Here is a 1,045,579-nt window from a genome sequence, read left to right as displayed (position 1 = left end):
TGATCAGGGAAGTAAAAGCCTACATACCACACAGTGTGACCAAAAAAATAAACTTTACCAAAATTAAGCCTTTCTCGTCAAGAAGATGCTATTAAAGTGAAAAGGCGAGCTATGGCCAAGGAGAAAATACTTGTAATACATACAAATGACAAGGGATTTGTACACAGGAAAACAAGTTTTAAGAGCCATTGCAAAAGCAACACAATATAAAAATTAGTGACTTGAATACACACTTCACAGAAGCTGTTCTGATGTACAATTAGCACAGGAAAAGAAGCCCAACATCAGAGAACAAAACGAAACCAGAAGGAAACAGCACTGCATACCTGCTGAATAGTGAGAATGTGGAGCAACTGTGCAAGCGTCTTGATATTGTCACCTTGGAATACAGCTTGCCAGCTCCTCATAAAGGTAAATATACGCTTACTCACTGACTCCACTTCCACAGATACAACCAAAAGAAACAAAGGCTTGTACCCACAGTACGATTTGTGCAAGAATATTCTCATAGTTCCAAACTGGGAACTACCCAAATACCCATCCACAGATTAGTGAATAATCAAAATAAAGGTATATTTAAGGGCTTCCTGGTGGCTCAGATAGTAAAGAAGCAGCAGCCTGCAATGCAGGAGACCCAGGTTTGATCCCTGGGTTGGGGAGATCCCCTGGAAAGGAAAATGGCAACCCACTCCAGTATTTTTGCCTGGAGAATTCCATGGACAGAGGAGCCTGGGGGCTGCAGTCCATGGGGTTGCAGAGTTGGACACAACAACTAACATACACTGAGATATCAGTCTGCAATTTTAGAAAGTGAATTTCTGGTAGAACAGGGATAAGTCTAAAAAGTGTTGAACAAAGAAAGCTTGATACATTATTTCAAGTTCAAGGACAGGCAAAACAAAACTAGGGTGGTAACCTCTGGATGACCATAGGGTGGAAATGAGCATGAGAGAACTTTCTGGAATGATGGAAGTATTCTATAAATTGGTTTACATAATGGTAATATGCATAAACATTCAAAATTTGTTGAGCTATATACGTACGTATATGCATTTATTACATGTAAATTAGAAAATATGGAAAATCCCTAAAGTCTGGGGGGGGGAAATGGGGAAAAAGGATACATAAACTTGAGCCACAAATATACTGCTGCATATGAAGGCCTTTCCTCTCCAAGGATGAACTGTATTAGGTTGGTGTAAAAGTAATTGCAGTTTTTGCATTGTTGAAATTTGTCCTTTGATATCAGAATACATTCTTAAATAAATGTGGTTGTTTATACTGAAACTCCAATACTTTGGCCACCTCATGCAAAGAGTTGACTCATTGGAAAAGACCCTGATGCTAGGAAGGATTGGGGGCAGGAGGAGAAGGGGACGGCAGAGGATGAGATGGCTGGATGGCATCACCGACTCAATGGAGATGAGTTTGAGTGAGCTGCAGGAGTTGGTGACCACACGTTACACAACTGAGGCCCCAAAAGCTGAATGAATCCGGCTACCAAGTTTTGCCTCATCCGCCATGTTCATCTGATCTCTCGCCAACCGACTACCACTTCTTCAAGCATCTTGACAACTTTTTGCAGGAAAAACGCTTCCACAACCAGCAGGATGCAGAAAATGGTTTCCAAGAGTGTGTTGAATCCCGAAGCACAGATTTTTATGCTACAAGAATAAACTTACTTCTCATTGGCAAAAATGTACTGACTGTAATGGTTCCTATTTTGATTAATAAAGGTATGTTTGAGCCTAGTTACAATGATTCAAAATTTACAGCCCGAAACTGCAATTTTGTTTGCACCAACCTAATAGTTACCAGAGTTTGGGGAGTAGGAGCTTAGGTCTTGTGCCTAAACAAAGTTGGAGAATTAAAGATCTGCATAAAGCTGGGACAGTCAGAGGAGTTACATCTACAAGCAAAAGGACGGGTCAGGAAGTCTGCCGCTTTGTGAAGGAAATCAAAGGGGAATTGACTAATTCTGTCCCTTCTTCAAGTGTAAATGGTGAGAGGACGATGCCACCTCTGTAATAAGGAGGCCTGCTTTTACATAGATCAGTAGTTTAATGACAATCATATATGAGGTAGATTTATGGCACTTGCTGGAAATCATTAGGATACAAGTCTTTTTGAAAAAATCCAATCCCCTACCCTCCTACAAATTATGAAATCATTATCAAAAAGAGGAAATAAGCCCCCAAAGTGAATGCTTAAACATTTTTTTTGCTGGACCTCCCGTCACAAACACATCAAAATTACAACTACATATAGAGCAACTCCCACTGAAATCAACCTGGGGACTAACAGAACAGCTCCTCTACAACCAAGGCTGTAAAGAGAGACCCCCACAGCCTGGTAAGAAGGGAAGAGAGGCAATCTGGTGGAGACCTGCACCCCTGGTGGGGGGCACAGAGGAGGAGGGGGGAAATCACAGGCTCAGGGATCCTCCCTGGGGAGTGAGGAGTTCCGGTCACATAATAGGCATCCCAGCCCTCAAGTCTGACACCAGGAAGATAAGCCCTCTGCATTGGTCTGAACACCAGTGGGAGTTAACTAAGGACTACAGGAAAGGGAGATTGCCATTCTTGAAAGAGCACACATGATCTTGCTTACTCCTGATCACAGTGTGAAGGCTGCAGGTGGAGAAGTTCTGGGGTTCTGGCCAGCTTGCGGGGACCATCCCAGCACACCGCTGAGCCCCCACTGGGCTCTTGCTCCAGCCCCTCTTCCTCTGGTGCAGCTCCCCACTAAGGCAGAAGCTGCCATTTGCAGTGAGTGTGTGCACACCTAGAGATAACGGGTCAGCTCAGACCCCAGCCTTACCTCTGACCAGAGTGGAGACAGCTATTGCCAGTGAGCCTTTGGCACATACACACAGGAGAGAGTGAAGTTAGCTCCAGGGCAGACAAGCATTGCTGGAGCACGTGTCTTCAGGCACACATGGAGGGAGCTGAGCCAGCTTAGTGGTGTGGCGTCAACCCCTCCTTCCTCTGCCCAGCCTCTCACCAAGGCATGCACACCAGGAGAAACGTGAAACAAGTACAGAAGTGTATCCTCAAGTTCTCAGGCACGTCCTAAACTGAGATGGAGATTGTCATCACACCTGGGAGAAACCCATCTCCCTTGGGGCTCCAGCTCCACCCCCGGAGGCCCCAGCCCTGGTCCCAAGAGGGCAGTGACGGCCACTGAGCATCGGAGAAGCCCCAGCTGGCACCTGGCTCTAAACCTTCCAAATCCAGTCTCAGCTCCCACCAAAGGGGTGGCTCCCAGCACACCCTGAGCAGAGAGGCAGCTCAGGCTCAACTGAGAACTGGCTCTCCCCCAAAACTACTGGGCACATGCAGACTGCATAGGATGTTCCCATATAAAGACACATCTTCAGAGGACTTCCCTGGTGGTCCAGTGGTTACAATCTGCACTCCCAATGCAGGGGGCTGAGGTTTGATCCTGGGTCAAGGAACTAGATCCCATGTGCCACAACTAAAAATCCTGCGTGCCACAACTAAAAATCCTGCACGCCACAACTAAGAGCTGGTGCAGCCAAATAAATACACACACACACACACACACACACATTTTTTAAAAAGGACACACCTTCAAGACCAGGATATGTAACTGCTTCACCTAATTTCATAAAGACATGGAAAGTTAAAATAATGATACAGGGGCGTGTGTCCAAAAGATGCATCCCAGTGTTCATGGCAGCATTATGCACAATAGCCAATTTATGGAAGCAATCTAAGTATCCATCAACAGATTAATGGATAAAGAAGCTGTGGTGTCTGTGCATGAACACACATACACACACACACCCTGGAATACAACTTAGCCATAAAAGGAATACAATTTTGCCTTTTGCAAAAACATGGATGGACATGGAGGGCATTATGCTTAATGAAAAAGTCAGACAAAAAATGACAAATACTGTATGTTATCACTTATAAATGGGCTTCCCAGGTGGCTCAGTGGGTAAAGAATCCACCTGCAATGCAAAAGATGCAGGTTCGATCTCTGAGTTGGGAAGATCCCCTAGAGGAGAACATGGCAACCCAATCCAGAAGTCTTGCCTAGAGTATCCCATGGACAGAGGAGCCTGGTGGGCTACAGTCCATAGGGTCGCAAAGAGTCAGACACAACTGAATCAAGTAAGCACGCACACACTTATAAACGGAATCTAAAAATAAACAAATGTAATAAAAACAGACTCACAGGGACAAACTAGGGGTTACTGGGGGGGTGGGTGGAGAGAAGAGGAGGTAAGGGCAAAAGGGATAGGGAATTAAGATGAACAAAGAACTATTTATAAAAGGAATAAGCTACAAAGATATATTGTACAGCTCAGGGAATACAGTAAAAATTCATAATAACTTGAAATGAAATAAAAGCTATAAAAATTCTGGGTCACTATGTTGTACACCCAAAACTAAAATAATATGGCAAAATCAACTACATAATTCCTTTAAAATGAAACATTAAATGTATCAAAGGACATTTTAAATATTTGAAGATGTTTAAGTTTGTAAATGAAACACTCATCATCCAAAAGCCCCTTTAAAAAGTTGCTAAAGTTTGATCAGTCAGTTCAGTCGCTCAGTCATGTTCGACTCTGCAACCCCATGGACTGCAGCATGCCAGGCTTCCCTGTCCATCACCAACTCCCAGAACTGATAGACTTTTGATGGACTTAGAAAAATTTAAAAAATTATAAGCTAAATCTTAAAACTTGAGGAAGAGCTAGATTTTTATAAAATTTATAACTTAAATAAAATATTCTTTTTTAAAAAATTAGTGGCTTCCAATTGTGTTAATAATAAACTGCATCATCTACAGAAAAGCCTATCACCCTCTTCAACATCATTTTCAGCTTCTTTCCTTTCTGATCACTATGATCCAACCACCCTGGCCTTTCAATTTGTCCAACAAACCAAGCTCTTTTTCACATAAAGGCTTTTACTTGTGCTGTGCCTTTATTATCCTAAAATATCCTGCATCTGCCAGCTATTTTCCATTTATTATTCATATCTTAAGTAAATGCCCCTTCCTTATCAAGCTTTCTGAAACTGACCATGCAGTTCCAAATAGGCACCCCTTTAGTTCACTTAGAATCTTTTCCTTTGTTGCTCTTAACAAAATGTTTGATCATTTAATTATCTGGGGATTTACCTTATCTTACCACTAAATGATAAGCTGTTTCAGTTCAGTTCAGTGGCTCAGTCGTGTCTGACTCGTTGCAACCCCATGGACTGCAGCACACCAGGCTTCCCTGTCCATCACCAACTCCTGGAGTTTGCTCACACTCATGTCCATCGAGTCGGTGATGCCATCAATCATCTCATCCTCTGTCGTCCCCTTCTCTTCCCACCTTCAATCTTTCCCAGCATCAGGGTCTTTTCCAATGAGTCAGTTCTTCACATCAGGTGTCCAAAGTATTGGAGTTTCAGCTTCAGCATCAGTCCTTCCAATGAATATTCAGGACTTATTTCCTTTAGGAGGGACTGGTTGGATCTCCCTGCAGTCCAAGGGACTCTCAGGAGTCTTCTCCAACATCACAGTTCAAAAGCATCAATTCTTTGGTGCTCAGCTTTCTTCACAGTCCAACTCTCACATCCATACATGACTACTAGAAAAACCATAGCTTTGACTAGATGGACCTTTGTTGGCAAAGTAATGTCTCTGCTTTTTAATATGCCATCTAGGTTGGTCATAGCTTTTCCTCTAAGGAGCAAGCAAGCATCTTTTAATTTCATGGTTGCAATCACCATCTGCAGTGATTTTGGAGCCCAGAAATGTAAAGTCCCTCACTGTTTCCATTGTTTCCCCATCTATTTGCCATGAAGTGATGGGACCAGATGCCATGCTCTTAGTTTTCTGAATGTTGAGTTTTAAGCCAACTTTTTCACTCTACTCTTTCACTTTCATCAAGAGGCTCTTTAGTTCCTCTTCACTTTCTGCCATAAGGGTGGTGTCATCTGCATATCTGAGGTTATTAATATTTCTCCTGGCAATCTTCATTCCAGCTTGTGCTTTATCCAGCCCAGCATTTCTCATTATGTACTATGCATAGAAGTTAAATAAGCAGGGTGACAATATACAGCCTTGACGTACTCCATTTCCAATTTGGAACCAATCTGTTGTCCCATGACCAGTTCTAACCGTCACTTCTTGACCTGCATACAGATTTCTCAGGAGGCAGGTCAGGTGGTCTGGTATTCCCATCTCTTGAAGAATTTTCCACAGTTTGTTGTGATCCACACAGTTAAAGGCTTTGGCATAGTCAATAAAGCAGAAGTAGATGTTTTTCTAGAACTCTCTTGCTTTTTCAATGATCCAGCAGATGTTGGCAATTTGATCTCTGGCTCCTCTGCTTTTTCTAAATCCAGCTTGAACATCTGCAAGTTCACAGTTCACATACTGTTGAAGCCTGGCTTGGAGAATTTTGAGCATTATTTTGCTAGCGTGTGAGATGAGTGCAATTGTGCAGTAGTTTGAACATTCTTTGGCATTGCCTTTCTTTGGGATTGGAATGAAAACTGGCCTTTTCCAGTCCTGTCCCCAAACATCATTGATAGCATTTACTGACAAATACAGTGCTTGGGACACAGAGAATAAATATATACTTATTGAAAGAGTAAACCAATAATTGCTATTTGTTTCTATTGTTCTGTAATAAATTTACAATGTGCAGAAAAAATTATTTCTTCTTAGTTCTTCATTATGTGGCACAGTTTAATAAAGAATCTGTTAATTATAAAAATTATATATGTCATTTAATAAAATGACATTTTTTTAAAAAAGAGGAAAGTCCTGCATAACCACATAGATGCATTTGATACTCAGAAGGAGGTAAGACAGAGAACTGAGGCTGAAGGAGAATTTGTTTCATGCCTTTCTCCTCACTTCCATTCTTGCTGGCAGTCCTTGGCTTATAGATGCATCACTCCAATTTCTACCTTCTTCTACACATAGCATCATACTCTGGGTCTCTCCTCTTATAAGGACACTATATATATGCTGAACTGATAAGATCAGATCAGATCAGTCGCGCAGTCATGTCCGACTCTTTGCAACCCCATGAACCGCAGCACGCCAGGCCTCCCTGTCCATCACCAACTCCCGGAGTTCACTGAGACTCACGTCCATCGAGTCAGTGATGCCATCCAGCCATCTCATCCTCTGTCGTCCCCTTCTCCTCCTGCCCCCAATCCCTCCCAGCATCAGAGTCTTTTCCAATGAGTCAACTCTTCGCATGAGGTGGCCAAAGTACTGGAGTTTCAGCTTTAGCATCATTCCTTCCAAAGAAATCCCAGGGCTGATCTCCTTGCAGTCCAAGGGACTCTCAAGAGTCTTCTCCAACACCACAGTTCAAAAGCATCAATTCTTCGGCACTCAGCCTTCTTCACAGTCCAACTCTCACATCCATACATGACCACAAGAAAAACCATAGCCTTAACTAGACGAACCTTTGTTGGCAAAGTAATGTCTCTGCTTTTGAATATGCTAACTATGCTGAACTCAGGGCCCACCCTAATCTAGTTTGACCTCTTAACTAACTACATCTGCAAAGATACTGTTATGGTTTGAATCATGTCCACCCAAGATATGTTAAACTCTAACCCTCAACACCTCAGAATACAACCTGATTTGGAAACAGTGTCTTTACCGAGGTGATCAAGTTACAATAAGGCTATTAGGGTGGATGTTCTTCTAAAAATGGGAAACCTGAACAGAGAGAGAGAGACACACAGAGAGGAAAGGATGAGAAGACACAGAACATCCTCTACAAGCCAAGGAGCGCCTCAGGGCAACAGAGCCCAGGAGAGCAGCAAGGAACAGACTACCTCTGAAAGAACCAACTCTGCCAACCTCCTGATTTGGGCTTTTTAGCCTCCAAACTCCAAAACAACAGATTTCTATCGTTTAAGCCACTCGGTGTGTGGTACATTAAGGGTTTTTATTTCTTTGTTTTTGGCTGCACCGTGAGGTTTGTGGGATCTTAGTTCCCCAACTAGGGATCAAACCAGGGCCCTCGGCAGTGACAGCACGGAGACATACCCACTGGACCACCAGGAATTCCACAGCATGTGGTACTTTGTTAAGGCCAGTCCAGGAAACTAACACAGATCTTATTTCAAAACTAGGTCCCATTCTGAAGTACTCAATAGACATGAATTTTGGGAAAACACTATTTAAAATAGTACATCCACTAAACATTTAAGGAAAGATTAACACCAATCCTTCACAAACTGTCCCATAAAAGGAGGAGGAGAAACAGCTCAATTCATTCCATGGGACTAACATTATCCTGATACCAAATCCAGACAAAGATATCACAAAAAAAGGAAAGTAAAAAAAACCAAAAGACCAATATCTATGATGACTATCAATGAAAATATCAACAAAATACTAGTAAACCAAATTCAGGAGCATATTGAAAGAATCACACACCATGATGAAGTGGGATTTACCCTAGGAACACAAGGTTGGTTCAACATATGAAATCCATATAATACACCCCATTAAAAGGAAAAAGGACAAAACCCACATGGTCATCTCAACAGATGCAGTAAAGGCATTGGATAAAATCGAACAACCTTTTATGATAAAAAACACTCAACAAGCTGGAACAGAAGGGAATGTCCTCAATATAACAAAGGGCCTCTATGAAAATCCACAGCTAACATGATATTTAACAGTGAAACGCTGGATGATTTCCCCCTAAGATCAGGAAAACAAACAAGGATGTTCAGTCTGGCCATGTCTATTCACCATTGTACTGGAGATTCCAGCCCAGGCATTTAAGCAAGAAAAAGCACCCAGATTAAAAAAGAAAAACTAAGACTATCTTTATTTGCAGATGACATGACGTTGTATACAGAAAACTCTAAGGCGTCCACCAAAAAATATTAGAAATAATGAGTTCAACAAGGTTTCAAGATAAAAGATCAATACTCAAAAATCAGTTGTATTCCTATATCCTAGCAATGAACTATTCAAAAAGAAAATTAAGAAAACAACTCATTTAAAATGGTATCAAAAAGAAATACTGAGGAATAGATTTAACAGAAAATTATAAGACTTACACATTGAAAACTTTTTAAAAGCAAAAACCTGAAAGATGACCTTAAGAAATCACATATTCATGAATCAAAAGACTTAAACTTGTTAAAACAGTGATATTTCCCAAAATGAGCTACAATTTCAGTAAGTTCCTATCAAAATTCCAGGTGCCTTTTTTTTTTTTTTTTTTTGCAGAATAAGACAAGCTTTTCTTAAAATTCATAAAGAAGCTCAAAAGGCCCAGAATAATCAAAGTAGTCCTGAAAAAAAGGACAAAAGTTGAAATATTAAGCTTCTTGATTTTTAGCCTTACTACAAAACTACAGTAATCAAAACAGTGTCAGACTAGGATATGGACAAATAGATCAATGAAATAGAATTGAGTCCATTCAAACGACTCTTACATTTATGGTCAATTGATTTTCCAACAAGAATGCCAGGAAAATTTAAAAGAAAAAGTAGTTTTTTAAACAAATGGTGGTGGGACAACTGGATATCCACATGCAAATGAAGGAAGTCTGACCAATATATTATACTGTATATAAAAGTTAACTCAGAATAGATACAAGACCCAAATGTAACAGCTAAAATTATAATACTCTTAAAAGAAAACATAAGCATAATTTTCACTAATTTGGATTAGGCAATGATCTATTAGGTATGAATTAAAAGCACTATTTCTATTAAAGCAGAAATATAGAAATTGAAATTCATCAAAATGAAAAGACTTTGTGTTCTCAGGGGCCCCTATCAAGAAAGGAAAAAGACAAACCAGAGAATGGGAAAAATACTGGTCAATCATATATTTAATAAGGGACTTCTATCCAGAATATATGAAAAGCTCTTACAACAATAAAAAGACAAATAATCAAATAATGGGCAAAGCATTTGGATAGACATTTCTCCAAAAAAAGATATAAAAATGGCCAATTAGAATATGAAAAGATGCTCAACATCATTAGCCATCAGGGAAATGCAAATCAAAACTACCACAAAATACCACTTCACACGCACTAGGAAGATCATTTTAAAAAGACGGTAAGTTCTGCTGAGGATATAGAGAAATCAGAATCTTCACATATTGCTGGCAGAAATGTAAAATGGTGCAGGTACCATGGGAAACATTTGGCAAGTTCCTTAAAAAGTTAAACATAGAATGATCATAAGATGCAGTAATTTTACTCCTAGGTTTATACCCAAGAGAACTGAAAACATATCTACACAAAAATTTGTTTATAACTGGTCATGAACAAATTATTCATTATCCATATCTTGGGATATCCATATCTTGGGCTACAGTCCAAGGGGTCATAAAGAGTCAGCATTATCCATAATAGCCAAAGAGTGGCAGCCACCCAATGTCCATCAACTGATAAATGGATGAATAAAATGTATCTCCATACAATGGAATATTATCCACAAAAAAGAATCAACTACTGGAGAGTGACATCAGCAAGACAATGGACTAGAATCCTACAGGCCCACCTCCCCCAACAAAGATATTGAGTTAACAACAGTATATGGACCAGACAACCTCTGTGAGAACTCTAGAGACCAACTGAGAAGCTACGGAACCCAGACTACTGTAAAATCAAGAAGGAACTCCAACAAAAGGGATAGGAAAATTCACATTTGATGCACCTATTCACGCCCCTTCCTTTATGCAGCATGGCGTAGAGGAAACTCTTCCTCCTGCTTCAGGATGGAAACAAGAGTGGACCATGTCACCACTAGGGCTTCCCTGGTGGCTCAGATGGTAAAGAATTTGCCTGCAGTGCAAGAGACTCGGGTTCGATTCCTGGATTGGGAAGATCCCCTGGAGAAGGGAATGGCTACCCACTCTAGTATTCTTGCCTGGAGAATCCTTTGGACAGAGGAACCTGGTGGGCTACAGTCCAAGGGGTCACAAAGAGTCAGACGTGAGTGAGCGACTAACACCACCACCACCACCACTACTACTACTACTACTACGTCGCCAATATTCCATCTTGCTTGGGGCATCTTGAAGGACTGGTTCCTCTTGTCTGACTCAGAGCATTAACAGGATCAGTACCAGAATTTGAAAGATGCTGAAACTGAAGGCAAGCAACCTATCGGAGCAGCAGTTTTGCAGGAAGACACCAAGGGGAGCAAGAGATAAAAACTGAGAGATCCTAGAAACTACAGCAAGGCTGACTGGTGATGACCTTACCTTGTGCAAAGCTTTTGTATACAAAGACTGGGAGAGGTGGTTTTTTCTTACAAATGCTCAAATCCCAGAAAAAAAAAAAATATAAGGTATACAAAGATATGTGAAAATGTGGGCCAGTCAAAGGAACAAAATAAAACTCTAGAAACCAACCCTAAAGAAATGCAGATCTACGAGTTCCCTGACCAAAAAAAAATTTAAATAACTGCTATAAAGATACTCTGTGAACTAACAGAAAACACAAACAACTAAATTAGGAAAATGATGAATGAACAAAATGAGAATATTAACAAAAAGATAGAAACCATTTTTTAAGCAAAAAATATTCTGGAACTGAAAAATACAATAACTGAACTAAAAAATTCAATAGAGGAGTTTGAGAGCTACCTTTACCAAGCAAGCAAGCGTGAAGGCAGTTTATTTGAAATTATTGAGTCGGAGGAGCAAATAAGAAAAGAAATGAAGAAAACCAAAGAGAGCCTAAGGGATTTATGGTACATTCTCAGGGGAACCAATATACACATCAAGGGATTCTCAGAAGGGTAAGAGAAAGACAGAAAGGGGCAGAATTTCTTTGAAGAAATAAGAGCCAAAAGTTTCCCAAATCTGAGAAGACAGATATTCAAGAAATTCAAAGAACTCCAACTAAAGTAAATCTAAAAAGGACATCAAGACACATTACAATCAAATTGTCTAACAACGAAGACAAAAGATCTTGAAAGCAGTTAGAGGAAAGCAATATATCACATACAAAAGGAGCTTCCATAGAATTACCAGATTTCTCGGCAGAACATTTGAAGGCCAGAAGGAAGTTGTATGCTATATTTTAAGTACCAAGAGAACTCAATCAAGAATACTGCATCTGACAAAACTGTCCTTCAAAATGAAGGAGAAATTAAGACCTTCCCAGATAAATAAAAGCTGAGGAGTTTCATTACCACTAAATCTGATCTATAAGGAATGCTAAGAGTCCTTCAAGTTGAAATGAAAAGACAGATAGCAACATGAAGCTGTATGAAATTATAAGGCTCTTCAATAAAGCTAAATGCATGAACAAAAACAGTAACTTCTAATATTGTAATTTGCATGCATAGAACTTAAATGAAAAAAAATTAAATAACCATAAATCTATATTACTAAGTACACAATATTTAAAGATGTAAATTGTGACATCAGTAATACAAAATATGTGAGGTAAAGCTATAAAGGAATAGAGGTGAAACTTAAGATGTTATCAGTTTAAAACAGAAAGTCATAGTTAGAACTGGACAGGGAAAAACAGGCTGGTTCCAAATAAGGAAAAGGAGTACGTCAAGGCTGTATATTGCCACCCTGCTTATTTAACTTATAGGCAGAGTACATCATGAGAAACGCTGGGCTGGAGGAAGCACAAGCTGGAATCAAGATTGCCAGGAGAAATATTAATAACCTCAGATATGCAGATGACATCACCCTTTTGGCAGAAAGTGAAGAACTAAAGAGCCTCTTGATGAGAGTGAAAAAGTTGGCTTAAAGCTCAACATTCAGAAAATGAAGATCATGGCATCTGGTCCCATCACTTCATGGGAAATAGATGAGGAAACAATGGAAACAGTGGCTGACTTTATTTTTTGGGGTTCCAAAATCACTGAAGATGGTGACTGCAGCCATGAAATTAAAAGACGCTTACTCCTTGGAAGGAAAGTTATGACCAACCTAGATAGCATATTGAAAAGCAGAGACATTACTTTGCCAACAAAGGTCCGTCTAGTCAAGGCTATGGATTTTCCAGTGGTCATGTATGGATGTGAGGGTTGGACTATAAAGAAAGCTGAATGCTGAAGAGTTGATGCTTTTGAACTGTGGTGTTGGAGAAGACTCTTGAGAGTACCCTTGGACTGCAAGGAGATCCAACTAGTCCATCCTAAAGGAGATCAGTCCTGGGTGTTCATTGGAAGGACTGATGTGGAAGCTGAAACTCCAATACTTTGGCCACCTGATGCAAAGAGCTGACTCATTTGAAAAGACCCTGATGCTGGGAAAGTTGAGGGCAGGAGGAGAAGGGGACGATAGAGGATTAGATGGTTGGATGGCATCACCGACTCAATGGACATGGGTTTGGGTGGACTCCAGGAGTTGATGACGGAGAGGGAGGCCTGGTGTGCTGCGGTTCATGGGGTTGCAAAGAGTCGGACACGACTGAGCATCTGAACTGAACTGAACTAATTCATGTCAATGCTTGGAAGAAACCAACACAATACTGTAACGCAATTATCCTTCAATTAAAAATAAATAAATTTTTAAAAACTTCTACAAAAGACAAAGAAGGATGTTGAACACTCGAAAAAGGGTGAGTTCACCAAGAAGATTTATCAGATATAAATATTTATGTACCAAACTTCGAAACTCCTAAACATATGAAGCAAACATTGATAGAATTGAAGGCAGAAACAGAGAGAAGCCTGCTGCAACTACAGAAAGCCCCTACATAGCAATGAACACCCAGTGCAACCAAAAATAAATACATACATAAAAGAAATGAAAAAGAGGGCATTACAATCACAGGGGGAAAGGATTATAAGAGAATACTATGAACAATTGTATGCCTAATTGGGTAACCTAGAAGAAAAAAATAAAATCCTAGAAACATGTAACCTGACAAGACTGAATCATGAAGAAACAGAAAATCTAAACAAACCAAAAGGACTAAAGAGGTAATCAAAAGCCTCCCCAAAAGAAAAGCCCAGGACCATCTAGATTCACTGGTGGCTTCTACCAAACATTTAAAGAAGTAATACCAATTCTCCTGAAACTTTTCCCAAAAACTTAGGAGGAACATACACTTCCAAGTTCATTCTATGAGGCTAACATTACTCTGATACCAAAGCCAGATAAAGACTACAAGAAAGTAAAACTATAGACCAATATCCTGGATGAATACTGATGCAAAAATTCTTAGCAAAATACTGCTGCTGCTGCTGCTGCTGCTGAGTCGCTTCAGTCGTGTCCGACTCTATGCGACCCCATAGACGGCAGCCCCCAGGCTCCCCCGTTCCTGGGATTCTCCAGGCAAGAACACTGGAGTGGGTTGCCATTTCCTTCTCCAATGCATACAAGTGAAAAGTGAAAGTGAAGTCGCTCAGTTGTGTCTGACTCTTCGTGACCCCATGGACTGCAGCCTACCAGGCTCCTCTGTCCATGGGATTTTCCAGGCAAGAGTACTGGACTAGCAAACGTAATTCAATTGAACTTTAAAAGGATTATACACCATGACTAAGTGGGATTTATTCCTGGAATCCTAAAATGACTCAACCTATAAAAATCCAAAGAGAGTAAAAGGAAGAAAATAATAACGATTAGAGCAGTAAACTAGAGAACAGAAAAATAGAAAACAATCAATGAAACAGAGCTGGAGTTTGTAAAGGGCAATGAAATGAACAAATCCTTAGTGAGATTAACTAAGAAAGAAGAGAAGACTCAAATAACTAATATTAGAAATGAAAGAGAGGGACTTCCCTGGTGATCTAGTGGTTAAGAATCCACCTGCCAATGCACAGGTTCGATCCCTTGTCCAAGAAGATTCTAGATTCCACATCCAGTGGAGCAGCTAAGCCCGTGCACCATAACTACCAAGCCTGCGTGCCACAACTACCGAAGCCCGCGTGCTCAGAGGCCACATCTGAAGCCTGCGTGCTCAGAGGCCACACTCTGCAACAAGAGAAGCTGCCACAATGAGAAGTTCGTGCACCACAACTAGAAATATTGCAACATAGGACCATATACGAAAAGCCCATAGTTATCATCACACTCAAGGCTGAAAGACTGAAAGTTTTTCCCGTGAGATCATGAACAGGGCAAGATATCTGCTCTTACCACTTTTTTTTTTTCCCCAACATAGTATTGGAAATCTTAGCTAGAACACTTAGACCTAAAACTCTTAGAAAAAAAAGAAACAGGAAAAACTGCATGACATTGGACATGGCTATGATTTCTCGGATATGGCGTCAAAAGAACAAACGACAACAACGAAGACATAGAGAAACAAGGCTACACCAAACTTTAAAACGTTTGTGTGACAAAGGACAAAATCAACAGAACAAAAGGCCAGCTACGGAATGGGAGAGAACGTCTGTAAAAAGCACAATATCTGAAAAAGGGGGGTTAATATCCAGAATATATAAAGAACTCCTCCAAATCAATCAAAAATAAAATAGCCTAACTAAAACATGGGCACAAATTTTAAGAGCTATTTCTCCCAAGAGGTTATACAAATGGCCAACAGGCATGTGAAAAGATGCTCAACATCACTAATCATCAGAAAATGCAAATTAAAACCACATTAGATATCACTTCACACCCATCACTATGGGTAATATGAACAAGACAGAAAATAACAAGTGTTGGCAGGGATGTGGAGAAGTTCAAACTTGTGCACTGTCGGTGGGATTGAAAAATTGTGTGACTGTTATGTAAAACAGTATGGAGGTTCCTCAAAAAAAAAAAAAAAAAAAGAACTATCGTGTGATACAGCTGTTTTATTTATGGATATATATCCAAAAGAAAGCAGAGTCTCAGGAAGATGTTTGCACACCCATGCATATATAAGCACTATTAGCAATAGCCAAGAGACAGAAAGAGCACAAATATGAATGGATGAATAAAATGTGAGATAGATAGAGATGTAGACATAATTACACAGTGGATTGTTACTCAGCCCCAAAACAGAAGGAAATCCTGACACCTGCTACAAGGATGAATCTTGAGGACATTATGCTAAGTGAAATATGCCAGTCACAAAAAGACAAATATTATGTGTTTCCACTTAGAGATATCTAAAGTAGTCAAATTCACTGAAATAGAAAGCAGAATTGTGGTTACCAGGGGTTGGAGGAGAGAGAAAAGGGAGGTGCTGTTTCATGGGGATTTTCACAACAACACGAGCATCAGCTCAGTTCAGTCTCTCAGTCGTGTCAGACTCTTTGCGACCCCATGAATCATAGCACGCCAGGCCTCTCTGTCCATCACCAACTCCCAGAGTTCACCCAGACTCACGTCCATTGAGTCAGTGATGCCATCCAGCCATCTCATCCTCTGTCATCCCCTTTTCCTCCTGCCCCCAATCCCTCCCAGCATCAGAGTCTTTTCCAATGAGTCAACTCTTTGCATGAGGTGGCCAAAGTACTGGAGTTTCAGCTTTAGCATCATTCCTTCCAAAGAAATCCCAGAGCTGATCTCCTTTAGAATGGACTGGTTGGCTCTCCTTGCAATCCAAGGGACTCTCAAGAGTCTTCTCCAACACCACAGTTCAAAAGCATCAATTCTTCGGCGCTCAGCCTTCTTCACAGTCCAACTCTCACATCCATACATGACCACAGGAAAAACCATAGCCTTGACTAGATTTGGACCTTTGTTGGCAAAGTAATGTCTCTGCTTTTTTATATGCTATCTAGGTTGGACATAACTTTCCTTCCAAGGAACAAGCATCTTTTAATTTCATGGTTGCAGTCATCATCTGCAGTGATTTTGGAGCCCCAAAATAAAGTCTGACGCTGTTTCCACTGTTTCCCCATCTATTTCCCATGAAGTGATGGGACCAGATGCCATGATCTTCATTTTCTGAATGTTGACCTTTAAGGCAACTTTTTCACTCTCCTCTTTCACTCTCATCAAGAGGCTTTTTAGTTCCTCTTCACTTTCTGCCTGAACATACGTAACACTAAAGTACAGTTAAAATGCTGAAAATGGTAAACTTCATGTGTTTTGTCCCACACATACACAAATGAATGCACCAAATGCTGGGAGCATGCAGAATGACAGAACTCTCATACACTGAGAGATGAAAATGGTAGAGCCACTTGGAAGACAGTCCGGCAGTTTCTTATAAAACTCAACATATTGTTAACACACCATCCAGCAAACATTCTCCTTGGTATTTACCCAAAGGATTTAAAAACTTTTGTCCACATAAAACCCCCCACAAGGATGTTTACAATAGCTCTATTCACCATTGTCAAAATTTGGAAGCAACCAAAGTGAATGAATAAACTCTGGTACATTCAAACAATGGGATATTGCTCAGCCCTTAAAAAAAAAATACATAGTGGAAACTTTAAATGCATATTACCAGGTGAAAAAAAGCCAGTCTGAAAAAGCTATTTAATGTAGGAGTCCAAATACAATGACATCCTAGAAAATCAGAACTATGAGGACGATAAAAATATTAACAGTTGACAGGGGAGAGGGCCCAGCAAAGCACAGAGTACTCTGAGGGCAGAGAAAATACTCTGATACTATAACGATGACTGAACGTCATCATGCATCTGTCCAAACGCACAGCATACACACCACTAAGAGTGAACCCTAAGGTAAACCATAGATTTTGAGAGATTGTGGTTTGTCAATGTAGGGTCACCCTTGGTAACAAGTGTATCACTCTGGTGAGAGATGTTGGAGGCTTTGCATGCATAGGGGAAGGCGGGTGTATGGGAAATATCTGTACCCCACCTCAATTTTGTTATGAACTTAAAATACTGCTCTTAAAAGATGTCTTTTTAAAAAAGGGATGAAATACTTCCTAAGGCATGCTACAGCATGGATGCACCTTGAAAATATGCAGCATGAAAGAAGCCAGACACAACAGAACATGTATTTTATGATCCCAAGTTCGTGACGTGTTCAGATTAGGAACCCATAGAGACAGAAAACAAGTTAGCGGTTGGCGGCACCTTGGGAAAGAGGAAATGAGGAACGACTACGGGCTTCTTTTTGAGATTATAAAAATATTCTGAAATTAGATGGTGGATATGGTATACAACTCTGTGAAGATACTAAAACCACTGAATTGTTTACTTTAAAAAGTAAATAAATAAGCAAAAAGTCGAAGGTGAAATAAAGACACTTTCATGTAAATGGAACCTGAGAGCCTCTGTGGCCAAGAGTCTTGTACTATAGGAAATGCTGAAAGAAGTTCTTCATACTGAAAAGGGACCAGCAGCAGGTGGACATTCAGACCTACACCAGTGAGCCAAGAGCAACAGTAATGATGACTGCACCCAAGAGCAGCAGGGTGGGCTGGGAACGGCCCTCCGAAGCCAACTCCTGGGTGGTGGGTTCCTTCCTTTGCCATCTTGCGTCTTCACTCTTAGGAACTAGGGACCCCCCAGGTGGCTCTCCCCAGGCAGCTCTCACCATACAGTCTCTCTGTTATTCAGGTGGTGGAGGGAACCCCAGCAAGGCCCCACCTAAGCAGATGAGCCCAGGGTGCTGGGCTACTGCCCTGCTCCCCTGCAGGCAAGCACCCCCACTCTACCCAAGAGGGACACACTCAGGAGAGGGAGAGACTGACATCCTTCAAAAGTCACCCCCTTCCTGCCCGCAGACACTGGAGGGCAGTTACTGGAGTTGAACTAGTGAAGGTCGCAAGGAAGAAGGCTGGGTCACACACAGAAACTTTCCTGCAAGCCTGATGGTCTCAGCTCCTGCCTCTTGGACCAGAAAGAAGCTTCCCTTTCTGTCCTCAGCTTTGGGCCTTTGCCAAATTTCAAGACAGCAGGCAATATTGTATTGCATATGCCATCGGAAGAGGGGAGAAGGCGAGGGACACGGTCTCCTCACAGCATCTGTATGGCCACAGCGAGAGGGTCAGTTGTGAAAGGAAACAGTGGCCTGTGGATAGAGTACAGGCTTTGAGGTCAGATAGCCATAGGTTCAGGCTTCCCTGGTAGCTCAGCTGGAATGTGCCTGCAATTCAGGAGACCCTGAGGAAGATCCCCTGGAGAAGGGATAGGCTACCCACTCCAGTATTCATGGGCTTCCCTGGTGGCTCAGATGGTAAAGAATCCGCCTGCAATGTGGGAGACCTGGGTTTGATCCCTGGGTTGGGAAGATGTCCTGCAGGAGGGAATAGCAACCCACTCCAGTATTCTTGCCTGGAGAATCCCCATGGACAGAGGAGCCTGGTGGGCTACAGTGCATGAGGTTGCAAAGAGTCGGACACAGCTGAGCAACTAAGCACAGCATAGCAATCATAGGTTCAAATTCAAAGTGGGCCACTACAATATTATAAAGTAATTAGGCCCCAATTAAAATTAATTAATAAATTTAAAAAATCCAAAGTGGGCCATTTATCAGCTGAGGGACCTTTAGCAAGGCCCTTCATCTCTGTGGGACTGCCTGTCTCACTGGAGAATTAAGACACCTTGACAGAGATGGCATTAGCAAATGATTCGTCCCTTCTGCTGTGCTCATTATTTGCTTCGGCTGGGACTGAAGCCTGTGGTGGGGGCAGCTGCACCCAGCTATGTGCCAGATCAGCCAAGGACCCAGTGTACAGGGCAGCTGGAAGAGGATCCAGTCCAGAAGAATGGAAATCTGGTCCTCCTTAAACAATGCCTGACTTGATTTGACTCTAGCAAAGAAACATTTAAAACTACAGAAAGTGGCTCATTCTTGGTGGTCCAGTGGCTAAGACTCTGAGCTCCCAATGCAGGGTCCCTGGGTTTGACCCCTGGCCAGGGAACTAGACCCCACATGCTCCAACTAAGAGTTCGCATGCTGCAACTATGACCCAGCGCAGCCAAGTCCATTAATTAATTAAACAAAAATAAAACTGCAAAAAGTGAGAAGAAACAAGTCAGTATTTACTCTTTAGCACTTCTACTCAGCCCAGCCCACCTGGCTCTGTCCTGCACCCTGAGTGTGCGGCTTCAAGAAGAGACTGATCTACAGGCCACAGGCAGCTTCAGGGACAAAGAGCTAGATTTGAAACAGGGAACCAAAAGAGAGAAAAGAAAATTCTCAGCCGATCTCCCCTATGATTGCAGATTCAAAACTCCCAAACAGAAGATAAACAGAAAGAATTCACCATTATATTAAAAGAAGCATTCATTTCAACTTAGTTGGGATTGTCTCAAAATTTAACTGAGGTTTGAGAGAAAAGCTATGAATGTATTGGACAGTAGATGGCTGATAAAACATTACTAGTAAGCCAATCAGCCCTGGGATTTCTTTGTAAGGAATGATGCTAAAGCTGACAACTCCAGTACTTTGGCCACCTCATGCGAATTGACTCATTGGAAAAGACTCTGATACTGGGAGGGATTGGGGGCAGGAGGAGAAGGGGACGACAGAGGATGAGATGGTTGGATGGCATCACTGACTCGATGGACAGGAGTCTGAGTGAACTCCGGGAGTTGGTGATGGACAGGGAGGCCTGGCGTGCTGCGATTCAGGGGGTCGCAAAGAGTCGGACACGACTGAGCGACTGAACTGAACTGAAACACTTGTTGCAAAACAAGTGTTTAACATGTTTGGTTTGAAGTACTCTTGTACTTTAACTTATATTTTTCCAAACCAAAAGCCAAATTTATATTTAACGATAAAACCCTAGAGACTTTGTTATTTAAATCAAACAAAAGAAGGATGCCTGCTATCACCATTACCACTTAACCGTGTTCCGGAAGTTTTGGCAATACATTAGGTCATGAAACAGAAAGGAGGCAAGAATGTCATCAAGAACAGCAATTTGTTCTCATGATTTGCAGATGACTGTCATTTGTTAATTCACCAAATATACACTGAGAGTTTCATCTACGTCCCACACCATTCAGGGACTCAATGCAAACTCCCCACCTTCACAGAATTCACAGGAGAAAGGAGGGTGGGAGACACATAAAAAATCAAGTGAAACAAAATACAGAATGTGCCTTGAAGAAAACTGAAAGAGCTGACAAAGTGACAAGGCAAAAGGAACCATCCAACAGCAGGTGGTCAGCTGACCTCAAAAAGGAGTATTTGACCAAAGCCTGAAAGATACTAAAGAGCAAGCTACGGGGCAAGCGGGCAGTGGGAGAGGCCCTGGGAAAGAAACAAGGTCAGCGAGCTGATTAGCAGGGCAGTGTGGACAGGGAATACTTAGGTGAAGGAAAAAAGCCCAAGACAGGCCCCAAAAGCAGGCAATGAGAGGGCTAATTACAGGCAGGCAAGAAGATGACTGCCAAAGAGGACCATGTCCTAATCCCTGGAACCCGTGGCTACATTCACTTACTTCAACAAGGAGAATTAAGTTTGCAGGTGGATTTAAGGGTGCTCATCAGCTCACCTTGAGATGGGGAAATAATCCTGGAATATCTGGGTGGTCCCAATGCAATCACAAGCCTCCTTCAGTGCAAAGCAGGGAGGCAGCAGTCTGTGTTAGAGCAATGTAAGAAAGTCTCAACTGGACATTGCTGGCTTTGAAGATGGAAGGGGGCCATGGGCCAAGAATGCCAGCAGCCCCTAGAAGCTAGGAGAGGTGAAAAAAAATTATTCCCGCAAATCTCCAGAAAGGAAAATAGCCCTACCAATATCTTGATTTTAAGCCAGTAAAACCCATGTTTGGACTTCTGGCCTCTAGGACTGTAAGACAACAAATCTGTGCTTTTAAGCCACTAGTTTGTGTTGTTATGACAGCAATAAGAAACAAACACAAGGGTGTATTACACTGTTTTCAAATATGTAATTAGCACTCCATCACTGGAATAAATCCCATTTAGTCACGGCGTAGAATTCTTTTACAGATTAGTGAATTCTGCTTGCTAATGTCTTGTTAAGTTTTTGGAATTTTTATCCATGACGGATATTGATCTACAGTTTTTCTTTTTTTGTGTGCTACCTGTATAGTTTAAGAGTTCTTTCTATGTTTTTAAGACATTTTTAAAGTCTTTATTGAATTTATTACAATATTGCCTATATTGTTTATGTTCTGGTTTTTTAGCCGTGAGGCATGTGGGATCCCAGCTCCCCAACCAGGGATTGAAACCACACCTCTTGCATTGTAAGGCAAAGTTTTAATCACGGGACCACCAGGGAAATCCTCTTTCTATATTTTGGATAATAGTCCTTTACTAGATGTGTCTTTTGCAAATATATTCTCCCAGTCTATGTCTTGTCTTCCCATTTTCTTGATACTATCTTTCACAGAGCAGAAGTTTCTAAACTTTAATGAAGTCCAACTTATCAATTATTTTTTTCATGGATCATGTATTTGTCGTTCTACCTAAAAAAGGCACCACAATATCCAAAGTCTATAAACCTATCCAAATAATATAGGTTTTTCTCTTATGCTATTTTCTAGAAGGTTTACAGTTTTGCATTTTACATTTAGAACTATGACCCAGGGTTTTTCTGGTGGCTCAGTGGTAAAGAACCTGCTTGTCAATGAAGGAGACACAGGTTCAATCCCTGACCAGGAAGATCCCACAGGCCACAGAGCAACTAAGCCCACGGGCCACAGCTACTGAGCCTGTGCTCTAGAATCCAAGAGCCACAACTGCTGAGCCCTATGTTCTAGAACCCAAGAGCTGCAACTACTGAGCCGATGTGCTGTAGTTACCAAAGACCACACGCCCTAGAGCTCAAGCTCCACAAGAGAAGAAGCCACCGCAATGAGAAGCTCGTGCACCGCAACTACAGAGCAACCCCACTCGCCGCAACTAGAGAAGAGCCCACGCAGCAATGAAGACTCAGCATGGCCAAAAATAAATAAGTAAAATTACAAAATAGAACAGATCCATGATCTACTTTAAGTTAACTTATGTGACGGGTGTAAGGTCTGGGTCCAGGTTCATTTTATTTTGTATGTAGATATCCAGTTGTTCTAGCATCAACCATCGAAGAGACTATCGTATTGCCTTTGCTTCTTTGTCAAGGATTAGTTGACCATACTTACGGATCTCTATTTCCGGGCTTTTGATCTGTCTATCTGTCACCAATATCCTGCTCTCTTAAGTATCGTAGCTATATAATAAGTCTTGGAGTCAGGTGGAATCAGTCCCCCAATACTGGTTTTCTCCTTCAATTTTGCGCTGGCTGTTTTAGTCTGTTGTCTCTCCATATGAACTTCAGAATCGGCTTGTTGATATTCTATAAAATAACTTGTTAGTTTCCCCTGAGGGTAGGTCTTCTTAAGAACAGATTTCTTGGCCTATTTCAAAATGGTTTCTTTTCCCCTTGTGCCAGATGCCCTGAGGTAATTTTTCTCTGATATTTACTGTGGGGATCTGATTGAGCTCCTGAGGGTGAATCTCACAGTATTGTGGTGGTCCCTCCGTGCCTGGGTGCCCTGGACTTTTTAACTCTCAGATTTGTCCACCCTGAGCCTCCAGCAATCACAGTTCAGATTTTCCTATCCTGTCACCGGTTCCTGCAGTGAATTTTGCTCATGAGTCTACTCCTCTGGTGAGCAGGGGTAAACTGCAACTTCCTGTATTCACCTGACTCTTCAATCTTGGGGCAGTGGTTTGCCCTGTTCTCCTCCTTCTATGGATCCAAGAAGAAGTGTTGACTTTCCAGCCCGTTTAGCTTTTTATACATTGTTAGAATGGATGGTGACTTTCAAGTTCCTTGCATGTGGAACTGGAAACCAGAATTCCATCCTGTAGGTCTTAGACTTCCACTGTTACTTCAGTTCAGTCACTCAGTAGTGTCCTCAGACTCTTTGTGACCCCATGGACTGAAGCACGCCAGGCTTTCCTGTTCTTCACTATCTCCTGGAGTTTGCTCAAACTCATGTCCATTGAGTTGATGATGCCATTCAACCATCTCATCCTCTGTTGCCCTCTTTTCCTCTTGCCCTAAATCTTTCCCAGCATCAGAATGTTTTCCAGTAAGACAGTTCTTTGCATCAGGTGGCTAAAGTACTGGAGCTTCAGCATCAGTCCTTCCGATGGATATTCAGGACTGATTTCCTTTAGGATGGACTGGTTGGATCTCCTTGCAATCCAAGGGATGCTCAAGAGTATTCTTCCAACACCACAGTTCGAAAGCCTCAATTCTTCGGTACTCAGCTTTATGGTCCAACTTTCACATCCATACATGACTACTGGAAAAATCATAGCTTTGACTAGATGGACTTTGCCAGCAAAATAATGTCTCTGCTTTTCTAGAGTTTTTAATTTCTTATAGTTTTTTAATGCACTTTTTTGTATAGTATTTTTTTAAACAGTTTGCTCAAGATACTATTTATATGAGGTTAACATTTTTCAGTTCAAGTGAAGCATTATGTTTTTAACACTCATTCTCTTTGTGTCCTGAATGTACACATGAGATTTTTAGATCAGGATTAGATTTCTTATTATTGACCAAAAATAACAAGCATGTGCTTCTCCTGTATCCGCAATGAAAGTCAGGTCAATATGATGAGAGCCAGCTCAAATACAAAGACACATGCAGGGTGGGGCGATCCTAAGATGGCAGAGGAATAGGAAGGGGAGACCATTTTCTCCCCCACAAATTTATCAAAAGAACATTTGAACGCTGAGTAAATTCCTCAAAACAACTTCTGAATGCTGGCAGAGGACATCAGGCACCCAGAAAAGCAGCCCATTGTCTTCTAAAGGAGGTAAGAAAAAACATAAAAGATAAAAAGAGACAAAAGAGGTAGGGATGGAGCTCCATCCTGGCAAGGGAGTCTTAAAAAAGAGAGAAAGTTTCCAAACACCAGGAAACACTCTCACTGCCGAGTCTGTGGCGAGCCTTGGAACCACAGAGAGCAACATAACCGGGAGGGAAAAAAAAAAATTAATTAATTAATTAAAACCCACAGATTACATGCCCAGCGGAGAAGCAGCACAGACACCTGCATCACCACTAGCAAGCGGGGGCTGGGCACGGAGGCACGGGCTGAATTGCTTAGAGTAAGGATCTGGCCTGAATGCCCCAAGCGCAATCTGAGCGAACTAACATGGGCTAGCAAACCAGACTGTGGGATAGCTACCACGCGAAAAGCCCTAACCTAAGACACCGCCAGGCCCACTCACAGAACAAAGGACTGAGAAGAGCTAGCCGGCTGCAGACCAGCCATTCCCCTCCGGTGACAGGCAGGCGAGGGCAGCCAGAGCCGGAAGGGGGCAATCGCAGCCCCAAAGAGGCATTATCTACCAAACTGCAAGCAGGCTTCGTTGCTAACCAAGACTTCTTGGGATTCTGGATGGTCAACATCTGCCTGAGAAGATGTGCCGGTTGTACACCCAGAAAACCAAGCGGCAGGGATGGGGTAGGCGATAAGTCACAGCGACTGCACTTGCCAAACACCTCGTCACCTGAGCTGCTTGGACCTGGGAAGGGCACAAAACGCAGGCCCAACCGAGTCTGTGTCTCTGAGGACTACCCAAGTGCCTGAACCTGAGCAGCTTAGACCTGGGAGGTGCATGCAGCCCAGGGCCAGCCTTGGATAGTTCCCGGCAGAGCAACCTAGAGCCTAAGCAGTGTAGACAGAGAAGGCACACACGCCGTGAGCGGGGGCAAACCCAGTGTGGCCGAGACACTGCAAGCACACGCCAGTGTTATTTGTCCCTCCCTTCCCACTGCACGACTGAACAAGTGAGCCTAAAAAAGTGTCCACCACCGCCCCCTTGTGTCAGGGCGGAAATCAGACACTGAAGAGACCAGCAAACAGAAGAAGCTAAAACAGAGGGAACCGCCTTGGAAGTGACAGGTGCAATAGATTAAAACCCTGTAGTTAGTACCAACTACATAGGAAAGGGCCTATAGATCTTGAGAAATATAAGCTGGATCAAGGAACTATCTGAAAATGGACTGACCCCACACTGCCCACAACACCACCAGAGAAAGTCCTAGATATATTTGTACTATTTTTACTATCATTCTTTAATTTTTTTTATTTTTAAGTCCTCTATTACTCCTTTTTCATTTTTATAACCTATTACTTTGCAAAAAAAAAAAAAAGAGAGACCCTGTTTTTTAAAGCAAACTTCATATATTTTATAATTTTTGTGACTTTTTTTTTCTTTAATATTGTATCTTTGAAAATCCAACCTCTACTCTAGATTTTTAATCTTTGCTTTTTGGTATTTGTTATCAATTGTTGTACCTTTAAGAACCCAGTCTTCAGTACTCATTGTTACTTGGGAGCGAGATTACTGGCTTGACTGCTCTCTCCCCCTTTGGACTCTCCTTTTTCTCCACCAGGTCGCCTCTATCTCCTCCCTCCTCCTTCTCTTCTCTACCCAACTCTGTGAATCTCTTTGTGAGTTCTGGGCTGTGGAGAACACTTAGGGAACTGATTACTGGCTGGATCTGTCTCGCTCCTTTTGATTCCCCTCCTTTATCCTCCTGGCCACCTCTGTCTCCTTCCTCCACCTTCTCTTCTCTGTGTAACTCCGTGAACATCTCTGAGTGGTCCAGACTGCAGCGCACATAAGGAAGTGATTATTGGCTAGCTTGCTCTCTCCTCTTTTGATTCCACCTCATCTCATCCTGGTCACCTCTATCTCCCTCCTCCCTCTTCTCTTCTCCATGTAACTCTGTGAACCTCTCTGGGTGTCCCTCACTGTGGAGAAACTTTTCATCTTTAACCTAGATGTTTTATCAATGATGATGTATAGATGGGGAAGTCTTGAGGCTACTGTAAAAATAAGACTGAAAACCAAAAGCAGGAGGCTTAAGTCCAAATCCTGAGAACTCCAGAGAACTCCTGACTCCAGGGAACATTAATCGACAGGAGCTCATCAAACACTTCCATACCTACACTGAAACCAAGCACCACCCAAGGGCCAACAAGTTCCAGAGCAAGATATACCATGCAAATTCTTCAGCAACACAGGAACATAGCCTTGAGCTTCAATATACAGGCTGCCCAAAGTCACTCCAAACCCACTGACATCTCATAACTCATTACTGGACACTTCATTGCACTCCACAGAGAAGAAATCCAGCTCCACCCACCAGAACACCGACACAAGCTTCCCTAACTAGGAAACCTTGACAAGCCACCCATACAATCCCACCCACAGTGAGGAAACTCTACAATAAAGAGAACTCCACAAACTGCCAGAATACAGAAAGGCCGCCCCAAACACAGCAATATAAACAAGATGAAGAGACAGAGGAATATCCAGCAGGTAAAGGAACAGGATAAATGCCCACCAAACCAAACCAAAGAGGAAGAGATAGGGAATCTACCTGATAAAGAATTCCAAATAATGATAGTGAAAATGATCCAAAATCTTGAAAACAAAATGGAATCACAGATAAATGGCCTGGAGACAAGGATTGAGAAGATGCAAGAAAGGTTTAACAAGGACCTAGAAGAAATAAAGAAGAGTCAATATATAATGAATAATGCAATAAGTGATATCAAAAACACTCTGGAGGGAACAAATAGAAGAATAATGGAGGCAGGATTAGTGAGGTAGAAGATAGAATGGTAGAAATAAATGAATCAGAGAAGAAAAAAGAAAAATGAATTAAAAGAAATGAGGACAATCTCAGAGATCTCTAGGACAATGTTAAATGCCCCAACATTCGAATCATAGGAGTCCCAGAAGAAGACAAAAAGAAAGACCATAAGAAAATACTTGAGGAAATAATAGTTGAAAACTTCCCTAAAATGGGGAAGGAAATAATCACCGAAGTCCAAGAAACCCAGAGAGTCTCAAACAGGATAAACCCAAGGTCAAACACCCCAAGACACATATTAATCAAATTAACAAAGATCAAACACAAAGAACAAATATTAAAAGCAGCAAGGGAAAAATAACAAATAACACACAAGGGGATTCCCATAAGGATCACAGCTGATCTTTCAATAGAAACTCTTCAGGCCAGGAGGGAATGGCAGGACATACTTCAAGTGATGAAAGAAAATAACCTACAGCCCAGATTACTGTACCCAGCAAGGATCTCATTCAAATATGAAGGAGAAATCAAAAGCTTTACAGACAAGCAAAAGCTGAGAGAATTCAGCACCACTAAACCAGCTCTCCAACAAATGCTAAAGAATCTTCTCTAGACAGGAAACACAAAAAGGGTATAAACTCGAACCCAAAACAATAAAGTAAATGGCAACGGGATCATACTTATCAATAATTACCTTAAATGTAAATGGGTTGAATGCCCCAACCAAAAGACAAAGACTGGCTGAATGGATACAAAAACAAGATCCCTATATATGTTGTCTACAAGAGACCCACCTCAAAACAAGGTACACATACAGACTGAAAGTGAAGGGGTGGAAAAAGATATTCCATGCAAATAGAGATCAAAAGAAAGCAGGAGTAGCAATATTCATATCAGATAAAATAGACTTTAAAACAAAGGCTGTGAAAAGAGACAAAGAAGGACACTACATAATGATCAAAGGATCAATCCAAGAAGAAGATATAACAATTATATATGCATCCAACACGGGAGCACCGCAATATGTAAGACAAATGCTAACAAGTATGAAAGGGGAAATTAACAATAACACAGTAATAGTGGGAGACTTTCATACCCCACTCACACCTATGGATAGATCAACTAAACAGAAAATTAATAAGGAAACACAAACTTTATATGATTCAATAGACCAGTTAGACCTAATTGATATCTATAGGACATTTCACCCCAAAACAATGAATTTCACCTTTTTCTCAAGTGCACACAGAACCTTCTCCAGGATAGATCACATCCTGGGCCATAAATCTAGCCTTAGTAAATTCAAAAAAATTGAAATCATTCCAAGCATCTTTTCTGACCAAAATGCAGTAAGATTAGATCTCAACTACAGGAGAAAAACTATTAAAAATTCCAACATATGGAGGCTGAACAACACACTGCTGAATAACCAACAAATCACAGAAGAAATCAAAATATGCATAGAAACGAATGAAAATGAAAACACAACAACCCAAAACTGTGGGACACTGTAAAAGTAGTGCTAAGGGGAAGGTTCATAGCAATACAGGCATACCTCAAGAAACAAGAAAAAAGTCAAATAAATAACCTAACTCTACACCTAAGCAACTAGAAAAGGAAGAAATGAAGAACCCCAGGGTTAGTAGAAGGAAAGAAATCTTAAAATTTTGGTCAGAAATAAATGCAAAAGAAACAAAAGAGACCATAGTAAAAATCAACAAAGCCAAAAGCTGGTTCTTTGAGAGGATAAATAAAATTGACAAACCATTAGCCAGACTCATCAAGAAACAAAGGGAGAAAAATCAAATCAATAAAATTAGAAATGAAAATGGAGAGATCACACAGGACAATGCAGAAATACAAAGGATCATAAGACACTGCTATCAGCAATTATATGCCAATAAAATGGACAACTTAGAAGAAATGGACAAATTCTTAGAAAAGTACAACTTTCCAAAACTGGACCAGGAAGAAATAGAAAATCTTAACAGACCCATCACAAGCACAGAAATTGAAACTGTAATCAGAAATCTTCCAGCAAACAAAAGCCCAGGTCCAGATGGCTTCACAGCTGAATTCTACCAAAAATTTAGAGAAGAGCTAACACCTATCCTACTCAAACTCTTCCAGAAAATTGCAGAGGAAGGTAAACTTCCAAACTCATTCTACCAAAATCTGACAAAGATGCCACAAAAAAAGAAAACTACAGGCCAATATCACTGATGAACATAGATGCAAAAATCCTTAACAAAATTCTAGCAATCAGAGTCCAACAACACATTAAAAAGATCATACATCATGGTCAAGTGGGCTTTATCCCAGGGATACAAGGATTCTTCAATATCCACAAATCAATCAATGTAATACACTACATTAACAAACTGAAAAATAAAAGCCATATGATTATCTCAATAGATGCAGAGAAAGCCTTTGACAAAATTTAACATCCATTTATGATAAAAACTCTCCAGAAAGCAGGAATAGAAGGAACATACCTCAACATAATAAAAGCTATATATGACAAACCCACAGCAAACATTATCCTCAATGGTGAAAAATTGAAAGCATTTCCCTTAAAGTCAGGAACAAGACAAAGGTGCCCACTTTCACCACTACTATTCAACATAGTTTTGGAAATTTTGGCCACAGCAATCAGAGCAGAAAAATAAATAAAAGACATCCAAATTGGAAAAGAAGAAGTAAGACTCTCACTGTTTGCAGATGCCATGATCCTCTACATAGAAAACCATAAAGACTCCACCATAAGATTACTAGAGCTAATCAATGAATATAGTAAAGTTGCAGGATATAAAATCAACACAGAGAAATCCCTTGCATTGCTATACACTAATAATGAGAAAACAGAAAGAGAAATTAAGGAAACAATTCCATTCACCATTGCAACGGAAAGAATAAAATACTTAGGACTATATCTACCTAAAGAAACAAAAGACCTATATATAGAAAACTATAAAACACTGGTGAAAGAAATCAAAGAGGACACTAATAGATGGAGAAATATACCATGTTCATGGATTGGAAGAATCAATATAGTGAAAATGAGTATACTACCCAAAGCAATCTACAGATTCAATGCAATCCCTATCAAGCTACCAACGGTATTCTTCACAGAGCTAGAACAAATAATTTCACAATTTGTATGGAAATACAAAAAACCTCAAATAGCCAAAGCAATCTTGAGAAAGAAGAATGGAACTGGAGGAATCAACCTGCCTGACTTCAGGCTCTACTACAAAGCCACAGTCATCAAGGCAGTATGGTACTGGCACAAAGACAGAAATATAGATCAACGGAACAAAATAGAAAGCCCAGAGATAAACCCTCGCACCTATGGACACCTTATCTTTGACAAAGGAGGCAAGAATATACAATGGAGAAAAGACAATCTCTTTAACAAGTGGTGCTGGGAAAACTGGTCAACCACTTGTAAAAGAATGAAACTAGAACACTTTCTAACACCATACACAAAAATAAACTCAAAATGGATTAAAGATCTAAACGTAAGACCAGAAACTATAAAACTCCTAGAGGAGAACATAGGCAAAACACTCTCCGACATAAATCACAGCAGGATCCTCTATGACCCACCTCCCAGAATATTGGAAATAAAAGCAAAAACAAATGAGACCTAATTAAAATTAAAAACTTCTGCACAACAAAGGAAACTATAAGCAAGGTGAAAAGACAATTCCAGAAAAATAAATGACCCAATCAAAAAATGGGCCAAAGAACTAAACAGACATTTCTCCAAAGAAGACATACAGATGGCTAACAAACACATGAAAAGATGCTCAATATCACTCATTATCAGAGAAATGCAAATCAAAACCACTATGAGGTACCATTTCATGCCAGTCAGAATGGCTACTATCCAAAAGTCAACAAGCAATAAATGCTGGAGAGGGTGTGGAGAAAAGGGAACCCTCTTACACTGTTGGTGGGAATGCAAACTAGTACAGTCACTATGGAGAACAGTGTGGAGATTCCTTAAAAAACTGGAAATAAAACTGCCATATGACCCAGCAATCTCACTGCTGGGCATACACACTGAGGAAACCAGAATTGAAAGAGAAACATGTACCCCAATATTCATCGCAGCACTGTTTATAATATCCAGGGCATGGAAGCAACCTAGATGTCCATCAGCAGACCAATGGATAAGAAAGCTGTAGTATACATACACAATGGAGTATTACTCAGCCATTAAAAAGAATGCATTTGAATGAGTTCAAATGAGGTGGGTGAAACTGGAGCCTATTATATATGAGTGAAGTAAGCCAGAAAGAAAAACACCAATACAGTATACTAACGCGCATATGTGTGTGTATGTATATATATATATATATATATATATATATATATATATATGGAATTTAGAAAGATGGTAATGATAACCCTGTATGTGAGACAGCAAAAGAGACACAGATGTATAGAACAGTCTTTTGGACTCTGTGGGAGAGGGTGAGGGTAGGATGATTGGGAGAATGGCATTGAAACATGTATAATATCATATGTGAAACGAATTGCCAGTCCAGGTTCGATGAATGATACAGGATGCTCGGGGCTGGTGCACTGGGATGACCCAGAGGGATGGTATGGGGAGGGAGGTCGGAGGGGGGTTTAGGATGGGGAACATGTGTACACCCGTGGCGGATTTGTGTTGATGTATGACAAAACCAATACAATATTGTAAAGTAATTAGCCTCCAATTAAAATAAATAAATTTATATTAAAAAAATAAAGACACATGCAAAGTCTACATTATAAGTGAGAAACACAGAGGAGTGAATTTTGGCCATTTAACATGCAGAAAGAGCAGCTACATCTCTCCCTTTCTGAGAGTCTCCTTGGAAATGTCTGAACTCCAACACTTTGAAGTAAATATCTCAAGGATCCAAATAAGCCCAATTCTCAACTTTTACAATACATAAATGTCTGTGTGTCCTGGGTTCATCCCTTTTGAAATTTCAAAAGCCATTACCTGAAAAAACAATGCTCAAACCTAGATATTTATCCTGAAATGTAACTTTTTTGTTCCTGGGGGGATAAAAGGAGGCTGTTGGATGGATGCAATTAGCTCTACTATTAAGGAAATAGTTGCCTGTAGAGCTGGTTTCTGAGGGAAGTGAAAACAAACATTCTCTATGTTTACTGAATATTAATTACTGAGTCTCTGCAGTCCAAGACTTTTATAGGAACATTGAGAAATTTATGTGATTTACTTACCAAAAAAAATGTTACCTCCCTTTGATCCCTTTTACTGTTCCCTGTTTACATTTGGATTGTCATAGCTATTTTCTCTACATATACTGAGAACCACATCAAAAAATGTAATAATTTTTGCTTTAACCACCAAACATAATTTAGAAAACTAAAGAGCTTTATTGAAATGGTAACAGCTTTATTGAAATGTAATTCACATAATACAATTTACTCATTGCAAGTATACAATTCACTAGTTTTTAATATATTAACAAAATTGTGCAACCGCCATCACAATTGTAGAATATTTTTATCACTTCAGAAAGAAATCCCAAGTTCTTTAGCCATCACTCCTCGAGTCCTAAGCAACCTCTACTTTTTCTCTCTACAGATTTGCCTACTCTGAAGATATTATATAAATGGAATCTTACAGTATACAGTGTTTTCTGATTGGCTTCTTTCATTTTGCTTACATTTTCAAGATTCATCCATGCTGTAATATATATCAGTACTTCATTCCTTTCTATTGCCAAATAATATTTCATTGTGTGGATATACTACATTTGATTTACCCATTCATGAGTTAACAGACATTTGAGTTGTTTCCGCTTTTGATTATGAATAATGCAGCTGTGAACATTTATGTACAAAATTTTGTGGGACATTTTTCTAGAAGTGAAATTGCTGGGTCATACAATAATTCTATGTTTATTTTTTTTGAGTACCTGCCAAACCATTTTTCAAAGCAGTTGCACAATTTTACATTGCTACCAGCAATGTAAGAGTTTTTCAGTTTCTTGACACCATTAACAATTGCTATTATCTGCCTTTTTTTAATAACAACCATCCTAGTGAGCGTGGAGTGCTATTTCATGGTGATTTTACTTTGCATTTCTCTGATGACTAATGATGTTGACACTCTTTATAGCGGATTCTTGGTCCATTGTATATCCTCTTCAGAGAAATGTTTATTCAGATTTTTTGTCCATTTTTAACAGTTTTTTTTTAATGACTAAATTGGAAGAGTTCTTTATATTATAAACACAAGTCCCTTATCAGCTGTATAATTTTAAAATCTTTTCCCATTATATGCGTTATTTTTTCACTTTCTTGATAGTACCTTTTGAAGTACAAATGTTTAAAGCTTTGATAAAATCTAATGTACCTATTTTTCTTTGGTCTTTACGCTTTTAGTGTCATGTTTAGGAAACCACTGCTGAGCGATGGGATCAAGATGGCAGAAGAGTAGAAGGTGGAGCTCACCTTCTCCCACAAAAACATTAAAAATACATCTACAAGTGGAACAATTCATACAGAACATTTACTGAACGCTGGCAGAAGACCTCAGACTTCCAAAAAGGTAAGAAAACCTCCACATAACTGGGTAGGACAAAAGGTAAAAGAAAAAGAAAGGAACCGAGACAGCCTGCAGCCCAGGGAGAGAGCTGTGAAGGAGGGAGGGTTCCCATACCCTGGGAAGTCCCCTCACCAGTGGGGAGATCAACCTGGATGGAAGGGAACGTCAGACCCTAGGAGGACAGCGTAGCAACTGGTTTATGGAGAGCAACCAGCACACAAGGTTGGCACTTGCCTGCTCAGTTGGCACTGCCCTGCACTCCCCAGACTGAGATGCTTGTCTGTTGGTGTGGATGGGAGCTCAGAACCAGGGAGAGAACCAGAAACAGCCTGAAGAAGCTGGATGGTCGCAACTGAGGGTGTATTCAGAAAGGTCTGGGCCTGCCAGAGAGGTCAGGTGCCATTTTGGGGGGTGGTGCATGAGCAGAAGGGTAGGACCATCATAAGAGCTTCTTTCCCCATGAGTGCTCTCAAGCAACAAGACACTGCCTACAGGAGCTCTGGGGACAGGCGCGAGTCGCCACCATCATTGCAGGATCCAGAGGCCAGCCCAGGCCTCCCACACTGCTGTGAGACCCACGAGCAGGCTCCAAGTGCTGCCTCCACTGTTCCAGGAGTGTGTGAGCCACAGCTGCCTATACGAGGCCCGCAAGGAGGTGCCAAGTGCTATGCCTGCTGTCTCGAGAGTGTGCAAGGGCCGCCACATCTGCACACCCCAGATGAAGGGAATAACAGCCAGCACACACCAAGGAAAGAGGCAGCAAGTATCCAAACTAAAAGCAGCCCCTTGATTCCCGACAAGATGGTGCAGTAAGAGGACTTGAGCTCACTTCCTCTCAGGAGAACACCAAAATCACAACTTACGACTGAACAAAGGCTGGAACCTACCAAAAAAGATTTTCAAAAGATAAAGAGGAAGCCACAATGAAATGGTAGGAGGGGCGCTTTTGTGACATAATCAAATCCCATACCCACTGTGTGGGTGACCCGCAAACTGGAAAATAATTATATCACAGAGGCTCGCCAAAAGAGTAAGAGTCCTGAGCCCCACACATCAGGCTCCACAGCCTGAGGGACTGGCATAGGGAGGGGGAATCTCTAGAATATTTGGCTTTGAAGGCCAGTGGGTTTTGACTGTGGGAGTTCCACAGGACTGGGGGAAATAGAAACATCACTCTTGCAGGCACCGAGGTTTCATGTATGCTGGGCCCCCACACAAATTAGTCATTCCATAGGATCCTGGGCTGTCCTACCTGTAAGTCTTGGAGGGTCTCCTGGGGAGGCAGGGGTCAGCTGTGGCTTACTGGTAGGGGACAACCAAGGACACTGGTGGCAGAGGCCCCAGAGAATATTGACTGGTGTGAGGTTGCCATTTCGGCATCAAAACCTGGCCCTAGTCAATAGCCTAGCAGCTCCAGTGCTAGAATGCTTCAGACCAAACAACAAGCAAGATAGGAAACACAGCCCCACCCATCACAAACAGGCTTCCTGAGCACCTAGCTACCTCTAAAGGCACCCCTTGACACGGCCCTGCCCACAGGAGGAACAAGACCCAGCTCCACCACCAGTGGGCAGGGACCAGTCCTGCCCACCAGAAACCTCACAAGCACCAGTACCTACCTCACCCACCAGGGGGCAGACACCAAAAGGAAGAGAAGCTATGATCCTGCAGCCTGTGAAAAGGAGACCACAGAGAAAGTCAGGGAAAATGAGATGGCAGAGAAATATGCTCCAGATGAAAGAACAAGATAAAAACCCACAAGAACAACCAAGTGAAATGGAGATAGGCAACTTACCTGAAAATGATTTAAAGTAGTAATGGTAAAGATGACCCAAGATCTCAGGAGAAGAATGGAGGCACAGATTGAGAAGAGACAAGAAATAATAAAGACCTAGAATAACCTTAATAAAGACCAAGAAGAACTAATGAACATACAGAAAAGAACAATAACTGAAATGAAAAATACACTAGAAAGAAAGAAATAACAGAATAAATGGGGCAGAAGAACCAATAAGTGAGCTGGAAGTCAGAGTAATGGAAATCTCTGCTGTGGAACAAAATAAAGAAAAAAGAATGAAAAGAAATGTCTCGGAGACCTCTGGGACAACATAGAACACATCAACATTCACATTAGAGAGGTTCCAGAAGGAGAAGAGAGGGAGAAACAGCCTGAGAAAATATTTGAAGAGATTATAGCTGGAAACTTCTCTAACATGATAAGGGAAACACTGACTCAAGTTCAAGAAGCACAGAGAGTCCCATACAAGATAAACCAAAGACGGAGTACAATGAGACCCATGTTAATCAAATAGACGAAAATTAAAGACAAAAAATATTAAAAGCAACAAATAACATACAAGGGACTCCCCATAAGGTTACCAGCTGACTTGTCCTGAGAAACTCTGTAGGGCAGAAAGGAGTGGCAAAACATATTTAAAAGTGATGAAAGGGAAAAACCTACAACCATGAATACTGTACCCAGCACAGCTCTCATTTAGATTTGACAGAGGAGTCAAAAGTGTTACAAACAAGCAAAAGCTAGGAGAATTCAGTACCATCAAACCAGCTTTACAAGAAATGCTAAAGAAACTTCTCTAGGTGGGAAAATAAGGCCACGACTAGAAATAGGAAACTGTGAATGGGAAAGATCACCAGTAAAGGCAAACGTAAAAGTGGTGGGAAAACATCCACACACAAATACAGTGTCAAAACAAGCGATCGTGAGAGGAGGAGTGTACAAATACAGATAACTACAAATGCATTTGAAATTCAAAGACTAGCTACTTAAAACAATCCTCTCTATGTATAAACTGCTATATTAAAACCTCATGGTAACTTCAAAAATCTACTGTAGAAAAACACACAAAAGAGAAAATGGAATCCAAACACAACACTAAAGACAGTCATCAAGTCACAAGAGAAGAGAATAAAACAGGAAGGGGGAAAAAAAAAGCCCCTAGAAAAATCAAATTCAAAATGGTTAACAAAATGGAAGTCAGAACATACATATCAAAAATTGCCTTAAATGTAATCAAACGCCCCCAAACAAAAGACATAGACTGGCCGAATGGATACGAAGAATCAAGACCCACATGTATCCTGTCTACAAGAGACTCTTACAGAGTGGAGCAGGAACACATACAGAGCAAAAGTGAGGGGATGGAAAACGGCATATCATGCAAACGGCAATCAAAAGAAACCTGGAGCAGCAACACTCATATTGGACAATACAGACTTTTATATAAAGACTGTTACAATATACAAAGAAGGACACTACATAACGATCAAGGGATCAATCCAAGAAGACATAACAACCATAAATAATTGTGCATCTGATATAGGAGCACCTCAATAGACCAATCACAAGTCCTGAAATTGAAACAGTGACTTAAAAATTTCCAACAAAGGTCCAGAATACACAAGTGAATTCTATCAAACTTTTAGAAGAGAGTAATACCTATCCTTTTGAAACTACTTCAAAAAAAAGTGCTGAGGAAGGAATACTTCCAAGCTCATTCTATGAGGCCACCATCACCCTGATACCATAAACAAAGAAAGCACAAGAAAATTACAAGCCAATATCACTGATGAATTTGGATTGTTGGTATTTTTGTATTTTTGCATCTCATCTGTGTTCAAGATGCAAAAATACTCAACAAAATACTGACAATCCAAATTCAGCAATACATTAAAAGGATCATACACCATGATCAAGTGTGATTTATCCCAGGGATGCAAGGATTTTTTTTTTTTCAATATCTGCAAATCTGTTCATGTGATATACTACATGAAAAACTGAAGAACGAGAGCCATATGATCATTTCATTGATGCAAAAAAAGCTTATGACCAAAATCAACACCCATTTATGACAAAAACTCTGCAGAAAGTGGGCATGGAGGGAACTTACCTCAACATAATAAAGGCCATCTATGACAAACCCACATCATTCCCAATGGTGCCAAGTGGAAAGTATTTCATCTAAGATCAGGAACAAGATGAGGATGTCCACTCTTGCCACTTTTATTCAACATAAGTTTTGGAATTCCTAGCTATGGCAATTAGAGAAGAAAAAGAAATAAAAAGAAATCCAAATTGGAAAAGAACAAGACTTATTATAGAAGAACAAACTAAAAATTGTCACCATTTGCTGGTGACATGATACTGTACACAGAAAATCCTGAAGATGTTACCAGCAAACTACTAGAACTCATTAATGAATTTGGTAAAGCTGCAGGATATAAAATTGATACACTGAAATCTCTTTAATGCCTATACATTAACAATGAAAGATCAGAAAGGGAAATTAAGGAAACAGTCTCATTTACCATCTCATCAAAAAGAATAAACTACCAAGGAATAAACCTACCTAAAGAGGCAAAAGACCTGCACTTTGAAAACAGTAAGATTCTAATGAAAGAGATAGGAGATGACACAGACAAATGAAAAGATATATCATGCTCTTGGACTGGAGGATTCAATATTGTCAAAATGACTATACTGTCCAAGGCAATCTACAGATTCAAGGCAATCCCTATAAAATTACCAATTGGAATTTTCCCCAGAACTTGAACAAAATTTTTAAAAATTTGTGTGGAAACACATAAGATCCCGAATAACAATCCTGAGAAAGAAAAATGGCACTGGAGGAATCAGTCTCCCTGACTTCAGACTACACTACAAAGCTACAGTCATCAAAACAATATGGTACTGGCCCTCAAACAGAAATATAGACCAATGAAACAGCATAGAAAGTCCAAAAATAAACCCACACACCTATGGGAAACTTATCTTTGACAAAGGAAGCAAGAATATACAATGAAGAAAAGACAGTCACTTCAAAAAATGGTGCTGGTAAAACTGGACAGCTACATGTAAAAAGTGAAATTAGAACATTCTCTAACATGATACACAGAAATAAACATACATTTAGTACACACCTAAATGTAAGGATGGACACTATAAAACTCCTAGAGGAAAACATAGGCAGAACACTGACATAAATCACAGAATACTTCCTAGAGTAATGAAAATAAAAACAAAACAAAACAATGAGACCTAATTAAACTTAAAAGCTTTTGCATAACAAAGGAAACCATAAACAAAAAGACAAACCATAGCATAGGAGAAAATATTTGCAAATGATGCAACTGACAAGGGAAAAAATCTCCAAAATTTACAAATATTTCATGCCAGTCTATGTCAAAAAACAATCTAGTCCAAAAAAATGGGCAGATCTAAATAAACAGTTCTCCAAAGAAGACATTCAGATGGCCAAAAGGATATGAAAAGATGCTCAACATCATTATCAGGGAAATGCAAATCAAAACTACAGTGAAGTATCACTTCAAATCAGTCAGAATGGCCATCATCAAAAAGTCTACAAACCATAAATGCTAGAGAGTATGTGGAGTAAAGGGGACCCTCCTACAGTGTTGGTGGGAAGGTAAATTGGTACAACCACTGATGTAGAACCACTGTGGAGAACAGTATGGAGCTTCCTTAAAAAACTGAAAAAATAGAACTGCCATGTGATCCAGTAGTCCCACGCCTGGGCATGTATTTGGAAAAAAAAACACAATTAAAAAAAATATGTGCACCCTTATGTTCACTTCAGCACTATTTACAATAGGAAGCAAACTAAATGTCCACTGAAGGAGGAACAGATAGAGAAAATGGGGTATACACACACAGTGGACTATTACGCAGCCATAGAAAAGAATGAAACAATGTCATTTGCAGCAACATGGATGCACCTAGCGATTATCACAGAGAAGGCAATGGCACCCCACTCCAGTACTCTTGCCTGGAAAATCCCATGGATGCAGGAGCCTGGTGGGCTGCAGTCCATGGGGTCGCTAAGAGTCGGACACGGCTGAGCGACTTCACTTTCACTTGTCACTTTCATGCACTGGAGAAGGAAATGGCAACCCACTCCAGTGTTCTTGCCTGGAGAATCCCAGGGACGGGGGAGCCTGGTGGGCTGCCGTCTATGGGGTTGCATAGAGTCGGACACGACTGAAGCTACTTAGCAGCAGCAGCAGCGATTATCATCCTAAGAGAAGCTAGAGAAAGATAAGTAACTGATACCACTCATATATGGAGTCTGATTTTTAAAAATTATACAAATGAACTTATTTACAAAACAGAAACAGATTCACAAATATCAAAAACAAACTTATGGTTACCAGAGGGGAAATGTGGAGGAGGGGGGATAAATCAGGCACTTGGGACTGACATACACACATTGCTATGTATAAAACAGATAATCAACAAGGACCTATTGTATAGCACATGGAACTCTATTCAATATACTATAATCACTTACATGGGAAAAAAAATCTGAAAAAGGATTAATATGTATGTGCATAACTGACTCCTTTTGCTGTACACCTGAAACTAACACAACACTACACTCCAATAAAATTTTTCAAAAAACTAAAAGAAACCATTGCCAAATTAAAGGTCACACAGATTTACTCCTAAGTTTTCTTCTAAGAGTCTCATAATTGTAGCTCCTTGATTTTTTTAAGTTAATTTTTGTGTAAGATATAAAGTAGGTATTAAGACTCCTCCTTTCATCATTTACTTTCTGTTTTAAGAACTTCCTTTAGCCAATCTTGTAGAGTAGTTCTCCTGGGAACAGATTCTCTCAGTTGTTTTTTCATCTGAGAATATCCTAATATACCTTTCATTCCTAGTGGATATTTTCAGTGGATATAGAACTTGGGGTTGACAATTCTAGCACTTGAAAAATGTTGTACCACTTCCTCTGGCCTCTTATTTCTAATGAGAAACCCATTGTCATTTGAATTATTTTTCCTCTATGGATATGGGGTCATTTTTCTGTAATTGATAAAGAATTCTTTGTTTTTAGCTTGAAGAATTTTTATTATGATATGTTTTGGTTTGTCTTTCTTTGGGCTTATCGTACTGGGGACTTGCTCAGTTTCTTGAATCTGTAGACTATCTTTTTTTCAAATTTGGAACATTTTCAGCTATATATTTTTTTAATACCTTTTCAATCCTGCACGCTTTCTCATCTTCTGAGGCTCCAGGTAAACAAGTGTTTGATCTATTTTTATTAATATAATACACAGGTCCACAGGGTTTTTTTAATTACTTTTTACTCCGTTTTTTCTCTATTGTTCGGGTTGTATAATTTTTCTATTGTTTTCTTTTTACTGCTTACATGTTTGTTTGGTTTTTAGACAGATGCATAATTTATGATACTGTTCATACTTTAAAATTATATAATTTATATGTATAATATTTATAATTATTATTGTAATTGTTATTTGCCTATAAACTTGATCCCACTTGAGTAATTAATCTCAGTGTTAGATGTGGGCTGCTGTGTCACATCAAGTCAGGATCCACCACCCTCTCACCCTCACATTGCCACTTTTTTCTGCTCAATCTTAGGATACCATGTCAAAGCAAGTTTGCCACAATCACGTTAACAAGATAACCTCTTGATCTGGTATCTCAAAGCAAGAAGCTAAGTAAAGCATAGTGCCAACAGACAACTAGTTGATAAGACATTTGGGTGCCTCTACCCAGACCCTTCAGAACAGACTCTAACTCATGGCACCTATCAGAGCCACACTGCGGTGGTGGTTCTTCCCAGGGTCCCAGAAAGGAGGAACCAGGCTTTGTCCCAAAGGAGGTGCAAGGGCAGAATCATGCGATGCTCGGTCAGGGGAAAGAACTTCACACACGAATACCAGGAGCCTATCACCTTCTAGGATGCCCAGAGACCCAGGGGCCAAAGCCTAGGATACCAGCACAGGTTACAGGGGCACAAAGCCTATATCTGGAAAGGTCAACTTCTGTAGCAACCCAAAATTCTCAAATCAAAAAATGAGGTATGTCAGGTTGGCAGAGGAATTCAGAAGAATGGAATGGGAGCCCACCTGATAAAAATAGCTGGTGTTATCAGCCTTGGCCATCTTCCCCCATCCAGTTGCAGCCAATCTCCTTCATCACAGCACAAGCCAGTCCCAAGGGGAAGACAGCCCTTAGTCTCAGAACCCAAGGCATACTAATGAGTACACAGGTTACAGCTGGCCCTAAGGCATGGTGGGCTACCCATACTGAGTGCTCTAATCCAGAAAAAGCTAGGGATTAGTCATTTTAACGCAGTTCTTGCAGTAGGTTTTAGGGGGGAAAAGAAACAAACACGTGCAAACAAACACATATAAGCGGGAAAAAAAAAGAATCGCAGGCACTCACCCACATTCTTGGGTCCAGTTGTTGCTACCAGCAGCTGTGAGGTGTCTCGAATTCGTCCCAGTTGATATCACTCCTACTCTTGGAGTCTTTCCTCTGAAGAATAGCGTCAACGTGTTGCTTTCTCGTTGAAAAAACAACCCAACAGCCAGCACCCTGCGAGGGGAGAGCGGGTCCCTTCACCCAAGCCCCTCCATCAGGGAATGTTCTCGCGTTTGAACACCACGAAGGTCACCTGAGGGCCAAGGGTGGGCTTGGTGAAGGAGGGCTGGCGGTTGTAAGTGGGGTCCTGATGGAGGAGCAGGCAGAGGCCAGGCTGGAATGCAGCAAGGTGGAGAGGAGGCTCAGAGACGGCTGAGTCCTACCCAAGGCACCGCTACCTTCGCCGGTCTTCCCAGAGGAAGCCAGATCCGGCAGAATCTCGAGAGAGCAAAGTGCCTGCGGGAGGTCCTGAAATGGAAACACCTGGGTGCCCAGCGTGCTGCAGGTCCCTCCTCCTGGACTCCTCCTCACGCCACCTAGCAACCAGACCCCAGTTTTCATCCGCACTTCCTCCCCCCAACTCAGACTCACCGGGCAGGGGTGCCTCGGCCCAGTGCCCTGCCTGGGCCCCTGCCGACAGCCCCTCTGACTCCAGGCCCACGGAGCTACCCACCCAGGGCGCACTAGGGACGGTCCTCGCCGCCCGCCGTCTAGGGCGCCAAGCCTGGCTCCCCAGAACATCCGCAAGCTCCGTCGGGGACCCCTTGCCAAGAGCTCTGCAGAGGAGGGTGCAGGAAACGGGAAGAACACCGTGTCTCCCACCCCTGCCCCCTCCTCCACCAGCCCAGGATTCTGCGAGCGCTACTGCTGGGGGTGTAATGGGGGGAGGGAGGTGGGGGCCCCCGAGGGATATTATAACATTGAAATTAACCTGCAAGTGGATCCAAAATTCTCCCGGGTTGAGGTGGGGGTGAGGGGCGGAGGGAGCTTCTCTCTCTAGCTCCCAAATAACATGAAAAGTTATTTGCATGTCTTTAGACAAAAATCATTTTGCATTATCAGTCATCTACAATTTACAGAGTTATAACACTTTGGCCTGGTGGGCTGCAGTCCATGGGGTCGCGAAGAGTCGGACACGACTGAGCGACTTCACTTTCACTTTTCACTTTCATGCATTGGAGAAGGAAATGGCAACCCACTCCAGTGTTCTTGCCTGGAGAATCCCAAGGACAGGGGAGCCTGGTGGGCTGCCTTCTATGGGGTTGCACAGAGTCAGACATGACTGAAGTGACTTAGCAGCAGCAACACTTTGGCAAAAAAAAAAAGAAAAAAGGCCAGAATCAGATAATCCCAAAGTGAAAAATACATTTCACCTACATCTGAGAACCCCAGCTGAAAGCCCCCAGCAGAATTCGGTTACTCCATAGCGAGGCCCAAGACCCTGAGTTAACCCTGGAAATCCCAGCCACATCACCCTTCCTGATGAGTGGGAGAGAATCTGGCAGCCCACCCCACCCCCAGTTGCATGCTGCTTGTCAGCCTAACAAGGAATTTGGATTCCAGTGGCAAGGATCCTCAAGACTTTGTAGTAACATCTCTGAATACCTCCAAACCCACTGGAAATAGCAACTTATTTTTTTGAAGTCCGTGAAATAATTTGCTTCTAACAGGAATGAATCTGCCAGGGAACACCTGACTTTAATTATGACAGACATTGCAGGTCTTTAGAGCAAATATCTATCCAAATGACTACTTATTCAGTTACTCAGTCGTGTCCGACTCTTTGCGACCACATGGACTGCAGTATGCCAGGCATCCCTGTCCTTCTCCATCTCCCAGAAGTTGCTCAAACTCCTGTCATTGAGTCACTGATGCCATCCAACCATCTTATCCTCTGTTATCCCCTTCTCCTCTTGCCTTCACTCTTTCCCATCATTCTAATGAGTCAGCTCTTCGCATCAGGTGGCCAAAGTATTGGAGCTTCAGCTTCAGCACCTGTCCTTCCAATGAATATTCAGGGCTGATTTCCTTTAGGATTGACTGGTTTGATCTCCTTGCTGTCCAAGGGACTCTCAAGAATCTTCTCCAACACCACAGTTCAGAAGCATCAATGGTATACATTAATTTTTAAAAAGTTTTTATTGGATTATAGCTGGTTTACAATGTTGAGTTGATTTCAGATGTACAGCAAATTGAATCAGTTATACATATACATATATCCATTCTTTTTAAGATTCTTTTCACATATAGGCCATCACAGAGTATTGAGTAGAGTTCCCTATGCTGTACAGTAGGTCATATTTTAGTTGTCTATTTTGTATATAGCAGCATGTATGTGCCAAATGACTAGAACTGTCTCTAAAATCTCAAGTTGTTGGGTTTCTGCAGCTCTCCACCTATTTTTAACAGTGAGAAGCTAGGAGACAACAGCTTCTGGAGAAATCAGCCTTTGTGATTTAGCAGCACCTCAGTGAGACAGATGGGGCTGGGGGCAGGCCCCAGGACAGCAGTGACCAGTCACCTCTCTTCCCAAGTTCCAACTCCACCCTCACCCCAGCTCCTGCATCACTGTGTTTGTCCTGACTCAGCCTGGCTCAGACCCTGTCCCGCACGACCTGAGGAGGGCGGAGCTGGAGACTGAGCACCCTGGTGTGGCTGATCCACAGAAACGATGAGCCAGACAGGGCACTGTCCTTCCTGGATCAATACTGCACCTTCCAAAGCAGTGAAAACTTCTTCGAGGAGAAAATGTGCCCTAAAGTGACCACTAGTCAGTGCCTGGCACACAGTAGGTCCTGGAGAAATGCATTTAACCAGACTGATGGCATTCCCTATACCCTGCTTTTATTGAAATCAGACTCCCCACACCCCTTTTGTCCTGGGGGAGGAGGTTTAGCCTTAGCTTAAAACTGAGCAGCTGATCTCGGCTCCTGGGGAGGCCATGGTGGTTCAGGCTCAGCCCAGCCCTTTTGCACACACCCGATGGGACCATGCACTTAGGGTCCCAGGGGTCAGAGCCTGACCAGGAGAAGGGTGGCAGGGAAGGACCCAACCCTAAAGGCTAAAATGGAAAAAAAGGCCATCAGGGGGTTTCCCAGCCTGGATATCATGGCATCTTAAAAGGTGTTCTGTGGGAAAGGACAGCCCTGTAGGTCTGGGCAACTACAGGTTACACAAACCTAGGTAGGTCTCTTGTGTTTCAGGAGTCTTTCTCACCAGAGGTGACTCCGCCAGAGATGCAAGATGAAGGTGCCGGATTCTGTGAGCAAAGTGCCCTCTGGGGGAAATGCCTATGGATGTAATAGGGTGGGCTTGTTTAGACCAAATCCCTCAACATTCAAAAAATGAAGATCATGGCATCTGGCCCCATCACTTCATGGCAAATCAATTCCATCAGTTCAGTCGCTCAGTTGTGTCTGACTCTGCAACCCCACAGACTGCAGCACGTCAGGCCTCCCTGTCCATCACCAACTCCCGGAGTTTATTCAAACTCATGTCCATTGAGTCAGTGATGCTATCCAACCATCTCATCCTCTATCGTCCCCTTCTCCTCCCGCCTTCAAACTTTCCCAGCATCAGGGTCTCTTCAAATGAGTCAGTTCTTCACATCAGATGGCCAAAGTATTAGAGTTTCCACTTCAGCATCAATCCTTCCAATGAATATTCAGGACTGATTTCCTTTAGGATGGACTGGTTGGATCTCCTTGCTGCCCAAAGGATTCTTAAGAGTATTCTCCAACGCCACAATTCAAAAGCATCAATTCTTCAGCACTCAGCTTTCTCTATAGTCCAACTCTCACATCCATACATGACTACTGGAAAAACCATAGCTTTGACTAGATAGACCTTTGTTGGCAAAGTAATGTCTGCTTTTTATGCTGTCTAGGTTGGTCATAACTTTTCTTCCAAGGAGTAGTGTCTTTTAATTTCATGGCTACAGTCACCACTTGCAGTGATTTTGGAGCCCCCAAAAATAAAGTCTGTCACTGTTTCCCCATCTATTTGCCATGAAGTGATGGGACCAGATGCCATGATCAGATAGACAGAGTGCCTGAAGAACTATGGACGGAGGTTCGTGACATTGTATAGGAGGCAGGGATCAAGACCATTAATCCCCAAGAAAAAGAAATGCAAAAAGGCAAAATCATTGTCTGAGGAGGCCTTACAAATAGCTGAGAAAAGAAGAGAAGCAAAAGGCAAAGGAGAAAAGGAAAGATATACTCATCTGAATGCAGAGTTCCAAAGAATAGCAAGGAGAGATAAGAAAGCCTTCCTCAGTGATCAATGCAAAGAAATAGAGGAAAACAATAGAATCAGAAAGACTAGAGATTTCTTCAAGAAAATTAGAGATACCAAGGGAACATTTCATGCAAAAATGGGCTCAATAAAGGACAGAAATGGTATCACATAACAGAAGCAGAAGATATTAAGAAGAGGTGGCAAGAATACACAGAAGAACTATACAAAAAAGATCTTCACGACCCAGATAATCACGATGGTGTGATCACTCACCTAGAGCCAGACATCCTGGAATGTGAAGTCAAGTAGGCCTTAGGAAGCAGCATTATGAACAAAGCTAGTGGAGGTGATGAAATTCCAGTTGAGCTATTTCAAATCCTCAAAGATGATGCTGTGAAAGTGCTGCACTCAATATGCCAGCAAATTTGGAAAACTCAGCAGTGGCTACAGGACTGGAAAAGGTGAGTTTTCCTTCCAATCCCAAAGAAAGGCAATGCCAAAGCATGCTCAAAAATACCACACAATTGCACTCATCTCACACGCTAGCAAAGTAATGTTCAAAATTCTCCAAGCCAGGCTTTAACAGTACATGAACCATGAACTTTCAAATGTTCTATCTGGATTTAGAAAAGGCAGAGGAACCAGAGATCAAATTGCCAACATCTGCTGGATCATCAAAAAAGCAAGAGAATTCCAGAAAAACATCTACTTCTGTTTTATTGACTATGCCAAAGGCTTTAACTGTGTGGATCACAACAAACTGTGGAAAATTCTTAAAGAGATGGAAATACCATAACACCTGACCTGCCTCTTGAGAAATCTGTATGCAGGTCAAGAAGCAACAGTTAGAACTGGACATGGAAGAACAGACTGGTTCCAAATTGGGAAAGGAGCACATCAAGGCTGTATATTGTCACCCTGCTTATTTAATTTATATGCAGAGTACATCTGGATGAAGCACATGCTGGAATCAAGATTGATGGGAGAAATATCAATAACCTCAGATATACAGATGACAGCACTCTTATGGCAGAAAGTGAAGAAGAACCAAAAAGCCTCTTGATGAAAGTGAAAGAGGAGAGTGAAAAAGTTGGCTTAAAACTCAATATTCAGAAAACTAAGACTGTGGCATCTGGTCCCATCACTTCATGGCAATAGATGGGGAAAAAGAGGAAACAGTGTCAGATTTCATTTTCTTGGGCTCCAAAATCACTGCAGATGGTGACTGCAGCCATGAAATTAAAAGATGCTTGCTCCTTAGAAGAAAAGCTATGACCAACCTAGACAGTGTACTAAAAAGCAGAGACATTACTTTGCCAACAAAGGTCTGTCTACTCAAGGCTATGGTTTTTCCAGTGGTCATGTATGGATGTGACAGTTGGACCATAAAGAAGGCTGAGTGCCGAAGAATTGATGCTTTTGAACTGTGGTGTTGGAGAAGACTCTTGAGGGTCCCTTGAACAGCAAGGAGATCAAACCAGTCAATCCTAAAGGATATCAGTTCTGAATATTCATTAGAAGGACAGGTGCTGAAGCTGAAACTCCAAACTTTGGCCACCTGATGCAAAAAAATGACTAACTGGAAAAGATCTTGATGCTGGGAGAGATTGAGGGCAAGAGAAGAAGTGGGCAACAGAGGATGAGATGGTTGTATGGCATCACTGACTCAAGGGACAAGGGTTTGAGCAAACTCAGTGAAGGATAGGGAAACCTGGCTTGCTGCAGTTCATGGGGTCACTGAGTCAGATACAACTTAACAACTGAACAACAATAAGGACCCTGAGGCTCCAGGGTGGTTGAGAGGCTCATTTAGGGCTCTGCTGAGATGTGAATAGGATTCCCAGGTAGCTCAGTGGTAAAGAATCTGCCTAACAATGCAGGAGAAGCAGGTTCAATCCCTGGGTTGGGAAGATCTCCTGGAGGAGGAAATGGCAACCTACTCCAGTATCCTCACCTGGAGAATTTCATGGGCAGAAGAGCCTGGCAGGTTACAGTCCTTTTTGTTCAGTCACTAAGTCATATCTGACTCTTTGTGACCCCATGGACTGCTGCACGCCAGGCTTCCCTGTCCTTCACCGTCTCCCAGAGTTTGCTCAAACTCATGTCCATTGAGTCAGTGATGCCATCCAACCATCTTATCCTCTGCTGCCCCCTTCTCCTCCTGCTGAAATCTTTCCCAGCATCAGGGTCTTTTCTAGTGAGTCAGCTCTTCCCATCAGGTGGCCAAAATACTGGAGTTTCAACGTCAGCATCAGTCCTTCCAATGAATATCCAGGGTTGATCTCCTTGCAGTCCAAGGGACTCTCAAGAGTCTTCTCCAATGCCACAGTTCAAAAGCATCAATTCTTCGGCACTCAGCCTTCTTTATTGTCCAACTCTCACATTCATACATGACTGCTGGAAAAACCATAGTTTTGACTACATGGACCTTTGTCGGCAAAGTAATGTCTGTGCTTTTTAATATGCCATTTAGGTTTGTCATAGTTTTTGTTCCAAGGAGCAAGCATCTTTCAATTTCATGGCTGCAGTCACCATCAGCAGTAATTGTGAATCCCAAGAAAATAAAATCTGCCATTGTTTCCACTGTTTCCCTGTCTATTTGCCATGAAGTGATGGGACCAGATGCCTTGATCTTAATTTTTTGAATGTTGAGTTTTAAGCCAGCTTTTTCATTCTCCTCTTTCACCCTCATCAGGAGGCTCTTTAGTTCCTCTTCACTTTCTGTTGTTAGGGTGGTATCATATGCATATCTGAGGTTGTTGACATTTCTCCAGCAATCATGATTCCAGCTTGTGTTTCATCCAGCCTGATATTTTGCATGATGTTCTCTGCATATAAGTTAAATAAGCAGGGTGACAATATACGGCCTTGATGTACTCCTTTCCCAATTTGGATCAGTCCCTTGTCCAATGTCCAGTTTTAATTGTTGCTTCTTGACTTACATACAGATTTCTCAGGAGGCAGGTAAGGTGGTCTGGTATCCGCATCTCTTTAAGAATTTTCCACGGTTTGTTGTGATCCACACAGTCAAAGGCTTTAGCATAGTCAATGAAGCAGAAGTAGATGCTCTTCTGGAACTCTCTTGCTTTTTCGATGATCCAGAGGATGTTGATAATTTAATCTCTGGTACCTTTCCCTTTTCTAAGTCCAGTTTGTACATCTGAAAGTTCTCGATTCACATACAGTTGAAGCCTAGCTTGTAGGGCTACAGTCCATGAGGTCACAAAGAGTCAGACACGAAGAGTCAGGCACAACTGAGCGCAGTTGTACACAATGCTGCTGCTGCTAAGTCGCTTCAGTCGTGTCCGACTCTGTGCGACCCCATAGATGGGAAGCCCACCAGGCTCCCCCGTCCCTGGGATTCTCCAGGCAAGAACACTGGAGTGGGTTGCCATTTCCTTCTCCAATGCATGAAAGTGAAAAGTGAAAGTGAAGTCGCTCAGTCGTGTCCGACTCTTCGCGACCCCATGGACTGCAGCCCACCAGGCTCCGCCGTCCATGGGGTTTTCCAGGCAAGAGTACTGGAGTGGGGTGCCATTGCCTTCTCCGGTTGTACACAGTAACGTCCCTCAAATCCAAAAACAAAAAGTGTAGTAGGCAGTTTTGCCAGCAGGTGGCACTGTTGTACTAGGCAATGCCTCTGTATAGTGTGGCAGCCATTAAACCTTTAAAACTGTTTTCTCCACCCGCTGGAACTCTGTATTGTTTCTGCTGGACCACCAGGGATGGTTTAGGGAGGGGAGGATGTAGCCCAGATGTACCTCTAGCACTTCTGTACACGTGGTGACCGCGGACAGGAGAATCCCCTCCGTCACTCACCCAATGGGAAGGCAGACAAGAACACCTCGGTTCTGCCCCTCCGTTCCGTAGTAGAAGTCACAACCACAGGACGGTGAACGACCCACAGGACCTCGCCCACGAGGCCACTGAGGATTTCAGGCCCCTCTGCAAACTTTGCCAGAACCTTGTCCTTTGAATTCCGGAGCCTCTTTACTCCAGGAGAACATGGACCTGGGAGTCTCACCTGCACAGGAGGCAGGGATTACAGTGATGAGAGTCCCTTACACCAGGACGCCACGTTTTCCCCTGGCTGGGTGCTCAGGGAACAAACGGGGCGGTGGAGCTAGCCCTTCCCACCTGCGGGCAGTGGGAGCAGCAGGAAAGAAAAGGGGCCAGTATCCTGTCTCCACTCCTGCAGGGTCTACACCTGAGTTGCCACTTCCTGCTCCCAGCGCCTGGTGCCTGGTGCGCGGGCCCAAGGGTTTCTTTCTCCCCCTGCGCAGGCCACCACCTTCCCACCAGCATTCTCTGTCCTTTGTGCCCAACCCAGTGACGAGAAATGACCCAGGCAAAACAGGGGCCAGGGCTTCACACTCTTTGCATGCACAGTAAAAGATGTAGGAGAGCAAGGAGCTCAAAGAAAATTGTCTTTCCCAACACTGAAGAAATTATGTGAAGAGATAATGTCAAAAATATATTGGATAACTTAAAATGGGATACTAAAAATATTTTAAGGGAATTCTCTAGTAGTTCAGTGGTTAAGACTCTGCTTCCATTGCAAGGGGCAGAGATTGGCTCCCTGGTTCAGGAACTAAGATCCTCCCACATGCCACCCACACAGCCAAAAAAATGTAAGTATCCTAAACAAAGGTAGGTAGGGGAAACAGAAGAATGAAAAACAGAGGGCACAAATGGAAAATGAAAAGGGGAGGTCGGGATCTATACATGTTAATAATTACGTTAAATGTAAATACAGTAAACACACCAATTCAAGAAACAGTTTGGCAGAATGGATTTTTTAAAAAATGACCCAAGTACCTGCTATCTGCAAGAAACTCTCTCACATGTGAGCTCAGTTGTGTCTGACTCTGTGGCCCCATGGACTGTAGTCTGCCAGGCTCCTCTGCCCATGGCATTTTCCAGATAAGAATACTGAAGTGGAGTGCCATTTCCCACTCCGGGGGGTCTTTCCGACCTAGGGATCAAACCCATGTCTCTTGCATCTCCTGCACTGGCAGGTGGATTCTTTACCTCCAGCGCCACCTGGGAAGCCCCTATTATAACATGCTGCTGCTGCTGCTAAGTCGCTTCAGTCGTGTCCAACTCTGTGCGACCCCATAGATGGCAGCCCATCAGGCTCCCCCGTCCCTGGGATTCTCCAGGCAAGAACACTGGAGTGGGTTGCCATTTCCTTCTCCAATGCATGAAAGTGAAAAGTGAAAGTCAAGTTGCTCAGTCGTGTCCAACTCTTCATGACCCCATGGACTGTAGCCTACCAGGCTCCTCCACCCATGGGATTTTCCAGGCAAGAGTACTGGAGTAGGGTGCCATTGCCTTCTCCATATTATAACATAGGTAGGTTAAAAAGAGAAAGTATGAAAACAAACAAACAAAAAAACCTTGGAAACCTCAATAAACCAAAGAAGGGTAACTATAGTAATATCAAAGTAAACTTCAGAGCAAAGAAATTAGCAGATTTAAAGAGAGACATTACACATTGTTAGAAGAATCAATCCACCAAGAAGGGAAAACACTTCTAACTCTATAACTCTAACACTATAGAGTTATATTGTTGGAAGAATCAATCCACCAAGAAGGGAAAACACTTCTAAATGTATAAACACCTGAGAGAAGAGCTTCAAAATATAAGAAGCAAAAACTGTCAGAGCAGAAAAGTGGTAGTTCAGTTCAGTCGCTCAGTCGTGTCTGACTCTTTGCGACCCCATGAATCACAGCACGCCAGGCCTCCCTGTCCATCACCAACTCCCAGAGTTCACTCAGACTCACGTCCATCAAGTCAGTGATGCCATCCAGCCATCTCATCCTCTGTCGTCCCCTTCTCCTTCTGCCCTCCATCTTTCCCAGCATCAGAGTGTTTTCAAGTGAGTGGTAGACGCATCCACAGTTAAACTTGGAAGCTGCAGCACTCTTCTCTGAAAAAAGTGAACGTGTTAGTCGCTCGGTCCTGTCTGGCTCTTTGCGACCCTGTGGACTGTAGCCCGTCAGGCTCCTCCGTCCACAGGATTCTCCAGGCAAGAATTCTCTGTCTACGTTTGTATGTGTTACACAGAGAAGCACTCTTCTGTATGTAATACGCTACATTAACAGAGAATTAGCAAGGATAGAACTGAACAAACCATCAACTAACTGGAGTTAATTGCTATCGATGGAACACTCCACAGTCTTTTCAAGCACACGTGGAGCATTTACCAAGACAGACTGTACGGTGAGTCACAAATCAAACCTTCACAAATTTAAAAGGATTGAAATCATACACACTATGCTTTCTGACTATAATGAAATTAAATTAGAAATCAGTAACAGAAAGATAACTAAAAATTTTCCAAACATTGCCAAAGAAACAACACACATAAGAAAGAAATCTCAAAGGAAATTAAATTGAAAATACTTTAATTGAAATTTAAATAAATTAAAATAGAAAACTAAATAATTGAAAATACATTAAAATGAAAGAAAATTTATATATATATATAACATATCATAATTTGTGGGATGTAGCTAAAGTGGGAGGGGGTTTTATTGCCTGAAATGCTTATATTACAAAATAAGAAATATCTTAAAGTAACCATCTAAGCTTCTCCTATAAAGAGAAAATGAGGGAGGGGGTGGGAAGGAGGGAGAGAAAAATAAACCCAAAGTAAGTTGGAGGTGGAAATAATAAGAATCAGTTATTAATGAAACTGAAAATAGACAAGCAGAGAAAAATCAGTGAAATCGAAAGGTGGTTCTTTGAAAGACTAATACAATTGATGTACCCCTAGTCCGACTGACAGAGAAGACAGAAATTACCGAATCGGGAATGAAAAAGCGACTATGACTCTAAACCTCATAGAATTTAAAACAATAACGTTTCTGTGCCGATGAATTAGACAGACTGCATGACACAGGTCAAATCTTGAAAAACCACAAGCTCTCCACCCACAACATGAAAGAGAGGCCAGTTCTACAACAATTCTAAGAACTGAATCTGTCGTTGAAAGCTGTACTTTAAAATCACCAAGCCCTGTTGCTTTCATTCTCAAATTATTTTTTTTTAATATAACAGATTTATTGGGGTATAATTCACATACCACACAGGTCACCCATTTGAAGTATACAGTTCAATAGTTTTGGGTATATTTAGTGTTGGGTAACCATCACCACAATCAATTTTAGAACGCATCAACAGGTCAAAAAGAAACCCTGAATCCATTAGCAATCACAGCAATCACTTTCTATTTCCTCCCAACTCTTCAGCCCTAGGCAACCACCAATGTAATTTCTGTCCTATGGCTCTGTCTACAGTGCACATTTCATATGAATGGAGTTACATAATACATGGTCTTTGTGACTGGTTTCTTTCTCTTATCATGTATTCAAGGTTTGTCCATGTTGAAGCATGTGCAAGTTCTTCATTTCTTTTTATGGTCAAATAATCTTTTATTATAAGGATACATCACATTTGATTGATTCATTCATTAGTTGATGGACATTTGGGTTTTTCCACTTTTTGGCTGTTGTGAATAACTATAAACACTTGTGCAAAGGTTTTTATGCAGACATATGTTTTCATTTCTCTTGTGTATACCCTTAGGAGTGGAATTGCTTTTTGAGAAACAGTCAGACTTTTCCAGAGCAGCCATAACATTTAAATTCTCACCAAGAGTGTATGAAAGTGAAAGTCGTTCAGTTGTATCTGACTCTTTGTGACCCCATGGACTATACAGTCCATGGAACTCTCCAGGCCAGAATACTGGAGTGGGTAGCCTTTCCCTTCTCCAGAGGATCTTCCCAACCCAGGGATTGAACCCAGGCCTCCTGCATTGCAGGCAGATTCTTTACCAGCTGAGCCACAAGGTAAGCCATAGAATACTGGAGTGGGTAGCCTATCCTTTCTCCAGTGGATCTTTCCGACCCAGGAATCGAACCAGAGTCTTCTGGATTGCAGATGGATTCTTAACCAACTGAGCTATCAGGGAAGCCCAAGGTTTGGAGCAAAAGAAAGGGTTATTGATCAAGACAGCACAAACACAGAAGATGGGAGACGTAGGTTTGCCTCAGATCCATCTTACTGACCGACTAGGGTGTTAGGTTTGTAAAGGCAACATTTGGGGTGAGGATTGCAAAGAGAATGACTTTATACTCACTAACTGGTGATGAGATAACAGGATGATGTTTCAGGAATCCTATCAATCGTCAACCTTTCAGGGACTGGTGTCTAGAGTGTTGTGCTCAGCATGTAGGCACCACTCTCTATCTTAATGCCTAAAGAATGACACAAAGATATGTGTCAGATTATGATATATGCCTTGAGAAGAACTAAAATTTTATCACTGAATTGTTGTTTCTTGGCCGCTTTTCCTTTGTTTCTGCATTTTTTACTTTCCTAACTAGTAACTGCCTGAGTCTGTCCTTTGGAATTCAGAGAAGGGCTAGGAGACTAAAGCTTTTTCTACGAACAAGAAACGGGGCACAGCGGGCCTTTGGTGTCCAAGAGGGCCCCGCAGGAGACACAGGTTTCAGGCACAGTGATGGTCGGTCACCTCCCGGCCTCCTTCCCGCACTGGGCCCGTGGGCCCATGGCCAGCATCTGCAGGTGGCTTCCTCTGAGTCAGATGCTGTGCCTGAGTTGCTTTGGGCAAAGTCTGATTCAGTTCTTGAGTCCAGGCACCACATCCTCCCACTTAATGGAACACAGAGGTAAGGGTTGGTTCCTTGCAGCAGTGTAATTAGGAAGGACGGGGAGAAGAACAGGCAGAAGAACCCCCAGAGTCCAGAGCCCTGCCAGCCCAGAAGACATAGAGGCACGTGAGCTGATACTGCTCCCGGAAGAAGCCCCAGATTCCCTGCCCCCCAGCCAGGGCCCCCCAAACCCCAGGTAATCACACCAGCTGCACTACCATGACACCCACCTTCTTGAGAGATATTATTTTCTACATTGAAAAAATAACAACACTATGACGAGCAGAGCCTGCTGAAAGAAAGGCTGAGAGTGTTTTGAAGATGCATTGCTGTTAGTTGGTTTTATGGCACATTTGCATTTAAATAGATTCTTTAACTCTTTTTCTGAACTTCACAATAAGATAGCCTTAAAAGTTGCTGACTAATAGGGAGGCGTGTGCTTAATTTCACTTTAATTTTAACACCAATACATTGTCTTATCGTAGCCATTCCAGCTCAAATGACACTGAAAAAATGCAAATTTTTAATGAGTTTTCCCATTCTCTTTGGTTAAAAATCCGACAATTCTTGGACTTGTATTACAGGAAAGATGCTCCTCTCACAGGCCAGTCTGGTTGGCCCTGCTCTGAGCTCTTCTTAGGAGCTGCCCAGTCATATCTCCTGCCCTCTGCAGCTTCCCTCCATGGAAACAAGGCCTCCCAATGGTAGAAAGTCATGTGTCTTGCAGGAGAGCTCCAGGGAAAAGGGCTCTTAGTGCCAAGAACTAGGAACCATCCTCAGCATCAGCAGTGGTGTATCAGAAATGGCATGTACCACCTCTCAAGGTCTGATTATTAAATTTTCTGGAAACTTGCAACCTAACCTGGGATTCCTGCAGACAGATTCTTCATTGTCTGAGCCACCAGGGAAGCCAGTTCTTCCACAGTTATTATTAAAACTTAAATTATGTAAACTTAAAAGTAAACACATTATCCTAAAAATGAAAGTGAAAAATCTCTAAAATTCATTACTGCGTTATTGCTGTATTACTATTGAAACAGAGGGTAGTCAGCAGTTAGATGCCTCACACCTGTAACCGCCTTCACTCATCAAGCTCTCTCTAGTTGATTTCACAAAACTTCGCACATCCTCCAAGCCTCATGTAGCCTCAACAATACGATGTTGGTCCAAGTTGTAATTGCAGAAACTTGGCCTCAGCTATGTCCAGTTTGAGCTTGAGCCTGTGAAGACTGGCTAAGACCACTGACCCTTCATCTGGACAGGAGCGAGTGTCAGCTCAGTGACCTCTTTTATATATTTGGCTGTGCTGGTGTTCATTGCTGCGCAGGCTTTTCTCTAGTGGAAGCAAGCAGGGGCTACTCTCCAGCTGTGCTGTGAGGGCTTCTCATCGCAGTGGTTTCTCCTGTCGTGGAACGCGGGCTCTAGGACACATGGCTTTCAGTAATTGTGGCCCCCAGGCCCTAGAGCACAGCCTCTATAGTTGTGACTCACGGGCTTAGTCACTCTGCAGCATGTGGGATCTTCCCGAGTCAGGAATAGAACCTGTGTCTCCTGCACTGGCAGGCAGATTCTCTACCACTGAGCCACCGGGGAAGCGCCTCAGTGACTTTCTGATGTCAGAGGCCCCAATTCCACCTCCAGAGTGTATGGACTGCACCGATTTCTGAACACGTCCCATGGAGAAGTCTGTAGCTTATTTCACCTGCACAAAATGACCATTACCTCACCTTTTTCTGGGCTTCCCTTGTGGCTCAGCTGGTAAAGAATCTGCCTGCAATGTGGGAGACCTGGGTTCGATCCCTGGGTTGGGAAGATCCCCTGAAGAAAGGAAAGGCCACACACTCCAGTATTCTCACCTGTAAAGTTCCAGGCAATATATAGTCCATGGGGTCACAAAGAGTTGGACACGACTGAGCGACTTTCACTTTCACTTCACCTTTTTCTTAGCTCCAATTAGCCTTCCCCTCACTCCTCACATTCAGCTTTATCTCATAAATATCCCAGGCCCCTTGCCTGTAGGGAGTCAGACTTGAGATTTGTTCTCCAGTCTCCTCACTCAGCTGCCTGGTGAATAAACCTTTTATCTGCTATGAACCTCGGTGTCTCAGCGTTTGACTTGCTGTGCATCCAACCAGACTTGGTCCAGGTAATACCAGCTATGTTCCTGTGGTCATTCATATTTATGATGTTGAGATAAAATATACGTTTTATGACAAGACAAGAAAAATGTAAACATAACCTTTTGCTCTGCGTTCAGGCCTCCTCTCTCCCCTCTAACTTGTGTTGTGTATCTGCATTAACCAGCCCTCCATGAAAAGAGGAGCCTGGCGGGCTTCAGTCTGTGGGGTCGAAAAGAGTTGGACCCAACTGAGCAACTAACACTTTCACTTTTCACTTTGCTTCTTGATCTTAAGATGTAGATGACCCACTAGTCACCTTGTACATGCAGCTCTCTGCAAACTGTCAATATACCACCTGACATATATCTTTTGTCTCAAAAACCTTAAATTCTGCTTTGACCTCTAATGGGTAGAACAGTCCTCAGAGCTTTTTGAAAGACTGTCTTCTGGGTTATAATGCTCAGGTTGGCTTGAATAAAATTTTCCATTTCTTTCTTAGATTGCCTACTGATTTTTTTTTTCCATGGACAGGTGAAAGGACCATAAAATGGTGTTTAGTAGGCAACCCACTCCAGTACTCTTGCCTGGAAAATCCCATGGACGGAGGAGTCTGGTAGGCTGCAGTCCATGCGGTCGCTAGGAGTCGGACACAACTGAGCGACTTCACTTTCACTTTTCACTTTTATGCATTGGAGAAGGAAATGGCAACCCACTCCAGTGTTCTTGCCTGGAGAATCCCAGGGACGGGGGAGCCTGGTGGGCTGCCATCTCTGGGGTCGCACAGAGTTGGACATGACTGAAGCGACTTGGCAGCAGCAGCAGCAGTAAGGTTATGCTGGTGGGAATTGCTGGTGGGAATATGCTGTTGAAATTGGTGGGAGCAAACCAGCAACCACCCACCCCCCACAACCTTTTTCTTCAAAGAGCTGGTTGCTGACCCACACCAGCACACCACGGACAACCACATGACCCAGAGTAACTACAGGCCTCCTTCCCGTCTTGTTTTTCGGCCTGGGCAGGATGGTGCTGGGAAGATTCCTAGAAGGGCGGCTCTCTGCCCTCCTGAGATGGTTGGGCCAGTGCCCACAGCCTACTCGATGTTTGCATTGATGAGCCCCAAGTAGCAAAGAAAGCAGTGAGCAAGACTGCTAAGAGGTCTTCTGGGCTGCCTGCACATGCCCTCCCTCTCTTGGCTCTAAGAAAACCCCCCAAACAGACTTCCCTGGGCCCTCAGGCCCAGCCCCTCCTCTGATCCTGAGGACACCCCGAGGTTCCCACCTCCCACCTGGAATGGCATCTCACTGGTTTCTCAGCCCTCAGCCCTGCCCCACCTGCCAGACGGTCCCATCATGGGACTCGTGATGCCCCTCCTCTTCTCTAGCACCTAGGCTGGCTCCCTTCTACCTGCCACAACCCTGGCCACTCCCCTCTCTGGCTCTCAGGGCTCCACACTACTCCCAAAGTCTACCCCCAAACTCATTCCTTAGAATGAAGCTCAGAGAGGGAGCAAGGAACTAACATCTTTGTGCGTGTAAGTTGGTTAAAAAAAAAAAAAGAATCTCTGCCCATTCCGACATCACCAAGGCAAAATATCCTTTTATGAAAATGAGAACCATTGAAATTGCTTGCATGCCAGTTCCCCGAGCTTTCTGCCCCATGGTATCCTGGGTTCAAATTTGCCCTCACCTCCTCCTATTCCCTTTCTAAATCCTACACCTGGGCAGGGCACATGAAAGCCACCACGGCTTCTCCTTTCTACTATTTCGCTCATGTTCAGTCACCAGATTGTGTCCAACTCTTTGTGACCCCATGGACTGCAGCCCATCAGGCTCCTCTGTCCATGGGATTTCCCAGGCAAGAATACCGGAGTGAATAGCTATTTCCTTCTCCAGGGGATCTTCTTGACCCAGGGATCAAATGTACTCTCCTGCACTGGATTCTGTACCACTGTGCCACCTGGGAAGCAACTCCTCTAGAACCCAGCTCTCCCACATTGCAGGCAGTTTCTTTGCCCTCTGAGCCATCAGGGAAGCCCCATTATATGCCTAGCAGTCCCACGCTTGGGCATATATCTAAAGAAAACCGTAATTCGAAAAGATAAATGCACCCCGATGTTCACTGCACTGATCACCGTAACCAAGACGTGGAAGCAACCTAAATGTCCATCAACAGAAAAATGGATAAAGAAGATGTGGTATATACATACAATGGAATATCACTCACTCAGAAAAAAGAAGGAAATACTGCCATTTGCAGCAACATGGATGGACGTAGAGATTATCATACTAAATGAAGTAAGTCAGAAAGAGATAAATACCATATGATATCACTTATATGTGGAGTCTAGTAAAAATATATATATATATATACAAAGGAACTTATTTACAAAACAGAAACAGTCTCACAAATCTTGAAATCAAACTTATAGTTACCAAAGGGGAAATGTGGGAGGAAGTGATAAATTAGGATACTGCAATTAACATATACACATTATTGTATATGGGCTATATTCTAATATATGTATATATTCTATCGACAATAGAATATGGGCTGGGAATAAGATGGCAGAGTAGAAGGATGTGTGCGCATCTTCTTTTGCTGGAATTCCAAAATTGCAACTCGCTGCTGAAGAATCACTGACAGAAGAATGGTGGATCCCACCAAAAGCGATACCCCACATCCAAGGGCAAAGGAGAATCTCCAGCAAGACGTAAGAAGGGGTAAAATAGCGTTTGGAATCAAACCCCACAGCAAAACAATGCCCAGTTGTGGGTGTGACTGGTGATGGAAGTAAAGTCCAATGCTGTAAAGAACAATATTGCATAGGAACCTGGAATGTTAGGTCCATGAAACAAGGTAAATTGGAAGTGGCCAAAGTGGAGATGACAAGAGTAAACATCAACATTTTAGGAATCAGTGAACTAAAATGAACTGGAGTGGGTGCATTTAACTCAGATGACCATTGTATCTACTACTGTGGGCAAGAATCCCTTAAGAAAAATGGAGTGGCCCTCATAGTCACAAAAGAGTTCAAAATGCAGTACTTGGATGCAATCTCAAAAATTACAGAATTATCTCTGTTTGTTTCCAAAGCAAACCATTCAATATCACAGTAATCCAAGTCTAAGCCCCAACAAGTAATGCTGAAGAAGCTGAAGTTGAATGGTTCTATGAGGACCTACAAGACCTTCTAGAACTAACACCCAAAAAAGATGTCTCTTTCATTATTGGGGACTAGAATGCAAAAGTAGGAAGTCAAGAGATACCTGGACTAACAGGCAAATTTGGCCTTGCTGTACAAAATGAAGCAGGACAAAGATTAACAGAGTTTTGCCAAGAGAATGCACTGGTCATAGAAAATACCCTCTTCCAACACAAAAGAAGACTCCATACATGAACATCATCAGATAGTCAATACCAAAATCAGATTAATTATATTCTTTGCAGCCAAAAATGGAGAAGCTCTATACAGTCAGCAAAAACAAGACTGGGAGCTGACTGTGGCTCAGATCATGAACTCCTTATTGCCAAGTTCAGACTTAAATGGAAGAAAGTAGGGAAAACCACTAGACCATTCAGGTATGACCTAAATCAAATCCCTTATGATTATACAGTGGAAGTGAGAACTAGATTCAAGGGCACATAGACAGCGTGCCTGAAGAACTATGGACAGAGGTTCATGACGTTGTACAGGAGGCAGTGATCAAGACCATCCCCAAGAAAAAGAAATACAAAAAGGCAAAATGGTTGTCTGAAGGTCTTACAAATAGCTGAGAAAAGAAGAGAAGCAAAAGGCAAAGGAGAAAAGGAAAGACATACTCATCTGAATGCAGAGTTCCAAAGAATAGCAAGGAGAGATAAAAAAGCCTTCCTCAGTGATCAATGCAAAGAAATAGAGGAAAACAATAGAGTGGGAAAGACTAGAGACCTCTTCAAGAAAATTAGAGATACCGAGGGAACATTTCATGCAAAGATGGGCATAATAAAGGACAGAAATGGTATCAATGTAACAGAAGCAGAAGATTAAGAAGAGATGGCAAGAATCCACAGAAGAACTATACAAAAAAGATCTTCATGACCCAGATAACCACGATGGTATTATCACTCATCTAGAGCCAGACATCCTGGAATGTGAAGTCAAGTGGGCTTTAGGAAGCATCACAGTGAACCAAGCTAGTGGAGGTGAAGGAATTCCAGTTGAGCTATTTCAAATCCTCAAAGACGATGCTGTGAAAGTGCTGCACTCAATATGCCTGCAAATTTGGAAAACTCAGCAATGGCCACAAGACTGGAAAAGGTCAGTTTTCATTCCAATCCCAAAGAGAAACAATGCCAAAGACTGTTCAAACTACTGCACAGTTGCATTCATCTGACATGCTAGCAAAGTAATGTTCAAAATTCTCCAAGCCAGTCTTCAACAGTACATGAACTGTGAACTTCCAGATGTTTAAGCTGGATTTAGAAAAGGCAGAGGAACCAAAGATCAAATTGCCAACATTCGTTGGATCATCGAAAAACCAAGAGAATTCCAGAAAAACATCTAAAGGAATGGGAATACCATCCTGAGGATGGGAATACCATTCCCAAGGAATACCTCAGGAAGCTTACCTGCCTCCCGAGAAATCTGTATGCAGGTCAAGAAGCAACAGTTAGAACTGGACATGGAACAACAAACTGGTTCCAAATCAGGAAAGGAGTACGTCAAAGCTGTATATTGTCACCCTGCTTATTTAACTTATATGCAGAGTACATCATGCAGAATGCCAGGCTGGATGAAACACAAGCTGGAACCAAGATTGTCAGGAAAATATCAATAACCTCAGATATGCAGATGATACCACCCTTATGGCAGAAAGCAAAGAACTAAAGACTCTCTTGATGAAAGTGAAAGAAGAGAGTGAAAATTTTGGCTTAAAGCTCAACATTCAGATAACAAAGATCATGGCATCTGGTTCCATCACTTCATGGCAAATAAATAGGGAAACAGTGGAAACAGTGACAGACTTTCCATTTTGGGGCTCCAAAATCACTATGAATGGTGACTGCAGCCGTGAAATTAAAAGATGCTTGCTCATTGGAAGAAAAGCTATGACCAACCTAAACAGCATATTAAAAAGCAGAGACATTATTTTGCCAATAAATGTCTATCTAGTTAAAGCTATGTTTTTTTCAGTAGTCACATATGGATGTGAGAGTTGGACTATGAAGAAGGCTGGGCACCAAAGAATTGATGCTTTTAAACTGTGGTATTGGAGAAGATTCTTGGGAGTCCCTTGGACTGCAAGGATATCCAACCAGTCCATCCTGAAGGAAATCAATCCTGGATATTCATTGGAAGGACTGATGCTGAGGCTGAAACTCCAACACTTTGGCCACCTGATGTGAAGAACTGACTCATTGGAAAAGACCCTGATGCTGGGAAAGATTGAAGGTGGGAAGAGAAGGGGACAACAGAGGATGAGATGGTTGGATGGTGTCACCGACTCAGTGGACATGAGTTTAAGTAAGCTCCAGGAGTTGGTGATGGACAGGGAGGCCTGGCATGCTGCAGTCCATGGGGTCACAGAGTCTGACATGACTGAGTGATGAACTGACTGAAAAAGCTACTATATAGCACAGGGAACTATACTCAGATTTCTGTAATAACCTATATGGGAAAAGAATATGAAAATGAAAAAGAAAGGCTATATATATATGTGTGTGTGTGTGTGTGTGTGTGTGTGTATGTTCATAACTGATTAACTTTGTTGTCCACCTAAAACTAACACATCATTTAAATCAACTATACTCCAATTTAGAAAACAACAACAAAGGGCTGTAAATACATGTGTAACACTATTGTCAAAGGTAGTGCAAAGGCAGCAGATTCATAGGCTGCCCCATGTTCCCTGGTGGGACACAAGCCCACGATGCAGGACAACTTCAGAAGCCCTGTGATTCTCCCACCCACACCTCATTCAGGGCATAAAAAGGCCCAAGATTTAGTATGAGGGGTCTCCTTCACCTCAAGTATAGAGAGGGGCTCCAGCAGGGCACCTAAAGGGCTCTATTCATGTTATCTGTGGTTTGGGGGGCACCATGGATGGATGTGGGGCTTCCCTGGTAGCTCAGCTGGTAAAGAATCTGCCTGCAATGCAGGGGACCCCGGTTCGAAGAGCCACTGGAGAAGGGATAGGCTACCCACTTCAGTATTCTTAGGTATCCCTGGTGGCTCAAATGGTAAAGAATCCACCTGCAGTGTGGGAGACCTGGGTTTGGTCCCTGGGTTGGAAAGCTTCCCTGAAAGAGGGAAAGGCTACCCACTCTAGTATGCTTGCCTGGAGAATCCCATGTACAGAGGAGCCTGGTGGGCTACAATTCATGGGGCCAAAAAGAGTCAGACGCGAATGAGCAACCGAGCATATATGTATTAATTGATTATTTTTGGCTGTGCTGGGTCTTTGCTGTGGGCAATTTTCTCTAGTCACAGTGAGCGAGAGCCACTCTCTAGCTGTGGTGGGTGTGTTTCTCGTTGTGGTGGCTTCTCTTGTTGCAGAGAGGGACTTTAGGGCACTTGGGTTTAGTTGCCTGCAGCTTGTGGAGTCTTCCCAGACTAGGGATCGAACCCGGGTCCCCTGCATTGGCAGGCAGATTCTTTACCACTGGACCACCAGGGAAGTCCTCTGGGTCCTTCTTACGGTCCAGGCCCATTACATGTCCTCACCAAGGTATACCTCACCTGACTGGAGATTTTGCACTCCCCAGTCTTCCCTTCTGAAATGCTGTGCCCCAGGTCTCAACCTTCAGGGCTCAGGTTAAATTCCTCCTTCTTGGGACCCCCTTCCCTGAGTCCTCCTGACCTCCTTCCACTGGGGTTTCTGCCTTCCACCCCCACCCTTTGACCACCACTCTAGCGCTCATTTTCTTCGTGGTATTTTTGTATTTAGCATTATATTCATTCCTGTGCTGCGCTGTGCTTAGTGGCTCAGTTACGTCCCACTGTTTGCAACCCCATGGACTGTAGCCCGCCAGGCTCCTCGATCCATGGGGATTCTCGAGGCAAGAAGACTGGAGTGAGTAGCCTACCCCTTCTCCAGGGGAACTCCTGATCCAGAAATCAAAGTGGGGTCTTCTGCATTGCAGGCAGATTCTTCACCAGCTGAGCCACCAGGGAAGCCTACATTGATCCAATCACTAGTACTGAGAGCTGTCCTAGGTGCTGGAGACACAGCCAGGAACAATCCAGACTCACTCTCTTGCTCAGCTGCTCTCCTACACTCCACAAGACAGAAGAAACTGCATCTATTCTGTGGCCCCCAGGCCAGGCACAGAAAAGGGACACGATAAGCACTTGTTAAAAGAATGTGTTGTTCCATTAATGGATCTGTGAAGAAAGTAGGCTTGAACTCATTAAATAGTGTCTTACCTGTAAAGTCTCATAGAAATGAAATATTTGCAAAGCAAATAAACCAACTGGAATACACCAGAAGGTATTTTGGAGCCCAGAGCAAATCTTTTTTTGGGAGCAGAGTTCTTTTGTGATGTAAATGATCCATCGCCTCCTCCCAGCTCTGTGTTGTTCTTGAGCTTTCCTCCAGCTTGTGAACCTTCTAAGATTTTAGGTAAAATATGTGTGAGCGAGCATTTTGTGCATTTTTCTGAGGCATTCACATCTTCCATTAGATTCTTGAAGGGTCCGTTACTCCAGAAGGCTCAGAAGATGTGACCCTGGCTTGTGCCTATTTTTCAGGACTGTCTTGATGTGCCCTTTCCTGGTGAATCAATTGCCTTGGTAATTGTCTGTTTTTAGAAAACAGATCTTTATTAGCCACAGTTTTCCATCCAGCCACCATTAAAAGAGTCTCCAGTTACATGCACTTGGTGAAGCCCATTATTTGTAAAGCATAAAGGTTCTACACTCTATTACTAAGATGGAATAATATTATACATCAAAGAGGCTGAAAGCAACAAGTCTCACAAAAATATGAAAAGCAAGATAAGTTGCTCAAAAGCAGGAGAGCCCTTGGAAATTTCCTGGTGAAGAAAAAAGAATGGTCTCTGTTTCAAGCTGCCTCTGGGTCTCAGAGTGAACTTTAAGATGAAAAATTTCTTCCCCCAAGAATCACATCAAGTTAATGCCACAGGGAGTTGTTTTAAGTCACAGCCCCTTAAGCAACAGCCCTTAGAGAAAACCCTGAGCTCCAGCTCTTTGCCTCCAGGAGTCAAATTCCACCTCCCGCCCTCCAGTCTGCCAGCAGCTCAGGTGCCCAAACGGAACTGCTCCTTCGTCCTGGGGCACACTTCCCACTTGTCACCTGGGTCATTGGGGGGCTCATTTGCATCAAAGGCAAGCCACCCCCTGCCCCCCAAGGCCAAATCTGACCCAGAGCGGCCACCTCCATTTCCTCCATAAAAGATTCCTTATCTTCCACAGATATATATGGGAATATTTATTGAATTCAAAACACTTTGAATTCTGGAATTTGCTTAAAAACAATCTGAGGATTGGGGTAAAGATGAACCAGGACTGGCAGATATGGAATTGCCGAAACTGTATGGGAGATGTACAGACGTGTATCATTCTATTAGTTTTCCATTCACATATGTTTGAAGATTTCCCCCTAAGCAAGACTCCCAGCAAGGTGATTCCTGGCTAGTGGAAAGGCCCTGTCCATGGATACCAATGGCCCCCTCAAGTAGGTGCAGAGGATTCAGGAGGAGAGACAGCCCGGTAACCCCACGCTCGGGCTGCCCTCTTACCTCCCTGCTTTACGACCCTTGTAAGGTTTATGACATTTCTAAAGCTTTCTTCCTGTGTCCATAGGCTTTGTGGAAACTGTTCTGACATCTTCTGGCTAGGGGCTTAAGGAGGGTCTGAATAAACAGGCATTTTTTTCAAGGTTCAAGAACGTTATATACTTTAGGAATTTTTATGTTTTCTTTTTTTGTTTGTTTCTTTCTTCTCGATTGTGGAAATCTTCAAACATATGCAAAAGGAGAACTAATAGAACTTTTGGTGATAATTCTCTCATAATATCAAATACACTGTCAATAGTCATCTTTCCTTGATTGTTTCTGTCAGGGAGGATGAAAACATTCCTCTACATGTCTAGATTCTTCTGGTTGGTCTAAGAACTAAATTGATGTGACACAGATTAACAGGAGAAAATAAAAAAATTTAATTTTGTACATTCAGGGACCCACATACACAAGAGGGTCAGAGATCCTGTTATCAAACCCAAATTCCTGTGTCCGATGCACAGTGAGGCCAAACAAACCAAAATGTTGGAGTCTGGAGCAGACAGAGGCTTACTGCAGGGTCAGGCAGGGAGAGCAGGCAGTTCATGCTGCAAAGACTCAAACTCTCACATGGCCTTGATGGAAGAGTTTTTATAGGCGAAATCTGGAGTGAAGGATGCAGGTGTGGGACTGTCTTCTGATTGGTTGGTGGTGAGGTATCAGGGCAGTGTTTCAGGAATCTCACTCATCAGCCTTTTGGTTCTGACCAATCTGGGATCCATGCACGTGCTTGAGCTCAGCCTGAAGTTACCATCCTTCCCCAGGGTGGGGACCTTCGTTCCTATAGAAGAACTCAGAGACGTGTATCAGATGGCTCTGTACATCCCTTGAGGAGGAGCTAGGGCCCTGCTGTATTGCCACACTAAAGTTTCTTGACTGTCTTCCCCTCGTTTCTGCATTCCCTCACTTCCCTATTGGTAACGGACTGAATCTGCCCTTTGGAATTCAGGGAAGGTCTAGGAGGCCAAAACCTTTTTCTGACAAACAAGAAACACAGGACACAGAAAGGCTTTGGTACCCAGGAGGGCCCCAGAGTGTCCTGCTTCACTTCAACCACACATACATGAGACGTTCAGTTCAGTTCAGTTCAGTCGCTCAGTCGTGTCCGACTCTTTGCGACCCCATGAATCGCAGCACGCCAGGCCTCCCTGTCCAACACTATCTCCTGGAGTTCACTCAGACTCACGTCCATCGAGTCAGTGATGCCATCCAGCCATCTCATCCTCTGTCGTCCCCTTCTCCTCCTGCCCCCAATCCCTCCCAGCATCAGTCTTTTCCAATGAGTCAACTCTTCACATGAGGTGGCCAAAGTACTGGAGTTTCAGCTTTAGCATCATTCCTTCCAAAGAACACCCAGGGCTGATCTCCTTTAGAATGGACTGGTTGGATCTCCTTGCAGTCCAAGGGACTCTCAAGAGTCTTCTCCAACACCACAGTTCAAAAGCATCAGTTCTTTGGCGCTCAGCCTTCTTCACAGTCCAACTCTTGCATCCATACATGACCACTGGAAAAACCATAGCCTTGACATGAGAGGTTCAGAGACAGGTAAAATGAGGGATGTGCATCCTGAGCTGAGGAATGGGGCTTCCGGAGACTGGAAGCTCACTCACAGAACAATAAGAGGAGCACGTGTTTGGTAATTAGATGTTTGCTCTATCACATAGATGGGAACCCTTAGATACAATGTCTTGCTGGTGATGACTCTTTCCTGGGAAAAATCTCCAATTTAAATTCTTCCAGGCACTGAAGGGAGGGGCAGTAGTTTCTTTTGAACCTGTAGGATCGCGACTGCCTTTAGCTCAAAGGAGTCCTCATGCAAAAATGGCGCATTTGGGACAGGTTTGTTTTGAACCCTACATTTCATCAATGACTTTATTTTTACAGTGTGTTTAAATCAGAATCCACGTAAGCACCACACTTCCTTGTTGGTTTATAAAACATTTAAGTCTCTTTTAATGTATAACTTCTCTTCCAAACTCTTTTTTCTATGTAATTTATTTGGTGAAGAATATGCTTCAGCTTTAGACATTCTATTTTTTGCTTTTTGTCTCTGTTTCCTGTGAGATTTCTGATTTTTTTTCTTTACTTTGTCTTTTCTGGGAAGCGGGTTGGGGGAGGGGCATGGTAGTTTTGCTATGATGTCATCAGTCATGTAAGGCCCATTTTAGAGAATCAGCCCTTTCTGAGGGTATGATGCTCCCCCAGGCTCAGTTCCCTGGGGCCCAGTCTCTCCAGGGCACCCAGCCACCCCGGCTGCCTGAAAGGGCACAGAGAGTTGGGTCTGGGCCTGTTGATGTTCATCAAAGACCACCAGGAGGACACTTATAAGTCAATCAGAGTTGAGTTTAGTGTCTTGTTGAAACAAGAGAGACTGACAGGTGGAAAACTGAGGGGGCTGTCTGGAAGAGTGTCAGGAAGAACTTAGAATCTGATTTGGACTTGAGCTGGGTAATTTGGAAGTGGGCTCAGGGAAGTGTGTTTTGCTCTGGATCATGGACAGGAGGGATAATCCTGTGATTGTTTAATGAGCCTTATGTGGGAGTCAGGAGGAGGGAAGTGGGGCTAACGCTGTAAACAGTAAAGAAGTTTCAATCACTCTCTGAGCCAGAAGACGTGTTTCTGGAACATTCTTCAGGTCCTGGCTGTTCCTGCTTTTGTTGATGCTCAGATGTGATTGTTAGATGACCTTGTTAGGCACTTTCTGAGCCACAAGAGGAGCCCTGGAACATTCTTCAGGTCCTGGCTGTTCCTGCTTTTGTTGATGCTCAGGTGTGATTGTTAGATGACCTTGTTAGGCACTTTCTGAGCCACAAGAGGAGCCCTGGAACATTCTTCAGGTCCTGGCTGTTCCTGTTTTTGTTGATGCTCAGGTGTGATTGTTAGATGACCTTGTTAGGCACTTTCTGAGCCACAAGAGGAGCCCTGGAACATTCTTCAGGTCCTGGCTGTTCCTGTTTTTGTTGATGCTCAGGTATGATTGTTAGATGACCTTGTTAGGCACTTTCTGAGCCACAAGAGGAGCCCTGGAACATTCTTCAGGTCCCGGCTGTTCCTGTTTTTGTTGATGCTCAGGTGTGATTGTTAGATGACCTTGTTAGGCACTTTCTGAGCCACAAGAGGAGCCCTGGAACATTCTTCAGGTCCTGGCTGTCCCTGTTTTTGCTGATGCTCAGGCTTGGCTGTCAGACGGCCTTGTTTTTATCTTCATCTGTCACACCACCCAGTGGCCTTGTCTGCTAGATGTGTCCTGGGAAACTGTCTTTGTTCAACAGGAGAATATCATGGCCTTGTTGTGAGGGCCAGGCCAGCTCCCGGCTGTCAGGGGCCTTTTTGTTCTTCTCTGATTCTAGCTCTATCTATGTTTTCAGCTTCCTGATGCCTCTGCTGTGAGTCTTGCAGGCGCCGGGCGGACGAGGCTGGCTTCTCAGCTTGCTCCCTGCCAGCTTTCAGCTTCCTGCATTTGCTGGGTCAGTGACCACTCAAGAGACTGGGTTCTACATTTCTGCTGCTGTGATCTCTTGGCCTAGTCTCTTTACCTTTTAGGGTTTACGCCTTTTTGTTGTCTCTTTACTGTCTTTAGAGGACTTTGGGGACAGAACAGCGGCATGTGACTGCACCCCCACAGCATCTGTAACCGGCAATAATGTCAGGATTTTGTTTGGGGCGGGCTTCTGTCTGAGAACTGCTTGGTGAAGTCTTTCTGCACTTAATGAGGGGATGCCTGGTATTTAAGTCCAAAAAATTCTCTCTTTGATAAACTGGGGGAAATGTGTGGACCACAGGTTGATACTGAGATCAAGAAGGTTCCAATTCCCTCATTTAATGAAAAACTGCATTTTTTCTGCAATCATCCTACTTTATCATCTGATTCTGTATCAAGGACTGTGGCATCATGGGGGAGACTCATGGATTCATTTGTTTCTAAAGTGTATTTCCCACAGCCAAGTAACTTTGTTTCTTTAGGTTTGCAGCAGTAGAAACCTTTGCTTCTTAGAAACTGTCAAAGTAGCAAATGTACACCTTAATAAGAACCTTACATCTCATCTGTGAGACCCGGTATTTTTAATTAGCTGGTAGGACAGCTACTTGTCTTCTTTAAGATATAAATTATGAAAGGCCAAGGGGGAAAACGTCTGTTTAATGCAATGACATGCTTATATCATGAAGCTCAGCAATTTGGCTTGGCTCTGTGGAGAAATAATGGCGATATTACAAAAGAATCATCGCTAGGATATGATCTCAGGGAACCAAGAATGTTCCACTGTGGTCATAATCACACATCCCTTTAATACATTAAAGGTAGAGGGAATACCTTTGTTTCTGCTGCTCAAGATGGAAGTCGGAACCGGGGATAAAAAGTCTGATTCCTGTTCTGCAAATCCTCAAACATTTAACGGGGCTCATGACAGACTTGTCAAGAGGTCAGTGAGGCAGGGACTGTGTGAAATGGTCTGTGGTGAAATCCGTTTACAACACTCTTTAAAACCTTGCTTTTCTGTCTATAATTGTATTTTTAAAGAGCTGTATTTGCATGTAGACTGGGATTTGGTATTGGAAGTGAACATAACCTCTGCATAGAATATGAGGTGCTCAGTCACTCAGTCGTGTCCGACTGTCTGCGGCCCCATGGACTATATAGCCTGCCAGGCTTCTCTATCCATGGGATTCTCCAGACAAGAATATGGAAGTGGTTGTCACTTCCTACTCCAGGGGATCTTCCCAACCCAGAGACTGAACTCACGTCTCTTGTGTCTCCTGCATTGACAGGCAGATTCTTTACCACTACTGCCACCTGGGAAGCCCCATAGAATATGAGGAGGGCATGTTATTAGAAAATGACCAGTGTCATTGATGGCAGGTATGTAAAGAAGGCAGAATGCCAAAGAATTGATACCTTTGAAATCTGGTGTTGGAAAAGACTTCTGAAAGTCTCCTGGTCAGCAAGGAGATCAAACCAGTCAATTCTAAGGGAGATCAACCCTGAACATACACTGTAAGGACTGATGCTGAAGCTCCAGTATTTTGGTCATCTGATGAGAACAAATGAGTCATTGGAAACATCCCTGATGCTGGGAAAGATTGAGGGCAGAAGGAGAAGAGGGCATCAGAGGATGAGATGGCTGGACAGTATCATCGATGCAATGGACATGAACTTGGGCAAACTCCGGAAGACGCTGAAGGACAGGGAAACCTGGAGTGCTGCAGTCATGCCATCGCAGAGTCGCACACGACTGAGCGACTGAACAACAGTTTTGACAACAGCACCACCCGCTGTGATTTTCAGGATGACCCTTGTGTGCCGCCTATTGAACACGTCTCATTTTTCACAACAGCCCCATCTAAGGGGTGAGGAAAGAAGGCTGGAGAGGCTGACAATGTTACACAGTCAGGGAACAATGAAGCCTCAGTTCAAACGTGCGTCTGACTCAGCTCAGGTCACCTCCTCCAGGAAGCCTTCCCTGACCTCCACACACCCTCCACTATGACACCTGCATTGTGCCCTGGATCCTGCTTGCACCTGCCACAAAAGCAGGCTGGAACTTCCTCATTTATTCCCAGTCCAAGCTCAAAGCAGCTTCTGGATAAGTTCATTCAAAATAAACCTGACGCCAAGCCAGGCATCTTTCCTCTGTGACCAGTCATTGCAGTCCTCTGGCTCAGGAGCCTGGGGACCTGGGATGAGAACTCTGTGAAAGGGGCCATGTCTTACAGATACAAATAAAGCATGATGTCGTTAGCACTGGGGCTGAGTTTTTTCCAAAAAAGGAACAAAGCAAAGAAGGGGCAAAGGTTGACAGATGGCAGGCAGACAGGGAGGACATTCTCTGTGTAGACACCCATTTCGTAACCTAACTCTTGCTGGCAGCTCCCTGCATGGAGGCAAAGGTAGGATGCATCCAGGGAGTCTGTCATGAAAGCCAGAGGTCTGGGGAGTTGGAGAAATGAAGGCAGCCCAGGACAGGGGGCTACAGCTCCAGAGGACTGAGGGGGCAGAGAAAGCCTCATTTTAAACTGAGAACCGTATCCATGTCTGAGTTTAAGACACAGGGAGAAAAAGTATTCAAAAGAAGCAGGCTCCTGTGTCTGGCAGGAGCACTAGGCAGATTAAGCAGTGGGTAGAGGAGGCTCTGAACTGGGGCCACCCAGGTTTGGATGCCAGCTGTGTCACACTCCAGTGTGACTTGCGCTAGTTATCTAGCTGCTCCTCAGTTAGAGCCTCTGTAAAATGGGGTGGTGATAGTGCGCATTTAACTGAGTTGTTCTGAAGATCAAGGCTAATACCCGTGACGATCTCAGATTTCTCAGCACAGCCACCGTGGGCTGAGCACCTGCTCTGTGCTAGCACTGTGCTAAGTCTGTCTCTGCTGAATCACAGGGTCCTCTTATTAGCATCACCCCCATTTCACAGATGCAGAAACCAAGGCACAGATCGCCTACTGCCTTCCACAAGCTCACACAGCTAACAAGCAGCAAAGCCAGAGGCTGAATCCAGACAAAGTGGTGCCAGAATCCCTCTCCCAACCACTTGCTGTGCTGTCTCGCAGAAGTACTCTTTTGTTAAAGCAATTATCCTTCAATTAAAATTAAAAAACCTCATTATTCTAAACCTTAAAGTCAATCTCATAAAAATCTAAGAAATAGGATGGTGTAAGTTTAAACAATAGTACATATTTATATTGGGGGTTCAGTGGTAAAGAATCTGCCGGCCAGGCAGGAGATGTGAGTTTGATCCTTGGGTTGGGAAGATCCCCTGGAGAAGAGAATGGCTACCCACTCCAGTGGGGGCTTCCCTGGTGGCTCAGCGGTAAAGAACCCACCTGCCAACGCAGGGGACATAAGAGACTTGGGTTGGATCCCTGGATCAGGAAGATCCCTTGGAGGAAGAAATGGCAACCCACTCCAATATTCAGGCCTGGAGAATCCCTTGGAAAGAGGAGCCTGGAGGGCTACAGTCCAACGGATCACAAAGAATCAGAAATGATTTAGTGATTAAAACAACAACATATTTATATATTATATCCAGCACAGTACCTAAGACAGAGAATGAAGTTTAAACATTTTTGGTATTAAAAAGGTACTCTTTTTTGTAGGATCAAGGTACCCATTGTGGGTTGAATTGCTTCCCCAAGAAGGATCTGCAGCAATCTTAACACCTGGGACCTGTTTGTGCTCATTTGGGTGCTCTTTGCTTTCTTCCACATGTGTCTAAATTTGTTAAGAATATTGCACACAGACCAGCATTCAGGTAACTGGGATGAGATGTAGCAAACAAGCAGGCCCTCTGTGATAATACCACATGCAGCCTCGGGTGATGAAAGCAAACCCAGTAAATGAAAATTCCACTTTACGCTGAAATGAACCCTTTTCTTTTAAGAAGAGTTGATTAAATTCTGGCTCCACTGTTACCTTTGAAATATTGCTTGCCTCCCCACCCCTCCCCCACGGCCTCTCTCTGCAGGAAAGAGAAATGACGGCGGTTAAGGACAGACCTTCCTTGTCACTCCTGTCTGACCAGGAAGCAAGAACCGGTTGGTGATGTGGAAACGGCAGGACCCAGTGGCATGGCCCCTAGAGACAGGGAAGGTTGGGGGTATGGGGCACATGAGGAGTGGCCCCTAGGCCTGAAGGGACAGTTTGAGTCAGCTGGTATAGGCTTAGTAAGAAACTTGTGCTCTGACAAAGAAGTATTGAGCAGTTAATAGGCAGAAATCTCTACAGCCTTGGAAGACCATGTCTGAATGTAGGAAGACAGGCTCTAGAACTTACCACTGGATGCGCTTCTGTTAAAGAATGGAAGGATGGCTACCTCTGCTGTATCACAGAGGTTAATTCTGAGCAGGAGTGGGAGGAGGGGAGGGTCACAGATGACTCCTGTTTTGTTTTAATTTTATTTTGTTCTATGTTCTCTTTGGGCTTTCTGTATGTTCTGCCACAAACACCTATGACTTCTAGAATTATAACAGTTATTTTTTAGAATATGAGTATTGAGGGAGGGACAGTGTATCTTACAAGACATCAAGATGTGATAGCAGAAAAGTTGCCATAAAAAAGATCACTATTGATGACTGATAAACACATGAAAAGATGTTCAATGTTGCTAATAATAGAGAAATGCAAACCTAAACTACAATGAGGTATCACCTCACATCAGCCAGAATGGTCATCATCAAAAATTCTACAAACAGTGAGTGCTGGAAAGGATGTGGAGAAAAGGAAACCCTCATACACTGTTGGTAGGAATGCGAACTGATATAGCCATTATGGAGAACAGTGTGGAGATTCCTTAAAAACTAGGAATAAATGTACCATATGGGCCAGTAATCCCACTACTGGGCATATACCCTGAGTAAGCCACAAATCTAAAAGACACATGTACTCCAGTGCTCATTGCAGCACTATTTACAATATCCAGAACATGGAAGCAACCTAGATGTACGTCTAGAGATGAATGGATAAAGAAGATGTGGTACATATACACAATGGAATATTAGTCATGAAAAAGAACGAATTTGAGTCAGTTCTAGTGAGGTGGATGAACCTAGAGCCTGTTATACAGAATGAAGTAAGTCAGAAAGGGAAAAACCAAATATCATATACTAACACATGTATTATATGTAATCTAGAAAAATGGTCCTGTTAAAGCTATTTTCAGGGAAGGAGTGGAGATGCAGATATAGAGAATGGACTTGTGCACACAGTGGGGGATGGAGAGAGTGGGACCAACAGAGAAAGTAGCATCAACATATACACCATCATGCGTAAAATAGCCAGCTGATGAGAAGTTGCTATATAACACAAGGAGCCCAGCCCTGTGCTCTGTGACGACATAGAGGTGGGGATGGGGAGAGGGGAGGGAGGCTCAAGAGGGAGGCATATGTGTATAATTATGGCTGATTCATGTTGTTGTATGCAGAAACAAACTAAACACTGTAAAGCAATTTTCCTCCAGTTAAAACATAAATTTAAAAAATATTTCAAATAAATAAAAAGATCACTATTGAAAGGAAAGATGCAAGCTGTAAGTTTCTACTGTGAGAAAGTATTTTGCAACTGATAAATCCTGAAACCTTGGAGAGTGAGGGATTTTTCAGTATCTCCACTGTTAGAAATCACAGACAGCACACACCTGGCTCAGAGCCTTGCATTGGCTGTTCCCTCTGTCCCAACACTTTTCCACCAGACTTGTGCCTGGCGTGCTTCCTGGGTTCTGGCATGACCCTGATGCAATGTTCCTCAGACCACCCTGTTCAGAAAAGCAGCCCCATACCCCAGCACATGAACATCGCTTCCCCAGAACATCATCCTCCATGACAGCAAGGATAAAGACCTCTCTGGCACCTGAAACAATAGCTATAATAGGCAATCATCATAGTACTCCTTGCATGAATAAAGGAGTCACTTAGATGCTTCAGGGGTGGTACAAATGGCCACACCAAAGCCTTTGACTCTGTGGATCACAACAAACTGTGGAAAATTCTTCAAGAGATGGGAATACCAGACCACCTTACCTGCATCCTGAGAAATCTATATGCAGGTCAAGAAGCAACAGTTAGAACTGGACATGGAACAACAAACTGGTTCCAAATCAGGAAAGGAGTATGTCAAGGCTGTATATTGTCACCCGGCTTATTTAACTTATATGCAGAGTGCATCTTGCAAAATTCCAGGCTGGATGAAGCACAAGCTGGAATCAAGATTGCTGGGAGAAATATCAATAACCTCAGATATGCAGATGACACCACCCTTACAGCAGAAAGTGAAGAGGAACTAAAAAGCCTCTTGATGAAAGTGAAACAGGAGAGTGAAAAAGTTGGCTTAAAACTCAACATTCAGATAACAAGGATCATGGCATCCGATCCCATCACTTCATGGCAAATAGATGGGGAAACAATGGAAACAGTGAGAGACTTATTATTTGGGCCTCCAAAATCACAGCAGATGGTTACTTCAGCCATGAAATTAAAAGACACTTGCTCATTGGAAGAAAAGCTATGACCAACCTAGACAGCATATTCAAAAGCAGAGACATTACTTTGCCAACAAAGGTCCATCTAGTCAAAGCTATGGTTTTTCCAGTGGTCATGTATGGATGTGAGAGTTGAACTGTGAAGAAAGCTGAGCGCTGAAGAATTGATGCTTTTGAACTGTGGTGTTGGAGAAGACTCTTGAGAGTCCCTTGGACAGCAAGGAGATCCAACCAGTCAATCCTAAAGGAAACCAGTCCTAAATATTCATTGGAAGGACTGATGCTGAAGCTAAAACTCCAATACTTTCGCCACCCGATGCAAAGAATTGATTCATTGGAAAAGACCCTGATGCTGGGAAAAATTGAAGGCAGGAGGAGGAGGGGACGACAGAGGATGAGATGGTTGGATGAGATCACCGACTCGATGGACATGAGTTTGAGCAAGCTCTGTGAGTTGGTGATGGACAGGGAAGCCTGGCGTGCTGCAGTCCACGGAGTCACAAAGAGTCGGACATGACTGAGTGACTGAACTGAACAGAACAAGTGTCATTTTCTGGCCTTAGGTCAGGAGACACAGGTTTCTCTCCTTGGGGGGCCCCCAAGGGTAACATATACATTGACTCACAAAGCAAAGCCACAGCCTTAGTCACAAACTTCAACATATTCAGTTCCTGGTGAGTTTTCCATGAGAAAAGCGTTTAAAGAAATTAGACATGTAAAACATAGACTTTGGCCCTAAAATGACAACTCCCACTAAAAGGAACCAGGATTATTTAGAGAAATGGCTGATTTTAGATCTGGGGCCAAAAGTGGATAAGATGAGCCTGGGCCATCTTGTCCTGCTTGAAAACAGATCTCAAAGCATCATGGCAAACAAAGACCCAAGGGCCAATTTGAAAAGGCTCCCATGGCCCAAATGTGACCATCTAAATAATGACAATGTTTTGAAAGACATGAAATATATTAAAATCTATGAGTTCATATTAATATTCCAGAAAAACCCCAAAACTAGTTGATCACCTTAGATAAGGCACAAACTTGTTATTCTGAAAACTGATAAAGCATGAGAAAGACTTGAGTTTTATCCTGCTTTTCTACTACAAGCTATATTTCAAGATAACCAAGTAAAGAAACAACATTTATTTCTACAGAAAGCCATTCAAGCTAATAAATGAAGAAGCAGTGAGATAAGTAGAAAATCACAATTTTGCAAATCCCCAGTGAAAAAATGGACTTAGGTAGCAATGATTAATGACTGCTAACTATTCAGTGAAAGTCAATGGAATGTATTTGAATGAATCAGGGTGAAAAACGAAACCTGCAGAGCAATGTGAGTTGATGTCACCAAAAGTGGAGAACCTTGTCTCTTGGGGTGATGCAATAGGAAGCACACAGCACCACCTAAGAAGTAATTTTGATGAAAAAAAAAAAATCCTGAATCTGATCAAGCCCTCAACTCTACTCCTAGGAAAGGAAACGATCAAGGACAGAGGAACGGGTTAACAGATAGTTCCAGAAATCAATAAACCAAATTCGGAAATGTAGAAAATTCTACAGGACAAATGACCCAGTTTCTTCAATAAGTACATGGTTTTAAAAAAGAGAAGGACAACTGTTAGATTAAAGGAGACTTGGGACAATGCAATCAAATGCGGTATATAGCTCTTAATTGCATTCTGATTTGAAAAAACCAACTACAAATGTATGTTTTCAAGACAATCAGGGAAAAGTGAATACAAGCCAGGTACTGGATACTATTAATAGTAGGAATTACTTGGGCTTTCCTGGTGGCTCAGACAGTAAAGAATCTGCCAGCGACGCAGGAGACCTGGGTTTAATCCCTGGGCAGGAAGACCTCCTCAAGAAGGAAATGGCAACCCACTCCAGTATTCTTGTCTGGACAATTCCATGGACAGAGGAGCCTTGTGGGCTATAGTCCACGAAGTCGCAAAGAGTCAGCTGAGCAAGTAACACACTTTTTTCAGGAATTACTTATTTTGTTGAATGTCACATTATGGTTAAAGTTTTTAAGTCATTATGGTTAGAGACATATATTGAAATATTTGCATATAACATTATAACCAGCCAAAAGATATAAATGGGAGAGCAATTGGGACAAGAATGCTGAAAAGTGGGTCTTTGTGGAAAAAGATATTGGCTCTTGAAGTTTTATACCTCTTTACTTCTCATCTATGTGGGAGAGAAGACTGGTTTGCTTCTGTTCAATTTCCAATATATTGTTGACCAATACTTTTGTAAAATACAACAAAAGTGAATTGCCAAAAAAGTTAACTGATACAAAACCAGACATAACAGCATATAAGTCTAAATTTTTCCTTGGATTCCACATATGTATAATTACATTGAAATAAATACAGTGGGAACAAATGCACTATATGGAACTTGAAAATAATTTTTTAAACTGTGGCTGTTTTTCACTGAATGTGTGTATATAAGTGACGAATGTGGAGAATTGCTATTACTTTAATAACTTTTTGTCATTCCCTAATCATAACTGATCAGAAAGTTATGAGTGAGATAGTGATTCCCCATATTAAATGCCTCAGCACACAGTTTGAACAAAAATCATGGACATCAGTATTTAAAGTTTTTAATGTGACAATTGAGCCTGCTTCTTGTTTGTTAATTTATCTAACCTCGTTTGGACTGATGGCAACACTACTCACAGATGATAATATGCCCTGAAAATTGTCTTTGCTTTGTTGCCATGACACTCCTCGTAGAGAAATCAGACTCACAGAGGTGTGAATGGCAGAAGAGTTTAAAGTAATTTCAGCAGACTCAAAATATTCATTTCTAACTTGTATCCAAAATGAAGCAAATAATGATGTATTTTCAAGATTCATCTTCAGTCCTCGATTTTAGCCAGTGCTATCAATTTATCCTATAAAGCTGTATTTCAATTTAAATTATCCACATCTTTTGATGAAAAAATATATATATATTCCAGAACCACAGATTCTTACATGTACATTATCTTTTGGTGGAAAATAAATTTCATAGGAGCATGAGTGTACAGTAACAGGCTACCACCTACATTCCTGATTGTTGTTGAAGCGGGTCATAAAAATTATAGAAATCTTAAATTTGTTTTTGCCTTTTGAGTCTTTGTTGCATTCCTTTTTGGGTAAAAGTTTTAAGATCATTGAAAACCTCTAAGAGATCAGATAAATCAGCAAGTCTGGAGTCTAGTTTACGTCGTTAAACACTGGCTCAAACTGACTCCTTATCTTACAGAAAAATGATGAATTTGTTCTGCATTATATTCCAAAAGAATTCTCCCCACAACAAACATTGTACCTCAGCATGCAGTAAAAGATTATGTTCCACACCCATACATCACATAAAAGTAGAATGACTTGGGTAGCTCAAATGATAAAGAATCTGCCTGCAATACAGGAGACCCTGGGTCAGGAAGATCCCCTGGAAAAGGGCATGGAAACCCACTCTACTATTCTTGCCTGGAGAATTCCATACACAGAGGAACCTGGTGGGCTAGAGTCCAAGGGGTCACAAAGAATCAGACACGACTGAGTGACTAACACTTTCACTTTCATTACAGTGTTGACTTTTTGTTCTTTTTTTGTTCTATTTTGTTCTTTTTTATGGCTGAGTAGAATTTCATTATATATATTTACCACATCTTTATCCATTCATCTGTTGATGGACCTTTAAGTTGTTTCCATGTTAATGCATCTTGAATTTATGTAATTTACAGATTCTTAATTAATCATTAAATACACTATTTAGTTCACCTGATTTTTTGTTTGATTTGGTAACAAGACTTTCTCAATAAAGGTAAAAGTGCATTAATTCACAAGCTCCTTAATCCAGGTGACTGCTCCAGAATATTCTTCCATCATTGCAACTGTGCTATTAGAACACACTCTCCTAGACAAAACAAACTCAAAATCACGTTTGTTGACAATATATTCTTTCATAATTTTATACAGTTCAGAGCTAGTTGTGTTTATTGGCAATGAAGTTAAAAAGAAGCCTTCATATCACCATCATGTTCAAATTGCACACATACTAGAATTACCACAATAACAAATCTCTGCATTATTTACACTACAATGAAAAATTCTTTACTGGCTTTTTGTGCTCTATGGGTTGGTTCTCTGTATACAAGGCAGATCCTCCCTGTATAAAGCTATGGTCATTGAAACTTGGGGTTAAGTAACATAGGGTTAATAAATCAATCGATTGCTAGCTTCCCAATTAAATAAATAATTTGCTAAATTAAAAATAGACAAGCTTGATTTAAAAAATTACAAGTCATAAAAATAAACAAATGATTAAACTTCTCATATTTTTACACTCTTTTAGATTTCAGTTGCCAAATTAAACTGAAAATTGTATATGTTGCAATGTGGTACATTGGTCACTTTGTACACAATTCACCATGTAAGTTTAACAAATCCAAACTGTCTATATCCTGCTACTTGAGATGAATTCAATGAGAGGCACTTGGAGGTTGTGGCAAAGTCAAACTGCTATGAAAGTTTCTCAGTGTTTACTCTCAATTTCTATACTTAATGCCTCATGGATCATCCTTTCGGCTGTAGGACTGAGGTTCATGCTCTGATTGGCTGTTGCTCCCCTTAGGCAGTTCACAGGGGGGCTGTTGGCTTCCGTCAGGGCCGGCAGGAGAGAGTCTCTGTTGCTTTGCATGTCTTTTAAGGAGCTCATCTGATTAGGTCATGCCCATTCAGGTAATTCTCCCTTTTCATTAACTAGAGGTTACTTGCTTAAGGACTTCAGCTACATTTGGAAAATGTCTTCATTTTTGCCATATATGAAACCCAATCATGGGCATAACATCTGGGGTGGAGATCATGAAACTTTCTTAGAATTCTGCCTACAAGGTATGTTTTAAATTTTCTTAATAATTAATAAAATTATATGTAATATAAAGAAAATATATAATGAATTATATACAGAAAACCCTAAAGAGTCCACCAAAAAACTGTTAAAATTAATAAACAAGCTCAGTAGAGTTGAAAGATACCAAGTCAATATACAAAAATCAGTTGTATTTCAATACAGTAATAATGAACTATCAGAAAAAGGCATTGAGAAAATAATACCATTTACCATTACATCAAAAAGAATTTTAAAAAGCAAGATTAAATTTAACCAAGGAGATGAAGAATCTGTACACTGAAAACTATCAGACACTGATGAAAGAAACTAAGACATAAATAAAATGGAAAAAATATTTTATGCCCTTAGTTTGGACAAATATTAGTTAAAATGTCCACACTACCCAAAGGGATCTACAGATTCAGTGCAATCCCCATCAAAATGCCAATGACATTTTTCACAGAAATAGAACAAACAATCCCTAAGTTTGTATAAAACCACAAAAGACCCCAAATAGCCAAGCATTCTTGAGAAAGAGCAAACAGAGGCACCATACTTCGTGATGTTAAAAAGAAATAAGACCCAAGCAGAGTTACTTGTGATAAGACCCTATAAAACCTATAAAAATCTTCCATTTTATACAACTCCTTGGAGCATCTTTCTATTTACTAGATAGGATGCTGCTCGATTCATGAATCTTTGAAAAAGTTCAATTAGATCTTCAAATTTGCCCAGTTGAGTTTTTTAAACATTGATTTCAGACTATATTACAGACTTATAGTAATGAAAACAGTATGGTATTGGCATAAAAACAGACAAATAGCTCAATGGAACAGAATAGAGAGCCAAGAAATAAACCCATGTGTGTATAGTCAATGAATTAGGAACTAAGACTATATACAGTGCAGAGAGGATAGTCTCTTTAATAAATGGTATTGAGAAAACCAAAAGACACATGCAGAAGAATGAAACTAGACCACTGTCTTATACCATCTGCAAATCTGAAGTTGTTTATATTTCTCCCCGCAATCTTGATTCCAGCTTGTGATTCATCCAGCTCAGCATTTCACATGATTGTACTCTTCATATAAGTAAAATAAGCAGGGTGACAATATACACCCTTGTCATACTCCCTTCCCAGTTTTGAACCAGTCTGCTGTTCCATGTCCAGTTCTAACTATTGCTTCTTGACCTGCATACAGGCTTCTCAGGAGACAGATAAGGTGGTCTGGTATTCCAATCTCTTTAAGAATTTTCCACAGTTTGTAAGTGATTCACACAGTCAAAGGCTTTTGACTGTAGTCAATGAAGCAGAATTACATGTTTTTTTTGGAATTCCCTTGCTTTTTCCATGATCTGATGAATGTTGGCAATTTAATCTCTGGTTTCTATGCTGTTTCTAAGCCCAGTACATCTGGAAGCTCTCGGTTCACATACTGCTGAAATCTAACTTGAAGGATTTTGAGCATAACCTTATTAGCATGTGAAATGAGTGCAACTGTATGGTAGTCTGGACATTCTTTGGCATTGCCCTTCTTTGGGATTGGAATGAACACTGTTTTTCCAGTCCTGTTGAGAGGGTAACAGGTAGGAAGGCAAGAGGAAATAAACTGCAAGTGGCAGATGTTTCTTTCCTTCTCCACATAAAATTAAAAGAAGCTTCTTTTAATTCTGTGTTGAGGACACCTGGTTCTGCCTTGAGCTAACCAATGCATTTTTCTTATGGAAACGTTTTTCTTAAGCTATGGTAATGAAACTATGTATTTACTTTGGAATCTGACTCTTCAAAATGGTTCCACCTAAAACTAACTTTTTTCCTTTTCTCAAACCTTGGGCTGATAATGGCCCAACAAACCAGTATTCATGTCAACTGCTTTACTGTAGGGGATGACACACCTCGTGCCATCCTATCTCAAAAATGCATACTGTGGGAGAGGTGCTTGGTGAAACTCCCTCAGCCTTGAGGTGTCTCTCTTATCTGATTAATAGCTTGCAAACAGACATAAAACACCTTGCGAAAAACTAGCAAGAGGGCATTCTTTCTGCTTCTTCTGATGTCTACATCAGAAGCTTTCTCTCTCTTATACTTAAATAAAATCCTGTTACACAAAAAGCTCCAGTGGTCAAGACTGGTCTCTGTCCCCAGATCGAAATCCTCTCCTCTGGAGGTCCTGAATCCTGGCATAGCACACAGCTTGTGGCAGCAACTTTTCACTGTGGCCAGTGCTGAGTTTTCCATATTTTCTGGCATATTGAGCGTAGCACTTTAACAGCATCATCTTTTAGGATCTGAAATAGCTCAGCTGGCATTCCATCAGCTCCACTAGCTTTCTTCAGTGCTTCCTAAGGCCCACTTGACTTCACACTCCAGGATGTCTGGCTCTAGGTGAGTGATCACACCATCATGGTTATCCCAGTCACTAAATCTTTTTTATATAGTTCTTCTATGTACTCTTGCCACTTCTTAATATTTTCTGCTTTTGTTAGGTCCATACCATTTCTGTCCTTTATCATGCCCATCCTTGAATGAAATGATCCCTTGATATCTCCAATTTTCTTAAAGAGATCTCTAGTCTTTCCCATTCTATTGTTTTCCTCTATTTCTTTGCATTGTTCATTGAAGAAGGCCTTATCTCTCCTTGCTATTCTTTAGAACTCTACACTCAGTTGGGTTTATCTTTCTTTTCTTCCTTGCCTTAAGATTTCTTTTCTTTCCTCAGCCATTTATAAAGCATCCTCAGACAACCACCATGCCTTCTTGCATCTCTTTTTCTTTGGGATAGTTTTGGTTACCACTTCCTATACAATGTTATGAACCTCTGTCCATAGTTCTTCAGGCATTCTGTCTATCAAATCTAACCCCTTGAATCTATTCATCACCTCTACTGTATAATCATAAGGATTTGACTTAGGTCCTATCTGAATCGGAGAAGGCAATGGCAACCCACTCCAGTACTCTTGCCTGGAAAATCCCATGGATGGAGGACCCTGGTGGGCTGCAGTCCTTGGGGTCACTAAGAGTCGGACACGACTGAGTGACTTCACTTTCACTTTTCACTTTCATGCATTGGAGAATGAAATGGCAACCCACTCCAATGTTCTTGCCTTGAGAATCCCAGGGATGGCGGAGCCTGGTGGGCTGCTGTCTATGGGGTCGCAGAGTTGGACACGACTGATGTGACTTAGCAGCAGCAGCACCAGCAGCAGCATATCTGAATGGCCTAGTGGTTTTCCCTACTTTCTTCAATTTGAGTCTGAATTTTGCAATAAGGAGCTCATGACCTGAGCTGCAGTCAGCTCCAGGTCAGATCTGCCAATGATACCACTCTAATGGCAGAAAGTAAAGAAGAACTAAAAAGCATCTTGATGTGGGTGAAAGAAGAGAGTGAAAAAGTTGGCTAGAAACTCAACATTCAAAAAACTAAGATCATGGCATCCAGTCCATCACTTCATGGCAAATAGATGGGGGAAAAGTAGAAACAGTGACAGATTTTATTTTCTTGGGCTCCAAAATCACTGCAGATGGTGACTGCAGCCATGAAATTAAAAGATGCTTGCTCCTTGGAAGAAGAGCTATGACAAACCTAGACAGCGTACACAAAAGCAGAGACATCACTTGGCTGACAAAAGTCCATATAGTCAAATCTATCATTTTCCCAGTAATCATGTATGAATGTGAGAGCTGGACCACTGAGAGCATCAAAGAATTGATGCTTTTGAATTGTGATGCTGGAGAAGACTCTTGAGAATCCTTTGGACTGTAAGAATATTACACCAGTCAATCCTAAAGGAAATAAACCCTGAATATTCACTGGAAGGACTGATGCTGTAGCTGCAGTTCCAATTCTCTGACCACCTGATGTGAAGCGCCAACTCATTGGAGAAGACCCTAATGCTGGGAAAGACTGAAGGCAAAAGGAGAAGGGGGCGGCAGAGGATGAGATGGTTAGATAGCATCACCTACTCAACAGACACGAATCTGAGCAAAGACCAGGAGAAAGTGGAGAATCGAGGAGCCTGGTGCACTGCAATCCACGGGATCACAAAGAGTCAGACACAACTTAGCAACTGAACAACGATAAATGTTATACCATACACAAAAGCAACTCAAAATTGAATAAGACTTGAACAAAAGACCTGAAACCATAAAACTCCTCTATTTCCTTCTAGGGGATAAGCTCTCTGACACTGGTCTTGGCAGTGATTTTTTGGATTTAACTCCAAAAACAAAGGCAACAAAAGCAAAAATGGGCAGATGGGACCACATCAAACTGAACAGCTTCCGCCCAGCAGAGGAAACCATCAGTAAAATGAAAAAGAGGCCTAGAGAGTGGGAGAAAGTGTTTATAAATCTAATGTATGATAAAAGTTAATATGCAACATGTAAAGAACTCACACAAACTCAACAGCAAAAAAATACCCAAACCAAACCATTCAATCAAAAATAGGCAGAGGACATGAATAGCCATTTTTTTCTGAAGACATACAAATGGCCAACAGGTACATGAAAAGGTGCTCAACATCATTAATCACCAGGGAAATGCAAATCAAAACCACAAAAAGATATTACCTCACTCCTATTCAAATGGCTATTATAAAAAAGACAAGAGATAACAAATTTTAGTGAGGATGTCGAGAAAAGAGAACACGAGTACTCTGTTGGTGGGAATGTAAATGGATACAGCCACTATGGAAAACTACCATATGATTTAGTAATCCCACTTGTGTGAAAAATGAAAATATCTTAAAAATAAGAAAGAGCAGCTTTGTAAAAGCAGTAGAACAATAGTGTCACATGACCCTTATTCTCACTCATCACTGTTGGTGTTAGCGAGCCCAGAAACCAGGAGAATGCACAGAGTCTTTGATGTCACTTCTAAGTCTTTTATGGAATGAAATGATTAACACCTGCGGCATGATGAAGCTGGTGGTGGGTTTGCTTCCAGGAAAGCAAGGCTCCCGCAGTCTGTTGGTCAATGGTTTTGATGCTATTAGTGTGTTAGTCACTCAGTTGTATCCAACTCTTTTCAAGCCCTTGAACTCTAGCCTGCCAGGCTCTTCTGTCCACTGGATTCTCCAGGCAAGAATACTGGAGTGGGTGGCCATTCCCTTCTCCAGGGGACCTTTCTGACACAGGGATCAAACCTGGGTCTCCAGCATTACAGGTGGATTCTTTACCATCTGAGCCACCATGAAAGCCCACGATGCTATTAGGGGGGCTTCCAATTAGAGCTCCAGGGGACTGTCTTTGTGCTTATCTTGTCAACATTTTAGCAATAACTTTGATGTTTATTCCATTTTCTGCCAAATAGAGCTGGGAAGAAGAGATAAAGTGATAGACAACAGAGTGAAGATTTACAGTTATCTTGGGAGTCAGGAATGTCAAGTTAACACTAAAAAAGATGAATCTGCACAACTCAGTGAAGGTCAGGCTTTACACAGACATCTTCCATGTCACTTCTAAATTATGAGAGTGGGAAGACTTGAAAGAAATCCTGTGATAAAAGAGGCCCAATGATCTCAGTCAGTGCCAGACCCAATGTCAACCAAGAGTCTGACATGGCAGCTAAACAGATGAGTCCAACCTGGGTTTGCAGCAACTCTTTCTGCATGGCCCTCTCCATGGACCACCACATCTGGGTGTTACACGTGAGAGCCTCTTCACTGGGCTCGCAGTTGCCCAGCCTCCCCTTCCCCTCCTTTCTGGCTGCACAGCCAGCTCTATTATCATATGTGAGGGGACCACTTCCACATCCCGACACCCTAGCCATCACCAACTCCTCATTGCCTACCAAGTCATGCAGAAAACTTTGGCCTGGAAGGCAAGTGCTCAGTGTTTTGGGCAACTCCTCTTTCCGGCCTCCTTCTCCCCACTCTCTCCTCCGTGTTTCAACCGAACTTGAGATCTTATCATTTTCTGAGGACATTCCAACTTCTCCCGCCCCCTCGCAGGCTGCCGTCTCCCTCCACAGTCTTCCAGCTGCACCTGTTGAAAGTCCCAGCCTTTCCTGCACCTCACCTTACTTCTTCTACTCAACCCTCAATCTCCCACTCGGAAAACTCCATGTTTTTGCTCTCCTTTTTAGGATATGTACTCCTATCATGCCTGATGTGTGAGTGTTGGGATTTCTGGGTGGGGCTCTCAAGTGCATCTGATGGAATGAGGCATGGCATCCCATGAAAGTCTGTATTAGGCTTCTCCTCCCTGCTCCTCCTCACCAGGTCTAGGCTGAGAAATCTCTGCATAAAGAATAATAGCAGAATGAGAATAAAGTGCCAGGATTAAATGTGAACCAATGCTTCTGTTCTACAAAGTAGAACCCACTAGGAAAATTCAGTAGTAGGCAGATTTGGTTCAAGGTCAAAGTGGGACACTTGCTCTTCCCATTTATACCTCAGTGCAGAGAGAAAGGCAGATGGACAGAGAGATGGAGTGGCTCAAAAGGGCAGAATCCACTTACCCGAGTGAACACAACATAGAAACGGTGGATGGCTGGCCTGTCACTTGCCGTGGGTAAGACAGACTGGGCACCATGAATGGGTGGTATCTTTTAAGTCTCAGCCACCTGGTTCTCTGGAAAAACAGGACCCAGTGACTAACCTGGGATCTACCCAACCATAGGCACAACTTTCCCCTTAGAGGGAGACAGGGATAGCACAGAAAAGAAGCTTGCAGAAAGGTGCAGAATCTTTCTATTCCCAACTGGAAACTACTGGAAGGCTGAGCTCTCGTCTTACACAATTATGAATGACCTCTTTATAATAAGCAAAAACCTGACACATGCTACTCAGTAATTTTGTAGAAATGAATTTGTGACTTACATTTTAAAACTGGCTTTGACAAGCTTGAGTCAGCCAAGGGTATGATATACAGAATGGGGAGAAGTAGTCCGAAAAACGTATAAGCAAGATTCAAATCATTTCTAGGGGTGAGAGGGTCTTTTTCTGAATTACAGAAATAAGACCAAACAAGGTCAAATGATTATGGGACTCTACAGGGACCCTACAGCTTAAAGGCTTTAACAACATGAAGAAGACGCTTCCAGCAATCAGACCTTCGAATAGAGGAAAGGCTGCCTTGAGAGGCTGCCTGCAATTAGAGCAATACAAAGAAGATTCTGGTTCTAAGTCGGGAATTACACTCAGCTTCCCAATCTGAGTCTAAGAAACTAACTTCATGTGGGATTTGAGAGGGAGATAAGAGAATGATTTGGCCAAATATTTGAAAAGCAGATTTATATTCTTAAAGTCTCATAAAAAAAAAATCCTATTTCTTTTCTCTTTATCCACCCTGCAGAAAATGTGTTTCAAAGACACTCACACCCCCATGTGTTTAATTATGCTGTATTGTCACTGGGTCTTTGGAGTCAAATATAATCAGTCTCTGGGAATATTGGGGTTTTGCATTATTATGTCATGAAGTCATTTATATCAAGGCTCAAATGAATTAAAATATACATACTTTTTCTCTAAAAGTTCAAGGTTACCTATGACTTGGAAATTGGTAATTAGCTTTATTTACAGGGACACAGCTGGCATTTGACTGAAAAAAAAATGCTGCAACAGGTTTGGCTGTGCACGTCAGTTAAAGAACAGACATTATTTCAATTTTACTTTTTTCCTAACAAAGGATTTGTTGCAAAATTAACAAATCTAAAGCAGTTCAGGGCACAAATGATAGCCTGTATACGTGTAAATATATGAACTAATAAAAGCTACCGTCTGAAGCTCAAGAGAAAGCCAGTATTTGTAATTTTACAATTGGGTGAGCGCTAGTTTAATTAGTGTGATGAACTTGTGAATTTAGTCAATTTAATTATAGAGGAAATAACTGCATTGTGTTTATTGCTTATTTGGTGTGATTAAAAATTTACTGGAGAAAAATCATCCATGAAAGGTATTTTAACATTTTTCTGAGTGCCTCAGTGACATTTGGTGCAAAACAAAAAACAATGAACCATTTCTTGTATGTAATATTGAGTTATGTTTCTTCATCACAAGCCGAGCTAGATTTGGTCAGAATCAGCCTGTTGTAAATCAGCAGCTGCTCTCATGATTCACCAGAACAAAACAAACTGTGCAAAGATTGTTTATTAAATTGAGTCCCTTCTTTATTAGGCATTTGCTGCAATTTTATTTTATAGTCTCATTTCATTCTAATGCTGTCTCTGTCATAAAATGTCAATGATTTCTCTTAGTATTTCATATTAATTTGTCAAACCAAGCTCACATAATGCCATAAACCTGTCCTGCCAAGATGTGGTGGGGGATGGGGAAGTCAACTCAACATACCAATACCTTGGGCCAAGGATCAAGTTCGATTCCTAAAAGAGTTTATTTGGTACCTTCTAGCACCTTCTATGTGACAGGCACCATACCAGGCTAGTGATTCTGAGTAAACAGCACAGACCAGGCTCCTGGCTTTGGGGACTCACAGTCTGATGGTGGAGACATTCACGTGAAGAAGCCATGGTGTTACGAAGCAGAGTAGCCATGGAGAGAAAGAGAAGGAACACCAGGATCACCAGCCTGCCCACCCGAGAAAAAGCACAGCACTGAGGTGTCTTTCCAGAGACTTCTAGACCTGAGGGTTCTTTACCAGATTTAACTAAATTAAGAGGAACACAATACATTTAGATCTGCTTTGTTTTGAAATGTGAAATAACATATGTGATGGTTAATTTTATGCATCAACTGAGCCATGGGATGACTAGATAATATTAAGTACTATTCTGAATGTGTCTGTGAGAGTGTTTCTGGGTGGGATTCCAATTTGAATGAGTAGAAGTAAAGCAGATTGCCCTCCCCAGTGTGGGTGGGTCTCATCCAATCAGATTAAGGCCTGGAAGAGAACATCTCCATCTCTCTCTGAGCTGACACTGGTCTTCTGTCTTTGGATTCAGATGTGGACTGAAAGTTACACCATCAGCTCTCCTCCTTCAGGCTTGGACTGGAACTACTTAGCTTCCATAATCATATAAGCCAATTCTTTATAATAAACCTCTTTACACATATATCCTGTTGGCTCTATTTCTCAGGGAAATCAATACACCATAACATAGTCAACCTATGACTATCCCTTAGTTTGCTGTAAAAATGGTGTAACTCTGCCTCCTTGGAGGGCTTTGCAACTCAAACAAGTTGAACTGATATCCTTTCTTTGACCTAATCTGGGCATATGTGTTAAGTGAAATGTGTCAAATTTTCCCGCTAAGTGAGGACTAATCCATTTCACTCCCAGAGACTCCAAAGCATTCTCCTGTGACTTCCAGCTTCAGAAATGAACAATGTCATCAGAAGAAGACAGAACTGAGGTGGCCTCTAGGACAATGATTCGGAAATGGGATGCTCAGACCACTCAGGGCCCTGTTAAGAGTGTGGATTCTGGGGACCCTTCTGATACCTTTGGGAAACCCTATAGGGGTGACTGAACTTAGGGATCTCCCTGTGGTTGGAGCACAGTTCAGCAAGAAGATTCCCGGACATGTCCTGACATCCATTTTCATCACTACCTTTTACAATTAATTCTAGAAACATATGTTTTCTAAATGCATCATTATTTCGTTTTGCATAATCTTTTTAAAAGAACTTTCTCTAGTTTCTGCCACTTCCAATCAATCTTAGCTTTTGCAGCCCTGTCAGTTCTCATGGACACCTAACACTTCCTGCTTTCTGCCATGGAATAGTTTTGGGATAGAGATTATTTCCTTTCTTCCTTCTCAGCCCCTACTCTAGGCCTTTTCTGTTTAACTTAAAAACAAAAAACAGAAACTGGTCAAATCTGTATTTTTAGAAAATCTTTTCCTAATTGTATTAGGGCCAGAGTTGTTAACCTGGTGACAGAAGAAATTCCTGATTGATTCAATGTGCTATGTCCAGATGTTCTGGCAATAAAATCGTGCCCTTGAAGTGAGAGCCTGGCCCCAGACGGGGTCCTGTGGGAAACCCCTCAATGTGGGAACAACACTGTTTCAGGCTTGGGGGAAGTCCCATGCAATAGAGTCTTTTATGACCCCCCCAACTCACTGTCCTTGCCTCCTGGGACAAGCATCCCCGCCTCAGACTGGAGGGGAGAAGGCAGTTTGCAGACTGAGATGTTTAAGCCTTACTATCCAAATGCCCCAATGAAATGCATGAATGGGTTGACATGACGTTATTGCATAAGGTTCACAGCTTAACTTGCTGAGTCTCCTCCTTTTGCTGCTGCTGCTGCTGTTGCTTCAGTCGTGTCCTCCTTTTGGCTTCAACCCAAATGCTCATCAGCTGCTGCTAAGTCACTTCAGTTGTGTCCAACTCTGTGTGACCCCATAGATGGCAGCCCACCAGGCTCCCCCATCCCTGGGATTCTCCAGGCAAGAACACTGGAGTGGGTTGCCATTTCATTCTCCAATGCATGAAAGTGAAAAGTGAAAGTGAAGTTGCTCAGTCGTGTCCGACTCTTCGCGACCTCATGGACTGCAGCCCACCAGGCTCCTCCATCCATGGGATTCTCAGCTAATGAATGGCTAAACAAAATATGATATATCCATACAATGAGATATATTTGGTCAGAAAAAGGAATTGATGCAGCTGAAAACATTACAATAAATGAAAAAAGCCAGTCACAAAATGTACTCAAAGGGCCCTGCAGAACAAAATCAACAGAGCAACTCTGCAGTGAGGAATCTGGGGAGAGAAACTCTGAAACACAACTCAGCAATCTGGTTCTGGGATTCAGTCTTGAAATTTACTAGCTTGATGGCCTTAGTCAATATTCAAATTTTTCTAAACTTGAATTTTTTCATCAGTAAAATTAGGATAATAGTGTCATCATTTGTGAGGACTAAATGAGACTGTGTTCAGGGCTATGGTAGTTTATTACAGAAATGGGCCCCCAGTTACGTCTTCCTGTTTCTCCACCCTTGGTGCTATCCTCCCACGTTGATTCTGGGATTAGCCATGTGACTTGCTTTGACTGATAGCACATTAGCAAAGATAATTTGAGCAGAGGGGCATATCATGCATTGGGACTTGCCTGTTATAACACACAAGCCTACCATGTGAAGACGCCTAAGCTAGCTTGCTGGAGACATGTGGTTCAGCTGTCAGCCAGCCCAACCACCAGCCATCCGAGTGAAGCCATCTCACACCACCCAGTTGACTGCCAGATGACCGCAGCCATACAAGAGATTTCAGATGCAGAACAATCAGCCAGCTGAACCCAACCCAAATTATTGACCTACATGTCAAAGACCACTAGAAACACACTTGTAGTTAGGCAAAGTTACCTTTATTTTGATCGCTATAGCAAGAGATAATGTATACCAGAGGAAATAGGAAGGGGAAGCAATAGGAGCTTATTATAGGATTTGGGTGTCTGCTTGGTGATTGGGTGTCTGCTGGGTGATTTCATAAAACATTTAGGGAAGTTGGAGCCAGTTTTTGATTGGGTGCTTTCAGAAAATAGGGCCAGCTTTGTGACTGGTTCTCTTGATAATTTTTATCTGAGGCAGGAGGATTAAAGTAGGACTACAGTTGTCAGTGGTAACTCATTATCTGTTAGAAGAAGGAGATATTTAATTACTTTTGAGTTGCAGAATGTCCTTGTCTCTGTATAGTTTCAGGCATGATCACAAAATAGTCTTGTTCTATATTATTGCATCATGGTCAAAGAATGGCCTTGTCTGAGTATTGTTTAAATGCTGTGAAAATTATTTATATACATTCAGGCACACCACAGCTTCCAGCTGCAAGCTGTTGGGGCCACTTTTTGCTTTTCTTATACAGAATCAGGGGCAAATAGTTGTGTTAAGCCTCTAAGTTGTGAGATGGTTTTAAACCCAGAGATATATAAGTAATAAGAATGCTTCGTAATGCATAAGGTGCATATAACCCCAGATTCCTTCTAGGGTAGAAGACTCTGACTTCATGGGATTCAAGTGGAGGAAGTAAGCAGAATGTGAGGGAGTTAACCAGGACGACCTGAGGACAAGGGACAGTGGAGACCTCAGAGACCCAAGGTGGCCATGTACACGTAGCAGACGGGGCTGGTTGAACCATCTCCTGCTGGCACTGCCTCTTTCATATGCTGCTCCCAGTTACCGACCATGATGTTCATCTTTCCCAGGGTCCACTCCTGGCTGGAGGGGCAGCAGGGCAAGGGCAGGTATCCCAGGACCCTTTCTCAGCTAACATCTCTCACAGGCAATGAAAGCTGCTGATGGTCTGTGCACGAACTATCTATTCTGTTCACTGACCTTTCTGTGGGTTCAGCCATCATAAACAATGTCGGAACCTGCTTTATTTTTGGTAGAAAGATATACCTGCCTTTGCTCTGAGTACAGAAGGTACTGACCCATTTCAGGGAGGTGTGACAGAGGAGCCATAATTCTCAGTTATTGTTTCACCTCTTGAATGACCAATAACCCAGGTGAACTCTTCTGCTTTTTGACCAGGTACTTTTAGCTTAATTTACTGCTGGTCAGGCTCTGGTTGTAAATCTCCTGAGGACAGGACATGCTTCTTGCAGTTACTTCTCTAGCCAAAACCTTCAGTGAAGTTCAAGGGAGAAAGGAGGACAGTAAATCTTATTTTTCCCTTACAAATTCTCTATAGGCTATTCCCTACTGACAGCTTAAAAATCAACTCAAACTTAACCATCTTCTGGGAAGTATTCTTTCACTCAGCTACAGGAATGTGTTTTTCCATTCACCCTCAAAGCCAGAGGCAGCCACTTTATCTATGAGAGTCTGTCACAGTTGGTACAGAGATATTCAGATGACTGAAAAGTAGCCATTCTTCCTGACTTCAAGAAAAAAGGAAAGTACCCAGGTGGTGTGAGTGGTAAAGAACCTGCTTGCCAACGCAGGAGACCTAAGAGTCATGGATTCAATCCCTGGGTCACGAAGACCCCCTGGAGAAGGAAATGGCAACCCACTCCAGTATTCTTGCCTGGGAAAGCCCATGGACAGAAGAGCCTGGTGGGCTGCAGTCCATGTGGTTACAAAGGGTCGGACACAACTGAAGAGACACAGCTCACACAAATCACCAGTGGGAACACTGGATGTCTATGTTGGTTCAGTAGGTTCTTGAAAGAACTTGAGGATCCCTTTCTTCATTTGAAGCTGTTGCATTGTATTTTATATGAAAATTTGTCATTCAAACCACAGGGAACTTTTGAATTTCAATGGATCCTCCTTTCCTTCCTTCTTACTGTATCAAACCAGTGACGAGCCAAACATTGGCTAATTGCAGAGCCGGAGTGTCAACTCAACCACAAAAACTGAGATCATCCACTCTTGGCTGTGCAGTTTGTCCAACAATGGCAAAATGTCAGTGGCAATGTTAAGACAGGAGAAGATCCCATATTTTGGAGCCACCGTCACTCAGCAATGATTCCACCCTCTTCCACCCATGATAAAAATCCACTGGCCAAATTCCTGACTCTGTACCCCTCTGGCCATCACTAATGGTTTTGTATCTGAGTGCCATGGTTTATAAAATGTGCTTCCACCCATCTCACAGGATTGCTAGGAATATAAAATGATAAGCACAGGCTCTGTGAAATGTTATAAATTTAATCTGTTATTCCATGAAATCTCACCATAATTCTATCACAGTAGGACTGATGGCAACAGCTAACACACATGCTTCCCACAAATAACAGGAATAGCTTGTGAGCGCCTCAAGGATAAGAATCATTCCACTCATCTGATTATCCACTGTGATCCACATCCCCTGAGGAAACATCTCTAGGATAGGCTTTGAATAGGCAGATGGAACACTGAATGAGTGGATGGATGGGTGGGTGGGTGGGTGGAAGATGAATAGATGTGATGGATTATTGAATAGATGCATGCAGGGCCAAGATGATACACAACAACATGGGCATTTGGGTTGTCAAAACATTAAAATCCTTCCACTTTGGCTGGTAAATATGTCTCCCTGAGCTCTTCAAGTGCTCCCTGTTGTCCTGATTGCCTTGATGCTGCTCCTCCCACAAAGGCCCCAGTCCTTTCCACAACAGCAATTGTAGGGTTATCATCTGGCACAGAATTTCATGCTGATAGGAAATCGAAGTGGTTGATGCCAGAGCCCTCAGTTAATTGTGAAACAGTTCGATCATCCCTCTTGCTTGGATGGATAATCATTTCATTACTGGGCTAGTTTTAAGCTCCAGGACAAGGTTCTTAATAAATCCCATGATTGAGATTTTAATTTGTTGTCAGTATTTCCTAGCTCATAGAATTAAAGTCCATCATAACCTGAGGTCCTTTAAGATTTGAAATTTTGTTGTTGAGTTCCTTTTCTTCACCACACTCCAAAATTTCCAAATAATGATTTGCTACATGTGGGGTGGGACTTTTCCTCAAGTAGTTATTTATTATATTAACTCACTTTCTTAATAGCATGGGTTTGGGGAATTCCTTAGTATTTTCTTTCCCCCCTAGCTTTGCTGCTGCTGCTGCTGCTAAGTCGCTTCAGTCGTGTCCGACTCTGTGCGACCCCATAGATGGCAGCCCACCGGGCTCCCCCATCCCTGGGATTCTCCAGGCAAGAACACTGGAGTGGGTTGCCATTTCCTTCTCCAATGCATGAAAGTGAAAAGTGAAAGTGAAGTCACTCAGTCACGTCCAACTCTTAGCGACCCCATGGACTGCAGGCTACCAGGCCCCTCCGTCCATGGGATATGCCAGGCAGGAGTACTTATGCTTAATAGTGCTTATATTGTACTGGAGTACTGGAGTGGGGTGCCATTGCCTTCTCCTCCCTGCTAGCTTTATTGAGATATAATTGACATATACCTTTGTACAAGTTTAAGGTATACAATGTGATGACTTGATACATGCATATATTGCAAATGATTGCCACAATAAGGTTAGTTAGCACCGCCACCATCTCACATGATTACCTTTTATGTGTGCTGTGAGAATATTTAAGATCTATCAGCAACTTTCAAGTATGTAACATAGCATTGTTACTATGGTTACCATGCTAGTACATGAGAGCCCCAAGACTTACTCATCTTCTAACTGGAAGCTTATATCTTTTGACCATCTCCCATTCTCTCCCACCCCACCTCTGGCAACCACCATTTTACTCTCTGTCCCCATGTAAATTACTTTCTTGATAGCATGGGTTTGGAGGATTTCTATTCCAGTAGTTACTTATTATATTAACTCACTTTCTTAATAGCATAGGTTTTGGGGGGAAATGCTTCCTAATTATCATGATCATTGGATCCCTCTAGAATAGTCCTTCATTAAATTCTAGAAGAACTTGTGGCAACTGTACACTGACCTCACCAGGCAGAGCTCACATCACATTTTGAAAGAAGAGATGGTCTCACGCAGGCCATGGTCCAGCCTCATGCTGGTGTCTTGTTATGTGGCTCTAAGTCCCCCGTGGCCTTCAGCTCCTCCACCGGGGACTGCCGCTTGGAATTCTGGGATGGCTGCCCTCCCCCTACACTATGTCTATCACACATGGCTTTGGTGGGGTGGAGCCCCCCGACCCCACTTCACTCAGTTCCCTGCAACAGTCTTTGGGCAGTAATACTCCACACCTCCCCCACCCCTGCCCCCCCCACACACATACACTTCCCAGTGATGAGTAATAATCTCCAGAAGCAAAACAGTATAGCAACAGACAGCGGAGATAGTGTTTCCCCTGGGTCTCTTCATCACTGTGCTGAGCACCAGCTGAGCCCTTTGGCCCACTCTTCTCTGTCCAGACCATGCCCAGGGCACAAAGGGGCTCCTTCTCATCCCTTTTCAAACAGCTAAGAGCCCTTATCAAATAACTAAGAGATTTAGTTTACAAGTCTGGGGCAGGGCCTTGAAAAATAGGTTCTTTCCCTTAGGCCAGAGTGCAGCTCTTAGGAAGGTGACCCCTCTCCCCCTCCCATCTTCCTCAAGAACTCAGAAGCAGAAGGCTCACCCTTAGAGTACTGGTCTCAAGGTTGCAGGGCAGAAAAAGAACTCTCTCAGCCCCAGTTTATCTTTGCCTGCTGCATGCCGCTTTCTTAAACGTGAAGGATGCATCAACCACTATTTGGAAAAGTTTGTCTCAAAGGGAAGTTGATCTCAGAAACATAACATTTAGCATCCAGAATGTGCACTTCACAGCTGGGCCAGGCAATGAAATGGATCAGCCGCGTCTGCATTTTGAGAAGAGAAAAACAGAGTGTCATCTTTCAACAGAGAGGATATGGAAGGATATTTTATAATTAGCTCCACTCCTCTGACACAAAGAATCAAAGAAGTGGAGCAGCCCAGTTCCCTCCATCCGAGCATCAGGAAAGCAGCCTTGTGCTAACATGGGGAGAGCCACCTTCAACAGTATCTGCCAGATTTTAAGAGGAGATTTTCTTCTTTCAACATCATTCTCCTCTCTCCTACTGCTAGAGAACTGGCTGACTTTCCCCTTCAAAGGTAGCATTTTTTTGACAAAGTATCACAACTATAGTAACACGTTAGAAGAAATAAATAACACAGACAGGAAAGGCTTCCCTGTTTGCTGAAAGCACCAACTGCACAGGTCTCCAGGGTTACAAGGCTGATTTGCATCACACTCCTGCTCTCCTCCATCACCCATCCCCTCCCTGCTTCCCAGAGACCCTGTGAGACAAAGTCTCCATCCTAGCAGATGGCATTTGCACATTTCCACCCAGGACTCTCCCCTCTGCCCCATCCCCCATCCAGCTCTCGCTGCCAGCGCCTGCTTTGATGCATTCATGTGTTTCCAGGCAGCTCATGCCCAGCGAACTGAAGCTTTGAGCCGTGACCTCATCAGGAAGGACTTGCAGCCTGTCTCCCAGCCAGGCTGCCGTCATCTGGGAATAGGAACTGTGTTGGCTGCAGATGTTCACCTGACCCTCCTGTGCAAAAGCTGAGGATCTGGGGGAAGGGAGATAGTCCTACGAGTCTGAGTAGAGGGTCTCATTACTGATGCTCAGAGCTTTTCTCATTAATAGATAGCTTCTATAATCATAACATGTATAGATTTCCAAAAGAAAGAAATGAGCCTCACTTCCTCCTCACTTACAAGCTGGGCAGAGAGGAACAGAGGAACAAGAGCCTCTTCCTTTGTCTAGGCACTGTGGTTCATCAAGCACTTGGTGAGAGTCAGGTCTGCTCACAAAAACAGAAATCCTTCTAGGTCTTTGAAAAGAAGAATTTAATACAGGGAATCAGTTGGTGAAGCTACAGGAGTACAGAGAAATTCAACAGAAAACAGGAGAAAAGCAGAGATTAGCCACAGCAGGAAGCCACAAACATGCCAAGGCCCGTGAGACAGTTGAGAGCAGAGGGTGTAAACAGGGGCTAAAAACCAGATCTCCTGCAGATGCTGAAACTGTGAGATGGCCTCGTGGGAGCTGGGACCAAAAGGGAGGGGCTGCCTAGCAGAAATTGGAGCCCCGAAGGGAACACAGCCACTGCTGAGATTCGAGAGCAGAGAGAGAGGGAGGAGGACAAAAGCAGTAGGGAATTTCCTCCCCTCCCTTCAGTTTGCTGCCAGGCCTCCCTCGGCAAGCCCACCAGCGGCCACTGGTAACGAAGCCCATGAAATGCAGTTCCCTATGATCAAAATAGGAGCAGAGGAAAAGCTGGCGTGGATTTGAGGCATATTTGGCGCCCAGTCTTTCCTTTTTCACAGACTGAAAGACTTGGAAGTTACAGTGTTGACAGTCTTTAGTTACAGACTTGGAAGACTAAGATGAAGACCAAGAGTTAGATGGTGATCCCATAGTAAACACCAGTGTAGCCCTTCTGACACCATCACACCCTTGGAAGAGAGACAGGAGACAGTGGGCCCCAGGCTGAGCTGCTGGAGCTTGTCTCCTGCAGACACCTCAAGGGAAAGATAAAGGCAGGAGCAAAGAGGAGCTGAGCTCTGCTTGAGTGAAGAGATAAGACGAGCACATTTTTCATTCTTGTGTTGAAGGACATCTCCCCAACTAAACATGAGCCAAAAAAAAAAAAGTTCCTCAAAGGTCAAAAAAGGGGGAGGGCATTAGCCCATAATATGTCCTGCCAACCTCCCAGACACTCTTGTGCTGGAATCCATCTTGGCTAAAAGATGTATGCCCACACTGGGAGGGCTCTGAGTCAGACCAAGTGTTAGTTGCTCAGCTGTGTCTGCCTCTCTGCAACCTCATGGCTTTCCCTCTGTCCATGGGATTCTCCAGGCAAGAAGATGGAGTGGGCAGCCATTCTCTTCTCCAGGGTATCTTCTCAACCCAGGGATCGAACCCAGGTGTCCTGCATTGCAGGCAGATACGGACACAAAGCAAGATGAAGCAAGATGATTGGCTAGAGGGAATCTGGAAAACGGTCCCCATATAAACAGTTTAAGCCACCCCCCAAAGCTCGTGACTGCTGTCTCTTTCCACACATACTTTTTTTTTTTTTTTTCAAATAAATGCTTTAGTTGTTTTGCTACCTTCTCTTTGCTGAATTCTTTCTTTAAAGAAGACAAGGACCAAGGTCCTGTTTCAAGACCACTGGCCCTTGTAGTCCAGGAGTTAAGATTCCTGGTTTTCACTAGGCAGCCTGGGTTTGATACCCAGTCAGGGAACTAAGATCCTGCTTCAAGCAGCCTTACCCAGTGGCACCCCCACCAAGATTAGAAGGAGGAACAAGAATACGCTCCAAGGTGGGGATGAAAGAAGATACTAAAACGACTCTGGCAGGCTGAAGGCTGAGAGGGTCATAAGTAGAGTTTGCTCAGGCTGGAATCCTAAGGATGGATGGGTTCTGGGGCCTATGAGACGGTGTCCTAGACAGCTGCAGAAATTTAAACTTTCAAATTCCATTAGAGGGTCTGGGCTAGAGGCAGTCCATGTTACAGCCAAGGGAGGAAAATTAGATGGGGGCCTCTAGCTGTGTGAAGGTGATTTTTTAACCATATCATGGGCTTGCATTCAACAATCTACTTGTTATCTGAGCCCCCTTTGCACTATAACGAAATTGTCTTCCCACTTTGTGAGGCTGGTGGTGGTTGTGCTGTTGTGAGCTGGGCTAACCTACTGGATATGAGTCCACCACAGCCTACAGTCCTGGCTGTGGACCTTATTTAAACGTTCAGGTCTCTCCTGGAAGATGGGGCTGCTGACGTTCGCCTCACAGAGCTGTTGTAAGGACTACGTGAGACGACAAACTTGGGAACGAAACACGCAGCACAGAGCCTGGCTCCTAGAGAGAGCTCCAACAATGGAGGCAATGGTCTGTGGGCAGGAGAACACTTACAGCCTTGCCAGGACGACCAGCCCACAGGCCCCTGGGGGGTCAATGAGGTCACAGCAAAGAACAGGCTCCTTGCATTACCCTTTCAGCTGGGTGCAGACGGCAAATTGCCTTCCCAGCCTGTGGCTCCTTAGTCACAAAAAAAACAAATCACAGCCTGTCAAGACAGTCCCAGAAGCAAATAAGATCAGAAGAATATATGTTTTCTGGCAAAATTTACTGCCTTCAGATGCCCTTGGAAATCCTGTTAAGTTGAAAAAAAGAAAGTGAAAGACCCTCATAGAGACAGGGGGGACCCAGAAGTACCTTCTCACTGTCCAGGAATCTAGGTTGGGTGCCCTGGGATTTGGGTGGGGTGAAGGAGCGGTCAGCATGCCTGTAGTAATGGACGGATCTCTCCAAACATCATGGGTGCCCATCTGTCCTCTGTGGGCAGCAGAGATGCTGGGAGGGCCTCGCTGGACTGGAACACAGGGAGGGCAGAGTTGGCTAAGGGAGCAGGTTTACTAGCGGCTACCATGGGGTTCAGATGGTAAAGGATCTGCCAGCAATGCAGGAGACCCCGGTTCCATCCCTGGGTCAGGAAGATCCCCTGGAGAAGGGCATGGCAAACCACTCCAGTATTCTTGCCTGGAGAATTCCATGGACAGAAGAGCCTGGCAGGCTACAGTCCATGGAGTCAGAGACAGTTGGACACGACTGAGTGACTAACACTCACACACACACCCCACAAGGCCTGGGGAACCAGCACAGGGGGATGGAGGAGACAGGCCAGAGGAGAAATGGGACAAGAGAGGCCTGAGCTCCATGGCAAAAGCCAGGGGATGAGTCAGACAAATAACAATAAAAGTAACAGGTATGGGTCAGCCCCTAACTCACCCAAGTGGGTAGCCAAGGCAGCCAATAAAATACACAATTTCCTCTAAGCCTCCTCTCAACATGAATGGCTCCTTGAGGAACACTACTCAGCTTCCAGTAGACTTCTCAGGCATAACTTTAGGACAGGCTTTTATTTCCTTAGGACCGCACCTCTTCGGTCCTCCCCGCTGTCAAGGGGCAGTCACAGTAGCTCTGCGATTCTGTCTATTGTTAAGACAATGGCTGCTCAGAAAAAGAAACTACAGTTCTTGAAGGAAGGAGAAAGAGAGGACAGAGGAAAGAAGGTTCCAGAAACTCCGCAGAGCTCTGGCCTGGGGGAGCCAGAGCTTCAGCTAATGGGCAGAGGTGGGGCCACAGAGTGTTCTGGAGACATTAGGTGTGTGTGTCTGTGGCGCTGCACTGGGAGGTATCTCTGTCAGTGAACCAGCTAATTCATGATTTATCAGTATTCGTTTTGCTGAATTTGGGGGGAAGAATCAGAGCTTCATCTGACTGAATCAACAATCAAATGGTGACCCCCGGGTGTTCTTGGTGAGGTGGGAGCATGGTGGCTCAGCGGCAGGAGTGGGGGCAGGCAGGAATCTGGGGAACAATCCCTTATGACAGGCCTAATGGGCCAGACTGATTCAGTGAGTGCTGACAAAACTTCTTTGCTTGAGCAAACTTTATTCAGGCTCCATGAACTTTCTCCAAGCCCATTTCTGCACTTCCTTCTAAAATGCAGCTTTAGCAAGAGACACCCCCAACCTCGATATCTGATCAGGCTCCTCATCCCCCTCATTTCCCAGGTGCCATCTGATCACCCTGACCTGCCTTCAGCAAGAATCCTGTTAGGCTGGTTTAGTCTGAGTCCCCTCTTACCCCTGATATTTCCTCTTAATTTTCCAGGCACTGCCTCCCACTCTGCTCTTTGGCTGTAAGTTCCCACTTCTGAGTCAAAGTGTTAGTCACTCAGTCATATCTGACCTTTTGCAATCCCATGGACTGTAGCCCACCAGCCTCCTCTATCCATGGGATTTCCCAGGCAAGAATACCGAGTGGGTTGCCTGGAGAAGGGGTCTTCCTGACCCAGGGACCGAAACTGGGTCTCCTGCATTGGAGGCAGATTCTTTACTGCCTGAGCCACTGGGGAAGCCCTGTATTCCCACTTGCCTGAGCTGTATTCAGAGTTAAGTCCAATCTCTTTTCCACTTCAGAATCCCATTCCGGTGGTCCCTATACCTATCGTCATGCGTGTGTGTATCTGCTCAGTCGCTAAGTCATGTCCAGCTCTTTGCAACCTCATGAAAAGTGGACTGCAGCCCACTGGGCTTCTCTGTGCATGGGATTTCCCAGGCAAGAATACTGGAGGAGGTTGCCATTTCCTTCTCCAAGGGATCTTCCCAGTTCAGGGATCAAAACCATGTGTCCTGCCCTGGTAGGCAGATTCTTTACCGCTGAGCCACCAGGGAAGCCATCTATCATCATGGTCCCAAATAACAGTTGCTTTACCATCTGTAACAAATACCATGAAGAATTTTTTCTTTATCAGGACCACCAGTCTCCCCACTCCTACCCCAGCTATAATCATCACCACCCAAACATAAGCATTTCCCTCCCCTCTGGCCACACCTGGGGGTTTGACAGGAGGGCCCCAAGTTGATGCTGCTCTCTCCTCTGAACTCATTTTGTCATATATATATGTGTATACAGGAATAAAGAGAGAAAGATGCAAATGTTTGTATATGCGTACATAAAGGTAGATACACATATTCCCTAACTCTGACCACACCTGGAAGCAGTGGCACCCCAAAAGCAATGAGCACACTTAGCTCCCAGATCTCGGCTTTTAAATACCACTCCCAACTGAAAGAAACCAGGGCTCCTTAGAGTAACGGCTGATTCCAGAGCTGGGACACGGAACCTACAAGATGAGTCTGGGATATCTGATTGTGCCAGATAGTAGGAAAGTGCTCAAAGAACAACACAGTTGTTGTTTAGTTGTGTCCAACTCTCTGCAACCCCATGGACTGTAGCCCACCAGGCTCCTCTGTCCATTGAATTCTCCAGGTAAGAACACTGGAGTGGCTTGCCATTTCCTTCTCCAGGGGATCTTCCCAATGCAGGGACAGAACCCAGGTCTCCTACATTGCAGGCAGATTCTTTACCTCTGAGATACCAGGGCTTCCCTTCAAAGAACAATAAGGATATGTCAAAAGGACTTTGGCCTATAGGCCAAATCTGAGACAATTAAAGCATTAAAATAGATAATAGTTGCTACCAATGCCTAGAGTCGAACCAGTTGGTTTTATTACTCATTACAGTGAGGGTCCATACCATTTCTGTCCTTTATCAAGCCCATCTTTGCATGAAATGTTCCCTTGGTATTTCTAATTTTCTTGAAGAGATCTCTGGTCTTTCCCATTCTGTTGTTTTCCTCTATTTCTTTGCACTGATCTCTGAGGAAGGCTTTCTTATCTCTTCTTGCTATTCTTTGGAACTCTGCTATGGTTTTTCCTGTGGTCATGTATGGATGTGAGAGTTGGACTGTGAAGAAGACTGAGCGCCAAAGAATTGATGCTTTTGAACTGTGGTGTTGGAGAAGACTCTTGAGAGTCCCTTGGATTGCAAGGAGATCCAACCAGTCCATTCTGAAGGAGATTAGCCCTGGGATTTCTTTGGAGGGAATGATGTTGAAGCTGAAACTCCAGTACTTTGGCCACCTCATGTGAAGAGTTGACTCATTGGAAAAGACTCTGATGCTGGGAGGGATTGGGGGCAGGAGGAGAAGGGGACGACAGAGGATGAGATGGCTGGATGGCATCACTGACTTGATGGATGTGAGTCTGAGTGAACTCCGGGAGTTGGTGATGGACAGGGAGGCCTGGTGTGCTGCGATTCATGGGGTCGCAAAGAGTTGGACACGACTGAACGACTGAACTGAACTGAACTGAACAGTGAGGGTGAATACACACCATAAATAACCATGTGTGTGTGCTAAGTCACTTCAATCGTGTCCGACTGTGTGACCATATGCGCTGTAGCCTGCCAGGTTCCTCTGTCCACAGGATTCTCCAGGAAAGAATACTGGAGTGGGTTGCCATTTCCTTCTCCAGGGGATCTTCCCAACCCAGGGATCAAACCCATGTCTCTTATGTCTCCTGCATTGGCAGGCAGGTTCTTTACCAATAGTGCCACCCAGGAAGCCTATAAGTAACCATGGGGTATCTCAATAAGAGGATGTCAGAAGAAACTACTACAGGATCTAGCTTTTGTTTTGGAGGGCTTGGGAAGTGTCCAAGAACATGGGATTCACTCTGGATCGCACACTGGCAGGAAGTGGAGACGTTTCTATGATTGGTACCTCAACAAATGTTTCCATAGGAGGGCAGACTAGTGAGGATAAGGCTGTAATGGTCAAAAAGCAGCAGTCACCTATATTAGCTGGGAGAGAGGGATATTTGGTATTATCATGGGTTGCATTTTGTTCTTGTCTGTGCCTAGATAAAATTATGAAGTGGCCTTGTTTTGTCCCAATGTGCTATGGTCTCAAAGTGGCCTTGTTTGATGTTAGTGCTCTGAGATGATTAGTGTCCGACAGAAGAGGATACACAGCCTAGTTGTGAGCACCAGGCCAGCTTCACAGTGACACCCAGCTGTAACCATCAGACCAGTTCTCAGCACTCAGGAATGTCATTTTCATTCTCAAAAATAATGACATAACTTATAGGACAAAATAGGACTCTATGAATCCATACAGATATAAAGTAACTGATTAATTAACTAAGTTAGGATAAAGATGAAAAATTTTTAAATAATAGACTCTGTTTTAGAGCAGCTTGATGTTTATAGGGAAATGGAACAGAAAGTTAGAGTTCCCATATATTTCACACACATACACAGAACTTTCCCTATTCTGAACATCTTGTAATGGTGTGGTACATTTATAAGGCAATCTGACTCTTAAACCAGAGTCTATAGCTTATGTTAGAGTCCACTCTACATGTTGTACATTCTATGGGCTTTGACAAATATGCAATGAACATATCCACCCTTACAATATCAAACAGAATAGCCTTACTGCCCTAAAAATCCTGTGTTCCTTCTATTCTTCCCTCTTTTCTTCACTCTGAACCTTGGCAACCACTGGTCTTTTCACTGTCTCCCTAGTTTTGCCTTTTCCAGAATGTCATATAGTTAGAATCATATAACATATATTCTTCTCAGATTGGTTTCTTTTACTGCGTGATATGCATTTAAGGGGGCTTCCCTGGGTTGGGAAGATTGGCTGGAGAAGGAAGAGGCAACCCACCCCAGTCAAAGTGAAAGTCGCTCAGTCGTGTTTGACTCTTTGTGACCCTATGGACTATATAGTCCATGGAATTCTCCAGGCCAGAATACTGGAGTGAGTAGCCATTCCCTTCTTCATGGGATCTTCCAAATCCAGGGGTCGAACCCAGGTATCCCGTGTTGCAGGTAGATTCCTTACCAGCTGAGCTACAAGGGAAGCCCAAGAATAGTGGAGTAGGTAGCCTATCCCTTTTCCAACAGGTCTTTCAAACCCAGGAATCAAACCAGGGTCTCCTGCATTGCAGGTGGATTCTTTACCAACTGAGTTATCAGGGAAGCCCACCCACTCCAGTATTCTTGCCTAAAAAATCCCAGGGGCAAAGGAACCAGGTGGGCTATAGTCCACAGGGTTGCAAAGAGTTGGACACAACTGAGTAGAGTCAGACATGCATTTAAGTTTCCTCCGTGCCTTTTTATGAATTGGTAGCTAATTCATTTCTATTGCTGAATAATACCCCATTGTAAGGATATATCATTTATTTATACTTCACTTCTTAAAGGATATCTTGGTTGCTTCCAATTTTGGGCAATTGTGACTAAAGCTGTTGTAAGTACGTGCAGATTTCTATATGGATATGTTTTCAGCTCATTTGGGTAAATACCAAGGAGTGCAATCAATTACTGGATCATATGGTAAGCCTATGTTCAGTTTCATAAGAAACTGCCAGACTGTCTTCTAAAGTGGTTGTACCATTTTGCATTCCCACTAACAAAGAATAAGACATGATAATTGCATGTATTGTGATATTCTGGAAGGGATCTTGGAACAGGAAAAGAACATTAGGAAGAAACCCAGGGAATGTGACTAAAGTATGGATGCTAATAATGCATCAGTACTGATGCATTGGTTGTGACAAATATATCAGAGTGGTGTAAGATGTTAAAATAGGGAAAACTCAGTATACTGAATTCTTCTACTATTTTTGAAAAAATTTTTTTTGTAAATCTAAAACAATTCTAAAGTAAAAAGTCTATTTAAATATTTAAAAAGAAATGTGAGAATCATCACCACTTTGCAATACCCCAAAGAATGAATACAGGCATTGAGCACCAGTGACTGCTGTGATTACAAAAAGAAAGACAACCAGACCTTATGTGATTTTTGCTGTCGTGCTGAAAGAATTAAACTTGAATCTAGTCCAATTTCTACCTCTGGCTGTCAGTTTGTAAGAAATGCAGAAGACAAAGGAACATGTTGCTTTGTACCATAACCAACAGAATTCATTATCACCTATCAACAGTGAAAGAAAACTCCAAAATGAAAAACTAGAAAAGGGACTGTAGCAACACACCAAAAAGAATAATGATAATAATAATACCCCACTGTCACCAGCTATTTTTAAAGACTAAAAAGAAAGAAGAGGTTAAAAAAAAAAAAAAAGCAGAGCTGAAATTAATTTCATTTGGAGAACATACAGATGTATCCCTGAAAAAACCAATATAATCAACTAAAACTATTAGAAATAAGAGAATTTACCAAACTGATTAAAAAACTTAAACAAAATGATTGCTTTCCTACATGCAACAACAACTAGCTAGAAAACAGAACAAAAGATTCTATTTCAAAATGACATGAAACAACAGAAAAGTTGCTAAGAATAAGATTATTAAAAATGTGCAGTATGTAGAAGAATTTTAAACTCTATTGACAAAACTGAAAGGACAATTTAATAAATGGAAAGACACATTTTTTACAAGATGAGAAAATCTACCATATAAAAGTATCAATTCCTCCTAATTTTGTCTATAAGTTTAATGTGACCCCAATAAACATAGCATCAGATCAATATCTAAATAATAGAAATTTCAGAAAGAGCAAAGAAAATGGTAGGGGAAAAATTATCAAAGAAAAATACAATTTCTTGAGCAAAACATTCTAGATTGAAAGGTCCTTTGGAATTCTTAGTACAATAAATAGAGAGAAACAAGACCTATACTAAGTCATATGATTAAGACATTACAGAACAAAAGTATATAATAAAAAGGAAACTCAAAAAAAAAAAGGCAGCTCTTAAAAACTAACAGAAAGGGAGAAAAATAGACTTTAAACAACCCAGGACTCGCAGAAACATCAGACCTCTCAGAAACCAACCTTACTGTGCTTTAGAAAACTCACAGTGGAAAATACATTCCCAGTTCTGAGGAAGAAGAATTTCTATCTTATAATTCATATCCAACTGAGGTATCACTTAAGTCTGGGGGAAAAAACAGTGACTCTTTGTTATTGCTTTCCTCATTAAAAAGAAAAAGAAAACCTATTTATTGTGTAAAAGTTTAAACATATTTATAAGTAGAGATGACAACAATATAATAAATTCCCATCTACCTAACAACCAGATTCAATAATGATCAGATAATGGTCAATCTTGCTTCATCGATACCCTAACCACATTTCTCCCCCCATCAGTTAGTCACCAGTCGTGTCTGACTTTTTGCAACCCCATCAACTGCAGCCTGCCAGGCTCCTCTGTCCATGAAATTCTCCAAGCAAGAATACTGGAGTGGGTTGCCATTCCCTTCTCCAGGGGATCTTCCTGACTCAGGATTGAACCCAGGTCTCCTGCAATGCAGCAGATTCTTTATTATCTGAGCCACCAGGGAAGCTTATCAGTGGGCCTCTCTAAAAGATAGTTCAGGACTTCAAAATATAAGAATAACTTCCATCTAAAATAAAATTGAACAATATCATCAGAATCCGATGTTCAAATTTCCAATTGCTTCATAGATATCACAGACTTTTTAGAAATATAGTTGGTTTGAATCAGGATCCATGTAAGATCCACATATTGTAAACTTTCTTTTAAATATTTTAATCTATTGTTTTCTCCTCTACTTTCTGTACAAATTATTTTCTTGCAAATGCTTTTTCCCTCTTGAAATTTATTTCTTGAAAAAACTGGTTGTATGACCTGTTTTATGACCTGTGTTTTTATGTGGCCGATGTTCTAGATTCATTTTGCTGACTGCATTTCTATGATGTCAATAATCTCTCCATCCTCTTGATTTCCTGAATATTGGTGTTGGTAGAGGGTGTAAGTTCCTCGGTTCTGTCTTGCCACAGCAAAGATTTGAAATGGCAGACCAGTGTTACAGCTCAGTTACAGCTCAGTTTTATTTGACAAGCAAAGGATAGTAACCCTTGAGGCATGAGCTGCTGCTGCTGTTGCTAAGTCGCTTCAGTCGTGTCCGACTCTGTGCAACCCCAGACATGGCAGCCCACCAGGCTCCCCCGTCCCTAGGATTCTCCAGGCAAGAACACTGGAGTGGGTTGCCATTTCCTTCTCCAATGCATGAAAGTGAAAAGTGAAAGTGAAGATGCTCAGTCGTGTCTGACTCTTAGCGACCCCATGGACTGCAGCCTACCAGGCCCCTCCGTCCATGGGATTTTTCCAGGCAAGAGTACTGGGGTGGGTTGCCATTGCCTTCTCCACGCGTGCGGGCAGGCTTCAATCCCTCTTGGCTCCTCTTTTTAAATGTTTTGTCTCCTCCCCCTGAGCTTGCCCCATGTAAATTGGACTAGCCAGGAGGGCTGTTTGTTTCACCTGAGGTTCTCACTCCGGTCCTCGGATTTCCTTTTGTTCCATTTTCACAGGTTTCTTCCTTTCTTTGTCTTTTTGCCATTGCCATTTTGGACTCCTTTTTCCTATTCTAACTACTCAGCATTGGTATTTGGACCTAGAGAAGAACAAGGACTTTATTTGACATGCTTTCCCAAGAAGCCAGTGAAGATGGGTTCCACTGAATATAAAGGTAGACCAAAGACCTGGGATCCAGCTCAGGAGAGAGACAAGAAAACTCTTCCAGATGACACAGAGGTGAGTCCTACTAAGGCTCCAGTGACTGCTGAGCAACAGATACAAGGCGCCAAGTCCATATTAGAGCAGGGAAGAACTCGGAGAATATGTCCAAGAAAAAAGGGAAACTATAGTTACATGTGATGTGTTTAATCATGCTGAAAGCAGACTTTTCATTCCATAGCAGAGTTTAGGACTGGCCATGTAGAAGACTAAGGAATAGGGAAAAAAAAGTCAAATATCATTGTACAATAAAAGAAATATAACCACAGACCACTGCTGATTCAGCCATGAATAATATTTTAGAGTAGGAAATGGCAACCCACTTCAATATTCTGGCATGGAAAATCCCATGGACAGAGGAGCCTGGAGGGCTACAGACCATGGGGTTGCAAGAGTCAGACATGACTGAGCACACACGCAATAATGCAAACAATGAATACTGATTTAATTTAAAAGAGCAATAAAACTCTACTGAGAGGAAGAGGGAAGGAAAGAGGCTTCAAGGAGAGTCTGATCTAACATTTGCCAAAAGTGGTCCCTCACAGTACTTATGACTAGAATGAGATAGAATTCAGCAAAGATTTTACTCCTGTTTTTCATTTTCATCGATGCAAGTACTCTTATTCATATCAATAAGTAAATAAGAATGGGAGGAGATTGGTTACAACAATTCACTCAATGCGCTGAACTCCTTCCGACTTTATGCCAAAACTCACAAAGGAATATATTACAAAATAACTGAAATTAAAAAATTTTTTTTAATTTCCTGTGACAGTAATACTCAAGTATTTAAATATTTCTTAAATTTGAACATTTCTGAATTGGATTACGATTACAATGATGAATAGTATGTATTTTATCCAAATGATACATCATACTATGCATTATAAATTTTCATCAGCAATTATTAAACATAGAATAATTAAGATATGCACTTCCAAAATGTTATTTTTCATTATTTTATTTCAGAAAAATTGAAGAATGCATTATGGTCACAGGAAAATTTTTCAAGTTTTTAATTGCAGTTATTATACATATCCTTTCTTAAAAAAAAGGATTTAAAAAAAAGAAGTGTGTTTGGTGATGAATGAAGCTTAAGTCCTTTATAATAGGATAAAGTTTTTGAGAAAACAGAAAGGAATGGGGATGCTGACTGCTGGGGGCTATGGGCTGGAGTTTAAATCTGGAGACCAAGGATCTAGGAACTGGGGGTTCTGGGGGCTGAAGGTAGAGGATTCAAGGCTGGGGACAGGGCTGCTGGAATAACCCCTCTCTGCACCTGCCTTTCCTACCCAGGACCTCAGGCCTATTTCTTCTCAGTAGTTCTTGTTTTTTTGTTTTTTTTTTTTTAACAGTTCTGGAAAAAAGATGGAGAAGGCAATGGCACCCCACTCCAGTACTCTTGCCTGGAAAATCCCATGGACGGAGAAGCCTGGTAGGCTGCAGTCCATGGGGTTGCTAGAGTTGGACATGACTAAGCGACTTCACTTTCACTTTTCACTTTCATGCATTGGAGAGGGAAATGGCAACCCACTCCAGTGTTCTTGCCTGGAGAATCCCAGGGACGGGGGAGCCTGGTGGGCTGCCGTCTATGGGGTCACACAGAGTCGGACACGACTAAAGCGACGTAGCAGCAGTAGCAGTAGCAGCAGGAAAAAAGATATTGTTCTGTTTTTCCACTATTTAACATCATTTGTTAAATATGTTCCTATTCTTCCATTATCCCCTCAAAATGCTGAGAGCACTTTCATCATCATCAGAACCCTCTTGCTCTCCCAATGGGACATGGGTCAGCCATGCTCTCTCTGTGAGGGGGCATTTACACCTGTCTGCCTAGGTGGCTCAGACAGTAAAGAATCCGCCTGCAATGTGGGAGACCTGGGATTGATCCCAGGGTTGGGAAGATCTCCTGGAGGAGGGCATGGCAACCCACTTCAGTATTCCTGCCTGGAAAATCTCCATGGACAGAGGATCCTGGTAGGCTATGGTCCATGGGGTTGCAAAGTGTCAGACACAACTGAGCAACTAACCACAGCACAGCCTAAGACCAAAATGTAAAGAAGCAAGTGTTTTAGGAGCCCAGGGCCATGTGCCTCCTGGCAGGCTTCCTCCATCATCCCCGAGGGGCCTCATCAGGGACCCCAAGGCCACTAGAGTACCTCACAATCTAGGGTTTCCAAACGGGGTCCTCAGAACCTCAAGGGGAACGTGGAGTCAGCTCCTGTCTCAGATCCAGACGTGCCTGCCTCCTTCCAGAAGATCACAATGAAATGGAAATGTTACAATGCTAGGAAACAGAAATTGGCCCAAGGGTTTCTCCCACCATTTATTTCCTATATAAACTCAGGACTAACTAAATATAGTGCATTTTCTAATAATAACTCAATATTAGCAATGTGGCTTTAGCAAAGTATAATCTGTCATTAAATTATTGTTTTTGAGTTTTGTTGGTTTTATAGTTGAAATTTTATTTTGGTTTTATATAGCCATGAGGATATGTTACATGTTTGCACTTAGTATAAAAATAATTTAAATTCATACAGGGGGTCTGTTACCTTTCTTTTTTTTTTCTTTGAATGGGGACTGTTCTTTCCTCAAATTTGAAAAACACTGCCTTAGTGTATTATCGTGAGAGATTGCAGAGCAGCTGTAAAGAGAAAAGTAAAGCCAGGCCCTGTTCAGACTTGCTCAGTGTCAAGTCTGTCTCAGAGAGTATAAGCATGTTTGCACGATCACTAAGTCATGTCTGACTTGTTGTGACCGCATGAACTATAGCCCATAGGCTCCTCTGTCCATGGGATTTCCCAGGCAAAAATACTGGAGTGGGTTGCCACTTCTCTGGGGGATCTTCCCGACCCAGGGATCAAACCTGCATTTCCTGCATTGGCAGGCATATTCTTCATCCCTGTGCCCCCTGGGAGGGGCCAGGAAATAGCATAGGAAGTGCTCCTGGGGCCCCATGAGTAAGGTACAGGAGGGTAGTTTGGGGATTGTACAAGGGGTAACTGAACCATTGCCCTGCCGTTCTCAGGGCTTTCAGCTACTATTGACAAAAATCCCAAGTCAGACCCAAAGGGAATGTCCTGGCCTCAGAAATGTCCAGGGCCAGCTGGACACCCTCAGGACCCTTCCCTCTGGTACCCTCCTGCCCTCTGCATCTCAGCTTCATTCTGGTCAACTGCAGGAGGGATACCCCTATTGAGAGGATGGAGGCAAAGTATCTTCCCTGCTTGGTAACCTCAACAGAAGAGACTTCTTCCTGCTACTGTTGGTATATCAGGACCAGCACACATGGACAAGCTTGTGTCCAAGGAATGGCCCATGCCCGAATCCTGTGCCAAGGAGAGGGGCTGGCACTATCAAGAGGGGATGAAGGGGAGACTGATGATCAAAGGCAATAGCTCCATTCTCCTCCATCCCAGGGCGCCAGCTGGGGAGTACTGCTATAAGCCTAAAAGCCAGCTATACCAAGTCCTGGCAGAAGAAGTGGTGCCCTGTAGAAGAGATAAAGGACAATCTATTCTGATACTTGTTAAAGCAGTGAGGAAGACTTTGTTCAAGACTACTGCAATAAGAGAGAGAAGGGGAGGGAGGGAGATGGGGCTCCACCCCATAGCCAGCAAATACAGTGGGGATTTCTAGCCAAGAAGCAGGGGAAGGGGCCAGTGGACAGAGACTTGCTAAGAGGAGACGTCAAGGGTGGGGGATTCTTGCTAAACATGAGGCAGGAAGTAGATGGGCCCACTCCAGGGTAAAGTGAGTGAAGATTCGTTCCCTAGGGACCAAAACTCCAAGATGAGCATAGCAGGACGATTAGGGAGGGGCTGGGCCCTGCCAGGCCACAACTTCTCCTTCTGGAAGTCAGGAGATCTTCTCAACCCACACATGTGTAGAAAAGCTCCTTGGAGGTCAAAGGGGAGTGATGCTAACTAATGCCAGGCTACCCACAGGCCTCTTCAGTAGAATCCATCCTGCCTAAGAGGTGCGTGTACACACACGGGAGGATCCCGAGATATACCAGATTGTGAACCAGGCAAGTCAAAAATGATTGGCCAAAGGAAACCCAGAAGAAATGCCCTATAAAAGTAATTCAAACTGCCACGAGGTGACTAAGAGACTCTCTCTGAGTCTACATATATGTCTATCCACACGTACTGCACTCTTTTTTCCTCTTAATAAACTTTACTTGTTTCACTATTTTCTGTCTCTGTGGGAATTCTTTTCTGCAAAGTTGAAGGGCCAGGGCCCTTGTCACTGACTCCTGGTTGAGTGGCTAGGATCCGGTTCTTTCACCGCTGTGACCTGGCACCAGTCTCTGGCTGGGAACCGAAGCCCTGCTCCAAGCCACTGCAGGCCAAGGCCACCGGAAATCAAACTGAGCTAACAGGATCCTTGCTAAAGGCAGCCCAAGGATTTGGAACATCAAAGGTTGAGGATGGAGAACTTGATCGAATATCAGATGTAGGGTATTCTCTTTAAACTGACTTAGTGGTGACTCCTAAGGAAGGACTCAGAAGGCCAGGGGTCGAGGCCTAGTTGAGAAGAGGGCTTACAGGAACCTTAGTAACATTTGATAAAGGGGACCATCATTGTCAGAAGGACTGCTTTACTAGGGCTTGGGAACAGGAAGGCCCAGGAGGAGGAGCGTGTGGCCTGCAGGGCTGGAGGCAACACCAGTTGCAAGGATGGGTTATGAAGACAGCTTCACGCAGGTCCTGGGGCTGCCCTGGGGGTGGGGATGTAGGGGAGAAAAGCAATTTTTCGTCTTCCTTTCTAGGTTCTGAGACATCCCTCCCTGTAATGAAGGACAGAGTAACAAGAGAAAAACAAACTGAAGTTTAATAACATGGATATTGACTGTATAATGGGTATACCCAAGAAAACTGGGAAAACTCCCTGAAATGGCCCAAACCACCACCTTAATACCATCTTCAGCTACCGACAAAATAAAGATGTTGGTGGGTAGAAGACCAGTTATGGGAGGTTCCCAGGAAAAACACAGCAAACATGGGTAAGGTTGTTTGCAGATTTAAGTCACACTGGTGAGAGCTTCTTGTGATTTAGTCTTTCTCTTCCTGATACAGAGAGGGGGACATTCTCACAAATGGAGATTTCCCCCATCAATGGACAAAACAGTACAAACAGCACATTCTACTCTGATTTTCATTAAAAAAAATTTTTTTAAAACACTTCTGGGTGTGCAGGGCTCATGTGGGATCTTAGTGCCCTGACCAGGGATGGAACACAGGTCCCCTGCACTGGAAGTGCAGAGTCTCAACCTCTGGGCCACCAGGGAAGTCCTCTACTCTGCTTTTAGAGCTGCTTCTGTATCTGCCTTTTCTCCAAAATAATCAGCTCCCAATAATCCTTATGCCAAAGGAGCCTATTTGGGAATAGCGTATTCTGCTACCCTTCAGGGACCATCTCTAAAAGCATGAACTATTTTAAAATATGGGCAAAAGATGACTGCATGCCCCTTCAAACTCCTATGGGATTGTTGCAGGAAGAGGGACCCCTTCCAGGGCCCAAAAGTGGACTCTTGTCTAACCCTTGGAAATGAATTTTCCGAGCAGACACACGTGTTGACAAAGCAAGAGACTTTCTTGGGCAGGGGCGCCCGGAGAACAGTAGGGTAAGGGAACCCAGGAGAACTGCTCTGCCATGTGGCATGCAGCCTCAGGTTTTATGGCAGTTGGAGTCAGTTTCGGGTTGTCTTTAGCCAATCATTCTGACTCTAGAGTCCTTCCTGGTGGCACATACATCACTCAGCCAAGATGGATGCCTACAAGAAGGATTCTGGGAGGTGGCCAGACACGTGGTATCTCCTTTTGACCTTTTCCAAACTCTTCTGGTTGGTGGTGGCTTATTAGTTCTGTGTTCCTTACCAGGACCTCCTGTTGTAAAATAACTCAGGCAAATAGTTACTATGGTGCTTGGCTGGGTGGGGCGGGGGTTGATTTCAGTCAGTGTGTTTCCCCTAACAGGATCATTGTCTGACAGGCCTAAGGGTCACCTGCGGCTGTAAGAAATGTAACCCGGTTTGGTATACTTCTGGCATTCTGTCATCACACTGGGACATTATATACCCACTGACAGACAACTAATAGATGGTTTCTGCCCTTTTTTCTTGCTCTGGGGACATCAACTAGTTCTGTACCTAATTCAGCAGTCTCATCTCTGCGTCCTTTCTTTCACACGTCGTGTACACTGGTGTCATTTTAAACCATTTCAATGCTCAGGCAATGGACTGGACCACGTGTTTGTCAACCAGTTTATGCAAATGCTGAAACAAAGCTCTAACCAAGGACAGAGGTCAGGTCCAGGAAGCTCTGTGCATTCCACTCGAAGACGTTAAAGCACTGCAGGGGGAGAGGGGTGGGCTGCGGGGATTTTCTAGGTCTCCACGGGTCCCAGTCTCAGCAAGGGTGGTTGGGAGCACTCTATTTGCATATCTCACACTTCCTTGGTTGAGAAACTTATTGATTCAAATATGCAAAAAAGCCTGGGGGCAGGGACTGAGTAGGTGTGAACGACAGCCTGATGGCTCTGCTTAGCATCAATTAGCATTTCAAAAAGTGTCAAGTTGCTGGAAGACCTTTTTTTAATTGCTGCTAATCGGAGGTTCTAGAGGGACCAAGGAGCTCTCCATAGGCGTGAATCCCTCGCTAGAAGAAAGGTATCCGAAAGGAAAATGAGGGGGTGGGTGACATGGGGGATGGGGTGGGGCTGCAGCTCTAAGTACAAAAGGGCACTTCTTTCAGGGGATTTCAAATCCTTCAAACTCAATCCTTGAGTTTCCCATTCAGTGGCGCCTCAGCCCCAGGGTGGCCACTTTCCTTTACCATCTGCGTGGGTAATGCAGAGACAAAGCCAAACACTAAGGGGAAAAAAAGATGCATTTCTGTTCCTCGGCTGTCATTTTACTGTGTTCTTTTAAGGGAAGTGGAGCCCGTCACCATAACATCACTCCCTTTCCATTACGGAGGATATCTTCCCTTTGAGCAGTCAAGGGTAGGAGGGGGCAGAAGCTGAAGGGCTGCATGACTTACCCAGAGTGGAAATAAACAAAGGCTTCCCGAAAGAGAACAGGCAGAGGCTATTTATTCAGAGCTTGCTGTGGCAAGGGAGTCAGCCAGCCACCATCTCTTGGGTTTGGCAGAGACTCAAAGGCAGGCAGGGGAGTGGGAAAGCTTTACAGTGGGAAAACTGGAAGGCTTCAGGTACACTCTAATTGGAGTTTGCTGGTATGGGGAAGCTGGAGGCAGCTAACTAGAAGTGGGGCGTCCTGTGGGATTTCTTGGGGGAGCTTATTTGGCTTTTTTGAGTTGGTCCCGTGTAGGAGGGTGGGGGTAGGGTGAGGAGGAGTGGTGATTTCAACAACAACCACAACAGAAAAGGAAGCTGCCGTCACTGTCCAAGGGCTGGCCTCGCTGCTGCAGGGGTTGTGGGTCAGAGTTCCATTGCTGCGTTTGGTCTGGCCATTGTTTATATGTATGTTCAGTCTCTCACCAGGGTTGTATTTACCATAAAAAGTAAGATCAAGCAGAGGAAATGACTTATTTTTGGATCAAGGTAAAAATGCCTGCAAATATGGAGCACAGATGGCAACCAGTTCAGGAACACCTATTATTACACCTGAGACAGTGTTCAGGGAACACTGGTCTCCAAGTCCCGCTGTCACCAGGAAAATGGGCTCCCTAGGTTTCCCGCCAGCAGCAGTTAGACAGGCTGGACTGCGGTTGGTCCAAAGTGTGAGGAAGTATGACTGCCCCATGCCTCGCCAGGGATTCTAGCTCAAAAGGTTTCCAAATGCTTCATTTTCAGGGCCTCTTGATCAACAGCACATCTGGTGAGAATGCCCTGCTGTGGTCAGAGCCAGGCATGGGCAAGACATCTGTGTGGTGAGTCAGGGACAAAGGGTCGGCAACCACGGGGGCATGAAAACTGATCCGCTCCGGAAGGTGTCCTGACCGGGCCAAGAGGGAGGCAGAGCTAGAGAAAGGTCCAGTGATGAAAGACAGATCAATCAACAGAAGAAATGAACCAAGGAGAGCTCGAAAATCAGAATAACTGCTGTCACCACAGTTCACTAAGTTGGAACAGAATCTGTTTTGTACTGAGAGCAACATGATGGCAAATGGAAGATGTGCTCTCAGCAGTGGCTGGTCACAGATGTCCAAAGAGACAGGCTGCCCAAAACGAACCTCGGGCCCTTTATTATCCTCGCTCCAAGCGGAAAAACAGTATTGCTTACACTGAGCTCAAAGCTGGCGTGTTCGGCACAAGTGTCTTTTTTCACTCACCTTCTTCTCCAGAGCCCTTGAGGCTGCGTGCCCAGGCTAGAGAGGAAACACTGACCTGGGTGGCTTCTATCTGCTCTTCACCTGAAGGAGACCTGGTCATTGAGACTACGTGGAAAGAATTGGATTTAGAGTCAGGAGTTGACCTCAGTATTGCATGACCCTCATTAAGGCACATAAACTCTTCATGCTTATTTTGGGACTTGTCAAAATTAAGGATGTCATCCATGTCTGAGCCAGGTCACACACTCATTCTTTTTATCACAAGGGGATAGAAAGTCAGGCTTCTGGGAGACAGAAGGCAGACCAAGGGTATCTAGCTCTGACTTTCTGTGGAAGGCAAGTCCTATAAAATTCACACATTATCTAGTTACAGCTTCCTCTGTCTGAATGTAAGACTGTGCAAATGTCTTAACTTACTTGTCTTTGAGAACAAAACAAATACTTCTCCGTCCCAAAGGGCTTCCCTGGTGGCTCAGATGGTAAAGAATCTGTCTGTAATGTGGGAGACCTGGGTTCAATCACTGGGTTGGGGAGATCCCCTGGAGGAGGGCATGGCAACCCCCTCCAGTATTCTTGCCTGGAGAATCCCCATGGACAGAGGAGCCTGGCAGGCTACAGTCCATGGGGTCATAGAGTCGGACACAACTGAGCAACTAAGCACACCCTACCCCCCCAAAGGAAACAGAGAGGGCTATACAGAGGCTGTGTCTCCACCACCTTTCCTCGGAGCAAAGTATCCCATCTTATTTCTGTCTCTGTCTTCGGGGCAGAAATTCTAGGGTAAAGGTGATATCTAATCCCAATGTTCTTCCCTCAAGTGGGACGCAGTGAGACAAGCTTCTCCCCAGTCTTGACTACAAGCGTTTTTCAACAAGCAAGCATCATTTCAAAACAAAGAGGGGAAATTAACAGGAAATTTGAACAATTGCATGTACTTTTCCTTGCTGCAGATTCATAGCACATGTCCTAGAAATGAACGTATCCTCCACTGCATAATCACTTAAGAAAAAGACAATTGTTCTATTCATCCTATCTGCTGCCAATGAGAAAGAAACATCTCCAGAACCAAAGAAGAGATTTTCTCCAAGCTTTCCCAAAATAGTGCCAGAGTTTCTCTATCAGTCAAACGCTGCACCAGCTTGGTCTGCGTTTGTATTCCAGAAACAGGGCATGACCGAAAAAACAGATCTGATGATGAAAACAATTCTTTTCCTTGCAGACAAGGGATGTGTATTGACAGAGAAAAGACAAGGTTCTTGCTTAGGTTTGAAAAGACAAGGTTCTTGCTTAGGAAAGAAGGCCAGGAATAAAAGACCCAACATATTCTTCTTACCAGAAGTGAAGCTTTTGATCTTATGGCACAAGGAGCTTGCTGAGGAAGGGAAAGTGTCCCACACAGTCATCATGGGGTTGAACTTGCAGAGGAGGGGGGGCGGGGTGGGGTGTGATCTAGCTTCTCATGTCCCCTCAACATCACCCCACCTCTGCCCTGGAGCACACACAGCCTCCTCAAAGCTGATCCCACTGGCCACAGTCAGAGTGAAGGGACTTGCTCAGGGTCACTCTGACCCAGAGACTGTGCTCCTGGTTCCTCTGGGTTTGCATCTTAGATGGTTATTCCAGGAAAGAACATTTGGGGACCTATCATTAAAACAGTTCTGGAGACCTCAGAATGCAGAGTTGTCCCCATGTCTCAGAAGTATTTCTAGTGGCTGAGCAAGGCCCTGGCAGGGCAGTGTGGGCGGCTGTGTGACCAGTGATTTGGAAGAAGGCCAACAGGATCTGAGCATCAGCCCAGAGATGCTGCTGTCAAGTCGGAGGGCCAGCAATGTGGCTGCTAGGGAAACACTGATTTCAGAAGCTCTTATCACCCCCAACAAATCTGATAAGAAAAAATTTAATAGGGGCAAATGTGAGGTTCTGTGTGTGAGCTCAACGCAATTTTCTGGGAAAGAAAATTTAAAAATTAACTTCTCTTCCACACTGTGATTAGAGTCTTGGTGGATTTATGCAGAATATTGGGGCTGAGAGGAACATAAGAAATCCTCTAGCCCAACCAGACACAGTACAGATAAGGACCCGGAAAGACTGTGACCTAAAGAAGACTTGCATTTCAGTGGCGTCCTCAACTCTGATGGAAGTGGTACCACTGTGTGCGCATGAGCTTGGTGCCACGTCAGGGGTCAGTATAGAGCAGTGGTCAAGAGTCCCACCTTGGGCTCCGGTTCCAACACACACATGCTGTGAAAATTTGCACAAGCTTTTTAACTTCTCTGTTTCCTCCTCTGAAAATGGGATAAAAAGTCAGTGATGAGTCATAGCAAACATTCAATGTTAAATATTAAATTTAACATTAAAAAATTAAAATTTAAATATTAAACTTACATTATTATAAACTCATTAAACTTATTATAAATATTGGATTTAATATTAAAATAAATATTAAATTTTAAATATTAAATATTCAATGTTATTTTAATGCTGTGTTTAGTACTTTTTGGAACTCTTCATGTAAACGAATATAATGGATATACACATACATTTAGAAATATAGATGTTTACACAAACTAACCTCTCTGTTTTCTCATCTGAAAATGCAGGAAAAACTCAGTGTAAATATGGACATATGTATGCACATGCATGTGCATGTGTGTGTGTACAACTGTAGGTTAAAAAAGGACCAAGCACCTGACTCTGAAAAAAGTCCATCTGAAAAATTTAACAGGTTTCAAATAAAAGCAAATTCAACAAGAACAAAGGATGTGACTAGGCTGCTAAACAAGCTAATGACACTCAAGGCTCCATGAGAATTACCAAGAAAGGAAACAGTCTTAATTACGGGTTAATCAGACCACAGTGGTCTCAGCTGGAAATCACGGTGGCTGTCAACCAAGCTGACATCCTGGATGGTGCGGATTCTAGAAACCTTGTCCTACGAGGAAAAATGGAGACCGTGGGAGGTACTTAGCCAAGAGGACACCTGGTACCAGGGGTGGGAGCACTTAGCCAATGGAACACTTGGTGCCAGGGATGGGATGTGTTTTAGTATCTAAAGTCTATCACGAGGATGACAATGATTCAAACAATAAAACCAGGACAACAGATGAAGGTTGAAGGACTGAATATTTCATCTAGACATAAGGAAGGAATTTTTAGCAATCAGAGGCATTCACAAATTCATGGTTTTTCATGCTGCAGAGAGTGTGCCTCAGCACCGTGCATTTGAGCAGTAAGTAGCTGTTGTAAGTGGCTCCTGCATTTAGTCCTTGGAAATGGTAACAGGTACCATTATTATCTCTAATTCTTACAATTCTACAAGGTAAAGAACATTGTCTCCATTTTACAGTTGAGAAAACTGAGGCTCAAAGAGATTGTTGAACAGGTCCAAAGTCATACATCTAATAAGAATGAACCAATTGGACCAAGATTCAAATCCAAATCTGATTCTGAATAACACTTTCATTGCATTATGCCACAACACTGACCTTTCAGTTCATTTTTTCCCGTTACCTGTCCACTCTATTTCCAACTGACTGGTCAGAGTCAAAGGCAGAGTAATAAATTCCCTCCTGGCTTTATCTACTTGATCAAAGTGGCTTACAATTTTTTGAAAGAACTCCTAGGATCCTTAGAAAGGAAAATGCAAATAAGGAAATAGTGGTAAGAGTCAAATTTCTTGAATGTAACCACAAAGACAACGCCTTAATTAGAAGACAAAATATATCCCTTAAAAATGGAAATGAACATATTATAGGTCCAGATTGGCAATGACCTCTACCAAGTGAAATGAACATACTGTCTCGTCTTTTCTCTTTGCACAGTACAGATGTTTGCTGCTGGCTGCATGGGGCTCTAACTTCTGACTGGGAGGAGAAGTCAGGACTTGTGCCAATGTCACAGAGTTGATCAGGAACAGCACATCAAGGGAAACTCGCAGGTCTTCATGGGATATGAGAACAGAAGCTTCTAAATGATCAATAAGAAAGTTGCTTCCACTAAGATCATTATAGAAGGTCTCTTTCCTTCTCATTTTACAAGTGAAAAAATAAGGTCCAGAGGGGAAGAGTGATTCTCCCTAGGGCCCAGAGTAAACTGATATCAGAATTTGGGAGTTGAACCATGGCCTTGAATTTCCCTGGTGGTCCAGTGGTTGAGAATTCCATCTTCCAATGCAGGAGACACCGGCTTAATCCCTGGTCCAGGGAGATTCCACATGCCATAGGGCAATTAAGCCTGCATGCCACAACCACTGAGCCCACATGCTGCAACTACTGAAGTCCACACATCCTAGAGACCAAGATCCACAAAAAGAGAAGCCGCCGCAAGGAGAAGCCCACGTACCGCAACTAGAGAGCAGCTCCTGCTCACCACAGCTAGAGAAAGCCCACCGGCTGCGACAAAGACCCAGCGCAGCCCCCCAAATTATTTACTAAAAAAAAAAGGAAGAAGAACCATGGCCTCTGAGCTTTATCAGTGGGAATGATATTAAAGCTGCTGAGGTCAGGTCCCACTTCAGCATTAGTGGACATATATGGACATATTAAATGCTCTACCGAATAATTTACTGTGCATACATGATTAAACATTTGCAATACAACTGCTTTTTAAATCTGTACTTGTGCCAATATTTCTTTGATTTGCTTTTATAAGAGGTTTGTTAAGCTACAAATCACATACCATATAATTCTGTCATTTAAAGCATATATTTCAATGGTTTTTAGTATAATTCAGAGATGTGCAAACCATGACCACATTGAATTTTGAATATTTCCATTGTCCATATTCTGTGCTTCCCTTCAACCTCTCTAGTTCTAAGCAACTACTAATCTACTTTTTCTGTCTTTACAGACGTTCCTGTTCTAGATATTTTGTATAAATGGAATCACACAGCACGTGGTCTTTTGTGGCACTGGCTTCTTTCACTTAGTATAATGTTTTCAAGTTTCATCTGTATTGTAGCATGGATCAGTATTCCATGCTTCTTTGTTGCCAAATGATATTGGATTATATGGACTCACTACCTCCTACTTATCTTTCATTAGCTAATGGACATTTGGGTTGTTTCCACTGTTTGGCTATTATGAATAATGCTACTATGAATGTTCACGCACACATTTTTCTGTAGATATACATTTTCATTTCTCTTGGATATATGCCCAGGAGTAAAAGTGCTAGGTCATATTGTAACCCTATATTTAACTTTTTCAGTAACTGCCAGACTGTTTTTCAAAGCAGCTGTACCATTTTACATTCCCACCAAAGAATGTAAGAGGGTTCTAATTTCTGTACATTCTCACCAACACTTGTAATTGTCTTTTTGATTATAGCTATCCTGTTGTGTATGAAATGGCATTTGGTTATGGTTTTGATTTGCATTTTCCAAATCTATCAGGTTTTTATTTTTATGTTTTAAAACTGTATCTTTAGCCTTGTGATTATTGAATTTTTTATTGAAATGTAACATATCAATATGAAAAAACTTTATCCGAGACAATGCTTCTTGCCTTATATTCTATTTTGTCTGATGTTTCTATTGCTAAGTATAATTTTTTGTTAACATTTTCTTGGCATGTATTTTTCTATGTCATTTTGTTTCAAAGAGCCTCATATACAGCACAAGCTGATTTATTTATTTATTGAAACCACTCCGAACTTTAATAGAATGTAGTCCATTCATACTTACTATGATTACTTAAAAGTTCTGCTTTATTCTTTCAAATTTACTATCATTTTTAAACATTTTTTAAAATGTATTTATTTGGCTGCACCGGGTCTTTGCTGTTGTGTGGGGGTTTTCTGTAGCTGCAGTGAGCAGGACTACTCTTGGCTGCCGCACATGGGCTTCTCATTGCAGCGGCTTCTCCTGTTGTGGAGCACAGGTCCAGGCACACAGGCTTCAGTAGTTGCGGCTCACGGGCTCCAGAGTTCAGGCTCAGTAGTTGTGACGCACTCACTGAGTTGCTCCATGGCACATGGAATCTTCCCAGACCAAGGATTGAACCCATGTCCCCTGCACTGGCAGGTGGCTTCTTATCCACCATACCACCAGGGAAGCCCCAGTTTTTTAGTATGTTTTCCTTTCCTGCCTTTTATAAGAGTGATTGAATTTTGCCTATTCCATTTTGTTCTTTTAGCAGTTTTTCTTTAAAATTTAAAGCACGTATTTATACATATATTTCTGCTCATTAGTATCTTTAACTTTATCCCCTGAAAGGGAGAAGAAATTTAACAAGCTTCTGTTTTCCTCTTATTCATCCCTGCTGCCACTCATGTTCCAATTATCTGGAATTGTCGGTTTCATTAGTATGAATACTGTTGGTGGTAGTGGTTTAGTCACTAAGTTGTGTCTGATTCTTGCGATTCCGTGGACCGTAGCCTGCCAGGCTCCTCTGTCCATGGGATTCTCCAGGTGAGAACACTGGAGTGGGTAGCCTTTCCCTTCTCCAGAGGATCTTCCCAACCCAGGAATCAAACCTGGGTCTCCTACATTGCAGGCAGATTCTTTACCGACTGAGCAGTGAGGGAAGCCCATGAATACTGTTAGTAATAACAAATGAAACTAATACTTATGGAATAACTTACTCTATTCCACAATGTATAAGCATAAATTCTTCCAATCTTACCAACATGTTTATGAGATATACACAAGGTTATGTTACTTTCTAAAGGTAATACAAATAATAATAGAGGTTATATTATATTAATGTTATTCCTCAACACTTATTTAAATTTAACAAGTCTCATTGGTTGTTAAAATGGCCATACTACCCAAAGCAATCTACAGATTTAATGCAATCCTTATCAAATTACCCATGACATTTGTCACAGAATAATATTTCACAAATAATCCTAAAATTTATATGGAACCATAAAAGACCCAGAATTGCCAAAGAAATACTGAGGAAAAAGAACAAAGCAGGAAGCATAACCCTCCCAGACTTCAGACAATACTACATAGCTACAGTAATCAAAATAGCATGGTATGGCACAAAAACAGACTTTGGATCAAAGGAACATGACAGACTAGAAATAAAACACACTTATGGACAATTAATCTTCAACAAAGGAAACAAAAGTATAAAATAGGGGAAGGCAGTCTCTTTAGCAAGTGGTGTTGAAAAAGCTGGACAACCACATGTAAATCAGTGAAGTTAAAATATACCTCCAAACAATACACAAAAATAAACTCAAAATGGCTTCAGTTCAGTTCAGTCTCTCAGTCGTGTCCGACTCTTTGCAACCCCATGAATCGCAGCACTCCAGGCCTCCCTGTCCATCATCAACTCCCGGAGTTCACTCAAACTCATGTCCATTGAGTTAGTGATCCCATCCAGTCATCTCATCCTCTGTCCCCTTCTCCTCCTGCCCCCAATCCCTCCCAGCATCAGGGTCTTTTCCAGTGAGTCAACTCTTCGCATCAGGTGGCCAAAGTATTGGAGTTTCAGTGTTAGCATAAGTCCTTCCAATGAACACCCAGGACTGATCTCCTTTAGGATGGACTGGTTGGATCTCCTTGCAGTCCAAGGGACCCTCAGGAGTCTTCTCCAACACCACAGTTCAAAAGCATCAATTCTTCTGCGCTCAGCTTTCTTCACAGTCCAACTCTCACATCCATACATGACCACTGGAAAAACCATAGCCTTGACTAGATGAACCTTTGTTGGCAAAGTAATATCTCTGCTTTTGAATATGCTATCTAGGTTGGTCATAACTTTCCTTCCAAGGAGTAAGCGTCTTTTAATTTCATGGCTGCAATCACCATCTGCAGTGATTTTGGAGCCCAAAAAGATAAAGTCTGACACTGTTTCCACTGTTTCCCCATCTATTTCCCACGAAGTGATGGGACCAGATGCCATGATCTTAGTTTTCTGAATGGCTTAAAGACTTACAAATAAGACATGCCACATATAGAACTCCTAGAAGAGAACATAGGCAAAACATTCTCTGACATAAATCGTACCAATGTTTACTTAGATCAGTCCTCCAAGGCAATAGAAATAAAAGTAAAAACAAACAAATGGGACCTAATCAAACTTACAAGCTTCTGTACAACAAAAGAAACCATAACAAAATGAAAAGACAAACTATGGACTAGGAGAAAATATCTGCAGATGATACGACCAACAAGAGCTTAATTTCCAAAATATACAAACAGACCATATAATTCCAATAATAAAAAAGCAAACAACACAACCAAAACCTGGGCAGAAGACCTAGATAGACATTTCTTCAAAGAAGACATACAGATGACCAATAGGCACCTGAAAAAATGCTCATCGGCACTAATTATTAGAGAACTGCAAATCAAAACTATGATGAAGTACCACCTCAGACCAGTAAGAATGACCATCATTAAAAAAACTACATATGAAAACATGACAACTCAAAACCCATGGGATGCAGCAAAAGCAGTTCTAAGACGGAAGTTTACAGCAATAAAATCCTACCTCAAGAAACAAGAAAAACATCAAATAGACAACCTAACTTTATACCTAAAACAACTGGAAAAAGAAGAACTAAAAAAAAAAAACAAAACCCAAAATTAGTAGAAGGAAAGAAATCATAAAGATCAGAGTAGAAATAAATGAAAAAGAAATGAAAGAAACAATAGTTAAGATTAATAAAACTAAAAGCTGGTTCTTTAAGAGGATAAAGAAAAGTGACAAACCTTTAGCCAGACTCATCAAGAAACAAAGAGAGAAGAATCAAAATCAGCAAAAATAGAAATGAAAAAGAGAGGTTACAACAGACAGTGCAGAAATACAGAGGATTCTAAGAGAATGAACAACTATATGGCAATAAAATGGATAATCTGGAAGAAATGGAGAGATTCTTAGCAAAGTTCAACCTTCCAATCTTCCTAGACTGAACCAGGAAGAAATAGAAATTATGAACAACCCAATTATAAGCACTGAAATTGAAGCTGTGATCAAAAATCTCCCAGAAAACAAAAGCCTAGGGTCAGATGGCTTCCCAGGAGAATTCTATCAAACATTTAGAGAAGAGCTAATGCCTATCCTTCTAAAATGCTCTCAAAAAAACTGCCAAGGAAGGAACACTTCCAAACTGATTCTACAACGCCACCATCACCCTGATACCAAAACCAGACAAAGATAAGACAGAAAAGAAAACTACAGGCCAATATCACTGATGAACATAGATGCAAAATTCCTCAACAAAATTTTAGCAAACAGAATTCAGCAACACATCAAAAAGCTCATACACCATGATCAAGTTGGGTTTATTCCAGGGATGCAAGGATTCTTCAATATGTGGAAGTCAATCAATGTGATACACCATATTAACACATTGAAAGATAAAAACCATATGATAATCTCAATAGATGCAGAAAAAGCCTTTGACAAAATTCAGCACCCATTTATGATTAAAACTATTCAAAAAATGGGGATAGAAGGAACCTACCTCAACATAGTAAAGGCCATATATGATAAACCTACAGCAAACACTATTTTCAATGATGAAAAACTGAAAGCAGTTCCCCTAAGATCAGGAACAAGACAAGGGTGTCCACTTTCACCACTATTTTTCAACATAGTTCTGGAAGTCCTAGCTACAGCAATCAGAGAAGAAAAAGAAATAAAAGGAATCCAGATCAGAAAAGAAGAGTAAAGCTCTCACTGTTTGCAGATGACATGGTACTGTACATAGAAAACCCTAAAGATAATATCAGAAAATTACTAGAGCTAATCAGTGAATTTAGCAAAGTTGCAGGATACAAAATCAATACATAGAAATCACTTGCACTTTTATATACTAACAATGAAAAATCAGAAAGAGAAATTAAGGAATCAATCCCATCCACCATTGCAACAAAAAGAATTAAATATCCAGGAACAAACTTACCCAAGGAGACAAAAGAACAGTACACAGAAAATTATAAGACACTAATGAAAGAAATAAAAGATGACATAAACATATGGGGAGATATTCCATGTCCCTGGGTAGGAAGAATCAATATTGTGAAAATGACTATACTACTGTGAAAATGACTATACTACCAAATGCAATCTACAGATTCAATGCACTCCCTATAAAATTACCAATGGCATCTAGTTTTCACAGAACTAGAACAAAAACTTTCACAATTCATATGGAAATAGAAAAGACCCAAAATAGCCAGAGCAGTCTTGAGAAAGAAGAATGGAGCTGGAGGAATCAACCTGCCTGACTTCAGATTATACTACAAAGCTACAGTCATAAAGACAGTATGGTACTGACACAAAAACAGAAATATAGACAAATGGAACAAGACAGAAAGCCCAGAAATAAACCCATTCACCTATGGGTACCTTATTTTTGACAAAGGAGGCAAAAATACACAATGGGGCAAAGACAACCTTTTCAATAAATGGTGCTGGGAAAACTGGAAAGCTCCATGTAAAAGGATGAAATTAGAACACTTCCTAACACCATACACAAAGATAAACCCAAAGTGGATTAAAGACCTAAATGTAAGACCAGAAACTATAAAACTCTTAGAGGAAAACATAGCAGAACACTCGAAGACATAAACCAAAGCAAGATCCTCTATGACCCACCTCCTAGAGTAATGGAAATAAAAACAAAAGTAAACAAGTGGGACCTGATTAAACTTAAAAGCTTTTGCACAGCAAAGGAAACTATAAGCAAGGTGAAAACCTTCAGAATGGGAGAAAATAATAGCAAATGAAACAACTGTTAACGGATTAATTTCCTAAATATATAAGCAGCTCATATAACTCAATACTGGAAAAACAAACAACCCAATCAAAAAGTGGGAAAAAAACTTAACAGAAATTTCTCTAAAGACATACAGATGCTAACAAACACATGAAAAGATGCTCAACATCACTCATTATTGCTGCTAACTCGCTTCAGTCGTGTCTGACTCTGTGCGACTCCATAGACGGCAGCCCACCAGGCTCCCCCGTCCCTGGGATTCTCCAGGCAAGAACACTGGAGTGGGTTGCCATTTCCTTCTCCAATGTGTGAAAGTAAGTGAAAGTGAAGTCACTCAGTCGTGTCCGACTCTTAGCGACCCCATGGACTGTAGCCCACCAGGCTCCTCTGTCCGTGGGATTTTCCAGGCAAGACTACTGGAGTGGGGTGCCATTGCCTTCTCCATCACTCATTATTAGAGAAATGCAAATCAAAACTACAATGAGATATCACGTCACACCAGTCAGAATGGCCATCGTCAAAGTGTCTATAAACAATAAATGCTGGAGAGGGTGTGAAGAAAAGTGAACGCTCTTGCACTGTTGGTGGGAATGTAAATTGATACAGCCACCATGGAATATGGTATGGAGATTCCTTAAAAAACTAGGAATAAAACCACCATATGACCCAGCAATCCCAATCCTAGGCGTATACCCTAAGGAAATCAAAATTGAAGAAGACACATGTATCCTGTTGTTCATTGCACCACTATTTACAATAGCTAGAACATGGAACCAACCTAGATGTCCATTGACAGATGAATGGATAAAGAAGTTGTGGTACATATACACAATGGAATATTACTCAACCATAAAAAGGAATGCATTTAAGTCAGTTCTAATGAGGTGGATGAACCTGGAGCCTATTACACAGAGTGAAGTAAATCAGAAAGAGAAAGATAAATATTGTATTCTAATGCATATATATGGAATCTAGAAAAATGGTACTGAAGAATTTATTTACAGGGCAGCAATGGAGAAACAGACATAGAGAATAGATTTATGGACATGGGGAGAGGGGAGGAGAGGGTGAGATGTATGGAAAGAGTAACATGGAAATTTATATTACCGTATGTAAAATAGATAGCCAATGGGAATTTGCTGTCTGGCTAAGGAAACTCAAACAGGGTCTCTGTATCAACCTAGAGGGGTGGGATGGGGAGTAGGGTGGGAAGGAGGTTCAAAAGGGAGGGGATATATGTATGCCTATGGCTGATTCATGTTGAGGTTTGACAGAAAACAATAAAATTTGGTAAAGCAATTATCCTTCAATTAAAAAATAATAAAAAAAAAACTCTATAGAAACCAAAAAAAAAAAAAAATACTACACAAAATGGCAAAAAAAAAAGTTCCCAAAATAAAACTCTTTCCTAATTCTAATAAAGTATAAGTGATCTCAAAAAAAAAAAAAAAAAACCTACAAATAACAAATACTGGAGAGGGTGTGGAGGAAAGGGAACCCTCCTACACTGTGGGTTTCGATGTAAATTGATGCAGTCACCGTGGAAAACAGTATGGAAGTTCTTCAAAAACTAAAAATAGAGTTGCCATATGATCCAGCAATCCCACTCTTGGGCATATACTTAGACAAAACTATAATTTAAAAAGATACATGCAGCCCCCTATTTTCACAGCAGCACTACTTATGACAGCCAAGTGTGGAAGCAACCGAAATGTCTATCAACAGTTAAATGGACAAAGAAGATGTAGTGTCTGTGTGTATATATATATATACATACACACAATGCAATATTAGTCATAAAAAAGAATGAAATAATGCTATCTGCAACATGGATGTAACTCAACTAGAGATTATCATACTAAAGTGAAGTTAGACAGAGAAATAAAAATAACATATGATACCACTTACATGTAGAATCTAAAATACAAGCAAATATCTGCAAAAGAGAAACAGACTCACAGACATACAGAACAAAATTGTGGTTGCCAAGAGGGAGAGGAGTAGGGGAGGGAAGGATTGAGAGCTTGAAATTAGCAGATGCAAACTAGTATATATAGGATAAATAAACAGCAAGGTCCTACCGCATAGGACATTCAATATCCTGTGATAAACCAGAATAGAAAAGAATGCATGTGCATATATATATATATATATATATATATATATATATATATATATATATTTACATATAGTTGAATCACTTTGCTGTATAGTAATGGCACCCCACTCCAGTACTCTTGCCTGGAAAATCCCATGGACGGAGGAGCCTGGTGGGCTGCAGTCCATGGGGTCGCTAGGAGTCAGACACGACCAAGCGACTTCACTTTCACTTTTCTCTTTCATGCATTGGAGAAGGAAATGGCAACCCACTCCAGTGTTCTTGCCTGGAGAATCCCAGGGACGGGGTGGGGAGCCTAGTGGGCTGGCATCTATGGGGTCGCACAGGGTCCGACACGACTGAAGCGACTTAGTAGCAGCAGCAGCCGCTGTATAGTAAAAATTAACACAACATTGCAGGTCAACTATGCATCATTAACTTTTTTTTTTAATGAAAAAAAAAAGTTTCATTGGCTCCTTTGCTTCTATTTCCTGGCTCTTTTGGATTTTTTTAAACTTCTTTATTTTGCTGAAAAAATAACTTGAGTATTTCTTTCTGAGATAGTTTTAGGGTATTTCTTTTCAAATTTTATTTACATATGGCTGTTCTGAGTCTTGGTTACTGTGTGTGGGCTTTCTCTAGTTGCGGAGAGTGGGGGCTACTCTACATTATGGTGCTTGGGCTTCTCACTGTGGTGGCTTCTCTTGTTTCACAAGATCTAGGTGCATGGACTCAGTAGTTGGGGTGCATGGGCTAGGTGCTCCATGGCATGTAGAATCTTCCCAGACCAGGGATCAAGCGCATGTCCCCTGCATTGGCAAGCAGATTCTTATCTACCGTACCACCAAGGAAGTGCCTAAGGGTATTTCTTATATGTTAAACTATGTCTCTATTTTTGTTCTCAAAACTTAAAATATTAGCTTGGCTAGAGATAAAATTAGATCTAGTATTATTTTCTTTCAGAATTTGGTTTTACTGAGTTAAGCATCCAAGTTGTCTTTGGAAATCCTGAGGCAATTCAGACTCCCATTTCTTTGAAGATATTCTGTTTCTCTCCCTCTTTCTCTCAGCTGTACTTTATTCCATTGTGTGGATGTCCTATATTTATGCAACCAATCTTCTCTACATGGATATACAAGTTATTTCCAACATTTATAATCACAAACAATGCTAAAATATATAGTATTTTACATACACATTTTCAAATTATTGAATGTGTATATTTAGGGTAAATTTACAGAGTGAGACTGCTGGATACAAAGCAAACTCATGTGTAGTTTTGTAAGATATGCAAAATTCCCCTTCATAAAGGTGCATGCTTTTGCACTCACACTAGTAATGTATAAGAGTTCCTCTTTGTCCACATCATTACAAGCAGTATGTTTTTATATTTTTTAATTTTTGCCAATCTGATAGTATTTGCCAATAAAATAGTAACTCATAGTAGTTTTGCATTCCTCTAATTATGAGTGATTTTGAATATGTTTTTTGTGTGTGAATTGTCTGTTTATACGTTTAGTCTATTTTTCTATTGACTTCTTTGACTAACTCTTTATCTGTAATAAATGTTGCAAATATTTTCTCCCACTTTGTAACTCATTGTTTACTTATAGGTTTTTTTGTGTTTATACCATGCAAAGCTTGTTTTTTCTTTTTCAGTTCAGTTCAGTTCAGTCACTCAGTCGTGTCAGACTCTTTGCGACCCCATGAATCGCAGCACACCAGGCCTCCCTGTCCATCACCAACTCCCGGAGTTCACCCCGACTCACGTTCATCGAGTCAGTGATGCCATCCAGCCATCTCATCCTCTGTCGTCTCCTTCTCCTCCTGTCCCGTATCCCTCCCAGCATCAGAGTCTTTTCCAATGAGTCAACTCTTCACATGAGGTGGCCAAAGTACTGGAGTTTCAGCTTTAGCATCATTCCTTCCAAAGAACACGCAGGGCTGATCTCCTTCAGAATGGACTGGTTGGACTTCCTTACAGTCCAAGGGACTCTCAAGAGTCTTCTCCAACACCACAGTTCAAAAGCATCAATTCTTTGGCGCTCAGCTTTCTTCACAGTCCAACTCTCCACATCCATAAATGTAGTTAAATGAATCAATCATTTCTTTTATTATACTATATTTTAAGTGATAGTTAGAAAGTCTTTCCCTATATCCAGGTTATAAATACCTGTACTTTCTTCTAATAAGTGCATGGTTTTGTTTTCATCTTTATATACTCGATCCCTTTACGTGCTCCGTCACTCAGTTGTGTCCGACTCTTTGTAACCCCATGGACTGTAGCCTGCCAAACTTCTCCATCCATGGGATTTTCCAGGCAAGAATAGTAGAGTGAGTTGCCACTGATCCCTTTATAGCTCATTCTTATTCAGCAAGGGTTCGTTGAACATAGAATTCTCTGAGTTCTTGAACATTTTAAACTCTTCTTCTATAACCTTGATACTTAAAAGAAAGCTTGGCAAGATACAAAATTTTTGGTTAACATTTTTCTTTCCTTGAATTTCTTATAAGTGCCTTCCTTTTTTTGCTTTGCTTTGTATGTTGCTCTTGAGAAGTCTGATGCTAGTCTAACTCTCTTGCCCTTGAAATTCTTTTTGCTTCGAGACACTGAGGATTTATTTTTTTTATCTTTGAAGTCTGATAGTTCACTGTTATTTCTTGGAATCTACCATTCTGGGTGAATTTTCCAAGTCCCCAGTGGGATTTATCAACATGTAGATTCAGGCCTTTTTTCCCCTAAAATATTATCTTGGATTACAGTTTGAACATTAGATTTGCTTTGCCTGTCTTCTATTTCAACCACTTTCTCCATGATCCCCTTTACATCTTTGGTATCTTATTTTCATTTTCTTGATCGTTTTTCTGCCTGTCTTCAATGACCCATTATTAAATATTCTCCCAAACCACTTCCCACAGAGGATTGTGGTACAACCTAGGGAGATGGCTCTGGCAGAATTTAGGGTTGATTTTTATACTGACAGATTATTTGAAGTTTGTTGTTTTTCTGTCCACTGCTTACTTCCTAAAAGTATCTGTTACATGCGGTTTTACTTGTTCTTCTTATTGATCTGCATACTTTTTTGGAGGATATATGCAGTGATTTGGACTTATGCACCTGCCATTTTTCTTGGGTTACCTAGAATTCTCAATATCATCTTGTAACTCCTTGAAGAGTTATTTTAAACCCCAGATCTGATCTATTAACTATCTGAATCTCCTGTGGGCCTGTTTCTACTGTCCATTGCTTCTTTTATTTTTGGTCATATCGTCTTATTTCTTGTATCCTAGTAATTATTTTTAAGCACTAGACATGTGCTTAAAGAGGATTTACTTTTGCTCCTGGTAGGGAGTTAAGAGGCGCTCTCAATTCCAGATCATCTTAATCCAAAAAGAGATTAAGAGAACTTGACATGGTTTCAGCTGATGTGCTGACTGATCTATTTCTTTTTTATTCTTACTCCCAGGATGTAGTTAATGCCAAAGTCTTGGAGTTTAGCAGAATCTTTTTTCTGACAGAATCTGAATTCCCTTTTTATTCCTTCTGGTTAGTTAGTCTACTGAGCTCCAGGTTCTACCTTCAAATAAATGTCTCTGCTATTCTGCCCAGTCTTCTAGTTTGGCCTCAGAGGAAGTGCTGGGTGCATCAACCTACTCTGTGCATGCTCAGTCGCTCAGTCCTGTCTGACTCTGCGACCCCAGGGACTGTAGCCCACCAGGCTCCTCTGTCCATGGGATTCTCCAGGCAAGAATACTAGAGTGGGTTGCCATTTCCTCCTCCACAACCTACTCTACCATTGTCAAAATACTTTCTATGGTATTTTCCTTCTTCAAGGAATCAAATTAAGACAAGAATCAAAGTAAGATAAACCTCCAATTACTAGATAAATAAATACAGACAAATAATGTATAGCATGATGACACAGTTAACACTGCTGTGATATATACAAAAGTTAAGAAAATAAATCCCTGGAGATTTCAACACAAGGAAAAAAATTTTATGTGCTTTCTCTTTTTATTGTATCTTTATGAGATGACGGATGCTAACTAAATTTATTTAGGTCATCATTTCACAATACATGTAAGTCAAACCATTATTCTGTATACCTTAAACTTCTGCAAGTGATGTGTCAATTATATCTCAATAAAGCTAGAAAAAATATATATATTAACAATAAAAAAGAAGGAAGACCAACTCTGTGAATTTGTCCATCCTGCCTGTCATCCTTCTCTTGTAAATGAACACAGGGCATCAGGAAATCAAGACACTGCTACCAACTGCAAGTGAACACCACTATCCTTCATCCACTGTGCGGACACAGCTGCCCTTTAAAACAGCAAAAGAAAACACACTGATTGCATTACTTTCCTAGGGTTGCTGTAACAAATTACCGCAAACCAGGTAGCTCAAAACAACAGAAATTCATTCCCTTAGTTACGGACATAAGAAGTCCAAAGTCAAGGTAAATAACAGCAGGGTCACGGGGTCGCAAAGGCTCTCGAGGAAAATCCGTCCTTGTCTCTTCCAGCTTCTGACGGCCTCTGGCAGACTCCAGCTGAGGCCACATCAGTTCAATCTCTGCCTTCTTCATGTGACCTTCTTCCCCGTATCTCTAAAGTCTTATGTTTTTGTCCCTCATCTCCTTTTCCTTTCTCTTCTGAGGACACTGGTCATTGGACATTGAGTCCACTCTAAATTCAGGACGGTCTTCCCTTAAGATTCTGAACATTTGCAAAGACCCTATTTCCCCATAAGGTCACCCTCACAGGTACCGGGGGTTAGGACTTACATATATCTTTGGGGGACACAAATCAACCTATGACACTGATCACATCCTATATAGCAACTGCTGTGACCAATCATTTATATGGATTAATCCATTTTTCATTCACAGCAACACTATGGATAGATGCTATTCTTTTGCCCGTTTACAAATGAAGAAATTAAAATTATGCTAGAAGCTAAGTAGCTTGGCTCAAGATTCCACATCTCATGGTTTAAAGATTTGGAATTCAGACCCAGGCAGGCATAACCCCATGATATTATACCATGTCCTTCAGACATCAGACTTTGTGGAACTACTAAATCCAAGGGGTAAGGACAGCGGACACCCAGTTCTCATTCTGGAAACTGTGGACAAAAGGTTGTAAAAGGGATCAGAGTAGGGGAACTTCTTCCCCATTCCTCCTCCACTTCCTCTATTCTGTCTCCAAACATCTTATGGCTGCTATTGGTCTCTAGGTCCCAAATACGGTATGCTGTCAACTTTAGGGGCCCACACATACTTTAGTGGTTGTTGCTTAGACACTCAGTCATGTCCAACTCTTTGTGACCCCATGGACTGCAGCATGCCAGGCTCCTCTGTCCTTCACCATCTGCAGGAGTTTGCTCAAACTCATGTTCATTGAATTGGTGATGCCATCCAACCATCTCAGACTTGCTTTTATTGTAAAGCTCCAACAGCTACACAATACTGGTCTGTTAAAGCACAGGCTATTTAGAGTATAGCTGGCATATAGTTTTCCTACAGGAACTTTAGAGCAAACACTGAGGCACATCTGGGCATCGCAGGCAATAGAGGTGGGAGCCGTCAGGTCCTGAGGAAGCAGAGGAGCTGTGTTCTCTGCTACTCCCCTGTGGGCCTCAGTCTCTCCTCTTCCCTCCGTCCATTATCGACCATCCCCACCCGCAACTCCCTCCTGATGCTAGCTCCCTCTTTGGCTTACACGGTGAAGCCTGCCATGGCCTCACCTCCTCCATGGCCCCCTACCCAAACCCTGGTTTTTTTTTTAGCTTAGGTTATTGGGAAAGAGAGTTTGTGGCCCAGTTCCTTTCCCTACATCATAATGAGAGGGTAACAGGCAGGAAGGCCAGGGGTCTCCAAACAGAGAAAATAGGCTGCAAGTGACAGACATTTTTTTATCTCTCCCTTAAACAGGCAGGAGGGAACAAACTCTCTATTGAAATATTTTTTTCTTAAACTATGTTAATAAAACTATGCATTTGCTTTGGAATTTGCCTTTCTTCAAAATGGTTCCATCTAAGACTAACTTTTTTTCTTTTCTCAAACCTTGGGGTTATAATAGCTCAACAAACCAGTATTCATATCAATTATTTTATGATTGTTTATGACACACCTCATGCCATCCTATCTCAAAAATGCATATTGTGGGAGAGGGGCCTGGTGAAACCTCGCAGCCTCGCGGTGTCTCTCTTATCTGATTAATAGCTTTCTGACAGACATAAAGCAGCTTGCTAAAACTAGCAAGGGGGGCACTCTCTGTCCCCCTTCTGATGTCTGTGTCAGAAGATTTCTCTGTCTCTTTTCACACTTTAATAAAACTGCTACACAAAAGCTCTTCAGTAGTGATCAAGCCTGATCCCTGGCCCCGAAGCTAAATCTTCTTTGGAGATCACAAGTCCAGCATCATTCACTGAAGCTATCAATATCACACCAGAGTCATGGAGAGTATGTAAACTGGTGGCTTTAAGCTATACACCCATTGTGCCTTAGCAGAGGAGAGGCCTGTGACGAGGGGTGACATGTCCCATGAGGCTAGCGAGGCAGGTGTCCTTACAGGTACGATGGGTGTGGGAGTCTTTCCAAGTAAGAGCCCTCTCAGCATATCCACCCCATACACTCACCCAGGCCCCACGCATGGACATACAACCACATTTCACCCACCATGACGCTCCCTTCAGGCTGACGAAAGTTTGGGTGAGGGACTTAAACTCCTGCCCTGTGAGTGTCTAAGGACCCCCAACCCATTGCATTTCTGGCCAAAACCCCAGGCTGAGCTGAGTCCCGCCGCTGCACACGTGACAGCCCACCCTGACTCAAGCCCATGATTGGTTCATTCTGGTCCTTGTTGCCAGTTCCTGTCCTGTGCATAGTTCTGCATGGAGCTTGTATTATTTTCTGTTTTTGCTGTAACAAATTATCACAGTTTTAGTGGCTTAAAACAATACAAATGTATTATCTTCTTTTTAAAAATAAAATTTTTATTTATTTATTTAGCTGCTCCAGGTTTTAGTTGAGGCCTGCAGGGTCTTTAGTTGTGGCCTGTGGGATCTAGATCCCTGACCAGGGATTGGATCCAGGCTCCCTGTATGGGAAGCTCAGACTTTTAGCCACTGGACCACCAAGGAGGTCCCCAAATGTATTATTTTACAATTATGAGAATTTGAAGTCTAACACAGCTCTCAGTGGGTCAAAATCAAGGTGTCAGCAGGACTATATTCCTTTCTGAAGACTCTAGAGGGGAATCCATTTCCTTGTTCTTTCCAGCTTCTGGAAGTTACCCTCACTCACTGGCTTGTGCCCCCTTCCTTCACCTTCAAAGTCAGTAAAGAAGGTTGAATCCTTCTTACATCACATCACTCTCACCTTCTGCCACTCTCTCCCACTTTTAAGCACGTTTGTGATTATATTAGGCCCACTAGGATAATTCATAATACTCTCGCAATTTTAAGGTCAGTAAATTAGCAGCCTTAATTCCATCAACCTTATTATCCTTGCCATATAACAGAGCATAGTCACAGCTTCCTGGGGTGAGAAAGTGCACATCTTTGGGGGGGCATTATTCTGCCTGACACAGAGGTCAACTAACATTTCATTGTGTGCATGCATATGTAGTCGCTCAGTCATGTCTGACTCTTCAGGACCCTATGGACCATAGCCCCCCAGGATCCAACGTTTCATAAGGTCCTATTATATATAAGGAACAGTATTGGGGCCTCATTGTGCCCCCAAAGTCAGTCAAAATTGAGCAGAGAGGCCATGGACCACTAGATGATATAGAACAATACAGAAATACACACACCTTTACTTCCACAACACATATGCACATCCTCACGCGCGCACACACACACAAAGCCAGGGATCAGGAATTCAGTACACAATGTATCCAGAGTTTAGGGAGGGAGAGTAAAGACAAGCCTTAAGGAGACTGTGTTACCTGGACTTTGTGACCTGGAACTTGGTGACTTTAAAAAAAATGAGTTTCGGTAGAGCAATTCTGAAGGTAATAAATGGAACAGAGACAGGGATTGAAAAGGAGGCAAGAAAACCAAGGTCTGGTGGGTAACACAGTCCAGAAGTTTAGCAGACTAAGAAAGAAACAGGGCTGTAGCAAGATTCTCTTTATCCCCATTGTTTGTTCCTTTCGACCTTTCCAAGATCATGGCCCCACGACATATGTAAGCTGGAACCTGGGAAGGCTACAGGACGAAAGGCTCGCTGGAACCTAAGCATGGCAGCGGGAGGCAGCACCTGGCTGTGGGAGGGTCAGGCAACCACTGAGCCTCCCACTAGGTAAGGTACCTGATGCTTGCCTTAATCATGTCTGCGGCAAGGCCCTAAGTTGTGCAGGCATGAGTCAGGGTCCTGTCAGCTGATGGCTGCTCCAAATGAAGAGAATTTAAAGAAGGGACTATTTACAGTCAGGAGAGTTAAGGGAACTGAGACGCACAGAGAAGAACCAAGGGACATAGAGGAGACGCATTAAATCCTCAAGCCTCAAAGGGCAAGGGGCGGGGGCTGTTAACAGAACCCAGTGAGAGCTGCAGCCATGGCAGAGGGTCTGCTTGATGGGAGCCGAGCTGCTGGGCTGTGGCAGGGACAGAGAGTAAATATCTCCACCACATTCCCTTCTCATCCTCTAATCTGCTGCTGGTGCCACCCACTAACCAATATCATCAGAAGCCAAGCAATAAGATAACACCCAGCAGACACAGCCTATAGAAGTCATCGGAAGTCAGACTTTGAGGGCACAGAATGGGAGGGAAGGATGGAGCCAAAAAAATGGAAACAGTGGCAGATTTTATTTTCTTGGGATCCAAAATCACTGCAGATGGTGACTGTTCAGTTCAGTCACTCAGTCATGTCCGACTCTTTGCAACCCCAAGAACTGCAGCATGCCAGGCCTCCCTGTCCATCACCAACTCCTGGAATTTATTCAAACTCATGCCCATTGAGACGGTGATGCCATCCAACCATCTCATCCTCTGTCATCCCCTTCTCCTACCGCCTTCAATCTTTCCCAGCATTAGGGTTTTTTCCAATGAGTCAACTCTTCCCATCAGGCGGCCAAAGTATTGGAGATTTAGCTTCAGCATCAGTCCTTCCAATGAATATTCTAGACTGATTTCCTTCAGGATTGACTGGTTGATCTTTTTGCTGTCCAAGGGACTCTCAAGAGTCTTTTCCAACACCACAGTTCAAAAGCATCAATTCTTTGGTGCTCAGCTTTCTTTATAGTCCAACTCTCACATCCATACATGACTACTGGAAAAACCACAGTTTTGACTAGACAGACCTTTATTGGCAAAGTAATGTCTCTGCTTTTTAATATGCTATCTAGGTTGGCCATAACTTTTCTTCCAAGGGGCAAGCATCTTTTAATTTCATGGCTGTAATCACCATTTGCAGTGATTTTAGAGCCCCCCAAAATAAAGTCTGCCACTGTTTCCACTGTCTCTCCATCTATATGCCATGAAGTGATGGGACCAGATGCCATGATCTTAGCTTTCTGAATGTTGAGCTTTAAGCCAACTTTTTCACTCTCCTTTCACTTTCATCAAGAGGCTCTTTAGTTCTTCAATTTCTGCCATAAGAGTGCTGTCATCTGCATATCTGAAGTTATTGATATTTCTCCCCGCAATCCTGATTCCAGCTTATGCTTCTTCCAGCCCAGCGTTTCTCATGATGTACTCTGCATATAAGTTAAATAAGCAGGGTGACAATATACAGCCTGACATACTCCTTTCCCTATTTGGAACCAGCCGGTTATTCCATGTTTGGTTGTAACTGTTGCTTCTTGACCTCTATACTGGTTTCTTAGGAGACAGGAAAGGTTATCTGGTATTCCAATTTCTTTAAGAATTTTCCAGTTTGTTGTGATCCACACAATCAAAGGCTTTAGCATAGTCAATGAAGCAGAAATAGATGTTTTTCTGGAATTCTCTTCACAGTTCACGCACTGTTGAAATGGCGACTGTAGCCACAAAATTAAAAGATGCTTGTTCCTTGGAGGAAAAGATATGACAAACTTAGACAGTGCATTAAAAACCAGAAACATCACTTTGCTGACAAGGTCAAAGCTACGATTTTTCCAGTAGTCATGTATGGATGTAAGAGTTGGACCATAAAGAAGGCTGAGTGTCAAAGAATTGATATTTTGAAACTACGGAGCTGGAGAAGACTCTTGAGAGTCCCTTGAACAGCAAGGAGATCACATCAGTCAATCCTAAAGGAAATCAACACTGAATATTCATTGGAAAGACTGACGCTGAAGCTCCAATACTTTGGCCACCTGGTGGAAAGAGCAAACTCACAGGAAAGGACTCTGATGCTGGGAAAGATTGAAGGCAGGAGGAGAAGGAAGAGACAGAGAATGAATGAGATGGTTGGATGGCATCATCAACTCAATGGACATGAACTTGGGCAAACTCCAGGAGATCGTGAGCGACCAAGAGGCCTGACGCACGTGCTGCAGTCCAAGGGGCTGCAAAGAGTTGGACACAACTTAGTGACTGCTAAGTCGCTGTAACAACAACAGCTGATACACCCTATAGAAGTGGTCAGAAGCCGTGCTTTGAGGGCGCAGAATGGGAGAGAAGGGGGGAGCCAACAAAATACCCAGCCCCTACCCACCCTTGGGTTACTCCTATTTCCCATCACTCTAGAAATAAACGGATTTGGCCAAGCTCTTTGCGGGGATGGCATTGCAGAAAGTTTCCATCAGTGACAGTAGAACCCAGGGCTCCCGGAGAGCAGTGGAAGGAAGTTCCAAGAGCAAAGGGAAAGAAAGGCAAGAGGAAGGGAGAAAAGGTGGCCTGCATGGAGGTAAGAGAGGAGCCTCGTGGAGGAAGCTCTTGGCTGTCAAATTATCCTCTGCTGAGCTCTGAGCCTTTGTTTAAAACTTGGTGTGCGGAGCCATTTACCCACCTTGAGCTCTTTCCACGGCCCCGTATCTGTCATTATTTTGGAGCTCACGGAGCCATCTATGGTGCTCCTGGGCCCATTCTCGGTGATATTAAAGCACTTTTTAACTGCCACATTTTCTGCAGCAGAGAAAGCCTAATCTGAAGGCAGCTTTAAAACCAACAGCAATCAGCAGAGATCATCAATTAGCGTTCGGTATTAAGCAAGGCAGAACATTTGCCAAGGCACCCAGGGCCTTTCCACACCTGAACATTCTACCAGGTTCATTCTCTCCTTTTTGAATATTTGGAGCTCTTGACTCAGAGTCTTGACTGACAGGTTTTCTTGGCTGCCAAAAGAATAACCAATTTTCTCCCATAACTCTTTTCTAACTCAAAAGGTACGGTGCCAACAAAGTTCTTAACTCTGGTACATACATTTTTTTTTTAAGGGAAAAGTATCTGCTTCAAACCACTAATTATAATTTATTATAACAACACTTCCCTGGAAGCAGGGTTCTTGCTATAATTAACTGCTGAGGAGTAGGATGGAGCAACTGTTTACTGAGTTTCAATCGACTTGTTCAGAATTTGTCACCCCCTTGAAACTTAGCTCACAATCAGATTTAAATTCAAAATGTTAAGGAAGCACTGGCAACTTCACACTTTGTCAAGCACTAAGAGAATATTTCTTAGTACTATTCTCTCTTTTTTAAGACTTTTCTTTAGATTATGCCATTTTTCTCTATTTGAGATAGAAAAAATTTTATCCTAAAATATTGATATACTTCTGTCCTTTCCGTGATGGTGAAACATGACAGTTGGATATAAGAGGTAGTTTCCAAATGCTGTGGCCACTCCTGCTGGGTTGTGAGAATTTTGAAATGTGTGACTTTACTGGTATTTCTTCAACGAATATCATAACAAAAAGAACTCTCTTTCATTTTTGTCCCATTGTCCTTGTCCTGAGACTTGTACAGATTCTCAGTTTCCTTCTCTATAAAGTGGGGATGATTAACATATAGTCTACAAAGTTGTTGTGAAGGCTGAATGTAAGCTAAGTGCTTGGCACAGAATTTTGCCTCCAGTAAGCATCTATTCTATTCTTTGCTAGCCAGGAAAACATGGCAATGACTGAAAAGGATGAGAGAGTATTTTTGCTCATGACCAATCTGAGTCCATGATCAAAATGGTCTGCAAATGAAGTCTCAGTGAGCCAGGCTTCTGAAATCCTTGATCCCTAAATTCACAACACAGTCACCAAAACTAAATGGTTATAAATTATGAGTTTCCAGTAGCTAGGGAGACAAATACTTCTTTCAATCACCTTCCTATGTAGCTGTTTGTGATTTCCCAAGCATTTGGTGCCGTGGAATAAGGTTTTCTTCTAAATGAAGTAAGAGAGTTGGCTCCTAGTCTTCTCTGGCATAAATTCATGAGACTATTTGTAAAGTTCGGATCATTCTTGGCAAGGAAAGTTATTTATAATGATATGTTTCATCTATAGTTATTGAGATGCCTCTTTGGGCAGCTGAAAAGGTTGTTACAGATGAGTTTGAATTTGGTGACATCAAACAATATTAGAAGGCCAGGAGCAAACATTTCTGATGCATTTCCTTTTCTGCAGAATGGAATTAATTACTTTGTGAAGATAAAAGCAATGTGTGGTTATTGCAAAACACTGAAAACGAGATAAGTATCATGCAATAATGAGTTAACTCAGCAGGGGACTTTTCTGGTGATCCAACTGCTAAGACTCTGAGATCCCAATGCAGAGGGCCCAAGTTCAATCCCTGGGCAAAGAACTAGATTCCACATGCCACAGCTGAGTCCACATGCTGCAACTAAAGATCCCAGCACAGCCAAAGTAATTAATTAATTATCTTTTAAAAGGAGTCAGCAGACTTGGGCTGCTCAAATCCACATATTCTCAAGCTCTTCAGGACTTGCCTTTGGCCCAGTTCTTAGAGTTTGTTTGTTGAGCCTCTGGAGTAGCCTGCCTGATATGAGTGTCTTTATATGGCTAAAGCCTTGGGCCATACCAGATCATTTATGCTAACAGTGTGATTATGGGATGTGGGGTCTGCATACCTATGTGTCCCAGGGCCTTGGTGTCCCACGACACCAAGACTCAGTGATCTTACCCAGTTCTGAGCTTCCCTGGTTGGTAACACTGCACATGCATTGTCACGTCTTGTTTCTGGCAGAATTAAGCACTTTCTTTGTGACTTCACTGGGTGACAATTGGAAGCTTGTCCTGGTTTTTCCTGGACTCCATCCTGTGCACTTTTTTGCTTGGCTGACTTTAATATGTATCCTTTTGCTGTAATAAACTGTAACCATGAATATAACTGCTTTTCTGAGCTCTGTGAATCCTATTAATGAATCATTAAACAATGTATGGTCTTGGGGATCCTCAATGAAAATATTAACAATTTAAAGTTAAAAATTTTAAATAGAGCCAGACATCCTGGAGTGTGAAGTCAAGTGGACCTTAGGAAGCATTACTACAACAAAGCTAGTGGAGGTCACGGAATTCTGGCTGAGCTATTTCAAATCCTAAAAGATGATGCTGTAAACGTGCTGCACTCAATATGCCAGAAAATTTGGAAAACTCAGCAATGGCCACAGGACTGGAAAAGGTCAGTTTTCTTTCCTGCTGCTGCTGCTGCTGCTAAGTCGCTTCAGTCGTGTCCGACTCTGTGCGACCCCATAGACGGCAGTCCACCAGGCTCCTCCGTCCCTGGGATTCTCCAGGCAAGAACACTGGAGTGGGTTGCCATTTCCTTCTCCAATGCAGGAAAATGAAAAGTGAAAGTGAAGTCGATCAGTCGTGTCTGACTCTTCGAGACCCCATGGACTGCAGCCTACCAGGCTCCTCCGTCCATGGGGTTTTCCAGGCAAGAGTACTGGAGTGGGGTGCCATTGCCTCTCCGAGTTTTCATTCCAATCCCCCAAAAAGGCAATGCCAAAGAATGTTCAAACTATTGTACAATTGCACTCATCTCACATGCTAGCAAAGTAATGCTCAAAATCCTTCAAGCTAAGCTTCAGCAGTACATGAACTGAGAACTTACATACGTACAAGCTGGATTTAGAAAAGGCAGAGGAATCAGAGACCAAATTGCCCACATCCATTGGATCATCGAAAAGGCAAGAGAGTTCCAGAAAAACATGTACTTCTGCTTCATTGACTACACTAAAGCCTTTGGTCATGTGGAAAATTCTTAAAGAAACTGGAATACCAGATCACCTTTCCTGTCTCCTGAGAAACCTGTATACAGGTCAAGAAGCAACAGTTAGAACCAGACATGGAATAACTGGCTGGTTCAAAATTGGGAAAGGAGTACGTCAAGGCTGTATATTGTCACTCTGTTTATTTAATTTCTACGCAGACTATATCATGTGAAATGCTGGGCTGGATGAAGCACAAGATGGAATCAAGATTGCCGGAAGAAATATCAATAACCTCAGATATACAGATGATACCATTCTAATGGCAGAAAGCAAAGAGGAATTAAGAGACTCTTGATGATGGTGAAAGAGGAGTGTGAAAAAGCTGGCTTAAAACTTAACATTCAAAAACTAAGATCATGGCATCTGATCACATCACTTCATGGCAAATAGATGGGGAAACAATGGAAACAGTGACAGTCTTTATTTTCTTCAGCTCTAAAATCACTGCAGATGGTGACTGCAGCCACGAAATTAAACGATGCTTGCTCCTTGGAAGGAAAGCCATGACGAACCTAAACAGCATATTAAAAAGCAGAAACATCATTTTGCCAACAAAGCTCCATATAGTTAAAGCTATAGTTTTTCCAGGAGTCATGTACAGATGTGAGACTTGGACCATAAAGAGGGCTGAGTGACAAAGAATTGATGCTTTCGAGTTGTGGTGCAGGAGAAGACTCCTGAGAGTTCCTCGGACAGAAAGGAAATCAAACCAGTTGATCCTAAAGGAAATCAGTCCTGAATATTCATTGGAAAGACCGATGCTGAAGTTGAAGCTCCAATACTTTGACCACCTGTTACAAAGAGTTGACTCATTTGAAAAGACCCTAATGCTGTGAAAGATTGAGGGCAGGAGAAGGGGGAAACAGAGGATGAGATGGCTGGATGGCATCATCAACTCAACGGACCTGAATTTGAGCAAACTCTGGGAGATAATGAAGGACAGGAAAGCCTTGCATGCTGCAGACCACGGGGTCACAAACGTCAGACACAACTTAGCGACTGAATGACAACAACATAAGACAATAAGATGTTTTCTTAAAAATATGTGTATATACTGTTAGTGGGAATGCAAATTGGTACAGCCACTATGGAGAACAGCATGGAGATTCCTTAAAAAACTGGAAATAGAACTGTCATACGACCCAGCAATCCCACTGCTGGGCATACACACTGAGGAAACCAGAACTGAAAGAGACACACGTACCCCAATGTTCATTGCAGCACTGTTTACAATAGCCAGGACATGGAAGCAACCTAGACGTCCATCGGTAGACGAATGGATAAGGAAGTAGTGCTACATATACACAATGGAATATTACTCAACTATAAAAGAGAACACATTTGAGTCAGTTCCAATGAGGTGGATGAAATACAGAGTGAAGTAAGTCAGAAAGAGAAAGACCAATAGTGTATTAATGCATATGTGTGTAATTTAGAAAAATGGTAATGACAATCCTATATGTAAGGCAGCAAAAAAGACACAGATGTAAAGAACAGACTTTTGGACTTTGTGGGAGAAGGCAAGGGTGGGATGATTTGAGAGAACAGCATTGAAACATGTATATTGCTGCTGCTAAGTCACTTCAGTCGTGTGGCAGCCCACCAGGCTCCCCCGTCCCTGGGATTCTCCAGGCAAGAACACTGGAGTGGGTTGCCATTTCCTTCTCCAATGCATGAAAGTGAAAAGTGAAAGTCAAGTTGCTCAGGTGTGTCCGACTCTTCTCGACCCCATGGTTGCAGCCTACCAGGCTTCTCCATCCATGGGATTTTCCAGGCAAGAGTACTGGAGTGGGGTGCCATTGCCTTCTCCAACATGTATATTACCATATGTAAAATAGATGATCAGTGCAAGTTTGATGCATGAAGCAGGGCACTCAAAGCTGGTGCTATGGGATAACCCAGAGGGATGGGGTGGGGAGGGAGGTGGGAAGGGTGTTCAGGATGGGGGGACACATGTGCACCCATGGCTGATTCATGTCGATATATGACAAAACATCACAATATTGTAATTATCCTCCAATTAAAATAAATTAACTTAAACAATAAAATTAAAAATTAAAAACTATGTGTATATATGCATACTTTTTTCTATACATTCCAATATTTTGTTAATGGGCAATGGATCATATTACATACTCTGTTTAGTAAACTTTTCTCATGTAATATAGAATGGACACATTTCCTTTGCCCTTAAATCTAGATATATTATTTGTACAGCATTCTGTGGTATAGAATTTATGGTTAAATCATTTAATTGATCATGTCTGACAGTCATTTGGGTTATTTTCCCTTTTATTGGTATTATAAATAATGGTGCAACAAACATCTTTGTGGATAACTTATTTGCAAGCTTTTCTCATTTGTTATATGAGATAGCTTGTAATACAAGCTTTTCTTATGTGTAATAAGGACCTGTGATACAAAGATTTAAGAATTATGTTGAGAATCCCTTGAAGTGACTAATGAGATGTGTTTCAGAACAGGTCAAGATTTCAGACCTCTAACCAGAATATTGATACCTAAAATGACTGGAATTAGACTAGAATCTTAAGAGATTCTCTTTCAATAAATTCACGGAAACCTGTGTCTACATCATTTTTCAACTACATCCATATGAGCTCTTAGACCCTAAAACAGGCATTCTTTCTTGGTCCTGAGGAATTACTCTACTCTTTCCCAAAATAAGAATAGATATATATTTTTCTAACACCAAGCAGCTATAAGATCAAGAATATCTGACTCTGCAAGTAATTTAACTGCTTGACAGAATAAAACTTAACAATCTTCAGGTAAAGACAATACAGCCCAGAGTCTTTACAATGGCTCATTTACAACGTTCAGCATTCAGAAAAAATTACTAGAAAATGTGATCCATAATCAAGAGGGAAAACAGTAAGCAGACAAATGAATGACTCAGATACTCATATTACCAAATAGTGATCTTAAAAATAACTACTATAAAATGTTAACAAATTAAGAGAAAAATATATAAGATAGGTGAACAGATGGCAAATTCCAAAAGAGAAAGAGAAACTCTTAACAAGAACCAAATAATTCTTTATAGAATTTGAAAATCCAATATCTTGATAAAGAATTCATTGGAGAGTTTAGCTGAAGACTGGACACAGAAGAAGAACTGACCAGTGAAACCAAAGATAGGTCAATACAAAGGATCCAAAATGAACTACATAGAGACAATAATAATTATAAGAAGCAAGAACATCTGGGGACACTATCAGTCCAATATATATGTATGGAGGCCCAGAAAAAGAATGGGGAGGAAATACATTTAGAGATAGTAAATGAAATTTTTCAAAAATGAATGAAATATGACAATCTACGTATGAGAATCTAAATGAATCCCAAACAGGATGAGGCACATTACAGTCAAACTTCAGAAAACCAAAGAGAAAGAGAAACGTCTTAAAACAGTCAGTGTGGGGAGGGGGGCGTATTACATTCAGGGGAACAATATCAATAACGACTAACTTCTCATCAGAAGCTATGAAACCACCAGGCAGTAGAACATCGTCAAAGTGCTAAGAGAAAATATTAGTTGATTTAGAACACTATACCCAGTTCAAATATCCTTCAAAAATGAAAAGAAATCAGAGACATTTGTGTGTCTGCGTGTGCTCAGTCACTAAGTCATGTCCAGCTCTTTGTAAGTCCATGAACTGTATCCCATCAGGCTCCTCTGTCCATGGGATTTTCCAGGCAAGAATTCTGGAGTGGGTTGGCACTTCCTCCTCCAGAGGATCTACCCAACTCAGGGACTGAACTTGCATCTCCTGCATTAGCAGCCAGATTCTTTACCACTGAGCCACCTGGGAAACCCACAGAGATTTTCAGACAAAACTAAAATTTATCCCAACAGAACTACACTGTAAAAAAAAAAAAATGCTAAAAGCAAATGATCCTATAAAGACCTAGACCTGTAAGAAGTAGTCCTGGAAATGGTAAAGATATGGTAAACATAAAAGACTATTTTAAGTGTTTCTCTTTTAAAAACAAAGGAAGACAATCTTATTCTAAAATGTATATGGACAAGGAAAGGACCTAGAAAAACCAGAACAGTTTTGACAAGAAGAATACACTGGGAGGAATTTTTAAACTTACTATATGGCTACAGTAACGAAGACAGTGTGGTACTGCTGGAGGAATGAACACAAAGATTGATGACACAGAAGAAAGAACCCAGAAATAGACTTGTACAAACATGCCCATCATTTTCTGACCCAAGTCGAAATGCAATTCAATGGAGAAAGGATAGTCTAGACAGCAAATGGTGCTGGAGCAAATGGCAAAACAAAACAAAAAACCTTGATCAAAACCTCACACCTAATTATTGATAATGAGCCATAGGTTTAAAGGTAAAACTGTAAGATTTTTGGAAGAAAACATAGGAGAAACTCTTTGGAATCTAGTGCTAAATTCAGCATCACTAGTGATTAGTCATGACATCAAAAGTATAATTCCTAAAAGAACAAATTAATAAATTAAACTTCATCAAAATTAAAAACTTTTTTGCTCTATAAAAGACCATGAAAAGTGAAAGTTGCTCAGTCGTTTCTGACTCTTTGCGACCCCGTGAACCATACAGTCCATGGAATTCTCTAGGTCGGTATACTGGAGTGGGTAGTCTTCCCTTCTCCAGAGGATCTTCCCAACCCAGGGATCAAACCCAGGTCTCCCACATTGCAGGTGGATTCTTTACAAGCTGAGCCACAAGGGAAACCCAAGAATACTAGAGTGAATAGCCTATCCCCCTACTCCAGGAGATCTTCCCGAGCCAGGAATTGAACCAGGGTCTCCTGCATTGCAGATGGATTCTCTACCAACTGAGCTGCAAGAGGATGACAAGGCAAGACCCAGACTGGAAGGAAATATTTGCAAACTATGTAAGGACTTGTATCTAGAACATACAAAAAATTCACAAACCCAACAGTAGTAAAGTAAACAATCCAATGAGAAAAATGAGCAAGAGACATTAACAAAAATTTCACTGAAAAGATTTATGGATGGAAAACAAACATTAAAACGTTGTTTAACATCATTAGCCATTAGAGCAATGCAAATTAAAACCACAATGAAACATCATGACAAATCTATTAGGATGACTAAAATAAAAATAATAAGTGCTGTGAGGTTGTGAAGAAACTGAATCTCTCATACAAGGCTAGTGGGAATGTGAAATGGGACAACCAATCTGGAAAACAGTTTGGCAATTTCTTATAAAACTGAATATATTCTTATTATTTGACCCAGTACTCACACACTTGGACATTTACTCCAGAGAAATGAAAATTTATGCCCACACAAAAACCTGTATACGAATGTTCATAACAGTTTTATTCAAAATAGCCAAAATATGGAAACAGCCCAAAAGTCCTTCAGTGTGTACATAGAGAAACAAACTATGGTGAAATGAAATACTACTCAGCAATAAAAAGGAGTAGACTACTGATATATGATGCATATTGTATGGCTCTCAGAGGCATTCTTCTGAGTGGAAAAAGCCAAACGAAAAAGATTACATACTGTATGACCCCATTTATACAACATTCTTAAAATGTCAATACTACAGAAATGGAGAACAAATTACTGGTTGCCAGACAACAGAGAATGGAGAGGGGGAGCATGACTACGAAAGGGGTAGCAGAAGGGAATTCCTCGGTATTGATGGAGCAGCTTTATACCTTGATTATATAGTAACACAAATCTATATGTATGGTAAAACGGCATAGAAACATACATACACATACATACAAACTCATTATTGAAAACTGGTAAAATCTGAACTAGGCAAAGTTAACAGTACGGTACCAGTATCAATTTCCTGGTGTCTATATCACATATAGGTAATGTGTCACCGCTGAAGGAATATGGGTCAAGGATACACAGGATTCTACTACTTCTGCAACTTCCTGTGAGTCTGTAACTATTTCAAAAGTGAAAGATTTTGGAAAACTAACGACTATTTAAAGTAAAAGCAGTAACAATGTATGGAGGGGTTTATAACAAATATATAAGTAAAATATACAACCAAAATAGCACTAAATAAGAAACAAAGTTAAATACAATTGTAAGATTCTTATATTGTTTGTATAGTGGTATGACTGAATTCAAGATCAATTGTCATAACTTAAGGCTTCATACTCGGAGAAGGCAATGGCACCCCACTCCAGTACTCTTGCCTGGAAAATCCCATGGATTGGGGAGCCTGGTAGGCTGCAGTCCATGGGGTCTCGAAGAGTCAGACACGACTGAGCAACTTCATTTGCACTTTTCACTTTCATGCATTGGAGAATGGCAACCCACTCCAGTGTTCTTGCCTGGAGAATCCCAGGGACAGGGGAGCCTGGTGGGCTGCCGTCTATGGGGTTGCACAGAGTCGGACACGACTGAAGCGACTTAGCAGCAGCAGCAGCAGCAAGGCTTCATACTATAACCCCTTGAACAGGCACTAAATTAACTATCTGCCAAGAAGTATAGCTAAAAAGCAAATAAAAGAGACAAAATGGAACACCAGAATGAGCTTGATTAATTCAAGAGAAAGCATGAAACAAGAAACAAAGAACAGATGGGACAAATAGAAAATAGGAACAAAATGGTTAAACCAACCATATGAGTAATTAGAGTAACTGTAAATGAACTAGACACTCCAATAGAAGATCATTTGTATTTTTTAATAAAAGAGTCAAATACATTTTATAAGAGTTACACATTAAATATAAGTAGACACAGGTTGAAAGATACATGCTACACAAATGCTAATCAGAATAAAGTAGGTGCAGCTATGTTAATAACAAAGTAGACTTCAAGACAAGGATAATCACCAGTGAAAGAGGAATACTTCATAATGATAAAAGGATCCGTTTTACAGGACATGACAAGCCTAAATATATGCACCCAACAACAAGTTTTCACATACAAATAGCTAAAACAGAAAATGACAGAACCAAACAAATCTTTCATCTTACTTGGGTATTCAACACATCTCTCAGTAATCTTTAGGAGAAGCAGACAGAAATATTAATAAGCATAAAAAATATGAAAAAACACCATCCACAAAGATTTCTTAATTGACACTTATAGAACACCCCACCTAACCACAGCAGAAAACATTTTTTTTCAAGTGCACATGGAATATTCACCAATACAGACTATTTATCGGGCCATTAAACAAGTCAATAAATTTCAAGCATTGCAATCATACCAAATATGTTCTCTGACCACAATGGAATTAAACTGGAAATCAATTTAAGAAAAAAAATAAGTCTTCACCTCTACATCAGCAGAGTCTTCCTGTCTCAAATAATCTAGATAAGATTGTCTCAGACCCTCATCCGCTATCTATGGAAATCTGATATCCTCTCCTGTGTTAGGGTCTCCAGAGAAAGAAAACCAATAGGATGTGTATACATACATATATATAGACAGAGAGATTTCTTTTTTAATTGGCACATGTGATTGTACAGGCATAACAAATTTCAAATCTGCAGGGTAGGCTAGCAAACTGAAGACTAGGGGAAGAGCTGTCATTCAACTCCAAACGCAGTCTGCTGGGAGAATTTCTTCTAGCTCAAAGGAAGTCAGTCTTTGTTCCAGTAAGGCTTCAAGGAATGGATGAGGCTGACTCACCCTGGAAGGTTTACTGGTTTGAAGTCCAAGCATTTAAATGTTAATCTCATCCAACAAAGACTCTTTCACAGAAACATATAGAATTTGACCAAATACCTGGTCACTGCTGCTCAGCCAAGTTAACACATAAAGCTAACCACCATTCCTCCCCACCAAGACTTCTTAAATTTCTTGAATCATGAGCATGCCTCTCCAAATTAACATCTGTCCTAAATTAGCTCAGTTTACAAATCATCAGTCCACCTCACATGTGCCATGAATATGAAACCCGGCCCCTTCCGCCAAGTTCCAACAAAACCAAGAAACTAACAGAACCCCATTCAGATGAGGCCTTTGTGGGTGTAACAGACATTAGTGAACACCAGGGGATACAGGCTGAGGTTCTTCTTCAGCCACGCAAACTGCTTCAGATTGCACAATAAACCCTCCACCATGTGACCTATTCTCTTTGCTTCTCCTTCCTTTCCTGTTCTTCCCACCTCCAAAGAATTGTTCATTTCTAATACAAGGCAATCTAAGTGTTTCTACTGATTCCTTGATGTCTGGCCAAACCACTTTCCATCCCAAGGTATTTTCCTAAATAAACGCATTGCCTGGGAAGAATTCCAGGACCAGCTGAAAACCACCATTTCATCTCAACCTTCTCAGCCACCTGGTTTCCCCTTCAGTTCATTTAAATAGAGTCTCTCACTTTATTCCACTGCCCTCCAAATCAGTCAAGAGAAGGAAAAATGCTGAACCGATTACATTTAAAACCTAGTAAGTTCCTTCTAAAATAGGTGGCTTTATGAGCACCATGAGGCCAGCAAAAAAGTGAAGGAATGAACAGATGATTTGTACTGAGGACTGGGTGGCTGTGGAAGAAACACACCCAGTTGTGGGGGGGGGCGGGGGGGGTTGATCAGATCTGGCTGAAAGCCACTACTTGGGGGGTGGGGGCAGTGCACTGCAGAAATGTGACCCACAGACCCCAGCTTACAGCTCTCTGGACCCGTGTCCACAGCTCCAGCCTGTGCTGAGATGGTGAAGGCGCTTGCCTTTGATGCCTCCCACCTCCAGTTGGAGGGTCCTCTGTTGGAGCTTTTTCCCTATGGAAATTCACCATCAGATTCCATTCCCTGCCATGTTGGAGAAGAATGTAGCCAATGAAACCCAGCTGATGCCTGCAATGGTTTAATCTACCACCTTGCAGGAAAATACATTTAAGAAACAACTAAAAAAGCAATGTCTGTTTCCACCAGCAGGAACGCGGGTTTAACGGTGGGTTTTCCCACCAATGCGAGAGACGTTGGGGGAGAAACTTTCTTGAGGCCCTTCAAGCCTCACTGTGGTCACCTGAGCTGGGTTGGGGGCACTGCGTGTGAGGAACAGAGAGCGGCCTCAAAGCCCAGCTCAAAGCAGGCTGCGCGCCCCAGGCAACCGGTACGAGGGACCCAACGCGGACTGGAGGTGAACGAAGCCCTGCACCGAGACTGATCGCGGACCGAGAAGGGGTCGGAGCAGGGGCTGCCCCCAGGCCACCCTATAGAGCTCACACCCACCTTCCTTCCCGCTGCCGAGTCCCGCGCAGGCGGGGAGCAGGCTCTGCTGCGGACTTGCGTCCCTCCGGCTGCAACACAAGACACGAGGGGTCGGAGCAGCGCCCGGGTCCCGTGTTGTAGCCCGAGGTCTCACACCGTGTCGTGGGGAGCCCGGCCGGCGGGCACCTGCCCCGCTTCCTCTTCCAGGTGGGCCGCCAAGAGTGCCTCTCGCTGGCTATCCGGACGAGCACGCTGTATAACAACAGAGGCTGCATCGAGATGGAGCGCTGGGACTGTCCTCTGTGGAAGTAGAAAACGAGTGGAAAAACCAGTGGTCTCCGTGAAAGGCAGCCTGGAGCTGAGGAGTCCGGCTGCGGCCTACAGGAGCCCCGCGCTCCAGGTGCGCGTCCAGCTGATGGAAATGCTCCAGCGAGCAGACCGGCTCACAAATATTTAGCTGTCCACATGCCTTTTCCTTCCAAAAATGAATTACGGCTGTTTACAACCCACTAATTACAGTTTATTACAACAATACTTCCTAGGAAATGGGTTCTTACTCTAATACTATGATGAGAATTTTATAAATGCCAGACAAGTACAATGAATTGCCCTGAATTATAATAAATATCTGTGCTTTGGGAGTGAGGCAGTAAACACAACATTATTGCTATCCATTTTCAATGGGCCTATCAAGGATTTATTACTTATTTATGGCTTATTTTTATTCAAAAACTCCTACATATCATTTTTATGTGGATTCTTTTTGGTGAGTCATTTCTAGGTTTTCTTACAAAATAAAATGAGGTCTGTCCAGAATTTTTTTAAAAGGGCCCAAGTTCAATTTCTCCAAAGGTGACCTATTGAAATTTCTCCTCCAGAGCCCCTGTCGGCTAAACTCTTCGCGGAAATCGTGGATTGACATGAGAATAAACTGAGGCTTTGCTCATTCTACTTCTGCTCCAATAATGCAGACCATCAGCCTTGTTCAAGAAGGCAACAGGCTTTAACACAGTTTAGATGTTAAGTAAAACTGCAGAAATTCGATAAGACATGGTTTTCTCTCAGTGAAAGACAAGAATCCCACAGATTCACCAATTAGGAGGAAGAGAAATAACAATATTATGTCCACATTTTACACAGAAACTTAAAACTGAATTGTTGTTGTTTAGTCACTAAGTCATGTCCGACTCTGCAACCCCATGGACTGTAGCCTGCCAGGCTCCTCTGTCTATGGGATTTCCCAAACAAGAATATTGGAGTAGATTGCCATTTCCTCCCCCTGGGGATCTTCCTGACCCAAGGATCGAACTTGGGTCTCCCACATTGGCAAGCGGATTCTTGACCACTGAGCTACCTTGGAAGCCCTAAAACTGAATATTTTGAATGAAAAAAAAAAAAAAATCCCTTTTCCTGCCTAAAGGACCTAAAAAATTCACAAGGGCTCTTTCCAGTGACCTGAATTCTCACCATTGTCTTTAAGTGTGTGTGCACGCAGAGCACACATTCCCCAAATAAGATTTTCCCCAGACTCCTTTCACTTTTCTGTCCTGTATCTCCTGGAATCATTCACCTTTTAAGACTTTGCTATGTTCTCGGGGCCCAGGACAGGACCTCTGAGAAAAGAGACCTGTCAGGGGGCCCAGGCCTTGCCTGATGCCCGCTATTGGGAGAAGCTCCCCCACCCCAGAGAGTCCAGACACCCCATGTCAGCCGTGTCCCCCAGCAGCCAGGCTCGAACTGAACTCAGAAGAAATGGAAATTCTGTACGCGATGATCCGGCTTTTGAAAAACAGCAGAAGTGTGTTTGCGTTGAGTTCTGTTTTAAGAAAGTGAAGGTTTCCCAGTGCTTGTCAGCACGTCTGACTGTGCGCATGTGTGGCACCCTACGGTATATTTTGAGAAACCAAGGGACATGGAGGCAGGCCGAGCCCTGAAGCGAAAGCCCCGTGATGAGGCAATGGCGTGGGGAGGTCAAGCCCCAGCCCTGCCAGACAGTGGCTGGGGGTGAGGCCACTCTGTGTGACCCTGCGAAACAGACCTGGAGGCTGCAGCCACACCCTGCCTGTTTGCAGGATGCTAGGAGAGCTGGTCCCCACGAACCAGCCAGTAAAAGTGTGGGCCAAGCAGAGGCAGAGCCTCAGTCCACAGGAGCCCCTGCACCTGCCCCCTGGCACATCCTCCAGGTGCCCTGAGCCAGGCCTTCCACCCCCATCTGTCTCACGTGGGGGCTCAGCTGGAACAACAGAGGGACAGGGGCCCCACCCTGGTCAGGGGAGAATGGGGACCACCACAGGAGACGGGCCTGTGGGAACCTCCAGGCACTGCCAGGCTGGAAGGCGAGTCCAGGCAGAGGGAGAAGGGAGGCCTGAATAGTGGAGACGGGCGATGTTGCAGGAAGATGAAGACAAGACCAGCCTCCTGTCTCCTCACTGCCTGGGCCCTTCCATCCCCACCCAACCCCTCACAGCCCTGGAGGGAACCATCGTCTCCTCCAAGCCCATGCTGAGATGGGGCTACCTGGCTTGTCTGCGTCAATGAGAGGTCAGAGTGAAGACAGAACGGGAGTCAAAAAAGCTGAGAGCAAAACTCAAAACCCCCAGAGCCCACCTGCAGGACGGGAGACCCTGAAACCAGCAGGCTGGGAGGGCAGCAGACAGAGAATAAAGGAGAAAAGATGCTTTAGTTTGATCAAAGAGCGGCTGTAGCAGGTGGACACTGTTGTGAAAGAGTTAGTTGCTCAGTCATGTCTGACTCTTTGTGACCTCATGGACTGTAGCCCACCAGACTCTTCTGTCCATGGAATTTTCCAAGCAAGAACACTGGAGTGGGTCGCCATTCCCTTCTCCAGGGGATCTTCCCAACCCAGGGATCGAACCTGGGTCTCCCACTTTTGCAGGTGGGTTCTTTACCATCTGAGCCAGGGACAGGGAGACCGTTGTAGGTGGAAGGTTAGTGGCCTCCTGAGGACAGTGAAGTCTGGAGTGAAGCAGGACTCGGGGAAACCTGAGCAGAGTTTACATCCTGCGAGGTGTTGGTGAAGTGCAGCTGGAGTTCAGGGCTGACATGCCTGTTCAGAGCGTCCTGGCAGCTTCCCTCCAGGGCAGGGCTTGGATGGGTCAAGCAGGGCAGACTAAGGCCTGCAACAAGAGGGTGGTGGGCAGAACCCCACCCTGGCTTTGCCTCTGGGGTGCAGGTCCCTGTGTATCCCCCGGCAGAGTTCAGAACAACCTGCCCGGAGGTGAGGGAGGGGAAACAGAAGGGGATAGGGTGGCAACCAGAGACCTGGGTGTGTGAAGTGAGGATCTGCAACCTCCTGGCTTCCTGGGACATGGCTCCTGCCCACAGAGCGCCCCCAGCTGGTCACGCAGATGTCATGGCATCATGGACTCAGAGGTGCACAAGTTCCCATCCCCAAGCCCGGCCCAGGGTCTGACTTCAGGAAGAACCTTAAAGGAGGTGGTGAAGTGAGGGAAGGAAAGACAGGCCAAACACACTACTGGAGTCCTAGAAATCGCTTGAGGACTGGCAAATATGCAAGAGACGGTGGAGCTACTTGAAAAATGATGAAGTCGGAAATGTTAAAAATGGCCATCATTACGCAGGGAGGTGGGCTGCGGCAGGAGTGCCGTGAAACAAGGCCAATCCGCTTTCCATTTTCTGCAGGTTCTACTTGCGCTCTATTTTCTTCTATTTATTTTCATACCCCTTTAAAATAAAGCCTCTACATTAAATAGTCACCTTTCATCCATTTGTAATTCTCTCCCTCTGGGGCACCATAAATTTCTTTTATATTATTATCATATTAGAGAACCTAATACATTTTCTCCCCTTGCCTCCAGAGCACAACTCACAGATGCTTCCAGAGCAGCACGAAGACCACACGAGTCTGCTTTATGGCATTTTATAGGATGGGCCCACTGGCGCCTGTTTTGGAAAGAATGTTAATGAGGAAAGAAAGACCGCACTTTGGCTTCTACCTCATTACTAGAGGAAGAAGCACAGCCGTGGAGAAGGGGTATTGAGCTAAAGTAAAAAAAGAAAGGAAAAAAAAAGGCTTTTGAATTCTACATCGTGATGCCCTTACTCTGGGACTTCAGGCAACTCACTTAAACTTCCTAAGCCTCAGTTTCCTTCTCTGCAAAATGGGGCTATAAACCTGTCCTGGCCTTTGCACAGGGTCATTTTTACAGCAATGCAGGATAGGATCATGTTTGTTACCCCTGAAATCTGAGCACTAACAATAAAACATGACATTGATGCAAAGAAATTATGCATTCTTACATATTCATTTTACAAACACTTTATGAGCTTTTAAGGAAATGGCTACCTACTCCAGTATTCTTGCCTGGAGAGCTCCATGGACAGAGAAGCCTGGTGGGCTGCAGTCAATGGGGTCACAGAGATCCAGACATGACTGAGGGACTAACACCCTCACTAGTGTGTGCCTGACCCTGTGCTAAGCACCTGAAGTGAGGCGGTGAACCGCGCACCCGTTCAGGCCATGGTGGTCAGGTTGTTATCTGTCTTTAGGGGACAGTAAAGAGGTTAAGAGTGTGGGCTGGGCCAGGGCCTGAGCTTTGGAGCCAGGATGTTCTGGGTTCAAATCCAGCTTACAACCTGTGTAACCTGGGCAACATTACACAGTCCTTGTAAAAACAAGTTTCTCCATCTTTAAAGTCAGGATGATAGGGCCGCATTCACTGGAAGGTCACGACAGGCATGAGGTGCGATGGTAAAGAACTTGTGCCTGGCACAGACCGAGACCAGGCTTCCCCAGGCCTCCCCCCACCCCCCTCCCCTTTTCCCGATGCAGTACCTGCTGTTGCTGCCATATGCACCAGCGATGCTGCTCCATGCCTGGTGATACGTTTAGACTTCATGGCTTACTCCCCACAAAGGCAGCCCTCAACCCTCTCCTTGCTGGTGGTCAGTCCAGACCCCACCCAGCAGGGGAACCTCTACTCCCTCCCACCTCTGGAGGGAAGAACTTGCTGGTGAGGAAAACAGAGGAGAGCAAGAGAAGTTCGGAGAAGGGGAAGAGCACGGAGGCGGACAGCCACAGACGTGCCTGGCTCCTGCACATAGTAGGGCTCGGCATACTCGGCCAAGTGAATGACCCAATAAAGGAAGGTCTGATTTGAGCTTGGTCTTTCATAGGAACCACGGTTATAAACATCTTGCATTTGCTGTGCTCCTACTGGGTGCTAGGCACAATCTTAGGGTCCTGACCAACTCTAGCAATAGGTTTGAGACTCACCGACAGGTGTGGGTTACCTTCTGGGGAGATTCAAGGCACATCTCATGAAACTACATAGGGTCAGTTCAAAATTGCGAAATGTCAACCTGCAGATAAGATAAATTTAGTACATTAGTTCCAAAAGGTAATAGGGAAGAAACTTTTTATTCTGTTATAAATTAATTACTAAAGGGATGTTACCTATAAGCTTAAATTATACAAAAGAGCCCATCTCTGGGAAACCTGCCTCCCCAGGTAATAAGCATTAAGCTAAAATACCTTTGCTTAGCTCACAGTAAACAACCTGACCAGACGCACCTGTGAATGACTGCAAGGAGGAGGAAATTAACACATCTCTGATGGCTGATGGGAGCCAGGAAATATTTGACTTTCCTCCCTCCCCTTTTAGTATAAACGAATCCTGAATTCTAACTCAGGCAAGACGGTTTCCTGGGGACACAAGTCTATCATCTTCTTGGTTTGCTGGCTTTTCAAATAAAGTCTCTAAGGCAATGGCACCCCACTCCAGTACTCTTGCCTGGAAAATCCCATGGACGGAGGAGCCTGGTGGGCTGCAGTCCATGGGGTCACTAAGAGTCGGACACGACTGAAGCGACTTAGCAGCAGTAGCAGCAGCATTCCTTGCCCCAGCAACTTGTCTTTCCCTTTAGTGGCCTGTCATGAGGGCAAGCAGTGCAAGGTTGGACTCAGTAACAAAAACACTGAAGTTGGGCAAGCCCTTTGGGGCAGGAATGCCTTGGAAGCTGGGTTCCCTCCGGATGAAACCTGTACAGTCTTATCAAACATCTGCTTTCCCTATCTGCTATGACCTATGACCTATTTCCCTATGACCAAAAATGAGGCTCACCTCCCTCCAGACTGACCTGACACGGTCGTGCCAGACTCCCTGAAACTAAAGTTTCACTTCCCCCCTTCGAGCCTTCGACCTGGGCTCCTGCGGCGGCCTCCTAGTGGGGTGGAGATTGCTCTCATCCATTCTAATTGTCCCCGCTAATACTACTGCTACTGGTCACTCTACTTCCCAAAGAATAAAGCTTAACTGCTTAGCCCAGCATTTTAAAAGTGCTTTACAATCTGGTCTCTGCCCATCTCCAGCTACTTCCCCATCAGGATTTCATTGTCCAGAGAAACTCACTGCTTCCTTACCGCCAACCCCCACAACTTTGCCCACACCATGCCCTCCATGGAGCATGCCCTTGCCCATTCCTGCCCTACTGCACTGCTCGTCCTTCTGGGGCAGCTTGGGGGCGCCTTGTCATTACACATCCCCACTTCTTGCTTCCTCACTAAGATTGAACTCCATTTTTGCATAGCTAATTCTTTTTTTAATAGTTAATTCTTTTTTATCTTATTTATGTGTTTATTTGAGATCTTCATTGCTGCCCATGGACTTTTCTCTAGTTGCAGCAAGCAGTGGGTATTCTCTGTCGGGCTGTGCAGGTTTCTCATAGTGGTGGCTTATCTCGTTGCAGAGCATGGGCTGCAGAGCATGGGCTCAGTAGTTGTGGCACACAGGCCAGCTCAGTTGCCCCTCGGCATGTGGGATCTTCCAAGACCAGGGATCGAACCTGTGTCCCCTGCATTAGCAGGCAGAGTTTGACCACTGGACCACCAGGGAAGTCACCGAACTAGATTTTTGACACTTATTTATATGGTAGGACTTTGGAACAATAAATCTTATTTTAAATTCCCAGGTTATAAACTCCATTAGATCAGGAACTGCATCATGTATGGCTTTGTGTATGCTGTGGTCCCTAATAAGGCATCTTGAACACTGAAGGCATGTAATAAATATTTGTTGGATAAATTAATATTTAATCACTTCATAAAAATTCCCCCGTTTGTCATGGAAATGGCCTTCTTTCTTCCATAGTCACAAAACAATTCAGTATCTCAGAAGCTTCTGCTGGTACCGTTTTCTCGAGCACAGTTATTAATAATTTGTCTTAAAATGTTGGTGGAAGTGCATAACGTGAAGATAAGAGGTCTGCTTTCCTGTTGGTGTTCATCCTCAGCTGTAATTATCTGTCATAAGAGGCATGAAGAGGTGTGAAGATGAAAGCTTGAAAGGTCGGATGTGCCACCTTGAAATCCTGAAAAGGGGAGCAATTATCAGCAGCCCTGAGAGCCCAGGAAGTGGGGGGCACAATTAACCGCGTGTGAGGCCATTTGTTCTGCATGTCATAGGATTCCATCTCCCTCCCCCGTCCCATCCCAACACACAAGCTCAAGCACAGGTGCCCACAGCATCTGCCTTCTTCCTGCTGAGAAAGAGTCACCCATGGATGCTCAGGACTGCGGAAGACAGAAGTGTGCTTGTTCAAGGACCAGAACTCCAAAACACACGAGGGTCCAGGTGGGACCACCCAGTCTTCCCAAGCATGAGCCTCTCAACTTAACTTGACCTTCCATTCATCACTTATAAGCATCATTATCATGAACATTATTTGGTGTGCTGGGGAGTCGGACTGTGATTTTCTCAGAAGTTCTGTGCCTTTTCCTCACAATCACTAAAATAAGTTGTTTCTGTATCTGCTTTTTGTAATTTTCCAATCTCCCCATGATTGTCACATTCTCTGTGGTCATTTCACGAGGGGATGCTGCTAAGTCACTTCAGTCGTGTCCGACTCTGTGTGACCCCATAGACAGCAGACCACCAGGCTCCCCCGTCCCTGGGATTCTCCAGGCAAGAACACTGGAGTGGGTTGCCATTTCCTTCTCCAATGCATGAAAGGGAAAAGTGAAAGTGAAGTCGCTCAGTCGTGTCCGACCCTCAGCGACCCCATGGACTGCAGCCCACCAGGCTCCTCCGTCCATGGGATTTTCCAGGCAAGAGTACTGGAGTGGGGTGCCATTGCCTTCTCCATCACGAGGGGATAGCCTGCAGAAATAATCCTCGTATTTGCTAAGGCCAGGAAACAAGCTAACCAAGCTGGTCAAGGATATGTCTGAGCACGAAAGTATGCTGTTAAGAAGATTTAAGAAGTAATGGTCCTTGTTAAATTTATCCCAGAGGATCTGAGGCCTTTTCCAACGTGCGCCCTGCCTCCCTAGGAAGTTCAAGTTGTAAGCAAAGTAGCCCCAGTTCTGAAAAAAAAAAATGGTAGGCAAGCCCTGTAGCAGTGTGTGTATAATCGCCACTTTGTAATGAACCAGTTAGTTTCAACACAGCAGCATCATTCATTGCAGTAAATTAATGGCACTAATTTGAATTTTATTGGTTTTGTAGTTTTTATTATATTCAGTTAGAAATCTGTATATGAGCTTGCATGTTTAACTGGCATTACAATAATACAGTCAACCCTCGGGAGCCAATAAGAATGTTTTTCAGTTCTGCCTTGCAGAATCTTTCTCTGACACTTGGCCTGCTCACCGGGGAGGCTTGTCATTGATTCTGTTCTTGCCAAGATGTTGTTACTTGTGCAAAGTGACTGGCAATAAACATTCATTCCAAACAAAGCACTGATGATCCACTGGGGAACTGGCTTATAAGGCTATAAAGGGGTCACTCGGATCATCCAGAACGTACAGATACTTGTCTTTTTATTACTATTGAAATATTCACATAATTTTTAATTAAACTTGTTTTGAGATAATTGCAGAGTCACATGAAGTTATCAGACATAATACCAAGGGCTTCCCGGGTGACTCTGTGGGAAAGAATCCACCGGCCGATGCAGGAGACATGCGTTCAATCCGTGGTCCAGGAAGATTCCACGAAACAACTAAGCCTGTGCACGATAACAACTGAGCCTGTGCTGCAGAGCCTGGGAGCCACAACAACCGAGCTGCAATTATTAAAGCCCGAGTGCCCTAGAGTCCACGTTCCACAACAAGAGAAGCCATGATGATGAGAAGCCCTCAGGGCAATGAAGACCCAGCACAGCCAAAGACAAATAAATACAATTATTTTAAAAAAAAAAAAGAAAAGAAATAATGCCTAGACATCTTACACATCCCTCAACCAGTTTCCCCAATGGTAACAACATCTCACAAAACTATAATAAGATTACAACCAGGACATTGACATTAATGATGACTACGGCAAAGTACCAATCTGAACCAGATTTCCCCAGTTTAACATGCACTTACTTATTTGCACTTACTTTTGCATATGTTTAGTTCCCTGCAAGTTTATCCCATGAGCAACTTCCACCACCACAGTCAAGACAAGGACCAGTCCCATCACCACAAGGATCCCTGGAGCTACCCTTTTATAACCACACACATCTCCCCTCTATGCTCTACCCACGCCACCCCAAAGCCCCTGGCAACCACGGATCTCTTCTCCATCTCTGTAGTTTGGTCATTTTGAGAGTCTTATGTAAATGGAACCATACAGTATGCAGCCTTTGAGGACTGGCTTTTGTACTCAGTATAATTCCCTTAAGCTTCATCCAAAGCATAGTGTGTATCAAGAGTTTGTTCCTTTCTTTGTTGCTGGCTAGGATTCCATGGTATGGACGCAACACAGTTTGTTTAACCATTCACCTGCTGAAGGACATCTGGTTTGTTTCAAGTTTGGGGGATATTGTAAATAAAACTGCCATGAGCATTCATGTACAAGTTTTTGTGTGAACATAAAATTTCATTTCTTGGGGATGAAAGAAGTGTGGGTGAGAGTGTCTACAGGTCAGAGTGCCGGACTGTATGGTAATGGCGTGTTTAGTTTGATAAGAAACCACCAAACTTCCCCAGAATTTTTTACCATTTCACCCAACAAAGCATTTTAAAATTCTCAAGGGCCTATAGATTTCAGTTGGCAAAACACTCATTTAGTGACTGACATCAGATAACTAAAATATCAGCAAGGTGTCCTTAAGGATATAAAAAGGGAAATGGCTAGTTCTGGATGAAAAAAAACTAACTTTTAATGAATTGCTGCTGTTCAGTCACTAACTCATGTCTGACTCTTTGCAACCCCATGGACTACAGCACACTAGGCTTCTCTCTCCACTATCTCTTGGAGTTTGCTCAAACTCACGTTCTCTGTCACCCTCTTCTCCTCCTGCCCTCAATCTTCCCCAGCATCAGGGTCTTTTCCAATGAGTCGACTTTTTGCATCAGGTGGCCAAAGTATTGGAGCTTCAGCTTTAGCATCGGTCCTTCAGTGAATAGTTAGGGTTGATTTCCTTTAGGGTTGACTGGTTTGATCTCCTTGCTGTCCAAGGGACTCTAGATACTGGAAAAAACTTTAAACTTTCAAGTATAATAGTTTTCTGGCTACCAAACAGTAGAGGCTTAAGTTTTGAGGCAGTGTCCCTTGTTATAGGAAAAACATTCTAAATAGCCTATTGGCTATTCAAATGTAAAACAAGTCCCCCTTGCTCGGGTCTGGAGGACTATGTGCACAGCACAGGGGCAGTGCCTTCAGCCAATGACACCTCTGAAGCTCCAGCTTCAGGGCCGTTCTCTTGCCAGGTTGCTTCACAGACCCTGGAAACACAGTCATATGTTTCTGTAAATATTTTAAACTAAGATAGTCTACCATCATTGCATAAGACCACTGCCTACATCCACTCCAAAGTCCCCTGTGTCATACTGTCCTAGAGGCCAGGTGACAGGGGAACGGCCATGGCCTTTGGGGGATCCAGCATGGGAAATGAGGTTGGGGGGCATTTAGTTTAGGTGGTGGTCTTCAGTCACTTCCATGCGTAGCTAAGTTTCTGCCCTGGCACAAGAATGTTCCCCAGGAAGGGTCCTGCCACCCTCTGGGCGGGCTCCTCGGGCCTAGCCATGAAGGTTGAGGACCCAGGGCCATATTATAACAAGAATATGTCTTTGGCACCCAGCAACAGAGCACTGTGAGGAGAAGGATAAACAAGGTTTAAAATGTACCCAGCCAGGAGCCAGTCTCTGGAAAATTTCTTGCCTCACCAGATGTGTAGAATTGCAAGCAGAAGATTCAGCTCTCATCAACGGCAATCAGAAGGGCCATTCTCTCCTGTCACAGTCTCCAGACTGAAGTGTAGACAATTATAAATACACCGTGTTCTTTTCTCTCTTTTCTGATAAACTTTTATCAGAAGCTCTGTGTTTATAGGACACAAACCTATAAATACTCCCAACACTGAGCATGTACATCTCCGTGGAAGTCGCACGTTTTCTATATCCCAACATATCAGATCCCATTGGAAGTATCAGATACATCTTGCCCTGCTCAAGTCTGTCATTCCAGATGCAGTGAATTTTGATCAATCAGGCTCAAGGAAACTATGCTAATGTGAAATTATGCCAAGCAGAACGTGTTTATCTTTTGATTCTCTCCAGAGAATATGACGGGTGATCAAAGAGCATGAAGCCAAATAATAATAATAATAATAATAATAGGGAAAAGCATAGAGATATGTCAGGCTGTCAATGAAAATATTAGGTCATTATCCTGGATTTGGTGCTCTTGAAGGCATTTTTTGGCATTTTAAAATTAGAAGTTTGCTGTCCTTTTTTTCTCATCCTCTATAAATATTCATTTTTTGTGACTAATTTGTAACCACAAGAAAGAGCTCCTCCCTGAAGCCTTTCTCTGGGAGACGCACGGCCATTGTCTAGATGGACTCAAGCTGTGAATTGTTGCCTGTTATCATCTGAGCTATTGGGGTGTTGTTTCCTGGCTTCCCTGCATTCTAGGTCGCTTCAGTCGTGTCCAATTCTTTGTGACCCCATGGACTGTAGCCCACCAGACTTCTCTGTCCATGGGATTCTCCAGGCAAGAATACTGGAGTGGGTTGCCAATTCCTTCTCCAGGGGATCTTTCCGACCCCGGGACTGAATCCGCGTCTCATTATGTTTCCTGTACTGATAGGCGGGTTCTTTACCTCTGGGCCACCTGGACGCCCAAACAAGCAGTCATATGGTGAAGAAAACAGTCCTGCATCCTGCCCTCTGCTCACCGCTGGAGGAGACTGTCCTACAGGCTGCTCAGACTCCTGAGGCCCACCTACCTGGAAGGGCGGACGTTGTACATTTGTTGGATGTCTCTAGAGGCCACCAGGGGACTGTGGATGACGGGCTTCCCTCCAGATAATGTACCTTCCTTCCCGCTGTCCTGGGGCTGAAGGTAGGGCTCGGGTCAGACCTTAGAGCTGGCTGACAGATCTGGGGTCTGCTCTGTGAGTGCTCGTGATATCCAGAGCATGGCTGGGCAGGGGACAAGCTGGTCCCTCTGGCAGGGGAGTGAGTCACCCTGGGAGAGTCCCCAAGGACAGGCCTGGCCCCGTGGGCCCTGCGAGCCACCTCATCCTGGTTGCTTCTCATCCACTGTCCTGGGGCCTTGGGAAGGCCTGGGTGCCCTGCCCCACTTCACAAGAGGGCCAGTCTTACACTTGGAGCCATAGCTTTAGGGAGAGCACCATTTCCTGAGGCCAAGGTTCCAGAGCAGGAGGCAGGGGCCCAGCGGCATGGTCAGGAGGCTGTGCTGGAAACTGTGGGGGCCCTGCCCCAAGCTCTGGAAGAAGCTGGGACACAGCTGGGGGATCCTTAGAGAGGTCAGCTTACAGGTGATAAGCTCGTGGGGCTACCCTAGCAGGGCCCTCAAGTGCTTCTCCAAATCCCAGTGCCCAGGCTGCCTCTGGACAAGTCAAGTCAGGGGTAGGACCCCTGTGGGGTGGCCCACAGGCCCTTGCCCAAAGCTCCCCAGGTTATTCCGGTATCTAGGCAAGACTGGGGCCACTGAGCTATTGGAATTTGGGCATTTAAAAGGAAATGTGATCTTATTTTACAGCCATAGCAGGACTTTGCATTAGCTGTATATTGCTGTGACTATTAAATTTGTCTATGAGGGTGGCGGGAAAGGTCAGCCTCAAGCCATTCTTCATGAAACACAAGGCGACGCAGGCTCAGAGCTGGACGCTTTGGTCAGGGTCATGCTGCACGATGGGGGTTGTGGGAGGCAGAATAATGGCTCTGCCTCATTCCACTGCCGCTGTCTTGCTCAACTTCCAGAAGCTGCCTTCACTGACATCCCTTCCCTCCATCCCTACCAGCCCTAGCTCAGTTCTTAAAGCAGTCCCAGCTGGAAAGGGAAGTGATCAGTCATCCAGCCTCCCTACCTAGCCCTAGGCTGAGTGGCCCGCACTGACCACTTCATCCCCAAGTCTCATTCACTGCCTTTAACACCAGTGACCTTCATGGGCACTTACGCATCCTTGCAGATCTGGCCCTCCCACCAGACACCCCATTCGTTCCTGCCCTGGCTCCAACCCAGGAGCCTTGTCCAGTGCTGAAGTCCCGCTCCCCCACTCCAGGGGGCCTCTGGACACCAAGTCCACATAGGCACAGAACCCTCAGTGGCCTCCGCAACTCTCAACCATTGACCACCCTGGACTCTAGGTCTCAAAACTCTGGTAGCTGTCCTTGTCTGAACCACACCTGAACTGGCCACACCCTTTGGAAAGAGGCTTCCCCACCCAGTAGACCCTGTCACCTGCTAGGCCTCTGTCACAGCACAGGACTCAAGCCAGGGCCCTATGGGGCTTTCCACCTGCTCAAGGAATCACCCTGCTTCATCACCAGCTCAGAACTGTGGCAGGAAGGTCAGGGGAACAGGGCTTAGAAGGTGGGTGCTTTAATGGGGCTTTACTACTGGATTCATTTCCTGCATTGCTTTAACAAAAGACTGCCCAACTGAATGACTTAAAACAGTACAGATATACTACCTTTCAGTTCTGGAAGTCAGAAGTTTGATATGAGTCTTGTGGGGCTAAAATCATGGTATTGGCAGAGATGCAATTCCTCAGGTGATGGGGAGAATTTGTTTCCTTGCTTTTTTCAGTTTCTAGAAGTTACCTGCATTCCTTGGCTCATGGGCACGTCACTCTGACCTCTGCTTGCATGATCACATCTCTCTCTTTGACTCTGGCCCCCTTGCCTCCTGCTTACAAGGACCCCTGTGATGATACCTGGATACTCCAGGATTCTCTCTGCATCTCAACATCCTTAACTTAATCACATCTGAAAAGTCCTGCTTGCCCTGAAAGGGAGCATCATCTCAGGTTCTGGGGATGATGATGTGGACATCCTCAGAGCCATTTTTCTGCTTACCACAATCCCCAACCTGCTGTGTGATCCTAACTAAACCATCCACCTCTCTGAGCATGCCACATCTTGGGCATCATAAACCAATTCATGCCTTTTAGCTCTAAAACTATGATTCTATGATCTGGGACTGAGCAGCTTCCTTTAATGAGATGGGAGCTCAGGTCAGGAGCAGGGTCTCTGCTTAATGGGCAGAATAGGCCCACGGAAACCAAAGAGCATGGTGACGAGACCAAGGTCTACATCTTCTCAAGTTTCTGAGCACAAATTCACCTGTGTGTGTGCTGAGTCACTCAGTCGTGTCCGACTCTTTGCGACCCCATGGACTGCGGCCTGCCAGGCTCCTCTGTCTATGGGGATCTCCAGGCAAGAATACTGAAGTGGGTTGCCCTGCCTTTCTCCAGGGGATCTTCCAAACCCAGGGATCAAACCCGGGTCTCCTGCATTGCAGGATGATTCTCTACATCTGAGCCACCAAATTCGCCTAGTGATTTAAATTTTGTCCTGAAGAAAGCTGGAACAACATCTGAAATATTTTTAGGAAATTAAGTTTTCTGCTTTTTTATCTCCCTTTATCTTAAGTAAAGCTATCTCATGAAGCAAAGGTGATTCTCTGCTGTTGTACATGGATTTAGATCTGCAAACTCAGTCCTCAAACATGGTTTCTTTTCCCTTTGGTGCTTTACTGAGCTCACATAACACGCTGTTATCTCCTGTAGCCACTGCTGTCAGCCACGTTCAGTGGAATGGCTCTTTTCCCTCCCTCAGTGATATTCTGGTAGGTCTCAGGCCTTGCCCTTAGCTTAGTCCACTTGACAGCTTCCAGCATGGCCCCCTCCTCCCCTGTCTGGCCAGGCTCGCTCGAGACTCCAGGGATGGGGAAACATCTGCTTGGAGCACCTGTTCCCCTCACTCCATGTACTGGGTCTCCACTGCACAGGCAGGGTATAGAAGAGTGGGCTGGACAGAGCTGGACAAGTGGCCTCCCATGTCCGAGGGCTCAAGGTCAACCCTGCTAGCTGCTGATGCCCTCTGAGGGGTCATCCAAGCCTGGGTGTCTTGAGGGCTGAGAGAGGCCTCAGGGCACCCTCAGCATTCCTTCACCTGAGCCCTTAGCAGACTCTTCCAATCCCACCCCAGCTCTGGCCTCCAGGAGATCCCTCACCCCACATGCCCATTTACATACATTTTATATATATATATATATATATATATATATATATATATATATATATATGGATCACTTTGCTATACACCAGAAACTAACTCAACATTGTAAATCAATCATACTTCAGTCAATAAATTTTTTTAAAAGGAAGGTGACATCTGAGCAAAGTCTTGAACGAGGTGAGGAAGTAGGCCCTGTGAATCTCTTGGGAAAGAATGTGCCCAGTAGGGGGACTGATGCCAAGACCCTGAGACAGGGGCCTCTGTAGGATGTTAGAAGAAGAGGGAGGAGGCCAGGATGGCAGGAGCAGAATGAACAAGGGAGAGCAGTGGGAGGTGAGGTGGGAGATGTGAGTGGGTAGTACTAGTGATAAAGGATCATAGGAGCTACCATGAGGTCTTTAGAATTTACTCTGAATTCAAACGAAAGACACTGGAGGGGCCTGGGGAAAAGAGTGACATGATCTGACTTTACCAGGATCCCTGCAGCTGCTCTGCGGATAATAGACTACTGGGAAGCAAGGTGAGAAGTGGGGAGACCAGTCAGGAGGCTGCTGTAGTGACCCAGGCAAGGGATGATGGTGGCTTGCACCAGCATGGCAGTAGTGCAGATGATGAGAAATGGTTGGATTCATGATGCATTTTGAAGTAGAAACAATAGAATTTCTTGACCCATTTGATGAGAGAAGTCCATATTTTTGATGGAAGCAACAGGAAAGATGGAGCTGCCATGGAGATGGGAGGAGGAACAGACTGGACGGTGGGGAAGGAGATCATATTCCATGTGGACGTGGCCAGTCTGAGATGCCTGTTAGGCATTCAAGTGGACGCACAGGAAGGCAGTAAATATATACGTCTGGACTCCAGGGGAGCAGTCCAGGTTAGACATATACATTGAAGAGCCTCAGCAGTGATATTTCAAGTTATAAAACATGGAAGAGAATAGAGAGTTCAGAAGCAGGCCCACACAAGGATAGTCAACTGATCTTTGACAAAGTAGCAAAGTCAATTAAGTGGAGAAAGGATAGTCTCTTCAATAAAAACAATTGTTGGAACAACTGAATGTCAAAATATAAAAAATAAACTTAGATACAGACTTCCTTACACTTTTCCCAAAAATTAACTCAAAATGGAGTACAGACCAAAATGTAAACTACAAAACCACAAAACTTCTAGAAGAAAACATAGGAGAAAATCTACAGTGACTTTGGGTTTAGTGATGAGTTTTTACATGCAACTGTAAATGCATGATCCATGACAGAAAAACCCAGCTGGACTTCATTAAAATAAATCTATAAGACTGGATGTGAGGAAGTGAGGGAGTACTAAGAAGAAGAGAAGAGCTCCAAGAACATGGTCCACTAGCCCTCCCACATTTCTAGCATCTCCATGTACAATTCTCTTGAACTCCCATAGTGTTAGGATGGGAGGGTTAGAGATACAAGTCTGGAAGTCAAGAGGTCCAAGAACATGGTCCACTGAGCCCTCCCACATTTCTAGCATCTCCATGTACAATTCTCTTGAACTCCCATAGTGTTAGGATGGGAGGGTTAGAGATACAAGTCTGGAAGTCAAGAGGTCCAAGAACATGGTCCACTGAGCCCTCCCACATTTCTAGCATCTCCATGTACAATTCTCTTGAACTCCCATAGTGTTAGGGTGGGAGGGTTAAAGATACAAGTCTGGAAGTCAAGAGGTCCAAGAACATGGTCCACTGAGCCCTCCCACATTTCTAGCATCTCCATGTACAATTCTCTTGAACTCCCATAGTGTTAGGATGGGAGGATTAGAGATACAAGTCTGGAAGTCAAGAGGTCCAAGAACATGGTCCACTGAGCCCTCCCACATTTCTAGCATCTCCATGTACAATTCTCTTGAACTCCCATAGTTTTAGGATGGGAGGGTTAGAGATACAAGTCTGGAAGTCAAGAGGTCCAAGAACATGGTCCACTGAGCCCTCCCACATTTCTAGCATCTCCATGTACAATTCTCTTGAACTCCCATAGTTTTAGGATGGGAGGGTTAGAGATACAAGTTTGGAAGTCAAGAGGGTTAGAGATACAAGTTTGGAAGTCAAGATAGTATATAAAGTACCCACCATCCTGCATGAGATCACCTCAAGAGGGTTCCAGGCTAAGGAGAGAAAAGAAGAAGCAAGCCGTGGGACTCTCCAACACAGATATGCTGGAGATGTGAGGAGCAGCGGCCAACACAGCAGACTGAATAGGAAGGACCAGTGAGGCACAAGAAAAGCCAAGTGATGGAGATGTTCCAGGGTCTAGAAGAAAGGAATACTTCAGGAAGGTGGGGATCCAGGTGTCAATGCAATTGATAAGCTGCACTGAGAGGCTGAGGGTCAATTATGGGATTAGCCACATCGGGTCACTGGCAACAACCCCACAGGCCAGTTTGGTGGAGTGTCACCTGCAAAGAAGGATCACTCAGTCGTGTCCGACACTTTGTGACCCCGTGTGCTGCACTCAATATGCCAGCAAATTTGGAAAATTCAGCAGTGGCCACAGGACTGGAAAAGGTCAGTTTTCATTCCAATTCCAAAGAAAGGCAATGCCAAAGAATGCTCAAACTACCGCACAATTGCACTCATCTCACACGCTAGTAAAGTAATGCTCAAAATTCTCCAAGCCAGGCTTCAGTAATACGTGAACCGTGAACTTCCTGATGTTCAAGCTGGTTTTAGAAAAGGCAGAGGAGCCAGAGATCAAATTGCCAGCATCTGCTGGATCATTGAAAAAGCAAGAGAGTTCCAGAAAAACAACTATTTCTGCTTTATTGACTATGCCAAAGCCTTTGACTGTGTGGATCACTATCAACTGTGGAAAATTCTTCAAGAGATGGGAATACCACACCACCTGACCTGCCTCTTGAGAAATTTGTATGCAGGTCAGGAAGCAACAGTTAGAACTGGACATGGAACAACAGACTGGTTCCAAATAGGAAAAGGAGTACGTCAAGGCTGTATATTGTCACCCTGCTTATTTAACTTATATGCAGAGTACATCATGAGAAATGCTGGGCTGGAAGAAGCACAAGCTGGAATCAAGATTGCCAGGAGAAATATCAATAACCTCGGATATGCAGATGACACCACCCTTATGGCAGAAAGTGAAGAGGAACTAAAAAGCCTCTTGATGAAGGTGAAAGAGGAGAGTGAAAAAGTTGGCTTAAACCTCAACATTCAGAAAACGAAGATCATGGCATCTGGTCCCATCACTTCATGGGAAATAGATGGGGAAACAGTGGAAACAGTTTCAGACTTTATTTTTCTGGACTCCAAAATCACTGCAGATGGTGACTGCAGCCATGACATTAAAAGACGCTTACTCCTTGGAAGGAAAGTTATGACCAACCTAGATAGCATATTCAAAAGCAGAGACATTACTTTGCCAACAAAGGTCCGTCTAGTCAAGGCTATGGTTTTTCCAGTGGTCATGTATGGATGTGAGAGTTGGACTGTGAAGAAAGCTGAGTGCCGAAGATGGATGCTTTTGAACTGTGGTGTTGGAGAAGACTCTTGAGAGTCCCTTAGACTGCAAGGAGATCCAACCAGTGCATTCTGAAGGAGATCAGCCCTGGGATTTCTTTGGAAGGAATGATGCTAAAGCTGAAACTCCAGTACTTTGGCCACCTCATGTGAAGAGTTGGCTCATTGGAAAAGACTCTGATGCTGGGAGGGATTGGGGGCAGGAGGAGAAGGGGACAACAGAGGATGAGATGGCTGGATGGCATCACTGACTCGGTGGACGTGAGTCTGAGTGAACTCTGGGAGTTGGTGATGGACAGGGAGGCCTGGCATGCTGCAATTCATGGGGTTGCAAAGAGTCGGACACAACTGAACGACTGAACTGAACTGAACTGAACTATATGATCCACAGAATTCTCCAGGCCAGAATACTGGAGTGGGTAGCCTTTCCCTTCTCCAGGGGATCTTCCTAACCCAAGGATCAAAGCCAGGTCTTGCGCATTGCAGGTGGATTCTTTACCAGCTGAGCCACAAGGGAAACCCAAGAACACTGGAGTGGGCAGCCTATCTCTCTCCAGCAGATCTTCCCGACCCAGGAATTGAACTGGAGTCTCCTGCACTGCAGGTGGATTCTTTACCAACTGAGCTATCAGAGAAGCTCAAAGTCAGATGCAAAGCCCTGCCCCAATGAGTTTAAGAGGGAATGAAGAAGAGGCAGGGATAGCTATCTTAGAGAATTCCATTCAATGATTCTCTGAAAAGGAAATCAGAGATGATGGGCAGTACCTGAAGAGGAAGCCAGGTCAACGGTAGGGGTTTTGTAAATGAAAAGAATTGTGGCAGGTGTGCATCCTGATACCAGTGGTGAGGGAAAACTCGACAGCACAGGAGAGAGAGGAGAAAGCTGCAGGAGGAAAGAAAGGGTCTATCAGAGAAGGAGAGGGAGGGCCCACACATAGACACCCTATCCTACCGGACACGTGGCAGGATTCGAATGGGGTTGTGATGTTCTAGCTTCCCGATTCTGAGGGGTTCAAACGCTGGGCCAGCTTCCTCATGAAATCTGCCTTGTAATAGCAGTTCATACTCTGAGAAGCCCCCCAGAATACAAGTTAAATGAATGATATGAATTTCAGAGGGAAAAATGGTAACAAACAAATCTAGGCACGCACCCTACAGTCTCCAGGGCAGCTCTATGATCATCCAGCAACATGAAAGTTTGAATCTTCAAGTCAGCCAGCAATTCAAGGCTGATCTTTCACAGAATATCTTCAAAGACAAAAAGCAGTAGGTTATTGCATCTTTTAACACATTAAATTATTATACCTTAAAGTTACTGAATTTTTTTATTTTTCTGAGACTATGAAAAATAGTCAACTGGTCTGTGTTTTGCTTCATCCCAAGTGCCCAGCAGATACTGTTTGCAAGACATCCCCTGTTTCATCCGCATATAAAACTGTTCAGACAGAAAGCAGATCAGTGGTTGCCTGGGCCTGGGGGTAAGAATTGGGTCTGAACACAAATGCACAGGAGGCTTCTTTCTGGGGGGGATGATGGATATATTCTAAAATTAGATTACAGGATATGTACAACTCTTTAAATGTACTAAATACCATTGAATTGTACACTTAAAACAGATATTTTTGTGGCATATAAATGATACCTTGTTAGATTTCTAATTAAAAAAAAAAGATATGCAACAAGCAACAAAAGTTTACTGTATATTACAGGGAACTGCAGTCAATATCATATAATAACCTATTATGGAAAATAATCTGAAAAATAATATATGTGTATGCTGCTGCTGCTTCTAAGTCACTTTAGTCGTGTCCGACTCTGTGCAACCCCACAGACGGCAGCCCACCAGGCTCCCCCGTCCCTGGGATTCTCCAGGTAAGAACACTGGACTGGGTTGCCATTTCCTTCTCCAATGCATGAAAGTGAAAAGTGAAAGTGAAGTCACTCAGTTGTATCCAACTCTTAGCGACCCCATGGACTGCAGCCCACCAGGCTCCATCCATGGGATATTCCAGGCAAAAGTACTGGAGTGGGGTGCCATTGCCTTCTCTGATATGTATATATTTATATGTGTATATTTATATGTATATTTATATTGTGTGTATATTTATAACTGAATCACCTTGCTGTGCACTTGAAACATTGTAAGTCAATTATACTTCAATGAAATATATATATATATAAAGAAAAAAGTTGTTTTTTAAAGACAGAGAAAACTGATGGTGAGGACTTGGTCCTGTGGGAGGAGGCTGGGAGAGGATGCTTCAACCCTGCAGCTCCCTTCTTGGCAGCCAGAACTTGCCTTCGGTGCTGTTGGATCTGGAAACAACAAAGACATCGAGCAAAAGTCAGGGTTCTGTCCAATGTGCAGCCAAGAGCTCCTCAACCAAAGTCTAGCCCCAGTGCGTTTGTGTGGTGGTTTAATCTATAACTACTTGATCAGCAAGCCACAAAGATTCCTATCAGCTGGTAAAGAGTACAGTGTCTACTGGCGTTTGGTAAGAAATAATGGTCCTCAAGACCAAAAGAAAGAGTTCATGTAAACCAATTTTTGGCAGTCACTCTGTTCCAATGACATAAAGGTTCCCATTTGCTCCCTTAAGGGTAAGATCAGTGTTTCTATAAGTTTGCTCCTATCTTAGGATCTTTGAATCCTTGTCCCAATCCCCTGCTCAAGAAAGTCCTCTATGTGATGAGAATCCACCTCTTGGATTACAGGTCATTACTCCAGACGTGCAGCTCAGCATGCATGCTCCCCTCTACAAAGTGCTCTAAACCAAAGTAACCCCTCAGTTCCTACATTCATGGCTGCCTTTAACAGTATATAGACTCAGCAACTGTCTGATAAATGGTGCTATTTGGCCAGTAGAGAGCAGATCTGTCTATGTTTTCTATGTGGGTTCCATCTCCTTCTGATTCAAGGCTCTAGGTCTCCAGAGCTGGGAACTGGGCCCAGTCCTGTCTCCATCCTTCAGTCTGCCACTGGTCTCTCTTACCTTACTTACACCCTCCCGCTTCACTAACCTGCTCCCTGTGCCCTGATCACCACATTTCAGACCATCACTATTCATGCAAATCTTTCTTTCTGTTTGATCTGAGCAGTTGAAAGCAGACACTCAAATCCTGGCTCCTTCTCTTGGTCACCAAGCATCTTGGGCAAGTGACTTCAGCCACCTATGCACCAGTTTTTTTGTCTGTTGTGAGAATGGGCTATACAAGAAAGTGTTTACCAGCAAGGTCCTGTACCTGGCAGTCAGCGCGCAGACATCATTAACTCTACCGTGGTCAATGAATGGTCCTGCTGCAATGCTTTTGGGAGAGCTTCAGTTTTGGGGGTGTTCTCCAGTGGTATCGTTTGTGGCCCAGGAATTGCCATCTTACTGTCAGAGAACTTATCTTTCATGCTGTCGCTGAGGTTTGCAATCGCTGGGCTGTCAACTCTGCATAACAAACATGTTTTCTGCAGCTATTTGCACTGACTCCGAGGCAAGCTGAGACCAGAGGAGCCTGGGACCTGCCAGGAGTGATGCAGCTGTCCCCATCCCTGCTCTGTCCCCACTCCTTGGCTTTCTGTTCCTGGACTGATCAAGCGGCCAACATTTGTCACCGCAAAACCCTTGTCCTCTGTAGGGAGTCATTTTCCCTTCCCAGCCCTAATTCTTTGCCCTTTTAAACCAGAGCTATTATTACTTCTAATTTGCATTGAATGGTCCCTTAGCAACCATTGCACACTGAATGGGATATCAACTTGCTTTTAATGCTGCTAGATTTACCAAAACCTTGGCTCTACCAGAGTACAACTCAAAATGTGACAAACAGAAATGTAAACAGCTGTCACCACATCCACATACATAAATATCCTCCTTTATAGAACAGCTGCACCACAGGCAAGTTGACTAGAAGGCACGTTCTGGATGAATCCCATTTTTCCCTCACCATCAATAAAAAACAACCTCATAAATTTATTTACCCTAGAAACATTTTTGGACCCAAAACACTGGCACTGTTCTTAAGATTTAAAATTATAAGCAATATTTTAAAAAAATTTATTTCGTTTTTGGCTGTGCTGTGTAGCAGGAGGAATCTTAGTTCCACCACCAGGGATCAAACCCATGCCCCCACTTGTGGATGCACAGATAAAGCCTTAACCACTGGACCACCAGGGAAGTCCCAACATACGCAATATTTAAATGTGATAGATAATTTCATAGTACTTTTAAAAAACACATTAAATGTTTTAATTGAAATATAGTTGATTACAAGGTTGTATTAGTTTCTGGTACATGGCAAAGTGATTCAGTTATACATACATATTCTTTTTCAGATTCTTTTCCATTATAGTTTATTCCAAGATATTGAATTTAGTTCCCAGTGCTATACAGTAGATCCCTGTTGTTTATCTTTTTTATTTACAGTAGTATGTAAAATATACTTGCTAATCCCCAACCCCTAATTTATCCCTCCCCTCCTTTCCCCTTTGGTAACCATAAGTTTGTTTTCTGCATCTGTGAATCTGTTTCTGTTCTGTAAATAAGTTCATTTGTTACATTTTTTTAGATGCCACACATAAGCAATATCACACAATATTTGTCTTCGTCTGACACTCCACTTAGTATGACCATCTCTAGGTCCTGAAACACACATTTATTAAGATTCCACCATTTCTAGATGAGATATAAACAGTAGTATGCTGGTAAACTAGTTCCCTGGAGGCAAAGAAAGGCCTATTTGTAGTGTCTGCCTATATCTATGGTGTAAATATTCCCACTATGGCTAATTTCAAGCTATCAGCTGTGGCTCATAAAATGCCCAAATATTTAACAACCACAAAGGTTCTGGCACATCACTGGAAGGCAATGTTAAAGTGTACATAAAATGCATCAAGGAAACATAGGCAAAAGTAGGTGAAAAAGAAGTAATGAAACAAGGATAAAGGAGTACAACGGAGCCAGGAATTAGTAAACATGAAAATGTATACTACAGAGCCCTAGGCACAGGTTGAATACTCACATTTAGCTTTAAGAAACTTCCCACACTGCAAGAAGCTTACCTGACTCACAGTGTCCTTAAGACAAAAATAAGTCTCATGCTGAGAAGTGCCAGTTTCCTGTTCTTCAAGTAGGTCACATTTCTCCTGAGGGTGCCTGTCAAGCAAGGGCTGTGAACGCCCTCATCAACATCAGGGTGATAGCCTGACCTTGAGACTACAGTCAAGAGAAAGCAACGCTGCAGGATGCTGGGCCCAGTCTGGGTCTGAGGACCAGCATTCCCAGTTTAATCCCTGGCAGGTGGAGCTGTGGGTGTACTCCACAGCCTTTGAGTAATCTTCCAGGCTTTTGCTAAAGACCAGACTGTGCTAAGTTTAAAACTCCTCTCCCAGGCAGCTCTCCCTACCCGAAGGTCTTTCTAGAAATTCTAGTAGTCACAATATTCTAATGATGAAGCTTCTGCCTCAGGGCCCTGATCAACAAGGCCCTGGGGACTTCCCTGGTGGTCCAGCGGCTAAGACTCTGCGCTCCCAATACAGGGGGCCTGGGGTTCAATCCCTGGTCAGGGAAGTTGATCCCATATGCCACAATGAAAGATTCTGCATGCTGCAACTACAGACCCCACATGCTGCAATGAAGACCAAAGATTCTGCGTGCCATAAGGAAGACCCAGTGCAGCCGAATAAATAAATAATAAATAAAATAAATATTAAGGAAACCAAACAAACAAGGCCCTGATTTGGGGCTGGGTTCCAAGAACCGGAGCTTCAGCCAAGATTCAGGTCATGTTCCAGCCCAGTCAATCCAGAGCTACCCACAATGTTTGGCACCTTATCATATGAATGTTTGACCACTCCCTTTGAGAGTGAGGCCTCTATGTGTCTGGCCCCCCAGCCCCAGCCTGCCCTTCCTAGTCCTCCCCTTGTCTTCCTTGGCACCAGCCTTGGTAAACTCACATAATTGCCTGCACACAGCTCCACCAACTGGCTCCATTTGAATGGAGATTTGCCTTTATCGTTGACACGGGCCTGCACCAGTGTTTGTCAAGGCAAGAAACAGTCCTGTTCACTCGTGTCATGACCCAAAACACACTGGATTCAACAAACGGCCTTTTCAAGTTTCTCATTTCTGCTTTTTGAGGTAGAAGCGAAGACAGGTGGGAAGAGGTGTTAAGCAGCTGACAGCAATTACTGAAGGGATGACAGCAACACCTAGAACACACACACCGATCCTGAGAGAACCTCGGGCCACCTTGGCCTGGTTTTCCTTGCTGAGGACAAAGCCACCAAGATTTGTACTTCCCTCCAAGCCCCTGGCCTCCCCTAGCAGTGAACAGGTTCTCAGGGCATCTGGGTAAAGAAATGACACAGCTTGTTCCATCCTCCCCCAGCCAATATGCCCATCGCTCTACCCTCAAGTCACTGTACTCTCAAACCCAAAAGCACACGCGTATGCCGCAGCATATGGCCAAGGGAACCCGAGAGTCACAGTGCTTCTCCAGGAAAAGGCCTTTCACAGAGGCCATTGTCTTACCCATAGTCCAGCAATGGAAAAGATGCTTAATGTAAAGGAAAGTCGCCTGTGGGTCAGGGTGTGTGTGTACTTGTGTGTGCACTCACAGCCTTTCTTCTTTTCATAAATTCTGATGGTCCTCTATGAATCGCTGACTTCAGACATAAATTATAACAGATACAAGAAAATATAGGAACTGGGAGAGAAAATGGTTATTTCTAAAAAGAAGTGGAATATTCCTTGATTAATTAAAAGGAAAAGTATCCAGAACCCTTTTGAGCCCTCTTTGCAGAAATATATTAATTCCTCTAAGAAGCTTTGTCCTGTAAAGCAATTGGTGGACACATTGAGCCACGCACCAGTCAGTTCCCAGGGCACATGGAACCCACCTCTCTTTCTCTGATGCAGTAAACTTACATCTCAAACCCACTATCAATTGGTTGATGGATCCTACAAAACTGCAAATGTCTGGTAGAGAAATAAGATATGTAAGAAATATACTTTCAGGAAGTTTTCCACATGCCCCATTCTAAAGGCATCTCAAGACAAATTTTTTTCTGGAGGCCAACAAGCGTGAGAGAGTTTTGATAGAACTTACAAGATCTGTCAAGGTACAATCTGGCATTGCTCATCCCAAATAAATACATGTGCGCACAGTTTTATTGTAGCTCTCCTCACAGTAGGTAAATGTCCTTCCCCTGTTCTCTCTTCATTGGCCCTGTCAGATGGAATAAGCAATAAAGCTCTCTCTCTGTCTTCCATTCCACCTCCACCCTACCGTGCAGCTCCTGGGGACTTTGTAGGGGGGTCACAGCTACAGGCAGGGTCTGACTAGTCCAGCCCACTTAGAATATCCTTGTTCTCTGGTTTAGGAACAGGCTCCCTCAGGGTGTGGCCCAGGCAGAGTAAAGCACAGGACCCGATCAGAGGCAACCGGCAGCCCCTACCCCTGCTGAAGGAAGCCAGCCTTGAGAAAAAGCCAACACAGAGGCGCACAAGCTAGCAGAAATAGAGCCATCAGCAGAATGCCGATCAAGTCACACCAGAAATTCAGCAAGCACCTGAGTCACAAGACTCAGTGAATCTCCTCTTAACGCTTGAGCCTGTGCAGTAGACGCGGAGAAGGCAGTGGCATCCCACTCCAGTACTCTTGCCTGGAAAATCCCATGGACAGAGGAGCCTGGTAGGCTGCAGTCCATGGGGTCGCTAAGAGTCGGACACGACTGAGCGACTTCACTTTCACTTTTCCCTTTCATGCATTGGAGAAGGAAATGGCAACCCACTCCAGTGTTCTTGCCTGGAAAATCCCATGGACAGAGGAGCCTGGTAGGCTGCAGTCCATGGGGTCGCTAAGAGTCGGACACGACTGAAGTGACTTAGCAGCAGTGCATTAGATGGGATAACCTGCAAAAAATGTCAGGTGTCTTCTGAATTGTTAAACAATTGATAGAATGGAAACTACCACATCTTGTGTAACAGACTTTAGAAATCCTGGTTTTGAAAGTCTATATGCAGGAAGACCAAACAACCCATAGTGACTGTATATTTTAATGGGGACAATTCTAACAATTCATGCATCACTTTCTACTCACACACTGCTTCTAACAGGATTTGAGTCAGCTTACAATACAAAGACCTATAAGAACAATTAAAACAAGAATTAAATATCCAGGGGAAAATACGGATGTATCAGAAAACAGCAATGAAGTATAATTGTTATACTGGAACAAACAATTAAACTCAGAGCATCCTGGCAAACAAAGTAAAAATAAAATAGTAGCTTAATTTTACATAACTCTTACCATCTGAAAAAACTTCACTGTTTGCCAGAAGATATGACATTTTTTTCCTAGCAGTAAGTAAACTCTAGAGTGGTGGAGTCAATCTGGAAAGTTGAGGCCCCTGAAAGCTGACATTAGCTGAATCACTTCAGCTTATCTGTCTTTAGAAGGTCAACAAAAGTGTCCACACTCATCTAAGTTCTGGCAGTAATAGAATGTTACCAGATTCTGGCAGAGAAAGGTTTATATCAGCACTTGCAAGAAAGTACAGGGAGTTGCAGGGAATTTTTGAAGAAATTACAGTGTGACACCAGCCCCACAGGGGTGCAGCCAGCAGCAGCAGGAGGGCACATGGAGGGCTTGAGCTCAGAGGCCCGTCTGTATCTAGACAAAGGAACATGGCAGTAAGGTGGAGAAGCAGAGGGATGGGAAAGCAGAAGGGAGGCCACGTGGGAGTCTTTGGAGACGCAGTTAAGCTGCAAGACCCTGAGGTATGCGGCATGAGACAGAAGGTGTGCTTCGTCAGTTTGTGCTGACACAGGGCTCCACAGTTCCCAAGAAAAATACGGAAGCACAGAGAGGCTGTGCTCACCTTGAAAGAGAAAAGGGAACTCTGGACACGATTTAGACTACAAGACTGTGGTTGGGTAACTATAGCTAATCTTTATTGAGCACAACATTCCATGAGGTAAAGCACTGTAACAGGGAAGAACAAATCTCACTCCATATTAGATCAGTTTCTTCTACTTTAACTTTATATTCTTATTGCCTTTGCTTGGAGTTAAGAATAGTGTCTATAACCTGTAATATACACGCGAGCCCATTCTCAAGGCTCTGACCTTTAAGGTCATAAAGGTCATTCAGAGACCTTTCCCATTCATATAGATAAAAAGTTCCAAAACAGTTGCAAAATATTTATCTTGTTTGAAGTTTACAGGAACATCTGGACCTGAGCTATGAGGACAGCTGCAAGAACCAAGGATTCCAACACCAAGAAAGTTGCAATCACCAACCACGACCCTCTCTCATTTTGCCATTAAAATGCTTTGCTGAAACCCTTCTAGGAGATTGGGGTTTTCTGGGGGCACGAGTCACTCATTCTCCTTGCATGGCCTTATATTGAACCTTTCTCTGCTCCAAACTCATATGTTTCAGTTTTGTTGGCCTCACTGTGTGTTGGGCATACGAACTTGCATTCAGTAACAATACTATTATTATCTCCAAGGGGACAAAAACATCTGATGATGAAAGTGATGTTCGGCTTTTTGACCAAAATCCCACAGCTAATACGTGATGGAGTTGGGAATCTGATCTGAGGTGTTCTGGCTGCAAAGACAGCTGCTCACCTCTGGTGAGCATGTCCATTGCATCCATCCCCTCTAACTGGAGCTGCAGCTGCAGGGGACAGCTTCAAGTAAGCTGTGACAAGCCCTCTGGCTTATGCCACACCTTTCCACTTCCCCACACCATCCCACTCTACCTGCAACCCAGAGATGCAAGACAGGGAAGAGACCAGGGAGCCTTCAACCACTGGGCAACAGGAGCTAGTGGAGAAATGTTCTGGGATCTGGCCCTCACAGACAGCTCTGAAGGGCACTGAGACAGAACTGAGCCCTCTACACAGAGGGAGAACCCCTACTCTTCTCTGACTCACTCTCTCCTCTCCCAGAATGACCTCCCAAATCGACTGTCTGCAGCAAAGTCTTTGTCTCAGACTCTGCTAAACAGCAAACTTAAGCAAGAGAAGAAGGCATCAAAGATTGGAAAGGACAGTGCATCTGATTCTTCACAGGCCCAGCCTCTCATGGTGAGAGCCATTGACCGCTGCCCTGCTCGGGAGAGAGAGGTTTTCAGGGATGGATTGGCTCAGTGCACAGCCAAAGGCAAAGATTTCAGTGGACAAGTATGTCTGACTACACTATATATTTTCTGAAGATGGACTTGTCCATTTCAAAGTGAGTCGTGACAGGAATCATCAGACCATGGAGTCAGTGGACAACGTGAGGTGTTCTCAGATAAATGCATTTCAAAGTACTCTTTCTTGTGGGCAGTTGTACAAGGATGATAAAATGGATCTTTGTAGTGTCACTTGCCAGTTTCCTCATAAGTGGAGTGTGTGACCCTGATCTGAAGCAGAAAAAAATGGACAGATAGACTCTTTTTGCATATTCTAATGCTACGGGCATTCATTTTAAAAAAAGAAGAAGAAAGAAAGAAAAATGTTGGTGCTTGGAAAGAAATCTAACCTTCTCCAGGTTCTCAAGAGTGTCACATTTTGCAAAGCCTGACCCAATGCACTGAGAAAGAGACTTTTCATGACTGCATTCAATTTATGCCACTGTATCCAATGGTCACTGCAGAACCAGGAGTCTGTCTGAAGACAGCAAAGGAGTCTACTGCTAGAAGAAACATGGGTCTCCCCCTGAGCAAGAAAAGGGTCTAAGCTTTTATTCCCCCTATCCATTACTCTTTCTTGCAGCTCAGCTGGTAAAGAATCCATCTGCAATGTGGGAGACCTGGGTTCGATCCTTGGGTTGGGAAGATCCCTTGGAGAAGGGAAAGACTCCCCGCTCCAGTATTCTGGCCTGGAGAATTCCATGGACTGTATAGTTGATGGGGTTGCAAAGAGTCAGACACAACTGACCAACTTTCACTAATCCATCACTCTGACCTCAGTGAAAATCATAGTCCAAACCATTATTCAGAAAATAAAGTGCTATTAAAGAATAAGTTTTCCAGAAAGGGAAGACTAGTTTCCTCAGACACAAGAGGGCAAGTTGCTTCCATTGATCCTTGTGTTTCTGAGCTGCTCAGAGAAGGATATGATCCAAAGCTGGGACCCAAAACTCTGAAAAGGGGGCTCTGATCCATTGGTGCTGGAGGCTCTGTGCTTGGATGGAGGCCCAGTGTCCCTGGAACTCAGATTTCTGGAGGAGACACTGGTGCTGGAATCTTGCCAAGGGGAATGATGAGTCTGTCTTTGCAAGTGCTGGAAAAACTACAAACAGGATCAAACAGGATCCTCATTGGAAGGAACTGTAACGGCCAGGGTGACCAACCATTGTTGGAGTGAGGTTCACAGGAACCACAAACAGAGAGAAAGGGGCTGGAGCAAGCCCCTTCCTCCTGCAGCCTTCCCTTTTCCATCTAGCGCCCCCTATTGGCAGAGCCTAACTCCAAGCCAGGCTTCAACAGTACCTGAACTCTGAACTTCCAGATGTTCAAGCTGGGTTTAGAAAAGGCAGAGGAACCAGAGATCAAATTGTCAACATCCACTGGATCATTGAAAAAGCAAGACAGTTCAAGAAAAACATCTACTTCTGACTTATTGACTGTGCCAAAGCCTATGACTGTGTGGATCACAACAAAATGTGGAAAATTCTTAAAGAGGTTGGAATACCAGACCACCTTACCTGCCTCCTGAGAAATCCATATGCAGGGCAAGAAGCAACAGTTAGAACTGGACATGGAACAACAGACTGGTTCCAAATTGGGAAAGGACTATGTCAAGGCTGTCTATTGTCACCCTGCTTATTTAACTTCTACGCAGAGTACATCATGAGAAACACTGGGCTGGAAGAAGCACAAGCTGGAATCAAGATTGCCAGGAAAAATATCAATAACCTCAGATATGCAGGTGACACCACCCTTTATAGCAGAAAGTGAAGAAGAACTAAAGAGCCTCTTGGTGAAAGTTTAAGAGGAGAATGAAAAACCTGGCTTAAAACGCAACATTCAAAAAACTAAGATCATGGCATCCGGTCCCATCACTTCATGGCAAATAGATGGGAAAACAATGGAAATAGTGACAGACTTTATTTGGAGGGGGCTCCAAAATTACTTCAGATGGTGACTGCAGTCATGAAATTAAAAGATGCTTGCTCCTTGGAAGAAAAGCTATGACCAATCCAGACAGCATATTAAAAAGCAGAGACACTACTTTGTGGACAAAGGTCCATCTAGTCCAAACTATGGTTTTTCCAGTAGTCATGTATGGATGTGAGAGTTGGAGCATAAAGAAAGTGGAGCGCCAAAGAATTGATGCTTTTGAACTGTGGTGTTGGAGAAGACTCTTGAGTCTTTTGGACTTCAAGGAGATCCAGCCAGTCCATCCTAAAGGAAATCAATCCTGAATATTCATTGGAGGGACTGATGCTAAGCTGAAACTAAATACTTTGGCCACCTGATGTGAAGAACTGACTCATTGGAAAAGACCCTGATGCTGGGAAAGATTGAAGGCAGGAGGAGAAGGGGACAACAGAGGATAAGATGGTTGGATGGCATCACCGACTCAATGGACAGGAGTTTGAGCAAGCTCCAGGAGTTGGTGATGGACAGGGAAGCCTGGTGTGTTGCAGTCCATGGGGTCGCAAAGAGTCGGACACGACTGAGCAACTGAACTGAACTAAGCTAAACTGGGTGTCTGCAGGAAAAGCTAGAATGCAGTTTGCAGGGTCCCTGCTGTCTGGGGAGGCCTTACAAATAGCTGTGAAAAGAAGAGAAGTGAAAAAAAGAGGAGAAAAGGAAAGATATAAGCATCTGAATGCAGAGTTCCAAAGAATAGCAAGGAGAGATAAGAAAGCCTTCCTCAGCAATCAATGCAAAGAAATAGAGGAAAACAACAGAATGGGAAAGACTAGAGATCTCTTCAAGAAAATTAGAGATACCAAGGGCATATTTCATGCAAAGATGGGCTCAATAAAGGACAGAAATGGTATGGACCTAACAGAAGCAGAAGATATTAAGAAGAGGTGGCAAGAATACACAGAAGAACTATACAAAAAAGATCTTAATGACCACGATAATCACGATGGTGTGATCACTCATCTAGAGCCAGACATCCTGAAATGTGAAGTCAAGTGGGCCTTAGAAAGCATCACTATGAACAAAGCTAGTGGAGGTGATGGAATTCCAGTTGAGCTATTCCAAATCCTGAAAGATGATGCTGTGAAAGTGCTGCACTCAATATGCCAGCAAATTTGGAAAACTCAGCAGTGACCACAGGACTGGAAAAGGTCAGCTTTCATTCCAATCCCAAAGAAAGACAATGCCAAAGAATGCTCAAACTACTGCCCAATTGCACTCATCTCACATGCTAGTAAAGTAATGCTCAAAATTCTCCAAGCCAGGCTTCAGCAATATGTGAACCATGAACTTCCTGATGTTCAAGCTGGTTTTAGAAAAGGCAGAGGAGCCAGAGATCAAATTGCCAACATCTGCTGGATCATTGAAAAAGCAAGAGAGTTCCAGAAAAACAACTATTTCTGCTTTATTGACTATGCCAGAGCCTTTGACTATGTGGATCACAATAAACTGGAAAATTCTTCAAGAGATGGGAATACCAGACCACCTGACCTGCCTCTTGAGAAATCTGTATGCAGGTCAGGAAGCAACAGTTAGAACTGGACATGGAACAACAGACTGGTTCCAAATAGGAAAAGGAGTACGTCAAGGCTGTATATTGTCACCCTGCTTATTTAACTTATATGCAGAGAACGTCATGAGAAACGCTGGGCTGGAAGAAGCACAAGCTGGAATCAAGATTGCCAGGAGAAATATCAATAACCTCAGATATGCAGATGACATCACCCTTATGGCAGAAAGTGAAGAGGAACTAAAAAGCCTCTTGATGAAAGTGAAAGAGGAGAGTGAAAAGGCTGGCTTAAGATCATGGTATCTGGTCCCATTACTTCATGGGAAATAGATGGGGAAACAGTGGAAACAGTGTCAGACTTTATTTTTGGGGGCTCCAAAATCACTGCAGATGGTGATTGCAGCCATGAAATTAAAAGACACTTAACTCCTTGGAAGGAATGTTATGACCAACCTAGATAGCATATTCAAAAGCAGAGACGTTACTTTGCCAACAAAGGTCCGTCTAGTCAAGGCTATAGTTTTTCCAGTGGTCATGTATGGATGTGAGAGTTGAACTGTGAAGAAAGCTGAGCGCCAAAGAATTGATGCTTTTGAACTGTGGTGTTGGAGAAGACTCTTGAGAGTCCCTTGGACTGCAAGGAGATCCAACCAGTCCATTCTGAAGGAGATCAGCCCTGGGATTTCTTTGGGAGGAATGATGCTGAGGCTGAAACTCCAGTACTTTGGCCATCTCATGTGAAGAGTTGACTCATTGGAAAAGACTCTGATGCTGGGAGGGATTGGGGGCAGGAGGAGAAGGGGACGGTAGAGGATGAGATGGCTGGATGGCATCACCGACTCGATGGACATGATTTTGAGTGAACTCCGGGAGTTGGTGATGGACAGGGAGGCCTGGCGTGCTGCGATTCATGGGGTCGCAAAGAGTCGGACACGACTGAGCGACTGAACTGAACTGAACTGCCCCAGCATCCAGCACAGCATGGATTTGCAGCAGAGAGACCACAACTTAATGACTGACACAGCACTCCATGAGACTTTCATCCTCAGAATGCTAAAGCCCCAATTTCTAATATTTCCTGTGCTTGGAATTCAGTGAAAAAAAAGAAAATATGGAGGAAGCTGTGGAAGACCTGTAGTCTTGTGTATGTTGGCAAAAGTGTGCTCAGCTCAGAAGGTGAGCTTTGGATAAAACCTGAAGACTGTGAGGGGTGCCTATCCTGCACATTTTAGCCACTTCAATAGGAATGAGGTGGGCTGAAGAGCTGCGCTGTGGTAGAGGCATAAACAAGAGACAGGGATACCAGCGGAAATCTAAGGTCGTGGATAATGCCAGAGAAAAAGGAAAAGGTGGGGTTTTCTGGTACTGAAGAAAGTGCTCTTGGGAATTCCCTGGTGGTTCAGAGGTTAGGACTCTGTGCTCTCACTGCCAGGGTCTGGGGTTCAATCCCTGGTCAGGGAACTAAAAAAAAAAGGGTTGTTCATTGCAGGGAAAGACTGCTTTTGCCTTTTTGAAGAGAACAGGCACATCACTTTTTGAAGAGAGCAGGCACATTAAATTGCCTCCAGGTCTGCAGCCCCACACCTGCATTTGCTCTTCGGTGAGGAGGCAACATGGCAAGGAGGCCACTTCTCGGAACTCTTCTAAGCCCACCTGAGCTCCTTCCCAGTGAATTAACAGACAGCAGTTGCCGGGGTCACTCTCCATCCCCTTGAAACAAGACAGTCCATTCAGTTGAGTAAGGAGAGAATATGTGTTACGTTTCTGGAATGATTTCTGTTCAAAGGCACAGAATCCATGGATGTAAAGGATTGACTTTGTTAATCTAGGAAACTCATGTTTGGAGACCCTGGATATCCAAGGTGTTACTGACACCTGAGAAAAGAAAATCAAATCCTTGGGAAATGACCTCTGTGAGAAGAGTCGCATTCACGGTCAAGGCCTGCGAGTGGGAGGACTTTTTGAAAACCTCAGGATGGAAACTAAGGCCCCTCCATGGTGAGGAAGACCCTACCCCAACCTCCCAGCCTCCTTTTCTGGCCTCGTGGTTGTACCAGCCTCAGGCTCATTGCCTTCACAAGAGGGGTTCCTGGCCTCTGGGGACAGGTGCCCTGCAAAGTCTTCTCCTATCAAATGACGATAAACAGGATGTTGAGGCTCAGGATAGGAAAACATGACAAAGCATGGAAAAGATGTACAAGAATGCCCTGAGGGTAAATGGATCATTCACCTCATGAGAAGCCCCCACAGCTCGAAATGCCTACGATTATAGTTCTGAATTCTGTTTGTTTTCATCAGGTTTGACTCTGGCCACTTACTTCTGTGCAGGGTGGATGTTTTTCAAGTTCAAAGTGAGAACTCTGACTTTTATCTTTCTTATAAGGTTTTTCTAATCTTCACCTGGCATTCATATGCTTCTGGCAAGAGACACTTCTATCCCCTGCCTCCTTACGGTTCCATCGTGACTCAACTCAATAAATTTCAATGCTTTGTGGGAGCTTTAATTAGCTTTGGGGGAAGAAAAGTAATTATAATCTGGTAATAGTCCTTTAAGAAGTCAGATACCTCTAGGATAACTTTCCTCCTTTGAGACCAGAGGCAAAGAACCAAAGAACTTAGAGGTCTCTGGCAATTGATGAAGCGCCCCCCACCAATCCCCAGAAAATTGTATATAAGCCTTTTGTGTATATAGGGGATGCTTTCAAGAGAAAAGTCAATAGCATTCACCCAATTCCGAGAGAATTTCCTGACCTCCAAAATATTGAGAATCCTGAATGTGTCTAAAATCTGTTGTGTGAATTAATGGGAGAAAATTAACAAATGAATTAAATGGCTTTTGTTGTCCATTCAGCTTCTAATCCCCACCCCCACCCACTCACCTTGCACTTCTCCCACCCACCTATACACACTTAGCTCCTTTTCCCATAATAGCTTATCATGATTGTTCTGAACTCAGTCTTTGGGGTTCAGCCAGTTCCCTTCAAACCACACATAAGTCAGTGGCTGGTCTGCACACCCACAGTCCCTGGGAGAAATACTCTGGAGAATAATTGGCTTCCTGTAATGCAATCCTTGACCTTGTGTACAAAAAGCCCTCGAGCTTTGGGTGGGAAGGTATGCTCAGGAAAGGAGAGTGACTCCTACAGAAAGTCAGAAAGAGAGAGAACAACAGAGAGGGGTCTTAGGGGCCACTATCTTAGATGGGGGCTTCCCTGGTAGCTCAGATGGTAAAGAATCTGTCTACAATGCGGGAGACCAGATTCGATCCCTGAATCGGGAAGATCCCCTGGAGAAAGGACTGGCAACCCACTCCAGTATTCTTGCCTGGAGAATTCCATGGACAGAGGGGCCTGGCAGGCTACAGTCATCCATGGGGTCACAAAGAATCGGACACAACTGAGCAACTAACCACATACACATCTTGGATAGAAGTGAGTAAAACAGCAGTGGGGTGGGGGGCAGGGAGTCCTCTGGCCTGTGGAGCACCTCTCCTCCGTGCCCAGACTGAGCTTCTGAGCAGCAATCCCTACCTGAAGGCCAGCCCTCGTGCCTGATGTTCATGTACAGATGCACACTCACAAGCCATCACCTTCACCTAGCACTTTCTGTGGCCTGTCAGCTCTTGCAGACACTTTTATTCACTCCATCAGCTGGCACTTTCAGTTAGGCCCCATTATGTACCAGGCACTATACTAGGCTTTGAGGATCAAAGTTTTGTAAGCATGGAGTCTGAAAAGATGGCCAACCAACCATCACACGGAGGTCATGGTGCAGCTGAGTGCTGGCAATGCGCAGCTCAGGGGCACAATCCTGGGAGCCTGGGGGCTCTTACTCCCCCCCGTACTCCATTCACCGGGTGAACATGGGCCCTGGAGCTGTGCACCCAGAAGCCCTAGCGGTGACCCAGGACACACAGGTAGGTGGCGGTTGTTGCTGTTATTGTTGTTCAGTCACTCCGTTGTGTCCGACTCTTTGCAACCCTGTGGACTGCAGCACGCCAGGCTTCCCTGTCCTTCACTATCTCCCAGAGTGTGCTCAAATTCATGTCCATTGAATTAGTGATGCTATCTAACCATCCCATCTTCTGTCGCCCCCTTCTCCTCTGGTCCTCAATCTTTTCCAGAATCAGGGCCTTTTACAGTGAGTCAGCTCTTCGCATCAGGTGGCCAAAGTATTGGAGCTTCAGCTTGAGCATCAGTCCTTCCAATGAATATTCAGGGTTGATTTCCTTTAGGATTGATTGGTTTAATCTGCCTGTAAACCAAGGAACTCTCAAGAGTCTTCTCCAGCACCAAAATTCAAAGGCATCAATTCTTCAGGGCTCAGGCTTCTTTATGATCAAACTCTCACATCCATACATGACTATTGGAAAAACCACAGCTTTGACTAGACGGACCTTTTGGAGGAGGTGCTAACGGTGGGTATCACCATCCTACTGTGATAATGGCAGCTGCCCAGAGGATGTGATTCTACCCTGTGACACCACAGATTTGGTGCCTGTGCTGCCTGTTCTGTTCTATTCTGTCCTACTCCAGCCTTTTAAGGGCCACTTTTCTTGGGCTCCAAAATCACTATGGACAGTGACTGCAGCCATGAAATTAAAATACGCTTGCTCCTTAGAAGAAAAGCTATTTCAAACCTAGACAGCATATTAAAAAGCAGAGATTACTTTGCCAACAAAGATCCATATAGTCAAAGCTATGGTTTTTTTCAGTAGTCATGTATGGATGTGAAAGTTGGACCATAAAGAAGGCTGAGCGCAGAAGTATTGATGCTTTTGAACTATGGTGTTGGAGAAGACTGTTGAGAGTCCCTTGGACTGCAAGGAGATCAAACCAGTCAATCCTAAAGGAAATCAATCTTGAATATTCATTGGAAGGACTGATGCTGAAGCTACAATCCTTTGCCTACCTGATGCAAAGAGCTGACTCTTTAGAAAAGACTTTGATGCTGGGAAAGATTGAAGGCAGGAGGAGAAGGGGATGACAGAGGATGAGATGGTTGGATGGCATCACTGACTCAGTGGACCTCAGTTTGAGAGAGTTCCAGGAGATGGTGAAGGACAGAGAAGCCTGACATGCTGCAATCCATGGGGTCACAAAGTCGAACACGACAGAGCGGCTAAACAACAACAACATTAAAGCCTATTAACCACATGTGTGTCAAGGCTGTATATTGTCACCCTGCTTATTTAACTTATATGTATCATGAGAAACACTGGACTGGAAGAAACACAAGCTGGAATCAAGATTGCTGGGAGAAATATCAATAACCTCAGATATGCAGATGACATCACCCTTATGGCAGAAAGTGAAGAGGAACTAAAAAGCCTCTTGATGAAAGTGAAAGAGGAGAGTGAAAAAGTTGGCTTAAAGCTCAACACTCAGAAAACTAAGATCATGGCATCTGGTCCCATCACTTCATGGGAAATAGATGGGGAAACAGTAGAAACAGTGTCAGACTTTATCTTTTTGGGCTCCAAAATCACTGCAGATGGTGACTGCAGCCATGACATTAAAAGACGCTTACTCCTTGGAAGGAAAGTTATGACCAATCTAGATAGTACATTCAAAAGCAGAGACATTACTTTGCCAACAAAGGTCCGTCTAGTCAAGGCTATGGTTTTTCTAGTGGTCATGTATGGATGTGAGAGTTGGACTGTGAAGAAGGCTGAGCGCTGAGGAATTGATGCCTTTGAACTGTGGTGTTGGAGAAGACTCTTGAGAGTCCCTTGGACTGTAAGGAGATCCAACCAGTCCATTCGGAAGGAGATCAGTCCTGGGATTTCTTTGGAAGAAATGATGCTAAAGCTGAAACTCCAGTACTTTGAGCACCTCATGCAAAGAGTTGACTCATTGGAAAAGACTCTGATGCTGGGAGGGATTGGGGGCAGGAGGAGAAGGGGACGACAGAGGGTGAGATGGCTGGATGGCATCACTGACTCGATGGACGTGAGTCTGAGTGAACTCCGGGAGTTGGTGATGGACAGGGAGGCCTGGCGTGCTGCGATTCATGGGGTCGCAAAGAGTCAGACATGACGGAGCAACTGAACTGAACTGAATTGAACTGAACCACATGTGCAAAGGATATGAACAACCAACCGACACACCTGTCCTGAGCTACCCAGGGCCACTAATTATAAAAATAATGTAAATTAAAGCAATATCAACAAATGGGTAAATTTTTAAAAGACTGCTAACATGCAGCACCGAGGATGCGGGGAATGCACTTCTTACACGTTGTTGGTGAGGGTATAGATCCTTACAATCATTTGGAAAGTTCTCTGGCAATATCCAATAAAATTAGAAATACAAATCACCTTTGACCCAGGAGACCCACTTTGGGGAATTTATCCTACAAGAATAAAAGTGCCAACATTGTTTATAATGGAAAAAAAATAAAACTGGAAACATCCTCAGTATCTACACTAGAGGAATGGCTGACTACATTATTATATCTGCACCAATGAATATTGCACAGTCATGAAAAAGAATGTTAAAATTATACATATTTGCCAAGAAATATACCAGTGGTAAATTGTTTAGCAGGAAGGGATAAAAGAAAATTATGGAGAAATGTATAGAGAAGAGGCTTACTCTTGAACAAAAATACAGGGGAAACCCAGATACATTTTCATAAACACACACACACGAACACATTTGAGCCAAGAGAAAGGTGCAGAAGGTTACAAACCAAACTGTTCAGATTAGTCACTGCCAATGGTACAATTAGAGACAGGGATGATTATTGAGTTTTTCTGAATATATCTCTGCTTTGTAACACTTGGTACAATGGACATGATTTTTTCAGTAGTTAAAAAAATTCTAGTCAAGAAAATGAGAAGACAAGTCACAGACAGGGAGAAAATATTTGCCAAAGACATTATCTGGTATAGAACTGCTAAAGAGAACACTCAACAATAAAAGAATAAACGACCCGATTGAAAAATAAGTGAAAGATATGGTCAGATAATTCACCAAGGAAGTTATTGAGATGGAAATTAAGCATATGAAATGATGCTGAATGTCATATGTTGTTCAGTCGCTCAGTCATGTCCAACTCTTTGCGACCCCATGAATCACAGCACACCAGGCCTCCCTGTCTAACACCATCTCCCAGAGTTCACTCAGACTCAGGTCCATCGAGTCAGTGATGCCATCCAGCCATCTCACCCTCTGTCGTCCCCTTCTCCTCCTGCCCCCAATCCCTCCCAGCATCAGAGTCTTTTCCAATGAGTCAACTCTTCACATGAGGTGGCCAAAGTACTGGAGTTTCAGCTTTAGCATCACTCCTTCCAAAGAAATCCCAGGGCTGATCTCCTTTAGAATGGACTGGTTGGATCTCCTTGCAGTCCAAGGGACTCTCAAGAGTCTTCTCCAACACCACAGTTATTAGGGAATTGCAAATGGAAACAACGAGATACCAGGACATATTCATGTTGGTGGCGGTATTGTTTAGTCGCTAAGTTGTGTCTAACTCCTTTGTGATCCCATGGACTGTAGCCCACTAGGCTCCTCCGTCTATGGAATTTCCCAGGCAAGAATATTGGAGTGGGTTTCCATGCCCTTCTCTGGGGGATCTTCATGACCCAGGGATCAAACTCGAGTTTCCTACTTTGGCAGGCAGATTCTTTACCACTGAGCCGCCAGGGAAGCCCACATGCTCATTAGAAGGCCAAAATCCAAAACACTGACAATAAGAAATTTTATCAAGGGTGTGGAGCAATAGGAACTTTCATTCATTGCTGTGGGGATGCAGAGTGGTAGAGACACTTTGGAAGATAGTTTGGCAGTTCTTTTACAAAACCAAAGATACCCTTACCAAATGACCTAGCACTCTTTGTTATTTTACCCAAATGAGGTGAAGTTTTAAACTGTGTGCCGTTTTGGGTAGTGTGATGAAACCTTATGTCTTCCTGCTCTGTCCTCCTAGGACGGGAATCACCCTTGGACTAGTGTACCCACACTGCACTTGGGAGCAGCCCATCAGCACAGGAGGAAACTTTTAGTATAGGCTTGATACTATTTGAGGAAACTTCGTATAGGCTTGATACTATTTGAGGAAACTTTTAGTATAGGCTTGATACTATTTGAGGAAACTTCGTATAGGCTTGATACTATTTGAGGAAACTCCGTATAGGCTTGTTACTATTTGAGGAAACTTTTAGTATAGGCTTGATACTATTTGAGGTTTCAGGTATGCACTGGGGGTCTTGGAATGTATCTCCCTCTGATAAGGAAGACTGTTGTATATGACATTGTGGAAAAGGAAAAACTATAAAGACAGTAAAAAGATCAGTAGTGGTCAGGAACTGAAGGGTAAGGGAAATGCCTAGGCAGAGGACAGGATTCTGGGGGCAGGGAAACTCTTCTGTATGACACTATAGTGACAGATGCATATCATTATATATTTGTAAAAACCCACATCACGTACAAAACCCAAAATGAACCTTAATGTAAACTACAAACTTAGGGTGATACAGATGTGTCAATGCAGGTTCATCAACTGTAATAAACGTGCCACTCTGGTGAGGGCTGTTGATAACGGGGGCATCAGTGGGAGGAGGGAAGGACAGAGTTATAAGGGAAATTTTTGCACTTTCTGCTCAATTTTGGTGTGACTCTAAGACTGCTGTAAAAAATAAAGTCTAGTAAAAATTGTTTTAACAACACTCTAAAAAGTCTAGTTTAGTATTTAGTTTTAGATACAGCCTATTTGGAAATGCCTATCATATAGGATTGATCAGTCGTGGTCCTGACTTTCAAGGGGATGCTAGGGAGCAGTTACAAAGAATGAAATGAAGCTGGGTATGCTGCAGTAGAAACACATCCCAGGCCTAGAAATAAGAAAAAGATGACAAAACAATACATACAGCATGACACCATTTGTGTTAAAATAGAAATAAATCACGTGTGTGTATGTTTGTTAATACACAGCAAATTGCTAATTGGAGAATGAGACTCTTAGCAGATGCCTATGTCTGATGGACGGTGGGGGGCGGTATTAGGAAGGAGGTCTTATACCCGCCTGAGCTGTCTGAACCTTATAAGAGTAGATTAGCTTATAAATAAGTTAAAAACTGTTTTAGGAAAAACAGCTGCTTTCCTTGCCTCATACCAATATACTGCACTAAGGTGTGAATGGATACCCTGCCTAGCGGTTATAGAGCCCACATTAGCCTCAAGCTCACAAAATTACTTATTAGTTTCTACGTGTGGTACCACCTGACCCTCAGGTGTTATAAAAAGAAATGTCATAACCAAGAAAAGGTGTGTCTAACTTAAAGAATTATAGTTATACTTACATTTATATAGTGTTTTACAATCTAGGAAGGGCAAAAAGTCCTCTGTGAGGAATTTGTCTTTATGGAAGTAATATACAATGCAAGCAGTAATTTTAAAGGTCCATCAGAAGCAGAATGGCAAGGCTGTTCTCACTATAAACGGCTACAAAAAAATACCAAAACATGCATCAACAACCTGCAACACCCCTGCCCATAGCTACTACATAAGCAGTTACGAGAAAATCCACTCGACCGTATTTTTAAGACCCTCCCCACATGGAAGATCACAAGTTACCTTTGGTTAAGGCCCAGCTGAAAACAAACTCAAAGTGTGTTTTCAAGAGCACCCAGATGTCACTGCTTTTTCTCTCAAGCTGCCTTTGTCCCGGGGGCAGTCCAAGCCCCACCTGAAAGCTGCACGGGGGGATTACGTGTCACAGAACACGGAGGAACAAACCCCACACTTCCAACCTCTCCACTTACCCCCAACAGAGCAAAACCAGGCACATACAACACATTACGGGGAGACTAGTTACTATACTAACTTTGGTATATAATTAGATAATGTTCCTTTCAATCCAGGATTTTGAAAAAAGTTTTGAAAAGAAGTTTTTTAATGTAGTAACAGCACTAAAAATAAACTTTTCAGTGGAAAATGATTCTCATTTTATGACAGACGTCTATGGGATGGTATCGTTTGATCAATAGCTAACTTTTCAAGATCATCGATTCCACACAGGGAGCACACAGTAGCTCATGTAAGTTAAGACAACAGTAATGGCTGCCATTTACTGAGCACACATTAGTATTCACATGCACTCTCTTTAATTTTCACAATAACCCTATAAAGCAGGGTTTTCACAGTTTTCACAGATGAGAAAACTGAGGGAGAGCAATAAAGCCTGCTCAGGATCACACAGCCAGAAAAGGGTGTAGCCAGGACTTGACCCAGTTCTTCCAGAACTCAAGGGCCATGGCCCTCTCCTGACAAGGCTGACTGGGTAAGGGAGAGAGGCATTGGGGCAAGGGATGGGCAGCCGACTCAGAGCACGGCAGGGACTGTGCAGTGGCCTCGTTGGACAGAGATCTGGTTCAGTCAGACCTCCTCTCTGAGAATAGGAGCCAGGCAGTCTGCCAGCTGAGGGGAGCTGCCAGTTCACAATGTGCACAGAGCGGGGGCTGGGGCAGCCTGACACCATTCAGGACAGAAGCTTTGGAGCAGAGAAAGAGGGTCGAGGCCAAACCCAGGGGCAGAGCCCACCTGGGTGGTTCAATCCCATTTATGCCAAAGTCTCCGAGTAACGATCCCATAGGACCTTGCTCTTGAGATCCTATCGGTGGCTTTTCTGTCCCAAGCTGCCACCAGGCAACTGGTGACTGTGGACAACTATTCCCTCCCCTCCCCAACTGGGCTAGCCATCCCCTTCCTCTATGATAATAGACTTCTAATAGATAATAGACTATAATAGATAATAGACTTCTACCATGTTCAGTGCAGCCAAGGACCCAACTAATGAACCTCACTTCTTGGCCATCCTGGCATTTGCAGATAGGAGGCCAGCCAATTGTGTTTCCGCACAATTCAGCAGTGATTATTATTTCTCACAATTCTGTGGGTTGGCAGGGCTTAGCTGGGTGGTTCTTGTGTTCCACATGATATCTGCTAGAGCTAAGCTGGTGCTGGTACAACTAAGATGGCTTAATGCACATGACTGATACCTCAGCTGGGGTAGATAGAATAACTGGGGCCTGGCTGGGCCTCCTTTCAAGTGATTGCTCATCATTTAGTTGTGTAATCCAAGTCTCTCTACACAGCAGCTGGATCCCAAGAAACAGCAAGGCCTAGTAAGGCCTTTCAATGCATTCTATTGGTCAAAGCAAGTCACAGGGCCAACCCTCACACAAGGAGAAAAGAAATAGACTCCTCTCCTTGATGGGCAAAGTGATATGAAACTGAAACTGTTAGTCACTCACTTGCGTCCGACTCTTTGGGACCCCATGTACTGTATGTAGCCTGCCAGGCTCCTCAGTACATGGAATTTCTCAGTCAAGAATACTGGAGTGGGTTGCCCATTTCCTTCTCCAGGGGATCTTCCTGACCCTGGGATCAGATCTGGGTCTCCTGCATTGCAGGCAGATTCTTTGCCGTCTGGACCACCAGGGAAGCCTGGTGACATGAGCATACAAGAATTATTGGCAGCCATCTTTGTGGACAATATACCACAAAATATAGACAGGCAAGATACTTGTCACTAAATAGTGGAAGTTGTTGAATCTTAGCTACCAAGTGCTGTCTGCTCTTCTCTCTTTGCTCCTTCCTAGAAGATGGATGTGATAACGGGAACTTTAGCAGTCATCTTGCAACCATGAGGCAACCTGGCAAATGCAAGCTACACGCTGAGGATAACAGAAAGAAAGAAGGACATTAAGTCCCTGGTGAGACAGCAGAGCTGCTACAACAACCAAAGACTGCCGACTTCCAGAATATTTACACATTAAAAAATACATAGACCTCTATCTTACCTAAGCAATGATTATTTGCTTTTCCAGTGACACAGGCTCAGTGGGAACAACCAACAGAAGAAATCACATAGTCCACAACACAATATTTCTTATTTTTTTAAATATAACCAATAGCACATAATCTAATTAATCACAAATTCCATTATGGTGGTTTAGTCGCTAAGTCGTGTCCGACTCTGGCAACCCCATGGGCTTTAGCCCACCAGGCTCCTCTGTCCATGTGACTCTCCAGGTGAGAATATTGGAGTGGGTTGCCATTTCCTTCTCCAGGGGATCTTCCTGACCCAGAGATCGAACCCAGATCTCTTATGCTGCAGGCAGATTCTTTACCGACTGAGCTACTAGGGAAGCCCAAATTCCATTATAGCCATATAAAATATACTCAGGCAAGATTCAAGGTAAAGGTTTGGTGACAAACACTTTGTGCTTCAAAGGTACTAGACATCACTCACTGGGGCTTATGAGAAAGTGCTAAGAGATTCTTTGATATCAATACTTCCATGTAAACCATTCCTGAGGAAAAGACTTTAATGCTTTTCAGCCAAAACGATGCTTGAGTGCCTATCCTGAATTCCTCAGCATTTAGGAAGAAATAGTATGTAAAGTTCGAACAGGGTCACCACATCCTCCTCCAAGCCCACAATTTCAGTGAAACAATCCCTTCGCCAATAATTGAGGTTGATTCATGAGCCTTTCCTCCCCGTTCCAAATTTTCTTAAATGCCAAGCAAACAGGCAAATTTTAAAACACAGGATTGGTTTTGTTTTGTTTTAACAGCTGTGCATAGGAGGACCCTAGGACTAGTAAATTGAGAAGTGGGAAGGACAGACAAGTATCTCAGGCCTGACTGGGGCACACTGATCAAATCTGCAGTAACAAATACAACCCTCAACCCTCAAATACAAGGACAGGGGAAATGGCTGCATTGTAGCATAATACATCTCTTCTGAAAAGTAGCTGAACTTGGCTATGTTATGATTTCACTCATTTTCATGTAGAGCTTGGCAAATGTTTTGTTTGACTTTTTGCATATATTAAGGATTGGAATATTTTAGAATCCTGTCTATTTTAAACTTGTAATTAGCTATCTTAAAAAGAACACATTCTTGAAATATTTTAAAATATAATTAGAGTACTGTTGCTGCTACATGCAATATTATTAAGACAGCAATAAAAATTTTTTTATGTTGTTCTGCAACACTTTAATCTTGAATTCTAATTATTATTTACATGAAAGGCATTTCCAGAGAGTCCTCTGTGAATGTTCATCCGGGTGTAGAAACACACAGCACCTGGCAGTTTATCTCCTAATCCAATTAAATCTGTACATTTGATTATCTGTCAGAAGAAAACTTGCTGCTGACAAGGTGCATAACCAGCGATAACCAGCGAGTTCTTAACCAAAGACCTCCTTCCTCTGACTCCAATCATCTGTCCAGAGTCAGGCTCTTGACAGACACATGTCAGTCCTGAGACACTGCTGAGGCTAACCCGCACGCCTCACCGAGCTGGGGGGTCCACCCGGCTGTTTCCACGCGGTTCCTTTTCTTGCCTGCCCACATCTTTGCTCATCTTTCTGTTTGCTCATCTTTGCTTTCCGTCTCCAATCTCTCTCGCTGCTTCAGCACCTTCTGACTTTCAATCTTAAAGACCCCTAAAGTAAGGCTGTTTCCTTTCGGCCGCAGCTCATCACCTGCCCACGCGGTTATTGTGGAGCACAGACCCAAGCTCTACAACTGGTCACCAAACACACACTTTAGCCAAGGTCCTGGAGGGCAGGACATGCTTATCCTGCAGCGCTAATAAAATGACCGCTCTCAGGTCCCTTTCACACACATCCTCTCAGATGCAGAGTTTATTTTTAAGGCTGATACTGTGAACCCACTTGGCAGAAGACTGTCCTTTCCGACCCCCCGACCCCCGCCCTGCAAGATACAACTGTGCCCAGGCAGGTATGCCTAACAACTGGCAGGCTTCGCTCTCCGTTTCAACCCATCTTGCCTACTGGCTGCTTGAGTCCTACGACCCGACTCTGACCGAGACCCCAGAGTCCCTGGACGTGGGCTCACCTGGTCACCGGCGGACCCGGGCGGACGCTCACCTGGCTCCCTCTCGGACTCGGGAGCGGGATCACCTATCCCCCGCGGAGGGCGCGCGGCCCCACCTGGGTACCCCTCCTGCCCGCGCCGCTGCGGCCGCTCTGGAACAGGCTTTGCGCCGCTGCAGCCCTGCACGCCCGGCTGAGCGGTCACGGGGAGTTCCAGCCAACTTACTCCGCGTGCCTGGAAAGACAGAGCTGCTGGGAATGTGTATATTCGGTTTCGCGGGTCCTCGCCTTTCTAGTGACCGCTCTAGGCCAGTCCCCCTCCGAGCACTGACCGAGCTCTACCCGGCGCTCTTCCCTTCTTTCCCTTCGGTTAAGGAATTAGCCTCGAGGAGCCCGGATCCATCGGAAAAAATGAAACTACTTTTTTTTCCCCCTGCTGGTGATTGTGGGGAACTGCATGTGGTAGATTAAACCCATAAACAAGGTTTTCTTCCCTCCTTGTTCAGTCCCTCAGTGGTCTTCGACTCTGCGACTCCATGGACTGCTGCACTCCAGGCTCCCCTGTCCTTCACTATCTCCCAGAGCTTGCTCAAACTCATCCCCATGAAGTCGGTGATGTCGTCCAACCATCACATCCTCTGTCATCCTCCTCCTGCCCTCAATCTTTCCCAGCATCAGGGTCTTTTCCAGTGAGCTGGCTCTTCGCATCAGGTGGCCAAAGTATTGAAGCTTCAGCTTCAGTCCTTCCAGTGAATATTCAGGATTGATTTCTTTTAGGATTTACTGGTTTGATCTCCTTGCTGTCCAAAGGACTCTCAAGAGTCTTCTCCAACATCACAGTTCAAAAGCATCAATTCTTACACGCTTCTGTGATTAGTCATCTGCTTTATGGTCCAACTTTCACATCCATACATGACTACATGGCTTTGACTATATGGACCTTTATCAACAAAGTAATGTCTCTGCTTTTTAATATGATGTCTAGGTTGTCATAACTTTTCTTCCAAGGAGCAAGCATTTTTTAATTTCATGGCTGCAGTCACCGTCCTTAGTGATTTTGGAGCTCAAGAAAATCTGTCAGTGTTTCCACTTTTCCCCCGTCTATTTGCCAATGAAGTGATGGGACCAGATGCTATCATCTTAGTTTTTTGAATGCTGAATTTTAAGCCAGCTTTTTCACTCTCCTTCTTCACCCTCATCAAGAGGCTCTTTAGTTCCTCTTTGTTTTCTGCCATTAGAGTGGTATCATCTGCATATCTGTGGTTGTTGATATTTCTCCTGGCAATCATGATTCCAGCTTGTGATTCATCCAGCCCAACATTTTGCATGATGTACTCTGCATAGAAGTTAAATAAACAGGGTAACAATATACAGCCTTGTCGTATTCCTTTCCCAATTTGGAACCAGTTCATTGTTCTGTGTCTGGTTCTGCTACTTCTTGACCTGCATACAGGTTTCTCAGAGGCAGGTAAGGTGCTCTGGTATTTCCATCTCTTTAAGAATTTTCCACAGCTTGTTGTGATCCACACAGTCAAAGGCTTTATTGAAGGAGATCAGCCCTGGGATTTCTTTGGAAGGAATGATGTTAAAGCTGAAACTCCAGTACTTTGGCCACCTCATGCGAAGAGTTGACTCATTGGAAAAGACTCTGATGCTGGGAGGGATTGGGGGCAGGAGGAGAAGGGGACAACAGAGGATGAGATGGCTGGATGGCATCACTGACTCGATGGACGTGAGTCTGGGTAAACTCCGGGAGTTGGTAATGGACAGGGAGGCCTGGCATGCTGCGATTCATGGGGTCGCAAAGAGTCGGACACGACTGAGCGACTGATCTGATCTGATCCGAACTGATGAAACAGAAGTAGATATTTTACTGGAATTCTCTTGCTTTTTCTATGATCCAAAGGACGTTGGCAATTTGATCTCTGGTTCCTCTGCCTTTTGTGAATCCAGCTTGTGCATCTGAAAGTTCTAGGTTCATGTACTGTGTAAGCCTTGCTTGGAGAATTTTGAGCATTACTTTGCTAGTATGTGAAACGAGGGCAGTTGTGCAGTAGTTTTGCATTTCCTTCTATGAGATAGGATGAAGATCATTGTTCTTCCCCAACTCCCACCCCGCCATATAAAAACTTTTGAAAACTTTCCTTTTTATTAATTTTATTGTATTTTAAGTGCCATATTAAGGGGAGGCAAATAAGTTTTGGCCTTAGAATTAATGCAAAAAAGAAAAATTAAGATATTCCATGCAGTCCTTTTGTGTCCTTTTTCCCTAATAATAGAAAATTACAAACTTAAAAGGATGCAGAAGAGCACAGTGAGGCTCTAGCTTTTGGTAATGGTGGGCTAATCTTCCTGAAGATAAAATTTCTAAAATCTGAGCGAAAGATTTAAAAAATTATTTGAAGGCCTTAGGGAGTGACCAAAAGAAAGCCGAAGCTGGAGAGGAGAGTACATTTGCAAGATGAATGGAAGTTGTTGAGATTTGTGAGGATGTGAATTTTTAACCTGAGAGCAAAACCCGCAATCCATGAGCAACTGCAGCTAAAGAGTGCTGCAGCCTGACTGGCTTGAAGGAGACACAAAACAGAGTTTGAGGCCAGTAGAAGAACTGGAAGGTTATGGGGGAAATGCAGAAAGGAATCTTGGAGAGGATGGACTCCAAAATATGTGTTGTATTCGTTTTCTATCGCTGCCACAACAAACTACCACAAGCTTGGTGACTTAAAAACAACACAGATTTCTTATCTTCCAGTTCTGGAGGTCAGATGTCCTGTGCAGGTCTCACTGGACCAAAATCGATGTACTGACAGGCTGCATTCCTTCCTAGAGGATGTGGGGGAGTATCTACTTCCACATCATTCAGGTTTTTGACAGAATTAAGTTCCTTGCAGTTGTAGGACTGAGGTTTCTGCCTTGCCGCTGGCTATAAGCTAAGAGTCATTCCCAGTTCCACTGCCACATTCATTGACCTGAGGCTTCCTTCTTCCATCTTCAAAGCCTGTGGCTCCAAGTTCAATCCCCTTCACACTCTTCACAGTGTAGCTGGATTGGTCACACCCAGATTATCCAGGATAATTTTCCCATTGTAAGCTTAATCCCATCAGTGAAATCCCTCTTGCCATAAGTAACATATGGACATGTTCTGGAGATCGGAGCATGGACATCTTCAAGGGGCCATTATGCTGCCTAGGACAGTCTGCCCTCTAATCCTTCAAAGATGGCTCTCCTTAATATCAATAATCACATTAATATAAATACACTAGGCATGCCAATTAAATGACAGAGATTGTCAGATTGGATTAAAAACTAAAGAAAACAAGACCAAATTGTGTACTCAGATGGTAAAGAGTCTGCCTGCAATTCAAGAGACCCAGGTTTGATCCCTGGGTCAAGAAGATTCCTTGGAGAAGGAAATGGTTACCCACTTCAGTGTGCTTGCCTGAGAAATCCCATGGACAGAGGAACCTGGCAGGCTACAGTCCGTGGAGTTGCAAAGAGTTGGACATGACTGAGTGATTATCACTTTCACTAGCAAATAAAAAAGGACTTTACAAAGGAATAGATTCAAAGTAAAAGGGTGGGGCTTCCCCGGTGGCTCAGTGGTCAAGAATTCGCCTACCAATGCAGGAAGCATGTGTTAATCCCTGGTCCAGGAGGATCCCATATGCCTCGGAGCAACAAAGCTCATGCACCACAACTACTAAGCCCGTGCTCTAGACCCCAGGAGCCACATGGCTGAGCCCTGGTGCTGCAATTATTGAAGGCCAAGCACTCTAGACCCCATGCTCCACAACAAGAGAAACCATTGCAATGAGAAGCCTGCACACCGTAACGAAGAGTAGCCCTTGCTTGCCGCAACTAGAGAAAGCCCTTCAGGGAAAAAAAAAGACCCAATACAGCCAAAAATAAATACATAAATGTATATAAAAAAGTAAAAGGATGGAAAGATACACTATGCAAACAGAAAGAATAAGAAATCTGAAGTGGCCAACAAGCATGTGAAAAGATGCTCAATAGCCCTAATCATAAGACATATGAAAGTCAAAATCACAATGAGGTATCATCTCACATCCAGTAGGATGGTCACTATTAAAAAGCAAACAAACACACAAAAAACAGTGTTAGTGAACATGTGGAGAAATTTGAACCTTTGTGCACTGTTGTTGGAACTACAAAATGGTGCAGTTATATTGGAAAACAGTATGGAGGTACCTCAAAACACTAAAACTAGAATTATTATATGATTCAGCAATCCCACTTCTCAGTGTATGTCCAGAAGATTTCAGAGCAAGATCTCAGAGAGATTTGCATACCCATGTCCAATGCAGGATTATTTAAAATAGTCAAGAGGTGAAAGCAACCCAAGTGTCCATCAACAGACAAATAGATAAAGAAAACCTGGTGTGGTTTACATGGTGGAATATTATGCAGCATTTGAATCAGTTATAATGAAGTGGATGGAACTGGAGCCCATTATACACAGTGAAGTAAGTCAGAAAGAAAAACACCAACACAGTATATTAACACATGTATATGGAATTTAGAAAGATGGTAACGATGACCCTATATGTGAGACAGCAAAAGAGATACAGATGTCAAGAGCAGACTTTTGGACTCTGTAGGAGAAGGCAAGGGTGGGATGATTTGAGAGAATAGCATTGAAACATGTATATTATCATATGTGAAACAGATCGCCAGTCCTGGTTCAATGCATGAGACAGGGTGCTCAGGGCTGGTGCACTGGGATGACCCTGAGGGATGGGATGGGGAGTGAGGTGGGAGGAGGGTTCAGGATGGAGAACACATGTACACCCATGGCTGCTGATTCATGTCAATGTATGGCAAAAAACCACCACAATATTATAAAGTAATTAGTGTCCAATTAAAATGATTAAGTTAATAATAATAAAAAAAAGAAAACCTAGTGTGGTTTACATAGTGGAATGTTATGAAGCCTTAAAAAAGGAAATCCTGTAACATACCATCACATGGATGAACCCTAAGGACATTAGGCTAACTGAAATAAGCCAGTCACAAGAGGGCAAATACTGTATACTTGCAATCATTAAAATATCTAAAGTAGTCAAAGATCATAGAAACAAAGAGTAGAAAGTTAGTTTCCAACAGCAAAGGAGAATGGGAGGGGAAATTAGTGTTTAATGTGTGTAGAGTTTCAATTTTGCAAGATGAAACAGTTCTAGAGCTTCGTAGCACAATGTGAATATACTTAACACTATTGAATGTAAAAGCTGTTAAGATGATAAATTTAATCTTATGGGTTTTTTAACCCACCCTTCCAAAAAAAAATCAGAAGTATCTATATCAATATTTGACAAAATAGACTTTAAGACAGAATATTATTAGAGATAAAGAGGGAAATTTCATAATAATAGAAAGGTCAAAACAAATACTGTCTGATATCACTTAAATGTGGAACCTAAAAAATATAGCAAACTTGTGAATGTAACGAAAAAGAAAACAGACTAACAGATATGGGGAACTAGTGGTAATAATCAAGGAGAGGGAAAGGGAGGGTAATACAGGGGAATTAAGGGGTACAAGGGGCTTCCCTGATAGCTCAGTTGGTAAAGAATCCGCCTGCAATGCAGGAGACCCCGGTTTGATTCCTGGGTCAGGAAGATCCCCTGGAGAAGGGAAAGGCTACCCACTCCAGTATTCTTGGGCTTCCCTTGTGGCTCAGCTGTTAAAGAACCCGCCAGCAATGCAGGAGACCTGGGTTCAATCCCTGGGTTGGGAAGATCCCCTGGAGAAGGGAAAGGCTACCCACTCCAGTATTCTGGTCTGGAGAATTCCATCGACTGTATAGTCCATGATGTTGCAAAGAGTCGGACACGACTGAGCGACATTCACTTTCACTTTTCACTTTCACTTTCAAGGGGTACAAACTATTATGTATAAAATAAGCAAAAAAGAGATATTGTACAACACAGGGAATATAGCCAATATAACTATAAATGGAGTGTAACCTTTAAAAATTGTGAATCACTATATTGTATCCCTGTAATTTATATAATGTTGTACCTCAACTATATTTCCACTTTAAAAAGTGGTCAATCCATCAAAACAATATAACAACTATAAGTTTATTTTCCCAAGCCAAACTGTATCCAGCTTAAAGATACTTTTCATTAACAGTCACAGTATTTCAAAAAGGACGTAGGCAGACAATTGCTAACAGTTTACAACAACTTTCAAACTCCCTTTTGCGGTGGACTACCAAAATCAGAAAGCCACTATAAAACCCAATGAAGTCTTCATCTGATGCTCTGAACAGGAAGAGTTTAGAGTGAGGGCTGACATTTTACATTTAGCATGTTGTTTCACAACTTTTCACAAGCCGACTCTGACTTTCAGGAAATGGGAATGAAAATGGCTAACGTATCAATCTGAGGATCCATAATCTAAAAAAGGAACCACTGCTCTTTTGAGTGATGCTATCTCAGTGGTGCCACTGGAAAGTCCAGACTGCCTGGGATACTGTTAACTAATTTGGGGAGGGGTTGGGTTCCAATAGGTCTCTGGGTTTAGGGGAGTAAAGTCTATGCTATAGGTGGAGAGGGAGAAGAGGACATAAAAACTAATTTAAATTTTCCACACCACAAAGCCTTTGTACCACGGTGGCGAATGTGTGTCAACATCAAGGAATCGTTCCTTCCTGAGAAGTAATTCCTGAGACGGAATCGCTCCTTCCAAGAGGAAGTATCCCAAAACTAGATGGGAAAGGTCTCTTTTTTCCCCATGTCAATCCAGCTTCTGTTAGTGACATGTGCCCTTCCCCAAAAAAACTAATGGAGTTTCCTGTGTGCTAACAACCTAGTTTAAAAAAAAGTAAAATAAAATTCTGCATTTTTATAAAACTTGATTTAAAAAATAGTATTTCAAGCTGTACAATCAGCAGAAGTACACAGTTATCAGAAATGCACACACTTCCCCTGGCATCTCCAGCACCATCAGCTTTCCATGCCTGATCTATTTGGGCATCTCCATTGTCTGCAGGCTTATTCCCATCCTAGAATACGGGCAGGATGGCAGAGCAGAAGGATGTGTGCTCATCTTCTCCTGTGAGAACTCCAAAATTACAACTCACTGCTGAACAACCATTGACAAGAAAATGTTGGATCCCACCAAAAAAAGATGCCCCACATCCAAGGGCAAAGGAGAAGCCCCAGAGAGATGGTTCAGTTCAGTTCAGTTCAGTTGCTCAGTCGTGTCCGACTCTTTGCAACCCCATGAATCGCAGCACGCCAGGCCTCCCTGTCCATCACCAACTCCCAGAGTTCACTCAAACTCACATCCATCAAGTCAGTAATGCCATCCAGCCATCTCATTCTCTGTTGTCCCCTTCTCCTCCTGCCCCCAATTCCTCCCAGCATCAGAGTCTTTTCCAATGAGTCAACTCTTCGCATGAGGTGGCTAAAGTACTGGAGTTTCAGCTTTAGCATCATTCCTTCCAAAGAAATCCCAGGGCTGATCTTCTTTAGAATGGACTGGTTGGATCTCCTTGCAGTCCAAGGGACTCTCAAGAGTCTTCTCCAACACCACAGTTCAAAAGCATCAATTCTTTGGCAAGATGGTAGGAGGGGAGAAATCATATTTAGAATCAAACCCCATACCCGCTAGAGACACTCAGAGGACTCAAACAAAACCTTGTGCACACCAGGACCCAGAGACCCCACAGAGACTGAACCAGAACTCTGTTTGAGTCTCCTGCGGAGGTGCAGGACTGCAGTGTCCTGCCACAGGGGCAGGGGATCTCGGGGCAGAGCTCTGGGTCACACAGCCTGTGGCATAAGCCCGCTTGGAGGAGGTCACCATTAACCCCACCAGAGAGTCGCGGAGCAAACAACCCACAAACTTCAGAACAATCATACCAAAGAAATTATCACACTGTTAAAAAAGTTCTAGGATCCACAACAGATTTCCCAACCTGGGGATCTGGCAGAGGGACTAAGAACCCCCAGGGAATTTGACTTTGGAGGCCAGTGGGATTTGATTACAGAACTTACACAGGACTGGGGAAACAGACTCTTGGAGGGCACAAACAAAACCTTGTGTGCACCGGGACCCAGGAGAAAGGAGCAATGACCCCACAGAGGCTGACCCAGACTTGCCTGTGAGTGTCCAGGCGTCTCCGGTGGAGGCGTGGGTCGGCGGTGGCCTGCTGCAGGGTCGGTGACACTGAATGAGACAGTGCAGCCACAGGAGCTTTTGAAAGAGGTTGTCATTTTCTTCACTACCTCCACCATAATTTGGTCTCAGGCCAAACAAGGGAACAGAGCCCTGCCCATCAACAGAAAATTGGATTAAAGATTTATTGAGCATGGCCCCACCCACCAGAACAAAACCCAGTTTCCCCACAGTCAGTCTCTTCCATCAGGAAGCGTCCATAAGCCTCTTATCCTTATCCTTCAGAGGGCAGACAGAATGAAAACCACAGTCACAGAAAACTAATCAAACTGATCACATGGACCACAGCCTTGTCTAACTCAATGAAACTATGAGCCATGCCATGTAGGGCCACTCAAGAGGGATGGGTCATGGTGAGGAGTTCTGACAAAATATGGCCCACTGGAGAAGGGAATGGCAAACCACTTCAGTATTCTTGCCTTGAGAACCCCATGAACAGTACAAAAAGGCAAAAAGATATGACACTGCAGCTGGCGTGCTGCAGTCCATGGTGTCACAAAGAGTCAGACACAGCTGAGTGACTGAACTGAACTGATTCCCATCCTTGTCAGCTTTCCGCTTTTTCAATTTGGGTCCCTTCCTTGCAGGGTCCTTTTTAGGCTTGGACTCTGGCATTGGAGGGGCAGGTTTAGTAGATAACCTTGCAGACCTTCTCTGTGGGTCATCCTTCACCTTGGCTTTATCTTCTTTAGCATCCCCTTCAGCCTTTTTCCTGGGCATAGTGGCGACGGCGGCGAGATGTAGGTATTGGACATCAGGATGCAGTGGTGCAGAGGTTCTGGTTGGCCCAAGGGTTGCTCTTGCCTGTTCTTCTAATTATAAGTTTTTATGCACCTAATATCAGAGCTTCAAAATAACCTTAAGCAAAACTAACAGAACTGAAGGGAGAAATTAGCAAACCCACAATCACAGTGAAAGATTTTAAGACTCTGCTCTTGATAACTGATTGAACTAGACACAAAAACTCAGTAAATATATAGAATATCTTTAAAATTCTATAGTCCAGGGATTGGTGAATTATGGTCTATGACCAAATCCCATGAATAAATTTTTATTGGAAAATATCTACATCCATTTGTTTATGTAATGTTTATGGCTTTCTATGGCTGTTTTCCTAGAACTGAGTAGATGGAACAGATCCAAATGGCTTGAAAAACCTAAAAATATTTACTACCTAGCCCTTCACAGGAAATTTTGTTAACTTCTTACTTTTCTAGAGTGTTCATGATTGCTTCTTGGAACATTTGTACGATAGGTGCTTTAAAATTGTTTTCAGATCATTCCAACATCTATGTCAATCTCAGTTTTGAAGTCTGTTGATCTTTTTTGCCTTGTGAGTTGAGATTTTCCTGATTTTTTAATATATCAAGTAATTTGTTATTGTCTCCTGGAATATTTTAACATTATGTAATGAGACTCTAGATCTTCTGTAAATTCTATGGAGAATACACACATATTTGTCTTAGGCAAAAGACTTGCTTAGGTTTGGGCTTCAAGTTTACTCTGCCTTCCACGGGTTGTCGTTCAAATGTAAATTCAGTTTTCAAAGCCCTTGCAGTCCCATCTGGATAGATCCTGATTATGTACCATTCAGAGGTCACCTGGACCCTGGCTGATTGTATATTAGTTCAGTTCTCAAAGCCGCAGATATACTGAACAGACCCAGGAACACACACCCCACTGGTGAACCCAGAATTTCATACATAACTTTATGGGATTTTCCTGTAAAATTAAGAAAGAGTGCCTCCTCTCTCCACAATCTCCTCAGTATTTTCCAGTTCCCTATGGTTTCCCCTTTTATTTTATGGCCAGAAACTGACCTCACTCTGTGTACTTCTGTGCCTGCTCCAATCTTTGGTCTACTGGCAGAAGACAGAAGCAATAGGGATTGGTCAAACTGGGGAGGAATGTTCCCCTTCCTCAGAGTTTTAGCTCCTGCTGGCTCTTGCCATGGCCTTTGCTGTTGTTGCCATGGCCAGGCTTCTGGGCTGGGGCTCAAGGAAATGGGGGGAAGAAATAAAACATAGAGAATCCACATTCTGTCTCTCTCTGGGTGTTGGGGGTTTCCTGATAATCAGACAGTACTAAAGTGCTTCCCTGGAGCTCTGTCTACATGCATCCCAGACTACATCCCAGGCGTACATGCAGGCTAATAATTAACAAAGGAACACAAACAGTAAACTCACATCTAGTGCACTGGCGCTTCAAGTCGTCTTCTCCATTTAGCTGCTACTAGTCTGTGGGGTATGGCAACCCACTCCAGTATTCTTGCCTGGAAAATCCCATGGATGGAAGAGCATGGTAGGCTACAGTCAATGGGGTCGCAAAGAGTCAGACACGACTGAGCGACTTTCTTTCTTTCACTTTTCAGTCTATGGGGTTGCCAAGAGTTGGACATGACTTAGTGACTGAGCACACACGCACATTCTCTTTCAGTCTTCCTATAGATGCTCTATGCATTCTGTCTAGGTTTATACTAACATTCAGTGCAGGGACAGAATGGAGTGTGCTTGCTCGATCCTTACCCAAAACAAGAGCTACAATAGCAAAGATTAAAGAGAGGATATCACCACAGATTTTATAGATGTGAAATTAGACATACTACTTTAAATAATTTATGCAAATAAATTTGACAATTTAGATGAAATAGACAAACTGCTTAAGAGAAAACTTACCAAAAGTAACACAAAAGGAAATGGAATCTCTGAATAGCTTTATATATATTTTACCTGAAGTATAATTTACTTTCAACATTATATTAGTTTCAAGTGTACAATATAGTGATTCCATATTTTCATTCATTACAAAATGATTACCACTATAAGTCTAATTACCATCTGTCACCAAAGTAGTCCAATATTATCAGCTGTGTTCCTTACGCTGTACATCACATGCCCATGATTTATTTATTTTATAACTGGAAGTCTGTATCTCTCTTAGAACCCTTGCCCTATTTTGCCCATCTCCCCACTCCTTCCCTCTGGCAACTACTAGTTTGTTCTCTGTAGCTTATGAGTCTGTTCTGTTTTATATTTGTTCAATTGTCTTGCTTTATAGAGTCCACATAAGTGAAATCATACAGTATTGGCCTTTCGCTGTCTGACATTTCATTTACATAATACCTTCTAGGTCCTTCCATGTTGTCACAAATGGCAAAATTTCATTCTTTTTATGGCTGAGTAATCTACAGTCCATGGGGCCGCAAAGAGTTGGACATGACTAGTGCTCTTGCCTGGAGAATCCCATGGATGGAGGAGCCTGGTGGGCTGTAGTCCATGGGGTCACAGGGTCGGACACGACTGAGCGACTTCACTTTCTTTTTTTTTTTTAATTTAATTTTATTTTTAAACTTTACAATATTGTATTAGTTTTGCCAAATATCGAAATGAATCCGCCCCAGGTATACCTGTGTTCCCCATCCTGAACCCTCCTCCCTCGCCAACCCTCCCTCTGGGTCGTCCCAGTGCATCAGCCCCAAGCATCCAGTATCGTGCATCGAACCTGGACTGGCGACTCGTTTCATAGATGATATTATATATGTTTCAATGCCATTCTCCCAAATCTCCCCACCCTCTCCCTCTCCCACAGAGTCCATAAGACTGATCTATACATCAGTGTCTCTTTTGCTGTCTTGTACACAGGGTTATTGTTACCATCTTTCTAAATTCCATATATATGTGTTAGTATACTGTATTGGTGTTTTTCTTTCTGGCTTACTTCACTCTGTATAATAGGCTCCAGTTTCATCCATCTCATTAGAACTGATTCAAATGTATTCTTTTTAATGGCTGAGTAATACTCCATTGTGTATATGTACCACAGCTTTCTTATCCGTTCATCTGCTGATGGGCATCTAGGTTGCTTCCATGTCCTGGCTATTATAAACAGTGCTGCGATGAACATTGGGGTACACGTGTCTCTTTCTCTTCTGGTTTCCTCAGTGTATGCCCAGCAGTGGGATTGCTGGATCATAAGGCAGTTCTATTTCCAGTTTTTTAAGGAATCTCCACACTGTTCTCCATAGTGGCTGTACTAGTTTGCATTCCCACCAACAGTGTAAGAGGGTTCCCTTTTCTCCACACCCTCTCCAGCATTTATTGCTTGTAGACTTTTGGATCGCAGCCATTCTGACTGGCGTGAAATGGTACCTCATAGTGGTTTTGATTTGCATTTCTCTGATAATGAGTGATGTTGAGCATCTTTTCATGTGTTTGTTAGCCGTTTGTATGTCTTCTTTGGAGAAATGTCTTTCGCTTTTCACTTTCATGCATTGGAGAAGGAAATGGCAACCCACTCCAGTGTTCTTGCCTGGAGAATCCCAGGGATGGGGGAGCCCAGTGGGCTGCTGTCTAAGGGGTTGCACAGAGTCGAACACAACTGAAGCGACTTAGCAGCAGCAGCAGCAGCCCAGTGATTATTGATTAGTCATCTTTTGAAGATCTTTTCATATGCTGTTAGCTATCTGTATGTCTCCTTTGGAAATATGTCTGTTCAGAGCCTCTGCCCACTTTTAAATTAGGTTTTTATTGTTGTTGAGTTGTGTGAGGTTATTTTCTTAATATATTTTGGGTATTAACCCCTTATCAGACATATCATTTGGAAATATTTTTTCCCATTCAGTAGGTTGCCATTTTGTTTTGTTGACAGTTTCCTTCATATACAAAAGCTTTTTGGTTTGATGTAATCCTATTTGTTTAATTTTGCTTTTGTTGCCATTGCCTGAGGAGACATATCAAAAAATATTGCTAAGACTGATTTCAAAGAGCATACTACCTATATAATCTTCCAGAAATTTTATGGTTTCAGGTCTTATATTTAAGTCTTTAATCTATTTTGATTTTTTTTTTTTCAGAAGAAGAACCAGTCATTCTGTTAGCACTTGGCTCTCAAATACATTAAATTCAAAATTGCTTCTATGTAAAATGAAGCTCTCTGTCTCACTTTGTTTTGCTTTGTTGGGATATAGTTGCCTTACAGTGTTGTATTAGTTTCTGCTGTACAATGAAGCAAATCAGCCAAATGTACACGTATATCCCCTCCGACTTGGACCTCCCTCCCAACCCCACATCTCACCCATCTATCTGTAATCTAGAAAAATGGTACAGATGCACCTATTTGCAGGGCAGGAATAGAGAGGCAGGTGTAGAATTAATAGAGAAGCAGAATTAATTTTTTATATATGATGAAAGTGGTCTAGTTCCATTCTCCAACATGAAGTTGTCCAGTTTTCCCACCATTTATTGAAGAGACTGTATTTTCTCCATTTTACATTCTTGCTCCCTGTGTTGTAGCTTGTGTGCCTGCCTGCTAAGTCACTTCAGTCGTGTCCAACTCTTGCATTGGCCATATAAGCGCAGGTTCATTTCTGGACTCTATTCTGTTTCACTGATCTGTGTGTCTGTTTTTGTGCCATCCCATATTTTTTGATAACTATAGCTTGGTTGTATAGTTTGAAATCAGGAAGTGTGATACTTGCAGCTTTATTCTTCTTTCTCAAGATTGCTTTGGCTATTTAGGGTCTGTTTGAGTTATATACAAATTTTAGGATTATTTCATCTAGATCTGTTGAAATACGCTTTTGGTATCTGGATAGGAATTGCATTGCATCTATTGATGTGTTGGGTAGTATGATCATTTTAATAATATAGTGCTTCCAATGCATGAATCTCATATCTTTCCATCTGTTTGTGTCATCTTCAATTTCTTTCATCAATGTCTTATAGCTTTCTGAGTACATGTGTTTACCACTCTGGGTAGGTATCTTGTTCTTTTTAATACAATTGTAAATGGAATTATTTTTTTTACTTTCTCCTTCTGATAGTTCATTATTAGTATAGAAATGTGACAGATTTCTGTATGTTAATTTTGTATGCTGCAACTTCACTGAAGTAATGTATTATTTCTAATTGCTTTGGTGGAGTCTTCAGGGTTTTCTACATATCTTCATCTGCAAACAGTGATAATTTTATTTCTTTTTTCGAATTTGGATGCCTTTTATGTCTTTTTCTTCTATGATTGCTGTGGCTAGCATTTATTAGTTAAATAAAAGTGGCAAGAGTGGGCTTCCTTGCCTTGATCCTGACCTTAGAGGAAATGCTTTCAGTTTTTTACAATTAAGTATGGTTGTTCTTGGAGAAGGCAGTGGCCACCCCACTCCAGTACTCTTGCCTGGAAAATCCCATGGATGGAGGAGCCTGGTAGGCTGCCGTCCATGGGGTCGCTAAGAGTTGGACACAACTGAGCGACTTCTTTCACTTTCCTGCACTGGAGAAGGAAATGGCAACCCACTCCAGTGTTCTTGCCTAGAGAATCCCAGGGACGGGGGAGCCTGGTGGGCTGCCATCTCTGGGGTCGCACAGAGTCAGACACGACTGAAGCGACTTAGCAGCAGCAGCAGCATGATTGTTCTATGGGTTTGTCATAAATGGCATCTATTGTGTTGAGATATGTTTCCTCTATACCACTGGATTGAGAGTTTATCATAAGTGGGTATTGAATTTTGTCAAAAGACTTTTCTGCATCTATTGAAATAATCATATACTTTTATCATTTTGTTAATTGGTGTATCATGTTGAGTGATTTGTGGGTATTGAGTCATCCTTGCATCATTGGACTAAATCCCACTTGATCATGGTGTATTATTTTAATGTAGTATTGAATTCAGCTTCCTAATCTTTTGTTAAAGATTTTTGCATCTATGTTTATTAGGAATGTTTCCCTGTAATTTTCTTTTCTTTCTTTCTTTTTTTAAGTGTCTTTGTCAGATTTTAGTATTTTATGAATACTATATCCCCTTATATTTATCCCTTTATTATTATATAATGTCCTTCTTTGTCTTTTATTATAGGCTTTATATTAAAGTCTACTTTGTCTGAAATGAATATTGCTATTCCAACCTTCCATTCATTTCTAATTGCATGGAATATCTTTTTCCAAGTCCTCACTTTCAGTCTCTGTGTGTCTTTAGATGTGAAGACAGCCTCTTGCAGGCAGCATATAGGCGGGTCTTGTCTTTTTTATACATTCAGCCATCCTTGTCTTTCGATTGGAGCATTCAGTCCATTTACATTCACAGTGATTATTGTTAGCCATGTACTTATTGCCATCTTGCTAATTATTTTCTGGTAGTTTTGTAGCTCTTTTCTGTACTTTTCTTCTCTTGATCTCTTCCTTGGTGATTTGATGATTGTCTTTAGTGTTAGTTTTGGGTTCCTTTCTCTTTACTTTTGTGTATCTGTTAAAGGTTTTTGACTTGTGGTTACCATAAAGTTCCTAAATATTGACATATATATAAGCTGATAGTCCTTAACTTTGAGTGCATTCTAAAAGCACCATAAATCTTTACTCTACCACCACATCTTACGTTTTTGATGTCTTATTTTACATCTTTAGCTTTGAGTACCCCTTAACTACTTATTGTAGTTATAGCTGACTTTACTGCTTTTGTCATCTAACCTTCATACTGGCTTTTTGAGTGGCTAGTCCACTCCCTTTCCTATTTTTTTACCTTTACCAGGAGTTCTTTTTTTCATATATATATATATTTTTCTTTTTTCTATTATGGCATTTTCTTTTTTACTTAAAAAAGGCCCTTTAACAAATTATAGTTTAAAATACAATTTACCAAAATTAATACCAACTTACAAAAAGAAGTAGAGTATTGGAGTAGTTTTATATTTATTAATTAATTGAATTTATTATAAAAAACTCCCAGAGAAAACCTCAGCATAAGATGATTTCATTAGTAAATTCTATTAAACATTTAAGAAAGAAATAATATCAATCTTACACAAACTTTTTCAGAACACAAAGGCTAAAGGCACAGTTCCAACTTGTTTTATGAAACCAGCATAACCCTAATGCCAAAGACCTTATATGAATATAAATCAAATTAAACTATACATAAATAAATCATGAAAAACTATGGTTTAATCCCAGGAATACAAAGTTTGTTAACAATTCAAAGACCAATCAGTATAATCCACCATATCCAGGTAGTAAAGAAAAAAAAAAGACTGTCTCAATTGATGCAAAGAAAGCATCTGACAACATTCAATACCCATTCATTATGAAAAAAAAAATGTTTGTAACCCTCAGCATATGAGGAGGAACAAAGGAGAATTTGCTTAATTTTATTGTATGTATCTGTAAAAAATTTACAACTACTTAATTCTTAATAGTAAAACACTATACATATTTTCCCTAATATTGGAAAGAAAGTACGTTTCTCTGCTCTTGCCACTTCTATTGTATTGGAGGTCTTTGTCAGTTCAATAAGGGAAGAAAAATAAACACAAGGCACATAAGCTGAAAAGGAAGAACGTATATATACCCTTATTCTTGGATGGCATGATCATTTGTACAGAAAAAACTAGGAATCAACTACAAAAAACAACCCAGATCTAATTTATGAGTTTAACTCTGATTCTCAAAAACTAATGTGTGAGTTTAACTAAGTCATACTAACATACTAACAGCAAATACTGAGAAAGTGAATTTAAAAATAGTCTAATTTACAATACCATCAAAAGCATAAAATTTTGGAATAAATTTCATAAAAGACATGTAAGCCCTCTACAGTGAAAACAACTAAACATTGCAAAAATAATTTAAAGACCTAAATAAATGGAGATATAGACTACATTTATGGATTTAAATTCAATATTGCTAAGATATTAATTCTCCCCACAATGATCTTCCTACAACTCAATGTAAATAGGCTTCTTATAGAAATTGGCTGCTGCTGCTGCTAAGTCGCTTCAATTGTGTCCAACTCTGTGCGACCCCATAGATGGCAGCCCACCAGGCTCCCCCGTCCCTGGGATTCTCCAGGCAAGAACACTGGAGTGGGTTGCCATTTCCTTCTCCAATGCATGAAAGTGAAAAGTGAAAGTGAAGTCGCTCAGTCGTGTCCGACTCTTAGCGACCCCATGGACTGCAGCCCACCAGGCTCCTCCATCCATGGGATTTTCCAGGCAAGAGTACTGGGGTGGGCTGCCATTGCCTTCTCCAATAGAAATTGGCAGGACAATTCTAAAATGTATATGGAAAATACAAGGATTTGCAATAGACAAAGCTGGAGCACTTACACTAACTTCAGTTTATTACAAAATTATAGGAATTATGACAGTATGGTGGACTTCTCTGGTGGTACAGTGGATAAGAATCCGTCTGCCAATGCAGGGGACATGGGTTCAATCCCTGGTCCAAGAAGATCCCACATGTTGCTGAGCAACTAAGCCTGTGTGCCACAACTACTGAGCCTGCCAGCTGCAGCTACTGAAGTGTGTGCACTTAGAGCCTTTACTCTGCAACAGGAGAAGCCACTGCAGTGAGAAGCCCGTGAACCACAACGAAAAGTAGCCCCTGCTCATGGCAATGAGAGAAAGCCCAGGCACAGTGACAAAGATCCAGCACAGCCAAAAATTATTAAATAAATACATACATAAATAAAGATAAATAAATAAGCTATGTGTTCCATTAAATAAAAAGACAGTATGGTATCTCCATAAGAGTAGACAAATAGATCCATACAATAGACTAGAAAGTCTAGAAATATACCAACAGCTAATGATCAACTGGTTTTGACAAAGGGATTAGATAAAGTCAATGCAGGAAGGCAAGTCTTTACAACAAATATTACTGAAACTACTCACACCCCTCCCTCATACTACACAAAAATTAATCTGAGATGGCTCATTGACCTAAACATCAAAATGAAATTACCAACTGTTTAGAAGAAAATACAGAATATCTTATGATTTAGGGCTAGATGAGCAATAACCATGCAAAAAAACCACACAAAAATTAACAAATTAGGTTTCATCCAAATTAAAACTTCTGTTCATTAAAAGACACCATTAAGAAAACACATAGTTAAGACTTTTATTAAGAATATATAATAAACTCATACAATTTGATAACAAAAATGAAGACAATTTTTCTAGTGGACAAGATGTGAAAAGACACTTCACAATGGTAGTCATACCTATGGCCAGTAAACCCATGAAAAGTACTCAATATCATTATTCACCAGTCAAGTGAATACTGAAGCCACAAAGAGATACTACTCTACGTCCATTACAATGGTTCAAAAGTTAAAAGACTGACAGTACCAAATATTAGCAAAACTGTATAGAACTCTCATACACTCTTGATGAGAATTCAAAATGATGCAAATATCTTGGAAAAACATTTGGGCCATTCTTATAAAGTTAAACAGGCTGTTTGAATTTCTACTCTTATTTATTGCAAGAAAAGTGAAAACACTGGCTACAAAAAGACTTGTATAAGAATGTTAATCACAGCTCTATTTTTGATAGACAAAAACTGGAAACAGTCCAATGTCCATCAACAGGTGAATGAATAAACAAAGTGCAGTATAACTATAAAATGGAATAAAACCCAGCAAAAAAAGCAATAAAAGAAGTACATACTATTTCTTTCCATTAATGTGAAGTTTTAGAAAGTCATAACTAATCTATGTGAAAAGTGTTTATTATATAATTTGTATGAAATTCTGGAAAGGTAAAATTAAAATATGGTAAGAAGAAGAAGGAGAGGGAGGGGAAGGGAAAAGGGAGGGAGAGGAAGGAAGGGCTTCCCTCATAGCTCAGTTGGTAAAGAATCTGCCTGCAGTGCAGGAGATCCTGGTTCAATTCCTGGGTTGGGAAGATCCCCTGGAAAAGGGAAGGGCTACTCACTCCAGTTTTCTGGCCTGGAGAATTCCATGGACTATAGTCCATGGAGTCATAAAGAGTTGGACACGGCTGAGTGACTTTAACTTCACTTCAAGGAGAAGGAAAGCGGTGGCCTCTTTGAGGGGCAACTGACACGGAAAGATTACTTGGGGTCTAAGGGGACTCCTGGGATGCTGGAAATCTTGATAGTCTGTGGTTCATCTTCCAGGGGGCTGGAAACATTCTATATCTTAATAGGAGAATATTCATTTTAAGTTGTACATTTAAGATTTATACATTTCAACATGCCTTTAAGAATGTTTAAAATTACTATAATTGAAGGGGGTAGAGAGAGGCAGAGATGGCACAAGAATGCTGAGAGTTGCTGTGTGATGGAAGTATGAAGGTTCATTATATTATGGTGATTATTTTGTATATGTTTGAGATTTTTCATGATAAAAAATTTAAATCAATAAATAAACATAAGAAACTCACTGGCAACAGTTGTCAACTCATGGCCAATCTATTTTATTTTCAACCCCCTTCAACTTCCTTTCCTTCCAGTATGATTCTGCGGCAAATCCATACTGAACCCCTGCTCTGTTGCCAGTGTCTACACTGGGGTCCGCATAAACAGCAACAGAAAGGGCAGACCAAGTCCTGCTGTCAAGGTATTCAGAAAGAGGCCAGGTAACCCATGAATGAATAAAGCAATTTCAGATAGTGAGGTTACTGTGACAATAGAAACCAGTAATGGCAGAGAGTGACTTGGTGGGTGGTCCAGAAGCAGCTCTTTATTGGGGTGGTCAAAGAATGCCTTTCTGAGAGAGTGATGTCTGAGACAAGATTGAATGAGGAGGAAAAGTAGCTGTGGGAAGGATCCTCATTCAAAGCCAAGGGCCTGAGTGGATCTGAGCAGCCCATGTTAAGTGATAGAGAGAAGGCTGGCATGGCAGGAGCAGTAGTGAGTCCCTGGTAGCTCAGCTGGTAAAGAATCCACCAGAAATGCAGGAGACTGGTTTGATTCCTGGGTCAGGAAGATACACTGGAGAAGGCATAGGCTACCCACTCCAGTATTCAAGGGCTTCCCTGATGGCTCAGATGGTAAAGAATCCGCCTGCAGTGTAGGAGACCTGGGTTTGATCCCTGGGTTGGGAAGATCCCCTGGAGGAGGGCATGGGAACCCACTCCAGTATTCTGGCCTGGAGAATCCCATGGTCAGAGGAACCTGGTGGGTAGGTGGGCTACAGTCCATGGAGTCGCAGAGTCAGACACGACTGAGCACCTAAGCACAGCACAGGTGAGACAAGGTGAGGTCTGAGGTGGGACACTGATCAGCCACGTGGGCCCTGGAGAGGATGCCAGGAGCTTGTGTTCCAAGTGCAATGAGGAGCTTGCAGAGGACGCTCCAGGTCCCCCCAAATGATTTACAGTTTAAGAAGGTCACTTTGCCCAGTGAAGAATGGACTGGGAGAAAGGAAGCAGGAAAAGAATGTTGGGGGCCAAGGTAGGGGTGCAAGCAAAAGAAGGGAGGGTGGCCAAGGTGTGGGGAGAAGTGTGTAGTATTGGGATTTGTGAAGCGTGGGGAGCCCTATAGGGGGTGGGAAGAGGAAGCAGGTTCTTGGTGGGGCTGAGAAGGAAGGAGACTGGGCGGGAGGGCCGGTTGTGGGGGGAAGGCAAGGGTGCCTTCTGGGCCCCATGACACCTGAGAAGACAAGTTGTGATGCAAGTAAAGGTCCTGCCTGAAGGATTGGGATACAGGAGTGCAGTGCTCAGAGCAGACAGAAGAGGGACAGCTGAAAGAAAGTGCAATGGGGGCCAGAAGAATGTGCGCACGTGCACATATGGCACAGTTCTCTTCTTCTGCTTTACTGGCTGGTGAAAGAGACGAAGGGACACTGACCCAGGGGGAGGGGTTGGATCACTGGGTCAGGAAGATCCCCTAGAGAAGGGAATGGCAACCGACTCCAGTACTCTTACCTGGAGAACCCTACAGACAGAGGGGCCTGAAGGGCTATAGTCCCTGGAGTCGCAGAGTCGGATACCACTGAGCGACCAAGCACGGAGCATTAAACAGATAAGAGAATCTAGAAGTAGCTGCAACTTTATTTTTAAAAACTCATACAGAGAAACTGTCATTTCACCTATGCCATGGGGTTGTGAAGATTACATGAGTTGACATAAATAAGATGCTTTAAAAAGTGCCTGGCACATATTCAGTGTTCACTGCATATTTTTTTAAGCTTCAATTCCAGAAGAAAAAGACTAGTGAGGAATCTTTGCATATCTGGGATCTTTGTCCATCTGGAAAAAAATTCAGTTACATGCTCTACCTCATACTTAAGTGAAAATATATCTCATATGGATTAAAGATGTACATGGAAGAAATCAATCTAGACAAGTATGAGAAAAACATTTGGATGAATAGTCAGTTGTCTAGCTTCAGCATAATAAGGTAACCAAAACAAGACCAGGAGCTGAATGTGGCTCAGATCATGAACTCCTTATTGCCAAATTCAGACTGAAATTGAAGAAAGTAGGGAAAACCACTAGACCATTCAGGTATGACCTAAATCAAATCCCTTATAATTATACAGTGGAAGTGAGAAATAGATTTAAGGGCCTAGATCTGATAGATAGAGTGCCTGATGAACTATGGAATGAGGTTCATGACATTGTACAGGAGACAGGGATCAAGACCATCCCCATGGAAAAGAAATGCAAAAAAGCAAAATGGCTGTCTGAGGAGGCCTTAGAAATAGCTGTGAAAAGAAGAGAAGTGAAAAGCAAAGGAGAAAAGGAAAGATATAAACATCTGAATGCAGAGTTCCAAAGAAAAGCAAGAAGAGATAAGAAAGCCTTCCTCAGCGATCAATGCAAAGAAATAGAGGAAAACAACAGAATGGGAAGGACTAGAGATCTCTTCAAGAAAATTAGAGATACCAAGGGGACATTTCATGCAAAGATGAGCTCGATAAAGGACAGAAAGAGTATGAACCTAACAGAAGCAGGAGATATTAAGAAGAGGTGGCAAGAATACACAGAATAACTGTACAAAAAACATCTTCACAACCCAGATAATCACGATGGTGTGATCACTCACCTAGAGCCAGACATTCTGGAATGTGAAGTCAAGTGGGCCTTAGAAAGCATCATTATGGAGGTGATGGAATTCCAGTTGAGCTATTTCAAATCCTGAAAGATGATGCTGTGAAAGTGCTGCACTCAAATGCCAGCAAATTTGGAAAACTCAGCAGTGGCCACAGGACTGGAAAAGGTCAGTTTTCATTCCAATCTCAAAGAAAGGCAATGCCAAAGAATGCTCAAACTACTGCACAATTGCACTCATCTCACATACTAGTAAAGTAATGCTCAAAAATCTCCAAGCCAGGCTTCAGCAATACGTGAACCGTGAACTTCCTGATGTTCAAGCTGGTTTTAAAAAAGGCAGAGGAACCAGAGATCAAATTGCCAACATCTGCTGGATCACGGAAAAAGCAAGAGAGTTCCAGAAAAACATCTATTTCTGCTTTATTGACTATGTCAGAGCCTTTGACTGTGTGGATCACAATAAACTGGAAAATTCTTCAAGAGATGGGAATACCAGACCACCTGACCTGCCTCTTGAGAAATCTGTATGCAGGTCAGGAAGCAACAGTTAGAACTGGACATGGAACAACAGACTGGTTCCAAATAGGAAAAGGAGTACGTCAAGGCTGTATATTGTCACCCTGCTTATTTAACTTATATGCAGAGTACATCATGAGAAACGCTGGACTGGAAGAAACACAAACTGGAATCAAGATTTCCGGGAGAAATATCAGTAACCTCAGATATGCAGATGACACCACCCTTATGGCAGAAAGTGAAGAGGAACTCAAAAGCCTCTTGATGAAAGTAAAAGTGAAAAAGTTGGCTTAAAGCTCAACATTCAGAAAACGAAGATCATGGCATCTGGTCCCATCACTTCATGGGAAATAGATGGGGAAACAGTGGAAACAGTGTCAGACTTTATCTTTTTGGGCTCCAAAGTCACTGCAGATAGTGACTGCAGCCATGACATTAAAAGACGCTTACTCCTTGGAAGGAAAGTTATGACCAACCTAGATAGCATATTCAAAAGCAGAGACATTACTTTGCCAACAAAGGTTCATCTAGTCAAGGCTATGGTTTTTCCTGTGGTCATGTATGGATGTGAGAGTTGGACTGTGAAGAAGGCTGAGCGCCGAAGAATTGATGCCTTTGAACTGTGGTGTTGGAGAAGACTCTTGAGAGTCCCTTGGACTGCAAGGAGATCCAACCAGTCCATTTTGAAGGAGATCAGCCCTGGGATTTCTTTGGAAGGAATGATGCTGAAGCTGAAACTCCAGTACTTTGGCCACCTCATGCGAAGAGTTGACTCATTGGAAAAGACTCTGATGCTGGGAGGGATTGGGGGCAGGAGGAGAAGGGGATGACAGAAGATGAGATGGCTGGATGGCATCAGTGACTCGATGGACGTGGTCTGAGTGAACTCCGGGAGTTGGTGATGGACAGGGAGGCCTGGCGTGCTGTGATTCGTGGATTCGCAAAGAGTCGAACACAACTGAGTGACTAAACTGAACTGAACTGAATACATACTGTTGGAGAAGGAAATGGCAACTCACTCCAGTATTCTTGCCTGGAGAATCCCATGGACAGAGGAACCTATCAAGCTACAGTCCATGGGGTCGTAGAGAGTCGGACACGACTGAGCGACTTCACTTTCACTTTAAAGCTATATAGAAAACCCAGACTGACTCATGAAGAGTCTAACCACATATAAAATCTTGGGGGGCAAAATGCTATAAACATTTCAAGGATAAAAGTTAAGTAAGGAGCTGGATATTGCACGTGCAGATGGCATCACCTGGAATTTGAGAAGCTGCATGAGGGTATTGGAGCCCTGACAATAGGCAAGAACAAACTAAGAGGGGAGAATTCCAGGAATGTATTCCACATAGCCAGCCAAAAAAAGCTTTAAGGTTAAAAATAAAGCAAAACCTGTTACCACTAACCTTAAGAAGATAAACATTGTGAATGATGAAAAAGTTAACAGAGTGAATAAAGCTTTTATAGATATACAAAAGGAACTGGCAAACTTCTCAAAAGGCCTTTCCCTTGAACCCCTACAGAAACAACTGATATCTCAACAGTGTCATGAAAACGTACCAGTTAATGTTGATAAAGCTACAAGATTAATGGCTCACTTGTAATACACTGATGATGCATCAAATTCCCCAAAAAGACCAATAAATTTAATCTTTTATACAAGAAAAAAAAAGTTAAGTAAGGAAACATTGCATCATAAATGACAAGCAGAGGCTGAATTTCACCAAAATACAAAGATTCCCAGAAATTGATAAACAACTCAATGAAGATTACTTTTCACAAAAGAAAATGCAAACCATCAAGAAATAAATGAAAAGAGGTTTTATCTCAGTGGTATTTAAGTAAGCTAATGACCTTCACCTTTTCACCTATCCAATTTGACCCAGCTTTCTCAGATATTGATGCTGGGAGTGTGAATTGCTACAACCTCTCTTGGATGATCTGCTGCTGCTGCTGCTAAGTCGCTTCAGTCATGTCCGACTCTGTGCGACCCCACAGACGGCAGCCCATGAGGCTCCCCTGTCCCTGAGATTCTCCAGGCAAGAACACTGGAGTGGGTTGCCATTGCCTTCTCCAGTGCAGGAAAGTAAAAAGTGAAATCGAAGTCACTGAGTCTTGTCCGACTCTTAGGGACCCCATGGACTGCGGCCCACCAGGCTCCTCCATCCATGGGATTTTCCAGGCAAGAGTACTGGAGTGGGGTACCATTGCTAGGGAATTAAAATATGGATATCATTCCACTCAGTAATTTCTCTTTTAGGAATTCAGACAAAGGAAATAAAAAGCATTAGCATATACAAAATGGCAACCCACTGAATGTTCATTGGAAGGACTGATGCTGAAGTTGCAATATTGTGGCCATCTAATATGAACAGCCAACTCATTGGAAAAGACCTTGATGTTGGGAAAGACTGAAGGCAGGAGGAGAAGGGGATGCAAGAGGATGAGATGGTTGGATGGTATCAACGACTCAATGGACATGAACTTGGGCAAACTCTGGGAGATGGTGAAGGACAGGGAGCCCTGGTGTGCTGCAGTCCATGCGGTTGCAAAGAGTCGGACACAACTTGGTGACAACATTTATAAACTTCAGTTCAGTTCAGTTCAGTTCAGTCGCTCAGTCGTGTCCAACTCTCTGCAACCCCATGAATCGCAGCACGCCAGGCCTCCCTGTCTATCACCATCTCCTGGAGTTCACTCAAACTCACATTTATCACTCATCAGCCATGCATCCTCAGGCAAACAACTTACCCTTTCACTGCCTCAGTTTCTTTATTCACTGAATGGTATGGTATGGCATGGCATGCTCAGTCGTGTCTGACTCTTTTCGATCCCATGGACTGTAGCCCTCCAGGCTCCTCTGAGTCGGTGATGCCATCCAGCCATCTCATCCTCTGTCATCCCCTTTTCTTCCTGACCCGAATCCCTCCCAGCATCAGAGTCTTTTCCAATGAGTCAACTCTTCGCATGAGGTGGCCAAAGTACTGGAGTTTCAGCTTTAGCACCATTCCTTCCAAAGAACACCCAGGGCTGATCTCCTTTAGAATGGACTGGTTGGATCTCCTTGCAGTCCAAGGGACTCTCACTACTCAGCTATAAAAAGGAATGAAGTTCTGATATATAATACAAAGTGTATGAACCTCAAAAACACTATATTAAATGGAAGAAGCCTCACCTGAAAGACCCCATGTATGATTCCATTTACTTGAGGTTGGTGGCTCAGTGGTAAAGAATCTGCCTGCTAATGTAGGGGACATGAGTTCCATCCCTGGAGTGGAAAGATCCTACATGCTGTGGAACAACCAAGCTCCAGCACCACAATTACTGAGCTCACCTGCCTCACCTACTGAAGCGGGCAGAACCTAGAGCCCAAACTTGGCAACAAGAGAAGTCACCGCAACGAGAAGCAAACGCATGGGAACTACAGAGTAGCACCCTCCACTTCCCCACTCCCTGCAACTAGAGAAAAGCGTATGCAGCAATGAGGACCCAGCACAGCGAAAATAAAAACAAATTTTAAAAAGCGTTATCAGCGGTTGCCAGGGGCCGGGAGGGAGGGGACAATGCGGAGTAACTCCTAGTGGCGTATGAGGTTTCCCCTACGCTGATACAACTGTTTCCAAACTAGTAACAGTGCAACATTGCAATTGTACTACACATCACTTAGCTGTGTAGTTAGCCTTAAAATGGCTAACGAGTTAGGTGAATTTCACTTCAATTAAAAACAGAAAAAATAAAAATAAAGATAAGCTCGTTAGCGCCCCTGCCAAGAGCAGACTGAACTGGAGACCCCAGCGTTCCCCTTGTTGGCCCCGCGTCCGCCCGCCGCGGCCCAGGTCAGGATCCGGGTTCCCAAGTCTAGAGGCGACGGTGCTGGAGGCGGGCGCATCCTCAGCTCCCGACACTGCCAACCCAGCCCAGTCAAGCTACTCCGCTCAGGCTCCCCTGTGATGTGATCCTCAGACTGAAAAATCTGCCTGCAATTCAGGAGACTCAGGTTCGATCCCTGTGTCGGGAAGATCCCCTGAAGGGAATGGCAACCCATTGCACGGACAGAGGAGCCTGGTGGGCTACTGTCCATAGTCTCTCAAAGAGTGGGACGCGACTGAGCGATTAACATTTTCACTTGACTCCCAGCCCGCGGGGACCAGGCGGAACCCAGGGGCGGGGCCAACGGCGGCGGAAGGGTCGGCCCCTGGAACCCCGCCCGGACGCGGAGGGCCCGGAACCCTTCAGCCGAGGGTGCCTGGCTCCGGAGGACGGTAGGAACCGGACGTCAAAGTACGCCGCTTTAGGAAACCGGCTTCCGGAGTCTCCTTTTTGCAACCGGGTCTCTGCGGCGTGGGGTATCGGCCGGGATGAGGCAGAAGCACTATCTTGAGGCCGCGGCTTGGAAACTACAAGATAGCTGCCCGGGCCAGGCCCGCTACCTTCTGTAAGAGAGGAGGGAGGGGAAGCGGGAGGCGAGCGGCAGGCGGGTGTGTCCCGTCCCTTACGAGTGTCTCTCTCTTTTGCAGCTGGGCCTACAGTTCGTCACACGGTAAGGAGGACGCCCGTTGGTTGTGGGTCGGGCTCTAGTGGCTCCGCTCCCTCCCTTCCGCACAAGGAACCAGATGATCCAGAGAAATCTGATAGACCCACAGCCATTATAAACCCCCCTCCAGAGGCTTCTCAGTTCCGTAAAAAAAAAAAAAAAAGCCTTAACCTGCCTTACCTTGCCTGACCTTTTATTGGCATTTGACACAATTGATCAATCTACTCGAAATAGTTTCTTCACTTGGCTTTCAGATCATCACCGAGTTCAACTCCTGCCTCTTTAGCCAGTACTTCTTGATCTGCTTTATTGGCGCCTCCTTCCCCACCCTCCAAATGATGGAGTGTCCCAGGACTCAGCCTTTGGACGTCTTTTCTATCTACGCCCAATTCCTTTATGACAGTTTTTCATGCAGTCTTACGGGTTTTAAATTCTTCATACTGAGGACTTCCAAACTTATATCCCAGTTCAGACTACTCCTCTGAATCCTAGACTCATCCAGATGCCTTGACAACTTTTTTTGAATGTCACATTAGGCGAAAACTCGAACTTTATCCCCCAACACGACAACCCCCCTTCCCCAGTTCTTCCCATTTTAGTAACCAGTAACCCCATCCTTAAGATTCATTCAGCCCAAAAACCTAGGAGTCACTCTTGTCTCACTAACAGCCTTCCTCCCCAGGACAATATGCCAGCAAATCCTGTTGGCTTTAAAATGTATCCAACATCTAGCCACCTCTTTCCACATCCCTCTTACCACCCTGTCCAAGCCATCAGTTTCTCTCCTGGATTATTGCCAACAGCTCCCATGCATCTCTACAGTCCAGGCTCAATCCAGCAGTCAGTGTGAGTCTAACAGAAACCTAAGCTAGATTCATGTCACTTCTCTGCTACAAACTCTGAAATGACTGTCCACTCAGTAAAAGTGAAGATTTTTATGAGCCCACAGGTGTACCAATGTCATAGGTCTGCATTACCTCTTTGAGCTGCTCTCCCTTTTTTTCACTAAACTTCAACCACTGCCAGGCCCCCATGTTGTGTCATGGCCTTTGCAGCTGCCCTTCCAGTACCTGGAAGTCTTAACTCACCTAAGTCTTACCTTACCTACTTGGATTCCTTCCTCATTTCCTTCTGGTCTCTTGAAAATGTCATCCCACGAAGCCTTCCCTGGCTTCCCTATTTAAGAAAATAGCAGCTATATCAGCAATCCACATTCTCCTTTCCAGTCTTTCTTTTTTCTCCCCAGCACTTAACATTTGGCATTGTGTACACTGTTTCTCTCCATGAATTGTGCTCTGTTCAACGTGGTATCTCCCACAACCAGTGCTTGGCACGTAACAGTCTCTCAGTGTGAATGAATTTTACACTTTTCAGAGCTAAGTTACAAGCATGGTTCTTAGCTTTTCAATAGTGCTATTCCTAGCACTTAACACAGGACTTACCCTTAAATATTTATACAGATGGTGTGCCCACCTTCCTTTTCAGCAACATCACCTTCACACTTCATCTTTCCCTAAATAACCATGCTTGCTTTTTCACTGTACTTGTACCCAAAAGCCCTTTACCAATAATAGATGCCTTTTCCAAATACAGTTAAGAGTTTATAGTCATCTACAATGACCTTTGTCAAGCCTCTTTGAAATGTTTCTAGCTAGTCTATATAGAGTTTAATAATTTTCAGGGCATTTTAATCATACTCTGTTACAGTTCTTACCAGTCTTACCTTCATTTCCCTAGGGCTCCCCAAGAACATGAATTCTATAAAGATAGCAACTCCTTTACTTCCATATTTATGTCTCTAGCCTAGCATGGTAGATGGTCAGTGAATGCTTTCTTGATTGCATAAAGGGCCTGGGGCAAGTCTGTTGTCCCGTTACCTTGTGCTGCAGACAACGCCCAGCTCACAAAACTGTGCTGATTGTTTAAAAAAGAAAAGTCCCAATATTGTTATTTCATGATAAATGTGTTTGTAAAATTTGTGAGACTTACAGCCTTTTTTTACTTGGTAGCAATAATGAACAAAGAGTAAAGCGTGGCTCAGTTCAGCCGCTCAGTTGTGTCTGACTCTGCAACCCCATGGACTGCAGCACGCCAGGCTTCCCTGTCCATCACCAGCTCCCGGAGCTTGCTCAAACTCATGTCCATTGAGTCAGTGATGCCATCCAATCATCTCATTCTTTGTTGTCCCCTTCTTTCCTCTTCACATCTTACTGCTGAGTACAATTATTTTCACATCAGCATCAGGGTCTTTTCAAATGAGTCAGTTCTTTGCATCAGGTGGCCAAAGTTTTGGAGTTTCATTTCAGCATCAGTCTTTCCAGTGAATATTCATGATTGATTTCCTTTACGATTGACTGGTTTAATCTCCTTGCAGTCCAAGGGACTCTCAGGAGTCTTCTCCAATACCACAGTTCAAAAGTATCAATTCTTCAACACTCATCTTTCTTTATAGTCCAACTCTCATATCCATACATGACTACTGGAAATACCAGACAGACCTCTGTTGGCAAAGTAACGTCTGCTTTTTAATATGCTGTCTAGGTTGGTCAGATTTTCTTCCAAGGAGCAAGTATCTTTTAATTTCATGGCTGCAGTCACCATTTGCAGTGATTTTGGAGCCTCAAAAAATAAAGTCTGTCACTGTTTCCCCATCTATTTACCATGAAGTGATGGGACTGGATGCTATAATCGTAGTTTTCTGAATGTTGAGTTTTAAGCCACCTTTCTCACTCTCTTCTTTCATCAAGAGACTCTTTAGTTCTTGTTTGCTTTTTGCCATAAAGGTGGTATCATCTGCATAACTGAGGTTATTGATATTTCTCCTGGCAACCTTGACTCCAGCTTGTGCTTTATCCAGCCTGGCATTTCGCATGATGTGAAAAAGGGTGGGGACTTAACCTATCTGTTGCTAAAAAGAGTGACTCGATAAGAACTATAGTGTTTTGTAAAATAAATTATTGCCAATTTATCTTTGTAGATTCTTATATTTTGAGTTTTGCTTAAGGAAAATTTGTATTTGCTCATATTAAATAATATACTCTTTGCATCTATAATATTGATAGTTTGTGGTAACAGAATACTCTGATTTGCTGACTTTTGGGTTTTACTTGTATAATTTTAGATGATAAAAGCACTTTTGAAGGAACATGTCCATACTGTTTCCAGTTGCTTGTTCAGGATAAATCTCGAGTGCGCCTCAAACCCAAGCCCAAACTGACACCCAAAATACAGAAACTTCTGAATCGAGAAGCAAGAAATTATACACTCAGTTTTAAAGAAGCAAAAATTCTGAAAAAGTACAAAGACTCCAAAAGTGTGCTGGTAAGATTTCAATTCCATTCTGTATAAGTAAACTAGAGTTTTCTTTCACTTACGATAAGGTTAAGAATTAGCCTGAATATAACTCAGAGGTTTGTAGTAGTATATTTAGATTGTCAAAATATATACATAAGATTTTTTTTCTAGTTATTACTGTTTCATCAAGAGTGCAGCTTAGTTTTGTTTTTCAGTGTTACCTAAAACCAGACATCATGAACTCTCAATGCCCAGATCTTACACAATTATTTTCACAAATTTGAGGATTTCTTGAGCTCACCAGTGTGAAGTCATCCGAACAGCATTTATCACTAAATATTTTCAGCTAATGGTCCTTTTCTTCAGACACAGTAAACTGTATTAGGCATACATAAGGAAAGAGCGTAAAGTATTAGGTACCAGTGTCATTTCTTCAGTCACCCCCTCCATGTCACAGTATGTATTTATATCCAACAAAGATAAGTGTGTCTTACGTTCATTCATCAAACATTTATTGAGAATCTTACATTAGGCCAAACAGTGTTATATATTGGAGATGTAAAGTGGAATAAAACAACCAAATTAAATTACTTATGGTTTACCATGTAGCGACCAGTATTAGATACACTTTATGTGCATGTTCTGTGTTAAACATTTACCAACTATTCCAGTTTACCAACTATTCCAGTGCCTGGTTACTACTAGGCACTGTGCTGGGCACGGTGGACACTATGACAGATTAGGTCTGGCCTCAGACTACAGTCAGTAACAACTTGGATTGGAACTGCCATATTTAGGAGTTTACCATTGTTGGACAGGTAAGTGCATTTTCATAAAGCAACTTAAACCTCTGTGAAAGCATTTTTACCTGCTCATGAACATCAGAGTACTTCTCGTAAACTAGTTTGTTAATTTTGTTGAGGCCTGGGCCGAATCTGGTGCCTTGTGAGTCAGATGGGTAGAAGAAGAGCATTTAGCTGTAAAATGGACCATGTCTTGAACAATGAATCCTGAAAAGAAAGTCAACCTCTATTCCTAATGAAGTGAAGAAGGATGAGAATGTGAGAATTCATATGCCTGGTTTTATAAATTACTTTAGACTTGTATTTATATATAGATTCATTAAGGGTCTGAAGGAGTCAATTATTTTCAGTGATATTTTGCCATATTTTATTGGGAAAAGGCTTGGAATTTTTCTGGAAAAAAAAAATGTTATAAAATGTTGTAAAGGTATAAATGCCCAGATATTAAAAGGTGTCTTACATGTAGGAATTTAATGAATATACAGTTTATTGGATTAAATTACAAGGAGAAATAAGACTCACTGTTTCTTCTTTTTGTGGCAGTTGATTACTTGTAAAACGTGCAACAGAACAGTTAAACATCATGGAAAAAGCAGAAGCTTTCTGTCAGCACTGAAGAGCAATCCTACCACTCCTACGAGTAAACTCAGCCTGAAGACACCAGAGAGAAAGACTCCAAGTTCTGCAAACCTAAATCACACGTCTGGTTCCAAAGGCAAGAGCCCAGCATTGATTTCCAGGTATGCTAATCCATTAAGCGATATAAATGCCATTGCTAACCCCTGAGTTCTAACTCCTCTGTTTAACAAACACTCCCTGAAATTGCCATGCAGTTGAGGAAGTCATCACTGCACTGACTTCAGGTGTGTTCCTCTACATCCAACCTCTCCCTGGGCCCGTTCCCAACTGCCTTTAAATATATCCACTTCCCACTCCTGCATGTCCCAGAGGTAACCACTCAAACCTGCCCATCCTCCTAAGCTTCCTTAATCTATAAATGAACATGCCCTTCTAGACAGTCTGACATGACATGGTCGGTGTAGTTGACAGTCCTGCTCCCTCTGTCCTGGCCCAGTTAGTCACCAGTTTCTATCCATCCTGCCTCCAAGGTGTTTGCAACTGTCCTCTCCTTTTTCTCCACGCTGCTGCTGTCCGTTCAGGTCATTATTCATCCTTTGCCAGGATTACTACAATAATTCCCTGAGTCTTCCTGCTTCTAGTTTCAAACCCTTCTAGTCCAATATTTATTAAAAAACACAGTTCTGATTAGAAGCCTGGGGTACCTCACTCTGTACATAGGAAAGACACTGGCATGGGTTTCCAGCCCCCACTAGCTGGCACCAATCTGTCTGCCTATCACTTGCCTTAATTCATCCTTTGTGTCACCAAGACAACCAGTCAGGGTTGACTTTCCTGCTCTAAACCTTTATTTTTTGCGGTTTCCCCTGTCAGAAACTCAACAGAATAGGGATTTGTGAAATGATGTGAAGTTAACTATGTGACTGGGTACATATTTTATTTTCAGTAATCCTCAATACTCTATTTATTATGCTCATTAACAAATTTAACTCTGTAGTAACTGTGAAAGGAATTTTTAAACATTTTTGTTACAAAAGAGTCTGGTAGCTTCTTGAAATTAAATAACAAAATTCAGCAAAGACTAGATTATTTCTGCTTATTGAGGTTTTTATATGAGGATTGACATTTAAAATTTCAAGTTAGTTTTCTCTGTATTCCTGATTATTTGGGTGTTTGATATGATAGGAATTCATCGTGAAAGTTTCTACTTACAGGATATATGCAGATAAAAGAAAATTTGGAATATTTAAAATAATTCACTTGCATTTAGACCAGACTGCTTGTTAGGTATATGCAGGAAAGAGAAAGTTGTATCATGTTTATCATGGTTGGGGAGTCAGAAAAGGGATGAGATTGACAAACCCCAAATATTGTTTGGGGGTTGAACACAGTTGGCGAGAATGAAGTGGAAGGAGGCATAAATACACACATACCAGATGGGGAATCGTTTATTCAGTGGATATTTATAGAGAGCACCCTCTGTGCTTGGTTCTGTTAAAAAGCACTGGAATATACAGTTCAGTTCAGTTCAGTTCAGTTGCTCAGTCATGTCCGACTCTTTGCGACCCCATGAATCGAAGCACGCCAGGCCTCCCTGTCCATCACCAACTCCCGGAGTTCACGCAAACTCAACGTCCATCAAGTCGGTGATGCCATCTAGCCATCTCATCCTCTGTCGTCCCCTTCTCCTCCTGCCCCCAATCCCTCCCAGCATCAGAGTCTTTTCCAATGAGTCAACTCTTTGCATGAGGTGGCCAAAGTACTGGAGTTTCAGCTTTAGCATCGTTCCTTCCAAAGAACACCCAGGACTGATCTCCTTTAGAATGGACTGGTTGGATCTCCTTGTAGTCCACGGAACTCTCAAGAGTCTTCTCCAACACCACAGTTCAAAAGCATCAGTTCTTCAGCGCTCAGCTTTCTTCACAGTCCACCTCTCACATCCATACATGCTGCTGCTGCTATTGCTGCTAAGTCGCTTCAGTCGTGTCCGACTCTGTGCGACCCCATAGACAGCGGCCCACCAGGCTCCTCCGTCCATGGGATTTTCCAGGCAAGAGTACTGGAGTGGGGTGCCATTGCCTTCTCCGCATCCATACATGACCACTGGAAAAACCATAGCCTTGACTAGATGGACCTTTGTTGGCAAAGTAATGACTCTGCTTTTGAATATGCTATCTAGGTTGGTCATAACTTTCCTCCCAAGGAGTAAGCGTCTTTTAATTTCATGGCTGCAATCGCCATCTGCAGTGATTTTGGAGCCCCCAAAAATAAAGTCTGACACTGTTTCCACTGTTTCCCCATCTATTTCCCATGAAGAGATGGGACCAGACGCCATGATCTTCATTTTGCCCTCTAGAGCTCACCTTGTGTAAGGGTGAAAATACAACAGAATGGTACCTGTATGCATAGGTTGAGATTCTTCACTTTTGAGAAAGGAAGTGGTCTTGAGCTGTGAACTAAAAAATGTTTTTGCAGTCCTTGCTTAGAATTATCATGAATTTTGATGTCAGTCTTACAAGGAACTCAGTCCTAATGAGACTCTGCCTTTAGCTTTCTCTTTCAGGTATGAAAGAAGCTTCTAGACGTACCCCTTATACCTCCTAAATGTTGCCATTAGCTTGTTTAGTGAGGAGATTTTTTTTTTTTTTTAACAAACTGCGAATGACTTTGCTGGGTACAGCTACTGCTCATGTATGGCCATAATTATTACAGAAGAGCAGAAAATGATTATAGTAGTAGGTATCTAGGCTTGGTAGGAGGAACTGTTGCCTGTCTCTATATCTAAGTGTGGCTTTATGTTTCTTTTCAGAACGCCTACATCTGGACAGTCAACATCCATTTGTTCCTCAAAGAATGCGAGCAAAACAAAGAAACACTTCTCTCAACTGAAAATGTTGCTTAGTCAGAGTGAATCCAAAAAGAATCCAAAGATGGACTTTAGAAATTTCTTATCTTCTTTGTAAAAGATGGACTATGAAAATAAATGTTTAATGCAATTTCTGAATCTAAAGTTAGAAAAACTGCTTTTTAAAAAAGTTACTTATTCTTAAAATAAATGGAAACTCAGGTCCAAGAGCAAACTTTTTTTGGCATTCTTCAGTGTTTATGGAGAAAATACCTCCTTGGAATGAAAAACTGAACCCTGCCTGCCTCACAGGGTGATTGCGAGGATCAGAAATATATGAAAGGTAAGTAGTAAAGATAAATATGGACAGTGAGTGGTTATATTATGATTTTCTCCTCCCTTAAGTTTTCATTATTAATGTCCTTTTTTTTCATAAGGAAATTGAGGCCTTTATAAGAGGTCTACTTACTCCTTTCTAGCTGTCTGTGGCTTTACTGTTAATTCAGAAAAAGTGTACACTATAATGTTTCACTGTAAGTGGCATTTCATTTGCTCTGGTGAATACCTACTTTTAGGTCTAAAATTTACATTGGAACATAACACAGTAACCATCTTAGCTTAGCTAAGATAGCTGTCTTAGTTTAGCTATCTTAAGTATTTCCTGGAACATAGATATGCTTTTTTTAAATGATAGGCTAGGATTATATTCAACCTGTGTTTTAAAAGCTCTTTAAGTCATTTACTTTATAATCTGTTTCCAAGCCTCTTTGCTACTTAAAAGTTTAAAACTTAAATTTCTTAAGAACATACAGTGAAGAAAGGACAGTGTCTTCAGTAAATCATACTAGGAAAACTGAACAGCCACATGGAAAGAAATGAAACTACCACTATCTCACACCATACATAAAAATTAAAATTAACTCATAGTGAATTAAAGACTTGAATGTTAAGACCTGAAACTATAAAACTCCCAGAAGAAATCATAGGCAATATGCTCTTTAACATCATCATTGCGTTATCTTTCTAGGTATGTCTCTTCAGGCAAGGGAAACAAAACCAAAAATAAATGGGATTACATCAAATTAAAAAGCTTCCATACAGCAAAGGACACCAATAAAATGAAAACCTACTGAATGGGAGAAGATAGATGCAAATAATATTGCTGATAAGGGGTTGATAAACTCATATAACTCAACAATAAAAATAACCTGTTAAAAAGTGGGCAGAGAAGCTGATGGACATGTTTCCAAAGAAGATATACAGATAGCCAACAGACACATGAAAAGATGTTCAACTTCACTAATTAGGGAAATGTAAATCAAAATCACAATGAAATATCACTTCACACCTATCAGAACAGGCAGGATCAAAAAAGCCAACAAAGTGTTGCCAAGGATGTGGAGAAAAGGAAGCACTTGTACACTGTTAGTAGAAATATTAATTGGTGTAGACACTGGAAGACGGAGATTTCTCCAAAAATTAAGGATAGAGCTATCATAAGATCCAGTTATCCCACTCTTTGCTATTTATCCAGAGAATACAAAGACACAAATCTGAGAAGTTATCTGTACCCCAATGTTCATCACAGCATTATTTATAATAGCCAAGATATGGAAACAACCTAAGTGCTCATCGACAGGTGAAGAGTCAAAAAGGTGTTACATATATACAGTGACTACTACTACACATGATTCACATGGAATGCTCAGAATAGGAAAATACCTAGGAATAGATTAATGGTTGGCTGAGGGGGAGGGCGGGGGAATGGGGAGTGGACTGATAAATGAGATTAGGATTATTTTTCACAGTGATGCAAATATTCTGGAAAGAAAGTGAAAGTTGCACATGGGGAGAGAGGAGAGGGTGAGATGTATGGAAAGAGTAACATGGAAATTTACATTACCATATCTAAAATAGTCAACAGGAATTTTCTGTATAGCTCAGGAAACTCAAAACAGGGGCTCTGTATCAATCTAGACGGGTGGGATGGGGAGGGAGATGGGGGAGAGGTTCAAAAGGGAGGGGATATATGTATACCTGTGGCTGATTCATGTTGAGGTTTGACAGAAAACAATTCTGTAAAGCAATTATCCTTCAATAAAAAAATTAAAGTTTTTTAAAAAGAAAATGAAAGTCAGTCATGTCCGACTCTCTGTGACCCCATGGACTATACAGTCCATGGAATTCTTCAGGCCAGAATACTGGACTGGGTATTCCCTTCTCCAGGGGATCTATCCAACCCAGGGATCAAACCCAGGTCTCCCACACTGCAGAAAGATTCTTTACCAGCTGAGCCACCAGGGAAGCCCAAGAATGGATGGAGTAGGTAGCATATCCCTTCTCCAGCAGATCTTCCCGACCTGGGAATTGAATCGGGGTCTCCTGCATTGCAGGCAGATTCTTTACCAATGGAGCTATCAGGGAATCTCCCTAAATATTCTGGAATTAGTAGTAATTATTGGGTAACTTTAAAAACTACCGAATATACTAAAAACCACTGAATTCTACACTTTAAAAGGGTGATTATGATGTGTAATTATCTCATTAAAGCTGTTATTTAAAAAATGAAAATAAACATTACCTAAAAATATTACAGTGTATGTTGGCAGCAATGTAAATTGGTGCAGCTAGTACAGAAAAGGATATGTAGGTTCCTAAAAAAACTAGAAACAGAACTACCATATAGAATCCCACTCCTGGGTATCTATCTGGAAAAACTGAAAACACTAACTCAAAAAGATACATGCTCCCCAGTGTTCACTACAACACTATTTACAATAGCCAAGACATGCTGCTGCTGCTGCTGCTGCCAAGTCGCTTCAGTCGTGTCCGACTCTGTGCGACCCCATCGATGGCAGCCTACAAGGCTCCCCCATCCCTGGGATTCTGGCAAGAACAGTGGAGTGGGTTGCCATTTCCTTCTCCAATGCATGACAGTGCAAAGTCAAAGTGAAGTCGCTCAGTCATGTCTGACCCTCAGCGACCGCATGGACTGCAGCCTTCCAGGCTCCTCTGTCCATGGGATACTGGAGTGGGGTGTCATTGCCTTCTCCGAGCCAAGACATGAAAGCAACCCAAATGCCCATTAAGAGATGACTGGATTAATAAGATATACATACATATACAGATACATATGATGGAATATTAGTCCTAAAAAAGAACAAAAAGATTGCTTGGACGAGGGCATGGCAACCCACTCCAATATTCTTGCCTGGAGAATCCCATGGACAAAGGAGCCTGCCAGGCTGTACTCCATAGGGTCACACAGAGTCAGACACGACTGAAACAACTTAGCACGTATACATGCACTGTGATTTGCAGCGATGTGTATGGACCTAGAGAATATTATGCTTCATGAAATGTCAGAGACAAATAATGTATGATATCACATGTGCAAAATCTAAAAAATAATATAAATGAATGTAAAACACACTTAGAGAAAATAAACTTGTGGTTACCAAACTTGCACATGATATCACATGTGCAAAATCTAAAAAATAATATAAATGAATGTAAAACACACTTAGAGAAAATAAACTTGTGGTTACCAAAGGGGAGAGGAAAGGGGAAAAGGACAAATAAGGGGTATGGGATTAAGACACCAATTACTATATATAAAATAGATAAGCAATAAGCTATCACAGGGAATTACACCCATGAATCTTGTAATAACCTGTAATGGAGTGTATCTGCAAAAATACTGAATAACTATGTTTAACATCTGAAACTAACACAATATTGTATATAAGTATATTTCAATAAAAATTTTTTAAATATTAGGGTGTAGATTGTTGTTATTTAGTTGCTAAGTCATGTCCAACTCTTTTGCAACCCCATGGACTGTAGCCCGCCAGGCTCCTCTATCCATGGGGTCTCCCAGGCAAGAATACTGGAGTAAGTTGCCATTTCCTTCTCCAGGGGATCCCCTGACCTAGGGATCAAACCTGCATCTCCTGCTCAGCAGGCCAGATTCTTTACTGCTGACAAGCCACCTGGGAGGCCAGTGTAGATACTCTGCACTGGCAGGCAGATGCACCACCACTGAGCCACCCGGGAAGCCCCCACTTGTGTGCTCTTAAAAACAAGTACAGTCTTCTGGTTAAGACTGTCGTCTTTGTGGTCTTGCCCTACAGAACCAGCCTGTGTCATTTACTGACTGTGATCTTTGGCAAATGCTTGATTTCTCTGAGTCTGTTTCATTATTTCTAAAAGGATAATAATAATACTTACCTCATAAAGGTGCCGTGAGGACTCCATGAGATGGTACCTAGAAGAGTGGATGGAATATTAAAAGTGCTCAATTTGTGCTATTATCATAGTTGATCAAAAAAATCTTAATATGACCACCAACAATAAAATGGCTAGATGAATAACAAGATCAAACATTACACTATGGTGGTTGCCCTTTGAACGTGTCCCACTAATGATGGATGTAGGCAAATTGTTTTTAATTATATGGACAAAGACACACTTCTTGTCTAAACTTCTTCTCTGAGCCCTTTTTTGACTAGGCCTCACCCTTGGGCTTTGTATTTGGCCTGCCTAGCCCAGTTTTAGTGAAAATCCTGCTAAGTTAGTTTAGCAAGAATTCCCCCACCCTCAACATCTGATTTTAGTAATTTTCTGTCCACTGACCCTCTCATTTTCTGCTCCATGGCCATAAATTCCAGCTGCCTTTGGCATAGAGTTGAGCCCCAACTTTCTCCCCTATTGCAATACTCTCGATACCTGCAACAAATGTCCTGAATAAAGTCTTCCCTTCCCTTTAAACAAGTGTTAAATAATTATTTTTTCTTTAACAGTATTATCACTTGTCTAATATATCTTCATTCTAAGTTTAGCAAGGCAATGTGGTTTTCTAACAAGTGACAGACTGACTTTGGTGACTGCTGTCTTGAGGCGGCATGTAGGTAATGGAGGTTAAGCGAAGTCTGATCTATGCATTCATTTCATGAAGTGCAGAAAATCCAAGTGGTTCAGTCTCCAAAGTTATGTCCAAGAGGTCCTTCTGGCCTCAGTTGGGTCTTCCTGTAATGGCTCTATCCACAGTTGCAAATACAAGATTTATACACACAAGCCTGTCTGGAATAATTCCAAAACATCTTTTACTTTTTTCAAGGACAGAAATTGTAGCAACATGTGTGGAAGCAACATATTCTTTCATCAACTGGGCATCCCAAAATATTAGTTATAAATCTTGGGTACAACTAGCAATTGTCATTAAAGTTAACAGACAAAAGAGTGGTACAGGTGTTCATATAGCTTTTGATATATTCAATTCAACCTGTCTTTTCAACCTTGTTTTGATATCAAATACTTAAAATTTATCTTCTCAGACCTATTAGCATTTTAGAGAACATTTTCTTACTAATTTTAATATGCAACTATACACACACAGCAAATATATATAATTTATACTATTTAAACTATGTCTTTGCATCCTTTCTTAACTTTTAAGAATGTAAAATCACCAGTTGTAGCTTAAAGTGAAAGTGTTAGTCACTTAGTCATGTCCTACTCTTTGTGACCCCATAGACTGCAGCCAGCCAGGCTCCTCTGTCCACGGGATTCTCCAGGCAAGAATACTGTAGTAGGTTGCCATTGCCTTCTCCAGGGGATCTTCCGCACCCAGGGATCAAACCTGGGTCTCATGCATTGCCGGAAGATTCTTTACTATCTGAGCCACCAGGGAAACCCTTATTCATTTCAGGTTAGTTATCCCAAAATTTCAGTCTGAACTTGGGTATTAAATATTTGTATTTGGGGTTTTGGGCTTCAATATCTTGGAATTAGAGTGTGTGGATCTAAATAATTCTCCCTGCAATTACTAGCTAGCTGTAGTACCTGCTGCTTTTTCTCATATACCCTCAGGGAAACACTGGGCTTCCCAGGTGGTGCTAAAGGTAAAAAACCCACCTGCCAATCAAGGAGACCTAGGAGACGGGGTTTGATCCCTGGTTCAGGAAGATCCCCTGAGTAGGGCACGGCAACTCACTCCAGTATTCTTGCCTGGAAAACTGCATGGACAGAGGAGCCTAGAGGGCTACAGTCCACAGGGTCACAAAGAGTTGGACACAACTGAAGTGACTTAGCATGCATGCAAACACTAGGCAGGATTCCTGGTATTTAAATATAACTGTATATAATTAATAAAAAGAGACAAAAGTTGTCTAGGTAGGTCTAAAATTTAGCTTTTTAATTTTGTGGTCAAAAGCAGGACTATTTAAACATCTAACTTAGAGAAAGAAGTTCCCTTGTGGCCTAGTGCTGCCATGACCCAAATTTAATCCCTGGTCAAGGAACTGAGATCCTGCAAGTCATGTGGCATGGCCAAAAAATAAAATCTAATTTGGACTTCTGAGTTTTGGGGAGTTCACACTCCTCCACTAAGATTCCAGTAAGTGTTGTGTTATTTCCTCATATCAATTACGTATGAATTACATTTCCCTGAGCTTCAAGTATCTCTAAGGTGCAGTATCTTATCTAGGATTAGTCCTCATTAGAGATTATGGTCTATCTAAAATATTGCTGGCATACCAATTCTATTCTAAAGAATTAATCAAGTTTCTAACCATAGTCTCATACATGCACATCAATATGCTAATACTGTCTTTAGGCACTTCCTGGAAAACTACAGTACCTAAATTCTGACAAGAGAAAAACAGACCAGTAAGCCTTTGAAACCTGAGGTTATCAAACCTGGGGAAGTTTCATCATCTTGATAGTATTATTTATTTGGCTTTGCTGGGTCTTCGTTGCTGCTTGGGCTTTTCTCTAGTTGCAAAGAGGGGCTGCTCTCTAGTTGCGGTGCTTCTCTTGCTATGGAGCATGGGCTCTCGGGCGTACGGGCTTCAGCAGCTGCAGCACACAGGCTCAGTAGTTGCGGCTCCCAGGCTCTAGAGCACAGGCTCAACAGCTGTGGTGTATGGGGTTAGCTGCTCCATGGCATGTGGGATCTTTCCAGATCAGGGACTGAACTCGCGTCTCCTGCACTGGCAGGCGGGACCTTAACCACTGAACCCCCAGGTGTGTGTGTCTATGTGTGTTAGCCGCCCAGTCATGTCAGATTCTGTAAGACCCCATAGACTGTAGCCCACCAGGTTCCTCTGTCCATGGGATCCTCCAGGCCAGAGTGCTGGAGTGGGTTGCCAGTTCCTTCTCCAGGGGATTTTCCTGCACCCAGGGATTGAACCTGAGACTTCCACATTGCATCACCAGGGAAGCCCCATAACCTCAGTTATATATGTAAGCCATTAAGCTCTTGTAGGGGAATCATTAAACTTCAATAAAAGCAGGAAAATATAGTACAGTCCCACAAATTAGTGCTTAGGTTAAGCTAGGAACAGAACCCTCACTTGAGTGTGTATCTTACAGGTCCCGGTCTGAGAGACACAGCCAAAGCTGGGTGATGGATGCTCTTCCAAGGAGGATTCATATATTTCACCTTAGTCAGTACACAGTTCTCGCTGTTGCCTCAAATCTTTACAGTCAGAAATGGCATTCCTCAAATTATGTGGTTAAACAAACTAGCTGCTGCATTTACCAAAAACTAAATCTAGCTAGTTAGCAGCAAGAATGAGTAGCACAGTCCTTGGTCTGCAGTCTGACCATCTCTCCCCATCAGACAGTCAATATCAGTCATGATGACGACAGAGTGAAAGAAATCAGACTGCACACCATGTTTCATTTTTATCTGCTAGCATCTTTATTTTACCGGTCCATAGTCTGACAATTGTTGCAAGTGAGTTCAGATACAGTCAGGTTTTATGAAACTAAACATCATGTTCTAACCATTGCATTTCCAACAACATAAGTAGAATAAAAAACTGCATCACTTTTTTGCCACAGAGAAGAGAAACGTGTGTACACACACATACATGCACACATACATACATACATACATACAGCTGTGGCATGGGGTAGTGGTGAAGGGCAAGGAACAATTCTCAAGACAGCTTGTGTTGTCTAGCCCATGCAGCAGGTAGCACATGCCTGAAATCAGGTTTTTCCTTAAAACCTTACCCTTCTTTCCAAAAGACCTACTCTAAAGTTAGTCATATTATTCAATATGAGTAACATTTAATGCCTTCAGATTTCCATTGAGCAAAATGTTTATATACAGTATTTCATTTAATTTTCATTTAATCCATCAGTGTTGTTGACATACAGGTAAAAAACACATTAAAAAAATCTTTTTCATTGTTTGATGCATGGTGAGCTGACAGAGATAAAGTCAAATGTCATTCCTCTTTTCTATAATGCTCTTTCCAAGGACTTCCCTGGTGGTCCAGTGGTGCAGAATCTGCCTGCCAGTGCAGGATGCTGCTGCTGCTGCTAAGTCACCTCAGTCGCGTCCGACTCTGTGCGACCCCATAGACGGCAGCCCACCAGGCTCCCCCGTCCCTGGGATTCTCCAGGCAAGAACAATGGAGTGGGTTGCCATTTCCTTCTCCAATGCATAAAAGTGAAAAGTGAAAGTGAAGTCTCCCAGTCGTGTCTGACTCTTCAAGACCCCATAGACGGCAGCCCACCAGGCTCCCCCATCCCTGGGATTCTCCAGGCAAGAACACTGGAGTGGGTTGCCATTTCCTTCTCCAATGCATAAAAGTGAAAAGTGAAAGTGAAGTCTCCCAGTCGTGTCTGACTCTTCGAGACCCCATAGACGGCAGCCCACCAGGCTCCCCCATCCCTGGGATTCTCCAGGCAAGAACACTGGAGTGGGTTGCCAATTTCCTTATCCAATGCATGAAAGTGAAACAGAAGTCACTCAGTCATATCCGACTGTTCGCGACCCCATGGACTGCAACCCACCAGGCTCCCCCGTCCATGGGGTTTTCCAGGCAAGAGTACTGGAGTGGGGTGCCATTGCCTTCTCTGCAGGTGCAGGATACACGGGTTTAACCCCTGGTCCAGGATCTAAGACCCCACATGCTGTGGGGCAACTAAGGCCACGCACCACAACTACTGAGCCTGCACACTCTAGAGCCCGTGCTCTGCAACAGGAGAAGCCACCACCACGAGGAGCCTGCACAGCACAACTGAACGGTGGTCCCCACTTGCAGCAGCTAGAGAAAAGCCCACGGGCAGCAACCAAGACCCAGCACAGCCAAAAATAAAATTTAAAAAAAAAAAAAATTTTTTTTTAAAGCTCTAGCCTAGACCAATGGATAAAGAAGCTGTGGTACATATATACAATGGAATATTATTCAGCCATAAAAAGGAATGCACTTGAGTCAGTTCTAATGAGGTGGATAAGTGAAATAAGGCAGAAAGAGAAATATAAACATCATATACTGATGCATATACATGAAATCCAGGAAAGATGACACTGATGAGTTTATTTTCAGGGCAGCAGTGGAGAAACAGACATAATAACAGACCTAAGGACATGGGGGGAGAGGTGGAGGGAGAGGGTGAGATGTATGGGGAGAGTAACATGTAAGTTTACGGTACCATATGTAAAATAGATAGCCAGTGGGAATTTGCTGTGTGACTCAGGAAACTCAAACAGGGGCTCTGTGACAAGAAGGGTGAGATGGGGAGGGAAATGGCAGGGAGGTTTGGGAGGGCGGGGACATGGGTGCACCTATGGCTGATTCTTGTTGACATCTGACAGAAGACAACAAAATTCTGTAAAGCAATTATCCTTCAATTAAAAAATTAAGTGGCCAAAAAGAAAACAAAGCTCTATCCAACTGTTCCCCACAGACATCGAAACCGTTCTTTTCTCAGTGTTGCACATTTTTTCATACCACTTGCATAGAATTGATGACGTTGTAATATAGTCAGTATCTGCTTCCCACATTAGAACTGAGTTCTGTAAGGGCAGAGGTGCAGCTCACTCACGCTTGAATTCTCTCAGCTTCCGGTATGGTAACTACCACATATTAAAGGCTCAACATATTCATTCAAAACCAACAGAAACTACATTTACTATATGAAATGGAAAGGAGGCATTTACTTAGACACCATGTGTGCCTGTACTTAGTCACTCAGTCATGTCTGACTCTTTGCGACCACCAGACTCCCCTGTCCATGGGATTTCTCGGACAAGAATACTGGAGTGGGTTGCCATGCCCTTCTCCACGGGATCTTCCCAACACCATGCACCACTATTAACTGGGCTTCTGACAGCTTAGGTCAATACAATCTTGAAAAGCTGAAATGGGAATTCTGGATTGGGAAGCTATGGTTTTCTTGGGAAACTATAAACTCTGAGACTATCTTCCTTTTTCTGGTCACTACAGTTCAGTTGGCACCATTTTTGAAACTGTAAAGAGCTCATTAGACTTTTCACCTAAATAGCAAAGAAATGTATTTCAATTCCTGTTCCAACTCCAGTCAACTGGTGATGGCTGCCTGGAGCTCTGATTTTTGAGGACACATTCAGGCTTCATAGAATTAAAGATATTTGCCATAAAAAAGAGACAGCAACCCATGGGCAGAAGGGCATGTATGACATACATGTGTCGTCCCTGCTCTAAAGGAAACACGGCATGGATTCAGACAAACGGCATACTTGCAGAGTTCCGGGATAAAACTACTCTCCAGCCTGAGAAGAACTGAAGATGATACAATTTTGACTTCACGGCTGAATTTTGTTGGCTCTTGATGCTATGTCTTTCTAGAAAGTAAGTGCTTAGTCTTTTTTATCTGAAGACCTCTGCAAATAACTACTGACAGTTTCATCCTTTAGAAAAGTACAATGTGCAGAAGCATTCTGCTGCTAAGTCGCTTCAGTCGTGTCCGACTCTGTGTGACCCCATAGACGGCAGCCCACCAGGCTCCGCCGTCCCTGGGATTCTCCAGGCAAGAACAGTGGAGTGGGTTGCCACTGCCTTCTCCAATGCATGAAAGTAAAACAGAAGTCGCTCAGTCATATCCGACTCTTCGAGACCCCATGGACTGCAGCCCACCAGGCTCCTCCGTCCATGGGATTTTCCAGGCAAGAGTACTGGAGTGGGTTGCCGTGGCCTTCTCCTAGAAGCATTCTAGGACAACATAAAATACAAATCACAATTTCATTAAGTAGCATACAATGAAAGAAGTCTATATATCCTTAACATTGTATCAATAAATAAGATTTCTAGTACAGTACCCAAAAAACTCTACACACTGCTATCATATCCATGTAATGCACTGAGTAATGTAACAAAAACGGAAACCAATGTTCATAAACAAAAATGAAGGGCTTCCCTATCAGTCCAGTGGTTAAGACTCTGTGCTTCCACTGAGTGGGGCATGAGTTCTATCCCTGGTTGGGGAACTATTATAATGAAATCCCACAAGCTGTGCAGCATGGTCAAAAATAAACGCAAATATGGAAGAGTAATAAATTGCCAACATCTGCTCGATCATCAAAAAAGCAAGAGAGTTCCAGAAAAACATCTATTTCTACTTTATTGACTATGCCAAAGCCTTTGACTGTGTGGATCACAATAAACTGTGGAAAATTCTGAAAGAGAAGGGAATACCAGACTACCTGACCTGCCTCTTGAGAAACCTGTATGCAGATCAGGAAGCAACAGTTAGAACTGGACATGGAACAACAGACTAGTTCCAGATAGGAAAAGGAGTACATCAAGGCTGTACATTGTCACCCTGCTTATTTACCTGATATGCAGAGTACATCATGAGAAACACTGGGCTGGAGGAAGCACAAGCTGGAATCAAGATTGCTGGGAGAAATATCAATAATCTCAGATATGCAGATGATGCCACTCTTATGGCAGAAGTGAAGAGCTAAAGAGCCTCTTAATGAAAGTGAAAGAGGAGAGTGAAAAAGTTGGCTTAAAGCTCAACATTCAGAAAACGAAGATCATGGCATCTGGTCCCATCGCTTCATGGGAAATAGATGGGGATACAGTGGAAACAGTGGCTGACTCTATTTTTCTGGGCTCCAAAATCACTGCATATGGTGACCGCAGCCATGAAATTAAAAGACGCTTACTCCTTGGAAGGAAAGTTATGACCAACCTTTTCAATAGCATATTAAAAAGCAGAGACATTACTTTGTCAACAAAGGTCCATTTAGTCAAGGCTATGGTTTTTCCAGTGGTCATGTATGGATGTGAGAGTTGGACTATAAAGAAAGCTGAGCACCGAAAAATTGATGCTTTTGAACTGTGGTGTTGGAGAAGACTCTTGAGAGTCCCTTGGACTCCAAGGAGATCCAACCAGTCCATCCTAATGGAAATCAGTTCTGAATATTCACTGGAAGGACTGATGTTGAAGCTGAAACTCCAATACTTTGGCCACCTGATGTGAAGAACTGACTCATTTGAAAAGACCCTGATTCTGGGAAAGATTGAGGGCAGGAGGAGAAGGGGACGATAGAGGACGAGATGGTTGGATAGCATCACCTACTCAATGGACATGGATTTGGGTGGACTCTGGGAGCTGGTGATGGACAGGGAGGCCTGGCGTGCTGGGGTTCATGGGGTCGCAAAGAGTTGGACACAACTGCGTGACTGAACTGAACTGAATGTTTGTTTTTTTTTTTGGTTTTGTGTGCAGCTGTTTTATTCACATCTATATCCCCAAGCCTAGAAATAACACAGAGTATTATGTTTAATGCATATTTGTTAAATGAATAAATTAACTATTAGATTTTTCTCATTTCCAAATTTTCTCATATTCTCCAATCTTACTCTTTTCCAACACAGCTATCTGGCTTATGTCCTTTTTTTTTTTTTTTTTTTAATTTTATTTTACAATATTGTAAAGTTTAAAAATAAAATAAAATTTGAACTGAATGTTTTAACCAAATGATGCTCAACACTGACTCTAAACTTTTTATAGTGAAAGCAACTATTTAAAATTTCTAAAATGACAGGAAATAAGCACTTGGGGAATCTCTTCATTGTATCTAACCTAATTAAAGTATTCAAAAGTAATTATTAATCTGCAAAATATATATCTAGTGAATATTTAAATTCATATATGACTATGCTTATGTAACATCTGAAAATAAAATTGCTTACCTATTGCCCTGGGTTATTTGAATTACCAACTGTTACATTATATAACTACAAGGATTTTTAAATTAATAATATGGAGCTTTTTAAAAAACACTTAGAAAACACTTCTATATTAAAATAATTAAATTTTCTGTATATTATTTCTAAGTCATTTGTTTCAAAAAACACACTAGCCTTAAAAAAAAGATCTAAGCCATGTTATAAAACCTGGGTAAGAAAAAATTCTATTTGAACCAATCAGTTGGCTCCATCATTAGCAGTTCAATTTTTATTGGTTCCTGGTGGGAAAATTACACCCAACTAGAAAAAGAGCTTTATGCCACTTATATAGAACTTTATCATAATTGTAACTGCTGGGCTCAACAGTGGACATAAAAGCAAGACTAGAAAGAAGTTAGTCTTTCTTCCTCATGCTTTCTAAGACAGGGAAAGACTAGCAATTCTAACAGGGAGACTGCTGAGCACTAATGACTAGGCTAGGGTGTCACGCGCTATCAACTAGATAAAGGTACAAAGGACTGGACATGAAGCATGCCTGAAGTGCTGCAGAGCTTAAAAGTGGAAGTGTTACTTGCTCAGTCATGTCCGACTCTTTGCAGCCCCCATGGATCACAGCCTGCCAGGCTTTTCTGTCCATAGAATGCTCCAGGCAAGAATACTGGAGTAGGTCGCCATGCTCTCCTCCAGGGGATCTTCCTGACCCAGGGATCAAACCCTCGTCTCTTACATGTCCTGCACTGCCAGGCGGGTTCTTTACCACTAGCGCCACCTGGGAAGCTCAAACACCAACTCAAAAGAACAATGAAAACTAAATTTCCCTCACTTAAGCACACTCCAGCTGCAGTCTAACAGCTCAAATCACAAAACCACAACCAAAACCACAACCACCTTATAGCAGTTTATCACCGAATTATACAAATACCTTAACAATCAAACAGCATTGTGAGCTCTCTGCTAGTAACCTGACCCCATAAAAGTACTATAAGATTTTACAACATAAATATCAAGAGCTGGAAAAAAGAGACACTAAATACTAATGTGATATTTCGAAAAAGCCTTGTATTAATATATGATTTAAACTTCTTAAAATTTCTTAACTTGTATTTCCATAAGTAAACACAAGTTTTATTTAAAACAAATATTTCTTTGTATATTTGAATATGACTTTAAGATGATAAATCTAACTAAACAATGCAACTGAATTTTTCTAAATATATCTGAATAATAAGCCAATGGCTCTGCATAACAATTACCCTCAAATCAAAATTTCAATTTTGTACCTTTTCCATGATGCAGAGAATTCAAATGTGAAATACACTACTTCTGAAATTCACTTCAGTCATTCCATTTTAATCAGTGATCCATTTATAAAAAGGGCAATAAAAGGACTTCCCTGGTGATCCAGTGGTTCAGAATCTGCATTGCAATGAGGGAGAAGTGGGTTGGATCCCGGGTTGGGAAGCTAAGATCCCACATGCCACGGGGCAGCTAAGCCCATGAGCCACAGGTTCTGAGTCAGCGTGCCTGTGTGCTGCAACAGAAAGACCCCGTGCAGCCAAGAAAAAGGGGCACGGGGAGGAAAATATAGTTTTTCATCTTTGATGGTATCCAGCAAGTTGAAAATAAAATCACAGGGATTTCAGTAATTCAAACGGCTAAACCTGTGGTAGTATAAACATACAAAGGGCTAGTCAGCCTTTTCGATAAGGCAGATGATGGTCAGACTCCGGACTGCATCACTGTTTCTCCTTCACTCTACCATCCTCAGAAGCAAAGGACAAGAGATACCCTGGACAGAGAAATGAAATAAGAAAATATGGAGAAATTTGCCAGCGTGGAGACAGGCGGTTTCCAAAATGTAGAAATAATGCAGATGAAAAGCATTTCTTGGCTTGCCAGAAAAGTGTACTATTTTACAATTGCTTTTGTTGCACCAAGTCCTTTTATTCCCTCTAAGGCTTTTCCATACTTGACAATAAAGTGCTGAGGTAAGCTGTTGACTGCCTGCAACAGTGGTACACAAAACAAGCCTGGAACTTTCGTGTGCATCAGGACTACCTAGAGGGCTTGTGTAAAGGATACACTGCTGGTCTGCAACCTCAGATTTTCCAATTCAGTAGGTCTGGAGACTGAGACTTCAGCATTGTAAAGAAGTTCCCAGCTGAGGCTAATACTGCTGGCCTATGGAACTACTGGCTTGGAAGAAATATGGTAGTTTAAAAATAAAAGCACACTTCGGTCAATTCTAAAGTTTTATCATATTCTATTCCCACTAGACTGTAAACCTTTTGAGAACAGCCATGCAGTTGAATAAACTGTATATCTCAAAAGATTTAATGCCTTAAACACAGTAGGTATTCACTGAAATGTTGTCTAAGATAACTATCCCTACAACAGCTCATTCTAACTCTACTTTGTTGATATGAATACAAATAACGGCTTTGAAAAAAAGCAATTGGAAATCAAAGTAGGGACTTGCACAGATATTTGCACACCCATGCTTATAGATGTATTATTCACAATAGTCAAAAGACAGAAGCAATCTTACATGCTATGCAGCACAGCCAAGAGATAAAAAATAAATAATAAGTACATAAGGTGGAATTCAGGGTCCACTGACAGATGAATGAATAAACAAAATTTGGTGTATCCATACAATGCAGTATTACTGAGCCTTAAGAAAGGAAATTCTGACACATGATACAACATGAATGAACCTAGAGTGAATTGTGCTAATGAGGTAGGCACAAAAGAACGAATATTTTATAATTCCACTTATATACCTGGGGAAGTCAGATTCATAGAGACAGTGAAATGGCTGCAAGGACTAAGGCGTTCTGTTTAACGGGTAGAGTTTTATATGCGGAAGACTTTGGAGATGTTTTAAAGGTGGGTGGTGCTGATGGCTGCACAATAATGTTACTCATCAATGTATTTCCTGCCAGAGCACACTTTAAAATGGTGAATTTTATGTTACGTTTGACCTCAGTGAAAACAACACAAGACAACTGGGTGTCATAGCTTTTCGTAAGCACCCCTTCTTCAGCAGTGCTTCCAGTTAGGATGTTTCTTTTTAATTTGAATGTTTGCATCATAACTTCACTTTATGCAAAATGTGATATGTGATGGTGGAGCTGCTACACAATGTATCAACTTAACAGGCAGCATCGTGTGGTAGTTCAGAAGCATAGGCTCAGAGTCAAACTTGGAGCTGGGTCTGAATCCCAGCTTCACCATTTGACTTGTTCGGGGTCTGCATCTTAGGCTTCTCCATGGGCTTCCCTGGTAGCTCAGCTGGTAAAGAATCTGCCTGCAATGCAGGAGACCTGGGTTCAATTCCTGGGTTGGGAAGATCCACTGGAGAAGGGATAGGCGACACACTCCAGTATTCTTGGCTTTCTCTTGTGACTCAACTGGTAAAGAAGCCACCTGCAATGCAGGAGACCTGGGTTCGATCCCTGGGTTAGGAAGATCTCCTGGAGAAGGGAACAGCTACCCACTCCAGTATTCTGGCCTGGAGAGAAATTCCATGGACTCTATAGTCCATGGGGTTGTAAAGAGTCAGACACGACTGAGCAACTTGCACTCACTTTAGCTTCTCCATAGGTAAAACTGGAGTAATCAGAGCCATCTATCACAAAACTTATGTGAAGTGCTTACAGCAGTCCTGGTGTATAGTAAGTAACATATATGTGAGACCTACCATCAGTGTGTTATAGACCATAATTTGCTCAGTAGGGCACTGTTTCCCAAAGCGCAGTCAAGAATTACCTGCATCAGAATCATCACGTAGCTCATTTAAAATGCTGATTTCCAGGTCTATCCCAAATCTTCCAAACAGAATCTCTGGATAGAAGTTCCCCTATATAAAACCTACTGCCACAGGGGGAAATAGTGGAATGGCAACGGGAAGCCCCCGAATTCAGATAAAGTGACCAGAGGCCATCTAGGGGTGGGGAGCCAGGGGCACTGGCCTAAGAACTAGCTCTCTCAAACTTCTAGATGGTAAAATCACAGAGAATTCTGATCCAGGAGGTATGTGCCCTTCCTGCAAATGTCCCAAGAGAGACTTATGAAAGTTTAGCAAACAGTGCCCTAGAGATTCCTTAAGATTTCTAGTATTTTCCAGTTCTGCTTTAAATGTGGCAAGAGGACCTGTACTCCAGAGAGTTCAAGGTACTGTAAGTGAATCTGCTGATTCAAAGGCACTTAAGACTGTGCAGCAGGTCATAAAAGAAGATGCAGTTTCATTCTCTGCCCAAAGAACTTGTTACATAATGAACTGTAAAACCCATACTCTTATTATTACTTGGAATTGCATGGAATTACCTGGAATTTTAAGTCACCACGCAAGTCACAAACTTTAAAGCTGGTTTAGAGCAATGGTTGTCAAACTCAGTGGCATCAGCATCAAATTGTTAGGAATGTAATCCTAACCTTACCCCAGTACCTCTGAGGGTGGAGCCCCGCAATCTGTAGTTTAATAAGCCCTCCAGGTGCTACTGATGTTCGCTCAAGTTTGGTTCTCACTGACCAAGCAACTGGAATTTCCTTTGGCAGTTTCTCCACCATCAGATCACATCAGATCAGATCAGTCGCTCAGTTGTGTCCGACTCTTTGTGACCCCATGAATCGCAGCATGCCAGGCCTCCCTGTCCATCACCAACTCCCAGAGTTCACTCAGACTCACGTCCATCGAGTCAGTGATGCCATCCAGCCATCTCATTCTCTGTCATCTCCTTCTCCTCCTGCCCCCAATCCCTCCCAGCATCAGAGTCTTTTCCAATGAGTCAACTCTTCGCATGAGGTGGCCAAAGTACTGGAGTTTCAGCTTTAGCATCATTCCTTCCAAAGAAATCCCAGGGCTGATCTCCTTCAGAATGGACTGGTTGGATCTCCGTGCAGTCCAAGGGACTCTTAAGAGTCTTCTCCACCATACCACTGCTGAATACTTCCAGCACTTTCCTTCCCTCCCGGTCCATCCTCATCTCCCCTCCTCACCCCATATCCACCTGAGCAAATACACAAAAATGATCTGCACATCTCAAAAAGAACGTAAAACTTTATTAAGAACATCTTATATTGTCATCAGATACAAGCAAAGAAAAGGGGGTAAAGAAACAGGGAGACTTCATCTTCCCATGTGCTACTGCCACCTCAGAACAGACTCGTGTGGATGGCTGGAATTACAGATAGCAACAAACGCTCTGTATAAATAAATTCAGTAAGTAACACAATGCTCCCTTTCTATACAGAGAAGAACTGAGTTTACACTTTAAAAAGCTGTGATACAGTGTAACAACTATTAAGACTGCCACTTAGAAGCTACTTCTTAATAGAATACAAAGCAGTTTAGTAGCTTTATTTCATATAAATTTTTTGAATGGAAAATTCAGAAAGGACAGTCTAACTTTCCTAATTAATTTGTACTTTTGAGAGCTTTCTTTCTGAAGATTTCTCAGAACAGTTCAATAATAATAGATGAGTTGCTCATCTACAATGACAACCAACAACCTGGTTTTAATTTTGCAAATCAAGATGACCAGGTCATCTCAGCTTTTGCTGATCCTGAAAGAGTTCTTATAGAAAAACCCTGATTCAGAGTGCATGTGAGATGAGGTACCAAAATAGCTGCACCTGGACTGGTTTTCCTAGAAGGGGAGGTTGGCTATTGAGCACAGCTGATTTTCCCAGACTCCCAGGCTCCCCCATGTGGTTCTTTTACTTACTGTATTGATAGAAGGAGCAGAGGGAACACCAGGGAATCTGTTCAAATTGCCACTCCAGACAGCTCTCTGCACTGTTTGTGGAGAAAAGAGTGATGGTATCCATTCAAACCAAATATGCCTACTGCAAGTATGGTGACATGCTTTTCTCTTGAGGGGCCAGGCCAAGCTGCACTCAAAATGCATGATTTGCCTCACGTACACAGTGAAGAAAATGTTCATGATTTAGAATTTGGTATTAGAGTACCCCCAGCTAACCCAGCTAAAGTTTCTTGAGAAATTTTAGTCCCCCTTTTAAAAAGGAAGGCTATTTACTGCTAAGGCTTACCACATTAACTATCAAGACTTCTAAAGCAGACCATATCATTTGTGTTCATGGTCAGTGAATTAACCAACAACTGAAAGCTTGTGAAGACTTGGTCAAAGGGGAAAACCGGGGGTAGGATTCAGGTTGAGTACAATCACTTACCACAAATTGCATCAAGCTCTTTAAAAAAAATAATGCATTTTTATAATAAATATTTAGAGCAGATACTGGCATTAAAATCAGTATCTAAACCAGAAGTCTTTCTTAAATGGTGAAAATATTTCAACAAACTTCTAGTAGGTTTCAAATCTTCCCAGGAGTACATAGTTTATAAATTAGTATTAAATGGAAAACAAAAATGTATTTTGAATAAGTCACCACTTTAGTAGCTCATAAATAAGGTCAAGATGCTAAAAAATAAGTCAATATACAAGTTTTGTTTTCACTTTAACAAAGTGGCATGCTTCTGTAACAGGTATAACCAGGTTTCGATAATCGTGCATTTGCCACACCCTCCACCCCACGCTGAGTCTTCTCCTTACGCAGCCTACACCTAGGGACAGAGGCACACAAGACAGAGAGGCACCCCAATGTCTAAGTCTGGCTGCTACACACCATTTCCTTAGTGCAGAGTGATGTTACAAATGCTGGTCAGGGTCTACTACTCGTAATTTGTCAACCACATTACAAGTTCAGTACATTCATGGTTAAGTGGATTAGGTTCCTGGGTGAGCTCTCTATGGGAGTGTTCACAGGGAACCTAATTACTACTGTTCCTGTGGAAAAATGTGCCCCGAGTCCCAAAAGTTGACTAAAAACCTTTGGAATATAAGCCATGTATGGGTGGGAACTACGTGTGTCTGTTTTGGAGAGGCCAAACCGTTCAAAGCACCGTTCTGAAAACTACTGGCTGCTAAAATGAAATACTGGCTTTCTCCTTCACATATAGTAAATTCACTTTGACTATAATTTCTAATACTGAGAAAGAGTGAAGCCATTCAGACTAGTGAGACATAACTGACCTGTGGGATTTAAAAAGCTGTTTTATTGACTAAGATGAATCTTCTTACAACAAAAAGAAAAATGTCTAATATGTAATGAATGAAAAAAAATGTTTATCCTAAGTAATCACTGAGTACAAAATCCACAGCTTAACAGTGTGATTTAAAGAGAAAGCAGGAGAGCATGCAATTGCTCTAACACAGGGTTAGAAATAAAAGGTAAAAGTACATTTGTTTTGGTAATTCTAAATATACAAATATAATATTTACCATATCTACCCTGTAGTGTAGGACTGCTTAATTCCCATTTATACGTAATTCAAAAACCTTAAGGAAACATTAAAAATGTTCCAGGCAACTTTACTGAACATTAATGAATATTGAGTTCATGAGATATTAGAGCTAAAAATACTACTGTTTTTAAAAGTTAAATGGCTAAGAGAATATTAAGGTACCATTATTTTACTCTTCTTTTAATCCCACAGATGGCTTTTTATGTTAAAGGGATCAACTATGTTAAAAGGAGCTTGATTTGACAAACAGAGATTCCAGAATCAGAGTTGTTCTCTTGGTACAATGTCAATTTTTTTTTAAACATTTCCAAAAGCATTTTCATAGCTATCTACCTAAATAACTCTAAACAGCTTTTAATCAAGGGGTCCCTATATAACACTCCTTTTATCCTACACTGTGGCTGTTGGGATGAAACACCTGTTGTGGAAAAGTTCTCTAGGTTCTGATCTGACCCTCAAAACAACATCCATTTTTAGTATTAAATGACCGACCTCTGGGGAATAAGGAATCTAAAGTGTTGAGAGGCACAGAACTGATGTTTTGGTTGAGGAGAAGGGTGAAAATCAAGTTGAAACACCTAGTCCCTTCTACAATCAAGTCCTAACTATACCATAATAAAGTCTCAACCAACCTGATTAGTTCTTACCCTTTAGGAATCACATACTATACACTGATTAGATACTGAAGAAAATAAAGAAAAACATTTGAAAATACATGAAGAAATAGAAACATGGAAATTTCTCACAAGGCCCTGGATCAAAAAAATTTACAAAAAGATCTTTTGAAAATAATCACTACTTGTGAGCTTAATACACATAGATTCACTTTGTTTAAACTAAGTCATGTTAACTTACCAATAAAATAGTAAACAAACCAACATTTTAAACAATTTTATAAATTACCTGTCATTTCTTTTTGTTAATGTCACTCTCTCAACAATATACAAAAATAACACTACAGCACTATCCACCTAACCTGTCTCCATCTCTTGCAAAGTCCTGGGCCCTGGAAAGAGACTGGTCATCAATCTTCACTGTAGATGTCCCCCGCAAAGGGCAGGTGCATGTGGCTGCCAGTGACATTGGGCAATCGAGATAAGTCCGGCAGGCTCTGGATCCGGGACCTGAGTTCTTTGCGTACCAGGGAAACTCTGGCTAACTTGCGCTTGTATTCCTGTAACATCAAACCACTCTCATTAGCACTGTGGGAGTTCAGAAAGGAGCTATCTAGCTTATCCAGCTAATGCTCTGCAGAAAATCTGATAAAGCACTCAGTTTATGCTGAAAAACAAGATTATGTAAGCCTTAGGACCAAAAGAGGGATTTGGGAAATACTCAAGTAGGGAAACTCATTCTTAGGAAAAACTACAGTCTTAAGTTGCTGCTTCACACCTGTAAAAAGAAGACTAACATATTAATGTATCAATATTTAACTGAAGCATATAGAATTCTCAGGTATACCGGGGCAAGGATAAGAAAAAGTATATATTTATTTCCACAAGCTTAAAATAAAATTTAGCAGTGTTTTTGACTATAAATGTTGGCAAAAAACCACAGGAGTATTATCAGTATCTTTGAGTTTATCTCGAATAGAAACCAGATGCTTCATTATTACATCATAGTTTTTCACATTTATCACTACTTTGAAATAATTAGACCGACTGCTAGTGTTACTTAATTTATCAGTAAAGAAGCATGTATTACTGTTCAAGTTTTATTACTTCAATAACTATTTCAATATAACTTTTTTCTATTGTAATGTTATGCATTTTATTTTCTACATTTAAAGTATTTAACTTGAGAAGGGGTCCAAGGCTTCATAGGCTCACCAAAGGATCTCAATGGCACAAAAGGAAAAAAACTTAGGAAACCCTGCAAACAGCAGCCTAAGGTGTCAGACTAGAAACCAATAAAGATCATGTTTGGCTTAGGGGGAACAGGCCATTCTCTGTAGTGGAAATATCTTTTATTAATAACTGAAGCTTTCAGACTTCAACCAGGACAGAGGAACCTTCTTTTTCCATCACCTAGTACAGGCAGAGTGTGAAGAGGGGAAATCAAAAAGTTGACTATTATTTCCTCTATAAAGACTAGAAACTTTTCCTCCCTCTGACCAAGGGTTAGCTCACCAAGACAGAGCAGGTGAGTGAGCTTTCATCTGGGGTAGAAGGCCTATCCACAAGGAGCCCCTTTTTATTTCTCAATTCTGACTAAATCTCCTAGGAAATTTTTGGAGAAACAGAATTCTCAAAAGAACACCAGCCTCATCAACCATCTATTAAATGAGAACCTCTGGAAGCAGGTCCAGAGCTCTTTTATTTTGTAAAAGCTCCCCCAAAGGATGCTAATACACGAGCCACTTCTCTACAGATTTTGTCTAAAAATGAAATCAGGGAAGCTTCTCTGAATTACTAAGTCCCCTCTTTTAAAGAACCACCATTAATATGCCTGGGGAAAGGAATCTGTCAGAATTACTATATCCCAACCACTCTAAGGCAATGGGGGAAACAGGGTTTCTGAAGTACACTGGGGAAGTGAGCACCCTGGCAGACAAAGCCAACGAGGTTGAAAGCTGGGCATGTTGTAGGACAGCTTTGGACACAAAAGAGAGGTGTCGATTCTTGCCGTGTCTGCCTGTCCTTGCACTTTTAATCCATCATGAAGGTCAAGGTTGAGTAAGGGAATTTAATATCTAAAACCTCAAGGTTAAGACTTTCCTGTTCCCTTTTCCCCTTTGCCAGTGACACTGGCACAGCAGGTAGGTTTCAGTACAGCAGCTCTGAATGGCACACAGAAAAGCAGCAAGGTGCTCATTCTAGATACACACTTTTCAGTCCATACACATCTCCGCACTTCGCACACGTCCTCAGAATACTCTGGTGGGGGCAGGGGCAAACACATACCTCCATCTGTCCCATCTGTGTGCATGCTCAGTGGCCTCAGTTGTCTCTGACTCTTTGCGACCCCATGGCAGGCTTCTGTCCATGGGATTTCCCAGCAAGAATACTGGACTGGGTTGCCATGCCCTCCTCCAGATCTTCCTCACCCAGGGATAGAACCCACGGCTCCTACGTCTCCTGCATAGCAGGAAGATTCTTTACCACTGAGCTACTGGGGAAGCCCCCATCTGTCCGTTTGTACTAAATCATTCTTTAATAAATAACACCTAAAGTACTCCAAGGCTAGCACGATAGATTCAGATGCTGTTTAAACATGCACAGAAGTAATTACTCTGCTCCTCTTGAGGCTAGATGTCCTGAGAAGTCTCATGTGCCTTTAGTGATCATTACTGCCCATCCTAATTTCAAGTTTCTAGCAACCACACAGGCTGTTCTTCAGTTATTAAGATTTATCTTAATCCTTTGATTCAGGCAACCCACTCCAGTACTCTTGCCTGGAAAATCCCATGGATGGAGGAGCCTGGTAGGCTACCGTCTATGGGGTCGTAAAGAGTCAGACACGACTGGGCGACTTCACTTTTACTTTCATGGCAATTAAAAGCCCTCTACCAACTGGTGACACTGCATACAAAAAACTGGTAAACATAAACAAAAGCTGCCCTTTATTGGATGTCCACTGATACACCAGGCATTAAAAAAAGAACTCATTTCATCCTCTCAGTAATCCTGTGAGAAGACTGATTATCCTTCACAAACAGTAAAAATCAGGCTTTCCTCAATTAGGAACAAAAGTAGTAACCAAAAATTTTCTTCTACTGTCAGAATCAGACTTTCATCTGAAAGACAAAAGATTTAAGAAGTTGTGGTTAACCATCTGATGTTAGCTTGAAGAAAAAACCGACGAAATCTGATTAACTACCCAACTCTATGATCCAGGGCACAGTTCTAAAGGTCTTAAATTGCCTCACTGGATTCCACAGGCTGGTTTCCTATGTCAACGATGCTTATAGTAAGAGGTGTGTGTTGTTCTGAAACTGAGGCTCTACCTCAGACATGGAGGCTGAGAATACTGGGGCACCAATAACCCCTGCCCACCGCCCCTACCCACCCCAACCTCCCATCCCCGCGCCGTTCAGGAGGTGGTAGTCCTCACAAGCAGCTGAGAGCACCCTTCCCCTTCACCTAGAGCTCAGGTCCTATAGCAGGGGTAGCATTTAGAGAAAAGACTGCCATTGTCTCCACCCACAGTTCCACAGTCCCGACTCAAAGACTTTACAGGAGGAAAGAAACAGGCAATAAAACAGCGCCCTCCTGGATCAGAATAAATATCTAACTGACCTCAAAACAAAATCAATATCTGGAAGAGATTCGTGCACTCCCATCTTCATCGCAGCACTGTTCACAATAGCCAAGACATGGAAACAACCTAAGTCTCTGCCAACAGATGAATGGATAAAGATGTGGTGCATATGTACAATGGAGCACTCAGCCACAAGAATGAAGGAAATTGTCATTTGCAACAACCTGAACAAACCTAGAGGACACTGCTGTTGTTTATGGTCATTAAGTTGTGTTCGACACTTGTGACCCCATGAACTGTAGTCTGCCAGACTCCTCGGTCCATGGGATTCTCCAGGCAAGAATACTGGAGTGGGTTGTCGTTTCCTTCTCCAGGGGATCTTCCCAATGCAGGGATTGAACCCAAGTCTTCGGCATTGCAGGTGGATTCTTTACCATTGAGTAAAACAATTAGCCAGACAAATACTATATAATCTCACTTACATGGGGACCCTTAAGAAAAAAAAAAAAATGAACTCACAGAAACAGAGTGATGCTGACCAGGGGCTGGGGTGCTAGGCACGGGGAGATGGGAAGATGCTGGTCAATGGGTAGAAGCCTTCAGTTATAAAATGAATATGCTCTGGAGATCTAATGTAGAGATGCTGATTATAGTCAATAATACTGAGTACACCTGATATCTGCCGAGAGCAGACCTATGTTCTCATCACCAAAAAGGAGAGAAAAAGTAATGATGTGTAGTGAGGAATATATTAACCTGATTGTTAGTAATCATTTCAGAAAGAATACTTACGTCAAATCATCCCACCATACTCTGTAAATATACACAGTTTTATGTGACAGTTTCACCTCAATGAAGCTGAAGTTGGGGGCAAAGAAACATCTTTTTATTCTTAGTATATAAAAAAGGCCACTACAGGTAAGTCCCTTTTAGTTTTCTCATTATTTTCTAACTAAACCTGCATTTTGCAAAAATGGCTTTCAAAATATTTTGTATTTTAACCTAAAGAACTTCTTTTTCCTAAAAGAATTTAGCTCTGTTCCAGCAACAAAGAGGATCTGAATTCTAAAGTTAAAAAAAAAAAAGAAAAAAATGCTGAAAAGCCAAAGCATTAAAAAATCAGGCCCTTTCCCTTAGTAATAAATACTGAACTGATATATACTCCCTTCACTGCAAAAGTACAGTGTTGTATTTTATGTTGTCTTTTTAAAATTTTTATTTTTTAATTGAAGTATAGTTGATTTATAGCTGTTGTAAACCCTCTGGTGTACAACAAAAATGATTACGTTATATAGAACATACATAAAAGAATATTTATATTATGTTCTTTTTCAGATCCCTTCCCATTACAGGTTAAGATACTGAATATAGTTCCCTCTGCTATCCAGTGCGTCCTTGTCGTCTACTTTAGATACAGGAGTCTTTCTCTGTTCATCTCAAATTCCAGTCTGTCCCTTCCAGCCTTTCCCCCTTCGGTCTCTTTTTCCTTTTGTTCTCTTCTGTGATTTGTTGACTATCTTCAGTACTTTTTTGGATTACTTCTTGTTTATATCTATTATACATTTTGGGGTTTGCGATTACCTGGAGGTTTTGGTATAGTAGTCTATATAAACACACGTGTTGTAAGTCACTCATCTTTCAATTTCAAACACATTTTAAATACCCTGCCATTTATACTCTCCTTCTCTCTCGGTTACATTTTGATAACATGTTTTACATCTAACTGCTCTGTGTATCCTTTAACTGCTTACTGTGGACACAGGTGTGATTTTACTACTTTTGTCTTTTAATCTTACTAGCTTTGTGTGTGGGTGATTTCCTTAATGTTTTCTTTTACCTGTGAGCTTTTTCATCTCTTAGCTTGTTTCTAGTTGTGGCCTTTTCTTTTTCAGCTAGAGAAGTTCCTTATACGTTTTTTGTAAAGCTGGTTTGGTGGTGCTGAATTCTTCTGTTACTTCTCTATAAAAGCTTTTGATTATCCATCAAATCTGAAGGAGAGTCTTGTGGGTAAAGTATTCTTGGTTGTAGGCTTTTCCATTTCACTCCCTTCTGGCCTGCAGTTTCTGCTAAAAAATCAGCTGCCATTTCGTGAACCAATGTTTTACCTCATTTCTTGCCAACTGTTTACATGAGTTATTTTACTTCTCCCTTGTTATTCCCCACTCATTCAACAAGGCCTATATTTTTATTCTTAATTTACTTGCCAGATCTCCACCAACACCACACTCAAACAGCAACACTCATGTATATTTCAGTATCAATCAGGAGGTGCAATCTATCTTGTGTGCAGTGAAAGTGGGGTAGAGCTAGGCTGAAATCTGAACCACTAGAAATGCTTTTCTTTACAGCTAATATTGAGTATCTTACATTGTGTTCAAATTTTCTCATTTCACACGACCTATTTTAAGATAAATCTTTGCCACAGAAGCTTTTCCTATTGTGGTTTCACACCTGCTACCATTCAAGTTAGTTCTGAACTTAAATACTACTATTCTGTTCTCCGGTTTTTATATCCATAACTGGGGAACACACACTTTGTGTCTATCTGTATTCCTTATAGTGTCCAGCAGAGCACAGGGTATGAACAGGTAGGTCCCCAGTGGATTCTCCTGGAAATTAAGTCAAAAGATCTGGATACAAGTACTGCTGTGAAAATGCTGCACTCAATATGCCAGTAAATTTGGAAAACTCAGCAGTGGCCACAGGACTGGGAAAGGTCAGTTTTCATTCCAATCCCAAAGAAAGGCAATGCCAAAGAAGGTTCAAACTACTGCACAACTGCACTCATCTCACACGCTAGCAAAGTAATGCTCAAAATTCTCCAAGCCAGGCGTCAACAGTACATGAGCCAAGAACTTCTAGATGTTCACGCTGGATATAGAAAAGGCAGAGGAACCAGAGATCGAATTGCCAACATCCATTGGATCATAGAAAAAGCAAGAGAATTCCAGAAAAACATCTACTTCTGTTTTACTGACCATGCTTAAGCCTTTGTGTGGATCACAACAAACTGTGGAAAATTCTTAGACATGGGAATACCTGACCACCTCACCTGCCTCCTGAGAAACCAGTTTGCAGGTCAAGAAGCAACAGTTAGAATCGGACATGGAACGATGCACTGGTTCCAAACTGGGAAAGGAGTACATCAAGGCTGTATATTGTCACCTTGCTTATTTAACTTATATGCAGAGTACAACATGCGAAATGCCACAGTGGATGAAGCACAAGCTGGAATCACAACTGCTGGGGAAAATATCAATAACCTCAGAAATGCAGATGATACCAGCCTTATTGCAGAAAGCAAAGAGGCACTGAAGAGCCTCTTGATGAAGTGAAAGAGGAGAGTGAAAAAGCTGGCTTAAAACTCAACATTCAAAAAACTAAGATCACGGCATCTGGTCCCATCACTTCATGGCAAAAAAATGGGGAAACAATGGAAATAGTTTATTTTCTTGGGCTCCAAAATCACTGAGGATGGTGACTGCAGCCATGAAATTAAAAGACGCTTGCTCCTTGAAAGAAAAGCTATGACCAACCTACACAGCAGAGACGTTACAAAGCAGAGACGTTACTTTGCCGACAAAGGTCTGTTTGGTCAAAGATATGGTCTTTCCAGCAGTCATGTATGAATGAGAGTTGGACCATAAAAAAGTTGAGTGCCAAAGAATTTATGCTTTTGAACTGTGATGTTGGAGAAGACACTTGAGAGTCCCTTGGACCACAAGGAAATCCAACCAGCCGATCGTAAAGGAAATTAGTTCTGAATACTCATTGAAAAGACTGATGCTGAATCTCCAATACTCTGGCCACCTGATGTAAAAAACGACTCAGTGGAAAAGACCCTGATGCTGGGAAAATCTGAAGGCAGGAGAATGGGACGACAGAGGACAAGATGATTGGATGGCATCACCGATTCGGTGGACGTGAATTTGAGCAAGCTCCGGGAGCTGGTGATGGACAGGGAAGCCTGGCATGCTGCAGTCCAGGGGGTTGCTGGGTCAGACACAACTGAGTGACTGAACTGCTCCCTCCATTTATTACCTATAATCTTAGGCAACATGCCCTAAGATTATCTAAGCCTCACTTGCTTCCTTTATACAATATGGGTATCTCTTTTATCGGGCTGTGAGGCCTGCTGCTACTGCTAAGTCGCCTCAGTCGTGTCCGACTCTGTGCGACCCCATAGACGGCAGCCCACCAGGCTCCCTCGTCCCTGGGATTCTCCAGGCAAGAACACTGGAGTGGCTTGCCATTTCCTTCTCCAGCGCATGAAGGTGAAAAGTGAAAGTGAAGTCGTGAGTGAAGTGAAGTGAAGTGAAAGCTGTGAGGCCTAAATAAGTTAATTTTGGAAGTTTTCAAACTATGAAGTGCCATATGACTGTGGTTATCATTCTGAGATGGCATCAGAACTATCGTGCACCAAAAACAGCCAAGAGAATAAATGTCCTGAAATGTGGAGTTCTTAGTCACTTTAGGGCTGACAGTTGTTCTAACATTCCAGTTCTTAAAATAAATGTCTTCACTATTTCTGAATTTAAATGTATATATAAGGGCTAACTTTTTCTTGCAGATGCCACTAAGAAGTCTGCTCTCTTCTTTCATACATGACTATGACTTAAAAAAAAAACAGAGAGAATTTCAATTGTATGCAGGTGAGGATTGTTAGTGGCCAGTAAAGGCTGTGGTCAACAATTTCAAGCATCATGCCTACCATGCTCCAGGCCTTCCTTCCTACCTACTTCCTGAGGGACAATTGCTGAAGCAGAAAAGGAAAACATCAAGTTAGGAAGCCCAGTCCTGATTCTAGTGAGCAAGCTGTGTAGCTTCTCTAGGAATCGAGTCTGAGTGTAATCCAGGTTCCAGAATACTCTGAACACAAGGTTTTGACAAATCATTCTTTCATCTGTGGAATCAATCTTCAGCATCCCCTTCAAGTATAAAATACGACTGGGCCAGATAACAACCAGTTTTAAAAGACATACATACTAGGATATTATTTTAGTCAAGAAAACATGGACATCCTAGCATGCTGGGGTTATTAAAGACTTTCCCCACACAGTTACTTCTTAAGGATGGAGTCAGTAATATTTCCACACGACATCTTATTTCTATAGTATTCTTAGGGGTACCTATGCAAACACCTAAGCAATTTAATTTCTCCCTTTATGACTGTATGTATCCTTAGTCAAAATTTGATAGTAACATACTTGAGAATCTTGGGTTACAACGAATTAATGTTAAAGGTAGAGCTAGTTATCTTCATTCCAAACAGTATCAAGACATAATCTTCAGAACATATTACAAGAACCCCTTAGGTTGATGATAATGCTCACAATCCTGGGTCCTTTTATTGTTCTTCTGTAGAACTCTAAATGGCTTTGTTCTTTGATATGTATTTTATTATGTCTTTTGCCTCTCTCTAGATGTTATCAAGTCTTTCTTATATGACTTTCTTCAAATAACTATTTATTAATAGAAGCTCCAACTCTCACTTTTGAGAATCCACCATAATTTACTTCATTTTGCTTTCCCTGGTGTTGGGACTCTTTGCTAGGTTAGACAGGAAAAGTTAACCAAAGTATTTAATATCAATCAAGATTTTTTTAATACCATTTTTTTTTTTTTTCAAAACAAGGCCAAGAAATTTCATGGTGTCAGGAAAATTAGTCAAGTCTGTGTCGTCTCCAGGGAACAGAGTATAAAGCAGGTAAAGATCTCAGTAGTTTGCTCTAACCTGTCATCTAGAAAACAAATACCCAAATTTAGTTTGGTATACAGTCCTGAAATTTTTCAAAATTATAATAATTTAAATATTTTAAAAATACCAAATCCTTTCTATTTTCTTTTCACAGTATCCTATTTGTCTCTGATGGGCCCATTTTTCCTTGACCATCTGCAGAAAAGTTCTACCTTTTAGTGGGAAATACTTTAGCATAAATGAATGTTATCTAACACTGTCTTACATCATTCAGCTCCTTTGAGGGCTCACTATCATTTTCTTAAGTATTCTAAAAGCAGATTTTACCTTAAAATATCCTTGAAAAAGGTAATTCCCACCTGTTAATAAGTTATGATTCTACTAGCACAAAGGCTCATTAGCCTTCTGGATTAACAAGTAGAAAAAAGATTCAATATTTACTCAGGGACTAAGATTTCTGCAGGGAACCCAATGCCTACCTGGCTATCAGCTGGGTTTTTAAAAAGTCAGTAATGCTAAATTATAATGAGGGTAGATACTGTTACAAATAAGCTTTATACATTTCTAGATTCATCAACTATGATGCTAATTAAAATTTTGATGTGCTTACTAAATGTCAAACACTGTTCTAAGTGGCCCATTTAATCTTCATAGGAAGAGACTATTATTATCCATGCATTACAGTGCTTCCCTGGTGGTTCACCTGGTAAGGAATCTGCCTGCAATGCCGGAGACCTGGGTTCAATCTCTGGGTTGGGAAGATCCCCTGGAAACGGGAATGGCTACCCACTCCAGTATTTTGGCCTGGAGAATTCCATGGACAGTATAGTCCATGGGGTCGCAAAGAATTAGACAGGACTGAATGACTCTCAGTTTCACAGATAATAAAACTAAAGCACAACTGCTGCTGCTGCTGTTTAGCCGCTCAGTCATGTCCAATTCTTTATGACCTCATGGACTGTAGCCCGCTAGGCTCCTCTGTCCATGGGATTTCCCAGGCAAGAATACTGGAGTGTATCTCCTTCTCCAGGGGAATCTTCCTGACCCAAGGATCAAACCTGCATCTCCTGCTTGGCAGGCAGATTCTCTACCACTGAGCCACCAGGGAAGTCCAAAGCACAATTAACTTCTTGTTAAGAAACTTCCTCTGAAGTCAACAAAGGCTGCAAACTGACAATCTGGCTTCAGAGTCTTCATACTTAACCATTATTCTATCTTACCTCTCATATCTAGAATTGTTACTGGGATGGGTATTCTGAAGAAGTGTTATCCAACTGAAATCTACCTTACATCGAATATAGGACCACCACAATCACAGGACTAACAGGTCCCTAAAACTCAAAACCCAACACATTAAGGAAACAAATTGTGACTTATAGTAGGTAGTCTATCCTTTCATTAAAACATCTCTGGAATTTCCAGTAGTGGAGAGATGTCATTTTCTCATGAGTAACAGCATATGGGCTTAAAGATTAAAAAAGGGGGGGAGGGAGGGGAAGGGGGCCAATGATAGTAATAGCAGCAACACACAAGAGAAGAGAAACAAGAAAAGGTAAAGGGCCAGTCCAGTCAGCAATGATGACCAGCATTTCAGAGAAGTTGAACCTATTGCCAATTATCACTTTTGACATTGGAAGGGGAGCATAAGCCAGGAGTCTACAGGCCACTTCTCTGTAACTTCAAAATCAAATGGAAAGAAGGAATTTAAGGAAGTGAGATGTAACACATTTTCTACTCATCTTATATTTACCCTAAGAAGTAAGACTTAATCACGTTTTCTTGAAATTTTCATTTACCTTTTGGCCTATTTTCATCTCCTGTGTGCCTTTTAGACTTAATCCCTAAGAAAATGTTATCCAGTTACTAAAGAATCACACTATCTCAGGGTCATGGAGGTCAGCTAATTTGGTATTTCCCAAATTGGGTGTCCAGCAGGTTTTCCAGTATGTCACGTATGGATGTGAGAATTGAATTACAAAGAAAGCTGAGCGCCGAAGAATTGATGCTTTTGAACTGTGGTGTTGGAGAAGACTCTTGAGAGTCCCTTGGACTGCAAGGAGATCCAACCAGTCCATCTTAAAGGAGATCAGTCCTGGGTGTTCATTGGAAGGACTGATGTTGAAGCTGAAACTCCAGTACTTTGGCCACCTGATGTGAAGAACTGATTCCTTAGAAAAGACCCTGATCCTGGGAAAGATTAAAGGTGGGAGGAGAAGGGGATGACAGAGGATGAGATGGTTGGATGGCAGCACCAATTCGATGGACCTGAGTTTGAGTAAGGTCTGGGAGTCGGTGATGGACAGGGAAGCCTGGCATGCTGTAGTCCATGGGGTCACAAAGAGTCAGATACAACTGAGTGACTGAACTTAACTGAAATTGGGTGTCGTGCAGATTATTGCTACACAAGGCTTTTAACAGGCAGGCCATAAACCAGGGATTCTGGGCTGTTCAAGAGCACATATAGCTTCTTTGTGACATCCCTGCTCCCATCTCCAGCGTGCTCATGTCCAGAATGAAGCTTCAGAAGAGATTCCGGTTTGTAACACTCCTCAAAAACACTAACATACATAACACAGGCAAACATTAGAGCCAACATCTCTCTTGTTCTTGTCATTCAATCTCTTCTTGACCACCTTCAGCAACAGCAAACATTGCATTCTCTTTTACTTTTAAAGAACAGTTTCACAGGATACAGAATTTTAGGATGGAATTTCTCCCAACACTTTTCATTCCACTCTTCTTGGCGTGGTTCTGCTGTAATTCTTTTCCGACAGGTAAGAATTTTTCTTTTTCAACTCTTCCCAAGGTTTTCTCTTTGCATTTCATTTTCTGCAATTTGAATATGACATGAAAACTGAAAGTGTTAGTTGCTCAGTCATGTCCAACTCTTTGCAACCCCATGGACTATATACAGTGCATGAAATTTTCCAGGTCAGAACACTGGAGTGGGTAGCCATTTCCTTTTCCAGGGGATCTTCCTGACCCAGGCATCAAACTGGGGTCTCTCAAATTACAGGTAGATTCTTTAATGTCTGAACCACCTGGGAAGCCCAACATGCCTAAGCGCAAACCACATTTTTATATCCTGTCAAGTATTTGTCCTCTCCATTTCCTGGATCAGTCAGTTTGATGTCCTGTCATTAATTTTGGAATTTCTTCTGCTTCATTTGTTCTCCTGATATCCCAAGCAAATGTTATGTTACACTTTTCCAAACTGCCCACAATTCTTGAATGTTCTAGGTTTGGTTTTTGGAGAAAAGGTTGTTGCTGTTGTTCTATTTTCTCTTTGCATCTAAGTTGGGAAAATCTCTATGATGGATTATCAGGCCCATATATATTTTTCCCTCAGCAGTGTCCAGTCTACTGAGGTGATCATCAGAAGCACTCATGTCAGTGTTTATTCCTAGCATTTAAAATTTGTTTTTGATTCTTTAAGCATTTTCACCTCTACTTACATCTGTTCTTGCATGGTGTCTACTCTTCATTAGAGTTGTTAACATATTAATCAATTACATTCCTGAGCTGGTGATTCTAGAATTTGTGTCATACAAGAATCTACTTCTGACTTCTTGTTTTGTCTCTTCAGGCTGTTCCTTGCCTGTTGGCATGTTTCGTAATTTTTCAAAAGCTGAACATGATTACCAGACAATAAAAGACTAAGGTAAACAGATCTTTATCTTGAGGTTTTACACTGGTCTGGCCAGGATTGGGGCTATAGTTAAGGTCTGCTGTAGATGTAGATAGCTGAGGCTTTTTGAAACACATTACTTTCATAGTCCTTTCACATTAGGCCAGGTCTAACTGGAAGAATGGTTTTGTCATTTGGAAGATATCCACTGGTCCTAATTCAGCCTTCTTACATAAAACAAATTCTTTTCTCCCAATAGCTTTCAAAGCATCTAAAGACAAGTAGCACATAAATTATGCCTGTCCTTAAGTCTGATCTCTGATATCCCCATTTGTTCAACTGTCCAATGTACTTTATTTCCTTTGTCATCCTGACCCCTGCCTCTGAATACACTGTGGTAATTCCCTTTGCTAATGCAGAATCCAGCTGCATTAACAAGCATGGTTTAACAAGCATGCATTAACAAACATGCTTTAACAAGCACGCAATGAAATAGAACTTATTTTTCATATTCTGAACACTTAGTGTAGCTTAACACTGTTTATGTTACTACAGCTTTATCACCACACTAACAGCTACATGACCCCTGTTTTCTCAAGAAATGATGCCAAGCCATACTGATGCCAAGTCCTACTGATGCCAAGTCCTACTGATGCAGTTAGCTTAGAGAAATCTAAATGCAGGAACTGACAGTGGAAATTTTTAAGTGATAATGAAAGCAATGCAAGATTCATAGATTCCCCATTCAATTTGCACTGGTTATGGACCAATGGTTATTAAACTGTGAGCCACAGATGCGTGTTAGAGGCAGCTTTAATTCAACTAAAGTTGTAAGCAAATCTGGGCAATGTGCATTTTTCAAAACTTCTGGCCACTCAGAAAATTTAAAAATGACAATGCTCTCATATTCTATAATCTGATGTTTCATGAACTTTTTTTTTTGGCTCTGACACACAGCATGAGGTCTTAGTTCCCAGAACAGAGCCCCCTGCAGTGAAAGCAGTTTTAACCCCAGATGGGAACCAGGGATGTCCCAAACACTTTTTCTTTAATCAAAGAAAACTGAACACATTTATCTATGGTCCCAAAAGTTAAAAAGTAACTAAAATCTCATTAGGATTTACAATACAGAACACATTACTGTAGCATAATGTATTCAGCATCTAATAAGTTATCAAAATTTATCAAATTTACTGATAATGATCTGCCTAGTTAATAGGCGTATTTCATTGTATGTAAAATTATCTCAATTTTAAAATGCACTAAGTATTAATCCTAAAAAAATCCAAGAATACTACTTTATGATGGAATAATATCACTGGTATTAGAAAGCTTCCAAGGATGAAATTGGCTTTGCTTTGAAGTAGTGCCTTTCTTCATAACCTGATCTAAGCATGACCAAATTTGACACGTTTTACAAAGAAATTTTGCTTTAGGAAGCTATGCCAGACAGAATTCTTTCTGTGAGATGTTAGTATCAATGACATAAGACTCTCTTTAAAATTTTGATTTAACTACCCAAGAAGTTCATATTTTACTTCAACAGTATGTGCAATGCTATCAAAATTACCAAGACAAATTCTAACATGAATCTTACTTCAAAAAGGAGTGGACAATTAGAAGGTATAGTTACCAAAAATACCACTCCCCCAATAAATTACAATGGTGCATTGAAGGACTGAGCTTAGAGAGGCAGTAAGGACTTGCAGATTAACTTCTAGTATTTTTGATAGTAAATATCTCCCCCAACCAGGATGTCACACAGACCTAGGTCTTCCAGTAGATCCACAACTTATATATCCTACATGGATAAATGGACCTCTTTCCTAAGGCTTCAGCTGTCTTTTAAATAAAGGAAACAAAAGATACAATAAATGCTAGCCACCTATAATGTTGTTTAAAAAAGTCACTATCACCAATACTTTTTAGAAGATGAGACTGAATATATGCAACTATTTAAAACAAAACAGTAGAGTGAAATATTAAAAATCATTGTTTTCAGAGAGGTCGATATAAACTCTTGAGCTGGAATTTTTTCAGTACTTTCCAAATTTTCTATAATAAACATTTATTGTTTTTATGATGGGAAAGCATTTTAGGAATAAAAGGCAAGGAAAAATTTTAAACTCTGCATACAAACTTACTCAGAAGTTTCCAACTATAAGACGAAGAATGGGCGGAAAGTCAAAAGCACTGAATTTTAGAGTTTAAACAGATCTCATAAATCATTAGGTTTGATATCTGCATTTTGAAAATGAGGGGAAAAAGAGGTTTATATTACACAACTTCAAGTTCACACCAAAGTTCTAAAACCCATAACTCTCTGGTTCATTATTCTAATCCAAACTTCATACTCACTGAAGGCTAATCAAGATAAATATCCAAGTTGGATGTAAATCTGTACATTGAGTATGGCTGTAACTCTTTTAACATTTTTTTAATGAGGCTTACAACGGTATTTTTAATCTGTGATTTTTATAAGATTAAGAAAGTACACTGAAATGTTATCAGGAACTAAGTAGTTTTAATATATTCGTTTTAATGTAATTATTTTAATATTTTCAAATTTCCTTTGAAGATCATATTAACTAATACTTCAGTGCTTCAGTGTTCTCATTCATAAAACAGTATCCACCTCATATAGTCACAAATAAAGATAGGATCAGTACCTAGAACTGCACCCTCACAAAGAGTAAATGCTAAGTATTTGTTATTATTTTATAATAAAATTATAAATTGTCTCCTTACAATGTCATTTAACTGCAGTATCAGGTTTCAGGTTAGACACTGATCATTTTTCACCCATATAATGTATGGAAAATGTTTCCTTTATTCAGGATTGGGATATTTCATGCAAGAGGCCAAAGATTTTTGGGAATCTAAATAAAAACGAATAAGCTCTTAGAGGCTGTGAAGACAACCTATTTTCTGATGAATACTAATTAGGGATGGGGCAGGATCTCCACGTGTGTAGGCATTTTCAGTAGTTTACATCTACTGAATGTTGCAATTTTCTGTTAACTATTTCCTAGGAGAAAATTCTTCCCTCTGAATCTGCTGTCTTATGTATTGCCCTTCAAGGAATGGATGGTAGTTCCAGTGATGTTACTGTCTTTGTGACTAGACTGTTATGTACAACTTACTTGGGTTGTCATTAAAGTGGACAAGATCCAACATCAATTATCCCAGTGAATGATTTTCCAGAAACAGGTGATTCCCATTACTCCTGGGCCTCACCAGCTTGGAGGAAACACTGCCCTTTTCCTCTGCTCCAAGCTCGGATACAGACACAAATGCCTCACCGCTGCTCCCCGGCCCAGGAAGTTTGGGAAGTGACCTTCCTGTTTCCACTGCAGCACCCTTAGTCCCTGTGCGTTGTTCCAACCTCCTGCTTCCACTTCGGAGCTTAGATTATTTAAGCAAATGCTCCCATCTTGAGGAGGGCACATGCCAAGATGTGGTTTATTTCTTCAATTCCTATCAGTGATCCACCTTCTGAGTAGACTGCCATCTGAGGGAGGAGGGCACCCATAGCATTTCTCTTATATTAGAGTGGAGCTATTATATACATCATATTTAATAAATATAACTTATCCATTTTATCTCTGTATCTTTTAAGCAATCTTTGTCAGTCATTATAAACAGGATTTTCTGTGGCAACAGAAATGTTCTGTATCTGCACTATCCAAGAGTACCAAAGAGCCACACATGGCTACTAAGCATCTGAAATATGGCTAATGCTGATAACTTAAATTTTATTCAATTGTAATTAAATATCACTGTGGCTAGTGGCTACTGGGTAGTGCAGCTCCTTATCTCTTTACATTGACCTCAACTCCATGTGTGCCTTCAATTCATTCTTCCTCAAATTTCATTTCATCCCCCCCTCTTCATTGTATCTACCTTTATATTTGTGTAATATATATACATATTCATCTTTATTATATGATATCATAAAAATAGACTATGCTAGGTTTTATAATTCCTTTATTAAATTTAATATATATTAATATATATTAACTTTTCTATAAGTTCTAGGAGGTGGGAAAAGCTGCCATTCAGTCTAACATCTTAAAAAAAAGGAATCTACTCTGCTTTCATTTTCTCTACAGAAGAGTGAAAATCTAAATCAGGCAAGGAAATAATGTGAATATCACACTTTAATTATGCCCAAGTGTCCTAACAGAATCAATTACATTCCAGACCAACTTCATTTACAACAGAGAAATAAGTATGGGGCAGGTAAGTCCAAATCTCAAAAAAAGATGGAATATATTATTTAAAAGATCTTAGGAATCCAGTTGCAATCACTTAGATGCTAAGACTATAACTAGGAATATAAACACTTGCTTTTTGAGAGCTCACATTACAGATATAAAAACACTGCAGACATCTTATACTCTTCTTACAGTATCCCAATAAATAAAACACAAATTCACTGGTTAAATGATAAAACAGATATAAACTAGCTAGAAAACCTCCAAGTCTCTTTGTTTTGGGGCTGAAACTTCTGGGGCACTTACTATATGCTGAGCAGTTTAAGCATCCCAACTTGTTTAAATCCCATAATAATCATATAAAGCAGGTATAATTATTATCTCTATTTTATAGACAAGGAAACTGAGGTAGAGAAAGATCAAATGATTTGCCGTATGCCACTCAGCTAGTGAGTGGTAAAGCCAGATTCTTAACTCAGGTAATTCGGTTCCAGAGTCCCTACTCTTCTGCACAGGGCTAAAGCGCCTGGCTATGTGTTCACTGATCCAAGACCAAGCTGATTAACTGGGGAAAATGTCTAATCACAGGCATATGTTTCTAGCCTAGCCTTATCTCTCAAACACACAAATATACTTTTATTTGTAATTTAGAATATATCAAGAAATTTGCATAAGAAACAAAAGCCAAAACAAGAAGCAACAAAAGTAAAGTGTTTTTAAGAAAAACTCTTACAGACTGAAACACTGATTCAGTAAGATAATACAGACACATGTATTTTAAAAACTAATTACATAAGAATCTGACAAACAACTCCAAGATTAAGAATGGCTGATGTTGAATAAAAAAAAGTTTGAAATAGTCCCAAAATTAGCATGAGCAAAAAAATGCCAGAGCTACACTGTCAAAAATATACACCACCAAAAGAAAGGAAAAAACCCCTCAGGGCTAGAAGAAAGTTTATATGCAGCCAAAAAAGCTCCAAAGTGAAGGGAATGGTCTTTCTCAAAGGAAAGCAGGGTGTTTGCTTTGATATCCCTACTGCATCAGTAACAGAAGTACAGGAAAAGTGGCATGATTCACAGCTAGCAGCTTTCTGTGGCCACGGAGCAACCAGAGCTAGAAAGTCCATGGGAAGGATATTGCAACTTTCGAGGACAGTGGGAAGGCAATTGAGGCTTCAGGGGACAGCGTGAGGGCAACCGAGGTGTCAGGGGACAGTGGGAAAGTAGTAGAAGCTTCAGAGGACAGAGATCAGGAGACGGCAACAAAAAGTAACAGATTTCAAAACAAAGGCCAGAAGCGGAGTTTTAATAATGCATTTGGACAGTAGCTTGAAGTAGAGGATTTATTTGGCCAAAACAGAACTATGTTCAGCAATGTGGAACTGAACATTATTTTTCATACAAAGTTAAAAGCACATTGTATCTCCTTCCTGACCACTTGCCCAGTCCCCATCTCTTCGAGAGAGAAAAGCTTCATCTAAATTATTTCATCTGACTGATGACTGTCTTATAACTTTATTGTTACTTCCATCTTGGGTATTCCTTTGGAAAAGGTGCATGGATTCATTACATAATCTAATGTATCATTTATAGATTATAAGATAAAGTCAAGCATGTATCTGCTGATACTTTTTAAGTTGACCTGTCATTATACTTAGAAATGTCTCTTAATAGTAGGCTTCCCTGGTGGCTCAGATGGTAAAGACTCTCCTGCAATGCAGGACCCCTGGGTCGGGAAGATCCCCTGGAGAAGGAAATGGCACCCCACTCCAGTAATCTTGCCTGGAGAATTCCATGAACAGAGGATCCTGGCAGGCTACAGTCTATGGGGTTGCAAAGAGTCAGGCATGACTGAGCAACTATCATTCACTATCACTCAAAAAAGCTCTAAATTATTTATGCTAAAATCATATTTTATTTATGAGAATTAACTTCAACATACTTTAAAGAATAAAAAAAAAGACATATAATTATTGACTTTGCTTACTGAAGTGATCTTTTCTCAGAGCTCATTACTTTCATCAAACATGTACTTTCAAATATCTATTTATTTGTACAATTCCTAAACCCACAGATTAGGGAAAATAATCTAAAAGTAGAGAGAGAAAATGCTTTAAGCACTAACTGCAAGCAATAAAACATATAAGTTAACCTACAAAGAACACATATGAAAGTTTCTTAAAAAAGCAGACAGTAGCAGATTAAGCAGTATGTAACATTTACATTAAATAAGTCCAAATTCCTATAAATTTTACCAAGCTCTATGGGCAGGACTATTTTCCAGTTGTTAGACATTTATAATGTAGATTCTCCTATGTGTCACTTTAACAAGCAACCTGTGCCTGTGGGGACTCCCAGCAGCACGGGGAGGGTCCAAGGACCACCGTGACTAAAGGGGTACTGGGTGGCATGGCTCCTGTGCTGGGAAAAGAGAGGCAACGCTCCAGTCAGGTCTGGGCTGACTGGGCAAACTCGCAGAACTCTTGGTGCTAACATCTCCTCGGATGCCGATTCCCTATCCACCTGCTCCAGAGTTGTAGCATCTGTGAACTGGCCAACTAAAAGCCAGTATTAAATCTCTTTTTTCAACAGAGATCAATAAAACACTGACAAAACTCTCCACTCCCCCCATTAGAGAACCATGCTGTGAGCAAGAACAAGTACAACAGAAACAGCAACAGCAACAAAAACCCACGGGACTATTAAAGGAAAACAACAGAAATGAGGAAAAACAATGAGAAAAGATAAACAATGTGGCATAAAGATTCAAGAGAGTCAATATATGTAACAGGGAATTTAAGGAGCAACTATGGTAGCTCCGATGGTAAAGAATCCACCTGCGATGCAGGAGATGCAGGTTCAATCCCCAGGTTGGGAAGAGCCCCTGGAGGGGGGCAAGGCAACCCACTCCAGTATTCTTGCCTGGAGAATCCCAGGACAGAGGAGCCTGGCAGGGTCCATGGGGTCACAAAGAGTTGGACACGACTAAACACCTAACACTGTAATAAGAAACTAACAGAAATAAATGGCAACATACATTTTTCTGATAAAAGTGAACAGCAATGTCAAGCCAAATTAATTAAAGGCCAATATCCTAGATATGTGATAGTCAAAGTGTTAAATGTGTAAGAGAAAAGAAAAAAAAACCACGGTAACTAGACCAAATGAAAAAAGAAAGTGACCCAAGAATTCTACATTCAGCCAAGTACTCATATGTGAGCAGAAAGGAAAGCCACTCACAGACATGCCAAGACTTGCACTAATTTTGCTATTCATTGACTTCCACAACTCTGCCCTTTTTTTTGACATAGTTGACTGGAATAGCTTTTCAAGTAAATTTTTAAATGACAAATAATATACAAATAATGTAGTAAAATTAAAAAATAAGAAAAACACGATTTTCTACAGACCACTGAAAGGATCTAGGATTCTATAAATGAAACTGGTTGGTAAAGAGCAAAGAGAAAAGAGGGAGAAAACTAGAGAGCTATTATTTCAGAGTATATAATTTCAATATCAATAGTAGGTTGTGGTTTTTACTTATAATTCTGGATTTTTGGTATAATCTACATTTTCCCCAGGAATGCATGTGAATGTATACACACACACACATACACACACAAATATATAAAACACATAAATGAAAAAAAAAACTTTTGTGAAATTTCCTAAACAAAAGTATATAATAAATTTCTAGCTACTGATCAGAAAATGGAGATTACTAGTCTCAAAACCATGTGCTCCCTTCACATCAGAAACATTATTCAAGCAGAGGCTAGTTAACCTATCTTTTGAGAAGTGTGCTAAATTAATTTCCAGCACTGGGTAAATTAGATGATCTCCAAACCAAGCTCTGTGCATTGTTGGTAGGAATGCAAAATAGTTGTGGCCATTATAGATGGTATAGTATGGTAATTTCTCAGAAAAATGGAAAACAGAATTACCACATATTTCAGCAATCCCACTCCTGGGTATATACCCAGAAGATGTGAAATCAGGGACTCAAAAAGATATTTGCTATGAACCCATGTACACAGCAGCATTATTCACATTAGCCAAAAGGCGGAAGCTATTACAGTGTTCACTGATGGACAACTGGGGAAAAACAGAAAAGTTTATACATGTTATAAAGTATTATTGAGCCTTAAAAAAGAAAATTCTTGGACTTCCCTAGTGGTCCAGTGGTTAAGAGACCACCTGCCAATGCAGGGGACATAGGTTCAATCCCTGGTCTGGGAAGACCCCACATGCTGCGAGAGAACTAATTCTGTGCGCCACAACCACTGAAGTTCATGTGCCCTAGAGCCTGTGCTCTGCAACAAGAGAAGCCACTGCAAACACAAGCCCCACTCACTGCATCTAGAGAAAGCCCTCAAGCAGCAATGAACACCCAGCACAGCCAAAAATAAATTAAAAAAAAAAAAATTCTGGCATGTTATAACATGGATGAACCTAGAGAATATAATGCTAAGTGATATGAAAGTGAAAGTGGTTAACTGTTCAGTCATGTCCAACTCTGTGCGACCCCATGAACTGAAGCCTGGCAGCCTCTCTGTCCACGGGATCCTCCAGGCAAGAATACTGGAGTGGGTTGCCATGCCCTCTCCAGGGGATCTTCCCACCCCAGGGATTAAACCTGGGTCTCCTGCACTGCAGGCAAATTCTTTTATCATCTGAGGCACCTGCGAAGCCCCTCCCATCAAAAAGACAAATACTGCACGATTACACTTATATTATATATCCAGCATAGACTTATTCACAGAGACAGTTTGTCAGGGGTGGTAGGGAGTGGGGAGTTGATTCATGGGTATAGTTTCAGTTCTGCTACATGAAAACAGTTCTGCAGGCTGGCTACAAAAGAACATGAATATACCTAACAGTATTGAACCACATACTTTTAAAAATGGTTAAGATGGTCAACTGTATATTTATCTTACAATTTTTTTAAGTGTAAAAGAAAAAAACTATACCATTACTTTAACTGCTCCCAGAATTTATCCCAGTAAAGATTTTTCTGGGTATTATGCAATTTAAAGGATCTGGTAGTAGGGCAAAAGCAAAAAACAAAAAACCATTATGTAAAATAATGGCTTTTGGTATTTATTGCCAACTGTCTTTCACAAAGAATGAATGATACATGAATTTACATCAACAGTGTAAGAGACCCACTCCCATCTCCTCTTGCCATTGCACAGGATGCCATATCCTTTTCTTAAACTTGTAGCTAACATGAGCATGAAAATCATATCATGTATTACTTTTTCCATTTTTCCCCTACTTCTAAGAATTTATGAAACTATGATCACAGATAAGCATATTCTTAAACTGGAAAAAATAAATGCTAAGCAGCAGTCAGCTGGCTAAAGAAATACTTCTTTAAAACAGAATATGACCTAGATATTAAAATGAGAATTTCTGTAATCACAGGAAAATGTTTACAGTACATGTGTAAAAATGGCAATGTATAAAAATGTCATACATGCTAATGCAATGACTGACCCCATCTTCCAAATCTTGTCAAGGGTTATTTCAGGAGGAACGAGACTTTAGGTGATATCTGTGCTTACCAATAGTTTCTAAACTATGAGGAGCATGTACTACTCATACAATCTTTTTTTAAAGAACTAATATTTACTGACCACTCAAGCTAGTTCTCTAGTTTAATATCCTTTTAGTCAATGCCAGAATCATTCACACCATAGTTTTCAATCTCATTTATCACTGATTCCTCTTACTCCTCTGATCCAATTAACAAATTATGGTGATTCAATTGTTCCCCTCACCTTTCCATTCATTTTCTCATTGCTATCATCAATTATGGTTTAGCCCTTCATTACCCATAATATAAAATTTCCAGTAAAGTCCTATCTGGTCTCCCAATCGCAAATCTCTTGCCATTCTAATCCACTTGGCAAATGCAACCGGGTTTCCAAACACTGCTAATGTTACAAGTCCGCTCTGGCCTCTGGGCTGTTATAAACCAACCATCTGCTCAGCCAGCCATTCAGTGCCCGTCACAATTTGATTCCAACCTACTTTTCAATTTCACCTCACTCCTAATAATTCTCAGCTGCTACAGTAACAACAAGTAATTGTAGCAGCTGTCAGTTATTGAGCACTTTACTACACCCAGGGTGCTAATTGCTTTATACGCATAAATTCCGTAATCACAATGCTTCTCTTGAAGGGTATGAGTAACTCATACTTACGAGTATGAGTTCTATTCCACAAAGGAGTTAACAAGCAGAGAGCAATTAGAGTTTAATTCCTCTTTTTAGGTAAGTGAACAAACATAGACAAGGACTGATTTAATTTGTAGCTATGGTTCTTCCACCAGGTAGCACTGTGATGCTTATAAATTCAGCACTTATGGATTGCTGAGTATTACTGTTCGTCATTCATGTTTTCTAATATATCGTTAAAGTGTTATTCTACTGAAGACAAAAAGTAAACTGGTAAAATAATTTTAAAATTCCAAAATGGTCTTTCATTTTTTGTCAAAAATTCCCAGCTGCAGTTCTAGAATCCATAGTCCTTTAACACAAAACCCCTTTTTAAAAAGTACTGGGCTTATACTAATATGACTTAAAAATTAACTTATTTTCTGCTGAATATAATTTTTTTTCAAAAACCTCAAATATCTTTAATCATTTTATCAAAGCATCATTCTAATTACGAGAGAAATCACAAATTTAAAATACAAAGAGTACATACTCCTTGCAAACTACATTTGTACTAGCATTCATTCATTCATTCATCATTTGATGGCCAACTATCATTTTACTCACTCACCTAAAATAGTTTTTAGGAGAAAAACTATTGCTCCAAACCCTTAAGATACAGCAATAAACATGAAAAATAAAGTTCTTCCTTTCATGGTACTCACATTCCAGTCAGGTACAGATATAAGTATATAATAAGGTTTTAAATTTCAAACAGTGGTTTAAGTTCCATGAAGAAAAAACAATATATCAGCAATGTAATCAGGAGAAGGGTAGGTGGAATTTAATGAGACAAGGGTTCTAAGGAGGTGATATAGGAATGAAAAAAAAGGAACCAAGTTCCCAGGTGGTGCTAGTGGTAAAGAATCCACCTGCCAATGCAGGTTAGACATGAGATGCGGGTTTGATCCCTGGGCTGGGAAGATCCCCTGGAGGAGGGTATGGTAAGCCACTCCAGTATTCTTGCCTGGAGAATCCCATGGACAGAGGAGCCTAGCAGGCTGCAGTCCACAGTGTTGCACAGGAGTCTTACACAACTGAAGCAACTTAGCACGTAACTAAAGATGGTGACTGCAGCCATGAAATTAAAAGACGCTTACTCCTTGGAAGGAAAATTATGACCAACCTAGATAGCATATTCAAAAGCAGAGACATTACTTTGCCAACAAAGGTCTGTCTAGTCAAGGCTAAGGTTTTTCCAGTGGTCATGTATGGATGTGAGAGTTGGACTGTGAAGAAAGCTGAGCGCCGAAGAATTGATGCTTTTGAACTGTGGTGTTGGAGAAGACTCTTGAGAGTCCCTTGGACTGCACGGAGATCCAACCAGTCCATTCTGAAAGAGATCAGCCCTGGGACTTCTTTGGAAGGAATGATGCTGAAGCTGAAACTCCAGTACTTTGGCCACCTCATGCGAAGAGTTGACTCATTGGAAAAGACTCTGATGCTGGGAGGGATAGGGGGCAGGAGGAGAAGGGGACGACAGAGGATGAGATGGCTGGATGGCATCACTGACTCGATGGACATGAGTCTGAGTGAACTCCGGGAGTTGGTGATGGACAGGGAGGCCTGGTGTGCTTCAATTCATGAGGTAGAGAAGAGTCGGACATGACTGAGCGACCGAACTGAACTGAACTGAAAGATCAGGAGACAGCACTACAGCCACTTTGTTAGCAACTGGCAAAGCAAAAGCCTTGCTGTGAAAACTTGCTTCATCTGCTTAAACTGATGCCTCTGAGATGGTTACAAGATGAGGTTAACAGAGACTCGAGACCAGTCATCTCACAGGCCATGTATGGAATCTAAGATCCAGAAGTGAAATAGGAAGCATTAGAGAGTTTTACAGGGGGGTCTGATGAGACCTGTTTTCCTCTTAAAAGTCCAATCTAGCTCTTGTGATGTAGAGTTAAGAGAGGGTGCAGGAACCTCAGCTGTTAAAACAACAGAGGCAACAGACAACAGTGTGGTCTGGTATGAGTTATGAAACATATATTACTTCTATTTAATTAGACACAAAGGTCTTCCATTTACATAACAAACTGAACTCCACTCCCTCCCCAAAAATCACTAAAATAATAAAATAAGCTATCAAGGCAGAAACCCACCAGGAAAAAGAAAGAACCACAGTATACAGATGTCCTGGAAGTTTTAGAAGAGAAAAAAATGAAACAAGGGATAATGACCAAGGGTAATATAATTCATCCTGAGCAATTTTGGATGTTCTGAGGACTCTGAGGCACCAAGCTCCTTGAAATGTAATGATGGGCCTTGTTTTGACAATGAAGACCAAATAGATATATCTTTCCATCAATCTGTTAAAACGCATCCCATAGAGCCGACAGATGAGGGATACGAAACAAAGCCAAAGACCTGCTTCTGAAGATCCGAGTCACACAGATAAGAGGTGAGGCACTGCTCTGAACACAGATGTCCTATGTGAGCTACTGAGCAAATCTGAACCATTTTGTCTAGAGAAAAGCCATGGCCCAGAAGAGAAGACCTATACAGATTAACGATTATCTGAGAATCATCAAAGACAATGACCTAATATAATCTTACTGAAAGTCTTTAACATGAATGAGCAACTTCATCTTTAGGAATTTATCACAAGAGGTAAGTGAGTAGCGAGTTAATAAAAGAGATGTTCACTGGGAATTCCCTGGAAGTCCAGTGGCTAGGACTCAGTGCTTTCATTGCTGAGGGCTTGGGTTCAATCCCTGGTCAGGGAACTAAGATTCCACAAGCCTTGCAGTATGGCCAGAAAAAAAAATGTCCACTGCAATACTGTTTATAGTATCAGACAAATGTAAACAATTAGTCATAAAGAACATATAGTTATGATATATCCATATGTTAAAAAAGAAAATAGTCACATGATAAGATGCATATATCACATGAAAAGGATAACACACAAAATATATGGACCCAATACATAAGGCTAATAAGCCTTTGCTTATGTAGCTTTTTTTCCCATGATGAAAACAGCTTACTGGAATAGTTATTAAAAATAATTAAAAGATTCCATAATCTTTGAAAAATGGATATATTAACCATAGCAAAGTTTTAAACTTGATATTTCAGTCTCAAAAAAAATCTAATTAAGACACTAGTAACATTTGCTTCTTTAAAAAAAATTCATATAGCTCCATCTTATTAAGTTAATTTTAAATTTAAGTGAAATCAGTATGATTTCAATGGAAAGATAAAGTATAAAGAAATAACTAAAGATTCCATAAACAGTTCTCCATATTCTACTACTATGCCCTTGAATGATACTTGTAATTTGATAAATCAATAAAAAAACAATCAAAAAGCTACATGCAAATACTTTTTAGCATTTTAAAATGTTTAATCCTGCATCTTCAGTGCTGTACATTTAAAATATTCTTATTTCCTATATTGAGAGATGTAAGTGTTTCTAATCACTAAATGTTGTAGGCAAAACAAAATTTACCTTTATGCATTTCTAAAAACTGGAAATTAAACTTTTTGGAAAGCAAAAAAGTTTATAAAAGCAAGCACTCTTGAAAACGCCAAGTAAATTAAGAAATGTCTACTTAGGAAGATATCATTTAAAATATTAGTCATAAATAAAGGCAAATACAAATAAGATAGTAAGAGGGAAGAAGAATTCATAAGCACAATAATCATTAGAAAAAAATTAGATAAGAAAAATAACAAAAATAAAAACAAAAATCTACCAAGTAATTAAACGTGTGTAAAATAGGCCAGTAGAATAGAAAAATGACTACATTCACAAATATACATGTATATACAGAAATATGATTGAAATTATATTTTACAATATAGCAAAACAGACTATCACTAAATGACTAATCATTAATCAGTGACAAGGGGACATTTACTATCACTTTCAGTTAGTTATATCCCTATATCATATATATCATGAACAAAAAGTCCTAATGGATAACATTATTAGGGGAAAAAACTACAGAAAACTTGTATAGTATTTTTATAATTATGAAAATTGAGAAGGCAATCCTAACTATATCCAAAAAACCTAGAATTTATAAAGGCAAAGACAAATATTAATCTATCATGGAACCATAAACCCAGAACCAAAGTTAAAGAGATACAGGAAATTTGCAGCAGAAATGAAGTGGCTAACAAATATTTTAAAATGACCAGGAGGCATGTGAGATCCTAAGTTTCCCCGACTGGGGAGTGAACACACACCCTCTGCATGAAAGGCTAAGTCTTAACCACTGGACCATCTGATTTTGCACCAGATATGCAAAAATTTTAAAGATCACTGACCAGTATTGGGTGAGGTTGTGCAGGAAAAGATGCACTCACACTTCAAGGAGTTGAAAAAAATCAAAATCAACATTTAACCAGTCATTCTTCTTGACCCAGCTATTCTATTCTACTTCTGAGACTCAATCCTACAGATACATACTAGCGCAACTAAACAAACCTGCATCAACAGGATGTCCTCTGTAATACTGGCTGTAATGCACAGAACTAATAAAAGCGCCTCAATGGGTACAATCTGACACCATGAGGGACAGACTTAAACAATATTCATACCATGAATGTTATTCCCTCATTTTAAAAAATTAGGTAAATCTGAATACACTGATAAAAGACTGCAAAGGATAAACACTATCCTCTCTGACAGCTTTCATACCCTGACTTCTAAAACCTGGAACTATGATTTGATTCTCCTTTTAAGAGCCATCAAACCATGATTTCCAATTTTCTATGGAAGTCTACCAATTTAAAACTGATCAATGTATCACGAGATAAATAGGTTTTATAAAAGCCTGTTTTTTTAATACCATCTGTATCATGAAAAGAAAAGTTACCTGCTTTAATAACCAGCTATAGTTACAAGTTAAAAAAATGACTCATAATTTCCAAAAATTTTTTAAACACTTCATGTTTTCACTCATTACAAATGTTTTCATACTGGCTTCCTTAAGAAATATGCAATAGCCAATTCCTGAACCCATACTTTAAATTTATATCCCCTCTTCTTTTGAAGAGCAATTACGGACATGTTAATACCTGGTCAATCACACTTAATGTTCAAGGATGCCTGACAAGTGAAAACTCTGTGATGCTGATATGGTCTAAATCCTGACCTCTCAGTCTCAACTTCAAAGGGATGCCACCTATTTGGCACAAAACATGTCTAAAAAACTCAAATCATTTTCACATCTTCTGACGAAAAAATCACCTAGCTATAAATGCTAATTTACAAAGAGTGCTATGGAACAACTTCCTAGTTTATTAGAAATCTAAATATTTTTTACTTGTAAGAAACATCTGACATAATTTAGGTGGTTTATGATAACAAAAATCTAGTCATTCTAAAACACAACAAAAAAGTTCCTAGAACACCTTATTTTGAGAAAAGTGACTACCTCTGAGGGGGGAGGAAACAGAGATAGGGCTTTAGCTGCTCCTATAATCTTACATTGACACAAAAACTGGAAGCAAAATTTTTATTTTGGAGGCAGATTGCCTGGATTCTAAACAATTCACTACCTCTTACAACCTTAAACAAATTATTTAATCTCCTTCCATTTCCTTTATTTATAAAATTCGTATAATAACGTTTCCTGCTACACAGGATTAAATCAGTTGATATACGTGAAGTGCTTAGAATAGCACCTGACATATGGTAAATTTCACTGCCATTATTATCATCAGCCTCACTACCTGTAATTGTCAGTCATGAAATCTGGCTTCCTGGAAGGCACTGGGATAAGAGGGGGTTAGGTCGGATGGGATCTTATCATTTTTCTAGACATTTCAAACATAAATGCTACTTTTGTAACCAGTGATATATAACCAGTTTAAGTGGGAAAGCAGTATGAAGTGGAATAATGAAGTTTCAGTCTTCAATTTTCAAAAACATGAGACAATTCAGGCTTTGGAGTTTGATATTTATTTTTAGCAGGAAGAAAATGCTAAGGTTGATGACATCATTAGAAGATACGCCCATGTCCAATACCTGCAACAGAAGCTCAATAGAAGTTAAAAACACCATACCAAAGACTAAAGACAAAAATTACATGTCATTACTTACCCTTAATTCTGCTAACAGTAAAACAAGTAACAGTGTGTTTAAGGCTGAAGTTCCATCACAAGATCAAAAATCAGTAAGTTAATTATCAAACTTATTTTTTGGAAAATTCTATCTGTTCTATGTAAAACTGGGCAACCTCTCTAAAGGTGAGCAAAATGCCAACAACTATGTTTTGAGTGTGTAAGTGTGAGCAGAGGAGGGGCAGACTGAAAAGGGGTAATGCTACACAGTGCTGACAATACAGGGTGGGAGAGTTCTGATGCTGGTACTTAGTCAACTGCAATCACAGGTAGAAATGGTAATCATCTTTGGCACAATTAGAGACTGCTGAAACAAGAACTAAACTCTAATAAATAAAAGCAACTTAACAGATGCAGCATCATAACATACCTAGAAATTTAAAGAGGACCGTCTTAAAAAAGGGATCCAGACATTAGAAATTCTATGTATTAGAAAAAGAAATTATTATAGCAGCAAACAATTTTAACAAGAACTAATCAAATTAAAGATTCTGTTAAATAAAATCAAATCTGGTTCATTCCCTAGCCCTGGCAATGGTTACTCTGCTCAAAGGAAATTTGAGTTTCTTCTTTTAATCCCTGCACCTCCAGACTTTTTGTCAACAGTATCAATTATCATTCAATTTAAAGAAGCAATAACCTTCTACTTAAGGGGGGGGTGTCCAACCCGAGAGTGGAGTAGAAATATGTTAAGATTCAAGAATGGAATAATGAGGTAACCTGAAGACTACCTTCCTAAGCAAAAATAATAAACTGCTCAGGAATAGGGAAACTGGGGACCGGCATAACCATAACAAAAAGTCTTTATTTCTTAATCATATACCCAAAAGACTGCATGTACTCAGAACAGGAATTAAGTCCAACCATAATTTACTGTAGCTAAGACCAGACTTTATGCTAACTGCTTATTTTCCCATTATTTTTGTTATTAAGCATAAGATGAACTACTACTACTGGAATTTCACATGAGTAATTTAAAAACACAACCAGTTTTTGATCATTCCAAATCTCTAAATTTTCTTAGGCAGACTGATTTGGTTCAAGTAAAAAACCAATTAATGTAGCTTAATTGGAATAGCTTACCTGGGCCATTGTCTAAAGGGGTCTATGTTCTAAAAGTGCAAAACGTGCAGGGATATTAAGCTATTTTAAAGCTCCTTCCAAAAATAAATTTAACAAATAAGCACTAAATAAGGAAAAGGTTACGCACTTCCAATTTATGCTCTTTCTCTGCAAGGGCTTCCTTTTGACAACGAAGAAAATCTGCTAACATTCGAGTGAGCTGCTTCCTATCATCTATTTCAGCCGCCAACCTGCCGTTGTAGTCTGCCAGCAACATACAAGCATCCTCTACCATTTTAGAAAGTCTTTCTCCAGACTCTTTATCTAAGAAAAGCACAGGATAACAAAAGTATTACACAACAAAAACAATGCCATATGCTGTTTCTTTACCCTACCCCCCTGAAAAGTTCAGATCTGACTTGCTCTTCTTACCTGTTATTTTATCTAGAAGGGATACTTCTTGAACTTCAACAGGCAAAGAAGCTATCCTTTGATGAACTGCTGCATCACCAGAAGCTGCATTTTCTAGATCTTGCAATGCTCTAACGAGATCTAGAGTCTAAAAAGTTATACAACTTTAGAACCAAAATTAGCAAAGCTTAAACAAATATAAAAGACTTAAAATTCATTCATATTCCTTAATCTGACTATTTGACTATTAAAATGATGTGATTCATTTGTAAGCCAAATATATACAGTGGTAAGACGGAAGGCAGGCTATAACTTCAACCTGGAGAATACAAGTTTTATGAATGACATATTCATTGTATTATCATTATACTAATACATAGATTAATTAATTAATACATTAATACATAAGAATTTCTAGTATTAAATTAGATATAGGGGGGTGGAAAATACAAATCATCATCTATCATAACACAGAAGAGCCCCCCAAATTCCATCTCCCAATGAAGTAATTAAAGCATAAGAGAAATGCACTTTTGGAATATATATGTTCACATATGATATCTTCAATTATTCTATGGTTTGTTACTAAGATCATTAAAATATTACAAAGTTCCATATGTCTGGTGACTTATATTTATATAATGCTTAATCAGCATTTAACATCAATATTTTCGTTGCACTGTTTTCATACCAGCTATAATTAGGAGGGATGGGCAAGTCTTTGCTGATATTTCATAATTCATAACATCCCTAAAATTATTCCAAAGAAAATTGAGTAAATTTTCTTTTTCCTAGTCTCCATTCCCATCTACATCCTTTTACGTTTTTTCTTTTTTTCATCTCTAAGCCTAGATTCTGGAACACTAAGAAATTATACACATATATGAAAAGTGTAGGATATTATCAACTCTGTATATATTTAGATGACACTGACAGCCAGTTTCGAATTTTTCTTTAAGCTATCCCCTTACAAAAAGTTATTACTGGGGTCTAGCATACAGCAAATAATCAAACATGATTAGAATTAATGGAACCTAGTAAGAAATATACCATCCCCAGTGTGCTTTTAACTCACTACTGTTTTTAAAATCCAAATATTAAAAAAAAAAGTATTCTGTTATATTTCCCCACTACAATGAAAGTGAGCTTAAGAGCAATGACATGACAAGGAAGCTTGTTTCTCATGATGCCCCAAATAACTTACATCATTATTATTTTTTAATCAGATTTAGCAAGTTCTAAAATTTTCTGGATTTCTAAGAAGAAACCTGGCTTTATGGTTTTGACAATGTATGCGTGCTTTAATTACAAACTACTCTCATTACACCTTCACACTCCTACATGAAGAAAGCAAACGGAAACAACATTAGCCTAGGACTTCCTGACAGAGGAGAAGGAAATGATTAGATCCTATAAAGAGAAATCTTTGCCATTCTGAACCATTGAGAATTAAGCAATACAACTAACCAGAAAATGGTCATTATAAAGCCAAAAGCAATTGCACTGTATACAACAAGCACTAGGGAAGAGTCACGTCAGAAACTCCTAGAAGTACAACTTAGGTTACTCTTTCATCAGGGAGAACCGGAAAGGGTCAGACCCTTTAATTAAAACTGGAATAAAATACTGTTCTTGGAGTGAGTTTCAGTCCAGGTCTCCAAGTCCATGGAGCACTCAAGTTTTTATTACTCTGCTGCTGCTACTGCCAAGTCACTTCAGTCGTGTCGGACTCTGTGCAACCCCATAGATGGCAGCCCACCAGGCTCCTCTGTCCCTGGGATTCTCCAGGCAAGAATATTGGAGTGGGTTGCCATTTCCTCCTCCAATGCATGAAAGTGAAAAGTGCAAGTGAAGTCGCTCAGTCGTGTCCGACTCTTAGCGATCCCATGGACTGCAGCCCACCAGGCTCCTCCGTCCATGGGATTTTCCAGGCAAGAGTACTGGAGTGGGTTGCCATTGCCTTCTCCTCTTATTACTCTACAGGGTACTAATTCCTGCAAACCACATCTGCTTCAAAAGCTCAGCAGGAACCACATTCTGGCTCACATACTGAGTTACGTTTCTGTACCATTTGTAGCCCATGAAGATATTTACCTTGTTTTAAGAGTATGGCTATGTCTTCATTTTCTCCTTTAAAATTCTATCTGTCCCTCCTATATGTTTGAAACATAGAAGGAGGAAGCTTTAAGACTCAATGCCCACATAATTAAGGTAAAAATGTCTTTTTGGAATCATCTGATGGTTAGAAAATGCTATACTGTACCAATCTGGGAGGACATGGAGTATTAAGATAATGATTCTAATTCATCTGATTTTACCACGGAACTACATGGTTCCATATGGTTACACAAAACTATATGAATACATACTTGTTAACTCTAACATGCATTTTTACACATTTAAAAGCAATAATACTTAAAAAGATTGTTTATCTCTATGCATGGAATTTTTAGCATACTTAACATTAAAATAGTCTTACATTTTATTAAAAAAAAAAAAAAAACTGTTGAAATGGTGGATATCTCACCAGATCTAATTATACCTAGCAATCAAATACTTTTTATGTGAAATATAATTGCCTAATATACAACACACATTAAACATAAGTGGTTAATCAGAAAATAAGACTTATTCACATAGCTTGTTTCCTGTACCCAGAATTATAAGTCAATTTACAGAAATAAAATAGCAAAATTAGTAAAGCTTGATGGCTACATGAAATACTAGAAATATAACTCCCTCAACAGAGAAAAACTGCTACCTGTGGTGGTTCACTTGGAGATCCTAGAGAGGAACAGTTTTCATTCTCATCCACCTTTATCTGCTCATATGTTCGCTTCCTAGGCTTCTTGTCACCATCTGAGATGAAAGAACATTTAACTTTTAATGAGAGAACACATTTCAATGAAGAGAGAATGATAAAAGATTATATACTTACAAAGAGCTTGCTTAAGTTGTTCTAATACATCATTTTCATAAACAGACCTTTCTTCCCAAATAGATAGCACTCTTCCAAGGTGCTTCTTACAACTTTCATCAGTTTCACTAAGGAGAAGATAAAAACATTAACAGTAAAATGCACAGTTGCCATTGCAAAGATAATGGTGATTTTAAATACAATGGTCACCCATTCCCTGAAAAAAGCTGCCCAAATGTTTACTAAGTTTCACTATGTGACCAGCAGTTCAAGGGTGAAGTGACCAAGACAGACATACTCTCTGCTTCCCTTAAAGAACTCAGAGACATACTACTGAGCAAAAAATTAAAAAAGAATGACGAAAGTGCTAGTACTGGTGACAAGGGGTTATCAAGAAAGTATCTCTAACTTAACGGGGGCTGAACATAAAGCTAAGAAGACTGCCAATAGGTGATTTTGAGGCTTATTTAATAAATATTTACTGATCAATGTATGATCTCTGACAATGGAGATACAAATGGAGCTTTACGGCAGCTGTTATTTGTAAGAGCCACAAAAGAGAACAGAGCGTTAAAGATGGGTTTAACAGAGACATGGCCCAATTCAAGAGAGATAAGGAAAGGCATGGGAGGAAGAGTATTTGAAAAAATGATATATTTATTCTGAATTCTGAAGACTGGACACACAGAAGTGGGAAACAGCGTACTCCCAACCACTTCCCAGCACCTTCACCACTCCCACTGGAGACTGAACCACTATGATCTCTTGACTGGATTTTTGTAACAGCCTTTTCATTGGTTTCCCAGGCTCTACTCCTTCATCCTATTCTCTACTAAGGTAAATCATTTCATACTGCTCTCAGTCCTCTAAGAACCACTAATTATACCAAGGAAAAAAGCAAAGACTTTGTTTACCCTGGGCCACAAACTGGGCATGTTCTATTTCCTGGCTACCTCTTAGACCACATTTCCTAAATACAAATCTTGCTGATCCTCAAATATGCCCAGCACATGGCTGTCTCACTGTGTCTGCCTCGAGTTTTCTCTACCCAGGATCCTTTCCTGCTAGTCAAATGGCCCCTTTCATCCCTCCCTTCAGTCTCTGTTCCCCCAAACTGTCAATCCTTACCTCATGAAATAAGTGTCATCACACTCTCGAGCTTCTTCCCTGCTTTATGTTTCTTCGTAGTACTTATCTCTCTTTTTTTTGACATTGTTAGATATATTCAGTTGTATTATTCTGTTATCCACTGAAATTTAAGCTCCAATAGAACAGAACTTTATAGTTCCTTCACTATTGTATCCTCACTGACCAGCACAAAGTAGATGGTCAATAAATATTTTATGGAATATTAGGAAAAGGCAATAAATAAAAAAAGCCCAAGCCAGAGATAACTAAAAGTTTAGTTAACTTAAACTACATAAACTACAGTGTGTGGGGAGGCGGCAGGGAGGAAGAGGAGAAATGTGAGCAAGTCTGAAGAAGTAGACTGGGCCAGGGAAGGAACACCTGAAGGCTTACTCAGGACTTCAGACCTGACCTCTAGAGAAACGAGAACCACTCAAAGACAAAAGACTGTTATAGTCCATTCTACAACTATGGCTACAGTTTCCTAGATGGATTAAACAACACTGGAGGCTACTGCAATTATACAGAAATGACATTATGGTAACTGGAATGACAGGAAGCCTAAGAACCAAGAGAACTATATGTACTATATGGGATAAAGCGAGTGAAGGAGAAAGGACAGTGTGATACATTATAAATCACGGTATCACAGAGAGTTCCCAATAAACCTAATTTTTCACAGGGGCATCAGGATAGATGAAGTTGCCATTCATCAAGAAAGTGAACGTAGAGAAGGATCAAGTTTGACAGGGAGGAAGGATATTGTGAATTCACTAAGAGACACAGTTAAGTCTCAGATGTGTGGAAGCATACAACTAGAAATCAACAGGCAACTGGATATACCTACAAGAATAAAAGGAAAAACACTGGACTGGAACAAAGATTATTAGCTATTAGGGTGTGGATAATAACTAAATATATGAAATGTACGAAATCACCCAGAGGGCTAGTAAAGAATATGACACCAGGAGGCCTTGGACTAAATTCTAAGAAACACCAGCACCTGAAAAGATGGTAATAGACAGTATCTAAATTGAAGGATAAATAATATTAATTTAAGAAAGCAACATACAGCAGTGTTTCACACTCTGTAATTCTTAAAAAAAAAAAAAAAATCTACTGTGACTAAACTTTAGGGCATGTGGTGAGTATATTTTCATTCTTAAATCATTCATTCAACACAGATCATCATTCACCACTGAATTCTACAAATTAGACTGATGTAATTGCCTACCCCAATGTTTACCCAGTAATCTACCAAATATCTACATATAATATTTGGAAATAAGCATTTTAAATGCACAGACTTCTACCTTCAGAATTTTTCTATAGCAAAATTTTCAACAGGCTTGTGATTATTTTAAATATTCTGTATTAACAAAGCATTTAAAAATGTTGTGACATATACCCACACACCAGAAAACATTAAAATCATTATATGCAATACGACAGAAAGGGGTAAGTTTTTCCAGAAATACTAGTTGGAAGATTGATCATTATAAGCACACAAATTTTCAATTCAACACACTTACTCACTCTTAATAAACTTCATTTCAATATGGCAGTTGCTTTTGGTCACTAAAGAAACAGGTGAACTCCAAATGCCCACCTAAGCAAAACCTTTTCCTTCACACAGGTATTTAACACATTTATAAATGCCATCACTGGTAAGTCTTCTCAAATGAAAACTTCAAAGAAATACAACTTATTTTTTTATTTTAATGTCTTAAGATAAGTTTTAGCAAAAGGACATATTAGACATTTACAACAGATTACCTAGTACCCAAAACAATTATCATACCTTGAAACATGCTTAAAAGCCTCCACTATAACTGGTGCAAAATCTTTTGTAAACTCTGGCCCCTTCCTTTTGCTGTTCTGAATGACATCATTAGCTAGGTAGAGAAAAGTAAGCTTCCTGTTCGGTTTGGCTGGAAAAAAAAAAAAACAAACAAACTAATTAAAATACCCTCAACTTAACTGAGACAAATTTTCTCAATAACTGAAATTAAGCAGTTTGAGAACTACAACAAACTTACTAGCCTTTGTATATTAGGTTCAACCCTAGCTTCTCATTGCTAAATTCAGCAAGTCAATATTCTTTAAGGGATAACTACTCTATTGTTTCTGAAGATCACTCACATAAGAGAAAAAAGAGAACTCATGAGGCAGAGGTAGCCAATATTTCCTTACAGTTTTACTAAGTCATCTAAACCATTTATCTTTGATTGGTTATCTTATCATTAGTTACAAATTAAGTTTTATACATGGAAATCATCACATCTGTGTAAAAATGTATTTCTGTGACTATTCTGTACCAAATTTTATTAAAGCTATTAAACACTACATGAAATACAGCCACTTAAAATAAGATGGTGATTGGTCATGTTATTAAAATGGTACCTTAAATCTTAACTGAACTTATGACTATTTTATTGACAATACATATACTGATTTAAAAATCAATCATTAAGTTACCATGAAACAAAAGAGAACAAAATGTAAGCCAGGTTGAAAGAGGCATTACTTCGATCAATTACAGATTTTTTCACTTACGAAATAAATATTTGTCAAGCTAACAGAGTAAATGTTAGAGAAACCAAGTAGACAAAGTTTAGATGTCCTCCCATTTTGGATTACATGGCCTTAAATAACTGATTTATCTTGACAAAAATACGCCCCTACTCACAATATTCTGTGGGTACGATAACCAGAATACATTTTTACTGATTAAATGTTAAGTGGCATAAAAGTACTGAATATGACTTAAAATTCATATATATATATATGTGGAAAAACTAATTGAACACAACCTCTTATACTATTTTCACAGTAGTATTTTACTAGAATTAGAATCATTCAAAGTTGTACAATTATATTCACGAACAGCATACTTTGTGACATCCACATTACGCTGGTGTAGGGGACTTACTCTAAGGACTGATAATCCAGTGTACTATTCATGTGGGCCAGTTTATTGGATTTAAGGCAAATATTTGGCCAGATAGCATTTAGTCCTCAAGATATGAGTATTTAATATAAAATTTAAGCCACTTTTGAGTTCACATTTTTCTTTTAGAGACTGTAAAATATTGAGTCACCACTGATCAGACCTTACAAACCTGTAGTGCCCATTGACTGCAGTCTACCAATTACTGGGCTTTTGAAAGTTGCTGGCACAGAATAAAGATAAAGGGAGACATGGTAATAACAGAGACCAACTTCTAATACTTCTGGCTCTTGTCTGGTCAGCTAAACCATAGAGGACAACTGATTAGATACCAAGACCCTTTCCTATGAAGATTATAATAGTAAATTTCCAGTATTCAACCTTATCGTTAAAAAAAAAACAAAAAAAATCCTAACCTTTGCCCACAGAAAACCTCACACAAACAAAAGGCCTTATTTAATCTAAATATTAAAAGTATTAATCCAAGTATTTGCAATCTTGACATCAAAAAGAATTTAAATACTCAAATTTGTTTTTAGCACCTTAATATATATATAAAACCTAATTTAACCCAAATAATGTAAAGTATCATTATTATTTGCATTTGGCAGTTGAACAAAAATAGACATCAAAAAGGTTATCTGCCCGCAGTAAAACAGCCAGGAAGAGATCAGTCATGATTTGAATTCTAAAAGTCCAACTCCAAAGCATTTCCTCTTAACATTAACAACTGGACTATGCCTCCTGTCATAAATGAAAGTGGGTATGACTTTTTGAGAAGATTTAACAGCAACTCAACCAAAATGTTTCAGAATGTTAACAGTATTATTCACAACAGCTAAAAGGTGAAATAATCCAAGTGTCTGTCAAGAGAGGAATGGGTAAGCAAAATGTGGTATATAAATACGAATAGACTACTACTCGGTCTGAAAAAGAAAGAACATTCTGACACGAGCTACAATGCTCAGACAGTAAAGAATACACCTGCAGTGAGTGAGACCTGGGTTCCATCCCTGAGATGGGACAATCCCCTGGAGGAGGGCATGGCAACCCACTCCAGTATTCTTGCCTGGAGAATCCCCATGGACAGTGGAGCCTGGCGGGCTACAGTCCATGGGGTCACAAAGAGTCAGACGTGACTGAGCGACTAAGCACACACAGAGCACGTTATGTTAAGTAAACAAGCCTGCCACAAAAAGACATACACTGTATGACTGCATTTATATCAGGTACTTATATATCAGGTACTTAGAATAATCAAATTCATAGACAAAGTAGAACGGGGGCTGTCAGGGGCTAAGAAGAGGAAGATACAGAGAATTACTGTTTAATGGGGATAGAGTTCCAGTTTTATAAGACGAAAAGAGTTCTAGAGATGTATGTTAATGACAGTTGCACAACAGTATAAATATACTTAATACCACTAAAACTTCACACTTAAAAATGATTAAAGTGTTCAATCTTATGTTTATTTTACCACAAAAATTTTCAAGTATATATTTTATAATTTTTAAAATTTGTGAGTGATTAATCTCTTGAAAATAATTCAGAATCATTTTCTGCAGTGTACACTAAAGAAAAAATTTACAAGATTTCAACATACATTTTCCAGTATATTCCAAAGGATGAACTCTGTACCAGGAGCACAACTTTATAGTATGGGGTCCAAATACCAAGACATTATTTTCATTTTTTCCCTGGTGGAAACCACACCAAAATATGAGAACTACCTAGAAACTGCCATAAATTATACCCTTCTCCAAATTTTCAGGGGGAAAAAATGTACTGCCATTTAAAACTTCATGTAGAACAAATAATAAACTAATGGAACAAATTACATGCTTACAATAAGCAATTCCAGAAGAAATCACACTATTTCCAAATGAATTTTTTTATAAATTGTAAATAACAGATCCATAAATTGTTTCTAAAACACACAAAGCTAACAACAGGGCAAACAAGCCATTTCATAATTTCTTAAAGAAACAACTCTATTGGCAACAGAATATAAGGCTAAATAATGGGTCTGACCTAATCAATTCCTATGTTTTTACTGTTCATAGGGCTCCCTGTAAAGACACCAATTTTCCCAATCTTCCATTCAGTTTAACTCATGTTTATTTAATATTTGCTGTGTGCCATGCTGAGTTTAGACCAAAAATAATCTTTCGTGTTCAATCAGGACTTTGCAACATAAAAACTGGCACAAGATAGGTCATGTGACTACGTGAGTTCTTTTTTTTAAATTCTCTCTCCACTGATACATGATACCAACACTGACAGCAACCATAAACTCAGTATTATATCGCAGTTAGTCTACCCACTCCAGTATTCCGGCCTGGAGAAATCCAGGGACTGTATAGTCCATGGGGTGGCAAAGAGTTGGATCTGACTGAGTGACTTTCACCTCACTTCACTTAGTCTGTGTGTGCCCTACTATGTTTGTACCAGTGAAGCATAAGCCAAATAAGGACCAGTCAACATATTGTGAGAAATCATTTTCTTATATCTCACCTCACCAAACAAAATTTTAAGCTCCTGTAGGTACTAAGCATAAAGCTTCCTAGGTGGCACAGTTCAGTTCAGTTGCTCTGTCGGGTCTGACTCTTTGCAATCCCATGGACTGTAGCATGCCAGGTTGCCCTGTCCATCACCAACTCCCGCAGTTTGCCCAAACTCATGTCCATCGAGTCAGTGATGCCATCCAACCATCTCATCCTCTATCGTCCCCTTCTCCTCCTGCCTTCAATCTTTCCTAGCATCAGGGTCTTTTCAAATAAGTCAGTTCTTTGCATCAGGTGGCCAAAGTATTGGAGTTTCAGCTTCAGCATTAGTCCTTCCAATGAATATTCAGGACTGATTTCCTCTAGGATGGCCTGGTTGGATCTCCTTGCAGTCCAAGGGACTCTCAAGAGTCTTCTCCAACACCACAGTTCAAAAGCATCAATTCTTTGGTGCTCAGCTTTCTTTATAGTCCAACTCTCACATCCATACATGACTACTGGAAAAACTGTAGCTTTGACTAGATGGACCTTTGTTGGCAAAGTAACGTCTCTGCTTTTTAATATGCTGTCTAGGTTGGTCATAGCCTTTCTTCCAAGGAGCAAGAGTCTTTTAATTTCATGGCTGCAGTCACTTCTGCAGTGATTTTTGGAGCCCAAAAAAAATCTCTCACTGTTTCCATTGTTTCCACATCTATTTGCCATAAAGTGATGGGACCGGATGTCATGATGTTAAGTTTTTTGAATGTTGAGTTTTAAGTCAACTTTTTGACTCTCCTCTTTCACTTTTATCAAGACTCTTTAGTTCTTCTTTGCTTTCTGCTATAAGGGTGGTATTATCTGCATATCTGAGGTTATTGATATTTATCCCGGCAATCTTGATTCCAGCTTGTGCTTCATCCAGCCTGGCATTCGCCATGATGCAGGTGGCACAGTGGAAAAGAATTCATGGAGATGCAGGAGACATGTGTTTGATCACTAGGTCAGAAAGATCCCTTGGAGAAGGAAATGGCAACCCAGTCCAGTATTCCTACTTGTAAAATCCCAAGGAGAGAGGAGCCTGGTGGGCTACAGTCTATGGGGTGCAGAGAGTTGGATGTGACTGAGCATGTGTGCGCACATACACAGGTACTAAGCACAGCCCTTTGTCCAGGGCCCTTGTATATGAACAGGTACATCAAAACAAATAATAATTAAATTCTGAGAGCTAATCTGTGAAAACATAGTATTACCTAAAAAGTTGAGCTGCTGCTGCTAAGTCACTTCAGTCGTGTCCGACTCTGTGCGACCCCATAGACGGCAGCCCACCAGGCTCCCCCGTCCCTGGGATTCTTCAGGCAAGAACACTGGAGTGGGTTGCCATTTCCTTCTCCAATGCATGAAAGTGAAAAGTGAAAGTGAAGTCACTCAGTCGTATCCGACCCTCAGCGACCCCATGGACTGCAGCCTTCCAGGCTCCTCCATCCATGGGATTTTCCAGGCCAGAGTACTGGAGTGGGGTGCCATACACCTCAAAAAAGGGCAAAGCAAGTTCAGTTCATCACACAAGTAAGAAATAGTTACAGAGTAATTCACAAAGAGGGCTTTCCTGGTGGCTCAGTGGTAAAGAATGTGCCTGTCAAAGCAGGAGACACAGATTTGATCCCTGATCCAGGAAGACCCCACAAGCCTCAAAGCAACTAAGCCCAAGCACCACAGCTACGAGCCTGGGAGCCACAACTACTCCTGGACCCAAGTGCTGCAACCACTGAAGCACTTACCGGGGAACCCATGCTCTGCAACAAGAGAAGCCACCACAATGAGAAGTCCAAGCACAGCAACTACAGAGTAGCCCCTGCTTTCTGCAACTAGAGAAAAGCCTGCATGGCAATGAAGACCCAGCACAGCTGACAAAAATAAATTTTAAAAATCATAAAAAAAAAACCCCACAAACAATTCAAAAAAAAGATCAGTTACAAAGCTTCAAAAAGATGAGACCAGGCTATTAAATTAAGAAAAAGAAACAAACCTATTCAAAGGATTACAGAAATGACATCTAGTCTAATTCATAATGAATTCAAAATCTAGTTTTACTTCTTCATAATCAGCAAGGTAATGGTAAGATCATTACTTATTTTCTTACACTGTTCAGACCACATGCCTACTTGCTTTGATATCATACAGAATATTATAATCTAATTTAATCACTGTTTTATGGAGACTGAAATTTACAACCACAGTAGATGATAATGCTGATAAATACAATAATTAGCTAAAAACATTTTTTTATCTATAAACGTTAAGAATTTTCTTTCTAAGAGACGTCTTCTATATAGAGAAGCAGCAAAAAAAAATAATAAAAAAATATTACATACACATGCATGTATACATATACACACAAAATAATGAGTATCAGTGCAATTCTTACAGAAGGAAATGAGAAAACCCATTATCTTGAAACAAAAATCTACTAAAGATGTACTAATTGTTGGACAGCCTCACTTATTTACGAGATAAACTGATTCACAGACCAGAAAACATGTTCATATGGATGGCTAGGTGGTTATAAGGCAGAAGCTACTTAGTAATATTCTTTGCCACAGAAAATGCAAAACCAGTAGGTGATTCTTGAATGGATTCTATCTATCCCAGATGGGACAAAGAGTTCAGTCAGACACAGACAGCTGCTTCTTAACAGGTGACGTGGGTGAAAAATGGATAGCGCCGGCGTATTCCTGTATCACTGTCAGGATGCTTCAGACTTTTGATAGCCCATCCCTTGCTTAAAATCCTTCCCAAGATTTTCTATTGTTCTCCACATACATTTTAAATCCTTAACACAACCAAAGGCCCAGAAAGATCTAACTCCACCTCAACACTATTCCTTCTTCAAGCCCGAACTTCCTGGACTCCTACTCCTGCTTTAGACCTCAGTGAAACGGGTTCCTCTGGTTTTTCTCTGACCACCCACCACACACTGGTGAGGCAGTCCTGATATGCTCTCATGCCACCTCATACTTTTCCTATGGAGCATTTATTCCAACCATTTAACTGTTTTTATTTAATCTTGTGCTTCCCAACTAATTCCATCAAAAGTAACAATTGTCAGGCTCATCCACCAATCTATGGAATCAAGTCCAGCAGCTAAGTCATAATTTACTCAACATTCACTAAATCAATAAATTTTAGGCTAAACCTTTATGTCTGTAATTATTTGTTCTACTAACTTAGCTTCTGGTCTTAACCTCACCCAGCTGAAAGGGGAATGCAATTACACTATTCTCAGAAACCTCAACTTCAAATTCACATTATGAAAAGAAGAACTTTCTTACAGATACAGCTACTCTTTATTTTCAATGTATTCACTTCAAATATTTTCCTTTCCCCCTTCCTCCATTCTAGAGTTCCTGCAAATCATAACCCCACAGAAAAATAAGCACAGTGTGAATGGGAAGGTCAAAGAACTATAAATGTTAATCAATTAAAGCCATCAAGACAAAAGTCTGACACTAAAGTTGGCAAGATTATGAGTTAAGATTATCCTCTTTAAATACCTTCAAACATGATTAAAATTTAAATTAGTGTGAATTTTTACAAAAATAATTTGGCAATACCTATGAAAAATGTAAATGCATAAATCCCTTCACCCTGCAAATTTCCCTTTTAGGACTTTATCTTGTGGTATCTTCTCATAAATGCACAAAAAACCATGAAGGATATTCACGAAACAACACAAAAGACAGAATTAGATAAATCATGATATATTCATATAATCCATAGTCTATAGCTATTAAAAACTGAAATAGATTTATATACAAATATAGAAAGAGATCTAAGACATATTATTGAATTAAACATATCCACACACACAGTAGATAGCTTTACTTTGGGGGAAGATCAAGAATCTAAAGGGGATTCAGAATTACCAAAATAGAATTGTCATAACAGGGAAACACTTGAGCTATATATTAAGTGATGCACGTGAGCCACATACTGAAAAGGGCTCCTGAGCAGTGTGGACTTGCTGCTCTTCCAAAGCACAAACTTCACCCAAGACCACTGTACCACTACAAAAGACAATGCAAAATGGAAAAGATCTAAAGAATACATGTCACACTGTTCACATTATGCATATAGAGTGGAACTGAAACTACAACTTTTTTGGTCTACTAAAAATAATATCTTTAAAATAATACTAAGTTTCTTAAGACCTAGGCACTATTCTAAAAGTTAATTACATATCTCTCTTAATCTTCAAAACAACCCTACAGAGTAATTATCCCCATTTACCAATGAAATAAGTGTTGAAGTAATTAAATGCACTCAGAAAAATGCACTAAAATCAATCAACACCTACTACAATCCCTAAATAGTGTTTTATTAACCAAAGCAGGAACTACATAAGATGAGCCTGTAACATCTTGTCATGATAAAAGTAAGAAACTGCAGCAAGCCAGGCGGGCGCCACCTGCCGGAGTCCAGCCCTGGCTGATCCAGGCTATTCGAAGGAGAGACGGCATAGGTGACCTATTTATTTAAATATTTATCAAAGATATAAAGAGTAATAGAATGAGGATAGCTCAGTGAGGAAATTCAGTGGAGAAAAGAGGCTGAAATAAGGATAGCTCAGTGAGGAAATTCAGTGGAGAAAAGAGGCTGAATAATTCAGCCAGAAGGTAAGAGAAAGAACGACATGGTGAGACCAAGTTTCGGTGAACAAGGCCCGCACTTTATTTTCCAAAGTAGTTTTTATACCTTAAGTTATGCACAGAGGATAATGGGGGAAGGGGTAGAGTCATGCAGCAAGCCAGGCTTTCTTCCTGCAAACTTATCATATGCAAAAGCTTAGGTGATTTGCATCATCTTCTGGCCCGGAGGCCTGTTAACATTTTAAGACGCTTTCTTCAGAAAACTTATTTTTCTCTAAAGGTGATTGGTCAGGAGCCACCCTCCAAAAGCATTAGATAAAGCTGCATTCCTATAGAGCAAAGGTGTGGTGGGCTATAACAAGAAAAAGAATTAACTCAAGGGTCCCAGGTTACAAACATTAAAGCTACTACTTACACCAATTATATTAATCAATACACTGCCAGGGACACAGCAGGTAAGGGATATGGAAACTTAGCAGCAAACATTGGCCCAACAAGTGAAAAACCCTTCACCAATACAATTTCTAATCAATCTTTTAACTGCTCAAAAGAATCTGTGTTTAGACAGTTTAGAACATCTCCTGCCTCTCACAGTTGGGAGGCTCTGAGCAATCACATGTGGCCGGAAAAACCTATTCAGGCAGGCCAGAGGATTTCCAAAGGAGTTTGTAGGTTAAACACTGTCACACCCAGGAAGTATTAACTGGAACTGTAAGCTAACTCTTTTTTCAGAGAAAGGTAGTGGGGGATAGCCCCCCGTAAAGTCAGAGGTGTAGGTGAAAGCACAAAGCAGAAAGTAGGCAGACTCTGGTTTTGGGGGTAGATGCTCGAGAATTTCCAGGGGGACTCCTGAAGCTCGAACCTGCCTTTGCGTATGACCTTTGTCATGGGCGGAGTTCCTCACGCTGGCTCCTGGCAGAGATAGAATTCCAATTGAGCTATTCCAGATCCTGAAAGATGATGCTGTGGAAAGTGCTGCACTCAATATGCAATATGCACTCAATATGCAATATGCACTCAATATGCAATATGCCGGCTCCTGGCAAGAAACCTATTTTAAAACCTACCAGAGTTGTATCCAAAGGACATAGGCAACACTCCAGGATACGGCCATTGACCGAAGAATATCAAAAAGATGACTCAATGGTCTGAAACATAATCATCTAAAAATCTGTAAGTTCATAAAAAATACTTAAAAAAGTGGTTGCTATTCAGTTGACAAAGGGGGGGAAATGAGCCATTTAGCCTCTTCTTCCTGTGTGAACTGTATTCCAGAGTCAATGGTTGATGAAGGGAAGTTCTTATACACAAATGCTCAAATTTCAGCATGCTCAGAATCACTTAGAGGGCCTGTTAATACGCAGATAACTGGGTTCCTACTGACACAGTTTCTGAGATAGATCTGGGACAGGACCCAAGAATTTGCATTTTCAACAAATACTCAGGTGATACTGATTCTGCAGAGGCCCATGTTTTTGAGAACCACTGTTAGAAAAGAACTCTGGATAATAAACACAGAAAGAATGAAATAATTAAAAATCCATAATTTTGCAACTCCTGATAGAAAGTCTAACCAACTACCATCACAAGCTGCTCAAAGCACTTGGTGAAAGGTGATGGTGCATGTGTGCGTGCGCCCAGTCACGTTTGAGCTTTGCGGTCCCAAGGACTATAGCCCGCCAGGCTCCTCTGTCCATGGGATGAATACTGGAGTGGGTTGCCATTTCTTCCTCCAGGGGATCTTTCCGACCCAGAGATCGAATCCACATCTCCTGAGTCTCCTGCACTGGCAGGTGGATTCTTTACCACTGCCCCATCTGGGAAGCCTGTGAAAGGTGATAGGGAACTTTTTAACAGATCCACAATGATAACAACTAAATCTACTGATCAATCTCACTTTTAAACAGAAAACAAACTTGACATTAGATATCTCTTAATGTGGTGCAGCAAGAAGTGCATAAAACAGGCAATAAAGTATTCTTTGAGAATGACACCATAAGGATGGAATCAGTCAAATGCCTAAGGAGGGAAATTATACAGTCCAACTGATAATCTCAACAAATAAACTGCATGAAAAAATGTGTGTGGGGGAGGAGACACAAATTTAAGAGACCTATTAACCAAATATGATAAATGGACCTTGTTGGATTCTGTTCTGAACATTAACTACAAAAAGACATTTTTCAGGGAATCTAGGATACTGAACATGAACTAGGTTCAAAAAAATTTTTTTTATTTTTTTAAGTCAACAAAGTTAACTTTGTTAGGTGTGACAGAGCTCTTACAATTATACTAAAATTTTAACATAAAGCTTACTTTATCAACTATAAATATATGTAAATGGTCTGAAGTCTAGGTTTTGCTTTAAAAAAAAATACGGGAAAAAAGTATCAGGGTAGGGAAGATTTAAGGAGATGAAATTAGAAAGATATAACATTAATAATGCTGAAGCTGGGTGATGGGTTCACTGAAGTTCAAAATCTTATTGTCTCCTACTTCTGTATATAATTTTGTCTATCATAAACAGTTAAAAATCTAAGTAAAGTTGGAGTGTAAAAAATGAAATCTCCTTTCATCTCCACCCCCTTATCATGAATGAGCTCATTATTATAGTGTATCCTTTCCACACCATTAACTGTGCCTTTGCAAATACCATATACTCATTCACATGTCCACAGATACCCACAGAGGATTTTTTTCTTCAATAAGATCACACTATACATAATGTTTTGCAGTTTTTTCACACTTTAATATCCAAAGAATTTTTGTATTCATAAACAGATCTGTCACCAAACTCTTTAGGAGCCTCATTCCTTTTAATAACTACTTAGTTGATGCTTTTGAACTGTGGTGTTGGAGAAGACTCTTGAGAGTCCCTTGGACTGCAAAGAGATCCAACCAGTCCATCCTGAAGGAGACCAGTCCTGGGTATTCATTGAAAGGACTGATGCTGAGGCTGAAACTCCAATACTTTAGCCAACTGATGCGAAGAACTGACTCATTTAAAAAGACCCTGATGCTGGGAAAGATTGAAGGCAGGAGGAGAAGGGGACAACAGAGGTTAAGATGGTTGGATGGCATCACTGACACGATGAACATAAGTTTGAGTAGACTCCGGGAGTTGGTGATGGACAGGAAGCGTGGCGTGCTGCAGTCCATGGGGTCGCAAAGAGTTGGACACAACTGAATGACTCAACTGTGGTCACATGAGACATATATATGTTGTTTCAAATCTTTAATATCTTTTAGCTTTGTAAACCTGAGCAAGTATGTCTACAGCATAGATTCTAACAGGCAGAGGTAATAGGTTAAAAGGCATGTTGTTTAAATTTTGACAGACATTGTCAGGCTGCCCACCAAGGAGGGCAATTGCTTGAACTCCTACCACATAAAAATGTTCATTTCTCTACATCATCAACATACTACTATTAATATTTAAGATCTCTGCCAATCTCCCCAGAGTAAAATGATTGTGTTTTTATTTGTAATTCCCTATATACTACTAAAACTTATTTATTTTCCTTCTTTTGTAAATTGCCTATTCAGATCATATTCCCCATTTTTCTACTGAGCTTTTTATGATCAAAACTCCCAAGAGCATTTTATATGTTATAAATATTAGCTTTTTCCTATTTTAGGTAATGCAAATATTTTCTCTGAACCTGTTGCTTAAAACTGAAACTTGGTATTTTCTGCATTCAGGGATTTTTACTTTTATGTGTTCAAATCTATTTCCTATATGACTCATGGCCTATACTTTATTCATGATCCAAAACTAGAAATTATAAATATGTATTTTTTCTTAGATGACTCTATAGTTGAATCTATTCAGTGCTGTATCTGTAATTCAACTGAATTAATTTCATATATGATATAAGTTAGGAATAAGTTAAGAATTACTTGTTAATATCCTCTTTGGCCTTCCCAGGTGACGTTAGTGGTAAAGAACCTGCCTGCCAATGCAGGAGACTTAAGACATGCAGGTTCAATCCCTGGGTCAGGAAGATCCTCTGGAGGAGGGCATGGCAACCTACTCCAATATTCTTGCCCCGAGAATCCCCATGAACAGATGGCAGGCTATAGTCATAGGGTCGTAAAGAGCTGGATACAAATGAAGCAACTCAGCACATAGCACATCCTATCTCTTATCCCATGAATTTCAGGCGTCTAATTCGCCAAATGCCCACATAAAATAGGCCTCACTAATCTCTACTCTGTGTCTTCCATATATATTATTCCTGTACCAATAACATACTCGGCTCATTTCATGTCTTTACAGTCTCCATGGATACTGAGAAGGGCATACTATTTCTATTACTGTTTTCCGGTCAAAACTGTCAAAATTCTCAAGACAAAAACTGCCATGGCTCTTCCTGCACATTCATGTTTTCCAAAGGTTTACAGAATTCTGTATTTCTCACAGACTGCTCTGAACTTACAGATTAATGTGAGGGTAACTGACCTCTTTGCAAGCAAGTTTACTTAGCAGTTTTACCTACTATTGTATTTTAAAACACATACAATAAAGGCATGCTTTAAAACAATAAAAAGCAAAAGTGCCTGGCATACAGCTACATTAAAATAAACTTATTAAAATACTTAACACAACACATAAACCTGAAAATACCCTATAATACCAAAGACAAGAAAACATTGGTAGAAAACACTAGTCTCAGAGTAACAAATGACGTGTCCTAATTCCAATATAAAGACCAATTTGTAGGAGACTTCGGCTTCTGAGAAAATAGAGCAGACATACGTTCTTCTGCTGCTGCTAAGTCGCTTCAGTCGTGTCCGACTCTGTGCGACCCTAGAGACGGCAGCCCACCAGGCTTCCCCATCCCTGGGATTCTCCAGGCAAGAACACTGGAGTGGGTTGCCATTTCCTTCTCCAATGCATGAAAGTGAAAAGTGAAAGTGAAGTCGCTCAGTCGTGTCCGACTCTGTGCGACCCCATGGACTGCAGCCCACCAGGCTCCTCCGTCCATGGGCTTTTCCAGGCAAAAGTACTGGAGTGGGGTGCCATTGCCTTCTCCTACGTTCTTCTAGTCCTCCTCAAAGTAAAACTACAAATCCTGGACATCATAAATAAACCAAACACAGGAGAAAAAAAAGAAGGCAGACTGGCTAGACACCTTGGGAGTTCAACACAAGGTAGGTTCCCAGAGTTTTCATTTTTGCCTCAGATATCTCAGATTCAAAGTTGACAAGGCCAGCAACCCAGAAGTCCTAACAGGTGCAGATATAAAAACCCCCAACAAAAGCTTTCTTGCTCTAGTCAAAGGAGTAGGAAAAGGGCAGCCTAAAAAGACAAAACTTCTAGAAAATAACCTACCTACTCCAACCAAACACACTACAGAAAGGAAAAGAAAACAGAATCAGTGGCCCCACTCACATCCACGCCAGTAAAAGCCTGTAATGTGGAGCATAACACCTCTCCAGAGTGGTGTCAGAGACAGCAGAGTAGAGAGCCTGGGCTTCACCCCCACCCAGCAGGAGGGAGGCAGTCCTCACTGGGGTGGTGTCACAGAAGGACTAGTGCAAAGTCAGGACCTCCACCATGGCCCAGCACTACTGGGCCCACACATTCACCCCTAAATGTCTGTGGTAGCAGGGTAAGTCTCACGGGAAGCTAAAACCCCCACTCACACCCAACAGTGATGAAAAAGACCTCCCACCCCTGATGGGGTAGTGTCAGAGACACCCCGCTAAAATAGAATTAGATAAGGTCCAAAGTCTCGTAACATAATACAAAAAAAAATCTATGGATCAAGCACAAAACCCACCATACCAAGCATCAAGATCTCAAACTGAACGAAAAAAAAAGACAATCAATAGATGTCAATACAAAGATGACAGACTTGAGAATTGATAAAAAATTTTAAGACAGCCATCATATAAATGCTTCAACTAGCATATGCAAATATGCTGAAAATTCAGAATTTCCGGAATAAAGCTGAAGCAGTATTGAGAGAAACTTGCAACACTAAATGCAAGTTTAGTGCTTGCATTAAAAGATGAACAAGTCTAAAGCCAATAATCTAAGCTCTCACCTCTAAAACCTACAATAAGAACAAAATAAAAATAAATTCCTAAAACAAGGAAATAGGGAGAAATAAAATAAAGTAGAAGTAGAAATAAATGAAAGTGACACAAAAAAATAAAGCTGCTTCCCCCACCCTGGTTTTCTGAGATACAACTGACACAAAGCACTGTATCATTTAAGGAGTACAGCACAATGGCTTACATATACCGTGAACTGACTACCACAGTTAAGTTAAAATCTGTCATCTCATATAAATGCAAAAAGAGAAAAAAAAAAAAAACTAAAACAAACTTTTTTTCTCCTTCTGATGAGACCTCTTGGGCTTTACTTTCTTAACACTGTCATATATACCATACTAAACTGTTAGTCACTCAGTCGTGTCCGACTCTTTGCCACCCCATGGACTGTAGATTGCCAGCTCCTCTGTCCGTGGAATTCTCCAGGCCAGAATACTGGAGTGGGTAGCCATTCCCTTCTCCAGGAAATCTTCCAACCCAGGGATCAAACCTGGGTCTCCCACATTGCAGGCGGATGCTTTACCACCTGAGTCACCATCAGTCAGTTCAGTTCAGTCGCTCAGTCGTGTCCGACTCTTTGCGATCCCATCAATCGCAGCACACCAGGCCTCCCTGTCCATCACCAACTCCCGGAGTTCACCCAAACCCATGTCCATAGAGTCGGTGATGCCATCCAGCCATCTCATCCTCTGTCGTCCTCTTCTCCTCCTGCCCCCAATCCCTCCCAGCATCAGAGTCTTTCCCAATGAGTCAACTCTTCGCATGAGGTGGCCCAAGTATTGGAGTTTCAGCTTTAGCATCAGTCCTTCCAATGAACACAGGACTGATCTCCTTTAGAATGGACTGGTTGGATCTCCTTGCAGTCGAAGGAACTCTCAAGAGTCTTCTCCAACACCACAGTTCAAAAGCATCAATTCTTCGGCGCTCAGCTTTCTTCACAGTCCAACTCTCACATCCATACATGACCACTGGAAAAACCATAGCCTTGACTAGACGGACCTTTGTTGGCAAAGTATTGCCTCTGCTTTTCAAAATGCTATCTAAAAAAAAAAAAACAAAAAACCAAAATGCTATCTAGTCATAACTAGATACATGCTATCTGGTCATAACTTTCCTTCCAAGGAGTAAGCATCTTTTAATTTCATGGCTGCAGTCACCATCTGCAGTGATTTTGGAGCCCAGAAAAATAAACTCTGATACTGTTTCCACTGCTTCCCCATCTATTTCCCATGAAGTGATGGAACCAGATGCCATGATCTTACTTTTCTGAATGTTCAACTTTAAACCAACTTTTTCCCTCTCCTCTTTCACTTTCATCAAGAGGCTTTTTAGTTCCTCTTCACTTTCTGCCATAAGGGTGGTGTCATCCACATATCTGAGGTTATTGATGTTTCTCCCAGCAATCTTGATTCCAGCTTGTGCTTCTTCCAGCACAGCGTTTCTCATGATGTACTCTGCATATAAGTTAAATAAGCAGGGTGACAATATACAGCCTTGACGTACTCCTTTTCCTATTTGGAACCAGTCTGTTGTTCCATGTCCAGTTCTAACTGTTGCTTCCTGACCTGCACACAGGTTTCTCAAGAGGCAGGTCAGGTGGTCTGGTATTCCCATCTCTTGAAGAATTTTCCACAGTTTATTGTGATCCACACAGTCAAAGGCTTTGGCATAGTCAAGAAAGCAGAAATAGATGTTTTTCTGGAACTCTCTTGCTTTGTCCATGATCCAGCGGATGTTGGCAATTTGGTCTCTGGTTCCTCTGCCTTTTCTAAAACCAGCTTGAACATCTGGAAGTTCACGGTTCACACATTGCTGAAGCCTGGCTTGGAGAATTTTGAGCATTACTTTACTAGCGTGTGAGATGAGTGCAATTGTGCGGTAGTTTGAGCATTCTTTGGCATTGTCTTTCTTTGGGATTGGAATGAAAACTGACCTTTTCCAGTCCTGTGGCCACTGCTGAGTTTTCCAAATTTGCTGGCATATTGAGTGCAGCACTTTCACAGCATCATCTTTCAGGATTTGGCATACCTCAACTGGAATTCCATCACCTCCACTAGCTTTGTTCGTAGTGATGTTTCCTAAGGCCCACTTGACTTCACATTCCAGGATGTCTGGCTCTAGATGAGTGATCACACCATCGTGATTATCTTGGTTGCGAAGATCTTTTTTGTACAGTTCTTCTGTGTATTCTTGCCACCTCTTCTTAATATCCTCTGCTTCTGTTAGGTCCATACCATTTCTGTCCTTTACCAAGCCCATCTTTGCATGTCCCTTGGTATCTCTAATGTCTTGAAGAGATCTTTAGTCTTTACCATTCTGTTGTTTTCCTCTATTTATTTTGCACTGATCACCAAGCAGGGCTTTCTTATCTCTCCTTGCTATTCTCTGGAACTCTGCATTGAGATGCTTCTATCTTTCCTTTTCTCCTTTGCTTTTCTCTTCTCTTCTTTTCACAGCTATTTGTAAGACTTCCCCAGACAACCATTTTGCATACAGCAATGTTAATTACAGTCATCATTTTATACATTACATCCCTACTATTTATCTTAAAACTTAGTTTGTACCTTTTGACCATCTTCTACCTTTAGCAACTACAAATCTGATTTCTTTTTCTATGAGTTTGGGTATATGGCCTTTTTTTAAAAAAAAAAGAAAGAAAGATTCAACATATGAGATCATATAGTCTTTCCCTGATTTATTTCATGTAGCATTATGTCCTCAAGGTCCATCCACATCGACCCCATGAACTGCAGCACACCAGGCTTCCTTGTCCATCACCAACTCCCAGAGTTTACTCAAACTCATGTCCATTGAGTCAGTGATGCTATCCAACCATCTCATCCTCTGTTGTCCTCTTCTCCTCCCACCTTCAATCTTTCCCAGCACCAGGGTTTTTTCCAATGAGACAGTTCTTCACATCAGGTGGCCAAAGTATTGGAGTTTCAGCTTCAGCATTAGTCCTTCCAATGAATATTCAGGACTGATTTCCTGTAGGATTTGACTGGTTGGCTCTCCTTTCAGTCCAAGGGACTCTCAATAGTCTTCTCCAACACCACAGTTCAAAAGCATCAATTCTTTGGCGCTCAGCTTTCTTTATAGTCCAACTCTCACATCCATACATGACTACTGGAAAAACCGTAGCCTTGACAAGATGGACCTTTGTTGGCAAAGAAATGTCTCTACTTTTTAATATGCTGTCTAGGATGGTTGTAGCTTTTCTTCCAAGGAGCAAGCGTCTTTTAATTTCATGGTTGCAGTCACCATCTGCAGTGATTTTGGAGCCCCAAAAAAGAAAGTCTCTCACTGTTTCCACTGTTTTCCCATCTATTTGCCACGAAGTGATGGGACTGGATGCCATGATGATTGTTTTTTGAAAGTTGAGTTTTAAATCAACTTTTTTGCTCTCCACTTTCACTTTCACCAAGAGGCTGTTTAGTTCTTCTTCGCTTTCTGCCATAAGGGTGGTGTCATCTGCATATCTGAAGTTGTTGATATTTCTCCCGGGAATCTTGATTCCAGCTTGAGCTTCATTCAGCCCGGCATTTTGCATGATGTACTCTGCATATAAGTTAAATGAGCAGGGTGACAATATACAGCCTTTCATAGTGAAATATGTATTTCAATATATTAGCAATAAATACGTAAAATTAAAAATACAATATCCTTTTAAATTGCTCCAAATAATCAATATATTTAAATGTAAATATAACAAAACACAGGACTTGTGTACTGAAAGCTATTTGACAGTTATAGAAAACATCAAAAATTATAAATAAATGGAGAAATATACTATATTCCTGGATTAGAAGTGACATAATTAAGGTGTCAATTCTCCCTAAACTGGATTAATGCAACCCTTATCAAAAACTTTAAGCAACATAATCTTTATTGATACAGACCAGATTATTCTGAAATCCATTGAGAAAGGCAAAAGAACCAGAAGAGCTAAAACAACTCTGCAAGGAATCAATCTACCCGATTTCAAGACTTGTCATATAGCTAACAGAGTAATAAAGATTACCTGTGGCACTGGTGAAAGGAGACACATGTGGATCAATGGACTAGGCCAGAAAACCCAGAAAGAGAACCACACAAATACGCTCAAGTCAATTTTGACAAAGGAGCAAAGCAATTCAATAAAGGAACGATAGTCTGCTTTTTCAACAAATGATACTAGATCATTTAAACCTTGATCTAAATTTTACACCTTATAAAAAATTAACTCAAAATGGATTATGGACTTAAATGCAAAAGTATAAATATTTTTCAACAAAACACTGGGGAAAAAGCTCTTTGGAAAAACAGGTCTAATCAGAGTTCTTAAACCTGACACTAAAAACATAATTTATAAAGAAAAATTTGATCAACTAGGATTAAACAAGGGTGTGTTGGGATTGAGGTGGATGTAGCTAAAAGGCAACACGAGGGGTTGCTCGTGGTGATGAGTATGTTCCATATTTTGACTGTATCAATGTCAATACCACAGCTGTGATGTTTTGCAGGATCTATAATATCAGAGTTTTTTTTTTAAAAACTAGTTGTCCGTGATATTACCATTGGTGAAAGCTGGCAGTAGCTAAGCAGGATCTCTCTGTATTGTTTCTTAAAACTGACTATGAATCTATAATTATAGAAAAATAAACACTATTTTTAAAAATGTCATGTTTGGGGGCTAAAAAATTACTACACCAGCACTTCCAGAAGTGGGTGGTTAGAAGAAAATCCAGTGTTCACTCTACATATTTATTTATAGACATTAATATCAATTTCAGTTACTTCAAAAGAATCTGAAAGCTACAGTTTTAAAAATGAAAACAATTACTACACTGAATTAGGCAAGATGAGCTAAAATAAAATTAATATGAAGAACTCATGGTCTCTGTTAATCTGAAAACAGCTCTCAAACTTTCTGGTCTCAGAATCCCATTATGCTCTTCTACCCATCAATATGTACCTTATTAAAAATTAAAACAGAGGAATTCTTAACATAATCTTTAAAATTACATGTTAACACAAATAGCATTTGTTTAAAAAATACATTTCTCCCCCAAAATCTTAGGTGAGTCATACTGTTTTACATTTTTGCAAATCTCCACCTCAACAGAATACAGATGGATTCTCATGTCTCCCTATAGAATACACTACAATACATTGTTTTACTGAAAGCAATGAAAAAAAGCAGACCACACCCAGATAAACTTGGTAAGAGCAAACTGTCTCAACAGTTACAGATAGTTTCGGATATTCTTTGAAACTACACCGAAATCCAAAAAGCTATAGTTTTCAGAAAGATTCTAAATTGCAACATGGAATCTAAAAACATATTAGCGAACTTCTAAAACTCTCTTACATTAAAATACTTTAAGCTACCATGCTCTTTGAATGGATCTTTGACTTACATTATCATTTTGTAAATCACAAATTAGTTTCTTGATAAACACTGGTTTGCTGAGTTATAAAAGCATTCCAAAAGCTCAACATTTTATTAGGTAATTATTTTTAAAAATTACATTTTCAAAAGTATCACTACTGATTTCATTGGAAAAGTGTTTAAAAGCACTGAGAAGGTGTCAGGCTCAAGACGGCACATTAAGTTTTCCAAAATTCTAATTTCTGCTTGAAAATTGTATAATGGGCAACAAATACTGTCAGTTGTCTTTCTTGAGTAAACAGATTCATTACAGTCATTTTGAGAAAACATGTGGCAAATATCCATGTCTCAATAATCACAGTTTCTCTCGTCAGTCAGTTTTTTCAAATAAAATGGTATTCCATGAAAAAAGCAGCTGGTTTAGCTCAGAACGCAATCACACAGGTGTATTTCCTCCAGAATGTGCAGTATACAGAACTTCATGTATACTTCTCATTTTGTTATACAGATTATTTAAAAGACATGTAATCACATCTAATGCGATTCTCTAGTCAAACACTGAGAGCTTTCCCCCTACAATCTGGAAAAAGAGAAGAATGCTCACTTTCACCACTTTTATTCAACATACTACTGGAACTTCTAGTGAGAGCAATCAGGCAAGAAAAAGAAATAAGATCTAAATTAGAAGCAAAGAAGTCAAATTATCTCTGTTCATCGATGTTACTTGTTGTAAAGCCCTAATGAGTCCACAAAAAACTGTTACAGCTAATAAATGAATTCAGCAAACTTGCAGAATATAAAACATTCAAAAATGAATTGCATTTCTATAAACTAACGATGAACAATAGAAAAAATAAACTAAGAATTCTATTTATAATTTTATCAAAAAGAATAAAATATTTAGGAGTAAATTTAACCAAACAGGTATAAGACTTGTATACTGAAAACCATAACAAGAAATAAAAGATACAAATAAATTGAAATATATCTCATTTTCATGGATTGAAAGATTTAATACTACTAAGATAACCATATTCAAAGCAACCTACAAATTGAATGGAATCAAAAAACCCATCCTAAAATTCATATAGATTTCCAACTGATCCTAAATAGCCAAAACAATCTTTAAAAAGAAAATTAAAGTTAAAAGACTATTTCCTGATTTCAGTACTTAAGAGAAAACAATAGTAATCAGAAATAGTATAGTATAGGCATAAGGACAGACGTATAGACCAACAAAATAGAATCAAGAGCCCAGAAACAAACACCTGTATATATAGTCTTCACTAGTCATTATGGAAGTGAAAATTAAACCACAGATACTACTCTATAATCATTAGAATGTCTTTTTTCAAAACAAGCAAACAAACAGAAAATAATGTGTACTGATGAAGATGTGCAGAAACTGGAATCCTGGCGCACTGCAAGTGGCAACATCACATGGCACAGTCAGTGTGGAAAACAGTACAGTTGTTCCTCAAAAACTAAACACAGAATTACACGATTTACCAACTTCACTTCTAGGCACATACTCAAAAGAACTGAAGAAGGGACTCAAACACGGATATTCGTACAATCATGTTCATACCAGTGTTGCTCACAATAGCCAAAAACTGGAAGCAACTCTACTGTCATCAACAGATGCTTAACTAAAATCTGGTATATAGATACAAGACTATTATTTAGCTCTTAAAAAGGGAAAAACGTCTGACACATGCTACAGCCTGGATGAACCTTGAAAATTATGTTAAGTTAAAAAAAGCACTCTCAAAAGAATAAGTTCCATGATTTCACTTAAATGAGCCAACCCAGAGTGGCCAAATTCATACTCACAGAAGTATGGGTGGTTGCCAGGGATGGGAGAGAATAGGGAATTACTGTTTAATGAGAATGGAGTTTCAGTTTGGGAAAATGAAAAAAGTTCTGGAGGAGGATGGTGATGACAGTTGCAAAACAGTGTGAATGGACTTAACTGTACACTTAAAAAATGGTTAAAACGGTAAATTAACATTATGTATATTTTACTAAAATAAAGAGGGGAAAAAAAGATTAAAGTGTTAAGTTGTATGTTTCATATATTTTACCATAATGAAAAAAGCCCAAGCACACACACAGACACACTCACACACAAGGGTCAAGATTTAACAAAATCAGTAAGCTGAGCTACTGTGATGAGCATAGTCAGGAAAGTGACATTTTTAACTGTGAACATGCAGTTTGAAAAATACAATGATTACTGGTACAGTCTGGTGCCTCTGCCTTGATTAATGATTAGGCACTACCAGTTTTCACTCACCTTTCCTTTTACACCATCAAAGAACATACTAACACAGCGAAAAGAACTGTGAAAGAGAGAATATCTTAGTAGCATTTGAAAATAATTTTTACCTTGTCTCTCATGCTTCCTAAAAGGGTCTTGGTGATCCACCAAAGGGAATCTAGTGACCACACTTTCAGAACCACTTCTCTAAGAATGGATACATATGGGAAGAGCAGAATAATATGACAGACTGAAAAAGCTGGAAATTTTTCCAAGTCTTCCTCAAACAGGTCAATGTTTGTAACTGGAGTTCATTATTGGCCTTAACACGTCAGAAGTTCCTAAAAATCTTACGATGCGCACACAACATATACAAAATGTAGTTCGTGAAGACAACATAAAGACATACAAAAAAGTGTTAAATTATCTTTCTTAATCTTTTTTATTAATTTTTATTTTATTTATTTTGGCCACACTGTGCAGTTTGTGGGATCTTAGTTCCCCATCAGGAATCAAACCTGGACCTTCAACAATGTAAGTGCAGAACTGTGCAGAAATACTGGTTTTTACACCATCCTAAAAGAAAACTTAGGGCTTTTTTGATGTAGAAAAGTTATTAAAGTTGGGATCTTAAATTGTGCGGGGAGGGAAAAAAACACCATTGAGTGTCAAAGTTCTAAAAGCAGAACTCATTTTGTGCAATGAACATAAGGAAAGACTACTGTATAGTTTTTTTGTTTGTTTTATTTTTCTTTAAATGAAGAAAAGCTTTGCTTAAGGGTTGCATACTTTTATTGGAGTAAATCTGAATGATCCTACTCTTTTGGAGTAAAACTTAGTGCTTCCAATTGTATTTAACTTCTGGTTGGAATTTGAATAAATGAAAACCTAAATAAAATAGGTGAAAGTTCCCTGACTATTCAGGTGAATACACACACACAGACACACACACACACACACACAAAACAATGAAAGTGCAGTCTTAACCACTAGACTGCTGGGGAATTCCCTTTATCTTTTCTGAGTTGAGAGGAAATTCATGTAAGTTTAAATTAACAACGTTAAAGTATATAACCCAGGGACATTTATCATACAGTTGTGCAACCATCACCTATATCTAATTCCAAAACACTTTTGTCACCCTCAAAGACAACCTCATACCCATTCAAGTCATTCATTTCCCATTCCTTTCTCCCCGAGTCTCTGGCAATGACTTTCTCTCTTTGTGGATTCATCTGGATATTTCATATAAATTTCACTTCACATGTTTTTGAGGTTCACCCACATTGTACATGAATCAGCATTTCATTCCTTTTTATGGCAGAATAATATTTCTTTGCATGGATATACCACATAAATCTATTCATGCAATAATGGACAGTCAGGCCGTTTTTACCTTTTGGGTATTGTGAATTGTACTGCTATGAGTATTCTTGTAAAGTATTCGTCTGAAAACCTGCTTTCAATTCTTGTGAATACATACCTAGAAGTAAAATTACTGCAAGAGTGCTAGTAAAAGAGGTGGACGGGACTTCCCTGGTGGTCCACTGGTTAAGAATTCACCTTCCAATGCAGGGGCACGGGTTTGATTCCTGGTGGGGGACCTACCACATGGTGTGAGGCAACTAAGCCCACGTACGGTAACAACCAAGCCTGTGTGCTCTAGAGTCCTTCCATCGTAACGAGAGAAGCCCAGCCCTGCAACAAAAGATTCTGTATGCCACAACTAAGACTTAATGAAGACAAATAAATAAATATTAACAACAACAACAAAAAAGATGAGGAGTTAGGCAGTAGGGTGGGATAGGACACACACAAAAATACTGCTAAAACAGTAATTTAAAAAGTTGCAGGTGGGGCATGTATGAAGAAAGGTATCAAGACAACCTTTAAGTTCTGAGTTTAGGCAACTAGCAGACAGTAATTCCTTTCACTGAAACAGGAAATATAGGAAGAGTAACAGGGAAGTGGGACAAGAGTGGGGAAAGATGATAAACTTGTTTTGTACATGTTTGATGTGCTCAAGAAATACCATTCAGTGACATTTAGACTGCTAAAAAAGAAAAAAAAATTACTGAATCATCAGCATAGTGATGGCAGAAAACATATTTTAAGGCATCAATTATAAATATATAAAGTGAAATTATTCTTAATCATTAAAAGCTTTCTACATGCTATAGCATATTAACTGTATTTTTAAAAATTCTAAAACAATTGCTGCTGTTGTTCAGTTACCAAGTTAAGTCCGATTCTTTGTGATCCCATGGACTGCAGCACGCCAGACTCCTTTGTCCTCCACCACGTCCCGAAGTTTGCTCAGATTCATATCCATTAAGACAGTGATGCTATCTAACCATCTCATCCTCTGCTCCCTGCTTCTCCTTCTGCCTTCAACCTTTCCCAGCATCAGGCTCTTTTTCAATGAGTCGGGTCTTCAAAACAGGTGGCCAAAGTATGGGAGCTTCAGTTTCAGTCCTTTCAATGAATATTCAGTGTTGATTTCCTTTAAGATTGACTGGTTTGATCTCCTTGATGTCCATGGACTTCTCAAGAATTTTCTCCAGCACCACAATTTGAAAGCATCAATTTTTTGGCATTCAGCCTTCTTTATGGTCCAACTCTTACATGTGTACATAGACTAAGGGGAAAAACCATAGCTTTGACTATACTAACCTTTATCAGCAAAGTATTATCTCTGCTTTTTAATACACTGGCTAGGTTTCTTATAGCCATGATCTTTGTTTTTTGTATGTTGAGTTTTAAGCCAGCCTTTTCACTCTCACTTTCACCAAGAAGCTCTTTAGTTTCCCTTCACTTCTGCCATAAGGGTGGTGGTATGTACATATCTGAGGTTACTGATATTTCTCCCCACAATCCTGATGCCAGCTTGTGCTTCATTCACCCTGGCATTTCACATGATGTACTCTGCATATAAATTAAATGAGCAGGGTGACAATAAACAGCCTAGATGTACTCCTTTCTCAATTTTGAACCAGTCCCTTGTTTCATGTCTGGTTCTAATTGTTGCCTCTTGACCTGCATATGGGTTTCTCTGGAGGCAAGTAAGGTGGTCTGGCATTTCCATCTCTTTAGGAATTTTCCACAGTTTGTTGTGATCCACACAGTCAAAGGCTTTAGTGTAGTCAATGAAGCAAAAATAGATGTTTTTCTGGAATTCTCTTGCTTTTTCTATGATCCAGCGGATGTTGGCAATTTAATCTCTGGTTCCTCTGCCTTTTCTAAATTCAGCTTGTACATCTGAAGTTCTTAGTTTACACTGCTGAAGCCTAGCTGGAAGGACTTTGAGCTTTACCTTGCCAGCATGTGAAATGAGCGCAATTCTATGGTAGCTTGAACATTCTTCTATATTGCCCTTCTTTGGAATTAGAATGAAAACCTGACACTTTCTAGTCCTGTGACCATGGCTGGGCTTTCCAAATTTGTTGGCACACTGAGTGCAGCACTTTCACAGCATTATTTTTTAGGATTTGAAATAGCTCAGCTGCAATTCCAACACCTCCACTGGCTCTGTTCTTAGTAATGCTTGTAGGGTAGGTTAATTGTATCTCAATAGAGCTCTAATTATTTTGGTAATTATATCTCAACAGACCTGTTACAAAACAACAAAATGCTCACTTCTGTTTTTGGTTACATTGTGTTGTATGTATCAAGGATATAGCTACTTTTTTCTTCTTAAGGGCCCTGGGGTACATCTCTTCAAAAAGAAATTATCTTTCTTTCAGGGAGACAAAGATAAGCAGACAGGCAGGGGAAATTGTCATAACTGCATTTGACATAGCATTTCACCTACTTGTTCTTACATTTTGATCAGTACTTTTCTCTACCAATGTCATTTAACCACTTCAAGAAACTAAAAAATGCCAAGCTTAATACAAAATGTTCAACTAATTTTCCTTAGTTTATTTCTTGACATTCCAAATTTGATCAATCCTTTCAAAAATACTTATTCTGCAGAGATAATGTGATTCAAGGTATCACAGTAAGATGTCTAAAACAATGCCTGATACTCAGTAAATTACCGTCATCATCATTATACTAAAGGAAACAAAGGATCCTAAAGTTGATAAACAAAACTGCAGAGAACAGGGAGGAGATAAAGGTTATGTGTGACCTACAAAGGCACGATCATGTCACAGAAAGGAAACACTTGGCAGAAAATCCCACATCAGACTGAAAAATGCAGCAGCGTCATCACCTCCACAATTATCATCATTTCTATGTTCACCATCAACACCCAACACTTCTCTCCCCTAAAGCATCTATTTATATGCCTTTAATTTATTCTATTTATGGAATATTTAAACCTATGAAAACATTCCCAAACTCAGCTAACAGGGTATCTTATCATTTCCCCCCGTGTTTCAAAAACTGTTTCAAATATACGTACCATTAGCTACACAGATCTGTTTTCATTTCCTCTTTCCCACTATCTTGGCCTATGGGGGTCAAGCATGTTTTCAAACTTTCACTATATGGCATAATGGTCTGCACCTTGCTTTCTTAGCTCAACATTTTGCTTGTTTGTTGTTTTATAATTCAATCATATTGTTTCATGTAGATCTAGTTAATTCATGAAAACTGTATTATATTAATATTGTATGAATGTAAAAATACATTTGTCCATACTCTAATGAGATGTCTATACTGTTTACCTATTTTTATTAACAGGCTACAATAATTTATTGAGTCTCCAGGATATATTCATAGAACTAGTAGGTCAAAGGACATATACCTTCAACTTCATTAGAGATTACTAAGTTCATCTCCTTTTTCACAGCTAGGATCAGCAGTGTAAGAGAGTTCTTGTCTCCTGTCCTCCTCCCCAATCCTTGGCATTGTCATACATTTTGCGGGGCCATGCTCTCTCAGTTTGCAGGATCTTAAGTTCCCTGCTGCTGCTGCTAAGTCACTTCAGTCGTGTCCGACTCTGTGTGACCCCATAGACGGCAGCCCACCAGGCTCCCCCGTCTCTGGGATTCTCCAGGCAAGAACACTGGAGTGGGTTGCCATTTCCTTCTCCAATACATGAAAGTGAAAAGTGAAGAGTGAAAGGGAAGTCGCTCAGTTGCTTCCGACTCTTCGCAACCCCATGGACTGCAGCACACCAGGCTCCTCCATCCATGGGATTTTCCAGGCAAGAGTACTGGAGTGGGGTGCCATCGCCTTCTCCTTAAGTACCCTGACTAGGGATCAAACTCAATACTCTCCCCGATTCCCACAGTGAAAGCTTTGGGGCCTAACCACTGGATCATCAGGGAATTCTCTGTTATATTTTAAACTCTGCAAACCAAACGGTCTAATGTAGTACTTCATTGATTTATGTCTTCTTGATTAGTAAGATGAGTATCATTTACTGGTCTTTCAGGTTTCTGCTCATGTGAAATGCCTTTAACAGTATGGCCACTTTTCTACTGATCTGTGGTAGTTCTTAAGAATAGTCTGGGTAACAATCCTTTTGCTCTTTCTCCCTCCCCTCCCACATAAACAATATAAAACTGTTGCTGATTTTCATATCTAGTAAGGTTGATAAGCAAAGATAATTCCTGCCTTCTCAAAGTTCAGAGCTATTTTCCAGACATTCATATCTGTTTCTCAAACCCTTTTGGCCACTCACAACTGAACTTCTCCATGAGGGCCAATACACACACATTCAACATATGAAGTGAAAAACAGGACTCTACATCAGTTTTTTCTAAGTAATTAACAACAAGCAAATACACAAGAAAATCACAGCTTGTCTCCATTCTATATAAACAATTTGGATATGGTATTAATACAACATATGGCTTTCATATGGATCAGTACACAAGCATCTATTTGATTAATAACTGTTTGCTAAATGCTTAAAAAATAATATCAGGTACATCAGGATGCCTGAAACAACAATGAAGAGTCTACTCTCTTTATCCAATGAATTAAGAATTAAGGTATAAATCCAGATTAAGCAGATCAAATATTTTAATTTTCAGTCGCACCATCATACAATCAGTTCTCCTGGATAAATTTGCTCTGCAGTAATGAAATGATTCTTCTAGATATTTTAGTGACAGCAGACTTCAGCTGGAAAAAAGTTAACTTCACTTACAGAAGCACTATCCAATGCTTTGTAAAATAAAGTCACTACCCTAAAGACGTATAATAATATAGCAAGAAAGTACCTTAGATCACTTAACTAATACATTTTCAGGTAAGGCACTTGCAATCCAGAAATTAAGAAATCTCCCTAATCCAGGTCCTCCTAAAATCTACAATCCTCTAAAATCCACAAATTCAGGATTCTTTCCATTACATCATGCATCTTATTTTAGACTCCCCCAGTCTAGAAACTGATTCCTCTCTTGATTTTACAAGATTGAGTTTTGTGTTATAGAAATAAAATTATTTCCCAACCCCATAACAATCTTTTAATTTCCATACTTCCCAATTTTGCCCTTCCCCCTATCCTCCATTAGACTGTACACAATGAAAGAAAAAACCTCACTGCTAAATTTGAGTGTAATTAGTAGCGGAGTCCTGAGCCCCTGGCTACTGTTTCCACGTTAAACAGTAGCACTAATCCTTTATATCTTATCCAACAACACCTACTAAACATCGCTTCGCAGGAAGCGCGGTGCACGCCGCTCCTCCTCGCCGGCAGCCCACCGACGCCAGGGAGCCCGGGGCGCCGGGTTAGGGGCGGTGCGGGGCACCCGGGGGCTGGGGTCGCTGGGGGAGTGGGGATCGCAAGGAGCGCGAGGAGGGGGGTCCCGGAGGCTCCAGGGAACAGGCCGGGGGGCGAAGAGCGGCCGACTCACCTTTCCGCAGCTCCCGCTCCCACACGGTGACGATGGGTCGCGAGTGCTTGCGATGGTGGATGAGCCACAGGGACAAGGTCTGCACGCTCTGCTGCGAGTTGCTCAACTCCGACAGCTTCTTCTCCAGCGCCGCCTCGGAGAAAGCGGACATCCCTCCGGCACCGCGTTTGCGCCGTCCCACGCGGTGAGGCTGAGCGGAGGAGACTTTCGCCGCCCCCGCCGCGGCCTCGCCTCCTCACCCCACCCTTCCCCACGCCCTCACCACCACTGCCGCCACATCCAACACCGGCCGCAAACCAGCAAGATGGCGTCCAGCCGGCAGTGACGTCACGGCTGACCGATGCCCCGCCCCTCAACCAGGCGCGGCCGAGAGGCGGGAACTCCTAGCGGAAGGGGCGGGACTGAGGATAGTGCTGAAGAGGCGGGGCGGGTCTGGGCGGGAGGCGGGGCGGGTCTGGGCGGGAGGCGGGGCGGGTCTGGGCGGGAGGCGGGGCGGGTCTGGGCGGGAGGCGGGGCGGGTCTGGGCGGGAGGCGGGGCGGGTCTGGGCGGGAGGCGGGGCGGGTCTGGGCGGGAGGCGGGGCGGGTCTGGGCGGGAGGCGGGGCGGGTCTGGGCGGGAGGCGGGGCGGGTCTGGGCGGGAGGCGGGGCGGGTCTGGGCGGGAGGCGGGGCGGGTCTGGGCGGGAGGCGGGGCGGGGTTGGCCAACCTCCTCCTAGGAGAAGCTCTCTTTTCCAAGGGATATTTAAAATCGCCTCATAGGTGTTTAAATTTAGTACAGCCACTTTGGAAGATAATATGGCGTGATATAATCCATTTTATTATACACCTTTCTTGTGACCCTGCGATTTCCCTAACTGCTATCAATGCTAGGAAAACACCAGCATGTTTGCCAGGCCTAGAACCTTTCTTCTGGGAGAAACTATGTCTCCAAAGGGGTAATTAAAAATCCCTTGAACACCAGGCGTTGTGTGGTCCAGCTCCGTAACAGAGAGGGGTTGGGACTTTAAATAAATGGCTAAATTATTTGTGATAGTTCATATTACAGAATACATGCAGTAGTTTAAAAGATTTATAAATCCAGTGGTGGATTGGGTTTTTTTAAGTTGCAAAAGAAAAGATACAGAATACTGTTTCTTTTATAAAAATGTATATTTTATAAGAATTCATAAGTATGTAAAGGCATGGCAAGAAGGTCTAGAAAAATACACATTGCAGTAATAGTGTTGTAAAGACAGGATAAGAATTGGCACCCTTAAGCTCTGTCTGAATTGTTTTCATCTTTTACAAGAACATATTCATGTATTACTTACAGAATTAAAAACTAATTTCAGAATTCTCATAATTAATTTAGCACATTTTGACATAGCATTTGTCTGAATTATGATACATCACAAAAGAGAAGAGGAGATACTGTCATATTCTAAATATGAATGCAAAAAAAGAAGGTACATAAGAAACCACAGGAATGCCTAAGCCATGTTTTGAGAAGCACTGCTTAAGAACTTTCCACCAAGTAGGCATCAAATAGACCTATTTATTTGAAGCAGGGGCTGCAAAACATTGTAGATGTATGTTAGTGTTAGTCACTCAGTCGTGTCCAATTCTTTGCCACCTCATGGACTTAGCCTGCCAGGCTCCCCTGTCCATGGAATTCTGCAGGCAAGAATACTGGAGTTGATAGCCATTCCCCTCCAAGGGATCTTCCCAACCTAGGGTCAAACCCAGGTCTCCTGCATTGCAGGCTGATTCTTTACTGTCTGAGCCACCATGGAAGCCCAAAGATGTACTACATGCAATTAATGTATGTTTTCAAATGGTTAATTTTGTTATGTGCATTTTATTTCAGTAAAAAAAAAAAAAAGAAACCTAATAGCAATGACTACATTTATTTCACATTCTCCACATTGTAATGGATCCAAACAGTTATGAGGGCTCTTATGTTTACCAAACTTAGGATAAAAGAAAACTTACAAGCTAAAAAAGTTGTCTTAAGTTAAATTTTGTGTTTTTTTTTTACTTAAAAATTTTTTATTTTTAATTGAAGTGTAGTTGATTTACTATATTAGTTTCAGACGTACAAATAGTGACTCAGCATTTTTGTAGATTATACTCTATTTTAAGTTATTAGAACATGATAGCTATAATTCCTTATGCTCTGTATATGTAAATCATTAATAAACTTATGTTCAATGGTGTATTTCTCCAGTTAAAAGAAGCATACTGATGTTCGTATACAAAGACATACAGTAACAGGGTACAAAAGATTTCACTTACAAGTTTCCAGATTTGAATGTTCTTGTCAAATGATAACATGTAATACATTTTATGAACTGAAAGAGTAGAGAGATTTTTTCAATGCTCTCAGGTTATTACAAATTAATCCTTTATACAATATATTACTCTCCTCTATTCTGATAATAGTACTAAATATAATAAATGAGGGAAAGCTGTTCAATCTTATCACCAAAAGGTTTGCATGGCTACTGTCTTCACCAGTCACCTAGCCAGCTTCTATATAATTTTAGACCAGGAGCTTTTAGGTTATGAAGACGATCAGAGAAAAATTCAATAAAAAGGACCTAAGCAAGTGCTGGTATCAAGTTACACGATATCAATTCATTGTTCCAGTTGTCTCGTGAAGCATAGTAAACCATCCCAAAAGAGTGACTTTTCAAACAATAACAATCATTTTATTTTAGCTCAAAAACCTGAGGAATGACCAAGGTCAGTTAGCATTTATGAGGTCACAGTCAGATTGTGGCTAGAGTCACCTCAAAGGATTCTTTGCTCATGTTTGATGCCTGGACTCAAACCACTGGGAAATGAAAGAGCTAGGGCCTTCAGATCCATCTCTTCTCCCTTCTCTCTCTTTTCTTATCTTCTCATCTCCTCCTCTTCTCCTTCTTCCTCTTCTTCACCTCTCTCTCTTTCCCCACTTTCCTCCCTCCCTCCCTCCCTCCCTCCTTCATCTTCACATGATCTCTCCACATGGCAACCCCAGGATATGCAGATCTCTTAGAGGACTGCAGAAGTCTCCTAGAGTGAGTGTCCCAGGGGCAACTGGAGGTCACACAAAGTTGCTTCTATCTTTTCTATTAGACAACACAGTCAAAGCCCACTCCCATTCATGGGAGTAGGACATAGACTCTACTTTTTTTTTTTTTTTTTTTTAATTTTTGACTGCATCACATGGCATGTGAGATCTTAGTTCCCTGACCAAGGATCAAACCTGTACCCTCTATGTTGGAAGCACAATAGAACCTCCTCTTGATGGAGGGAGCACCAGCAACCCACAGACATGTTTCCAAGCATCCTACTGGATGTTTCCCACTTTTTATCTTCAGTTAGTCCTTGGTATAATACCTAACGCCTAATGTGATTTTCTTGTCTTTTAGCTAAAACACGTAATAAAACTAACTGTTGGGTTTGCATCCACTTTCCTTTGAGTGCCACCCAGTATCCCCTCTAGTATCTTTGCCTTGTGAATCAACCATCAGTTGATTTCTGGTTAACTAAATTCAATGTGTTGTTATTTAGTCGCTAATTTGTGTCCAATTCTTTGTGACCCCATGGATTGTAACCGGCCAGGCTCTCTGTCCATGGGATTTCCCAAGCAAGAATACTGGAGTGGGTTGCCATTTCCTTCTTCAGGGAATCATCCCGACCCAGGGATAGAACCCATGTCTCCTGCATTGGTAGGCAGATTCTTTACCACTAAGCCACCAGGGAAGCCTAAATTCAATTAATAACAATTTTTTTTTTTTGGCCTTACCATGTGGCCCCACCAGGGATTGAACCTGTGCTCCCAGCAGTGAAAGCACAGAGTTCCCACCACTGGACCATTAGGGGATTCCCTACTAACAACTTTTTTATATGGCTTACACCACAATAGACAAGACATTCACAAGTCTAACATCCCTGTCATTTCACACCCGGGAAGGGATGTTTCTGTCTCCATCAAAGTGGAGGAAGGGGGATGCTATAAGTTGCCATAGAGAAGTAATGGGAAAGGTAAGTGAATGCCACCCAAGTCTTCGAAACTTTTTCAAAATTTCATAAACATGAGCAGGCAATGATCAAAATAGAGTTGTTCTGGATATAATATTGACCTCTCAATGTAGAATATATATTATCGTAAAAGAAAAATGTACTTACATTTCTATAGGCTTCTCCGGAATCTTTAATAATACCAAAATGTTTCAGAAAACAAGAAATGAGGAAGTCAGGTACTTTGGCCTGCACATATTTTCCCCATACACATAAATACTGCCATAAAGCCATTGTCACATCTGATCCAACAGCTCATCTGCTAAAAAAGGAATATGAAGCTCTGACTTCAGTTCAACAGCAGATAATGTTCTCTAAACAACCTTCTGATGAATGGAATCTTGACAGTAGATCTGAATTTCAGAGTGAAATATCCTGCAGGCTGACTTCATCTGCCCTGGGTTAAAATAGGGAACTGAGAAAGTAAAAGGTAATCTGAAAGCTGATAGCTAGTGCTACCCTAAAACAATAAAAACCACCAGTTATTTTTACCAGCACAATGAGTGTATTTGGGAACAGCTTGCATGTGTTAAATAGTTTCAGTCATGTCTGACTCCTTGTGACCCTGTGGGGGATCTTCAGGGCATACAACTGTGGTATGCCACAAGGAAGCCCAGTAAAACAAGAGTGAAAACTCTTACAGAGAAGGGAAAGTTGGGAGGAGCTGTTAGAACCAGAAGGTCCATTGAAGGAAACTGGAGTTTGAAATATAGTGGCTTTATCATTGGCTGGGCTGTTGCCAGGCAAGGACAAAAAATTTCCCCTCCTTCTGGTGGTAGCAGTGTGGCTTCTGCTGGAGAGACAGGGTTTCTCTCTTCCTTTGGGGATCCAGTGATAGGTGTGTGAGAGCTCCCCCTTCTGGCCTTCCAACTCCATTTTAGGGCTGTTCAGTCGCTCCGTCGTGTCCGACTCTGGGACCCCACGGAATGCAGCACGCCAGGCTTCCCTACCCTTCACCATCTCCCGGAGCTGGCTCAAACTCATGTCCATTGAGTCGGTGATGCCATCCAACCATCGTCCTCTGTCATCCCCTTCTCCTCCTGCCCTCAATCTTTCCACTTTAGTGAGGTTTACCTTTATTAATTTTCACTCTAGGCTGTAATGTTCTAGAGTAGGAAATGGCAACCCACTCTAGCATTCTTGCCTGGAAAATTCCATGGACAGAGGACCCTGGCAGCTGCAGTCCACAGGGTCACAAAGAGTCGGACACAACTGAGTGACTGAGCACACAGGCTGTAACGTTCCTAACAAAACATCAATTTAGGCCTTACAGGATATAAACAATAACCAGACAAGGCCATTCTGAGACTGTAGTGAAACAAGTCCCCACTGAAGCCATGAAAATGGCTAAAATCTTCCTCTTACACCTACAAGGATGATTACAGCTTCTTTACCAATGATAGCTCCTGCCCAATCTTAATCCTTTGGCAGTCCAGATAAAAATTACCAAAGATCTACCAAATTGTCCCTGTGTCCTGACAGCACCCAATCCAAGACAGTTTCCTACCTTCCCTAAAGACTCCTTAGAATCTGCCAGCATAAGCTCAGACCTTGTAATAAACTCTTCCCAATACCTTCTTAATGATACATCCCCACACATCACTATACATTCCCTGGGGTGGGCTCTTCCTTGCTGCAGCAAGCTAAATGAACCTAATTTTAACTTTAAATGGTTCTTGTGGTCTTCAGCTAGTGAGTTTTAATATGGGATATACATCAAAATTTTAATAGGGGTTAGCTATATGGGTAAGAAAATGGTAATCTCTTCTTTCCAATGTTTATATTTCAGTATGGTTGACTTTTTGAACACAAGCATGTAATATTTGTATAATGAGAAAAAATAATAAATAGAATAAACAGACTTTGATTGGAGTTAGGGGACGGACCTCCAATGTGTCTCTCTTGTCTATAAGAAAAAGGTCATAGTCTAAGCATGGCATGCAAGGCTCTTATTAACTCAGTTCTGCCATTCCCAGCAGCCCCATCAGCCACAGCTCCCCTCTCTGTGTTCTTGAGCCCTCAAGCAGTGATAAAACTTTGCTAATTATTTCCCAAATCCTGTACAATTCCATTTTCCACTGCTCTATTCATCTATCATGCAAACAATATCCTTCCTGCAAAACCTGGCCTTTCCTTCCCCAAATAAAGAAGCTCCTTTCAAAACTGGTTTGAATTGGGACTTCCCTGGTAGTCCAGTGGCTAAGACTCTGTGCTCCCAGTGCAGGGGACCTGAGATTGATCCCTGTTCAGGGAACTAGATCCCACATACCTCAACTAAGAGTGCACAGGCTGCAACTAAAAAAAAAAACCTCCCACATGCCACAACTAAAGATGCATGAAGGAAGATGCTACGTGCTGTAACTAAGACCTTTGCAGCCAAATAACAAATATAAAAAAATAATAAAATAAAATTGGCTTGACTCAACAGACCAATGGACAAACAAAATGTAGTATATACATACAATGTGATAATATTCAACCATAAAAAGGAGTGAAATTCTGATACATGTTACAACACAGGTGAACTTTGAAAATGTGCTGAATGAAATAAGTCCAACCCAAAGGACAAATATTTCATGATTCCAATTATATGAAGTACCTGTACATGCATGCTAAGTTGCTTTAGTCTGACTCTTTGCAACCCTATGGACTGTAGCCTGCCAGGCTCCTCTGTTGATGGAATTCGCCAGGGAAGAATACTGGAGTGGGTTGCAATGTCCTCCTCCAGGGGATCTTCCCAACCAAGGGATCAAACCATCATCTCCTGCAGGTCCTGCATGAAAGTGAACACACTCAGTCGTGTCTGACTCTTTGCAACCCTATGGACTGTAGCCCAGGGGATCTTCCCAACCAAAGGATCAAACCAGCATCTCCTGCAGGTCCTGCATGAAATTGAAGATGCTCAGTCGTGTCCGACTCTTTGCAACCCTATGGACTGTAGCCCAGGGGATCTTCCCAACCAAGGGATCAAACCAGCATCTCCTGCAGGTCCTGCATGAAAGTGAAGACACTCAGTCATGTTCGACTCTTTGTAATCCTATGGACTGTAGCCCGGTAGTCTCCCCTGTCCATGGGATTTTCCAGGCAAAAATACTGGTATGGGTTGCCATTTTCTCCTCCAGGGGATCTTCCTGACCCAGGGATCAAACTCAGGTCTCCCGCATTGCAGGCAGACTCTTTATCATCTGAGCCACCAGGGAATCCCATAGTTCCTGCATAGCAGGCAGATTCTTTACCCCTGAGCCACAGGGGAAGTCCCATAAGTAACTAGAACAGGCAAATCCATAGAGACATAAAATAGCAAAGAGGTTACTGCAGCTGGGGGGAGGAGGGAATGCAATGCACTGCAGATGTTTGCTTCCTTGTCTGTCTCCACTTCCAGACTCTGAATCCTCAAAGGACCTAGAACAGCTTGGAGCCACTGTCTGATTCTTCTTGGGAACTCCATAGGAAGAATATTGGAAGGCCAAGCAAGCTTTGGGAGATCTTAACAGAGCTTCATACAAATTAAAGGCAATTAGTCCAGGCTTCTAATCAGTGCCTTAGTCACGTCTATAACATCCTAACCCATTATATCTCCAGCCTCCGTTCAGAAGTCAAGTCACTGGAATTCTTTCTACTGAGGGCCTCAATTTTTTTAAAGCTTTTATGGTGAGTGGAAACTTGCTCACTCTGTGACTTACCCATTGTCCCAACTTCACCCTCTGAATTCTTATTAAATGAGCCTATTTCACTTTCATGTGACAGCCCTTCAGGTATATGAAGACCATCATTGTATTCACTCATTAAATCATTTTTAAAAATGTATGCTTGAATAAGAAAAAAGCAACCACTGACCTTTGGAACAAGTCTGGTCCTCTCAGCTATGTCTAGGTGGCATCAGTTATTGGCCTGGCACTCACTGATAGACAAGGTATTTTCCTTGATGGACATAAACAATTTCACAGAACACCTACATCAATCTAGACCACTCTGTGACCTTGACAGCATGAGGTAAAACAAAACAAAAACCAGATCACTTCATTAATCTTATCTAAGCAGTTATAAAAAATAGGGTTACTGTGTAAACCACAAAAAAAACTGAACATCCCCCCTCTCGTTGTTAATATAACTGCTGCTGCTATTTTACCAATTACAGTGTTAGGTTTGCACTCTTCCCTCTATCCTGAAAAAACTCATTAAGATACCCAACCAGGGAGTTATTACAGCTTCTGGGCAGCGTCCAATCCAGAGCAATGCCCCATTTCCTTCTCTCCCAAATCCCTAATATACTTACTGCTCTTTAAGTCCTTGCTAACAACTGGAGTCACTCCACAGTTTCTCCTGGTGCCCTTTCTCCCACTTTGCAACAGGCTGGCAAACCACCTCGTTTAACTGCGGGTGTGTAACTATGGCCCACCTGGAGGACACTGACATACTGAACAGCTGATAGGAGCCGGGTCCGAGGGGAGGAGCAATGAATAAAATGGACAGAAATCACTGCCCCTCATAGAAGTTATATGGAGGTGAAGAGTGAACCATGTATGTAAGTGTTATTTGGTGTGTAGGGTTGAGTGCCATGGGGAAAAGTAAACGGGGTTGGTGGGGCCGCGGTGGAGTGTTGATGTGAGTTAGAAGTTTTTAAACAGCCAGGGAAAGCCTCATTGAGATGACACTCGAAAATCTGAAGGTGGGAAAACAGGAGCCAAGCAGTTATTTCATGGTGTGTCAAGCTGACGGAAGAACAAATGAAATGATGCTAACACAGGAGCGTGCCTGGTGTGGCTCAAGAAACAGCAAGGAGGGCTCATATGGCTGGAGTGGGGTGATCAGAGAGGACAGCCATAGGAGAGGGGCAGAGAGAAAACCAGGGCGGGGTGATCAGAGAGGAGAGCCATAGGAGAGGGGCAGAGAGAAAACCAGGGCGGGGTGATCAGACAGGAGAGCCATAGGAGAGGGCCAGAGAGTAAACCAGGGCGGGGTGATCAGAGAGGAGAGCCATAGGAGAGGGGCAGAGAGAAAACCAGGGCGAGGTGATCAGAGAGGAGAGCCATAGGAGAGGGGCAGAGAGAAAACCAGGGCGGGGTGATCAGAGAGGAGAGCCATAGGAGAGGGGCAGAGAGAAACCAGGGTGGGGTGATCAGAGAGGAGAGCCATAGGAGAGGGGCAGAGAGAAAACCAGGGCGGGGTGATCAGAGAGGAGAGCCATAGGAGAGGGCCAGAGAGTAAACCAGGGCGGGGGAGGGAAGAGCAGTCACATAGCCCTGGACCTGGGCTTTTACTCTGCGAAACGAAATTGTTGGAAAGTGTTGAACAGGAAAAGGACATGGTCTTATTACATTTCAGTTTTAAAAAGCCAACATTCTAGCTTCCATGTCAAGAAGAGATTGAGGGGGCTGGACCAAGGGGTTAGGAGAGAGATCGGACATAGGTTTCCCTGGCTATCCGTAAGCAAAAGTGATCTTATAAAATTTTTTCTAAGCTGAAATGATGGAAGGAGAAAAAGCAATTATCTTAGGACACATCTTGCTAATGATGGAAAAAATAAATCGCGATAAAGCACAGATGCTTACGCCAACAGTGAAAAGCTCAGGTGCCTTGATGCTGAGATGCTGAGTGTAGCTCAGTTCCCAGGGAAGGAGTTTGGCAGTGCCATTCTCCAGCTTTGGGTGCAGCCTCCATAACCCACTAGCTGCTAAACACTATTTTCGCCTTTCTCTTTTTCTCCATAAAAGCGAAAAATCCTCTTGAGATTTCTTTCAGTGAGTAGATATTTTCCCAAAAGCAAAGTGGCGAAACTCAAACTTTCCGAAAAGCAGGAGAAACCTGTACTTGTGATAATCCTGTGAAGGATGATGGTGAGTGAGACCAGGCTAGAAACACTGAGGATGAGAAGCTGGCAGATTCTGGATATATTTGGCAAATAGAACAGGCCAAATTTACTAAGAAGGCAAGGTTTGAAAGAGAAAAGTCAAGGAAGACATTAGGGTTCGCAGCCTGAGCTGAAAGTGGAAGGCTGACCATTGTCATTAACTGTGGGAAGACACTGGGAAGGCAGGTTCCTTAAGGAGGAAGAAACAGAAATTCATATTAAATTTGCAGTTATAAGTGAAGATGTTGGGTAAGCAACTGAATAGCCTGCACTTCAGAGGAGAGGTCTGGGCTGGAGTTTCCATTTTGGAGTTTGGTGATATGAAAGAAAGACAGTGAAAGTCGCTCAGCTGTGTCTGACTCTTTGCCACCCTATGGACTATGCAGTCCATGGAATTCTCCAGGCCAGAACACTGGAGTGGGTAGCCTTTCCCTTCTCCAGGGGATCTTCTCAACCCAGGGATCGAACCTAGGTCTCCCCCATTGCAGGCAGATTCTTTACCAGGTAAGCCACAAGAGAAGCCCAAGAACACTGGAGTGGGTAGCCTATCCCTTCTCCAGGGGATCTTCCTGACCCAGGAATCGAACCGGGGTCTCCTGCACTACAGGTGGATTCCTTACTAACTGAGCTATCAGGGAAGCCCTAGTTCAGAGGAGAGGTCTGGGCTGGAGTTACAATTTTGGAGTTTGGTGATATACAGTATTTAAAATCATGAGCCTGCATGAACTCACTAATGAGTGCAGACTGACAGAGAAGGTCTCAGGGCACTCCTGTGTTTAGAGGTTGGGAAAATGAGAAGAAATAACCTAAAAATAGCCAAAGGATATTAGGCATTGGGATAGGAGGAAAGCAGTAGTGTGGAATCCTGAAATCCAAAGAATGCATTAGAAGGGAATGGTCAATTATGTCAAATGCTGCTACTTAGCCAAGATGAGGATGAGAATTGACTGGCAATTTTATGTTTTGTTGACTAGAAAGATTTAGCAATATTTTCCTTTGGTCTTTTCTTTTCAGGAGAAATATCTGATGCTATAATCCCTTTTTAAAAAAAAAATCACCTTCTACTGCACGCCTTAATTTACCTATGTATCTTATTGTCTGCCTATTCTTCTAGAATGAAAGCTCTATTAGGGGAGGGTTTTTTTTGTCTGTTTCAATACTTAATAAAATATTACATAGACTAGCATCTGATCATAGTCAAAGCTCAGTAAGTATTTGCTGAAAGAATGGCTTTCAGATCCATCACTATGTTGGCCTGACATCTATGAACATGCCTGCTTGGCAATGTTTCTCTTGAACCATTAGAGTATGTTCTGGCCAAGTCCTGGAATACTAGAATGGTTCCTCTTTGTTCAAAGCCTGGTGTTTTATGGTGCAGCCTAGCAAGCCCAGTCTGTCTGGCAGGCAATCACCCCGCTCTGTCATGCCTCCCTATTCAGCACCGCGTACTTTCCTGTGAATTGGAGAAAAAATCCGAGGCCAGCCAGCCCTGCAGAGTTCAGGACACAAGACACATCTCTAATGTGGAATCAGGTAATTCAAAGGAAATGGCAAAAAAGGACACCAGACAACAGATCAGGAAATCCTTTTTAAGATGGTGTGCCCAGTGAGAACTCCCCCAATGTTTCAGCTTTGGAAACTGACAGGACCTGAAGCCTTTTCTGTGGCATCAAATGGTGCTGAGACTTTTGTCACACCAATGAATTTAACTGAGCTTCATTTTCCTTATCTGCAGTATGAAATTAATCAGGTCTATACTGCAGAGTTGTTATATGAACTGAGAGAATTATGTTCAGAACTACAACAGACCTTAATAAATGCTATTATTCTTTTTTTTTTTCTTTTCGGCTGAGCCGTGCAACATATGAGATCTTATTTTCCAGACTGGGGATTGAACCCTTGCCCCCTGCATTGGGAGCTCAGAGTCTTAACCACCAGACTGCCAGAGAAGTCTCAATGCTATTATTACTTCATAATTACTTTCCCTTTGCTAAATGTTTACAACTAACTGCAAATGGTGACTGCAGCCATGAAATTAAAAGACGCTTACTCCTTGGAAGGAAAGTTATGACCAGCCTAGATAGCATATTCAAAAGCAGAGACATTACTTTGCCAACAAAGGTCTGTCTAGTCAAGGCTATGGTTTTTCCAGTGGTCATGTATGGATGTGAGAATTGGACTGTGAAGAAGGCTGAGCACCGAAGAATTAATGCTTTTGAACGGTGGTGTTGGAGAAGACTCTTGAGAGTCCCTTGGACTACAAGGAGATCCAACCAGTCCATTCTGAAGGAGATCAGCCCTGGAATTTCTTTGGAAGGAATGATGCTGAAGCTGAAACTCCAGTACTTTGGCCACCTCATGCGAAGAGTTGACTCATTGGAAAAGACTCTGATGCTGGGAGGGATTGGAGGCAGGAGGAGAAGGGGACGACAGAGTCTGAGATGGCTGGATGGCATCACTGACTCGATGGACGTGAGTCTGAGTGAACTCCGGGAGTTGGTGATGGACAGGGAGGCCTGGCATGCTGCAATTCATGGGGTCGCAAAGAGTCGGACACGACTGAGCAACTGAACTGAACTGAACTGAAGATAAAGTGGAAGAGATTTTTAAAAAATTTTTAATTCCATACAATAAAAAAGGAGAAAATTGTCCTTTTGTTTCTGGCTTATTTCACTCAGCATAATGTTTTCAAAGTTCATATAAATTGTAGACAATTTTATTTTTAAATTGCATTTTTTTCTTAAGAATGAGAAGTTCTGCAATATGCAATCTCTTATGTGGTAAAAGAGTGATTTGAATCTTTTTCCATGACCACTCAATTTCCATGTTTTATGTATTCCTCCTAAACAAGAACAGAAAATACCTTTATATTAATTCAAATACTTCTGCCCATTAGCAAAACTTATTAGCAAAGTTATCCTCATATATATCTTATATAGATATGTTAAATGAAACTGGATCTTTTTATTTGCAGGGCGGGAATAGAGACACAGACATAGAGAACAGACTTGTAGACACAGCGGGAGAAGGAAAGGGTGGGACGAATTGAGAGAGTAGCATTGAAATATATTCATTACCATGTGTAAAACAGATAGCTAGTAGGAAGTTGCTGTATATATAACACAGGGAGCTCAGCCTGGTGCTCTGTGACAACCTAGAGAGGTGGGCTGGTTTGGGGGGTGGGAGGGAGGTTCAGGATGGAGGGGACATATGTGTATTTAGGGTTGATTCACATTGTTATCAGAGAAGGCAATGGCACCCCACTCCAGTACTCTTGCCTGGAAAATCCCATGGACAGAGGAGCCTGGAAGGCTGCAGTCCATGGGGTCGCTAAGAGTTGGACACAACTGAGCGACTTCACTTTCACTTTTCACTTTCATGCACTGGAGAAGGAAATGGCAACCCACTCCAGTGTTCTTGCCTGGAGAATCCCAGGGACGGGGGAGCCTGTTGGGCTGCCGTCTATGGGGTCGCACAGAGTCGGACACGACTGAAGTGACTTAGCAGCAGCAGCAGCACATTATTATGTGGAAGAAACCAATACAATATTGTAAAGCAATTATGCTCCAATTAAAAATAAATCTTAAAAACTGGTTCTTTAAATTGACACTAAGAAAAACAAAACAATTATTGAACGCAAGTGGCATCATCTCTAAATTATGGCCATCCTGTTTAGGCAATGGCAACCCACTCCAGTACTCTTGCCTGGGAAAATCCCATGTACCATGGACGGAGGAGCCTGGTCGTGTTGGACTCGACTGAGCAACTTCACTTTCACTTCTGTTTATAAAACTGGAAATTGCATTAAAATTCCACAAGGCGGCAGACTGGTTCTATTAAATCAGGTTACTGCACTGATTTAAATACAGTCTAGATATCCTGTGTATTGGCATTTCCAAGTTAAAAAAAACTTTCTAAGACAACACAAGGAATCTATGAAGGCATTTTCTCCCAGAAACAACTTTGCAAATGATGATTAATTTTGTAAATCAGTTCATAAGAATTCTTTACCATTAGATTAGTTGTAATAGAATCATAGAATTTTACACATAAACTTAAAAATGATTTAACTATATAATTCTTGCCCCAATGCAAATATATTTATTCTTGGCTTAAAAAAACATGGCAGTTCTATTGTCCAGCACAGGGAACTCTACTCAATATTATGTAATAACCTAAGTAGGAAAACAGTCTGAAAAAGAATAGATATATGTATAACAGCATCGCTTTGTGTACATCTGAAATTAACACATTGTAAATCAACTATACCCCAATATAAAATAAAATTGTTTTTAAAGAACCCTTATATATACCTTTCCTCTTAACAAAATGTCAGTGGGGAAAATTGCTAGCGGAAATTTTAAATGCTGTGGAAAATGGTATGGTGGTTCCTTAAAATATTAAACATATGATTCAGCAATTCCATTTCTGTGTATATACTCAAAAGAACAGAAGCAGATACTCAAATAGATATTTGTTCATAGCAGCATTATTTACAAAAGACAAAATATGGAACCAATACTACATCATTGGACAAATGGTTAAATGCAATGTGGTATATACATACAGTGGATACTATTCACCTTTCAAGAAGAAAGAGTCTCTGACACATGCTTCAACATGGACAAACATTAAAAACATTATACTAGGTGAAATAAGCCAGACTCAGAAGACCAGATACCACATGATTCCATTTATATGGTGTACTTAGAATAGTCAAATACATGGAAACAGAAAGTAGGACCATGGTTTCCAAGGGCTGGGGGTAGGGAAGATAGGGAATTATTCTTCAATGGATACAGTGTTTCAGTATAGGGTGGTGAAAACGCTCTGAAGATGGGTGGTGGTGATATTTTCACAAGAGTAAAAATGTACTTAATGCCAGTGAACTGTCCACTTAAAAATAGTTGAAGCAGTACCATTTATGTGTTTGTTTTACCACACACAAAAAAGGCATCATAAAGTAAAATTCAAGTACAGAAAATTTATCGTGTGTGCTCGTCTTCAGTCACTCAGTCGTGTCCAACTCTTTGTGACTCTATAGACTGTAGCCCACCAGGCTCCTCTGTCTATGGGATTTTCCAGGCAAGAATACTGGAGTGGGTTGCCATTTCCTTCTCCAAGGGATCTTCCCAACTCAGGGACTGAACTCCTATCTCCTGCATCTCCTGCATCGGCAGGTGGATTCTTTACCACTGAGCCACCTGAGAAGCCCCACAGAAAATTAATAAAGAATACTAAATGGGACAGGACTTCCCTGGCGGTCTAGTGGTTAAGAATCCACACTTCCACTGCAGAGGGGCGCGGGTCCCATTCTCGGTCAGGGGACTAAGATCCCGCATGCTTCACAGTGCAGTCAAAAAAATAAAACTCCCCCACCTCACTGTATATACTTAAAATTTATAATTGTACATCCACACCCTTGTATAAATAAATAATTTGTACATTGTACAACTAAATTACCAAAAGTTTTACAGGAAAATTTGCTTTTTAAGTTTTCATTGGACTTCTGTAAGCTTTAATACATATGTAGATTTGTGCAATCATTGTTAGAATCAGGATACAGACTGGTTCCATCACCTCAAAAAATCTTGCATTACCATTTTATAGTGACACCCTCACCACAACACCAACCCTGGGAAACTGCTGGCCTGTTCTCCCTCTCCTATTATCTCCTCCAGAACGTCACAGAAATGGGAATATCCAATATATAACCTCTCGTTATCTCTCTTCCATGTAGCACAATGCCTTTGATATTCATGGAAGTTGTATACATCAACTGCCCAGTGTTTTTATTGGAAAAGTACACGTGGGAAGATGCCGGGGTGAACTCAGAGAGGGAACAGGGGCAGTCTTCTGGGTCTTTGTGTTCTTTTTGGCCAATTGTATTGGTTTTTTCATTTTTTCTCCCATTCCTGAGCATTGCTATTTTGTTTCTTACTGAATAATACTGCATGGAGCAAACACCAGAGTATTATGTATCCATTCAACTGTATAAAGATATTTGGGTGGTTTCCAGTTTCTGGCAATCCTGTATAGAACTGTTATACAAGTTTTCAGGTAAACATAAGTTAATTACTCTAGGGTAAACACTCAGAGAGGGATTGCTGGGTCATAATGTAGGTTTACTTTTATAAGAAATTGCCAAATAGCTTTTCACAGTGGGTGTACCTCTTTGTACACCTGCCAGCAGTGTATGCAAGTCCCAGATGTTCTACATCCTTGCTGGCAATTGGTATTGTGTTTTTTATTTTAGCCATTCTAATAGGTGAGTATCTTATCTAGTAGCTGAGTATCTTATCATGGTTTGAATTTTCCTAATGGTTAATGATGCTGAACACCTTTCATGTGCTTCACATGTCCTTTTTGGTGATATGTCTGTTCAAGTATTTTGCATATTTAAAAAAAGTAGGTTGTTTTATTAAAGTCTGAGTTTTTTATATGTTCTAGATAAAAGTCCTTCATTGAATGTTATTTGCAAATATTTTTCTTTCAGTCTGTTGAGACTCTTACATTTTCAAAAAACCAAAATTTTTCATTTGATGAAGTTCAAGTTATCAATTTATTCTTTTGTAGACTAAGAGCTCTTTGCTTAACCCCAGGTCCTGAGGATTATCTCATGTTTTTTTCTAAGAGTTTTATGGTCTTGTACTTATGATCTATTTTGGGTAAAATTTTGTTTGGGTAAAAAGTTGTTAGGTTTAGGTAGATGTTCTTTTTTTCCCTGTAATGTTCAATTATCCCTATTCCATTTGTTGGAAACTTCTGAGTTCTCCATCGTGAACAGATAAGTTGGTTGTATTTGTGTAGGTCTATTTCTAGACTCTGTTCTACTCCATTCATTTATATATTTAATCTCTTAACCAACACCAGAGTCTTGATTATAGTAGGTTTATAGTTAGCTTTATTTTTTGAGAAGATGACTGTGATTGACAAACTGTAGTCAGACTGATCAAGAAAGAAAAAAGATGCACTTTACCAATAGTAGGAATGATATCACTCTAGAACTTAAGTGGATAAATGATACACAGCTTTATTTCTATAAATGTGGCAACTGACATAAAATGAACCAATTTTTTGAAATACATGAATTACCCAAACTCATTAAACATGAAATAGATGGCTTGAATATTCCTTTATCTATTAAAGGAATAGAATAAATAGATTAAAAACCTTCAAAGAAAACTCTAGGCCCCAGATTGTTTCAATGGTGAGTTCTAACAAAAATTTAAAGAAGAAATAATACCAACTCTGTAAATTAACTATTTCTAAAAAATAAAAAAGGAGGAAAGACTCCCCTCCTCATTTTATGTAGCCAGCATTCTTCGGACACCAGCATCAGACAAGAACAGTACAAGAAAGCTGCAGACCAATATCTGCCATGAGCTTAACAGAAACAAAAATCTTCAACAAAATATTTGCATATTGAATCCAGCAATATACACAAAGGATAACACACTGGGCTTCCCTCACGTGCTGGTGGCAAAGAATCAGCCTGCCAAAGTAACGAGACACTGGTTTGATCCCTGGGTCGGGGAGATCCCACATGCTGTGGAGCATCTAAGCCCATGCACCGCAACTATTGGGCCTGTGCTCTAGAGCCCAGGAGCCACAACTACTGAAACCCCAACCTCCTTAGAGTCTGTGCTCCGCAACAAGAGAAGCCATGAAATGAGAAGCTTGTGCATGGCAACTGGAGAGTAGTCCCTGCTCTCTGTAACTACAGAAAAGTCTGCACAGCAACAAAGACCCAGCACAGCCAAAAATAAACAAAGTTATATCTAAAAAAAGGATAACATATCATATACCATAAGATTTACCCTAGGAATGCAAGGTTAGTTCATTAATTAAAAATTAATTAATCTACCATACTAAATGTATCAATTGATACCAAAAAAGCATTTGACAAAATTCAACATTCATTCATGATAAAAATTCTCAGCAAACTGAATAGAAGAGAACTTCGTTAAGATGATAAAAAGGCATCTCCAAAAAACTTAAGCTAACACTACACCTAATGGTGAAAAACTGACTGCCTCTCCTGCTAAGATAAGAACTAAGCAAAGATGTCTACTGTCACTATTCCTATTCAACATCATACAGAAAGTCTTAGCCAGGGACTTCCCTTCTGGTCCAGTGGTTAAGACTCTGCTTCCACCCCAGTACGCACAGGTTCCATCTCTGTTTGGGGAACTAAGATCCTGTATGTTGCACAGCACGGGTGGAAAATAGGGGAGAGTCTTAGCTAGTGTGATAGTCATAATTTAAAAAAAAAGAAACAAAAGCCATACTACATAGAAAATCTCAAGCTATCTACAAAAATCTCCTAGAATAAATGAGTTTAGCAAGGTTGTAGGATATACAGTTAACACAGAGAAGTCAATTGTATTTCTACATATTAAAAAATAAATTAATAATAGAAATTTAAAAAAGAATGATTAATAATGTCAACCCAAGTGGCACTAGAGGTAAAGAACCCACGCAGGAGACATAAGAGATGTGGATTCAATCCCTGGGTCGGGAAGATCCCCTGGAGGAGGAAATGGCAATCCCCTCCAGTATTCTTGCCTGGAGAATCCCTGGACAGGGAAGCCTGGTGGGCTACAGTCCATAGAGTCACAAAGAGTTGGACACAACTGAAGCAACTTAGCATACAAAACCACAAAAGATTCAATTTCAATAAAATGTTTGCAGAATTTGCACGCTGAACACTATACACTGAGAAAGAAAACTTCAAAGACTAAATAAATGGAGAGATATACTGTTGCTCACTGATCAAAGACTAAATATGGTTGTCAATTCTTCCCAAATCCATCTATAGTTTTAACCTAATTCTAATAAAAATACAAGCACAATACTTAAAAAGTTTTACGTTGTTTGTTTCTGCCATACAATAACAAGGATCAGTCATAATTATACATATATCTCCTCCCTCTTGAGTCAACCTCCCTTTCCCTCATCTCATCCCTCTAGGCCATCACAGAGTGCCAGACTGGGCTCCCTGTGTTATATAGCAACTTCTTACCGACTGTACATATGGTAGTGTGTGTATATCAATGTTACTTTCTCCATTCGTCTCACTCACTCCCTCCCTCCCTGTGTCCACAAGCCCATCCTCTCCATCTGTGTCTCCATTTCTTCCCTGCAAATAGGCTCATCAATACCATTTTTCTAGATTCCATATGTTTGTGTTAATATATTTATTTTTCACTTTCTGACTTGCTTCATTCTGTATAACAGGCTATAGCTTCATCCACATCACTAGAACTGACTCAAACTCATTCTTTTTATGGCTGAGTAATATTCCATTGTATATATGTACCATATCTTCTTTATTCATCTGTTGAAGGACACCTAGGTTGTTTCCACATCCCGGCCATCGTAAATAGTGCTACAATGAGCACTGGGGTACATACCAAGCATAACAGTTTTGGAGACTGAAAAATTGATTCCAAAATTTACATAGGAAATCAAGGAAATAGAATAGCCTAAACATTTTGGGGAAAAAAAAGGTATGCAAACTTGGAAAATCCATGATTTCAAGACTTAACTGATTTCAAGAATTATTATAAGGCTACAGTAATAAAGATAGAATAAAAACTTCAGTAATAGACTCAAACAAATATGGTCCAAAAGCTGTAGTAATTAAAAAGTGTGATGCTGGCTTCAGGATAGATATATAGACCAATGGAATAGAAGAGAGCCCAGAAATAAACTTTTATATGGTTTTCAACAAGGGTGTCAAGACTATTCAGTGGAGGAAAGGACAGCAATAAATGGTGCTGGGAAAATTGGATATCCACATTCAAAAGAGTGAAGTTGGACCTTTATGTAATACGATTCAGAAAAATTAACTCAAAGTGGATCAAAAGCTAAAACCATAAAACTCTTAGAAGAAAACATAGGGGAAAACCTTCATAATATTGGACGTGACGATGATTTAGACATGACACTAAAGGTACAGGCAACTAAAGAAAAAATAGATAAATTGGACTTCATCAAAATAATTTTTTGTGTGCGCTGAATGACAGCATGAACAGAGTAAAAAAGTAACTCAGAGTGAGAGACTATGTTTGCAAATTGCATATCTCATAAAGGATTAATATTCTGAATACGTAAAGAATTCCTACAACTCAACAACAAAAACCAAACAACTCAATTTAAAAATGGGCAAAGAAATCTGAACAGACAATTCTCTAAATAACATACACAAATGTCCAATAAGCACATAAAAAGATGCTCAACACCATTAGACATTAGGGAAATGAAGTCAAAACCACAATGAGACGTGACTACCAAAAAGCAACAAACAGAAAACAAATATTGGTGAGGTTCCAAAAATTGGAACCCTTGTACTAGTGGGAATGTGACATCGTGCAGTCACTGTGGAAAACCATATGGTAACTCTTAAAAAAACAGACATAGAATTACAATATGATTTAGCAATTTCACTTTTGGGTATATTATATACCCCTCAAAGAACTGAAAGCAGGCAAACTGCTATTTGCACTTATGTTCATACTAACAGTAGGGTACCTGAAATAGCCAAAAGTTGGAAACAACTCAAATGTTTTCACTGAGTGAATTGATCAACAAGATGTGTTATATACATATAATGAAATATTATTGAGCCTTAAAAAGGAGAGAATTTTTGACATATGCTTCAACATGGATGAACCTTGAAGACATTATACTGAGCAAAATAAGCCAGACTCACGTGGGCAAATATTGTATTGTATGATTCCATCTATATGATGTACCTAGAATAGTCAAGCAGTAAGTAGAGTCAGAAAGTAGGCCAGGAGCTGAAGGAGGGAAGAAAGGGGAATTATTGTTTAAAGGGTTGGGCTTTCCAGATGGCACTGCTAAGTCACTTCAGTCGTGTCCGACTCTGTGCGACCCCATAGATGGCAGCCCAACAGGCTCCCCCGTCCCTGGGATTCTCCAGGCAAGAACATGGAATGGGTTGCCATTTCCTTCTCCAACGCATGAAAGTGAAAAGTGAAAGTGAAGTCGCTCAGTCGTGTCTGACTCTTAGTGACCCCATGGACTGCAGCCCACCAGGCTCCTCCATCCATGGGATTTTCCAGGCAAGAGTACTGGAGTGGGGTGCCATTGCCTTCTCTGATAGAATTATGGCAGCTTGCTACTTCCTTATTCATTATACTTTGTATGTAAACATATAAGTTGGGAGTTTCAAGTTCCACTCCATCTTTGGAATAGGAGTTTCTTTTTGGTCTTTATCATTTCCTCCCTCTCTGCACATCTCCCTTCCCCTCCACTGCTACTCTTTCTTAAACCCTTGACTTCATACGATGGGGATATTCAAGGAGACAAGTTTCTAGACTTCTCAAATTCTAGTAATTTTGTTTCTAATATGCTGAAATGCTTTTCTTTAATCCTGAATGAGAATTATATTAATTAAATTTGTATCTTTCCACTTCACTCTGTTAACATGGTTTATGACGGTAATGGGTATTCTGATTAGGCATCTTTGTATTCCCAGGGCCACCTTACTTGATCGAAACATACACTTCTGAGTTTGATTTGCTGTTTCATCTAGGATTCTTACAGGAGACGTAAGAGACGTGGGTTCGATTTCTGGGTTGAGATCCCCTGAAGGAAGGCATGGCAACCCACTCCAGTATTCTTGCCTGAAGAAATTCTTCCTATGAACAGAGAAGCCTGGTGGGCTATGGTCCATAATGTTGCAAAGAGTCAGACACGACTGAAGTGACCATGCATTCGCTTTTGCTTTCCCTTTTTGTACTATACTATGAGGTTTTGTAAAGGTCTGGAATTTTATCCAATTTAGAAGCTATAAGTTAGCCTGTTTGTCTTGTAGATTGGGGCGTAAGACATGAACTTCTGGGACACAATGGACTTTACTGTTCACAGCATAGCAAGCAGCATGAGCAGCATTTAAGACCCTCTTGGGCTTCAGGTCTCATAGAAGCAAAGGGAAAGGTTGCAGGTGGATGGTGCACATACTGAGTGTGTGTGGCACTGAAGAACGCCGAGCTTGGGGAAACCATCTCTCCTGTACAAGATCTGCTCTTTGTCTTACGCCTCATCTTTCAAGGCTGTTCACTGATAATTGGCCCAGGCAGAGTTTTCAGGGCCTTTTATTCTTGACTTAGCTGCAAGAACATATAGGGAGTATTAAGGTACCAGGCAGATTGCTTTTCCCAGAATGGTTTTGTATCAGGTTACACTAATCTCAATTAACATGATGAATATTTTTTTTTCTAATCCCATAATCTACTTGGATAATATGTGTTGCTTGAAGTTTTGGTAAATATACAGCAAAAGGGTGTTATTTTGAGGGAGGCCTGGAACAACTGTGATGTGGTGGTCATTTTAAGTTACTGATTTTCAATTTTTTCCATAAATATTCATAATTAACGATTGTTAATTATCCAAACAATTAATGATTGTTTGGATCTACTACATCTCTATTTATGTCTCCTTCTTTATTCAAGATATTATTTGTTTGTACCTTTTAATTTTCTATCAGTCTGTTATGTGTTTTCCCCCAAACAAACAGCCTTTGGTTCATATTCTATAGTTTCTGCATTGTCCTCTGATCTTCAATCTCTCCCACACAGAGCCGTGGGAACCAACTCCTTAAATCTTCTATATACTCACTATTGAGTTCAAATTGGAGTGCAAACTATGGTTGCTATCTTCCTGTTTTGTGAACTGGTCCAGCACACCTTCCATCTTCAAAATCTCTATGAAAGAAGTAGGTACAAGCCATCTCCCAAACTCCTGGAGGAACAGTTTCCAATGTCCAGAATTTCATCTTGCACTGACCCAGCAGTGGCATCAGGGTGGATCTGTGGATTTCTGGAGCACAGCAATCATTTAGCCTGAGAAGGAGACGTCCCATCTCATCCTTTCAAGCACTCCTGCTGCCCACCCCAATCCAAGTAATTCTCGTTAGTCAGACCCCTCTCGCTTGGTCTGGGGAACAGAAATGCTGGTCCAAAATTGTCTTTCAGTACACAGGCTGTAGAGTCTTGCCCAGTTGTTCTTGATTCTCCTTAGAATCTAGGGTATCATTGCTTCTTCTCAAGCTTAGGTTCTGGGGTTTGTTTTTTGTTTGGGGGGGATTTTCTAAGTTAGGGACAGCTTTGAACAAACTGTGGACCAGTATTTTCTGAAGTGCCCTTTGTGATAAAAATGTAAAAAATTGAATTAAGCCACCTAATACAATAATATAAATGAATTGACAAGTATATATAGTCTGGGTTATATTTAAGAAAATCAAACATCTCAAATTCATAGAAAGTACAATGGTGGTTACTATGGGAAGGAAACGAAGAGTTTCAGTTTTGCAAGATGAAAAAGTTTTGGAGACAAATTGCATAACATTGTGAATATATGCAAAATTATCAAGCTATATGCTTAAAAATGGCTAAGATGGTAAAAAAAAAAAAAAAAAAGCAAAGAAAATCAGAATATATGATATGAAGCTGACATGGGAATTTATTTTGTAGAAAATCAACAACTAGAGAACGCCATACAACCCTAGTACATCTAAAGTACTATCTATAAAAATGACAACTGCTCACAACGACAACACTGAAGCACTGAAAGATACCAAACTACCTTCTGAATCCAAGAAGTCAAAGTATAATCAGTACTGTTTTAATGTTCTTACATATATTGAAATTCTAATACTCTGACAAGTGGTAAACCAGATAACCAGAACATCCAATAATGTAACTTTGGGTGATACATAACATGACTTGGTGATATCCAAGTCTTTTGACAATACATAAACTTACTCATACTCATCTGGCATATCTCCATACATATTTTAAAATTCGAATTTCTTGGTCAAATGATGTATTTTTCAAATTATTAAATATATTTAGATGTCTTTACTATACAAAGTTAAATGTACAACTAAATTAGTAAAAAGTGCTGAGGTTTTATTGGAACAATTAACATTCTGACAAAAATGTTTATGAATGTACTCTGTACTTTACTAATACTGTCTTTTTTCATTTATATCTAAATTTCCCCTTCTATTTAATAACCAGTTTTGATTTTTTATATGAAATCTATAACTTCTTAATTCATACAGATTCTTCTCTTTTTCTCCTTATTTCTTAGCTTAAATTCAGTTTAAGTTTTATTGGTATCTTAAGCTTCATGTGTATTCTTACTCCTAAACACCAGCAGTTCTTCAGAAGCCTAAAATCCAGCATGGGAATCACTATATTAAATTAGTTCTAGAAAAAAAAAAATTAAGATTTTTTTTCTGAAATATACAGAACATGTCATGCCAAATCTCTTGTTTATACAATAAACTGGTAATATTGGTAAATTGCACATATAGCTTATATTCCCAAAACAGAATAACTTAAATATTAAAACGTACCTTTATGTTACCACCATAACTGACCTTATAGGCATAACAAATGACAATATTCAATACAAAAAAATCACAAAATCCACTAACCTTAAGTGCTATGGATCACATCATACGAACTCATCTCCCTATGACCTAGTCAAACTACAGACAGCAAACTATAGCTTTAAGTTTAAATTCTAGCATTTAAACCCTAATTAGAAATTTATACGAAACACAATTTTATGTTCAAATATGGAAATAAGCAACATAATTCCAAAACCCAAAAGTATCCCAGCATTCTGTAAAAAGAAATATCCCCAGCGGCTACATCCATGGTCACTAGCATCATTGTGCAACATCTCAGGTACCTTTAAAACAAACAAAAAAAGAGCAACCTTTAAGTTTCCAGAACCACAGATTTTAGAAGAACTTCCAGGACACTGTACTAGCTTTCTATGTAGCTGGATATACCATGAGTCAAATTTCTAAAACATGAATCTAGCTAATAAGGTCACACAGCATTTCCTAACAGTTAATTAACAATGACTACTCATGGTCTGCTCAGCAAATCAAAATTATATTGATTCAGTTTACTCCACTGTAAAATGGAGAGCTACACTGATTACCCTGCTTACTGTCTGTATCTGTACATAACATGTGGTTCACTTGAAGTTCAGAGATATGGAAATCTTTTATAAAATATAATCTTAGCAGTAAGACTGGCTGAGACTGTTAAGTGGACTTTGGTGACAAAAAGATACGACTCCTTTATCCGTTACTAAGGATCCTTTAAGTGTTCTGATGCATACACAGTTTGCCAACAGTATGTGGCTTGTACTAGGTTTCTCACAAGTCTATGTACAATTCAATGCCTGATTACTGAAACTCTCCTCTCAGAAAGACACATCAGAAGCAGGTAGATACTTCTGTGTATCCTGAAGTATACTTTGTATACTTTGTTGAGCACAGAATCTCACTGCTACTACATTTACCCTACACTCTTTTAAAAAATGCTGTTTCATTGAACATTTTTATTTCATTGTTAGTCAATTCTGTAATTTGACTTCTTAAAAACTTACCATATCAACCAGAGCAACATACATGAACAAGCCTGCAGTAAGTGCAAATATCCACATAGAAACATTCTCAGCATAATGACCAATGAAAATTCCTGTGGCCATTCCAAGATACGCCAGCATGGCTGACAGGGCATTATAAAGAACAGCCTGCTTAACAGTCATGCCAGCCTTCAGTAAGACAGCAAAGTCACCTTTAACAGAAAACACAAAAAGGCAATTAAAGTCATTAAAAAAATCATTTTTAAGACATATACCCAAAAGACTTTCCAGATTTAAAAAATCCTCCAATTTTTTTGAGGAGTGGGAAAAAAAAAGACAAAATTAAGAATCACCCAGGGCTAACAGTTAATCAGTTTTATAAACTAAGATATCTTTTATCCAAAGTTTTTCTTAAGGTTTCTTGTTTGTCAAAGAATGTCAATACCAAGAATCTACCACTGAGCTCCTGCACTGTCTTCAAGGGGCTTTCAAATGACCACAAGCAGGAAGAGGGAGTACAGAACACACAGGAAATGATCAGCAAATGATTAAGGCAATATGCATCATAATTAAGAGCTGAAGAGTCTAATGTTCTGGTTATAAAAGAAAAGAAATTAAGATCAAAGTACTTCAGAGAGGCTTCGTGGAGCCTGAAGGATCTAGAATGTGGAACACAAATCAGATGTTGAGGCTTACAAGCATCGAACAGGAAGATGGGAGGCCTTCGAAATGGCAGAACACACGCCAAGGGACAAAGGTGAGAACGGTGCGACAGGCGTGTGGCCACCGGTAAGAAGAAAAACAGAGACACACACAGAACCAGGGCAACTCTGGGAAGGTTTTAAGTCCTGCTGCTGCTGCTAAGTCGCTTCAGTCGTGTCCGACTCTGCGCGACCCCATAGATGGCAGCCCAACAGGCTCCCCCGTCCCTGGGATTCTCCAGGCAAGAACACTGGAGTGGGTTGCCATTTCCTTCTCCAATGCATGAAAGTGAAAAGTGAAAGGGAAGTCGTTCAGTCGTGTCCAACTCTTAGTGACCCCATGGACTGCAGCCTACCAGGCTCCTCCGTCCATGGGACTTTCCAGGCAAGAGTACTGGAGTGGGTTGCCATTGCCTTCTGGTGACAGAGAAAAAGAATATTCAAAACACAATTCGTCAACTTCTCTTTCTTTTTAGTTCCAATGACATTCTCTTTGTCAAGTTCTCTCTGTTAATGGAAGATGACTCTTTATTTGCCTATGGTCTTATTCCTATTCTGTGTACAATGAAAACAGGGACTGACGTCACCATACGCTGATACAGGAAAGTATCTGGCAGGGGAAGAGGACCAGGGATGGGGCTCAGGGATCTGTTTGGCAACCCCACACAGGCAATTTTGTAATCAGAGTTGCAGGGTTAGAATTCTGGCTGGAAACAGACTTGTCCTTACTAAGAAACAAAGCTAGCTAGGATAGTAGACTTATGAGAAGCCATAAATGAGAAAGCCTGCTGGAAACTATTGTTAGCAAAAGCCAGTGACACTAAGATATGCTACCCACCTGGAAAATACCATTTGAAGGGTTCTCTTACCTAGTTCATGAGGCAACTCATGACAAAACACGGCAACAGAAGTACTTAAACCACTTGATAAACCTTCAGTAAAAGCAGCACCTGTGTAAAAAAAATCACTGCAGTTATTTTGTGGGTGTGTATTTTTAAAATTTGTATAGCACATACAATGAGGTGAAAGAAACTATATTCTGGTTGTGAATAAACAGAACTTTCTCAACGGCACTCTGTAACTTCTTCATTACTAATCTTAGATTACATTCAATTAGGCTTAAATTTCCCAAAGGAGAACAAGGAGATATGATTGAAGGGAAGGTTGGGCTGTGCCTTAAAGCGATTAAATGATCTTACACAAACCTGAGAAGTAACTGCTACCACATAAAGCACTTATGGAGAAATATAAAACAAACTGATTTAAAAGGTTTAGGGGAAAAAATCTCAGGAATCAAGAGTACAAATATGTTTCCATGCCTCAGAGGAATCCACTGTGTAACTAGACTTTTTTACTTTTATTCTTTCAATGTCTTGATAAGGGAGGTTTAAGACAAATAGCTCCCTGCTTTTAAAAGTTAACACGTTATACAACTGATTACTTACAACCATGACTGAGCATTTGCACATCCTTCTGTGTCGCTTAAGTTGTGCATGGTGCAGAGGAGGAAGTGCATGGTGCAGAGGAGGAAGAGTGCAGTGCGGGGAGCAGGGCCTGGGCTCATCTCAGCTGGGCAACAAAACAACACTGCCTCGTCGGACCTCGCCTACCTGCTCCGTAATTATTTCCATGGCTCCTTCTAGAACTCTGTGGGTCTGTGTATGTGCACAAGTGCTCATTCATGTTCAACTCTTTGCAACCCTATGGACTATAGTTCACCAGGCTCCTCTGTCCATGGGATTTCCCAGGCAAAATACTGGAGTGGGTTGCCATTCCCTTCTCCAGGGGATCTTCCTGACCCAGGAACTGTCTCTTGAATCTCCTGCTTTGCAGGCTGATTCTTTACTACTGTGCCACCTGGCAAGCTCCTCCCTTCCTGCACTAAATTACTACAATTCATAAATATTCTATTATCTCTCAATGGTAGCACAACTTACAAAAAGTCTGTAATTCTTCTTTGGGTACGGATTAGTAATTTAAACTTATTAGGTAGATGAAGATTCCTTTAGTATAATTGAAAAGATGGTGGAAAAGATACTTTCACTTTAATAATACATACTATTTATATTGCAGATAAGAGAAAGTAATTTTTGAGAAAGTAACTTCAGTTTAGTTAAGGGGCCAAGCAGTTTCCAGTACTTTTTCATCTTATCCCACATTTATCAAGTACATCACTGTCAAAGCAGTCAAAGAAGAGATAACATTTTGATAACCTTGGATGTTAACAGCCTTATCAAACCAACCTACTCTTTGCTAAAATCAGCAGCTTAAAGTGGCATTTTCAGAGATCAACAAACAAGGGCTGAAACACAGAGACATACCAATTGCGAGGCCATCGCTGAAATTGTGCAGGCCGTCCCCCATGATCACCATCCAGGCCAATGTGGCGATGCCAGCGTCTTTCAGCTCCTCCCGAGAGTAGCGCTGGCTGTGGCTGTGGGGGTGGTGGTTCTGGTGGTGGTGGTGATGGAGAATATGATGGTAGTCATGATGGTGGTGGATGAGATCATCGGACTGGCCGAGTGTATCATGGAAATGCGAATGGCATTTATTCTTGCACCCTCTGGGTACATATTCATTGTAAACTTCCTGCGGATGGGCATGAGCTATCATGACCTCCTCTTCTTCCAAGATTGCTGGCTGCTGAGAATCAAAGTGGGAGGGCTCTTGTGAGTCAGCTCGTAAATAGCCTTCAGGTCCTAGATGTAAACATAAAGGACATTGGGACAAAGTCAAATGGCTCTGTTAATGCGCACATTTCAAAATCTCCACTGACAGAGTCAACAAGACTTCAAAGCATGGCAACTCTCTCACATACACCTGCCGGGCAGACTAGACTTTAGAGTACTGTTGACGAAAAACATCAGTATGTTTTAGTAAATTTTAGAAGTTAAATGATTTCACTAAGAATGGATTTTAAATGATAGCCTTCAGTAACTGCCCCAGATCCTCCCTTAAATTCTTTTGCCTCCCTATGTTTTTCAAGATATTTTTTTTCTGATTATAAAAGCAGCACACACATTTTAAAAAAATATTTCACTGTTGACATTTAAAATATTTTAGAAAAATATTCCAGAAAAATTGGAAATAAAAAACATGCACAATTCTGTCATCTGAGTTCCTCTCTTTCAAAATTCAAGGGAAAGCAAAAGAGGGGAATTCCTTGGTGGTCCAGTGGTTAGGACTCTGCACTTTCACTGTCAAGGGTCTGGGTTCAATCCCCAGTCAGGTAACTAGGATCCTGCAAACCATGTATTGTGGCCAAACTAAAATTAAAAAGGAAAAGCAGAAGAATGTGGAATACCATCATCACCAGGAAACATTTATCTGTGTAAACTGCAACAATAGGTTTTGCTTTTTCTTTTTTTTACACTGGCATCAACTTTTCTGGGAGCATTCCTGACACTATGGTCCAATTTTAAAAGTTATTTCCTCTCATCATTATAAATTTCACTGGAAATTCTAAAGACGGAATAGATGCAGGAAGACAAGTCAAAGTATTTCACTCACTCTTTAGAGAGGAGCAGAATGCTGGAGACAAAGGGTGGACAGAAAGTCTTAGGACTGCCCAGTAGCAACAATAAAGCTGCTCTTCCTCCTCTGTCAGCAACTGAGTGTCTACTCTGGGCCAGGCACCAGGACAAAGTGGAGCAGAACAAAGTCTCTGCCTTCAGGAAGCTCATGTTCTTGGGGGAGATAGCCACTTAACAAGGAAATACAGGTATAAATAAGGTACGGCACTGGACAGCATGGGAAGAAAATAGAAAAGGCGAATATGAGGAGAGTGAGTGGGAGACCTCTGTATTGGGATGAGCCAGGAAGGCCTCTAAGAAGGAGATGTCTGAGTTTGAGATTGAAACAATAGGAAGAGTTTATATGAAGACCTGGGAGAAAAGTGCTCCAAGCAGGAGAAACTGAGTATCAGCCTCTGAGACAGATCTGGTATACTCACAGGATGAAAAGGAGGCTGTGAGGCTGGACAGAGTGAACCATCCGGGGAAGTGGAAGGCAGGGCAGGACCTCAAAGGTCATCATGAGGCATTTGGTTTAAAATTTTAATTTTAACTGAGCCTGTCCAACAAGAAATGCCAGGCTAACAAGCTCTAGGAAACATAGTAACACAGTAACTTTACAGTGAAGAAACACAGGAGACACAGCCTTAGCCAAGTGATCAAAATTACCACCACCGCTACGTGACCCAGCATCATGGTGGCAGGCAGGTCACGTCACTGAAAAGGATGTAACACACTTTGTGCTATTCCTGCCCCGAGTGATCAACCTGATGCAAAAACAACAAACTCAAAATGAGGGACAATAAGAGGCAACATCTGACCCTGAATTGTACTCTGGATCATTTTTTTTTTCCTTTTGGGGGTTAGGGGAGTATAAAGAAATTATTAAGACAATTGGAAAAACATGAAAATGGTCTGTCTATAGACTAGAAAATGGCATTGTATCAGCTTTAATTTCCTGGTGTTGATCACTGACCTGTAATTACATAAGAGAATGTCCTTTCTCTTAGGAAATATAACAAGTATTTAGAGGTAAAGAAGCATCACTTTTGTAACTTACTCTCAAACGGTTTAGAAAAAAAATGAGTAGTATGTATATACAGAGACAGAGAGAAAGAATGATAAATGTACACAAAATAACTGGGGAATACAGGAAGAGGCAGAGGAATTCTTCATACTATTCTTGGAACTTTTCTCTAAGTTTGAATTTACCTCAAAATAAAAAAATTATAGAAAGAAGACATATAAATATACATAGAAATAACCAACTTACTGGCAATTAAAAGAAAGTATAAGTTTAAAAAGAGGGGAGGGATTCCCTGGTGGCCCAGTGCTTAGGACTTGGCATTGTCACTGCTGGGGCCCAGGTTCGATTCCTGGTTGGAGAACTAAGATCCCAGAAGCCTCGTGGCACAGTCCAAAAAAATAAAAAAAAGAGGGAGGGGAAGGTTAATGGGGTTGGAATATGGTCCCATCTCTTGCAGATAGTCCGAGTTGCCTGCAAATCACAGAGCAATGGACTCCCCTCCAGCTCTCAGATTTATAAGGACTTACGATCATCTGCATCTACTTTCTCCTCATTTGTTGAAAGTTGAGATTCATACTTGGACAGCTGCTTTTTAATCTCCACATCATCATCATTTTCAGGTTTTTTCTGATTCTGTAACAGCAAGGAAAAGCAATACTTGAAATAAGTGGTTTACTTATGCATACACCTTCAGATAAACAGTTAAGCAAAAGATTTCATAGAACAAGACAACAGTAACAGACTTCTAAAGGAACAAACCCCATCTAAGGGCAAGGCCTGCACTTAACTTCATAGCACCTAGTAGTTTGTTTTAGGCAGAAACTGTTCAGAAAGGTAAAGGATGATGCATCAGTAATATGAAAGAAAAACCACACACTCATCTTTCTGCTGGTCCCTCAGGTCACACAGTATAATCTGTTCTCATGAAAACAGCACTGCATCCCCTGGGAGCTATTTAGAAATGCATGATCTCAGGCCACACCCCAGAGTGCATGGATTAGAACCTGGATTTTAACTAGATCTCCAGGTGACTCACACACACATTAAAGTTGAGCTCTGCCTCAGGCCATCAATTCAGAACAGGCACGTCCTCCTGGCAAGTACTGATCTGCTAACCACCTGCCTGGTTTCCTCCAATGCCTCTTTTGGGCAATGAAAGCCCATACTTGCCACACTTTTTATAACTTAAAATTATACTGTGATACTGATACGTACTTGTTACTAAAACTAAAATACTTTTGCTGTCATAAAACGCCATTACCAAGTTTTCTCTTTTGAAACAAACCCTAGTAGTCAGTCTTGAATTTATCACTAGATTTTTAAACCAGCTGAATACCATACTTGAGATACTGTCCATATCTCAGAACCCAAGAATGAAGGTCACTGTTAGAACAATGGTGCCTGTGTATTACCGACTTATGGAGAATATTTAAGATAAGGAAAACAGTCACAAAAACAATCACCTTCTTATTTGCAGTATCTTTTGAATATGACTCAATCCCCACCATAACTGAGATTTCATTTTTAGCTCTAACAGTATATAAAATATCTGCACATTTTTAGGTTATAAGAGTTTTTAAAAGGAAGCACAAACCAATCTTTATACCTACCCCTGGCATGATGCCTCAAACACAGGAAGTACTTAAATATTTGTGAAAATGAGTGAATTCAGGATACTGTAAGTCACTTAATTGATGTTTTATTTCTTGTTGAGCAATGACTATCTCTAGTTTTTAACCAATTCCTTCATTCCACAAGTATTAAGGGGCTCTAACGTTTCCTGTGCTGAATCCTGGCAATACATTAATGCACCATAAACCAAGATACACACAGTCCTTGTTCCCATGGAGCTTATCACCCACAGGGAGGGAAGTTTTATACAGGTAATGATTACACAATTCTTTGATTGCAATTTTTGATACACTTTCAGTTCAGTTCAGTTGCTCAATTCTTCGGCACTCAGCCTTCTTCACAGTCCAACTCTCACATCCATACATGACCACAAGAAAAACCATAGCCTTGACTAGACGGACCTTTGCTGGCAAAGTAATGTCTCTGCTTTTCAATATGCTATCTAGGTTGGTCATAACTTTCCTTCCAAGGAGTAAGCGTCTTTTAATTTCATGGCTGCAGTCACCATCTGCAGTGATTTTGGTGCCCCCCAAAATTAAGTCTGACACTGTTTCCACCGTTTCCCCATCTATTCCCAAGAAGTGATGGGACCGGATGCCATGATCTTTGTTTTCTGAATGTTGAGCTTTAAGCCAACTTTATACATTTTACAAAGGACAAATACACAGTACTACAAGAGTGTATAACAAGACCTAACTAACTCCCACGACAGGATTCGTCCAGGAAGTGATGTTTATGCCAAGACCTAAAGATGAGCAGGGGTTTGCTGGAGAAGGGTGGGGAGGAGTAATCCAGGCAGGGAGATGGCATGTGGGAGGACCCTAAAGCAGAAAGGGAGCAGCCCCTTCTTTAACTGAAAGAAGTGCAAGGGGTTGGGGTCTGGTAGGTCAGAGACTGGGCGGCCAGTAATGAGGCTGGGTAGTGGGGAGTCCAGACAGTGCAAACCATGGACTATGGACTTCATCCTGTAGTGGACTTCATCCATCATGAAGCTATGGACTTCATCCTATAAGCAATGAGACTGAGAGAGACAGAGGATTTTCAGCAGTGGTGTCCAACCTCATCAGACTCATTTAAAATCACTCTGCCCTCTCCACTCTGGATTAGAAGAGGGTAACAAAATAATGTAGACAGTCTAGTCAGGAGGCAGCTGCTGTCAGTCAGGTAAGCCGAGCTTAGACCAGAACAACAGCAAGGAAGATGGAGAGAAACAAATAATTTCACTTCTGGATACACTTAATAAAACTAGGTTGGATATGAGGATGAGGGGGATTCATAGATGATTTTCAGCCTAAGGTTTCCAGCCTAAGCAAGAAACCTGAGAATCTGGTAGAAAGAAAGTCTGAGGTAGAAATATCGTTAAGAGCCTACTGCTACTGCTAAGACACTTCAGTTGTGTCCAACTCTGTGCGACCCCATAGACAGCAGCCCACCAGGACTGCCCCGTCCCTGGGATTCTCCAGGCAAGAACACTGGAGTGGGTTGCCATTTCCTTCTCCAATGCATCAAAGTGAAAAGTGCAAGTGAAGTCGCTCAGTCGTGTCCGACTCTGTGCGACCCCATGGACTGCAGCCTACCAGGCTCCTCCATTCATGGGATTTTCCAGGCAAGAGTACTGGAGTGGGGTGCCCCACACCAAGTATGTGATTCAACCCTAATTTGAATAAAGAGATTGACATATATGGATGTCTTAAGGGAAATCCTAGGTAAAATGTTCCATTATAAGACTCTGATGCTGGGAAAGACTGAAGGTGGGATGAGAAGGGGACAACAGAGAAGGAGATGGTTGGATGGCATCACTGACTCGATGGATATGAGTTTGAGTAAACTCTGGGAGTTGGTGATGGACAGAGAAGCCTGGCGTGCCACAGTCCATGGGGTTGCAAAGAGTCAGACATGACTGAGTGACTGAACTGAACTGAACTAAACTGATGGGTCTGAAGAGCTACCAATGCTTACCATGTAAGGAGTAGTTTTTTCTTTTTGACAGAACTAAATGAGATTTAAAACTGTTATATAAGTAACACTAAGATCTGGATGCCCTTGAAAAAAGATAAATGCAATAGTTTCTAAAAAGGAAGAGAACATGAAATGTTTGTGAAACATCTGTGGAAAGTCTTTGCTTAGAAATCATGCTTATTTACTATTTAATGCTTCTTATGCGTGTGTGCAAAGTTGCTTCAGTTGTGTCTAACTCTACATCCCCATGGACTGTACTTAGCCCGCCAGGCTCCTCTGTCCATGGGATTCTCTAGGCAAGAATACTGAAGTGAGTTGCCATGCCCTCCTCCGGGAGATCTTCCCAACTCAGGCATCGAATCTGCGTCTCTTACATCTTACTTGCACTGGCAGGCAGGTTCTTTACCACTACTGTCACCCGGGAAGCCCTTAATGCTTCTTAAACATTCAACAAGTATTTATCAATCCTCTACTATGTGCCAGACACTATTCGAGGCAATGGAGATATAGCAGTAAAGAAGATGGAGCGGTCCTGGCCCTTGAAAGCTCACATGCTAGCAGAAATTATCTGAGAACAGAAATTCCAAACTTCGTTAACTACAATGCATAATAATATATATGTAACAGAGTAATATATAGAATGCACTGTAATATCACTGTTACATTTAAAAACATGGGTCAAGACACAAGATTGATTTCACAACTCACAAATAGTTATAACTTAAAGAGTCTGAAAAACACTGATCTGTATTGCTACAGACAGCCTACCTCTTAAGAGTCCTATGTTAGAGCACCAGGGTAATAAACAGCACTTTTTAGGTAAAACTAGAAAATTACACTGAAATTAGAATGGCATCTGAAATAGAAATGCAGTAAAACAAACAAACACAAACAAACCCCTCCCCTGCAAAAAAAATCCTTGAGAATGCAGAGGAGGAGGATATATCCTCAAAGCCACCCAAGTGAAGCAGCAGGGACAATGGGGACATGGAAGACTTCCTGTATTAAGGAGTCAGCTCTTGTTGCTTCACTTATTCCCTGTAAACTGACATTCAGTAAGGGTTCAAAATCTTCAGTTTGAGATTTAAGTGACTGTAAAATCCATAAGGGAAAATATTCACAGGATGGAGGAGGCTACTTTGCTCACATGCACTGGGTTCCCAACCTGAGCTCTAAGCTCAGCAAGAATCAACTATGTTAGTTTTCAAGTCTCTTCATGCCAGCAATACCTGCTATTCCAAGTGCATGATTTAATTACATATTATTCAGACTATGAAATGCCAGTGAAAAGAGTTACTGCCATGAAAATTTAAGTTGAATGCTTCTGAAAGATTCAAAGGCAAGTTGCCAATTACATAAGGCAATCACTGTATAAATCTTTTTCTACATTAAAATAGCTTTACAAGTATGTAACCTCTTGCTCAATTTAAGAGAAACCAAAACTGGAAATTTAGAAGAAGTAGCAGGGATGCAGAGAAAAAAATGATCATACAGAACTCTGACTCCAAGAAGATCTTCAGTTCAGTTCAGTTCAGTTGCTCAGTCGTGTCCGACTCTTTGCGACCCTGTGAATCGAAGCACGCCAGGCCTCCCTGTCCATCACCAACTCCCGGAGTTCACTCAAACTCATGTCCATCGAGTCGGTGATGCCATCCAGCCATCTCATCCTCTGTCGTCCCCTTCTCCTCTTGCCCCCAATCCCTCCCAGCATCAGAGTCTTTTCCAATGAGTCAACTCTTTGCATGAGGTGGCCAAAGTACAGCTTCATCATCAGTCCTTCCAATGAACACCCAGGACTGATCTTTAGAATGGACTGGTTGGATCTCCTTGAAGTCCAAGGGACTCTCAAGAGTCTTCTCCAACACCACAGTTCAAAAGCATCAATTCTTCGGCGCTCAGCTTTCTTCACAGTCCAACTCTCACATCCATACATGACTACTGGAAAAACCATAGCCTTGACTAGACGGACCTTTGCTGACAAAGTAATGTCTCTGCTTTTGAATATGCTATCTAGGTTGGTCATAACTTTCCTTCCATGGAGTAAGCGTCTTTTAATTTCAAGGCTTCAGCCACCATCTGCAGTGATTTTGGAGCCCCCAAAAATAAAGTCTGACACTGTTTCCACTGTTTCCCCATCTATTTCCCATGAAGTTATGGGACCAGATGCCATGATCTCAGTTTTCAAATGTTGAGTTTTAAGCCAACTTTTTCACTCTCCACTTTCACTTTCAAGAGGCTTTTTAGTTCCTCTTCACTTTCTGCCATAAGGGTCGTGTCATCTGCATATCTGAGGTTATTGATATTTCTTCCGGCAATCTTGATTCCAGCTTGTGCTTCTTCCAGCCTAGCGTTTCTTATGATGTACTCTGCATATAAATTAAATAAGCAGGGTGACAATATACAGCCTTGACGTACTCCTTTCCCTATTTAGAACCAGTCTGTTGTTTCATGTCCAGTTCTAACTGTTGCTTCCTGACCTGTATACAGGTTTCTCAAGAGGCAGGTCAGGTGGTCTGGTATTCCCATCTCTTTCAGAATTTTCCACAGTTTATTGTGATCCACACAGTCAAAGGCTTTGGCGTACTCAATAAAGCAGAAATAGATGGTTTTCTGGAACTCTCTTGGTCAACATCAAATGACCATAATATGAGCACACAAATGGCCAAAATGTGTACATGTCATTATTAAGCGTCCCCATGGGGACAATCTTTTGACTGATTTACCCGGTCACATCAGAGAGGAAGAGGAAGATAACCATAGGCAACTCCAAAGATATTTTCACCAGATATAGAGTCTACTGTTGAGCTTCATATTATTTCTGTGGGCACTTTGCAAACGGCAAGTCTGAGTGAGTCAGATAGTCTTTCAAACAAAACATAATATTTAGATACTGAGTAATTTTAAAGCTGCACATACTTACTGTACATAACTCAAAGAGTTTGGGGTAAGTACACATCCGTGAAACCACCGCCACCATCGATGCCTTGTTTGGTCATTTATATAGATGTTTACCCTTTCCAGTGACTCTGAAGGGAATACTGAAGACAGAGAAGTCCAGGGTTACTGACTTCCATGAATGCTACTGAGAGCAAAAAGGTACTGAACCTCCTCACAAATGAAGATCATATACCTTGGAAACACTCTGCTAACAGTTCAGTTCAAGTGCTGCTCTAAATAAATGTCCAATGCATAGTAAGTACTCAGTACAGTTTTTCTTACCTTTTTCTTCTTATCTTTAAATTGCTTGATCAACGTGAGGACATGTTCAACAAGAAACATGAAATACAAGCCTCCCAGAGCTGTCAGCCCTTTCCATGTAGAATCAAAATAAGTATTTTCTTGAATGTTTTGAGAAGACAGGTGGCTGAAAAGTGGTCCCTTCTTCATTTCCATTGCTGGTTCTTCATGGCTGTGACTATGGTGATGACTTGCATGAGACTAAAGGCAAAATAATACGGATTTTATAAATTCATTTGCTTCACATGTCAGAAAAATTGGCTAAGATAATTAACGTCAAATATGAAACCATTCAGAATTAGGCAATTAACGTTCTACTTCAGAATGAGGGGAAGTTTAGGATATTAAAAGTAAAACTACCAATAAGCAGCAGTGACCCAGAGCTTAACATATATAATGCACGATGGCACTTCAGTGGAGTGGATCTATTCAGTGTAAAGACAGACACATTCTCCATCGATTCTCATAATGTACGGGTAGAGGGTATTTCCAATGTTTCTCCATGGCCACAAATAAGTCTTAACAGGCATATAGTGTCTACTGTTCATACATCCAGTGGAAAAGCCCCTACCACTGTTCTCAGTGTGCTTCCAAGAAGCCCAGGCTGGGTGATGGGCCCTGGCCAGCACCTGAGATCCAGGCACCCTGCCCCCGTGGCCCGCAGCTGGGTGCAGCAGGAGCTTCTGTCACTGCGTGTTAGGGAACCAGGTGTGGTGCACACCAAGGTGAGACTGGGGGTCATGGCTACAACCCATGCAAACGCTCCTAGAAACTAAATTTCCAGCCTTTTATACCTATCAATACAGAGCACAAACTGAAAACACATATATTCAATATATGTATTTATAGATGCATGCATTATGTATTAGTATTTAATGTTGAATAATAAAACACACTGAAAGTCTCTCAGTCCTGTCTGACTCTTTGTGACCCCATGCACTGTACAGTCCATGGGATTCTCCAGGCCAGAATACCGGAGTGGGTAGCCATTCCCATCTCCAGGGGATCTTCCCAACCCAGGGATCGAACCCAGGTCTCCCACTTTGCAGGCGGATTCTTTACCAGCTGAGCCACGAGGGAAGCCCAAGAACACTGGAGTGGGTAGCGTATCCCTTCTCCAGTGGATCTTCCCTACCCAGGAATCGAACCAGGGTCTCCTGCATTGCAGGTGGATTCTTTAGCAACTGAGCTACCAGGGAAGCCCTATAAAACACACTAATGGGATAAATTATTTACTTACATGTGGAAGAAGGTGTAAGAAAGCATCACCACTCAGTGTCCCGACAGCCAATGCCACAAGGAAACTCAGAAGAAACTTGAAAAACACTCGATTCATGAGAGGCACTAAGATCACACCCAGCAAAGACAGGAAACTGATGACGGAAATGGCTATAAAGCCACCAACCCAGGCTGTCAAAGAGAACAAGACAGAGCAAAGGACAAAGCAAACAACTGACACACTTTCAAAGAGAGACTGTGGAGTGGCATAAAGTCATCTGTAAAAGCAGGGAAGTTTACACCTATGGCAGATTCGTGTTCATGTTTGGCAGAAACCAACACAATACCGTAAAGCAATTATCCTTCGATTAAAAACAAATAAATTAAAAAAAAAAGTGGAGCTAAAGAAATACAAATGCAGTGGAACAGAACTGTGGTAACAGAGCAATAACCAAGAAGCTGGATCAAACGTGACTGAACCCTCTGGGCAAAAGGCATAACCTAGGAGAACATTCTTCAGCGAGAGTCCATCTAGTCAAAGCTATGGTTTTTCCAGTAGTCATGTATGGATGTGAGAGTTGGACTGTGAAGATGGCCGAAGGCTGAAGAATTGATGCTTTTGAACTGTGGTGTTGGAGAAGACTCTTGCAAGTCCCTTGGACTGCAAGGAGATCAAACTAGTCAATCCTAAAGGAAATCAACCTTGAATATTCACTGGAAGGACTGATGCTGAAGCTCTGATACTTTGGCCACCTGATATGAGGAACTGACTCATTGGAAAAGACCTTGATGCTGGGAAAGATTGAAGGCAGGAGGAGAACGGGGACAATAGAGGATGAGATGGTTGGATGGCATCACCAACTCGATGGACATGAGTTTGAGCAAGCTCCAGGAGTTGGTGATAGACAGAGAGGCCTGGCATGCTGCAGTCCATGGGGTCGCAAAGAGTCGGATATGACTGAGCAACTGAACTGAACTGAGGGTGAAGGAGGGGGAAGGTATGGTTACCAAGGATGAACTCTCAACCACTTGGGAACTGTGCTTACAGACTCCCTTAACAGTTAAATTATGAGAAAGAAGAGGAAAACGTTAGGAAAGGAGGGAAGAAAGGAGAAAAGGAAAGGAAGCTGGGAATCAGTAATATCCTCAGTGAACAAAGCAATCAATTTTTCATTATAGGTTCTGAGCAACACAACTTACACTACAGCAGACTGTATCCTGGTTTCATGTATTAATAAGAGCACACTAGGATTAGGCTCCTAAACAACTCTGACCTTTCTCTAAACAATGTGACAACATACAAAGCAATCCCAACTTTTTAATAGGAGGATAACTGCTTTACAATGTTGTGTTGGTTTCTGCTATACAACAATGTGAATCAGTCATAAACATGCACACATCCTCTCCCTCTTGAACCTCTCTCCCGCCCCACCCTCACCCCACCCCTCTGGGTCCTCAGAGAATGCTGGGTTGAGCTCCCTGTGCTGTACAGCAGCTTCCTGTGTGTACGTGCTCAGTCACGTCTAACTCTCTGACCCCCTGGACTGTAGCCCTCCAGGCTCCTCTGTCCATAGGATTTTCCTGGCAAGAATACTAGAGTGGGTTGCCATCCTCTTCTCCAGGGGCTCTTACTGAACCAGGGATCAAACCCGAGTCTCCTGCATTGGCAGGTGGATTCTTTACCACTGAGCCACCAAGAAAGCCCCCAGCAACTTCCCACTAGCTATCTATCTTACACATGGTAATGTATATGTTTCAACAGAACCCAAAATTTTTGAATGACCTTGACATATCCTGTGGGAGGACCTCAGACAAGTTACTATATAATGTATTTTCTAGTTTTTGTTTATTTTTTTAGGGTAAAGCTAACACATTTGCTTTCTTCACATCCCAGGCAGAGAACAATTAAGATGATATATTTGGAATTATGCTGAAAAATGAGTAGGCTGATGTAAATAGAAGGAAAAAACACAACATAAATATATCTACTGGAAATTATTTTTACATAAAAAAGGCAATTTTACCTATTTGTAAAGAATAGGTCTTTGGAGGGATTTCAGCTTTCTTTTCACTTGTTGTATGAATCAGACATGATCTAGTATCAATCTGATTGATGATGGCTGGGCAGAGATAGTTGAACTCGGTGGCATTCAATGGAACCTGGATGCCCATGCCATGAGATGTAAGCAGCTTTGACGCATTGAAACACTGAAGAAAAAAGAAATAAACAGTGAAATCACCGAAAGGCATTCCCATTAGAGAATCTAAAAAAGCTGTTGATGATAAAACTCCCTTTCCTTACTGAAGCTACTTCTTTACTTAAGGTAAATCAAGACCAACTTTTGTTTTAAGTACTTTGGAATTTGCCTCAAGCTACCTGGAGATACTTTGTCACAGGGCTGATTTCCCATCTCTTCTGCTTATTTCTTCCTGGGAGAAGCACATCACTAGTCACCTCTGGAGAAAGTCTCAAGACGAAAAAGTTTGAGGATAAATAGACATTCACAAGCCTGTTAACTCACTGTATAAACCTATTAAGGAAATGAGCTTTAATTTCAAGATGGGTTCATTAAAGATTGAGAAATATGTTGTTTCTGTACTAACGCTATCATACCTGGTCTAAACAAGCCCAAGGCATGTCACTCTTCCAGCAGTGACTGTACTTGCAAAACTTAGCTCAGTGCTGTGTACATACTTGGCAAAATAACACTTCACAACGAGAGAATATTAAATCTGTAGATTACTCACTCTGGCAGAGGACAACACTGGTTAATGAGACAAACCTGCACCGGCAGGCAGTTGTTTCAAAAATTTAATTAGATGACAAGCTTAGTTTGAAGAGAATCTCTGCTGGAGAACGTAAGCTCCCTCTTCTCACCGAACAAAAAAACCCACAAAAAACCACTGGCACTAGCACCTGTTTCTCATCTTCTAAAAGCTATTTTAAACTCCCACAATTCTTGGCCAATACTACTCTAAACAAACTTTATTACTCGTGTTGCTATGGGAATGACCATTAGTAGGATTATCCCAGAATTAGTAGTCATGTGATGGTTTGAATGAAATACTTAAGTTCTGCCTATTAATGTATACCAACTAATGCCTTGTTGTTGATATCTCTTAGCCAAGGCAAACTGTGTACAGCCTGGAAGTCTAGCTTCAGAGAAGCAAAACACATGAACTCAGGACTCACTGCCCAGACTTTTCACTTGTCCAGCACATCACTCTAGGTAGCATCTCCAATTTCACCCACCTTACAAGTCACTGTGATCCCTTTGTCAAGGAGGCAAAGCTGCTCTTGCATTCTCTGGCCCTTTAAACCACACCTTTCCCTAAAACATGAATTCTAACTCCTGCTCTTTCGATCTTCCATTTTACGTATTTTTTTTTAATTAATAGTATTCACCTTTAAAGATTTTCTCCCCCAAAATAATTTCATATGTTTTAAATTCTATATTAGAAAATAGCTTCACCAGGCAGCATTATTCTTACCGAAGAACTTACCCCACAAGTTTTTTATCAGGAATGTTTTCAACATAGTGGAGACACTTTGAGCTAAGTGCCTTGCTCAGAAAGGAGAAATTCCCCGTTCAATGAACTCAACATTTTATTTTTAGTTTAGAGAGAATAGCAATGACAGGATAGACAGCAGGCATACTGATTAAAATAACGAGAAACATCTTACCTCCTGAGTATTTTCGCTTGGGCTTCTGGAATACATAAAGTCTTTTCTGGGCTCACTCATTGATTCATTGGTTCTCCTACTAGCCAGTCTGCTCGCCTGGCTCTTTCCTGTGACACTGGGTGGAGTGGAACTGTTCACATCTTTCGGGAGAAGTTTCCCATGTTTTGGAGTTTCTATGGTCTCGAGAAAGTGAGTTCCCTCAGAGACAGCATTATACACAGTTGAGGTCACTTCACTAGCACCGACACCCTCCTTGATTAAAACATTCCTTCTGCCACTGGCATGTTCTGATCGATGAGACCCCTTCCCGTGGCTGTTTCTCGGCTCTTTGCTTGAACCATCAGAGTCATGGTCTGGGCAGAGAGCTTTCCGACTATTTTTACTGGAAGCAGCATGATTATGGTGAGAGTGATGCTCATGGTCAGAGTGATGCTCATGGTCAGAGCGATGCTCATGGTCAGAGTGATGCTCATGGTCATGGTGTATATGAACTCTCTTAATCTTATCTATGCCTATATTCTGAAGCAACTTTTTGAACCCTTCAATTGACAGGGAATTATTTTCTCCATAGCGGTGGAAAAGCTGTTGTAGATGATGCTGCCGTGTGGTAACTGCCAAGTTAACATTAATGCCAGATTCCCAACTTGGAATAATTTTTTCAGTGGTCTGAGGGAAAGCAGTGGCTGGTCCTACTTCATGAAGGGGATTTGTGACTGACAGAGTGAAGGTCAGGATCAAGATCACTGATAAATTCCTCGCCATCGCACCTTCCTAAAGAAGACAGAAAACGAAAGGAAAGAAACAACCTTGTCTTCACTTCCAAAACAATTTGAATTAAGAAATCTCATGCTGAAAACTGATGTCTAATCAAATAACCAAGTTTAACAAAGCACCATCTAGAGTGATCAGTGTAGTCCTAGATACTGCAAAAAACAAACAAAAAACCAAACTGGAGTCCTAGGCTCTACCTCTGCATTGCTGAAACATGGGAAACAACTGGAGAGCAGTTGAGTGCTAAGACTCTGTAATTAACACTATAAAAGCAATAGTAATTCAGAGACTGGAGGGACCCATGTGGTCACAGCCATATTGGCATTATATCATGTTTCAAACAAGAATTCAAAACAAGAGAACACAAAACCCAAACTAGCTACCTCAACCACGACCACCACCATTTCATAGAACAATCTTTTAACAGCAAAAAAGGTAAATATGGCAATCAGAATAAGTCACATTTAACATTTTTTTCTTAAACCATATATAAATCTATTTGAGGCCTTTCTCCCCCAATCCCATTCTTCAGAGGCAACTAATTTGGCCAGTTTCTTGAGAATTCCTCATGCATACTCAGGTACATGTGCGCCTTAATCATACTAATGGGATCTTTTGTTTTTCCACTCAACAAATGACATCTTTCCATGTGAGTATATACAAAGTGATCACATATTTTTGAATGACTGCACAGTAATAGTTCTTTAAGGAAATTAAAACTTTATTAAAAAACTGTGTTGCTCTTATTTTGCTATCACTCATCTGCACAATACTGCTGGGAACCAAAGAACTATGCTCCAAAGAGGAGTTAGGGATCCAGCTGAGCATTGAAAAGCAGAATTCAGTTAAGCAGACCCAAGTATAGGCCAAAAGAAGCAGCGAGACTAATATCTCAGGACCCAGTCAGCAGATGCCCAGTACCAATGATGGGTGGTGATCGTGACCAAATTGGTCTGCCTCCAGTGAAAATAAGGGGAGTGAGATGTCAAGGGAGAGGAGCAACTGAGCTCTACCACCTTCAGCGCTTCTTCCTTGGACCAGCGGGTAACACCTATTTCGTACGGAGACAGAGGAAACCACTAGCATGGATGTATGTGGAAGTGCTCCAAACGCTGTCAGCAGTATTGCACAGCGGCTGCTTATCGTTCTGTGAAAAGAGGACGTGCGCACTATCACCGGGCTAGACTCCTAAAAGAACAATCCTTGGGGCCCGAAGTTTTAAGGGGCAGAAGAAAACCTTTAAGAAATACACGAGGAGCGAGATGGGTGGGGACAGCACGGACGAATGGCTCAGGAGCAGCTCCGTGCCTTTCCCAAGGGAGGGAAGGATGCTTAGGGCGGTCCCAGACCCGCCAGCGGATCTCCATCCCCGCAAGTCCGCGTGTGCTGGAGAAAAAAGCAGAAGGAAAGGGCCTGGAGAAACGGGTGAGCGGAGAAAACGGGAAAGAGCTCGCAAAACTGCCTAGAAGGGCTTTTTATTTTTAAACACCATAGTACTCTCTCGGAAAATCAGATGAACAGGACAAAGCATTTCCTTTCCCCGTTGGACCCCGAAGCCCGCTGTGCACCCCAAACTGGGACGTCCGGCCTCGCCGGCCCCGCGGGGTTCCCCTCTCCGCCCACCCTTCCTAGACCAGCGGGACTCACCTCTCCGCGGCCTCGCCGACCCCCGGCCCGCTCCCGCGCGCCGGTTCAAGTTCCCGCCGGCGGTGCGGAGCCGACCCTTACTTGTCTCCCTAGAGATCTCTACACGGCACGGAGAGGCGGCGGTCTCATCGGCCCGGCTGCCCCTCGGTCGGGGAAGCGCCGCGTAGACCCCGGCTAGCCGCGCCCCACGCGGCACCGCCGCCGCCTCCCGGGAGCAGGAGGACAATCACTAATTAGCGCCGCGCGCAGCGCGCTGCCAGGAGCCACCGCCTCCGCCGGCCTCGGCTGCGGGGCATGCGCAGTGCGGCTCCACCCCGTCCCCGGCGGGCGGGTCCGCGGGTCCGCCTGTTCGCTGGCGCCGCGGGGCTCGCAGGGGCGGGAGTGGGGCGGAGACGCGGTCCTGGTGCGCGCCGGGCGCCGAGATCTGCCGGGGGAGCTTTCCTCCAGCTCCTCCGCGCCCCCCGCCTCTCTGAGAAACTCGTTCGCCAACCCCCCACCACAACACCGAGCCAGCCCCGTCTGCCGCTGGGATCCCGGCAGTGAGGGCAGCGGGACGTTCTCTGCGCACACGAGTCCTGGGTCTTTCTGGAGGGTTCTGAGCGCTTCCGGTCGCGTCTGTGTTCCTGGGACGCAGGCCGTGCTTGGGCCACGGTCCTCGACTCGAGGGTCAAGGTTACCACAGACAGAGGGCCGCTTGGGCTGGGGTGGGGGTGGGGTGGGGGTGGGGCGGGCCCGGCGGAGGCGGGGTCGCCCCCGCCCCGCCCCCGGCCGCCTCGGAAACGCGGCCCGGATAACGCCCGCGGGAAGACCGGCGGGCAGGCAGTTCCGCTCCGAGGGCGGAAGTGCGTGCCCAGGTTTCGGCCGCTGACCAGACAGCAACATGGTGGCACCCATGCTGGAGACGTCTCATGTGTTTTGCTGCCCGAACCGTGTGCGGGGTGCCCTGAGCTGGAGCCCCGGGCCCGGAGGGCTCCTGGCCTTCGGCACGTCCTGTTCCGTGGTGCTCTATGACCCTCAGGTGAGAGAAGTGGCTGGACCCCGTCTGCTTCTGGCGCCACATCTGCTGCTTATGCTCTGGGACGGACTCTGTAGAGGCTGCTCCAGAGCCTGGAGATCCGGTGTGCGGCCCGATCCGCTTAGGGGAGGGTGTCTGGGCGGTGGGTCTGGCTCTGGCGTGCGACACTCGCCTCTCGCCAGTCTCCTGCGTTGCGTCAGCCTGGGGTCACCCTGTCCTACAGGTGGCCTGTTAGCTGCAAATAGAAATTCAAACGATGATAACCTTTCTGAAGCCTTCTGTGGAAACTGTTACACTGTTAAGGAATCAATTTGGGTTTGAAAAGATTTGCATTTAAATGTGGGTTAAAGCCATCTCACAGGTGCCATCTCATTCTTTTAAAATTTAAAGTTTTTGTTTTCTGTTTGCCTTTAGCCGATGAACAATATTGTGATAGTCTAAGGTAACCAACCAGTGAAGGGACTCGGCCGTGCATATACATGTATCCGGGGCTATCTCATTTTTGTATTTCCCTAAGTGTTACTTAATAAACTTTTGCTGTTTTCAGTTTCAAAGAAATATCGCTTGCAGTTTAGCTTCGGGAGTGGACATTTTAAACAATGTGCCGTTAGGGCAAAGGTCCTAGGAAGTGCAGATCTTAAGCACTTATCCATTCCCAGAACTGCACCCAAATGATTGTTTTCTTGGCCTTTTCGCTACCGAACTTCTGAAGTGACTAGTTTCTGTATTCTTCCCTGAGTTAATTGTGATCCCATTCCCACTGGCTGATTTTGGACAATACAGTTAGTGTTGCTTCTCAAAAGATGCCTCAGTATAAAAAGTAAAATACTGGGAATTCAGATGCAGTGCAGGAGATAGCATTTTTTTTTAATTTTACTAGTTTATTGCCAAATTCTGACTTAAGGGATTAGATCTCATAGACAGAGTGCCTGAAGAACTTTGGCTGAAGGTTCGTGGCATTGTACAGGAGACAGGGATCAAGACCATCCCCAAGAAAAATAAATGCAAAAAAGCAAAATGGCTGTCTGAGGAGGCCTTAGAAATAGCTGTGAAAAGCAGAGAAGCAAAAAGCAAAGGAGGAAAGATATACTCATTTGAATGCAGAGTTCCAAAGAATACCAAGGAGAGATAAGAAAGCCTTCCTCAGTGATCAATGCAAAGAAATAGAGGAAAACAATAGAAGGGGAAAGATAGAAATCTCTTCAAGAAGATAAGAGATACCAAGGGAACATTTCATGCAAAGATGGACACAATAAAGGATAGAAACGGTGTGGACCTAATTGAAGCAGAAGATATTAAGAAGAGGTGGCAAGAATACATAGAAGAACTATACAAAAATCTTCATGACCCAGATAATCACGATGGTGTGATCACTCACCTAGAGCCAGACATCCTGGAATGCCAAGTCAAGTGGGCTTTAGGAAGCATCACTATGAACAAAGCTAGTGGAGGTGATGGAATTACAGTTGAGCTATTTCAAATCCTAAAAGATGATGCTGTGAAAGTGCTGCACTCAATATGCCAGCAAATTTGGGAAACTCAGCAGTGGCTCCAGGACTGGGAAAGGTCAGTTTTCATTCCAATCCCAAAGAAAGGCAATGCCAAAGAATGCTCAAACTACCGCACAATTGCACTCATCTCACATAATAGCAAAGTAATGCTCAAAATTCTCCAAGCCAGGCTTCAACAGTACATAAACTGTGAACTTCCAGATGTTCAAGCTGGATTTAGAAAAGGCAAAGGAACCAGAGATCAAATTGCCAACATCCACTGGATCATCAAAAAAGCAAGAGAGTTCCAGAAACACATCTATTTCTGCTTTGTTGACTATGCCAAAGCCTTTGACTGTGTGGATCACAACAAATGTGGAAAATTCTTCAAGAGATGAGAATACCAGACCACCTGACCTGTCTCTTGAAAAATCTGTATGCATGTCAGGAAGCAACAGTTAGAACTGGACATGGAACAACAGACTGATTCCAAATTGGGAAAGGAGTACATCAAGGCTGTATATTGTCACCCTGCTTATTTAACTTATATGCAGAGTACATCATGAGAAATGCTGGGCTGGAAAAAGCACAAGCTCGAATCAAGATTGCCAGGAGAAATATCAATTATCTCAGATATGCAGATGACACCACCCTTATGGCAGAAAGTGAAGAAGATCTAAAGAGCCTCTTGATGAAAGTGAAAGAGGAGAGTGAAAAAGTTGACTTAAAACTCAACATTCAGAAAACGAAGATCATGGCATCTGGTCCCATCACATCATGGCAAACAGATGGGGAAACAGTGACGGACTTTATTTTTTGGGGCTCCAAAATCACTGTAGATGGTGACTGCAGCCATGAAATTAAAAGATGCTTACTCCTTGGAAGAAAAGTTATGACCAACCTAGACAGCATATTAAAAAGCAGAGATATTACTTTGCCCACAAAGGTCCATTTAGTCAAAGCTATGGTGTTTCCAGTATTCATGTATGGATGTGCGAGTTGGACTATAAAGAAAGCTGAGGGCTGAAGAATTGATGCTTTTGATCTGTGGTGTTGGAGAAGACTCTTGAGAGTCCCTTGGATTGCAAGGAGGTCCAACCAGTTCATCCTAAAGGAAATCAGTGCTGGATATTCACTGGAAGGACTGATGCTGAAACTGAAACTCCAATACTTTGGCCGCCTGATGCGAAGAACTGACTGATTGGAAAAGACCCTTATGCTGGGAAAGATTGAAGGCAGGAGGAGAAGGGGACGACAGAGGATGAGATGGTTGGATGGCATCACTGACTCAATGGACATGAGTTTGAGTAAACTGCTGGAGTTGGTGATGGACCGGGAGGCCTGGCGTGTTGCAGTCCATGGGGTTGCAAAGAGGTGGGACAGGACTGAGTGACTGAACTGAACTGAGTTTATTAATTTTATTAAAAAGTCCATCATCTTAGACATACAGACAAAGGATGAGATGGTTAGATAGCATCACTGACTCAATGAACATGAATCTGAGCAAACTCCGGGTTATGGTGGAGGACAGAGGAGCCTGGCGGGCTGCACTCCATGGGGTTGCAAAGAGTCAGACAGAACTTTGTGACTGAAGAACCGCGGACACATGACACACAGTCGACCAGCTGGCAACTGAAAAGATGCTCAACATCACTAATTAGAGAAATGCAAATCAAAACCTCAATGAGGTATCACCTCAGACTGGTCAAAATGGCTCTCATCAGAAAAATCTACAAATAATAAATATGGAGAGGGTCTGGAGAAAAGGGAACCTTCCTAGGATATTGGTGGGAATGTAAACTAGTGCAGCCACTATGGAAAACAGTTCAGTGTTCCTTAAAAAACTAAGATTAGAGATACCATATGAGCCAGCAATCCCACTCCTGGAGATATATCTGGAAAGCACAAAAAATGTAATTCAAAAAGTTGCATATACCACAGTGTTCATAGCAACACTATTTACAACCGTCAAGACATGGGGGAGCCTTGTGGGCTGCCGTCTGTGGGGTTGCACAGAGTCGGCCACGACTGAAGTGATTTAGCAGCAGCAGCAAGACATGGAAGCAATTTATATGTCCATTGACAGATGAACGGATAAAGAGGATGTGGTGAGAGAGATATATATGTATACACACACACACACACACACACACACACACACACACACGCGGGAATACAATTTAGCCATGGAAAGAATGAAGTAATACCATTTGCAGCAACGTGGATGGACCTACAGATAATCATACTGAGACAGAGAAAGATAAATGCCATATGGTATCACTTACATGTGGAATCTAAAAAATGTTACAAAGGAACTTATTTACAAAACAAATATTCTCACAAACTTACGGTTGCCTAACGGGAATGGGGCAGGGAGGGATAAATTAGGGCTTTGAGATGAACAGATACGTACTACAATATATCTTAGATAAACAATGAGGACCTATAGTATAGCACAGGGAACTATGTTCAGTATCTTGGAATAGCCTATAATGGAAAAGAATCTGAAAAAGAATACCTGAATCACTTTGCTTTACACCTGAATCATTATAAATCAGCCATACCTAAATTAAAAAGTTCCATCATCCTCCTATCCAATGCAGAGTCAAACTTATAAATGAAATAGTTGTACTCATTTTTCTTGAGCTTGCTTGCCTCCTTCCAGTTTTTGTTTTGTTATTACCGGGCACTCTTCAAGAGCTTTTTTAATTTTATTGAAGTATAGTTGATTTATAGTGCTGTGTTAGTTTCTGTGTCCAGCAGAGTGATTCAGGTATACACATATATAGTAGCTTGCTTTTGCAGATTCCAGACTTTGAATCCGTCCATCCTTCACCCTCCACCCCCTGACAATGACAAGTCTGTGTCTGTGGGTCTGTTTCTGTTTTGAAGATACGTTCATTTGTGTCATATGTTAGATTCCACATAATGATATTTGTCTTTCTTTTTCTGACTTTCCTAGTATGATAATCTCCACGTTCATCCATGTTGCTTCAAATGGCCTTATTTTTTTTTTTTTTATGGCTGAGTAATATTACCTTGTATGTGTCTGTGTGTATATGTTTATCATGTTTTCTTTATCCCTTCATCTGTCGATAGATATTTAGGTTGCTTCCATTTCTTGACTATTGTAAAAATAGTGCTGCTTTGAACATCGGGGTGCATGCATCTTTTGAATTAGAGTTTTCACCTTTTCCAGATATATTCCTGGTAGTGGGATAGCTGGATCATTTGGTAGTTCTGTGTTTAGTTTTTTAAGGTACTGTTTTCCATTGTGGTTGGATCCATTTACATTCCTACCAACAATGTAGCAGGGTAGATCACTGCTACAACCACTCCCTCTTCAGCATTTGTTACTTCTGGACTTTTTAATGATGGCCTTTCTGACTGGTGTGAAGTGATATCTCATTGCAGTTTTGCTTTCCATTTCTCTAAAAGTTAGCGATGTTGAGCATCTTTTCACATACCTCTTGGCCATCTGTGTGTCTTCTTTCTAGAAGTGTCTAGATCTTCTGCTCATTTTTTGAAAATTTTTGTTGTTGTTATTGAACTGTGTGAGCTGTTTGTATATTTTGGAAATTAAGCCCAGGTTGGTCACATCATTTACAGATGTTTTCTCCTAGTCTGTAGGTTGTCTTTTTGTTTTGTTTATGGTTTCCTTTGCTATGGTGTAAAAGCTTATAAGTTTGATTAGATCCCATTTGTTAATTTTGCTTCTATTTCTGTTGCTTTGGGAGACTGGTCTAAGAAAACATTGATACAATTTTTGTTAGAGACTTTTGCCTATTTTCTAGGAGTTTAACAATGTCATGTCTTATATTTAAGTCTTTAAGCCATTTTATTTTGGGGTTTGATGTGAGGGTGTGTTCTGACTTTATTGATTTACATACAGCTGTCCAGATTTCCTGACACTTCTTGCTGGAGAGACTGTCTTTTCTTCATTGTATATTCTTGCCTCCTTTGTCAAAAATTAATTGACCCTAGGTGTGTGGGTTTATTTCTAGGCTCTCTGTTTTGTTCCGTTGATCCGTATGCCTATTTTTTTTTTGCCAGTGCCATGTTGTTTTGATTACTGTAGCTTTGTAGCATTGTCCGATGTCTGGGAGGGTTATGCTTCATGCTTTGTTCTTTTCCATGCACTCCATAAATCACATAAAGCCAAAGGTAAACTTTACATTGGCCATCAACCAAGACTGTAGAAGCCTATCTTTCTGCAGCTGTCTAATGGATTTGTACCCATGCCTTCCACCACATTTTTATTTTTAATGATAAATTGGTGGCTATCTTAGGGGATTTTAACATCAAGAAAAAAGCTGTATGGATCCTAGACAGTTTTGTTTTGTTAAGTATTGTTGGCTGGGTATTTAATTAAATACAGGATTAAATGTGTCAGATGCTAAAGTGAAACTTAGGAGATGATGTTTGTTCAGCAAACTTTTGACGCTAGTCTTGAACTGAGTGATAATGACACAAAAATAATGGGTTATGACCCTTGCCCATCAAGGAATTCTCATTCTGGTGAGAAAGACAATGAAATACTTTAAATCAGCAGGCTCCAGTGTTTTTGGCACCAGGGACTGGTTTCATGGAAGACAGTTTTTCTACAGACCAGGGGTGCGAGGGTACGTTTTGGAATGATTCAAGCTCGTTACATTTATTGTGCAGTTTATTATTATTACATCAGGTCCATCTCAGATCATCAGGCATTAGATCCTGGAAGCTGGGGGCCCTGCTTTAGATTGTTTCCCAAACTCATATAACCCATGTGTGAACTATATTAGCTTATGCACATTTCCCTTTGTGTACCTTTTTCTCAGCTGTGAGAATTCCAGTTGATGTGTAAGCAGGTGTGAAGACAGTGCTCTAGGCAACCGGTAGAGAAAGGGCTGTAAGAGCTGGGCCCAGTAGGCATAGTCTCCAGCAGTGGGGGATGTAGAGAAAACCCAGGTGTGGAGTGATCTGGTGAAAGCAGCAGTCTGAGGATCTGCAGGGAACCTGGCCGTAGGCCCTGAAGGGATCTGATGTCTGAGGACCTTCGTAGTTGTGGCCTAGTGACCTTGTGTCCTTAAGGCTGAAGAATCCAACACCAGATCAGCCATGGCATGCTAAGTAAGCTATGATTTTGCGTCCGTCAATCATGCATTCCCTGAATGAAGGGATTTTTCTTTTGGTCAACCCAATTCTTGAATTTGTACAAGCATGGTAAAAGTAGGCCCTGAGACCAGTGAGAACATAGGCCCTTGTCTAATCTGGTTTGGAGACAGGCTCCCTAAATAAGAAGAGGGTAGGGCTGAGTGAATGTGGAGTGGGGAAAAAGGCAGGAATGAATTTTAAAAAGTGAATGGATGACTTAAGCCATGGTAAAGTTTATGAGTTAAGGAAGGTGATTCTGTTTGAAGTAATCCTGAACGTTTTCTGACATCTGATATTTATTAATTTATCAGCTCCTCTGTGGGACACATTCCAACATACTAACTGGTATTTTCCCCTCTACAGAAAAGGGTTGTTATCACCAACCTGAATGGTCATACTGCTCGAGTCAATTGCCTACAGTGGATTTGTAAACAGGATGGTTGTAAGTATTAATCTAACTTCTCTTAATTTAACATTACTGTATCTGATATTGTGTATTTAGAAAAATAGAAGAAAAATGACATGCCCAATGAAATATCTGACTTATACTACTTCTGCTTTGTAGCAATTGAAGCATGGATAACACAGCAGTACTTAGGATGAGGGTAGAGGCAGCCCCTACTGAGGCGAGAGCCCCGCCATTGCCCACAGTTTTTGATCCAAAGCCTGTATGCAGGGCTTGTATTGGAGCCCAGACTGGGATTCAGAAAATTCAGCCTGTAGGTGGTCTATTTCTGCCACAGACAAACAGTTGTTTTTTTAGGCAAGGCATTGCATTTTTGTTGACCCTAGTTTGCATCTTAGTAATATACAAAAAGTAAAACTTTGAACTAAATCAGTGAGTGATTCATGAAAGCTGTGAGGTCAAAATTATTTTCTGAATAATACTAAGAAGTTATTCCTAGTCTTCATTCTGCCCCAAGTATGCAGCGCCATTTTCCAGTGGCTACATAATATGCGATGTTGCCACAGTTTAAACACAGGAGCAGATATGAAAATCCAGGTGTATTCTAATAAAGTCAGACTTTAAAGAGGTTTGCTGAAATATTAAACAGTACCTTTCTCCTTATTAAATTTTTTGTTTTGGGAAATACAGGGTTTCCCCCTATTAAAAAATGTTATGTTCTTGTTATTCGTAAGTGAACTAATAGACAAGTATTTTTCAAATTTCCCAGTTTTAATTTCTGTTGTGATTAATATTGACACATATAGCCTATATAAACAAAAGGTCTTTGGGGTCCTTAAAAACTTTTATGAGTGTCGATGAGTTCTGATATCAAAACATTTGGGAATTGCTGGACTAGATTATCTCCAGGTCTCTTTCATCTCTGAGATTCCACGGCTCCAGAATTTTATTTAACATTGCTTTTAGATGGGCTTCTAAAATCCTGTGGAAATTCCTCATATGTTTTAACTATACCTACTATAGTGTTCTTATGGACTCTGAATTAATTTTATTTTTTGATTTTGCAACTATCTATTGAGAGCATTCTGAGCCAGGCCCAAAGGCAAAATTTCCTGAATTAGTGAGCTGTGGTTTTATCTATGACATTAAAAAAACATTTAATAAGCTACTTATTACAGTTGGTAATGCAGAGTTAGTCACATTAGGTCAGTAAAAACCATTAAATATTAGAAAGAGTGGCTATTAGTACATATATTAAAATACAATTGTAATTATATTAATTGCCACCAAATGACATCAAAGCCTACTTGAATCTCAGTATAGGGATTCCTTTTAAAGTATTAATTTGGGCTTGTATGTTTTATCTTCCTTTTAAAAGTGAGGTTACATAAAATGAATTGTGTATCACTTGTGTATCACTGAAATCTATTATAGTTATGATTGATTTTCTCAGAATTGGATTCTGTTGCCAGATAATTCAGGTACTCTTTCTAACCCATATATCAGTGACATGAAATTCTAATGATATTATTTTATATTTCTAAAACATCTGATTCTTATCACATTACTTTCAGGTACCTTAGAACAATTATCAGAATCTCATAGTTAGGTCAGTGGCTTAATTGTCATGACACAGGAAGAAATTAAAGCCCAAGATTGCACCTGGCTGGCAGCAGGGTTAGGATATGAGCCTGGGACTTTTGAGTACAAATCTAATGTGTTTAGATAGTCTGCCAGCTGTTTCATCTAACTATCTAGACATCAGTCAGTTCAGTTCAGTCGCTCAGTCGTGTCCGACTCTTTGCGACCCCATGAATCGCAGCATGCCAGGCCTCCCTGTCCATCACCAACTCCCGGAGTTCACTCAGACTCACGTCCATCAAGTCAGTGATGCCATCCAGCCATCTCATCCTCTATCATCCCCCTTCTCCTCCTGCCCCCAATCCCTCCCAGCATCAGAGTCTTTTCCAATGAGTCAACTCTTTGCATGAGGTGGCCAAAGTACTGGAGTTTCAGCTTTAGCATCATTTTTTCCAAAGAAATCCCAGGACTGATCTGCTTCAGAATGGACTGGTTGGATCTCCTTGCAGTCCAAGGAACTCTCAAGAGTCTTCTCCAACACCACAGTTCAAAAGCATCAATTCTTCGGCGCTTAGCCTTCTTCACAGTCCAACTCTCACATCCATACATGACCACAGGAAAAACCATAGCCTTGACTAGATGGACCTTTGTTGGCAAAGTAATATCTCTGCTTTTGAATATGCTATCTAGGTTGGTCATAACTTTCCTTCCAAGGAGTAAGCGTCTTTTAATTTCATGGCTGCATTCACCATCTGCAGTGATTTTGGAACCCAAAAAAATAAAAGTCTGACACTGTTTCCACTGTTTCCCCATCTATTTCCCATGAACCAGCAGAAATAAATAAACGGAAAATCCAAACCAAAATTATATTAGGTTATTTCCCCCTTTTTGATTCTTATTCATTTTCTTCTATCAATAAATGTTTGAAGGAGCTAATTTGAAATATGTGTTTGATTTCAAAAATATTTCATGTGCTGGATAGCACCAGCTAACTGTAGTGGCTGGTATATGTTATTTCTACCCAAAGTGTTTAGCCTGAGTCTCATAAGGAAACAACCAGGCAAGTTCACATTGAGGGACATTCAGCAAAACAACTGGCCTGGACTCGCATTGTGACAAAATGAGAAACTGGAAAGTTATTCAGGATTAAAGGAGACTTAAAAGATGTGTCAATCAAATGCATAATGTATGGTCCTTAGATTTTTGACTAAAAAAGAAGTTACAGAAGACATTACTGGGACAATCTTAGGGAATTTTAATATGTATTATTACGTAGCATTACTGTGTCAGTGTTAACATTCTTGAACGCGATAATTATATGTGGTGGCTCAGTGGGTAAAGGATCCACCTGTCAATGCAGGAAATGTGGGTTCGATCCCTGCGTTGGCGAGATAGATCCCCTATTGAAGGAAATGGCAGAGCACCCCAGTATTTATGCCTGGGAAATTCCATGGATAGAGAAGCCTGGTAGGCTACAGTCCATGGGGTCGCAGACAGTCGGACACGACTGAGCGACTAATCAGCAACAATGTAGGAGAGTGTTCCAGTTTTTGAGAAGAATAGGGTAAAATATCTTCAGGAGCAAAGGTCATCATGCCTCCAACTTATTTTGGAATGGTTTATCAAAAGCAAAAATGGAGGTGTGTGTAAATGTACATACAGGGAGCAAGATATTAAGCAAATATGGGAAAATCTTAACAGTTGGTGAATACAGGTAAAAGTATGTGAGTTTTGTTTTTTCCATAGCTTTGAAGTTTTTCAAAATAGCTGGGAAAAAATGTTCACTGAGATACGATTTTTTTCAGCTCCTTCAACTGAATTAGTTTCTGGAGGATCTGATAATCAAGTGATTCACTGGGAAATAGAGAATAATCAGGTGAGTAGACATGTTTATGGTTATAAGAAATGACTGTTATATCTACATTTATTTTCAATTTTTCCTGTCATTTTTCTTGTGTTCCTCCTTGATGAAGTTCCTCATTCTTGCTTATCAGTAATCCAGATCCTGTATCTTCCATATGTCATAGGTCCTGTCCCCTTCCTTCTAATACCTGCTTTCATATTCATAGGCTTTCAGTCATTTCTTTGAATGTCTTTTATCATTTGAAATAATTTACAAAGTGCTCTTACATGGGCTATTTTGTTTTCGGTTATCGCAAAAATTCATACTGCTGTGTGGATAGGACAATGGTTGCCTTGTGGATAGAGATTTATATAATTCTGCGTGATGTTATAATATGCAGTACTGGGTGTGCATGGATCTCTACGGATGGACGTTTAGGTTGGTTCTAGTTGGAAGCAGAGATTAAAAATGTGAAGTTGGTGCATCAGATATTTGAACATCTGCCATGCAGAAGATACAAATGAGGCAAAATCCTATTCATGAATTGTGCATATATATCAAAGGCAAGATGTGCTTAAATAACTACAGATTTGTTTAATAAGTACAAAGGTGGCTCTGTAGGTGAGTGCTTGCACTTGCTATACCACAGTCATACCGCTGTGAAAGTTCAATAGGGATTTAAGAGGTGGCCCTTGAGTTGAGTCTAATAGTATGAGATGATTTTCTTAGGAAGAATTAAAGGGTTGAGGATTCCAAGTAGGAAAAATGCATGAATCAAAGTTCAGGTAAGAAAGGAGACCATTTGCTCAGAAGTATTCAGTTTTTACCATAGCCTAAGATGTCTTAAGGGCAGGGCTTTTCGAGCTCGTTCAGAGAATTATTCATCTGTAAGCTCTGTAAAAAGGAATCTGTGGCCACTGGGAAAACAGTGCATCCACTGTTCTTAGAGAATCACTAAGCGTGCATGAGCGTAGTGAAGGCTCTGAAAAGCTCTGACATGGGCAGACCTGCTCATCTTTTTTCAGCCAGTGTTTCCTTCAAGTCTGATTCCCCGCCCCCCCTTTAAATCCCTTAGCATCCATTGTAACTTTGAGGAACACAGATTTGGAAATATTTCTGGATACCACATGACAGGCAGTGGAAGCGTTACTTTTCTAGTAAGAAGAGGAGGAGACGATTTCGTGAGACTGAGTTCACGAGTTTGTTCTTTATGAACAGGCATTTGGAAGTCATTCAGGATTTCTTGCCTGGAAAATCCTATGGACAGAGGAGCCTGATGGGCTTCTGTCCACAGGGTCATGGGAATCGAACATGACTTAGCAGCTAAACCCACCACCAGCAGCAGGATTTCTAGGTAGTGGAGTATGTATGTCAAAGGCAAATGAGTCTGACAGGAGTGTGCCAAATTGGAATGGGAAGAAATATGAAGGAAGAGATATGAAATGTATTTGTGAAGGCAAAATTATTTTGGCATTGACTAGATAGTTGTCAAAGGAGTGGGAATCTCGTGGGTAGAGAAGTGAGAAATCAAAAACAGTGGGATTCTGTCTCCAGGCCCTGGAAGAAAGATGCTTCTACAAAGCAAAATAGGCAAGTGGGAGGGAAGATGTTGTAAACATTTTACTTGTATTGCTGGCCAGACACCCAGACTTGTCTCCAGAGAAAGGGGCCAGATGTGGAGGTGGGGATTGTGGAGTCACTTAGACTTGAATGAGAACTGCAAAGGCTTATGTAGCAAAGCAGCTCCTATTTGGACTTATCTTGGCAGAGGAATTCAGAGAGAACCACTTTAGTACTCATTTTTTGAGACCTTGAGTTAAGACTTGCAAGACTCTTTTGTCAGTGCTGCCCTAAGCTTCTGTCGGTAGAGAGACTTGCAGGATAAGCATCTGATGGCAGACGGCGAACTTAGACATGGACCAGAAAGGAGGCTGAGGCTAAACAGGAAGAGCAGGAAGATGAAAGGCCTCAAAGAGGGATGAAGGGAATAAGAGGATTTGAGGGAAGCAGTCACACATTGTAGCTTGAGAGGCTTAAAGGTTCCATCTGGTATGCATTTTCACGCACACAGGTGCTCACTGCATCTTGACTTCTGATAAAAGGAGATAGTTCTAAGCTGGCATAATGAGAGATTTGAGTCTTTGACTAGTGGGCGTTGTTTTTTAACAAGCCAGTGAACTTGAGAGATTTGTTTTGTTTGAGCTTTTAAGATTCTCTGATGGTTGACATAAAATTCTGCTTAAAGATGTGAAGTGACATAGAAAAGAAATTTATGATTGCCATAGGGGAAAGGGGATGGGGATGGGGTAAAATTAGGAGCCTGGGATTAGCAGATACAAACTATATAAAATGAACAACACAACAAGGCCCTACTGTATAGTACAGGGAACTTTATTCAAAACCATAATAGGAAAGGATATGAAAAAGAATATGTATAATACAACGTAACACTGTAAATCAGTGATACTTCAGTATAAAATAAAACAGAAAAAAACAGGTGTGAAATGAGTTTTTCTATAGATTTAACATTTAGGAGGTAATTATACAGACTCAGATAGCATTACCTACTGAGTGGACATGAATTTGAGCCATCTCCGAGAGACAGTGAAGGATGGGGAAGCCTGGCATACTGCAGTCCCTGGGGTTGCAAAGAGTTATACACGACTTAGTGACTGAGCAACAACAATAACAGTAAATTTTAAATACCGGAAAGTATAAAGAAGAAAAAAGACACAAAATTTCCGTGGCTAACATTCTAATGAAGATTGTTCCATATCTCTAGTGTTTAATTATGTATTGAAGTGATTTTGTTTACTTGAGTTTTAAAAAGTGTTTTTTTTTTTTTTTCAGAGAAGTCAAAGGTTAATGACTATAGGAAGTTAGTATACAAAACCTTACACGTAACTATTAATTACCTTTTCGAGTGGCAGAGTTCTACTTAAGTAATTGGAAAACAATTGAGATATTTAAGGCACCTCTATTTGAGCAGACAACAATTTACAAAACATACCTCTCAAGGAAAGTGGTAAATCTTACATATTTGGAACTCTAAAAATACAAACCCACAAAAACAGAAATGATACTACAGGGCATAATCTTGCATAGCAAGCAGGAAGACTGATAACCAGGTGGCATTTCCCAGTTTTTGCTAGTTCTTCATTTTGTAGCTCTGCTTGATACATGCAAGTATTATGAGTGGATGCTGAAAAAACTTGGTAAAAGTTTGATAGAAAACAGAACATTTACTCATTCCCAAAACATAATCTCACATGTTGCTGCTAAGTCACTTCAGTCGTGTCCGACTCTGTGTGACCCCATAGATGGCAGCCCACCAGGCTCCCCTGTCCCTGGGATCCTCTAGGCAAGAACATTGGAGTGGGTTGCCAATTCCTTCTCCAATGCATGAAATCGAAAAATGAAAGTGAAGTCGCTCAGTCGTGTCTGACTTAGTGACCCCATGGACTGCAGCCTACCAGGCTCCTCTGTCCATGGGATTCTCCAGGCAAGAGTACTGGAGTGGGGTGCCATTGCCTTCTCACATATTACCACCAAAAAATTTTTCATAGTGAAGAAACATGGTTGACACTACCTTTGCTAAAACATCAAAGGTAATTTCACTGATAGTGGAACAGGCTGACATTGCATGTCTCCTGGTGTGTTACACTGATGTTGTGACAACGTCACAATGTCAGTCCTGAATCTTTTCATGGGGAGACGTCAGACCAATCCTAGAGGAGGAGCAGTCCACAAATCTGGCCTGTAGTCTTCAAAGGTATCAGTGTCATAGATGTCTTTCCATGGTGATAAGTGAGCATTATCCTTTTTGTTGGCTTAGAATATAAGTCTAAAATTATTTAATCAGTTTCCTATTAACACTTTTTTTTCCTATTAGTACTTTTAAGTTGATTGCAGTTTTCATGAAGAGTATGATAAGTATCCTTTTGCATTTGTCTTTTATTTCAGTTAAATTAGTGCTGTTCTCTCAGAGTAGGTTCTTAGATGTGAGATTGCTATGTCAAGGGATGTGCATATTTTGTGTGTTGTTAATATAATCAGACAGACTTCTCACAAGTTTATGTTCTTCTCAGCTTGTTCTTGTTCAGTCACTAAGTTGTGTCTGACTCTTCGCAGCACGCCAGGCTTCCCTGTCCTTCACTGTCTCAGCTTGAAAGGACTTATTTCTGGGTCAGGCATTTTAACAGTGCCTTTAATCCTCTGATTCTAGTTAAGTGCAGGTGAAACTGATAGTTCTTTTGTTTCACATAGCGTTTTTGTTATTCTTTGTGATTCAGCTTTTACAAGCAGTCCACGTCTCTGGCCATGAAGGACCTGTTTATGCAGTGCATGCTGTTTACCAGAGGATGGCACCAGGCATTGCATTGCATACACTGATTGTGTCCGCAGCTTCCGATTCTACTGTTCGAGTCTGGTCTAAACAGGGTTCTGAAGGTAGGTTTAGAGACATTGTTCCAAACAGATGAAATAATAATGATCAAATGAACAGCATCGTAGAAGAGCATCCTCATAATTTTTTCAGTCTTTCGAGCAGTTTTTGAAATGTTAGAATTCTAATCTACGTGTTTTTTTTTACACTTTTCTAGAATTCCTGTTTACCAAACTGTTGATAATGTAAATTCCTTCAAAGCCTTTTCATTTAAGTCTTTTTGTTCTCTGTAACCTTGTTCTCTTGTAACCTTAAAGCTGACCATTTAAAGTCCCATTGTCACTGGGGGCTCAGAACTGACTTTTCTCGTCTCCTTGGTGATGTCCCGGGTTCTGATGATGCCACTGGACCTCTCCAGGTGGATAAGCTGAGTTGTTCATGGTGTGTTTTATTTCTTAGTGACATGCCTTCAGACCTTGAACTTTGGAAATGGATTCGCTCTGGCTCTCTGCTTGTCTTTTTTGCCTAATATTGATGGTGAGTTTCCTGCTAAGTGTATATTAAAAGAGCAGCATATTTTTATATCTCCTTACAACCAGGACCTCAGAGAAACATATTGGATCTTAATTTTGTGTCTGAATATTTTCAGAAGACAAGTTGAGAGACATGGATAACATACTTTTGTTCTCAGTAGTCAAATGATCTATCTGTGTATAAAACATAAGGTTAAGGGGGTGGCTGTTAGAAACTTCAGTAGCTGTTAAAAATTTAAGTGATTTAATATGAACTCGAGATTGATACTCCAATTTATCAGATATATGTTCAATATAGATGAAATTTTGGGAAATTGCCTAGCTCTGTAGAAGGTGGAGGTCTGGGATAAGTTGAGAAAGTACTAAGGATGGGCCCTGTGAGCATTTCTCTCGAGGTGACAGCCCCTGCCCATCGTGCGCAGTGGCAGAGTGCCTCAGGCCACTTAAAATCTCTAAACGAAAAATGTCCTTTTGCTGGGAAGCCTGTCTGTACCTGTCTTTGATTATTCTCTACCCGGATGGTGGCCAGCGCACGTCAGACAGTCTTGTAGCTCCTCAGGTGCCTGGAGGACAGAGCTGGTGGGCAGAGACTGGGCCTGGAAACCTCCAGGCTGTTTTGCCCTCTGCAGCGGGAGCAGCAGCTCCGTGGTCTCACGTGATGTTCCACTTTCTGCCAGGGCTTCCTGGGAGGAGGAACTGCACACGTTCTGTTCTGGTTTTTATTACATAGAATTTCATTTCTTCGCATCTGCACTAAGGCTGAGTGACTGGCGTTTTATGGCTTTTTTAAAAAATTGATTTAAAGAAAACTAATTTTACAGTCACACCTTTCATAGCTTTTTAACCACATAGTTATATATGTGCTTTCATTTTGTTCTTTAATTACTCTGTGAATTTTGTTTTATTATCAAATTCTCGCAATGTAAGGTCCTCAAAGTAACAAACATACCCTTAAATCTTTGTGCAATAACCAGGATGCTGGGCTCTTAGTCGCTCTCCCTGATTTTTTATTATTCACTTGGGCTAATGATTCCTGTTAAGTGTTCTGGCTGACATGGTTAAGTGCTCCCAGCTTGTTTTTACTGCTGAGCTCTTTTTACTGCTCCTTCTATAGTAAATGACATAGAACAGAGCAGAGGATTCTGTTAATAATCATTCTTTGCCAAGTATCCATTTAATGGAACATTCTAGAATGTTCATTTTATTCCTAAAGATGTTATTGAGTGCTTTCCATTTATTTGTTCAGTGATGTGGGAAATAGAAGTCAAGGCTCTACCTAGAACTTAGGACACGGCATAGGTGATTGTCATAACTTAGGATGGATGTTACGATGTTGCATGATATTTTATATATATATATATATATATATATATATATGTTATATGATGCTTATAGTAATGCCTCTTTTTCCTCCCAGTGCCAGTATTAGCATGTGGTGATGATGACTGCAAAATTCACTTATTTGTTCAACAAAACAATCAGGTAATTGTTCATGTTTCTTTAAGAGGCTAGAATTATGTTCTGCTTAATTCCATATCTTAAGACAGACTTTCTAGATTATAGAATTTGGGGGATGTTCTGATCTAAGTTGACCAATCCAATAGGAAAATCTTTTCGACAGTCCTCTGTTAAACCGCTTGTCGCTCTTTGATCGCCAGGTATTCTGCTGCTGCTTTGGCCTCCCAAGTCCAGAGTTGTTGCGGAATACAGGTCGTTAGGTGGGGAAGAAGAGAGGGAAATGTAGTAGTAGTAGTTTTTCTTAAGAAATTTAAATGAAGTATAATATACCTACCGTGACATACACACCAGCAGTGATTATTTGTCCTTGTAATATTTTCCTGTTCTTTGAGTGGTTAAACCAGAGGGAAGTTTCAGAAAGAGGGTTGGTTAACCCTATGTTCATTTAGTTAATAGAGCCTGAGTGAAAGTTGCTCAGCCGTGCCCGCTCTTTGTGACCCCGTGGACTATACAGTCCATGGAAGTCTCCAGATCAGAATACTGGAGTGTGTAGCTGTTGCCTTCTCCAGGGGATCTTCCCAACCCAGGGATTGAACCCAGGTCTCCCGCATTGCAGGTGGATTATTTACAAGCTGAGCCACCAGGAAAGCCCGAGAATACTGGAGTGCGTAGCCTATCTCTTCTCCAGTGGATCTTCCCGACCCAGGAATCAAACTGGGGTCTCCTGCATTGCAGGTGGATTCTTTACCAGCTGAGCTACTAGGAAATCCCTAGTTAATAACAGAGATACTTATTTCTTTGCATTTTATAAGAAAGTTAAAAATCATTGTGTTCAGCTGCCCAGCTTTTTTCTATATTGTATCTACAGCATATGTCATTTTACCTTGTGAACAGTTGGTGTATTTGGGGACTACAGATACTATCTACTCATGACTGCTCAGTTCAATGATATAGATGATGAGTTTTTTTCATTCCCAAGTGAGAACTCTATCTTATGACTGATCAGATAGTGTTCCCAGTTTTTTTAAAAAATGCAGGAGGAATGGTTGAGATCAAATGAGGTTACTGATATACATTAAAATATTAAATTCTTACATTAAGTCCTGTGATTTTTGTTATCTTACTAGTTTCAGAAAATGCTTTTTCTCTCTGGACATGAGGATTGGATAAGAGGCGTGGAATGGGCAGCCTTTGGTCAGTATGAAATATTGCTAAAGTACATATAGTGCAGACAAGTATGTGTAACTTTCAAAAAAGCAGCCTTTTATGTTTTAATCTAACATTTTCTTTGTATGTAACATTTTTCTGTTGGCCCAGTTAGAAAAGAGGATACTTATCCTTTGTATTAAGTATTAGTTGGGATGGTAGAGGATGACATAAGTTGATCTTTACAAGAGGACACTAGCTATTACATGTGCAGACATTCTTGAGAAGTTCTTCGTAGAAATTAGTAGATTGTATAGTAATACCAAATATTGTAACTGTTTATTAGCATTTTATGTGTATTTGTCAATGTCACTGAAAATGAATACAGGTCAAATGAATGAAAAATAGGGAAGCAAAGTCTAATTTTTTCATGAAATCTAGAAATTTATATATTGTAGAAGAAAAACTCTTATACTTAAATTTAAGAATAGAATATTCTAAAAATAATAGTATCTGTTTTTTTAACTAGGAAGAGATCTTTTCCTAGCAAGCTGTTCACAAGATTGCCTGATACGGATATGGAGACTGTATGTAAAATCAACATCTTTAGAGACTCAGGAAGATGATGATAACATAAAACTGAAAGAAAATACTTTTAATGTAGAAAATGAAAGTGAGTAATAATGAAAATATTTGATGCAGTAGTTCTTAGATTTCCTAGCTGATTTATTTATCTGTATCACTACACACATATGTGAAGGTTAGGTTTTCAGAAATATCAGATCCCTAGCTGAAACTTACACTATGCGTTTTTCCTTTTTTATTTTTATGTGAGAGTAAGTCATTTTTAATATATGAAACTTACTTTTCTAAACCATATTAGGTTTTTTTAGTTGCTGAAAATGTTTAGTATTTTCTCAATAAATTAGTTTGTAAAATTTAAATTTCAGTTTTAGCATAGGAAGATGTAAAGAAATAATGTGAATTATTTGTACATTTGTTAGAGGATATTCATAAGACACAACTAAATTCCTATATTTGAATGGCATATGTAGTTCTGATTTTCTTACTGTCTGGCATCAGAACAGTACCCCTCCATGGTAGGTTCTGTTGGAATGTTGTATTTAAAGGGGATAATTTTCTATGGGTATGAAAATCATGTTAATCCTTATTTAACATTGTTCATCCAGAAATACACTTCTTTGTTATTACTATTCTTGGTTATAACGCCATTAGAGTTGAGATTTGGTGACAGATTTTTGGAGAGAACCAAGAAATACTATAAGCAGCATATTGTTTCCAAATATGAAAACTTTTGTGTTATTTTCATTAATTATTTTGTTTGGAAGTTCACAGTACTGATTTGACTTCCTTTATTTTTACATTTATCTTAGGGGTGTTGTCTCTTTTTAATGGTAGTTTAGACTATTTCACATAATGAGTGAGGATAGCAAAGAAGGCTGGCATGTCTTTTTTGTTTTTTAATTATAGCATAAGAGTCACTGTCCCTGAAAATTTAAAATAGAACATATTCCTTAATTTTTATTTATAGCTAAGTAGGCAAAACATAAAGAAAAATCTGTACATCTTTAGAATTTATGTATCTTTTTTCTCCTGTGAACAAGGGGTAAAGTTGATGAAATTTAGAATTAATGCTTTTTGTTGAATCTAAATCATGTTCTGTTCTGATTTTTTTTTAATGTAATTGTACAACTGAGTTGGTTATGAAAATGTTCCTTTTACAAAGAACTTTGTGGGAAGAATCTTTTTTTGTTGTTGTTGTAGGTATTAAAATAACATTTGCGGTTACTCTGGAGACTGTCCTGGCTGGTCATGAAAACTGGGTAAACGCAGTTCATTGGCAGCCTTCATTTTACAAAGGTAGGAAGAAAAGCAAACACAAAGCCCTCATTTCAATTACGTCTGACTGGTAGAATTTTAAGCCGACCAAATGAAGTAGAGGATATTTTTGAGTGTAATTAGAAATCTCAGGGACTTCTCTTGTGGTCCCGTGGTTAAGAATCTGCCTGCCAGTGCAGGGGACACAGGTTGGATCCCTGGTCTGGAACTAAGTTCCCACATGTCACAGGGCAGCTAAGCCTGTGAACCACAACTGCTGAGCACACGTACCCTAGAGCCCGTGCTCCGCAGCAAGAGAAGCCACTGCAATGAGGAGCCTGTCCACTACAACCCAAGAGAAGCCCTGCTTGCTGCAACTCAAGAAAGCCCTAGCACAGCAGCGAAGAGCCAGTGCGCCACAATGAAGACCCAACCCAGCCAAAACAAACAAAAAATTAAAAAAAAAGAAATCTCAAGTATAAGACATTTTCATGTTGGCAAAGTATAATACTGTAATCCGTTCAGCTAGCTCTTCAATTCCATTGAAAGTTGTATTTCTAAGAGGGAAAAAAGTATGATTCCTGCTTTGATGCCAAAACTGCCATATGGCTTTTAACTTTTTATCTTTAAAGATTTTACCTGGTCCTTATGGGATTTAAGAGAAATTGACTTTCAAGCCAACTTCACTTGATCCTTTACCCTTGGAAATACAAAGTTGGTAATACCAAGCTACATCATTTATGACTAAGTAAAGATTTTCCTTCTTTCTTTTACCCTTAACCTCTGTTTATGGAGTGATGATTGTGTGCACGTTCGAGTTGGCACTGAGGTGTAGAGCTGAGCGTGGCAGCAGCCCTGTTTTCTCTTCCCAGCCCCTTCCCCAAGACAAGAATAGAGAGCAGCAGTAATTAATGCTCAGGTAACACCATCCAGCTTTTATTATGATGTCATATTTGCTGCAGTTTTAAAAAAGTTAAATTAGATATTATAGGACTTCCCTGGTGGTTTAGTGGATCAGAATCTCCTGCTACTGCAGGGGCCCTGGGTTCGATCTCTGGCCTGGAAGGTTCCACATGCTGCAGAGCAACTGAATCCGTGTGCCCAACTACTGAGCCCGCGAGCCACAAGTGAGCCCACACACTGCAGCTACCAAAGACCGTGTGCCTGGAGCCTGTGCTCCACAGCAAGAGAAGCCACCGCCGTGAGAAGCCCTCGCTCCCCTACTCGCCACAACTAGAGAGAACCCGTGCAGCAACGGAGACCCAGCATGACCAAAAATAAATCAATAAATTAAAATAAGAGATAAATTAGATATAGAGATGGGGATTCCTGTGTAGTTTTTCCTGAACCCTCCCCCCTCCATCCTTCCCTTAAGGCTGAATTCAGTTATTCCCATGCAGTTTTTATCCTTTTATACCACACATTTATGTAATCATAAACAAAAGTGTTTTGTAGCTGTTAAAACTATATCAATATGCATTTGCGCTTGTACAACCTGCCTTTTCAGCTTAATACAGTCAGCTATATAGTACAGTACTATAATAAATGTATAATACTTTCAAACAAATAATAAAACATCTTAGTGCATTGTACCTTGAAAAGTGCCGTAGTGCAGTACAACAGCTGGCATACAGGGCTAGCATTGAGTGAACAGGCAAGAAGAGTTACTGACGGGAGGAGGGCGGGGAGGTGGGAGATGGTAGAGCTGAAGGGCTGTCGAAAGATGAAGGCCAGGCTGCAGTTTCACTCAACACCTGATGTTGATGGCAAAGGATTGGTTCTTTACTGGATTCAGTTCTATCTAAGCCTCTTGAAAAAATGATCCAGTGATGTCTGGGTAGCAGCTCTTTTTTTCTTGTCATAGATGACAAGGTAGCACTGGATTGCATTCTGAATGGCTGCTGCAGCCTTCGTGTACTGGTCTACATTCAGTCCTGTGCCTGAAAAACCAACAGTCCCTCCTCAAATAAAATCCTCTTGCCGTTTCCTGTGTCATGAATCTCTTCATTCTTCGGTTTCTTTTTCCTCTCTTCTCTCTTCGTCCTCCCAATTCTTCATTGGAGGTCTTCATTAGAAAGTGCCTTGTATCGCACAGCAAGGAGTTCAGTGAAGTCGCCCTCTTGCAGATCTGGCTTAAAAATACTGTGCCACTGGACTCTATACGGTGCCGTAAAGCACACAAAAGCATGGCCACTTGTAGAGGATGCATACAGCTGACAAATGTATGCTAGACACGTGAACTAACTTATGTGACTGGACATGGCGAATGCACTTTGCCTCTATGAAAGTGTGCAATTTGAATTTTTTATTTAGAGGACTTACTGTAGTTTGGTTTTTTTCTTTAGATGGTATCCTACAACAGCCAATGAGATTGTTGTCTGCCTCAATGGATAAAACCATGATTCTTTGGGCTCCAGATGAAGAGTCAGGAGTTTGGCTAGAACAGGTAAAATGTGAATATTTAAGGACAAGAAAAATGAGTTTATTAAGCAGTAAATCCCAAGTCTGTGTTCCTAGAGCTACAGATGTTCACTCTTTGTGTATGTTAAGTGAGAACATAATCTCTGGAATCATTGTTTTCTGTTGTGAGAAATTGGTGATGAATTGTTTTCTGTGTATTGTTGAGTAGGTTCGAGTAGGAGAAGTAGGTGGCAATACCCTGGGATTTTATGATTGCCAGTTCAATGAAGATGGCTCCATGATCATCGCTCATGCTTTCCACGGAGCATTGCACCTTTGGAAACAGAATGCTACCAACCCAGTAAGGAAAATATTTTTAAATCATTTCCGATCAAATAGAGTAAATCGTAAGTGAAGCCTAGGGAAACAGTGTTGTTTTACCTCTAACACTCTTCAGAAACTTAGTAGAGGCATTTAAGTTCAGATGATGTCACTTTTTCTGTAGATGTTATTCTGTTGTTATACTAAGAAAGAAACTTATGGTTTCCTAAGAATAAAATTCAATTGTCTAGCATTGTTGCAATATTAAAATTTGCATGTAGTTAAAATTTTTACTTAAGTGAAGTTTAAACTGCATAAAATTTAAGCTCTCCCTTAAGCTATATACATTTTGTGCTGAGAGTTTTTCCTAAAATGTTTAATTTCTTTGTCTTATGCAAGATAAAATAATTTGGTGTTTTCCTGTTGGATAGCTAGGTGCTCCACTGATAATTTGTTGAGTTGTTGAATGACTGGCTGACATAAGGGCATTTAGAAGGACCTGTTATTTTATGATGGAATATATTAATGCTCTCAGGGGCTCTTGATATGTGTAATTCTAAATGATCCTGCAAATATTGGGCTTTTCTAGATCTTTCTTGCACTTTTTACTCTCTTGGAGAGGGATAATCTTCCTCTAGGTAAGTATGATAGCGGCTTTACAGTATTATTCCAATCTCTTGCTTCCTAATTTGCTTGCGACCTGCTTCTCTGGGTTTAGGGAAATGGGATGACAGAAACAGTGTTAGGAGCATGTGAATCTTGGCCCCAGAACTTATTAGCTATGTTTTTGAGGACATTACCGAACCTTTGTCTCAGATTCCTCATCTGTAAAATATGGACAGTAATAACACCTACTGAGAGGGATATGGCATCGTCCCATCACTTCATGGGAAATAGATGGGGAAACGGTGGAAATGGTGTCAGACTTTATTTTTTTGGGCTCCAAAATCACTGCAAATGGTGACTGCAGCCATGAAATTAAAAGATGCTTACTCCGTGGAAGGAAAGTTATGACCAACCTAGACAGCGTATTAAAAAGCAGAGACATTACTTTGACAACAAAGGTCCGTCTAGTTAAGGCTATGGTTTTTCCAGTGGTCATGTATGGATGTGAGAGTTGGACTGTGAAGAAAGCTGAGCACTGAAGAATTGATGCTTTTGAACTGTGGTGTTGGAGAAGACTCTTGAGAGTCCCTTGGACTGCAAGGAGATCCAACCAGTCCATTCTAAAGGAGATCAGTCCTGGGTGTTCATTGGAAGGACTGATGCTGAGGCTGAAATTCCAATACTTTGGCCACCTCATGTGAAGAGTTGACTCATTGGAAAAGACTCTGATGCTGGGAGAGATTGGGGGCAGGAGGAGAAGGGGGATGACAGAGGATGAAATGGCTGGATGGCATCACTGACTTGATGGACATGGGTTTGGGTGAACTCGCGGAGTTGGTGATGGACAGGGAGGCCTACTACTACTACTACTAAGTCGCTTCAGTCATGTCTGACTCTGTGCGACCCCATAGACGGCAGCCCACCAGGCTCCCCCATCCCTGGGATTCTCCAGGCAAGAACACTGGAGTGGGTTGCCATTTCCTTCTCCAGTGCATGAAAGTAAAAAGTGAAAGTGAAGTCGCTCAGTTGTATCCGACTCTTAGTGACCCCATGGACTGCAGCCTACCGGGCTCCTCCATCCATGGGATTTTCCAGGCAAGAGTACTGGAGTGGGGTGCCATTGCCTTCTCCGACAGGGAGGCCTGGCGTGCTGCATTTCATGGGGTCGCAAAGAGTCAGACACGACTGAGTGACTGAACTGAACTGAGAGGGATTTTGGAGTTTTGCCAAGAGAACACATTGCTCATAACAAACACCCTCTTCCAACAACACAAGAGAAGACTCTACACATGGACATCACCAGATGGTCAATACCGAAATCAGATTTATTATATTCTTTGCAGCCAAAGATGGAGAAGCTGTATACAGTCAGCAGAAACAAGACTGGGAGCTGACTGTGGCTCAGATCATGAACTCCTTATTGCCAAATTCAGACTTATATTGAAGAAAATAGGGAAAACCACTAGACCATTCAGGTATGACCTAAATCAACCCCTTATGATTATACAGTGGAAGTGACAAACAGATTCAAGGGATTAGATCTGATAGAGTGCCTGAAGAACTATGGATGGAGGTTCGTGACATTTTACAGAAGGCAGTGATCAAGACCATCCCCAAGAAAAAGAAATGCAAAAATGTAGAATGGTTGTCTGAGGAGGCCTTACAAATAGCTGTGAAAAGAAGAGAAGCGAAAGGTAAAGGAGAAAAGGAAAGATATACCCATTTGAATCAGAGTCCCAAAGAATAGCAAAAAGATAAGAAAGCCTTCCTCAGTGATCAGTGCAAAGAAATAGAGGAAAACAATAGAATGGGAAAGACTAGAGATCTCTTCAAGAAAATGAGATACCAAGGGAACATTTCATGCAAAGATAGGCACAATAAAGGACAGAAATGGTATGGACCTAACAGAAGCTGAAGATATTAAGAAGAGCTGGCAAGAATACACAGAAAAACTATACAAAAAAGATCTTCAAGACCCAGATAATCAGGATGGTGTGATCAGTCACCTAGATCCAGACATCCTGGAATGTGAAGTCAAGTAGGCCTTAGGAAACATCAATACGAACTAAGCTAGTGGAGGTGATGGAATTCCAGTTGAGCTATTCCAAATCCTGAAAGATGATGCTGTGAAAGTGCTGTACTCATTATGCCAGCAAATTTGGAAAACTCAGCAGTGGCCACAGGACTGGAAAAGGTCAGTTTTCATTCCAAACCCAAAAAAGGGAATGCCAAAGAATGCTCAAACTACCACATAATTGCACTCATCTCACACGCTAGTAAAGTAATGCTCAAAATTCTCCAAGCCAGGCTTCAGCAATATGTGAACCGTGAACTTCCTGATGTTCAAGCTGGTTTTAGAAAAGGCAGGGGAACCAGAGATCAAATTGCCAACATCCGCTGGATCATGGAAAAAGCAAGAGAGTTCCAGAAAAACATCTATTTCTGCTTTATTGACTGTGCCAAAGCATTTGATTGTGTGGACCACAACAAACTGGAAAATTCTGAAAGAGATGGGAATACCAGACCGCCTGACCTGCCTCTTGAGAAATCTGTATACAGGTATTACTGGACATGGAACATTGGTTCCAAATCGGGAAAGGAGTACATCAAGGCTGTATATTGTCACCCTGCTTATTTAACTTCTATGCAGAGTATATCATGAGAAAATCCGTAATTACTGGGAGAAATATCAATAATTCTCAGATATGCAGATGATACTACCCTTATGGCAGAAAGTGAAGAAGAACTAAAGAGCCTCTTGATGAAAGTGAAAGAGAAGAGTGAAAAAGTTGGCTTGAAACTCAACACTCAGAAAACTAAGATCATGGCATCAGGTCCCATCTCTTCATGGCAAATAGATGGGGAAACAGTGTAAACAGTGAGAGACTTTAATTTTGGGGGCTCCAAAATCACTGCAGATGGTGACTGCAGCCATGAAATTAAAAGACGCTTGCTCCTTGGAAAAAGTTATGACCAACCTAGACAGCTTATTAAAAAGCAGAGACATTACTTTGCCAAAAAACGTCCCGTCTAGTCAAAGCTGTGGTTTTTCCAGTAGTCATGTATGGATGTGACAGTTGGACTATAAAGAAAGCTGAGTGTGGAAGAATTGATGCTTTTGAACTGTGGTGTTGGGGAAGACTCTTGAGAACCCTTTGGACTCCAAGGAGATCCAACCAGTCCATCTTAAAGGAAATCAGTCCTGCATATTCATTGGAAAAACTGATGCTGAAGCTGAAACTCTAGTACTTTGGCCGTACTGATGCGAAGAACATTTGAAAAGACCCTGATGCTGGGAAAGATTGAGGGCAGGAGGAGAAGGGGACGACAGAGGATGAAATGGTTGGATGGCATCATCGACTCAATGAACATGAGTTTGAGTAAGCTTCGGGAGTTATGATGAACAGGGAGGCCTGGTGTGCTGCAGTCCATGGGGTCGCAGAGTCAGACACAACTGAGCAACTAACTGAACTTTACTGAGAAGGATTTTATGATGCTAAAATGAGTTAATACTTGTACAGTGTGAAAAGCAGGGCCTGACACATACTTGATACTATATATTTTAAATAAATTGATGAAAGAAGTCAGAACATAGAGCAGAATTGAGTCATCAGAGTTTGAACGTGCATCTAATGGCTTCCCTTACAAAGGAAAAATTCATGTATCCCGAGTGGTGCAATTGGTTAGTGCATGGTACTTATTTAGGTACAGATTCATGAATTTGCTTGACCTTTAGTTTGAGAGCTTTGTAATAGTTGTGTCATATAGAAGGATTTGAATTCTCAGTACATGCAGTGATTCACTTTTCCCCTTTGTATCTGCCATTTGGAGTTGACCTTTAAGATTGTTTTTACTATTATATGAACTAGGGAATCATTATCTATGACACTTCCAGATTTTTTTAGGATAAATTTAATTTTGTTCTTAAGAGCTCCTTTGAGCCATATTTTATCTGGTCTTTGAGGGCCTTCATGAGAAAAAGCATTAGATGAGAAGGAGGACAAACCTACTACTCAAACCAGAGGACAGAATTTCACTGTACTTTTGCTTATAACTTGATTTCAAATTTATAATAGCAGTTTACCAAATATTTAGAGTAATTTTTTAATAGACTTTATTTATTGGAAAAATTTTAGATTTACAGAAAAATTGAGCAGAAAATAGAGTTCCCATTTACCCCTGCCACTCAAGCATGCATAGCTGCTTCCACTCTCCACATCCCACACACATTTGTTATAGTCAAGGGCAATTTCTAAAAACAAACGCTGAGCTTCAGAGCTGTGTTGATAGTCAACAGTGCTGTACTTTTTTCTAAATCTTTTGGGAATTCCCATTAGTGCTAACTTTAGAGTCAATTCTTATATTACAGAAGAAATTAACAGGATTTCTTTGTTCCAGCCTGTTTATGTTTTTGGCCGGAAAATAATATGGCTTAACCACATTCATCAGCGTTGGCTTTGAATGACCTTTTAGCTATTTACATAAATTTAATTTTTCTCTAAAGTTCAAGTTTTACACCACTTGAGTTGTTCCAAAAGATGCTTTGTGGACATTTTCTATATTTCATTTCATTATTGGAGAAGGCAATGGCAACCCACTCCAGTACTCTTGCCTGGAAAATCCCATGGATGGAGGAGCCTGGTAGGCTGCAGTCATGGGGTCGCAAAGAGTTGGACACGACTGAGCGTCTTCAGTTTCACTTTTCACTTTGATGCCTTGGAGAAGGAAATGGCAACCCACTCCAGTGTTCTTGCCTGGAGAATCTCAGGGATGGCGGAGCCTGGTGGGCTGCCATCTATGGGGTCGCACAGAGTTGGACATGACTGAAGCCACTTAGCAGCAGCAGCATTTCATTATTTGTTTACTGGTTACTGGTGCCGGCTCCCTCAGGAGGTAGACTAACTAGGTTTGATTTAACCTCTGTCCTCTACACGTGCAGCTTTCTACTTAACAAAGAGTTGGGCAGGCATACGCTCAGAATCTACAGACTCGTGTTACCCAGTACTCCTTATTATTTAGTTTGACAATTAAATACTTGTGTATTACTGATACCTAGTATGTGCCAGTGTTGTATAAATATAAATTCATCTGACTATCATAATGATTGTAGGAGCTAGGTAGCTCTTTTAGAGTAGAGTTAATTGAGGCACAGAAAGATTGGGTAATGTCTGGGTTCCAGGAGGCATTCACAAATGACAAATGGAGGGGACTTCCCCAAGGAAACTGCTTTGAAGGACACAGCACGTATTTGAATGTTTAAGTTCTATTCTACTTGACTGAAAAACAGAGCCTGTTACTGTGAATTTCCATCTTTTTTACTTAACTTTTCACCTTGTTTGGGAGCCATGGTCTTTCCCATATCAGACCTGAGGGCTGAAGGCATTATCGGACTTAATTTTGAATGAAAATACATTGATTATTTTGATGTATCATGAGCACTTTCATTGCAGAAAGAATGGACTCCAGAGATTGTTATTTCAGGACACTTTGATGGTGTCCAAGACCTAACGTGGGATCCAGAAGGAGAATTTATCATCACTGTTGGTACTGACCAGACAACTCGACTTTTTGCTCCTTGGAAGAGAAAAGACCAGTCACAGGTAAAACATCTTCCTTCTTGATTGATCCACTTGAAAAGAACATCCCTGAGTTCATGAAGAGAGGGGCAGCAACATAAGTCATTAGGGAAATGCAAATTAAAATGATGAGATGCCACTGCACACCCTCGGGATATCTGAGGTATAAAATACAGACAGTGGCAAGTGGTGGTAGGTTGCAGAGAGACCGGAACTTTCATACATTGCCAGTGGGAATGCAAAATGTTACAGCTGCCCTGGAAAATAGGTTTCTTGAAAACTGAAGCATTCCAAAGAAGACATAAGATGGCCAGGAGATGCGTGAACAGATGCTCAACACTAACCATCAGGGAACTGCAAATCAGAACCACAATGAGATACTCCCTTTCATCTCTCAGAGTGGCTGTGATCAAATAGGTAACAAACAGCGAATGGTGGCAAGGATGTGGAGAAAAGGAGCCCTCCTGCCCTGTTGGTAGGATCGTAAATTATAGCAGTGCTATGGAAAATGGAGTGGGTGCTCCTCAAAAAATTAAAAATAGAACTACCCCATGATCTAGGAATTTCATTTCTGGGTATTTATTTAAAGAAAACAAAACACTAATTTGAAAAGACACATCCACCCCCATGTTTATTGAAGCATTATTTACAATATTTACATGTATTTATTTAATGTAATTATTGTAAATAATTACATTATTAACAATAGCCAAGATATGAAAGCAGCTAAGTATCTAGTGAGTGAGTGAGTGAAGTCGCTTAATCATGTCCGACTCTTTGCGACCCCATGGACTGTGGCCTACCGGGCTCCTTCCTCCATGGGATTCTCCAGGCAAGAGTAATGGAGTGGGTTGCCATTTCCTTCTCCAAGCTAAGTATCTGCTGATAGATAAATAAAGAAGACATGGTATATATACAGTGGAATATTAGCCATTAAAAAATGAGCCATTATAACTGAGTCAACTGTGCTGTACAGCAGAAATTAATACAGCCTTTTAAATCAACTATACTTCAGTGAAATTAAAAATTAAGAAAAAATTTAAAAGAGGAAAATAAAGTCTTGCCATTTATAATAAAATAGATGAATCTAGAGGATACTGTGCTAAGTGATACAAGTTAGATGGAGAAAGACAATGTGATATATATGTATAATCTAAAAACAAACGAACAGACAAAGTGAAAACAAACTTACACAAAGAACAAATGGGTGTTTTCCAGAGGTGTGGAGCTGCGCGAAGTAGGTGAAGGGATGAAAAGGCACAAACTTTCAGTTGTAAATAAGTCACGGGGGTATGGTATAGAGCATAAGGAATGTGGTCAGTAATGTTTTAATAACTTCACATGAGGATAGGTGGGTGGTTACTAGGTTTATTATGGTGACCGTTTTGTAATGTATTTAAATGTCAAGTCACTATGTTGTACACTGTGTTGAAACTAACATAATATTACATATTTCAACTGTATTTCAGTAAAAAAACAAATTTAAGCATGCATGTATTCTTTATAATTCAAACAATTCAAATGTTAGTTGCCAAATTGTGTTTACTTTAGTTCCACAAAAAAGTTCTCTTATACCTTGTAATTTCAGTTTTAATTCATTAGGAAACACTGTCAGATGTGCAGTAAAAGCTAATTTCTAATATCATATAGTGTCACTTAATAGTGGTTGAGCCCAGTGTTTGTTGAAGAAACCTTTCAGTCTTGGCCCTAAGCTTTCAAAAACCACAATAAAACTTTACCACTGATAAATCATTGAACTGAGCTATACTACAAAGTATACTCAGTTTCTGATAAAAATTCATGAAACTGACTATGCTAATGAAATTGGCCATTGGCATTTCTGCTTTAGCAGCATTTTGGTAGATTAAAATTAAGAGAGAACATTGGGAGCACACTATAGTCAAGCAAAAAAGGCAAATGATTTTGGAGTGGTTTTCAGTGACTCTTGGTAATTTGCTACCAGTATGACTCAGTTGTTGTTTACTCATGATCCTTTAAAAAAAAAAATTTCGGTAAATCAGACTTTATCCAAAGTGTGAAATTCTGCCCTTTGAAAGTCGCTATCAGGAAAATGAAAAGATGAGTCACAGGCTGGGAGAAAATATTTACAAAACACATATCTGATAAAGGATTTTTATCTAGAGTCTACAAAGAATTTTTTAGAACTCAGTAAAAAAAACAGACAATCCAGTAAAAAAGAGGAGCGGGGGGAATGGGGCAAAAGATATTTCTCTGAAGATGATGTATTAATGGAAAGTAAGAACAGGAAAAGATTTCAGTACCATTAGTCATTAGGGAATGCACGTTAAAGCTATAATGAGATACCATTACATCGCTGTTAGAATGATTAATGTTGAAAGGCTGACTTGCACAAGTGCTGATGAGGGTGTGGGCAGCTGGATCTTTCTTACACTGCTGGTGGGATTGTAAAATGTATAGGCACTTTGGGAAATAATTTGACAGTTTATTAAAAATTATACAATCATCATTCAATTATCATACCCATAGGAAGTGTTTACTCAAGAGAAATGGGAGCATATATTCATACAGAGACTTGTAATGAAAGTTCATGACTGTTTTCTCAGTAAGACAGCTGGAAACAACCCAGATATCTGAGTAGGTGAGTGGATCAGTAATTTGTGGTATAGCCATACAAAAGGAATACTACTTTTGTATGGCTACACCAAGAAAAAAGTATTGAACTGTACATAACAACATGGATGAATCTGCCCCATGGTCATATTTCCGTGGCATAATGAATGATTTTATGTCTGATACTTTGCTTGTTGAAAAGAATTCAGTTTTTGAAATGTGCGATCATTTTTTTTTTATCTTTTTTGGCACCCAGGTGACTTGGCATGAAATTGCAAGGCCTCAGATACATGGATATGATCTTAAATGTTTGGCAATGATCAGTAGGTTTCAGTTTGTGTCTGGAGCAGATGAAAAAGTTCTTCGAGTATTTTCTGCACCTCGGAATTTTGTGGAAAATTTTTGTGCCATTACGGGTCAGTCAATGAATCACGTGCTTTGTGATGTGAGTATTCCCCTAAATGTTTTAACTAGATCTTGCCACTTCATATAACATTTTAAAGAAGTTTTACTTAAGACTGTAAATGGAGAGTATGGGTAGAAAGGAAGTCAAATCATTTTATCATTGGCTTGATAAATTTTTGTGTATACTGTACAGGCAGTAATTTAAATATTAGTATAATAAATTTTATAACAGGTAAGCCCAAGACACTGTTAAAGAATTAAAATATTAAATTAAGATACAAATACTATGTATATTCACTGTGTTTGGTAACTGTGATAAAACACAATAGGTTATATTTTCAAGGAGATTATCATCTCGATGTAGATTAGGGGTAGGGGGCAGTGGAGCTCATGTACTTAAAATTGTTAGATAAAACCAGTTAATTGCTGAATCTTGTGTTGGCTAAAGTAATAGTCATAGGAAGAAGTGTCACTGCAGTAATGAGAAAATGGGGCTTCATTTGAATTTTGAAAGGGGTGAGTTTTTATTAATGTTCATTTTTACCCTCTTTCTACAAAAGATTTGAGCACTTATAAAAATACATAGGTTAGAAAAATTAGCAAGTAACCAGTTTTGAAGGAAGGGAAAGCAAGTAGCCAGGTAGTTGCAGTACACAGAAATGCATGTCATACAGTCCTTTGCAGTCCTTAGAATTGGGTCACAAATGTGCTTCTGAGCTTGAGAAGGGTAAGTACACTTTTAATAGGCAGAAGGAAGGCGAGAAAGAGAGCAGAGAAGTGGTCAGAGCTGCTTGAATGAAAAGTGTTACCAAGGGAAATGGAGAACTGGGGCAAGGTCTAATGGTAGAGGACCTGGGAGGCAGACACAGTTGAGACTCTGGCACTGACGACGGGTCCTGAACAAAGGAAGTGATGAAATGCGCTTTGTGGGGAAGAGTGATGTGGGAGCAGGATACCTTTGAGCTCAGAGACTTTGAAGGCAGGGACATTAGCACCAGTCTGGGAGAAAAACAGAATCGTTTTAAAAGAAATGTCCAGCTGCACTTCCTAGAGTGTCCCATGGACACCTCTGGCCACAGGCTGTCTTAGTTAGGCAAAGAGGAAAGATCCTGTTACATAGTTCTAATGCTAATGGACAGAACAGGATCGAAAGAGGGGCCTGGATTGTGGTCATTAGACGGAGCATCATGTGGAGGGCTGGCTGGTTTGAGGATCAAACAATTCTAGGGATTGAAATGTGGCAGTGGGATTTCATGAGAGGTTAGTCCCTGGTATATATTCAGTTCTATGTCCCAAGATACAGGGATGCTGTAGACTGGAAAGCCGCTTGCTGCTTTTTAGATGTTTTTTCCCCCATGTTAAATATTGGGATATGTAGGAACGCCTCTTTTTTGCTGTTTTCCATGGTGTTTCATTTTCTTGGTTTCTAAAATGAAGCATCCTGTGTCTCCGGTAACCAATGTTGGTGAGTTTAAATTCCCATTGCTCATGTTTGTGTTCAGTTCCATCAATACAAAGTTTAGATTTTAAGAGATGCTGTTAGCTTATGGACATGTGCCAATTTTGATGGTTAGTATTTGTTTCACTTGTAGTAACTTAATTGATATGCAGCATATAAACAGATTATTGCCACTTTAAAGAGTACTCTGTTGAAAAGTTTTAAAATACTCAAAATTTTAAGTATGTTTAATGAAAATACTATGACTGTGGCTTCCTGGGAAACATGTTTGCATGAGCATCACTAGGGATGTACCCATGAGACTCTCTTGTAAATAAAGGTTCAGGCCTTCCATTTTCAGCCCACTCTTCGCTAGAAGCCATCACAGCGCTTTCCTTGTCAAACCCTGAAACTCACTGAACTGTGAGGGTTCAGTGATCTTGTGGATGAGAGATACCCAACTTTATGGATTGGGTGGGGGCTGGGGCTGGGGTTAGCTGGAGCCTGTCTGCTGGAGAATGAATGCTTAGCATTTCATCTCTTGGTTCAGAAAATGGAAGTCTGGGTAGATAACCTTCAATGTAAGTGGTCTTTACACTGCTTCTCAGCATTAATGAGCATAGCATTTTTTTTTTCCCCCTGCAGTGCCTGAGGTAACAGTATCTTTTAGCATTTAAGACATGTCTCACACTTTTTATTCCAGCAAGACGGTGATCTTCCAGAAGGAGCTACTGTCCCTGCTTTGGGATTATCCAATAAAGCTGTCTTTCAGGGTAAGACTGAGTTCATCTGAATTCGTCTCCAGAATTACTGAACCTGTGGTACTTACCACCTATTCACACGCTTGTATAACATGTACTAGTGTTCATTACAGGTGATTTCTCTTTTTATAAATCACAGTCCAGGCATCTCTGCTCTCTGTCAGATATTTCATGGTAACTGCTCTGTGTGCCCGTGCACACCCTGAAATAGGTGCTGCTTTTCAAAGTGTATTTCATGGAGCACTTACAACCACAGATACTAATGTGGGTTGCCTGAAAAATGCGTTCCATAGTTTATAAAAAGTTTGGGAGATATTCGGTCAAAGGAAAAGGAAGGAATTGTTATGAAATTGACCACAGTGCATATGGAAAATACCAGAGCAGTGGAAATACCCTTGGCTTTGCAATCACGTGAACACAGCGTTCCTTCCCTTGAAGTGCCACCACTTTCTCACTGGTGGCCTTAACATTGGGATGTGTGTAGGAGACATGGGACCACGTTCATGATGTTGATGCTTCTTTTAAACTAGGAGATATGGCTTCTCAGCATTCTGATGAAGAGGAGCTGTTCAGTAGTGCTGGTTTCGAGTATCACCAGGTGGCCTTCCAACCCTCCTTACTTACTGGTAAGAAAAGGCAAAAGTATGGTTTACTAGAAACACTAGTACACATAGTGTGGCATGTGTCACTGCTGACCTGAATATGTGCTTCAGAATTCACTTGCGTGAAAATAGAAAAATTAACTGCAACACTGTAAATTTATTATAGAACCTCCCACTGAGGACCATCTGCTGCAAAACACTTTGTGGCCTGAAGTTCAAAAACTGTAAGTTAAACTATACTTAGCTGTTTGGTCTGATTCTGTCCTAACTTGTGATATTTTTCCCCCCACAATTTGATTTTCTCCTTTGCTTTCCTCTTAGCCACATTCCCCCACCCCCAGATCTAAAGATCTCTTGGTAGCCTTCATAAGGGGTGAGAATCAAACTTTACTTAGATTTTTATAATGCTGTGTATTATAGTTCCTAGATTTGTTGGTTTTGATTTTTTAAAGTAGAGAGGCATAGCACCATTTTTTTTTTAAACTATTACTCTTTTTTTTTCCTACAGTGGTTCCCTATCCGAACCTTTCTGTGATTTGTTATTAATATTTATTATACTGACTGGCTAGGGGTGAAAACTTGTATTTAATTTAGTAGTTTGAATAAGTTATATTATTGCTAGAAAGCTGTATTTTTCTCCACTCTCTGCTTTTACCCCAGATACTTCCCTTGACAGAAATGTTTCTTAAAAGAACTGTGTGTTAGCTAGAGAGATTAATGTTTTCACATTAAAAAATTTTGCAGCATGAGATATATAGATACATTTCCTAAAACAGAGGTCATCCATTTTTTCTTTTTGAATTTTAGATACGGACATGGCTATGAAATATTTTGTGTTGCTTGTAGCAATTCAAAGACTCTGCTTGCCTCAGCTTGTAAGGTAGGGCATGTTACTTTTCTGTTCTGCTTGGTCACAGGTTATTTCAATCAGGCTCCTGCAAGCTTAGTGATACAGGCAGAATTCGACATGAAAGGCCACAGGTGCCTGATTTTTCTGAATCTTGCTTTCTCTGCCTCTTTTGCATCTGTCTCTTCAAAAGCTTGCAGTTGCCTTTTAAATCTATCTCAGCTGCACATTTTTGTTTTTCAGTACTTGGCTTGAGCCGATTTATGCCCCTACTCAAAAACTATTTAATCAGATATCTGAAAATTAGACCTAAAAACGTGATAAAAATTTTTAGTAATGGGAGTCCTGGAGACACAGGGGAAGGCAAAACCCCGTGTGCATTCCATCTGACCATTTCTCGAGGCCACTACGGGTGCTGACCTAAAGGAGTCGAGTCCCTTGGCCCATGCCATGGTGAGGCAGGGGGGCGGTCCGGGCAGCGAGTCACCAGTAGGTGGCGCTGCAGAATTGTGCACTTGAGACAGTGGCCTGGGGGAATGGCCTTGAACTTGCTCTTCAGTGTTTATATCCTGTGGAGGATTATGTGAAGGATCTGAGACCCACACATTCCTCTGAATTTCCGCAAATTATCTACTTGTTTTAAACAAGAAGATACATTTATTTACTTGTTTTAAGCATGATGGTAAGAACTGCCCATCTGGATGGCCACCTTTGGGTTTCTTTGTTTTTGGTTTTTTTTCTGTATGTTTGTTTTTTGTCTGTGCTCTTGCTGTGGCTTCTTGCTGTTTGCCTGTGTTGAGCTGAGGGTCATCCTAAGAAATAGTGTCATGCTCCTTTTCCCCCACCCTTCTTTGTTTATTGTCCTCTTTGTGAGGGTGGTCCTGAGAGTTCTCTTTCTGTTAATACAGGGGCCTTTGGGTAGAATAGGGCATAATAGCAATAACAACTGTGCTTCTATTGAGCAAACTTTTTTGTGTCTTAGAGCACTGTTATTCATATAATTATTTTCTCCTTTTCAAGTTGGCTCACTTCTAACTATTCAAATCTTATGCCCAGTTCTTTATTGTATTGTTTTCTTATTACTGAATTTTGAAAAGTTCTGTATACACACTGGATACTCCTTTATCAGATATTTGCTATGTAGATAATTTTCCACAGTGGCTTGTCTTTTCCTTTTCTTAGTGTTTTTTCAGAGGGCAGAAGTTTATGTTTTGGTGAAGTCTAATTTATCACTTTTGTTCTGTGTTGAGTTTGTGCTTCTTGTGTAGAATCTTAAGTAATCTTCGCCTGACTCAAAAATCTTCTGCGTTATTAAGCATGTTTGCTGTGCATTATGACTCTAATTCTTTATCAGGTTGCAAAATCTCCCTACAGTTTCTAGTTTGCAGAGAGTTTTTTTATCAAGAATGGATGTTAGATTTTGTCAAATTTTTTTCTTTGTTGGCATATCATATGTTTTTCCCTTTTAATTTATTAATATGATGAATTACATTGAATGATTTTTCAAATGATGAACCAGCTTTGCATTCCTGCTCATGATATATATGTATATACGTTTTAAAAAATTACTTTTTTTATTGAGGTGTAACTGACATATATAACATTGTGTTAGTTTCAGGTATACAGCATAATGATTCGATGTTTGTTTACATTGGGAAGTGATCCCCACAGTAAGTCTAGCTAACATCCATCATCATACATAGTTAGAAGAAAAAGTTTTTTCTTGTGCTGAGGACTTTTAAGATCTCAGCAACTTTCACACATGCAGTGCAGTATTGATGATAATTGCTGTGCTGCACTGTGTCCCCCTAACTTAGTTATCTGTAGCTGGTCGTTGGTATCTTTTGACTCTTCACCCATTTCACCCAGCCCTCAATCCTGGCTTCTGGATAGGTGTTAGTGCTGTTAAGTTTTCCTCTAAGTATTGCTTTTGATGCATTCTGCAAATTTTGGTATGTTGTGTTTTCATTTTCATTCAGTTAAAAATACTTTTTAATTTCCTTCATCTTTTATTTTTTAACTATAGGTTATTTTGAAATATATTAGCTTCCATATACTGAGTATTTTTAAGGTATCTTTCTGTTATTGATTTCTAATTTAATTTCATTTTGTTTGAAAAGTGTAGTATAGCTTCAATCATTTGAAATTTAATCTTGGTAAATTTCCATGTTGTCTTGGAGAAGGTAGATTCTGTTTCTGTTGGGTGGAGTGTTCTGAAAAATACGACTTACATTGGTTGACAGCATTACCATCTTTGCTCTTTCAGTTCTGTTGTGTGTGGCATTTTAAAATTCTGACGACAACTGTAAACTTGTCTTTTAATCTTTGTAGTGCGTTCAGTTTGTACTCTGTGTTTTGAAGCTCTGTTGTTAGATCCTAAGCATTTATGATCGTTATGTTCTCTTGATTAACTGATTAGTTTATTATTATGAAATGAAACTCTTGATTTCTGATAATAGTTTGTGCTCTGAAATCCACTCTGATGTTAATATAGCCACTCCAGCTTTCTTTCTTTTTTTTTGGCCACACTGTGAGGCTTGCACCGTCTTAGTTCCCTGACCAGGGATTGAACCCATGCCCCCTGTAGTGAAAGCATGGAGTCCTTACCACTAGACGCCAGGAATTCCCCAGCTTTCTTTTGAGTAGTGCTTGAATTATGTGTCTTTTTTCATCATTTTACTTATAAGTTATTTGTTAACTTTTATCTCAAGTGGATTTCTTGGAGGCAGCATAGAGTTGGATCTTTTTCTTGTCCTGATAATCTTTCATTTTAATAGGGGTGTTTATTAGACTATTTGAATTTAATGTAATAATTGATATGGTAGATTTACTTTATTATCTTGCCATTTGTTTTCTGTTTAATCCATGATTTTTGACCCATTTTACTTATTTTTGGTGAAGTAATTACTTTTTATAATTCCATTTCTTTTGTTTAGCAGATATAACTCTGTTGTGTTATTTTATTGGTTGTTTCACATTTTATAGTATGTGTCTTTAATTTACCACAGTTTAGCATCAAGTAATAGTGCACTGTTCATGAGAAAATAAGTATATTTTCATTTCCTCTATTTTGTGGTATTGTTTTTGTACATTTTGCTTCTTTACAGAAATCCCGTGATACTATTATTTTTGCTTTAATAATCAATTATCCCTAAAGAGATTTAAATAATAAAAAATTTTTTCCATCAGATACAATTTTCCTTCTGCCTGCAGGATATTCCCCAGCATTTTTTGTAATGTAGTTCTGCTGGTTAGGAATTTTTTGAGTTTTTGCTTGTCTGGAAAATACATATGTCTCCTTCATTTTTAAAGTGTACTTCTGGTAGGTAAAGAATTGTTTGTTTTCCTTTCTGTACTTTAAAAATGTTGCTTTATTTTCTTCTGACTTGTGTTGCTTTGGATGAGAAGTCCAGTGTAATTTTTCTTTGTTACTCAATAATGGGATTTTTCCCCTCCATGTACAATTTTTTGTTTATCACTGGTTTTAAACAATTTGATTGTTTTTGGTATAATTTTTTCTTATTTCTTGTGCTTGAGTTTTATTGAACTTCTTGGATCTTTCGGTTTATTGTTTTCATCAAATTTGAGGGCCATTAGCTTTTTAAGTGGAGAAGGCAATGGCACCCGTCCAGTAGTCTTGCCTGGAAAATCCCATGGATGGAGGAGCCTGGTAGGCTGCAGTCCATGGGGTTGCGAAGAGTCGGACATGACTGAGCGATTTCATTTTCACTTTGCACTTTCACGCATTGGAGAAGGAAATGGCAACCCACTCCAGTGTTCTTGCCTGGAGAATCCCAGGGATGGGGGAGCCTGATGGGCTGCTGTCTATGGGATCACAGAGTCGAACACGACTGAAGCGACTTAGCAGCAGCTCTTTAAGTATTTTTTCTTTTCATCCTTTTGCAGACCGTAGTTACACCTATATTTGGGTGGTTTATGTTGTTATAGGGTTCAGTGATGTTCTTTTGTTTTTTTATTTTTTTCTACTCTATGATTCTTTTTGTTCCTTGGGGTAACTGTTCTTTGTTGCCAGACATCAAGTATTTTGAAGTGGCATTGTTTGATGCATTTTGTTTGATCTTTTAGTTTTTTTCATACAAGATAGTAAATCTGGTCCCTGTTACTTTGTATGGACCAGGAGTGAAAGTCTCTTAACTACTAATTACACAGTTAATGCAGAAATGTATTTTGTAAAAATACAATACATACTTGTAAAATTATATAAAATACATACTTGAAAAAATAGTATGGCACTTCCTCAAAAAATTAAAATAGAACTATATACCATATGATCCAGCAATTCTGCTTTTGGGTATTTATCCAAAGAGAACGAAAACATTAATTTATAAAGATAAATGTACCCTTGTGTTCATTGTAGCTTTATTTGCAATAGACAAGATATGGAAGCAGCCAAAGCGTCCACTGATAAAGGAATGACTAGGAAGGGGTGGTGTGTGTGCACACATGAATGTGCAGTATAACACAGCCATTAACAAAGAGTGAAGTCTTTCCATCTGTGGCACCATGGATAGACCTGGAGGGTGTTATGCTAAGTGAAATCAGTCAGTCAGCAGACAGAGAAAGACAGATACTAAATGATTTCATTTATATGGAATCCAAAAAAACAAAACAAATGGACAAACAAAACAGAAGCAGATTCGTTGATACAGGGAACAGACAGGGTGTTTTCAGGGTGCAGGTGGAGGGATGATGGAAATAGGGGTATAAGAGGTATAAACTTGGAGTTACAAAATAATTGACAGTTTCAAAATAAGTCACAGGGATGTAAGGTGCAGATAGGGAACACAGTCAATAACAAGGTAGAATATTGTATGTTAATTATAATTTTAAAAATTCTGATTCCACTGCCAGTGTCTAGTCATCATTTCTAATCCCGGTCTGTCTCTTCTCAGGGGTTACACCTGGTTATAGAATTTATAGTATCTTCTGAGAATTTGTGGTTTTTATTTATGCAGATACATGAAGAATACTGTAGAAGCAGTGTGTTACTTTAAAAAGTGGTTTTGTTTTCTTTTTTCCAGTTTATTTCACTCACATTGCTTTATTGTTTCATCTCTGTCCTACAGGCAGCCAAGAAAGAACATGCTGCTATCATTCTCTGGAACACTGCATCTTGGAAGCAGGTGCAGAATTTAATCTTCCATAGTTTGACTGTCACACAGATGGCCTTCTCTCCTGACGACAAGTTCTTACTAGCTGTTTCCAGAGATCGGACCTGGTCACTGTGGAAGAGGCAGGACACGATCCCGCCTGAGTTAGGTAAATGGCTCCTGGCTGGGAAGGGTACTAGTGAGACAGTTATGTCCATTTACTCACTTTGAGCAGCTGTTGGGTAAAGTGAAATGATAACAGAGTGAAGGCCAGAGTCTGGTTACTGGGAGTCTTTGAAAGTTTTTGAAATTTGAGGAAGACTTGACCTTCCTTGTAAGGATGATAATGTTTTCAGATATCTTGGTTAAAGAACCATAAAAATCTGTATGTACAAAATTTAGACTTTGCAGGTGGTTACAGAATGCCACCATAAAACCAAATAGATGATATATACCGAGGATTTTACGGGACAGGAATAATAATATACAGTTAAATTACCCACCTGTTTCACACTGATAATTTAGACATCCACTTGGCTTCCCTGGTGGTTCAGATGGTAAAGAATCCACCTGCTATGTAGGAGACCCGGATTTGATCCCTGGGACCGGATGCCATGATCTTAGTTTTCTGAATGTTGAGTTGTAAGCCAACTTTTTCACTCTCCTCTTTCACTTTCATCAAGAAGCTCTTTAGTTCTTCTTCACTTTCTGCCATAAGGGTGGTGTCATCTGCATATCTGAGGTTATTGATATTTCTCCTGGCAATCTTGATTCCAGCTTGTGCTTCATCCAGTCCAGCATTTCTCATGATGTACTCTGCATATAAGTTAAATAAGCAGGGTGACAATATACAGCCTTGATGTGCTCCTTTAGTGGTTTGGAACCAGTCTGTTTTTCCATGTCCAGTTCTAACTGTTGCTTCTTGACCTGCATACAGATTTCTCAGGAGGCAGGTCAGGTGGTCTGGTATTCCCATCTCTTTCAGAATTTTCCATAGTTTGTTGTGGTCCACACAGTCAGAGGCTTTGGAATAGTCAATAAAGCAGAAGTAGATGTTTTTCTGGAACTCTCTTGCTTTTTCCATGATCCAGCAGATGTTGGCAATTTGATTTCTGATTCTTTGATCTCTGCCTTTTCTAAATCCAGCTTGAACATCTGGAAGTTCACAGTTCACGTACAATTGAAGCCTGGCTAGGAGAATTTTGAGCATTACTTTCCTAGTCTGTGAGATGAGTGCAATTGTGCAGTAGTTTGAGCATTCTTTGGCATTGCTTTTCTTTGGGATTGGAATGAAAACCAACCTTTTCCAGTCCTGTGGCCACTGCTGAGTTTTCCAAATTTGCTGGCATATTAAGTATAGCACTTTCACAGCATCATCTTTTAGGATTTGAAATAGCTCAACTGGGATTCCATCATCTCCACTAGTTTTGTTTGTAGTGATGCTTCCTAAGGCCCACTTGACTTCACATTCCAGGATGTCTGGCTCTAGGTGATCACACCACTGTGATTATCTGGGTCATGGAGATCTTTTTTGTACAGTTCTTCTGTGTATTCTTGCCACCTCTTAATATCTTCTGCTTCTGTTAGGTCCATACCATTTCTGTCCTTTGTTGTGCCCATCTTTGCATGAAAAGGGGTAGCTCTAATTTTCTTAAAGAGATCTCTAGTCTTTCCCATTCTATTGTTTTCCTCTATTTCTTTGCATGGATCACTGAGGAAGGCCTTCTTATCTCTCCTTGCTATTCTTTGGAACTCTGCATTCAAATGGGTATATCTTTCCTTTTCTCCTTTGCCTTTAGCTTCGCTTCTTTTCACAGCTATTTGTAAGGCCTCCTCAGACAGCCATTTTGCCTTTTTGCATTTCTTTTTCTTGGGGATAGTCTTGATCACATAGCCTTCTGTACAATGTCACGAACCTCCATCCATAGTTCTTCAGGCAGTTTATCAGATCTAATCCCTTGAATCTGTTTGTTTAGATCATACCTGAATAGTCAAGTGGTTTTCCCTACTTTCTTCAGTTTAACTCTGAATTTGGCAATAAGGAGTTCACATCAGTCACTCGAGAGTGACTAATCAGTATAATATCATTTCCTACTAGAAAAATAATTGTATGCTCATAGTCTTCTGGTGAGGGGTCTGCTCCCTGGCCTTGATCTGTTGTAAAAGACATCCATTTATGTGTATAAATTGATGACTAAATCACATGATTTATATGGCACTTAAACATAACTTTCTAATAAGGAAAAACCAGGTTTCTCCACTTTGAGAATAGTGCATAAATGTGTTTCTTTCAGATCCCGTCTTCAGCCTGTTTGCCTTCACTAACAAAGTCACTGCTGTGCACAGCAGGATTATTTGGTCTTGCGATTGGAGTCCTGATGGCAAGTATTTCTTCACTGGAAGTCGGGACAGAAAGGTAATTTTTTTTTTAACTTTGTATTTTTTCAAATGTAATATAATAATATTACAGGTATCTTTGGATTTAAAAAACACACATAATCCTAATTTTCTAATATGGTTTTTAAAAATCAGTTTATGTATTCCCTCCTGTGTTTTTTATATGCATACATAAAAAGACTTTTCTTACTTGTTAAATTCTATAAATATATGTCTCTGAAATATCAACTACAGAGGAGACTCTTCAGACTCATTACCAATATCAGATGGCCCCAGTGGGAGAAAAGTAGTAAATGAAAAGTGTTAAGACTATCCATACTTTTCTTTTTCATACTTGTATGAATTTAAAATTCTGTGAATAACTGTTACCTTTTCATTCATTGGAGGAGGTGGGGTATGTGAGTGTGTGTGTCCCAAGTTTGAAAAAAGTCAGGTTAAGTGAGCTAGCAGTAGGTTCTTGGCCTTGCCCCTTGCCCTTGTTCCCTGGGAAATGTTTGCCTGGCCCAGTCTTGGCTCTGGTGTTCATGCTCTTTAAAACATCCACGGGATTGCAAAGAGTTGGACACGACTGAGCGACTAAACAACAACGTGGCAATAAAGAGAAGGTGGTTCGGTGGGTGAGGATGTTGATGGGGTGGGCTGGGGGGTTTGAATGGAAATTTTCATTCCCAATATATCTTTTGTTTTTTCTTACTATTAAAAATTCTATGTGTAACTGTGGTTAGAAATAAAAGTTATTTTAAAATGTTAAAAAAAAAATATCCTTTCCTTCTCTGCAGTTCCTGCAGACTAGAGGTCTGAGGCGCCCGAGTGCCTCCTTTCTGCTCCCTCCCTCTCAGTCCTAGCTGTGGTGTTCCTGAGCAGGGGACTGACACGGCATGTGCTCAGTGACACACACGTGTCGGCCTCTGACACGCCCTCTGTCAGCCCTTCGCTCCTCTCACTGGCCTACTCATGTCTTCCTGGGCGTTTATCTTCCTACTGTCTGCAAGCTGCTCAGGCAGCAGGTCTGCTTCCGTCCTCCACAGTCAGGCCCGGCAGCAGACGGTCCAGCTGTGACTCTCAGAGACAGGTCAAGACTGAAACGGACGAAGCATCATCCATCAGGCGGTCTCGGGAATGCCCTTCTGGTTGCCTGGGCAGAGCCTTCTGCTCAGAGTCTCTCTTTGGTCCTGAAGTTGCAGCTCTTGTCTGTTTCATGGCCCTCTCCATTTCTTTGTGACTGTTCACACCCCTTCGAGGCCTGAGCTTCCAGAAAAGCCTCATTTCTTAGATTAGTATCATCAAGGTTGGGGCCTCCAACCTTGATGAGAGAGCTGAGCTGATTCTCTGAGCTGGGCTGGGGTGTAGAGGAAGAGCCAAGGACTTGATTGGTTCCATACATTTTGAGGTAATTTCTTGGGGGAATGTGCAGGCACCTTGGTGGACCAAATCTCACTGGATCCAAACTGGTTTCCTGAGTATAAAGAGCAGGCCCCTAGGCAGGGACAGTCGACTTTGGCCCAGCACACTTGGGTAGTTGAGATCTCAGACTTGTATCTGCTACATGGTGGCTTCTCTGTGATGCTTGTAGTGCTCAAAAGTCCTGGATCACAAATGAAAATGACGAATTAAAAAATTTCAGAGTGTCACTTATGCCATCAAAACTCTCTAATGCATTGCCATTAACAGAAACCTTGCAGAGAGAAAGCGTTACAGAGTGTGATCTGTCTGTGCTAGGTGGTTGTCTGGGGTGAGTGTGACTCCAGCGATGACGCCGTCGAGCACAGCATCGGGCCCTGCTCCTCCGTCCTGGACGTGGGTGGAGCTGTGACTGCCGTCAGCGTCTGCCCGGTGCTTAACCTTTCCCAACGGTCAGTCTCTATGTGGGGGCTTCATCTCATGTTTCTTTAAGAGGACCACTTAGTTTCTCAATGTGTAGCCCTCTTATGCTTTTATCTGTGTGTTCTTTCAGCTTCCAAGTTAAATATTTTTTAAAATAATGCTTATGTTTCTCATAAGAATTTCTAAATTGATAGAACTTGATGGTATTTAGAGTGGTGAAATAGAGATGGGGAGTGTGGCTCAGAGGTTCTTATTTCACCAAATGGAAGACGGTGCTACTTTCTCTATAACGAGTATCTTTAGTATACTGAGGGCCCCACAGCCAGCCAGGGAAGCGCTGGCTCACGGGCCTTGCCCACCAGGGACAGAGGTAGAACTGTGCTCCCTCGATGGAGAGGCGGCTTCTCGAGTGCACAGCAGAGCAGCACACTGGATCCTGGGTCCAAACAGAGTCCTTCATCAGCCAGAGGTAGTCGGGAACCCTGAAGAAATTCATGCTAAATTAATCAGCCTTCACCTTTCTCTTAAAAACAGATATGTGGTTGCAGTAGGACTGGAGTGTGGAAAGATTTGCTTATACTCCTGGGAAAAGACCGATCAAGTTCCAGAAATAAACGACTGGATCCGCTGTGTAGAAACAAGTCAAAGGTATTTCTTTCCTGTTTTTGCTTCCACCAGATCAGATAGACATCGTTGAAGTCTTTCGCAATCTCATGCCTCATTTTCATGGAGAAGAACACAAACCCATTCCTGGTGCTTAACTCCGATTGGTACCTCTGTATTTTGTGGCACTCTCTTGAAATTGACATTTGTTACTATACTGCACTTATTTTTAAAAAGTTTATTTGACCACATGGCTTGTTTGCCTGATATTATCTTTAGAGATAACACATTGGAGATGAAAATGAATTTCAAAATGATGGGTTTCAGAATGTGACCACAGTAGAATTTTAAGAAAGTTTGATTCAGAATGATGGTGATTTTTTTGGAAATATTATAGACTGTGTTTGGTAGCCAGATCTCGTGTTTGAACACTTCAGCTCAGCTCCCGAAACGGAGCAAACCTCCAGGTGCCGCTCCCAGCCCTGTGAGGGCTTCAGGCAGAGCGAGGGCTCCGAGCCTTGGGCCTGGGTGTCACCTCTGCCGGCTCAGAGCGCTGCTGATCGCCTCCTCCTCACCTGCCTGCCTGGACAGCAGGGATCACTTGTCAATCAGCTTCACCCATTTTATGCATTAGAAATGACGAGACTTGCAAAGAAGTCACACATCATTCTGTGTTAGATTTTTTTTTTTTTAGGATTCTTCAACATTTGTATGTTTAAACTATCCAAAATATAACTTCAAATACAGTTCCAAACAACAGCACCATGAGGAAGGTCATTGGCTTGATGACAAGAGACATGTATTGTACAAGCTATTTCTTCCAGAGGAGTTTGTCTTCTTATCAGCAAAGCATGTTAATGCTTATGATAATTGTATTTATTTAAGTATATTAAAATGAGGTCTGATTTGTCACTGCTTCTTTCATGGCTTCGCTCCTACCTCTCTGAGGCTGGATTTGGCTGTTGAAATAGTTCATGCTGCTGGCTTACCTAAGAGGAAGCCAATGAAATTTCGTATTTCAGGCATTTGAAATTTTCTCTCTTCCCGGCCTCCCCTCCCTTCTTTTCCTTCCTTTCAGTTTGCCCTGCCCACGATGCTCGCTCTGCCTCTGCCTGGTACCCAGACCACATCCATGGCCTGAAAGTCAACACTGGCAGGAAGCCCCTTAGAAAGCATGGGCAGGGGACATGTGCAGAATTTGAGTTTTTCATTAAAAGATTTTTTTTGTTATTATGATGACTTTGGATTTGCAAGAACTGATTCCTGACTTTATATTATTTGGATTGCTAACATTACCGTTACCAAATTAGTAGTAATGTTACCTGAAAGACTTAATTTCAATAGACATTTCTTGAATTCCACTGATCATTAAAGCAAAATTTGACAGAAATACATTGTCTGTTTCTTGCTGTTTTTGGTGGTGTCCTTGGTTGGTAAGTAAGATGTTTTCAAGGTTAAAATAAAATTGCTAAACTGTTAGTGATAGCACATCTTGATGTTCAGGTTTTGACTTTCATTTATGTTAACAACACTAATAGGAAGCGCATACTAATTTAATTAATATGAATTGAGCAGCCAGTAAAATGTTTCATAGTCGTAGCATATGTTCATCTCATGATTTCTCTTTGTTTTAGCCAAAGTCATACGCTTGCTATCAAAAAATTATGCTGGAAGAATTGTAATGGAAAGACTGAACAGAATGAAGGAGAAGGTGCTGAATGGTTACAGTTTGCAAGCTGTGGTGAAGATCACACTGTGAAGATACACAGAGTCAACAGATGTGCGCTGTAGTGGACCTAGTGACCACAAGCATACACCCATCAGTGTCTGCAAAGTATTTATCATGTAAATGGATAACCTTTCTTTACCTCGTACTTGCATCGAGTTTCGTTTTTAAGCCTTACGGCAGTAGTCCTTATATGAGTCTCAGATCCTCTGAAATATGATGGAAGCTACAGACTCTTTTCTCAAAATGTTTATATATGCACATACTCTCAGAACCTCGCCCATGCTTTCAGGGATTCAGACCTGCATCTGTGTGTTTCTGATTGAGAGCCTCTGCCCCTCCTTTCTTCATGACCAAATTTGCCTAATTTTGTGTCATTTTCATCTTCTGTTTTCATACGCTGCTGTTTGGGACATTTTATTATTTACTGCCCTCTTCCGAAGGAGGACCTAAAAAATAAAGAGATAAAACCCAGATTACTCAATTTTTATTTTAACAGTTTTTGTAAATAAACGGACCACACAAAGTGTGGTCTTGACCCCTTCCTCCCAGTACATACCAGCCGTTCTAGGAATTTGGCAGGTGGTTGTGAGTTTGAACTGCAGTCCCTCCCTTCTATTCCTTCAGGGTTTGACTTAAAGTAGAACATAGCCCCATTTAAAATGACAGATGAAGGGGCTTGGAAAGTAGTATTCCGAATCATCTGAACCTCTGTGAGGTCACGTGGATGAGTCACGAGAGGAAGGCTGAAGTCATGAGAGTGAAGGATGTCCCCAGGGGGAGTGAGCGGTAGGAACAGACGAACATGCCAGAAAGACAGTATTGGGTGTGCCCACAGAGGTTTGGGAAGTGGGCCACCAGAGCTGAACACTCGCTCGGGAGCTGGATGGGGAGAGCTTCAGAGAGGGTGTGGGAGAGCCTGCGAAGCTGGAGGCATCTGACTGTGGAAACGAGCCACCTGGCAGACTGCCCCTTAAACGCACACCGTACGTAATAAATGTGCTGGAAGAGGGAGGGGTGGGAGTTTATGCTGTTACCTCACAGGACATTTTGCTTCCAGAGGAGTTCAGTGATACTTAGTCTAAATGAAAGTTTTTAGAGCAGAACTATCTGCTATTTTTAGTCCAACAGAAATTCAGCGTAAGCCACCTATGTACTTTAAATTCTGCTGCTGCTGCTAAGTCGCTTTAGTCTTGTCTGACTCTGTGCGACCCCAGAGATGGCAGCCCACCAGGCTCCCCCGTCCCTGGGATTCTCCAGGCAAGAACAGTGGAGTGGGTTGCCATTTCCTTCTCCAATGCATGAAAATTGGAGAAGTGAAAAGTGAAAGTGAAGTCGCTCAGTTGTGTCTGACCCTCAGCGACCCCATGGACTGCAGCCTTCCAAGCTCCTCCGTCCATGGGATTTTCTAGGCAAGAGTACTGGAGTGGGGTGCCATTGCCTTCTCCATAATAGTTTATAGTACCCACATAAAGTAAGAAGAGGTGTAATTTATTTTGGTGACCCATTTGTTTTAACCCAGTATATCCCAAATAGGATCATTTTAACAGACAATATAAAAAGTTATGGAGATATTTTACCCTTGTATATAAATCGTTGTATTCTACAAAGTGCAGTTTACATTTAGAACCCATCTCAGTGTGGACTGACCACATTTCAAGTGTCTGCTAGCCACCTGTGGCTACTGGCTCTACCCATATTTGGACAGTGCAGTTCTGAACTACAGAATCTCTATAAACTTGTCTTAGACCTTTAGTGGTGTATGTGTGTAAGCACACGTGTATGAGCGTGTATGCACCAAGGCAGTGAGCACCTCAGCGTCTTAACCGCAAACCAGGATGCCCTAAAGTGTGATTTCTCTGCTAATCCGGGGAAGGATCTGGATCTCCCCATTGGCACACAGTAGTTTGTTCAGATGCCTCACGCGTGGGACTTCAGAGCAGACTCAGTGGACTTAACAGTCCTCTGGAACGTTCTCCAGCACACCCTAAGTTCTGAAAGCAGTCCTGCCCTTGGGGAAGTCAAGTTCATGGTTACTGTTTGACCAGTTGTACATAGTTTTCCCAAGTTGTCCTGAAGCATCTGTGTCATTCAGTAAGTGTTCCCAGGAGCTTCATATACACACATTGTAATTTTACCATGATGGTCTAGTCTTTTTAAAAATTTGGCTGCGCTGGGTCTTTGCTAGTCTTTCTCTAGTTGTGTGCACGCTTCTCGTGGTGGTGGCTTCTACTGGTGTGGAGCACGGACTCTAGAGCACTGGCTCAGTAGCTGCGACCTACCGGCTTAGTTGCTCTGTGGCTTGTGGGATCTTCCCGGACCAGAGATTGAACCTGTGTCCCATCCATTGGCAGGCAGATTCTTAACTACCGGACCACCTAGGAAGTCCACAATGGTCTTAATCTGTTCTTCCCGGAGAACACTTTGTACCATACTCTGGTAGTTCATAGCATCTAAAGCAAAGGGACAGTCTTGCAGCTTTGCTGAGGAGTATTTCAGGATTACAGACCTACCCTTGCCGGTTTGCCCTGATCATTTCATTTCTCTGCCTGATTTACAGCATCAAAGTTCAGATTGATGCCAAGTGTCAGTCTAAGCAGTCTCTTCTGACCTACAGGACTTTCCTGGAAGGAGGCGAGGTGGTTGGGTTGTGTTCCCGGCAGTGTTTATCTTGGACAACTAAGAGTCAAATCCCTGCCTTCCCAGCAGCCTCGGGGGAAGCAGCTGTGGTTAGTGATTCCAAAGACAGATGGGGATTGGAGGGAGACTGTGCCAATTCAGGGATAAAACAAAAGGACAGAGTCATCTCCTAAGTGAGAGATCCTCGCCACTCCAGAAAATCCTGTAAGGATTCTGTGGTCTGTAAGGAAAATGCAAGGTCTTCTTACCCACTCTGTACAAATCCTGTGTACTTCTCAAGGGAGTCTGGGTGAGGGTTGGAACCCAGAGGTAAGGAATCAGAGTTGTGTTTGAACCCTGGCTCACACTGGCTGTGTCTGGGTAAGCTTTTCCCATCTCTGTAAGTAGAGATAATATTAATAGGTCAGTCTGACCTTGATTCAATTCTGTGAAAGAAAACACAAAATGTTCTTTTTGGCTTATTGCAAGAATGAAGTTTTCTCTCTAAAAAGGAATCTAGGTAGGCAGGGCAGGTTGGGGAGGGAGACTTCTCAACATGATCAGGGCACCCAGGCTCTTTGCCCTCATCCTCAGTGTGTGGCTTCCTCACTCTCCAGGATGGCTGTTTGGCCTCCTGCCATGATCTTTGCATCCCAGCCAGCAGAAAGGAGGAAGGCATAAGAGGTTTGCCCCTAACTTTAAGAAAACTTGGAAGTCCACACAAGTTCTGCTTAATCTCTGTGACCTGACTTTTATCTTGTAGCTGTACCTCAAGACAGGCTGGGAAATGAAATCTTGATTGCAGGTGGTTCTTAGCTGAGAATTGAATTGCTTTATTTTGGAAGAGAGGACAAATATTAGTCTCATTTCATAAAAAGTAACCACCTTGTAGGGTTGTTTTGAGGATTAAATGAGCCAATGCATTAAAATGCTAGCCCAAGGTCTGGATTTAGTAAGACACCAATAATTGGTAACTGTTACAATTAAATAAAGTTCAGTTTGTGTCACCTCCGTAGAGCCTTTCAGTTCAGTTCACTCGCTCAGTCGTGTCCGACTCTGTGCAACCCCATGAACCGCAGCACAGCAGGCCTCCCTGTCCATCACCAACTCCCGGAGTTCACCCTAACCCATGTCCATTGAGTTGATGCCATCCAACCATCTCATCCTCTGTTATCCCCTTCTCCTCCCACCTTCTATCTTTCCCAGCATCAGGGTCTTTTCAAATGAGTCAGCTCTTCACATCAAGTGCCCAGAGTACTGGAGTTTCAGCTTCAACATCAGTCCTTCCAATGAATATTCAGGACTGATCTCCTTTAGGATGGACTGGTTGGATCTCCTTGCAGTCCGAGGGACTCTCAAGAGTCTTCTCCAACACCACAGTTCAAAAGCATCAATTCTTCGGCGCTCAGCTTTCTTTACAGTTCAGCTCTCACATCCATACATGACCACTGGAAAGAGCCTTTCCATAGAGCCTTTATTTCCCCTCATTTCAAGGATTCTTTCTCTGAATTCATAGTATTTTATTCTCATTTTCTTTTATGGCCTTTGTTGCTTCCTATCTTTATTAGTGTGTATCTTAGTCTGTCAGTTGTGCCCAACTCTTTGCAACCCCATGGACCGTACCCACCTGGCTTTTCTCTGCATGGGATTTCCCAGGCACGAATACTGGAGTGGGTTGCCATTCCCTTCTCCAGGGGATCTTCCTGACCCAGGGATCAAACCTGGGGCTCCTGCATTGCAGCTGGATTCTTTACTGTCTGAACCACAAGGGAAGCCCATAAATCCTAAGAAGTATCAATTAGATACTTTCTGTGGTAAGAAAAGTTTGTCTCAAAAAAGACACAGGGAATTATTAGCTCATGTAACTGAAAAAAGTCCAGTGGTAGGACAAAGCACAGGGGTAGTTTGACCAGGACCCTGTTTCCCTGTCTCTGATTCTCAGCTCTGCCCTCTCCATGTGTCAGTCTTCTAGGGCTGCCCTTCCTCATGGCTGTAAGAGGGATGAGAGCAGCCCCTGAGGTGACAGATTGCCTTGCTCATGCATATCAAAAAGAATAAACCCTTCAGAGTTCTCTGGTGGTCCAGTGGTTAGGATTCACTGCCAAGGGTCTGGATTCAGTCCCTGGTCGGGGAACTAAAATCCTGCAAGATCTGACAAGGCCCAAAAAAGGAATAAACCCTTAAAGGTGAAGTCCCTAACTTTACTCTGAGTGACCCTCTGAACGAACCACAGTGGACAGAGGAAAGCACACGGAGTGGCTGGAGCCTGCCCACCTGCTGTAGCAAGAGCGTGAGATCACCTGTTCTGGGGCTGGAGGCAGAGTCAGCCCCATTAGGCCCACATGCGGCTATTTGCCAAAGCAGAGTCGGAGGGCAGTGGGTGCTGGCTAGGTAGTGAGAGCCAAGTGTACAAGCCTATGAAAGCCTAAACATCAGGGCATCTGATTTGTTTTCCGTAGCATCTAGCACAGTTTAATCTATCTAGCACCATGTACTGTCAAATAGTTGCTGAATCTGAGAATAAGTTTGATAACACGGCTGACTGGTGGGGGAGCATTCTCCAGTGTAAGCCACCAGTCAGTAAAGGGAGTAATTGGCATCAAACCCTTTCCCTGCCTTGGTGGCATAAAGAGGGGACAAAGAGCAGGAAGAAGATGACAGCGTAGAGGGGAACAAGAAGGGAGTGGTCTGGCCTCGTTCATTCACTCCTTGAATGAACAGGGAGAAGCTAGGACCCCAGGGAAAGGGCCTCAGGAAGATGCCTGCTGTGGGTCCACCCACCCTTTTGCTCCTGTGGTCTGCCTAGTACTGGGTGGGGTCGAGGGGGTTGTTTTGAACATGAGTTTGGATATAATAGAGCCTTGTTCCCAAACATGGTGATTTTGAGCTGCCCTTTCAGCTTCTATTCACAGAGAAGGTCTCCTGTCACTCCAGGGGAGGGAGCTTCCTGGGGTTTTCAGATCTTTCTTTCCACTGCTCTCAAGTTATTTCTACCAGAGCTTCCACCCTACCAGGCTCTGCTGAGAAACCAGCTCCACTGCGGTCTCTCTTACTTTCTGCTGTGCAATAGTGTGCATACATATATATATATATAGTATACTTACTATATATATATAAAATTAATTTATATATAAATAAAAATTATATATATTTATTTATTTATTTATTTATTTGGCTGTATCAGGTCTTAGTTATGGTCTGAGGGCTGAAGAGTACATGGGCTCAGTAGTCGCAGAGCTGGGGATTAGCTGCCCCATGGCATGTGAGATCTTAGTTCCCTGAACAGAATTTGAACCTGGCTCCCCTGCATTGGAAGGCAGATTCTTAACCACTGGATCACCAGACCCTCTTCTGATTTCTCTGGTACCAGGATATCTAGATCAATGTTCTCATTGTTGGGGAGGCATGCATTTCCCTTCTAGCAGGAAACACTAATTTCATCATCCAAACCAAATTCAGCCTCCTCTGAAACATCCACCCTCATTTTACCTGGCAGGAAATATGATTCATTGTAATTGGCAGCCTCCAACTATCTCTACGATCAAGAGGCCTGGGGGGTTTTAGCCAAAAGAAAAACCTCTACCCTTCCTCACCATTTAAGACCAGGCCATTATAATGGAGTTTCCATCCCCACCCAGACAACGGACATGATCACTTAGGTCACTGCATAAACAATCTCACCAAGCAAGTTCAATAGTCTGATTAGTCCTCGTCCTAACTGGCTTTTCAGGCTTAGTTACCACCAAGGTGCTCTGCTCTGGCTCTCCTCCCATCTCTGACTGTACCTTCTCACTCGTCAGTGGCACGGAGGCAGATGACTCCTAAATGTCACTGTCCCTGGAGTTTGACTCTTCCTTTGAACACTTCAGAGCTCCTGGGATGACCTGTCCACAGGCCTCCCATGAGTTGTGTCTCCAACTGACACTGTCTTTCCTGAGGCTGGGGCCCAAACTTCACTTAGACATCCTGAACTGAGCCCCATCTTGGTTCCAATATACCTGGGCTACCAGGGGTCTCAGACACACCTCTTCCCGTCCTTCCTGTACCCCAGACAGGCTCCTTGGCACTGGAGGGTCTGACAGCCCTCTCGCCTTCCTCTCCATCCCCTCCCCTCCTCTCCACCTGGAGCCTGTGCTCCAGGTTCAACCAAGGTCCTGCTTTGGGAATATTCTGAGCCTTCTGTGCCTCTAGGCCACCGAACATGGAACGCTCCCCGCCTCCCCCTTCTCTGGACCCTCTGGAGTCCCAGGTGAGGGAGGCTCAACCTTCTGAAGGCAGGCCCCTTCTCCAGCACTCTGCAGCATGGAGCGGTGATCTGGTTGCAAACCCATCTTCTTCACTGTCCTGGGGGCCTCTCAGCCCAGAGGCCGCCTTGTGGACTGTTTTCTTCCCAGTGCCCACCAGGTTCCCAGCAGGGAGCAGCTCCCCAGTGGACACTAAATGACCGTCCCTGCCAGAGCCCGTTTTCATCTGCAGTAATTCAGCCTTGGACAGTTGCAAGAAGACCACCCCACCATCTGGCCTGGTCACAGTCATTAGTTTGGCTGAAACCACCTCTTTGGGGCACTTTCTTGCTCAAAAATCTTCAGAATGATATTCCAGTCCCTTGGCCTGACTTACAGCCTTTCAAAACCCACCCCCAAACCTGCCCTACCTCCTTCCTTGACCTCCACAGGCTCTAACTCTGAAAGGCACTCATGGAACTGTTTCCAAGCGAGCACATGAATGAATAGTACACGAATCAAAGTCTTCTGTAGAGTGGGGATCCTCAAGAGTGGAGCCCATTGCCAGGGACCGTAGCCTGAGTACAGAGCCAGGCTCAGTAGGCTGGATCAGGGACAAAACCCCACCAAGGTTGGGGGACAGGGCTCCCTCACCTGTCTACCCAATCTGGCTATGAAAGGGAAAGTGTTAGTCGCTCAGTTGTGTCCGACTCTTTGCGACCGCGTGGATGGTAGCCCACCAGACTCCTCCGTCCATGGGATTCTCCAGGCAAGAATATTGGAGTGGGTTGCCATGCCCTCCTCCAAGGGATTTTTCCACCCAGGGATTGAATCCAGATCTCCTGCCTTGCAGGCAGATTCTTTACTGTCTGAACCACCACACATTTTTCATGGTTCTTGGTGAGAGAGGGTCATCCAAAGGATCTGAAGAGTTGTTTCACTACCAAGTTCTAAACTTTGGGTCCTGAGGCTGGTTGCCAGGACCTCAGAATGGACCAGACCAGGCTCTTGCAAGGTCCCAGGGCCAGCAGCTAGACCAGGGAGGATGAAGCAGTGGCAGGCCTGTAGCACAGGAGTTTATTGAATGATGCATATGTGTAAGACATTCTCTGGTGGGGACTGGAGGTTCTACTTCAGGCGGGGTAGGAGTGAGCAATCTAATTTCTGACAGTCTCATTCTGGCAGGAGAGGCCCAGGGAATCTTGGAGACTGAGGCTCCTGACGTCCCCCTCCACCCCGCCCTCCCTTCTTCACTGTGGCCCAGGTCTCAGGCTTTTTCCTTTGGGGTGCCTTCCCTGGACTCCTGGTTGGAAGTAGCTCCTTTCTCTCCTCCCTCCTGCCATTCTAACCTGCATTCTGAAGCCAAGCAACAGGGCACTCAGCCCCCGCTGTCTGAGTCATGTCCCTACGTGGCTGTAGGCACAATATCTTCACATCCTCTGGAGCACGCAGGGCCCTGGGCAGAACCAGGAGCTTAAAGATACTTCTTGACTAAAGGGTAGTTCAGTGGTTTTTAATGACCTTAAGCGTTCTACACTGTACATCGGAGGACACAGTTGACAGAGTGAAAAGGCAACCTACGGAACAGGAGATAATATCACAAATGATGTATCTGATGAAGGGTTAATATCCACACTATATAAAGAACTCCTACGACTCAATTAAAAAAAAAAAAAAAACAACCAATTCAAAAAAGAAGGGGGGCAAAGGGTTTGAACAGACAATTCTCCAAAGATGATACATGAATGGCCAATAGGCACCTGAAAAGATACTCAACGCCAGCAATCAGTAGGGAAATGCAAATCAACCCCATAGTGAGAAGCCACCTCACACCCAGTAGGATGGCTTTACTATAACAACAAAAATCTAACCAAACCAAATAGAACCAGAAAGTAAGGACTGGTGAGAATGTGGAGAAATTGGAACCCTTGTGCACTACTGGTCAGAACGTAAAATGCTGCAGCTGCTATGGAAAACAGTGTGGTAATTCCTTAAAAATTAAAAATAGCACTACCATATAATCCAGCAATCCCACTTCCAGTTATATGTTTGAAAGAACCGGAAGTAGGATCTCAAAGAGATACTCACACACCCATTTTATAGTATTGTTTATAATAGTCAAGTAGTGGAAGTATTCCAGTTGTCCATCACTTTGGATGGGTCAAAAAATATGTTATATACCTATGTGTGTGTTAGTTGCTCAGTCGTGTCTAACTCTCTGTGATCCCACGGTCTGTAGCCCACCAGGCTCCCCTGTCCATGGGATTCTCCAGGAAAGAATACTGGAGTGCGTTGGCATGTCCTCCTCCAGGGGGTCTTCCTGACTGAAGGATCAAACCTGGGTCTCCCACATTGCAGGTATATACGTATAGTGGAACCTAAACATACATATACACACACACACACACACACACACACACACACACACACACATATATACACACACACATATATATAGCAGGTATATACCTACAATGGAACCTAAACCTATATATATATATAGATGTATATATATACACACACATATATATACATATATACCTATATACACATATATATACACACATACACACACACACACACACACACATATATATATAGGAAGTAAAGTAAGTAAGTGAAGTCGCTCAGTCGTGTCCGACTCTTTGCAACCCCATGGACTGTAGCCTACCAGGCTCCTCTGTTCATGGGACTGGAGTGGGTTGCCATTTCCTTCTCAAGGGGATCTTCCCAACTCAGGGACTGAACCTGGGTCTCCTGCACTGCAGGCAGATGCTTTACTCTCCGAGCCACCAGGGAAGCCTATATATTATTCAGCCTTAAAAAAGGTGAAGTCACTCAGTCGTGTCCGACTCTTTCCAACCCCATGGACTGTAGCCTGCCAGGCTCCTCTGTCCATGGGATTTTCCAGGCAAGAGTCCTGGAGTGGGTTGCTATATCCTTCTCCAGGGGACCTTCCTGACCCAGGGATTGAACCAGGTTCTACCTGCATTATAGGCAGACACTTTACCGTCTGAGCCACCAGGGAAGATTCTTAAAAAAAGGAAATTCTAAACATATACTACTACATGGACATCATGCTAAGTGAAATAAGCTAGTCACAAAAAGACAAATACTGTTTGACTCCACCCATAGGAGGTACTTAGAGTAGCCCAATTTTTGTGTACAGAAAGTAGAATGGTGGTTGCCAGAGGCTGGGGGAGGGGGACGTGGAGTTCTTATTTAACGGGCACAGAACTTGTTTTGCAAGATGAAAGGAACTCTGGAGATTGTTTGCACAGCAGGTGGATGAACTTGATACTACTGAACTGGGCACTTAAAAATGGCTAAGGGACTTCCAAGGCAGTCCAGTGGTTAAGACCCCAAGCTTCCAATGCGGGAGTCATGGGTTAGATCCCTGGTCAGGGAACTAAGATCCCATATGCCTTGTGACCAAAAATAAAGAAAAAAAGAGCTCTGGCTTCTGAAGAAAAAAAAAATTCCTAAGAGGGTAAATTTCTTGTTATGTATATTTAACACAATTAAAAAAATTTTTTTTAAAGGAGTTCTGACTTGGCCCAGATTGTTTCCTAGCAAGTTTGTCCTAAGCACCCTTGTGGATTTCTGACCTGTTACGCAGCCACATAACACCTTGAGGAGAAGCACTCCGTCCATTCCCTGGGAAATGACCGAGGCTGTCACTCCTCAGGGTGCAGTTCAAGGACGCTAACGTCAGTATCACCCAGGCTGGTTAGAAACCTAGAACCTGTCCCACTCCTGCCAAACTTAATTAGAATCTGCGTTTTAACAGATTTCCAGATAATTCTTGCAGGTTAATTCCTGAAAAACTTGTCCTCAAGGAGAAGAAGGGCATTAAAGAGAGGGGTGAGGGGAGCACCACCCCCCACCATTCCCCCAACTTACAGGTAGGGAAACGGAGGCCGAGATGCCCAAGGTTCCTGCTCCAAGCGTGGCTAGAAGGTGTGGCACAGGCAGGTGGGTTGGGTGATGATGCTAAGGAGCAAACGGGGGCACCCATCCATCGATGCATTCCTTCCTTCCAGAGTAAAATCCTAGGGATTCTGCTGTGAGTGAGATGAGCCAGAGCGGTCTTCAGGCAGAGCCCACCCCAGGTGCTACAGCCTCTGTACCCAATGCCTCCAGACTGGGCCACAACAACCACCACTTCCATGCCCCTCCCCGCCAGGGTCTTTCCCAGATCCGGTGCTGGGGGCACGGTCAGGAGGGCTGGCTCTCACAGTGGGCCACTGGGTCCTCGGGGGCGCTTTTTATACGAGCAGAGGCTGGTCCAGGGAGTCTGCTCCGCTCCCTGTCATGCATCCCAAGGCGACTGCAGGCCTGGCGGTAGCACAGGCAATGAACTTGTCTCCTGGGCTCCCTTCCCACCGCAGCTTGCTTGAGGGCTGGGACAGGAAGGAAGGGGGCAGAGCACAACTATTAAAAGAATGATGAAACTATTGACGGGAACAGGATGTAACAAAAACTGGTTAGAGCCTCCTAGGCACAAGATGGCGGACAACTTGACCTCCAGTAGACCTTGACCCTCATACACTCACTCTAATACATTAGCCTCTGCTAAAGGGCACACCCACCAGAGCAGCGGCAGTTCCATAAAAGGCAAAAAGTGGCTGCTACCCTAGTTCCCGAAAATCCCTGCCCCTTCTCCAAGACAGAATATTCCTCCCACTCATTAGCCTATGAAATGACCCAGCCCATAAAAACTAAGCACCCCACACTTCCAGGCACCTCTCCCACCTTCTGAGACAGCCCACACTGTGTCTATGGATTGTGCCTCTAACTAAACCTTTCATTTTCCTGTGGCTTGCTCTTGAATTCTTATCTGCATAACCTGCCCCGAGGACAGATATGAGCTTGACCATCCTCTTATGCCCCATTTTTCCTACGACAGAGCCAGCAGTCCATTCTTGGGGCCCCACCGTGGGTCTCCAAGGACCGGAATCTGAGTCCTCACCTTAGCTCCCTCCAGACTTTCAGGCTTCCCACAGTGGGTTCAGCACAGCCCCAGCTTGGGCACCTGCGGTGCCTTCCCTTCCCTGGGCCTCCAGTACTTTTCACTCCATCCTGGGAAGCGGCCCGCACCTGCCCACCCTCTTCCTCATTCACTTCCGGCCACGCGATTCGCGCACGTGGGTGTGACCCGGCCCTCCGCACTCGAGGCAGTGATCCCCTCGGATACAGGGTCCGGGATGGAGCGGAGGCGGAGCTTTTGCTTGGGTCGCACTCGAACTACCCGGTTCCGAAGGTACGCACCTGCCTGCTGCTGGTGCTGCTAAGTCACTTCAGTCGTGTCCGACTCTGTGCGACCCCATAGACGGCAGCCCACCAGGCTCCCCCGTCCCTGGGATTCTCCAGGCAAGAACACTGGAGTGGGTTGCCATTTCCTTCTCCAGTGCATGAAAGTGAAAACTGAAAGTGAAGTCGCTCAGTAGTGTCCGACCTTCAGCGCTCCTCCGCCCATGGGATTTTCCAGGCAGGAGTACTGGAGTGGGGTGCCATCGCATCTGCCTAGACTTGATTAACCAAACTCTTGGATCCTCGGTCTTTTTCCTCTTTCACCTTTTGCTCAGCCGCATTTTCAGAGACACCGAGCGCACGCCCCACTGGGGAGCCGCAACTCCGGACAACGCCCTGGCAAAAGCCCCGCCCCGAACCCTGGAGTTCCTCCGGGGAGAGTGAGGGTCCCGGGCGCTGCGCTGGGCTCGGGCCAGGGAGAGTCGGGCCGGGAGGATCTCCAGGTTCCAGGATTCCCAGCAGCAAAAGCAGTTCATTGCATCTTCCATCCGCCTGTCCGTGGGACCGCGGATACACTTGAACTTTGCGTTCCCAGGGTCTGGGGGGCATCTCCATGGACTGCGATGCAAAGCAGACAACCACGGGCACTGCTTCCCCGGTCCCCAGGTGGGAAAAGGGCAGAAATGGGTGAAACTCCGTGAGTCAGCGTACCCGGGGCCTGCCTGGCCGGCCCAGAGAGGCGCCGCCCCTCGGCGGGGACGCGGTGCCACTGGAGGGCCAGGAGGCGAGGCCGGGGCGCGGCGGGGCGGAGTCCGCGCGGGCTGGCCCAGGCGCTTCCCGGCCGCTGCCGGCCTGGACGGCGCGACGGGCAGGCCTGGGTCATGGCCGGCGGGGCCGCGCACCCGGGAGCCGAGCTGCTGCCCTTTGCGCGGTTCCTGGACTCGAGCCTGCAGCCTCTCGTCTACGGGTACGGCAGGGGCACCCTGCACGAGCTCCGGGCGCGCGAGTTCGGCCGCCTGGCAGGTGAGACCGGCGAGGGGAACCTGTGCGGGGCTGGTGAGGGATACGCGGTTTCTAGAACCAACGTGGGGGAGGGTGAACTTTTTGCTCCCGGTGGGAGCGGCGTTACCTCACTGGCGTCGCATCTTGAATCGAAAGACCTGGAGGGATGTGTCCACGCGCCCTCTTCATGGACGCGGCTCGCTGGGGTCCTACCTGCAACCCCAAGGCTTGCTGCTCCTTAGACTTCCAGTCCTGTGGGACCGACATGGTCCTCTGCCACCTGTCTCTGCCCTCCGGGAACAAGACTGAGGATTCTTTTGCCTTTGCTTGCCCGAGAGACTCCTGGCTCTAAAAGTCCAAATGGAGCCAGGGTTGCAAAATGCAGGAATGTCCGGCAGCTCTGACTGTTCGTCTGCTCGCCCGGGGGCGGGAGCGGTGCTCGCGAGGCCAGCGCGCCGGGTGGGGACCGCGACTCTGCGGGCACGCAGGATGGGGACCGATGGGCTGCGCTCCAGACTCTGGGTTGCCTCGCAGCAACTTTTCTTTTCGAAGTTTCATTTTTTTTTTTTCTCACTCGTGTAGGTAAAACAATGCCTTGGAAGTGCAGCTCGGTGGGGGACCTGAAGAATTAGCAAACCGTGCAATTTGAACTTTTTAAGTACAGGACGAGCTTGTATATTGGACGTGAGGACCGGGATCACATCGTGCCTGAGAGTTCCGCAAAGCGGAACAGGCAGTTTAAATTGGAAGTCAAGCTCCATGTGGCCCGCGGTCCTCCCAGCCCATTGCTGCAGGGCGGGAGGGGACCACTCGCACTGGGTCGGGACTCATCCTTTTGCCGGGGATCTGGTATGAGGGGCTTCGTCAAGCGTAGACCGGCGTGCTGGTTGAACTGGGAGAGATGAGGGGTAAGGGGCAGGACGTGGCGCCGGGCACCGGGATTTGAGGTGCACTTATTCTGGGCTTCCCTGGTGGCTCAGACGGTAAAGAACCTGCGTGCGAGGCAGGAGACGGGAGTTTGATCCCTGGGTCGGGAAGATTCCCTGGAGAAGGGAATGGCTACCCGCTCTAATATTCTTACTTGGAGAATTCCATGGACAGAGGAGCCCGGTGGGCTACAGTCCATGGGATCGCAAAGAGCAGGACACGACTGAGCGTCTACGACTTTGACGTTCTTTACTTTATTCTGTCTTGGTGAACAGTGTCACTTTCCAGCTTGTGACAGAACAGCAGCCAGGATGTATGTTTCATTAATCAGCTTTTTGCCTCATTTTCTCATGTTTCGGAAAGTGATTCTTTTTTTCTTTTTCCTCCTTTGGGAGCTTTAAGGGCTGTGGTCTGGTCTGTACTTACCTGGAGAGGCTCAAGGAGGAGACAGGGGCCCTCTGGCCGTCTCTCTTCTCTCCCTGATCTTCCCAGTCCCGCATTGACCTGCTGGAGACAGTTCCCCTTTTCCCTCCCCATCTCCCTCTCCTTCTCTGAATTTTTTTGGTTATGGAAACTTCCCACCCACAGAAATAGAGACAGCTATAGAATAAACACCCGACAGGTGCAGAGGAAGTGAGAAAGGTGTCCCATTCTTTTGAAGCAAATCCCAGAGGCTGTTATTGTTCAGTCCCTAATTATTTTAGCATCCCTCCTCCTTAATCCCCTGATCCCCTCCAGATGTGATCTCTTACACCCATCATTAGCTGACCCCTCCTCTCAACATCACCTGGGAAAGTAGGAAGTAGATGTCTCTTTGTTTCATTCTTGTGTCTCAGTGAACAGCACGCTTTTCCTCAGGGTAAAATTTAGGATCCCAGGCTGGCCTTAAGTGCCCCTTTAACATCTACTCTATTTGTGGTAGTGTTTTGTGATTATCTGTCTATCTGTCATCTATCTATTTGGTACAATTTCCCAACATTTCCTCTGCATTACGATTGTGGTAGACATTTGTGGACTAAACTCACCCTTCCCATCACTGAGAGTCTTGGAAAATATCCCACCTTTTTTCACATGGAAACAAATGAACCAGCAAGAGGGCAGGGAAAAATAAGCAAACCAAAATAACTCAAGATTCCCCCTCTTCTTCCTTACCCTGACCCCTATCCACATCCCCTCAAAGTTTTCCTGCAGGTTTGAGAATTTGTCTGGTTAAGTGGTTTGCTCTGGATAATTAAATGCTTAACCTTTAAGTGCTGAAATATTTCCCAACCCATTGGATGGGAACATCCTTGTTTTCGTGAAGGGAGCTTGTTGATTCCACAGATGTGGTTCAAAATGGTTCTTAAAGCCTCTGGGTGCTGACTGATGGTCACTCACCTTATGTGGAACGGAGAACTGAAGTTACACGAGCCAGAGCAGATCCTGGGATTTCCTTTCTTGAAGACCTAATGCCAACTAGTTTAGGGGTCTTTTGCCTGTTTCTTCTAATAATAATGGCAGTTCACTGTAGCTCTCCCTAATGATGGGTGGACAACAGCCTTTCTTTTGGTATGGTGTCTTTCTGAATCTTCAGTAAATGAGAAGATTATTTGAAAACTAATGTTTTGGATTAGGCAATACATTTAACATGGTACCAAATCCAAAAGGTGCCAAAAGAGGTTGAAGAGTGGCCAGGGCGCCCCCACTCTCGCTCCAGCTGCAGCCACCGTGGCCACCCCACAGTCAACTGCTGCCATTTATGTTTTGTATGCCTTTCCAGTGCTTGGCTATGTTTATATGTATGTGTACATGTTTGTTTGTTTGTTTGTTTTCACATGGTTCAGCCATAACATTTCTTACCACCTGACATAATTTACGTTTATTTATAGTCTTTCTCTGTTACTAGCATACGGCTTCTATTTTGTCTTGTTATGTTCCCAGCACTTAGAACAGTGCCTGAAACAGTAAGTGCCCCAAAATATTTCTTGAATATGAAAACACTCAATAAACTAGGAATAAAAGGAAGTTTAATCAACCAGATAAAGACCATCTACAAAAAAACCCCACGGCTAACCTCATACTTAAAGGTGAAAGAATGAAAATTTTACCCTTGAGATTAGGAACAAGGCAAGGAAATCTGTTCTTAGAACTTCTATTCAGTATAGTCCTAGAAGTTCTAGCCAGGAAAATTAGGCAAGAAAATGAAATAAAAGTCATCCAGATTGAAAAGGGAAAAGTAAAATGTCTCTACTTGATGAGAGTGTAATCTTGTATACAGAAAATCCTAAAAAAAAAATCCACACGCAAAACAGAACTAAAAAACAAATTCAGCAAAGTTGTAGTATAGATCAGTATACAAACATCAATTCAATTTCTATATAGTATCAATGAACACTATGCTAGTGAAATGAAGAAAACAATTCCCAAAGCCTCAAAAAGAATAAAATACTCAGGAATAAATTTATCAAAAGAAATATAAGACTTATCAAAAGAAATACAAAACTACAAAACATTGAAACAAAAGAAGACCTAAATAAATGGAAAGACATTTTACATTCATGGATTGAAGGACTTAATGTTGTTAAGATGTCACTACTCCTCAAACTGACCTAAGACTCAATGCAATTTCTATCAAAATCCCAGGTATTTTTTTTTTGACAAGTTGATCCTAAAATTCATGTAGAAATGCAAATGATCCAGAATACCCAAGGCAATCTTGAAAAAGAACAAAGTTGAAGGGTTTACACTTCCATAAAAGGAAAGGTAAGTAAGATTTATATAAAGTTACAATAATCGAGACAGTGTGGTATTGGCAGAAAGATAGACACACAGACCAATGAAGTAGAATTGTGAGTTGAGAAATAAGCCTGTACATTTATGGTCGATTTATTTTCATCAGGATGCCAAGACTATCCATCCAGTAGGAGAAAAAAGAATATCTTAAATGGTGTATCTACACACCAAAGACTGAAGTTGGACCCCTCTTCAACACTGTATTTAAAAATTAACTCAAAATGGATCAAAGACCTAAATATAAGAGCTAAAAGTATAAAACTCTTAGAAGAAAGCATAAATATAAATCATTAGGATTAGGCAATGGTTTCTTATGACACCAAAATTACAAATAATAAAAATAGACAAATTGTACTTCATCAAAATTAAAAACATTTTTTTTCCAATGAATACCATCAAGAAAGTGAAAGAACAACTAACCAGGGAGAAAACATATGTCCACACAAAAGTTTGTACACACATATTTACATCAGCATTATTTATAATAGGCAAAAATAAAACCAAATATTTATTAGTAGATGAGTAGTTAAAATATGTGGCATTCCATAAAATGGAATACTCTTCAGTCATAAAAAAGGAAGTTCTGATACATGCTACAATATGGATGCCCCTTGAAATTGTTATGCTAAATGAAAGAAGCCAGACACAAAAGCCCACGTGTTGTATGATTCCATTTATATGGAAAGTCCAGAATAGGTAAATATATGCTGTGCTGTGCTTAGTCATTCAGTCATGTCTGACTCTTTGTGACCCCATGACTATAGCCCACCAGGGGATTACAGTCTAAGGGGCTTCTCTAGGCAAGAATACTAGAGTGGGTTGCCCTGCCCTCCTCCAGGGGATTTTCCCAGCCCAGGGATTTAACCCAGGTCTCCTACATTGCAGGAGGATTCTTTACCCTTTGAACTTATAGAGGTAGAAAATAGATTGGTGATTGCCAGGGCTAGGGCTGGGTGGATTTGGGGAGTGAGTAGTAATGGCTGTGGGCTCTCTTTTTGGGATGAATGAAATGTTCTAAAATTAGATAGTGGCCATGGTTGCACAACTATATGAATATACTCAGGACTTCCCTGGTGGCTCAGATGGTAAAGCATCTGTCTAAAATGCGGGAGACCTGGGTTTGATCCCTGGGTCGGGAAGATTCCCTGGAGAAGGAAATGGCAACCCACTCCAGTACTCTTGCCTAGGAAATCCCATGGATGGAGGAGCCTGGTGTAGGCTACTGCCCATGGGATCGCAAAGAGTCGGACACGACTGAGTGACATCACGTTGAATATGAATATACTAAATGAATATACTAAATTGTGAACTTTAAAAGGACAAATTTTATGGTACGTGAATTAATCTCAATAAAGCCATTATAAAATAAATGAAAATTTTATTCTGCACAAAGCAAAAATATTTGTTAAGTACATGAAAGAATGAATGAATCTATTCACATGTATGTTCTTGAAAACATGTCTTGGAGTTTGTTCCGTGGCAGTACTTACAAATTACCAGATGGAGGTATTCAAATTCTTTATTTTAAATACATAGACAGTGCTGCACTGAATGTCCTCATTGACAGGCCATTTCACAATTTATAAGGTAGATTTCAGGAGGATGATTATTAGGTCAAGGAGAGTTTGCATTTTGAAAGCATAAGTGACATTGCTAAGTTGCTGTTCATAAAGAAGTGGTACCAGTTTTCCCTCCTACAGCCATGTCCCAACAGGCCTGTTTGCCCACACCTCGCCCACACAGTGAGTTATCCAGCCTTTTGATCTGGGGCAGTCTGATTGGTAAGGCTTGATATCTTGCTGTCATCTCAATTTGCCTGTCTCTATTTGGGGGAGAGAGTGGAAAGGTTGCCTCCATTCCCAGGCATCTCTGAAGCCTTCAGAGCTGTTAAAAGGTTGAAGACTGTGGAAGTCACTGTGGGGAAGCAGAATCAGGGCTGGACAGCCACAGAGGCTGCATGGAAACTCCAGAATAGGGTGTGAATCATAGTGTGAAATAGCTTTGCCATCCTGAATCAGGGACATCTGCTAGGCTCCTCCTCCTTCCCTATGGCTGCTCCTCCAGGTTCAGAAGAGACCTGGTTCATTAGGAAGGCTCTCAGGGCCCTAAGTGTCGATAAGTGCTGAAGTGCAGTTCCTCCACTGCTCATGACTGCTTGGATTAAGAATCACGCATCAACAAGGGAGGGTTGGGGAGTGGAAAAGGACTGGCAGTTTGAGATTAGCAGTTGTAAACTGGCTTCCCAGGTGGTGCTAGTGGTAAAGAACCTGCCTGCTAATGCAGGAGACATAAGAGACTCGGGTTTGATCCCTGGGTCAGGAAGATCCCCTGGAGGAGGGCATGGCAACCCACTCCAGTATTCTTGTCTGGAGACTCCCGTGGACAGAAGAGCCTGGTGGGCTACAGTCTATAGGGTTGCACAGAGTTGGACAAGACTGAAGCAACTTAGAACTCATGCACAAACTATTATATATAGGATGTATAACAGCAAGAGATCAAACCAGTCCATCCTAAAGGAAATCAGTCCTGAATATTCATTGGAAGGACTGATGCTGAAGCTGAAACTCTAATACTCTGGCCACCTGATATGCAGACCTGACTCATTGGAAAAGACCCTGATGCTGGGAAAGATTGAGGGCAGGAGGAGAAGGGGACGACAGAGGATGAGATTGGTTGAATGGCATCACTGACTAGACAGACATGAGTTTGAGCAAGCTCTGGGAGTTGGTGATGGACAAGGAAACTTGGTGTACTGCAGCCCATGGGGTCACAAACAGTTGGACACAACCGAGTGACTGAACTGAACTGAAATAGCACGATCCCACTGTATAACACAGGGAACTGTATTCAGTATCCTGTGATAAACCCTAATGGAAAAGAATATGAAAAGAATATTAAAAAAAGAAGAAGCACATGTCAAGATGCTGGGCGAATCAGTGTCCTGTTATGTCTAAACACATCAAATGGGCACTGGCCAGGTTCACACAAAGCAGATCTAGATAAAGTGAGTGAAATACCTCTGAAAATAATCGCAGCTTTATTTTGTATTTTCTTTCAGGAACTGTCTATCTTGACCATGCAGGAACCACATTGTTCCCCCAGAGCCAGATTACAAGCTTCATGAAAGATCTCATGGAAAACGTTTATGGTAAAGAAAAACACAGCGTAACTGATTTTTTGCATTGAGCTTCAGCCAACTATCGGGTTGGCCAAAAAGTTCATTCGGGTTTTTCTGTCCCACCCTGAACGAACTTTCAGGCCAACCCGATGCATTCAGTTGATATATCTATTGCCTAATAAAATGTCAGATGGACGAGGGAGAAAGTGCTGAATACACAGTGCTGGGCAAGCCCCTCATGAGAGGGGGTCAGGCAAGCACCTAGGGTCAGTCCCATAGCACCTGTGCTGCTAGGTAGGAGAGGCTGGTTCAGGGATATGCAGGTAACCTCCAGAAGAAGGGGTTGGTGTCAGGGAGGAGGCCTGGGGTACGAAGGTGCTGCATTTGGTGATGGGGTGGCCCTGTGGGGCCAGCGCAGTGCAGAGGATGGGACAGTGGGGAACATGCACTCATTCACTCCATCAGTGTTTATCAAACCGCCCTGGTGTTGGGAGCATCATGTTGTAATGGGAACAAAGTAAATACGTTCCCTGCCTTCGTGGACTGCGGTCTAGGAGAGACAAGACCTCAATCAAGTGATTCCAAATAAATGTAAAAAAAAGAAAAAGTAAAGTAGTGTAACACAGAAATAAAGTAAATTATTAACGGCGTGACGGGCTGTGACCCAAAGACCCCAGTTCCCCGGGGGGCTTTGTATGTGCAGAGTGACGGTGAATCGGCAGTGTAGCTATCAGGGACAGCTTCTGCAGGAGGGGGCAGATGCTGGAGGAGGAGCAGGAATTCACTCGGAAAAGAGGAGGAGAGGGCATTTCAGGCAGAAGCAGCAGCATGTGCCAGGACCCTGCAGTGGTTTTAGGAACCAGCCCCCAAACAGGGAGGGGAGGAGAGCGGTGGAGATGTGAACAGAGCTGGATAGGTGCGGTATTCAGTTCACTTCTTCCACCTGGTGGGGGTGTGGAACTACAAAACAGCCCAAAGGACATGGCCCAGAATCTATCCTTATAGCCCGTGAGGAGGAACTTAGTTTAATGGCTCAACTATTATTATTTTGTCTTGCTTGACTGTTTTCCTATCTTTCTGCGCTTTTTCACTTCTCTGATTAAATTTACTCTTTGGAACTCAGGGGAGGCTGGATCATACATTATTATTATTATTATTATTATTATTATTATTATTCTGCTTAACTTTTTGAGAAACTGAAGGAGAGGGTATTGGAGGAACACACCAGGAGAGACCATGAGTAGTGACCCTGCGGCTTTGTCTTTGTAACCTTCCAGGTAACCCTCACAGCCAGAACATCAGCAGCAAGCTCACCCATGACACGGTGGAACAGGTGCGCTTCAGGTGAGCAAATCGGGGCGCCCACCTGCATGGGTGCCTGTGGGTGGATGGACTTCCTACCAGCTGCCCACATCCCACAAAGGTGCTGAGTTGGTTTTGGGAAGACCATGTTCAGCTAAATGGCCACACGTGCACGCTGCTAACCACCGGGTCAGAGGTCAGGAAGGTGAGCGTGAGCAGGTGCAGAGCGAGAGCAGATGCCATCACGAGTACAGGCAGGTGCCTCTGAGGTATCCAAGCTGTTGTGTGTGGCTCTGGGCTGGTGCCACCATTCCTGGAGGTCAGAGTGACAAGGAGTGACCCTAGTTCCTAAGTCTTGTTTTCGGGGATAAGAAAGTGCTTTCTCTGGCTTTTTCCTTTACGTATTTCAGATTTAGACATCTTGGTTTTTTCCGTTTCTCCCCTCCCTTTTACTAATATTTGCACATAACAAATTTTGCACATAATTTAGGTGGTACCTAAAGATACTTGACTCAACACAATTTCAAATTATTTCCTACTTGAAAGTGACACCTTTTGCTATAGGATTGCCTGTGTTAAAAGCAACTTGAAACAAGTTGATGGCTTAGAACTTATGACAGAGCCAGACACTAAACCAAGAAGTGGTGTTTTCAGTTGAGTTTAAGGTAGTTGTGGATTTTGTCTTATCCACTTGGGGGTGGGGATTTGGGCGGCTGGGTAATTTTGCCAGTTTGCACCTCTTTGCATCTCTTCCCACAGCTTCCTCTGCCCCTGATCTCACTTCACCATTGTGGCCAAGCCTATCTGGTTTTTTTTTTTTTTTTTTTCCCTAGCTATTAAGATAGAGAGGGGGCTTCCCTGGTGGCCCAGTGGTAAAGAATCTGCCTACAGTGCAGGAGACGCAGAAGATGTGGGTTTGATCCCTGGGTTGGGAAGATTCTCCTGCGGGAGGAAATGGCAACTCATTCCAGTATTCTTGCCTGGAAGCTTCCATAGACAGAGGAGTCTGGTGGGCTACAGTCCATGGGAGTCTCAAAGAGTCAGGCACGACTGAGTGATTGAGCACTCACACATACACACACATGGTGGAGAGACGTCTTATTAAGTAGAAATACAGCTGCCTCTGAGAGTTTAATGCACACGGAGACCGTGGAGTGGCCTGATGCTGTGCTTCTTCCAGGATCCTGGCGCACTTCCACACCTCCCCGGAGGACTATACGGTGATTTTCACCTCCGGGAGCACGGCTGCTCTTAAGCTGGTGGCAGAGGCTTTCCCGTGGGTGTCCCCAGGCCCGGAGGGCAGCGGCAGCTGCTTCTGTTACCTCACCGACAGCCACACGTCCGTGGTGGGCATGAGGAAGATCACCGCGGCCATGAACGTCTCTTCCATCCCCGTCAGGCCAGAGGACATGTGGTCGGCCGAGAGACAGGACGCGGCTGCGGCCGGGGACCCCGCCGGCCAGCCTCCGCATCTCTTCTGCTACCCGGCCCAGAGTAACTTTTCCGGAACCAGATACCCGCTGTCCTGGATAGGCGAGGTCAAGTCCGGGCGGAGGCGCCCTGCGAGCCGGCCTGGGAAGTGGTTCGTGCTGCTGGACGCGGCCGCCTTCGTGGGCACCTCGCCTCTGGACCTGTCGGTTCACCAGGCCGACTTTGTCCCCATCTCCTTCTATAAGATCTTTGGCTTCCCCACTGGCCTGGGCGCTCTGCTGGTGAATAACCGTTTGGCTGCTCTGCTGAGGAAAACCTACTTCGGAGGAGGCACGGCCGCTGCGTACCTCGCGGGAGACGACTTCTACGTCCCGAGAGAGTCGGTGGCTGAGAGGTAACCTGGTGATGGGAGCGGATGCTGAGCGTCAGCATGGCAGGGGCCTGGCGCGTTCCACCTGTAGGACTGTGCAAAGGAGGCGGGGGTGGGCTGGAGCTTCCACAGCAGGCCTGTGAAGACCATGTGTGGGCCTCTCCACAGCTGTGGGGGAGCAAGGGCTTGCTGGTAAGGGCTGTAAGCAGAAGACATAAAGGTCTTCCAGGGGTAAGGAGAGTCAGCACCAGGCCTTTGCCCACAGCACTGACATGAGGCGAAGCTACTGAAGCAGTGACTTTTTTTTATTATAATTTTTATTTTTTTTCAATTATGGAAGTATGATAACTCAGGCTTCCCTGGTGGTTCAGTGGCAAAGAAGCTGCCTGCAATACAGGAGATGGGTTCAATCCCTGGGTCAGGAAGATTCCCTGGAGAAGGAAATAGCAACCCCACTCCAGCATGCTTACCTGTGAAATGCCATGGACAGATGTGATAACACAGTAATAGACTTGGAAAATACAGAACAATGTTACATGTAGTTCCACTGTATATTGCAATTATTTTTTTAGGTAGATAAATTAAGATTTTTTTTAGTTGGAGTTTCAATATCAAACTCTCAAAAATTAACAGAATGAATATACAGAGAAGTAGAAGGATATAGAAGACCTAAAAAGCACTATGAACGGATTCAAGAAGCACAGCATCCCACTCCAGTATTCTCACCTGGAGAATCCCTTGGACAGAGGTGCCTGGCGGGCTATAGTCCATAGGGTTGCAAAGAGTTGGGCACAACTGAAATGACTTAGCACAGAGGCATACAATTTTTGCACAACAGTAGGATACAGATTCTATTCAGTTCCCATAGACTGTAAACTTGGAGATACTGGAACATATCCAGGGACATAAAACAAAGTGCTGAAGCAGCGATTTAAGAATTTGGTACCATTTGGCACAAGTGTGCACACGTGTTGACAGCATGGCTGTATTTCAGCAGCTAGAATCAGCTCAGCTTGGTATCTGGTCAGCAGGAGGAGTCCATCAAATGAGAGACTACCAGATTCAGGAGCGCTGCTAACAGCAGTCTCTATGAGCACCCCCACCATGGGGGGCAGTTACCAGGGAAGTTTGAGGGCTTGCAGCTCCTTGCCTGGGTTTGGTGGTCTGTGTGTCTTTCTCAGGGTGCAGGGGAAGGTGGAGTGGGTGGTGTCCAGGAATCTCCCAGATGGCAATGGCTGGGGCATGAAGATTGAACGTATAAGCGGGTGGAAATGGCAGCCGATCCAGGCTTCTGTGGGGGCCAACAGCGGGTGGTGGCCAGGTACCATGAGGTGGGGCCAGGACCTGGTCACTGTTCTGGGGCCTGAGGAGGCCACAGGGCCTGAATGGGAAGGGGGTTCAGATCCCCTACAGACCCAGGTCAGACTGGAGGGTCCTGCAGGAAGGGGCGTGGCCTCGGCAGTAGGGTCAGAGCCCAGAGTGTAGGTCTCGGAGCTGGACTGCTGGGAGGTGGCTCCCCTGCTACCCGCCGTGGGAACTGGGGCCTGTGATTTGACCTCTGCACCTCATGTTTGTCCTGTAAAGTGCATCTCTTAGAGGGTACAGTTCTTTAACATATAGGTGAAGCATCAAGACTGAGTTGGCATCAATACGTTATGAAGCTATCTGATGTCTCTTTTATTTAGAATTTCTCCATAGACAGGCAGTTCTAAAAACAGGAATGCTAATGTAAAACCTCTTGAATCCAAGTGTGATAGTGTAGCATGTAATGTAACCAAGTGAAAAGAATGACAGGCACACCATGTAAATTAAAGGCAGAACGAAATAACAACCAAAATTTTATTAAGCCAATAGGGGCACCTGAAGGTGAGGAGGAACAGGGCTGCTCGTTACAAGCGGGGCGTGGGTGTGGGTGCGCTGCCTCTTACAGTCTGGGTGAATTGCCTTCTAGCAGGTGCTGCACCAAGATTCCCAGATAGCTGAATGTATTTCTTTACCATTAGAAGTCTCATTTTGGGAGGTTCCCTGGTGGTCCTCTGGTTAGGACTTGCTACTTTTACTTTGGTGGCCTAGGTTCAATCCCTGGTCAAGGGACTAAGATCCCGCAAGTGGGATCTTAGTGGCAAAAAAAAAAAAAGTCTCATTTTTTTCCTTCTAAGCCTAGATTAGCACGCACGAGATTTAATACCCAATCCAAATGTTTCTTGAGCATGTACCTAGACCATGCTCTTTTAACAGAATATTTGTGTATTTATTTGTTTGCTTGGCTGCACCGGGTCTAAGTTGTGGTATGTGAACTCTTAGTTGAGGCATGTGGGATTTTAGCTCCCCGATCAGGGATAGAACCTGGATTTCCTGCATTGGGAGTGTGGAGTCTTAGCCCCTGGACCGCCAGGGAAGTGCCATGTTCTTAATCTTTTTCTATTTCATAACCCAATGAAAACAACTTTTGATGGAAACATAAAACCTCCCTTTTCTCCTGAGTCTATTAAATTTTGATCAATAAATATTTATTATTGATCAATTAATAGCTGAAGTTATTATTGCCTAATCATGTTTAATTTATTAAAGACTTTATTTATTATATGGTCAATTAAATATCAATTGATTCACTGTTAATTTGGTATGTTTATTAATTACCATTTGTTTTATAAGAAAATTCGCATTGTGGTAATGATATTTTGAGCAACTCTTATCCCTGGAGTATTAAAACACAAAGCATGATATTTCCATTGAAAGCTTCAACTTGCATAAGGCTGCTATTTGTCACCACTTCCCTGGTAGCTCAGCTGGTAAAGAATCTGCCTGCAGTGCAGGAGACCTTGGTTCAATCCCTGGGTTGGGAAGATCTCCTGGAGAAGGGAATGGCAACCCACTCCAGTATTCTTGCCTGGGGAATTCCATGAACAGAGGAGCCTGGCAGGCCCCAGTCCATGGGATGCTTGCTGGAAACTCCTTGCTGTCCCCAGCCTTTCCCTCGCTAATGCAGCAGCCAGTGGCATCTTATCAAAACCCAGGCCCCATCCACACAGTCACTGTCTCTGCTCAGAGCCCTCCAGCCACTCGTCTGACCCAGGGTGAAGTTCTCTGACTTGCCCTCCGAGCGCTGCCAGGCCCACTGATCTTCTTCCTGTTCCAGATCTACCTGCTCAGGGCTTTCTGCTGCATCCCTCCTTGGAATGCTGTTTCCCTTTGAAACTGTGAACTTAGCTGTTTCAAAAATGAGCAGTTTCCCTTGCTCCCTTACTTTCACTCTGCCTCTGCTTGAGTGATCTTCCTCGGAGAGGACCTGCCCTGACCGTCTCATCTAAAGCAGCCGCCAGCCCTTCAGTGCACTTGTCACCCCTGGCTTGTGCTTATTTGGCTTCCCTGTGTGCTTGCTGTTTGTCGTTCCTTATTTCAGTGCCCTTAGAAGGATGGAAGCCCTGTGAAGGCAGGAATCCTACTTGTTATGTTCACCGCTGTATCCTTAGCAACCAGAACAGTGCCTGGCATGCAGTCCATGGACAATAAAGATTTGATGAGGATTTTGTCTAAATGAGCCATTAAAAAAATGTAAATATAATGAACAGCTTGGTAACAGGAAGTTTACTGAGAGCCTTCTAATAACTGTAGTCCTGTAGACTTTGGAGCGATAGACTCTTGTTAAGAACCTCGTGGCTACACAATGGATCTTACTGAATCAACACCCTGTCAAGGGGTGCTGTCTTGGGGGTCAAGGGCAGCATGGTAGGAGCCACAGCACTTGAGGTTTTGTCAAGTCTGAAGTCTTCCGAGGTCCTGACTATCTTTCAGGGCCCCTCGTCATCACTGTCAGATGTAAGCTGCAGAACAGGTCAGGGACAGAGGTAGCCTGCGTGTCTTGGTGTGACAGCCGTCTGTCTCAAGGCGGGAGGGGAGACAGCGTATAAGGCAGCAGAGGCAAAGTCTCCGTAGACTGGAGGCACAAAGCCCTGGTGTCACATACATGAAATGCACACGGAGGCTTTGGTCACAGCTTGACCTTGTCCCTCTCCCCACTGTTGCAGGTTTGAAGATGGCACCATCTCCTTTCTTGACGTGATAGCACTAAAACATGGATTTGATGCCCTAGAGCGCCTCACAGGTCAGTGGACATCTTTTTTTTTTTTGGTTCTACCAGATCTTAGTTGCAGGACGTGGGATCTTTAGCATGTTAGCACCTAGTTGCGACATGCAGGATCTAGTTCCCAGACCAGGGATTGAACCCGGGCCCCCTGCACTGGGAATGTGAAGTCTTAGCCACTGTCCCCTCAATGGACATCTCTATCCATGTGGCGTTTGCTCCTGTTGCCAGTGTTCTTGAAGGGAGCCCTGGCACAGATGGGATCCAGATAAGGAGAGAGTCTGTGCGAGAGATGAGCAACCGGCAGCTCTGCACTGACGCGGGTGGAGCCGATTCTGAACAACTTCCAGAAATGATTTTGCAGCAAGAGCGAGAGACTGGACCTTTCTCTCTCTCTCTCTCTCTCTCTCTCTCTTTTTGGTGGGTTAAAAATATTTTAAGAATAGAGACTTTCCAAATCCTGAGATTAGTAACCTCATAGAAGCAGAGGAGCCATCCTTGGTCCCTGCACTGGGAATGCTTACAGATCCTGAGAACTTATAAAGCTCTTAGTTCGCTGGGTCTTCCCACAGGGGAGCCTTGTGATGAGCCCACTTTGCCCACAAAGGAGCTTATACTCAGAGAGATTAGATGTCTTCCCCAGGGCCAGGGAACCTGGGAGGGCTAGGGTTTAAACCCACGCAATCCTAATGCCTTACCCGAGTCCCCAGATGTGGTCTCTACTGCTGGCCTTTGCAGCGACACGTGCTTTCTTTCCTGACAAGAGCTTGGGGTGCATGAGCAGGTGGGGGCATTCCCCATAGTCTGACACACACACGGGTGCACATCCAGTCTTGTGGGGTTGACACGGGGTATAGGCTGGAAGAAGCTCTGGTGAGCCGGGCCTCCACCCCCTGCTATGCTGCTGTCGCTCCTTTCAGAGGCTGAGCTTCCAGGTCGGGGCAGCATTGCTTGTCCTGTCCAGAAGGGGATGGAGTTGTGGTGAGCCAGGGGCTTGGCATGGTAGTTAGGCAGCCCTTTCTCTCTCTGTCTCTCTCTTGTCAAAATAACGTAACCCTTAGGTCCTCAGCCTAATCCCAGCACTGCAAACACACAGAACTTGTGGAAGGGTCGTCCTGACAGTAATGCAGGCTGGTGAGCAGGCATCACCCTGACAAAGCGGAGACCGTGAAAACAGACATTGAGAAACAGGCACTTTTTCAAGGAAAGATGCTAACGAGGTGTCCGAGCCACAGGTGACAGAGTCTGACAGGTCTGGGGTACCTCTGAAAGCAGATTGACAGTGTCAACTCCGCAATAAGGCAGACCCTGAGTTTTCCTCACTTAATTGCTCTTTTTTAGAAAAAATTGTGGTGAAATCTATGTAATGTAAGTGGCGTCAGTTTAGCCATTTTAAAGTATATATGGTTCAGTGGCATTAAGTGTATTCACACTGTAGAGCAATCATTACCACTATCCATGTCCAGGACTTTTTAATCATCCCAAACTTAAAAAACAGTATCTCCCCTATTTCCCCTCCCCAACCCATAGTACCTCTGTTCTTTCTGTTTCTATGAATTTGCCTATTTTAGGCACCAGACATAAAAGGGATAATATGATATTTGTCCTTTTGTGCCTGACTTATTTTACTTAGCATAATATTTTCAGAGTTCATCCATGGAATAGCAAGTATCCTTAGCTGCTTTGCATAGTATTAAAATGATTTAAACACTCACCAAAAAACAGCAAAAAAGAAATATGTTTAAAGACAAAATTATACATTTTTGCAGTCTGTTACAAAAGAGTCTAAATTAGCTGAATGCTTAAGTAACATTTGTTTTTTTTTTAATTTTGAAAAGGAAGATGATAGCACTTTCTATGGAAAAATTCCACAGAAGCAGTAGTGGTAAACTGTCATTCGGTACCGATGACCTAAACATTTATTGTGTGGGCAGTACCATACTCTGTTTACAAGTAGAGTAAGTTCTCTACATACGAACCTTCACATTGCGAACTTTCAAAGATTCGAACATGCATTCTCGTGTCTAGTCACCTACGTTAGTTCACATGTCTGGCGTATATTTTCATGTGCGTGCACCCTCTACGAGTGGTTGTACTTTTGTGTACTCTGCTGTATAATAAGGTATAGAGTGTGATTGTACAGTGTCTTTATTTCAAGACCAGGATGTCTGGAAACAGACATAAAAACAGCAGTGATGTAGCTGGCACTACTGTACTTTTCAAGGTGCTGTACTGTAAGATTAAAAATGTTTTCTTTTTGTGTCTGTTTCTTACGTATTACTTGTGTGAAAAGTATTAAAAACCTATGTAGGTACAGTTCTATATAGCCGATCACAGGCTACCTTTGTTGGACTTACGAACAAGTTGGACTTAAAAACGCACTTCCGGGATGGAACTCAATTGTGTGTAGAGGATTTACTGTGTTTAAAATCATTAATATGAGGTCCAAGTTTGCCAGTTATAATGATCTCATGTTCTTAAAACTGAGACTGAATTTTCCATCACGTTCATGCTTCCCTTTCACCCCCGTTCGCTGCTCTGAGGTGGGATGGAGAGCATCCGGCAGCACACGTTTACCCTGGCTCAGTACACCTACACTGCCTTGTCTTCCCTGCGGTACCCCAACGGAGCCCCTGTGGTGCAGATTTATAGTGACTCTGACTTCAGCAGCCCAGAGGTGCAGGGTCCGGTCATCAGCTTCAACGTGCTCGATGACCATGGGAACGTCGTTGGTTACTCCCAGGTGGGTTTTCTTTTCATCCTGCTAACCTGTTCATTTCAGCATCTACAATCATTAGTTGTCTCTTGGGTGAGTTGATTGTGAAGATATTGGCCCTCCCCACCCCTCACCCATCACTTACACAGCAGCAGAAGCAGCCCAGTGTCATTCAGAAACAGGCAATTTTAAATGTTTTTGAGGGGTGGTGTAAAACACACTGGGGCCAAAGGTTTGCCTTCTCAAATACGTTATTCTGGGTAGTTGGTACAATAAGTTTCCTTCTTTTTTTTTAATATATTTTATTTTTTAACTTTACAATATTGTATTGGTTTTGCCATATATCAAAATGAACCCGCCACAGGTGTACATGTGTTCCCCATCCTGAACCCTCCTCCCTCCCCATACCATCCCTCTGGGTCGTCCCAGTGCACCAGCCCCAAGCATCCAGTATTGTGCATCGAACCTGGACTGGCGACTCGTTTCATATATGATATTATACATGTTTCAATGCCATTCTCCCAAATCGTCCCACCCTCTCCCTCTCCCACAGAGTCCAAAAGACTGTTCTACACATCAGTGTCTCTTCTTGAATCTAAAATAAGTGTATTTTTGAGGGTGTGGAGGAGGGCAGGCTGAGGACTCTGAAATGTGCTGTGGCAAGCATGATGCTGAGCTCAGGTTGGGCTGCTCCTCACTGAAAAGTCAATGAAGCGGGGGCAAGTGTCAGTAGAAAGGAAAGCTATTGAGTCAGAAAAGCTGGAGTCTAGGGAGATAGTGGACTCATGTCTGGAGACTAACTCCAAAGATTCTGCTCAGTCATGACTATTTTTAACAGGAAAATGGGGAAAAAAAACAAGTTAATCATTAAGGTAAGAGGTCAGGTTCTTTGTCATGTCTCACCGTGTGTAGACCTGCTGATGTCTCCTGATCTTCTTTTGGATACTGTCTGGCCTGCATGGTCCTCTTGCAGATTGCCAAGGGGAGCTGGGGGTATAGAGTCAATCATTCTTTAACTATGTAATTCTTCCTTCTTACTCCTTTTAATCCTGAAAAGGGATCAACTGGTTAGGCCAGGCATTGTGTACATTCAGTAGAGCGTAAGTCAGGAATTAAGTTAAATGTTACCTCGTGATCTCATTTTTATAATTAAGGTCTGAGGAAAACAGAGATGAACAAATTGAAGAGGGGCAAAAGAACTGCTTACAAATTCCCACTCTCAGGGATCATTCCCTATCTATGGGAATAGGGACAAAAGTCTGTCTTCTGTAATTGCTTCACACTGAGAAAGGGTGTCTCAGTCTTAGGGTGAAAGATGTCCACGTGGGTCTGAGGCATCTCTTTGCTGACCATTTTAGTTGCCAGCTTACCTATGTGGGCAGAGCAAGCTACAGTTATTCTAATGCCCACAAAGACATAGATTATTATGAGCAATAATGTTAATTCCATTCTTTCATCAAACACTGAGTCTGTGACTCTGTTGTCCTACTCATTGACTGACTGAGCCTGCTCTTTTGTGACTCTTGGAGGCCTGGGAGATTTCAGTTTTTCTGCAAACAAGAGGCAGGGGATATACAGGAGCCTTTGTACTTGGGTTGGGGCAGGGAATCGGTTCCAGGCAGAATGGTGAAAGAATCACCCATTTGCCCAGAGAAGCAAAGAGTAAGATTTCCCCAAGAAGAGGGAGCTGCCCATCTTGGTGTCTACCTGACTTCACTGGGACCCTCATTCCCTGAGGTCTCACACAGGGGTTTCTCCCTTGTGCGTCTATAGAGGAAGCTCATCCCATGAGTGGGGGTCATAGCTGGGGCATGGCCAGCTGTGTCAGCTCAGGAGAATCCTGGGTTTGCCTGGTCTTTGTCACATGTGGGAATTCCACAGAGATTCAGAGGGTCTTTGGAAACATTATACAGCATCATGGCTGGGTCTGGCTGTCTCTTTTTCAGGGGATTTGTGAAGGAATTGCACCTCCTGTGAAAAGCTTTTGGGTACCTGTTTTTGATATCCAGGCCTCCTCATTTCAGTGGTGCCTCATTGGGTGACATCAGTGACTCATGGACATGAGTTTGGGCAAGCTCTGGGAGTTGGTAATGGACAGGGAAGCCTGGTGTGCTGCAGTTCATAGGGTCGCAGAGACTCAGACGTGACTGAGCAACTGAACAAACACAAGCACCTCCTCATTTCATTTTCCCCTCTGGTGGAAGTCAGTCTACCCAGTTTTTAAGTGGGTGGGTTCAGATTCAGGCTGCCTTGTACTGGCTCTCTGAGCTTGGGTGAGGTAATGTAAGCTCCCCAAGTCTCTGTGAAATGAGGTAAGAATGTACCCTGATGACAGTTTGTCATGAGGGTTGAATGAGATACAATATATAGCTCCTTAGTGTCGGGCTGGCATGAAGCAAGTGCCCCATTGTACTGGGAATATAGCTCTCATCCTGTTCCAGCAGCCAGCTCCTTCACCCGGCTGGGCACTGGCCAAGCCTCTGTGGGATTCCAAAGGTCTCAGGGTGAGAAAAGATGAAGTTGTGATGAGAAAGTAGAATGGAGGGCAACTGTGGCCAAAACAGCCTCTTCCACCCACTTGCTTTTCTGGGTGGGGTCCCTGTCTTTTCCCCTTGAGCCTTGGCGGGTCTGTGACTCACTCACATTCAACAGCATGCCCCCAAAGGTGACACCGCTTGGCTTTGGAGGCTACAGAAAAGCCCATGCAGCGTCAGCATTGCTTCCTGGGGCATCCGCTTTCGGAGCCTCAGGTTACTGTGGAAGGAGGTATACCCTGAGCAGCCATGCTGTGAGGAAGCCAGAAGCAAGCATGTTGGTGACTGTCCTGGTTTGAGCGAGGCCAGACCTGTCTTTGAGAAACTGAACCTCAAGGGAATTCTAACCCCAGGCATGTCACTCCCAGCCTTCTAGTCTTGCCAAATGAGATCAGCCATCTCTGGGCCCTTCTGAATATCTGAGGCCCTGTAGCCATGAGCACAATACAATGGTTGTTGTTTTATGCCATGGTGTCTGGGTGGCTCATTTTGTGGCTGTGGCAGCTGGAATAGTGCATACGCACTGTGTCTGGGAGAGGGGTGAGCGTAGGGGACTTATAATTCAGCTTGGTGGGAGCTGGGGTCGGGGAGGGAGGAGCTTTCCTAGGGGCTTTCCCTTGAGTGGAGGTCACCTGACCCTGGAGGTGGAGTTGGCCAGACCCAGTGGGGTCGCCAGGCCTCACCACAGAGAGCAGGGAATCGCTGGGTTTCATCAGCAGAAATGGCTTCTTCACACTCTGACAGTCCCGGAGCGATGGCTAAAGTGCCGACAGTGTGGTCTCTGCAAAGGCATGTGGGAGGCACTGCTGTTGTGACCGCCCCGCAGGGCGGCCAGGCGGACCTGTGCGTGGTGACCTGTGTCTGCAGACGCAGGTCTCTGGCCACCCTGCATGTTCTTCCCAGGAAGAAAAGTCTCCAAGCCTTGCCCAGCCGGGCAGTCGTGTTTGTTTCCTCAAATGCAATTAGAGGACTTCCCTGAGTTTAGCCTGAGTCACCAGGGCTAAGGACCCTCACTGGGCCCCCAGGCCTTTGGGGGCATGGAACCCTGGACCCACAAACAGAGGAACTGGCACAAACATCCCTCATGCCAGCTCACCTTTGAGCCTTGTGAGCAAGAATCACCTGTCCAGCTTCCAGAGGAGAGGAAAAAGACTTGGAACTTCTGGATTGAATTGCAGTTCTGTGATTGAACCCAAAGTCTAGGATATTATGAAAAGCAAACCGGTAGCATGCGGTGTCAACATAGTAATGTTTGTAGTCTGGGCTGGGAGCCGAGGCAGGGCTCCTATGAGTGGTAGCTCTGCTAAGGCCTGCTCTGGGATCGGGGCACATGGTCCTGGTCTGTCTTGCCTAAGGACACTGAGGAGCTGCCCCACATCCCAGCCACACTCAGATTTTATTCTTGTGAATTTCACTTGAAACCTGTGGGGTCTTCTTTTTCAAAAATTAATTCCTTAAAATTCTTTTTTTAACACGTGAGATCAAATTGATGTATAACATTGTATTAGTTTTAGGTGTACAACACGGTAATTCTATATATGTATACGTTGGGAAATGATTTCTACAAGTTTAGTTAACATCTGTCACCACACATGGTTATAAAAATTTTTTTCTTGTGATGACAACTTTTAAGATTTACTCTCTTAGCAACTTTCAAGTATATAATACGCTATTGTTAACTATAGTCACCATGCTGTATGTTATAACCCCAGGACTTATTTATCTGTACAAGTTTGTATCTTTTGATCACCTTCACCACACCCTACCCTCCCTTGCCCCTGGCAACCACCGATCTGTTCTCAGAATTTTTATTTGATTCCATGTGTGTGAGCACACAGTATTTGTCTTTGTCTGACTTACGTCTTAGCGTATTTCATTATGACTGAGCAAAAGCCCTCAAGATCCATCCTTGTCACAAACGGCAGGATTCCCTTTTTTTATAGCTGAACAATATTTCACTGTTTTGTTTATATACATCACATTTTCTTTATCCATTAATCCTTTGATGGATGCTTAAATTGTTTTCATGTCAGCAGTAAACGTGGGAGTATAGATCTCTTTTCAAGAGAATGATTTCATTTCCTTCAGGTAAATGCAGCAATTCGTTCTTTTCCGTAGTTGCTGTGCGCATTCCCACCAACAGTGAACCAGCGTTCCCTTTTCTCCATGTTCTCCCCAACTCTTATTATTTGTTGTCTTTCTGATGATAGCCTTTCTAACAGGTGTGACATTACATGCTACATACTAGATATTTGAGAGGTGGTATCTTATTTTAGTTTTAACTTACATTTGCCTAATGACTAGTGATGTTGAGCATGTGTTCATGCACCTGTTGGCATTTGTATGTCTTCTTTGGAAAAATGTCTATACAGATTTTCAGCTCATTTAAGAAACCAGATGATTTTAAATGTGAGCTCTCAACTTGGAATTTGGTGTAATATTTTTCACTTTTCGCAGGCATATATCTATTACCCAACTCAATTCAGTTCAGTCACTCAGTCGTGTCCAACTCTTTGCGACCCCATGAATCGCAGCACGCCAGGCCTCCTTGTCCATCACCAACTCCCGGAGTTCACCCAAACTCATGTGCATCAAGGGTGATGTCATCCAGCCATCTCATCCTCTGTCTTCCCCTTCTCCTCCTGCCCCCAATCCCTCCCAGCATCAGAGTCTTTTCCAATGAGTTAACTCTTCGCATGAGGTGGCCAAAGTGTTGGAGTTTCAGCCTCAGCATCAGTCCTTCCAATGAACATCCAGGATTGGTCTCCTTTAGGATGGACTGGTTGGATCTCCTTGCAGTCCAAGGGACTCTCACGAGTCTTTTTCAACACCACGGTTCAAAAACATCAATTCTTCGGTGCTCAGCTTTCTTCACAGTCCAACTCTCACATCCATACATGACCACTGGAACAACTATAGCCTTGACTAGATGGACCTTTGTTGGTAAAGTAATATCTCTGCTTTTCAATATGCTATCTAGGTTGGTCATAACTTTCCTTCCAAGGAGTAAGCGTCTTTTAATTTCATGGCTGCAGTCACCATCTGCAGTGATTTTGGAGCCCAGAAAAATAAAGTCTGACACTGTTTCCAGTTTCCCCATCTATTTGCCATAAAGTGATGGGACCAGATGCCATGATCTTCGTTTTCTGAATGTTGAGCTTTAAGCCAACTTTTTCACTCTCCACTTTCACTTTCATCAAGAGGCTTTTTAGTTCCTTTTTACTTTCTGCCATAAGGGTGGTGTCATCTGCATATCTGAAATTATTGATATTTCTCCCGGCAATCTTAATTCCAGCTTGTGCTGCTTCTAGCCCAGCGTTTCTCATGATGTACTCTGCATATAAGTTAAATAAGCAGGGTGACAATATACAGCCTTGACATACTCCTTTTCCTATTTGGAACCAGTCTGTTGTTCCATGTCCAGTTCTAACTGTTGCTTCCTGATCTGCATATAGGTTTCTCAAGAGGCAGGTCAGGTGGTCTAGTATTCCCATCTCTTTCAGAATTTTCCACAGTTTATTGTGATCCACACAGTCAAAGGCTTTGGCATAGTCAAGAAAGCAGAAGTAGATGTTTTTCTGGAACTCTCTTGCTTTTTCCATGATCCAGTGGATGTTGGCAATTTGATCTCTGGTTCCTCTGCCTTTTCTAAAACCATCTTGAACATCAGGAAGTTCACGGTTCACATATTGCTGAAGCCTGGCTTGGAGAATGTTAAGCATTACTTTACTAGTGTGTGAGATGAGTGCAATTGTGCAGTAGTTTGAGCATTCTTTGGCATTGCCTTTCTTTGGGATTGGAATGAAAACTGACCTTTTCCAGTCCTGTGGCCACTGCTGAGTTTTCCAAATTTGCTGGCATAATGAGTACAGCACTTTCACAGCATCATCTTTCAGGATTTGAAATAGCTCAACTGGAATTACCCAACTGGATAAGCTTTAATTATCAGTAATATTTTATAAAATGTATTTAGTAAACCCATGATGGATCATAGCACTTTAGAGAAAAATTCCAAGCTCATATTTTAATTTTACTGTTAGGAAAGAGAGACCCAAATATGGAACCTGAAACTCTTTTCAGTCCAGGCAGTCAGAGGAAAACTGGACACTCCTAACCCTAGTTCTGTGTCATATTAAACCCATAGGTGGATAAAATGGCCAGCCTTCACAACATCCATGTGCGAACCGGCTGCTTCTGTAACACTGGGGCCTGCCAGAGGCACCTGGGGATAAGTGATGAGATGGTGAAGAAGCATCTTCAGGTTGGTACTGGACCCTCTGGCCCGAACGCTGGCCAGCAAGACCCAATGCTAATGCCTCATCTTGACCAGAGGCTGGATCCGTGTCTGGAGTGGGGGCTGGTCTTCGGGTTCATTTCTCTGAGCCCACCCTGTGAACGTGCAAAGAAAAAAGGGTCAACAAAATTAGCAAATGCTTCAAGATAGTGACTCTATGCCAGGCGTTTTTTAGTTTGAGGGCAAAAATTTAAAGGCAGTAGAGGACTTTTTTTTTTTTTTAATTCAGAAGATGACTTTTAACAGAGGACAAGCCAATGTGAAAATGTGCTCATACATGCAGAGGGTCCTTAACTCGTTTAGTCCTTCCAGAGTGAAATCTGCAAGCTAAGAAGTCGCTCATCCTTTGGCAGAGTGAGGAGAGGAACTTTTCCAGCGGGCTTCTGCATTTCTCAGGTCCCCACCCTTCCTGCCATGGCTTCCCTGGTGGCTCAGAGGTTAAAGTGTCTACCTCCAATGTGGGAGACCCCGGTTCAATCCCTGGTTCAGGAAGACCCCCTGGAGAAGGAATTGGCAACCCACTCCAGTGTTCTTGCCTGGAGAATCCCATGGACGGAGGAGCCTGGTAGGCTACAGTCCACAGGGTTGCAAAGAGTCGGACAAGACTGAGTGACTTGACTTTCTTTCACCCTTCCTGCCACTTCCCTGAGGTGTGGTTTGTCACTTCAAGGTACGTTTTATTTTGAACCATTTCATAAGACTAGTTTGAGTGGCAAAAAGCCTTATTTATATCAGAATAGTTTATAAATTGTTTCTTTTGGCTGCCACTAAATAATGAATATATTAGATCCCAACCAACAATGAACTGTGTTCTGCTTAAAAAGTGAGAGGGAGTCTTAGAACACAAATGAATGGAATTCCAGATATAATATTGAACCCGAGGAATGCCATGGATCCATCTCTTTGGATATCTGACTTGGGTTCAGCTCTGGGGAGGTAGGCCGCTGGAGCAGTGATCAATACCAGGCAGCGGGGCTTGGAGAGGCTTGGGGACTTCTTGCTTTTCTTTCCCCACTTCCCGGCCAGGCACTTAGTACTGCCTTTGGCTTTCATTATGGGCTTGGGCCAGTCGTTCCTTGGGGCAGCATCTCTGTTTTGCCCTTTTGTCAAAAGGCAGCTGCAAAGGATACAGGCCTCCCTTCGATCCTGAGAGAGTCTAAAAGGCATGGCCAGTAAGCTTTCCTCCCCCTTCAGCCCTGGGTAGGCCAAGGAGCTGACCCATCTGTGCTTCTGAAACTCCGGTCTGTATTGATGCCCCTGTGGGTCAGCATTGTGTATATGGCTCTGGTTAATGCTTTATGTGAACAATTGCTTTTAAACTTAAAAAAAAAAAATTTATTTATTTATATTGAACTATAGTTGATTTACAGTGTTGTGTCTTTTAAACGTTTTAATGGCCCCTTGGGATTGGTATAGGTCCCCATCCACAGTGAGCCACGTGGTGGCCGGAGAGGGAGTCAGGGCCCTGGGTTTGCGGAACTATGCCTGAGGCACGCAGCTCTTCTTAGTGTTGCAGTTCTGTTTTCCTGGGTGCATTTTATCTTCTATTATCAATAAACGTTGTTTTACAGAATGGTTTCTGGTCCATCCGTGAGGCATATTCTCTCTGGCTGACTTGTTTCTTTCTCCTAGGCTGGTCATGTCTGCGGAGACGATGTGGACCTCATAGACGGGCAGCCGACGGGCTCTGTGAGGATTTCTTTTGGATACATGTCTACGCTTGAGGATGCCCAGGCCTTCCTCAGGTTCATCATAGCAACCCGACTGCACTCGTCTCATGGCCAGCCTCTCCCTCTGGCCACCCCGGGGGAGGCTGGAGCCCCACCAGAAGACAGCGAGGCTCAGAACGCCGTGCCTGCCGCCCGCGCCAGAGGTAGCTCCTCACCTCAGGAAGACACTTCCCCACACTCCGGGGTTTGGAACAACTCACCCACCGCTGTGGACGCAGAGGGTCTGTGTCCGCCCCTGCTGGAGGCCACTGGAACCCAGCAGACCACTTCAGAGAAAGCTGCTGATGTCCCAGATGGGGACCTCAGGTCACACGTCATCACCAACCTTTTCCTCTACCCAATCAAGTCCTGTGCAGCATTTGAGGTAAGGGTTTCAGTGGCAGCTAAAGAGATTGCTTCTTTTGTCTTTATTTTTTAATATTTTTTGATAAAGCAAAGAAAAAAAGTTCAGGAAGTGAAGGGAAGCATGCAGAAAATCAAACCTTCAGTACCTGCAGCACCCAAGCTCAGTGGTTACAGTTCCCAGGCTCTGGAGCACAGACTGAGTAGTTGTGACCCATGGGTTCAGTGGCTTTGCAGCATGTGGGATTTTCTCGGACCCGTGTCCCCCGGGTTGGTAGCAGGTTCTTTTTTTTTTTTTTTTTGGATCTTGAATATATTTTTTTAAATTTTATTTTTAAACTTTACAGTATTGTATTGGTTTTGCCAAACATCGAAATGAATCTGCCACAGGTATACATGTGTTCCCCATCCTGAACCCTCCTCCCTCCTCCCTCCCCATACCATCCCTCTGGGTCGTCCCAGTGCACCAGCCCCAAGCATCCAGTATCGTGCATCGAACCTGGACTGGCGACTCGTTCTATATATGATATTATACGTATTTCAATGCCATTCTCCCAAATCATCCCACCCTCTCCCTCTCCCACAGAGTCCAAAAGACTGTTCTATACATCAGTGTCTCTTTTGCTGTCTCGTATACAGGGTTATTGTTATCATCTTTCTAAATTCCATATATATGTATTAGTATACTGCATTGGTGTTTTTCTTTCTGGCTTACTTCACTCTGTATAATAGGCTCCAGTTTCATCCATCTCATTAGGACTGATTCAAATGTATTCTTTTTAATGGCTGAGTAATACTCCATTGTGTATATGTACCACAGCTTTCTTATCCATTCATCTGCTGATGGGCATCTAGGTTGCTTCCATGTCCTGGCTATTATAAACAGTGCTGCGATGAACATTGGGGTACACGTGTCTCTTTCAATTCTGGTTTCCTCAGTGTGTATGCCCAGCAGTGGGATTGCTGGATCATAAGGCAGTTCTATTTCCAGCTTTTTAAGGAATCTCCACACTGTTCTCCATAGTGGCCGTACTAGTCTGCATTCCCACCAACAGTGTAAGAGGGTTACCTTTTCTCCACACCCTCTCCAGCATTTATTGCTTGTAGACTTTTGGATCGCAGCCATTCTGACTGGCATGAAATGGTACCCCATAGTGGTTTTGATTTGCATTTCTCTGATAATGAGTGATGTTGAGCATCTTTTCATGTGTTTGTTAGCCATCTGTATGTCTTCTTTGGAGAAATGTCTATTTAGTTATTTGGCTCATTTTTTGATTGGGTCATTTTATTTTTCTGGAATTGAGCTGTAGGAGTTGCTTGTATATTTTTGAGATTAGTTGTTTGTCAGTAGCTTCATTTACCATTATTTTCTCCCATTCTGAAGGCTGTCTTTTCACCTTGCTAATAGTTTCCTTTGTTGTGCAGAAGCTTTTAAGTTTAATTAGGTCCCATTTGTTTATTTTTGCTTTTATTTCCAATATTCTGGGACGTGGGTCATAGAGATCCTGCTGTGATGTATGTCAGAGAGTGTTTTGCCTATGTTCTCCTCTAGGAGTTTTATAGTTTCTGGTCTTATGTTTAGATCTTTAATCCATTTTGAGTTTATTTTTGTGTATGGTGTTAGAAAGTGTTCTAGTTTCATTCTTTTACAAGTGGTTGACCAGTTTTCCCAGCACCACTTGTTAAAGAGATTGTCTTTAATCCATTGTATATTCTTGCCTCCTTTGTCAAAGATAAGGTGTCCATATGTGCGTGGATTTATCTCTGGGCTTTCTATTTTGTTCCATTGATCAATATTTCTGTCTTGGTGCCAATACCATACTGTCTTGATGACTGTGGCTTTGTAGTAGAGCCTGAGGTCAGGTAGGTTGATTCCTCCAGTTCCATTCTTCTTTCTCAAGATAGCTTTGGTTATTCGAGGTTTTTGTATTTCCATACAAATTGTGAAATTATTTGTTCTAGCTCTGTGAAGAATACCGTTGGTAGCTTGATAGGGATTGCATTGAATCTATAAATTGCTTTGGGTAGTATACTCATTTTCACTATATTGATTCTTCCAATCCATGAACATGGTATATTTCTCCATCTATTAGTGTCCTCTTTGATTTCTTTCACCAGTGTTTTATAGTTTTCTATATATAGGTCTTTAGTTTCTTTAGGTAGATATATTCCTAAGTATTTTATACTTTCCGTTGCAATGGTGAATGGAATTGTTTCCTTAATTTCTCTTTCTGTTTTCTCATTATTAGTGTATAGGAATGCAAGGGATTTCTGTGTGTTGATTTTATATCCTGCAACTTTACTGTAGTCATTGATTAGTTCTGGTAATTTTCTGGTGGAGTCTTTAGAGTTTTCTATGAAAAGGATCATGTCATCTGCAAACAGTGAGAGTTTTACTTCTTCTTTTCCAATTTGGATTCCTTTTATTTCTTTTTCTGCTCTGATTGCTGTGGCCAAAACTTCCAAAACTATGTTGAATAGTAATGGTGAAAGTGGGCACCCTTGTCTTGTTCCTGACTTTAGAGGAAATGCTTTCAATTTTTCACCATTGAGGATAATGTTTGCTGTGGGTTTGTAATATATAGCTTTTATTATGTTGAGGTATGCTCCTTCTATTCCTGCTTTCTGGAGAGTTTTTATCATAAATAGATGTTGAATTTTGTCAAAGGCTTTCTCTGAATCTATTGAGATAATCATATTGTTTTTATTTTTCAATTTGTTAATGTGGTGTATTACATTGATTGATTTGCGGATATTGAAGAATCCTTGCATCCCTGGGATAAAGCCCACTTGGTCATGGTGTATGATCTTTTTAATGTGTTCTTGGATTCTGATTGCTAAAATTTTGTTAAGGATTTTTGCATCTATGTTCATCAGTGATATTGGCCTGTAGTTTTCTTTTTTTGTGGGATCTTTGTCAGGTTTTGGTATTAGGGTGATGGTGGCCTCATAGAATGAGTTTGAAAGTTTATCTTCCTCTGGTAGCAGGTTCTTATCCACTGCTCCACCAGAGAAGTCCTCATTCTGCCTTTCTTGGTTTGAGCTAACTTTTGACCATGATTCTGCTTACGGGAATCCCTGAGGGGACCCTGTTTCTGGTTGTGACTGCCTAGTTACTGTTGATAGTTATGAATGTAACTTTTATGCAGAAGCGTTTTACATACTTTGGTTCATTTGATCATCAAAACGATAATATGAGGTGCTAGATAATATCATCTCTATTGTATAGATATGGAGCCTTGGGGTTATTGAGGTTAAGCACTCTGCCTAGGTTATGACCTCCTAATAAATGATAGGGAAAGGATTTGAACCCAGGTCTACTGACTCCTTGGGTCCACACTGTCCTGAGCCTGTCTTCTTAGCTCTCCCTGTGTAGGTGAACTACATAATGTCTGCAAACAAGCTGGCCTGGCAGTCACCCTACCTGGGAGATGGGAGTGCTTGCCTTGGTTGGCCAACTGGTCCTGACCCCTCCTGCAGTGGCCGAACTTCCTATGAGACTGTCTTTCTATGATATGTGTGTGTCCCAAGTCCCAGGTGAAGTCCCAACCTCCTTAGCCTCTGGGATCACAGGCTCCCTAGCTCCTCATTGGATATTCCATGCTGAAGGAGACTGTCCTCCAGTCTGAGACCACGAACAAGCAAGTTCTTTTCCACTCTTGAATGCAGGCAGGTGAGGAGTGTCAGGACGCTGTTTTCTCAGATGAGTCATGTCCTGTAGAATAGCCGTGCTGCAGAAACACAGCAGGAATCAGTGACCCATTTTACAGATGAAGACACTGAGATTCAGTAAGGTTTCATATTTTGCTAAAAGTCTTCCGTCTGTCTGCTCATTCAGAAACTATACACTGAGTACTTGCCACCTGCTGGGCCTGTACCTGTGTGCAGTGATGAACAAAATGGAAATGCTTCCTTTCCTCATGGAGGGCAGTGTCTCAGGAGGGAAACAGATAACTTTACAACACACACACACACACACACACACACATCTATCTCTCTCTCTGTCTGTCTACCTATCATTTATCTGTCTATCCATTCATAGCCATGATTTCACACTGATATCTCCAATTCCAATCCAACACTACAGGGTTTATTTAGCCTTCCCCTGCACTTGTAAATCCTGTGAGAAACCTAGCTCCCCTTGCCCTCTGCTGCTGCTGCTGCTGCTGCTAAGTCGCTTCAGTTGTGTCCGACTCTGTGCGACCCCATAGACAGCAGCCCACCAGGCTCCCCCGTCTCTGGGATTCTCCAGGCAAGAACACTGGAGTGGGTTGCCATTTCCTTCTCCAATGTATGAAAGTGAAAAGTGAAAGTGAAGTCGTTCAGTCGTGTCTGACTTGCGGCAACCCCATGGACTGCAGCCTACCAGGCTCCTCCGTCCATGGGATTTTCCAGGCAAGAGTACTGGAGTGGGGTGCCATTGCCTTCTGCCCCCATTGCCCTCAGTGAATACTTATTTGCTCAAATCCTTCCGTAACCCAGCCCCCAGCTGCAACAGCTGAAAAGCTTACCCTTCGCATGCCAACACAGACATGGTGGCTGAAAGCTTGCCCTAGACAAAGAGGAAGAAGGAAGGCAGAAGCCAGTAAACTCAATGTTTAGGTGGGAAATCAAAGGATAGAAAATGATAGACATGTTCCAACAAGTGGGTGTAAGGAACAGCAATGGGCCTGAGACTTTGGCCTCCTAGCAAGCTCACAACCCAGCCTGCCTCAGTGTCTTGGATGCTGACAAGAGACATGAGATTCCATGGGGCTTCCCTGGTGGTCCAGAGGTGAAGACTCTGCATTTCCAAAGCGGGGGATTCAGCTTTAGGATCTCGCATGCTGGGGGACAGGGGAAGATGAGATTCCTGAGTCAGAGAGAAAAGGCTGTTACTAACAGCCTTCAGGTAGCAAGAGCTTCATGTTTGTATTGCTTTTCTTTCCCCCCAAGTCCAAAGAAAGGGTCCAGAGGGGTCCAGGTGGATGCTCTGTTCATATTTGGAAGCCCCCTAACTCAGGAAACCTCTTTCATAATAGGATGCCAGTCAAGCTGTGTAGTCCTCAATCAGGGAGGAGCTGATACGTTTGTGATACTGGGCTGTGAGCAAACTTGCCCTCTACTCCAGAGGGTTGTAGAGCTGTTCACTATACAGACATCCTTGACAGGAGAGTCTGGAACAGAGGACAGTTGGTGCTTCTGCTTGTTAAAGCTGCTGCTGCTGCTGCTAAGTCACTTCAGTCGTGTCCGACTCTGTGTGACTCCATAGACGGCAGCCCACCAGGCTCCCCCGTCCCTGGGATTCTCCAGGCAAGAACACTGGAGTGGGTTGCCATTTCCTTCTCCAGTGCATGAAAGTGAAAAGTGAAAGTGAAGTCACTCAGTCGTGCCCGACTCTTAGCAACCCCATGGACTGCAGCCCACCAGGCTCCTCCACCCATGGGATTTTCCAGGCAAGAGGACTGGAGTGGGGTGCCACTGCCAGACATGCAGAAATGAGAGATCCATGGAGAAATGCCACCCAATAATAGATTGTCTTCTAAAAAGTTATTTGTAATTCAAAACACATTTTCCGAAAGAAAGAGTGACTTAGTGTTGGATTCTGGGCTTGGCCCCTAATATTGCTGAACTTGATGGCTCTGCCAGCAGGAGCAGCCATGGTCTGTGGGAGAGGATGTCTGATACACAAGGCAAGTGAAGGGCAGAGTAAAGGGGTTGACATCTGTGGGTCACCTGTTATATTCAGTTGCTTTACATTTTATGCACTGTTTTGGTTTTCACCTAATCCAACCACAATAATGTTCATTTTATATAATACATGACAGGGCCAAGGCTCAGGAAGGTGGTAAGTTGTCCAAAGCCGATAACTGTCAGAGGTGAGATGTAAGCGTCAGGCTTGTCAGTCCTCCGAGTGCCTATCCCCCACCCACCGCTGCACCGCGTTTCTGCTTCCTGGGTACAGGGCTCCCCGGGCTGCAGGAGCAGTTTCCCTTCACATTGTTCCTCCTTGAGATCTGCGCCGCACTCACCCCAGGCCGGAAGTTCCTCTCCTTCACTTCCTCCCCTTGAAGCCTCCATCTTTACCCAGGTCCCTCCCTCGAGGACTCACCCCAAAGTGCCCCCGATTAAATATTCTTCCCTTTCATCATTACCCCGGATTGGAAGTTTTCAGACTCCTTTGGGTGGTTGACTTGGGTGCTCAGAGGAAAACAGAAGGGTGGAATTGATTCTTGCTCAGTTGTGCAAGAATGTTGGTCTCTTAATCATAATACCATTTCGAAAGCAGTGGGTGGTGTACACCCTTCTTTAACAGCAGGCAGTGCTGAAAACAGTGGGTGTAACCTGTGGACAAAACTGCAAAGACCTAGTCTCACACTATTGATATTTCATTATTTTCCCCCTAATGTGCTTTTTGTGTTCTGGATCCCATCTAGAACACCACGTTACATTTAGCTCTCGTGTCTCCTTAGGCTCCTCTGGGGCTGTACCAGTTTCTTAGACTTTCCCTATTTTCAGAACCTTGATTGTGTTAAGGAATACTGGTCAGGTATTTATTAGAATATCCATCAGTTTGTTTTTGCCTGATGTCTTTCTGGGGATTAGACTGGGGTTTGGGGTTTTATGGCAGGAGGACCCCAGAGATAAAGTTCTCATCATATCATGTCAGGATACATAGTATCATTGTGGCTTATCACTACTGATGTTAACCTGGGTCTCATAGTGTTTGCCAGCGTTCTTCACTGTTCGGTTCCCCTCCACCCATTCCCATACTGTGCCCTTTAGAGGGAAGTGACTAAGCATAGCCCATATTTAATGGGTAAGGAGTTATGTTCTACCTTCTTGAGAGGGGACCATCTACATTAATAATTTGGAATTCTTCTATATGAGAGAGTTGACCTTTCTATTTAATCATTTATTTATATCAGTATGGACTCATGGGTATTTAGTTTATATTTTAGGTTATAATCCAATACTCTATATATATATGTTAGTCACTGTCGTATCTGAGGCTTTGCGACCCCATGGACTGTAGCCCATCATTCTCCAAGGGAGAATACTGGAGTGGGTTGCCATTCCCTTCTCCAGGGGATCTTCCCGACCCAGGGATTGAACCCTGGTCTCCTGCACTGCTGGCAGATTCTTTACCATCTGAGTCACCAGGGAAGCCCAATCCAATATTATGTTATTATTATTGTTGTTGTCATTCAAATGTTTGGGTTTTTTGTTTTTTTTTTTTTTGCCACTGGACATGCTTTCAGTTAACTCCTGCACCCCTTTCATGTACCTCCCTTATTTTGTTTTCTGAGCACTTCCTTACTTTTCCAGTACTACAAGGTACTCCTGGCTCATCTTGTATATTTCCTGACCCAGCGCTAGAATAAACCGTTTCTCCAAGAAGTCCTGGTTGTTTTTGTTGGAGAATGGTATTAAGTGCAAGATCTGGGCACTGGGCATAATTTGTATTTTAATTTTGTATAAATATGAAGCATTGAGGAATATACATATTTTATACACTTAAAATGGGTCAGCTCAGTGACCATTTCAGTGGAGCCACCATTTGTGCAAGAAACAAGTTTGTATTATGGGGATATACCTGTTCAGGCACCCACCGCTATGGAAGGACACACAGACAGTGGGAGCAGCAGAGACCTGTGGGGAGGGAAGTGGAACACAGGGTGGGCAGAGACCTGCTCTCCGCGTCCCTGCTAGGCACACGTATTACCCACGCAAAAAGCACACTGAAGTGGACAAGGATGGAAACTGGATCTGGAGGGTAAATGGAAGGTCCCTTGATCCCGTAGTCTCCTTTGCATTGGCTTCTTCTTTTTTAAATGTTTGTTTATTTGGCTGTGTCAGGTTTTAGTTGAGGCACACGAGTTCTCTGCTGGGTGATGTGGCATCTTTGGTTGCAGCACATGAGCTTCCCAGGTGGCACTAGTGGTAAAGAATCTGCCTGCCAATGCAGGAGACACCAGAGACGTGGATTTGATTCCTGGGTCGGGAAGATCCCCCAGAGAAGGAAATGTCAAGCCACTCCAGTATTCTTGCCTGGAGAATTCTATGGATAGAGGAGCCTGGCAGGTTACAGTCTGTGAGGTCTTAAAGAGTTGGACATGACTGAGCATACAGACACATGGACTCTGTACTCCTGGCAGGTGCTCAGGCTCAGTAATTGTGGTTTGCAGGCATTCGAGTTGTGGCATGATGGCTCCAGAGTGAGGGTTCAGTAGTTGAGGTGCAAGGGCTTAGCTGTTTGGAGGCACATGGGATCTTAGTTCCTTCACGAGGGATCGTACCTGCATCTCTTGCATTTCAAGGTGGATTCTTAATCCACCAGGGCCACCAGGAAAGTCCCTGTCTTCTTTGTTTCCTTCTCCTCCACCCTTTCGTCCTTTAAAAGTCTGTGCTGAATTCCTGAAGCCCATCTGCATCTGTGCAGCCCCTGTGCAATAAATGAGAAGATCATTTTTGAGGAATGCTGGCTTAAAATACACTGACTTTTTTTTTTAGGTGATCAGGTGGCCTCTAGGAAGTCAAGGGCTGCTGTATGACCGAAGCTGGATGGTTGTGAATCACAACGGCATTTGCCTGAGTCAGAAACAGGAGCCCCGGCTCTGCCTGATCCAGCCCTTCATTGACCTGCAGCGGAGGATCATGGTCATCAAAGCCCAAGGTCTGAAAACAGGGTTCACTTTTACAGAGTAGTTGTCAAGAGTAGCTTTATTCTCATAAAATAAAATCATGGCTTTTCCTATACTACACATTAAAATATTCCAAAAGGAAGTGAAATGATGTATAGAAAAGACAGTAGGAAGTTTGTTCCTCTTGTGTTTTTTTTTTTTTGTTTTGTGTGTGTATGGAGGATATTTCTGGGAAAAGGTAAAGATCTGACCATCCAATCAGAAAGTAAAGAGGTGTCGATTTTGAAACTGTATGTTGTCCTTCACTCACATTAGTTTTATTTCCTTCACTCTTCATAGGTTCTGCAAGCTTTAATTCTTCTTTGTGGATTTTTATTATGAACTGTCTAACATGTATGAATGTAGACCAGCTCTGTCCAGTGGACCCTTATATGATGATGGAAATGTTCAGCATCTACATTGTGCTGTTTGGTAGCTATCAATCTGATGTGGCTACTGAGTATGTGTAATGTGCAGGATGCTGGAGCTAAATTTTAAATTTTATTTAATTTAAATTAATACATGTAGTGGCTACAGTGTTGGACAGCACAAATCTGAATAAGATGCAGTCTCAAAAATGACAGAATGATCTGTGTTCGTTTCCAAGGCAAACCATTCAATATCACAGTAATCCAAGTTTATGCCCCGACCAGTAATGCTGAAGTTGAACAGTTCCATGAAGACCTACAAGACCTTCTAGAACTAACACCCAAAAAAGATTTCATTATAGGGGACTGGAATGCAAAAGTAAGAAGTCAAACACCTGGAGTAACAGGTAAATTTGGCCTTGGAGTACAGAATGAAGCAGGGCAAAGGCTAATAGAGTTCTGCCAAGAGAATACACTGGTCATAGCACCCTCTTCCAACAGCATAAGAGAAGACTCTACACATGGACATCACCAGATGGTCAACACTGAAATCAGATTGATTATATTCTTAGCAGCCAAAGATGGAGAAGCTTTATACAGTCAGCAAAAACAAGACCAGGAGCTGACTGTGGCTCAGATCGTGAACTCCTTATTGCCAAATTCAGACTGAAATTGAAGAAAGTGGAGAAAACCACTAGACCATTCAGGTATGACCTAAATCAAATCCCTTATGACTATACAGTGGAAGTGAGAAATAGATTTAAGGGACTAGATCTGATAGATGGGCTTCCCTGGTGGCTCAGAGGTTAAAGCATCTGATAGATAGAGTGCCTGATGAACTATGGATGGAGGTTTGTGACATCGCACAGGAGAAAGGAATCAAGACCATCCCCGAGAAAAATAAATACAAAAAAGCAAAATGGCTGTCTGAGAAGGCCTTATAAATAGCTGTGAAAAGAAGGGAAGTGAAAAGCAAAGGAGAAAAGGAAAGATATACCCATTTGAATTCAGAGTTCCAAAGAACAGCAAGGAGATAAGAAAGCCTTCCTCAGTGATCCATGTAAAGAAATAGAGGAAAACAATAGAATGGGAAAGACTAGAGATCTCTTCCAGAAAATCAGAGATACCAAGGAAACATTTCATGCAAAGATGGGCTCAATAAAGGACAGAAATGGTATGGAGCTAACAGAAGCAGAAAATATTAAGAAGAGGTGGCAAGAATACACAGATGAACTATACAAAGAAGATCTCCATGACCCGGATAATCACGAAGGTGTGATCACTCACCTAGAGCCAGACATCCTGGAATGTGAAGTCAAGTGGGCCTTAGGGAGCATCACTATGAACAAAGCTAGTGGAGATGATGGAATTCCAGTTGAGCTATTTCAAATCCTGAAAGATGATGCTGTGAAAGTGCTGCACTCAATATGCCAGCAAATTTGGAAAACTCAGCAGTGGCCACAGGACTAGAAAAGGTCAGTTTTCATTCCAATCCCAAAGAAAGGCAGTGCCAAAGAATGCTCAAACTACTGCACAACTGCACTCATCTCACATGCTAGCAAAGTAATGCTCAAAATTTTCTAAGCCAGGCTTCAGCAGTACATGAACCATGAACTTCCAGATGTTCAAGCTGGTTTTAGAAAAGGCAGAGGAACCAGAGGTCAAATTGCCAACATCCGCTGGATCATGGAAAAAGCAAGAGAGTTCCAGAAAAACATCTACTTCTGCTTTATTGACTATGCCAAAGCCTTTGACTGTGTGAATCACAATAAACTGTGGAAAATTCTGAAAGAGATGGGAATACCAGACTACCTGACCTGCCTCTTGAGAAACGTGTATGCAGATCAGGAAGCAATAGTTAGAACTGGACATGGAACAACAGACTGGTTCCAAATAGGAAAAGGAATATGTCAAGGCTGTATATTGTCACCCTGCTTTATTTAACTTATATGCAGAGTACATCATGAGAAATACTGGGCTGGATGAAGCACAAGCTGGAATCAAGAATGCTGGGAGAAATATCAATAATCTCAGATATGCAGATGACACCACCCTTATGGCAGAAAGTAAAAAGGAACTAAAAAGCCTCTTGATGAAAGTGAAAGAGGAGAGTGAAAAAGTTGGCTTAAAGCTCAACATTCAGAAAACTAAGATCATGGCATCTGGGCCCATTACTTCATGGCAAATAGATGGGGAAACAGTGGAAACAGTGGCTAACTTTATTTTTCTGGGCTCCAAAATCAGTGCAGATGGTGATTGCAGCCATGAAATTAAAAGATGCTTACTCCTTGGAAGGAAAGTTATGACCAACCTATATAGCATATTAAAAAGCAGACTTTGCCAACAAAGGTCTGTCTAGTCAAAGCTATGGTTTTTCAAGTAGTTATGTATGGATGTGAGAGTTGGACTATAAAGAAAGCTGAGCGCTGAAGAACTGATGCTTTTGAACTGTTGTTGGAGAAGACTCTTGAGAGTCCCTTGGACTGCAGGGAGATCCAACCAGTCCATCCTAAAGGAAGTCAGTCCTGAATATTCATTGGAAGGACTGATGCTGAAGCTGAAACTCCAATACTTTGGCCACCTGATGTGAAGAGTTGATTCATTTGAAAAGACCCTGATGCTGGGCAAGATTGAGGGCAGGCGGAGAAGGGGACGACAGAGGATGAGATGGTTGGATGGCATCACCGACTCAATGGACATGGGTTTGGGTGAACTCCGGGAGTTATTGATGGACAGGGAGGCCTGGCGTGCTGTGGTTCATGGGGTCACAAAGAGTTGGACACGACTGAGTGACTGAACTGAACTGAACATACTTACATCATCGAAGTTTAAGAAGCTTAGCATTTGGCCACATTTGCTTCAATTTCTCCTCCTTGCCTATCTCTCCCCTCTTGTTACCTACCTTCTTTGTCCCTTCTGCACATCCTCTTTCTCCTCCTCCTCCTTTTAAGAAATAGAAACATTTCAGATATAGATGAAATTCCCTGTGTTCTCCTCTGTGCTCTCACTTCTTCTGCACTCCACCTACCATTTACAGAATATTCCAGTTTCCCTCCTAACTTACAGCTATACTTTTGTGATATATACCATTTCCATATATTCATTGATCATGCTTCTTGGCTGTAGGGGTTCCATTCTGCTCCAGTGGTTTATTTTTTCTTGAACCAATGACCCAGTGTCACTACTAGAAGTATATACTGAATCTCAATAACTGATAATCTACTTCTGCTTCATTGACTATGCTAAAGCCTTTGATTGTGTGAATCACAACAAACTTTGGAAAATTTTTCAAGAGATGGGAATACCAGACCACCTTACCTGCCTCCTGAGAAACCTGTATGCAGGTCAAGAAGCAACAGTTAGAACCAGACATGGAACAATAGACAGGTTCAAAACTGGGAAAGGAGTATGTCAAGGCTGTATTTTGTCACTTTGCTTATTTAATGTACATGCACAGTATATCATGTGAAATGCCAGACTGGATGAAGCTCAAGCTGGAATCAAGATTGCCAGGAGAAATATCAATAACCTCGAATATGCAGATGATACTACCCTAATGTCAGAAAGCAAAGAGGATCTAAAGAGCCTCTTGATGAAAGTGAAAGAAGAGAGTGAAAAAAACTGGCTTAAAACTCAACATTCAAAAAACTAAGATCATGGCATCTGGTCCCATAACTTCATGGCAAATCGATGAGAAAAAATGGAAACAATGACAAATTTTATTTTCTTGGGCTCCAAAATCACTGCAGATGGTGACTGCAGCCATGAAATTGAAAGATGCTTGCTCCTTGGAGGAAAAGCTATGACAAACCTAGATAGCATATTAAAAAACAGAAACATTACTTTGCTGACAAAGGTCCATATAGTCACAGCTATGGTTTTTCTAGTAGTCATGTACAGATGTGAGAGTTGGACTGGAAAGAAGGCTGAGTGCCCAAGAATTGATGCATTTGAACTGTGGTTTTGGAGAAGACTCGAGAGTCCCTTGGACAGCAAGGAGATCCAACCAGTCAATCCTAAAGGAAATCAGCTCTGAATATTCATTGGAAGGGCTGATGCTGAAGCTCCAATACTTTGGTGACCTGATGGGAAAAGCCGAATCATTGGAAAAGACCCTGATGTTGGAAAAGATTGAAGGCAGGAGGAGAAGGGGATGACAGAGGATGAGATGGTTGGATGGCATCACCGACTTGATGGACGCAAGTTTGAGCAAGCTCCAGGAGATGGTAAAGGACAGGGAAGCCTGGCGTGCTGCAGTCCATGGGGTCACAAAGAGTCGGACACAACTGAGTGACCGAAGAACAACAATAACTGATAGGGCTGGTCCTTCCACCCCATGCTTCCAAATGGTCCTGGCTGTTCTTGGCCTTTTGTTCTCTGTATGAATTTTAACCCACGCACACAATTGAATAGTCACTCCCATAATCGAGATACAAAACAAGAAACGAAACCCCAGGAAACTCCTTCATGCCATCCCTTTTTAGTCTCTCTTTTCCCCATCCTTAACACCTGGCAGTCAAAGCTCTATCACTATGGCTTTTTTTTTTTTTTTTTACCCTTTAAAAATTATCACTGTTAGTTTTTTTTGAGGATGTTCTATAAATGTAAACACACAATCTGTAACCTTTTGATGTTGGTTTCTTTCACTCAGCATGAGGCCTTTAAGTCCCATCTAAGTTATTGCATGAATCAGTAGTTTATTCTTTTTTTATTGTTGAGTAGTATTCCGTTGTATGGACATACTTGAGTGTGGTATGTCCTCTTTTTATCTACTGAAGGGCATCTGAGTCATTTCTAGTTTTGAGAAATTATGAATAGAGCTGCTTTTAACATTCATGTACAGGTTTTTGGGTGCTAAGAAGTTTTCATTTCTTTAGAATAAATACTAAGAGTTGATTGCAGGGTCATATATTAAGGGTAATTTACTTTTAAAAGAAACTTCCAGACCATTTTCTGGAATTAATTGTTTTCATTTCCACCAGTAGTGTATGAGAGTTCTAGTTGCTCCACATCCAGTCAGTTTTTGTCAGTGTTCTGTATTATTTATTTTAATAGGTGTGTAATGGCATCCCATCATGATTTTAATTTGGTTTCCCTACTGGCTAATGATGTTAAGCATCTTTTGATGTACTTACTTGCTCTCTGTATGTTCATTTTGACCCATCGATTACAGAAGTGTGTTAATTTCTATATATTTGGAGATGTTCTTATTTTCATTCTGTTACTGATTTTAGTTTAATTCCATAAACTCTCCAAAAGAGAGTACTTACTTTGTAGATTTTAAATTCATTAATATTTGTTAAGTTTTGGGTTATAACCAAGGATGTGATTTATTGCCATGAGTGTTCCATATACACTTGAGAGGAATGTGTATTCTGTTGTTGGGTGGAGTGTTCTGTAGATGTCAGTTATATCCACTTTGTTGATCAGTATTGCTGTTTTTCTATATACCTGCTGGCTTTTTATGCACTTGCTACTAGTTCTGTTAATGACTGAAGAAAGAGGGTTGAAGTCCTCAACTGTAATTGTCGATTTGTCTGCTTTCTCCTTAATTCTGTTGGTTTTTGCTTCACATAGTATACTTGACTTCGTGGTGAATTGGTCCCTCTTTAAACAATGTTCCTCTTTATATATCATAATTTTCTTTGTTCCAAAGTTTGAAGTGTGAAATTCTTTGTTACAAATCCTACCATTCAGCTCTGTTTTGGTTAGTGTTTGCATAGTATATCATTTTCCACCTTTTTATTTATTTCTTCTAGCCTGATCAATATTTATAGAACATTCCACAAAATGTATTCATTTGAACTGTACCATTCAATTATTATTATTCTTGTATATTTACAGTCATCACCACAATAAACTTTAGAACACTTTGTCCTCATCCTAAATGAAAAAGCCCGTACCCACCAGCAGTCACTTCCTATTCCCAACCTCATCCCCAGTCCCCGGCCACTACTAATCTACTTTCTGTCTCTATGGGTTTGCCTGTTCTGGATGTTTCATGTAATTGGGATCATACAGTATATGACTGTATTCACTTAGCATAATGTTTCTAAGGATCATCATACTGTTGAACAATTAGACATACTTATTTTTTTATCCATTTATCAGTTGAGGGATATTTAGATTGTTTCCACTTGTGGTTATTATGAATAATGCTGCTATGAACATTTGTGTGTAAATTTTTCAAAATTTACTTATTTTTAATTGAAGGATAATTGCTTTACAGTATTGTGTTAGTTTCTACCAAATATCACATGAATCTGTATGGCTGGAGAGCACAGGTGGGCCACAGAGGAGGTATCCACAGAGAAGGGCCACCACGGGTTCTACTCAGGCATCTTGGCTTCATGCCTGTCCCTGTATTTTTAATGACTCATGAAGGATGAGAAGGCATGCAGAGTGGCAGCATGCCTCAGCTGTTCCAGCCTTTATCAACAATCTTACACTCTTCAGGGGCCCTGGATCAATTTCCTCTAGTTTCTTCCGCATATTTTATTCTAAGTTTATGTACATATGTTGTATGCTCCTTTGTATGTATAATGTGTATAAAAACTTTTTAGAGAAGAATCACTTCCCAACTCCACTGACATGGTAACAGTTTTTTTTTTTTTTTTTAGCACTAATGATGTTTGATTCAGGAATCCAATTTGATGTTGACTCCTAGGAGCTAGGAGAATTGACACTCTATGCTGACCTCCTTCCAGACCGAGCCTTCATGCCAGCCTGTCTATTTCTAGAGGATCTAGGTAGCTTAGAGAGCAATGACATCAGGATGTGGAGTCCTCCAGAGGGAGAGACATCTTTCAGAGGAATTTACAGCATCGCAGCGACTATGGTTGTGACTGCCCCAGTGCAGGGTCTCCCGCGAGAAAGCTGCTCGGTACACCTGCTGCTGGTGGTGCTAACAATGAGGAAGAGAATCTCTGTGTTATAAAGAGATTTCTAAGACCCAGCCACTTATTTGGCTCAACCAATTGCCCAGCTCATTAATTCTTGTATATTTCAGAATAATGGACTTTAAAAACATATACTTGCTCTTTTTTGCATGATGATAAATTTGTCTCTAACCTTTGTTCATTAGGGATGGAGCCTATAGAGGTGCCTCTTGAGGAGAACAGTGAGCAGGTTCAGATTTGCCAAAGCAAAGTCTGTGCGGACAGGTGAGACTGTGGCAGGTGAAACTCTCAGGGAAGGGAAGAATGAAATGTCACTTTGCAGACATTCTCTCTGGTGCTTTGAAAGATGCACCTAAGTCCATTTTCATTATATCCAGCACTCATGGTTCCCAGTATAAGAAGCCTGAGTTCACGCTATCCAAAAGGCATTATTAACCAGAAAATGCCAGTCCTCTCAGATGCAGCTACATGAAACCAGGGATAAATAATTGCAGACTCAGACAGGAAAGAATCTGATCTGTAGTATAAGAGTTGTGAGCTCAATCCCTGGGTCAGGAAGATCCCTTGGAGAAGGGAATGGCAACCCCCTCCAGTATTCTTCCCTGGAGAATTCCATAGTCAGAGGAGCCCAGTGGGCTACAGTCCACTGGGTGTCAAAGAGTCGGACATGACAGAGTGACTAACGCTTTTACTTTCACCCTGAAATGGCTGTATTTCTCTCCATGGGAAGATTTGCTATAGTAACTTTCCAAAATATTCACCCAAAATTCATTACTCTGATTGAAAATGTGCTTTGATGAGTGTTTAAATCTGCACAAGAACTGGCAAGAGGGTGCAGAGTGTGCTCACCCCATGGGCCTCCAGCATGGCCAGGGCCCACGATGCTCAACTGGGTAGAGGACCATCCTCACACTATCACCTTCCCGCCTTTCCTGAGCGTGTCCATAGCCCTCCGTCCTCCCAGTGTGACCCAGAGGTGCTAACAGCTTGAATCCAGTTTGGATGTGTGTAGCTTAAGTGTTTGACATATCCCTTCATGACTTACTTGTTTGCAGGGCAGAAGGAAATGCAGTCTGATCAGCACTATGCATATACCATGATTTCCTGAACACAAATGTACCCACTGACTGCTTTATTGTGTTCACTAAAAGCCAGTGGCATTTTAAAAGCCTTCTACTAGTATATAAATCACTAGTGAACTGTGACGTTAATAATTTTTGTGTTTGGGGGGTTTAATTGGTTGGGGTATTAGATGGGCTAGGAACCATAAGATTGGGACCCACAATCAGAAAATTTGTATTCCACATGTTTTCTGGTTGAGATTAGATTTAGGTAAAAGGAGAGGTAGAAAGAGAAATTTCTAAAGCTTTTCATTTGATCTTAAAACTGTGTAAAAGGCACAAATCTCAGGCCTCCCCTGGCCTTGGAAATCTCTCTGCAGCTTCCTAAGCACACCTGTCACTTTAGGTTTCTATATTGCTGGGGACTTCATTATATTCTATATTCTGTTATATTATACTATATAACATTTTGCTATTTCAATTACTTAAAGGAATACTACATAATGTTCACCATCTTTCCTTTTTCTTTTTTGTCAGGGTAAACACATATGATTGTGGAGAAAAAATTTCCAACTGGCTGTCAAAGTTTTTTGGCCGTCCCTATCATTTGATCAAACAAAGTTCAGACTTTCAAAGAAATGCAAAGAAGAAACATGGCAAAGGTATTACATTTGGATTGCTTCTTAGGGGACAGGAACTTGGACTCAGCAGACATGAACATCAGTCCACAAGATGGGTCGACAGGGTAATCTGCTCGTGAAGTGGGGGTGGTAGGCCTTGGGCAGACAGGTGCCGAGCTGACCCCGCAGGTCAGCAGGGCCCACGCGTGGCCTTCAGACTGACCCTGAGGGGACAGGCGGGCTTGCAGGCTCCGCTCAAGCTCTCTGCCTCAGTTCTGCATGTTTAGAAAAATCGGTTAGTTTTTTTTTTTTTTTAATAAAAACATTGGTAGCTTGCTATATCCTAAGAAAATCTGGATTTCTGTCCTGACACCAAGTGATTGTGACACCTTGGCAAATCCTTGAACCTCATGGTGTTGGAATTCTGCAGACCTCAATTACTTAGGTTTAAGGGTTTTGACAGTTTTTCCTGCCGTAAGCTGTTGTGAGCATGAAATGAGACTTTAGAGAAGAAAGTACTTTGAGGTCACAGAAAGTACTTAGAGGTCAAAGAAAGTACTTTGAGGTATGCGAAGAGTGAGCTTTCACGTGTCTGTTCCAATATCGCCTTCTCAGGGGACCCTTGCCTGACTGCCCTCCTATGAACTAGAGCCCCCTCTTGAACCTCCCAGCTCATTCCCTGTTTTATTTTTCCCTGTGGTTCTTCTTCTTTTTTTCAATCTGTTGGTCATGCCACAGACCATGTGGGATCTTAGTTCCCTCACCAGAGAGTGAGCCTTCACCCCTTGCACTGGCAGCGTGAAGTCTGAATCACTGGATCACCAGGGAGGTCCCTCTGTGGCACATTTCACGTCCTAGAAGGCAAATATTTTACTCAGTTATCCTGTTTATTTTCTGCCTTCTCTCTGCTAGATCATAAACTTGGTGAGGGAAGGATTTTTCTCTGCTTTGTCCAGTGCTTTGTGCTCAGTGTTTAGAACAGACCTGATACATAGTGGTTGCTCAGTAAATACTAGATGACTAAATCAGTGGACTGGATAGTTGCTACATTCCTGATTTGGGCACGAACGACCTGGCTTAGTCACTAGCTCTCAGGAAGACTGGCTTGTAAGTCTACACCTGGAATGAGTCTTGGGCTTCAGGGAAGAGGTGAGTTTGGAGTTACATTTTAACAGGAGAGTAGGACTATTCTAGGCAGAAAGAGGCAAGAAGATTGCTGAAGATTACTGGCAGGGCTTGGCATTTCATGGGCTCAGGGAAGGGTTTAGGAGGGTGGGATGTGGATAGGCAGGTGATGGGGTAAGAGATGGGGAGATGAGATGACCATGCTGCTAAGTCAGAAGCACTATCTTGTGGGTGGGAGACTCATTGAAGAATTCTATGCTGGGGAGTTTCATGATGCTGCTTGTATCAGAAAGACATCCCTGGTGAGGTGTAGAGGCTGCAATGGAGAGAGAGAAGAAGGAAGCAAAGAGGTCAGGCAGGCTCTGACTGTCCTGATAGGAGATGGAACCTGGGCAGGTGAAGTGGGCAGCAGAGTGAATCTGTTGCCTGCTCGATGCAAGATCAGGGAGTGTCAGCTTGTGAACATTATATTTCAAAGATGCCATTTATGGTGGTGTGGTCTCTGATGGTCTGGGTCTAGGTATTTAAACACTTAAAATTTTTAAACTACACTACCTCTTTACACTGTCACCTAAATTTTTTAAAAGTAGTTTAAGCAGTTGCAAAGGATGTGATTTCCAGCATATTGCATATATACAGGCTTACCTTGGAAATATTGTGGGTTCAATTTCCGACCACCACAAAAGTAAGTCACACATTTTTTTGGTTTTCTAGTGCATATAAAAGTTATATTTATACTCTGCTGCTGCTGCTGCTAAGTCGCTTTAGTCGTGTCTGACTCTGTGCGACCCCATGGACAGCAGCCCACCAGGCTCCCCCATCCCTGGGATTCTCCAGGCAAGAACACTGGAGTGGGTTGCCATTTCCTTCTCCAATGCATGAAAGTGAAAAGTGAAAGTGAAGTCACTCAGTCGTGTCCGACTCCCAGCGACCCCATGGACTGCAGCCCACCAGGCTCCTCCACCCATGGGATTTTCCAGGCAAGAGTACTGGAGTGGGGTGCCATTGGCCTTCTCGTTTATACTCTACCATTATCTATTAAGTATGTAATAGGATTAAGTCTAAAAATCAGTGTGCATACCTTAATTAAAAATACTTCAGCCTTCAGCAAGTCATAGTAATATCAAAGATCACATAACCTAGGAACATAGATCATATAACATAGTAACATCACAGATCACCATAACTAATATAATAATGAAAAAAATTGAAACATTGCAAGAACTACCAAAATGCAACACAGAAACGTGAAGTGAGCACATGCTGTTGGTGCTGTTGGGAAAATGGCGCAGTAGACTTGCTTGATGCAGAGTTGCACAAACCTTCAATTTATAAAAAGTACAATACCTGCGAGGTACCTGTGAGGTTCGATTAAGGTGGAATTCAATAAAATGAAGTTTGTGTGTGCTGTGAACTAAGTTGCTTCAGTCGTGTCCGACTCTTTGCAATTCCATAGACTGTAGGCTGCCAGGCTCCTCTGTCCGTGGGATTCTTCAGGCGAGAATATTGGAGTGGGTTGCCACGTCCTCCTCCAGAGGATCTTCCAGACCCAGGAATAGAACCTATGTCTCTTAAGTCTGCTGCATTGGCAGGCAGGTTCTTTACCGGGAAGCGCAAAATAAAGTATACTTGTAGTCACTAACATGAAAACTCATATTTTGCCCTTTTAAATATAAGCCAGTGGAATCTCATTATCATAATAATTTGATTCTTATGAGTATTCATTTAAAAATATGTATATGAAAAAAATGTTTTCTTTTTTTTTTTTTGCCCCACCTCAAGGCATGCAGAATCTTAGTTCCACAACTTAGTTCCACAACTTAGGGAGCTAACCCATACCCCCAGAAATGGAAGTGTGGATTCTTAACCACTGGATCAGCAGGGAAATCCTGAAAAAATATTTTTAATGTATAGAAATTGTCTTTCTTTCCTTTTCCTTCTTCAACTTGGATTGCCATTGCACTTCCTTGATGGAATTTTATCTTAGTGTTGTATATTTTATGTTTGAAAAATCTTTCCGTGATCACCCTATCATATTTACCTTAAACTAAAATTATATATGAATTGAAATGCATAAAATTTTTAAAAGTTTTCTGTGATCGTAGTGTCTCAGTGTTAGGACATTTTTATCCGGGTTGAGTTCTTATCATGATTTTTAATAATTTTTTAAAAATCAACACAGTTGATCAAAGCAATAAAAACTATATTATAAAATTTGAAAAATAGCTATTAAACATAAAGAGAAAAAATAGTGGAAAATGAATCTCTTAATGAGATGACTGGCTGCCTGTGATTAATTCCCGTGTCCATGAACAGCTATCGTCTATGATCAGAATAGCTGGTGCTGGGCATTGGTTCTCTTCTGAAGAATCTTATTTAAGTCAATAGTTGGGGATGACGGAGTTTGGTTAGCAGGCTGTCACTCAAACCTTTCTTCTGAGGCACAGGGATCTAACATCAGGATGACTTTAATCATCTGTCATTTGACAGCTTAATTAGTTCCAGCAGTTTTGTGGTTAGCAAAGAATTGGAAGTCATCTGACCTACAGGAGAATCATTCTCCCATACTTGAGGGACTTTTATTTTCTTAGCACAGACTCCAGGGCTGTGAATGGGGCTTTTGTTTTCCACCCAGATTTTTAGCCCCAGGGCCAAAATGCCATAGGAAAGGTGCGGTCTTTCCCAGTGAAGGGTGAGAAGGGCCTTTTGTGGGCACCTTGCTGCTCTGATGAGCTGTTCTTGCAAAGAAGCCATGGAGGCAGAGAACCTGTAAGCGATTCTCTTGGCACTGTCCATTCTTAGGGACCCTGGCGTCCACAGACCTGAATCTGCAACAGCTCTCTAGGTTTTGGTCTGGCAACCCTTTCATGTCAGCATCTATAATGACAGCTCTGGCACACCCAACAAGTGGCTGATCAAAGCTGGGTGACAGGTTGAGGCAGTTCTGCATGACTTTGATATTTTTTTCCACTCCTTTTTTTAAAAAAAACTTTTCTATAGTTTTAAAACTTGTCTTATTTATATATATCTAAGGTCAATATTGGGCTCCCCTAGTGGCTCAGTGGTAAAGAATCCACCTGCCAAGGCAGTGGACGTGGGTTTGATCTCTGGTCCAGGAAGGTCCCCTGGAGAATGAGATGGCAACCCACTCCAGTATTCTTTCCTGGAAAATCCCAGGGACAGAGGAGCCTGTCAGGCTATAGTCCTTGGGGACACAAAGAGTTGGATGCAACTTAGTGACTGAACAACAACAAAGTCAGTATTACAAACTTGGCCAAGGGCAAACCCCACCTTTCCTTGACCAGATTCCCTGACTAGACACAGATCTTCCTGGCCCAGGACCCTCATCAAGGTCCTTCTTTCTTGGGGAAGAGCCCCCCTACTTCCCCACAGCTCCATCTCTTCTCAGAATGTTACCTTCAAGTCTCTTTTGCTGGAACAATTTAACATCAGCATTTTATTATTTTTTCTAGATTAGTAACAATCTTCTAGGAGCTAATTTTCTTCCTGTTTGAATTATGCTTAGAACATTTTTGTTATTCCCACAGGCACCAATTTTTCCCTTGTAGAAATAATCTGTATTATTTAAAAATGCAAGCCAATAGAAGCACAATTCATTTGCATTCCAAGAAAGCAACTCTTCTTTTTAAATTTAGTTTAAATTTTTGAATTTAGTATTATTGACATACAACATTATATTAGTTGCAGGTGTATGCCATAATAATTTGATATTTGTATGTATTGCAAAGTGATCATCACAAGTCTAGGTAACATCAGTCACCATACATAGTTACATTTTTTTTTTCTTTTGATGACAACTGTTAAGATTTACTCTCCTAGCGGCTTTCAAATAGACAATACAGTTTTATTAACTATAGTTGCCACAGTATACATTGCCCTCCCCAAGACATATATTTTGTGCTTGGATGTTTGCACATTTTGATCCCCTTCACCCATATTGCCCATCCGCCCCCCTGCCTTTGGCAGCCACCAGCCTGCTCTATGAGTTTGTTTTGTTGTGTTTTGTTTGCTTGTTTTTTGGTGGGTTTTTTTGTTTGTTTGTTTTAGATTCCACCTGTAAGTGAGATCATACAGAACTTATCTTTCTCTGACTTATTTCATTTAGCATAATGCCCTCAAGCTCTTTCCATGTTATTGCAAATGGCAAGATTTCATTTTTAATGGCTGAATAATACCCCATTGTGCATGTATGCCACAGTTTGCTCATCTGTTTACCCATCCGTGGACACTTAGCTTGTTTCTCTGTCCAGCAGCCCTTCTTTTAAATACTCCATCCTTTTTTAGATCAGTCTGCTCACACGACAGCCACCCTTTCTCTGGTGAATGAGGCACAGTATCTGCTGATAAACAGATCCAGTATTTTGGAACTTCAGCAGCAATTAAGCACAAGGTAAGATTCCTTTACTGTTTGCTATTTACCTTGGGAAAAAATGCCTGCAATGCAGGAGACCCAGATTCGATCCCTGGGTTGGGAAGATCCCCTGGAGAAGGGAATGGCTCTACCCACTCCAGTATTCTTGCCTGGAGAATTCCATGTACAGAGAAGCCTGGCAGGCTACAGTCTGTAAGGTCACAAAGAGTTGGACATGACTGAGTGACTAACACTTTGGGAATAGCAAACAGGTGTAACCACTTGCCCCTGGGAGTGAGCCAGTCACCTGCCTGGGGAGAAAAATTCTGAGAATCTTGAGTCCAGACCCTTCACTGAGAAACCAAGGTCCAGAGAAGTCACAAAACAGTTTACCTCAATCTTTTGGAGGGTTCTGCTTTATCTTCCAGTGTCCTTCTTGATGCCCTCAAGATGCTTAGTGGAGAATGCCAACTCTCATTGTCTAATCATTTCAGTTCTTAACATTTGCTTTAATGGAATTGTCAGCAATTGGACACAGTTGTTTTGCCCACCCTCCCACTGTTCCCTGGCCCCTAGGAGCCTTGCCCTCCTTCCACAGTTATTTTGAGTGAAAATAGCAGTCATGCTTTTCAAGTTATAACTGCAGATGTCATCTGTATCATCAGACAGAACCAGTGCCCTTGCCTGCTCACTCCCACCCAGAGACCTCCCAAGGACTCTGGAAAGGTCAGCTCCAGAAAGGGGCTTGGGGGCTTCAAGCCCCCTCATTGGTTTTTAGAGGAAATTGAAATCCAGAGGTAATCAGACCATTGGGACAAAAAAAGCTATTATGTAAGAGACAGGTGGCTCATTCGTCCACACCTGTCTGTGTCCTGAGCCACGCTCCTGTGACTATCACGTGCCGTGTGGTCCCCGGCACCTGTGTGCACACACGCAGACATGTACACATGTAGCTTAATAAGAACAACAAAGATGGTAGTTTTGTAGTAATTCCTGTTTATGTGTGTGCTCAGTCACTCAGTCGTGTCTGACTCTTTGCAACCCCTATGGACAGTAGCCCACCAGGCTCCTACGTCTGTGGAATTTTTCAGGCAAGAATACTGGAGTGGGTTGCTATTTCCTACTCCAGGGGATCTTCCTGACCCAGGGATCAAACCTGCGTCTCTTGTGTCTCCTGCATTGGTAGGTGGATTCTTTACCACTGCGTCACGTGGGCTTCCCAATTCCTATTTATCGTCATCGGCAAAGACACATAATGGTTTTCTTTTGCTGTGGTCCATCCTGCCCTGTTTGGGGGCAGAAACGTGATGCCTGGTCCTTGGGTGTTCACTGAGTTTTCCCAGCACTGAGTGACCCTCTTTCTTAGGTGCCCGGAGCCCTGGAGAGATCAGGTTTGTGGTTTTTTGGAATTCTTGGTGTGGAAGAAGAGGTGGCTTGATGCACCTCTGGTTCCTATCAGCTGGTTTAGTGAAAAGCTGACAAGTGGTGGGGGTAGGAAGGACAGGTGATCAAAGATAAGAGAAACAGCCTGTGGTTAGTACGTGGTGAGCATCCCTGGTTCTGTTTTTTAATTTGATGGATGCTCTTATATACATACTGATGCTGATAGCTTTTAGACGCAAAACTTTCCCTTTCATAAAGCACAGGGGAGGGCTTATCACCTGGAGGGTAAATCCAGAATCAAAGGATATCAGGATTGGGACTTGCTAACCCGCTCCTTTCTCACAGGGACCTGCGGTTGTCACTGGCCCTGGGAATTGCACATAATGCAAAGCTGGACTTGGTTATTCTGGTCCCTGGCTGCTTCTGGCTGCCCACTGTTTGGAGGGGATTGGGATACAGACATGGACCCCTTTCTCTCCCCCAGAGCCTTTCAGTTCTATCTCCAGGGCAGGCTCCAGTGTGCTCAAAGATTCCCCCCGAAACTTAAAAGTTTTTTTATTAATGTGCAATGAAGGGCAAAAATCATAAGTACATAGTTCAGTGAATGTTTACAGATGTCTATATACCCATGGAGCCGCCGCCTCGATCAAGCCATGAACATTTCTAGTGCCCCAGACCCCTTCCTCATGCCCCCTCTCAGTCAACCCCATGGAACATCACTAGTATGGCTTTTTTCATTCTAGAACGGGTCCCCAACCTCCAGGGTCTAATGCCTGATGATCTGAGGTGGAGCTGATTTAATAATAATAGAAATAAAGCGCACATTAAATGTAATGCTCTTGAATCATCCCGAACCCCCACCACCAACCCTCATCCAGGAAAAAATTGTCTTCCATGCAGCCAGTCCCTGGTGCCAAAAAGGTTGAATTCAACTTAATGGGGTTATACTGTGTGCTTGTCTGCTGAAGTTTTCAGATACTTTTTCAGTGCTTTTTTACCTTAGGGAATGGGATGCATGGAGGTACAGGGAGCCTTATCATGGTACCTCTGGAGAAGGGAAAGGCTACCCACTCAAGTATTCTTGCCTGGAGAATTCCATGGACTGTATAGTCCATGGGGTCAAAAGAGTCAGACACAACTGAATGACCTTCATTCATTCATTCGTGGTAGTAAACAAAAATTTTAAACAGGAAAATTACATAAATAACATACACCTAGTTAAAACTGCAAACAGGATGGAAGTTAGGAAATAAAGTTTTTTAATTGAGGTGCAGTTGACAGGCAACATTATATTGGTTTCAGGTGTACCACACGATCCCATATTTGTATATACTGAGAAATGGTCACAATAATTCTAGTTAACATCTGTCACCACACATAGCTACAAAAAATGTTTCTTGTGATGAGTACTTTTAAATTTTATTCTCTTAGCACCTTTTAAATATGCAATACAGTATTTTTTTAGACAATGCACTATTATTAACTATAGCTGCCATGCTGTACATTACACCCCCATGACTTGTTTATAACTGGAAGTTTGTACCTTTCGACCCCCTTCACTCATTCTGCCCACCTCTCACCTCTGGTAACCTGCAACCGGTTCTCTGTAGAAAATACATGTTCAAACCTCCCTTGTATATACCCTATACAGCTTTATGATGGTCTAATATCCAAAAATATCCAAAAAGAGTGTGAGCTCTTGGTACTTTTTAGGTCCTTGGTAATTAAGCCTGTTGACATTCTTTAAATGCCCTGTCCTTACTCACTAGTATTTTCTTACAAGTGTATCCACTTGACCCCTCCCTGTTCACTGGGTTTACCAAAGTTCTTCATCGCGTCAGCAAGGACCGACTCACTCATTGCACTGCTTCTTGTGAGCTTCTTCTCTGCAGGTGGGACCATATTCTAGGGGAGATCCTGGAGGTCTGACAACAGCAGTGTGTCTTTTAGCCTTCCACTCATGATAAAAGCTTCTGATCATCTAAACCTCAGGCCACAGTATAGCTGCTGAACTCAGGCATTGAATGGCAGGAATGTTGACTTACTACAATAGTGCAGTTATCCATGCCTCCACACCTTTTCTCTTTCTGGTGTGTCTTAAAAAGCTGTGAGAATGGCAAAGAAGAATTATTCCCAATGAACAATCTCATCTCACGGTTCCGTGCCAATATTATTACCAATGGAACAAGGGCTTTTGAAGAAGAGAAATGGGATGAAATTTCAATTGGTTCCTTGCGTTTCCAGGTAAGTTCCCAGAAGTCCTATTATCTTTCCTTAAGGGTTGTCAGTGGGGATTGACCTCAACCCTTGGCTGGGATAGTAGCTGATAGAAGGGAATCCCACCCTTGGGGTTGACTCTTACCCACAAAACCTCAGCAGGAGGGTATGTGACATCTGCATTCTGGGTCGCCGTTTGGAATGATCCATCCATCCTTCCTTCAAGGAGGGTGGCCGTTTCACATGAAGAAGAGAGAATGTACAGGTGATGGAGGTACAGACCTCGTCGCTATATCTAGACTAGCTATTTCTTGGAATGCTTGTGTCTGTGAGAACTTCCTCCTCTTGAAACTTGCTGTCTGGAGCTCCCGGAGGACGTCCAGGTGCTTCATGGTCCTTCGGCATCTGGGGCGGCTGTACTTCTCCTCGCGTTCTTCCTTCTGGCCTCACTGGAAGCTGGGGAGGAGCTTGCAGTCAAAGGATTAGGCACCAAATTGTTCTGCCTCCTCAGGCTTTGGGGTCCCCAAATCTCAAGTCTTCAGCTGACATCTACATTCCTCATGAGAGTGGATAAGGCCCCCAAGCCCCGAGCCCCGTGGCCGCTCCCATCTCCCTGAGGTCGGCACCCCCTCCTCCTCTGCCTGTCCTGCGGACCTTCTCTCCATCCCCTCAACAAGCCAAGATTCCTGCCTCAGCACCTTTGCCCTTGCTGTCCCCTCTGCCTGGTGCACTCCTGCAGCTCCTTCAGGTCTAGCTCAGACGTTACCTCCTTGGGAAGGCTGTTCCTGACCCACCACGGGGTTACGCTCCGCACAGTGTCTGCTTATTTCCTCAGAGTGTAAGAGAGTGGGACCAAGTCTATTTATTCCCCACCGTTCACCTAGGGCCTAGAACAGTCCTGACCCAGAGTCAGTGTGCCGTGGTTTCTGACAAAACGAATGGCTGGGACAGCTAAGGAAGAGCTGGGGACAGAAGGATGGGTCCTCTGCACAGAGCAGCTTTAACTTCCAGGAAAGCAGCAAGCAGTAATTTAATCTCTAATGGCAGGTTTCAGAGCTCTGCAGATGGTGTGTGTGCTGTGCGTGCTCAGTTGCTCAGTCGTGTCTGACTCTTTGCAACCCTGTGGACTCTAGCCCGCCAGGCTCCTCTGTCCATGGGATTCTCCAGGCAAGAATACTGGGGTGGGTTGCCACGCCCTCCTCTAAGGGATCTTCCCAACCCAGGGATGGAACCCACATCTCTTATGTCTCCCACACTGGCAGGTGGGCGCTTTGCCACTAGTGCCACCTGGGAAGCCCTGCAGGTGAGGGTAGCGATAAACTGCGTGGCACACACACACACACAGACACATGCACACGATGCCCCACGGAGCTTTGCTATCCATTCACCTCTCCAAACTTCCTCTTATGCTGGAAGCTGCTCCCCCTTGAAAAAGCCATCTCTTTTCTCTCCCGCAGACCTATCTCTGCACCAGCCTTCCTGCCGTTCCCCTCATCTCTCCATCCTGCCTTCCTCTTCTTCATTTTCTATTGCTGTGCCCTTGCCATGCTGTAAAAGGACCTGCTCTGACATATCCTACCTTGGCCAAAGTAAACACTCAATATATGATAGATGGAGAGAGAGGGAGAAAGAAAGGAAGAAAAGAAGGAAAAGGAAAGAGAAAGAACTACAACTAGACCAGGATCACTGTCAGAAACTTACTTTGTAACAGGCAAGTTGTAAGATTCGTGGGGACATGAGTATAAGAAAGACTTTAAAAAGCCTCTCTCAGATGCTTTGCTTTCTTTAGGTCATGATACTTAATAAACATCCATTAGTGAAAGTCAAAATATACATGCCCTTTGACCCAATAAGTTTACTTGTAGAAGTATATCCCACAATAAATACTCTTACAAATAGGTGAAGATACACCACAAAATTACTTATTGCAATACATTATAAATATACAAATTGGAGAATATCCTAAATACCCATAAGAGGGAGGTTGAATAAATTAGGTTACATCCATACAATGTTGTCCTATGCAGATGTTAAAAAATATAAGCTGTAGTTAATACTGTGTCTTTCAAAAAGTAAGTGCTAAATGAGGAGCCTGGGATTAATGGATACACACTGACATATATAAAATAGATAACCAACCAGGACCTACTGGGTAGCACAGGGAACTATACTCAGAATCTTATAAACTGTAATGGGTTATTTTTTTTTCAGATGACTTCGCTGTATACCCGAAACATCATTAATCAGCTATACTTCAATTATAGCAAATTTTTAAAGTAAATGCTTAAGAGATGTTTGTTGGTGGTAATACTCAGTGCTGAAGCAGTTACAATGCAAAAAGATCCAACACATCTCTTTTGGAAAGCAGTTTCTCACTGGGTATCATCAAGTCATAAGAGCTTTATATGTATTGACTTTATAACCTCATTTTGAGAGATTTAGCCTAAAAGATTCAAACATGAGAGAGTTATGTGAATTAAGACCTTTATGGCAATATTATTGATCAAGCAAAGCATGAAAAACCATGCACTTGGCTTCAAAGGAGAAGAGCTGAGTGCATCCACCCACAGGAATGCCAGGCCTTGGTGCAAACTGCAGTGTGTTTCACAGGGGCACCTGCGGTTGCGTGAGCTACTTTCCCAAGTCTCAAGTGATCTGTGGCCATCACAGCAGCACAGGGTGTGTGGCTGGCCATCTCCTCCCAGTATGTCCTGCAATCAGTGCTTTGTTCCCTGGAGGAAGCCCCACACCCCCTGATAACCAGCTGCGAGTCACAACCACGCTTTTCTTTTTCTACAAAACCCTGCTGCAGGGGTCTGTCAGCTGGCAAACACATGTGGGTGATTCCCTAGCAGGCATTGGGAAGAGGCGGCACTCTAGGCTCCTTGCAGCTGGAGCGTTTCTCTCTGAGTCTGAAATTGGCTGTTTATAACCATTCCTCTTGGACCCAGATTCCTCCCTGCAGAGTGGGACAGTTGGGTCAGTTTCACGACAACGCTGTCTTTTCACTTCTCACCGCCCAGGTTTTGGGACCTTGTCACAGATGTCAGATGATTTGCATCGATCAGCAAACTGGACAACGAAACCAAGATGTTTTCCAAAAGCTTTCTGAGAGGCGAGAGAGAAAGGTAAGCATGATTGCTAAATACGACACCCCATCTTAAGATCCTGATGCGTTGTCTACACTGGAACTAATCCTTAATAATGCTGAGTAATTTCTAGAAGTGGGAGAACATTCTAAGGCTGATGGACTACCATCAAGGTTCAGACTTTGTCTGTGACATGATCTTATTTTTCTTTTCCATTCATTTCCTCACTTTTTAAAAACATTGTTTTTTATTTTTATTTTTAAAAAAAACATTGTTTTTTTAATTGGAGGATAATTGGTTTATAATGTTGTAATAATGTCGCTTTATAATGTTGGTCTCTGCCATACAACAGCATGAATCAGTCGTAAGTATACATGTGTTCCCTCCCTCAGGAATCTCCCTCCCACCCTCCACCCCTCCCACCCCTCTGGGTCTCACTTTTCTTAAATTACATATATTTTTGATGCTTTCAAATCTTAGTTGAAGAGATAAGGAGTATAGATAAGAAATACTTTAAAAAAAAAAGAAAAGAAAAGAAAGGGACTTCCCTGGTGGTCCTGGTTAAGACTCTGCACTTCCATTGCAGAGGGCACTGGTTCAATTCCTGGTCATGGTATTAAGATCCTGCATGTCATGTGGTGTGGCCAAGGTGGTGGGGGCGGGGGGGAAGAAATAGTAAGTAAAGTAATTCTGTCATCTTATTTTCTTTGCCACAGAAATCTCATGAAGGAAAAAAATGCCTTAGAGTGAACAGGATAGCTGCACAGAAAGATTCAATAAATTTCACTATAATAAGTTTGTAAGTCATATTCTTAAAGCTAAAATGACTAAGTGTTATTGTTATGGAATTCAGATGATAAAAGCTGACTTTATAGCAGATTATTCATTAGGAAGACTCATTTAGTTCCGGGCTCGCACTTTCTGTCAGGACTTTCTGTTTGCAAAGTATTCCAGGAAGCCAAGTAAGCAGTCAGGCTGCGTGGAATAATTCCTGAAAATTAACAGAAATAAGGCAAGTGTTTCATCTCTTTCCAGTAACAGCCTGGCAAGTTAAGTGATGGTAAAATGTCTGCATTGTGTCTTGTGTTTCTCCAAAGCCAGAGTTTTTGTTTCGCAGTCATTGATCGACAAAACTTTCCTTTCAGATGTGGACAGGTGTGGTCTGCAGAGCTGTTGCACTTGAGTGTTATACTGGTGTGTCTCTCTGCACAGGTGCAGCTGGCCATGTCAACGGGGGGCATGGGGACCTTGAGTCTGCCCCACACAGGTTGTCAGGAGAGGGGATGGGTGGGCACGAATGCTATTAGACATGGAAATGGTATTTTTCAGCATCACAATAATTCTTGTGCACAAGTCTTTTATTCTCTCAAATTTTGGAATGAATTTAGATTTATAGAAAAATTGCAAAGAAAGTACAGAGAACTCCCATGTACTCCTCACCTGCTGCTGCTGCTGCTAAGTCACTTCAGTCGTGCCCGACTCTGTGCGACCCCATAGACGGCAGCCCACCAGGCTCCCCCGTCCCTGGGATTCTCCTCACCTACATGTACACAAATACTAAGGAATTGATTTGGTCCCAGTCCCTAGCCTGGGGCCTGGACCACAGTGGTGGCCAACTGCTGTGATCCCAGGAATGAACATGTCTGGGAGCACATCTCATATTCCAAAGGGCTGCTCACTCTTTGGAGCAACTCTACTGGCTCACTCGCACTGATGGCAAACCTTGAGTAAATTCACATGACTCTTCATTTTGGACCTTCCATCTTTATTCCAGAGAATTTGGATAACTTAGTGCATATCACATGTTCTTATAGAAAATGCAGAGTTTTGCCCATATTTTCACAGAATGGCTTTTGCATCAGGGAACAGAGCAGAAATCAGCCTGACAGTGGGTCCGAAGCCCAGAGCAGGACAAAGCCCTCCTGTGGGAAACTCAGGGGATACAGGAAGGAAGAAAGAATAAAAGGTCCAGCAATTAAAAGGTGTGGAAGACTATCAGGAAAAAACTCTTCGGAATGAGGATCTGTGGTGTCATGCATGGGCTATTAGGATTCTCCCTATTTTGTATTTGTGGCTGTGCTGGGTCTTTGTTGCTGCACATGGGGGCTGCCCCCTAGTGTGGCACACAGGCTTCTCCTTGCAGTGCGTCCCTTGTTGCAGAGTGTGGGCTCAGTAGTTGTGGCGCATGGGCTTGGTTGCCCGGCAGTACCTGGAAGCCTCCTGGACCGGGGATGGAACCTGTGTCCCCTGCGTTGGCGGGTGGATTCTTTACCACTGGACCACCAGGGAAGTCCAGGATTCTCCCTGTTTCTCACTATTCCTACTACATGACGGACAGGACACATCAAGTCTCAGGACCTGTCTTTAAAGACCCAACTTAATTTTAGTGGAATGTTATCATTTGCAAAATTATTTTAACTGCTGAAATAACCTGTCTTGTTGTTGTTGCTGTTTTGTTCACAGGTGAAGTTTGGAGTGTACCTGATGCATACGTCTTTGGATTTATCTTCTCCATGTTACCTCTCCGTAGGATCTCAGGTGCTCCCTCTGCTGAAAGAAAACATGGAACACCACGATATACCGGCTACCGAGTAATGTCAGGATGCTAGCTCCTGAATTTTTTTCAGTATCTATTAAAATTTCTGTTTTACCCTCTTCATTCTTTTTTTTCCTTCCAGTTTTATGGAGATATTATTGACATGCAGCCCTATGTAAGTTTAAGATGTACAGCACAATGATTTGACTTACATACATCATGAAATGATTACCACGTAAGTTCAACATGTGTGTGTTTAGTCACTCAGTCATATCCGATGCTTTGCGACCCCAGGGACCATAGCCTGCCAGGCTCCTCCGTCCATGGATTCTCCAGGCAAGAATACTGGAGTGGGTTGCCATTTCCTTCTCCAGGGGATCTTCCCAACCTAGGGATTCGAACCTGGGTCTCTTGCACATTGGCAGGCCGATTCTTTACCACTGCGCCAGCTAGGAAGCCCCAAGTTCAGTGAACCATCTTATATAGACATACTGGGCTGGCCAAAAGTTTTGTTCATTTTCTCCATAAGATGGCGCTAGTAGAGCTTAGTTGTCTAGCTTCATTTGAAACAATTTTATTAGATTAAAATATTGTGACTGCTGTCATATCAGCATGCATTTAAAAAAACATCAAAATTAATGAATTTTTGTATTGCTATTTTGATATTGAAGAAGAAAAGCAACATTCTTGGCATAATATGCTGTATTATTTCAAGAAAGGTAAAAACCACAACTGAAATGCAGAAAAAGATGTGTGCAGTGTCTGGGGAAGGTGCTGTGACTGATGGAATGTGTGAAAAGCAGTTTGCAAAGTTTCGTGCTGGAGACTTCTCACTGGACAATATGCCACAGTCAGGTAGACCAGTTGACGTTGATGGTGATCAAACTGAGACATTAACTGAGAACAAGCACCGTTATACCACACGGTAGATAGCTGACAAACTCAAAATACCCAAACCAAGTGTTTAAAATCATTTGCACCACTTGTTACATTAATTGCTTTGATGTTTCAATTCTACATAAGTTAGGTGAAACAAACCTTCCTGACGATAGGATTCTCTACTGAAATGTAAAGAAAAATGTACTGTTTCGAAAACAAATTGTGACAGGCCATGAAAAGTAGATGCTATACCATAATGTGGACCAGAAGAGATCATGGGACAAGTGAAATGAACCACCACCAACCACACCAAAGTCCGGTCTTCTTCCAAAGAAGGTGATGCTGTGTATGTGGTGGGGTTGGGAGTTTTCTGTCGTGAGCTCCTTCTGGAAACCCAAACAGTTGATTCCAACAAGGACTGCTCCTAATTAGACCAACTGAAAGCAGCACTCAACGAATAGCATCTGGAATTAGTCAACAGAAAATGCGTAATCTTCCATCAGGATAATGCAAGACCTCAGGCTTCTTTGATGACCAGGCAAAAGCTGTTACAGCTTGGCTGGGAAGTTCTGATTCATATGCTGTGTTCACCAGACATTGCCCCTTTGGATTTCCATTTAGTCTCTTAATGGAAAAAGTTTCCATTCCCTGGAAGACTGTAAAAGGCACCTGGAACAGTTCTTTGCTCAAAAAGATAGAAAGTTTTGGGAAGATGGAATTATGAAGTTGCCTGAAAAATGACGCAAGGTAGTGGAACAAAACGGTGAATGCGTTGTTCAATAAAGTTAGTGGTAAAAATGAAAACGTGTCTTTTATTTTTACGTAAAACACCGAAGGAAGTTTTCAGCTAACCCAATAAAGTTAAAGAAATGGAAACCAATACAATTTTTCCTTGTCATGAGCACTCTTAGGATTTGCTCTTTTAACAAATTTCCTATGTAATATAAAACTGTTAATTATATTAATCATGTTGTACCTTACATCCCTGGGACTTACTTATCTTATAACTGGAAATTTGTATCTTTTGACTGCTTTTATCCAATTTTCCCACCCACGTCCCACCTCTGGTAACCACAAATTTGATCTCTTTTTCTATGAGTTTATTTTGAAGTATAATTGACCTGCAACATTATGTTAGTCCCTGGTACACAGCATCAGTTCAGTCACTCAGTCATGTCTGACTCTTTTCGACCCCATGAATCACAGCACGCCAGGCCTCCCTGTCCATCACCAACTCCCGGAGTTCACTCAGACTCACGTCCATCGAGTCAGTGATGCCATCTCATCCTCTGTCGTCCCCTTCTCCTCCTGCCCCCAATCCTTCCCAGCATCAGAGTCTTTTCCAATGAGTCAACTCTTCGCATGAGGTGGCCAAAGTACTGGAGTTTCAGCTTCAGTATCATTCCCTCCAAAGAAATCCCAGGGCTGATCCCCTTCAGAATGGACTGGTTGGATCTCCGTGCAGTCCAAGGGACTCTCAAGAGCCTTCTCCAACACCACAGTTCAAAAGCATCAATTCTTCGGTGCTCAGCCTTCTTCACGTCCAACTCTCACATCCATACATGACCACTGGAAAAACCATAGCCTTGACTAGACGGACCTTTGTTGGAAAAGTAATGCCTCTGCTTTTGAATATGCTGTCTAGGTTGGTCATAACTTTCCTTCCAAGGAGTAAGCGTCTTTTAATTTCATGGCTGCAATCACCATCTGCAGTGATTTTGGAGCCCAGAAAATAAAGTCAGCCACTGTTTCCACTGTTTCCCCATGTATTTCCCATGAAGTGATGGGACCAGATGCCATGATCTTCGTTTTCTGAATGTTGAGCTTTAAGCCAACTTTTTCACTCTCCTCTTTCACTTTCATCAAGAGGCTTTTTAGTTCCTCTTCACTTTCTGCCATAAGGGTAGTGATTCAATATTTCTATTCTTTTCAAAATGATCATCAGGATAAGTCTAGTTATGATATGTCACCGTAGAACGGTATTACATAACTGACTATATTTCCCACATTGCTTCATACCCCTGACATTTATTTTGCAACTGAAAATTTGTGCTTCTTAATTTCCTTCACCAGATTTCTCTTTCTCTTGCCCCCCTCCCCTCTGGCAACTACCTGGTTTTTCTTTGTATCCATGACTTTAGTTATGTGTGCTTACTTGTTTTGTGTTTCGGATTCCACATATAAGTGAATCCATACAGTATTTGTGTATCTCTGTCCATTTACTTCACAATTTGCATATTCTAGGTGCACCCATGTTGTCACAAATGGCAAGATTTCATTCTTTTTTTAAAAAAAAATCTGAATTACAATGTTGTGTTAGTTTCAGGGGTACAGCAGAGTGACTCAGTTGTACATACATGTATATCTGCTTTTTTAAGATTCTTTTCCCGTGTAGGCCTTTACAGAGCTTTGAGTAGAGTTCCCTGTGCTTTATACAATAGGTTTTTATTAGTGACTCCACTTTCACTTTTCACTTTCATGCATTGGAGAAGGAAATGGCAACCCACTCCGGTGTTCTTGCCTGGAGAATCCCAAGGACGGGGGAGCCTGGTGGGCTGCCGCCTATGGGGTCGCACAGAGTCGGACACGACTGAAGCGACTTAGCAGCAGCAGCAGCAGTTACCTATTTTACATATAACAGTGTGTATGTGTCAGTTCCAATCTTCCAATTTATCCTCCCTGCCTTATCCCCTGGAAACCATGAGTTTGTTTTCTATGTCCATGACTCTACTTCTGTTTTGTAAATAAATTTATCTGTATTCATTTTTTAGATTCCATATGTAAGCAATACTCTATGATACTTGTCTTTCTGTGTCTGACTTTACTTCACTCAGTGTGACAATCTCTAGGTCCATCCACGTTGCTGTAAATGGCATTATTTTGTTCTTTTTTAAGTCCGAATAATATTCTAAAGCATATATGCACCTCTTCTTTTTCTGTTTGTTTATTGATGGGCACTTAGGTTACTTCCATATCTTGGCTGTTGTAAATAATGCTACAATGAACCCAGCGATGGGTATATCTTTTTGAATTAGTGATTTAATTTTCTGTGGATATAAACTCAAGATTAGAATTGCTGGGTCATCTATTTTTAATTTTTTGAGGAATGTCTGTATTGTTTTTCATAGTGGTTGCAGCGGTTTACCTTCCCACCGTTAAGTGAAGTGAAAGCTGCTCACTTGTGTCTGACTCTTTGTGACCCCATGGACTATACAGTCCATGGAATTCTCCAGGCCAGAATACTGGAGTGGGTAGCTGTTCCCTCTCCAGGGGATCTTCCCAACCCAGGGATTGAACCTAGGTCTCCCACATTGCAGGTGGATTCTTTACCATTTGAGCCACAATACCTTCCCACTAGTAGTACACAAACGTTGCCTTTTCTCTGTACGCCCATCAGCACTTGTAATGTGTCACCTTTTTGATACTAGTTATTCTGACAGATGATGCTGACATCTCATTGCAGTTCTGATTTTCATTTCCCTGATGATTAATGATGTCGAAAATCTTTTCTTTCTTTTTCTCTTTTTTTTGGTGTGGCAGACATTTATTTCTCAGTTCTGGAAGTTGGGAGCCCAAGATCAAGGTGTCGGCAGATTCAGTGTCTGGTCGGGCCCCTCGTCCTTGTTCACAGCCAGCCCTTCTTCCTATGTCCTCACTTAGTAGAAGGGGTGAGGGAGCTCTCTGAGATCTCCTTTGTAAGGGCACTAATCCCAGTAAGGGGGACTGAGCATCTTCTCATGTGCCTATTGGCCATCTATGTCTTCTTTGGAAAAATGTCGATTCAGGTCCTCTGCGCATTTTAAAATCAAGATTTCTTGTTTGTTTGTTATTTGTGTGGAGTTGTATGATTCTCTGCATACTTCGGATAGTACCCCCTTATTGGACATACCGTTTGCAGATGTCTTCTACCATTCAGTGGATGGCTTTTTCTTTGTTGATAGTTTCCTTCACTGTGCGAAAGGTTTTCCGTTGGATGTAGTCCCGTTGTTTCTCTTTGCTTGTGCTTCCCTTGCCCTGAGGAGACATATCCAAGAATGTTGCTAAGAGTGGTGTCCAGCTGAGTGTGCCACCTCGTTTCTCTTCTAGAAGTTTTATGGTTTCCATCGTACGTTTAAGTCTTTCACCCGTTTTAAATCTCTTTGTGCGTGGTGTGAAAGAATAGCCTATTTTGATCCTTCGGCATGTAGCTGTCCAGTTTTTCCCAACACTGCTTATCGAAGAGGTTGTCCTCTCCTCTTTGTGTATCTAGCCTCCTCTGTCATAGATTGAAAGTGTGCTCAGTCGTGTCCGACTCTTTGCGACCCCATGGACTGTAGCCTGCCAGGCTCCTCTGTCCATGGGATTTCCCAGGCAAGAACACTGGTGTGGTTGGCCATGCCCTCCTCCAGGGCATCTTCTTGACCCAGGGATTGAACCTGCGTCTCTTAAGTCTCCTGCATTGGCAGGCAGGTTCTTTACCATCAGCGCCACCTGGGAAGCCTATGTTAGACATATAATCATTCTTAATTAGTTGGCATTTTTAGTGAATCTCACTGGGAATATTTAACCTCCTCAAATTGGAGGAGGTTACCGTGCTCTTTGGAGAAGGCAATGGCACCCCACTCCAGTACTCTTGCCTGGAAAATCCTATGGACAGAGGAGCCTGGAAGGCTGCAGTCCATGGGGTTGCAAAGAGTAGGACACAACGGAGCGACTTCACTTTCATTTTTCACTTTCATGCATTGAAGAAGGAAATGGCAACCCACTCCAGTGTTCTTGCCTGGAGAATCCCAGGGACGGGGGAGCTTGGTGGGCTGCTATCTATGGGGTTAGTTGGACATGAAGTAACTTAGCAGCAGCAACCGTGCTCTTACTTGGCCTTTAGAAAGACACTTTAGGCCCTCTTCTTGTACTGGGGAAGATAGTCTGTGCCCAGTGATCTAGAGGAAATGAGAATGGGGCTCCCTGCTGCGTGTACAGAGGAGGCAGGCTTTTCCTCAAGGCTGAGTGTGACTTGGGTCCACCCTCCTTAGGAGAGGTTTGACCAGATTGTGTTGCTCAAAGTCACGGGCCAGCAACCCCCTTCCCCCTGCTTCCTGCCCCTGCCCACTGTCCCCCTTCCCCCTGCTTCCTGCCCCTGCCCACTGTCCCCCATCCCCTTGCTTCCTGCCCCTGCCCACTGTCCCCTCCCTGCCACTTCCTGCCCCTGCCCACTGTCTCCCTTCCCCTGCTTCCTACCCCTGCCCACTGTCCCCCCTTCCCCCTGCTTCCTGCCCCTGCCCATTGTCCCCCTCCCTGCCACTTCCTGCCCCTGCCCACTGTCCCGCTCCCTGCCGCTTCCTGCCCCTGCCCACTGTCCCCCTCCCTGCCACTTCCTGCCCCTGCCCACTGTCCCCCTCCCTGCCGCTTCCTGCCCCCGCCCACTGTCCCCCTTCCCCCTGCTTCCTGCCCTGCCCACTGTCCCCCTTCCCCCTGCTTCCTGCCCCTGCCCACTGTCCCCCCTCCCTGCCTCTTCCTGCCCCTGCCCACTGTCCCCCTCCCTGCCTCTTCCTGCCCCTGCCCACTGTCCCCCTCCCTGCCGCTTCCTGCCCCTGCCCACTGTCCCCCTCCCTGCCGCTTCCTGCCCCTGCCCACTGTCCCCCTCCCTGCCACTTCCTGCCCCTGCCCACTGTCCCCCTTCCCCCTGCTTCCTGCCCCTGCCCACTGTCCCCCTTCCCCCTGCTTCCTGCCCCTGCCCACTGTCCCCTTTCCCCTGCTTCCTGCCCCTGCCCACTGTCCCTCTCCCTGCCACTTCCTGCCCCTGCCCACTGTCCCTCTCCCTGCCGCTTTCTGCCCCTGCCCACTGTCCCCCTCCCTGCCACTTCCTGCCCCTGCCCACTGTCCCCCTCCCTGCCGCTTCCTGCCCCTGCCCACTGTCCCCCTCCCTGCCGCTTCCTGCCCCTGCCCACTGTCCCCCTCCCTGCTGCTTCCTGCCCCCGCCCACTGTCCCCCTTCCCCCTGCTTCCTGCCCTGCCCACTGTCCCCCTTCCCCCTGCTTCCTGCCCCTGCCCACTGTCCCCCTCCCTGCCTCTTCCTGCCCCTGCCCACTGTCCCCCTCCCTGCCTCTTCCTGCCCCTGCCCACTGTCCCCCTCCCTGCCGCTTCCTGCCCCTGCCCACTGTCCCCCTCCCTGCCGCTTCCTGCCCCTGCCCACTGTCCCCCTCCCTGCCACTTCCTGCCCCTGCCCACTGTCCCCCTTCCCCCTGCTTCCTGCCCCTGCCCACTGTCCCCCTTCCCCCTGCTTCCTGCCCCTGCCCACTGTCCCCTTTCCCCTGCTTCCTGCCCCTGCCCACTGTCCCTCTCCCTGCCACTTCCTGCCCCTGCCCACTGTCCCTCTCCCTGCCGCTTTCTGCCCCTGCCCACTGTCCCCCTCCCTGCCACTTCCTGCCCCTGCCCACTGTCCCCCTCCCTGCCGCTTCCTGCCCCTGCCCACTGTCCCCCTCCCTGCCGCTTCCTGCCCCTGCCCACTGTCCCCCTCCCTGCTGCTTCCTGCCCCCGCCCACTGTCCCCCTTCCCCCTGCTTCCTGCCCCTGCCCACTGTCCCCCTTCCCCCTGCTTCCTGCCCTGCCCACTGTCCCCCTTCCCCCTGCTTCCTGCCCCTGCCCACTGTCCCCCTTCCCCCTGCTTCCTGCCCCTGCCCACTGACCCCTTTCCCCTGCTTCCTGCCCCTGCCCACTGTCCCTCTCCCTGCCGCTTCCTGCCCCTGCCCACTGTCCCTCTCCCTGCCGCTTTCTGCCCCTGCCCACTGTCCCCCTCCCTGCCGCTTCCTGCCCCTGCCCACTGTCCCCCTCCCTGCCGCTTCCTGCCCCTGCCCACTGTCCCCCTCCCTGCCGCTTCCTGCCCCTGCCCACTGTCCCCCTCCCTGCCGCTTCCTGCCCTGCCCACTGTCCCCCTTCCCCCTGCTTCCTGCCCCTGCCCACTGTCCCCCTTCCCCCTGCTTCCTGCCCTGCCCACTGTCCCCCTTCCCCCTGCTTCCTGACCTGCCCACTGTCCCCCTTCCCCCTGCTTCCTGCCCCTGCCCACTGTCCCCCTTCCCCCTGCTTCCTGCCCCTGCCCACTGTCCCCCTTCCCCCTGCTTCCTGCCCCTGCCCACTGTCCCCTTTCCCCTGCTTCCTGCCCCTGCCCACTGTCCCTCTCCCTGCCACTTCCTGCCCCTGCCCACTGTCCCTCTCCCTGCCGCTTTCTGCCCCTGCCCACTGTCCCCCTCCCTGCCGCTTCCTGCCCCCGCCCACTGTCCCCCTTCCCCCTGCTTCCTGCCCCTGCCCACTGTCCCCCTTCCCCCTGCTTCCTGCCCTGCCCACTGTCCCCCTTCCCCCTGCTTCCTGCCCCTGCCCACTGTCCCCCTTCCCCCTGCTTCCTGCCCCTGCCCACTGTCCCCTTTCCCCTGCTTCCTGCCCCTGCCCACTGTCCCTCTCCCTGCCGCTTCCTGCCCCTGCCCACTGTCCCACTTCCCCCTGCTTCCTGCCCCTGCCCACTGTCCCCTTTCCCCTGCTTCCTGCCCCTGCCCACTGTCCCTCTCCCTGCCACTTCCTGCCCCTGCCCACTGTCCCCCTCCCTTCCGCTTCCTGCCCCTGCCCACTGTCCCCCTTCCCCCTGCTTCCTGACCTGCCCACTGTCCCCCTTCCCCCTGCTTCCTGCCCCTGCCCACTGTCCCCCTTCCCCCTGCTTCCTGCCCCTGCCCACTGACCCCTTTCCCCTGCTTCCTGCCCCTGCCCACTGTCCCTCTCCCTGCCGCTTCCTGCCCCTGCCCACTGTCCCTCTCCCTGCCGCTTTCTGCCCCTGCCCACTGTCCCCCTCCCTGCCGCTTCCTGCCCCTGCCCACTGTCCCCCTCCCTGCCGCTTCCTGCCCTGCCCACTGTCCCCCTTCCCCCTGCTTCCTGCCCCTGCCCACTGTCCCCCTTCCCCCTGCTTCCTGCCCTGCCCACTGTCCCCCTTCCCCCTGCTTCCTGACCTGCCCACTGTCCCCCTTCCCCCTGCTTCCTGCCCCTGCCCACTGTCCCCCTTCCCCCTGCTTCCTGCCCCTGCCCACTGTCCCCCTTCCCCCTGCTTCCTGCCCCTGCCCACTGTCCCCTTTCCCCTGCTTCCTGCCCCTGCCCACTGTCCCTCTCCCTGCCACTTCCTGCCCCTGCCCACTGTCCCTCTCCCTGCCGCTTTCTGCCCCTGCCCACTGTCCCCCTCCCTGCCGCTTCCTGCCCCCGCCCACTGTCCCCCTTCCCCCTGCTTCCTGCCCCTGCCCACTGTCCCCCTTCCCCTGCTTCCTGCCCTGCCCACTGTCCCCCTTCCCCCTGCTTCCTGCCCCTGCCCACTGTCCCCCTTCCCCCTGCTTCCTGCCCCTGCCCACTGTCCCCTTTCCCCTGCTTCCTGCCCCTGCCCACTGTCCCTCTCCCTGCCGCTTCCTGCCCCTGCCCACTGTCCCACTTCCCCCTGCTTCCTGCCCCTGCCCACTGTCCCTTTCCCCTGCTTCCTGCCCCTGCCCACTGTCCCTCTCCCTGCCACTTCCTGCCCCTGCCCACTGTCCCCCTCCCTTCCGCTTCCTGCCCCTGCCCACTGTCCCCCTTCCCCCTGCTTCCTGACCTGCCCACTGTCCCCCTTCCCCCTGCTTCCTGCCCCTGCCCACTGTCCCCCTTCCCCCTGCTTCCTGCCCCTGCCCACTGACCCCTTTCCCCTGCTTCCTGCCCCTGCCCACTGTCCCTCTCCCTGCCGCTTCCTGCCCCTGCCCACTGTCCCTCTCCCTGCCGCTTTCTGCCCCTGCCCACTGTCCCCCTCCCTGCCGCTTTCTGCCCCTGCCCACTGTCCCCCTCCCTGCCGCTTCCTGCCCCTGCCCACTGTCCCCCTCCCTGCCGCTTCCTGCCCTGCCCACTGTCCCCCTTCCCCCTGCTTCCTGCCCCTGCCCACTGTCCCCCTTCCCCCTGCTTCCTGCCCTGCCCACTGTCCCCCTTCCCCCTGCTTCCTGACCTGCCCACTGTCCCCCTTCCCCCTGCTTCCTGCCCCTGCCCACTGTCCCCCTTCCCCCTGCTTCCTGCCCCTGCCCACTGTCCCCCTTCCCCCTGCTTCCTGCCCCTGCCCACTGTCCCCTTTCCCCTGCTTCCTGCCCCTGCCCACTGTCCCTCTCCCTGCCACTTCCTGCCCCTGCCCACTGTCCCTCTCCCTGCCGCTTTCTGCCCCTGCCCACTGTCCCCCTCCCTGCCGCTTCCTGCCCCCGCCCACTGTCCCCCTTCCCCCTGCTTCCTGCCCCTGCCCACTGTCCCCCTTCCCCCTGCTTCCTGCCCTGCCCACTGTCCCCTTCCCCCTGCTTCCTGCCCCTGCCCACTGTCCCCCTTCCCCCTGCTTCCTGCCCCTGCCCACTGTCCCCTTTCCCCTGCTTCCTGCCCCTGCCCACTGTCCCTCTCCCTGCCGCTTCCTGCCCCTGCCCACTGTCCCACTTCCCCCTGCTTCCTGCCCCTGCCCACTGTCCCCTTTCCCCTGCTTCCTGCCCCTGCCCACTGTCCCTCTCCCTGCCACTTCCTGCCCCTGCCCACTGTCCCCCTCCCTTCCGCTTCCTGCCCCTGCCCACTGTCCCCCTTCCCCCTGCTTCCTGACCTGCCCACTGTCCCCCTTCCCCCTGCTTCCTGCCCCTGCCCACTGTCCCCCTTCCCCCTGCTTCCTGCCCTGCCCACTGTCCCCCTTCCCCCTGCTTCCTGACCTGCCCACTGTCCCCCTTCCCCCTGCTTCCTGCCCCTGCCCACTGTCCCCCTTCCCCCTGCTTCCTGCCCCTGCCCACTGTTCCCCTTCCCCCTGCTTCCTGCCCACTGTCCCTCTCCCTGCTGCTTCCTGCCCCTGCTCACTGTCCCCTTCCCCCTGCTTCCTGCCCCTGCCCACTGTCCCTCTCCCTGCCACTTCCTGCCCCTGCCCACTGTCCCCCTTCCCCCTGCTTCCTGCCCCTGCCCACTGTCCCCCTCCCTGCCGCTTCCTGCCCCTGCCCACTGTCCCCTTCCCCCTGCTTCCTGCCCCTGCCCACTGTCCCCCTTCCCCCTGCTCCTGCTCCTGCCCACTGTCCCCCTTCCCCCTGCTTCCTGCCCCTGCACACTGTTCCTCTCCCACTTTGAGTCACTGCACTGAGAATCGCTCGCGTGCCTGAAGACATACTCAGTGACTCGGTTGTATTATGTGAACAACTGTGCTCCTGACCACAAACCCATCAGACAGGGTTGGTTCATCTACCCAGAGCCTCCAAATGCTAGTGAAAAGAGGAACTTTGGAGGCTGAAGGATCTCATCTTTGCCACGTCTAATGAGCACTCCTGTTGCCTCCACTTGAATATGTCCAGTGATGGGAAGCTCACTCCCTAAAGAAGTTACCCAAAGCACTGAGTTGCTCAAAAGTTCTTTGCCATATTGAGCTTGTTTCTGCCTCCTGCGATTTCCAGCCATGGGTCTTGGCCTGTCATCAGGAGCTACCCAGAGTGAGTACGTGCCCTCCCTGCCCACCCTGCCAAGTCCTTCTGAAGCATGGAGTCCACGTGTGAGCCCCAGGTCGCTGGCCAGACCTTTGGTACCTTCCACCCGTGTTGTTCATTTGTCCCGTCTCTTCTTTTCCTTAAACCCTTGCCCAGCCCTGCCCACAGCATATACCTAAAGTTGGTCTTACCTACCGCTCAATTATTTAACCTGTCAGTCTCAGGCTTCCTGCCGGGTCTATTCAGAGCTCTTGAGAACAGGAGTCAATTGTGTCCTTACCTGATTTGTGGGGTTTTGTGTTGCTCCCAGCGTAACGTGGGCTTTGAAAGATGAGGAATGGCTCTGGTGAGGCTGTCGAGAGGCAGTCTTGTGCTCACCCTCTCATTTGGTGGCAGGATTAATGATAAGACATGGTCTCTGACTCAGTAATTTCTGAAGCTAGTGAACAAAAAGGCAGATGAGGTTAGAAGGTTTTATTATTTTAAAGAATCTGTGAAAAATTCAGCCTCTTTGAAGACCCAGTGACGCCGCACCATGTATGTGGCCCTGTCCTCATCCCCTAACCAATGGGAGAACAGTGAACTGGCATGATGGCCTCAATCAGGCCAGTTTCACGCACGAGGAGACTCCTCCCAGACAGCAGGCCAGCCATGCTTGCATCCATTAAATATGAGTGGAGCCCAGTAAGAAAGCACGTCTTACAAGAATTTGGTCACGTGTCATCGACATCTTCTCAGGACCAAAGGACAATTTATTTTGTTCTTGTCTACACCCATGTCACTTTTTGTAGTCAATAATCTTGGGAATGATTTCAGATGTTTTAATGCACGATTGTTTTATAATTACTTATATTACTGACTGCACATCTGTCCATCTCCACCGGACTGTGAGCTCCACATGGATAGAGCCTGTGTCTGTCTGGCTCACCAGTGCATTTCCAGGGTTGGCAGGTAAGAGATGCTCAATAGAATCTGTTAACTGAATTTATTAAAGCTGGTCCTGTTTTTTATAATTAATCAGTTGATTTTTAAGTGTAAATTGTCTTTTGGATCTAATTTCAATATTTCTCATATGTGGTTTTAGCTAGAAGTGTATTTTGTAGCTTCTGTGGCAATGGTTTCCTATTCAGACTTCTTGGGTATTTATGATTCTGGGTCCTTTCTTTAATTCCCACCTCCTGAACTTCAGCCCTATGTGCTTCTAAAAGAATGTGAAAGTCAAAGGCAATGGCACATTCCTTGTATTTAATTCTAACACCACATCTCAGAAAGTCAAATTGTGTTTTTCATATGTCCTCAGTATAGGCAACATCAATGTCTTTCTGGGTGTTCCCTTCATGGTTCTTACAGCTGGGAGAGAGGTTCTCTTCTACATGCTTTAGACTGATTCTTTGAAGAGGGGTGGTGGTTTAGTCACTGAGTCATGTCTGACTCTTTGTGACCCCAAGGATTGTAGCCTGTCAGGCTCCTCTGTCCATGGGATTCTCCAGGCAAGAATACTGGAGTGGGTTACCATTTCCTTCTCCAGGGGGTCTTTCTCACCCAGGGATTGAACCTGTGTCTCCCACATTGCAAGTGGTCTCTTTACCGACTGAGCCACCAGGGAAGCTCTTAAAGAGGGAGGTGGTACTGAATTCTTCCCACTGAAATGCAACCTCTTCCCCTCCTCCACCTTATGGGATGGGGAAGGGCAACCAGTGAGGCTTTCCTCTTATTGGAAGATGTCTATTTATTTACTTTTCATTCAAAATGCGCTGAAAAGGTTCCATGGCTACAGAAATGAAAGAAACAAAATGTACATTCAAAGGTCTCACCACGGAGACAACCCCAAGAAGGGAAAGACAGACCAATACATCATCCAGTGTGATATGAAATGTTTCAAAAATATACTATACTCCGAAGCATGCATTTGTTGTTTGGGATTTACTTAAAGTGTCCAGGAGATGTTCTTTGGTGAGAAAATTCCAGAGGGGTCAAAGGTGCAGTTGAATATTGCTGAATATTCATCTCTGATGTTATAGGTTGACTTCTAGGCCAAGATGGTTAAGTCTGCATTCCAGGACACACAGGCAAAGAACTCATTTAGAACTTGGCCCTCCATACACATTCCATAGTCGACTCTATGTGAAAACAGAGTAGAGTCTTTATAACAGTATTAGAAAGTGAAAGTGAAGTCAATCAGTCGTGTCCAACTCTTTGCGACCCCATAGACTGTAGCCTACCAGGCTCCTCTGTCCATGGGATTTTCCAGGCAATATACTGGAGTGGGTTGCCATGCCCTTCTTCAGGGGATCTTCCTGACCTGGGGATTGAAACCAGGTCTCCTCTGGCTCCTGCATTGCGGCAGATTTTTTACCGCTGAGCCACCTGGGAAGCCCTTTAGGGTACATACATCCATAGAAAAAGAATAGAGAAACGGATAGGATGATAAGTTACACATTTTAGGGGTGGAGAACTAGAACCAGGGAGGGCACTTGGGGCTTTGGCTCTACTGGGAATGTTTTATTCCTTTGAAGTTCTCTTTCTCTTGCTCAAAAAGCATGACATTGATCAAGGGAAGGTGCCCTGCCTGTTGAGGTACCATCTGTGTCTCTGAAACTAAGCCAAAGGCAGGCTCATGAAAGCAGGGGCTTGCATGTAGGCTAATAGACTTGCCATGTTGGTAGCAGGTGGTATTATCTGAAACTTATGAATAGAATTTTTAAGAAAGATTTTGATTGTGGTAGGAACACTTGACATGGGATCTATCCTCTTAAAACTCTAAGCGAACATATATCATTGACTATTGGTACAATGTTGTACAGCAGGTTTTTATTCTTCCTGTTTAACTGTAAGTCCCATTTCCTTCTTTTCCTGCTGCTGCTGCTAAGCTGCTTCAGTTGTGGCCAACTCTGTGCGACCCCTTAGACGGCAGCCCACCAGGCTCCCCCGTCCCTGGGATTCTCCAGGCAAGAACACTGGAGTGGGTTGCCATTTCCTTCTCCAATGCATGAAAGTGCAAAGTGAAAGTGAAGTCACTCAGTCGTGTCTGACTCTTAGGGACCCCATGGACTGCAGCCCACCAGGCCCCTCCATCCATGGGATTTTCCAGGCAAGAGTACTGGAGTGGGTTGCCATTGCCTTCTCCATCTCCTCCTCCAGCCCCTGGCAATCACCATTCTATTCTTTGATTCTTTGAATTTGACTATTTTAGATACCTCATATTATTGCTGTTGTTCAGTTGCTAAGTCATGTTGGACTCTTTGCGACCCCGTGGACTGCAGCACGCCAGGCTTCCCTGTCCTTCACCATCTCCCAGAGTTTGCTCAGATCCATGTCCATTGAGCTGGTGATGCTATCCAGCCATCTTGTCCTCTGTCGCCCCCTTCTCCTTTTGCCTTCAATCTTTCCCAGCATCAGGGTCTTTTCCAATGAGTCAGACATCTCGTATAAGTAGAATCATACCTGTGACTGCATATTTCATTTAGCATAAATGTCCTCATCCATGTTATCACTTGTTGCTGAAGCTCCTTTTTTAAAATTAAGGGTGGATAGTGTTTCGTTGACCCACTCCAGTGTTCTTGCCTGGAGAATCCCAGGGACAGGGGAGCCTGTTGAGCTGCTGTCTATGGGGTTGCGCAGAGTCGGACACGACTGAAGCGACTTAGCGGCAGCAGCAGCAGCAGTGTTTCATTGCATGTATGTATCTCATTTTCTTCATTCACTCATCTGTCTGTGGACATTTAGGTTGCTTCCACACTTTGACTACTGCACGTGGGGCTGCACGTGGGAGAGCTACTATCTCTTTGAGGTACTGATTTCAGTTCTTTTGGGTAAATACCTAGACGTAGGATTGCTGGATCATATGGTAGTTCTAGTCTTACGTTTTTGAGGAATCTCCATGCTGTTTTCCATGGCAGCTACACCATTTTGCATTCCTACCAGCAAGTGTGCAGGGGTTCACAGAACTTCCCTGGTGGCCCAAGGGCTAAAACTCCCAATGCGAGGGCCCCAGGGTTGATTCCTTGGTTAGGGAACTAGATCCCACGTGTTGCAACTAAGAGTTCCCATGCCACAGCTAAAGATCCACATGTCAAAGGGAGAGGGAAGATCCTGCAAGCCTCAACTAAGCCCTGGAGCAGCCAAATAAATAAATAATAATTTTTTATAAAGTGTGCAAGGGTTCAAGTTTTCCCACATTCTCACCAACACTTGTGGTCTTTTGTCTTTTTTCATGATAGTGGGTGTGAGATATCTCATAGTGATTTTAATTCACACTTTCCTGATGTTAGTGACATCGAGCATTTCTTCATACACCTGCTGGCCATTTGCATGTCTTCTTTGGAGAAGTGTTTATTCAATCACTAAGCCAATTTTTAAAAAAATGGATTATTAGTTTGTATGTATGTGTATAGATACTAAGTTGTGGGAGCGCTTTATGTACTTTGGAGATTAATCCATTATTAAATATATGGTTTGCAAATGTTTTCTCCTGTTTGGTAGATTGCCTTTCACTCTGTTGGTTGATTGCTTCCTTTGCTGTTTAGAAGTTTTTTAGTTCAATGTAGTTCCACTCATTTCCTTTTTTGATGTTTTTGCCTGTGGCTTTCATTTCATAACCATAAAGTCATTGCTGAGACCAATGTCATGAGGGTTTTCACTTACGCTTCCTTCTAGGAGTTTTATAGTTTCAGGTCTTATGTTTAAGTCCTTAATTCATTTTTGGTTGACCTTTGTGTATGGTGTAAAATCAGGGTCCAGTTTTATTCTTTTGCATTGGATATCCAATTTTCCCAGCGTCATTTGTTGAAGAGACTCTCTTTCCCCACTGTGTATTATTGGCAGTCTTTCTAAAGAGCAGTTGAGCATATGTGTGGGTGTATTTCTGTGGTCTCTATTCCATTCCATCAGTCCATGCATCTGTCTTTATGCTAATACCATATTGTTCTGATTACTGTAGCTTTAAAATATATTTTGAAACAGAAAGTGTGATGCCTCTAGATTTGTTCTTCTTTCTCAGTGTTGATTGGCTCTTTGCAGTCTTTCATGATTCCATATGAATCATACAATTGTTTTTTTCTATTTTTATAAAAAATGCTGTTGAAATTTGATAGGGTTTGCATTGACTCTGTAGATTGCTTTGGGTAGTTGGACATCTTAACAACATTAAGTCATCCAATCCACAAACATGGGATGTCTTTCCATTTTTGATATTTTCTTTAATTTCTTTCATCACATCGTACTTCCAGTACTATCTTGAATAGAAGTGGCAAAAATAGGCATCCTTGCCTATTCTTCAACTTAGAGGAAAAGCATCTAGTTTTCACCTTTGAGCATGATTTTATGTGGGCTTTTCATGTGTTTACTGTGTTGAGTTACTGTCCATCTGTTCCTAGTTTGTTGAGAGTTTTTACCATGAAAGAGTGTTGAGTCTTGTCAATCACTTTTCTGCATCTATATATGATTATGTGATTTTTATCCTTTATTCTATTAAACATATCACATTAATTGATTTTCATATGTCAAAGCATGCTTGCATCCAAGGGATAAATCCCACTTGGTCATGGTATATGATCCTTTTAATGTGCTTTTGGATGTTTTTTGGCTAGTATTTTGTTGAGGATTTTTGCACCTTTATTCATCAGGGATATTGGCCTGTAGTTTTCTTGTGGTGTCTCTGTTTAGTTTAGTAAGAGTAATACAGGCATAAAATGAGTTTGGAAGCATTCTTTCCTCTTCATTTTTAGAGCATAGCTTGAGAAGAATGGGCTTTAATTCTTCTTTAAAATGTTAGAATTCACCAGTGAAGCCATCTGATCCTGGGCTTTTCTTTGCTGGAAGATTTTTGATTATTGATTTAATCTTCATACCTGTTGTAGGTCTGTTCAGACTTTCTCTTCATGATTTAGTCCTGGTAGTTTGTGTGTTCGGAGAAGGCACTGGCACCCCACTCCAGTACTCTTGCCTGGAAAATCCCATGGACGGAGGAGCCTGGTGGGCTGCAGTCCATGGGGTCACGAAGAGTCGGACACAACTAAGTGACTTCACTTTCACTTTTCCCTTTCATGCATTGGAGAAGGAAATGGCAACCCACTCCAGTGTTCTTGCCTGGAGAATCCCAGGGACGGGGGAGCCTGGTGGGCTGCCGTCTCTGGGGTTGCACAGAGTGGAACACGACTGAAGCGACTTAGCAGCAGCAGCAGCAGGTTGTATGTTACTAAGAACTTCTCTTTTTTAAAAATATTATTCAGTTTGTTGGAGTATCATTTTTTTGTTGCTTGTTTTTCTGGCTGTGCCATGCAGCATGCAGGATCTTAGTTCCCCAGCCAGGGACTGAACCTGTGGCCCTTACGGTGGAAGGCCAGAGTCTTAAGCACTGGACTGCCGGGGAAATCCTATAATTATTCATAGCAATCTCTTATGTTCCTTCTTACTTCTGTGTCATCAGTTGTAAAGTCTCTTCTTTCATTTCTGATTTTATGAGCTCTCTCTTTTCTTAATCTAGCTAAAGGTTTGTAAATTTTGTTTATCTTTTCAAAAAACCCAACATTTAGTTTTTGTTGATTTCACCTATTGTTTTTATCTTTTCTAATTCTTACTTCTGTTCTTATGTTATTTCCTTCCTTCTACTAACTTTGGGTTTAGTTTGTTCCTAGTTCCCTGGGATGTAAAGTTAGGAGTCATATTGTTCATTAAAAAACGGCTTTGCTTTCAATACAAGTGAAAACGTTATGAAAATAAGCCTTGTTTGTGGTCTGTGGCGGGTCCTCTGTGCCTTCCATGCTACTGGATGGTAGTCTCGAGAAAGGGAAAAGCCACAGTTCCTGTACTCAGTGAGCTCGACGGTTCCTACCAGGCAATCACCAGACTGTGGTGTTTCGAAGGAGGTCCTAGGACAGGGGAACATCTGGGAGTGAGGAGGCTGGCCCGGGGCGGGGGAGAAGGGAAAGCCCTGCAGTGATGGCCAGGGCAGCGCCATCTCTTTGGGTGGCAGAAACCTGTCCAAGCTGATGCTCTGCCTGGTTGACTTCCACCCACAAAAATCTCGGACCTCCAGCGTCTTCCACAAGGGAGGAGATGAAAATACCATTTAGGACCATGCCCCAAACTTCAGGTTGTGGTAAGAGAAGTTAAGCCCTGCAAGGCCAGCTGCAGTGGGTGGCATTTGCTCTAATCAGAGTGACCCCCCCCCCCCCCCCGATTAGAAGACGCCATTGGGACCAGCTGAGTGCAATCTTTCTCAGGTTCTCTTATCTAGCCAGTGAGCAGCCGAGGAGAGCACAGGCTGCAGGGATCCAGGGGATCTGAGATCCACCGCCAGAACTGAAAGTCTGTGGGGACTTGAGTAGTGTTTTGACTGATGCAAATGGCCCGCCTGAGACCCTGGCAGTGGATGAGGCTTCACTGGGTGGGCAGTGTTCGGAGCACCTGATCTCCAAGCAAGGCTGAGGCTCTTCTCACTGCCAGGGAAGTTCAGAGAGTAAATGGAAGCAGAAGGAAACCTAGGCTCCAGCTGACAGATAATTTCAGCCTGTCTTTTTCTAAATCTTTTTTTTTTTTTTTTTGGAGTGGGGATACTGATAGAAATAACTTCTATCTATCTCACTTTGCAAATCCCCAAATTAAAATCATGGCAAACATCATCCCATATTACCAAGTCACTGAACATTTCTAAACCTCATCTGAAAAGAAAACCCACAATACTTTCCTCATAAAATTGCTTGACAACTAAATGGGACAGTTTTGTTTAGCACCGGGCCTGAATAAGCCACGTCTGCCACCTAGTGGCGACATTAGGGAAGTGCAGATTTTATTTTTCAAGAAGATGAAAAATAGCTCAGATTGGGTGCTGCTGCTTAGTCGCTCTGTCGTGTCCGGCTCTTTGGGACCCCATGGACTGCAGCTTGCCACGCTTCTCTGTCCATGCGGATTCTCCAGGCAACAATACTGGAGGGGGTTGCCATGCCCTCCTCCAGGGGATCTTCCCAACAGGGATAGAACCCAGATCTCCCACATTGCAGGTGAGTTCTTTACCGTCTGAGCCACCAGCCCCAGATTAGGTGAACAGCTCCTAAATAGAAGGAAGGCAAACATCAGGACACTTCTGACTCCCTGCCTGCCTTCCTTAATGCACCAACTTTGAGAAATTTTTCTATGTTGATATTGGAGTCCTTTAAAAAGGTGGTTCTTAAAGTCGGTTCTTGAACTATTTCTTGGTCAGATGGAAGGTGAACCTACATTGCATCAACCATTTTTTTTGAGGTTCCCTGTTTTTCTTAGGATTTTAAAGGATGCTACTTTGAATTGGTAGTTCTCTTCCTGTCTCTCCCTCCCACCCCACTCCCATTTAATATATAATACCTTCTGTCGACTACAGATTCAGGTTTTGTGGTCCCAAAGACTGTACAATCTTAAAGTCATCTTGAAGGAAAGGGATACAAAATAAAAATTTGGCACAAAAGCTAATCTTTACTTGCATAGAAATGTCGGGGCTTAGAAAGAGGTCTGTGCAAGTGAGGGGCCCTGAGCTTGAGCTTTGCTACGTTTGCAGTGGCTCCAGCTTTGCATGGTTTTCTGGCTGCTCTGTCTTCCTGGTGCAACTAAGTGCTTCTCAAAGATTGCTTTGCTCTTCTGCGGTTTATAGAATATACCAGGGTTTATTCACTTTCTAAGATAGACAGCCACTTGCAGAACTTTCTTGATCTTTTCTCTTCTACCCGTGGATGAAAAGTGATTTTCTGTCATCACTCTGAGATTGTGACTCACTCTGGACTCATTCTTGCTCCAGCTGGGACCAAGACCTGAGAGGTTGATGAGTATGTGAAATGATACATGGCTGCATTGTATTGTAAGTAATTAAAACGTACTCCTATACTCCTGTAACAGACATACAAGTTTCTAGTTTTAAATTTTATGAGACCGTAGTAAATTTTGCTTTTGAACATGGCTATTCATTTATTTTTGCATTTATTTTTCCTTCTTCTAAATGATTTCCTAGAAACAAGAGTGGGATTCCATGATAATTGCTAGGTATCATTAAAATGTTTTTCCAGTAGAAATTTACTGACTTATAACCGTGGTGTTTCAATATTGTGCTGGCCCAGCCACTTCAGGTTCCCTGGGCTTGGGCTCCTGGATGTAAGAAAAATATGCTCCATTTCTTCCTTGGTGTAGTCCTTTTTGTTCATGGCATCAGGTATAGTCTGAAGAAATGAGCCAGAGGGGCTCCAGGCTCTGGAGAAGGTAGGAGTGTGCCTGGCAATGAGAGGTGGGGGAGGGTAAGTGGAACTGTGGAGTGTTCTCAGCCTTCCTCCACCCAGTTCCGGTGAGGCAAATGAGGTCCCCTGCAAATATGTGGGGTGTGTATGTGTGTGTATGAGTATGTGTGTTTGTGTGTGCGTGAGTTCAGTCATGTCTGACTCTTTGAGACCCCATGGACTGTAGCTTGCCAGGCTTCTCTGTCCATGGCTTCTCTAGGCAAGTATACTGGAGTGGGTTGCCATTTCTTCCTCCAGGAATTTTCCTGACCCAGGGATTGAACTCGTGTCTCTCGCGTCTCCTTCATTGGCAGACAGGTTCTTTACTACTGCACCAACCTATGCAGGGCCCAAGGCAAAAGTTCAAATGGAGGCCCATAAGCATGCATTTAAATATATTTTAAAAAATGAAAGTCACTCAGTCACGTCCAACTCTTTGCGACCCCATGGACTATACAATCCATGAATTCTCCAAGCCAGAATACTGGAGAAGGTAGCTGTTCCCTTCTCCAGGGGATCTTCCCCACCCAGGGATCAAACTGGGGTCTCGTGCACTGACTGCAGGAGATTCTTTACCAACTGAGCCATCAGGGAAGGCCACAGATATATTTAAAATTCATAAATCAAACAAAATGTTAAGTAAAATATGCTCTTCCTACTTTGACAAATACATCTTCATAATGACTTGGAAGGACAGATCTGAGTTTAGGATTCTGACTCCGTGGCACTCCACACAGGAAAAGGGCAGCGAGAAGAAAGCTGGCCCAGCCTGCTTGCTGCCATGGCGTCCTCCCACCCCTGAGACACGAACTCCAGAAGTGTGGCCCCTGGATCCTGCACGTCCAAACGCCACCCATACCCTCTGTAAACAGCCCCCTATAGTCTCTTCTTAGGCCTAGGGGGCAGCAGGGACCACCCTTAGGGGGATCACCCAGGGAAGAGACACATGTGGGCACTGGGTATGTGTTCAGGGCCATCTGGGCAGGGGATTCTGTGGTTCCTGGTACCTGGAGACCAGTCTCAAGAGAGAGCAGCTTGAGTCCCAGCTACATTTAACACTTGGTACAATGGACTCCTTGCCCTTCAGGGATGGGTGGGCAGACTGAGGCCCTCTGATGCATGGAGCCTAAGGCTGGGCCCCCCTTGCTCTGGGCTAAGAGATGTACTGGTAAGAACGTCCCTGGATAAAGTAAACTACCCCAGAAAGAGGACCTAAAGATACTCAAGGAAAAAGCCATCTGTCCACAGCTTGTCTGCAGTGAAGCCCACCAGGCAAAGTGCCTCAGTTATAGCTCAGAGCTTCCAGGCAGTTTTTAACATGAGTGAACAGCCAAGGATCACAAGTGTTTAAGGATAAATTCGACTGTAAAAGAGAATGACAGAGAAAGAGAAAGGGGGGAAAAAACTATCGAACGCAGACATAGTACAATGAAATGAAAACTTTAAAAAAAAAATGGAATCAATGATATAAGGGAAATCCAGAAAACAAGAATAACGTGGAAAATCAGAAAACAAGAATGTGAAACGAATCGCCAGTCCAATTTCGATGCATGATACAGGATGCTCAGGGCTGGTGCACTGGGATGACCCAGAGGGATGGTATGGGGAGGGAGGTGGGAGGGGGGTTCAGGATGGGGAACACGTGTATACCCGTGGCGGATTCATGTCGATGTATGGCCAAACCAATACAATATTGTAAAGTAATTAGCCTCCAATTAAAATAAATAAATTTATATTAAAAAAAAGAGTTCTTGAAAATTAAAAATGGGAATGCTGAAATTAAAATTTAGGTGAGGGACTTCCTTGGTGGTCCAGCGATGAGGACTCCACGCTTCCACTGCATGGAGGTGAGTTCAATCCCTAGTCGGGGAACTAAGATCCCACATGCTGTGCAGCACAGCCAAAATTTAAGAAAAAAAAAAAAATTCAGTCAAGGAGAAGGAACATATAGTTGAGAAAAATCTCAAAAAATGTACAACAAAATAATCAAAGAGATGAAGAGGGTGGAAAAGTTAAGAAAATTACAGGGACTGGTTAGTGTCCAATACCCAATTAAGAGGAGTTTCAGGAAGAGCAAGCAGAGCAAACTGTGCAGAGGAAATTATCAAAGACATGATATAAGAACATTTCCACAAATCAAATAACTGGATCCCTAGGCTAGAAATAGCAATGGAGTCTCAATATGATGAATGAAAATGAACTCACACCAGGGTAATTTATCATGCAATTTCAATATACTGGGAGTAATGAGAAGGTTCAAAATCCTCCAGAGAGAGGGAAAATAAAAAGTTACATATATTATACAAAGTAAGTAATCGCCAGACCACACATCTTCTCAATGGCAATAATGAAGCAATGCCACAAACTGAGTGGAAATCATTTTCAACCTAGAATTGTATATCATGTGTGTTGCTGCTGCTGCTGCTAAGTCGCTTCAGTCCTGTCCGACTCTGTGCGACTCCATGGACTGCAGCCCACCAGGCTCCCCCATCCCTGGGATTTTCCAGGCAAGAGTACTGGAGTGGGGTGTCATTGCCTTCTCTGATCATGTGTGTTAGACTGTTGCAAAGATGACTGCAAGAGTCCCTCAGGCCTCTTTGCAATGTGACTTTGCTTCTCCCATCAGGGTGTGCTCAGCCGCTCAGCCTTGTCCGACTCTTTGCCACCTCATGGACTGTAGCCTGCCAGGCTCCTCTGTTCATGGGATTTTCCGGGCAAGAATACTGGAGAGGGGTGTCAATTCCTACTCCACGGGATCTTCCTGACCCAGGGATCAAATTCATGTCTCTTGCATCTCCTGCATTGGCAGGCAGATTCTTTACCACTAGCGCCACCTGGAGTGCAATCTTTTTCTCTGCTCCTTGAATCTAGGCTGGCCTTGACTTGCTTTGATAAAAAAATAGTGGTGAAAGTGACACAGCATAAGCTCTGAGCTCAAGGATCAAGAAACTCTTATGGTTTTGCCCTTGAACTCTTAGTATGCTACCCTAGGACTGCCAGTGGGAAAAAGCCAGGTCTAACTTACCAGATGGAGAAGGCGATGGCACCTCACTCCAACACTCTTGCCTGGAAAATCCCATGGACGGAGGAGCCTGGTAGGCTGCAGTCCATGGGGTGGCAAAGAGTCGGACACGACTGAAGTGACTTAGCAGTAGCAGCAGCAGCAACTTACCAGATGGAGGAGGAGAGACTCCTTAGCCAAGTCTACAAGTTCATAGATACATTTTCTATCTTCCAAATTATTGTGGGCAATTGTTTTCTCAATTGTTTTATTGTTACATAAAGTTATGACCAACCTAGATAGCATATTCAAAAGCAGAGACATTACTTTGCCAACAAAGGTTCGTCTAGTCAAGGCTATGGTTTTTCCTGTGGTCATGTATGGATGTGAGAGTTGGACTGTGAAGAAGGCTGAGCGCCGAAGAATTGATGCTTTTGAACTGTGGTGTTGGAGAAGACTCTTGAGAGTGCCTTGGACTGCAAGGAGATCCAACCAGTCCATTCTGAAGGAGATCAGCCCTGGGATTTCTTTGGAAGGAATGATGCTAAAGCTGAAACTGTAGTACTTTGGCCACCTCATTTGAAGAGTTGACTCATTGGAAAAGACTCTGATGCTGGGAGGGATTAGGGGCAGGAGGAGAAGGGGACGACAGAGGATGAGATGGCTGGATGGCATCACTGACTCGATGGACGTGAGTCTGAGTGAACTCCGGGAGTTGGTGATGGACAGGGAGGCCTGGCGTGCTGCGATTTATGGGGTCGCAAAGAGTCGGACACGACTGAGCAACTGATCTGATCTGATCTGAACACACGTAACCATATTCCCGGTTTTCAGTAGTAATTTTTTTTTACCACTATTTCTAGGACCTGGCTTCTTCACATGATAGTTTCAATTCCATATGCTCAGAGGGTGAGAACAGATCAGCAGCTGTAAGGATTCTTGAAGCCTTAGTTTCAGAAGTCACACAGTGCCACATCCAACATAGGCTGTCACAGTAAGTTACACAGTGATCCCCATTCAAGGAGAGGGGAAATAGACCCCATATTTTGATGGGGCAATTGGCAAAGTCACATGGCAAAATGTTGGGAGAAAAAAGGGTGGGAAGGGATGTGGCCAACCTTGCCAACAGAAGTACCACACCAAGGCAAGTGTGAGGCTGTCTGTGTGCTAGTCACTCAGTCATGTCCAACTCTTTGTGACCCCATGGACTGTAGCCTGCCAGGCTCCTCTGTCCATAGGATTTTCCAGGCAAGACTACTGGAGTGGGTTGCCATTTCCTCCTCCAGGGGAATCTTCCTGACCCAGGGGTCAAACCCAGATCTCCAGCATTACAGGCAGATACTTTACCATTTGAGCTACCAGAGAATAAAAATTACTTTTAGACATGAAAGTTTCAAAAATTTACATTTTCTCAGAAAGCTACTGGGCCCTGTATTTTTTTTTAAAAAATTGCAAGTGTAAACCAAGAAAGAATATGACATGTGATCTGAGAACCAGGGGTTCCCACACAAGAGGGATGCCAAGGAAATCCTGGGTAGGAAAGGGCTGAGAGGAGCAGGAGGGTGGAGGACGGCCAGAGGGGTGTTTCTGAGAGGAGTGTCCTAGGGCTAAAATATAGCATCGAGAAATTATTTGATATTATCGAAAGAGGCATTTTCAGAGCTGTTGCAGGATATGAGATCTAACTGGCTGCCCAAGAAAAAAATAAACAACTGAAAAAAATTGAGGCAAATATTAACTTCAGAAAAAAAACCAAAAAGGTGTTCAAGAAAGGCCATGTAATCATGTGAACTACTTGGCATAAAAGTGAACAATAATAACACAACCATTACTTAAAAAATCGTGAGGATTCCCCTGGTGGTGGAATGGATAAGTATCCCCTGGCCAATGCAGGGGACACGGGTTTGATCCCTGGTCTGGGAAGATTCCACGTGCTGTGGAGCAACTAAGCCCTCCCGCCACAATTACTGAGCCTGTGTGCTGCAACGACTGAAGCGGTGGGCCGAGAGCCTGTGCTCCAAAGGAGAGAAGCCACTGCAGTAAGAAGCCTGCTCACTGCAGCAAAGAGCAGCGCCTGCTCGCTGCAACTAGAGAAAGCCCACACAAACAACAAAGAGCCAGTGCAGCCAAAAACAAATAAATAAAACTTGTTATTGCTGTTTACTCACTAAGTCACGTTTGACTCTTTTGTGACCACATGGACTGTAGCCTGTCAGACTCCTCTGTCCAGGGGATTTTCCTGGCAAGAATACTGGAGTGGGTTGCCATTTCCTTCTCCAGGGGATCTTCCTGACCCGGGGAACCCGCATTGCAGGCCGATTCTTTACCAATGAGCTACCAGGGAAGCCCAAAATAGAAATCAGTAATAAATAAAAAGACTAAAAAAATAAGAATTTGACTAAAATCGTGATAAAACTATATTGGGATGATGGAGGAAGGAAGTCTGTAATGTAGCATGGTATAAAGTCAGTATATTCTCTAAAATTAGTTGATCAAAATAGAGCAGTGTCCTTATTATTTAAAAGTGAGTGCTTCTGGGAAGTGAGAAGGGAGGTAAGCGGTGATCATGAAACAGGGAACTGGTATTTTTTGTTATAACTCTTGACCTTTTAAACTACAAAAAGTTAAAACAGAATGATTTCAAAAAATACGTTGAGAAAAAAAGTTGGCTGTTAATCAGAGGAATATATTATTGCTAAGAGCAGTTTCAAGTGAGTTGTCAGGGCAGAAATCCTCAAAAGAATTGAGGATGGCCTCTATGATTAAATTTTTTGAAGGTTTCATTTTAGGTGCCAGTCCCTATTTAAAGTTTTAAAACTAAAATTGAGTAAGACAAATTCCAATCCTTTAAAGTCTTGTGGTTTAGAAGAGCAGGCATACCAGTAAGCAAGTATTTTCAATGCAACATGAAAAGAGCTACCATAGCCACAGTAGAAAGTAATCTGAGACCACAAAGGAAAGAGATACCATCCTTGTTTGGGGGTGAAGTTGGAGATGTCTCTCTAGAAGAGCTGATCTTAGAAATGTGTGTTGGAGGATAAGTGGGTTCAGCTGGCTAACTAGATAGGTAAGAGCATTCCAGGTTGAGAAGCTCACATGAAAAATCTCAGCATGTTTCAGTCAGTTCAGTCACTCAGTTGTGTTTGACTCTGCAACTCCATGGACTGCAGCAAGCCAGGCTTTCCTGTCCATCACCAACTCCCAGAGCTTATTCAAACTCATGTCCATCAAATTGGTGATGTCATCCAACCATCTCATCCTCTGCCATCCCATTCTCCTGCCTTCAATCTTTCCAGCATCAGGGTCATTTCAAATGAGTCAGTTCTTCCCATCAGGTGGCTAAAGTATTGGAGTTTCAGCTTCAGCATTAGCCCTTCCAATGAATATTCAGGACTGATCTCCTTTAGGATGACTGACTGGATATCTTTGCAGTCCAAGGGACTCTCAAGAATCTTCTTCAACACCACAGTTCAAAAGCATCAACTCTTCGGCACTCAGCTTTCTTTATATGCTCAGCTTTCAGCATGTTTGGGAAAGGGTAATAATTCAACATTGCCAGGATGTGAAGGAGTAAGTCTGGAGTGGTAAATTGGAGCAGATCTTAGACAGTCTTGTGGGTTTTGCATGTAAGGATTTTCCCCTGAGATATGACACATCTAATGTACATCTTTGAAAGATCACTGGCTCTGAGACACCCGTGGAAGCTCCAATGTAGGATGCAGGACTGGGGGTGGGAGACACATTGGAAGACTAGCATAGGAAGTGAGGGCCAGACAGAGGGAGAGTTGAGAAAGAGTTCAAAGGCTGATTCAGTGACAGGTCATAGTGACCAATAGGAGGATACAGGACCCAAAGATGTCTCTGATGTTTCACTCACGCACCAGAATCTATGGTGTGCCTTTTCTGTGCTAGGCACTCTGCCAGGCACTGGGGGCGGGGGGTGTATAGGGTTGAATATCACATGCTCCCTGCCCTACGCTGGTTTTCAGTTTAGTGGGAACACAGATATATATTAACAGAAACTGTAGTTGTGATGCTCTATTTTTACGAGGCGAACAGAGCCCAGAGGAAATGAGAAGAGCTGATGAAGAGGGAGAAGGTGAACTTAGAATGGGTAGAACTAATGAAGCTGAGAGAAAAGAGTTTGAAAAAAGTGTGGTCCATGGTGACAGATGCTGCTGAGAAAGTGGATGGCAAGGCTGAGGTGTCCCCCTAACGAGGCAACAAGGATGGCACTAATGGTCTCAGAATAGCAGGGAGGGCTGTCCATCAGATGTTTTGGGGTGTGGAGCAAAGAGGTGGTGACGATGCTGAGAAATGAATGTAGCTCTTGCTTTCAGAAGCTGATCAGGAAGTGAAGAAGAGATAAGCCACGGAGAGGCAGCCTTCATAAAGATGTAGTTTTTAAGAGAAAACACTTGAGTATTTACGCTCATCAGGACCAGCTGTATAACCTGTGGATCCCAATGCAGAATGAAACTTCCAGTCCTCTTGTTACATTGTTATGAATTTAAGGACCACAATAGCAGAGTGTGAAACCAGCGCGGGGCTCTTCTAAGAGCTGGGATCTGTAGGATTAGCCCAGGCTGTGTGCCAGGAGGCTGGTCCTGATTCTCAAGGGGAAGGAGCCCAGGAAGGAAGGAAGAAGAAGGCCAGATCAGTGACACAGGCTGATCCCAGAGGAGCCAGGAAGGGACTCAGGATCCAGATGAAGTAGAGCCTTGAGCAAGAAGAAAACCAGGGCTTTGGTCATCTCTTGAGATGGAGGAGACGGAAGATGGACATTCCAATGGAGAGGAGGGGAGTGGGAAGGGGAGGACTTCACCCTGGAGCCATGACCTTCTTTATTGAATAATCTGTAGGTGAAGGGGCAGAAGCTTGTGGCAGCCTGAGATGAATGGAGGGCCACCGTGAGCAGTGCTGAGAAACCTGGGAGGAGCGGGGTGGGTCATTAGAGTGGCTGCTGCCAGCAGTGGATGGGGTGGGAACATTCTTGGGACCTGCTAGCTGAGGCCAAGAAAGTGATACAGCATGGAGGTCACTGATGGGCTGGGATTCATGTAGGGACAGAGGTGAGAAATGGGGCGGCTAGAAAGAATGGAGGCCTCCCTCACTGAGGAGAAATGAAAATGGTGATGAAAATGGGAGGGTAGGAGGCAGGGGTTCAGAGCGGATGGGATTTTAGCCTCTGCCCAAGAGCTGATGGTGAGGTTGATGTACTGGCCTGTCTAAAGGACTCGTGCAGAGAGAACTAGCTCTGCAGGAACGAGCAGGTGTCACGGATCATGGTTATTTTAAGAACAGGCGTTAAGCCTGGACGTGCGTCGGGGAGGGTCCACGGAAACGGAAGGTCACAGGTGCGCGTGAAGAGGCTAAGCGTGGGACGCGGGGTTACTTCCCCTTGAAGCCAGAAGGGGAGCCACATGTCACAAAGTCGGCTTGTTTAGACGCGGATGTTGAGAGCCACTGAGTTTATTCCACGAGACCTGCATGAGGCACGAGGGTACCCGCGACCTTGGCCATAGCCTGGGAATGGAGAGAACCGGGAGTTCTTATTGGAAACGAAGGGGGTCACCCTCGAGCAGCGAGAAGCCTCGAGGCGCCGGGCAGGCCGAGGCGGGCAGCCTGCAAACCTTCCCTCCAAGTCCCTCCGTGCCCGGTGGGCCCCTCGCTCGCCGCGGCCTCCCTGCAATTCGGTGACCCCCCGGAAGCGCCCCTGTTGCCCCACTAGATCCATTTAGGGCTTTAGGAGACCTCACTGGCCAAAAGGCCGTGGGGATGCGGAGGATCAACCAGCACACGCAGCCCCCGAAGCCTCCCGCCTGGCGCCCTCCTGGGCTTGTTTCTTAAGAACCGCTGCCAGCGATCCCCGGTTCACCCTCCTCCTTCTTAGCTTCCTTCTCTCCGAGGGAAACCTCCCCGGAACCCTGCCCAGGGCTCCAGGTGGCTGCCACTACCCTGCTTACTTTCTTGCTTGTCGGGGTGGGGTGGGGTGGGGTGGGGCGGGGGGCTTCCTCGCCTCCTGGTGCCCAGCTGGGGCTTTCCGAATCCAGGCAGCAGGAGTCCGGCCGCCGCCGCCTTCATCTGGAAAGAGTTAAGCCTGCTTTCAGATGGATAAGATGCCCGAGGACGGCTCTGCCCCCACCCGCCCTACACCTCGGTTCCCCTAGCTCCGAGGGGTGCAGCTCGGCCGGGGCGCACGTGCTGCGGGGTCTGCCCGCGGAGCTTTGTGTGTGGGGAGGGTTCGGGGGTCTTTCCGCCAGCGCACTCGGCCCAGGGCTGCGGATACTGCGCGAGCCGCTCTCCCTTTCGCGTTCCTAGCGGCGAGTCGCGTGGGTCCCTGCTGGCGCGCGGGGGACGCAGAAGGGGAGGAGCCGGCGAGCCCCGGGAGGAGGGGGCCCGCCGGCCCCGCCCCCGTCCCGCCCCCCGCGGCCGGAGCCCGGGCTGCAGCCAGGCGCGCCGGAGCCTGCGAGCCCGCGAGCCAGCGAGCGGCGGCCGCGGCCTCCCCTGCTTGCGGTGACCCCCGTCGATCCCGGGGCCCGCGCCCCCCTGGGGCAGGGATGCATCATGGCCACTCTGGCCTGCCGGGTGCAGTTCTTGGACGATACGGACCCTTTCAACAGCACCAACTTCCCCGAGCCCAGCCGGCCGCCGCTGTTCACGTTCCGCGAGGACCTCGCGCTCGGCACCCAGCTGGCCGGGGTCCACCGACTGCTGCGGGCGCCGCACAAGGTACGGCCGGGCGGGAGGCGGGGTGGGGGGGCGGGCTGGGCCCCTTGGGCGCAGTCCCTGCTGCGGGACGCGCCGGGGTAGGGGCGCCGCGGGCGAGCTGAGCTGGGTGCGGCCGGGGGACCAGCGCCCAAGGGCAGACCTCCCCTCTCCCCGTTAGGCAGAGGGGTCCGGGCACGCGCCGGCTGGCTCGGGATCGCCCGGGCCGGCGAGGAGGACCGCCCCGCGTTCCGGCCCAGAGCGGGGGCGGGCAAGGCCGAACAGGTGCGGCGCCGACCGGAGGCGGGATGCAGAGGGTTCCCCGCGCCTCGCCGTTAGCTCGGCCGGGTGGGCGGGGTGGGTTCGGACGCCGGCGGTCGGTCCCCGCACCCTGGCGGGCGGGCGCCGAGCTGCGCGCGGAAAGAACCCGGGCCCCGGGGACTCTGGTCCTTTCGAGGAGGGCCCCGAGCGACGCCCGGGACAAAACCTCTTCGACCTTTGGGGCCGCTGCAGGCGGCAGCGCGACCCTCGAGATAAAGCACGCTTCCCGGGGACGCCTCTCCTTCCACCCCTGGGGGCGCCGCGGAGGACGCCGCCAGCGCTCAGCAATCGTGCTCAGAGCAGCCCCTTTTTTCTTAGAAGCAGGTGGTCTTTGGGGAGCAGTGGCCGTGGGAGGAGGGGCGGGGGCGCCGAGGGGCGGCCCTCGTGCACAAAGCCCGAAGTGAGTGACCCCTGGGAAGAATGGCTTGATTTTTTTTTTTTTTCTTTTTCTTTTTTAACCCTTTGCGGGACAGGCATCTTGCAAAGTGTGTGTATTGCAAAGAGAGCTGGGCACTGAAAGCCAACCATTTAGTTTACCCAGGAGAACCCTTCCTCCCACTTCATAGAGTGACTGCATCTTGAATAACTTTCCTGGTACTTCACCCCCCCCCCACACACCCCCCACCTCCCCGGCTTAGGGTTCATATCAAAGCTTGTAGATGATTTATTCTTTGAGGATCAACAACTGATAAATATTTGGAAGCGTTAACACTTGATGACAAGAAGAACAAAATTAAGTTTTAAAAATTCCTTAGGTTTCTGTATGTTGTTCACCTGCCTTGGAAGAAGGGAGGGAGGTTGATGTGGAAACCAGTGAACTTTGGCAGTGGTGTCCGTTGGTAGTATATCACGGCTCCCCCCTCCCCTCCCCAGCCCCCATTACTTAATGAGTAACCCATCTTCAGGAATGAGGAGTAGGGCAGTTCTATCTCCTTTTCTCTGTGTTGGTGCAGGATGGATAGTCCCGGGAATCCCTGTGGTCATGAAAGGTTGGGTTGGGAGATGGGGAGACAGAAAGATGTCTTGTGGATTCAGCTTATCAGGATCACTTTGTCAGTTACTTGGTTCCTTGATCAGTGAATTCAGTTAAAAATCTTTGTAGGGCTTCTTCAGCATGGTTGTTTCATTCATTATGGTCTCTGATTATAGTGATCCTTTGTTGAAACCGCAGAAGACTCATAATTGTGGCCCTGTGACCTTGAAGTGGTTTCCTTGGATTTCAAACCCAGGGTTGACCTTTCAAGCTGGAAACTGACATACATTTTTATGTTTCCATGGATGAGCCCTGTAGCCTGATCCAGCGTTCCTGGTCTGGTAGGAGATCCCAATGCCCCAGCGTTACGCTGTCCCCCGCCCCCATGCCCCCAGGAAGCCACAGCACAGCAGATGCACTGGCTCACAGGACTTTCAGCGATGACCCTTGTGGAATAAACAGAACCTGAAGACGTCCCACAGACACCCTTGATCCCTTGTCTTGGGGGGCCCGGCCAGCCTCAGTCTCAGAGTCTGTTGCCTGAAGACCCCTGTCGTACCATCAGATGTGTGGCATGGTTGTTCACATCTAGAGCCAACTCAGTGGCTGGTTGTATTAGCCAGGGTTCTACAAAGCAGAATTCAGGGCATTTCTGTGCCCAGGTGTGCATTACTATTGTAAAATGCTGGTTAATTTCCAGCAGGAGATCTCCCAGATTGAATGATCCATCTGTGATAGACAGAGCTAATGAGTTTTGAGTGCTTGGTATGTAGGTGTGTGCTCTACTAGGGATGTCAGTGTGGCATCTCATTTCATGTTACACATATCTGTCAAGTGCTGACTTTTACTGGACCTGTTTGATGGATGAGGAAACTGAGGCCAAGAACAGTTGAGTAACCTAGTTTCTCTAAGAGTGGGAGCTGATATTGAAACGTGGTCTGTGTGACTTGAGACCCCACTGCTGTTCTGCTCCCTGGACCAGTCGTTTGGCCAACTCCGCATCTACTCTGGCTTCTGTTCCATTAACTCGGGGAGTTCCCGACTCAGTTTTCTAGGCCAGGTACTTTTTGGCCTGGGGCAAGTGAATGTTACTAGCATGAGTAAGAGCACTGAGACAGAATTGCTGACCTGATAGAGTTCACAGCCAGAGGGGGAAACAAATTGTTACCAACCTGGCTATGAATTAGCTAACGGTGAGGGAGTGGGCATGCCCCTGCCATGGGTCTCCTTGAGCCCGGCCTGGCAGGAAGATGAGTTTCTGGAGCAGGGGATATTCTGGGTGGTGAAGGGGGAGAAGCGTGACTGTGAACTTCAGAAACTCTTAGCATCCTCAGCCATCTTACCTGGGAGTGCAGACTTTTGCTCGAAGTAGATGGCATACACAGAAAAGTGTGTAGGCCCCACGTGAGCAGCTGGATGAATTTTCACTAAGTGGACACACCTGTGTAACACACCCCTCAAAGACCCTGCAGAGGGTCTTAATTTGTAAAGTTCCCCTAAGGAACCTCTGGGAACCTCTGAATTGGTTTACCCCTCATGTCCTTCTCAGCCCAAGCTTGAGCCTATGTATCTTTTCCTAACCTTGGGAAGTATGTATAAATTTATCTTTTGTTTGCTGACTCCATTCGAAATTAGTTGTTCATTTAAACCATTGACTTGGACAGAAACAACACATTGTTCTTATAATGTTTTCTTTTTTTTCCCTAAGCTGGTAGACTGAAGCCTCCCCTCCCCCCAGATTTTTATAGTAGTTCCTTGAGGATGATTAAATAAATGATTGGTCTGATAATAAAAAGGTCAGTACAGAGAATAGGTACCGTATTCTCACTGGGGAGATGTTTATTCTGGTGGTTATATGTTTTATCTGGACTATGTGAGGCCTTTTGTTTTCAAATGCTGCATGAACAGGTGTTTATTTCTGGTTTAGTGCCTTAAAAAGAATTATAATTATAGGACTTCTAATTTACAAAAAACTGTGCAGTAGAATTAACAGAATCATGGACCTTTCAAAGCATGAATGTATTTGGATTAATTGGTGCTAAAGGCAAAGACTCTAAGGATTCTTATTTCTTTTTGAGAGGCAAACTGAAATTGTAGAATATTACAAAAAAGTGCTAACTAGCATGTGTGTCAAAATGGCAATTATGACCTAATAATTTAATTCAGGAAATGTTTCCCTGGCTGCTGTGGACTAGAGAGTAGAGAATAATAGCTCTCAGGTTCTGGCCACTTGCCTGCGCCAAGCACTGTCCCAGACATGCATTCTTCTGCCAAGCCCGAGACCACCCCATGGGTCAGGCACTGGGACAGTTGCATCTTAAAGCCGAAGAGCCCGAAGCAAAAAAAAAAAGTCAGCGGGCCATGTGAGTGGGAAGTTCCAGGACTGGCATTTGGCACCAGGTCCGAGCCCTTAATGACTCTACTTCTGTGTCTTGAGTTTCCTCCTTCCAGGCAGCCTGCCCACGTTTCAGAGTTCCATCCTCTCATTGGATTAGCCTGGACAGTGCCCTGTTCATTCCTTTCTCACTGCCTTTCTCTTTGTGGTTCCCTTGCTGCCTCGGCTACACCACCTGCAAGACAGCTGATTGCTGTGAGGATTGGAACCTTGGTCCTCCGCGTGTGGGCTGGGTGTCACCTGGGCTCTTAGAAATGCACTCTCAGGCCTCCCCAGGCCTGCGGAGTCAGAATGTGTGTTTTCCCAAGATGCATTGAAGATTCCTGTGCACACTGCAGTCTGGGCAGAGGGGACTAGAGGTCATTTAAGTTAGACTCAGTGCAGGGCTAAGAGGGTTTTCCATGCGCCCCCTGTTCACACATACCTGCCTTGAAGGTAAAGACCTGGCTGCCCAGTTCTCCAGGGTTCTCCCTGAGGCTGAGCAGCACTAAGACGAAGCGTGCACTGAGATGATTGATGGGCGTCAGTTTTAGAACACAAATCCACTGGTATTACTGCTCTAATGAATTTCCACCTTAATCCTCTTAAGGGACACATCTGTTTGTTACATTACATTAAGATTTTTTAAAGATGAGGTCATTAGTAAAGTTGGCCAGTGTGTTGTGTCACACAGCATCTTAGGACAAAACTGTTTGAGAATGTTGTATGAACAGCTATGGGCGTCTCCAACCCGAGTTGACTCCCAGTCTACCGTAATTAGCTCAGTTGGTTGGAGCTGGGCTATTGGGATCAGGCTCGTGGGATTGAACCCTTTATGGGTCAGTTGACTTTGTGCCATGCGTGGCCACAGACTGCATCAGGAACCCAGTTGGATGTCCAGCGGGCGCAGGTATGGCTCCCTGCCAGGGTCTGGGTGGGGGTGGTCTGGCAGAAACCTTTGGGGGTGAAGGGCTACTGTATAATGCGCTTGTTCTAGGCACTGTTCAGTGAGCCTTGGCGTTACAACCCCATTAACCTCACAAGAGTTAGTGCAGACCGACAGTGGTGTCTGCAGTTAACAGATGAGGAAACTGAGGCACAGGGAGCTTAGGCAGGTTGTCTAAGGTCACACTACCTTTAAGTGGAGGAGCTGGGATTTAAGGTCAAGTCTTTTTTTACTCCAGAGCCTGTAGCCAACTGTGTCCCATTATTAGAAAACTGGCAGAGCACATGCGCTCTGTGCTGGGCGAGGGGAGGGCGGAGGGGGCTGCCTGTCACAGGCTGTGAGTTAAGTCGTGAGCTCTGCTAAGTCCTTCCAGTGCAGAAGCTCTTGGGAGTCTGTGCCTCTTGCCCTCGGAGTCCAACCTGCTTCCCTCTGGAAAACACAGTACTGCCTTTGCCCTCCTCCTCTGGACTCTGAAATGTTCGTCTTTAACGGTGGCAGATTTAAAACTGATTAACGTGCTGAAACCAACTCAGGAGCAACCCCCCCCCCCCCACCCCCCAACTCCAGCCTGCGTCCCCCTCCATGGTTTATTTTTCTCTGAAGTGTCCCTGGAACCTTCCTGTCCTCAGACGGAGGACAGTCACCTCTCCTGCAACCTCCGTACTGTACCTCTGGCCAGCTCAGGAGTGTCCCGGCTTTAAACCCGGTTTTCTAATCTGAGTAGCTGGTTCCACGTCTGTGGGGCATTTCCAGTCTTGAGTTTGTCAGCATCTGGTCCTTTACGGAGGCAATCAGACTGCTTTTTGTTTGTTTTTGTTTTAGCTATTTTATTGGGTTATGTTACTGTGCCTTGTTCTGAACTAAGTAAGAAAGAATGGGGAAATTGTTACAATGAATGTTAAACCTCACCACAGGGATGTAATCAACAAAATCCAGATTGGGGGAAATTATAGTTTCTCTAACAAATAAATGGTAAAGGAGAAGTTGGAGATGGAAGGAAACCTTAGATTAAAAGAGATTTAAGAGATATATCCACCGGTTGCAACGTGTGGCTCTAACTGGATGCTGATTCAAACAAACACATTACAAACAAATATTTGAGACCATTGGGGAAACCTGAACAGTGACTTCTGGATATTAAAAATTAGTAAAGTTAAGTTAATAAAAATAAAATGAATAACAGTATTTAACATTAAAATTATTAAAGTGGATAATAATATTGTGCTGTTTAAAAGTTTGTGTGTTTCAGAGATACATACTGAAATATTTATAGATGAAATCATATAATTTGCTCCAAAATAATCTTGGTTGAGGGGCAAGAAGTAGGTGGGTGAATATATAGAGGAAACAAGATAGACTATGAGTTAGAGCTGGTTGATAGATATATGGGTGAGTCATTAGACTATTTTCTGTACTTTTTCATACATTTAACTTTGTTTTTAATAAAAGAGATAAAAAGCTAGGTTATGGGTTCTAAGGTTCCCTTTGGGTTCACAGTCCTTTCATTAAGTGTCAATGTGTGTCCTAAGTGTGTTTGCTATGACTGAGGTGGTTGATCAGCAAATTTTTTTGTAGTGCCTCTACTGATATTTAAGTCCAGTGCTCCCATCCTTGATCCCCTACTGCTCTATCTGTAGTTTAATTAAATGAAAGAGAAAGGAAAGGAAAGTGAAGTTGCTCATAATTACTATTAAGTGTGCCACACCCTGGATACCTGGCTTTCAACCCTCCTGACCACCGTGAGGGGACTTCCGCCCTCTGACGTCATCACGTAGGCTGCAGGCGCTGGAGGGGTGTGAGTGCCCGACCCGCGGGGAAGCAGCTGGCTGACCGCCGCCTGAGGGGTACAGTCTCCACTGCCTCCCTGACTTCCATCTTATCCACAGCTTCAACGGATGTTTCTGGGCTCCCCGATCCCCTAAGTAGTGTATTCTTGGGCTAACACCCCCCCACCCCCACTGTCTTACTCACAAGTTTATAGCAAATCTTAATGGAATGAGGTGGAGGTTCCCTCCTTGCCTGGGAACCTGGCCATTAATAGGAAAAAATGAAAACTTAGAGATGGGGTCCATTCATTGGGTTTTAATGGAGGGAACAGTGTAGGAATCAGGCCTGTGTGACCAGCTAAGGAGGAAACAGGGTCAGAGTACGGCCCTTCTCTGCTCCAAACCTCCCTCAGCGCCCCCTGCCATTCAGGGTCACCCAGGCCCTTGAGGGGCTGGCCTGCTGCTCCCTGAGGTTTGGTTGCTTGGTTTGTTTCATGGTCTGCTTGGTTTACTGGTCTAGCCCTAGAACTCGGAACAGTGCCTAGAACATTGTTCGTGTAAATAGCTGTTGAATGATAGAGTCAAAGGGAAAAAAGAGGGGTCTTCTCACCCCAGCCATGTCCATGCAGAAGTCCCTTCTGTGAAGCCCCTGGTCAGACGTGTTCTAGCTGCTTCTCCTTGGATGACAGAGAGCAGTTGGCACCCTCCCTTTAAGGGTGGCCTTTCTCCATTTTTAAAAAATTTATTTAGTTTTTAATTGAAGGATAATTGCTTTACAGAATTGTGTTGTTTTCTGTCAAACCTCAACATGAATCAGCCATAGGTATACATATGTCCTCTCCCTCTTGAACCTCCCTCCCACCTCCCTCCCCATCCCACTCCTCTGGTGGTGGTTTAATCACTAAATCGTGTCCTACTCTTGTGACCCCATGGACCAGGCTCTTCTGTCCATGGAATTTCCCAGGCAAGAGTATTGGAATGGATTGCCATTTCCTTCTCTCCTGGATCTTCCTGACCCAGGGATCGAACCAGAATCTCCTGCATTGCAGGCAGATTATTTACCCTGAGCTACCTGGGAAGCCCCTAGGTTGATACAGAGTCCCTGTTTGAGTTCCCTGAGACACAGCAAATTCCCATTGCTTATCTATTTTACATATGGTAATGTAAGTTTCTCCATTTTTGACCTTTATTTGTTAGAATTTATTCTTTATTTGTCCCTGATTTTCACCGGGAAAGGTGGATCCTCATATCCCCACAGATGGGGATGAAAGTGGATCTGGACCATTAATTGCCTGAGTGAGTCCAAGAGGATGGAAATAGGATGGATAAGGCAGAAGAACCATGACCTCAGGGTTTGGTAAGTAGAGTGACCTGTGACCTACAGAGAGTGCTGGAAGGAGTTATGGAAAGTGTGGATACTTTTCCCAGTGATGACAGAAGTAAAAAGCTGCTTTCTTTTTGTGTTGAAGCTGAGTCGTCTGGATTGTTTTTATTACTCAAATCAATATGTGTATCTTGATATGTGTATGTCCGGTACCCTAAGGCATTTTCACACTTGCAATTCCATTTTGCTGTTTGTGTGGAATCAGGGAGACATCGCTGGGGAGAGGTTACAGCTAACAAAGCTAGATTCAAGGAGGGGAAGGCCAGGGAGCAAAGAGTCTGTCCTTATGAAACAAACAAAGCGTCTGTTCCCATCACAGAATGAGCATGTGTATGTATTTTGAGACTACAGAAAAGCACACTGAAGAAATAGAAATCACTTTTCTTACCACCCAAAGGGAACTATTCTTAACATGTTCTACCAGAATTAAAATATACCACTGTATTTGTGTAGTGTGTCATAATGCATGTACCATGGCCCATGTCAGCATTGCTCTGTGAGGGAAAAGTCTCTGTTTTCTTCAATGTTTATTTGTCCTGTGTGTGTGTGTTAAGTCGCTTTAGTTGCGTCTGACTCTTTGAGACCCTATGGACTGTAGCCTGCCAGGCTCCTTTGTCTATGGGATTCCTCAGGCAAGAATACTGGAGTGGGTTGTCATGCCCCCTTCCAGGGGATCTTCCTCACCCAGGGATTGAACCTGTGTCTCTTATGTCTCCTACACTGGCAGGTGGGTTCTTTACTACTAGTGCCACCAGGAAGCCTTGCTTTTCTGGTAAGGGCACTAATCCCATCAGGGGGTCCTACCCTCATGACCTTATTTAAACCTAATTACTGCCCAAAGGCCATGATAGCATCGCATTGAGGAGTAGGGCCTCAACATATTGCGGAGACACATTCACTTCCTGACAGCCAACACGCATTATAAAATTGTACATATGGAAATGTAGGTAAGAAATGTTTAAGATGGAACGAGTAGCTTCCTTCTCCCAGACCTGCTCGCTACACCCCTTCTGCATCTCCCTGTTTGGAAACATCATGAGAACTGCTCATCAGCCTCAGCTCCTCTGCACCTATCCCGTCCCTTGCTTTCCATTCCCAAGTCATCCGGGCTCCCATCTGGACTCTGTATGTAAGTGCTCTGATCTACCCCCAACCTGCTTTCTCTGCCGCCGCCGCCTTCTTGCTGGTGGTTTCCCATTATTATCAGGGTAAAGTCATAGCTTGTCATAGGACACCCAGGCCTCTCTGGGACCTGGCCTCCTGTCTGCCACTCCCAGTCGGTCCTGACCGTCCTTCCCTCCCCATCACTCCCCATCCCTCGCTGTGCTGAAATGCTTGCAGTTTCACAGAGAGGCTGCCCTGGTGGTTCAAGCCCATGGCTCTCCCCAGTCTGCCCCTCCACCCTCCAGCTTGGAGGGAGACCGTGCCTGTGGGTCATCTCCACTGCCTTTCATGGCCCCCTCCCCGTCCCGTGCAGGCCCCTCGCCTCCTCCCACCTGTGACGCTCTGGTTCTTCATCCCTTCTTACCATCTCCCCACCAGCTATAAACCTTTAGTAGCAGAAAGTGCATTTCAACTCCCCACTCAGCTCAGAGTTCCTCGAAGAGTGCCTGATACACAATAAGCCCCAATAAAAGAACCAAAGAAAGTTAAGTGAAAAAGTGCAGCTGTATTTATATACATGATGACTCTGCAACAGGAGGGCCTTCAAGAGCCAATATCCTCACATCTTTTTCAGGTTCCTAACCTCCAAACGTGATTTGCATGTCACAATTTCCCTCACAAACTGTGGCTGAGTGAGGTATAACCAGCTCTTCAGAGCCTCAAAACCTTATTTTCTGGCCTCTTCCACACCAAGCCCAGGCCATCCCCTGAGGCAGGAAGCCTGGGGTTGGCCAGAGAAGGCCCACCGTCGGTCAGCATCGTTTCTTGTTGCATTGGCAGGGGTGGGTGCGTGCTCCGGGGCCCTCCTGGGTGGGGGTCCCGAGGTCTGCTCCGTGGGGCCAGGCTTGAGGCCTGTAGGGCCAGGCGGGGGAGCACTGACTCATGCCCATTTTCCCATTTGTTCCCGAGCCTTCCTGGTTGACTGCTGCTGCCCAGGCTGGGCGCGGGGAGGGCGAGGAGAGTTGTGAGCTGGTGTGTGTGTCTGGGGCGGGGGGTGGGGGACAGAGGTGGCCGCAGTGAGTGGTGGGGATTCTGAGCAGAGGATGGATCTGGGAGACTGGAGGGGTGCCTGCAGAGTCCAGCCACCCTTCTTGCCCCCAGGGGAGATTCAGGTCTTTGCCAACTGCGGTGGCTATGGGGAGATTTTATTTCAGGCGATGGCACTCACCTAAGAGGGATCTATTACCCCTTTTCAGGATCAGATGGTAGCTGCAGCCACAGGAGAGCCTGTCTGGCTTCAGATCGCAGCTTCCATAAATCACCAGCCCCTCTGGCTTCTGCACGACCAGGGAGTTTCTCAGTGGCTGGTGTCTGAGTGCCCTGTGCCTGGGGGTGAGGAGGCCCGTCTAGTCCTCTTGGGGTCTCCCATTCAGATTTAGCAGGGCCGGGTGTCTGGGGGCAGGGAAAAGAGAGCAGCTGGGCACCCTGTCCAGAACAATAGTCATGGATATGAGTGGTTTTTTGTTCCCAGAATTGGGTGCATTTTTGTGGACGGTGATTCATCCCTGAATATGCCAGGAGCAGAACCACGGCGTGTCTGTGCAGTTCACAAGGCGCTGGGACACAGGCTCGCCTGGCTGGTCCTCACACAGCCCTGCAGGAGGGGGCGATGGGCTATGTAGGCCCCGTCTCCAAGTTGAGAAAACTAAATTCACATTGCTTTCAGGACTGAAACATAAAGATGGCTAGAGCTCACATACATGTCTTCTGACTTCAGGCTCACTACGGAGTGAACACAACTGGGGGGATATTTCTGCTGAGTTCATAGACCTCACAGGTAACGACTTGGTGATTATTATAATTTTATTTTTTTTTGAGAGCTGGGGAGCAGGCGGGGCTGAGTGGGAAGCTTTATTTCTATCGATGCCACTGATCCCAGCACATGATAATCATCTCCTTTATTGTGGTGCTTGGTTGGAGAAATAAGTCAGAAAAGTGAAACGGCCTCTGAAGGCAGCACGTGACTCACGTCTAAGTGGGATGTAGGCAGCCTGGCCTGTAGCAACGTCAGAAGTGGGAAAACTCCATGTGGACTGCGCAGTCCAGAAAGCCTCCTGGAGAGAGCAGTGGGGTGTGAGTAGGTGAAAGGAAACGGGAAGGCCGTCCATGCGGGTGAGAAGCAGATGGGAGGCGTGTGGGGATCAGGTGCGGATGGCTCTGGGTGAGTGAGAAGGGCCTGCTAGCTGTGGGCCACAGGCTGGGATGCTACCAGCTGTGAGCACAAGACTGAGAAGTTACTTCCATTCCATGTAGGGAAACATGAAGAGAAAGAAAGGGAACAGGAGAAAAAGCCAGAAATTTGGGAAGGAAATGATTATAGAGAAAAATCTAGGGAAGGGGGAAACAGGGAAAGGAAGACAGAGTAGGATGGTCAGGCAGTGACTGCAAAGCCACCTTGTGAGGAATGCCTGGGAGGATGAGGAGCTCGGGACCTGCCACGAGGGGCACATGGCCTGGGCCTGGGGCAGGGTCTCTCAAAGCCCACGGCCGCGTCGCCGCCGATTCCTGGTGGGCTGAGGGGCTCGCCAGCGAGGCTTCAGGTATGACCCTTTCTCCCACCTTCCTCGCTTTTGTGGGTGTCTGCTCAGTGTCAGGCTCTGTTGGAGCCAGCGCAGGCACTAGAGTGAGTGAAACAAGAGTCGGTGAAGTGGCTGGGCCCCAGTTCCAGCCTGCTCCCTCTCCTCATGCTTTGGAACGTAGCATCTCCCTTGTGGGGCTGTTGTGAACAAAACCAAAAATGGATCCTGCTATTGCGTGTCCCTGGGGACTGCCACTTGGCTTTCGTGGTCTCCAGCCCTACTGCTCCATGGGCCTGGGCAGGCTGTGCTTCTCTTTTCGTGGACACCCCCACCCTGTCCCCCCTCCGTCATCTCCCCCACCTCCCCTGCCGCTGCAGAGACAAAGCAGAACCTTCATCTGCAGCTCCTGCCCCCACTAGCCTGTCTGCCCCTCTCCATGTGCCCCCTCCTTCCCGACAGGGCAGCTGTGTCCCCTCTCCTGGCCGGGCCAGGCCCCTTTCTGCTGGATCTTCAACCCCTGCTTCGCTCTGGGATCCCTTCTTAAGCCTTGCGAGGGACTAACACCTCCTTCATCCAGCATTCCACCCCCCTTCCTGTCTTCTGCCTTCACCTCTCCTCCAGCCCAAGTGTCTTTTGAGCTTGTCTGAGCCCCTCTGTCTGGCTCCCTCCCCACCAGCCCAATCATGGTGCCCTTGCCATGGCGTGTGTGTGCTCAGTCGTGTCTGACTCTCTGCGACCCCAAGGACTGTAGCCTGCCTGGCTCTTCTGTCCGTGGAATTCTCCTGGCCTGGGTTGTCATTTCCTTCTCCAGAGTATCTTCCCAACCCAGAGATTGAACCCAGGTCGCTTGCAGCTCCTACGCTGGCAGGTGATTCTTTTACCACTTGTGCCACCTTGTCACTCATGCCCAGACACCTTCCAGCCTTTATCTCACTTAATCTCTAAGCGGCACTTGCCATTCCTGAGCATCTCCTCTGAGGAACGCTCGCTGTCCCAAGTGTGATGGTGAGTGATCCACCTTGCACATGTTTGTCAAGCTTTCTGCTCCCTCCTGCCCTCAGCTCTGTCCCAGGACCAGGCCTTCTTGCAGCTTACCTCCTTTCCTGGGTAGCTTCCGAGGGCTTTCTGACAGCCCCCTCGTTGGCATGTGGGGCCCCGCGCTATCTCTCTGGTCTTGAGTCCAGCTCCCCAGCTGCCCTGGACAGCTCCTCTTGGGTGTCCTGGAGATGTTGAATGCACCCTGTGTCCATGCAGGATCGTGATATCTTCCCCCAGACCCATCCTGCCTCAGTGAGGAACATGACTGTCTGACCAGCTGCCCAAACCCAGAACTGCCCCCCAACCCTGACTCTCATCTCTTAGCCGTCACAGTCTGGTGATTCTGGCACTTCTCTCCATTCCATGGATAGTTCATGGCTATAGAAAGTGCTCAGTAGAGGATGAAATGGATGAAGACTAGACTTGATGGTATATGAGGAAATATCTGTCATGTGGCAGTTGTCCTTGGCTGTGAACACATCACTCCGAAGCACAGAAGCACTCTTAAGTTACTTACAACATTTTTATTATTGCTCATGATTTCCTTGGACCAGGAATTTTGGGACAACTCTGAGCACTTTTGGCTCAGAGTCTCTCATGAGGCTGCAGCGAGGTGATGGTGGGGCCCAGGACCATTCAGAGGCTCTTCAGTTGAAAGTTTGGTGTCCGGACCAGGAAGATGCAAATAACTGGGAGTTCCTTGAGCATCTCTCTATGTCTCTTTGGTCTCTCTACCAGATACCTTTAGCATGGCGGCTTCCAGATAGCTAGACTTCTTATGTGGCCATTCAGGCCTCTAAAGAGCGAGGCCCAGGATCAGGTGGTGATGTATCACTTTTCCTAACCATCACTGTCCTTGCACTGTACTCCTTAGAGTCAAGTTGCCGAGCCTGGCCCACATTCAAGGGCCGGGGAACTAGATACCATTGTTTTCTGGGAGAAGTGTCCAAGAATTTGTGAACTTTTGAAAAATAAATCTATACACAGTGAAATTCATTTTTATTTTTGATGTTCAATCCTGTGAATTTTAATATACCTATTGGCTTTTTAATTGAAGTATAATTGACTTACAGTATTTCACATTTCAAGTGTACAGTATTGTGATTCAGTACGTTTTTGGAGGTTATGCACCAGAACAAGTGTAGATTCTGTAACTACCACAGGATACAGAGCAATTCCAGCAACGTGGAGGATTTCCTAGGCCTTCCCCGTTGTAGTCAGACACCCCCTTACCCCCATTCCTGGTAGACAGGGATCCGTTCTCTCCTTATAGCTTTGCTCTTTCCTAGAAAGCCATCCATAGAAATAAAATTGTTTGTTTGTAACCTTTAGAGACTGGCTTATCTCACTCTGCACAGTACCCCTGTGATCCATTTAAGGTGCATTGGTGGCTCACTCCTTTTTCATGACGAGTGAGATTCCATTGTATGGATGAACCAGTTTTGGCTCAGTGATAAAGAATCCGCCTGCAGTGCAGGAGACGCAGGAGATGCAGGTTCCGTCCCTGGGTTGGGAAGATCCCTTGGTGGAGGGCGTGGCAATCCACTCCAGTATTCTTGCCTGGAGAATCCCACGGACAGAGGAGCCTGGTGGGCTACAGTCCATGGGGTTGCAGAGAGTTGGACACGATTGGAGCGACTGAGCACGCATGCACCGGTTTGTTTATCCTTTCACTTGTTCAAGGGTGTCTGTGTTGTTTCCAGTTTTTGGTGGTTACGAATAAAGCTGCTCTACGCATTTGATCTGGAGGCTGATCTCTTTGCTTCTTTGTGTCATACCACCTTTTCTACTCTACTGATTTGGGTAGAGATTTTATGGGAACATAAATTTTCATTTTGCTAGGATAAATCCCTAGAATTGGGATGACTTTTTGGCAGAGGTTTACCTGGCTCTTTCCTTAGCAGGACTGTCAGGAGGTTTTTACTTCTTGGGCAAATTACCCTTGGTCAGAAGAATTTGTTATTCGAGTCTTTGGACTTCAGAGTATAATTACTTTTGAAAACACTGCCCACAGAAAGGACCATTCATTTAAAAGTCACTTACAGTTATTCTTTATTTTTAAGGCTTCAAGGCCCTGCCGTGGCTGCATCGGGGTGTCCCCCTCCTCAGCCTGGTCCCCCTGAGGGCTGACGTCACCCTGCACTCACGCCATACTCTCATCCTGTAACTCTACAAAGGGGCGATGACCCCATGGAGCACAAATCACCCGAAATTCCGCAGTTGGCAAAATACCATAAATAAATGAAGAGCAGCCTTGGAGAATGCTAGCATATGAAAACTGCACTTTGATCACGGAGTGTAGAGATGAAGCAAGCAGAAGTGGGGGCGGGGTAGGCAACTGAGGGTGTGCTTCTCTTCCCCTGAAAGTCAGAGACCAGGCCTGAAGTGAGGGAGGTGGCCGGGAACCATGGGAGAGGTGGCATATTTAAGTTCAGAGGCAATAATATGAAAGATCCAATTTTTGAATGACTTTGACCTTTTTACCAAGGGAAAGCTCCATGTCCAGAAGGTTGCTAAGATCTCAAGATGTCCTTCATCTGAGCTTTCTGCTCACCCCATTTGTTCTTGGCTGGATGAGCCTGGGAGCCTGCCTGAAATACACAGAGCCCCCCTTTCAGCTCCCTTTCCATTCTGTGGCATTGCCTGGGAATACCTACCTTCCCGAGGGCACTAGAGTACGTAAATTAGGTCAAGGACCTAAAGGGAAGAGTTCTATGCAGCTCTTCAGGTACCTTTAGGAACCGAAGTTGTCGCCACGTGCATCCTTTAGGAAAAGGAAGTTCAGTGTGAAATCTGACCTGTGCAGCAGTCTTTTACTCACCTCACACAGATGTGAGTTCTTGCTCTTTGTCAGGTTCTCTGCAGTGTATTTGGGAGTCGAAGAATAAAGCATGGGCCATGCTGTCAAGAACACGAAGGCCATGATGGCAACAGGCTGGCCTCATGTCCTAACCGTAAGTACCACTTTACTGCTATGAAAAGTGCATTCAGAGCTCCAGACAGCCAAGTCATGGTGAACTTATACCCATTGCCTCCCGGGTATAAGTTGGGGACTTTGCTTATGCAAGAAGTTGTGATTTGGCCTTGATTTAGGCGAGTTTCATTAGACCCCTTTGGTTGTGCCGAGACGTTGAGGACATCATCAGCATCATAGCTGCCCCCCTGAGAAATCAGCTCCCCTCTTTCTTCTCCAGCCTTGGGACTTTTCCTGGTTTCTGTCCATTTCCTTGGTCACTTAAGAGCTCTGTATTCCAGATTCGGCCTCTGGTGACCCAAGTCTTTCTGCTCTAATGCATCTTCCTAATTCCGAGCCTCTTTGTTCCCTTGTTCACTCTCTGTGTAGAAACTTTCACCAGGTTCCCTTACGGATGAAAGTGGGGGGCTTCTGCAGAGGGGATGTGGGAGTTAAGGTGGATCTGGGGGCCTTGGGCACATCCCAAGATTCTGAACTTTGCTTGTAGCATTAGAATTCACGCACAGTCTTTGGGTTGGAGGGCCCAGAGATAAAAGCCCAGTGTTTTTGGGGCCCCAGTGCTTTGTGGGTGCTCACACGTGCACCCCATGAGTTCCTGCTCCATGCCTACCTGCAGAGAGACACCCCTCCCACCCTCCTGCACTGTCCCAGGGAACTGGATTGGTGCTCAGCCAGGCAAAGCCTCCATCTCATCTGTCATCAGCCTGACTTTGGGAAGCAGGATCTTGGTGTCCTGGTTGGGTGTGTGTCCCTGTCCCCTCCCTGGTGAGCTGCCTCCGAGGCTGTGACCTGCCAGGCCAGCCAATGGTGGCTGTTGAGACAAGGAGTAAGAGCTAATCCCAGGCTGAGGAGCGGGAAGGGAGGGAGGTTCTTTGTGTCTGGGGCTCTGGGGTCTATGAGCCTCTCTTCTCCCCCTACCCTTCCTTGGATAGCCGTTGGTTTCATTTCACCAGAGTTCCTGCCCGGTGCTTGAAGCAGAACAGGCCATTAAGTCAATGCATGCCACTCTGCAAAGTCTAAACAGTTTAAATTCATCATTCTGGGCAGTGTTTGGTGATTGGAGTTTGCCAAAGCAGGGGGATCGGTGCGGGGCGAGGAGAGGTTTTGCCCCCCTTCACACCCAGGACCCTGCTCTCTTCTGCCTTCTCGAGCGGGGAGGGGATTGGGCTTCACCACGTTGAAGTTGTGGGTAGCAGTGAAGTTCCGGGCTGCAATGGGATTGCTCTCATTCTACTGCCTGGGTCATGGGGGCTAAAGATCCATCTGACGGGGAGAGGCTCTGCTCTGAGGCCTTGCGGAGCTGTCTGTGCACATTCCACAGAGTATTTTGGTCATAATGATCCATCATTGTCGAAGGACCTTAGGTGTCATTAGCATTTTAATAGTTTCTGATCAGTTTCCACTTCTGAGGTGGCGCTGGTGAGAAAGAACATACCTTCCAATGAGGGAGACATAAGAGACCCAGGTTCAATCTCTGGGTCGGGAAGATCCCCTGGAGAAGGAAATGGCAACCCACTCCAGTATTCTTGCCTGGAGAATGCCATGGACAGGGGAGCCTGGCGGGCTACTGTCCTTTGGTCGCAGAGTTGGACAGGACTGAACGACGAAGTGCAGCACGTAGTTGATTAGCAGTGTTGTGATGCTGATTTCGGCAGCATGTATACTAAAATTGGAACGATACAGAGAAGATTAGCCTGGCCCCTGTGCAAAGATAACTCACGAATTCGTGAAGCGTTCCATATTTTTAATATTATCCCCAATACCTGCCACCCCAGTCTTAGTTGGTGGTGGAAGAATGGTCTCAGAACTCTCTGACTCAATTGGCCATTTAAGTTTAAGAGTAAAAGCCTGGTTAATGACAACTGCATCGTAAAGCCTTCAGAAGGAAAGGAGTATGTTTTGTGGAACATTTGTTTTGTGTGTGGCAGTTTTAAGTCACTTGTTTTTAAAATCAGTACTTTTAAATGGAAACAACTTGACCGAAGTTCTGTCACAGAATTTGAGATCCATTTTAAAAAGCTTAGTGAGAAAACAAAATATTGTGTTAGTTTCAGGAGTACTACAACATGGTTCAGTTATGCATATACAAGTATCTATTCTTTTTCAAATTCTTCCCTCTTTTACTGTGTTTCGTAATACTGAGCAGAGTTCCCTGTGCTGCACAGTGGTCCTCAATGGTTATTAATTTTAAATATTGCTGATCCTCTTGCTGTGCATTGTATTTCCAGAATGTATAAAATTATTGTCTTCCCCTCACTTTAAATCACCTTGGAGAAGGAAATGACAACCTGCTCCAGTATTCTTGCCTGGGAAATTCCATGGACAGAAGAGCCTAGCGGGCTGCATACAGTCCATGAAGTCGCAAAGAATTGGACACGACTAGTTATGCGCACCGGAGAAGGCAATGGCACCCCACTCCAGTACTCTTGCCTGGAAAATCCCATGGATGGAGGAGCCTGGTGGGTTGCAGTCCATGGGGTCGCTAAGAGTCTGACACGACTGAGCAACTTCACTTTCACTTTTCACTTTCATGCATTGGAGAAGGAAGTGGCAACCCACTCCAGTGTTCTTGCCTGGAGAATCCCAGGGACGGTGGAGTCTGGTGGGCTGCCGTCTATGGGGTCGCACAGAGTCGGACACGACTGAAGTGACTTAGCAGCAGCAGCAGCAGTTATGCGCGCACACACACACTTTAACTCAGAGAGCTATGGCCAGTCCCTGGGTCAGGCGCAGGGGTTCATGAGAAGGTGAGGAGAAGCCAGCACCCTTTGGGGGACTGCCTGGTGCCCAGGAACTGAGTGAGTGTGTGTGGTTGGTAACACACCCAGTGTGCACGTGACTCCTCCTCTTTCTTGCTGTGAGGCTGGATCACTGAGGTGGCGGGGAGGGGCAGAGCCTTCCAAGAGGGTGGCAGCAATTGGGGTAGAAGGCAGACAGCAGGTGTTGGGGCCCAAGGTCAGGTAAGAGGAGGGATGGATGGTGAAAATGGAAGAGCATTGGGTGGCCTGAAACTGCCCACCTTCCAGTCCTGCCAGGAGAATGGTCAAAGGAACCCCCTGCTTCCTCTTGGGAGGATGACACGGGGAGGGACATACTTAGGGAATCTCCAGGAGGGCGGTGTATCGTGTCTGTTTTCTTCACTGCTAAATCCCAGGTTGGCCCTGCTTTAATGAGGTCGGGGATGGACACAGGGAGCGAGACTGGAGCGGAGACACCGGAGGAGCAGGGTGGCCCTGGAGCCTGCAGAGATGAAAGGACGGGCAGGTTAACCGGGGGCTGGAAGGTTTGGTGTTGGGCACGTAAAGTTGAGACTGCAGGGTCCAGCCGGCCAGCCCCTTCTGCTCATCACCAACCCGTCTCCTGGAGGCCAGGGTGCCTTCAGGAGGCTGTCTCCATTTCCAGTGGCCTGCAGGGCCCCCTCCTCTGTCGAGTCTGTCCCTTTGCATTTTCCATCTCATGCTTTATGCTTCAGCAGACTGGCCGCCTTAGTCTCTCACATTCCTCGATGTTTCACGCTGGCCTGCCCTTGCTTTGCCTTCACCCCACCCTCTATCCCAGCCCCCTCCTCCTGGTTAGGTCATCCCCTTCTCTTTACACCGATGGCTCTGGTACAAACTCATTCATTCATTCCACGGACACTTATTGCTGCCTGTAAAGTGTCAGATGTGACTTCTGGGTGCTGCCACCTGCCCCCACCCCCTCAACCCTCCAGGCCACATAAGTGCTCCTTCTGAGCACACCTTTGGATCTCTGTTCAGTCCAGCGTAATGATTTAAAGCACAGGCCTTGTATCCCACAGATATACAATTTGTATATCTGCACTTCAATTTGTATATCTATGAAATGGGAATATACAACACCTTCCTTGGGGGAGTGGGCTTCAAGCCTAAAATGAAATTGCCCCTGGAATGCATTTAGCACAGCGCTTGGCCCACTCAGAGACAGGGAGGTGTCCTGAGGCTGCTTGTCTGTCTTGTAGCATCACAGGGTTGGGATTCCCTGACTGAGTCCCTTTCCTATGGGACCCAGGGGCTGGCTTCAAGAAGGAAATAGTATTTAGCCAAGTCTGGAGCACAGAGGTGGTGTTAGGTGCGTGGGAAAGGGGAGAGTAGATTAGAGGCATGGAGAGTGAGGAGTATGAGATGAGTAGAAGCCAGCCAATGAAGGGTGTGGGACGCCAGGCCCCAGTTCTGGCCTTAATAACCAGGATTTGGTCCATCCATAGTGGGTCCTCATGATCAGCCGATTTGGGCTTAAGATCCGAGGCCTTCAGGCAAACTGAGAAAGGCGACCAATGTATTTGAGTGTCTAGAAAAGCATTTAGGATCTTGTGTGACATATGTGATCACTGAGGGGTGAAAGCGTTTGGGGAGTAGTAGTTTCAGCACTTCCAGAATACTCTGCCAAGAGGACCCGGGGCCAGGGGTGGGCAGGAGGGATTGGAGCTGCTTAAGTGGTGGAACCAGGAGGCAGGTTCGCTGTTTGTGGGATCAAGAGCTTCACTGTGCCTGAAACTCTGGGAGGACTTCCTAGGGCTTCCCAGGTGGCACCATGGTAAAGAATCCACCTGCCAATGCAGGAGACATAAGAGATGTGGGTTTGATCCTTAAGTCGGGAAGATCCCCTGGAGGAGGGCATGGCAACCCACTCCAGTATTCTTGCCTGGAGAATCCCATGGACAGAGGAGCCTGGTGGCCTACGGTCCACAGGGTCGTAAAGAGTTGGCCACGACCGAAGCAATTTAGAACGCAGGCACTGGGGGTGCTAGAATGGGTGGGTAGAGGCATTTTGATATGCCTGGGCTGTGACCTCCCCCCAAGCCAGCAAGGGCTACATTCTATGAGTAATAAAACATGCTAGCTGAAGTCTCCCATTATCTGCAATCTGTCCTCGCAGAAGATCCCATCCACTGCAGTCTTTTAAAGTGTCTTCTTTGCTCATGTTAAGTGGAAGAATTTGCTGGTGCACCCCACAGCAGGGCTCTGTGTTCTAAATTTTCCTTACCGTCTGCTTCGCTTGCTGCTGCCAACTCCCCGTCTTTTGTGGCCTGGGTGACTGGTGCCCAGAGAAGAGTGTGTTGAGCTGAGTTGAGAGAAAAAAGCTGGTTTGGTTAGAAGAGTCTTATTTTGGATCCTGTGGCCAACGGCCAAAGTAATTTGACGTGCTTAATTTGATATTCCTGGCTGTCCACAACCTGAATTCAGCCCGTCTTTGTCCTGCTCTGCTGTTCCCTGACACATTGATCTACCAGCTGTTTCTTGCCTTTTCAGGCTCCCTCTTTAAATATCCAGAGAAGGAAATGCCAACCCACTCCAGTATTCTCGCCTGGAGATTTCTATGGACAAAGGAGCCTGGCAGGCTGCAGTCCATGGGGTCGCAAAGAGTCGGATACAACTGAGTGACTGTCACTCACTTACTCACTCTCTGAATATCCATAAGGGGAGGCCCCTGGCAGTAAAGAGATAAGTTGATTCTGGGCCTTTGTGTCCTAGTGTGTTTTCCAGACTGTATACATTTGGGAAGGTAGGTTTGGGGAGGCAAGAAAAATTTGCCTTTAGGCAGCTGTACCTGCCTCCTGAGCTATTCTGAGTGAGCCACACTCTGTACCAGTGACTAGCTACTCCCTTTCCTCCAAACCTTCCTAGATTGCAGGGGCTGCTCTGACAGTTGCTGTGCCCTCCATGAAGCCTGCTCTGCTGGGCCTGGCCAGAAGTAATCATCCTGCTGCTCGCCCTCCCAGTGATGGGTCTCTACCTTTCCCCAATTTTCTTTCTCTTTAGATTATGATTTGTTGTTGTTCAGTCGCTAAGTCATATCCAGCTCTTTGCAACCCTGTGGATTGCAGCATGACAGGCTTTCCTGTCCTTCACCATCTTCCAGAGTTTGCTCAAGCTCATGTTCGTTGAGTCAGTGATGCCATCCAACCATCTCATGCTCTGGCACCCCCTTCTCCTCCTGTCTCAATAATTTTGAATTCCTTTTCCATTGGGAGAGGAAGGATACTCACTGGCTAGGATCCTGCTTTCATGGATCGTTATATCCCCTGAAGTGATTGCCACTGCTTCCTCTAACTCTTTTTCAGTCACTTATTTTCTTTTTACTTTTCTTTTCTTCAAATTTATAGAATTAATTTTTTTTAAATGAGTTTTCCATCCTAGTTCTAGGTTTCTGGTGTGTATTTTAGGAAGTGACTGAAGATGAAATCTGTAAAGATCATTTGCATTTCAAGTTTAATTCCTCATGTTACCGTCTAGTCTCTGAGGTCCCCTAGCCAAAAAACAAACAAAAAAACCGATTCTTAACCAGCACTGGCTGAGAAGCTGAAAGGCTGAGTAGAACTACAGATAGTCTCATGATGCTGAGGAGATAAAAATGACAAGTTAAGGGCTTATTACAAAGGTGGAGAGATCCTGGAAATACCTCATGGTTATAAATACCCTGTTGCTTCACTCAGGAACCCTGAAGGACTGTATCCTAGGAGAAATGGCTTGCTAAAAATAGGCCAACAGTTATAAAGACTGAAACCCAACCTCAAATTAGCTGACCAGAATAGACCAAGTTTACAAAGATTGAAACCAAGCCTTGAATCAGCTCAGCCGCTGATTGGATTAAGATAATCTGTTCCTGATCTAGTTGCCTGCCACAAACTGAAGAAAATCATGTAACAACATCTAGCTCCTTTGCAGTTTTAAATATATTTATATAAAACATTCATCATTTAGCTAAAGAAATACCAGGCATATAAACAGGCAGGATCAAGAGAAGAAAAAGACACTCAAAACAGACCCACAGGTGATACATATACTCTAATTATCTGATAGACATTAATGTCAGTGATTAATAGATTCAAGAAAGAAAATGACAAGATGGAGAGTTTCATCAGAGAACTGGAATCTACTTATATATAAAAATCAGATAGAAATCCCAGAACTGAAATAGTTAGTGATATTAAGCATGCCTGTGTACTAGGTTGCTTCAGTCATGCCTGACTCTGTGACCCGTGCACTGTAGCCCACCAGGCTCTACTGTCCACGGGGCTCTCCACTGGTGGGTTTAAACAGTGGCATAGATGCAGGTGTACGGAGATTTAGTGATCTACAAGAGCAGATAAGTGAATAGAAATATCCTGCCTAAAACAGGGAGAGAAAAAAAAGATGAAAAATAAAGGACATATCCACCAAAGCTAAATGATACATAATGAAAAGGCCTAACACACATGTAATTGAAATCCCAGAAAAATAATGGAAGAAGCAAAATTCCAGGAGATACTAACAGAATTTTCTGAAAACAATGAAATATACCAAGCCACAAACTAAAGTAGCACTGTAAACCCCAAGCAAGAGAATATAAAGAAAAAAGAAATTTGTCGGTAATATTTCTGAAAACCAAAGACAGAAATGAAATCTGAAAGCAGTCCAAGCAAAAAGACATAATTACCTTCAAAGAAAGAACAGGAAGACTGACAACTGAGTCCTTAACTGTAATGATGGACTCCAGAAAGCAAATATGTCTTGAAACTGTTGAAATGTTTCTATCTAGATTTCCCTCACAGATTTCACAAAGATTTCCCTCTAGATTTCAGAAAGGTGAAGTAAAATCATTTCTAGACAAGTAGAGACTGAATTTATTGCCAGCAGATGCACTCTAAAAATAGTAAAAGGAGTTCTTCAGAAAGAGGCATATGACCCCAGATAGAGGCATGGATATGTAGAAGGGAATGGAAATCAGTGGATAAGGTAAATACATGAGTAAATCTAAATGAACTGCTGACTGTACAGATGTCTCATGGGATTAAAGTACATGTAAAAACAAAATATACAACAAGGAACAGTAGAAAAGATTGAGGGAGATAAATGGAATTAAAGTGTTTTAAAACTCTTATCTTCTGGAAAATGGGAAAGTGTTAGTCAATTATAAGTCAATGATGTTGTTTACATGATACCCTTAAAATAACAGTAAAAGAATATAAAGTTAACCTAGTAAGTAGAGAAGGAAATATTTAAAAATACAAGATTAACCTAGAAGAAGTTGAAAATTGAAATAATTGAGAGAAGAAGGGACATTAAACATAAAGGACAAATAGAAAGCAAACAGAACATAGATTTAAATCCAGATCTATCAGTAATTATAGTAAATGAAAATGGACTAAATATTCCAATTAAAACTCTTTAGTTGTGAAACTTATTTTTAAAAAATGCAGCAAAATCCAATTAGATGCTACTTGCAAAAAGATGTTAAATATAGAAATACAGGAAAACTGGTAGTAACTGAATGTAAGAAAGATATACCAAGCAAAAAAGGTGATATTGGAAATGACACAACATATGCCGTAAGATAGACTTCCCAGGTGGCTCAGTGGTAAAGAATCCACCTGCCAGTGCAGGAGATGCAAGTTTGATCCCTGGGTCAGGAAAATCCCCAGAGGAGGAAGTGGCAATCCACTCCAGTATTCTTGCCTGGAGAATTCCATGGACAGAGGAACCTGTTGGGCAACAGTCCATGGGATTGCAAGGAGTTGAACACAACTTAGTGAGCGTGGACTTCCCTGGTGGCTCAGATGGTAAAGCGTCTGCCTATAATGCGGGAGACCTGGGTTCAATCCCTGGATCAGGAAGATCTCCTGGAGAAGCGAATGGCAACCCACTCCAGTATTCTTGGACTTCTGGTGGCTCAGACGGTAAATCGTCTGTCTACAATGCAGGAGACCTGGGTTCAATCCCTGGGTTGGGAATCCCCTGGAGAAGGAAATGCAATCCACTCCAGGACTATTGCCTAGAAAATCCCATGGACAGAGGAGCCTGGTAGGCTACAGTCCATGGGGTCGCAGAGTTGGACACGACTGAGCAACTTCACTTTAGTGAGTATGAGACTAAGTCAGAAAACATTTCTAGTTAAAAAGAGGGCAATTCATCAGGGAGATACCAGAAAACCTATTTGTTTGCATCTAGTTATAGAATGTATAAAATTGCAAGAAAAAATAGACAAATTTATAATTAGAGTGGGTTTTAGCATACTGTTAGTAACCGATTGCAGAAGCTGACAAAAAAATCTGTACAGCTATAGAAGATTGGAATCAGTTCAGCTGCTTGGTCATGTCTGACTCTTTGCGACCCCATAGATTGCAGCAAGCCAGGCTTCTCTGTCCATCACCAAATCCCGGAGCTTACTCAGACTCATGTCCATCGAGTCAGTGATGACATCCAACCATCTCATCCTTTGTCATCCCCTTCTCCTCCTGCCTTCAATCTTTCCCAGCGTCAGGGTCTTTTCCAATGAGTCAGTTCTTCACATCAGGTGGCCAAAGTATTGGAGTTTAAGCTTCAACATCTAGTCCTTCCAGTGAATATTCAGGATGGATTTCCTTTAGGATTGACTGGTTGGGTCTCCTTGCAGTCCAAGGGACTGTGAACAGTCTTTTCCAACACTACAGTTCAAAAGCGTCAATTCTTTGGCACTTAGCTTTCTTTATAGTCCAACTCTCTCATCCATACATGTCTACTGGAAAACCATAGCTTTGACTATGTTGGCAAAGTAATGTCTCTGCTTTTCAGTATGCTGTCTAGGTTGGTCATAGCTTTTCTTCCAAGGAGCAAGCATCTTTTAATTTCATGGCTGCAGTCACCCTCTGCAGTGATTTTGGAGCCCCCCAAAATAAAGTCTCTCACTGTTTCCATTGTTTACCCATCTATTTGCCATGAAGTGATGGGGCTGGATGTCATGATCTTAGTTTTCTGAATGTTGAGTTTTAAGCCAGCTTTTTCACTCTCCTCTTCCACTTTAATCAAGAGGCTTTTTAGTTATTCTTCACTTTCTGCCGTAAGTGTGGTGTCATCTGCATATCTGAGGTTATTGATATTTCTCCTGGCAATCTTGATTCCAGCTTGGGCTTCATCCAGCCTGGCATTTTTCATGATGTACTCTGCATAGAAGTTAAATAAGCAGGGTGACAATATACAGCCCTGACGTACTCCTTTCCTGATTTGGAACCAGCCTGTTGTTCCATGTCCAGTTCTAACTGTTGCTTCTTGACCTGCATACAGATTTCTCAGGAGGCAGGTCAGGTGGTCTGGTATTATCATCTCTTTCAGAATTTTCCAGAGTTTATTGTGATGCACACAGTCAAAGGCTTTGGCATAGTCAGTAAAGCAGAAGTAGCTGTTTTTTCTGGAACTCTTGCTTTTCCGATGATCCAACAGATGTTGGCAGTTTAATCTCTGGTTCCTCTGCTTTTTCTAAATCCAACTTGAATATCTGGAAGTTCACGGTTCACGTACTGTTGAAGCCTGGCTTGGAGAATGTTGAGCATTACATTGCTAGCGTGTGAGATGAGTGCAATTGTGTGGCAGTTTGAACATTCTTCGGCATTACCTTTCTTTGGGATTGGAATAAAAACTGACCTTTTTCAGTCCTGTGGCCACTGCTGAATTTTCCAAAATTGGGATACTAATAACCAAAATATCCTAACTGATTATATAGACCATTACACCCAAGGATTGTGGAATACACATTGTTTACAAATGCACATGGCACATAATTTAGCATATTTGGGTCTTAAAGAAATTTATTCTGTAAATAAAACCCTTCCTATAAAGAAATCTCAGTCTCACATGTCTTTGATAGTGAATTTGCCAAATATTTAGAGAAGTAGGACCAATCTTATACTGAGTCCTCTGGAGAATGGAAAAAGAGTTGCACATTTCCCTGTTCATTTTATGAGACTAGCATAACCCTGAACCCCAGACTTGACAAGGGCATTACAAGAAAGGAAAACTGTCTAGGTCAATCTCTTTCATGAGTGAAGATATAAATCTGAACAAAATATTGGCAAAATAATTTCAACAGTATATTCAAATGATGGGCTTCCCTATTGGCTCAGTCAGTAAAGAATCCATCTGCAATGTGGCACACCTGGGTTGGATCCCTGGGTTGAGAAGATCCCTTGGAGGAGGGCATGGCAACCCACTCCAGTATTCTTGCCTGGAGAATCCCCAAGGACAGAGGAGCCTGGTGGACTACAGCCCATGCAGTCGCAAAGAGTTGGATACAACTAATCGACTAAACACACATATTCAAATGATGGGACAGAGCACCAAAATTCAGTCTAGAAATGAAATATTAGGTTTAATATTAAAGTGCATTGTTATTCAATATGCTAACAGTCTGAAAGATAAAAATAATTTGCTCACAATACAGAAAAAGCATTTGATAAGGTTTGTACCCATTTATGATAAAAAACAACCTTAGCAAACTTGGATCTCAGTGAACTGCCGATATTGATAAAAGATATCTTTTAAGAAATAGAGCAAACATTATATTTAATGGTAAAATTTTGAAAGCCCTGAAATTGAGACTGAGATAGGGAAGTTAGCTGTAATCACTTCTTTTCAGCAAAAATTAGAAAATAAAAATGACAGGAGTCAAATCATCACATATCTAGGGATACATTTGACCAAAGATATTTAAGACCTCTACTTAGATATGGGAGATATTTAAAAACGCTAAATTAAATAGATATAAAATGTTCATAAGTTGGAACCTTCAGTATTATGAAAATGTAATTCCAGTTAAAATCCCAGGAGAGTTTTTGGTAGAATTGCCAAATGGATTCTAAAATTTGTGTGGAAATGCGTAAGGCCAAACATGTTCAAGATAGTCATGAAAAGAGCAAAGTTGAAGCACTTGCACTACCAGAAATCAAGAATTCTTTTAAAGTTATAGTGAGCAAAACATCGTGGTGTTGGTGCAAGGTTTGATCATTAGACCACTGAGACAGCGCAGAGTCCAGGAACATAGCCACACACGTTGGTGATGACAGCGGTTATGACGCAGGGTAGGGGGGAGAGTTTGTTCTCTGAGTACAGTGCTGGTCTGTGCGCTCAGTTGTGTCCAACTCTTTTGAGACCCCATGAACTGTAGCCCGCCAGGCTCCTCTGTCCATGGGATTCTCCAGGTAAGAAAGCTGGAGTGGGTTGCCATTTCCTCCTCCAGGGGGTCTTCCCGACCCAGGGATTGAGTCTCCTGTATTGTAGGTGGGTTCTTTACCGCTGAGCCACCTAGAAAGCCTAAACAGTGCTGGGTCAATTAGATACTCACATGGGAACAAATGAATCTTGACCCTTATCTTGCACTGCATTCAAAATTCAATTCCAGATGCATCACAGATCTAATGGTGACGGGTAAAACAGTACAGCCTTAGACGATAACAGAAAAATACAGTCACAGCTTTGGGTGAGCAAAGATTTTAGACAAGGTGTAAAACATACTAGCCATAATGGGATCAGTTAATGGAGTACATTAATGTTAAGACCTTAGTCATCAAAAGACATCAATACAAGTGAAAGGGCAAGTTACGAAGTGGGAGAAGATAATTATGCATTCTGTGTGTGAACTGAAGTGAAAGTCACTCAGTCGTGTTCGACTCTTTGTGACCCCGTGGACTATACAGCCCATGGAATTCTCCAGGCCAGGATACTGGAGTGGGTAGCCCTTCCCTTCTTCAGGGGATCTTCCCAACCCAGGGATTGAAGCCGGGTCTCCCGTATTCCAGGTGGATTCTTTTCTAGGTGAGCCACCAGGGGAGCCCACTCTTTGTGTATATGTATGTATTTAACAAAGGACTTTATTCAAAATGTATAAAGAGCCTCTACTTTTACTAAATAAGAAAAGACACAATTGAATAGAACAATAGGCAGAAATCTTAAACAGGCACTTTAAGATGATATGCGAATGGCCAATAGACTTTATTGATCAGGGAAATGTAAGTTAAAACTGCATACCCACTAGAAGGGTTGAAATGTAAAAGCACAATAATACTAGCAGCTGATAAAGATGTGGAATCAAAGGAATGCTTGCATACTCACTTTTCAGTGCTCTTTTGTAGCTGCAAAGCTGAGTATCTGCATGCTCTATGATCCAGCAATTCCACTCCTAAACAGAGACCCAAAAGATATGTATACATACATGCCCCCAAAGACATACAGACATATACACACAATACATACATATACACACACATATACACACGTGCATAACAAATGATGCGCATCTATTAATGAATGTCTACAGTAGTAATTTGTGTGATAGCAAAACAAAGCTGAAATAATGTAAAGTTTATCAATGTGGAATGGATAATTATATTTATACAATAGAATACTAAACAGCACTGAAAATGTATGGTTATATGTAGTAACATGGATATATAGCAGAGTGAGAGAAGTAAAAGAAGACATAGGAGATTATTTACTGTAATTTATATCAAGTTCAATACAGGGAAACTAGTTGATGATTTTATAAATTAAGATAGCTGTTACCTTTGGTGATAAGGAGGTTTTAGTGGCTGACTGGGGCCCCTGGGGGTACTGGTAATGTTCTACTTTTTTGAAATCTGAGTGGTGGTTACATGGGTGTGATCCCTGTGAAAATCCATAGATTTGTATACTTTTCTAAATGTGATACTTAAATAATAATGTTAAAAAACTTGCTGAGGAAAGCGCAGAGGATAGAAGCAGTTGGCTTTTGCCATTTGAGGATTGGCTGTCTGGAAAGAGGGAGGTGACGATAAACTTCCTGACTTAGGCCGATCCCTGAGCACCATGAGTCTCTGAAGAGCCTGAGGGCCAGGAAGCAGTGACGTGTCTATCGCTGTGGCCCTCTGTCTCCCTTGGAGACACTGGAGCTCCATGGTCTCGGCTGTATTCATAATAGATGATGCTGGCAGGGTCGAGTGCAGTGGGCAGGAGGCAGGAAACCAGAGACCCCTGTTCCCCTCCCCTCCCCTCCCCGCTCCCCACTCCCACCCTCTCCTCTTTTCTTACTCTGCCGCAGAGAGCCGGGATTCTTGCTCGGGAGTCCACACCCACAGATGAAAAAGACAGAAGGATATTTATTTAGAAAAAGGACAGATGTAAATTCGTATTTTGTAGACGAGACACAAATGCTTAGACTTCAGAATGTTGGTTGAACATCAACCCTGTGGGCAGTAGAGAGGACTGCTTTGAGAAGGCAAGAATTGCATTTTCAGAAGCTGAATGAAAAGATGTGAAAAATTTTATTCAGGGAATGTTATGAACTGAATGCTTTTTGTCCCCCTTGCCAATTCCTGTATTGAAGCCCCCAACCTCGAATGTAATGGTACTTGGAGCGGGGACTTCTGCAAAGTAATAGGCTTAGATGAGGACACGGTGGGGTGTGCTCTTGATGGCGGTATATATATTCAAGTGCCCTTTTATTTCCCTAAAATATAAGTGCCCTTATATTTACCTAAAAAGCCCTTAGAAGAAGAAGAGGGGCCAAGGGAACTGGTTCTCTCCATACTACGCTCCAAGGGAAGTCCATGGAGCTCACAAGGTGGCTATTTACAAGTCAGGACAAGGGCCCTCACTAAGAACTGAATCTGTGGGCTCATTAATTGTGGACTTCCCAGCCTCTGTGAGAAATACATTTCTGGTGTTTAAGTCACCAAGTCTACAGTGTTTTGTTATAGCAGCTGGAGCTGACTAAGACAGGGAAGTAAAACTTGACTTGGTTTAACATCTCTGATTTCTGCAAGCTGGGGTTGTTGCCCTTTCCCTGTGGATTTTATCTACAGAATGGGACCTCTGGGACCCACTTTATCTGGGACCACTGAGAAGCCCAGCCCATCCATCTGTTGTGAGCATGGCAGTCAAGTTGAAATAAAAAATGCCCTTTGTAAGAACTAAAGTTTTCAGCCTGGTCCCATCATGGTATTGAGAAAAGTCAAGGAAAGAAACCAGAAACACTTGAGTTTCTGGTAACAGAAAGTTTCAAATATGCATGCCGGTACCATAGTTAGGTTGATCTCCAAATCAGGGTTTCCCTTTAAATTTTGCTTGTTTTCAGTATAACCAAATAGGTCATAATGCCTTATTTACTCCTGAAAAAGTGATCATAAAGGTATTTGCTTTTGGGTCTTAATTAGTGCCTCTTCTCCTACATCAAGTGGGAAATGAAACTTCTTTTCTCCAGTTTAACAGACAGTATGTTTCAGTGGTGTAGAATTTTCTCCACAGATTTCACACTAATAAGATAGTTTAAACTGCTCTACTTCTTGAGAAAATAATACTGGCTTGTTTGGTTTGTGCAAAAGTCAAAAGAATGTCAGTGGTTTAGGAAATAGACTTAGCGGGAGCAGGTGGCCAGCTGAGTTGTCTTCACCACACCCACCATTTCTGTGCGCTGAGTCTGGCATTTTAATCCACTGATTCAAGAGTCTGCAACGACCAGTTATCTGCACCAGCCAAAAATAGGCACAGAATCTGTTGCTTTGCATGGTATCTCTGCAAAGCGTGTCACGAGGTTTCTTTGAATTGGGAGATTTTCCTGCTAATTTGGGAAGCAGCCGAGGAGACCGACAGAGGTCTCAAGTGTCCCTGGGATCTACACTGTCCTCGCCAAGGAGGCTCAGGTCTTTCCCCGGTTCCCCAGAGCCTGACTTTTCCCACAGCAGTGCTGAAACCACAGACTGCATCAGCTTTATTTCCAAAAAAAAAAAAATTTAATTGTGTTTATCAAAGGTAAGTAAAATCCACTGGCACAGCGCAGTTCAAGTTTTGTGAGGATTAGACATTGCTACATATGTAGCATCTAGATTGTGCTTGGAATAGGGTGAATTCTAAAAAGATGGTTAGTCGTGTAGGTGTGTTGTGTGCTAGCCATGGCTAGATGCTTTACCTACAGAATGTTGACTCCTCACAACAGTTCTGCAAGATACTTACCTACTTCTGCAAGATAAGTAGCTCTTATTTTGGGCTTCCTAGATGGCGCTAGTAGTAAAGAACCTGCCTGCGATGCAGGAGACATAAGAGATGTAGGTTTGATCCCTGGGTCAGGAAGATCCCCTGGAGGAGGGTGTGGCAACGCACTCCAGTATTCTTGCCTAGAGAATCCCATGGACAGAGGAGCCTGGTGGGCTACAGTCCATGGAGTCACAGAGAGTCGGACACAACTGAAGCGACTTAGCAGCAGTTCTTATTTTATTAATAAGGAAGAAGAGCTTCAGAGAAGTTAAGTAATTTATGTAAGGTCACACAGCTACTGGATGGTGGGGCTGGGGACTGAATCCGAGTCCATCTTCCTCTCCTGCTTCTCCACCACCACTGCCGTATTCTCTCTAAATGTGTTTCTCAAGTTGGGATCTGGGCTGCCTGGAAAGTTTGTGGAAGTCTTCTTAGGGAGGTTGTCAATGAGTTTATAGTTTGAAAGATATTGCTTTGTGCAAGAGGTCAGCAAGTGTTTTCTTTAACGAACCAGATAGTAGTTTATGCTTTAGGGGCTGTACTCTCTATGTTGCAGCTACTTAATTCTTCTGCTGCTGCTCACAGCATGGGCAGTATTTAACCAAATAGGTATGTCTATGTTTGAATAAAACTTTATTTATGGGGAACTTCCTGATGGTCCAGTGGTTAAGACTCTTCTTCCAATGCAGGGGGTGTGGTTTTGATCCCTGGTTGAGAAACTAAGATCCCATATGCTGCATGGGATGGTGAAAAAAAAAAATTAAAAAATAAAATAACATCTGCAGAGACTTAAAAAATCCAAACCTTTGTTTATGGACATGGGTGACTGGCTGGATTGGGTCTGCAGGCTGTTGTTTGCTGACCCGTTTTATTCCATGATACCTTCTGTTCTCTTCAAACCCCTGCAGCCTTGGGTGCTCCAGCTTCTCTGTCTGTCATCTTAGCAGCTTCTACTCTATCTGCTCAGTTGTCAAAATCCCACATTCTACAAAGTTCCTGACCTTATGGAACCAACAGCCTGGTGGGGAGACAAATGTATGCCACATGGTGAAGGGTAAGGAGAAGAAGGCAAGGGATTGGAGAGTGACAGTGGCAGTGAAGGAGGGACTCTGAAAAGATGATGCTGGAGCAGAGCCCTACCAGAAGGGAGGCATAAACTACGTGGCTGTCTCAGGTGATGTGTTCCAGAGAGAACAGCAAGTGCAAAGGCCCTGAGGCAGCGGTGTGCTTGGCCTGTCTTAGAAACAACCAGGACTCCAGAGGGGCCGGGGTGCAGTGGGTGAGGGCAAGAGTGGTGGGAGAGGGGCAGGCAGGCAGGTGAGAGGCAGTTCATGGAGGGCCTTGGAGGTCATTGCAGGGCTTTATAATGAGTGGCCACTGCAGGGGGTGTTGGTTTGAGCAGCTGAGTGTCATAATCTGACATGGAACAAAGGATTCCTTTGAGCTGCTGAGTGGAGCGAGTGTATAGGGTGAGAGGAGGGGGAGGCTGGGAGCCATTTAGAGAAGGATGGTGGGAGAAGCCTATAGATTCAAAATATGGCACCAGAGCCAATGCTTTCCCGACAGATTGAGTAGGATGTGGGAGGAACAGAGGGGTCAAAGTTGACTTGAGGTCTTGGCCAGAGCGGGTGGAAAGTCAGAAAGTGAAAGTCGCTCAGTCATGTCTGACTGTTTGCAACCGTGGACTATACAGTCCATGGGATTCTCCAGGCCAGAATACTGGAGTGGGTAGCCTTTCCCTTCTCCAGGGGATCTTCCCAACCCAGCAATCGAACCCAGGTCTCCCGCATTGCAGGCGGATTCTTTACCAGCTGAGCCACAAGGGAAACCCAAGAATACTGGAGTGGGTAGCCTATCTCTCCTCCAGCAGATCTTCCCGACCCAGAAATCACACTGGTGTCTCCTGCATTGCAGGCGGATTCTTTACCAACTGAGCTATGAGGGATACCTATGGAACGTCAGAGTTGCCCTTTGCTGAGAGGGGAGGACTGTGGGAGCAGATTTGCCAGGAAGATGAGATCGGGTGCTGCTGCTGCTTCTAAGTTGCTTCAGTCGTGTCCGACTCTGTGTGACCTCATAGACGGCAGTCCACCAGGCTCCCCATCTCTGGGATTCTCCAGGCAATAACACTGGAGTGGGTTGCCATTTCCTTCTTCAATACATGAAAGTGAAAAATGAAAGTGAAGTCACTCAGTCGTGTCTGAACCCCATGGATTGTAGCCTACCAGGCTCCTCCGTCCATGGGATTTTCCAGGCAAGAGTACTGGAGTGGGTTGCCATTGCCTTCTCCAGAGATCGGGTGGGATGTGTTGAGTTGGGACTGCCAGTTGATAACCAGGAGCAGAAATCAAGTAGGCAATGAATTTGCAAGTTAGGAGTTTAAACTGGGACTCTACAGAAGAGAATCAGCAGGGGATGGTGGGCTTCAAAGCCAGGGGTGGGCCGGGATTACCTAGGGAATAGGTCAGAGAAAGAGTGGCCTGACCTGGAGGCCATGGCCCCCTCTTGTCCCCGCTCCCTGCCCCTGCCAATTTCAGGCCTCAAGACTCTTACGTAAAAGCATTTTGAAGACTTTCTTGTCAGTCCAGGGGTTAAGACTCTGTGCTCCCGGCAGGAGCACAGGTTCAATCCCTGGTTGGGAAAGTAAGATCTTGTTACCACACAGCACTGCCTAAAAATAAATGAGTAAATAAAATTAATAAATAAAAGCATTTTGATAGCTTCCTTCCTAGTCTGTTATCTGTGGAACTACCAGGGATTCCTGGAGCCCATCACCCGCCATGTCCCTCCCCTCTGAAACCTTTGGGGTGTCTGTGCAGCCTGCAGGAGAATGTGGGGGTACAGTCTCTCTCCTGTCCTCCCCACACTGCTGATCTGCAGTCTGCCTGTGGGCAAAGCCAGTGATGTCTGCTGCTGTCCCCGCTTGTCCTCAGCCTGCATGGTTCTTCCCACCTACAAGCACCACCCCATCCCCCAACATCATGTCATAAATATGTGTAGCCATTGTGCTGAAGACATGAAAGGGTTCTAGAGAGATGTCAATCATTGTGTGTGAAGACCGACATCTTTAAAAAGTATTCCCTTGCGATGATGAAGAAGGTATTGGAGATGTGGTCATGTTTGGGAGACAGAGAGAGAGTGGATAAGTTGAGTTTTAGCCATAAAGGGATGAAGAAGGGATGAGGCCAGCTGGCATTATGCTCTTGTCTAAGGGTGAGCAGTTTCCCAGCAAAGTTACGAACCCAGGAGCCACATCCCAACAGGAGAGAGCATCCCAGGGAATAACTTAAGCAGGGTTAACAGACACTTAACTGGGGCACTACTGGCCTGCCTCGAGCAGCCTGGGGCTGAGGAAGAGCAAATAGCTGTCTGTTGTTTCTATCAAGTGACATCAATTGATAATGCCTGCCTGGGGGTGCAGTCAAGGTTAGGTCTCAGAAGAATGAAGACGGTCATTGATTAGTCATGTCTACCAGGAGTCTGTGGGGCTGGGTTTGCTTCAGGACCACCCTGGGTGTTTCTGAACTGACATAGCTGTCCTGGGCACAAGAGCACTGGTTCTCTCCATCCACCCGTGGGGAATCCTGCAGTGTGATCTGGCCACCCATCGAGTTAGATCTGATGGGAAACTAACCAGCGGAAGTGCAAAGTAACCAAATGCATTCGCTTTTAAAAAGTCACAGGTTTTCTCCTTGTGCGTTGGAGGTGACCCTTCACATTGTGGTCTGTGTTTTACATCATGGAGCGAATTACACAGAAGCTTCTAAAGAAGTGAAAACAAAGCATCTGGGAGAAAAGTAGATCCCCAGTAGCAGGAGATTTCTTTCACCAAAAGGAAATGATGTTTGTGAAAGTATTTCAAGTGCTATAAAGTGCTCTATAAATGTAACAATTTATTATTATGCGCTGCTGGAGGGAAACCAGCTAAGCCATAACACTAGCAATTACAGAACAGACTCCCTACAATTAAGTTGGAACTTGCAGAGAACCTCCGAGGAAGGGCTTTTCCTGAACGCATGAGGCCCTTGATGGTGAGCCCAGGCTGATGGCAGGGACCTGTGTCCCGTCGGGGCTTGTGGTCCACCGTGGAGGGGGGCAGTTTATCCAGTAGGGATCCAGCCCAGGCAAGGGTGGCTGCTGCCTCTAGTGCTCTGTGCGTTGGCTTCAGATGGGGAGGCAGGCTAGTCACTGAAAATGACTGTCTGCTGGGCAGGCAGACGCCAGAGCTGGCCTGAGCCAACCCTTACCCTCGAGAGGAGACATTCTCTGCTCCCTCCCAGCCCCTTCCAAGCCCTTCCCGTGCCTTTTCAGTACCGATAACATCAGATCACAAATATTTTTGAATACTAATTTCTTTATAAGATTCTGCTTCTTCTGATTTCCTCCAAAGAGGTGTATATCCAATTTTTTTCCTATTTTCTTTCATAAAAGGGTGAAAAATTATAAACAATAAGGTACAAATAATTGTCTTTTCTGGTATGAGATAGAGGCTATGAAATGCTCCCTGTCAGTAAGCATCCAAAAACGTTGAATTGGCGGGTAATTTTTTTTTAAAATGGTACTTATTTTTTTAGTCTTGGCTGTGCTGAGTCTTTGTTGCTGTGAGGGCTCTTCTGTAGTTGCAGTTCAAGGGCTTCTCATTGTGGTGGCTTCTGTTGTTGAGGAGCACAGACTTTAGGGCATGCAGGATCAGCAGTTGCGGCTCCTGGGCACAGGCTCAATCATTGGTCGAGCACGGACTTGGTTACTGTGTGACATGTGGGATCTTCTTGGATCAGGGATCGAACCCATGTCTCCTGCGTTGGCAGGGAGATTCTTTACCACTGAGCCACCAGGGAAGCCTTGAACTGGCAGACAATTTAAGAATCTTCAAGAGGAGGGTTTGAGCTACTCTTCTTGGTTTCTAGACGTACTCAACTGACAAACAGGACTGATTGTCACAAACTGCATTAGGAGTTAGTCTCTCTATAGGTACTGCTTGTCCCTCTGAGCACATCGATGTCAGCAGATGACAGATGTGGCATTTGCTGGCCTGGGTGCTTCCCTCTATCACCGTATGGCTTCTGGGGGGTGCATATCGGGGCAGTTTCTCCTGTTGTAGTGGTCTGCATCCAGGTAGGAGGGAGAAAACACACAGTGATTTAAACAGGGGAAGTTTAATACCAGAAATTAGTAAACTCTGATGAAAGAGTAGCCGTAGGATAAACGAAAACTCCTCGTGGTACATACCCCAGGGCTGAGGGAGAGCAATCAAGGAAGGACAGACTTGGAAGGGGTTCAGACCTTGTTGGAGAGGGTATAGTTGACCACATTGAATGGCAGAGAAATTTGTTGGTTTCACTGGTCCTCAGTCCCCAGGCAAACGGGAAGCAGGCCTCCAGGGTTCGGGCAGGGTAGGCGAGCTGCTGTTGTGGGTGTGCCATGGGTGGGGGATACTCAGTGTGAGAGGCTGGAGCACAGGAGTCTGCCTGGAAGGCCACACTGTCAGGAGGACCACAGGGGATGAGGCTGGGGGAGATAACGAGGGAACAGAGGGAAAGAGGATGCCAGCATGCCCAGGAGGCCGGGAAGGCCCAATGTCTGTCCTGGGAGGGCTCTGCACGGTCTGTGAGGTTGCAGGAGACAGCACCTGCTGGGTGGGTGTGGCTGAGCCCCCGCTGGATATCCTCACCCCATACCATCAACTCTGTCCCCCTGCAGCCCCTTCCTCCTGCATCGTCCCTCCAGCACCTTCTGTTGACAAAGCTTAACACTGTGCTGCTGTAAAGGAGAAGTGCTTGAAGGAATTGCTTTCATTATTGCAGAACATGTATTGAGGGTGAATCTGGAGTTGAGAGGGAAACTCCTGGATAACTGGCTTCCTTGGCCCCCTTCCCTGTAGCACCTGTTGTCCCAGGACCTCTGTGAGGAGGGAGGGCACCCCATTCCTGTGAACGGCCCTGTTTGCTCCTGAAGATTGGCTCACACGGGCTGGCTCTCTGTTGTTCAGTCGCTAAGTCGTGTCTGACTCTTTGTGACCCCGTGGACTGCAGCATTCCAGGCTTCCCCGTCCTTCACCATCTCCCGGAGCTTGCTCAAACTCATGTGCATTGAGTTGGTGATGCCATCCAGCCATCTCATCCTCTGTCGTCTCCTTCTCCTCGTGCCTTCAATCTTTTTCAGCATCACGGTCTTTTCTAATGAGTCAGCTCTTCACATCACATGGCCATAGTATTGGAACTTCAACTTCAGCATCAGCCCTTCTCATGAATATTCAGGATTGATTTCCTTTAAGACTGACTGGTGTTCCACAGTTGATTGGAAGATTGAGTCTTCCCCAACACCACAGTTCAAAAGCATTAATTCTTCGGCATTCAGCCTTCTTTATGGCCCAACTCTCACATCCATACTCGACTACTGGAAAAACCATGGCTTGACCTTTGTTGGCAAAGTAATGTCTCTTCTTTTTAACACATGTCTAGGTTGGTCACAGCTTTTCTTCCAAGGAGCAAGCGTCTTTTTAAATTTTGTGGCTGTGGTTACCATCCACAGTGATTATATAGACTGCAGTCTCTCTGCTGGCAGCTGGGGGAGTGAGGACAGTGGTGGGGAAGGATCATGACCCTCATAGGCTGCTGCACAGCTTGGGGCGAAAGGATGTGTGTGTGTCAGGGACTGAGCTGCCACAGGCCAGCACCCCTGCCTGCCAAAGGGTTTAAGACTTTAACTTGACCTTGTGGTTGGGGCAGTGGCATCTCTGACGGCTCACAGAGGGTACCTCCCTCCCTCTCTTTCTCTATTTAAGCTAACTGAAGGGGCAGAACACTTGAAAAATGTGTGTTTCTGCAGCCCTGGACCACTGCTCCCATCATAGCTTGAGCAGTTCCTAGTTCCTGGTTTCTTTGTTGCTGCAGGTCAGGCAAGAGGGCAAGTTCCCTGCCTGTCGCAGCAAGGGCTGGATCTAGCTCTCAGCCCATGGAGTAAGGGGTCAGGTTTAAGTCTGGAAGGGCTTAGGCCTCCAGTGTCCCTCTGCCTGGGCCCCAGCTCCTAGAGATCTGAATTCATTGATCTGAGCTGGACCTTGACATCATGATGCTTTCACAGCACTGCCAGCTCTGTGCTGTGGTTTGGAAGCCCAGCCAAGGGGAAGACCCCTGGTTTGAGTCAGTCTCCACTCCCTGGGCTCATGCTCTGCTCCTTTTACTTGTTTGTGCATCACTCAGCTGTCGCCTGGGAGCATCTTGAAGGCAGAGGTTTGTCATCCTCTTGGTGTATATGTCCCACACTCCATCCCTGGCCGGTGGCAGCCTCTGCCTGACCCAGTCTGCACTGACCAGCCTTTGGTTCCCTGACATCGGTGGAGTTGCCAGTGCCCCCAGGTTTATCTCAGACTCAGCCCCAGAAGCCCACTGTCTCCCCTGTGAGATCTGACTTTTCTAGACTTTCTCAGGGTCCAAAGGAGGAACTGAGGACAATCAGTCTTGGAGGAGATGTCCGTGAGGCCCATCACAGCCACTGGCTGACTTGGCCTTGGAACACTTGAGCTGCTGCCTGTAGGTATGGGTGTCTGTCAACTCAAATCCTTCTCCACGTTGTTGACAGACTGAAAGGATTCCATGTAGCTCTCACTTAATTGAAGGGGATGGATTCAAACCATAGTAGAGCCACCCAGAAGAATGTACGATACTGCCCTTTTGGGTTTATAACCATTCCTGCATTGGCACCTTCTACTATGAGCTGTCCTGGCCATTTCCAGATGTGAACACTCCACTTCTTTTGGACAATCCAGTTGTCCCTCCTGGAATATAGTGGGGATGGGGGTGGGACATCCTTTGTCTGATAAACCCCACTGGAGCAGTTCTCAAAGTGTGGTCCCTGGGCAGCAGCTTCAGTATCACCTGGGTATTTGTTAGAAGCGCAAATCCCATCCCCTTGCTGATCCTGGAACTTTGGGGGTGCAGCCCATATTCTGTGTTTTAAGAAGCCCCCAGATGATTGATACATGCTCATGTCTAGGAACTGCTGCCTTACCTAGTAGACTGGATGCCTTAGCACACTGCAAGTGCGGCATGTACTTTTCTCCTCTTTCTTTTTGACTTCTGAGACTTTGTCCCTACACATCCCTCCATTCTTCACGCGTGCCTTTTGAAATCACATCCATATTCCTGGCCAGAGTCAGGAGTCACTTCATTCGTGAAGCCTTACCTGATTCCCCCTCTCCAACAGGTGTGTGCTCACTGCCCTGGTCACCCCACCCCCATTGCCATGGTCCCCTCCTGGCAACACTAGCACCACTGGGCCCTCCTTGTATTGTTGTTCTTCAGTTGCTACGTTGTGTCCAACTCTTTGTGACCCTGTGCACTAGAGCATGCCAGGCTTCCCTGCTCTCTACTATCCCCTGTAGTTTGCTCAGGTTCATGTCCATTGACTTGGTGATCCTATCGAACCATCTCATCCCCTGCCACCCTCTTCTCCTTTTGCCTTCTGTCTTTCCCAGCATCAGAGTCTTTTCTATTGAGTCTGCTCTTTGCATCAGGTGGCCGAAGTACTGGAGCTTCAGTATCAGTCCTTCCACTGAATATTCAGGGTTGATTTTGGATTGACTGGTTTGATTTGCTTGCTGTCCAGTGGCCTCTCAAGAGTCTTCTCCATCACCACAGTTCAAAAGCATAAATTCTTCGGCACTTAGACTTCTTTATGTTTCAACTCTCACATCTGTATATGCTGCTGCTGCTGCTAAGTCGCTTCAGTCGTGTCCGACTCTGTGCGGCCTCATAGACGGCAGCCCACCAGGCTCCCCCGTCCCTGGGATTCTCCAGGCAAGAACACTGGAGCTGGTTGCCATTTCCTTCTCCAATGCATTAAAGTGAAAAGTGAAAGTGAAGTTGCTCAGTCGTGTCCGACTCCTAGCAACCCCATGGACCACAGCCCACCAGGCTCCTCCGTCCATGGGATTTTCCAGGCAAGAGTGCTGGAGTGGGTGCCATTGCCTTCTCCCATCTGTATATGACTACTGGGAAAATCATAGCTTTGACTATACTCACGATAAAGAACCCTCCTCAGAAATGCAGAATCCCCGCCTGCCCCACTGACTGAGTCAGAATCTGCATTTCATAAGATCTGCAGGTGATTCCCATCTACTTTAAAGGCTAGGAAGCACCTTTTAGACCACCCTGAGTGTACTAAAAGAAATATTTTTTTTTTACTGATTACATTTTAATGATACTTATTCACTAGGAAAATAAATGGGAAAAAGAAAAGCCCAGAAATTGACACTGCCATGAGCAGACTTTCAGGGGTCAGTGTTAACAGCCCACCTTTGTTCTAGGAGGGACTGTATTCAGATAGATGACCTTTAGAGACAGGAGGCATGTTTTAAACAACAGCTAACACGATGTCTCGCATAAACCAGCTGTTCAGGAATTTAAAAAAGAGGGAATTCAAGAATTCTATATTAGTATAAATGGCTTCCCAGGTGGTAAAGAATCCACCTGCCAATGAAGGAGATACAAGAGAAACGTGGGTTCTATCCCTGGGTCTGAAAGATCCCTTGGAGAAGGAAATGACAACCGACTCCAGTATTCTTGCCTGGAGAATCCAATGGACAGAGGAGCCTGGCGGGCTACGGTCCATGGGGTCACAAGAGTCAGGCACGACTCAGAGACTGAGCATGCACACATGTAAAGGTATTGTCTCCTTTCCAGAAGTTGGAGTCCTCAGCCTATTAAAGAGGTAGATGAAGGCTGTTTCTGGCCGAGGATTTCATGGCTGTTAAATCCTGGTGTAGTGACCAGAATATCTCAGTCTGAACCCTGAGGATGTGAAGCTTGGTGAAAGCGCTGTAGGCTGCTCTCAGGCATGGTCAGGATCTCAGTTCCAGGAACCCACTTTCTGACCTACCCTGAGGACTGAAACTGATAAGGTGGGTTGTAGGTTTTACTAGAATTCTCCAGTGAATGTGGTGGGGTTTGGGGAGAGGGGGCCTGCCTGCCACTCTGGCTCAGAGCCTCAGGGCTAATTTAATCAATCCCGTAAGGGGCCGGGCAGCTGGGGAGAGGCTTTCTGAAGCACTCCAGGGCCACCCTCAGCCCGTTCAGCACGCCTAGCTGCCTGCCTTGTCCTTCGGTAACTGTGGCCTGTCCCTACTCCCACTGGCCTTGGGAGCAGCTGTGAGCTGTGGGACCCGATCTGGGCTGTGGGTACCCATGGGAGTCACCCAGCAGATAAAGCTCTGACCTTGGAGTCCTCATGCCCAGACTCTAGACCTGTGCAGCATTTCTCAGCTCTGAGCTCTTTGTCACCTTTGCTTGAGCCGCTTCTTCCTCAAGAAGAGTCAGAGATGGCTGCCTCGGAGTTGGGGGTAGGGTGGGGGTGGGAGTGCCCCATGTGCTCCACGGGAAAGTCGCTGCCCGCATCACTGTTCCCAGCTGCCAGGTGGGCAGAAACGTGGGTGCTCCTTGCCCACCTCCATTGCTGCTGCTGCTGCTAAGTCGCTTCAGTCGTGTCCGACTCTGTGCGACCCCATAGATGGCAGCCCACCAGGCTCCTCCGTCCCTGGGATTCTCCAGGCAAGAACACTGGAGTGGGTTGCCATTTCCTTCTCCAATGCATGAAAGGGCAAAGTGAAAGTGAAGTCGCTCAGTCGTGTCTGACTCTTGGTGACCCCATGGACTAGCTGGCTCTAAAGGGTCAGTGCAGGGAGAGTGTGAATGGTTCCTGCCCATGTGGTCATTCCCCTTCATGAGGGCGCATGAGGGTATGTGAGAAGCAGGTATGTCTCTGCACGTGATGATGGTCTGGGCCTCTCGCTGCAAGAACAGCACCTGGGTTGGTGGCAGCCTTATTACAGTACACAGGGTGTGTTCAGACACATTGGGGCTGCTGTGTCAGCCCGGCCAGGGCGTTTCTCTCGAACATCTGGGAGCAATCACTTTCTGCCTGACCCAACCGTGTGGTGGCCCCGAGCAACTCCACATCTAGGTGAATTGCAAAAACAAGCAGGCAGTCATACTCATGAGTGCACCTCCGTGCAAATGGCAGATGCCAATGGCTTTCCAGAAACACCTGCGTCCTTTTACCTGGAGTGCCCAAGCGGAAAGGGACCCCAGCCAAGTCCTGTCACAGACATGCCACTGCTTGCGGTGGAAGCTGCTGCAACCGCCTCGGGGACCTGAAAATTGTTTTGACTTTTTAAAAAAGCCAACATTGGAGTGTGCTTTTTAGCTGTGAAATATCTCTAGACTCCTGAAAATGACTGAAGATTGATCCGAACCTTACTGGCAGTAGTCTCTAAATTCACAATCTCACAGTGGATTTTCACTCAGCAGATCATATGCTATGTTTAAAATTTTCATTGATTCCCAAACTTGATCATCAACCATCTTAGACTGAAACATTTCTATATTGAAGGTCTGATTCTCCGGGCTTTCAAATGAGCTCAGAATATACCTAGGGTCAGTCATCTGCTGCTAAATTCTGTTTTTGGTTCCAGAAATGCATTTCCTGCCTGATTAGTGGGGTCTCCGAAGACTCTAGACCTGGTTTCTGTGATAGCCCTGCCCCTACCTGCAGGGTATAATGGGAATAATTTCAGAACAGCTGACAACTTTCTCTCTTCAAACATTATTCGAACATCTATTAAAGATGACAATCTAGGGGGTTTTTCAGGAAATACTTATTTGGAGCATGTGGCATCACAAATGGAAGTTTCCTGGCTTTGCTGTCCCTGGCATGTGGCTCTTTGGAAGGTCATCCTTCAATGCCTGGGAGCCCCAGGAGAGATCTGTCTGATACACGTGTGGTCTTCTGCTTAGGAGCAAGGGCAGTGGTTTTATTTTTTTTCCAATTAAAAATGGACAAGTTGTAATTTAGAAAAACATGGATGCCTGTGGATTTTTAAATTGGATTTAGAAAGTTGTGGCGAAGAGTACAGGGGCCAGTATTTAATTACCCCTCTCACCAGCCCTGTGCTTTGTCATGCTAGGTGTGGAGAGGCATCGCTGCTGAGCAGGGCTCTCCTAACCAGGGAATCAGGCATCTTGATGGGGTCTTCTATTTGCTATGGCAACAGGCAGTGGGGCAGTGGATGTTGACTTGGGTACCTGGGTTGCTGAGGATCTTACATGCTTAGTTGTTCAGTCGTGTCCGAGTCTTTGCAACCCCAGGGACTGTAGCCTGCCAGGCTCCTCTGTCCATGTGGATTCTCCAGGCAAGAATACTGGAGTGAGTTGCCATGCCCTCCTCCAGGGGATCTTCCCAACCCAGGGATTGAACCTGGGTCTCCTGCATGCAAACAGATTCTTTACCATCTGAACCACCAGGGAAGCCCACTAAGGATCTTAAAGATGGCACAAACATCAGTAAGCTCCTAAAGCAGAGGGTTTGGTTGAGGGGTTTCAGCTGACCACTAAACTAGGGCTGTCTGGTTACCTTGTTAATGAGTTACTAAGGGAATGGAGCAAAATACCCTGCTGATTTCACGCTGCTGATTTTTAAATCCTCTGGTTATTGAGAAGAACGATGGTGCTATATGTGGTTGAAAGTAAATGAAGAAATTGGACATTAAATCCTAGAGTGTTTTGAGGACAAAGGACCTTTGAGTCACCTGAGCCTGGGTCCAGATGAGTAATGGAAACGAGCCAGGTGGGCAGGTGGTGTCGTGTCCGACTCTTTGTGACCCCATGTACTCCCTGACCTTCACTGTCTCCTGGAGTTTGCTCAAACTCATGTCCATTGAGTCGATGATGCCACCCAGCCATCTCATCCTCTGTTGCCCCCTTCTCCTCCTGCCCTCAATTGCACTGCCCAAATAAAGGGTGGGCACTGCTTCAGCTTGGCCTCTTTGGGCCTGGAAGGGATGGCCCTGGGTTTCCAGATCCTCTCATTTTTAAAGAGATGCTGGAAATATGAATTTTATGCAAATTTCTTTTAACTATTGGCAACTAAACATATATACCTTAAAATGCCATGTGGGCAAAATGAGCACAGCAGGAGCTGCAGTTTGCTCTCTGATGTCCTGTCTCCCTTCTCAGATGCTGTTACTATAACCTGCCTGCTGCATGTTCCACCGCTGGTTTGGTGGCAGCCTGTGGCATGGAAGCCCAGCCTCTTGCATCTGAGGCTTATATTCTGGTCTCCCCAAGGCCGATTTCTGGGGACGCTCCGGAGTGACTAGGGCGTTCTGGCTTTCCTGGCTAGCGGGCAGCTCACCCTCTAGTGTTCTTGGAAGCTCTTCCTAGAAGTCCACAGTCATGGCCAGCTGGACTTCCTGAGGCGTGGCTTATGCTCCTGGGTGTTCATATCACACATGCCAGGGGGAGCTGGGTTCTTGGCCTGTTTGTGTGTTTTCCTAGGATACCAGTCAGTAGACCTTCCCTGGGGCGTCGGCTTAATCCCCACACACTTGGGCCCCAAGACATACTTTGCCAGCATGAGAAACAGTTCATACAAATACGGCAGAGTGCGAGGGAGGCGCTGGAGACTGGATGAAGAGGGAAAAGTTCCAAAGAGATTGGGACTGCTACCCCTCCTCCAGCCCCCTTGCAATTTCTACTCTTGGTCCCCAGCCTAATCTGAGCCGTGTGTTCTCCCCCAGGGGAGCTGAAGTTAGGTATTGTTGGCACCTGTATTTACAATGGAGCCCCAGGCCCCTGTATCAGATCGCCTGCAGATGGTAGAAATAAGTGTCCTGAGCTGTGCTCACCCAGACCCTCAGAATTAGAATATAGGGGTATCACCTGGGAAGCTCCTTACAGACAGCTCCCCGGAAGGTTAGTGTGTACACAGCAGTGTAAGAACCACTGTTCTAGGGATGGCGAAGTCACTGGGCAGTAGGGCCCTGTGATTCCAAGTCATGTTCTGTAGGCCCTACCAGGCAGGGACGTGAGCAGACCAGAGGAGCTGGTGGTCAACTAGCCGGTTCTGGCTCACAACCTAGAACCCAGGAGGCAGCGCTGAGTGGTGGCCCCAGGACTGGTCTCATGGGTGGGTGACAATGTTCTCACGCAGAGCTCTGCAGTTGGGATTTAATGCTCTGTAGCCACAGCTTTGAAATTCTTACCTTTACTATTGATTTTGTGTCTTTTTAAAAATTTAATGGAATCAATACTTATTAATACTTCAGTAAGGGCATTCTTTGTGTAACTGACACTTTTATTACTGTGAGTGCACAAGAGTGAAGAATACAATGACTAGTACACTGAAGCGTCTCTGTCCTGATTCTTGCTAAAGTTCCAGTGGTTTTTCCCACTACCAGTGCAAAAGTCAGGTCAGTAAGAGGCAATAATATGATGGTGGTTTTGACTTGGTGGATTCCTGAAATAGTCTGAGTCCTCCCGGGAGTCTTCAGGCCATGTGATGGGAACCACACTGGTCAGTCTTGAACATACTTTGTTTTTTAGTTCCTTCACATGTAATAAATCTAGGTGGGACAACGGAGCATGCGCTGGGGATTCGGCGCTTCTGCGCACGTGCGTTTTTGCTGGCCTGGGCCTCCGTTTCTCAGGACCTGGTCTCTGATTCAGGCTGTTTTGTCTGCTCACCCCACCCGGTGACTTCCTCTGTCCTGTGCACCAGTAGGCATGTGGGTACAGGTGAGCATGTGCCCACGTGCTGAGTTGTGCCAGTGGGCTGTGGGCGTAGCTGAGGGTCTATACAGGCCCTGTGAGTATCCCTGAGCTCGAGGCAGCGCAGTAGTAAAGTGCAGATTTAAATGCCTCCTTGGGCTTAGAGGCCAGCCTTCCCCTGGCTTTGCTCTGGTCCATCTGGCTGATCCTCTTCAGTCCTCTCTTCTTTGATGCAGTCATAGAATGTTGGAATTGCAGAGGGCTTCTGTGTGTATCTTTCCTCAGAATTGGATATTCTGTTGTAGGTTAAGGACACAGTCTCAGGAGCCAAGCGGTCTGAGTTGAGTTGCTACTAACTGTCATGATCATGGCAAGTTGTTTGGTCAATTACAGTTTTTTGGTGAGTTTTACATTAATTATAAGATGAAAATAATAATAGTACCTTCCTCATAACTTGTGTGAGGATTAAATAATTAATGTTAATTCGTTAATTCATGTCAAGTGAATAGTAAATGTTTTTAGCTGTTAAATGGATGTTTGGGCTTATGTTACCCAAAACAAGTTTGTATGCTCAACATACAGTGGTGGTGTAGTCACTAAGTCATGTCTGACTCTTGTGACTCCATGAACTGTAGCTCGCCAGGTTTTTCTGGCCATGGGATTTCCCAGTCAAGAATGCTGGAGTGGGTTTCCAGTTTCCTTCTCCAGGGGATCTTCCGAACCCAGGGATCGAACCCAGGTCTCCTGCCACCAGGGAAGCTCCTCAACACACAGTGAGGCCCAACAAATCAAAACATTGGAGTTTGTCCAGAGAAACATTTATTTCAGGGCTGAGCAAGAAGGGATGGCTCATGTTCAAAAGACCCTGAACTTCCTGAAAAATTTTGGCAAAGCATTTTTAAAGGCCAGGTGAAGGAGAGACATCCCAGAATATGTGATCAGCTGGTGCACAGTTCTCTGGTTGAAGTTGAGATAGCAGGGTGGTTAACATCAATCCTTAGGTGCCAGAAGGTCTGGGGGCTGTGTGCTCATGATCATCAGGTAGTTAATTTCTTTCATTTGGTGGTGGTTTTTAACATCTGAAAAAGTCATGAAATATGCATGAGATACTATTTTCTGGGGACTTCAGGGAAGAGCTACAGCAGAGGATATGGGGCAGGAGTCTGTCCAGGGGAGGCCCCATAGGGTCTTGCTCAGTTATACATCTGGCTATAAGGAACCAGCTTGTAGCAGACCAGTACTCCTACCAAGAACAACAGAGGACCAAAACCCGTCTATTTGAAGGCGCTGCTGCTGCTGCTGCTAAGTCACTTTAGTCATGTCCGACTCTGTGTGATCCCAAAGACGGAAGCCCACCAGGCTCCCCTGTCCCTGGTACTAGAGAGCTCCAAAGGCAGCCAGGACTTGGGAGGCCAAGACTCGAGAGAGAAGGGAAACTTAATGAGGTCATACTCACTAAGTCTGATATTCCTAGTTCTTTTTACTGTAATGCATGTCCCGGTTCATCAGCGGTAGGTGCAGAGATGCCGAAGGTAAGCAGAGAGTGACTGTGAGGAGGCTGAGAAATTAAGTGAAGCTACTATTCATAATGCTGGGGAGAGAAAAACAGAGTAGAAGAAGTGTTAACTGAAATCAGGCAAGCATACCAAGACTGAAATCCAATTTTGAGTGAGCTCAGTCCTTAATTGGATTATTATGATCTACTCCTACAGCTACCAGAAGCTAAGGAAGATCTCTCTGGAGGAAGCTATCACTCAGAACCTTGAGTTTTTGTTTTTTTTTTTAATAAACAATGATTGTATTCAATAAAATGTACCTGGTATATCCAGAGACATGATCAAGGGGAAGGGGGAACCATAGAAATGTCTATAAGTGTTCTAGATACTAGAGTTACTAGATATGATCTCTAAAACAGGAGAAATACATTCAAGAAATGAGGCAAGATGGAGAATTTAAACAAAGCAAAACAAGAATGGGGTGTGTGTGTGTGTGTGTGTGTGTGTGTGTGAGTGTGTATATATATATATATATATATATATATATATATATATATATGGAAGCAAATGGAAGTTGTAGAATGAAAAATACAGAAGTTAAAAATAGGGACTTCCCTGGTGATCCAGTGGTTGGGAATCTGCCTGCCATTGCAGGGTATGCAGGTTCGATTCCTGGTCTGGGAGGATTCTGAATCCCTCAGAGCAACTGGGCCCATGTACCCCAACTACTGAAGCCTGCATGCCTAGAGTCTGTGCTCTGCAGCAAGAGAAGCGACTGCAGTGAGAAGCCTGTGAACCACAAGTAGAGAAAGCAACAGAGACCCAGTACAGCCAAATAAATCAGTAATAAATAAATAACGCCCCCAAATTAATAGAGTGGGTGGTTCAACTAAAGATTAGACACAGATGAAGAGAATATTAATGATGTGAAATATAGATCAGTAGAAGATACTAAGATATGTGGAGTGCAAAAACCAGAAAATGCAGAAAAGAACATGATAGGCATGTGGATCACGGTCTAAAATATGTGTTGGAGTCCTCAAATGGGTGAAAAAGGAGCATGGGGCAGAAGGAATATTTGAAGAGATAATGGCCAGTATTTTTCTCAAATTAACAAATGACGTCAGCCACAACTTCAAGAAGTGCTATAGATTCCAGACAGGATAAATACAAGGCAAACTACACATAAGCACTTCACAGTAAAACTGTTGTAAATTAAAGACAAAGAAAATATTAAATGAAGCCTGAGAAAAAGAGATTATCTTCAAAAGAAAAACAGTGAAACCGGCATCTGATGTTTCATCTGAAATGATGTATGCCAGAAGACAGTGAAGTTAATCGTTTGTGAGTGCAGGTATACTTAGTTTTACTGTGCTTTGCAGATACTGTGGTTTTTTTTTTTTTTTTAATTGAAGTTTTATGGCAACCTGGCATTGTCACATGGTGGTTAATGTTTTTTATTAATAGCAATAAAATATTTTTTAAATGTGCATTTTTTCAGATAAATGCTTTTGCATACTTAATAGACTGCAATATAGTATAACTTTTTAAAATTTTTATTTATTTTTAATTAGAGGATAATTGCTTTACAATATTATGTTGGTTTCTGCCACACATCAACATGAATCGGCCATAAGTATACATATGTCCCCTGCCTCTTGAACCTCCCTTCCACAAGAAACCAAAAAATTCACGTGACTCACTTTATTGCAGTACTCTGGAACATAGCCTGCAATATCTCCAAGGTAACCTGTACTTCAAGCAAATAGCTGCTAATTTAGAATTCTGTTTCCTCCAAAGATATCCTTTAAAGTAAAGGTGGTATGATACCAAAAGCACAAACAACAAAAGAAAAAAATAGGTAAATTGTACTTGATCAAAATTGAAAGCTTTTGAAAGGACACCACTGAGAAAGTGAAAAGGCAACTCATAAATTGGGAGAATATTTTGCGAACCATGTAGCCGATAAAGGACTTGTATGTATAATATATAAGGGCTACTTACAACCTGATAACAAAAAAGACAACCCAAATTAAAAATGGGCCATGAATTTATATAGGCATTTCTCAGTAGAAGATGTACAAATGACCCATAAACGTATAAAAAGATGCTCACAATCATTCGCCATCAGGGGAATGCAAACAGAAACCATGAAATACCATCTCGCGTCTATTAAGATGGCCATCGTCAAAAAGAAAACAAGTGCTGGTAAAGTCTGGAGAAATCGGAGCCTCATGCATTGCTGGTGGGAACGGAAAATGCTGTCGCTGCTTTGGAACACAGTCTGCCAGTTTCCTAAAATACTACACATAAAGGACTCCGCAGTTCTACTCCTAGATACACACCCAAGAGAAACGAAAGTATATGTCTATATAAAAACTTGTGCACAAATATTCATAGTAGTAGTATTCATAATAGTCCCAAAGTGGAAACAACCCAGTGTCCATCAACTGATAAATGGATAAATCAAATGTGGTGTATCTGTGTAATATAATATTCTTTGGCAATGAAGGGAGGGAGGTGCTGATAAATGCTGTAGTAAGGAAGAAATTTGACACCTTTGTACTAAGTAGTGGAAGCAGCTAGTCACAAAAGACTATTGTGTGATTCTGTTTATATGAAATGTCTAGACTAGGTAAATCTGTAGAGACAGGAAGTAGATTCATAGTTTCTGGGTAGAGAGCGGGTGTGTTTGCGGGAATGAGAAGTTACTATCGATGGATAATGTGGTTTCTTTTTGGGATGATGGAAATGTTCTAAAGTTGATTGTAGTAATGGATGGCCAAGTCTGTGAATATACAAGCCAAGGAATTGTATACTCTAAATAGGTGAATTATAGGGTATGTGAATTATATCTCAGTACAGCTATTACCAAAAAAAAAAATTGAAATAGAGGTGTTTCTAGAAAATAGGAACTGTGGAAATTTGTTGCCAGTAGACTCTCACTTAAAAACTGCTAACTAGACTTCTTCAGGCAGAAGGCAATGATCACAGATAGAAGCACAGAAACCCAGGAAGGAATGAAGGGCAAGAGACCAGAGTGAAAATGTGATTGAATTTAAATGAACATTGACTGCCAGACAATACTATGTCATGGGGTCCAAAGTACATCTCTCACTATGTTGAAAGGTATAGACCATGTTAAAATGGTCTAGGGCCCTAACATTTTCCGGTAAGTGGTAACTCATTCATAGTAGGTTCTGCTGAGTTAGGAAGCCAGATTATTTAGAGGATAAATTACTGAAAGAATTAATAAAAGAATATATAGCTAGGAATGAGAAGAATAAGAAGAAGGAAATACGAAATAGTAGAGAATAGTGCTTTAAACTAATAGATGCCAAGAAAGGCGGAAAAAGTAAACTAGACCATGTAGGTCAAATACTAAATATGTAGATTTGAACCTAGACAGTAGCAGTCACTTTAGGTTAACAGACTTCGTTAAATGCTTTTATTAAAAAACTAAGATGGTCAGATTGGATAAAAGCTGTTATCTACTTACAGGAGGTACATATCGAATATATGAGCACCAAATGTTGTAAGTAAAAGACTGGAAGAAGATAAACCGTGCAGCTCTAACCCAAAGCAACTGGTATGGCCATCCTAGTAACAGACGCCAGAATCTGTAAGGCAAGAAGCATTACTAGAGATAAGGGGGAATCTCATGGTGCTAAAAGACTAGGAAATAATATTTTCACTAGTAAGTCTAAATCAACTAATCAAATATTGACAGAAAAGAAAAAAAGAAAAATTTGCCATTGTAGTGGGAAATTAATATATGTCTCTATATTATAAGCATATGAAGGACAATAAAGATAGAGGAGATTTGAGAAGCTCAGTTAACAAACACTGCAGTTGTTGAGTACACATCCTTTGTGCTTACTGGGCCATAAAATAAGTTTCAAGAAATTTCAAGGTTCTAGTGTATAGAACTGGGAACTTATTCAATATCCTGTGATAAACCATAATGGGAAAGAAAAGAATGTATATATGTATAACTGAGTCACTTTACAGGAGAAATTAAACACAACATTGTAAATCAACTGTATTCTGATGAAATTTTAAAAAATTTCAAAGACTGGAAATCATACAGAATATATTTCTGGTCATAGTGAAATTAAGCTAGAAATAAACAGTAAAAAAAAGATGCTAGAAAACTCCTAAATATTTGGGAATTATGTAATACACACTCCTAAATAGCCCGTGGGTCAAAGAAGAAATCCCAGTGGAATTGAGAAAATATTTTGGATTTAAGATAATGAAAATACAGCATATTGGATCTTGTGGTCTGTAGTTAAACCTTACTTAGAGGAAAATTATTGTCTCAAATGCACCTGATTGAGAGAAAGAAAGACTGAAAATCTTCACGTTTTATACATTAGAAAAAACCCAGCTTACTAAACACAAAAATATTGAAGGAAGGAAATAGCAGAGACAACAGAAGTTAATGAGATAGAAAACAGACTTAAAATAATGGAAAAGCAATGCAATCAAACGTTGGTTCCTTGAAAAGACTATTAAGTGAATAAAAGACCTCTATTAGAGGAAAAATGGGAAAACACAAATTGCCACTATTAGGAACAAAAAGGGGGACACCATTAGAGAACCTCCAGCCACAAAGAGCTAGCTGTTACCTTAGGTTCACTGGTGTACTGTGAGCTTTCAACCGCCGTGTTTTTTTTTCATGCCCAAATCCATTTCTCTACTCAACTCCTCCACTTGTTTTGGGCATAACATCTTAGAAACACCAATTTAATCCTATCCCCCCGCCCCCAGCAGTTTTTTGTATAATGTTCCCCACGTTGGTAAATGGTAGCAGCGTTTATTAATTTGCTCAAGCAAGACACCCTGTGGGATCCTCCACGTCTGACCAGTCACTGAGTCGTTCTCACTTTTCCTTCTTCCCTTCCCCTCTTTTTCTGCTGTATCACCCTCTCCCCTCTTTTCTCTCTGTTGCTACTGCTTCCACTGTTGTCCCAGCCACCTTCAAATTGCCCGCCATTCTTTCAGTGGCCTCTTGTTTATCTTCCCCCTTCTGTCCTCCTATTGCAAAAGTGATCCTGCGTGCATCTGTTTTCAACCAATTTCACAGCTTTTTGTTGCCTTAGAATCAAGTCTAAAATCTGCTATGGCCACTGAGTCTTCCTCTCCGGAGCCCTTGGCCTGCTTTCTTTTAGTATCTCTACTACTCAACCTCCTCTGTGTCAGGGCTTTTATATCCATCGTACTTCAGCTCCCTCATCCCTCCAGCGAAAGTAAGAGCAGAAACAGCAAAGCTACTAACTCCTTGTTCTCCTCTTTTCCTTGTTTGGGGCTTGGGCCCATCCACAGCCATGAATGCCCCCTGGAACCTGGCCTGTAATATAAGGACATACCGCAGTGCCAGGCCAGAGAAGGAGCACAGGAAAGGATTATTCATCTGAATGAGTGAATGATAATAGATCAATAACAACACTGAAACTTGGTGCTGATAACTAGTTTTCAGCTTGACTGAATGGGAGGCACATGTACACCCATGGCTGATTCATGTCAATGCATGGCAAAACCCACTACAATATTGTAAAGTAATTAGCCTCCAATTAAAATTTAAAAAAAAAATGAAAAAACACAAGTGAATATAGTCTGGCCTTTTTAAGAGAGAAGTTTAATGGATTTTGATTATTTATTTAATGATAGAAAGGTCCTGTAATATAATACAAATATTTACCATATTATCATGTCGCTCAGTTTAAGCTCTTAATGGGAGAAACCTTGCCTTTGTCTTTCTTCTAGAATTTGGCAGAAGCCGTTCCTTTGGTTGGTGAGCTGTGCAATTTTGTTGACTTAAGTAGAAGTCTGGGGCTTGATTTGGAAGCTGCCTAAATCAATATCAGGACATTGCTTCTCTCACTGAGGTTGCTGGCCACAAATAGCATAACTTACTAAAGGTTTCCGAGGAAGTAAAATCCAACCGCTTTCAAAGTAAATACATTCATATTATTTCATAACCCATATAGGCTCGATCTTCAAAAATATCCTCGTATGTAACCCTAAAACATTTACGAAGTACCCACAATATATTTGTTGTTCTAAAGTGGCTAAATGGGCCCCTAGAGATTTAGAAGTTTAAATATGATTTGTTGGGGTTAACCAACAGGCCTGATTTCTTCTGATATCACGTGAGTCAGTTTCCTTTGGTCTTTCTCTTAAAGAAAACTGACCCAGCATTCCTTTTATTTTTAAATTATGTCCAAATCACAGCTTTATGTGAAACTATGCATTTTTGTTGTTGTGAGATGTGTTATGCATTTGAAGGGGATGAACGTGGAAGGTGCGTGTAGTTTGAAGGATGCTGAAATGAATGCCATGTCTTCACTGCCCATCTTAGGAGATGGCAGGGGGTGGCCCCGCGGCATGTGCCCTCGTCCCTCGGCCTTGGCCCTCACGGGATGGGGGCAACCAAAGCCCACAAAAGCTTGACCGGCCGAGCCAGGACTCTGTGAAGGTTTATGAAGAATTGTGAAAGGGACATGCGGCCTTGCTTGTTGGAAAGCTGTCCTTCCTGATGGTTTTGCTTGTCATCTGAGTTTCTAGTCTCTGCTGCCTTTAGAAGGAACCACAAACTTGAGGGAAGCCAGAAGCTTCATGACTGCCCTGCAACTGGAGCCCCAGTGGAGGGGGAAACCGTAGCTGTCTCAGAGCTGACCTGATGCAAGGTTTGCCTGCCTGCTGCTCTGAGGGAGGGGTGAGCCTGGAGTGGGGGGCACAGGGCACCCACCGTGGACCTGGCCCTGGAGCGACGCGGGTGCACAGCAGGGCTTCACTTCTGAGCCAGGAGCGGGTCCAGCGCCGTCAGAAGGGCCCTGGGCTGGAAGCTGCCATTTTGAAAGTCTTCATCGTTTTTACCCTTCGAATGTGCATTTTGTACGACAAGATGGGGGCACAGGCTCAGAGGGCCTGGGATTGCAGCTCCTGCAGGGTTTCACCTTCAGCCACCTCCTCGCCTTCCTGGGGGGACAGTGCAGCTGGCTGTGCCCCCACTCGCTGGCACGTTCCCCCCAGCAGCTGCTGCTGTCTCCTGTCCTCTGTCCTTGGTCCCTGGTAGGGGCTCAGCCTCCAGGAGGGGCAGGGCCAGGCATGTACGCACCGTGGTGGCTGAGGACCGGGCCTGGGGCTGGCGCTCCTGCCTCGAGCCAGTGGTGTCATGATGTGTTCAGTGGGCACCTTGGTGGGGTGAGCTCTCACCCACCTCAGAGCCCGGCACCAACCACTCTCGAGTATGAGGCCGCAATCCCTGGGGGCCCACATGCTGTGGATGGAGGTGACAGGCTCAGAAGAGATTGGTTGAAAGCAACAAGCATGGCCCCATCCCAGTGGGTCTGCTGGGCAGTTCTGCTTTGGGCCAGTCTGGTCATCATGGCTGGCCCTCATCCTGGGTCTGTCATTAGCTGGCAGCTCACTTGGAGCCTTGGGGATCCAGGTCGGCCCTGCTCGGTGTGTGGCAGTTGGCAGGCTGTCGGCAGGGGCAGTGGGAGCAACCAGGTACCCTGGAGATGGGGAACCCGGGCTGCTTCGGTGGTGGCCGCATTCCAAGGGCAACAGGAGAGGCCAGCCCTAGTGAGCAGGTGTCTCTCAAGTCTCTGCCATGTCACATTCGCTACCTCGTTGGCCAAAGCAAGACACAGCCCAGCCCAGAGTCCAGGAACCAAGAAGGAATCCACCTCTTGATGAAAGGAGCTGCAAAAATGATGCAGGGACAGGAGGAACCCCTGAAATGACATCAGCAAATGACATTTGTTTTAATTTTTTCTTTAAAAAATCAGCACGTATTTTCCCACTTCTGAACTCTTACCAAAATTAGCTTAAGATTAGACCTCGTGTATATTTATAGAACAGTTCTGTGCAAATCTATTTCAGAGTTCCCCAGAACTTTATTGCCTAGACTAAGGATTCCTTTAGACCTGCTGCCCAACCCAGATAATCATTAACCACCCCAGTAACATGCCACTTCACCGGATTAAGGAAAGAAAAGAAGGTATGAGCTGAGAAGTGACGTCAGCCTTGTTTTAGGTATTTTTCCTCCCCAGGATGGCGAGCCTGCCTTTTCCATCTTTGAATGCACTGTCTTTGTAGGAGCGGTCAGGGGAAGGTGAGTGACCTCATGCAGGTGGTCTACAAAGATGGGAGGGCTTGTCCCGTGTCTCTGGGGCTCCAGGCCCCATTTTAATGGTTTGTTTTGACCCGGAGGAGTGGCACAGAGTTCCAGAGTACTTGGAAGGGTCCCTCGTGTGGCTCTGTGACTGGCCCCTTCCCAAGCACCCCAGCCCCACCAGATTCCTGGTCCCCCCGCCACTCACTGTCACTACCTGCTCACCTTCCCTAGCCACTGTCCTGAGATCGCCCTGCACTGCTGTCTTCCCACCGGGCTTCCGGCTCTGCCTTGTGTCCTGAAGTGCCCGGCAGTGTCCTGGCCGCCAAACCCAGAGCCAGGAAAGGAGTGCGGGGGCCACGCTGCCAGGGGATCAGGGTTGACATGAAAATCGCTGGAGTCAGGAAATTCCAGGGCCCTTCAGTCATTTGGGAAGACATTTGACCTGAGAGGCCTGGGGTGGGGGGATCAGGTTCCCTTCATGTCAGGAGGAATTGAGGTTCCTGTCAGGAACTGGCCTGGCAGGGAGGCGTCCGGGTCCTCCACTCTGTGGGCAGAGCCTGAATGGTTCTGTCTAACCCTTTCTAATAACTAGATTGGAATTAAGCGCCACTCGCCGCCTATTTGCCTTGTACTTTCTGTCGTGACTGTTAACTTAGTTATCCCTGACAAGACTGAAGCCTGCGTTTGGTATACCCATCAATTTGTTTGTAATTGAAGCTGAACTCCAAAGTACCAAGGGGTTTTTACTGTTCATGCATCAGTCCAGCCCAGTAGCTTTTCCTGCTCCTTGGCTCACGTGATGGTTTACAAGTTAATTGTGCATCTGGGGTGTGGTGATGGCGGGGCTCATGTCGTGGAATGCAGCGGCCAGCGTGTGCAGATTTGTTTGGCATCTTCACAGGCTGCCTGAGTTGCGGGGACCCCTTTGTGCACATGTGCCCCAGCTTGCTAAGGGGAGCAAGCTGACCTTGACCCCTTCCTATAGCCCTGCTGTAAGCCCCACTTTCAAGGGACTAAAGGGCACAGAGTCATTGTTTCTGTTTAGTTGAAGGACTTGCACAAATCGCCCAGCTGTTAATTACGGAGGCAGGGTCGTGACACCTGGCTTAGGAAGTCAGGTAGCCTTTCTGCTGGAAGGGGAATGTCCTGTCTGATAGAGGATGCTGGGTCTCGGGGGCTGTGGATGCTAATTACAGCTGAAGGAATGCAACTGAAGGTGAACTTCCACACATTTTGACGGTTGGTTTATGTGGCTTTTCATTCTCTTCTGTGTTCTATTAATGTGTCGTACTTGCTTGACAAAATGATCTTTGAAGAAAGGAAGCCAGTATGTGTTCCTTGGTGCCCAGCCCATGCCTAACATATAATTTTATTAAAATTGAACCATGGAAATGGCAGTAGCTACTGATGCCCTGAATGTGAGGAGAGGAATCATGAGAACAGGCAGTTCTGCTAAGGTTTTGGGATTCTGTGGTTTTGGAGGCTGGGGAGGTGGTGGTGGGGGGGGTCCTGCTGTGATTTGGGGCTGCTGGGAGCATGAGGAGGCAGGTACCTGGTGGGTCAGGGTGAGCAGTGGGGCCAACCAGGTATTCACCCCAGCTGCTGGGAATAAAATCAGGAGTATGGAGTGAAGACGATGTGGAAAATAACCATGGTTGCTGGTAAGAATGGTGGCTCAGATGGTAAAGAATCTGCCCACATGCAGGAGACCTGGGTTCGATCCCTGGGTTGGGAAGATCCCTTGGAGAGGAAAATGGTAACCCTCTCCAGTAATCCCATGGACAGAGGAAGCTGGTTGGGGGTGGGGCACTATAGTCCATGGTATCGCAAAGAGTTGGACACGACTGAGCGACTAACATTTATTCATGTCTGCTGGCCCCTAGTGATCCGCATCTGCTCCAGCTAAGGAGAAGAGCACAGGACTGGGGGAAGGGTGAGGGCTGAACGTCCAGGAGGGGGACTCAGCCTTTCGTCCACTCCCTGCTGGTGTCCACTTGAGGTGCCTCAAGTTGATGACCTGGGAGGGCCAGAAGCAGCATGTGCTGAACCTGGTCTGGGTGGTTTGAGAGGGAATTTTGTTCAATGCAGTCATTATGCAAAATTAAATTATCCTGTATATATATATATATATTCAATGAACAAAAGTTATTAGTATATTAGAAACAAAGGTAAAAATATTCAAATATGTACACCTAAGTATATACTATGCTGCTGCTGCTGCTAAGTCGCTTCAGTCGTGTCCAACTCTGTGCGACCCCATAAACAGTGGCCCACCAGGCTTCCCCGTCCCTGGGATTCTCCAGGCAAGAACACTGGAGTGGGTTGCCATTTCCTTCTCCAATGCATGAAAGGGAAAAGTGAAAGTGAAGTCACTCAGTCCTGTCCGACTCTTCACGACCCCATGGTCTGCAGCCTACCAGGCTCCTCTGTCCATGGGATTTTCCAGGCAAGAGTACTGGAGTGGGGTGCCATTGCCTTCTCCAAGTATATACTATATATATATATATATATATATAACTGACTCACTTTGCATTACACCTGGAACTGATAATATTGTGAGCCAACTCTACCTCAAAAAAGTACTCAAAACATGTTACTTTCTAATTTGTTTCATTGCATTGGGAGTTACTTTCATCTCCTGATCTGTATGATAAAAATACTATATGCTGGTGAGCTTCTGTGTTTCTCTTTTTAGCTCCACACTCAGTGACTTCACACTGGTAGCTTGAAACCGGCCATGGTGGGAATATTTGTACCACATAAGAGTGCACATCTCTCCTCCCTGTGCAACAGAGCAATAATTCCTCTCCAACTCAGTTCTCTCTGTCTGGCTTGAGTGTGGACCACAGCCTCTAAATGGCTTCAACCCCCTCGAGGGGAACCAGAAACTCTATCCAAAAGCTTCCTTCTTTGGACTCGCACAGTTCACATTTCCAAGGATGGAGGCAAAAGAAATGATCATAGCTTAAAAGTGCTTTCGGTCTTCCCAGGTGGCTCAGTGGTAAAGAATCCCGTCAATGCAGGAGATGCAGTTTTGATCCCTGAGTCGGGAAGATCCTCTGGAGGAGGAAACGGCAACCCACTCCAGTATTCTTGCTTGGTAAATCCCATGGACAGAGGAGCCTGGCGGGCTACAGTCCACAGGGTCTCAAAGAGTCAGACATTCCTTAGCGACTGAGCATGCAAAGGGCTTTCAGTTTCCTTGTCTGCTAGTCTGTTGATGATATGTGGGATTAAAAATGAGCAGAAGTGTTGATACTGTCAACAGAATGGACCACAAAAGCTTTATTAGTTGAACATGCCAGTAGGAGTTGAAAGAATGAGCTGCAGTGATTACAGCTCTACGTACACAAGGACCAGTGGACATGGTAACATTTCCTTGTCTAATTAGAATTTCCACCTAAGAATGATAAAGGCTGATTTTAGTCCGCAGGAGACCCAAGCCCAGGAGATGCCTTCTGCAGGAAATCCTCTGCTTCTGTAAGCAGGGAAGCCAGCTCCCTGGGTGTCCCCCCAAAGCTTAGGCACACCTCCCCTGAGTGTTCCCCCCAAACCCTGGGGGCACCACCCCTGAGTCTTCTCCCCTCCTGCCCCCGCACCCTGGGCGCACCTCCCCTGAGTGTTCCCCCCAAACCCTGGAGGCACCTCTGGCATCAGAGTACAGTGAGTTTGGCCCATTGGGCCCCAGCTTTCTCAGATCAGATTGCCCATCTGTAAAGTGCCAGTCAAGAATGTTGACCCTCACCAGCATGCCTTTAATAGTTTGTTATTAGGGAAATAAAACAAGTGAATCAAATAGGATTAACCCCTTCAAATGATTTAACTATTTCTTACAAATAACAAAGAACAAATTCCTTTCATTCTGTTGAGGATAACCAGAAACGTGGAGCTGTGGGGGTCTCTGCAAGAATTAGCAGCTTGTTATAGATGCTGATTCTGGACAAGTTGACAGTCTTTGTTTCTCCTGTTCAGGATAATAAGCAAAGCTTTTCCATCAAAGGAGACTAATTCCTTGTTTGAAATCTCCCTTATGGCAGGAAGATTAGCAGGCCTTTACCTAGATGTTTTGAAGTAGCCACGTATTTGCCTCCACTTCTCTCTAGTCTCCTGGCATTTTGGAATAAGAGCTTTAACTCATCAAGTGGATGAATAATAAGAGCCACCCTTACTGAGAAATGAAGCATGAAGTTATATACTTGGATTTTCTCATAATGTTCATCTTTGGTTAAAATTGCTTTCCTGTATTTTTAAGTGTATGGATTATTCTAAATGTCATGTCATGCTGGCTAATTGAAACAGCCTCAAAGTCTTAATGACTTACTAGAGCAAAGGCTCATGTCTTGCTCTTGTCACTGTCCAGGATGGGTGAGTGGGAGCTGGGCAGCACAATGCTGTCTTCCATGCAGTGATGTGGGGACCTGAGCTGCTTCTATCTGGGGTCTGCTGGTTTCCAGACTTGAGAGTCCTTTCTGGCTCCTCTATATTTGGCCACAGGCATGAGAAGAAAGGTGTGCGGTTGGGTAGGAGTGTTTTGGCCAGGCCTGTTGGGATTCTTCCCTTTCACCTATATTCCAGTGGTCAGTACTCAGTTACCCAGCAATAGCCCAACTATAAACCTGCAATACATGGTCTCTGTCCCCAGGAGGAAAGGGAATGGTGTTGGCAAGCTTGCAGCATTACCTTGGCCAGACCAGAGCACTCCAATCACCAAAGTTGCATTTTGTGAGCGTATTTTCAAGTCCTCAGAAGGTCTCTGGCCATAGAGCAGATGCAGAGCATAGTGGTCAAGAGCATGACCTCAATTCAGATTCCCTGAATTCAAATCCCTCCTCCATCACTTATCAGATATGACAAGTGTCTTAATCTGTCTCTGTGACTCAGCTTTCTCATTGTGAAATGGGGATAACAAAGGAAATCACTAGAGTTTGTGTGAGAATGAGATGATGTAACATGTAAAATGCTTAGAATTACAAATGGATGTAATTAACAACATATAAGTATTTGTTAATGGGCTTCCCAGGTGGCTCAGTAGTAAAGAATCTGCTTGCTAATGCAGGAGATGCAGGTTTGATTCTTGGGTCAGGAAGATCCCCTGGAGAAGGAAATGGCAACCCATTCCAGTATTCTTGCCTACGAAATTCTGTAGACAGAAGGAGCCTGGTGGACTACAGTCCATGGGGTTGCAGAGAGGTGGACACAACTTACCGACTGAACAATGACAACAACAAATATTTATTAAATAAATTTTCTAAAAATGAGACTAGTAATAAAGAGATCTAGTGTCCTTTTTGGTGAGTTGTAGTTTGAATATATTGCCATTCAGATAAGGCAATGGCACCCAACTCCAGTACTCTTGCCTGGAAAATCCCATGGGTGGAGGAGCCTGGTAGGCTGCAGTCCATGGGGTCGCTAAGAGTCGGACACGGCTGAGCAACTTCACTTTCATTTTTCCCTTTCATGCATTGAAGAAGGAAATGGCAACCCACTCCAGTGTTCTTGCCTGGAGAATCCCAGGGACGGGGGAGCCTGGTGGGCTGCCGTCTATGAGGCCGCACAGAGTCGGACACGACTGAAGCGACTTAGCAGCAGCATTAATTATAATGGAACGAACCTGACCATAGAATCTGAGTGAGTAGGCTGCTCACTGGGTCAAAGGAAACAGCATGTTTTCTCCACCAAATTTGCCTTTTAAACTCTGTGTCTCTCAATCCATGGTCCCATTGGCATCTTAGTTTCCACTCTCCAAATCCATGGCTTCTTCTGGGCCCCTGAGAGTGAAAGGTGACATTGGCCCAGTGCCTCTCCTCCCCTGGCCACGTCTTATAGGTCCTGTCTATGTCATTCACGTAGTGGGTATAATTTCTGTCTACCTGTTATGCAGTTTGCTTCCAATCTGTTTATATGAACATCCTACCTCTTCCATTAGGATCCAGATTTGGGGATAATGCATGGTTTTATTGATTTATTTTAAAATACTGATTGATCAATTAGGCTGTGCTGGGTCTTAGTTACGACATGTGGGATCTTTAGTTGTGGCATATGGGATCTGGTTCCCTAACCAGGGATCGAACCTCGGCCTGATGCACTGGGAGCGTGGAGTCTTAGCCTCTGGACCACCAGGGAAGTTCCAGATAATGGTTGATTTCAGAAAACACACGAGGGCAACAGGAAGTGATTTCTGGGTTCCAGCCCCCACCTCAGCAGCAGGCTGGGCTTAACAAGCTCTTTCTCTTGCAGCTGGACGACTGCACCCTGCAGCTCTCCCACAATGGTACTTACCTGGACTTGGAGGCCACCCTGGCCGAGCAACGGGACGAGTTAGAAGGCTTCCAGGATGACGCTGGGTAAGAGTGACTGCTGTCCCTGCCAGCTGGTCCCGACCCTCCACGAAATGGGGCTTCATTGAGGCCTTCAAATATTTTGGAGAAATCACCATAGCTTTCACCTTGTCTCACTCATAGTCACACAAAAGGACTCACCAGTAGTAACTGCAGACTCTTTGAATTTGAGTAGCTCTTCTTGGTAAGGTTATTCAGGGGTTGAGAATTTCTGGTGTAGTTTAATTAAGCATGTGATATTTACATTCAAAGTTTCTTTTTAACCCAAACGTAGTTAAATTAATATTTTCCAGATTTTAGTGGATTGACAACTATTTTATACATTGTTTTTGTTGATAACTCCTGGATATTTAGTTTTTTGGCAGATGCCCCTTTAGATCATTTTATACTGTATCATCTTTTGAACTCATTAGTGGAAAAAATAATTATTAATTATGTTAGTTAATATCAAGTTACTTTTAGCCTATACCTAGAATTGCTTAGTATTTCTGATTGCTGTGAGTCTGAATAAAGCAATTCATATAAAAAACCAGAAATATATACAGAAAGCGAAGCCACTGTAGGAATATACCCATACAATTAGCCATTCCTATGTTTATTAGATTATTTTTTTCAAGTGATTGTTTTATTCTCTTCCAGATTTTTTTAACTTTTCGTGTCAAAATGATTTTTAACTCCCAGAAGAGTTGAAAGTAAAGCACTGACTTTTCCAAATAACACTTTACGCAGCTTCCCATGATGTTAACATATTACATAACCAATGCAAATTTGCCCAAACCAAGACATTAATATTTGTAAAATACTATTATGTATTTATTAGATTATCAAAATACACTTTGGATGGGCCCCCGCACCTCCCTTTCTACTCCTCATTCATCCAGAACCAAATCTCTCTCTGATTTTATCACCTTCCTCCTTAGAAACCTTCAAAGGCTCCCTCTTCCTTTCCAAATAATGCCCAGCCATCTATGCCTGCTACTCAGGGATTTCTTCAAAAAATTTTTTGAGGCAAACTTTCCTGAGTTAAAAATGTACTGCAGTCAAATGAATATTATCTGAGAGTGCTGATTTTCATGAGTGGCTCAAAAAATGAGGAAAAGTGGGAGGCTTCTTGGTGCTGCTTTCCTGACACCAGAATATATTGATGACTTCCCGAGTTTTCTCTGCTCTAATACCTATCACAAGTTATGGTCCTCTCCCCATTAATGGTCCCCTTAATTATTTCTCTTCTCTGCTGCTAAAATTCTCCTAGATAAGAACTGGGCCTGCCTGAATACCCAGCCTAGCCTTTTCTCAACACATTAGAGGCACTTAATGTGCACTAGGAGCCAGGTGAACAGAGGAGCCCAGAATGGATTCCTGAGTGCCGTGCGCTTGAGCACCGAGACCAGGGTCCTTGGTTGGAACCCAGTCAAGTTCTCTCAGGATGCGCTTCCTGTCTCCTGAGTGGATTCAGAAGCCATGAAAAGACTTGGGAAATGCCATAGGCTGTACACACATGAGGGGTATCTCTATTAAGTCACATCAAATTCTGCTCACCATCATTTTAAAAAATTACATTGTTAAGACTGAAAGATTTGGGGAAATTCCTTTGCTATAGTTTTTACCAAGTATTTGACAATGACATTCTTTATCTAAGATGTCAGCATTAGGTGCATGACAGTCTAATGGGATGACTTGATGTTTCATTGATCAAATAGATCTCAGGAGTGTTACGAGTAGATCATTGCCAATTTGAAACATGTCCGTACTGCTGTTGTGCTTGAAAACCATGACCTGATATTTTTCTTTCTTATCAGAACACGACTAGTTTGGAAATGACAGCTTGGAAAAAAATGTTAATAGCTAAGAGTCTCAAGAGTTAAGAGTGGGGAAGAGAGTAACCTTATGAAGCACCTGATATGCCAACCACACGCCATTATTCATGGCATGTCTGTTTACTGGTTCATTTCCTTAATAGGCACAAACCTGGGATTGGATTTTCTCATCTCCATGTTTCATTTGAAACAACTGAGGGCCAGGAGTTCAATCACATGTCCAGGGAGGCAGAGCTGGTAGAAGGTGGAGCAACGTTTGACCGTAGGTGTGACTGGTTCCCAATTCCGTGCTCCTCTGCCATCCCAGGAGCTTCTGGAATATACATTTCAGGTTCTCCTGAGGATGTACATTGGCACCCGAGGGGACATACGGTTGGTTCATGCAAGGACTTCCTCAGTTCCAGGCTAATAACTATCTGTAGCTGGACAGCACCCACTGCAGGGTGGCTCCATCCCCTGGCCCTGAGGCTACAGCTCATATTATAAACATGGTGTCCAGATGCCAGCTTCTTTGCAGCCATGCCTAGAGAGCCAGGGAGCCTGCTGCAAGCCCCCCAGAGCAGATCCTGGGGCTAACCTTCTCACTTTGTTCCCTTCTGAGCCATCACCTGACCATGGGTCTGTCTGACAGGGGCAGCCTTGACCACATTTCTCCACCCTCATGGCATGGGGTGCTGGGGAAACAAGTTATGGCAAGATGAGAAGGCGGGACTTACGACGTGGGAAACCGCAAACACTGGGGAGGGAGGGGGTGGCCCAGAGGAGGTCGGGTAGCTGCATATTTGACTGCTGGGTCCCAAACCCACCCCAGAATGGGGCTTCTATCTGAAATAGTCTTCATTTGTGGGATTCAGCCTTTGTCCTCTGGAACATATCCAGGATGACTTTCCTGTTTATCTGGAAGAGTGTCAAGAAGCCACCTCTCCTGATCTCTGGTTGGGAGAGCCCCTGGGCCTGGCCTGGGCTGCAGAAGACAGGCCAGGATGGTGCTGTCCTGGCATTGCCAGGTCACTGTGGTGATCCCTGGGTCCTGAGCACGTCCGTGAACACTGGTGGCGTGTGGTGAGTTACTGGGCGCTGGCTGGAAGCAGTGTGATGGTGGAGGCTCCCTGCACAGGAGGGAGGTGTCTGGGTGCATCTGCAGGGCACACTTGCACTGAGAGGCCCTCCTGGGTCTTTTCTCAGAAGCTTGGCATTTGGCAGAGTCTGTGTGCCTGAGAGCTCACGCCTCCCTCAAACGGGAGTTAAAATATAATTTACTCCTGGTTAAGAATTGCCCTTGTGAAGCGTGAAAAGGGCAAATGAAATCATTATGTTTCTTGATTTTGTTGTTGTTGTTAAATTATAGGAAGATACCTGCTCACGCTGTGGCCACTCAATGAAGATGGGTGGCAGGCTGTGTGGAGACGGTGGTGGTGTCGGTTCTGTGTGTTCAGAGTCAGTTTTTCTTGCTGGAGGAGCTGGTTGCTTTGTTCTTGTCCATTACCCTGCTCTTTTCTGCCAGGACTAAAATTTAACTTACCCCTTGTTTATAATGATCACTTAGACTATATAGCTAGTTGGAGAAGAGGAGAAAGACCTTCAAAAGTACAAGGACAAAGCAATTATCATGCTAGCAGAGTAAAGCCAGGTCTTTTTATTGCCTTCCAAAGCCAGCGAAGTGAGTAGGCACAGCAGGGGGCAGTGGAAACTGAAGCCCCTGGGTTATTATTCCCGACCCTGCCATTGTGTGACATGGGGCAAGTCACTCTACCTCTGATGAGAGTTTATAAAATTTATTTATAAAATGAAGACAATGCTACCCACTCCCATTTCCCTCCTTGTATCAGCAGCGACCCCAACAGAGTCTCAGGGCCTGAGGAGAGTGTAAAGAGCAGCTGTGCACAGTATTTGGGGGCGTGAGCTTTGCAGTTAACCTCAGGGCTGTGTGACTATGGGAAGGTTACTTTACCTCTCTGAGCCTTGGCTTCCTTGTAAGTGGGGATAATATATGCGATAATCATATATTATGATTATAATATAACCATCATACTGCCTCCTTGGGTTGTTGTGAAGTAAAATATGATGATGTGTCTAAAACATTAAGCTGGTTCCCAGCATGTAAGACAGACCCAAAGCGAGTAGCTTTAGCTATAGTTACAGTTGTAATTTGAGATCATGCACTGATATGGGAGTCACTGGGTTTTAGGGCAGGATGGGGTCTATTCCAAGCTCTCGTGGGGAGAGCTCATTGTTAGGAAAACCAAGGCTGGAGCCTTGCCCGTGGGGCAGAGGTGGCCCAGATTCTGCCTCCCCCAGCCCCCCAGCCCTGGACCTTGTTGCTTAGTCCCCCTCCCTGCCTCTGAAAGGAAAGGCACGCAGGGGGCTGTCCCAGAGAAGCGGGTTGGAGGTTAGTCCTGAAGGTGAGAGGGTGGGGTTTTGCCAAGGTAGCGAGGGCCGCAGGTTGGGGTGCAGTAGACCTGTGAGTGGGCCTGAGAAGCCCCGGGCTTCAGGGATGCTGGTGGTTGTTGGGCACGTCCCCAGGTGCTCCTGACCTGGAGGAACCCTGGACACTCACCTGTGCTTCTCTGGACTCCCCTCAGGCCTTTGCTAGAGGGTCAGCGCTGAGACAGCGCTTCTTGCTCGGTTTTCTCATCCTGTGTCCACAGCACTGTGGAGTGGGAAGGTCAGATGAGATGAGACCCTGTGGAGTGGGGGTGGGGAGAGTGCAGTGTGAGCCTCAGAGATGAAGGATGTGAGGCCTGGGGGTGAGAAGGGCTGTGAGGAAGCCCATTCACAGGGGCAGGTGGGCCCCCACCCCACCCTGCCAGCCCCCATGCTTAGGGGGTGCGGAGGAGTTTGGAGAGAGCTCTTGTTTGACTCTTAGACACCCAGCTTCTCAGCCTGTAGCACGTGAGCCCCGAGGATCCGTGTGTGTAGCAGGGGTCCAGGAACCCCTGAGATGTCTGCAGTTTGTTGGGAATGCAGGATTTTGGGGTGGAGAAGGGTTTCATGGCCTTTCATCGGATACTCAAAGAGTTCTTTACTTTTCAAAATGTCAAGCTGGAAGGAATAAGAAGCCATTTTCCCTCCTTACTGTCCGATACAAAAGTTAACCTATGACATCTCTGTTGAAGTTTCCTTGGCATCTGGACCTGGTAGAAAGGGAAATCACTAAAATATATTTTAAACCTAAATCTAAAAACCTGCAGAACTCATCAAACCAAACCAAACCACAAACAAAAACTTTAACAAAAGAGAGATTCTAGTTAAAGGTGTGGGTGGGATGCAGTAAAGGGTTTTCCCCCACTTTTCCTCTTAAGCCAGAAGAGGTTGTTGTCTGAGGTTCTCTTGGCAAATCACCAAAGAGTTAAGGGTCTCCCGTCTTCTCAGTGCAAGACTTGGACTGCAGACCATCAGCCCTGCTTTGGTTACGGTGGAGGAATTGGGAGGGTGGTTTCAGTGCTGAGCTGAGCAGCGCAGCCCAGAGGCCCCTGCACACCTGCTCTGGATCAGTGCTAGACCAGAGCCTCCAATTACCCTGGGAGAAAGCCACTTAGAGGTTCTCGGACAAGACAAATGAGCTTCCATGCCGATTGGACAGTGGAACTGGCATGGCTCCAAGTTCCCTCGAGTGCCAAATTGTGCAATAGGACAAACATGGTGACAGGTAAGAGTCAGGGCGCCCAGGTGGGTTCTGGGCTTTCTGGTGTGGGTTGGACTCAGAAGAAAACTGACCTGCAAAGAGGGAGCCCTCCCAGAACCCCTCCAATGACAGAGCAGGGAGGCTGCAGTCAGTGTGGCCCGCTGTGAGCGGGGAAGGGAGTGATCTAATGGGTCTGAACCTGGTGGTCAAGGAAGGCAGGTGGACTGGGGCCTGGGCCAGTGAAGGAATCTGTAGATATGATGCTCATAGAGGGAGGGAAACAGGAGAAGAAAATGGACATATGCCATTAGGTGGATGGTATACAGATGGTGGACTACTTAGAGAATTAGGGAGGTTATGGGGGGCAATTTGGGGAGGGGGAGAAGAGGTTTATACATGTTAATCTGGGATTATGTCAACCTCAAGTTGCAAGGTGGCCAGGTGAGAAATATTGGCCTGGAACTCAGGTGAGAAACATCAAGGCCCAGAGAGATTGGGGGTGATCTCTTGGAGGGAGTTAAAAGCCAAAAACTTCTCTAAAATTTGAAGTCTATTTAAAATAATTAACATTTAATTATTTTTATTTTGGGGGGAGCAGCACCATGTGGCATGTGGAATCTTAGTTCCCCAGCCAGAGATTAAACCCGTGCCCCGTACGGTGGAAGCACAGAGTCTTAACCACTGGACCACTGGGAAGTCCCAAGTCTGTTTTTTAAAAAGTTTGGATAATTAAGCCATTTCAAGGGTAATAAATTGATTACAAGATGCTCTTAGGAACCCAGGCTTCTTTTATCTTTCTGCTGTGTCATCCTGATGATATAGCTTTCATCTTTCATGCTTCATCATAGTTACAATATGGCTCTCCCACCAGCATCACATCAAGCCAGGAAGTCGTATGTTGAATACGGTACAGTTTTCCGTGATGTAAACAAGAGATTCCAAATTATGGCAGTTTATGTATAAAGATAAAAATTTCTTTCCTGTGTAAGAGTCCAACTATACATAGTCTTTCTTGGGACTGGTAGAGCAGCCATTCATCCTCAAAATGAGAATTCCACCTCTGTGTCTAAAGTTGTTGCTTCAGCTTTTCCCTTTTCATCCGTATCCTAGCTTCCAGAAAGATAGAAATGGACAGAGAGAGTGCATGTCCATTCCTTGGGCACAGAGCTTTCCCTTGCATGGCACTGGCCAAAGCTTAGGTTCATGATCTTGAATTGTGGGCTTCAGTCAGTTCAGTTCGGTTCAGTCACTTAGTCATGTCCGACTCTTTGTGACCCCATGGACTGCAAGCCAAGCTTCCCTGTCCATCACCAACTCCCGGAGCTTGTTCAAACTCATGTCCATAGAGTTGGTGATGCCATCAACCATCTCATCCTTTGTCGTCCCCTTTTCCTCCTGCCTTCAGTCTTTTCCAGCATCAGAGTCTTTTCCAGTGAGTCAGTTCTTCACATTAGGTGACCAAAGTATTAGAGCTTGAGCTTGAGCTTCAGCATCAGTCCTTCCAATGAATATTCAGGACTGATTTCCTTTAGGATTGACTGGTTGGATCTCCTTGCTGTCCAAGGGACTCAACAGTCTTCTCCAACACCACAGTTCAAAAGCATCTTTGGCGCTCAGCTTTATTTATGGTCCAACTCTCACATCCACACATGACCACTGGAAAAACCATAGCTTTGACTAGACAGACCTTTGTTGGCAAAGTAATGTCTGTGGTTTTTAATATGCTGTCTAGGTTGGTCATAGCTTTTCTTCCAAGGAGCAAGCATCTTTTAATTTCATGGCTGCAGTCACCCTCTGCAGTGATTTTGGAGCCCAATAAAATAATCTCTCTTACTGTTTCCATTATTTTCCCATCTTTTTGCCATGAAGTGATGGGACCAGATGCCATGATCTTCTTTTTTTGAATGTTGAGTTTTTTAAGCCAGCTTTTTCACTCTTCTCTTTCACTTTCATCAAGAGGCTCTTTAGTTCCTCTTCACTTTCTGCCATAAGGGTGGTATCATCTACATACCTGAGGTTATTGATATTTCTCCGGGCAATCTTGATTCCAGCTTGTGCTTCATCCAGCCCAGTATTTCACATGATGTACTCTGCACATAAGTTAAATAAGCAGGGTGATGGTATACAGCCTTGATGTACTCCTGTCTGTTGTTCCATGTCCAGTTCTAACTGTTCCTTCTTGACCTGCATACAGATTTCTCAGGAGGCAGGTCAGGTGGTCTGATATTCCCATCTCTTGAAGAATTTTCCACAGTTTGTTGTGATCCACACAGTCAAAGGCTTTGGCATAGTCAATAAAGCAGAAGTAGATGTTTTTCTGGAATTCTGTCACTTTTTCAGTGAGCCAACGGATGTTGGCAATTTGATCTCTGGTTCCTCTACCTTTTCTAAATCCAGCTTGATCATCTGGAAGTACGTGAGTACTGTTGAAGCCTGGCTTGGAGAATTTTGAGCATTACTTTGCTAGGGTGTGAGATGAGTACAATTGTGCGGTAGTTTGAGCATTCTTTGGCATTGCCTTTCTTTGGGATTGGAATGAAAACTGGCCTTTTCCAGTCTTGTGGCCAGTGCTGAGTTTTCCAAATTTTCTGGCAAATTAGATATGTTACCAAAGCATACTATTACCCTATATTGCAGACAAGGAAGCTGAGCCTCATAGAGGCTAAGTAGCTTGTCTAGGATCACACAGCTGGCTTCAGAGTTTATTCTTCTCACCTATACTGTCTCCTAGGGGAGACCAGAATGTATCCGGAGATGAATGCAGTGACTACCAGCTCTCTTGGACTTTGAGCTTCTGAGCAAATTAATCTTCCCTAGTACTACTCTTTAACTCACTGATGACTGCATTAAATCCTTCTTCATCCCCCAGACTGAGCACTGGCTGAGTCTCAGAGGTTCAGAAGCTTACTAAGAGGAAGCTTATCCTGGGGCAACTGCTGGGGGGCCCCTGTCTCTGCTTCTGCTGCATTGTCCAATGTGTGTTTTCTACTCTTGACTGAAACCATAGCTTAGTTCAGTGGAGAAATAGCTGGCAGCATTGATTCTGCTGTTGACTTCAAGAAGAAGTCTTCAAGCCTTTGGCTCCATGCAACTCCATTCTCTTGAGCGCAAGAGAATAACGTAAGCACTTGTTCTTACATTGCAAAGACTTTATACGTTTTCTTACAAAAATATTTTCTTGAGAGACAGGGATAGGACTGAAACACACGGGTTTCTGCGAGACTTATTTGGTTAAACCAGATCTTCTTCCCGAGGCCATAGACATTATTGCAGAAGTTCATGTATTCTGAGAAAGCAGGAAGTTTGGGGGAAGTTCCTTCAGCGATAGTGCCGTCACGACCCTGGCACCTTGGCTAAAGTCTCCTCTGATTGAATGTCTGTTTTAGTTCTCTCATCACTTGGGTGGCATTGGCCTTGGGTGTGGGCAGCTGATTGGCGTGGCTGCTCCCTTAGGCCTGTGATGTTTCTCTGGCAGTGGCTGTGCTGATAGGAATGGAATCTGAATCTCCCTGGGGAGCTTTAGGTCAAGTTAAACTGCCTTTGCCTCTTGGTCACCAGATTCTGATAACTGATGCACTCCCATTTCACTCTGCTGCAAACAGGCAAACTTGGAAGGAGAGGCAGCTATGATACTGATCCAATAAGCCTGTATCAGGGAGAAAAAGACCATTAAAGTGCTTATGATGAACAGGCATTGACAGACTCTCACTGAGTTTAAGTTTTGGAACATGGAAGTTCCATGAAGGCAGATACCAGAGTTTGTATTAATTAGGGTTTTCCAGAGAAATAGAACGAGTAAGATATGCCTGTCCATCTAGTCTAATATAGCTAGTCTGTCGGGAGAGATTTATTTCAAGTAATTGGCTCACACCATTTTGGAGACCAGCAAGTTGAAATTTGTAGAGTGGGCCAGCAGGCTGGAAATTCAGGTAAGAATTGAGGTTGCAGTCTTGAGTCCAGAATATGCATGGCAGGCTCATGGGCAGGATTTATATGTTGCTGTCTTGAGACAGATGGTCCTTTGTGGATCTGACAGAGAGTCCACCACACACTAGTCACCAGTGAACATGTGTGGAGTGAGGGAATGCATGAGGGCACGCCCAGCTGGGAGGCAGCCTCAGGGAGGTGGTAGGCGTACAGACTCTGGGGTCAGGCTGCCTGGGTTGGGTTCGAGCTCTGTCACTTTTTAATGTGACTTCAGCTATGTTGCATAACTCTTCTGGGCCACAATTTCCTGACTTTCAAAATGGCAATCATATTACCTACTTCATAGGAGTTTTCTGAAGACTAAATCTGTATAAATTAGTTGGAACCTCATCTGGCACATGATAAGCATTCCATAAATGTTAACAACTATTATGATTATTATTTGCTGAACCCAGACTGACATAGTATCCCACTGGGGAGAGGGGAAAGCATACCCATGATTATTTAATTTTCCTCTGAAAATTTCAGCTGTGAAATAGAAGACAAGGGCATATTTACTAGAACAATGGGGATAAACTGATTATTTTTAAATGGATGAAATGATTATTTCTCTAAAAGAAGCTAAATGAATCAGCCAAAAGATTTTTAGGGTCAATAATAGCAGCAAGATGGCATATGTAAAAGAAATGCATAACAATCAGCATTACCCAATTATAAAATACAGTGGTGGGAGGAGGGAAGCTACCAAATTAAAGAGACCTTTTGATGGATGTTGTCTATACATTGATATTTGATGTAGATAAATAAAACATGGACATCATGTAATTCTTGAATTCTTAGGATTAAACCTTATTTGGTCCTGTTTTATTATATTCATGTATTTTAAGTTTTGGTTTGTCAATTTTTTTAAGATATTTCCATCTTAATTTTTTGTGTCCTTTTCTGTTAGATTTCAGTACTGAGGTTAAACCAGTTCCTTAAAACACCTGGGACACTTTTTATCCTTAGTAAACGCTGGAGAAGGTTATTGAGTGGGGCACTTGTGCAGCAAACGGCAGGATGATGCGAATGATGGAGAAGTCAGGGACTCTGCTGTCAGCCCAGGTCTGTTTCCATCAGTCACGTGACTTTATGCAGGTTCCGTTATTACTACAAGCTTTGCTTCTCTGTCTGCACAATGGGCACAGCAGTGGTACCCGCTCCAAAGGTAGGAGAAAGTCGGGGTTGGGGGAGATGAAGGACAACGTCTGTGGACCTGGGTGCACTCACCACCCCACGGCCTCTGCCTTGGCAGCCCCTCTCCTTTGCCATGGACTCCTGGGATCTGGCCCCGCATCCCCCGTCGAGGGGCTTCCACAGCCTTTAGTCTCAAATTCCACTCAGATTTCTTCCATCATTGGATTCTGTGCAAAGGGGCAGACAGGGAAGGAGGTGGCAATATCGAGACAGAGGATTTATAAGTGATAAAGACAACTTAAAAATATATAGGCCTTTTTTGTTTTATGCTCTCTTAAATTCCCTTCGAGTTTAACTTTACCAATCTAATTGCCTGTTTTCTCAATGTACGAGCACAGAAAAGATGGCACCTCTAGAATGGTGGGCTAGCGGCTTCCTCAGAAGGACTGTGCTAGTTCTCATACAGGTGCCCGGATCCTTTGTGACCACAGGACTGGAGAATTCTGTGGGAAAACTGAAACACCTCCTCCAAATGAAGCTCCGCAGTTGTCTGAAGATAAAAGTAGGGGCTCTCAATGGGCCCTTCTGAACTTCTCCAGAACTCCTGAGGAATTCTGAACTATTTTCTCCTGCCATCCTGTGTTTCCTCCTCTATGGGCATCTCAAGCATGTATTTTGTCTATCGCTCATTTATTTTTGACTTATAACTGCTGGTAACATGAGTTACAAAAAATCTTCCAGGTAAGAGAACTTTGGGTTTGCTGTTTCCGGTAGTTAGGGTCTGGCCTCTTTTGGGGGTTCACTAGTTGCTGCTCCCAGCTCTGCCCCATCTCAGCCCTAGGGAGACTGCATGCCTGGTGACTGCTGTTCCCACCCCACCTTTCCTGGTAGTTCGCTCAAGAGGCTGTTCAGCAACTCAATTCAACGCACTTAATGGGATCTTTCTTCCTAGTATGACCATAGGAATGGAAGGAGTGTTGTCACTAGAAATGTCTAGATAAATTTAAATAAAGTGAGATGGGAAAGGAATATGTTCCAGATGAAGGGTCAGGATAACCCCCCAGAAGAACAATTAAATGAAATGGAAATAGGCAGTGTGCAAGAGAAGAGAGTTCAGCATAATGGTTGTAAAGGTGATCCAAGAACTCAGGGAACCAATGGACGCACAGAGCGAGACATTACAAGAAGTTTTTAACAAAGAGTAAGAAAATATAAAGAACAACCAAGTAGAGTTGAAGAATACAATAATTTTAGTAAAAAAATACACTAGAAGGAATAAATAGCAGAATAAGTGAAGCAGAAGAATGAATCGGTGAGCTGGAAGATAGAATGGTGGAAATCACTGCCCGAGAACAGAATAATGAATAAAAAGAAATGAGGACAGTCTCAGAGATCTCTGGGACAATATCAGATGTACCAACATTTGCATTATAGGGGTCTCATAAGGAGAAGAGAAAGGACCTGAGAAAACAGTTGAAGAGATAATAGCTGAAAACTTCCCTGACATCAGAAGGGAAACAGTCACCCAAGTCCAGAAAGCACAGAGAGTCCCAGGCAGGATAAACCCAAGGAGGAAGATGCTGAAAGACAGAGTAATCAAATGGACAAACATTAAAGACAAGGAAAAATATTAAAAGCAACAAGTAATATCCATGGCAATCCCCATAAGGTTATCAGCTGACTTTTCAGCAGAAACTCTGCAAGCAAGAAGGGAGTGGCATAATGAAAGGGAAAAACCTACAAATAAGAATACTCTACCTAGCAAGGCTCTCTTCAGATTTGATGGAGAAGCCAAAGCTTTACTGACAAGCAAAAGCTCAAAGAACTCAACACCACCAAACCATCTTTAAAACAAATGCAAATTGAGATAGTACCATTGAAACATATACATTATCATATATAAAATAGATAGCCAATGGGAATTTGGTGTATGAGGCATGAAGCTCAAATCTGATGCTTTGTGATAACCTGGAGCAATGGAATGGGGTAGGAGGTGGGAGGAGGTTCAAGAGGGTGGGGGCATAAGTATGCATCTGTGCGTGCTAAGTCGCTTCAGTTGTGTCTGACTCTTCGTTACCCTATGGACTATAGCCTGCCAGCTTCTTCTGTCCTCTTCCTGACCCAGGGATCGAACCTACATCTCCTGTGGCTCCTGCTTTGCAGGCAGGTTCTTTACCACTGAGCCACCTGGGAAGCCTGGACATATGTATGCTTATGGCTGATTCATGTTGATGTATGGCAGAAACCAACACAATATTGTGAAATAATTTTCCTCCAATTAAAAATAAATCATAAAAAGAAATGCTAAAGGAAGTTCTCTTGGTGGAAAAAAGGCTATAACTAGAAACAAAAATTACAAAATGGGAAAGCTCACCTGTAAAGGACTGTCAAGAGAGAAGAAGGTTTTTTGTACATGAAGAAGATAGTTTCGAAGAAGTCTGTGTTTATAGGAATCTCAAACTTGTCTTTGAAGATGGGTTGAGTGTTGTGTATGTGCAAACTCAAGGCTGGTAACTTGCACATAGTAAAAGCTAAAAGGAGGGACTTGTGGGCATTTGAAGGGACTGTGAGTGCAGACTCTGCCTACAAGGAGATGCTGGATAGAGGCTGCTCCATGTTTTTGTAGGACCATATGAGTGTATGAGTGATTTTCTTTTCCCCTTTAAAAGAATTGAAAAAAGTTTTTTTTTTTTTGAAACCATGCTTTCCCCTCGTATCTGGTCTCAAGAATAAAACATATGATCTGGTACTGTAATTCCTGTGACTTCATATTTATAATATCATGTGCCCTGGTGAGATTTATGTGCCCTTGTCTTCCAGCACAACCACAAAACCAGGAAGCGGGAAAGCACTGTGAGACACTGTTATACACGGAGCCCTGAGGGGGAGGGCTGAACGTGGCCTGCAGAGTGATGGGGAGGGAACTCAGCTACTGAGACACCGAGCTGATTACCCGCTCCTGGGATGGTTCCTGGCTCTGTTTAACCTGGCTTCCCTCTTTTTTCCCAAAGCTCAAAGCCTTTTCTACACCAGGAAGACAGAACTCATATGCTCCCCATATATCTTCTCTTATGTGCTCTGGGCTTTGGTTTTCCTCTGTAAGAGTGGGCTGAGCCTTTGTGGAAGGAGAACAGGGGGTGGGGGCATCCTGTATCTTCCTCTATAAGAAATGAAGTGAAAAGGAAGCAAAGGTGAGACAAGGTGCGGTGTAAATTGACATCCTAATGACAAATAGCCTACACGCTGTCTTTACTGGACCCCGTCTTCCTGTTGGAGCAATAGAGAAAAAATGTGTCTTGAATTGTCACACAGAAAAACAGTTTTTTCTGATTGCTCCACTAAGTGTGTCCTTTCTCTATATCCGAAAACATGTAAAAGTAGCCATGGGAATGATCAAGCAGATTTGTGCTGTTACATTCCAGGGATTTCACTTGATGGGCACAGATTTTAAAAACTTCCCAACATGGTCAGGCGTGAGTACATGTGACTCTGTGGAGCAGACCAGGTTTGGCCATGAAATGCCTGTGCCAGTCTAACAGAGTCAAACTTCATTGTTTTATTTTCTGTAAAGTCCTGTGACATCACAGTATTTCAGGATAGATAGTTAATCAGTGTGGGTTTCTGCTTATCTGGGGCCTCCCCAGGTGGGCGTGTCCAAACCATCAGGTTGATTGATAGCAGGTAGGGTTACCTTGCCAACCCCTCTGACGCCAATGAATGTTTTGTCTCCTGTCTCCATTAGGCGGGGCAAGAAGCACAGCATCATCCTAAGGACACAGCTGTCTGTGAGGGTCCATGCCTGCATCGGTGAGTGACATCTGCAGAAGGGGGTGCTTGCCATCTGCCCTCGGTGATTACACTTGTGAGAATTGATGCCACTTCTGGGAATAAAATGCAGTATTCACTCTTATGCTCTCTATGCTTGGGTTAGCCCCTAGCACAGATGGTTAGAGTTTTTAGGGAAGCAGTTTCTGGCAGTTGTTTTTGAAAGTTACCTCTTTCATTCTGGCTTTCTTTGCTGTTTGGCTGGTGAGTAGAGCTGGAGGTAAGATGGATTGTTGATGAGGTTCTTTTTGTCAGTGTGGGGAGAGATGAGGTTCTTCGTGGGGCTGTGCCAGGGTGAACCTCCAGCCAGCTGAAGTGACTTTCATGTGCCTCTTGGTGACTCCCTACAGCCCCCTGGCCTGTGGTCTCAGGCGATTGAAAGGGAAATCTCAAATCAGTATAGGACGGGCCACACGTGGATGCACAGCAGTTGATGTTGTGCAGATTATTTGTGGTTCAGATGGCCTGCCTGTGGTCACATAAGAAACCTCACTGGCGCCCATTCCTGCAGCCATTGATTTTCCCGGACCCACTGGTTTCTCCACTGTACACGTGGGCTGAATGGCAATGAGAGCAGTAATTTATGTTAAGCAGACAGACTCCATGGGAAGGTTTCCTCCTGGCACTGGTCCAAGTTGAGGCAAGTACGTAACATAAAAAGAGAGGACCTAAATTTCGCCTTATGCATAGAAGTTTCCACATCTGAGTCAGTTTGCATTTATTTAATACGTGTCATGGTCTTAAGTCAGGCCTCTAATTAGGAGAGCACCGGTCATCCTGCCAAGACCCAGTCTACACCTGGAGAGTGGCGTGCATGGGGGCAGTGGAAAGAACCATTTCCAGTCCCTCCTCCTCCTCCCTGCTTTCTTGTTGGAGACCCAGGGATGGGGTGAGGGAGCAGCTGATGTGGAGGGGAATCTGGGTAATTCTGTTTCATTTGCGGTTAAGTGGGTGAGGCTGTGAGTGTCTTGAGGAACAACCTTTGTCTGACCCTGTGGTTGATGAGTAATTGTGCAGCTGACACAAAAACCTAAGGAGCTGGAGGGTCAGTGTGTCGGGAGGGTTCGTGATCTTGTTGGAAATGAAGTGAGAGAAATCTGTGGGATCTTCAGCACTGACCCTGCTTTTCAACTGCCTGTAGCACTGAGTGACCTTAAAATATGCACAGGCACTTGATTGTATTTAATCATTTACTTCCTTGATTACCTGCTTTATAGTTTCTCCAATTATTTTATGTGTGTAAATCATGTCTACCTGTAGAAAAGTCTTGTGATCTATGACTTTGGATAAACTCCCTTCTGATCCTTGTCCTGAATCTAGAACAAAGCCAGGTGCATACAGTGTGCTGAATGCAACAAATACTGAATGCTGGGTGAAATATAGCAGATATCCAGTCAAATTTGGGACATGAGTATGAATTGGTATTTCCCAGGAAGAGAAAGCACCGGAAAGCAGATTTACATTACAACAGGCTAGATCAAAGTCCTAATGGGCTAACTTGTCTTAAGAAAATTCACTTATTTGCAGTATACCCTTAAAATATTTCAAATACAGGATTTTTCTAGCTAGCTGACTTCCATATTACTGACTCACTGCATTAACTGATGTATTGTTCCATAGTCCCGGGTGATACATGTAATCATACGTCTCATCCCCATGGCAACTGAACCCCAGCAGCCAGGCCAGCCCAGCCTGCTGTCTTCCCAGACAGCCAGGTCTTCCTGCTCAGAGGGTAGAACTGGGTGCTGACAGGGTCATTGTGTTTGTTCCCAAACCTGCTGATGCCAGTTGTACTTGCTATTAGAATTAGGTAATTAAATGGGACGTGAACACTTTATAAACTGGTTAAGTATGAGTATACAAAGTCACTGCTTTGAGTATGTTGAAAATGATTCAAAATTCCTTACTATAAAAGCATTTCTTGTCAATGTGAGTGGGTTGTGATAAGCATAAAAGGTGTAATGTTATAAAAATCCAGAAGGATTTTGGTCTTTGTAAGCATCTTCAGTACTTGCTTCACTTCAAAGACACCGAGATTGGGCATCAGAGACTGTATTATGTGAGTGGCTCATGAAAGAAAGTCCATGGGGAGTCCCACTGGACTTTTATTCAAAGAAAGGTCATGGCCCTAAATGATGGGCAGGTGCATCTCCTGAGCAGTGTGCCTGGCAACCAACTGTGTCTCATCCCAGAGAAACTGACAGTCAGTCACCATGGCTGCAAGTTAAGAGTCTTAAGGTGCATATGTGTCATTTTTAAAAGACTTTATGCTTTAATCGCTTTTCACCATTATATTACTTCAGGCCTGAGTATATTAAATGAGAAGATTTGACGGTGTGAATTACCATCAATACCCAAGAAGGCAAAGTTTCTTCTTTGTATTAAAAAACGCTCTTTGTCCTTCTGTGTCCTATTATTGACAAGATATGAAATAGATTTAATAGCGCAATACTAAGTATTACCCTTTGGTTTATGTCTATACAAAGGAATGAACGCATCCTGTGTGTGGTGTACCAGCTGCCATTGTGACACAATTTTTCCCCTTCCAAATGGAAATATTAGGTGAGATTTCTTTGGGATTAAAAAAAGACAACCAAACCTGAAACAATCTTAAGTTGAAATGGCAAAGGGAAACATGACAGAGGGAAAAAAGCCTTTTTCACATCAGTTAGTTGAATCCCTGTTCTTTTTCAAGATCACTTCTTCTCTTCCCCATCTAAAAAATGGTTGAATGATTACAGGCATGGGACACTGGCTGCTGTCAGTCTAGCACCATATGCAGCTCCCCCAAAAACTTCCCTTCCCACCGCACGATTGGACTGGAAGGATCCAGGATCCCTGTAGGCTGCTGCTGCTGCTACTGCTAAGTCGCTTCAGTCGTGTCTGACTCTGTGCGACCCCATAGACGGCAGCCCATGAGGCTCCCCCGTCCCTGGGATTCTCCAGGCAAGAACACTGGAGTGGGTTGCCATTTCCTTCCCCTGTAGGCTAGTGGGCTTAAAATGCTGTCAAGTGAATTTCTCCAAAGTCGTGTTTTCTTCACCCCAATTCTCTTCTCCTTCACCTCTGTTTTCACTAAGTGTAGGTATGTTTAGAATCCAGGACTGCTTGTTGGTGAATTGGAGGTAACATGCCTTTGGAACTCTCCAGTGTTAACGTTGGAACTCTGTACCCGTTGGGATGAGAGTGGATTGGAGCCTTCACGATTAGCAACCGAGCAAACCTCGTGAGAAATGAAAGCCACGGGGCACTGCTGTGATGGTCCCAGCTAGCAGCTGAGACAGGGGTCTTTGCTGATAGCACGGCAGGAAGCTGGAATGAGTTTTTGGTACATAGAGAGGCCCCATGCTCTTTGTACCTCTGGACTCCTCTCCGCTGTATGACTTTGCACATTTTTAGTATGACCGCTTGATGTAACATAAAGTAGCAAACACCATATGCCTTTGCCTTCTTCTAGTTTCAGTCTCTCAAAAAGATAGTGGTCAAATTATGGAGATGAACTTAACAGATACAGAGTTAAAAAAAATATATATATATATGACAGGCATGTGAAGTCTGCATTTAATGAGGTTAGTTAGAGAAAAAAACTTTTCTGGTCCCAGCAAGTGATCCTATTGCCAGAAGCCAGAAAAATGTTCAGAGGGCCAACTGGCCCTGATGACTAAATCTCATCATGAAGAGAAAAGGAGTGGAAGAATTGTGGGGGAAGGAATGGAATTGAGAGTTAAAAAAAAGTAAGGTTTGAAGTCATTAGGATCCTAAAGTTAATATCTGCAAGTCTTCTATGGGCTGTCTTTGGAGGCATTGTGTTTGACTTCAAACCTCTGTGCTTCAGTTTTGTGAAGCAAACCCTGTCTTCTCATCAAGCAAGTAAAGCCTGTTGACTGATTCTCTGGGACCCATTAGGCTGACACTTTCAAGTATCCAGCTAGAGTTAAAAGGATGAACAATTGGCTGAAGATTTCAAAGTGCCATTTATGCTTGCAGTCGGGAGGAACAACCCATGTGAAGGGTCTTTAGACCTTTTAGAGCATGTTTCCCCAAACCTCTGAGATGACAAAGGCTGCCCATAAGAGAGAGGTGAGGTCGGCAGAAGCTGGCAAGGTGGCAGAAGTGATTAAGCTCTCCATGAGCTTAGTTTCATCTCTCACTAAAGGTCAAATCACAAGGATAAAGCCAATTTACTTATTTGTTTATTTTGGCTGTACTGGGTATTCATTGTTGCATGGGCTTTTTCTCTAGTTGTGGTGATTGGTCGCTTCTCGTTGCAGAGCATGGGCTCTGCAGCACAGGCTCATTTGTTGTGGAGCACAGGCTTAGTTGCTCCCTGGATCTTCCCAGACCAGGGATCAAACCTGTGTCTCCTGCATTGGCAGGTGAATTCTTTACCACTGAGCCACCAGGGAAGCCCACAAGGACACAAAAACAATGTAAGGAAAGGCTGTTCCATCAGCTGATGCAGAAGAGTAATTTTTCAGCAACTGAAACATCAGTTTCAAAATGTTTTTCAAAATGTTTGTAGAGTGTTTTCCTCTCAGGAGCTGTACTGTGCAGCTGTGTGCTTTGTGTTACTCTGTTACAGCAGAGAGCTAAATGAGAGTGGAGCGTTTCTTCAAGAAGAACCTTCTAGAGCAAAAGAGGCTGCAGCAATTCAGCTCATGTGCCAATAGATGGAGAGGTGGTGGTTCCCTGGGGCACGGTATTGAGAAGGATCCTGAGGCTGAGTGCAGTCTTTTGGGAGGGATCCTCTCAATGCCGGCTTTCACTGGTGGTGATGGAGGTGGTGTGTGAGTGTGTGATGTGGGGCTCTTGGTGAGGTGTAGACTTGGTCCAGTGTCTGAACCCCCTCTGGCTACAGTGTAGAGGGCCCATGGCTTCCTGTGCAGAGAGTGGGGATGGAGCTGTGACCCATGAGCGCGGCCACCACCAACTCCTCCCTTTCTCAGGTTCTTTTTTCTCATGCCTGTTAGTGTGAGCATGGCTCCTCCTTCCTTTCCCGCCTTGCTGGGTGTTCTGACTGAGTGTCTTTTCCTCGTTTGCTCAGTGTGAGCTGGTTTTGTGTGGCTGAGCCCAGCTGGCCCAGCAGGGGGCTCCGTCCCCTCCAGCCACTGAATAGCACCCATGTGGTGCTTCTATATTTGCTAATAAAGATGAGGAGCTGCTGGCACCATGGACGGTGAGACCCTCGGCCTGTGCAGTGATGCACCTTAGCTTGGAGGACCAGTCTGTCTAGGTGCCGGGGTGGGGAACCACATGGGTGCTTCCAGTTCTCTGTTGTCTGCGGTGGCAGGCCTCCCACTGTCTCCTGTCTATCTGTAGAAACAGAGTAAAAATGACTGTTTTCTGACCAGGAGACAGCCCCAGAGTCATTCTTTCTCCCCTTGGACCCCTTGCCCTTCTTTCTCGGACTTCAGCCCTTGGACTCGGGTTTCTTACTGACTCTGTCCTGCATCCCATAGGAGGCAAGTTCTATCCTTGTGCTGCCTCTGCAGAGTTAGGTCCCAGGTGGGGTTCCCTCTTGCTCTGTCTGTGAAAGGCACAAGGGTCGAGCTCACAGTGTCTTGAACACACTCTTCCCTAGTGGGTTTAGGTACAGTGGGTCACGTTTCCTGTTTTCTGTTCTTTGATGGCGGGACCTGGTGATTCTCCACGAACCCCGGAGCCCATTCCTATTCCTGTTATCTTTCTGTGGAGCCCGAGTGGCTGGCTGCGGCCTCGGCACAAGAGGGCTTGACTTTGAAATCCTGACTCTTTCTTTGCAGAAGGAGACGTCCAGTGACTGTTCTGTGTTTTTTGTTTTAGACTTCCTCCCTTTTACAATAAGTCTGTGACCCATTTTCGCCCAGAGTTCTGCTCTCTAGGTAAAGACAAGCTCTTTGGGTTAATCAGATTAAACACTTCTTATCATCTGTTTCCTATTAATCTGTCTCAGCTCCCAGATGACAGACCTCACGAAATGTCCATGTGTCTAGAAGGCCATTGGGTCTGGGCTGGGGAAGATAGACCTATTGACTCTCTTCACTCTCTCTGGGGGCTGCCTGCCTCTAAGATGCCTTATGGTCAAACAGTGATCAACAGATATGCGCTCCCCCCCACCCAAAAATAAAAAAGGAAGAAGGGATATGAGAAGGAGGTGAAATATACCACCAGGTTATCAAACAACATATCTGTCATAAATACTATAGACTTAGAGGAGCTAGGTCAGCAAGGATTTGTTGCCCAAAATTAAAATAACAACAAGAGATTAAAGAATTGCTTTACTATCTTCAGACACATAAGTAAACATAATGTGGGGGCAAATAAAGAAAAGGAGACACAAACCTATGAGAGAACGCAAGAACCTTCCAGATGCAGCTGGAAACTCAGGTCAGCTACGGAAATTAAGAGGCATCCAGAGAGGAAGTATGGTTGTGGGCAAATGTGAATTGAAGCCCAGGCAAGAAAAGCAATGTATCAGGGTCTCTTATGGCAGCTGTTTCATCTTTGTGCTCTCTACTGCCCTCCCAAGACTTTTCCTTTTTTAAATGATTAATTCATTGTCTCTGTAGAACTGTGTTGCCTTTCCTCTCTAAGGATCTCTGGATGTTGGATGATGGAGTTTGAATATTGCCTTGGAACTGTTACCTTGAGTTTGTTTGTCTTGTCCCAGTGACATTCTTCCCTGGTGGTGCAGAGGAAAGAATCTGCCTGCAAGACCGGAGTCCTGGGTTCAGTCCCTGGGTCGGGAAGATCCCCTGGAGGAGGACATGGCAACCCACTCCAGTATTCTTGCCTAGAGAATCCCCATGGACAGAGGAGCCTGGCAGGCTGCAGTCCATGGGGTCGCAAAAGAGTCGGACACGACTGAGTGACTAAGCACAGTACAGTGGAATTCTAGCCAGTGGCAATAAAAAATTGACACTGAAGAATGTAGTCGTATTGGTGGAGACACCTGTAGCAGATGTTACAAGACAAGTTCAAACCACATGCTGGCAGTTAGACTCCAAAGTTGCTGTCTAGTAGAACCTTTCTTCTATCTGGAAAACAACTCCTGGTAAGGAAATCGCTGTGCTTTTGATTTCTTCAAGACTGGTCTTTCTATAACTGCTTTCCACTCCCAGGTCTGACCTGATGGTGGAGTGTAATGCAAGTTCTAGTTCCTGGTTCTCTGCACCAGTGTCTGTCCCCACGAAGAGACAACCTCATTTTTATCATGGATCAATAAGACTGTATGTCAGAAAACAAACGCTTTGTCTCCAATTTCTAGAGACATTGATATCCAGAGGACTTAGGAGCTGAAAAGGATGGATGGCTTGCAAAGGTCCTGCTGCGTGGGGATTCTCCAAGGATTGGGTGAACACTTGTGTTCTTTTCAGGTCTTGCTGAGAGACTTGAAGACAACAGATTTCTAGGGAAGGGGATTCTTTGGGCATTTTACTGATTTCTGTTGTGTTAGAAATACAAAATGGGAGGTATTTTAACTTGTAAAGAAAGCACTTGCAAAACATTAGTAGTTCGGCAAAATATGTAGCCAGTTTAAGCTTTAATTTGAAGGAAAAAAAAGAGGTTGGAGGAAATGTTATAAGTGCTGTTGGTCTCAAATTCACATAATAAGAGTAGTAGTGACGGAATAGCTTGCTCCTTGGGAAAAAAAAAAAAAAGCTGTGACAAACCTAGACAGCATATTAAGAAGCAAAGATGTTACTTTGCTGACAAAGGTCTGTCTAGTACAAGGTATGGTTTTTTCCAGTAGTCATGTATGGATGTAAGAGTTGGCTCATAAAGAAAGCTGAGTGCCAAAGAACTGATGCTTTTGAACTGTGGTGTTGGAGAAGACTCTTTGAGAGTCCCTTGGACTGCAAGGAGATCCAACCAGTCAATCCTAAAAGGAATCAGTCCTGAATATTCATTGGAAGGACTGATGCTGAAGCTGAAACTTCAATACTTTGGCCACCTGAGGCAAAGAACTAACTCACTGGAAAAGACCCTGGTGCTGGGAAAGATTAAAGGCAGGAGGAGAAGGGGATAACAGAGGATGAGCTGGTTGGACAACATCACCGATTCGATGGACATGAGTTTGAGCAAGCTCCAGGAGTTGATGATGGACAGGGAATCCTGGCATGCTGCAGTCCATGGAGTTGCAAAGTCAGACATGACTGAGCGACTGAATTGAACTGAGCAGAGGAGAAAATGGAAAAAGCTCATATAATTAAAATCTTGTTATCATCACTGAAAAGAACAGCTTCTGTTGTTAATTATACCCAGAGGTGACATGCTTTATCTGTATCCTAGTAACTGGACTGTGATGGTGTGGGCAGGAAGGAGTCCACTTTATAAGAATGTGGGCAGTCTTTGTGGGAGGAGGTGTGATGTTAGGTGTGCATTCAACACTTCAGTCACTTCCTAGTCTTTAAAAAAGGCTCCACTTTGGATTCAGTGGTGAACTTAGTAACAATTTTAAAATTAGATAATGTAGCTACAAGTATTTCAAAAGTTGTGAAATATTACAAAGAAGATTAGTTTGAGAAGAACTCTAATACACTGGAGCTTGTTTGTTGTTCAGTCGCCCAGTCATGTCCGACTCTTTGTGACTCCATGGACTGCAGCATGCCAGGCCTTTTCCTATCACCATCTCCTGAAGTTTGCCCAAGTTCATGTCCATTGCTTTGGTGATGCCATCCAGCCATCTCATCCTCTGATGCCCTCTTCTCCTTCTGCCCTCAGTCTTTCCCAGCATCAGGGACTTTTCCAGTGAGTTGGCTGTTTGGATCAGATGACCAAAATACTGGAGCTTCAGCTTTAGCATCATTCCTTCCAATGAGTATTCACGGCTGGATTTCTCTCAAGATTGACTGGTTTGATCTTGCGGTCCAGGGATTCTCAGGAGTCTTCTCCAGCACCATAGTTTTCATCAGTTCTTTGGAACTTATTGACCTCGGCCATTTAAAAAAGGCCATTTGAACCATGTTCACTGAATGACACTTTTGCAATATTTCTCTTCTCACTCACGTTTCATGGACCCTCTCTACCCTTCCTGAGCCTTGGGAGGGGCTGAGAAAAGTGGACATTTTCTCAAGACCACATGCCTGGGATGGGGAGGGAATAAGTCTTGACGCTCTCCATTCCCTGACTGGGGGTCTTTGCCCTGGCCTGATACTTCTCTTTTTAGGCTATTTTATGTAACCTCCAGGCTTCCCTGGTGGCTCAGTGGTAAAGAATCAGTGGTAAAGGAGACCCAGGTTCTATCCCCTGGGTCGGGAAGATCCCCTGGAGAAGGAAATGGCAACCCACTCCAGTATTCTTGTCTGGAGAATCCCAGGGCCAGAGGAACCTGGCAGGCTGCAGTCCATGGGGTCACAAAGAGTCAGACATGACTGAGCAACTAAATAACGACAACAGTACAGTCTAGCTCATCTTACATGTGACTGCAGACTGATGCAAGCCTTCTGGTTTAAAAAGTCTGAGAAGTGCTGCTGAAATATCTAATATAACACTTTTCCCAAATGAAATTTTGCCAGATTTCAGAAGATGGTCTTCCAGCTGAGTTCCCCCAAGTGTGGTTCACAGATTGCCTTAGGGGAAAGCAAACAGCCGAGATAAATGGATTTCACCCTTCAAGAGCTGACCATGTTTAGTAATGCAGTTACGATCCTTTCTTCTGGGTTGAGCTGCCAACTCCTTTAGATGGAACTGGAGCTTCTGGGTCCCTTCCTGGCTCCATCCTGACCACTGGACATGTGGCCCCTCATTTTGGGCTTCGAGTTAGGAAGTACCTGGGAATGATTGCCTCTGGCTTTAGGAGCTATCCAGAAGGAACAGCAGGGTTCTAGGCAGGAAGCTGTTGAGTCCTCCTGCTCCTGGCTTGGAGATTTGGTTCATATCTGAGGAGATCTATGATGTAGGGGCTCCGTGCCAGGTAGCCACTAGCTGTTGAAGCTAGCTCCTTGAAGGTGGACTGTTTTGTATCCAGCCTATAAAACAAAGCAGACCTAACCTTATTTGTTGAGTAAATAAAGCCTCTTGTGATATTGTGGTTTCTATTAAGAATGTGTATTTGGTCTTCATCCTCTTTCTGGCACAGAACTCCTAAAACCCTTGGGATTTCCTAAGCGGTAAGAGCAACAGAGATATTTTTTGTTATATTAACATGGTGACTTTTGTACCCCACCTAGGGATGGTTGGCTCACAGGAGCCAACCATGTGATTGTGTGTATGTTAGCTGCTTAGTCGTGTCCAACTCTTTGCAACCCCATAGACTATAACCTGCCAGGCGCCTCTGTCCGTGGAGTTCTCCAGGCAAGAATACTGGAGTGGATAGCTATTCCCTTCTCCAGGGGATCTTCCCAACCCGGGAGATCAGGGTTCCAAGCTGATTGAACCCAGGTCTCCTGCATTGCAGGGAGATTCTTTACTGTCTAAGCCACCAGGGAATCCCCACCATGTGATTAGAGGTTTGGAACTTTCCAATTTATCCCCTGACCTTCAGGGAGATGAGAAGGGCTAGATAGAGGTTGGATGAATCACCAATGGGCAATGATTTAATCAGTTATGACCCTGTAATGAAGCCTCTATTAAAAACCCCTAAAGTATAGGTTTCAGAGAACCTCTGGGTTGGTGAACACACAGGGATTCATGGAGAGTGGCATCTGGAGAGGGCATGGAAGATCCTCGCTCTTGCCCTTGACTTTGCCTGCTGCATTTCTTCCACGTGGCTGTTCCTGATGTACAGCCTTCTATAATGAACTGGTGACCTAGTCAGTAAAATGTTTCTCTCAAGTTCTGTGAGCTGCTCTAACAAATTAATCAAGCCCAAGGAGGGGTTCATTGGAACCTCTGATCTGTTGCTGGTTGATCAGAAGCATGGGCAACAACTTGGGATTGGCTTCTGAAGTGCAGTGGGGGCCTTCTTATGGGATGACTTATGGAACAACTACTGCACCATCTAGATAGTTTCAGCATCGAGGTGAATGGTAGAACACCCAGCTGGTGGGCTGAGGATGGCTTGTTGGTGTGGGGAAGCCTAGACAGACACACAGACACACATGCACACACACACACACACAAAGACACACAGACAGACACAGACACACACACTGGAATTGGGTCGAGGAACTCAAAAGAACCACTGAAAAGGTTGTAGAACTGACATGTATTTAAGTTTAATTCACTTACTTTCAGAATTGAATTTCTTAGGTATTTTCTCAGAAAGAAGAATAAAAGGCAGTAAACAGAATGTGGAAGGAAGTAGAAAGTAACAAAGCTGTGCAAGTGGGTAGAGTATCCTTTAAAGAGTGTTTCCAGGAGGACACTCAGTTCTGGAGGTCTCGTGTAAAGCTGGAAGTGCATAGCCTCTGGTTTCTTGTGGCCTGGTTGCCAGGCAGAGCAATGTGAGTGGGGTCTGGGGGCCACTGTCTGCCCCCACCCTGGGTGGTTCTGGGTCCCCCATGGAGCTGTGACCTTTAAATCTGCATCCTGAGGTTGGAGGTAAGATGGTGGTGATTTGTGCTAACACCCTGACAGAAGACTGCTCTTTGGAACAGAGCCTGGGTCACTTCTTTTGGGGAAGAGGGTGAGATGCTCTTTGCCCCAATGTAACAAATTGATGACAGACCACTGAAAAACTCACGAGAAGATGGTGAAGCATCATGAAGGGTGGTCGTGGATCTTCCTGGGGCTGGTGATGGAATGTGCCCCGGTGGAGATGCTGATTCTGATTGTTCTGAGCGGGGATGGCCAAGGCCTGGTGGTTGACCTGTGCAGGCAACATACGATGACTTGAGAGCCTTCTAGCCCCACTGTTGCCTCTTCTTTGGAAGAATCCTTATGGGTGGGCACAATGTGTGCTCTGGATGTCACCTAGGGATGGATGGATGGATGGATGGATGGATGGAAGGGGCACAGGGATTTAGGTCTGAAGATTTTTTCTGAAAGCAGAGTCAGAGTCATTATGAATCACACTGCTCTCCCTGCCACACACCTTAGTCCAGGGGAGGAGGACCAACACTGGCTTCGCCTGGGGCGTTTTGGGGGTGGATGCTGCATGTGAGTCATCCCCAGGCCCCATCAGCCACTGAATTGAGCACCTGCTCCGTGCAGGGTGCTTAACACAGGTTATTCCATTTATCCTCCTGACACATTCATTATCTTTACAGAAGAAGAAAGCGAGATTCAGAGAGGTTTGCTCGCTCACCCAGGGACAGAGAGCTGAATCGCAGAGCTGATTCACATCCGTATCTGTCAAGTGTTAACTGGAAAAGTCCTGTTGTGTTACTTTTTACAAAGCTTTCCTTTTATACAAGCAGAAAGGGAAATTTCCACTGCATTTCCTTCCCACCAGACACTGGGCAAAGTACTATGTACTTTAGTCCTCACAACAGCCTCTGAGGGGAGGGGATTACTATTCCCATTTAACAGAGGAGAAGCCTGAGGCACTTGTGATCTGCTTGCTTGGCTGAGGTCTCGAGGGGAGTATGTGACAGAGCTGAGATACTCATGTGGGTCTTCCTGACTCCAGGGCCTGTACTTGCACTGGCTGGCCTTTATCAGTGATTACCATGCTCCAGGCATCTGCTGGGAGAAGGCAATGGCACCCCACTCCAGTACTCTTGCCTGGAAAATCCCATGGATGGAGGAGCCTGGTAGGCTGCAGTCCATGGGGTCGCAAAGAGTTGGACACGACTGAGCGACTTCACTTTCACTTTTCACTTTCATGCATTGGAGAAGGAAATGGCAACCCACTCCAGTGTTCTTGTCTGGAGAATCCCAGGGACGAGGGAGCCTGGTGGGCTGTGGTCTATGGGGTCGCACAGTTTATATTGGGTATTGATTTATGGGCTCAAAGAACAGGTGTGTGCTTTAGAATCAGGCAAATTGGGGTTTAAATGCAGCCCTGAATCTTTGTGTCCATGAGCAAGTTACTCAACCCTTTTAGGTCTGTCTGCTTATATATGACAGTGAGGACAAGGGGGTCCTGATGCCTCGCTGCTGGTACTAATGTAGATACTCGTGGAGATGGTGTCTGTACAGATCCAAGCGCGGTTCCTGGCATGTGTTACTTGGGGCAAATGGTGAATATCATTGTTGTTGTGATAAAGTTGGTATTTTGTTGCTTTACAGCTTGTTAGAGCACAATTGAAATGTGATTATCCAGTAGTTCTTAAAGGAAATTACCTGTAAAGTGTCTGATTTATTCATAGGTAGAAGTGACTTGTATGAAATCCATGTCCTCTCTCCAATTCTTGAAGGACCTTATCCAGAACTGAATCTCAGGATTGTATGAGATGATTAACTGCAACAATAAACTGTAGAACTCTTATTTAAATATGAATGCAGCTAATACCCAACTAATCTGGTCAGGAAGCAATAGTTAGAACTGGACATGGAACAACAAACTGGTTCAAAATTAGCAAAGGAGAACGTCAAGGATGAATATTGTCACTTTGCTTATTTAACTTCTATGCAGAGTGCATCATGCAAAATGCCAGGCTGGATGAAGCACAAGCTGGAATCAAGATTGCCGGGAGAAATATCAATAACCTCAGATATGCAGATGACACCACTGGTATGGCAGAAAGCAAAGAGGAACTAAAGAGCCTCTTGATGAAAGTAAAAGGGGAGAGTGAAAACATTGGCTTAAAACTCAACATTCAAAAAACGAAGATCATGGCTTCCAGTCCCATCACTTCATGGCAAATAGATGGGGAAACAATGGAAACGGAGACTTTCTTTTTTTGGGCTCCAAAATCACTGCAGATCGTGACTGTAGCCATGAAATTAAAAGACACTTGCTCCTTAGAAGAAAAGCTCTGACCAACCTAGACAGCATAATAAAAAGCAGACACATCACTTTGATGACAAAAGTCTGTCTAGTCGAAAGCTATGGTTTTTCTGGTAGTCATGTATGGGTGTGAGAGTTCGACCATAAAGAAAGCTGAGTGCTGAAAAATTGGTGCTTATGAACTGTGGTGTTGGAGAAGACTCTTGAGAGTTCCTTGGACTGTAAGGAGATCCATCCAGTCCATCCTAAAGGAAATTCGTCTTGAATGTTTATTGGAAGGACTGATGCTGAAGCTGAAACTCCCAATACTTTGGCCACTTGATGCGAAGAACTGATTTATTGGAAAAGACCCTGATGCTGGGAAAGATTGAAGGCGGGAGGAGAAGGGGTCGACAGAGGATGAGATGGTTGGATGGCATTGCCAACTCAATGGACATGAGTTTGAGCAAACTCCGGGAGTCGGTGATGGACACGGGGAGTTGGCGTGCTGCAGTCCGTGGGGTCTCTAAGAGTTGAACACAACTGAGTGACTGAACTGGACTGAATGTATTTACAGTATGTTTTACATGCTGCCCTTTGCTGATTGGTAGACAGATTTGAAACTATCCGTCAGTAAATTTCTGTTAACATTCTCTTTGGTATTACACAGCAGATCTGGTCACCCCAAGACCAGAAGGGCCATTCTGAGTCCCTGGTTTCTGTTTAGCTAGTGACATTTGGGTCATTTTTGTGGTTCTCTTCTTTTCAGTTATCCTGCTTTTGATACATTTTGGAATGTTCCAGTTTTGGAAAGCGTTGAACAACATGTTTACTGAACAACTCTCATCTTCACTAAAATGAAGTGGGTTTTCTGTTAGTGAAGGCAGCCTCTCTCCCTGATCCTTTGTGTTCCAAGATTGTGTTCTCCAGAAAGGACTGCTGAAATGGAGGATAATGCTTCTCAGAAATCAGATAAGACAAGTGTATGAAAAGAAATAAAAACACCGAGTGCTAGTTACTTTGTATCATAATTTTAGGGTTGAAAAATTATACTCTGAGCTCTGTAAAAGTAGTAAAAAAAATTCCAAGTTGATATTTACAAAATGCTCAAATAGAAGAGCTGTTCCAGTGGTACCTAAAAGTACAATCAATATGTTTATTTACAACAGCTATGCTACTGTTGTTCAGTTGCTCGGTCGTGTCCAAATCTGTGATCCCATGGACTGCAGCATGCCAGGCTTCCCTCTCCTTTACTGTCTCCTGGAGTTTGCTGCCCTCTTCTCCTTTTGCCTTCAATCTTTCCCAGCATCAGGGTCTTTTCCAATGAGCTGGCTCTTTGCATCAGGTGGCCAAAGTATTGGAGCTTCAGCATCAGTCCTTCCAATGAATATTCAGGACTGATTTCAGCAACTATACTAATGATGGTAAACTCCCCACACATACAACAGTAACATTGTCAGTTGACTTAGTATCCTAGAGATTTTAAAAAATGACTTGTTTGGCTCAGGGTACCTTAGAAAGCTGCCCCATGATGTCATGCTCTGGCCCTCTGGCCCCTCATCAGATTGCCTGGATATGGGGCTTGGGTGCTGGAATTGGTGAGAGTGAGGTGGGTGGCTAAGGATGGGTGGACCAGGTCCTATCCCCTTCACCCGGCACTGACTCCGAGGACTCCAAGGCCACCAGGAGGAAGCAGAGCAGAGTGCCACGCAGTGCTTTGCACTTCATCAGAAAGCCATAAAAACAATTACCAGCCCATTATGGACTCTGAAAAGGAGCTCGCAAAGCTGCCTGGCTAGCAACTGCCAAGGCGTGTGAGTCACTGATGTAATTTGCTGTAGATCTTTTTTTTCTTTCATGGAAGGTAGTGAAATCTTGAAGAGGAGTGTGTCCATTGAGATGGCCTCCCAGAATGCCTGGAACAGCTCAGGCCAGGCAATTTGAGGTCAGCATGCTGGTTTGTACCCACTGCAGATATCCAATGGTGGGACCCAAGTGCAGCTTAGCCTTGGGGTCCTACTGGCAGCCCTGCCTTTCTTTGGCTCTCCTCCAGGGTTTGGGATTCAGTCCTTTCCACGGTCTGACTTGAGGCCCTGTCTTTGTCAGGATTCTCTGGCGGCTCCACGGTGTGGCTTCTGGCTTGGGGGACTTGCGGAATTTGGGGTTCTCACTTATGGGCTGACCTGGGCCTTGTGAGGAGGACTTGTGTTGTCACCTTCAAAGGAGGTTGTGTCTAGAATCCAAGATTATATATTTAAAACATGCCAGTTTTTATTTCATAGAATCCTCCTCTGGCATCTCTTAATTTTCCTTAAACAAATGGCTTAGAAGACAAAATAAGAAAAAAAAAAATCAGAGGTCATGGAGAGGGCCTGCTCAGGTCTGGGGACCCAGACTGTAGTTGAGGGTATTGGTCCCTCTTTAGGGGTGTCCTAATTGAGGAGAACTGGTGGACCAGGGTGGAGCTATGGGAGGCAGGATTCTGATTCTGGTACCAGCATCGTCAGGCAGCCAGACCCAGGACATGGCACCGACTTCTCAAAAAATGGAGACCCTTGTGTTTCCCTTCAGAGCTGCTGAAAGGACGGGTGAGCCAGGAGTCTGTCTTCGGTCAAAAACCTGACATCTGGCAGCCCTGTGGGATTTCCATGAGCAGGAGCTTTGTTGCTGCTACCGTTAAGATTCAGCTGTAACTTACGAGTAGGCGTGAAAATATACTATCATTTATATTCCTGCAATGTGAGAGATATCCAGCTTTCCGCCTGACTTAGAAAATAACTCATCAACGTGTATGGAATGCCTCCTGGGTGTCACCACCATATCAAGTACTGTAAAGGAAATGAATAGGCACAGAGTAAATGTAGTACAAATATGAAGCAATTTTTATCAAAGTATAGTTGATTTACAACTTTATGTTAGTTTCTGGTGTATAGCAAAGTGATTTATGTATATATGTGTATGTATGTGTATATATGTATACATATATAAACTGTTTCAGTTTCTTTTCCATTATAGTTTGTTATAAGATATTGAATATAATTCCCTGTTCTATACAGTAGGATCTTGTTGTTTATCTGTTTTGTATATAATAGTTTATATCTGCTAATCAAAAACTTCCAATGTATCCCTCACCCTCTTCCCCTTTGGTAACCGTAAATTTGTTTTCTAAGTCTGTGAGTGTTTTTGTTTTGAAAATAAGTTCATTTATATCATTTTTGGATTCCACAACATAAGTGATATCATACGGTGTTTGTCTTTCTCTGTCTGACTTTGCTTAGTATGATAATCTCTGCTGCTGCTGCTGCTAAGTCGCTTCAGTCGTGTCCGACTCCGTGCAACCCCATAGACGTCAGCCCACCAGGCTGCCCCGTCCCTGGGATTCTCCAGGCAAGAACACTGGAGTGGGTTGCCATTTCCTTCTCCAATGCATGAAAGTGAAAAAATAAAGTGAAATTGCTCAGTTGTGTCTGACTCCTAGCGACCCCATGGACTGCAGCCCACCAGGCCCCTCCGTCCATTGGATTTTCCAGGCAAGAGTACTGGAGTGGGGTGCCATTGCCTTCTCCAATGATAATCTCTAGGCTCATCCATATTGCTACAAAGGGCATTATTTTATTCTTTTTTACGGCTGAGGGATGTTCATATATATATATTTATACCACATCTTCTTTATTCATCTGTTGATGGACATTTAGGTTGCTTCCATGTCTTGGCTGTTGTAAATAGTGCTCCTATGAACATTGAGGTGCATGTATCATTTTGAATTAGTTTTCATCTTTTCCAGATATATGCCCAGTAGTGGGATTGCTGGGTCATATGGTAGCTCAGTTTTTAGTTTTTTAAGGAATCTCCATACTGTTCTCCATTATGGCTGGATCAATTTATGTTCCCACTAACAATGTTAGGAGGGTTCCCTTTTCTCCATACCCTCTCCGGCATTTGTTATTTGAAGACTTTTTGTGACGACCGTTCTGACTGGCATATGGTCATACCTCATGGTAGTTTTGATTTGTACTTCTCTAGTGCTTAGCAGTGTTAAGCATCTTTTCATGTCCCTGCTGGCCATCTCTATGTCTTGAAGATTTGTCCGTTTAGGTCTTCTGCCCATTTTTTTTTTTTTTTTCTGTCTATATTTTGATTGGGTTTTGTTGTTGTTGTTTGAGTTGAATGAGCTGTTTGTATATTTTGGAAATAAAGCCCTTGGTCACCTCATTTGCAAATATTTTCTCCCAGTCTGTATGTTATCTTTTCCTTTTCTTTATGGTTTCCTTTGCTGTGCAAAATCTTATAAGTTTAGTTAGGTCCCATTTGTTTATTTTTGTTTTTATTTCTGTTGTCTTAGAAGACTGACGTAAGGAAACATTGGTAGTACTTAGAGAATGTTTTGCCTGTGCTCTCTTTTAGGAGCTTTATGGTATCATGTCTTGTATTTAAGTCTGAAAGCCATTTTGAGCTTATTTTTGTGTATGGTGTGAGGGTGTGTTCTAACTTCACTGATTTACATGCAGCTGTCCAGCTTTCCCAACACGGCTTGCTGAAGAGACCGTCTTCTCCATTGTATATTCTTGCCTCCTTTGTCATAGATCGATTGACCGTGGGTATGTGGGTTTATTTCTGGGCTCTCCATTCAGTTCTGTTGATCTGTGTGTCTGTTTTGTGCCAATACCACACTGTTTTGATCACTGTGCCTTGGTAGTATTGTCTGCAGTCAGGGAGCAGTTCCCTCTACTCGTGTATCTAACTGGCAGCTATGTGTTTGAAGTTTCCAACTCTGCCCTAAGCTCTGGATCTGTTGTTGAAATGTGTGCTGTGTCCATTGGAGACCTGAACTTCATCCACGCCAGTTTCCCACCCCCCACTGGAAGGGCTCCAGCCTGCCCACCACATGTCCCTGGTGCTTTTAGCGTGGGAGTTTCACCATTCACTCTCGATTCTCCATGTGTGTGATCTGTTCATGTCCTGTTCTCAGGGCAGGGATGGAGGACCTTCCTCTCCCTGAGGGCAGAGGGGTAAAGGGGCCTTACAGGAGGAAGGAGTTTGGGGTTTCTGGAAGCCAATCATAGAACTGCCCTGAGCCTCAGTTTTCCCACCTGAACTTGGGACATAGTTCATATAAATAGTGGAAAATTCTCTGTATACATTTAAGAAGTGTTCTGAGGGAGTCTTTTTAATAGTTTGGTTACATTGGTGTCTCTCTTAAATCTTTTGTCTTTTTGTTGTGTTTTTCTCTAAGAACATTTGTTCATAAAATTTTAACTATACTCTCCATTTCTCTCCTCTTGATTTCTGTAGCATACCATATCTTTCTGACTTTTCCTTGATTCTTAAACTAGACACAAGGCCCAAGCTAAGCAGAGAAAACCAAACAAAACTTCTGGAGCCCTTGCATGCCTCCCTAGGTCAGCTGTCTCTTAGAGAGAATCAGAAAATGGACACAGTGTGTTCTTGAGTCTGTCGCTCAGCTCCATGAAAGGCCCAGGAGGTCAGAGTTGGGCAGGCAGCCCTCTGTTTCTGCATTTTTCCTAATGTGCCCGATCTCATCTGATCTCAGAAGCTAAGCAGCATGGGGCCTGGTTAGTACTTGGATGGGAGACTGCCTGGGAATACCAGGTGCTGTAGGCTTTTTGCCTCCCCTCTCTCTTGGGATTCCCTGGTGGCTCAGACAGTGAAGAGTCCGCCTGCAATGAGGGAGATCTGGCTTCGATCCGCGGGTCAGGAAGATCCCCTGGAGAAGGAAATAGCAACCCACTCCAGTATCCTTGACTGGAAAATCCCATGGATAGAGGAATCTGGCGGGCTACAGTCCATGGAGTCACCAACAGTTGGACACGACTGGAGACTTCACTGTCATTCCTTAGGAGGGCAGCACTCCTAGACCCATGGATGGAAGGAATCACCTCCTTGTTCCAGGTAACTTACCTAGTTAGTTCCAGGTAACTTTCCCAGAGGACTGCGTGTTAACAGCGTGCTGCCTGTACAGGTCATGGCATCCGGTCCCATCACTTCAAGGGAAATAGATGGGGAAACAGTGGAAACAGTGTCAGACTTTATTTTTTTGGGCTCCATAATCACTGCAGGTGGTGACTGCAGCTGTGAAATTAAAAGATGCTTACTCCTTGGAAGGAAAGTTATGACCAACCTAGATAGCATATTCAAAAGCAGAGACGTTACTTTGCCAACAAAAGTCCGTCTAGTCAAGGCTATGGTTTGTCCAGTGGTCATGTATGGATGTGAGAGTTGGACTGTGAAGAAGGCTGAGTGCTGAAGAATTGATGCTTTTGAACTGTGGTGTTGGAAAAGACTCTTGAGAGTCCCTTGGACAGCAAGGAGGTCCAATCAGTCCATCCTAAAGGAGATCAGTCCTGGGTGTTCATTGGAAGGACTGATGCTGAAGCTGAAACTCCAATACTTTGGCCACCTCATGCAAAGAGTTGACTCATTGGAAAAGACCCTGACGCTGGGAGGGATTGGGGGCAAGGGAGGAGAAAGGGACGACAGAGGATGAGATGGCTGGATGGCATCACCGACTTGATGGACATGAGTTTGGGTAAACTCCGGGAGTTGGTGATGGACAGGGAGGCCTAGCGTGCTGCGATTCATGGGGTCACAAAGAGTCGGACATGACCGAGCTACTGAACTGAACTGAACTGTACAGATAGTCCTTAGGATGATGTGACATGGATTTTCAGTCTCCTCGGATGTGACTACATCACAGGGAGCCCCATGTCCCACTCTTCCTACTTGCAGAGATCAGGGACTTCTACTCAGATCCCAGGAGAACACCATGGCTGCCCCTCCTGCTTCACTCCTGCCCAAGGAGAGATGGTGGGTCTGGGAGAAGGCAGTGAGCAGGTGAGGCTCAGCTCTCCTTTTCATGTGTCCTGTTTTGAGGACCCTCCAGGCCTTGGCTTTGACGTGAGCAAGCAGCCTGTCCCTCTGGTGCGCCGGGGGTCATCCCATCGCTGCTCAGGATGCCCTCTGGTCCCAGGGGTGAGGCCAGCTCTCTCCCGAGCTGCATAAGTGGTCCACCTCTGTTGGTCTGCCTGGCGTGCCTCATTTCCCATGTGCTTCTGAATGTAGGAGGGCGAGACCCCGAGCCCACAGAGAAGATTTCTGCAGACTGGGCTCTGGAGTTGGGGATGTGGATCCTCTTAGCTCTAGCCCTTCTCCTGAAGGCAGGCAGGGCGCTGCCTCATCAGGCAACTTAGATGCGCCATGTACTCGGAAGACGGGGGTGGCGTGTCCAGAGTAGAGATGACAGGCAGCTGCTCCTGCCCGTCTTCCCTCAGCCGGGATGGCGGCTCAGGGCAGGCTGGCTGTGCCAGGCTAAATTAAAACTGGAGGTGCCCTGAGCTTTGTTCTTTTTAAGGCTGCAGTATTTGAGGTGAAAGAGAGGGAGTGAGTCTAAAATAAAGTGTGACTCTGTCGGGGCCATGTGCTCACTGTTGTTGATGGAGGAGGTGAAACCTGTTCCGGGGCTGGGGTCCTGCTCCGTGGCACTGTGGCTGCTGTGCCCAGGACTGCCTGTTTTGATTTTGGGGGAGCACATTCTAGACCTTTGATATTTTCCATTAACACTTGTCCGAATACTGTAACAAAAGCAATATAGCACATCGCACTCTGGCCTCTGCAGCCTGGTATACCAAGGTGTGAACAAGACGTGGTTTTGAGATGCGTGCACTCGCGGCAAACTTGCTTGAAAGAGTGACTACGTTGTGAGTGTAGCAGGGCACACATGTTCGCCATGAGAGTGGTTCTGTCACCCCTCACATGAACATTTGGATGGGGAAGAAGGAATTATTAAACTAGCAAACCCTGGTATCTAGAGTAATCATGTAATAGAATTTATGGAGAGATTGCAGGATTTGGGGGGAAATAACAACTGGAAAACATAGACTAGTCATGAGTCATTTATGGATGAAACCAACTTGGAAAGATCAAGAGTCCACGTGTATGGACAGCGAATGGCCCTGCCTTAGCTTTTTTGCTTCTTGCCCGTGAAGTGAAGTGAGTGTTAGTCGCTCAGTCCTGTCTGACTCTTTGCGACCCGTGGACTGTAGCCCGCCAGGCTCCTTTGTCCACGGGCTTTCCCAGGTGTGAATACTGGAGTGAGCTGCCATTTCCTTCTCTCCACACCTCGACTCCACCACTAAAAAGCTGTGTGACTTCTCTCTGCCCCTTTTCTCTCCTGTTGAGCGGGACAGTCATAGGGGTGTTGGGGGTTGAGTTGATCCACATCGTGTTCAGAACCCCACCAACCCCACACGGCTGGTGCTTTGCACAGCGAGCAGCTGTGAGCAGTCTCCCAGCACAATGCACGGCCACAGCACACACTGTGCTCTTCATCCAGCCCAGGGAATAATAAGGGAGGGGCGTTTGGGATCCCAGTGAGAGTCCAGCTGAAGTATCAGACCATGGAGCTATCAGACCATGGAGCCACCTGCCTTTTCTTCCCCAGTCCCTCTGGAGTTTCCCTGAAGTGCTGATGAGAGGTGGTGGCCACAGCTGAGGTGTCTGCTCAAAATGCTTGCCCTAAGCAGGGGACGGAGGAAGGGGGCTCCCTGCCTTCCCAGACCCTGAGCCCCGGCTGCTGCCTCCCCGTCCCTCCCCTCTGGATCCAGCCATGCTGTGCAGCCAGGGCGAAACTTTTCCTGGAACCAGGCGGGTTGCATCTCTCCCTCCTTTGTCTGGCTTTGTCCGCGTTTCATGCTCTGGCAGCTCATTTGTACCTCACCGTGAAGCCCATTCTTTCTCTTTCAGCTACTGTAATGGCAGACGGGCAGGGCGGTTTTAATGAATTACTGTTTTCTTTTGGAGACGATGCTTTCATTATAAATATAATCACGGACTCATAGCCTTCTGGTCCTTACATATCATTTGCCAGTTAGGATAATGGACTAAAAAAGTCCCTGGGAGAGTGACGGGGACAAAGGTCAGCCTGTAACTCAGCCCTGGGTGCTGGCAAATGAAGTGCCTCGCCAACTGGAAGCAGCATAGATCCAGTCTGCCCACCACATGCATGTGCTGAGAGGTCCGAAAATATTCCTGACCTTTGAGAAAGAGAGATTAAAATTAGTAGGCAGCAATGTGGTGGCCGGCTCCTAGACTTTGCGATGTGGTCATGCCGGAGTGTCTGCCATGCCCACCACATGCTTCTGGAACGGCTGGAGGGCAGAAGGCCGTGCTGCTCGATGTTAGAGTTAATGCAGCGTAATGTCGAAAGCATTTAGGATGGATCTGGCGGCTAATGGGATGTTTCCATCCATTCCTCTAGAGGCCTCGGTCTTGCAGGCACTTCCTCTCTCATTGTTTTTTTCCCTCTCCTCCTCGGTAGTGCTGACATTTGGAACCAGAGACTCATTTATCATGGGTTCTCCTGTGCATTTTACGATGTTTACTGGTACCCCTTACCACTACGTGGCTTCCCAGGTGGCTCGACTGGTAAAGAACCTGCCTGCCAATGCAGGAGCCACAAGAGACATGGGTTGGATCTCTGGTTCAGGAAGATCCGCTAAGGAAGGAAATGGCAACCCAATCCAGTATTCTTGCCTGGAAAATTCCATGGACAGAGGAGCTTGGTGGCTATAGTCCATGGTGTCACAGAGTCAGACACGATCAGCGCATACACTTGCATACACGTGCACACACACACACACTGACTTCTACACACTAGATTCCAGTAGCAACTGCCCTAGTTGTAACAGCAAAAAATTCTGGCAGACGTTGCCAGATGGGGGCAGAATTGGCCCCAGTTGAGAACCACTGCTCAGGAGCTGCCCCCAGGAAGGCCACCGAGGGACTCATGAGCTGCAGTCATGCTCATGTTGAGAGGAGTCTGATTAGACTGATCCTCACCAGGACAGTTGGTGATGGGTTCCCTCGGGAAGCCAGTAATCAGGAGCCCCAGCTGTGTACCTAGTACTGTGTTAGACCCAGAGGATGCAAAGTTGAGTGAAGTTGTTGTCTAAGAAGCTTAAGAAAATGGGTCTTTTGATGGGGCCAGGAGTCTTCCCCTTAAATTGTACTAAATGGGCTTGTTCCTCACTCCTAACTGAGTTGATGTGATTTCCCCCCCACCCCCAACATTGGGAAAATCTGGTTCTGATGGTATCCCATCGGAGGGCCACAGGCCTGGGGTCTACAGACAGACTGGTCATAGGAAAGGCCTTGGGAGGTGACTGGTTGATCAACACCTGGAAGCGTTTAAGTAGGTGACATGGAAGGGTTGAAGGAGCCCCTGGAGAAAAGACACACAGTTGGGCATGAGGAGGAGCAGAGTGAATCTGGGAGCAGAGAGAATCCTACCTACCTGGACTGAAGACCAAGGCATTAAATGATGTGGGTGTGTGTGATGGGTACAAAATACCAAGGCTTTCTGAGCTGTTGATTGGGGAGGATGCTACCTGCTTCATGGGTTCATTGTTTCAAACATGATGATAACAGTTTAAACATTGTGCTGCCCAAATAAAGAGTATTAATAAAATCTTTGGGTACATAGTCTTACAAAGAGACAATGTGATTTTTTACTAAGAAGAATGTAAGGGAATTACTGAAATCAGATTTTGAGCTGGGGAGTAATATGATGGGAATGGGATTTGAGGAAGAAAATTCTGGAAATCACTTTGCTGACAAAGGTCCATATAGTCAAAGCTATGGTTTTTCCAGTAGTCATGTATGAATGTGAGAGTTGGACCATAAGGAAGGCTGAGTGCCGAAGAATTGATGCTGTGGTGCTGGAGAAGAACTGTGGTGCTGGAGAAGACTCTTCAGAGTTCCTTGGTCAGCAAGGAGATCAAACCAGTCAATCCTAAAGGAAATCAACCCTGAATATTCACTGGAAGGACTGATGCTGAAGCTGAAGCTCCAATACTTCAGCCACCTGGTGCGAAAAGTCCTAGATGCTGGGAAAGATTGAGAGCAGGAGGAGAAGAGGATGATAGACAATGAGATGGTTGGATGGCATCACTGACTCAATGGACATGAGTTTGAGCAAACTCTGGGAGATAGTGAAGGACAGGGAAGGCTGGTGTGCTGCAGTTCATGGGGTCACAAAGAGTCAGACACAACTTGTGACTGAACAACAATAGTAATTCTGGAAATGGTACACAGGATGAATTGGACGGGGAGGAGCCAAGAGGTCAGGGTGGAGGTGAGGAGGCTGGTATTGCTGACCAGGTTCCCCCACTACCAGGTCACTGGAGAGGGGCTTTATGGTGGAGGGAAGCTCCAGGGTTATACTTGTGTGTGAAGGGTGATTGGAGGAAGCAGTGGTTGGCCTTGATTCCATAATTTACTGGTTATAGTTAGACTTTATCCTGTTTCCCAAAATGATTGGAAGTGGTGTGGAGTGTTAAAATGACAGAAAACAGTATATCAAACGAATATGGATCATGACAGATTATAAGCAACCAATAGATAGATGATGCCAGGCATCTGGGTTAGGTTAGTTACTGCAGCTGGTTATAAAACCTCCTGGTGGTTTAGTTGTGAAGGGAGACCGTTGCCATTGAACCTTGATGTTTCTCTTTGTTTGGGGTATCCCTTTGAGACAGTCTGGAGGAAGAAACCAGTATTTTGGCTCTAATTTATTTAGATACTCATATTGATACAAAGGCACAGAATATATTTTAAAACAGGTTTACAGTTTTTATTGTGCCCAAATCTTATTAAAGATTTATAAATGCCCAAATCTTATTAAAATGGGCATTTCTTATATTGAGCCTCCTTGAAAAAATGGAGGCCTCTTTAAAAATCCTTCCTCGTTGATGTCTGAGTGATGTCATTTCTGTTTTTAACCAAACCCTTTCTGAGGCTCAGCTGGTGCCCATGGAGCATGGCAGATCTTGGTTCTGGTTTCTTCCAGGACCCCTCAGGGTTATGGGGCTTATTATACATAGTGTGGATGTGTTTCAGTGACATATGTGTGGGCTGAATTCTGCAGAGACAAGGCTTACATTTTGGTTTGAAGAGACTGGAGCAGGACTCAGAAAAGCCAAGAAAAAAAGTGACCACATGTGACCAGTTGTCCATCCGTCTCCAGAACGGGCTGTGGCAGGGGACTTCTATCAGGCGAGAGTTACTGCCTCTCTGGGCAGAGACAGAGCCCTGATGCCTGGCTTGGGGTTTTGATGAAGAGGACCCTTTGTTTTTTCCCAGCTGTTAAAACCTGGTTCTGTCTTTTAATTGGTTTGTATTTATAAATTATGTTTTCCTAGAATTGTTACCTGTTCTTCATCTGTACAGGGTCTTTTGCATTTAATGCAGCTGACTTGATTTAGCAATCGAACTGTTTATTCTTTTGAATACAGCAGTTTGGAAATTAGAAGGCATAAAGGACAAAGAGTGAACGATCCCCTCCCATCCCTGCTGGTCACCCTGGTGTGGCCTGTCAGTGTCATCAGCTTCTTAATGCATCTTTCCAGGGATGGTCTCAGTGTGAATGAGCAAGTGTGAGCACACCTACACATGCACATGTAGTGCTCAACAGTGTAGTGACACAGCCATTCATTTAACTGGCCCTTCCCAAACCCATGCACTGATAGTGAACTGTTGAATGAGAGAACCCATAGACTTTGAATGGCTGTCTGAAGGCAGTTCATACAGTGTTCTTCAAGAGTATTTTTGAAGACCTTTATGAGTATTTTGCAGAGAGAAAGCCAATCAGGGGATCCCCAGCAATTTCCAACCCTGCACAGTGGGAGGACAACTAAGCCTAAAAGAAACACAGGACCTGGGAGGAGCGACTGATCTGTGGAGACAGTCTGTGCGTTCAGTTTTGGGCATGTTGAGACTAGAGTAAGGACCAGATCTCTTACTTAGAAAGAAAGGTACTAGAGGCATGTGAGAGAGGAGAACTGGCTTATGGGTTTAGGGTTGCTTCTGAGGCTGAACTCAGACACAGGAGTGCATAGAATAGCCCATGTTTACCCATTTACTTTAAGTCACATTCCCGGAAGGGTCAGATAACAATACTTAGGGAGAGAGAATTAAGGTTGTCTTTTTGCATTTGCTCTCTTTATTTTTTCTTTAGTTCCCTATCTACACTGTCAGAGTGTTCAGCTCCTCTCTTCATTTCAGCCCTCATTTCCTCTTAGTTCTACAAGTACCTTCATGTTTGGAGGTTACTATCAATCCTTATGAGCCTGGTGGGCTACAGTTCAGGGGTCGAAAAGAGTCAGACACAACTAAACTCGGCACACACAGAAAGAGAGAGAGATCCTTACATTCATACCTTTCTAGTCATCTTCTGTGTCTGCAGCTCATTCTCCAATTAGGAAGTCTTTGAGGTCACAACTGTTTTCATGATAATTCTAAGACATTATTTCCCCTGTTTTCAGCCACTCTCTTTCTCTCCCAAGTGCACAGTGGAATTATCTAGAAGTTATGTGACTTGTGATATCATAGCAGTTTAAATGCATTAGCAGGCAGGTGAGTCTGGCTGTTTGGTATTTGGAGAGACCATAAAGAGATTTACAAAGATGAAAACAAGGCTACTCTTCTCTAAACTATTTTGACTTACGAAGACAGTTATTTTTCTTAAAATATGTTGTTTATGTTAGCATATAGTGGGTTTGTTATTTGACTACATAAAACATTAAAAATTTTCTGTTTTAATTTATAAAAGGTAAATTATGTGGCTATCACCCATGCGTAAACAAAGCTCCTTGGTCCCTTTTGAAAAGTGTCAGGAGTTTGAGATAAAAAACTTGAGGACCCTCATTCTAGCAGGTTTTTTTAGGAGAAGCTTCAGGATTTTGCACATAGTTAAGTTTATTGGTGTATTTATACTTAAATGGTTTGCTCTGAATGATGTTGTCGGCTCATATTTTCTTTCCTTGTTACTCTATCCTGCAAAAGAGTTGCTTTTGAAAACTGAAGATGATGCACTTTTCTTTCCCTTACATGTCACTTTTAAAAAAAATTTTATTTTATTTTTTAACTTTACAATTTTGTATTGGTTTTGCTATATATCAAAATGAACCTGCCACCGGTATACATGTGTTCCCCATCCTGAGTCCTCCTCCCTCCTCCCTCCCCATACCATCCCTCTGGGTTGTTTATGCTAAGACTCCCAGAGGATTGTTTTTCCTTCTGTGAAGTTCAGTAATTAGACTGTGTCTTGGAGTAGGTCATTCTGGGCTTATGTTCTCAGGTACATAGTGTGCTGTTCCAGTGTGTATTTTCCAGTATATATACTTTTTAATTTGAGGAAAGTTTTCTTGTATGTTAGCTTTGATATTGGTTCCGTTCCCTTGTTTTGCTTGTCATCTTCAGGGACTCTTGTTCTCTGTGTGTTAGAGCTTCTTTGTCTACCTGTCATCATTTACTTTCTTTTGAATAATTTTCTTCTTCTAGAATTAAAAGAAAATCCTCAGTTTGGACTTCCCTCATGGTCCAGTTGCTGATCCTCTGTGCTCCCAATTCAGGGGGCCCAGGTTCAATCCCTGGTCTGGGAACTAGATCCCACATGCCAAAACTAAGAGTTCGTATGCATACCAAAGATTATCTGTTGTATTTTTTTACTTTTGTGTTTTTTCCAGTTTAATAGTCATTTCTGAGTATTAGTGATTTTCTTTGCTTTAATGTACCTGAATTCTGTAATTTTATTTCTGTGTTCCCAATTCTGATTTATATTGTTCTTTCTTGTCTTATGTCATTTCTCTACACTTTTTATCCCATTTTTAAAAAGAAGTAGGTTACAAATTTGGTTTGTTCTTTAGCTGTGTCTTTCTGGCATGCTTTCCTTGTCTATAAAAGTGTTATTCAGCTCCTTATTCACTTTCCCCTGTAATGACTCTGTGTGCAATTTGGCCTTTATACTTCTTTGTTGTTCGTGTGAAATTAGTTTTCCTGAACTTTTAGAAGGAGCCTTGGTTCAGAGTTATTTTTCTGACTTCACAGAAAAGCCTGTTTTAGTATAGTGTTCAGAAACATGACTGGTTGCATTCTGAGATTTCTGGGCTCTGTCTCTGTCTCTCATTTTTAATTGAATCATCACTTTCCTTTGTATTGTTGCCTTTATCTTGCTCAATTTTGACTCCACTCCCAGCAGTTACTCTATCCTGGAAGGATGTCCTGGGGACCAGTTTTAAGAGTTCACAGGGACTAGACTGCTCCAGTCTCAGAGTCCAGCAGCGGGCTCATGACTTGCCTTGGGCTGGATTGGTCAGGACCGTGCTCAGTTTCAGCTGCTGTTCTCATATCAGCCTGCTGGATTTTCCAGTGAATACCTGTTAGCTATTCTGGGTTCTTCTGACCTCACGACTGTCAGGTGCCTCATCACTCTCCTCTATTTTCTGCCGAACAGATGACAGCACCCCAGGACCACGCAGCTGGTGCTTTGTCCTCATCCACCTGTGTTTTAGTGTTTGTGGAATTTTTTCTCACCTACTTGTACTTGACATTTGTCATTTGATTGTAAAGGCTGTTTATGAGGTTTTTGTTTTGTTATCTGGTTGATTTTTTTTTAAAGATAGTATTTAGAAAATTAAAAATATTTTGAGGTAATTATAGATTTACATGCTGTTATAAGCATGTAATGGTTACATTCTGTTATAGCATACAGAGGGAACTCATTTCTCTATTTTTATGTGTGGTTTTGGAAGAGTTAAAAACCATGCCTCTGTCACTGCCTCCATCTTCATGGAATCCTCTCTTCATTGGTAACTTTTTAAAAAATTCCTTAAAATTGTTATTTAAAATTCATTTTACCATTGTATAACTAACTCCTCAAAACAATAGTGAATGATTTAAAGACAGTAGATTCCTTTCCTATTGTATAAAAGAAGTCTGAGCGTTGCATTCCAGAGCTAGCTAGTATCACAGGTCCAAAGTCATCAGGGACATGGTTCTCTCTCTCTTGATGTTCAGTCGCTCTTGGCACATCCCTTCCTGTACAAGATAACTGCCTGAGCTCTAGTCATCACTTCTATATTCCAGGCAGCAGGGAGGAGGGAGTGTAAAGAGACTTTCTAGAAGTTTCTACCTACTTTAGATTGGCCTGAATTTAGTTCTGTGGCTACAGATAGCTGCTAAGGGTCATGGAAATGAATTCTTCTAGCTGATTGCAGGGCCACCCTAAGTAAAATGGGGGTTCTTTTCCTAAGAAAGAATGGGAGAGTGAATATTGAGGTAGGCAACTCAGAAACAAATGGAGTTTTCCTTCAATGAGCTTGAGCACAAGCTTACAGAGAGTGAATAAATATGTTAGAAGTAAAAAGGACATTTTGAGTGCAATTTTAATCTTAACATCTTTTTCTTATTAAATTTATGCTGTTTTGCAAATTAAAACAATTCAGTGCTATGAATTGAACTTTCTGCACAAATCTCAGGATGCTGATGGAATCACAGTCAGCACAGATATTTCATCTCTTGGGAGCAGTGGTGGGAGAGGGGAGACGGCTCCCCTGTCTGTCTTTCTGGCAGTACTTCCTAAGTCACTGTCTCTTAAGTGTAGTAACAAGCCGACTCCCTAGAACATCCAAGCTGTGATGACTGTGGATTTAAAGGGTTCCTTGGCTTCCTAACTTTGCTGATTTAGATTGGTAAGCATCCATATCGGGGAAGGCAATGGCACCCCACTCCAGTACTCTTGCCTGGAGAATCCCATGGACAGAGGAGCCTGGTAGGCTGCAGTCCATGGGGTTGCTAGGAGTCGGACACAACTGAGTGACTTCACTTTCACTTTTCACTTTCATGCATTGGAGAAGGAAATGGCAACCCACTCCAGTGTTCTTGCCTGGAGAATCCCAGGGACGGGGGAGCCTGGTGGGCTGCCGTCTATGGGGTCGCACAGAGTCGGACACAACTGAAGCGACTTAGCAGCAGCAAGCATCCATATAGCCTCTAAAACATAAGTACCATGGGGAGAAGTGTAGGGTGAATTTTCCATTTTCATACTGAAGCTGGAATGTCCTCACGGGATTTTTTGCAGTTCCCTGATAAACTGGAGTCAAAGAATTTGACAGAATCCAAGTCTGATGTTGGGTTGGGGGAAGTTGTGTTGGGCTCACTCTTGTATGAAGTGTGACAAGCCACACATGGTCTCTGGTGACAGTGAAGAGGCTCACCTTCTTATTGCCATCATGTGTGTGTTGGCTGTTGTGGATAATGCTGCTGTGAACACTGGTGTACCTATATCACTTTAGGATCCTGCTTTCTATTGTTTTGGTTATATATTCAGAAGTGTTGTTACTGGATCTTGCATGTGTGCATGCTCGGTCATGTCCGACTCTTTGTGACCCCATGGACTGCAGCTTGCTGGGCTTCTCTGTCCATGGAATTTTCCAGGCAAGAATACTGGAATGGGTTGCCATTTCCTCCTCCATGGGATCTTGCCAACCCAGGGACCGAACCCGTGTCTCTTGCATCTCCTGCACTGGCAGGTGGATTCTTTACCACTGCGCTACGTGGGAAACCCCTGCTGGATCATATGGTACTTTTACTTTTAATTTCTTGAGGAAACACCATATTGTTTTCCATTGTGGCTGCACCATTTTACATTCTCACCAACAATGCATGAAGTTTTGATTTCTCTATACTCTTGCCAACAATTGTTATTTTTGATTTTGGTTTGACAGCAGCAGCTCTAAGGGGTGTGAGGTGATATCTCATGGTGGTTTTGATTTGAATTTTTACCATTAAATTTTTGAATCCTTACTTTCCTTATCTTCAAATGGAGAAATCCTGGGCTATTCTTTATATGTTGAATGCGCATTTGCTTTGGAGTCAGATTTCCACATGGTCCATGTGCTGCCACATGGGCTGAAAGAAGCTTCCTCTGCGCTTCATGGCATTGTATGTTCAACTCTTGTAGTAAAACTGTTACCTCATTATAGTTGTGCTCCAGAGCCATATGAGTTTTACAAAAAGAAAGTAAAATGGAATCACAGAGGCTAAGTTAATTGCCTTTTAGTAAAATCTCTGGATCCATAAGAGACATTTTTTTGTTTCTTATTTTACATTTGAAGAAGATCTTGTCATTGCTTTTTCAAAATTACTTGCTGTTTTCCAAAAGGTTGAAAATTAAAATTCTGCTTAATTGGGAGAGGTGCTAAGCTTTGAATACTGTAATTACTCAAATTAGAGCTGCATTGTAATAACTAAGGTTCTGCTAGCATTTTAGCTGATGTTGGGGGTGGGGAGGTTGTTCAGGCTCTTCACCAGCAAGACTTTGGTCAGAAACACCCAGAATCTTCAAGAAAAAAATTGGCATTGTTTTTCCTTAAGTAGACCACTTACCTTTAATAAAATAATATATCTTGGCTCTCAGTTTCTCCGTTATTTCAGCTGTTTGTCATTTTCCCCTGTGCCTCGTCTTTCTTGCTCTTTGCCTTCCCTTATTCAGAACCTCAGGATTTTGAAATACCACCCTCCACTTCAGGTCATGCTTGTCTGCAAGCTGGTTTCAAGTCACACATGTTTGCAAGCAAGTTATTGACTGTTTCTCCCTTTAATCACTGCTTTTTAAAAAGATCTGTGGTAAAATATATCCCCATCAAATTAACCATCTTGGCCATTTGGTAAGAGTACAGTTCAGTGGTATTAAATTATTCACATTGTTGTGCAACCTTACCACCATCCGTCCTCAGAATGAATCTCATCTTGCAAATCTGAAACCCCAGACACATGAAACAGCAACTCTCCATTTCTTCCTCCCCCAAGTCCCTGGCAACCACCCTTATACTTTCTGTCTCTATGAATTTGATGACTCTTAGGTTCCTCATAAAAGTAGAATCATACGAAGAAGAGATAGAGATACTGTTCGTGCCCACTTCCCTTCTAAATGGGAGGGAGAATTTTCTTTTTTTTCAATGTGGTTGGTTGCTCTCTGTCTCCCCCAACCCCTGTTCCTTAGTGGAGACCCCTGAACCTTGCTATACGAAGTGTCGTCTCTAGACCGGCAGCATTGGTGCCATGTGGTTAGGAGGCACCATCTCAGGCCCCACGCAGATCGCTGGGTGAATGGTGAACCTTTCAAGTGGAGACGTGCCTCTCTGGTTGATTTGAAGGGAGGCGTCTGTGAGACCCTGGCCTGCAGGCTGGGGAAGCGACAGGCATGGGGGGTAGTCTTCTCACCCAGCCTGTCCCCAGCCCTGGGACAGTGGGGATGACTGGGGGCGGGGGGCAGTGGAGGGCTCACCCACATGACCGGGAAGTGGGTGCCTACAGCCATCTCCGTTGAGATGGAAGCCTTTTTTCTCCTTGGACAGTGGAGGAGAGGACCTGGCCTAGAAGCAGATGGTCAGAGAAGAAAAGGGGATGTGCAGACATTTTAGGGAGGAAAGCCCGGGAGGTGGTGGGGGCCACAAGCTTCTGTCTGTGTTTCAGTTGTGAAGGTCGCAGTTTGGCTGGCCTCTTGTTCCAGTGGGACCCCTGGGTGACTTGGATAACGTGATGCATGGTCTTTCTCACCCGTCAGGAACATCTGAAGGAGGAGCAGGCAGGTGACTTCAAGAGAGTGGGGGCCCAGGAGCTGGATGCCAGGTTCCTGCCCATTGCCTACTGCTGTGTGGCTTTGGCTGGGTCCCCGCCTCTCTCTGATCCCCAGTTTCCTAGTCTGTAAAATGAGCACAGCTGCATCCCATGCTCTCTGGAGGAAAGCTTTCTCCCAGGCTTTTGTGAGGATCACATGTGGCCAGGGAAATGAAAGGGCTGGAAGCCTGTGAGCTCTTTGTTCCCTTGGCCTCAAGTTTCACGGATGAGGCCTCTGTGTAGGAAACCTCACCTGGGGTGCGCCACCGGTCAGCGACAGTTGGCTCAACCAACCTGAATGCCCGTTGTGCCAGTTTATTGATTTAGAAATATGTTAGCCACCCAGGAGACAATGCCAGCAGGGATGTGGCCGGCTCCTCTCTCTCCTCACAGGACTGTGGGCTGGGGGCTGGGGTGCAGACGGGTGTGAGTGGGGAGGTTCGTTCGCTGTGTGACTCACGTATTTGATGGCGTCAGGTGGGGGAGCCCAGTGTGACCCGCCTGTCTCACAGGGACTGGAACCTGTGGGTCAGGACAGGTTTCCCTTAGCGCTGCCACCAGCAGGATTGTGAAGATTTTTACACTACCATCTCACATATTTAGGTACATGTGTGCAACTTTTTATGAGTTTATTGAGATGTAAATCAAACATACCATAAAACTCCCCTTCCTTTAGAAAGCATTCAGAATTCTCCCTGGCTTTATTGTGTGTTCATAGATTTGTACAACCATCACCACTACCTAATTCCAGAACTTTTTCATTAATCCTCTAGAGACACATTGAACCCAACAGCAGTTACCCTCCAAGAAGCTCCATGACTCTCCATTCCCCTCTCCATGTCCTTGGCAACCAGTAGTCTTCTTGTCTCTAAGATTTGTCTTTTCTGGAAATTTCATATGTGTGTGTGCTCAGTCATGTCCGACTCTTTGTGACCCTATAGACTGTAGCCCGCCAGGCTCCTCTGTCCATGGGATTCTCCAGGCAGGTAAGAATACTGGAGTGGGTTGCTGTTTCCTTCTCCAGGAGATCTTCCTGACCCAGGGATCAAACCCCCGTCTCCTACATCTCTTACATTGCTGGCAGATCCTTATTACTGGGCCACCTGGGAAGTTTGGAAATTTCGTATAAATGGAGTCATATGATAAGTGGCCTTTGTGTCTGGTTTCTTCCATTTAGCATAGTGTTTTCAAGCTTCATGGCTTCTCTTGTGGCTCAGATGGTAAAGAGTCTGCCTGCAATGCAGGAGACCTGGGTTCGATCCCTGGGTAGGGAAGATCCCCTGGAGAAGGAAATGGCAACCCACTCCAGTACTCTTGCCTGGAAAATCCCATGGATGGAGGAGCCTGGCAGGCTACAGGGGTTGCAAAGAGTCAGACATGACCAAGCAACTTCACTTTCACTTTTCAAGCTTCAGCTTTGCTGTAGCATGGGTCAGTACTTAATTCCTTTGTGTGGATGAACACTGTTGCGTTGTACGGACTTAGCACGTTTTGCTTGTCTATTTCTCAGTTTATGGACATCTGAGTTGTTTCCACCTTTTTGGCTATTAGGACTAATGCTATTGTGAATATTCATGGACACTCTTTAGGTGAACATATATAAGTTTTTCAGTTCTCCTGCATATCTACATTCTTTTAATGTTCATTAAAAAATCTGTTGGTTTCTTTATGTGGGACTGTTTTACACACAGTGCTTTTGAGGTTGTGATTGATCATTTTAGCCCTAAGAAGAGGAGAAGATGACATGGAGCGGGGGCCTCTGGGGCAGGCACAGGGTAGGAGAAAAGAACCGAGTTGGCAGGCTTGGCCTTTTTAATTTTTCAAAGCAGAAAACCTGTCTGAGCTCCAGACGGCTGGCGAGAAAGCCAGCCGTCTCTTACTCTTCCTTTCATCATGGCAGCCAGGAGGCCTTCCTGAGTAAAGATCCATAAACTGTGATGACTGCAGAGGACCTGAGTGCTCCTCTTGATCAATATCCAGGTATCCTGGTCAGTATCTTGATGTGTATGTGAAAGTGCCCCAGGGAGGAAGGCTGACATGTCCATGGTCTCATAGTTGGCAACCAGCAGGGCCTGGACTAGAGTCCACTCTTCCGTGACTTTGATCCGTCATCTTTCCCTGACATTCACAGTCTCTCCTTTGAGGTGACACTATGGGAGCCCTTTGAAGCTCGGTCCTTTATGTCTGAAAGGGAAATGGCTTTGTGCAGGGTGGAATTTCATCTCTCTCTGAATTTTAAGACCTTAGCAAATATGTTCCAGTTTTCAGAGTATCTAAACTAGAACCACAATGAGTTTTCATCAGCTGGAGAAAACCCACCGTTTACACACGGCAGCCTCTTTTGTTTCACATCTGCCAAGAGGCGCGTTGGCCAGGCTTGAAGCTGTGGCCAACAGTGACGCAAGTCAGAAACTCCAGCTGGCCAGGGGGTAGGAAAGTTCTCCTTGGTTAGACTTTGCTAAGTCATGACAATGAAGTGAAAAATCTGTGAGCAGAGTTTTGTGTGGAAGGGGCTGTGGTGGTGCGGGGTGCAGGTTCCTGGGCTCCTCAGGAACTGCTGGGTGATACCCTCCAAGGCCAGAGCTGGAGTGGGCCCCGGGGCCCCTGGAAAGCTCTGGGCAGGTGGAGGGGGCCAGGAGCTGTCTCTGGGGCTTCTGTCTTCCTATCTCCTTTGGAGACAGGGCTGTGTTCTGTCCTCCACAGCCTTCCTGCAGCCCTCCCTTTGGAAGGAGACTGGCTGAATAGGTCGGACATTGCTGAAGGTGACAGGTACCCCAAGGCATACCTGTGTAGAAAGGATTGTGATTCATTGACACCCTCCCCCCTCCCCGCCCCGGATTCTCTTCCTGCCTTAGAAAAAGATGTCTCAGGGGACTTCCCAGGAGGTCCATCTTCCCACACAGGGGCTGCAGGTTCCATCATGGAGGTGAGATCCCATATGTCTCGGGCCAAAACCCAGAATGTAAAAAACAGAAGGAAGAGCATCACAAATTCAATAAAGACTTTAAAAATGGCCCACATCAAAAAAAAAAAAAAAAAAAGGATGTCTCAGATCATCTCCAAGGTGAGTGCGACGTCCTCCTTTGGTGCTGCCTACTGAGTTTGGAACATTAGAAACCCACATGTGTGCCGGGGCATTTTTACAGATTCATGCTCTCACAGTGGAATTTATCATTCAGGGGTCTTCCCATTCATCTTTATAATAAAAGTTATGCTCCAGAGTTTTCACACTTAGTTATTACAAAAAACACTGGGGAGTTTAGTGAAAAACACACACTAAAATGTCATAAGAAGATATTAGCAAAATACAAATTTCTTTTTTTTAATTCAACAAAAGAATTTTTTCCTTATTCTTAATTTTTGTTATTTTTTTAACACCTAAACATTTTGTATTGGGGTATAACCAATAAACAATGTTGTGGTAGTTTTAGGTGAACAGCAAAGGGACTCAGCAATACATATACATGTATCCATTCTCCCCCAAACCCCCTCCTATCCAGGTTGGTACATAACATTGAACAGAGTTCCCTGTGCTGGACAGTAGGTCCTTGTTGGTTATCCATTTTAAATATAGCAGTGTCTACATGTCCACTCCAAAATCCCTAACTGTCCCTTCCCCCGGCAACCATGAGTTCATTCTCTAAGTCTGTGAGTCTCTTTCTGTAACAAGCCACAGATTTCATTAGAGTAATTTACTCTGTGAATTGTTCCAGAGTTTTCCCAGCACCTGTCAGTCAAAGACACTTTAATTTCCCATAGGAATAGTGGTCACTGGATTGGGATGCCAGAGCAATTTCTAAACAGAAATAGTGTCTGGACCGCTCTGCAGCCCAGTGGGGTTTGACTTCCTGGGGGTGAGGTCTGGGCAGTTTGTCCTTTAAAAGTTTCCCCACGTGATTCTCAAGGGTGCTTACTCACACCCCAGAACCCTCGGGGTTACTGTAGCTGAACCCTTGCTCTGCGTTCCGCCTGCACTAAGTGCTCGGCTTGTGGATCACATTTCTGCCTCATTAGGAGGTGGTTTCATTATCCCCTCCATGCAGAGGCAGCTTCCCAGGTAAGTAGCTTCCGGGCCCCCACCTCCAGGCTGTCCCTGGGAAGTCTGGGCAGCGCCGGCCCCCATCCTGGGCCTCCCCCACCTCCTGAGCTGTCCTGCCTCCTACTGAGCCCTCTGGAGAGCAGCCTGCACTCAGGCAGGTGCTAAGGGTCGTCTGCCGAGGGGGTTGGTGACACACCTCCTGGAACACAGGCGGAAGCTCCGGGCCTGGCTTTGGTCCGTGGCCTTGGCCTCTTACTGCTCTGTGACCTCACTTAACCTCCCCAGGTCTCCACTTCCTCGTCTGTAAGTGAGGGATCGTAGTGCTTGCCTTATAGGGTGGCTGGGAGAATTAAATGAGACAGATGCATGAAGACTTGGCAAGGCAGCTGATGCAGCAAAAGGTCGAGGGTTGTGTATCATGTGGCCCTCCCCGACCTGGCCCCAGATGCCTGCAGGGCAGTTTCTCAGCCTTCAGTGTGCTTTTGCAGCACCTGGGCACGTGGATTTGGTAGGTCTGGGCAGGGCCTGAGATCCTACTTCTCTGCCAGGTTTCTAGGTGAGGCCAAGACCTGAGTCGTCAGCTCCTGGGATTCTCATGCACCCATCGCGGTGGCTAGGAGGGTGCCGATGGTGTGACCCCAGGGCAAGCTGAGTCCTTACACGTTCACAGTGCTGTCCCGCCCACTCTCAGAGCTGAGGGCACCATCCTTGCTATTCTAATCGTGTAGCTTTTGTGTAGAATTTTTTCAGTCCTTCCAGTTACTAATCATTCAGTTCATTTCAGTTGCTCAGTGGCGTCCAACTCTTTGCGACCCCATGACTGCAGCACACCAGGCTTCCCTGTCCATCACCAACTCCTGGAGCTTACTCAGACTCATATCCATTAGTCGTGATGCCATCCAACCATCTCATCCTCTGTCATCCCCTTCTCCTCCTGCCTTCAATCTTTCCCAGCATCATGGTCTTTTCCAGTGAGTCAGTTCTTTGCATCAGGTGGTCAAAGTATTGGAGCTTCAGCTTCAGCATCAGTATTTCCAATGAATATTCAGGACTGATTTCCTTTAGGATGGACTGGTTGGATCTCCTTGCAGTCCAAGGGACTCCCAAGAGTCTTCTCCAACACCACAGTTCGAAAGTGTCAATTCTTCAGTGCTCAGCTTTCTTTATGGTCCAACTCTCACATCCATACATGACTACTGGAAAAACCATAGCTTTGACTAGATGGACCGTTGTTGGCAAAATAATGTCTCTGCTTTTTAATATACTGTCTAGGTTGGTCATAACTTTTCTTCCAAGGAGCAAGTGTCTTTTAATTTCATGGCTACAGTCACCATCTGCAGTGATTTTGGAGCCCAAGAAAATAAAATCTCTCACTGTTTCCACTGTTTCCCCATCTATTTGCCATGAAGTGATGGGACTGGATGGAGAAGGCAATGGCAACCCACTACAGTACTCTTGCCTGGAAAATCCCATGGACGGAGGGGCCTGGTGGGCTGCGGTCCATGGGGTCACTAGGAGTCTGACACGACTAAGCGACTTCACTTTCACTTTTCACTTTCATGCATTGGAGAAGGAAATGGCAACCCACTCCAATGTTCTTGACTGGAGAATCCCAGGGAGGGGGGAGCCTGGTGGGCTGCCGTCTATGGGGTCGCACAGAGTCAGACATGACTGAAGCAACTTAGCAGCAGCAGCAGCAGATGGGACTGGATGCCATGATCTTAGTCTTCTGAATGTTTAAGAAAACTAATCATTACATATAAGGAATTATATGTTAATACTGTGATGTCAAATTAATGCATTATTGAATGATGATGCATTGATGTGCTGTTTAATTTTCCTGCTTTTATGAAGTCTTTACTGTTTTATTTCCCTTCTCCAGGGAATCTTTCCGACCCAGGGATAGAACCTAGGTCTCCTGCAATGCAGGTGGATTCTTTACCATCTGAGCCACCAGAGAAGCCCTGTTTTATTATTATTTTTTAACATATTAGATTCCAGCAAGTAGATCAGGAAATGAACATGGTGTTGGAAGTTTAGGGTTTAATTCCTGGCACTGCCATTTAGTAGCTCTTACCCCAGCCCTTTATGTGTGCATCTGTGAAATGGGTCAAATAGAACCCACAGAACCGGGTTGTTAAAGGGCAATGATCTGGAGGCTCAGATACCACCATTTTGTCTCGTTATATTTTAAGGCAAAAACTCTTAATTTGCAGAAGAATTTAGTTCAAAAATCAAAACATGTTTTTAAAGCTCTGGAGATGTTCCTCTCTCTTGTCCTCTCTGCTTTGGTGGTGGTGGTTGGAGGGGGTTGTTATGCTAGGAGCCAAATTGATAGCATGAAATGCAGTGACTGCAGGATACAATTTAAATTGTAAAGTTTTATGTGTTTTGCCTACATTATTTGAATGTGTGACATCTTTTGAATAAATAAAATGCAGGTAAAAATAAGATAATCAAAACTCCAAGAGGAATAAAGCTCAGGACCAGTATTCTAGAACTCGGGAGGAGCAAAGAATCCGTCTGCATAAGGTTCCCAAGGAGCCAGCTGTGAGGACATTTTTAGATGACTGTGAATGTGTCAAAATATGGAACAGATGTGCTTCCTGTCTGTATGGAAGAATAACTCCTGCTTGTGGCTGTAAGGTTCATGATGCTGGGAATTGCATAATAATTATTTTCCCTCTTCTCCCTCTTTGTTGGTTAAATGAAGCGAGGCAGTTTCTATTTAAAACACGGTGCTGTATGTCTTATTTGCCTGTGGGCTCCAGAAGTTGAAGCAGCTGTGCAGGGGTCTGTGCACAGCATTGCTAACTAAGCGCATAGTAGGTTCTTGATAATGGTCGCATTGCAGATTTCAGGAGTGGGGACTTTGATCAGCACTGAGTTATATTGTGAGCTTCCCTGGTGGTTCAGTGGTAAAGAATCTGCCTGCCAATGTAGGAGACGTGGACTTGACCCCTGAATCAGAAAGATTCCCTGGAGAAGGAAATGGCAACCCACTCCAGTATTTGTGTCTGGAGAATTCCATGGACAGAGAAGCCTGGCAGGCTACAGTCCACGGGGTCACAAAGAGTTGGACATGACTTAGGGACTAAACAAGTTCATATTGTGGCTCTTGTCTGGTTTTTAAAGCAAGATGGCACCTGCATTTAGAGGCAATGGGAGATGAGTGCTGGCTTCTGTGAAGTGTTCATGGGCTGGCCCTGGGTCCCATGTCTGCTGTACATGATAGGTAGCAGCATCCCCACTGTTCGTGGACTTACTGACTTACGTACTGGGTACATGGCGTGCCCCAGAAATGTGGATTTATGCTCTCAGAAGGACAGCTCACAAGCTCAGCAGTCCCCCTGCCTTGCTTATTATTTTCATGTTTGTGAGAGCTAAATATTACACCTTTGCAAGAGTTTCCTTTCCGAGAGTCTCTCTGTGTGCTTGAAAACACAGGTTTGGACACGTGTGGGGGTGAGAATGGTGGGACCCTCCGACATAGCATTAGAGGTGGTGGTGGTAAGAGAAGGATTCGGATTCCTCTTACACCTGACACTGAGAGGAGGGATGGTCTGATTAGCAAATTCTGTTTTTGAAAGTTGTCTCCCATCTAGTCTGCCAGTCCATCTCATTGTGGAATGAATGAGTTTGATCTGATTGCCTTTTACCTGAAATCAGCTGCCCACTGGGACTGAGTGCTCTTATTTTTGGAGTATTATTAGGGACTTTTGGAGTTCATTATGTATATTCTGGCTGGTAGCTCAAGAGTCAGAATAGCCTATAAATCACTTCCCTGAGTTCATAAAGAGGAAGGGCTGTCGGAGGAGGTTGTATGTTAATGGTGGTCCCTAATGGTCCCTCAGGGGATGTGATCTGACCACCCTTGGGTTCTCAAGCTGCTCTGTCACATCACCCACACACCCACACACCCCATCCACCTGTAAACATGTAAACATCCCTGCTGAGGGATGAGGTCATGTATGAGTCCAGGGCTTTGCACATAGAGGCCCTCAGGGGCAGTGATCTGAGTGAAATGTGTGATCTGACTGCATCACATATAAGGATGCTCTGCCGTCCTCTGCTTTCCCTGCCCCTCTCTATCTACCCTTTGTCTTCCTTTTCCCAGGAATGTCCTTGTTCCTCTTCCCTGATTGTGCAGGAGCATGGTCCAGAGTCACCTGTGGAGGTTTTTAAAAATTTATTTATTTTTGGCTGAGTCTTCATTGCTGCGTGGGCTTTTCTCTAATTGCAGCAAGCGGGAGCTGCTCTCTAGCTGTTGTGTGCACAGGTTTCTCACTGCGGTGACTTCTCCTGTTGAGGAGCTTGGGCTCTAGGGCCATGGGCTTCAGTAGTCGAGGTGCATGGGCTTAGTTGCTCCTTGGCATGTGGGATCTTCCCAGATCAGGGATGGATCCTGTGTCTCCTGCATTGGCAGGTGGATTGTTTACCACTGAGCCACCAGGAAGGCCCTATGGAGGTTTTTGAAAAAGCAGATGGAGGCAGACCCAAGCTGCTTTTGTAAGGCTTTCTGGGTGATTCCTGTGTTCAGCCGGATTAAGAATTACTACTTTACAGATTCTCCTTTTGCTCCAAGTCTCCACTAGTTCATTGATCCTCCCTAAGTTGCATTCCCTCACGAGTGTTCTCCCTGTTGTCTGAGCTCATGAGCAATAATGATGTGTTAATAGTAACAGCCCTGATGCTCTAGTCACACATCGGGACTGTGTTAGGAGCCTCACGCTCATTATTTCAGTCTAATTCAAGTCTAACAGGCTTGCAAAAAAGGTGTTGTCATCTCCATCTTACAGATAAGAAAACTGAGGCTTAAAAAGATTCATGGACTGCTAAAGTCAGACACAGGTTTTAAGTGGGAGAGCAAGAATTTGAATTGAGGTCTACCGGAATCCAAAGCCACGTCCTCTCCATAAGTTACATCACGAGACTCTGCTTTGAGCTTTGCAGACACCCAATACTAAGTCATATCCAATGAAGAGTAGGAGTCAGTGTCGACTCTGCAGGCAGATGGCCTGGACTTGAATCCTGGCTCTGCTGCTTGTCGGCTGGGAGCTTGAACATCCTACTTACCTTCTGTCCCTCAGCGTCCTCATCTGTGAAATGGTGAGAATAATGGTACTTTCCCTGTCGGGTTGCTGTGTGCTGAATGGAGGCTGGTATGTGATCTGTGATGTCAAATGTGTTTTCAAAATTGAAGTGGAGTTGGTCTACAGTGTTGTGTCTGTACAGGTGTACAGCAGCGTCCAGCAAAGCGAATGTTATGCATACATATATATCCACCCTTTTTGAAGATTCTTTTCATTATAGATTATCACAAGGTAATTGAGTATAGCTCCCGGTGCTATACAGTTGGTCCTTGCTGTTTACCTATTTTATATATAGTAGTGTGTATCTGTTAATCCCAAACTCCTAATTTACTCCTTTGGTATAAATTTAGTCCCTTCCCTTGTGGTAACCTGAGTCTATGAGTCTATTTCTGTTTTGTAAATACTTCATTTGTGTCATTTTTTTTAGATTCCAGATTTAAGTGATATGTGATATTTGTCTCTGTCTAACTTCACTTAGGTCAAATATATATATTTTTAAGCAGCACAGTCCTTTCTTTATATATCTTATGAGGGAAGCAGATGTCAGGTGGGTGAGGATGAGGCCTGGGCTGCTCACATTCCTGTGGAGAGGGGCCCCTGCAACCCCGAGGACCGCCTTTTGTAGAGCCTGTGAGGGTTACCCTTCTCCAGGGTAATTCTCTGTCCTGTCCATTTACTAACCTTTAAAATCAATGACAGCAAATTTACTTGCTTATTATTATGGTCAACTGCGGTGGTTCTGTCACTCAGTTGTGTCTGACCCTCTGTGACCTCATGGACTGTAGCCCGCCAGGCTCCTCTGTCCGTGGGATTTCCTAGGCAAGAATCCTGGAGTGGGTTGCCATTTCCTTCTCTAATGGTCAATGGCAGAGGAAAAGCAAAAGCTGAATGGTGTGCAGAAATTGGGCCATATACATGCGGAATCTTAAAGATGGTCCTGGTCACTAAGGAGAACGTCCGCCTTGGCCTGGTGATACTCTGTCTCTGTTGGCAGGATGTGCAGGGCAGGGCCTGCTCTGTGGGTGGTCATGTCTGCCCAAAGAAGGGTGTCTGAGAAAGAGCAAGCCTCTTGCTTCTAGGTGGGAGTGGTGTGGGCAGGGCTCACAGGTGTTACAGGGCAGCTGAGAGTTGCTGAAAACGAGGAGTGAAGGGCATGGAGGACACTGGGGAAGGGAACTCTGTTGGCACCGAGTGGGAAGATGCTTTCCAGAGACTTCTTGGCAGACAGGGGCCTCATCAGGGAATGATCGGAGCTCAAGAACAGCACACACTGGCTCATACCCGGGACATCGTGCCAGTAGTTACCTGGAGCTAGGGTTGGATTGCCAGGGATGAGCACCAACACGGCCAAGGAGTTGTCAGGAAGGCGCCAAGGGTAGAGATATAGGGATCTGGCCAGGGCTGGGGGCTGTCCTTCATGAGGAAGACGGAAGCCGTCTAGAGCCCAGGAGCCAAGCCCACAGTGTGTAGTGGATTGTGTCTTTGGGAAAGGCAGGCCTCATGACCCTGCTGTTAAAGGGACTCACTAATGGGCTGTCTAAGTAAAGAGACTCAGGCAAGCGGTCACAAGGCAGATAAGTTGACCTGGTCATTGTTACTGCTGGGAGGGGCTCCTGGGACTCTGCTCATTGTGCCTGCTGGGGAGCCAGGCCAGAGATGCAGTGACTGAGTCCAGGGACACAGCCAGTTAAAAGCAGGGCCTTGGTCCAGTGCTTCTTACAGAGCTGAGCCTTGCTGCCTAGAGAATTCCTTCCTTTCCTGGGAGAAGATACCAGGACTGGCATCCTCCAGCGACCATGGGGAACCTTGAGAGGAGCTCTTCCTCGAGTGTGGCTGAGGGGTCAGCTCACCACCTTTAGCCCCTGCTTTCCAGGGTGCAGACGAATGAAGTCTGAAGCATGCAGGCTTGACATCCTAGACAGGAGAACTGATGACAACACAAGAGACTACAAAACTCTGCATCCGCCTCACTGGCATCACGCCTGCTCCCCTCCTTCCACACTGGTTAGCCCCAGTTGTCTTTCCCTGTTCAAAGCAGAGCTTGCTCATCCAGCAGACCTTCTTATTTCATCTGTCTTTCTGGGTGCCCACACATGTGTGTTCCCAGGGACCCCTGTGAGTTATCCTGGACTTGCCTTCTCTTCTCCTGGGCTCAGTGCTCCTTGACCTTGTGTCTCATCTTTGTGCTCTTGGTGCCAAGCAGTGCGTCCATTTCAGGGCCCAGGATGCAGTAGGTGCTCAGTAAGTTGTTGAGTGAGTGAGTGATTAAAGACGTGGTAGTTTGTAGTCAGTCTCCAGCAAGTTCCTGGCTGCTAGGAAAAAACCCAAAGCTTGGGTGTTTGTCCCGGAGCTCTGCTGGTGCGGTGAGCTGGGTCTGCTCCAACAGCTGTGGAGGCGGCCTGAGAAAGAGGCATTGCTCTTCCACTCTGAGTGGAAGTGACTTGGTGGTGGATTGTCCTACTCGCACTCAAACTTCAAAGCGAAATGTCCTCTCTGCCCAGAAGGCTTCTGTCAGTTCCACTCATTGCTGATGGAGAAAGCAGTCAGAGCAGCAGTGCTCGTGAGAAAGGGCTTGATCAGAGGGAAGGGAAGGGACGTTACCCAGGAGCCCCACCCTCACCCCAGCCACAGAGCTGTGAGCCTACCCAAAGTATAGCCTCTTACATCTTTTTTTTTTTTTTTTTTTAAAGAGAGGCTTAATGAACAGTAACCCACATACTACACAATTCACTCAGAGTATGCAATTCAGTAATCATTAGTATGACAGATTGTGTAACCACAATTTTAGGACATTTCATCACCCTAAAAAGAAACTTCATATCCATTAGCAGTCCCCCTTCATGCCCCACTCACTTCCCCAGTCCTGGCAACCTCTCACCTCCTTTCTGTCTCAATTGATTTGCCTGTTCTAGTGACTTCATTATAAATAGAGGCATACATACATAGAGTTTGTGGTCTTTTGTATTTGGCTTCTCTCACTTAGCATAATGCTTTCAAAATTTACTCAGCACTTCATTCCTTGCTGTGGTTGAGTAATTTTCCATTGTATAGACATACTATTAATACATCTTGTTTGTTCATCAGCTGATGGACATTTGAGCTGTTTTGACTTTTTGGCTCTTACAAATAATGCTGCTGTGAACATTCGTGTGCAGGTTTTTGTGTGGTCATGTGTTTTCATTTCTCTTGGGTATATATATCTAGACAGGAATTATTAGATCATGTGATAAGTCCATGTTTAACATTTTAAGAAACTGTGAAACTGTTTTCTGAAGCAGCTGTATCGTTTTACATTCCCACCAGGAATGTATGAGGGTTTCAGTTTTTCCACATTCTTGGTAACATTTGTTATTGTCTGTCTCTGATTATTGTCATTTTAGTGGGTGATTTTGATTAGTATTTCCCTTATGGTTAATCATGTTGGCATCTCTTTAACTGCTTATTGGACATTATTGTTTTTGAAGAAAAGTTTTTCAAATCCTTGGCCATTAAAGAATTGGTTATTTGGCTTTTTAATTCTTACGTTGTAAGAATTCTTTGTATATCCTGGATATAAGTCCTTTATCAGATATGATTTACGAGTATTTTCTCCCTCTCTGTGGATTACCTTTTCAGTTTCTCGATATTGTGCATTTAAGTACAACTTTTCGTATTTTGATGACATCTAATTTACTTTGTTTTTCAACCCCAGTGATTTTGGTATCGTGTGTAAGATTTCATTGCCTAACTCAAACTCATAAAGGTTCATGTCTAGGTTTTCCTCTTAGAAGAAAACGTACCTCTACCTCTGATATCTAGGTCTTTGATCCATTTTTGAGTTAGTTTTTGTACAATATATGGTGTGAGGCAGGGGTTCAGCTTAACTTATCGATATCCAGTTATAGCACCGTTTGTTGAAAAGGTTTATTTATTTTTGATCGGAGGATAATTGCTGTATAATACTGTATTAGTTTCTGCTCTACAACAATATGAGTCAGTCACATGTATACATATATCCATCCCTGTTGACCCTCCCTCCTGCTGTCCCCCCACTAGCCCACCCCTGTAGGACATTACAGAACACCAAGCCGAGCTCCCTGTTACAGCAGCTTCCCACTAGTTACCGGTTTTACACATGGTAGTGTGTATATATATGTATATATGTCAATGCTACTGTCTCACACATTTTTAATGAATTAATAAATATGTTTTAAATTTCACTTCTCAAGTGCTTTTGATAGCATGGGATCTGTTATAAAGGAAGTTATTAAAATCATTAAACGTGTATGCAGGTCAGGAAGCAGCAGTTAGAACTGGACATGGAACAACTGACTGGTTCAAAATTGGGAAAGGAGTATGACAAGGCTATATTTTGTCACCCTGCTTATTTAACTTACATGTGGAGTACATCATGTGAAATGCCAGGCTGGATGAATCACAAGCTGGAATCATAATTACTGCGAGAAATATCAGCAACCTCAGATATACAGGTGATCTTACTCTAAGGGCAGAAAGTGAAGAGGAACAAAAGAGCTTCTTGATGAGGGTGAAAGAAGAGAATGAAAAAGTTGGCTTAAAACTCAACATTCAAAAAATTAAGATCATGGCATCCAGTCCCATCACCTCATGGGAAATAGGTGGAGAAAAAGTGAAAACAGCGACAGAGTTTATTTTCTTGGGCTCCAAAATCACTGCAGATGGTGACTGCCTAGCCATAAAATTAAAAGATGCTCATTTCTTGGAAGGAAAGCTATGGAAAAACTAGACAGCATATTAAAAAGCAGAGACATCACTTTGCCAACAAAGGTCTGTTTAGTCAAAGCTATGGTTTTTCCAGTAGTCATGTATGGATATGAGAGTTGGACCATAAAGAAGGCTGAGCACTGATGAATTGATACTTTTGAACTGTGGTGTTGGAGAAGACTCTTGAGAGTCTCTTGGACTGCAAGGAGATCAAACCAGTCAATCCTAAAGGAAATCAACCCTGAATATTCATCGGAATGACTGATGCTGAATTTTTGATACTTTGGCCACCTGATGCAAAGAGTCTACTCATTGGAAAATACCTAGATGCTGGGAAGAATTGAAGGCAAAAGATAAAGGAGATTGCAGAGGATGAGATGGTTAGATAGAATAACTGATTCAATGGCCATGAATTTGAGCAAACTCTGGGAGATAGTGGAAGACAGAGGAACCTGGCATGCTGCTCTCTATGGGGTCACAAGAGTCAGACATGACTTAGCAACTGAACAACAGCAACAACTCATCAAAGGGTAACATTTACTTGATATTATGTGATTCTGAGTGAGGGAATCAATTGATTTCATATTTCTCTATATTTGAAACTAAGCTGAAGGATATGTAGTCATAGAACTCTAGTTCTTAAAGCACACCAGGGTCTTGCCTCCTTGTTCTTATCTTTCAGAGTTTTTTCATTTTATTTACTATTTTTTTCCTGTATTTACTTTTTTTGTTTTTATTTTTTTATGGTATGATATAGAGTGCCTACAATTAAAATGTTTGGAGCATAAAATAGAGCAGTTACCCCTGTAGATTTATCTTTATAATGTGGGCTGAGTGGCCCTATAGAATGCTGCAGGTGTTAATTTTTAGAAGGAGAAATGAACCAAGATTTTGATTCCTCTTCTCAAAATGAGAGCACTCTTGTTTCAGTGCTATTTGGCACTCTCGTGCCTCTGATTCTAAAACACAACCCCCATATTGGGCCTGGGAGGTTGGCCTGCTTGCTGACTCTTTCCCTTTGAGTAGCCCCTGCTCCATTGGCCTCTCTTCTTCACCCCCATCCACACACTCTTAAAACAGAGTCGGCCCTGATGGTCCATCTGCAGGGTGACAAATGGATCATTGGAGCTGTGGAGGATTCGAGCCCTTTGTATAAAGCGTGCTCTGGGCTTGCCTAATTATAACCAGGACAGTGCTGCCACCCCCACCCTGCGACTTCATGTGGGCGGCAAGGGGGTATTGTTAATAGTGCTCAGAGCCACTGCCTTAGGGGGGATGGTTGGAGAGGGGACAGAAAAGCTGTTCAAACCCAGCGCCCTTTCTTTAGCACTTTCAGAACAGCTGTGATGAGGAACTCTGTACAAGGGCTTTTGTGTGTGTGTGTTTACACACTCATTTGAAGAGCAATGCAAGATGAAGCTACTTACCAAGAAAAGAAAAACTAGTTCTAGTATTTAAAATTAAACTCAAATTTGTGGAAATATGGATCAATCTAAGGGGAAAGGGTGATACCATTCTTAAAGAAACAGAAATGTTGCTTAAGGGCACATAATTTCAACTCAGGATGATTGATGGATGATAAAGACTAAAACCAGACATATTCTTAAACAGCTGGGAAATGTATTGATATGTCTTAGAAGACTATCTTGACATTTGCTCCATGTGAAAGTCAGTGTAATTCTGGAGAGGTGTTGTCCAGGTGAATTTATTCCCGCTAAAGCAAAACTTAAGATAGAAGAATTTTCTTCTAAAATATTTTTTTGAAAGTCGGAATACCTTTTGCTGCAGTCATTTCAGACTTTCTGTTTTGATTAGGAAAAAAAAATCACTATTGTATAACATTAAGATAAACTGATAAATTTATGTGATTATGTAACTCTTCCTCACTTTATATCAAGACTGGTCAACAGAAAAATAGAACTCTTTATCACCAAAACTGTGATTTATTAGAAAAATCTGTAATCACTTTTTAAAATCCAGATGCATTCAGAAGTGTCTTGAAATTTTTTGAAAAATACAAATGCCCAGGTATTGCTTTTTTTTCCTCCAGAGCTCCAGATATGTTTCTAATGAGCAGTCATGTTTAAAAACATCTGGACTATATGATGATCTTTTACTTTTATCTAGTTTGTTTCACTTTTTATGTTTCATATTTAATGCTCCCATTTCATTTAGTTTATATTTTCCAGTTTCTCCATCTCTTTTTTTTCTGATGTGCTTTCTCAAGCCTTTATCAAGCATAGTAGAAAAGCTTTTGGGTTTTTATATAAATATATATGTAAATTATAAATAATACGTATAATGTATATAATTTAAAAAACTGAATTTTTGCCTAACTAAAAAATTTATGACATTTTGATTCCACTGGTTTCACTTAGTAGGAACTAAGTATGCATTCAGTTCAGTTCAGTTCAGTTCAGTCGCTCAGTCGTGTCCCACTCTTTGCGACCCCATGAATCACAGCACGCCAGGCCTCCCTGTCCATCACCAACTCCCGGAGTTCACTCAGACTCATGTCCATCAAGTCAGTGATGCCATCCAGCCATCTCATCCTCTGTCGTCCCCTTCTCCTCCTGCCCCCAATCCCTCCCAGCATCAGGGTCTTTTCCAGTGAGTCAACTCTTCACATGAGGTGGCCAAAGTACTGCATTAGTAGCATTCTAACTAAGAATGCTAGACTTCTAATTAAAAAATAGATATACAATAAGCAACAGAAGTTTACTGTATAGCACAGGGAACTATAGTCAATATCTTGTAATGACCTATAATGGAAAATAATTTCAAAAATGATATATATTTATATGTATAACTGAATCACCTTGTTGTACCTGAAACATTGTAAGTCATCTATATTTCAATAAACTATATATATTAGGGAAAAAAGTATTGATGAGGTTCAAAAGTTTGTGAAAAGAGTATAAAGAGTGAGTATGTAAAAAAGAAAGAATGATACAAACATTTTCTCATCGATTGGTGGCACATCTCCATGGAATATGTGTCCCAGACACGTCACTGGTGAGGGGTCCCTGGAGCCTGACTTGTCCACTGTGTTCCGTGGGCGCAGGAGAACCTTGTTCAGTGAGGGACACGATGGATGAGCCCACGACGGGCAGGGCCAGAGCCAGAGGCCTGCACCTCTCCGGGAAACACAGTCACAGAACTCAGACACTCTAGTTTTCAGCAGTCTTCGTCAGAAACTTCTCAAAAAGGTCGACTCTTTAATTATTTTCTAATGTAAGTGAAAAGTTGTTGCCAGGTTGTGTTTGAAGACCACCTTAGGATAAGGTGTCTTGGGAACGAGAGTCCCTGGCGACGTTCTTCCTGCCCAGAGGCAGCGTGCTGACGTCCCAGGGACGCACACGTTCGGCTCCACCCCCAGAGCGTGTGCTCAGAGCCTTGTGAGACGGGGGCCTCTCCAGAAGCTTCCTTTACGTCTCCGGTAATGAAACCAGTAGGAAGCGTGGCACGGTCTGCCTGGAACCCTCGGACCATGGTTCCAGGTGTTCTGTGGACTGTGCTCTGAGGCCAGGCCTGCTGACCAGAGCCTCGAACCTTGCGTGGCAGGCCTGAGATGACCAGGGCTGCTTTCCTTGTGGATGGCGAGTTGCTTGTGGACTCAAGACTGATGGTCCCACACCAGCCCTTCTTTTGTCAGGCGTCACCACACCCGTAACGTTGGGTGGCTACATTTATATATTTTATCCATGGCCAAAATATATGCTTCCTTCTCCAGAACTCACCACATCCTACATATAATTAAATTTTTTTGCTGTGGTAAAATACATAGAACATAAAATTTACCATTTTCACCATCTGAAGTGTACAATTCAGAAGCGTTAGTTGCGTTCAAATTTTTGGACCACCACCATTGCTATTTCCAAGGCTTTTTCATCTTTCCAAATAGAAACTCTGTTAACCATTAAGCAGTACCTTCCCATTCCCCCCTCTCTCCAACCCCTGGAGCCTCTGATCTTCTTTTTTGTCTCTATGAACTTATCTGTATCATTTTAAGATTTAAATTTTTAAAAAGATTTATTTACTTTACTTTAGGCTGTGCTGGGTTTTCATTGCCGTGTGCGGGCTTTCTCTGGTTGCGGCGAGTGGGGTCTACTCTTGTTGCGCTACGCAGGCTTCTCACTGTGGAGTCTTCTTATGTTGCAGAGCCCAGTTCTAGGCACATGGGCTTCAACAGTTGCAGCGTGTGAGCTCAGTAGTTGTAGCTTGTGGGCTGTAGAGCCACGGACTCAATATTTGTGGTGCACAGGCTTAGTTGCTCTGTGGCATGTGGGATCCTCCGGACTAGGAATCGAACCAGCATCCCTTGCAGTGCAAGGGAGATTCTTAACAACTGGACCACCAGGGAAGCCCAAGATTTACTTTTAAAACAATGTTTAAAACTGTTTCAGAAGCAAAGTTTACAGAAGAGTTCAAAGTTTCGATAGAGTACTTCTGGTTTTACAATTTTCAGCAGAGCATATTGAAACCAACAGGTCTGCCTCCCCTTGCACATAGTTTCTGGAGAGACGAACAGGACATGGCAGGAGGGTGACCAAGTCCTTGAGGTGCCTTTGTAGATCACACACGGGAGTAGCTGCCTGGAGGTCCATGGTCACAGCAGCTGCACGTGGCGGCCTTCATGAATGAGTCATTCCTGTTTGAAGACCAAGAAGTTACTTTTCATTGAGAATTGGCATCAAAATTTTGTTACTAGTGGAGATTGTAAACTGCATCCTTTTGACCTCAAAATGTCCATCTCTTTCTGTTACTCTCTTCTATCTTCTGGAGAGTGCAAAGGACTCTTAGTAAGGGAAGATCATGCATGACTAACATCATTATATGTAGCAGAGTGAGTTTCAGAGCCGTAGGTAGCAACAGTTACTAAGGAGGGCTAAGGACACCGTGGGACAGTGTGAGGGGAGCCCGTCCTTACCTGAAGCCACCAACCACTCATCTACCTGTGTCATCTCCTCCCCAGCCAGTCCCTGGTGCCAGCCGTGTGCTGGACTAGGGGGAGGAGCCAGGGGCCCCAGCTGGCAGCCTGTCATGATAACAATGAAGGTCACAGTGCAGCCCCTTCCACACCCCCATTCCTTGGGCACATGCTATGGGATGGGCCTGGGTGGGGGTTCTCAAGCATTCTCTTGAACTTCTGCAGCTCCCCAGAGAGGTGGGTTTAGCATGGGAAGAGGGAAGCTCCCAGAGGTCAAGTTGCAGCTTTCAGGCCAGCACTTGACTAGTGGTCATAGCACGGCTCCCAGGGCCATGTCAGGGGACTGCCTGATCCCTGGCCAGTGCAGTCCCACCCTGAGCTGTGGAGCGGGTGGGGCAGGGTGCCCACTCCCAGACCTCTCCTCTGGGCAAAACACAGACATCTGAGTAGCCAAGGGACCTGGCCATCCGGAGAGAGGGTGCGGGCCCAGGGAGCAGGGACTGCAGGGGAGGGGTGTTGGGGGGATCTCCATCTCTGGGCCTCCTGGCTGGGAGACTGTCACAGGGTTTCAGGGAGATACAGGGCCTCTGCTGAGTGCACCTTGGTCATTTGAACAGCCAAGGTCGGGGTGGGGACAGGTCCCGATGGCCAGAGCAATCAGAGAAAAGAGTCGGCTCTTGAAATTGTGTGTTAGTACTGATTCACTTTGCACAGAGGAAAGGCCCCCACGTGGCACTTGCTCATGCTTATTTTGCAGTTGACCCTTGAACAACTCAGGAGTTAGGGGTGGCAGTCCTTTGCTTAGTCAGAAGCCTGAGTATGACTTACAGTCAGTCCTCTGTATCCTTGGTTCCTTTGTTTCCAAGACGGTCCTGCCTCAGCGGATTCAACCCACTGTGGCTCGTGTTCTGCTGTAGGATTTACTTTTGGCAAAAGTTTACATATAAGTGGACCTTCACAGTTCAAACTTGTGAAGTTCAAGGGGCAGTTGTATTTCTATCAGCTTTATGACCTTATTTTCTAGTTCACAGCATGTCAGCAAAATCAAGTCAGGAGGGGAAAGTGAGGCTCCTTTTGATACACATGCTTAACAGCTAACATGGAGGGTAGGATGAGAATCAGTTTCAGCGAGTGAAAGGGGAAGAAAAGATTAAGATGAAGAAAGTTGAGCTTTACACATTTTCTTGGTGTGCAAGGATTTATTCAAACATTGTTAAAATGTAAACCATTCAGTCTGTTACTAAGGACAAACGGTTCCTTTTAGGCTTCATTTGCACTGTTTTATCCAGGCAATAAATATTTAATTGGTTGATGTTTTAAAAGTTTACCAGGCTGCGGTGAATCTATATTTAGCATAAGCCCGAGTAACCTTGTAAGTCATTTCCAATAGGATTAAAATGATCAGCATGCTTCCTAAGTCCTAAAAGAAATGTGAAGCTCGGGGGCACATTCAGTTGTATGTTCTTAGTTTCAGATGGGTGCTCATGTTCCACCAGCAAGTTTTTCTAAGACTGCCTATAAGGCTGGTCTCTTTGTTTCCCTGGGGATGCATCCCCACAGGAGAAGGAGAGAAGGATCTGGTCTCTTTGAAGTTTGATCCAACCAGATGATCACCAGGGAATCTCTTTGCCTTCTATGTTGTTTTACTTGTGAATCAGCTGGAAATAAATTTGCTTTTCAAACAGATCTCAAACACATAAATATCCGAGTGTCATAGATATAGGTGTCATTTCATAGTAAAGTAAAGTAAAAGTAAAGTCGCTCAGTTGTGTCCAACTCTTTGCGACCGCTTGGACTATAGCCCACCAGGCTCCTCCGTCCATGGGATTTTCCAGGCAAGAATACTGGAGTGGGTTGCCATTCCCTTCTCCAGGAGATCTTCCTGACTCAGGGATTGAACCCGGGTCTCACCAGGGAAGTGATATAACCTCTGTCATTCCTCTGAAATATGAAAAGATGGGTTGGACGTCACTTAGGAAGTGTGACAAGTCCTTGGCTTCTGTCCTGAGCATCCTTGTCTACATCGCTGTTCGCCCGACACAGGTGACCGAGTGAGCCATAATCTGCTCATTACTACAGCCTCCTTCCAAAACTGTTTGGTTAATAACACTTGTTTTGTTTGATCACTAATTTCTACATGTTAAGAACATATATTTTTTATTTGTCAAGTTGTTCCCATGAGCCCTATCTCTCCATTCTGGTTGCTACTGCCATGATTTGGGGTTCTTGACATCTTTCTTTTTGGAGACTGTGGCCCTCTCCCTGGGATCCCTCTCCTCCACTGGGATTCTCTGCCAGCCCTTCATGCATTCTGCAGGGTGATGTCCCCAAAATGCAGACCTGACCAGGACATTCTGCTGCTTAAAGTCTTTTACTGCTGTTGTGTATATTTCTGAGCCAGCAAGGGATTGTCAAGAGAGGAAGAAGGCAAATATGAAATGTGCAGTGATGTTTCCTCCCCAGAAAATTGGAAAAATATAAAGTCACTCAGCAAATGAGCTGCCCTAGGGAAGATTATAATGTTGGCCTTATCTTCTTTTACCAACTTTCCACTTCCCTGACATTCATCTAATCAACTACTATTAACTGTCTTGGAAAATTTTTTTTGTTTACACAGATTTTTAAGAAAATGAACAATTGCCACCAAATTGAAGAAAGTTAGGCCAAAAAATGTTACACCTAACCAAAAGAGATGAGCATTGGGCATATTAACACATGTAATTCTATGTATTATAAGATGCAATCATATTCTTTGGTTTTTCTGCAAAAAACAAGACTTGTTGGTTTGCACCTCAGCAATTCACTGACACTTTGGAGGTGGGTTGCCATTTAGAATTTGGAAATGCTACATCTTCAATCCATTTGGACAAATGTCCCCGTTTCTGATTAGGCTCAGAGTGGTGGGGGCTCGCCCAGAATTGAGATGTTCACAGCAGCTCCACATTTTCATGGACTCTGAAAAGGGATTTCACAGAGATTAGCATTCAGAATGTTTGTCTAAGTCCAAGTAAAAGACTTTTGGGGTAGAAAGATTGAATAAAGTGCTTTATCCTCTGTTGCAGTTTTTTTTTTTTCTTTTCTTTTCTTTAGAAAGCAGCCCCGTTGCTTTTGTAACAACAATTTGAAAATATTCCACCTGAGTTTGGATGCTTTGTACTCGAGAACTAGATGGCTTGGGGTTTGGGAGTATCACCATGGACCCGAGTTGACAGAGAGTTTAAGGTTTATGATGAAAAAAGCGTTCAGGGAAGGCGTGTGACATGTTTACTTCCGCTGCCTGGCTCTTAAGGGGTGACACGAGTCAGACCCCTTGTCAGAACCCACATGCTCTTCCTCAGTGGGAATTTGACTGTGATAAAGAGGCCTGAAACAGTGAAGGGAATTCTCAGCCTCAGAGGGAGAAGAAGGGTAGGAAAGTGTGGGCCTGGAAGAAGAACTTATAATGTCAAAATTACAGTTTCTTCATTATAAAATAGGTCTGGCCATAAACATATTAAATTATTGCCAGTATCTAGTTCAAGGAAAATGTTGTGAAATAGCCCTGCATGCAGTAAAGGGAATTTTAAAACAATTATCATCTGTCTTCTCTGTAGTCAACCGGACTTTGGAACCTGGCTCTCGGGCTGTGCAGTCGACAGGAGCTCATACTTTTCCCTCTGTGATTCTGGCTGTGCTCTATTGTTGACTGACTCCCCTTTGGTTCAAGTGGAGGCCTCCTGGGCAGCTGGTGGCCAGGGCAGCTGTGGTGGCCCGAGTCAAGTGCGCCCCTCCCATGGATGCGGCTCCCAATTTAGCTGTGGGGTTTGCGCATAGCATGCCACAGCCTAGCAATCTGAGCTCTTGCTTTCTGTTTAAAAAGGCAGATGCTTCACACATGTTTGCCCGAATTGACATAAACCATGGAAGGAAAGAATGCTGATGCTCCTTCGTTACCCCATAGCAGCTCACTACTTTTAATTTTGTAGGTTTCCTATAAGAGCACACGCTGAAGGCAAAGCAGCCTTGTGCTCCTGCTGGGTTGGGAGTCTCGCTGTTTTAAGCGCCTGAGTACTGGGTGGACAGGGCATCTGTAAACAGCCGGGCGGTGAGTCTGATGGACCTCAGGGATGGGAGGACTTCCTTGGGCCTGCGTTGTCGCAGGTGGCCAGGGAGGAACACAGCTGAAAGGAGGAGAGTCCCTTCTGTCTGATCTTTCTTTCCATACCAAGAAGAGCAGACGCTCGAATCACGGAATTAGCCTGCTTGGGGAGCGTTTGCTCTGGAGCACAGACTCCTGGGAAGGCCTAAAAATAAGACCGAGAAAGTGTTTGCCCCTTTTCTTGAAGACGACGTTGGCCTACATGACTTGGGAGGTGTCAGACAGCTCCCGACTGACTCTTGTGTCCAGTTACACCCAGTTCTCTCTTCGTCTCTTCTGGGCTCAGCTCGGCCCGAGGCTGATCCCTAGAGGCTGGGAAGGGAGGATGGGGCCCTGGACTTTTCTCACAGTGGTCCTGGGTTTATTCTGATGTGACCGCACCCCCTCGGTCCTCTACGGCAGTACCAGGCCCACGTCAGCCCCGAATTAACTGATGGTGGGTACTTGAAAGCCGACAGGCCACATTTTGGGGGTGTCTCTGGCCATCAAGTACAATCAGGGGTCATGCAGACTGAACCTTACCTCGAATTGCTTCTCCTGCTTACCACCTGGAAAGGCTGTCCCCCTCTCCCACAGTGTGATTGCACAGTGTCAGTGCCCCTCTGCCTGCCCCAGGTGGAGACCGGTACCTGTCTGCACCCCTCACCGCCCCACCAGAAGGGCATCCCGGAGGGATCCAGAGTGAGCTTGGGAGCGGATCCATTAAATAAACAAGCTGTTTATTTAAGTGAGTCTGTTAAATAATGCAAGTTTTACCTGTGGCTGGCCCTCATGAATGCAGGACAGCTGGTTTTATAATAAGACTTTAGCTCACCACAGTTAGAATTTGGTGTTAAATATTCTCACCCCCACACTTAAGGTTTTTTAAACACAGTGTTGGCCTAAAAGTAAGAACCAGGTTCTGGAAACGGGTCAGGCAGGAGCCCTAGAATTTGGCTAGTGTCCTTTAGCTTATCTGTGATTAGCTGAGATGCTTGATAAATTCTTTTCCCGTTCCAGCAGCTTTATGACCGTCGGGTCTGGCTGTCTGGTGTGGCAGTTCAGGACAGTACGTAGTTGGCGTGGTGTAAATAGTAAGTGGGGACATGTCTTACCAGCCTGTCGTTTCAGCTAATGACTTCAGTGGTGCTGGAGTTTTGATGTTTATCACTGTCTCTTTCACCCCCACCCTTTTCTTACCCAAAAGACAAATGGTGAGGTTAAATATGGCCATGACTCAGCCACGGCTCAGCCCAAGCCCAGTAGTGGCCATGAGGAGAGACAGAGTCACTGTCACAGGTTCTTTTGGAACTAGCATGCAGGCCTTTCAGCGGTCTCAGTTTTCACTAAAGTTTAATAGCTTATTATCAGAACTTATTCTGGTAAAGTATTCCTTAGCATGTTTCAAAAACTAAGATAATTTTTTAAAATGAAAGTACAGATTATTTGATTTGCCAAGTGACATTCACGTGTGAGGAAGTACACGTAATTGAACTAAATCTAAGTTTTTTTGCTTAGGTAACAAAAGTGAGATGCTTTTGAATTTTCAAATACTTATGCAACAGTACATAATGAGGAAGTTGGGTCGCTTCTTTTGTGAGACTTTTCTCATTTTTATAAAGTTACTTGGCCCTGAAAGCTTAAGTTCAGCTGAACAAAGAGTTTGTGGCATGCATACTGCAAGGATCTTAAAGTTTGCAACCTAAAGGCAAATTGTGCAATTGTGCATAATTAATTTGTTGTGTGGGTTAAATTTTAGAATGGAGAACGGAAGTAGAGTGGTGACTGGCTTAAATGTCTTCTCCCTTGAAAAAGTGTTTCAGAGCAGTAGAGGTGATAGGTATGGCTGAACGGGTGAATGCGGTCTGAGTCCAGTGGGGTTGCTGGCAGATTGTCTGGAATATTCCAGAATCAGTAGTCAACAAAAGGACAGTGGTAATGTGCAACCTCGATATCCAGCCAGAGCTGCCATGAAATTTGGTGGTTGTTTGGGGTCACATGACAGTTCCAGGGGTCAGCAGGGCCATGCTAGTTTCTGAGGGGGATGGGCAGCACCTGTGTGCATGAGCAGTCTATAATGGGGGGGAGGGAAGGAGCATGCTATCTGAAGAAGGCGAACTCTGAGGGGTCAGCATAAGAATCAGTAGAGAGACTGTGGCCAGGATGGAGACAGGACGAGAAGAGCAGGGTTCTCACAGATCCCAGCTGTAGGGTTATAGAGCAGGGGTGGCGTTTCAACAAGGTAAAAGAAAGTGAGTGTTAGTTGCTCAGTCATGTCCGACTCTTTGCAGCCCACGTGGACTATAGCCCTCCAGGCTCCTCTGTCCATGGAATTCTCCAGACAAGAGTACTGGAGTGGGTAGTTATTCCCTTCTTCAGGGGATCTTCCTGACCCAGGGATCTAACCTGAGTCTCCTGAGTTGCAGTCAGATTCTTTACCGTCTGAGCCACCAGGGGAAGCTTTTTAACAAGGTGTATCATTTTTATTTTAATTTTTAAAAGTTCTTTAATTAAACTCTAAATTTAACTTTTTGGGAAAAAGTGGCACATCCACATAACTACACCTTTGAAAGGTATTGAATGATATATAGTAAAATATCCTTCCTTTTTACCCTAGCCATGTTCCCTGTTCCCACTCCCAAAGCTCATGTAATCACTTTGGGATTCACCATGACATGTAATAGTGTTATTAATTCCTTGTGTTTTTATGTGTGAATAAAAATATATAATTTATCCCCCCCTTTTAAAATAAAAAGGTACTATATTATGTGCACTTTTTATTCACTTAGTATTTCTTGAGGGTCTTACCATTTAGTAAATAAAGAGCTTCCTATTTCTTTTTTGACAGTTGTGTAATATTCCAATATGTGTCTGTAGGAACCTTTTTGAATCCATTTCCTATTAATGAATAGTTGGTTTGTTGCCTATTCTTGGCCATTAGAAACAACGCTGCAGTCAATAACTGTATATATGCCATTTTGAACATATGCAGGTTTATCTGTGGGATAAATTCCAGAAGATGGGGATCTGTGGGTTAAATGACAGATGCACTTATAATTTGATAGCTTTTGCTCAGCTGTTTTCCACAGGACTTGTTCTGATTTTCCACCAGCAATTTGAGGTTGGTCAATTCAAATGTGTCGGAATACCTCTTCAGGCCTCAAATAGTGATGCAGAAAGCATATTGTATGTGCGGGTCTGAAAGCACCCTCAGGAATGTGACAGCAGTGCTCCCCAACAGTGCAGGGGACCTGCTGTCCTGGTTTCGTGCAAGACAGCCGCCCTGGACAGCAGTGCTTGTAATTCCTGCCCACTGGTGCACTGGTGTGTGACTGGCCTGGGTTGCAGTTCACCCTCCAGGCTGCCCAGGGCGGGTGTCTTGGTTTAATCCCCCAGCAGCAGCTCTGGCTGAAAAAGCCTTCTGAGAAAGAGAATCCAATTCATATTAGAAAATCTAGTGTCCCTGAGTAAGCCCTTGGTGAATTAGATCTGGTTAAATTAAACACTGATGGAAGCTTTTATCAGACACGTAGGAAGGATGCATCAGGAAGATGAGCAATCAGCTTATATTTTTTAGTATTTTTAACACTGAGCTGAGAAGAATAAACACTGCCACCATTTTAACACGAGGCATGAAACTGCCAGGCTGGGGTTGGGATGTTAGGAAGTACAGTCCAGGGAGCCTTCCTGGGTCTCCCACTGCCCTAGCTTCTCTGCTGTTCCCAGCCCCATGGGGGTTTATAGATACATTGGTCCCCACCCCCAGGCCTCTGCCCACTTCTTCACCTCCTGAAACTTTGTCTCCAAATCCCCGTTCTGCTATGAATTTTAAAATTTAATGAACTTTTTTCCAGTAATAAGAGCAGTTCACATTGATGGTAGAAAATTTGCAATATTTATGGTTCAAAGCCATGATTACAGTTTTGGAATTTGATAGAGATTAGATTGGGTTAGAAAGAAGGACTAAGCAGGCATGAGAAAGGAGGTTGGAAATGGGGGTAGGTTCAATTTGGGTGAAGTTCTCAAAGTATGTGGAACAGCTGTAACCATCCCACCACATTTTGACCAATGGGAAAGTGTAAAGAAAAGGCAACCTAAATAGCATTTTTGCCGGGGTGAATCGTGATGAGCATCCCTGAACACACAATGAGTATTAGAAAGATGGTGGATGCTAAGAATATGTTCTGGGTCACTGATCACGCAGAGGGGCAGTTTTGGAAACACTCTGCTCTCTTTTCAATGGAATCATATTGCTTTGTAATAGTAACAGCAGACACTCCTTGGAGACAGTACTAACAGTGAGGTTGGTATCTAAGTGAGGAGAGCATGAGGAATCGTGGAGGATCAGTTGCTAGACTTCTTTAGATGGTGGGCTCCCCATCCATTGACTTGGTGTTTTGGAAATGCCTTCTACATCAAAAGCAGCCCACACACCTGAAGAGACAGAAAGTACAGATACTGGCATGAAAGAAGGAACTAGCATATATTCACTGCTTACTTCATTCTAAGCATCGGCCCAAATGCTTTTTATACACTGTAATAGTAACTAATGATTTTGGATCTGGACTTTGTGGTAAGTGCTTTTACTTGTTCTGTCTCATTTTGGTCTTTATAATACTCCCAAGAATTGTTCTCTTATTGTCTTCATTTTCCATAAAACTCAAAGAATGTGCACAAAGACACCCAGTTAGTAAATGGCTTTGTTTATTCCTCACGCACCAAGCAGTGTGGTGGGAATTATGTTTAAGGATGAGGACACACAGTGAGAAAGTAGCTCAGTTAGGATTTGAACTTGAATCTGTCTTCACAGGCTTTGCTTTTTCCCGTTATAAATAAGGCATAAGTTGAGGTCTGTTTCTAGAAAAAATATGGGAGGAGATTTGAGACTGAAATGCTGAGGTTCCTGCAGAACTTAATATAAATACACGTGTTCTTTGAATCATGGAGCTCTTAGAAGAAAAACAATTATCAAGTTGCCAGAATTTACAGAGACATTTAAAATATGAGACAAGGAAGATCACGTTGCCAGCAGAGGGATTCTTTGCAAAACCATATCTGATCCTGTCTCTCTTCACCAAAAAATAATCCTTCCTGGTTCCCATTGTCTGCAGAGTGTAATTCTTGGCACATCTGTTGCTGTGGTCAGTCTCCTGCCACCTCCCTGGGCAATTCACACAAGCACTGCTATCTCCAGGACTGAATACTCTGTTTTCATATAATAATGCAGTTAATGCTCTCCTCTCTTCCCAAAGCTACCTCTCCTGTCTTTCTTGCAAAACAAGTTCAAGTTCAGTCTTAATACTTTGGGGGAAGGCTTCTTTAAATCCCTCAGGCGAAATATAGTTGTTTCATTTTGTTACCCAGATGTTTGCTGATCTTACTCTCATGAATTCAGTACACTGATTTGCTACCATTTGCGGAGTCTCCAAGTGGTTCAAAGATTGTCATGGTTTGAGGCTCTTTTTCCCACCAGGAGCATGATGCTCCTGGTGCCTGACTCAGAGTCTGGGACACTCAGTCAATGTTTCTGCAATGAGTAGGCAGATGGATGGATGAATGAATGGATGAAATGTTTGAATTATCCCATAAAAAATATGATACATGGTTAATACCTTATTCTAAATTATAAAGTATCGCAGCCACAGTTGCTGCACAATGAATGTAATTACTGATGTTTTCATTGTTTCTGAAAAGTAATCATTCTCAGATATTAGGATGCGAAATAGACTTTGAACGAAAGATGTTATAGCTATGTATCTCCCAGTGGGTCACAGTCAGGAAGCGTTAAACCTTTGCATGTTTGCTTTCCTGCCTCTCCAAAACCTACTCATCCTTCTTGGTCTGAGATGAGCTCTCGGTGAAGATTTCTGTGCTCACCTGCCCTGGACCCTCTTGACCAACCTCTTCAGGGAGCGTCCATAGCTGTGGTTGTCAGTTATTCTGAAGTCCATTTCTAAGGTGTATATCCTGACTTTATTTTTCATGAATTCTGCCTTGGGTTACTGTTGATTCCCCAACCAGATGATGTTATTTAGGGAGTAGGAATCACATTTGTCCTTTCCCCCCCTCCCCTCAGTGTGTCTAAGGCAGTAAGCATGTTTGTGTAGTAAGCATGAAGGAAATTTTGGTTGACTCTGTTACTCTCTTACTTTGTCTTGGCAAGTCGAAAAATGCCCATTCATACTTGTGAGGAACAGAGCCCCGCTCAGGTCTGCTTCAGTAGCCAGGGTTTACTATGAAGATGTAGGGGTGTCTCATGGGACGGAAGAGCAGGGAGCTTATGGAAGAGGGTGTGGAAATGGGGTGTCCTTGGCTACCAGGTCTGTCTGCCTGTCTTGTTGGATGGCCTCTTGTCCCTCCTCCTCCTGGGGCCAGTGACCCACTCTAGTTTTCTCTGTTGACTGGACCTGTTTGCTCTTTGACGTGGCAACAGAATGCATGAGCACTCAAGGGACCATACTACACTTTCTGACATTTAATAAAAATTTTTCACACTTTCTGACTTTTTTTAGGAGAAGGAACATGACTGGTTCCTTTAGGTCAAATGGTCTTCCCTGCTTCTGTCAGCTGTGGTCAGATAGAGGGGGTCACTGGGTGTCAACATTTTTCATGCAAGGTAGTGAGAATACATCATCCAAAGACGGTATGTGGGCTGACTGGGCATGCCCAGCTTTTCTAGTGAAATTTAAAATATGTTCCAGCAGGAGTCAGTTGAAATGAGAATGTTAAATTAATTAAGGGACCATGTGCTAACATTGGGCTTGCCCAGTGGCTCAGTGATAAAGAATCTGCCAGCAGCGCCAGAGACTCAGGAGATGTGGTTTCGATCCCTGGTCGGGAAGATTCCCTGGAGGAGGGCATGGCAAACTACTCTAGTATTCTTGCCTGGAGAACCCATGGACAGAGGAACCTCACAGGCTACAGTGCATGGGGCTGCAAAGAGTCAGACACGACTGCAGTGACTGAGCACACATGCATATGCCAACACTGCTTAGAATAAAGAGAGAGACATACCGTGCAGGTATATGAAGCTTTATCCCAGGAAGTGGCACCTCGTGAAGGGTTTTGAGGTCCAATTAGAAATTGGAGATTGTTTTTCCCAGAAGTCCTTGCCACCAGGAACTCTGAGGAAGTCGCATGGCAGGCTGTGGCTGGGGTGTCACGGAGGTGGCTTCCTCTGCTGTGAGAAGCAGTGCTGTGAGGCACAGGCTTCTTAGGGTGTTGTGTGCATCTGTAGTTTCTGTTTAGAGGAGGAGGATGGGAGTGACACCTTGCATAGTATTAATTGCTATCAGTCTGAAAAGATTAGCAAACTTCAGTGGGAGATAAAAGCTGAAAAACTAGACAGACTTATACCTAATGAGATTCAGAGTCCCAGCCAAAGCAGGTGAGGAAAATACCCAGTTTTGTATGGCAGGCCCAAGCAGGAACCCCACAGGAGGCACTTCTTACAAGCCACTCAAATACTGCAGAGCCACCTCCATATTTATTGCCTTTGTGCCTTGAAGCCAGCCTCCAGTACATCTGTTACAGATGCAGCTCATTCCTTTGCTATGGGGAAGGAAAATGGCTTTAAAGAATGTCTTTCTGCTTTTTGCCTGTTAACACGGATCAAGGAGTTCTTAGGGCTGGAGATCACTTTCACTTTTCACTTTCATGCATTGGAGAAGGAAATGGCAACCCACTCCAGTGTTCTTGCCTGGAGAATCCCAGGGACGGGGGTGTCTGGTGGGCTGCCATCTCTGGGGTCGCACAGAGTCGGACACGACTGAAGTGACTTAGCAGCAGCAGCAGCAGCAGCAGCAGCAGCAGCAGCAGCAACAGCAGCAGGGCTGGAGAAATAATTCGGAGTCAACTCTGAAAAGATGTCAGAGGCTTTGACTGGAGCCTCTCCCTTCCCTGGAGCATCCTGAAGATAGCTTGTCATCACCAGCACTGAGGGGAGGGTGGGTAGGGGGGGATACCTTGTTGCTTAGCAACACCAAATGTAGAGGAGCAGCCATCTGAAGAGCTGACCTGCTGGCACACCTGGGTGTCTTCCTCTGGGGCTTGTTCGAATGACAGAGCAGAGCCTGACCAGACCTCGAAGCCCCCAAAGAGCTCACTGTGGCAAGTGGGTGCTGTTGCCTCGTGCAGGCCTAAACCTCAGGCTTGTCTCCAGAGACCTTGAGATTCTGGATATGAAGCTGAAAGGCTTCAGGACACAGGAGAAACTTTTATCTCTTTTTACTGTTGAAGAATCTTGGCTTGAAAGAGAACAAAGATATGGGACTTGGACAGCTCCTTGGTGTTGCTCTAAATTATAGGTTATTTCATTCTACTTGATTTCCATTTGCCAGAAGACTAGGGTTGGGCAAATCAGCCAGTTTTTAAAAATGGAAAATAAGCAAGGTTAAAATGGTTATTTTAATCATAGAAGCTTGACAGTAATCTCTAGTGAAGTCTGTTCTACCCAGTACATGGTTGATAATCAGTAGTTCTTTTTTTTATTAAATCAAAAAAAGTGAAAACTTGGGGCAAGGTGATAAACATATTGTTAGAATTTCTAAACGACTATAGAATTACTAGGAACCAATGTCATAGGTTAGCTAAGAGTGAATGGAAGTGACTTTGGGCTGTTTGATCTTATTTTAGGAATACACTTGATAGGGCTTCTTATAATATCCTTGTGGGCTAGATGTTAGATGAACTCATCATTTATTTAAAAACAACCTGGATGGTGTTTTTTGTTTTTGTTTTGAGCCATCAGAAAAGGACAGGCAGATTCACTGGATTTCATAAGGCTGTCATATCTTCACCTAAAAAAAATTAGTGTTCTATATCTAGAGGGCTTACTCAAAATGGTTGAAAGTGACGGAAAGCTGATAGGAGCACCTAATGTTTTATGACAAAGTTGAGATGTTGAAAGGTTGGAATCGACAAAAAAAGTGGAACATAATTGAAATAAATGTCCTGCCTCTTGGGTAAAATGTTATTATACGAGTATAGAAAGATACTGAGAAAATAGCATTTTTATAAAAGATGACCAGTGTGCTTTGCTGCTGTTGTTCAGTCACTAAGTCATGTCCGACCCATTGAGACCCCGTGGACTGCAGCAGGCCAGGCTTCCCTGTCCTTCACTATCTCCTGGAGTTTGCTCAGATTCATGTCCTTTGAGTCAGTGATGCTATCTAGCCGTTTGATCTGTATGCTTTAGTTGACTACATTTTACAAAAAATAAAGCTATATAGGATGAGATGGTCAGTAAAGCTTTATATTCTTTCAAAGGGGTATATGGACTCTGGCTGCAGTGGTCTGTAAGCCACCTCTTAGGGGGGCCTCTGACCGTTTGAAGGGTGTCCTGAACAGCATGCAGGAGAATTTGGGGGCAGCCAGAGGGCTTAGGGAGGCCTGGCCTTGAAACCTGGCAGGGTTGTGAAGAGCATCTTCCTGATTTTCATGACTGTCCTGAGGAAGGAGCAGGCCTGTTTTGGGCGGTTCCCTTGGGCAGCACTACTTCTGTGGGGAGAGGTTACTGGTGGATGTATTGGGCTCAGGTTTGAGCAAGCCTATTGGCTGGGTGAGGATGCATTTTAAGTGTGTGGAAAGTAGAATTTCGTGCCCCCTGAGGTCCCTTCCAAATCTTAAATTCTGCAGTCCTGGGCACTCTGCATTTTGTTTTAATTTCAGAGTTAATAGCATATGGTTTAGAGATGAGTTTATGATTATAATTTGGGTTGTATAATACTATAGAAGGAAACTGTGATCGTCGTGCATACTCAGTTGTGTCCGACTTTTCTGTCCCCATGGACTATATATAGCCTGCCAGGCTCCTTTGTCCCTGGGATTTTCCAGGCAAGAATACTGGCGTGGGTTGCCATTCCCTCCTCCAGGGGATCTTCCCGACCCAGGGATTGAACTCATGTCTCCTGCATTGGCAGGCTGATTCTTTTAGCCCTATATAGGATTGTCCTTTAAGTGGGAACTTTGCAGAGAAGCAAGAGAAACTGGGACTGTTTTGCAGAGTGCAAATTTTGTTGAATGTAACTGTAATGAGAAAACAAACTTGTTACCTGAACAATGTGCAGTCCCTGGAGGGAGTATATGGGGGAACATGTCACCAGAATTCGTTTTGCATTTAGTCACTGAAGGTTGACTCCATTTGAGGAAATCTGAAGATTAAAAAAAAAAATCCTGTTTTCCGCTGGTGATTCTTTTTGAGCATTTCCGCCTTCCAGTAATCATAGCTTTGTTTTACCAAGAAAGCTCTGCCTCGAGGGGAGCTGTGATTTTCAGAGCAGTTATTACAGCTGGCACGAGCGGCCAGGCCCATCAGGACCATGGTCGCCCTGGAGATTTTCTTCAGAAACAGACTCTGATTGCTCTTTATTTTTGCTCCTGTTGTTTTACTCTAATTTGTAATTTAAAGTCCACTTTACAAAGAGTCCACAGAGCGCCAGCTGGATACTAGTTTAAAGACTTTCTTTCTCTAGTTTTTAAATTTTAAAGAGGACTGTAGATTTTGGTGGTTGCTGTTTCGAAATTGGTGAGATGTATCTTTCTGTTTCTTTAACTTCGGTGGATGGGAAGGTTGAAAACAAAATCACCAGCTTCAGATTTATGTTAAAGGTCTTTTCCTAGCAAAGGGGGTAGGTCTGCCCCGGCCAACTTCATCTTCCATCGATGGGGGAAGGAACCGTGGGGTCTCTGAAGTTAGTCCCCTGCTTGCAAGTTGTCATCTCAGGAGACCTGGGAGTGTGTGCCGTGTGCCCTGCCGTTCGGTCCTTCTCTGGGCGTGTCAGGGTCACACGTGGAAGGGAGGAAGGCTCCAGTGGGACTGACCAAGACAGTACTGGGACCCATGGGTTGTGGTCAACCGCAGAGGGCAGTAAATGGCACCTTCTTGCTGCTTTTGAAAAGCAGATGCTTAACCTCCTATATAATAACGCTGTGCCTTGACTTTTGCTCAGAGTTCTTTACCATATGTTTGGACTGTATTGTTTGGAGGGCATGGATTTTCTTTTTGGTGCTATGATTCTCTGCCTTTGCAGTTTAGGTTAAAGCCTTGTTTTTCTACTTTCCCTTCCTGTTAATTGTGCAAATGTCTTAGGCTCATTGACTCTTGAATAAAATCACTCATATAACCCAGACTTAATAGGACACCATAAAGTGTTCTTAAACTGCTTTTGCTTTGGGTGTGTAGTCCTTTAGGAAGGCAGTTAGGCAACATGTACTTACGTATTACTTTTATTATTATTAGGAAAGATCTTTACACATTTATTCTGTTTGTTCCAGTAATTTCTGGGAATCAATCGTAAGGAAATCTTATGAAATACAAAACATAAAGAGTTGTTTATAAGAATGAATTCTAATAAGTATTGTACTGCTGCTGCTGCTGCTAAGTCGCTTCAGTCGTGTCCGATTCTGTGCGACCCCATAGACGGCAGCCCACCAGGTTCCCCCGTCCCTGGGATTCTCCAGGCAAGAACACTGGAGTGGGTTGCCATTTCCTTCTTCAATGCATGAAAGGGAAAAGTGAAAGTGAAGTTGCTCAGTCGTGTCTGACTATTTGCAACCCCATGGACTGCAGCCTACCAGGCTCCTCCGTCCATGGGAATTTCCAGGCAAGAGTACTGGAGTGGGTGGCCATTGCCTTCTCCAAGTATTGTACATTGTTACCTAAATTTTTTTGCTTATGATTTTTTTGGTATAATTTTTCACTTATTCCATCACTAGATATGGTTTGTACAGTGTACATTGGTTTTATTTCAGAAAATAAAAAAATCAAATTATGAAAAAAATAAGTAAACAAACTGTATGTCTAATAGTTGCAAGATGGGTATTGTTTCTTCTTTCTAATTATCTGCATTTTTCAGCATCTTTTAAAAATGTGTTCATTTGATTTGTTCCAGCAGCTAGTGGGTCACGTCTTCTATGGGTGAGAGGCTAGACCAAATGAGATTTAAATTATTTTGCTTGTATAACTAGTGTAAAGGAAAAAATACTCGGCTTAGGCTATTTCATAGTTGTTGATTGTGTACCCTGGGCTTCTGTTCTTGGAAGATAGTAGCTGAGCTATCTTGAAAACCCTGCTGTCACAGACCACTTAGTCCTGCTGGCTGTAAAACATTGAGTATCCTTTTAAGTGTATGTCAGAGATGACAAGAAATCACAGGAAATCACCAGTGTTCAAAAGTTTTTTCATCAGTGAGGACAATGTGAGCTGATACCAGAGCAGCCTCGCAAAAACGGGCCAATTTTGGTGACTGCAGAGCACCTAGGAGGCTGTGGAGATAGGAGAAGAGACCTTAGGTTTTTGGAGTGTGAGGATTCCTGTTTAAAGTCAGACTCCTCAGGACCACATGCTCGGTGAAAGAATGGCCAGGGAAAATGTGCCCCCCAGACTAGGGAGATTAGTAGGAAGTTTATCCCCTCTAGCTTGAGACAGGTGTGGTAGGATTTGTAATCTCAGGTGTACCGTCACTTGGGTTTGGGGTTTAAATGATATTACTTATGTAAGAATCCTTAATCTGATCAATTAGGTCAATTAGATCAATTAGGGGTCCCAAAGTGGGGATGCTTTTCTTGAGGGACACTCTGTACCCAGGCTGCATGGGATTCCCACGGATCAAGTATTTCTGAAGATGGACTCACAATCCAAAATTAAAGGCCCCCAGGTGAACCATCTAGCACAGTGGGAGCTTAGTACACATGGCCTGAAGCTTAGTACACGTGAGTCTTTCATTTAAATCCTCAGTGGACAAGTTAAGCATTGGATTAATAAAATTGAAGAAGAACTTGTGTAGTGGAAGATGGATGAGAAAAATTTACTGAAATTGTACAGAGCTGCGTACTTCTTTTAGGAGACATATTGAGAGTTTTGGAAGAACAGCGAAACCAGGGCCAAAAAGATAATGTGTGAATTTTATTAATAAAAGCTAACAACTAATGTCTAACAGCATATAACTTTAATATGTAGTTGAATGTTTCTGACCATATTTTATGAGACTGACAAATTAGGTGAGACTAGTAATTGCTGCTATTTTGAGCACTTGCTGTGTGTAAAGCCTTTTTTTCATGCTTTCCATTCCATGAGGAGGTATGGGGGCTCTCTGCTGTTTCTACCTGTCTCTTTCCCCACTTTCCCTGGTAGCGGCACTTGCTTCCCCTTTGTGGGGGGGGCATCCTTCTCTAAGGATGTGGGGGAGGTCCTGGTGGAGGCTTGCCTGTGAATCGAGTTACATCAGATCTCCCTGGTGCTGGGTCCCCAGTGGGCATCTGTCTTCTTGGAATCCTGATCATGAGGTAAGTGCCACAGGATGAAGCTGATTCAACAGCAGGGTCCTCTGAAAAGACTCCTTATAATTTGTTGCCCACACCCCCAGGGATACTCTACTCCTGGCCCTTCCCAAGGCCCAGCCATTAGCTTTTCTTTGGATTCTGAGAGCTACTCTTATACTGTTAATGCATTTTTCTTTTTCTTTTTAAAAGCCAGTTACTCTTTTGCTTCAGTTCAGTTCAGTTCAGTTGCTCAGTTGTGTCTGACTCTTTGCGACCCCATGGACTACGGCAAGCCAGGCTTCCCTGTCCATCACCAACTCCTGGTGCTTGCTCAAACTCATGTCCATCGAGTTGGTGATGCCATCCAACCATCTCATCCTCTGTCATCCCTTTTTCCTCCAGCCTTCAGTCTTTGCCAGCATGAGGGTCTTTTCAAATGAGTCAGTTCTTTGCATCAGGTGGCCAAAGTGTTGAAGTTTCAGCTTCAGTATCAGTCCTTCCAATGAATATTCAGGATTGATTTCCTTTAGGATGTACTGGTTGGATCTCCTTGCAATCCAAGGGTCTCTCAAGAGTCTTCTCCAACACCACAGTTCAAAAGCATCAATTCTTTGGTGCTCAGCTTTCTTTATAGTCCAACTCTCACATCCATACATGACTACTGGAAAAACCATAGCTTTGACTAGATGGACCTTTGTTGGCAAAGTAATGTTTTGGCTTTATAATATGCTGTCTAGGTTGGTCATAGCTTTTCTTTCAAGGAGCAAGCAAGAAGCAAGAGACTCTCTTGCTTACAGTCATAGAAACTTAACCGATTTAGTAGGTATTTAACTTCTCTGTCTTTTAGATACTAAAAATGGGATGTAGAAAAATCACATGATTTCCCACAGCCCATAGGATCAGTCAAGGCTAGAGGCTGAATCTGAAGCAAGATCTGGTCTGTTCCAGATGCTCCTGTTGCCTCATTTCCTTGTAGCCTCCCTCCCAAGGAGCTTTTCTGTCCATTGAGACAAATCGTTTCCAGGTCACACATGCTTTCCTTCCATGACAATATCTCCATATACTTGAATGTTTTTGGGATGGAAACTTGTCAAAAGTTAGCAGTATGTACAAAGAAGTTTTACTTTTGGATTCCCCCTTTATTAGTCTTCTTTCATTGCATAGTAAATTACCACAGACTTAGGCCTCAAAGCAACACTTTCTGTTAACAACTTATTTCTGACACTTAAATCAGCAACTTAGCCCAGCTTTGCTTGCCTGGGGGGCTCAGGGTCTCACTAGGCTGAAATAAAAGTGTCAGCCAGGGCGTGTTCTCATCTGAGGCTCAGATTCTTCTCCCAAGCTCACTGGTTGTTGGTGGGATTCAAGTCCTTGAGGTTGGAAGACTGAGGTCCTCAGCTTCTACAGGCTGTCTGCCCTTCCCTGTTATGTGGTTCCCTCTTCAGCCCATTACTGGCAGCTGCCAACTGAAGATCAACAGCAAAGCTCCTTTGCTGATTCTTACCTCTTAGCTCCATACCCTTTATGAAAGGGCTCACTTGATTAGGTCCCCACCCCTCGCCCCCTCCAGGAAATCTCCCCTTTGATGAACTCAAACTGATACGGGACTAATAACATCTACAAAATTCTGCCATCTTTGGTATACAGTGTGTCTAACCATGGGAGTGATAGCCTGTCACATTCTCTGGCCTCACCCACATTCATGGGAAGAGGATTTTACAGAGTTTGTGTACCACGGAAGGGAATCTTGGGGCCATCTCAGAATTCTGTCCGCTACACTCCTCTGAACACTTGTTCACTTAAGCCTCAAAGAACTGCACAGGATTAGCAACAATTTTTTCTTATGTTCCTCTCCTCCTCAGGGCTTCCCTTGTGGTTCAGCTGGTGAAGAATCCACCTGCAATGTGGGAGACCTGGGTTCAATCCCTGGGTTGGGAAGATCCCCTGGAGAAGGGAAGGGCTACCCACTCCAGTATTCTGGCCTGGAGCATTCCATGGACTGTATAGTCTATGGCGTCGCAAAGAGTCAGACACAACTGAGTGACTTTCACTTCACTTCACTTTCCTCCTCAAGTTTACTCATTTGTACTTTATTATTAATTTCACCAAGCTCTCTGTGGGAATGTGCTCTAGTACTACTTTTACCATAAGTGAAGAGGTTAGAAAATTTGCTCAATCTTAAAGTAGGTTGTAATTTTACTGAATCTAGACTATTCCGAGCATGGGATTTAGACAGGTGGATAAAGTGTTGTCCATAGATTACTGCTAGTTTGTGAACTGTTATCAGTTCACAGTGAGTTAAGTTTAGGACCTAAGAGCAAGCATTTAGAAACATTTATAAAAATTCAACATTGTTAGAGTATCCAAGAAAGGGATCAATAGCCAAATCGTGTTGGCCAGAGTATAGCAGAGGTGGGATGTTGTTGGCCTCATGTGGCATATGAGGCAAGCATCAGTCATGTGTAATATCAGAACTAATGCTACAAGGAGTGATTTTATTTTTAATCAACTGTATTGAGTTATACCTTTCATTTCAGAAAAACGCACCTATATAAGTGACAATTTGATACGTTTTGACAAGAGTACCACATCCATATAATGACCAGTAGCACAATCAAGGTATAGAACATGGCTATGTTCCTAGAAGGGCTGCCTTGGTGGCTCAGTGGCCAAGAATCTGTCTTCAATGCAGGAGACGCAAGTTCAGTCCCTGGGCTGGGAAGATCTGCTTGTGGAGGAAATGGCAACTCACTCCAGTATTCATCCTTGGGAGAATCCCTTGGACAGAGGAGCCTGGCAGGCTACAGTCTATGGGATCTCAAAGAGTCAGACACAACTGAGTGACTGAGCATGTGCTTCTAAGAAGCTCTCTCTTGCCCCTTCTCAGTCATTCTAGACTGTGTCCCCGTTCTCACTCCTTGCCTTCAAGCCACTGGTAATCGCTGCTGCACCTTTTGTCACTATGGATTGAATCTGTCTTTTCTGGAGCTTCACAAAAATGGAATTACTTATTCACTATGTGCTGTGTTTTTGCTCTGGCTTCTTTTATTCACCACAATGATTTTAAGATCCATTTATGTTGTTGTTGTGTTATTGATAGTATATTATATTTTATTGCTGATGACTAAGCCATTGTGTGGACATACCACAGTTTGTTTAACTATTTATCAAATGTCAAGTATTTATTGACACTTGCCTTTCTAATTTTGGCCATTATGAGTAAAATGGCCAAAATTTTAAACACATATGTACAAGGTTTATATATTTTTCATTTTTATTGTATAAATACCTAGAAATGGAATTGATGAGTAATATGAAAGTGTATGTTTAATAGGAAACTTACCAAATTTTTTCCCAAAATGATTATGCCATTTTACATTAATACTACGAGATACCAAAGGAACATTTCATGCAAAGATGGGCACAATAAAGGACAGAAATGGTATGGACCTAACAGAAGCAGAAGATATTAAGAAGAAATGGCAAGAATATACAGAAGAACTGTACAAAAAAGATCTTCATGACCCAGATAATCACAATGGTGTGATCACTTACCTAGAGCCAGACATCCTGGAATGTGAAGTCAAGTGGGCCTTAGAAAGCATCACTACGAACAAAGCTAGTGGAGGTGATAGAATTCCAGTTGAGCTATTCCAAATCCTGAAAGATGATGCTGTGAAACTGCTGCACTCAATATGCCAGCAAATTGGGAAAACTCAGCAGTGGCTACAGGGATGGAAAAGGTCCGTTTTCATTCCAATCTCAAAGAAAGGCAATGCTAAAGAATGCTCAAACTACTGCACAATTGCACTCATCTCACATGCTAGTAAAGTAATGCTCAAAATTCTCCAAGCCAGGCTTCAGCAATACATGAACCGTGAACTTCCAGATGTTCAAGCTGGTTTTAGAAAAGGCAGAGGAACCAGAGATCAAATTGCCAACATCTGCTGGATCATGGAAAAAGCAAGAGAATTCCAGAAAAGCATCTATTTCTGCTTTATTAACTATGCCAAAGCCTTTGACTGTGTGGATCACAATAAACTGTGGAAAATTCTGAAAGAGATGGGAATACCAGACCACCTGATTTACCTCTTGAGAAATTTGTATGCAGGTCAGGAAGCAACAGTTAGAACTGGACATGGAACAACAGACTGGTTCCAAATAGGAAAAGGAGTACGTCAAGACTGTATATTGTCACCCTGTTTATTTAACTTATATGCAGAGTACATCATGAGAAATGCTGGACTGGAAGAAGCACAAGCTGGAATCAAGATTGCCAGGAGAAATATCAATAACCTCAGATATGCAGATGACACCACCCTTATGGCAGAAAGTGAAGAGGAACTAAAAAGCTTCTTGGTGAAGGTGAAAGTGGAGAGTGAAAAAGTTGGCTTAAAACTCAACATTCAGAAAATGAAGATCATGGCATCCGGTCCCATCACTTCATGGGAAATAGATGGGGAAACAGTGGAAACAGTGTCAGACTTTGTTTTTCTGGGCTCCTAAATCACTGCAGATGGTGACTGCAGCCATGAAATTAAAAGACGCTTACTCCTTGGAAGGAAAGTTATGACCAACCTAGATAGCATATTCAAAAGCAGAGACATTACTTTGCCAACAAAGGTCCTTCTAGTCAAGGCTATGGTTTTTCCTGTGGTCATGTATGGATGTGAGAGTTGGACTGTGAAGAAGGCTGAGCGCCGAAGAATTGATGCTTTTGAACTGTGGTGTTGGAGAAGACTCTTGAGAGTCCCTTGGACTGCAAGGAGATCCAACTAGTCCATTCTGAAGGAGATCAGCCCTGGGATTTCTTTGGAAGGAATGATGCTAAAGCTGAAACTCCAGTCGTTTGGCCACCTCATGCGAAGAGTTGACTCATTGGAAAAGACTCTGATGCTGGGAAGGATTGGGGGCAGAAGGAGAAGGGGACAACAGAGGATGAGATGGCTGGATGGCATCACTGACTCGATGGACATGAGTCTGAGTGAACTCTGGGAGTTTATGATGGACAGGGAGGCCTGGCGTGCTGCGATTCATGGGGTCGCAAAGAGTCGGACATGACTGAGCCACTGATATGATCTGATCTGATCTGACATTAATACCAGCAGTGCATGAGAATTCCAGTTGCTCCATAACCATGCCAACACTGGGTATTCCAGTTTTTTAAGTGTTAGTCATTGTAATAGGCTTGTCATTGTAATTCATCTGGGATCTGGTTTGTTTTTCTCTGATGACAAATAGTAATGAACTTCATTTCACATGCTTATTGGCCATCCAAATATCTTCTTTGTGAAGTATCTGCCCAAAACCTTTGCCCATTCTTTTTTATTGGCTTGTTTGTCTTCTTTGAGTTATGAGTTCTTCATGTGTTCAGTTTTTTATAGCTTAATATTGTTTGCTGAATGTTATTTGTCAGTAAAAATATATTAATTATTCTTGACCTTAATTTAATACTGGCAAAACAAATGTCACTGGACTTTTTTTTTGTCGAGAAAAGTCTCCTTTTCTGTGTGAACAGTAGTAGTAAACTAAAAGGTGACAATGAAAGTCGTTTGAAAGCAAAAGATTTGATATTAGTTTTAGTTGACAGTATTAACCTTCACACATTCAGTTCAGTTTTGTAGCCATAATTAGCCAAATAAGCTACTAAACACAATATGTTATTTTCTGAGAAAGTACTGGCGGATGAAGAGATCAGACCATTAATTCTTAAAAAGCATTTTCAGATAAACCAAAGAAATGTAGTGAAAGCAAAACGAATTCTTTGAAAGAAAGTGTTCAGTTGAAAAAGCTGACAGATGCAAGTGTTCACTATTTCGTATGTCAGCATGAGTGTTCTGTAGTCTTATTATTAAAGAACAGTTTGATTTGCTAGGAATAAAAAGACAGTATATCTTTGTCCACACAGTGATGAAGGATTGCGTCAAGGATGCTGATGTGAGAATGTTCAGTGACTCTGTGGCCAAGAAAATCGCTCAGTACCACTTTCTAATGATGTATTCAGAAACTGGCTAATGATACAGAAAGCCAATGCACAGAACAAATAGTAGAGAATTTTTCACTACAGTTTACTAATTGGCAATTCTAGTAAATGTGTAATTTGAACATGATGTTGATATAGGAAGAATTCTTTTTAATTTCATTGCTGATAAACACAACTAATTCTGAACTACTATATAAAACCATGAAAAATTACACTGTCAGCAAGTTTAGTTTGAAATTTGAGTTTTGCATAAGGGAATGTGTACTGACAGCATAGAAGAACAGTCTAGAGCAGCCACATGGATTACAAGCTTGCTTCCAGTGTAAATCACTCTACTCCCCCCTCCACTGAGAAAGCTGTGGTTCAGAAGAATGCCATCTGAACAGTGTGCTTACTGATGATGTAAAAATTGTAAATATGCAAAGGCCTTAAAGATTATCCTCCTTTATGTGACACTAATTATCCTCCCATAATATGGATGCTAATTATTTCAAACTGTTACTGCATCCTGAGGTATCATGGTTGTCTATGGAAAAAATATCTCTGGAAAATGAACTGTAAAATAAGCTGTAGTATTTTTTGAAGACAGGAAACCAGTTTGTTCTCAATTTTTTAAGAATAGGGGTTAGCCAGACTTGCTTAGTTGTTTGATATCTTAGGCATTGAAACTTCCATGCAACAAAGGAATGCAACATATTTTTATAAATAAATGGCAGACAAGATTAAAAGACAGAAACAAAAGCTATATGTTTAGAAGAACAGAGTTTGCAGATAGCTGGTTTATGTTCCATGATCACGCCTGGTGTCCACTGCCTGAAACCTCCCAGCCACTTGTAGCTATAGCTATTACTGAAGCAGGTAATGATCTTGACGTTGCATCTCTAGGAAACAGTATCACTGAATACTAAATGATTTTATCAAGCATTTTGAATTTTATTTTCTATCCAAAAAGCCAGGCTTGTGAAATTTATGGATTTCATTTCTTCTTACTTCATCAAAAGATAATTTTTAACAGTAACTACCCAGGATAGATTGGGAAATTGGCAACTACCAAAGGATTGAAGATGCATTTGAAAACATGGCATCATCTGCTTTCATTTTGGATAAAAGTTAGAAATTAATGTTCTGAGCTTGTCAAAGTTGTGCTAAAATCTTTTCACTCATTTCCATCAACGTACCTCTGCAAGATTGGTTTTTTACAATGTGATGGGTGTTACTAAAACAAAATAGGAAACAACACCTATACATTGTCCCCTGAGAGTAGCTTTGTAGATCCACCCTAGAATAGGTAAGTTAACAAGCAAAAACTAGAGTAGTTTTTCCCATCTAAAGACTTTAAATACTGATAATACATAGCCTTTATTCATTGTATGTGTATTAGGTTTTAATGTGGTAAATCAATTTCACTTGCAACTTTTTGTGCTACAACAAAGTTGTGAGACTAATTGTGACTTAATGTCTGTATGCTTTCTTTTGTATGCTATTTCGTGTAATTCTTTTATTTTTTTCTGAATTATGTTTGTTCAGATTATATTAAGACAGGATCTTGTTAGTATTAAGTCTAATGATAATGGTATGCATTCGTGGGTCCTGTTGTATGTCCTTTACTGGTCATTCATTTTTGTTGTAAATAGTTTACCAAGGCATTGGTCAACAGTGGATTGGAAATTACAACCTGACAAATGAATCCTTCAACTTGGGTAGTTTGAGACACACAGAAATGAATGTTTGGTTTCTCCTTGGGAGCATTTACTTTTGGTGGCATCTCCCCTGGCCTGCTCTCTGCCTCGCATCTCTGCAGAGGTAGCTTGTAGGGTCCCTGGACCAGTTTAGGAGCATTTTCCACCACAGGGCTAGAGGGAGCCTTGGTGAATACCTTAAGTAGCTCCACAAAGAACATTTGACCATAGAAGGCGTTATCCAGAAATAACTTAGGTTTATCTGCTTAGGTTTGCCAAGCAGACCAGCATAGTGGGTGTTGTCAGCATCCGCTGCTGCTTCGGCTCTGAGGACACGCCGGCACCCCAGCCCTCTGTCTGCACTTCCTCACTGATGCCATCGGACAGGAAATGTGCTTTCAGGTTCAGCAGCTTGGTCCTTGCAAATGCAGAGACCTTTTTTCATGTGTTCTTGCTCTCTCCCAAGTCCTGGAGGCTGTTTGCCATCTGTGATTTTTAAATCATCCTCTCCCACTGGCTCCGCTGGCAACAGGCTGCCCTGCTTTCTCCCTTTTTCTTTTTTTCTCCTCTTTCTTTCTGGCAGCTTCTCCGAGTCCTTTTCCAGCTCCTGGTGTGACACCCCGCTTTGACCCTTTCCTCTGGTCTCTGTCTGTCTGCTCTCCTCCCGCTCTGACTTCAGAAGCATTTCTCCCTAGCTCCTCTCCTCTGACCTGGATCTCTGTCAGTTCCCAGGATGTCATGTCTCGTAGCCCCTCAGCGTATTGACCAATCAGTAGATCTCTTCTGATGTGGATGATTTGAAGGTGTTTATTGAATTTGTTATAGTATTGCTTCTGGAGGAGGAAATGGCAACCTACTCTGGAATTCTTGCCTGAAAAATCCCATAGGCAGAGGAGCCTGTCCTTGGGGTCTCAAAGAGTCAACATGATTGAGTGACTGAGCATGCACAATATTGCTTCTGTGTTATGCTTTGGCTTTTTTAGCTGTGGGGCATGGGGGATCTTAGCTCCCAACCAGGGATCAAACCCACAGCTCCTGCATTGGAAGGCAAACTGAACCTTCCAAATCTTAACCAAAATCTTAACCACTAAATCACCAGGGAAGTCCCTTCAACAGATCTCTTATCTGATGATGGTCCCCAAACCTGAGGCCCGGCCAGCTCCCTTATCCTGCCCACTCACCTGGGCGTGGAGACTGTGCCTGGTGTCCACTGTCTGAAACCTCCCAGCCTCGCTCTCTCCACTCCATCCTCGCCCTGTCTTGGCTCAGGCCCTCACTCTCATCTGCTCCCCATTCCTGCCTCCTGGCTCTTTCCTCCAGCTTCTTCTCCACTCAGGGATCCAAGTTTTCTCTTTGAAAAACAGTTCTGATTCTGTTCTGACCTCTCTGTGGGTGCAGGGTGAGGTCCAGACCCTTTGCAGCCTGGCCCAAACATGTCTGGGTTCACCTTGGATGACTCTGTTTACCTTGAACACCAAGTCATGCTGAACATAGTCAGATGCTGATGCAGGCCATTTGGGATCTGTGTTATCTGCAACACAACAAAGTTAATCTATTAGCATCTCACAGAAACTGTGGGCAAGAGAGAATGTGAAAGTGTCAGCCAGGAGAGGATGCCAAATGGAAAACAATAGTGTAGCACCTTACTCATTAAAGTGTAAAAGGCCCTTGAGGGTTTGTTTTTTAACCAAGGGGGCTCTTTCATTGTATTGTTGTTCAGTCACTCAATCGTGTCCGAATCTTTGTGACCCCATGGACTGCAGCAGTCCAGGCTTCCCTGCCCTTCACCATCTCCCAAAGTTTGCTTAAACTCATTCCCATTGAGTCAGTGATGCTATCTAACTACCTCATCCTCTGTTGTCCCCTTTTCCTCCTACCCGCAGTCTTTCCCAGCATCAGGAGTTTTTTCCAATGAGTTGGTTCTTCCCGTCAGGTGGCCAAAATATTGGAGCTTTAGCATCAGTCTTTTCAATGCATATTCAGGATTGATTTCCTTTAGGATTGACTGGTTTGATCTCCTTGCTGTCCAAGGGACTCTCAAGAGTCTTCTCCAGCACCACAGTTTGAAAGCATCAGTTATTCAGTGCTCAGCTTTCTTTATGGTCCAACTCTTGCATCCATACTTGACTACTGGAAAAACCATAGCTTTGACTATATGGACCTTTATTGGCAAAGTAATGTCATTGTATTTAGAGTATACTTTTTCTAAAGATTTTCATTGATATATCCACAACCCCGGACTCTATGGCTTCCTTCTGAAAGGATCTCCAGTTTCTCAACCATGGACTTCCTCTCTCCAGGCTGCAGAAGGGTAGCGACATCACCATCTCACCTGGCTGTCTCTCCTCCTGGCCCTCGTAGGTGCCTTGTCACATCTTTGGATCTGCCCCGGATACAGCAGAGAAGTCAGTGAATGTCTGAGAAATGAGGAAATGAATCCTCCTGTGTCCTAGGGCTGAATCAGTGCTTCTCACACCTTAATGTGCATGTGACTCTACTGGGGATCTTGTTAAAATGCAGATGATGTTTCAGGAGGTGATGTGTGGGGAGACCAAGGTTCTGGGTCTCTCGCCATCTCCCGGGTGAGGCTGATGTTGCTGGTCCAGACTCCATGCTTTGAAGAGCTAAGGATTGAACCCCTCACCTTAGATAAATGTACGGGCCATTCACCAGCCACCTGACATGAGGACGGGCAGCTGTCATCGTCTATAGTAGGAGCAGGCTCCAGGGTATTTCTAGAAGCCTTTCTGCATCCGCCTAGGGGAAAGCCTTTTCTTCCTGATGGAGGATGTGGTTACTCGTCTGCTTCCTTATTTGAGGAGCCCTGTGGAAGGGTTGCACACTTGTGATGGAAGTGATGTGAAGCATTGTTCCAGGTGGGCGCTCTGACCAGCCGACTCTGAGTCTCCATCTGGAAAATGACAGCTCCAGTGGAGGATGTCCTCAGCCCTCCTGGTGCTCCTATTCTGCCCCGAGACCCCGAGGACCACCAGTGCTGTCCCCCCGCCCCCCACCAGGAATACAGAGATTATCTTGACAGGATTGGCTGAGGCTGAGTTCCAAAATTTTTGTTAATGAACCTAAGCACCTTTATGGTTGAAAAAAATCCAATCCATAATAAAGTCTATTAATATCTCCCCACATATCCACATAGTTCACATACTTGTCATTTTTAAATGGCTCAGTAGTTACATTCCCTCAGGTTGTCTGGCTAAGGCCATGTGTAGCCATTCCCTTGAGACTGGCTGTTGGCTCTTCTCCAGGGTTTTTTTTTTCCCTTGAATTTAAGCAGAGGGGTTATGACTGTCTGCTGAATTTATCCCCTCCTCCCCAACCTCCATTATTGCCTTGGGTAAGCTTTTACAATTTATAGCTCACATGGTCAGGTCGTCTAGTTACATGATCTTATGGCCCTGCTATACTTTTGCTTTTTTGAGGATGTTTTCCCCAATTGTAACTACATAGTTATTTGCATGGTGGTGTGTTTCAAGTCAGTCTACCAAGGGATTCTCAGTTCCAGAGGCCAGCCCTCCTGCACCTCCATCATCGCAGTGTTCTGACCACCTGGAACATGGCTGGGGGGCACGTAAGTTACATTAAGAAGCACATGCTTTGTGGCTGGACTGCGTGCCTCACACAGGTGCCCCAGCCTGCTGGCATGTGTCAGGTGGCCTCTATGTACCGAGCATCCTTCCAGATGCTGTGTGCTTAGTTGCTCTGACTCTTTGCGACCCCATGAGCTGTAGCCCACCAGGCTCTGTCAGATGCTGGGGATATACCAAAGGATGTGCGTGGACCCTGCCTTCAGGTAGCTCACATCCAGCTGGGAGAGAGGGAAGGAAAATGGGAAATTGCACTTCATTGTTTGAAGTGCCAGCAAGCGTGGAAGCACAGGGTTCTTTGGAGACACAGAGAAGGAGGACCAGACTGAAGCTGAGGTCTAAAGGAAGTTGACCTGGAGACAGGGAGGTCTGAATTGGGGTCTAGAAGGCTGCAGCACATGTCTGACAGCCTTGTTTCGGGCTGATAGCTGCTGTAGTGGGCAGAGCCCTGGCTGGCAAGATCCTTCAAGGCATTGTGTTTCCTGGTGCGTCTTTAATTTGATTTTTAAGGTCATTAAAAAAAATCACATTTTACATTGGGAAACCACACATTATAGGGGCAGCCTCGTTGATACAGCTGGGCTATGCAGTTGCCTTTATGTGCCTTAGTTATGGACAGCACGGTTATGTGCTCTCTCTCCATCACATTTGAGATGAGGTTCCTGCCTGTGGAAAACAATGCACCTACTCATTGAGTTGTGGGGCTTCCTGGGCAGCCAAATGGTAAAAAAATCTGTCCACTAAGCAGAAGACACAGGTTTGATCCCTGGGTTGGGAATATCCCCTAGAGAAGGAAATGGCAATCCACTCCAGTGTTCTTGCCTGGAAAATCCCATGGACAGAGGAGCCTGGCAGGCTATATAGTCCTTGGGGTTGCAAGAGTTGGACACGACTTAGCAAATAAACAATGACATAGAGTTGTGGACTCACTGAGTTTGTGTGGTCACAGTAGAAGGGAGCTTGGTCAACTAGCAGGGACACGTTGTATCATGGGAGGCAAAGTGTTTCCCACCCAACCCCCACTCCCATGCCTCCCTTCCCCCGTCAGAAAGGCCAAGTCAAATTCCGCTAAGTGAGGATTTTTCACTTCAGTTCGTGAAGCCAGTGAGTAAAGCTGAGGAACAGAATAATAAATTACCGATTACAGAGTGTTTCCTCAATGAGTCATGGTGTGTTAGTGTCATTATTTTTCACAATTTAGAAATGTCATTGCCAGCAACTGGAATACCCAGAAACTTCCAGACCCTGGACGTCCCGTGTGTTCTTGAGACGCCCCCTCCCTGCTCCCATTTCCCCCGCATCCCCCTCCTCTTTGTTCTGTTTTATGTAATATGTTTGCAGGACTGTGCTTCGAGCATTCCTCTGAACATGTGGCATTTTTCAAGCAGAAGGTAGTCCGTGGAGGCCATCAGCTTTTTTTCTTTTCTTTGAAGGTATATTCATGATAATATGTTTATCATACACACAACTGTATTTCCACATGTAGCTCAAAAGTAGTGGATTTTGCTCCTCAGCTCTTTATAAATGGATTTTCTCTACTAGATTTTTTTCATCACGTGACTTTCTTATGTTGGCATGTGAAATTCTGACATTGATATGCTTATTTTTCTTTCCGTCTGTTTCTTTGTCTCATCTCATGTGGTTGCACAGGAAAAAGGCAGCCGACTTCCCAAGAAATGAGGATTTGGTGGAAAATTTTGTCTTTTGATTTTAACTTTTCATTTGAAATAATTGTAGACCTCCTCCTCACCCCCAACTTGTATAAATAGTACCTAGAAACATAGACTTTCTGTATGGGCTTCACCCACCTTCTCCAGATATTATATCATCTGATAAACCACAGTACAGACATCAAAACCAGGAAATTGTTATTGCTATGGTCCCACTGGGTTTCCCCAGTGGCTCAGCAGTAAAGAATCCATCTGCCAGTGAGGAGATACGAGTTTGCTCCCTGGGTCAGGAAGATCTCCTGGAGAGGAAAATGGTACACCACTCTAGTGTTCATGCCTGGGAAATCCCATAAGAGGAGCCTGGCCGGCTACAGTCCACGGGGTCGCAAAGAGTTGGGCACGACTGAGCGACTAGACAAGAGCAAAGATGCACCGGTCAAATTTTTGTTGGTTGTCCCAATATTGTCTTTTTTCCTTTTTTCAGTTCTAGGGTCCAATTTGGCATCCAGTCCAGGATCATGCATTTCATTTTAGTTGGCACATCTCCTTAATATCTCCTGGTTTGTGGTCATTCCTCATTCTCTTTCTTTCACAACCTTGACCCTTTGGAAGAGCACTGGCCAGTTATTTTGTAGACTGTCCCTCAAAATGGATGTGTTTGATGTTTCCTCATGACGGAATTTAAGCTACAGATTTTTGACAAAAGTATCACAGAAAAGTTGTGTCTGTCTTCGTTCGTCCTAGGAGGTGGGGCGTGATACTGATAGGTTCCATTGCTGCTGATCGTAACTTTGGTCCCTTGGGTGAGGTGCTCTCTGTAAGCATTCTCCACTAAAAAGTTACTCTTTCCCCCTCTGCAGTTAATAAACATCTTGTCAGGAAATGCTTTGAGATCATATAAATGTCCTGTGTCTCATCACACTTTGAAATCCCTTGATAATTACTGACGGTGACGATCATTATTAACGATATTTGGTAATTTTCTATTTCTATCATCCCAAATGCATGTATGCCTTGGAATTTTACTATAAGAAACAGCTTCCCTCTTCTATGTATTTATTCATTTACTTGTTAGTATCAGTATGGACTCAGGAATATTTGTTTTATTCCATTACTATCATCATTTATTTTGTGGCTAAAATTGTTCCAGATTTGACCATTAGGAGATCTTTCGAGTTGACTGCTGTGTCCTTTAGATCCTATATCTAGCCCTACATCATGTTTTTTCTACTTTTAAATTTCTGGTATCTTGAAATATTTTATGCTCATTTTATGCTTGCCCTGCCCAGTCCTGGAAGTAGCTATTTCTCCAAGGAGCTCTGTTTCTTTAGTGGAAAATAGCATTTAGAAGCCAAGATCTTAGAAGGTAGATATACTCATTCTACACTGGTTTTATATTTTCTCAGAGCACAGAACTAGAAAATATATATGTATATACACATGTACTTCCTTGTCTTTATCTGTATATCTATGTATCAAAATCTTTGAATTTGTCTGAAAAACTGACTCTAAGTTACCTTGTTGTTGTTCAGTTGCTAAGTTGTGTCTGACTCTTTGACCCCATGGACTCAAGCATGCCAGACTTCCCTATCCTTCATCCTCTCCCGGAGTCTGCTCAAACTCATATCCATTGAGTCAGTGATGCCATCCAACCATCTCATCCTAAACCACCTACGCAGTGCTTTTTCTCTTCTTTTTTCCATTTATTATTTGTATCTCTTTTCTCCATCAAAGAGACACCTGGATTCTGTTAGCCACAATATGTTTACTTATTTACTCAACCTTAAAAGGAACAAGAATAAAGTACAGTAGTTTCCAAATTATTAATTCATGTGACTGTGGGGGAAAAACTTACTGTCAGGCTAAAGATTTATACTCTAGTATCTGATCAAGAAGTTAGCCATTTTCCGAAGTTACTTAAGTTACTCCTTTTCTTCCCCCACCCCCTCATGTGATTTTATTATTCATTTATGGTACAGTTTGATTCATTTCCTGCTTTTTGTACTCCATTTTGGGTTCCTTTCATGTCTTGGTTGATTTTAATTGTTTATTTTTGACTATGTCAGAAACATAAGCAAGATTTTAAAAATCTAAACAGTTAAAAAGGTCTTGCTCAGGAAGTGTTACTTCCTCCTTATCCTTTCTCAATTTCACATTTCCCCCTCTTTCCACCTTGTTTCCACCCACACCCTGTAGATAGCCAACTCCTTAGTTTCTCGTTTCTCATATTGTATTTCTTTTGTACAAATGAGCAGATACATCAATATTTTCTAATCTCTTCTTTCTTATATGAAGATAGCATGCTATAGATACTCTTTTGCACTTTGCTTTTTTTGCTTAACAGAATGTCCTGCAAATGACTTCGTATCAACTCATAGAGATCTTCATCAATTCTTCTTAGAGGCTGTGTTAGATTCCACTTTATGGATACACCATAGTCTTTTCAACCAGTCTCTTGTGTGTAAGCATCGTCAGTTGTTTTCAGTGTGTTTCAATTACAAACAGTGCTGCAATAAATAGCCTTATACATATGTATTTTCACGTTGTGGGAGGTGTACTGTCAGGGTAAATCCCTGGAAATAAAAGATAAGTCAAAAGATAAACGTGCCTCTATGGTGGAGATGCTGACAAGCTCACCTGCAAAATTCTGGTCGGAGAATTTGAATAGAACAAGCTTCGCAAACTGCGTTTGCCAAAGGTGGTGGCTGTGATGGCATTCAGTGGTTGTGGAGATGGGCATGAGTGCTTCCCTTGGAGGATGGGGAGCTTGACCCATTGCCCTGTCCCTCCTCCTGGCTTCTAGGACAGTAAGATAGTATAGTGGAAAGAGAATGGAGGCCAGCTGGGAACTTAGCTAATCCATGCTTTTCCAAGCTACCTGGGGTCCATATGAGATATGTGTCATGGTGGTGCATGAAATCATCTCTTAGGGAAAGAGCATGGAGTGGAGTGGAGGTGAGAGGTGGGTTAAATAACTTCTGGGTTTGAGTCCTGCCTTAAATTGTAGTGGTCTGATTCCTAAGCAGGCTTTAACTTCCCTGGACAATTAGAATAGTAAATTCCAATGCATGGAAAGTGCATTTCACGGTGTCTGGTAAGGTTGATATGGTTGGCCTGAGGAGTCAGTAAATCATCAATGGAGTACACACACAGTGATCGTTACTTCCCAGTCCTGTCCAATTTATTTGCAGTAAGAAGGGGGATTCTAAATCATTCTGCTGACTGACCATGGGGCTGTGTTTAAAAATCTCTGTAAAAATAAGCTTTGTTTTACTTCAGTATTTGACAGACTGGCTAAGGGCGTGATTATGAAAGTTTGGGCCTCTGCCTCATCTCAGCTTTCCTCTTTCCAGTTGAGGATGTCTGGCTGGTGAGTTCCAGGCGTTTCCAGGTAGTACCACCGAGGCTGGATCTACTTAGCCACAGCAGTTGTGGTTGTAGTCTCCTGGATCTTAATACAAGTCACATTGAAAATAATGAAGTCCTGCATTTCTTGTAAGTCAGTGAATGAAGAGCTCTTGACCCCCCTTCAGGGTTCTCCAGGCTCGCCAGTGTTTCTTTGTTGTTGTTGCGTTCAAAGCTGTGAAGCCTTCCTCCAGGCTTCTGCTGATACCGACGCCCTGAATCCTGTACTGGGTGAGGCTTCGAGGACAGGAATGTGTTGCTAGGACAACAGGTATTAAAGGGTTTAAAATTGCTAAAGAATCATCAACAGTTAATTCTGCTGCAAATCCAGGACTGATCCTTGTCGGGTAAGCCACTGAAAAGCAGACTTCAAAATGCGATGTTGTCACCCATGACTTGGGGACCCAGAGTGCTGGGGACCTTGTCTGTCTACCTGCAGGACCAAGGGGCCCTCAAAGTTCTCAGAATGATGGATCCTTGTTAGCGGCAGCCTGAAATCACCAGCAACTGGAGAAGTCAGCAACAGCCAAACTCTCTCTTAACAGCTTTAGATTTAACGTATTGATTTCTCCTGCACAGCAGCATTAGCCTCCGCGGGCATTTTTCTTTTCCAGCACGCTGTCTCCTCAGCACCCGAGTCTGCTCTCCGGCGAGGTCAGGGGGGTAATTCCTCGCTGGCACGTTTTGCCTCACTTGAATCCACATGTCCCAGATTGAACCCTTTTTGAATGGAAAGGCTTTGTAAGTCCGTAAGGATCTGCAAGTAAGCAGAGAAAATTGAGGGAGGTGCCCCAGTTGGGGAGGTTATGAATTCACATCTTGTGCAAGGCCACAGTCCTGACGGAAAGCCGCCCGTGTGCGTGGCCAGCTCAATTCACGCTTTTGTTGCTTCCCCACCCTTAGTATAAACTGTTGCTCTGATAGATTTTTAACATAGCCATCTCCCGCCATAAGTGTGATTACTGAAAGGTGAACTGTTTTATGAACTGCAGACCATGGCATCGCAAAGAGTCGGACACGACAGAGCGACTGAACTGAACTGTTTTGCTCCTCTGTTACCCTACTGGATACCTGTCCTTTAGGCTTCCTTGATAAAAGCTTATCCAAATGAGTAAGAGAGCCACTGATTATGGTGGAAGAGAGGAGAAGAAAGTCTGCCTTCTTCCCTTGCTGGGGAGGTGGAGTGCATGGCTGAAAGTCCATGGACCCTTGCCCTCTCCATGCCTGATCACCTAAAAGGCATTTTCACACAGCACCCCATGGCAGCTCCTTGGCATTTGGGATTGAGCTGAATTTCTATCAAAGCCCACAGTGTCTTAATGATGGTGTATTCACACTTAGATTTGTGTTCCTCAGACCCGAAGTTCAGGGTGGCCCCAGGGCAGCACCTTAACTGGCTGCCTTTACCAAAATGCTGTTGAGATCTTTTCTTGTTATCTTGGCTTTATTTTTAGAAACTCTTTTCGACTGTGTCTTCCCTTTAATACTTCATCTCCTAAACCTTTGGGTGAGAATGATGTTCAGGATGGGGCATGCTGGCCCTGTGGATTAACCTGTGTCACTGCAGATCCCGGGTGTGAGCACGTGTTGGAGGGGCCCAGGCCAGAGGGTCTCTCACAATGCCATCGTCTGCATGCCTTTGTGCTCGGTGGCCTGGGGACACGATGTCTGACTTGGCCTTGGTGTATGATGACAGTGTCGGGGCATTGTCAGCCTGACCTGGCCCAACTTGATAGGTTTAATTTTTTTCCACTTGCGCAGGTCTTTTCCTGTAGGGCAGCGGGGCTGGTGTGGACCGTGGACCCCAAGGCTTCACGTGGTGTGGACTGCACGCTTCTCTTTACCTTCATTGCGGCCATCAAAACGACTGATGGATGTGAGACAGGGGAGGGACAGCTCCAGCCTCAGGAAAACGTCCATAATATGGCAAAAGCTGGCCAGTGTCCCCTCATGGCTATTGCAGCATTATTTATCATGAAACTCTGAGAGCAACCTTTTTGTTTAATTGCAACAGGATAAGTTTAAGTACATTATTGACTTGATGGAATATCCTGCAGTTATTAACCTCATCTTTAGCTTAACAACCTGGAAGAGGGTTGTTAAATAAAAGCAGGTTTCAGACTTGATTTAGAAACACATTCAATGCACGTCTGGTTAAGAAGCTGGTGCCTTCGGTCTCTTTGGAGGAGGGGAACCTGGCAGCTGTGGGTACAGGATAGGGAAGAGGTGTTGTGCCTTTTGACTTTTACAACATGTGAATGTTTTTCGAAATAAATAACGAAGAGAGGAATGTGTAGAAATTGAAGGGAAATACAGCAAAAGGAGGTTAGTAGTTGTGTTAATAGTGCTTAGTTGCTCAGTTGTGTCCAACTCTGCGACCCCATGGACTGTAGCCCGCCAGACTCCTCTGTCTGTGGAATTCTCCAGGCAAGAATCCTTGAGTGGGTTGCCATGCCCTCCTCCAGGGAATCTTCCCAACCCAGGGACTGAACTCAGGTCCCTGCTTTATAGGCAGATTCTTCACCGTCTGAGGCACCAAGGAAGCCTGTAGGTATGTTAGGTGGTGCCATAAAGAGTATTTTCATTTTATTAATACTCTAGACTTAAAATAAGAAATAATGATGACATTATTATTATTTTGAATTAAAAAAGCAAATGTGAAATATATGTGGCAAAAAGAATTTCCCTGAAGTGGCTCAGCATTGGAGAAAGTAGAGGGTCCCCTCTGGATGTCGTGTGTTGCTGCATACAGGATAGGGTAGGAGTCACCTCATGTAGTACAGAACAACAACAGGTATGTGACAGTAATTTTATTGGGCACTTGGATTGAATTTTTAATTTGTTTCAGAGGCACACATTTATTATAATAATGAAGACCTATTTTTAATCATAATCCAGCCCTCTTCTGCAGAGCCCTGGGGAGCCCTGCCTACAGCTCCCTCCTTATTAACATCCCTCTGCCCTGGCCTGGCCCTTGTTGAGGCCTAAAGGTGGACAGTGGTGAACCCCACCTTTCCCCACGTGGCTCCCTGGGGCTGGGCTGACCCGGCTGCCCTGCCTACCCCTGCATAAGGGAGTGCTTTTGTTAGACAGCCTCTTGTCTTCTCAGGCCCAGGCCAAGGATAGGACCTCAGATCACTGTCCCTCCTCCCCCTCTTGCTGGGCTCAGTCAAGCTCCAGGCAGAGTGTGCGGGCTGACTCAGGCTGGGGTACCTGCCAGGGAGACCTCAGGCTCTCCCTGGGGGCTCCCATAGCCGGTCTCACAGTTGGGAAATCTGTGTTGGGTGCCTTGCCTTGCTGGGCTCCCAACCTCTCTGGGGTTTCACCCCCACTTAGCCTGCTTGCCCTCCCTGTGACCAAACATGAGGCTTTTGTCTGTTCTCCTTTACTCAACCCAGGGCTCCCTGTTCGCCCTTCCCACCCCAGCTAGCCCCCCTTCAGAACAGCCATTTCTTTCTTTCTTTTTAATGTTTATTTGACTGCGTCAGGTCTTAATTGTGGCACATGTGATTTCCGTTGCTGCAGGCAGCATCTTCCATTGTGGCATGCAGGCTTCTCGCTAGTTGTGGAGCGCAGGCTCAGTCGTTGCCCCATGGCACATGGGATCTTAGTTACCAGGGACTGAATCTGTGTCTCCTACAGAAGAAGGAGGATTCTTAACCACTGGACCACCAGGGAGGTCCTGACAGCCATTTCTCAGTGTTCTCTTTTTTGGGAGTGATGGGAAGAACTCCCTTACCCTGGGGCCTCATGGGGGTATTTGCGTTTAAAAGATTCTTGAAGAGTACAGTGTTTTAATCAAAGCAATTAATCCCTAATGGAAGAATTACAGGCTGCATTGCAGGGACATGCTGACCCTCAAATCACTTGGAAACTGCCCCAATTTCCTGTGTTTGAAAGCAGTTCTGTCACTGGGCTTGATTGCTAGATAACTGAAAGGAAATGGTACATATATATTTTAAGTATTTATTGTGTTTATTAAGATAAAACGTAAAGGAAGACACAGAATATTAAGTATATAGCTTGAATAATTTTTGCTCTTTGTGCTCAGTTGTGTCCGCCTCTTTGCAGCCCCAGGGACTGTAGCCTGCCAAGCTCCTCTGCTCATGGAATTTTCCAGCAAGAGTACTGAAGTGAGGTGCCATTTCCTACACCAGGGGATCTTCCCAACCCAGGGATCGAACCTGAGTCTCTTGTGTCTCCTGCATTGGCAGGCAGATTCTTTACCGCAGGTTCCACCTGGGAACTTTCAGTACTATTTAATTCTTAATTTTCTTTACGTGTTCACTTTATGTTTATACTGTATATGCCATTGTCATCCTGATAATGTGGGTGTAGGGTAGAGACTCTTAAGGTACCTGCCTGGTGTCCCAGAGACACCCAAGTCTGGAACCCAAGTCTGTCTGACCCCTTAACCTTAGTCACTGTGTTAACTGTTTCCCTCACTCTTTTACTCCCTTCTTCCCCAACATTTTCACCAGAATTATACTACAGGAGATAAATACATTCTAAAACAGCAATAAAATGTAAAGTCTAAAAAAAACCCATAGCATTTTATTCTTGGTTAGAGATTCTTGGAATTTTAAAAATGACATTTCTTTCTTTGTGTTCTAATATACACAAAAATTTGTTCAGTAAGTTGTTCATCAAACATAGATCTTAAAATACAATTTTTTTAGAGAAAAATGCTTTCTAAGTTCAATTTGATTATTGATTCATTACTGAATAGGTGCCCAGGGTAGGAAGCATTAATAAACACCAAATTATGGTTATAATTAATAAACACCATGATTATGGTTATAATCATGATGAAAATAACCATATGACCATATTCTGGTTTGGGGAAATTTTGGAAGTCATGTTTTTTATTATAGTTTGATAAAGGGAAAGAAATCCACATTTGATGAGCAGCCAGTGATAAATCTAGGAGAGAATTAGAGGGAGAGGGCAGGCAACCAGGGTGCTCTCTGGAGGGGTGGAGAAGACTGGGGTGCTGAGCTAAGGTCGTCTGTGGTTTCTTGAGGTGAAGTGTATAAAATAAGGGGATGTTTGGGCTAATATTCATAGTTAGTACTTTTAAAGGAAATTCACTGTATTAGAGACTATTTAGAAAACATGCATTTATTTTAAAAATTAAAAAAATTAACTTCAGGGCTTCCCAGTTGGTGCTCGTGGTAAGGAACCCACCTGCCAATGCAGGAGACTTAAGAGACGCGGGTTCAATCCCTGGGTCAGGAAGATCCCCTGGAGAAGGGTATGGTAGCCCACTCCAGTGTTCTTGTCTATAAAATCCCATGGACAGAGGAGCCTGGTGGGCCACAGTTCATAGCGTTGCAAAGAGTCAGACACGACTGGAACAAGTTAGCACACATGTGAGACAACTACTTAATGGGCAATGAACCCAGAAAAGCCGGACCTGGCTCCAGTCTCTGGGGTCTCACAGAACAGTTAATCACTTTCATTCACTGACTGGTACCAGCTACGATAGTCTTTTCATTTAGTTTCCTTTTTACAAGCTAAACATACCCATGTTTATATTACGAATTTTCTTAGCAAACCACTTTCATTTCTTTCGTGACTCCAAGAGGGGCAAAACACCCAAATCACTTGAAAAACGAAGGGTTTATAACCTTGTTCTGACATCCCAAATTAATCTAAGGCATATCTCTTGGACTTGTGATGGTCAGCATGAACTTAAATATGATGGGTACAGCAAAGAGAAAGCTAGTTTATACATCATGTTCGAACATGTAGCCAAGGTCATGGATCTCAGAGCTGGTGAGGCATGTGTCCCCTTAGGAAGTCAGCACTCATCAGGGCCTGTCTTGCAGAGAGGTCATGGTAAAGAGAGGATCTGGCAGCTGAAAGTCATTTCAACAGAGCTGAAATTGGTTCTTTACTTTCTTCAGAGTGATTACAAATCCTTCTTTCTCTTCTTCCCGTGTCTGTCAGAACTCAAAACTGCTACCAGAAATCTTGCCCTTCTTCCTCACCAGCAACCATGGTGTCTCTGTCTTTCCCTGGTACTCTTTGGTCCTGTGGGAAGTAGATGGACTTAGCCAGTCTGCTCATTCCTCAGACGTATGCCGCCTTTCTCCTCTCCTCTCCTCCCCTCTCCTCTCTGAGTCCTGGGGGCTGCACACCAGCATTCAGAAAGCTGCCTGGCAGGAACTGAGTCCTCCCCAGGGTAAAGTGCAGATTTTCTGTGGGGGTGGGGTGAAGGGAAACAGGGGAGCAGGGAAGGTTGGTCATAGTACTAGCTAATGGTTCTGCACCATCCACCTATAGGACCTGTTTGTCAGAGATGTCATGTGTCCAGAATTAATTAGACTGGGTCAGATTGAAATTTGCATCCTCAGGCCACCACAGTGGCTCGGCCCACCCTGGCCTTGGTGTCAACCCTCTTTCAGCCTCAAACCAGCCTGCTCTCCAAGCTCCTTTCTTTCCTGCCTGAGATTCAGTCTCCCAGATTTGCCCCTGTAAATGTGTCTTTAGCCCCTCCCTGATCAGCAGCCTTATTTGCCTGCAAGTTCCTTTGAGCTAGGCTGGGGCTGTGGATCCACTCGTCCCCCTGAAAGTGACTGGCCACGATGGTGACCTGTGAATGCAACCCATTGTCATCAGGGATTATGAGAATGAGGAGAGTGCCTACTGGCGTTTTTTTTTTTTTTGTGCCAGAGATGTTGAGAACATTAAGGCTTTAACCTTAAAAGCACCTCATGAGCCTTTTCAGTGCTCTTGCCACCTTTCAGAGCTGCAGGATCGAACAGAAGTTTTCCTTGAAGAATTAAGGCAGAATCCACCTACAAAGCAGGCCCGTCTGGCTTGGAATTTACCATGTGCTGTCAGTGTGGATCAAGAAGAGAAGCCCAAAGGATTTGAAAAGTGAAAAGAAAACATCTTAACATTTACAGATTATTATTTCTTATTTTTGTAATAAGAGCATTTAACATGAGGTCAACCCTTTTAACTAATTTTTAAGTGTACAATACAGTATTATTAACCGTAGGCACAACATTGTACAGCATATCTCTAGAACTTATCTTGCATAACTGAGAGTTCATGCTCACTGATTAGTAACTCCCCATTCCCCCTCCCCTTAGCCTCTGGCAACCACCATTCTACTCTGTGGTTCTAGGAATCTGACTATGTTAGATACCTCATATAAGTGGAATCATGCAGTATTTGTCCTTCTGTGACTGGCTTATTTTGCTTGGCATAATATCCTCCAGGCTCATCTATGTTGTTGCATGTTTTACATTTCTCATTTTTAAGGCTGAATTCTGTTACATATCACATCTTCTTTATCCATCCGTCTCTTGATGGACACTTGGGATTGTTTCAATAGTTGTAGAAACAACTGTTATTGTAGCTGTTGTGAATACCACTGCTGTGAACATGGGACTGCAGATACCTATCCCAGATTCTTATTTGAATTCTTTTAGATAAATACCCCAACATGGGATTGCTGGATTAAATGGTGCATCTGCTATGGAAAATAGTAGGGAGGTTCCTTGAGAAATTAAGAATACAGGCTAAGTACTTTTAGCACAGTTCTTGGTCAAGCTTAACTGGTGTTGCCCTGAGGATGTAATCATTTTCCATTAGTTTTTTGTATCAGATCAGATGCCATAGAGACATCAGGATAAAGAAATCAACTTAATACATCTCTGGGTATAAAAATACCTTTTGTTTGGCAAAGGTTTTCCTCTATAAGAGGATTTGATACCTGACAGTGTAAGGTGGGTCAGGTGAGAACTGAGGAGAGGAGTCTTGGAGGAGAGTCAGCTCTGGGATCCAGAAGGGAAGGGAGGACCTCGATCTTCAGAATCGTCCTGTGACCCCCAGCCACATCGCCCACCCCACCCATGCACTCGACTCTGGCGTTGGGGGTACTCCCCCTGATCCTCACACGGGACCTCTTTTTTAAAAAGTTATTTCTTTATTTATATGTGGCTGCACTGGGTCTTGGTTGCCACGTGCGGTTGTGGTGCATGGTCTTCTCATTGCGGTGGCTTCTCTTGTTGGGGAGCAAAGGTTCTAGAGCGTGGACTCAGCAGTTGTGGTGCATGGGCTTAGTTGCTCCATGGCACGTGGGATCTTCCTGGGCCAGGGATTGAACCCCTGTCTCCTGCATTGGCACATGGATTCTCAACTACTGGATCACCAGGGGAGCCCCACATGAGGTCTCTTAAAGAGGCTTTATTTTTTTTTTAATTTATTTATTTTAGTTGGAGGCGAATTGCTTTACAATATTGTAGTGGTTTTTGTCATACATTGACATGAATCAGCTATGGGTGTACATGTGTTCCCCATCTTGAACCCCCCTCCCACCTCCCTCCCCATCCCATCCCTCTGGGTCATTCCAGTGCACCAGCCCTGAGCACCCTGTTTCATGCATCGAACCTGGACTGGAGATACATTTCACATATGATAATATACATGTTTCAATGCTATTCTCTTAGATCATCCCACCCTTGCCTTCTCCCACAGAGTCCAAAAGACTGTTCTATACATCTGTGTCTCTTTTTCTGTCTCGCGTATAGGGTTATTGTTACTATCTTTCTAAATTCCATGTATGTGTTAGTATACTGTATTGGTATTTTTCTTTCTGGCTTACTTCACTCTGTGTAATAGGCTCCAGTTTCATCCACCTCATTAGAACTGACTCAAATGTATTCTTTTTAATGGCTGAGTAATATTCCATTGTGTATATGTATCACAGCTTTCTTATCCATTCATCTGCTGATGGACATCTAGGTTGCTTCCATGTCCTGGCTATTATAAAACAGTGCGGTGATGAACATTGGGGTACACATGTCTCTTTCAATTCTGGTTTCCTTGGTGTGTATGCCCAGCAGTGAGATTGCTGGGTCATGTGGCAGTTCTATTTCCAGTTTTTTAAGGAATCTCCACACTGTTCTCCATAGTGGCTGTACTAGTTTGCATTCCCACCAAGAGTGTAAGAGGGTTTCCTTTTCTCCACACCCTCTCCAGCATTTATTGTTTGTAGATTTTTGGATAGCAGCCATTCTGACCTGCGTGAGATGGCACCTTATTGTGGTTTTGATTTGCATTTCTCTGACAATGAGTGATGTTGAGCATCTTTTCATGTGTTTGTTAGCCATCTATATGTCTTCTTTGGAGAACTGTCTGTTTAGTTCTTTGGCCCATTTTTTGATTAGGTCATTTATTTTTCTGGAATTGAGCTACAGTTGTTGCTTATATATTTTTGAGATTAATTCTTTGTCAGTTGCTTCGTTTGCTATTATTTTCTCCCATTCTGAAGACTGTCTTTTCACATTGTTTATAGTTTCCTTCGTTGTGCAAAAGCTTTTAAGTTTAATTAGGTCCCATTTGGTTATTTTTGCTTTTATTTGCATTACTTTGAGAGGTGGGTCATAGAGGATCCTGCTGTGATTTAAGTTGGAGAGTGTTTTGCCTATGTTTTCCTCTAGGAGTTTTATAGTTTCTGGTCTTACGTTTAGATCTTTAATCCATTTTGAGTTTATTTTTGTGTATGGTGTTAGAAAGGGTTCTAGTTTCATTCTTTTACAAGTGGTTGACCAGTTTTCCCAGCACCACTTGTTAAAGAGATTGTCTTTTCTCCATTGTATATTCTTGCCTCCTTTGTCAAAGATAAGGTGTCCACATGTGCGTGGATTTATCTCTGGGATTTCTATTTTGTTCCATTGATCTATATTTCTGTCTTTGTGCCAGTACCATACTGTCTTGATGACTGTAGCTTTGTAGTAGAGCCTGAAGTCAGGCAGGTTGATTCCTCCAGTTCCATTCTTCTTTCTCAAGATTGCTTTGGCTATTTGAGGTTTTTTGTATTTCCACACAAATTGTGAAATTATTTATTCTGCTGCTGCTGCTGCTGCTAAGTCTTGTCAGTCGTGTCCGACTCTGTGCGACCCCATAGACGGCAGCCCACCAGGCTCCCCCATCCCTGGGATTCTCCAGGCAAGAACACTGGAGTGGGTTGCCATTTCCCTCTCCAGTGCATCAAAGTGAAAGTCAAAATGAAGTTGCTCAGTTGTGTCTGACTCTTCGCAACCCCATGGACTGTAGCCTACCAGGCTCCTCCGTCCATGGGATTTCCCAGGCAAGAGTACTGGAGTGGGGTGCCATTGTCTTCTCCGATTATTTGTTCTAGTTCTCTGAAAAATACTGTTGGTAGCTTGATAGGGATTGCATTGAATCTATAGATTGCTTTGGGTAGTATACTCATTTTCACTGTTGATTCTTCCAATCCATGAACATGGTATATTCCTCCATCTATTTGTGTCCTCTTTGATTTCTTTCACCAGTGTTTTATAGTTTTCTATATGTATGTCTTTTGTTTCTTTAGGTAGATATATTCCTAAGTATTTTATTCTTTTGGTTAGAATGGTGAATGGAATTGTTTTCTTAATTTCTCTTTCTGTTTTCTCATTGTTAGTGTATAGGAATGCAAGGGGTTTCTGTGTGCTAATTTTATATCCTGCAACTCTGCTATATTCATTGATTAGCTCTAGTAATTTTCTGGTAGAGTCTTTAGGGTTTTAAAGAGGCTTTAGACCCACGCTTTGGCTTCATGGAGCATATACCCCTGAAAGGACATGAGTGTCACATATATGTGGTGGTGGTGGTGTTCAGTCACTCAGTCATGTCTGACTCTTTGCAACCCCATGAACTGCAACACGCCTGGCTTCCCTGTCCCTCACTATCTTCCAGAGTTTGGTCATACTCATGTCCATTGAGTTGGTGATGCCATCCAACCATCTCGTCCTCTGTTGTTCCCTTTTCCTCCTGCCTTCAATCTTTTCCAGCATCAGGGTCTTTTCCACTGAGTCAGCTCTTCACATTAGGTGACCAAAGTATTGGAGCTTCAGCTTCAGCATCAGTCCTTCCAATGAATATTCAGGATTGATTTTCTTTAGGATTGATTGGTTTCATCCGCTTGCTGTCTGAGTGACTGTCAAGAATCTTCTCTACACCACAGTTTGAAGGCATCAATTCTTTGGCGCTCAGTCTTCTTTATTGTCCAACTCTCACATCCATACATGACTACTGGAAAAACCATAGCTTTGACTATAAGGACCTTTGTCAGCAAAGTGATGTCTCTGCTTTTAAATACTCTGTCTAGGTTTGTCATAGCTTTTCTGTCAAGGAGCAAGTCTTTTAATTTCATTGCTGCAGTCACTGAATTGCTCACAACCTTGAAGTGGGGTCCAGATCCTAGGGTGCTATCATGGGGCTGGTGCTGGGAGCCAAGGGATGTCAGGACATAGGACATCCTCCCCGTTTTTCTGTGTATCTGTTACAGGTTTATCCCTGATTTCTGATAGAGCTCAGAAGAAAGTTTCTCAATCTGTTTGGATATACCAGATATTCCACCAGTTCAATTTTTTCTTGACTTTCTCCACCTGAAGCCTGTCTCTCCAGCCTGCCTGTTCTGCTTCCACAGTCCCCTACCCTCTTGATCCTCTGACAGGGGGCAGAGTCAGTGTCCTGGTTCCTTGGCTTGGAAGAGGGTATCCCCACATTGAACTGTTCCTTTTACTACTTTGAACCCATCCTCCCTGTCTCAGCTCCAGCCAGCACCCAGCTTTCCGTATCATAAAGTGACCCACTTTGTTTTATTTATTTATTATTTAAACATTTTTATTTATTTAACTTTTAGCTGTGCTGGGTCTTTGTGGCTTTGTGTGGGCTTCCTCTAGTTGCGGCAAGGCGGGTCTACTCTTTGTTTTAGTGCAAGGGCTCTGGGACGTGTGGATTTCAGTAGTTGCGGCGCATGAGCTTAGTTGCTCTGAGGCAAGTAGAATCTTCCTGGACCAGGGATCAAAGCCGGGTTCTCTGCATTGGCAGGTGGACTCCTATCCTCTGTGCCACCAGGGAAGTTTGAAGTGACCCATTTTTTTCTTCTCTCTCTCTTTTTTTTTTTTTTGCTGCACAGCAGGTGGGGTCTCAGTTTCCTGACCAGGAATTGAACCAATGCCCCTGACTTGGAATTGTGGAATCTTAACCACTGGACCACCTAGGGAAGTCCCTGACCCACTTCTTATTGCCCCCACTTAGGCTTTGGCTTTCTCTAGTCTGCAAGGTCGGACAAGGCAGTGGCACCCCACTCCAGTACTCTTGCCTGGAAAATCCCAGGATGGAGGAGCCTGGTAGGCTACAGTCCATGGGGTCGCTAAGAGTCGGATACGACTGAGCGACTTCACTTTCATTTTTCACTTTGATGCATTGGAGAAGGAAATGGCAACCCACTCCAGTGTTCTTGCCTGGAGAATCCCAGGGACGGCAGAGCCTGGTGGGCTCCCGTCTATGGGGTCGCACAGAGTCGGACACGACTGAAGTGACTTAGCAGTAGCAGTCTGCAAGGTTAGAACACATGCCCGTTTATCTTTGATTTTCAAACCTTCCAAAGTGAGATCCACTTTTTTATGGAACAAAGGCAAAAGCCCATAAGGACAAAGAAAACTGGAGAGGAGATGATAGCAGAACAGGTGTATCAGGAATATTTCTGAAACCAGACTGCATGTGTTCAAGCTGCTGGATTTAGCTGGAGGTCCCTTCAGTTTCTTACTGATTCCCCAGTATAATCCTTGAAGTGACTATTCCAGAACCTTCTACCCTGCAGAATGTCTGCCACAATCTTCTGTCCCTGCTTCTGGCATGGAGCCCACCCAAAGTGCTAGTTTACATCCAGCCTTATCCGCGTTGACCCTAGGAGGAGCCTGTTGTCAAGAACTGTTTGAATTTGAAAACAAAAATTGTTAGGGAGGTATATTGGGATCAAGTGGGGAGAATGAGAAGGGGGAAGAATCTTCAGGTTTCACTGTAGATTTTTTGTTTTGATCATATTTGTATAATGATAAGGCTTCCCAGGTAGCACCAGTGGTAAAGAACCCATGTGCCAAAGCAGGAAATGTAAGAGACTCGGGTTTGATCCCTGGGTCAGGAAGATCTCCTAGAGGAGGAAATGGCAACCCACTCCAGTATTCTTGCCTGGAGAATCCCATGGACAGAGGAGCCTGGTGGTTATAGTCCATAGGGCTGCAAAGAGTCTGACATGACTGAAGTAGCTTAGAATGCCCGCACATAATAATAATATATCTATCATAATTCTTTTAGGGTAGAAAACTTTTACATATGTCCCCTCTTTCTTGAACTCTCCTCCCACCTCCTTCCCCATCTCACCCCTCTCGGTTGTTACAGAGCCCTAGTTTAAGTTCCTTGAGTCATACAGCAAATTCCCTTTGGCTATCAATTTTACATATGGTAATGTAAGTTTCCATGTTACTCTGTCCATACATCAGGGCGGAAAACTTTTAAATAAAATTTTATTAAAAGAGATTTGTTTTTCACTTGGACAGGTGCTGGCAGTATTTTTTGAACTTCCTTCTTTTTCAAAGTTGTCTAGGGATCACAAGGAAATGTATTTAATATGGGAAAGAGCCAAAGAATTAAAATATATATATAAACCATGCTATGAATCCTGCCTTCCTCAGGCTCTGTGTTGGGTCAGCAGGTATTGGAGTGAACATTTCAGTATTTATTGCATACACAGTGATCCTGGCTTAAGCTGCCAAGGAGGGCAAAAGTAGAAACAGATGGGACTGCCTGTGGCCTTCTTCGGAAGAGGAGCAGACCCATCTCTTTCCATCCATGGTTTGGTTCTGTCCTCCCCTCTCCTCCTAGTCTCTCTCCACGGGGTGTATTAACAGCTGGGACCACCTGCCAGACCTGAGAGGCTCCTGGACCCTGCATCCTAATGCAGAAACTCTGCATCTATAAATACCACCAGTTCCTCGTGCATCCGGGGTATGCACTGGAGGTATCCAGACCTCCCGCAGAGTTAATGGGGCTCTGTTGCTGCTGAACTCCTTTTGTCCGGAGCAGTGAACAGTGACAGGTGAGTCCGGCTCCCTCCCCAAGTGCGGTTATCATTAACCCCGGGCCTCAAACAGACCCTTGAGCTATGCATGATTTTCCATCTCTGTGACCTCTGACAGTCTGTGCTGCATCAACTTCTGACAGCGACTGGAAGCAGTTTTCTGAGAAATGTGGAAGGCTGCCCAGAGGACTGGGGTTCAAGTGCAGACTTTACCAGCTGCACCAGCGCAAGAGGTCTTAGGTTGGATATACTGATGGGTTTCTTTCTTGAAAGAGGGGACAGAGGGTAGTTGATTGTAATGCATTAGAAGGTATTTTGAAAATAGCTGCTCATTTCTTGTCAAAACAAATGTGCATTCTTACGTCACAGGTAGGGACGTAATAGGAGGAGAAAGCTGCAGCGTCGTCGACTCTGTAGTCCTCAAGCTGCTCATTGAGGTCCTTCCTTAGGGGTGGCTGTAAGGATAGGGAGGGGCTTCCAGCTTTTGGGTCCCTCAGAGTGTCACTCAAACAGGGTGACAGTGTCAGTGTCAGTGATGGGGTCAGAGAGGGGCCCACTTCTACTGCCCTGCTATGTTGAGCTCTTAGGGGCTGCTCAACACTTCCTGAGAGAGTCCTGCCTGAAGCCCAGTGCTTTGTACACACCCTGGTTCTTGCCTATCCGTGGGAAGCAGGGCCACACAGACTAGCACCCTTCCTAGGTCATGAGGTGACTTGTCATAGCCACTTACTGCTGAAGAATATGAGTCTGAGAAGGAAGACTGGTGTATAAATATTCTCCAGTGAAGGGATCTTCCTTTAAAGGCACGTGTGTTTCCCTTTTTAGCACCTGTGCTTTTGCTTTGCTGGAAAAAGGTCGGTTTTCATTCCAATCCCAAAAAAAGGCAATGCCAAAGAATGCTCAAACTACTGCACAATGGCACTCATCTCACACGCTAGCAAAGTAATGCTCAAAATTCTCCAAGCCAGGCCTCAACAGTACGTGAACCATGAACTTCCAAATGTTCAAACTGGATTTAGAAAAGGCAGAGGAACCAGAGATTAAAATGCCAACATCCACTGGATCATCATCAAAAAGCAAGAGAGTTCCAAAAAAACATCTACTTCTGCTTTATTGACTATGCCAAAGCCTTTGATTGTGTGGATCACAACAAACTGTGGAAAATTCTTCAAGAGATGGGAATGCCAGACCACCTTACCTGCCTCCTGAGGAATTTGTATGCAGTTCAAGAAGCAACAGTTAGAACTGGGCATGGAACAACAGACTGATTCCAAATTGGGAAAGGAGTACGTCAGGCTGTATATTGTCACCCTGGTTATTTAACTTTTATGCAGAGTACATCATAGGAAATGTGGCACTGGATGAAACACAAGCTGGAATCAAGATTGCCAGGACAAATATTAATAACCTCAGATATGCAGATGATACCACGCTTATCGCAGAAAGGGAAGACAAGCTAAAGAGCCTCTTGATGAAAGTGAAAAAGGAGAGTGAAAAAGTTGGCTTAAAACTCAACATTCAGAAAACTAAGATCATGGCATCCAGTCCCCTCACTTCATAGGAAATAAATGGGAAAACAACGGAAACAGTGAGAGACTTTCTTTTTTTGGGCTCCAAAATCACTGCAGATAGTGACTGCAGCCATGAAATTAAAAGACACTTGCTCCTTGGAAGAAAAGCTATGACCAACCTACACAGCATATTAAAAAGCAGAGACATTACTTTGCCAAGAAAGGTCCGTCTAGTCAAGGCTATGGTTTTTCCAGTGGTCGTGTATGGATGTGAGAGTTGGACTATAAAGAAAGCTGAGCACTGAAGAATTGATGCTTTTGAACTGTGGTGTTGGAGAAGACTCTTGAGAGTCCCTTGGACTGCAAGGAGATCCAACCAGTCCATTCTAAAGGAAATCAGTCCTGAATATTCATTGGAAGGGCTGATGCTGAAGCTGAAACTGCAATACTTTGGCCACCTGATGGGAAGAACTGACTCATTGGAAAAGACCCTGATGCTGGGAAAGATTGAAGGTGGGAGGAGAAGGGAAGGACAGAGGATGAGATGGTTGGATGGCATTGCTGACTCAATGAACATGGATTTGAGTAAACTCCAGGGGTTGGTGATGGACAGGGAAGTCTGGCATGCTGCAGTCCATGGGGTCACAAAGAGTCGGACATGACTGAGTGACTGAACTGAAACTGAACTGAAAGGAGAAGAAATAGAAAAATGTGAGAGAGGTTAGATGGGGCATGGAGCTCCAGGTTATATCCAACCTGTAAGGAGTAGGAAGTGAAACAAGGCATCAGGATGTTTTGGGAAGAGAGAAGTTTTATGGGAGCAGCCTCCAAGATGCATGTGACTTGGGTGAGAGACAGGTGAAGAAAAGCTTTTGGATGTATGGCTGTGTGTTGATACCTAGTCAAGAGATTTCAATATGGATTTAGAAAACCATTGAGGATTCATTTGATGTTGGGTTTCATTTAATTTTTTTTTTAATGAATGCAGCGTCATGCTGGGCACAGCTATGGCAATTACTCATCTTGGTCTGGATCCTCCTGTGATGGGTCATCATGTAGACTTCCTGGTGAAAGTTGTAGCCCTCAACCTTGGTGGGTTATCCACTTCAGATGTGGTAGAAAACTCTGTAGTAAGCACAAGCTCCTGAATACAGCATGTGGTTTTTGCAAGAATTTTGGCTTGCATTCAAAGACTAATCGTGTCTGAACCCAGCAGTAAAAAGGTGGAGTATTCAAAAAGGAAGAGAAAGAGACAGCTTTTGTAATTTGACTTTATTGGTAAGATTGGTAGAGCTGAAACTGATTCCGTGGAGTCGGGCAGGCTTGCTTGATGGGATGAGGATAAAGAAAACCACAGCGGCTGCTGAAGCAGGTGAACAGTGATGTGTCTGCTCTTGAGCTGTTTTTTTCCTCTGAGTCAGTTCCTGCTCTTTGTTTTTGACAGGATAGGGGAGAATTCTAAATAAAAAATTTTAAATTGATGTCCGGTTGATTTACAATGTTTTATTAATTTCTGTTGTACGGTAAAGTGACTCAGTTATATATATACACATAATTCTTTTTCATGTTCTTTTCCATTACGGCTTATCCAAGAATACTGAATATAGTTGCCTGTGCTATACAGTAGGGCCTTGTTGTCCATCCATTCTGTCTGTAGCACTTTGCATCTATTAACCCCATATTCCCAGTCTGTCCCTCCACCCCACCCCCCCACCCCCACTTGGCAACCTCAAATCTGTTCTCTGTATCATATTTTAGATTCCACATATAAGTGATATCATATGGTGTTTGACTTTCTCTTTCTGACTTATTTCACTTAGTATGATCATCTCTAGTTGCATCCTCATTGCCGCAAATGGCATTATTTCATTCTTTTTTATGGCTGAGTAGCATTCTGTTGCATGTGTTTACCACATCTTCTTCACCCACTCATCTGTCGGTGGACATTTAGGTTGTTTGCACGTCTTGACTGTTGTGAACAGTGCCAGTTCCTGCTCTTGCTTGATTTCTCTTAGAGAGATCTCTGGAGCCTCATACAGTTAACTAAGCTCAGGAGGTTACAGCCTGGGTATAGTAAAAGGCTTTTGTTTCTGCTTCATCATGGGCGATGTAGCGAGCAAAGATTTAAGGAGTCAAATGCCGGACTCATAGCCTATCATGTTTTATTTCATTAACATCTTGAATGTTCATAATATTCAGCTAACATATAAGGTCCTGAGCTTATTGAAGAGTGAGTCCTGGAGTCTCCAAGAAGGAGAGAAATGTTTGAGAATCCTGAAAAAGAGGAAGGGGGGGACAGGAGGAGTGGATGGGTGCCTTCGCATCCTCTAATCCCCCTCTTCCCACTCACTGGGTCAAAGGGCACTCTGTCTGGGAGATGGGATTAAAGCAGTTGTGTGTGTGGTGTGAATAATTGAATGACACATTCTCTCTGAGGCTATTTGGAGTCTCGAAGGAAACATACAGGATCACAAGAATGACTCTTTGGTAGGTGGAATGAGAAAGAAAGATGGACATGGAGACTTAGTAGTTAGGTTGAGCAGTGGTGGCAAGGAGGGTGGTCTTGGGGCCCCTTCTGGCTGTCATTTCAGGTGGGCTTTTTACCCCTTGCTCCTTCATAAATCCCTAAGGACTGAAATAAAAGAGGACTGAACAGTTTTAAAAATATATTTTTTGGTGGCCTGTCGCTTTGAACCATCCACCCCTGGTCTCTTTTACGAAGATGTCTGTACACCAGGTGCTGCTGCAGAGAAGACAGAAAAACCGAATCGAGGCTGGGAGTGTCTCTGAATTAAGATAGTTCCTGCCTCGATTGAGGGCCTCCTTCAGGCCTCCTTCCTGCCTCCATCGGCCTGGTGACGTTTTGCTGCCCTGAGGGGAGGTGGGACAGTCCTCAAGCCTTTTTACAAAACCTGTTCTTTTGTCCTTGTTTGGTAGAAAGTCAGGCTCCCACCATTGCCCTCCCAGCCCCTCCCCACCGCAACCATGACCTCTCCAAATGGCTCCATTGAACCATACGGATGACTTGGCCAAGTTGGTTTTCATGAGTCCTTCTTACCTCCCCTTCCCTCCTGTAATTGTCAAATATATTTTAGTACTTTCTAACCTTAAAAAAATCAGTCTCTATGGAGCGTGACCTGTTTTTGAGCTGCATTATTTTATCTACTTGTATCCTAGATCACCTGGCCCAGGTAGTTGGTCAGGTTTCTCCACTCAGTTGAAGTCTTTCTTCCTTTTCCAAACTGGCCTTTTTAGAAGAAAGTCACTACATGTAGCCCAGTTCAACTGGTGGGGAGGTATGCTCCATCTATTGGTCTATTCTTCCCCTTTATTTATTCATTCTTTTATTTGTATCAGTACAGACCTATGAAGATTTATTTTATCTTTTAGAGCAGGGGTCTTGTAAACCACACATCATTTTGCACACGGGAGATTTGAATATAATCATTGTGTTCTACGCAGTGGAGCCTGGAGGGCATTTTCCCAGGAGGCCTTGCTCTGAGCCGCTTCCTGAACAGGCTCAGCGGCCTGCTCGACCCTCAGCATAGATGGTGAGCTCGATAGCCCCTAAGCTGTGTGCAGTGGTACATGGGAACCAGCGTTCAGCGGGCCCGCTGGGGGCAGTGGCATGTGCCCCACGTGGCCACGCAGCTGCTGATTTGGGCCTCGTTCCCCTTTGCTTGCTGTCTAACCTTGGACAAGTCACGAAACCTCTCCAAACATCAGTGTCTAACTGATCGGATCAGGACATGAAGACTGGTGTCAAGGTTGTCATGGGAGGTGAGTAAAGAGGGGCCTGTCCAGGGCCTGGCGTGGGGAGGACTATGGTTCAGTTCCCTAATTGCCCCTGTTCCACCTCCTCTCCTGCTGACCAGGGAGAGTGAAGTCTGCCTGGAGTCTGGTGGGGTCCCCTCAGTCAGGGCACAGAAGCGCTGTTGGAAGTGAAGGTAGGGCTGAGACCTTCGGGAGGTGCGCTGGCTGGGGACTGAAAGGGTGGGACAGAAGGGTGGTGGCACGGGCCTCCCTGCAGAGTAAAGGAGGGCAGGCTTGGGTGGTGTCTTTCTCCAGGTCCTCAGATACGCCTCTGCTTCTGACCCCTGATGTGGGGCCGGCTGCCCACGTCCTTCTCCACCACCACCCTCTGCTTCCAGGCAGAACTTCTCTCCTCTGGGGCACGGCATCTTTTCACTAGCCTCTCTCTTCACTTGTTCCTAGAGGGAGAAGGGCTCTTTTGATAGTTAACCCGCCAGCGTGGCAGGCACACACATGAAGAAGAAAAGCATTTCCCTGTCCCATTCTCTTCTTTTTCCATTAGATTCTTGCTGAGAGAATAAAGCCTGTAACTCTCCGCCAAGGTTGGGTGAACCTGAACTTGAACTCAGGCTGGTCTCATTTCAAAGCCTTTGTATTTACGCACTTCGCCCTCACGGTTTGACAATGACTTGGCTCGTGAGTCGAAGCTTGCCCGGCACTGGAACCTCAATTAAAGGTATTTGAGGACTTACAGCATCTCAGAAGGCTCGAGGATTACCTGCTTCTGCTTCTCATAGCTTCTAAATTCGCTTTTGTGGACTAGCCTGGGATCTCATCCAACAGAGGCAACATTGCTTTCATAGGGAAATTTCTTTTTAATTTCAAGTAAACTTACTTACCAATAAGTTCTTGGAACCTAGGTAGTTCGCCTTGCAGACTTGGGGTTCTGCCTGTCTGTTGTGTAAGAAGCAGCAGGATTCCAGCAAGGAAAGGGAGACGTAGTGGAAAGAGCACTGCCCTGGGAATTGGAAGACCTCTGCCTTAGTCATGGATCTGTCACAGATTACAGGGAACCTGAGCCAGTGCCTTCCGAGCTTGAGCTTTCCAATGTGTCTTCAGTAAGATCAAGGTGGCCTAAGAGGTCTGGAAGATCTCTTTTAGATCTAAGAACTTAGGCTCCACTGTAGAGTGATGTGCAGAAGTGAAAGCAGTTGTAATTAGTTTAGATAGGCCTGTTTTATTAAAGTTACCTGTTTTTACTTATTAAAGCTACTTTCTTAAGTCCCACGTGCCCCAGTAGGATTGCTCACTGGTCAGATGCTGGAGAAAAAGGTGAACCTTCTGTGGTTTTGGTGGAGCAGTTTGGATGCAAGCAGGAAGGTTTCCTTTCAGCTGCCCTCGTTGAGTTCTCTGGTCTTTGCTGTATTACGTGGCTCAAAGTAACCTATATATGATTCCTTCCAATTGTCTGTTACTTACCCTGGTAGGTTCCCAGTAGATTAAAGACAGCAACAAATATCTGTCCATTATAAGGCAACCCATTGCAATTCTGGTTTGCATGATTTCTGGTTTTTATTATTAAGATTGACAGCTTTGTTAATGGGAATTTTTATCTCCAGAGATTAACTGATTTTTATCTCCAGAGCTAAACCATTTCAGCAAAATTCAAATGAATTAGATGGCTGTCCTTGGTTTCCATGATCTCTGTACAGTCAGGACTGAATACCTGGGAATTCCTTTCAGATAACCTTACAGTCTGTGACAAGCTTTTAATCCAAATGTCAGTTTACCTGCAGAAAACATAAATATTCTCAGTGCTTTCTTGTTGTGTGTAGGCTTAGGAGACATTGGAAGTTGGGGAAATTAAAATCAAGCAATTTCTTAAAAGTGCTAAATAGATGGAGAGATTAACAATACAATTATCGTCTTTAATTTTTTTCTTTATTTGGGTCTCTGTTTACTATAAAAATACTCAGAGACATAAAATCCATTCAGAAAAATAAGTTCTTAAGCTAAAAGGAAATCCGTAATGTTGCTGGAAATGTTCCCACAATGATAGAGCAGGTAATGTTTGCAATGAGATTAAACAGGAGAAAGCAGCCAACTCTAATTGTGTTTTATCAGAAGAGCGTTCTGTTTTCAATAGCTGGCATTTGGCTGGGGCCATATCTGTGACCAGGTTGATAATTCTCTTGGGAAACATGCCACTGTACTTGAGTTTTCAGATGAGTGTGTCGATATTGACGTGTTGAAGAAATGAACTGCGTGCCTCTCTGATAAAGGATATCTGGGGAAAGGATTAGTAAAGAACAAGTCCGTTACCGAGCAATAAACATTCCTTTCATTAATAACATTTGAATGGTTCCTGAGGACGTTTTGCTGCCCTTAAAGTTCTTCCAGGAAAGGCTGTGAATGGCAGCAGCATGTATACTGCTGTTGGGAGATGATGCAGCCAAGTGGACCCCTGGGTCCTGGTGGGGGCTCAGTACGTGCTGTGTGCGTGAGGCTGCAGTGCAGCCTGGGCCCCCGCACCCAGGAGGCTCTGGCTGGCTGGACTGGCTCCTGCAGAGTGAGTCAGGCCCAGTCGGGAAAACTTGGGTCAAGAAGATAAGTTTCCATCAACTCCCAGAGACATTGCATTTATTTTCCTTTGGAGACTGCCAGTGTGATAACTCGCAGTGGAAAGGATGTGTGTGCAAGTGGAGAAAGAGAATTCCAGAGATGCAGCGTCAGGAAGGGAGGTGTGGATGGGTCTCCAGCGGAGTGGGCAGGCCCAGGAGGAGGCATGGATGGTGAGGGAGGCCCCAAGGAGTAGGTGGTGGTGATTTGGCTTCAATGGAAGTGAGAGCAAAGACTCTCAGCCCTCTTCATTGTCTCTCTTCCCCTCCCTCTTCCTTCTTTCCTTGGGAGCATAGGGCCTGAGCATACACAGGATAGCTGCCCTTCAGGATCTGCCTGTCCGTCTGTCTGCTGGTCTCTCTCTCTCATACACACACTTGCAAACTACCATGAGATGCTTAAGACTTTTAAAATAAAAGTAAGGCAGAAATATAGAATCAAAATAGTGTGACACTTGTAGGCAGAAAATAGACAGACATGGATATCTGAGAGGATTTCTTGCGGTGATATTGGTGGCCACCTTCCTGTCACTGAGGGTCCAGAAGTGACCTGGGATAGCCAGAGGCCTAGGCTGACAGGTGTGAGACTGCGGCCTGGGCTTGCTTCCACAGAATACTGAGGTGGGAGCCAAGCATTTGCACAGCCCTTATGGTCTTGCTCCTCCAGTGGTCTGGTCATCCCGAGAGACTGCCGACACTCCGCCAAAGGGTTCTTTTCCCGGGATGGTTGGAAAGTCGTTGTGGAAAGAAGGTCATCAGCACATAAAGCTGGAAATGCCCTTTCTCGTGTACCCTGTGGTCCTGAGAGAGGACCGCTTGTGCCGCGAGGAAGCAGTAGCCCACCGTGGGGCTGCCCCGTGGAGCTCTCCACCCTGGGGACACCTTCTTCTTTCCGGCTCAGTCATGAGGTGGTCCAGCGTGGCCCCCACAGGGAAGAGGGCCAGGGCAGAGGCTTCAGGCTCCTCAGTGTGTTACTGGGTCCCCTGACTTGCCTCTTCTCAGTTTATTTCTTTATAAAACTGAGAAAACCCTCCTCTCCGGACTCAGAGCGCTCGCCATGCTGTCCGCATCCTAGGGGGCGCCATGCTGGCCTCTGTGTGGAACGAATGGCCTCCCTGCCTGCCTATTTATCTTTCAACCCTCACGAGAGATGGGTGCTTTGCGTGGTGGTTGAGAGGGGGCGTTGGGGATACAGATGACACCAGGCATCGTCCAGAGCACAGGTGCCCACACTGCAGACTGGCGGAGATGGAGACGTTTGTTAAACCCAAAGGGCAAGAAGCCGCACCAGATTTGTGCAGTTTGAAGGCAGAGAGGAGGTCTGGATCTGACCCTGGATTCAGCTGGACAGTCGGGGCGGCCCCTGGGCTCCCATACCCCCCTCACCCCCCACCCCAACTCTCCACTGGCAGGAGGATAGATGCTCCTGTGTGAAGCTTTTGGGTGTGGGAGGAACAACAACCAGAGAAGCAGCACACATCGGCCTCCAACTGCTGACCCGGGGACAGCCATGCCCATCCCCGTGGGACCCCAGTCTGGCTCGATTGTCTCTGATGTGACTCCCACCTTGCGAACCCTACAGCACCAAAGCTCCATGGGTGGCGGGCCTCTGCCCCCATCCGGATGATGCGGCCAGGAGGCCCAGGCACAGGGAGGACGGGGGTCTGGAGGGAATGAGGTACTAAGAATAGCTAGCGAGACTCGGTGATAAGGGCCTGGTTGGTCAGGGACGTCAGCTGGGGACAGGGGAGGCGGAGGTGGTGGGGGAAGAACAGGGAGATAAGATAGGGCCTGCGACACAGGAATGCACAGCTGGGGCTCTGGAAACGGCTGGAGGGGGCCTAGTGTTGACAGGGTGCCCCAGCAGCCTTGGGGGACAGAGCTGCCCAGGGGCCTCCCGGGTGTGCCCTGAGGGTGGGAGTTGGGTTAAGGAAGGGCGAGCAGGCAGTGAGCCGCCGTGCATCTCAGAGGCAGCTGGAGTGTAGCGGTCTCGTGCCCTCCCCTGCCAACCTCCATTCACGATACTTTCTGAGGGAGGAATCTGTGGCTCAGAGGTGGGAAGGGACTGCTTCAAAGTTGGGGGCAGAACCTAGTCCAACCCCAGCCCTCCCAGCTCCTCCCACTTCCAGGCCAGGCCCTCCTGCGGCTGAGACTGACCTTCTACTCTGGGGGCACAGGGCACCCCAGGTGGGGCCAGCCAGGGTATGGGCATTACTCATTCCACAGATGAACCCTGGGCACCTTCTCACCACAGGTCTGGGCATTATCACTGGGGGTGTAACGGGAAATACAGCAGAGAATGCCTGTGCCTCCCTGGAACTTGGGGAAGATGTGTTTAGTTGCTCAGTCAAGACCAATTCCTTGTGACCCTTATGGACTGTAGCCCACCAGGGTCCTCTGTCCAGGCAAGAATACTGGAGTAGGTTGCCCCAGGGGATCTTCCCAACCCAGGGATCGAACCCAGGTCTCCTGCATTGCATGCGGATTCTTTACTACCTGAGTCACCAGACAGTAAGTAAGCAGATGATGCTGCTGGCTTCAGATGATGTCAGACAGGAGGCTGAGCCATGTGGGGTTGGAGCTTTTCCTGCTTCTGGACTTTGACATGGTTGTACTTGGGGGTGTTTCCTCTTAGAACTGGGACCACTTGGCTGCTTCCTGAGAATTGGGGTGAAATTTTCTGTTTTACGTACGTCCCTGTGCCTCTCCCCAGCCCCCAGCCCAGGTCCAGAGCTGCACACAGTGAGTACTGACCCTCTTGGGGTTGGATAACTGTTCACTTGTCCTTGTGAAACTTGAGACTTTTCTCCCGGGATTAGGTCCTGTGGATTTGGGTGCAGATTAAGGGGTGTCACACTCAGAGCTGACACATTGAGTGCAGCACTTTAACAGCATCGTCTTTTAGGATTTTATGATGTGTGATTTGACTGTGTGGATCACAGCAAACTGTGGAAAAGTCTTAAAGAGATGGGAATACCAAACCACCTTACCTGCCTCCTGAAAAACCTGTATGCATGTCAAGAAGAAACAGTTAGAACTGGACATGGAATAACGGACTGGTTCAAAACTGGGAAAGGAGTATGTCAAGGCTGTATATTGTCACCCTAGTTATTTAACTTATATGCAGAGTACATCATGCGAAATGCTGGGCTGGATGAATCACAAGCTGGAATCAAGATTTCCAGGAGAAATATCAGCAACCTCAGATATGCAGATGACACCACTCTTAAGGCAGAAAGCAAAGAGGAACTAAAGAGCCTCTTGATGAAGGTGAAAGAGGAGGGTGAAAAAACTGACTTAAAACTCAATATTCAAAAAACTGAGATCATAGCATCTGGTCCCATCACTTCATGGCAAATGTATGGGGAAAAAGTAGAAACAGTGATAGATCTTCTCTTCTTGAGCTCCAAAATCACTGTGGACAGTGACTACAGCCATGAAATTAAAAGACGCTTCCTTCTTAGAAGGAAAGCTATGACAAACCTAGCCATTGTATTAAAAAGCAGAGACATCCATCACTTTACTGACAAAGATCCATGTAGTCAAAGCTGTGGTTTTTCTAGTAGTCATGTACAGGTGTGAGAGTTGGACCATAAAGAAGGTTGAGTGCTGAAGAATTGATGCTTTTGAACTGTGGTTTTGGAGAAGACTCTTGAGAATCCCTTGGACTGCAAGGAGATCAGCTAGTCAATAGTCAATCCTAAAGAATATCAACCCTGAATATTCATTGGAAGGGCTGATGCTGAAGCTTTAATACTTTGGCCACCTGATATGAAGAACTGACTCATTGGAATAGATCCTGATGCTGGGATAGATTGAGGACAGGAGGAGAAGGGGATGACAGAGGATGAGATGGTGGGATGGCATCACTGACTCAATGGACATGAGTTTGAGCAAACTCAGGGAGATAGTGAAGGACAGGGAAGCCTGGTGTGTTGCAGTCTATGGGGTCACAAAGAGTTAGGCAAACTTAGTGACTCATCAACAACAGCACTCAGAGCTCTCTGGGCCTTGATAGCTTAGCTGGCTGACAGCAGTGCAGATATCTTTCTCCTGGGTGCTGCAGTTGGGGCTGGGCCTTGGATCCAGAACATTGGTCCCTCTTGGCTTACATTCTGCAGGCTAGCTGAGCTCCCCTCAAGGGGTCCACCCCCTTGTCCTTCAGCAGGGGGAGTGCCAAGTGTCATGTTAAGGGCACAAAACCCAAGCGACTTCAAGAGCTCCGAGAAATCACACCCTTCCCACTCAGTGATTGCTGCCCCATAGGCCACTGATGCAGCCTGAAAATAACTTGGCAGGAATGTCAGGCTCCACAAGGGGGTTCAAGGCCTCGTTGTGTTGGGTTGGATCACAATATGAAAGCAGCTGGTGCTCCCACCAGCTTTCACAGGCATTCAAGTGTTCCAGAGCCTGGGCTCCAGCAGGCCCTGGGGGGAGTTTTTGGAGGTTCAAGGGGTGGCAGTGGCTCTCCGAGGATGCTCCAGGGCACTGTGGCTAAGCCAGAATAAGCATTATTTCCACAAATCAAGCCATTTTCATGCACATTTCTCCTGGTGTCTTGATCTGTGTAATTATGGAAGGCGTATGTGTGGGAAGGCATCTTTGGAAAATGAGTCCCTGCTCTTTGTCAAGAGGCTGACCTAAAAGTGTAGGAAAATGGTTCATGAGGCAATTCTGTAGTGGAGAACTGGCAGGAGTTCCAGATGGTAGGAGAGGGTGGGGCCTCCTCTCTGTTGCTTTGTTCCTCTGGACTCTGAAAAGGTCAGATGCAGATCTCGATGCACAAAGAATAGAGGTGAACATGGGCAGCAGTGGGCATATCCTTTTTGATAAAAACTTTTCAAAATTTGTTTTTGGCCGATCTGGGTCTTTGGTGCTGTAAAGGCTTTTCTCTAGCTGTGGGGACCGGCGGCTCCTCTCTACTTGCGGTGCACGGGTTTCTCACTGTAGTGGCTTCTCTTGTTGGGGAGCACGGGCTCAGTAGTTGTGCCATGTGGCTCAGTAGTTGTGGCTCCAGGGCTCTAGGGCACAGGCTCAATAGTTGTGGCACACAGGCTAAGTTCCTCTACGGCACGCGGGATCTTCCTAGATCAAGGATAGAACCTGTGTTTCCTGCACTGGCAGGTGGATTCTTTACCACTGAGCTACCAGGGGAGCCCTGGTATATGCTTTTAAAGTCAGGAGACCCCCGGATGGGGTTTCTGTTCTGCCACTGAGCAGGAACTGCACCCTTTACCACTATCTCATCAGTGCTTAACAGGCACCCAGCACATAGTAGATGCTCGGTAAGTATCAGCGATATGAATGAACATCCATAGTCTCCCTGGCCTCAGTTTCTTCAGGCATAATGGGAAGGAACTGGATTAGCTCAGAGATGGTCAAGTTTATCATTCAAGTTGTGACAGTTGTCCTATAGGACAGGAGGGCTTTATTGGGAGGTTTCTGAAGCTCAGATTTGGCATGTAAGTGGCTGGGTACACACTTTCTAATGGGACTTTCTCCCATCCTGGGCTTTCTATAACCTGTGTGCTTCTATAATGACATACCATTAATATATTTAAAATTTGATGAGATGTAGGGCTCGATGATGTGTACAGACCCTGGATCCGTTGGCTGACTTTGCATGTTCCTTGGTGAGAGAAGCACCTTGTCCCCTGGCGATGAAGCCCCACAGAGTCAGCCAGGTTCCCGCTCGGCTCTGGAATGTCAGGCAGAGTGTCGAAGCCCCTGGACACTGATGTTCCCGCTGGCGGTAGCGATGACAAGGCCAAGGTCAGTGGGTTGGAAGTGAAGTCACAGGTGAAGGGCTGTCAGGTGGCAAGCGTTTAGTGAGTGGTGAGTAGCTGGCAGCTTTGTCCCTGGACTGGTGACACCTTCCAACAGAGACGCCATGGCATCTGGCATGACAGCCTGCTTCACCTCTCTGAGCGGGGCCCTGGGGCTTTCAGTCTTGGCCCTGGAGGCCCACTAGTGTTCCTTTGTGGCTCAGATACTGCTTCATCAGGGCTTCCCTGGTGACTCAGTGGTAAAGAATTCACTTGTCAATGCAGGGGACATGGGTTCGATCCCTGGTCTGGGAAGATCCCACATGCCGCAGGGCAGCTAAGCCTGTGAGCCGCAACAGGAGAAGCCACCATAATGAGAAGCCCTCGCACTGTGCATCACATCTAGAGAGTAGCTCCCGCTCACTGCAACTAGAGAAAAGCTCATGCAGCCACAAAGACCCAGCACAGCCCCAAAGCAAAAAGAAATACATAAAAAATTTTAAAAAGATATGGCAGCATCCCAGAGGTAACAGTGTTAATACATTTCCGCCATAAAATGAAAGGGCAAAGGAAGCATTCTCTTTTGAGTAGATGGATTTGAGAAGGTGAGGATGCTGTTCCTGGTCCTCTGTGTTGCCCCAGGAGGCAGAGGAACACCAGCTCATGTTGTGTGGATGCTGTTGGGAGTGTCAGGAGTTGTGGAAGCCTTGTTGCCTCCTTGGGAACCTGCAGTCTCACACCCAACCCCCAGCGCTTGCTCCCGCCTGATCGGAGCTGGCTTGCATCTTACTTCATGATGCATGCTCTTGGGGTTTCCTGTGGTTGCACCTTCTCCCCAAAGGCTGCAAGGTTGCTCTGGGTAGAATCCATCCTTTCTACCCTCGGTGTCCCTGTGTGCCTGCAGGGTGAGTGGTTGTCACCAGCTGCCCTGTGCAAGTAGCTCCTATCTCCTCCTGAGCACTGGCCTCAATCAGAACAAAGAGTGGTCCATGTCTTTAGGATGGAAACAATGATCTGTTCAGTGCTCCTCCAAGTAAAGGCTCCTTTTGTCCAGATTGCTGACTTTGAAAAGTTCTTCTTGAGGTTTTGCTGTAGGAAATTAGAATCACCAGCACAGAGACAAAGACAACCTCCTCATTGGGAAAATGACCCTGATTAAAGGTAGCTGATTTTCTGCAACTCCCATAGTTGCTTGTCTGTTCATCCACAGTGTGAGGGGTAAGCACCTGGAAAGGTTATTTGTTTTAGGGACTTAGCTTCCAGAGTACAGTTTTCATTTTTCCATCCCAGGAAGTTTTCCATGAACTAGATGATATAAATGATGATTTTCATAGCTTTTGTGGGTGGTGACAAAATATCTGTGAAAGAGTCCAAACCAGGTAAAGAAAAAACTGCTGTTTTCAGTCATTTAAGTACCAGGATTCTCGGGACCTCAGCAAATGTTGAGAGGATAAAATTGTCAAAATCAGGTGATGTCGCTTGGTAGGTGGGTGGGGGCGGCAGAAAGGAAGTCCTGAGCAAAAAGTGAAGAGAGTGTTAAGTGCCAGTCCCATTTCTCTGTAGTGTATATTTTGTTACAATCTTAAACATATAAATTATGTGGTCTATGTGGTTCCCCTTAGAGATGCAACTATTATGAACTTTGAAGCCCAAATTAGTGTCTGGTTGTGTTTTCAACGACCCTGCTGAGGACTTTGAGCGAGTTTGGGGGTGCTGGTGTTAATGTAATGGCAGCCAGCCAGCTTCACAGCCACTCTGTGTGGCTTACTCCTACATCATCCCTGTGTTATGGATGAGAAAAAGCTATTTAACTTGTCCAAGGTCACGTATTCAGTAAGTGAAGGAACAGGGATACACCAGAGTATTCATCCTTTTAAAATGTACCGCTCAATGTGTTTTGGTAAATCCACAAATTTATGCAACCATCAGCAGTATCTAATTCCAGAACATTGCCATCACCCCAGAAGGAAACCTTATAGCCATTAGCACTCACCCCCCATTCTGTCTTCCCCTTTTCTGCCCTATGTAACACTAATCTGCTTTCTGTTTCTATGCATTTGCCTATTCTGGGCAATTCACATAAGAGAATCTCATACTATTGGGTCTTCTGTGACTGGCTACTTTCACTTAGCACAAGAATTTTGAGTTTCATCTGTGTATCAGTACCTCATTATTTTTTTTATGGCTGCTAGCCCCATGTGTTTAAATACCACATTTTATTTATCCATTCATCAGTTGGTGGACATTTTGCATTATATTCACTTTTTGGCTATTCTAAACAACACTGCTATGAACACTGTGTGGGCAAAAGGAGCTAGAATTTGAACCTTTCTCTTAGCAACTCTGTTGTCTGCATGAGATTGTCTCTAATACTTTGCATCTGCTCCAATGGAAAATGGGATATTACAATAGGCAGAGTTCTTAGAGATTTGTTTTCAAATCTGAATCAAGCTTCCTTCATTTGAAGGCAGGACACTAGCTCAGTGAAATGAAATGAAGTACTCTAACCTTGGACTTCCCTGCTGGCTCAGTGGTAAAGAATCCACCTGCCAGTCCAGGAGATGTGGGTTCACTCCCTGGGTCAGGAAGATCCCCTGGAGAAGGAAATGGCAACCCACTCCAGCCTGGAAAACCCTATGGACAGAGGAGCCTGGAAGGCTACAGTCTATGGGGTCGAAAGAGCTGGACACGACTTAGAACTAAACAACAACAGCTCTAACCTTGTCCACTCACAGTGTGGTCTGTGGGCCAGCAGTGCCAGGTTCTTCTGGGAGCTTGTTAGAAATGCAGAATCAAAGATCTCGCCCAGACCTGCTAAATCATAACCTGCATTTCTACACAATCCCTGAATGATACTTAAGTTCATTAAATTGTGAGAAGACCTATTGAGTCACTCAGCTCTGATTTCCTAATTTCTAGTCTAGGGGGATTTTTTTTCTCTTCTGTGTTACCTCTGGGCATTTTCTGAGTGCATTGCTATTCTATAAAATATTTAACAACTTCCTCACTGACTCAAAGTGAGATGTGGAGAAACCAGTACCCTCTCTGCACTGATCCAATGGAGTAGATAAAACTAAAAGGAAGATGTTTTAACATCACTCTTCACCATTTTCAGAGTGTGTTTCTAGTCTCTCTTGGGCCAGCAGAATCTAACCTCCCTCTGTAGAATTTCCTTCCCCTGGAATGTATCGACGGCTCTGATAATACCTTGGTTAAGAAAACTCTTTATTTCAGAACGTATTTATTTTTGAGCATCTTCAGATATTAATAATGCTTGTGTATCAGTGTTCTCTAGAGAGACAAAACCAACAGGATACATATATGGAAGCAGAGATTTATTACATCAGTAGGAATTGGCTCACACAATTACAGAGGCCAAGAAGTCCCACTGTCTGCCATCTGCAAACTGAAGAACCAGGAAAGTTGTGATGTACTTCAGTCTGAGTCTAACATCCAAGAGCCAGAAGTGCTGATATCTGAGGGAAGGAGAAGACGGATATTCCAGCTCAAGCATAAAAAATAAAGCAAATGTGCTCCGTTTCCATCATTTTGTTTTACCCTAAGTCCTGAGGATTGCTGATCCCACCTGAGTTGGTAAGGGTGGTCTTTACTCATTCTACAAGTTCAAATGCTAATCTCTTCTGGGAACACCCTCAAGACACAGCCAGAAATAACGGTTTACCAGTTACCTGGGTATCCTTCAACTAAAATTGACATGGAAAGTTGACCATCACAACTTTGAACCCATTTTTAGAAACAAATCTGATCCCAATATTGTAGATCCCGTATCCCATCCATATGTTATGGTCTGAGGGCAGTGACATCCACGTTCTCTACTGAATTTTTAGTTCCTTTACTTCTGAATTTCTTCTTCCATTTTCCATAACAGTTGAAGATAGAGTTTAGGAAGCCACACTTTTTCCTGATATTTAGGCAACAGAGAACAATTAGAAGACCTTGGAAAGGACTTGCTGCTGCTGCTAAGTTGCTTCAGTCGTGTCCGACTCTGTGCGACCCCATAGACGGCAGCCCACCAGGCTCCCCCATCCCTGGGATTCTCCAGGCAAGAATGCTAGAGTGGGTTGCCATTTCCTTCTCCAATGCATGAAAGTGAAAAGTCAAAGTGAAGTTGCTCAGTCGTGTCCGACTCTTAGCAACCTCATGGACTGCAGCCTACCAGCCTCCTCCATCCATGGGATTTTCCAGGCAAGAGTACTGGAGTAGGGTGCCATTGCAGAGACATCTTGATTTTTTGGTTGATCTTGTAAAACAAGAATGACTATATTCCAGAAGACACACCTATTTGTTTGTTTTACTGACTCCAGTATGTCCACTTGTGCATGGTTTTCCTTTGTTTTGTCTCATAAATTAGTTCACGTCCTACAGGAGGGACTCAGTGATAGTGATGGGGATGTGAACTGAGAGGAAGGGAATTAGGATTGAGACATCGATATTACTTCCACAGGTTTTGGCAAATACCTTAAAGAAAATTCTTGTCCTATCGCATCCACCATTTGGGCTATGCCCTTATAATTAGGATGCTGAGTATTTCGAGTAGGAGGCAGACTTCAAACTGAAGGCTGGAGCTGTTTCCTTGCAGCTGACAGCCTGACACTCCCTAGAAGGTGAGGAGGGTTCAGAAGGGCTGAAATCCAAGAAGTCAGTGCCTGAGGAGAGTGGGCCAAGAATGGGGATAGAGGTGGGGGGAGCCCTGGGAACGTCAGGGAAGAACCTTGAGCTGGCTGAGGTCTGGGTAGGTTGGCTCAGTGGCCTCTGCCTCTAACTTGGCCTGAGCCCTCTCCTGGCCCCGAGTGGACCTCTAAGGCCTCTGGCATGTTGAACCCCCAGACTTTGGAAAGTGTGGCCAGTTTCCCTTCAAGTTGAGGCCCGAGCTGCAGGCCATTCTTGGCTGGTTTGGGGCTCAGCTCAGTCTTCAGGGTTTTTTGAGGAGGTGAATATCCTGAGGCTCTAAGGAGCACGGGGTTTTGGAATGTTCCCTGGGTGGAGGTCTTCTGGCATTTCACATCATTTGCATTTTGTGAAATGTCAGGGTCTTATGTGCTATGGCCACAGATCATGAAAACTGTGTGTGTTGGTAGGGAAGGGACTGATGAGATTTACTGGAGAAAAAATTATTAATCAAAAACTGCTGTTACTGGAGTTAATGTGTGGTGACCCAGGAGTTCTACCCTTAGTTTAACTCTACCCGAGAGTTAAAAACGTATGCCCCCACAAAAACTTATACACAGATATTCATAAGAGCACTATTCACAAGAGCCAAAAGGCGGAAACAACCCACATCTCCATCAGCCTATAAATGGGTAAACAAATGTGGCATATCCATCCATATACAGGAATATTATTCAACCATAAGAAGTATTGATATACTGGTATGTGCTATAATGCTTCCATGCTGGCTCAGTGGTAAAGAATCTGCCTGTCAATGCAAGAGACAGGAGTTCTACCCCTGGGTCAGAAAGATCCCCTGGAGAAGGAAATGGCAAGCCACTCCAGTATTCTTGCCTGGGGAATTCCATGGACACAGGAGCCTGGCAGGCTACAGTCCATGGGGGTCACAAAGAGTTGGACACGACTTTGTGACTATGTACTCATGCGTGCACATGCTATAACACTGAAAACATTAGTTTAAGTGAAGGAAGCCAAATATAAAAGTCCACCTATCATATAATTCCTTTAATATGAATTTTCCAGGATAGGCAAATTCATAAAATAAAAGGATTAGTGGTTGCTTCGGGCTAGAGGGAGTGGTGACTGCAGAGGAACTGCTAATAGGTGTGGGGGTTCTTTTTAGAGTGATGAAAAATATAGCTATATAGTGGGATGGTTGCCCTACTTTGTAATTATACTAAAAATCATTTAATTGTACAGTTTAAAGGGTGAATTTTATGGTATGTGAGGTATATCTCCATAAGACAAGCCAAAAGCCAAGGTTAACACCTTGTACTTGGAGAACAGAAAGTCTTGGGACTATTTCTTTATTCTCTAATTTAATCTGTAAAGGGTTTTTGCTTGCAGGGTGGATAGGAGACAGTCGCTTTCATGGCAGTGCTTCCCTCATCCCTTGGCTCCTAAGTGGTTCATCCTCTCTCTTGGCCCATGTGTGGCTGTGTCTCCACTTTTGATGGACTTGGGTGCTCACCTGCATCTTGGTGCTGCCCCTGGACTAAGCTGTGTGCAGGGATGGTGCCCGCAGGACCCTGGCAGCTCAGCTGGCTAGCATTCCCCGCCACCCTGTGGTCTATGTAGAGACCCAGCTGTGGTGTGTGGAGGGCTGTGGCTGATATTCTTCCTTGGCTGTCACAGAGGATGTTTTAAAAAGTCAGGCAGTTTAAATCTCAGAGGGAGATGAAGAAGCACAAAGGAAATACTCAAAGGGAATTGAGAATTCTGATGGGCAGGACCTGCTGCTCAAATAAAGATTGACAAGGTGATTTATTAGAAGCTTTCCCTGCCGTAACTAGGAGTAGTGGTTATTATAAACAATGCTTAGTTTAAATGATGTTACTTTATTAATTTAACAAATCTGGAAGACTGTATACTAAAGTCTGTAAGGGTGGGATTCCAGGAGACTTTTACTTCGTATATGGATATTTAATTATAGTGTTTTATTATTTTTCTGAATAATAATAGCATTTCCCCCAGTGGGAATGTATTACTTTTATAGTCAGAGAAACTAAACATATTAAAAAATAAAAAAAATAATGGCTTAGATAATATTATACATGTGATTGTCAGAATTTACAATTCATTAGGTATGTTAGGGAAAACATGATCCAAAGATTGGTCTAGAGAGATGTATTTTTTAAAGCATTTCACTAATATAGTGATTCATGGTTTACAAAGTTTGTGCTCTCATTCACTCATTCAGTCTGTCCATCAACCCATCAGTCCTTTACTCAGTCCTGGCACTGTCACAGTGCTGAGTAAGCCCAAGGATGCTGAGGTACCCTGGCCGTGATGCCCCGTCTCCCAAAGTACACGGGTTTGCTGATTGAAACATGTCCTGTATCCCTGGGTCCTGCTGTAAGGAGGACAAGGGCTGACAAGGGCCTGAAGGCCAGGCTCATCCCTGCCGGGGTGCGAAAGGTGATGCCATCAGATGGGCAGGAAGGGATCTCTGTCTTGTTTCTGTGGATGCCTCTGTTGGCCACAGGGTTTGGGACTATGGGACGGAGCCCATTTCTCCACCCAGGGCAGAGGGCCGGCAGAGCAGCAAGACAGAGAGGAGAGAGCCTGGCCGTGTGAATGAGGGAGGGGTTCATGCTGTAGCTTCCTTCACTGTAAACTGGGTTCAGCTCTGAGAGTGAGCAGAGCCCACGAAGCTGCAGTCATCCTAGGAGGGATCCTAGGAAGCGGTCGCCTTTCTAAGGGCTGGATTGGGGGACTGTGACCCTGTGGGAGGTCTGGGAATGGCAAGATTGTGCTTAGTCGCTCAGTCATGTCTGAGTCTTTGTTGCCCCATGGACTGAGCCTGCCAGGCTCCTTTGTCCATGGGGATTCTCCAGGCAAGAATTGGAGTGGGTTGCCATGCCCTCCTCCAGGGCATCTTTCCAACCCAGGGATTGAACCCAGGTCTCCCACATTGTGGGCAGAATCTTTACCATCTGAGCCACTGGAGAAGCTCATGAATACTGGAGTGGGTAGCTTATCCCTTCTCCAGAGTATCTTCCCAACCCAGGAATCAACCCGGGGTCTCCTGCATTGTGGGCAGATTCTTTACCATTTGAGCCACCAGGGAAGCCAAAGAATACTGGAGAGAGTAGCCTATCCCTTCTGCAGTGGATCTTCCCAACCCAGGAATCAAACCAGTATCTTCTGCACTGCAGGTGGATTCTTTACCAGTTGAGCTACCAGGGGAGCCCATGGCAAGATTGGTGGGGGCTTTTTGTTTTTTCTCCTGGTGCCCCTCACAGTTGCTTCCTGAATCCCTTCTGTTTTCACTGAATCTCCCCATTGCTTGGCCCTGGTTGTCATAATATTGAAATATATCATGTTTTATTACTTGCTATACTAACTGAGCATGCATGCATTAAGTGAATAATTGGAAGGCTTTTTATTCTTAATTAAAAATACAGATGTGTCATATGCTTTCTCCTTTTCTCTCTGAAAAATTCCTCATTATAGGAGAGAAATCAATTTTTCCCTTACCATTGTGTTTGTTTTTTATGGACTAATGACCTTTAGGTGGGGAAAAAAAAGACTCATAAGGACTTTGGGACCAGAATAAGTGACCTGATTATAACGAGGTGATATCTAAATTCCCTGGGTGTCCAGATCAAGGTTGTATGACTTTTCTCCTGACTGAGCCTCTGAACTGAGGAGGTAGTGAGGCCTGGATGTTTTATGAACCACTGGCAGCCAGATGGGCAGCCAGCAGAGGCCAAGCCATTGATGGGGTGCGAAAGAATGAGCTAGGGGGCCGCGGAGGCCCCCCTGAGTGGACCCGTTTCCCACAGCTCTGAGATCTAGGAATGTATGGGAGGGGAGTGTGGACTGGGAGATTCTGGGCCTCCTGTCTAGGGTGGCGGTGGAGGTGCCTGGGAGCAGCAGTTTCTTAATGATGGTGTGGTCACATTTTGTGCCCTCTCCTGTAAGCCATCTTCAGATGAGAGCACCACTCCCCAAGATGCTGCTTCGGGCCGGGTCTCTGATTCTTGCCCCCTGTAGCTAGGAAAGAGCTGCAGAGTACTTGTCACTTTTATGTCTAAGTCAGATCTTAAGCCAGCTTGAGTCACTGAATCTCCACGATCAAAGGCAGCCATTTCACATCTTTTAGCCACTTCAAAGCAAGTTGTGGAAAAAATTAGGAATCTGGAAGCAAATTGAATTATACATCAAAGAAAAACAATCTCCTGACCTTTCTTCCTTCCAAAGCCAACTGTTCCTAAGCATAAAGATCCAGGCAGAATGCTGCCGATTCAGCGTTGGCGGGGGCAGGGGTGGGGGGGTGCAGTGGGTGGGTTCAGGGGATGGAGGTTCAGTTAAACCAAAGGGCTCGTTGAACACTTTCTTGACAAGGAACGTTCTTGGAGCCGCGGGATGTGGGAGAAAGTTAGCATAAGCGTGAGGGTTTTGTCAGAAAAGTACTCACGGTTAGTTGGGGAAGCAAGAATGGCACACAGCACAATTTCCGTGCCAGGGTTGCAATTCAGGGGTGAATTGGGTGATGCAGTGTGAAGTGTGGTGAGACTTCAAAGGGGAGGAAGACCAGCCGTGGTGGCAGCTGTGGGTGAGGACGGATTTCACAGCTGGGCTGTCGAGTTGGGTGACAGGACGAAGAGGAGCTCTGGGAGAAGGAGAGGACGGACTGGCCCGTGGGGTGTGTGTGAGGGGGGTCAGCCCTGTCTTCTCAGTTGAGGTGGGGAAGAGAAGTGGTTGCAGTGGGGAACGGCCCCAAGAAAGATGAGTCCCTGAGGCTAGACTTGATGTCAAAGATAAACGAAGCCAGACACTGGTTCAAGTGGCGAGGGCAGGTTTTAATCAGTAATAGGCATGATAGGGAGAAGAGGCCAGTGTGAACTGAACCCAGCTTCGATTTGTAGGGAGGTGACTGGGCCGTTTGAGCAGAGTGAAGGGCTAGGGAGGGGCCTCGAGGGGAAACATTGTAAAAAGCTGAAAGGGAGGTTGGTCCATGTGAAGCCCATCTGGGTTTTCAAACTGGCGCTTCTTCAAGTTAGGCTCCCTCCCTCCCGCCGATGCTGGAGGCAGAGCCCTATCTCCAGGTGTTGGCGGGAGCAAATAGTAGATTCTTTTTGGCAGCCCTGAGTTTTCTCAGGCAGGCACTTTCAGGGGGGTGCAAGCCATCCGAGGGATGTGGCCTTGAGCTGTTAGAAACTGTGCTAATGTTTGTTCAAGTCTTTACAGGCCAAGGTTGAGGGGCCTGGCCAGGAGGAGGGCTCAGAGGAGCCCAGGGTTCAGTCAAGGTGAAAACCTCCATGAGGAGACATTTGATGTGAAGAGGCAGGAAATGGATTTAATGATAGTTTTCAAAGTGGGAACAACTTCCTGGGATGGATATCAAAGGAGATTAGATTGGCTTTGAGTATTAATCACTTTTCATTGACTCTTAGGGCCACAAATAACCAAAGCGATCATTAAATTTTAAAGCCTTTTATTTACAGAGGATGTCACGGGGATCTAAGAAATCAAGTAATTTTTACCCTGTGACATGAAAATAGTCTAGGCGTGTGTATATTCCCAGCCCTCTGTGTATGAGTTGAATACTAGGAAGGTACTAGATACAGTGCTGGGTATCGTGGGAGGTACAAAGATCAGCCCTAATCCCTGGGGGCTCCGGGATGCTCACAGTCCAATGGAAAGGCCCATGTGTGGAGAGTTGGCAGCACATGTAGAGACGATGGGCTCTCCTGGCAGGAAGTGAGGGCAGAGGCAGGAGAGTCCCTGGACTGTCTGGGAAGACAAAGGCTCTTGGGATTCTAGAGCTGAACAGACGCAGGGATGCTGTAGTCCAACAAACTCACTTCATGGTCTTGACACATGGATTTGGACAAACAGAAAGCAGAGCAGAGCTCTGGGAAGGGCAGAGGGAGACCCCAGGATGCGTAGGAGGATGCAGAGTCCATTCGAGTGTCAGTGAGTGGTCTTTTTATATACTTTTATCTCTTGTATTTATTTATATTTGGCCGCACTGGGTCTTCATGGCTGCGCTGGCCTTTCTCTAGCTGCAGAAAGTGGGAACTACTCTCTAATTGTGATGGGTGGGCTTCTCATGGCAGTGGCTTCTCTCGGGCATGTGGGCTTCAGTAGTTGCAGCTCGCAGGCTCTAGAGCCCAGGCTCAGTAGTTGTGGTGCATGGGCTTAGTTGCTCCGCAACACGTGGGATCTTCCCAGACCAGGGATTGAACCTGTGTCTCCCACATTGGCAGGCAGGTTCTTTACCACTGAGCCACCAGGGAAGCCCTGGGCAGGGATTGTTGAACAGAAGGTTCTGAAAGGTGAGCAGTACTTGGTCGCCTGTAACACTGGTGTATTCATGAAGGATAGAAAGGTTTTTAATGTGATTTTTCTTGGTCTACCTGTCACCTGTAGTGTTGACAGACTACCTTAATCCAGGACATTGTTACCGCATTTTTTGATGGATGGAGCATCTTCTTAACAGATATCCCTCCTTCCTTGGTATCAAGTCCCTTGGATCCCTCCAAATGCTTTTCCTCAGTGAATGTAGTCAGAGTGATTTCTGGGTTGTGTCTCCCTTCTCCGCTTAAAACCGCTCAGTGGCTTTCAGTAACATTTATCTTCCCTTGTCCTTAATGTCGTCCATTGGTCCCACTGTGATACTCCTGATACCCTCACACTCGTAACTCTTGCCTTCCCAACCCCTCCACTCCTTCAGACTACTAAAGCTTTGCTTCTGTGATCTTCTAGTCTAGGACTTGAGAATATTAACTTCTATTAATATTAATAATCTATTATTCTCTAGTATTAGAGAATATTATTCTCTATTTCTTTTCTACTTAGAAAATATCAAAGGGAGAATTCTAATTATAGCTTATATTGCATATATAAAGATTAGGTTTAATGGATTTTTGTCAACTTCAGACAGCCAGTGAAGCTCATTGCCAGCATCTTTTGTGTCTTTTCATGTCCTGTGTGCACTCTGCCCTCATCTTGATGTTGGTGGCCATTCCTGTGTGTCTTCTTTGTGTTCAGTTGTTTGCCTGGGTGACAGATGTCAAGAGTGATTTCTGTCTTACAGAGATGGGAATGAGCTGTATACATAATATAATCTTCAAGAAAATGAAAAATTATGCCTTAAATGCCCCAATTTTAAAGCAGTTGATCTGATTTTGATGTAAGTCTTTCTAACAGATACTCTGCTTCTCCTTGTTTATATTTTTGTCTGTTAAATAAAGAATCCTGATGAACCTACTCTCTGTTTAATGCTTTCTTTGTCATTACATGAACTTCAAGTCCTTTGGGTCCTTTTTGTCTAGTGAATAGTTTTCCTGACTTACTTGTTTCCTTCATATTTGTTAAGTTTGTAGCCACTTGTGTTAGAACTATCATAAAGTTTAGAGCGCCTGAGAATTTCTCACATTTTAATCTGCTTTCATTTGTCCCAGTAGCAGCATTTTAAGCAATATTCAGTTGGATAGATCATAAAAGGTTCTTTTCAAAATATATAATTTTTGGAATATATTTGATGAAAATGAACATTTATTTTTCTTAGACGTATATTCTTAAGAACATTTTTTTTACTGTGTTAAATGACTGTATTAGATATGTATTTATTTGTAGCAAGTTTAAATCAGGAGGGAATGCCTGAGCTCAAAGGACCAGGCGCATACATGTAAAATGCACGATCCCCCACCTTTCCACTTCTGCCTGCCCCTCTGTCTACTGCTCAGTTAGGCAGTGCTGGTGCCCCCAGTTCCTTCTCCTGACTCCCCAACATGGCTCTTCCCAGCTGAAGCTGCTGGGGGCTGAGTTAGAAACAAATTAACCATTCCTAAAACCAGTCATCCAGAAGTAGGCAGAATTAGCTGTTAAAACAATCACATCGAATGAGGTTGCTAAAATTTCATGAAATAATGGAGACAAACAAGTAAATTCTGCAAGTTGGGTTTAGGCAAATGAACATTCTGCAAGTTGGCCCACTTCCGTGTGGTAGCACCTGGAAGATGGTTTTCCTCGGAGCCTTGGGCGGTGCTGAGATCCAGTGGCCAGGTGCTGTTTCTTCCTCAATGCTGCTCCAGACACCCCTAGCTCCCCAAGCCGTACCTCCCTTTGTGTACTGTTCCTGGTTTCCTGTGTTCCATCACCAGGTCACCAAGCACACGAGAGCCACGAAAATGTTTGATTTAATTCTCTAGAGAAGTATTTGCATACATGCCTGGAGATGTTCATTGTCCAGTGTCCATCAAAGGTTTCCATCATGCAAAATTGAGGGGAGCTGAAATGTCTGCTCAGGAGGGTGGATGCAAACTTAATCCTGGTCCTTCTATTCAAGAAACATGCAGCAGGGGGCTTTTGCCTCTGGCTTCAAGGACATCATCACTGTTGACAACTCTTTTAGTTATGCAGAGGTCTTCCCTGCTTATTTAGCTTTTCTAAATAAAAAGACTCTATTCCAGAAGTTTTAGAGTTTTCAGACTGTAGAAAAGTGGGAGTGACTTCAATCATATTACTCACTCTTGTGATTAGATGTTGTATGCAACATCTAATATAAATTGTAGCAGGCAAACAGCATTTGATCCCTAATTTATATCTTGGTAGCAACCAGGTTCAGTAGACCAGACTAACTGAAATATTAGAGAATGATTTGTGTTTCATATATGTAGGCAGGCATTAGTAATGATCTGATTAAAAGACCATCACAGCACCATGAATTGCCCCCATGCACCTATTCTATGGCCCTATGGACTGTAGCTCCCCAGGATCCTGTCTGTGGGATTTCCTAGGCAAGACTACTGGAGTGGGTTGCCATTTCCTCCTCCAGAGGATCTTCCTCACCCAGGGATAGAATCCATGTCTCCTGCACTGACATGTGTATTCTTTATCACTGTGCCACCTGGGAAGATCCCAGCAAAATGCTCCCATCTCTCGTGTCCTGGGTCCTTCCTCCCTTGTGGCATCAGGAGAGTATTCAGACTTTTCTGGAAATTCAAGCTACTTGTAATGATAGTTTTCCTGTGCTGTGCTGGGCTAGAGGCATTGTTAGTCTTTTTGCTTTTGAAAAGCATAATTTCTTTTCTTTTTTAAGCTTTTAGAGTATTATTCTGCTGGTATTGGAAATAAACCTTCATTTCCTTCAGCTTTTTTCTTTCACTGAAAGAGAAAAGCAACAGGACTTGAAGGAAGAGGGGAGTGGGGAAAATCATTGTTGCTTTCTGTGTTTGCTCTCTGCATCTCTTTTCTTAGTAAATTGCCTCAGGAATTTCTGCAGTCAGCTCTAATCAGCTCTTGAAAGGCCTCTTTTGGACCAAACTCTTCAAGTGAGCCAAAACTCTAAGACTACAGGGTTTGGGAGGAGACAATGAAAAGAAAGGGGGTATTAACATGTGGCCCTTCTATTAAGATTGTGAAATTTCCTTAAGTTGTAAATGTGGCTGGGAAAAAGGGGGAAAACTCCACTTTTGGGGGAGGCAGCACTTACATCTTCTCCTCTTCCCGTTTTTTCTTTCTTCCCTTCCCACCTAAGTTGGTTGCAGCAGAGAGTTTTTTTTTTTAATAGTCTTGGGTTATTTTAACTGTTTTTATTATTTTTAAATTAATCTTTATTGGAGTATAGTTGATTTAAAACGTTGTGTTAGTTGCTGCTATACAGCAAAGGGAATTAAATAGTTAAATATATATATACACACACACACACACACACACACATATCCACTCATTTTTAGGTTCTATTCTCATATAGGTCATTACAGAGTATTGAGTAGAGTTCCTTGTGCTTATACAGTAGGTCCTTATTAATTATCTCTTTTATATATAGTAGTGTGTATGTGTCAATTCCAACCTCCCTTTCCTCCTTGGTAACCATAAATTTGTTTTCTGTATGGCAGCAGAGAGCTTTTTATACATTTCTGAAAACGGGCATTTTGTGTTCTACTGGTACCATGGACAGATACCAAAAAAATATTTTTGTCTCCTCTTGGTATTTTGAATTAGCATCTTACCTCAAAATAAACATAAAATGCAAATGACAAAAATTTGACTTTTATTATCACTTCCAAAGTCAGTTAAACATGGCAATTTTGAAAATAGGTTGAACACATCTTTATATAAAACATCAAAGACAGAGGTATTTTTTCTGACAGCTGGTGTTTTCAAAAGTTGTTCTCTCCCCTCCTACCCACTAAGGAAAATGTCCTTTTGCTACCACATCAGAGGCATTGTTTCTGAACTTGTGACTTCTGCCATTAATTTAGTTGAAATGAATTCATGTTTCCTTAATTCCTAACAAGGGTGTGAAGCAAGCTTGTGACTATTTTATGCCCAGACCTGGGTTGGAGTTCTTAAGGAATTAGGCAGAAGGTGGGTGGGTGTGTGTGACACTTTATCTGTCTTAAAGATCGTGAAAGTTATTCCTAGCTCTCAGAAATTATAAAAAAGAAGGGGGTGGAAACAGATCAAATGCTCTATTCATGGTATAAGAGGAAGAGGAGGGAGGGAGGGAACTTTCATTCACTTCACAGAAATGTATTCTGTATTGTTATGTGCCAGCCACTGTTTAAGGACCTGGGGCCACAGCAATGCATGAATTAGACAAAAGTCCTTGATCTCTGTGGACCTTCCACTGCAGTGCGAGTCGGAGAGAGATGATAAACAGGGTAAAAAAGTAAAGTACAGAGTGTGACAGTGATCAATGGTATGAGAAGAAAGAAAGGCAGGGGGTTCTGAAATGTGTGTATTTGAGTGCATGTTGGGTAGTCCGCCCGGAGGACTGTCCATGGGGTTCTCCAGGCAAGAATACCCGGTGTAGAATGCATGACTCAAAATGTTAGTCATGATGGAGTCTTCCGTGAGCCAACCAGGCGCGCTCATGCACTCCGAACGCCAGGAGGAGAGGTGGGGCCTTGCTCCCAGTGCGGACCCTGAGGCTCGTTGTCCTAACACTAGAGCCACCCAGGTGACCATGCTTTGGGTGGGGGTGGGGGTAGTTTGGAAGAATCTGGGATTTTACTGGGTGGTGTGTTTTATAGTTGGGAGGCCAGTCACTGAAAATGACCCAGGGATTTTAGTGTGTGCGGAATCCAGGGCAAGCCGACGAGGCAGTGTGCCTGCTGGAGGAGCAGGAGTAGTCTGAGGAGGGGGGCACTTCCGGCCATGAGGAGAGGTCACTTCCGGCCATGAGGAGGGGGCCACTTCCGGCTGTGACCTGGCCCTGCTTGCTGCTCCACTCAGCACAGCAAACCAGTGTCTCCGAGCTGCGGGGACCTCACACCTGCCCTCTTCTCTTCCTGGCCGCTCAGCATGGTGTGTTTTGCTCTAGTTTAATCTGTTTGTTGAATGTGAGACTCAGGTGTGAGTCAGGGGAGTCCACACCCCACTGGACCCTTTTGTTTCATTACCGGGTGAAAGGGCTTCCCAGGTGGCACTAGTGGTCAGGAACCCTCCTGCCCATGCAGAAGACGTAAGAGACCCGGGTTCGATCCCTGAGTCAGGAAGATCCCTGGAGAAGGACATGGCAACCCACTCCAGTGTCCTTACCTGGAGAATCCTCATGGACAGAGGAGCCTGGCGGGCTACAGTCCATGGGGTCACAAAGAGTTGGACATGACTGAAGCGACTAAGCACTGCACAGCAGACCAGGTGAAAAAAAGTCATGATCAGTGCTAGTAAAATGCGTCTCCAAGTATTTTCACAGGAGCAAGTGGGTTCTATGTTACCCCTATTTTAGATAAACGGCTGGCTCAGAGGTTATGCGTGGGGAAATGGCGGACTGCCTATCTTAGTGACATCTTGATTACCGTACATTTCACCGTTGGGCAAGCACTGAATCGTCTGTGATGCTGGTTACTGGGCTCTGAGGAGCAGGTTTGGGAGCGGAGGCTCTCGTGGTATCCACCCTCAGTGCGGCCTTCAGATTCTAACTTGCCATACCTGCTGGAGGGGGCTCTCCTAGCAATCCAGGTGTTGACCTGGACCAAGGTTGGTGCTTCTCCCAGCATGGTCCTGGGCCTCTGAGTCCGGTGGAACCTCGGGCCCACCCAGATGGACCAACTCCAGGTCTCCATTCTGCTAGCTCCCAGGTGATTTCTGTGCATTTTCCAGCATGAGAAAATCAAGGGAACCGCGCATTAGCCGGGCTGTTTTGGAATAAATCAGGTAACGTGACAACCCCACCTGTGGCTCGTTCTCCATCACGAAGGTTCCTCTTCTCCAGGCACCCACGCCTCTCATTGCTTCCTTTTTGTTGCTGATCCTCAAAACTTTTGTCTCTTCACGAGTCTTTTTCCTTCAACACATGCTGCCTCGGAAAACGTGCAACCAGTTTCCGTTGATTTGCTTTGCTGTCGAAGGTGGGTGTGGCTGTACCCGCCGGCCCCTCCCATGCCACGTGTAGTCCTGGCCTGGAGAGTGCGGTGAGGGGAAGAAGCTTAGCTGTTTAAATTCTGACCTGACTCATGTAGCTGCTAAAAATTCTTCCCTGACTTAGGGCCGACTTGGCTTCTACATTCTCTAAATACAGGTATGAACGGGTGGGATGAGGCTAAAATTGTCTCAGGTCCCAGTGAGAATCTAAAAAACAAGTCTCATAATTTTTAGCCTGGGAGAAAAACGAAACAACCCCCCACCACCCCTTCCTTGAAGGGCAAAGCAAGGGTTTGGGCCCTCGGTTTTGTTCTAATGGCACCTTCGTCTGCAGTCAGTGTTTGAGGGAGCCTCTGAGTGTGCTATAATGATGGGTATTCAGTCTCTTTCCTGAGGACGGAGCTTTAGCCCCCCAGGGGGTGTGGTGAAGGCTGGGGCCCTGCTGTCCGACCACAGAGATTACTGAGGACAGTTTCCATGCCTGTGGCTCCGATCTGTGTGGAGGCGGGGCGGAGCCCAAGGGAGACCGTCCGGGGGGGCAGCGAAGGCAGCCACCCGTGCCGGGCCCCCAGTCCTGGTTCTGTGGGCACCTGCCCTCACAGCCTTGTACCTGGAGAGGCCGCCTAGATCGTGGTTCACAGGGAGGGTGTGGCAGAGCCAGCCCCGTACCCTGTTATCCCGCGCTCCCGTTTTTACTCCTGGAAATACCTTCTGAGCTTGGGAAGGGGTGGGAGTCACTCTCTGAGTCTGGGGGGAGTGTGTGTGGAGCCTGGGCATTAGGGCAGGTAGGTGGTACCCCGCCTGTACAAAGGTGCTTTAAGCCCCCCTCCCTTCCCCACTGCTGTCACCTGTAGTCGGAAGCTGACCCACTTACCCTGCCTGAAATAACCAACCCACAGCAGGTCTGCCCAGATTCATGGTGACTTGACAACTGTATTGTGATGTTGCAAGGGCACACCCTTGCTTGCCTTTCCTTCTCAGTGTCCTGTAGTTGTGACTTTTTAAAAAATTTAATTTAATTTATTATTACTTTCGTTGGGTCCACGGGGTCTTTGTTGTGGCGCATGGGCTTGGTAATTGTAACCTGAGGGCTTAGTTGTCCAACAGCATGTGGGCTCTTAGTTCCCCGACCGTGGATTGAACCCGTGTCCCTACCTTGCAAGGCAGATTCTTAACCACTGGATCCCCAGGGAAGTCCCTGTGACTCTTTTTCTAAAGCCTCCCTTGGCCCAGAGTGCAGGGCAGCTGGATGGTGGAGGCACTGAGGGTGAGCTCGCACCCAGGAAGCCCAGCGTGGCCCACGGTTTCCTCTTCAGCTGCTCCTCGCCCTGGCTCCTTGAAAATCCAGGGCTTTCCCTTGGAGGAAACCAGGTGAGTCAGGTGGCCCCCCACGTGGAGCTGTTACTGAGGCCCTGGAGGAGCAGGGAAGTCAGAGTCAGCCGGATCCGGGAAGCAGGCCTTCTAGGCTGGGGTTGGGAGCAGGGCGGGCAAGGCTGGAGCCCTTTAACTGGCTGACATGTGGCACCACCGTGGCAGGTCACGGAGTATACTGAGTGAGCCTGAAACGGCCCGAGCCTGGTACATACTGTAGGGACAGAGTGTTGGCTGGGTGAATGCTATTCACCTGAGTAACCAACTCATTTTCCCAGAGTTTACCTGCTCTCCTCTCTGAATGGTGTCACTATACAGCTCCTTATTCCATGGGAGGACTTACAACTACGTCAATAGCTGAAGGTATCTGTGAATCTCTCTCTCCTTTTTAGACTCAAAGCTCCTCATGGGAGCAGTGTATTGTGCTCATCTTTTTTTTTTTTCTTTTAAAAGAAGATTTTATTATTTATTTATCTGGCCACACCACAAGGCACGTGGGATCCTAGTTCCCTGACTGAGGCTTGAACCCGCGCCCTCTGAAATGGAAGTGTGGAATATTAACCGCTGGACCCCCAGGGAAGTCCCGTATGTTCATCTTTGAGGCCAGGATGCAGTGCCTCTCCCCTAAAGTGACTGCTTGTAAGTGATTGTTCAGAGTCACAAGCCCCCTTCCCTGTGAGGTGTCACTGTCAGTTCAGTTGCTCAGTTGTGTCCAACTCTCTGTGACCCCATGGACTTCAGCACGCGAGGCTTCTCTGTCTGTCACCAACTCCCGGAGCTTACTCAAACTCATGTCCATTGAGTCAGGGATGCCATCCAACCATCTCATCCTCTGTTGTCCCCTTCTTCTCTGCCCTCAATCTTTCCCAGCTTCAGGGTCGTTTCCAAGGAGTCAGTTCTTCGCATCAGGTGGCCAAAGTATTGGAGTTTCAGCTTCAACATCAGTCCCTCCAGTGAATATTCAGGACTGATCTCCTTTAGGATTGACTGGTTTGATCTCCTTGCAGTCCAAGGGACTCTCAAGAGTCTTCTCCAACACAACGGTTCAAAAGCATCAATTCTTTGGCACTCAGCTTTCTTTATAGTCCACCTCTCACATCTGTACATGACTGCTGGAAAAACCATAACTTTGCCAGTGTCTCTGTACAGCTCCCTGTGCCATGGGAGGACTTACAACCAGGCCAACAGCTGATTTCATTAGGACATGTGTACTGATTAAGTATCAGGTCTAGAAATACCAATTCCACTGAGATGTCTGTGTTCTGGTCCTCTTCTCTCTGATGGAGTCCTCCAGAAGCTGAATCCAAATTGTTTCCTGAGTTCTTCAGGACGTTGGGCTTAGCTAGCTTTTACCGTGGAGCGGACAAGAGCAGTCACTCTCGGCTCGTTTCGTCTTCTCACTGCACGACTGCTTGCTCAGCCCTCCTCAGCACAGGACCTGGAAATAAACCCAGAGGGAGAGTCAGGAGGTTGGGGAGGATAAGGAGGCAGCTTGTCCTTTTGATGTGTACAAACATTTGGTTCAGACGTGTTTGCTCCCCACGACAAAACCGGTATTTAAGGTTTGCTGCACTTAATTATAAAAATAACAACATGATTTTTCTTTTACTGTGGTCCCTCCTCTCCCTTGGTGAGTGAATAAACTCTGAGAACAGTTATTTTAAAAACCATTTTCTCTGCTGCAGTTTTGTTGCATCCCTATGATACTCACTGTAGAAAACAGCCGTTTCCATCTTGAAGAATACTTGCAGAGCCTGGCCCCATGGGGTGGGTCAGGTGAACGCCTGAGTTTTGCCATCTTGGTTCCATGACATGATTGATGCCAGATTGTTCCCTTTTGACCCCAACTAATGATCCTTATCTTCTCCCCAAGGGTTAGACAGTCACTTCTTTTTCTCCAAGTGTTTAGGGCAGGGATGGGGAACATTTTCCCTGTCAAGAGCCATTGACCCCAGGAAGGAAGAGACCATTTCTTCGCAGGAGTGATGGTGCCTTGGAGAGGCACCCCCCGGGCCCAGCTGGGCCTGTCTGAGCTCAAGCGACCTCAGCAAGAAGGAGCTGACAGATGACAGGAGCTGCCTTGCTAGCTCGGGGTCAAAGGCCTGATTGTTCACTCTGGCGGGTCTTGGGTATGCTCTAGAAACGTATTGAAGCTTTTGGGGCTGGCAAGAGAAGGAAAAGTAATCTTTATTGGGCAGTAAAGTGTGCCGGGTGCTTTGCCGATATTATCGCATTCTTTGTCACGTTGCTTTAGAATGTTGGAATGTATGCTTTTTAATCCTGTTTTGCTGATAAGAACACCAAGGCACAGAGAGGAATTTCTTCCAAAATGCTAACATCAATTTAGGAGTCTCGGTGGTGGCGAGGTCCAGGGCCATGGTGGAGTGGTGCAGAGGCCACATACAAACCAGAGCAGTGCATGGTGCAGAGCGAGGGCCCTGGCAGCTGGATGTGCAGGGGAGGACAGGAGAAGTGGACACAGCATCCCCAACAGTGGGCACGAGAGAAGCTGGGGGACCACTGGAGGCAGGTTCTGTGAGCTGAGCCTGGGGATAATGGAGTGCTTCACCGAGGCCAACAGTAGGACCATCCTGGCTGTGGTCAGTGCCCAGGTAAGAGGCTGAGTAGTTTCAGTGTGTGTTCTCAGGAGCTGTTTGGTGTTGGGGTGTGTGGCTTGGGGCCATTGTACCAAGATGATTTTCTTCTCTTAAATTGTTCCCCTTGGAGAGTAAAGCCAAGTTGGGCCTCGTGCCCCATTGAGAAGGTTGGTCTCCCGTGCACATGGCCACAGGCTCTGGATGCTTCCAGAAGCTCAGAGAGAGAATGGGCTGGTTTGATCAGGAAGCCTCTTTTCCATTTGTGCCCGGTCAGGGGGTGGTGAGAAGGGCCGAGCTTCGGGCAGTGACTGCCATTGTGCTGTGGCCAGCTCGGGTGGAACCCCCACTTCTTGCTCAACCAAAACCACCCAGCGGAGCCGTTTCTCTGTCATTGTGAAAACAGAACCAGAAAGAAATAAATGTCATTTTGGGGTGGGGGGGGGAAGCGGGCATCTGAACGTTCCCACTTAATTCTAAAATTAAGAAAGGGGATGATAAAAGCTCATAAATTATTTTGAGTTCTCCAGATTCCTAATCTGGGGAGAAGAGAGGAAGCAGGAGTTGTAAGGGGAGGAGGTGGGAAAGTCAGGAGGGCAGGGGCCAAGCCATTGCAGGAGAGAGACAGGCGTGGAGATGAAGGGAGCAGAGGAGATCTGAAGTGAAGGGTGCCCATCACCTGTTTTTCACACCACTGGTTGCCACAGGGTGTTTTTGCTGCTTTTCAGATGCTAATGATCTGATTACCCTGGGTCAGCAGCCTTTTTTGTGGGTGGTGTCAAAGTGCGGACCCTCGGGGCTCCTGCCAGGGTCCTGCTGGCTGGATAAGTGACCACAGGGCTGGATGGTATCTGAAGGCCCTGCTCTCTCTCTACCATTCTTTGATCCCAGGGAAAAACAAAGGCGTGTTTTGAACAGAATTCCTATTCATTAAGTGGCCGGCACTAGCTGACCCCAGCCTTTTTGCCTCTGAGAAGTATCACTTTTGTTAAAGCAGAGATATTAGCGGACCGGACGGTAGTGCCCTTCACTGGGGCACAAAGCTAGCTGGTGCCCTCCGTTCAGAGGGAAAAATGGGTTCCTACAGAGGGATTCAGAACCCAAGACTCTGCCTGGATCGCCTTCCTCAGTGAAGGTGAGGAGGGTGGGGGCGGGGTTCCCAAGGTCGCAGGCAGAAAGAACACGGAGCTGGGTAGGGCTCGGCAGGGGATGATGACAGATGAGCAACCGTGCAGGTTGCTTATAATTTCAAGTCTCATGCAGTGTTTTGGTTGACAGCTCCTTGGAGGCTTCTCGCCTCTTGCAGGGGGGCTCCTGTATTCCTTGCTAGCACCGTGCCTGCATCCCCCCGTCTGCTGTTGACATGATATCTTCATCACTGACTGCAACCTTCATGCAGCTAGGCTGTGTCTCATGCATCTCTCTTACTCCCCAGCCTGGCATGGCGCTTGGAGCCAGTGATCGTTTGAAGGAAGGGAAGCCTGCTGAGCGCTGCAAGAAGCATCCTAGGGTGCCCAGCATCCTGAAAGTTCTCTGTGTCCTGCCCTTCAGAAGTCAGGGAAGGCTTCAAATCTGGGCTAAAACCATATACACAAAACAGGCCTGGAACTTCTCTGTGGGACCCAAGGTTAACACATCCTGGTCTTAGACAGTAGAGCGTGTGCATCTGTCCATGAGCCATGTATCCCAAGCCTGGTCCCTTGCCAGACTGTCATGGATGCAAGTTGGTTCTTGAGCAGGGAGATCACATAAGTGTATGCCAAGTCTCAGGCCTGCTCCCACATGTGTACAGAGGAGTTATACAAAACAGTGCCCTTCATAAACTCCAGGCTTATGGCCCTTCACTTCCTGTGGTTCACCTTTGATATTTCTTAATAGACACCATTTTTGTGGGAGGGCAGTTCTAATGTTACAGAAATGATGGAGGAAAAAGTCCAGAGTACCCATATGCCCTTCCAACCTCCTCCAGTTCCCTCTGTTATCAATATCTTGCGTGAATGTGGTACACGGTTATAATTGATGAACAGATACTATTTTTCATCACTGTACATTAAAATTTTTTTAAATTTATATTGTAATATAGTTGATTAACAGTGTTGTATTGCTCTCAGGTGTCCAGAAATGGATGCATTTTTATTGACTATAAAAATTGTAGTTTGTAGTTTATTAGGGTTCATTCTTTGTGCTGTCTGTTCTGTGGGCTTAGGCAAATTTATGTAATGAGATGTCACCACCATTATAGTGCCATGTGAATAGTTTCACTGTCCTAAACATCCCCCACGCTCTACCTAGTCATTCTTCTCTCTTTCCCTCCGAGTCCCTGGCAACCACTGATCTTTTTATTGTTGCCATGGTTTTGCCTTTTCCAGACTGTCAGATTGTAGGAATCATGCAGCCTGCAGCCTTTTCAGATCAGCTTCTTTCACTTAGTAACACGTGTTTAAGGTTCTGCCACGCCTTTTTGTGACTTGACAGCTCATTTCTTTTTACCACTGAACAGTATTCCATTATCTGATGTACTGCATTTTGTTATTCCGTCACCAAGTAAAGGACACTGAGGTTGCTTTTAAGTCTTGACAATTATGATTGTAGATATGCTTTTTGTGTCTTAGGAAGGGTGGCCACAGGGGTGTGGCAGACTGGGGCTGTGTCTTTGGGGGCTGGGCTCATTCACAGAAGGCAAAACTAGCATCTTCTTAGGTTCTAACCTATAAAGCTGTAACCAGGCCAGATGTTGGGGGCATTAGGAGTCTGGATGGTTAGGGTTCCTCCTGGGTTTTGTTCCAGCTCCCATAGTTAGTTTGGTCAATTAATTAATCAATTATTTATGGAGGTATTAGGTCCTGGGGATATGCAAGTAAGTTATTTATGGACCCTGATATCAGAACACCCTCAGTTTAGTGTGGGGATAGAATTGCAAAAGAATCATTACTGTTGGCAATATTGAAACAAACACTGACTGCAAATAATTAAGGACAATGGTGATTCACAGAGTTAAAAGCCAAGGCCATCATCAGAACTCATCCTAGCTCAAGTGATAAGTGTGACAATAGGGGTGAATACTGTTGGGGGGTGGGGAGATGAGGGAGGTGTCTGTAGAAGGAGGTGACCTGACACACAGGAAGGGGAGAGGTGGAAGAAACCGGAAACCGTATTCCAGGCTGGAGCGTGAAGGCTGGAGAGTGAGGCTTCTTCTGATCCTCAGTGGACCCCAAAGACTCAAGGATGTCTCAGGGGGTCCGTTTCAAGGCAGGGGCACTGCTCGCTGGCAGTGAATGTCCAGGCTCCTCCAGGTCCCATCTCTCCTCCAGTCCCGTCAGCCAGGCTGGAAATCTGCGAGTCCACGTGCGTTGTCCCACGATCAGCTCCGTCCCTAACTCTATCTCCAGTCGACCTCTCCTCGTCATCCTAAGGTCATATCTTGCCTGCATGGTTCCAGAGTTCTCTTAACTGGTTCCCTGCTCCTGCCCCGTTCACATTATCTGCCCTCATTGACCAGACTGACAGTGAACTGGGAAAAAACCATGTCTCACTGGCTTCCTTCTTGCCTGAGAGACAAGAAGCTGAAACTCTAGGGCACAGCAGCTGGGCTCCCACCCCGCTCCAGCATGGACCCTCTGCATGTCGTCAGCCTAATGCTCTCCCTGCACGACCTGCCCACGCACTGGCCCCACTGAAGTGTGGTCCGCTTTGAACACACTTTCGTCCTCAGCCGCCCAGGCTGCACGCTGCTCTTCTCCTCCTCTCGCTCCCCCTCTGCACAGAGCTTCTCACACTGGTTGGTTTCCACTCGCGCCTCTGAAGTCTGTCCCACGTCGCCACGGCTGAGTCTCCATCTCCAGCCCCAGCTTCACAGGGTTTTCCACTCCTTTCTCCGTGGCCCCTTGTTACTGCCACGTCCTTCTCACATGGCAGGGGCTTTGTCTGGGACAAGCCTGTCCTCCCCAGTCGGCCATCAGCTCTCATGCCTGAGACTGTCTTCATTTCTCTCTGTCACCCGAGTGCTCAGCACACTCCCTGCTTAGTGGATAATAAAAGACTGTTAAAAAGATGATGTTATAAATACATAAAGGGAGATTGCACTCTAAGCGATCTAAGGATTAAAGAGGTCATCTCAAGCAGTCTTACCTCGTTGGGTCTTAGGACCTTCTCATCGTTCACACTTAGCCTCTTCCACCCTCGGGCTGCGGGGGCTGCCCCTTTGCCAGCGGGGGAGCCCCCTCATTCATGCCCACTCACCATCATCACCATGGTCACTTGTCTCAGTTGGTCCCCAGAATAGAAGCCCTTGCTTTTATATGTGTGTGTGTTCTTCTGAATTTACTTGGTGACAAGCGTGTCATGGTTAGGGTGTGAGTTTTAGTGGCCCAGTTGTTTATTGTGTAAACAGAACGTAAGGCCATCTCCATTTCTCCTAGGCATCTTCTGTTACTCTTCCCTACTTCTGAGAGCCTGTTATCCCAGCACTGGGGACAGCCTTGATGTCACTTCTCTGGCTTTGGTTCCTTCACCTGTGAAATGAGGATGTTGGATTAGATCAAGAATTCTTACCTCTGGACCATAGGATCCCCTGACTGTCCATAGGAAGCTTCTGTGTACCCATACTCTCTGAAATTGTATTAACATTTTGTGCGTCTGAACATCTTTTTATAACTTGTGTATGACTTTCAGATGAGTCTGAGACTCCCATTACTGGAAAAAATGGTTTCCAAAATCTGACCCAGCAGTTTTTTTTTTAAACTGAAAAATGGTTTCTACGGTGTCACTTTTTTTTTTCCCCTTTAAAATATCACCATGGTAACTGAGTATCAATTTCAGGCTGAGAGGGGTTATTCTTCCCAGTCATTGGTGTATCATGTGGCACTTTTGGATTCAGGGGAAGAATTTCCAGAGTAGAATTTCTTTGACTCACTCAGTGTTGACAGTAACTTGGTCTGTGGGCTTCCCCAGCTGGGGAAGAGAAGCATAGCCCAGGTTTGACCACTCAGTTTGTCTTTTGTCACACTTTGCCAGTTTCTGAGTGGGGAGTCTGATGTCACAGCTACATCCAGGCGAAGCAGAGGCTCATTTCTTATTGCCACATCTGAAAATTCATGACGGTCACGGTTCTCTGTAACTGGTGCAAACAGATTTTTAAATATAGACGTGGTATTTTGCCAATGAATAAATCTGCTCTCTACATGTGATGTCTTTCATAGCAGCCCAAGGGTAGAAAGAAGGTTATTGTCATTCCATATAAAGGAAGGACCCGTAGGTCTTGAACCCAGTTTCCCATGGAGTGCTTGGTGACTGAGTTTGCCTCTTGGTGAGATAAGAGTGTGCTATAATTGTTAAAGTCAGTGAGTTTTATGGGTCTGAAAATAATGGTATTCTGGATCTATCTTTCACTCGCCTACTTCCCCAGACTTACCCACAGATGCCTGGGGTTCTTCCCCTCCATATTCTTTGACCAACATAACCAGTTTTTTATCCAACTTCACTGGTGGCTCAGATGGTAAAGAATCTCCTGCAATGCAGGAGATGAGGGTTCGATCCCTAGGTCAGGAAGATGCCCTGGAGAAGGGAATGGCTACCCACTCCAGTATATCTTGCCTGGAGAATTCTATGGACAGGGGAGCCTGGCGGGTACAGTCTACGGGGTCTCAAAGAGACAGACACAACCGAATGACTAACACTTCGCTTCACCAGTTTTTTATTGGCTCCTTGTCATGTTTTGGTCTTCCCCTCCACTCAGAGGTTTTCTTCACTGTGCTCCTGCCTGAGCAGGCAGCATAGGACCTCTGTGGCCGTGCTTTTCAGCACTGAGATTTTCGAGACATGCAGGTTTCCTTCCCAAAGACAGAAGGTCTCTGATGGCCTTTGATTAATTTCCCCTCACCTCATTATTGTAAGCTAGTTTAGCGTATAATACAGTAATTACATCTCTTAAAGGAACATATTTCATTTTAAATAGTGAGAATTGTGGAGAGTAGAGATGGGAGGGCTTATAAGACTTTAACAAATGATGTTCTGATTACACTTCCTTTCCCTACCACCTACCATAGGCTCCCAGTTGCCCTTTACTGAAAGGTGAATGCCTGCCCCCCAGGCAGATTCAGCCTGGAATGGGGGAGGGGGAAGAATAAATGCACCTGGGCTGTGCTTCACCTCAAAAATAACAAATGGATGTATAATTGCCCCTTCCTACAGCTTCTCCCCAGGAGAAGGCAATAGCACCCCACTCCAGTACTGTTACCTGGAAAATCCCATGGATGGAGGAGCCTGGTAGGCTGCAGTCCATGGGGTCGCACAGAGTGGGACACGACTGAAGTGACTTAGCAGCAGCAGCAACAGCTTCTCCCCAGCTGCTGGGCCCAAAGCCCCCCTACCTCCAGGGGACGTTCTGAGCCTGAGCTGTAAGCCACCCTCTTCTGTGTTGGCAGGAGGGGCCTTGCACACTTTGGACCTGGCAGTGTCAGAGTTCTGGGAGAATGGACAACCTTGGGGAACACAGGCTGATCCCAGCCCTACATTTTACACGTGAGGGTTCTACTTTGGGTCTGACTGTTGTGCGCTCTTGAGGTTTGTTAGGAAGGGTTCCGTGTTTTACTACTTAGGCCCCAGTCCCCCGACGCTATCCCCTGCCCAGGCACCTTTTCCCCTGATGCTCTGACTTAAGACTCTCAAAGTGAGTTTCAGTGGCAAGAACCATCTTTTTCCTTATAGGCCCCACCACCCTTGGGAAGCTGGCAGGCCATCCTCTGCTCCTGGGTGAGCCCTTCACTCTCTAGTCTAAGCTGAAGAGGAGGCCAGTGCAGCCGTGGTGCGTCTGACTTTGTGTATGGTGAGGCCTGGATGCAACATAAAAGGAACACCCAGTTCCTTGAACTCAGAGTGTCCCCCAGCATTGAAAGCTCCAAACCACACCACCCGTGGCCTGGCTAGCCCAGCAGCAAGGAAGCCAGGACCTGGACTGGGGAGAAGGACTGCTTCTCCTTTGGCCTGTGTAGGCCTCTCGAGCCCATCAAAGGGCTGTCAGCAGTCTTTGGTTTGGGTATGATGTCTGATGTGGGAAAATGTCTGCTGGCTCCTCTTCTACCAGCAGGAATTGTCCCTCTTCATAAAATGACAAATTGATATTTATGAACATCCTTGGTCCCTGATCCTTCCTCACCTCTAGGTAAGCAGTGATGTCTCCTAAAATGTACATTCATCAACAGAACAGTCAGGTAGGGCAGAGGGCCTGTTCAGTACCGTGCGTTTTTTAAGACAGATGGCAGTTTTGAGTTTCAGTTAAGCACCGTGGTTTTATTTTATACCACAGTGTTGGTTCTTTCTAGAGAGATAATATCAATTACCTTTTCAAAAAAAAATCAGTACTCTAGAGTAATATTTCTTTGAATGAGTATTTGGTCATTTAAATCTCAACCACAAGAGTGGCGATTCCAGTGTTGTTCTCATATGATACGGGGGCCAACCCATGACATTTATTAAAATGTTTATTACATAGAACAAGGAAAGGTTTGCAGTACTTTGGGAGAGGGTATCTTTGGCCATAAAAATGAAACTTTGCTGCCTATCACTTTTATGAAAGATTTAAAAATTAAAAGAAAAAGCTACAATTTAACAGACACTGGGTGGAAGGATTTCTGAGGTACACCTCATCTAGGGCTTTATAGCTTATGGAATTAAAAAATGAAGTATTTCAAAGGATATTTCAGCCAAAATATGTAATATAAATAAAGTTATTACTCTTTTGAGCTTTGATTTAAAAAAAAACACATGAAAATTTACAACTTGCTTTCAGAAGTCTTTTTGATAATTTTCTCACATTAAAGAGAGAATTATTATTTGGAAACCATAATATTTTTTTTTTCAGCTTTGTTTGAAATGTTTGTGCCTAGTTGTGTCGGACTCTTTGTGACCCCACAGACTGTAGCCCACCAGCCTCCTCTGTCCATGGACTTTTCCAGGCAAAACTACTGGAGCAGCTTGCCATTTCCTACTCCAAGGGATTTTCCCAACCCGGGGATCGGACCCACGTCTCCTGTCAGCAGGCAGATTCTTTACCAGTGAGCCACCTAGGAAGTGGAATAGATAGTTATTTAAATAAAATGTATAACTAATTTTTAAAAAGTTGGAGACAATTGGAAAGAAAATTGCTTACTCCTTGAACAGAAATTACTATTTGTTTTAATTAAGACAACTGGTAAAAAAAAAAAAAAAGACAGGGAGAGATTTCTGGCACCACTCAAGGATATGTTTGGCATTTGTTCAGGATGTTTCTCATCAAAGGCTGAGGCCTCCCTGAGGTCTTCTGTCCCAGTGTCACAGAGAAGTTATTTGTGATGTCCTGGAGGTTAAAAACACAGAGAATGCATACCAATTAAAAGATAGATTGGATAAAAACAAGTTTCAACTGTATCGACAAGAAACTCTACATAGACAAGTTAGAAATAAAAGGATGGAGAAAAGACAGACCATGCAAACATGAACCAAACACTCACTAATCATTTACGTATTAGAAAAATAGACTTTAAAAAGGAATATTTCCAGGGAGGAAGAGAAACATTACATGGTGCCTGTACGTGTGTGCTCAGTAGCCTAATCATGTCGGACTCTTTGTGACCCCATGGACTGTAGCCCACCAGGCTCCTCTGTCCATGGGATTTCCTAGGCAAGAGTACTGGAGTGGGTTGCCATTTCCTCCTCCAGGGGATCTTCCTGATCCAGGGATCAAACTTGTATCTCTTGCATCTCCTGCATTGGCAGGCATGTTCTTTACCACTGTGCCACCTGGGTGACTGATTACATGGTGATAGATGGTCTATTAACCTAAAATCCATAGCCTTTCTAATTGTGAGTATACTCAACACTTGAACTTCAGAGGACCTAAAGCAGAGGCTCATAAAGCTGAAAGAATAAATAGACAAATCCAGTATAATAAAGATTTAAATACTCCTCTCACAGTAAAATATAGAACAGATAAACAGAAAATTGATTAAGAGAAGACCTGAATAGTACTATCATTCAACTTGACCTAGTGAATATTTATGGATTGGTTCAGCCAATAACAGCAGAATACACATTCTTTTCATGTGTCCATGAGACAGTCATCAGGATAAACCATATTCTGGGTCACAAAATAAACCTTAATAAATTATAAATATTTGATATCATAACAAAATATATATTTTCACCATAAAGAAATTAAACTAGAAATTGATAACAGAAAGATATCTGGAAAATCCTCAAATGGTTGGAAGCTAAGCAGTAGCATAGCTCCTAAATAAACCAGAGATTAACATCAACAACAAAAAACTCCACAGGTTTAAGTTATTCCCTTTTGAAATGAATGAAATGTTCACAACCATAAAATTTTGAATGGAAAGAAAAGAAAAACAATATATGTAAATTTTCAGAATACTGCTGAAGTAGTACTTAGAAATTTATAGCGTTAAATACTTACATTCAATAAGAAGAAAGTCCTCAAATCATTTAAGTTTTCACCATAAAAAACTAGAGCAAAAGAGAAAATTAAGCCAAAAGTAATCAATAAAATAGAAATCAGAAAAGCAATGAAAAATGGAATGAAATTAAAAGCTGATTCTTTGAAAAGATCAATAAAATCTATACTCTTATAGCCTGACTGACCAAGCATGAAAGGGAAAAGACAGATCACCCATATCAGGGATTAAAGAGAGGCTGCAGTAGTCAGTAAAAGGATAAGGGAGTATCATGAGAACAGCTTTTGTTGTTGAATGATATTGAATAATCCATAGCTTAAAACCTTTTATTAAAGGGAACTCCAGGTGCAGGTAGCTTCATTGGAGAATTCTGCCAAACATTTAAAGAATCAGTAACACCAAGTCTGCACAAACTTATTCTCGAAGATGAGAGAACATTCCCAGCTCATGAGGTTGGCATCAACTCAATGTCAACAACATCACAAGAAATGAAAACTGTAGATTAATGCTCCTTATGAATATGAATGTAAAAATCCTCAACAAAATGTTGTAATTGTCAACTGAATCTTTTTTTTTATCTATTAATACTTAATCCCTATTTGAACCCTCCTACTCTGTTGGTGGGAATGTAAACTGGTGCAGCCACTATGGAGAACAGTATGCTGCTACTGCTAAGTCACTTCAGTCGTGTCTGACTCTGTTTGACCCCATAGATGGCAGACCACCAGGCTCCACTGTCCCTGGGATTCTCCAGGCAAGAACACTGGAGTGGGTAGCCATTTCCTTCTCCAATGCAGGAAAGTGAAAAGTGAAAGTGAAGTTGCTCAGTCGTGTCTGACCCTCAGCGACCCCATGGACTGCAGCCTTCCAAGCTCCTCCGTCCATGGGATTTTCCAGGCAAGAGTACTGGAGAATGGTATGGAGTTTCCTCAAAAAACTAAAAATAGTTGCCAGATCCAGCAGTCCTACTCCTGGGCATATATCTGGACAAAACTACAATTCAAAAAGATACACGCACCCTTTATGTTTATAGCAAGACCATTTATAATAGCCAAGACATGGAAACAACCATCGACAGATGAATAGATAAAGATGTGGTACATATATTCAGTGAAATGTTACTCAGCCATAAAGAAACAATGAAATAATGCCATTTGCACTAACATGGATGGACCTAGAGATTATCATACTAAGCAAAGTAAGTCAGAGAAAGACAAATACCATATTATTATCACTTATATGTGGAGTCTAAAATACGATACGAACTTATCTATGAAACAGATTCACAGACACAGAGAACACTTGTGGTTGCTAAGGGAGAGGGATGGCATGGGAGGTTTGGATTGGGAGTTAGGCACTAGCAGATGCAAAGTGTTACATATAGAATGGATAAACAACGAGGTCCTGTTGTATAGCACAGGGAACTATATTTAATATCCTGTAATAAAACATAATGGAAAAGAATATGAACAAAAATATATAAAACAGAATCACTTTTCTATACAGGTAACATAACATTGTAAATCAACTATAGCTCACAAAACTACTTAATCTTCATTTTAAAAACTGATTATTTTGATTGTAGCACCAAGTGCTAAAACCTTAGCAGCCAGAACACAGCAAACCATAATCATTATTCACATGAATTGGAAGCCATGATAGATCACTGGTAACTAAAAGAGACATAAGCAAGAAAGTTACATAAGCAAGAAAGTCTAATGCAAGCCTTATTATGTTGTAAAGAGGTACCTGGCATTGAATCTCTCCTCTACTGATGCCCTTCCTGGACAAGAGAAATCTGCCCTTGTTCTTCCAGATATATTAGCCCCATGCTTGCATTTGAGAACTTTATTCTTATTAGAAGTGATATTGGCTAAAAACAAAGTCTGTCCCTCTAGATTTCAGGTTCTGATATGTTAGCTGTAGAAACTGGAGGAAGAGTGGTCTCCCAGGGACCTGGCTTCTACTACAAGGGGGATGCAATTCACTCTATTTATTCACTTCAGTTCAGTTGGTCAGTTGGTCAGTTGTGCCCAACTCTTTGTGACCCCATGAACCGTAGCATGCTAGGCTTCCTGGTCCACCACCAACTCCTGGAGCTTACTCAAACTCATCTCCATCAAGTTGGTGATGCTATCCAACCATCTCATCCTCTGTCATCCCCTTCTCTTCCTGCCTTCAATCTTTCCCAGCATCAGGGTCTTTTCAAATGAGTCAGTTCTTCGTATCAGGTGGCCAAAGTATTGGAGTTTCAGCTTCAGCATCAGCCCTTCCAATCAATATTCATGACTGATTTCCTTTAGGATTGACTGGTTTTATCTCCTTGCTGTCCAAGGGACTCACAAGAGTCTGCTCCAATACTACAGTTCAAAAGCATTAATTCTTTGGCGCTCAGCTTTCTTTATAGTCCCAACTCTCACATCCATACATGACTACTGGAAAAACCATAGCTTTGACTAGACAGACCTTTGTTGGCACAGTAATGTCTCTGTTTTTTAATATGCTGTCTAGGTTGCCATAGCTTTTCTTCCAAGGAGCATGTGTCTTTAATTTCATGGCTACAGTCACCATTGGCAGTGATTTTGGAGCCCTCAAGAATAAAGTCTGTCACTGTTTCCATTGTTTCCCCATCTATTTGCCATGGAATGATGGGACCAGAGGCCATGATCTTAGTTTTTTGAATGTTGAGTTTTAAGCCAACTTTTTCACTCTCCTCTTTCACTTTCATCAAGAGGCTCTTTTGTTCTTTGCTTTTTGCCATAAGGGTGGTGTCATCTGCATATCTGAGGTTATTGATATTTGTCCCAGCAATATTGATTCCAGCTTGTGCTTCATCCAGCCCTGCATTTCCCATGGTGTACTCTGCACAGAAGTTAAATAAGCAGGATGACAATATACAGCCTTGACATAATCCATTTCCTATTTGGAACCAATCTGTTGTTCCATGTCTGGTTCTAACTGTTGCTTCTTGACCAGCATAGAGATTTCTCAGGAGGCAGGTCAGGTGGTCTGGTATTCCCATATCTTTAAGAATTTTCCACAGTTTGTTGTGATCCACACAGTCAAAGGCTTTGGCACAGTCAATAAAGCAGAAGTAGATGTTTTTCTGGAACTCTCTTGCTTTTTCGATGATCCAATGGATATTGGCAATTTTATCTCTGGTTCCTCTGCCTTTTCTAAATCCAACTTGAACATCTGGAAGTTCATGGTTCACGTACTGCTGAAGCCTGGCTTGGAGAATTTTGAGCATTTCTTTGCTAGCGTGTGAGATGAGTGCAATTGTGCAGTAGTTTGAGCATTCTTTGGCATTGCCTTTCTTTGGGATTGGAATGAAAACTGACCTTTTCCAGTCCTGTGGCCACTGCTGAGTTTTCCAAATTTGCTGGCATATTGAGTGCAGCACTTTTCTTTTTTTTTTCCCTAACTTTATTTTATTTTTAAACTTTACATAATTTTATTAGTTTTGCCAAATATCAAAATGAATCCGCCACAGGTATACATGTGTTCCCCATCCTGAACCCTCCTCCCTCCTCCCTCCCCATACCATCCCTCTGGGTCGTCCCAGTGCACTAGCCCCAAGCATCCAGTATCGTGCATCGAACCTGGACTGGCAACTCATTTCTTACATGATATTTTACATGTTTCAATGCCATTCTTCCAAATCTTCCCACCCTCTCCCTCTCCCACAGAGTCCATAAGACTGTTCTATACATCAGTGTCTCTTTTGCTGTCTCGTACACCGGGTTATTGTTACCATCTTTCTAAATTCCATATATATGCGTTAGTATACTGTATTTATGTTTTTCCTTCTGGCTTACTTCACTCTGTATAATAGGCTCCAGTTTCATCCACCTCATTAGAACTGATTCACATGTATTCTTTTTAATGGCTTAGTAATACTCCATTGTGTATATGTACCACAGCTTTCTTATCCATTCATCTGCTGATGGACATCTAGGTTGCTTCCATGTCCTGGCTATTATAAACAGTGCTGCGATGAACATTGGGGTACACGTGTCTCTTTCCCTTCTGGTTTCCTCAGTGTGTATGCCCAGCAGTGGGATTGCTGGATCATAAGGCAGTTCTATTTCCAGTTTTTTAAGGAATCTCCACACTGTTCTCCATAGTGGCTGTACTAGTTTGCATTCCCACCAACAGTGTAAGAGGGTTCCCTTTTCTCCACACCCTCTCCAGTATTTATTATTTGTAGACTTTTGGATCGCAGCTATTCTGACTGGTGTGAAATGGTACCTCATAGTGGTTTTGATTTGCATTTCTCTGATAATGAGTGATGTCGAGTATCTTTTCATGTGTTTGTTAGCCATCTGTATGTCTTCTTTGGAGAAATGTCTATTTAGTTCTTTGGCCCATTTTTTGATTGGGTCATTTATTTTTCTGGAGTTGAGCTGGAGGAGTTGCTTGTATATTTTTGAGATTAGTTGTTTGTCGGTTGTTTCATTTGCTATTATTTTCTCCCATTCTGAAGGCTGTCTTTTCACCTTGCTGATAGTTTCCTTTGATGTGCAGAAGCTTTTAAGGTTAATTAGGTCCCATTTGTTTATTTTTGCTTTTATTTCCGATATTCTGGGAGGTGGGTCATAGAGGATCCTGCTGTGATGTATCTCGGAGAGTGTTTTGCCTATGTTCTCCTCTAGGAGTTTTATAGTTTCTGGTCTTACGTTTAGATCTTTAATCCATTTTGAGTTTATTTTTGTGTATGGTGTTAGAAAGTGTTCTAGTTTCATTCTTTTACAAGTGGTTGACCAGATTTCCCAGCACCACTTGTTAAAGAGATTGTCTTTAATCCATTGTATATTCTTGCCTCCTTTGTCAAAGATAAGGTGTCCATATGTGCGTGGATTTATCTCTGGGCTTTCTATTTTATTCCATTGATCAATATTTCTGTCTTTGTGCCAGTACCATACTGTCTTGATAACTGTGGCTTTGTAGTAGAGCCTGAAGTCAGGTAGGTTGATTCTTCCAGTTCCATTCTTCTTTCTCAAGATCGCTTTGGCTATTCGAGGTTTTTTGTATTTCCATATAAATTGTGAAATTATTTGTTCTAGCTCTGTGAAGAATACTGTTGGTAGCTTGATAGGGATTGCGTTGAATCTATAAATTGCTTTGGGTAGTATACTCATTTTCACTATATTGATTCTTCCAATCCATGAACATGGTATATTTCTCCATCTATTAGTGTCCTCTTTGATTTCTTTCACCAGTGTTTTATAGTTTTCTATATATAGGTCTTTAGTTTCTTTAGGTAGATATATTCCTAAGTATTTTATTCTTTCCGTTGCAATGGTGAATGGAATTGTTTCCTTAATTTCTCTTTCTGTTTTCTCATTATTAGTGTATAGGAATGCAAGGGATTTCTGTGTGTTGATTTTATATCCTGCAACTTTACTATAGTCATTGATTATTTCTAGTAATTTTCTGGTGGAATCTTTAGGGTTTTCTATGTAGAGGATCATGTCATCTGCAAATAGTGAGAGTTTTACTTCTTCTTTTCCTATTTGGATTCCTTTTATTTCTTTTTCTGCTCTGATTGCTGTGGCCAGAACTTCCAAAACTATGTTGAATAGTAATGGTGAAAGTGGGCACCCTTGTCTTGTTCCTGACTTTAGAGGAAATGCTTTCAATTTTTCCCCATTGAGGATAATGTTTGCTGTGAGTTTGTCATATATAGCTTTTATTATGTTGAGGTATGTTCCTTCTATTCCTGCTTTCTGGAGAGTTTTTATCATAAATGGATGTTGAATTTTGTCAAAGGCTTTCTCTGCATCTATCCCAGGGATGCAAGGATTCTTCAATATCCGCAAATCAATCAGTGTAATACACCACATTAACAAATTGAAAAATAAAAACCATATGATTATCTCAATAGAGTGCAGCACTTTTATAGCATAATCTTTTAGAATTTGAAAAAGCTCAACTGGAATTCCATCACCTCCACTAGCTTTCTTCGTAGTGATGCTTCCTAACGCCCACTTGACTTTGCATTCCAGGATGTCTGGCTTTAGGTGAGTGATCACACCATCATGGTTATCTGGGTCATGAAGATCTCTTTTTTATAGTTCTTCTGTGTGTTCTTGCCACCTCTTCTTAATATCTTCTGCTTCTGTTAGGTCCATACCATTTCTGCCTTTATTGTGCCTATCTTTGCATGAAATGTTCTTTTGGTATCTCTATTTTTCTTAAAGAAATCTCTGGTCTTTCCCCTTCTATTGTTTTTCTCTATTTCTTTGCATTGATCACTGAGGAAGGCTTTCTTATGTCTCCATGCTATTCTTTGGAACTCTGCGTTCAAATTGGTATATTTTTCTTTTCTCCTTTGTTTTCACTTCTCTTCTTTCTCAGCTATTTGTATGGCATCCTCAGACAACCATTTTCCTTTCTTTTTCTTGGGGATGATCTTGATCACTGCCTCCTGTACAGTGTCACGAACCTCTGTCCATAGTTCTTCAGGCATTCTGTCTATCAGATCTAATCTCTTGAATCTATTTGTTACTTCCACTGTATAATCGTAAGGGATTTGATTTGGGTCATACCTGAATGGTCTAGTGGTTTTCCCTACTTTCTTCAATTTAAGTCTGAATTTGGCAATAAGGAGTTCATGATCTGAGCCACAGCTCCCAGTCTTATTTTTGCTGACTATATAGAGCTTCTGCATCCTTGGCTGCAAAGAATAAAATCAATCTGATTTTGGTATTGACCATCTGGTGATGTCCATGTGTAGAGTCTTCTCTTGTGTTGTTGGAAGAGGGTGTTTGCTGTGACTAGTGCATTCTCTTGGCAAAGCTATGTTAGCCTTTGACCTGCTTCATTTTGTACTCTAAGGCCAAATTTGCCTGTTACTCCAGGTGTCTCTTGACTTCCTAGTTTTGCATCCCAGTCCCCTGTAATGAAAATGACACCTTTTTTGGGTGTTAGTTGTAGAAGATCTTGTAGATCTTCATAGAACCATTCAACTTCAGCTTCTTCAGCATTACTGGTTGGGGCATAGACTTTGATTACTGTGATATTGAATGGTTTGCCTTGGAAATGAACAGAGATCATTGTGTCATTTTTGAGATTGCATCCAAGTACTGCATTTCCAACTCTTTTGTTGACCATGATGGCTACTCCATTTCTTCAAAGGGATTCTTGCCCACAGTAGTAGATATAATGGTCATCTGAGTTAAATTCACCCATTCCAGTCCATTTTAGTTCACTGATTCCTAAAATGTTGATGTTCACCCTTGCCATCTCCTGTTTGATCACTTCCAATTTACCTTGGTTCATGGACCTAACATTCCAGGTTCCTATGCAATACTGCTCTTCATATCATTGGACTTTACTTCCATCACCAGTCACATCCACAACTAGGTGTTGTTTTTGCTTTGACTCCGTCTCTTCGTTCTTTCTAGAGTTAGTTGTCCACTGATCTCCAGTAGCATATTGGGCACCTGCCCACCTGGGGAGTTCCTCTTTCAGTGTCCTGTCTTTTTGCCTTGTCATACTGTTCATGGGGTTTTCAAGGCAAGAATACTGAAGTGGTTTGCCGTTCCCTTCTCCAGTGGACTACGTTTTGTCAGAACTCCCCACCATGACCCGTCCGTCTTGGGTGGCCCTACATGGCATGGCTCATAGTTTCATTGAGTTAGACAAGGCTGTGGTCCATGTGATCAGTTTGTTTAGTTTTCTGTGATTGTGGTTTTCATTTGGTCTGCCCTCTGAAGGAGAAGGATAAGAGGCTTATGGAAGCTTCCTGATAGGAGAGACTGACTGAGGGGGACACTGGGTCTTGTTCTGATGGGCGGGGGCATGCTCAGTAAGTCTTTAATCTAATTTTCTGTTGATGGGCGGGGCTGTGTTCCCTCTTTGTTGTTTGGCCTGAGACCAAACTATGGTGGAGGTAGTGAAGATGATGGTGACCTCCTTCAAAAGGTCAGGTGTACGCAGTGCTGCAGTCAGTGTCACCGACTCTCCAGCAAGCCACCACTGACCCACGCCTCCACCAGAGACTCCTGGACACTCACAGCAAGTCTGAGTCAGTCTCTGTGGGATCACTGCTCCTTTCTCCTGGGTTCTGGTGTACACATGGTTTTTTTTGTTTTGTTTTGTGCCCTCCGGGAGTCTGTTTCCCCAGTCCTGTGTAAGTTCTGGTGGCTCTATGGTAGGGTTAATGGGACCTCCTCCAAGAGGGCTCATGCAATACCCAGGTCTGCTGCACCCAGCGTCCTTGCCCCTGTGGCAGGCCACTGCTGACCCTGAGGAGACACTCCAATACAATTCTGGCTCAGTCTCTGTGGGGTCTCTGGGTCCTTGTGTGCACTAGGTTTGTTTGAGCCCTCTGAGCATCTCTGGCGGTTATGGGGTTTGATTCTAAACGTGATTTCGCCCCTCCTACCATCTTGCTGGGGCTTCTCCTTTGCCCTTGAGCGTGGGGTATCTTTTTTTTAGTAAGATCCAACATTCTCCTGTTGACAGTTGTTCAGCAGCAAGTTGTAATCTTGGAGTTTTTGCAGGAGAAGATGAGCGCACATCCTTGTAGTCCGCCATCTCTATTTCTTACTCATGTCTTTTGAGTCCACACATATATAAATACTTTAGAGGTCGACTTGTGAGTCATTGGGCCTCATTTTTTAGGGTCTGTGATGAATTAGATGTTTAGTTTGGGGATGGTTGATTCCTTTGGAGTCTTCCCGGCTCCTTGTGTTCAGGAAGACAAGGAGTGATTCTCTCTCAATCAAAACACTGCATAATTATCAAGCGACTGGGGGTTGCATATTGTATTTACAGGTGTGGAACTGCATAATGGGCAAACACTAGGAGGCCCTGGGGTCAGACCCCACAGGATCCTGCCTCTGCTTCTTAAGCTGTGTAGGTAGTAAGTCTGGAGGAGACTGGCCTGCCCCAGGAGCTGAGAGAACAGGTGTCTGCTGCATGATGAGTTGGTATGTGGTGGGGGGTGGGGGCGGCAGGGCTGTGTGACCAAGGATTGGCAGACCACGGAAGGGATTTGGGGTTTGTTAGTGCCGTGGGCAGCCACTGAAGGGTTTGAATGGGGGCAGGGATGTTTTCAGGTGATGGTTTTCACCCTGTCCTTCCGGCCTTGGTCTGGAGGATGGGTGAGAAGAGGGGAAGTGGGCAGGGTGTCCATAGGAAGCCCTTCGAGGAAGCTATTGCCATTCAGAGGCTGAGCCAGGCCCATGCTCCATCATTTTAAGTCTCTCTAAGATGGGAACCTTCCATCACCTCAGATGGGGCACTTCTAGAGCCACAGTACAAAGGGGCATATCTTTCTCACAACCAGACTTCTGCTAAGTCATTTAGATCTGTGCATTTCATCCCCTTCCACTCACACGAGAGGAGAACATGGTTTTGCCCACCACCTCCCCCCATAGGCTGGCGTTGAAGCCCAAGATTGCCTACCATGCAGGTGACATTACTTTGAAATCTATAATTCTAAGTATTTTAAGTAATTTTGCATTCCACTGCATCATTTCAGTGCTGGATTTAATACATACAACCATCTTCTACTAAATCTACTATTATCTGTTCCCTCTTTTTGGATAAGGAATCCAAGGCTTAGAGAGGTAGTATACTTCACCCAAATCACATACCAGGTTGAAATGCAGGCCCTTGGATTGCTTAGTCTTTGCTCTGAGTTCATTCTTCACTACTGTACCCTCAGTGCCTAGAACAGCGCCTGGCAGGTGCTCAGTAAATGTGCTCTGGATGGTTTATATTGGGGCTCTCTGACACACAGTGTTAGAAACCCAACCCTGGGCAGCTGAGCCACCTGGGAAGCTGAGCGGAATCCATGCTCCTGGGAGTCTGCATGCACCAGTAGAAGTGGATGCTCCCTGCATTCTCCATGCCTTCAGCACATTCTGGCACCGCCCCACTGACCAGTGAAGACTTGGGGCATACCCATCTGCTACTTCTGCCCACTGTAACTGCTGGAGGGTGGGTCCTGGGTCAGGCTCCCCTCCTCATGCATGAGGCCTGGCCCAACTAGTACATGTTACATGTCACTAGTTATAGAATTCAACCTGAGTATCGAGCCCCAGAATACTGACGGGCTCCTACATCTGCCTTGCTCCAGGCCAGGACTCATCCTCGAACCCATCTTATATGAGGGAGAGTCCAGATACAGGCAGAGCTAAGGCTAGGTCCCTGCTGGAAGGGCTGGCAGCAGGTGGGAGCCAGTCAGTCCTTAGAGACATCATGCTGCTCTTGGTTCTCTTGAGGTGAGCATCAGATTCCATGGAAAAGAAAGCAGTTTGAAGCTTCCTGAGCCCGACTGTGGAGAGTATGGTGATGCAAGCCTGTGAGACGAGGAAACAGAAGGATGAGTTCCGTTTTGACTATGTTAATTTTCCCGATAGATTTGGCTATCAACTATCAAGTCTGTGGTGGTGGTTTAGTTGCTAATTCGCGTCTGACTCTTGAGACCCCATTAACTGTAGCCTGCCAGGCTCCTCTGTTCATGGGATTTTTCTAGGCAAAAATACTGGAGTGGCTTGCCATTTCTTTCTCCAGGGGATTTTCCTGACCCAGGGATCGAACCTGGGTCTCCTTTATTGGCAGGCAGATTCTTTACCAACTGAATTACTACGTCTGTAAACAGCTGGAGCTCTGGAGAGAGGGAGGTGGGGGCTGAGGGTGCAGATCAGGGCACTTCCCCACACTCACAATCCCCTCTTCCTGCCTCCTGTAACGGCTGGACTGTTCTTTGCACCATTAGAGGTGGGGCTGCATCCTGAATGAAATGAATTTGTTTTACTCACCTTTCCAGCGGAATTTCTGTAATTGCTCACACCCTGTCTCTGTTTTTACCATCTGTTGAGTCAGTTTAATGAATTTTATATGGTGTGTTCTTTATTTCAGAAAAACTGTACAACTCCACTGGACGAGATTTAAGAAGGGCCCTCTTCTCCCTGAAGCAGATATTTCAGGTAAAAAAAAAGAATACTCTCAGGTTCTGTTTTTGCATTGCTGTGGGGTTAGATGCAGACAAGTTTATGCCTTTTACTGATTACAAAAAGAGAAATGCTTTAAAGTACAAAGTAAATTTCGGTCAAAACATCAGTTAAGAGTATTTTTACCGTATCAAATATTTCAAACAATAGAAAGTAAAGAAAACATCATCAGAATCACAATATTTTTCCACGTTTACTTCAGATTTTAAAAACATACCTACTACAGATGTAATTGAAGTCTTCTGTTCAATACTGGCCACTCTCTCGGGGGCTTTTCTCTGCTGAATGTCAGATATAGTGTTTACCATGCAAATGCACATTTCGATACTAGTGGTGCATATTCGCCCACAATATGTGAAATTCGTTTGTGTCAATTGTATATGCATGATATCATGCAGCATGTATCCTGATGCAGTTTACTTAGAATGAGATCAGTGTGGGCATGACCCAGGTAGCTCTGAGTGTCCACTGTGTGAAGGAAGCACAGTTTGTTTCATTCATCGTCTGTTGGTGGACAGTTGCGTTCCTCTCCAGGGCTCTGCTGTTATAAACCATGCTGCTAGGGACACGCCCCCTTGTGTGCATGTGCTGGCATCTCTGTTAGGTTCCATCTTATCCTTTGCCCCAAACTTTCCCTCTGCTTCTCCCCTGGGCAAGTCACGAGCTTAGTGAAGAGGGCTGGGACTGGGGTGCAGGCAAACTCCAAGCTGTCACCCACAGGAGATTTCAGGGGAGAGAGACAGAGAGCCAGGGGCAGAGAGTGAGGCCGCTGTGCCAGGGCAGGGTCAGGAAAGGCCAGATGAGCTTCGTGGAGAAGATGGCGTTTGCATTGAGCTTGTGTCTGTGTAGGTTCATCATTCTCGCTCTCATGATATTAGACTCTAGGGTGTAGTCAGTCCATTTGTCTTTAGTTCCCATCTCCTTCACATCCTTAAAGAGTGTTCTGTCAGTGATAGCTCCAGCCTGAGTGGCCGTCTCCTTCATGGATGTTTTCTGTCTCAGGGGGATTGGCAGAAAGGCAGGCCAATAGGCCATCCTGCCTGCACGTTCTTGTCCCGTTTTAAAACCTGCTCAACTGTTCACGCCCTCATCTTTTTCCCAGAGCAGAGCCCTTCTCAGTGATTGTGCTTTTGGAGATGAGTCCTCATTTCTCAGCTTCCCACACTACAGGTGTGACCCCGAGTCACCATTGTCCCTTTAGATCACACATCTCAGAAGTGCCTTGAGGTTTGGGGTCAGCCTTGATTCAGGCTGTTTCTTCTGGGAGAATTGTAACAGCTGTTGTGGACACTGTTCCGTCCTTCACGACTCAGTCCATCCTCCAGCTTCCACCAGAGGGGGCTCACAAAGTCCTTCTCATGCTGGTTCCGTGTAGCCTTCTGTGTTACATCTGAATCTCAGTACAACCCACCTCCCTGTCCTTTGCTGCAGTAACATCTCACTGTGATTGTGTTCTGGGAACAAGCCATGCCCTTTCTTTTCTGTACCTTCACCCCCAGACCTATTGCTTCTATCCCAGGATGGTTCCTCCCCACATCCACTCCCCATGTCTCTCAGTTTCCCACCCCATGTCTCCTCCTGCCAGGGATTCTCTAGATGAACCCTTACGGCAGTCAAGGGCTCTCCAAATACCTCTATTCCTGTGCTTACCTCTGGAATAGAACTTGAGATACTCTAGCTCGCTTGTCTGAGTCCAGTCACCTGTGAGCTCCTGGAGTCTATCCCTGGCTCTTTGGGGCCTCATGCAATGGCTGATGCTACTGAAGCAATAGATGAACAGACCAGGCAATTGGAATACTCTTCTCAAGGGTGTCTATCTTCAGTCTTTCCTCTCTTTTAATTGAGTAAATGCTTCGCTATTTACTTGTTCCCAAGTTTCACTTCCCATGTATTCATCAGTGTCTCTCTGCCTCTTTTTTTCTTTTTTCAATTTCAATAAGCTTTCCCCAGCCCCGCTAAACTTATTTATTTTTAATCGAAGGAAAATTGCTTCACAATATTGTGTTGGCCTCTGCCATACATCAACATGACAGCCATAGGTATACATGTGTCCCCTCCCTCTTTAACTTCCTTCCTATCTCCCACCTCTTCCCACCTCTCTAGCTTGTTACAGAGCCCTGGGTTGAGTTCCCTGGGTCATACAGCAAATTCCTATCAACTGAACAAAACAGAACTTCTTTACCCTCTGTTATGTCCTTCTCTTGAACTCAGATTCCTGACAGCAGTTGGGCTGGACTCTTACTGCTGGAAGTCCACACTCATCACACTCCACACCCTCACTCTTACAGCCCTTCAGCCTGCTTGCTGTTTCCATTGTTCAGCTTTTCCATTGTTCACCTCACTGAGTATCCAGATGGTGGCAGAACCACACAGAGAAGAGCTCTTCCAAGTAACTCTGAAACATTGCAGTTTGTGTACTCTGGGTAGAATATACTCTGAGAAGAAAAAGAACCATGCACGCGTGCAGATCAACTGTTTATAATAATCATCTTGCTGGTAGTAGTGTTAGTATTGCTATTCTGATACTGCAGTTTGTGTGTTTTCTTATTTTGTTATTCTTAGAGTTCTTAAGGATTAGGGTTCTTAGTGTGTGGAAGAAAGTTGATGGAAAGATAAAACAGTTAAGTTAAAAAAACTCTGGATTTCTGAATTTAATTAGAAGTGTTGAAATGAACCCATGGTGTTTATTATCCTAACAAACTTGCACGAAAGCATATTTCTAGCACTAAGTTTATTGAAAAGTACTAGAAGCAATGGTCAACCCATTAGCAAAAACCACTACTAGCACAGAGATTGTGGTCTTAAAATACTGAAAGGAACCAGAGTTCTTGGAGAAATAGCTGACTTCAAGTCTGGCCTAGGAAATGGGTAAAATAAACTTGGAACGTATTATTATACAGATAGCAAGGAAGCTATCAAATAAGACTAGGATTATTGCCAGAGGAACTTGGGAGCATGTTGAAGGTCTCCCACTGGCTGGCTGAAGATGGACAATATAAGCATCAACAAGCATGATAGTTACAGTGGACTGAAGCACATCAGCGTAATCTACATCGACGAGTTCATAACAATACTGAAGAGTAACAATGAATTGGTTCGCAATGGAAGAAAGATGGTGGTGAACCAGCTCTTGATTTTGAAAAATGGGTAAAATTCTAAAATCACACATTTATCTTACTTTTTCCTATATGAGCTTTAGGATAATCAAACAGTAGTTGAGGGAAGGTATGCTTATAAAAATATTCTAGCTATTTAGTAAGAAGGAGTGATATACTTAGAGTATCACTTAGAACATCAGAGTTTTGCAACCCTGAATGAATTAATGGATCTAGGTATGGAGATTTAAGGAGAAGGCAATGGCAACCCACTCCAGTACTCTTGCCTGGAAAATCCCATGGACGGAGGAGCCTGGTAGGCTGCAGTCCATGGGGTGGCAAAGAGTCGGACACAACTGAGCGACTTCACTTTCACTTGTCACTTTCATGCATTGGAGAAGGAAATGGCAACCCACTCCAGCATTCTTGCCTGGAGAATCCCAGGGACGGTGGAGCCTGGTGGGCTGCTGTCTATGGGGTCGCACAGAGTTGGACACAACTGAAGTGACTTAGCAGTAGCAGCATGGAGCTTCAAGACCTGCTGACACAGTGGAAATGAGATACAACCAGCTATTACGTACCTCCTCGTGGAAACTCACACTGCCATTGAGGATGCAGTCATATCAACAGATTCAACCCTGCATGTGTCTGACCCTGCCTCTCTATGTGGTAACTAATTTACAAATTATCTAAGACAGAAGCACATGTTAAACCACACCACAAGTAATCAACACAACCCAGAATACAGTCTACTCTGTAGGACAAATGATATAGCTTCTTCAACACACAGATTTCAAGGGAAAAAAAGAGATGATTTAAAAGACATTTTAAAGTTGTATCAACTAATCGCCACATGTGGATCTTATTTCGATCCTTCTACAAAATGTAAAAAAACAACAACAACTGTAATTTTGAGACAGTTGAAATTGGTCATTGTCCAGTTGAAACTGGACATTTGATAATATTAAGAAATATTCATTTTTATGGTGAGTATTAATTTTTTATGGTGATTACATAATTTTAAAAAGAGTTCCTATACTCTGGAGGTACATATTAGAATATTTATGGATTGAATGATGTGACATCTGGGATTTGCTTCAAGTGAATATGGCAGCAGACAGGGTGGGGTGATAGATGGGACAGGATTGACGTGAATTGATTGGCACCTGGCTCCCTAAATTGTTCTCTCTTCTTTTGCATATTTCAAGTTTTCCATGGTGAAAAAGTTAAAAGATACATTGAGCACATGGCGATCTGGTTTTATACCCCCTCACATGCTTGTTCTGTAGTGCTATCTCTCTGAATTCTCAAGGCTACTGTTTCCACCTTTTACTCAGCAGAGCCATATTTTTGAACAGCCTTTGTTGGCATTATGTAGACAAGGATGAAGACGTTTGCTCCCAGAAGTTTAATCTTTTGGAAGACCACAGACCTGTTTGGAAGACCACAGACCTGTCCGTCAAAGAGCTCCATCCATGGAGCTTCCTGTTTGGAAGACCCCAGACCTGTCCGTCAAATAGCTCCATCCCACAGTGGTCTTGGGTGGATTTGACAGCCAGCAAGCTGTCTGCAGTTTAGATCACCTTCTTCCACACCAGTGTGTCTGCATCTCTCTCATCTTTTGGGTTTCCTTGATGTGTGGAGGTTCCTTTTGGAACTCCAGTGTAGAGGGTGTAAAAACACAACCATTGGTCATTTGGATTGAGTTGAATATTCCTTGATTACCAGGTGTCAAAAAAAAAGATCACAGGTTAAAGTGTGGCTATTAATCTGAATTCGAGGATAATCTCTTATTAGTTCATGTTAACATGTTGATTTCATTGGAGTCAGAAAGCAGTGTTTCAAAAATCATTTATTTATTAATGCCCATATACGTTAAGGTATGTGTTCAAAATCCTGCACGTTGCCAATTTGGAAGACATTTTCTACATTTATTATCAGTATATTTTAATTTCCTAAGTGCTTTATCTACATATGTGCATCAATTTTAGTTAGGGTTCTGGATTATTTTTATAAACACTGCCCAGTGTCTTTTTCCAAGAGCCTTTGCTAGACAGTCAGCTCTCTGCTATATTAATATTAGTGATTAGCTTGAGTGGTTTCTTGAGAGCTTGTTCTCACTTTTTCACCATGAAGTCATGTGTGAATCTAGTTTTAGTTAAAGTAATAAACATTTGTTACATGCTTGGAAAAACTTTCTGACTAGACATGAGCTCATCTAAATGTTCGCTTTTCACATATGCTGATGGAAAAGAATATGGATGGAGGGAGAATTATTTTTATTTCCTTCATACATACGAGTGTAAAGTGATTTTCCAAAAATCATGATACTGTCCCATTTTCTCTTGCTTCCAAAGCCATGATTATCTTCAAGTCTGAGTTAACACAGCTGTCTTTCATTATCGTCGGGGCACGGCAGTGTTCACCCCTCCCCCCAGTGCCCTCTGAATGTTAAGAGTGTGTTTTTGGTTCAAAGGGAGTATCTGCCTGGCCTACCACCTCCTCCCCCACCCCCACACCCCTTTGCTCAAGTCCTCCATCCATATAATTGGAAAATGCCATAAAATCAAAATGAGAGGCTGCTTTCAACATGGAGACAGGAGAATTATGCCAGTGTGTCTAAATTACTTTTTTCTTTTCTGGAGATAGACCGTGGTTGCTGACCGTTTCTATAATAATAACCTTTCATTATTCTATTAAACTTTCTACTACTTACATCACTGAGGTTTTTCATTTTTGTTCTGTTGTTATAATTGAAGATGAATGTATCCTAGCTGCATTTGAGACAAGGCAGGGTCCAATCAAGGAAATCTCCCAAAACAGTAGTGGAAAAGTTTGTCTCACAGGGCTCTATCGAACTTGGTACTCCAGGCAAGGGGCTGGCTGACCATAGTTAGGTCATCTTGGCCAAAGTTTTGCCATTCCTGAGTCTTCATCTGTGAAGGGAAGGCAGGATTAGATGAGTGATTCTTGAACTGTTGCCCTTTAGGATGGATTTCCTTAGGAATTTAATGTCAGAACCTGGACCCCACCCCAGAAATTCTGGTTAAACCCGTCTGGGAGGGGGCTGTTTCCTGTTCCTTTTTAAAAGCTCCATCGATGATCCTAATGTGAGGGAGTCAGGGGTGAGAAGAAGACCCTGAGCGCCTCTGTAACCCCTGTAGAGCTTATTAAGCACCGGTTGCTGGGCCCCACAGTGGAGCTTCCTGTTCAGTAAGTCAGGGTGGAGCTGGGTACTTTGCATTTCTAACCAGTTTCCAGCTGACGCTCAGGTACCTGTGGCTCCGGAGATCTGTCTTTGAGAACCACCCTATTAGATGACTCCAGTGATTCCTTCCAGGTCCTGCCTTCTGTGATTAGACTGCAGGCTGACTGCAGTGGCTCTTTTGAGGGACAGTGTGGCTGCTCCAGACACACGGCGGATTCTGTATTCTGCCTCCTTGCTTGTCCTGTGAGCAGCACAACTTGGGAGGTGGAGAAACTGCTCCTTTACTTTCTCAGATGCTGTTTGCAAGACCCTTGTACCCTTCCTCAGGGACTGTCCTTTGAAACACACGTGTGGCTTTGAATCCTTCACACGATGGTCTGTACTGCAGGCCAGTGTTTCCTGTGTTGAAACCCAGCAGGCTTCATGTGGCCGGTCCCTGGGGACCTGTGGGGGCCTGGAGCCTGGTGATTTCTGAAGAATGAAAACCAGATCACTATAAATATTCCTGACAGTCAGGGGATTCATTTGCTTTATCTTTATTAGATTGCCCAGAAGGCAATAATTGGTCTTTGGCAAACAACGACGTGAAGACTGGTTGTAAAATTCCTCTGGCAACAGTTAAGATGCTTCATTTGAATAGAGCCGAACAATCTTCAGAGGTCAGTCTGGAGTCAGAGGCTTGTACGTAGTTTTCACTGTACAGCCGGGATGGACGATGGACCGGGACAGTATTTGAAGTTTCTCTCTCTCTTTCTCTTTTTTTCTTTCCCTGTTTCCTGCCAGGATGACAAGGATTTGGTGCATGAATTTGTAGTGGCTGAAGGTCTGACGTGTTTGATCAAGGTGGGAGCTGAGGCAGATCAGAACTATCAGAACTACATTCTGAGGGGTAAGTTACGCTGGGTAGGTGGCACCCAGCCCCTCCAGGAACTTCAATACCGAGAGCTTTTTAAAAAGACTTGGATTACCAGGTAAGGTGACGAAGACATCCTGTAGCAGAAGATGACTCCTTCATCAGGTTTTATCAGTTCTCGTAACTTAGAGACCGAGTTCATTTTACTGACTTTACGTGAAGTCTCTTCCTAGTCATTGAGAAAAGAGAGCATTCTGCACACTAGGTTCTTTATATTCTCTTTTACTTAGTGAGGAAAGGGACATACCATGTGTCTTGAAAAAGGCCTGCTTTGCAGCACAAAGCCCCCTAAAACCAACAAGGCCAATTATTACCTGGGAAAAATACTGTCTACAACTTGGGTTATGCCCGGGAGTACCTGTAAGAAGCATGCATTCCTCATCAGGTCTGGGGTGGGCCCAGAATCTGCATTTTAAAGAAGGATGCTGAAAACTACCTCTGTAATCTCGTTTTTTTACAAAGTGGTGCATGTGTGGTGTTTGCAGCACTGATTACTCTTCCAGTTCATAAAGTAAATGCTCTTTTCAGAGTTAAAGTATCTTTGTGTACCTTCATGTAAATAATTTTCTTTGCTTCCATAAAGTCTGTGAATAGGCAGGGTGGGCATTATTAGGTTGGATCATGTGACATAACTATTATCAACAGTATTAACTTAGCAGAGAAAAAATTTAATGTAGTTCAGTATTGTCTCCATTTTGCAATTGAAAAAGCTAACTCAAAGAGTTTGAGCACTTGCCTAAAAAATTCACTTCTTCTAGTGTGAAGTTGACCACGGGCCATATCCAGGCACTGGGGTGCATCATGGCTGATTGGGGTCCTGTTCCCCCTTCTGTACCTATGCCTGTAACTCCACAACTCTGTGCTCATATAAGCAAGAAAAAGACCTTCTTTTCTTTTCCCTGGATGAAGGCAAAATGCACAAAATGTGGCTTAATAGCAAATGTCCTTGGTTAGAGTTGAATGAAATGCGCACAGGGAAGCAGTCTCCTGCAGTTTCCTGTGTGTTTTAACCCCGAGAAGGTTTCTTATGTGCTGACTTGTGACCCAGCACCTGGAACTCTCTGGATCCTTTCCCGTTTCCTCTGTTTCTGGAGAGCCACTGCAACCAGGGCAGAAGCAAAAGGGAAAACTGAGCACTCATTAAAAAAAAATTTTTAACAATGTATTGTCATAAAAAAATTTTAAGGATGTATTGTCATGTCAGTGTTAATCATTTCTGTTCATTTTGATAAGTGCCAGGTGTGTGTGCGAGAGAGGCTTCCTCAGCCTCGGATTCTCTGCTCCATGTGTTTGTCAGGCTGGCGAGGCACCTCCTTCTGTCCACCTTCTATCTTTTCCTGGATGTGTGGAAGAGTCTCACTACAAGCTGTTGGTCCAAATGCTCTATGGATGAATTTTATGATTTCTGGTCTCAATGTCATTAAATCATTTATATGGAAGCTTTTATGGTATGTGTAGACAAATTAACCATAGACTTTGTCCTGCAAATGCAGCAGTCCTTCTGTGTCTGAAAAGACGTGTAAAGGCCTTGATGCTCATCCTCATATTTCCATCTCCACTGGCCCAGCACCTGGAAGAGGGCATGGCACAGAAATAAGGAGCATTTCCTCTGGGTTATTTTCCAGGTTACTTATACCGTGGATGCTCATAAGTTGAACCACGTGGAAAGAAGTATACCTAAAATTGCCTAATTCTGAATACTGGGTCCAAATTGACAGTGTTTTTGTTGTTGTTGTTATGTTTAAAGTATACATCATTTTCACTTAAAAAGAAAGTCTTCCCCAGGGGATGATGGCATGAATACACAGACCTCCACATACCTCTATAGAACTAATAACCATCTACATGTCTATGCTTCTGACCCTTAACTAGGAGTGTATATATGCATTTTTATAGAGCCATCATCAGGATAAGCATCTTTGTTCACCTGCCTCCAAGGCTGGAGGGAGTGCGGTGGCGCTGCCTGCTGTCATCAGCCCCCTCTTATCAAGAAGGTAAAATTCTTGTCAGGAGCTCCTCCACAGACCTCCCATGGATTAGAACTGGGTTGCATGACCACCTATAGCTGCAAGAGAGGCTGGCACAGTGGGTGCTTGGCTTCCTGGACTCTAAGGGGAGTCAGGCAGCAAGAGAGAAGGGATTGGCTTTGTGTCTGCAGGTTGCTCGTGTCTGCCACATAGAGGGAGTGAGGAAGGAAAAACTCAGCCCAACTGAGAAAGCCTTCTGATAAGCAGTCCAATGGTGGCCTGGTTGGAGATAGAGAGGCATCTGTCTGTCAATGAGGGCATCATGATATAGGGGCAGTGTAAGCTCAGTGACTGCACAAGGTCCCAAATGATGAATTGTGTCCATGGTTCTTGCAGGTAATCAAAGATGGTGTTGACCTGGAATACTTCAGCAGGGCTCTCCACCCAGTGTACACTTATCATTAAGCTTGTGGTGGCTTGTTAATCTATAGTATCCTCATCTGCACTAGAAAGACACCAAAAGCCATCATCCAATGCTTGAGAATCAGAACTCCCAGGCACAGCCAGGGGAGAACCCTGCCAACTGCCTGCTACTTCTCTGTCCCTGCAGGAAATGCCACTGAGGTAGGACCCTCACATAACAGCACTGCCTGATCTGTGAGAAGACCCCATGTCTCCATTGCCACCACCGAGGTCTTGCCTTCTGATTTTGATTTTCCAGCAGTGTCTGTTTATTGGAGGCCAGACAGCCACCATCTGTTACCTGGGAAACGAGGGAGTGCCCCCTCCCATTCAGGTTACTACAAGATGTCCTGCTTTCCATGCAGCCGAGGGGCCTTTGCACACCTGCCCCACTTCCACTGAGTCTCAGAGAACTTGGGGTAAGCAGGGCGCTGGGTGCACATGTTAGCATGTCTGGACGTATCTGACTGAAGCCCGTGCCAAGAAAGTGTGCTTCTGAGGAATGTAAAGGACAGATTTCTTAGGCTGTGACTTTTGTGCTTTGATACAAGGAAGCTATCATTTTCCCCAGCCCACGTGTTGAGTCACCCCTTCCTGACCTTGAAGATGTGGGCTTTTCTAGGTTGTGATCGACTGCCAGCAGCCACCAGACATTTGCAATCAAGGACAGCCTTTGAATTGCCTCTTTGTCCAACCTCATTTTAGCCAAATTACCTTGGGTGAAGGATGATGAAGCCGGATGCACACCAAGAGAGAGAACTGGGAAGAGGTTTCCAGTTTGGTCATTCACCGTCCCCTGGGGAGAACAAATGCTGCCCTGGGCCCCTCGGGAGAAGCATGGCAGAGGGCGAGGGCCGGCACCTCTACTGTGGTGTCCACAGAAGGCGGGGTGAGCAGGATTAGGGCTTGCATTGTGTCGGTGGGCCCTGGGGTTCAGGGGCCATGAGGACAGAAGTGTCAGGGCGTGGAGTGTCAGTGGCAGGCGGTTGGGGGTGTGGACTTGAGCTGCTGGAGAAGGGGACTGACTGACCTCTAACCAGAGCCTCCAAACCGAGCCCAGACGTCATTTGGAAACGCTCACAAGCCATAAGGTAGACCAGTTGTCCCGGTGCTGTGCGGGAACGTGCCCTTCACAAAATTTCCTCAGGAGCCCTGGTCTGTGTGACTGTGTATAAGGCCCCCAGATCCAAAGGAAACAGGAGTGTTTGGAGAACCCAGTCCTTTTCACACCTGCTTTTAGGACTCTTTTAATTCATCTTTATTTTTGCACTCAATCCTCTGTCAGCTTTTTTTTTTTTTTTTTAAGGCTGAAGTATCTGTTGCCCTGTGTTAAGGGTGTATCTGCTAAGAGGTAAAGACAGGTTTTAAGTTACGGTGTAGCCTTGTACTCTCCATAAATGTGAGCCAGCTGCTGGGAAGAGGTCTTAAAGGCACAACATGCAAAAATAATATTTATCTGACTTACTATTCTTGAATGGTTATACCTAGTGATCTACAGGGTGTGTGTGTATGTGAGAGAGAGAGAGAGAGATTGCCCGTATTTAATATGTATCTACTAAAGAATTTTTAATCTCACAATTATTCTTATTGAAGTAAGACCTTGAGAGCTACATTCCTGGGAACTTAAACTTTCTATGCACATGCTGAGCATTCACAATAGGCCATGTCAGGCCCTGGGATGTACTGATAAAACCAAGCCAGGTCCTGGAGAAGCTCCCTGGAGGTGCTGCCTGTGACCCGCTTTACAGGTTATATTGCAAGCAGCAGCAGCAGCAGCAGTCTTACACATCTAGAAATTGCATAGAGGTGATCTGCTTTGGTGAGGAAAGAGAAAGAGATATGTAGGATCAGTAAGACCAGCTGCCTTTTCTGGCTGTCCCTCAAAAGAAGCTGCCTCTTACAGGCTAGTTTTAAGTGGAGAAATTTGATCATTTTGCCTAAAGCAAAATACCCATTAATTCTAAAATATTCTAGTTCTAATTCTAATGACTAAAATACCTAGTCTTTATCACAGCTGGTTAAGATCTTAGAACTCTTTTAGCTCAGGCTTTGCATTTTAGGAGGAAACTGCAGATAGACTGTGTTTGCTCCTAAATTTAAAAAAAAAAGAAATTGAAGTATAATTGCTTTACAATGTTGTGTTAGTTTCTGCTGTACAACACAGTGAATCAGCTACATTTGTTTAGATGTTTTAATGGTTGTTGACATTTAAAAATTGAGAGATTTGACATTAAAAAAAAAAAAAATCCAGATTTCTGTTATCTTTGGAGAAACTGAACCAGAGAATTTCAGTGCCTTGCCAGATATCACTTAACTAATGTGGAGAAATGCCTTGTGTATTAGGGGGTCTCTTAATGAGGATCAGGACTTGTGGTCAGATAGCTCTGGTCGGGATCTATATCACCAGGAACCAGGCAGGAGTACAAAAGGACCAAATGGTAACCAAATGATGAAACCAACATTCTCCATCCCAGGAAAACTTAAACGTTTATCTTTTGACATTTCAAAGCCAAGGAGGAGAGTGGAGGTTGGGTTCAAACTAGATGAGGGAGGGAAGCGAGGGGCCCAAACTGGCACCAGGGGGAGAGATGAGAACGGAAGGCGGGAGCTGCTTACTTCCTGAGCCAAAGTCCATTCCTTGGCTGCCGTGTTTTCTGTCCTCCACCCAGAGGATGCTCCTCCGCCCCCTACCCTAGTCCTGAGGTGCACCCAACTGTCCGGGAGGAAACGTCCTCTTTCTTACCTCTTGCTGAGTCAGGACGTCAGGGATTAATCATGGCAGCCCCATGGCTAGTTGTGTGGATGACCCAGTAGCACGTGTCGTGGTGGTGTTTGTCACAGCCCCTGCAGAGAGGGGAGTTGAAACCAGGGTCACAGACAGAATCCTCCTTCATTTAATGTTTCTCCTCTTATTCACTCAGTGTGATGGGGGCTGTTTCCAGTAGGAAGTCATGCTGGCCATCACAAATTAGCAGCCCAAGGGGCCAAATTGACCCTGCAGAGATGAGAGTGTCAGAGCATCAAGGTCAGTGGAATAAAGGTGGCCTGAGATGGCACAGCTGACAAGAAAACCTGGTAAACACTGATATGTAGATTAAAAAAAAAAAACAGAAATAGAGTTTTTAATTTTTTTTTATCATGTAGTTTGTGAAGACACAATTGTCTGAAAAGCAAACAGCATAAAAAGGAAAAATGTAAAAAATCACCCATCATCCCGTAAAACGAAGACTGTTTTCTACCCACCCATGTACATGCTTGTCTTGTACGTGCCTTTTACGAAAACAAAGTGTCCTGTCCAGATGTTGTCAACCACGACCCTAGGAAGGGAACAGTGGACCTTGGTGGCTGGCTTTGTGACATCTCCTAGTGTGCTCAGTCACTCAGTCGTGTCTCTGCGACCCCATGGACTGTAGCTCACCAGGCTCCTCTGTCCGTGGAATTCTCCAGGCAAGAATACTGGAGTGGGTTGCCATTTCCTACTCCAGACATCTCCTAGTCCTTGGCACTATTCTTTAACTTCTTTAAACTGCTTCTCCCTCACCTAAAGAGATAATACCTTCTTTACAGGAATGGTGTGAAGCTTAAAGAGCTCAATGTTGTTGTTTAGTCGCGAAGTTGTATTTGACTCTTGCATCCCCATGGACTGTAGTCTGCCAGGCTCCTCTGTCCATAGGATTTCCCAGGCAAGAATGCTGTAGTGAGTCACCATTTCTTACTCCAAGGGGTGTTCCCTACCCAGGGATTGAACTCGTGTCTCCTGTACTGGCAGGTGGATTCTTTACCACTGAGCCACCAGGGAATCCTAAAGAGCTCATAGAAAGATCTAAATAAAGGCGTGAATTCTAGGTAAGACAGTTATTATCAGTAGTAATGTTGTTAATGCAGTAGTCATCTGTTATGGGCTGAATTATGTACCTCTCAAATTCATGTTGAAGTCATACCCCTCAATACCTCAGAATGTGACTGTATGTGAAGACAGGTGGTTAAGTTAAAATGAGATCATTTAACTGGGCCCTGATCCAATATGACTGCTGTCCTTAGAAGAAAAAGAGATTAATCACAGACCTGTTGAGGGGAAATGATGTGAAGACAGAGGGAGAAGAGAGTCAAGGAGAGAGACCTCAAGAGAAACCAACTCTGCAGACATTCTGAGCTTGGATGCTCATCTCCAAACTGTGAGAAGTAAATATCTGTTGCTCAAAGCCCAGAGCCTGTGGTATTTGTCACAGCAGCTCAAGTGACTGATACACTGTCTTTGCAAAAGAGACTCTGGGAGTTACTGGGTAGTACCTAGGGTGAAAGTCCTGGGGATAGAGTTGCTGGGTTCAGAGGATGTACATTTCCATCTTGTTTTTGGTTGAATAATTGCCTCCGGAGTGGATGTGTGAATTTACGCTCCCATCTGTGGTCTCCACTTCTCCTTTACCCCAGGCTGGGAGTGAGCATTCTTTGTAGTCTTTGTCATTCCTGGTGATTGCGTGCGTGCATACTAAGTCCCTTCAGTCGTGTCCAACTCTTTGTGACCCTATGAACTGTAGCCTACCAGGCTCCTCTGTCCATGGGATTCTTTAGGGAAGAATATTGGAGCAGGTTACTATGCCCTCCTCTAGGGGAATCTTCCCAACCCTGGGATCAAAACTGCGTCTCTTGTGTTGGCAGGTGGGTTCTTTACCACTAGCGCCACCTGGGAAGCCCGTCATTGTGTGGAAGTGTCATTCCTGATGATTGGGGCGCCCTTACTACTATGGACCAATTTTATAGTCATTTTAATAAAGTAGTTTGTAGTTTTTGGTTGTCATTGTGTGAAATTTGTCCATAAATTTAGGAAGAATTGATATCCTTATTTAAAAATTCAGAACTATTGCCTAGATGCTCTTTCATGGCCTGGGACAAATCCTTTGCAAGAATATTTTCTCCATCTAACTCTTGTGTGCCATGTCCCTTTCCTTCTCATTTGTTACAGAGCTTTCTGCGTATCTCCCCAGGTGTTTTTGTATTTGTTTTTTCTTGTTTATTCATTTTTGAATTGGGTCTGGTATTGACCACATGAAAGGACGAGAGGATTCTCTTGGGTCTTTTTCCTGTTTATTTTGTAAACTTGGCTTGGGAGTGTCATCTAAGAAAGATCTGTCTTGCCCTCCTTGGAGGTGTTTTGCTTCAGTTGGGGAACACTGTGTCTTGGGGCCTGGATTCCTCAGTTGTGGCAACTGCTTGGCTAAGACTGGCTCATGAATGAGGTACCTCTTCCCGAGGGAGTGTTAGCTTCCTCTTCTTGCGTCTTTGCACGTTGGAAACTCTCCCTTTGAGGATTTAGATGAGCATCATGCTGGCTGGAGACTTGGTCTGTCAGTTCTGGGTGCTCACAGCTGTGGTATGTGGGCTGGGCATGGCTGGAGAAGCCGGGCCACTCATACCTGCGGGATGTGGCCTCCACATTTTGTTTGTTTATTCTCATTTCCTTTCCTGCTGTAGTTTTTGAAACCTCTGCTTTTGGTGTCTTGGTGCCCTGGTGTATCTCACCTTGGCCTGACGTTTCTGTTCACATGCTTGGCATGCTGTTGGGAACATGGCCTCCGGGTTGAACCAGGCACAGACCTGCCCTGGGCTTTGGTCAGGCCAGGAAAGCCATGGCCTGCCCTCCTTGGGGGAGGGAGGCTGAGTCGCTCTTGCTGCTGCTATTGGTTTGTGGTGACAGAAGGGTCGCCCTTGCGTGCTCTGAGTGTCCCTTCTGTGGCGTCTCTTGCCACCCCTTCCATCCCCACCCTGCATCAGGCCTTCTCATCCCTCTTAAAAAAAAAAACTGGGTCAGAGAATATCAAGAGCTGCACTTATGTCTTTCCTCTTCTAGCCTGTCCAGGCACAGGGCCCAAAAGTGGGTTCATGCTGAGGCCCTTTGGGTCATTCCCGTGGCCCATGTGATCATGCAATATTGTGGACGTGTACAGCTTTTCTCCATGACTTTCTCCTAGGAGAAGGAGCTGGTTGCTGGAATCGCCACTCCCCACAGGCCTGCCGCAGTCTCTGGTGTATTTAGATGGAGTTCTCAGGGGCTGTAGTGTGTGGTGCGCTACCCCGAGTCTCGGGGCTCATGGAACCTCTTCTCTACTTGGGTTTCTCATTGGTTATTTGGATCGATTGAAAGGAAGGGTGCTTGGAGGCTTCTCATTGTGCTGCCCTTTTCCTGGAAGTGTGAACTCATCAGAATCATCATCGCTTGTGCTCTGTGTCCGGCCAGACCCTTAGTCTGCAGTGCTGCATGCAGGAACATGGTGGGTCGAGTGGGTGAGGGAGCAAGGGAAGGCCAGAGCCAGGTCCTGACCTTTGAGGGGACACAGTGCCCTGTGTTTTTCCTCTGGGTTCTCAGGTGAGAGAGGCAGGTCCTGGGGTGGATCGCAGGTAAGACAGACAACTCGCATGACCTGAGCCCTTCACCACCTTGGGCAGCAAGCAGGATGTTTACCTTCAATATCCAGTTCTAAGTGGGCACTTCTAACTTTAAACACCGTCTTGGTTTTCCCCTTCACCCTCTTACAAGGTATTTTTTTCCTTATAGTTAGACAGTGCTTGTCTCTTGGTTAACTTTACCTTAGAATGGATAAAGCTTTTCTTTCAAGTTTTAGTTTTTCTGAAGTAAAAACCAGTGATTAATTCTGTTGAATGTAGCAAGAATTAAGTAGTAATAGAAACACTCCATAAGATAGTCTTTATAAAGTAATGCACGACTAGGTCTACCTGGCCAACATTATCCCAAACCTGGAGCATCGTTAGGTCAAATCATGTGAAACTGCTGATCTGTGACCATTTTTACCAGAGACATGGCATAGCTGATTGGTTTAACGTAATATTATCATAATTCATTCCTAGACTGATAAGATGTTATTTACAATTCACCTTGGCTTACCTGGTGGCTTACCTGGGCTTACCTGGTGGCTCAGACAGTAAAGAGTATGCCTGCAATGCAGGAGACCCAGGTTCGATCCCTGAGTTGGGAAGATCCCCTGGAGAAGGAAATGGCAACTCACTCCAGCATTCTTGCTTGGAGAATCCCATGGACAGAGGAGCCTGGCGGGCTACAGTCCATGGGGTTGCAAAGAGTCGGATACGACATGACTGAGAGACTTCACTCGTTTTGCATTTTATATAGAATACAAGCCCTCTGGAAATTCAGGCCAGTTTATAGACCAAAAAGAAAGAAAGAAAGAAAGAAAAACCATTCTCCCCCTAAAAAAGAAACTCTTGCTATTTTGTGCAGTCATGCCTCAGAGTACTTCAACCCCTCACAGTCTCAGCCAAAGAGATTTCTCCAGAATTTCCATCTCCATTAGCAGCCCCCATCTTCTTCTTTTATCTGAGATGAGAAGGAAGAAAGTAAAACAGAGTTATTTGGCCTTTCCTATGTGTGGAATTTTCCGCAACTAAATCTCGTTGCTCTGTGTTCATCAGGAATTTTTCCACTTTATTTACACCAAAGATGTGTCTCCTCGCTCCGTCCTTCTCTCCTTTCAGTGGAGTTTTCCAGAGGAACTGCTGACAGAGTGTACTTTGAATCACAATTGTTATTTCCTTGGCTATAACCTTATCTTTTACATAGTCCTTATAGGGCTTCTACTTACAAATCCAGGCTTATGATAAAACAGAATGTCTTAAGCAAATTTTAAACCTAGCCTCAAACATGGATTAAAGTTATTTTCCTGGCTGGATTTACTGGGGAAATATCAGTTTCTGTGTTCATAGATTCTTGCCTTTTAGAGTTTTGAGGGCTCTTGGTAGATTGAGCCAGTACCCTACAGGACATCACTCTGTCCTTGCACTGACTTCCCTTGCCATTCAGATTCCCAAGGTCCCCAGCCTGGTCCCTCTGCAGAGCCTCAGACCTGCTAAGCCAGCAGTGCCCTGGGTGTCCCACACGTGCCACGTCCAAACCCCAGCCCAACAGCTTCACCCCCCAGGCCAGCACTCCCATGGCTCTGTTCAGAGTATGGATGAAGAGCACAGTTACCCATCATATTCTGGCACTACCTGGGGACCTCCCAGACCCCTCACTCTCAACCCCTTTCTGTCATCATCAACGACCAAATTTGGGCTTCCCTGGTGGTTTAAATGGTAAAGAATCTGCCTGCAATGCAGGAGACTCGGGTTTGATCCCTGAGTCAGGAAGATTTCTTGATGAAGGAAAAGGCAACCCACTCCAGTGTTCTTGCCTGGAGAATCTCATGGACAGAGGAGCCTGGCGGGCTACAGTCCATGGGGTCACAAAGAGTTGGAACACAACTGAGCAACTTAACACACAATCTTCACCCCCTTTCAAGTCTTTGCATCTCTTTTCATTCCCGGTATTAGTTTCTGAGATCAGACCATCATTTTTTCCTTCTGGATCTGCTCTCCCAACCCCATAACTAGCCTCTCTGTTTTCAACCCTGTCTCCTATAGTCCATTTTGCCCCCTGTTGCCTGATTGACCTTCTGCAGTGCCCAGCTGGTCTCCCTGGTTCTCCTCAGATGAAGGCCTGGCCCTCCCCTGTAGGTAGCACCCACCCTGGGCCTGCCTTGGTGTCCCTGTTCAGCCCTCTCCCTGGCTTTAGCATCACCCCTCCTCTCCTGGTTCACATCTTATCCTTTGCTACCTGCTCATTCTCAGGATGAGGCTCAGATACAGGCTCTCTTCTGCGGGAGACCTTCCCTTGCCTCTCTCATATGTTAGTGCTCTCTGCTTACCCTGGTCTTCACACTTACCTCACTGATAATAAATATTTGTTGAGCATAGACTCTGGGCCAGAGACCCCGGGCTAATCCCCTGCACCGTACTTGCTGCCTTTGTGTCAGTTTCCATCCTTGATGCCAGGCTCATTTTAGGAGCTCAGTGAAAGACAAATGGTAGAATATCGGCAGGGAAGAGAACTCATGACTCCTGAGGAAGCTGCTGGTTTGTACTAAGAACTTGGCAGAGTCTGGACTTGCTGACCTGAAGCCTTAGCTCACCATATCTTCTTGTTTGGAAATACTATAGCACTCAGTGATTGTTTTGGGTACTTAGAAAAAAGCTTAATTATTGATTTTTTCTTTTTGAAAAGCTTACTAGTTCAGTTCATCAATATATTGTATGTCTTACTCTTTTTTTAAAACTACTTTCTTTATTGAAGTATAGTTAATTTACAATGTGTTGATTTCAGGCATACAACAAAGTGGTTCAGTTATATGTGTGTGTGTGTGTGTGTGTGTGTGTGCTTTTTCAGATTCAGTGTATATCTTGATTTTAAATTTGTCATGATTTCTGCGGATAAATGGTATGCTTTATAACTGGTTTTGGATCTCAGGGAGTTATTTACTTGCCACCAAAACAAATATGCTCCGAGTTCCTTTGTGTCTGGAACTCATCGACTTTGTGGTCCCAGCTCCAGCCTGCTGTTTGGTGTCGTGTAGATCTTCAACAGATATTTGATGGAAAGAAAATGAATAAATGAATGAGTGAAAGGGGATTCCCCAGAGTCATGGCACAGAGCTCTGTCTTGGTCTTATGCAGTATTTTCTGAGTGATTGTGGCTGATCATGGATGATCAGAAGACTGTAAAATGTGGGGACAGCCGTCACATGCTAACTGATGAAGTGCGATCTGGAGGGTTTTCATTTGGGTGGTTTCTGGTACCCTTGCCATATCAACCGCATCATCCCTTGCTTCCTTTCCTCTGCATCTTCTTTCTCCAGCTCCTTAAAGCTGGGCTCCGCCAAAACCACTCCTGTGCTAGGCTGGTCTGACTCATTTCTGGAGTCAGTTCCCATAGGCAGAGCAATGCTCTGTGGCCCCCGCCTCACACACTTGTCTCTGCCCCCAATGCCTCCTCGGCTACAGAGTTCCCTGAAACACCACAAGGGCACCTGATTGTCCAAGAATTAGAGCCTTACTCCTTTCTCTGCCAGGTAGCCCTGTCCCTGATGGAGCTTGAGCCTGCAAGGGTTTGAGGACGGAATAAGTTTACATAGTTTGATAAGTAAGGGGTTGCTTGTGGAGAAAGGGACAGAATTGTTTGTTGCTTTTAGAGGCAGATTAGGAGCAGTGAGTAGGAGTTACAGGAAAGTGGCTTTTGACTGAAGACGAGCTCCTAAAAGAGAGTTGGAAAGTGAGTTGGTTTCTCTTGCCAACGTAAACTGATCATTGGTGACTTTCTGGAGCATTCTGTTGAGGATTCGGAAGCCACATCCAGCATCAGCAGGAAAGCGAGCCATGATGGATTAGTAATGTCTGTCAATAGCCCAAGCGGTGGGAGTGAGAGCCGGAGGACCAAACATGTCATTTGCTTCTCCTGGGGAAATAGTAGGCATTTTCAGAATGTTTACTGAGCTGATGTCAGACAGGTGTGTGGGGCAACTGGCCTTCCAACCACAGAACAGACTACTTTGCCATGGGAATGTTCCAACAGAGCCTGGGGTTGAGAACCTACTACGGCCACTAGGATTGGGGTAAGGTGCTACTGGGTGACCTTGTAAATTCCTCCCAGCTCTGAGGTTCTGTGATTCTTAGGGTGCTACTGGGTGACCTTGTAGATTCCTCCCAGCTCTGAGGTTCCGTGATTCTAAGTAAAAGAGAAAAAGCGGAAGGGATGAATGCAGAGCCATTTGATTCTGCCTCTTTTATGTGTTCTGTATTAGTCGTCATAGGATTCCCAGGCTACCACTGAGCCTGTATTGTCCTTTTTCAGAAAGTTTCAAAGAAGCCCATCTGGTTACATGGCATGGAGTCCAGCCAAGTCATGGAAAAGATAAACTGCACTTAGCCATTTTGGGGTCAGTGTTCATAATGATCTGCAAGAGTCTGAAGGGTTATTAGTGAGTTTATATGCAGTTCATCTGTTCATGGTGAGGTCAGGAGCACAGGGGCCAGTGGGCGCTTGTTCTTTCTCCAGAGCCTTAGTACTGGGGGCACAGAGGGCTCACAGCAACACTGTGGGTTTGGACTCATTGCTCAAACAAGGCAGGATGGAGAAGAGGGTTGGGAGCTATGAAAAGAGGCCCACAGACACGGCTGCTTTCTGGGCTTTCTTCTTGCCTTCCCTGCTGTCTCTCCACACCAGCATCCCCCTGATCCAAATAGTTTCTCTCCCTCTCTGCCCCTTGCTGCCTCACACCGTTCTTTCCAGATCCTCTTCCTATCTTTCCCACCTCCTCTAGGTCTTAATTGGAGGGCTGCGAAAAGGCTGATCTCCCCCGATTCTAGATTTCACTGTTCTTTGTCAGTTTATGACTCTAGTTGGTCTGTGGTTGCAGGCCTCAGTAAGTGAAGATGGGCTGGTCCATTCATTCATCAGTGAGTGTGGCCTGGCGGCCTTACCTGAGCCAGTCACTTCGGGGTCTGAATATGGACAAACAGAGAACAATACAAATAAGCACTGTAATTTGTCCTGTATTAAGTTATGCGGTTAAGTTCAAGAATAAGCTGCGAAGGAAGAGTAATCTTAACTTTAGTAGGGAAAGCAATAGACATACTGTGGTCAAGGAGGAATCTGATATGGCCCAAACAATTCCATTCCCCTGGCTGACATCCTGTATCATCCTTTCTCCTTGAATGTGGACAAGATCTGCGATTATGATGAATGTGTAAGTATCACAGAACCACGATTAGGTTGCATTATGTGGTAAAGGAGAAAGGGTTTTACAGATGCAATTGTGGTCCCAAATCAGTTGAGTTCAAATTGGTTAAAAGGGAGGGGAGGGACACACTCTTCTGCTGACCTTGAGAAAGCGAGTTGCCTTGAGTTCTCTAGCCGCGATGAAGCTGGTGCTGCCAACAACCACAGAAGCTTGGCAGGGGCTCCCCAGCCTCAGAGGGGACCACAACCCCAGCTGTCACCTTGATTGCAGCTTTGAGACACCCTGAGCAGAGGACCCCATTAAGCTCCTCCTGGACTCCTGCCCCGTGGAAATGGTGAGATAATAAATATGTGTTGTTTTAGGCTAAGTTTGTGGTAGTTTGTTATATAGCAATAGAAGGCGAATACAATTAGCTATAAACAGTCTCCATACAAAGCCATCTGGATGAGCTGAAATTGGTATAAAATACTGAGTGACCTCACAGGAGGCAGAGATCTTGGGGGATGGTCAGTGGAGGGCTTCATGAAGACAGTGACTTTGTCTTTTCTCCTTGGGCCCTACAGTCAACCATGTGGCTGCCACCCATTCCGGCCGAGTTCCCTGGGGGGTCCCTGCTGCTGCTGGCGTCATCCTCTCTTGCCGTCTCCTGGGTCCCCTCACCCAGGCGGCGGTTGCTCCTCTGGACCTCTCGGATGTCAGTGGAGCCCATGCAATGACAGCTTTGTGCTGCACACAAATGAGCAAATAAAGGAGAAAGTGATCCAGAAGAAAGTTCAGTATTTCCAGTATGCTGGTGTCAGAAGAGGACGCGGTGATCTGAAAAAGACTGGGCTGAGTTTTTAGGAAGAAAAGGGAAGTTGATAAGCAGTGCCATGGGTCTTCTTGCCCATGAACTTGAGATGGGTGCAAGGCTCCGGGAACAAGGACTCTGGGGCAGGTCTGCAGAGATGGTTTTTGCTCGTCTTCCTCTGCCTCCTCCTGTTGACTCCTTCACATGTTCATGCATCCGGCACGTGCCCTGTGCAGGGAGCCGCAGTGGGAGGGGGAGAGCTCCAGCCGAGATCCCACACCGCAAGGGATTTGGCAGTGGCCTGAGGATAGGAACCATCAAGTGAGGATGGATATCCACAAAAACACTGTATTAAGTTGGGTTTTGGATGAGAATCCTGAAATCCTGTTTTTTCCTCTCAATTTTGCTTGTATCAACATTATGTTTCCAAAAGTGGTTGATGCATTTTAAGTACTTCAATCCTATAGCATCCATTTCAAAGATATAAGAAACTGTTTCTCAGTTATTCTTTGCTCAGTTGTTCAAGATGTTTGCTTTTTATATTTCAGCTTTTCTTTTTTAAAAAAGAATCAGCTTGATGTATCATGTTTCATGGGAATTTCATAAAAGATGAAATGTGGTTCTTGAATCAATTATTCATTCTCATGTAGGCAAAACACAGCATAGAGGTTTCTAGGCATTATCAGGCTTGGAAATAAAGGAAATATGTAATTTTATGGTTTTGTTTCTAAATTCCATCTGGATTACAAAATCCCTCTGATATCAGTTGAAGTCCTAATATGAATGGTGCTTGGAACCAAGCATGGCTGATCTTTTTGTAAATTACAGTTGAGATAGCAGGGACTTTCTAGATTTCCTAAGAAGCACAGCTCGTTCTCAGCCTGCCTGGACAAGCAGATGCTTCATGGAAGCTGCATCCGGGCACCTCGGCACTGAGGGTGGGAACAATGGGTGATGCTCCTTGGTGTCTGTGGATGGCTCCTGGGAGCGGGATCCCACCTGAGACTTTCTTGACTGTTCCCCCAGGGACCTGTGCCCAGTCAGAATTGAGCAAGCTGGTTGCTGTTGGACTCTTTACTCCAGGAGGCAGAACCATATTTTCATTTGACTCATCTGGTCTCAATTAGCTTTTCTGATGAGTCATGCAGTGAGAGACGAGTATAATTTCTCATAAAAGGGATTTCTCTAGAAGATGTAGCAGGTACCCTGTGAGTATTCCTCTCATCTGCCAAACCTTGAGAGACGGTCGGGGTGCAGCCTGTCTTGTAACTTGGTGGACGCCTTGAACAACAGCTGGTGCTTCTTTGCCCATAGTTTTTGGAGGCTTGATGGCCGTAGGACAACTGCAGGAGGTCATGCTTTGGGGCTGCTTCTCCCCATGCTGCCAACAGCAAGGGTGGTGAGCACACAAGAGCTTCCTGCGCCTGCCGTCTCTGTCAGCCTCCAGGTCTCCTGTCATCTGAGGGTGTCCCTGAAAGTCACCCTTATGAGCCTGTGGGCCAGCCACAGGGCCCGTTCCCTTGCTTGGTTGATGGCTGCAAAAGTGAAAAGGTAGATATTTATATTGCCAGGGGGCTAATGTGGCGTCCACTCTGGCTCTCTGTGGGGAGGTACCTGAGGCTGAGCTGCGTGCAAGTGTCTGAGTCTGCCATGTACCTGACCTCTTCCTTCTCCTCCTCAGCTTAAGCAGGGTGTCTCTTTCCTCTTTGTGACACCTTTCCCTTTCCCGTGATGCCTTCTTTGGGTCCTCCCTAAAGCCCCTCAGGATGCTCTCCCACCATACAGAATACTCATAACCATTTATCCTCTTGTCCTTCTCCCCGACTAGGCGAAGTCCTCCTTGTGGACCAGACATTCTTTTTTTGAACATTTTATTTCATATCGGGGTGTAAATGGACTAACAATGTTGTGATAGTTTGAGGTGAACAGTGAAGGGACTCAGGCATACATATACATGTATCCATTCTCCCTTAAACCCTGCTCCTATCCATGCTGCCTCATAACAGAGCTCCATGTGCTATACAATAAGTCCTTGTTGGTTATCCATTTTAAATATAGCAGTGTGTACATGGCCTTCCCAAACTCCCTCACTGCCCCTTCCCCTCCAGCAAACATAAGATCATTTTCTAAGACTGTGTGTCTGCACCCTCTGTGTCCCTCTCTGAGCAAGCAGCTCAAAAAGGGCAAGGTACTTGCTTGTGGGTGTCTGTGTGTGCGTGCTCAGTCATGTCCAACTTTTTTGTGACCCCATGGACAGAGAAGCCTGGCAGACTCCTCTGTTCATGGGATTTCCCAGGCAAGAATACTGGAATGGATTGCCATTTCCTCTTCCAGGGGATCTTCCCGACCTAGGGATCGAACCCACATGTCTTGCATCTCCTGCATTGCAGGTGGGTTCTTTACCAGTGAGCCACCTGGGAAGGTACTTGCTAGGCTTTTCAATAAAGGAGTCAACCAGTGACTGCTGTCCAGGGGGTCTCAGGGGGAGAACAAATCCGTGCAATGAAGGTAAGACGGAGAAGTCTTAGAATCAAAAGCTGGAAAAACAGAAAGAATCAAAAGTCATGAATGTGATTATAGCCAAAGTTATGTCCATGCACACCTGGGCAGTTAGGTGGAACCTCGACATTCTTGACTTGTCCCATGGAGGCTGCCATGTTAGATGATGGGAACCTGAGAGAACGAGCCCTGTCCCGGGCATCCGGAATGCTTTGCTGAGAAGGGAGTGTTCTCTGTTTCTGATCAGAGCCCTGTGTTTCTCAAGAATGAAGTCTGCCTTTCCACTGTGTGCTCCTCTTTTCCCTGTGCAGAGGGCACAGCAGAGAGGAGTACAGGGCAGTTGCAAAGCAGTGCAGGCTCAGTTCGTGTAGAGCCTGTGTTACACACGCACTCAAGTCGTGTCAGACTCTGGGTTGACGGTATGGACCGTAGCCCGCCAGGCCCCCTCTGTCCATGGGATTTTCCAGGCAAGAATACTGGAGTGGGTTGCCATTTCCTCCTCCATCGTGGAGCCTGGGGCGCCTGCAAAACTCAGCCAAAGGCCGCTGGCTTTCTTTTTTAGCAGGACTTCTCAGGGTATTGAAAGAGCTCAGGGTATTGAAAGAGAACGTGGTTGATTTGTTGCACTCGGCCTGGAAGGTTTTGGGTGCTGAACAAGTTGACTTCATTGCATAGCTTCTTCTCTTTTGGAAACCTGAGCTGTGCACATCACCTCGCCTGTTTCCAGCCCAGTTTCTGTGCCAGTGCATGTGCGGCATCATGTTCACCCTGCTTCTTGCACCCTCACGACGATGCTCATGGGCTGGTTCTGCACGTCACAGGTAGCTCCTCTTAACCTCCAGGGAGGATCTGACCTTCAGCAAATATCACCATCATTTGCTCTAAAGAGGGTGTCTGGAGACAGATTTCTTAGTTGCAGTTTTGTAAATAGACGTGGCCATGGGCAATACTCAGGCCAACTCTGGCTGTTGCTTCTGAATATCTTGTTGCTCGAAAGTTCCTGTGTGTGTTCTGGAAACGCGGCAACATTCAAGGACAGGGGGGTTTAAATGCAAATTCCTTATCAGACGGATAGAATTTGACATGCAATTTTGTCTGTTCTTTTTCTGTTTAGCTGGATGCTCCTATTATACAGTGAGGCAGTGGCCATATCTTTTTCCAATATTTTCATGGCTAAGATTTGGGAGTGGTTTACTTCAGCTGCTTTATATTTCCAGGGGGAGAGAGCCTTCACTGAGTAAATACTTTCAATCCATCTTAAGTTCTGATCTGTTTCTTTTTAGTACAAGAAACTAAAGAGATATAGGATTTTGGAAAATATGTTCATGTCACATGTATAAAAGAGGCAATAAGGCTGAGGCAGTCTAAAGCCTGAAAAGCCATGTAATTTGGAATGGAAGCCTATTGTCCAGCATTGGAAGTCAGGCATCTGTAAAGGTTCCTGGCAGGGCTCTGTAGCAGCAGGCACTATGAGGTCTAGGCTGGATTCTGGGAGCATTGCCTTTGACCTCGAGAACCTCTGCTTCTTGAGGGACACCAGCTTCCCTGGGTGGGAGGTTTGGTCCCATGGTGTTGAGTGGCCTGCTGTGTCTGCACTTTTACAAAACCAGCAAAGGCAGGAAGGGAGAGGGTATGGCCAGTGGGGGAGAGGACAGATGGCTTGGGATCAGGAAGATGGAATATATTTAATATAAAAGAATATGCACTCATCTATTAATTACTTCTCTTATCAGTCTTAAATATAATTAAGATTATTTTGAAATATATTAAGCAGATAAAGGCATAAGGGGTAATAAAAATGAACTTGTGTGCATCCATCACTCAGTTTAAGAAATGTCACCAGTCTGTGATGCAGCCTTTCCTGGCCACTGCATAAAATAGCACCACCTCCAACTTGCTCTTTCTTGCTTCATGCTTCTCTGCAGGGCACCGCACAATCTGTCCTACAGCCTGTATTACTGGGAGGAGCTTTCTTTTCTCTGTCGCCCCTCCACAAGAGCGGGGGCTTCATCCATTTGGTCAATCAAGTGTCCCCCATGCCTAGACCAGCTTCAGCACAGAGTCTCATGCTGTGAGTGCTTGAAAGACGAGTAAACACATGATGTGAGACTCTTAACAAGCTGTGAACCTGCTCCTCACCTGTCTGTTTCACTGCTGGGTCATGGTCTGTTGTTGGAGTATATGGCCACTATATATCAGCTTCTCAGTTGGTCCACAGTTAGGCGGTGCCCCATTTTCTGGAATTGTAATCAATGCTGAGAGAGATTGAAGGGCAAAGGAAAAGGAGGCGACAGAGGATGAGATGGTTGGATGGCATCACTGACTCAATGGACAAGGATCTGAACAAACTCTGCAAAATAGTGAGGAGAGGGAAGCTCGGAGTGCTGCAGTCCATGGGGTCGCAAAGAGTCGGACCCGACTTAGCGAGTGAACAACAACAATCAGTGCTACCCCACACATTCTCCTAGTGTTTCCTTGTGTGTAGGTGTGAGTTCCTCCAGGGTGTACACGAAGGCGTGGGAGTGCTGGGCCGAGGGGGCGTTCATGTTAATCTATAACGTGCAACGTGTTTTCATACAGCTGTGTGAACCGCTGTGAAGGAACCCAGGCATCTGACATCCATGCTGTTGCTGCTCGGGTTTGTCGTGAGTTTCGTCCTCCCTGAGGCCCCAGTGGGGAGAGACCATGTGGCTGCAGTGGCTGCCGAGCCTGGTTCTGGAGTCTTGGGGCTGGGAGGGACTTTTTCTTGGCTCCTTTCCCCTGTCCCCTGGGGCCTTGCCCCTGTCACGATGCTGCCGGGTTCAGTGTTCCAACCAGGGGCCGGTCTGCTTGGACGAGGGGTGTTAGAAGCTGCTGGGTCAGCCCTTCTCGTCGCACCATAGAGGAAATGTGGTCTGAAGGGTAGAGGTGACTTGGCCATGGCCTTGCTTCCCTGGTAGCTCAGCTGGTAAAGAATCCACCTGCAATGCAGGAGACCCTGGTTCAATTCCTTGGTCAGGAAGATCTGCTGGAGAAGGGATAGTCTATCCACTCCAGTTTTATTGGGCTTCTCTGCTGGCTCAGCTGGTAAAGAATCCGCCTGCAATGCAGGAGACCTGGGTTCGATTCCTGGGTTGGGAAGATCCCCTGGAGGAGGGAAAGGCTTCACACTCCAGTATTCCGGCCTGGAGAATTCCATGGACTGTGTAGTCTGTGGGGTCGCAAAGAGTCGGACACAACTGAGTGACTTTTACACTTCACACACTTCACACTTGGAGCTGCAGGTGATACAGACCGAGGTGCTTTCCAAAACGCTCACGATAGCTCCGATGAGGACGGGCACAAACAGCCTCTGTGTGCCTCCCTTGCACCTTCCACATCTGTGCCCTGGCCTCCGATAAGCGTGTGGCCCGGTGCACACAGCCGCCCCGTGGTGATGCTTTTCTCGTTGGTGACCTTGCTGTGACAGTCTGTCCCTTTGCTTTTCCTTTCAGCCAGGACTCTTGTTTCAGGGCTCACAGCCACTCTGGTTGTGGGGACCCTTCCCCCTGCTGTGTTCTCAGCAGCTAGCCCCCGCTCCTTCTTGGTCTCTGGAAAGTGCTTGTGTCATTGGGAGGGGCAGGGTGTCTCCAGGACACCTCCGGTTACATGAACTCCTTGGTTTAAAAGGAACCTCTTTGATATTTAAGAATTGGGCCTTCAAAAGCCAATATATGGCTCAATGGAACAGAATGGAGAGCCTAGACATAAACCCACACACCTACGTGTTATTGAGTTGTATGAGCTGCTTGTATATTTTGGATATTAACCCCTTGTCAGTCACAACATTTGTAAATATTTTCTCCCATTCAGTAGGTTGCATTTTCATTTTGTTGATGATTTCCTCTGCTGTACAAAAGCTTTCAAGTTTGATTTTGTCTCATTTGTTTATTTTTGCTCTTATTTCCAGTGGTCTAGGAGACCAGTGTCGATTAACCTATGACAAAGGAGGCAAGGCTATATGATGGAGGAAAGACAGTCTTTTCACTAAATGTTGTGGGTAAAATTGCACAGACTACATGTAAATGAATAAAATTAGAATGTCCTCTAACATCACATACACAAACTCAAAATGGATTAAAAACCTAAATATAAAACCATATACTGTAAAACTTGTAGAGGAAAAAACAGGCAGAATACTTTTAAGCATAAATTGCAGAAATAATTTTTTATTCATATCCTAGACCAATGGAAGTAAATGCGAGAGTAAATAAGTGGGATGACGTAATTGAACTTGAAAGCTTTTGTACAGCAAAGGAAATCATCAACAAAGTGAAAATGCAATCCACTGAATGGGAGAAAATATTTGAAATGATATGACTGACAAGGGGTTAATATCCAAATACACAGTCAGCTCATACAACTCAGTAACAAAAAACAGCTCAATCAAAAAATGTGCAGAAGACCTAGACATTTCTTCAGAGAAGACATCCAGAAGGCCAGTAGGCACATGAAAAGATGCTGAAGATCACTAAGTATGAGAGAAATGCACATCAGAACCACAGTAAGGCATCACCTCACTCTGATCGGAATGACCACCATCAAGAAGCCTGTAAGTAATAAGTGCTGAAGAGGGTGTGGAGGAAAGAGAAGCCTTGCACACTATTGGCGGGAATGTAAACTGGTGCAGCTACTATGAAAAACAGTATGGAATTTCCTTAAAAAAAAAAAAAAACTAGAAAATGGAACTACAGTATGATCCAGGAATTCCACTCCTGGGTATGTATCCAGACAAAACAATTAACTCTATTTCGAAAAGATACATACACACCATGTTCAAATAGCAGCACTATTTACAATAGCCAAGGTGCCCATCAACAGATGATTGGCTTAAGAAGATATAACATGCAGAAGAATATTACTCAACCATAAAAAGAGTGAAATAGTGCCATTTGCAGCTACATGGAAAGACCTAGAGATGATTAGACTGAGTGAAGTAAGTCAGACAGACAGAGATAAATACTATCTGTTATCATTTATATGTAGAATCTAAGAAATGATACAAATGAATCTATAGTCAAAATAGAAACAGACTGACAAACATAGAAAGCAAGCTTATGGTTACCAAAGGAGGGGGAGAGAGGGTAGGCTCAGTTTTGGAGTATGGGCTTAACAGATAAAAATTACTACATGTAAAATAGATTTATAAAAACAGGTTTCACTGTATAGTACAGGGAACTATAGTCACTGGAAAATATTATGAAAATATATATTATATAACTGAGAAGAAAAATCCAAAACCAAAACAAACAAACAAAACCTGTGCCTTGAATGTCCTGCTGATGCAGCAAAAGCTCGAGAAACAGGTTGTATCTAATGTGAGTCAGGAAAATGTCTCCGAAACGGGACTCTCAGGGTTGGCTCTTCATCCAGCTCCTCTCCCACCGTCAGTTGTCCATCCGTTCAGTCACATGTCTCAAGCCAGAGTTGTGGCCCCAGCCTGGCCCCTCTGGGTTCTCCTGTGTGTGCCCCCGAGTCCCTTGCCCTGCCTGGTACCTCTGCTCTCCCTTTCTCCCTTCCTCAGGCCTTGCACTTCTCTGATGTAGGACTGTCTATGCCCGTCTCCCTCTGCGCTCACACCAACCCTTGACCTTGTCCTCTGCCTGCTTCTATCCTCCAGCTCTGGAGAAATCTCCCTACCATGTGGCTTTTATGACATCAGTGAAGGAAAACCCCGAGTTCCTCCCATGCCCAGACTATGCCCCTAAACGTGCACTCTCTATACCTAGAACTTGGGCATAGCTGTCTGGAGCTGCCCAGGAGCCCTGGGTATTTAATCTCATACCCACGTGCTCCCAGTGCCAGAGGAATAGGGAAAGGTTGTTGCGACCCCATGGACTGCAGCCCACCAGGCTTCCCTGTCCTTCACTCTCTCCTGGAGTTTGCCCAAACTCATGTCCATTGAATCAGTGATGCCATCCATCCATCTCATGGTCAGTCATTCCCTTCTCCTCCTGCCCTCAATCTTGCCCAGAATCACAGTCTTTGAATACAAGAGACAAGAAGGATAGCTGTGTTTTAAGTTCAAGCATGGGGTACAATTGTGTTGCTAGTTGTAGAGAAGATGAAAGATGCTGGTCTGTTGCCTCATGCCAGTCAGGCTGCCATGGGTCCAAGACTGATGCATTATCGTCAGCCGGGGGCAGTTCTCTGCAACAGGAGGCAGACCAAGTTCCATAGTGGGGTGCAGGGGTAAGGATGGTGCAGAAAAATGTCAAACCTAAGGGAACTATGTGATGTGGGGCTTCTAGGTCGGGTGGCACTGTAGTGATCGAGACCATTCACAGACATTTGTCCAGAGCCTGCAGAGCACTGGGCCTAGAGTAAAGAAATGAGATGAAGCCTCTGTACCCCCACAACCCTCCCACTCTCTGCTCTCTGGCAGGAGAGGCAGAGATGTCAGAAATTGGCCACCTCATCCCCATGAGTCAGGCCTGAAACCACAGAATATCCCTCCAGTGTCGTGGGCCCCGGTGGCAACCCTGCCACCTGGGGGTGAGGAGGGGGAGCAGGGAAGAGGGGTAACTGAGACAGTCTGGACGGGCATACCTGGCATGGGGGAAGGAAGGCACAAGTGACGGCATGATGCCTGCCTAAAGCTTCTGGCAGCCTCCAGCTCCTGGTGGGGCAGAGTAGGAGTGAGGACCACTGAGGTCGGGATGCAGCAGGCCCCGGGGTGTGCCGGGTGTTGGGTGTTCTGTAGAAGGTACAGCAGGGGGCAGGCGCTCAGCAGGGGTGAGGGGGCCCCGTCAAGGTTTGTTCCAGAGGTCGCCTTGGGACTGGAGAACAGGAGAGAGTGTGGGGGTTGAGAGAGGTGGGGTGGTCCTGACTGCAGCCCTGGGATGAGGTCCTGCCAGCTGCTTCCCCTGGAGGAGGTAGAAGTATGGTGTTTGAGGGAGAGGACGCATCAGGTGACCACAGGTTCCCAGCACAGTCAAACGCGACATGGCTGAGCGAGGCGGGGAGGGCCGCAGGGGGAGCCGTGTGAGGGTGTGTTGGAGCCAGAGCTACTGGTGGACGTGTAGGTGGAAATGTCAGCCGTTGGGTGCCTGGATCTAAAACTCAAGTGGGAGGCTGAAACAAGCCCTTCAGGTTTGGGCAGCACCCAAGTTACCCTGGGGCAAAGGGCGGAGAGGCATGGGCCTTGAGGGCAGCTCCAGGCCTGCCAGCCAGGGCTTTCGGCCTTTGTGTCCTGAGGGTTGATGGGGTTGTGGGGTCACTAGTTAAGCAGGAGGCCGGCTGGAATCATCATGGGGCCTGAGGGTGAGCAGGCTCGGGGAGTGCAATGCTCTAGAGTAAAGCAGCAGCGTGGGGCCTCCAGCAGGCAGGGGGCACGGGAGGGAAGAAAGCACGGACCGCGACAGAGCACACTGTACTGATCAGAGAGGTGGGAGGAAGCCCTGGGGATCGAGCGGTCTCAGCAACCCCGGGACCCCGCACTTTGAGCACTCCACGTCACAGGCGAGGTGGAAATCTGGCGCTTCATCAGTGGAAACCACGAGAACTTCGCCAGACCTTAGGAGGGTGGGTCACTCACAGAAGCAGTATAGCTAGCTTTTAGCACCAGGAACTCAGAATTCTCAAAGGCTTAGTTTCTTCCTCTGTAAGTGGGCTACGATGCGCGCCTCCTATAGGTTCCTGTAGGGTTGAGTGAATGCACGGGGGCTGCACTTGGATTCTCCCAGCATGCGGTGAGAGCTGCAGAGATGCTTGGTCTACTCCTGGCCCTTTGGCCAGGGCTGGAGGCTGGGCTGGGTCCTACAGGCCAGACTGCCTCCTGGAGATGGGGCCTGGCCTGTGCAGAGCCCACACAGTGCGCTATCTTCTGAGTAGGCTGTTAGCTGTGCTCTGTGTGGGTGACACGACCTGAGTTCAGGGATGCAAGCTGCTGGTCCAAGCCCGATGGCTCCTGAAAAGGTCCGAGGGCCTTGGTGGCGGTCTCATGGTATGCTTTGCATGGTGAAGAAGAGGGGCTGAGTGATTGGCAGGCTGAGTGATCAGTGGGTAGTTCTTATCACTTCATGGTGGCCATGAGGTCACCTAGAAGACAGCTTAACATCTTAGTTACTGAGGAAACCATAGCACAACCTGGCCTGCCCTCCAGGCTTGCAGGCAAATTGTAAGGTAAGAAAACCTGACAGCCAAGTGCCCCTGAGGGTATATGTGTGTGTGTGCATGCGTGCATGCATGTATGTGTGTAGAGGACAAGAGTTGAGAAGGGGAAAACTCAGTAGTGTAATCTGATGTCTAAATGTATATTTCTGAGAAATACTATTTTCCCATTAGCATGAAGAATCCGAGAATGTCAGCATTACAGGGGCACCTGGGCTGATTTTGCATCCATGGCTAGTGGGCTTGCTAGTTCCAGTGAAAAGTGGGCCTCATCCCATTTTGGACATTTCCCACTAATAAAAGTAATTTTTTTCTGAAGTCTGCACCATTGTAACATCCTCCTCTTGGCCTGGGATGTTGGACGCACAGCGGCTCTGATCTGCATCACAGTGACAGCCCTTCAGATGTCCGGTGACAAGAGTCACATTTCCTGCCTCCTCTGCTCCAGGGCTCAGGAGACGATAGATCGGCAGCTAAGTCAGGGCATGGTCTTCCTGCCTGGCCTGGGTGGTAGTTGTTCAGTCGCTTAGTTGTGTCTGACTCTTTGTGACCCCATGGACTGCAGCACGCCAGGCTTCCCTGTCTATCACCAACTCCTGGAGTCTACTCAAACTCATGTCCCTTGAGTCGGTGATGCCATCCAACATCTCATCCTCTGTCGTCCCTTTCTCCCGCCTTCAATCTTTCCCAGCATCAGGGTCTATTCAAAGGAGTCAGCTCTTTGCATCAGGTGGCCAAAGTTGGAGCTTCAGCTTCAGCATCAGTCCTTCTAATGAATATTCAGGACTGATTTCCTTTAGGATGGACTGCTTGGATCTCCTTCAGTCCAAGGGACTCTCAAGAGTCTTCTCCAACACCACAGTTCAAAAGCATCAATTCTTCAGCATTCGGCCTTCTTTGTAGTCCAGTTCTCACATCCATACATGACTACTGGAAAAACCATAGCTTTGACTAGACAGACCTTTGTCAGCGAAGTAATGGCCCTGGTTAACTCTGTGCTATTTCTCCGCGGTGAGGAGGGTGGCGGCTGCTCATGGCCAGCTGTGCTGGGGAGAGTGGATGCAGGCCTCCCATGGGAGAAGCGGAGGAAGGACGTTTCAGCCACTGGGCCTGGGAGGGGCCGTTCCCCACCCCGGGTGACTCTCTGAGGTGGAATTTGATTAGTGTGGCTCATAAGTCCAGCATCTGCCTATCTAATCAATTGCCCTGGGTTGTTATTGTGGATCAGTACCTTTGAAAGATGTCGGGCCACTGAGTCTGGCCTCCTCATTTCCTCTTTCCCCTGTTTTGCAAAGCTGTGCTGAGCTGAGTGGCTCCCGAGACCCCCTTCCCTACCCTCTCCCAGCTCACACAAAAGAGGGCTTGTTTTCCTGGTGCTAACTTGCAAACCCTGGGTCTAGTTTTTTACTTGACTATATAAACGTACTGTCCTTAGAAAGCCACTCAAAACACTCAGGACCATCTGTGAAAATTGACCTCTGCTGTGGGGTGAAACAGGGCACAGAGACCCTACTGGGCCACTTTGATGTCTTTATCATGTTTTTCTTCTTGTGTTTCTTGTCCCATTTGTTCCTTCAAACTCCCCACCCCTCTGCTACCCTAGGAAACTCACTTTTTCGATTAAAAAAAAAAAAATCAGTGTCATAAACAAACTTAGCATGTCCAGAACAGTGTTACCAGTGAGCGAATATGCAGGACTCAATAGATTGGTCAGTGGCTTAAAGTGAAAGTGCAGTTTTTACTCTCCAAGAGCAAAATTACATGTCCTCACCTGACAGCTTCATCCAGATTAGAAGAGTCAGGTGGTCCCTGGTGAGGGGTGGTCACCCAGCTTGCCCAGGGCAGGTAATCTACTCACCTGCTCCCTGCTGCCTGCCCCTCCCCACGTTTGCTCCTCTGCCCTAACCCCACCTGCCCCCACCCGCCCCTGTTCCTTCCTAGTTGCTTTGGGAGAAATAAAGGGTTAATCTGAGGTCTGAATACTTGAAGATCTTGAACAATAAAAATCTGGGTCAGTGAGGGACGCATTTATCAGGAACCCCTTTAATCGGGTCCCATGTTACTTTCCTTTCCTTGCGAACAGGAAGAAGTCTGCGTTAGAGGAGAGTTTAAAACAGTTGTGCCTGTCACATTTAAGTTATATCTACAGAGGCAGATTGGGTGCTACTAAGTTGTACTTTAATGAACAGGTCATTATGTTGACACACGTTTAGTTTGGCTGGCAGCTGTAACAACATTTCAGGGATTCAGTTTTTGGCCATTTTATTTACATGATTAATTTATACCAAAGGTTACTTTTCTGTAAAGGGCCAGAAAGTAAATATTTTAGGCATTTTGGACCAAGAGCAAAACTGAGGATAGTGAGTAGTTACTTCTGTGATAGGAGAGAAAGTGAATTTGCACAGACTTTTTATTGACTGAGTTCAAAATATAATAATGGTTGAGTACAATGTTTTTATAACTCAGATTTACTAATGATACAAATGGAATTTGGATGGGAAGGAATAACGTATCACTTAATTGAGGCTCGAAATTACTGTTGCTTATTGTCAAATTGATCCCCAGTGTTTATCTGTGAAAAACAATTCTTAGCTGTAGAAAAACAGGTGGTAAATGAGGTTTGGCCCGTGAACGGTGGTTTGCCAACCCCTGGTTTATACAAATGATTTGCTTAGAAAATTTGTCCTCCCCCAACAGATAGGACCAAGATAACTGTCTGTCTGGTCTTATAAAATACAGATTTCTGTAAGCATAATGGCCTCTGCCTGTTAGAGAACTTTGTGACACTTCAATTTCAAACAACATGCTCTGGATGTTGGTGCAGTTTTACAAAGAAGTCTCGGTGACTTCCTGTCATTAACGAACATGCGTTTGAGGCAGTCCGTGTCCCATTGCGCTGGCCTAGGCTTTTTATGGTCGGCCATGAGCAGGGGTCCCTCACTGAGCTCGTCCTACTACGGGTGCAGGGGTTTTCCCCATCCAGGCCACCTGCCAGAGAGGCTGCCCTGAGCGCGGACTCCCTGCTGGAGCAGAGGGGGCCGGAGCAGCTTCCTGGTGAGGATCAAAGCAGGGAGGAGGAGGTGGAGGCCCTGTTCCCACACTCCTGTCGGCTCTCACTGCAGGCTCCTCACACCAGGCCAGTCCCCACCCTGCCTCTGCTAGCAATCCTGGCCCCAGTGCAAATGCCCAGGTGATATTCCCTTTACCCCTTAGTTCAGTTAAAATACTGTTAGTTTTCAAACAGAAGCTTTTCTAGAAATACCAATTGAAAAAGGAAAGAAAAACAAGTGGAGAAAGATAAAGTCATTGGGTCAGAGGAGAGCTTGATCAAAACATTCTAACCTGAGTGAAATCTGACGTGGCCTTGGTTTCCCCTAAGTGGAGGGGCCCCTCCCCGCTTGCCCTGTCTTATTTTGGAGCCGAGGCATCTGCTTGCACCGCCTGCTGTATCCGATCAAGCCCCCAGGCTGCTGCTTGCCTGTGGGGTGGTCCCACTGGCCATCTATACTGCAGACACAACACTCGCCCCCGCAGCACCACCTTTGCACTTCAGGGTGGGGGCTCCAGCCTGGGAGACTCCCCATGATTGACACTTGCTGTGCAGGAGGCCCCGAGTCCTCCTGCTTGTGTCCCCAAGTCATGCTGCTGCTGTGGGTTCCTCTGCTCCCCCACGTGGGTTTCCTCCTGAACTTTCTCTGTGCTGTTCTCAGATGGGAACCTGGGGCCATCATCCATTTCTGATGATAGGTGCCCCCCACCCCCATCCGGGGAATCAGTGGAGACCACATGGGGAATCTGGACCATCACTCCTCCCTAGGGACAATGAGGTGCCGTTCCGCCTCCTTGCTGGGTGATGTCAGAGCAGGCCACGGGGACAGGCAGGACTTTTACTGCAGCTCAGTTGAAACAAGGGCAAGAAAGTTACCAGAGACAAAGAAGATGTAGCATAGAGATGGAAAAATCAGTCTACCAAGAAGGCACAGTTGAAGTTTGTATGTCCAAAAGAGTGGAGCTGTAATACATGTGAGGCCAAAACTGATAGAACTGAAGGGGAAAATAGACAAACACACGCTTACAGCTTGAGATTCTAATACCCGTCTCTCAACAATTGGCAGAACATAGTTAGAAAGGGCTGTAGAACACGTCAATAACTCCATCGAACATTTCCAGAACCGTCCAGCCAATGAGAGCAAAATGCATAATCTTTTCAAAGGTTCATGGAATATACTGATAAGTTTAAAAAGACTGAGATCATATTCTCAAATCACAGTGGAATTAAACTAGAAACCAATGACAGATAACAGGAAAAATCTCCAAAGCCCAGGAAGCTAATAGTACCCTTCTAGATAATCCATGAATCGAAGGGGAAGTCTCAAGGGACATTTAAAAACAACATATATTGAATTGTATGAAAATGAAAAACAACATATCAAAACTCGTGTAATATAGTAAAAGCACCACTGAGAAGGAAATTTATAGGGCTAGATATTTGCATTAGAAAATAAGAACAGTCTCAAATGAATAGTCTCAGGTTCCACTTCCAGAAACTTGAGACAGAGCAAAATAAACAAACCCCAAATAAGCAGAAGGAAGAAAATAATCAAGGACAGGAACCAGTGAGATTGAAAAGAGAAAATAGAGAAAATCAATGAAACAAAACATTGTTTATTTGACAAGATCAATAAAATTGATAAATCTCCAGCAGGAAAGATAAGAGAGATAAATTACTAATATCATAAATGAAAGAAAGGATGTCCTGACAGACTCTGCAGACATTAAGTGGATAATAAGTGAACGCTGCAGACGACTCTACACACACAAACTTGACACCTTCAGTTAAATGGAGCAATTGTTCTCCTTAGTAGGTGAAAGGTTAAACCAACTGATACGCCCTACCATGGAATATTGCTCAGCAATAAAAAGTAATGACTGCTGGCACACACAGCCTGGATAGATCTCTAGGGCATTATTCTGGTTATAGAAAGCCAGTCCCCAAGGTCACATACTGTCTTATATTCTGTTTATGTAACGTTCTTGAAACAGCGCTACTATTGATATGAGAAGCAGGGGTTGCCGGGGCTTGGAGATGGTGGTAGTGGGCTGGGGGGAGGTGAGTGTGGCTGTGAAGGCGTAGCACATGGAGGATCTTGGTAGTGACGGAGCAGCTCTTGTTCTTGACTGTAGTGGTGGTTACACAGATCTGCACATGTGACAAAATGATGTGGAGGCATCCATACACGTTACACCGGTGTGCACTTCTATTGCTGTGTAAGATGTAACCATTGGAGGAAACTGGTGAAGAGTGCCTGGGACCTCTCAGTACTACTTGTGCATTTTCCTGTGTATTTTTAAAAAAAGATTTAGGAGCCTTTCATTTAAGGTGGCTTTATTGATTTATTTTTGACTGTGCTGGGTCTTCACTGCTGCCAGGGTTTCCCTCTAGCTGGGGAGAGCAGGGGCTGCGCTCTAGCTGCAGTGCACAGCCTTCTATTGCAGTGGCTTCTCTTACTGCAGAGCATGGGCTCTAGGGTGCTGGGCTTCAGTAATTGCGGCTCCCGGGCTCTAGAGCGCAGGCTCAGTAGTGCACCGGCTTAGCTGCTCTGCAGCATGTGGGATCTTCCTGGATCGGGGATTGAACCTGTGTCTCCTGCATTGGCAGCTGGATTCTTTACCATTGAGCCACCAGAGAAGCCCCTTTCCTGTGTATTTTTATTTCAAAATAAAAAGTTGAAAGAGGATGAAGGCATTATCGGTCCTTTAGCTGCTATACAACCAGTACGCTGTCCCCCTCAAAAAAATAACCACAGTTAGCATCATCTTTGTTAATGGATTTGTTGTCTGATGAAGGGACATCAGAGTCTTCATGCTGACCCTTCCAATTCGACCCAGCTCGAGTCCTTTGCGCGCTTTGGGTTGGGCTGGCTGGAATTCGGGGCATGAGGTAGTTGAAGGAACCTGGGAAAGATTTGCCATGGAGGGCGGGCAATACGGTAATTATTTGAATAGTTCAAATTTGCTGTGTGTAGGTCCTGAGGCCAAAACCGGGGCCAGAGTGAAATTGGGCCTCAGGATAAGGAAATCTGGCCACTGTCCAGGGAGGGAAACAGACTACAGCCTTCCTGTTGCCAAACCAGCTTGGAGTGGTGAGCGGAGGGAGACTTATGGATGTCCACCAGGGATGCCATCCAAGTGGGGACTGCAGTGGTAGAAATGGGGCCTACATGGCACCTTTTGGTCAAGTTGTGATTGAAGAAACGCTGTCGCTAGGTGAGTGGAATGAGGGGTGACAAAACCTTCAAATGGACCATGTATTAGTCTTCACTATTTTGAGAAAATTAAAATCAAAGCTTAATTTTCTGGGATTATTTTTGGTCCCATTAGAATACTGGGCTTCCCTGGTGGCTCAGATGGTAAAGAATCTACCTGCCATGCAACAGACCTGGGTCCACTCCCTGGATCAGGAAGATCCCCTGGAGAAGGAAATGTCAACCTTCTCCAGTATTCTTGCCTGGAGAATTCCATGGACAGAGGAGCCCAGTGGGCTACAGTTCATAGGGTCACAAAGAGTCAAAAACAGCTAACGCTTTCTATCTTCATCAATTATCAATCTTTGTTATTTTGAGAAAATTAAAATCAAAGTCTGATTTTCTGCGATTATTTTTGGTCCCATTAGACTACTAGTTGCAGAGTAGGAATGGCTCGGGCCTTGAGGTGGATTTGAGGGGGATGTGCTCATTAAAGTCACTAGAAGGGAAAACAAGAGCAGCGAGGAATCAGGACGTGAGCATTGTGGGGAGAGGCCCGGTTCTGATGCAGCGATGGGGGTGCAGGTCCACACCTCCCCTCGAAAGCCTCGGACTCAAACAAAGGGAGACCCTGCAGAACGTCCTCTGCTGCCTCTGGCTTCATGTAACCTACATTGAAGCACCAATCCCTCTCATCATGTTGTGCCAACAGGCATGCTCTCCTGATCAAAGCAGATTCCTCAGTGACACACAGAACTGCGGGCGTGGGGTGGAGTTGCTGTGAAGTGCTAGGCAGATTTTGTAGGGCCTTTAAGAAAGGAGGACATTCTGAAGCTCGAGGATGTCTGATTGGGCCAGGTTCCAGTTAAGGCAGAGATTGTTCGCTTAAATCGTTTGCTTATTTATACTTGTATACATGCATTATCGTTTCCATCAACCGTTCCTCTTCTTGGCATGGCTCTCAGAACTGTGGTGGCTAAAAGTATATGTAGTTGATAGAAAAAGAGCCCTACAAATGAAGATCATTCATTGCCTTGAGGTCACCCGAGCTAGAACTTTCATAGACAGTCGAAAGGTGGGCTGGGGCAGAAGGGCGCTCATGGTGCCAAATGTAACTTAGAGATGTTGGGGTTTTGCTGACTAAAGTTAATTGCATCTGGAGTAACATAATTGACAGTGCGGGTGTGTTCAGGCCTGTTCTTGTGTGACCAAATTCTCTTTACTGAGTGGTATTCCTGGTGGCTAAGATGGTAAAGAATCTGCCTGCAATGTGGGGCACCTGGGTTCAATCCCTGGGTCAGAAAGATCCCCTGAAGAAGGAAATGGTGCCCACTCTCCAGGTATTTTTACCTGAAGAATTCCATGGACAGAGGAGCCTGGCGAGCTATAGTCCATGGGGTCACAAAGAGTTGGACACCACTGAGTGACTTTCACTCACTCACTCACTCAACCAGTGGTGTAGTGATTCCCTGGTGGCTCCGTGGTAAAGAACCCCCCTGCCAATGCAGGAGATGCAGGTTAAAAGAGAGGGCATTAATTTCTAAGTTACATTTGGCACCATGAGCACCCTTCGATCCAAGCCCACCTTCCGACTGTCTGTGAAAGCTCTAGCTCAGGTGACCTCAAATTCAGTAGGGTGCCTGCCAAGGCAATGAGTGACCTTCACCTGTAGGGCTCTTTTTCTGTCAACCCCCTGCATATGGCTGATGCAGATTCGATCCCTGGGTCAGGAGAAGGAAATGGGAACCCCGTCCAGTATTCTTGCCTGGGAGACCTTGTGGACAGAGGAGCCTGGCGGGCTTGTGTCTGACTCTGGCATGTGTGAACAACGGCTTTATGCAAGTGTGAGAGGGAGGGTGGGATGGAAGAGTGTAGAAAGAGGAGGGAGAGTTGTTCATATAAAGTGAGAACAGGAAGGGCTGGTTGGCTGGAAAACAGTTTCCAGGGGAAGAACTGGAGGTAGTCCATCCTAAGGCCAGCCCTGTGGTCACTCCATGTGGCATCTGTTTCCAGGCTCTGGTCGGTGGGACAGAAGACACTTAACCCCATTTCCCTTCACTCAGTCTCTATTTTCCATAACCTTCTTCTCCAGGCTGGCTTGTCCTCACCAACAGGGAGTATTTGGTTCTGTTCTGTTCCTTTTCCTATTTAATGTCATTTTTCAAGGGAGATTATGAGAAGAAATGTTGATATAAGTGTATTTTTTTTTTTTGCTTTCAATTTTAGCAGCCAGAAATCTAAAGCAAGGTGTAGATGTTTATGTATGGAATTCCAAATAAAGTGAGAAGTTAGTCAGGTAAATATAGAATGTAGCACTAGCCCCAGGACATTAGGATAACAGCAAAGTTGTTACATGGTTGAGGGTCTGAGTCCATAGTTCCTAAAATATTTGTAAAGTTTAACCTTTTTAAAGTTGACATTTAACCTAATGTGTCTCTTTGTCCAACAGAATTAGAATTGAACCTCAAATTGAACTGAGCTAAATCTCCAAGCCATCCCCTTTGAGAATTCTGAGAAATTAATGCCTTCTCTTTTAAGTACTTAGAGATCTTCAGATACCAATACTCTATGCTTTTAAAGTGCCTTTTGCTTGTGTACTAGCTTGAGGGGAAGGTAGAAGATACATGCCAGCATTTGAAGCTCCCAGGAAATACCCCTTGCCAATCCAGTCCTCTTCAGCCCCACATCAAAGCTGTTTAACAAATGGGAACTTGGATTCCAGTTTATAACACTGGAATTAAAAGGCTGACATACTGAGGACAGAGCTATTATAAGGCGGATGATTTTAATGTGTTTCCCCACAGCTCTTTGTAGAGCTAGTACCATCCTCGTGTTTTTATGATGACAGATGCCTTGTGAAATTAGATCAGAACTGGAGCTCAAAGAAGAAGTACAGCCCCTCATGATCTCCACAGTTACTGCATTTTTATCTCATGGATGACGAGGGGGATAGAGCTGGAGGTGCTTTTATCTGTTTTATAGGTTGCACTCTCCTTAATTTATTTTTATTCTTAAGGGTTTGAAAATTAGCTTCAGTTTTTGGTAAATTCTAAGCAAAATAATGGGCAACCATTTAAACTAATGTTTTCTAAAACTAAAAACAAAGAAGTTAAAGGAAAGGCCACTCAGCTGTGTTGTGTATTCTGTGTTTTTGGCTTTTGTGTTTATTCTTCCACCTGGTAAATATACATAATGTGCTCTGAATCTTCTTCCCAGAATCAACTTGCTGAAAAGACATTATGTTGGAAAAAATCCACTTTGTCTTAAAACACTTTTTCCCCCATTATCAAAAGTTTGATCTGTTTTTCTCCAAAAATTTTTTTGGTGTATTTAGAAAATAAAAATTTAAACTTGAGATTTGTGTGACTTCCTCTGTAAAATGGATGAATTTGTAACTTGTCAGAAATGGTTGATAAAGCTTCAAAGTTACTAGGGGCATCTGTATTGCTGAGGGACATGTTATTATATTTTGAAAACATTTAGTACATCTGAAAGCACAAAAAAGTGAAGAAAGGGGTTCGTTCCCTGCACTGGTGATTTTAATGCATGAACTTGGCAGGGCCATGGTGCCCAGATATGTGGTCAAATATCACTCTGGGTGTTTCTATGAGGGATTTTAGGATGAGATTCACATTTAAGTGAGTGGACGTTGATTAATGCCAACTGCCCTCCACTATGATTATGTGGCTGGGCCTTATCCGAGTAGTTGAAAACCTGGATAGAACGAAAGACCATCCTTCTACGAGCAGGAGGGAGCTGCAGTAGCAGGCTTTGGATTCAAACTGTTAACATCGGCTCATTTTGGATCTCCAGGCTGCCAGCCCACCCTGCAGGTGTAGGATTTGCCAACTTCAGTGAGTCAGTCACTTAAAATAAGTCTCTGTATGTATGCGCACAGATGGGTGGTGCTAGTGGTAAAGAATCCACCTGCAATGCAGGAGACATAAGAGACAAGGGTTCGATCCCTGCGTTGGGAAGATTCCCTGGAGGGAGGCATGGCAACCCACTCCAGTATTCCTGCCTGGAGAATCCCATGGACAGTGGAGCCTGGCAGGCTACAGTCCATAGCGTCAAAAAGAGTCAGACACAACTGAAGGTGACTTAGCACGCACTAATGGATACATATATACATACATATTTTTGTGTGTGTGTATAAAATATATTGGGTTGGCCAAAATAGTCATTCAGATTTTCTATAACATCTTACAAAAAAACCTGAATTAACATTTTGGCCAACCTAATATATATGTGTGTGCATATACATGTATATATTTTATGTATATTTATCCTCCATTGGTTCTGTTTCTCAGGAGAATCCTGATGAAACTCTCCTCTTCTGGAGAAATCCAACAGCAGAGAAATCGGGGCATCACAAATTTAACTGCCTGGTATTTTCCTTGAGAGCCTGGTTGAACCAAGTGCCATCACACATGGACTTTTCCTGCCTGTGTCCAGAGAGGACAGCTCAGGGTACTTGGGGAAGAGCAGCCCATTGGGCCAAGAAGGAACTCTAATCTTTCTACCCTTGGTGAGCAAGAGAGAAGATTCTTAAAGTTTCTAGATGCTGAAAAGCTTTCAAAGCCAAGCTGGGTTGAGGTTCTGAAGGCCTCAGAGCCCTGCCGCCCGCCTGGAACTCTGGTGGAAGGGAAGGAGCAGGCCCAGTGTGTTGACATTAGGGTGCGGTCCACGTGAGTGCCTTGGGGAAGCACTAACGTGTCACACAGTGCTTATTCTCCCCAGAGTTCGTTCTCTGTCCACATTAAGTGTTTGGTAATATTGCCAGCAGTTAGTGTTTCAAAAACCGTTCTGCTTCTTAAAATAAAAGTGTTTATGGATAAAGATCACACTTCTTATCTCTTTCAGTTATCTCTGTGATGGGGGCTGTTGCACTTTATGACTAAAACCCAGTTGCATCGTCCAGGACAGGGGGAGTGGTTTGAATATAGTTGTAGCTAAATTTTCATGCCAAATGTATAATTCTTTTTAAAGTCCTTTTATCATCTTCTGGCACATAGTACATGTTCATGAAGTACGTCATGTGGATGAGAAATTCTCTGGTTGTTCCCTAGAGAGGTAGATCACATCTTGATTTCTGGAGTTTTGTCTTTGACTCTCAGAGCAGACTGGATACTACTCTTGAAGAAAAGCTCCTGACCAGACTCTCACCTAAGCAGAAGAGGTGGGCTATGGACTCAGTGCTGGAGGCTGGCACAGGATCCCTGACCAGCACCCCCAACACACACACACACACACACACACACACACACACACACATGTTCTTCACAGCAGAGATGTACTCGGCCCACTCGGGAGTAATTCATGAGGAAGGTCATTCATCACGTGCCCATCACATGTTGACTTTCCTTTTTATTTCTCCTTGTTTGTTCCCTCATCTAATTGCACCCAGTCTGTGGGTAAATGCTTTATGAGCTGGGGCCAAAGCCCAGGCCTCCTCTCCGCCTGATGAATCAGGTTCTGTCTGGAGTCAGCTCTTACTGTGAGGTGCCAGGGCACCTGAGTCATTCAGAGGCTGCTGGCTGCTGACGCCGCGGTGCCCATCACGGTCACAGCCACCTGCTGCCCCAGAGCCTCTGGACGTGCAAAAGTTTTGGTGACCAGAGAAGCTGGCCAGAGACTGAAAAGAGCCGAGGAGAACCAACCAGGGTTGTGGGGCAGTAAATACATGTTGGAGGAAAACCTAAAAACCAGGTGAGTGTTGGTGGACGAGTCGGGGCTTGGCAGCCAAATGTTGCTCCCTGTTTTCCTGCCGAACCTCTTTCCTCAGTGGTTTTGCTTTGAACAGAGTGAGGGGTACTTTTCCAGCTCAAGCTCTAAACAGAGAACATATGCAGATGTGTTTATCTTTAAAAAACAAAAAAGTACCTGATCTTCAGAAGCTGATGGTTCTTAAAGCGTTGGGCAAATAACTTAAACTTTCTCAACCTGGTTTTCTCATCTCTAAAGTTAGGATGATAATATTATCTACCTGTGTTGTCATGCGAATTCAAGGAAGCGATGCTTGTAGCTTATTCTCAGTGTTGGAGATACTAGGATGGTATTGTTGTTGGAAATGGAGGCTCTTACTTGAGGCTTTGGATTTTAATGTTGATCCATGTTCAGCCCCTTTTCACTCCTCTCTCCCTCGGCTTTGGTCAACAGAAACTCGTTCTGTGTCCAGCGAGCCAGGACCAGGGCATACAGTGGTGACCAAGGCAGATGTGGTCCTGCCTCGTGGAACTTTCCAGTCCAGTCAAGGCGGTAGACAGGAGTGTGTAAAGGGTATACGTACTAATGATGGAGTGAAGAGAGATAAAGTGGGACTTGGGGTGGAGGGGAGCAGGTGTGAGGTGGGCAGAGTCTGTTTTATGTAGGATGACATTTTCTGAATCCACAGCAACCAGCCCTGCTGCTGATACCATGTCAGCTCAGAGGTGTTTATCATGAAATGTTTTGAAGTTTGGGAAACAGTGTCTGTACCCCTGTGTATATGAGTATATCTGTGTGTGTTATGTAGGTATATGTGTGTGTCTTGTGTGTGTGTGTGTGGAGAAGGTGCCTTTTCCTTGGTGTGAACTGTGCTTTATCTTTATGAAGACATTGTTGAGAGAAGAGGAATTCTGCATGGTTTAGCAGAATTTATGTAGAAAGTAGAGGATTTGGAAGATGCTAGTGTTTGGTTCTCCTTCAAGCAGTGATTGAATGGAGCTACCAAATTGTTATTTCTTTGACGTGTGAAATGGGTAAAAAATAATACATGACTCTTTTAAAAAAATCTGCTACTTTAGCACCAAAAAATGCTGTTTAAAACAAATTTTATGCTCCTACAAGTGTCAGAAAGGCAGGGTAGAGGTACCTTGTAAGATGTGTGTTAGTAGCTCAGTCGTGTCTGACTCTTTGCGACCCCATGGATTGTAACTTGCCAGGCTCCTCTGTTTATGGGATTCTCCAGGCAAGAATATTGGAGTGGGTTGCCATTCCCGTCTCCAGGGGATCTTCCCAACCCAGGGATCAAACCCAGGCCTCCCCCATTACAGGCGGATTCTTTACCAGCTGAGCCACAAGGGAAGCCCAAGAATACTGGAGTGGGTAGCCTATCTCTTCTCCAGGGGATCTTCCTGACCCAGGGATCGAACCTGGGTCTCCTGCATTGCAGGCAGATTCTTTACTGCTGAGCCACCAGGGAAGCCCACCTTGTTGAGTACCTCCTCACAAAGGGCTGTCTTGGGCCCCTATTTCCTGGAAGGACCCTTCATGTGTGCTGTAGGCTTGCCTTTTGGAATGTAACCAGTGTGAAATCGGTGTGTCTCACATCTGTGTGTGTGTGTGATGGCAGATTTTTCTTCCTGGAGAATAAATGCTGGGGCTGAGTGTCCTAGAAGCCCTTTTCTGTAGGTGCACAGGAAGAAGAAATCCCGCTCAGACTGCATTTCCTGAGGCTGTACCTCCACCAGGCTTCCTTTTCCTGGGTTTCTGGTAATCTCCCGCTTTCAGTGTCACTACAAATAGGGTTTGCCTCCCTCCCCCAGGATGTACTTACCACTAAGGTTCTTCGTGGCAGTTTGGGTGCTTTTATTTCACATCGTGTATTCCTCAGCAGTGTTGTTTCTTTGCACCAGTTCCTGTCGCTTATGCTTCCAAAGTTTTGCTATTTCACTGAAAAAAAAAAAACACAACTGACCTTGGGCAGCCTAAAAGCAGCTTTGACCTGGAGAAACAGACCTGGGCAGCCTTTAAGCAACTTTGTGTGTGGTGGCTGGCAACTTTCAGCCTTGGGGCATCAACAGGGAACGGTGATCCTAGGAGCCTTGCGATTTTTCAGATGTTGGTCTGTTGTTTTCTTCAGGGGCTGTGGCATTAATGAGCAACCCTGGGAAGTTCCCCGAGTTCCCTCTCCAGCAGCCGGAAGGGAGGAGGCAGTCTGGAATGGTCATCAAAGAGAGAGCAATTTCTTCTCTCGCAAGCTGTACTGTGTTTTTTTTTATTTGTTTTTTGCTTGTTTTTTTCATGGAAGATACTTTTAATGTTTAATTTTTAAAAATTGGGGTATAGTTGCTTTACAGTGTTGTACTGGTTTCTGCTGTACAACGAAGTATGTTGTTTTTAACTTGGGCTATAGGACCTCAAGGGTCTCCCCTGGTGGCTCAGAGGATAAAGCATCTGCCTGCAATGCAGGAGACCTGGGTTTGATCCCTGGGTTGGGAATATCCCCTGGGGAAGGAAATGGCAACCCACTCCAGTATTCTTGCCTGAATCCCATGGACAGAGGAACCTGGCGGGCTACAGTCCATGGGGTCGCAAAGAGTCGGACACGACTGAGCAACTTCACTTTCTTTAGGACCTCGAGTACATCTGCCGGGATGGGTGTATTAGCTTATTCATCTGCATCCCTGTCTCACGCAGCGCATTCTGGTGTGATATTCATCAGTGCCATCGGGGCACCAGTTTACATGGCATGAAGAAGTTAGCAATGACCTTGGGTACTTACTGCTTGCCTTTGAAACTTAAATGCTGGTTCCCTCAAGCCTCTCCCTCTTCTTTCTTTCATGAGGAAATCAGTACAAAAACTCAAAACGAGAAATATGCTAGGACCATAAGGTCAGTGCTGCCCGGGATGGACAGACTCTTGGCTGAAGTGTGGACTTGAGAGCTGATTGTCCCTGCCCTGAGCCAGTCTCCTGGGGAGAGCTTAATCCCAAACCCTGGACCCTGCAGGTACACAGTGACACTGAGGAGAGAGGATCCCTGAGGGGCCAGCGGATACAGGAGAGTATGGGCAGGGAAGGCCAAAGCCCAGCAGCTCAGGGCCGTCCTTCCTGCAGGTGGAGTTCAAGGTCTGGTGCACTGTCTGGGGTGGGAGAACCCCGCCGCTCTTCAACGCCATTGTTTCAAAGCACAATAGCCAAGACTTAAAGGAGAACAACCAAAGGTAGAAAAGAGCGCCTGCTGTTTATTCCTTACTTTGAGGAAGATTTGTCCCATGCTAAACCATCTGATTTTAAAATCCAGGACAAAGACCTTGAACATTTATCTCCATTGGTAAATAAGACAAAAAGAGAGAAAGAACACGGGGTGGTGAAAACCTGGAGAAAGGCAGAGAGGGAAGGGACACGTGTGGGAGCTGGTATCACTTGCTCGTAGCTTTGTACGTTCCGTGACCTTTTTTCCTGTGTTGTGGGGCCAGTTCCTTCATGAAGTAGGTAGTTTTGAATTTAGGCTTTGGAGCAAATAAAAAAAGGATTAAAGCAGAGGAGTGAAATTTGGGTTTGATGAGTGTTTAAAACAAAAGGTTGTTCATTCACACTGCTGAAGTGACTGCATCTGTTTTGTACTTTTAGTTTTACAGAATGTTCTTTGTCTATTTCCTCAGGTGCAACTATTAGTATTTCAAAACTGCTCTTGAGGTCAGAGGGACATATAATAACCTATGTATGTGTACAGTGTACAGTTTGATGTGTTTTGACATAGGTGTACACAGGTCAAACCACAGCTACAATAGAGTGAAGGTTATCCATCACCCCAAAGTGTTTTCTTTGCCCCCTTATAGTGCTTCTCATCCCCAATCCCACCCAGCCTTTCCCAGGCAACCAGTGAGGTACTTTCTGTCACCATAGATTGCTTTGTATTTTCTCAGATAAGTTGAATCATATAGTTGCTGCTGCTGCTAAATCACTTCAGTCGTGTCCAACTCTGTGCGACCCCATAGACGGCAGCCCACCAGGCTCCTCCATCCCTGGGATTCCCCAGGCAAGAACACTGGAGTGGGTTGCCATTTCCTTCTCCAATGCATGAAAGTGAAAAGTAAAAGCGAAGTTGCTCAGTCGTTTCCGACTCTTAGCGACCCCATGGACTGCAGCCTACCAGGCTCCTCCGTCATTGGTGCACCATAATTATTTTGAAATTCACCCATGTTGTATGATATTGATATTCATTCCTGTTTATTGCCAAGTAGCATTCCATTATATGGACATACCACATCTGTTTATGCATTCACATGTTCATGGACATTTGGGTGTTTCCAGTTTCAGACGTTTGTGTTCCAGTTTTAACAGCTTCAGAATAAAACTATTATGAACATTTCTGTACAAATGTTTTTGTAGACATAGCTTTAATTTCTCTGTGAAACTGAAAGTGTTAGTTGCTTAGTTGTGTCCAACTTTTTGTGACTCCATGGACTGTAGACCACCAGGCTCTTCTGTCCATGGAGTCCTCCAGGCAGGCAAGAATACTGGAGTGGGTTGCCATGCCCTTCTGCAGGGGATCTTCCCGACCTAGGGATCAAACCCAGGTCTCTTGCATTGCGGGCAAATTCTTTGCTGTTTGAGCTACCCGGGTAAGTGGCTTAAGGCTCAGATGGTAAAGAATCTGCCTGCAATGCAGGAGACCTGAGTTTAATTTCTGGGTCAGGAAGAGCCCCTGGAGAAGTAAATGGCTACCCACTCCAGTATTCTTGCCTGGAGAATTCCATGGACAGGGGAGTCTGGCATGCTACAGCCCATGGAGTTGGTTTGAACTTACATTTGTCCAGTGACAAATGATGTTGAACATCTTTTCTAGTGCTTATTTACCATCTATCTACCTTTTTTGGGTGAGATGTTTATTCATATCTTTTGCCAGTTTTTAAATGGAATTGTCTGTTCCTGAGTATTTAATATTTATTTTATTTCTTATTATTCCAGTTTTTTTGTTTTGAGAATTCTTTATAGGTTACAGATGCAAGTCCTTAATTTATTTGCAGATGTTTCCCCTAGTCAATAACTTGTCTTTTCATTTTCTTAATGGTTAATGTCTCCTTTCAAAGAGGAGACATTTTCTATTTCAAAAAAGTTTGATTTATCAGGTTTTTTTTTCTTTCATGGAATGTACATTTAGTTTCATATCTAAGAAATCTTTACCTAACTCAAGGTCACAAAGACGTACTCCCATGTTTGCTTTAGGTTGATAGTTTCAGATTGTAAATGTATATCTATGTCTTATTTTTGAGTTAATCTTTGCACATGGTATGGGTCAGGGTTCTTTTCTTCTCCCCTGTGTATAAACACCTGTTCTAGTACAGTTAGTTGGGAGAAAACCTAGCAATTATGTTTTCTCTATTGAATTATCTCCAAATTTTTGTTAAAAATCAGTTGCCCATATATATGTGAATCTGTTTCTGGACTTTAAATTGTTTTCCATTGGTTATTTGGTCTTTTTTTTATTTTCTAGGTTTCTAAAATTGATGTATTGTCTACATATATCATTATATTAATAGTTTCAGGTGTACAGTGTTATTATTTGATATTTGTATACAGTGCAAATTGATCACCACAGTGTCTAGTTAATACCAATCAGCAGCATAGTGACAAAATTTAATTCTTATGAGAGAACTTTTAAGAAATACTCTTTTAGGAACTTTCAAATATACAATACAATATTCCAGTGCCACACTGTCTTTATTGCTGTAGTTTTATAAATCTTGGAGTCAGGTAGCATAAGTCTTCCAGTTTTGTTCTTCACTTTTGAGGGCTTCCCAGGTGGCACTAGTGGTAAAGAACCTGCCTGCCAGTGCAGGAGATACAGGAGGTGTGGATTCAATCCCTGGGTCGGGAAGATCCGCTGGAGAGGGGCATGGGCAACCCACTCTAGTAGTCTTGCCTGGAGAATCCCACGGACAGAGGAGCCTGGCGGGTTGCAAAGAGTCAAACAGGACTGAAGTGACTTAGCACGGACAGCACGGCCCAAGTCTTCCAGTTTTGTTCCTCCCTTTTGAAGGACTGTATCAGACCTTTTACATTTCCATGTGAATTCTAGATTTGGTCTGTCACTTTCTAGAGCAGAGATCCCACTTAGATTTTGATTAGGAATGCACTGAATCTTTAAATCAATTTGGGAGGAATGGACATCTGCAAAATATTGAGTTTTCTAATCCGTGAGCATGGTCTGTCTATTTCTTTAGGTCATTAATATCAGCAGTATTTTGTAGTTTTCAGTGTATAGGTATTACATATTTTTAATGATGTTTATCCCTAAGCATTTTATATTTTTGATGTAGTTTTAAAATTTCAACTTCCAATTTTCCATTGGTACTACATAGACATACAGCTGAATTTTGTGTGTTGATCTAGTTTTCTGCAAACCTGTTAAGGTCACTTTGCCTATTTGTTCTACTAGCTTTTTTGTGACTCCTGTAGCATGTTTTTTTACCTAGATAATCTTGTTGCTTGTGAATAATGACAGTTTAACTTTTTCCTTTCCAATCTAAATTACTTTTTAACTTTTTCTTATTGTACTGGCTGTATAAGGTTGAATAACATTGAATGGAAGTGATGAGTGGACATTCTTGTTCCCCATCTTAGTAGAAAAGCATTCAGTCTCTTTCACCATGCAGTATGATATTATCTGTAGGTTTTTTGTAGATATCCTTTATCAGGTTGAGGAAGTTCCCTTATATTCCTTATTTGCTGAGAGTTTGTATCAGAAAAGCACATTAGATTTTGTTAAAACGATTCTTCTCCATCTATGGTGATTATGTTTTTTATTGTTGATATTATGAGTTACATTGACTCATTTTTAAATTGTCCAACAAACTTGGATAAATTCTACTTAGTCATGATATGTATTTTTAAAATAAATTATTTGGTTTAATTTGCTAAAATCTTTTATTATTGTTCATGAGAACTATATTCATGTGAGATACTGGTCTATAGTTTCTTTTCCTCTGATGCCTTTGTTTTGTTACCATGATAATGATGGTTTCACCAGGTAAGTTAAGAAAATTTGCTCCCCTTCATTTTCTGGAAGAGTTTGTGTAGAATTGACATTTTTCATTCTTAAATGTTTGATAGGATTCACCAGTATATCCATCTGGGTCTGGAGATCTCTTTCTGGGAAAAAATCGACAAATTCTATCTCTTTAGTAGATGTTGGACTATTCAAGTTGCTTATTTGTTCTTGTGTACAGTTTTGTTTATGTTTTTAAGGGGATTTGTCAGTTTCATTTATCAGTTTTTTTGGCATAAAGCAGTTTTACTCCCATTATCATTTTCATATCTGCAGAGTCTTTAGTGTTGTCATCTACCTCCTTTTTGGTACCGTAATTTGTGCCCTATCTTTCTCCCCCTCTCTCTTTCTCTGTGTCTCTCTCTTTCTGACTGGCCTGGTTACAAGTATATCAATATTTTTGACTTTTTCAAAGAACTCGATAGGTTTCTTTATTGTTTTCCTTTATCATTTCATTGATTTCTCCTCTGATCTTTATTAATACCTGTTTTCTATTTACTGTGGGCTTAACTAACTCTTCTTTTTTCATTTCTGAAGGTGAAAGCTGAGGTCCTTGATTTGAGACCTTTATTCTTTATAATGTAGACCTTTATTCTTTATAAAAATTTAGTGCCATAAATTTCCCTCCAAGTCCTGCTGTTTAGCAGCATCACATACATTTTGATATATCATCTTCATTTCATTCATTTTAGAATACTTTCTCATTTTCTTTTTGACTTATTCTTTAACCCTTGGGTTACTTTGAACTATGTTTTTTATTATATAAATATTTGGGGATTTTCTGGAGATCTTTCTGTTATTGATTAATTCTATTGTGGTCAAAGGATATTCTTTCTATGACTTGAATCCTTTAAATTTATTGAGACTATTTGTATAGGTTAAAATCTGGTTAGTCTTTGGGACCTGAGTAGAATGTGTATTCTATTGTTGGGTAGAATATTCTATAAATGTCAATTAGGTCAAGTTGATGGATAGTTTTCTTCCAGTCTTTACTGATTTTCTGTCTACTTATTCTATAGAATCCTCTGAGAGTAGAGTTGGAGTTTTCCAACCGTAATTCTGAGTTTTTCTGTTTTTTTTTTTTTTCTTTCAGGTCTGTCAATTTTTGCTTCAGATACTTTGAAGCTCTGTTGTTATGTGCATAAACATTTAGGATTGTTATAAATTGACCCCTTTGTTCTGAAGTGACATTCTTCATCCCTGGCAATATTCATTTATCTTAAATTTATCTTGTCTGATAATAACACTAGCATGTTTTATCTTTTTTCCCATCTTTTCACTTTTAGCTTATTTTTGTCTTTATAGGAAAAGTTTGTTTTCTGTAGGAAGCATTTTGATACTTTTCCTCTGTGTTTCAATTGGGGTGGTTTCTATTGCCATGTCAACTTCACCAGTCTTTTCTCCTTGCTTATCTAATCTGCCATGAATCAATGTCTGATGTAATTTTCATCTTGGAGGTTGTGTTTCTCATCTAGAAATTAAGTTTGCTCTTTAATATTTTTTATGTCTGTAGTTAACTTTTTGATTATATAGAATACTGTTGTAGTACCCATTTTAATGTTCTTGTTTGATAATTATACTATCTATGTTAGTTCTATTTTAGTTTTGGTTGATTTTCTCCAAACTCAGAACAGTTTCCTGCTTCTTTGCATGCCTCGTAATTTTTGTTTTTATTGAATTCCAGACTGAATTTTATCTCATTGCATGCTGATATTTTTGTATTCTTAAAAAATTTGTTATGGGATAGTTTTAATTTATTCTGGGATGGTGAAGTTACGTGAAAACAATTTGATCCTTCTGGGTTTTGCTTTTAGGTGATATCAGAGAAGCATTTACTATAGGGCTAATTATTTGCCATGATTAAGACAAGATCCTTCTGAGTACTATTCCCCATTTTCCATGAATTATGAGATTCTAGTCTGGCTGGTGAGAGTAGCCCAGTATGAGTACCTCTGATTGTTTGGCTGCCTCTTTCCCTAGTCTCAGGTCTTTCCCTTGCGTGTACTGATGAGTACTCTGCTGAATACTCAGAGGGACCCTCGGTAGATTTCCAGATTCTTCTCTGGGCTACACACTCATATTTGGCTCTGTGAATTCTCCTTACCTTGCTCCCCCCAGTCTGCCAACTTAGCATCTGATTACTCCCAAGCTCTGTCTAGGGTCCTTTTCCCCATGTCATGCCTGGGAATTTTCTCAAAGCAGTAAGGCAGCGTTTTGTATGTCTTAAGCAGAAGAGGAAAGATGATGCATATTCCTTAATCTTGGCCAGAACAAAAGTTTTGCAGCCATTAATATTTCAAATGTGTTGACAGTATATAATGATTCATAGAAAACGATCAAAGTTTTTATGAAAATCCTGTCTCTGGGTACATATCTTAGTAGTGTAGTGTCTGACTCTTTGTGACTCCATGGACTGTAACCCACTAGGCTCCTCTGTCCATGGGGTTCTCCAGGCAAGAATACTGGAGTGGGTCTCCATTTCCTTCTCCAGGGTACATATCTTGCTGCCGCTGCTGCTAAGTCGCTTCAGTCGTGTCCGACTCTGTGCGACCCCATAGATGGCAGCAGCCGGCTAGGCTGCCCCATTCCTGGGATTCTCCAGGCAAGAACACTGGAGTGGGTTGCCATTTCCTTCTCCAGTGCATGAAAGTGAAAAGTGAAAGTGAAGTCGCTCAGTCGTATCCAACTCTTCGAGACCCCATGGTCTGCAGCCTACCAGGCTCCTCCGTCCATGGGATTTTCCAGGCAAGAGTACTGGAGTGGGGTGCCATTGCCTTCTCTGGTACATATCGTAAGTAGCTCTAAAAATGAAAGAGATACTGTGCACATAAAAATGTTCTGTACAGCATTATTTGTGATGGGGAGTTAGAAGAAATCTAAGAAAAGGAGAGTGGTTAAAATTACAGCATATCTATGCACTGAAATATTAGGGGTTATTTTAAATGATAATTCCAAAGATTTTCAATGTTAAAAATGCTTAATATTAAATTCATTAATGATATGGTAATTAATGTACCATGGTATATCATCATTTGTTGTTGTTTTTCATCATTAAAACCTCGTAAAACATTCATCTGGATAAAGACTCAAAGAGAATACACCAAATGACAGCATTTTAGGGAGATTGAATAGATTTAAAGAATGTATTCATCATTGTCCTGGAATCTATCAATTTGGAATTAATTTGGGAATTATTATTTTAATTTATCAGAAAAATAAGATAGCTGTGGACACACTGTTAACCTTAAGAAATCAAAATTAACAGTGTCATTGATGCTGCCTTGCACGGCACCCAGCAGTTAAGTCTTTCTTCCCCTCCTGTCCTGACTACACCCACATTAATCTCTCATCCTTTTACAGTCTTGTGTATATGTTTGCAAACTTCTTATGAATGTATTATGTTGTTGTTCTGTGATTTAACAAGATTAAGAGTCATCCTGGTGTATTTATTTTTGTCATAGAGTGGCATATTTGTGTATGGATATACAGTTTCACGAGCCATCTCCTGATCATGGACATTTAAGTTGCCTCAATTTTTCAGTGTTACAAACACTGACGTTATTAAAATTCTTATATGTATGTCCTTGGGCACTCGTATGAGAATTTCTCTAGGTTAGAACATGTTAGTGTGACAGAAGTTACAGATTTGTGAGGCTGACAATTACGTTTGATGGAGCTGGGTTTCATAACCTTTCTTGTTTTACCTGTTCTCTGGAAGAAAGGTTGCTTTACTTCTCCAGATGTATATTAAGAAGATTGTAAATTGATTCTTAATAAAAGAAAAGTACCATAAATTGCATTGTTAATCAGATGAACTGAAATTTAAATGACAATCTGAAACCTTTCTGGTTAATCCTTATAGCTGTGCCTTAGTTGTCTAGAATCAGGGGAGTCCCTTAAGAATTTCAGTATCGATTTCGGCACCATTGGTAAGATGATTCCTTATGTGTAAACTGCTGTGTGAGGGGCTCCTGGGATTGTCCTGTTGGCCCACCCTTGGCGGCAGTCACCTCCCAGCAGCCCTGTGAGCTTCAGTGCGCGCAGTCTGTGCCCACGTTCTCATCCAGAGCCCTGTGCTCAGCTCAGCCATCCGCCCCGGCTCCTCCACAGCCTGCCCTGTCGCCACCAGTGTTTTCACAGGATAGGAAGGATCACCTGGCTCCAGCCCCCACCTCGTCGTCACGTGTTGTGAAGTACTGTCTTCTCTCTGCTGACCTTCTCCTTGGACCACAGCCAGCTTTCACTTCCTAATGTCCCTTGACGGTTTCATGGAGGTGGATTCTTTTGGGGCCTGTTCAGCTTTTCAGGAAGGGATGAGGGGGAACAGCTAGAAGATTTCAGAACCCTCTGCCTCTGATCACGTCCCTAAGGCAAGACCACCTACCAGCGGGGGACCCAGTGGCGTTGCTTCCCCTCTCAAGGACCTTCTCTCTGACACTGCGGCTCTTGGCTCCTCAGAGAGAGGAGGAGAGAAAGATGAACCTCAGGGCCTGCTGTGGCCTCGATCCCCCCAACCCCACCCCAAACCCCACCCCCAGAAGGTAGCTTTTTAAAGTAAGACTAGATGACTTTATTCTTTTCTCATTTCTAATAGACTGAGATTTGCATGTGATTATTATTTACTAATTATATACCATTCAGCTGCAGTGCCTGCCAATATCTCCACCTCTTCTGTTACTCCTTTAGCACTTTGCTTGGACAGAACACATTCGTGGTTTGTTTTTTTTTTAAATAATTTTATGGCTTGTATTTTATTCATCTATTTTTATTGGGGTCTAGTTGCTTTACTGTGTTGTATTAGTTTCTGCTGTACAGTGAAGAGAGTTAGCTGTATGTATTCATTTATTTCCGCTTCTTGAATCTCCCTCTCACCTGCCCCGCCAATCCCATCCATCTAGGTCCACCACAGAGCACCAAGCTGAGCTCCCTGTGCTATATGGCAGGTTGATCTTTAAATCTTTTCTCTTTTTCATTTATTTTCAGGGGAGGCAGCGCTGTTTTGCATGTGGGATCGTAGTTCCCAGACCAGGGATCGAACCCATGCTCCCTACATTGGAAGCATGTAGTCTTAACCACTGAGCCACCAGGGAAGTCCCGAACACACTCATGTTTTAAACCGATCTGCACAGTGAGTTTTCCTCCTTGTGTAAGGTTGGTGCTCCCTGAAGACGTGTCTGTTTCGGTTTTCATCCCTGTCTTATTCTGAGCTCCTGTCTGCAACTTGCTTCCTCTGGAGACCTCTTTCTTCCCAGCAGTCCCTGGCTTCCCTCTCCTCCATCAGAAGTCAAAGAGAGCTCTTCATGGGGGTGACTAAGGGCCACAGAAATGGTCAGGTGTCTCTTCTTTATCTTTTAGTAGGAGCATATGCAGTGTTTGTCTGGCCTGAAGCTTATATGAGTTGGGGTATAAAAGTGAAGATTTTAGAATGAGAAGATGAGTCACAACAAATTACAGATTATTAAAGGCTGACAGATACCATAGACCATCTCAAAAACTAGAAAAAAACTTAATATTTTTATTACTCATGTCACTAACAGGCTTCTATAATATAATTTTTCCTGCATTTTTTGGCTGTTTTCTAACCTCTTGATACTGCAGTGATGTTTATCATATTTTCTATAGAGAAAGCAAGGAAGTAATTCAGTCTTTGTTCTGGTATGATCAATTAAAATTTGTTTTATATTATTGGTAGTTTAGAGTGAGGATCAGCAGACTTTTTCCTGTAAAGGATCAGATGATAAATATTTTGGGGCTTGGGAGCCACATGGCCTATGTAGCAACTGATCAACTCTGTCTTTCTGTGCACAAGCAGTCCTGGTCAGTATGTATGGATGTGGCTGTATCCCAACAAAACTTTATTTATAAAAACAGGCAATGGAGCAGATTTGGTCAATGGGCTGTAATTTGTTGGACCGTAGTTTTGCCAACCCTTGCTTTAGACTGTTTCTTTCATCTTCACAGGTCATTTATGGTAATCTCTTAGAAATGTCTAGGATATTTGCAAATGGCGGGGTGGAGGGGGGGACCTCCGTTAGTGTTCTTTCATGTAGGAGCTGCAGGAATTGGAAGTATATCCCACAGACAAGCTTCCAGCTCTTTCCATCCAAAGTGCTGGTTTTCCTCCCATCTTGTACTTGAGGGTTCCTCACACTGAGGTCACATTCATATTGCAGTCTGAGCTCTGGGCCTGCCCCTCGGGTCACACAGTCCACTGAGTTGCCGCACCGGGCAGCAGGAATGTTTTAAGGAATCATTCCTTCATCGGGACAACCAGCAAAAATCTAACTGTACATGGAAGAAATGGTAAACCATGTAGATACATCCCACTAAACCCCTACTTCACTTCCCTGAGCTAGATCTTCCAAATGCTCATGGTGGTTCTACCACTTGCCATCTGAGAAAGTGTGGTGGAGGGAACCAGCGTGGATACAGACCGTGGGCTTAAGTGATGGCATTAAAGTGCCTTCCTTTTGCAAGTCACATGAAAATATGAGGCCATCAGAACACATGGCTGGGGCCCTTCGAGGTCCGGGAAGAGTGAGGGCTTCTGGTACTAATAACCCCTGTCCCCAGCGTAGGTTCCATTTATCTCCTAGCGGATGGACGCTTGAACCTTACTTTTCTTTGTGGAAAGGAAGCACGTATCCACTGAAAATGAGTTTCAGTAAGCTGGGAAGAGGCATAATTTCCAAGGCCTATAGCACTGGCGCCCCACTCCAGTACTCTTGCCTGGAAACTCCCATGGACGGAGGAGCCTGGTAGGCTGCAGTCCATGGGGTCGCAAGAGTCAAACGCGACTGAGCGACTTCCCTTTCACTTTTCACTTTCATGCATTGGAGAAGGAAATGGCAACCCACTCCAGTGTTCTTGCCTGGAGAATCCCAGGGATGGGGGAGCCTGGTGGGCTGCTGTCTATGGGTTCGCACAGAGTCGGACACGACTGAAGCGACTTAGCAGCAGCAGCAGCAGCAGCATTCCTTCTGGGGCCCCTGAAATCATAGCCCAAATGCAGCAGACTTCTTCCCCTGCTCTTGAGTCTGAGTTTGGAGGAAGTGACATGTGTTAGTGTGTCCTTGGGCACCAGGAGGGAGTGTGTTGCATCTTGGCCTGATAACTGGCGTGAAGAGGGATACACATTGCTGAAATTCTTCTCTGACTTAGAAATGCCGCCTGCTGCTGCTCCCGTCTGCCCCTGGGACTTCAGGCTGGGCTTTGCATGTCCCTACTTAGAGCCCGTTAGCCTGTAAGCTGACCTTGAGGCCAGAGCTCCCCCGAGGAGGGAGTTGCAGGGCTCTTGTAAGAGTGTGGAGGGTGCTGGCAAATAGAATCTGCTGATGGAAATCATGGCAGGCAACTGCATATATTCTGATCATCCTCTTATTTCACTTGGAAAGGCATGACCAGTAGTTCCTCAAGCTTACAAGAGCCAAATATGTATCGTCATCTCTTACTTGGTTTTCCCTGCAGCCCCCTGAGAAACATCACCATCTCATTTTTTTGGAGGAAGGATTTGAAGCATCAGAGGTCAAATCGCTTATACAGAGTTGCTTGTTGATAAGAGGTGATGCTGCCTGGCCTCAGACCCAAGTTTCCTGGCTTCTAGACCCATACTTGTGACCACTTCCCTGGCCTACCCCCTGCTTCTCTTCTTCCAAGGCTGATGTGGAGCAAGGGATCCAAGCATTCGCCATTCCTGACAGCTCTGTCCATTTGGATGAGGGGGATCCAGCCAAATGGGCCTAGCAGGGTGCCTGGCACTTAGCAGATGCTTGTGGCTGCTGGCATGAATGAATGCATTTGTCAGTCCTGGGAAAAGCCAAGAGAGTCTGGGCCAAACGGAGGGCAGCGCCTCGCACAGATTGCTGTACGATGTGCTGCTAAGACTAGCGTGAGTCCCGCAGCAAAGCTGTACACTAGTCTTCAATGAAAACTTTTCATAGTTTTTTACTTTAAATTTATTTATTTTTTAATTGAAGGATAATTGCTTTACAGAATTGTGTTGGTTTCTGCCACACATCAACTTGAATCAGCCATTTTTTTCTTTCTTTTTTCAGTTGTGAAGAGCAAATGGGTTGCTTATTTTGTGTTGAAAGAGAATCTTTAATTGTAGGATATAAAGCAGTGTTTGTCAGTTTTTTTTTCAAATGATCACCTTCCTCTGGAGCCTTTTAATATACATTTAGTCCTTAATTACCCTCATTCAACCCCCATGAAGTTTTAATGCCCCAGACTATGTATCTGTTATGTACTAGGTCCCTGTAGTGGAACATAGACTATTTGAACATATATTGAAGGTATTTTTGCCCCCAAGAACCAATTTTCTTGTTCTCACCCCTGTTGAGAATGCATGGTCTAAAGTGTTTATTCAGTTTTAGTAGCTGGTGACTTGTGAAATGCTCATATATTTATAGAAATGAAAACAAAGTACTTGCCAGTGACAGCCCTTAATGACCATTAGCATGGCAAAACAATCAGCTCTAATGAACATGTGATTACAGCTGCCAGGAAATAGCTATTAAATGAATGTGAGTCTAATGTGCTGGCCGCGGAGACGGGATGGGTGGTGGCGAAGTCCACGGACGCGTGGCCTTGTGGCCTCATCAGCTCCACGGAGACTACACTAGTTTTAAACCTGCTTGTGCTCAGGGAGGCGCCCAGCACTGTTGCAGCTCACACTCAGCGCCGGAGCCATTGTCTTAGTTGCTTTTGGGATTTCCTGCTGTGGATATTAGGCCATTGGTTTTTAGTCAAGTAGTGTTTTGATATGATTTTATTTTTACTTATGGTAGTAAGATATATATACATGATATAATGTACCATTATTACTATTTTTATTGTACAGTTCAGTGACATTACCTTCGCAAGGTGGCACTAACATCGCTGCTGTCTCCTAAACTTTTTCATCACCCAGACGAAATCTGTACCCATTAAGCAGTAACTCCTCATTCTCTCCTCCCCGCCCCCTTTTCTTGTCCCTCTGAGTTTGCTTGTTCTAGACATTTCATGTAAACACAGTCATCCAAATGTGTCCTTTTGTGTGACTGGCTAATTACACTTGGTATGAATTTTTTCAAGGTTCACTCATGAGTTTGATAGGATTGTTAAATGTGCCTCTGTTAAATGCATTCACACATACTTCAGTTTTTTGGAATGAAGATAATAGTGGACATGCACAACCAATGGAGAGATTTATTATTTACTTTTCTCATATTAAAGGAAGTTCATTATTTTTCTTCTCTGCCTTTCTTTGTCACCAACTTGACAGGTATGAATGAGTCACAATAGGAAGGTTTCTAATTCTGTGACTATTAAGCATACTTTGGTTTTGTACTAGATCATAAAATACACATAAAATAATATCATAAAATACATTTGGCAAGCTCGTAATACTTCTAAAGAATTCAGGCTTGGCATGAACTGTGGAAAATATTGTCAATAAGCATGCAGGCACTCAAAAAAAAAAAAAAATAAGAGTAGTACAAGAGGACATCCTTGACTGATTCCTGATATCAGGGAGAAAACACTGAGTTTTTTCATCAGATACAATGTTAGTTGTAAGTTCTTTTTTTTCCATAGAGTTTTCCTGTCAAGTCTAGAAAGCTTCCCTCTGTTCTTAATTTGCTGAAATTTTTCTTATGGCTGAATGTTGGGTTTCGTCAGACGCTTTACCTCCATCAGTTGATGTGATCATCTAATTTCTCTCCTGTAGACAGTTGATAGGATATACTACATTGAGTTTTGCATATTGAACCAGCCCTGTGTTCTTGAAACAAACCCCCCTTCATTATGGAGTATACATTTTAAAATATATATTATATATCAAAGCAAAAAAAAAAAAAAAAGTTCAGGTTTGGGACTTCCCTGGTGAGCCAGTGGCTAAGACAGTACCCTCCCAGTTTCGATCCCTGGTCAGGGAACTAGATCCCACAAACTGCAACTAAATATCTTGCATGCTGCAGGCTCAGCCAAATAAATAAATATTTAAAAAAAATTCAGGTTTAACTAAGTTGTAGGCAAGTGACTACTACATAGGAGCCACATTTTAAAAAAGTCCTTGAAATTCCACTGTAGAGGTTCACAATAAGGTGATTGAATCCTCTGGGAAGAAGGGAAGGGATTGTCATATTTAAAAACATAATTTTTTGTATTAGATGATGCTGTGATTTTAAAATAATGTTTACAAGTGAAAATTTGGACTTGCGTCCATCAAACAGGCACCTGTGTAAAGCTTGGAAAACGTGAGGAGGCCCAGGAGCCATTTCTAGCAATTTGGAGCTTAGGGGCAAGCAGGCTGGGCTGGTGCTCGTTTCACATGTTAGCAAGGTCATGCTCAAAATCCTTCAAGCCAGGCTTCAACAGTATGTGAACCAAGAACTTCCAGATGTACAAGCTAGGTTTAGAAAAGGCAAAGGAACCAGAGGTCAAATTGCCAACATCTGTTGGATCATCAAAAAAGCAAGAGAGTTCCAGAAAAACATCTACTTCTGCTTCATTGACTACGCTAAAGCCTTTAGCTATATGAATCACAACAAACTGGAAAATTATTAAAGAGATGGGAATACCAGACCATCTAACCCATCTCCTGAGAAACCTGTATGTAGGTCAAGAAGCAACAGAACCGTACATGGAACAACAGACTGGTTTGGAATCGGGAAAGGAGTATGGCAAGGCTGTATGTTGTCACCCTGCTTATTTAACTGCTATGCAGAGTACATCATCGAAATGCCGGGCTGGATGAATCATAACCTGGAATCAAGATTGCTGGGAGAAATATCAACAGCCTCAGATATGCAGATGGTATGACTATAATGGCAGAAAGCAAAGAGGAACTAAGGAGCCTCTTAATGAGAAGAGTGAAAAAGCTGGCTTAAAACTCAACATTCATAAACCTAAGATCATGGCATCTGGTCCCATCACCTCATGGCAAAAGAAGGGAAAAACTTGAAACAGTGACAGGTTTCTCTTCTTGAGCTCGAAAATCACTGTGGACAATGAGTGCAGCCATGTAATTAAAAGACACTTGTTCTTTGGAAGGAAAGCTATGACAAACCTAGGCAGCATATTAAAAAGCAGAGACATCAATTTGCTGACAAAGGTCCATATACTCAGAGCTATGGGTTTTCCAGTAGTCATGTACAGATGTGAAAGTTGGACCATAAAGAAGACTGAGGGCCAAAGGCTGATGCATTTTGAATTGTGGTGCTGGAGAAGACTCTTGAGAGTCTCTTGGACAGCAAGGAGATCAAAGCAGTCAATCCTAAAGGAAATCAACCCTGAATATTCTTTGGAAGGACTGATGCTGAAACTGAAGCTTCAATACTTTGGTCACCTGATATGAAGAGCTGACTCATTGGAAAAGACCCTGATGCTGGGAAAGATTGAAGGCAGGAGGAGAAGGGGATGACAGAGGATGAGATGGTTGGATGGCATCACCAGCTGGATGGACATGTGTTTGAGTGAACTCCAGGAGATATTGAAAGATAGGGAAGCCTGGCCTGCTGCAGTCCATGGGGTCCCAAAGAGTGAGACATGACCGAGTGACTGAACACAGCAGAGCTGGACTGGTGGGAACCAGCGCCACATACCTGGTCCCCATATCACTGCCCCAGGGAAATCAGGGACAGTGGTCATCAGGATGTGGGAACATTATTTTTCCTGTTTGCCTTTGAGTTTGATTAGAAGCAGGTGCTGATAGATAGCGTGGAGAGAGCCCTACCTAACCAGGCACTGCCCTCAGGTCGTGGTTTGGTTTAGCAGTGACCAGGGGTTCACATCTCCTGGCTATGCAGGAGAATCACTTGTGGATGATTTTGACAAAAACAAATGCCAATTAAATCAGATGTGAGGCTGGAGAGGTTAGTGCATGTGTGCGTGCTAAATCGCTTCAGTCATGCCCGACTCTTTGCGACTCCGTGAACTGTATCCCACCAGGCTCCTCTGTCCATGGGATTCTCCAGGCAAGAATACTAGAGTGGGTTGCCATTCCCTCCTCCAGGGGGTCTTCCCCATCCACGGATCGAACCCACATTCCTTATGTCTCCTGCATTGGCGGGCGGGTTCTTTATCACTGGTGCCACCTGCGAAGCCCAGAGGGCCTGGGGAGCTGTGGCTTAAGGCTTCTGAGGCAATGATTTTTCCCTGAGAACCCTGAGTAGGTCAGTGTCTTGGATCCTGGTCGCCAAGATAATCACAGGATTCGGGTCCTTTTCAAGGGGCAGCCGGGGAACACCCAGGAAGGAGCCAGCACCCTGTAGGGGGGCCTGCAGCAAATCCCGTCCAGATGCAGATTCTCTAGCAGTTGGTAGAATTTTAGTAAGGGAAGGGGTTTGATAAGGTAGGTTTTTCTGGAAGTTAAAATTCTAAACATGTTGAAATCGTAAATAGAGAGAAATGCAGAATTAATATACTGGAAAATACTTCAATTGTTTTAGGTAGTACTCCCAAGTAAACTGTTTGAATGGAGTCTCATCTGGGATTCCAGAACTGCAAGTATTAATATAAAGACCTATTAGAAGAGTGCCTCCTAGTGCCAGACACTTAGTATTACATCCCCTTAGGGACTTGGATGTTTCGAAAAGGTAGGATTTTGGAGCTGGAGGGCTTTGGAGGGCTTCAGAATGAATCCTGTATCTCCCAGATGATGGACTTAAAGCCCAGAGAGATTAACTAGCATAGTGTCATCAACAAGAACTGCCTGACCATCATTATGTGTATGCTAATACATAATCCCCTTTTATCTTGACAACATAGAGTCCAGATGGGACGGTTCTTCCAATTTACAGATGTGTAAACTGAGGCCCAGGAGGCTGGGTAGCTTGTACATTTTTGAGAACTAGGGAATGGTGGAGGCAGCGTGAAGACCAGCTTCTCCCTGGGTCCAAGCCCGCTGAGTTGTTCTTGATGCTGCGCTGCCCTGAAAGAGGAAATGAGCAGAAGCACGGAGGTACCTTTTCTCTTCTCCTGCCAGGGAGCTCTTCTGTCTCCTCGAAGCTCAGTATATCCCCTCCTTTACAGTCTGGCTCTGTTGTCCTCCTCCAGGAAACCTTCTGTAATTACTCAGGCTCACACCAAACCTGCCCTTCTCTGAATTCGGGTGTTTTATGAGCTCTGTCTCACCTGGCTTGGGCTTAATTGCTCTCTCCAATCTTCATGCCTCTTGCCTCTGTCACAGAGGCTCACAAAGGAAAGCCATGCATGAGGGGATGTCCCGTGTGTATGCCTCCTGCGTGTCCCCTCCCCAGGGCAGGGGAGGAGCTGCTTCTCCCGGGGTCCATCAAGGGAGCCCTTGCTGCTGACACACGGTGCTGCCCCAGGTCCCTGTGGGAACAGCAGGGTTAGATTGAGTCCATGAGGTGAGCAGGACGGCCCAGTCCCTGCTGAGCCTGTGGAGTCCACTTCTGGTTCATTTCATCTCTGGCTCGGGGGTGTCTTGGGAAGGCTATGGGCTTCCACTGGTATTTCATTGGATGTAAGTCCTGGAGATCATTATAGAACAGATGATTAAAATGGCTGTTTTTCTTTTCATGGAGACATTAGGAGTCTGCCAACATCGTTTAGAAGCTCAGGACCTGCTAATACAGTAAACCTGTCTTCATTCCTTTGGTTCGTCCTTATCTAAAAAATGGAAGAATGTGGAATGAGAGAGACTGAGCAGAGGTGTAATTGAGGCCATGGAGGCCCAGCAGTAATAAGACTCCCTTCATGGAGGCTTACTTTGAAACCTTTAGTAGGGGGATCTGGAATTTAAACTTTGATGCTGATGGGCAGGTAAAGGAATGGGGCAGAACAACATCCTGTATGTGGCATTAGATGAGAGATGAGGATGCAGAGAGTTTTGCTACATGATATCCTGGTAGGAAGGTCCAGCAGGAAGAACAGACAGAAAATCCTGTTTTAAGGGCCCTGCATGGCCTCTCTTTGGAGAGTTACAGTTGAGGCTTACAAGTGTTAAGAAAGGCCCTTAGGCCTCATGTATTTTAAAATTTATTTTAGGGACCTTTTTTTTTAGGAAACGGGCATTCAAGGGTAGAGAGAGGTTAGTCAGTTTTTCCAAGAACGCTTTTGAAAATTTGCATTGCAAATACTGCTAAATGTCAGCAGGGGACTCGAAACTTTGACACCTTGTTGGAGCTCTTGGTGCTGATTAAATTCTTGTCTCCAGTCTAGAATTGGCAGCTTATTCTCCTTAATTTTCATGCAGTAATCAGTGCTGAAAGACTATTTCTTTGACAGTTGCCCTTGGGGAAAACTGGGTCTGGGCTTGTTATTTAGCGCAGACAGGACAGGGGAGGAGGGTGGTAACAGGGCAGACGCCAGGGTCTCCACTTGGTTCCAAGAATGTCAACCTTATCCACCTCTCCTCAGTATTTACTGAGCATTTGGGTGCTTAATGGAAATTGGGGATTGGCGAATCCATTTCAGAGTTAGGAAGAGTCAGTTTTAATGGTCTGATAAAAGTAAGTTGAAATCCCTTTTTAAGATGAATTAGCTCTTTCCAGGAGATAAGGTTTTAGTGATGGGCATGGTTTTTTCCTTTCTGAAGATAACCTTAAGAACTCTCATGGCAGAGAGCCAGAACCACTGTGTTCTGGTTTAAGAAAGTGTCGTCCATGATCTTGTGCTTCCAAGGCCTCTCGGGGGACAGGGAGTAGTGAATATACCCAACCACACAGCAACATCCATCTTTACTCCCAATGGGCAAGTCACAGATTACCCTCTTCCAAAAAAAAAAAAAAAAAAAAAAAATCCCCAAACAAGAACACCAACTCTGGTGACCACTCATAATGGTTTTCAGCAGAAAGCTGCCTTTGTGGGTAAGGTCATTTTTCTTTAATTTTTCATATGTCCAGTCTGTTATTTTCTGTACTTTTAGTTGAAATAAATAGGCATTATTTGCAATCACATTTTCAAGTGGTAAAATCTCTGATCCAATGGAATGGCTGTAGAATAGATTTTCCTTCCTACTGCTTTTGTCTAATGAAAATCAAATCAAGAATGGGAAAATGCAGTTGAGGAGGTCTAGGGAGCTAAAGTCTAGGCATGATAACTGTGGTTAACAATACTGTGTTGAATCCTGAAAATGTGCTGAGAGAGTAGAGTTGTGTTCTTTCAGCATGCACACAAATGGTAACTATATGAGGAGGTTTTATGTGAATTAGTTTGACTTCATGATCATTTCATTGTGTATGTGTATTACATCATTATACCTTAAATATAAACATTTTTATTTAAAAATATAATTTTAAAAGTTCAGGAAAAGAGAATGATAAAGTAAATGGTACACAACATAAACAATTAGTGGAGCTTTGTAAAATGTCTATGGATAAATAAGAGTTACTTGCACTGTTGTTTCTGCAATTTTTTTTGTTATTTTGAAATTATATCAAAATTAAAAGTTACCCCAAGATGCAAAAAATATTTAGTAGGGAGGTGATACAAAAGGTACATTGAAATACTCAGAGAAATCTTTTGTTTCCTGGTGGAACTCTAGCATTGAATATACAAGTGGATGCTTAATTTACAAATAAAAGCTTTGTCCAGGACATAAACAAGGGCTAGTTTATAGTCAAATGTGTGATATGCCTACAGTTATTTCAGTGCTTTTTTTGAAACCCAACCACGTTACGTTAAAAAATCCTTTGGCCTAAACTGTATAATTCCCTTAAGAAGGTCATGCAGCTCTGGAATCTCCAAGCCAATTTACAGAGTACGTGTGACCTATAATTTCACTGTAATATTGAAGGAAAGAATGGATGAGGGGCTCATTAAAAGACTACTCAGGGCAGCAGTGTTTAAGAGCTCTTTGTTTAAAAAGTCAGATGACTCTGCCAGGAAGGAATTATCTTTCAGCTTCTTCCATGGCATTTCTGGCATCTTTGGTCAAAGGAGAGGACATGAACAAGCAGGCAAATAACTGATGGGGGTTTGTTTTCTTGGGGTTGTTGTCTCTGATATATAAGAAGTTCTTTTTTATAAAACAATTAAAAAATTCTATCTTTAAAAAAATTAGCTCTGGTTTTTGGAATTAATATTTTATATTTAAGAACTTTTCTTAAAAGCAAGACACATGTAACTAATTCAAGTTTGATAGTCTTAGGATTAAAGCCCTTCATGGGAGCAGAAGGTTCAGAGGTAAAGGAGCCCAGATGGGGTGGACAGGAAGTTGAAAGGTGGGTTAGAGGCTGGGGATGGAAGGGACCTTGGGCCTTATCCCCAGGCGGAGGGAGCCAGATGGTCTGCCAGTTTCAGTTGATTTAGTTCATGGTTTAGAAGATTCAATGGCAGCATCTTTCATGGATTAGAAAGAGTACAATCAAGGTAGGTGGACCAGCTGGGTCATCAGTTGCTGTAATCCAAGAGAGACAATGGAAGCTGGACCTGAGGCAGTGATGGAGGGAAGGAAAGGTGAATTTGAGGCCTGTTTCAGAGGAAAATGGAGGGAATTAGAGGAATCACTGGAGGTGAAGGATAACAGAAGGGAAGGGGTTTGAAATAATAGATTCCAAACTTTTGTGGCTGAGATCTATAGGAGAAAACTCATATTTTTATAAAATAGAACAAAAATAGAAACAGCCCTTAACCTGAAATGAAGTGCATTCTGTTTTCTATTCTGTTTTGTTTATTGAAAAAATCCACTGCTGATCTGGACTCACTAAGTTGATTTCATAACCCACCAGTGGCGTTTGAAAATGCAAATGTGCAGTGAGCTCCACTGTCTAGCCTGGGTGATTGGGTGCTTTTAACAGCCCCCCTTTGGGACCTACTGCAGTAGACTGGCTGGCAGTGTCAAGTGTTAAGGGGGAAGCAGTTAAAACCCACCAGTGCTTCCGGCAAAACATCCAGGAGTGATCTATGGCCTGTGTTAGGGTTCCTTTTAGAAGATCCTTTCACTGAAAGGCCTCCAGCTTTAAAAAAGAAAGGAAAACAATAAGGAAAGAAGGAAAATAAAAATGGAGGAAGGGAGAAGAGGAGAAAGGAAGAAGAGAAAAAGGATTGACAACCATGTAGTTAGATTATTGAGGCAAAGTTCTGAGCGGACCCTGACATGGGACTTGACTCCAAGCCGTCCCTGTGTTGCTGTGGAGTTGTCTTCTAAAAGCAGAGCTGGGCAGAGTTCTGCCTGAAATGGCGAAGCACAGAGGAACCTCTCTCTGGTATTCAGTGTGACTTTGTTGTTTAATCACTAAGTCGTGTCCGACTCATTTGAACCTCGTGGACTGTAGGCTGCAATCTCCTCTGTCCATGGGATTTCCCAGGCAAGAATACTGGAGTGGGTTGCCATTTCCTTCTGCAGAGGATCTTCCCGACCCAGGGATTGAACTTGCATATCCTGAGTTGGCAGGCAGATTCATTAGGCTGAGCCACCAGGGAAAAATACATAAAGCAACTATTCAAGGATCTTGAAGAGTAAATAGTAGTGGACAAATTGGGAAAGAAGATTAGAATTTCAAGATAGTGCTGGGATAGTGCTTTTTAACATTTTTCTTCTAGTATTTCCTGATCTGGACTCAGATCAGCCCCGAACCCAAAGTGGCCATTGATGTATTCATTGGGAGTTCCAAAAGAAGCTTTCTACTTCTGGCTTGAAGTAGGATGAAAAGGGACTCTAGACACTAAAAACTGCGAAAGTCCCCCATGTTTCTTAGTCTTTTCTCTGTTATCTTGAACTCCTGCCCACAGATAATCCCATGGTGAGAACAGCTGTGATAATAATGGGAGAACAGCAGGAGCCTGCAGGCACCTACAACTTTGAGGCATAAACTTCTGCTTTTATTGAGAGGAGTTGTAGTCACAAGAGTGTTGGGGTGAATTCCGTTTGTATTTTCTCCTGTTTTCCCACTGCTTGGCCCCAGATGTGGGCACAGTCACAAAATGTATGTGGCAGAGCAAGGTAAATAGTGGCCCCACTCTCTGATTGAAAGACTAAGAAAGGGAGCCCCAGGGAACCTAAAAGTATCAGGGAGATAATGGAAAAAGAGAAAAGTGACCTACAAAGTTTTTAATGAGCCCCGGGCTCACCACAAACTACATGCATGAATCTGACCCTAAACAGCACACCAAAGACTTTGAGAACCGAACAACAAGGTGGACCACTGCCCCCTGCCCGGTGGCTTCCAGACTAGCCACTGGGTGGTTGGCATGCAGGGCTAATCCAGATGGCACAACACAGGCTTTGAAAACTGAACTGGCATTGGAACCACAGCTCAAAAAAGTCAGGTCAAAACAAGTGGCTTAAAGAAAACAAAGTTAATTGCCTGCTTAAACAAAAATGTCAGCCTTTTCTGGAATATTTAAACAAAATCCAGTCATAATTTTCAGGGTATCTAGCATATAAGCCAAAATTAGTTGACATACAATAAACTAGAAAAATTCCAGCTTGCGTAGGAAAAGACAAATCTGTAGACCCCAGTGGCAAGAAGACATTGGTAGTGAATTTGTCAATTGCTCTAAAGAAGCTAATATCAAAAAAAGGAAGAATGAACACTATTGAAGTGAATGGAAAGATAGTCTCAGAAAAGGAATGTAAAATATAAAGAAGAATCATTTTCTAAATGGAAAATTTAGAAATTAAAAATAAATTAATATAAAAATCTCACTAGATGGATTCATTAGCAGATTGGAAATGATGGGGCTAAATTCAGATGTACCATTAATTACATTAAATGTAACTGGCCTAATCACAGTGATTAAGAGACCAAGATGATCAGAATGGGTACAAAAATAAGACCCACCTAAATGCTGCCTATAAGAAACCCACCTTAATTATAATGCTTTAGTTAGTTTAGAAGCAAAAGGATATAGGAATAAATATCATACAGACATAATAAAGAAAAAAAGATAAATTAACATTAGAGAAAGTAGATTCCAGAGTAAAGAAAATAGCAATAGATAAAGAAAGACATTATAATGATATAAGAATTGATTCACCCAGAAATGGAAAACCTATACAGCTTCAAAATACATGAAGCAAAAACTGAGAGAAATGAAATAAGATCTGAAAAATCCTCAGTTGAAGTTGAAGACTTCAATATTCCTCTTTTAGTAATCAATAGAACTGGTAGACTGGAAATCAGCTAAGCTCTAGTGGAACTAAATAACACCACCAACCAACTAGTTCTAATAGACATTTTTAGAGCTTTCTACCCAACTGTAGTAGAATAAATATACTTTTGAATGCATAAAAACATTAACAAGATAGATCATGTCCAGGATCATAAAAATAACAAATTTAAAAGACTTGAAAACATCTGATACATTTTCTGACAATAATGAAATCAAACTAAATCAGTTATAGAAGGATAACAGGAATATCTCCAAATGTTTGGAAATTAACCAACAAACTTTTAAATAATCATATGTTGAAGAGAAATTTTCAAATAGAAAATAACTTGAACTAGATGAAAACAAAAATATAAATCGAAATTTGTGGGATGCAGTTGAAACAGTGCATGGAGGGAAATTTATAGCATTACATATTTCTATTAGAAAAAAAGAAAATAATCCATGATATAAACATTTTCCTTAAGAAACTAGAATGTAAAAGGAAAAATAAACCCAAGTAAGTAGAAGGAAAGAAATGATAAATATAAGGGTAAAAACTAATGAAACTGAAAACAGGAATAATAGAGCTGGACTTTTGAAAAGCTGGACTTTCCAGATGGCATTATTGTAAAGGACTTGCCTACTGGTGCAGGAGATGTAAGAGACGAAAGTTTGATCCCTGGGTTGGGAAGATTCCCTGGAGGAATGCATGGCAACCCACTCCAGTCTTCTTGCCTGGAGAATCTCATGGACAGAAGAACCTGGCAGGCCACAGTACACAGGGTTGCAGAGTCAGACTCAACTGAAATGACTTTAGCATGCACACATGCTGCTGCTGCTAAGTCGCTTCAGTCGTGTCCGACTCTGTGCGACCCCATAGATGGCAGCCTACAAGGCTCCCCCATCCCTGGGATTCTCCAGGTAAGAACACTGGAGTGGGTTGCCACTTCCTTCTCCAGTGCATGAAAGTGAAAAGTGAAAGTGAAGTCGCTCAGTCGTGTCTGACTCTTTGCAACCCCATGGACTGCAGCCCACCAGGCTCCTCCATCCATGGGATTTTCCAAGCAAGAGTACTGGAGTGGGCTGCCATCACCTTCTCAGGCACACATGCTAGGGAAGGCTAATTCTTTGAAAAGCAATAAGAACAAATAAGCAATAATGACAAAGAAAAAGAAGACACTCATTGCCAACACCCATAATGATACAGGGGATATCATGACAGACTCCACAGACATTAAATAACTAATAAGAGGATACTATGAACAGCTGTTAGTAAATAAAATTGATACTTAGATGAAATGAGCCAATTCCTTAAAAATCACAGACTACCAAAATTCACCCAAGATGAAATAGATAACCTGACTAGCCTTAGTACTGTAACGGTTATTGACTGTGACTGTTAAGGAAATCTGATTTGTAGTTAGCCGTCTTCTGAAAATGGATTCTCCAGGCTCAGACGGTTTCCTGGTAATTCTGCCAAACATTTGAAGACAAAATAAAACCAACTTTATGTAACCTTTTCCAGAAAACAGAAGAAGAGGAAATGCTTCCCAACTCATTTTATAAGACTGACATTACCATGATGCCAAACTGGGCAGAGACAGGATACTACAGACCCCTGTTTCATGAACAGAGATGCCAAAATCCTCAACAAAATATCAGCGAATCAAATTCAGCAGTATATAAAAAGAATACTGCGCCATGGCCAAGAGGGAATGCAAGGCTAGTTCAATATTTGAAATTCACTCTGTAACCCACTGCATTATCAGTCTGAAGAAAAACCATTTGATAATATCAGCTGATACAGAGAAAACATTTAACAAAATTCAGCATTGATTTATGATTAAAGAAAACTCTCAATTAACTAGACACTGGGAGGATCTTCTTTGCCTTGATAAAGGGCACTGTACAAAAACCTATAGTTAACATCATAATTAATGGTGAAAGACTACATTCTTTCTCTTTAATATTGAGAAAAAGCAGTTTTCCACTCCAACCACCACTATTGAATATTCATACTTAACCAGTGCAATAGGGCAAGGAGGAATAAAGGGAAGAGGGCTGAAGGGGATATAGATTGGGAAGGAAGAAATAAAATTGCTCTAGGTCACAGACATCATTATTATCTATGTAGAAAACCTCAGATAGTCTGCAGAAACATAATCCTTCAAATCCCTAGAATTAATAAGTTTAACAAAGTTACAGAATACAAAGTCAAAACAAAGTTATTTTTATTCTAATGCTGAATTTCCAATACTTTGGCCACTTGATGTGAAGAACTGACCCATTGGAAAATACCTTGATGCTGGGCAAGATTGAAGGCAGGAGGAGAAGGGGACGACAGAGGATGAGATGGTTGGATGGCATCACTGACTCAATGGACATGAGTTTGAGTAAGCTCCGGGAGTTGGTGATGGACAGGGAAGCCTGGTGTGCTGCAGTCCATGAGATTGTAGAGAGTTGGACGTGACTGAGTGGCTGAACTGAACTAATAATAAATAGTTAGGAATGCAGAAATTTAAAAAATATATCCAATAGCTCCCAGAAATGTGAAATACAAATTTAGCAAAAATCCATATACAGAATCTTTAGTTAAAAACTACAAAAAAGCAATGAAAATAGAGGTCTAAATGATGACATAATAGGATCATGGGATGCAAGATTGAATGTAGTAAAGATGTCATTCTTCCACAATTTATCTGTAGATTTAATGCATTTCCCATAATATTAGGTTGGTGCAAAAGTAATTGCAGGGTTTGCATTACTGAAGTTTGCTGTTTGATATTGGAATATATTCTGAATAAATGTGGTTATGTTATACATCATTTTAATGCACACTTCTCGCTTTATGGTTTTTTCCTAATGACTTATTACTTGCTGTTTGTTTTATATTTATTTTAGACTATGGAAATGATGTTAGGCAAAAAGCAAATTCAAGCGATTTTCTTGTTTGAGTTCAAAATGGGTCGTAAAGCAGGGAAGACAACTCACAACATCGATAATGCATTGGGCTTACCCGGTGACTCAGTGGTAAAGAATCTGCCTGTCAATACAGGAGATGCGGGACACTCGAGTTTGATCCCTGGGTCAGGAAGATCCCTTGGAGAAGGGAATGGCAACCCACTCCGTGATTCTTGCCTGGAGAATCCCATGGACAGAGGAGCCTGGCGGGCTACAGTCCATGAGGTCACAAAGAGTCAGACACAATTGAGAACTGAGCAGCAGCAGCAGCATCCTATCGAATAGTCAAAATGTAGTATTAGATCCATTGCATATCTGTGTGAAAAAAGAACATCCATCTAAATCACACAATTCCTATAAAAATTATGTCAAAATGGATCATATATCTAAATATTAATTTTTTTTTAAGAAAATAAACGAATTGTGACTTTGTTTGGGCAGAAGGCTCTCTGCACTTTGTGTCTTAAGAGTCTTTCATCGTGTGTGTCTGTCCAGTAGCTAATTGATGTGTGACCTCAGGGACATCCTTGATATGACTGACCCTTATTGATTGAGCACTCTGACAAAGACTGCTCTAACTCAGTCCCTACAACACCTCTGCAGAATAGGTACTATAGTCTTACTGTCTCACTTTTGAGATGAGGGAACAGAAGCACAGAAAGGTAATAAAAATTCCTCGAGAAAATCCCAAGAGCAGCGTAACAACAAATGGCCTGTTCTCTCTCTTCAGACCTGTGCTGTCATTAGGCACGACCACCACTCTGTTCTGACATTCTGATACTCCTCACCCTTCTTCAAAATGGAAATCGGTAATTTTTGTGACCCAGACCATCTACTTTTCCTTTCTTTTTCTTTTCCCTCTTGTGTGAGTTTTATTCACAGGCCCTCATCCAGGCCGGTGGTTTTTTTCTTTTGGAAGCTTAGTGTGATTTTTAACCCACCTAAATCTATTTAGCGCCATCTAGTGTCTGCATTGGGTTTTGCAGGAAGGAGCTCATTGGTTTTAGGGTGGGCTCTGGTGCAGGGAGATCTAGCTTGAAAGCTTTTGTGTCTGACAATATTCTGACAAACCAGCGTGATCAGAAACTTGAATTCCATTAGATGTGGACTTTCTGGTGACTTTCTTCCTCCAAAGTGGGAACTTAATAGAACCTTGAAGGGAAACAGATCATGGAGAGAAAACTTACAGAAATTCTCACTTTGACTCCCTTTCCGTAGTGATGCCCTGGTTTGCTGGGCTTTCTGCAATACCAGAGGCCCTGAGAAGTTAGTGGGGAGACTGTAGTTCCTGGCTTTTCAGCCTTGGGAAGCGGGAAGGGTCCCCCAAGGGATGCATCTTCCAGAGACTATAAACAGTCCTCATTGTCTCCCCCTGTGCCATTGATTTAGAAGATGCTAAAGTCTGTGTTAGTTGCTCAGTCATGTCCGAGTCTGAAACGCTATGGACTGTACCCCAACAGGCTCTTCTGTCCATGGAATTCTCCAGGCAAGAATAGAGGAGTGGGTAGCCTATCCTTTTTCCAGGGGATCTTCCTGAGGCAGATTCTTTACATCTGAGCCACCAGGGAAGCCTAGCATCTGAATTTGCTTCTTCAACAGTGGAACTCGAATGGGAAAAGGACAGTGATGCAAACTCCTCTTCCCCAGAGGTTTGCCAGTTTGTTTTGGAAGGGAGAGGAAGAAAGAAAAAGAAAAGGGAAAAAATGGGGCAGGAAGTGCTGAATTCTCAGAACTCTTCCATGAAGTGGGAGCTTGATTTTACTGAAGGAGGGAGGGGTATGCTGAGAGGGGTAGGCTAGTAAAAAAATTCTAAAAACCAGGAAAAGCACTTAACACTTTGCATTATACGGTTATTTAGTTCCTTCTTGTGTATCTGTTTGCTTTCCCATTAGAGAAGTAATAGGTACTTCTAATGAAAAACAAGGAAAACAAAAAAGTAGAAGAAAATATATCCAAAAAACATATATCCTGTCATAATGCTTAATATATCATGGGGTTTCCTTTCCTTCAATGCTTGAGGATCTTAGTATTTTATTGAATTATATAATGTTTCTCATTTTCTACTTTTAAACTATTTTTATCAGAAACAGCTCACAAGTTAGGACATAGCTTTGGTAAACTACTCTGTATGCAGCGTTCTAGTGGATTTTATATATGTGGATGTGTGGATTTTAGTTGATGCTTTGATGTTATACATGACACTTTGGTGCATATCTTTGCTTCATCCTTTTTCCTCCCTTAGGGTTATTCTCTTAGGATAGATTGCTGAAATCACATTGGCTGAGCAGGAGCTTTGAGAGGACTTTCAGGCTCTGAGTAGAGACATAGGGAAGCCACCTGTCCTGGCTGGACTTGGACTTAGCCACTTGGTAGTGATGGAGCTTGGGAGCCCTTTTCAGAGCCTTAGTTTTTCCTCTGTCAGATGAAGGTAATAATACCTCCTATACAGCCTGGCTCTCATATTAATAACATATATACATCCCTGCCCCCCTCAGATCTTGGGACACGGTAGACACTAAATGGTAACTATTGAAACTATTTTTAAAACAATTACAGCACTAAATAGACATATTGCAGGACTTGTACAGTTTGCCCTGATGCCAGGAATGTGTGAAGTTAATTATTTAACCTCTGCAGCAGTTGATGACTAATCATTTCTTTCAAAAATGTCTTTGATAATTTAAGTAAGAATGCTACCTCACTACTGTTTTATTTTGCATTTTTATTACAGTAAGAATGAACAACTTTACTATTGTAAACTAGTTTGTCTTCCCTCTTGTCATTGTTCAGTCACTAAGTCGTGTCCAACTCTTTGCAACCCCGTGGACTGCAGCACGCCCTGCTTCCCTGTCCTTCACCATGTCCCAGAGTTTTCTCAAACTCATGTCCATTGAGTCGGTGATGCCATTCAACCATCTCATCCTCTGTCACCTCCTTCTCCTTTTGCCCTCAATTTTTCCTAGCATCAGGGTCTTTTCCGTGAGTTGGCTCTTCACATCAGGTGGCCAAAGTATTGGAGCATCAACTTCAGCATCAGTCCTTCCAATGAATTTTTAGGATTGACTGGTTTGATTTTGGCTTTTTTATATTGGTGTTGAGTATTTTCTTATCAACTTATAAAATAAATCATTTAAACCTTTATCATATTTGCTCTCATGTGTCCATTTATCTAGCATTATGTTTTTATATCAAAGTTTGATTTTCTTTGTGTATTATGTACTTTTTCTCATCAGGATAAGAATGTGGTTGTAATTGTGATCTCCTCATTATAAATTTTGTAGATGAATTTTTTTTGGCCTGTAATATTTCTTGCAAATAATGACAGTTTTATGTATTAATTTCTAACCATCCTATCTTTCATTATTATTATTCATGTCTTGTTATGTTTGCCTGAAACTCTCTAGCAAGGTATTAAATAATCATAGGATTAGTGGGCATCATTTTAAAATCACTTCTGATTTTAACAGGAGTATCTCTAATGTTTTGCCACCAAATAGGATATGAATCCGGTATTTCCAAAAATATACTGCTTATTGTGTCAAGAATATGTTCAATTAATTGCTTAAAAATTTGAGTTTTTACATATACAAGAACATACTTTTCCTCAGAATGATTATGTGATTTTGTTATTTATTAGATAAAATAATAATAAATTTTCTGACATAACACATATATTTGTATGCTTAGAATTAGTGTATACTCACATGTCGTGTTTTATTTACTGTTTTCAATCAACACTATTTCATCTGAACTGCTTCCTACAACCTGCATATAAAGTTGTGTGTGTGTTAAGCATAAAAGAAAGAATATAGGAAAAATATATCAACATGTTAAGAATAATTCTAAATTATGAGATTATGAATTATTTTCATTTCACACCTCTTACTTTAAGTTTTCTAAAATGAGATATTCTACTATTACCAGGAAAAAAGTGTTGCCAAAAGTGTCAATGCCATGCCAATTAATTATGTCTTAAATAAGATTTAGGAGGTCAGATGTGATTCAATGAAGCCTATTTAGAGTATATAACCTTTGTTTATTGATTTTCTAGACATCAAATTATTTTGAAACTAAGGGAACTGAAAAAATGGAGTTAGTATTTGTTTAAAAAGTGTAATAATATTTTTTATGGATAATGACAATATGTGGTGACTGTATTCTCCTTAACTAAGAATTTATTTGGTATTGACAAATGTTTTCATGATATCTTGACATTTTAAAACCCCAAAATCCTTAGAAAGGATTACAAATAATACTTAAATACATATTTATCTCCTATCTAAGGATTCAAATAAACTTAGGATGGTTCCATAGCATCTGGGACAAGCCTGACCATAGGCTGGGGCACTGGACAGGTTGCTTTGAGAACCTCTCTCCGTAACCAGAGGCCACGACCCAGACACCGTCTCATCCATATCTGTGTCCTGTCTGGGACTTCACACAGATATAGAAACTGAAAACATGCATTTATACATCAAGGCACAGAGAAGCAACAGTCACTGGATTTGGTGCCTTAATTGCATCTTCCAGATGCCAGGAATAGCCTTTGTTTCTTGTGTAGTGGTCCACACTTTCTGCGGTGAGATTTCGCTAATTTCAGAGCTCAGGAATCAAACCAGAAGATCAAATCTTCAGATTTGATCATTAACATACAGTGTACTTAAAGTGTGAGAATCTCACTTGACATTATGATCACTGGAGATGTTATTTACTTGCTTCTTTCTCTCTTCTCCTCTTTAGCTTTGGGCCAGATTATGTTGTACGTGGATGGGATGAATGGAGTAATAAACCACAATGAAACCATTCAGTGGCTGTATACTCTCATTGGGTCAAAGGTAAGAGATTATGGTTGAACGTTTTATTTGGTTTGTATGTCATACACCTCTCTTTTTGTTGTGCTCTCTGGGATGGTTTTATAAAAAGAAGTCCTTATTTAGCTCCATGCCAGCCCTGTCAGAACACAAACAAGGACTATGATTTTATAGATTAAAAAAAAATATCCAAATTGCAAAGAACTTAATTTTTTATGCATTTTAGTTATTTTCTTTTAAGCTTTTTTTTTAAGTTTTTGGCTGCCCGTGCAGCATATGGGGTCTTAGTTCCCCAACCAGGGATAGAACCTGGCAGTGGAAGGGTCTTAACCACTGAAATAGCCCGGAAGCCCCTTCTCTTAATTGTTAATCAAATACTTTTGGCACCTTTGGTTTTTAACATTTAATTAAAACATTAGGCAATGGATAGAGCATTAATCTTGCCAGTGGTAAAGCCAATGTGTGCGTGCTCAGTCGTGTCTTGACTCTTTTTGACCTCATAGACTATAGCCCGCCAGGCTCCTCTGTTCATGGAATTTTCCAGGCATGAAGACTGGAGTGGGTTGACATTCATCTTACCTGCTGTATTTCATGTTTAATATGGTTAGTTACTTAAGTATATGTATGCTGTATATATGTATATGCATATTCCTGTATGTATAGATGAAAGAATCTGAGACTGCCTTTCAATTCTGCCGTCAATTATAAAAGTGACCAATGTTGACTCACAATTTACCCAGGCGCCATGGTAAGTGCTTTTCAGGCATTATTGCGTTTAATACACACGAGGCTACTCTAAGGTAAATAACGTCCCCATTTTGTAGTTGAGGAACTCGTGCTTGGTTATGAAGATCTCTCTAGTTTCCCCCACAGATCTTGGCCTGTGTCTGTCTGGCAGTGCCTTGGCTGTGAGTCCCCGCTTCCTGGGGCCACGGCCCCAGGGAGGAAGATCCGCCGTGACACTCGAGGGGTGCTGGAAGCTGAGGGAGCCTCTAGCGTCGCCCTCTCTAGATTCTCAGGTGGGGCCATGACGAACCTGGCTGGAGGCAGACTTGGAGGAAGTCAGAAGGGATCCCATCTTGAGCAGAAGCCAGTGAATCCAGGCTGGACTGTGGTCAGCCTGTGGCGTGAGGCATCATGGTGGACATCATGGTGATGAGAGTAGGCAGCAAGGTCAAGTGGGGAAGACGTCGGGGCGTGGGTGGGGAATTTCAACCTGACTTAGACATGTTGCAGAGTCTGCACAGCTTCCTGGGGGTCCCTGCAGAACCTGTGGTCACCCCAGGCTTCCCCATCCCTATGTTCCCTGCCACCCTCACTGTGGCGAGCCTGCTGAGGCCGGTGGGCACCAGCCCTGGGCTCTCGGCAGAGTCACAGTCCTTGGTGTGTGATACCCACTGGGTCCCAGGCCCTTGGTTGACCCTCAAATCTCTGCTCACTTTTCCTTTTCCAGTATTATTTTTAATAGAATCTCCTCTCCCACTTTATAATAGAAGCAGTTATGGTTTTTCTTAGAAGACTGAAAATCTTTTCTTCTCCTTCTCTTTTTTCTTCCTCCCCCTCTTCTCTTTAAACACCTGGCTCCATTTTCTTTGGAAAATGGATGTGCCTTTATTTACAAAGTGCTTTAGGTGACCTTACAAGCTGAGTGGCATGGCGGGCCTACTGGGTTGATTTCGCAGGGTGAGGGAAGATATGTATCTCATATCCTGCTTCAGTGTTGTCTGATTTTTTCTCCCTTCTGCTGAGTCTCCTTAACCTTCATGCTCATTTGGAAGCTGCTCCTTCCCCTGGGCTCTCTGCATGGTCTCGAGGACCCCAAAAGCTAGGGAGATGGGAGATTTTGCAATGAAAGCTCACTTTATTATGGTCATAATAAAATGCCAACAACCAACCCTATTTAGAAACAGGAATAAAACCTAGCAGCAACGCTTGTTACAGGAAAACTGACCACCTTTTAGCTCATAACCAGGAAGGAGTAGAGGAAGGGTAAGATCCTGGTGGGGGGAGTGTGAGGGGAAAAAAGGACAAGAAAGGCATGGAGAAGAAGAGAGAAGGGGAAAAGGATGAGAGGAGAGACCAGGACCAGGAAGAAAAAGAGAGGAGAAAAAGGAAATGGCTCCTAATGGAAATGGCTCTGTCTGCTCAGTAGACGGGAGGAAGGCTCACAGCCTTCAGTGTTGCAGCAGCATCCTGTCGACTTTTCTTAGGCATCATTCTGCAAGGAAAATAAACACTGGGAAAGGAATATATGGGACATCTTTATTGATTTCCAAATAACATGGGGAAATCATGAAATTCAAAGCCCCCAGGAATGAGATGTTTCCCCTCTCCTTTCCCTGTGCAGCATACATGGTGTTTGGGACCCTGGGCATCTCTCTCAGGCAGGGCATTTGCCTCCCCCACCCAGGCACTCGGAGCATCGGCAGTGATAGATCACTGCTGGATCCTTCTTCCATCTTTCATTTTCCCTACAATGGTCTCTAGCTCCTGTGTTCAATACCAGACCAGGCACTATGTGGAGAAGAAAATAGAGCCAAGACTCAGCCTAAGCCTTGGGGCTGTTGGTGTTGTTGGAAAGGGGACGGTGGGTATTGCTCAGAGCCTGTGTCTACTCTGTGATGTCACAGGAAGGTCTCAGCTGACCCTGCAAGGAGTGCTCAGTTTCAGACGACTGGCTGAAAGTCAACAGGGGCAGCAGCCCCCAAGTGCAGGTCTAATGAGATCACTTCTTTACAAAACCAGTATGGTAGCGTCAACACTCCCCCTCACCCCCATGCCTGGAGAATGAGATCTCTGCCAAGAACAGGTGAACCAACATCAAATCCTTAAGTTTTGAGAGAGAAGCCTCAGCCTCTCCTTTAACATACGGTTTGGGTGGTATGGCCACAGAGGTTTTCCTGATTCAAATTAAATTAAGAAATAAGGAAAGCCAGGGGTCCTAGGTTTTTCTTTTGACTAAGATTTCTCAGAACCTGAAGAACAGGAACCCTGAGGTCCTGTTGTTTGTGCCTTAAACAGGCACAGAGTTGATGTTGGAATCCTGGGTTAGAGAAACCTTGCCATCCTGTTCTCATAATTCTTCATTTTCCTTCCATGAAAGGCAACAAGATGTGTCTGCCAGCGGGCCGTTATGCAATATTTGCAGGTATTTGAGTCTCATAACCAGAGGAGGAAACGATCCATTTGCAGCCAAATAATTACGTTTTAAAAGAAAGAAAAAGTGTTTTCAATAATATGTTTCATTCTGTTTACAAAAATCCATCTTTAAACTTCCCAGTCAGAAGCAGATGCTAACCTCATGACTTTTCACAAATATGGATTTTTTTCCCTCTTCATATATCTGGAAGTCTCATTAACTGGGGTAAGGTGATTCAGCTTGTACAGTATAACCTTTCGTTATTATCATACAGAGAATCTGTTTTTCTTTATCTGTATGGATCGCCTTCTGGCCATGGGGGAGGCCCCAGTAGCCCATAACCTCCTTGTAGGTTTCATGACCTCCTGATATTGTCATGAAACCTGCCCTTTCTATGTTGCTGTCACTGCATTTTTCTGTCAGCCCATTGCAGCTCATTCTTCCAGCTGTGTCCCAAATTGCTGGTCATAGATCTCCAGACTTACTTTGTGCTGTGTGGGGATGGCCCTGCATCCTGACTGCCACGTGGCACAGCTGCTAAACCTGAGTCAAGGGGAGCTCTGGCCACAAGGCCCTTGTCTCACACACACACACACGTTCTTATACACCTTAGAGAGCCACGCTCCCCACTCCCACAACAAATACACACACACACACACACACACACACACACACACATTCTTATACACCTTAGAGAGCCATGCTCCCCACTCCCACAACAAATACACACACACATACACACAAACACACATATACGCACACACTGGGGACGCTGCTCAAAGTTTCTTGTTAGGACAGTAAGATGGTGAGAAGTAACACTGGGTGTGTAAGATGGAGGTGGTGGGAGAAGAAATTGACAGGGATAGGGAGCTAGGGACCTAGCATGCTATCAAAGCCCTGAGGTAGTGAGACCTGGCTAAGAATTGCAGCAGAAACTGATGAAACTCTGGAGACATTTTGTAGAATAGCTTCCTAGGACTGGGTTTCTGCATGTAGAAAAACAGCATGAAGAATCAAAGCGAGGGTCATAGTTTTGAACCTGGGCAGCTAGGACTATGGCATTGCCTCCAGCAGAAGTAGGCGTGGTGGTGGTGGTGCTTAGTCGCTCAGTCATGTCTGACTGTGACCCCATGGACTGTAGCCTGCCAGGCTTCTCTGTCTATGGGATTTTCCTGGTAGGAATACTAGAGTGGATTTCCATTTTCTCCTCCAGGGGATCTTCCTGACCCAGGGATTGAACCTGAGTCTCCGTGTTGCAGGTGAATTCTTAACCATTGAGCAACAGGGCATTCCCCAAGCAGGAAGAGAAAATTCGGCAGTTGGGATTCAGTAGCTGGAAAGCTCTGACATACTGAGTAAGATGAAGGCCGTGTCCCTTAGGAGAGCTAAACAGGTGTATCCATGGTGCCAGGAAGTGCTGGCTGGTTGTAAAGTAGAGGAGGTTTCGTGAACCCTTTGATCATGGTCATTGGCATGTCACTGCCAGTGTGATCTGCTCAGATGACCCACAGGTGGGTGAGATCTAAAGTGCTTTTTCATTTTTAATTTTTTTGGTTAATTGTTTTGAGATAATTGTATGTTCACATATAATTGTTAGAAATAATACCTAGAGATCCTGTGTAATCTTTACCCAGCTTTCTCCAAAGATAACATCCTGCAATACTGTACTACAGCATCGCAAATCAGGCAGTTGAGGGTTTGGTACAGTCAAGAGACAGAACGTGTCCATCACCAACAGGAGCCCGAATATCACTTGCCTCCTATTCCCACCCAAACCTAAATCTCTGGCAACCATTAACCTGTTCTTCATTTCTATACTTTGGTGGTTTCAATAAGGTTATATGGAAGGTAGGGGCCACAGCATGTAACCTTTTGGAGTTAGCTTTTTTTCACTCAGCATAATTATCTGGAGACTCACTGAAGTGCTTTTTGAGTAATGTAATATCAAGTAGAATTCTAGCCTTGGAGAGATGGCAAAATCTTGTTCAAGATGTTCCTGACATTCACCAGCCACACTCCCGATACTTCAGCAGAGCAAGTGCCATTTCCCTCAAACTGCCTTTACTGGACACTGGAACTGTGGGAAAGCCTTACTTGTGGGGACCCACCTCTACCTTTCTGTCATTAACCAAATGCTTTGCACTGCTTTCTAGAATAACACACACTCACTTCCCCATGGAAATACTCTTAAAGTGTTTAAAGACAGATACTATGCCATCTTGACTCATTGGAAAAGACCCTGATGCTGGGAAAGATTGAAAGCAGGAGGAGAAGGGGACGACAGAGGGTGAAATGGTGGGATGGCATCACCAACTCAATGGACATGAGTTTGAGTGAACTCTGGGAGTTGGTGATGGACAGGGAGGCCTGGCATGCTGCAGTCCATGGGGTTGCAAAGAGTCAGACACGACTGAGTGACTAAACTGAACTGATTATGCCATCCTGTCCAAGTTAAATTTGATGGTCTCCACAGACAGTCCTTGGGGATGTAGTTTGTAGTTCCTCATTGTGTGGGGTAGCAGTTTCTCTGTCCATCCAGTGCAAAGGATCTTACTTTGGTAAGATCCCAGAATACAGTGTCCCCCTTCTATAAATCCCATCTCTGCATTCAGCGGCAGCCCTGGGTGCTAGCTCCAATCAAACTAATAATTCACTAAACCTCCTAGGTTTTGTTTTGTTTTTCACTTATTTACATTTGCCAATTTCTTCCATTCTGCATCTCTGTGATTGTTTAACACCTAAATGTGGAGCTTTGATTTTTTTCCCATTAATTTCAGGCTAGAGTTCCAACCTCAAGATCATATTCACTCAGGAAAGGAAAGCTTTAGGCTTTAAATGCTTTTTACTTCCAGCATTTCCATTTGATTCTTATAGTTTCCCTTTGCTGAAATTTATCATCTGTTCATGCATGGTGTATACCTTTTCCATTAGTCTTTAACATTTTAATCATTGTGAATTTTATAGTTCCAATATTGAGCCAAATCTATTGATGGCTTTGTTTCTTGTTAGAAAGGGTAGGGAATTGGGACTTTTTTATACATCTTGTGATTTTTTTGTTGAAAGCTTGGTATGTATGGGATAGTATAGGCTAACGTAGGTAGTATTTATGCCTATAAATGGGCACATCTCTAATACTAAGCTATTAGAGTAGAGAGGTTTTCAGTTTTCTCTCAAGGGGAGCAGGGCTTGGGTTTTGCTGTTGCTGTATTATCTTCCTTTACCACCCGTTTCCAAGTTCTTTTAAGTAATTGTGCTTGAGATGAGAACTGGCTTGCTAGAGAGTTTTTCTCAATGTTGCCTTTTCACTGTGAGCTTTAAACATTTTCTACACATCTGAGTCTCAGAGGGAGGTCAATCTCCATGCTCCTGCCTCTCTCCAAGTGGAACCTGCTGTGGCCTGGTGCTTCCAGAACTGAACTTTCTCTATTGCCTTTGTTTCCCACATTGGTCTTCAGCAAGGTCATATGCCTCTTATTAATTACACAGTCATTAAATGTTAGGTTTTTGAAATACTACAATAATACAGGAAAATAGTGTAGGAAAATTAGAAGGAAATGTACAAAGTTTAAAATCCTTATGTAATAGCACTTCAGGTGATTTTCACTTTATTTTTGTATTTCTGAAGTTTGGTATAAAGAGAATATATTACTCTTAGAATCATAAAAAAATCAGTAAAAATTTTAAAAGGTTATTTTTTAATATCAAGATTTCATACTACACCAATAAACTGGGTTTGAGGTGGGACTGTCTCAGTGGTCCTGTCCCTCCCTCAGTGGTAGGAGAACTCTAAAAGGTCTCTCCTGAGGGATGTGTTCTTGCCCCTGTCCCAGCAACACAAAGTCTTATTCTTTTCCCTTCTACTACACTACCTGTGCTTCTGGGGCAACAAGATTTGCTATCCTGCCCTGCAGCTTACGGCTTTTGTGTCATAGAGGAGAAGACTCGGGATGTGGTTTCCTGCCTGTCCAGGTAGTCTGTGGCTGCTCCCTTCCTCCTATGGGTTGTTTGCTGTTCTTGACCCTAGAGTGCAGGCTCAGGAGCTGTGGTATCTGGGCTCAGTTGCTTCATGGCATGTGGAATCTTCCCAGACCAGGGATCAAACCAGTGTCGCCTACATTGGCAGGCAGATTCTTAACCTCTTGACCAACCAAATTCCATGTTTTAATACAGGTTCAATTTGGGGCTTCCCCAATAGCTCAGTTGGTAAAGAATCCACTGCAATGCAGGAGACACTGGTTTGATTCCTGGGTCGGGAATATCTACTGGAGAAGGGATAGGCTACCCATTCCAGTATTCTTAGACTTCCCTTGTGGCTCAGCTGGTAAAGAATCTGCCTGCAATGTGGGAGACCTGGATTTGATCCCTAGGTTGGGAACATCCTCTGGAGAAGGGAAAGGCTACCCAGTCCAGTATTCTGGCCTGGAGAATTCCATGAACTGTGTAGTCCGTGGGGTCGCAAAGAGTCGGACACGACTGAATGACTTTCACTCACTCAGTCAAGTAATATTTGTGTCAGAGATATTATGGATACAAAGAGCCACTCTCCCCTTTATGGGTATTGCTCTTCTACTGGTTATTCGGCTCCATACACCCAGAAATCCCTGGAGGAGGAAATAGCAACTCACTCCAGCATCCTTGCCTGGAGAATCTCATGGACTGGAGTGCCTGGCATTCTACAGTCTATGGGGTCAGAAAGAGTCGGACACGACTGAGCAACTGAGCACGTAGGCACACACCCAGAAAACTAATTCTCACTGATTTGATCTCTTGGATACCCCCATAATCTAAGTGGAAGAAAAAGAAAAAAAAAGGAAATTTTACTAGTCATTGTTTGGGGGGAATTTACTAGTAGTTGACACCAGAGGTTGGAGTCACACCTTAAAGGAACCAGCACACTGAGGGGACCCCAAGATCCAGAATGGGTCCCCAGCCACAGGGCTGGAACAGCATTTTTTTTTGTCATTCCACTCTGAGATGATTAGCTTCAGGGAGCTGATTTGTGGTAGGAACCACAACTCTCCAAAGGCTTATTGATAAACCAGAACTGCAGCTTACAAATTTACATAGTCAAGATCCCTTATGAATGTAAATGGGAGGAAACAGGAATGAAGTGGGACTCTGAACCTTCTTCCCTTTGGGGGCATGTGGCCAAGCACTTGCAGCTGTGTTCCCTCTTCTGGGAAATGGGTGGCTCTAATATGGAAGAACATCTGGAATGATGTAAAAGCTTCACTGTGGCCGATGTGCTGTTCCTTGGACAGAGATGTTCTAGGAGAGTTGGGTGAACAGGACGACTGAAAAAAGCATAAGCTTCCAGGAGCCCGCTGGACAGAGATGTTCTAGGAGAGTTGGGTGAACAGGACGACTGAAAAAAGCATAAGCTTCCAGGAGCCCGCTGGGAGCAGCCCTACCAGCTCAGGTCATCCTTTGCCAGCACTGCTGACCCCATCCCTGCAGCCTCTCTCTACCTGCCAGTACTCATCTGCCAGCCCTTCTCCGTCCATTTTAGGAGATGACAGCTGACCAGCACACTCGGGCTAACAGCACTTTCACATTCCTGAGCTTGGCAGTTGTTCATTGTCATGTTTCCAGGGCTGGTTATTTACATAAGAAAGTTATTCAGCTTTGATCAGTCACCTCAGACATGCAGATGACACCACCCTTATGGCAGAAGTGAAGAGGAACTCAATAGCGTCTTGATGAAAGTGAAAGAGGACAGTGAAAAACTTGGCTTAAAGCTCAACATTCAGAAAACTAAGATCGTGGCATCCAGTCCCATCACTTCATGGGAAATAGATGGAGAAACAGTGGAAACAGTGTCAGACTTTATTTTTGGGGGGCTGCAAAATCACTGCGGATAGTGATTGCAACCATGAAATTAGAAGATGCTTACTCCTTGGAAGGAAAGTTATGACCAACCTAGATAGCATATTAAAAAGCAGAGACATTACTTTGTCAACAAAGGTCCGTCTAGTCAAGGCTATGGTTTTTCCAGTGGTCATGTATGGATGTGAGAGTTGGACTATAAAGAAAGCTGAGCACCAAAGAATTGATGCTTTTGAACTGTGGTGCTGGAGAAGACTCTTGAGAGTCCCTTGGACTGCAAGGAGATCCAACCAGTCCATCCTAAAGGAGATCAGTCCTGGGTGTTCATTGGAAGGACTGATGCTAAAGCTGAAACTCCAATACTTTGGCCGCCTGATGCGAAGAGCTGACTCATTTGAAAAGACCCTGATGCTGGGAGGGATTGGGGGCAGGAAGAAAGGGGACGACAGAAGATGAGATGGCTGGATGGCATCACCGACTCGATGGACATGAGTTTGGGTGAACTCCGGGAGTTGGTGATGGACAGGGAGTCCTGGCGTGCTGCGATTCGTGGGGTCACAAACAGGCGGACATGACTGAGCGACTGAACTGGGCTGAACTGAACTGATTACTCAGAGAAGAATACCCACTCCAGTACTCTTGCCTGGAAGGTCCCACGAATGGAGGAGCCTGGTGGCTACAGTGCATGGGGTCGCAAAGAGTAGGACACAACTGAGCGACTTCCCTTTCACTTTTCACTTTCCTGCATTGGAGAAGGAAATGGCAACCCACTAACCCACTCCAATGTTCTTGCCTGGAGAATCCCAAGGACAGAGGAGCCTGGTGGGCTGCTGTCTATGGGGTCGCACAGAGTTGGACACGACTAAAGTGACTTAGCAGCAGCAGCAGCAGAAGAGAAGAATATGTGTCCCATTTGCCTGTGGCTTATGTTTTTGCACCAGAGGGAAAGCTGGGGTACCCTATAGTATGGTAGAAATCAGATTAGCCTTGGTTTTCTTTGACTTCCTCTAGAAGTTAGCTGTGTGACCAGTCACAGAGTCTTCTGAACCAGGAGGTTTTGTATCTGAAGCTGGGGATAAGCACCACTCTGGTTGATTTCCCCCCTTCATTTTGAAGGTACTGTGGCAGTGTTCCCTGTGGCAGTGTTCCCTAAGGCAGTGTTTTAGTGCACGGTTTTGGTAGTGCTTTCGGTTCAGTTCAGTCACTCAGTCGTGTCCGACTCTCTGTGACCCCATGAATCGCAGCACGCCAGGCCTCCCTGTCCATCACCAACTCCCAGAGTCCACCCAAACCCATGTCCATTTAGTTGGTGATGCCATCCAGCCATCTCATCCTCTGTCGTCCCCTTCTCCTCCTGCCCTCAATCCCTCCCAACATCAGGGTTTTTTCAAATGAGTTAGCTCTTCGCATCAGGTGGCCAAAGTATTGAGTTTCAGCTTCAAAATCAGTCCTACCAATGAATACCCAAGACTGATCTCCTTTAGGATGGACTGGTTGGATCTCCTTGCAGTCCAAGGGACTCTCAAGAGTCTTCTCCAACACCACAGTTCAAAAGCATCAATTCTTTGGTGCTCAGCTTTCTTTATAGTCCAACTCTCACATCCATACATGACCACTGGAAAAACCATAGCCTTGACTAGACGGACCTTTGTTGGCAAAGTAATATCTCTGCTTTTTAATATGCTATCTAGGTTGGTCATAACTTTCCTTCCAAGGAGTAAGTGTCTTTTAATTTCATGGCTGCAATCACCATCTGCAGTGATTTTGGAACCCCAAAAAATAAAGTCAGCCACTGTTTCCACTGTTTCTCCATCTATTTTCCATGAAGTGATGGGACTGGATGCCATGATCTTAGTTTTCTGAATGTTGAGCTTTAAGCCAAGTTTTTCACTGTCCTCTTTCACTTTCATCAAGAGGCTTTTTAGTTCCTCTTCACTTTCTACCATAAGGGTGGCATCATCTGCGTATCTGAGGTTATTGATATTGGGTGAAGTGCTTAGATAACAACAATGGATTTATGTTACCTGTTATCAGCTAACTCTTCATAGTTACACTGAGAAATGTATCCCAAAAGAAATTTAGCAAGTGGATGTTTTTTGGTCTTATTCACTTTTAGACATTATTCTTTACAGAAACCTCCAGGTAAGCCCCAGTACTTTATCTCAATAGAAGAACATGTCCTTTTACAGCATTATTTACTATTTTGACATTTATTTGAATTATTTTTGAATTTTTGTTTTTGTTGTTCAGTTGCTACATTGTGTCCACCTCTTTGCAACCCCACGGACTGTAGCATGCCAGGCTCCTCTGTCCTCCACTGTCTCCTGGAGCTTGCTCAAACTCATGTCCTTTGAGTTGGTGATGCCATCCAACCACCTCGACCTCTGCTGGTGCCTCCTGCTTTTGCTTTCCATCCTTCCCAGTATCAGGGTCTTTATTTTTGAATAGTCTTCTGTATTTGACATTCTGCAAGATTTTCTGACAGCAAGTAAGTAAAAGTTTGAGGGGTTCCCAGCCCCACAATTGGCTACTCCATTAATCACCAAGATGGTTCCCTTTCTGCAAATTGCATTGGATCATACATGGGTTGGCCATTAGGCCCTGAAGCCACAGCACATGGGTTTGATGTGAGTGGCTTCCTGTCCTGGCAGGTGTGCCAGCTTTGGGGTCTACACCTCTCCCCCACAGACACCTGAAAGCCTTGGCTCAGAAGTTTGGACTCAGGGAGAGTATTTTGGCCTATACTTTATTTCTGATAAGATCAACCTCATTCTTATGATGACAGCACAAAAGGGGAGAGATTTGAACCCCAAGATGTCTGAGGGCCCATTCTGAGCTTTTTGCTTAGAAATTCTGAGCTTGAGTATATGTCTTTGGAATAAAGCATTTAAGAGAAGTTTGATAAATATCTTAAGTCACTTGAATTTTGTTGTTGTTCTTGTTAAAATATTCAGTATAGTCTTAGTTCTGGTTAGCTTGTAAACAGTGTGGCAAAGCTTTGAGGATCAAGTTACCCTCCAATTTCTAATTCAGTTTTAATAACCAGCATCCACTTCTATAACATGCTTTTTTTAGGGGAAAATGAAACAGATAGAATGAAGCATGTCTTTCAAACCCCCTTTATAATTTAAATCCTGAGGTTTGGAAATTGTTTTCTTTCTATGGTTGCTGAATTTTTAAAAGAGTAGGAATTTGGAGACTTGGGGGAATACTTTGATTTCTACTTCATAAGCAACGTATTTGACCTGCTAAGTGAAGTTCTTGGTCTTCTCTAAGTACCATAAAACGTGAAGGGAGTTCCAGTTTGCTTTTTTATTTGTTTATTTCAGATTGTGCTGGGTCTTTGTTGCTGTGCGGGCTTTTCTCTATGCGACGAGCTGGGGTACTCTCCAGTTGCGGTGCACCCGCTTCTCGCTGCGGTGGCTTCGTTGTCGCACAGCATGGGCTCTGGGGTGCTCAGGTTCGTTAGTTGTGGCTCCCGGCTGTAGAGCGCAGGCTCAGTAGTGTGGCACACGGGCTCAGTTGCCCCCAGGCATGTGAGATCTTCCCAGATTAGGGATCGAGCCTTTGTCTCCTGGATTCACAGGCAGTTTCTTTACCACTGAGCCAGGAGGGAAGCCCTCTAGTTTGCTTTTAAGAGCAGAATTATTGAGGAACTGCCTCTTACTCCTTTTCCATAACAACTGGTGGTTACAGTTTATCTAAACCCTAGATAGCCAGGTTCTGTACAGGCTGACTCCATGCCCTCCTTGTGGGCTGAAAATTAAACAACAGCAACAACAAAACCAGCCAAGCCCTATGGACACCATCGTCCTACTCAGTCCCCGCCTCCCTGACGTGGAGGTGACACTGGAGTCCCAGGTTGTCCGTGGGACCTCCCTGGTCTTCCGAAGCCCCACGGCCTCCACTTTATGCTGTGTAGGAACAGAGAGGAACAGCTGCTGCAGAGAGTAAGGCTCACACTGATGATAAGAAGCACAGTTCACCGCTGACTACATGTTCCTGTCCTTGTGTGAAAGGCTTGTCTCAGATTCCTGTTATATACTGTGATTTACCTGCATATTTAAAGCAACATAAAACATAATTTATTATGATGGACGGGAGAAGGCAATGGCACCCCACTCCAGTACTGTTGCCTGGAAAATCCCATGGATGGAGGAGCCTGGTAGGCTGCAGTCCACGGGGTCGCTAAGAGTCAGACACGACTGGGCGACTTCACTTTCACTTTCCACTTTCATGCATTGGAGAAGGAAATGGCAACCCACTCCAGTGTTCTTGCCTGGAGAATCCCATGGACGGAGAAGCCTGGTAGGCTGCAGTCCATGGCATCGCACAGAGTCGGACACGACTGAAGCGACTTAGCAGCAGCAGCAGCAGCATTATGATGGACAGCGCTAAAATAGAGTAGCAGTTTTTCCTAGGATGTAATTATAGTTGATCCTTGAATTATGCAGACGTTAGAGACCCAGACCCTTCCAGGAGTTGAAAAATGGTGTATAGATTAAAGTCAGCTCTCCATATCTGCGGTTATTCCATGTCCGCAGTGCTGTACCCGTGGTTCTGCACCCAGGGATTCAGCCAGCCGCGGATCATGTGGTACCATAGTATTTACCTTTGAAAAAGAAAAATACTTCCTATGAGTGGATCCGCACAGTTCAAACCCATGTTATTCAATGGTTGACTGTATATAAAAGTAGGTAATGTGTAGCCCAAAGGCTGAATGTAGACCCTCCCCTCCATGTGGTTCCTCCAAACCCTAAAATAAGTGGGCTTATTTGTGTAAGCGGGAACCTGAAGGCTGTCACACCGCTCTTCGGGTCCCTGGAAGCCTAGAAGGCCGGCTACATCAGCTCTGAGCCTCTCCTCCCCAGTGTAGGGGCCTGGCTCTGGGACGTTGCTCTCTGTCCTCAGTAGCCGGACTCTGATGGCCCCTGGCACAGGTAACGCTCTCAGCCATGTTGTGTGGAGGTGTTCTGAGTCCTGTCTCCAAAGCAGGTTGACTGTCTTCTTAAAGGCTGGGCTACAGCTTCCTGACCCTCCTGCCACCCAGGGACCTTCAGTGGGTACTGAGCATCTGGAAGGCACTCAGGATGTTGAAAGAAGAATCAGAGCATCTTGGAATTGGGAAGGACCTTAGATGGCCTGGCCGGCTCACCCCCATCCAGGTTCTGAATTCCTTCTGCAGTAGCCTTAGCAAGGGCCACCCAGACCTTCTGATATGGGGAATCTATGCCCGAAGCATCTGACTGGTCTCAGAACCACTGCTTCTGAGACTGACTCCGTGTTGTCCTGGTTACTGTTTTGTGACCAGTTGCTTTATCTTCCCAAGTGCTTCATGCTCCATAAGAATGAGAATCAGTTCTTACTGACTGCCCTCAGTGTTAGACAGATAGGCAGAGTTTTTAGCCTGTAAGTCATTTGTGATGAAACCGCCCCTTAGAACATGAAGGAGCACCAGGCGGAGATGAAATGGCATTGGAGGGTCACTGCCACAGCCCTTTGAGAAGCCTCCAGTGTCTGAGCCTTGCAGTGCTGTGTGCTCCAGTGTCTGAGCCTTGCAGTGCTGTGTGCACTGGCATCCATGCGTGTGTCCCCGCCCCTCATTCGTGGTCCTTGCTCCCGCTGCCACGGTGGGCCTGCCTCTCCCGGTCCATCACTGGCCTCTCGTTTACCTCCTCTCAGCAGGTCAGGAAGCTCGGTGGCCACTCCTGCTAGAATGTGTCTTAGATAAGCACAGCGGATTTTTAAGAGCTCTGAGATGATGAGCAGTGTGTTTCGACTTGGAGGAATGGCTGTGCGGCCTCCACTGTGACTGTGCCAAGGTTTTGGAGGGTTTTGATAGCATTCCAGATACTTGAGGGCATCAAATTGCGTGAATTCTGGAAAAATGAGCATTTGGTGTAGAAATCTTTTGAAGTCAGGAATTCTTATTCCTTTCAAGTCTGTACAGCAATGCTAATGAGGTATTTCAGAAGAGAAGCTGTGCTGGTTGTATTTTGATGATTAGTTGGGACATGCTAGCAATTAGTACTATTCATTTCCATTAAATTAATGTGTCAATGCTCTCTTTTTTCTGAAGTAGTTTAACTATATAATATGTTTGTGATTAATTTTACATAGTAAGGCTTCCAAACACACATAAACATCAACTTAGACCGAGTAGAAGCCAAATTCATAGAAGCGTAAGATCATGACTCAGAAGAGTTTAAGGGTTTTTTAAAAATAAAGTTACAGGGGCAAAAGATCTCTAAGCAGAGCCTTCATAGCAAAGGAGAAGATGACGTGAACAGGCATGTTGAGACTAATAAGGAAAGAAGACTTCCCGAGAAAACAGTGGTTTCTTACTTAGAGAACCTTGTAAGGGAGAGTGGGTCCTTGAGTACCCTGTCAGCCAAGGCCCCGTGACCACAGAGATGCCCGGGAGGCAGCCCAGCTGAGACCAGCTGATGGGGCCGTGGGCTGGGCAGCAGCCAGGTTCTTTCCCATGAAGACACCGAGGAGGCTTAAACCACATAATAACAGTCCACCCACCAATGAGGGCGCCAAGCCTGGGCTTGCTGGGTTGTTTTATTTACTTGAAGACATTTTTTCTGCTCTACATGTACCGAGATAGCACCGTTCATTGTGCCATGCCTTCCTCTCCTACCCCCACCTTGTAGTTGCGGAGAAAAATACTCTGGAATTTAGTCTATTCCCAGTTAGGGAGAACAGAGAATGTGGGACATGGCTGACAAAAGGTGAACGTGCTCTAGAGAGTTCAGAGCCCTCGCCAGAACTCAGGTCCCATTTTGATAAGGACGTCGCAGGGCGGACGGACAGAAGCCCAAGGCACTGCTTGTCCTCTGCACTTGGTGCGGGGGGCCCGGCCGTGCCGAGGGCTGGGGTGGAGTGGGGGGTCAGAGCGGGCCGAGGAGACTGGCTCCACACACATTAGGGGTTGGGTTTGCAGGCCAAGCCTTGGTAAAGAGGGCACTCCGGCCTGCCCATGTGCAGTACTGACCCAGCAGCCCCTTGGAGGGAGATGCGGTTTCTGGTGTGTCAGAAAAATCAGCATCTCCACCACCAGGTGGCCTCTGCTCTGGGGCTTCCCTGGTGGCTCAGCTGGTAAAGACTCCACCTGCCATGCAGGAGACCCTGGTTCAATTGCTGGGTCAGGAAGATCCCTGGGGAAGGGACCGGCCGCTCTAAACAGGTGTGGCTCGTGTATCAGATGAGTGACGTGTATGTAGCAGTTACGGGTCATGATAAAGGACGTGAAGAAAACAGGGTGACGTGAGTGACCAAGGGGCTCCTTTAGGTGACATCATCAGAAAGGTTATTTCCCACGAGGGGAAATCTCTCAGACCTGGAAGATAAGGAAAGGCCAGTCCTGTGGTGACTGGTGAGGGAATAGCCAATGAGAAAACTCTTGAGTCAGGCACAAGCTTTAGTATGTGAAAAACACACGGTCATGTGACTAAAGAGAGGTGGCTGATGGGAGCACCCTGGGCAGAAGGGGAGTGACGGGGATGAGGACGGAGAGCTTGGTAGCGACATAAAGCTCGCAGGGGTAGACGCCACCCTGAATGTGATGCAGAGCCAGTGGAGGGTTGAGAGGGCCAGGGTCCCTCTGGCTGAAGTTTAGAGAAAGGGCTTCAAGGTGACAAGCCCAGCAATACTGAGGAGGCTCTCGTGGTGGTCTCGGGTGGACAGGGAGAGGGAGCTGTGGGCAGAGTCAGATAGCTGCCGACAGCCCTGATGGACGGAGTCGTTGTGAAATTGGGAGGGAGGAGGGCAGTGTGGCTCCCATTTGCAGTGAGTGAATGGTGGGGCCTTGTCCCGAGGTGTGGACTTGTGGAAGGGACACGCTGGAAGTGGTGGTGGGACAGAATGAGCACAAGTACAGATCGAGAGAATTCTCTATGGGCTACATTGAACTTGAGGGCCCATAAGAGTGGCGAGGTCAGGTGCCAGGTCTGAAGAGCACTGAGTCATAAGTGGGATTTACAGTTAAGGGCCTGGATGAACTCACCTGGACAGAGTGTGTGGCAAGGGAGCAGGGGTGGGGAGTGAACTCTGAGGCCTCCCCACACCTGGAGGTTGAGCTGCTTAGAAGGAGCCAGCTAGAGTAGCCCCCCAGGTAGGAGACGGTGGTCAGCCATGTCATGAGGAAATTGTTTCTGGAGGGAGCAGTTGATTGTCACGGGCTGCTGAGAGTTGAGCTAAAATGAGCCTAGAAGAGTAACCACTGGACACCATGGAAAGTCAAAGAGTTAGTTACTCAGTCGTGTCTGACTCTTTGTGACCCCATGAACTGTATAGCCTATCAGGCTCCACTGTCCATGGAATTCTCCAGCAAGAATACTGGAGTGGGTTGCCATTTCCTTCTCCAGGGGATCTTCCTGGCCCAGGGATCGAACCCAGGTTTCCTGCATTGCAGGCAGATTCTTTAGTGTCTGAGCCACCAGGGATGCCTGGACAACATGGAGGCCATCAGCAAGCTTGACAAGAGTAGTTTAATCTGCGCCGTGGAGATAGGAGCTCTGTCAGATGGGTTGAGGAGTCTATGGGAAATGGAGAAGGGGAATCAGGGAGTATGGCAACTCTTTTGAGCAATTTTCTTTTAAGGGGAGCTGGATACCATGGCTCTGGCTGGAGAGAGCTATGGAATCGAGGAAAAGCCAGCTGGTTTACTAGGGGAGATGACAGAGGACAGGGGTTGACGGGGAGAGGTGGGGTCACGAGTTTGGAGAAATGACTTGGGATGGGTGATGGTTTCACCCTGTCCCCCTGGCATGTGCAGGGCTCCACATCCCACCCTAAAGTCCACACCTGGCTCTAATATATTGATGTGAGGAGATGCCTGCAGGAGTCCCTGGGCCTTTCTCGGCGGCAGACCTGGTGGAGTGCCTGGAGCCGGTTTTCCGCAGCCACGGGGGTGGGAGAACAAATGTAGACTGATTGGTTGCTTCTTGGGAGATTCGTTCATTCCACACGCAAACACTGTTGAGGCCACTCTGACCCAGGTGTGGTTCCGACCCTGCAGACCCCATGCACAGCAGCCCCTCTCCCCAGGAGAGCTCTTTCTGCCCGTGGGGTTGGGGCGGAGGCAGAGGGGCACTGTCCAGCCACCTGCTGGGGGCCCCCTCAAGGAGCAGCCCTGAGGCAGGTGCGCTGTTTCCTAGAAGGGGGATTTGAACCTGTTTCCAGGAGGAAGGTGGTGTGTGATTTCTTTGAGAAGGAGGAAATGGGGTGCAGGAAAGGAGACATGAGTCAAGGTTGCAGCAACAAAGCCTGTGGGAAGGGGTGGGGGGCTGAGCGGGAAGCCCCAGGCTGCCACAGCCCACCTCCAACTCCACCCCACCCCACCCTACCGCCCAAACCCCACCCCCAGCAGCTGAGTGACTTAGGGTTCAGTGTCAGCTGCATTTCTCCAGGTAAGTGACCTTCAGTCTGCATGAAGAGGGGCCCTGGGCTGGGTGTGGCTCCTCACGAGTGCAGTCCTCTGGGCCCAGGACTGTGGGGGTGAGGCCCCAGATGGCCTTCCCTGTGCAGTTTTAAGAACCCGGACTTGGTTCAAGCGTCCTGTCACAGCGTCAGACAAGTCATTTAGCTTGCCATGCCTGCTTCTTCATCAGAAAACAAATGAGACTTGATTGCGGTACATCACAGTGATCTAGTCTGGTTAAAACAAAGTTACCGACCCAGCAACTGCCACCTCCTGTGTTGACAGAACTTGTGTGAGCCCGGGGGCCAAAGGCCTTGGGTTCAAATTCTGGTTCCTTTTCTAGCTGTGGTATCTTGAGTCAGGGACTCGGCCTCAGTTTACTTATCTGTGCAATGGGGGTAATACTGACACCTGCCTTCTGAGGTGTCTGGTGAAGGAATCTGCGTAACTGCTGAGAAGAGCATCTGGGTGCCAGCTGCTGTCAGGACAAAGGCTGCAGACGTCCCTGCTGTGTGTGCAGCTGCACGACGGTTGTGTCTTGTCTCCACAGTTCCGCCTGGTGGTGAAGACAGCCCTGAAGCTGCTGCTGGTCTTTGTGGAATACTCGGAGTCCAATGCACCTCTCCTGATTCAGGCCATCTCTGCCGTGGACACAAAAAGGGGTGAGTGGTCCCTGCTTACTATGTCATCCAAGTAAAAGTGTCTCATGGAAGATTTCCACTTTTTATTTCCATGTTCAAGGCAGAATTGAAAAGGAACAGAATTCCCTTTGTGTGGACTTCTGACATCAGGAAACAGATGTTTCAGGATGCATATGTATGAAGATTAGGTGAAGGAGGGAACAGGGAAAGAAAAGCACCCCTAACTGACCCAGGACAGGTCAGACTCCAGCTTATCCTTATGCTCCATCTTCAGCCACCACAACTGAATGCACAGAACCAGCTTGTTCTCTTTTCCCATCCTGTTGGAGTCACTTTGGCTCCTTTGTCTCTTTCCCTTCCTCCCACCTGCTTTATTGGCTTTCACCCCACAATGTTCCTTAAACATCTTCCCTCCCTTGCATCCTCTTCACCATCTGTCACTGGGCATCCTTTACTTCCCTGAAATGCTACCCGCCTCTCTGCTATTGGAGGCTTCTTCTAAAGCACAAATATGGTCACGTCGTTTTCCGTCTGAAACCTGCCGGTGGCTCCCCAGTGCCCGGTTAGGGCCGACCCTTCACGTCCCATCCCTGTTTACCCACCACCCCCACCTCCCACCCAGCCTGCGCCAGGCCCGCCCTGCCTTGGGTCAGATGAGCATACTCTTTCAAAGCCCCATGTGCCCCTCATCTCTGCTGTGCCCATTCTCCCAGGAGTGTGTGTCCTTGCTGGACAGTGGGGTGCCTGTCCCCTCTGGGTGTCCCAGCACCTGGCTGACCCACAGCAGGAAGGCCTAGTGCCGGCCTGCACACCTGATGACAAATGAGCTTTGGATCTGGTTTACAGCATGACATGCTGCGTCCCCTTTAATGTTGTGAAGTCTGATTCTGAAACGGGTTTTTGTTTTGTTTTATTCTTTAAAACAGCTTCCCTGGTAGCTTAGACAGTAAAGAATCTGCCTACAATGCAGGAGACCAGGGTTTGATCCCTGGGTTGGAAAGATCCCCTGGAGAAGGGCTTGGCAACCCACTCCAATATTCTTGCCTGGAGAATCCCATGGACAGAGGAGCCTGGTGGGCTACAATCTATGCAGTTGCAAAGAGTTGGAAATGACTGAGTGACTAACAAATACTTAGGTTTTGTTCCTCAGTAGGACATTTTTATTAATATTGTCATCCCCACAAAGACTCTAACAAGAACAAAAATTTGTTAACATTAATTATTTTCTTTTTATAATGGAAATACTCTAGAAAATTTGGAAAAAAACAGTGTAAAGAAGACCATAAAAATTTACCTGTAGTCTCACAAGATAGAATTGTTCTTAACATGTTGGTGTATGGTTGTGTGTGTGTATGTATGTGTGGACACACATGTTTATGTACAAGTTAGCTCAGGGACAACCGATGAAAAGAAATGAGAGGCCTAAATAGCCTTCTTTGATTCAAACCACTTGTTGTCTCTGACTCAGTGTTGATCAGAGACCCACATTCAGGACTGAATGCAAAGATGAAGGAAAGTAGCTTACTAGTTGCTTTGAAAGTTTGAAACATGTAAAATATCATGTAAGAAACGAGTTGCCAGTCCAGGTTCGATACACGATACTGGATGCTTGGGGCTAGTGCACTCGGACGACCCAGAGGGATGGTATAGGGAGGGAGGAGGGAGGAGGGTTCAGGATGGGGAACACATGTGTGCCTGTGGCGGATTCATTTTGATATTTGGCAAAACTAATACAATTATGTAAAGTTAAAAATAAAATAAAATAAAAAAAAAACCAACAATAATAACAATAAAAAAAAAAAAAGAAAGTAAGTTTGAATATAAGTTAATGAAAGCCATCCAGGACCATGAACTGGGATTCTGCACTTTTCCCACAAACACACAGGCAGATGTCAGTCCCCAGCATGGTAGAATATAGGTGGGAGGCAACTCCAGGCCTGTGTTTGCGTGTACCACAGAGGCAGTCCTAGTGTGTGAGCAGGGGCTGTGAGTCTGGAAGGTTGATGCCAGGTTGGGGCAGGTTTTTTCTGCCAAGGCTTGTTGCCATCTGAAGCATGAGCATGAAGACCCTCGTGGCCTAAAGCACATCAAGGGGACCCCTTGAGAATCCTAATGAAGGCTCCCAATGACTCAGAAGCCAGGATGGGCTTTCCCAAGGCCAGTCCATGGCTTAGGGTCAAAGGTGGATGTTTGGGAAGAGAGTGAAGCTGATCCTTTCATTCATCCTTGGAAGATTCATACTCTATTCTCCAACTCTTAGAGTTACTTTAGGATAATTAGCAGACTCTTCATTTTCCTATCCTAAATTTCAGGTAACCCTTGGGCCCTTGTCATGTGGGCTGTGTTAAAGGAAACAACCTTCTTATGACCTTGAGATTCTCCCTTGACTTCACTGGTTTGGGAACTCATAGCTTCCTTCCTCAGACTGCATATCTCAATGGAGAGACCATTTGGGATAGAGGAGTGATCCCGAACACACCCAACCCCCAAGTCTCCACCTGCAGGCCCAGCTGTACACTCAGCTGTACTCTCTCCCCCAAGACAAAGCCATGGCTGCTGTTTCCCAATTTATAAAAATAAAAAGTCATAACAGAGAATGGATTGTTTTCTCAACCTCATGGTTTTTCCAATGAAATTTCTTAAGCTATTGGCAAGTATTGTCATCCAGTTGCTACTGAGCACTAGCAGCTGAGAACAAAAAGGATCAGCACTGATGCAAAAACTCAACCATAGCTTATCATGTGTGGTTCAGTCACATATTTCTCTATGACGTGTGTGGTCTTGGCCATGACATTATAACACGTACATATAACACCATCCTATATTACTGCTAGTAAAACTGTCCCTGACCTCTGTGTTGAAGTTGGACACACAAATACGCCCTGCTGTTCTGCAGGGGGAGGCAGGACCTGCTGGTGTGCTTCCACCTGGCAGGTTGGGAAGCTGCTCTCCAGTCCCTCTCAGCTGGACGAGCGAGTAGGTAGACATGCCAGGGGTGACCGAGGGCCAGCTGAGTATGTCCATTTCTACACAGGTTTATAAATCTGCCATAAATGTGACTCCTCAAGGTGGTTTTGGACTCATTCTTTTGGAGGTTAGGGTGAGAATGGGCATGTTAACGTACAGACCTTTTTAGTAGAAAGGAATTCTTTTGGATGATGAAAAATGATAGGTTTAAAGAATCAGCAAGGAAAATCAACAAGTGAGCCACAAGTTCTCAGAAATTACTAGCAAATGAAGTTGTCCAAGAACAAATTCCTCTGATTGCTGTATAAACAGCACATCCCACACATGGGTTAACGGGAAGGGTTCATTGGTGAGCATGGATGGACAAATTGCTGTTTTGCCAACACTGGGCCAGTTAGGGAGCAGCAATAAAAGCTGAGGGATTTAGGTGTATCATAGGGACTAGCAAATATGTATGAATTAATGAAAATTAAAAGGGCCCCATTTGATCGTGGCAGTTGGCACTTTGGCTCAGGTGCTAGAATGAAACCATGGATTTGAGTTAGTCTCTGAGGCATGGCTCAGTGTCATACCTGTCTGTGTAGACTGCTGGCATGTCTTCTCCTTTGCATGGGTCTTCAAGTCACTTTCTCTTCCTAGTGGACAGGGCCAGGCAGCAAGAGAGAATGGCAGTTAGTAGTCATGGAAGCCCATGAGAAGGCTTTGCTTTCTCATTCTGCCATCATCAAAGACTTCTTCACTCTAGTGATTAGCAGGAAACTGGTCGAGAATCCCCTGCTCCCCTGGGCAGGGTGCCCCCTCCCTCTGACTGGGTTTCCCTCCCAGACAGAGGGTGGGGGTAAGTGACCAGATGGGGTACCTTATTTTGAAATTTCAGTCATAAATCTTGAGTCCTGCTAATTTGGTTCAACACTGCTTTTGAAGAGGTGCCATTTTTCATTTGAATGTGAGGTGATGAGATATGACATAATTTTTAAACATGTGTCTCACACATGATTAACAGGGTTGGGGAGGTGGGTGGGGAATCCAGACATCCTTTCAAGCCATCTTGGCTCTGACTTGTGCTCAAGGGTACGTTGCTCTGTGAAGACCGCACAAAGCATGGTGGAGGTTAGAGTGCACAGAACTCAAGCTCTGTTTCCTTGGTTATTTGGAGCAGAAGTGTACTCGTTAAGTGTTCATCCCTCACAGTGAAAGACATGGAACATGCCACTGGGACCTTGTGTTTGAGTGTTAGACCAACTCGCATACGAGGCCTCATGCAAAATATTTTATTTTCTTTGGAGTTTAATACAGAGACTTGGAAGAGAGTAAGAGGACAAGAGTATTGAGCAGTTTATCCTGTGCTTATTCATTCTGGGTTGAGAGAGGGGTGATGTGGTTTGCTGGGAGGAGAGGGCCTGGCCAGGAAGCCTGCGGGGCAGGCCTGGGGGGGAGCGTGGGTGTCCCCTGCCCACCACCTCCACCACAGTGACAGCTACTGCTATCCAAGTGCCTGCCACACAACAGACACCGTTCTAAGCGTTTTTCATATAAAATTCATTTGTTTAACAATTATTTAAGTGCCAATCATGTGCCTTTGAACATCAGAAAGAAACCAGGCTGTCATCGATCCTATACTCACTCCAGTGCTGGAGGTGGAGTTGGAGAGAGACGGACAATGATGATGAAGGAAGTGACCATCTCCTGATGTTCTGCATCAGCACTCAGGAGAGGCGACAAAGTGCCTTATCTCCGGGACACCTCACAGTGAGCCGCTAGGGTGGACGTCATCTCACCAGTTTACATGCCTCCCCCTGAGCCTCTGTTCATTCCACTACTTTGGGGCTCAATTTTGTTCTCTGTTATGTAAAGGGGGAAGGTCGTGTGGTTTATGATTTTAACACAGGGCCACCCCCTACCCCCACATGTTATTCACTCAGTCATGTCCAACTCTGTGACCCCATGGACTGTGACCTCTATCCATGGGATACTCCAACAAGAATACTGGAGTGGGTGGCCATTGCCTTCTCCAGGGGATCTTCATGAGTCAGGGATTGAACCTGGGTCTCCTGCACTGCAGGCAGATTCTTTACCATCTGAGCCACCAGGGAAGCCCCAGGGAAGCCCCAGGGAAAGTGTTAGTTGCTACCCACACATACACACATGAAACCCCATATGGAGCAGTGAAGGTGTGGATGGGGGCGGCAGTGAACTGGACCCTTTAGTTCTGACGGGCGGGCTCCTGGGACAGGTACAACTGCTGGTGCTTGATGCAGGCCAGCTGGAGCCCTGACAAGGTATTTGTGTTGAACTAGAAGAGAAGGCTGGAGAAGGCAATGGTACCCCACTCCAGTACTCTTGCCTGGAAAATCCCATGGGCGGAGGAGCCTGTTAGGCTGCAGTCCGTGGGGTCGCTAAGAGTCAGACACGACCGAGCGACTTCACTTTCACTTTTCACTTTCATACATTGGAGAAGGAAATGGCAATCCACTCCAGTGTTCTTGCCTGGAGAATCCCAGGGACGGGGGAGCCTGGTGGGCTGCAGTCTATGGGGTCGCACAGAGTCGGACACGACTGAAGCGACTTAGCAGCAGCAGCAGCAGAAGAGAAGGCAATGGCACTCCACTCCAGTACTCTTGCCTGGAAAATCCCATGGACAGAGGAGCCTGGTGGGCTGCAGTCCATGGGGTCGCGAAGAGTCAGACACGACTGAGCGACTTCCCTTTCACTTTTCGTTTTCATGCATTGGGGAAGGAAATGGCAACCCACTCCAGTGTTCTTGCCTGGAGAATCCCAGGGACGTGGGAGCCTGGTGGGCTGCCGTCTATGGGGTTGCACAGAGTTGGACACGACTGAAGCGACTTAGCAGCAGCAGAAGGTGTCCTCACTTTCCCCTTCATTCTTCTAAAAATTTATTTTCTTGTCCCCAAACAGTCAAAAGATAGTGAACATGTATCCCAGTAGTGTCTGATTACATGCAAATTTCCAGACTCAAAATCCTTAAATGATAAAAAGGGAATCAGATATTATAACTGAAGAAAACTTTTTGTGTATATCTTCTTTAAACTTTATTTAGTTTGGCTGTGCTGGGTCTTCATTGCTGTGTGGGCTTTGCTGTAGTGGCGGGGCGTGGGGTTCCTCTCTAGTTGCAGTGCCCAGGCCTCTCACTGAGGAGGCTTTTCTTGTCGGGGAGCACGGGCTCTAGGGCGTCCGTAGTTGCGGCACGCAGGCTCAGCAGTCGCGGTTCTTGGTGTTAGAGCACAGGCTCAGTGGTCGCGGTTCCTGGGTGTTAGAGCACAGGCTCAGTAGTTGTGGTGCACGGGCTTAGTTGCTCCGTGGCATATGGGATCTTTCCAGACCAGGGATCAAGTCAAATCCGTGTCTCCTGCATTGGCAGGCAGATTCTTTACCACTGAGCCATCAGAGGAGCCCCGAATATGTTTTTTAATTAAATGAAGCCCCTGTTTGAGTGCTTTCATTATAATGGATAAAGAGGTGCATAGATATGTGTGTCTGCATAAGAGAGAGAAAGAGAGAGGAAATAGACTATTCACCTCTCTCTTTGGGATGCTTGCCATTTGCTTCCTTCCTCTCATTCCACAGGCCCCGTTTGACATCTTTGGCTCCTAAGTAAGCAACCAAGAAGCATTTCAGGGCCCCTGAGTCCCACTGGGAATTCTCTGCATCAGTGCTGTCTCTCTTATACAGGCTTTTCTTTACCCATGTAGAACTCATGTTTTCATGTTTTGTACTGAGGTTGGGTGTGAGTATGAGTGACGGAAGTTGCCCTTTTATAAGCACAAGCAGAGGCATTTAGAAAGCTTGACCTACACCTGGACAATGAGACCTACTGACCACACTGATTATCTTGAGGACAGAAATGGTTACTTCGCCTGGCTATGAAGAAGAGGTGTGGACTTCAAGATAGTTTGATGATAAATATCAGCAAGAAGATAATTCAGCAGTTAGCACACAAAGGATCATGCTTTTGTGTTCGGAGTAACAAAGGGTTATAGAAGCTTAGTCATAGACTCCTAGTTTGGACTAACTGAGCAACTAGCCCAAAGGATGGGCTTCCCTGGTGGCTCAGAGGTTAAGGCATCTGCCTGCAATGCAGGAGACCTGGGTTCGATCCCTGAGTCAGGAAGATCCCCTGGAGAAGGCAGTGGCAGCCCACTCCAGTATTCTTGCCTGGGGAATCCCATGGACGGAGGAGCCTGGTGGGCTGCAGTCCACGGGGTTGCTAGGAGTCGAACACGACTGAGTGACTTCACTTTCAGCCCAAAATAAAAGGCATTTTGTTCCCTTGCTGGGATCACCAACAGACCTGAAATTCTACTTGTGTCTTTCATGTTTTATGGTAGGTACCTCATCCTTTTTAAATTCTCCTGTCTTGTCTCCTTACTGTGTGCAGTGAATCCTGTGGCTCTTTAAAAACTACCCCAGTTTAAAGCCACCCTGTACCCTCTCAGAGGTCCCCATTCACTAGTCAGCAGACATTTTATTGAGCACCTACTATGTGCTGGGCACTCTGCCAAGGGCAGAGAGACAAGACAGAAGCCATCACTTCCCTGGGGGAGCTTTGGTTCACAAGACCAGGAAATCAGCTCTGACATAACCCACCCAAGAATCAGCATTTGAAACCCACTGGTTTTAGGTTATTTCAGAATTTACTTTTATCAGCAAAAATAGACAATATCCCTTTGAGATCTTTATAGAGAAACCAGGAAAGAGCTGCATGTTCCACACCACCATGCCAGGGGCAAGGCAGCACTTCGCTGCAGATGTTTATCCCCAGAGTAGGAAATCATGTCAGGGTGTGTGTCCCCTTTGTGGCCTTGGCCTAGTGATCCTGAACATGGAGGGTTTTCCTGCCCTCCCTGGAGCCATGGGACAACCTCCGTGAGCGCCCCCCCACCAGTCTCACCGAGGAGTCACTTCTTACACCGAACCCTCCTCGACCATCTCACTTCAAAAGACAGACCACCGTCGTTGAGTGAGAGGCGTGGCTAAGCGCTTTGCCTTCTAATTGCTTTTACCCTGTGCTGGCATGCGTTCTGTGTCTGTGCCTGACTGTTCCATTTGACTGTAGACCTTCTGAGGGCCACCTTCTAGAGACCCAATTCCTTGTACCTGGTTGATGCCTAAATAGTTTTTGTGACTTGATACAATAGAGATAATATACTTCTGTTCTGGAAATGTCTGCTAGACGGACGTTTCACTGTTACTGTTTTGAGTCCTTTGCTTGAGTGACTGTAAAGCTCTCCTGAATCCTCTTTCCTTGCAGGAGATGGACACACATAGAGAGTAATTCCAGAACATTTCCATACTCGGAGAGTAAAATGCATGGTCTAAAAAAGCTGCATATAATTGGATTTTTTTTTTTAATTGCCTATTTAGTATAAAGGGAACTTTTCAAGCAAACTGATAGGCATCCGACATGAGGAATATACATTTTCAAGTAGACAAGGATGACACGGCATATCATCACCTCATTGGAAGGATGTACAGAGTCATGCTTCAAAATTTGGTGAAAGGCGTTCCTGTCATTGGGTGATGAGTCTGGATAAACTGTGATGTGAGTTGGATAAGGGGTCCCAAATTGCTGTTTCTCATGATTTTTGCCTTATTCATAGGAGTCACACCCTGGTCAAATATCATGGAAATCCTGGAGGAAAAGGATGGGGTCGACACGGAACTGCTGGTTTACGCGATGACTTTAGTGAACAAGGTTGGTTGATGTTTGTTGTGGGTTGAATTGTGTCTCCCACAAAAGACGCTGAAGTCCTGACCCCGGAGCCAGTGAATGTGATCTTATTTGGAAATGGGATTTTTGCAGATGAGGTCATTAGGGTGGGCCCTAATCCAGTAGAACTGGTGTCCTATAAGAAGAGGAAAGAAGAAGCACACAGAGGGGGACAGCATACACACTCGTCCACGAGGAAGGCGGCCTTTGAAGGCAGGGCTGCAGGTTGGAGTGATGCATCTGCAACCGCGGACCACCAAGGATGCTGAGGATTGCCAGCAACCAGTCCCAGATGCAGCAAGGCAGGCCCTCCCCTAGGGCCTTCAGGGGTAGCATGGCCCACCCGACCCCTTTTTATCTTTCCAAAACCGGTTTTTTCCTTTTTAAAGCTCTGCCATGTTTCTAGTGGGCGCCGAAGGCCACCTGCCACACTCACACCGGGTTGTCTGTGCAGCCAGCGAACAGTCTGGCCGCCAGCAGACCAGGCCAGAGAGGTCCCCTGGGGCGGCTCTGTCTGGCTGCTGCTCCTGAAAGCTTCTTGCTCCAGTTCACCTACAGTGACTTTTCCCTGCAACTCCCAGATCTTCATGCTGAGCCTGCGGCAGCCCCGAGACGGGAGCAGCCAGGACTGAAGCACGGGGCTTTGATGATGTTCCCGCCTTCTAGCCCGTGAAGGTGCTTGCCTTCATCAAGGTCCCGTAGTGTGGCTCGGCCAACCTTACCCCCAGAAGCACAGAGGGATCCACCTGGAGAGACAGTGTTCAGGCAGCCTCTGTGGCCCATGTAATTGGTCTTCAGCTTACAGTTTCCCAAGTTTCGTACCTCATTTCAGTCACTGTAAGCCACTCAGTTGTGGTACTTTGTTATGGCAGCTCAAGGGAACTAGTGCATGTGAAAACCTAAAATTTGCCCTCTGAAGAAGCCTACTCCATGTACACCCCCATGCTGGTGGCTGGAACACGCTTCAGCATGCCTTTGCATTAGAGGAGACCCTTTACACAGACGCATGGCGTGTGTGCGTGTGTGCTGGTATTCATACATGTGAAGGCCCGAGTTGTCTGCCAGGTTTCTAGACTTTGGTTTTTCTAGTGAAACTAGAAAGAGGGTATCAAGACTTTTATGGCTACTTTTCCTATCGAGATGTCCCCTTAACATTTTTCCTTAAAATATAGATGAACAAGTTTTACTCTAAGGAGATGATTCTCGATCAGGCAGAAAAGCAAGCATTCTTATTCTGCAGCTGGTTGAACTCTGGCCGTGGGGGCCAGGTGAGGGTTCCTGAAGGTGGATCCCATCCTCTCCTATGATGGTGACCTGACCCTTGTGCCCTCATTCTGCCCATCACATCCTCCCTGGTCACCAGCTCGTGGGGCAGCAGCTGTCTTCAGTGTCCATCCTGAGGGGTGCTCTGACAGTGGGTCCCACGCTGACCAGGGACAGCCCACTCTCAGGACTGGGGTTCCCTCAGTGCCCTGGCCCTTCCTTATTAATAACTGAGGGAGGGTGAGATGGTTATCTTCGCCCTGGACCCCAGACAGCACATCAGCCACCCCAAGGCCCTACCTTTGTACTCCCCAGGGTGCCAGGTACAAGCCTAAGGACCAACTGCAGTTCTTTAGAAAGGACTGAGAATCTCTTCCTGAAATATATCTGGAGAAATATGAACTGAGAAATATGAATTGGTAGAAAGCAATGTAATTATGAGAAGTAATTCTACTAGGTATTAAGATGTTGTGTAAACTTTAAGGATTAAAACAATGTGGTCCTGACTTTTTCCTTGGCAGATGGCTGAAGCAGAGGGGCTGGAAACAGCCCTCAATGTACATGCAGTGCACCCTGTAATTGAAATGCACAGGGATGGTCAGCGCCATGTATGACTGAGAGAGGTTTTGCTAAGTGGAAATAAACAATGTACATGCAGTGCACCCTGTAATTGAAATCCACAGGGATGGTCAGCGCCATGTATGACTGAGAGAGGTTTTGCTAAGTGGAAATAAACGAAAACACGCTTTGACTGTATAGCAAAATAAATTTCGGAAAGATCGAAAAGTTCAATGTGACACACCAAACTGTAGAAAAATAAGAAGAAACAGAGGTGAAAATCAACTGGTCTCTGGTCAGTGAAGGTTCGTCTAATAATATAACCAGTCAAAAATATTCCAAAGAAAAGGACTTAAATATTTCACTGTATTAAACTATAAAAAGTCGTATTTACAAATTGAAAACCACCAATGAAAACTAAAGGCAAGTGGCAAACTTAGAATTAATTCCCAAAAATTGGGCAGAAAAGGGTACTATCCTAAGTATATTGGGTTGGCACAAAAGTTGGTTCAGATTTTTCCTTAGGCTCGTCTGGGAAACACAAACAAACTTTTTGGCCAACCCAGTAGTATGACCCCAGTCGACAAATGAATGACATTAACCCTACTAAGCTTGAAAGAAATATGTAGTTAAACAGCAAGTCATTTTCTCTGGGTCACGTGGGCAGTGATTGCTTTTTAATTGAATGCCAGTTATTGATGAAGTCATGGGAAATTTCCTACAGTCCTGGTGGGAAACAGACACCCCTTTTCTGGACAATAATCCTAAGAACTCAAGGTTTTATTTGAAAATCTCTTTGTGAGTTGATTTAGCATGCAATTTGAAAGCAATTTTCTGTTGGTTTTTGAAGATGAAGGTCATCTATTTCCTGTCATTTTCAGTCACTGACCTTGTATTGGAAAACACTGAATTCAGCAAAAAAAAAAAGGCATTTTCACTCTTGGGCAGCGTGTTCACTTAGTGGTGGAGGCCTTGCTTGGTTCTGTAATGAGCCCGGCGGCAGCCGTGTGACTTGGGCTTCTGCTGCCAATCGCTGGCCAGGACCCAGTGCGTGTCACTCTCCGTGGCACCATATGGCCTCCGACATCCAGGAATTCCTCGCTTACTCTTTCTCTTCTGGTGGTTCCATCCCATATTTGTTAGTCCTGGCCCAAGGGAAGGTTCCGAGGACACGATTCCAGGTGCCATCCTTTCCTCAGAAAGATCAGCAGGCACCCATATGGGGTTTGTTTGTTTTTGCTGAATTTTAGTCACATTGATCATTTCGGTAATGTCCTCTGAGACCCGAAATATCATCATGCGTTGACGTGCTAATGTGGGTCTGGAAAAAACGCAGACTCTGAAATCTGGGAAATTGTATTGCTTTTCTGACTTTTCTTTCAACAAAATGGAAGGGGGCCTAATAAAATGGAATTCAAAACATTAACATTTTTATGACAGAACAAGGGTACGAAATCCTAGCCTGCTCAGGGCTCTGAGACTGAAGCCTGCTCCCTTGGTTAAACAGACACATTAGTGAGGGGTTTCCAGGATCCAGAATGATCCCGGCTGAGCTCTTCCCCTCTCCTCCATGTCATCAGTAGATCTGAGAGAGCATCAGGAATTATCCATTTCTCACCCTGCAAGCTGCAGTCGTGTGGAGTCCTGTCCCAATCCAGCCGCAGTCCTCTCAGTGGGCCTCCCCCACTTTGGGAGCTCAGATATTGATCACCTTGTAGAATCAGATGAGGAAGGTGGGGACATGATTAACAAGAGGTGGCACTGTGGGGCTGGCTTGGAGCATTCAGGGAAAGCGGCACCAGGCAGCCCTGGGGAGGGAAGTTATTCTAGTGGAGCCCGGGGGATGAGTAACCTGATGGGATTCACACTGAGGGTTTGTATTTAGATTCGACTGTAAGGCTTTTTAAATTATCATACAGTAAAATTAACTCTTTTCTTTTGGCATTTAGCTGCGGAAGTTCTAAAACATATGTAGTCATGGATGACCTTCACAATTAGCATATAGAACAGCTCCATGTCTCCCCAAAATCTCACACTCATGTTATCCTTTTGTAGTGACATCCTGACCCCCTATTCATGTCCCTGACAACCACAGATTTATTCTCCATCACTGTAGTTCTGTTTTTTCAAAAGTGGGACCCATACAGGATGTAACTCTTTGAGGCTGACTTCTCTCACTCAGCACAGTGCCTTAGAGATTCATCTATGTCACTAGGTGTATTAATAGTTTGCTCCTTTTCACTGCTGAGTAGTGTTCCATTGTGTAAATACACCACCATTTGTTAGCTCTTCATCCACTGAAGACATTTGGGTGTCCACAGCTTTTAATTTTCACAAATGCTCCTGCTGCAATGAACACTTGTGTATAGGCTTTCACTACCCTGGTTTTATCCCTCAAGGAGGATTTGATGGGATAAGTGAAAACCCAGGGAAAGGAAAACAGAATGTTTGCTCAGACAGAGAGCAAACATTCTCCCTTGAGAGGGACTGTAAAGATTTACTTGTCACAAATCCTGGCAAGACAAGGTCTGAGAGAAACCAGGAAGGGGGTCCCTAGTATCGTCTGAGAGTGGAGGTGTCAAGAGACATTTGCTCACAGAGTTTTCTGGAGTGGCTGCCACCTTTGCCAGAAGTAGGCACATTGGCCATGAGTGTCAGGGTAGACATGGGAAGACAGGGCCCAGGAGGGGTGAGAGCATGGCAGTTTGCTGAACATGTTAGAGAATCTGCTGAGAATAGGTGAGTGTGTGCTTTGGGGCTGCACAGCCCCCTCCCTGTGCGGACAGAGAGACAAGCCATCTTCGACTGTGGTGGGAGGCCAGCTCCCCTGTGGCCGCACGTGAGAGGGGGTGGCATCTGGATATGGCTGAAGCCCGCATTTTCACCATGAACATGCAGGGACTTCTCAATACCCTCAGTTCTGTGCCTCTTACTGAGCACGGCCTCCCTGAGTCTGGTTCTATAGACCTAAAGGTTTAATTTTTTAATAGTAATCCCCCTACCACGCCATCAGGGTTGGGCTTGCAAAGGCAATGGGGATTAGTTCTAGGAATTTAACCCCCTGGACTGAAAGAATCTCAATTGACTGTCTGCAGGGAAGAAAAGGGAAGAAGAAAGGAGGGGAACTAATGCTGAGGAGACACCAGAGGCCTCTCTCTGTGTCTCATCCTACCCCGCCCCAACCCCGCACTACTGTGTAGGAAGTTTTGGATCTAACACTGAATGTCAGCTTACCTATGATGGGCAGGTCAGCAGTTAGGGCACCTCTGGTCATTAGCCCTGCCCTGGCTTTTATGTCACCATTTCCCTCTTCCTCATCTTTTATTTATTTACTACTTATTTGGCTTATTTGGGGCTTCCCTGGTGGCTCAAACAGTAAAGAAACTGCCTGCTATGCAGAAGACTTGGGTTTGATCCCTGAGTCGGGAAGATTCCCCTGGATAAGGGAATGGCAACCCACTCCAGTATTCTTACCTGGAGAATTCCATTTACAGAGGAGCCTGGTGGGATTCAGTCCGTGGAGTCACAAAGAGTCGGACATGACTGAGTAGTTAACGCTTGCTCGCTTGCTCATTTTTGCACAGCTCAGTGCTCTGTCTTATTTTCAGTGCGCAGGCTTCTCTTCTGTGGCACGTGGCTTATCTGCACTGAGGCATGTGGGATCATCCTTCCCAACCAGGGATCAAACCCACATCCCTGCATTGGAAGGTGGATTGGTAACCACTGGGCCACCAGGGAGGTCCCTCCCTCTCTTCATCTTTTAACAAGTTCTAGAGTTTTCAGTAAAACAAAAGATGGACTTGTTCTGATGAGAAGGTTCTTTGGGTGGGTGTGTGCTTTTTAGGTTAGGTCAGTGGACTGCTGTCTGCTAACCCACCAGTGACCGCCTTGCCTGGCACCTGCAGACATCAACATATGCTTGCACACTTGGTCACTTCAGTGTGAGCACCTGTTCATTTATCACAGCTGCTGACTGGTTCACAACCTTCCGTTCAGTGTCCTTGCTGGGGCTCCTGATGGATTAAGCTGTTGCATCACAGCTATTTTTCTTTAGTTTCTGGTTTCAATGGCAGTGAGTTGTATCCTCTTTGTTCAGCATAGAAGAGAAATAGCCATTATTTGGGTTAGGAGCAGAGATATTTCTTTCCAATATTCATAGCCCCAAAATAGAAGTGTTAAAAGAAGTTGGTACCATGAGATGATCCTTAAGAAAATATTGGTCTTTTTCCTTCCAAGGCAAGTCAACATGTTTAGAATAATTTTGAAATGCAATAATAGTGAAATAAACAGGGAGTGAAACTCTGTGTCTGAAATTCGAGTCCAGAGCAATTTGTTTAGAAGGCACGAAGACTGGAATAGCAGGTCTGAGCACAGGATTTTATTAGTTATTATTTAGTAACTTCCTGCTACCTCCCCACCTACATCCCCCTCATTTATAAGATAAGGGGCTTTGAGTAAATCACCCCAAGTGTCCTTCCAGCTCTAAGCAGAGGCCTGATCTGAATATCATCCTTCTTTTAGAAGGGATGGGATAAGAAGGAAGGTGGGAGGGGGTTCAGGATGGAGGGACACGTGTATACCTATGGCTGATTCATATTGATGTATGGCAAAAACCATCACAATATTGTAATTATCCTCCAATAAAAATAAATACATTTTAGAAAACAAAGAGAAGCAGAATCCAAGGAGAAGTTGGCTTTTTCTTTCTTGGGTTATCTTTTTGTCTCTTGGTTGCCACTTTGAAATTTCTCATATTGCCATAAATATCTTAGACCAAGGGGAAGGCCTACAGAACTGAAAGAAAAGGGAATCATTAAATTGTTCTAACTCCAGCTGTTGGTAGATCAATCTTAACAGGAGTTTCTGAGTATGTTAGTTTTCAATTGCCATGTAACAAATTATCACAAAGTTAGCAGCTTGGAATATCACAGACTTACCATCTTGCAGTTTCCATGGGGGCAGGGCCCAGGCACCGCCCCACTGGGCGCTCTGCTGAGTCTCACAAGGCTGCAGTCAAGGTGTCAACCAGGGCTGGCGTCTCGTCTAGAGCTTGGATTTCCCTTCCAAGCCTTTGTGGTTGTTGGCAGAGCTCACTTCCTTGCAGCTGTGGGACTCGTGGCAGCTTGCAACTTCTCCTGGGCCAGCAGGATAATGTCTCTGCTGGTCTCTATGCTCAGAAAAGGCCTAACCCCCTTTTAATGGCTCACCTGATTAGGTGAGGCCCACCTGGCTACTCTCCCCTTTTTCAGACTTAACTGATTTGGGACCTTAATGCCCTTTGCCTTTGCCCTATAATGTCATGTCACCTAATCATTAGAGTGTCCTGCCCACACTCAAGGTGGGGGATTGTACAGCACCTCTACCCCAGGGGGTGGGCTCTTGGGGTTCAGTCTGCTTACCACACTAAAGAAGCTTTTTTCTCCAATGAACTTGTCATCTGTCTTGCTTTGCTCCATTCTTATACTCATGGCCACTGGCTACCATGCAAAAGATGTCCCAAGAGCCTTGTGACAGTCTCCTAAGACACTGTGTCCTGTTCTTTCTTCATCTAGACCTTGTCCGGTTTGCCAGACCAAGACACCTTCTACGACGTGGTGGACTGCCTGGAGGAGCTGGGCATTGCAGCCGTGTCCCAGAGGCACCTGACCAAGAAAGGGGCTGACCTGGACTTAGTGGAGCAGTTGAACATCTATGAGGTAAGAGGATATGCCTTTTAAGGGCCTTGTACAGCTCAGACACGTCAAAGGCTGAGATAAACATCCTCTAGACCAGTGGTTCTGCGTGCAGCGTGGCAGCATTAGCAACACCTCGGAGCTGCCAAAATGCAAGTTCTCAGGCCCACCCGAGACCTGCTGAAGCAGAAACTGAGGCTGGGCCCAGATCTGTGTTGTACGACCCTCCAGGTAATTCTAAGAACACTCCAGTGTGAGAATCCCTGATCTAGGGGAAATGTGGTAGCTTGCTTGCTTATTGATTGATTGCTGTTTTGTTTTAAAGAACATTCATTCTTGGTGGGGAGAGAGAACGAAAGAGAGGCACAGAAAGCATGTTTCTTATCCTGCTGGTAGAACTTCTGGCAGGCTCTACATACTTCGTAGGGTCCAGTGCAGAATGAAAATGTGGGGAAAAGTGCTGTAAGAGATACTAAACTTTTCGCTTCCTTCTGCCTTGCCTCTTGTCTCATTATGATATATATATTTTTTAATTTTTAAAAATTATTTTATTTTTAGCAGCTCTGAAAAGTGAAAAAGTGAAAGTTGTGTCCAACTCTTTGGGACCCTATGGACTAAACAGTCCATGGAATTCTTCAGGCCAGAATACTGGAGTGGGTAGCCTTTCCCTTCTCCAGGGGATCTTCCCAACCCAGGGATCAAACCCAGGTTTCCCACACTGTAGGCAGATTCTTTATCAGCCGAGCCACCAGCAAAGACCACAAATGCTGGAGTGGGTAGTCCATCCCTTCTCTAGCGGATCTCTGGGTCTCTGTTAATGCATGCAGGCCCTTCCTCTCCAGTTGCAGCAAGCAAGGGCTGCTCTCGTGGTGCTTGGGCTTCTCGTGGTGACAGAAAGCTTCTCTTGTTGTGGAACATGGGCTTTAGGGCATCTGGACATCAGTAGTTGCGACTCACAGGCTCTAGAACATGGGCTCAATTGTTATGGTGCACGGGCTTAGTTGCCCTGTGGTATGTGGAATCTTTCTGGAGTAGGGATTGAATTCATATCCATTGGCAGGTGAATTCTCAACCACTGGACTACCAGAGAAGTCTCTGTGGTGTTTTTTTTGTTTTGTTTTTTGTTTTTCTTTTGCTACAAGTATGTACTCTTTGAAGAATATTTGGAAAATACCAAAAAATGTAAGATAAAGAAATCACCCATAATTTTATTTACTAACTGTGGTTAACATACTAGTCTGTTTTTCTAGCCTATCAGTTCAGCTTCCCTCATGGCTCAGTGGTGAAGAATCCACCTGCAATGCAGGAGATGTGGATTCAATCTTTGGGTCAGGAAGATCCCTTGGAAAAGGAAATGGCAACCTGCTCCAGTATTCTTGCCTGGAGAATTCTATGGACAGAGGAGCATGGCAGGCTGCAGTTCATGGGGTCACAAAAGAGTCAGACACAACTTAGTGGCTAAGCAAGAACAACTGTGGAGACAATAGTCTGTATACAGTGTTGTGTACTGAATTTTTATTAGTAAATATGTTTGAACCATTTTGTCATCGAATCATCTTCAAGAATTTAGTTTTATTAGAAACATAATATCCTGTCTGCGTGCAAGTACCATAATACATATAATCAGTTTCTCTTTGTTCAGATTTGATGACTTCTAAGATTTTGCAATTATAAATGCTGTTACAATGAACAGCTTTGTTCATAAATCTGTGTGCACAGCTGGCATCCTAGGAGAGATATTTCCCAGCTAAATGGCTCCACTGTAACCTTTCTACAGTCTCACTGTAGAAGTAGAGAGACTAACATGTAACTCACTACTTCCTAAAAGTTACTCTCATAAGTGTCAAGCTGAGGAACAGAGCAGAATTATCTTTGTACAATCTTAGGAGAAATCAGAGGAAACTGAGCCAGAGAGTCTGCGGTCAGAGCGCAAAGCTTCCCACAGCCGGCCAGCTCCCTGTGCTGCTGCTTAGGGCACCTTGTCCTCTAATGTAAGCCTCACTTAGTTACCCAGTTATCTGCTCACACTTTCATGTTTTGTTTTCAGTGAGTGATGGAGGGGTATGGAAGACAGGATAACGTAGGAGTGCAATAAGAATACTAAAGATGGAGAAGGAATGGAATAGACAATTGGCTCACAGGACTGTAGAAGACGGACTTTCCCCAGTACAGACACCTCCCTTCCTCACCCCCTTAACTCCTATTCAGAGCCCCAATCTCTACTCAACCAGGGGCTTATATGATTATAGCTTGAGATTCTGTGCGGTCAAAAGGAATGATTGTGTGTCCGGCAGCTGGGGCTAGCAAAGTTAAAGCGTCAGGTACCTTCTTAAGTTTTTCAAAGAGGCTGCTTGTGTCTTTGAGTCAACTCTGGTGAATAGCTGAGTCATTTTCATGTCTGAAGATTCAACTGGCTTGAGGATACATTCTGTTTGTTGAAGGGAGAAAATCAAGTCCTGCTGAATAATACCACTCACAGCATAATTTACACCTACAGTGCACTGTGGCTGAGACTTCTTAGGGTTTTATATGACAGTTGCTTGAGTTTCAATCCAGACATAGCCACCATATACCAGAAGACAGCATCATACAGGTGAATTTCCCACCAGTGAACCAACGGGGAGAGAATTTTGCAAAGCATGCTGGATCCCTCCCCCAGGATACTGCTTTTGGCTTCAGGGAACACTTACTTTCCAGCCTTCCTGACTCTCAAGCTACCTCCCCGTCTTCCTCTTTCCATTCGTGCCAAAAGTTTCACAAGGTGTTCTGTGTCCACCATCTTTCTTTGGTCAAATGGCATCTGCTTAATATTTTAGCCTTAAGTGTATCATTCACAACTGTGGATTATATGTGTCACTCAAAGAACAACAAAGCGAACACCCATTGCCATAGTTAACTTTGTGTATCAGCTGGACTGGGCCACAGAGGGCCCAGATATTTGATCAGACATCACTGTGTGTCGGTGCAGTGTGTATCCTTAACCTTCTGGATGAGGTTAACATTCACGTTGGTAGACTGAGTAAAGAAGATTGCCCTCCTCCCTGTTGGCAGGCCTCATACAACCCACTGAAGGCCTGAATAGAACAAAAGGCTGAGCAAGAGAGAGTTCACTCTCTGCTGACGGAAATGAGCTGGGATGTAGGTTGCCTCTTACCTGTGACCTCCAGCTGGAACTGACATTGGCTTCCTTGGTTTCCAGGCTTTTGGGCCATAGCTCTTGGGACTTCTCGGCTGCCATAATCATGTCGGCCCATTCCTTATAGTAAATCTCCATATATATCCGATTTATTTTGTTTCTCTGGAGAGTCCTAATACACTCGTGTTTAAGAACCAGTGTATTACCAGTAACTCAGAAGTGTCCTCAGTGACCCCTCCTGGTGTCATTCAACTAACTCCCAGCACCATTCTTTTGCCTTTTTTTTTTTTTTTAATAGTTTTGTCGGAAAATAGCTATTCTTTGAGCTAACACAAATGATCAGATTATCAAGTAAGAATTGACCATCTGAGATCTTGCTGTCTATAGCAGAGCTATACTAATCTATCTAGGCTACTAATTTCCAGAATACACAGGTGTGGGGATGCATGGAGAGATCTGGGCCATCTCTTGTGACTCCTAGATCTTTTTTTCATGCATCAGACGTGGGCTTTCTGACCCAGAATAATAGACAGGGTTTCCAAGTGTGGTTTCCAAGTCACCTTGCCCTTCGAGTAATATTCAGTTATGAAGCATCTCTACTACACAGCCCAGAGTGTCATGGCTTATCAATCCATAAATTCTGTGTTTACTTAGTATAGGGGATCCTTAGCCAATTCTGGCCTGCTAAAGGCATTCCAGAAATAAGAACTCTCATTTTTGGAATTGTCATCAGGCTATTTATTCAATAGTCTAGTTAGCATATTTACGAAAGATCAGATGGGGTCATTGCCTTCTTTCTTTCCCTAGAAGCATCGCTCCTGCGGAAGGGGTGGAGGGATTCTAGGCCAGCTGCTGTAACTCCTTCCTCCTGTCTGTATCCCTAAACAACACATGGCTTAATTTTGTCTTTTTATAAATGGGACCATACCACGTGTGTCCTCCTGCAGCTTCTCTTTTGCTTGATTTTGAGGCCTACCCGTGTTGCTATGCGGAGTTCTAGTTTGCTCATTTTCACTGCTGATGAATACATCCCAATTTATGTACCTGCTCTTCACTTAGATGTTGGCTAGCTACAGTTTTGTTGCCATGACAGTGCTACCACGAGCGTTCTTGTCCTCTTTCCTTTGTGTGTGTATACGCATGTGCAGTACTTATTATGTTTGGGTATCAGTTCTGTTCTTGCTTTGTAAAAATATTTAGAAGCTTTTCTTTTTTCTTTCTGCCCTTGTCTCTGGTCTTTGGTTATCTGATAGAGCTCCCTTGGAAAACTGTGTGGGCTTGTAATGATGATGATGGAGGGGCAGAAGAGGAGTGTGTGTGTGTGTGTGTTTGTGTGACTGTGTGTGTGTGTGTGTTGGAGGCAGGAGATCTTTGGTAACTATGCTTTATTCTTTGGATATTGGTCTATGTAAACTTCCTATCTTTATTGGGATTGGCTTTTCTAAATCATATTTTCCTAGGAAATATCCATTTCATCTGGATTTTTAAAGTGATTACTAAAGAGCTATGTAAATAGTCTCTTATGAATGTTTCTAATTTCCTTTCCTTGAGAAGTTATTTTCCTTTGTTAATTTTTGTGGTTGTAATTTCTCCCCCTTTTTCCTCTAGGTTAACTAGTGGTTTGTCTATTTTGTTGTTGTTAATTTTGACTTATATATGATTTTCAGTGCTTTTCTGTTTTATAACTCAAAACATTTTTATCTTTATGATTTCCTTCTTAAATTTTCTTTCAGTTTATTTTGTTGTCTTTTTTTAGATTTTTGAGTTGTTTATCTGATTCATTTCTTTTTATCTTTTAACCATCTTCTCATTCCTGGAATATAACCCACTTGGTCATGATGTGTGTTTTTTTTCATGTGCTTTTGGAATTCTGTTTGATACTGATTTGCTTAGAGTTTTAGACAAATAGTCATAAGTAGAGCTGGCCTCCATCCTCATCCTTCCCCCAGCTTTTCCTCCCTTCCTTTTTTGTATGCCATCCCTATCAACTTGGACATCACTGTTATGCTCACATCATAAGAGAATGGTGCTGGTGGGCACGAGACCAGTCTTGTACATTGATGCTGTACAATGCAGTGCTGGTGACTGTGTCTGTGGGTGTCTCCAGAGTACCTCTCTGACTGTTCCTCCTCAGCGTCCCTCCTGGCTCTTTCTTCTCTGTCTCTTCCTTCTCAGTGTCGGGGTTTCTTCATCAGACCTCCTCTCTCAGTCTAGGCAGCCTGAGCTGCGACTCACCCAGTGAGTCCAGCAGCTTTGGCTGCAGCTGATACCTTGACCTGAGCTGTCTGCAAGGTTCAAGGCTGCCTGCCCCTCTGCCTGCTTGTGTTTTTGCATTATGCTCATTTATTCACTGAAGATATGTCATGCACTCTGAACATTCAGAGATAGAAGATCTGTCCCTGTCCCAAGGAACTGACATTCTGTAGTCTCAGACAAGCAGGTGGCTGATTTCCCAGCAGCTGTATGTGATGGCACAGAGGGGCATGGAAGGTGTCAGAGGAGCTCAGATTATGTCAGACAGAGCCACCTAGAAGCTGCAAATGACATGACCCAGCCCTCACAGAACCCTTTGTTCCCCGCCCCATGACAAAAACAAAACTCCTGCGCAGTCTGTTCATTTCTCCACCTCTGCAAAGAACAATCTCCCAGGTTACAAACCTGGAGCTGTCCTGGACCTCCTTCTCTCTCCCCCCATCCTCATACCTAGAGGTCTGATGGCTGAAGACTGAAATTTCTTCTCCATTCCCCTAGCTCAGGCTCTCTTTGTCTCTTGTCTGGTTTGTTGCAATAGCCTTCTCATTCATTTGTTCACCTGTGAGTCCATTCATTGAACAGAGCTTCACTAAGCACCGATTCTGTGCCCAGCACTATTCTAGGCCACGGGACTCAGCAGCAAACTAGACAGACAAGGCCGGTGCCCTGAGGGGATGCACAGTCTCATGGGGTGCAGAATTGCTGGAGACAAGGCCACAGCAGCTCGAAGGCCACAGATGGTGTTGCCTCTTGAACTAATTCAAGGCATTCCAGCTTCGCCCCACGGGCTGTGAAAAAGTTTTTAAGGATTTTTGTTCATTCATTCCTTCACTCTTGTTTATTTTCTGAAATGGAGGAATGGACCGTGACCGAGTGCATGAGTCAGCTGATAGCCCGAGGCTGCCGGCATGTCTGTGAAGAACAGAGACAGGGTGAGCTGGAGGCAAGACACTGGGTGGATGGGCCACCACCACCGGCCTGAGGTGGTGGCCCAACGCAGAACAGTGACAGAGTGGGGAGCCGTGGAGGAGCTCTGCCTGGTGTGAAAGGAGGCGTGATGAGGGCCAGAGCCTGGGGAGGATGGCACCTGCAGGACCGCATCCCCGGGGGCTTCTCAGCTTATTCCCTCTTCCTGCTGCTGCTGCTGCTGCTGCTAAGTCGATTCAGTTGTGTCCGACTCTGTGACCCCATAGACGGCAGCCCACCAGGCTCCCCTGTCCCTGGGATTCTCCAGGCAAGAACACTGGAGTGGGTTGCCATTTCCTTCTCCAATGCATGAAAGTGAAAAGTGAAAGTGAAGTCGCTCAGTTGTGACCAACTCTTAGTGACCCCATGGACTGCAGCCTACCAGGCTCCTCCATCCATGGGATTTTCCAGGCAAGAGTACTGGAGTGGGGTGCCACTGCCTTCTCTGTCCTCTTCCTAACTCCCTGCAACTGAAAACAAGGGGTCCTCCTCAATGTCAGGGCTAACTACACCACTCTTCCATTTCGGAAAATAAACAAGAGTGAAGGAATGAATGAACAAAAATCCTTAAAAACTTTTTCACAGCCCGTGGGGTGAAGCTGGAATGCCTTGAATTAGTTCAAGAGGCAACACCATCTGCGGCCTTCGAGCTGCTGTGGCCTTGTCTCCAGCAATTCCTAAGATGTTGCTGAAATTGCAGCCACACTCAACTCCTCTTGTTTCCTAAGCGTGAAAGGCAGGTCACCGCAGAGCTTCCCTTCTTCCATTCTCCTTGCTTTGCCTGGAGTGTTCTTCCTTCCTGTTCTCAGGTTGGCAGACTCCTCCTTCCCCTGTAGGAGTCACCTCAGATGTCCCCTTGTCTGCAAGGCCTCCTTGGCAAGGTGTAGGAGTCCCTGGGCTTGTTGCCTGCACTTTGTTTATAACCCAGGAGGGAGCGCTTGCCTGTGTGCACACCTCACACTGAACAGTCTCAGGACGCACTTGCCTGTCCGTTTGCCTTTGTCATCTGTGGCTTTCTTCTGTAACCTCTGTGCTCAGCAGTGCCCTTGCCCAGAGTAGAAGTTAAGTACTTGAGTGAAGGTCTCTTAAATATCACTGATAGATTCTGGGCTGAAGGAAGGGCATGATTTAATCAGAAATCAGCCACTTTAAAGGGAAGATGCCTTGGGTAATCACTCAAGGTGACAACTGAATGCTTGGGGTACCAGATAGAGTTAGGATTTTTATTCCTATCTAAAAATTAATGCACTTTTAAAAGTGTTTGGTGCCATTGGACAACTAAGTTCATTATAGGTGGGGGCAGTAAGAAGCCTATAAGCAGTACTGATATTTTCCTCACGAAAGATTACAAATGTTTCAAGCCATTGCAGAGAACTTTGTTGGGCTTCTAGAATCCTTCTAAATAGTGGAGGATGTCTGGTGACCATATGTCCTGGACTTTCTGGGGATAGGCCCAAATGCAGTTAATTTTAGAAATTTTACCATTTTAGAAAGGTAATTTAATCCATGTTTAATTGGATTCATTTGAATTGTTATAGTTCCAAATGATTTTTTCAAATACATAATTTCACAAATCAAAATCAAAAGTCTTTTTTTTTTTTTTTTCGGATTGCGTTCTCACTTTTGATGCTGAAAATGTGGTCCTAGTAATGGGAAAGGCATCTTAGAGCTGAAGACTTTGGGGGTGAGGAGTGATTGTTACTGTTAGGAATAATTAATAGGTCCAGTCTCTTCAAATCCTTCCTTGTCATAGTTGATTTTTAAAATGTGTATCAGTTAGCTCTTGCTGCATAACAAATATGCCAAAAAGAGCGGTCTTAAAACAGCAGGTTTTGCTCATCATTCTGGGGGTAAGAAATTTTGGCCTGGTTCAGCTGAGAGATTCTCATAGAGCTGCAGTTATCTGATGACTTAACTGGGACTGAATGCTCTAAGATGGCCTTATTCACCTGGTTTGGCCTTTAGTGGTGGCTGTTGGCTGGCTATGTGTCTTCAGCAGGCTAGCACATACTTCTTCACATGGTAGCAGCATTTCAGAAGGGAAGGTCTCAAGTACAAACACTTTTCAAGGGTCTATGTCCTCTGACGTCACACTGGCCAAAACAAGTCATGTGGAAAATTGTAGACTCGGTGTAGGAGGGGACTATACAAAGATAAGTAAACAGAGAGGCATGATTCCCTGGGAGCCCAGTGCTGTAATCATCTGCCACAACCTGTTCAACCTGATAGGAGAATTATCAGCATAGTTCCTTCTTGAAATGGCAGTAGCACTGGCATCCATTTCACCTAAAAGCTGAATCAAGATGTATAGGTGTGCATTAAAAGAAAGCGTGGGAGAGCAATTTGGAAAGTGGTTACATCTGCTATGTATGGTTGCCTGTCATGGAGGATAGTAGTAGTATAACAACATAATCTCAAAGATCTGTTAATAGCTTTTGACCTTCATTAAGAATGTTCACATTGTTGGATGTTCGATGATACTAAGAAATTATTTTAATTTCTTAGTGATATGGTGGACAGTGGTATGGTGGTTATGGTTTTTAAAAATCCTTATCTTCTAGGGATATATACTGATATATTAATGGATAAAATTATATGATTTGAGACTTATCTCAAAAAAACCTGGCTCTGGCGTCAGGGGCAGGGAGTAAATGAGACAAGATTGTCCAGGGTTGATAACTGTTGAACTATCATAGGTGATGACACAAAAGTCTTTGTACTCTTCTCCATACTTTGCATGTGTTTGGAAACTTCCACTAAATTTTATTTTTTATTTATTTATTTAATTCTTTTTTTTAAATTTTATTTTATTTTTAAACTTTACATAATTGTATTAGTTTTGCCAAATATCAAAATGAGTCCACCACAGGTATACATGTGTTCCCGATCCTGAACCCTCCTCCCTCCTCCTTCCCCATACCATCCCTCTGGGTCGTCCCAGTGCACTAGCCCCAAGCATCCAGTATCGTGCATCGAACCTGGACTGGCATCTCGTTTCATACATGATATTTTACATGTTTCAATGCCATTCTCCAGAATCTTCCCGCCCTCTCCCTCTCCCACAGAGTCCATAAGACTGTTCTATACATCGGTGTCTCTTTTGCTGTCTCGTACACAGGGTTATTGTTACCATCTTTCTAAATTCCATATATATGCGTTAGTATACTGTATTGGTGTTTTTCCTTCTGCCTTACTTCACTCTGTATAATAGGCTCCAGTTTCATCCACCTCATTAGAACTGATTCAAATGTATTCTTTTTAATGGCTGAGTAATACTCCATTGTGTATATGTACCATAGCTTTCTTATCCATTCATCTGCTGATGGACATCTAGGTTGCTTCCATGTCCTGGCTATTATAAACAGTGCTGTGATGAACACTGGGGTACACGTGTCTCTTTCCCTTCTGGTTTCCTCAGTGTGTATGCCCAGCAGTGGGATTGCTGGATCATAAGGCAGTTCTATTTCCAGTTTTTTAAGGAATCTCCACACTGTTCTCCATAGTGGCTGTACTAGTTTGCATTCCCACCAACAGTGTAAGAGGGTTCCCTTTTCTCCACATCCTCCCCAGCATTTATTGCTTGTAGACTTTTGGATCGCAGCCATTCTGACTGGCGTGAAATGGTACCTCATAGTGGTTTTGATTTGCATTTCTCTGATAATGAGTGATGTTGAGCATCTTTTCATGTGTTTGTTAGCCATCTGTATGTCTTCTTTGGATAAATGTCTATTGAGTTCTTTGGCCCATTTTTTGATTGGGTCATTTATTTTTCTGGAGTTGAGCTGTAGGAGTTGCTTGTATATTTGTGAGATTAGTTGTTTGTCCGTTGCTTCATTTGCTATTATTTTCTCCCATTCTGAAGGCTGTCTTTTCACCTTACTGATAGTTTCCTTTGATGTGCCACTAAATTTTAAAAAGAACGTTTAGATCAGTCAGTGACCTCAAAGATAGGTGGAAGTTGTCCCAGATGCCACCTGAGTTTGCTCTTCTCTGCTTTCTTGGTAGGATGGGGTAGGGTGTCCAAGCAGTCGGTGCTGGATTCCTCACCTGGATTTTAGAGACTGTTCTACATTTGATTAAAAGAGTCAGAAGGTATCTGGTGAGGGGCCCAGCAGCAAAACACCCCATCACTTGGTTGAGATTAGAAGTCGTTCAGGACATAGTGGATCTCACCGTGGGTCCAGGGGAGGACACCACACTTGTGGTTAATTAGATCTGACACCACAGGTTCTGAATAAGTCTCATGGTAAGTGCTGTTCTCTCTCTAGGTGTCTTCCAGAATTTATTGGTCTTAGCTGTAATTTGAAGTGCTCCCTAGAATCTAAAGAAATTGGAACTGCTACCACGGCCCTGGACGTGAAAACAGATCTCTTTCCCTGTCATCAGTGGACACTAGTGATTCTAAGATTCTTCTTGTAAAATCAAAACTGGGGGTGAAGACCAGCCCAAATTTCATGTTACAGCTTTCCCAAGGCAGCTTCCCTGCCAAGCCCGAGGCTGACATTGGATCTCCTGGGATTGTAATTCCCACTTGCCCCTACCCCTATGCATCCTTTTCTGTGTTTAAGAAGATGGATACTTTGTTTAGGACTGGAATTTTACACAGCTCTCATTGAATTCCATTTTATGGTGCCACTTTGATAATTTTTCAGTAAACCATTAAACAATGGTTGTCTCATCTTCCTTGAGAAAAGGCGGTTGAAATAGATTTCACGTTGTGCACATGCCGTGTGCCTCTCTGAAAGGCCCTGTGAGTGGAATGCTATTTGATCTTTGCATCTCTGAGGTTAGACAAGGAATTAGAAATATCTGAACTCTACGTTATCCCCTGACCTTATCATTCCAAATATGTGCTTAATTAGAAGCAGAATCAATATTTCAGGTCAGAATGAGTTCAAGTGGTCTAGAATTTTTATATCTAAAAATGAAGGAAAAATAATTGGCTAGTGATATTTTAAAACACTGTGCTTGGCTAGGTATATAATCATTCTCAAACAGTCCCCAGAGAATACCATTTGCAGTGTTAAAGTTGAGGTGATAAAAGTGGTTAATCAAATACATAATTTCTTTCCCAGTTCTTGCAGTTACACTGCAGAACACCCTTACCCCAGGAAACAGACTTTCCAGTGAAATTTTGTAACAGTATAGCGTTTTCTGAACTCTTATCCATTCTTACCTCAAACCTCCCCAGATTATGTCTGCCTAGTAAATTCTAGGGGAACAGAGCAGTCAAAACATTATTAGATTGTCTTCTAATCTGGGAGTTTGTTATAGAATGTATCTGGCATGTAGATAGAAGAGTTTTCACTAAATCAGACTTGTCTAAAAGCTAGAGCTGGAGGCAACTGCAGATGGAGCACATCCAGGGAGGCTTCACTCCTGGGAAACAGGCTGTGCATCTCAGGTGTTCATCCTTATAAACCGGATGAGAGGGGCCAGCCTGGCCTCGACTTGGCCAAGCTCACCATGCTGTGTGAACACATTTGGCATCAACACTTTGGACATGGGAGGCCACTGACTTTGCAATAGCCAGGTTTTCTGCAGACAGGCGATGCCAACACCAGTAGCATGGTTAGCCATCTGGGTCTTTATATTACTTCTCCATTCTCTCACTTTTCAGGACCAGGTTGTGAAATGTGACCAGGAGCACCCATAAGGCTGGGAAATATGCACCTCTGGAGACATGGGACCATGTGGGTCTTTGGGCACCAAGTCAGAGAGACTGTTGGACTTGATTGGGCCTGGCCCACCTGGGCTGTGAGGTGGCCTGCCTGGGCAGTTCTGTGTGATATAAGAATTTGTGGGTGTTCCAGGCTCTGGGTTGGGCTGATCCCCTGGAGAAGGGAATGGCTACCCACTCCAGTATTCTTGCCTGGAGAATCCCATGGACAGAGGAGCCTGGTGGGCTACAGTCCATGGGGTCACAAAGAGTTGGATGTGACTGAGTGACTGACAGTTTCACTTTTCACTAGGCCCCTTCAGTTGAGGGCACAGGCTGGGGAAGAATTGTTACGTTTATTGAGTACGAGCCACAGGGTGGGCCCTACCCCAGCTGCTTTACATGCATTATATAAGTTATTCTTACCACAAACCTGCAAATGCAATCCTGTTAGCCTCATTTGGTGAGCGAGAGACTCTTGAGCAAGCAATTTGCTGCAGATCATTCCTGGTCTGTTAGTCACACAAAGGTCTAGTCAATGACAGCTCCTGCGACTGTGTAGGTTTGGAGAAGGGAGGCACACACATAATTAAAGAAACTGGAGAAACAGGTAGGTATAGTCCACAGCTGGAAAGGCTGAGCTCCTATAAGGAGGAGGTATGCACAGAAACAGTGGGTGTTGATGTGAGAAGGCCTATGGAGTAGGATCCAGGATGGAGGAGATTAACAGATGGCAGAGCTGATTCTTTGGCCAGGCCTCACCCAACTAGGGGCAGGACTAAAAGATCCCTGGGAAGAGGGCAGGGGTGTGGGGTGTGGGGCCAGTTGGCTCTGGTTTCTGTTGGGTTGGCCAAAAAGTTTATTCTGACTTTTCTGTAAGATCGTATGGAAAAATCCGAACGAACTATTTGGCCTACCTGTACATGAAAGCCAAAATGGCCAAGTGTGAGTGCTTTTAAGAGGAAATTTTCTAAAAATCCTAAATTCTAGAGATCCAGTCTATTTCTGGTCTATATTTTTGTGATCACAGGTGCAAGCAGGCTCCATGCCCACCCGAGACCAGGCTTCGGAGGGTGCCCCCCACCCCCGTGCATGGGGGTCTCAGATCAGGCCTCTCAAATGACCTGCAGGTGAGGCTGTTTGTCTCACCTGGAGTTCGTGGCTCCTGCCTTTCTCCTTGCTGTGCTCTCTAAGCATCCTCCCTGGGAAGCGAGCTCGGGGTCAGGACCTCCAGGGCGCCCTGTGACAGGGTTTCAGGAGACACTCCGCCTCCTGGACCAGAGAACACCAAGTTGGGGGGAGTTCACGAGAAGGAGAGATGGCCTCTAAAGGGAAGTCCTGGGGTCTAATTACAAAATAGTTCTCAGATCTTCTCGAGACATCAGTTGACCTTCTCAGATCCATTTGGGAAGATACGCAGTGGCGAGCATCTTTTGGTTTGGAGGCTGCGCTTTGGGATGCGCGTGTTGTGATGACTACAATGAGAAGCCCACGCCACAGGAGGGGAAAGGACGGAGTTCGGTGCCCTTTGGGATGGGACTGTGAAAGGTCTGACCTTGCTCTGTGCACTCTCTGCTCTTCCAGGTGGCGCTCCGGCTGGAGGATGGGGATGAGACGGCAGAGCCGCCCCCCAGCGGGTGCCGTGACCGCAGGCGGGCCAGTGTGTGCTCCGGAGGCACGGGCAGTGAGCCCCGGGGCCTGGACCGAAGGCGGAGCCGCAGGCACTCGGTGCAGAACATCAAGAGCCCCCTGTCGCCCCCGTCCAGCCCCTGCTCCCTGTCGGCTCCTGACTTCAAGCCCAGTCAAGTGCGAGATCTCCGGGAAAAGTAAGTATTAACCCAGCCTTGGAGAAGGGCACAAGGACCCCTAAAAGTGGAAAGGAGGCCCAACCCCACGGGTATCCTGGACCATCCCAGCCTTTCCTGTCCCCTGCCTCTTCTCTACATTTAAGCCATCACCCCCAGTTACCCCAAAACTTCCCAAGGCAAGGTGGCCCTGGTGACACACACAGACTTGATCTAACTCCCTGAACTCATCTTCACCTCCTTGTGTTTTTATATTATTTATATTATTAGCATCTCAGTTAATATCTGTGTAGAAAGCTATGCTTTATCAACTAGCAGAGAATCCAAACCACAAAATTTTGGCCTAGAAATAAATGGTATGCCACCACACCAATGTGAGATGGTTAGAGTCTGAGGTACGCATGACAATACATAGTTGAGGTTAAGTAGAACAAATATGTACTTTCACATAATTTCAGTAAAAACTAATTCTGTCATTTATTCAGTTAGTCATATAGCATACATTTTTCTGAAGTGTGTCTTATAGGCCAGGACTATTTGCAACCGTGAAGACATATGAATGGAAAAGGTATGATCTCCATTTCTGTGAACTCCTATCAGGGCTGAGAGAAAGTAAGAATGAAGAAAGGACATAAAAAGAAACAGAAAGATTGACAATCCCATGAGAAATTATGTATGTCCAAAATACAAAGTTTGACCAGATCTCTAGGAGCTCAGAAGTGGTTCCATTAAACAGAGGTGCAGCTGAAGGATGGCTGTGCGGCTCTGGGGCCTGGGTCCAGTGATATCTTCCCAAATGGAAGCCCTCAGATCACTAGGATGGTGGGGCTCCATGGACCAGTCTGTGCCAGACAGCTCCACCAGGGCTGACTGATACACTGATTGCCAGTGCCCCTCTTCTGCTGCCAGTGGAAACCCTGCTTGCATCATTAGGCTGGAGTATTTTCTCCCATTGTGGGGATCTACCTGGGAGCCACATGTTGTTCAGGAGGCTGCATGGTGAAGAACTGAACTCAGAATAGGTGGGATGACCTTAAGACAGTGGTTCAGATATGTCCCTTCCTCTCTGTCCCTCAGGGAACACCCATACTCACTTCTACTAAGAAGTGACTGGAGCAGTCTGGTACCCTTGGGGTCCTGGCACAGCCCACCCCATTGGGTGCCTCCTATTGCAGAAGGAGAAGGAGGGCGTGGATCTGAGAGTGATGTGCAAGGCATGGTCCATGCTGACACCCTTCTCCACCACATAGCCTACAGGCTTTTCTGTCTCTAAGAGTCAATGTACAGCAAGCTCTCTTTCAGTGAAAAGAAAATTGAAACTTCTGAGCGGAATGAGAAATGAGAACATTTACTGTGAAACTGCATGTTGTGATCTAAGATCTTTGAGAAACTCAGGCAATTCTCACAGGGTCCCGAAACTCCCTGTGGTGCTGTTTCTACCAGCTAGAAAAATGAGCATGGAGAGAGTTGGGCAGAGTGGGCTGAAAAATCTGTGATCACCAAAGATGCTGAAGGTGGGAGCTCTGAGGCTTCGGTGGTGGCACTTGGTACACTTGTGCCCTGTCTGCCTCGTGTCACGTTTGTTCTGTTCTCTTTCTTGTTGTTAGGCTTTTAAAGGTCCCTGCACTGTGACTCCAGTGACCAAGCCTTGTGATACGTTGGCAAAGGCAGTGACAGTGGGGTGAACCAGCTGGGCACAGTCCACAGTTTTGAGGCTCCGGCCTTGGTGGGATCTGGAATAGGACACACTTCTGAGTGCTCCCACCTCAGTGTTTTCAAATACGACTGATTTTTCATTTTAATGAAATGATCACTGTAAAGTTCATAGCATTCGCTTACGAAAAATCCACTTTCCAGCTTATAAAGAAAGATCATGGTTTTAAGATAGATGATGATGAAGTGGCTTCATCCTTGAAGTCTATTGGAGGGATTTTGCCCCGTGGCCACAAAATCACAGCATGATTTTGGCAGAGATGGGAGCAGGAGAAAGGGAGAGGGTAACGAGAAGCAAATTGGGAAACAGTCCCAGCATATGCATAGCTTAGTCACCTGCTCAGCATCTGTGCCTCACACGTCACCTTAGAATCTAGAAGTTCATTGTGCTCGATTGCCCGTAGACCTTGAAAGACACAGACACACCTGACCTAGACTACTCTTCACCTGTGTGATCATTCTGGCCCTGCTTACTGCTAGCTTGTAGCAACATGGCTGCATGTATCACACATGAAGAATTGTAGACTGAATTGTCTAACTCTGTGTCCCAAATAATGCCAATACTCTTGAAAAGAAGACAGAACTATGCTACAGATTAGAGATTCATGTTGTCCTCAGTATATTCATATCTGGCACTCTGCACTCAGATGCTTCTTTTGTGTAGCTTGAATCAAATTCTCCTATTGATCCTCTCTAAGGTCCAGGTGGGACAAGCATCATTATCCTCACATTACAATGAGAAAGCAGCTGGGGGCTGGTGCCTTGTGACGAATCTTAGAACCAGGGGGCTGAGCCTCGGGTTAAATCTAAGTCTTTGGCCTTTGCCTCTCAATGTCCCAGTCATACAGAATCACTTCCTACCTACCACTCCTTAACATAATCATTGAGTGAGATTTGTACTTCTGGACTTTTTTAGACAAGTAATTTGATTTACATACCATGCAGGGGTATTTTTATTCAGGTTCATATGAAAATTCAAAGTTGAACAGGAGAGAATCCCAGAGTCGTCTTGTAGACCTAGGCCTGCTAGGCTGTGAGCTTTACTAAGGCCTAATAAGGCTTGAAACTCACATTGCTTTGGCTTCTGAAGAAATAGAACTCCACAGTGAGCACTCACCAAATAAGGTGTGTGTTTATTGTTCATCTGCCACCTAAAAGTACTTTTTGTGATCATGTGTGCCATAGTTTCACCTTTGCAATTCAATTTACAGATTTGATTGGGAAGAAAAAAAAATGTTGGTGCTTTCATTTTTTTTTTTAACCAGGAAGATTATTTTTAACATCTAATCATCAAAAGAGCCAGTGTCTCTGATTTAAATTGTAATCGTAATGTTAGGACTAAAAAGTCTTCAAGGTTTGTCTAGCCCACAGCAGAAGCCTGTTCTATGCCTTTAACCTCAGACATTCTCCTCCCTGAGGCACTCCACTCTGTCCTTGAACTTCTCAGCTCCTTAGGAAAGTCCCCTGGACTAAATGTGCTCCATAATGTGGTGGCTTTATTAGTGCTTAGAATTTTACTACATGGATAAAATTCTCCTGCAACGTCTCCCCATTCATCCCGGCTCTCAACGCTGTCAGCGCGCGTGAGGTCCTCTTCCTGTTCTGTACGACCGACCACCTTTCTGACAATGAGCATGGCCTGGGACTTCATATGTAAACTTGAAATTTCATCCTGTTGACTTCCACACAACATTCCAACCCGTGGAGGTAATTTTGAGCTTCATTTAGTCACTCCTGTTAGCAGTCGCGCCTTCCAGCTTTCAGTCGTGTGTATATTTGAATACACATGGACGAGTGACCTGGCGGGTAGTGGATGCTGACAGCAGCTTGGTACAGACGACTCCCATGTGCCTCGAAGTCAAGTGTTGGAAACATTCTCTGTCATGGGCCAGATAATAAATATGCTGAGTTTTGCAGGCCAGACAGTCTTTGTTGCAACTACTCAATTAAATTCTTCCTTTGTAGCATGAAAGCTGCCACAGACAGCAGGTAAGCAAGTGAGCATGGCTGCCTTCCAGCGAGGCTTTATTTATGGACACTGAGATTTGAGTTTTACATGTTATAAAATATTTAGATTTTTTCCCCCAACCATTAAAAAAAGTGAAAATCATTCTGACAGACTGTACCAAACCAGGTGGTGGGCCACATTTGGCTCACAGGCTTGCCAACCCCTGTTCTAATGGGCTGGCTTTCTTGAGGGAAGTTGATGGGGAATGGCAGAGATGACAGAGAGGAGAATGTGGCTAAGAAAGAAGAACCCATCATGCGCTATGAGAGGACTGTTAGGAAACAGCGTCCTCTAGACCAGGGTTATAGCTAGGAATATTTCATGAAGACGTGGAGGCTGTTTGCTGATGGCCGCTCATGAGTTGTCACTGGATTATTGAGGGGGCTGGAGAAAGCAGAGATCAGATGAGGGGACATACAGAGCCAGCAGGGAGGAGGGTGTGTGGTGATGACTCCAGGAAAGGTTGGGCTGCTTGGGCAGGGAGACTGGGACCAGTCCCAGTGGTGCCAAGAGGCAGTTGTCTTCAACCAGAGGTCTTCAACCTGCCGTCTGTTGAAAATTCCATGAAGGTGGTAGTACCCTCCCCATTTTACAGATGAGGAAACTGAGGCACAGAGTGGCTAAAAAACTTGCCCCAGATCTCACAGGTGGTAAGTGGCATAGCTGAGTTTGAACCCAAACCAGATTTTAGTAGTCCAGAGCCTGCCCTCAGTCAAACATCCCTGGAACTAGTCTCTGAACCTATAGAACGTGTTCTATGGTGACAAGCTTTTTCTCTTTGGAGGATGAATTAGAGAAAGCAAAAAATCTTTCAGAACAAACATCCCCTGGAACTTGGTCATCCTACTAAGCTGTGTTGCTTATAGTCACTGTTAAGATTCTGATCCTGAGATAATCATAGTGGTTTGCTTGTTTTTCTCATAAATTGGCACTGGAGACAGTTCCTAACGAGGAGTTCTGAAAGTGTTCAGAGTAATATCTGCCAACACCGGAACAGCCTTCCCAGTTAATCATAGCTTGCGAGTGATAATCTCGGTGAGGGGAGCAGGAAGGAAGGTATAGAGAGCAAAAGTTCATGGTTAACAGGAACCCACCGTTAACTGTCAATTATTGGAGGCTTAGCTGTCCTCAGGTTTGGGGGATCATACTTGATGTGCACCAGTTAGTGGCCTAGTGGGTGGTGGGAAGAAGGGAGCCAAGCCTTGAGGCTGAGCCTCCAGGGTAAGGGCTGGAGGGAGGTATTCAGAGAGGGTGTGGCTTTCTATTTTCCTGTGGGAGTAGAAAAGAGTGTTGACACCTTTCCACCAGTCACAGGAACCAGTGGACAGATGGGAGAGCCTAACTATGAAGGGGTGCAGGGTGGTGAAGCGACCTTCCTGCGTTTTGACAGGGAGGAGGCATATTTGGATGCCGAGTTCCAAGGCAGTGCTGTGATCTCCAGTTGGTCTCTTGCCTTGTGCACAGAGCTTCAATACCAAGGCTTATAGATTCCACTCCCTTGTGAGCTGCAGGATCTGCAGCAACAATAGTTCTGGCTTTCTTGGAAGTAGTTGGCAATGAACAATCAATTTGAAAGCAGGAAAACCTATTATATAACCGGTAGTGTTACAGAGTCCAAGCTTGCCACAATAGCCCAATAAATTGAGAGACAGGGTGTTGGGATAAGGAATAGTGACTTTATTGGGAAGGCCGGCAGACAGAGAAGATGGTGGACTGGTGTCTTGAAGAGCCTTCTTACCTGAGTTGGAATTCAGGCTTCTTTTAACTAAAAGGGGAGAGGGTATGACTGGTTGTTGCTGACTTCTTGGTGCTGACCAGATGGAGGCGATGTGATAATCCTTTGTTCTTACAGCTGTCCACCTAGGTCTGGTCATGATGTTGCTGGAAACCTCCAACAAGACAAATGTTATTCTCTATTCTGCAACTTTTTATGTCTATGTGAATGGAAATTGTTATACCTTCAACATATAACCTCCCAAGCCTGGCAGGCAAAGTTTTGTGAATGGATCACCCTGTATATTTCAGGCGATAGACAACATTCTTTTATAAAAGGTACAGAGCCTGCATAGTTAAGCACAGGCAACCGAGCACAAAGGTTAGAGCCAAAGGACTAGATTCTGTACATAGTCGGGCTTGTTCTCTGTTACAGTAGGTGTTGCATAATTGGTGTTAACTTACAAAATTTATCACTCGGATGACCTCAGTCCTGGCTCCTGGGGAACATTTGGCCAAGTGCAGTGCAGAAGCAGCCGCTGAGGTTATTGAGGGCACAGACATGACGTTCTCGGCTACAGTCCCCGCTTCCTCCCCAGGCTTGGCCTCAGTCTCCTCCACAGTAAACTCAAGGTGATGATACCTCCTTAATAGAATGGCAGGTGAGTCAAGAGAGGCAGTGCAAATGTGTGATTAGCCCAGTGTTATTCCAGTCACTATATGCCCTGGAGCTTTCTCGGATACTGTTATTAAAGAAGGTAATTGTTAAATAAGTATGGGTAGGAATGGACGAGAAGATTCTGTGAACTGGCTTGAACATGCCAGAGGATTTCACAACTAGATTAACAACCATTGGTACCGTGAGCAGCAAGTAGCTACTTGGGTAGGTTTATCTGATGATAATTATTTCACTAATGAGATTCACCAGCAAGGGATATGACCTCTGCAGGTAGGCGTGATTAGAATATAGCCAGTGATTCCAAGTTACCATTTAATCTCCAGGAAGCCCTTTGTGGTCTCTTGAATATTGAATGGCAAAGAGTGTTCAGCAAAGGAGGGAACATGGCTTGGGTGGGAGGCTGAGTGGGAGGCAAAGGGGCATGAACTCGGAATTGAGAGAACCTGCATCAAGAAAGGACTAGAAGCAAAAGGTGTGAGGGAGTGTTTGCTTTGCAAAGCTTCCTTCTGATTTCCGTGACAGCACTTCCGGTTTCTCAGAAGGTTCACTGTGACCAGATTACATATTTCTTTGGGGGTTTGGACTTTGCTGCATTAAATTTGGGGATTTTTCTAGATTCTGATTTCTAGATTTTCTAGACTCTAGAGTCTGAAGACAACAGCAAAACTGTAAAAATGAACAGAGCCACTGTTGAATTTTAAGTGAAGAAGTGAGATCGAGGTAGTGTTTCAACCAGACCCCTCTGGGAACAGCCCAGAGGCTGCATGGGAGGAGAGCTGAGCAAATGGGGAATGGCGGGCGGGGCGGGGCGGGGCCTGGACCTCACCCTGGAGAGAGGTGGAGGGGGCCAACAGGGAGAAGGGGATGAGGTATAGGATGGATATCATTTGTGGGAAGGTGAGTAGATTGTATGGTGGGAAAGAAGAAAGAGTTTGGGGGTGATCCCCAGACAACCAGTAACTTAGTTAGGGTCATGGGATGGCTCGAGGCCACTGAGTAAGCTGTGGGCATTTTCAGTTTGAGAAGTCTGGGTCACAAGTAGAACTTCCCATAGGCAGTTGGATAGGCATGAACTGAAAGTCACATACATGCAGGTGAGGGGTGAAGCCTGAGCTTTGACCCTCTCCCTGACCCCCTGTAACCCAGGGAAAGCAAACCACATGAGTAGAGAAGTGAAAGGATAGAGTTGTCATCTCATGGAAGTCTGAAACTGAGAAGGTGACTTACTTCCTGAGTCAGTGAACCTTGACCTTGGTCGTCTTCAAATGAGAATGCTTCTCAAGCCAGAGTAGCCTTATTTGGTGTGATGTTGCAGGAACGGGCTAGCCCTTTGCTATGGGAATGGTGAATACACCTCAAAGAAAACGAAAGATTCTTGTTTCTAGTTAAGTTTTTGACTTGCTTCGAGAATTTTCTTCTTTTGGTGTCAAACTGGCTTGCCCTTGACCTGTGCAAATGCCGCATTTCCTATAGTATACATATTCCCATCCATGTCCTGACTGTTCACAGCCCTTTCTGGTAGAGTTGATTTTGTTGGCCGTTCACACAGGTATGGGGGTGGGAGGGGCCGTTCTGTAGAGCAAGCATCTCTCTTTTTAAATCCCTGACAATTCCAGGATCCTTTTGGATATGAATCAGGGGCTTTCTAATGATTACTAAGCTGAGCTGATTAAATCCTGTTGTGGAAGGAGGAATGAGCGTATCTCTGACAGGAGTCTACAGAGGGAGCCTGGTAGTAAGTCTTTTGAATGAGTAGGGAAATATAAAATCCTGAAAATGTAGGCTGAGGAGGGCAGATCTGGCATGGCAAAACAAAACAAAACAAAACAAAAAAAAAGCAAATGGAGTGTGGAGTAGGCAGAGATGATGTTGGGGAAGCATTTTGCAAGGAGCTTCTTGGGAATGAACTCTGGAAACTGATAAGGAGAGATCCAAATAAAGGGAGACCTGGCCTAATGTCATTTTTATCTCACACACGTGCTCAGTGAGCTGACAGTGGTCACAGGAATATTATATTCATGTTGAGAAAACACTGATTTCTAAGGCAATTAATGTTGAGCTTTCCGAGCCTGCTGAGAATGGACATGGGCCATCGTTGTGGTCCAGACCATCGTTGGTCTGTGTCAGGGTGTCACTGATTCTCCTAGTGGTGGAATGGAGTCTCACCGTGATGGACAAAGGGTCAGAGCTGGTAGACACCTTTACATCTGAATACATGAAGAGAATCTGAAAGAAGGAAAGATTCATGCTTCTTCCAGTCCTTAAAGGAAAGAGGCATTTATTTCCAACCACAAAGAAAGGATCACTCTGAAACCTCTGAAACACTCTGCCTAGCCTGTGCTTGGCATCCTTGCTGTTTCTAAAAGGTCACAGAGAATCCCAGTCTACCTTCCTCCTAGTTTCTGTTCTGCTCTCTCAGGCCTCTAAGAGGCATTTAAGGCAATTAGATAGTATCTCTGGCTTGGAATAAAGTTTTTTCTAAAACATGAAATCAAAGCACCCACAAAAGAAAGAAGTGAAGCACCCCGCAGTCTGTAGTTTTCACTGGACTGATTCGTTTTACTTCTAAATAAGCCTGTAACTAGGCTACTAATTGTGTTTTTTCTACTGATATTTATGCTGTGCAGACTGGAATTCTATTCTATTCAACTTCTCCATGTTTTCAGCAAAAATAATGTGCTGGATCCATTAGTATTTTATTATAAGCAAAATAACGGCTTATGCATTAGTAATTTATTCTAAAGCAAAATAGCAAAATAATGGCTTATGCATTAAGGTTCTGGTTGGTTGGCCAGTTACTAGGTATATTCAGTATCCATGGCCTGTGTTTAATACTCCTTCTAAACTTTGAGTGTTGCAGGGACAATAAATATTTTCCTGTCTAACTTTGGGTTCTCACTATGGAAACATCAGAGCAACAGCGGAGCTTAGATGCCTTTTCATCCTCTCGGCTGGCAAAAAATCTTTTGAGGGAAGTGTCTTCTTTTTTGGTGGATAACAGACCTCTGTTTTTGAATGAAATCACTGCTCCAGTTGGTCAGAGATATGTCTTAACTGATTAAGATCACTAATTGGAAAATTTTAAATCTCTTCTTGGGGCCTTGGTAGCCTAGTAACAGCCTTGAAGTGAAGAGAAAGTGTGAGTCATTGGGAGGCTAAGTTCAAACTCCAGTTGAAGTGTTTGCTGAGGGATGCAGATGGAACCCAAGGGGGCACTTTGTCCGACATAAATTTAACATGCTATTTCTTTTTCTGTTTTTAAAATGTAAAGTTTAATTTTTTATTGTGGTAAAAAATATAACATGAAATTTACCATTTTGATCATTGTTAATTTTACAAATTAGTGGCAATGATCACATTCATAGTAACACACTATTTCCATGAAATACTCTTTCATCTAATTATGTCATATGTATTTTGTAGAACTAAATGGGGGCATTTAGAATGTCTATGTCTTATCTAAACCTTAATACAGAGCTTTCTAATGAGTTGCCACAAATGATCACACCTGTGTCAAGATGCTGATTTCCCCTCTAGGCAACCAGGCATGTCCAGGGTGATGGGGGCACTGGGCAGATCTCCCGCTTACTCTGGTGGCTGTGTCCTAGATGGTCTTGTCTGAGCCCTGTGCAAGGAGAACCAAGAAGCCCTGTCCAAGGCACTATTGCTTAGGTGGAAACATGCAGTGATGCAGGAGCCATGAAACCCATTTGGATTCTGCTTTGAGTTCATGGCATCAGCAGTTCCTCCTGGCAGGTTGTGTGATCTCGCCCTCTCTGGACCTCGACTTTCTTATCTGCAGCAGGGGGAGATCTCCAAGTCATCTCCCAGTTCTGGCCACTCTGTCTGTTGACTATCCACAGCAAGTGTCTCCATGCTGAGCACCATGTGAGATTCTCAGGGTCAAAGATCTCCAACAGGCAGTGACTACTCAGACTGGCTGTCCTTGTGGACTGGGTCCACTAGAGAAACAGAGCAGGAGGAGTAACTCTAGGCAGAGAGAATGGCTCCTTCAAGGACCCCCAGCGGAAATGCCCATGGAGTTGGGTGGACAGCTCAACAGACTGATTAAAACTAGGGTGAGGAAGTTGATGAAAGGAGAGTAGGGGATGGAGAGATGATGGGGGTGTTTGCTGGGCAAGTTGGACTTCACCCTAAGGTTAGTGTATACATGTTGGAGCAGGAGAGGGTCGTGTGCAAAGTCCCATCTTGTCTTCCGGTCATTTCCTACTTGGCCAACAGCACTGCAGAAGTTTTTCTCATTTGAATACTTCCTGGTGCAATTGATGTCTTTCTCTCCCACAGACCTGTAAACTTTAAGGGTGAGAACCTCTATTAACCACTATACCCCAGCATCTTGCACATAAGAAATGCTCAATAAATAATTGTTGGGTAAGTGGAGAGAGAACTCTTGCCCCGTAGTTACACTTCTTTACTTTTAAAAAATGTTTGTATTGCTACTTACCATGGGAAATCTCTGAACCTTCTGGCCAATTTTGCTATGAAAATCAAACAGCTCTAAAAAATCTGTTTAAAAAATTTAAATTGTTCAGAGTTGAATGAATCATAATCCTTAGTTCATGGTACATTGGCATCATTGGTCCATGTGTGGCCCTCTCCTAGTTTATTTTATGTCAGATTTACTTATTAATACAAAGAATATCCATGAGACTACAGTCCCGCTAGAAACCCAGGGCATTACCCTTAACTCACTATGAACTTCCAACTTTCAAATCTCTGGAACTGGGTAACCAGCACTCTTAAATATCCTTTAGCATTGTCTTATGGGTTTATTGTTGTTTTTACTATTATCAGATATGCATATATATTATATATAAAACAATAGTATGTCATGTAATTTTGCCTTTTTGAACTTTATAAAAAGTGTTTTCATATTGTAGTGTCTCCTGGCAGTTGTTTTCTTCAGTCCACATTATGCTTTCAGTGTTCATCCGTATTGTCACGTGATGCAGAAGTCTTCCGTTTCCTCTGCTTGGAATATACCAGAATATATTTAGTGCTTTTCCCATTGGGGAGCATTTGTGTTGTTTACATTTTTGTCAGTTACAAACAGCACTGCTGAGAATATTCTCAGACTCACATCCTCTGCACATGCTTTGGCTTCCCCAGGGTTTCTCAGGCTTGGTACAGTTAACATTTTGGACTGAATATGTTTTTGCTGTGTAGGGCTGCCTCGTGCCTTGTAGGATGCAGCATCTAAGCCTAAATGTCTCCCAACATCAAAACATGTCCCTTGGAGGACAGAATTACCAGATTCAGAAGCACTGATGAGTTGTCTACCTTGACAAGATGGTGCCAGTTACTTTGCCAGAGTGGTTATACTAAAGCACAGTCTTATCAACAGTACATGAGAGCCAGTTGATCTGTATGCTCTTTAGTTCTTGGTGTTATCTTCAGACTTCTTACTTATGCCAAGCAGACAAAAAACGTTATCTCATTGCAGTTCTGATTGATTTATATTAATCTCTGTGTTTCAGATATCATTTCATACAAGTTTATTGGCCATGATCATGTATTTTGCTCACTTTTATAGTTGTATTTTTATTGTTTTTTAAAATATATTTTTTCATATCCTTGATATGAATTGTGTTTTAGTCGCTCAGTCGTGTCCGGCTCTCTTGATCCCATGGACTGTAGCCTGCCAGACTCCTCTGTCCATGAAATTCTCCAGGCATGGAAACTGGAGTGGGTTGCCTGCTCTGAATGCGTTGCTTTAGCTCTTCCACTTCCTGATTGCTTTGGTCTTAGAATATGCTTTGCTGCTGTTTAAAATGTGTCTGTTGTACTTTTAAAACATCTCTGCAACATCCATTTTCCTTTCTGTTTGTTTTTTGAAGTCTGAGGAACATGCCAGCAGCCTGAGACCCAAATTGGGGGAAATTGCTTTGGCTTTGAAGGAAATTGTGCCCTGAGGAATTGGTCACTCTGTGGACTGGTGGCTTTTCTCATGTGAAGAGGGTGGACTCCAGTCTGGGACTGTGTATGGTAAAAAGGAGACCACCTGACGGGTGCAGAACAAGCTTGTGCCCTTGAGTAACTCCTCACCAATTGCAAACAAACAAAATACCCCTAGGGGTATTTTAAAGCCAGAGGCCAAACACCCAGAATGCCTTAGTACAATATAAACAAAATTAAATTATATTTTAAGACAAAATTCAAATAAAAGCAAAATTGTCTGATCTGTTTCTTCAGTCTTAAGTATTATCTGCATAAAATATAATTTTGTTTGACTAATTCCACTAGGATGAAATTAAATAAAATCAAGCATAGAAAATCTGGTGCCCTTTGAGAGGGCATTTCCTTCTCCATGGGTTTGAGTTGTTGGGCACAGCCAGCACTTTGACCATGGGACTTCTTGGAAGTGGGTTTCCTGAATGAGTCATTGTGCTGCCTGTCCTTGGTCCTGCTCTGCCACTCATGATAGTAAAGCTGTAATATGCACAAGTCACTGGGAGATTTATTGCAGGATCAGAAGATGTTGAGCCCAAAGAGGAAACAGGTTGGGATGTAGATCAGAATTGTTGTCAAGGAGATCAAACCAGTCAATCCTAAAGGAAATCAACCCTGAATATTCACCGGAAGGACTGCTGCTGAAACTGAAGCTCCATTATTTTGACCACCTGATGCAAAAAGCTGACTCATTGGAAAAGACCCTGATGCTGGGAAAGAGTGAAGACAGGAGGAGAAGGGGACAACAGAAGATGAGATGGTTGGATGGCATCACCGACTCAATGAGTTTGAGCAAGCTCCTGGAGGTGGTGAAGGACAGGGAAGCTTGGCATGGGGCAGTCCATGGGGTCACAGAGTTGGACATGACTAAGCAACTGAACAACAACAATACATCTTTAGGACAGCTACATGCAAGAGAGAAGGATCAAAAATACACAGTTTGCATAGGTGGAAATTATAAAGGGGAAGGTGTTGCTATCTGCCAGTGGTTGGGAATGCTTTGCAGAGCACTGTGACCTTTTCCTTAGTGAATCAAGTAGAGTTCTGAGTATCCATTGGTGGGGGATGGTAGAGATTTCCCAAGAAGACCTGAAAGTCAGTGATGATGATGTTAGAGCTAATAGCTAAAGCAAATTGATTAGTTCACTATATACCACTCCTTTTCAAAATGCTTTACATGTTAACCCAATCCTTCTAAAAGGTGGGTACCATTGATATCCTAAATTGGGAGGAGGATAGTGGGGCCCAAGGTCACATAACTGGTAAATTATGGAGCTGGTGTATAATACAACCTAGGCAGCTTGACTATGAACCTTTCCAGCTGCAGAAGACTTTGCTTATAAATGACCTAAGTACCTGGGGGAGCAAATGAAATCAAGTTATTTTGAAGGGAGGTGCTCCATGTTTTGTGTTTAAGAGGAGAGGCCCATTGGTTGGCAGGCTAGAGATTCATGGGTTCTGGGCAGACCAGCAGTAATAACATTTGCAGATTCCTCACCTAGCTGAGGGAAGGTGGCCTCTGGCTGAAGGTTGAGGGTACAGTTTTTAACTTGGCTGCTGTTAGAGCAGAAAAGGACTGCCAAGAAAAAAGGACTGTGGTTTGTGAGGGTGAGCTGTGCCAGACTCAGAAGGACAGATGAGGTGTGCTCACTTGTGGATTGTGGCATTACAGGAGAAATCCTGTCTTCACCGTTTCACTGGCCTCGTTTCTGACAGAGACACCCCTCAATCCAGGTATGAGACATATAACCATGGGGTTGAATCAATGCCTCTTTCTTCCTTTCCTGCCACATGTAATCAGTCACTAAGTTCAGCCATGTCTGTTTTAAGCCTTTTTGGATCCATCTCTTTTTATTTAACCTCCCAGCTGTCACTCTCTTTGCCCTACCTCTTTATGAGACTTGCATAACCTGATCAGCACATATTAAGAAAGAGGAATTATTGATCAACCTATTCTCAGAAGATATATGTAAAAAAATTTAAATAATTTTATAATCAGTGATACTTCAGTTAAAAATTTTTTAATAAAAAATTAACAAATAGAACCAAGATATTTATATTAAAAAAAGGATAACATAACAAAGTGGGATTTATTCCTGGTATGCAAGGTTGATTTCACATTTTAAAAAGCAATGTAATTCATTGCATTTACAGAGAAAAAGGGGAAAATCATATAATTATCTTGGTGAATGGAAAGAAAGCATTTGATAGACTTCAGCACTCATATATGGCAAAAATTCTTAGTAAACAAGGAAAATTCTTTGATCTGATAAAGAATGCTTACAAAAAATAAATGACAAAGCTCATATTTCCTCCTGATATTTGAGACAATGAAAGGATGCTTAGTATCATCACTTCAGTGTAATATTGCAGTTCCTAGCCAGTGTAATAAGGCAAGAAAAAGAAAACCATAAGAACTGGAGCAAATTAAATACAACTGTCTTTGTTTAGGGCTTCCCAGGTGGCGCTAGTGGTAAAGAATCCACCTGTCAGTGCAGGAGACATAAAAGACGTGGGTTCAATCCCTGGGTCAGGAAGATGCCCTGGAGGAGGAAATGGCACTTCACTGTAGCATTCTTACCTGGAGAATCCTGTGGACAGAAGAGCAGACTGTAGCCCCAAGAGCTACAGTCCATGGGGCTGCAAAAAGTCAGACACAACTTAGCAATTGAACAACAACAACAGTAGAATTAAATTTTATATTTAGAAATAAATTTAAAAGAAAATATATAATACCTGTACTGAAAATTTCAAGCTTTAAAAGAAATTGAAGGATATTGAAATAAGGTTTGATGTAAATAAAGGATATACCATAATCATGGATTGGAAGGTTCAATATGTAAAGTTGTCAGTTCTTCTCCAATTTATGTGTAAATTCAGTACACTCCTAATTAGTAGTCCATCAAAATTTTTGTGGAAAGTGACAAGTTGATTCAAAAGTTTTATGAACATATAAAGGGCCAAGGACTTATATGTTGAGTGTCAAGATCTATCATAAAACTGTTGTAATTCAGATAGTGTTCAAAGATTCTCTCAAAGGTAGAAAAACTGATTACTGGTGAGAAAAAGTCCAGAAACCCACAGATACATACCTGATTTGTGATAAAGATGATACTAACTTGAAGAAAATATGGCCTTTTTACTAAATGGTTCTGGGCCAACTGCCTATGTAGGAAAAAAAAAATGTATCTGAACCCTATCTCATATGGTGTGCAAAATAAATTATGGATAAACATCAAATATAAATATGAAAGGTCATATAATAAAGCTTTTAGAGAGACAAATAAGAGACTACCTTTAAGACTCTGGTGTAAGCAAAAAAAATTTTAGAACAGGACAAAAAAACACCAACCATCAAAGGTTAGTGTAGATCACAAAAAACTGTGGAAAACTCTTCAAGAGATGGGAATACCAGACCACTTTACTTGCCTCCTGAGAAATTTGTATGCAGGTCAAGAAGCAACAGATAGAACCGGATGTGGAACAAACTGATTCCAAATTGGCAAAGGAGTGCGTCAAGGCTGTATGTTGTCACCCTGTTTATTTGACTTATATGCAGAGTACATCATGCATAATGCTGGGCTGGATGAAGCACAAGCTGGAATCAAGATTGCCGGGAGAAATATCAATAACCTCAGATATGCAGATGACACCACCCTTATAGCAGAAACTGAAGAGGAACTGAAGAGCCTCTTGATGAAGGTGAAAGAGGAGAGTGAAAAAGTTGGCTTAAAATTCAACATTCAGAAAACCAAGATCATGGCATCTGGTCCAATAACTTTATGGCAAATAGATAGGGAAACAATGGAATCAGTGACAGACTTTATTTTCTCAGGCTCCAAAATCACTGCAGATGGTGACTGCAGCAATGAAACCATGAAATTAAAAGACGCTTGCTTCTTGGAAGAAAAGCTATGACCAACCTAGACGGCATATTCAAAAGCAGAGACATTACTTTGCCAACAAAGGTCCTTCTAGTCAAAGCTATGGTTTTTCCAGTCATGTATGGATGTGAGAGTTGGACTATAAAGAGAGCTGAGCACCAAAGAATTGATGCTTTTGAAGTGTTGGAGAAGTGTTGGAGAAGACCCTTGAGAGTTCCTTGGACTGTAAGGAGATCAAACCTGTCAATCCTAAAGGAAATCATTCCTGAATATTCGTTGGAAGGACTGATGCTGAAGCTGAAACTCCAATACTTTGGCCACCCGATACGAAGAACTGACTTATTGGAAAAGACCCTGATGCTGGGAAAGATTAAAGGTGGGAGGAGAAGGGGATGACAGAGGGTGAGATGGTTGGATGGCATCACCAACTGGATGGACATGAGTTTGGGCAAGTTCCGGGAGTTGGTGAGGGACAGGGAAGCCTTGCATGCTGCAGTCCATTGGGTTGCAGAGTCAGACACGAACTTTGTGACTGAAAACAGTTCCATTCAGAGTGACTGAACGGAACTGTTCAAAGTTCGAAAAAATGATAAATGGGGTCCCGTTAAGATTAAGAAACTACATTTATTAAAAGACACCATAAAGTGAATGCAAAGACAACCTACAGGTTCTTAAGGCAGAGTACTTAGACGCTTCAAAAAAAGGGTATCTAAATAGGCACTAAAAGTATAATAATGTGCCCAACTTCATTGGTCATCAGGGAAAGTGAACTGCAGCTACAGTGAGACCTCACCCTCAGATTAGATGGCAAAATGAAAGGCAAAAATATCAAATCGTGGCAAGGATGTGGGGACAACCAGAATGCTTATAGACTATTTATAGCAATGTAAATTCATTCATTCATTTAAAAAAGTGTTTGACAGTTTCTAACAGAGATGTACTTAAGCATATCCTATGACCAAAAACATTAAAAAAACATCTACGACAGTATCCATAACAGCCCTAGGTAAAATAACCCCAAACTGACAAGTACCTGGTTAGCATCAACAGTAGAATGGATAACTAAATTATAGTGTATCCATGTGAGAGAATGGTATACAGCCACAAGAAAGAATGATCTTCAAGTACATGTAGCTGTATAGATGATTCTCACAAGTGTAATGTTGAACAAAAGAAGCTGGATACAGTATGATTCCTTTAGATGGAGGACAAAATCAGGCCAGGCTGACTTGTGCTATTTGAGGTAGAGGAGGGAAGCAATTAAACAGGAGCATTGAAGGAATGCTGATTACAGGGATGTGTCTATTTTGTGAAACCTCAGTGGTTCGTGTGCTTATATGTATATATTTTGTATTTCAGTAAAAATTAAAAACCATGACTAAAGGACACTGGGGCAAAAGAGTTAAAGATCTTGGCAAAATGATGGGTGCAGTGAGAATGGTCAGTTCATGAGGACTGAGGGCAAGAAGGAACTGGTGGAGGACAATCTTCCTCTAGGAAACAGAGGTGGACACTGAGGTTGCAGAAGAGTTACGGTGGGAGGAGAGAAATGAGAGAGTTGGAGGATGGGGCTTGTGGTTGGGGAGGGGAGGTGCAGGTGTAGAAGTCTGGATGTAGGTTTTCCGAGGTGGGCTAGTTCTGTGTGATCGTGAGGTCCAGCACGTGGGGCTGAAGTGAACAAAGATGGAGGTCATCGGAGTCCAGTTGTTTCAATCCCTTTGACAAGGGATTAAGAAGCCCTCAGGGTGTTCCACGTGGATGGTGACAAAAGTCACATGTCGACAGGATTTAGAGGCCAAGGAAGGAAATGAATCAGTTATCAGAGTCTGTCCTTGTGTAGCTGCAGGAACAAAACTCAAGTTAAACTATCCTAAGTGCAAATGAGCAGTTACTATCTTCTGTTAGTGAAGCTTCAGAAGTATTTTAGATCCAAGTATTAAAACTGTCATGGGGACTGCTTTCTCTCTCTCTCTCCATCCCCCACTTTCCCTCTCTCTCTCTCTCTCTCTCCAACTCTGCTGTTCTTGGACCATCTTCAGTCACAGGCAGCCCTCCTCCACTCAATTTAGGGTGTCCTTGTACCTTCTCGTCCCTGAAGGCACCAGGAGAAATCCCAGGGGTGGCCTGGATGGATTCCACCTGGGCCATGTGTTAACCCTTGAAATGGGGTGGGGGGGATCAGCCCTCCACCACCAGACACATTGACTGCGAATGAGGGAGTAACATGCAGAAACCACCTGCCCACGTGGAGGTTGGTGCTGGACGGAACGCAGTGGAGACGTGAGGACTGCTCCCTGCCGGCGCCGGGCACCCCACAGGACAGCCACCCACCTTCCGTGTGCAGGAGGAGAACCGCCTGGGAGGCCGGCCTGAGGCCAGAGGCGGCTCTGAGTTCATGTGGTGGGGGGTTGGCGGGAGCCGGATGGGGGTGTGCAAGGCAGTCGCATCCAGCCAGCTCAATACAGAAATTTGGCTTGGTCCAGGTGATTGCATCTCCGACCCACACTTAAATTTCTCCATCTCAGAACTGTCTCCTTTTCTCCTAACAGATTAAGTGTGCTCTTTTCATTTCAGCCAGCTGGAGGTTTGTTGTTGTTGTTGTTTTTTTTTTGGCTTCATCTTCCTGTTTGTCTGTAATGCTTATCTCGCTTTTCCATCTTGTCTCTGTGTGCATTTCTCTTTTCCTGGCCTTGTCTCAGGGTTGAGGAGGAGGAGGAGGAGGAGGAGCAGCCAGTCACGGAGCCCAATTCAGAGGAAGAGAGAGAGGACGATGCCCCCTGTCAGGGCAAGGACAGGTACCGAGGGCTGGACCCTCCCTGGCTCCCAATGAAAGCCTGGAGGCTCCTTCCTGATGGAGAGTTTGCAGCATCCTTCAGTAGCCTCCTTCCTTCCTCACTGGCTCCCTTCTGCACTGGTTCCCTGCACACACAGCCCCAGAGTGACTAGCTTCCTAGAAATATAACTGAGCATGTTTTCCCTAGAGGACTGTATTTTTTACTCAAATACTGCCTCCCTCACCACGCTTTATGGAAGACACACCCAGCTGCTTTTCTCCCCACTGTCCCCTCCCTGAGTGTTTGGGCTCAGTCACATTGGCAATAACTAATGAGACACTCAGAAAATTTTAACCCTTTCTGCCCTATAGGAAGAATAATTACACGTGTCCCCTTCTTCTTGCTAATTATACCAGTATAATGTTATCTAAAATATGTGGATGACTGCTAGAGTAATAATGTACTTTGATTTGTATCCAAATGGACAGGACCACTTTTCACCCCCATACAGCACAGAAAAAAAAATAAATAAATCCCAGCATTTATTGTCATGCCCAGAATGACTCTCAGAGCTATTCAACCCTTTGGGGGAGTATTCTTTCTTCTACACACCTCTCCAAGGTGCATCCTTTCTGTCTTCAAACAATATTAACAGAAAGGCACCTTGTAGATACTTGTGAATTTGGTGGATATTTCCCCCCAAATGAGGTCTGTATGAAACGTAAAAGTTGATCATGGGTAATTTCATTTTCTAGTATTCAAAAATAATTCTATAATCAGTTCCTTCACTTGATTGACTACACTGCACTTTGATATTTTTGCTGTTAGTTTTTCCACAAATAAGCAAAGTCAAAAGGCTAAAATCTTTCTTTTACCAATTTCAAAGTTAATGGGATTCTTTGCTGCTGTGACCTGCTTCTCCAGGTCACCAACGCAAGTAAAAGTTCTCAGATAGGCCCATTGGATGCACTGGAATGTCCACAGCTCTCTGGGGCCATGGACTTCTCTCTGAACTGCTTCCCCACTTGGGGAATGTCCAGGAAGAAGCCAGCAGAATGTAGATGGAAAAGGAATGACCACTAGGTGTCCACAGAGAGTGAGGTGCACATTCGAGAGTGAGGGGGTGAAAGGTGGCCATTAACCAGGGCACCCCCTCCCTGGCCTGTGCTGAGTGCCAGGCTCGGGGGTAGTGACTTTAGTTAGGGATGCTCTGGGAAAGTAGGAGGTTCAAATGACAGTCCCACCTTAGGCTGAAAATGAGCCACAGAAAATTATGTGGACCCTCAATAAATACACCCGTGTGGCTCCTCATGTGCTTAAGTGTACATGGTGTGACCTCCACCCACACAAGCCCTTCACCCTCAGGGACTTAAACAGTTCAGTAGCACCCCCAGACCAGATGGAAGAATCTGGCTGGAAAGAGCAGCCTCTAAAGGCATCCTGACTACCATTGCCGCCTTTACACGGGATGGTTGTTGATGCAGATAGACGGCAGTTTATCCTACCCCTGCAGTATCTTTGATGGCACAACTGGTGCTGTAGGGCATCTTCATCCGAGATTGTACAGACTAGACTTTTCTGTTTCAGGAAGCACAGGGTGTGCACATGAAGCCCCAGGGTTTGATCTCAGCCAGGGTGTTCATTAACATGGATGTAACGCTACTTGCTCCCTGGTGTCAAGCTGCTAGACTTAAAAGTGGTGGGAAAGGTTCCGCTTCCTTCTGTGGGCCGGTGCCTTCCACTGCTCCCTCGTCCTGCTGGCTGTTTCCCTGGATGCTTGCCATGTGTACCCGCCACATGTGTGTGCCATTGTATGTACCCCCTGTGCCAGGCCCGCCCTGAGCACCGCAGTGTGGTCTCATCCCATTCTCCCTCTGAGCCAGGGAAACCAGTATATCCCTGCTCTTATACACAGATGGAGCTCCGAATTTGAGGTAGGAAAGAAAAAAAACATAGCTCATGTTCCATTCCCAAATGGGCATGGCCAGGAGTCAAGTTCTCTGGGAAAGGGACTGTGGTTTTGAAAACTGCAGAATTTAAGGTAGATTCTCCAGTGGGCTTCCCTGGTGGCTCAGAGTAAAGAATCCACCCACAGTGGGGGAGACCTGGGTTGGATCCCTGGGTTGGGAAGATCCTCTGGAAGAGGGCATGGCAACCCACTCTGGTATTCTTGCCTGGAGAATTCCCATGGACAGAGGAGCCTGGTGGGCCAAGGTCCACGGGGTGGCAAAAAGTCAAATACGACTGAGCGACTAAGTACAGCACAGGACTCCAGTGACAGAGGTGGGCATCAAGACATCTAAGTGTTTCGAATCCACCCTGAAGGTGGAAGTCTCCATGACTGTGTCTGTGGCAGGGTCAGGCCTGCCTGCAGGGGTCTAGATGTCTAGGGCTTAGTGGTAGAGGAGGCCTGGGGGAAATGTGCCTGTGAACCAGGCAAAATGTGTCTTCACTCTACCAGCCCCTCATTTCAGGTTCTTTGCATGTCCTGCTGGCATTGTTTTCCCTTCTCCACGCTTGCTTTCCGGAAAGGATCCATAAGCCCTAACTCCTAAGTATGGAACTTGTGGGATAACTCATCCTCAAGTCTGGGATGTAAAGGAGGAGGATCCCCTGTTGAGCCAAAGAAATGAAGTTCAAATTGTGGAAATTTCAGTGCCAACACAACTGGGGGGGTACCCTTGGTGGGTGAGGAGGGCAGGTGCAGACGAGCCTTTGAGGCCCCATGAGATCCGCTCACAAAGGCCCCTGTTTGCTTGGAGGCCAGGTTGGTCTGACCTCCCAGACTGGCCAGCCCAGGGCGTCAGGATTATTGGGAAAAGCAGGGTTTCCGGCTTCTATGCCGCAGGTCAAGAAACACCACCGGATTCTGAAGCCAGCAGCCCTGCCGGTGATGAGTTTTTACGCGTCTTTTCCCCCTTTCTTAACCTTGGCTCTCTCTCTCCTCAATCTCTCTTCCTCTCCTTTCTTCCCCTCTCCTCTCCGCTGCTGCCGAAGCAGCGAGGCCCGCCTTGCCTCGGAGGTCGCCGCCACCGCCACCGAAAAGGATGCAGCCCCCGCCGCTGCCTCGCCGGGGAAGCCGCTGGCGGCCAGTGCTGAGGCGGGGACCTCCTCGGGCAGAGGGTCCTCGGGGCCCGCCCTGCGGCCGCCCCCCAGCCCCACCCCGGCCTCTTGGCCGTCCTCCAGTGCGCCTGCGCCCCCGAAGGCGTCACCCAGCAGAGAAAAGCTGCCCTACGTGCCCCACAGCCCCTTCCACCTCTTCTCCTATGACTTTGAGGATTCGCCTTTGTCCACCAAGGAGAAGGAAGCCGAGTCCCAGCAGGAAAGCAGGTAGATCCAGCCCACGTGGTGGCCTGCGTGAGGCTGCCCAGGGGAAGGTGACACGGGCGTGTTAGCTGCATCCTCTGGCTCATCTTGCACTGTGCTTGTGTTAATTCGGGTCAGAGCAGAGGGCAGCAGTTGTGTAAAGTCCCTGACCACTCACTAATTACAGCATGCAGGCAAAATATGGGCTTCCCAGGGGGGCACTAGTGGTAAAGAACCCACCTGCCAATGCAGGAGATGTAAGAGACACAGCTTCGATCCCTGGTTGAGGAAGATCCCCTGGCAGAGGGCATGGCAACCCACTCCAGTATTCTTGCCTGGGAAATCCCAGGGACAGAGGAGCCTGGTGGGCTAGGGTCCATACCGTGGCAAAGAGTCGGACAAGACTGAACGACTTAGCACACACAGAAGAAAATCCTGTCTGTGCCAATTGAGGAGCTCTTGTGTTCTAATGCCATTACTAAAAATGGATTAATGAAGGTAAGGTTTATAAACATAAGCATGACGTCAGAATCTAAAGCACCCCCCACCTCCCGCCCCAAGCCCATCTCTCTTGATCTGCAGAATGCAGCGAGGGGCTTCGCCAACTTTCCAGGCAGCCTCTTGAGTGAGTTTTCCTTCCTTTCACAGTTCCTCTGATTCTCTCCATCTGAGCACGTATTCTGCCTCCGAGCCTTACAACTTCCGGTCTTTCTCTTCTAATAGGTGGGTGTCTTTTCTTTATCCCCTTTCTCTTTTTTGTAGCTTTCAGTTTTTATTCTAATGTACGGTGATTTTCTTTCAGACACTGCTCATAACTTCCTGTGAGATGGCAAACAGTTGCCATTTTGAATCACTTCCTGGGCATTAATTTAATTATGTTTTAAAATTTTTATTGAAGTCCAGTTGACTTACAGTGTGTTAATTTCTTCTGTACAGCAAAGTGACTCAGTTATACATATATTTTTTTCATATCCTTTTTCACTATTTTTTGTCAGAGAATGTTGCATGTAGTTCCTTGTGCTATAATGTAGCACTTGTTTATCCATCCCGTATATAATAGTTTGCCTCTGGTAATCCCATACTCCCAGTCTAGCCCTCTCCTCCCCTTCCCTGGGAAACTACAAATCTGTTCTCTGTATCTGTGAGTCTGTTTTTGTTTCATAGATATGTGGATTTGTATCATATTTTGGATTCCATATGTATTATTAAGTGATATGGTATTTGTTTCCCTGACTGACTTCACTTAGTATGACAATCTCTAGGTCCATCCATGTCACTGCAAATAGCTTTATGTTGTTCTCTTTTATGACTGATGATATTCCATTGTGTATATTGATATATATCTGACTCACATCTTCTTTATCCATTCATATGTTGATGAACGTATAGGTTGCTTCCATATCTTGGCTAATATAATTGCATTATTTACATATGGATGCTTCAGTGATTCCTATGCCAATTGGAAATGAGGCCGAGGGAAGGAGGTGTGCAAATCAAAAATGCTCAGGGAATTTTCAGCAGGTGTTTGTACGCTTACCCATGTGCCTGCTCTTCGCTGATGCCTGGATCAGGACCTCTCTGCAGAGCAGAGAATGGGGAGCAGAGAGTTTGAATATTTCAAACAATCAAATTGTCCAAAATCAGTAATAAAAATCAGTATTAACTGATGGCCCCATGTATATTCAGTGAGGAAATGGAGGCACAGAGTGGTTTGGTGACTGGAGATGGCTTACTCAGCCAGAATGGCTTTGTGTACTTTCGGGCATATGTGACCTCCTGTTTGAATACCTCCAAACAACAAGTTCTGTACCAGTCTCTTTTAGGTCTAAAATTCTGAGTTACTGTGATCTTTCACACAATTTTCATGAAATGCATCTGACATAGCTCTTATATCCCTTGATAATAGTATCTGTGTACAAGTGATGAGCCACACATTTGACTGGAAGAAAGATATCCTGGCAACCTCATCTTCCCTAGCAGGATGGTGTTAGCCCAGAATGGTGATGGACTCACAGGCCCTGACGGGGCTTTTCTGGGCCCGGGTCCCTCCCACGTGGCCCCAGGCTTCAGTACCACTCACAGTCCTGGGGGATGAGAGCAATAGAAACATGGAACTGGCCAAAATAAATATACACATAAATTGAGAAAAGCAGCCTCATGCTTGTGAGACTTCCCGGGTGGCTCAGTGGTAAAGAATCTGTCTGCCAACGCAGGAAATGCAGGAGATGTGGATTCGATTCCTGGGTCAGGAAGATCCTCTGGAGGAGGGCATCGCAATCCACTCCAGTATTCTTGCCTGGAGAATCCCATGGACAGAGGAGCCAGGCAGGCTACAGTTCATGGGGTTGCAAAGAGTCAGACACAGCTGAGCATGCATGCATGCTTGTGAATGAGAATCAGCTTGGATTTAGCTGAGGAAAGTTAATAATTTTTAAATTATTTGACAGGAATTTGAATACTGTATAAATATTGTTTGTACCTATTAATTTTCTGATGTTCACTCAGTGTGGTTGTCCCAGGTCAATATGGCTGCACATTTGACTGCTCAGTAGTGGACTGCAACTGAATAGGTTATAATAGAAACCAAGCAGTTAGTCATTAAAAAGAATTTTTTGAAAACAAAAACATAAAACTCTGTGCAGTGAATTCAGTTAGTTTAGTTGAAATTGAGATGCAAAATTGGACAGACCACAAGGTAGTCAAATTAATTGTTCAACCATTAGAGAAACTAAAGGAGGGGAAATGACTCTCTGCTTGTTTTATTTCCATAATGTTTTTGAGACATAATTTTAGTAAAGTAATCCTGTTAAAACATTCTCTGGGATGCCTACTTTTGGTCTGGAAGGAGATGGTTTTAGATGCTAGAATAGCAAGCTCAGTGTCCAGACAGCTGGGTGACGCAGGGCTGAAGCCAGAGCACGGGGCCTGTCTCCTGGAGGATCCCGAGGTCTGGGGCAGCTTCCTTCCCTCCTGAGCAGGGCCCGCTGCCTGCTGCTTCTCTCCTCTCTCCTGCTGGGCTTTTTCTCCCTTCTCTGCTGCTTCCTTTCTTTCATATCATCTTATTCTTTGCTTTCCCTCTTCTCTGTGGCCTATGTGACCCTCTTGTATTTTAATTTTTTTATTGAGGTGTAATTGACAGAATGGGCTTCCCTGTGACTCAGTGGTAAAGAATTTGCCTGCCATTGCAGGAGACATGGGTCCAATTCCTGGGTCAGGAAGATCCCCTGGAGAAGGAAATGGCAGCTCACTCCAGCACTCTTGCCTGATAAATCCCATGGACAGAGGAGCCTGGCAGGCTACAGTCCTTGGGGTCACAAGAGTCATTCACAATTTAGCCACTAAACCACCACCGCCACTTGAAAAATCAAGCCAACACTCACTCAGAGAAGAAGCAGTTAGCCTGCTGGACAGGCAGCATGTTGGGACTTTTAAGAGATGAGAAGATGAATGCCCAGAAACCAAGTGCCATGAAGATGGTGTGTTACCGGGGGAGGGTGGGGGGTAGCATTGTGAGTCCCCATCTGCCTGCCAGTGTGCCTGGTACTGAGCACAAGCTGACACATGGTAGCAAAGAGACAAATAAGAAGCCAACACAGCAGACGCAGCAGACTTAGCAACACAGGATAGATTGGGGGTAATATGAGTATTTTAGGTTCTATTATAATATAGTAATTCATTAAGGAAATCTGAAATTTTACTTCTGTATTCTATTTTTTTAAATAGATGATCTTTATTTTATGCTTTCTTCTATGCATTCTCTTTTACCTTTGAGGATATTTTTTACAATTGTAATCAAACTTACTGTATAATATTATAAACTGATGTTGCGTGCGGTATGTGTGCAGGTATAAACACACTATGAACATTTGCCATGTTTTCACTTATAAATTGGCAGTCATTTTTAATGGTTGCGTAACATTCCATCAGTGAGTGTTACACCATACTTTCTTATCCTCACACTGTTACCTAGTTGGGTAGTTTCCAGTTTTTTGCCATGATCTCAAGGAGCTGCCAGTAAGAATCTTCCTGTGTGATGCTTTTAGTATATAAATCACGTAAGTAAGGTTATGTTAACTTCCCCAAAAGTAGACTTATTTGGTCAATGGATATCCATAGTTTGAGATCAAATGGCCTCCTAGAATGGTTAGTACTGATTCTCTTGGTGGGAACTTGTACTGGATTCACTGTGTATGGGAAGGTCTTTGTGCGCTTCCATCATGGCAGCCCTTGGAGTCCCACATACTCCAGTAGTGTGTCCTAACCAATTTAGAAGGTAGAGTCAGCCCTGCCCTGTCGCTGAATAGGTTGTAAGACAAAGCTCTGCTGATAATAGCTAAATCCACCTTAGCTAAAGAACAGCTATTCTGAAAAAAAAAAACAAGAAAGCCCTAGACTTTAACAAATCCTGAAACTTGTCAGGGTTGACTGGGAGATGATAAAAGCTCATTGAAACTTAGTGGCTGTCATTTTGGTTCTGAGGACATATTGGTGAAACGTCCTCAGACCAATATCGGGTGAAAACATTCGATATGTGCACCTCTAAGTGGCGGGCCAGCCTAGAAGGTCTGGAGACAGTTGCTCCTTGATTGCTGGGCATGCAACGAGACTATGGCGTCTAGTAGATGAAATTGATTCAGAAACACCTAAAGGAGAATTTTTGAGTAAGATGTTTCTTTAGTTAGTTGTCTGATGTTTTCTGCAGACCTTTGATGGAATTAACACTAATTGTGCCTCCACCAGAGAAGGAAACGGCAACCCACTCCAGTGTTCTTGCCTGGAGAATCCCAGGGACAGCGGAGCCTGGTGGGCTGCCGTCTATGGGGTCGCACAGAGTCAGACACAACTGAAGCGACTTAGCAGCAGCAGCATCGGCAGTACCACCACCAGGGCCTCCCCGGTTGCTCAGCAGTAGAGAATCCACCTGCAGTGCAGGAGACGCAGGTTTGATCCTAGAAGCAAGAAAAATCTTCATGATTCAATTCAAAGCAATTTGGATTCTATTTATGTTAGCAACTAGTTTTAATGTACACTTAGAAAGGAAACGGAGAAGACAATGGCACCCCACTCCAGTACTCTTGCCTGGAAACTCCCATGGACGGAGACTGAGCGATTTCACTTTCACTTTCCTGCATTGGAGAAGGAAATGGCAACCCACTCCAGTGTTCTTGCCTGGAGAATCCCAGGGACAGGGGAGCCTGGTGGGCTGCCGTCTATGGGGTCGCACAGAGTCGGATACGACTAAAGCGAACATGAGGATTTTGTTTAAGCCCTTTGTCATAACCCGCTACTTAGCAGTTTGGGACTTTAGGAAGCTTCTCTAATAAGAAATAATAAAAATGAAGTTAGTAAGTTTCTCTAAGTTAGGGTGCTCACTAACAGTGCTACCTTGTCTAGACCTGTTTTTCTTGTAAAAATTAAGACAGTTTGCCGAGTGTTATTCATCTAGTGACTTGTACTCATTTCTCTGTCCCTTCCTGCCCCCAACTTAACTCTCTGTACTCTTCAGATACAGCAGCTTTGGCAACAACTCTCATCACTCCTCGAGACCTTCACCTGGATCCAGTGTGCCCACCACCCCCACGTCATCCGTCTCACCCCCACAGGAGGCCAGGCCTGAAAGGTGGGTTGTATGTACTGACTGCTTCCTTGTCCTCAAGCGAAGGGAATCAGTTTAAGAGTGCCCAAAGGGAATTTGGGATGGACATGTACCCACAACTGTATTTAAAATGGATCACCAACAAGGACTCACTGTATGGCACAGGAAACGCTGCTCCATGTTATGTGGTGGCCTGGGTGGGAGGGGAGTTTGCAGGAGGATGGATACATGTATATGTATGGCTGAGTCCCTTTACTGTTCACCTGAAAGTATCATGATATTATTTGTTCATCAGCTACACCCCATTACAAAATAAAAAAGTTTTTTAAAAAAGAGTGCCCAAAGAAAAGTATAAAAGAATAATCTGAAATATTTCCCTTGACAGAGTATAGTCCACAGGTAAGGCTGTTTTCTCTCTTTCACACTGTACTATGTAACTGTCTTATTAGAGGTGGTAGTTTATTGGTAATCCTGTCTTCTCTCTCAGCATCCTAAAGATAGGTATACACATTTGTTCTAAAGTATTTAAATGTGAATGTTTTGATTCACCCCTTAAAAACTGTTCTAGATTTTGTGTTAACCCTGCAATTTGTGTTATACACATCCATTTTCGCCTTTGAATGATTCATTCTATGTACATCAGGAGGTAGTGGGCCCTTTAAGGGCACCTTGAAGATGTTGTTTTATTAATTCAGGACCTACCAGAAAACAAATGAATTACATGGGTCCGTGGATGGAATTTAACTTGGCAAGAGTATTAATTAGACCACCAGAAAGGAACTTATTATTACTCCTAGAAGCAAGGGATTGCACAAGGATGTGTTTACAAGGGAAAGGTAAGGCCTGTAATTTTAGAACAATAAAAACGGCTTCCCTTATATGGCAAGAGCACCGAGTTAGAGGAGACTGGCCAGGGTTCCAGTTCTCTCACTGGGAAGTTATTTAATCCCTGAGGGTATGTGCCGATTATGTCAACCCTCACCTTAGAGGGTGGTTTTCTGAGCAGATGATAAGGCACACTTGAACCCCACTGTGTGGGTCCAGTGACTGACCATGTACAATGGTGAGATATAATGTCCAGCAGCTCGTGAATGATCAGAAATTCAGAAGTGAGCAATTCACAGAGGTCATTTGCCTCTAATCCCAAATTTAAAACAAATCCATATTCGCATGGTCTCCAGTATATTCTGAAGGGTGTTTTGCCGACTGGAGATCTTGGAAGAAGGGGGTTGCCTGGCCGCACACCACCTTTAATTTCTAAAATGGTACCTAAACCCCCTGGTGTCAGACTCCCAGGTGGCACAGTCCAGTGTGGTCGTGAGCTGGTCACATCTGGGCTTGGCTTGGTCCTGGTCATAAGGTAGCAGATGGATTGCCATGAAATCTCTGCTTTTCACCTTAGGTTACTCATTCTGGGGATCAACTGAGGTCTCCTGTGCTCCTAGAGAGGTCACCTGGAAAGAGAACCTTTGTCCTATGAGATGTGAGATTTGAGGCTGAAGTGAGGAATATTAGAGTCTGACTTGATATTACATTTGCCGGGTGGCCAGCTCCTTAGGAGCAAGGAAGTAGGCTCCATTCATTGCTATAGTTTCTGGGGCTAGGCTGTGGAAAAGTCGAGGTGAATGCCAATTGAAGGATCCAGGTGAATTATCCACTCACTGTGGACAATTTGGAGGTTTCTAAGGTTGAGAAATTGGAAGGACAGGAGGTCCACGGGTTTCCCAAGTCTTCGCCTTTGGAGGAATGTTGTTCCCAGGTCCTAATGGGGAAACCCAGGTCCCGTTTGAGCTGGAAGGTCCGGGAGCTCAGGACCCTGAAGGACTCCTGCCTGTGCCTCTTTCCTGCTGGGGCTAGCTGAGTGTCCCCTGAGGGGCTGGGGGGATTTAGTGGGGGAGGGAGAAGAGGGGCTGGATCCCAGAAACCCTTGAGTGCCCTGGCGGAGGCTGGACTTCATCCCAAGACCCTGGGCTGTTAGGGTTTTGAAACAGCTGGTGCCATGAACTAATTGGCCCACAGTGCAGGTGGAGCCAATGGGGCAAAGCTGCAGAGACCAGGGCTGCTCGAAGCTGCCTCTAAGTCAGAGAGAGGTGACCCTGCCCGGGAGTGGCAGAGGCCTTGGGGCTGGAAAGGAGCAGTGGGTTTGTGCAGACTTGGCTGCTGCTGGGAGGGTGGACGCAGGGGAGCCTGCGGATGTTAGAAACAAGGAACTGAGATGGAAGATGCGGGATGAGAAGCAAAGCAAGGATGGAGATGTTCATCTTGGGGTGCACACGGCCTGAGGAGTCTGTCTGACACCCCGGGAGATGCTCCGGTGCTGGTGGGGTGAGGACTTCGTGGTCCTCGGTTTGAAGAAGGCACTGGGTTGAAATCCCTCAGAGGGAGCCCGCGCGCTGAGACCCCGTTGCTGGGTGGCAGCTGAGGCAGGGAACCCTCCTGTTCTGAGCTGCCTCTTCTCCCCTGTGCGCTCCTGCCATAGCAAGTTCACTATATCACTGTATCCACCAGCGAGGAAAGCTGCAAAGGGTTTCTTACTTCCTTTGCATTTGCATGATTTTTGTTTCAACCATCACCATCTGCGACTTTGAAACATCAGATATGGCATTCCATTAAGGCCAGAAAGCCACCAGGCCCGGCCACATCACCACTTTCTGCTCTCACTTTGCCAGCTTATGTTTTGTGAGTATAAAAACCAGTAAAAACAAGAGAGTCCTTAACTCCAAATCATATTCGTATCTCACCACCCTAGCATATTATGTCAGTTGTATTTATAATATTTATTTTTATACAGTTTGATTTTTTCTTTTTTCCTCTTCAAAAACTGGATTCTTTGGATGTCACCGTAATCTATTTTTACATTTACAAATATTTTCTGTCTTATTAAGATACAGGATTGTTTTGACCGAGGTATATACTTCAGGAGGGTTTGTAAGATTTATCCTTGAGATGTTTTATATACCCCTAATTATTGAAACTCAAAAGAAAATCTCTTAGGAAAAACATTGCACTCTTATGAACAATTACATTTTTGCAATGAGAACCCACATGTTCTGTCAGAACACTCTGGGCTAATAAACAGCATGACAAGGCCCCATGCATTACTGGGGAGTTCTAGAAACCCTTTCCCTTGATTTGCAAACAAGATTCACTTCCCTGAAGTCCTAGGAAAATCACGCCAACTAAAACACCCCTTCAGGCAGGTCAGCCCGCGTTGGGACTACAACTGGGCATTACTGTGAGTTTAGAGTTTTCATATTTTCCCCAAGCATATTAGTGTGTTGGATGTTAATAAAACTTGGAATGATAAATTGACCTAGAAAGGAAGAGCTGAAGAAACAATATACAAATTAAGTTAAGCAGCGGTATTAAAATGAACCCTTCTCCACATCTCCTGTTACAGCTTTGTTTACAGGGCTCTGTTAGAAACAGAGAGTGCAGCATTAACTTTCATGAAATTGCAGCTTGAGTTGTACCAAAACAAAACAAAATAAGAAGACCAGAACCATTTGCAGAAGCCCTCAGGGATACAAGATGTAACTGTTTAATGAAAGCAGACTTTTAAAATGCTTCAATTTTGAAAATGTGCTTTTTGAGTGGAAACATTCTAAATATTTTCTTTTTAAAAGAAAACAAAATTACAAGAGCATTTGAACCATTCATCTTCAAGTATTCAAATAAAACAAACAGGCAGACAATCATCACAGCGTGGTCACTCTGTGGCTCTGGCCTGAGCGCATCCTCTCTGCATCCCTACTGCGACATCCCCCTCTGGTGGGCCTTTTCAGAAGAGGCAGCTGCACGCCTGTTCGGTATTGTGACAGTGGCTGCTGAGGGAATTCAAGGGAACAGTGAGGCCAGTGCTGGGGCCTGAAGGTGCCTGGAGGCGGATCAGTCTTTGTGCTGAGGCTGGGAAGTAAGTGCTCTGGGAATGAGGCCCCTGTGCTGTGAGCTAGGGGTGGGTGGTCATGAGCAAGTGAAGATGCTAAGAGCTCAGTGGGTGCACCTTGGAGATTTTAGGAGGCCAGGGAGGACTTCTCTGTGGGCCTGCCAGCATGTGCCTTGTGTACTGAGTCTGTTCTCCTTCTCCCCTTACATTAGTGCTGTTGTCTGCTGTAAATGCCAGTCACCTGCCTGCTTTACACACTAATGTCAGGAGTCCTTAATATATATATGTGCCAATCTAGGTTGCTTCAGGGTGTCCAACTCTTTGCAACCCCATGGACTGTAGCCCGCCAGGCTCCTCTGTCCATGGGATTCTCCAGGCAAGAATACTGGAGTGGGTTGCCATGCCCTCCAGGGGATCTTCCTGACCCAGGGATTGAACCTGCATCTCCTGCGTCTCCTGCTTTGGCAGGTGGATTCTTCACCACTAGTGCTGAGGCCCTAATAGATGTTTACATACAGCTGAGTCACACTCTTGTGCAGCGGAAACTAACACAGCCTGTAAAGCAATTATACTCATTAAGGGTACATGTACGTATGTAACAATGCTTCCCAGGCAGCACGGTGGTAAAGAATCGGTCTGCCAATGCAGGAGATGTGGGTTCAATCCCTGGGCCAAGAAGGTCCCTGGAGAAGGAAATGGCAACCTACTTCATCATTGTTGCCTGGGAAATCCCATGGACAGAGGAGCCTGGTGGGCTACACTCCGTGGGGTCACAAACAGTTGGACACAAAATAAAAATCAAAGCTTAATTGTTAAAAAAAAAAAAAAAAAGAGTGCTTATAAGTTTGGGAATTGTTTACCTTGTATAGTCATCCCAGCATTTTGACTTTCTGGAAGACTGTAAGCATAGATATTAGCAGTAATACTTCCTTTAGAAATAAAATGGATAGTAAGGGATAAATAAATATTTAAAGTTGCAACTTTAAATTTTGTGTATTATTGTTTATATGGGCCTTTCATGTATGTAGTAGCATTTGAAAAGTGTGAAGGGGTGCACAGTTTGAAAGTGAAGCTTCTTCCTACCCCGTTATTTTTCCCCAAAACAAGGGCTCCTTGCAATTCCTTATGTGTACTTCCAGAGATATTTTATGTTAATGTCAGCATATATGTGTTTAATATAGCTTTACACAAATAGTAATACACTATACAAACTACTCTGCATTCTGCTTTTTTTTTACTTAAAAATTTACCTTGGTTCTCTTTCCATTTTGTTGTCATTCAGTCACTAACTCATGTCTGACTCTTTGCAACCCCATGGACTGCAGCATGCCAGGCTTCTCTGTCTTCCGCTGTCTCCCAGAGTTTGCTCAAAGTCACGTCCATTGAGTCAGTGATGCCATATAACCATCTCATCTTCTGCCGCCCTCTTCTCCTTTTGCATTCAGTCTTTCCCAGCATCGGGGACTTCTCCAGTGAGTCAGCTCTTCACATCCAGTGGCCAAAGTATTGTAGCTTGAGCTTCAGCATTAGCATCAGTCCTTCCAAAGAATACTCAGGGTTGATTTCCTTTAGAATTGACTGGTTCGATTTATTTGCACTCCATGGAGTCCCAGGGACTCAAAGGTCTTCTCAAACTGTACCTAGCGCCACAGTTTGAAAGTGTCAGTTTTTCAGCCCTCAGCCTTCTTCATGGTCCAGCTCTCACATGACTACTGGAATAACAAATGCTTTGACTATACATACTTTTGTTGGCAAAATCACGTCTCTGCTTTTGAATGTCTCTTTACAGCTGCTCCATTCTTTTTAATACTTTGTTCTCTGGGTGCTGTTTCATATACCCAGTCATGTAACGATGGGCCCTGATGATACTGCAGTGTGATTCTTATCTGAGTGTCCTTTTGCACATGTGTGATTCTCTCTAGGACTAATGCCTAGAAATAGATTTAGTAAGTCAAGTTTTTGTATTTCTTCAGTTTTGATTGGTTTTTGCCCAGTTGCTCTTGGTGAAGATTGCCCCAGTTTGGGTTCTCAGCTGCAATGTGTAAAAGACCCTGTGTTCCCAACCCCTCTGCCAAAGAGGCACCATTCAAGTTTTCAGCCATTGCTCTCCGAGCGGTGAAGAGTTGTATGTCATTAAAATATAAATTTGTGTTTCCTGTTGTGACTGAGCATGATTTAGTATTTAAAGGCACCTCTCCTTTCCTGTGGATTTGTGCTTCATGATCACTGAGTTCTTTTTCTTACTGAGGTGTCCAGGTTCTTTATAAACTCCAGTGGGTGTACCTATTACTTTGCTCAGTCATTGGTCTTTTTACAATATTTGTGTGCAGAACAATTTAAATTTTGGAATCATATTTATTAATCTTTTCTGTCTTCTGGCTTTTGTGTTCCTCGTGAGGACAGCTTTTTCTCCTATGGTGGAGGTGGTTTTGTTGCTAAGTCATGTCCTACTCTTATGACTCCATGGACTGCAGCCGCCTAGGCTCCTCTGTCCATGGGATTTCCCAGGCAAGAATACTGGAGTGGGTTGCCATTTCCTTCTCCAGGGGACCTTCTTGACCCAGGGATCAAACCTGTGTCTCCTGCATTGCAGGCAGATTCTTCACCAACTGAGCCACCAGGGAAGTCCCCTTTTCTCCCATGGTTTTTTCTAATCGTTGGATTGTTTGCCGAGTGGTATTCAGACAAGTGAAAAAATTGTAGCTACAGTTTTCTCCCATGGTTTCTTCTAATATTTTTGTAGCTACAGTTTTCACATGGAAATATTTTTTCTACCCGGGAAGTTATTTTGGCATATGGTATGAGGCAGAGGTCAAAGTTACATTTTTTCACTTGTTTGAATACCATTTAGTGAACAGTCCTTTGTTTCCCCGTCGATTTGTTGTATACCAACAGCAATGCAGGCTTGTTTATATGTCTGTTCAAGGTGCTTCCATAGGAGTGTCTCCCATCTCCTCCAGTGCCCATCTTCTCAGATGGATCAACCATTTGAGGCTGTCAGGAGCCCTCTTTCTTCCCCAGTCTTTGGAATATGACTATATCATCTGCTATCTTGAAACAGTCCTGCTGTTTTTGTCGTCTGTTGCTGTGGGGTTTTATATGGTGATTGCCCACACTGGAATAAAGAGCACAGGGATATTTGGGGGAGCTGGGACCAAGCAGTTAGGATGAGGGTGGGAGCCTGACGTGCTGAGCCTGAGCACTGCCTTGTGAGATCTCACGTCCTGTGACCCCTAGAATACCTGTCTCCAGCACTGATGTGGTAACTCCCCCCGCCCGGATGAAGGTCTCCTTTTCCATGCTTTGCCTGCCTACTTTCAGTTACTTTGGCTTTTGTAGTTCTCAGCTGCTTGCAAGCCTATCAAGCATTGCCCTGAGTATCATTGGCTGGTACCCGTGTCTCCCTCATCCTGATTTCCTCCTCCACGTGGACTGCTCTGTATGGGTGTCTGGGTGCTTCTGGCTTCCTGTTCTAGTCTGCTTTGACCTTTTATTATTTCTTGCCTTTGCTAGTATCTACATATGCCTTGAGCTTCTACTTGTCTGGTTTTCAAATCACTGATTTTTTCCGAATATATGATCCATGTGTTTTTCTGGATCCCAAACACTTGCTGGCCATCTTCCATCACTTGGTCTACACAGTACTCTTCCAAATATTGTGTCAGTAGAGTTAAGAGCTCCATTGTCCAGTGGGCTTTTAAATTTTTATTTTTAATTTAAATTGATCAAAGTAGATGAAAAAAATCACTGAAAAAAATCCTGAATAGCACGTAAATGGAATAAAAGGCATTGCCTTTCTTTGTGATCACAGTTCATGGCATAGAGCCCACAAAGGCCAACATCAGAAAAAGATACCCACACAGACAGATTCCCTACCATTCAAACCAAGAGGCAGTGAATCTGTGTGCTCCTGGCGCTGTGCACCAAGCAGGCTTTCTGCTGGCCTGCTGCTAGGTCCTGATAGCAATCTTGGTGAACAAGGAGTTCCTGTAAGGCATAATGTGGTCTTGATTAAGTAATGGTGTTACATCCAAAGTGCGTGAGAGCAGAGGTACCTGTCAGTTAACAGAGGGAGTTTGCAGAAGGGTCTGGCTTCGTGATGGCTTCACCAGTGACTGTGGACATTAGGGGACCTAGGCTCTGGGTCAGCCCACGTGGGTTTTGGATCTGACTCCTTCTCACCCCTCCTACCGCCATAGATTTAGCCCAGGATCTGTGTCACACGTGGACTATGTATTGCAGTGATGTATGTCTCCTACACTTTCTGAAATACAGATCTGAGCAAGTGACATTTCCTGTTTGGCAACCTTGAGTGCCTCCCACCACTTATCAGCAAGCTCCACCTGAGTAGCATCATCTCTAGGATCTCTCACATTTGGATCCTGCATACACCTTGCAGCTTGGGCAGCCATCAGCACGCCCATCCTCACTGTACTTCAACCCCACAGAAATGCTGCCAGGCTCTCCCAAGGCCCCCTTCTTTCATATTTGCTCCGTCCTCTGGCCAGCCTCCTCCGCTGCTCATTCAGTTGCTTCCTTCTCATCCTCCAAGACCCAAGTAGATGACATCTGTCTGTAAAACTCCTCTGACTTCCTCAGGAGGAATGAATTGTGACAGTTCTTATGGGTTCATGCACCTCAGTTTCAGCTCCCAGCCCTTTGAATAATTATGTGTTCATCCTTTTGTTTCTGAAGTGGGGTTCACAAATGTACCATGGTCTGCGTTAGTGAACCTGGGTTTCACAAAGCCATGGCATAAAGATGGTTCACCTTTCTGGACTGGGCATTTGATTAAAGAGTCAAGGAAAATCTTTAAGATAAGCAGGACTGGAGAATCCACATGTAAATTGTAAAGATAAAAGTGTTTGTTTTTGCACGGAAGCACTTTCTGCTTGTCCCATGTTCTGCGTCCCATGTCTGCATGTCCCAGCAGCCGTTTGACTATTTCACTATTGAGTGGCAGCCATCTCTACATCTCTACGGCATGAGATTCCCCTTTCCTCACTGCCCTTCTCCCACTTCTTTGTCAAATAACCAGGAGAACAAACACAGGAGCAGTTTTAACCTCTTATTTCCTTCCTTTGGAAAGTGAGATTAGAGTAGATTTTTACATTTTTATTTTATTTTTTGGACATTCTACATGGCTTGCAAGATCTCAGTTCCCTGACCAGCAATCAAACCCTGACCTCTAGCAGTAAGAACGCTAGGTCCTGACCCCTGGACTGTCAGGGAATTCCTAGGAATAGATATTTTGTTTATGTATTTATTGATATTTTTAAATTAGACAATTCTATAACCCTTGTTTACTTTAAGAGTGTCTATAGCAACCTTCCTACATGGTGTAACTCAGTTGGTAAAGAAACTGTTTGCAATGCAGGAGACCTGGGTTCAATTTTTGGGTCAGGAAGATCCCCTGGAGAAGGGTATGGCAACCCACTCCAGTATTCTTGCCTGGAGAGTCCCATGGACAGAGGAGTCTGGGAGGCTACAGTCCATGGGGTCACAAGAGTCGGACATGACTTAGCGACTAAACCATCACCATCACCATAGCAACCTTAAAAAGTATCAATATATATTGTACTTCTGTTGGGAAGCGAGAACATTCACTTGTGTGGAAGAGAGTAGGTGAGATCTGTAACACGCAAGTCCAAATATCACTCATCAAAACACTGCAGATTGAATAGCTCCACCCATAGGGCTTAGACACTCAGGTGTCCCGTGCAGTCAGCTGAGCCTGGCACCACCTTCCCTGCTTGTGCCCCTCTCCTAGTGGGACAGCTCCTGACAGCCAGGTCTCCAGTTCTCATTGGCTACAGTGGTTTTGGACTGGCGTTGTGCACAGATCACAGAGTGAAAATGGGTAGGAAGGATAGGGAAGAATTCTCCTTCAGAAAATGTATTTCTGGGTTCCTGATTCCATTTCCCCGCTTCCCACAAAGCCAGGCCATGAGTGAGTAAGTTTTACTCTTATAGTGGAAGAGACTGGGTTTCTAAGTTGATTTTAGAAAGTGTGTGTGTGCACACACATATATAGATAGAAATATAGATCAGTATCTAGATAGCTAGATAGAGATAGAAACACACACACTCTCTAGTCTTTGTACAATCCTAGCACAAAACCATGGGAGCCGGTGATAGCTGGAAACATGTTTGGGCCTGTGAACACACGCAACACCCACCCACACACACACGCACTCTACATACTCATCCATTTCATTCAGCAAGTGTTTACCGGTGCTTAGAATGGGCCGTGTATGCTGACCTGGGAGTCCAACATCGACTGAATGAGACCCTGTCCCTGGCTTCATTGAGCTTATACCCTAGTGGCAGAAACAGAAGACAAGCAAATGGTCAGCAAATAAATATTGTGAAGAAAATGAACTTTCATGGAGGAAGTGGAGAAAGAGAGGCCATCAGGGTGGGAACACCAGCATGGGTCCTGTGTCCTCGTGACGGACACCTCTAGTAAGAGGTCTGGGAAACCGAGTCACCAACACAAGACAAATTGCACCTTGTCCCCCTCCACTGAGAGGGCAGAGCGTAGGAGGGAAGGTAACAAGGGAGATAAGAAAATAGAGTGATTGCACATCTTTCTTCAAGTCATGATCCTGGAATAGTTAGGAGACTGTGTTTGGAAGATACATATTCAGAGGAGAGGCGAGCATGCCGATGGGGGTGCAGGTGGGCGGTGAGGGGGTAAGTTGGCCTGGAGTGGAGAGGAAGGGAGAAGACCAAAAGGATGGGCCTCAGTTCAAGCCAGCATGGCCTGGAAACTGGGACATGGGAGGGGCTTGTGCAGTCAGTGCTTTTGGAAGCTGCCAGGAGAATGTGTTAATTGTGAAGCCAAATATAGGTGGATGTATGATGGAAAAGGACTGATCTCCTTCTGGCTAGAGGACTCACTTGGTCTTAGATGGGAGGGTGGGAAGTAAGACAGAAGGGGCAAGAACTGCTACATTCCTGGGCTCGGGGCCTGCAGAAGGGGCAGGAGGACAGGACAGAGCGTGACACCAGCCAGGCCGGGAGGATGGCGTCATCCTTTTTGCATGAGCCAGCACAGCCCGCGAGATAGCACAGGGGACCAGTCTCCACGCAGCCGCAGGCGCCGTGCTGGGCCCTCCTGTGGCCGGGAAGCTCAGACCTGCACTGAAGTGGTGTGTGACCGGTTGGGGAGGAGAGAGTGGAAGGAACCTTTAAAACCACATCCCCATCTTCGGTGACAGAATCCTGAAGGGTTGTAGCAGTGTTGATGAAGAAAAGTTACCTGTTTCTTAGGTCTGCCTTGAACTTGCTCATTTCATCATGAAAGCTGGGATATGGCCCTGAAGGTGTGAAGAAGGTTCTGATGTTTCCTTGTTTCAGGGCAAGCAAAATGACTTTTATAGCTGGGCATATCCCAGAGTTTCCTCTTGTCTATGATCATTAGTCTGGCTGAGCCCAGTTTAATAAGCAGGTTGTGACAACAGTCTCACCATTGCAGGAAACCATATTGCATCATTGAATTGCCATTTTATTATTACTATTGACCTCTAAGTCTTCATATTAAATCACCTACTTGTGAATTAAGTGATAGTTTCAAGTATCAATTTGTGAGGTTAGTTTGGGTTTTGTTAATATTTAACCAGAGATTATGATTTATTTTTGATATAAGAAATGTAATATATAAGATATAATAACTTTATATAAAATATATTAGATGTTATATAAGATAACATTATATAAGATATATAAATTGATATAATAAATGTAATATATAAGGTTTGCTTATATAAAGCAAATATAAGATTTGCTTCTTATATGAAAAGATTTTACTCAACTCAAACTTACCAAAGGAGCATTTATTTTAAAACAGCATTTGCAGTATGATTGACATACAGAAAATTGCACATAAGTTTTGACATATGTTGGCCAGTGAAGCTATTACCACAATTGAGATAATGCTCAAATTTATTACTCTAAAGCATTTTCTCACACCCTTTTGTGATTATGACTGCCCTTCCCTATCCCCAAGCAACTACGGATGGCTTTCTGTCATTATAGATTAGTTTGCATTTCTGAGAATTTCATATAAATGTCATCATGCATTAAGTACCCTTGGAGAGGGTTTGGCCTTTTTCAGCTAGTGTAATTGGTTTGGGACTCCTCGGTTTTATTGCATGTTTCAGTAGTTAAGACCTTTTTATTTCTGAGTAGTACTCAATTGGATGATTGTACCACAATTTATGTTTACCTCTTGATTGATACTTGGGTTCTTTTCAGTTTCAGCTATGAGTTGTTGTTGCTCAGTTGCTAAGTCATGTCCAACTCTTTGCGACCCCTGTGGACTACAGCACGCCTGGCTTCCTATCCTTCACTATCTCCTGGAGCTTGCTCAAACTCATGTCCATTGAGTTAGTGATGCCATCCAAATATCTCATCCTCTGTCACCCCCTTCTCCTCTTGCCATCAATCTTTCCCAGCATCGGGGTCTTTTCCAATGAGTTGGCTCTTCGCATCAGGTGGCCAAGGTGTACTGGAGCTTTAGCTTCAGTACCAGTCTTTTCAGTGAATATTCAGGGTTTATTTCCTTTAGGATTGACTGGTTTGATTTCCTTGGCTATGAATAGTTGTATACAAATCTTTGTATGGAAATTTGCTTTAATTTCTTCTGGATAAATAGAAATGAAATGGCTCAGTCATATGGTAGGTACATGTTTAGCTTCTTAAGTATTATTAAGTAAACTATCTTCCAAAATGGTTGTATACCAGAGTAATGCTGACCTCATAAAAGGAGAAGAAATATCTTTCCTTCCTTTTCAACTTTCTATAAAAGTTTGTGTGGAACTGTTATATCTGTCTTATGTATTTTTTAGAATTCACCAGGGAAACTATCTGAGAGTAGAGTTTTAAACTATACATTCAATACCTTTAATAGATGCTTCAGTTCCGTTCAGTCGCTCAGTCGTGTCCGACTCTTTGCGACCCCATGAACCGCAGCACGCCAGGCCTCCCTGTCCATCACCAACTCCCCGAGTTCACTCAGACTCAACGTCCATTGAGTCGGTGATGCCATCCAGCCATCTCATCCTCTGTCGTCCCCTTCTCCTCCTACCCCCAATCCCTCCCAGCATCAGAGTCTTTTCCAATGAGTCAACACTTCACATGAGGTGGCCAAAGTACTGGAGTTTCAGCTTCAACATCAGTCCTCCCAGGACTGATCTCCTTTAGGATGGACTGGTTGGATCTCCTTGCAGTCCAAGGGACTCTCAAGAGTCTTCTCCAACACCACAGTTCAAAAGCATCAATTCTTCGGCACTCAGCTTTCTTCACAGTCCAACTCTCACATCCATACATGACCACAGGAAAAACCATAGCCTTGACTAGATGGACATTTGTTGGCAAAGTAATGTCTCTTCTTTTTAATATGCTATCTAGGTTGGTCATAACTTTCCTTCCAAGGAGTGTCTTTTAATTTAATTTAATTGGCTGCAATCACCATCTGCAGTGATTTTGGAGCTCCCAAAAATAAAGTCTGACACTGTTTCCACTGTTTCCCCATCTATTTCCCATGAAGTGATGGGACCAGATGCCATGATCTTAGTTTTCTGAACATTGAGTTTTAAGCCAACTCTCTCACTCTCCACTTTCACTTTCATCAAGATGCTTATCTGATATCAATTCATATCAAGTCATCTATTTATTCTTGAGTGACCATTAGTAGCTTTTGTCTTTCAAGGGATTTTTCCCTTTCATCTAAGTTGTCAAGTTTATTGGTGTAAAGTTGCTCAAAACATTCCCTTATTCTTTTTTTTAATGATTATGTGTATTTATTTTTGACTGTGCTGGGTCTTCATTGCTGGGCAGGCTCTTCTCTAGTTGCAGCAAGCCAGGGCCACTCTCTGGTGTGGTGAGGGGTGAAGCCACTCTCTGGTGTGGCTTCTCATTGCGGTGGCTTCTCTCGTCACAGTGCACAGGCTCCAGGAGCACAGGTTTCGGTACTTGCAGCACCTGGGCTCGTCAGTTGCAGCACAGGCTCAGTAGCCATGGAACATGGGCTTAGTTGCTCTGAGTCATGTGGGATCTTCCTGGAGAAGGGATCAAACTCTTTCTCCTGAATTGACAGGCGAATTTTTTACCACTGAGCCCACAAAGGAAGGCCTTATTATTCTTTTAAAAACTGTAGAATCTATAGTGAAGTCACCTCTTTCAGTCCTACAGTTTGTAATATTTGTCTTCTTTTTTTCTCTAAGCAATCTGGCTAGAGGTTTATTAATTTTATTGATTTCAAAGAATCAGCTTTTGGTGTTAGTTGTCAAATTTTTTTTTGTTTCATTGATTTCTACTCTATATACTTGTCTGCTTACTTTTGGTTAAATTTGTTCTTATTTTTCTAAATTGGAAGATGAGGCCATTGTTTTGAGATTTATTGCCTTTTCTAATATAGGCATTTACTGTTATAAATTTCCTTCTAAGTATTGCTTTAGCTGCATTCCACAAATTTTTAACAGGTTGTGTTTTTATTTTAACTTAGTTCAAAATGCTTTTTTAATTTCCCTTTTGATTTATCCTTTTTCCATAGATTTTTTCAGAGTATTTATTTAGCTTATAAATATTTGTGGATTTTCCAGGTCTTTGTTATTGATTTCTAATTTAATAAAAATGGGGACAGAGAACTTTTTTTTTTCTTTATTTGGAAGGAGCATGTATTTGTATGGGAGAGTATATTTTGTATGGCTTGAATCCTTTTAAATTTATAGAGCTTTATTTTATAGCCCAGAATATGGTCCATTGTTGCAAATGTTCTGTGTGCATTTGAAAAGAATATGTATCCTGATATTATTGGGTAGTATGTTTTATATGTTTTATATTTAAATTGGGTGGAATTAATTTTATATTTAAAGTGGGTTTTGTGTTGTTTTTGTAAACAGCATATTGTTGAGTCTTGCTTTTTTTTCTTGAATCTGACCACCTCTGCCTTTTAATGGGGATGTTTGAGCATTTATATATGATTATCAACTTATGATTGATAAATTATTATGCTTGCTTTAGACAATCTATTATCTTTTAAGCATATTTAAACAATGATAAATATGCTTTATGTTCACATATTTTATTTTTTTATTGTTTTTATTTCTTTGTATAGATCAAGGTGCCTATATGATGTTATTTATCTTGTACTTGAAGGGTTTTCTTTAACATTTCTTGTACTGAAGGTATTCTGATGATAAATTCCGTCTGTGTTTTATATGTCTGTAAAGGCCTTTATTTCCCCTTCAGTTTTTAAAGGTAAAGAATTATAGGTTGACAGGTTTTTTTCTTTCAGTGATTTAAAGATGTTTCTCTGCTTTGTAGCTTTTATTGTTTCTGACAAATATTCTGCAATAGTTTTTGTACCTCTGCAAGCAATATGTCATTTTTCCTCTGGCTGCTTTTAAGATCCTCTCTTTTTTATTGGTTTTAAAATTTTGATTTTCATGTGACATAGTGTAGTTTTCTTCATTTTTAATTTTTTTTGTGCTTGAGTTTTGTTGAGATTCTTGGATCTGTGGGTTGTAATTTTATCAAAATGGGAAAATTTTCAGTGCTTATTTCTTTAAATTTGGGGGTACTTTTCACCTCTCCTTTCTTTTGATAACTTCAATTGCATATATATTGAGCAACTTGAAGCTTTACCAAAGTTTATGAGTGCTCTATTGATTTCTTTCAGTCTTTTTTCTCATTGTTCATTTTGAGTAGTTTCTGTTTCTATGCAAGTTCATTATTTTTCCCTCAAGTGTCAAGCACCTTTTCAGCTGGATTTTTAAAAAATTCAAGCATAACTGACATACAGCATGGTATCAGTTTCAGGTGTACAACATAGAGGTTCGACATTTGTATACATTGCAAAAGGGTTGGCATCGAAAGTCTAGTTATGATCTGTCACTTTCAAATATGAAGTTCAGCATTACTGACTATAGTTATATTCCCAGGACTTACTCATTTTATATTTGGACGTTTTTATCTCTTAATACCCTTCCCCTATTTTGTCTAACCCCTCACCCTCCTCCTCTGGCAAAACCACCAATATGTTTACTTTATCTATGAGCTTGTTTAGTATGTTCGTTTGTTTTGTTATTTTTTTTTTTTAGATTCTACAAATGAATGAAATCATATGATATCTGTCTTTCTGTATCTTATTTCATACTGTTCTTCTGTGTTATCACAAAAGCAAGATTTTATTGTTTTTGTGACTGAATAATGTTCCATTGTGTAACATACACCACGTATCCTCTATCCATTCATCCATCAGTGAACATTTAGATTTCTACATCTTGCCTATTGTAAATAATGATCAGAGAACACAGGGATGTATGTATCTTTTCAAATTAGTCTTTTTGTTTTCTTTGGATAAATATCTAGAAATGTAACTTTTGGGTCATATGGTGGTTCTGTTTTTAATTTTTTGGAGGAACATCCATACTCTTCCATAATGGCTGCAACAACTTATATTTTACCAACAGGGAATAGGGGTTCCCTTTCTCCACATTCTTGCCAACCCTTGTTATTGCCTGTCCTTTTGATAAGTCTTTCTGGCAGGTGTGAAATAATGTCTAACTGATGATTCGTGATATTGAGCATCCTTTCATGTGCCTGTGGTCCATCTTTATGTCTTTGTTGGAAAAAGTCTACTAGATTATCTGAACTGAGCTCTTTTTTGTATCTTTCATGTCTGAACATGTTCATAGTTTGTTTAACTTCTTGTATCTGTGGCCTATAGTCATAATAACTTCTAATGTTTTAGTCTTCTAGTTCTACCATCTGTGTCATTTCTGAATTGTTTTCAGTTGATTGATTTTATTTCCTCTTTATGGGCTATTTCTTAATAGATGCCACACCTTGTAAATTATCTCTCTCTTTTTTTTTTTTTTTTGGATTCCTATAAACATTCTTCACCTTCGTTCTACCGTGTAATTCAGAAAATTTGATCCTCGCAGGCCTTGTGTTTTAGCTATGTTTAATCCATATTTTACCACTGTTGAGGCAATGATCTTCTTACAACTTTAACTCATGCCACCTGACCCTTTGGCTTCTGCTTCTCCCTAGTGGCTCAAATGGTAAAGAATCCGCCTGCAATGTGGGAGACCCCACTCCAATATTCTTGCCTGGAGAATTTCATGGACAGAGGAGCCTGGTGGGCTATAGTCCATGGTGTTGCAAAGAGTTGGACATGACTGAGTGACTAACACTTTCACTTCCTCCCAACTACATATTCTTTTCCTATCTTCCAGTTGCAAGTCCTGGGCACATGACTATTATTAGCCTGACCTTCTACACCAGAAACCTCACCCACCACTTGACTTTGAATGAACTGCCTTTGGGGAGGAATCCACTGTATTCACTCAGCTGTTGCCAGGGGCACAGAGTCCTACGCATAAGACATTATCTCAGCAGGTCCTCATCATGTGTTTTCGCTTAGAGAATGGGCTGAGCATGTAGACACATGGAGACTAGTGTGTACAGTTGTATCTGACTTGCTACATCCTTGTTATTCAGCATCTAATTCATTCATCAGGTGACTCATCATGCATCTCTTCTAAGTGTCGGGAGACAAGGACAAATGAGAAAACAGGATCCAGCCTAGAAATTTAGACTGCAGGAGGAAATATAATAACATATGTGGAAATGATGAAGACCAAATTTAGGGTAGTGGTCATTTTTAGGAAAGAAATGGAAAAAAATTTAAACTGATGCATGTACTGTGGCAAGTACTGCACAAATGGTACTTTACTAAGTACCCATGGTGTGGGGAGGGGAGGAATATAGGTCAACATGAGGGCTCCAGCCTGACAGGCCTGTTTAAAAAGCTCAGCTCTGCTACATCCTGAACTTCTCTGTGCCTCTATTTTCTCATCTATAAAGGAGAGAATAATAGAGCTTAGTACAAGAAGTTGTATGGATTAAAAGAGCCATTTTGTGCAGAATAATTGGCACACTGTGTCGTCTCCATTCCCTCATTACAAACCATATCTCGGTGCAGTCGAGTTCCTGCTCCAGACATCCCAGGAAGGGAGGCCTGAAACAGGTGGGATTTCTGGGGTAGTTCCTAGAGCCTTTTTCATCCAAGATTAAATATTGCAATTCCTCTTGCTCAGAGTATATCATCCGCTCCCTTGCAAAACCTCTCTGGCCTCTGGCCACCTGCATTCTTGCGTGGCTTCGCTTGGCTGCAGCTGCCTTGGGTGTAACTTAGATGACTTCAGCTTCCCAGGTGCTTTCCTGGTGGCATGCAGCCCTCACCACAGACCCAGCTCGGAGCCATGACAGAAAGGCTCAGATCAAACCCACAGCCCACTGTAGCCCCTCACGCTGAGAACTGCCAGTGTTGTATTCCAGATCTGGCCTTGGAGACCACGGCTCAGACCTTCCTCTGTGTTTGTAGATTTTCTACTCCCAACATAAAGTGATGTTTCTTGAGTGCCTACTGTGACCCATATGCTATTCTAAGCAGGCTCCTATGCACACTCATATAATATGGAGTATTATTATCTCCATTTTACAAGCAGGTAAACTGAGGCTCAGAGAGGTTAACTGACTGGCCATACTCAGGTTTTCTCAATCTAAAGCCCTGCATTTAATTCCTTCACATCACAGCTGGTCCCCAGGCTGGCCAAGATTAAACAGTGCAACAACTTCCAATCACTGTAGGCATTTTCCTGAAATATTTCATTTGAAAGGTAAAAATCTGTTAAGGATGCCTTTATAAAGAGAAAAATTCACCATACTAGCTTGAATTTTGGTATTTGGATATAGTTGTTTTTAGCAATGATTTGAGATATTCCCTTTGTGTGGTTTGAATACTTTCTAGCATTGATATTCTAGGTGAGCTTATTTCCACAGGATTTACAGAGCCAGAGTTCATACTCTCACATATTGGGAATATGTAGATAGAGGGAGACCTAGAGAAATTTAATTTATTAATATTATATATGTAACTCTTGGTTACTGCTGCTACCACTGCTGCTGCTGCTGCTAAGTCTGTTCAGTCGTGTCCGACTTTGTGCGACCCTATAGACGGAAGCCCACCAGGCTCCCCTGTCCCTGGGATTCTCCAGGCAAGAGTACTGGAGTGGGTTGCCATTTCCTTCTCCAATGCATGAAAGTGAAAAGTGAAAGGGAAGTCGCTCAGTCGTATCCGACTCTTAGCGACCCCATGGACTACAGCCTACCAGGCTCCTCCATATATGGGATTTTCCAGGCAAGAGTACTGGAGTGGGGTGCCATTGCCTTCTCCGACTCTTGGTTCCTAGTATGACCAAAATGGCTTCTGTGCATCCGGGACAGATAAGCTCATGGGGCCCTTTGATCGTCCCTTCCAGCTTCAGGGATCTGTGTTAGGGCATCCAAGGGAATGGATTTCGAGTTATAGAAGGCATTGTGCTTCACTTTAGAAGAGGAACCAGTCTTCATTGCTTTGCCTTAGCATCTCACATCTTACTTCTGAAAGGAAAGAGCCTCCACGTGTTAACACGACCTGGTAGTACATTCACATGTCCTCTGGCCTCAGACCCAACATGAGGTCTTCCTTTGCAGGGTCTCAGTAGACAGGGGATCATCTGCATTTCCCTTCCTAAGAGGCACCCGGGGAAGAAATGATAGCATCCACTCAACAAGATGGAAGCAGTTTTATTTTCCCAAGTTCTAATACTGTTCTAATTTTAAACAAGGTCCAGTGTTCTCATCTGAAAGGAAATGATGTTAACAAATGATATAGAGAAGCTTCACTGTGAACTCATTAGTATAGCCACTAATGACCCATTATTAAGTTACCACACATGAAGTTTTTCCTGGAACAAGCTGATATATTTAGAAGAACAAATTAAAGTCAGAAGCGCAAGGGGAAATGGCAAGGTTCTTATTTTGTTCCTTACCCAAGAACTTCTCTCTCCTCCCTCTGAAAAGAGAACTCAAGACCCGAAGCTGCTGGTCCTTGAGACCACCACACAGGGCAGGCTGAGAGCTGAGCTATTAATAGAATCAGATTCACCTAAAATAATAGTCCTGTGTAGTGCATGCGTGCTAAATTGCTTCAGTCTTGTCCGACTCTGTGTGACCCTATAGACTGTAGGCCACCATGCTCCTCTGTCCATGGGATTCTCCAGGCAAGAATAATGGAGTGGGTTGCCATGCACTCCTCCAGGGGATCTTCCCAACCCAGGGATCAAACCCACACCTCTTACATCTAACCTGCATTGCAGGCCGGTTCTTTACCACTAGTGCCACCTGGGAAGCCCCAGTTCTATGTAGGGTACCTTATTTTTTGTTTCATTTTTTGTTTTCAAATTCTGTGATTGCACATAACTTTTAATGTTCAGCTAGCTTGGGGATTCAAAGATACTCGGGCTTCCCTGGTAGCTCAGATGGTAAAGAACCCACCTGTAATGAGGGAAACCTGGGTTCGATCCCTGAGTTGGGGAGATGCCCTGGAGGAGGGCATGGCAACCCACTCCAGTATTCTTGCCTGGAGAATCCCATGGACATAAGAGCCTGGTGGGCCACAGTTCATGGGGTTGCAAAGAGTCGGACATGACTGAGAAACTAAGCAGAGCATATTTTCATATGTTTTTATATTTTTTCTAAATATTCATGAATCCCTAAATAGTGTGTGGTTTTGCTCTGCTGCTGCTGCTAAGTTGCTTCAGTCGTGTCCGACTCTGTGCGACCCCATAGATGGCAGCCCACCAGGCTCCCCTGTCCCTGGGATTCTCCAGGCAAGAACACTGGAGTGGGTTGCCATTTCCTTTGCCAATGCATGAACGTGAAAAGTGAAAGTGAAGTCACTCAGGCGTGTCCGACTCCCAGCGACCCCATGGACTGCAGCCCTCCAGGCTCTTCCGTCTATGGGATTTTCCAGGCAAGAGTACTGGAGTGGGTTGCCATTGTCTTCTCCAGTGGTTTTGTTTTATGTGTATTTAAACTTCATAAAAATGATAACATTCTCTTCATGTTCTTCAAATTACTTGTCACTATCAATATACTATGCTTTTAAGAATCATCCAAATTAGTCTATATCACTCTATTTCATTCATTTCTTCGGGTATAGAGTATTCCTTTGTATAAATACACTGTAATTTTATTTCGCTTTTCTACTTGTTGATATTTATGCTGTTTCAAGTTATTAGCTGTTAGTAGTACAAAGCAGTGTAATATATTCTATTCTTGTACATGTCTGTCATCTTTATACATGCAAAGGTGTAAAGGTGTACTTTGTAGTATAAACCTAGAAGTGGATTTTCTGGATTGTGGGATAAACACATCTCCAGATGTATTAAGTGTTTCTCTGAAAGGATTTTACGAGCTTACACTCCCAGACACAGTATATGGGGGTTCTTGTTGTCTTGTTTTGTGGCAGTGTATAGTGTCTTCTGGAGAAGGCAATGGCACCCCACTCCAGTACTCTTGCCTGGAAAATCCCATGGACGGAGGAGCCTGGAAGGCTGCAGTCCATGGGGTCGCTAGGAGTCGGACACGACTGAGCGACTTCACTTTCACTTTTCACTTTCATGCATTGGAGAAGAAAATGGCAACCCACTTCAGTGTTCTTGCCTGGAGAATCCCAGGGACGGGGGAGCCTGGTGGGCTGCCATCTATGGGGTCGCACAGAGTCGGACACGACTGAAGCGACTTAGCAGCAGCACCAGCATAGTGTCTTCAGGCATGAATTTTTGTCAGTCTGCAGCCTGGAAGGTGTGAAACAGTATCTCACTGTGGGTTTAGCTTGCATCTCCTCTCCCTGAACTCTAGTGAAGATGAGTATCGTTCATGTATTTACTGGTGATTTCATTTTCTTCTTCAATAAAATGCCCACTGTCTTTTGCTCATTTTTTCTTTGCCTATTTTTCCAGTGGGCGGTTTGTCTTTTTCATATGGATTCAAAGGAGTTCTCTTTGTATCGCTTACTAATACTTTGTGGTCTGTATGTGTTACAATTAGCTTCTCCCAGGCTGCGGCTTCTCTCTATTCTTATGTGGTCTTTCAGTGTATGTAAATTTACTAATGTAACATGTGCATATGTATTAAAATTTCCCTTTTGACTGCCCTTTTGGATTTCTGGTCTGAAAAAATTCTTTTCTATCCTAATATGTAGATGTTGTAAAGTTTTGCTTTTTACATGTTTCACTTAAACTTCCCAGAATTTATTTTTGTGTTTGGCATGAGGAGGGGCTGCTGTATTTTTGTCTTACATGGCTAATAGTCGTCTCAGCACCATTTGTTAAATAGTCCGTTTTTTGGTTTCTTTATTTAGTTACTAAGTCCTGTCTGACTCTTTTGCGACCCCATGGATTATAGCCTGCCAGGCTCCTCTGTATATGGGATTTCCCAGGCAAGAATACTGGACCAGTTTGTCATTTCTTTCTCCAGGGGATCTTCCCCACCCAGGGATTGAACCTGTGTCTCCTGCTTTGGCAGGCACATTCCTTACCGCTGAGCCACAGGGGAAGCCCAAATAATCCGTTATGTTCCTACTAATCTGTAATGACATGTCTGTCATGAATCAAGATACCATTTGCGTATGAATCTGTCATTCCATGTCTCTGTTCTTGCACCAAGACCACATTCACAATTAACCACTGTGGTTTTAGAATGGGCTTGATATCTAGTGGGGCCAGTGATCCACTTTGTTCTTATTCAAAGTTGTCTTGGTCATCCTTGGATCTCAGTTCTTCCATAAACATTTTGGAGCCACCTTGTAATGTTCCATGAAAAATCCTTTTGGAATGTTGAATGAAATTGATTTGAAATTGTATAAGTTGAAAAAGAATTGTCATCTTGACTGTATTGAATCTTTCTATATGTGAATGTGATCTAGTTGTTTAGGTCATTTATTTATGTCTTTTACTAAGACATTATGTCTTTCTTATAATGAAGTAATTTGTAGTTACCATGTAGTTAACTTATTAATTGTTGCTGTTATATGAAAATACAATTAGTATTTGCACATTTTACATTGAGAAACCTTGTTGGGCTCTTATTAATTCTAATAACTTGTAGGGTTTTTGGATTTTCTAAATAGATCATATTATCTGCAAATAATGACATTGTATTTCTTTCCCTTCCTTATGCTTTTACTTGTTTATCTTATCTTAGTGTGCTGGAAGACTACCAGAATAATATCAAATACAGGCAATTCTGGGAGTCTCCTATCATTTCTAATATTAAACTTAAATGCTTCAACATTAGGAATGATGCTTACCATAGTTTAAAAAATTTGTTTTTACTAAATACCCATTGTCAGGTTTAGAAAATTTTCTTCTATTTCTAAGAATAATGAGTTAATTCCATTCTGCTTTCCAGATTGTTGAGTTGACCACTCATTATGCTTTAGAAATATCCTAAACATTTTAATATATAGTCTTTTCATAAGTAGTCTTTTGATACATAGTCTTGATATAATACTCTTTGAATATTTTCTAATTTTCTGTATATTTCTTCTTTGACCTGAATTAATTAGAAACATTTAAAAACTTTACAATTATATGGATTTTTCAAATGTATCTTCTTGTTATTTATTTTTAACTCAATTGTATTATGGTTAGGAAGGTAGCGCACATGAAAACCAACTCTTGTCATTCACTCATGAGCTTGAACTTTGTCGCAGGATTGACGGTCAGTTTTTAAATAGTTTCTGTGTATTTGAAAAGATTATGTTTTCTTTAATTTGGGGCACCAGGTTTTATATATATATATATATATATATATATATATATATATATATATATTCATCTGCTAGGTACAATTTATTAATCAGGTTGCTGCTGCTGCTGCTAAGTCGCTTCAGTCGTGTCTGACTCTGTGCGACCCCATAGATGGTAGCCCACCAGGCTCCCCCATCCCTGGCATTCTCCAGGCAAGAACACTGGAGTGGGTTGCCATTTCCTTCTCCAATGCATGAAAGTGAAAAGTGAAAGTGAAGTCGCTCAGTCGTGTCCGACTCTACGTGACCTCATGGACCGCAGCCCACCAGGCTCCTCTGCCCATGGGATTTTCCAGGCAAGAGGACTGGAGTGGGGTGCCATTGCCTTCTCCAATTAATCAGGTTAAGCAAGTCTATTTCACTCATAACAGTTTCTCTCAGTCACTGTGTGAGAGGCATAGGAAACCCTTTCACCTGATTGTGGATTAGATTTGGCTGCATATAACAGAAAGAGAAATATGTGATAGTAGCAAAAAGAAGATAGAAGTTATGTAAGACATAACTGTGTTTATATGGATGATAAAATTCTCTCTATGCCTAAGGATCCAAGTTGATGTATTAGATGCCTAGTAAGCCCAGACTGTAGGTGTTACTGAGCTTAGATCTGGGTCCTCACTGCTCAGAAATCAATACTCAAGATTCAAGTGCCAGTAGGAACAGAAAGGTTTCTTTAATCAGAAAGCCAGCATCCTGAGGAGAAGGTGGACTCATGTCCCCAAATCAACTCCAAAGATTTTTCTCAGCTGTGAAAAGATTATGGGGTCCATGGGGTCGCGAAGAGTCTGACATGACTGAGCAACTTGATTTTCACTTTTGACTTTCATGCATTGGAGAAGGAAATGGCAACCCACTCCAGTGTTCTTGCCTGGAGAATCCCAGGGACGGGGGAGCCTGGCAGGCTGCCGTCTATGGGGTCACACAGAGTTGGACACAACTGAAGCGACTTAGCAGCAGCAGCAGCAACCTGATTAATAACTTTTACCTAGCAGATATATATATATATATATATAACCTGGTGCCCCAAATTAAAGGGGGGAGTGATCTCACTTAATCATTGAGATGTGTGCATGCTCAGTCACTTCAGTTGTGTCTGATTCTTTGTGACCCCGTGGACTGTTGCCTGCCAGGCTCCTCAGTCCATCGGATTCTCCAGGCAAGAATACTGGAGTGGGTTGCCATGTCCTTCTCTAGGGAATTTTCCCAAGCCAGGGATCAAACCCATGCCTCCTGCATTGCAGGCAGATTTCTTTACCGACTGAGCTAGCAGGGAAGCCTTAATCATTGAGACAGAGGTGCAGATTCATTGCCATCTCCCATTGCATGCAAGCTCATCAGCTCTTTGTGATCTTTCTTTAGATGCTATCTTGTTCTCACAATTTTTCATAGGATTACTGACAGGGAGACTGGGGAGAAGATATAGTCATCTGTTAATTACTTATTCTTCATTTTTACTTCTTTGATCTAAAGAAGAAACCAACAGGAAGCAAGATACTGTGTGATCAAAAGGTTTGAAAAGTGTGCTTGGCACCAGTCAGAATGGCTGCTATCCAAAAGTCTACAAGCAATAAATGCTGGAGAGGCTGTGGAGAAAAGGGAACCCTCTTACACTGTTCATGGGAATGCAAACTAGTACAGCCACTATGGAGAACAGTGTGGAGATTCCTTAAAAAACTGGAAATAGAACTGCCTTATGACGCAGCAATCCCACTGCTGGGCATACACACTGAGGAAACCAGAATTGAAAGAGACACGTGTACCCCAGTGTTCATCGCAACACTGTTTATAATAGCCAGGACATGGAAGCAACTTAGATGTCCATCAGCAGATGAAAGGATAAGAAAGCTGTGGTACACATACACAATGGAGTATTACTCAGCCATTAAAAAGAATACATTTGAATCAGTTCTAATGAGGTGGATGAAACTGGAGCCTATTATACAGAGTGAAGTAAGGCAGAAGGAAAAACACCAATACAGTATACTAATGCATATATATGGAATTTAGAAAGATGGTAACAATAACCCAGTACGCAAGACAGCAAAAGAGACACAGATGTATAGAACAGTCTTTTGGACTCTGTAGGAGAGGGAGAGGGTGGGGAGATTTGGGAGAATGGCATTGAAACATGTATAATATCATATAAGAAACTAATCGCCAGTCCAGGTTCAATGCAGGATACAGGATGCTTGGGGCTGGTGCACTGGGACGATCCAGAGGGATGGTACGGGGAGGGAGGTGGGAGTGGGGGTCAGGATAGGGAACACGTGTACACCCATGGCGGATTCATGTTGATATATGGCAAAACCAATACAATATTGTAAAGTAATTAGCCTCCAATTAAAATAAATAAATTAAAAAAAAAAAAAACAAGAAAGAAAAGTGTGCTCGGGCAGAGCCTGGGGGTGCCTGGTTTAAGGTTAGTTATAATATAGTTTTGCTAAAGTGACAAAACAAAGGGGGCCTCCTGCAGAGAGCTTTGTCCTGCTGAAAGCTCCTCACAGAGGCTTTGGTTACTCCCTCCTTGGAGCAACTGGGTATGGTGGTTTCTTCCCTCTGCTTCTCCTCCCACCTCTGATGGGTTGCCAGAGGTGACTCACCTTTTCTAGGGAGAACAGCTGTACGACTTATGGCAGAATGTGTGTGCTGCAATAGTCACATCTTTCTCCTGTGCTGAGGGACCTTGTGTTCCCCACGAGGCAGGCATATTCATCAAATTCAAGTAGGCTATCACCCAAGCTATATATCAGAAATATTTGTGTCTTAGTTTAGATGTTTTCCCAATAAACAAAGGTTCAGTTGTCTGTAACAGATTTTATTATTCCCCAGAGGTCCAACAGACTCTCCTTCCCAGCTAACCCTCTTCTTTATTTTTCATATAGTTACCTAATTTTGCTTTCTTCCATCCATTCTCCTGACTTAAAATTTTCTGTGGTTCCCCTCTTATTCTTCACTAAGGCCTTCACATAGCTGACCATCCCCATCACAGCATCTTAAGTGAACAGTCCAGATTATTTGTGTGGTATCATCAATAATCAAGTGCTGTCCTTTGAACAAGCTGCTTGTTCATGGACACTTCTTGACATGGAAATGAAATTTCCTTAATTCCGTTCAGATTTCAGACCATTGACATTTTTTTTCCCTCCTTATCTGTCATCCCAATACCTTGTTTTAAGATGATACAATTATTTGGGGATGTATATTAAGAAATAGGTATATGGCAAAATATTTTTAGTACACGTAAAAGAGAAAACAGTTTTAAGCTGAATGTTTCTTCCAGGTCATCAGAGTCTTATCAGAAACCAGTTTTAAAATGTGCGTGTGTGTGTGTATGGAGAGAATATGTATTTATATTTTAAGCATATCCTGGAATACTTTTTGATAATAATATCACTCATTATTGATGACTGCTTATATGCCAAGCCTGCTGCTTGGTATTTTATATGCATTATCGCCTTTTTGTCCTCCGAGCATGTAAAGCAAGTTACTTATCTCCATTTACAGATGAAGATCTTGGAACAGAAGTCCTGAGACACTCAGTAATTTCCCCCACCCATTACCTAGGTACTGGCAGACCCTCAGTTCTAACCAAGGCTGACTGATTCCTACATTAGTCCTTTTAATCACTGGATGAGCCACTCAAACATTGACTCGTTGTATCTTTAGGTCATCAGTGAGTGGTCTTCTCACGTCATCCTTTAGACAGCACCAAGAGTCCTTGGCAGCAGAGAGAGAGAGGCGGCGACAGGAGAGAGAGGAAAGGTTGCAGAGAATAGAACGAGAGGAAAGAAACAAATTCAGGTAAGATGGATTTAAAAATTTTTTTAATGAACTGAAAATTAAAGCACATGCTTTCACTGTTGCATATGGTTAATACTGGTATTAAAGGATTAGGGATTAATATGCTTGTTTCCGACGCTGCCTCTGTTTTCAAGAAGAGCAAGCCTGAAACAGGCTTGATCTAGTTTCTTGTGGCCTGTCTTCCTTTAACCTATGGCAGGAAACAGAGCCAGCCAGCCAGATTCAATTAAGGCCTGTGTGTTCTTGGGGCCTTCATTATCTAAAATGGTTTTATCCAGGCCTTCCTGAAGGCAGAGGACCTAATTGGCTTAATTTGACATTTTCCCCTGAAGCTATTCATGTTTTATTCATATTCTATTGGACACCTAAAAGAAAATGCTTTGCCACTTCCTGGTTTCTTACTCCTTGTAGCAATATTTCATATTTTTTTAAGGCAATAGTATTTCCTCCTGTTGGAGAGAAGAAGGCATTGTATTGATTAGTCCCAGGCCATTGTCCCCCCTGGTCTCTTTGGTCTCTGTCCAGCTCTAAAGATGTGTTCTTGGGTGGCCCACTCCAGCTTCTGTGTCTTGGCCTGTCTGCTCTGCTGAATCCAGGATCTCTCCTTTTCTCCTTCAGTCAGATCAACCTTTCCCCCCATCCTCCTGATCCACATCCTAACACTCCTCTAGCCTGGGTTCATGCTGTGGAGTTCTTTTTAAAATGCTGGACACTTGGTTCGTCTTTTCTCACACCTTTCATTCTTCCTACTCTTCCTTTCTTCCCTTTGTCTTTCCCCTCCTTCCCTCTTGCCTTCTCCATCTCCTTCCTCCGCCCTCCTTCATCTTCCATTCATCTCTCCCATAGTTTCTACACTCTTTTTTCTTCTTATTTCTCTCCCATCTCCACTTCCTGTTTCTTCCCTTCAGTTTTTTTGGGAAACAGTCTTTGATCAATTACTCACAGTGAAATCTACGAAGGATATAAAGCATTGTCAACGAGGATTTACAAGTTCAATAATGCTTTTTTTTTTTCCCAGCCGCCAATAAGAGTATAGACTCCTCTGTTCATGGGATTTTCCGGGCAAGAATACTGGAGTGGGTTGCCATTTCCTCCTCCAGGGTGTCTTCCTGACCCAGGAATCAAACCTGCATCTCTTACGCTCCCTGCATTGGCAGGCAGGTTCTTAAGCACTACTGCCACCTGAGAAGCCTCTATATAGTCATAGAGATGAGCAGAGCTGTGAACTTGCCTTAACCGTAACTCACTACTATATGAAAACAAGTATCCCAAGTCTGGTGGGTAAAAAAACTAATCCTGACTTTTGTAAGATGGGGATTCACAAGCTGCATGAAGTAAAGCAACATCATTCAGATCAGATCAGTCGCTCAGTCGTGTCCGACTCTTTGCAACCCTATGAATCGCAGCACACCAGGCCTCCCTGTCCATCACCAACTCCCGGAGTTCACTCAGACTCACGTCTATCGAGACAGTGATGCCATCCAGCCATCTCATTCTCTGTCGTCCCCTTCTCGTCCTGCCCCCAATCCCTCCCAGCATCAGAGTCTTTTCCAGTGAGTCAGCTCTTCGCATGAGGTGGCCAAAGTACTGGAGTTTCAGCTTTAGCATCATTCCTTCCAACATCATTATCACACCATATTTGTACGGTGTACCTTGAGCTGTCAGATTTTCTACCAAATGATACATGGAAAGGCCAGAACTGTATGCACCATTTCTCATGAGGTAGCTCTGGAAGTTGTCACTTTTGGAAAAACCAATTTGTAAAACTACTGGAACAGGTTAGATGCTTATGATTCAGGGCTTTCTGAGAGAGCCACATATTTCACCACCAAATAGCAGCAGAGCATCTGACTGAAACACATGGAAAATTCAGAGAGTAGCTTACACATTTAAGGTTTTGATTGAAAACCTCTTAAAACAAGGTTCCAGATCTGGGAAAGATGAAATCAGCATGCTCCCTCCTGTCTCTTCTATGCCATCACGCAATGCAGCCATCAGTCATGGACAGATTTAAAGCATGGAGCGCTGAAAACTCTGAACTGGAAAAGGGAGCAGGTGAATTGGGGATGGAGGCTAGCATTCAAAGTTCCACCAAAACCAGGGAGAGTTCACCATTTTTCCCTTCAGTATCACATGGCATGACTCAGAAGCGTCCCCAAACCCAGAAGCACATGCCAGGTGTGAGCTGAAAGGGCTCTAAGGGAACGCCTCTTTCTCTGGACTGTTGTCGTTGTTCAGTCACTAAGTCATGTCTGACCCTTTGCCAACCATGAACTGCAGCACACCAGGCTTCCCTCCTTCACTGTCACCCAGAGTTTGCTCAAACTCATGTCGGTTGATTTGGCGATGTCATTCAAACATCTCATCCTCTGTCACCCCTTCTCCTGCCCTCAATCTTTCCCAGCGTTGTGATCTTTTCCAATAAGTTGACTCTTTGCATCAGGTGGCCAAAATATTGGAGCTTCAGCATCAGTCCCTCTGATGAGGAGCAGCAAAAGGAATTCCTGAGGGTTGGAGAGTTCAGAAGTCTCCTGTTTCATCTTATTTTTTTCTTTGTATCTCTGCCAGCCTCCAAGCAATATGGTTACAGAAGCACAGTGATGACATTAGTGTCCAGGCAGGTGCCTAAAACTCAGGGAGGGAACCCTTCCTGTGCTCAGAAGAGTGTGATGCAAGAACACTTCTTTTCTCCATGTCTCCTTCTGCTGCATTGCCCTGTAAGCAGATGGAGGTACTGAAAGCCTGTAGCAGAGCAGGGAAAGTAAAGCCCAAGTTTTTTGCCCAGAGGACCAGGAAGGGAGACGTAAGTTAGGAGTCCAGAAAATGATGGGAAAGTTATAAAAAGTAGAGAGGTCAAGAGAGCAATCCAGAGGTCATCTCTAGTTTGTGCACATGTGACTCAGAACCTAAACAGGATACCACAAACTTGGAAAACTAAGTTCAGAGTGGAACACACTTAGGTATCAGACTGGCCACAGGGTGGTGCATATGAGGACCTGATAGGAATAGCATTAAAAATATTTGAGAACTGATCTAATGCTGGAACCAATATCAGAAGGCAGTCAGAGCTTATAGGCTGAGCCTAACTTGGTTGATTGCCCACTAAAGGAAAACAATCAAGATTCTTCATAGAATTTAAATAAGGCTCTGAGTCACATTGCAAAATATTTAAAATATACAGAATGCAATCCAAAACAATTTGTCATCGGAATCCAGGAAAAAAAAATCTTCAAAGGGAAAAGAGAATCAAAATATGCTGAACACAAAAGGACATAGATGTTGTCATTATCAGACACAGACTTTAAAGCAGCTGTTATAAACATGTTCTAAGATGTAAAGGCAAATGCTTTTGAAACAAATGAAAAGTCTCTGCAAAGAGATGGAAAATATAAAGAAGAAGCAAATGGAAATACATAGAGAAGCAGAAAATACAATAACCAAAATAAAAAAGGCTTTGAATGGTTTCAGCCGCTGAATAGAAATGAAAGAAAAGTCAGTGAATTTGAAGATGAAACAACAGAAATTATCCGATCTGAAAGACGAAACGAAATATTGGAAAAAAAAAAAGAACAGTGTCTGATGGACTCATAAAATAATACATCTTAGCATTTGTGTCTTTGAAGTCCCAGAAGAATAGGATAAGAGTACATTGTAATATGTATTCAGCCCATATATTGGTAGTAAGAATTAGACCTGGGCAACCTCATCTTCAGAGACCATGCTCATAACTAGCTATTCAGTGTTTTCTCTTGGTCACCAAAGAATCTCTCATCGTTTAAGAGCATAGTGAGATCCTGGCAAAATAAGCCTGTCTAGAAAGGAATGCTGATTATTGTACAGACCACACAGAACTACTGATTATTATGACTTCAATTCTATCCTGAAAATCTGAGGATGTGAATGAAAAGAAATTCAAAGAAGGAAATAGGAAAAGCTTTATAGAATCATGCCTGGGATTAGCCATATGGCTGACCCTTTATCAGCCACCTCATTGATACAAGTTATTCATGTTCCTTGTGCTGTTTTCTTTGCAAAGCATTCTTATCTGTTGTTATTTTTGTTGAATATTATCATAGTTTTCCCGGGTTATGGGAAATGTTATTTCTAGTGTGGTGAGTGATGAGAATGGATGTTTATAAATGATAACACATTTGTGCCTTTGTTGATTTTCCTCCCCCCTCCTAACCTGGTTTAGTTGCTCTTACTATCCCTTTATATCCAGGTTATCAGTGCCCAGAGGGGTGGAGTACTTAAGCTACCTTATGAGGTTCAGTGTAGAAAACTGTAATGTCACAGTGCTCCAGGAAAACAAATAGTTTACTGAGAAGGGACTGACCACATAGTCTTAGACTTAGATTCAAGTTGGAACCTCACCAGGAGAAACAGACAAACAAGCATTAAGACGAGACAGATTTGGGCATATTATGGATAAAGACAAGAGAGAATGCACAAAAGCTTCCAGTGATCTCTGCTTAGAAACTGAAGTGTGAGGGATTCAGAGGAAGAATCTTGGGCTGTGGCAGGAATATCTAAACTGTAGAGTGCAGTACAAATTGGCCAAGACACTTGGGCCCACCCAGATTTAAATCTTGAGAGGAATGTTGGGGAGTTACCAGAGCTTGGCTGTGTGGTACTCACCGCTGAATACTATTGCTTGCTTGTCATTGCCATATCTTATTGATGACTTGGTTTACCTTTTAAAAATCTTTTTGTCTCACCCCTCTTCCCCAAATACTTAAAGTCTTCTTTCTGAAGAGTAATTAGAGTTCTGAGTGAATCCAGTAATCCCTTGTTTTCATCCCTGTGATTTTATATAAAAATGTAGTACTTTTAATTTTCATCTCTGTGATTTTATATAAAAATATAGTACTTTTAAAGTATAGCCTTTATGTTTATATTTTAAAAATTTAACAATAACCACTTTCCATTTCTGAGATGATAGCTTTCATGATATACTCTGTTAATAATTTCTTGGCAATTTTATGAGCCTCTAATTCTATTGTTTTCCTTCCCCATTTTGTTTGTTTTGCATACTTCCATTAGCCGAGAGTATTTAGACAAAAGAGAAGAACAGAGACAAGCAAGAGAAGAAAGGTTTGTATATCTCTTCTTTCCCATTGTAACCAAATGGCATGTGACGTGTCACTCTTAACGAAGCCGGCAGAGGAGACTTTGGTAGTTAAAATACAATAGCTTCACCTAAGACCTAGACCTTGGCAGCTGGCATTTTGCAGAATAGAGTGTCCTGGTTATCTCCATTTTCCAAGAAAGTACAGATTAATTATTTAGTGCCATCATGGGGTGAGATATATGTGTCTGTTCCTCCAAAACTCTTCTCCAAATAAACATATAGTTTAGCTTATTGACATGTGGTATATATTTTAAATGTCTTTTTACTACCACTGTTGAGCCTGGGTTAGGTGTCCCTCCTGTGTGTTTCCAAGTCATTTGTTCAGCATTTCTTCAACAAATATTTGAGCCCACACACTATGCCAGGCACTAGCTAGGGTGCCAGACCCTCCCAAGATTCTCCCTGGAGGTGCCTGACCACTTACCCATCCCCTTGCTGAACTGTACTCAGTTCCTGCATGGCAGGAACCATACCTGGTTTTCCTGGGTGTCCCAGTGCCTGCCATAGGGCTTGCAGGTAGCAGACACTTAGGAAGAATGTATTGAATAAATGAGGCTTCCTTGGTAGCTCAGTGGTAAAGAATCTGCCAGCAATGCAGGAGACATGGGTTTGATCCCTGGGTTGGGAAGATCCCATGGAGAAGGAAATGGCAACCCACTCCAGTATTCTTGCCTAGAGATTCCCAGGCTCAGCCTGGTGGGCTACAGTCCATGGGGTTGCAAAGAGTCAGACATGACTTAGCAACTAACCAACAACCAACAATTGAATAAAGGAGCAAAAGAACCAACAGCTTTAAAATATTTAAGCTGTTAAACCAGTTTGTTCATTTCAATGGCAACATACTTTGGATCCCTTTAAACCATATCAAGTTAATATATTCAGTGTCTGGTAAACTTAGATAAGCAGAGGAAATTGTTTTTGGAAGTAGACCAGCAAAAGGCAAGTTTACCCCTAGCTGGACACAACTGTCCAGCTGTACAGTTGTGAGAGCTGGACCGTAAAGAAAGCAGAGTGCCAAAGAATTGATGCCTTTGAACTGTGGTGCTGGAAAAGACTCCTGAGAGTCCTTTGGACAGCAGTGAGATCAAACCAGTCAATCGTAAGGGAAATCAACCCTGAATTCTCATTGGAAGGACTGATGCTGAAGCTGAAACTCCAGTATGTTGGTCATCTGATGCAAACAGCTAATTCATTGGAAAAGTCCCTGATGCTGGGAGATTGAGGACAGAAGGAGAAGAGGTTGTCAGAGGATAAGATGGTTGGATGGCATCACAGATGCAATGGACATGAACTTGGGCAAACTTAGGGAGATGGTGAGGGACAGGGAGGCCTGGCTTGCTACAGTCCATGGGTCACAAAGATCAGACCCAACTGTGCGACTGAACAGCTGTGCAGCCTGCAGTTATTCCCTCTACCACCAGGTGGGGGTTACTGCACAGAGAGACTGGAAAGGCTGGGCTCATACCAGAGCCAGTCCGGAACCAATCAGTCTCTGAACTATGCCAATAAAAAGTGGAATTGTGCTAATTTTTTTTAGACACCATCAGCTAAATAGATCAGGACAGTCTCAGACAGGGAAGAGTGGAGACTGTGTTCAATTAAAAGTTAGATGCTTACGTCGGCCTCATAAACAAAACCATGGCATTACTTTAATTCCAGTGTTCTATTAGATTATTGCCATCCTGATAACCAGTTGTGGCCAGCAAATTTATAGTAAAAGATGCTGGTAAAGAAACTCTAGTAAGTACCTGTTTTTTGTTTTTTGTTACACTGGAGGACATGACATATACCCTGGTTTAAGAAATCAAATTTTAGGACTCCCTTGCTAGTCTAGTGGTTAAGACTCCACCTTCTAATGCAGGAGGTATGGGTTCGATCCATGGTCAGGGAGCTAGGATCTCATGTGCCTCATGACCGAGAGACCAGAACATAAAACAGAAGCAAAATTATAACAAATTCAATAAAGACTAAAAAAAAAAAAATGGTTCACATAAAAAAAAAAATCTTAAAAAAGAAATCAAGTTGTATCTTTTAGCTTTCCCTCTGGACTCTGAACTTTTTTGAGCTTTTGGACAACTTGACAGTCATGTTGTATCTATACAGGCAAGACTTTAAAGCTCCTGGAGAGAAGATCAGGTACTGTGTGCATCAAGATCTGAGCTGGTTCAGACTGGAATCTAGTTTTTTCCAAATTGCTGAGGGCTGCCTCATTCTGCATATTATTTACTACTCTTTCCCCTGAAGTAGAGCATCACTTACCTGGAAAACTCACTCAGAGGAGGTTTCTACTCCTCTTCTCTGGCCTCCACTCTCTCCCCGACACCACCCACCACCCTGGGTCTTCTTAACTGGTGTGGGATCGGGTTCTCCATGGCCCCATGTGGGGTTCTTTCTGTACAGCCTGCCTTTCTGTTTACCTGAGATTTGGGGAAGCAGCCAAGTGTTTTCCTTTGATTTGGACCAGCCACTTTTCCTGGTTAGTTGGCTGTTTGAATTACCTGGTAAAGATGGAAGTGAGGGAGATATACTTTCATCCCTTGTTGGAAAGCAGTTGGGAGTTCCTGGTAAGCCAGGAAAAGATAAGATTTCCAAGTTATAATGGAACTTGGAAATGGATGGGAAAACTAATGGAGATCAGAGGTGGAAAGAGACATGGAAGAGAACTCCATCTGTTAACTCTTTCAGGGTGGAGCCAGGCATGTTTGTTTGGTCCCATGACTCAGAAAAGACAGCCAGACTCACAGCAGAGAGGTTTTGAGGTTCATATAACCTAGTATAATGAGATGAATGTCATTTTGCTATTTTGAGGGGTAATGGCCATGCATACAAATTTGGTTTGATTTTTAATTTTAAAATTTCATGTCATCCCATTCCATAATTTTAGGTAAGCTGTTTTATTGATAATGGTGCAGATCCAGAGTAAGTCTCTGTCTGGTCTATTTCTAATTTTTTGTAAGTATTTATAAGAAAGTCTCTGTCTGATATTGATTGACTTGATGTTCATGAATGATTCTTTTTTAGGGGTGATAAGGAATGAGATCTGGGCTGGGAATCGTTGGGTTGGGATGGAGGTCAGGGTGAGAGTAGTCTGAGGGAGCTGGCAGGACTTGGAGAGGAGGTGCCTTATGGGAAGCAGAGGTTCTGAGGACAGAGTGCAAAGGGGACGGCTGGGACTGGGCAAGGATTTGGGAAATCATGCATCACAGTGATCCTGAAGCAATAAGAGCGGATTCTGAACATGATCTGAGGACAGACTAGAAGTTAGAGGGAGCCAGGTTTTGGTTTAAGGGAGAATTTCCAAGCACTTGGGTGGCAGGAAGAGTCATTAGTAAGTAGGTGCAGTGAAAAGTCATGCAGGGTTTCTAGTGCCTACTAGAGATTTAATAATTTAGATTTGAGCAAGCTCTGGGAGTTTGTAATGGACAGGGAAGTCTGGCGTGCTGCAGTTCATAGGGTCATAAAGAGTCGGACACGACTGAGCAACTGAGCTGACTGAACTGAGTGCTTTTAGTTTTTAGCACATGACAGGCACTCAACAGAATATTTAATAAATAATGAAAAGATAAATGAATTAGATTGGACAGAGGCAAGATAATGCGAATGTTTCAACGAGGGTAGGCAAAATGAAAAGTATTTTGAGTCGGGGGCATAGTCTGTTGATAGAAACCCAGTACTTTGTTCCTAGGAGGCTACATCAGAATCTGTTGATTGGAGGCAGTGTTGCTAGGCAGCCGAGGCGTGACCATCATCAAATGGGCTGGGGGGCTCCTAGGATCGAGCACCACTTAGATCACTCTCGCAGGGAAGGTCGGGATAGAGGTCCAGCTTCCTCCCCAGGTTTTGCCAGAGGTGTCCATGGGGCAGGAGAGGTTGCCGAGCTTGAAGGTCTCCACGCTGGGTAGCCTGGCGCTCCCCAAGCATGCCCATCACCACTCCACCCATCGCAGGAATACAGAAACATAGCGGCTCTTGACACTTGGGCCTCCCCACCTCTGCCGTGTTTTAATGTTAATTGTGGAAAAGTGTACATAACATATAACTTACTGTTTTAACCATTTTAAAATGTATAATCCAGTAGTGTTAAATACATTCACATTTTTGTGCAACTAGCCTCCAGCACTCTTTGTCTATAGAACTGACCCCTTAACCCTAAATCCTGCCATTTTTGTCTGTCATCTAAAGATCTTAAAAACAAGTCAGATTAAACCCCTGACTCGTCCCCTCTGCCTGTCTCAGGGATCCTCAGGGGTGACATCCATGAGCCAAGAAGTGCACAGGAATAGTCTTTGAGAAGTCTATCCAGACCCTGGACCCCCTGGGGTCCCCCCTGAAAATGGGGTGAACCCTTTGGCTGCCAGCACTTAGCTACCAGCCTGGCTTCCCACAGGGAGGGGACCAGAGAGGCTAGGGTGGGGCTGGCAGAAATGGAGGTTGGTGATGGGTTGTCCTCCTGGCCTGAAGCCTTCTGTGTGGGGCTTCATTACTTCTCTCCCTGATTTTGCTAGAGCATGGCTTCCCTCCTCTAGGATCCCCATCTCTGGGACATGTCCAGACCCTCTTGTTTGCCCTGGATTCCTCCTGCCCCCTGCCCTTGCCACTTGGACTCCACATGGGGACACGTGGGCCCGTAATGTGATCTCCTGGCCTCCCAGCCTTCCTGGCCTTCCATTTGCCCCCAGCCCTTTCATAATAAAATACAGGCCCCGACACTTGCCCTCAAGACCACTGTCTTCCATGATTCCTGTCACTTTCACCACCTGGTAGTTTTTTTGGGGCCCATCTGCATTAACTTCAGAAATATCTCCTTTATGGTACTTTTCCTACTTTTTGAGAGATGACGTTGTTGGCAAGGAAAGTCCAGAGTCTCTAAAGCTTTCTTTCTGGGTCGAGTTTCACCCTGTTAACCATCAGACAGACATTTGTAAATGCAGATCCACATCATGCGTTTTAGCAGAGAGTCACCAGGAAAGTAAGCTCACTCCGCAAGAAGGTGAAATCCATGGCCCTGCCCTCTGGCGCCCTGGGCCGCAGGGAGATGAGAGCACGTGGGCTGCTCCTGGAGGGTTCTTTGCCTCCTTCCCATCAGCCCATGAATGCATGGCGCCCAGGGAAAGAACTGAGGATGGTGGTCTTCCTGTTCTCAAAAAGTCCTATCATCTGCTTGTTGAAAACAGACATACACATGTGAAAAGATGACTAAATATGCCAGTCAGTAAATGTAAAATGCCATCTGAGTTGAATGGGCTACATATCTGACATGAGTTCAGAGGCAAGGGCAAGATCACTTCCAGCTGTGGTGGTCAGGACAGGCCCCCCCTGGGGAAGATGCGCGTGTGAGCCTGTCCCGGGGCCTGGCGGGAGAGCTGTGATGACTGCAGACCTGGGAGCCACGCCCCCTAAAGGATGGATGAAGAAATGTGTGCTTTCTAAAGGCATTCTTTTAAAAGGTTCAATGTGTGTGCTCTGCCTTTCTTATCCAGCTGAAGTAAGAGCGCCGTGTGTGCAGTGTCTGGGTAGGGGCTACAGGGTCTAGGGCCGGGGGCTTGCCCTTGGGAAGTAACTGAAGCAGTGAGTTTAGGTGGATGTGAGTGAGGGTCTGGAATAAGCATTTGCAAAGTTTTGTGGTGGGTATGATAGTCAAAAGAGGTTTCCCAGGTGGCGCCGGTGGTAAAGAACCCGCCTGCCAATGCAAGAGACATCGGAGACGTGGGTTTGATCCCTAGATCAGGAAGCTTCCCTGAAGTTGGGCATAGCAACTCACTCCAGTATTCTTGCCTGGAGAATCCCATGGACGGAGGAGTCTGGTGGGCGAGAGTCCATAGGATTGCAAAAGAGTCAGACACCACTGAATCAACTTAGCATGCACGCACACATGATAGTCAAAAACCTGCTACAGCTGAGTTCATGAATTTATTCCTGAACAAATAATGATGGGTAAAATTAGCAGACATCTGGAAGAGGCACATATTTCAGAGTTATTTTGGTCTGATCTATAAAGCACTCTATGAGGAATATGATTGGTAGCTGGTCTTAATAAACAGTTAGTGGGTTCTGCCTGCCTGAAATGCAAAACAGATGTATCTTTGTTCTTTTAAACTGACTTTGATGAATAAACTATATGTGACGTCAGGGCCAAGCTATTGGATGTCTGAGTCCTACTCAGAAATATTTTAGAATATAAAAAACTTTCCATGGTCGACACGGAGAGAACAAAGTGAATTCCAGTCACATTGCTGTTAGCGTTGAAGCAGGTTCAGAAATCCAGGGAAGGCTTCATCCAACAACCTTTTGGTATTTTGGGGCATTGTTCCTGTCTGCTGCACCAAGGCACCCTCCCATTTCACAGCTGTGAGCTCTGAGGGCGTGTGGTTTTCAGCTGTCACTGTTGGGGCTTTTTTGATGGTCATTATTGCTGTTTGGCTTGTTTGCACAAATGTTTCCTAATAGAGCAAACTAGGATTCTGCAGCAGTGATCTGGTATCTGGAGACTGTGATGTTACCACTTCCCCCAATTTGTTTGGTTATGAATGATGCAGGATTTTTAATCATTAGCATCTTGGCTTTGCTGGGTGTTTTTGGCAGACGGGCCCTCCAGCCAGCCCTGCGCTGTGCTCTTTGCATCAGGAAACCAGCTCACTCTGCAGGTGTTTCATCCATAAACAAGCACCAGCCACGGGCTCCTCTTTCTTTTTACGGAAACCCTTTGGAATTTAACTTTCAGATACAAATACTTGGAGCAGTTGGCAGCTGAGGCGCATGAGAAGGAGCTGAGAAGCCGGAGTGCGAGCCGGGGCAGAGCTGACCTCTCCTTGGACCTGACCTCACCGGCAGCCCCCGCCTCCCCCGCCCCCCTGGGTCGTAGCCCTTCATCTCTAGACTCGCAGGAGGTTCCCACGGTATCATCCTCCTCCCCAGGAACGCCTCAGCATCCCCAAGGTGAGTGAAGGGAGAGGAGAGGGGAACTGATGCGGTAATTAACATCAGACAGGCTTCTAGGCAGCAGGAACCATCCCAACGTGCAAACTCATACTGAGAGGCAGGCAGCTAATGGGAAGCTTCAGGGGTGGCTGTGACCTGAGCTGTCACTAATAGCAAGGGGTTTGCAAAGCCACTTACTACAGCAAAATTATTTATAAAGCTTGTCAGTGTATGATCACTGGAAAGGGAGAATGATGAAAATAAGACTCACTTTGACATTTAATCCTAATTCACAGGATAATAAGTTAGGATTAATTAATTCCTCTGTCATTTGCATGTTCTCTATTTATTGGCTCTGCTCCTCCCGTAGGAACTGTCGGTCTGGTTTAAGTTACACTGATAGAGGGTAAAATTAACCAGAGCAAACAAAGAAACATGGACCTCATGCAAACAGAAGTAAAATATTGAAGAAGGAAAAAAAAGAAGATAGTAAAGATGACTGGCCTGTGGTATGGGGGTGGGTGTAGATGCTTGTGTTAGAAGCAGACAGACAGGCTCTCCCTGGAGAAACTGCCTGTCGTCTTAGCTTTATTTGGAGAAAAGCAGTGCCATCGTACCCTGCAGCCTCGGAGCATCAGCAGATTTCCTGATGGCTCTGCAAATTGTGGGTCCGTTTTCTTTCACGTTGTCAGAGAGGATGGTCCTCGGGTACAGGCGCCTAACGCTGCATGTTGACTAACCCTGCAGCCAGCACGGTTTGGTTTAATCGAGTGTGATGGCTCACAGCCTGCTGTAGGCTTAGCCAACTGAAGACAGCGGAGACACTAAACTTTTAACTCTAGGAAGGTTGACTAAATATGGCGTAAAGTCTAATTTAAACAAGGCAGGACTCCATGACCTCAGCAGAACTGGCTGTAACTGAACCATCTTGTCTGTCCAGTTCTTTGCTGGCTCTCCGAGCCTCGGGGCTCAATCTCCTGGAGCGGGCTGGTTCCATCCCAGCTCCCCATCACGTCCTGTTACTCCTGGTCCTGGAGCCATGGAAGATTGTCCTGGGCAGATGGCTCAGTCCTAGATGAGTAATGTCGGTCTTAAAATGTTAAGACTCCGGGAATCAGGAAAACAGATTTCTCTGTAACAGCAGTGTGCTTTCCAAACTCAGCCTGATATCACTGTTCTATCTAAATGGTGGTATTTCCAGAGGCCATATAAAAAATATTCCCCCTGCAAGCTGTGGTTCAGGACTTAATCTGGATACTTTTAACTCTAAGAGTTGTTATCTCCAGCGCTTTACAGAAGGGTTTTGTCCAAACTGTGACGTACAGAATGGCCCCAAGCTAAGAAGGAATTGTCAGTATCTATAAATACTGTTTGTCCTCGAGATTTTTAATCTATTTGATGTTTGTGGCAAAACCAAGATAGTTCCCTGAGTATTTTGTCCAGTGTCAGTCAAACTTGAAGCCATCCTATCCAATTAAAAAGAGAGTGTTTTAAACTTTAATCAGAACACAGGAAATATTTTGTATGTACATAATATGCATTTGTGGAAGGTTATTTCAGTATGCTTTCAGAAAGATAAATAGCAAATGTCATTTTCCTCTTCAGAGAAGGGGTAAACAGAGACTAAGAAAATGTTTGACTGAAATCACACCCTAAATGGTTATCTACATCAGAAAAAGGAATATTGGACTTGAATTTAGACACAGTTACAAATTAACGAAACAGCATTGGTGTTTCCTTTTTCCTTAGGGAGAGGGGAGACGCAGTGGCTCTTATAGAAACACTTCCATCATATATTAAGTTATTATCATCCATCAAATCAGCTGGAGCCAGCAAAGTGTTCTAACATCCTTGTCCTAGTATATAACCGAGTTATTCGATTGGAAAGTCTAAGTGTAGAAGAAGAAAGGCTGTAGGAGGATGCTCTCAAGAGAACTGATGAAGCATCTTTCTGATTTGGAGCCTTTGGACCAGAACACAAAGTAGGTGTGGCGTAAGGGCTTTTCTTCTCCTGGTTTGTTACTATCTTGGAAGCATTCCACGAGGTCCCGGTTACTGGTCTCATCTTTTCACCAGGTCCCCGTTTTCAAATGCTCAGAGTAATTTTTTGCTGATCCCTAATATTTAGAATATTCCAACAGCTGGGGGAAGAATAAAATATATAATCACACATCCAGATGTTTGTCTTGCACCGAACACCTGGCACATGGTCCAAACATGCCAGGGGTTGACTCGCTTTTTCGTTCTTTATCCTTGTGGGGTCATGTGCTAATAATTCATTTCTCATTTCTGTAGCACTTAGCTGCTTCCTTCCAAATGCTGCTCTTTAATACCTTGTGGTGCATCTCAGTAAGGAAGGGAGATGCTCTTATCCATACTTCATGGAGGCTCGGATAGATGGGGATGTGCTTCAGATCTTGCTGGTGCCATGCTGGGAGTAAAGATCACTGTTTCACTCCCAACCCAGCCATTCATTGTGCCATGGTATCTGTGGTGATGCTCCCAAGAATCCCATGCCGTCCCCTCACAACCCTCTCCCCAGTATCTATCAAAATTGTGACCTACATTTCAGAATTACATTTACAAAGAAAAAGGAACAGCAAATATTTATTCCTGAATTATGTATACCTTAGGGTTAAAGGTCACTCTGTGAGTTCTTACATAAATTCTTTTGATAACAGAATATATGAAAACATTAAAGCTTTCCCTCCCTTTTCCCTTACAAAATATATTTACGAAGAGGGAAGAGTTAATGGTAAAATACCTGTAGCGTTATGTGGCGTCTAGTGAGATCTTTCAGCCAAAAACCTTCCCAGCTAAATCTGCTGTAACTTTTGTGTAAATCACGCCACTGCTCCCACCATCGAGTCATTGTGTGCTTGAATTATTTTTCCATCTGGCCCTCTTGTGGTTCATAGCAGGTGTTTGTCCCAGTGGTGCCTAAAACTGGTGGTGATGATCTGAATATTTTCCCTTTGTGTCAAACTGCCAGGCCCATGTGCGCTCATTTGCGCTGTGCTCTAATTAATGGAGACGATTAGCCCCCAGTTTAGGCAACCATGGAAGGACCGCTCTCTTCATCCATTGCTTTAATTATTATTTTTTAAATTTTATTTACTTATTGGCTGCACTGGGTCTTCATTGCTGCAGAGATGGCTTTCACGGCTTTCTGTACTTGCGGAGACGGGGGCTTCTCTTCGTTGCGATACAAGGGCTTCTGACTGCAGTGCTTCTCTCGTTGTGGAGCACAGGCTGTGGGCACCGGGGCTTCAGTAGTTGTGGTCTCCGGGCCCCAGAGCACAGGCTCCGTAGTTGTGGTCTGCGGGCTCAGTTGTTCCGAGGCATATAGGATCTTCCCCGGCCAGGGTTTGGACCTGTGTTGCCTGCATTGGCAGGCGGAGTCTTATCCCCTGGCCCACCAGGGAAGTCCCATTGCTTGAATTATGCTTTCCCTATTTTCACTGAGCCCTCATGGTATCCATCAGAATATCTATCCAATAAATGTGTTTCCTGTTATTTTAAAGCTCTCAGAGATGACTCTGGAAACACACAAGTTTTCCACACTAGGTAGAGAAAAGGTGCAACGTTCTTTTGGAATGGAGTTCTTCGATGTGGCTTTAAGGAAATCACTCTGAGGACTGAAAACAATGATCATCTAGGAACTCCCTGACAGTCCAGTGTTTAGGACTCTGCACTTTTAATTCCAAGGGCCTGGGGCTCAATCCCTGGTTGGAGAACTAAGATCCTGCAAGCCACTTAATATGGCCAGGGAAAAAAAAAAAGATAATCTATAGGCCCACAGTGAAGTCAGTGCAGCAAGGTAAACTGTTAGGCCAGGGGTGTCAGATCTCGGTAACCTATTTCATGGAAACAAAGTGGAGAAAATCGCTGATCTCGAAACCAGGTTTTGATGGTGGTCCCTGCAGGATGTCTCGGGGTTGAACTGCCTTCCTTGGGGGCTAGAACTGTGTTCTTCCCAGGCTCCCTGGCTCCAATACCGGAGTGCCCCCTGAGGCTAAATGAGAGAAATGACCATCCCCAGGAGAAGGAAGATGCTGTCAAGAGTTGATAAGCTGATTTCACTCATTAATATAGCCACGAAAGCACACATAATGGCTAGATTATTTTTCTTATTTTGAGCTCGGTACTTTTTATTTTACACACAGAGCTAGCATGTTACAGATGCATTTAAAAATTTACCATACTCTATTAATTCTATGTCAAGGAAAAATACGTTCAACAGTATGATTTTTTTTCTACCTGTAATTGATTCCTACATATTTCCAAATGTCTTACTCTTTGGCGCTGGAGATATAAAATGTGGCTTATGTGGTCACGGCCTATTCACCAGCACTCAGCTGGAGGCACTTACAGAAATTATGGGCATGGTAAACTAATATTTTCTCTAAACCATGAATAGAACCTAGGTCTCCCACCTTGCAGGCAGATTCTTTACCAGCTGAGCCAGCAGGGAAGCCCAAGAATACTGGAGTGGGTAGCCTATCCTTTCTCCAGGAGAACTTCTTGACCCAGGAATAGAACCAGGGTCTCCTGCATTGCAGGTGGATTCTTTACCAGTTGAGCTACCCGGGAAGCCCCTAAGCATTTACAGTACTGGTAAATATGATAATTCTTCTAGTCTTCTGATCTTCCCTGGAAATAAAATATAGACATACAGTAATGGCATGAAATGTTCGATTTGTTTCCGTGAATCATCATTTTTCATCATTTTCATTCATCATGGCTCCTGTCATCGTTACCAGTCACTGACTGAGCATCTTTGTTACCTTCATTGTGTAACATATTTTTGGTGTCCTTCAGGCAAAAAGGTGCTCTCCTAGGTTACCCTGTCCACAGGGTAGAGATCAGAAACATCTGGCATCCTGTTTCCAGCTGGCACAGAAGCAATGGACTATCATCCATCATCAGCCTAATGCATGCTGGTTCCCTTGCATAAAGCTTCTGGACACCTCCAGTCCAGGATTTCGTGAGTTGGCAGGAAACTAGATTCCTGGTGGTTCTGTGACTCAGGGCTGCCCCACCTCACCTGACTGCTGCTACTTAATGCCATTTGTTCAATGAGACAGAATCTCTCAGGGACTCAACCCAAGGGCAAGGCCAGGGCCCTGCCTGCTATGCCTGCCGGGGAACATTTGACAGCCTTTGTGAATCATGGGAGTTTTCTGCTTGCCATTTCTCCATTTCTAAAAAAAAGGAACAGATAATACTTTCCCATTTTTCCTCTTACAGAGAATGACAGTTGCCTGCAGTATGTCTTCTTGTCCCATTTTATAAAACATTAAATAGTCCTAAGCTTTTTTGAAGCAAAGTATAAATCCTAGTGAAGTTTACTTAAGTAAAGATAAGGCTCAGAGTGGCATTGGGACTGTTGTTAAAGCAGGATATTATATGAGTGCCATGATAATCTCCTAGATGACAAATAGACGTCAATATCTGCCAAAGGTCTGAGACTTCACCCTACTTAAAAGCTAGTAAGTTAGCCCGCCATGATCTCATGGATGTTGGCAGAAGACACGAAACTCCTGGGTCAGAAACAAAGGACTTTATTACTCACAGCGATAGTAGTAGCCAAGATAGCAGCATTTGTGCCATTTCTGCAAGTCGCAGTTTCCACAAGGTGATGTGAATAAGCCCACGTGACACCTGCACACACTGAGTGGAACCCTGAGTAGAAGGATCTCAAATCTTTATTGGGCAGTTAGCGCATCGTCCCTTTATCCCAGAGGGAGACGTGATCTTGCTCACAGTGGGCGATAAACCAAGTAGTGGTTGGTTCCAGAGGGAGACTGTCTCTGTCTTACAAGGCTGTTTTCTATGCATACCTCCTTAGAAGGATGGCCCAGAATCTAGGCTATGGTGGCTTTGCTTGTAAGACTCCAGAAATGAGAGACCCATGGAGAATTGTTTCCAAGGTTGGGGTTATAGTGATTTTTAACCAACCTTTATCATCAAATTTTCATTCTAAAAACTTTAATGTAAACAAAAAAATCCAAGTTTGAAACAGCTGTTGGCTTGTTTGTTCTTATTTGACAAGAAGAAAGAGTATCAGGAGCTATAAAGCCCAGTGGGGAGCAGATGCTGTGTGCGTCTGGAGATGCTCCAGGGCATCCGGAGAGACAGGAGTGCCTTTCATCCCAGGGGAAAGCCTTTGGTAAGTGTTTACAGCTACAGTCAGAAGGCCTCCCTGGGTGGGGGCTGTGGACCTTCTTCAGTCAGTGTGGTACAGCAAAGAGGAATAACTCTCAGGTTTCTTCTCGCCTCCTTATCTGTGCTCAGGACCTCGCTCTCTCCTCTGCCATCTCCATCTCCCCTCTTTCCCCCCAGCGTCCCTCCTCCCCCATACCCCTGCCTTCCCCCACACACTCCCGCAAGGCATTTGTACAAAGTGGTATAACACCAGCAGTGAGGCAGGATGATCAAACACTGGTTTTCCAGCCCCTAAGAGGATGCTTTTTCAAGACCTTTCCTGAGTTCCACAAATCTTTAGAGCTTTCCAAAGCTGTGAGATCTTCTAAAGAAGCCACCTCCACCCGATACACTGGGAAGTTCCAGTAGCTTTTTGTTGACTTTCTAGGTTCAACAACTCTGTCTTTCTTCTAGAACTCTCTAGACTCGAAAGTGTTACTGGGCTTTCATGTCGTGATCGTCTTCTGTCATTGTGATTTCATCATCTTGTCTCACATTTGTCCTCATTTTCTCTCAATCTTCTTACCAACTCTTCTTCTACCTGCCCCCTAGGTGTCAGAGTTTTCCAGGATTCCTTCTCCAGCAACTCCCTGTGTTCACGCCACACCTCCTGTACCTTCACAGGCCCATCTGTGATTTTTAGCAACCTGCCGAGTGCTGAAATCCACCGTGTCTGCCTCTCCAGCTGTGGCCTTCCTGAGCTCAGGACTCATGTATCCAACCTCCTTAGACATCACCATCTGAATACGCCTTAGACACTTCAGACTTACCGAGTACCAGTCAGGGGCATTTTGATGGGAGGTGTCCCTCATCTCTCCCCCATAAAACTAACAAATCTGCTCATACCTCCCAGTCCTTGTCTGGTTAAGACCATTTCTCTTGGCCTCCTTATTTAAGTTGGAAGCAGATAGGTAACTTTGACTTCTCCCTTAATGCTTACCCCTACATCCAGTCAATCACCAAATGTCGATGTGCTCTTTTCCCTCAAATCAGCCCTCTCCCTTGTCTCCCCGTTGTCAATGCTTCAGTCCAATCTTAACCATCCCTGATCTGGACCATTTCTATAGCTTCTACTATATCTCACCTCCCCAGGTTCTTCTTATAGCCCAATCCCCTCCCCCCCCAAAAAAAATCATGTCTATACCATGATTTTAAAACCCGTTAGTGGCTCTCCATCATCTACAACATGAAGTTAAGACCTTGCATGGCACTCAAGACTCTTGGGTATCCAGTCCCCACAAGGAGTTTCTTACCACTGTAACCACCTTTACATGTTACGCTCCATCAGGACCAAACCACCCTCATAGTGGAAAGGTGTCTTGTTCTGTCTCTCTTTTTCTCTTGAGCCATTCTTGAATCTCATGTGTCTCTTGTGGTTTAAACAGCTTACTGCACCCAGTGTGATTTAAGAGTCCAAGAACCTGTAGTTGGAGAGAACGTGGCCGGTGACTCTAAGCCCAGGACTTCTTATAGCGTTCCACTGAAGCTCAGTGAAAACTGGCTTATCGGAACTCTGAGGGCGGGTGTGGGATCTCCAAGGTGGTATCTTCCAAAAGGACTTTTAAAAGTAATTTTGAACATATATGGATTTCATCTTAAGAGGTGGTTTAGGCCCGAGCCTGTTTGAAAACTCTGGCTCTAATTTTGAGGACAAAGCTGGATTGTATTTTAAAGGCATACAAATTCATTAGACCGGTGAATCGGTATTTTGCAGGTAATATGTGTCTTTTTGGAATAAGCCTAAGTGGACTGAGTTTGGGCCCATCCTAATGAACCTGTTCCTATAGAGCAATGATTCTCAGCCAGGAGTGGTTTTTGCTCTCAGGGGACATGTGGTAGTATCTGGAGATATTTTTGGTTGTCAGAACTGGGAAGGAGCCAGGAATGCTGCTGAATATCCGACAATGCATAGGACAATAGGCTGCAGCTCCCCACCCCCCCACCCCACCGCAACAACAAAGATATATCTGACCCCAGATATCCAGAGTCCTGAGTCTGAGAAATCCGGCTCCAGAGTGAATCTGAGTGAACAGCTTAGAAAGAATTGGCCCGACACCAACGGCAAAATCTAAAGAATTTTCAAAGCTGTGAGCATTTTCTCTTGGGACCTTTTTCACATTTATATGATTAAACCACAAGTTTAAAGTCCATGGTGTTAGTTATTAGCTCTGAACTGAGGAGGTCCCTGGAATCCACACCATTTGGAGCAGCTATCATAGAACTGGCTGGCCCAGCCCTCAGTTTCATAAGACCTGCCAGAAAGCCAAGTCCTGGCAAAGTCATCGAGACACCATCACAGACTGAAATCAATTGAAGCCACCCAAAGACTTATTAAATTCAGATCTTTCTACCAGCCGTTTATCTCTTCAAAGAGAAATTGCATGACAGGGGATTCCAGTTGGACACTCTGGACTCAGCTGTCAGGGACATTGATGAAAGCAGAGCCGGAACGCTCGTGCCCACTTTTTGTTTTGTTTTTTTTTCAGGAATGGTTATATACTTGTCTTTGTGGCTTAAGTCACCCACCACACAGTGTAACATCACGATTAACAGCCCAGGCTTTTCAATCAGGCCGATCCAAGTCAAATCCCAGCTCCGCTCGTCAGTAAGGTTCTGTTGGAAGTAGGTGACGCATGCTCAAAGGGCCCACGGGCAGGCCGTGAAGGGACCATGTGCAGAGGTGCAGAGTGGGGCCTTCAGAGTACACGGAAGTGCCCGGAGACGAGCAGCAGCGGGGAACTGCCAACACCATTTCTGCCTCCAGGCCTGGAAAAACTTAAGGGAACAGCTCGGGCTGGGTAAGAGCTGTAGCCTTGGGAAGGGAGCCCTGAGGACAGGAATGCTGGCCTGACATCTTCTGCCCAGCTGGCCCCTCATAAAGAGCGGGAACATAAACATGCCAGCCTCGCTTTCCTCCTGCCTTTGCAGGTGCCTCCCAGGGCTGACCCACCTGGAAGTGAGGGAAAGCAAACGCATGAGCTCCTCCCTACAGAGGCTGGCCTCCAGGGCACAAAGCAGGACAGAGAATGGGTCTCGGAGCAGGCCAAGAGTATCCAGCATGCTGTGTGGCCCTGGATGAGTTACTTAACCTCTCTGAACACCATTCCTCGTTTCTCACATGGGGACATTAATCTTCACATCGTTGGTAAGAGAAGTAAATAGGGTGACATGCACCCATGTGTCAGAAGCACTCTGTAGATGGTAGCTTTTGTTTTTAATTCACTTAAGGCCAAGCAGAGCCTGAGGTCAGGTAAGATCAGATGTAAAGTTAGTGTGGACAAAGAACTAGCTAGTCTGAGTTGATGTCTGCCTTAGCTGACTTGAAACAGGGATGAGCTGCCTGAAATCCTCAAGACCTGCTTGCTCCTCTTCTCTTGCCCAGTTTTGTGATCTGTATCAAGGACATCTCGGTCATTAGATAGGGCACCCTTTTCTCTTCTTTCAACAAACACAGTTACGTTTTTCCTCTTCCCTCGTGGTTCTCAGGTTGATGGTTCTCATCCTGGCTCCCAACCTCTCTGCTATAACATCTGTTTCCTTTGGATAAAGACTCCCTTTTAGTGGTCGTGCTCAGTTTATGAGTCCCTCCCCACAGGCTGGCAGCAACCCAGTTCCTTGTTACTTCTTTTGAATATACTGTAGATCTCTTCCACATTCTGTAAATTATCCCTTGTGTGTATGTGTGTGTGTGTGACTCACTCGTGTCCGATTTTCCAGGCAAGAATACTGGAGTGGGTTCCCATTCCCTCCTCCAGGGGATCTTCCCCACCCAGGGATCGAACCCAGGTCTCCCACATTGCAGGTGAATTCTTTACTGCCTGAGCCAGCAGGGAAGCCCATGTTATCCCCTACCATATCTCTTTTTAATGTTTAACTATTTGGCTGGGTCGGATCTTTGTTGCAGCACACAGGATCTTTGCTGTGGTGTGTGGGCTTAGGTGCTCTGCAGCATGTGGGGTCTTAGTTCCCTAACCAGGGATCGAACATGCATTGGAAGGTGGATTCTTAACCACTAGACTGCCAGGGAAATCCCCCATATCTCTTTAGACAGTTTAATTTTTTTTTCTTTCCCCTCCCTTCTACTCCCCCACCTCCAACCTTAAAATTTAAAGTTCTCTGAATCAGGTCAGTGCAGGTTCCGGCCAAATGCATTTTTCTGGCCTTTGCTAAGCGTGTCCTTGCAATGCCAAGATCCCATCAGTCTGCTGTCTCAGGATGTGGTCCAGGAAGACAGATCCCAGCTCTGGACGCCTTCTGTGTTGCCAGGCATTTCTTGCCATGTCCTCATTTCATTTCCAAGCTTGCACCCACCGCGGGGAGAAGGGTTGTCTGGCACCTGGACCTAAGCCTTCTCAGTTTCATCCCACCCTCGCTTTCTAAGAGCAGTGAGAGACCCCTCCCCACAGAGAGGTTGGGATTTAGTAGACCGTTTGTGCTCTGGCCCCTGGCCTGCAACACTCCCGTGCCCCTTGGATATGAACACACCGCCCGCCCCCCCCCAGGGGATCCCTTGCCCGTGTGTTCTTCCAATGATGCCCTTTATGCGTTTTCTTCTCCTCTTGAGCCCCATCAGCTGGCATTTACCTTTCTTCTCAGCCTCTTTGTCTGCAGGGTTCTTGTCTGCTTCCTGAATGTTCACCCCATACTGACTAGGAGTCTCCCCATGAAGCTACCAGCCCATCTCAGCTGTCCCCGTGGGAACTGCGGTTTGTCTGTGACGTGGGTATACTCAGGAGTTCTCTTGGGTCAAGTGGAACATGGCCCGTCTCTTCCTAAGCACCCATCACCCCCCGCAGTGTGAAGTCCCAGGTCCCTAACTCACCCTCGAGGCTTGCTGCCCCAGCCCCTGACCCCAGACGTCTTTCATTCCTCCTGCTTGCCCCATGCCCCTGGTCTCTGCGCATGCTTCTCCCTCTGCCCAGAACTCTGCCCAGTTTTCCCTCTAATTCCTTTTCCCCCTTGAAGACTGTGCTTAGTACCGTTTAAGCACAGGGTCTTAGGACCCTTCCCAGGCTTTGCCAGAAACCCTTGCCAGACCCTCCCAGGGCACCATGCCTTTGCTCTTAGAGCATCCATCACATTTATAAATATTTGTCTACTGTGGCTGGTGGGAACTGAGGGGCTGGGGTTTTCCCTGTGTCCTCTGACGGTGGGGTTTGCCCACCTTTGCTCTACAGAAGTCACGGGTGTTGTGTGGGATCTCTTAGCAGCTCTGTAACTTCCGTGACAATAAGCACGAGGTCTGTAGTGCTGGATCTGGGTTGTGTGTCCTTGTGCTTCTCACCGCTGACACCACTGCTGGGTGTCCATGAAATGTTGTGAGCAATTTTCATCCCTCGGTATTGGCAAATGCCTTAGCTCCCTGAGGACTTCCACTGCAGGCCTTCGTGGTTCCTCCTGTTTCCCCAGGGACTCAGCCAGTGTGGATGGTACTTTCCCCCAGGGTGCTGGGAGAGCAGCGGGCGTGACTTGGGGCGGTGACTCCAAAGGAACAGCTGTGTGTTTGTGGAGGGGACTGTTGGTGATAGCTGCTGCTGCTAAGTCACTTCAGCCGTGTCCGACTCTATGCAGTTCCATAGACGGCAGCCCACCAGGCTCTCCCATCCCTGGGATTCTCCAGGCAAGAACACTGGAGTGGGTTGCCATTCTCTTCTCCAGGGGATCTTCCCGACCTAGGGATTGAACCCAGGTCTCCTGCACTGCGGGCAGATGAGCCACCAGGGAAGCCCTATCAAGGATCTGCTGCTGCTGCTGCTAAGTCACTTCAGTGGTGTCCGACTCTGTGCTACGCCATAGACGGCAGCCCACCAGGCTCCCCCATCCCTGGGATTCTCCAGGCAAGAACACTGGAGTGGGTTGCCATTTCCTTCTCCAGTGCATGAAAGTGAAAAGTGAAAGTGAAGTCGATCAGTCGTGTCCGACTCCTAGTGACCCCATGGACTGCAGCCTACCAGGCTCCTCCGTCCATGGGATTTGCCAGGCAAGAGTACTGGAGCGGGGTGCCATTGCCTTCTCCGTTGGTGATAAAGGTGCGGACAAAGAGAAAGTGAAGGGGAGCAGAAATGTTCTGGAGTTCAGTGTCTAGCTTTGGGGTGTTTCCTAAGTGTCAATGAGAACTTTCTGAGCAGATACTGGTCCAAAGACCACACTGGGGGCCCTTGGACGTGAAAGGAAGGCAGAGTCTTGGCCCCCAGGTTACTCGTGCCTTGATTAATGCAGCTTGAGGAGGGCTCAGCTGTGCCTCTTGTCCAGGGATTTCTTACTCATTTCTCAGGTCCCTCACTTGGCTGCCTGGCCCCATGCCACCGTGACCCCACTGATGCGATTTAAGGCCTGTTGCCAGCCTGGTGGAGCCCTCTGAAAGCAGGAGTGTGTGTTGTGTCCTGGACACACCTGTCACCTGGTGTATTCTGTGCAGAAGGTGTCAGGAGTGAGCAGCCCAGGTGTATGCCCCCTGTCCCCTCCCTTCTCTGTCTTTGGTGGTTTGGCTTGATGGACTGTGTGTGAATGTTTTTTAATTGGTTCGTCAATAGAATAGCATCACACACTGCAAATTTGCAGTGAGGCCCGCGTTCTGGTCAGGACGTAGTTTTGGAGACGACAGTCTCCCCAGCAGTGATGAAAGAGAGACAGCACCCCAGGAGTCAGATCACACGTTTAAATGTCTGCTCCAGGAAGTAAGGCCTGAACAGAGCGGGATGAAATTACACTGTTTATTCCGCAGAGTGTGTGGCTTTCTAGAGCTTGCACGTCCCTTGCCTCACTTGTCCCTAAAGTCCCTGGCTGATCAGAAGCCAGAGTCCCTGCTTAAAATGGAAGGACACGTGAGAGTGGAGTGTGTGTAGGCTGGAGCCAGACAGCCGTCGAATGATGGATCCTTCCTGCTTTGTCTGCCAGTTTGCTGGGGATGGGGAGTAGACCCAGGCTGATGGCAACCAACTGCAGCCGTCTCCCCGTCAGCGATAAAGCCCCGCAGAGGCACCCTCGCCAATTTTCGCCATATGCTCACCAATTAAAACTTAAATGCACGCCACATGCTAGGCTGTTGGAAACACATTTTCATTTTGATGTGGCTATTCTGAAGTAAATGTGTGTAAGAACATATGCTCTCTGTCAACCCAACGATGACACTGCTGTTGCTAAAACTGTGCTTTTGCTGTGCTGGTAAAATGAGGGGAGTTGTGTATCTCTTTGCTAAATACTCTATTATCAGATGAAAAGGCAGTTACCTTACAGAGTCCTTCAACACCGAAGGGAATTTTTCTCCAAGGTCTGTTCACTCTCTCCCTGTACCCAGCTCAGTTTTTGCTTTTAAGGAAAAACACTTGACATACCCGTTCTTGGGCACACGGACTCACAGTCGTGTGCCCTTCAGCTTCTTCCTGCTGCTGCTAGCCCGTGCATCTCAGTCTGGAAACTGCTCTCACATGATCAGACGGGGCTTCCAAAACCAGCCCTCTTGGGGATACCCCAGAGGGACACCCAACAGACTGCAGAGGGTCTACGCCACCTCACCCTCATCTCCTCCATTCTCCCAGGAAGCCAGTGCCTCTGCTAGACTGGAGTTCCCAGCAGAAGTCTTGCAATGTGTCATCAAGCCTGGGGAGGGGGTGGTGGGCAGAAGTCCCTTCATGCTATACATCCAGTTCCCACATAAAAGGCTCTGGGGCAGTTTTGGGAAGAAGATCCCTTCCCTGGGGTGGCTGGAAGTTACCCAGCACATAAGGAGAGGCTGGCATCTCATCTCTTTACTGCCTTGCTCTCCAGTTCCCAGACTCATTTGCCAGGGAAGACAGCCTGAGAGCAGATGAGGGGTGGGGGTTTTGGACCCAGTGAAGCCTGGCAGAATGGCTTCTTGCTGGGATGCTGAAGGGCACCTGGGCCCCCTGCCCAGTGAGGCCTGAGCTTTTCTCTTGCATAGTAATGCCACTGCCTGGTTTGCTGGGGGAGCTGCGCTGGGTGCCCTGTTCCAGCCATCCCTGCTCACCTGAGCTGGCAGATTGTCCCGACAAAGAGAGAGCCCCCACCCCGTCATCTGCCTGTTCTTAGGTGTCTGGGCAGGCCCCTCACACTTCTCCCATGCACAGAGCCTGCCTGAATCTCTGCACTGCTCGGAGCAGTGTGTGTGTAGACTTAGAACACGTGCTGTTGGTGGTACTGCCAGGATTCCAGCCATGTGGCTCTGCCCAGCCCTCAGGAGCGACTGCTCCTCACCTGGCCTTCATGGAAGGCTATGTATCTATATCTATGTCTGTATCTATATATATCCCCAATCATTTTGCCATCCATCCACAGCTCACAGCTGAGAGGGTTACTCAGTAAAAATATGCAAATGGCAGATTGTGTCATTTCCCGGCTTCTAGGGGATGACATCCATAGAACCTGAGCCACACATCTCCAGCCTCGACGGGTTTAGAGTTATTTGCCTGTGGGTGATTCTCATAGATAGCTTCCAAGTGTATGGACTAACGTCACATTGAAAGTGAAAAAGTAAAAGTGGTAGTTGCTCGGTCGTGTCCGACTCTGTGAGCCCTTGGACTGTAGCCCGCCAGGCTCCTGTGTCCATGGAATTCTCCAGGTGAGAATACTATAGGGGGTAGCCATTCCCTTATCCAGGGGGTCTTCCTGAACCAGGAATCAAACCTGCATTTCCTGCATTGCAATCAGATTCTTTCCTTTTTGAGCCACCAGGGAAGCAAACGTCACATTATGAGCAGACATGATTCAAGCAAAGGGTGACAGACCTCACTGGTTCAGTCACTGATAGAAGCTCTGTCTGGAACTCCCCTGGCGGTCCAGTAGTTAAGATTGGATGCTCCCACTGCACGGGCATGAGTTCTATCCCTAATCAGGGAACGAAGACATGCCACACAGCTCAGCCAAAGCAAAGTAGAATTACCCAATGAATTTATGTCAACTGGATATATTTTATATCAACTGATAACTTAAAATCAGACTGCTCTTCGCTAATCAGCTTGATTCACCATGAACTTACTTCCTCTCTCCCTGAAGAAGCAGAAGGACCATGTATCAGTCTGCTGTTGCTGTCTAACAAGTTACCACAAACATAGCTGTTCAACACAGCACCTGGTTATTATCTCATGGTTCCCACGAGTCAGAAACCCAGCCTGGCTAACTGGATTCTTGGCCAGGAGTATCTCAAGGCCATAGTTAAGGCTGTGGCTGGTGGGGCTCTTATTGGGAGGCCCGGGAAGGGTCCACTTCCAGGGTCTTTCAGGTTGTTGGCAGAATTCAGTTCCTCGTGCCTCCAGGACTGAGGTCCCTGTTCCTTGTTGGCTGTTGGCCAGGAATCATTCTCAGCTTCTAGAGGCCAGCACATTCCTTGTCGATGGGCGCTTCCATCTTAAAAGCCAGCATGGGTGGGACAAATACTTCGTGTGCTTGTGATCTCTCTGACATCCTTTTCTGGTGCTAATAAGAAAACACTCTGTTTCTAAAAGGCTCACCAGGTTGGATTAGGCCCACCTGAGAGATCTCTGTATTGTAAGGTTGAGCAACTTGAGACACGAATGCCAGCCGCCATCCCCTTTACTGTCGTGTTTGATTGAATAACCAGGGCTATTTTCAAATGCCAGCCGCCATCCCCTTTCCTGTAGTGTTTGATTGAATAACTCAGGGCCATTTTCAAATTCTGCCTGCCTCACGTCTGTTCTCCCTTTCGCTCCCTTTCGCTTGACGTTGCCTCGAAATTCCCGTCCTCACTGTAATCTCCTCTGTTGTCTCCCCCAGCCAGCGCCGGGGAGCCTGGGCCTGAACCGGAGGCAGACGTGGAGGCAGAGGTGGGGCAGGTGGCCGATGAGGCCGGCCAGGAGCTAGCCCCTGCCAGCGCGGGAGCAGAGAGCGAGGTGGAGCGGGCCCTGGAGCCCGAGCACGAGGAGCGAGCCTCCCTGAGCGAGAAGGAGCGGCAGAATGAGGCAGTGAATGAGCGTGACAACTGCTCGGCCTCCAGCGTCTCGTCCTCCAGCAGCACGTTGGAGAGGGAGGACAGGGAGGACAAGCTCTCCCGGGACAAGGGCACAGGTGAGGAAGCCCCGCCCAGGGCACCTGGCTCACTGGCCTCCGAGTTGACCTGCTGGCCCAGCTCGCTCCCCAGACGGTGCCCCGTGTCTGGAGGAGGGTGCGTGTCCACACTCAGCCAGCCAGCAGCTTCCTGCCCCCAAGATGGGCTCCCTCCCTCTGCCATGCAGCTGCACCATCACTTTACAGCTGGGAAAGGGCCATCAGGGACTTCTGAGGAATGAGCCCCAGCAGAGAAATTCCTCAGCTTCCTTCTAACTGTTAAATTGTGAACAGTAAGTGTGCCTGTTTTCTGGTTTAAATTTAGAGACACATTGTGTTGTTATCTGCTCCCTTGAAAGAGTTAATTTTGCAGTGAAGTATGTTGAGCCATTGTGCCTAAAGATTCCAGACCAGAGCAACTTTGGTAAAATGAATTGTATAAGTACTTTTAAAAAGGGCCAGTTCATAGCGTGCTGAGGTCAGTTTGATGGGTTCTGCTGGAATGTACGTAATTTAGGTAATTTTCTACAATATACTCAGGACCACTGTTTTCTTCCATATTAAGTACGTGCTTTTTCTTATAGAATCATACCTTTTTGGTATTATGCCTGATGGTCATTCAGTTTCACCTGTTTGATGGTGACTTTATGTTTAGGGACCAAATGGAATATTAGTTCTCATTAGGGCCTTGGGGAAGGTGACACAGAGGGTTCTAGAAATTGTAAGTGATTCAAATAAGCATTTGAATGATTTTTAAAATTTTTAATTGGAGGAGAATTGCTTTACAATGTTGTGATGGTTTCTGCCATACAACAATGTGAATCAGCCATAGGTATACATATGTCCCCTCCCATCCCCATCATTTGAATTATGATTTGTGTGTGATACCATGAAGTTGGTGTTCTGACTCATGACTTGTGTGTGGTGTCGGGAAGCTACCTCTCTTGACAGATACTCCTTACCTGTGGAGACATGTCTTATGGGGCAGCCTTCATTAAGTTACACAGTGACACAGATTCAAGGCTCCACAAGGGACTGCCAATCAGTGGCATGACCCATGCATGATGTGTTAGTTCACAGATTAAGAATACAGTCTCCCTGCAGCCTGGACAAGTGAACAAAGATTGAATGAATGAATGAAGCCATAATTCATTCAGGAGACCTGTCAACCAGTGGCTTAGTCTAATATTTCAGTTTTCACAATTATATAATTATATTTAATTAAATATATATAGTCTCAATGAAAAGGAAAAGGCTTTGAAGACTTTGTTTATGTCTTAGGAATCATTGCATTGAAAATCTTGTGTCTGGTTGAATATGTGGGTACTAAAAGGATTACATATATTGATACTAAATTTCTTTCAAAGTCAGATTATAGTTATACTCTCAGATTTTACTCGCTGTTATTCATATTTAACGTAATTTTGGTCACAGTACAGAGTGTCGGGTAAGTCGTGTTGATCAGTTTGACCTTAAATCATGTTTTATTGCATTATGAGTAGCTTTAAGGATTATTCATCTTAACTAGGTTTAGCAAGCCTAAAACATATCAACAAGTTGGATTAGTAAAAATAAGCCAGGGCAAAGAACTTTCTTGGATCAGATTGCCCAATGTCCTTCCAAATAAGGACAACTTTCCAAAAATGGAGACTCTACTCCCAGTGTAGAACCATTGACTTCCTACCGAAAGCTGGTGGTGTCCAGGAATTGGAGCTTTGCAATGTCTTTTCTCCTTCAGTCTGGTGCTGTTAAGGGATGTGGCCATGTTTATTTGTTGTAGCTTATTGGTTCCTAAAATATCCCACTGCTCACAGCCACCATCAGCAATGAGGAATCAGGGAAGCTCTGTCCTCATAATTCTTGCTTTTCAGAATCTTCTCAACCAAATCACAAAGGCAATCAAAGTGATTCCCCATGTTTTTGCTAATGGTTGTAGCTATTATTTGAGAATGAATTTGTAGAGCTTGAAAGAGATTCAACTTACTGCAAGTGTGTGGTTTTATTTTTCTTTGTTTTTGGTGTTGTACTGCCTGGCATTAGAATGAGAGGCTTTATCGTAGCATAGATTACACTTTGTTGTAGTTACTTCCAAAATCGTGTTTTGTCTCTACTTGAATGCAGTGAGGATGGGGTTGTCTGTCTTTTTCATTGTGAGTCCTTCCTAGCTGGGGACCCAGAACATAATAGGGGCTCATAAAACCACCGATGAATGAAGAAGTATCAGGCTAAGATGGAGAAGCCCCATTACTCCCAGTTCCTCCCTCTTACAACTAAAACATCAACACCCTGGATATAATAGAACAGCCGATCATAGAAGGACGCTGATAGGTAAAAAGAAGGAGGCAGACTGCCTAGGAATCTTTTGACTTGAACAGCACAGCAGTGAAGCTTCAAGGAAAGCTGATTCCCTTAACCAAAGGGTTGGGAAAGGTGATGCCTAACAGAACAGAAAATCTGTGCTGCTCTTAATAAGCGCTGTATCCTCAACAAGGTCTAATGGAAACTATGCCACTGTCACACCTCTCTTCTAATCCAGTGGTTTCAGTAAGATGGAAGAGGAGGTAGTCTTCTGTACAGACCCATATGGAAACAGGGGTGATGGCTCTCCAGTTCCCTCCCCTCCCTCAACCCTGTAGTGTCAACGGGACTCAGAAGGGAGTACTGATGCCTGCCCAGTAGAAGCAGATTGCACTCCATTCCCCTGCTGGGATACTGTTGGCCTAATGAGGAGTTCATAGTCATTCCCTGCAGGGAAAAGCAAGTGAATCTCAATTCTCCCAGCAGGGTCGAGTCAGTGGGGTCCTGTGGGGATCTGAGCCTTCACCTGAACCACAGTAGGACCACACTTAATGAGGACCTGGCGGAAAGACTAATGGCCTTCTCTCTCTTCCCACTGGTACTCTCCTTGTCCTCAGTGCCAGTGAGGGCCCAGAGGGAGCCAAGCCTCCGTCCCCACCCAGCATAAACAAGGTAGAATGATGTGGTTGGAGGTGGGACTAGCCATTGGTGGGGACTGGTGGAAAACCAAGCCTTCACTTCACTTGGAGACAGTGAGCCAATGGGAGTCAATGCTTCACGTCCACTGGGAAGATGCTGCTGGGGTCAAGGGGCTTCAGCCCATCTACATTGAGGGAGTGAGTCAGCCTGCTTCCTGATGACAGTGGGACCCAGCGGGGAGCTGAACACATACCTGCACCAAGACCTACAAGCTATGCCCTGAAAGGGTGAAAGTGAAAGTGAAGTCGTTCAGTCGTGTCCAACTCTTTGTGACCCCGTGGACTGTAGCCTATCAGGCTCCTCCATCCATGGGATTTTCCAAGCAAGACTGCTGGAGAGGATTGCCATTTCCTTCTCCAGGGGATCTTCCCGACCCAGGAATCGAACCTGGGTCTCCCACATTGCAGGCAGATGCTTTACCATCTGAGCCACCAGGGAAGCTAAAAGGGTGAGTATCTGCTAAAAGAGAAGGTTAAATATGATCCAAAATCTATCCCATAATACCCAACACATCCAGGATATAATCAAAAATCACTCATCATGTCAAGAAGCAGGGCAATGACATCTTGAATGGAAAAAGACCATCCAGAGATGCCATTATTATGGTGACTGCTTTAAAACCTTTGACAGGTGCTGGGGTGATCTGTCAAAAGTTTTAAAGCAGTCATCATAATAATGCTTTAGAGAACAGTTACAAACTCTCAGGAAATACATTAAAAAAGTCTTAGCAAAGAAATTTTCAAAAAAAGAACCAAAGGAAAATTATACAACTGGAAAATGCAAGCTGAAATAAAGTATTTGACATACTTTATATTTGATTATAGACAATAAATGAAATAATCAGTGTATTTGAAACCAGATCAGTGGAAATTACCAAATCTGAATAGCAGAGAAAAAATAGACTAAAAATGAAAGGAGCCTCAGGGACCTATGGGACTATGTCAGTAAAACTGACATTCATTTCATCTAAGTCTAAGAAGAGGAGAGAGAATGCAGTGTGGAAAAATGTTTGAGGAAATAATGGCTTAGATTTTCCCAAGTTTTGCAAAAGGCATAAGCCTACAAATTTAAGCTGAGCAAATCCTAACAAGGATAAATCCAAAGAAATCGACAACAAGACAAAAGATAATCAAATTTATGATAACTAAAAGCCAAATAATACTTTTTTAAGACAAAAAAAAAATGATGTTATACCTATAGAAGAGCAGCAGTTCAGAGGATGGCGGATTTCTTGTCTGGATCATGGAGGCCTACAGAAAAGGGGACAGCATCTGTCAAGTGCTGAAAGACCATAACTGTCAGTGATGAATTACATGTACAGTAAAAGTGACCTTTAGCAGTGCAGGGGAAATAAAAGCATTCTCAGTAAAGAACAACCAAGAGCATTTGTCACGAGTGACCTCCCCTTGAAGAATGGCTGAAGTAAGTTCTCTGAACAGAAAAGAAATGATAGAAGATGACTTGGGACTCCAGAAAGAAAAGAAAAACAGAATGGGTAAAAATAGGAGTAGATAAACATGCTATGTTTTTACCCATGTGCTTCTTAAATCATATTCGATGGTTGAAACAAACATTAGATTTGCTTTATGGTGTTCAGCATATGTAGAGGAAATACTTAAGACAGCTGTATTTTTAAAAGTGGGAGAGTAAACGGATCTAAATGGAAGTAAGGTTTCTGCACTTCAAAGCAGTAAAACATCAATTTGTTTTTGTTTAGTCACTGAGTTGTGTCCGACTCTTTGTCACTCAGTGGACTGTAGCCCGCCAGGCTCCTTTGTCCATGGGACTTGCCAGGCAAGAATATTGGAGTGGATTGCTGTTTCCTTCTCCAGGGGATCTCCAGGGCTCAAAACTGCATCTCCTGCATTAACGGGTAAATTCTTTACCACTGAGACACCAAGGAAGCCCAATACCAATAGACTAAATAAGGGAGTGTGTATACTGTAATACCTAGAGCAACTACTAGGAAAATTACATGAAGCAATGTACTCAAAAACACTATAAAAAAGTCACATTGAAATTCTAAAAAATGTTCAAGCAATCCACCCAAGACCAAGAAAGGAGGAACAGACACTGAAACAAGGATCAAACAAAACAAATAAAATGGCACACTCGAGTCCTAACACAGCAAGTGAAAGACAGAGATTTGAAGAGTGCATAAAAACACCAGTCAACCACGTGCTGTCATATACAACACTCATATCAAATGTAATGACATGGGCAGATGGAAAGTTAAAGGCTGGGAAAAGATGTCATGCCAACATTAATCAGAGAAAAGCCATATTAGGGCTATATTAATATCAGATGAAGTACACTTCAGAGCAAAGGAAATTGCTAGGGACAAAGAAGCACCCTACGTAATGATTTAATAAAAGACATACATGAATGAAGAAAGTAAACGTAAAAGCCAACATTTAAAATGTTACCTGATTATGCTCTTTGCCTTGTTGCCAAAATAAGAAATTGCCAACATTTCCCAATAAATGGAGAGAGTGAGGCGGTCTGTTGAGAGAGACTCAGTCACTTTATCTGCCACAACTTCCTGGCATCAAAGCAGTCTCCCTATTTACGGGACTGTTTGAGCAGCTGTAGTGATTTTTCCATCGTGTCCTCAAATGCCACCTCCTGTCTCTTTGATGGTGGTTATCATCAAAATGTATTTTGTTTGTGAAGGCAATCTCCAAGAGGACTCAAAACCTCCTTGTTCTGGTGTTGGGCGCTTGGTGAGCTTAGGCCACTGTTGAGCAGAGCACAGAGGACAAAACCACAGTGGAAAAATCAGAGCACTTGAGGGTCTTGGGCTTCCCCAGTAAGTGCTTCCTCACAGATGAAGGCACAGCCACAGGGGAGAGACCAGTGTCCTCCCCCAGCCTGTCTGATCCAGCTCTTTGGTAGAGAAAAAGCTCATGCTGCTCATGTCCTCGGCCTAGGTCTCCTGCCCCCTCCCCAAATGAGCAGCCACAGAGGCCCTTGGATGTCTGATGGAACGCACAGCCTGAAATGCCCACCGCACAGCCCTGCTGGACTTCAGGAAGCAAGCTCAGAGGAATGACGTCCCTGACCATTTATCTGTTCATCCACTCATCCTAGATGCTGGGGATACAACGGGGAACAAAGCAGACCCAAATCCCTGCTCTTATAGAGTTTACATTCCGAGGAAGAACACAATTTAACAAATAATTATAATCATTCCAATAATGGGACAAAGGCAGCAATAAACTCAAAGAGGAAAATGTGTGGAAGATCAGACAGTAAGACATGCTTGGGTAGAAAATAAAGTAGAAAAAGATGATCAGCTGTGGGCGAGAGGGAGGTGTGCACAATTTTAAATAAGGTGGTCGGGGAAGATTTCACCGGGAAGACACTATTTGAGCTAAAACCGAAAGGAAGTTGAGAAGCAAATTGTGTGCTTAACTGGGATTGCCCCAGGAGAGGCAAAGGTCCTGAGGCTGGATCACATAATGCCTGGTGAGTTCTAGGAATGTCAGGTCAGTGCTGTTGCTGAAGAGTTTCATGTGTGTATATCTGGGGTGGCGGCAGTGGCGGAGGTGGTGGTAGGAGAGGGGGAGAAAAAAAAACTAAGGTGGGATCACGCATGGCTTGTGAACACTGACGGGTCACTGGCTTTTTGTCTCGGTGAAATGTGGCACCTTTTGCAGACTTGGAGCAGAAAGATAAGTTGGACATTGCAACACGTCACGTGGCTCTGGGGTTGAGAACTCACTGTAGAGGGGTGAGTGTGGAAGCTGAGATCAGCTGGATGCTCCCTTGATGGCAAGCAACCTCGCTAGTTCAGCCTGGGGTTGTGGCAGGAGTAGTGATGGGATTCTGGATGCAACATGAAGATTAACAGGACTCTGCTGTGTGGGATGAAAGAACAGGATAAAAGTCAAGGATGACTCTGAGGCTTTTGGAATTGGCAGCAGTTACATTGGATGGATGAAGGATGGATGAAGTGGCTGCAACTGAGGCCAGAAATGACTGCAGGAGAAGCAGGTTGGATGAGTGGATGGGACTGAGGGCAGAAGATGGCATTTAAAGGCCTGAGACTGGATGAGATGAAGGCTAGGGAAGGGAGTGTAGATGGAGAGAAGAGGTCCACAGACACTTAAAGGTTAAAGATAAGGAGGAACCAATACAGGAGACTGAGAAGGAGCAGCCAAAGAGAAGGCAGCAAACCAGGTGAGAACAGTGTCCGGGAGGCCAAGAGAAGGATGTGAGTCAAAGATGAGAGGGTAACAGCTGCGTCTAGTGTGACAGGAAGGTCATAGGTCACCCAGAAAGGAGCATCTTTGAAACAGAGCAAAAACTTCATTAGACTGGGTTCAAGAGAGAATAAAGAGAGAAATTGGAAACAGCAAAACAACTCTTATATGCAGCTTTATTCTTTGTTTGTTTTTTTAAACTTTTCATTTTGTATTGGGGTAAATCCCACGGACGGAGGAGCCTGGTAGGCTACAGTCCATGGGTTCGCCAAGAGTTGGACACGACTGAGCGACTTCACTTATTTTTTCACTTTTTAGCCGGTGAACAACATTGTGGTAGTTTCAGGTGAACCTCAAAGGGACTCAGCCATACATATACATGTATCCATTCTCCCCCCAACTCCCTTCCCATCCAGGCTGGCAGTAAGTTTGAATAGAGTTCCATGTGCTCTACAATAGGTCCTTGTTGGTTATCCATTTTGAATATAGCAGTGTGTGTATGACCTTCCCAAACTCCCTAACTCTCCCTCCCCCTGCCAGCTTTACTTTAAAAGACTCTGTGGGAGAGGGAGAGGGTGGGATGATTTGGGAGAATGGCATTGAAATACGTATAATATCATATATGAAACGAGTCGCCAGTCCAGGTTCGATGCACGGTACTGGATGCTTGGGGCTGGTGCACTGGGACGACCCAGAGGGATGGTATGGGGAGGGAGGAGGGAGGAGGGTTCAGGATGGGGAACACATGTATACCTGTGGTGGATTCATTTTGATATTTGGCAAAACCAATACAATATTGTAAACTTTAAAAATAAAGTAAAATAAAAATAAAAAAAATAAAAGAAAGGAGAAAATTTGGATCATAGCTGGAGAGATAAGTATAATCAAGTGAGGTTTTTTGTTTTCATTTAATGGGTAAAATTATACTGTGTTTATATCCCAGTGGGAAGACCTAGTGGGAGGAGCATGGGAGACGCAGGATGGAGAATCATGGGAGCGGATGAGTCCCACTAGAGGACAGGGGATCAGTAGTCACAGGACAAACGTCAGTGTTCAGGTGCAGGTGGGTGAGTGGAGGCAGAATGGAGGCCCTGGAAGAGCTCCGACTTTGTCTATTAAGTTTTTGAAACAGAAAGCAAGGTGATGCTTGCAGAGGATGAGTTGAGTAGGGGAGCCTAGAGGAAAGAGGAGGTGTATGGAAAGCCATCTAAGAGAGGTCATGGATGGGGCCACCAGGCAGCATTAAGGGTCTCCTGAAGACTGGTGGCCGTATGACCAGTGGTACGGTCTGCACGTTTCTCCAGGAGTGTTTGGATTCACTGGTGCAGAGGTGGAGTAGGGAGAAAAAGGAGTAATTCTACAGCCTTTTAAGTACCTGCCATGGGTGAGAGGGCATTTCCTTGCCTCCCTGTGTGTAGTTAGGGCAGTTGCCCTGAGTGGGTCCTGACCAGCTATCATGGGTGGGCAGAAAAGGCGAGGAAATTTTTTCCCATGAGCCTAGGCCAGAGCCACAAGCCCTACGAGAGTGTTGGGTCCCTAGAGTGGGCCATCAGCCCTTCAACACAGCATCTCTTTTGATCAAGAGCATCTTGTCAACCGTGACCACCTTCCTCTTCCATTGCTTCATTTCTGGGTCTTCCTGATTGCTCCTGTGTGAAATGCCCACGTGTTGTCTGGTTGGCTCTCTCATGGTATTGAGACCGGTGTGATGTTCTCATTTTTTTCTCCTGTGTACTTTCAGGTTTGTGGTCTGCGGGTGTTCAGGATGCGGGTGTAAATGAGCAGTGTGGCGACATCCTCACCAGCAAACGGTTCATGCTGGACATGCTGTATGCCCATAACAGAAAGCCCGCGGATGACGAGGAGAAAGGGGAGGGCGAGGCCGCAAGGACCGCGCAAGGGGCGGAGGCGGTAGCCAGCCTGGCCAGCAGAATATCCACCCTGCAGGCCAGTTCCCTGGCCCAGGATGAGAGCGTCAAGAGGGTGGACGTTGGTTGTCTGGACAACAGGGGCAGTGTGAAAGCCTTTGCAGAGAAATTCAACAGCGGGGACCTAGGGAGGGGGTCCGTCTCCCCTGACGCGGAGCCCAATGACAAGGTCGCAGAGAAGACATCAGCTCAGCCCAAGACGGAATCTGACTACATCTGGGACCAGCTCATGGCCAATCCCAGGGAGCTCAGAATCCAGGACATGGATTTCACTGACCTGGGTGAGGAGGACGACATTGACGTCCTGGACGTGGACCTGGGTCACCCGGAGGCCCCAGGGCCGCCTCCCCCGCCCCCACCCACCTTTCTGGGTCTGCCGCCCCCACCCCCTCCGCCCCTGCTGGACAGCGTGCCTCCCCCTCCAGTCCCCGGTAATTTATTGGCTCCCCCTCCAGTATTCAACGCTCCTCAGGGCTTAGGGTGGCCCCAGATACCCAGGGGTCAACCGGCATTCACCAAGAAAAAGAAGACCATCCGTCTATTCTGGAACGAAGTCCGGCCTTTTGAGTGGCCGTGTAAGAACAATGGCCGCTGCAGAGAATTCCTGTGGTCGAAACTGGAACCCATTAAGGTGGACACCTCCAAGCTGGAGCACCTGTTTGAGTCTAAATCGAAGGAACTGTCCGTCTCCAAGGTATCGCTTGCATCCAGCATGCCTCTTCATTTGCTGAGTTACTTACAGATGTTGGATAGAACGGAGAGTTTTGTTATACATAAAATGCCCTTCGTGTTGCTCTTACTAATTTGCTTAAAAAGGCAGTTGGTATAAAAATTTGACTTTTCATCCGGTACCCTGTGTCACACGTTAGGTGTGAGCTAAATGAGTAAGGGACCTTTTGTTGCTAACAAAGCTAGCAACTTATTAACATCGATAGGCAAGTAGCTTTCCAAGAACCTAATAACCTGGAGGAAAAAAAAAAAAAAACAGTGTTTACCCAGGGATTGTTAGCATAGCCTGACAGCAAATGTTGACATTCACTAGAGGAAAGTAGACGTGCTAATTTATCAAACACAATGACTTCATCCTGCGGATGTGTTTATTCACGCTCACATTTGTTGTTTATGGTTGATAGTGGTTTAAACCTCAGCTGTAAGACAGTAGGCTATGGGACATTTCTTCAGCTAATCCCCTGGCTGAGTCAACTTGCTACCACTATCTGGATGCTTCTATACAGCCATATAGTTAGCATCCTGTAAACATTATACGTGTATCTAGATTTCTTATTTCTCATAGATGTTTGAGAACCCTGAGGGCATTGCTGGTGTAGTGTCTTTAACAGAGATGTTCTATCTACTTTTATAAATGAAGAGCTTTGTATATGAAGTTATTGGGTATCAAAGATAAAGTCATGACTAAGGAGCACTGATGAAAAGGCTGTGTGATACTGGATCACAGATTTTATTTCTGATGATTCACTGCATTATTAGGGTCTCCTTTACCTATCTTAAAGAACTGATCTAAAAAAATAACTCTTGTGATCCTGAGTATATTTCAGTTTTAAAACAGGTTTAAGGCTGTCTTCTCAGGGCCCTGAAATAAGAGAAAACACTTTTCAAAGGATAGTTTAGAGTAAACATGCTGGAACTTACTATTGTGAATTAATTTCGGCTCCGTGGGTTGCTCCGTTTAGCATCATTTTGGATGAGTATAAGCTGTCTGAGTTGGGCTCCTTGATCTGCTGGCCAGGCTCTGATTTGGAATCAGTGTGTGCAGGCTTCCTCGGGACAGGAGTATCCTTTCGAGAAGAACCTGAGGATGGAGTTTGTGCCTGTCACCATGTGTGATGCTGAAAGGCTAGGCCGGGAGCTCTAAAAGGTGGACTTCCTGTTAAAACCTGTAATGGGGCCGGGGGTGGGGTGGGGGAGATGGGTCTGGAACTACTTGCTGCTCTTTCCGAGTTGGCCTTTACCCTTGAGTTAATGTCTGCTCAGTTCCAACAAGGATGGGAATCTGAACCATTTCCAGCCCCACCCCATCCCCAAGTCAGAATTCCAGCTTTTTCCTGTTTACAAATCCAACTGCCAAGATCCCAAATAGAAAGCCATACCAGCCAGTCCTTTCCCCCAACTGTAAGTAGAACCCTCTTGTTCTCTCTAGAAAACCATGCCATGGGAAGTGCTATTGCTCTCTGTGTCTCTGTGTCCTGACTTCCAGGACTGGTCACGTGTGGTGATGAGCCACCCACGTGGCCCCTTCCACTCTTACCATCAGACCTGCCATTTGGGAGAAGGCTGGCCTGGCGTGGTTAAAACAGCTGTTGGGATCACCCAGGACGTGCCCTTGCTCCCGCTGATCTGGTTGGCCCGTCTCCTTCATCCCACTCCTTCCCACGTGGGCCCCTCTGGCTGCCTGGACCCCCCGGGCTTGTCCTGGTTGCTCCTTAGCCTCAGAGGTTGCCAGCTCTTGACTTGGGGTTGAGGGGGTGAGAAATTAAAGAGTCCCAGTTGGCAATGAAGGCACTTCCAACTTCATTTTTCCAACTTTATTTTTACTAAAGAAATGACAAAGTGAAAAGCTTCCTTGAGAAGACCCCAGATGGGCTCACCTCCCCAACTTCTTCTCTTGGTGCTACTTGTGATCAGTGACGGGAGCCTGGTTGGCACCCTCTCAGTGGCCCAGAGTTCAGTTCTTTCTTGAAGTAGCTGGTGACCTCTTAAAAACCTGTATTGCCCAGCTACAAAGGTTCACCTAGTTTTTATAAAGTGAGAGCATAAGAGGAAAGTAGCATGTTGAAAATTTACCTGGTTTCAGAATGTTCTGCAGTGGGACCCAGGAGCCCATTTTGGGGTGAAGATAGCTAGAAAATGTGAGCAGAGACTATTTACAAATATTACAAATGGTGAGGATGCAAATTGGAGAGTTGAATCTGTTGTATGGCCTAGTATAGCTATAACCAACGTGACGTTTGTTTCTAATTCTTGACTATGATGTTCATAAAACTCAGCTGTAAATAGCTACTTCCAGATTCTGGCTCATGAGAAGTTTTCCATTAAGAACAATAGAGTGCATCAAAAATAAAATATGTTTCACAGGGCAGCACAGAGCAAAGGGAATCAGTTGTACTTTCCATCAGAAAACTTACACTAGACCAGTGTTGCAGGGCGTGGTGGTGACCGTCTGAGTCATCCCCTAGGGATTCGTGTGCCAGATCCAAGGCTGGGGTGACCACCTCATGGAGATGATAAGAACAGAGAGATGTGCTTTGTGATTTCCTTTCCAAATAGTTTCTAGAACTGGATCTACTTTTCTTTTTCAGCAGGTAATATACATACATACATTTATATGTATATATTTATATATACATATGGGCTTCCCTGGTGGCTTAGACAGTAAAAAATCTGCCTGCAGTGCAGGAGATGTGGGTTCAATCCCTGGGTGGTAAAGATCCCCTGGAGAAGGGAATGGCTACCCACTCCAGTATTCTTGCCTGGAGACTATATGTATAGCTTTTTAATAAGATAGCTTTAATTATGCGTTATAGAGAAAGACAGAAATTTTGTACTACATTTCATCATATTGTGTTTTTGCTGTTGGTCTAAGATGTGGAGAATGGCATAAGAGATGGTTAAAACGACCCCAGAATTGGATATCAGGGCAGAAAACCCCTGGGGATGGGGAATCATCCCAAGAAGCCCCAGGAAGTGGGCTTCCAAGCTGTATGCCTCATCTAGGGCAGCCAAGTCCCTCTTCCTTCCAAAGGGCAGCTTTTATATCGCTGGATCCAGACAGACCACGGAAGATGTGGAGCAGAAGAGGGGCCCAGGAGGAAGAAGGGACCTGGCTTCACCTTTGGGGACTCATGGCTGTCTTATTCACCTGAGTTCGTTGCTTTACCCTGGGGAGGGGCCTCTGGAATGGATTTGGAGACATTTGTTCGACTTTATTTACCTTGAAGTTTCAAACCATTTCATAAACTACTAGCAGTGACTTTTTAAGAAAATCCAGAGATGATTTATTTTGTCTGGGGTAAGCCCCAGGCCGAGTTATTTTGAAAGGCTCCCCCGGGACTCAACCAAAGCTATGAACCATTGATTTAAAGTGAAAAATAAAGCTCCAGTGAGGGGAGCATTGCGCCCACCATCATTCTCCACGTTGACTTCACCCCTGCCCCACCTCTGTTTTATTCTGCAGAGAAGAGAAGAAAATCTTCCTACTCTTTATGCAAATTCAGGTCATAAGGGAATGTTGTTTTGTTTAACAGCACCCTCAGAAAACCTGAATTCTGCCTGAAAATTCCAAGCCCAACTTTGGGACCATCCTTATCTAAGATGGTCCCCATGTATGCGGCGGTCCCAGTGGAATTATTAAGAGCACTCTCTTCACCTCTCAAAAGTCTCTCAGTTAGGGTACTGGATAAACTACAGTAACATTGGAAATGTAACTGTTTGATGGTTGGCCTTTGCTGTAAAGACTCAAAGAACCAATATGGGAAATTAACTTTTTTTTTTTTTTCCTAAATTTACCAATAAGCAAACCTGTTCTGGCCAGTTCCACAGAAATGTTATTCCTAACTAAAGGTTTTTCAGCTTTTATTTAGGCTTCCCTGATAGCTTAGTTGGTAAAGAATCTGGCTGCGATGCAAGAGACCCCAGTTCGATTCCTGGGTCGGGAAGATCCCCTGGAGAAGGGACGGCCCCCCCCTCCAGTATTCTTGGTCTTCCCTGGTGGCTCAGCTGGTAAAGAATCCGCCTGCAATGTAGGAGACCTGGATTCGATCCCTGGGTTGGAAAGATCTCCTGGAAAAGGGAACGGCTACCCACTCCAGTACTCTGGCCTGGAGAATTCCATGGACTACATAGTCCATGGGGTCGCAAAGAGTCGGACACGACTGAGCGATGTTCACTTTCATACTCTCTTTCATGGCTTTTTTGTTGTTGTTCTGTCTTTTGCCTTCATGCTTTCCCACGTATATCTCCCTCATTACAGAACTTGGGAAAATTTCATAGCAGTCACATTGTTATGATATCTGTATTGAGGCATCACTGTCATGGACACTTTCTCAACGGGCAGTTTTGAAAATATCCTGTGGCGTCACCCTTTTGGCAGTTAGCAGGGAGTGAGGAGGGATGATTTCCCATTTCTAGAACTCGTGCCTCGCTGAGCCAGCCCTGGGGTCTGTGACAGTGATGCTGACAAGCATTTTGAGAGGTCGGTCGCCTTTCATGGAAATACTCTCAAACTTAGCAGTATTCTCCAAGACTCTGAGTTCTCTTAATAAATCATGTCCTTATCCCAGTTTCTATTTTCAGTTACTGCACCCTCTGGGATGATAAGTTCTGTGTGCTGAATATCCACTTTTTAAAACCGCATCCTTTACTGCTAGTAAAATTGCTCTTTAAAAACTCAAAGCTGTGATCCTCCATGGCAGCATTTCAAAAAACTTTGGAAGGCAAGCCCTGTCCACCTGCCTGGGTTGCAAGCCTCCATGATCTTTGCCCAAGCTCTCCTCCCTACTCTGCTTGCTTCGTCCTCTCCCCCCACGTGGAAGTTTGTGCCTTCACGGTGGCCCTTCTCTGGACCTTAGCCGTCTTTATCATGGCATGCCACTGCAGAAGCCCTGGGGCTGTGTGCAGAGATGGAGCAGGGTTTTGTTTTTATTTCCAAGTACCACACCCATGATCCGGTTGCATGGGGTTAGCAATGGCCCAATGTGTACCGTGTCTTCGGGAGCCCACTGTGCTTGACCCCAGAGCCTCGCAGAGCTCATTAACCCTCAGGTGTGGAAGGATGCTTTCTCAGTCACTGACAGCTCAGCTCCCAGGGCTGGGATGACCCTGACATCAGTTGGGCATCTCAGACTCCTTTTAGCATCAGTGAAAACTTCCTGCATCATCTTTAGCTGTGGGGATATTATCCCACATCATTCATGAAAGTAGCAAGATCAGACCTTGCTGCATCTTTGAATGACAGGGATGGGGGAGTGGGGGGAGCTCTGTTTTTATATCCTAAGAAATGTTCTCCGATCCCTGCCTTTCATTTCCTATTTTTAAATTGTGTTCTTCTTTCTGAAAGAACAACTTTTTACTCACCCAACAATCCCGTCTCAAGCCTTAAGACTTTTTGCAAGTCTAAGTTGGTGACTCTGGTCACACTCCCATCTTTTAGACCTCTGTGCCCACTCCTGATCAAGGAGGTTAGGACCTCTGAGATGGAACCCAGGCATCACTGTTCTTTAAAAGTGCCCCTTGTATCCCCACAATTGTAAAGCACTGACCTAAATACATCACATTTCCTGGTTTTCCTTCAGAAAATGTCAGTAGGTTGATCGGCCATGTCTCCTCCTTAGGTGAGTGATGTTGCGTTCCTCCTAGTCGGAGGTGGTGAGTCCGTGTTCGCCCTTTCTGCCCTCAGCCATGGAGGCAGCTGAGTCTCCTGGCCCAGAAGGAGACTGTCCTGTTCTTTTCTCCAGAATGCCCCCTTTCCATTAGTCCTGGAGTCCAGTCTTTGGCCTAGAGGGAATTTAGCATGTGGAAATAACCATAATATTCTCCTCCTTGAAAACAGAAAGCAAGTCGTTCGCTACCATCTCCTCTGCAAGGAGACCTTCAGAACCACTCCAGATAACTCACTCACCGGACCTGCTTCCCACTCGGGGGCTCCGTATGCCTGGGGGTCTGTGCAGACTCTCATGAGCATCCGTGAGTTCATTTCAGGAAGCTCCGAGTGAGTTGCCCATGTTGGGAAGCAGCCCTGGAGGCTTAATTGAGAACCAAGTCCCTACACTGTCCCCTGGAATTATCACTGTTGGGGTGGGGACACTGCTCTGATCTGACACTCCCGTGTACCTAGGTGCCTCTCGTCAGTAAGTGTAGTACATGTGTTAGTTATGAAAAACATGCATTGATAAACCATATATTTTTAAAATATAATATCATTAGGTTAAAAATGATTTTTTACAAAAGAGCCAATAGTGAAAGGAGCTAAAGCACTATTTTCCAGGTATTAGCCTAAGTACTTTACATGTATCCATACCAATAATACTATTTTTTTTTTATTCATTTATTTATGGCCACGCTGGGTCTGCATTGCTTTGCTCGGACTTTTGCTAGTTGTGGTGAGTAGGGTCCTCTCTTTGTTGCCTGACTTCTCTTGTGCAGCACAGGCTTTAGGGCTTCAGTAGTTGTGACCCACAAGATTAGTTATTCAACGGCATGTAGGATCTTCCCCGACCAGGGATTGAACCCATGTCCCCTACATTGGCAAGCAGGCAGATTCTTTTACACTGCACCACCAGGGAAGTCTCAGTCATACTATTCTAATAGTCCTAGCAGACGCTTCTGTCATGCTTACCAGAGGCTGAGTGTTTCTCTCACTGATTTACATCCATTGTTTTATTTCATCCTCCTAACAAACCCTGGGAAACTGGGTCCCAGAAAGAACAGGGGGTACAGAGTGGGGCAGTGACTCGCCCAGGCCGCCAGGGTGGGAATGGGTGAGACCCCAGTTGACCCACCTGAGTGCTTTGCTGCTCTGGATATTTTCAGTTGCCCTTCAGGGCTGCTGTGATCCCCAGATTCCATTTTGTTTTGGCTACTTTCAAGTTCACACTCTGGACACTTCTTCATTTTCTTCCCTTGGGAATTTTTGAAAGCCTGCCATTTTTTGAAAAAGACTCTCTCTTTCTTCTCAATGGTCTGTGTGCTTTGCTACTGCAATTTCAAATGTCATTTGGTCTGGACTGTACCTCTGTGTGACTTTGAGCAAGTCAGTAAACTTCTCTGAGCCTGTTTTTGATTATGGGTGGGGTGTGGTGGAGAAGCCAGGCCTGAGCCTGTAGGCCTGACCTCCTGGGGTTGTTGAGTAGACCCAGGGCAACAAGGGAGAATGTACTTTTGTGCTGTGCTGACAGGTCTTCATTTTTTATGCTATTGATTTTCTTATCCTTTGCCTCACGTGACTTTCCTGAGATTCTAGTGTGAGATTTTAAATTAGCCTCTAAGTTTAAGGACTACTATTTAGCATTAAAGTCTTCCTTTCCCCCTTTTCCTAACTGCTGCCTGAATGCTCATCCTTTTCTTTTCCAAAACTGAATGATTATGAGGGGAAGTGATGGGCTTACCCTCAGGATATTGAACAAAAGCAGGTTGTGGTCACACGTGGTCGCCTACCCCCATAACCATTCAGAATCAAGTTTGTCACTTTACTTAGAAATTCTGAAAGACTTGTTCTTGGAAGCAATACCTTGATGTATCCAAAAACCTGACATACTTGTCTCTTCTCTTTGAGGCCTCTGGTCATCCATCTCAGCATCAGGATTGGTATGGCCCCACAGTCCCCCTGAGTGGATCTGAATATCTGGTTTAACTGTTCTAGAAAATCTTCCTGTTGTAGGTGACTTTCTGCCCCTTGGAGTGGCTGAGTTTGCAGAGCCCAACCTCTTGGACTTGCTTGGTTCTAGAAGGCCCACTCCAACACAGGGAGCTGACCACCAAGTGAATCTGGGCTCCACCAGGGCTGCAGAGAGAAGTCCCAGCCCTCACCCCTAAGCCCTGGCAGTTAGCCATCAGTGCTTAAATGGAGAATTCCCTCTGTGCTTCTCAGAAATTCTGTGACTCTTGTGGCCTTGGGTGCTGCCTGTTTGAAGCATCCTCTTGGAGGGGCTCACTTCTGCTTCCTGAAACTGGACCCTTAGCCCTCTTGGACAGTTTGGGGGAAAGGAGCTGAATTGCCTCAGTGACCTCCTTCCCAGCCCTCCTAAGAGGTCTCTGCTAGCTTTGACAGCATCTTTTTCCATAGAGGGTGACCTCTGTTTCTCCCCGTTTTGGCTGTTACATCCTCTCCCCGCTCCCTGCAGTCCTCTTGGCCAAGTCAAGAACAAACAAAACCCTACATTCCGTCCAAGCCTGAAGCATTTCTCCGGAGACAGTATTTCTGGGAGGGCAACTCTTGGAGGCTCCCTGAGAGCTGCTGCTTTGAAGGAGGTTCTGGGTGTTGCCACCTCGTTTGGCTCAGTTCAGCTTCACTGAGCTTTCTGGGAGCAAAGCAGAGACTGACCTCCTCCCAGAGTGCCCCCTAACCCTTCAAGAAGCAAGTTCCTCTTTTACCTTGAGCACTTCTGGAAGTACTGGGGTCAGTTGCATGTCCAGAGACATGCCCACCCTGTTTTCCCCACTCCAACTTGCACAACTGTTTAGCTGGGCAGCTATCTCGCCCCAGAGACAATTGTTCCAATTTTCATGTTCAGCAACCCCTAGTCCAGCATCCTGCACCTGGTACCCGACCCATAGCTGCTCCCTCAACACTCTTTTTTCCCTGTGAGTTCTTGAGCCCTGAGGGCATAGGTTTGGCTGATTGACCTTCTATCAAAGAACTGAGGGAGATACCCTTATTTCCTGTTGCCCCAGGATTGATCATTGCAGTCGATGGCATCCTGGCCACCTACATTTTTTGTTGATCTCCATGAAAAATGTCCCCACTCAAGGAGTAGCCACCTAATAGGCACTCAGGAAATGCCATTTAAGGAAATGAGATCTACAGTTGAGAAAAGGCAAAAACTATAATAAATAAGGGAAGATACCCTGCCAACCAACAAGAGACAGTTGAGCCACTGAGCTTGCTTTTCAGCCTCTTCTGCCTTTGCTCAGGCTTTGTCATGGATCATCACTGATAATGTCTCAGGACTCCAAAATCAGCAAAGGGGTCTCATGAGGTGTGGCATAACCCCACCATGATGACCCTTGGCCATTCCCATGCAACCCTGTGTTCTTGCTTTCTGCTGGCTTTTTTTTTTTTTAAGAAGAAAGATCTCAGTCAATCCAGTCTACTGTGATGTTAACCTACCATACTGGTTGTTTTTGCTTGAAGTTACTTTGGTTCCATATTAGAATCAGGCTTTCATAATGGATTGTGACTCACGGTCTTGCTGCCTTGTTGGAATGCCCTGGATCATTGTATAGACAGCTTTCTCTGTTCTATTATTCTATTCTGTATTATCAGTATAGCTGTTGAGTGCCAGTGCCACACATTAATTATATCAGTTTTATAGTAAGTTTTTATGGCTGATTGGATAGATATTGTATTATTTCCACTTATGGATCTTTTTACACATATACTCGTTCATAGTAACTTTAGAATATTTTAAAATTCCAAAAACATCTTCTTGGAATTTGATTAGAATCATTTTAAATATATGTTGTGTGTTGTGCTTAGTCGCTTAGTCATGTCCAACTCTTTGCGACCTCATGGACTATAGCCTGTGAGCTCCTCTGTTTATGGGGATTCTCCAGGCCAGAATACTGGAATGGGTTGCCATGCCCTCCTCCAGGGGATCTCCCAACCCAGGGATCGAACCCAGGTCTCCTGCATTACAGGTGGTTCTTTACTGGCATATATAATAAATATGTTATTTGTGTATAAATTTTATGAGGCAAGATAATGAACATCCTTTTAACACTGAGACTTCCTATTCAGGAACATGATGTTTCTCATTTACCCACATCTTCTTTTATTACTCTCAATAAAATTTTGTCACTTCCTCCAAGTAGGGCCTGTATTGATATTTCCAGAGGTTTTGAGTTTTCTTTGTAATCATTTATTTATTTTTGGCTCTGCTGGGTTTTTGTGCTGTGCAGGCTTGTCTCTGGTTGTGGGGCCTGGGCTTCTCACTGTGGTGGCTTCTCTTGTCGAGGAGCATGGCTCTAGGGAGAGCAGGCTTTACTGGTTGCAGCTCCCAGGCTCTAGGGCATGGGCTCAGTAGTTGTGGCTCATGGCTTAGTTGCTCTGAGGCGTGTGGGATCTTCCTGGATCAGGGATTAAACCCATGTCTCCTGCATTGGCAGGTGGATTCTTTACCACTGAGCCACCGGGGAAGTCTGGTCTGGAGGTTTTGTTTCCTTGTTTGTGCGTTGTTTTGTGTCTGATCTCGTGTAAAATACAAATCAACTTTTTGATCTCCTGCCTAGATGTATCACCTCCTGTCATCCTCCCAACCCTGTTCCACCTTTGCTGCATCCCTCCTTTCCAGAAGCCTTTAGAATATCGTTTAACATTTCTTAACCTCCTTCACAAGGAACTCTGTCTTATCTGCTTTATCTCCTCTTTTCATCATTGACCAATTTCCCATTTTTCTCATTTCAAACAACGGACAGTCACAGACTCTCTGATCAAAGAAGTGCAATAAGGAAACAAGTCTCTGAGAAAGACTCTTGGCAAGAATTAAGATGGATGGGTTGGGAGTGAGAAGAGGCTGGAAGCAGGAAGCCCATGGTGGCTGCCCTGGGAGGCTGGCTCCAAGGGTCGGGCTTGGGATGGAGGTGGGGGGAGTGAAGGACAGGACACGAGAGACTTTGTGGGAGAGGATGGCCGACAGCCACTCAGACACAGGGCCAGGTGAAGGACATAGTGAAGGTCACTCTTGTTGATCTGGAGCTTGGAGGATTGAAATGCATCAGAATTGATAACGGAATCCCTGGACACCAGCATGTGCTCCCGGGCACAGAGCACTTTGGCTTGTTCTTGCAGATGCCGCTGTGGGTTGTTGTGAGGGGAGGAGACAGTTGGGCAAGCCCACGTGACCCACCCTCATTTCGGGCAGAGTGGCTGCCAAGGCACTTGAGGGGTCAGTGCATCCAGCAGACTCTGTTTCAGTTATGAAGAAGAGCATTTAAAATACCTCTTGGATAAAATCCAGAGAGTTAATAATTCAGCCTCAGATATGACTAACTCTTATTCCTTCCTTCTCGAAGTGGGTGGACGTGCTCTGAAAACATGTCGTCTGTAGAAACAGCTTCCCCATTATCTCAGGATGCCCAGAGGCTGGCTTCTTCTCGATTTATGAGAGCAGAGGGTGTCCATTGATGTGAATTGAGTTCTGCTGAGAATGAGGAAAAGGACATGTCAGGCTCAGAGCCACCCCCGGCTCTGTCCTGAGTGCTTGCTGTAGGTGGACCCTGGCTGAGGAGGGCAGGCTGAAATCTGAATAGTCCGTCTCTCTCAAGAATTTGCCATGGGGCTTTGTCTCCCTCAGGGGGGGCATCTTGCTCTTATTTGCACAAAGGCAGCAGTGGGGCTGGGCCTTATCAGGCATCTCTGCAGGCTCCCAGTGACTCTATGGATGGGGGTCCAGGGGCTAATGATTCACAGGGAGTCCTTGCCTTTCTGTCAGTGCCTCCTGTGCTGGAGCCTGGCGCTGGGTCAGTGCCTCTCGCACGCCAGGTCCCAGGCTTCTGTCTTCCATGTCGCCATCCATGAGGCCTCATTCCTTATGCTCACGAGATGCTGCCCCTCCAGGCCTCATGTCTACATTGTAGGCAGGAAGATGGAGAAAGGGAAAAAGGCATGGCTCATGGGTCCAGCTCTTTTGAATCAGGAAAACAGAAACCCAAACTGCCAGCCTCAGCTGCAAAGGGTCCAGGGAGGTGATTGATTTCGCTAACATATTACCAGCTTGAAAGAAATCCAGGCCCTGTTGGTGAGCAGGGAAGAGGGACTCTATGTTGGGCAGGCCCCCTGCAGTGCCTGGAGTGCCTGGAGGAGTGAGCACCCCGCTGCCCCAAGGTGGGCACACAGGTCATCACATCCCTCTTCATTCCCTTCTTCAGCATGTTGTCAAGGCTTTTCTCAGGCCTTCTTAGCATTCCAACAAAGTAATATATTTTTAAATAATTTTATTTGTATTCATTTAGTTTTGGCTGTGCTGGGTCTTTGTTGCTGCCCAGGTTTTTCTCTGGTTGCTGTGAGTGGAGGCCACTGTCTAGTTGCAGTGTGTGGGCTTCTCTTTGCTGTGACTTCTCTTGTTGTGGAGCACAATCCCTAGGCGCACAGGCTCCAGTAGTTGTGACTTGCAGACTCTGGAGCACGGGCTTAGTAGCTGTGGCTCACAGGCTTAGTTGCTCCGCGGCATGTGAGATCTTCCTGGACCAGGGGTCGAACCCGTGTCTCCTGCATTGGCAGGTGGGCTCTTAACCACCAGACCACCAGGGAAACCCCCAAACAATATTTTAAAGTAGATTTCAGCTACATTTCAGGAGCTCCTGATAAGCTTATTGGCTTAAACGTATAGAAGACAAGCTTGCCCTGCAGGGTAGGGGTGCATTTATGCTGCGTGTCCTGGGAGCCCACAGTTCCAAGCCGGTGACACGCCCGCAGGAGTTGTTCCTCCGGGCCACCAGGCGCCCAAACGGCTGGGATGCTTTCAGTTATTCTCTTCATGAAGAAATTGTAATTTATTCCCAAATGCACATTTAAGGACCTAAAATAGAACATTAGCAACTGAGTTTGGAAGGGCTCAGTAGGACTTAAGGGGCTGTAGCCAGTTTCTCCTTGCCAGCTCCCAGCCTCTAGTGCCACAGCAGCCACTCAGCTGTACCAGGCCCAGCCTGGTTCCCTTCTTCAAAGGAGAGGCTGAGGCCTCAGTGCGGGAGGCTGACTGGCGTTGGCTGCTTGGCTAGGACCTGCCTGCAGAGGGGTTCTGAGCAGCTGACTCATGGAGTCCCCTGATATGGCCCTGGCAACCTCCAGCTTCATCCTGGGCAGTTCCCTGGAACTAGTCAAAGGCCCTTCTCTCCTCACCGTCTCCCCCGCCCCAGGCTAGTCCTAGACAGTCTTTAGGGTCCAGCTTGTGTGGCAGCTTCTCCAGACCCTCACCCCCTCTATCACCAGGTGAGTTATTCCCCCGAAGCTGGGCCCCTCATGCAGTGAGCTCACCCTCAGCATGCTGCATGGTCTCACCCATCCTCATCACCCTGGGCTTGTTTCATGAATCAGAATCATCAACCTCCAGGCCTTGTGGCCCCAAGGGAGGCTGCACAACACAGGAAGCTTGCTGACTGGCCTCCTTCCACCTGTCCCCATTTCTACCTGCCTTTGATTTCCTGAGAGTGGAAGGGGAAAGTTGGGGACCTTGTCATCATAAGCTCTGGGCAGAGGTGAGAACTGGCTCAGCACCTTACACCCTTCCTAGCTTCTGGCTGTGTGCCAGCCCCAGGCTAGCAACAGGGGCTGCTCCGAGGATGCCCGGGACAGCAGAGAGCATGGTGCCCCTCCTTGGCCTCTTTGCCAGTTCATCCCTTACTCCTCTTCACCTGCTCAGTGGGCTGCATCCAGATGAATGAATGTGGCAGGAGAGTGCTCAGGTGTCAGGGCAGAATGTCAAGAGGAGCCCCGGAGATGCAGAGGGCAGACCCGCCAGCAATGCCGGGTTCCCCCAGGCTCCCGTCTCCTTGGCGTGTGGACCAGCTTTCTCCATCTCTGGGCACGCACCACATGCCCCAGGGCCAACCAAGGCACATTCCGACACCTCGCAGCCCACAGGAAGGGAACTCTGAAAGGTCTGAATCCTGTTTCCACTGCTTCTATGGAAAAAAACAGAGTGTTTCTTTCTTTTTTTTTTTCTCCTTGCAAAATATCACATTTTTCCCAATTGAAGGAAAATCAATTTTATTTTGTAATGTGTCTGACTCGAGAAGTTCCATGGCTGCCCCCTTCTTGGCGGCTTCTCGGGGCTAATCCCTGATCTCCGCCGTGCTGAGCGGTAGCCAGTCCCTCCCTGAGCTGAACTGGGGCCATTTGTTTTCATCTCTAAATAAGTCGTGAGTTTGCTTTTAATAGAGGACTGAAGATGAGGCATTAATCTTGGATTCTCCTTATTTTATCACAAGAAAACGGCTGCAGATGGAAAAAAGCAGGAGATCATTGTCCTGGACTCCAAGAGGAGCAATGCTATTAATATTGGCCTGACGGTCCTGCCCCCTCCAAGAACGATTAAGATAGCCATTTTGAATTTTGATGAATATGCCTTAAACAAAGAAGGGATTGAGGTAAGAGGAGCTCGACAGAGTGTTATTTATGTTCTGTTGCATTACTGTCCAATGTGACTTTCTTTCTCCACAGGGTGGCTTGCCACTTTTTTGTCTCAGTCAGACTCTGAATAGTGTTATAATTCTCACATCATTTTTTTAACTTCAGGAGGGGGGCAGTGGGAAGAAACCCCACTTTGCTTATTGGGAAGATCAGGTTCATTCATTAACTTCCTTCTGACCACACTCTGCCTGCCTCAATGCAGAAGAAGAACTTGACAGCCTCCATGGGGCACTGGAATGCCTTCTTTCACATCATTTCAAACCAAATACGTTTCATGAACAGTCTTAAAAGTAGGCTTGTCTGTGCATGCTCACCTCTGTGTAAATGGCTCTGTTTCTCTCTTGGCGCCCGTTGTGGTGTGTAGAGACGGGTTTGATTTGCTCAGCTGGGGATCCCAAGCCAACTGGGTCCGCAGCATCTGTTGGTCTTGGTGGCACAAGTGGAGAGAGGTTGGCTGTCCTGGCTGTGACTGCGTGACTGATGGGCACCCCAGCTGGAGCCGCAGCCCCCCTGCTCTGCCAGGGTCCAGCACCCTCCACTGTGGGCTGGTGCCCGTTTGTGGGAAGTTCAATCTCCTCTTCTAATAATAGAGAAAGAGTGAGTGGAGCCAATGGCTTGGCCCACAGATGCCTCCAGGGGCGTGACCGGCCTGGGGACCCACTGGGTAGAGTGGGGAATCTCAGGACACTGCTTCGTGACATTGGTGGCAGCCAGCGCTGCCTCCTGTTGGCAAGGAGCCTTGGATTCCTTGAAAACATCTCCGTACTGGAGGTTCCTGCGTACCCAGTCTCATTTGAAAGACTCAGGAATGAAGAAAGCCAGTGAAGGCTGGCTACAGTGAGCAGAGGGGCTTCAGCAGGAGAGACAGAAGTGAGGAAGGGCTGGGGGGCTGTGCCAGATGCACCCCCAGGCCTGAGTGTGGGAGGGGGCAATGGGGGCGTGGGGCAAAGTGGTGCCTGAACCCAGGTGGGCAGGCATGCCGTGTACTTTGGAAAGCAGAGGCCTCCGCAGCAGAAGCAGTGTTCCTAGAGGTTTGTACTAGATTGAGTACAGACTTCAAGGTCCATGCTACCCAGAACCTTGGAATGTGACCTTATTTGGAAGTTGGGTCTTTGCAGGCTTGATCAAGCTAAGATAAGGTCATCCTGGATTAGGGTGAGCCCTGCTCCACTGGCTGATAGCCTTCTAAGAAGAGAGAAGTTTGGACACAGACACAGCGAGGGGAAGGCCATGTGAACAGAGAACACCCAGAGGGGACCACTGTGGGATGATGGAGGCAGAAGCTGGAGGGATGTGCTTACAAGACAAGGGACACCGAGAAGTGCCTGCATCTTCTAGAAGCGAGGAAGAGGAGAGGAAAGATCCTCCCCTTGAGTCTTCAGAAAGAGCATCGCCCTGCGGACACCGTGATGTTAGACTTCTAGTCTCTCAGGCTGTGAGGGAACACATTCCCCTGGTTTGAAGCCCCCCAGTTTGCGATGCTTGGTTATAGCAAACCTGGGAAACCAGCACAAGGCCTTAGCAGCTCTGCCTTGAGAAGCACCCACATGGCCTGTGCCAGGAGCAGGTGTGACGAGGAACGTGCACTGGCCACTGGCTGGAGAGTGGGGCCCGAGCCCTGGAGTCAGGCCAGGCAGCACAGCAGGTCAGCACAGGCAGGGAGTGAGGGCACGTGGCAGACGGGGGAGGGGGCCCAAAGGAGACCGCAGGCAAATACCGAGGGGGAGACTGAGGCAGCTGCCAGACAGTGGGAAAGGAGGGGGCAGGCCTGGCCTCAGTACGGGGCAGCTTCACCCTGGGGCCCCCAGAGCAACAAGGGGGAAGGGCGTTTGTGTCCTGCAGGCAGGTGGGGGCTGCCAGGCGGCTCACACCAAGTGCAGAGTGTCTCACACAAGCAGACGACGTGTAGGTGCTAGTGCGTGATTGGCCATCCTGTTTACTTCACAGGATCTCTGAAGGAGTGCAGAAGCTTCAGATTCATACATAGAGAGGCTTCAAATGCAGCCAGAGGCAGCTTGATTGAGGAAAAAATGACAACTTCCCCTTTTAAAAATATTTCCCCTTCTTGCCATGAGAACTTGAAAGTCCATCAAAAGAGACAGATTCCTTTGGTTTTGCCTTTGTTCTGTCCCAAAATGTCAATCTTCCTGGGTAGGGGAAGTTTCAGATACAATAGGTTACTCAGACTTTAGAATGAATCAGATGACATTTTCCTTTTCTGACTGGTTTCCAGCTGAGCACCTTTTTGCGCCAGGAAGGAATGATGATAGGAAAGTAATGATGACAAATAGAGGAGCAGCAGCACATTAATAAACTAGACTTTCACGGGTTTCCTCCTCCGGGCCAGACACCGAGTAGGGGCTGCTCACAGAGGCTCATCAGAACCTTACGAGGTGCACTGCTATGATCCTCATCTTAAAGTTGAAGAGGGTGTATCCCAAAGTTTGTCTGTGCCCAAGCTCACAAGCCAGTAAGAGGTCGAACTGAAATGTGGTTTCTAGAGCCTGAGTCTGAAGTGCAATCCACGGGCCAGCTCTGGGGGTGGCTGGCCCAGATGGGCTCTCTGGGTCTGGACTCACCCATGGAAAAGAACAAGAGGAAATCCGAAAGGGGAGTGAGGAGACACATGGGCCATTGCAATCTGCATCACAGTGCTGCCTACACTTTTCCTCCAGGAGTAGCTGGTGTCGGATATGATGTACAGTAAACAGATATGGCCTCGGAACACACTGCCTAACCCTTCCTGAGAGTTTGCTGTGTCGTGAGGCCTTGGTAGATCATCATTTCAGTTCAGTTCAGTCGTTCAGTCATGTCCAACTCTTTGCGACTCTATGGACTGCAGCACACCAGGTCTCCCTGTCCATCACCAACTCCCAGAGTTTACTCAAACTCATGTCCATGGAATCAGTGATGTCATCCAGCCACCTCATCCTCTGTCATCCCCTTCTCCTCCTGCCTTCAATCTTTCCCAGCATCAGGGTCTTTTCAAATGAGTCAGTTCTTCACATCAGGTGGCCAAAGTTTTGGAGTTTCAGCTTCAGCATCAGTCCTTCCAATGAATATTCAGGACTGATTTCTATTAGGATGGACTGGTTGGATCTCCTTGCTGTTCAAGGGACTCTCAAAAGTCTTCTCCAACACCACAGTTCAAAAGCATCTTTGGCTCTCATCTTTCTTTATAGTCTAGCTCTCACATCCATACATGACTACTGGAAAAACCATAGCTTTGGCTAGACGGACCTTTGTTGGCAAAGTAATATCTCTGCTTTTTGATAGATCATATATAGTCATTAACATGGAGTTACACATTTTGGTCACACTTTTCACTGGAACACGGTTTCTCGGTTGTGGCTCTGTTGCCATTCTGTGCTGGACAGTTCTTTATTGTGGGAGCTGCCCTGTGCTTTGTAGGGTGTTTGCAGATCCCTGACCTCTGTCCACACGATGCCCGTAGCACTGCCCCAGTGGTGACAACCAAGAATGTCCCCTAGACTGTGTCAACATACCATGGGGACAGAATCACCCTGACTGAGAACCGCTTCTCTGAAGCTGCCTGAGTGAATGCAGAGAGAGTGTGTATTTTCAATGCTTGTCGGTTGTAGCTGATAAGAGTCCAGCAGAAACCAGTCCTCGTGGGGAACCCGTAACCCAGGCCCTCCCAGTTGTTACCTGCTGCCTGTGACCACCGACCTAGGGGCCCTCGGGGGCAGAGAGGGTGTCCATCCTGTGCAGAGTCAGTCTCCCAGAGCTTACTGTCTAGCCTTGTTGTTCAGAAGTTACATCAGGGCTGAGAAGAGATGGAAGTCACGTCCTTACAGATCTTCACTAATGATTTCCAGCTTACACCCAAGGGCCTTTTGCTAAACCATCTGCTCTGCAGCATGGCACCATGGCCTAATGGAGTTGTATGAAACCTCTGTGTCCCCAGACGTGATTAGGATGTATTCACTGACATCCTGCTTGGCAACTCCATGTTGTGTATCTGACTCATCATGAAAACCCACAGGAGTAATTGACTAACTTCATTAAGAAAGTTGTTGTTCATAAGAGTGTTAAATTTTAGAATATGATTGGGGCCCATCCCTAAGTTGCATTAACGATATTTTCCCGTGTAAAATGTCCGTGAGGCATCATACTTTGCTGACAAAGGTCCATCTAGTCAAAGCTGTGGTTTTTCCAGTAGTCACGTATGGATGTGTGAGTTGGACCATAAAGAAAGATGAGTGCCGACGAATTGACGCTTTTGAATTGTGGTGTTGGAGAAGACTCTTGAGAGTTCCTTGGATTACAAGGAGATCCATCCTAAAGGAAATCAGTCCTGAATATTCATTGGAAGGACTGATGCTGAAGCTAAAGCTCCAATACTTTGGCCACCTGATGTGAAGAACTGACTCATTTGAAGAGCCCCTGATGCTGGGAAAGATTGAAGGTGGAAGGAGAAGGGGATGACAGAGGACGAGATGGTTAGATGGCATCACTGACTCAATGGGCATGAGTTTGAGTAAGCTTCAGGAGTTGGTGATGGACATGGAAGCCTGGTGTGCTGCAGTCCAGGGGGTCACAAAGAGTCAGACAAGACTCATCGACTGAACTGAAAGAGTGTTTTCTTGTTCTTCCTTGCTTTTCTCATTTTTGTAGCATTTGTGTCTACTCAGAGGGTTAACACAATTGAATGGTCCCAAACGACATTTAAGTTGACACTACTTGACTGCCAGGCATCCTAGAAACAGATATTCCCTTTGGCTGCCTGTACAAAACTGCAGCATCTTTTCAAGCAGTTTGTGTTGGGGAACCCTGTCTGTGGGTCCAGGAACACACAGTTGAACCTGAGTGCAGGAGCCAGTCAGTGGGGTCTGCAGGCCCAGGAACCAGAATGTCCTGACAGTTGGGCACCTTAGCCACACTGGTAGTTTGTGGAAGTGCCATGAACGTGGAGGTGGTGCTGGAGAGTAGGAGGAGCCCCTGAGTGGGTCTCCAGCTCTGCCTCAGTTGATCCAGCTTGACTTCAGGCACCACATCTTCATCTTCAAATTTGCTGCATTATTCTGCCTTACCTGCCTCACCAAGTTGTCACAAGAATGAAAGAAGATACCATCGAAAGAGAACCTTGAGAAGTTAACCTTTAACCTTGAGAAGTTTTTTTTTTTTTTAATTCTCTGTGAGACTCTGTGCATGAAGGAAAGCCATTATCTCATGGGATGGCAGGTTGCAAACCATCCAGCCTCGGCCATAACAGCTCCAACTTTTTGCTTTTAGATACTTATCCAGAGTCATAGCCAGGGTTCTGTTCAGAATTCACAAGGCATGATGATTACTTATTATGGTCTCATCTGCAGGTGAATGAGATGGCCAAACCCCAGAATATTTGGGTCCATAAAAAATAAGACTTAGGCATTTTCCTCTGAAATAAGATTTTCCGATACAGAAGCAAGCATACTTAAAGCAGTGCTAGAGAAACACTGTCTGGGAGAAAGCAAAAAACCACCGAGATTATTATGTCATGGTCTTGTTTGATGTTTTTCTCCTTGTGAAACCAGATGATCATCACAGGGTCATCAGTAAATCTACTGACATGGTAAAGAGCAGATTAAAGGTATGCTCATTCTGTTATGATCTGCTCATGGAAAAATGGGAGCGTCACCTTGTACAAGGTAGCTTTGACCTGCTGTCCCCCGTCTTATGACTATTTTTATTGTCAGTGATGTGTAAAAAAAACAAAAAGTAAAATTAACTGGCAGATGGCAACCTCATAAATCTTCAACAGTGAACAAATGGTTTAAATTAGTCAGAGAAGTGAAAAACAAAAGTAAGAGTGTTTGATTACTTTCCCAAAGGAAAGAGGCAACAAAACTCATCACATGAAAATGCCTTCTGAAGAAGGGGAAAATGTTGACAGCTTTGTGTTTTGGAATCCTTGTACATGCTTAAAACAATTTGAACATTAATAAAATTAAAATACAAATTCTTCATTGAGTTTCCCTTTTGAAAACTAGTTTAAATGCTGGATGTTTTGAAATAAGCGGCATCTGCTTGGATTGTTTTGGTCTTTTTGAAGTGTCATCTGTGTCGGCAGGTGGGATCAATAGCATCAGCCTGTGGGTCGGCAATGGGCTGAGCATCTCCCCAGTGCTCCATTCCACCACTTAATCTGTGTTTGGGGCATGATAGAGAGGATGTTGGAAAAAGAAGTATCTAGAGCTCACCACCTGTGACCTCACTCTGACCCCACCCCAAACACGTCTTCAGTACAGTTTGGTGTCACTGGCTTCTGATAACCTCCTGAGGCCGCCCTCTCTGATAACATTCATGAGCCCAGGACAACTACTCTTCCACCTAGATACATCCTAAGGCATGACTGTGTAAATACCTGCACCTTTGCTGATTATGATGTCAAGTGTCTGGTCTCTTGTTGTTTTTAATTTTTTGAATTAATATGGAGTAAAATTGACTTTGTGTGGATCACAATGAACTGTGGAAAATTCTGAAAGAGATAGGAATACCACACCACCTTTCCTGGCTCCTGACAAATCTGTATGCAGTTCAGGAAGCACGTTAGACATGGAACAACAGACTGGTTCCAAATTGGCAAAGGAGTACATCAAGGTTGTATATTGTCACCCTGCTTATTTAACTTATATGCAGAGTACATCATGAGAAATGCTGGGCTGGATGAAGCACACGCTGGAATCAAGATTGCCAGGAGAAATATCAATAACCTCAGATATGCAGATGACACCACCCTTATGGCAGAAAGTAAAGAAGAGCCTCTTAAAGAAAGTGAAAGAGAGTGAAAAAGTTGGCTTAAAGCTCAAAAGATCATGACGTCTGGTCCCATCACTTCATAGCAAATAGATGTGGAAACAATGGAAACAGTGAGAGGCTTTATTTTCTTGGGCTCCAAAATCATTGCAGATGGTGACGGCAGCCATGAAATTAAAATACGCTTGCTCCTTGGAAGAAAAGTTATGACCAACCTAGACAGCATATTCAAAAGCAGAGACATTACTTTGCCAACAAAGTCTGTCTAGTCAAGGCTATGGTTTTTCCAGTGGTCATGTATAGATATGAGAGTTGGACTATAAAGAAAGCTGCTGCTGCTGCTTAAGTCACTTCAGTCGTGTCCGACTCTGTGCGCCATAGGCGGCAGCCCACCAGGCTCCGCCGACCCTGGGATTCTCCAGGCAAGAACACTGGAGTGGGTTGCCATTTCCTTCTCCAATGCATGAAAGTGAAAAGTGAAAGTGAAGTCACTCAGTCGTGTCCGACTCTCAGTGATCCCATGGACTGCAGCCTACCAGGCTCCTCCGTCCATGGAATTTTCCAGGCAAGAGTACTGGAGGGGGGTGCCATTGCCTGAGTGCCAAACACATGATGCTTTTGAACTGTGGTGTTGGAGAAGACTCTTGCGAGTCCCTTGGACAGCAAGGCAATCCAACCAGTACATCCTAGAGGAAATCAGCCCTTAATATTCATTGGAAGGACTGATGCTGAAGCTGAAACTCCAAAACTTTGGCCACCTGATGCGAAGAACTGACTCATTGGAAAAGCCCCTGATGCTGGGAAAGATTGAAGGCGGGAGGAGAAGGGGCCAACAGAGGATGAGATGGTTGGATGGCATCACCAACTTGATGGACATGAGTTTGGGTAAACTCCAGGTTTTGGTGATGGACAGGGAGGCCTGGTGTGCTGCAGTCCATAGGGTCACAAAGAGTCGGACATGACTGAGCAAATGAATTGAACTGAGCTGAAAATTGACTTTAGGGGAGTCCAGATCTATTGAGTCTTAGTGCTTAGTCTCTTAGTCATGTCCGACTCTTTGCACCCCCAGTGACTCTAGTCCACCCAGCTCCTCTGTCCCTGAGATTTTCCAGGTAATAATACTGGAGTAGGTAGCTATTTCCTTCTCCAGGGAAATCTTCCTGACCCAGGGATTGAACCTAGGTCTTCTGCATTGCAGGCGGATTCTTTACCCTCTGAGCCACCAGGGAAGCCCAGTTTAAAACATATAAATTCCTGCTGTGACCACTGTAGTCAAGATTCAAAATAGTCCCATCTGCTGAAAAAGCTCTTGTGCTCTTTCCAGTCACACCCTTAACCCACCTAGCCCCTGGTAACCAAGAATCTATACTCATCACTGTGGTTTTGGCTTTTCAAAAATGTTACATACATGGAGTCATATAGTGAGTAACCTTTTGAGAATGACTTCTTCCACTCAGCATGATGGATGCCTTTGTGATTCATCCAAGTTGCAGTGTGTATCTGCAATTGATTCCTTTTTGTTGCTGAGTATCATTGCATTGTAGGGATACACCACTGACTCTTCATCTATTTGCCCATTGAAGAGTGTTCAGCTTCATCCAGTTCTTAGCAGTTATGAATAAAGCTACTACAAATACTCAAGTACAAGTTTTAGTGTGAACATAAGTTTTGATTTTTCCAGGGTAAATACAAATGGAATCACTGGGGCATATGATAACTCTGTGTTTAATCTTTTGAGGAACTGTAACTTGTCTTTTCATTCTCTTAACAGTGTCTTTCACAGAGAAAAAGTGTTTAATTTGAATCAAGGTTAATTTATTAACTTATTCTGTTTTGTTATCATGTCTTGGAGTTCACTGTGTAACCTGGATCACAAAGATTTTCTCCTGTGTTTCCTTCAAAAAGTTTTGTAGTGTTACCTTTATTTTGATAGCTGTGATCCCTTTTGAGTTAACTTATCTAGAAGATAGTGTTATCTAGAAATTAATTTATCTAGTTAACTAGAAGTTATCTAGTTTTCTGGAGGTTAACTTATCTAGAAGGGCTTCCCTGGTGGCTCAGATGGTAAAGAATCTGCCTGCAATACAGGAGACCTGAGTTTGATCCCTGGGTCAAGAAGATCCCCTGGAGGAGGAAATGGCTATCCAGTCTAGTATTCTTGCCTAGGGAGTTCCATAGACAGAGGAGCCTAGTGGCCTACAGTCCATGGGGTTGCAAAGAGTCAGACACGACTGAGCAACTAACACTTTATCTAGAAGGTAGGTTTCAGCTGAGGTTCGCTTTTTGCATATGGATTCCAGTTGGCCCAACACCATTTGTTGAAAACACTGCCATTTGTCTCTTGACGGCCTTCACACCTTTGTCAGAATCCCTGGGCCGTGTCTGTGTAGTCTATTGCTGGACGCCCTGTTTTCTCCCACCAATCTATGTATCTGTGCTGCCCTGAACGTGTCTGTGTAGTCTATTGCTGGACGCCCTGTTTTCTCCCACCAATCTATGTATCTATGCTGCCCTGAAGCCCACGCCACACTGTCTTAATACTGCAGCTTTGTGGTAGGTCTTTGTGACTCCTTCAAGGGTATCCTTTTCCAGAATTATTTTGGATTGACTATTTTGGTCCTCTGCCTTGCTGTAAAATTTTTAAAAGCAGCTTGTCTATATCCACAAAAAAATCATACTATTTTGATTGGAATTGAGCTAAATTTATATCTCAGTTTTGGGAAGACTAACATCTTGGCTATGCTGAGTCTCTCAGTCTGTGAACACAGTTCATCCCCTGTTTACTCAGTTCATCTTTGATTGCTTTCATCAGCATTTCTACTTTCCACAGGCACATTCTACACATACTTTGTTAGATTCATCCCTAAGTATTTCATTGTAAACAGTATTTAAAAAAAAAATTTAGTTTGTGATTGCACCTTAGTAATGTACAGAAATAAAATGGATTTTCTGTATACTGACCTTGTATCATGCAACATTGTTTACTCACTAAGCTGTTTTGTAGAGTCCTCAAAATTTTCTATGTGGACAATTATGCCCTCTGAGATGGGGACAATTTTATCTTTTCCTTTCCAATCTGTATGTATTTCTGAAATTGTATGTACCTCAGCAGGATTTCTACACAGTGTTAAATAAGAATGGTGAGAGTAGACACCTTGTCTTGTTCCACATCTTAGAGGGAAAACATTCTCTCTGTCACCATGAAGTATGAAATGAGTTGTGGGTTTTTTTTTCATTAATGTCACCTGTCAAGTGGGAAAAATTTCTTCTATTAGAGGTTCCTGAGTTTTTGGTTGTGAATGGAAATTGAGTTTTATCAAAATTTCTTTGCATCAATTGAAATGACTGTGTGAATTTTCTTGTTCACACTGTTAATCTGGTAGATTAATTGCATTGATTGATTTTTTTTCATATTGAGCCAACCTTGAGATTATTTTAAAATATATTGCTATATAAAATATAGCAATAGATTTATATATCTTAAAATATTGGCATTTAGTTATATACTCTAAAATATTTTGTTAAGGGTTTTTTACATCTGGTTCATCAAGATATTGGTCTGGAGTTTTCTTGTATTTGTTGAGTTTTTTTTTTTTTTTTTATCAGGCTCATTCTAATCTCATAAAATGAATTTGAGAATTGTTCCATCACCTATTTGAGTTCAGGCCACAGATTCTGACCTACCTTCTGCAGACTATGGTCTCAGTGTCAGCTCAGTTTTCAAAGTCCAATTCAGGTCTCAAAGCCTCTGACCTGCTGTTGAAGGTCAGATTCACACATGAGCAGTTCAGGGAGAAGCTCAGAAGTTCTGAAACCACTTTGTGCCCTTGCTTGGCAGGCTCTTCATTTTTCATGACCTCCCCATTGCTTTCCGGGTTTCTGGGGCCTTCCTTTTTAGTAAAGCTGGGACTTTAGTTACGTCACTTTGCCACACACTTGCTATCACTGTGCCCTTGTCTGGGGCTAAGCCAAGCGAGGGTGGAGAAGAAGAGCAAAAGGGGTTGGCCCCACCTCTTGGGGCCACAGCTCCACTGATGGGAGAGGAAGTTTCCCTTCACGTGAGATTTTGGACCTGCAAACCCTGCTGTCACCACTCGGAGACCCTTTCCCACACCAGGAGAAAGAACTCGAAGCCTCCCCTGGAGCTCTCTGTCTGCCCCTGATACCCTCTTCCAGACTTTGGCTGCCTGATCCCAGGTTGGGGAATACCAGAGGGAAAATGGTCAACTCATTACCAGTTCAGCTGAACTTCCAGTTCTGGTCTTTTTTCCCTCTGTCCACCTGCTACTGTTGATTTTATTTTAAAGTCTTCAAATAGCTGCCCCTTGACTACTGTCCAGGGCATGTAGTTTCATTCAGTGGGACAGTGCTTACCCATGTCTCCCAGAACTGGAACTCCTTCCCACACCTAATCCAGAGGTTTGCTATTGTTGAGCAGTAACTGAAGCTGCTTAGAATTAATGCATTAATGTAAGTTACTAAAAAGCATGGTGCTGTGTGTATTTCTTTGCTTTGATAATCTCATTTGTTAAATGAGAGAAAAATAATGATACCTTCCATTTAATAATGTTGCATGTGGAGTGTCACATGATGGGAATTTTGACCTTCATTAAAACTGTAATTACTGAGGAATTTGAACCTATAAGAATCATGATCCTTCTGACACCTGTTTGCTTCCTCTGTCTTCCAAAATTGACTTTTACCAGAAACAAATAGAAGCAGAAAGTGATACTGTTTCCATTAGTAGGTAAGTATTGCTCTTTGTAAGGACCATCATTGTTTGTTCCTTAATCAGACTTGAGTTTGATGTTCAGTTCAGTTGCTCAGTTGTGTCCGACTCTTTGCGATCCCATGAACTACAGCACGCCAGGCCTCCCTGTGCATCACCAACTCCAGGAGTCCACCCAAACCCGTGTCCATCGAGTCGGTGATGCCATCCAGCCATCTCATCCTCTGACATCCCCTTCTCCCCCTGCCCTCAATCTTTCCCAGCATCAGGGTCTTTTCAAATGAGTCAACTCTTTGCATCAGGTGGCCAAAGTATTGGAGCTTCAGCTTCAACATCAGTCCTTCCAGTGAACACCCAGGACTGATCTCCTTTAGGATGGACTGGTTGGATCTCCTTGCAGTCCAAGGAACTCTCAAGAATCTTCTCCAACACCATAGTTCAAAAGCATCAATTCTTAGGCGCTCAGCTTTCTTTATACTCCAACTCTCACATTCATACATGACCACTGGAAAAACCATAGCCTTGACTAGATGGACCTTTGTTGACAAAGTAATGTCTCTGATTTTGAATATGCTGTCTAGGTTGGTCATAACTTTCCTTCCAAGGAGTAAGTGTCTTTTAGTTTCATGGCTGCAATCACCATCTGCAGTGATTTTGGAGCCCAGAAAAATAAAGTCAGCCACTGTTTCCCCATCTATTTGCCATGAAGTGATGGGACCAGATGCCACGATCTTAATTTTCTGAATATTGAGCATTAAGCCAACTTTTCACTCTCCTCTTTCACTTTCATCAAGAGGCTCTTTAGTTCTTCACTTTCTGCCATAAGGGTGGTGTCATCTGCATATCTGAGTTTATTCATATTTCTCCCGGAAATCTTTATTCCAGCTTGTACTTCCTCCAGCCCAGCATTTCTCATGATGTACTCTGCATATAAGTTAAATAAGTTAAAATGTTGTAATTTCTATATAAAACTTGATATACATTTGGAATATTTAAAACAATTAAAATTATAGTATGATCTGTGGTACAAAAGTTAATCTGAGTTCTTTGGAAATGATTTATTTTTGTAAGATCCAAAATTAATCCATGAGAGGAAGTATATGTTCTTAATATGTTTCGGGAGCTGGTCTCTAATCTTTTATTCTTTCACCTTTCTCTTGTCTCCCATCCCTTTCTTGCCTGGAATGTTCTTCATGTACAAGATTCAGGAAATTTGGGGAAGTTGCTTATGAAACTGGAGATTTAGAGAGAGATGGAATGTTAAAACCATTGAATGTGAATTTAGATGCTACGTAGGGCTTCTCTTCTCAAAAGTTTATTTGTATGTAATGCCTGTTTATGATAAGAGCCCTGACAACAGAGTATCTCTCCTACCTGGCTGGAAAATTACCATATGAATTTGGAAACATCACAGGGTCCATCACTAAGAGTATACGCTATCTTTCCGTCTTTCCAGAAAATTCTAACCATGATTCCCACGGAAGAGGAGAAGCAGAAGATTCAGGAAGCACAGCTGGCCAACCCTGAGGTGCCCCTGGGCAGCGCAGAGCAGTTCCTCCTGACACTCTCCTCCATCAGTGAGCTCTCAGCACGACTCCACCTCTGGGCATTCAAAATGGATTATGAAACTACAGAAAAGGTAAGCACTTAGGAAGCGAGGCAGCCAGTCTTATGTCCCCAGGGTAGAGAAAGTCCATTTTTTTAGTGGTGAACGTAGTGAAGTATTATTCCTGAGGCAGGGTTTGAAGGGTGAGTTGATGGTGCTGGGGGCGTGTATACCCTGAGTGTTGAACAGCCTATACCACGGAGGGGTTATTCTAAAGTGTCTGCCTGACACCAGCCTCAGATACTTGACTGGTTGAAAAAAAAAAAACAACTATTAAATGTTTTTCTGACTCTATATGATCAATGTAGAAAATACAGAAAAACACAATATGGAAAGTGACTTGTAATCCTTCTGTCTGATGATGGTCGCCTCACTGCCGTTGACTGTGGTAATTAGCAGGTCATTGAGCTCCTCTGAGAGAGGCTCTCAGTAGAAAACCTGAGATGGACAGATTGCAAGAGTTTGGAAGGAGCGTAGAAGGAAAGGGTTTTTGATAGTGAAGGCAGGGAAGACTCATCCTAGTAGAAAGTAGAAGAAGCAGGCGTCGTCTCTGGTCTGGCACGAGGTGTTTTTGCAGACCAAGCAGAAGAAATCAATGGAGAGAACCAGGGAGGGTGCACGGCGAGCTGGAGGTGAGCTTGAGTGAGAAGTGCCCGGGGCAGGTGGAGAGGCTGTGTGATCTTCCTCTTTCTGTAAAGGACGAGTATGTTCCTTACTGAGGGGCACACAGGTAGCAGTGTGTTAGTCAGCTCTCTCCTGACCATGGCTGATGCCTCCAGAACTCATCCTTCACATGTTCCTTCAGCGTCTGAACCACAGTCTTCCTCTTTGTCTTTCTCCTCCCAGGCAGGTGACACTGGAAACTGGCATCACTGTCCCAGGACCCAGGTCTGCTAATGTCTCCTCTAGACACCCTGTGGCTGGCCACCTCTTGGCCTGAACCACCACCCCCTAAGCCACCTCTTGGCTTAGGGTGTTTCAGGAGAAACTGCTGTGTTTGACTTCATTCCCTAATTGGACAGGGATGAAGTCTAGAGGGGCTAAGGTAACTTGGTTGCAAAACCAGTCGGCATGTTCGGGTGATTTTCTGTAGCAAAGTGAAGTAACTTCATGGAGAAAACTGGTCATCAAGTCAGCCTTGGCTGGGGACTGGTAGGGCCTGCTGAGCAGAAGTAAGGCTGGAATGAATGAAGCCCAAGCTGCTGGTTTTGGGGTCCGTGCTCAGGGAGAGCCTCAGTGAGGACGCTGAGATGGGGGGCTGTTATGAAACAATAGGACAGAGGGAAGGAGAGACCGAGGCCACGAGGTTATAGGACAGGCTACACATTCGAGAGACTGGGAGTTAGGAAGGCGGTGGGAGTCATGAGGATGGTGGTCTTCTAGAAAGCAACCCAGGCCAAGAGGTGGCCAGCCACAGGGTACCTAGAGTAGACATTAGGAGACCTGGGTCCTGCAACAGTGATGCCGGTTTCCAGTGTCACCTGCCTGGGAGGAGAAAGACAAAGAGGAAGACTGTGATTCAGACGCTGAAGGAACATGGGAAGGATGAATTCTGTAGGCATCAGCCATAGTCAGGAGAGAGCTTGGGAGACGGGCAGAAAAAGGGAAAGACACCTAGCCAAGCTCCTGTGAGCCACAGGGACCCACCTAGTCTCCACTGAAGAGACTTTGGGGCCAGACTTTCTCCTGTCACCTTTCTGCCCTTTTCCATACCTGGAAGCATGTGCCAGTCACATGGGATTGCCTTACACTGAGAGGACTCCACTGGTTATGACCTTGTACAAAAATGTGAATGAAGTAAAGCCAAAGTGCACACTCTATCATCTTCTAATTTTTTTTTAATTGAAAGGAAGTGGCAGAACCACTTATGGACCTGAAGGAAGGAATAGACCAGTTGGAGAACAATAAAACCTTGGGCTTTATCCTGTCTACTCTCTTAGCCATTGGGAACTTTCTAAATGGAACTAATGTAAGTCTCCCCATCCTTTTCCTCCTACCTCCCTGGTCACAGAATCCCCTCCCTCCCCTTGCTGGTGGATCACTGATCTTCTGAGGCACAGTTGAACAATTTTCACTGATGTTGTTTTTTGGTGAAAATTTAGAGGTTTTGTCCTTAAAATATCGGGGCCTATTTATTCAAGCCTGTATCTTGCTGTAAATAAGAAAATGTAAAAAAATAAGCACATTATTCCTTAGGAAGGTTGGCTCCTCTCACAATTGACTTTGGAAATGTTTTCTTCTACAGTTTTCTTCTTTTTCTCCCTGAGCTTATTACTTAAATATTTGTACCCATACACATTGTAAACACACTTAAACAAAAAACTGGCCTATCTTTAGCCAGGAAGTAGAAAATCCCCAGCGGGGAAGGGATTAGGGAAGTTGTGGCTGCCTACATGGCAGAAACCCCACACCCAGCACCCTGATTTAGGAGCAGAGCCCTAGCCCATGGCTGACGGCCATGGTCAGGAAGGGCTGGAGGCTCATTTCACTATCAGGGTGGCTGGTGCTTGTGTGGTCCGCTAAGGACGTTGAAGCATGTGGCCTGAGATGCTTCACTCTCCAAGAGGGTGTTAATTCTAACCATTTGTACCTTTCTAAGAGCCTGCATAACACTTGTTCTCCACATCCTCTCCAGCACTTACTGTTTATAGATTTTTTTTTGATGAGGGCAAACATAGAGAACATCAGGGGAAGAAGGGGGTAGGACAGATAGAGAGAGTAGCTTTTAAACATAGACATTGCCATATGTAAAATAAATAACAAAGTGGGAAGTAGCTGTATAACACGGGGAGCTCAAGTTGGCACTCTGTGACGACCTAGAGGGGTGGGATGGGGTGCGGGGGTGGGAGGGCGGTTCACAGGGAGGCACATATGTCTACTTATAGCTGACTCACACTGTTGTGTGGCAGAAACCAAAACAACATTGTAAAGCAATTATCCTCCAACTAGAAAAAGAAAAAAGCTTGTTCTTCCATTCTCTTATGTTATGTTGCCCAAATAGGCCAAAGCGTTTGAGTTAAGCTACCTCGAGAAGGTTCCAGAAGTCAAAGACACAGTGCACAAGCAGTCACTTCTCCACCACGTGTGCACCATGGTGGTGGAGAACTTCCCGGACAGCTCGGACCTGTACTCGGAGATCGGGGCCGTCACCAGGTCAGCCAAGGTACGTGCGGGCCACGGCGGGGCAGGTGGGGCCCCTCTCCCCCAGAGCTGGGGGTCTGCACCCGCCATCTCTGCAGAGGGAAGGCCCTGTTAACCGAAACGCCCACATGCTGCTTGCACCACCTGCTCTAGAGTCTGTGAATAAACCTCACCTCCTGCCGTTTCTAATGGACTTTTGAGATCACTTTCCCATCTCTGGTTCTCTGTCAGATTCTTTCCTGCTGAGGTATGTGAGGCAAGCCTGCCGTTCCCAGTCAGTCCCAACCCCACGTCCCCTGGTCAGCCGCCGTACTCACCAGGCTGGCTTCTCCAGAGCAGAGAAACCACCCAGCTGGTTTTAGGTGACAAAAATGTCCAAAAGATGCACTTTGGCCCCCCTAAAACTTCCATAGGGCCCTGCAGTGAGGTGTGGAGCCAGGGAACTAAGGGCACGCCTGGCCCCCTGCCCCTCACAGGTTGGCCATGCCTGTGATCTTACACCGAGGGAACAGTTTTATGGGGCTGTAAACAGTGTATAGCATTGGCCCCTTAGCTGCGGTCTCTTAAGCTTAGCGCAGAGTTAAAATCTTCATGAACTTTGGTTTAGTGGTGAGAGCTGGACAACCAGCTGCCCCCGCTGCAGGAGCATTATTGCAGCCAAATAACCACAGAAGGATCCCAAATACAGCAGAACCGGGAGATGTGAGGGTCTTGAAAGCAACAGGGAACTCGCAGGGAGGGTCTTCAGTAGGACACAGGAGCCAGGCCTGTGTGGGAAAACTCGCAGAAAGACAACCTGGCTGAACTGCATTTAGCTCTGGGACTCACTGGAGTCTAGTATGGTTGTAGGAGGGCTTCCCAGGTGGCTCAGTGGGTAAAGAATCTGCCTGCAATACAGGAGACACTAGTCACATATGTGTGTTCAATCCCAGCGTCAGGAGGATCTCCTGGAGAAGGAAATGGCAACCCACTCCAGTATTCTTGCTTAGAGAGTCCCATGGACAAAGGGGCCTGGCGGGCTACAGTCCATAGGGTCACAAAGAGTCGGACACAACTGAAGTGACTGAGCATGCACACATGATCATGGGAGAGACTGTGGTGGGCAGGAAGGGGGAAAGGCTTTGCTAAGCTCCCCTTCAGGGAGCTCTCCTCTCTCTGTCTTCCCCATCAGAGCTGGCTCTTGGGGACCTGCAGCCTGGGACCCTCCTTCACCTTCTCCTAGCTGGCAGCTGCCAGATCCACTGAGCAGGGTGCACTGAGCCAGCATGATGGGTAGTCCTTCCTTGAAGCAGAAACAGGCATGACCAGCAGTCTTGCAACTCAGAGTAGACAGCCTTTTCTATTTCATAGGCACTCTCACCATATTTACTCTGTGCCAAGCCCTGTTCTGAAGTCTTTAGAAATATTACTTCAGCATTCTAACCAAGGCAAAAAGCCCCTCTGAATGTCCCAACAGGGGTCTTCTAGTTGCTGCTCTGACATCCCCCCATGAACACCTTCTCAGAAGACTGTTAGGAGTAATTCTTGAGGTGAAGTCTTCCTGGCCTCTGGATCCCCATTTCCAGAATAAGTCAGTTTCCTTTTTACATCTAGTCCTTTGTTCTTTCCAGGGCCTTCTACTGGGTGGAAACTGCTTGTGCCGAGAATTGCCCTGGCTTAGACCCCCTGCACTAGACTGGCCCCCCGTTTCAGGCCTTTCCTTGTTTAAAACCTGACTACACAAGCCAGAACTGTGGGTCGCTTCTCCCTGTTAACCTTGGCAATTCTGAAGGATGACTATTGACCCAAGTCCTTGTGACTTCAAACAGGAGGCCAAGAGGGCCCCTACCACCACTTCTTAGCTTTTACTCTCAAAGTTGGGAGACATTGAGGGGCACCTTCTGTGTAGACAGGTACACAGCCTACATCAGGGATTCCCCAGCCACATTCATTCCATCCCCTGACGTGTTGCTTTGGGGGTCATCATTGCAACCCCACAAGGAGCAGGTAACTCTAGTGTGTGGAGGAAAACTTTGTCCCACCAGGGCTTGGGGGTAAGTAAGTAGAGGTGGGCATAGCTCTGGCTGCTCCTAGAGAGGTTGAGGCCTCACAGGCTTGTGCAGTGCTGACAAGTCAGGTTACCTTTCAAAGAGAAATAGTGACAAGTGGTCGCTGACCTGACCTCACAGCTCCAGAAGTGAAGGCAGGTGTCAGTGCAGGCTCTCCCTTGTGTTAGTTATCTACAGCTGAGTAACAAATAACCCCCAAAGCTAATGGCTTAGGACAATGTATTAGTTTCTTAGGGTTGTTGTGACAAAGCACCACAAACTAGGTGACTTAGGAAAACAGAAATAATTTGTTCCACCGTTCTAGAGGCCAGAAATCTGAGATCAAGTTGTTGGCAGGGTAAGTTGCTCTTGAAAGAGAAATGTGTGCCATATCTCTCTCCTGGAAATCACCCCAGCCTCTTCCTTCACCTTCACATGATGTTCTCCTTGTGTGTCTGCATCCAGATGTCCACTTCTTGTAAGGATACCAGTCATATTGGACTAGGGGTCCACCCTACTCCAGTGTGACCTCATCCTAATTCAGTTAATTACATCTGTAATGACCCTATTTCTTAATCAAGTCACATTCTGATATACTGGGGCTTGGGACTTCAACATATGAATCTTGGCGTGACACATTTCAACCCATAATAGACAATAAGAAACATTTCATGAATGGTTGTGTCTCCAATTCTCTTCTGGAGTTTCAGTCAACATTTCAACTGAGGCTGCCATCATCTGAAAGCTCAGCTGGGGCTGGAGAAGTTTTCCCCGTGGTGGTTCACTCCCCTGCTGGTTCTTAGAGAGAAGACTGTTTCCTCCCACGTGCGCCTCGCCCAGGGCTCCTTGAGTGTCTTCATGACATAGCAGATGGTCTTTCCCAAAGTATGTGATCTGGATAGAGTGCACAGAGGTCCATGCAGATGCTCATCCCTTTTTATGAACTAGCTTTTACATTCTCTTCATTAGAACCAAGTCACTAAAGCTGGCTACATTCAAAGGGAAGGATTGCTGGCTTTACATTTTGAAGGTGTGAGTGTCAAACAATTTGACACACTGTGTGTTTTCCCCATGCCGTCCCTTCTGCAGCCCTGGCTCTTGTCCCTGAGTTGCCCTGCTCCAGCCCAGACTTGATAAGATCTGACTGCCTCACAGCACAGCTCTGTGTCCTCGTACACACGGAAAGTGGCCCGTTTGGGCCTGTTGTCAGGAGAGGGCTTCCTGGCAATGACTTCCTGCTTGCAACAGAAGGCCAGGCCAGCTCTCTGCCTGGGGTGGGATATTTTAGGGACAAACCTAGACTTAAGACCTGATTGTTACAAACTTAGACTCTGGAGCCAGAGGTATTTGGGTTCAAATGCCAGCTCCACCACCTCCCAGCTGTGTGGCCTCTCGCAAGTTCCTTAACCTTTCTGTGCAACAGTTTCTACCCCAGGAAGTGGGGCCAGTAATAGGATCTGAGGCCATGAAGTAGTGTGAAGGCTCAGATCACGGTGGTGCCATCAGTGCAGCAGGCAGCTAGCTGAGGCAGCCTTGCTGCTGCTGCTGCTAAGTCACTTCAGACGTGTCCAACTCTGTGCGCCCCCATAGACTGCAGCCCACCAGGCTCCTCTGTCCCTGGGATTCTCCAGGCAAGAGGACTGGAGTGGGGTGCCATCACCTTCTCGGGAGGCAGCCTTGCAGCTCTCCTCAAAAGATGATCCATTAATCTCCCTCTTCAAACAGCTTTTGGTCAGCGGCTCCCCATCTGCTTTCTATTGGCAGTGAGGTTGCTTTCCCTGCTTTTAAAGGCTCACAGTGGATTCTCTTCCTTGAAAACTCTCTCTCATGTTGGTGTCTGTTCACCCACTCTGTGCCCACTGCAGTGTTGGACAGGCATCACCTGTTAGACCAAGGACTCAGTACATTCTGAGCTGAACTGAAATTATTGAATTTATTAACGTTATTAAAAATATTGTGGCTCAAAGTTGCTGCCAGGTGCAAATGATTAGACAGGTTACAACTGGCTTCAAACCTCCTGCTGCTGCTGCTGCTGCTGCTGCTAAGTCGCTTCAGTTGTGTCCGACTCTGTGTGACCCCATAGATGGCAGCCCACCAGGCTCCCCCGTCCCTGGGATTCTCCAGGCAAGAACACTGGAGTGGGTTGCCATTTCCTTCTCCAATGCATTAAAGTGAAAAGTGAAAGTGAAGTCGCTCAATCGTATCCGACTCTTAGCCACCCCATGGACTGCAGCCTACCAGGCTCCTCCGTCCATGGGAGTTTCCAGGCAAGAGTACTGGGATGGGGTGCCATTGCCTTCTCCTGGCTTCACACCTCCTAGACTTCTTTGATATTACGTGTTGATCTCAGGTCATCTGGATCCCTTTCTAGACTTCCTCTTTGAACTAGTCAGTCCTTCTTTTCTAAGGCTGCATTTCTTTTTCTTTCAGTAACATGTCAGATTTTTTTCTCAGCTCCACTGTATCATAGGAAAATGTAGCCTTTTCTAATCTTGATCCCAAATCCCTTTGCTTTCAGGCAAATGATTTTTCTCAGTGTCCCACGACCCCCAGTGCTACCTGAATCCCCAGCCTCTGCCTCAGCTTGCCTTCTGCTTCGGCACCCATAGTACCCAAGAAATGCATGACGTGTGCTGTCGTGCCTGACCCCCTGGACATCCCCTTTGCTCAGCACATCTTCATCCTGTCTTGTGACACATCTTCTCACAGGACCAGCCTTTCTTGACTTGGCCATTGTCTTTCTCAGGGTGGGGCTGGAGGGCTGAGGTCACTCCAGCCGGTCCTTTTGGGCACTCACCTCCAGGCCCTGCTCTCGTGACCACAGTCGCAGCATCTGAGCAATGGCGGCTCACCTATCCACACTTGCTCTTTGTCCTCCTGACCCTCATTTGCTGTCGCAGCATCTGAGCAATGGCGGCTCACCTATCCACACTTTCTCTTTGTCCTCCTGACCCTCATTTGCTGGTCCCTCGCCCTGTCCCTCTCTCACTCTCCAGCCTACTCTGTCGCCTCCCTTCAGCTCACTGGTCTGTCTAGTTCTTCCTCCCGCTCCTAGTCTTCTCAATTTCTTTCCTCTCTCACATCTCCCTCCATTAAATATCCTTCAGTGTATTTACCTCATGGATAACTCTCTGATTCCCATAATTTTTAGACTAGAAATTCCATCAAAACATTCCTTTAGAAAGCCTCATCTCAGTTCACTTCAGTCAATACAAACTGGTCCCCCTTCCCCGAAGAGCAAAGTGAATGCTCCGTCACATGTGTTCTTTGCACACATGGTTTGCATCTGCTAACAGATGGGGGTGGACCACACACTGACTCTCACCCGGACACACAGGCCTGATGGGTAGTGTATGTGCTCAGTGATCACCTGTCCGCATGGTGAGCCTCCTGGGGAACAGCAAGCTGGTCTCTTTCTGCATTGATCTTTGTCTTCCTCATACCTGGGGGCGGGAGGTGGGGACTGGCATGCACTCCTCGCTTCTCCCTGAGTGTTGTTTGAATGAGGGAATGAATGGATAAATAATTTGTCATACAGTGTAAAAATGATAATGGTGAAGAGAAGCTGGCTGCCCCTTAACTGGCCCTAACATATTAAGACCATCCATGTCTGAGTTTGGTGAATTCCTCTAACCTCAAGTGAAATATCTAAAGAATAAGAGAGCTCTGAAAAATTTTATGAGACATCTGCTTAGTTCATCTTGTACTAGGGTTCATTGATATCATGTTTTAATTTACAGTTCCCAAAGACTTTCTTAATATTTCTTTCCAAATATGGGGAAAAAAAAGTGACACTTGTACTGAGTTCATTTGGAGAAGTTTTATCACTAAATAATTTGATGTAGAGATAATGACAAATACACATGTGGATAATTTTTAGGCCGTAAATACGTTTGTATTTCAAGATGTAAATTGGGTTTTGATGTTTGTTTCTTCCCGGAGGCAGTTCGGTTTCCTGGGTCAGGTTGATGTCTGGTTATTTCAGCACATTTGTAATGTTCTCTCTCTGATTTTCAGGTTGACTTTGATCAACTTCAGGATAATTTATGTCAGATGGAGAGACGATGCAAAGCTTCATGGGATCACCTCAAGGCAATTGCAAAACATGAAATGAAACCAGTTTTAAAACAGCGAATGTCAGAGTTCCTAAAAGACTGTGCAGAGCGAATTATAATTTTAAAAATTGTCCACAGAAGAATAATTAACAGGTGAGTAAATTGAGGAGTTCATGCAAATATCAGTAAAAGGGCGTGTTGAAGATATTCTGCAAAACAAGATGTGAAGGTACATATACGAACATACTGAAAATCTTGGTACATAGCAAGTGTACCTTTGATGGACAGTCTGCTTAATTTTTCTTAAACACACACGTGGCCATAATGCCACTGAATCTTGGAAGGAATCTCAGAGATAATATCGTCCCAAAGTCCTACTCGATCAGGAACTGCATCTGTAAGATCTCTGGCAAGCTGGCCTCTGCATCTCTGCACCTAGTTGAGCGGTTCTGCCTATAGAGAATACACAGCCTTGCAAGGCAGCTTGACTTGTTAGGAAAGTCCCTTCCTCATGTCGTCCACAGTCTGCCTTCCGAGACCTTTCACTCATGGATTCTCGGATGGCTGCTCTGTATTGAGCCTGCCTGGAGGCGGCCCGCACCCCACAATGTGCATCATCCTCTGGACCAGCCTTCTTGAGAGTCCCAGGATCCATGAGGATCCGGGGAGACACAGCGGTGACATGGCAGGCCTTGCTTCCTGCAGGGAGGCTGGCGAGGGTCTAGGGTGGCTCTATGGTGGTCCACAGCTGTCTTCCCTGTAAGTGGTAGCAGCATCAGGACGGGGTGCCCCAGCCCCCCGGGTCAGGCTGTTTCCTACCAGGCACCCCCACTTGGTTCTCCTTTGTCTCGTCGCAGAGCATGGCTGGAGGTCCCTCCTGCTGGCCTCTGGAGTCTGAGTGCTCTGTCCTGGGCCCTGCTCCTTGGTGAGCAGAGGTGCAGGCCCGCAGGCCGTGGTTTCCCTGGAGCAGCTGCTCTGCGAATAGACCTGCTGAAACAGGCCTCACTGCAGCTCTGTGAAGGCAGGCCTCCCTCTGGGTATCTGAACGGCAGACCTTCCCCGGAGACCTGCTCTTCAAGTCCACTCCCACTCCTGTGCTTGAGTACTTTATTACTGTCTCAGACAAATATGTGGCATGTTCACTTATCCTTGTACCTTTCACATTTTTAAAAATCTTTTCTCTTTTCCTTCCCTCCTTTCTCTGTCTTTCCTTCTTTCCTTCCTTCATAGGAACCCACACTGAATTTTTTTTTTTTTTAACCATGCTAAAGGATATTTTTATTTTTTATTTTATTTTTTTTAATTTTATTTTATTTTTAAACTTTACATAATTGTATTAGTTTTGCCAAACACACTGAATTTTTTAAAAGCCTCCTTTTCCTGTCTGCCTGTGAACCTTCTCCCAGTGTGTATGATGTGCTGTTTGGGTGATCATACCTCCTGGGCCTTGATCCAGGCTTTTTTTGGTGGGCAGGGGTAGTCTTTAAGTGTTAGACTGGACAAGAACAGGGGACAGAATCTTCCCTCCAGGTTGACAACTATCCATTACTCAGTACTTTTGGAATTTAGTTGTTCATCTGTAAGTCGCCCTCCCTGTTCTTCATCTGGACCTCACAGCTGCCCTCCGGGTAGGAGGATCTTATCAGAGATTTTGTCAAATTTCTTACTGAAAGCATAGTACACTCTGCTTTTAACATGGTTAAAGAGGGGAGGCAGAGAATGTAAGCGGCTTTGGCCCTCCATGCTTTGTGTGATACAAGCAATTTCCAACTTAAAACGATTCAAATAAACAAATAGTTTCCATTTGGAATGTCAGGAAACTGGAGCAGTTTTATGAAGGTCTTGTAAAGCTATTATGCCTGGTCACAGTAACCATCTTATCCCGGAAAGTTTAAAACTCTGTTTTGCTGATACATCTGTTCCCTAAGCTATTGTGTGTGTGTGTGTGTTTATGTGTGTGTATGTATATCTGTATATATATACAGATATACATATGTGAATATATATATAATGCATGTGTAAAATGTATATAATGCATACAGCATTTGCTCTGATTGCCTGTTCTTCCTGGTAAGCTGGCTGGCCAGCTGTTGCTTGCTCTTGTATAACCTGGATCCCGGAGGCTCATTATTGGGCACCCATTTGGCCTCCCCCCCTTTTCTAGCTCCCATGGAGCTAATGGGGCAGGTGCGTCCACCTCCGTTTCCTGTCTGATGACACCTCCCCACCCCCACTCCCGCTTAGTGACTCCAGTGGCCCCTTTTAATAAAGGAGCAGAAAGAAGAACTTAGGCAGTTCTCTTAAGGCAATACCTGACTTTCAAACCGTTGCCTGAGAACATCTTGTTCCAGATGTCCGAAACTACAGACTCACCTGCCCTTTTCGCTGCTGTGGGGACAGGCATTCCCACCCTGTGGGTGTGCAAACCCTGGTCAAGTCGCAGAGTCACTGGCTGTAGTTACACCACAGCAGGCCCCGCAGAGGGACCAGGTGAGAGCTGGGAGGAAGGCTTTCCTGGGAGGCATGGAGAACCACCACATTCTGTGGGGAAAGTCAGGTGGAAAACAAGTGTACACCCACACTGGCTTCCTGGTGCCCCCAAATCCACCTCTCCCCACCCTCAGCCAGATACCGCACTCATGGACACACGTGAAGGCAAGAGGGGATGGTGGAGACGGTCAGAGATGTTTGGTTTGTGCCTCAGAACACTGATAAGAGGAACTAGCGCCTCTGTAACCTTAAGACTTTCTTGCCATGTGTTCTGAAAGTTACAAACTTAATTAACAAAAATCCCTCAAACCAGTGTGATGGGATGGGTGGGTGGGAGCCTCAAGGGGGAGGGGATGTATGTACATATAGAGCTGATTCACATTGTTTACAGCAGAAGCTAACACAACATTGAAAACCAGTTATATTCCAGTTAAAAAAAAAATTCCCTCGAATGTTTTACTCCCTTAAAGGTACACTCATTTTGCTCTTCTCTAGGAAGGCCACAGTCTCTTTGCTCAAATGGACATGAGTCTTTTTTTCAAGCATACAATGTACTTTCTTCTCTGTTTGCACAATGTATATTTGAATCATATCTCCAATTTATATGTTAAGATTGGATCCCCTCTAGATAAAAACAATGTTCTAAAAAGTGGAGGATAAGGAATCTTGGGTTGTATTTATGTATGAAAGAGAACCCAGCTGTGATCTGATTGGTTCTCCCTTGATTCATCTTACATATATTCATATAGTATAGTATCCTATCCTAATACGTTTAATATCATGTCATATTTCCAGGGTACAATGTCAGGTACTAATAAGAGCCAGGAAGAAAGATTAAAGAGTACATTTGTGACAGGGAGTGACTGGGAGGTGCTGTTTTATTTGGATGATTGGGGGAGGCTTCTTGAGGAGGTGATATTCGGGCAGGAACTTGAGGGATAAGACAGAGCAATCCAGGCTGCTGTCTGTGGCAAGAATGCTTTGGGCGTAGGGAAGAACTGACAGTGGAGGCCTTGTCAGGGCCTGTGGTCCTCCCAGTGGAGTGGCCGCCTGTCCCTCCTCACGGATGCTGCAGGCTCTCAGCTGTGTCCCCTGAGGGTCCCCTGCACACCACATGGGGGGCCTGAGGTGGGCTTGTTCAAAGAATCATGAGGAGTCAAGTGTGACTGGTGTCCTAGGCAGTGAGGTCAGAGAGGTAGTGGGGCCAGTTTTGAGTGAGACGCCACATCTTGTTTATTCATCTGTTGATGGATACTTGGGTTGTTTCCCCTTTGGGGCTGTTACGAATAGGGCTGTCATGGGGTTTGTGTAGGTTTTGTGTGGACCCATAGTTCCATTCCTTTTGAGTAAGTGTATAGGAATGAAGGGGCTTCCCAGGTGGCGCTCGTGGTAAGAAACCCTCCTGCCAATGCAGGAGACTTAAGAGACGTGGATTTGATCACTGCGTCAGGAAGATCCCCTGGAGGAGGGCGTGGCAACCCACTGCAGTATTTTTGCCTGAGAATTCTGTGGACAGAGGATCCTGGTGGGCTACGGTCCATGGGGTTGCACAGAGTTGGACACAAGGAAGGGACTTAGCACGCACACACAGGGATGAAACTGCTGGGGCACAGAGTGGCTCCGTGTTTAACTCTGTAGGAGCTCTGTCTTTTCCACTGCGGCTGAACCATTCTGCGTTCCTACCAGGACTGTGTGAGGGCCCCCACTTCCCTGCATCCTCACCAATGCTTGTGCTTGTCCGTCTTTTGTATTATAGCCATCATAGTGAATGTGAAGTGGTGTCTCACTGTGGTTCTGATTTGCATCCCCCTAATGACTAACAGTGTTCAGCATCTTTTCATGTACTTATTGACTATGTGCCAATAATCTTTTTGGAAATGTCTATTCAGATCTTTTGTTAATTTTTTATTTGTCTTTTTAGTGTTGAGTAGTAAGATTTATCTATGTTTTCTGGGCACAAATCCCTATTAGACATGATTCACAAATATTTTCTCCATTCTTTGGGTTGTCTTTTCAATCTTGAGAGTATCCTTTGAAGTTTCTAAATTTGATGGAGTCCAGTTTATCTATTTTTTTTCCTTTGGGTGCCTATGCCTTTGGTATCATATCTAAGAAATCATTTTCTAATACAAAGTCATGAATTTTTATAGTTTGTTTCTTCTTAGTTTTATGGTTTTAACTAGCATTTTTGGTTGTAAATAGCATTTTTCTATCCCTTTCTAATTTTATGTTGTATGTTCTCCTTTAGTATTCTTCACAAATAGACTAATCTACTGTCCCTCATTTGAAAAACATACCAAACCCCTTTTAAACTGTATAAATTAAGTGATCAAAAATGTTTTTTTCTACAATTAGTGATATCAATTATATATACTGTTTGTTGTACACAAAAATTTCCCTTTGTCTCCTAGTAGCTTCTTTCTCATTTCTTGAATAACTAAAAATTAGATACATCTTTGTTCATTTTTCTTTTCTAAAAGTTTTAAGTAAATAGAATTCAATGACTTTAATTTATATACTAAATAGATGAAATAAATTTTATTTGCTTATAAACATCTTTTTACAAATCATTAATTAGCATGTTATTCAAAATATGTTCCTGTCAATTCCATCTATTCATTTAACTCCTCTAAAATTGCTAAGCAGCATTTCTTTACCCCTACTCAGTTTTCATATGAGCTAGAAAACGTGCAATACTTTTCTTAAAAGTGAAAGTGAAAGTCGCTCAGTTGTGTCTGATTCTTTGCGACCCCATGGACTATACAGTCCATGGAATTCTTCAGGCCAGAATACTGGAGCAGGTAGCCTTTCCCTTCTCCACGGGCTCTTCCCAACCCAGGGACTGAACCTAGGTCTCCCGCATTGCCGGTGGATTCTTTACCAGCTGAGCCACCAGGGAAGCCCTTTCTTAGAATAGTACTTTATAATTTTTCTTATAAAAGTTTTACACACCAATTAAAAAAAAAACATTAAAACACAGATAAGAAGGAAACAGTACTTAATCTCCTGAAAACATACCACCTCCATCAGTGAGAAGGTTAGCTGAACTTGACTTCTGGTTACATTTTCACTCTTTCAGTTCAGTTCAGTCGCTCAGTCATGTCCGACTCTTCGTGACCCTATGGACTGCAGCATGCCAGGCCTCCCAGTCCATCACCAACTCCCAGAGTTTACTCAAACTCATGTCCATTGAGTCAGTAATGCCATCCAACCATCTCATTCTCTGTCGGCCCCTTCTCTTCCCGCCTTCAATCTTTCCCAGCATCAGGGTCTTTTCCAATGAGTCAGTTTCTTTGTGTCAGGTGGCCAAAGTATTGGAGTTTCAGCTTCAGCATCAGTCCTTCCAATGAATATTCAGGACTGATTTCCTTTAGGATGGACTGGTTGGATCTCCTTGCAGTCTAAGGGACTCTCAAGAGTCTTCTCCAACACCACAGTTCAAAAGCATCAATTCTTCGGCACCCAGCTTTCTTTATAGTCCAACTCTCACATCCATACATGACTACTGGAAAAACCATAGCTTTGACTAGACAGACCTTTGTTTCACTCTATAACCTCAAAGAACCCCAAGAACGAAGAACAATGTCTTTGGGTGTTTGGTTTTTTTTTTTAACTGAAAGTCTGCAGACAGCCGATTTTTGTTCCTCAAGTCTGAAGTCCTTGCCACCATTGTTTCTTCATGGCAGGTTCCACTCCTTTCTCCTCTTTATGGGCCACCCACCGTATGCGATTCGGGAAGTGAACATAAACAAGTTCTGCAGGATCATCAGTGAGTTTGCACTGGAGTACCGAACCACCAGGGAGAGAGTTCTGCAGCAGAAACAGAAACGGGCCAACCACAGAGAGAGAAACAAGACCCGGGGGAAGATGATCACTGATGTAAGTTTCATGAAGTCAGTTTCTTTACGTCATTTATTCTGAATGTCTGATCAACCATAGAACCTCTCCACAGTTTAGAGGCTGCACTTTTCTCTTTTTTTGATTGTGAAAAAAATTTGCCTCTTTTAAAAGATGCTCTTAAACTGTCCCTCTACCACTTCGGTGAAAATCTGAAATATAACAAACTTCAAACTAAGTTGTAAATTAAGGAGGGGTGGCTGGTGGAGGAACTTTAACCTACCATACAAAGTAATTAACTTGGTGGGCTGTGTGATGCTGCTGCTGCTGCTGCTAAGTCGCTTCAGTTGTGTGCGACCCCATAGACGGCAGCCAACCAGGCTCCCCCGTCCCTGGGATTCTCCAGGCAAGAACACTGGAGTGGGTTGCCAGTTCCTTCTCCAATGCATGAAGGTGAAAAGTGAAAGTCAAGTCGCTCAGTCGTGTCCGACTCTAAGCGACCCCATGGACGGCAGCCCACCAGGCTCCTCCACCCATGGGATTTTCCAGGCAAGAGTACTGCTAATGACGTTGAATACTTGATTCCATTTTCAACCTTTGTGAAGTGACTAGAATTGAAAGAGGAGAAGAAAAAGTCTAAAAGATAATGACACCAGAGGAAGACAAAGGTTCTGATTTGAGAATTGATATAGGATTTTAATAATCAGGATAATATTACATAATCAATCAGTTGACACATGGACCACCCATTCTAGGCATTTGAATGGAGAAATAACTGATGTGGTTGCTCAAAGACATAATCTTAAGGGCTCTTGGCAGTCCCTTGAGTTAGAAGATAGGAGAGCCCAGAGGACAGTGAATTTAGCAGGAGTCTCTGATGGCCCCTTGGGGAGCCCTGCACACTTGCATGCCTCCCCAGCCCCTGGGCTTGTCCTGCATCTCTTCCACCTCAGCACCGAGCCCACACACACCGTGGACGCCGTGTGGAGGGCAAAGTGCTGTGTGAAGATGCCAGAGACAAAGACACACAGCGCAGGTGCCTCTTGCTGCTGGGCCTTGATGAAACGTGTTCATTCACTTCAGTCATGTCTGAGTCCTTGCGACTGCACGGACTGTGGCCTGCTAGGCTCCGCCCCTCTTTATACCTATCTGAGAAGCACAGTACCCCTCAGATCCAGGGAACAGAGTAGGTAAAGGATTAAGACACAAGGAGTGACCTCATCATGGGGGTTGCAAGCCTCTGCTGAACCCAAGTTAGGCAGGTTTCTCTGGGGAGGAATATGCTCAGTTAAGAAGACCTCACTGAGGCTGCCTTCTGTGCCCATGGTGGTCAATCATCTTGTAAGACATATAATAGGAAATATGATTGCTAGTCATATTCCTGAGGGGTGTGACCTTCTCAGATGAATTATCTTAGAAATTGTGTTTCAATTTTAAGGCATTATGAAGGAGAACCAGGGACTAGTCTCCTTACCATTAACCCTACACTTGATCCTTTTTTTCCTTGGAATTTGCTGAATCCTTAGGGAGTGCCCAGATCACATTTCTGCAGAAGGGACCCTTTCTACAGATTGTTCTGAAGACCAGTGCCATCAGCTGAGTGTTCCATGTCCTCTCCTAAAATCTGGGTTCAATTGGATCTTCAGCTTCCTGGAAAGACAGTGAATCAAGAAGCAAACTGAACCCACTTGGGCAAACTGTGGCCTACATTTCATTCCAAAGTATTATTTTTAAAAGTTTAAAAAGGGAAGTGCTTATGTTTGTGACAATGAGACACATTGGAGTGTGAAAAATACAAACTCAATATGCTTATAGTTACGAAAACACATCAGAATTTCTTGCCAAATTCTTGAGATTTTTTTTTTTTTTTTACAGATCCCACTAATTTTTAAATTGTGTCCTTTTCTGAAAATATTCAGTCCTCCTATTTATAAACAGGGGTAAATGTTTCTAGGATTGGATTCAAAACTATTTAAATTTGCATTGAAATCTGGACAGCACAGGTTTCTTCAGGGTTCACCCTCAAGGTGGCCCTTGTTTTTGATGGTACGAGTGGCACCATTCATGTAGAAAGATTGCCATCTGCTGGAAGATTAGGGTATTGTCACTCGACGCAAAGTACGCAGCTTCAGGTTTTTCCAGCTCTCAGTTAAGCATCCATTGTGTGCCCACCAATCCTAGGAAGATGTGAGTACAGTAGCAGAGAAACTTGTACCCCACGGGTGTCATGATCCGGGTAGAAAACGACATATGCACGACTGAAGACAAAAGCAGGCAATAGAGAGTCGCAGAGCCCCTGAGCATCAGAGCTGGGAGTGACTTTTAGAGAAAACTGTGGGAAGTCATTTTTAATATAGATGCTGAATAATGAGGATGGAAGTGGTTGCAATTAGACAGAGAAGACTTTAGGAAAACCATCATTTTATGAGGCACAGAGAAGTCTGGGTAAAATCTAAAGACCCCGCATTCACAGTCAGCCCCACACCTGTTCTCACGTGCCCGTCCGTCCCCACTCTTCTTTCTCTATTTCTGAATGTGCAGAAGGCCTCCTTTCTTACTCTCCAGGAGTCCTGCCATGTAAGGATCCGTGAGAACTTAGCTCAAGCCTTTTCCCCTGTGTCCTAAACTAGTTCCAGGCAACACGGGGCATAGACAAGACAGCACAAGGCAACTGTGGCCCTTTCTGCCTCCATCACACCCTGGACGGGCAGTGAGAACGTAGGCTGTCCATCCCAGGACGCTTACAGCCCTGCTGAGGGCCGTGGTCCTCCTGGGTGAGACCTTGAATCTCCTCCAACCCCAGCTTCCTCTTCTGTGAAAAGCAAACGCTAGTGACTGGTGGGTATTGAGAGGGCTGGAGGTAAGCACGTGTGCTAATCACTGGGACAACGCCAACTCTCCAGTTAAGGAAGCTCTAAGATTTACAAAAAAAAAAAAAAAGTCGTCTCTCATCACAAGGCTGATTGCCTGGAGGCAGTGTAGAACTGGAAGCATTTTGTCATTTCGGCTCCCAAAAGTTTAGTCAGTTCTCAAAAACCTGCGTCTAATTTGCCGTCCTGGCTTGTAACCTCAGTGGAAACACAAGTTAAATTAAGGGTGTGTCTGGTTTAGAATTAAGAAATTGACATGACTTTCATCCTCAATTTATTTTTGGAAAAGGAATATTTTATTTGGTTACTTAAAGCAGTTTGGCTGGTGATAATTAAAAGAATGGCGTGTCAGTTCAGACAGCCTCCATGAGGGACAGGTAAGATCTTAAAAATCGTTTGACGTTTCTGAGGAAAGAGTCAGGGGACCCGTCCTGCCCAGGCATTGGTCCCGCTTGTTCTGAGTGGCCTGTGTGTAGACGGGTTCAGGGGGATCCAGACCTGGCAGCCTGGGCAAGGAGAGGCTCAGCACCGGAGGGAGAGGAGGGGACACAGTGGATGGATGGAGACAGGCAGAGGGAGGTCCTGATGGCTGGCAGGCGGTGCTGGGTTCCCTGGGACATGGCCAGCCCAGTGACCAGCCAGCTGACCATGGTCAGCCCATGGCCAGACCACAGAGGTCTTTAACGGTTAGGGGACCAGGTGAACCAGTTTTTGTCCTCCTAGGCAGCCTCAGGAAATTGGCCTGACCTTGGTCAAGACTGGTCTTGGGACTCTCAGAGAGTGTCCAGACAGGAGGGCTATGCAGGCAGGACTCGGCAACTCACATCAAGAAGGGTATCCCCGCTTGCGGCGGCTGAGTCCTTTTATTGGAATTTGATGTGGCATTGAGATGATCTCATCTTTGCTGACTTCTGTGCCTTCTGAGCATCCCTTCTGTCTTTCCCATCCTGTCCTGTCCTCTCGAGTAGACTGACGAAGAAGACGAAGTTGAGGTAGGATGTTTATAAACATGGAGAATGCCACGCGTGACCCTCCCAAGTGTGCCATAGAATCTAACCTGACGTGAGCGGCATAACATGCCAGCCCTGTTCAGTGCATTAAACCTCGCATGACTGTTTTCTGCTGGGTTTCCGTGTGATCACTAACCTCCTTACTGGGTTCTCGTGGTGTGTGTCCCAGGGACTGACTGAAGGGAAACTGCACTTTCCCAGCTGTCCCCGAGTCCCAGGCCCTGTCAAGGGTGGCAGGGTCAGCCAATCTCTTCCTCCCGCTGGACAGATGGACGAGGGGTGGGACGGGTGGTGGCTCCTTCCCTGACCCTGGTGCAGATGCCAGAGCCAGAGGCCAGGGCAGGGCTGCCCAGACCAAGGATGAGGAAGGAGCCACGCAGATGGTACGAGCCACGACTGTGCCCTGGGCTTCAGCACCAGGGCTGAGAGAGTGGGTAAAAAGAGGAAGCCAGGGATGGATGGAGCTGCTCTTTGCAAGTGTTATTCTAGCGGACTCTTTATTTTTCAACCAGATGTTTGGCTGTGTGTGCATATGGCCCGATAGTCTAGCATACCTCTTATAAAACATACACTCTATCTTTGTTTAGCCTAGAATTAGAGAATCTCATCATGGGAGTGTAATGCTTGTGAAAACAACTACATTTTTGACACAACGAGAAGGAAGTAAGTGTTGCCAGACACCAGTTTCAGCACGGATTTCTGGGCCATGTTCTGATCTGGGCCCTGAATCAAACTCTTTTGGGGCCTTTGGCAAATCCCTCCATCTTGGAAGGCCTCAGTTTCCTTCTCTGTAAAGCGAGGGGGACAAGATTCTGCACCTGAATCCCAGTTTTAAAATTCTACCATAATAAGTGATCCATACAAATGCTTTAACTGCTTTCTGGCACCACATTTGAAAAAATAAATCACACTGTATCTGATTAACAGGCATGTTTCAATACTCACATCCAGCCTTTGGTGTTAGATTTGGTTTCTGAGTTCTTCCCAGAGTTGCAGTCCATCGCCCCTTGCCGGCTTCCCCTTAGGGAATCTGCAGTGAGCCGGGAGACACATTACAGTAGAGGGATGGGTGTGGTCCTTCTGGGACCAAGGTTTCTCTTTCTGATAAGGGAACTTGCCCCACATGCAGCCGTCTGTCATCAGTTCATTGACGCCCTCACTGACTGCCATCACTAATGCATCTGCCAAATGCTCGTAAAGAAAAATAGAGAGAGACAGAGAAGGCTTTCCTCAGCTGGAGGTTTGCTGAGCTTGAGTTGGTTTGGGGGGCGTCACCTCATGCCGTAACCCCCTTGCTATTGCAGTCTGGCAAGTTCTCTGGCGGTTCCCCAGCGCCCCTGAGCCAGCCGCAGGGCCTGAGCTACGCGGAGGATGCTGCTGAGCACGAGAACATGAAGGCTGTGCTGAAGACCTCGTCCCCTGCCGTGGAGGACGCCACCCCGGCGCTGGGCGTCCGCACCCGCAGCCGTGCGAGCCGAGGTAACGCCGTCTTCCGGGGTGGCGCCCGTGGTGTCGGGTCCCCCTACAGGGTCCAGGTAGCTGTGTGTCTGTCCGGGCAGTGGGTGGTCCACTCCCCGGGGCTCTCTATACTGACGTCATCACACTTTCCTTCACTCTCACCTTTGTGATCTGCCTTTGTAGCTTCATTTTGGAAACCAGCAACTTTCCCCAAAGCACAGCTTAGTTCACACAGGAGGCATGAGTACTGTGAACGAACCCTTGTGGCTTAAAGCTGAGATCAGCAGGACTTCCCTGGTGGTCCAGTGGCTAAGACTCTGTGCTCCCAGTGCAAGGGGCCTGGCTCAGTCCCTGGTCAGGGAACTGGTTCCCACATGCCACAACTAAGAGTTCACAGCCAAATAAAGACAAATATTTTTTAAAAACAACCAGAGATCAGCAAACTATGTCCTCCAAGCCAAATTGAGCTGGCCACTTACGCTTGGAAGTAAGGTCTTAGTGGAACACAGTCACCTTCCATCTGTGTATATGTGCCGTTTACGCTGCTTTTGCACTGCAGGGCAAAGTCGAGGGGTTGCGACAGAGACTGCTGGGACCGTGGAACCTAATGTTTCTCCTCTTGGGCAGCGTACAGAAAAAGGTTGCTGACCCTTGAATTAAAATGCTGTCCCTTTTTGCCTTTTAAATTCTTGGAGCAGAGAGGAAACTCAGCTTCAAGATGGTAAAGACAGATAAGAGTTTCCAAGTTTGTTTCATAAGTTGGAAAGGATTTTTAACTTGGATTAAGAATTAAGATGTCTTTCGCATCTGAGAGTGCTTCCCCGTGTTCCCCTGGTCTGGGCTGATGCCACATTTACCTTCCTAAGTTCCTCGCTGCCTGCAGGGTCCAGCCCATGCTATTCGTGTGGTATGCTGAGGTCCCCTGGGGTCCGGTCCCCGCCTGGCCCCCACACTTGGTTTTCACTTGGTCCCACGGGGTGTGCATCACCCTACTCTGCACACCCTGTGTCTCCCTGCGGCCCCACCATGGCTCCTGCTGGCCCCTCTCCTCTGCCTGTCCTGTCACCGCCAGAGTCCACCTCCTCCACGCTCTCCACCTCACCACGCACTCCTGAGACCCCAGGTTAGGTCTCAGGAACTTCCAAACTTTATAACTAAAGAGGATGAACTCCTGGAGGATGGACTTTGTCCTCTTGGTGTTTGCTTAGCACATACTGTTGACACAGACTAGAGGAAGCCATGTATTTATTGCCCAAATTGAAATGCTTTAGAGTGTAAAAGTGGGAACAGTGACAGACTTGATTTTCTTGGGCTCCAAAAATCACTGCAGACATTGACTGCAGTCCTGAAATTAAAAGAGTCTTGCTCCTTGGAAGAAAAGCTATGACAAACCTAGACAGCATATTAAAAAGCAGAGACATCAGTTTGCCAACAAAGGTCCATATAGTGAAAGCCATGGTTTTCCCAGTAGTCATGTACATATGTGAGAGTTGGACCATGAAGAAGGCTGAGCGCTGAAGAATTGATGCTTTTGAATTGTGATGCTGAAAGAGACTCTTTAGAGTCCCTTGGACTGCAAGGAGATCCAACCAGTCCATCCTAAAGGAAATCAGTCCTGAATGTTCATTGGAAGGACTGATGCTGAAGCTGAAATTCCAATACTTTGGCACCTGATGAGAAGAACTGACTCATTTGAAAAGACCCTGATGCTGGGAAAGATTGAAGGTGGGAGGAGAAGGGGCCGACAGAGGATGAGATGGTTGGATGGCATCACTGACTCAATGGACATGAATTTGAGGAAGCTCCTGGAGTTGGTGATGGACAGGGAAGCCTGGGTTTCATGCTGCAGTCCATGGGGTGTCTCAAAGAGTTGGACATAACTGAGCAACTGAATTGACTGACAGTGTCCCTGAATTTAGTTCCTTCTCCCCTTCTTAATGCTGGACCTTTCACGGGGCTTTTTCTTTGATAGACAGCTAAGAATATGCTGGAAGAAGGGATGCCTGCCTCCACCCTTCCCCATTATCCTGACTGAGACACAGATGATAAATAGAGCAGTCAGCCCGTGTGCTACAATCTAAATTCCAGACTAGACCCCAGATACATGCAGGTGTTACTGTTCACATCAAAGCATCAGAGATTAGGTTCTCTGTGATTTGGTCTTTCTGACCCCTCTGATTCTCAGGTAGTGTTTGATGTGGAATTAGGAAAAGAAAATAACTTACGATTTGGCAAGGCACAGGCAATCTTTTGGTGAGCAAAAGCAGACAGATGCAACTGTGACAGACCACAGCCCTGAGTACTTGGTGTGGGACATTCTGATTGTTTGGTTTTCTATGTGGAAAGAAAGGTGCCCTCTTCTTGGCCAGTGCTGGCTATAAAAGGCCTCCATTTCTCAGATCAATTAAGAAGTGACAGGAGAGAAAGAGTATGTAAACAAGAAAGAATGTAAGAGGAGAGAAGAAAGTTGGTGAGGTCAGAAGGTGAAGAAAATAATACCATTAAATGATGAGCAGTAGAGACTGTCAGTCTAGACAAAGCGTAAAGCAAGGATAAGAATAAAATAAAACAGCTTTGCACTGTTGGGTGTGAGGTTGGGAATCACTGGCTCCCAAAAGGCCTAGGGCCTCCTATGCATGAGTCTGCCTGTGCCCCAGCAGCTCTTGTAGGCTTTGTCTCCTAGGCTAACCGTGGCCACCAGGAGATCAAAGGCAGCATGAGCACCTGCACTGCAGTGACTCCAGCCATCATGAGTCGAACTGCGGTGCCTTCGTTGCTGCAGGTTGGTGCAATGAAAGCCACCCTGGAAGGTGGAGTCCAATATCGCTGTGCTGTGTGCTTAGTCACTTAGTCGTGTCTGCCTCTTTGCGACCCCGAGGACTGTAGCCTGCCAGGTTCCCCTGTCCATGGGGAGTCTCCACGCAAGAATCCTGGAGTGGGTTGCCATGCTGTCCTCCAGAGTATCTTCCCAACCCAGGGATCAAACCCAGGTCTCTTTATAATGGAACATAATTTGCTGTTGTTCAGTCACTGTCATGTCCAACTCTTAGCCACCCCCATGGACTGCAGCACACCAGGCTTCCCTGTCCTTCACCATCTCTAGGAGTTTGCTCAAACTCATGTCCATGGAGTCAGTGATGCCATCCAACCATCTTGTCTTCTGTGGTCGCTTCTCCTTCTGCCTTCCATCTTTCCCAGCATGAGGGACTTTGGTAATGAGTCAGCTCTTTGCATCAGGTGGCCAAAGTATTGGAACTTCAGCTTCAGCATCAGTCCTTCCAATGAATATTCAGGGTTGATTTCCTTTAGGATTGACTGGTTTGATCTCCTTGCAATGGAACATAATGGGTTGTGCTAATTTGAAAAGAGAAAACCCTTCCATAGTGGAAAGGACAAAAAGAAAAAGATATTGCTGGCTTTGTGCAATGTGGGTTCATTTTCACTAACTGATGAAAAGGACTAGAAAGGAAAGTGGTTCAGTCTCTCTGTACTTGCAGAGACTTCTGCTTCCAGGTGGCTTGTCACAGGGAGTAGCAAGTCACCACCCCTGCTACTGTAAACTAGAAACTATAATAAAATAACAAAAACTTTCCTTCAGAATACATCAGAGAACTATGAAAGGAGAGAGAACTAGACAAACTAGAATTCTGGGTGAGCTGAGGGCACCTCTCTGAGAGCATTCACCTTGTCTGGGCCCAGGCTGAGAGTTAGATTTGCTGTGAGCAGAGTAACTTTAATAGTGAAGAGAATCCAGCGGAACTTTCAGTAGTCATGTGAGCTGGCATAAGAGGATGGAGCTAGAGAAGCTTCAAATGCAGACAGTTTTCTTCATGGGACATTTGCTAAGTACTGGGGCAGTCTGGGGAGGTGGGGAGTGGGAGGCTGTGTCAGAAAGGCTGTAGAAATTTTCCTGCAGTCTTGAAGTTCTGAGGAAACAAAGACAATTTAGAGTAAGCACCTTCAACACATGCATACAGATAGTTAAAGACAGAGATGGACTGATTCTCAACGAAAACTGCTATTTGGCCCCAATCCTGCTCAGTCCTCCTGGGTGGCTCAGTGGTAAAGAACCCACCTGCCAATGCAAGAGACACGGGTTTGATCCCTGGGTCGGGAAGATCCCCTGGAGAAGAAAATGGCAACCCACTCTAGTATTCTTGCTGGGAAATGCTGTGGACAAAAGGAGCCTGGTGAGCTACAGTCCATGGGGTCACAAAAAGAGTCAGACATGACTGAGCGACTAACACAAGAACTGCTCAGACCTTCACTATGTCTGCTTAACAGAAAGGGTAAAGACTAGGGGGGAATGACACTGACTTCAGACTCTGCATTCTTTTCTACACAAAGTACAGTCCATAGTCAAAATTAAGAGCCAGGAAAACAGAAAGTGTGACCAAGAAGAAGAAAAGTAGACTAGAGCAGCAGATCCCCAGGTGATCCAGATGTTGAAATTTGCAGTCAAATTTAGCCATTTATAGTTGTTAAAAAAAATAAAGGAAAATAGAGACAGATTGATCAAAAGTTTGAAATTTATTTAAAAGAATCAACTGGAAATTCTAGAACCAAAAAGAAGATATCTGATATGATTAACTGATATGATGGGTTTAACAGCAGAGTGGTACCCGCAAAAGAGGTTGGTGAATTCAAACAAAATAGATTAGTAGAAAGTAAGCAAACTGAAGCATGGTGAGAAAGAATGAACGGAACGAAATGTAAGAGATCAGCGAAGTGGGATGAAGTGAGAATCACCCAGTCATGTCTGACTCTTTGTGACCCTGTGGACTGTAGCCTGCCAGGCTCCTCTGTCCATGGAATTCTCCAGGTCAGAATACCGGAGTGGGTACCCATTCCCTTCTTTAGGGAATCTTCCTGACCCAGGGATCTAACCCAGATCTCCTGCATTTCAGGCAGATTCTTTACCAGAAGAGATAGGTGGGACACAGTCAAATGGTCTAACATATGTGTAACTGGAATATCAGAAAGAAAAAATGGTAAGAAGTAATAATTGAAATAATGGGTGAGAATTTTCCAAAGGCTCATGATAGATAGCAATCCACATATTTTAGAGAGGTGGCAAGGCCAGGGAGGGTGGTCCAGTGGTTAAGGATCCGCCTTCCAATGCAGGGGGCATGGGTTAGATACCTGGTCAAGGAACTGAGATCCCACCTGCCTCGGAGCAGCCCTTGCACCACAACGGGGGGAGCCTGTGTGCCGCAAGTACTGAGCCCTGTGCTGTAGAGCTCATGCTGTGCGACAGGGGAAGTCAGCATGCCACAAAGCAAAGACAAATACTTAAAGAGGAAAACAACAAATCCAAGGAGAGGAAATACTAAGAAAACCCTACCTAGGCATACACAGACAAACTTCCAAGACCCAAAGAGAAAGATAGCATCTTCAAAACAGCCAGAGCGAAGAGTGTGCTCTCTGAGAAGCAACAGTAAGAATGATAACTCACTGTTAGCTGAAACTATGAAAGTCAGAAGAAAGTGGAATGGCAGCTTTAAAACTGCCGAAGAAAAAAAGAAGTTTCTAACCCGTTATAAATCTATACCCAGGGAAACTCTTTTAGAAATGTAGGTAGATGTTTATTACAGTGATATAATATCTATTTGGATATAATTTTTTTCATTTTAGACCATTTCTTTGTTAGATTTTTAAGGGAAAAATTAGTTGCAGTGTGTTTTTTCAAACTACAATTTGCATATTTTTAAAAAAATGAAGTCCAATTAAAATGACATGGTACTATCATGGTCTGTAATGTTTTATCTGCTCCACCATATCTTTCTCTATTTGCATATATTATATATGATAAGTTACACAGACATCTCAGTATATATCAATGTCTGGCTAGCACCTGGGAGACCCTGGGGAGCCCCCTTGGAGTCTAAGGTATGGGCGGTGTTCTCCTGTGGCTGTATGTGTGTGCACAAGTCCCAGAAAGGGAAGCATGTACACAACCAAGAACGGGCTTCACTGGGAATCGGGCAGTGAGGAAAGTAACCAAGAGGAGAGGAGACGAGGAAGCAGAACCGAGACTGAGGTCATGAGAGAATGATAGCATCACAGAACTGAGTCTGATGGTCCTGGACAGATGGCCACATACTCCTTGTGGGCATCTCCTGACATGTCACGGTGCAAGCAGTTCCCCAAGAGCGTGTAAGATGGACATATAGGTAGTTCTCAGTGGAAAGATCAGATGATGCCTTCATTTCCGGCTCATTTCAGGAGCCAGTTAGTTATATTGCATTATGAGCAAAGACAATTGCCTGAGCTTTGTGTGTTTGGGGAAGGGTAGCTTGGCATTTCAAAATGGGGCACTGAATTTTAAATCAATAGAGAAAAGGGAAAAAAGGAAATTGCTGGGTAAAATGCAATTGTTCTGTTGATGGCTTTGTTGTGAGGAGGGCTGTGGTTTAGAGGCTCTGCTGAGCCCCGTCTGAGAGCTCTGCTGCCGTGAGGACTCTTGCCTTTGATTAGAACACCTAGACCAGCCTGAGAATACAGAAAAATTTATCAATTTCAAAAATTAATTTCTGAGAAGAACATATTTTTAGAGGGTTTTATGATGCTGAAAACACTAACCTTCCGATGGAAACAAGTAGATCAGTTGCCATTAGGTATAAGCAGAAAAAGTAAAAATGTCCTGATTTTCTAAATCCCAATGTTGTAAGTATGCTCTTACTCGTAAAACAAAGCACTTTTTTAAAATGACCACAACAAAAGCCTTGTTCGCGGAAAACATCATTGTCCTATGGCCTCAGTTCTCAAATACATGCAAGTGGTCAAACACTGGAATCCTGGTTCTCGTTTGCAAAGTACGAATTATTTGTGTGTTTAATTTAGTCATCTGAATTTTACTAGCAGAAATTATGACTAAATTATAGAATATTACATATTTTCAGTCTATAAAATGTACAGTCTATTGAGCTGTGATCAACAGTTCCCTACAATTTCCATTAATATCCAAATACCAAAGTTTTGAAAAATTAGTATAGAACTCAAAATTTAAGATAAATATTTACTAACATTTTTTCCCTGTAGTTTGAGAAAAGCTGACTATTCTTCAGCTTTAACTGGATCTTGGTCAAGATCAGGGTACCTGTGTTCCACAAACACAGAGTCTGAGAACACTCACTTGCAGGCTCTTTATTATGAAGAGAAGTGTAAGCAGAGGAAATTCACAATATTGAGCACATTGTACATTTATTTTTCTTACAGAAGCATATTTCCCATCTTAGAGAAGAGATTTCACAAAGAAGTTGATGAGTCACAAAGTTCATTTTTAATGAATCAAAATAGCATTCGTTTCTAAGTGTTTAATATGATTTGAGAACCTATGTTTTTGTGGTACTTTCTTCTTGCTGGTCTAGAGGCAGGTGCTTTCATGTCAGACTGGGCCTGTCCTAACATATAGCTATAAACACATTTTTTTTTTTCTGGCCAGGAAGCAGATAAATGTACCAAAGAAAATGTTGTTTGGGAACTTCCTTGGTAGTTAAAGAAGTTGGTTAGGACTCTGCACTCCCAATGCAGGGGGCCCGGGTTCGATCCCTGGTCAGAAAACTAGATCTCTCGTGCTGCAACTAAAGCCTGGTGCAACCAAATAAATTTTGAAAAGTAGACAATATGTGTTATCTCCGCTTTCCTAATGGGAGAGGGCAATCCTGTTATGATTTTTAAAGGCTAAGTAATCCAAAAAAAAAAAAAAAAAAAGATGAACCCATATGTTACAAAATCCATTGACTTTTATTTAACTGAATGAGAAGTTAGGGTTAGTTGACGTACACTGCTGCTGCTGCTGCTGCTAAGTCACTTCAGTCGTGTCTGACTCTGTGCGACCCCATAGACGGCAGCCCACCAGGCTCCCCCATCCCTGGGATTCTCCAGGCAAGAACACTGGAGTGGGTTGCCATTTCCTCCTCCAGTGCATGAAAGTGAAAATTCAAAGTGAAGTTGCTCAGTCATGTCTGACTCCTAGCGACCCCATGGACTGCCCCCTACAAGGCTCCTCCATCCATGGGATTTGCCAGGCAAGAGTACTGAAGTGGGTTGCCATTGCCTTCTCCTGACATACACTAGGCACACTCAACCAGAGATAGACAGCTGAAACGTAACAAACATCTCCGGACATTTCCGGAGTGCATCACTGGGTATCTGTGATGTGTAGGGCACCATGTCGCATCGGGAGTCTACCCTCCCCCCACCCCCATGACCACAGGACCTGGCAGGTGGAGACATACCCAGAACAGTGAGAGATGGGGACACAGCTGTGTGACAGAGTATGGCATAACGTGCCACTGGCGTGGGTTCTTGGGAGGCCAGAGCCCGGAGGGTGACGGTCCCAGGTCACTGCGGTGCCCCTGCAGTGGGGACGGGTGAGCTCCCTGTATCCGCCAGGTTCCGCCCTGACTCGGCTCCACTGGGCTCTGTTGCTGACGGGCTTTGCTGTGTTCTCCTCTCTGAGTACCTCGTGCTCTCTGGTTGTTTGATTCTTCAGGATCCGCTAGTTCCTGGACTATGGGCATGGATGACTCGCCTAATGTCACGGATGATGCAGCTGATGAGATCATGGACCGCATCGTCAAGTCGGCCACCCAAGTGCCCAGTCAGCGAGTGGTGCCGCGGGAGAGGAAGCGTTCCCGCGCCAACCGGAAGTCTCGTAAGTGCCTCGGAGTTAGGTCGCCAGACTCGGCCTCCTGGGAGCTGCCTCCTGGCTCTCTATGACCCTATGACTCAGAGGTGGGATTTAGTGAATTGTCCGTGGTGCCCGGAGGGCCCACGTGTGGTCTTCAACGAAAGGATTTTGTGGTGGACCGTCAGCACTGGCCACTGGGGAAGGAGGTGTGCCGCAGCCGCCTGTCCACGGTATTCGCCATGTCTGGTCAGGCCTCCCCTGGTTCACACGTTGTCCCCAGGAAGGTCTGAAAGGGGACACTGAAAGACATTTCAGTGTCTTTGGTGTGCAGGGATGGATACACTGGGCCAGTTGCCAAGTACTGCCCTGAGGGCTTTGCTGGGGCCCTATTTCTTCCCCTCGCCCAGCATCAGGGACCACTTTCTGGGCTGGAGACTATTCCCCAGTGGTTCACTGCTGCCCGTGAACATGCTGAAGGTGAGCCCAGAGGTGGCAGGTGATTTTACGGTCATTAGGATGCTTAAGATCACTCATGTTAGCCTACGTTGATCAGGCTTTTTTTTTCAATTGCCTGCCAAATAGAGGATATTTCCTGCTCCCTGTTACCTGCTCCTACCCACTGAATGACAGGTGTGGAGCCGCCTCCGTGGGCACCAAGCTGAGTCTCACAGGGACGGCTCACTTCAAGAAGCAGGTTCTCTGAATCCTTTGACATGGCCATGGTCCTCCTGTGTTTCAGAAGAGAGCTTACCGCCCCAAGCCTTGGCCTGCTACTGGTCACTCAAGAGACAGCTTGAGTCTCCACCAGCTCAGCCTCCAGGAATGCTGACTAGGACAGGGATTTCTGATGTTTCATAAAAAGGATGCCTGTTTGCCTCCCCTTGTCTTAGCTTCCAGAGTGAAAAGAGAGTGCCTCTCAGGAGTCAAGAGTTCAGTAAGAACTCAAACTCAGAGCCCCCCCATGCAGTGCCACCCTGCACTCATGGGGGGTGGCTGCATTTTGGGCTGCATACTGTGGACGCCCTGGTTCTGTTTGTCCCGTTGTCATGCATGTTTCCAGGGTAAAGAATACTAAACCGAATTGCCACAGACTCTCAGACCCTGCCCCTTTTATATCATTGCCTTTAGATTCTAGGGGACATTTTCTCCAGAAAAAGTAGGTTCCACTCAACACCACTTGCAGGGAGAAGCAGAGCCTCTCAAATTACAGAACTTGGGGGTTGGGGGCTGTGGTTCTCAGTCGGTGAGATAGGAGGCTGGTTTTGCCACACTCCTTAGAGGAGGTCCATCCTGATGGTACACGCTTCAAGTACCTTCTTGAGTTGTGGTTCTCAACCGTGGGTGCACAGTAGAACCTTCTGCAGAGCTTTAAAAACCCCCGGTGTCTAGGCCAGACTCAAGCCGACCACCGGAGAGCCTGTGCGGTGGGGTCCTCCCCGCGCCCCCGGGTGGTTGGTGTCACTGGAAGGACTCTTGTTCCACTCTGTGCGGCCTCTGCCGCACTCCCTCCATTTTTAAAATAGAAACGTATCGTTCAGGGGGACTTTTTACATCTGGAAGAATATGTTTGTGGGCTCCAACATCGCTGTCTTTACGTTTTCCAACATTTCCTGGCACTGCTTTGCCATCCTCCTGGTGCTCCCATGTGAAAACTTGACTAGGGGCTTGCGACTTAAAGTTGTTCCTCAGACAACATGAGCATCTCTTGGAGGCTGGTTAGAAACACACGTTCACAGGGACCTCTCCAGGGCAGCTGATTCAGAACCTGCATTTAACAAGATCCCCAGGGGACCTGAGCACAGTAAGGCGGAGGTGGCCCTGGGATACGAGGCCAAGACGGAATTGCAGGGTCCCCAGATGTGCACGTCTTGGGGGGCAGACTCTTCTCCAGAAGCTCACCCTTACTCTCTCCACACTGTGTGCTCCAGGCCAGGCCAGCATGTGCCTTTTCTGAAGAGTGTGAATAGCATTCTTTATGTTTTGACTCACTTTCTTTCTGCATACTGGGAAGGTCTAGCCTCTTGTGGTTTGTGTCTCTTCTGTTACGTATGGCTTATCTACATCATTTGCATATTTTTCTCTTGCTGTTTTCATAATCAGAAATCTTTTTCTTAAATAGCTTTTTTAAAAAAATTAAATTTATGAAAGGTTTTTGGGGTCTTAAGTAGATTATCCTCAGTATCTGTCCTTTATTGAAAGTGCAAGTTGCTCAGTCATGTCTCATTCTGACTCTTTGTGACCCCATTGACTGTAGCCCGCCAGGCTCCTCTGTCCATGGAATTCTCCAGGCCAGAATGCTGGAGTGGGTTGCCGTTCCCTTCTCCAGGGGATCTTCCCAACACAGGGATCGAACTCAGGTCTAATGCATTGCAGGCAGATTCTTTACCGTCTGAGCCACCAAGGAAGCCCTTGTCCTTTATTACCATTCTCTTATTTACTTAACTAAACCAGTAACCAAATGGAAGAAACCATGTACCAGTAGACAACTTCAGTGCAAAGTCTCCATCGGGAAGAGCTAGGGAAAGCACTTTGTGGGGAGTCGACCATGGGGGCGGAGTAAAGAAAGGATACCAGGCCAGGGATTGCCCTCCAGAAGATGGGCAGGGTTGGGCCAGGGATCTCAGAGAAGGAGACTGCATGAGACAGGGGCCTGGCCAGTCCCTGGAGTCCCCGGCCGTGTCCTCCTCCTATAGGTTGTACGTCTGTGTTGGCAAAGAGTGTTGGCCCTGCCTTCCCGCCAGATTCTTAGAGAGACACATAATGTCAGTGGGAACAATAACACAGTCATAATTAATTTTCCTCTTCAGTCTGGCCAGAGAGATATTTTGCCTGTTTTTGTGGTTGACATAAAATAATTTCCTGTGGTATCGTTTCCATTCCAATCTTATGCAAAACAGCCCTATATTCTTTTTATTTAGCCAAACATATTTTGTCCCGTGATGCAGTTGCTACAACAAATACAGCTCTGCATGTATGTAAGTGTTTATCTGTGACAGGTTTCGTTTATTAGTGATGGCACCATACACAGAAATTTGAGATGGGGAAGTTACTCTGATTCTTTATAAAGGGATGTAAACTCCAGCTTTTCACAAGAAGTTAAAGGAACGAGAAAAAACCAATTTGCAAAATTGACATGAAGTTCAGCTTGGGGCCTCACCCTGGAACAATGCTGCATCAGATTTGATTGTTTAATGGTGGCGATGAGGCAAGTGGATAAATGAATAACCAACATATTTGGGCTATAACTCATTTAGCTAAAGACAATAACAGTCCAGCTGTTGCAGGAAACCAAACTGAATCCAGCCCATAACCTAGAAATTTATGACCTGCAAGCCACTCAAGACTCCTCGTAGATACTTAAACTTTTGCTTTCATGTTTGATGCTGGTGGCCAGGCTTACCCCTGCCAAGAGTCCTGCTTAAAGCCTGAAATATGCGGCCAGTTGGAACACACCCAGGGCACTGTAATGGATTCCGAAGTTCCCAGGCTCTGTTCTGCTGTTTTCCCAGCTGGTACCATCAGGGTCTCAATAAGTAAAGTGTTTTGAATTGTGCAGTTGATGTCTAGCCTGTAAAATGTCAACACAAATGCACCTCAAATGCTCCCCCAGAATCTAGCCAAGGCTCTCGAATCAGCTGGTGCAGGTGACCGAGGAGAGCATTCTCCAAGCCCTTTGTTTTCTTCTTTTGGTTTTTCTTTTCATCATATCAGGGGAGGTATCCGTCTGGCCAAAAAGTTAATTTGGGTTTTTTCATTACATCTTATGGAAAAGTCCGAATGAACTTTTTGACCAACCCCATACTGTGTCCGGGCAGGAAATGGCAACCCACTCTGGTATTCTTGCCTGGAAAATTCCATGGACAGAGGTGCCTAGTGGGCTATACAGTCCATGGAGTCACACAGAGACACGACTGAGCACACACACACACAGACACACACACACACACAGAGACACACACACACACACACACACACACACACACACACTTTGTCTCCAGGCTATTTTTTCTCTTAGGCCTCCCAAATGTTGGTCTTCCCGTGGAAACCTTAAAGCTGATGGGCATCTGAGGTCTCCTTCCCACTGTGATTCTGCGGAACAGGCTCGGGGTCTGGGGAGGAAAAGGGCCCTTGTGTTCTTTTCTCTGGGACTTATCTTCGGAAGAGGGTCTCTGCCCTGGTGGCCGTCTGCATGTCACCGTTAGCCTGGCCTGTCACAGCAGAGGGGGCACTAGGGGCTCATGGTTTGCCTTTTACTCTTTCCCAGAGGAGCCCAGGTCTTGTCCCACTGAGAGAGGCTGGATGCCCCCTCTCCTGCTGTTTCTCTCCGAGGAGGAGTCTGGGCCCCACCTGTGATGTCAACATGGAGTATTGGGCTCAGGGCTATGTTTCTATAAAAGTGCGATCACTTCGACATGACCTACAAGCAATCCACCAATGTCTTAGGAATATAAGCTAGGTCATCTTTACAAGAATGGTGTTTCAGTGTGAGGGGCCAGAAGTCTGATTCTAGGGGCTGCTGGGAAAGGAACACTGAACTCTAACTTGATTTAATGACTGGACTCTCATTCCACCTCTTACAAAGCTTCACCATTCCTCTTGAAGGGCATGTGACATGTTCATGTTGATTCGATATAACAAAGATCTTTTTTTACGACATATTGAGGGACGTTGCCATGCCATCACGTTACAGAATTACATGGAGAAGGAGGCTGAACAAATCTGAAAAATTATTGACCCTGTTTTAGGAAAATGGTAGCTATGCCTCACAAAATATTAGATTGAGTGCTGGATCTGATCAGTTCAGTTCAGTCGCTCAGTCATGTCTGACTCTTTGCGACCCCATGAATCTCAGCACGCCAGGCCTCCCTGTCCATCATCATCTCCCGGAGTTCACTCAAACTCACGTCCATTGAGTCGGTGATGCCATCCAGCCATCTCATCCTCTGTCATCTCCTTTTCCTCCTGCCCCCAATCCCTCCCAGCATCAGAGTCTTTTCCAACGAGTCAACTCTTTGCATGAAGTGGCCAAAGTTCTGATCAGTACTCAGGTTAATTGTAATTTTCCAAAGTGGTGTTTGAAAATGTCCAGAAATTTTCCCACTAATCCCATTAAGAAAAATTTCCCTGCATGTTACTACATAGTTCTTCCCTACTTACAAATTTTATATTCTTTTATAGGGCTAACAATGGAAAGAGCCAGAGGCGTTAAAATGAATGCTCTTAGAATACAGTAGAATAAGATGTTAGTAAAAGGACCAGAGTTTCTCAATCAAACTTTTGTCTTCTCAACATCATTACTATTTACTCAAAGCCTAAATATATTTCCAGCTCATTAAAGCTGGACTGATTGCCCCTCTGAAGACAGCTAAGGGCACCCACCCAGGCCAGAGGACAAAAAGATAAATAGAATAAGTCTGAGAAGGAGCTAAAGTCTCCTAAACCTGGTGGCGAGCCAGTGCATTTTAGAGAGCCGATATGTAAGGGATGGGCCTCTGGGGAGAAGTGCCACTCCATCAGCGCCCACTCCCGGCTGCAGGAGTAGGGTAGCCAGAGAGAATGGGGCTGACAGCTGCTCACTGACCCACTGGGGCCGACTTTAAGCCTATGGTGGGTGTCCAGCCCTTTGCACTGGAAAAGGAAGATGGGGAAGTGAGGAAGGTATTTGTAGCCCGGGTCTTCATTGGGAGGGTCTGGGAGGCAGGGCTGGACGGACCCAGGAAAGGGGCTTTGGGGGAGTTTGCCAGGGGTGAGCTGGGAGGCATAGTTAGAGTCTGGGGACTGGGGAGTGAGATGGTGCTTTCAGAACAGACGCCAAATCACCTGAGCCCTGGCTGCTACTGCTGCTAAGTCACTTCAGTCGTGTCTGACTCTGTGTGACCCCATAGACGGCAGCCCACCAGGGTCCCCCGTCCCTGGGATTCTCCAGGCAAGAACACTGGAGTGGGTTGCCATTTCCTTCTCCAATCTGAGCCCTGGAGGCAGGTCCAAAACAGGGTGTACAGGCCCCGCACCCAAGCCCATGAGGGCGGAAGCAGCCCCTTGCTCTAGAGTTGCTGGGACTTTGATGTAATGGAAAGCTCAAGTCTTGGAGTTAGAAAGGCAAAGCAGAAAGAGCTTGGAAGTGTTTCCCTGCACTGACTGGCTCTCCCAAACTGCGAACTAGCGTGTTGAAAAAGGGGGCTGGCTTCTGTGTCCCTCACCGTATTTGTCTGAATGGCAGGCACCCTTTTGCCCAGAGTGGTGGTTCAAGAGAAGAGAGGATCCGTGGAAGAGAGGAATATGAGACTTTGTCTTTTCTGTGTCAGAGAGCTATTCTGGGAGCAAAGCAGAGGGTTCTCAGAAGGGGGCTTCGGAAAGTGCCAAGCACCTTACTGACAGGAGGTGACAGTGGTTCATCGTCTTTGCTGCCAAGTTCAGATGGAATCCATCTCTATGCTTGAGAATCTGCACAGTCATAACACAGAGGGGACTGGCTCCCATTTAAATGGCTTGGCTTCACTGAGCCTGTCTTCTTCCAGCAAGTAAGGGTGGTGATGCCAGCCTCCCGGGACGGTTGTGAGGGTTAAGTGAGCCACCTGTGATGGGGTCTCACCATCCCCCTTCCCTTCACACTGGTGCCCAAGGGTCCCAGTAGGAATACGAAGCTGCCTGTAGATGTGTAAGGGCTGCGTGCGGAAGTCACCCAGGAGCTTGTGCACAGAAGACACACCCACCTCAGTATCACTTTGCTGCCATCACCCACCTCACTCCCCGAGCACCACTGTCCACCTCACTTGATCCGCTGTAATCCGTGGACCAGACCCATTTTGTCCCTCTCTTTTTACCCCCGGGACTCCGGTGCAGTGGCTTGCTCCTGTGCACAGAAGCCTGGGCTGTCAGCACGGTGTGTGTCTAATACTGTTGTGCCGTCTCGGATACGCACTAAGGAGCTGGGCTTCATCTGAAAAGCGGGAAGGGATTTCAGTCATGCCCAGGACTTGCAACAATGCTGAAAACTCTGAGCCCAGAAAGCCATGGAGGAACTGTTTCATTTCTTTTCTCCCTGGCCAGGCTCCGCCCTCTCTCCCCCATCCTCCCCACTGCGTGACTCATAAAAGGCAGTCTGCTTTTGCATTTTCACTGATTGCTGTCTGCTCAGTGCCTAGCTAGCAACCAAAGAGATGGTGGAGGAGCGCTGGATGTGAACATAGCTACAGATGTAGGCAGGAAGTGGGGTAGGGACTCTGCACAGCCACGACCGTGGCCACACCAGCGGTTGTAGAAAGTGCCTGATACCGTAAATGTTGGGCCTCCCAACAGTGGCTGAGTGGTAAAGAATCCGCCTGCCAGTGTAGGAGGCAAGGGTTCGATCCCTGATCTGGGAAGATCCCCTGGAGAAGGAAATGGCAACCCACTCTAGTATTTTTGCTTGGACAGGGGAGCCTGGTGGGCTACAGTCCATTGGGTTGCAAAGAGTTGGACACAACTTAGTGACTGAACACATCAACCATAAATGTTGCTAAGAGCCGTCTCAGTGTGAGTGAACTTAATTCTGGGTCAGGCCTGTCACCACAAAGGCCATCACCTTCCTGAGCAGCTTTGCTGCATCGCAGTCAGATGGCAATGACTTAAGTCAGGGATCTGCGCCTTCCAGGAGACCAGCGTTCCTGTCCGGGATAGGTATGGCTGCGGCAAGGACTGTCTGATTCTCATTCCATTTAGGCTGCCGCAGGTCAGCTGTTTCACTCTCAGCTTTAAATGTTCCTCCTGACTCAGACAGTTGCCCCGATGTGGGCAATTTCAGTTCCCCCACCCGCCAAGGGCAGGTCCAGTGCTAGTAACACTCCTGTTTTTTCCTCCTGGCTCCTTAGTCCTACCAGGTTTTGCATGGTTCTATATATTCTTTTCCGCTGGTCAGGTGCTCCTGTCCGCTCTCAGCTGCTGTTCTGCACGCATCTCTGTGTCTGAAGGTGTATTCCTGATGTATCCGTGGAGAGAGAGGTACTGTACGTCCGCCTACTCCTCCACCTTCTTGTTCCTAAGTCAGGGATCTGAATCTCCCAGGAAGTCAGGATGCACTTCGGGGGTCTCTTCCAGAGACACTGGTTCTTGGTGCCCCAGGCTGAGTCTGCAAAGTCCAGTTTAAATCAACCAGCTTTGGGAACCTTAGCCCCTTGCTGTTGTCATTTGAAGTTTTGTTTTTTGTTTTTGTTTTTTTTTTTTAGATTTTATTTTGAAAGAATTTTAAGAGTTAACAAAAAAGTTTCAAAAGTAAGCTCAGAGAGTTGCCTTCTATCCTTCACCCAGCTCCCCTCAGTGTTAACACCCTACGCACTGTAGGACGATTGTCAAAAAATTAACTATTAACTGAACTGCAGTCTTGACTCAGATTTCACCAGTTTCCCACCAATGCCCTTTCCTGGTCTGTGATCCTACTTCAAGCCCCGTGTTGGGTTGTCGTCTTCTCAGTCTGCTCTGATCTGTGGCAGACATTCGTGACCTTGACACTTTCGGAAAGTACCGGCCAGTTATTTTGTAGAAAGCTGTCAATTTGGGGAAGCTTGCTTTTAATGGACAGGATTTTATGTGAAAAAAAAGATGGAGGGCAAAAGTAAGGAAATTAACCTAAAAGGTTAAATAATTGACATTGACCAAAAAAAAAAAAAACCCACAAAAATCCCACAGAATGTCTAGCATTGAATTACTAAGAATGACACACAGCTCCTGGTATTTAAGTCCAAAGGGGCAGGACTGGACCCATCATTTTTCTCCTTCAACAGACAGGTCCCTCCAGGAACAAGGGCTGCATAAACGAACAGCTCTGATAGCAGCTGGGCCAGTTACTTCCCAGTGCCCAAACGAAAACATGTAGGACGTCTTCAAGCTCCAATGTGAGTCCCTGTCATCCCGGACATGCTATTCTCAGGAGACTCATCAGAGCAGTCTTTAGGATCTTAGGGATTACAAACAACAACAATGACTTATTTCCAGATCGCTTGGCATTATATGACAAAAAATGAAAAAAAAAAAATCTGTCAGTGATCCAAAGAGCACGCATGTGGCTTTCTGTCCCATGGGAGTAAAACTCCGTCCGTCTGCCATCAGAATGAAAAATTGTCGGCGCGTGGGCTGCCAGGCCTGTCAGGGCACAGCTGTCCAGGGTGGGCTCTGGTTCGAGCTTCTTGGCCCGAGTCCTTCTCTCCCACCCTCCGAGGGGCCAGGGTCTCCATCTCTCCATGCTGCTGTTGCTCATTCCCTGTCCTCATCTCACAGGGTTTCCACAAAATTAGGGTGAAATAATCCGAGGTAGTGCTCAGGAAACGGCAACCACCATCATTCTTCTCGGATTCAACTTAACAGAGAGTCACCTGGGAGCACTTTGGAGGATAAAACAAAAGTGTTTTTCAAGGGTGGAGCGGGGAAGAAAAGAGAAAAACTTAGGATTTTTCCATAAGCCCCAGACCCCCCTGTGCTGCATGTTGACGGCAGAGGTGCCCCGGGTCGGATCCCAGGGCTGGCGTTCCGGGAGCTGTCACAAGTCCTGGGGCGTCGAGGGGCTGCTGGTGCCAGCAGAGTGACCCAGGCTGTCTATGGAAGGGCTGCGGGGCAGACAAGGATAAACATTTCCACGGTCTGTTCTCTGTTAAGCAGCTGCGGGGAGGGGAGGCAGTGGCATGTGACAAGCCGGGGAGCTCCGAGGCAGCCGGAGCGTTCAAGCGGGGAGCAGGAGTGGGGGCGGTGGAAAGGGGCCCAGATGTTATCTTATCAGATGGAAGCCAGATCCCCCACCCACCCCCCCGGCTTCTTCCTCGCTCGCCAGCACTTGAGACATGCTATTTGAGAATGCCCTGTTTGATGGGAGGCTAGTTTCTGCTATGTGAGTCCCATATTCTGCTGATCCCCTCCTTCTCATACATCCCCAGCCCTTCTTTGCTTTCTGGAAATTTGCTGTGTGAGAGTCACCCCCTGTGCCGGCAGGGTGTGCTGCCCTGTGCCCCTTCCCTCACTCCACATCCCCATCAGCTCCTGGCCTCCTTGAGATGACACTTGGCTCAAGGTGGAGGCTCCTGTAACCCCTGTTGAATGAATGAGTTAACTGATGAGCAGGTAGACAGACACTGTGAGGGCCCTTTCCGTGTAGGACTTGAATTGGGGTACCAAGCTGATTTCAGTTCCTTGCATTACACATCTATAAGGTGAATTAACTTAGAGTTTTTAGCAAAGTGTTTGAATTCTTAAGGTCCTCTTCAGGGTTAATATATTCCTGGGAGAATTTATCTGAATTGTCAGGAAGGCCTACAGTAAGTAGGATTCCATAAATGGGGCAAGTTTTTCTTTGCATTTCTACCTTTCAGGGACTCATCTGGCAAGAAGAGGGACCTTTACTTACACTGGCTTTTCGCCATAGCAGAGAAAAGCCTGGGCCGGAGGGGTCTCAGGGGTCTACAGCATTAAAATGTGGGAGTAGACCATGAGGCTGAGGGAGCAAGGCTGGGACAGCACCGTTAAGCTTTGTTCTGTTCTCTGGCCTGCTCCCGGATTGGCTGGCCCGAGGCCCATATCTGTTAGGAGAGTATAGCCTGTTCTCTAAGGTGCCAGGGTCCTTACTCAAATATTTATATGAACTGAGCACTCTAGTTTAGGGCTAACATGTGAACAGAAGTAAGAGAGGCATCTTTCAAGGCCCACCAGCTCGTGTGGTCATTGTGCCAAGCATGTAATCCACGAGGGCGCAGAGCTGTGCAGAGCAGTGGTCACTAGCCCATGCCACCTCCTGTTGCCAAGGAAATGTGAGATGCCCTCCTAGTGCAGCATGGACTTCTTCAGGCAGAAGCTTGTATCTTGGATAAGAGGTCTCAGCCGTCCTTGTCAAGAATGAGAAATATTTCATCTTGTTTTCTGCCACTAAAATTATTCTTTCTTTAACAAACCCTTGAAGGAGTGTTTAAAGAACATAAAGGGTATTACAAACTAGTATTTTTATTGCTGCCCCATAGAACAAATTCCATTACTCAGTTACATGCAATCTGCCTCCAGCCAAGGCTCAGGAGCCAAGCATTTTGTCTGGATGAGTTAGATACTCAGTCTGGAGCCCAGGACGTCTGGGCTTGGGGGAGGGTGAGCTGGTGCAGGAGCAGCTGTGGCCAGGGGGCTCTGGGGCCCTGCTGGGCTTGGAAATGCAGTAGTGTGTGCGGTGGCCTGATCTGAGGGTACTCTTCACTGCAAAACTTTGTGCTGCTGTTAAAAACCCTAAGTGTATCCATTCTTTGAGTTAAAGAGCTGAGCAAACAATAGGCTCTCCATGAAGTATCTGTTGACTGATGGGTTAGGTGTTGGCCCCTGTCCAAAGTAAGACTTCCCTGGTGGCTCAGATGGTAAAGAATCTGCTTGCAGTTCAGGAGACCCAGGTTCGATCCCTGGGTGGGGAAGGTCCCCCTGGAGAAGGGAATGGTTACGCACTCCAGTATTCTTACCTGGAGAATCCCATGGACAGAGGAGCCTGGTGGGCTACAGTTCACAGGATTGCAAAGAGTTGAACACAACTTAGCGACTAACACTTTCCCTTTCCTGTCCAGAGTGCTGATTCCTGGGAGAGAAAAGTGTTCATTAGTAGATATTAGCCGCTGTTTGCTCTACCAGAGACCTGACTCTTTCAGGCCCTTTGTCCATGGGCTAAGTGGGCTTTTGCCCAGGGAGGCATTGATATGGGAGTTTTCTGCAGACACTTGAGATGGGGACCTCGCCTCTGTGGAGGCCTCAGAGGACATAGGCCCCCTTGTCATGGAGGGAATGTGGGGAATTAGATCTGGCAAGGAAAGTGGGAAACAATAAGGGTGAGCTTTATTTTCTCTGCATTCTGATCAAAGGCCTTCCCTGGTGATCTTGGGGGCTCTAGCTGATTGATGATTTAGAGTAGATGGTAGATCTATGACACATCACTTCTGAAAATAGAACAGATATCCCAAACTCTGTATGACTTCCATACAGAGTAGGCCAAATACAATTTATCAATTCAGGAAAATGTAATTAGGAAACCTTTCAAATGAAAAGACCAGTCTTGGAAGGGCCAGCTGCCTCATCCTTCAGCCTTATCCAGCCTCTATTTTGACACCGAACCTGATCACACTAAACAATGGAAACCCCATAATGTCAGGCAAATGTAAGCCAATTCTCAGTCAGTGAAATATGAGTGTTCCTCTGACCGCCAGTTGTAAACCTCAGGGCGAGAGGTCACGGGTCCTTCTTGAGCCGTGTGTGTCTCACAGAGAACATCCACCAAGCCCACTCAGAGGTTTGGCTGTTTGCTCCTTGGCATCGAGTCCACGAGGAGTCAGTGGTTCTTCTCTGTAGAGGCTCTTTGAGGAGTTGAGACCAAGGCCACAGCGCTCGTGGGGGGCTCATCCTGACGACTCCCCCCTTGTGCCGGGTTCCATTAATACCTTGCTGGGGGGGCCTCTGCAGAGGTGCGTCCCTGCAGATTTGCGGGATCATCTCACCTTATTTGCATCATTGGAACGTGTGTTTTCCTGTACTCTGGAATTCCTTAACAGCTCTGATCTGCTCCTTGTGCTGGGAAAGACTGCACTCTCAACACGCCACCTGCGTTTTGTAGTTCGCACCCTTTCTCAGACACCTCATCAGGGTGGGCCTCTCCCCGCTCCACTCCGCCTAGGCGGTCCCCTCTCTGCCTGACTCTTCAGGGCGGTGCCTGGGTCATCTCCAGGGCAGCCTCTGGCAGCCTGTAGATTTTTTTTTCCTGCCCTGAAAACAGCCAGTCAGCCAGGGCTCTTTGGCAGGGGTAGGGTGGGGCTGGGGGTCATGAGTGCTGTGGCTTCTCGGGGAAGGGGCCTGGCTGCTAACACTGCCCTCTCTTCTCACCCCTTCGTCTCTGGCCCTGGCAGTGCGGAGGACCCTGAAGAGTGGCCTGACTCCGGAAGAAGCGCGGGCCCTGGGCCTGGTGGGCACCTCGGAGCTGCAGCTGTGACCCCCACAGTGCCCTCAGAAGCATGTCTGTGCTGAGTGAGAGCTCCTGCTTGGGGGGAGCCCCTCCGGTGGGAGGTGCGGAGACTCTAACGCCTGAAGCTTCTGAAGGGGGAGCACGCGTGTCTCGGTGTCACCGCCTGGCTTGTGACACGGATCCCAGCGTCCCCTTCCGGTACTTTCTTCATCGTGTCCGCTGTGTGTCTCTTCTTTCCTTGACACCTGGCTTAGTAGTTCCAAAGCGTGACACTTTTTCTGTGCAGGAGCAGATCACTTCCGTCACGGTTACCATGGTCATGAGGCAGTTTGATTAGGTTCACAGACTGGGTCCCTCCACAACACCAAAACATGCAGATGTCAACTCCAAAACAGAAAGCACAGATTGTTTACTGATTGTGGATTTTAGATGTACTATTAATAAATGTTTATATAAATTCATAAATGTACACCCTGTTTCAAATACTAAATAAACAGAGTTTAATGCCGTAACTGGAAACCTTTATTCTCCTGCGTAGAACCTTAAATAGCTCCATAGGCTTGGCTCCTTCTGGATCCACAAAACCTCTTCTCAGGTTCATGAGAAGGACCCTGACTCCGTATGGCCTCCAAGCCCTTTGAATTTCCTTTTATTTGTTAACTGAGTGAGAAACGCTGACGTGTGCTCTTTGTAACTCCAGGTTAATTAGGCACAGTCTTCCTGGCAGTACAAGTTAGCAATAACCTCCCATGGATCACCTTACCCGCATGCTTTGTTTTTGCTCCTTTGTGATGCGGAAGCAATAACTAGAGTAGTGTTGAACAAATCTAAATTCTGCAACTCACTCACTGGCCTCTAATGTAAAATTCTCAAAGAATTTACCAAGTCACCAAAAGAAAAATGAAAAGTTGAAGCTTTGTCTGCGGAGAACTTCAGAATGAGAAGTACTGTCCTTGGTGCTCAAGCGCAGCCATCAGGCGTCTAGAGGGGAAGATGCTGCGCGGGGCTGCAACCGCAGAGCCACTCTGAGGGGCCTGAAGCCCTCCACGGAGACCTTCGGCCCCTCACAGGGTGCATGGCTCCCTCTGAAGAACCTCCATCTCTGGAAACAGGGGACAGTTAACAATTGCCATGGCTCAGTCATGTCCGACTCTTTGCGACCCCATGAACTGTAGCCCACCAGGCTCCTCTGTCCATGGGATTCTCTAGGCAAGAATAGTGGAGTGGGTTGCCATTTCCTTTTTCAGGGGATCTTCCCAACCCAGGGATCAAACCCAGGTCTCCCACACTGCAGGCAGATTCTTTACCGTCTGAGCCAGCAGGGAAGCCCAGTATTCAAGGGGGTGGTGTCAAAAGATGGTCAGGTCACCAATTCTACCAGTGTCTCACTTCCAGAACCTCTGTGACCCTGTGTTCCTGAATCTGGGCAGGTATCCTGTACAGACAGGATGCAGTCATGTGGTCTGAAGAGCTAAGATAATATATTCACCCCATTGGCCTTTGTGATTTTGACACCCCCCCACCCCCGCCGCAACCTTCTGTGTCTTCACTCTCTGGGAGACAGGGAGCTCTTTCAAATAGGCATTTGTCAAATAATACGTGAGTACCCCAGAGAGCCTAGAACCTGCAGGAGTTAGGTCTGTGTATTTCAGACAGCTGAGTTTATTTAATCACTTTATTGAAAAAGGTACATAGGGTATTAATGTTTATTTCCTTATGGTTCTAAATAATATGTATTATATTCCACATGTGGTTTAGTGGTTTGTCAAAGCCTCAGCCTAGAATATGAACATGGAATTTCTGTATCACTGGGGATCATTATCGGCAAAGAAAAGGAAGATGAATTTTTTTCCACACATTTAATGAACAAGTATTTTGATGCCCTTTTAGGGGTCCCTGGTGTTCTGCTGAGAGTTACTGCTGTAGAATAAAAGGTCACATTTGGAAAGTGACTGAATAAATCTAATGTTAATTTTATTTTAGGGATTAAAATATTCTCAGAGGGAGCAAACTAAGTCAGCTAATTTCTTGGTTACAGCTAGGTAAAGAAGGCCTCTTTTTACTGGGAATTGGTTTAGTAGTTTTTAGTGAATCTGAGTGATTTTCTTCTGTAGTTCATTTCCTCTCTCCTTGTCGCCATTCATTCTGTCTGCCTCTGTTGGTGTTTTTAATTCAAGACGTTAAATGTTTCTTAAAGACTTTTGAGAAGCATTAAAGTGAATAGTACTTTGCACTGTGAGATGTTGCTAATTGTGCTGGTCATCACTATATGTATTCTTGTGCCTATTTCTTAATCTGGGTTGAAATTACAAAACTGCTGATAAAGAAAGGCAAATACTTTTCTTTTAAAGATACCTGTGTTTTAGTTTCTTTGGAGTCTTGAGGGTTTTCTTTTTTTTTTCTATTTAAAAATACACTTACTGAGAAAGTTTAGGGTGGAGGAGAGGGTGCACAATGATATACCATGCTTATGGATGGGAAGAATACTATTAAAATAACTATGCTATTACACTCAGGCAATCTACAGATTCAATGCAATCTCTATCAAAATACCAATACTGTGTTTCACAGTCATAGAACAAATAATTCTAAAATTTTATGGAGACACAAATGATACTGAATAGCCAAAATGATCATGAGAAAGAACAAAGTTAGAGGCATCATGGTCCCTGATTTCAAACTGTACTGCAAAGCTACAGTCATCAACAGTATGGAACCAGTACAAAACAGACACACAGATCAATGGAACAGAATGGACAGCCCACAAATGCACCCACACTTATATTGTCAATCTGTGACAAAGGAGGCAAGAGTATACAATGGGGAAGATATAGCCTCTTAAACAGTGTTGGATAAATGGACAGCTGCATGCAAGAGAGCCAACCTGCTCTACTGTCACACCACACACAGAAGTAAACTCAAAGTGGATTAAAGACTTAGACCTAAGGCCTGAAACCACAAAGCTTCTAGAAGAAAACATAGGTGGTGTGGTCTTTGACATATAGCTCAAAGAGCTATATATATTTTGCTCAGGCAAAGGAAACAAAAAATCAACAAATGGGACTACATGAAATTAAAAAGCTTTTGCACATTGAGAGAAACTAGACACAAAATGAAAAGACCACTTACAGCATGGGAGAAGACATTTGCAAACAATATATCTGATGAGGGATTAGTATCCAGAATATCCAAAGAATATCTACAACTCAATGTAAGGAAAAAAAACTGATTATGAATAGATATTTTTCCAAAGAAAACATACAGATGGCCAACAGGCATCTGAAAAGATGCTCAACATCATTAATCATCAGAGAACTGCGAATCAAAGCTACAATGAAATATCTGTTAGAATGGTTATTATAAAATATAAGACAACGAATAACAAGTGTTGGGGAAAATGTGGAGAAAAGGGAAACCTTGTTGGTGGGGATGCACGTTGATGTATAGCCGCTGCGGGAGACAGGATACGGGTCCCGCAAAACAATTAAAACTAGAGCGGTGATATGATCTAGCGATTCCACTCCTGGGCACTCATCTGAAGAAAGCGAAGACACTAATCAGAAAAGATACATGCACCCCTGTGTTTATTGCAGCATTATTTATAATAGCCCAAATTGGAAGCAACCTAAGTGCCCATCAACAGATGAATGAGTAAAAAAGGTGTGATGTCTATGTGCACACATGCTGAGTGGTGTCTGAGTCATAAAAAGATGAAATCTTGCCATTGTGACAACAGGGATGGAACTAGGGAGTATTATGTTAAGTAAAATTACAGAATGACGAAGACTGTATGATTTTACTTATATATGGAATCTAAAAATGAAAATAAACATAATAAAACAGATTCACAGATATAGAGGAAATAGGTGGTTGCCTGAGGGGAGGGCTGGGGGAAGGAGAGAAATAAGAGGGAAATTATGAGGTATTACGAGGTGCGAACTTCCAGTTATAAAATAAATGAGTCACAGCTATGAAATATAGTCAATAATTACATAATATTTTTTTTACAGTGACAGATGGTAACTAGACATGGTGATATTTTGAAATGTATAGAAACATTGAATGACTATATTGTATACTGGGAACTAACGCAAAGTTCAATTATACTTAAAAACAAACTTTAGGAGAAAGAGGTCAGATTTGTGGTTGCCATAGGCAGCAGGTGGGGGGAGGAGGAATTGGATGAAGGCATTCAAAAGGTACAAAGTTTCAATTATAAGATAAGTAAGTACTAGGGGCGTAATGTACATGATAAATATGATTTACACTGCTGTATGTTATATATAAGGTTGTTTAGAGAGTAAATCCTAGATGTTCTTATCACAGAAATACTTTTTTCTGTTTCTTTAATTTTGCATCTACATGAAATGGGTGTTGATTAAACTTACTGTGTAATCATTTCACGATGTATGTAAGTCAAATCATTGGACTGTATACCTTAAACATATACAGGGCTATATGTCAATTATATCTCAGTAAAACTGGAAGCAAAGATACTCCATCGAGGATGAGCACAGCACGTTACAGATATGGCATGAATCCCCCAGGAGGTAAGCAGACACCTTCTGTCCCTGTGTGAGCAGCAGGCTTCTTGGACTGTGACAGGTCCCCGCAGCACCTGGACTATTCACTTGGCCCAGATTAAGCAGAGGCCCGGGCTTTTGCTCTATCAGAAAAAAATCCAGAAAGCTCACTTCCCTTCAGAGACTCCTTGCCCCTTGACAGCTTCTGCCTAGCGGGGCTTTCAACACTGCTCTGCTTTGTGGGAGGGGGTTCCACTGGGCGACAGTCAGGTACTTCTGGGCAGGGCAGTGGGCCAAGAAACAGAAACAGTTATCCTTCCCAAAAAATGTCTGAATCAAGTACACAGTGGAATAATTGTATTTTTGTAAACCCCAAGTTTCAAGTAAGAATCTGAAAGGTAGCTGTACAGGAAGAGATGGCTGCCTGGGGAAGCTTTTGGAGCTGCTGTATCCAGCCCCTGAGAAATAAGATGTTCTTGATGATATGCTGGTTGAGGTCATTTTGACTGGAGCTTTACACATATCTGAGTGGTAGACCTGGCTACAGAATTAGAGCAATTCAGTCAACCTCAGAGAGCTTCCCAGCTCAGAAGATTAGCTATGAGATTGGAAGTGACAATCCCACTTCTGACAAGACACATCTTTGGGCTTCCCTTGTGGCTCAGATGGTAAAGAATCCACCTGCAATGCAGGAGACCCAGGTTCGATCCCTGGGTTGGGAAGATCTCCTGGAGAAGGGAATGGCAACCCACTTTCATGGACAGAAGATCCTGGTGGGCTCATAGTCCCTGAGGTTGCAAAGAGTTGGACATGACTGAGTGACTAACACAACACACTTTTCCCCAGCATACACCATCCTCAGAAGTGCAATCTCACTAGAGGAAAATGGGTTCTAATCCAGCAGCCCATCAGCAGGTGGTATGAAAAAAAGCTTGTCTATTTCCCTGTGGAAGAAAAACTTGTCCTGAAACTTGTAAAGGTTATGAAAATTTAAACAACTTCCTAAATTAACATCAGAAAATAGAACGCCACCTTTGGGTGAAAGTAAACTTTACAAGCTTGTTTTTATAGAAAAATGTTGAAGGTGATTTCCCGTTTTTTCAGTGGCCAAAAACATGCTTTGTGAAGACGGTAATTCAGGCCTCAGCAGTCTTATGTTTAAAGGAAAATAGCGTTTCTCATTAAGTGATTCAGTAAGCATATATTCTATCAATAAAATCCCCACCCTCTGTCTTGAACCTGGGTGGACACGGTCCTGAGCCACCTGTGGGAGCAGGTGTGCCTCAGAAGTCCCCAGACATTGAAACACAGACCCTCAAGTGCAGTCTAGAGCTCCATCTCGCCCAAGGGGTGGCCTCACTTAAAAATAACACAAGTATCAAGTTGGGAACTGGAGCCTTGGCAAAGGTAAGCTGTTTCTCCAGAGGCTTAATCTTGTCTTCACTTCACTGCTTTGTCTTGAGGGATGAGGTCTCTCCCTCCATTGGCCTGGAACTGTCCTGAGGGTTGTTTGGGTTCCTGCTCTGGTGGATCTCCAAGATACTCTTTCTGTTGTGAGAAAAGGAGGTGACTGATCCCCAGAGGAAAAGCAGGTGATCTGAGAAGTGTCACTTCTCGAGTGGTTACTTGCAAGCTGAGGAGCGTGTTCTCAGTTGGGCCCACCTGCTCCCTGGGAGGGCCGAAGAGACAAAGTGCTTTAAGATGCAGGTTGAACATCTTTTACTATTAAAAAAAAAAAAGATGCAGGGAACCTGCTCCTTCACCTCCCTCAGCTTTCCACGCTGGAGACACTGTAGAGCCCTAGAGGCTGAGCTGCTTTGGGGCCTTTGTCTACAATGTGGGGGAGAGCCCAGAACCCACACAGGCTGCTCTGCAGCCAGGACAGCAGGCCCTTTTCCAAGGTATGCAGTGACATGCTGACTCATCCCGGGCTTGCCCTGTGAGCCAGGGGTTGTAAAAAGAATCTTTAAAGTGTTAAAGGATGCTGTATCTTAGAAAAGTATCTGAAGTTGAGTAAATGTCCCTGTTCTTTGTTGAATATGGTGGTGGTGGTGGTTTAATTGCCAAGTTGTGTCCAACTCTTGCGATCCCATGGACTATATAGTCCATCAGACTCCTCTGCCCGAGGGATTCTCCAGGCAAGAATACTGGAATGGGTTGCCATTTGATCTTCCCAACCCAGGGGTCGAACCCGCATCCCCTGCACTGCAAGCAGAATCTTTACCACTGAGCCACCAGGGAAATTCTTTGTTGAATATAGCGTGTTACAAAAGGGCTTTGCAGCAGTTATTCTGAGAATTGTGAAAACAAGCCATGCATAGTCCAAGACAGGGTTGCCCAATAGAACTTTCTGATGATGATGGAAATATTCTATATCTGACCTATTCAAATGGTAGCCACTAGACATACATGATTATGGAACACTTGAAATGTGACAAGAGCAGAATTTTGAATTTAGAGTTTAATGGCTATCTGTGGCTAGTCACACTACTCCAGTACTCCTGCCTGGAAAATCCCATGGATGGAGGAGCCTGGTAGGCTGCAGTCCATGGGGTCGCTTAGAGTCGGACACGACTGAGCGACTTCACTTTCACTTTTCACTTTCATGCATTGGAGAAGGAAATGGCAACCCACTCCAGTGTTCTTGCCTGGAGAATCCCAGGGACAGGTGGACTGCCATCTCTGGGGTCGCACAGAGTCGGACACGACTGAAGCGACTTAGCAGCAGCAGCAGCAGTGGCTAGTCACGACTGTACTGGACATCACAGGTCTGAGAGAACACATCTTGTTATGTGCTTGTTACTGTTTATCCTACATAAAGGTTTTCATGTGAAATTGTGTATAACTTAAGGTCTAATACTTAAGGTTCTAAATACTATTTAAGAAGCTATGTCCATCGCCTGCCTATATTGTATTCTGAGCCTTGTGGGTCCCTGTCCTTGGTGGAGAATTCTGTGATTGATGTTCACTTCCATCCATCAAATACACACTCTTCTCTTCCAACACATCCCACTCAGATGACACACCATCTCCTCGGCAGAGTCCACATCAGGCCTGTGTGTGTGACCCAGGGATATATGCCATGGCTGAGCACACATCTCCAAGAGCCAAATCCACCCTGTGATAAAGCTTTACAAAGCACCATTTCAGTTCTTGCATCGTTTTCACCATGGTCCTCACTATTGCATTCAGGCCTGCTCTCGATAGATATTATCTGAGATGAATTGGCTGGCTGTTGGTTAAGTGCTGCATTTACCAGAGTGCGTACCGGTCAAGGCTCAGGTGTTGGGTGCTGTAGGAAATGTAAGGATGTGTAACCACAAAGATCCTGCTTCTGAAACCACAAGGGACACTGATGAACAAGATTTCCGAGTCACAGCCATTGTGTGCAAGAGGCAGGCTGGGAGATGTAGTTCAGATGCCAGGACATGGGCATATAAGCAGCAGATTTCACTGTGACAGAGTCTTCTGAAAGAGGTGGTCTCTGAGCTGGATGAGGATGTCCTGCCTCTAAAATACAGCAGTGGTTGCATTTTGAGAGTTTAAATGAATGTTTAAGCATTTCCACAGCTTTTTTTTTTTCTCATTATTGGGTGGTCTGTCTCTGTTGGTCTATCCTGGATGTAAGTATGTGGCAGCTCCTAATTCAGCACAAAATGGTGAACTAATTGACTTTAAGTGCAATCTACTACTGTTTCATGTGGCTCCACACTAAGCAGCATGGCTCGCAGTGGTAACCCTCTGTCTCAACAACCACTGAGGACGCAGAGGAGATAAGGCAGGATGATCACGTTAATGGAGTGAAGCGCTCCCCCGGAGTGGGCTCTCCTTGCAGACTCAACTTCTCTGATGCTCTGAGGTGGATGCGGACTGGAGCTAGACCTGGGGAGGAAGACGTGAGACAGCTGGCCAGCACCGCAGGTAAGAAACCACAGGTGTAAAGTCACAGAAGGGGGAACCACACTGGTGTTTTCGAAGGAAAGTGAGTGGGGCAGTAGGCAGAGCCTGGCTCGTGTACAAAGCTAACGGCTAGAAAGATTACAGTCACGTTACAAGGGAGGAACGGACCAGCCTTTGAGTTCTCACCTGCGTACTTAATCTTCACAATAACTCCATAATGTAGGCTGATGCGTTAACCAGAGAATGCTTGGTGGCAAAGACAGAATCCAGTCTGGGTTGGCTTAAGCCAAAGAAGGAAATTCATCATAGCATCCCAGTTTCAACTGGTCCTTACCCAGTGTTGTCAACTCCAGTCAAGGAGGCAGAGTTAACTACACAAATGTGGCTACTGGGGACACTGTACATACATGTCTACTGAACAGAAAAGTTAATATTGTAATCCCTAGAGCAACTGCTAAAACAGAATGCAAAGAAGTATAACTTAAAAACCAACAGCTAAGTTAAAAATGGAATTATTTAAAAATTAAAGGAGTAAAGAACGGGTATAGATAAAATATGATAGATCCTAAGTTGGTCGTTGTTGAAACCAGGTGATGGATAGATGGGGATTCATTATACTATTCTATCTTTGTAAATGTTTAAAACTCTCCATGATAAAAAGTTTTAAAAATGGATATATTTCAAACAGAAACTAAAAGGTCCCTTGGTTCTTCTGTTCCAATCATTGTGTATGCTTCACTGGACTGAAAATATTTTGAGTTCTCCACGCAATGAAAGCAAAACCACTGAGACCTGTTAAGTAGAAAGTTTGACAGTCTGTGACATTATTGTCATCACTGTGGCTGATTTAAAGTCCTGGTGCTTGGAATCTTTCCTCACAATTTTGATTTTGGAGGTCTGGAGGAGACCTGGACATCTCGTTTTCTGCACCCAACTCCAGTGACACTGATGCACGTCCACATTTGGGGAGGGCAGCTCCAAGAGGTGTCCTGTGGATTACCCTCTGC

General features: G+C 43.9%; 6 protein-coding genes, 4 long non-coding RNA genes, 2 other non-coding genes and 1 pseudogene across 36 annotated transcripts; 7 read left to right on the top strand and 6 right to left on the bottom strand.

The window, feature by feature from the left end:
* Nucleotides 1-96,433: 96,433 nt before the first annotated feature.
* LOC132343760 (uncharacterized) lies at nt 96,434-156,305 on the bottom strand. Its single transcript, XR_009492700.1, has 3 exons — nt 156,107-156,305; nt 153,521-153,799; nt 96,434-97,000 (listed from the first exon to the last, which is right to left on the bottom strand). It is a non-coding gene; the product is annotated as an uncharacterized lncRNA (long non-coding RNA).
* On the bottom strand, nt 153,568-153,676 carry MIR187 (microRNA mir-187). The gene has a single exon (NR_031180.1). It is a non-coding gene; the product is annotated as a microRNA mir-187 (primary transcript).
* A 64,917-nt stretch (nt 156,306-221,222) lies between the features above and the next one.
* Nucleotides 221,223-224,198, top strand: LOC100294926 (ribosomal biogenesis factor-like; annotated as a pseudogene).
* A 2,486-nt stretch (nt 224,199-226,684) lies between these two features.
* Nucleotides 226,685-238,314, top strand: C24H18orf21 (chromosome 24 C18orf21 homolog). Of its 2 annotated transcripts, XR_009492661.1 has the most exons (6): nt 226,685-226,915; nt 226,998-227,020; nt 230,136-230,335; nt 231,655-231,851; nt 234,500-234,878; nt 235,563-238,314. XR_009492661.1 is itself a non-coding variant. In NM_001079590.2 (5 exon segments), coding segments are annotated over 5 exon segments (651 nt in total). In that variant the 5' UTR covers nt 226,803-226,838; the 3' UTR covers nt 234,654-234,770.
* A 14,245-nt stretch (nt 238,315-252,559) lies between these two features.
* On the bottom strand, nt 252,560-321,296 carry RPRD1A (regulation of nuclear pre-mRNA domain containing 1A). Of its 8 annotated transcripts, XR_009492658.1 has the most exons (9): nt 320,991-321,296; nt 292,204-292,333; nt 289,296-289,402; nt 289,119-289,216; nt 286,379-286,505; nt 286,095-286,270; nt 255,819-256,016; nt 253,245-253,315; nt 252,560-252,695 (listed from the first exon to the last, which is right to left on the bottom strand). XR_009492658.1 is itself a non-coding variant. In XM_005223957.5 (8 exons), the coding sequence occupies exons 1-7, from the start codon at nt 321,139-321,141 to the stop codon at nt 255,867-255,869; spliced, it is 939 nt and encodes a 312-aa protein (XP_005224014.1). In that variant the 5' UTR covers nt 321,142-321,296; the 3' UTR covers nt 252,560-253,315; nt 255,819-255,866. The 8 variants fall into 8 exon arrangements, 5 of the variants coding, with proteins under 5 accessions (XP_005224014.1, XP_010816978.1, XP_005224016.1 ...); XR_009492657.1 differs by having other exon boundaries at nt 253,245-256,016; XM_005223957.5 differs by having other exon boundaries at nt 252,560-253,315.
* Nucleotides 321,297-323,278: 1,982 nt separating this feature from the next.
* On the top strand, nt 323,279-328,566 carry LOC132343759 (uncharacterized). Its single transcript, XR_009492699.1, has 3 exons — nt 323,279-324,030; nt 324,882-325,000; nt 328,419-328,566. It is a non-coding gene; the product is annotated as an uncharacterized lncRNA (long non-coding RNA).
* A 15,564-nt stretch (nt 328,567-344,130) lies between these two features.
* Nucleotides 344,131-365,988, bottom strand: SLC39A6 (solute carrier family 39 member 6). 3 transcript variants are annotated; one of them, XM_005223984.5, is made up of 11 exons: nt 365,700-365,988; nt 365,069-365,199; nt 363,282-364,052; nt 361,621-361,804; nt 359,619-359,788; nt 358,361-358,579; nt 352,078-352,183; nt 349,333-349,710; nt 347,881-347,961; nt 346,332-346,522; nt 344,131-345,620 (listed from the first exon to the last, which is right to left on the bottom strand). In XM_005223984.5, exons 3-11 carry the CDS (start codon nt 364,041-364,043, stop codon nt 345,468-345,470), a joined length of 2,244 nt encoding a protein of 747 aa, XP_005224041.1. In that variant the 5' UTR covers nt 364,044-364,052; nt 365,069-365,199; nt 365,700-365,988; the 3' UTR covers nt 344,131-345,467. The 3 variants fall into 3 exon arrangements, with proteins under 3 accessions (XP_005224041.1, XP_005224040.1, NP_001137564.1); XM_005223983.5 differs by lacking the exon at nt 365,069-365,199; NM_001144092.1 differs by lacking the exons at nt 344,131-345,620; nt 363,282-364,052; nt 365,069-365,199 and having other exon boundaries at nt 346,274-346,522; nt 365,700-365,745.
* A 520-nt stretch (nt 365,989-366,508) lies between these two features.
* Nucleotides 366,509-414,215, top strand: ELP2 (elongator acetyltransferase complex subunit 2). 2 transcript variants are annotated; one of them, NM_001143864.1, is made up of 22 exons: nt 366,509-366,717; nt 373,701-373,779; nt 377,130-377,200; nt 381,460-381,616; nt 382,011-382,088; nt 383,502-383,566; nt 384,670-384,736; nt 385,218-385,361; nt 386,474-386,569; nt 388,873-388,973; nt 389,157-389,288; nt 395,305-395,454; nt 398,279-398,467; nt 400,569-400,638; nt 401,157-401,252; nt 401,395-401,452; nt 402,036-402,108; nt 407,163-407,355; nt 409,481-409,602; nt 411,303-411,436; nt 411,942-412,055; nt 413,645-414,212. In NM_001143864.1, the coding sequence occupies exons 1-22, from the start codon at nt 366,580-366,582 to the stop codon at nt 413,799-413,801; spliced, it is 2,484 nt and encodes an 827-aa protein (NP_001137336.1). In that variant the 5' UTR covers nt 366,509-366,579; the 3' UTR covers nt 413,802-414,212. The 2 variants fall into 2 exon arrangements, with proteins under 2 accessions (NP_001137336.1, XP_059736781.1); XM_059880798.1 differs by lacking the exon at nt 411,303-411,436 and having other exon boundaries at nt 366,548-366,717; nt 413,645-414,215.
* On the bottom strand, nt 413,554-425,938 carry LOC100847780 (uncharacterized). Of its 2 annotated transcripts, none has more exons than XR_815109.4 (3): nt 425,850-425,938; nt 424,482-424,981; nt 413,554-414,185 (listed from the first exon to the last, which is right to left on the bottom strand). It is a non-coding gene; the product is annotated as an uncharacterized lncRNA (long non-coding RNA). The 2 variants fall into 2 exon arrangements; XR_139671.5 differs by lacking the exon at nt 425,850-425,938 and adding an exon at nt 425,551-425,639.
* MOCOS (molybdenum cofactor sulfurase) lies at nt 425,766-486,469 on the top strand. 4 transcript variants are annotated; one of them, XM_059880751.1, is made up of 16 exons: nt 425,766-425,841; nt 433,591-433,680; nt 434,928-434,994; nt 436,133-436,777; nt 440,782-440,858; nt 443,381-443,580; nt 450,232-450,348; nt 452,014-452,475; nt 460,947-461,109; nt 468,569-468,647; nt 469,982-470,106; nt 475,495-475,600; nt 479,050-479,188; nt 482,185-482,289; nt 484,714-484,841; nt 484,929-486,469. In XM_059880751.1, the coding sequence occupies exons 2-16, from the start codon at nt 433,653-433,655 to the stop codon at nt 484,963-484,965; spliced, it is 2,478 nt and encodes an 825-aa protein (XP_059736734.1). In that variant the 5' UTR covers nt 425,766-425,841; nt 433,591-433,652; the 3' UTR covers nt 484,966-486,469.
* A 28,309-nt stretch (nt 486,470-514,778) lies between these two features.
* FHOD3 (formin homology 2 domain containing 3) lies at nt 514,779-1,036,661 on the top strand. 10 transcript variants are annotated; one of them, XM_005224042.4, is made up of 29 exons: nt 514,813-515,086; nt 576,681-576,787; nt 591,069-591,133; nt 745,700-745,767; nt 752,878-752,983; nt 824,181-824,275; nt 843,194-843,305; nt 851,870-851,964; nt 859,353-859,496; nt 873,071-873,312; nt 891,958-892,053; nt 895,033-895,362; nt 895,987-896,061; nt 900,845-900,958; nt 928,195-928,329; nt 933,373-933,423; nt 940,182-940,396; nt 956,336-956,626; nt 965,549-966,429; nt 980,394-980,552; nt 993,540-993,722; nt 995,539-995,658; nt 996,691-996,852; nt 1,002,875-1,003,065; nt 1,009,089-1,009,281; nt 1,013,078-1,013,101; nt 1,014,424-1,014,598; nt 1,023,075-1,023,236; nt 1,036,094-1,036,661. In XM_005224042.4, exons 1-29 carry the CDS (start codon nt 514,922-514,924, stop codon nt 1,036,174-1,036,176), a joined length of 4,839 nt encoding a protein of 1,612 aa, XP_005224099.1. In that variant the 5' UTR covers nt 514,813-514,921; the 3' UTR covers nt 1,036,177-1,036,661. The 10 variants fall into 10 exon arrangements, with proteins under 10 accessions (NP_001178144.1, XP_005224099.1, XP_005224102.1 ...); XM_010818735.4 differs by lacking the exon at nt 514,813-515,086 and adding an exon at nt 570,393-570,440; XM_005224045.4 differs by lacking the exon at nt 891,958-892,053.
* On the bottom strand, nt 529,800-535,599 carry LOC104975739 (uncharacterized). The gene is made up of 3 exons (XR_815108.4): nt 535,526-535,599; nt 533,617-533,761; nt 529,800-532,184 (listed from the first exon to the last, which is right to left on the bottom strand). It is a non-coding gene; the product is annotated as an uncharacterized lncRNA (long non-coding RNA).
* On the top strand, nt 532,161-532,267 carry LOC112444238 (U6 spliceosomal RNA). The gene has a single exon (XR_003032492.1). It is a non-coding gene; the product is annotated as a U6 spliceosomal RNA (small nuclear RNA).
* Nucleotides 1,036,662-1,045,579: the final 8,918 nt, after the last annotated feature.

The sequence above is a fragment of the Bos taurus genome, chromosome 24 (assembly GCF_002263795.3).
Source record: "Bos taurus isolate L1 Dominette 01449 registration number 42190680 breed Hereford chromosome 24, ARS-UCD2.0, whole genome shotgun sequence".
Taxonomy (NCBI): Eukaryota; Metazoa; Chordata; class Mammalia; order Artiodactyla; family Bovidae; genus Bos; species Bos taurus.
This window is presented reverse-complemented; position numbering and strand designations above follow the sequence as displayed.

Bases quoted from the DNA above. Each gene is read 5' to 3' on its own strand.
- SLC39A6 (XM_005223984.5), bottom strand. From the start codon at position 364,043: ATGGCGAGGAATTTATCAGTGATCTTGATCCTGACCTTCACTCTGTCA. The intron at 361,805-363,281 runs GTAAGATGTTTC...TTTTTTCTTCAG, and splicing joins CAAGCGAAAATACTCAGGAG to TGTTTCAATGCGTCAAAGCT. The intron at 346,523-347,880 runs GTAAGAGAACCC...TTTCTGTTAAAG, and splicing joins TGAGTTGCCTCATGAACTAG to GTGACTTTGCTGTCTTACTG.
- RPRD1A (XM_010818676.4), bottom strand. From the start codon at position 321,141: ATGTCCGCTTTCTCCGAGGCGGCGCTGGAGAAGAAGCTGTCGGAGTTG. The intron at 289,403-292,203 runs GTATGATAATTG...TCTTCTCCTTAG, and splicing joins GCTTTTAAGCATGTTTCAAG to TGAAACTGATGAAAGTTGTA. The intron at 289,217-289,295 runs GTAAGTATATAA...CTTTCATCTCAG, and splicing joins ACAACTTAAGCAAGCTCTTT to ATGGTGACAAGAAGCCTAGG.
- MOCOS (XM_024984177.2), top strand. From the start codon at position 426,713: ATGGCCGGCGGGGCCGCGCACCCGGGAGCCGAGCTGCTGCCCTTTGCG. The intron at 468,648-469,981 runs GTGAGACTGTGG...CTTTTTTGTCAG, and splicing joins AGCAAAGTCTGTGCGGACAG to GGTAAACACATATGATTGTG. The intron at 475,601-479,049 runs GTAAGATTCCTT...TGTCTTAAAAAG, and splicing joins CAGCAGCAATTAAGCACAAG to CTGTGAGAATGGCAAAGAAG.
- FHOD3 (XM_005224042.4), top strand. From the start codon at position 514,922: ATGGCCACTCTGGCCTGCCGGGTGCAGTTCTTGGACGATACGGACCCT. The intron at 752,984-824,180 runs GTAAGTTACGCT...TCTCCTCTTTAG, and splicing joins TCAGAACTACATTCTGAGGG to CTTTGGGCCAGATTATGTTG. The intron at 933,424-940,181 runs GTTTGTATATCT...TTTAACTTTCAG, and splicing joins AGACAAGCAAGAGAAGAAAG to ATACAAATACTTGGAGCAGT.
- ELP2 (NM_001143864.1), top strand. From the start codon at position 366,580: ATGGTGGCACCCATGCTGGAGACGTCTCATGTGTTTTGCTGCCCGAAC. The intron at 377,201-381,459 runs GTGAGTAGACAT...TTTGTGATTCAG, and splicing joins GGGAAATAGAGAATAATCAG to CTTTTACAAGCAGTCCACGT. The intron at 398,468-400,568 runs GTGAGTATTCCC...TTTTTATTCCAG, and splicing joins TGAATCACGTGCTTTGTGAT to CAAGACGGTGATCTTCCAGA.